We start from the raw sequence: 1,153,433 nt of genomic DNA on the forward strand, positions 1-1,153,433 counted from the left end.
TGAGAATGGGGAGAGAAAATTTTAAATTCTGTCCAGTAGTCACGACTAGCCATTTCTGAAAACTCTCAAAACTTCTGCCAGGTTCCTGGCCAGTCTGAACTCACCTTTGGTGTATTCACCTTCCATAAGTCAGTCTTCTGAGTCCAGATTGGCTCCTCGTTGACCCAAATTCAAGAGCTGAGAAATAGAGGGAGGGAAGATGAGTGATACTTTGCAGGAATGGTGCTGCCGAAGTGCGGAGTATCACTTACTGACGTCATAAATAATGAAGGACCAATAAATAACACATTAGAAAGAAACGACCCTCCTTAGTGCCTCTTCATGGTTTCCTAACAATTTATAGCCAGCGCACGAGACACACTTTGGATAAATGTTTATTGAATAGATGAAATCATACTCATAGGAGGTTTTGCACTTTGTTATTTTGTTATGGATTTTTAAAGATATTTTAAAGTAAAATTTGTTAACATAACCTTTTATTGTTAGAACACATTTAACCTCCCCTTTTCTTTTAAACACAATTTATCTGCAACCATGTGCGAATTGCAGTGTCAGAGGAAAATGTAACCGAGGAAAACAGTGCTTTCCCTCGGGGATTGTAGGACCTGTGAACTGAAGGGTAAAGGGTCCATACTTTAAAACCAGACTTTTGGAATATTAATCAAAAAGTATTTACGGTATTCTGGGCCATATGTTCTGCAGTAAACATGACATAGGTCCTGCCATTTAGGGACATATATAGAAATGTTACTTTATTCTTAGTATTTTGAGTAAATACTCATGCAGATCAATTTCCTTTGGGAAGTGTGTTGCATAAATGGCATTAAGTTTACATTCTCCCACGTAAACAATTGATCAGGCGGACAGAAATCTACATAGAAACGAGCAGTGTCCCCATTCCCAGGCTCAGTGGAATTGTGATCAGAACACTCAAATAGGGAACATGAGTACAATTTCAGGATGTTATTCCTTTCTTTAAGCATAACTAAGCTCTTCAGTATGAAAGACCAGGTTAAAAGAAGCTACTGTAAAATTGTATGCTTTATTTGTTTATTTATTTATTTATTTATTTATTTATTTATTTATTTTAAAATATATTTTATTGATTTTTCACAGAGAGGAAGAGAGAGGGATAGAGAGTTAGAAACGTCAATGAGAGAGAATCATCTATCAGCTGCCTCTTGCACACCCCCTACTAGGGATGTGCCCGTAACCAAGGTACATGCCCTTGACCGGAATCGAACCCGGGACCTTTCAGTCCGCAGGCCAACGCTCTATCCACTGAGCCAAACCAGTCCCAAATTGTATGCTTTAGAGAGATGTATAGACCTAAGGTTACAATGGGACCTACTGTGCCCCTAAATAATTGCAATATCTAAGTGGGATCTTCCGAGGCAAGGAAGAGACCAAGGAATATGATTTGAAGTGTCCTACACTCTTACTTAGTAACCAAATGCATGAGATGATGGCACCCCAGAGTACCCACTGTATGCCACACATACCACTGGGTGTTCACATGCATGCATTATCTTTCATCTTTAAAATGAGTCTTCTAAGGAATATTCTAAAAGAGAAGGGTAAGTACTTCATTCAAAGTCATATACCTGGTAGCTGGCAGGGTAGGCTCTGAACACAGATCAGACTGATTTCAAAACCCCCTACTTCTTTTGTTACACTAGGAAGCATTCTAGAACTTCCCCCAGCCAATGGGCAGAGAGAGGGGAGATGGTCGCGGAAACTGCCGAGCCCACTGACATCCATGCCTCTTCTCAGGGAGGCAGGCCCAGCTGCTGCTCCACAAGCGCCTTGCAGGATTTCTGGGACAAAAGAGGGGCTCTGCTGACCACATCAGAGGACAGCGAAGGATGTCTTATTGGACCCCAGACTCCTCTGAGTTCCCTTCTTTGCAAAGTTGCCAGATAATATATGACACCAGTTAAATTTGAACTTCAGATAAACAGTACTTTTTAGTATGTCTTCAACATCGCAAATATTGCATGGGAGAACTTATTTGCTAAATCTAGCAGCCCTATTTCAAAACATCTTAAAATAGAATTTGAGAGATACATGCATACAGTGGCTGTTGACTGGAATTATGAGAAACTCCTCTGTAAGCACATCCTGGGATCGCATCATCATTCATTTTATGAGTTACTAGTGCAGCGGACATAAGTTTGTGTCCAAACGCAGGTATGTAAGAAATATAAATTTATATTTCTTTAACTCAACAGAATTTCTGTTTCAAAACCCCATTTTTTCATAGCAAGCAAGCAGAACATAAACTCAATCATGTCTGAATTGTTTTTAAGGGTTCACATAGTGCTGTGGGGAACCATTTATTTGTTTGTTTTAATCCTCACCCCAGGATATTTTCCCATTGATTTTCAGAGAGGGTGGAAGGGAGAGGGACAGAGAGAAACCTCAATGTGAGAGAAACACAGCGATTGGTTGCCTCCTGCACGCACCTTGACCAGGACCCTGGCCAGGGAGGAGCCTGCAGCTGTGGTACATGCCCTTGATGGGAATCGAACCAGGGATCCTTTGATCCACAGGCTGACGCTCTATCCACTGAGCCAAACCGGCTAGGGCCACTTATTTCTTGATGTCCTCTGTCGATGCAAATTCATTCCTGGCCTTGGTACTTTCAATCCAGGTGTTTCTGTTCCTTCATTGTTCTCCTGAGGCACAGGCATGCTACAGATACTATGCATACCAGCTAAGGCTCCGAACCTTCTGCAGTCCTTTAAAGCTCTGCCTACTTAGGTTAACAGGATAGTCACCCCTGTCTAGCTTCTTACTGCCCTGCAGGGCTTCTGCCTTGGGGAGTGAAGCACGATACTCTTTGTCATTAAACTGTCTCAGGCTCTTCCCCCAGGGAAGGACACATATTGAATAGTTCCTCCAGGGGACACTAGGGCACCTGTGTCCTCTCGGCTTCCCCTCCCCCACTCTCTAAATGCTCTCTGCTAAGGCAGTCTTTCTCAATCTTTTTCTTTTTCATGTTTTTTAATACCCCCTCCCCATTTTTTTTCTAGGGATGGCCCACTCTCCTTAACCCTATCCACCAGCTCTCAAATTTTTTCCCCTGTGTATCTAATTCCCCTAAGAATCTTATATTTTTGGAAGACAATGGAAGGTTATTTCATTTTCACCCTGGCTCATCCTTTTCCCTGGGCAATGAATACAAAAGAGCTCTCACCTTGAAAGTGGGAGAGAGGATAAAGAGAGAACAGAGAGCCCTACTGGTTTGGCTCAGTGGATAGAGAGCATCAGCCCTCAGACTGAAGGGCCCGGGTTCAATTCCAGTCTAGGGAACATACCTCCGTTGCAGGCTGAAACCCCAGCCTGGGTCAGGGCCAGTGTGGGAGGCAACCAATTGATGTGAGATTTCACCCTCCCTTCCACTCCCTTTGAAAGTCAATGGAGAAAATATCCTCTGGTGAGGATTAACCATATATATATATATATATATATATATATATATATATATATATATATATATATATATATATATATAGTGAGAGAGAGAGAGAGAGAGAGAGAGAACAGAGGAAAGTATTCTAATCAACTAATTTTAAATATCCTCAGGCCTTTTTTTTTTTCCTTCAAAGCACCAACTGTAGTCACCAAATCTTCCCTACCCATCAGATGGGAAACATTTAAACCCTTTGCACTCCGAACCATTCTGGACATTGGCTACCAGCTACTCTCGACGCTACTTTGCGGCGGAAACGTGCATTTACAGACCCTCGTATTATTTAGTATAATTTTGGAACCAAGTAACGTATTATAATGATATTGGACTTATATGAATTGGGTGACATCGAGGAATGTATATTTGCAAAAAAAACAATATTTTATTGTTTATAATTTTGTACAGTATGATAAGTTTCTAATTGTTATTACTAACTGACAAGATGATATTTACCAAAATAGCTTTCACCAAACAATTTATTCACTAAGAAAAGAATCACTTTTCCGATTTTCTCACTCGTTAGATCTATGTGCACTGCTCGAAGCTTCAAACCAAAATGAGCTCAGCTTTGAAAATCTTTTCCTCCAGATGTAGACTTGTTTATTTGTACTTATATATCTCACTATACAGTGCGCGCTATGTTCGAAAACCGACCTTTCTTCTACAAACTCCCCTTATCGCTCTTTTCAAGTGGCGTCGCGAAGTGCTCGGACCGTCGTGAGCACGCATCTCACGTTCTCGTCCGACACAAAACCCTCTGACATTTCTTGTATATATCTTAGTAATTTTACGATATTTTGATTTAATTTCTTGTGCCATTTCAAGATAAAACTTCAGGGAAACATGCATGTCTCAAAAAGTTGCGTTGAAATAACTCAATTCCCCGTAATCACTAATAAACTGCAATGTCCCCTGAGAGGGGACATCCGAGTGATTTGCTAGAATTCCGATGTCCCCTGAGAGGGGACAGCGGAGTGCAAAGAGTAAAAGATGGATTGTCAGGCCTCACTCTAGACCCATACAATCTCTAGAGTTGAACCTAGAAATAAGTATTTTAACAAACTCCCAACATTTTTCTTACACTCAGTTGCACTGTCCTCTGACCTGCTTTTGGGAATGGCTCCCTTTCCTTCCCACATCTTCTGTCTTTTTCCCTTTTCTTTTTTACTCCTGGAGTGGCAACATCCAGGAAAGTTCCCTTGCACAGAACCAATATCTAGTGTGGAGACCTGTATCCATCTTAAAGGGAAGATAACCTGGAGGATGTTCATAGGTCTTATCTCCTCTTATTTATTTCCTTTCCCATTTTTCTCACCCTTTGGGGCCCCTGTCCAGTTTCTAGGAAGAAACTCTGAGTGTAACCTACCCAACAAGACCATTCCAACCCACATGTCCTTCTTATGTCTAATGCAAAACTACTTCCCAGAGGCCTAAATGCTACTCAGATCTTATGGAGGATCATCAGCATATTTAAGCATCCCAGTTTTTTTAGGCTTAGGGATATTTCTTCAGGAAAAGGCCTAAGCATTTAAGATATATTCACAAAGTAGATAAATTAAAAAGTAAAATTTTTTAAAAAATTCTTCCATTGATTTGTTGAAATAGTTGTTAAACACTCTCTTAATTTATTTGAAGAGAAGAGTTCACTTTTTTGGCGAGGGAATATGGCTAGGTAGGACATGCCAGGCTGGCAATTGTATTGGCCTATTTTATTCCAAAATGGGGTTAGGGGTGCTGAGCTAAATTGGAGCTCTTAAAGAAACATATCATAGTAAGTGGCAATGTATATGCTAACCGCAAATCATTCACAAGTAATGATTGGGAAGACTCACCCCTTGAGATGGTAGTTGGTATTTATAAAAGTCAGCTATGTTTATTGACTTGACTCAACAAAAAGTCCTGTTTGGTTATTATGACATCAGAATACTGCTCCATTTTAAATAACAGAGCAAAGGGCCTGAAAAATGAGGGAGGTGGGCAGGCTGATTGGCAGGTAGAGAAGTGAATATAACCTGTTTCCAGTAATTCCTTTAGTTTCAGAAAGTAAATTTATACTATCTTACTCCAGGTTTAAATTATTGAGGAATATATTTTATTTTCTTAAAATTAATTAAACAGCAGTAGCTCTTCAAAGCTGATTGATCAGGAAGTCTAACAGATGCTAACAGTCGGCAGAGCACTCTGCTAGATGCTGTAAGGCAGTGGTCAGCAAACGCATTAGTCAACAGAGCCAAATATCAACAGTACAACAATTGAAATTTCTTTTGGGAGCCAAATTTTTTAAACTTAAACTATATAGGTAGGTACATTGCTATTAACTTAATTAGGGTACTCCTAAGCTGGCCTTTGCTAAAAACTCAAGGGGCCAAAGAGCCGCATATAGCTCGAGAGCCACAGTTTGCTGACCACTGCTGTAAGGAAACTCGTTTTCCTGCAAAGGGTGTCCTTTTTCTTTCTTTTCTTTTTCTTTTTTTTCCCTGCAAGGTGGATGCAGAGATGGGATTAGGGACCAAAGAAATCACACTTCCCGGGTTGAGAGGAGCTATCAAGTTTTGCATGGCCAGCCCACAGCTAAAGGGCAAGCGCTGTAAGTGCCCCTTCTGTGGGGGCTTTATCATCTCCCCTGAAGATCCCTGCTTCCTCAGGGCTGGAGCATGGTTCTGGCTGTGGGCAGCCTTTATCGTTATCTCTCCATCTGAGTAGGCCTGAAGGAGCAGGGCTGCACAGGGAGCGGCGTGCCTTTGGCTGCTTGCGTGCTGCTCCGTGGTGACCTCTGGGACCTGCTCTAGGGACTCCGCCTGGACGAACCTGATCAGCAGGTCCCTCCAACACGTGTTCTCTTGGCTGAAAAGCTGCTTTTCCCTCAGTGCTTGTGTTGTTTTTGGTATTTTTACTTTAGATCCCAAACCTTGCCCTTTGTGGTGGTTTGTCCCATTTGGGAATCATTTTTTCCATTTTGTTATTAATTCATTTGCTCAATAAGCTTTTCATTGAGTCCCTAATGTGTCCCATTATAGGAAACCAAGGCCCTGACAGCTTAGGCTATATACTCAAAATCGCAGTTTTGTTTCTTAGTGATAGGATAGCTATTGCCTGACCCAAATTCCATGGGTCTGGGGTGTGTTTTTACTTTGTTTTCATTGAGTAGTTTTTAAAAATCTTATGATTTCTTCTTAATGTTCATAGCTTATTTCTCTCTCATTAGTGGCAGCAAAAGGTTGACAGCAACAGGACAGCAGAGGCAAAGAGAGGACAAAAGAGATTTTATAATAGGCCAGGTCCACTAACCTCACTAGTGGCACATCATTTCATTTTCACAACCACCCTCTGAAATATGTAGTATTGTTCCCATTTTCCAGATAAGGAAATTGAGACTTACAGACATTAAATAACTTGGCTAACTTCACTTGATGAGACATCAAGTAGTAGAGCCAGATTTTGAACCCAGTTTTTTAAAACTCTAATGCCATTAAATTATACTGCCTCGCATGACCCAAGCAGAATAAATTTGATGTCTAAATGGCCACTTAAATCCTAGCTGGTTTGGCTCAGTGGGTAGAGCATTAGCCTGTGGACTTAAGGGTTATGGGTTCAATTCCAGTCAAGGTCTTGACCCATGGCTCTGGTCAGGGCATAAGCAGGAGGCAACCAACTAAAGTGTTTTTCTCACATCAATGTTTCTCTGTCTCCCACCCTCTTCCACTTTCTCTAATAAAATAATAATAGTAAATAAGTAAATAAATGGCCACTTAACTCCAATTAGCTCTGCCCAAATATTTAATGAACTTTAAGAGCCTTTGTTTCGGCCCTTGGTCCTGAGTTTAAATGACCAGAAGACACTGATAATCCCATATAAAAAAGTTACTCATTCAAGTAATTTAGCATATCTACATATGTTATTACCTAGCTCCAAAGATAACCGAAGGCAGTTATTTGAACAAAGGTGTTACAATGTTTTGGAATGAGTGAGAAGGGAAGAGATACTAGAGTTCAGTGACCTCCTGGGATAGCCCTCCTGGGATTGTTTCAAAAGTTATGCGGTGAAAATTTAATTTTTTCCTGAGATCTTCCATTCATTGAGTCACAGATAATTCAAATTCCTCTTCTATAACAATGCTTCAAGTGATTTGCACTTGGCTTTCGAGTTTTCCTCGAGTTTGACATGAAAGTATGGTATAGAAAGCTGAGTCAAGGGCTTCCAGTTAAAAACAGCAGATTAATCAGACACATTTGTATCTTCTTCTTCCCCAAATCCAACAAGTGTGACAGTAACGAATTAATAGAAGTATTAAACCACAAGTAAAAGGAAAGGAAAAGAAGACAACAGTAGACAAAAGGGTTTATCACAGTTTGGCAAGAGGGAAAGCTAAAATTAAAGGGAAAATTAACTCCTTTTCTAAGGCAGAGGAAATTATAGCCCAAGGGCCAGGAGAGGGTATTCCTGACAAAATAGAAAGAGAACCTCTTAGGAGTTCCCAGCACCGTGGAAAGCTGGAGAGTGGCCATGGCTGAAATTAGGAGGTAGGTTCAGTCTAGGTGCACACATCCTAGTAATTGATCTCCACGGCTCCTCTCCCACCCTGGACAGCCAGGGAGCTCTCTCTACCTCCCAACCCCCCACCTTAATTAATCCAGGAAGAAGAGAACAATGCAATTGAAACAACGTAGGGGCAGAAAGTATCTCTTTGAGAAAAAGAAGCCCACCTTTATTGAGCACCTAAAACAATCCATCATCTTCTCACTCAAAGATGTTTTTTCTTCTGTATTCCTCACTATCAGCAGGAAGGGATTAATCATTAAATCCATCCTCTTACACTAGTATTCATCCCCTGCATCTAACAGTCATTTAAAAACATGTCTCCTTCCACTCTTCCTTCAACTGAACCAGTTCTTATCCTATCGTCTTAGTTATTCTAAGAGGCTTAAAACTGGCCTTGCGTTTTGGAGTCCAATCCCCCACTCCTCACCAGGCCAAGACCTAATTATACTTCAGGTCTTAGCTTGAACATAAATGCCTTACAGAAAGCCTTGATAATCTCCTAGACTAGATTGAGTTCCTCCTCTTGTTCATGATCATAATACACTATACCTCTCCTTTGTACCACTTGTAAGTGGTATAAATGTGTGTATGTTGTATATACAGGGTGCCCTAAAAAATGTATACACACTTTAACAGCCAATAGCTCAAATTTGAAAATGAAATGTATTTTAATAAACACTGCCTTTATAATTATTCAAAATGTGTGTATACATTTTTTGGGACACCATACACACACAAAGTAGGTTTATAGTCATAAGTATGCAAAACCAAGTTACAATATTAAAGCTATTGTAATAATCACAACCTATATGTGTACTCATGACTGCACTCATGGATGGGTAAACCTACTTTTGCTCACCCATGTATTATATATATATATATATAAAAATATATATAAATATATATAAATATATATATATATATATATATATATATATGCACTAGTGGCCCGGTGTATGAATTCATGCACATTGAAAGGAAATTAATTAGAATAAATAGTTTAATATCATTACTCACCCTTTCTCTATAATAGAAGTGTCAACCAAATTCACGATCGACAATGACAGATGGAAACACACGGGTGTGATTGTTACCAACAAAAGCTTTATGTGTATCATGTATGTGTGAGTCAGCTTAGCCTTTTATAGATATAGAATAAGCTTGCTTAATTACACCTGCTTTATGATTTAGCTAAACTTTTTCCATCCTAGTGAAGCACCCCAACTTCTCTTTCAGGTAGTTGTGAGCAACACAGCAGTAATATCAACATGAAGCAGATTATTATTGTAAATCAAGCAGGGGGAACAAATGGTAAAATATTTAACTGCATTGCTGACTATATTCTGCACAGTAAGAAAACCTGAAGTCATTTTCAAGGTCCACCATTTTTTACTTTTCAGTCGGGTCAAGTTTCTAAGCTTTCTAAATCTCTGTTTTCCAGATAATGAAAAGCAAATAGGATTCCACTGTCTCCTATCTATTTACTCTAGGACTTCTGTAAGGTTCAAATGAGATGAGGCAGGGGAAAATGCTTCACAGACATTTGGCTACAGTGTAAAGTATTTCCACCTGGTTATGAAGTGGTATTCTGGGGCTGAAGAAACTATAAGAAGGCTATTGTTAGGAAGAAGAAGCGGGCATTGCTATGGGATGTCATTACCTGGACGATCACTTAGCATATTAGCCTTTTATATATATGAAATTTGTGCACGGGTGTGTGTATGTATTTGTGTCCCTCAGCCCAGCCTGCACCCTCTCTAATCTGGGATCCCTTTCACAACCCAGAACTGCTGCTTCCCAACTGTTTGCCTGCCTGCCTGCCTGATTGCCCCTAACCACTTCTGCCTGCAAGCCTGATCCCCCCTAACCACTCCCCTGCCAGCCTAATTGATGCCTAACTGCTCCCCTGCTGGCCCGATTGCCCCTAACTGCCCTACCCTGCCAGCCTGGTCACCCCCAACTGCCCTCCCATGCAGCCTGGTCACCCCCAACTGCCTTCCCCTGCTGGCCTGGGTTCCCCAAAATGTTCTCCCTTGCAGGCCTGATCACCCCCAACTGCCCTCCCCTGTTGGCCATCTTGTATCACATGGGATAGCCATCTTTGACCACATGGGGGTGGCCATCTTGTGTGTTGGAGTGATGGTCAATTTTCAATTACTCTTTTATTAGATAGGATGGCCTGTTGCTAGGGAGAAGCTGGACATTGTTACAGACATCATTACCCAGTGTCCACAGCCACTGTTTCTGGACTGGGCTGGGCTGTGGGCTGCATTTTGCACCATGGGAGTATCAGCTGCAATTTGGTGGATTGTCACTCTGGTGTGGTGGCAGGGCCTGTGTCCCACTTGGGGGAAGCCGAGTGTTGCTTTGTCAGCACCTGGTCAGCATTGCTGTTTCTCTGTAAATGGCCAGTGTGTGTCACAAAAGCTCCTGTGTTGAGCATCTGCCCCCTGGTATCAATGTGTGTCATAGCCACCAGTTGGACAGGCGGAGAGACAGTTAGCATATTAGCCTTTTATATAGATTGACTAGAGGCCTGGTGCATTAAAATTCATGCACTGGAGCTGGGGGGCCCCTCAGCCTGGCCTGCCCTCTCTCACAGTCTGAGAGCCCTCAGAGGCAGGAGGTGACCTGGTGATCAGGGAAGGCGACGCCCCCATCACACCTTTGCTGCTGCCACTTCTGGCAGCACGAGCCTCGCCTGGCCCTGGTTACCTGAGCTTGGATGGCCCTGGGCAGCTGGGCAGCCGCCATCTGAGGCTTGCCTGTGCTTCGGGCCGGCCCTGGGCGGCTGGGAGGCTGAGGGGACTAGTGGACTCCAGAGGTAGGGGAAGGCCTGTCCATGCCATGTGCCTGCCACCCCAGCAGGGCTGAGGTGACTGGGTGCTGCCATCTTTGAGGGTGTGGCAATCAATTAGCATATTCCCTCTTTATTAGATAGGATGTGTGTTCCTTCTCTTACCAAACTGTCTACTATGTGACAGCAGGGCCAATGTTATATTTTTTCAACATTAATCCCATTGCTTACTGCACTGTCCAGTACTTAGTAGGCTTTCATAAGTTAGTTTTTAAATTAAATATATATAAAATGGAACAGATTATTATGACCACCCCATCAGTACTTCATTAGGCTACCTTTTGCCTTCAATACTGTGGCGATTTTTCCTGGCATTGACTCCATGAGATGTTGAAAGGTGATGCGAGGAATCTGACACCATGCCTGATAAATAGCACTGTCCAGTTCTGTGAGATTTGATGGTTTGGAACCAGCTGCCTAATGGCTCTTTTAACTTCGTCCCATAAATGCTAATTGGATTGAGATCTGGTGATTGTGGGGGCCACCTAAGCAAGGTAAAGTCTCCCTCATGTTCTTGAAACCACTCCTGCACAATATGAGCACCATGGCATTGGTGCATTGTCATGTTGGAAGAAGCCATCTCCATTGGGATACGCCATCAACATGATAGGATGAACTTGATCAGCAATGATACTTAGGTATGTTGTGCTATTCAGATGTTGTTCCACATGAATTAAAGGGCCCAAATCATGCCAGGAAAACATGCCCCAAACCATAACACTGCGCCCACCAGCTTGAAGGGTTGTATTCATGCACGTGGGGTGCATGTTTTCATGCTGTTTCTGTGAAATTCTCACTCTGTCATCTGCATGATGCAACTGGAAACGTGATTCATCGGACCACATGACTTTTTTCTAATGCTCGACTGTCCAATCCTTGTGTTCCTGTGTGAATTGGAGATGTTTTATTTTGATAACTGTAGATAGCAAAGGTGTTTGAACAGGCCTTTGGCTTCCATATCCCATATGATGCAGTGTACATTGCCTACAAATGTCATGTGGTCATAATAATCTGGCCATTCAGTGTATATGTCAAATGGAATATGTGTGTGCGTAATATATATATATAATATATATATAAACTTAATTTCCATTTATGTTCCAGGATCATATCCAAGATTCCTCATTATGCTACATTTAGCTGTCATGTCTTCATAGGCTCCTCTTGGCTATGACGGTATCTGAAGCTTTACTTGTTTTTGATGTCTGACCATTTTGAGGAGTATGGTAAGGCAAATTATAGGGCGCCCTTTACTGGAATTTGTCTAAAGTTTTTAATATGATTAGACTGGGGCTTTGGGTTTATGGGAGGGAAACTAGAGGTGAAGTGCCATTTTCATCACATCATGTGAAGGGTACGTGCTCTCAACATGACATCGCTCTTGATGTTGACCTTGGTTACCTGGATGTCAGGTTTCTCCTCTACAAAGTTCCTATTTTCTCCTCCTTTCCATACTCTTTAGAAGGAAGTCACCACAGAGCTCACGCATAATGAGTGGAGAATCATGACACCCTATTCTTACCACATTTTAACTAGAATAAACATATTATTTCAAATTAATTTTTTTTTTTTAAAGAGTGACCTAACTTACCTCTTTATAGGATCTGTATCAGGGGTGTCCCAACCTTTGGTTACCATATTTTCTGGCGTATAAGACGATTCCCTAATTTTACAGTTAAAATATAGGTTTAGGCCTATATTTGCTGTATAAGACTACCCCCCCCCCCCCCCCCACTTCTGAGGCAACACCAGTTCTTTTTTTAATAGACTGCCTCTCTGACTGTGGCCAATCTGAGCAGGCTTTTTACTAGAACACAGTGTAGCTTCGGGTAGAGAACATGTATAATTTGCATGCATAAAAAGCCTGCTTGGATTGGCTGAGTTAGAGAGGCGGTCTATTAAAAAAAGAACTGGTGTTGCCTCGGAAGTGGGGGGTAGTCTTATACAGCGAATATAGTCCTAAACCTATGTTTTAACTGTAAAATTAGGGGGTCGTCTTATACGCCGGAAAATATGGCAGGAACTGCCTTTCATCTCCTTGAAGGCTAGAGATCACCAAATAATGGACATATAGAGAGCAAAGGAAGAATGCATTCTCTCCTGGAAATCCAAAAAAAATAAGAATCAATTATAACTAGTGGCAACCATTGTGTAGTTCTTCGAACAAGAGTTTGAGATGGACAGAATCTGATTAAGACAGTCTTACTGGATTTGAAGACTGCCTTAATCAGCTCTATCATTTTCTGTTTTTTTGTAATCCTAACAAATCCTTAACCTCTCTTAGGACTCAGTTTGCCCAACTACACAATAGGTGTAATGTCAGCACCTACCCAACTAGGTTGTTGAAATTATTTCAGGAAACAAAGAAAATAAAGCCTTTACACTTAATAAATAACAAAGCAATGGAGATATTAGCTGTAACTCACTGAGTATCTTTCCTGCTTACAAATCATGCAACCTCTGGTTCTCCTCTTTGCATCACTGGCATGCCTTCTTAGGTACTGTCTTGAGCACAGCTTAGCTTCAGACCTCATCAAAGCAATAAGTAAACTCAGCCATGTTTTGCTGAATGAGAACAGTTCCCTTAATTCTATCTGTTCATAGCAAAGCTTGAAATTTTGTAATAAGCCAAAATGTGGAGAGCATGGCTCTATAATATAAAGATGGCTCCTGAGACAGGAAGGAAAGAGGAAGGGAGGAATTAGGGAAGGGGATGAAAGAAGAAACACAGATTCAGAGGTTCAGGCTGTCATGAGGATGCTTCCAGTCCATAGAAAAGACCATTCTCCATGTCCTGGTCTAGGGTGACAAGTAAGACATTCACTTAAAAGCGAAGGCAGCTTGAGAGAGAATTTGAGGGTGCCTAGGCTGGTGCTCTGCTTCTCCCAGTTGGTACCCTATCAGCCTTGCTTTGGTAGAATGGAGGGAGAGAGATGGGCTCCAGAAAGCATTCAGCTGGTCCTTCTTGGGGCATGGAAGAGTTCCTGGAAAACCTCATGTATGGTGCAGAAGAGAGCTAAGCATTAAGAGTATTGCCCAGATTTGCCATGCATGAGCATGTTATAGGAGTGCCATGGCACCGCTGCCCAGAGCTGAGAGCCAGAGGCAGGCAGAGCTGGGCTTCACAATTACCAGTGGGAGGCTGCCAGGGGGAACTTGGTCAGCAGTGGGAGTTTGCTAAGCTTCCTGGAAGCCGCTGTCCTGCCGAAAGCTTCCCCAGTGGACAGACCATTACTGACAGCAGTGGTGGGTGAAGCTGAGTCAAAAGTTTGTGTTAAAAAATTAAACAAGAAAAGCTGCTCCTCAACGAGGGATCAGCAGGAGGCAGCAGAGGACACAAGATTATAGGCATGGACCTTGGCTAAAGGACAACTAATGGTGTTTTTCAGACCCATCCTGGGAGGCCAGAGGGACAAAGGACAGACCAAGGTGGGGACGAGATGAGGAGAGAGGGGGGGAGGGGGGAGGGAGAGAGAGAGATATGCTGAGTTTGGATGGCTATTTACCTGAGTTGAATTTTATTTTATTTTATTTAAAAATATATTTTATTAAGTTTTCATAGAGAGGAAGAGAGAGAGGGATAGAAAGCCAGAAACATTGATGAGAGAGAAACATCTATCAGCTGCCTCTTGCACACCCCCCACCGGGGATGTGCCCGCAACCAAGGTACATGCCCTTAACAGGAATCCAACCCGGGACCCCTCAGTGCGCAGGCTGACGCTCTATCCACTGAGCCAAACCGGTTCCGGCAAGAGTTGAATTTTAAGCAGGAAGAAACTATCTAGAAACTATCCTTTTGTACGTACTTGCAACCTTTCTTGTTAGCCTATTTTTGTCAGTAGCCTGTTTTCCTTTTTAAACTATTCTTTTAAAAATCCTTTTATTTTAGTTCTCTTTTTCCAGTTATTCTGTTTTGGATTTAAAGTTTCATTTTACAAACTTTAAGAGTCTTGGGCCTTTTTTGCTTATTTCCAAACAATTGGATCTATATAACATTTTAATAACAAAACAATCTTACCTTTGTCAATCTCTTTAGCAAAAAAACAAAACAAAACAAAAACAAAACAAAAAAAAACTTCATTCACAAATTCTTATTGGCAGTTTATGCCTAAAGCCAATCACTACTATTGCTTGCAAAGTGTGTTTGAATTTCTAAGATTCAATTCCTTTTTTTGAGCAAAGCCATCCAATATATTTATGTGCTTTTGCCTCTAATGAAACAAATCTGAAAAGAATCAAATGTGAAAATATAGCTGTTATAGGCACCTCTCACCAACACCAGAGGAGTGTCACAGACAGGACAGCCCCCCGAGCTAGTGGGAGAGGGCTGTCCCCAGCCTCCATCCTTGTCTTTTCATAGAAATGACTGTGCTGTGAAAAGCCAATTTAGGAAAGCAATTAAGCATGAACCTTTGTTGGAAAAGCAAAGCAAGCAAACCTATCCATCTGGCTTATGAAGCACAGATGGGCTCTCGGCTAATCTGAAGAGCAAGTTGGGTGCGGGTCTGAGGTGTTATATGTACATACACACACACACACACACACACACACACACACACACACACACACAATCTATAGGTTTCAAAATTCCTCTGCTGAACATTTTGGTACATATTAATTCTAAAGGTTCCCCCTAATTTTTTCCTTTGTTGTGGCCTTCCCGGAAATCATGATAAGCACCTGGTAATTGTGTCTTGGCAGACCCTGAGACCGCTGACTTCTCTGTTTAGGGAATGAAACTGCCCGTTTTTTCCTTTCCCCCCTTTCCCTTCCCTTTCTGCATTCTCTCATTAGGGAGTGTTGTTTGTTTGCTTGTATGTTTATTTGTTTGAATTATGAGCTCTGTGTCCTTTGCTGGGGAAGATAATGGCTGGTTAGTTACAAGCTGGCTGCAAAGTCCCCACACTGTTTGGCCTTGTTTTAACTTCCCTGTCTCAGTTCCTATTCCTCTGGCCCTGGAACCCAATAATGCAACTATAACAAGAAGCAAAATTAGGTTTCTCATCATTTGCCTCTACTAGGAATATTAGTGCTATTTCATTATCAGCCCAAACTCACACATTCAATCATCCTAGTTCACCTTTTAATTAGTATCTTCTCCTCCTTCCAGGGAAGTGTGGCTTTTCCTTTTCACCCTAGTGTATAAGTAAGAGTTGGATTTCTGTATTCACTCAAAGGTTCCAGTTGGCTTGCTTTGGCCCATGGTCTTGACTGTATAAGTGTTAACTACCGTGTTTCCCCGAAAATAAGACATCCTCCGAAAATAATACCTAGCGCATGGATAAGACATCCCCTGAAAATAAGACCTAGCTCAACTTTGGGAGAAAAAGTTAACATAAGACACTGTCTTATTTTTGGGGAAACAGGGTAGTTATGATGGTTTTAAATGTCTACATACTCTTAGCCTTTCCTCTTCTCAAAAGGAAGAGCTAATTCCCTTTCCTTGCGGGAAGGAGGGAGCTGGACCAGTAACTCATTTCTAAAGAACTGAATGTGGTGGAGGGAACCAAATGTGACTTGAGACCAGGTCATAAAAGTCATTGTATTGTGGCGTCTGCCTGCTCTCTCTGGACCCCTCACTCAGGGAAAGCAGCAGCATGCCGTGAGCACACTCAGTGGTGTGGGGAGGAGTCCACGGCCAGGAAGCAACAGTGTCAGGAGGTGGAAGCTGGTTTCCCCAGTTCTAGGCACTGCAGCTCCAGCTGACCTCTTTTCTTTCTTTCTTTTTTTTTTTTAATGTTTTTTATTGATTTTAGAGAGAGGGAGAGGAAGAAACATCATTGGCCACCTCCTGCATGCCCCCTACTGTGGATCGAGCCCAGAGCCTGGGCATGTGCCCTGGCCTGGAATCAAACCCAGGACCTCTGAGTGCACTGAACAATGTTCAACCAACTGAGCCACACCGGCCAGGGTTCCAGCTGACCTCTTGACTGTGACCTTATGAGCAATTAGAAGTGCTACTCCTGAATTCTGGACCCACAGAAATTGCAAGATTGTGTTTTTAGCTGTTTCAAGCTACTGAGTTTAAGGGTAATTTATTTTGCAGCAATAGATTAGTAATTAGCTTTCCCACTACAGATAAAAGGACTAGAAAATAATTTTGGTAAACTGGCATTTCATATCATTAAGACATCCTTGGGTGCACGTGATACTGAGGTAAGATCTTATATCCTTCTTTCTGGGAATCATTGTTCTAGGCACTTGCTGCGGCTAAGTATCTTACCACTGGGGTTTGCAAGTAGCTTGGCTTACATGTGGTTGACCACACACTAGGTAAAGATTATGCTGATTCAAGATGGGTGAGTCACATGTAGGTTTTGGCTCATATGTACTTTCCCAAAAATTTTAGTAAAAGAAAAATACATCTGCTCTGCTTGCAATTCCCCCAAACTCATGCTAGACTATGAAACAATAATAAAGAAACCTAAGAACTTTTTTTTTTTTTTTTTAGAGAAAAGTACTAAATCTCAATTTTATAAAGTTTTTTTAAAAAAATAAATCTTTCTTATTCAGATTATTACAAATGTGTTCCTCTTCCCACCCCCCCTCAATTGCTCCCCTCCACCAGGTTCCCACCCCACCCTCTGTCCTTTCCCCATCCCCCATTGTCCTCATCCATAGGTGCACAGTTTTTGTTCAGTCTCTTCCCGCACCCCCACTCCCCTTTTCCCCGATAATCGTCAGTCCACTCCCCTTCCATACCTCTGATTCTATTATATTCACCAGTTAATGTTGTTCATCAGATTTTTTAATTCCCTTGGTTTTTAGATTCACTTGTTGAGAGTTACGTATTTGTTGTTCATAATTTTTATCTTTATCTTCTTCCTCTTCCAAAATAGCCCCCTTCAGCAATTCATATAATTCTGGTTTGGCGGTGATAAACTCTTTTAGCTTTTTTTTTAATTTGTGAAGCTCTTTATCTGGCCTTCAATTCTGAGTGTTAGCTTTGCTGGGTAGAGTATTTTTGGCAGTAGGTTCTTGCTATTCATCACCTTGAATATTTCTTGCCATTCCTGTCTGGCCTGCATGGTTTCTGTTGAGAAATCAGCTGACAATCGTATGGGTGCTCCTTTATAGCTAACTACCTGCTTTGCTCTTGCTGCTTTTAATATTCTCTGTCTTTTGCTCTTGAAATTTTAATTATGATGTGTCTTGGTGTGCTCCTCCTTGGATTCCTTTTGTTTGGGGTTCTGCGGGCTTCCTGGACTTGTAAGTCTATTTCTTTCCCCAGGTGGGGGAAGTTTTCTGTCACCATTTCTTCCAATATTCTTTTCGTATCTTGCTCTCTCTCTTCTTCTGGAATCCCCATAATTCTGATGTTGGTTCACTTGAAATTGTCCCAGAGGTTTCTTACACTATCTTCAACTTTCTGGATTCTCTTTATCTTCTCGCTTCTGCAGAGGAGTATCCTCTGGCTCTGTGTGTTCTAAATCTTTGTCTTGATTCTTGTGATCTTCCAGTCTGTTCTTAGGACTCTGTGTAATATTTTTTATTTCAGACAATGTTTTCTTTATTTCTAGTTGATCCCTTTTCATATCCTCATAGGTCTCGTTTATTTTATCAGCTTTTTAGGATATTGTTGAATAACCGTATAACTGTAGTTTTGAACTCAATGTCCAATCTTTTCTTTTCCTCCATCTCCTTCCTTTTGTCTGCATTTTAGTTGTTTTTCCCTGATTTGATGGAATAGCTTTGTGTCCTAGGTGTTCTGGTAGAGCCCAGTAGCACAGCCTTCCCAGTTACCTGCAGTGGACAGACTTGGTGTAGCCCTTGTTGTTAAGCCTTGCTTATTGTTGGTATCACTGGGAAGTGTTGATCTCCAAGCCAATTGGCTGTGAGAGATCAGCGGTGTCTCAGCTAGGAGGGCTTCTGTACACCGCTTGGATAGGGCGGGGTCTCGTGGTGGCACAGACAATCTTTGGTTCCCTGTCAGTCTCGCCTTAGAAAAGTCCTGTTCGTGGAGAGTTTCGGAAGATTGGTTGCAGGCATGCGCACCTCTTTGGTAAAGGCACAGACAAACTTTGGCTTCTGGCCAGACCCTCCTTAGAGAAAGCCAGCCGCTGGGAGAGCTTCTGTGTTCAGCCACAGATGGGGCGGAGTCTCGGGTTGGTGCAAACTTTGTTTTCCCTTTGGCTCCTCCCCAAGTCCCGCAGTAATGGCCTCTGGCTTCACACACCTCTGAGAGATCTCTGCCCGCTGCCTGACAGTCTGGCCTCTCCCTGACTGGGGCCGTCTATCAAACCGATAGGCTGATTATGTTTTCTTCTCAAACAAGAAAGCCAGCCGCGTGTTAGCTGTCCGCCCTCTCCGCGCGCCGGGAGTAAGCCGGCAGCAATCTTGGTCCGGCCCTTCCTCTCCCAGCGCCAGGAGTAAGCCAGCGCTTTTTCGCGCACACAGTTCTCCGTACCTTCACAGTTCCTGAGGTTCAGCGTGCCTTCTCTCTCCTTCCCAGATGGTAGAGCCTCCTCTCAGCTAGCTATCTGGTGCTTCAGGGCAATGCCTCCCCTGTTTTCCAGTTCTAAATTCAAATTTGTTTTGTAGGCTGCATTCGGGTGTCTACCCTATGCCGCCATCTTGGTTTCTCCTAAGAACATCTTTAAGTGATTGGGTTCAGGCAGGTATTTAGATGAAGGTCCAAAATAACTGTTGAAACTTGTTACAAACACCAATGTTTTCCAGTTTTAAAGCCCAAAGTTACAAGTGCTTTAGATATGTATTGAGAAAGGGTCAAGTTGGTTTGTGCTAAAAAAACCAAACTAGGCATTTTTTCTCCCTTCAAGTTAATCTTTTCTTCTTTCCGGAGTCTCCAATTTCAAAACGTACCTTTTTCTTACAAGACGCTCATTGTTCTATGAATGAGCGTGTCACTGTCTCCATGAATAGGGTCCCATAAGGATTTTAGAGTTCCTTTTTCAGGACACTCTGGTGCTGGGAAAACCTGCAGTAGGCTCCAAGGCGGTGGATGCTGCCCACTGGGCTCAGGTTACAGTGGCCGAGGCACCCGGAGCACTGGCCGGAGCTGCAATCTTCTAAGAACTCCGTGCAGTAACAGAGGCGCCCAGTGAGCCTATAGAAGGGAAAATAACTTGTTTTCCTAAGAATGCACAGAGGTGTGTGTGTGTGTCCTGGGACACCTGAAAAATAATGACTGCCTTTTATTTCAACTTAACTCGTGGCACTCAAATCTGCAATTATCTCTCCCACATCTTAAGGGGTTAGAAACAAATGACAAGCAGGTTAATTTAGACTGTAGGATTTTGTCTTCATTACTGTCAGCATCAGTTCATGACAAGTTAAAGAGCAGAGCCTGGCCCTAACAGGTTTGGCTCAGTGGATAGAGCGTCCGCCTGTGCACTAAAGGGCCCCAGGTTCAATTCTGGTCAAGGGCATGAACCTTGGTTGCAGGCACATCCCCAGTAGAGCTAGAGACAGTTGGATTGATGATTCAGGAGACAGTTGATTGATGATTCTCTCTCATCGATGTTTCTAGCTCTCTATCCCTCTCATTTCCTCTGTAAAAAAGAAAAAAGAAAAAGAAAAAAAAAAAAAAAAAAAAGAAGAGCCCATGCCCCAGGATTTTCCTGGAGTTCTCTTTGGTCCTGGTCTCCCACTGCCTGGGTGTTGTAGCAACCCCCAGATGTCTGGTGGGACACTGCTGGACACTGCCTTTCACCTAAGTTAGGAAAAAGTCTGAACACTATGACTGACTGACTTTTTGTTGTCATTTTTAAATTTAGGAGGTAGGCTTCACACTTCAGAGACTTGTGACTATAACAAGTTCGAAGCTGAATACAAAAAGCTCTCTACGTGATTGCATTTGGGAACATCCTTTTCTGTTTTTAGCTCTTGGTCCAAAAAAGGAGATAGCAAGAACTGATTCAAGTACATCTTCTTTTGAGACTTTTTAATTATATGAACAGAAAGCTTTCCTTTTAAAAATAAAGCTTCGCCAAAGCCGATTTGGCTCAGTGGATAGAGCGTCGGTCTGTGGACTGAGGGGTCCCAGGTTCGATTCCGGTCAGGGGCATGTACATTGGTTGCGGGCACATCCCCAGTAGGGGATGTGCAGGAGGCAGCTAATCAATGTTTCTGGCTCTCTATCCTTCTCCCTTCCTCTCTGTAAAAAAATCAATAAAATATATTTAAAAAAAAATAAAGCTTCATCATGTAATTAGTTGTTTTTTCCAATATAGCTCTAACGCTTGAATATTGTAATAATAATAAAAAAGTATTGGCTAGCGCAGGATAATTTAATAGAAGATAGCCTCTTGCCCTTACCTAACCCTAAAGGTATTTTTATGAAGCTAGTTTTCATTTTAGGGGGTTCCCTAGAAACACAAGGCTTTATTTTTATTACAATAAAATGTGTCCAAATAACTATAAATAAATGGGATGACAATGGAAATAATGTACTTTGGAAATTAACTGTTAAACACATGCTTATACTTAATTATCCAATAAACTATCTTAAAACCAGTTCACTCTCCCATATCATAATGACAAATGACAATGCCATTGACCTCACACTAATAAAGGGAATGGTAATGTGTCCAGAACTGTATTTGTATTTGTCATAGTTTACTTAAACATTATATAGCTGCTGTTTACCCCACCTCTATTTTGTAAAATCCAAAGAAGTTTTAGGCTTTTCCCCTCTACTTTTTCTTGGCAGTCTATATAAGACACTTCTGTCCAAAAGTTAGATTTAATTCTTGATATTTCAGAAAGGCTATTTGTAAACAACTGAGATTTTTCTGAAAAGATCCTATAATAGCATTTTTTAGGTAAGTCTTTCATATTAAGCTACTTTAACTACTATTTCATGGATGGCAGGCACTGCCACGTGCTCTAAAAATTTGTTTAAGCACCATGACCATGAATAACACATCCTGTCCTTTCCGCTGCAGATGCCCCACCAATGCTGGTCAGTCTGGGACTTTGACACTCACCACAGTCCTGCCTGGCCCTCCATGATACATCACCAGACAGAACACGGATCGGAGGAACTGACGGAAGCGCGAGAAGAATCCCTCTCCCAGTCACTAACCTTTTCCATTTGTCAAACACACAGTACAACAGTACTTATGGCATCTACTGCTGTGAGGATTAAAGGAGATAATAAATATCGTATATATGTTGGGAACAGTGCCTGGGACACAGTAAACCCTCAATAGATATTGGCTGTGACTATTATTATTTGAGATGCAGGGACAGGAGACACACAAATGTGAACCATCAGATTTGAAACTAATGGCAGAGTATTAAAGACAAACGACTGCTATTTTAAAACCTGAATTAGACCGTCTGTATTCTAAAACACACACACACACACAATCTGTACCAATTAAATACGATCAAGTTGAAAGGGGATATAAATTACAGCTTTTCTTTTCCAAAACAGACAATAGTAAAATACTACAGTCAGCTCACTATACACAAAAATCATGAACAGCAGCTTTTCATTAAAGTCTCCAATATCTTACTGATGCTAAGAACTTAAGGAATGAAGGTGCAGAGGGCTGTGCACCATCCCTCGCTCTCACACACACAGACTCTGTCCTCCAGGCCAGCTGCACAGGCATCTTCAGCACAGGCACACAGGGCACCTTTGTAAGACCTTCTGCACACACGAGCCTCTCCATGTCTCCATGAACAGGAGGGTTTTCCACGTGGAGACAGGGACAGCAGGGCCATCGGTATTCAGTCATCTCCTGCAAACACGGTGAAGCGAGTACCTGTGCACTTTACAGCTCATTCCAACTCTTCAGCATTTTCCAGAATTAAGTACAATAGCAACAGTAAAAACCATACCACAATGAACCCTACCAATCAAACAAAACCACGGAGAGACAAAAATCCACACCCCGCCCCCACCCCAATCCAACTCTTGGTATGCCCTTGTGTTTCTACAGTAATACTGCTTTCCGCACTCTGCCTGTCTTGCTGGGCTGGGCCAAGGTATGAGAAACGCTGGAGGCAGAGCCCCAGTCACTGCCAACGGCTATAATACAACGTCAAGTCAGCAGGTGGCAGGCCAGGTGGAAGACCGAAGAACGCGGCGGTGGGAGTCTTCAGTGTGCTTATGAAACAGGACAGGACGGCGGCGCGTGGCCTGGTAGCCAAGGGGAATATGGCACCAAACTTGCAGTCGAACATATATGTACACAGAAAACAAGAGTGGACAGCAAAATCAGTCGGTCGTATAGAAGTTCTTTGGTTATAAAGAACGGCATTCTGTAACCTTTTCTGCAGAGGGATCTGCAACCTCATTCTCAGGCAATGAAAGGTCTCTCACCTGCTCGTGTATACGAGGTCGCCCAAGGTGCTTTGTAACAAAGTCCAGTACCTTATGATTTCTACAAACCATTTTATCTGCATTCTAGTGTGCAGTTCTGTCTGTCCCAGAACAGACATACAATAGATACATTTCATATACATAATATATATTATTTATAAAAAAAAAAACACCCCACATTAAGAATATTGACTCCAGATTCTACAGTGAGAACTGATTAAAATTGTACAAGAATAAGTCTGTTTGACTCCGTGGAGGTTTCTACACAGTGCGGTGTGTAGTAAGTGCAAACAAAAATACTGCCACTTAGTTAATCCGGGATTTTCGGTGTTCTGGCCTTTTGGAAGAAGCAGAAGCTGTCGGTTCACCCAGGTGGCAAAGCACTGCTGCTGCCCCTCGCTCGGGAGGGGACAGGTGGTGGCCCAGGTGGTGCATGGCTTCCCCTGCTGGTGTGAGGTCGCTGGGTGCAGCATATGTTAAAGATGAGGCTGGTGCTTTGAGGGAGACTCCGGACGAAGATGCTGGGGCCTGCGGAGGAAGTGCTTGCTGTCTTTCACCGCGTAGTGGAGGTCGTGCTCCCCTGGAATTCAGAGGCTAGTGAGTTCAAGCTCCAGTTCCCACCTGCCCTCCCCACCCACAGGGACCACCCTCAGCCAGACACACCCACCCACACAAGGGGCTCTTCCTAAAGGGGCCCTCAGGATTTGGTTTATGATGAAATCCAGTTCTAAAATTTACAGTATACCAGGGAGAAACCTGGCCCCAAGGTGAAGCTTCCAGGAAAGGTAATGGAAAGCAAGACCCAAAGTTAAAAGTAAAAAATTGTTGTTTCTGGGCCCACACACTAAGTCATATTCAGGTAAGAACAAAAGTCAAACTTTAGTACTTAAAAAGTTCTCAAACTGTTACAATGTCAAAGCAACTTACAAAAATAGTAGAGCAATGAAAGGAAAAAAAAAATCACCATAATCCTATATCACCCTCATACAACAAATATTTTCCTGAATTCCACCTTTAAACCAAGTATCTGGCAGGGACACAGTTCAGGAGACTTTCAAAAGCAAAACACGAGGCATGCTTCCCGTTTGCTGGGCAGTGTCCCTCTTCCCTCTCCTATGGGCGGTGTCTCCCAGCGCAGCCCTCAGACCCCTGCTGTTAGTTCTTCAGTGGAGGGGTTTGTGAAAACTTATCCTCTAGGACCCATCCCAACGAAAGGAATATCTTAGGTGTGGGGGGCAGTGGCTCCTGGGAATCTGAGTGTTTAAGAGGCGCCCTCTCCCAGCACCCCCGCGGGAGTGTAGGTTCAGAAGCACTGCTCCTGGGCTTCTTGTCCAAGCCCTTCTTGGAAGAGGGGCTGGAACGCTGAGGTAGGCCAGCAATGCAGATTCTGCTTGAAGGTCAATGTAGAGGATGTTGAAGACTTTTGATGCAACAAGTGTTTGGTTTGTAACTGCAGTTATGAGTAACTTTATTATTCTTCTTAAGTTGGGGAGAGAGGTTCCAAACTTCAGTTGCTCAAGCAATTCACCTGTACTTCCCCAAAGCACCTTTTACCCTATGGGCAGCACCTAAGTGATTGCATTTCAGCAATTCTACGATGCATGTTATTTTCCCCAACATTTAACATCTCTGAAACTGGATTGGGTTTTACAACTTCTGATATGATGCAGTTTAATTGGAAGCATTTCTTCTTAATGCTATATAAAATAATGGTGTATCTAATAAGCCAAGAAATCACTAATTTGATGAAATATGGCAGACATTACCAGAATTAAACATCTAAGAAAATGAATGAGGCTGACTGACCCTTATCCATATGAATGCTTCCTTCAAAAAACCCCACATGCCAGCTGAAAAAGCCACTGCTCCTATATATTTCCTAGTTCTACTCTGAAATTATGCAAGCAAACTTCTCCCCACACACAGACGCTGAGCAACACGTGAACTTGCTCTCCAGGGGGGCCCTTCTTCCCTGTCAGAAATGTCAAAGAGAATCTCTCTGACTAAGCCACCCAGGTGAAGGGCCTCTGGGGGTTGGTGCACAATCAGGTGTGTCACTTACAGCATAGGACCCAAAGGAATGCCTCCAGAATTTATTACCTGGTCATTCTCTGCCAAGGAATGCGGCTGGCCAGGGTCCCGGGGCTCATCTGAGACACTCTCATTGTCCATTTTATTTGGAAGGTTCTTCCTACTTGCAATCTCTCCAGCAGCAGAATCTGTCAGGGCATCGAAATCATTCCCATCTGACGCTCCCATGAACTCTGTGAAAGAGTGGTCCTCGAGGACGTTTGTGGTGTGCTCCACGGTCACCTCCCCGGGACAGAACTCCCGGGTGGCGTGGCCATTCTTGCTGGAGCAGGCATCTTGTTCTGAACATGAGCCAGTCCTACAGGGCATTTTGGAGTTTTTCTCAGGGATACTTTGGGACGATGGGCTCCCTTTGGCTAAGGCACTGTTTTCCTTGAGTGGCACCATAATGACCTTATCCTTTACCAAGCCTTTTTCTAGCTCTGTCAACTCTTTGTTTGAGGGCGGTCTGAGATCATGCCCAAGCGATGGTCCAGAATGCTCACTGGAGTCTGTGTCTTTCGTCGGAAGGGCTAGCTGATCTGAGCTGTCACTAGAGGGGACCACCAGGTCGGACAGGGTGGCATTGGAGGCACTGTGGGAAAAGTAGCCACTGGTAATACTGCTGGTGGTAGGGCTACGGGATACTTCTTTCTCCAAGACCCTGGAGTTCGTCAAATCCACTTTAGAAGAAAAACACTCTCTGTTTTCCAAGCTGGCATTGTAAACACTGAAGTCAGCAAACTCCACTGGTACATAAGGCTGTGAGCCTGCCAGCTTCCTGTTAAGAGCTTCCAGGTCACTGTCCTCCTCCTCAGAGTCCTACAGAAGTGAAGCAGAAGTCAGCCATTAGCTCCTTAGAGCAGCCGTACTGTTCAGATAGGTTTTTAATACTTTACTACTACAGGCATTCATGCTTAGTGTTGTTTTTCTTTTCTTTTGAGTTTGGCTAAATCTTGCCACCAGTTATGGACACAGGCACCTTGTGCTCAGAAATTTGTGAACACAAACCCATTAACTCCTAATGTGAAGATTTATTTCTTTTATGCTCACGCCATGCTAATTAAAAACTTTTGTTTCCCTGGTTTAAGATAAAGGTTGGACCAAAGTGCAGCGGACTTGAATTAGTTACTTGTGATTGGTCTTCAGCTGGACGTTGTCCCTTCTCTAATAAGAGGAGAGAGGAAGAGGAACAGCAAGGGAGGAGCTGCTGCTCTACTCGTTCTTACAATCCTCACCTTGGGAAGAGACAGTGCACACAAACGGCAAGGGGATTTGTGAAAGATTTCTGAGCTATTTTATGGCAGAGAGGGCAGTAAAATAAGGCGCCAGAAGGAAAGGGCTAAGAACACAATCTCAACACGCATGCTCAGCACTATACTGAATCCTGGAAGGTTGTGAAGCACTAGTATTACCTTCCCAGGGGCTTGGGAAAGCATGGAGAGAGGATTTGGCTAGAAGGTGAGGAAGATAAGATTTAAACAGAAATCCCCTTTGTCAAATAGCTTTAGAATTCTGTATACAAAGATTGGTAAATATGCAAAAGTGGGTGTTATCAACTCCCCAGTCTCTCTCCCCAATGAATGATTCTTTTATATTTTGTGGAAAACAATATGAGTATATTACATTCAAATAAAAACAAATGTCATTACTATCAAATCCTTTCTAATTAACCTTCCAAACATTTGGTGACATTGCAAATATTTCTTTCCTCTTTTAAAATATGACTTTCATTCAACATTCATCTAGCACCCTCTATGTGCCAGCCATTGTCCCAAGAACTGGGAATGCCAATGTTGAGCAACAATCTTGGACACTGCCAGATGAATGGAAATCTCCTGGAACCAAAAATCAACCATACTGTTCAGAGCGACACTTGGAGGGGATGAGAGGAGTAGAAAGGGGCAGAGAGAGAGGGTGGGGAGGAGGGGGAGGAGAACCACACCCCACTGATAGAGCAGATGGTAGTTCACAAATCAACATAAATTTCATCCACTGAATTTTACTGTAATATTTTCTTTTCCATCTCATTAGATGCTAAATTCCTCAAACTAGCTTAATATTCTTCAGCACTTTTTAGTTTTAAAAATAACTTGGATATAAATTATTTAAAAGCATCAGTGGTCTTAATTCCTTGGCTATTAATTAAAGGTGGATATCAAATATCAGTGATAAAGTTCCAGAAATCTGCAAAACATTTTTTGGCAACACTGATCTCTTGCCATCTTATCTTTAGCTGAATTCTAAATTAAGTGGCACTGCTAACCAATGTGTGGAGTAGAGTGTTCTTTCTCCAGGGTTGGGGGATTGTTTGTAAAGGAACAAAGATTGGGAATAAATGTCTGGGTCAGTAGCCTTTGGCAGTATTTTCTAGATTCTTCACTTGACTTGGTTAGATTCAAAACTGAATTGCAAGTGTTTGCATCTCCCAAATTTTCTTTTAACTTAAGCAAAGAAACATAACTCCCCCAAGCACAGGTATCCTTACTAAAGAGATAGTTGTTGTTTTGAGATAAATCAAATTTGGGGCCCTTTTTATGCCTGAAGTTATTTCTTCTGGAGACTGAGGAAAAGGCCTGTCATCCTATAACATGTAAAACAAATGAAATATTCAATAACAAATCAAACATGTAGAAACAGGTGTACATTTGCCAAACTCACAAAGATAAAAAATTAGTCGTAAAGGATTATAATGACCTTTAGTAAAACTGCAGAGTGTACAAAAACCCCAAGATGTTAAGTTCAAATAGAGATAAGTACATAGTTTTGCACTGGGGGTGGGGCTAGGGTGGGGAGAAGGGCTAAAGCAGCAGAGACAACTAATTCCAGAAAAAAGAAAACAGAGTATGGAGAAAATATTTCTTAACACATAAAAGGAGACTGAAAGTTTATCAAGTTATTGTCTTCAAAAAGAAAAGAGAGGACTTAATTGTCTTAAACTGTATGTTAAGAGAATTTGGTTACGTAGACTTTTTATTCCAGAAATATTCTTTACTAGTGTCATTGCAGCTTAAAGACCAAATTAAGCACCACCTTCCTACTATGTCTTAAAGGCAAAAAGAATGAAAACTAGTCTTAAAAGTGGATCATGGAATCAAGTTCTCAAGCTTCTCCATAGCTACAGTCTTCATGATTTGATTTTTGCAATTTATTTTATGCAACTGAAATGTATATATAGAAAAAATATCTTGATTCTAAGGACTCAAAACCCACATAAAGCAGTGACTCTACAAGGAGTTTCACTTGTTAAACTCATTTTCATTCCCACTATACTTGGCTCTGTATTGTTCATCAGGGAGTTGGTCTCGATCTTCAGAAAGATTGTACCAGCCAAGGATTCCCAGTATTTCTGTCCATGGTGCTAAGGGATGGGCAGACCTTTTAGAAAGTGCAGCAGAGGAGTGACTGAAATTGCACTATCTCTGAGGTCTTGGGGCCAGCCCAATTCTGCTGAGGGACAGAGCCTTTGTTCCAACATCTCATTAACTATGAGGTCTTGGGCAAGTCACTCAACAAGTCTTTAGGAAAAATGGGAGAAATAAGCCACATGCAGTGTATACAAGACCTAAGAGAGGGAGAAATGACTTCCTTGTTGCTCTTCTCTCTGTTTCATGACTTAGACACCAAATGCATATGGTTGCCTTTATCTTATTCACAAAGTACTTGTCTTATATGATAACAAAATATTGCTTTAAAGGACCAAGTATAGCTATATTGACTATATTTTTGTGTGTGAAATTATAGGTTACTTGGGTAAATAGATGGGCTACAAAATAAAAGGAATAATGTCTCAATATTGCTTCTCAAAAATGATTTCAAACTCCCTTGATGAGACTGAACCATTGATTCAGTCTCTCATTTCTCAAGAGTGGAAAAAGAAAGTGGATTAGGAGCAAAGGAAGAAAGCAGTATATATTCACTTATAAGGGGAGAATAAACTCTTCCTAAGAAGAAACTAGAATCTCAGATCAAGCAAGTAATATCTGTAAAGTCCACCAAAACACCCTGGAAAAGCTGTTATCTGAAATAAAATAAATAGTTCAATAGCTTCAGAGGAGAGCAGAGGCCCATCTCTCAAGTAAGATGGTACCATCGAGTCCTGCTCAGTGGAGCAGAGGCTTGCTGCTGTTGGAGACTTCCCAGGTCAAGAGAATCTGGTTCCAGTCTATTGCTGCTAGCCAGAAGTCCTGAGGTAAGTTTTATTTTAAAACATTGAAGTACAGAAAATAACTATCAGGCACACTCTGAATACAGTGGAACTATCTGCTAGGCAGCCCAGAAGGGTCATTCAGTTGCCTTTTAATTAAGGTGACCAGAAGTCCCGCTTTTGGCTGGACAGTTCCCGCATCCCGCGGTGTTTTAAAAAAATCCCAATTTTTGAAAAGATTCAAATCAGGACTTTTTTAAAACGCTGTGGGACGTGGGACAAATTGTTAAAAATTGGGACTGTCCCGCCAAAAGCGGGACATCTGGTCACCTTACTTTTAATGTGTTCTACCCAATCTACCCAACCTGTTGTTAAAATTGAGTTTCAATGTAGTGCCTGTGCACCATGGGGTTAAGGGTCATGTCAACAAACAGATCCAATCAGCCATAGAGCCAATAAATTTGAGGGTAACAAAGCCACCTGGCCTTTCTAGCCTGAGCTGCAGCCCTTATTAATTAAGCAGAGGATGGGCAACCAAGTGACCAAGCAGCTCATTGAGATTCAGAGGAGCAGCTGCAGTTGTGCACTCTCCTCTGCCGCAGGAATTGGATGGGGATTTGGGGCTTGAGCGACAGGGAGAACACAGCAGCAAAGGCAGCAGAGGAGGACAGAGAGGAGAGGGGGAAATGGTGCCTCTTCTCCTTCCCTCAGTGCACAGGAGGAATGAGAAGGTCATTTCCTAAGATCCCCTAGCACTCCAAGCATGCAGCAGAGCGGCCAACTGCATAGCCCGACTAGTTAGTTTCACACGGTGAGCATTAGCAGCATATTCCAGGACTGTTCACGGGCCCCACATAATGAGCCTCTGGAATGGCTCTCCCGTGGTGCAGCTGGGAAGGGAAACTGCCCACACTCTGCCCACAGAGCAGCCCGCACACAAATGTCACCCTCAAGCAGCCCCTCTTGCTCAAGCTGCTTTACTTTTTTCAAAGTCTAGGAAAAGCTGCTAGAGAGTGAAAGCCTAGACACACAATTAAAGAATTCTTTCCAGGTCTGTCAATCCAGTTTTTTAAATAGAAGTTTCACTTATAATCCAAAGTACCTGGCATACAGTGTTTTAAAAACAATTTCTCAAATTTGTAAGTTGAAAACCAAGTGCTGGGGAGTGAGGTTTTACAGGTAGAGTTCCAACTTACCTGTGGTAAAATATAGATAAGCCATTGGGAAGTGAGACTGACACCAAGGGATGTGGAATATGTTTAGAGAGCAAATTTAAAAGGCTACCCGGGATGTAGAGATGACGATGATGAGTGGGGATGATGGACTGGAGTGTGGCTACAAACTACGGAACAATTTGGCAATAGCATCGAGCAACATGAAGAAAGCTTGCAAACACACCCACAGCTAGATGCATGATTACTTACTCCAAGTAAGTGCAATTCCTCTAGGTAGATTAACTTCAGAATCTGGCCAATATGTACAGGCACATCAGAAAGATTCAATATTAGTTAAAGTGACCTCTTTGTTACACTTTTTATAAAGTCTAGAATCATGAAAAGTGCCTTTTTCTAAGCAAATTTACACTAAGTCAAAAAACAAATTCAATTAAGTAGAATAAACAGGAAAAAAAGCACAGGACACAGCCATGTTCATGCAAAATTCCATCACTGATGGTCACATTTAAAAAACAACAGCAACAAAACAAATACCCAATACATGTCTTAATTTTTTTTCAAGTATTTGGATGATTGTGAAAGGGCCTTAAACCCACCACCAGGCAATATGACAAAAACGGTTCCAGAACTTACAATCTTCTTCTCACGTTTGCTATTGTGTTCTACTGGCATGCTGCTGCCATTGCTTCCTGAGGGGACAGTGCAGCCAGGGTTATGTGCCTGAGATGGAGACATGCTCTGCAAAGGTTAAGACACACAGATGCATCACACACAGAAGATGATGACAGCCAAAATACATATTAAGTATGTGCAAGTTAGAAAAGCGATGCAAACACCGTTATTACATATGAGTAGTGCAGCAAACAATTTCAGAGGCTCGAGTTAAACTACTCATGAAATCTGACAAGACTACACAGATTCTACGACAAAAAGCATAATTGGTTTTATCAAATCAAAATAAGGTCTTTAATATTTTCAAAAACACCCCGGGAACATCTCTTTCTCATTGAAAGATAAAAAAGACTTTGAAAATCCATAGACACAAAGAAAACAACAGCAATTACAACAAATTAAAAAATGGCCCTGTGTGCTTGAAAAAGAGATATTCCAGATTAGGATCCACGAAGTGATCATACAGGTATGTCTACATGCAGCATCCAACTTGTTAATGCAAACTATTACTCCCCCTTAGGCAACGTGATTGATTCTTTTCTATCTTACATGGTACAGACAAGGTAAGCATTTACCTCCTGGCTTAGAAGAGGTCTTGCTTCAAGAGCTATCCTTTTCTTATGCTCCTCTTTCACAGGCATTAGGGGCTTGAAAAACTTTGGTGGCTGAGGAGAGAATGCTTTAAAAGGGCTGACGGTTAAGGCATGAGGATTCTCTGATGTACCACCTGGGGAAGACAAAGTCATGGGTTTATAGGCACAGAGCACTTTAACCAACACACAGGAAGCAGGGCATAACCTAGTCACAGGAGTATGTGGTATAACAAAAAATTCATATGCTAACATATGGCTAAGCATTAAAACAGAGGTAGAAAAGAATGGAGATATAACTACAAAATCAAAAAGAGTCACCAAAGAAATGAGAAACCAAGTTTTCTACATTCTTTTCAAGATCCAGCTTAAGCGCCACTTCCCAGACCAATTTTGACCCATGCTTATTTTGTTTCTCTGAATTCTCAGAGTTCTTATTATCTGCACATGCAATTTAGCACTTTATCACTTAGTATCTAATTTTCTATGTATCTCATTTCCAAAGTCAGATTTTAAGATCTATAAATGATATCTTCTTGTATCTTTCATTGCATACAGCAAATAGAGGCTCAATAAATAATGAGTGAATACTGTATAAATTTTCTTGCAAGCCCCCTTTGCCTCAAGCCTTGTCCATATGACTAAGAAAGGACAATTTTCTTTCTGGCTTTTACTCATTTCTTTCATTGTTCGGTCTCTTTTCCTCCTACATTTTCTCCCCAGCTCACTGGTACAATGGCACTTAAATAAAATACAAGGTGTAAGATAACAGAACTGATTTGCATATCCACAGAATGCTGTTCCCATCAGGGCATTGAAAGATGATAATACTTAGGTAATAATGTTGTCACTGGTTAAATTACTTTCTGGTATCATTTTAAAAATTGCTTTAGGAATTCGAGACGTGTTCTAAAAAATCCTTTAATTTGAGTCCAAAAAATGACAGAAGTGGATATTCTTGCGGGGAAGAATGAAGTCTAATTATAATGTAATAAGATTTGTGTATGTCTCAAAACTGACTTCCAACCCAGGAAATGAGGTATGAAAAATGATTTAAAAATCCTGAAGTGTTACACAAAAGGCCTATTATTATTTGAGTGATACACTGCATACAAAGCAAAAAAAAATTAAAATAAGTGAACGTAAGTTCCATTCAAGAAAATAGTTTCGGATTATTTAGCAAGCTAGAATTTCAGCTTCCTATCTTATTATTTGCCATCTATAAAATAATCTTACTCCCCACTTTTCCTAAGGAATTATAAAGAAACTAGTGGCCTGTGCATGAATGTGTGCACATTGAAAGGAAATTAATTAAAAAAAATTTTTAATATCGCTATTCGCCCTTTCTCTATAATAGAAGTGTCAACCAAATTCACGATCGACAATGATAGATCAAAACACACGAATGTGATTGGCGCCAGTGAGAGCTATGTATGTATTGCTCATGTGCAAGTCATCTTAGCCTTTTATATAGAGAGAATAAACTTGCTTAATTAGACCTGATTTAGCTAATCTTTTTCTGATTTAGCTAATCTTTTTCCAGTTCAGTGAAGCACCCCAACTTCTCTTTCAGGTAATTGTCAACAACACAGAAGTAAATATCAACATAAAGCAGATTGTTATTATAGATCACAAAGAGTAAAATATTTAACTACATCAGTGTTTGACAATATTCTGTGCAGTGACAAAACCTGAAGTCATTTTCAAGGACCACCATCTCTTCTTTTCAGTTGGGTCAAGTTTCTAAGCTTTCTAACTCTCCATTTTCCAGCTAATGAAAAGAAAATAGGATTTCACTGTCTCCTATCTACCTACTCTAGGACTTCTGTGAGGATCAAATGAAATGAGGCACATAAAAACGCTTCACAGACATTTGGTTATAGTGTAATATGTCTCGACCTGACTCTGAAGCAAGTTGTGTTTCTGGGCTGAAGCAACTCCAAGGAGGCTCGTCGCTAGGGAGAAGAAGCAGGTTGCTGCTACGTGACGTCATTGGATGGACACTCAGCATATTAGCCTCTTACATATACAGATAACATAGAAAAAAATCTCACCACTACCTTCTTTACTCCTTCGAGGTGAATCCCTGGGTAAAGTCCCATAACACGCTACATCTTGGTAACTGGAGCTGTAGTCAGACATGTCTAACTGGTTCTCTGGCCAACCCTACAAAGTAAAATGTAGGTTAAGCTGTAATGAAGTTCCTCTGAAGTGAAAAATGAAGCCTGAATTGAGTGTTTGTTTTTCCCCCCTATTTTTTAATGGGATACTAGAATGTACTTTTTTCTATTTTTACTATAAAATATTTTCAACACATATTAAAGTCCTAAATATGACCTGTACTGTCATACAAGTACAAGGTATACTTAGAGTGAATAAATGTTAATATTTGATTGCATTTGTTCAAAATTTAATAAAATCATTACAAATAGAGTGACTTACAGGTGCCATTCATCTTCCTCCCTCCTCCATAGCAGTCACTTTTATGAGTTTGGTATGTATCTAAGGAGGCTGAATCATTTAAAGACCAAACTGAACACTTTTTAGAGAGAAATGGTTCTATTAATAATTTTTCCTGGGTAGCAGGCACTAGCTGGGACAGCCCCAGGCAAACTAGGTGATGTGGTTACTCTATGTAAACCTGAGATTTAAGAGAACCAAACTGGTGTAAAATACTGGTATCCTAAGGGAGAAAATTCTTCTTGTATATCATACAAGCTTATTTAATTTATTTCATCTTTCTCAGGAGTTGGTTGCCTCTAAGAACTAAATTTTAAACTTCTTGAGGACATAATTTGTGTTTACACTCTGAATCATCCATAGTTCCTAGCTTAGTAATTTACATACAATATATAATTAAGAAATGTTTGCTAAATAAGATGATGTTGCAAATGTCCTTGATTTTAAATCTCTAATTTTACTCACTTGAAATAATTGCGAGTTTGTTATGGTGGATGTAACACCTTAAATTGGTTAGAGTTAGTCTCATACACACAGATATTCAATTATGTGTGGTATTATCCCAGTATGGAAAGCAGTGTTATATACTAAATAGCAATGTAACAGAGTGCACAGCAGCCGTTTCATATCAAGTATTTGAACTTGAAAATGGACATATGGAGACAATGATCTGCATAAGATTAAGATGGGAAGTCCAGAAATTTTAAAAACACTAAGATATCCTACCTTTCCCAATTTAGAGATTGCTAATAACCTAGCCATGCCCACAGGTACTCACCTTATCATCTTCATCAAAGCCAGAAAGGTCTGGTCGACTGGAAGAGACCTGTAAAAGATGGTTTTACCAATGTGGCTTATATATTTTATAGAAATTTTATATATACGTGTATAAAGAAACATGATTTTACATGTACAAGTGAATCCTGTATGGACCACCTTCTCTCTTCTTTCTTCCTTCCCTCCCTAGGAGCAATGACTACCCTAAAGTTGGGGTTTATTATTCCCATACAGGTTTTATGTAATATTATACATATGCCTATAAATAATATACAGCATTATTTTGCACATTTTTATAATTCATTAAATAGTATCTTACTATATATGGTCTTCCTCAATAGTCCAATACTTTATTGTGTTGTATTCTAGACGGATATCCAGGCTGCTTCTAATTGTTTTTATTACAAACTATGATGAAATAAAACTTATTGCTGCTGCCTCTAAGCACCACTCTCTCTACACACTACCAGAACTAACGTGTATTATTTCAGCATCCTTTAGTCCTAAACGCACCCTACATATCTGAGAATCTCTGAGCATATATTGAGGCATGGAATATCTGCTTGTTGATAACGTACAGGCACTGTTAGCTCTGCTCTTCCATAGGGATTTTAGGACCAGCTTATCAAATCCTAAAATAAATTATGTTGGAAATTATAGATCAGTTTAAGAAGAAGTGCCAATATTTTGATACTGTGTATTCATATCAATGAACATAGCCTCCCCATGAGTTGAGGCCTTCTTTATGGTGTTAACTGGATTCAGATTTCCTATTTCTTCTTGATTCTGTTGTGTTTTTTCTATAGGAAATTTCTAATTTGTTTAAACTTTTACATTTGCTAACATATTATTCAGGGTTTGCTCTTATGATGTCTAAATCTCTGTTCTCTCTGTAGTGATAAGCCCCTTTTTATTTCTAATATTACTATTTTCTCTCATAGTTTCTTTTCTGCTCCAATCAATACAAATACAAGTCAATCCATTTGACCAGTCTTTTTAAAAAACTACCATTTTTCATATATATATATATATATATATATATATATATATATCTGTTTGATATTTATTTCCTTCTTTATTGAATTTATAATTCTGTTCTAATACTACCTTCTTTTAAAAATATTTTAAATTTTTTCTTATCATAAATGTTTCTCTATTTGTCTCTTAAAAATAATTACTCCTCCTCCTTTAGAAACTATAAGTAAAAAATAAAAACCATAAGTATAATAGCATTATTATATTTTAAAAAGTTAAGTGATTCCTGAATAGTATCAGATATCCAGTTAGTGTTCAAATGTCTCATAAACATTTCAGTTAACCCTAAATCTGGATCAAAATAGTTCACATACATTGCAATTGGATATGTCTTATCTCTTTAATTTATGAGTTTTCCCTTCTGTCTAGGTCATTCTTCCTGTTAAGTTCCCCATAGTTGGGATTTTGCTAATCAAATTCCCATGGTGTCATTTAACATTTTCCTCTAGCCTTTGTAAATATTAATAATTAGATCTAGAGCTTTGATCAGCTTTAGGTTCTGTGTGTGTGTGTGTGTGTGTGTGTGTATAGGGGGGAGAGTGGGAAAGGTAGAATACTCCATAGGTGGTTTTTCTTTCCTTTGTAAGATAGATGTTCCCCTCATTACTTTTTACTCTTCTTTTTAATGTAAGAGCTACAAATGTGCTAATAGTAGCTCTCATGCTTTCATGTTCTCTATTGTCTAGTCTGTAAGATTCCACTGAAGGCCCCTCTGTCACCCAGCTGTGCTTCCAGGCGTGCTTCCCTAGGACAGAGGAGCAGGCGTGGCAGTTGGGACGCCCACATTAGTGCCGAATGTTCGACTCGCACCTACACCCCGACCCCCGGCCCCCTCCTGGGGACACGCCTCCCCCGGCCCTGCAGGGTGTGCTCACATTGTGCACATTCGGGGTGCTGAGGCTCCTCCGCAGGTGCCGCGCTTTGGTGGAAAGTGCTTCTTTGACTGTGACTGCCTGCAAATTTGGAAACGATATTAATTTATCTCGTTTGATGACAACAATGACATATGTTTATTGTGGATGACTTAGAAATACAGAACTAAAGATCATGTCAATCCCATACACACTCCCCCATACTTACAAAAATGGAAACTTTTTGTACCCACTATTTTTTTTGCTTAATCTATCAAAAATATTTTTTCATAAATAAAACCAGGAAAACTGCTCAATTAAAGAAATTTATATGTTGTCAAATTTCTTAAAGATGAGCAGAGGAAATGTAGAAGAAATACCTCTAACTATATATTTTGTCAAAATAACTGTTTTTTTTTCTAATGAGACCACTACTCAAGTGCTCCTCCTTGGATAGGTATAGAGAGAAGGTGTTTGGTAAATAAATTCATCTCTGTCCATTTGCAGTGAAGACTGGTGACTCAACCTCTGGCCCAGTTACTTGCCTGCCGGAGCCGCTCAAGGCTCAAAATGTTCTCCACCTGCAGCACGCCACGCGTGTACTTCTCAATGTACGTTTCTCCGTCTGACGTGCCTTCGTTTTCACTCCTTGCTGCCATGAGGGCCAGTGTCTCCCGGTCCTCAATCTCCTCTGTTGCCTAAAGTGACAAGAAGACAATTATAATACTTCTAGATGAGCATTATATATATATATATATATATATATATATTTTTTTTTATTAAGACTGGTGAGAAAATGATTTAAAAGTTTTGAGAATGAACATTTTCCATTACTTACATTGCGATCTTTTAAAAAAGTGATATGTATTTTTACCTTTGGTATATTGGATACTATTTCATAGGTTACACCGCAAGAATAAAATATATTTTTCAATGACATTCTCCTCTTCAAACTCTGGGTGAAACTCTGGTAGAAAAGGAAAACTGAATTAAGTGATCTGAAAATATAAGTTACTTAGTTTTGTAATAATTGTAAAGGCATTACCAAACACTGTTTTTGATACACCCACAATACTCAAAATAGAACAACAACAACAGAAAAGGAACAGAAAAAGAAAACCAGAAAATTAATCTGTGTCCACCCATGAGGCACAATGATGTCCCGCTATTATTTAGGCAGAGTATGGAATTTGCAGGATTTTTATTGTGGTTGCTTCTCTCTCTCCCATTTGCTGCATTTCTTCTGATCATGCGAGGGTTGAACAGTCTATCCTGGCATCATCAGAAGAAAACTTGGCAGGATCAGCTTTGTGGATAGTGCCTCTGAGATGAGACCTGGGTAGGCATTCGGACAGGGATTTATTTGGGGCCTGCATTTTGTCCTGCTTTTGTCACTAATCCTCTTGGACCCGGCACTTAACCCTTAAAACAGTAAAATCTCATAGCTCCATTGCCTGCTAGGATTGAGGGTCTCAAATCGACAAAGATGGAAAGTCCTTGTGGATGACATTAATTTTGCTATCCTCAGACCCCACTATTTTGGATAAATAAGAATCAGATTGTAACTTGGCCAGTATGGTAACAATCTGCACATCCACTGTGTTAACATCACAAACACTACTCTGTGATAGAAGGGAAAACTTTGAACCAGGGCCTGTACTACCTGTTTGTTGTAAATATTGGCTGCAATCCGTTTTCGTAACACTATCTCCATAGCAGCCGGGTGGCTGAGCTGGACTGTGGTCTTCACTATCAGGTAAATCCTTTCATTCTGGGGAGTGACCCTATTCAAGTGAACAGAATCATGCACCGAGGAGTCCCACGAGGCTATGGCTGAAACCTAGAAAAGGGTGAAGGATGGAGAGATGGAAACAGGACATAAGTCAGGTGTATCACCCACTAGAGAAAGAAAACAAATGCAATTCAACTGAATAATATTGTCCTTAACAACAAGTTTCATTTAAAAAAAAAATTATATATATATAAAATTGATTTTTTACAGAGAGGAAGAGAGAGGGATAGAGAGTTAGAAAGACTGATGAGAGAGAATCATCGATCAGCTGCCTCTTGCACACCCCCTACTGGGGATGTGCCCGCAACCAAGGTACATGTCCTTAACCGGAATCGAACCTGGGACCTTTCAGTCCACAGGCTGCCGCTCTATCCACTGAGCGAAACTGGTTTCAGCAAGTTTCATTTTTTTTTTTTTTTTTAAAGCTCCCAGTCCTCCCCACCAAAGCAGACCATAGTAGTTTAATGGAAAGACAGGCCCACAGGCACATGAAGCCCTTAACGAGAACTTTAGGGATCAATTACCTCTTCATCACTGTGCTTTATGATGGGCAGGTAGAAAAACTGGCTGCCATGCTCCTTGGGCAGGATGGAGTTCACACCCGAGGCATGGGGGCCCACAAGCTGTTCATTGGCACTGAGGTCATCCGCTAACCGAGACCAGGGCCCAGAAACAAAAGTGGGGGAAAGTCAGTTTTTAATTAAGACCAAATAGATGAAGTTTACATGTAACATATTCAATTTTTCTTTCATTCCTTATCCTGCAGTTGATATAGACTCCAATACTCCCCCACAATCACTATTCTTTACAGGATTAACTGTGGGCCTTTGTGAGACTCCTACCAAATGAACTGAGTATATTCTATATGTAGTCCAAGGAGCAAATATTTTTATTACATATACACAACTTAAAATTTTGATGGTTTCTGATACCAATTCCTCCTGTAACCTAGTGTTAGGTTTGTTGTTCTACTCATATAACTTACACTAAATTAGATTTTGAGAAGTTCAATTATAAATTTAGACTCAAAGTCCTGAGCACTTAAGAGAAATCTGATAGCCTTCCAATGTTGTACCAAAGCGGAATTCAACCTTCACAAATCTCTGTAAGTAGCCATCCAGTTTCTGCTTGTACATCTCCAATAATGGGGAACTCACCATTTCATGAGGTACAGTCTACTTCTAGGTTTTTAAAAATTCTTCATATGAAGAGCCAAAGCCAATCTCCTCATATGTGCCTTCTCTCCATCACTAGACTTCCCTCCAGGAGAGAGGTTTTGAGGTTGTGTGCTGAGGATCCCAACGGCTGTGCAGAAGGGCCTGCCAGAGCCTGTCCCTCCCCAAACGCAGCAACTCTGCTTTTGTCTGGGGTTCCATTTAAGACTTCATTGTGAAAATGGGTTTTACTACTAAAACATATTAAAAACCACTGTTCTAGAGTCACTCAGGTTTGATCTCATTGCCACAGTGAGGGACAATCCTAACGTTGGGGGACTGTCATGTTTGGGTACCAACACCATTGTGGTGGAAGCAAAGGACACCAGTCAGAAACACAGATGCCTACTCCCTTGCAAAGCCTAGAGATTCAGAGTCCCTGAGGGTAATTTCCATGTCTGTTAGCATTTCAAAGCAATAGCTGCAGTAGTGTTCCTATATGAAGTTCCCAATTTCTCTTTAAAGATGAAATATCTACACCTCTCTTCTAGTGCTCTTACTTGTCATGGCCATATACATTTAGTTGGACTAACAGTATCACCTAGATATGGCATATGAGTAATTAGAAAAGTGATTCAATAAGGATCAAAATCATGTAGGTCTGAAGAGATTACAAACCTTAATTAAATGTGATAACCCCTAGACAGTTAGAGGTCTACTTACCGTTCAAATCAAGGAAGAGAACTGGTATGTGGATTTCCATTCCAGGTGGAGGGATCCTAAATTTAATAACAAAATTTAATCACAACCAAATATGTGTCTTACATCGTGATAGGTAATCAGACATCACAGAGGCACGGATGCAGAGGAGAACCATGCTCTTGGAGATACAGGCTCATTAATGACATATGTTCACGTTCTTGACATTCCTATTAATACAAACCATGGGAATTATGTGACTTACATAAAGAATTACCAGTTGTGTATATGAATTACATGGAATTAACCAAGACAAAGATTATTTGAAGCCTTTCTAAAAATAATTTAGTGATGGGGTAAAAGGGACGGGGATGTTGTTACAGTGGGAATAGGGGAGAGGATCAAAGACCTGAGGAAGTATACAAAAGAGACAATATTCAAAAGCTCAAAGAAGCTCAAAGAGAATGGAAGATGGAGGAAAGGAGGCAGAGTTGTGTGCAGGAAAGACCAAAGCCGTGTTTCATCAAAAACTTGTCCATCTGCATCGGAGTCAGCTTTGGGGGTGGGGAGGAGTGGGGTGTGTACTCTTAAAATGAAAGTCCTGGGCGCATCTTTTTTCTTCCAAATTAGAATAATTAGGAAGGGGACCAGGAATCTACATTTTACAAATAAGGTAAAAGTCTAAAGAGGGCCTCAAAGAGCAGAATACAATGGGACTGAGCTGGCTATTTATCACAAGTGGCTGCCACATGCTGCATGTGACCTATAGGATTCCAGCACAGAGGAAAATCTGCAGGGAGAAACATCAGGTTAAAAATTCTGTGCTGCCGCCGAAACCGGTTTGGCTCAATGGATAGACCGTCGGCTTGGGGACTGAAGGGTCCCAGGTTCGATTCCAGTTAAAGGCATGTACCTTGGTTGCGGGAATATCCCCAGTAGGGGGTGTGCAAGAGGCAGCTGATCGATGACTCTCTCTCATCGATGTTTCTAACTCTCTATCTCTCTCCCTTCCTCTCTGTACAAAATTAATAAAAAATTAAAAAAAAAAAAAATTCTGTGCTGCCAAAACTGGTTTGGCTCAGTGGATAGAGTGCAACCTGTGAACTGAAAGGTCCCGGGTTCGATTCCGGTCAAGGACATGTACATTGGTTGTGGGCACATCCCCAGTAGGGGGTGTGCAAGAGGCAGTTGATCAATGATTCTCTCTCATCGATGTTTCTAACTCTTTATCCCTCTCTCTTCCTCTCTGGAAAAAAATCAATAAAAATATATTTAAAAAAAAAATTCTGGGCCTGCAAACTCAGATTTTCTAGTTGTATAACCCCATGTAAGCAATTACACGTCCATTCATCGTTACAGACACAAGTAACATCACTCATGTTTCTGTGCCTATCCAAAAGAGATGATCTGGGCATGTGTTCAAAAGAAATTTGATTTCTCCTAAACGCCTAGGATATATTCTTAAGAATAAGAATGAGGGGGGAAAAAATAACCCAGGGAGGATCCAGGATGGCTGCACAGGTAAACACCTAATTGCAACCGCACACAATTTCAATGGAATACAACTAAAATATAAAATGGACATTGCCCAGAGCTACAGGTAGTCGACTGACTGAAAAATCTACAAGAAGGAAAGAGAAAACCAGAAGGAAAATCAGAGGAGCTGAAAAAGCCTAAGGTACGAAGACATGCTGCGCGTGCGAAGAGGATGGAGCCGGAGAGGAGGGGAAGGCTGGGTGCCTGCCTGGCGTTCCCTAGCAGGAAGGAAATAGAAGCCCCGGACTGGGCTGAGCCCCAGAACCGGCAGCGCTGAGCCCCAGTTCTAGGCCAGACCCTGGGGACGCAGGCTCAAACAGAGGGAGACAGGGCTGTGAGGTGGAATCCCAGGGGAGCGGCGAAAAGCAGTGCCCCCGGAGTCGCGCACATTGCGCGCAGAGGACAGACTGTTGACTCTGATGCTGGATTGCCCTAGCGGGAAGAAAACAAAACCTCCGGCAGTGCTGGGCCCCAGTTCCAACTGCTCTGAACCCCAGTTCTAGGCCAGACCCTGGGGACCCAGGCTCAAACAGAAGGAGATAGGGCTGTGAGGCAGAATCCCAGGGGAGCGGCGAAAGGCAGAGCAAAGGAAGGAATGTTGACTCTGATGCTAGACTGCCCTAGTGGGAAGGAGAAAAAAGCTCCAGACTGGGAAGAACGCGATGAGGAGCAGGAGCCGCTGCTGGACACCAGCCAGCCAGGTGCCGGCAAGGAGCTGGGCGACGGGGCCCCCAGCGGGACGTGCCGCTGGGCCCTCGACAGCTGATAGCGGGCCACGGAGCCGAGGCCGGGGGCTGCTTCCTGGGTGGTGCCGACCCCGGCAACAGGCTGAAGCCGTGCAGGAGGCCGAGGAAAACAAAGGGGTGCCACAGGCCAGCCTGCTGAGCTTCCAGTACGAGGAGGAAGAAACCGAAGAAGTTTTCAATGTGAAGAAATCAAGTTATAGCAAAAAGATAGTAAAATTACTTTAAAAAGAATATAAAGAAGATCTTGAAAAATCAAAGACTAAGACAGAACTCAACTCAGCAGCCAACATTACAACATAAATGCGTTAAAAAAAAAGAACAGAACGTTGGAGCGGCGGCGGCCAGGCTAAGAGTGGCCAGGCCCAAGGCAGTGGCAGCCAGGCCCAGGAGCAGCAGCAGCCAGGCCCGGAGCAGCCAGACCTGGGGCAGTGGCAGCCAGGCCTGGGGTGGAGGCGGCCAAGCCCAGGGTGGCCAGGCCCGGAGCAGCCAGGCCCGAAGTGGCCGGGCCCAGAGCAGCAGCAGCCAGGCCGGGAGCGGCCAGGCCGGGAACAGCAGCAACCAGGCCTGGAGTTGCCGGGCCCGGAGCAGCCGGGTTGGGAGCAGCCATACCCAGAGCAGCAGCAGCCAGGCCGGGAGCGGCCGGGCCCGGAGCTGCCAGGCCTGGAGCAGCCAGGTTGGGAGCAGCCAGGCTCAGAGCAGCAGCAGCGAAGCCCGGAGCAGCCGGGCCCAGAGCAGCCGGGTAGGGAGCAGCCAGTCCCAGAGCAGCAGAAACCAAGCTCGGAGCAGCCAGGCCCAGAGCGGCCGGGCCCAGAGCAGCCGGGTTGGGAGCAACCAGGCCCGGAGCAGCATCAGCCAGGCCTGGAGCGGCCGGGCCCAGAGCAGTTGGACCCAGAGCAGCCGGACCCAGAGCAGCCAGGCCCGGAGCAGCAGCAGCCAGGCCTGGAGCGGCCGGGCCCAGAGCAGTTGGACCCAGAGCAGCCGGACCCAGAGCAGCCAGGCCCGGAGCAGCAGCAGCCAGGCCCGGAGCGGCAGTGGCCAGACCTGAAGCAGCTAGTTGTGAAACGGACCAGAGCAACAGAGGCCAGGCCCGGAACAGCTCGCTCCTCGCCTGCCCATGCCCCAGGGCTGCCTCTCAGACATGGCTGGAAACTTTTGGGGGAACTTGAGGGTCTGCTGAATCAAGTGATGAAGGCTTAGATCTGGATGTGTTGAGTTATTATAGCGCTGGGGTGTAGATCTGTGAGTGCCTTGGGTGGGGTTGGTTGATCTATTCAGAAATGTCTTTTGTGTGAAGTGTATCCTTGGGCATGTGGAGGTATTATTGATTTGAGAAAATGCTAAGTAATTGATTTACTACCTGAAAAATTTAAAGTTCTGAAAGTTTAAGGTCTCTTGCCAAAAAGAGGTTTTAAAGCTAACACCTTAACTTTAATGGAGAAAGGGGAGGACAAGCCCTTCCCACCCAGAACAGGTAATCCAATTCCAACCAGCACCTATCTTTAAGCAATGTGTTCATTTACATTTGAATGGCTACACCTTTTGATAGCCTAAGGGCAAGTTTACATGTAAACAAGTTTGCTTCTCAATTCCCAGGGCATAAAAAACAAGGTTTAAAATTATTAGATTTTAAAATTTATTCTTAGAAGTGTAAAAGTTTATTAATTTAAAAAACAACAATAACAACAACAACAACAAAAAAAGGAGATTGAAAAACCTGATGAACAATATTAGCTGTTGATTGTAGTAGAGTCAGAGATACGGGAAGGGAGTGGACTGACAGTTCTCGGGGAAAGGGGGAGTGGTGAATGCGGGAAGAAACTGGGCATAAACTGTGCACCTATGGATGAGGACAATGGGGGGTTGGGGGGGGAAGGGTGGGGTGGGAACCTGGTGGAGGGGGGAAGAAATGAGGAACCTTTGTAATAATATGAACAATAAAGATTGATTAAAAAAAAAAAAAAGAATAAGAATGAGACTAAGCAGCAGCAGTAGTAGCAGTTACCCTTTAATGAATGGGCCCTATAAACAAGGTATTTTGTATATGTTATCTCTAATCTTCACAACAGTATCATAAAGGTAGCCCCATTAATGATTAAGAATGAAGCCTCAGAGAAGGTAAGTGACAACACTTAAGAGCTATAGCAGCCAGATCTGATAGACTGCATAATTTCAGCTTTACCTTTAATATCACAGTTAACAGGATATCACCCTGTTTCTTATGAGCATGAGGAATGACATATCAATCGATTGATTGTAGTTTAGATATATCTTCTGCCCTCTTTGACTACACCTGGAAACATCCTTCTTTTTGAGCCAAAATAAGAGAATTTCTAGAGATCAGGAAACCACATCCAAGTTGCTCATGCAGAGGAACTGAGGAGTGTGGTATTAGATTTCCCGCCAGGTAATAAATGCTCTCAGTCTTCCGCTTGTCTGCGGACGGGAGGAAAATGGGAAGGCGGCACTGGGGACAGGTGCCTGGGCAGCTCATGCTATTTAACATTTCCTGTGATAATCCAGGAAAGTCACTTGCGTGACTCTTGCGACAGGCCCTCTGAACCATCCTGTCAGACCCACACAGAAGGAAGGGTGGACTTACCAGTCGGCAGGTGCTCCGGGTATCCCACTGCCTGGAGCTGGCACCAGCACGGCATTCCTTTCCTCAGTCAGCCCCACCCACTGCTCCACAAGCCGGGCTTCCCGCTCCACTTCGTCCTCGGTTTTCTCTGTGGGGCAGAATGAGGGAATGAGCACCAAAAACGGGAAAAGTACAATTTCTACATTTAAAATAGATGAGTACTTGAACATCTGCTACACTACAAAGGATTTGAGGCTTGGAAGTTCAAGCCTGAGCATCCAGTTGGGCTTGGAGAGGCTAGGACACTAGCTAATGAGCCACAAACCAGAAGAGTAGAAGGAACATTGAAACAGGGATTAAAAGACTTGGGTTATTTTACTGGTTCTGTAAAATGTGGGGAAGTGATCCAATAGATGAATTTAGTTTCCTACTCTGTCTTAAAGGTATAATGAAGTCGTATCTACTTCATGCACTTGTTGGAATGATCAAATGAAATGATGGATGTGACATTGCTTTATAAAAACTATACACCATTTTATATAGAGAATTAAAGAATACCATATGCCGCACCCCACAAAACTAACTTTATTTTCCTTCATGCTCATTATGAAGAGATTTTATTTGACATATTTTGAAATCCTCTTACCTATGATACAACTCTGGAGCTACCTGGACAAAGTGAGTTTCACAGGTGGAGCACATGCCCAAAGGACGCTAAGAAAGTTGAGCCGAGATGTTGTGTTGGGGAGAATTTTGGCTAACTTCTTCATGAAGTGGATTAACACCTGTGATGTGTCCTTTGGTGCAGAGTCATCCGGAATGAGTAAATCATAAAGTGAGGATGCGAGACTATGGGTTTCAAGAGCCTATTTCTACTCTGGAATCTAGGAGGCGGTGGCCAGCATAAGGGGATTGCATCCTTGGAGCTCGGGCAGTGGCTGGAGCTACAGCCAGCTTTGGCTGAGTGTATGGCTACCTCCCAGCAGCAGCTGGGGCTGACCTGCCAATGGCTGTGCTTTTAGAAGTGACCCTTTAGCTGCTCTCAGTTCCAAGTTCTGAGCCCGACACAGCTCATTACTGAGATATGGTATTGATCATATTTGCATTCATCAAAACATAATTTCAGCTTAACATTTAACATCACAGTTAACTCAGAGTTTTATAAAAATGTATTAATTTCAAACTCAGAGCCTTCTTAAGCTAAGCCTGTACAATATGATATACAAATATCTATAATTGTTATAAAGTTAAAAACTAAGATACCATTATCCAACAAAAAGGAGAAAGCAACCCACTGCAAGTATCTAGAAGTGAAAAAGCTACTCCCGGGAAAGTTTAACCTCACATACCTTTTTTATTGCTGATTTTTTTAATCTGTTCATCTAAGTATTCTCGCCGCTTAATGAGTGCATCAGACCACCTCTCTCTTACACAGTTTAAGTCTTCTTCCTGGCATGAGGGAAGGAAAGCATTTTTCTGTAAAGTGCATAAACAACTAGTATTTCTTTTTTTAAAGATGTTTCATTGATTAGAAACTTTTCATTAGGAAAGGCCATTGAACATTGCAAGTTCAGTGTGATTAATATGCAAGAAAGCAAAGAGATCTCACGAACATTGCATGCTGATCGAGAATCCCGTTACTCAGAAATCAGAGCCCATATATTTCCAAAAGGATAATTGTACCTAAAAGCAAGAGAGACTCAAACTACACCAGCTGTTGGATGATTCCTACATGGTGTGTGTGCTTAAGCTGTAGCTATTCATCTGAAAGATTTGCAGTTCTCAGCTGAAGGACACCATGAACAGAGCCCAAACCATGTAACAGCAAATGGAATGGAAAATGACAGCTATTTTCATTGTTCACAGTTTAATGGCCTGATGACCTGTATTTTCTGAAACGCAAAGGATAGATCAGCAGAGAACCTTCCAAATTTGCCCCTACCATGAGGTAGCAAAAATCTCCCATGCAAAAACCCAACATGCAGCCAACCATGCTCTCCGAACTCCCAGAAGCAAGCCAACGGACTTCACGTGGATACGTGGCAGGAAGCGCAGACAGCTGCAGGAGTGACTTAATGGTGTTGCTGAGATCCAAGGGGATGTTTCTCTTATAGTTTGTTTTTGCTTGCTTGTTTCTTTTCTTAGTAAAATTATGATGAGGTAAAGAACCCATAATTCTATTCAAAATGTGCTAATTTGCTTGATTCTAATCTAACCCTTAAGACATTACATTCAGAGCAGACACCTGCAGACTTCTGAGGCTCTACCTACAATGCACACCCATGTTAAGCACAGGAAGGCACCAGGAAAACATGCTTTTGAAGTTTATGTGGGGAATTAGTAGAGAGACTGAACCAAATCCCAAATAGTCCATCCTAGTTCGCTGCCTTGACCACTGCTATTATTGCTCATTCTGTGATAGCAGATCCGTCAGCAGTGACTGGGTAAAACCTCACACTTGCACATATTAAAAAGTTGAGATTTAAATTTTCCAGGTTATAGGTAACTAACCTTGGCCTTAATGAAAGAAGAAAACTGGCTAAACAAAACAAAACTGTGTGCATAAAATGTCTTCAATTTTCTTACCCAACAAAAATCTCTTAAGTAAAATGGCATATTCGAACAATACTACTCTCTTGGATGTAAGGAGCTAAGTGTAGGTTCTTGTAGGAAAGACAAGAATCTTCTTACAGAACATGGATATATAACTGCACATATTTTAACATCACCAATTTAATACAGCAATCATGGTCTTGCTTAGAAAGGCTTTATAAGCTAGTCATTTGAGATGGCATAGCAAAATAGCAGAATTTGGTTATAAATTTTAAGCTGGCAGAGAAATCTATGTAGAGGCAGTATTGTATCCCTGATTACATTCAAAGCAAATCAAAAGCAAGTGAAAAACTGCATTTTCTTGCTCTACGCTCCTCCTTCCTCCGCCCTGCTCTCTGCTTTGCGGTGCTGGCAATTAGCAGCAGCTGTGCCCCATGCCATAGGATTGACGGCAGCAATACCTGATAACTATCCATATCATCACCATCCTCATCATCTCTCTGGCAGGAAAAAAAATAAACACAAAGGACATGCGTTTTGTTTCTCAAACAGCACACTTAAATAATTATTTAAGCTTAACACACACATTACAATGGACAGCACACACATCAGCATCATAAAACATTTAATTGAAACACAAAAAGGTTTAGTAGATTTAATTAACTTGTCTATAATTAAATTAAGAAATTTAAGTTTAAAAAAATAAAAAAAGAAGTCTCACTGGTGTGGCTTAGTGGTTGAATATTGACCCATGAACCAAGAAGTCACAGGTTCGATTCCCAGTAAGGGCATATGCCTGGGGATGTGGGCTCCATCCCAGCAAGGGGGGGGGGGGGGGGGGGGAGTGGCGCAAGCAGGATGTTTCTCTCATCGATTTTCTATCTCCCTATCTCTATTCCTTCCTCTCTCTCTCAAAATATTTTTAAAAAAAAAAAAAACATTAAAAAATAACAAAGAAAGGAATAATTTAAAAACAAGAACTCTCTTAGATGGGACTACCTGTTTTACTGCATTGTTAAGCAAATAGTTGCTGTGTATTTGTGGGTGAGCTACTTGAGATTTAGAGTAAGTTTAGAAACACAGAATGACAGAGAAAGGACTTTAGAGATTACGTTGCTTGACCTTTGAGTTTTAGCCATGAGGCAACTAAGGCCCAGAGGATGAAGTGATTTAATCCAAAAGTCACACACTTAATGGTAGGGGCAGGCCTGTAGCCTCCCACCTCACCACACCACTCTCACTGATGAAATCATCCAGTGAAAGCTCACTGGGGAACCTAAATCTATCTACTTTCAGAGCTCTGCACTAGACCACTGCAATAAGAGCAAAGGTCACTATTTTAAATATACGGATCTATCATTAGTCACTATTGTGTATATCACCATACATACCAAACAGCTGAGAAAAATCAGAACTGTGTTAATCCCATAGGAACTGCTTACAATAACATAAAATAACATTTTTGGCAAAAACATTTGGCAAATAAAATCACAGTGTTGAAAATAAAAGTTTTAGTTGAGACAATTTTCCTTAAAAATAAGAATAATGAAATTCCCATTTGTAGAGAATATTCATCCATATGAAGGCTAGGTCTTGTAACAACTTTCTTTCATTTTTTCTATGGTTACTGGAAGGTTAGTATTCAAGTGGTGGTCTAGTCATAAAAAAGACAAACTGTTTTTTTTTTTTTTTTCAAGTTTAAAACATAATGATATTATCCTCACACCTAAGTATATTTCAAAATATACTGCTACTTAAAAGTGCTTTAAAAATACAGTTAAGATTATTCTCTGTCTAGACTTAAAAACACCCTTTGTTTTAATTTGGCAACCACCATTATCTTTTGTGTGAGTAATTCATTAAATGGAAACAAAATACTGAAATAAGTTTTTATGAATTAATCCCCCATATTAATGAATCATTTATTATTATTTTTTAGATATAGGAGATACTTCTATTAACTGAAAACTAGCCTGAGCTTCTACGATGGATAACTGTTGTGATGCCAACATATTCTGGATTGGCCTGAGCTACTGAATCAGAAAATTTCTAAAGTACTACATCAACAACAAAAAGTTACCGGATATGTCCTTGACTGGGCATGGGAGTAAAAATAACTCCTTAAAATAGCCACAGTTTAAATTTGCATGACTGGTACTATGCTCTTTAAAGAACAACATTTAGCACTGGGGAAAGGCTGATATTTGAGAGCTCAAATATTGACAAAAATCTATTTTAACTCAAGAGGTATAGCTGTTGAACAAAGTGCAAATAAGCAATCCTTATAACATTCCTAGAATGGGGCATTTAGTCAGTTGATACTCCATATTCTGTAGGTCACAGTTTAGGACACACAGATTCAAAGTTTTATTTAAGGTCAGAAACATATTAAGCCACAAAAATTCTACTGCAGAAAGGGAGCTCCGAGAACGTAAGTCTACCTCATCATTTTGAAGAGAAAAAGGAACTTTTTAAAATTACCCAGGCAAGGTAACTATGCAGGAAGGCCAAACTAGACTTAAGCACACAGGTCTCCTCACTCTAATGGTTTCTACGAGGCCCCGCGGCCACCCCAAAGTTGACAGCCAAGTGAGGGACTGAATTAGGATGAGAATACAGACAGTCCAATTCCCTCCTCCATCCACAAGGAAAAGTCTTGTGGAAAAGACTGTCCCCAGGGTTTCACTCCCACTCTCCCCCTGGCCTTGGGGGCTCCGGCCTGAGATAAGGACAGCAGTGTCCAACAAAGCCATTCCTCCCTGAAGGCTGGAGAGTCCAAGAATGTTCTTTTTAGCTTCCAGGAAAGTCTTTGCCTGAATGCCATGAAACCAAAAGAAAGAGAGATAAGAGGTGAATCATTCTTGGAATGGACTGGGCTTACGCCCAGACTCCATTGGAGGTGTCCCCTTCCTCTCCTGACAGGGACAGTGCTCCCTCTCATGTGGCAGTGAGGGAGTCCCCATGTTATGGTCTGATTTCTCCCGTCCCTAATTCATACCTGAGATTAAACTAGGGACTTGAGGAAGCAGATGTATGCCTTCAGGACACTGGGGACAATTTCCTAATCTTAAAGTTTATTTTCAAGGAGTACTCCAGTTATATGAAGATCAATTCCTAGAGGTTTTTATCTTTTAATTTTAAAAAATGAATACACTATATTTAATAAGTGGAAAATTAATGGACAAAAATGATCAAGACAAATTTTAATTTTTTTAAAAATAATAAAGCTTTTAAAGAACTCATTATTTATGCCAGTATATGGGGGCAATTTTATTTTAATAAAAGTGGATCAGGCCAGGCAGCAATGCCAAATATCCAACTTAATTTGGATAAAAAATAAAACAAAAGTTGCCTAACGTAAATGAATATACTATTCATATTATTCATACATATTAAAATATTTATTTTAATACTGTAGCATTAAAATGTATATTTATAATTTGGATCAAAAATAAAATAAAAGTTGCCTAACGTAAATGAATATACTATTCATATTATTCATACATATTAAAATATATATTTTAATACTGTAGCATTAAAATATATATTTATAAATAAAATAATTATTAATCAACACTGAGCCAATGTTGTATTTTAAATCTAGAAAAAGGGCAAGGGGTAGAAATATGAGGGCAGGGCCAAATAGATGGTTAAGGCAAGGAATTCTGTTGTATTCCCAAATAGGTGTCTCCATCACAGGTCACGGATTTCCTTAATTCTGCATTAATCAATCTTCGTTAAGTACTGTTTCAAACCTGTTGGTCTTACCTGGTAACTGTCCAGCCCTCTTTGGAGCTTGGTGGACCGGGCAGTCACACAGCCAATAGATACTGACAGGATGGCTTCAACCATAAGTGGCAGTGTCCCTGAATGCTGTACAGGTTTGACTGTGACTTGCACTCTCCGGGAATGACCCTGTGGAGGTGAGGGTGCCATGAGGGAGTGATGTGGAAACGGGTGCCAGGAATGGGAATGGGGAGTGAAAGGGGAAGAGGAAAAAGAAGGGAAACAAATTAGGGAACAAAGAGTCAAATAATGCAAAAATTCCAGAGACTGTGTGTTAGAGGGGGACAACGAAGCCATGAGACAAAAACAAACCGAGTACCTGTCTGAGCTGAAAGATGCCCCCAGTGTTGACGTCTTTCGCCTGGTGAAGCTCCACTGCGGCGTACTCCCCTAGCTCGTTCAGTTCCAATATGGAGATCCACATTTCTATTCTGCGAGTCACTTCATTCCACCTGCAGAACGAATTCCAACACACAGCACTCTCACTGCCCAGGGGCACTATTAGGAATGAGCCACCGTTCACTGACAACTTGCTATGTGTTAGGCACTGTGCTATGGATGTTGCGTAGACTATTTTTCTATTAACTCTCAAAAACTTTCGGTGCACGTCCTTTATATTTTATTGAGGTATAACTTACATTTAGTGACATGTCCAGATCTTAAGCCCAGGGTTTGATGAGTTTTGACAAATGCATACATCTGTGTAAGCTATCCCACTGTTAACTTCAGAAAGTTGCTCTTGCCCTTTCCCATTCACCCACAACTACCCCTCCATGCAGAAGCCATGTAAGCTCATAGATTAGTTTTGCCTTTTCTAGAACTTCATGCAAATGAAATCATATAGTAGTATATACTCTTTTAGGTCTGGCTTATTTGGTTCTGCATGTTTTTGAGATTCAGTTAAGTGAATAGCAATAGTCTTTTTAAAATTTCTGAGTACTATTGTATTATATGAATACTACTACAATTTGTTTATCTATTTTCACATAGAAGGACACTTGGATTATTTGCAGTTTAGGACATTATCGAGTTGCCATAAACCTTTGTGTGTACAAATCAGCTTGTTTTCATATTTTTGGGTAAATACAGAGGAGTGGCATTGCTGGGTTACACTACAGGCAAATGATTAACTTTACAAGAAGATAGTTTCCTATTTTCTTCTATAAGCTTTACAGTTTTATAGTTATGGTGATGTAGTTTTGTGTATGGTGTGAAGTAAAAATCGAAGTTGTTTTTTTTCCATATTGGTATACAGTTTTTCAGTCTTGTTTGTTGAAAGGATTTTCCTTTCCCCATTGAATTTCTTTTTTGCCCAGTAGTTCCTTTGACCATTCTCATTTCACAAATGAGGAAACAGGCTCAGAGAATCCATTTTCTAACTACTGTCCAAGTGCTACTAGTACTCTTGGCCCTGTGTCTGAAGCTCACAGGAAAGTACGAACCTGTCATGCAGCGTTCTTGTCTTAGCATGAAGAGAATCCACCTCCCAGATGGAGCTACCATTCCCAGCACACCGGTGGCCCCACACTTCAATGGCCAGTGCTCCATCTGAAATGAACTCCAGGAATTCCTCAGTTACGTTCACCACATAGTCCTGGGGTAAGGGGAGGAAAGACAGAGCGACAAAAATTACACATGAAGAAATTCGTGACATTTTTCTTTCTACCTTTTAACTATATATAGTTCACTTTGGAGTATATTAGCTAGATCCCAACCTTAAAAACCATCTCTACTGTTTTCTAGAACACCATCAAGAAAAAAAAAGAACATAAAATCTGAAAGTGATATTATGAGGTAATTTAACCCCACCCCTTTCTTTTATAAATGAAGATAATGAAGAATGCTACTTGTTCCATGTCATACTGCTTGTGAGTTAGAGAGCTGACTGACTCTACGTTCCCTCAGTCCTGGCTCATCATTTATAGCTCCCCAGCTGCTCTGACGTTCAGCTGGCATGGACCAGTAAGCACATCAAAAGAGGAACACTTGATTGCTCTTTGCTTTGGTGTAGAAGACTAATAACAGAATGTAATTTTACATGATCATTGTCATGATTCTCAGCTCTTGCTCCTAGACTCTCCCACCCCAATTCCCCGTTTAAAGCACAAATAGATGACTGTGAGGAAACGAATCCTAACTGACTGAACAAAGTAGTAGGGAACAAAGTCAATTTTCTTTCCACTTGCGACTCCAGAGGGTGAAGACAACTCTGTGACTAACTTCTGGCGAGAGCTATCCAACCTCACACTATTTAACTTCTTATTTATTTCCTTTAGAGAGAGATCAAGCATTTTAGAAGAAAAATAAACTTAATGACCAATTAGTACAATCTACATTCTTTAAAGATGAAATAAACCCCAAGGGCACATAATGATTCCAGGGGCCCTGAGACCAGTATTTATTACACCAGCTGTTTACTAGAATGCACTTGAAATTCAGATTTTATTATCCAGCTAAATAGCAGCTTTGTAGATCCAAAGAAACACGGGGAATACAGAAACAAAAATTATTAATGAAAAAATTTGAGAAATAGATTGGTGAGAACAGGTAATAAATGTTAGTTATTTTTCAGGAAAAAAAAAAAGACTTGATAGTCTTTACATATGTGAAATTTTATAAATGGTGATATGGGATTTGTTTTTTAATTGTAGAACTAGAAGGAATAGGCACAATTTACAAAAAAATAAATAAAAGGTATTGAGTAACTATTAAGGATTGTCCATGGAAAAACAAAATTACGTAGGAAATAATCTTTCTGTCAAAAATGACTTGTTGGCATTCCAATGTGAAAACCAGAAGGGCAGCTAATGTCCCAAAGTAGGTCTATGCAATATTCCCCCAAAACCTGCTTTTCCCATTTTATATTTTCTTTCAAAACTCATATGGTAGCCCTAGCTGGTTTTGCTCAGTGGATAGAGTGTCGGCCTTGTGGACTGAAGGGACTCGGGATCTAGTTTGGTCAAGGGCATGTGCCTTGGTTGTACGTAGGCTCAATCCCCAGTAGGGGGCGGTGCAGGAAGCAGCTGATCAATGTTTCTCTCTCATGAATGTTTCTAACTCTCTCTCTCTCCCCCTTCCTCACTAGAAGATCAATGAAAACATATATAATAATAAAAGTGTAATATGCTAATTAGACTGGACAGCTGAACAAGCTTCCAGATGTCCTTCCGGATGAAACTGAGGTTGCGAGGGCTGAGGCAAGCCGCTGCAGCTGTGAGGGTCGAGCCCCTTGCATGAATTTCATGCATTGGGCTTCTAGTATTAAAATAAAATAAAAGACATACTGATGAAAAACAAAAACAAAAAAACTCATCATGTGATACATTAGAATGCTATGCTTAGAATTCTAAACTATATTCAAAAGAATGAAAACATCTACAGCAACTTACATGTTAAGATATCCAGTTATATCAAAGTAATAAGATATAATTTTGCAATATGTATAATGTAATCACATTTTTGTCAAAAAGTGTTTTAAGAAGTTGTGTGCATGACATTAAGAGTGTGTATCTATGCTTATTCATATATTTGAGCATGTGTTTACCACACATATAAATGTGGAATACAGAAAATAGTTTATCAAAATATGTATCAAACTGTCATTGGTCATCACACCTCTGGGGAGTATATGATATCGAGTACAGGTTTTTCAGATTTTATTTCAAGTACTTTTAAATTTTTTGAAATTATATTGAAGAACACTTTAAGGTTATAAAGCCCAATAAACATATTATGTCTATAAAACCTTCTTATGGTAGAAATTTCTAAAGTACAAGTAGACTTTTAAACTACACTCAGATTTGTTGCTTCCCACATAACTCATTCCATACCTTACAGTGAGAGAAGGTCACACTGTACTGGGCATCCTTGGACTGTGGGGACGGTACCTCCGGGTCCACTACTGGGGCAGCCACTGTGGACTCACACTGGTCCCAGAATGTGTATTGACAGAAGACAAAGTTCGAGAGGTTTAAGGGCAGCCCAGTTGCTTCTTTAATTTTCACCTGAGGAGACAGATTTTTAAAAATGCAACTATAACTTCTATAAAGAAAACATTAAACTATGCATTCTTTTCTTATTTCGACTTCCCCAAATTTAAGATTAAGCGATGAAATAATCAGTCATCCACCTGACATCTGAAAATATTTGGCACTGCTTCATTAGGGTTCTATCTAATGAAATCTGTACCGTAGTTCTATAACTAGCATATTAACTTGGTAACAAACACATACAATGCTCTAAAATTTTCCTAGTAATTGAGTTTCTGATATAGACATAACCTTTCTAGAAAAGTATGATTCAACAAACAATACACTCCTTGCATGTCAAATACACAGCCCTTTGAAATTCCACACACAGGTCATCAGAGAGCGTGCTATACTTCTGAAAAAAGGAGACTGTTCATCATTGTATTTACTGCCAGAAAGTTTAACTTCTACTATGCTCTGTGAAAAACTCATAAAATTTTCTACAAAGTTGTTTTGAATTAAGAGTCATTTTCCCGAGCCTCCCAGCACTGTCCTCTCACCCGGCAGGTCAGTTTTTTGACTCGGTGAATGACTTCCCCACTGCTGTCTACGACTTCAAGACTCCCACTCTCGCTGGAGTTCTCTGAGGAGTCGTCTTCCACCACGCGCTCCGGGACAGTCCCTGTGACGCGCATCACTTCCACGTGGAGACGCCCTGCAACCTGGGTCAAGGGACCAGCGGGTGCCGGGTTAAAAGGCATCGTGCACAACACAGACGGAGACAGGAAGCGTTCTATAAGATCCCTAAGGAGCAGCTGCACAGCTATCACTCGGACATCTCCAGCAAGGAGAGCTCAGCACTCCCGGAGCCAGTCCTTCCCACGCTTGCCCCTCCAATCATCCTGCCTGACTCTGAGCCAAACTTACCTGCCTGGAACTTGCCTTCTGGAGTCATCTTCATTCTTATCCTTCTTGTACAGGATAGCCCACACATAGCTTAAAGACTACTATCATATTCTACCTGGAGTCACCTATTTTCCATGTGTGTATATATTCGTTCACTTATTCATGCTATCCAATACCTGGCCTCTTGGGTATACCAAAAAAAAAAGACGCAGACTCTGCTGTCACGGCACTCAGTCAAGTGGGGAAAGACAGAGAAGTAAAAGCCCAGTAACAACAGTGTAGACTAGCTGCTACAACAGAGATGATGTACTGGTTGTTATGGAATAAATTTATCACCTCATCAACTATTTGCCAAGAACTGACACGGTGCCAGGAACTGCGCTAAGGGTTGTGTTGACAATAGTGAAGCAAAAAGACGTGATCACTAGGCTCAGGGAGTTCCTATTCTCCTGGGAGTAGAGAATGGGCTGTCATTCCCACTGGAGCTGAGGAGTGAGACCTACTCCAGGAGAAACAGCACACACATAGCCAAGGAGTTAGAAGAAAATAGTTCCTTTAAAATGGCTTTTCCAAAAAAGGGCTTAAAATGTCCTCACTATCCTAGTGGTTCTCAAAATAGGTGGTAGTTTAATAGTATCTCTCTTAAAGTTGTTGCAGAGAAATAAAAATTGTTGAAATTTGCATCCTCAGAGTTGTAATTGGTCAAGTTATCTTTTATACAACAGTGTGAGGTTGTAATCACTGCAGCTGTGAAGGTGACATGTGTTTTGGCAGAGCCACTGTCATCTTGAACAGTGAGCTTGTTTTTAAATGTAGCTCAGACCCAACTTCCACAGCAATGTGCACTGGTGCCAGGGACCTGGGAGATAGTGGCTGATGGTATTTGACAAGGCAGACAAATAGGAGGAAGTAGTAAGGGGAAGGGAGCAAATAAGAGAAATCGGAAGATAATAATTCTTAAGCTTTTTTCAATGCCTTTTGAGGATCTAATACATTTTTAATATAATTTCAGGGGATTCATGGAACTCTAAAGCCTTACATGGACCCTAGCTTAAGAACCCTGACTTAGCCTCTGGATCCCTTTGCCACAGGAGTTGTGCCCATTTTTAACACGAGAAAAAGCAACTCCAGCCCACTGGTCTTCCAAAGCAGAATGTTCACGGGGGATTGGGGGACAGGTAGGGTACGACATGAAGAAGGTAGGCTGTGTACTTGCACACCACAACTGGGAATCTAGGGTTGATTTTCTAGGTTTGCTTTAGGCAGAATGGCATCCTATTCTAACTAAGCCTGCTCTAAATAATCACAAAAAATAACCTTGCATGTTATTGAAGGACAAACTAGGAAATAAGGATACGGTTAAATTTAAAATTAAAACATGAGTTGATGGAATGGAAAATATAAAAAAAGTCTTAACTTGAACATTTTCTGAAATATCTTAGGCCTACATAAGACCATATTTCTAAATAACTGAACTGTGAGAGTTAAAAGGGGGTAACAATCCTGGCTGGTCTTTCTCTGTGGTTAGAGTGTCAGACCAAAGACCAAAGGGTCCAGGTTCGATTCCTGGTCAAAGGCCCAGATCAGGGTGTGTTCAGGAGTGAACCGATCGATCTCTTTCTCTCTCTCTCTGCTCTCCTTCCCTTTCTCACTCTCTCTAAAAATCAATGGGAAAAATAATCTTCGGGTGAGAATTAACCAAAAAATACTAAATAATAAAAGGGGGTAACAATGGGATAATGAAGCTTGTTTCCTTTGAATATTTTTGGTTTCAAATCTTGTAAAGACCACTTAGAGGCCAGGCGGGAACTAGAGTGTATCACAGAGGTAAGAGATTAAGAGAAATGAATGCAGGATACAGAGCAGAATCTGGTTTTCAAAGATTTCTAATTTGATTAAAAAAAAAAACACCTTCGAAACAAAAATATAAAATGTGTTATAATATTCTTAAAACCATGACTTAAGGTTGACAGTTTCTATTGATATTAGTAGAGAAAAAAGAATGAGGATTGTGACTCTTTTGCCCAGTTTCTGAATCAACCTCAAGAACTTAAACAGAAAACAAAACAAAAACTTGAACCACCATCACTTTCTCCGGCGCTGGCTTATCTTTACCTCCCCCTGCTGGCTGATGATAGGGACTGCATACTGAAGTTTCACATCACAATAGAGACACTCCAAAAACACATTAGCCACACCGATGAGGTTGTGATTCTCTTGGGCTTCATAGAAGGGGTCACCTCGTTTCCCATAAAGTCTCTTTGCCTGAATGATAGGAGAGGGAGGTAGTCAGCAGACATCAAAATGAAATAAAATGATTTAAAACTAGCATTAACAGTTTAAAAAGCATTTATTCAAACAAATTTAAAAAGTAAAATTAGAATCACATCACAAATAAAACAAAATTAGCACATTGTTAGTTGGGGAACTAAGGGCTATCTGTGTAGAGGATCCTTCTTCAGTTATTGCCTCATCTTCCCTAGCACACCCCACTTGCAGCCTGCTTCATTTCACTCCCCGTGCTTTGCCTCATTTCCTTCACCGAATCTTCTTTTTGACTAATAATGCCCCAAAAGTGAAATTATGTCTCTAAAATTATTCAGAGTAATCTACCCAGCCATGATCACAGCTCGGGGAGCATGAACATATGTTAATGAATATAAAATCCGCACAGACTCCATCCAGCTGACTTCTCACAACACTGACGCAGCAGCACAGATTCTGTTCCACTTTATTTCACTTAAAATGTAGTAAATATGCAGCCAAGTAAGAATACACGGTGTTCTCTTCATTTGGTTCTATCTGTGTAGGGATCACATGTTATGTTACTGACTCAACTTAGCATTCTTTTCAAGGTCACTTTTACTTTCCTTTTTTAACCTTAGTGTCCAGAGCACCAGTACAATGATTGTCAGGTGTGAGCACATGAGTGTGTGTGTCTGTGTCCTGACAATTAAATCATTTACACTTTCTGCTTCTAACATGTCCAAGTCTCCTTTACATTTTATCCTTTTTACCTCGGGAACTTTTTCCTTCCATTCTTGATAAAGGTCTCTCATATCAATTAATCTATTCTCCAGCTTCTCAATGGTCCAAACTTGCGTGCCTTTTCCTTTCCTCCTCACTTGAATAGCTGGCTCACTCACTATTGCTCCTCTCTGCAGAATGAAGAAAAGCAAAAGCAAAACAAACTTGTTATAACTTTTTGGATTGTTAAAGCAATACACATTATTGTAAAGTAGCAAGTTTAAGAAATATAATATATAAAAAATAATGAAATTCTACCACCTACAGAATATTTTGGTTTATTTTCCATCTTTTATGTATATCAAGGCACATACTTCATTTTTGTCAAAAGCAGAACCAAACAAAATATGAACTTCCTATTCCAGTTATCTCTCTACAGTTTTCATATTATGGTCATCTTCCTGTGTTCACTATTCTTCATAAACATGAATTTATAGGTAGCACAGCTACCCATTATCTGGATGGACTACTTATTTGACTATTTTTATGTGCAATATTATGGCTGTCTCAAATGTTTGCTATTTTTGCTGTAAAGGACACTGTGATAAGCATCCTTATACAAAAAGCATAATTACATTCTAAGTTTAATTCTATGACTACGGACTGAGAACACATTTCTCAAAAGAGAAGAACTTGGTCAAATGACCACAACCCAGCAAGACTGGTGAGACACTCCCTCCCCCATTTCTGTCTTGACCATGAGTGGATGAAGAACTATTCTTTTTCAAAGTTTCTCCTTAAAAAGAAAAATTTTCAAGTTGAACTGATGGGAAACATCCAAATGGTTGCAGAGTGCTCTGTGAATGTAAAGACAGCATACCAGTCTTCCTTTCTTATTCTGAAACTTAAAATGTAGTAAAAATGCAGCCAAGTAAGAATACACTGTGTTCTATGCAACAAAACATACACCTAACCCTCATTTCAGAAGGGGGCATTTGTACAAGAGAGAAAAGCAGGTGGGATTACTTTTACATATTTCTAGTTTTATTTTTATTTTTTTAATAAAATTTTAAAAATATTTTATTAATTTTGTAAGAGAGGGAGAGAGATAGAGAGTTAGAAACATCGATGAGAGAGAGTCATCGATCAGCTGCCTCTTGCACACCCCCTACTGGGGATATGCCCGCAACCAAGGTACATGCCCTTGACCAGAATCGAACCCGGGACCTTTCAGTCCCCAAGCCGATGCTCTATCCATTGAGCCAAACCGGTTTCAGCTACATATTTCTAGTTTTAAAGAAAGCATTTAAATTAGCAAACCCTTCAGGCCACCCAAATTCTCATATTCTGATCATAATATATCTAAGGGCATTTATACAAGGGAAGGTCCGTAGCAGAAGTTTCAAGAAGCATGAAAACTCTGGCTCACTTGAGGATTTCCTTGGGGAGGTCATCTTGGAGGTCAGGTTTACAGTCCATCATACAGGATTCACTAATGCACACTTTGCTCTCATTCTCACCTTTCTATTAGCACTGAGGTTTGTAGCAGGAATCTGCAGAGTCACCTGGTAGTCAGTGAGTTTGCTCATTTCCTCGGCTAAGAAGTTTGCCTCCCTCACCAAGGTGTTAGCCTTAACCAGCTGCTCGCGCAGTTTGGCCAGGCTCTGCCGGAAGAGTTCATCCCTGTGTTGTAGCAAAAAAGGAAATGAGAAAATGGAAAAGCAAAGGAAACAGCAATTTGTTTCTAAGTGAGTCCCCTTTCTCCTCTCAGGGGTCATCTTCCCTGGATATGGCTCAAGTTAATCATCTCTTTGGTAGAGAGAGATGCAGCGTGACTGCAAGAGTCAGAGTAGGACATCTGAAGTAGACTGCTCTGGCTTTTATCTCATTGGCCCAACTTACTAGCTAACCGACTGGCAAGTCATTTAACCTCCCCGCCTCAGTTTCCTCTTGTGTGAGATGGGGGGTGAAAATGGTAAAATAAAGCAGCAGACGTGCAGATTAGATAAACAATAGGTAAAGCATTTAGTGACTGGCACATGATAAATGATCAGTAAATGCCCGATGCTGCTTTATTCCTATTAATTATTATTATAACACAGGAGTTTATTAATGGGTCTATAGACTAACCTGGCTTTTTCAAAATTTGGGCTTTTTCATTTACTAGATGGGTGATTGAGATAGACTGAATCATTGATTGGCTGCCTCCTGCACGACCCCTACTGGAGATCGAGCTCGCAACTAGGGCATATGCCCATGACTGGAATTAAACCTGGGACCCTTGAGTCCACAGGCCTATCCACTGAGTCAAACTGGCTAGGGCTACCTCAGTTCTGATATAAATGCTTTAAAGTCATTGCTTCTCAGCTTTTTGGCTAAGATAAATGTTTTAAAGTCATAATAAAAATTTTACATTTAAGACAGGGGTCCTCAAACTTTTTAAAGTGGGGGCCAGATCACGGTCCCTCAGAGAGCTGGAGGGCCGGACTATATGAACTACTAATCCCTACTGTAACACCTTGGCTGCGCTCACTGCCCAAAAAACCTGGCGGGCAGGATCAGACTCCCCTGGGGGCTGCATGTGGCCCGCAGGCCGTAGTTTGAAGACCCCTGATTTAAGAGATTTCTTAACACTAAATTATATTTGAATAGAATCTAAAGTCAGAGAAATAAAAAATAAGGAGAAAGGCTTTTTTTGCTAAGAATTATTCAAATGGAGTGAAAATTTCTACCTCCATTTTGATACCTAACTTTCTAAGCCTTCAAACTTGGGATCATTTTTACTGAAGGTAAGGGGGTGGTGGTATGTCTTTAACAACTAACTACAAACATACCTAGGATGGACAATATCCTTGGAAAGGAAAGCCAATTGCTAACAATCCAGATGTGGGACTAAGATTTCCCTCTGTGCTAGGTCTGTCCCCCTTTACATGTCTCACAACCCTCCCCGAAAGCTCCACGGCCCTGAGCCTTGACTCTGGAGGACCGGGTTCCAGTCTTACCTCTCCTCTGCCCACTGGGTCACCTTCTGCTGAGCGGTCTGGCTGTAGGCCAGGCGGCCAGGGCCGCTGCTCTGGGGCTGCCTCTCCGGGGAGAGCTGCTGGCGGAGCTGCTCCAGCTCCCGCTCGTACATGAGCCGCTGCTCCTCCAGCGCACTCCGCTTCTCCTCCAGGTACTGCTTCTCCAGGACCTGCACCACATTTTGAACTGGGTCTGGTGAGTCAAGGGACAAGGCAAGGTGTCTTCAGTGGTGGCTAAGACAGGTGCCCGCCTGTGCGGCTTCAGCAAGAACCTTCCTCTTCCTCCCCCAGAATCCGACCTTCCCATGTGCTCCCTTAAGGGAGGCCTGAGTGGCCCTGTCAGACAGAACACTCTGAGTTTCCTTTTCACTAACATTTTAGATAAATTTCCTATACGTAAACATGTTACTTGCTTCAATTTGATGAGCTTATCCTAATGTTAAGTCATTAACCTACTATAAGCACAAGAGGAGAAGGGGATGGTGTCCTATACACTGGGGAAAAACGTCACGAAATGGAGGACAAGAGCATAGACAGCCACACAGATCCGATTGTTATGGTAGTGAATTTTTATGCTCACTTAGCATTCAGTTTTGGTACATGACAAAGGGTCTGTATTTCTGATTTTAACCAGAAATCACGCTACGCCTGAATTTCTCTAATGTGAGAGGAACAAAACTTATAGATCATAGCAAAATATTGATTGAGTACAGGGTCGGGCAATTTCTCAGGTGCTAATAACTAAGAGGGCAATTCACTTATAAAAATAAATGGTTATTTCTTGTAAATTTTTTCCTGCTGCAGATCTAGAGCTCAGCAACGTGAATGTGGGTGAACAGCATAGAGATGCTGACAGGCCACGCTCAGAAGGGCCATTCTATGACTAGAGGTGGCTGCGATGTAGGTAAGATTTGGTCCTGACGCGTACACTGGCTGAGAGAGGACATTCACTTGATAACGACTAATGAACTCAAAGCCAAGGAGAAAGACTAAGGCACTGACCACATATACAAAAAAGAATGTTACCGGCCTCTCTAAGTAAGTAGGTTGTAGGGAAATGGTATGTTAAACCCTCTGGAAAACCACCATCACATAAATATTTCACTGAAGTACAGGGGACCTAGATTAAATGTGCCCATATTCTCAGACTAGCTGGGGCTTAACTTCCTCCTTGTACATGAACACACTTGCCTGCTACTAAGTGCTATTTGTGTTGTATTTCTATTTATTGACTCTCAGTTTAACTTCCAAAATAAGAGTGGGAAATTAAGATTTTGTATAACATCTGATAATAGCTACTGACAGACTTTTCCAGATGGTCCTTAACAATTTGGGAAATAAATGTGGAAATTGTACTAATATTCTACATGAGCAGTAAGAGGAAAAAAAAAAAAGAGCATATTAGATAAAAAAAATAAGATTAAATCATACAAAACAAAAAGTAGAAAGCAATTAAAATATCACAATATGCACAGTGTATTAAGTTGTTTTAATACAAGTAACAACCGCAATACAGTAATAATTTATTAGCTGCTGGCTATATCTCAAGTAGAGGAATACACCCTATGCGTGCATCATCTCATGAAAGCGTTGCAGAAAACCTAAGAGTGGATATCATTTCACTTTAAAGATGAGGACACTGGGGCTCAGGAAGGTTAAGAAGCTGACCTAAGATCGCATCTGACCTCAGACCAGCGCTAACGGGCTGGGGTAGACATAAACTTAATAATCAATTAGTGTAGTATTCTCACCTCCAATGTTTTGCTCAGAATTAGTACTCTCTTAAAGAATACAGGATGGGGCAAAAGTAGGCTTATAATTATTCATACAAAAAATAATACAACAATTAATAACTATTAATACAATAATAAATTCTGTGTTTCACGTACTCATAATTATAAACCTTCTTTTGCCCCATTCTGTATTTTAAAAAAAATTTAGCCGAAACCGGTTTAGCTCAATGGATAGAGCGTCGGCTTGGGGACTGAAGGGACCCGGGTTCGATTCCGGTCAAGGGCATGTACCTTGGTTGCGGGCATATCCCCAGTAGGGGGTGTGCAAGAGGCAACTGATCGATGACTCTCTCTCATCAATGTTTCTAACTCTCTATCTCTCTCCCTTCCTCTCTATACAAAATCAATAAAATATATTAAAAAAAATTTATATCTTTGCTAATATAAAATTCTCAAATTCAGCATTTTTCAAAGCAGAATGGTTTTCTTTATAGAGTCCTGACATAGGGTTCCTAAAATAGTTTCTTGAAAAACTGATGGAAAATCAACCACCCCTCTCACTCATCCCCAGGGGGAGGGAAAAAAAAGATCCTACAGAAAGGCAGACTATGAGTGGACAAGACATTTCCGATAGAATAAAAATATGTGTATCCCAAAGCATAGAACTTCTGACATAACCTAAAACTTCTGAAAAAAATGTGAATAATATGATGAATTTTTAAAAGGGATTCTATAAGGGCTAGAGAAGGAAAGTTCTCTTAGAATTAAAAAATATATTTTTCAAATAGTATATTTTTAGTGCTCTGTTTAGATTTTAGGTTTAAAAAGTACAAAATTAGGTCCTCATTGTCCATTTATATTTATGCACAGCCTTACTTTCAAGAGTTCAACTTAGTGTTTACGAATCTTTTCTAGAGAGACAAAACTGGAAAACACACCATTCTATAAAATTATATGCTAGGGTTTTTGCTAAAACACTGAATAAGATACTTAATCTTTATTTCTGCTTGTTGGCCCGTGGTGTGTAGAAATGCACATGATCCTAAATGACTGAAGCAGAGGGATTTCGCCCCAAGGTTTCACACCACACAGAGGCATGTGATGGATGCTGCTTAAACTGCTTTAGCAGCTGCCATGACCAACACCCCCAACACTCACTAGGCTCTGTCAGTGGCAACAAATCAATGTGCAGATACGGAGGGTGGAGCCACCAAGCATCCCTTCCCTGCACCTGCCCCACCACAGCTGGTCAGGTGAGCCCTGACGGGGGCTCTGGGTCTGGCCATGCCACACAGCCCTGGTAGAGGTACAAGGGGCTGAGGGTGTTCTTTTTAAACTTCTGATCCTAACACATGTCTGGAAACACCGTTCTCTTACATATATTTGACAATATTTCCTTTTCAAATTAATTAACCAGTTTCAAGCCTTTATCAGTACCCATATTTTAAAAAAAAAAAAAAAAGATCACCCTAATCAGCAAGTCCATCTGACTCTATAATATAGCCTAGGACAGAAAAACCAAAGAGTATTTGGTTTATTCTCAAATGACCAATCAACTACCAAGAGAGTGTCCACAGTTTTAATTCCCCCTTATCACTTTCCTCCTTTTGAATGAGCTGTTTTAAAACTCAGTGAGCCTGGCACCTAAGGCCAAGAGACCAAGAGGTTGGTATTTTAGGAAAAGAAAAGGGACCACAGTGACTTTGGGCAGAGCACTTCTCTTCTTTATTAGTTCATTGTTTCCCTGGTATGTAACTATGAAATGAAATGAGCTCAAACTTACTTGTCTGTCCCAAGAATAGAAAAGAGGGTGGTGGTGAAGGTGAGAGTAGTTGGAGGGCTTTTAAGTGATAAAGAGAATTAAAATTCATTCACACCGGGAGGCCAATGGCACTAAATTGAAGGGAAGCAAATCCCTTTGGGAGAAAAACCTTTTAATCCCAGATGGAATAAGTGGGCTATTTGACCCTTCACTACCCCTTAATTGCGCTTTAGAGCTACCGTCCACTCTGTGAAATGAGATGGGTGTCTGATTCCTAATTGCGAACCCTTAGGAAGAAAGCATTATTGTCTACAGACACTAGATTTGCTTTTACTCTTAATTCAAATGAACCGAGTTTTGATCATTATTTTCCCTGGTGACTCGAAAATACATTATTTTCCCTGGTGACTCGAAAATACATTATTCTAGTCTGTTAATGCAGGTAAATGTATGTGTAGGAATAAGACATTTTGATTGCTGAGCTGTCAACAGTAATGAAGCCATCAGCCACAGGAGCAATACATAATACTAGTCACACGTGTGCTGTTGGATGCCGAGGGAAAAGAATAGCTACCAGATTGTAACTACGGGGAAAGTAGTGGAGCTGGGACATGGGAAGGCAGGAGTCTTAATTAAAAAGGGAATATCCCTTAATCAAGAATACAGAGTACCGCTGGCAGGCAGGAAAGGTCAGCTTCCCAATCACGTTAGCTTTTGCCAAAGCACAGAGCACAAGCATCACTCAGCAGCACCGCCAAAACCCCGTCACGCTCCCTCATGCTAATGCCAATCAGTTAAAACCTTTATCCCACTGTTTGTGGAGCAGCTTCGTCTGAAACCACAGGAGAGGGAAGAGAATCTTCAGATAGGACCACCAAGGGGACGACCACCAGGCAGACAGGCTTATCATCGGGAAGCCACCTGGCAGCAGAGGGGCATCGCATCAACACTGTCCAGCCGCCCGCGTTGCCGTACTCGCACCAGAGCACATCTGTGTGCCTCACAGGGAAGCCCATTTACCAATGGAACCGGGTAACCCATGGGGAGGGGAGGGGAAAACATTACTTTCAAACAGACAATCAACACTGGAGAGCAAAGCCAGATCCGGAATACAAATGAGTAACTCATGTTAATGCCGTGAGCCAGGCCACTGATGACTAAATGGTTTGGCCGAGGATTGAAGGAATGAATGAATGCTGACTAAACTCTCACTGGTTATTCAGGGGTTCACTATGCATATGACAAGAACACAGCAATCAGATAAAATTAGAAACCAGTGATACGGGATGATACAGGATTCAATTGATATTCTGCCGAGTTAGAGGATCGCCACATCTAGAATTCTGCCACCTCCTTGAATTACAGAATGGGAGTTCCTGCACTGGAGTTTGGAGGATGGCCTCCTGTCACACCCGGTGTCCCTCCAGGCCTCTAAACATCATTCCTGGGAGGCTTGTTGCTCAGACAGGTTGTTAAACGACCTGTTAATGTGATCCCCATGCCTGAATGTCTGGAATTCTCCCACCTGGTGAACAAGTGGCAGAGTGGACTGAAGAGTGATTTGTAGCTGAGGTCCACCCTGTGCTGCAGTGTCCAAAGCTCCAAGAGCTAATTTAATCTCTAATGTAAATGTTTAAAAGGAGAAATTACCAAACTTTAGTAATGAAGTTAACTCTCCCCTTCCTTTTTTGCTGCTGCTAGACTGCGACATTTCTCAATCTGGCCTTTACTTCATTTTACCTCATTTTTATAATTAAAAAAGAGGGGTCTTTGAGGCTGAAAATTCAGAGAGATAACAGATAAAAATATTTTTGAAAAATTTTATTTATTGATTTTAGAGAGGAGAGAAACATTGATTTGTTGTTCCACTTATTTATAATATGTATTCACTGGCTGCTTTTTGTATGTGCCTTGACTGGGGATCGAACCCATAACCCTGGCATATTGGGATGACGCTCTATCCAACTGAGCTAGCTACCCAGCTAAAGCCAAAGATAAAAATGTTTATTCTTGCAACAGAATCTCCAATATGATATGCTAGAGCAACTATTCACTAGCCATATTCAAATTCTCCCCAGATAACCTTATTCAAAGAGTAGAGTGAGGAAATAAATATTGACTATGAAAACCAAAATACTCTTTAAGCAGCCTGTCAGATAAAGGTTACCCATCATAGGGCTCTGAGGGTTACTGGGGTCCCTTCTTCGTTCAAGCTGGGGATCATCAAGTATCCAAAGAACAGGTGAACGGGAAAATTAGGTTGGACAAAGTCCATAAGCCAACCTGCTCAGATGCTCCTGAAAGTAGCCTCAACTATATCCCTGCAAAATAGTCCAGGTTTTAGAAATGCAGTCTATAGCAAGAGAACTTTCCTGTTCTGCATCTAGTTCCCAGGTACTAAGTGTGGTGATTGGAAGACTAGGAGATGGGAAAAGAAAAGAGAAGATTTATAAAACAGCAAACAAGGAAAAATTTAGTGTGTATTTTACTGAACTCATAAAAGTGTATATGAGTACAGGAAAAAGGAGGTAAAGAACAGATAGGAAGAACTTCAATATAATTGTTGAAAAACTTCTGGAAGGAGAGAACCAGAAATAATGCTTTAAAGAGACTCTCTCCCTCCAAGATCTGAGACAGGCTGAGCATAGGTCAAGCAAAGAGCCCATAAAGGCTTTTGTTTTAGCCATCATTTAAAAATAACTCTCTTTGGAGGTATCATTCCAACTGAGTTTACAGTAAAGTGCTGTGGCTTTTATCTCTCCATCGGACTCTATTTGGCATTCCAGGATTAGTACTCTCCTGGTGATTTTCATGCTCTGAAGGACTCAGAAATGATAGGCCCACCAAGGGGAAATTTGATAAGGAATTCATCACAGTCACTCAGTATTCGAGGACCATGGAAATCTTACCACAACTGGCTTGGAAACAAGAGGCCTCAAATGCCGAAACCGGTTTAGCTCAGTGGATAGAGCGTCGGCCTGCGGACTGAAAGGTCCCGGGTTCGATTCCGGTCACGGGCACGTACCTTGGTTGCGGGTACATTCCCAGTAGGGGGTGTGCAAAAGGCAGCTGGTCGATGTTTCTCTCTCATCGACATTTCTAACTCTCTATCCCTCTCAATTCCTCTCTGTGTAAAATCAATAAAATATATATTTAAAAAAAAAAAAAAGAGGCCTCAAAAAGATCCCACCCTCTTCCTGGTTACACCTGAGGGAGCCAACCAGGCCCTGCAATACTCCCATTCGCCCCTCACATAGGACCTTTTTAAGGAATTAGCAATTTGCCGTGCCTCAGTGTTCAGGATGGCACAATAACTTTACACATATAGTACTTATCCCTCATTGAATGCTGTGAGACAAGGAACTGCCCAAGACAAAGAAATCTGAGGCCTTACCGTTACTATTCAGTGTTTTCATGATAACCTCCATCTGTGCAAATTCATAGTTATAGTCTGGTTCCGAAGAAGCTTCACTGGCTGCATCCAGGTCATGCTCCGGAGGCCCTGTTTCTTTTTCGAAGTCTTTCAACCAATCTCGCCGTTTCCTCTTAGGCAAATTAATTCTGTGGGGTTTTTCACCATTAGAGAAAATTAACTTGCTTTGCTCTCAGATAACAGAAAAAAAATGTATATGAAAATATTAGTGAACACAAAGATGTTACCTAAAAAAGTGGTTATTTCCCCACAGGATTCTATCACCGTGCCACAGCTGGGTGGTACTGCACACGAGGGTACCATTTACACAGGACCTGAAGGAACACCAGGGAAAATGTCAGCTGAATGGTAAAGAACACAAAACCCAGCCCCTGTAGCTAAAGAGATTACTGGGGAGACTTGCTGATAACAGGAAAGTCTAGGACCAACAAGTAGGCATCTTCAAAAAATTAAATGCAAGAAAAAAAGGGGGGGGGGTAATGTGAGGGGAAGCATTCATGGGCTAAAAGAGATCTAAGAAACACAATAAACAATGACAAATGGTTGACTCTTATTTGGATCCTGATTTCAAAAAATAACAGAGAAAGAACATTTATGGGGAAATCTGAATACTGACTGAATATATAATGTTAGTAAGAAATTACTGTTATTTACTTTAGGTATAATGGTATTAAAGTGATGTTTAAGAATATTCATATTTTATTTAAAAAAAATACATTTTTATTGATTTCAGAGAGGAAGGGAGAGGGAGAGAGATAGAAACATCAATGATGAGAGAGAATCATTGATCAGCTGCCTCCTGCACACTCCCTACTGGGGATTGAGCCCGAAATCCAGGCATGTGTCCTTAATTGGGATTGAACCTGAGACCTTTCAGTCCACAGGCAATGCTTTATCCACTGAGCAAAACCAGCTAAGGCAAGAATATTCATATTTTAGAGACACAAGCTGAGAAATTTATGAATGCAAAGATGTAACATCTTGATTTGCTTTAACATAACCCAGAGGGGAGGAAGGAAGAGACTGGAAGACATATAAATAAAGCAAAATTGTCTACGATGTGCTCATTTTGAAGCTGGATTACGGATATATGGGGTGCATTATACGATCTTTTCACTTTCATATCTTTAAAATTTTCCATAAGGAAAAAAAAATACCATGTTTAAATCCCAAATAGTAACAAAACATCTTGTGAAGCAAAACAAACAAATCCAATGTCCTACTGGATATCTCCTCGTCGTCATCTCAAGAACACTTCAAAATATCCCAAACTGAACTCATTACCATTCAGACTATCATCCTCCAAATGTATTTCTCCTCTTGTACTTTTTATTTTGGTTTAGCCGCTCCACTGTTTATGTTTATCTGGTTCCCAAGATAAAATCCTAAAATCGTGGTTGACTTTCCTTTTCCTTCACTGATTGAGTCCCTACTCTGTCCCCAAACAGATCAAGGAAACTTTCTGACTTTCAAATAATTCTCAATACATTTTGTTCTTCACCTCTACTGCCACTTTCTGTGTACCCATAGCAACATTATAATAAATACCTTAACTGACCACCCCACACTTCCAGTCCTACAAACACCCCACACTGCTTCAGTGATCAGATTTGCAGGTTATAAAGATCACTTTGGAAAAAGCACTTATCTTCCTGTATTATAATTGCTTCCTATGAAATATTGCTTCTATACATTCTCTTCCACTAGGCTTTGAATTCCTATAGTTGGGCATTCCCAGAACAGAGCTTGGAGCATGCTGAATGAGTGAACTGTTACCCTGAGGTTCCAGGAAGGGAAGGGAACTGTTACCCTGGGCAGGATGGGAGGAAAAAGAAGAGTAGAATAAAAAAAACATGTAATTGGAAATAAAACTGGGTAAAATAATTTGCTGATTAAAATCATTTTTTAGATACAGTGGTTGAAGAGAATATGACTAAGCCATCATGTTGCACACTATACATATATATAATTTTACTTGTTAACTAGGGGCCTGATGCATGAAGTTTGTGCAAGAGTATGTCTTCCTTTCCCTGGGTGCTGGCACCGGCTTCCCGCCAGCACCCAGGACCTGGGTTTTCCTCAGGCACCCAGGACCCAGGCTTCCCTCACAGCCCCAGCTTTGTCAGGGAGGACATCTGGTTAATTAGCATACTATGCTTTTATTATTATAGGTTATCTATACATTAAACCCTAATATGCAAATAGACCAAACAATAGAACAACCAGTCACTATGACATGCACTGACCACTAGGGGCGCACATGGAACATAGTGGCCATCGGCAGCAGGTGGCAGAGTGCGGAACATGGTGGGCATTGGCTGCATCGGGATGGTGGAATAGGTGAGCAGGGGCGCCAGACCAAGGTGGGGCGCCAGTCGCTGTCATCGGAGTGAGCCTCTAGTGGTTTAGTGAAAATTCTTTGCTCCCGTGTGCAACAGTCCCACCAGATGCTCACACTTGCTGCTGGTGCTGGCCCCACTTGTACCCACTGCCAGCACTAGCCCCGCTTGCACTCACAGCCAGCGCTGGAGCTGCTGCTTGCACCTGCTACTGGTGCTTGGTGACGGTCCCAGTCGCTCAGCACCATTAGCAGATGTGAGCGGTGGCTGTCGGCCTTGATTGCCCCTGAGGGCTTCTCCACCGCTCCCTGCTCGTGAGAGGCGATTGGGGCAGCAGCCACCGCTTGCACCCTCTGATGTCACCAGCCCCAATTGCTTTGTGCCATCAGTGGGTGCGAGCAGGGCTGGAGCCATCAGCACATGGGAACAGTGGTGGCGGGGCTGCCAGCAGACAGGGAACAGGGAGGGCAGGGGTGTCGAGGATGGGCCGAGACCTGCCCCTGTGCCCACCACAGCCTGTGGCCCACAGTTCCTTTCAAGGTGCATGAATTTGTCCACTGGGCCCCTAGTATTTCAATAAAGCCAAAAAAGAGGGTATTAAAAAAAAAAAAAAAAATCCAGCCCCGGCAGGGTGGGTCAATTGTTTGGGGTGTTGTCCAAAAGGCTGCAGGTTCAGTTCCTGATCAGTGGTCACATCTAAGTTACAGGTTCGATCCCCAGTCATCAGGCACATACAGGAGGCAACCAATTGATATTTCTCTCTTGCATTAATGTTTTTCTCTCTTTCTCTCTAAAAATCAATAAAAACATATCTTCAGGTGAAGATTAAAAATACACTCAGAGCTTCTAATAGAGGAGGATACAGTATAAGGCTAAAGACTATTTGAACTTGGAATAAGTAAAATTAAGGAATATCATCTTACCATTAAATATTTTAATAATCACCCTATATAATAAAGAGCTAATATGTTTATTAGACTGAACAGCAGAACAACCATCCAAATGACCTTCCAGACGACCATCCGATGACCTTCCGGACGAGGCCAGGGCTGTGAGGGCCAGCCAAGGCTGTGAGGGCCAATCAAGGCTGTGAGGGCCAGCTGGAGTTGTGAGGGTGGAGCCCTTATCACTATAAGATCTATAAATGTTCATGCATCAGGAATGCTATTATTGGTCTCAGTTTTTTTTTTTTATCACTTAGACGTTTATATGGCCAATATTAAGAGAATAATTTGAAATGAGTAAAACATTTCCCTCATAAATATGAATGTCCTGAATTACAATATGTATGTTAATGATTATCTTTTTTTTTTAATATAATTTTATAGATTTTTTCAGAGAGGAGGAGAGAGGGATAGAGAGCTAGAAAAGTCGATGAGAGAGAAACATTGACCAGCTGCCTCTTGCACACCCCCTACTGGGCATGTGCCCACAACCAATGTACATGCCCTTGACCGGAATCGAACCTGGGACCTTTCAGTCCGCAGACCGACGCTCTACCACTGAGACAAACCGGTTTCGGCAATGATTATCTTTTAATAGGAATAAAAATGTAAATATATTGTCTTGTCAATTCTCAAAATTTTACATATTATAAATAATTTTTTCAAAATATTGGAGCTGTTTAAATAATTTTTACACAATGGTTAAACTGAGTAACAACTAATTTTATTCAATATTTATTATGTGTCATGCACTGAGCCACGGGATTTACATGTTTGTCTCCCATTAGCTTCACTAACCAAAGGAGGAAACTGAAGTTTAGATAAACAATGTGTGTTCTCCAAAATCCACCCAGCTAGTCAAGGCAGAATCAGCCAGCCCCGAAGCTGGGGCTGGACTTGATGCTATCCCAGCTCTATAACAGGAAAGCGATACCCGAGGACCCACTGTAGCCTTAACTTTGACATAAGTGAGGTACAAAGATAGAAAGGGGCAGCCTTCTCCTTCTGAAAACAAGGCACACAAGCTATGTTCGGTACCACTCACTTTGCTTACCGGGCATTTTCTTTCGGAGTAAGAGTGATGTCGCCATCAGGTGCGATGTCAATCTCGCAGTGCTCAGGCTGGATTCCGATGCCAAAGAGCTGGATGTCCTGGGAGGTGTCTGCCCCCACCCTCGTGTGGTCCTAGGACAGAGTATTACAAAATAAAAACCGCTCCCTTTCAGGAGCACTCCTCGTGCAGGTCTCCCTCTTCCTTGCCCCGGTGCATTCCCTTTGCCTTCCCCTCTCCTAAGCTCCAGGGGCCCTTCTTTTGCTTCTGTAACTTATTTCTTGAGCCTATGCAGCCCAACTAGCTCATTTCCACTACCTATGTAACTTTCTATATAAACTTTCTCTTATAATTTGAATTAAAAAAGTAAAAACCCACACTGACAAGTAACTTAACAAAAACTTATCAGAGTCAACTTCAATAACCCAACAGCAACTACATGACAATATTAAATGAATCAGACAGGAGATGCAATATGTCTAGAGCATTGTAAGTAAAAGCTTACCTTAACATGCTATATTTTAAAAAAAATGTTAAAACAGGATTAGGGGGAATGTTCAACAATGATTAGATACTGCTTTAAAATACTAATATAAGGAATTCATACTTGACAGAATAACATGTTCTAATTTTAACTCCACAACTTAGTATGTATGTGGTCACAAGCAAGCCATTTCACTGAGCCTGTTTCCTTTTTTGCAAATCTAGATAATGATATCAATTTGATATATTTAACAGGATTCTTTTAAGGATCACCTGAGTTAACAGTGGAAATGCTTTGAAGACAATTATATAAATTCAAGAACCACTAAAAGTAATTTCATGAAAAGTTATACTTCAAAATGTATAACTTTTAACATGTTAAAAATAGATGAGTATCTACTACTAATATTTAATAGAGTAATGAAACCTGTAAGTTATACAATGTTCAAGTTAGTGTGGTGTGTAGGACCTCAAACCTCACATATACATGAACTGTGATTCCTAGTTATTTGGACCACTGCTCATCCCCTTTGCTTTTTCTTTTGCTCTAAAAATCATTTAACTATTATGATAATAATACCTTCCATTCTACTGAGGGAGTATAAGACCTAATCTCTTAAAATTAAGATTTCAGAAATAATTCCTTTACCCTTAACTATTTCTTGAATGAACAGATCCTAAGTGTTACTGGACTACCAACAAGTCAGGTATTATTTGTGCTGTATTATGTCTGTGGAAAAGCAGAATTTAAAGGAGGATAGAAGACTGACCTCCTTGCTTCAAATCTAGCTTATTCCCCATTGCATTCTGTATATTCACCAGCAAGATCAGAATCCTTAGCAAGGTGCCTAATCTTCACAAGGGGTAATTTCTCTTTATTTAGAGATTTATGCGTATGGTCTGTATATACAAGCTGCCTTCAAGTCTTTGACAATTAATTATTTAAATATGTATATACATGTATTTATGTACCACCATAACTCAGAAATTGTTTGTATATAATGAAAAATGGCTTCATGGTCAGCTGAGTGCCCCATGTCTTACTTTTCCCTTAACAAAATATGCCAGCATTTTTAAAAATACGATTTGAGAACATGTGGGGTCTCTGAGAAACATTCAAGGGGCTCATGAGGTCAAAACTATTAAAAAAAAAAATACTAAGATGCTATTTGCCTTTGTGCTCTCATTTTATCACAAGTACACAAGTGTTTTCCAGAGGCTGAGATGTCATGGCTTTCAAGATTAATGGACTGTATATTTGTACATGTTTGTATTTTTAAATGGTCTCTTTATTAGCTAATATAGTAAGTATAGATATAATTCTGACACATAAAAGTTCTTTGGAGTCCTTGATACATTTTTAAAGAGTGTAAATGGGTTGTGAAAGTTTGAGAATGGATACAGTAAGCTATCCAACATGGTCAGTGGCATACCCTGAGGCCAAAGTGCCAAATTCAAAAGGCCCCATCTCTTCTCCACACTAAATGGGTGATTATGGGACTAAACATTATTTTCTGAAGATGTATGTCTAGGAGAGATAGACATGAAAGAATCTTAACTGTCTAATCTACCACAAGAGTTTGTTTTAGCTTAGTATGTTCATCTTGAGATCGCCTTAGAATTACTCAGAAGGATAACTGTGACTCTCCAGAACTTCTCAGGATCTCTGATTGAACCTAAATATTGTCAGCATCCATGTCGCCACAGCCAGAGATCACCTACCTTGACACCCCCCAGTTGCCCACTACTGCTCCTCTGATGGTCATGCTTACAGAAAACCAGTCCCACCTGCATGGCCTCAGGAAAATACACAATAGCTGGTTTTCATTCTCAATAGTGACCTGACCATACTACGAATCCTCTTACTTTTAAGGAGGGCTACGCTGGATACGAAAATCGAAATCATGGGGACAGATCCGCAGATTAAGTTTCAAATTGTACACGAATGAATCAGGATTGCAGCTATGTACTTATATACCTTCTTACCTTTAAATAGTAAACCAGAAGTTCATTGAGAGCAGGGTCTGCATTCAGGTTAACCAGGTAGCACTTGTCATCTCCCACCTTAATACCAGATGTCTCCAGGGAAATCCCCATACTTTCAAGTTGTCGTTGTCTCTCCTGTGCACAAAACACACAAAAACAGGGAACTCTATTTGTTATCCCCAGATGTATCCATAGAAAGTGTAAGTCACTGTTTCTGGGGACAATGCCAATGAAATGACACATTCCACTCAGCTCAACCAAGTTTACTTACAGTCTAAGATGTGTGACATCTTGTGCCAGTGTCCTAGGGGCACCAAGGGTGAGCCAGACACCATCTTGCCCTTATAGGCCTTATCAGCTAGTAGAGGGGGAAGACTACATAACTGGAATCAGAAGAGGAGAGAGAGCCCTGTGTCACTAGAGAGGAAGAAGGTGCTGTGGGCTTTGCAGGAGGGAGGTCATGATGGGTGAAGAGGCCAGAAAGGCTCCAGGAAGAGAAAAAAACTTAAGGTGGTTCTTGAAGCATAAGAAGAATTTCAACAGGAAGAAATAAAGGAGTAGGAGGAAGATAAGGGCAGGATATTCCGGAAGGGCACAGAAAAGCATAGTAAAGACTTTAGGATTACCGGAGGATTTCAGTTGCCAAGAACCCCTAGCAAATATGGGAAAGTAGTAAGAAATGGGTCTGGAAGGGCAGATTGGGTCCCTATTGCAGAGGGCTTTGAATTCATTCATTCATTCACTCACTCACTCATTCAAAACATTCATGCACTAGGTACTGATCTAGGGCTAAGAATACTACAGCAAACAAAACAAAGACCCCTCTTTTATGAAAATTTATATACTAGTGAAAGGAGATGGGCCATTAAAAAACAGATGAGAGAATATATATAATTTCCAATGGAGTTAAGTGCTATGGAAAAATATAAAGAAATGTAAGAGGAATAGGAAGTGTGACAGAGACAAGTAAGCATGGCCTTACCACTCAGATATCACAAGGCAGGAAAAAAATATATGTAAGAAGCATATAAGCAAACAGCTGGTTAGGTCCCAGTTACTGCTTTTAAGCTACTTGATTGGGAAAGACAGATGTAGAATTAGTCCTTGCTTTGTATTTCATCTCAGGTCAAGTTTAGATAGCATCAAGCCCAAAGTATCATATACATTGAACAAACTATGATGCTCTCTCTGTTACCAACTCTCTATCAGGTAACCATGTGCTATGCCAAGTGATCTAAAATCAGAACAGATTTTTGTTTAAATGTGAAAAGCAGGAAATATTAAAGATATTTCTGCCCTAGCTGGTTTAGCTCAGTGTATAGAGCCTGTAGACTGAAGAGGACCCGGGTTTAATTCCAGTCAAAGGCACATACCCGATTGCGGGCTTGATCCCCAGTAGGGGATGTGCAGGAGGCAGCAGATCAATGATTCTCTTTTATCATTGATGTTTCTATCTCTTCCCCCCTTTCCTTTTCTCTCTGAAATCAATAAAAATATATTTTAAAAAATTTCCTGTGTCATCACTGTTCAAATTCAGTGCTATCCAACACTTCTAGCAAATGCATGGACCAAACTATACTTGGTCAAAGACACAAAGCCAGTGTCTAACTGGTCTCTGCAGCCTGTAGTTCAGTAGAAGGAGGTCCTCAAAAGACTTTCTGAGGATCGCAAGTGACTCACAGTACAGAAGAGAAAGCACATGGAAACAAATCACAATGTTTCAGGCCTACACGATCAAGCTACCTGTGCAATTTCTTCTGTTTTCCTCAGCTTCTCTTCCCAAGTCACTGTTAGTTCTTTTATCAGCTTTTCAGACTCTTCAAGCTTCTCTTTCAGTTCAGGGGCCTTCATAGCCTTTAAAATGAAACCAGAGCGATCTGATTTTCTAATATTTTTTTCACCATTATAACAAGACAATCACTTATTGTCCTTCTTAAGCAGTTATCAACAGTCTGTTAGAAGCAATTAAGTCACACACTGTCAAGGTGGAGTTTAGACCTTGATTAATCAAATGAAATGTAAGAGGCAAATGACTGCTATTATTTAAAGGAGAAAAAGAAATACTAGTGCCCTGAATTAAATTGATACAAATCATTACAGAGTAATTTTACCCATTATACTTAAATTTCACATTTAAAGACTTAAAAGATACTAAAGTTCATCTTCAAAACAGAAAGTAAGAAAAGAGGTTACTTAAGCAGATTTCTTTTTTAATAAGACTGAGATCAAGGCACATCACCAATAAAGGCATTCCTATTACATTGACCTATCAGGAAAGGTGAAGATTCTTCTAATTTATTTTAAAATTTGAATTGGGCCCTTTAAATTACTTTTCTTATTGAGGGCATAAACTTGTGTATCTATTAAGCACTTGGAAGCCAGACATCTGGTTAAAGAAGCAGTCATTTCCCTCTGAGTTTGTCCAATAAGAATAACTAAGTGATCTAAATACAGATATATGCAGCTTGTAAATCTTGGGAAGCCTTTACTTGAAACAATACACTCTGACATCCAATGATAACATCAGTGTAATTCTATGAACCCTATGAACAAGAAAGATGGTAGAGGTTGGACCAGAAGTTGAAGGGGCGATGATCTCCCTGGTGGCTAGCCCAGTATGCCTGAGTCTCAGTATAAACAGAGCCTGAGAGGGACATTTGGTGCTGGAGACACACGTGAACATTCTAGGCGAATCTGCTGTGGCTCCTCTCTCCTTTGGCTAGGCACTGTGCTGCGCACCAGGCCTCGAGGCCATGGTCACAGTGAAATGGCAGATTCAGAGACTAGAGGAAACAAGTAGAGCATCCATCTTAAACCAATTCCAGACGCATCACACTTTCCTCCCAGGATCAGGAAGGACGTTTTTCAAAGGTTATCAGCATTTTGTTTTTTCAGGTGTTTGCTACCCTTAATGGCATCAATAGAAAAACATTACGCTTGAGGCCCTGACTGATGATTATAACGATGATAATAAAAACAACATGTGTTGGGCACTTATGTGCAAGGCATTGTGCTAAGTGCCTTCCACTATCAGTGTTTTACTAGGGGTTAGGAATGAAAAAACTTAATAAAACATAGATTTTTTTTTTTTTTTTTTATTATAGAAGCTCACAATCAGAGAGACGAGAAAGACATGTAAACAAAAAATTATAATACAACTGCCAATTAATTAATGGAATACTCAGATCTCTGGCTTCATTCCTTTTTGTTTGTGTTATCCCCTTTTGATTACTTTTGTGATTAAATACACCAATAGATAAAAAGTATTTAAACAGTGCCTGGTACACAAGTACACAAATACTCTGCCCTGATAGTCTCCTAACCACCAGAAGAGGGTGGTGTGATGGAATGATGTGAACTCAGAAGCCTTAGATACACACCCAAATCCAGCAAGTGGAAACGTGACTTCACCTAAGAACTTGGCTTCACCTCAGGCACACTACCTATTTCAAAGGGGACAGTGCCTCACCCAGTAACATGCCTAAAGCAACAGCTATTTGGAAGAGGATGCGATTATTAGTCTGGGTAAAGTCGAGGAAAATGGCAACAATGCATCATTTTGTTTCCTCTCAGGAGCTAATATAAAATTTTAAAATACGTATTTCTGAATTGTTCTTAATATTTAATTATCATGCTATCTTCCATGACTTAAGGTGGAGATGACACACAACTAACTTATATGAAAACTGCAGAGCCCTTTGGGAATACTGTCTACAATATTAATAAAACATCACAATTGGTTCTTAGGATTTCACGCTGGAAGAGATCTGTGCTCTCAAGGACCACTCATTTCCTGCAGCAAACAACTAGGTAGTAGCAACAACTCTCTCTTAATTATCTGCTTCCTCCTAGGACAGAAGGCTTGTATTACTCATGTTGTCCTCACAATGCTTAGCATGCAGCAGATGCCAATCAACACTGAAATGTTGATCCACACGAAGATGACCCAGAACTGCAAGCATGTCCTTACCACTCAGATATCATAAGGCAGAAACTCTGAAAACAGGAGCACCAGGCTTATTTTTTATTTTTAAATTATAGTTGACTTACAATATTATACTAGTTTCAGGTGTACAATATAGTGAGTAGAGATTTATATACCTTACACAGTGTTCACTGCAATAAGCCTAGTACTCACCTATCATCATAGTTACTACAATATTATTGACAATATTCCTTATAATGTACATTACCTCAGCCTGCGAGAGCTGCTCTCTCAGTTTCTCGACTTCCTCCCGCAGTTCCCGGATGACTTTTGCATTGGGATCCTCATTCACAACGGCATGGTTAACAATCCTTTTGGCTCGATCTGCATATCGCAATGTAGAGAGGGTCTCTTCATAGTTGTCTGCTGCTGGGCTAATGGTGGCTATCATAGAGGTCTGGCTGTTGCCTCCCAAATTGTCCTGCAAAATTTCAAATAGCATCTTAGGAAATAGCACTTCATGCACAACATGTATGATGAAAGCAGTAAACATGCATGCGTGACACTATGGAAATGGGTTTGTATTTCACAAATAATTTTATGACAAGATGAAACATGGTCTCTCTATATTCACAACAATGAAAAATGTCCATCAAACATTATCCTATATAATAAAGAGGTAATAGGCAAATTGTCTATCATTCCAACACACAAGATGGCAACTCCCATGTGGTCAAAGATGGCCATCCCCATGTGGACACAAGATGGCCAGCAGGGGAGGGCAGTTGTGGGTGATCAGGCCAGCAGGGGAGGGCAGTTGGGAGAGATCAGGGCTGCAGGGGAGGGCAGTAGGGGTGACTGGGCTGGTAGAGGGGAGCAGTTGGGAGGACCTGGCCTGCAGGAGAGGGTAGTTGAGTGGGGACCAGACCTGCAGGGGAAAGTTGGGGGGGACCAGGCCTGCAGGGAAGGGCAGTTAGGGGTGACCAGGCCTGCAGGGGAAAGCAGTTGGGGGGGGAGGGGGACAGACTTGCAGGGGAGGGCAGTTAGGGGCAATTGGGCTGGCAGGGGAATGGATAGGGGGTGATCAGGCTGGCAGGCAGGCGGTTGGGAGCCAGCAGTTCTGGATTGTGAGAGGGCAGTCGGATATCCCTCAAGGGGTCCCATATTGGAGATGGTGCAGGCTGAGCTGAGGGACACCTCCTACCCCCACCAATTTTGTGTACCACGCCTCTAGTAATGAGATAAAAGGCAATGGAAATTAGTTTTCATTCTATGTTCCTAGGAATTGGGATAGCAATACATTACTGTCAGATGTTCATTGTATATTTAGCTTTGCACACACATTTCAGCTGTCACCTCTGACACAGCTAATTTTTAATTGATAAAATAACTTTGGATGCTAAATTACCTTAAGAAGCCAAGTGAGGACTGAATCTCGATAAGGCACAAATTTGTTTTTACCCTTGCCAGCTGCCTGGTCAGCCAGTGATGAGATAACTAACCCCAATGTTGTCAGTGATCTGCCAAGACAATAATTTAAAAATTAGTTTTATAGAATGTTTATTTTGTTTTCACCAATCCTTATAGGTAATAAGTATAAAATATGCAGAATAAAGCCCTAAAGTTGATATAATCACGTCTATGTTAATTTGTCAAGAAGCTGAGACAAAGAAAAACAAAAAATAACTCCGTTAATTTAAAATAATGAATTTAGAATTCCTATAAGAATCTCTTCTGGTGAATCATAAGACCGCTTTGCACTCCGCTGTCCCCTCTCAGGGGACATAGGAATTCTAGCATATCACTTGGATGTCCCCTCTCAGGGGGCATTGCAGTTTATTAGTGATTATGGGGAATTGAGTTATTTCAACGCACGTTTCCGCCGCAAAGTAGCGTCGAGTAGCTGGTAGCCAATGTCCAGAATGGTTCGGAGTGCAAAGGGGACCTCTAAAACATTCGTTTCAGAACCTAGAAATGTACATTTAAAAGATCACAGTGGAAAACTTTTAATTTACTCCAACTATTATGACATAAGTCTAAACCAGTGTTTCCCAAACTTCTCTCATGATGAGAATCACCTGGTGGAGTTGTTAAAACACAGATTCCTGAATCCCAACTAAGAAGTGCTAAACTAGAATTTTTGGGAACATATAGGTAAAATTGCCTACCTAACTTAGTGCTCTGTATATAAAATCTGTCTTAGAGCACTAAGTTAGGTATACAATTTTACCTATATGTTCCCAAAAATTCTAGTTTAGCACTTCTTAGTTGGGATTCAGGAATCTGTGTTTTAACAACTCCACCAGGTGATTCTCATCATGAGAGAAGTTTGGGAAACACTGGTCTAAACCATCTACTCTTCGGGTCTAATTTGGGCCATACTGGCCTCTGAGTTTGTTTCCCAGAATAACCATGTGAGTTGCAAAGTTCCCTTCCACTACCTGTTATAAGGTATATAACTGTTCATCTGCTTACAGCTGGTAAGTTTACTTCAAGTAGTTAATAGATTACAAAATCAAAGATCTACCCATCACAGGACAGCATATGGCTATCTTCCAACTCTGCTACTCAAAGCAGCATTGGCATCACCTGAGTGCTGGCTAGAAACAACTCTGAAGACTCCCAGGCCTACTGAATCAGGACCAGTTAAAGGTGACTCCAGGTGACACATATGCACATTAAATTTTAAGAAGGCCTCGTTGAAGGCTACCCAAAATGATAAATACGTTTAATTGTCTTGGCCTATCTCAAAATGTGATCCTGGGAACAGCAGCAGTAGCATTCGTGGGGACCTGGTTAGAAGTGCATTTTCAGGTCCCTCCCCAGACCAACCAAATCAGAAACTTATAGTGGGGACCCAGCACTCTGCACGTCAGCAAGCCCTCCCGATGATTCTGATGGAGGCTAGAGTTTGAGGACCACTGGTTTAGGTTACTGAGCTCTCCCTTGTGGTTAATACAGGATCTCTGCACCTGGAGAAAAGAGCACCCAGAAACAAAAGACCTGTGGTACTGAGGGATAAGGGACATCCTCTGGTGCCACAGTTACCTTCTAATTGCTCTTGTAAAAGGAATTCAACTGGATCCCAAATTTAGCAGCCAGAAAAGAGCAGCCTCAGGTATCCCAGGATTGCAAGGAAGATTACATGATATAGCAAAGAGAAAGCACTTTCAAAATAGTTTAAACAATCAGATGTTACTACTTATTATAAACACAAGGCAGGGTACAAATCAGCCATTGATCAGAGGTTAGCAAGTGAAAGATTAGATCACTTTCTTTCGAATGCCAACAGGCTTGAAATTGATTTGAAAGGGGGGGAAAAGCCTATTCCCCACAAAACATAAATAATTCCCCAAAGGGGACTTACTGAAAAGTCATTGAAATGCAAAGCAAATGCAAGAGGCAGAAAATGAACAAGAATTTTAATAACTAATAGCCATTACCACAAGTGACATAAATATATACATTATAATTGACAGATGTAAAAGTTAAACAAGTCTGACCCAAGAGAAATGAAACATGTCCACACAAAAACTTGTACACGAATTTTCATAACAGCATATTCATAATAACTAACATGTGGAAACAACTCAAATGTCCATCGAAGGATGAAGGGATGAGTAAAATGTGGTATGTCCATACAACAGAGTATTACTGGCTATAAAAGAGGAATGGTACAAGCTACATGAATGAACTTTAGGAAATTATGTTAAGTGAAAAAAGCCAAACACAAAAGGCCACTATCCTGGGTTGAATAGTACCCCTCCCTCAAATTCATGCCCACTAGAACCTCAGAATGTGACCTTATTCGGAAATAGGGTCCTTGCAGATGAAAGTAGTTAAGGTAAGATCATACTGGCTAAGGGAGGGTTCTAAACCAAGGATGGTGTCCTTATGAGAAGGCCATGTAAAGAGAGACATGAAGAATAGCATGGGAAGACGGAGACAGATTGCAGTGATGCACCTACAAGCCAAGGAATGCCAGTGACCACTAGAAGCTGGGAGAGAGGCATAAAACACATTTTCCTTCTGAGCCCTCAGGAGGAACAAACTCTGTCGATCCTTGATTTTGGATATCTGGCCTCCAGAACATAAGAAAGTAAAGTTTGCAACCTAATTTGTGGTAATGTGTTATATATGTAAAAACCTAGGAAAATAATACAGCCACATATTACTCAATTCCACTAACATGAAATATCCAGAACAGGCAAATCTATACAGACTTAGGACTAGGGATGGGGCTAATGGGGAATGATTTGGGCATGAGGTTTCTTTTGGAGTGATTAAAATGTTTTAAAATTAGATTATGGTAATCACTGTACAACTCTGAACATAATAAACTATTAAATTATACATTTTAAATAGGCAAATTGTTTTATGTGCATTATTTTTCAATATAGCTTAAAATTTATTTTAATTAAAGAAAGATCCATTAAGTTCAATAATCTTCCTAAAGCTAACAACTTTAAGAAAGAAAATTGCATGTGATATGTAAGAAATAGAGGAAAGTAAGAATTTAATATAAGGCAAAAATAATTTCTGCTTTAATATAGAATACAGAATATAGGGCATTTTCCACATTTTATAACTATTGAAATAAATTTTTTAGTTGAAAACAATTCTCTGAGCTATCCCAGATTTTTAATACACCAAATGAAGCAGAGGTTGTTTTAATTCTTACAAAATATAAAGAGCTCAGTGACTGAAAGGTCATCATTAGCAACTTTATGGTTCACAATGGCCCTTTATATGAAAACATGTTTTGAGGTTGTCATGGATTTTTCATCATTGAACTAAATTTTATGTTGTCTTGTGGCAAATACTTATAGTTCCTAATCTGACAGTGTAGAGAGGAAAAAGGGAAAGTTTCTGTCACTCCTAAACATAAAACATAAAATCAAATGAGTGATCTGAGAAAAACTCCACTGTACCATGTGCTCTCTGGGAGCTCAGTGCAGCATGTGCGCTCAGGAGCAGGGGTGGAGCTGGATGGGAATTACACAACTCCAGTTACTGCCTGAACTTTGCTCTATAACTTATCTAGTTGGAGAAGTTTCTCTTTAGTTGAAGCCACACCTCTCTACCTAATAGTGTGCACACATTCAAAACAAGAACATAACCTAAACCTATTAGGGTCTCCTTGGAACAAACTGAAAAGAATTATAGGATAGGTGGGACTTCAGGATGAGTGAGAGAGAGCAGATTGTGTCAAGGGGTCCACACCACTACTACTACAAGGCCCCACCCACAAGCAATGATCAAGGGGCTCCTGGAATCCTAAAAAGTGTTAAAAGCTTAATATGTGAAAAGGAGACATATGTACTACTATTTGTAATACTTTAAACAATTTAAAAAAATCTAGAAAAAATAAAAGCTTAATATGTGAAAGGTGAGCAATAGGCTTACATATTTGGTTTTTGTTTTTTTTTTAAATATGTTTTATTGATTTTGTACAGAGAGGAAGGGAGAGAGATAGTTAGAAACATCGATGAGAGAGTCATCGATCAGCTGCCTCTTGCACACCCGCTACCGGGGATGTGCCCGCAACCAATGTACATGCCCTTGACCGGAATCGAACCTGGGACCCTTCAGTTCCCAAGCTGATGAGCCAAACCGGTTTCGGCAACAGGCTTACATATTTAATGAGAACTTTATTCCAGGGAGCTTCAAAATATAACAGAATCACTATTTATGGATTCTGCTACTACTGTCTGCTCATGCTGGAGGCCAATGGGCAGCTTTTGTGCCTCACGGGGGTCCAGACAGGGTGGGGTTGTTTCCCAATTTTCAGGGCTGAAAAAATTATTCCAGAATTCTAATTCTACCAAAACACTGCTCCTTTCCTTTCAGAAGCTCCTAATCTTTAAATCTCTTAGCACAATTCTTGGGTTGGGATGAGAATAGCATGGAGAGGGACTGACTGGAGGTGAAGGAAGAGTTAGGCAAGGTGATAACATATATATATATAAATATAATATAATATGTATAATTATATATAATAACAATATAAAAATATTTCTTCCAATTAATTTCCTTTGAATGTGCACAAATTCATGCACTGGGCCACTAGTTTATAAGTAGATAGCCATGCTTTAAGATTGAAATTCTTAAAAATCTACCTATTTATATCAATGGACAATTTGGGATAAAAAAAGACAGTAAAACTTGGATGGATAAAAAACAATACAAAAGCTGCTGTAGTAAATACAATCAATAAGAAAAAAAAGTCACAATTCAATTTTCACCCCCTCTTCTACACATTCCTCCAACTACATAGCTTTCTAACTACCAGATTCCTGCCCTTAGGAGTATATATTATGTGATGCAAATTACCTGTACTCTTTAGGATGGATTTCACATATAGTATTTAACTTATTTTTCCAAAGATCTTTTTCTAAGATCATAACTACAGTGTTTATTAAACTTCATTAGTTAGCTGTATACAGGCATATCTTGGAGATACTGCACGTTTAGTTCAGTTTATTTGAAATAAAGTGAATCGTAATATTTTTGCTGCTGGAGGGTCTAGCCTTGACTTTGTAAAAAACCCAACATCTATGAAATGTAATAAAGCAAAGTGTAATAAAACAAAGTACATTCATTTCTCCATCTCTTTCTACTTAGATTCTGATCATCCTGAGGCCATGGTTATTCTATTGCCATAGAAATCCTTCATCAATTACTGTGCCTGACTTACAGAAAGCACTCAGTATTTGTGGAGTAAAACCGAGTCTGTAATACATTGAAGAACAGAACAGGGATCTCTTTCTAAAAAGAACTAATACAATCATCATTGGTATGCTCTGTGGTTGCTGGCCCAATATCTCCCCCTGCCCTTCTTCTTATTAACAGAACCCTCATTTTATTGGGAAGTATGTATTAGGCTAAAAACTCCACTTTCCAAAGTGCTGTGAAACTGGAAGAAGCCATTCAACAGTTCTGGCCAATGAGATGTAGGGAGACCTTACTGGGAGGGGCTTTGAAGGAAGCTATGTATTCTGGATAGAAAAGATACAAGATTCAGCTGTCAGAGCTGGTGGTCCTTTATTCTCCTCCTTTCCCCTTCTTGTTTGCAACAGTGAATGGTAGAGCCATCTTGAGGTTATGAGGACAACATGAACACACACTAAGATTAGCAGAGCTGTATGCCTGACAACATTTCTAAGGTTCTGCTCCAGCTTCTGAATTTCTGTTAAGTGAGAAAAAGAAATACACTCTTTGGTTCTCACTATAGCTCATTTTTGTTGTTTACAGCAGAATGAAGCTCTTGGTTTTTAAAGAATTCCTTGAAAGATGATAAAGTTGGTGAATCTGAGTTTAGTACTTTTCCCCATTCTATAAGAGTGTGTAAGTCCCCATTCTTAAAAGTAAAGCAGAAATGGCAAAATACAGGGAAAGAAAGACAGTATCATTACCTGTCAAGAAAGAAAAGCCTTATACCTATACCCTAGACCTCATTTCTATTCACCACCCTTTTCTGGTGGCTAATGCAAATCATTAAACTCAAATAATGCTCACCTAATGAGTATCACTCCCAATCTCATTTCCATCACAATTGCTGGGGTGTAATAATAAGGTATATACTAACATTTCCAAAACCAGGTTATTTTGAAAATATGTTCTGGAAATTTTAGTATATGTTAAACCTAGAATTCTGTCATCAGATAAGTTCAGGAAATAAGTTAGAGTTATATAGTATTCATTACTCAGGCCTTCTCAGAGCTTTACCACTGTGAATATCCAAAGGAAAGGTTTCTCAAGATTATTTGTCCAGACCTCCTTTTCTTCCCAAAGCCATTGGAGGAACTAGTATTTCACAAAAATGCTTTGAGTATCAGAGGTAAAAATGGCACATGCTCCCAAATATGTGGGTACTGTACCCCAAGGGGCAGATTTTTGCTCTGTCCTTTATGGGTCTCTCATCTTAAACATAAAAATGTTTATTCAGACTTTCCCTGCAATATACAAATGTAAATATACAAGGATCTCTGACTGCTCTGGAACAATGAACAGAAGCAAGACATTTTTATTCTCCTTAGGTACAAGCTCAGGCAATACCCATTTAAGTGGGGTTCCCAAAAGGAAATGAATAAGAATCCTGGAAAGTCCACAAGCAGGAGAAAAGGAGGACTAAGTCACATGAAACATTAAGCTTATAAGTTACTATATTATTACAAATTATGTAACAGAACCCTAGGAGTGTCACATACTAATATCTCTAGCACAACTTCACTAGAACCCATTTTTAGAGATGTTCAGTATACACTTTATTATTAACCACAGTAATTGAAATGGAAGTGAGACTGGGAACAATCCTCATTAGATGAACATTATTTGCAGTTAAGGACTAGCGATTGCTGAGATTAGAATGGAACTAATTTCAATGACATTCCTTGGGGCATTAGAGAGTGTCCATGATTTAAATGAGTTCTCAAGGGAGCTGAACCAGCCAGATGCCAGTAGAAAGGAAAGGTTTCCTCATAGACAAGCGGAGCTGCAGACTGATTTTTCAGATGCAGTCCCCTGTGAAGATGGTCTGCAGATGACCTATACCTATCAAACCCTCAACAGGCTGTGGTGGTGAAGTCACACAAGCCTCAGCTCTAAAAATGAAAATCATGCTCTTTAAACCTCTTAAGAGCTTAAGAAGAGATGAAGCTCCTAAATCCACAGCCCATGAAGCATACCACTAACATCTGTGTGAAGCCCCTGACAGGCCTGCTTAAGAGGATTATTAATGTCCCATCAATAGAAGCCCAAATAGGAGGCTAAGAGAAAGCTTAGAAAACATCAGAGATTACTTTAATTTTAGCTCACAACTGGGTACTGATTTTAAGGCTTAAAAAGCCATTTGTGGAACGATCAGGCAGCAGTTTCAATTTATTAGATTATTTTACTTTATTAGTACCCAGTTATAAAGAGCTTGCTATGTGCTGGGCACTGTCATAAGTACTTTGCAATGGGACACTAATTTAATCCTTTTAATAGCTCCACTCTTAGGGTTGTGTCCTCATCCACATTTTACCGATGAGGACACTGAGGCACATAAAGGTCATAGGGCTAGTTTCTATAACCAAGAAACTACAGTAGCTCCTCTAAAAAGCCCCCTGACCTTCTAGCTGTACTGTCACCCGTGTTCCCACTGCACCCTGTACAACTGTCTATGGCACTTAATGTCCTAATGTTGCCCTTCCAAGGGCTCCAACTGGACCTTGAAGTCCCTGAGGCCAGGGATCCATCTTATTCATTCATCCCTGTATCCTTATGCTCAGTGTTCAAAGCATATTTTCGAAATGGATAAAAAAAAAAGTGCAGCTCCATATCTCTTATCTATAACCCTTGGGGCTCCATGTGTCTTAAAATTCAGAATATTTTGGATTTTAGAAAGTTCACACACGATGTGACCACTGGCGGGATCTGGGACAGCAATCCCTAGTAAAATATGTGAACAATTCTATAGTTAAGCTTATGGATAGTAAAATTAACTAAATAAAGATTATACTAATAAATATTGATAAAGACTAGAGATAGCTGCATGAGAGTTTAGGTGAGAGTTTACCAACAAATGTGCTATGAAGACAAGAAGCACTTTGGGAGTTTTGGAGTTTTGGAATCACAGGTAAGGGATTGTGAGTTGCAATTTCTATGAAGGCCTCTAACACAGTTGTGCAGATTACAGCACTGTCTTATTGTGAGAAAAAAAAATGCTCCATTCATTCAGTTACTACGTACTGATGACCATGCTGAGAACTTGGAGGACCCGTGGTGGAGACCTGCATCCATAATGGGCTCTTGGCACCTGAGTGCCAACTCAGGGAGATGAGAGAGATGTGCAGACTAAAGAACGTAGCCCTGGACTAAGTCTCAGGAGAAAGGGTTCAGAGGGAGTTCCACTCCCTTCCAGCCAGTTATTTTGGGGAGAGCACATGATCAACTTGGCAGACATCCACAGGCTAGGAAAGGTGTCATGAAAAATAGTTCCATGCTTATATGCTGGGTTATATGGCATTTCTCAACGTTATCCAGTCAAAAAACCCTCTTTCCTTTCACTTTTTTAAATGAAGTGTCTTACTGTTGTCCCAAACTATGTGCTCCTCAAGGGCAGTAACCATGCTGTAACAAATAAACATAAATGTAGAAGCTTAAACAACACATTTATCTTATACTTCTGGTGGCCAGAAGTCCAGAATGTGACTCATTAGGCTAAAATCAAGGTGTCAGCAGGGCTGCACTCCTTCTGGAGGCTCTAGGGGAGAATCTGTTTCTTTGCCTTTTCCAGTTTCCATAGGCTGCCCACACTCCTTGGTTCATGGCCCCTCCCCCCACCTCCAAGCAAGCAATGGCCACTGAAGTCTTTCTCATGCTGCATCAGTCTGACTCTGACTCTGGTTCTCCTATCTGCCTCTTTCACTTGTAAGGAGCTTGTGATGACATCAGACCCACCTGGCTAATCTTCCCATCTCAAAATATTAATAACGTAACCACATCTGCAAAATCCCTTTGCCTTGTAAGGTAACTTGTGCAAATTTTTGGAATTAGGACCTGACATATTTGGGGGGGGGGCGGGCAGTGAGGCAATATTCTATTTACAACGATATCTAAATTCCTTTTGCATCCTCAGCATCTACTGTAGTGCCAGACACATAGCAGAGGCTTAAAATGTCTCATTTATATTCATTTATATTACTTAAATGTCTCCAACCATCAGTTCCCTCATTTTTAAACAGAGATTTAAAAAAATACCTAGTATGAACCTTACACAAAACAATGCAAGTGAGAGTGGTCTGAAAACGATAAAGAAACCTAAATGTGATGATTATATCCCATAGACTAGCAGCAGGGGATACACACAACCATTTGTGAAATTGCTAGTCTATTCTATATAATAAAAGGCTAATATGCAAATAGACTGAACAGCGGAGCAATCACACACCCACTACAAGGGGGTAGATGCTCAATGCAGGAGCTTCCTGCTGGTGATCAGTGGAAGCCAGGCTCACAATTGGTGAGTGCAGTGGTGGTGGCTGGAGCCTCTCATGCCTCCACAGCAGCACTAAGGATGTCTGACTGATGGCATGGGCCCGCTCCCCTCACTACTAGACTTCTAGAGGATGCAGGCCGGGCTGAGGGACACCCCCTCCCCCCCACCCCAAGGGCACAGATTTCGTGCATTGGACCTCTAATATATAGTATATAAAAGGCTAATATGCCAAATGTCGCCTTGAGAGGTTGACCATGAGATTGGGAGTTTGATCACTTGTTATGATGTGCACTGACCACCAGGGAGTGGCGTGGAACATGGCGGGCGACCAGCGGCAGCAGCAGCAGGGTACTGAGGGAGGAAGGGAAGGAGGAGGTGGGGAGGTTGGGAACCTGATCGCTGGCCAGGCCTAAGGACCTTACCCATGCATGAATTTTGTGCATTGGGCCTCTTGTATATAAGGAAAGACAGCAGGATGCTAACAGAATTCCATTCAACTGAATAAGTCATTATGAAAAAGAGCCAGTTGCTAGAGGATCACAACCATGTTATCATCGTGTGGCCTTGAGGTAGTCTAGTTTGACATATTACATAACTCAGTGTCCAAATCGAAGGGGGCAATGGTAATATTTACTCTGGGACAAAATACCAATCAGAACTTTTTTCAGGCAAACAGAACACATGGTCACCCCAAGTACAGCACAGTGGTGGTGAGCCTGGGCTCTGTGGCCAGATTGCCTGTACCCAAGTCCAAGGTCCACACTTAGAGCTTTGTGACTCTGGACACATTATGTAACTGCTCTCTGCCTTTGTTCCCTCATCTGCAAATGGAGTAACAGACCCCTTTCGCAATGCTGATGTGAGGATCAGATGACTTGCGACACAGAACATTCAGGATAATGCCTGCCACGTTGCAAGAGGTCAATAAGAGTTAGTGATCGTTACACGTCAAGGCCATACTCTAAATTCCCACAATTCACAGCACAGAATCTTCAGTGTTTCCCCACAATTCCAGCCAGCAAGCAAAGGGCTGACATAGCTCAGCACCAGCAGACAGGTCTCTAGGACGGCTGACAGTCTCTTCCTTGGTACCTGTTCCCTCACACTCCCATTTCCGCGTTCCCATCCTGGTTCCTGAGCTCATTTTGGAATGCAGAGCTGTAGTGCCAGCCTGGCTCCTAACATGCCTTGTCACGAAACATAGCAAAATCCTTTGCTATTAGAACGGGAGATTAACTCCTAAAGCAGCAGTCTTTGCAGTGAGTACGCCTATGTCCATTGGAAAGAGGGGGTGGTATTCTACTTCTAATTTTAAACTGGTGCATACTAAAATTCTAATCTGCTAACAACATTTTAAAATGCCAGCTGCAGACATGTTCATGAATAGGTTAACTCTTGTCACCTTCTGTCCCAAACAAACCCCAAGTTACATGTTGCAAGACAAAAATATTATAAGTAAAAAACTAAGCTGCTTTCTGCTGAACTTGGCATAAAGGTAATGATTACACTGTTTATATGAATTATAAAAACAATAGCCACAACAATTAATTTTACTCCGTGCATACTATGTGCCAGGCACTGTTCTAAGCACATTGTGGGCGTTTAATCCCAAACAATGCCATGAAGCAGGTACGGTTATTATCCCCATATTACAGATGGGAGAAATGAAGCACAGAGAGGTGAAATCAGTTGCCTATGGTACTGATAGATGTAATAAGTGGTGGAGGCAGGTTAACCTCAGGCAGTCTGGCCTGAGTACAAAAAACAACACTTCTAGGCAAACTCCACTGCCTCTCCTGCTGGAAAGCAGGGAGACTTCCTCAGCACAGCAGGACCTGGGACACTGCTCTCCTGGAAGATAAGTCCTCACCGTCTGTGCCAGTGCTGCGTGCTCCGTGAGGATGCCTTTACCTCCTTTGTCTCTCTGGCAAACTCCTACACATCTGCCCCCCTCTGCTTCCAGCCCTCACTGCCCCACTGGGCACACTGTAGGTCCTCGAGGCACATGGTGAGATTTCTGTTTGGCAGTTATTCAATAACTGGTAAGTGTTGTTGTATTTTGAAGTACTGATGTTTACACAGTATTAGCCTTATGAAGAAATTCAAAAGCAGATTTTCTTTTCAGCGTAAGCTCCCTGAGTTAATTTACTACATGGTTTTATTTATGGGATTGTGATTTGCACTTATCTAAGACTACATTATGAACAATGATACACTAAATACCTGTAGACTGTTTGAGCAGGGCTGCACCTCGTAGCCTGAATAGCTTCATGCATCTCAATCGAGGAAGCTGTTGTTTTTCCTTGACGTAGTTTACTAAAGCGGGATAGACCCCAAACCACCTGTGACCAGAGCCGTCTGACCCCCAGCCACACAGGCCACTGGAGGGGATGCTCCAGGGCAGCGCAGCCGCCTTACTTGTTAATGTTGCTGCCTTCTTTCAGTCGCTCTCCGGCGGCTCCCGTTTTGGACACTCTTTCGCTTCCAGCCAGGTCCACCAGGCTGACCTTACTGACTTTCTCTCCAGAGTTCTAGGTGTAGGGAACAAGAGAGAAACAATGCATGTGAACACAGAAACTTAATGATTTCTACGTATATGTCAGCACTGTAACTGAGGGCAACTGAGCAGCCATCCACTACAGCGAGGCAAACGTCTCAAGATTTAAAACCGTCAGGGTTATCTGGACTAGCAACTTATAGGCAAAATTTAAGTTGGTGCAGTACTGAAGCATTCTGTATGGCAGCTGGGAAGCAATCCAGAATGCATCCAGGAAGCTGGAGATTTTATGTGCCTATGAGGAAATACTAGGGCACGAGGATTCTTGTGCATTCAGGCAAACTCCACTCCCTCTCCTTTTGGGAAAGTGTTTCTTTTGAGAAAGTGCTCTTTAGGCTAACTGTGTGGTTTCCTCTTTAATATCCCTTAATGACAGGGAAGTAGACTCGGTTGCTTTTAGGTGAATTTCAGTATGGAAGAATACATATTAAAAGCTGTCTGGTGACATCATGATGCTCTTCAGGGAGTTCACACAAGAAATTCAATTACAATAAAAAAAAAGTTATATATAGGCTGTCCTCAAAAATGTATACACACATTTGAATACATATAAAGCTTGTTTATTAAAATGCATTTTATTTTCAAAATTGAGCTATCAGTTGTTTAAGTGTGTATACATTTTTTGGGGGACACCCTGTATTAAGAAAGACCTAAGAAATTAAATTATTTAAGCAAGGTTGGCAGAAGAGCCAGCACAAAATTTTCAGCTGCTAAACCTAACCACAAGACCCATCACCCAAGCAGGTATTTTAAGACCTTTTACTGCCAGCAAAGGGCCTGCCTAGTTCCTCACCCCAGACTGCAAGTCATAAAGCGTCTGTGTGACTATGATGTTGAACACAGCGTGTGAGCGGCTACTTTCTTCATTCATATTGGTAGCAGCTACCGTCCGAGACTTATTTCCCTCAGACATCAGTGACTCAATATCCTAAAGGCAAAGCATAAGGAAAACATTATTAGCAAAAACATACGACCACGGTCCTGCCCACCAGGTGTCTGCATTAATTATGGTCATCTGACGTGTTCGCCGCCACCCTTCCATAAAAACCTCCCCCTCCTTCACCGAGCACAGTCCAGCTTCCTCCTCCCTTGGATCTTTCTATTATATGAAACGTTCCCCCTTCTTTCTGACTCACAATTGTCTTCTTTCTCTGTTAATTACCAATTTTTTCCTTTGCAAGTTACTAGGGAACAAAAGAGCTAATATTTATTGAGCACTCCAGATGTGCAATAATGGTGATTATCTGACTTTATTCGAACTCTCTGGGCTTAACAACTCTAGCTATGTATGCTCACTTATTTGCCTTTGTCCTCCATCACTGTGGCTCTCCAGGGAATTTTCCTCATTCACCTTTGTAGACCTGTCTTACAACACTTGGAAACTATGGATGTTTATGCAATGTTTGATGAATGAACCTTATAAAGAAGGTATTCACAAGGACACTGAAGTTCACAGAGTGATCACTCCAACAAGTCTAGTAACCATCTGAAAAATGCTTTCACTTAAATGGCTAGAGAGTTACCTCACGGATAAATTTTAGTCCTGCCGAGCAATGACAGGATAGGCACAACACAGAGATAGCAAAACTAAGTGTAGGGATGTATACACTCATTCACTCATTGGGTTTCTTCAGCAACAGGTAGCAGTTTGGTAATGAGATTTCCAAAGCAATGACAATAAAACAAAGGTACAACATCAAGTCAGGATGTAAGAAGGCATAAAAATCAAGAAGTAGGAAAATGGAGAGAGGACTGATTCCGAAAAACAGAAGAAACAGAGGAGTGAAAAGTAATGGGAACTAAGGCAGGTGACCCTGTCAAAGAGTTAAATACCAAATACTCTTAATATTTGTCCTGATGGACATCACTGGCAACATTAAGTAGAACAGTGTCAATACAGTGGTATTAGCAAAAATATTAAGAAGCTCAAAACGCTGGGCCTCTGAGCCATACTGTGATGCTTTCACCACAAAGCAGGCTGAGGAGTAAGTTGAAAGGCCCTTTTTTCTGTTTGGGGTGTGTTAATACTGGGTTTTGGAGACCATGAATGATATCAATATGCCCTAAGACATTCACCTAAAAATCAACATCATGTACATACTTCCATTTACTATCAGTTATTTAATAACATTTTAAAACAAAAATACTTACCTCAAAACTAGTGACAGCCAGTTGGGATAAACCATCTACATACGGACCCAAAACTTTATGCTCTCGAACTTTAAGAGACTGTCTACTCCTTCAGGAGAAAGAAAAAAAAAAAAAAGAAAGGAATGAATGGACAAAACTTGGAGGCTTTTCTTTCTTTTTAAGTATTCATAAACCAAGATGGCAGTTTCAAAATAATTTTTTAATAATAAAAAAATGCCCTAAAAGCTACTTTATTTAGACCAGCAAGATAGCATTCTTTTTCAGAAATGTCTTTTATACTCTGACTTCTATTTAAAGTAACTTACTATTTTAAAATTTCTATCTCCTCTTCCAAACTAAACAGCTAGCACACAGAATATTAGGTTAGGCCAACTTGCTTTAGTAGATGAACTTCACAGGAGGAAAAATAAGACAAAGCAAAGAACATTCCAGAATTGAATTTAACAACTCAAGGCTATTTTAGAAATAAGCACATTCTCAGTAAATATCTTAATATTTGTACCACACAGTAAACAATATTGAAGTGTTTTGTTTTATTTTTAATTTATTCTTCCAAGTCTGTATTGATTTATAATGCTTTGATGCTGACAATTTCATATAGAAAGTGATATTACAGTACAGCAGTTGTTTGCAGTTACTGATATCGATCCTGTCTTTATCATAGAATTGCCTCTGTTGGTGAAGATTTTAGGGCTCTTTTAAATTTTAAATGGCAAACCTGGTTTGGGACCCACTTGAACAGTATATCAACAGGTAATTGAGATGAAAGCAAAGCGATACAGATTATGACTAGACTGTATATGTCAGCTTTTTCATGGCATCAGGTATTAATCACCTTTCAAATCAAGAGTCAGCGCTTGGCATCACTCCAGTATGGGGAAAAGGACTTAAGAACCACTGATGCTTCCCGAGATCCACTAAGAACATTTCAGTTTTCCCACTTTAATCTTACAACCCTACAAAACAGGTGTTACTGACTTAAATGATGGCAAATTCAATGTGACAATGAGCAATTCTTCTATACTCTAAACAGGGATAGACCAATTGCACACATTTACAAGGGTGACTCTGATGCACACAGACCCAGAACTCAGCTCACTCTGCTTGCACAACCAGAGAATCTTTAATGCTACTCATGAGCAAGAAAAAGTCAAGTTAGCACAATATCAAGTGCCTATGATGGCGCCTGATATCTGGAATTCTTGAACACTGCTGTTGGGAATGGGAATGGGAACTGGGACAATCACTTTGGAAAACAGTCCAATAGTACAAAAAAAAAAAAAGTTAAAGATTCAGAATCTTTGACCTACAATTCCACCTCTAGATGTATTCCTTAAAAACTCATGCATTAGTACACCAGGAGAACTGAATAAGAATGCTCAGAGCAGCACTGCAATGGTTAAAAGTGACAACTACACAAATGACAGGAGATGGGATAAATAATTATGGTATAATCATACAACAGGATACTAAAGAGTAGTAAAAAAGTAATGCCTCATTACTTAATAATCAGAATGAATGGATCATTGAGTAAGTCACCAAAGAACACATATAACTATGATGTCACTTATACAAAGTTAAAAACTATGCAAAAGTATGCATTAACTTTAAAGAAGAGAAAGATAAGAAGGGGTAGAGAATAGAATGGGATCCAAGAGAACATATAGGAGGATTCAAAAATATTGGTCATGTTCTATTTATTAAAGACCATGGTGAGTAGGACAGACTTTGGTTTTATTATTTTATATATCTTACATGTGTTATAAACGTTCTTCCATTTGCATTAAATAGTTCATAAACATTTCCTATGACTGGGTTATTCCTTATTACCCATAATTTTGATCTTATACCTTTGATTATACCCTTATTAATACAGCTGCTAAAAGCACCTAAAACATTTTTTAATAACAAGAGAAAGTGTTCATTATGTTACATAGAAAATTCAGAATATTGAACTATATTTAGAGAATGACTTCAACACACACACACACACACACACACACACAATAAATTTGAAATACCGAATCAAAATGCACCAAAGTATTAACAGTGGTTATTTTTGAGTGGTGGGATTATAGGTCATTTCTATTTCTTCTTACATTTTGCCTATTTTCTAAATTTTATATATAAATATATGTTCCTTAAATCAGTTAAAAAATTTTTAATTAAAGTCAATGGCCCTCTCCTTCTATGAATCAAACTCATCTTGTTTTTATCACCTAGTTTTTAAAAAATACAGATGCATTGGTTTTCCCCTATGTCTACTGAATCCTAGCCTATGTGGGTGGGCCTTGGGCTGGTGTGTCCTTAAAAGCCCACCCCATGATCCCAATGCATAGCCTGGGAAGAAAATGACTTGCCTGGGCTGGGTGATTTCAATCCTTCAACTACTTTATCTCCAATTTAGAGGTGCTGCTTTCCAACATAAATGGGAGGACCAATGCGTCTTTTTTTTTTTTTTTTTTTTTAAATCCTCACCTGAGGACATTTTCATTGACTTTTAGAGAGAGAAGGGAGGAAAGTGGGAAGATAGAGAAAGAGAGAGAGAGAGAGAGAGAGAGAGAGAGAGAGAGAGAGAGAGAGAGAGAGAGAGAGAGAACGAGAACGAAAAAGCTTAATTTCACCCACTAACTTACCCTTTGGGGTCTAAAAGATCTCGAACTTTCTCATTATAAATTTCCATATAGGATACTTCCACTTTAAAGGTCTGTGACTCATTTTGCTCCAGAGAGATCCTTTTAAATAAAGCACAGCAGAGCCTTGGGATGAGGCCCAGCTGTTCAGCATTGCCCATCATAGAGAAGGATTTTCCTGAGCCTGGAGAAGAGCAAGCAGAAAGAAAAGGAGGATAAACAAGGAAGCAAAATGTAATGATTCCACCATGTAAGTCTTCTACATATATCAGCCAAGATCACACAGTGGAAGAGGCAAGTCGGGCTAGACCCCTAAGCCCGACTCTCAAGCAATAAGGCTACTATTCTTTCTTTTTCTAAAAATGTTCTTTATTGTTGAAAGTATTACAGATGTCCCTCTTCTCTTCCCCCCATTGACCCCTGCACCCTGCTCCCCAGACCAAGGCTACTCTTCTTTCTATTACACTCATGGCCTCTAGTTTCACTCTCATTGTGAGATCCAGAGGGCACCTCATTTACAGGTGGAAAACACAAATATAGCCACTGTAAATATCAACTACACAGTATCAAATAACATTAACAGTATTTACCCCAAACTATTTTGTTTGTGAAAGTGCTCTGAAATACAGTCTCTAATCTGAATCTCCTAGTTGTCCTGCAATGTAACCAGAAGCAGTATTGTTATGATTGATTGATTGATTCTAACTTTATAGTTGAGATCATAGTGGCTCAGAGAATTCATGGCTGAGACACTAGTATGTTTTTGCTTTACTTGTTTCAACCAACTGTGCCATGAGCGTAGGTGTAGTAATCCATCATCCCAGTGACAGTACTCGGTATAGGATGATACCAAGAGTTTTTAAAAATAGTTTTTACTATAACATTTGTACTGAGAAAATGGTAATTATTTTTCTAGTTCAAACACAGGTTAAAGCTATAATTTAGGAAAATAACATTTAATAGTTTGAAACTAGGTTTGCTCATTAACACTAAAATTACTCAATTACTGAAACTGTTGAATCGTCAAAAAGAGGGTTCCTTTTGATTACCTAATTCCTAATTCAGTTAAACCACAAAGGCAGAAGCATTTTTTTCGGTTGCTTCCCAAGGTGTTTCTATTTCTATGTTTTAAGAAATACACATGTAATATCATTGACTGAAAGTACAAGCAAGGACTTACCTGTCTGTCCATATGCAAAAATACAAGCGTTATACCCCTGAAAGGCTTTTTCAAGAATTCCTTCCCCAAGGCACTTGAAAACCACCTCTTGACCTACAAAAGAAAAAAAAAAGATGTTTCTTGACATATTTGTATTAATAACTTAGTCACAGTTACCAGCATTCTCTAACTTCAAAAAGATGTTAAAAGTGAATTACTGTGTGCCTTCTATGCGTAGGACCAAGTATTACTAGCTCAATGCATGAAATTTTATTTATTTATTTATTTATTTATTTAAATATATTTTTATTGAATTTTCACAGAGGAAGAGAGAGGGATAGAGAGTAAGAAACATCGATGAGAGAGAATCATCGATCAGCTGCCTCTTGCACACCCCCTACTGGGGATGTGCCCGCAACCAAGGTACATGCCCTTGCCTGGAATCAAACCCGGGACCTTTCAGTCCGCAGGCCGACGCTCTATCCACTGAGCCAAACAGGTCCTGGCTATTTATTTTTCTTAACTATAGCTCAGTACCTGGATGGATTTATAATTCTACGTACTGCTTCCTTCTAAGGCATTTCTCTAGGCCCGTGGTTGGCAAATTGCAGCTCATGAGCCGCATGCAGCTCCTTGGCCCCCTGAGTATGGCTCTTCCACAAAATACCATGGCCTGGGTGAGTCTATTTCGAAGACGTGGTGTTAGAAGAAGTTTAAGTTTAAAAAATTTGGCTCTCAAAAGAAATTTCAAACGTTATACTGTTGATATTTGGCTCTGTTGACTAATGAGTTTGCCAACCACTGCTCTAGGCATTAAAATTTCCTTCCCATTATTAGTGGGCAATATGGAAGCATCATTTAGACTTGGTTTCATTTCTTCTCATGAGTTAGCATTAAAATGTCATGAATTCTCCTATGTCCACATCTGGATTCCGAACTAGAGTCTCAAGATGAGGAACCACGCCATACATGTTTTGGTCTATGCATGTACCTCTGCACCTAGCATGGGGTTAAGTACCTGCCAGGTGCTTCGAAGCTGTTTATTGCTGGTGGAGGTGATGAGCTGAGCAGAAACACCTCTCACCTCTGTTCTCATGGGGGTTCAGGGACAAGCTCTCTTTGGTGAGGCTGTCTACAGCTTACTGCAGCTCTTGGGGGAGTTTTGTCATTTAGTATAAATATTACAATAGCATCTGTAGCATCCAGCTGAAGAGTAACAGTCTGAAAATATTTTTAAACACTTAAGGTTTCTTTTGCTACTCTTTGGAATTGGTGACATTCATTCCACCATGATTAAGAGGATGAAAATGATGCTCTCCTTCTGCCGCGCTCTTACAGTCCTCAGAACATCCACTATTACAGCCTTTGCAGAAACTACTGGTTTAAGTACCACTTGCCTCCAATGGCATGGCACCCCTGATTGATGTTAGAGACTATAATCTGTTTGTCTTTGTAATCCTGGTGCCTAGTACAAAATGTAAAATTAATGTTTATTAAAAGAATGAGCCTATTTAACCTTTTTATCCTATATAATTCCTTTTACATTTGAAAATAATGCAACAAAATAAAAGCTTTTGGGCCCTAGTAGGTTTGGCTCAGCGAATAGAGTTTTGGACTGCGGACCGAAGGGTCTTAGGTTTAATTCCGGCCAAGGGCACATAGCTTGGTCGCAGGCTCCTCCCTGGCCAGGCCCTGGTAGGGGCACATGCAGGAGGCAACCAATCTATGTGTCTCTCTCACACTGATCTTTCCCTCTCTCTTCCACTCTCCCTAAAAATCAATGGAAAAATATCCTCAGATGAGGATTAACAAATAAAACAAAAATAATCAATCAATCATCAATCAATCAATAAATGGATGGCTTTTGGGTATATGTTCTTCTTTTATGCAAAGTTGGATCTGATTTTAGCAGTCCCTGTTATACTATGACATATGTTGGTTGCAGAAGCAAACTCTTAAAAATGTGTAAACGTGAAACAAAATATATTATTTTCAACCCTTAGACTGACAAAAACTAAAATTTTGACAAAATGAGCTATAGCTGGGTTGAGGAAATAGGTATTTTCATAAGCTGTTGTAAGAATCAACAAATGCAGCCATTGTGAAGGAAAACCTAACAGCACCTATGAAAGGAATCTTCCCTCATTGTCTGACTCACTGTGAGACATCTAGCCTAGAGACACAGGGACTCTTGTAAAGGATGCTCATGGCAGCATTATTTATTCTACTATAAGTTGGAATCAAGTGAAATGCCCTTTTGTAAGGGAGTGAATAAAGTGTGACTATTTTATATGATGTAATATTACAAGTCATGTAAAAACAAGCAGATAAACAATGCTAGAATTAAAAACCATCGTTGAATAAAATAAGTCATGGTTAAGACTGTAGTAAAAGCTTATATCAAATAGTGTGTGTGTGTGTGTGTGTGTGTGTGTGTGTGTGTGAGAGAGAGAGAGAAATCTATGGATACTAAAGTAAAAAAAAATGAATTGGAAGAAAATTTACCAAATTTGTGTGTGTGTGTTTGTTTGTTTGTTTTTTAAATATATTTTATTGATTTTTTACAGAGAGGAGGAGAGAGGGATAGAGAGCTAGAAACGTCGATGAGAGAAAATCATCGATCAGCTGCCTCTTGCACATCCCCTACCTGGGATGTGCCCGCAACCAATGTACATGCCCTTGACCGGAATCGAACCTGGGACCTTTCAGTCCGCAGACCGACGCTCTACCACTGAGCCAAACCGGTTTTGGCAAATTTACCAAATTTGTATACTAAATTTATATAATCTTACTTCACTATTTCTGACTTCTAACAACCTAGCACAGAGGCTGGTACCTAAGAGGTATTCAAAATATGCTGGTGGAATATGTGGACTTTTTTTCTTTTTATGTACAATTATAAGAGGCTTTGCTAAACACACCATTCGTTGAGAAGACTACCTAAAGAATAAGGTATTGTCAAAATTACTATCTACTAAACACTCTTTCAAAACTGCTTTTATGTTAAAGCCTGTGCTTATGAAGAAAATATTTGACCCACCCTGTTGCTGACTTTTTATACACATCAATATTTTCCCCCGTACATTTTCTCAAAGGACCTTCCTTATTCCATAGGCATTACCAAGGTCCATGCCAAGAGGCTGGCCTTACATCTAGAGCTGAGCGCTGCGGTGTAGAAGACTGGGGATTAAACACAGGCTTGTGAGAACTGAACGTGGTCCTCACAGGTGCCACCTGAAGGAAGGCATTCTAAAAGAACCACTCTCTTGGCACACGAGATGACTGGAGCAATCCCTTCTGATCATCCACAGTGATTAACCAGTTCCCAGGAAGAGTGGGGTGAGGGTAGAGACAAGATGCTTTAGATTTGGATAGCCAAACATCCTGACAATGCTCATGACTTCAATTCTTATTTTTATGTATTTATTTATTTCTAAGACAGTAAGTTATTTTTTTAAAAATTTAAAATGTTTATTGTTTGAAGTATTATGTATGTCTCCTTTCCACCCAATGACCACTCCCTGGCAATAAGGTAAAGCCCTTACTACAGTGCCTGGCCATTGTAAGTCAGATTATATTTTAGTTAATATATATTATTAATATCACCTCTTAAATCTTTCATCTACTATAATTAATTCCAAGATAGAAAGGAGGTGATTATCTCATTTTCCTTAAAAAGTTGCCCCATCTTTGCAACAATTTTTTGAGGTAATCTAATTTCAAAGATAAAAGATGCCTATTTTTGGAAAAAATTTAAAAGAATCATTTATTATCACTTATTGTTATTTCTCCAGATGCCTTAGAGGTTCCAATTTTAAAATTCCACTGAGAAAAAAAGGAGTGTGTACGTGAACAAGTGTGTATAGTGTGTGTGTACACGCACGTGTGTGCGTTGGGTGTATTATGTGAGTGTTATGTGTGTGTTAAGGATATATGTGTGTTTTGGGTCAGGATGAGGAGAGGAATAAGGAACAGTACCATTACTTGCCAACCCATATTGTTCAGTGCAGGAAAAATATTTGTTATTCTTTCATAATATTAGCATATCTCAGAAAGGTATAGGGGGGAAAACAACCTAAGACCATATCAATAAAACTGTGAATAGAAACATATCCTTATGAAGTTTCCCTTCATTTTCTCTTCCGGTGACCTTTCAGCTGTATGAATCCCTGGCTGGGGTTATACTTCATCAAGTGTTTTGGTTTGGGGACTTTCAGGGCACTGCCAGTACAATAAGAGACAACTAGGCACCAAGCCTGAACAGGCACCATAGAGTCTTTATACAGCCTCTGGTGGTCCGTAACAGGCCAGCTCGCCACGAAATACAAACCCGTGGCTACACTTCACTCGGTGATAGAGAGAAAATATTAAATCTCAAAGTAGACCCTTATAGGGTCTGGGTTGTTCAAAAGACTGAAGGTTTTTTGCTTTGTTCATTTCTATTTTTTAAACACAGCAGTCCCCTTTTTCATCATAGGAAAAAAACACTTGCCGACAGCTTTAAGAAGCCAAGTTCAGATAAGAAAGGAGTATTTATACTGGATGGTGGGAATCAAGAAATCCACAAAAGATGCACTATCCACACCCTAAATGTTTCCCGACTACACTTAAACAGAAAGAAGTGCTGTTTGTCTAGGGAACTCAGACCAGCCCATAAGGGAAAGTTCAGAAGCCCTGTGGGAAGGAGGATCGAGGAATACGCTTCTATCCTGGAGAAGCCAAGTAAAGCCTTGGGGCTTTTCAGCTGGACGGATGCCAGAGCGGAGGTGGCCACTCTGCAGAAGTCAGCTCCAGAGGCCTGTGCAGGGAGTCACAGAACAAACCTGACCTCGCTTGTTAGTAACCATGACCAAGATGCCAATTTTCACTGTGGGGCTTATGATTAGACCTCCTATAACCGTGTGGACAAGTCTTAAAACACAGGCATGCCCACAGCAACCCATAACACAACGTCAGAACAGCAGAGAGGCTCCTGTGTTGAATTGCTGCAAGCAAAGTTACTGGCTGACCCACCCAGCCCTGAGTCACATGTGATACAGGATCTTTGAAAAGGTAGCCCCGAGTCTCCACATGATGCATAACCTGCCCTACTGGGAATAGTAGCAATAGATTACTGGCATGTGCTTCAGGAGCTCTGTAAGCAAGGCAATTCCCTCTCCATAGCAGGGCCCTGACAGTAAAGCACAGAAGAAATTAGGGATGGGAGGGAAAATGCACCTATCATTCATATGTCTCTCACCTCTGGCTACCGAAGAGGCACAAGGTGAAACATCACGGTGGGCTATGTTCTAAGATCTGGCAGGAAAAAAATGGGAGGTCATACCCTGTTTTACTTGCAATTTGTGTTAAGCAAGGCAGCCTCATGAAGATTTGGCTGAATAAAACACTAGGTGTGGCAATATAATGCTGGACATAACACATACACAAAATAGTTCTCCTTTTCCTAGAGCAGCTGCACAAAGAGCACTCAAGATTTTAATAGGATCAATCATTTTATCAGTTTAACACATTGTCTGTCTCTCATCGGAGTTAGTGTAGAAAAAAAAAAAAAGATTAAGCTCGATATTTGTGATTTGGAATTCTTAGGCCTTCTCATTTGTGAGGGTGTTTTTCCACTTCTAAACAGGGGTGACAGCCGTAGCAATTTTGATGAGTCTGAACTTGGCAGGTGGCTCAGCTCCAAGACAGAGCACCTGGATAGTGCAAGAGCAGACATGTCCTTCTCACATACCCGGGGGGATAGGAATGCACCAAACCTGAACCAGGTTTCAGTAAACCCCTCTCTCAAACAGTGCAACTCTCGGAATCTGTCACATGCAGTGGCTTTAAACCTGGGTTAAATTAAATGACTCACGACTATGGAGTTCAGATAAAGGAACCAAGGCTTAACTTGGTGACATGGAGTTTAAGTTTTAATCAACTACAGTAGTTTGCCATTAAGGCACCTGCTGGTAAAAGGATCTTGAGAAACTGGACCTATGAGGGTAAAAGTTCCATGGTGGCATCCAAGAGCGATCAGCATTGCAGTCCCTGGGAGTCTGACTTGCGGCACACGGTGTGGGTCACTCACCCAGACGGGTGTTTCCACCCCAGTGACAGCGCTGGGATGGTCAGGAGTTGGCACTGAAGCTTGGCGCCTTTTCTGTTGCCCGATGAAGTGGCTGACTCATAAGGGGTGGGGGTGGAGGAGGCTTGGTACCCGGATGAAAGAAAGAAATAAACAAACCACCTTATCTGTGAGGATTGTGTAATAGAAAAGTTGTGGAGTTATCCAGGAGGATATTTTCACATAAAACAGCTGTGGAAACAGCCAATGTTCTTCATTTCTACCTGGTCAACAGTGTTTCACACTGTCTGCCTCTGATATAGAAGCAGCTTGACTCGACTCGACATCTCCTCTGCACTGTGGGGTGCCCAGTATCTGCTGCACTTGAGGGGAGGCTCAGACAAAGCCCAGACCAAACACAGGCCTTTAAGAAGCTTAGAGCACTTCTGACAGGAGGGAGAATGCCTTCAGTATTGTTCCTGGCTAGGTTCCAAGACAGAGCACTCCTATCTGATTTGCTAAACACAGCCTCTCACAGCCTCTCCTGAGATCAGGGAGAAGAGAGGGGGGCCTGGGATTGCGGTAGAATCCATAGTCTTTATGCATCCCTGTCATTAACCAAAATCTACAAAATCTTGTCACTGCGTTGAGCTCGCTCACAGGTAGCAGGGGCTCTGAACCTCAGTTTCCTCATCTATAAAATAAGGACAATAAAGTTTACACTCAATGGGGTGTTGCAAATTGACCTGCTGCAGGTATAGAGATATGCACTGTGCTGGGAACCTGCTGCTCAGAACGATGTTATACCTAAGTTACATGATGTCTCTGGGGCCAATAAACATCACTCTAAGGCACATGTATCAAACACAAGGCCCGCGGGCCAAATCCAGCCCGCCAGGCCTTGCAATGTGGCCTGCACTGCGCTGTCATCACTGCACTCCGCTGTCAGTTTATGACATTGTCAGTTTATGACTATTCAGTAAACCATTCGGCCCGCAATTTAGGCTGGATTTTAGATTTTGGCCCCTTCTCTGATTGAGTTCGACACCCCTACTCTAAGGAATATATAACAAAGAAAGGAAGTGTGGAAGAAGATGGGTATGTGGATGAAAAAGGGGTTACATACTAAATCTGACAAGCTCAGGGGAAGCCTATATGAGGGGCCCTTAAAAAAATAACTACATAGGATAGTCTGAACATAAAAACTTCTCACTAAAAGTGAGTCATGGTGGTTAATCACAACTTTGGCCTGTGGCTTCCTTAACCTGTTAACTGAGCGGGACGTATAAATACGTCAAACGTAAATAATATCGGGTACGGGTAGGACATATGAATACGTCCTTGAAATATATGTTGCACCCTGAAACGGGCGGGATGTATATTTCCGAACAACAACGGTATTAGTCATCCATACATGTCTCCACATGAATTTAAGACACGGAGGGAATCAGTATAATTTCGCTATTGAGAGGGTGGACGTGTTCTGGGTGAGCAGTGACGGTTACGTACTTACACTTACCTACCTATTTTCGTATTATATATTATTTACTTATATTTTTTATATCTCCAACCTTTATAAAGGTTGGAGATATAAAATTGATCCAATCATAAAATTGATCCAATCATCAATTAATTTGTCAGAAAAGTTCTAAAGTTTTTATGTATGTGAATGAGAAATATGTGTAGATGAATCTCTTTTATTATGGAAAGGGAATTTATCTTGGAAACAATATATATCTACAAAAAGAGCTAGATTTGGAATGAAGTTGTTTATTTTGAGTGAAAGCCAATCTGGATATGTACAAAATATAATTCTATACACAGGCAAGGACACAAATTATGGTTCGAACTACCCACAAGAAAAACAATCAACAAGAATTGTTTTGGAGTTAACATATGACTTACTGAATAAAGGGTATAGGATTTACTTAGATAATTTCTATACGTCAATTCATTTGGCTGAACTCTTGTGTCAAAACAATACAGACATTGTTGGAACAATGAGGATAAACAGAGTCGGAATCCCCAGTGAAATAAAAACAAAAAAATTACAGAAAAATGAATATATGTAAGAATCAAAGACAAACTTATGGCTTTAAAATGGAAGGATAAAAAAGACGTATTGATGCTCAGTTCTATTCATAATGACGAAAAGACAATGATTGAAAAGAGAGGAAGAAGGCAAGAAAAACCGAATGTTGTCCTGGATTATAATAAGAATATGGGCGGCATAGATTTGGGAGATGGAGTTATGGTGGCCTACACGGCTGCCCGTAATAGGGTAAAAAAATTTTATAAAAATTTTTTCTACGATTGATTGATATGTGCTGCTTCAATGCATATATTATATACAAAAAAGATAAAGGTCATTTGGATCGATTACACTTTTTGATAGAGTGTGTAGAGAAATTGGTAGATAACAACATAGTGAAAACCCACCCAAAGACATCAACAAGCAGCTCTACATCTAAACCATCACGCTTAGTTGAAAGGCATTTTCCAGAACAAATGAAAAGCGATATAGGAAAAACTAAATTCAGGAAATGCCGAGTTTGCTACAAAAAAGATATTAGGAAAGAATCTATATACTGGTGTCCGGATTGTAAGGTAGCACTATGTATCAACAATTGTTTTAAAATATATCACACGGAAGTTGAGTTTTGAATTTTTACATCTATATTTCAATTTTTTAAACTCAATATTTCTATTTTATTTGCGTGCTTTTGTTTATTGTTCTGTAATTGTTAAGTTTTTTATATTTTTTATTGTGTATAGAAATAAAAAAATATATTTTTTGTAATCTTTATAATTGTTTATAAAATTATCATTTTTTAATTCGATGTTTCCATTTTTTGTAGGTATTTTCTTATTTGTTTGTAATTTTGTATTTTCCTTTGTGCTTTATAAATAAACAAAAAAATATATATTTCATTTATTTTAATTAAGTATAAATAAAAAAATAATATAAAATTAGGTCCACTGGGCGTGACGTACTGACACATCCTAGTGAAAGAGTATGCACCCGTTGTATGTTGCATAATTAAAAAGGGAACTCCCAGGTTAACAGGTTAACAAAAAGGTCAGTCTTTACCTAAGTAGCCTGTCGTCGTCTTTTTTTTTTTTTTAAACAAAGTGATCATTTCTTCTTTTTTAAAAAAAAAAAATATTTTCATTGATTTTAGATAAGAAGGGAGAGGAAGAAAAGAAAGAGAGAGAGGAACATCAATGATGAGAGAGAATCATTGATCAGTTACCTCCTGCACAGCCCACAATGGGGATCAAGCCTCAACCCATGAATGTGCCCTTAACCAGAATCGAACCTGGGACCCTTCAGTCCACAGGCTGACACTCTATCCACTGAGCCAACCTGGTTAGGGCTCTACAGTCCTTTTGCGTCCAAGATAATATACCTTTGAAATGTCAGAGTAATCCCCTTTTTCTGGACCCCTCAGAGTACAACCTGGCATCAGAGCTGGAGACCACAGAGCCCCTCATGGCTACTTGTTCCCCACACACCATCTGTGTGCTGTAGATGACCATCACGAACTACCCTGTACCCACCAATGCAAAAGAAGTCTGTGTCTCAGGCTTACTTTCCACCAATCCCAGAGATCTCCCACTTTGCTTTCTCTCAGCTCCCTACCCTATTACCAATGGATTTCATGTAACCTCCCCTATGTCTCCTCCTTTGATTCCAATGTATAAAATAAGCTGCAAAACTGCCATTGCCAGAAACATTTTCAAACTGTTATAGATTTTGCTTCTTGACAATTGTAGTCAGTTTGGCTCAAATAAACTCACAAAAATTCTCTAAATATCTGGATGTTTCTTAGGTGGACAAGTGGGCTTAAAAATAGAGACACATATACACATGCTTAAAAAAAACCTACAATATTAATTTAGCTCATGTATTTCAGAGAACTTTACTTGACTGGCCTTCACTTATTCATTTCTCTGAATTAACCAGCATTCTTTCCTCCACCTGCAGAAAACACTGGAGCATGCCCACTGCATGTGAAATTGCCCAGCTGCGAGACTGCCCTCTGGACTCCACCAGCTGAGCTACCTTCTTACAGAAGGCCAGTTGTGTTAGCTCCTAAACTGGTTTATGTCAGTAGTACTTCTCTGTAATTACATAATTTAATTAACAAATGCAAAAAGTTGCTAATTCTAAGAAAACTAAGTTGAATGCTTCGGAACAACTTGGGAAAGATGAGTCACTGAAAAGAACTGCCGAATTAGGTGTGACAACTTGTAGAAGATGGCATAAGAGAAAAATCGAGAAGGATTTTGCAATTAGACTGTTTCATAAATGTATTTTAAAGTGGCATGCACCATTTATAATGAATCTACTTTAACAAACTTTTTAAATGGTCAACCACCATAGCTTCTCATAACTACGATTTTGCTAAACCTAACAACCAATGATTTCTGAGTATTTACTCTATACATAACACTTGCTGAGCCCTTCATATATACTTTAACAGTAAAAACATTAATACAGTATGCTAAAACAACTATTTTGGAGCTCAGCTAAAAACATTAGTTCTATTTTAGCTGCTGTCAGCTTTTAGAATGCAGATTATGATACATGGTTAAACATTTTTAGAATGTAAATTTTGATGCACAGTTAAACAATGTGGCACAGAAACAATTTCTACCTCTGAGCACATAAAATCTGCCACAATGGGAACAGAATCAAACACGGCTGCTCTCCCCACAGCAATGGCCCAGGCTGGGAGGCGCTCAGCTGTCCCCTCACAGGACAAAGCAGGAGTACCACCTTTCTCCTGAACTGTAGGGCATTCACTATGCCTGAAAACACATAGCTTCAGCGAGTTTGAGCAACATGCCATATGGAAGTAATTGTTATATAATTTCTAAGTCAATAGTTTAGACTCTCTCAGGCCAGGAAATATTCATGCTCGCATTGATCCTCAGATATACCACACCAGACTGAGTTTTATTTTTGGCATGAAGGTTTATACATGTATATGTTTATGAAAAATATTCCCCTATAAGAAAGAAACTGACAAAAGGTTAATGGAAATCATTGCTATTGAACAACATGACAAATTTTAGGCACTGCGAAGACATGTTCTTTTATTGGTGAAAAGCCTTAATTCCCATCAGTAGTGATTCAAACATTTACAAAGACCTATTATCTGTTATGATGCCCTCAAGTTTAACAATATTTATTCTGATACAATTTTTAAAAAACTTGTTTTTATTGATTTCACAAAGAGAAGAAGGAGGGGGAGAGAGAGAGAAAGGAGAGAGAGAGAGAGAGAGAGAGAGAGAGAGAGAGAGAGAGAGAGAGAGAGAGAGAGAGAAACATTGATGTAAGAGGGAAACATTGATTGGCTCTTCCTGCCTGCCCCCTTCCAGAGACTGAGCCTACAACCTGGGCATGTGCCCTGGCTGGGAATTGAACTAGTGACCTTTTGGTGAATGGAACAATGCTCAACCTACTGAGCCACACCAGCTGGGACTACAATATAATGCTTTTGTAATCCTGAATGTGTATTTATGTGCATGTAGGGTTGCAAGGGGAAGCTGTGAGTTTATGAGAAACGCATTGCTTTGGGTGCCTAATTCTGCAGGTTATTTCTTTTCTTTCTTAGCCCCGGCACAAGGGTTTTTGCTTTTAAAGACTCAGAATTATGTGCTAGGCAAGCATTATTATCACTAGATAACCAAAAGGTAAAACAAGAAGAAATAATAGTTAAAATGTAAAATGTCTCAAAGCATGATTCAGTGTAATTCAAATGGTTTAACAAACAAGCCTTTGATTTGCCTCTGAAAAGTCCACTTCAACAGCTGTTTGGCCAACATAAAATGTCTAGTTCATGTTTTATCAGAGAGCTGCAGGAAATCTGAAATCTGTCTAGGCAGGGATTTTTCAACCAGTGTGCTGCAAGAATTTGTAAAACATGTAATACCTGAATATTTCATCAGTGGCACCTCTATTCCCTTAGATTGTCAAATAAAAAGATGACAACAGTCAATACAATAGTCATCTGGTGTAAATGAATCAAAATTATACCCTTTTTTTTGTGTGTGTCAGATTGACAAAAAAAATATTTTTAGAAGTTTATGTGCCATGAGATGAAAAAGGTTGAAAATCACTGGTCTAGGCCTAGGTCTCCTCCTTTCACAGAGGAGGAAGCAGATCCCCAAAGTTTGTAGCTCATGGCAAAACCAGGTCTTGTAAACACTAGTACAATGTATTTTCTTTCCAAAGATGCTACTACTCTTACTCCAGCTACATTGTGACAATAATAAAGATGACAAATACTATGTGAGTTTCCCTAAGTGCCAAGTACTGGCTTAAAAACTTCACATGAACAGGTGCTTTAGTCCTAAAGCACATGTGTCAAACACAAGGCCCGCGGGCCAAATCCAGCCCGCCAGGCCTTGCAATGTGGCCCGCACCACGCTGTCATCACTGCACTCCGCTGTCAGTTTATGACATTGTCAGTTTATGACTGTTCAGTAAACCATTCGGCCCGCGATTTAGGCTGGATTTTAGATTTTGGCCCCTTCTCTGATTGAGTTCGACACCCCTATGTCAGAACTATTATTATCTTTATTTAACATAGGAAGAAACAGAAGCAAACTGAGATTAGTAACTCACCTGACCTTACACTGATAGAAGGTGGTGAAGCCATAATTTGAACCCATGCAGTCTGAGCCCACAGCCTTCAATCACTCCATCCCACTGCAATGCCATTACACATATTGTAGAACTAAGAGTTTCTAAATCAGAAAGCCTGAAAGTTCTTGCTATAGCGCTTAATGAACAGCATAACATAAACCTAATTAAGAACTGAACATTTTACACACCACATGAAATTTAGAGTCCCTGTTTCTTTTTGTTCCTTCAATCCATGCACTTACATTTCTCTCTCGCCCTCTGCTCTTTCTGCCCACCCTCCCTCCCCCAAGTTTTGAGAGCTGCCTTACAAGCTCTGATTCAGTATCAATGATGCCATTATTCATGGAGCCTGGCAAGTAGGTTGGTTTTAAAACACACATGCTTCCCCTTCTCCATTTCCTCTATTTCCCATCAGAGAGTAAATGCTTATCTCTTAATGTTTCCATTCACAATTAAGAAGGAATTGCTATTTTTTAAATGAAGATAAAGGCAAATTACCCATCAACTAAAATACTAGTAACATATTTACTAAGCAGAATACAAAGAATGCAAACAAACCTGAGAGGATAGCAAGCAAGAATTTACTTTCTGCTAAGGCAGTCACAGTATCTGAAGAATAAGAAGTTTTCACCCACAGTTTTGTAAGTAGACATTGCTCTATCAGCCTAGAGAATCCTATTTCAAGGCTAAAAATGGAACATAGTATTTGATGTGATTATACAAACTAAAATTTAGTAAATTTTAGGTTATCAATATATTTAAAAACCAGTTTTACTTTTAAAAATATTTCTAATCATATAATTTATAATGAAGAGGTACAGAAATCTTAAGTTTCTTACGATCTGTACTTAATAAAGTTATTTTTAATTTAAAAAATAGTTTGTCCTGCCCTAGCCAGTTTATCTCAGTGGATAGAGCATCAGCCTGCAGACTGAAAGGTTCCAGATTTGATTCCATATTCGACTCCAGTCAAAGGCACATGCCGGGGTTGTGGGCTCGGTGTGCAGGAGGCAGCTGATCAATGATTCTCTCTCATCGTTGATATTTCTATCTTTCTTTCCCTCTCCCTTCCTCTCTGAAATCAATAAAAATATATTAAAAAATAGTTTGTCCTATATTCAAGGACATGATTGAAGGCTAGAATCGCCTCTCTGGGCAATAATGGAGGATGTGATTCTAGGAGATATGGAAAAGAACAACCTTCCTTAGGCATTATTTTAATCACATCTCTCCAAAAGTCCCCCCCCCCCTTTTTTTTTTTTTACTATATCAGTCTAAATTTCTTAGTCTAGCTTTTAAAATTTCCTATTATTTGGCTTCACTCAATATGTACAAATGGATCTCCACTGCTTCCCCCAAGATGCACCTTCTACTCAGATGAGTCTATACACCATGTTCTCTCCCACTTCTGTACCTTCACTTATGGATAAGACAAATGATGTACTATTTATGGACACCCTCCTTGAATCAGCATGTTAAGTTACCTTTTTAACCCTTGTAATAGCATATGAGATAGGAACTACCATTTCCATGTTTCCCATTTTACAAAAAAGAAACTGTATCTCAGAGAGTTTAAATTGTCTAAGAGAACCAAAGCAGGAATCCTGAGTCTTAAACCCAGGTGTGGCTCTGAGTCCATGTGCCGTCCTTGGTATCATGCTGCTTCCGCCCACCTGGATGCCCTCTATTCTACCCTGTGGCTAAACCTATGCTAAGCGTCTGTGTTCCGTTCCAGTCCCACCTCCTCTAGGATGCCTTCCCTAGCAATTGTACTCTTACCAGATTTTGCTCCTCCTTTTAATTTTACACTTAAAACTTGTAAAATTTAGAGTTTAAATATTATATCAAAAATGTTTACTGTTGTTTGTTATGCATTCTTTTGCTTCCCAACTTAGTTTTTAATTTCTCAAAGGCTTCCTAGGTTGCACACACAGTAGGGGATTCATGAATACTTGAGGAACTATTCTGGCTTCCTGGGTTATATTAGAGGAACAAACAATAACACTTGGCTGGAGTACAGAAAGAGTGGGAGGGAGTCAGGGAGCAGAGGAAGGGTAGACTGGAACTATCTAATAAAGGACCTTAAATGCCATCTAAGAAATACAGTTTAAATCTACAAGTGATGAGCAGTCCTTGAAAGTATTTGAGAACTGAATGAGAAGAATTCTAATTTGGAAAGATGTATCTAGCTGTATCCTGAATCACATCAATGCAACAGGATGAGACTGGGCTTTGTATAGTCATAGCATTTGTCCTCATTTGTTTCGGTTACAGTAGGAAATGTTTTACTTTTGTTGGTTATTTATATCCAAAAGCACACACCCAGCACAAAAATACACACAGTGCTAACAGTCAAGGCAGACTGCTCCAGACTCTGTAGAATGTATTTCTTTATATTTCATTATTTTATTTTTAAATTTAATTTACTGGGGTGACATTGGTTAATAACACTATATAGGTTTTAGGGACACAGACTACATGGAATTACAATATTATCTAAAGTCCCAAAGGACCAATAAAAAGACACATTAATTATAACCAACATTAAGGACTATTCATTCACATTAATAAAATACACAGCTGACGTTGCAAAACTGGTGCTTGAAAAGAAAGACCAATTTACCCAATGTAAATAGCAGAAGGAATTTCCCTAGTTCAAGATTGTTAACTTTTGAAAAATATACACATATCAAATAATTTCTCAACAAGTTTGCTTTAGATGGCTGTCAATAAAATTCCTTCAAGCAAGCAACTTCCTTTTACTCTCTAAAGCCTACATACTCTCAATCCTTTCCTCTCTTTTTCTTTTTTATAAGTAAATGGAAAAGTCAGTCAGCTGATCCTATATAATAAAGAGGTAATATGCAAATGGTTATTTATACCGGGAAGCTTAACAACCAAACAGCAGGAGGGCTACGAGAGGAGAGCTACAGGAGGGCGGGGCAGTGGGTGGAGAGCTACAGGAGGGCGGAGAGATATGAGTGGCAATGGGCCCAGTGGCCCGAGGCAAGTGGCAGGGAGCTACTCGTGCATGGATTTGTGCACTGGGCTACTACCCTGTTTCCCCGAAAATAAGACAGTGTCTTATATTAATGTTTGCTCCCAAAGATGCGCTAGGTCTTATTTTCAGGGGATGTCTTATTTTTCCATGAAGTAGTATATGGTATACATTTATTGTTAAATGAAAATAAAGGAAATTTATTACCTGTATATGGTCCGGTAGTACGGTAGTTGTCAACACAAACTAGACAAACTGTGAATCCTACAGTATTAAGAATTTACTCATTTATTCAATGACAATCATGTCATCATCTTCTGGAACATCATCATAACAATCCAATTCCTGAATTTCCTGGTGAATTTCTTGTGACTCCATTTCTTTCAGAATCAGTGGACCAAATCTCTCATGTTTAGCCTGGGGGGGGGAGAGGCTTATTTTTTGGGAGGATGCCTTATATTTCACTCAGAAGGAAACCTGTAAGTAGGTCTTATTTTCGGGGAAACACGGTAGTAATCTTATAAATAGAAATGGAGAAAATACTCATTATGACCATACTAGAGGCCTGGTGCATGAAATTCTTGCACTTGGGTAGGGGGTGAGTGTCCCTCAGCCCAGCCTGCGCCCTCTCACAGTCCAGGAACCCTCGCTCCTTACCACCCGCCTGCTCGCTGTTCCATACTGCTTGGCTCACTGCTCCTTAGTGTTGCTGTGGAGGCAGGAAAGGCTCCCACCACTGCAGCTGCGCTCACCAGCTGTGAGCTTGGCTTCTGACTGAGCGGGGCTCCCCCTGTGGGATCGCACTGACCACCAGGGGGCAGCTCCTGCATTGAGCGTCTGCCCCCTGGTGGTCAGTGAGCATCATAGTGACCGGTTGTTCTGGTTGTTCCGCTGTAATGGCCGCTTAGGCTTTTATTATATAGATGTCTAGGAAAGGCGGACCCAATTGGAAGGGAAGGAATTAGACTCTTCACTAAATCAAATGTTTCACTCTTAAGCTGAAGCAATTGTGATGAACTTCTAGGAAAGGCTAAGAGTCACCTATGATCACAAATAATAAAATTAGCAGTCATTTATGTCTGACAGAAAAGGGATAAAATGCCTCAAGATAAACCACTAGGCAAAACGTGGAGCTAGGAGGCAATGTTTCCCTGAGGAAGGTGTGTTTTGCTAATACCACCACCAGCTGCTTCGGAACACTCAGAAAGTCCTGGAAACCAATGGCACCTGTGCTTTGCTTAACAGGAGCTGTGCATTGGCTGGAAGTTAACAACGGGGAAAGGCATGGCACATTAAACCTCTTCTTATGGGCCAATCACAACAGCTACCATTTATGACTTGAGATGGTTCCCCCATTATCTCTAACCCTTGGAGCACCCCTGAAAATACTAATATTCCCTTTACAGGCTGAAAACAACAACACCTGTCCATGACTTCAGCGAGTAGTGGTTGAGTCAAATCTTGAACTCAAATCTATTGACTGACTTCCAAGCCCATGCACTAGATTGGAAAGAATGACTGCAAATTTTATGGGGAAAACAGAACTCCAGAATAATTAAAGAAAACAGGTGTAATGGAAAAAAGAGGCCCAACCTTTAGCTGCAGAAAGACAGCCAACTTACCAGCATACTTTGCGGTGTTAGATTCATCCATGGACCAAAAGCAATAATCAAAGGCAAATACCTGAGTAAAAGAACAAAATGTTAAACTTAAAAATTAATTAACTTCTATGAATAAATCAGACTACAAAAAAAAACACACCAAAAACACAAAAAAAACAAAAACAAAAAAAACAACAACTCACTGATGAAGATGAGAATGCCTGCTACTGTCACCACAGGTTTGATGCTTTGTTAACCCTGAAGATTCTTTTATTAGACTAAACTGATGGTTATCTTCTTGTATTAGACTAAGTTATATATGAAAATTGCTATTTATCCATAATTCAAACAAGTATACATCTTAACCAACATTTAAAAAAATGATACATTCAGTGAGAAAAAAACAATGACTTCTCTCCAAGTCAACAGTCCCACAGTTCCAGCACCTGCTGTAACCCTCCGGCTGGATCTCCCAGAGCGTTTCAAGAAACACTAAAATGATCAACTTTCACTTAAAGCAATTACTCTAACTTTCCATGACGCTACTATTTCCAGCATAGCCAAGGCTCAAAACTCTCCACACTGCCATCTTGGACACCATTCCTTCTTGTTTCAGCATGCAATCTTGGACCCAGTGCTAAGAAATCAGTAATTCACTCTTGCATGCATTCATTTTCTTATAGTTACAGAGTGCCTACAGTGTTATCAGGACGACTGATGCTGCTTCCCTAAGTCCCTCACCTAATCACTGTTTTCTATGCATATAACCATCACCCATTTTCCGGCCATCGTTATTAAATGCTTAGGGCAACATTCCCTAAAATGTGGCTCAAAGAACAGAAGTTTCTTGAGAAAGTCCATAAAAAAAGATTAAATCATGTTAGAAATTGTGTACATTTTGCCCTAATTTGAGATTCTCAATACTAAAGGCTCTGAAAAGCCCTAGAGCAAATACATCCATTTAATTGTTTAACTTTTTATTTCTCCAATTAATTTTAGTGAGGAGACCCTTTCTTATGTAATACATGTTAACCTGCCTTGAAACTAGTATTTCTCGATATACCTACCTTAGCTAACTCTGGCCTAGATACCTCAGCAGCCACTTTCTCCTGGGCTCCCTTTTATAGCCTTTTCACCATGTAGTCCAAATAGCAAATTACAAAACTTCCACGGACAGGGACCCTTTAGTGCTTATCATTTCCAAGGGATCTCAAGCTCTGAGCAAACAGAACTCAGGCTCTTTGACCTGGCGTATAAGACCGGTCACAATGAGGCCTTTCCAGCCCAAATCCCCCAACTTCTTCATGCTTCATGTCTGAATCCCCTAATATTCAGACAAATGTTCTTTGCTTGTCGAATACCAGCCTAAGGCTGAACTGAATTATGTCTAAGATTTCATTCTCCTTACTTTAAATGACCAATATAGGCTATTTCCCAATTTTTGTGTATTTATTGCTATAAACCTTGGAGCTACAATCCTATCCCAGTTGGTATTCTCTTCATTTCCACCCTTCAAAATGCTTCATACTCCTTACAGCCCAATTCAATATATTTTTCTTCCAGGAAGCTTTCCTTGGTTAGTTCAAAGGAATTAGCTGTCTCCTCTAAACTCTCAGAACACTGTTTAATCCTTTTTGTGACACCTACCCCAATTATCCTATTTTTCACTTATCGTGTATATTATCTCTGCATATGTTTCAAAGCCACTGGTAGACTAAGTCCCTTGAAAGCAGGAACCAGACCTGATTCCTATTTGTATACTTCAGTATTCAAAGTAATTATTTATAATTATTTATTGAATGATTAATGACAGTGAGACCTGACATGAAATCAGGTACTTTCTCCATCCGTCAAAAGATTAAGTTATGCTCTGAATAGTTTCAGCAATATATATATATATATATATATATATATATATATATATATATATATATATCTGAAACTATTTATTTCAGTGCTTTTAAAACGGATTCTAGTAGGCACACAATTTACTTGAGATCATCAATCTCAAGTCCAAATTCAGTTTAGTTACTTATAAAAACATTCACTCTGCCTTACAATAAACAAGGCTAGAATGAACAGCTATGAAACAATACTCAGCCAACAGAGTGTGGAATATTTATTGCATTCAGAGGCTGCTGCAATGACTCCGGAGACCACACAGGCGTAATCCAGTTAATCATCCTGTCTCTGGCAGGACTTGAGCTTCAACACTTTTCCTGAGAGATGAAGATCTGTCTTATTTTTAAACATTTCCAGAAAAGGCGATTCCACAACCACCTTTGAATGGCATCTTATACCACTTACCGTTCATTCCCAGGGTATTTTCCTTTCCTTTCATCCAAGTCAATTCTCCTTACTTTAAATGACCAATAGAGGCTATTTTCCAATTTTTGTGTATTTTATTGTTTTTTTCTAGAGTCTCAATGAATTCCTCTTAGTAGTTGCTATATAAATGAAGTAACAATTTATCTCCTATTCATTTTCACACCTACCTAGAACTTATTATTTTAGTTTGCTATTCTGCTAGAGATTTACATTCACAGTGACGCCCCTTGAAATAAAATGAAATCCACTCCAAATCTTCAGGGTCTACCTCTCAATTAATAATCATTCCAAAATTCTGTTCCAACCTCCATTCCGAACAAACAATTAATAGTTTAAGGCCGTTTTTGCTCAAAGATAAAATTTTTTATTTTAAGTGTTTGTCCCCTAATATTCAGACAAATGTTAAAACTGCAGAGGAGAAAAGGGACTGACAGAAATGATAGATTCAACTGTTCTTTGCTTGTCGAATACCAGCCTATCCCTGAACTGAATTATGTCTAAGATTTCAAAGCCTTTGATCACAGGTGTTTTAGAATGCTCATCCCTCAAACCAGTCATGGTTATCATTTTACTAAACACTTAGCAGTAAGAAAGCTGAAGCCCAGAAATTGGAGGGCTTTCCCTAAAGCAAGTGAATAGAAAAATTGTTATAACTGTTTTAATGCATGCCGTAAGTGATCATCCCCTCTATGGACTCGGACAGCACGCTGCAGCTCCCGCGGCACTAGGCCATGTGTTGTTCAGTGTGGTCTCACCTCCACTCTAAAGGTGAAGCCATCAGGGGACTTCAGCTCATGCACTTCATAGTGCCTGGGTCACTTCATAGTACCTTATACAGAGAAACTGCTGTATGTAGTATCTCTTAAAACAAAACAAAACACATAATACCAGGAAAAGGATTTGGAATGCAGATGAGAATACAGAATGGATGTGAGAACTGTTCTGAATAAAAACAGGTTCAAACTGCAAGATATATTTTTAGGTGTTTCATTACTTTCAGATGCATGTTCTGGGGAAACGTGGTTCCATCAATGGTTAAACACAGATTTGGTCACAAGATGAGCACTGTGGTCCTCTCCCATACCATCATTCCATGTTTCATGTAGATGAACAAGTATGGCCACATCATGTATATAGTTGGCACAGAAATTAAAATAATTATTTGTTTGACTGTTGTTAGTTATGACTGTTACTAAAAGAGTTTCAAAGATATTTCAAATAATCTACTTATCATTTTGTCCAGTCATTTTCCTTGCTATCTTGTTAGCATTACAAACTATCCACAAAATATTATCTTTCTTCTCATGGGCAAAATTTACTTAGAATTTAATCACAAAAGGTCTATAACAAAAGGAAACATGATTTTCTTAGGTTTTACAGAAGTTTTGGTTTTCCAATACAAAATCCATTGATATTTCAAATGAGATAACAAAACTATTTTCTTTAGATTCCTTGGAAACCAACCACCTTAAAAAAATTACTTCTTTCAAAGTCAGCATATTAGAGAAATATGCTAAATAAGATTTCTAACTCATTTCATAGGAATTCCTAAATGCTTATTTCATCTATTCATTATGGAGTCACTGGTATCTTAATGAGTGTGGGAGATGGGGGACTTCTTAATGCATAGGACTGAGTAAAAAAATAAATGGATTTTGGAGACTGAGTGTAAATCTCATGCTTCATCAATGCCAATCAACACTGTGAGAAATTTATTTGTAAAGACACCCATACCTTCCAAGTGCCTTCAACTAGAAAAAGAGCCAAAAGTACAGATGTTCTCTAGTTGTTTTTAAAATCTGAAAGCCATTGTCTTCATTGTTTTCAATAAAATGTGACTCCACCTCCTCAGAATCCCACTCCTTCCCTCTTCATTTGCAACTTGTAAAATTCATAACAGCATCTAATTCCCTGCAGCTTGCAGTCCACATCTGCTCCACCTTCATCACTCCCTTAAAAATGTTAGCTCTGCATTTTTGTGAACCACTGAACAGCTAGCGAAGTTACTACCAGTTGTTTTTAATAAGTCTGTTGAGTGATGTGTATTCTGAGGCAAAGGAGTTCCAGGACTTGGGAGCAGGATCCAGCATAGCCAAACCCCACCCTTAACCAAAAGTCCAATCTCTGTTGACATTTCAGCTAAATTCCATTTGCAACTTTGAAAAAAAGGAAGAAAGAATCTTCTACATTCCTTGAAGAACCAGAGTTATCAACATGTTCTCAGAAATGTTTGGCTCAGTGATTAGAACGTTGGCCTGTGGACCATCGGCTTGTGTTTCCTTGTGATTCCTGGTCAGGGGCATGTACTTCAGTTGCAGGAGGCAATTGATGTGTCTCTCCTCCCCCTTCCCTTTTATTCTCTCTAGAAATCAGTGGAAAAAGAATCCTCGGTGAGGATTTAAAAAAAAAAAAAAGTGATTTGCTAGTCATTTTCCTGATCCATAAAACCAAATGTAAAGGTACTTTCCTTGGCATTACCTCTGTATGTTTCCTTTCATTCTTTCTACTTGTATGCTTTCTCTACTACATTCTCCAATTTTAAAACGTGTAATCCAGAAAGCAATTAAAAAATGCCTATTTGTCACTTTTCTGTTTTAGGTATCTTAGGAAACTCAAATATGTATTAGGCATTTTTTTTTTTTTTTTTTGTCCTCTAGTTGTTTACAATCTAGTTGAAAAGACAAAACATAAACAATTATTTTTAAAAACAAAAAAGTACACTCTCTTCAAAATAAATTTAATATTGCTCATAATCCTTCTCCAGGCAGAAAAAGATAATTTTATCTATTTTCTAGATACTTTAATTTTATGCAAAGAAATATTTCTAAACATAAACATTAGATTTTTTGCAAAGTGAGTCAAAGCCTACTCCCTTCCAATTTGTCCTTATTAAAATCTTTCAATGTCATCTCAAATGTCACTCCTTATGAACCTTTCTTAAGGACACTGCTTATTACTCTGAATTTCATACTTGTCTACTAGATTGTGTGTGTGTGTGTGTGTGTGTGTGTGTGTGAGAGAGAGAGAGAGGGGGGGGGGGAGAAGAGAGAGAGAGAGAGAAAGGGAGAAAGGTTCTCTCTCTCTTTCTCTCTCTCTTTTTTTTTTTTTTTAAAAAAAAATATATTTTATTGATTTTTTACAGAGAGGAAGGGAGAGAGATAGAGAGCTAGAAACGTCAATGCGAGAGAAACATCGACCAGTTGCCTCTTGCACACCCCCTACCGGGGATGCGCCCATAACCAATGTACATGCTCTTGACTGGAATTGAACCTGGGACCTTTCAGTCCACAGACCAACGCTCTACCACTGAGCCAAACCGGTTTCGGCAGGTTCTCTTTGTTTTGCTATACTAATTCTTAGAGGACAAGACCATGGTTTTCCTAATGTTTTTACTGTCCATAATTCCACTAAAATACTCTGAGAAGGTATTTTTTTAAAAGCAACTTCTTGGTGAACTACCTTTTAATGAACTAATCTTGTAAAACTGTGTTTTCACATAGGATGGCTGCTTAGAATGTACACAGTGAGTATGAATTCTCTGCAACGCTGAAATCTATCTATAATAATCTATAATAATGAAAGTATAATATGCAAATTGACCGAACGATGGAACAGCAGAATGACCACCCAGATGACCACGCTATGACATGCACTGGCGCCAGGCCAGCCAAGGCAAGTGTGATGCGATTGGTCGGGAGGCTCCCCCATCGCCCCATGATCGTTCCACAGAGGGAGGCCCAGCCCACCCTCTGCACAGCAATCAATTGTGGAGCCCTGGCCGGGTGGGCTGGGCTTCTCCCTCTGCGGGGCCATCGATTGTGGAGCCCCATGATTGACTGCCCCAGAGGGAGGCCCAGGCCATTGGCCAGTGACTCTGTGGCGGATGTGTGGGGCTGGCCAGTGATCATACCCCATGCCTGTTGCTTGCAGAGGGAAGTGACTGGTGGTGGGGAAAAGGGGGCAGTGCCGCAAGGATGGCAAGCAGTGGCAGCAGCAGGAAGGAGGCCAACTGCTGGGAGCCAGGGGAAGGAAAGCCCCGATAGGCCCTGATCACTGGCCAGGCCTAGGGACCCTACCAAAGGGGCCCCAGATTGCGAGAAGGCACAGCTGGGCTGAGGGGACCCGCCCCCCCTCCATCCCATTCATAAATTTTATGCACCAGGCCTCTAGTAGAGTGGATAATACAGCAGTACTTTGTCAACATCTCCCTTTTCACATCATCTGGTGCTGCACGTCAGATGTTTATTGAATTCTCAATCTTAGTTTCTAAGAAGAGAGAAGAAAGCTCCCATATTTATCTATATATATGTCAAGAGTCAGCCATCTCTTCAGCTCTGAAAACTTCCACCAATCACCAAGAAATCCTCTGGGTGTATTAAGCACAGTGGGAAGTCCAAGAGGGAAAAGAAGAAAAGAAAATGTAGATTGTATTAGGGAATCCCTCCTTTTTGAAACCTCCTCCCTCTCCTCACTTTCTGCCCAGTGAGCTACAAATCCTTCTTTAAGAACTGCCTAAATGTCACCTTCTCCAGTGTTTCCTCCTCTCCACATTTATGCCCCTATTCTGTGCAGTTTTTGTTGATAGCTCCATCTTTCTAATAACTCTACCTAAATAACTGTACATTTTACATTAAAATAGGACTGTAGGAATTTAAACAAAATGTATACCAATAAATGCTTGGTGCATAATAGTAACTCAGTGTAAAACAGCTACTGTTATCAGTATTAACAGTATCTACTCATGGGCTCCTCTCCCCAGTTAACAGTACAGCTACCACCTATGGGATATTTACTATGTACTAGGCACATCCTAAGTACTTTATAGTCTCATCAAGCTGGGAGGTTTTCTGAGCCAGGGACTGTGCTAATTCATTTCTTTATCACTACAGGTATAGACATAGTCCATAGGTGCTCAGCATTTGCTGAATCAAATAGCGAAAAGAGAAAAGCCAAAGAAGGTCCACATTGCCCTGAGTAGAGTTGCTACAGTTTGTTGTGTTCTGTGTCAAAGGCATCAATGCAAAACACACTACCTCCTAGCTCCCAAATCCAGAATCAAAGGGTTTGGGGGGAAAAAGCACACTCTATAAGAACTCGCTTTGTCTGCATGAAGGATTGTGTATCTCCTTTCATTCTATACTGTCATCCTTCTCCCTTTTCACAATCAATCCACTGTTCACATCTGCACACCCCGCTGCTATTAACAGTTTGTTCTGGCTACTATCTACTTTGAAAACTGAGCCCAAGATATCTCTCCACAAATCCATTTCTCCAATTTTATAAAAATTGGTTTGCCGAAGTCCTGTTTTGTGGTTACTTTTCAACTTTGTCAACTTGAGAATATAATTTATTTAAAAGACACATGCCAAATTTGTTCACATGTCACCATACTGGGTTATGAGAATGAGTCAGACAGAAAAAAATTAAAGTACTATATTTCAAGTCAGGTTAAAATTTTCCTTTAATGCCAAGCTTCAAATATTTTCTCTTTTTCTGCTATTATCAGAGATGTGAAGAGTCATTAAAAAAAAAAAAAGAGTTAAACTTCATTCACCTTGGAGAAGCTCGACTGAAACGGAAGGGAAAGCCCAACACGGAAGGCCTTCTGACGGGAACGACCTTCACCACTGCTATTTGCAAAAGCAGCTCTGCCAGCAGCACGAACTGTGCCTGTGCCTGTGCATCTCTGCTGCTGGCTCCAAGGAAGGGCTGCCAGAATGATCCCCCTCGCTACCGGTGAGTTCCACGGACGGACACCACCTTCCCAACTCAAAAGCTGTCAAGACTGCTGTCTTTTTACAATGCAATTAATCGTTTCCTCTACATATGCCTATATGTGTACACAAGCAATATCTTTTTTTAAAAAAAATATATTTTACTGATTTTTCAAAGAGAGGAAGGGAGAGAGACAGAGAGCCAGAAACATCGATGAGAGAGAAACATTGACCAGCTGCCTCCTGCACACCCCCTACTGGGGATGTGCCCACAACACAGGCACATGCCCTTGACAGGAATCGAACCCGGGACCCTTCAGTCTGCAGACCGACGCTCCACCACTGAGCCAAACCAGTTTCGGCCACAAGCAATATCTTGAATTGTAGTTGACACTGCCTGACTGGGAAGATGTCAAAGCATTTTAAATATATTTTTATTGATTTTTTTTTTACAGAGAGGAAGAGAGAGGGATAGAGAGTTAGAAACATCGATGAGAGAGAGACATCGATCAGCTGCCTCCTGCACACCCCCCACTGGGGAAGTGCCTGCAACCAGGGTACATGCCCTTGACCGGAATTGAACCCAGGACCCTTCAGTCCATAGGCTGACACTCTATCCACTGAGCCAAACTGGTTCCGGCAATGTCAAAGCATTTTAAAGACTTAAAGCAAGCCAACAGCCTCTGCTGCACATCTACCAGCCAGCAATAGGCATCATTCCTGATCTCAGGGAATTCAGTCTGTTTAGGAAACGACTGTTTGGAGAGAAGTAGTACTCTCAACTGCAATCTAAATTTCTAAAGGCTCATGGAGAATGTCTCTTCAGACAACTGATTCATCTTTGCATTCATTTAAAAGGCATTTACTGAGTAGCTATTATGAGCCAGTTAAGAGTTCCCCAGTTATAAGGATCTCACCCTCTATTAGAGGGAAGTAATAAAAAAGGAGAGTACAATATATAGAAGTCAGTATAGGGCAAGAAGGAATAATTACACTGCAGGGCAAGGTGAGGGTGGGGTGAAAGGGGCCCAGGAAAGGTTTCTAGAAGAGGCAAAGCGTGGGCTGAATTCTGAAAGATAACGGTTGAGAAAACAAGTGGGAAAGGCATTCTAGGTGAAGGAGAAGCCAACAAGCAACTGAGATGAGGAGGAGCTGAGCAGTGTGCAAAGAACAATGAGCGGGGAAGAAAGAAGGAAAACACAGGGAGTAGGCAGAGGCTAGACCACGTGAGACTTTATGTGCCTTAAGAAGCCTGGGATGGCTTGTTGGCAAATAACAAGGTCATATTCTTACTTTGGAATGACCATTGTGGCAACAATGTGGAAGATGGACTGAACAGGTATAAGACAAGAGGGAAAAAAACAATTAGCAAATAATCATGATGTGAAGGTAAAAGTTTCCAATACCCAACTTCAGTGGGGCTAGAGAAGAGATGTAGTGAACAGTCACTCTTTTTTTTTTTTTTTTTTTTTTTTTTGTCTAGAATCCCAGACCCCATTTATTCTAGAAAAAGCACTTTTTCTTTGGAGAACTGTACTAACCTCCACTCCAGCCATTTGGTTCCCATGGCTTGCTGCCACGTTTTAATATGGCAAATCATATAAAAGCCTATGTTCAGGGAAGAAGGCAGGGAAGATGCACATGGGGACTCAAGTTGGACCACTCACAGTTCCATAATCTCTTGACCAGTTAACTGGTCCCAAGCATCTGATGGAATTTGTGGCGTAGGGACCAAGAAGTAAGTCAAACCAGTCTTTCTTTAACAACTGATGCTAGAATCTGGGTAAAACCATTCAGTTTAAATTTTTTTTAAATAGTTACAAGTTCTACCAAACCCCAGACTAATATTATGACAGAATAAAGAGCTTCTACTTAGCACTAACTCAACTCCAACTCATAATACTTGATCATTCAGTTTTACAATCTGTTCCACAGTTACTGAGGGGAGAGGGTTGGGATGTCACAAATCCACAATCGGTGGCATTTCTGGTTCTTTTAGGCTCTGATTGCTTCTTCTCAAAAAAAAAACAAAAAAACTAGCCACCTAGATAACTTCTCCAACAGCACATTCAAAAGGTAAGGTGGGTGTTTACAAACACAGGTTTACTCTTCAACAAAAAGAGCCCAAAAGAGCCTGAGCTGGGAGGCTCAGCTGGTTAGTCATCCTGATATGCCAAGATTGCGGTGCGATCCCCTGCCAGGATACATACAAGAATCAACCAATGAATGCATAAATAAGTGGAACAAGAAACCAATGTTTCTCTCTCACACTCTCCTTTCTTCTCTAAAACCAATAAAGAAATTTTTTTTTAAAAAAAGTCCCAAAGAGAAGATGTAAATGTCTAAGTGTATACCATATAATCCTTTTGTCTCTAAATGTTTGTTGTTGCTCATTAAAAAGGAAAAAAAATAAAACCAGGCTGAATTTGAGTCACCTTGACATCACCTACCAATGTCTGGATCTGTTTTAGAGCCTCCAAATCAATACCTCACCAGTAAGGGGTCTTCAAACTACGGCCCGCGGGCCACATGCGGCCCGCAGAGTCTGATCCTGCCCGCCAGGTTTTTTGGGCAGTGAGCGCAGTCGAGGTGTTACAGTAGGAATTAGTAGTTCATATAGTCCGGCCCTCCAGCTCTCTGAGGGACCGTGATCTGGCCCCCACTTTAAAAAGTTTGAGGACCCCTGCGCTCACCTCATCTCCCCCTGCTGGACCAGGCCTGGTCGTCCAGCACAGACAGGAGGCTGGGTTGACCCCAAGGCCACAGGCTACCAGGGTAGAAAACCAGAGGGAGTTTGGAGGTTGCAAACATTTATTGTGCCGTCAGATCAAACTGGAAAGGTTGACAGAGTTCACTCTGCTGGGGATGACCCAAGCCTGAGGTGGGATGGGAGAGGGATTAAGCGGGATTCACGACACTGCCTGTTCTAACAGGCTTCCACTGCTCTGGATTTGGAGACGGATCAATGCCAAGAGGCAGGGGAGATGGATCTCCTTTTTATCAGGTCCCCTGTCAGTGACACCTTTAGGCACCTACAGGCACACAGCTGCAGTGGGAACACCTGGCTCTGAACAAAGCCAGCAAGAAGGAGAGAGGGGAGGGGCAGACCCTGTAGAAATTTCAAGTATAACAGCAGCACTACGTTTCAAAGGCTTTTTTGTTTGTTTCGTGGGCATTTTTTACAAATGTGGTTTACAATGATAAAGTATACTGGATTGTATTACTGTTCCAATTTAGTTACTGCCCTCCCTATAAGCAGATTACACGTCTGTGTGACTGTAGTACCTCTGGTGGGAGGAATATATTCCTGACCTCACTGACATCAGCTCTGACCATGTGACTTGCTTTGGTCAATTCAACGAGGACAGAGATGTATGCCAGCTTTAAAAGGCCAGTGCATGATTTTCCTTCTCTCCCATCCCCCAATAACAGCAAGTCCCAGATAGGGACAATTCCTTCAGATGGGAGCCCAGATTGAAGTGACACAATAAGAGCCACAGATGATCTCTGCTGACATGGAACAACAGAGAAATAAACCTGAGTTGTCTCAAGCCACTGAACTTTTGAGGTTATTGCTGCTGCATCACCTAGCACAAGGTGGCTGACACACAAAGTGGTTATTACAAAGTAAACGCAGATTGCTATCTACCCTATGTTCTCCACTCACAATTTACCCTACATCCTGCAGCCAGATTAATTTCTTTCATGTACAGTTCTGACCATGTAACTGTTCTATACAAAAATCCAAAATGATCCTTCATAGCCTACCAGATTAATGTCAGATTCCCAACCCTCTGTAAGCTACAGTGGTGCCTCACACAACGAACTTAATTCGTTCCAGGAGCAAGCTTGTTATGCGAAAAGTTTGTTATGTGAAAATCGTTTTCCCATAACAATACATGTTAAAAAAAATAATTCGTTCTGTAGCATAAAATATGCTAAGATGACATAAAAAAAATATGCTAAGATGACATATTTTTATTTAGATACATCTAAAAACATAATTTTTTTTAAAAAAACACACATTTTTTTAATTTTAAGACAGACTAAGTAGAGTCTACCGAATCTTGCACATCTTCATCCATTTTCTGCTTTTTGGCCGATGGTTTCATGAAAAACCTGTCCAAAGTTCGCTGTGCGAGGCGTTCGTTATGCGAGGCACCACTTTTCCTAGTTTTTAAAAACACAAATTCCTTTCAGGTACTCTACACTGTAACCAGAGTTTGCAATTCTAAAGACATCTGTAAGATTTTAAGAAATATATTCTTTTGTTCTTTATTCCTGGTTCCTGACACAGAGCTCCTAAATCCCTTGGGATTTCCTGGGTGACAGAAACCTCTCTTGTTTTAATAGGGGCTGGATGCCAGAAAGAACACATCTTGATTAGCTAGAACTTTCAGCCCCACTCCTCACTCTCCGGGAAATGGAGAGGGGTTAGAGACTGTGTTAATAACCAATCGTGCCTACATGAGGAACCTCCATAAAAACTCCTAAATGACAGGTTCATCTACTGAGTTGGTGAACAAGTCCATATATTTGGAGAGTGACACACCCCAACTCCAGGGAGACAGAAACTCCTGTGCTCAGGACCCTTCCAGACCTTACCCTACGTACTTACCTATTCATCTGTGCTCTTTATAATAAACCAGTAAACCTAAGTGACTGTCCCGCTGAGTTTTGTAAGCCACTGTAGAAAATTACTGAGCCCGACGAGGAGAGGATCTTCGGAAACCCTGATTTGGAGCAAAGTCATGGCACTGTGGGTAACTGGGGGACTGCTACTTATAATTAGTGTCTAAAGTGAGGACAATCTGGAGGGACTGAGCCTTTAACTTGTGGGTCTGCGCTAACTCTGGGTAGTTAGTGCTAGAACTGAATTGCCTTGTAGGACCATCCAGCTGGTGTCCAAAGAGAACTGGAGAATTGCTTGGTGTGAAAAAAAACCACCCAATTGGCCTCAAAAGTGTTGTGAGTAAAGAAAGAGTTTTCTTTTAACATCAATTAGTTTGTTTCTGTTCCTCACAATATACACGGATCTCCATGCCCCGTTTCTTCCATTTAAAACCTACACATAACTGCAAGCCCTCCTCAAGCCCCACGTTTGGCTATAAAGCTTTCTTCCTCTGAAGTCAGAAAGTACTGAAACAAGGAGCGATGATGTTTGCCATAATTTATTTTCCCTTACTTACAATGTTATATATGCTTAATCTTATTGACCTCATCATGAGTTTTAGAGAGCAGTAACTGCTTGAGCGCCCAAATTCCTCAAATGATACGTTTCACAAATGTTCTCAATATTTGTCTAATTAATGATACTTGCATTCCTAGAAGAAATGTATAGCAGGAAAGCTATGGTGCCATCTTGCTCATACAGTTGCAACACTCATGGACCCAGCTAGGAAGGCAGAAATGCCACAGATGACAGTAGAGCAATTGCATTTAACTGGGTAAGGAAACAAGCAAAAGCCTTATGGTGGATGCTGAAAAATGTTTCAAACTCAGCTATATGTTTAGTCGGAAACAGTGCTGTCCAATAGAAATATAATATAATACCAAGTATGTGACTTAAAATATTATTTATAAACACATTTAAAAGTAAAGAGATTAAAAATAATTTTTAAAATGTATTTTATTTAACCCAATATAGCTAAAATACTTATCAATGTGGTCTGGAGTGTACTTTATACTTAAAACACATCTCACTTCAGACCAACCACGTATCATGCTCAAAAGCCACATGGGCTGATAGCTGCTGACCTGAACAGTGCAGGTCTACAACTCATCACTTTTGAGGCAAACACTTTGTTTTCAGAAATTCACAAAACAAGGAGATAAAAGCCACAGGAAAAAATGGCAGTCACAGGTTGTAAAAGAAATCTGAATGAAACTGCACTGAAGAAGGCATAAGCTATAATAAGATTTTTCCCTTCCATTTTTCTAAGTCATTTTTAAAAGCCAGGTTTTTGATATATCAATATGCCTCTTTAAAGGACACTGCCTTAAAAAACAGACATGCAGACCAAGGGAACAAAATTGAGAACCCAGAAGTAAATCTATGGGCAAATAATTTTCAACAAAGGAGCCAAAAACATACAACGGAGAAAAGAAAGCCTCTTCAATAATGGTGCTGAGAAAACTGGAAAGCCATATGCAAAAGAATGAAACTGGACAGCTATTTGTCACCATACACAAAAATGAACTCAAAATAGATCAAAGGCCTAGTTATAAGACCTGAAACAATAAAATACATAGAAGAAAACATAGGTACCAAACTTATGGATTTTGGTCTTAGAGAAAATTTTACAAATTTGTCCTTGAAAACGAAGTAAATTAATGGAACTACATAAAACTAAAAGCTTCTGCCCAGCAAAAGAAACCATTAACAAAACAAAAAGGCAACCAGCCGAATGGGAGACAATATTTGCAAACAACTCCAATAAGAGCTCACTATCCAAAATATATATATAAAAAAAAAAACTCAAACAATTCAACAACAACCCCCCCCCAAACAATCTAATTTTAAAGTGAGCATAAGACTTGAACTGACACTTCTCTCAGGAAGACATACAAATAGCCAATAGACATAAAAAGAAGCTCAACTTCAGTAGCTATTAGGGAAATGGGTGTCAAAATGACAATGAGATAACACCTCACATCTATCACAATGGTTATTAACAAGAGAAGTAATAACAAATGTTGAAGAGGTTGTGGAGAAAAAGGAACCCTCATACACTGCTGGTGGGAATGTAAATTAGTTCAGCCACTGTGGAAAATAATATGAAGTTTCCTCAAAAAAAGCAAGAATAAAGTTACCATATGACCCAGCAATCCCTCTTCTAGGTATCTACCTGAAAAGTTTGAAAACAATTATTCATAAAGACACATGCACCCTTATATTCACTGCAGCATTATTTGTGGTGGTCAATACATGGAAACAACTCCTTTGATAGATAATTGGATAAAGAAAACATGGTACATATATATACAATGGGATACTATTCAACCATAAGAAAAGATTATGACATCTGTGACAGGGATGGAATCTTGAGAATATGACGCCAAGGGAAATTAATCAGATGAAAAAAGTCAAGAACCATATTTCACTCATATGTGGAATATAAATCTAAAAGGAACAAATGAACAAATGAGACAAACAAAAACTCAGACATAGACACCAGTGTGGTGGTTAACAAATGGGAAATGGGTAGAGGAGGTAGAAAAGGAAAAAGAGAGTCAAAATCTATGATGATGGCCGAGACCGGTTTGGCTCAGTGGGTAGAGCGTCGGCCTATGGATTGAAAGGTCCCGGGTTTGATTCTGGTCAAGGGCATGTACCTTAGTTGCGGGTACATCCCCAGTAGGGGGTGTGCAAGAGGCAGCTGATCGATGATTCTCTCTCATCGATGTTTCTAACTATCTCTCTCCCTTCCTCTCTGTAAAAAATCAATAAAATATATATTTTTAAAAAAATCTGTGGTGATGGAGGGAGACTTGACTTTGGGTGGTGAACACACAATGCAATATACAGATGATGTATTATAGACTTATTAACTTGAAACCTATATAATTTTATTAACCAAAGTCACTCCAATAAAGTTAAAAAAATTAAAAAAAAAAAGGCACTACCTTTGAAAAGCAACCACTTTATTTTGCTGTAATGTCATTTTCTTCTGTTCATGACTTTGAGGGATTAAACACCTTGATATCTGGTAGTGCCTCACCTCATTTGCAAATAAAACTTAAAAAAAAAACACACACACATTTAAAATGAATTTATAACCAAATTAAAATGTTCAAGTAAATCATACATTAACTTATAAGATATTAACATAATGACCATGAGAAAAAAAGTGAGCAACTGAGCAAAAAGAGGATATAATCCTAAACAGAAGGATTTTGCAGATATTTACATTTTCTCAAACTCTTCCTTCTTACTCTTCCCCCCCATCTTTGCCCCACAAAAGCCACCAAGTAGAAAAACAACTTCACGACCATGTGGTATAACAGAAAGTGTTTAGACTGTACCAGACGGCACTCAAAAACCTAGGGTTGGAGCTCTCCTCTAGATGGTCTTGGCCAATTAATTCCGTAAACATCAAGCTCCTTGGTCTTAAACATCAGGGCTTGAATGGTCTGAGTGGAGAAATTTCCAGCTCTATAGTGTTCACTTGGCACACAGAAGGGGCTCAATAAATACTAAGGGAGGGAAGAAGAAAGCAGAAAGAAGAGGAAGAATTCATTTGTTTTTCCTTATATATGTTGAATGTGGCTCCTCAGGAAGGTAAGACAGTGTGCCAGATAAGACAAAAGCATGAAAATCGAAGGAGGGTCCTAGAATGCTCTGGACATTCTAGCAGCCATCGGGGAGACCAGGAACTGGGTTTCCGAAGGTAAAGCTACTATGACCGAGGACATTTCCCTGTTCTCTCCCACAGATCGCACATAGGGGCATAATTAGACAGTGATTCTCCACACATGTCCTTTTCCTCTGTACTACCTCCTGCCAAAATCCAAAGTTTATGAGAAGGTAGCTCAACTAACAAGCAATTTCCCCTTTCACTTCTACCTCTAAGACAAAAACCTTGGACTCAAAATTACAGTCACACTAATTAAAAAAAAACAAAAAAAACCCCTGAAAATTATGATACAAAGACTTAGAAAAAACAAAACAAAACAAAACAAAAGAGGCGGCATTAAGCAGGTGTCTCCATGTTTCTCTAGAAGCTTACTTTTCTTTTTAAGGGAAACAGGACACACTCTATAACCCTGCATACTATGCCACTGTGGAAGAAGTAGAAGGCATGCACTTGGCTTATGTTGAAATAAATTTTTCTCCACTGAGGAGTGCATATTTACAAAAAGAAACACCAAAAAGAAAAATCCAAATACATGAGAATGTATAAACAAAGATTTACATAACCTTTCTATGGCAGAGACTGAAAACCTTGTTAGGCATCTATATAAAATGCTCTGCCATCATTTCCAGTTCATCCCACTCCAAAACTGAACCCACCAGCTTCTCCCTGCACCAAACCAGCTCTTTATTCTTTAATTCCTGCTGAATTTTCAATCACTCAGTTTCAAACTTCAGAGTTGTCTCTGACTCTTTGTGCCTTATTATCTTCTCCCATATGCTGTCAGCATCCAAGTCCTAGATACTTTATTTCTGCAACGTTTTGATAATACTTCCCATGGCACCATTCCAGTGCAGACCCTTATTACCGCCTTTCTGGCACATTTTATTGAATCCCACTTCCAGCCTCCCCACTGACCAAATCAAATTCATTCTGTGCTCTGCTTTCAAATTAACTTTCTGAAAGGGAGCCTCAATGGCACCATTGCTTTGTGCAAAATATGCATTTGAGGCCCAACCAGAGTAGTTCAGTGGTTGAGTGTTGACCTATGCACCAGGACGTCATGGTTTGATTCCTGGTTGGTGTCTGGGCACATGCCCAGGTTGTGGGCTTGATCCTCAGTGGGGCAGGAGGCAGCTGATCAATGATTCTTTCTCATCACTGATGTTTCTATTTCTCTTTCTTCTTTCCTTTCTGAAATAAAAATGTACTTAAAAAAAAAAGGCATTTGAGAGATTGATGATAGGTATCAAGCTCCAAGGACTTCCACAGCTAGATTTGGCTTCAGCCCCTCTCTAGATGTGTCACACAGGACTCTCCTTCATGCACCTTTAGTCCAACTCTCCGCCTTGTCATTCTCTGAACACAGTCAACACTCTTTTTTCCATCTCTTGGCACATCTGTCTACAATCAAATGACCAAATATGTGTGAGGCTTTATACTTATATAATTATACCCCTAATTATTTAATGTTATTGAAAGTACTATAAATGGGTTTTTGTTAAATTTTCTTTTCTAATTGTTCACTGCTAATATATAGAAGTACAAGGTGGCCTTCACTAGTTTAGCTCATGGATAGAGCATTGGCCTGCAGACTGAAGTGTCTCAGGTTTGATTCCAGTCAAGAACATACCTCGGTTGCAGGCTCAATCCCTGGCCCAGGTCGAGGCGTGAGCAGGAGGCAATCAATCACTGTGTCTCTCTCTCTGTCTCTCCCACCCTCCCTCTCCCTCACTAAAAATCAGTGGGAAAATATCTTCATGTGAGGATTAATAATAACAAACAAACAAAAAAAATACAATTTGTATTTTTGACCTTTCTGCCATCTTGCCATCTCTAAGTTCTAGAAGCTTGTTTGGAGATTCTTAAGGTTTTCCAAGTATATGACCTTAGTGTATATAAATATATATATATTTTTTTGGTCCTCCTTTCCAATCTGAATTTCTTTTTTTTTTTTTTTTCCTTTTTCTTTATGGCACTGGTTAGGAACTCCAGTCAATAATGAATAAAAGTGGCTAGAGCATTAACCTTGCCGTATTCCCCATTTGAGGTGAAAAGTGTTCAGTCTTTTAAAATTAAGTATGATGACAGCTGTAGATTTTTAACGGATGCCATTTATCACGTTGAGGAAGTTTCTACTACTAGTTTGCTGCAAGTTTGTATCATAAATGTGTAATTTTTTTTAATGCTTTTTAATCTGAATATATACTGAGATGAGCACATGGTTTTCTTTCTTTATTCTGTTAATATGATGACATTATTTTTTTTCATAACTAAAAAAAAACCTGTTAGACCTCTCTACATAACAGGAGGGTATGGATAGTGACAACTCAACCAAATATTAAAAAAAAAATCCCCTCCTTCCTCTTAATCAACACTGCCATATCAAACATTTCTTAGTAAAATGCATAAAAGACTTATACATAATATTGCAGGTAGGTGCTTATTATTTACCATCATCACATAATCCTCCAACAGTTGCTCAAATACAGACTACATGAAAAAGATACTCCTCAGGAAGACACAAATTAATGACAAGAAAGTTGGTGGTGATATTTGAAGGTCCAGTGGGCACTTCCCCTTTGGAGTTAGGCCAGAGAAGAGCATCAGCATCATGGACCAGCCGGGCATTTGGGTCTTCTTTATTTTTTAAAATATTTTAAAACATCTTTATTGTTGAAAGTATTACATATGTCTCTTTTTCCTCCCATTGACCCCTTCTAGCCATTCCCACCTACCACCCCAGGCCTTCACCACTCTATTGCTTGTGTCCGTGGGTTATGCATATATGCATACAAATTCTTTGGTTAATCTCTTTGGGCATTTTTTTTTTTTTTTTAAAGAAGAAAAGTTGGAGAAGAGGAGGAGGAGGAAAAAGATCATAATGATGGAATCAGGACAGAGAGTGTCCTGTGGCTCAGTCTCCAGCAAAGTGGCTCTGTCCATCAGTGGAGATGACCAATAATATAGCTGGACTTGAACCTTCTTTCTGCTAAACTGGCAAATGCCCTTCTGCTCTAGTAGATCTTTATTTCTTTATTTCCTTTCTTCATTCATTCAATAGTCATTGTGTAGCTGCCATGGGTTATAGGCATTGCCCCAGATAAACCACTAACTTTTTAGTTTTGCTATTTCCGGAGTGTCATATAAGTTGGAATCATATAGCTTCTTCAGACTCGCTTCTTTTCACTTAGCAATCTGCATTTAAGTTTCCTTCATGTCCTTCATGGCTTGATAACTTATACAATATTCCACTGTAGAGTGTACCACAGTTTGTGGTACTGAAGGACATCTTGATTGCTTCCAGTTAGGGGCAATTATGAAGTTGCTTATCTACTCTCAAGTGCAGGTTTTTGCGTGGACAGAGTTTTCGACTCATTTGGTAAATACTGAGAAGCATGATTGCTCATTCATATGGTAAGAACAGGTTTAGCATTGTAAGAAACTTTGCAGTTATGTTCCAAAGAGGCCATGCCACCTTTCATTATCACCAGCAACAAATGAGAATTCCTGTACTTCACATCCTCACCAGCTCTGGTACTGTCAGGTTTTTGGATTTTATACATTCTAATAGTGCGTAGTGACATCTCCTTGTTGGTGTAATGTGCACTTCCCTAATGACAAATAAAGTTGAAGATTTTCATGTGTTAATTTGCCATCTGCAAATCTTTGGTGAGTTTGCTATTCAGGTCTTTTGCCCATTTTTTAATTGGACAGTTCATTATCTTACTGTTGAGTTTTAAGAGTTCTTTGTATGTTTTGGGATAGCACTCCTTTATCAGATGTGTTTTTCAAATATATTCTCCCGGTCTGTGGTTTTCATCTCTTCACAATGCCTTTGTAGAGCAAAAGTTTTTAGTTTTAACAAAATTCCACTAATCAGTTTTAATTTTATGGTTCATGCTTTTGTTGTTGTATCTAAAAGTCATCACCAACCCTCAGATCTCCTAGATTTCTTCTAAATCTAGAAGCTTATAATTTACATCTTTGTATTTAGGTCTATGATCCACTCTGAGTAGTTCTCAAAGTGAGATTTAGGATTACATTTGCTTCTGCCAAGTGCCTAAGGGGACCTGCATTCTAGGATCACTTTGATCCAATGTCAATGTTTGAGATTTCCTAGATTACACAAAGATCTTGCAACCACACAGCAATGAATGTGAGGACTGGTTTACTTCTGTTTCACCTTTATACCCTACTTTGTCAGTCCAAAGTATAAGTAGGTTACCAAGGACAACAACTCTGGCAGACCCTGACACTTTTGTCCCCGTAAGTCCTCTAGGCCCTGCAAAGCTATCAAAAACACTGCTCTGCTGATTAGTTGCTTTTATTTGAAAGGCATGTAGTCAAACACCAGGTAAACCTCTCTAAGTTTCTATCTTCTCTCGAATTACTAATTTGGTATTTCTCCAGTGCCTTCAAGCAAAGGTTTTTAATATTTTGTCAAGTCTCAGTTGTCCTCAATTATACAGGAGTCAGAACAGGATGTTGTACCCTATGAACCTCCTGTATTATTATTATTATTATTATTATTATTACCTCCTGTAGTTCATTACACTGTGTATATATATGTTCTCGTCCTCACCTCTATTAGAATGCTACAATCAGGGCTGATTCAAACCCAGAATAATTATTTGTTCAATTGAATCAACAGTCTTTTCTGTTACTTGTGCTAATTATTCATTTCAAAATCTCATTGTTTTATTATTTTTAATTTAAAATCTTTATTGTTTAAAGTATTACATATGTCTCCTTTTCTTCCCATTGACCTCTCCCTGGCCACTCCCACCCCCCAGCACATGCCCTCATCCCCCTACTGTCTGTGTCCATTGATTTTGCTTATATGCAAGCATACAAGTCCTTTGGTTGATCTCTTATTCCCCTCCCCACCTTCCCTCTGAGGTTCAATGCTTCTATGTCTCTGGATCTATTTTTATTCATCAGTTTATGTTGTTCATTATAATTCCACAAATGAGTGAGATCATGTGATATTTATCTTCTCCAACTGGCTTATTTTGCTTAGCATAATGCTCTCCAGGTCTAGCCATGCTGTTGTGAATAGTAAGAATTCTTTTCTTTTTTCACAAAAACCTCATTGTTTTAAATCAATAAAAAAAAATTTCTTATATAATCATCATTAAAAGTATCTTTCCTTCTCCCATTTGCTTTCAATATTTACAGCTTCTGTAAGAAAAGGTCTTATCTATTTTAATGTCTTTTTAAACAATTTAACTCTGTGTCATGTATTTGATTTCAAGATGGTCTTTATACTTTACAGATGTTTTATGGCATAACACACACACACACACACACATATAAACATGATTTAACATTCATTTTATTTTGAAAATTTCATGATACTTCTCAGAAACTATCAGTAGGATAGATTCCTAATGAAACCACTAAGCTATATACACTGGATAGAAAGGCACCAGAACATTTCTGTGTATAAAGAATGACTGATGTTTTAAAAATGTGCTCATGTGCCTCTTTTCATTTCAGTGTTTCTCCTTCATTAAGTAGCCTCATATGGAATTGCTTACAATTTCATTACCCTTTTCTGTGGGGAAAGAATTAAATATATGACAAGGTTGTCAGTCTGTTCAGAAACCTCTAGGAACCAACAGCAAGGGAAGGAAAAGCTACTTAAGGGAACTGAGCAGCAGAGATATTTCCTTGGTTGTGAATTTTAGGGATTATAGCCACATCAATAATTGCTCCCCGCCCCACCCCCCAAATTTGGCCAGGATGCCAGTGCTTACACTTCCATGAGAGCATGCATTTCCTCTTTCTTAACAGGCCTGATGCTATTTGTTCAATGTGTGCCTTCCTTGCTGGAGCTGAAACACTTAGTGCCAAGGACAATTCCTATATTGCCGTAAGTAAACATAAAGGGTAAATTTATCATTTTAGTGGGTTTCTTTACTCCGAAGCTAAATTATATTGTCCCTCATAACCCTATAGTCAAGCATGCCTAATCTATTCTGGATTCCTGACCCTCACCCAACCCATCTTAGATTCTGACATATAATGTGTGTGGGTGTAGCCTATCTTGATCGCATCTCAGAAACGAAAGCTAGAACCAGCATCATTGGTCAGGGGCTGGTCGAGTTTCTCCTTCCTTTTGGCACTAAGTATCCCTCTGATACCCAATAAAATGCTCACTGGTAACAAAATCAGCCTTCAATTATTCAGGAGTTGGTCATTCAGATCCCCTGCTTCTCATATTCTTTTTCCCCACTTATTCTCTAACTTTTGGGCTTCTCACTGGTAAATATGACGTCAAAGGCTGGCCAGAGCAAGGGGGGTGACTCCTACCAGTGGACTTTGAAAATAGCTAGAAATTCCAGTGGAACACAGAGCTGGTAGATGGGTGAAACTCTATGTAAAAGGTTGGAGAACTTTTCTGATGATAGCAGCTATTCTGAGGAGGACACAGAAAAGACAACTGGTCCAGTCAATAATGACAGTTAACACTACAATCCTATGATGTTACTATTTCGACTTCACATTTTCTAGGTGGTGATACTAGATAGCCCAAGCTCCTCCATTTACTAAGTCTGGGAATTAGGCCATACTAGTCCTCTCTCTGAGCAGCAGGATACTTTCTTGGTTGTCATCATTATAAAAATAGAAACAGTAACCTGACAGGACCACAGCATTAATACCAAGAATAAAATGTATGAAACTGCTTTGTAATGTAGAGGAACAGTCTAGTTTTATATCATTACCAACATTAATTGCTTGTTCACAACTTAAGTTTTACATTAGAAAGATGATTTTTCTTCTCAAGGGGACAGGTGTCCCACATGGGTTATTGTAATGGATAAAATCCTGGGTTTTTTACACACTTAGTCAGTATGCATGCCACGTTCCATATCAGTGCTTACCTTGGGAGGTTTCCTTAATGACGAAAACAAAACATTTCAACAGCAGAAGCAGAGAGGGTTGTCAACACAGCAGCCACATCAGAAGGTAGCAATGAAAGAGAAAAAAACGTAAGAGAAACTCAGAATCCTGATAACATGATATGAATGATATTGCAACTTCAAAAAGATCAGAGGCCAAATTCATTTCACTGCTTAAAGTGATAAATTCTTACATTTGCTCAAAAATATAGTACAGGCATAATGAATTTCTTTCCTGGTTTAAATAGAACAGATCCAGTGGTTCAGAGATATTTCTAATGATTCTAGAAGATGCTAACAGAAGAGCATTAAGATAAAGATACTACAATCATACTGCAGGGGGTCAAATACTTTTAAATTAATCTCATATTTAAATTTATCTTTGTTATATTTATATTTATATTTCCTTTGATAAATTGTAAAACCATGGTTCTAGATAACAATTTTCACATATTCCAACTCTGAACAGAAGTTTAAAAGCAAGTTACATGCTTCCCCCTCACACATGCACTTTTTAAATATTCAGTTTTGCATGTTAATAACTCAAATATGACTGAAATTGCATCTGGGGAAAACTCTGAAAAGGAAGTCATTCTGAAAGTAACAAACCATTAGTCTGCCTTGCTTTGTAAATATTTTCCTTGTGTACAAAATTAAGGTGTTGCACTAACCTACACTAATCAAAGGATAATATGCTAATTAGACCAGGAGACCTTCCGGACAAAGCCATGGTGGCGGGCCGAGGCAGAGGCGGTTAGGGGTGATCAGGCAGGCAGGGGAGGGAAATTGGGGGTGAGCTAGTTAGGGATGAGAAGGCCAGCAGGATGGGGAGTTGGGGTGAGCAGGCTGGCAGGGTGGGTAGTTGGGGGTGAGCTGGCCGGCAGGATGGGAAGTTGGGGGCAGTAGGCCGGCATGGGGGGGCATTTGGGGACGAGCTTGCCAGCAGGATGGGCAGTTGGGGGTGATCAGGCCAACAGTTGTGGGCAAGCAGGCCAGCAGGGGTGGTCGGTTAGGGATGATCAGGCTTGAAGGGATGGCAGTTGTGGTCAAGCAGGCCAGCATGGGGGGCAGCTAGTGTGATCAGGCCTGAAGGGGGGGGCAGTTGAGGGTTATCAGGCCAGCAGGCAGAGTGGTTAGGGGCAATCAGGCAGGTGAGCAGTTAGTAGCCAGGGGTCCTGGTCTTAGGGACACCCCCCCACGCACAAATTTCATGCACCAGGCCACTAGTCCTATATAATAAAAGCCTAATATGCTAAGTGTCCAATCATCTGGTTAGCCTTCAACCAATCAAAGCGTAATATGCTAATGATAAACTAAGACTACTCAATTGCTAGCTATGATGTACAGGCCACCGGAAGGGCAGACAGTCAACCTGTTGACCATTTGCTATGACATGCACTGACCACCAGGGGGAAGATGCTCCAACCAGTAGGTTAGCTTGCTGTTGGGGTCCTGATCAAGAATGAGCGAGGCAGGCCAGACACACACTGGAGCCCTCCTGCAGTCCCTCCCGAGCTGGCCAATCTCCCGTGTCCCTCCCCATCTCCGATTGTGTACCAGTGGGATCCCTCAGCCAGGCCTGTGCCCTCTCACAATCTGGGACCCCGTGGGGGATATCAGAGAGCCAGTTTCGGCCCCATGCCAAGGGACCCCACTGGTGCATGAAGTCATGCACCAGGCCTCAAGTAATTTTATAGTTTGTGATACTATGACAATTCTTGGCTTTTCTGACATGGTTATTCTTAAGAAACCTCCAATATCATAAATTAATTAAATGTAAAATTAATGTTTAATAGGTTTGGAGGAGTGTTTTCCATGACTTTCATCTTTGACAGGGAACAGAAGCATGAGGTACAGGCTAATAGCAAGGTGCCTTCCTCCATCACTGAGTCCAATGGAGCTCTGAGGGCCCCAATAAAACCCAGAGCTCAGCAGCAAGGAAAGGCTGTCCATGCATTCCAGAGTCACGTAGACAACTCAAAACTTTTAAATCTAGGGAAGGAAAACGATGGCATTCATATGGTGATAAAACTGAAAATTCATCTCCTTGAATTCTAGGAATTAGCTGAAAGAAAATGAGACCTAGGTCATTACCTTGGGCAGTTAGGCACAATGAGAATGTGGTTTTTATATTCAGGTTTTAGAGGGAAACTATCTAGAGAAATGGGTTTCTCTGGCTGCTTCCAAGCAAATCTCAACATTCTGTGTCTACCCTTTAAAACAAGATAAACATTTACAGTTGTTATAATAAAAAAATGCACAAGTGTTTTTAATTCTAAGAAAGCCGTGGATCTTTGCTTTGTGGATAAAGCTTGAGGTTCCTGCCAGGAAAATTTCCTTAAGTGGAACACTGCTCTGGAAGGCATCTGCTCTGAGCAGGTAGTACAATATTTAACTAAGCCTTCTCTGATTTTGCTTCTTATTTCTTAAAAGCCATTTAAATCACTGCTTTATTTAACAAAGGGAAGAAAGGTCACTTGATTTATAATAAGATATGGACCAAGTTTGTAAAATATACCTTCACATTTTGGCTACGATGAACCAAGTAACCTAACAGGGCGGAGCACGCCAACAGGAACCCCAAGACTTTCTCGGGAGTTCTCCCATGCTTCCTTTAAGCCATGATTGGATGGTAATCAACACCAGCATCAAAGCACAAGTGCTGGTTTGTAGCTAGTAGCTGTCCAACAATAAAGCTATACTTTCTTCAATGATGTTCCAATGTGACTTTCTTTATTCTTTTTAGGAAACAAATCTTACTTCAGCATTTTAAGTACTTGGAAAATGTGTCCCTTTCATTTAGAGAGACAGCACATTATATGGGCATGCCAATATAATTCTGCTACCATCTTCTTTGTGTGCTTCTGTTTGTTAAGAATAAATGACACTGGGCAGCAGGGAAGAAGGGGAAGCCACTAACTTCATCTGCTGCTACTCAATTACTAGTCATTTAGTTTAGTACAAGGATCCTTACTATAGAAGGCAAAGGAAGTCAGGACCTCACAGCAGTACTTCATTAATTGCTAAACCCTTCTTGATGTCTGAGTTAGGTCATAAGCAACTAAGTCATCCTAATTCAAACTACAATTTAGTGCTCCCAAGAGGTTATATATCAATTATTTGGTAGCTGTGAAGAAAAATGTTCCCATTATGAGTAAACCTGATACTATAATCCTATATAATAAAAGGCTAATATGCAAATAGACCAAATGGCGGAACAGCCAAACAAGAGGTCGCTATGACATGCACTGACCACTGGGGGGAGGGGGGGCACAAAGAACATGGCAGACATTGGCAGCAGGCAGCAGAGCGTGGAACAAGGTGGGTGTCTGACACAGTGGGATGGTTGAGCAGGTGAGCAGGGGGCGCTAAACGCTGTCATCGGGGCAAGCCTCTGGTGGCTACTAAAAATTCTTTGCTCCGGCATGCCACGGTCCTGCCCGCCATGGTCCTGCCCAGTGCTTGCACCCACTGTCAGCACCTGGAGCCAGTCCCGATTGCTCGGTGCCATCAGCAGGTGCAAGCGGCGGCTGCCAGCCCTGATTGCTCCTAAGGGCTTATCCACCTACCCCTGATCCTTAGGGGCAATCAGGGCAGCAGCCGCTGCTCACGCCCACTGACGGTGCCTGCTGGCCCCAACTACACCTGCTGATGGCACCAGCCCCAATTGCTCTTCGCCATCAGCAGGTGCAAGTGAGGTGGGCTCTGTTGGGAGCAGCAGTGGTGGGAGCGGGGCTGCTAGCAGACAGGGGTCTGGGGGTGACGGTGGGAGAGGCTGGGTGGGGGCATGGAGGATGGGCCGAGTCCTGCCCCTGTGCCCATCGCAGCCTGGTAGCCCACAGTTCCTTTCAAGGTGTATGAATTCATCATGCACTGGGCCCCTAGTCAAATATAGCATGCTACCCTTTGAAACAAACTAATGTGATATTACAATATAAATATAAAAATTATATATATGAAAAAGGATGAATAATATAAACATCTATCAGAAACAATCAATATTAAGTGAGTATATTTTTTATTATGACCTTGTTGATTACATCAATAAAATCTTATCAACAAAGAGTTCCATCGAACTCTCAGACAGACCCAGCCTATTGTTGAGATACCTATATTACAGAAAGAGGTACTATCCCTGGTGAAGCAAACATCCTGTGAACTACAAAGAACATCCCTTCAAATAGACTGAAAAACCCTGCAGACATGGGTGTGGCTGCTGACTCATTAGAACAAAGCATTCCATTGATTCTTGGCTAAAGGCCTGTGCACTCCTGACCACTCTTCACCTGCCCACCTTCTCATTCATCCTCAAAAAAGTCCCTTTAAAATTATGTATACCTCTCAGACCTCTCAGGAGATGTGTGTGTGTGTGTGTGTGTGTGTGTGTGTGTGTGTGTGTGTTTGTATGTGTGTGTCCCAAAGAAATAAACTGAACATTATTTGACATTTTAGATGCCAGCAAGGTAATAATGTCTCTAGCTCTTAGGATTTGAAAGAAAAAATAGGAGGTACAGTTCTACACCAAGAGTACCTCTATTTTACAAAACATCAAAGTCTCTTCCCTTCTCTCCCAGGACTGGGAAGTCAATGGATCTCTTCAAGTCACCCACACCATGTGCATTCACCACCAACGCATGCAATTATAATGCTTTTATCTCATTTTTGTCTCCCAGCTCTGCCTGATCCAATGTTCCTACTCTCCAAGACTCAGCTCAAGGCCCGGTTTTCTCAGTTCCTCATCCAACTGTTTGAGGCCACCTTGGCCTTCGCCCCTCTGATATTTCAGTATTCCTGAGGTCAATAAAACAGCTTAGCACTTACTGGCACATGTAAAGTCAGTAACTGTTATCTGTACATCAATAATTTTCTCTGTACAGTATTTGAATCTCGTGTATCCTTAGGATTTAAATCCCTTGAAAGCAGAGCCATCCCACATGCTAATTTTATTATCTCTGTTCCCAATTCTACATACTCATGTAGGACTGAAAACACTAAAATAATTTTTACATTACAGAGTTAAAATAATCCAGATGTGAGAATTTACTACTTCAATCACCAACTCAGTCCCATGACCCCATAATATTAGGGCAAGATTGCTTGCATTTAATAGTAGTGAAAACTTGGAGATTGTTAGAAAATGTAGACTATTTTCAATGACTTACTTAAAAATAATTATTTCTCAAGACCAGCATTTCACAAAGAGAAGTTCAATGGGATGTTAACAAGGGTCAAACCCTCAAAGGTTTCTGAGTTCCACTAAGTTCAGAGATGTATGCGGAGTATCATGCGACTAGAGAAAATAACCTCCCCATCCACACACACACACGTACTCTAGTAAATAAGACTGTAAAGATAAATTGGGTCTATATTGGGCCAGGTCTTGAAATGGGAGTTGGTACTTAATTAGTAGGTAGTATGGACCTGGAAAGTTTAACAGGCGAGTGAAATAAAGGAAGCAGTGTAACAGTGTGTCACAACAACCCTATATAGCTGGAGTTCTTCCCCATTTCTCACACTGGAAGATTTCTGGGTTAAGGAGTCTTTTGTCCATGTTTACAGCCTCTCGACTACAGTTAGGCAATTGGAATTTAGATGGCCAAAGGCCCTGATGTGCACAAGCCCTAATAACCAGTCAGTGTTTCAAGGGACATGAATGATCGTTGGAAAATGCCATAACCTGTATCTGAAAGATATATATAGCTAACTGACATTTGACTCCTGAAGATTAGACTATGGGCATGACCTTTAGCCCTTGATGATCGTTTCCAGCTTGGAGAACTATATCCTGGGTCACCTAAATTGTCCAAGAACTCTGCCAACCAGCAAGTATTTTCTGAGTACTGATTCCCACCCTGCACATTATAGGTGCTTTGAGGGATATGAATGGAGCATAGTCTCTGACCTCAAGAAGCTCAGGACCTTGTGAGAGACATAGGTGCACAGATGAGTAGCTATTAAACAGACAGTGATAAGTGTCACAGCAGATTAGCAACAAAGAGTTGTATTCTGTCAACAAATATTTAACACCCGGTGTGATACTTTGTCGAGCTACAAATATAAATTAAACATGTTGCCGATCAGACAACAATATACTGAACTTGTACACACATATTACAATAGAATATTATGTACACAGCAGTAGCCTCCAAAGAGGGCAAGGTCAAGTGGAAACAAAGCAAAGTATTTTCTCTCTGAGGAGAAAACCCCTGAGCAGAATCTAGAGGTCTAAATAGTCAGGAGGCTGAAAAGGCAAAGAAATGGCATCTCAGGAGGAGTAACTGTCTGTGCAAAAGCATTGTCAACACAGCCCACTGAGGACCAGAAGACTGCTCTGCTGTGGAGTTCACAGAAACACAGACAGTGGGGCATGGGATGATACAGGGTTAGGATTGTGTAAGATAGGTGGGTATAAAAGTTCAGCATCAACCAGCATTAATTAACTGTAGTATGAAGATGAGTTTCTATACTTGTATACCAACATAGCCATACATTTAAGACATAAAACAAGCACTTCTATGAATTATAAGTAAAAGGGGTTATATATGCATTTTGAAGAGCCTCTGAAACTTATCACAAGAAGAATGTTGATACCCAAAACATCAAATGCTTATAGGAAGCTACAGCAAAATTTTCTGAACATGTGAAGAGACCAAATCATTCAATCAGAACAGACTTCTAACATTAATATGTCTGGTTTGCTTTGGAAGAGTATGTCTTCTAGACTCCTTTGGTTTAAGTTACATCCTTAATGTCATTTTAAAATTGTTTTTATTCTAATCCCCTATTTCTTATAAGACTTTCATCTTGCATCTATGAATTTTGCAAACTAGGTGCTTTTCAAGAACACAGTCCCTGTAGCTGGCTAGGGTCTGCTCTGGATCAATGGGAAGAACCAACAGGGCCTGAGTTGGGAAGAGAAAGAAGCAAAATCAGGAGGAGGAGGACAGACTGGGAGAAAACAGCAAGGCAAGAAATATATGGTCAGGATAAAATTAGAAAGCAAAGATGCTAATTAGAGTTGATGAGATGTAATATTTCAGATGTAGAACGTTTCAGGGTGGTAAACTCTAACCTGGTCAAGCAGAATCTCTGTAAAATGGAATGAATGATCATTAATACTAACACTTATGCAGTTCTAACTATGTTCCAGGTATGTTCCTGTTAGCTCTACCTGGTTTAATGCATTTAACATATTTGATAACCCTATAAGACTCTATTATCGTTTTTCAAATAAGAAAAACAACACAACTGAAATACAAGGTACAGAGATTGTATGCTTTGCTTAAAGTTACAGTTAACTGGCAGCAGCAGCATGATGTAAGCCCAGGCATTCTCTGACTACAGCACCCACCCCCCTCCTTGCCCTACTCTTAATAGCTACAGTGCATTGCCTCTCTTGAGTCTAAAAGAATTTAGTGAAAACTCTTTTAGCCTAGGCTAGGATACTGGGTAACAATCCATAAGGATGCTCAATGATGTGTATCATCCATGTCTGCATGGGTCATCCATGCAGTTAATGTCATCAACCAGCCCTGTCTGTGTCAAGGTCTTCATGAGTGATTAGAGAATCTCAAAGGAGGAATCCATGAAATAAAGGGATGTTGTGGCAGTGTGGAGCCTGAGGAAGGTTGCACATTCCCACATCCCGTAGAGAGGAAGAAAACGGATCACCACTGGAGAGGGCTATGAATAAAGCCGCAAAAATGTGCATACAGATGTATTAGGAACAAAACTTAGGCAAGGAAAAGCTAAAATAAAGTTGTAGAGTAGAAGGTATGTTCACGGAGCAGTAGGCAACTAGAGGTAATTGAGAACTATAAGGCAGAAATAATATACAGCAACCACAGTGCAGATAGCACGGAGTGCCACGCCCACTTTGACTTTTTCTAGAAGTGCTTGCACAATGAGAATAACATGGTGAGATCTGTTCTAGGGAGCTGTGACGGAGGCCACGCCACCTGCAGAGTGAGCAGTGAGGGATGTCCTAATGACCCTCTACCTAGTGCCCACCACAGCCTCCATGGTGTGTGAGCTGGCACCACTGCAAAGACAAGAGAAAAACAGGATAAAAAGGAGAGAACAAAGAAACAACCTGAAGGCAGAATCTGTAAGACTTGCTGACTGATGAGCCACCCCCTGGGCCTCCCCACTCCATCTGCTAGGATGGAAACACAGCTGTAAGGGGTGGAATGACTTTATATGGTACTTCCATCACAGACCTTGAAATGAGATGAATGAAGGGGAAAAAAGGCTTCACATACCTCAATATTTAATATGTTGTTGAGTTTAAAATTTTAATTCCAAATACATTTACAATAAACAACTAATGGTTCCAAAACTCATTTAAAGAAAACCAAACTGCATCTTTATAAACATTACCATTCCACTTAACCTGCTCTTATTTTCAATAAAAGTCAAAAGGAAAACTGAACCCATTTTGTACTTGTGGAAAGACTTGTGGTTTGGTTTTCTGGTGTATTTGGACGACATCCTCCTGGCATCACAAAATTTGGCTGGAATTCTATAGTAAGTAATATAGGAGAGTGGTGAAGAGTTCAGATTTTGGAAACTAGCTCTGCCACCGTCTATGTTGATCTTGGGCAATTTTGCTGAACTGAACTTCAGTTTCTCTGGCTATAAATTCAGGCTGGGAGAGCACTCCTTCAGGACTGCTGAAGGGTTACATGTGATGGCAAGGCTAACACTACACACCATTAGCACTCAGTTATTGCCCAATAAATGTCAGATGCTATCGTTGTTACAACAAAGAGCCCTCCAGGATAATACATGCAAATGTCAACACAGCCCCACCAAATTTCATCCAGGAAAAAGTTACTTGGAGTTGAAGAATGAGAGGCCTTTTTTGGCAATAAGAGAAAATTTATTTTCACAAAAAAGAAAGGAAACATGATGTTTAAAATATGCTCTTTAACACGGACAGAGGATGTTGACAACTGTGGGAGCACACTATCGGATACATGGATGGTCATTATACTCTTAAAAGAAAGTTACTATGTGCGAAATGTTTTCAATGTTCAGAAACTGGCTTTACAGAAAAAAAGAATAAAAGTGAATGCACAATGTTCTGAGTCTCGAGTGTCCTTGCTGGAAAGAGAGGAATGACTCGGAGGGTCAACAGCAGAGAGGACTCCCTGGCAGTGCTCAGCCAGGAGAGGAGACCCCAGCCCTGAAAGGTGCCATTCTTCTTACCTCAGTAATGGCCTACCTTAAAGGGATGCATAATATTAAAATCTTGAGGGGAAAATGCTCACTGTGTTGTCAATGACATAGTGTTTTTGGGCTATGAGAGTATTTCATGTGAGAAAAAGTTTTTTAAGAAAATAGGTACTGACCCTGGCTGGGGGCACATGCAGGAGGCAGCTGATCAATGTTTCCCTCAACCTCTCTCTCTCTCTCTCTTTCTCTCTCTCTCTCTTTCTCTCTCTGTTTCTCCCTCCCTCTTTCTCTTTCCCCTCTCCTTCTCCCTCTCCCTCTCTCTAAAATCAATAAAAGCATGTCTTCAGGCAAGGATTAAAACACACACACATGTACAATAAAGTAGGAGGGAAAGAATAAAGAAAATAAAAACCTTGGAAATATTTAGGTGAACATTTATAAAGTTGGGCACCTTTTATTTTATTTTTAAAATAATTTTTTAAAATATATTTTATTGATTTTTTTACAGAGAGGAAGGGAGAAGGATAGAAAGCTAGAAACATCGATGAGAGAGAAACATCGACCAGCTGCCTCCTACACCCCCCACCCCCCACACCAGGGATGTGCCCGCAACCAATGTACATGCCCTTGACTGGAATAAAACCTGGGACCCTTCAGTCTACAGACCGACGCTCTCTCCACTGAGCCAACCGGTTTCGACAAAGTTGGGCACCTTTTAATAACCAAACTATGATATTAATGTTTCTGGCAAAGGCTGAGAGCAGGTGCATAACTATAAACTTCAGCATACTTTAGAGGACTGGTCACATGTGACATCTGGTCCCATGTACTGCTACATGTATTCGATAGAACTTCTATGATATCTGAAAAAGTGGCCATAGGAATGATTTAAATTATAAAAATAAACTACATTAAAAATGGCCTAATATTTAAAATTGTGTCATTTATTCTGTCTATAAAGTAGTGGTTACTCACCATACCCCTCTCTGAAGAACCTAGAAGCACTGTTTAAGGACCTGAAATGCCAGCAATAGAAGGTGAGGAGTCACCATCAGAATACAACCCGAGGGAGTAAACAGTTTTGGTTGCTTTTCCTGAAGGGACACCTGGAATTATCAACTGAGTACCAAAGAGCAGAATCACTGTGTCCACGTAAGATGTGCCCAACAGACCAGATGGACATGTATAGTTTGACAGTTTCACTATTGAATTACTAGAATGAATTGTGAGACAAGGTGATTAAAAAAAAAAAAAAAAAAAAAAAAAAAAGCCATTCTGTTAGTCTTTTCCAAAACATTTTTTGCAATAAAAATATACCAACTTTATAATAGAAGCAATAAACTTCCGAAATAAAGCAAATAAAAACATCAAAGTCTTACAATCCCTACTGGAGGTTTCCGAAATATAATGCAACACAACTTCATTTTTTAAAACTCATCATTTTCTTTCTGCACAGTGTGTACAATCTGTGTGCTACCCAGCAAGGCAAGTTTGGTGATATGGGTCATACCGTCTCCACAGACGAGGCAGGAAGCACACAGTGGTGACCCTCCACGTGGAACTGACTACGGCCCTCATGCTACACATCAAGTGGCTTGCAAATAACTAAATGAACTCCTGTTAAAGGACCTAATCAACCAATCTGTGTTACCAAACTCTCTTAACATCAGGTCCATCTCCACTATGATACTAGTAATTGCAAATACACTTGTAATAAAAATTTTATTGCCTAAAATATCTTAAATAAAAATACTTGATGTCATCAAGGTTAAGCCTAAAATCTAAATACCCCAAGCTTGGAGGAGGGGAGAGGAGCTTGAGGTTGAACAATCACTGCTAGTCAGTGGTTTAATCAATCATGCCCACACAGTGAAGCTTTCATAAAAGTCCTAACAGAGGGGTTCAGAGCTTCCAGGTTGCTGAACAGGTGGAGGTGCTGGGAGGACAGGGCACCAAAAAGACATGGGAGATCGGAGCCCCTTTCCCTGCCTTGCCATATGGATCTCTTCCATCTGGCTGCTCCTGAGCTGCATGTTTTTTTGTTTGTTTGTTTTTTGTTTTTTTTGTTTTTTTAATAATAAGCTGATAATCTCCTGGGCAAGTTGTTTTCCTAAATTCTGAGAGCCATGGTAGCGAATTACTGAACCTGAGGAGGGGCTCATGGTAACTTTCCACTTATTCCCAGTAGGTCAGAAGACCAGGTGACAACCTGGAGTTGTGACTGGCATCTGAAGTGAGGGTGGGGACAGTCCTGTGGAACTAAACCCTTAGCCTGTGGGATCTGATGCTGACTCCAGGTAAAGTGTCAGAACGGAACTGAACTGTAGGACATCACATGGGTTCTGCAGAGGATTGGAGAACTGGTCTGTGGGAAAATCCCAGGTCTGATGGCCAGAGTGCTGCGAGTAGAGAAACACAGAGTCCTTTTCCCTTTATGGTGGTTACTATTTGGACAAAATCTGGAAGTACCTCCAGGCCCCCTGCTCCTCACAGTGCAGCCTGAGGGTTGCTGGCAGTCCATACACTGTCTGTCCTCACCGGCCTTGGAGGAGATAAGACTCACTTTTTTGTTGTTGTTTATCTAACTTCTTCCTTTTTTCCCCCTTTTTAAAAAAATAATTCTTTATTTTTCAAAGTATTACATGTATCCCCCTTCTTCCCCCATTGACGCCTTCCAGCCCGCCCCTGCCCTAGGCCTTCACCACCCTATTTATTGTCTGTGTCCATGGGTTATGCATATATGCAATAAGGGCTGTTGTTAATCTCTTCCCACCCACCCACCCTTCCCCTCTTTCCCTCTGAGATTCTCCACTGTTCCATGATAAGATTCTCTCAGCCTTGGCCTTCCTTCAGAGATAAAATGTCACCAGACCATTCTCCTCCAACATTTATAAAAGTGTTCATCACTAATGGATTGAAATTAAAAAGGAAAAAGAAATGTCCTTCTGAAAGTTTTAATATTGCTTCTCAGAAGCCAATATTTCTATTTAATCAACTGGTTAATAAAATGCAAAATTTGAGGTGAATACATGAGTATATCCTTAGTAACTGTAAATCCAACATAATGACATTATATTATCTATCTATCTATCTATCTATCTATCTATCTATCTATCTATCTATCTAATCTATCTATCTCCAAAAGTAAAATGGGTACACAAAGCAAATGGAAAGCCTTACAAGTTCTATGGCATTATTTTATGCAATCATCCATCTTTAACAGCTCTCTGCCCTTTTCTAAAATATTGTCAAGGAAAGTACCACCTAAAAGTTCCTCCTAACAAAACACAGCACCTGCAGCCATGAGCCTCAGCTCCAGGAAGCCGGCGGCCAGGATCTTCCCTCTGGAGGGTTCTCAGGCCACTCCAGGAGCCCCCGCTCCAAATCACATGGCTGCAATTCCCAGTCCGGTGAGCCTGGCAAGAACTGCCCTAGGTTAACCGAAACAAACTGAGCAGAGAAAGCAGGGCTCTTGTGCAATTTTCTTCCTGTCTCTCCAAAAGTGAAGCTTTCGAAAAAATATAGCACAAAGCGCCAATTTTTGATTTAAAATCAAAAGAATTAAGCACCTCTGGGAACCACTCTCAGGCTAATTCTCAGTCTGGCTGCTACTACTAGACCAATTAATATGTGGTTTGGAAGAACCGTGCTTTTAATTATCTTGTTTTATTCTTATTTCCAAGATTAAGTTTCCATTTAAGTGAATTTGAATCTTGATACCATATTTTTATGACAGCATGTTTAGGATTGCATAAACAACATTTAAATGTTCCACATTAGGGAGTCAGGAGCAAACATCATGCTAAAGGCAACAGCGTAACAAAAGCAGGGGTATTGGCTGAATAATCCCAGTAGAAATGGACAAGGGCCTTTGTTGAGAGCTAGTCCAGCATGGTGGTTAGAAGCAGAGATGCAAAAAGCCATTCTGCTGGAGTCCAACTCTTGCCTCCACCACTTTCCAGTAATACGACCTTAGATGTGGTGTTTAAGCTCTCAGTATCTTGGATTCCTTACCTATCAAACAGACCTGTTGTGAAGGTTAAACAAATTAATACACGTAAAGCCTTTAAAGGTATCAGGGTAACACAGATGATTGAAAAATCTCCCACTTCCAGACATTTTTTTTTAATATATATTTTATTGATTTTATATAGAGAGGAAGGGAGAGAGAGAGAGAGAGCTAGAAACATCGATGAGAGAAAGTCATCGATCAGCTGCCTCTTGCACACCCCCTACTGGGGATATGCCCGCAGCCAAGGTACCCTTGGAATCGAACCCGGGTACCTTCAGTCCCCAAGCCAACGCTCTATCCACTGAGCCAAACCGGTTTCGGCTCCAGACATTTTTTTTTTAACTCAGAATCTCTTTCTTTCCATTTGCCATAGAAACAAGTGCCATTGCTGACCCTGGATGCTCACAAATTTTAAGAGCCTGCCAGGCCCGCCACCTTGAGTGCTGCAGGATCAAGACACCTGACTCAGCCATCCGTGTGCTATAAGATCATGGTGTAGAACCATTTAATTTCAAAGTCACACTGGCAGGAACCACAAAGGCAGGTCCATTCAATCCCACTTCTGATGTGAAAGAGATTTTAGGAAGTTAGCTAACAACACAAGATAATATTTCTCATCCCCATCCCTCAGATAGTCATGGGAGCTGCATAGGAGTCCTTGTCGAGAACATGTCTGAAGAGAGCCACTCCAGCTGTAAGCATTCATGGCTTTACTATCCTCTGTATTAGGAAGCATGACCTGGACAGCAAACCAGAACAGTCTATTCTAGAACCCAAATATATCTAAAAGTGTTGGCAGAATCCATGGGTCAATTTTAAATTCACAGCACTGAAAAGGAATGAGCTTTCAAGCCACAGAGGAAACTTCAATGCATGTTACTAACTAAAAGAGCTGATCCGAAAAGGCTACATACTGTATGATTTCAACTGTTTGATACTCTGGAAAAGGCAAATTATGGGAATGTTAAAAAATCAGTGATTTCTGGGGGCTACTGGGGATGGAGGTCAGGGTCTGAACAGACTGAATAGACAGAGCACAGAGGATTTTTAGGGCAATGAAAATATTCTGTATGATATAACAATGGATAGATGTCATTATACATGTCCAAACTCATACAATGTCCAACAACAAGAGTGACCCCTACCCAAGTAAACTATGGACTTTAAGGGATGAAACTGTGTCACTGCAGGTTCAACTGTAACAAAAGCACCCCTCTAGTGCAGGATGTTAATAATGGTGAAAACCATGCATGAAGGCAAGGGTATATGGGAAATCTCTTCCTTCCACTCAATTTTGCTGTGAATCTAAAATGGCTCTTAAAAAAACATTTTGATTATTATTTTGTTTTTACCTAAGCAAAAACAAATAAAACCCCTTTCTCACCATACCCCATGTGTAATTTCCCTATAAGGTCTGTCACCATCCCAGAGCAGAACTGACTATAGAGGCAGGTCTGAGAGGGATCCCTGAAGGTTTAGGATGGCTAAAACAAGGCTGCATTCATGCTGTAAACGCCTTGAGGACAGCTGCCACATCGGACCATTTTTATTACCCCCAAACCACTTCGCAACATTTTCTTTGCATGTAATATTTACCTGGTTAAAAAAAATAAACAAATCTTCCCCACTATGCAAGCTCATAACATGGGCCCAATAAACACCACTGTCATGGAATTCTTGAGACTTAGGTATTCTTCTCAAAGTTGCATAGGACACTCATTATTGTGGAAGATACAGGAAAGTCCAGGTAAACTGAAAGGTAAAAAATGTCTTGACTTTAAAGGAGAGTCTAAGGTATGAGCAAGGGACAAGTTTAGCAGGTGTTTGTCCTGATACACAGTCCCCAACTTATGATGGTTCGACTTAAGATTTTTTTTTAAACTTTGTGATGATGACAAAGTGATACACATTCAGTGGCAATCATTCCTTGAGTTCTCAATTGTGATTTTCCTGGGCTAGTGGCATGTGGTACAACACTCTCTGGTGATGCCGACAGAGCAGTGAGCACAGCTCCTGGTCAGCCACATGGTCACGAGGGTCAACAACAAACACTCTACACTGTACTGTGCTTTGTGGATATTGTGTTTTATGTTTTCACATCTACAACATGCCCATCTGTGCCTCTTGGTTCTGGTGACAAGACAACAAAGGCAATGACTCTTGAGATGAAACTCAAGTAACCAATCAACTGTATGTCAATGCCAGTGTTCTAATCATGTTTAAGGCAGGTAAGGCTAAACTATAATGTTTGGTAGATTAATTGTACTAAATGTACTTTTGACATAATGATATTTTTAACATATGATGGGTTTATTGAAACATACCCCCATCATAAATTGAGGAGAATCTGTGTAACTGAGAATTATCAATAAACGAGCAATAGTAGCACTTAGTTTTCGCCTTCAAAAGGCATCAAGAAAAAGGGAAAAATCAGTTCACTAAACTAAGGTCAGAATCTCAGTTGGAATAAGTTATTATAAAGCCACCATTAATAATCTAATACTAGAATGGGTCAGATGAATCTCAGTTAGAAAACAAAATGGTTCACACCAGACACTTTACCCATCACCTCATGGAGCTACTACTGGGCCTGGTGATGTGTTCTCTGAGGTCTCTAGGGACGATTCCAGAACACTATACTCACGTACTTTACTCTATGGGAAGGAGGGAACCAATGTTATTGAGCATATTCTGTCTATTACACATGGTTATTAACACCTTATATTATTCACTCAGTTGTCACCACGTGAGGTGGAATTTACTAGCCCCATTTCTCAGATGAACAAACAGTCCATAAGTCTAAGTAAAAGGCAAAGCTAGGATTAAGACAGAGTTCATGGCCTTTCTAGTATATTCTTTTAAACGTGCCCCCTCCCCCGCCCCAACTTAACCTTGCAACCAGAATGACCTACTAAAAATAAATTTCCTATCATTCTCCTGGTTTAGCATCCTGCCGGGAATTCCTATTACCCTTGTAATAAATACTAAATTACTACTTTCGGTCATCTACTAGATATGGCCTATGATTACATGTCCCACACTCCATCTCTTCCTTTCTACCCATCGTGAGTTCATAAAACTCATTCCTGCACATAAAACTCATTCAGAGCAACCACACATGCTGTTTGTTCTATGCCAGGAATGTCCCCTCTCACCTGCAGTTCTTTCTCACACCTGCCATGAATGTCTCCTCTCCTTGGAGGCCTTCCCTGTCCGTTCTATCCTGAATTCCTGTTTTTACTAACAATTTTCCTGTGACACCTCTCACACTCTGTCAGTGTTGTGGCTTACTGTCTGTTGTGTCCACTGTGAGGTAAGCTACATCAGGGCTATGCCAGGTCTGCTCTGCTCGCTACCATCTACCCCATTCCTGGCATGTGTAAACATTTGGCCTGGTCACAGATGCCCATCTCTTCCCCACTCTGAGTGTCTCCCAGGCAGAGCTGGGTCACACTCATCCAGGTTCTTTCCCGCTGCACAGTGCTTGATATGCAGGGGAGGGTGAATGTTTACTGAAGAAACAAACACATGCACAAAAACAATCCCAGAACTACCACTGAAAGAATGTGATGTCCCAGACGGCCATTTATGACATCATACAGGAAGGGTAGCCTTTTCTTATGTAAATGTCTGGATTCATTTACTTTATTACTGCAGAAAAGTTATTGTCTTGGTTCAGTTAACCACTGATTTGAAAATCCTTTTAATAGCCGAAACCGGTTTGGCTCAGTGGATAGAGTGTCGGCTTGTGGACTGAAAGGTCCAGGTTCGATTCCGGTCAAGGGCATGTACCTTGGTTGTGGGCACATCCACAGTAGGGGGTGTGCAGGAGGCAGTTGATTGATGTTTCTCTCTCATCGATGTTTCTGACTATCTGTCCCTCTCTCTTCCTCTCTGTGAAAAATCAATAAATATATTTAAAAAAGAAAAAAGAAAATCCTTTTAATAAAAATGTGTTTACTGGCTTGTTCATGGGATTGCTCAAAAGCTCCTAACATCCTGGGTATGGAGTAGGGAAGCTAATTCCCAGTTCTGGGCCTCAGTGGGCATGTGTGTCAGGTGATCTAGCTGGACTGTGTGCTCTCTGGGGCCAGCCTACCTAAAGGTGACAGCATCACTCAGAGAAGAAAGCATTCACACCCAGGGTGTCTGCATAGGAGGCCTCCACCCACCCCCCCACCTCCCAATCCCATCTCCCTGATTATCCACTCATCTCATAGTACTCTGCTCTGTTTTCCTCTCTGTACTTCCCACCATTTTAAACCACTTTACTTATGTACTTATCTTTGTTTTTCTTCTCCCTTTGCCCCCCTCCACCCAGCCTTGCCCCACCCCAGGCTTTCACCACACTATTATCTGTGTTCATGGGTTATGCATATATGCATATTAGTTCTTTGGTTACTGCCTCCCCCCACCCCCTTACCCCCCTCACCATCCTTCTGAGATCTGTCAATTGCTCCATACAACCATGTCTTTGGACTATTTACTTTATCTGCAGATCTCCCTTGGATCTAATAGCTGTAAAAGCCATGGAAATAGGGGCTTGGTCTATCTTGTTCTCAGTTGTGTTCCTGGTGCCTAGAAACTCAGGCATAAAACAAATTCATAAATATCTGTTAAATGAATATAAGAGGTCCTTGGCTCACATCACCAGGTTACTAGTAACATCTGAGGCAATGGTTATGTTCCCCACACTAACCCTATTTTTCTGGGTTTGTCTGAAGACTGATAAAATATATATGCGGTGTTGTGTCTTTTCCAACAATTACCAATACATGGACAATCTTGTGCACATCAAGTACACTTAATGCTCCTGAGATAGGGCTATAAGAGAATTTCAAAAGTGAAACTGATGTTCAAACCAAGGTGGATTCATACTCAATTTTAGAAAGCAAACTAGTAGATTTTAAACTTCCAAAGGGCTCACGTAGCTTTTACATGGTATCTCAGTCCTCCTGCATCCAGAAGGAAATCTGTGGGCACCAGAAATAGATGTTCAGCAGCCCCAGGGGAAACAGCCATGTCTCCACTCCCTTCCCTCCCTCGGTGGCTACTGTATTCACTCCAATCCGACCTGCTCTGCTGTGTGGTGTTGCAGCACACAGTAGACAGGAGGGCCACATGTAAGACTTGGAAGGGAGGCAAGAGCAGGGTGGGGTCTCCGGACAGTCCAACACTGTGGCTGGAGACAGGAAGCTGAGAACAACTCAAGCTTCTTTCACCACACAGAAAATAATGAATCATGATCATGTCCAGCAGCTTCTAGCCTCTCAGAGCTTAAGACATAGGGGAAATGAGGGCAAGGTGGTTAAGGACTGGTGTCTGAAGGAATAGTTCCATTTATCTGGAAAATAAAGCAGCAGGTACAGCTGAAAAGTTTTGTTAGACTAGGAATTATTTTAGATAAAGATTACAGACAATTTTCAATTGTTTGGTATTGAGCTTCTCTGGTTTTTGGTTTAGTATTTTGGTTGTAAAGGTGTAGTAATTAAATGTAGTTTTCATTTCAGTCTCGGTTTCTTTCACATGTTAAGGCCAAGAGAACAGAACCAACAGAAGAAAACATACTCTCAACAAGGCACAAAACAGGATCTACATTTCCAAATCAGCAGGCTTAAAAAAAAAAAAAAAAAAAAAAAAAAAAAGGCTCTGGCCAGGTAGCCCAGTTGGTTAGAGCATCATCCCCAAAACACCAAGGTTATTGGTTCGGTCCCAGTAGGGGCACATACAAGAATCAACCAATGAATGCATAAATAAGGGAAACAACAAACTAATCTCTCTCTCTCCCCCCCCCCCTCCCTCCCCCCTTCTTCCTTCCTTCCCTCCTTCCTTCCTTCCCTCTCAAATCAACCAATAAATTAATATTACTAGTAAAAGAAAGATAAATAAATAAGATCTATCAGTCCCTGGGATCTTCATCTCCACTTCTCCCCACTTATTAAAAAGAAAGGGAAGGAGGAAGGGCAGGAGGGAGGGAGAGAGGAATAGACACTGAAAGAACAATCCTTTTCATTAGTGTTTTTACTGATTTTTTTTACAGAGAGGAAGGGAGAGGGATAGTTATAAACATCGATGAGAGAGAAACATCGATCAGCTGCCTTCTGTACACCCCCTACTGAGAATGTGCCCACAACAAGGTACATGCCCTTGACTGGAATCGAACCTGGGACCTTTCAGTCCGCAGGCTGACATTCTATCCACTGAGCCAAACCAGTTTCAGCTACATTAGTGTGTGGGTTTGTTTTTTTGTTTGTTTGTTTTTTTAAAAATATATTTTATTGATTTTTTACAGAGAGAAAGGGAGAGAGATAGAGAGTTAGAAACATCGATGAGAGAGAATCATGGATCAGCTGCCTCTTGCACACTCCCTACTGGGGATATGCCTGCAACCAATGTACATGCCCTTGACCGGAATCGAACCAGGGACCTTTCAGTCCACAGGCTGACACTCTATCCACTGAGCCAAACCGGTTTCGGCTTCATTAGTGTTTTTAAGCACAAAATCTTTCTCTGCCTGGAGGGAGACATTCACAAAGAGATAATTTTGGTCTGAGCCCTCTTGTTACTCTCCTACCTTTGTGTAATATAATTCTAGGGGCAATGAATATCTTTTAAAAGCAGACATCTTATTCTTCTCATCAATTTACAAAACTACTTCTTCACCTTACACACACACACACACACACACACACACACACACATTCTTTGGCCTAAATATTCTAATTTAAAGGTTCACATCCTCCCTAAAGATAAAGAGACATATCTTAAGGTACTAAAAAATTCCACTGCAATCCTAAGATCTAGATTTGAATGAACCAAGGTAAACAATGAAAAATATGTTAATGATGCCTTTCCCAGAGTACTCAGAGGAAGATTCCCTCTGCCAGATATACTACAATCAAACATGCTTTTGGAATTTAAATGTTCACAAAGCATGACAGCATAGCAAAGGCTCTGAAAAGCCCTGCAGAGAAAGAAAGAAAAAGGATCTACCTTTTACTGCAGAATCATTTTCCCCTATATGGCAATCATTAACATCAGGTTAAGGAAAGATAAACAAACCTCAAGTATCAATAAACAGTTAATATAGAAAAACACACTCACATTCTCCATGTTATGAAAGAGGAAAAACATATTCAGAGACCTCCTTCCAAAAGTGTCACAGGACAATAATGACAACAGTAACCCCTTAGAACAATCTTACCAGAAAACTTCCCTAATTTATCTATATCTATATCTATATCTATATCTATATCTATATCTATATCTATATCTATATCTATATCTATATCTATATCTATATAAAAGCCTAAGTGACCGGACAACATGATGACCTGCAGGTAGCTATGATGTGCACTGACCACCAAGGGGCAGATGCTCAATGCAGGAACTGCCCACTGGTGGTCAGTGCACTCCCACATTGGGAGCACCTGCTCATCTTACAGACAGGAGCCAGACACCAGGCTGATGGCTGGCGAGTGCAGAGCCTCTTCCGCAGACACTCCACCTGCATGCCCTAGCTGCACAGCGGGGCCAGGATGAGTGGGAGCAGCACAGCACCCAGCCCAGGCTCGGGCTCCTCCCTGGCCACCTGCCACTTCGTGCACTATTTCGTGCTGGATGGAATCCACTGGACCCCAACGAGCTGGTGGGTAAGGCTGGGCTGTGGTGGCACGGAAGTCCACTGATCCCCACAGGCCAGGCCGAGGGACCCCACCAGTGCTCAAATCCGTGCACCAAGCCTCTAGTTTGAAAATAAATGTAACCAGCTGAGGTTTTATTAAAGCTTTGCTCATTTCTCAGGGGTATTTTAAAACTAAACACGGGGTGTTCACCTTAACCAACGCCCTTGACAATGCAACAGTACAATAACTGATGAGAAACTGGGTGGGGAAGGAAGAGGAAGGAAGAATGCCCTTGGAAAGCACAGGCAGGAAGAAAAACTCTTTGCATCTTCCTGTGATCTAGAGACTAGTCTGGTTCTAGTTAAAGCATTTGGGTTTCTAGCTGGTGATCACAGGGAAAACTCATTCATGGGATCCTGCAGAAAACAGGGCTTTGGTTCCAGACTAAAAGAATGGAGAATAACAATCCTGGAGAAGTCAAAGCAAGTTCATCTTTGTCTCCAGAAAGAAGGACATCCAGCATTCCCACTAATGAAAGCAAACCACCTGGAAAGTCCCAGCCCAGACTCAGGGTATTTGGCCAGAAGGAAATAAATTCTTGAAGCTTTCAATAGCAAGTTAACTTGCTGAATTTGGGGTCCATATTGTCTTCCAAATACCACCGGAGAAGCAAACTTGAATAATGGAAAAGCAAACCGTGGCAATCCATACAATGCAATACTTTACTGCAGTGCAAGTACATGAACTACTATTATACACGTCAACATGGATGACTCTCAAAACAATGTCAAAAAAAGCAAGTCTCCGAATGATGGATTCAGTATGGCTCCATTTATATAAAGTTCTCCCCAAACGGTAAGATTAAATAATATATTGTCTGGAGATATATAGCTTAATATACAAATTATTTTTTTTTAAGCTGAGAAATAATGAACATAAAAAATCAGAAAAGTGAGGATACTGCAGGGCCGACCTCCTTTCACCCTCTTCTATGGTACAGGTAATCTGTTTCCCCAGCTGGATGGAGGTTATGCAGGCTTTCATTTTTATTATTAGTCTTTAAACACACATGTATGTTCTGTACATTTTTGCCTACATCACAATTTTTAAAAATAACCAGTGATTCTCCTCAAGTCTTCAATTAAACACATGTGAAAAACAGAGTGGATGAGTCAGGAGACTTCATCAACCACAGTGAGGTTGAGAATGCCCCTGGAATTCAGTAAGTCTTTGCAATTAAAACAGGAAATCCTATTACATCTTCCCTGTTCCAGGGGCCTGGAGGCTGCGGACAAGTCCCTGGGGGATTTTTTTAGTGGTTGACAGTGTAGATTTTTTCATGTTTGCGGGAAAACAATTGATGGTGATCAGGGGCAACCCTCTTCACAATTATTGCATTAAAGAACACAAATTTCCAAATGGATCACTTAGGCAAATGATAAGGGACAGCAAAAAGGCAGCAGAGAAAATCCTCCACAAGCTGCACCCGAAGGCTCACATAAATGCTCTTTAACCCTTTCCCAACTTCCTCCACTTCTCCAGTGGCCTTTCCCCAACTGTCTCAGCTAGGAACATGCTAGCAACCCTCACTGCTGTTCTCAGATGGCAGTGAGGGCGAAACCCTCAAAAACCTTTCCCTAAAATATATCCAGCTTAGGAGCCCCAGGAGGATAATAACCAATATTTTCACAGTAAGCTCTCAAGTGAGCCATCTCTCAGTCGCACAGTGTCTTCTGCACATGCATCAATATCTAATACATGAAGGTGTTCAAAATCCTTAAATTTAAAATATTATTCCAGAATTTTAAAATTATTTCTATTGAAAACTTTTTAAAAAACTCAGGATCACTGAATAAATGTTTGTTAAAACTGAAATATAACTTTGTGAGCTGAGATTATATTTCTAACTAGGGGCCCAGTGCACAAAATTTGTGCACTGGGTGGGAGGTGGGGAGTCCCTCAGCCTAGCCTGCCCCTTCTCACATACTGGGAGTCCTCAGGGGATGTCCTACTGATGTCCTCCCTTTGTAGGAGGTGACCAGGCTGACCAGGGGAAGGCACCAGCCCCAACATCCCGCTACTGCAGCCACTGCCAGTCACTGCAACCACCAAGGCATTTTCATCAACATGGATTCCAGTCCCTTCACCATGAAAAAATGACAACTTTCTTGAGGCATTTTCAGGATGTCTTTTATAGTATATGACATTTCTTTTTTTCTTTTTATGCTCACCCAAGGATATATTTCCACTGATTTTTAGGGAATGTGAAAGAGAGAGAGAGGGAGAGACAGAGAAATCTATGTGAAAGAAAACTTTAATTGGTTGCCTCCTGCATGAACCCTGACCTGGGCCCTGGCCAGGTAGGAGCCTGCAACCAAGGTACATGCCCTTGATCAGAATTGAATCTGGACTCTGCAGTCAGCAGGCTGAGGCATTATCCACTGAGTCAAACCAGCTAGGGCAGGATATGACATTTCTTAGCCCTCCAGCAGCAGACCTTCGTTTTTTTCTCCAGGAGTGTGGTGGAAAAACTCTATATCACCTTTTTGGATTCTTATTAGCCAAGTTACTAAGAATATTACCAGTGGCATACAGGGAGTTGAGCCAATGAACAGTCAGAAAAGGTGTTTCCTCTAGTTCACACGGATCACCCGCTCTGCCCCTGCCCAGCCTACAGCCTCAGGGCCTGGGCAGAGGCCCAGAGGCTCTCTAGCTACCTCAATTGATGGTTCTGCCCTTGTCCAGGCCTAAAGCCTATAGCCAAGGCTTTAGGCGTGGGCAGGGGCCTGCCAGCTCCCTCCTATCACTGGCTCCCTCTCTCTCCAATCGCTGGATCCGTCTCTGCCCAGGCCTGGGCAGGGGCCCCCTCGGCTCTGATGGCAGGCTTGGTCCTGCTCAGGAGTCCCCTGGCTCAGGCCCTTCCCAGGCTGCTCAGGGCCCACGTGGAGCCTATCTTGGAGTGACCTGGGTGCCACACTGAGGCCGCTGGGCACCTACATATGCAAATTAACCGCCTTCTTTGTTGGATTGATTTGCATACTTACTCTGATTGGCTGTGGGTGTAGTGGAGATATGGTCAATTGACATGTTTGTCTATTATTAGGTAAGATTACATAATATTTGAGACACCATTTATTAATATGCTTAGAAAAGTCATATATACAGGTTCCAGCAGTGCTTGTACTTGATTTGGAATGACTTCCTGCAGCTATTTATTTACAATACTGGTTAGAGCTGCTTACAACAGACATTTTTCAGATTTTCTGCACAACTTTCAGTCTTGGACTATAGTTATGCTATGATCCATATGATGCTCTCAAGCTGTTAATTTAAAGTTCTGCATATGTGCTTTGTTCTCTTGTCTGATTTAAAAGTTTAAGTTTCTCCTTGGATTAATCAATAAAAGTACAATACTTTTACAAATAAACTGCAGATTTTTTAGTCACTCAAGTAATAGGACTTGGCAAGTAAAATGAAAAGTCTATAAGTAATAAAAAAAAACTTTTTCCTTAGGACAGCCCTTCTTATATGAAGCTTGCATTTATATTGGAGTAAACATTGTTCCTTTGACAAAAAAAAAAAAAAAAAAAAAATGTACTGCCCTTACAAAGATAACAGAACAAGGGCAAAGAATTCTAGGAAGGACAGACCATGATCTGAGAAGAAGTAGATCACAAAGGCAAGGCAGAAAAAAAGGAAAATAAAAGGCTTTGTTCAACAGCAAAGTCTCCCATACGTAGGGAGAACTATACTTAACATAATTATTCTATTCCATGCACAGTTTTTTCTCTTATTGCTGGTTACAGATAGGTATGAAATGAACACTTAGTTGGTTCAGCAGTGACAGCAACCAATTCCTACAAATCCTGGGTTAAAGGAATTCCCCTATACTTATGATGCACAATATCCAAGAAGACAGGAAATGGATATATTATTTTTAAAAAATATATTTTATTGATTTTTTACAGAGAGAAAGAGAGAAGGATAGAGAGCTAGAAACATCGATGGGAGAGAAACATCAATCAGCTGCCTCCTGTACACCTCCCACAGGGGATGTGCCCGCAACCAAGGTACATGCCTTTGACTGGAATAGAACCCAGAACCCTTCAATCCGCATACCAACGCTCTATCCACTGAGCCAAACCAGTTAGGGCAAATATATTCTTTAAGAAAAGTTTCCTTTATACATGAACTTCAAGTTAGAATAAAAATTAAATGCACTCCTTCCTTAAAACATGCTTTTCAAAAGGGGAAAAAAATATATCAACAAATGCTTCAAATCTACCCATCAGATATGTGGGAGAAGAATATTCAAGGTGGAGGGACTGACAAGTGCAAAAAATACCTAGGCAAGCAAAGCTTGGGGACGAAGATGTTAAGAAGCAGACATACTACCATGTTTCCCCGAAAATAAGACATCCTCCGAAAATAAGTCCTAGCGCATGGAAAGATAAGACATCTCCTGAAATAAGACCTAGCGCAACTTAAGGAGAAAAAATTAATATAAGACACTGTCTTATTTTCGGGGAAACAGGGTAGTATTCAGGACAGGGAGCCAATGACTTGATGTAAGGTATGTGGGTAAGAGAGGAATCAGTGAGAAAACTAATGTTTTACCCTTAGCAAGGGGAAGACTGGGGCTGCCTTTTATTAAAATGGGAAGTCTAAAGGAAGAGCTAATTTAGTGGGGGAAATCAGAAGTTTGGTTTTGAACATACGTACTAACTTTGAGATGCCAATTAGACATTTAAATGGCAGAGCAAGTAGGCAGTCTAGATACACAGAGGTCAAGATAATGTCTAAAGCTATGTACCTGGATAAGATTGTATTCTGTTTTGTGTAGAACAGACCTGTCTACTAGCCAACATGAAGTAACATGGTTTCTTCTTTAACATGGTTTCTCCATCACGTTAAAGAGATGGTCCAGTGGGAGTTTCACAAGAGGCAGCAAAAGATTTCCTACCCACTTGACTTAGGAGGTAACATAAACAACGCATCCCTCCAGGCAGGGGCAGATAATCAATAATGTGTGTATGTGTGTACACTGCTTTTAAACAAAGCTCATCACTCAACACAATTAAGACACATGTTTTGATTAACTGCAGACATTCACTGATAATAAGAAAACTGCTGGAATAATGACAAGCAGAGTTATCTCTTAGAAGGGTTAAGAAACACTTAGTAAAGAGATACTTAGATGACAATTTGCTCTAGAAATTACTTACCAATGAAGAGGATCCTTGGCTAGGACAGAGGCAAATCAAAAAGAAAATCTATTTAGTAGTACAAGTAGCAACATTTACTAAAGATGTCAGTTATTTCCTACCCTTTCCCAACCCAACTCTTAAGAGAAGTGACCACAGCACCAGAAAAGGCATATGACATCCTTATGCTAACTACCCATCTTATAATGAACGAGAGACTCAATGCATAAAATTCATGCAAGGGGCCCAGCCCTTGCAGCCCCTCACAGCCTGGCTTTGTCTGGAAGGTCATCTAGATGGTCATTCTGCTGTTCGGTCTAATTAGCATATTAGATCTTTATTATATAGGATACTAGGGGCCCAGTGCACAAAATTTGTGCACTTGGGAGGGGGTCCTTCAGACCAGCCTGCCCCTCTCACAGACTGGGAACCCTCAGGGGATGTCCTACTGATGGCTTAGGCCTGTGTCCCATGGGGAGCGGGCCTAAGCCACAGTCTGGCCTCCCTCTGCAGGAGGTGACCAGGGTGATCAAGGGAAGGTACCAGCCCCATTAACCCGCTGCTGCAGCCACTGCTAGTCAACACAACCACCATGGTGTTTTCATCAACTTGGATTCCAGTCCCTTCACCATGAAAAAATGACAACTTTCTTTAGGCATTTTTAAGATGTGTCTTTCATAGGATATCTCTCTTTCTTTTCTTTTTTTATCCTCACCTGAGGATGTTTCCATTGATTTTTAGAAGGTGTAGAAGAGAGAGAGAGGGAAAGACAGAGAGAAACATCAGTGTGAGAGGGACACTTTGATTGGTTGCCTTCTGCATGAGCCCTGACCTGGGTCCCGGCCAGGGAGGAGCCTGCAACCTAGGTACCTGTCCTTGATCAGAATTGAACCTGGACCCTCTGGTTGGCAGACCGAGACTCTATCCACTGAGCCAAACCAGCTAGGGCAGGATATGACATTTCTTAGCCCCTCCTGTAGCAGACCTTAATTTTTTTCTCCAGGAGTGTGGTGGAAAAACCCTAGATCACCTTCTTGGATTCTTATTACCCAAGCTACCATGAACACTGCAAGTGGAAGTGTACAGGGAGCTTAGCCAATGAGCAGTCAGAAAAGGTGTTTACGCTCGAACTGGTTGGGGACAGGGTAGAAATAACTGACATCTTTAGTAAATGTTGAGTAAATAGATTTTCTTTTTGATTTGCCTCTGTCCTAGCCAAGGATCCTCTTCAATAGTAAGTAATTTCTAGAGCAAACTGTCATCTAAGTAGATAGAGCATTGGCCTGCAGACTAAAGGGTCCCAGGTTTGATTCCTGTTAAGGGCATGTACCTTGTTTGGGGCACATCCTCAATGGGGAGTGTACAGGAGGCAGCTGATCAATGTTTCTCTCTCATCGATATTTCTGACAGTCTATCCCTTTTCTCTGTAAAAATTATATATATATATATATATATATATATATATATATATATATATATATTCTTTTTTTTTTAAAAAAAAGAAAAGGTGTGTCCTCTGCAGCTCATGTGCAGAGGATCCCCTGTGTTGTGTCGACTGGGCTAGGGGTGTGTCCCCAACCACCGGGGGCACGCCCCCAAGCCTGGCGGCCCTGCGTTCTCTGTATCTGCCGGTATGGGAGGAGTGGACCTGGGCTGCTTGGTGTGGCCGCTTGTGCTTGGTGCCCCTGGCTGCTTTTCCCTGGAGCCAGCCCGCTTGGGGCCCCGGCCACTTGTCCCAGGTCCCATCCTACTTGACACCCCCAGATGCTAATCCTGGGACCCAGGCTGTTGACGCTGGCTCCCGTAGGCCACTTCTGACCAGGGGTGTTCTGGGACACGTGGGCCTCCAGGCTCGGAGTGGCCTGGGTCCCAAGAATGTTCTCATGTATGCAAATTAACCCACCATCTTTGTTGGGTTAATTTGCATACTCACTCCTGATTGGCTGGTAGGCATCATGGAGGTATGGTCAATTTGCACCTTTTTTATTAGTGTAGATGTTGGAATCAGACATGTAATTGAAATGTCATTATATACAGTTCCCAATAATTCAGAAAAGAAATACATGGTTCATCTTTTGTTAAACTACGGGGCTGGCAAAAAATTCACTTCTTGTAAAGTTCAATGAGTTCCTAAATTTATCAACTGATGTATAGAAGCCCCCCACTTATCCACAGGGGATTGTTCCCAGATCCCAAGTGGATGCCTGAAGCCACAAATAGCACCAAACCCTATATATACTATATTTTTTTCCTATAAATAAAGTTTAACTTATAAATTAGGCACAGTAAGAGATGAACAACAACTAATAAGAACAATTTTAACAACAATGTAATAAAAAGTTATATGAATTTGGCCTCTCTATCTCTATATCTGGAATTTTCCTTTTAATATTTGTAGTCTGTGGTTGTCGGTAGTTAACTGAACCCTTAGAAAGCAAAACCATGAATGGGAGGGAGGGGGTACCACTATGTTTCTCAGAGCATGTTTAGCTGTGTCTTGGCTGAAATGCATCCCCAATTACACATTGACTAAGCAGAGGACTAATAAGAAACAGACCTAAATTGTCTTTGGTGTAAAATTATGTATAATTTTGGTGTATAATCATTTGAGAATGCTCAAGTGCAATAGGATATACTCAGATAAAGAACACCTCATTGTTAGATCTGAAAGTGGTATCTTAAAATATACTCAGAATCCAGCAATTCTATTTTTAGGTATATACCCAAAAGAACTGAAACCAGGGTTTCACATCTGTACATCTGTATATATAACAGTATTACTGAGAACAGCCAAAACATGGAAGCAACCTAAGTATCTATCGACAAAAAGAAAATAAACAAAATGAGGTGTTTACACACAATAGAATATTATTCTGTCTTAACAGAAAGAATTCCGACACATGTGCTATAACATGGATGAATCATGAAGATATTAATGATAAGTGAAATAAATTAAGTACAAAAAGACAAATATTGTATGATTTCACTTACATGAAATGCTCAGAACGCTCAAATTCATACCAACATAAAGCAGAGTAGAGGTTACTGGGGCCTACGAAAGGCCCCTATTTAACAAGAATAAAGTTATTGCTTAATGGGCAAAGAACAGGTTGGGATGATGAAAAAATTCTGAAAATGGTTATGGTTGCACAACATTATGAATAAAATTAGTGCCACTAGATTATACACTTAAAAACAGCTAAAATGGTAAATTTTATGCTATGTATATTTTATCACAATAAACAGTGTAATAAGAGTACAGATAAGTCCCTACTTTCATAATCACTGGTACTGAGACAGATAAGAGGAACAAGATGGTGAGGACACAGGGAGGTTGGCCCAGGCAAGCTCTTGGCATAAACAAGCAGTGTGAGCCCCAGAGTCCCAACCCAAACACCCCAGAGGCAGATGCTGGCAAGAAAGGGCAACAGTTTGACTCCCATAGTCATCAGCCAGAGATGTGTGAAAGAGACTTTCAAGAGAAAGGCAGTTTAGAATCGTCTTATCAGGTATAACATGCAGAGTGCTGGCTGTGAGAAAATGCACTCAAGGAAAGCTGTAGATCTCTGGTAGAAGTTCAGGTTTTTATTTCCCAGAAACATAGGAAATAAACAAAAATCAGTCAGCTAATAAGCAGGGCCAGCTCCTCGCATCTCCCTCAGACTTTGAACAGGACGGGTTGGTGAACCAAAATAAACAATACTCACGGATGTATATGCTTCTCTATAGCTCAGGTATGCTGTGTGAACATATTCTTGGAGTTTCTTATCCTCCAAAATGGAATGAAGTACTCCAAAAAGTACTCCAGTCTCTCATGAAGTTCAAAGAAATCTTTCCAGAGCAGTCAGAATAAGGAACAGGAAAGAATCAGGACACTTGCATGAGGACTGGGGACAGGGACAGCAGGTTCAGGCAGCTACAAACCTGGGGGTTCGGTGAAACAACCCACCCAGAACCTGGCACTACCAGCTTGCTTGCTACCTCCAAGGCTACCAGCAAAGGACCATTTTTGGGAATGGAAGCCACAATTAGTTCTACTTCACTGACCAAGGTGGTACATAGGGAGCAAGAGAAAAGGAAATTCAGAGTTCATTTTATTCTGCTATATACATTATGTTACGTGTAGACTACAAAACAGTGTAAAGACTTACTATAAACACCTCTTTGCTGCTCTAAAACATCTTAATATTAGAATAGTACAAAGTGAGAAGTTGTATTTCTCTGGTCTAAGTGAGGCCACATATGTTGAAAGGTACAGATTATGCCACCCAAGATTATTTTGAGAAACAGCAGATGTAGGAGATACTTGAAAGAGAAGTTATCCTTCTTTAAGGGACATTTGCATTTATTAAAGAAATACTCATTTGTAAGAGTATCCTCCTCACTGATATCAAGAAGAAAAGGATGGCCCTCAATCAATCACAAGAAACTCTTAGTGCAGAGGGCACGGACTCAAATCTGCCTAAGAAACCTTACTCTTGTTTATACCTTGCTGTTCCCAGTAACCTCCTATAATTGTCCCCCATTCCGCCCTCATATCACTACCCCCCTCCCCCCCCCCCCCCCACAACACACCTTCCTTTTATCTTTAGCTGAAGATGCTATTAAGGTGGTGGCTTAGGCCACCACAGAGAGTTACTCAGTTTTCACTGGGCATTCCCTATGTATCCATAATATATACATGTTAATAATTTATTTGTTTTATCCTTGTTAAACAGGGGTCCCAGGCAAGAACTCAAAAGAATAGAGGGAAAATCATTTTCCTCCCCTATAGTGTTAGATGTCATAACCATCCAAAAAGTTATAATGTTTAAAAAAACATTAGCAAAAACACTTAATCAAGGTCACAGCAAGTCTTAAACTTCAGGATAATTAGAACTGGTGAACTTAGACAAGTATATAATGAAAACACTAAAGATTTAAAAAAAAAATTTTAATATACTTTATTGATTTTTCACAGAGAGGAAGGGAGAGGGATAGAGAGCTAGAAACATCAATGAGAGAGAAACATCGACCAGCTGCCTCCTATACACCCACTATAGGGGATGTGCCCTCAACCAAGGTACATGCCCTTGACTGGAATCGAACCTGGGATCTTTCAGTCTGCAGGCCGATACTCTATCCACTGAGCCAAACCGGTTTCCGCATTGAAGAAGATTTTAATGTAAGATCACAGACACCATAAATAACATGAAAGCTAAACACGAGATCACAAACAATTTGATATGTAAGCATTCCAGTACAAGCTCATGTCACAAACAATAACTCAAAAGAAAAGAATTTCTACAACAAACAAACAAGCCCTTCAATAAAAGGTATAAGACCCTTATAATTAATTTTTAAATTAACTGCCTTGTAAGGATTAAAGTACCTTTTAGGTTAAAAACTGTATTCTAGCCAACTGGTCTTATCTTTTGCTCCTTCTCCAGCAGGAATGAAACACTACATGTGTGAACCTTAGCCAACCTTCATGACAGCACTAAGCCTCAAACCACAGACCACAGTCAATAGCACACAAGCAGATTGTTACATGAAGCTCACTAACCCTTCAGTCAAAGAAAAGGAATGAAAAATGGGGCAATACTTAAAAAGATGATATTATTAGTGAACTGTATTATCCTTTTGCTCTTTGCAGGACAAAATGAATTCATTGGTGCCCAACATTTGGCCAGGTACTATGGGAGCTAAAAAGCAGAGCAAATTTACCTCATTTCCTGGAAAAAATTATAGCTGATTTTGTAATTTTCATCAATATTAAGGTGACCAGATGTCCTGCTTTTGGAGGGACAGTCCTGCTTTTTAACAATTTGTCCCGTTGCAAACATCGGGACTTTTTAAAAACGCCACGGGACACGGGACAAATTGTTAAAAAGCGGGACATCTGGTCACCTTAATCAATATATATCAAGCCATTACAAAGTGTTTACTTCGAAGTAGAGCAATTGTCAGTTTAGCTGGAACTGTGAAGCAGCCTAAGAGGAACTATGAGGGAGAGCTCACAAAGGCCTAACTCCTTAGCTTCCTAACAGAGGCGGTGAACAATAAAGTGACAAATTCCTCAGGTGAGATCATTATTTTATATAACAGACTCATGGATTTCCATAGAGACTGTAACTACTTTAACTTCCTGGAGACACTAATTGGAAAGGCACTTTCGGCCTTATCAGGAAAAACACAGTTCAGAAGCTATCTTGCTTTTCCTAAAGTTGTCTGACTTCAGAGTTCATACAAAGGCTAGTAAGTGTTACTGGCAAACTGGCTGGGTGAGATGGAAGGTAGACAAGAACCTGGATCTACCGAACTCTGCCCTCACCTTCTCTAAAAGCCTGGAGACCAGAAATCATGTAAATTTCCACAACAGACCACAGGGCAGGGGAAAACAGAGGCAGGGGTGATTTCACTTTTCACACAACACCCTAACCAGCTTTTTCAACTGTTGGCTTGAGATCACTATGACAATCCCATTTACACTCTAGGGTTTAACCCAGGGGGCTACATAACTTGCTTATTATTTGATAGAATTAGACCTAAAAACTATTGGGTCGGCAAGTAAGTAATTGCGGATTTTTAAAAGAAAATCAAAGACAATTTTTTCATGGAACTAAATAACTTTATTCTGTAATGTATTGCCCATTTTGATCAATGACCTTTTGCCATCTTTCAGGCAGCATCATAATCCCACGTTCAAAAAACTTCTGGTTTTTATTAGCAAAAAACTGCATCAGGTACGATTTGACATCATCATCATTATTGAAATTTTTACCATTAAAGGAGTTTTGTAAAGATCGAAACAAAAAGTAATCAGATGGTGCAAGGTCAGGACTATATGGTGGATGTGGCAAAACATCCCAACCAAGCTCCATTAATTTTTGCCGAGTGACCAAAGATGTGTGTGGCCTTGCATTGTCATGATGGAATACAACACCTTTTCAATTTGTCAATTCGGGCCGCTTTTCTTCAACTGCATTGTTTAATTTCGTTAGTTGTTCAATGTAGACATCAGAATTGATCGTTCGGTTGGGTGGTAAGAGTTCAAAGTAGACAATTCCTTTGTAATCCCACCAAACTGATAACAAAACCTTCTTTTGATGAATATCAGCTTTTGATGTTGTTTGAGTTGGTTCACCTGGCCTGCTCCACGATCTTTTCCGCTTGATATTGTTGTAAACAACCCATTTTTCATCGCCAGTTATCAGTCGTTTTAAAAATGGATCATTTTCATTACGTTTCTTTAGCAAATCGCAGCTGCTAATGCGTTGCATTAACTGTGATTCTTTCAGTTCGTGAGGAACCCATGTATCGAGTTTTTGAACATAGCCAAGTTGTTTTAAGTGATTTTCAATGCATGTATGTGATACATGAAGCTTCTCTGCAATCTCACGTGTTGTACTGTGACAGTCCGAATTGATTATTGCTTTGATTAGGGCGTCATCAACTTCAACTGGACGACCAGAGCGTCTTTCATCTTTGAGTGAAAAATCACCAGAACGAAATTTGGCAAACCAATTTTGACACTGCCGTTCTTTTAAGGCTTCGTCACCATAAACAGCACATAACTTTTTATGAGCTTGCGATGCGTTTTTCCCTTTGCGGAAATAAAAAAGCAAAATATGATGAAAATGTTCCTTTTGATTTTCCATTTTTCAACGAACGCCAAACGAAAACTACAAAACAGATCAAAAAACTTTTTTTACTGATTAACAGCTGAATAGCCAACTATCAAATAACAAAATGTGTTTTACATTTTACTACGTCTGCAAACCTAAAAATTCAACTGAAGCCATATATGTGTGAAACCCGCAATTACTTAGCTGCCGACCCAATAGTTAACTGGATTCAAAGTCCTGTGTGTTCTCAACTAACCAACACATGAATTTACTTTCAATTAAGAGAGGGCCTTCCTAAAGCACCAATGAAACTCACGTGATACCCCGGCTACTCTTTCACGGGAAAACATGGCATTCTTGGGGCTTTGTTATCCATGTTTGATGTCATGCACATATTATTCTTTAAACTGTCTGGGGCAACTATGGAGAGCTTTTACATGACAAAGTAGTAGTTCAGTGCCAAGTTTCTGTTTTGTTTTTGATTGGTGGTTAGTTGATTCCTTTATTCCCAGGTCTAGAGAGCTAGGTGATCATTTTGGTCTTGATTTATTCTGTTACCTTAGACAAGTTCTTCACTCTTTTTTCAGATTGTGAGGAGAACTTCCTCTTCCAAAGGGATATCAAGTATAAGTTGTATTCATGAAATATGATCCGTTGGAGCTTTAAGAGAGGTAATGTGGCATAAAAAAAAAAATCTGATTATTCTTCCTGAGCAATTGACAACCTACTGAACACTTGCCAAGGACTGAAATAAGAACTCCACATGATAAACACGCTCTTCTCACATCTTGAGAAGACAAAATAAAAACAGGGACACAAAACACAGAATTCTTGAAACTTTGGTTTTAAAAAGGCAGCAGTGTAAGACTGTACAATGGAGGACAGCAGCCATTATATGTGCTCCTGAAAATAGGAGTACTAGAACCTCAAAAAATGTTAAATGCTATTTCTTCTGATGATAACAGTAATGGTTACTGAAAAATAATGTAGAAAAGTGTAAAGAAAAAAATAGAACCCCTGTAGCTCTACTACCCAGAAATGAAATAACTACTGTTAACATCATGGCAAATTATCCTTGTAGACTTTTCCTCTGCTTCTCTTTGAGAACCACAATGATGCTCAAAAGGTGGTCCCCGGATTAATGCCATCAGTATCTTGAAACTTGTTAGAAAAGCAACCCAGACTTACTGAATAAGAAACTCTTTGAGTGAAACCCAGCAATATGCATTTTAACAAGTCTTCCAGATGATTCCAGATGATGTGTGCCAAAGTCTGAGAATCACTGACATATGCTAAAAATGCATACACATACATACCTCCCCCTAGAAAAAAATGGAGTCATACTATACCATATTTTCTGGCATACAAGATGACTTTTGAAACGAAAAAAAGTCAACCGAAAATCGGGGGCAAAAGACCAAAATTGCACAAAAATTACCTGCAGATCTTGACGGCAAAGTAAGTCTTTTCTTTGAAGTGGGGGGTAGTCTTATACAGCAAATATAGGCCTAAACCTATGTTTTAACTGTAAAATTAGGGGGTCGTCTTATACACCGGAAAATATGGTACATATTGTTTAAAATTTTAAATCTATACTTGGCACAAAGCTTATATTTTGGAAATTACCAAATACTGCAAAATTCTTTATTACATGCATGAATGTATTCCGCATGGATGAAAATATCACAAAATGGTTCATGTAACAAATGCAATTAAACATTAGAGTCAGCCAGACTAAACTGATGGCTGAATAAACAAGTCATTTAGCAATGTGAGGACGTAAGGAAATCCATTTAAATCTTAGTAGTTATGTAAGGTGCTTAGATCTTTTTTTTAAAAAATAGGAAACATCTGTATTAGCTTCTCTATCTTGCCCGTGAATCTATTTTGGGTTACTTAGAAACTTGCTTTTGCTTTCCAACATTCCAGCATCAGCAAATGGTTCCCTGACCCACCAATCTGCACACACTGGAAGAGTCACCCAGACAACTCCGGCTTGCATCACCTCCACCCCACCACAGCAGACCACTGCTGCACAAATGCCAGAAAAGCAATGCAACCTCTGGGAGCTTGCATACAAGCCCAGGTCTTTGAATCAGATAAGTTTGTGGAATGGAAAAAGAAGAAAACTGGAGTAAGTGTCTACATCCCCTGGACACTTTGCTTAACTTGCTGAATTATTTTTTGAGGTCTCAATACATAGCTTAAAATTTTTTTATTTTTTTATTTTTATTTTTTGTCAGCTCCTGGAAAACCCCAAAGGAAAAAGTCAAACTTTTCATTTGCTCCAGGTTACCAAAAAATCTTAACTGGGGGGGAATCAGTTCGTGGTAAGATAAGAATATCTCAAGTATATCATTGTTACTTTATTGCACAGATAACTGTGACCTTGGGCACCTTGTTGAACTTTTCTGGGCCTCAGTCTCTTATTCTATAGGAGTGACATGATTGGAGAATATAACTTAAGAGTTGTCAAGTGATGGCAACAAAGAAAGCCCAAGAAAGTGCAAGTCTGATAAGATTTCACAGCATCTGTAAAGGACTTATTGGACAGCAAGCTCTCCTCTCAACAACAAAGAAGAGCACATTCCAATTGCATTCTTCCTTTGGAAACTTCACAAATGGAACTAGATATGGTATAGCGGGCATAGGATGAAAGGAATCGTGGAGAAGCAGTTAACATGCAGGCTGGAGCCAGAATGCCCAGGCTCAAATGCCAATCTCACTATTTACCAGATGGATTTCTTGGGCAAATAGCTTAGTGCCACTGAACCTCAGTTTCCTCACTTAGAAAATAAGATTAAATAGGGTTTTGTGAAGATTAAAATGATTACTATGTAAAGTACATAAATTCATATCTACATGTTTTAACTATTATCAACTAGAGGCCTGGTACATGAATTTGTGCACGAGTGGGGTCCCTGCAGGATCAGGCTGAAACCAGCTCTCCGCAGGCCAGGCCAAAGGACCCCACCAGTGCATGACTGGGGCTGGGGAAAGACATGGGAGGTTGGCCAGCCGGGGAGGGACTATGGGAGGCTCTAGGGCATGTCCAGCAGTCTCTCTTAGTCCCAATCGGCCTGACCCCAGGAGCAAGTTAACCTATATGTCCGAGTGTCTGCCCCCTGATGGTCATTATATGTCATAGTGACTAGTCAACTGGTCAACTATCTGCCCCCTGTGGGCAGTGCATGTCATCGTGAGCAGTTGAGCAGCTTTATTATATCATTAGCATATTATGCTTTGATTGGTTGAACAGATGACTGGACAATTGGACACTTAGCATATTAGGCTTTTATTATATAGGATATTATTAGTGATATTAGATGATGTACTCAAGAAGTATAGTCTAGAAACATCATTAATGTAACATCAAATATGTACCTTGATGGCCTAGGGCCACCAAAAGGGCAGACAATGGATTGAGTCAGTTATGCTAGTCTGAATCCTAGCAGAGACTATCTACCACGATTTTACTATAACAGTATCTTCCAAGGGACATTCAACCCACAATTAGGGATCAAAGGCAAAGCAGCTCAGGGGAAAGCTTCCACTCTATGGGTTATAATAGGATCTGGGTTCAAATCCTAGCATCTCTACTCTGAGGTACGCGGCTTCCAACAAATTACTGAAGCTGAGATTTATGGCCCTCATCTCATAAATGATATACTTTCATTTACCCTACAAGGTTGTTATAAATTTGGCACAGAACAGCCATGGAGCGAGTGATCAATAAATGTTAGTAATAATGGTTAAGTCTTAAAAGGAGGTAATACCTCAAATAAAAACTCCATTTAAGCTACAATGAATTTTAAGGAGAACAAATAATTAGTCAGATCATCTGACCTTTTTCTTGAAAACAAAACTGTGCACTGAAATATATTTTGTTTTCGGGCTACAAAAATAGTTTTGTTTATTCTATCTTAAAGTTGTTTTTTTGTTTTGTTTTGGTTAAATTGCAGGCTTTGTTTCTTTAGAAAATAACTATTTTACCTGTACTACAAATAATAGCAATTTACTAATATCAGAAACTACATGTTGGGACCAAAATTAATTAAGCCATCACTTCTCATAACAACTAGGAAATTAACACAGAATATACCTTTGCTCATGAATGTTTTTCCCATCCATAATTTGGTTGCTCTTCTTACCATGAGGTGATGTGACATGGTTAATTAAGAGTTTCATTCTTGGCCACTGGTTTGGCTCAGTGGATAGAGCATCACCCTGTAGACCAAAGGCTCCTGAGTTTAATTCTGGTCAAGGGCACGTACTTAGGCTGCAGGCTTCTCCCTGGCCCAGGCCCTGGTCCTGGCATGTGCAGGAGGCAACCAATGTATGTGTTTCTCTCTCATCATATTTCTATCTTTCCCTTTCTCTTCCATTCTCTCTAAAAATCAACGGAAAAATATCCTCAGGTAAGGATTAAAAACAAAACAAAGAAACACACAAAGAGTTTCATTCTTGGAAAGCCATTTCATTTGATTCTACAAAAAATTTTATGGCTGTTTTTCCTGCAGTAGACTGAATTCATAGACAACTCAGGAAAAACTGAGAACTGACCACAGGGAGACCGGCTTTAAAGAATAATAGAAAACTGAAAGAAAAACTGGAACTCTAATATTTAGAGCCTTGCTCTGAAAAACAAAACATGTTTATAGTATTATACATTTTATGTGAAAAAGATGAGTTCTGTTTTGACTCAGAGCAGATACTCCCTAGAATTAGTCACAGAAAAAAAAGGAATATAAATTTTATGCTTTTCTTCCTAAGAGTAATTCAGCTTTTCCAACCTTATTTTTTTACTTAGACATTTTATTAATATGTTCTTTTAAGTTGATGACATGGCTAATAAATGGTATCCTTCCTCTAGATGGTGGGAAATGGGTGTTTAAAAAAAAAACAAACTAAAACAGAAAATACCTTCTGTTTTTTTGTGAATTACTTAACTATTCTCCTACAAAACAGATTTAAAGAAAACAATGATCAATGAGCTCAATAACTTCAAGAATGGTAAAACCTCACCAATGGTCTGCCTAAAGTTCTGCTTCAAATTCCAAGAACATCTTTAATGTTGTTTATATTCTCATGTATCACATATGAGAATACAACTGGTCAAAAGGTTGCAGATCTGATTCCCAGTCAGGATATATACCTAGGTTTCAGGTTTGATCCCTGGTCAGGGCATGTATGGGAGGCAACCAATGGATGTTTCTCTCTCACTGATGTTTCCCCTCCCCTACTTTCGCTTCCCCTCCCCGTTCCTCTTTCTATAAAATCAATAAACATATTCTGGGGTGAAGATGGAAGGAAGGGACGAAGGGAGGGAGAAAGGAAGGGAGGGAGGAAGGGAGGGGCTGACTGAACTGTGATATAACCAAATTAGTATATGAAAGTTTCCAATTTGGTCAATCTCCAGAAAGCAGCATAAACTAATCTATAAACATTATCGAGAGGCAGGCAAACAAGCCTCCATTACCAACTCTAAGAGTGGTATATTTACACTGGTCCAAGGAAGAGTAACTTAAAGGTAATATACAAAAAAAAATAATAATAAAATAAAATAAATGTAATAAACACAAGGCTGATGTCCTATCAGTAGCAACTCTTGATTCTACCCTTTTCCAGTTCATAATACATTTACAAAATAAACAAACAAAAGAAACCAACTTGGACAGCTTCACACTGTCTTGTTATACTATTAAAAAGCAACAACAAGAACAAGCTCTTCAAATAGAAAACACTTTTGTTAGAATTTATTTTCAGTGTACCATTTCCTCTCCCACCCCCACTCTAGTTCTCATCAAGTAATCCAATCACAAAAGCAAAGTAAGTAACCAATGTTCATTTTTTAAAAATCAATACAATTTAAATAAACAAAATAAAATGTTTGGATCAAGTAAAATACACACTTGGCCTAAGTCTCCAGGATTCTTGGAATAAAGAAAACAATGAAATAAATGGAAGCTAAGAAGGAAAATTAAGAAAAATCAAACCAGCAATTAGGATGCTGAGGTTTACTGATTTCCTACATAGGGGAAAAATATTGTGTACATGTCCAAAGGGAACAATTTTGGCAAACTGTGAGTCTAGCTATTGGTGAAATAGAAACTCCTCAACACAGAAGCAACAGTTTGAGTTTCCTTGATCCATTTTCACCTTAAACACAAAGCATGAAAAATGCCTTTTTTCCATTGGGAAACTTCAGCCCACTCAACCTGCCTTCCTAGCTCTGGACTAAATGCCTGGCACAGTGGCTTTAAAACCACATTTATATCAGTCAACTCCTGGAGTGCCTTTCATATCTCCCTTTAGTCTGACTTTTATCTTATGACAATGCAATGTAACGATGGAAACACAGGACCCAGAGTTATATTTTTTCCTGCTGCTTCTTATAATTCAATTCCATGGAGATTGTGTTATTTAGGGTCAATTTTATTTTTTAAAGGTTGGAAGAAATAAGCATTTAAGTGGGGGAAAAATTTTTAAAAATCATTTCTTAAAATCCAGGGCAGATTTTCTTTGTAATTATAACGCAATCCTACTCGGTCACTGCTGCTAATGGCCACAGGGTGCTGGCCTTCTTCCAATCCCTAAGTGACCCTGGTGTGGTCAGAGTAGAGGCCTAGGCTTGCAGCCCTCACTCACTTGCAAGTGGTCATGGGAAAATCAAAGCCAGCTACTTACCAGAGATAAGGGAGGCTGAACACAGGCCCATTCCTAATTTAGGAACTTTGAACTCTCCCTGCACTGCAGGCTTCTGCAGCTAGAAAGTCAAATAAAATATCCTGGCAAGTAGGATTTTAATATCATAAACACAGACTCCCCAATAATGTCATCATAAAAGGCAACATCTAAAAATAATTCTCTCGTGCTGAGTATCATAAATGTGGCCACTGTCCAATGTAGGATGTGACCTAATTTTTTTTTTTTCCAAAAAGCAATACACAAATACAGAGTATCCCAAAAACTTGTTCACACTTTGAATAATTACTGAGGCAGTGTTTATTAAAATACATCTCATTTCCAAAATGTAATCAAATCTACAGACATATAAATGTATCTGTCTCATGGGGATTAGAATCCCTCACCTTACAATCAGGTAGATCCTGTATTGGCTTACTAGTTGCAACACCTGAAGCAAGTTCCTTTCCACCTTGAACTTCAGGTTTCTTATCACTCTAAAGGCAACAGCAACTTGACTTGTTGGCTCCAAATAAATATTCAATAAATGAAGGTTTATTTTTGGCTACTTTTGTTATTCCTATTGTTTACCTAAGGTAGATGGTGGGGCATTAAAAAGATAAAATGTTAAAGGCTGTTCTCTGTCTTGGAGGGGGGAACACAATCATTTTTTAAGTTCTTGTCTGTGCTTTTTGCTAGCTGTCAATTTTTCTACAATGAACATTTTAATGCCTTAGTAATCTTTTCTATTAAATTAGTCACTCTCCTGAATTAATGTCACTATCAGATTCTAAACAAACATCTATTCTCTTCAAAAAAAAAAAAAAAAAAGGTTCCTGCTTAACCTCCTCCTGTCCTCCTGCTAAGGATGTCAGTTTGAGGCCCAAGGCAGTAACAAGCTGACAAACCCAGAGTCCCCAGGGGCTCAGTGAGGGAAATTCAGTGCCACTGACCCCTGGCTCAGCTCCAGCTCTGCTAGGGGAAGGAGTGTAGGGAGACCTGGGCACACATCCTTCAGGCAGCTGGGTCCTCACTGCAACCCCCAGAAAAGCAATGCATCTGCATTCTTCTGGCCTCACCAAGTGATCAAGCTCTGGAATGGAGCATGTGCAGAGTATTTTTTTTCCCTTTGAGACAGTATGGATGGACCCAGAGACTATTATGCTAAGCAAAGTAAGCCAGTTAGAGAAGACAAATATCATATGATCTCACTTATAAGTGGAATCTAATGAATAAGATAAACTAACCAACAAAATAGGCCAGAGGTGAAACCATAAAAGTCCTAAAGGAAAACATAGGCACACAAATCTCAGACATCTCTCGTAGCAACATGTTTACAGATACATCTTCTACAACAATGGCAACTAAGGAGAAAAACAAATGGAACTATTAGTACATCAAAATAAGAAGCTTCTGCACTGCAAAAGAAACCATCAACAAAATAACAAGAGAGCCCACTGCATGGGAGAACATATTTGTCAATGATACATCCGATAAGGGGTTAATCTCCAAAATATACAGGGAAAGCATACCACTTAATAAAAGGAAGATAAACAATGCTATCTAAAAATCGGGTAAAGGACCTAAAAAGACACTTTTTGAAAGAAGACATAAGGAAGGCCAAGAGACATATGAAAAAATGCTCAAAGTCAGTAATCATCTGAGAGATGCAAAACAAAATGACAATGAGATATCTTCTCAGACCTGTCAAAACTGCTATCATCAACAAATCAACCAATCACAAGTGTGGGCAAGGATGTGGAGAAAAGGGAACCCTAATACATTGCTGGTGGGAATGCAGACTGGTGCAGCCACTGTGGAAAACAGTATGGAGTTTCCTCAAAAAATTAAAAATGAAACTCCCATTTGACCCAGTCATCCCATTCCTAAGAATATATCCTAAGAAACCTGAAACACTCAACGGAAAGAATATATGCATCCCTATATTCAAAGCAGTTCAATTTACAATAGCTAAGACTTGGAAACAGCCTAAGTGCCCATCAGCAGATGAGTGGATAAAAAAAACTACAGTACATTTACACAGTGGAATACTACATGGCAATAAAAAAGAAAGAACCCTTACCATTTGCATCAGCATCGATGGACCTGGAGAGTATCATGCTGAGCGAAATAAGCCAGTCAGAGAGAGATAAGTATCACATGATATCACTCCTATGTGGAATCTAATGAACCAAATAAACTGATGATCAAAAATAGACCCAGAGTCATAGAAGCATGAACAGGCTGTTTAAACTCAGAGGGAAGGCAGGAGAGGGTGGGTGAGAAGAGATCAACCAATGAAATTATATGCATAACCAGTGGACACAGACAATGATGTAGTGAGGGCTTAGGGATGGAAGGAACAGGCTGGAAGACATTAATGGGGAAAAAGGAGGACCTATGTAATACTTTCAACAATAAAGATGAAAACAAAAAAAAAACACCAAAAAACAAAAAAACAGGCCAGAGATATGGAACAGAATAAATTACCTCAGTGGGGGTCGGGGGGATGGGAGGGGGAGGGCGACAGGAAGAGATTAACCAAAGAACATATATGCATGGACACAGACCATAGCATGGGGAAGACCACTGGAGAGGGGCTGGAGGGAGATGGGTGGAGGGAGGCAAAAGGGAGGAAATAAGAGACGGTCAACAACAACAACACAGCACCCAAGTGACTTAGACACGTAGGGTAGCTGGCATTGAGAATTACTACCCTAGCAGGTCCATGAACCAACCTCTAAGCACTTATCTCCCAAATGGAAGGAATTTCAAGTCTCTCAAAATTCAAGGCTCTCCCCCAAATCTGTATGGGGGGTGGTGCGAGAGGGAAGAGAGGCAGAAGACTATTCTGGGTAGTTTGTTTGTTTTTTATAAGACTATCTTATAAACAAAAACTTTTTATCTTCTTAGATTTATACAGGTGTATAACCAAACCCTGATTAATTTCAAAATTGAAAAGCTGATTTGTACTACACTGATTAGTATAAATGAGGCTTTTTAAAGAGATAAATTACTCATTTCCAACCTAATTCTTGAGTTAAGAAAAAATCTGTTGCTTGTTTGGTTTTAGAGTTTGTAAAACCACAATATCTCCTCCTCTTTAACCTCACCTTCTTTTATCTTATAGTGACTGCATAGAGGTTTTTTAATTAAAGCAGAAATTTCTCCAGTGAGAGTAACACAGAAGATCCCAAATGACCAACTCAAACATGTACAAATGACTAACAGTGACTTCATATCGCTTAAATCAATGTTAAATTGACACCATTAGAACAGCTAGACAGCCCTCAGAGGCAGAGGGCTGAGCCACCTCTTAATTGCCTGTCTAGAAAAAAATCGCTGTTTCCCCTTTATTCTCACATTCACACACACAACACCTGACACTGGACCTGTGGGCTTTCTCCACCTGGCAATTCTGCCTCTAACTGCCTGGAGCTGCCATCACACCCACAGGGTAAGGGCTCAGTCTCACAAGACTGCCCCCAACAGCTGCAAGTCGAGGTAATCACCTGGGCTTGTGAACAATCAGCTATAGGGCAAAAGTTCCCAAATCTCCTCCTCGGGTCCAATCATTTGCTGGGACAACTAATAGAACTGGAGAAGCATTTACATTTACCAGCGTATTATGTAACAGAGAATATGATAAAGGAGATAGATGAACAGCCAGAGAAAGAGGCACAAAGGGCGAGGTCCAGAAGGGTCCCTGTGCAGGATCTTCTGTCCCCATGAAGTTGGGGTGCGCCACCCTTCCGGTACATGGATGAGTTTGTTCACCGACCCAGAAGTTCTCGGAGCCCTCTGCTTTTGGGTTTTTAACAGAGACTTTATCACAGGCAGAGTGGATTGTTAACTCCATATCCATCCCTCTTTCTTTTTAGTAGAATGGGGAGTGGGGCTGAAGGTTACAAGTTTCTAATCACAACCTGGTCTTTCTGGTGACCAGCCCTCTTCCCGGAGCTACTAAGAGTCTCCTCATTAGAACAAAAGATGCCCCTCTCACTCAGTGAGTGCCAAGGTATTTCGAAGCTCTACAGCAGGAACTGGGGTCCAGGGACAAGATCTTTGTGTGTGTGTGTGTGTGTGTGTGTGTGTGTGTGTGTGTATGTTTCTTATTATTTCACATTTCCCTAACCTTTCAGTCTCTCTCTCTCTCTCTCTCTCTCTCTCTCTCTCTCTCTCTCTCTCTCTCTCTCTCTTTCTCCCCAAGGCCCACCCTCACCTCCCCAGGAGCCTCATATCTTTGAGAGGCTTAAATATATGCACCATTCCATGCTTCACAGTTCCAGGCAATGTAGCAAGAAGAAAAAGGAGGTAGAGGGAGTTGCAGGTACTATGTGCCAGGCTTAGGGTCAGGTATTTTATACATACAGGGTTGGGCAAAAGTACATTTACAGTTGTTCATAAGGAAAATAATACAATAATACAAAATTAAATTCTGTTTAGAGTACTCACAACTGTAAACCTAATTTTGCCTCATCCTATAGGCAATTCTCTAATCATAGGATTCCTCTAATGTGGCTACTATTACCCTAGTTCACAGACGAGGCTTAGGGAAGTTAACAAACATCCTGAGTCAACAATGCAACAATTGCAATTGTCTACACTCATAAGCAAAATCAATGAGTAATACTAACACATCAAATCCCACAAGCATTATGGGATTTCTATGAAGCCAATGTATGTGTCACATTTAAACGTGTTTGCATTCCCTCAGGAAAAAGATGCCTAATGACAACTGGAAAGTTTGTTAGGGAAAAAGGAAAAGGAAGTCTGGATTGGCCACCAACAATCCAAACTGTAGAACAGCAACTGGAAGTGTCTGGTAATTTAAAGAGTTGTTATTGCTGGCTGGTCCTAAATCCAAGGGAAAACACACTTTTGATATGGATTACAATCCGAGGCAGCAATGACTTAGTAGTGACCTCTAACTGTTTTATTCCTTCATCTCCTGTTTCTTCTTGGAATTGCTCAGGGTAGCTTGCAGGAGCTTATTCTATAGTCCTGAAGACACAGTTATATCTTTTTAAAAAATATATATTTCATTGATTTTTTACAGAGAGGAAGAGAGAGGGATAGAGAGTTAAAAACATCAATGAGAGAGAAACATTGATCAGCTGCCTCCTGCACACTCCCTACTGGGGATGTGCCCCCAACTAAGGTACATGCCCTTGACTGGAATAGAACCTGGGACCCTTCAGTCTGCAGGCCAACGCTCTAGGGGTGTCGAACTCAATCAGAGAAGGGGCCAAAATCTAAAATCCAGCCTAAATCGCGGGCCGAATGGTTTACTGAACAGTCATAAACTGACAATGTCATAAACTGACAGCGGAGTGCAGTGATGACAGCGTGGTGCGGGCCACATTGCAAGGCCTGGCGGGCTGGATTTGGCCCGTGGGCCTTGTGTTTGACACATGTGCTCTATCCACTGAGCCAAACCGGTTAGGGCGACATAGTTATATCTTATTGTGTTATCTGAAAAACAAGTCTCTTCATATAGGTATGGGAAGCAAAGATGCCTTTTAATTAGAGAATTGGGGTGATTTATTCAGGCTTTTGGAGTAAGTGAAATTATAAAATTCTAGAAATGAATAGCAGCACCTCAAGCACTGCTTTCACTTGACTATTAGTTGTGCAATATAATAGTGTACAAGAATCTATACTGCCGAAACCGGTTTGGCTCAGTGAATAGAGAGTCGGTCTGCGGACTGGAAGGTCTCAGGTTCGATTCTGGTCAAGGGCATATACATTGGTTGCGGACACATCCCCAGTAGAGGGTGTGCAAGAGGCACCTGGTTGATGTTTCTCTCTCATTGATGTTTGTAGCTCTCTATCCCCTCCCTTCCTCTCTGTAAAAAATCAATAAAATATATTTAAAATAAAAAAGAATCTATACTGCTTTTAAACAGGTTATATTCCAATTAGGAAGCATAGTGCCTAACATACATTAGGTGCTCAACAAAAAAATACCTGGTGGATGAGTGAAGAAAGAAAGGAAAGGCAATGAAACAAGCATACAAAACTAAATAACAAAATGTGGTCAATGTAATAATAAAGGTATGAAGTATTCTTGAAGTTTGGAAAGTGAAGACACTGCTCCCAGCAGAAATCATGAAGGTCTTCATGAAAACAGACTATATATATGGTCCTGAAAGATTAGGCAATTTGTCAGCCTACCCTTTTCACCTAAAGAAGCATAGGACATATTATTTCAGTAGTCTTGAAACATATGACTTGATCTAAAACAAATATTGTACCAAAAAAAAAAAAAAAAAAAAAAAAAAAAAAAAAACGCCTAATTTTTAAATATCCTTTCCCTCTGGAAATTTGGCAACTAAATCCCCACTGAAATGTCAGAAACTAATATCGCAGTTTTCTGAGCTGTAATGGATTCAATATGGTACTTTAAAAAAATCTTTCTTCTATCTTTCTGCCACATGTAGATTGTTCTTGAATCATTCATTATCTTGGAATGGAAAATCTTTAGAATTTAACACTTTTGGAGGCAACATCTTTATCCAGAAAAAAAGAAAAAGAAAAAAAGTAGTATTTTTATATGTGAGAAATAGTTATTTTTTTATTTATGCATTCTGTAAGACCAGTTCATTTTAGACAACCAATCTCATGAAATTTTATAGTCTTGCATGTCAAAAAAACAAAACAAAAAACCATGATGATAAGGACAAGAGCTATTTAACTCTAATACATATGCAATTGCAATGCAAGCAAGTTGGCACAGTTCCTTCTTCTTTAAGACCTCCCTTATTTGTTCCAAAATAATAAAAATTCAAAGAGAAACAAAATCAAATCTTGGAAAAACTCTAAGGTGCTCTAGAATGCTTTTCCTTCCTCTCCCCTGTGCCCCTCCCCACGCATCTGCTACGTATTACCAACACTAAAACAACAGAAGACATCTATAAACAACATTTCCTGCAAGGAAGACACAGGCATGCTGGTGGGTATCTTAGGAACAGATGTTTTAGTACATCTGAAATCCAATATTCAAGCAGTGATGATATACTTCACTGTAACATAACAAAGAAATATGTTGTACTTGATTTGTTTTTCTATATAATAGCTCCTCAAGGCCATTCTAGCTCAAGCTCATTATTCAACTGTCTTGCTGTCACTGAGCACAATCTTCTTCAGAATCTGAGAGTCTAACCATTTGAAATGGAAATGAGGTCTCACAAAGGCTGTACTGGAAAGCTGCACACTCTCACAGGATCAGAGAATACTAGCAAGTGTCAGTCTGATCTCATGTCACATGTATGAAACTTGCCCAAGTCAGCGCGACTAGTCAAAGGCAGACAGGACCAGGGCCCAGGTTTTGGGGTGGCCACTTGTAACAAACACACATACCCAATGACTCTTGCAACTGGAGCTTTCCTGGTGAAAATACGATGATTTCTATTCAACAAAGAAGTGACCGAAACAGACCTTGAGTTTCTCCATGGTAGATAAGCAAGAAAAAAATGATGGTTCGTGGACACATTTTCCCCACTAAGTTTTCAAATACTTTGCTACAGTTTTGTGTTTGTTTCAAAAAGGGTTTTAAAAGTTTTGGTGAATTATCTGGTAGGTTGGTATGACAGCTGTATTCATGATGAGAATTGCTCTTTAAAAGTAATTACAACATCTGTAGTAGGCATTTTCCTAGACTGACTAACTGCTGTCTGGTTTGGTTGTGGTGGTAATAATTAGCAAGGACAATAACAACAAGAACATGACTGAACTTAATGTGCCCAGCAATGTTCACAGAACTCTACAGACATTAACTCCTTTAATCTTTCAGCACTAAGGTCTTATCCTCATCTATACATGAGGAAACTTACTGGAAGAGAAGTTAGTAATGAGCCACGAGTCCTCTGGTATTCTGCTTAGCCCAACTGGATATACCACTGGAATGGGAAACTTTTTCCTTCCCATCACTGTTCCTCTTCTTTCAAAATGCACCAGCAGAGTTCACGGAGAACTCCCATTTCTCCTTACCAGACACAGTGAATGGATTTCAGTAGCAGATCTCACAGGAGATGCATCTGTAATAGGCAGGCAGGACTTAGAGTAATGCCTGCATAATTATGTTATGTAAAACAGAATGATTTACACTCCAAGTCCTACAAGTTTCTTTTCCCCATAACAAGAATCCCTGTAGTTAGCAGTTTTTTATGACAAACTTTTTAATTGGTTAGGATTAACATATATGACTCTAAATCCTCAAAGAAGTTTTAATTGGTCTTTGAAGAATGGAAGTATTTGCTACCCAAGTACTACATTACTCTCCTAAAACCTATTAAGAAGCTTTGCTCTCACCTGGATTTCAAGTAGCTTGGTTCTATGAACTCTGCTCTAATTATATTAAAGAAAGATAAATCAAGGACATTCTATCTTCTTGACTTTTCTGGGGAAAATCTAATTACAGGCAGCTTAGTTGTTAGGGACTTAATTGTGTCACACCCCCATCCCCATTCCTATGTGGAAGTCCTGACCCCCAGTACTTCATAACATGACTAGATTTGGAGATTGGGGATTGGGGTGTCGTTAAAGGAGTGATTAGTTAAAATAATCAGGGTGGAACCTAATCCAATATGACTGTGTCCTTCTAAGAAAGATTAGGACATAGACACACATAGAGGAATGACCACGTGAAGTCACAGAAAGAAAATGGTCATCTACAAGCCAAGGAGAGAGTCCTCAGAAGAAACTAATCCTATCCACATCTTATTTTCAGAATTACAACCTCCATGACTGTAAGAAAATGAAGTTCTTTTATGTAAGCCACCTGGTGTATAGTACTTTATCACAGCAGCCCTAGCAAACAAATACAGTTGCTTTTTGCTTTCTCAATTCAAAATGAAATACAGCAGAAGCTCACTATACATATGATTCAGAAAAAGATGGGTCGTACATACTATTCATTTCAAACACTGAGGAAGCTCATGGTGAGAATTAGGCAGCCTTGCCATAGATACCACATCATTTGTCTGTTTATACTCAACAATGCAAGGTATTCTATATCAACATACATATTTCTGTTCACTGACATTTAAATTATGTCACCAGCAAAACAAACTGCAGCCCACTAGGTTTAAATTTTGGTGCTGCCATTTAATTGGCTGTTCAATCTCCAAGTTGGAGCCCCACCCTATCTTTAAAACAGGTACCTATCTCATAAAGTTGTGGTAAAGATTAAATGGGATAATATATTTTGGAGAAGACATTGGCTAAGTAGCTCTTCCAGTACGTATTGGATGTCTATGAGCCATGGTTATTGGATTTATTAAAACAGTAAAGTTCAGCCAGTGTGGTTCAGTGGTTGAGCATCAACCCATGAACCAGGAGATCACAGCTCGATTCCCAGTCAGGACACATGCCTGGATAGCAGGACCAATCTCTAGTAGGAGACATGCAGGAAGCAGCCGATCAATGATTCACTCTCATCATTGATGTTTCTCTCTCTCCCTTTCCCTTCCTCTCTCTGAAATAAATAAAAATATATTTTAAAAACAAGTCATAGCTCTCCTCTCTATCTTCTGGCTCTGGCAGCTGGATGTAAGTTGAAAAACTAGAATAAAGCAGGCAATTATAAAAAATGATACTTGTACTTTTAAACATTTTTATGTTAAATTTACGTATATGATATAAAGGTTCATTCATTGACCAAATATTTAGATGTGAGGCAAAGGCTAGTTCTTTGAGAATGGTGTGCTGAATGGGGTTCTGGTTGTCTTTTATAAGTAAACTATATCATGATGCATTATCATTTTTCAGTCTCTGTCATTTTAAAGAGGACCAAAAACTAAAAGATCTTTAAAAAATAATGTGAATGCAGGAGCCACCTATATTTTTGTAATATCCATCTTCCTGTACTAAATTCACTGCAATATTTTTTAGTACAGTGCTTCTCAAATGTTAGCATGCTTCTGAATCACCTGGAGGGTTTGGTAAAACACATTTCTGGGCCTTATCCATGGAGTTGCTGATCCAGCAGCCCTGGGGTAGGGCCTAAGAATCTGAATTTTAACACGTTCCCAGAAGCTGCTGCTGCTGATGATGTAGGAAGCACACTTTAAGAACTCACCCTCACTGATCCTATCTTTCAGATAAAGTGCATCTTTTTGCATTCGTATTAAATTTACATAATATTTAATTAAATTCCATCACTTAAGGACAAATACTACTGATGCCTTGTAGGGTTCAACTCTACTGGGAGGGGTGGAAGTACTTGGGGATCCAACTGGGATGTCCATTGTGTAGACCCTGAGAAAGAAGATACTAAGAAGGTCTCCCAGTGGCTAACTGATCTCAAATATAAGAAACAGGGCCTACCAGCCATTTCTACACAGGGACCTCTCACGCAAGCTGCATTTCAGGGAGAAGCCTGCATTAAACTAGCTAACTCTACACTAAACTGTCTGCCTGTACTTCTGCCTTCTGAGCCAGCACTTATAAAGGAATTCTTAGAATCCGATTTCAACCAATAGGACTGAAGCTTCCCCCATCCAATCAGAGCTAGTCATATCCCCATCAGCTTTTTCACCAACCAATCAAAGTAGTTCCATTCGGACCAATCAGGACAGTGCCTTTTGGACCAAACTGTAAGGATGGGCCAATCAGGGATCAGGGGAGGGGACTTCTGTCTATGGGAGGACACTTTCCCTTTCCACCAAAGATCAAAGACTGTTTCCCAGGCTGAAGATGATTCACCAGAGTGGAGAAGACTAAGACCAGCTCAAGGGCAGAGCTGTCTGACTGGAGAGAAGCCAGGCCTCAGGGTTACCTCACCCAGAGCCTCCTAACAGCCATGTGGTGTTGTATCACAATTGAGCTGTTTGATAAATAGTTTCCTTCTTCACTACACCCCAAATCAGAGATTTCTGTTGGTGTTGAATTGACCCCAAGGACTCCCAGTTGTCAATGGACATTTGGCCCACCATGGAGATTAGCTGACTTGTTGCAGAAATAGAGAGCACCAGTTAAAGTAGGGGTGTCGAACTCAATCAGAGAAGGGGCCAAAATCTAAAATCCAGCCTAAATTGCGGGCCGAATGGTTTACTGAACAGTCATAAACTGACAATGTCATAAACTGACAGCGAGTGCAGTGATGACAGCGCGGTGCGGGCCACATTGCAAGGCCTGGCGGGCTGGATTTGGCCCGCGGGCCTTGTGTTTGACACATGTGAGTTAAAGCAATAAACTGGGTAAATGGAGATGAGTTGAGAAAATTCTAGGGATTTAGGCTGATGCTCATCACTTTCCTGCATTCACTCTCAACACATAAGAGAAAAGAATAATGAGCTAGAAATATGTGCTTTTCTAATCACACATTTTATACTTTTCTCACTACTCTGCATCGCAGGCTATAGTCATATTAGTATACTTACATGGTAGTTTAAGATGATCAATCCAGCTTTAATTTTAAGTATGAGAATACCTTGTTGAGAGTTGACAGGGAAGCCTTACTCCTTTATCACTGTCATCTTCTGAGGAATCAGATGGCAATTCATGATTCAAAACTTTTGTGACTTTAACTTTCTTTTTAAACCTCACACGGTTTTCCAGGAAGAATTTCAATTGATCCATATTAACTTTCTTTTTAAACCTCACGCAGTTTTCCAGGAAGAATTTCAATTGATCCATATACTAGTATTCTGAAGTCCTTCAAATGTAGACCCAGGACAGTGGAACTTATTTGTGCCTTTCTGGCATCAATATGCCCCAAATCTATTTTCTTTCAATTCAACAGCACACATACATGCTAGAACACAAATTACATCCTCCCCCATGTCTTTTGGATATCCAGTTACACTGATAAATCAAGGAGAGAGTAATCAATTGTGACAGCTTGTCAACCCCAGTTGCACACACATAAACCGGAGGTCAAGGACAAAGAAGCCATGGCCACCTGTGGTCTCCTCCCAAACCACACACGCACTTGAAAACAGCAGAACCCCAAGGCTGTAAAAATTACAATAGAAATTCCAGTTCAATTTCACTCCCAAAATCTCAAGAAAACCTAAACTTATTCAGAAATTATATATCCCATAATTTTTGCATCTGACTTGTTTTATGCTTGTCCTCTTCTCAATTAAAAGAAATGAAAGACATAAGGATCAGGGAAAAAAGGGCACTATATTAGCAAATAATATGATCATTTAATAGAGTCCAAAATAATCTGCAAAGAGGTACTAGAATTAATGAGACTTTAGCAACATTACTGCCTATAAAAATCAGCGTATTCCATAGTCAATAATACTATTCTGAGCTACAAAAAAAAGCTCAGAAATGCAATCTAAAATGACCACTTGTGCTATAATCACTTGAGCTATATAGCAATGAGAATGACAAACTATAACTAAGTGATCAAAAAAATAACACCAACCAAAAGAAGCCAGCTAGAGAAGAGCAAATACCATGGTTCACATACACAAAGAACAAAAACAAACTGACCCATGCTTTTGAAAGTCCAGACAGTGGCAGCCCTTGGGGGCATGGCAGTAATAGGGAAGGAACAGGAGGGGGAACTGCTAATGTTCTGGGTGCTGGTGTTTAGTTTTAAAATTCAGCAAGCTATACAGAAAAAAATGCATGTTTGTCAATAAAAACATTTAAAAAACATATCATGTGAAATAGCAAAATAAAAATGTTAAGTACTAGGCCTAGGTACAAATCTGACAAAAGACACATTTTTAAGGAGATATACCATATTCTCAGCTTAGAAAATTCAATACTGTAAAGATATCAGTTCTTTCCACATTGAGGTATACATCTGGTACAATCACAAAATAATTTCTGAATGAAAATCTATAAGAAGGACCAAGCTACCCCTGAAGCAGAACAAACTGCCCCTGAAGTTACCAGTAAAGCAGAGGATGTAGTTATGCCTCAGGGACAGACAAACAGAACACTGAAATAGAATCCAGCGCTGAGAAGATGATCCTCAGTTATCTGGAAACTTTATATGACAGAACTAGTATCACAGATAAGTAGTGAAAGGCTGGACTATTCAATAAACAGTGCTGGGGCAATAGGTTATCCATATGGAGGGAGAAATGAATCCCTATCTCATACTATATTTCAAAAAATCAATTTCAAGGATTTAAATGTGAAGTACAAAACTTTAAAATTTGTAGAAGAAAATACAAGAGTATTTTTGTGACCTTATGGTAGTAAATGACTTTTTAAAGTATGCACATAAGACATTACCTTAGATAAAGGTAATAGGTAGATTTGAGTATTTTTTAAATTAGAACTAATAAAGAAATTAAAACTAACTACAAGTTGAGAAAAGGTATTTGTATATGACTAAAGAGTAATATGCAAAGTATGTGAATAACACCTATAAATCTTCTCTCTCCTCCCCTTCCCCTTCTCCTTCTTCAAGAATACCCTTAACATTTCATGTAATACTGGTTTGGTGATGATGAACTCCTTTAGCTTTTTCTTGTTTGTGAAGCTCTTTATCTGACCTTTTATTCTAAATTATAGCTTTGCTGGATAGAGTAATTTTGGTTGTAGGTCTTGGCTTTTCATCACTTTGAATATTTCTTGGCACACCCTTTTGGTCTGCAAAGTTTCTGATGAAAAATCAGCTGACAGATTTATGGGCACTCCCTTGTAGGTAACTAACTGCTTTTCTCTTGCTGATTTAAGGTTCTCCTTGTCTTTAACCTTTGGCATTTTCGTTAAGATGAGTTTTGGTGTGGGCTTCTTTGGGTTCATCTTGTTTGGGACTCTGTGCTTCTTGGATTCGTATGTCAATTTCTTTCACCAGGTAAGGGAAGTTTTCTGTCATTATTTTTTCAAATACGTTTTTTAATTTTTGCTCTTTCTCCTCTTTCCGGTACCCCAATGATGATTGTCAGTACACTTGATCAGAGGCTCCTTTTACATTTACCTTCAGATTTTGGGTTCTCTTTCCTTTTTTGCTCTTCTGATTGGGTGTTTTTTTCTTCCTTATATTCCAAATTCTTAATTACATTCTCAGTGTCCTCTACTCTACTGTTGATCCCCTGTAAATTAATCTTTAATTCAGTTAGTGTACGCTTCATTTCTGACTGGTACTTTATATATATATATATGTTTTTTATTTTTTATCGATTTTCCACAGAGAGGAAGGGAGAGGGATAGAAAGCTAGAAATGTCGATGAGAGAGAAACATCGACCAGCTGCCTCCTGCACACCCCCTACTGGGGATGTGCCCTCAACCAATGTACATGCCCTTTACCGGAATAGAACCTGGGAACTTTCAGTCTGCAGCCGGAGCTCTATCCCCTGAGCCAAACTGGTTTCAGCTTGAATGGTACTTTTTTATGTTGTTGATGTTCTTACTAAGTTCCTTGAAATTCTCCCTAACTTCCTTGAAGTTCTGATTAAGTCACTTGCGCATCCTTATAATCATTATTTAAACTCTGTGTCTGGTAGTTTACTGGTTTCCATTTTATTTAGTTCGTTTTCTGGTGATTTCTTCTGTTCTTTCATTTGTAATATGTTTCTTTGTCTCCGAATTAGGTAGATCTGCTGTCTCCCAGACTTCAAAAAGTTATCTTATATAGCATGAATTACAAAGTAATCTGCAGATGACTTCTACTTGTGTTGGGCTTGGAGGTGCTCAGGAGAGGCCAAACGGTGAGCCAGTGGGCTGCCGCTAATGCCCGACCTGAAGCCATTTATTGAAAGGGATGAGGTATACTGATTGTTTGAGAGATTTTAGGAAAATCAAAAGCATGAGGCAAGAGAGGCAAGTTGTATGGAAAAACCACTGGAAATGACTTGGATGAGCCTGCAAGCAGGGAGGTTGGAGTCTCAGGGAATCACCAGGGTCGGGGCCAAAAGTGTGAGCCAGGTTGATGGAAATTTAGATATGGCACAGCCTGTCAGCTCTGTGGCAGAAAGGGTCCAACAAAGAAACACTGGCCTCTGCCAGCATGACTATCTGGGAAAAACTGTCCCTCCAGTTCTTGGTCTTATTCCAGAAAAGTTACTTCCTCCCCAAATGTCCCAGGTTCCTTTCAAGCTGCTGCCCTGGCACTGGAGCTCAGAGGGAGTGAGTCTGAGTAAGTCTTTGTGTGGCCCTTTAAGAGGAACTGCCTGGGACTCCAGCAGCCTCTGTGTCACTTAGCCACAATCTCCACTGGTTTTTACAGCCAGAAGTTATAGGGACTTCTCAGCACTGGGCCTGGTGTAGAGCAGGGACCCCATGCTCCTCAGGGAAACCTCCACAGCAAAGATCCCTCTCCATTTTAAACTGCCACACTTGATATGGTATCAGCTGGTTCCACAATTCTGCCATTAATCTCTGCACCTCCTTCTAGTCTTGATGTGCTTCTTCTTTAATTCCCTAGTTGTAGGACTCCTTTCAGCTAGATTTCAGGTGGTTTTGAATTATGGTTGTTCTGTACTTTAGTTACAAATTTTTATGTGGTTGTGGGAGGCAGCATTTAACTACACCACCATCTTAAACAGAAGCTCCTAAAAGTATTTTGGCAGCAAAGGTTTAAAATGTGAAAGTTTCCTATTCTTGCAACTTGACATTTTTTCAAAGTTAAAAAAAAGAATTTTAAACTGTTGTCCAAGGATAGACTAAATACTCAGCCCAGGAAACATTTTATATTGAGAACACACTTTAATGCCTCTATCCTATTGCAACTATTTGTTTATGGTAATGAATCATGTAACTGAGCATGTGTGCTAGAATGACCTCACTGAAGTACTGAGCAGGCTGGACTTCATCACTAAAGTGTCATGATTTGCATTGAGTAATGAAGTCTTTTGTATGACACCAAAAGTGGTGACACTTTGGGAGTGGCCACTGCAGATTGACAAATTTCTGTTTAAAAATTTCTTTGGGGAAAAAATACAAAGAGCCAAATGTCTCTCAACTTCCAAAAAAAAAAAAAAAAGACAAAATCAACACACTGTCTCAACACTATAGATTTTTAAAAGAAAAATATGTTATGCTGCATGAACGTTCAAGGAGATGTTTTTGTTCCAAAACTTGACACATATTCTATCACAAGTCATCTTTTACAATAAAACAGGGCTGTGCAATAGTGGTCAAAATAAAGCAAAATCCACACTCTAATAGATGTATATTTTCCAGATAAAAGTAAGTATCTTTTTTCTTTACATTATATTCAATATGAACACACATGACAAATGTACAATATACAACATGACCTCAGGAAAAATAAGACCAGATGAGATGGAGCGTATGCCACTCAAAGGAGATGCTAAAAACTCAGCCACTACTATACATCATAGCTCATTAGAAACTTACATTAGCTTTCTCTGGGTCAAAAAAGCTCTTTGCATAAAAATATTTATTATGCCCTGGTTTGCCATAAGTATAAATCTTTTAGGGAAAAGTCACCAGAGTGTACCATAGCTCATTGATAAGTTAATTACTAGTGAGGCAAAGCATGTGACCACTGGCTTTGGGGAAGGCCTTGCTTACCATTTATTATAATAACCACAAAGGCCTTCCTGCCGTGAATTAAAGCCACCCACATCATTTTAATTCTGGCTACTGAGCGATTAGAGAATTAACAGGCAGCTGCTGATATATTTCACCACTTTAGTATAAACAACTGTGACAGTCTGGAGATCTTGGCTATATAAGGGGCCTCTAAATGTATTTTGTTGTTAGCGCAGGATCCCTAAGGAGGGGAAAAGTAGCTAGGATAGAAAAAGAAAAACATGCTTCTTAACACAACCGTAAAATATACCTGACACAGTGTTCTTAATTTTCTAGAGTTGTGAAACCCTTTGAAATTCTGAATAAAGATATGAACTCTCACCCTGCACATGCACCCACAAATCCATCATTTACATTTAATTTCAGGGGTTCACTGACCCCAGTTTAAAATACCTTGTACTGTATAGGTAATCATAACATTGCGTAACACAAGGCTTAAAAAAGTAAAAAGTACAACTCAAGCTATTATACTGAAAGAATGACAAGTTAAGAGGTAAAGCCAAAACTAAACACAGTTTAGAGATGACAAAGATATTACTTGTGAACTTTAAAAGAATAATTATAATGGTTTTTATATTAATAAAATTCACTAATTAACTAACATGATACACAACACACAGTCACAAACTTATTTTAGCTAGTTAGCTCCCTTCTTTTAAACAAAAGACTTGTACTAAGACAATTATTAATTATAACTAATTTACTGGGCACTCACAATGCAAGAATCTGCTGAGGACAAAAACTATGGACCTGAATGGTTTTCCTAGGATATAGTCTCTGATCATATTGCTCTGATTGTTTAAGTTAATCCTTGTTCTTTTGTAAATCCTGTTCAAATGTAAACTACACCTAGCAGAGTATCAGAGTATGGGATATCTAATATTTTCTGTTGATTTTTATAAATACAAAATTAGAAATCTCTACTTCCTAATGAATAGAGAGAAGAGCTGAAAGCAATCTGATTCAATTCTAACAAACCAGAAAGGATTTAAACAAATATGAGTGCAAACTTTATTTCTCATCAGAAAAATAGAAGATTAAAAATATAACTACTCAAATACATCTGATGTTATAAAATGGCTTATTGATGGATTACAAAATAAAGCACTGTAATTATGGATTTCATTTGTCAAATTTACCTTCTTAAACTCTTTAGGACCAACAGATAATAGACCATAGGTACACAAACACATGTCTTATACACTATTTTCTGGATGAATGCCCAATGGAATTTTAACAAAAGCATTATTTATTCAACAGCTGAGCATCTTACACAATTACAAAAGCAATAATGACCTCTCAATCTTAGGAATTAACTTTATTTGCCTAGTAATCCTCAAAAACACTTTTAATCATACTAAACAAATCCTAATGAAACATTTAAAAAAAAAAATACTCGAAGATTAAAATATCCCTTTTAAACACCCACTTAAAAAAGCCCAAGGAACTTAAAGTTTTTTCTTAACTTTATTTTTATTTTTCTAATCCTCACTCAAGGATATGTTTTTCTGATGTTAGAGAGGGGCGGGAAGGGAGAAGAAGAGAGAGACGGGAAAGTCAAATGGTTGCTTCTCATACACTCCCAACAAGGGATTGAATCTGCAACCTGGGTATGTGCCTTGACCAAGAATCAAACCTGCAACTTTCAGTGTCCAGGATGACACTCCAACCAACTGAACCATACTGGCCAGGGAAATGTTTTTCTTAATTTTAAATTTCATTTAAAAAGTCTTAGAAGACTACCATACCGTTGGCTGTGATGTTGAAGGCCTTGAGAAAAGATACCTACTAAGGGCCCCCAGTGGCTAATTGGACTCAAGTTTAAAAAAGAAAGCCTAGCAGCCATTTCTACAGGGACCTCTCATGCACACTGCACTTCAGGAAGAAGCTTGCACTAAACTATCTGCCTCTGCAACAAACTACCTGCCTGTTTCTGCCCTCTGAGCCAGCCCTTATAAAGGAGTTCCTTAAATCTTTATTCAACCAATAGGACAGAAACTTTCCCCAGCCAATCAGAGCTCTGCAGCTATATCCTCCCCCTCTCCAGCCCCCCCAATTTCTTTACTGACCAGAGTGGCTCCATTCTGATCAACCAGGACAGCACCATTTGAACCAATCAAATTGGAAAATATGGAGCCCTTATTTGCATGAGAATGAAGACCTTTTGTGTATGGTCTAACAGCTAAACTGTCATATGCTTACCATCACAGTGGCTTCACACACTTTTCCAAAAAGCTTTAAAAAAAAAACACTCTTGGGGTCTTGGACCAGCCTTCCTCTAGGAAACATTCAGAGAAAACATTTTCAATACAGAAATGTCTCTGAAAGCTGTCACCAAACCCTACTACTGAAGTAGTCTTTGGTCTGATAATCTGACACAGAAATAGAAAATTCTTCTTATAACAGGCATCGCCTCTACAAACCATTGGGCTTTCATCTATATAATTATAATTATACCTGTGCACGATGAGGAATTTAACCAAAGAATAATCACCAACCATTCTAATCAACAGAATTTGTCTTCAGTGACATTAATTTCTTCTATAATACTATCTCCAGATGGTCAACCTAAATTCCTCAAAAGATACTGAAGCAGATTGCAAAAACTATTCTCTGAAAAATGTTATCTCTGACCCTTCATTCTTCTTAACAGAAATGTTTGGGGTTTTTTGCAATTTCTCTTTGAGAATAACTGTATTTGCATAGAAAGTTCTGTATCACACACATTTAATTCTGTATTTGGTGAAAACTAGATACAACGAACTTCTTAATATCTGAAATTAAGTAAAAATGTCTATAAATATCCCAATACATAGTTTGTTGCTTATAACATTGGCTCTCAAGCTATAAATGGTAAAAGACTATTCTCTATAAGTGTAGTGCAGCTGTTATTTGAATTTTGAGAGACAAAGTCTACAACAATTGGGTATTCCAACAGCAATTTACTTTTCCCTATCACTATCTTTATATTTCAAACTGAAAAACTCTTGTTCAATTCCTTCATCTTTACCTTGAATATATACTGTGATCTTTTCAATTAATTCCTGTTATATGACTTTCTATTACATTTTAATTCCATTTACTCCATCTAATCCACTGTCATGGTTTTATTCATACAGATACTAAATTAATTTTCATCCACTATTTTCTTGAATGTATAAAAACCCAGGTATACAATTATTTGAGTGATGCTAACATTTATTCCTAAATAAAAAAATGCTACTATATTGGTAAGCTATATACAAGTCACTATTTAAGGAGATAGTGGACATTCATTCAATGTTTATTGTGAGGGTTCGTGCACACTGCCATGATGTCTGAAGCTTTGTGGGAACTCCCAGAGACATTCTCATTTATGTTTATAGAGTCTGCATGAAAAACATCCATACCTATAAAAAGCCATGTACTGTATGTATATTTGCACTTACTAATTGAGCTACATCATGCCTGGGAGTTACAATGTATAAAGAAGTTTATAAAATATTCAGTTGCCTCTAAAAATAAAATTCTTGGCATACCAGATGTTTCTCTGTATGAACACATCCGAATTAAGAGTTGGACAACAGGAGAGGAAAGAATGTGTTATTCTTAGGAAAATAAACTGGCTAGAAACAACAGTCACTGTAAACAACCCTAAAACAAGAGGATTTCAATATCTGGTCTATCTGTAGCTTTGTCCCCAATAAGATTTATCCTGCCTGAAGTAGGGAGGACTCCTCTTCAGGAAAGAGTGAGCATTTTTCAGTTATATTTATTAACCCTCCACATTAACCTCCAAATCAACAGGAAAATCAGGGACATCTAATGGTAGGTTTCCTTATGCAATTGAATGCTCACAGTTCCCATCAATCAGCAGGCTCTTCCCAATAGGATGCAATTCAAGTCTAGGGAAAGGTGCACAATGCATTCTGAACGGCATTTGTGATTCTCCAACCAAAAGAGAAACTTTTTAGGGGTTAAAAGTTGCCAACAGGGTAGAATCATAAGGACACAGGTGAATGGGAAATTAAAAATAACAAAAATCCTCATTTTGGGGAGCCATGAAAAATTATTTTGGATTTGGTTTGACTGCGAACACTAATGGATCAGCCTCTGGGCACCAATGTTTGTTGACTGAATCTAACAAATGAATAACAACTGAAAATAACAGAGCTAAGCTTCAAAACCAAGTCATCTTTGTCAAGCAAAGCTCTCCCCCAAATAACTTTTTTCCTTCTATATCCTAAATATGCATTTATGGATGTGATCATGCTGGCCAACAAAACAGTGACTACTTTAGAGTCATAATCTTCAACACTATTATGTGAGTAGATAGTCATATCAATTACAGTTCACCCCTCTTCCTCTCCATAGGAGCTATATGAGAATATCATCTCCTGCAGAGACGTGAGATCTCTAAGTTGAGCCAAAGGAGACACAGTTTTAAATGTTTGAAAGATACTTTTCATGACATTCCTTAGGAGAGGAACGTTATTCTCAGGAGAATAAGGGTAAGTACAGAACTCTGATGGAACTGTAGCATCCATCATATGATAGTGCCTGAGAAACAGCAAAGCCAGAATTGAATGGAGCTGGAAAGAAACCTGTACTCCCTTCACCACAAAGGAGCAAATTAAGAGTACTACATACCATCACTTCCTTCACTGCACTTGTCATTTCCCACCTGCTCACTAGACACCTATGAAACTCCAAAATAGAATAAACTCAGCCCTTTCAAGAAGCTTACATACAATTGCTTTTAAAAAATTATTTAAAAAGCTCAACCAAGCCCCAGCAAGCAAAGCCAGAGACCTGAAACCACCACCTAATGAGCCCAGCAAGCACCAAGCATATTTTAAGCTTTTTATATTATCCTTGAATTAGGCCAGAACATGAAAGGCAAGCTGCACTTACAATATTTTACCAACTGATGACCATAAATTACATAGACAAAACAGACCAATCAACTATATTTAAAGTTCTGGGATCTAATGCCCAATATGATGATGACAACTAAAAATATTATCCAGTGACCTCACTTCTAGGAATATATCCCAAGAAACTAAAACACCAATCAGAAAGGATATATGCACCCCTATGTTCATAGCAGCACAATTTACAATAGCTAAGATTTGGAAACAGCCTAAGTGCTCATCAGCAGATGAATGGATTAAAAACTGTGGCACATCTACACAATGGAATACTATGCTGCTATAAAAAGGAAGGAACTCCTACCATTTGCAACAGCATGGATGAACCTAGAGAGCATTATACTAAGTGAAATAAGTCAGTGAAAGATAAATATCACATGACCTCACTCACTTGTGGATTATAATGAACCACATAAACCGATGAACAAAAACAGACTAGAGACAGAGAAGCATCGATTAGATACTCAAACCTCAGAGGGAATTTAGGGGAGGGTGGGGGTAAAGGGGAGAGATCAACCAAAGGATTTGTATGATGCATATAAGCATAAGCGATGGTCGCAGATAACAGGGGGTGAGGGTGAGGGCAGGACTGGAGGATGTGGTGGGGGACAATGGGGGGATAAGGACACAATACCTTAATCAATAAAAAATAACAAAGAAAAAATATTATATTATTCGTGCACTGGGGAGGGGGTCCCCTCAGCCTGGTCTGTGCCCTCCCATAGTCCAGGACCTCTTGGCGGTCATCCCCCGAGGGATCCTTAGTGCTGCCCGGAGGCAGGAGAGGCTCCCGCCACCACTGCTATGCTCTCCAGCTGTGAGCCAGCTTCTGGCTGAGTGGTGCTCCCCCTGTGGGAGAGCACTGACCACCAGGGGACAGCTCCTGTGTTCTGCCTTTTGGGAGATTTGCATATTACGGTTTTATTATATAGGATACCTGAAAGTTGCTAAGAGAGGTCTTAAATATTCTCACCACAAAGAGAAAATAATAATCATGTGACCTGATGGAGTGTTAGCTAACACTATGATGATGATCATTTTGTAATATATGAAGTGTACCAAATCAACACATAAACCTTAAACTTACATATGTTATATTACATCTCAACAATACGGGGGGGGGGGGGGGGGGGGGGAGATGGGGTGTGTGTGTGTGTGACTGTATTTACCAAAAAGATATTGTTGAGGATCTTATTCACTAAATAATACTGTAAAGAGGAGATGTTTCATCCAGGGCTTAGTAACAAGAATAGCTATGTTCTTTTTGAGTACAAATAACTGATAGTGTTATTTGCTTTGTATAATATGATCATATAACTGATAGTGTTTTCCTCTTTGCATGGGCTTCTAGGATCCTCCAGCCTCAAATAAGGTCCACCTCCAGCAGTACACGGATCTCACCGTGCACACTGGGTCTTACCCTGGCTTCAAACAACCTCTCTTATTCCCCCTTCACCCTGGCTATCCTCCCCTAAGCCCTTTGCTCCAGTCTATTCTCTGGAGCACTCAGTGTTTGGTTCGTGATACTGTCTTTCATCCACATTTTAGTATTTTGGAATTAGGATACATCTTACAATCAAGGTTTAATGGCTCAATTAGCAACAGTTTCTTTCTTTTGTGGCACCTAAATACGTCATGATGTATTTTATAATCAATACTATTTTAAATTCAGTGAAAATATGGTAACAAATGAAAGAACACACTTGAAACAGCCATAACAGTTGAGTCAAGCTTTTCTTGCAAAGCCTGAGACACAGGATAGAAGCAAGCAATAAAGCACATAGGAGGCCATTAAAAAAAAAGAGCCCAGGAAAGATATGTGAAAGCACCTGGCAACAGAGGCAAAAAAAAAACAACAACAGGGGACACAGGCCACAGGGAAGAGAAGCTGCAGGAGACAGAAAGCTAGGCTGGAGTCGAGGAGGCAGGCACAGGCCCACCTAGTGGAATAGCTGACGCTGGTGTGGGCACAGCAAGTGTTTGCCTGAGTCTGGAGGTCAGTGACAGGCACACTAAAGCAGCTGGGCCACAGAGCCAGGCACGGCTGTTTTGTCTAGTCTGTCCTGACAAATTCCCAGTGGTCCTCTCTCTCACTCCTTAGGGCCTCCAGATGTTGAAGGTATAACACGGCCAATCAACACTTTTCTTTTTATTTTTTGTTAATCTTCACCCAAGGATTTTTTTTTCATTGTTTTGTTGTTGTTGTTTTTTAGAGCGTGGAAGAGAGAGGGAAAGATACAGAGAGAGAAACATCAATTGGTTGCCTCCCGCACACGCCCTGCCCTGGATCGAGCCTGCAATTAATTTATGTGCCCTTGACCAGAATCAAAGGTGCAACCCTTCAGTCCACGGGCTGACACTCTAACCCACATGTGTCAAACACAAGGCCCGCGGGCCAAATCCAGCCCGCCAGGCCTTGCAATGTGGCCCGCACCACGCTGTCATCACTGCACTCCGCTGTCAGTTTATGACATTGTCAGTTTATGACTGTTCAGTAAACCATTCGGCCCGCGATTTAGGCTGGATTTTAGATTTTGGCCCCTTCTCTGATTGAGTTTGACACCCCTACTCTAACCACTGAGCAACCGGCTACGGCCAATCAATACTTTTCCATTCAATTGGAATTGTCCTCATGCTTGACTCATATTTTATTTCTCCAATTAGTTCTGGCTTATTAATGGCAATGCAGTGAGTAGAATCAAGCTCACATTACCAACCAGCCCCAAAGTGTCTAACATACGGTATATACATGAGTCGGTTGGATAGAATGAAGGTCTATCTTCTCCTACTACACAGTTACGTTAAATTCACAAGGACAATCCTTAATACCATAGAGTACAATTACATAATCACTGCATCTAAACATCAAAGGGTTTTGCTTCCCTTTCAACATTGTTACCAACAGAAATGTGGTAGAGAGGGAATAAGAGTGTCAAGTGAGTAATATTAGGGAAGGTTTTACAGCATGAAAAATGTGTATTACCAATGACTACAAAAGGCCCCAAGAGAGCAATTTGGGTGACGGAAATGTTATATATTGTAATGGTGGTGGTTCCATAGGTGTATACCATCATAAAAACTCAAGAAGATATATACCTAAAATGGATGTATTTCATTGTAGGTAAATTATACCTCCATTAAATTGATTTTAAAGAATATTATCCAGGAACCAATTATTCCACTGACTACCTTGCTTTTCTTTTAGCTGTTCATATTTTTTTTAAATATATTTTATTGATTTTTTACAGAGAGGAAGAGAGAGGAATAGAGAGTTAGAAACATCGATGAGATAGAATCATCAATCAGCTGCCTCTTGCACATCCCCTGTGCCCGCAACCAAGGTACATGCCCTTGACCAGAATAGAATCCGGGACCTTTCAGTCCGCAGACCGATGCTCTATCCACTGAGCCAAACCGGTTTCGGCTAGCTGTTCATATTGTAGCCACCTCACTAATTCTCACAAACACACTTGAAGAATGGCAGATACAATATAAATGATATTCAAATAAGTCATTTTTTCTCTACTTTTTGAAGCTAGGATCATTCATTGGCTTAAAAGGATGTTTTAATAAATCTTATCATTGGTTCTCAAAAATTGACATTCAAGAAACTGAACCTTATACCCTATTGCCCTCAAATGTAAAAAAAGAGCAAAGCAAAGAAAAAGTACTGAACCCAATCAATGGATAAAGCACAAATATATCAAATTCATAAAAACAGCAAAAAATTTCAGTATTATACTAAGAAGGAAAACATAAGTGGAATCTGTCAAATTATATAAGGGTGCTGCTTTCTTGAAGAGAAACCCAAAAGTTTAAGGGATTTTTGTTGATAACACGTAAAATTGGACAAAATACTAGCCTGTCAAATATTTTATCATCACTGTGGAACTTCAAAGTTGGCTTGATTTTATCCCAGATAAAGCCATAAAAGCCATACAAACCATCCAAAATTTGACCATCTGAGTATAGTATTCAAATATGAAAACTCATAGGAAAGAAGAGGGAGAGAGATATAGGAACATCAATGATGAGAGAGAATCAATGACTAGCTGCCTCCTGCGACTCCCTCTTATTGGGGCTTGAGCCTGCCACCCAGAAATCAAACCATGACTTCCTGGTTCATAGGTCGATGCTCAACCACTGAGTCACACCAGCCATGCAAGAATAAGGATTTTGTTTTATTTTATTCAAATCTCCAAAAGACCGTTTTTATTGGCCAATACTTCAACAATTGGGAGAAACTCAGAGTTTAAACATAGAAACTGGTTCTCTGATCCTTACAAACTTTCACATAACTTTTACTGAGTCAAAAGTTCCATTCTCTTTTTAGAAGCAGGAAAGGAAAAAAATGTATTACAAGTGACTCAAAACAAAGTAATGTAACTGTGCTTCATTAGTGAGATGTTTTCCGAACACAGCCACTAAAGACATAGGTGATGTTAAATCTTATGACTTATCCAGTAGCTTTATTATCAGGGTTGATATTGACCTCATTGTTTTACTTTATCTTTGTGGTCATAGATAATGCATGCATTTTGGTCATAATTTTAGATTAAGGAATAACCCCATCAAATTAAAAAGAAGTACAATTTTTGAGATTAAAAATTTTCAAATAAGAAAGGGTATGGTTAAAATGAAAGTTATCAATATCAACTCATGAAAATTGTGCATATATCTTTATAATTCCATCTCTGAAGAGGCCTAACATAGAAACTTTAGTCCTCATAAGAAATGGCCTGGCATACTCATTAGAATCTGTCTCTAATATTTCCCACACACATAAAAAAAAAAAAAAACCAAAGTTATGTACTGAAAAGTAAATATTCATTATTCTGGAGCACTTCTGCCAGAAGTAAATACACTTTTCAAAGAACAAAATTAAGATGCTCACTGGTCAAGATGTGACAATTTGAGCATTTACAAACAAGGAGGGTGTAAATAACAAGTGTCTATGAGGTCTAATCCAAAGAGGACACAATGCTTGATTGTTTCAGCATAAATCGGGCATAGATTCCCTTGACTGTACCCTCCCATCAGATAATCTGAGACATTATCAGTATTGTTCTAGTCATCACTGTGCATCATACTACGTCAGCACTATCCCTCTGTCTATGGTTCTTACTACTGCATTAATTTATACATATAAAAGCCGAAGCAACCAAACGACTGAACGACCAGTCGACCATTCGCTATGATGCACACTGACCACCAGGGGGCAGACGCTCAAGGTAGGAACTGCTCCCAGCTGGTCAGTGTGCTCCCATAGCGGGAATGCCACTCAGCTGACTGACAGGCACCAACTCAGGGCTCACAGCTGGCTGGCGAGTGCAGCTGCAGTGGCACAAGCTTCTCCTGCCTCCAAGGCAGCACTACTGAGCAACTGTAGCTGCGGCAGGCGCAGCAGGGGAGCTGTGCAGCGCCCAGCCCTGGCTTGGGCTCTTCCCAGGCCCGCCTGCTGCTTCGTACACTATTACATCTCTCGGGGGATGTGGGACTACCGGTTTCAGCCTGATCCCTGGCCCCCGAAAGGTCCCGGATTTCGAGAGGACACAGGCCAGGCTAAGGGCAAATCCACGCACTAGGCCTCTAGTATTAATAATATACTAATAAAAATAGCTAACACTTATTTACCATGTGCAAGAAATTAGGTACAGTGAAATTAAGCAGCTTGCTTGAGACCACCCAATTAGTAAGAGCAGGTGCCAACATTCACACCCAAGGAGCCTCCTCACGCCGCTTCAGCAATGAGGAAGAAAAATTCTAAACATGCTAGCGGGATCTATCTTGGCTAGTGAACATTCTATTCCCTTTTTGTACCGAGCACTTTCTCAGGGGAAAGGCAGACTAAGAAGAGGAAAACTTTGATGAAGGGAGAGATTAAAGATAAAAATCAACCAAACAAACAAAATCAATGAGACAGAATTCTGAGTTGGACCAATGCTTTACTGAACTTAGTATTCTAAATTTTTAGATAATGTTACATTCTAGGGGATTTATGCAACTGCTGTGTTTTCATAACCTTAAGAAATAAGTTCTTCACTTCAACAGTATAAAATATGCAGAGAAAAAAGGGAAAGGCATCAACATGTTATGAGATTATGAGCAAATTTTATTTGATTTCTAACGTCCTACATTTTCTAAGTTATTTAACAGTGAATGGGCACTGATTTTATAATTAGGAAAAATTGTATGTTAAAAAGTTACTGGAGATTTCAAAAAGAGAAGAAAGGATATATGCCTCTCAGTTCACTTGCATAACGAGAATTTGAGGCAGCAAAAGTTAGCTGCAAGTTCCTACAAAGTCAGTCACACAGACCCTTGGATTTAAATAATAGAACAGTTTTATTTGTTGTTTTATCATTTTTAAAGTGTTGTGAAGAAAGAAAGACAGTAGGAGCCCTCTTATACTCAACTGCTCACGGGTTGGAAAACTAAACTTGTCCAAGGCAGAGAACATTAGCCAAAGCCTCTCGGGAAGGGCTGTAGGTTCCAGCAGTCAAGATGCTGGGTTATCTCCAGGGCCATGAAAAACCCACCAGACAGACTGCCCTTAGCAACCACTTCCTATAAGCTGCTGCCCCTCTCTCACCCCCTGCGGGTAAGACCTGCAGTGGGAGTTTTCTCCTGCTCTTGGCCACTGAGTCTTCTGCCTTCCTGCTCTGACTTCTGAACCATCAAGGCTCAGCCATGGTACTATAACTCCTCAGAGTGTGGTAACTGTTATCAAAAATAGCTTGTTAATAAGGTGCTTATTAAATAAAATTTGTAATGGCTTATTTAATAAAGTCTGTATAATCTTAATAAAGACTAAAGTCTGCAATGACTTACTTAAAAATATAAATTAAAACAAGACTCAAAGCTATCCCCATAGAATGCCATTGTCATGTGACTTCATTCCAATGTGCATTCTTGGACAGCATGCTATGAATTTCCTACCACCCTTAGAATTTCCTACCACCCTGGGGGATTGACATACTCAAGAGCATCGTTTGACCTCCATGTTTCAGTTAAAAAAAAAAAAAGTAACACTGACTACAAGGGCAAGCAGAAGATGGAGGGTCAACCTAACTGCCATTTAGGAACCAGAGGATGAGAAGGGCTCTTACCCACCAGCAGAAAGAAGAGTAAGCAGGCCAGCCGCCCCTGCCACTCAGGGAGCTGTCCCAGGTTAACAGGCACCACACTAATATCTTTCTTCCCTTTCTCCCAGCTCTGTACCTCCACTCCCCTCTGTCCGAGACAAACGGAGGAAAAACTTCCCATAATCTCACTCACATCGAAACCAACCACATTAGGCTGGTGCAGGTACACCCAAGGCTGGGAACACCCCACTTCTGGGGCAGACAACAGCTCTGGCTCTATAGGAAGTGAAACATGCCTCAGGTCATGGCGTTGCCTACAACAGGATTCTCTTCCACTCAGACTTGCTGCTGATGCTGCTATGCAGGTTATGCAGCAAACACCAAAAATGTAAACTCTGTCAAAGTCTGGCAAGCCAACAGCTGAATGGACCTCTACTTACTCTAAGTGGTGCCATCAGAGATGACCTCTGCACGCAGCCCCAGGCAGTGGTAGTCAAAGTTGTAAGAGGCCAGACCTATATTTCTACTGTCTTACCCCAAAAACCCACAGCACAGTGCACAGCCTGTCATTATGTAATAATCTAAAGCAGAAATTAAAGGTCTCGTAAGGCCCAGTCCAGAAGCGGTAGAACCACAAGTGGTGTGAAGGATGCAGCCTCAGGATCAAATAGTAACACTCCCCGCTCAGAGTCCCCGAACCAGGGCATAAAATGCATATCCACACCTTTCACTGTATCCAATCACAAACATGTGAGGACGTCTGCTATGTACAGGCATGTGCCAGCTGCTGGGGGAAAGAAGTAGGGAGGAAACAAGATAAATAAGACCCGGTGCTCTGCTCTCGAGTTTATAGTCTAAAAAAGGTGCTGAGCCATTTGTACAAATCCTTCAGGGATATGGAGTCGGTTATTATCTTCCATTCAGATACTTGGAAATGTTTACTCATTACTCTATGACTAAACTCAAAGAGCTATAATGAACCGCCAGTGACTAAATGCCGAGGCACTTTATGAGTATCATTCTGCTTGCAGATAAGCTACATGAAAGTGTTCATACACGCACACACTAACAAAACATTCACAGTCAGCTGTGCCTCTAACCTGTAAAACACTCTAGAAACTAGGGAAGGACCAGAAGCCTGGAACATGCCTTCACAGACCCACGGCTCAGAGCACAGCTGCCCAGCTGTGCCTGCCCTACCACGGGGGTCAGCTGGAAGGTGTACTCGGACAAAGGGTCCTGTAGGTGCTCTATCTCCTCTTCACTTTCCACGGAGCTCTTCAAGTGCCAGAGGAAGCAAACAAGAATGGACAGTTTATTAAATAAAATATCAAAAAACTCCTTCCCAAAAGCATAGTCCAATAGTGAGGCTGCAGCCTGGCCAAAATGAGAACCAAGTGTCTTTAAGTTCTAAAGCTGACGTACTCTAAAGTTCGCTCACTGAGCTGGTGCAAAGCAGCACAGAGCCCTGCTAGCATCTCTCTGCCTCCCGGTCAGAGCGGGTGAGAGAGGTCAGGCAGTTCTCACTTGAGGTCGGCCCTCCAGGAAACAGTGCCCAGAGCAGGAGGCACCAGACACTGGCCAGGGCTTCGGCCCCACTAACAATAGTCATACAGGGACACGGACAGTGATGACTCTCGCACCACGTGGCTGTGTGCACTGACGTTATACCCTGCTGGGCTATGAGAAGTCTTTATTCAAGGTCCACATTATGCAAGCGAGAATCCACAAGCAAATCAAGAGCTCTCATGAGAAACAGCTTTTCAGAAAACTGGAAGTAGGAAGCATCATTATTATGTGTCTCCCCCCCCCTCCCCCCAAAATTTTAGGCCCCAAAAGGCACATCAGCTCCTAAACTACAGCTTCTCTCAGCCCCACCTCTCTGGCCAAAGGGGCAGCCTGGGAGATCCTAGCGACACAGCGCACCTCTGGGACAGCAGGGAGGCAAGGGCCTCGGGCACAGGACTGTGCGGCTCTGGCCTGCAGGCACCGTGCACTGCAAACACTGCAAGAAACAAAATTTCTCTAAAACTGCCTTATTCTACTCAAGGGCTTGGTGAAATAGAGGAGGAGATGCTTTTGAAAAAGGTAGCTTTGGTTTAAGTTTCCACATGTGCAAATTCGAAGAGTAGTTTTCAGTCCTCCCCCAAATACCACATCTCTCCTACTTGTCCAACTCTAAAGCAGACGGAGAGCCAATCTGCAGGCTGGCGAACAAACAATACACAGATGATGTGTTGTAGAATGGTACACCTGATTCCTGTAAAATTGTATTAACCAAGGTCACCCCTATAAATTCAATAAAAAAAAAGTAAAAACAAGGTTATTAATTTTGATTAGCCACCTACCATTACAATTCTATGTCTAGTAAAAGTTCTGTTAGCTCTTTTATAGTACAAAGTAGGTAAAATATAGAACTAGCAGGGAGGAAAAACTCCGAGGTGCTTACATTCTCACAGCAGCCCGTCTCAGGCACACACCGTGAACAAGCCAGCCTTCTGAGCACTTCTGTTGTCTCTATTCAGGGCAGCAGGCTTTGGCCACAGGAATGGAGGAAGGGCACCAGAATAAGGAGAAAGGATTCACGGCTTGTCGATGGCTGAAACCTATTTCTGCTCAGCACTCTAACCAGAGCCTACCACTGAATCCCTAGAAATAATCCTATCTAATAAAGAGGGAATATGCTAATTGACCATCACTCCATCACAAAGATGGCCGCACCCACAGCTAAAGCCATCTTTGTTCAGCCATAAGGAGCCTTAACAAGCAATCAGCAGGGACCTGAGGCTATGCCCTCCCCGACCCCCCATAGGCTTGATGGGCGGGGGGCGGGGGGGGGCGGGGGGGGTAGATGGGGACCTCAGGCCATGACCCCAACCCCAGTGCCAAGCCAGGGGACATGAGGCCATGTCCCCTACCCGGCGGGACTTGATGGCCGACCTTAAGGTTTGCTTCCCGTCCTGGTGGTGGGCTAGGGGACCTCAGGCTGCTGCCCCCACCCCCCGACACCAGGTAGGGCTTGACAGGGGACTTCAGGATGCTACCCCCACCCCAGCACCAGGCCAGGGGACCTTAGGCTGTGCCCCCTGCCCAGCGGGGCTTGACGGGGGACCCGAGGCTGCACCCCCCCACCTGGTGGGGCTTGACAAAGGTGGGACTGGCTGGATCTGGATCTAGCCCAATGGGGGTGGGTGGGTGGCCGGGTCTGGGTCTCACATGATTTTGAGATGCATGTGGATGGGTGGGGACTTGACTCTGGGTCCCATGCCCCAGACTCTGACAGGAGAAACGTTTTCATTTTACTAATTTTCTTTCATCTCTAACACTTCTATTATAGAAAAAGGGCAAATAGCAATATTAAATTATTTCCTCTAATTAATCTCCCTTTAATGTGCATGAATTTCATGTACTAGGCCACTAGTTCACTAAAAAAAGGCTCAGTGAGAAGTTTCCTGTTACACTCGCCCTCGGGGCTAGCCAGGATCCAGACGTTTAAGTCAAAGACTGCATTAAATTTTTTTTTTTTTTTTTAATCAAAAACCTGGTCATTGAAGCTGGCAAATTGCTGTGAGCACATAACTTATCTGAAATCTAGTTACTTTCAAGTCGCCATTCGATCCTCTCAGAATCCTGAAATAAAAAATGTTCCTCTGCACTCAGTGCCAGACCTGGAATAACACTTTCTGACAGGATCTGGTACATGCGGAGTAATAGCTGTCTAATCACGAAGGCTGGCTGGCTAATCAAGTAAAAGGCTTTATCTTTCTAATTTAAAACTAGTACATACCTCAGACATTTAAAAATATTCACCTGATTCCCCCCTCTTACCCCCGTCCAATCCTATCTTGCCCTACCACTGACTCAAGGCTGCTTGGGGGAAGGGGGACGGGGCAATCAGGATGCTGGTGTTCAGGGGCCAGGCCTGTTCCCTTCCCATGATCCTCCCCACTTCTCCGCCACTGATCCTGTTCTGTGCTTCCAGGGCTGGAACAAGGGGCAAAGCAGCAAACTCTGAGAACACAGCTGAGAGCGGGGAGAGGCAACAGGGGAAACACAGGCCTACACTTTCCCCACGTCAAGGCCGCAGGCTGTGAATGTTGGCAGAGATGTTTTATGTGCAGAGAAAAAAAGAAAAGCACAGCACACACTTCATGTTCATTCGTGTACACCTACAAAGTATTTAGCATATCAAAATGTTTTGTCTTCCTCTTTAATTTAGTGTATTTTTGCATAAAAACACACACAAAAATGGATAAATTGGTCAAAATTTCTGAGAGGGCATGCATCAATTTCATTTATAAAAATACCATAAATATGCATGCAAGTTTGCTTGCTATATCTCTTGAAAAAAAAACTTTAAGAAAATAAATAGTAGCCCTAGCTGGTTGTGTATAGTGTCAGCCAGCAGACTTAAGAGTCCTTGGTTCAATTCTGGTCAAGGGCATATGCCAGGGTTGTGGCCTGATCCCCAGTAGGGGGTGTGCAGGAGGCAGCCAATCAATGATTCTCATCATTAACATTTCTATCTCTCTCTCTGCCTTCCTCTATGATCAATAAAAAGGAAAAATATATATACATACATACATACATGGGAGTGGTTAGGGAGTTATCAGGCTGGCAGGCAGAAGTGGTTAGGGCAATCAAAAAGGCAGGCAGGCGAGCAGTTGGGAACCAGAGTCCTGGATTGTGAGAGGGCAGTTGGACATCCCTTGAGAGGTCCCAGATTGGAAAAGGTGCAGGCTGGGCTGAGGGTCAACCCCCCTTGCCCCTGTGCACACCTCTGCTGCACCCTATTACCAGCCCCCTACTTTGCACATACACTTTGTCAAGAATTAATTACTTCTCCCAGGCATTCCATATACAATTTCTTGACAAAAATTCTTCACCTAAAGGAATGACTGCCAAATGACCAGAAACTGGTGAACATTTGTTATAGAATTTCCTACAAGACCAAAATGATCATTCTGTCCAGCTCAGCAAAACTGAGCTCCTGTGTTCTGTCAGCTGATTTGATATCGAAAAGGTAGTCTTTAAATCAAAAGTAATCAGAAAATTCTTAACACTTAAAAGTTAGAATTTTGGGACTTCCTTCTTTAATTGTTCTTTTTTAAAGATATATTTTATTGATTTTTTTACAGAGAGGAAAAGAGAGGGATAGGAAGTCAGAAACATCAGTGAGAGAGAAACATCAATCAGCTGTCTCCCGCACACCCCCCACTGGGGATGTGCTTGCAACCAAGGCACATGCCCTTGACCAGAATCGAACCCGGGACCCTTCAGTCCGCAGGTCGACGCTCTATCCACTGAGCCAAACTGGTTTTGGCTTTAAGTGCTCTTTTTAGGCATTAAGGGAAATGAGCTTAAGAGTTCTATGGTAATAAAAAGAACGAAATTATCCATGATTAGTGTATGCTATGTACACCCTAACCCATGAGGTCTGAACTTTTATTATTCCCACTTTACAGATAAGGAAGCCAAAACATAAGGGTTAAGGGACTTGTCCAATGTTTCACAGCTAATAAGCTGCACAGTTTGTTTTAAACAAGAGCAGTTTGCCTCCAAAGTCCACTCAGTGGCTCTTGGCTACTACACCACTCTGTCACAATACCTGTAGTGTTTTACAAAGCTAGCTATTCTCACCCGACTGATGGCCACAGAAACACTGTAAAAGGCAAATAAAAGATTTCCTTACTTTGAGAGTAAAAGCTCTGGCTAAGCTACAAGGTAATTCACAATCATTATGAAAATGTTAAGCTTAGTTAGGCTGTTAAATAGATTGTGGTGAGGTTAACTCAATATATCACACTACAAAAGCAAAGATGTAACTGTCATTTAACAAAGTCAATTATACACCAAATAAGAAGAACACTATTTGATTTTTAAAAGAAAAAAAATCCTTTAACCACTTGGGCCTTAATGACCAAAAGAGTCTAAGAAGCTCAAAAACACTAATAGTTGATGTCCAATTAGGCATCATAGTCCCCGGGGACATCCAACAGTATGTCAGAATCCAGGGGTCACCTGTAATGTATTTCAGCAAATTAGTTTCCAGCAAAGGATAAAATTAATGTGGTGAATTTTTTACAAAACTAAATGTATTCAATGTTTAAATTCTAAATAAGCCTTTCCTTCTGTGGTTGAGAGTCCTTTATTAAATGCAATACCAAAATATAATAGTGTTTAGTTGTAGTGTGCTTCTCAGCATATTTAAAAGAAGTTAAAAACTCTGTTTATCCAATTTTTTTTGTTCTACTGGCTTTTAAAGTTTTGGAACTCTAGGAACCAATCAATGGGCAAGAAGAGTAAGTCACCCTTGGAAAAAAACTAGTTAATAACCTGCCTAAAGAACTTTTTTTTTTAAGTCCCTTAAAAAAACAGTAGATCAACAATTTTGGAAAATATTTCCACTGAATAATTCATCATAAAAATGCAGAGTAAGCTGTCATCCTCAAGAGAGCAATATAGTTCTATCAAAGCCAGCAACACTTCAAGGCTAGCGGTTCTCAAAAAACTTACAGTGGCATTACTATGCTAATGTTACCTATTTGTACTGTAACTCTAGATCAAAAAAGCAGATGTTTAAAACTGGATAAGGCTGCTCAAATTTAACACCATTATCTTGATAAACTTTCCCTACCATACTCCTCCCTACTTTTAAAACATTACCCAAGAGAAACAAGTAATTTTAAGGATCTTTCTCAATGTAATAATGTAACCATTCCCGTTACAATTTGCATGGCGAAGGCTAAGCTTTAATTAACTATATAAATAGAAGTAGTTAAGGATAGAAAACACAAAACAACACCAACCGTAAACAAAACACCCTAACAGTTTGTTACCCAACTTTAAAAAGGGCAGTTACAATTGCCAGTTCAGTTGAAAGCCTTGACCAGCCTCTGCTTAGCTGGGATAACAGATATGTTCACACACTAAGCATCAATTCTGAGGGCTTGTTTCATTAAATCCCAGAATGGAAGTATATTTAAAGGCTTGTTAATCTGATCAACAAACTACATGTGAGTTTGGCCTTCATACTACATGTATAAGGCCTTCCCAAAATTGGGGGTAAGTCTACCCCATGCTCCCGACAGAACGCCTGTGCAGTTCGCCACTGTTTGCCCGTTCTGGTTTTCTTCTGAGGCTCCCAGATGGAGATATACGGATATTTGTGGTCATTCAGGGTGGGTGTAACAATCTGGGGAGTGTCTCCTCAAGACAACACAAAGAGCCAACAGTAAAGGGAAGAGCTTCCTTTGACTCAAAGGCTTCCTTCCTGTTCCCTGTCTTAAAAAAAACAAGGCTCCAAACTTCTTCCCTTAAAGGAACTGCAACGAGAGGCTGTCCTCACGCCTCTTCTGGCAGCACCAAAGCTCATCACATCTACCGAACAGACTCTGAAGGACATCACATAATCCACAACTCCACTCTGCTTTCAAAAGAAAGGGTAAAAGGCACAAACCAGAGGGACATACATGGACACAAGGACACACACACACTCACACTCACACCAGAGTTGTCTCACCACAGAAATCAGAAATACTGGGGATTGACCATAGTTTGGTAGTTGTAACAGAATGCTCAGAAACAAAATAAGCTGACTAAGGAAGCTTTAAGCCAACAGCTCTGGAAATGTCATTTCTCCACCCCCATGCATACATACTTATTGTATAAAATAGCTGTATGCCTGCAAGAACAGCTTAAAAATCACTGGGTCCTGAAAGAACACATGATGAAAACTAATTGAAAAGTTCACAGTGCCCTGCAGCCACATGTGAAAGCTGCTGCCCTAGTGAAGGAAGGAGGCAGGTAGAATGTCTAAGGACCCAGGCTCCCAGCTAGCTGATAACGACCTCGGGTATCTGGAGCTGGTGGCTGTCTTATTTCACTTGACACCTTCAATTCTCTCATCAGCTACTGCAGGCAAACTGAGCCTGCCGAGAACAGTGACCCTGTCCTCCCCAGCTTTCCCAACATGCTGACAAGAAGTAAATTACAAGCAACCCATTTTCAGCCACTATAAATGTTACCTACTTACTCTATTTGACTCTACAGTTAAGTACAGTTGGGGTAAATCTGAACTTTAGAGCCTAAAAAAACAGGTGATCTACTGTAGCTCTCCGTTTTACAGATGAAGAAACTCCGATGGAAAAGGATTATGGCTAGCTCAAGGATCTAGACCAAGATAGAGGCAGGAACAGGAGGCACACATTCTTCCTACTCACTTCATCATGCCATCATGTCTACGCAGAGGGGGTATAGGAGCTGAGGTTGGTGTCACCACACAGTTTAAGGGCCAACACCGGGAACTGTGGTCCACAGGACATCAGCATCAGGTGAAGGGATAGGCATGTCCCCTGCATCTGGACAGTTTAGGTAATTCCTTTCCCCTCTGCGGACACTCACGTACAAACAAATAAGGAGAGGCTTTATGATTAAATGCACCTGGCTAGCAGTAAGAGGCTTTCTCTAAAAATGGGAGAGAATTTATTTAGCTTTCAGAGGCGTTACTTTCACAATACACACCCTTAACACAGGAAGACCCTGTTAAAGTTCCACAGGGTAAAGTTCAATAAGGTAAATATTTAGGCTGATTTTATGAGGCCCTCAAACATTAATTTTGAGAAAGTTCATGGTTCTGAAGATTTGCATACATGATCACAATCAAATGGTAAAATAAACCAAAGGACAACTTGTGAAAGTGGGCATTAAAAACTGGCCTATTACACTAGACCAGTGGTTTTCAACCTTGGCTGCACATGAGAATCAAGTGCCAACCACACGAGGCAGCCACCTTGGCCAGTCAACCTGGTAAGCCTTGAGATGACTACACACCCAGATTCCTAGTCTTCACAGATGAGGCCCCAGACATTACAGAGAAGAGATATGTCATATCTACTTTGCTCTGTCCAAATTTCTGACCCACAGAATCCATGACATAAGAAAGTGGTTGTCTTAAACCACTACGTTTTGGGGTGATCTGTGTAGCAACAATAGTAACTGAAAGACAGGGGAAGTACTTAAAAATCCCAACGTCCAAGTTGCTCTGTAGCCCAATTAAGCTAGAATCTCTAGAGGCAAGGGGGACCCAGGCAACTATTTTTAAAGCACCCCAGATAATTCTAATATGCAACCATGGTTGAGAAACATCTCTAGGCCTATGCTGTCCAATGCAGTAGCCATCTGTCATATGTAGCTATTTAAATTAAGGAAAATTAAATTTAAAATACAGTTCTTTGATTACATTAGCCACATTTCAAGTGCTTAATACTCGCATATGGTTAGTGGCTACCATATTGAACAGCAGATATACAGAACATTTCTATCACTCAGACAATGCTATTGGACAGTTCTAGTCTAGACCAGTAGCACTCAAAGCTTAGTCCAGAGCTAACAGCATCACCTAGGAATTTGTTAGAAGTGCAAATTCTCAAGCCACACACCAGTCCTGCTGGGTAGAACCTTTTTGGGTGGGACTCTCCAGATGATTCTATGCACTCTCAACTGAGAAAACCACTGCTCTTGTTACTGCCCATATAAAATATTTTTTCCCGCCAAAACCGGTTTGGCTCAGCGGTAGAGCGTCGGTCTACGGACTGAAAGGTCCCAGGTTCGATTCCAGTCAAGGGCATGTACATTGGTTGCAGGCACATCTCCAGTAGGGGGTGTGCAAGAGGCAGCTGGTCGATGTTTCTCTCTCATTGATGTTTCTAGCTCTCTCTCTCTCTCCCTTCCTCTCTGTAAAAAATCAATAAAATATATTTTTAAAAAAATATTTTTCCCATGACCTTTCTCATACTTATATCTGAAAATTATCAACTTTTAACTCCATTATAATGAAAGAGAATAGTTTATCTTGCAATAAAATTTCAAAGATATGTTTTTATATTAGCAAGCTTGTTTGAGAAGAAATGCCTTTCAATTAGCAAAGAAGTATGAAAAAGTTTCATAAGGATGCTCTCAGTTATTTATAATCTTTATGATAAACAACCTTAAGATCCAAAAATATAGAAATGGTTAAAAATTATAAAATTCAACAGACTATATTCAATTATTAAAATCACAGAGGTGGACAAAGTAGGTTTACAGATATAAGTACACAAAAAGGAGTTTATTCTTAAATTATTTATTATTGTATTATTTTCCATGTTAACAACTGTAAACCTACATTTGCCCACTCCCATAAAATTTTAGAAACTATGTTGCATGACAAAAATAAATGGGAGAAAGGCAAAACTAAATTATAACTGCAAATATTTGCATGATATGAACAAAGACAATATGAAGGTAGAGGAAAAATAAGAATAACTGATTTGTTAAGTTTGGCAGATCAATGACAGCTCTGCCCCTACATTAATTTCTGCCATGCTTCTTATAGTTACCTGTGCAAAAACAAAGTATCTAAGGAAGCAGTTTAAAAAAAAAAAAAAAAAACACCAGACACACACACACAATAATTATGTTTCAATGTGAAAAGTTCATGCCAAGAACATTGGGTAAAACAGTCCTACTACTTTATCAGTGATTCACTGAACTGTTCACCTCATAGCAACACGAAATAAAGCCTAGATTCAAGTAAATGATGAAGCTTGGACTAGGTGTCCTTCTAATACTGAAAGTCTACCAGGATTTCCCCTATCTTCTTCTTTAAACTTAAATCCTACAATCAAATATAATAATTATGCATTTAAAAAAAAAGTTTAGAGATGTAAAAACTTGACTCCCTGTGTTTATTTAGTTTCCTTCTAGGTTGAATGGTAAAATGCCAAATAAATCCAACAATTATGTGTTTCTCACATTTTCTTCTTACATTTGCAAGTCTAAATTCCCAGAAATATTTTGTTGAGTGATCTTATTGGGAAAGAAGATCCCACCTAAATAAACTCTTGACTGTTTTAATATGTTTTCACATAAATTTTAGCATTACTTCCTCTATTGACAGTTCTGTTGCTAGTAAACTTAATTTCTTACATTGTCAAGATACAAAATCATCTTTCTGAGTACTTCTGTATGTCTTGGTGTCTCTGCTACTCTGTTTCCGTCCTAGGTAATGTTCTCCAAACTCATTAGAATATTAAATGCATTAACACCTTCTCGGCTCTAGCTCCTGGTAAGATTTAAGAAAAGATAACTGTGATTGGATAACTCTGAGAAACATTGAGGTCTTCAAAAAGCCTACAATTTGGGAGAAACTTATCCTGTAAATCTTAAAACTCTGAGTGCATGGCATGTGCAATTCTTTTGAAAACTGAAAACAATCCAAGTTATACATTTATCTCTAAATAGATTTTGATAGATGAAGGCAAATTAAATGGTAAGAAAATAAACTGGTCAGTTTGATAGCATTTTGAAAAATTTCCCCAGCCCAAGATATATACACAGTTTCAATTAAGAATTTCTGGACTAAAATATCTGCAATAGTGATACAAAAATAGGATTTTCTTCAAAATCTCCCAACTTTCTGTACTGACTAGAAATAATTATCTTCATGAATTGAGAGCTGTCTGGGGCAGTTACCACCTTCAATTCTAGCATTTTCATTTGCTCTGAAGAGAATCATTATTTTATTTCTATTGCTGAAAGTTAAATAAAAAGGGAATTTGATAGACTCTTCTAATAGAAATAAAATTTTAATAGCAAAGATCATATACTAAATATTTTCTGTATGCTGGGCATTCTTGAATCTAGGCGCTGAGAACACAATAATAAATCATAAATAGTCTTTCCCCGGAGACACCCAGAATCAATTGAATATAGCAACACCTGAGATAGACCCTTAACATTAAAGATAGAGACCAACACAAACAAAACAATGCATCATGGGCAGAGAGAGGGGTGAACTACACAGGGGAGTCTATCATTAATGTCCTCAGAAAGAGGGGAAAAATACCACAACCAAGGAACAAGAATAGGATGCTACTTTTTTAAATTAGGGAACAAAAAGAGAGCTCTTGAAAATTAAAAAGATGATCACAGAAAAGAAAAATTAGGGTTGAAAGATAATGGAGGAAATTTCCCAGAAGGTAGAACAAAAAACAAGAGATGAAAAGTAGAAAGGAAAAATAAAAAGTAATTAGATGACCAGTTCAGGAAACTAACTCCATATCAAAATAAGTGTTGTAGGGAAGCGGTGGGGGGATAAAGTGGGGGGAACAGAATGAATAAACAGGAGAATTTAAGATGATGATGATGATGATGACTATTATTATTATTATTTTAGAACAGAAGGACATGAGTTACTAGGACAAAAAGGCCCAACTATGGCAATTTTACATACAAAAAGATGAGTGGGGGTTGGGAGGAGGAGGAATTCAGAGAGGGAAAACCTAGGTTACACACTAAGGTTTAGAAATTCAAATAGCTTTGGATTTTTCAACAGAAACACCAGAAGGTAAAAGACATTAGAGCAAACAACATCTTTAATTTGATACCCATCCAAACTATCAATGAGGTGGGTGGGTAGAACAAAGATATTTTCATGGTTTTAAAAACACTTTACCTCTCCAGCACCCTTTATCAGGAAAATAGTAAAGGATGTACTCTATAAAACTGAGGCAGTAAACCAAGAAAGAAAAGGGAAACAGAAAAACAAGATGTGCTCAGAGAACCAGATAAGGGGAATCCTCAGAAGGATGTGACGGAAGCCTCAGGAAGGTGGCTAAACCAGGCAGAGAAGGCCATCAGTTCATAAAGGAGCATGTAAGAAGGGTCAAGGAGAAGTGTTTCTAAGAAGATGAAATCAAGAGAGTACTTGATAGGTTTGAATGTCCTGAAATGAGGCAAGGGGCAGATAAAGTAAATGCTGAATTAAGAATAAGTACAAAGAAAAAGTGGCAAATTAAAGGAAATAGAAATAGTTGTTAACTCCAGGGAAAACAAAAAGTTCTGTATAGAAAAGATAGGAAAAGAGACTATATAAGAGTACATGGTTCAACTATAAACAGTGTTCTATTTGGTCATATAAATAATGTAAACACTAAATACCGATGCAACCAAAATTACTATATTGGGAAAATAAGAAATAGAAAAAAATTGGGGTGGGCTGGGGATAGAACATAGAAAAAGAACAAAGAGAGAAATCAAACACTAGCACTACCAGCATGTTACTCAGAAATATAGAGGGAAATTCCAAAAGAATGAGCTAAAATTGCTATATGTGGCTGCCCCTGGGAAAAGAAATGAAAAGAATTTTTTTTTTTATCATAGCATTTATAAATTATAGACCTACTTTATACTTTCAACTATGTATACTGATTTCAATACACAAAGGAAAAAGCCCTGACTGCTGTGTCTCAATTGGTTGGAGTGTCATCCCATACACCAAAGGTTATGGGTTCAATTCCCAGTTAGGGCACATACCCAAGTTGCAGGCTCAATTCCCAGTAGGGGAGCATACAGTAGCAGCCGATCCATGTTTCTCTCACATCTATCTTTCTTTCTTTTTCTCTCTCTCTCCCTCTCTCTCTCAATTTTTAAAAGAACATATCCTTAGATGGTGATTAAAAAATTAATAAAAAAATAAATACACACACACACACACACACCACACACACACACACACACACACACATATATATATATATATATATATATGGTAGGCAAAAAGTAGATTTATAGTTGATTATATGGAAAATAATACAATAATTAATGAATAATACAAGAATAAACTGTTTCACAATCAAACTGTAAACCTACCTTTGCCCAAACCTGCATATATATATATATATATATATATATATACACACACACACACATATACACATAATATTTATTAAAATACATAAAAACAATATATGTGTGTATCTGAAAATATGCATGAAAAACAAATGACTGCGGTTATCTTTATTTTTGAGAGGTGAGGGGATGGGAAGAGTAGGAGTGACAGCAGGGAGAAAGGAAGACTTTTCACCATATGTCTCTGTATACTTTGATTTTTTAACTATAACCCATTTTGGCAAATTAGGAGTTCTCATTCTATTCCCCCTTCCTGAATTGAACTGCACATGGCCAGCATAAGTGCCAGCTGTCTTTGCAGGGTGCGAGACCCTGGGTCGCTTCCACAGCCCCTCCTCAGTGCTCCACCACACTGGGAACCTAAGCAGCACAGGTGTTTGCCGAGCTCCTGCTTTGAGCCAGATGCTGCTTAGAGGCACCGTCTCAAAGGTAAATAGGACAAGATAGTTGCCCTCAGGGAGCTCACAGGCTCAATGAGGAGACTGAAGAGGAAATAAGTAATTTGCAAAAATACGGTGCATGCAATGAGCAAAAGTACAGTCTACATAATCTACCACATTGTTTTTTAATGGTTTTTCCTGCCTTTTCCCACATCTCTCAAAGGTGAGACTCTCTGCCAGGCCCACAGTTACTGGGCCTATAGTTACCTTTGGATCTCCTGTGCCAAGTATGGTGCCATATGATCTGAACTTCATAAATGTCTCCTGCATAGCAATACAACTATATTTTAAGAAATAAATTCACATATCTTAATGTTTCAGAACAGCAATGGTATACACACCAACTATTAATCTGGACCTCTGCAGTGTATTATAACCTTAGAATATCGGGACCAAAACAAACATCTTTAACCTCAGAAGCCCTGCGATCTTTTAGTCCTCACCATGTGGTCTTGGCTTTGATTCCATAAAGTGCGAAAATTGTGAAAGCTAAGCCTGTTGGTTTCTGTTCCTGGAAATCAATGCCCTCTCACTTGTTTTACTGGTGAGATTCAAAACTTTCACCCAGTAACTTAACACTTCTACGTATGACTAATACATTCGTGATTTCTTACGATTTTCAAGAAAATGGCACTTCTCAATTTGATACAGGTTTGCCAATATTACTTTAAATACCTCTTAATACTTCAAATATTGGACTTCTCAGTAAGGAAGATAATATTTTTGCCTTTTCCTGAGCTCTATCCCAAAACAAATGATAGAAATAACTTGTAAACATAACATGAAGCACTATCGCAATTAATCAACCCAGAGCCCAAGGGAGGAACTGTTTCTATTTTTAAATGCACTGTTGCTTTAAGGGAAAACCTGGTGGAGAAACATGAAACCAAGCTGCATAATGAAAATCAAAATGCATTTGGTGTCTCCATCCTTGCAACACAGTAATCCTAACCTACAAGCAACACTGTTGTATTGGCCCCTCTCAGTTGGTCCATAAATTAAATGACTGGTACCCAGGCGGAACCCCACAGAAAGGGCCCATCTACCACTCAAAGCAGCAGATCTGTCAGAAGAACAGAACAAGAGAACACCCATATTTCAATGCTATTCTTATAGCTTCAGAGAAGGGGCTATTCCAATAAGCAAGCAGATGGATAAATCCCAAAAGCATCCCACAAATTTTTACTTAAAAGATTCTGATTAATAACGGCAGTGGCCATGAAAGCCCTCAAAATGACCAACTGATTATTTAGCATTTCTAATCAACTGTCTACAGTTGTAATTTCTACCCAAATCCCACAAATAAATATTTCTTACCACAAATGATAAAACTTCATCTCATGAAGCAGTACCTAACAGTAGCATTCCTTGTGGTTAAGTGACAAGGAACAGGTGCAAGGAACCAGCAAGGAGAAAGACGGCAGCTACATGACAGCAGTTAGAATATGCTACCTGTTTCCCAGACTGCTTTACAGAACCTCACACCCAACAGAATTTTTTCTGAAACCATAGAAAAATATCCAGTTTGGGAGTGGGGTGGTGGTGATATTTTCATGTACTCAATGAGTTTACTTACTGACCATGAAATATACAACTACACTGCTAAACATGTATCTAAATTACTATATTTAAAATGTATCTAAAAATATTACCCAAGGATACATCCACCACTTAAAAGTATTTAACACAACATTTTAAATACAACTTAGCTATTTACTATGACCACAGCAATCTACTCTAGGTAGCAAAATGTTTGCAAACTTACTTGCTTTGGTACAAAAAGAGCAAAACAAAACAAAACAAACAAAACACCAAATCTTACATCCTGATAATTTCTTCCCCCAAATTTAGCAAAACTGTGCCTGAACACCACATGATTATAGAATGGAGGCAGTTGCTTCTTTTAGCAATAAAGTAACAAGTCCTACTTTCAGAGTCTCCATTGAAAACCTTTGAAGAGCAAAAATCACTAAGTTGTAGCGAGTCAGTCAACAGGTGATTAGGAACACAAACTCATAATGACGTCCCTAGACCTAGAGGAATTAATTTTGCCAAATCTCCCGGGTTTTTTTCATTCCTATATTTTGTAAGCTTATACACTGCTATATTGAATAAATTCCAACCTTTTTCTTCTCAGGGGGCTTACCAGAAAAAATGCCAAATATTTAAATTATTTTAGGGCATTTTCCCATACTGCTGGGTGGAACAGAGCAGAATTAATAAGGATCCAACAGTTACAACTTTTCAAATGCAAATATGTTGCCCTCTGGTAAACGCAGCCCCCTTTTAGACATTCCCCCCAGTGTCTACACAACCAGGACAAGACTTTTGTTTCCTTGAAAATCAAAAACTTCGCATATTCCATTCAGGCATTATCTCAACCCAACATCAGCACCAAAAAGATTTTACATGGTCCAGGCCTCAGCCTGGATCATACAGGACTGTTTTTGTTTTATTGTGGGGGTCTTCTCTCCTGTTACACACAAAGTACTGTCACATGAAGGAGACAGTGCAGCGGTGCAAAGAAAGTGGGGCACTGGGTCCCGCGAAAAACCAGGTCTTAGGGTGGTGGTCACCTGCCCACTCTGGCCTCAGTTTTCTTATCTGCAAAATGTGGCTGTTAGACTAATCATCTTTAGGATCCCACCCATGCTGGCCCCTCTCAGTCTGGGTGCCTCTAGTCTGGGTGCCTCTAGGCTTGGGCCTGCCGGGGCACAGCTGACTGGTGCGAGCTCTAGGCAGGGTGCCGGCCCGAAGCCGCTCCAGAAAGGGGGGGCAGGGAGGAGAGGAACTTGGACTTGCAACAGCTTCAGAAAGGAGCGTGCGACAAACTTGAAGCCAATTCCCCTAACAATAGGAAAGAGACTCCCATTTTCCTGGCTCCAACTTGGGGACTGACTGCGAGGTCAGGTCCTCGTCCCGCCCTCAGTGCGCCCGCGTTACCTTTCTCCCTGTTTGGTGTTGGAAGGAGGAGGGTGCAGGACCGTCTGGTTCCCTTCCATCTCCACCACGCACTTGGTGCTCAGTTCCAGTTCTGAAAGCAAAGGCAACACCCGCGTTGCAAAGTCGAGCATCCCGCCGGCGGCGCGGGCTCTCCCGGGAGGCGGCCGAGCCGGACCCCGGCGCCCGGGGCTGCACGGCCGGTGCGGGCGCCGCCTCCGCCTCCGCCCGGTCCCCGGCTCTCCGGCTCCCCGGCTCCCCGGCCTCCTCCTCGGCCGCGCGCTCGCCGCCCGGCCCCGCCGCCCCGCAATCTCCCAAAGTTGCCCCCGCCCTCCCCGGCCAGCCCCCCGACAGAAACGCGCGGAAAAGCTCCTCACCTCGCCGGTTCATGGGCCGGACCCGGACGGCAACTTTTACCTTCGTATCCGACATGTTGGCGGCGCCCGCGCGGCCCGAGGCGGCCCCTCACGCGCCGCGCCGCCGCCGCCGCCGCCGCCGCCGCGCGCCCCCCGAGCGCGGCCGCCGCTCCGCCGTGAGCTCCGCCAGGCAGCGCCGAGGCGCGCGGGCCATCCCGGGGGAGCGCGGCGCGGGGCACGGCCGCGGCCGGGGAGGGGCGGGCGGCGCGGGGCGGGGCGCGCGGGCGGGCGGGCGGGCGGGCGGGGAGGAGGCCGCGCCGGCCCAGGCGCCTCTCTAGCCGCGCGGGCCCAGCCGAGCGCGCAGCACCGCGGCCCCTCGCGGCCGCCGGGGGCCCGGCCGCACCGCCATCTTCGCCGCCCCGCCCGTGCGCCCGCCGGCCCCCGGGCTCAGGGAAGCCCGGCTCGGCGTCCTCCGCAGCCGGCGGGCCGGGTGATCACGGGGCCGAGGCCGCGGGAGTCCGGGGAGGGACGCCAGCTGCCCCACCCGGGCGGGGCTCCCGGACCGAGGCTGCACCGGCGCCCCACGGGGACCGCCGCTGTCACCGCAGACCCGGGGCCGGGGCGCGCCGGGCGGGCAGGCCTCCCCGGGACCCGACTGCGCCCGAACCCAACGCCGCGCGCCGGCCCCGCCGCTCCCCGCCCGCCCGCGCCTGCAGCGCCTGCAGCGGTGTTTTCAGATGGTTGTGGGGAACCGAGGCTAGAAATTAATCTGTGCATCGACCACCTGGAGCGTGTGTGCGTGCGTGTGTGTGCGCGTGTGTGTGCGTGTAGTGCTTTCGCTTCCTTTTCCTTCCCTTCTCTTCCCTTCCCTTTCTCGGCGGTGGGAGGCATGTCAGTGGGCCGGGAGGGTCATTAACTCTTACATAAGAATTTAATGGCCGTGGATTCTGTTGCCCTGCCAAGTGCAGACGTCGCTGCCAGGGCGGAACTGGGTGAATCTGATTTATTCTGTTTGGTTAAACAAGGGCTCGTAGGCGCCATGCGCCAGGCAGGCGCTTTGAAGCGTACAGAAGTGTAAAATCCAGAGTTCCGTTCGGGGGGAAAACCTTTCGGTTTTGTGGATATGTAGAAATTGAATTATGCACAAGTTCACCAAAAGTTATATTGGGGGCTCACTGTGTACGGCGTGCTGCGGAGGACACGCTCAAACATGAAGGAAGTGATGCCTTCTGTGCTGCGGTAGGGAATAGCCCAAAGTCAGATAGGAAGCCAGGCTGCAGGTGGTATGAGAGAGGTTCGGTTCTGTCTGGAGCAGGTGCCCATTACGGGCTTGACTTGAAATGAAGCTCAACGGATGCTACTTCTCGACCCCTGTCATGTGCCAGGACCAGCTAATTCAGTCCACCTCTGAACGGGTCTGTGGCATCTACTTCCTCCACCCATTCAGCTAGTCAACAAATGTGTACCCAGCACCTCTGATGTGACCAACACCGTTCTAGGTTCTTGGGATATATTGCTGAACAAAGGAGGCAGAATTAACAGCTTCCTGGGGCTAACATCCTAATCCTGTGCCTGTGTCCTCACCTGTGGGCTAATGTGACATACTAACTGAATTTCTAATTTTATCTCTTCTACTCTTGTCTATATCTAGCTTCCAGATTGATTTTTCACGAGTAAAAATTTATCGTTTAATTATACATGCTACTCCATTGTTCAGAAAGCCTTCCTGGTCATCTGAGGTATCCTATTCATATTAGCTCTTCGGCTCCTGAAATACTGCATTTCATCCCAAACTTTTTCACAAGCAGGATTCCTTCCCTGTAGTAAGCCATTGATCTGTAGTTTCCACCAGTGTAAAATGTAGAGGGTTGAATTGTGTCTCCAAGAGATACCTTCAAGTCTTAGACCCCAGCACCTGTGAATGGGACCTTATTTGGAAATAGGGTCTTTGCAGGTGTAACCCAGTTAAAATGAGATGGGCCTTAAATCCAATGACTGGTATCTTTATAAGAGAAAGGAGAGCCGAAGCCGGTTTGGCTCAGTGGTGGAGCGTCGGTCTGCAGACTGAAGGGTCCCGGGTTCGATTCCGGTCAAGGGCATGTACATTGGTTGCATGCACATCTCCAGTAGGGGGTGTGCAGGAGGCAGCTGGTCGATGTTTCTCTCTCATTGATGTTTCTAGCTCTCTATCTCTCTCCCTTCTTATCTGTAAAAAATCAATAAAATATATTTTTTTAAAAATTAAAAAAAAAAGAGAGAAAGGAGAGAGAGATTGGAACCCACGCACCCAGGGAAGGCCACGTGAAGATGGAGACAGAAATTAGAGTGATACAGCTGCCAGTATTTTCCAGGAAGAGGCAGGGGAGAATTCTTCCCTAGAGCCTTCAGGGGGAGCAGAGCCCTTGATCTTGGACTTCTAGCCTCCAAAACCGTGAAAAAATAAATGTCTGTTATATTAAGCCAAACAGTTTGTGGTAATTTGTTATAGCAGCCTTAAGAAACTAAGGTAGGACCCTAGCCAATTTGGCCCAGTGGACAGAGCATCAGCCTGTGGACTGAAGGGTTCCTGGTTCGATTCTGGTCAAGGGCACAGGTCTGGGTTGCAGGCTCAGTCCCCAGTAGGGGGCCTGCAGGAGGCAACTGATCTGATTCTTTCTCATCATTAATGTTTCTATTTCTCCCTTCCTCTCTAAAATCAATAAAAATATATTTTTTAAAAAAAAAAAAACTAAGGCAGGAATTGATGTCTTTGCCTGTCCCTGACCCATCTTTGTTCACCTCCTCCGCTCATTCTCTGCCATATCATGAAAGCCTTGTGTGCCTAAGAAATTTCAACTCTGTTCTAAAGTCAGTGGAAACTGAATGAAGGCTTTGGTTTTAGAGACAAGGTTTGGCGCATTCTGAGGAATCTATACTAATAAAAAGGGTAATATGCTAATTAGACTGGACATTTTCCAGACATCCTTCTGGACAAAGCCACATTGGCAGGGGCCAAGGCAGAGGTGGTTAGTGGCAACCAGGCTGGCAAGGGAGAGCAGTTGGGGGCAACCAGGCAGGCAGGGGAGAGCAGTTGGGGGCAACCAGGCAGGCAGGTAGGTGAGTGGTTAGGAGCCAGTGGTCCTGGATTGCGAGAGGGATGTCTGACTGCCGGTTTAGGCCCATCCCACAGGTATATCTATACTGATAAAAGGGTAATATGCTAATTCGACCAGATATCTTTCGGACAACCTTCCGGATGTTCTTTCAGACAAAGCCATGGTGTCAAGGCAGAGGCAGTTAGGAGCAATCAGGCCAGCAGGGGAGAGCAGTTAGGGGGATCAGGACAGCAAACAGGTGAGCGATTAGGAGCCAGTAGTCTCATATTGGAGAGGATGCAGGCTGGGCTGAGGGAGGCCACACACACACACACACACACACACACCCGCACAAATTTCATGCACTGGACCTCTAGTGATTTCATAAAAGCCTATGCCGAGGAATGTTGCAGTTATCTAGTTGAGAGATGATGATGGCATGAACAAAGCCATTGACAGTGCAAATGGGACACAATGAAGAGATGCAGGACTTAACTGGAGATAAGAGAGGAATGACTTAACAACCAATGAGATTGAACACTGAGTGAGCCAAAAGGGTTGCAGACTGAGAAAGGGTCTGGAAGGATGATGGCCCATAATACACTATGAATGGGTGAGGAAAGAGTAGGTCTTCAGGGGAGAGGGGCATGGTTGATTTGGTGTTGCTGGCTAAATAAACAGTTTCCGTTGGCTCTTTGCTTAGTGATCCCTCCTTCTGCTTTTCACATTACCCAACCCTCTCCAACTTGAAAAGCCCAGATTAGGCCTTACCTGTTCTAAGAAGGATTTACTAAATGCTTCAAAAACGGTTTTTGCCTTAACTCATTTAGAATTATATCTTCTAGAGCTGGAAAGTGCCTTTGGGGTCTTCTGGGCCCTCTGGAACCTTATCTAAGATGGCCATCCTCTACTTGAATATGTCTGGTGGCACAGGGCTCACTGTTGCACGACTGTTTTAAAGCTCTACAGTTAGAGAAGACCTCCATGAAGAATCATGTTTGCCTCCCTGGCATATCCCCAACTGCAGATCTCGGTGCTGTCTTCTAGAGCTTCAAACGTCATGTCGCACTCCACTTAGACATCATAGCCTCAGACACCTGAAGGTGCTCTCATGTCCTCCTGAAGAGCGCTGTTCCTCAGATATGCTTGTCTGGTTACTGTTGTTGTATAACACATCCGCCCAAAACTCAGTGGCTTAAAACCATTTGAGAAGGGCTCACGGGCAGTTCCAGCTCTGGTTCCATCATGAGGTTGCAGCCAGATGGTAGCTGGGGCAGGCATTTCTCTTTCTCTAGGTCAGTGGTCAGCAAACTGCGGCTCTCGAACCACATGTGGCTCGTGGCAGTTTGCTGCTCTGTTGACTAATGAGTTTGCCAACCACTGCTCTAGGTTCGAGGTTTCTCTATGTGGTCTTTCTGACTTGGGCTTCCTCACCGCATGGTGGCTAGGTTCCAAGAGGGAGCATTTCAAGAGTACAGAGCAAGCCACATCATCTTTTATAGGCCTGGAGCGTCACTTCTGCCATAGCCACCCAAACCTTCCCAAGCCCAAGGGGATGACTATGTTCTCCTTATCTCACTGGGGGAAATGTCAAAGTTAATATTTTAGGAAGATTATGTGGGGTGGGAAATACTTGTGTTAGTCCTTTTTGGAACATGCAGTCTGTCACATAATGCATTCTCTCAACTGTCCTATTCATCCTCCTCTGAAAGTGTATTGTGTACAGTAAGGCTTAAGAATTCAATAGGCAGTGTTGAATCTTGTCTCACTTATTCATAGCCTGGAACAAGTAGTTGAACTTGCCAAATCTTCAATCAGTCCACAAGTAAATGTGGAATGTGAACTCTTACTGCACAGGATGTAGTACGCCTTTATGAGTAATGCCTTTTATGCAATGTTCCACTTTTTCTGAAACCTGTGTCCTCCCTCCTCTTCCCCACGTGCCCGGCCCCACACACACACACACCTCAGTCTATGGCTCCTCATCTTCAGCTGCCATATTTGTACTAATAACCCCAGCTGCCTGGTATAATTCATAGGACACCAAGGCTATTCCTGCCACATACTGAGTCTTCCAGGTTCTCCCTTCTGGAAATCTGGATTCAGAGGGTTGTGACCCAAGAGTATGGCCCTTGGAGTCAGACTATTTGGTTTGAATCCTGAGCCTTCCCTTTATGAGCTAGAAAATCTATATTAACTCTTCTTGGCCTCAATTTCCATATTTGCAAAATAGGATAATGGTGGCTGGTTATAGTAAAGGTACCTACTTTATAGGGTTGTCCTGAGAATAAAAAGATTTAATACCTGTGAAATTCTCATCACGGCATTGCGGATGGGGGCTGGCATCTCCAAGAGCTCAACCTGAGGGCTGCAGAGTGGCTGTATTTTTCATAGTCATAGGGAGGGCCAGAACACTGCTCTGAAGCAGAGAAATCATGAAGCAGTTGCGCTTGGCACTTAGGGAAGAGGAACTGTTTGGGTTTCTGAAAACCTCCCAGGTTCTGCTTCTAGGTCTGGCAAGGCTGAGCTGCATTCCTGATCCTGGGTTCAAAGGGCTGTAAGGAGCCTGGCTGACGTGGCTCAGTGGTTGGGGCATTAATCAATTATGTATATATCTGTAGGTTGTGGGAGCACCAACCTCTGACATCTAGCAAGGGGAAATCCAAGTTTATCCAAGAAGGAGTCATGGACTGTACACCATGGATTTTAAGTGGATGGAATCTGGAACTTTCTAAATTTACTCATACTTGTATTTTTTCCTCATTTAGTGAAGTAAGCATTGAAAAAAAGGCTAATGAAAGGATACAAATGCTTTTCTTGAGACACAGCAAGGAAGGTTCTGGGAGCTGGACAGACAGTGTTCCTCTCCAGAGTCAGAGGAGAGAGAAGCTCAGGGTACAGCAAGGCAGCTTGTTGAGGACATGGGCCTGCTGTGTAGAAGCCAAGCTCACCTGAGAGCTGGCCTCGCCTGAGAAGAACCCCAAACTGAGCTACGGAACGGGGCTCCCTGACAACACAGCCTGGCCCAGATGTTTTCAACCATCTCTACAGTCTCCAAAGACCAGCTTAACCAGCTACACTAGTTACTATGCATACCCCAGTCTATGCACTTTACAAATATGCTTTTTATTAGGATGAGCTGATTAATAGGGCTCTACTTTGGAAACTGGGTTCTGTTTCTCTACTTTAGAATGCCCTGGGTTCTGAAAAACTGGCAGACACCTGATAACAAACATCCCAGGGCCTCTGGAATCAGCCAGTTTCTGTGAGATGAAGTTCCAAAGCTATTTCAGTGGGAAGGGGGCTGCCAGGCTGGTGTCAAAACTGCTTAATGGCTTGAGTGTACCAAGAATCAATGAATAATGACATAGCAGGCAAATACTTAAATTAGAAGCTTTCTATAAATCTACTTTAACAACTGTATCTGTCAGCCTAGGCTAAGTTAGTGTGGTGACAAACCGCTGAATTTCATAGGCTTATAAAAACAAGGCTTTATGCCTCGTTTAACTTGTCTATCACACCTGATTGTCCATCACAGTCCTGTTCCTATCATTTTCACTCCGAGTCTTCCAGGCTGATTAAACAGATTTGTGATGGACAGAAAGAAGAAGGTGACAGACCACACAATGGCTCTTCAAGCTTTGGCTCAGAAATGGCACATACTGCTTTTCCATTTTCATTGGACAAAGCAAGTCACATGGTCAAACCTAGCTCAATGGGGCAGGAAAGAGTAATTCTCCCCCAAGGAGCATGCAATGTTGTCAAATATATATTTTCATGTCTACCCATGGTTCCTGGCTCATAACTGCTACAACTCTTACTCGTATACCTGATAATTATCTGAGTGATTAGAGCTTAAGAGCATCTTTTGTAACAATATTTTTTTTTTTTTACTTCATTCCTGAAATAACTCAAGAGTATTAATGGTGAAATGAGGTGAATTGTAAGAAAGCTCCTAGATAACCAGAGAATGAGAGCTAGTTGCCAAGGAAACCAACCATGTGATTAGAGGATTGGGACTTTCAGCCCACCACCCTCCACAGTTACCTCAAGGGAGGGGAAAGGGGCTGGAGGTTGATTCAATTACTAATAGCTAATGATTTCATCAATCATACCTACACAGTAAAACCTCCATTATTTTTTTTCTTAAAGAATTGGACTTACAGAGCTCCCAGGTTAGTGAACATGTGGAGGTGCTGGGAAAGGCGTGTGCCTGGAGAGGGCATGGGAGCCCCACACCCCTGCCACATGCCTTGCCCTCTGCATATTCTTTTGTAAGTCAACTAGAAATCCAACAAGTGTACTGTTTTTCCTGAGTTCTGTGAGCTGCTCCAGCAAATAATCAAACAGAGGAGGGGGTCATGGGAACACGAGGTGACAACCTGGACGTCTGAAGTGGGGCAGGGGACTGAATCCTTCACCTGTGGGATCTGATGCTGACTCCAATTGTAGAACATCCAGGTGGAGAGTGTCAGAATTGAGTTAAATTGTAAGATACTCACTTAGTGTCCCCCCAAAATTGGAGAACTACTTAGTGAGGGTAAAACCCCTACCCACATTTGGAGTCCTGAGTAGACAGAAACACAGTGAAATTTTTTCCTTTACAGAAGGGCTTCAGACTATTCCTTTTACCACAATAATATTTATATGTCTCAACAGTTAACAGTAGCAAACACTTATTAAACATTGACTATTTACCAAGCCCGGTTCTAGTGTTTAACCCTCACAATAACCCTATGATACATACTTTATTATTATCCTTCATTATACTAATTAGAAAAAAATGAAGAGAAAATTCTGGTTACTTATTCAAGGTCACATACCTGGGCTGAGGTGACCTTGGGATTTGAATGCACATACAACTTGGAACATGCATGTGATTGTTTTTCTTAGGGGGATCATGGATTTGCCCTGACATATTTTTCTGGCACAAAAGATAAGCAATATAAATAAAAATTCTGTTTATATTATGCTCTATAGCAGGGGTCCTCAAACTTTTTAAAGTGGGGGCCAGATCACGGTCCCTCAGAGAGCTGGAGGGCCGGACTATATGAACTACTAATTCCTACTGTAACACCTCGGCTGCGCTCACTGCCCAAAAAACCTGGCGGGCCGGATCAGACTCCTCTGCGGGCTGCATGTGGCCCGCGGGCCGTAGTTTGAAGACCCCTGCTCTATAGTTTAATGCAATAGGTAACATCCACAAAAGAGTCACAAAATACTGTGGGAGATAGAAGAGAAAATAATTTTTTTCATGGCAGTGATCTAGGTCCTAGATTCTAGGATGCAGGGGGATGTTTGCTGAGAATATTAGGCTCAAAGTGGCATAATGGGAAAAGCAGACTTTGGTGTCAGCCTGGCCATGGTTTGTGTTCTGCCTCTGTTATTTTGTTGCTGGGTTTATCTTGGACATTGAAGCCTCAGGTCCCTTGTATGCAGAGTGGGTACAATAATATCTATTCCACAGGGTTGTTGTGAGGATTGCATAGACAATGGATGTAGAATACCTGGCTTGGAAACGGTCAACAACTGGTGGTTGTTATTGTTGTTATTGAAAAGGGACAGAATTTTGATATGAGTGTGTGTGGAAGCGCAGTCTATGTGGGGGGACCAATGGGAACAGGAGCACGGAGGCAGAAAAACGATGAAATGCTGTGCTCAGGAAGCTTCTGCAATGTGCACTAGAAGGGTTGGTCCCAGGAGAGATCAGACACTGAAAATGATCTGGGAATGGATTGTCCACGCTAGATTTGAGGAGCACTTGAAGTGGAGGATGAGCAAGGACAATAATGAGGAAGAGAAGGGTGAGGAGGCAATCCTGGATGGAAGTCTTTGTCCACACTGCAGATCGGTAGAGCCCTCTTGCCCTGCTCTCTTTTGAGCAGGACAAGTCGCTGATCAGAATAGGGTCCAACATCTCCCTCAATGCACAGACCTGCAACCTACCTTCAGAAGCACTGGGACCCAGCCAGGTGGCCCCAAACCTGGCTGAGCATTCTTTTCAGCCTGCTGAAGCAGGGATTCCTCTGTCTTCTCTCAGACAGATTCAGCAGGTCTGAGCTGAGCTGATTCTGGAATAGCCCATGCCTGGACTGGCATTTAGGAATAGCTTGGTTGTTGTACAGTCTTAGTCCTTGAATAAAAGCTCATGGAATGATTTGGAATTAGTCAAAACGGACCCCCCAAAAAGTGGTGAGAAGAAACCCAAAAGAGAGCAGGCCTTTCCTGAGGATCATACCTGTCTGTGAAGACTGCAGGCTGGGAGTTGTGTGGGTAAGTGTAAGGGAAACCAGAGCACTTTCGTTTTAATTGTACAAAGTTCAATGATAGAAAGTGGAAAAGCGGACCCCTGTCCATCTATCAATAAATCCATTCATTTATTAAATGTTTGTTGAGCAGCTGGCACATGAGGCACTGTGGAAACTGCTGGGGATTTAGAGAGAGGTGTCTCTTCCCTCAAGGGGTTCCTAGGCAAGGAGGGAGCAGCTACATGAACTGGGCCACATTCTCATGTGTGTGAGCCAATCTGGGGGGAAGCCACAATGGAGGCTTCACGCTAGAGAGGATTTTTGATCAGAATCCTAATGACTTCGGGGTAGCTTGCCAACCAGGGAAAGAAAATATCTTAATCTGGAATGATTGAGTTGCAAGAAGCAGAGACAGACTCAAAGTGGCTAAAACAAAGTGAAGTATGCAGAAAGAGCACATCTCTTTGGGGAGGCCAATACCATAAGTCTCATGAGGGGCAGAGTCTGGAAAGTTGAGAATATGAATTACTGCCTTGTTTCCTTTTAGCCCTGTGGTCTTTCGTTTCTCTCTGGATGTTCAATTTCTTCTTCTTCTTCTTCTTCTTCTTCTTCTTCTTCTTCTTCTTCTTCTTCTTCTTCTTTTCTTTCTCTCTCTCTCTCTCTCGATGAACTTGGTACATGATAAAAAAATGGCCACATTCAACACCTTTGCATATGGCCTTCTTGTTCCACTTCCCAACAACAGCTAACCACACAGAACAGTGAGAAATATCTTGTCTTCAGATCCAGTTAAAGTCAGAATGTGTGTGTGTGTGTGTGTGTGTGTTTTAATATACTTTATTGATTTTTTACATAGAGGAAAGGAGAGGGATAGAGAGTTAGAAACATCGATGAGAGAGAATCATCGATCAGCTGCCTCTTGCACACCTCCTACTGGGGATGTGCCCACAACTCAGGTACATGCCCTTGACCGGAATCGAACCCAGGACCTTTCAGTACTCAGGCTGACGCTCTATCCACTGAGTCAAACTGGATTCGGCTGTGTGTGTGTTTTGAAGGTGGTTGTGGGGAGCCAAAACTGTTAACAGGCTAAATAAAAGACAGAAGGGATGAGTGTGCAGCCAGAAGAGTGGAGGAGGAAGAGGAGGACTGGAGTCATGAAGTGAGGAGTTAGGGAGTCAAGGGTACCGAGGAGGGAAGGAGGTTGTAGGTGGAACTTGGGGTTTGGGGGTCCTGTGTGTGGTGGGGTTGGTATTTAACCTCCCCATTCCCACCTATTCTGCTGCTGCAATTCCACCAGAAAGAGTACTTTCTTTCATTTGGAGGAAAAATATATTATATCTCCACATCACCTTTAAGCACATAATTATTGGGTCTGATTCCTGTCTCTATGATCCTGCCTGCCATTGCCCTTCTAACTGTGAACCATATCTAACCATCCATAGGAAGCAGCCTAAGTAGGAAGGAGGGGCTTCTGGGACAGGTGTGCAGGGGCTGTTCTATGCCTTCTACTAGTATGTTGTTTGCTGAAGAAAGGGGTAGGGGAGGGGCTCTGTGGGAGTGTGGAGGAAGCATAGTCCATGACACATAAAGAAATGGTCTGGAAAACACGTTTTCCAGATGTTTGGTAGATGGAGAATGGTAGATGGAAATCCTCTTAAATTACCTTGTCACCTATGGGTCATAAACAAAATGTCCCAGTGCATTAACTCAGTGAGATAAGAGAGGATGATGGGCTCAAGGAAACACCTGGGGCTGGAAAGTCTGTCTTTGGTGCAGTGCTCATCTTTACCCAGGCCACTTTGGGTACCCCACTGCCCTGACCCCCTTCCTTCTGTGGGGATTCTTATCCATGTGGCCTGCATGTGCTATGACATCCGGCTACAATTCCAATATCAGAGAGTGTAGGAGGACTTATAGAATCACCAGCCCTTGTCCATCCTTTTCTCCCTCCTACCCTACTCCTCCTGGGCCACAATTCTTAACCTTACATACCTATTAGCTGTGTGACCTCGGGCAAATGATATACCTTCTCTGCCTCAGATTTCTCACCTACAAAATGTCACTAGTAATAGAACTACTTCATAAGATGATTATCAAAATTAAATGAAGGGCTTCGTGTAAAATGACTGGCATTATGCCTTCACATAGTAAACATTCAGTAGATGATAGCTGTCATAATCACAGGGCATCACAGCCTGCTGGTTTGATTGTCCCCTTCCTGAACAGTGAGCTCCCTGAAGACTATGTCTGTACAGTGATGGGCGCATTGAAGGAACTCAGTAAAATGTAGTTGGTATTGATGGTTATTATTACTATTGTTGAAGAGGTTAGGACACTTGCCTTGCTCATTGAATCTTGCCCGCGCATGGCATAGGTCCTAAAACCGTCTTCTCAGTAGGATTGTCATTAAAAGAATGAATTAAATAGTTGGGTCTCTGTTATTTTCAAAACAGTCAGCATGGAAGTAAATGCATTGATTTTTGTGATGTTTCTAAATGTTTTCCTATCAGAGCCTGTGACATTCTTATGAGCATTCCCAGAAATGGCAGGTCTTCATTCATCACTTAGTCCTGGGGTTTTCAGGCTGGAAGTTAAGTTAGAGATCAATTAATCCAATCACTTGGCCTTTCACAGAGCAATTGGAGCCTGAGATATTAGGTGGAGTGAATGAGGCCACACGGCTGGTCGGTAACAAAGCCAGGGACATGGGTTTTATAGTTAAGTCCGGAGGCAAAATGGGTGAATCAGCTAAAAAATACCGGTTTGTTCAAAAGTGAGGTAGGAGTGAAAATAAACTAGATCTGCTTATCTCATGGGAGTTCCCAGTGTGCTGGGATGTCATTACTGGCATGAGCTGGCTTTGAAGGGCAGTGTCCAAACCAGCTCCACGCCCTCCCTAACAGCTGTCAGGGTGTTCACTCCTGACCGGGTCACAGGGTTTTCATTATAAAATCTCATCGAGTGAGGCTGCAGGCCCTGAGAGCCTGAGCATCTCACCTGCCCTCCACTCACGTGGCTTCGGGGCCTCTGCCTGGCGCTCTGCCGGCCCCTTCTAATGTGATGCTTCAGAAAATGATTTCAATGATTCTTTTCTCATTTCTCCCAAGATTGGTACATAACTGGCCCGCTCGAGATGCGCAGGAGAGGCTAGTTCAGTACACAAAACGGGTGCCTTGAGTCATTAGGGTTCAGTCCTCTTGCAGAACCTGGGAAGGAGGCCAGGTGGTTGTTCCCGAGTCAGCCTCACTGCACCAAACACACAGGCCTACTCTGTCCCTGGCCACACCCCTCACCCCAGCATCATTGGAATGTTCTTGTCTGAATAAGCCCTGATATATTTGTCACAAAACAAGAGAGTTTTCTTGTAGTCAGGTTAATATCAAGACAGACATCTAGAGTAGTAAAAATTCCATGTGAAAGCCACAGGCTAATAGGCTGGGAGTCAGGTAAAGGCAGCTGTTATAAATTAAGTAACATTTCTCTCTTGTGGAAGTGAAAAGGTCCTTTGCTTCACTAGAGCAGTGTTTCCCAACCTTCTCTCATGATGAGAATCACCTGGTGGAGTTGTTAAAACACAGATTCCTGAATCCCAACTAAGAAGTGCTAAACTAGGGTTTTTGAGAACATATAGGTAAAATTGCATACCTAACTTAGTGCTCTGTATATAAAATCTGTCTTAGAGCACTAGTTAAGTATGCAATTTTACCTATATGTTCCCAAAAACCCTAGTTTAGCACTTCTTAGTTGGGATTCAGGAATCTGTGTTTTAACAACTCCACCAGGTGATTCTCATCATGAGAGAAGGTTGGGAAACACTGCTCTAGAGGACTCGGGATAGCGCCTTGGAATTGTCTCCTCACCTCCTAAGCCCTAGGCCCCAGGGTCTCCTTAAACACCGCTGCAGATCTCCACCTGAGGATGGAGGATCGGGTCGTCCTTGTCTCCCAGAGTTGAGTAAGATGGAAGGAAAACAATGACCTGCAAAATCTTTCTCCGGGGAGAGTGCGTTCCTGGGAGCCCGGAGCTCAGGTTCCCACAGGAGGGGTTTGCTGAGGAATGGTTTCAGGGAGCCCTGCAGGTAAAGCTGTAACTCCAGGAAGCATTTGCTAAGGACTTTGCCAGACAAGTGGAAGAAATATGGCTCTAAAAAGGACTGTTCCCTTTTGAACAAGAAAATCCCACATTTTTGTGGAGGGAGTAATGCACTGTAGTGGCAGCAGACAGATGTGTTTCCAGAAATAGATTGTAAGGCAACACTTGTGAGGCTGTTGAGAACCTCGCTGGCTCTGTGAATGCTTTCTCCAGGATCGCGGGACTAAGCTCAAGCACCCATTGACCTTAAATAGGCTCGAGCTACATACACACTTATTGCCTCCATAGTCTATGAAATCATTATTGTAAAAGGTCAAATATCTTCCTATATTTGGAGAGAGGGGTGACAATAAATTTTCCTGTAAGAGCTTTTAATACAAAACTGAACCAAATGCAGCGTTGGATCCTGATTTAAACAAACTGACTATAAGCAGATACTTGGGGCCAATCAGAAAAATTTAAATATGGATTGAGTGTTAGATGATACTTAAGAAATTACTGTTACTTTTGTGAAGAAATAGTACTTTGTTTATGTAATTAAATGTCATTTTTAAAAAGATTCATACTGAAGCAGTTAAAGGCAAATATGGAATTTATTTTAAAGAGTTTATCAAATATATATAACAGATGATGCTACAAGGGCTAACGGCCAGCTAGTAATATAGGTAATTATTACATTGGGGTTTGTTATAATATTCTCTTGATTGATTTATGTTGTGTTTTTTAAAAAGCCTCACCCGAAGATATGTTTTTATTGATCTTTTAGAGAGAGAGGAAGAGCCAGAGAGAGAAAGAAACATTGATCTGTTGCCTCCCATACATGAACCCACAACCCTTTTGGTGTAAGGGATGATACTCCAACCAACTGAATCTCCTGGCCCGGGTGATTTATAATGTTTAAAATATTTTCTAACAAAGTATGCTAACAATAAAAATAAATACAAATTTTAAAAGAAAGACTCAGATACTACAAACAGGTCACTTCCCTTCTCTCTGCTCTCTGCCTGCCTCTGCCATGTGCCATGCGAAGGAAACCCAGATGCCCTGCAGTGTGCTCTGTCTGCCAGGCCTGGGGGGCTTCGTTGACACCAACACACTAAGGAAGCCCCCAAGCCCTGTTGTCCTGGCTCTGCGGGGCCTGGGGGTGTTCCCGCCTCCACCTTGCTAAGGAAGCCCCCAAGCCCTGCTGTCTGGGCTCTGTCTGCAGTGTCTGGGGGCAGATCCAGCCTCACTGCTTGCGTGCCCCTTCCCCCAAACCCCAGCGGGGCTGACAGGCCCAGACACTGCAGCAACAGGGCTGAGGGGACTGGGTGCCACCACCTTGTGGCTACGGGGGTGTTGTTTTTGTCACAGAGTGATGATTAATTTGCATATTACTCTATTATTAGATAGGATGATTGTCTAACCACTATGTTGCACACATGAGACTAGGACAAAATAATATTGAAAGTAAACTGTAATTGAAAAATATCAGACTTTTTTAGTATATCTTTGATAATCTATAATAAAAATTGTTATCCATATAAATGACTGTAATGTTAATATGTTTGGTGTTGGTTGATTTTATTAAAATATGAGTTAAAAGATATACAGGTCCTTTACATTACATAGAAAAACAAACCCAAATTGCATAAACCCCACCAATCAGGAGCAAGGTTGTTTATTTGTGCCTAACTGGGTAACAAGAGGATCTCGCGGAACTGTGTATAATCACGTGGGTTCCCACATGGTTTAGTTGTCTCTGAGGATGCCGCTAGTGGACGATGCTTCCTCATGACCGACTTCACATTGTCAGCAGGACTTTACCAGCAGTGGGATTTCACCTTAAGTCACGGCCTTTTTTCTGGCCACTGCTGGGTGCGGGCACATCTAGACTAGTTTCTGAAAGCCTGCCAGGGCCGTCCTGGAGCACTCTGATTTGAAGGTGGAGCTGGAGCACCTCCTAGGGCAGAACTTATTCTAAGGAGAGAAGAAACTAGACATAAAGCCTTCGTCATTGAGAGATGGCGAGGATTCTGAACAGAATAGAGTGGGTTGTACTCTAGTTCTGCATAGTAGGGCATCCCCAAGATGAAACAGATGTCCTTTTACATTAGGACAGGGGCCTGTGAAATCATGTGGCGTGCTCCTGCCAAGACAACCCAGGCAGGACTCAAAATTCAATAAATCTGGGAGCTTTTTTCATAGCAACATAAATTTATACTAAGTGAATCATAAATATCCAAATGGCCCTTGGCAGAAAAAAGGTTCCCCATCCCTGCATAATTAGGATAACTTGAGGAGAGTTTGGGGACCTTTTATAGTTCAGTAAATTAGGTTAGACCCAGCAGAGATCTTGACATAGGGAAGCATGAGGGAAAGGAAGGGTTACTGTCTTTGCATGGAGGCAATTATGAAGAGAAGGCCACTATGACAGAAGCAGTGACTTCTTAAAAAAAAAAAAATTTTTTTTTTTTATTGATTTCACAGAGGAAGGGAGAGGGAGAGAGAGATAGAAACATCAGTTATGATTGAGAGAATCATTGATTGGCTGCCTCACACACGTCCCCCACCTGGGATTGAGCCCACAACCCGGGTAAGTGCCCTGATGGGGAACCTGGGACCCTTCCATCTGCAGGCCAACGGAGGAGCAGTGACTTTTAGTGAGGGATGCAAACAACCCAAGGTGACACCACAGGGAAGGAGACAGCAATAAATACTCCTTCCCTCCAGGACCTCCAGCTCCCCAGGGTTGACCAGTTGATATCAGAAGGAGAGAGCCGCCTGAGAGAGCAGGAGGGGAAGCAGGCAGAGTGGGTGTGGGGCACACGGGGAGATCTACCCACACTTTCTCCTCTGTCTAATATCCACAGAGCACCAGAGTAGTGTTCTTAACATTTTTTTAGTGTCATTCCTGTGTTCAACCCCACCCTAGCATTCTGTCACGCCTGGAATAAACCTAAACTCCTCACCTGAGCCCATGGGGCCATCTCTGCCTGGATGCTGCTTGCTCTCTGGTCTCGCCTCTGGGCACACTTTTTGGGCACCCTCAGCCCACCACACTGACTTTCCTGCTGTTTCAGGACACACCATACTTTCTTGACTCAGCCTTGGTCTGGAAGATTCTTTGAATTATTCCTGTCACAGCTCTAAGGCCACCTTGGAAAGGCCTTCTCTATCACCCCATCTAATATGGTGACCTTTCTCCAGGCACCTTCTGTCCTCTCACCCTGGGTTCAGTGTTCCTCTACTCCTGGGTCCCTGAGCCCCTCCTGGCCTTGGGTGCTGTGCTTTAGCCCCCCTCTAGCCATGGCCTTCCCATAGGGCAAAACGTCACAAGGCCAAGGGGATGTGTCCACTAAGAGCTCACAGCTTTGAATTAGGATTCAATCTGAGAAGCAGAATCACCACACACACACACACACACACACACACACACACACACACGCATGCGCACACACACACACACATATTATATATATATGGGGTGGTATTTGTCCCAGGGATTGGACCTCATACAGTTCTAAGAGTGATTAAGTCACTGTTATGATGTCTGATGTTGAAGCTTAAAATGCACAGATGCACAGGGCAGACAATGGGGAAGGGAAGAGGGACATGAAGTGGGGAGATGGAGAGTAGGCTGGAACCACAGTGTGGGCTGGGGTCCCATGGGGATGGACAGAAACCTGAGTCAGTTCTCCTTAACTCCGAGCTTAGGGGTGTGGGTGTTCCTTGTCACAGAGCTAAACATGCACGCACACACCTGGCCCCAGAGCCAGAGATGCTGAAGGAGGATCCAGGGGGAGGCGGAGCAGGTGCTGCTGCCTCGTGGGCCACAGGTGAGCCAGCAGATTAGCAACCACACCTGTGACTTACCGAATGGCTGCTGCTTCCTCCCTTTCTCCACCAAAAAACAAACTTCCCCCAAAAATCATGGGAAAGGGAATTCTGGGGAATAGGATTCAGCCCAGCCAACCTGATACATTAAAACTCCACCACCCCTGTTCTTGCCCACCCTCCAGGCACTTCCTACCCTGAAATTCCCAAAGGGCCTCAGCACTACTTCCACGATCTGCTCGGATCTACTTCCTGGTTCCATCTTTCTTTGGGCCACTCCTGCCACCCTGAGGCGTGACCAAAGGATGGCTGTCTTCAGAGGTGTAAATGGGGTTGGGACATGCAGGCCGGCCAAGAGTGTGTGGGGGAGGCCACTCACAATGCAGGACAGAGCAAGAGGTGGCAGAAGAAAAGGGAAGGCCATGGCCAACCCTCTCCCACTATTACATTCCTGGGTGAAATCTCAAAGAAGCCTAAATTTGAATATTACAGTCCATTATGAAGGCATCTTTGTCAAGGTTGATGGATAAAACATGTTTTATTTAAGTTTTTGAAATATTTGTGCTTTGTGAAGGGAGGGTGTCAGTGGCTGGGAAGGTGACCCAAGGTAATGGGCACTTAATAAATGCTCCCTAGGGACACACTTTTCACTTATTTAGGGTAACAATAGCATGCACCAAGTCAGAAAGAATTCCTTTAATTTTGTATTATATTCTTTGAATTTGCATGATTCAAAACTCAAAAGGAAACAATGATAATCAATGAAAAGTGTCCCTCCCATTCCTGTCTGCAATGGCTTAGTTCCTCTCCTCAGGACAGCAATGTTTCTTATGTTCTCTGTCAGAGATAATCTCTGCATATATAAACAAATTTGTACATCTGTCTCCACCCCTTTTAAAGTTTGAACCTACGTTTTAGCATATCATTTGTACTGTTCACCACCTTGCCTTTGCCATTTAATAACGTGTCTTAAAGATTGTTTCTAATAGTACATGAAGAGCTTCCTCCTTCTTTGTTCATAACTTCATAATATTTTATGATTCAACTAGTTCCTTATTGAATGGACATTTAGGTTGTTACCAATCTTTCGCTGTTACAAATAACATCATATGTCTGTTGGAAACGTATATGTAGAAATGGAATTGCTGGTTCAAATGGCTTCTACATTTAAAATTTTGGGAGGTGCCTACCAACTGCCTTCCATAGAGGTTAAAACAAGCTCCACTCCCATCAGCAATGTAGGAGGATGTCTGTTTCCTCTACTTTTGTTAACAAAACACATGTGACGGCCTTGAAAATGCACCATTGTGTTCTGTATCTGTCACTGTGAATGCACTGAGGCCAGGCTTCCCAAAGGCTGCTCCCAGCCAGTGGCCGATTGCAGCCAGGACACTATGGAAGGCACAAACCTGCAAGATGTGAGATTGTCTTCAGGTGACTTCAGCTCAGCTCTCCATCAGTCTGGCCAAACTCTTAGAACGGTGCTGTAGCCTGAGCCTCCCTCATCCAACCCTCCTTCCTTCCTTCGCTCTTTCTCAGGGGTTAGGTCAGCATCATGGTCCTAAGGTGTTCATTTCCTCCATCTTCCCTCCCCTGTTTCCTTCACAGGAATTTCCCCCAAATCATCTGTTACATATTTCATCCCATCTAGATGCCTGCTACTCAGGAGAACCTGAAGATTTCTTATTAAGAGTGAAGTTGGGCCGAAACCGGTTTGGCTCAGTGGTAGAGCGTAGGTCTGCGGACTGAAAGGTCCCAGGTTCGATTCTGGTCAAGGGCATGTACCTTGGTTGTGGGCACGTCCCCGGTAGTGGGTGTGCAAGAGGCAGCTGGTTGATGTTCTTCTCTCATCGACGTTTCTAGCTCTCTATCTCTTTCCCTTCCTCCACTCTGAAAATATCAATAAAATATATATTTAAAAAAAAGAATGTCCAAACCTGAAGGATATTAAAAAAAAAAAAAAAGAGTGAAATTGGACATGTTTATATATTTAAGAACCATTTACACTTGTTTTTTGTTGTTGCTGTTTTTTTTGTTTGTTTGTTTGTTTGTTTTCATGAGATATCTCTTCTCCTTTGCCCATTTTTCTATTGGGTTAATGATCTTTTTTACTAACTTATAGGGTCTCTATATTTGAGGGAAATCAGACCATTTTTATATGAATTGCACAAATATTTTTATAGTTTATGTCTTCTGCTTTTGTCTTTTCCCCCAAGGAAAACTGTTTATTTTTTGTCAAATTTCTTTTTCTGTTCTTTCCTGACATCTGGGTTTTGTTTCACATTTTGAAAGTTCTTTACTACTTAGAGAAGATTAAAAAATTCTTCCATCAGTACTTTTATTTTTAACATTTAAATCTTTGATCCTTCCTGAATTGATTCTGGTATAACATATGAGGTAAGAATCCAAAATTTATTTTTTTACCAGATGGCTACCAGTTGTTCCAATCCTATTTCTCAAATAACCTTTTTCCTACAAATTGGAAATGCTAACTTTATCATGAAGTAATTTTCCATTTGTGCTTGGGACTCTTTCTCTATGTTTCATTTGATTCTACTGATCTTTCTTGGAGCGATAATTTGGCCTATATTTTATTAACCTAGTGTTATAAAAAAATAAGCAAGCATATATCCAAGATTCTGACATACATTTATTCAAACTTTAGCCAGAGCAATATATTCAACAGGTGAAGTTTTCTTTGGGTAAATATTCTGAAACTCTACATCTGCCAAAATCCAATCTTCTTTACCTGTTCAGGCTAAAGTCCAACTATAAGAATAGTCAATATTAGTTAATAAATCTTGACTTTTCTATAGGAAAATAGCTGGCTAGTATCAGTTTTTGTTTGTTTGTTTGTTTGTTTGTTTGTTTTGGTGTGTGTGTGTGTGGGGTCAAGTTAGTGGACTTTGCTCATAGTTGGGATAAGAAATTGATCCTACAATATCTCTGCTCACCACTTTACTTTCTCCTAAAACATGGTTCTGATTATTGTTTTGTTTTGTTTCATCGGTTGCCTGTGTACACTTACTTTATAGTCTTACCACAAACCACCCTTTTCTCAATATTAATATTAGTGGCATTTTGATTTGTAGATAGCTGTGAGATGACGCTTTACAGAACTCCAACCAGGGAATGTGTAACTAACCAAGAACCTCAGCTGCTTCGCTCTGAAATCCATTGATGTGTGTGTGCTGAAGTAGTGCCTCAAGCACTGCTCCCAGTGGTGACTAAGGGATGCTAAGGCAGGCTGCTCTGGAGCAGGGAACAACTCCCCCAGATGACTTTGGCTCCTAGACTACCCAATGGCCTTGCTGAGCCTTTTTTTGATGGCATGGCAGTCAAGAATACTCCTAACCACCATCTTTTCTTCTCTCCTTTTCGTGAGATCAGATGCAGGGTCATCTAATGGTTCTCTGAGCCTTCCCCAGTTTTCTCCTCATCTTCTCTCACATAGATATTTTATCCAGCTAAAATCCCGGCACATTTAATCTGTTTGACATCTGATACTTAGAAGACCTGCATTAACAAAAGCAGCCTGTTCTTATAGCCATTAAATGCATTTATTGGTGCTTTTTCTATACAGGATGTTGGATCCTGGCTCTTGGCCACCTGCTCTGTGCATTAGGAATTACTCTTTTTCTCCGCTGAGCACAGCATCCTGCCTCTTAAACACAGATAATCAGTCAGAGATCACTAAATCTGTGTGTCAGTAAGGACTTTCAGACTTTAGCACTCACATAGCAAAAATGAATGGAATAATTATCTTCAGAAAAATTAGTGCCTGGCTAATAATATGAAGAGATCATTTCAACCTGGGCTTCACAAGGGGTATACCCAAAGCATAGAGCTGCTTCCAAGGCATAGAGATCACATTTCCTCTGCAGGTGAAGCAGTACTAGTACACCATCATGATCCACGCAATGAGGAAAGGACACACTTTATTTTAGTTAAATATCACCCCTATTGCCTTTTCTAAAATTCAGTGTTTCCAATACTTAATTGCAAATGTTCTTCCTCTTACCATCTTCAGGGATTATGGTATTCTGGAGAAACCAAGTGTTATTGGAAGGTTAAAAATCTAAATTATTAATCCTTTCTCAGAATCCCAGGATAACTAAAATCATTTTCAAGCACAAAACGTTTCACGAGAGAGCTGTTGGCTTGCCGCCTGACCAGATCTTTTCAGGTTGTGGCGTGCAGGATGGAATGTCTCAGAGATGACTTCTGTAGGTGAGTCTTCCCTCTGAGTGTCTTTGGGCAAGATGGGTCACATCCATTTCATTGCTGATGGGGTGTTTGTTCAAAAGAGAAATGTTTAAATGGTTTACTTAACAGCTTTGATTAACAGCATTTGCATTCTAATATGTCAGTTATAGGCATTTATCCTCTCCTTATTAAAAATCCCTGCCTCTTTCACTATGCAGAGGACAATGCATATGAGTAACACATGGGTGGAGTTAATCTGAGAAAGAATTTATGAAGGAGGAAATTATATAATCTCTAAATTTTTAGGGAGAGTCTAAATTTTTACCAGGTGATCTCATTATTTTTTTTAAAATATATTTTTATTGATTTCAGAGAGGAAGGGAGAAGGACCGAGAGATAGGAACATCAATGATGAGAGAGAATCATTGATCGGCTGCCTCTTCCATGCCTCACACTGGGGATTGAGCACGTAACCTGGGCATGTGCCCTGACCAGGAATAGAACCGTGACCTCCTGGTTCATAGGTTGATACTCAACCACTGAGCCACACCAACCAGGCAAACATGTCCTACTTTTTTCACTTGTTTTAATGTTATATCATAACCAACATATTTGTTTTTTAATGGCTACATAATATTCCATCATTCATATGTAATTTACTTCATCACTCCTAACTATTAGACACCTAGGTATTTGGGGGTGTTTGATTTTTAAATAGCTTGTTAATTCCATTATAAACATTATGTAACTTTTTAAAAAATGCATTTCTTTTGTGATTAGCTCCAAGGAATAGTATTAGTAAATAAAAAAATATAAATAATGACTTTTGATAGGTAATCAAATAGTACTCCAAAAAATACAATACAGGCTAGTAGTATAAATAAAACATATTTTAAAAATTAATTCATTATGTGTTGCTATAAAAATAAAGAAGAATATAATAAAGTGCTCACAAGCAGTTCAACTTAGCAAGACTTAAGAAGAGGCAACACACAGGACAGGCAAAAGGCTTAGAGAGGGCTGTTCTGTCTTAAGTAAGGAGGCTCTGAAGGTGAGAATGTCATGTGTGAGGTATAACCAGTCTTGCTGACAGATATTTTTTCTTTTTTGAGAAAGATTGAGTTTAAAGTGGGATTTAAAGGGGGTTATGGTATTAGTAGCCAAGAACATTCAAGGCAGAGGAGCATACAAAGTTAAAATCCCAGATCCATGTTTTAACTTTGTGGCCTTGGGCAAATTCCATACCCTTCCTCAGCCTCATGGAGGGAGAGCTTTTGTGAGGAATAGAGGGGGTACAGGTGAAGAGGAAACATGATAACTATCACCATTGTCAAGAACAATCTCACCTTGTTAGATTGTAGATAATGGCACAATCTTAAAATTGTCACAACTTTGGTAAAAAAGAAAAAGAAAGATCATAAAGTATAAAAAGGGCCATGGAAGATGAGAAGGTGAAGAGGGAGAAGAGAAAAAAAGAGATGGGGAAAGAAATGGGGACAAGGGGGTGGAGAAGGAGAAGGTGGAAGAAGTGGAAGGGAAAGAAAAGAAGGAGGAAGAGGATGTAGAAGAGGAGACAGAAGAGAAGGGAGAAGGAAAAACGATAATACAGATCGTGTGGAAGATAAGGCAACTAATTGGGCTCTAAAGTTTGTTCCTTGTGATAATCCTGCACTAATAGCACTGCAGATAGTAATCTAAAAGTTATGGCATTTGAGTTCAGTTCAGTGCAATATCTATATGTGGTGTGGAGAGAATAAGTTTGGGCCAGTGTGACCGCTGTGACTGGAATTTTTGGTAAGTGACAGGTCTGCTTGCCTGGTGGCCCTGATGGTTTAGGGCAGGATCTAATACAGTGACTGGAAGTATGAGGGTAGGGCTCACTGTCCAGATGGTAGTAGCTGAATAAATTTGGAAAGATTTCAGGAATCAAACAAAGAAATTGGAATTCAAGCAGACTTCAGTCTCAAGAGGAAACTAGAGGATTAATTAGGAGATAGGGAAAAGTACCTGTGTTTCCATACTGGGTAACAAAAGCAAGGATATGGGAGAGGTTGCAGGTCCCAAGCAAGAAGACATCCAGGTATCTCCTTATATAAGACACTGGTCAAACACGAAACTAATTTCAAACAGCTGCTAGAAGAGCGTCATCTGCTAGAGGGGCTAGTTCATTTATTCATTCCTTCAACAACTTTTGATTGAAGTCCAGATTCCATGCTTAGTCCTGAGAACATGAAGGTGAGGAAGTCATTGTTTTACATGTAATGTGATCTCTGGTGTGGGAGATGGAGATTAAAATACAGAATGATCAGTGCAAGGAACCAAGAGATGTTACAATGAGCTTTACAATGGAAATGAAGCTTGAACTGAGTCCTTTAAAAATGAATAGAGAGAAATTGGCACCCTCATACCCTGTTAGTGGGAATAGTTTGGCAGCTCTTTAAAAGATTAAACAGAATTCTACTCCTAGAGAGCTGAAAACATATGTCCACACAAGTCCTGTATACAGATGAACATAGCAGTGATATTTATAATAATCAAAAGGTGGAAACAACCCAAATGCCTATAAATTAATGAATGCCTGACGAAGTGTGGTATATCCAAACAATGAACTATTATTCAGCCATAAAAAGGAATGAAGTACAACAAGGATGACTCTTAAAATTATGCTGAGTGAGAGAAACCAGTCTCAAAGTGTCACATATTGTATGATTCGATTTATGTGAAATATCCAGACCAGAGACAGAAAATAGTTAGTGGTTGCCAGAGGCTCAAGGGAAAGGAAAAGGCTGAGGAACTGCTTATATATGTATATGTGGGGTTTCTTTTGGAGATGATGGAAATGTTTTGGAACTACATCGAGGTAATGGTTGTACAACATTGTGAATATTAAATGTCATCTAACCACACACTTTTAAGTGGTTAACTTTATGTTATGTGAATTCTATTCAATACAAATGAAAATAGATTCTCCCAGTGGACAACAGGAAGGAAGACATTCTACAGAGCTCACACCCTGTGCCAAGGCCAGAGGTTGTTTGAAAACATGAAATACTTTAGTGTGACAGGGAGCAGTAGGAGATGAGACCAGAAATAGGGGTGAAGGCCCAAAACTAAAGTGGTAAGGTGCTTAATTTTATAGAAATAGGTACTTACTAAATTGAGGCTCAGAAATGGGCAAGGCTGAAACTGTAAGTGAAGACACTGTGTCCAAGGTTGTTATTGTTCACAGAACATTATGAAATGGGAGGGGCAGGGCTTAGAAAAACATGCAGCCAGTTCTTTCCCATGATGGAGTCAGGAAACACTGGTACTGTATGGTATGGAGTGGGGGTGGGGGAGGGGGAGTTGTGGTCAGGTCATTCATTCACTGCTGTGTCTCCAGCATCTAGAACAATGCCTGGCAGGTAATAAACAATATATATATACTGGTATATAAAAGCCTAAGCAACCTGATAGTCAGTATGCTATGACGCATACTGACTACCAGGGGGCAAACGCTTAATACAGGAGCTGTCCCCTGGTGGTCAGTGTGCTCCCACTGACCACCATGGCCAGCCAACCTCCCACGGTCCCTTCCCCCAGTCGGCTGGCCCCAGTTGGCCCTGTTCAGGACTGGGTGAGATGGCCTGATCAGCCCCAATTGCCAGCTAGGCCAAGGGCCCCCAGCTGTGCATGAATTCTAATTGTTAAATAAATAGAATCAGTTTGGGGAAAGCTGCATACCATAGGTTGTCCCAAAAATGTATGCACACACTTGGAGTAATTATAAAGGCATTGTCTATTAAAATACATTTCATTTTCAAAATTGAGCTTTCAGCTTTAAAAGTGTGTATACATTTTTGGGGGACACCCTGAATTTCTCTCTTGGAGAGCATCTCAGCACATTAGCAAAATAAAGTCCCTGAGAAACCGATTGTAAAGAAATCACTTTTAACTTTCCATCCAGCATTTCCTAGCTAACGTGCCCACACACTTCTTTTTTCATGATGCTTGTGCACATCCTATGGATATATAATGCTCGCCAGAAAAGTCAGGAAATGATAACCTGGTTCAACCTTTCATCTACAGGTGAGTCACAGAACTCCAGGTAGAAATTTTAAACCAGACCCAGTTGCAGTGAAAATCAGAAGTATCTAAATTGCAAGGAACAAGAAAACAGAGCCTAGCTTATAATAAATGTTTTGAGGGGCAAACTGTCCCCTGGTTTGGATGGAAGCAGGGATGCCTGGGAAGCCTCTTTTCTTCTCCTCCCAGCGTAATCTGAGCTGTGCCCGGCCGAGGGAAGCTGTTTCCACCTGGATACCCTCTGGTGGTTGGTTGTTCATATGTCCCTGGATAGAACAGCAGAATGCTCAGCCTTGCTGACCACAAATCAGACCTTTACTGACAGAACACCACTCTTCTTTTTAAAATATGTATTTATTGATTTCAGAGAAGAAGGGAGAGGGAGAGAGAGTTAGAAACATCAAAGATGAGAGAGAATCATTGATCGGCTGCCCCCTACTGGAAATGGAGCTGGAAACCCTGGGCATGTGCCCTGACCGGAATCAAACCTTGACCTCCTGGTTCATAGGTCAATGCTCAGCTCCTGAGCCATGCTCGCCAGGCTACCCCAGCTCTTCTTACCTGTAAAAGTGAGGTAAGACAAAGCCTACTTCCCCATCACAGGATTTACTATGAAACATTTGAAGCACAAGCCTCAGGTCTTTCAATGAAATGGGCCTCTTTTACAATTTTTTTTGGTCATTTCCTTATGTATTCTAAATAAATATGTGGCATAGTACATTTATATTCTCTTTTTAAAAGAGCCCTCTAGCCGAAACTGGTTTGGCTCAGTGGTAGAGCGTCAGTCTGCGAACTGAAAGGTCCCAGGTTCGATTCTAGTGAAGCTCATGTACATAGGTTGTGGGCACATCCCCAGTAGAGGGTGTGCAAGAGGCAGCTGGTCGATGTTTCTCTCTCATCAACGTTTCTAGCTCTCTATCCCTCTCTCCTCCTCACTGAAAAAAAGAAAAAAGAAAAAAAATCAATAAAAATATATTAAAAATAAAATAAAATAAAAGACCCCTTCGATTGTTTACACTTGCAACCCGTGCAACGTGGATCCCACACTCAAGTGGCCAGACTGGTCACTCTGTGAGGGCAAGGATCCCTGCACCAGCATTCGCAGCCTTCCCGACAGTTAGTAGGAACTCAGTAAAATTTGTGGCAGATTGACTGTTTAGAGATCATGTACATTAAACACTTGGCAACTAGTCCTCATTACATTGAGTTTTGTGAATAAGCAGTCAGACAGGCAGAACAGAAAGTGTACCCAAAGGTGATTATATGCAGAACTAGGCACAAGTCATTGATTTTGAACGGGCCCAGAATGCCTATGAAACATATGCCACACCATGGGAACAAATTGCAGGTTTAGGAATATAAACTTGTCCTTGTGCTCCAAAATGAATTTGTCCTTTCCATCGCTTACTGTCATATGAATATCCATGCTGGTTTGGAAGGCAGCTGCAGCAGTCTGCCCTCATCCAAGAGAATGGGACAAAGGGAACTTTGATGCAACGTTAATCATATTCTGAGCTTCACACAGTGCAGGTGAAGTCATTAGAACAGCAAATACTCTGTCTGATGTTTCTTAAGAGACGGGTGATTTTCTCTCAGTGATGACTGACATTCTTTATAGTAATGATGAGAAGCATGAGGGCTTCCTGGGAAGCCAACCAGAAGGCAGCTGGGCCCTGGCCAGTGTGGCTGGAGCATCATCCCATTCAGCAAAAGGTTGCAGGGTGGATTCCCTCTCTGGCATATACCTAGGTTGTGGGTTTGATCCCTGGTCAGAGCACCTATAGAAATCAACAGATCAATGTTTCTCCCCCATATTGATGTCTCCCCCCCCCCCACTTTCCTCTTTCTCTCTCTAAAATTCATAAACATATCCACAGGTGAGGGATAGCAGCCTGTGTATTTGGATGTGTGTAATATGTGTATATGAAGTGTGCGTGTGTGTGTGTGTGTGTCTGTGTGTGTGTGTCTGTGTGTGTGTGTGTATACTCTTTTTTGTAATTGCATCTGTAACTAGAAAACCAATGGAATTCTCTGAGAATAGCAATTACCTGCAGCAGCGAGTGACTGAGCTCTTCATATAACCAGCACCAAGGCCCCAGCAGGCATGAGAGGGTCTGCCCTTCCTTCCTCCCCCACACCTCCTCCCACCTTTTCTCAGACCCATCCTGGAAGGTGCTCACCTTTCTTATCATCATCATGAAGGATGGCTGAGGATGCCTGCAAGTAACCACTGATTTGTTGTCTGACTCTTACACACTGCTCTAGTCTAGTCAAAGGAAACGAAAGTGGAGGGACAGCCCAGCTTGTAGGCATTGGGGACAAGTTGTCAGTGCCATCAGCTGCTGGACCGAAACACTGGGCTATTTATCACACAGAGCCCCATCTGTTCCAGGCACAGGAAAGCTATTTGCTAAGAGAGTAAAGGAAGAATTGATAGCAATATTCCCTTGCTTTTACATTAGGGGGTTTGAAAAATAGCCTTTCAAAAGAAAGACACCTTTGTATTCCAACCGTGTTATGGATTAAACAGCATCACTGGGCTGAGGTTCATTACTTGCGTTAGTCAATCCTAAGACGCAGCAGGACTTCAAACCTTCTCTCTGAGAATCTGCTCTGTGAATGAATTCCGGGCAATTTTTTGTTGTAAAAAAAAGGGGGGATTTGGTTATGATGAGCAACATTCAAAGGGCAAATGGAAGAGAAATAAAAATGGCTTTAAATAAGAAAAGAGCCCATTTGCAGAAAACTTACATATGGTCATCTGAATTCTCAACAAGGAACATATTTAAAGATGGTTATCCCTCAACTAAATTCTCCCTTTATTCTCAGAAAATTCATGATAAGGTGCTTTTTAGTGTGAACCTTATCATCATTATCATCGTCCTCTCATCATTATTATGTTAGACTATTGTAGTCTCTTTAAATCTGGAAATTGATATCTTGCAGTTCTGAAACATTTATTTATTATGTCATTGATAATTTTATTCTCTCTATTTTCTCTATTCTCTCTTTTTCTAAAACTTGTTAGCTGGGTGTTAGGCCTCCTGGAATGTTTCTTTAATTTCCTTATTTATTTATTTATTTATTTACTCCCATTGTCCATCTTGTTCTACATCTTGGGACATTTCTACCAACATAACTATTCAGCATTTGTATAGAATTTTTAATTTGGTTAGTGTGATTATCTTTTATTTCCAAAAGCTCTTTCTTAAATTTTGTTTTCTTATAATCCTTCTCTTATCCCACTTCTCTTATGTTTCAGCATCCTGTTCTTGTTTTTTCTTACTGCTCTTAAGGATATTAATCCTAGTTTTCAAACTTTTCTTCTATTATTTGCATTGTTTTTGTTTCTTCTGGGTTATTTTGTTTGTCTGTTTATTTGTTTGTTTTAGACTCCTTTGCAGCCAAATCATTAGCCATCACCGATGGATGGATGTAGATCCCTCCCCATGAAAATTCTCCATCCAGACAAATTGACGAACTAGAGATCCTGCTCGACACCTGAGCACCAGGGGGCTTTCCCTTCCTCACTCTCCTCCGTGGCCACTCCTGAGTGGGGCTGTAATGCTGCTGTCATCCATCTGGTGCCAGCATGTTAGTGCAAATCAATCTATAAACCATTCATTAAGTTATCTTCCTCAATCCACTACTTATTAGGAGGTCTGGTGAGGCCATAGATATGAAGTAAGGAAAGGGAACAACATAGTAAGAGTGGCTGGTGTGGAACTCACTGCTTTATGACCTTCTCCAGAGCAGTCTTAGCTGTAACCATTTTCATTTGATGGTAGTTGAAGCAGTAAAAAGCTGAATGGCAGTGTGTGTGTGTGTGTGTGTGTGTGTGTGTGTGTGTGTGTGTTGCTTTTCAAATGGTGGGCATTTTCATTGGAACATGGAGAAATGCTGGATCACAGCATTGGAAATGCCAGTTTCCAGAAGTCTTTTTTTTTCTGGGAAGCCTGATAGCCTTATGGAGGTTCCATTGTATGTGATAAGTTCCTTTTCTCTTGCTGTTTTCAAAATTAGTCTTTGACTTTTAATATTCTGATCATTACATGTCTCAAGAGTAATTCTTTGGGTGGATCTTGCTTGAGGTCCTTTGAGTTTCCTGTGCCCAAATGTCTATATCTCCCCCAAGATTTGGAAGTTTTCAGCTATCATTTCTTTAAATAACTTTCTGCCTTTTTCTGTCTCTTCTGTTTCCGGGACTTGCATGATGTGAATGTTCAGTTGATTGATGGTATCCTATAATTCATGTAGGCTTTCTTTCCTCTTTTTATTCATTGTTCATTTTGTTCACCTAATTGGCTAATTTCAAATTATCTCTCTTCTGGTTCACTGAGTCTTCTTCATCTTCATTTTATAAATGAATGAGCTAGCACCCAGTATATTATACTAAGATAGGCAGTTTTTCATGGAAGTGTGACTAGACCACATCACCATTTCATTTCTTTTGGGTCTTAAAGAAGAGTTGGAGGATCCTGGTGTGAATGGTCGAGGCCAAGAATGTTATTTATTTATTTATTTATTCATTCATTCATTCATTCATTCATTTGCGAGAGAGGAAGAGAGAGAAACATTGATTTGTTGTTCCACTTATTTATGCATTCATTGGCTGTTTCTTGTATGTGTCCAGACTGAGGATCAAACCCATAACCTTGGAGTATTGGGATGATACTCTAACCAATTGAGCTGCCTGTCCAGGGCCAGGCTAAAGATGTTTTATAACTTCTGTGTAAGGGAGTAGAAATTTGGCATGACAAAGAGTAAAGTGGGTGAGAGTGACTGGTTTGCATTAGTTTCCCCTAAATGACTGACTGGCGAGGAGCTACCTCCACTGAGCGACACTTTGGATAATTGGGGGAAAACACTATATATCAGCTTCATTCAAAGCTTTAGATTCAAGTAGCTCTCTTCTTTTCTTGATGAACTTTCCTTAGACATGTGTCTCCTTGTCTCTTCTTGTCACTAGAACACCAAGATCTAGAGAACTGATATTAAATAAGAGCTTGGAGCAGGGAAGTTAAGCAGGTTTTAACTTGTTTAACATTCCATTTAATATTTATAGTTATTTATTCGCTGTTTTGAGAAGGACCATAAAGATTTATCCAGACTCATTAAAAAAAATAAAAAGCAATGTGATCATTAGTAATGTATTTGGACATGATGAGTATTTTAGGTGGGTTCCATAGAAACAAAATCTGAGACTCAGAGACTTGCTTGCAGGAGGTTTATTAAGGAGCTTATTCAAGAACAACATTTGTAAAGAAATAGGGGAAGCAATATGAAACATTGCAGTTGCTACAAAGTCAGACAATCATATGGTGGATTTCTAGAGCTAGGTTGTCCCAAATCAGACAAAGTGCCAGGCCTTAGCATTAATCTCTTCCCCCTACTTACACCAACATTGACCCTGGAGGGCTGAAACTTTGGGCAAGGTAGCTCCCTTTGGCCAAAGCCATTCTCAGAAAAGATGCAATTATGAGCCACCAGTGGCCAACACTTGTGACAGCTGAGGGAAAATATGCATATGTCTTGAAAGAGGAATCTGGGTAACCTACCACAGTATCCACTGTGGCCACCAAAGTGGGAGTGGACAGGCACGTGAGAGATATTTGTCATTCTGGAATAGGGAAGAAGGCAAAAAAGTTTTCCTGCTACTTAAAGTGTGAGCCATAGGCTAGAAGAGCAAGATAAGACCATGCAACAAACAAGGACCACTTAAGCTCACTAGAGGACAATACTAAGTTTTAGAACCCAATGCTGTTGTTGTCATAGTATTCCTGTGCTTGGTCTTGTCTGTTGTGCATAAGCCTCCCTTGGAAAACTCACATGGGGTGGCAGCTGCTTCATTAACAACTGGAGAGAATTTAGAAATTCAGGCCCTGAACTCTGGTCATCTTTCTCAATATCTTTCCACATTAGAGACATGAATAATACCTATTTAATGCCAACTCATCATAACTAATGATATGATTCTCCTTTGCTTACTCCACCCTGCCTCTCCTTCATTCCTCCTGCTCTGGAGGTATCCGTGTTGGAAGGTGCCGAGGCCCCAGCTAGGCTTTCATCAGAGTCTGTGTTGACTGCAGGAGAAGCCCAGAAGCTGCTGTGAATCTAAATCCTGAAGAGGGAGGGTCATTTGAAGCCTAGAAGTTCTCTATTTCCCCCCTCCCCACCACCAATTCCTTAAATCTTCTCCAAATCTTTAACTTGAGGAAACCCAAAGTATAGCTTGTCTGTGGAGCCAGAGTTAGGATCAGAATGTTCTACAGAGTTACATCACCCAGGTGAAGGTATACTGTGTTACTGCCAAAATTTCAACCTCCCCCCACCTAAATAATGGAAAAACTCACTAGCAGCCTGCCATTTACATTTTTCACTTTATTCTCTCCCTGATTAAAAAATTATATATCTAAATATGAAGACTAATATTCTAAAGCTTCTAGGAGGAACCGCAGATAAATATTTTTATGACTTTTGGGTAGGCAAAGATTTATTTGACAAGACACAAAAGGTCCAGAAGACAAAATTGAATATTAGACTTTATCAAAATTGAAAACCTCTGCTCATCAAAAGACATCATTAAGAATGTAAAAAGAACCAAAACCAGTTTGGCTCAATGGATAGAGCGTCAGCCTTCAGACTGAAGGGTCCCAGGTTCAATTCCGGTCAAGGGCATGTACCTTAGTTGTGGGCACATCCCCAGTGCGGGAAGGGGGGTGTGTGTGCAGGAGGCAACTGATTAATGTTTCTCTTTCATTGATGTTTCTAACTCCTTATTCCTCTCCCTTCCTCTCTGTAAAAAATCAATAAAATATATTTTTTAAAAGAATGTAAAAAGATGTAGACTTGGAGAAAATATAGTATACATATTTTACAAAGGTCTTATATCTAGAATGAATATATATATATATTCCTACACACCAATACTAAAATGATAAACAATTCTATTGAAAAACAGCAACAGACTTACAATTCACAAAAGAAGATAACTGAAAGTCTATACAACATATGAAAGAGCCCTCAAAATCATTATTCATCAAGGGAAATTCAAATTAAAATCACAATGAAATACAATGAAGACCTAAATGAATAAAATTAGAAAGACTGACTATAATATGTGATGACAAGAATGTGGAGGAGCTGGGACTCTCATACAATATTAATGGGAATATAAATGGTGCCACCACTACAGAAAGCTATTTGGCACTTTTTAACAAAGTTAAACATATGTCTTCCTTACAACTCAGCAATTCCACCTCTTGTGTATATCAATAAATGAGTGAATATGTGCACATAAAAATTTGTATGTGATGGTCATTGCAATCTTATTCATGATAGCTCCAAAGTGAAAATAGGCAAAATGTACACCAGAAGGAGAATAGCTAAATAAATTGTGGTACATTAAAGTTACACTGTCATATTTGCGTTTTAGAATTCGCTGACAAAGTTCCAGATCTATGAGGATGGTTTGGGTGTGGAAATGCAGAAGCTATTAAGGGGAGTAGACAAATAAGGGGACTCTTGATAAACAGGCAGGATGCATGGAATTGGGGTATAGGAAATGTTTTGAGAGGTATTTAGAACAACTGGGTTTAGGGATGAATGGGAGAAACTTTGTCTAAGAACAGCTTCCTACTGAATTTACAATCCTAGCTATGCCACTGACTAATTAGATGAATCTCAGGAAGTCTCAATCTATCAGGTCTTTAATTTCTAACCTTAAAGGGGTCTCAGATAGTCACCTTCCCCTCTTATATTAAAGGCAGGCAGATATCACTAATAAAACCAGTCCTTTCCCCTGTTGAGCCGGGACAAGGCTCCAGGCAAGTACCACCAAAGAGAGAATGTTGAATCTACATGCTTGCCTTGGCCATGATGATCTCCAAGTTTATTCCCAACTCTAATAGCATTATTATGAATTACATCATCACATTCTTCAAGTGGAAAGTGAAATTAGAAAAACTACTGCTTAATAAAGATCTGTAAGTAGTACTATACTTGAAATATATACTTGAAATAATGTGAGCTTATTTGCATGTTTGGGAGTTTTTATTTTATTTTACTTTATTTTATTTTTAAATATATTTTATTGATTTTGTACAGAGAGGAAGGGAGAGAGATAGAGAGTTAGAAACATCAATGAGAGAGAGTCATCGATCAGCTGCCTCTTGCACACCCCCTACTGGGGATATGCCCAAAACCAAGGTACATGCCCTTGACTGGAATCGAACCTGGTACCCTTCAGTCCCCAAGCCGACGCTCTATCCATTGAGCCAAACCGGTCTCGGCTGGGAGTTTTTATTTTAATAACAGAAATTTCTCACAGAGTATAAATAACAATCAACAAAATTGATTTTTGGCTCTCATAATTGAAGAAGATGCTCAGTTCTCATAGAATAAAACATGAGTAAATTTTCATGACTTTCGATCGCATAAGGTGATGGTTTCTTAAATATGATTAAAAAAAATGATAAACTGGACTTCATCAAATTAAAGAGTTGTGCTTCAAAGGACACCATTAAAGAAGTGAAAAGATAATCCATAGAATGAAAGAGAATATCTGAAAAGGGACATGTATTGAGAGTATATAAAAACTCTTCCAACTCAACAATAATAAAAAGAAAGACAAATAACCCAATTTTAAAAATGGGTGAAGTATTTGAGTAGAATTTCTTCAAAGAAATATACAAATGGCTAATAAGCTCATGAAAAGATGTTCAACATTAATTTTTAGGGAAATGCAAATCAAAACCACAATCAGGTATTTCATTCGTGCCTAATATTTAAAAAGTAGATAATAACAAGTGTTGCTGAGGATGTGGATAAATTAGAACCCTCATTCATCACTGGTGGAATTGAGAAATAGTGGAGTCACTTTGGAAAATAATTTCGCAGTTCTTTAAAAGGTAAAACATAGAGTTATCAGATAGCCTAGTAATTTTATTCCTAGGTATATACGCAAAAGAACTGAAATGATATGTCCACACAAAAATGTACCTGAATACTCATAGCAGCACTATTCATAATAGCCACAAAGTAGAAACAAACCAACTGTTGGTGTGTTTTTAAAAAAATATATTTTATTGATTTTTACAGAAAGGAAGGGAGAAGTATAGAGAGTGAGAAACATCAATGAGAGAGAATCATCAATCAGCTGCCTCCTGCACATGCCCTACTGGGGATATGCCCGTAACTAAGGTACATGCCCTTGACTGAAATCGAACCTGGGCCCCTAGAGTCCTCAAGCCGACGCTCTATCTATTGAGCCAAACTGGTCAGGGCTGTTGGTTTGTTCTTTATCCTCATCCAAGGGATATGTTTATTGATTTTAGAGAAAGTGGAATGGGGGAGGGGAGAGAGAGAGAGAGAGAGAGAGAGAGAGAGAGAGAGAGAGAGAGAGAGAGAGAGAGAGGACTCTAGAACAGTTTATGGAGGAGGCTGTTTGAGATGCTGATGAATGATGCTGTGACACAACTTGATCTGGTGGCACAGCTCCCAGCTGCCATCGTGAAGGCAATACAACTGCCAGACTGGATATGAAGGGAGGTGCTATTGGCGATATGGCAGCACTAGGAAAAGCAGAAAGTTCCCCAGAGAAGTGACAGGTTCTTTGGAGTGCAGCTGAAGCAGCAGAGGTGGTTCTGCCTGAGGACAGCATCATCAAAGCAGCACCAAGGAAACATGTCCCTAGTCACCACCCTTGTAAAGCACTCTGGACCAGTTCACAGCAAGGTTGTTTGAAAGACTTCGACTTCTTAAAGAATCGAAGTTTATCCGTGGCTCTTATATCCTTAAGTTTGGACATTTAGCTGACCGTTTATTTTTTACATGGGTCTAACTTATTTGCTGTTCATTTTTTTTTCATAAAATTCAGTTGTTTTCAAAGCTGATTTCTCATACTGTGTATCAAAATAAAAATTTGAACAATAAAAATATGTTATATAAAAAACACGCTGAGAAGCCATGAGAAAGGCTGAAGCAGGAGGAAAGAGGCACAATTTGCTTTTAAAAGCCACTGTGTACAGTGTAGATTTGGTGTGGGAGGGAGAAGTACGAGTAAGTTCAAGACACCAGTCAGTAGGTTTGAGCAATAGTCAAAGTAAGAAACCATGTGGCCTAAGACTGGGAATAGCTGAACCAACAGAGACAGGTGGAGAACTTTTAGATATATTTTGAAGGTTGAGCCTACTAGATTTGTTTTTGGATTAAATATGGAGAGTGACAGAGGAGGAGATAATAGAAATGATTCATAAGTTTCTAGCTTTGGCAACTGAATGGATAGTGTTATTTACCCCTGGCAAAGATTCATTTATGTCTCACCAAAGCCCTATGAATTAATCATACTCTAAACATTTGAAATTGAGGATCAAAATTTATTGAATTAATTTTCCCAAAACAAACAACTAGTAAGAGATAGCATCAGAGTTGTTCCTCTGTTCCAACAAAAGCCCATACACTTCCACTGAGCAATCTGCTTCACGTGTTCTCTTAACTAGTGATAGTACTGTACCTGCAGATGTCTGTGACAACAGGAATTTGCATTTAAGGAGATAACATTTGACCCTGGCTGGAAAGCTCAGTTGGTTAGAGCATCAGTCCAATACTCCAAGGTTGCAGGCTCAATCCCCGGTCAGGGCACTAACAAAAATCAACTAATAAATACATACATAAGTGGAACACAAATCAATGTTCCCTTCTCTCTTTCCAATCGATACATTAAAAAGAAAGAATATAGCATTTGCAGAATATAAAACCAACATTTTAAAAAAGTGAATTAATGTGCAACATTGGCTTTTAAGGAAAAAAAGATGAATTTGCATACATTTGTTGCCTGATAGTTTACTAAGTTGAACTTTTCACATGTAAGACAATAAGTTGTTTTAGCATTCATGTGAGAAAAGAAAAGAAGTGAATTACCATTTGTTGATTTATGACATTTCTGATCACTGAGTGTTTGAATTTAGAGAACAACTCCACAGTTCAGTAGGTTAGGTTTATGGCTTTTGCTTCTTTGACAGTTGAAAGTATTGTTCTCTCTCAATGCTGTTTTTTAGTGCTTTCCTTGACTTGGCACGATTAGCTTCTATTATTAACTTTCACATGCAATTTTGGACAAACATTTTATTCTTAGGCTGACCAAGAAGAAAGAGATCTCAGAGGCCATAACTCTGCTCCCCACGTATTAGCCAAAGAGAACGGACATTCTCAAGGGACAATGGGGTCAAGGATGCAGAGAACTGAGAAGACATGAAGAAAGTGGGAAAAGAGCTTCACAGAGAAGCAACCCAAGTAAGCATTTGCCACACAAGGATATGGGAGAGGCTAAAAGACCTGTGTCCAGTGCCATCTGTCTGGCGCCGTGCTGCTGAAGCCCAGAATTGTGACCTCAAACTTAAATCACTTTAAAGCAAAGTTTCACAAACTTTTTAAACTTCTGTTCTCTTAGCTAAAACTCCAGATTCTCACAGTCTGAATTCTCTACCAGCTGAGGTTCAGAAATAGAGTTCTGGGGTTATTTTCAACCAGCCAAGAGTAATTGACCTTCACTGTTGGCAGTATTATTTAAAAAATTTTCTGTATAAATGTGTATTATAATATTGAATATGGCCTTTTCAAACAACAATCCACATCTGCTTCTCGAGTCCCAATAAAGAGAGCATTTCTCTTCTTTTTTTTCTTCCCCTCTCTTCTTGAAGTTTGAAAATCAGGAATTAAGGAATTATCAGTAGTTTCATAGTTGCTACAATGGAGGTCAGAACATTAAACTCCAATGGTCACTTTCACATTTAGTGTAGAGACATATATCAGAGAATACCTAAAAGAGGGATCCCTGGCTGGCTAGCAAACTTGGTTATACCATTGTCACAACACACCAAGATTGTGAGTTCCATCCCAGGTCAGGGCACATATAAGAATCAAACAATGAATGTATAAATAAGTGGAACGAATTGATCTCTCCCTCCTTCCCTCCCTCCCTCCCTCCCTCCCTCCCTCCCTCCCTCCTTCCCTTCTTCCCTCTTTCCCTCCTTTCCTCTCTCCCTTTCTCCCTCCCTCCCTCTCTATTATAAATAAATAAATAAGGGGGATAATAGGTGACAACAAGTTTTTATTGGAAACAAAGAAAAAGGTGGTGAAGGACATCAGGAACTTTAAAAAAAAAAAGAAAAAAAAGAAAGAATACTGGAAACTAACCTCAAAAAATGCAGACTACGATCTTCAATCATCCAATTTCCAGGAAATTTGCTGACCTTCAACTATAGAACCAGGATAATGTAGAACCAGGATGGTAAAGACCAGGATGATACATATCAGACCATCATTTTACCAGTTTTGAGATCCTTATTAAAATGGACTGTTCTGGGCTGCATATACAGAACTTTTCAATCCCCTCTCCTTAATTTCCTTGTTTTGCTTTCCCTCTCCCTCCTTATAAGAACCTCTGTGTGCACAGAAATGTTGAGATGGGCTTTTCCCAAGAGTCCTCCATCTTCCTGAGATGTCAGCACTGGAATAAACCTCTTTCCTTTTTCGCCAGCACCTGTCTCACAAGTTTGGCTTTTGTGGTGGTGACAGGCAACCAAACCTTGATTCCAGTTACAATTTTATTCTCCCTCTGCTATAGATATATCCTGGGAGCACAGTAAAAGGTTTCTGGCTCAGTCCATTTGGGTTGCTATAGCAAAATATAGATTGGGTAGCTTATAAACAGCTTGGCTGGGAAGTCCAAGATCAAGATGTCATCTTCTTATGAGGGCCCTCTTCTTGTGCCACACTGTATCATCTCCCGGTGTCCTCACTTGGTGGAGGGGCATGGAATCTCTCTGGATTCTCTTTTATAAGACACTAATTCCACTAGTGAGGGCTCTTCTGCTGGCTGGAACACCTCCCAAAGACCCCACCTATTCATACCGTCACCTTTGGTGGTTAAGATATCAACATGTGAATTTTAGGGAAACATAAACAATCAGATCACTGCATAGTTTTCCTTTCAGGAGGAGAATTAAAGAAGTATGTCCCATCTGTCTCTTGACTTGAGTATCTGGAAGGTTCTCTTTCCAGAGGTGATTGAAAGTGCTAAAAACCAAAGAGGACAATGTGTAGAAGACAAACCGGACCTGCTTCGTCATTTTACCCCTGCCAGTCCCGCTGTAGGAACAGTCATGTATGATTAGCACAAGAACAAGCAGCCTGAATCAGTGTGGCACAGGACAGACATGGCCCAATCTGGGGGGTTGAAATGGTGTCTGTCAGAGGCCCATGTGGCTCTCTTATCCTTTCTCTCCATCAGCTTCTGTCATCTCTTTTAGAAAAGCAAAAGGTTGCAAAGGTTGGAGGGACTGATGTTAGAAGTGGACTCAGGTAAGGTTGGAAAGGAAGTTTGCACTTCCTTTGCACCATTTTACATGCTGAATATGCATTTATTTGTTGGAGCTTCTTATCAGTTCATATTTTCTGTTCCTTGAATGCACCCAATACTTTCTGCCTCAAGCTATGAAGTTTTCTGCTTTGAACTCTGCCATGTTCAAGCTCTGTAAAATATAATTTTGCATAGCCAAAATATTAATTTTTTTTTACTATGAAGAATATTAAAAGATAAATTAGAGTCAATAGTATAACAGTATAATACACATAGTAGTGGGCTAAATGGTGCCCCCCAGAGGTTATGTCTATGTTGTAGCCCTGGGAATCTATGAATGTGACCTTATTTGGAAAGAGAGTTTTTGCAAATACAATCAAGTTAATCTTGAGATGAGATCATCCTAAATTATCTAATCCTATATAATAAAGATGTAATATGCAAATGGTTGTTACATAATGACCAGCCACGTAAGGACTGGATCATGCGTAAGCAGGAAGGCGGGGCAGTGGGTGGAGAGCTACTGGAGGGCGGCAGTGAGCTACTGGCGCATGGATTCATGTGCAGAGCTCCTAGTGTTCTTATAATAGAGACAAGAAGAGAAACACAAGCACAGGAAAGAGACTATGTGACCATGCAGGCAGCCACAAGCGAAGGAACACGTGGAGCCATTAGTAGCTGGGAGAGGTGAGGAAAGATTCTCCCGTAGAGCTTCCAGAGAGAGTGCAGCTCTGCTGATACCTTGATTTTAGATTTCTGGTCTCCAGAACTGTGAGAGAGTAAGTTCTGGTTGTTTTAAGACCCCAATTTGGAATAATGTGTTATTGGCAGCCAAGGAAACTAATATATCTCATATACCCATCATGCAGATTCAAAAATCACAATTTTGTTACATTTGTTTTTTGGACAAAGAAAGAGGTTCTATGGAAAGTAACCTCACAGAGTGATCTGATCAAAAACCCCTATCTGGGCAGAGCATGGTGGGTACTTACACCCCAGATATTTAGCTTCCTTCCTCCCTCCCTCCCTCCCTCCCTCCCTCCCTCCCTCCCTCCCTCCCTCCCTTCCTCCCTCTCTCCCTTTCTTTTTCTTTCTTTCTTTCTTTCTTTCTTTCTTTCTTTCTTTCTTTCTTTCTTTCTTTCTTTCTTTCTTTTCTTTCTTTCTTTCTTTCTTTTTCTCTTTCTTCCTTCCTTCCTTCCTTCCTTCCTTCCTTCCTTCCTTCCTTCCTTCCTTCCTTCCTTCCTTCCTCTCTCTCTCTCTCTCTCTCTCTCTCTCTCTCTCTCTCTCTCTCTCTCTCTTTTTCTCTCTTCCTTTTCTTTTTGGCGTCATATAGAGCAGAGTTCGAGTGCCTGGTATTTCACTTTTTAGTAAAAGGCTTATCTTTGTCTTTAGCAAGTCCTGTCCATTATTTCTGTGCATCTAGGTTAACATATTTTTGGTATAAGCTATAACTACCTTCAAAAAAGCACGTAATCTTGTTAATTATCCTGTAATCTAATCCCCTCCTTGCTTTTTTACCCCCTCCATATAATCTTCTTTATACTCCCTCCTTAATCTCAAATGCATAAAAGAAGTTGCAAAACTGTTATTCTCCAGAGCATTTGAGATTTTGCTCCCCAGCATATGTATTTAGTTTGATTCAAATAAACTCTGATAGATAGTCTCTATGAGTTTGCACATTTCTAAAGTCAAAAGTTTCATTTCTTCCTTCCTTTCTTCCTCCCCCATCACTTTCTTCCACTCTGCCTCTCTCCTTTTTTTCTTTAAACTGAAACGTTTTAAAGCATATTCCAAATATCATGCCATTTAATCCTTAGATAATTTAGTGTACATCCCAAAAGTTATGAATATTTTTAAATTTAATCACACTGCTACCATAATAATTAATTATTATATGTGTAAACCCGCAATTACTTAGTTGCCGACCCAATATTATAAAATAGTATCAATATAAACAATTAATTATATTATAATCCAAAATGTCTTATAGTATCTCTGTAATCTTGTTAGATTTCTCACTCCTCTCTGAATTACCCTTTGTTTTCTTTTATCTTTCTAGAAGAGAAATGCCTGGGATTAAACATGCCATTGCAGGTTTGGCTCCTAGGTATATGGGTGGCGAGTATCTCAATTCTCTTTCCCACTCCATGAAGAAAAAATTATTGGAATTCTTTACCTGGTTAAAAATAAAGATTTATTTTTTTCTTTATTATATGAGCTTTTGTCTAGGATTGATATTCAGAACTTCAAAGTCATGTTGGAGATGGATGAGGATAAAGTCATGATACAGAAAAGTGAGTTGGATTCAAGCTGTTTTCCTCAAATGTAGAAGAGTTTTGCTTTGAAAAATGAAATAGAATTTTAAAAGGTGAAACCAAGAAGTTACTCTGCATTAGCTTTAAATAATTTCCTCTTACAAGGTTTCCCTTTCTCCAAGAAATTTTTCCACCAGTTATAATAATATATATATGCTCTGAACAATTGAATTTGGCAGTAGTTTCAAAGAGAAGAATGGTAGCTGTAGACTGGATTCAGGTGTTTGCTGTTATAGAGGCATATAACCCCTTTTGGTACTTTAGCTGTGTTCTAAAATTACTTTTGAAGGAGATTAATATTTATTATTTTCATTGTCCTTAATAAAAGGGGTTAAGGGAAAACCATTCTTATGAATAAGGAGGACTGGCAACCTTTTAGGGCATGTGGTATGAGTGGTACAGATAGGATTTTTTGCCTGAAAAATATACTTTCCACATCCTAGGTTACTATATTAGAAGCATCTTCATTCTAAATTTGTCAAAATTTAAATATTTTTTTGCATGTTAGTGATGGGAACAAGAAGGTCAAGGTTACTGTGACTGACCAATGGCTGAGATCTACACTTGCAAAAATTGGGTACTGAATATTTAGGGTTTTCACTATTTAAATAGACAAGAAAAGAGAGGGTAGTGCCACCAAGAGGGGAGAAAGGCTACTTGAATAACAGAAAAGTGTGACGGTACCCAAAATAATACCCTCCAGCCTCCTCTTTCATTGTTTCTTCTTTAGACCTAGTGTCCCTAGGCTCATGGCTGCCATAGTTACCAGGGTAATTGCTGAGTGCTAACCTTTTCTGTCTAAAACAGAGAAAACTCATCATCTAAGTGAGTTTAGTCAGATCTTGAGATCTAGCCAAGTGACTCCTTCTTTACTCATATATGTTCCATGAATGGCTCTCTTTCAACAAGGCAATTACACCTCCCTCCTGCAGACTTTGAAACACTTGATTTATGCAACTTGTTTGTTCATGTTTAAATGAAACCTTTGGCAGAATAGAGAAGCTTGTGCAACTCTCTCTTCCTGATATTTTCTTCTATCATAACTCAGTCAAGGGGAAAGAGGAATGTATCTGAAATGCATAGTTGTAGCATAAAAAGCTAGGAACTAATGAGACAAGACAGAAAGAAGTTAAGGAAAAGTCCCAACAAGTGGAATGAAGAAGTAGGAGCCAACATCCTCTCGAATCAGAGTCTGAACTGCTGGGCACAATCAAAGGAAAACAGTTTAATGGCAGGAAAACCCCTGTGGTTGTTGTAGTGGTCAATGACAAGACTGGCTAGGACCAGATCAATCCAAGATGAAGGAAAAATTGACCAGAGACTGTCCCCAAAGCACAATATACCACCATTATAATAAAAAACTTACACCACAAGTGGAAGGGGGATCAAGAGGGATGAATGCCATGACACTTCCAGAAAGGACCATGTTAGGAACAAGGCCCCCTCCCAACCAGAAGGCGGAGTCAGAATTTGGCACCACAAAGCTTGAAAAGATCCCCCGTCCTCCCCACACCCAATACATAAAATCCCAAGAACTGACCACCTATACAAGCTCTCTCTTGAGTTGGCTCGTATCCACTGGGAAGCGTACTTTCTGCTTCTTTCATAGTAGGGCTCGTGTCCTGGCTTCTTTCTTTTTCTTTACTTGAATAAAAACCAGCTTTATTCTCACTCTGATCCATCCATGAAAACTTTCCTGGGTGAGTCAAGAACCTGGAGGTCCCCTTGTCGCCTGACACATGAAAGGTCCAGGACTGTGTCAAAGCAGGGCCAATTCTCAGCACAGGAGCTGTCTGATAACACTAAGAATGATGTACGTGTTTCCCCGAAAATAAGACATCTTCCGAAAATAAGACCTAGCTCGTGGAAACATAAGACATCCCCTGAAAATAAGACCTAGTGCAACTTTGGGAGAAAAAATTAATATAAGACACTGTCTTATTTTTGGAGAAACAGGGTAGTTTAAATTTCAACACTTGTCTAATTTTCTTGGTAACTTAATCTCTTAGTGTTACCAGAAAAAAAACACAAGAACATTGGAAGAAATGAAAGTCTCTGGCACCTTAATCTATGAAAAACATAAAACATAACCCAGTTCCTAGTCAAATCAACATAAACTCTCACAATAAGGTTTATTTACTATAATTCTTATTATCTAAAATACCATGTCCTCCTTTCAGCAAAAAAAAGAAAAAAAAATGACAAGCATGCTAAGAAAATAAAACACAAGCAGTCTGAAGAGACACTAATAATCATAAGTGAACTCAGATATGATACAGATTTTTGAATTATCAGATAGGAAATTTGAAACAACTATGATTGATATGTTAATGGATTTAATAATATAAGTTGACAATATGGAAGAACAGAGAAATGGAAACCTTAAAGAATAAAAAAAATAAATGCTAGAAATCAAAAGTATGAACAGACTAAAGCCTTTTATGGGTTTATCAATAGATTGGACACAGCTGAGCTGAGAAAAGAATCAGTGAACTTGATGATATGTCCCTAAAAATTTCCCAAACTAATATATAAAGAGAACAAAAGATGAACAAAAATCAGAATAGAATATACAGGAATTGTGAGAAAATACAAAAGGCATAACATATGTATAATTGGAATAACAGAAGGAGAAGAAAGAAATAAAAATGGCAGAATAAATATTTAAGTTAATTATGGTTGAGAATTTTTCAAAATTAATGACTGACACAAAACTGCAAGTCCAGGAAGCTTAGAGAATATAAAAAGTGAAAAATATAAAAAAAATCTACACCTAAGAATATCATATTTAAATTGCAGAAAACCAAATACAGAGAGAAAATCTTAAAAAGAAGCTGGGGTGGGGAAAATCTGATTTAAAAAGGAGCAAATATAGAAATTATATGTGACTTTTCATCAGAAACCATGCAAGCAAGAAAAGAATGGAATGAAATATTTAAAATGTTGAAAAAAAAACCTTACCAACCTACAATTCCATATCTAGTGGAAGGGAAAGAGAAACCAAGTGAAGGGAAGGAGAAATCAAGATTGCGGCATAAAGTAAACACCTATATTGCTGCCTACCACAACAATTTTAAAACTACAACTGGAAAACAGAGCAGACATCGTCCAGAACCACCAGAAAGCTGGCTGAGTGGAAATTCTACAACTAGAAAGAAAGAGAAAAGGACACTGAGACTCAGGAGCTGTGGAGATGCAGAGACCCATGAGTGTGGAAAGGGTGGGCAGCTGAATACGTGGCTGACTTACTCGCGGTGCTTGGAGAGGGCGGGCAGCAAATGTGTGGCTAGATTTCTCTTCCAGGAGGAAAACTAAACCTCCCAACTGCACTGAAATCCAGCTCTGGTCAGGGAGAAACTGGACTGTCTAGCAGTGGGTGAAACTCCAGAACAGCCTTCTCTCAAAGGTGCACCCAGTCATTGCTTTGGGACACTGAGAACAAGGCCCTCTTGGGGAAATGGGGAGTGGGTGGGGGAGTTGACAGGAAACCAAGGCTTGTCTGCTCCACCCTAAGACTCCGCCCCATCCAAGATGAGCACAGAAGCCCTCAAGTGGAGACACTGCTGATCCTCACAGCCAATTGGCCTGGAGGTCAACTCCCCACAGTGATATCAAAACAATCAAGGTTTAACTACAACAAAACTGCACATAGGGCCCACAAAGTGGTGCACCAAGAGTGTCCACCACAGGTAATAGGAGGTTGAGCTACTGGGCCCTGCTAGGACACCTAACACACAAAGTAAACTCCATCAACTCAGGGAAGCAGCTAAAATGCAGAGACAAAGAGGCAGGCCACAATTGAAGGAAATGGAGGAAAGCAAAAGACTGGATATAGAGTTCAAAACCACAGTTATGCTGAAACCGGTTTGGCTCAGTGGATAGAGTGTTGGCCTGCGGACTGAAAGGTCCCGGGTTTGATTCCGGTCAAGGGCATGTACCTTGGTTGTGGGCGCATCTCCAGTAGGATGTGTACAAGAGGCAGCTGATCGATGATTCTCTCTCATTGATGTTTCTAACCCTCTCTCTTCCTCTCTGTAAAAAATCAATAAAATATATTTTAAAACAAGCAAACAAACAAACAACAACAACAACAACAACAAAACCCCCACAGTTATAAGGTTTTTCAAGAATTCCCTAGAAAAGGCCAATAAATTAAACAGGATATGAAAAAGGATAAACTAGAGGATATGAAAAAGGTTAAACTAGAAATTACAATAAAATACACTGACTGAAATAAAAAATATTATACAGAGACCTAAAAGCAGACTAGAGGATCGCAAGAATCAAGTCAAAGATTTGGAATACCAAGAAGCAAAAAACACTCCTTTGGAAAAGCAAAAAGAAAAAAGAACCCAAGAAGTTGAAGATAGTGTAAGAAGCCTCTGGGACAACTTCAAGCGTACCAACATCAGAATTATGGGAGTGCCAGCAGAGGAGAGACAGGAAGATACTGAAAACCTATTTGAAGAAATAGTGACAGAAAACTTATCCCACCAGTGAAAGAAATAGACTTACAAGTTCAGGAAGCACACAGAACCCCAAACAAAAGGTATCCAAAGAGGACCACACCAAGACACATCATAATTAAAATTCCAAGAGCAAAAGACAAAGAGAGAATATTAAAAGCAGCAAGGTAAAAAATGATTAGTTACCTACAAGGGAGCACCCATATGATAGTCAGCTGATTTCTCAGCAGAAACTATGCAGGTCAGATGGGAATGGCAAGGGTGGGGTAGGAACTGGGTGAAGGGGTGCTAAAGGGGGAAAGAAGAGGAACAATTGTAATAATCTGAACAATAAAGATTTATTAAATTTTTTAAAAAGTGAAGGGAAAAAAAACTTAAACAAAAATGAGGGAATTCATCACCAGTAGATGTGCCTATAAGAGATTTATAGTTCTTCAGAGAGGAGAAAAAATCATTTAGGTTGAATCTCAAATCTATATAAAGAAAGAAAGTATGTTGGAGATGATTAAATGAAGGAAAACAAGGTAGTATTTTTTATTCTTAATTTATCTAGCAGATAACTGTTAGTTCAAAGTAATAACTATACCAACATATTAGATGATTATAGCATATGAATAAATGAAATCCTATATAATAAAAGCCTAATATGCTTAGTGTCCGGTTGACTGGTTCAGCCAATCAAAGTGTAATATGCTAATGATATTCTAAGCCACACAACCACTTACTATGACATGCATTTGATCACCAGGGCAATTGACACTCTGACCTGTAGGTTAGCTTGCTAATGGTGTCTGGCCAATCAGGACTGAATGAGATAGGCTGGACACACCCTGGAGCCCTCCCGCAGTTCCTCCCTGGGTGGCCAACCCTGGCCCCTATCATCCACCAGTGGGGTCCTTTGACATGACCTGCACTATCTCACAATCCGGGACCCCTTTAGGGATGTCAGACAACTGGTTTTGGCCTGATCCCGCAGGCTGAAGGATTCCATTGGTGCACAAATTCATGCACCAGGCCTCTAGTCAATGATATAAATGTTATAAGGGATTGGAGAAAGGAATCAGGAACACTATAAAAAGCTACTTGCACTACCCCTGAAGCTGGATAACATTATTTAAAAGTGGACTTAGGCTAGTGGCAAATATGTGTTGCAAACTAGGTCCTCCACTGAAAATACTTAAAAAAAAAAAAAAAAGGAAATATAATTGATATTCTAAGAGAGAAGAGAAAATGAAGTTACTTGATATGCTCAATTAAAATCAGAGAAAGCAAAAAATAAAGATAAGATTAAAAAAAGAAACAAAGAGCCCTGGCTGGTTTGGCTCATAAGTCAGCCTGCAGACTTAAGGGTCCCAGGTTCAGTTCTGGTCAGGGGCACATGCCTGAGTTGTGGGCCAATATTCACCAATAGAAAGCTGGAATAAAATATTAATTCCAGACTTCAGAATAAGGAAAGGTATCATGGATAAAGAGAGGCATTACATAATAATAAGGGGGTCATTTCTTTAAGAACAAATAATCTGTAATATATATGTACCTGACAACAGAATCAAAATATATGAGGTAAAAACTGACAGAACTGAAAAGAGAAATAGATGAAATCCACTATGATAGTTGGAGGTTTCAACACCCCTCCATCAGTAAAAAATAGGCCCAGCTAGCAGAAAATCAGTTAGGATGTTGCTGAACAGAACAGCATCATTAATCAACTGGACCTAAATGACATTTGCAAAATATAGATTAGCCTTACTATAGACAAAATTTGAAATATGAAAATATATACTTAGGAAACCAATAAGGTCTGACAAATCAACATACAAAAGAATTCTTTAGTTAACAAGTACCAGTATATCTATTTTTACTCTACTTAATAATTTTTACAGATTTCCCTTAAACATTTAAATTATGAATTCATTTAGAAGTTTGTAGTTTACCTTCTCAGAAATAGGATTGTGAAATAAGTCATCTAACCCCTATAAATGTTTGGAAAGGCAAACTCTGGAAGTACCAGTGGATGTCACTGGTGATATAACCAGCATACAACCCTCTAAGGAACTCTTGTCAAGGGACTTGTCTTGTAATTTGTGGAGGGTTTCCTTCCTAAATCTGAAGGAGAGAGAGACAGACAAGTGCTGCTTCTTCAAACCCAAACCCCCACTTTTTAGTGGCAATTAGGAAAGAGAGTGCATAGGACACATCTTCTCCAGGGTTTCTCGGCTTGCCAGGCTGCTCTTGTCTGCTTCTCGTTAACCTCTGACATTCACTCATTGTTTTAATAACAAGTACTGAGCACCTGCTGAGGGCCAGGCACTGCCCCAGAAGACCACAGACATTAGGATCAATTGGTGGGTTATCAACATCACTATGTTATGTACATCAAAACAATGATGACAGATTAGAAAAGTGGAAATTCTTAGCACAAGTTGTTTGTCCAATTTTGCATCAATTCTCAACTGGAGGAGCCTCAGGCAGATGGAATGACAGTCATAGCAAGCCAAAGCCGCTCTTCATCCCTTTCCTCCTCTCTTCTTGTCTGTGGCTGTAGAGAAGCAGAAGTCCCAGTTACCTAGTTGGAGCTTTTTTATTTATTTGTTTATTTGTTTGTTTGTTTGTTTTCTGGGACACTCATGAAAAAAATTCATTGAACTTGTAATTAAAGTGTTTTTTTATGACACTTTCATTAAGTTCTCCCATCGAACCCTTGACAAGTTTCCTGTAAGACTCCAGGAAACTTGCAATTGCATTCATTCATTTGGTACTAAGTGCAAGATGCTGGTGCTGGGGATTATATAAAATACAAAAATGAATAAACCTAGAAAAGGAAAAAATAAAGAAAGAAAAGAAACTTCACTGCCCATATATTATTTTTTAATTTATCAGTCATTGCCCTCTAGTAGTTTGCAATCTATCATATTTCTTCCAAACAGTTCCTGCATGTGAGAGGGCAGGGCGGGGCGAGGATGGGCTCCTGACTCCACTGTGGGGCAGGGCAGAGTTATCCTCCATTAACTGGACCCTAGCCCAATCAGGGTCAGCCAAAGCAGTGACATCACCACCGGAATAAAACTCCAGGGCTTGGCAAAATTCGCTCTCTTCTGCCATGTTGCCGGCGTGAGTGGGACAGAGCCCAGGCTAGCATGGAAAAGGCTCTTTCGTTTATTGCATTGGACTCGGCTCCCTGGTGGTCCTTGAGGATCACGAAGTCTGGGCGTAACACATGGTTTTTACCTGTGTGCTTTTATAAATTTGGTTGCTTTCACTGATATATTTTCTTCCTCACTTTTCAGATCTTTTAGAAGCACCATACATGCATTTGTATTTAATTCTATAATAATCAAAAAACAAAACGAAACAAAACCCTTCTTCGCACAGATTTTAGAATCAGAAGATGTAGGTTTGAGTCCCATCTGTGCCTGTGTAGCATTAGAGCAGTCTTTCTGAGTCTCAGTTACTTTGCCTATAAAATAGGACTAAATATTTCTTCCTTATCTATTGCACAGTTTGTGTGTGTAGCAAATAATCAAATGTGTGTGCAATCACTTTCTACACTATAAAATAATATACAGAAGTATGTTATTATTAAAAGTTTGTAACAGAATCAACCTCAGAGTTTGCTTATGTGTGTAATACAAATGCCATAGAAATAATAACTAAGGGCAGAATTTGGCCCAGGACACTTAACTACAGAAATTTTTTTTTAAGGGCAGAAGGAAAAAAAATCAAAGACTTTTTATTCAAAGCAAAAAACTTTCAAACAAGAGACAAAACTTGGCAAGGATGCAGTTAGTAAATGGATCTCCTTGAGAGAAATTCAGAGGACGAAGGCAAGCTTCAGAGAGCAGAAACTGAAAGAGAAAAGTCTTTAATGTTATCATCTTCCTCCTCCACCCTAGCTTAGAATTCCTTATCTAATCAACTGGAGACACCTCTTAACAGTCAAACAATAAAAATGGGGTGCTGATTAAGTAAGGAACCCAAAAACTTTCCTGTCAGGCTGCCATCACTGTTTCCAGAGGACACCAGAGTCCACTTTCACTTTTAGAGGAAGTGTTTCATGGTTAAATCTGGATAAAATATAATGCTAAAAATTACATTATGTTTACAGAACCTCAGGAAAAAAAGCAAAGTTTATGTTCAGTTCCCCTGAGATAAGTTGGCAAATAAAGGGGAATGCTGTGGAGTTGGGGGGCCACTCCTAATTTTTCCAGCTTGGACTCCTACATGTTACTGCTAGTTCTAGAAAAGTAGAAATAAGAGAGTTTATGGGAAGTCCGCTTGGTGTAAGAGACTGAGATGCTTAAAATGAGAAGGGGTGGAGGAAATTGGGGAGTATTACTTCAATTAAAAACAAAAACAAAATCTCACACCCATTAGGAATGGCTACACACAAAAGCAGAGAAGAATAAGAGTTCATAGGATAGGGAGAAACTAGAGCCCTTGTGTATTGTTGGGAAGATTGTGAAATGGTTCAGCTGCTATTGAAATAATATGGTGATTCCCCAACTCATTAAAAATAGAATTACCACATGATCCAGCAGTGCCACTTCTGGGCATATATCCAAAAGAAGTGAAAACGGGATCTAAAAGAGACATCTGCACACCCATGATCATAGCAGTATTATTCAGAATGGCCAAGATATGAAAGCAACACAAGTGTCCATCAGTAGTTGAATGGTTGAACAAAATGTGTGAGCCCGGCCAGCGTGACTCAGTGGTTGAGCATTGACATATGAACCAAGAAATCATCATTCAGTTCCAGGTCAGGGCACATGCCTGGATTGCAGGCTCAATCCCCAGTGAGGAACATGCAAACGGCAGCCGATCAGTGATTTCATCAATGATGTTTCTCTCCCTCCCTCTCCCTTTCTCTCTGAAATCAATAAAAATATGTATTTTTAAAAAATGTGTGAGATAAATATATTCAGTGGAATATTATTTGACCCGACAAAGGGAGGACATTTTGTCACATGCTATAAACCTTGGATAAACCGTGAGGACATTATGCTAAGTGAAATAAGCCAGTCACAGAAAGACAATACTGTATGAATCCACTTTTATGAAGTACATAGTGTAGTGAAAATCATAGACAGAAGTAGAATGGTGATTGAAAGGAACCGAGGGAGGACGGAATGGGGAGTTACTGTTTAATAGGTAGTTTTAGTTTCGCAAGATAAAAAGTTCTGAAGACTTATTGCACACAATGTGAATAAACTTAACACTACTGAACATAAAAATGGTTAAGGAGGTAAATTTTTTTTACCACAATTAAAAATAAAAAAGTTATTTTTAAAATTGGAAAAAATAAACAAAGAAACTTCACTGCCCATATATAATTTTTTAATTTTTATTGATTCCGGAGAGGAAGGGAGAGATTGAAACATCAACGTTAAAAGAGAATCATTGATTGGCTGCCTCCTGCATGCTCCACACTGGGGACCGAGCCCGAAACCCTGGAATGTGCCCTTGACCGGAATCAAACCTGGGACCCCTTAGTCTGCAGGCTGACACTCTATCCACTGAGCCAAACCAGCTAGGGCTTCCCTGCCCATGTTAACTTTACAGCTCATGACCAAGTTCTAATCTTATTGATTCTGATGGTTTCCTATGCCTATAAGGCCAAAGCCTTTTAGGACAGCGTTCAAAAGAACAAAGACCTTCTTAGAGATGGCCTCCATAGCATATCCCCTCAACCTTCCTTCCTATCACTTCTCACAAGTCCCATGTCCCTGCCAAGGTTTACATTCTCATCTTTATACATCTTCTCAGATTATGTCCCTTCTCTCATTTTTGTCAGCCAAAGTCTCATCCACCCATTGTGTCCTGCTGAGCCTTCCCTCACCACCTAGGAGGCAATGAGCTCCCCCTGGCTGGTGTGTAGTTTGTAACTCATCACATCCTGCCCTGTGTCCTACGAGTTTGTGCATCTCAGCAGTCAGCTCTCTACCGCAGGGCCTTAGTTCTGTGGTTGGTATCTTAGTCATTTGGCATCTTCACAGCACTTATAGCCAACAGATGTTTAATGTAAGTCCAATCATGTCACTCTTCTACTGTAAATACTCCCCTGGCTATAGTGACTTATACAAGATCTTGAGACTCCTAAACAGAGTTTCCCAGTCTGCATCTCCACTTCCCTGTCCTCATCTCCTCCCACTTCCCCTCACTCACTCTGCTCCAGCCTCCTGGTGTCCTTGCTGTTCCCTGGACTCACTGGCTATGTTCTCAGTTTAGGGCCTTTACAGGCGTGAATTTTTCTACCTGGACTGTTTCTCCCTCAGATCCCTACCTGGATTACTCCTAGTTTTTGCTCAAAAGTTACTTTCTGGGGCCCTGGCTGGGTAGCTCAGTTGGTTAGTGGGTTTGATCCCCAGTCAGGGCACATACAAGACTCAAGCAACGAATGCATCAATAAGAGGAACAACAAAGTTACATCTCCTTCTTTCTCTCAAATCAATAACAATAAAGAACAAATTTTTAAAAGTTATTTCCTGGAAACATCTTTTCCTAACCATCTGTCCTACTTAGAATTACAACCCAGTCTTATCTTCACCCCAGAGCATGCTACCCCCTTCCCCATTCTTATTTTTCTCCATCAAACTTACAACCAGGTGACATATATTTTACTTGTTTGTTTGGTCTTTGTCTCTTCACTGGAATGTAGGCCCCATTAGAGCTGGTATTATTTTATTTTCTTACTCACCTCCTTTTAAAAAAATCCTCAGCCCCTGTACAGTGCCAGCAGATAGTAAACTTTGGATTAACAGTTGTCCAATTAGTTAAATGATTGAATGACAAAAAGCACTTACACTTTAAGATTATCGAATACTTTCTAATTGTTTGTAATCCAAATCGTTCTTCTGTGAGCACTCATCCTGGGCTTGAGCGGGGGGGAAATGCAATACAAGACCTTCTTTGTCTTCAATGCACAGGATTTAACCTGTACTGCATAGCAATTGATTGATCTTTTTCTGTTGACACACCCTTTAGTCATTTCTTGTCAGGAATTAAAGCAAAGGTCATGTTGGATAAGCACTCAATTAAGTCTTTAGATGACGGTGATGTGTAAACACATTCAGTCCATACATGTAATTACTTCTCACATTACCTTGCAGGTGGACTTAACACTGTAGTAACATGATTCCCATTATCTTGCTACCTGTATTCCATTATGAGTCCCAATTTTTTAGTAAGCTCTGCTTCCAATATTTTATTGTGAAAGTTTTCAAACATAGGAAAATGAAAAGATTTTACAATTAATTTTTGTATACCTGTCCCCTAGATTCTGCTATTAACATTTTAGCGTATTTGCTTTAACACCTAATTAAGTTTTTGTTTTGTTTTGTTTTGTTTTTGCAGGGTTGAGGGGCTGGGAACAGTGTTCTTTATTGATGGTACATTATAAGATAAGGCTACCTAGACCCATCTCCTTCTTCAAGGGTCTGGGATGGAAACTGAGTGAGGACAGGAGATTCTCGGTGTGTTGGGGGATGGAGTTGAGGCAGAGATTTCCCAGCAGCTTCTCTCTTCCTCTCATGCTCTTGTTGGGGCTGGTGGTCCAGGAAGCTCTTACTCCTTACCACCCTGTTGCTCTAGCCAAATTCATATAATAAGAGGAAATGAGCTTGACAAAGTGGAGGGGGAGAGAAGTGCCAACCCCAGCTTTGAAGATGGAAGAGTGGGTGTCATTGTTAAAGTTGCAGGAGACAACTTGGCTTTCAGTGTAGCCTGGGATGCCTTTATGAGGCTCTCTGATGCCTGCTTCACCACTTTCTTGGTGTTACCATATTTGGCAGTTTTCTCCAGATGGCAGGTCAGATCCATGACCCACACACTGGGAGCAGAGATATGGAAGCCATGCCAGGGAGTTTCCAGTTAGCAGAGGGATGACTTTGGCAGCACCAGTAGACACCAGATCATGTACTGGGAAGCCCTTTGGCCATCACACCACAGCTTCTCAGAGGGGTCCATCACAATCTTCTGGGTGGCAGTGATGGCATAGACTGGTGTCATTAGTCCCTCCATGATGCCAAAGTCATTATTGATGACACTGGCTAGTCTTATTTATCCATCCCTACTTTTTTTCTTTTCTTTCTTCTCAAAGTGTGGTTTTGATTTCAACTTAATTTTTGCCAGGGAAACCCTAGCCTGTTTAACTCAATAGATAGAGCATCAGCTCATGGACTAAAATTTTTCAGGTTCAATTCTGGTCAAGGGCACATACCTCAGTTATAGGCTCCATTTATCACGTTGGTTGGGGTGCCTACAAGAAGCAACCTATCAATGTGTCTCTCTCACATCAATATTTCTCTCTGTCTCTCCCCTCCCTTTCACTATCTCTAAAATATACTATATAATAAAGACCTAATATGCAAATGGTCACCACACCCTCACTTCATCACACCCTAACAGCTCAGACACTTAACACTGGAGAGAAAGGAATGGGGACCAGCCAGGCACAAATGAGCTTACGAGAGAGGAATGAGGACCAATCAGGATGCAGCCCCAGAGAGGGACAAGCCCCCCACCCATGGTCCTGGGCACCAGTGGCTGCACCTATACCTGCAGCCCAGGAGAGGGACAAGCTGCACGCCCCATGGTCCCTGCTGTCCCAGGCACCAACAGCTGCACCTGTGGCCCAGAAGAGGAACAAGCCACCTGCCTCATGGTCCCAGGCACCTGTGGCTGTGGCCCAGGCAAAGCTGCCCACCCACGGTCACCTGCAGCTGCAACCGACCTAGGCAAAGCCAGCCTGGGTCCTGGGTGCCTGCAGCTGGCCAGAGGGAAGGAAGCCCAGGTCCAAGGTGCCTGTGACTGGCCAGAGGAGAAAATCCTGGGTCCTGGTTGCAGGGTGAGGCAGAGGCAGTTAGAGGCGATCAGGCAGGCAAGCAGAGGTGGTGAGGGGCAATCAGGCAGGCAGAAGTGGTTAGGGGAGCTCAGGCAGGCAGGCAAGCAGTTAGGAGCCAGTGGTCCCAGATTACGAGAGGCAGTCAAACATTCCCCGAGGGGTCCCAGATTGGAGAGGGTGCAGGCCAGGCTGAGGGACCCCCCCACCTCTGTGCACAAATTTTGTACACTGGGCCTCTGGTAAATACACACATACACACACCACAGTATATCTCCTCAGGTGAGGATTAACAAAACAAAACAAAAATTTTGCCAGGGGACACAAACATTCAGTCAAAATCAACTATTATTTAGTTCAAAATGTTTCTTTTTTTGTTTCTATTTTATATTTTGTGGACTCTTCTTGACCCATGGGTTTATTTGGAATGACATTGCTTAATCTTCAAGCATTTGGAGATATCCTAGTTATCATTTTGTTAATAAGTTATAGCTTAATTCTATTAGAATGAGAGGAATGTGTATAATTTTAATCCTTTAAATTGTAAAGACTTAATTTTTGGCCCAACGTGTAATCCATTTCGCTCAATATTCCATTTGCAATATACTAGTTTGTGTATATTACAGATGTTGGGAGTAAAGTTATTTTTATATCAATTAGCTTTAGTTTTCCAATGTCATTAAATTATGTTGTTTACATCTCATCTGATTTATTTATCTTCCTGTTCTATCGGTTTCTGAGAGAGTTATGTTAAAATTTCCTGTTACATTTGTAGATCTGTTCATTTCTCTTTTTCATTTTCTCAGCTTTTCCTTTATGTATTTTGAGCCCATGACTGCAAAGTAAATACAAACTTTTGATGATTATATCTTCTTATTGATTTGGTTATTTTATCAGTTTATGAAATGTCCCTCTTTAAAATAGTTTCCACTTTAAAATCTGCTTTATGTGATTTGTAGAGCTATTCTAGATTTATTTTGGTCAATATATGCATAGTATAAATTTTTCCATAATTTTTTTCAATTCCTGTGTCCTTATAATTAAGTACATTGTTTTTTTGAGTAGCATATAACTGTTTCTTTTTAATTCAGACTGATATGTTTGTATTTTAATTAGAATATATAATCCATTTAACATAATTACTGATATATATGAGTACAGGTGTGGGGTTCATAGAGCTTCTTGGATCTATTGCTTGATGCCTTTGAATCAGCATAAATTCTCAGCCATTATTTCTGTAAATATTGCTTCTGCTTAATCTCTACTCTTCTTCTGGACCTCTGAATATATATATTAGGTTTGCACCTGTTTCCTATGTCTCTTATGCTCTTTTCTTTTCCATCCTTGGTTTTCCTTGTACTTTAGTTTGAATATTTTTATACTTATCTCTCTTCTAGTTTATGACTGTTCTCTTTCTCATGCCTATTCAGTTTTTTGTTTTTTTGTTTTTTTTTAGTTTATAATTCCCATTTGATTTTTCTATAGATTCCATTGTTTTGGTGAAATTCTCCCTCTTTTAATTAATTTCTTGAACATGTTAGTCATACTTAAGCTGAAGTCCTTCTCTTGTAACTTTAATATCTAGTCATATGAATGTCTTTTGTTGTTGTTGTTGTCTTCTAGTTTTTTCTCTTGAGTTTGAGTCATTTGTCCTTGTCTTCTCGAACAATTACTAAATATTGATTAAAGTCCAGACACTGTGGGTGAAAAATTATAGAGGATCTGGATGTCATTATCTTCCTACAGAGAAGATATAATTTTATTTTTAGAATCAGAGTAAGAGCCAAGCGCCTCTGTCCAATAAGAAACTGAGGTGATGAAAGCTGAATTCCAAGCTTTGGGAAAGCCACTCTATTTCTGATTTTCCTTAACTTGAGGGCAGTCGATGGTTTTGACTCCCAGGGGACATTTGGCAATATCTGGGACATTATTGATTGTCATGGTTGGGGATGGGTGCTACTGACCTGTAGTAGGTAACAGCCAGATATGCTGCACACATTCTACAAGCACAAACAGGCCCCATCCCAACACACACAAATTACCCAGCCCAACAAGACAATAGTGCCAAAGTTAAGAAACCCTGCCCTAGATCATAGTCCTTTAAGGTTCTCAACTGAAAATGAGCAATTAACAAGGTTCCTCCTCTTTGGCAGGCCTTGGACTCCAGCTTTTCTCTCCCAGTACTGTAAGACTGCCAATCCTTTGTTTACCTTTATAGTCTCTCAGTAGCTGCTTTCTGCTTGGTGTTTCAGCCTCTCGTCCTGCTCATACAGTTTAGAAATCAGCCAGTGCTTTAGGTGAAAAAGCAGTCTTGAATAATGGTATTACCTATCCAGGATCTTGGCCTTTTAGAGCCTGGCTGCTTTGGTTGATTTCTGATGCCTTGAAAAAAAAAAAAAAAAGCTGTTGTGCCCTGCCCAGTGTGGCTCAGTTGGTTGAGAATCATCCCATGTATTGAAAATTCACAGGTTCAATTCTGATCAGGGCACATGGCCAGGTTGACGCTTTAAGTGTTCAATTCAACGCTTATGAAAACATCCCTACAATCCAATTTTAGAACATTTTATCTGGGAAAAACAAAACAAAACAAAAACAACCTATCTGTAACTGCTTGTTTCCACCTCCAGTGCTAGGAAACCACTAATATACTTTCTGTCCATGTAGATTTGCCTATCTGGACACTTCATGTAAATGGAGTCTGTCTTTTTTGTGTCTGTTTTTCCCTTAGCATGATATTTTCAAGATTAATCCATGTTGTTACATATGTAAGTACCTCATTTCTTTTTATGGTTAGGCAATAAAAAACTGAAAAATAACTGCACAGAGTGCATTTTGAATAATACTTTAAAGAAAGAAGCAATGTGTGGGAAAATAATAGAGGTTGGGATAGTCCTATTACTGATTATAGAAATCTTAGAGCACAAAATCTCTTTAATGGCACTATGATTAAGAAGAACAATATTTATTTCCTTAATTTTCTTGCTGTTTCAGGGAATATCTTTACCTCTTACTTCAGCACTCTCACAAAGAGCATGCCAACTAGTTAAACTAATTAGGGGGGGAAAAGCTCATGAGGCCAATTAACTCTGTTAATATCACTTTTTCAAAGTGATAGGCTATCTTAATTTGGACAGCTATAACAAAATACCATAGGCTAGTTGAATATATATATTTTGGCCCTGGCCAGGTATCTCAGTTGGTAAGAGCATGGTCCCAATACACCAAGGTTGTGGGTCCCATCCCAATCAGGGCACATGTAAGAATCAAACAATTGCCCTGGTTGGTTTGGCTCAGTGGACTGCGGTCTGTGGACTGAAGTGTCCCAGGTTTGATTCCAGTAAAGGATACATGCCTAGGTTGTGGGGCATGCAAGAGGAAATTGATCAATGATTCTCTCTCATCATTGATGTTTCTCTCTCTCTTTCCTCTCCCTTCCTCTCTGAAAGCAATAAAAATATATATTTAAAATTATATATATAAAAGCCTAAGTGACTGAATGACTGGTCAACTGGCCACTATGATGAGCCCTGACCATCAGGGGGCAGACACTCAACGCAGGAGCTGCCCCCTGGTAGTCAATGCACTCCCACAACAGGAGCTCTATTCAAGCACAGGATGCGGGGTTCAGGGATGGTAAGCAAAGTTCATGCCTCTGAGGCAGCACTACTGAGCAGCAGGGTGGCAGGCACAGCGGGGCCGGGAGGAGCGGAAGCAGCAAGGTGCCCAGCCTGGGCTTGGGCTCCTCCCTGGCTGCCTGCTGCTTCGTGTACTACTACATCCCTCGGTGGACTGCCGGCTTCAGGACAAAACCAGCAGTCCATCATCCCCCAAGAGGTACCGAATTGTGAGAGGGTGCAGGCCAGGCTGAGGGACCCCCACCAATGCACGAATCTGTGCACTGGCCTCTAGTAATAATAATAAAGAATCAAACAATTAATGCACAAATAAGTGGAACAAGAAATCTCTCTCTCTCTCTTTCTCTCTCTCTCTCTCTCTCTCAAGTCAATCAATAAAAAATTATTTTAAAAATATTATTTCTCATAGCTCTGGAAGTTAGAAAGTCCATGATCAAGGTACAAGCTAATTCAGTGTCTGATGAGAACTCCCTTTCTGGGTTTGCAAACAAACTCCCTTCCTGACTTCTTGCTATTTCCTCACATGACATAGTGAGATAACTCTATCTCTTTTTTTTTCTTTTTTTTTATATATATTTTATTGATTTCAGAGAGGAAGGGGGAGGAAGAGAGACATAGAAACATTAATGATGAGAGAGAATCACTGATTGGCTGCCTCCTGCACACCCCTGGTGTAGCAATGTGGAGGTGCACCATTCAGGTCTCCCTTTAAGAGAACATGTTGTGCCCAGCCAGCATGGCTCAGGTATTGAGCATCGATCTATGAACCAGGAGGTCATGGTTTGATTCCCGGTCAGGGCACATGCGTGGGAGGTCATGGTTTGATTCCCGGTCAGGGCACATGCGTGGGTTACAGGCTTGATGCCCAGTGTCGGGCATGCAGGAGGCAGCCAGTCAATGATTCTCATCAGTGATGTTTCTATCTCTTTCTTCCTTGCTGAAATCAATAAAGAGGGAACATGTTGTGGGAAGTGTGGGTGGCTGACAGTGCCCGCTGCAGCATGCTCCCTGTGCTGCTGCAGCCAGTGACAGCGTGGCAGGTGCTGAAGCCAGGCTTGCAGGACTTCACTAGCAAGCAGCGTTTGCTCAGAGACGCCCCACACACTGCTGCAGCCTGAGCCTCTTCCTACCCAATTCTCCTTCCTTTCCGGTTTTACTCCACAGATGTCAAACCTGCCTTGTAGTCTGAGGCTCTCTGCCTTCTTCTGTTTCCTCTTCCTCCTTCCTTCATTGGCATGTCCCCTCAAGAGATCTCTTGCTTATTGTCTTAGGCTGCCCTGACAAATACCACTGACTGAGTGGCTTAAACAACATGAATTTATTCCCTCACAGTTCTGGAGGCTAGAAATCCAAGATCAGAGAATTGGCAGGATTGGTTTCTCCTAAAGTTTCTCTCCTTGGCCATCTGGGCATCTTATCTCTGGGTCCGGACATGCTCTTCCCTCTGGACCTGTCTGTGCCCTGATCTCCTCTTTCTATAGGGACACCAGTGATATTTTATTAGGGCCCACCCTAATGACCCTGTTTTAACCTCTCCCCGAGTATAGTCACATCCTGTGGTACAAGGGGTTAGAATTTCAACATATGAGTTGGAGACATGGCATAATTCAGCTCCTAACACTCATGCAATTCTGTCTTGTCATCTTGCTGCTTCAATGCCAGGTTAAACTAATAGAAGATGTAACCATGCAAGGTTACAAAGGACCAGTGATTCTCCAGCGCCAGCCTGACTCCTAAAGAATAATAAACATACAAAAGCATGGAAAACATGTTTCAAATATGAAATAAACCTCCAGTTTCTTGGGTAACCACTACTAGTGATCCCCCAGAAACCTATAAGAAGGATATTGTGACATGGACAACAGTAGCGACAAGAAACAGAGAAGCTCCTTCCTGTCAGTGGCCTCTGTCAGGAGAGCACACGGCCCTCAGGCCAGTAGGACTTCACGTGTGGCTGACAGGAGGAAAGCAGCAAACGTGTCCCTCTGAGTGTCACACCACATGCCATCACCAGCTCGAGGACACCGTCTCCAGCCAAGATGGCAGAATGCAAAGTCTAAAAGGCTCGAGTTGGCAAGGATGCGAGTGAAAAATAAACTCTAGCAGAGATTTGGAGATGACATCATTTGTTGGCCGACATCTGAAAATTATTAGCAGTGTTTTAGGGCATATTTTGTTTTAACAAGTAGGGAAAGTGCTTTAATTGGTGCCCTTTTTTTTTTTTTTTTTACACTTTTCATCATTCATGTTGATGGAAAATGCCAACATCAATGTTCATAATTTCTAGGGGTTTGGCAGCATGCCAGATCAGCAACTGCTTCAAAAGAGGGAAATTTCTTTTCTCACTCAGCAAACATGTTTTATTGCTTACAAGATTACACTCCATTAATGCTACCTGGCAAATTTTAGTATAATCCTTATAGTTTAAGGCTATTCCCCTCATAACTGTTTTTATATCATGCCACTTTTTTAAGGGTTAGTCAACACTTACTGAGTGCTCATGTATGTCAAATCCCATAAGAGACAGGACAAGTTTGCTCGAGTAATAATTAAAAACAAAAAAACAAAAAACAGGTATAGTCTTTGTACACAGTATGTTATTACCATTATTTTTTAATCAGAAATTCTTAACTGCACCAGGATGACCTGGGTGCTTTCATTTTATATTATATCGTGGTGAATATGTATAACATAAAAATTTGCCATATTAATCATTTTTAAGCATACAGTTCTATGGCTTTTAAGCATTTAATTACTTTCACAATGTTGTGCAGCCATCCCCACCATCTAGTCCAAAGTTCTTTCAACTCCCCAACAGAAATTCTGTGACCATTAAACTCTCATTGTCCCCTCCTCCAGTGCCTGGCAACCACCATTCTACTCTCTGCCTCTATGAATTTGCCTAGACTAGATATTTCATATAAGTGGAATCATTAAATTTTCTTCTGTGTCTAGCTTACTTCACTTAACATAATGTTTTCAGGGTTTATCCATGTTGTGTCATGTATCAAAACTTCATTTCTTTCTATGGATGAACTAGAGGCCCGATGCATGAGATTCATGCAAGAGCAGGCCTTCCTCTCCCCCCACCCCGCCCTGCCCGGCTGCCAGCACCCGCTTCCCTCTGGCACCCACGACCCGGGCTTCCCTCGCAGCCCCAGCTTCGTCCAGAAGGACGGCCAGAAGGATGTCTGGTCTAATTAGCATATTCCACTTTTGTTATTATAGCTAATACTCCATTGCATGTATATAACACATTTTGTTTAGCTATTCTCTGTTGATGTACATTTGGGTTGTTTATTTCTTTTGGCTATTGTGAATGAAACGGCAATGAACATTGGTATATAAGTACCTGTTTGCGTTTCTGCTTTCATTTCTTTTGGGTATATACCTAGAAGTGAAATTGCTGAGTTCTATGGTAATTCTGTGTCTATCTTTTTGAAAAACCACCAAACTGTTTTCCACAGAGGCTGCACCGTTTTTCTTTCTCACCAGCGATGCATGAGAATCCCAATGCCTTTGTTTTTTTTTTAGCAATGCTTTGTAGTTTTCAAAGCACAAGTCTTATACTTTCTTGGTTCAATTTATTCCTAAGCACTGTATTCTTTCTTATGCTATTGTAAATGGAATTTTAAAAATGTAGCCCTTTTAAGTGTACAATTTGATAACTTTTAGTAAATGTATACTGTTGTGCAACCCTCATCACAATTCAGTTTTAGAAATGTTGTATCATCCCAAAAGTTCCCTTGTGTCTATTTGCATTCAATCTCTGCTCTCACCTCCCTGCCCCAGGCAACTTCTGATCCGTCCTTTGTCCCTATAGTTTTTCCTTTCTAGACTTGTCATATAAGTAGGTGCTTACATTTATATAATATGCATTTATAAACAACACACCATCTCCTTCTCTCTATTTTCCCTCTTTCATCCAGGACATAAAAACATACATCTTAATTTGTCTAAACCCTGGCCACCCAATGACCTCACCTCTCATAGTAGCATCCACTAGTTACCAAGTGAGAAAATCTTGGTAAGATGTTGAGAGCCAGACTAACCAGAGCAGTCTCTAAGTGGGCTAGTCCTTGAGAAAACACCAACTGGTGTGCTTATTCCTCCAGGTATCTAAGGCTTTTGTAAGTATGTGCTGGGTTTCTGTTAGACAAATCAATTGCAGAGAGAAACCCAGTAGAATTGATACGGGTTCTTTTACTTAATGGAAAAACCTAAAATTAGAGAAGTTGTTCAGCCACAGTTTAGAATCCATTAGAAACTGCTGGATATGGTTAGCTCATTAGAATAAAGGTATGCTGTGAGTGAGCTTCAACTGTGTGAAATGTGAGCTTGCATTATTGTGAGCTGAATGGAATAGGTAGGGGCTGGGTGGAGGCTGGGAGACAATCACCGATGGCCAGTGTTGAATCCAAATACACTCCCACCGTCCAAGCCTAAACCTTCTGGAGGATGGCGCAGGCACTGTAATAACTGCACATTTCCTGCACTCTGCTTTCCCCGGGTAGCTTTTGTCAACCTTCGCTTTGAATTCCCAAGATACCTTATGTGTTTTTGCTCAACAAGTCTCCTAAGGAGGGCCAATCCTTGACTAACAATGACAAGGTACTTTCATTAGCTCAGATAAAAAGCTCAGTTACTTTAACCTACTTCTCCCCTTCAGCTACAAAAGCAACGCAAGGCTCAGATGTTACTGGGAGTCGCTGAGCTATTTGCTCTTCCAAAGAATAGGAAGACCAGGTTTCTTCGAATACACAAAGTCTCTTATCCTGAGTTTTATAAATTGTTCAAAGGACAAAGGATAAGAGATAGGGTAGTAATTTTAGTTGGCAGGAGGGGCAGAGTGCATAAAAGTCCTATTGGGTCGGCAACTAAGTAATTGCTGGTTTCTCACATATATGGCTTCAGTTGAATTTTTAGGTTTGCAGACGTAGTACAAATGTAAAACACATTTTGTTATTTGATAGTTGGCTATTCAGCTGTTAATCAGTAAAAAAAGTTTTTTGATCTGTTTTGTAGTTTTCGTTTGGCGTTCGTTAAAAAATGGAAAATCAAAAGGAACATTTTCGTCATATTTTGCTTTTTTATTTCCTCAAAGGGAAAAACGCATCACAAGCTCATAAAAAGTTATGTGCTATTTATGGTGACGAAGCCTTAAAAGAACGGCAGTGTCAAAATTGGTTTGCCAAATTTTGTTCTGGTGATTTTTCACTCAAAGATGAAAAACGCTCTGGTCGTCCAGTTGAAGTTGATGACGCCCTAATCAACGCAATAATCAATTCGGACTGTCACAGTACAACACGTGAGATTGCAGAGAAGCTTCATGTATCACATACATGCATTGAAAATCACTTAAAACAACTTGGCTATGTTTTAAAACTCGATACATGGGTTCCTCACGAAATTAAAGAATCACAGTTAACGCAACGCATTAGCAGCTGCGATTTGCTAAAGAAACGTAATGAAAATGATCCATTTTTAAAACGACTGATAACTGGCGATGAAAAATGGGTTGTTTACAACAATATCAAGCGGAAAAGATCGTGGAGCAGGCCAGGTGAACCAACTCAAACAACATCAAAAGCTGATATTCATCAAAAGAAGGTTTTGTTATCAGTTTGGTGGGATTACAAAGGAATTGTCTACTTTGAACTCTTACCACCCAACCGAACGATCAATTCTGATGTCTACATTGAACAACTAACGAAATTAAACAATGCAGTTGAAGAAAAGCGGCCCGAATTGACAAATCGAAAAGGTGTTGTATTCCATCATGACAATGCAAGGCCACACACATCTTTGGTCACTCGGCAAAAATTAATGGAGCTTGGTTGGGATGTTTTGCCACATCCACCATATAGTCCTGACCTTGCACCATCTGATTACTTTTTGTTTCGATCTTTACAAAACTCCTTGAATGGTAAAAATTTCAATAATGATGATGATGTCAAATCGTACCTGATTCAGTTTTTTGCTAATAAAAACCAGAAGTTTTTTGAACGTGGGATTATGATGCTGCCTGAAAGATGGCAAAAGGTCATTGATCAAAATGGGCAATACATTACAGAATAAAGTTATTTAGTTCCATGAAAAAATTGTCTTTGATTTTCTTAAAAAAATCCGCAATTACTTAGCTGCCGACCCAATATTTGTTTAAATTAGCAGGGGAAATATTGAATCAGAGTTCATTTGAATTATTGCTATATCCCTGACAGCTCTAAAAGACAGCAAATATTTATTGAGGACCTACTATGTGCCAGGCATTGTTCTAGAAAGATACCGGAAATACAGTAGCAAACAAAACAAACAAAATCTCTGCTCCTCCTTCATTCTAGTGAGAGAACACGCACAATAAACAAAATGAGTGGCATGGGGCTAAGTGCTATGGAGAAAACGGAAATGAGAGGGGCACAGGGAATTCTAGGCGAGGAAGGATGATCAGTGACTTCTATTTGAAATAGAGTGGTCACAGAGGGCTTCACTTATAAGGTAGAAAGTGAGTGAGGATTGAGATGTGAGGGAGCAAAAGATGCCAGCATCTGGGGAAATAAGCAGACCAGGTAGCAGCAAGGGCAAAGATCTGGGTCTGGGAGTGAGCCTGGTATGAGAACCTAGAAGAGCCAGGGAGGCTGGAGGGGAGAGCGAGAGAGAGAGATCTATAAGAGGAGATGCGGTAGAGGGCAGTCAGGAGGGAGAGCGTCACATGGGGCTTTGCAGCCACTGCGTTGACTTTGCTTTTTCCCAGAGAGAGATGGGAGCCACAGTGACTTTCCAGCACAGAAGAGACTAGATCTGATTTAGCTGGTTTTCTCAGTGGTTAGACTCAGTGGTTAGAGTGTTGCCTATTTTCTGGCTACCTACTCTGTTGATTGGACAGGATAAAATAGTGCCATGCTATAGGTACATAATATGCATTCCATGAATGTTTATGTTTTGGGGTATGTCAAACACATGCGTATTATCCCTGAATTAAAATTTAGAACATTTTGTTGGGGGGGAGGGGGAGGCAGTGGTATATGTACACAGATAATAATTTAATAAAAAAAGTTAAATACAAAAAAACAAAGCCAAAGTAAAAAATAATAATAATAAAATAAAATAAAATAAAATTTAGAACATTTCTCCGCATAACTATAATGCCCCCAAAGGCACATTTAAAAAAAAAAATTATTTCAGAGAGGAAGGGAGAAGGAAAGAGAAATAGAAACATCAATGATGAGGTTGAATCATTCATCAACTGCCTCCTGTACACCCGCTACTGGGGATTGAGCCAGCAACCCAGGCATTTGCCCTGACCAGGAATCGAACCTATGACCACCTGATTCATAAGTTGATGCTCAACCACTGAGCTATACCAGTGGGGTCAAAAGGCACCTTTTTAAATATATGGACACATTGAGACCCTGAGGATATTTTTTCTATTGATTTTTTTTTTTTTTTTTTTTTTTTTTTTTTTAGAGAGAGAGAGAATGGAAGGGAGGGGGAAAGACAGAGAAAGAGAAACATCGATGTGAGAGAAACATGTCAATTGATTACTTCCCAGACCAGAACCTGGAACTGAGCCTGCAACTGAGGGTACCTGCCCTTGACTGGAATCAAACTTGGGACCCATCAGTCTGAAGGCCGACACTTTAACCACTGAGCAAACCAGCTAAGGCCCAAATTTTTATTATTGGGTCTCTACAATATGCCAGGTGCTGTTTTCTTTAAGCACTAGAGACACAATGGTGTGTGACTAAGCTAGAAAATGTCCATGCCTCAATGGGGCTTTCATTTGAGAGATGGGAGGGCAGAAAATAAACAACTTGTAAACAGATGCATACATATATAAGTAATGTCAGTACTAAGGAGATAAGGTAGGTAAGGGAACATTCAGTGGCAGAAGGAGGGGCTGTTTTCAATGGCATGCTCAGTGATGTACTTTAGGTCAACAATATTTGTTGAGTTCTCGCTATGGCAATGCGTTGTGCTTAGTCCCTGCCCTCAAGGGATTTTGAGTCTGTGGTAGGTAGAATTCTGTGGTGGCCTCTAAAATTCCTGCCTCCTGGTGTAGACACCCTGTGTAACCCCCAAGACTTGTAAATATGATGTGATAATCACTGCTATGATGAAGTTATGTTATGTGGCACAGCTGACTTTAAGGAAGGGAGATTATCAGGGTGAGCCTGATAACCTATCATCCCAAACTCATTTCTTATTGTCCCAGCCTCTCCACTCCAGACTCTCATTGAATGTGCATTGGGCCTCTAGTATATTAATAAGATTGGAAGATTCTGAGGTAATAATATTAATATCTGAGGTAATAATAGTATCTTCCAGCCTCATTGATTTACCACTATGCAACATGGTAGGAAGCCTCTAAATGACACCCCCTCCCCATTCTCTATGATCTCTGCCTTATGGTTCACACCCTTGTATAATTTCTTGTGTGTAGGCTAGACTTAACTCACTTCTAAAGAATAAAATATAGCAGAGATGGTGGAATGTCACTGGGATTAGGTTGGTTATAAAAAGACTCTGGTTTGCATTTTAGCCACACTCTCTCTAAGTTTCTCCTGGATTGCTCACCCTGAGGGGAGCCAATTGTCTTGTTAAGAGACAGCTCCATGGAAAGGCCCATCTGGTAAGAGATTTAAGTCTGCGAGGAAACACATGACTAAGCCTGGAGCAGTCATTCTCACCTCACACCCCAGTTGAGCTTTCGGATGAGGATCTCTATAACAGAGCCACCCAGCAAAGCTGCTCCTACATTTCTGGTCCACAGAAACCGAGTGGTAATAAATATTTGTTATTTCAAACTGCTAAGTTTTGGGACAATACATTATATAGCAATAGAAAATGAATACAAAAGCCTTACTTCTGTTCCATTTATCTAAATGAGGATTACAATAAGAAATATTTTAATAGCAACAATGATTTTATTAATATCAAGTAGTGTAGTACAGTAACATGAAATAGTAGAAATAGGACATTTTAAATTAGTAAATATTAAATCTCCAGAAGTTATAGCCTTAGGATATTCCATCAAAGGTAGGGGTGAACCCTGGCCAGTGTGGCCCTGTGGTTGGAGAGTCTTCCCTTGCACTGAAAGGTCTCAGGTTTGATTCCCACTCAGGGCACCTACTTAGGTTGCAGGTTCAATCTCTGGTCCAGGTGCGTGCACGAGGCAGCCAATCGATGTTTCTCTATCACATTGATGTTTCCATCCCTCTCTCCTCCTCTCCCTTCCTATCTCTCTAAAATCAACAAAAACATGTTCTCAGGTGAGAATTTTAAAAGGGGGGGGGTGCTTTTTTCTATATATATAGCATCTGACATATTAATGCATTATGCCTGTTTCTAACTGCAATGATACTGTAAACTTTCAAACTATAGGTTAAAACATGCAGAGGGAGAAAATTGTAAATAACAGGATGTTAAAATAAGACTCTAGCTGGCTTAGTTTCAGCTGAGCTTCCCAAAGCCAAGGGCCATACAAAAGTGCCACGTCACCCAGAGGACTGAAGGAGGATCCTGGTCCTCTTGTGCAGGACATGCTAAGAGAATCAGAAACAAGTTTGCCAGCATTAGCTGATCACCCACACTTACTGTTTTAAGACTGAATTTGAACAATCTATACGAGAAGAAGGAATATTTTTGGGTGGTGGTGGTGATTTTCAGTGTGCTATATACTCCAATCCAACAAGCAGGAGAAGAATGGACTTTAAGTCAAGGAAAGGAAGTTTGAAGAGAACCACCTGCAGAGCTTGGGCTGGACTTTGGGTCCCAGAGTCTCGTGGCAGGGGACATCTGGAGGAGAGAGAACGTGGCTGGAGCTCCTGTCTTGCAGTGGAGTGAAGACGGGGTGCGTTGAGGGGCAGCTGCATTTCCACTGGGTTATTCTGGGAATTGGATTGGAAGGCAGCTCCCTGGAGAGACAATGTGACCCAGACAGAGCGTATAGACACCAGAGGCCGGGGGTTCATGAGGAACCAAGCAGAGGCACATTATCTACCTCGAGGAGTAGGGGGGCAGATCTTTGAGGAGTCTGCAAAAGCTCACGGTGAGAGAAAGCACCTGCCACCCAGAGGGACCAGCGGCAGGACCACAGCAGTCCAGCCGGGTGAGGGCATGTCCTCATCCTTAATCTCTGCTAACACCCAACACTGCACAGGTTACAAACAAGAGGTCGTAACTGGGGAAGCAAAGGGAACAGGGAAAGAGATAAGGAACAAATTATACCCTCCGTCCTGTCTCTGGGCAGGGGCCACATCCAAACTAGAGAAGCAAAGTCTTCATTGAATAAAATCTAAAGACTTGACTTTATACTGCACTAGATAAGAATTGTATAGTTATTACACTGACCTTATTTTTCAATGCCAAAACAAGGGGCTTTTCATTTATTTTCTAAGGATGACTGGGAACGCTGTGGAGCATGGCCATGATTCCGTCCTCGGGCAAGGAAAAACTGAGACCAGGGAGTGATGTGAACAGGCAGAGGAAGAAAGAATAAAGTTATTTTATGTTTATTCTTCACCAAGTCCAGCTCACCCAACAAAATAACTAAAAGTGTTTCTGGAAAAAGGAAGGGAGGGCCCTGTTGCCAGGAACCTGCGTCTGGCTACAAAGGATGTACGGATCACTGAAGATAAGAGTTTCCTAGGGAAGCTTTTCAGTTGGGCGTCGTCACATGCACCTAGAGGTCAATGGTTGAATTCCTGGTCAGGGTACATGCCCAGGTTGCAGGCTCAGTCCCCGGTAGGGAGCGTGCAGAAGGCAGCCCGATGTTTCTCTCTCCTTCTCCCTTTCTATCAAATCAATAAAAAACATTATTTTTTTTAAAAGAAGAAACTTTACTTTCCCAAATATCATGTTTCTGCAACATGTATTGCTAGAAATTTTAGCTTTAAGTCATAATCTAAGATTTAATGTTTGATCACTGATTAAATATTTTCATGTCCTGGACCTTATTCTTACTCCAGAGTGTAGCCAGTATGGTATGGCTCTGATTAGCACCTAATCCTCATTTTTGCCCCCTCCAGCCCTGTTGTCCAAGATCTAGCCACTTTAGTCTGTTTCAATTCTTTGCAAGCACTTCCTCTTCCTCTTCCTTGTCCTCCCTTTTTCTCTCTCAGTTCTGGCTCACTCCTTAGGGCAGTGGTGGGCAAATTCATTAGTCAACAGAGCCAAATATCAACAGTACAACCATTGAAATTTCTTTTGAGAGCCAAGTTTTTTTAAATTTAAACTTCTAACGCCACTTCTTCAAAATAGACTTGCCCAGGCCGTGGTATTTTGTGGAAGAGCCACACTCAAGGGGTCAAAGAGCCGCACGTAGCTCCTGAGCCGCAGTTTGCTGACCACAGCCTTAGGGCATTGCAGCATTTCCCTGTTTAGGATACCTCCTACCTATTCTTCAGGTCTTACCTTGCCCCACCCTAACCAAATTAGGTGGCCTGCCTTTGTGGTGGCAAGTACTCTGAGGTTACTCTTTGTCTCAGGTCTCTTATCCCTCTTAATTAGGATTGCCTGCTTTCTTTTCTTTTCTTTTTTAATCCTCACCAGAGGATATGTTCATTGATTTTGAAGAGAGGGGAGAGAGAAAGAGGGAGAGAGAAATATAGATTGGTTGTTTCTCTTATTCACCCCAACTGGAAATTGAACCCACAAACTTTTGGTGTACGGCACAACGTTCCAATTAACTGAGACACACTAGGCCAGGACACCTGCTTTCTTGTATGTATCTTTTTCTAAACTATAAGCTCCCTGAAGGCAGGAATTATGTCTTATTCATTGCTGCATTGTGTCTGGTACATAGTAGATATACAGTAAATAAATAAATATGTGTGCGTGCCATTTTATTGGATAGGTATAAGCAGAAAGCAACTTTATTCTTTTTTTTATTCCACTCCATTTAAAGTTAACTGTTGAACCATCCCTAAGTGAAATTTCCAGCAAATGATAAACCTTTTTCTGTCATTTGTTTGAATAATAAGAAGTCCACAGGTCACTGGCCTAAAAGCCAATCCAGTTGAAGAACCATACAACTCCTGTCTAATACAATATAATATCAAAACTCCAAAATTATCTAATGTTAAAATTTCTCCCGTTTTCCATTGAGGTCTCCTTGGCCTAGAGTGGAAATATAAAGGCATGGTTGGCTCACTTGCTTTCTCCCTTACTAAAGAGATCTTATTACTGAATGTGTCTCCATTCCATCTACCCTTCCCCCCTCCTTCTGCCTCTCTCCCCCAAGACCAGGCCCAGAACTAGGAGGAGATTAGTGGAAGAGGCCATATATTTTTTTTTTTGGCTGCTTAAGTTGCACCTGGCATTGGCATCTAAGGTTGCATTGTGAGCACTTTTTCAGGTTCCTGTGAGATTTCCCTACTAACATATGTTATTTATCTATTACTGCATAACAAATTACTCCAAAACTTAGTAGTTTAAAACTATAAACATTATCTCACACAGTTGCTGCTTAACTGACTCAGGATCTCTTAATGAGATTGTAGTCACTTGTTGGTAGGGACTGTAGTCATCTGAAGGCTAGACTGGGGCTGGAGGATCAACTTCTAAGATGGTTCCCTCATATGTCTGGCAAGTCAGTTCCAGTTTTTGTCACAACTTAGTTCCTCACTACTTGGACCTTTCTATATGGTTGTTTCCCCATTGAGTGATCCAAGAGAAAGAATAAGGAGGACGCCATAGTGCCTTTTATTTGTTTATTTATTTATTTATTTATTTATTTATTTATATTTTTAAATATATTTTATTGATTTTTTGCAGAGAGGAAAAGGAGGGATAGTTAAAAACATCGACCAGCTCCCTCCTGCACACTACCTACTGGGGATGTGCCCACAACCAAGGTACATGCCCTTGACCAGAATAGAACCTAGGACCGAGCCAAACCAGTTAGGGCCATACTGCCTTTTATAACCTGGTCTTAGAAGTCATACACTATCACTTAATTTGGTCATTGTCTTTGTCAGATCAAGCTGTCATAACCAAATACCATAAACTAACTGGCTTAAACAACACAAATTTATTTCTCACAGTTTCAGGTGCTGGAAAGTACAAAACCAGGGTGCTAGCATGGTCATTTTATAGTGAAAGCTCTCTTCCTGGGTTACAAATGGCTGCCTTCTCCTTCCTGGCAGAGAAAGTGTCCTCTCACGGCAGAGACAGAATAAGCTCTCAGGTATATTTTCTTATATGAGCATGAATCCCATCATGAGGGTCCCATCTCCATGACTTCATCTGAACCCAATTAACTCCCACAGGCCCCATCTCCAAATACCATCACATTATGAGTTAGAACTTCAGCATATAAATTTGGGGGAGATACAATCAGTCCATAAGTCACACAAATCAACCCCAGGATGATATGGGAGGTGACTGCATGGGAGTATAAACACCAGGAGATAGAGATCATTGGGGGCTATCTTGGAGACTGGCTACCACACAGGCAAGTCCTCTTCTTCTGCTGGCCCCCATGGTTTCCAGCTCTGTCTCCAGGCTACCCAATCTCTACTGGAGGCTCTCTGCCCTTCCAAGTGATCTCCTGGTGAGATTCATTACTGCAAGCTGCCCCCCTTCTACATAAAGGTCTCCATATAGTTCCTGGGAATATGCATCTTTGCCCTGTAGTGGTAAGAAGTGTAACTCACTCCCAGTGCAGTGCCCTCCTCCTGGTTCTGTCCACATCAGCCAGACTCTTGCCTTTAGCTTTCTCAGCTGTGTCTCATAAATCAACCTCTCTGATCTCTAACTCCAAAGAAAGTTGTCAAGTTCTTAGAGTATTCCTCTTGAACTCCCATTCTCCCTTAGTTCAAGGTAAGTCCTCCAGTGTGGAGAGGATAGTGGAAATTTGCTGTACACCGAAAATTTCTCCAAAATATCCCACTTTCCTCCGTGATTTCTGTATAACCTCAGTATGACTAATACCCTGGATCTAATACCAGTTTTTTCATCTTTCCACATGCCCTGAATGGTGCTTTTAGTAGATGCTTTTGGTGTCCTGTCTCTGGGCCCTCATGGTTGCCCACCATGGTTTCCTTCTGTCAGTGCCTTTGACTCTGCCTGGAGGAACATGGCCAGCCTTGGAAACAGGGAAAGTCAGAGTGCCTGTGAGTTAACACTCTCTGGAGTGGCCCTCAAGGAATGGCATGTTGGACTTAGAGATTATATTTATTACCCATTTTCCGTAGATGGGACAACTCTGAAGCATATTCTACACTGTCTCCCAGAAGTCCCCACTGGGATTGACCTGTAACTGAGGACAGTGGTAACCTGCCTATTAATGCACCCTAATTGGCTTCCTATCCTTTTTCAGATCCATTTTCCCTCACCTGAAATTACTTCTCAAATACTAAACTATAATATAATATAATCATAGGGTCTTCAACAGGAAGAACCCATCTTGATGGGTGTGTAACCTGTAAGAGCCTTATTTCTGGCTTAATTTTCTGCTGTTGCCATCTTGAAATTATTAATAATTTTTATTTTTGACTGGATCCTGCAAATTATGTAGTTAATCCTTAACCCAACTTAAGACGGTGGTCTGGCACTTCCATTTAGAGTTAGGGGATTTGATATCTATTGTATTATTTCTAGCCTTTGGGATTATAGTTCATTATTCTATTACAAATACATGACTGAGAATTCAGAGAATAACTGGGCTTTACTCTTTTGTAAGGAACTACATTAGATTTTGTTCTATGTGATTTTCATTGGTTATACATAGGTAGCTTGGATTGTGATTATTTTTTAAAGTTCAAAAGGAAGTTTATTATATTTGTAATGTGCTATCATTAGTACTCCACCAGTCCTGTGTTCATTATCTCAATTCCGCAGACCTTTTTTTTCTTCAATTCCAAACTTTTATTTCCATGACTTCTTATCACCTTTCTCAGACTTTTCAATTAATCCCTAAATCTGGGAATAGTCAGTTGGCTCATATTTTTGTTTCTCATAATATTGGTATTAATAGAGGCCTAAATCCACAAAAATCTGACCTCATGAGGAAGTGATTAAAAGAAATATGAAAGAATGTTTCTGTGGATCTGGGCCTGCTCTGAAAGACAAATTATGTAGCTTAAAGTTCAGACTTAGATAAAAAAGAGGGAATCCTTCTCGTTAGCTATTGGTTGGCCACATTGTGGCATTTCATACCTCCGTGGAGCTGTTTTGAATTAAAGGGAATCTCCTCTGTCAGAGAGCCAATACACCTATTCAAAAAAATCTTTCTACCTTCCAGAGGTTACTTCAACATATAGTTTTGCTCTTCTTTTCTCTCACCCCATAATAATCAAATAAGATAGTTTCAGCCTTTTCAACTAAAGTGCCCTCCCAACAGAATGGCAATATATCAAGAAATTATTGAATGCATGTGGAAAGTGGGACTTTAGCTCTCTAAACTTTAAACGAAAAAGACAAGATTTCTGCATGCAAGGGGAAGTGGACCAGATGACCCTTCGCTCCCTTTTAATTCTAAAATCCCAGTTTTTATTCTAGGTAATGAATCAATTGTTGTGATAAACGAATCCTATTTTATTCACACTTGACTTTATTGTGTAATGATAATTTAATGGCAAAATATGGGTAAGTATAAGAATAATAACTAACATTCTTTGAGTATTTAACATATGCCAGTTATCCGCCACCAGCATTTTCTCCTTAAAGGGAATGCTAATGCTCTCATGCTACATTTGAGGGGAGTGAAGCTCAGAAAGTTTAAGTAACTTACCACTGAGTGATGTCTAAATACAACTGTCCATGTTTGTATGCACTGGGTTGTATCACTTGCTTTTGGAAGGAGAAATAATTTTAAGTAAATTATTTTAAAGCCTTGTTACAATAATCTACCTATAGTTTGATTTCTTCAGAGTCCAGTCTAGTTTCCACTGCGTCTTATGTTTAGAGTTAATATTCCAGTCAGGAAAAGGACAAATAGCAACAGCCAAAAGACCTTTGGGAAAATAATGTCTTTGGGGAAAACCTGCTGAAAGACAATATGCTGCTTTAGCCATAGGAAATGGTTGGTGGGGGTCTCTGTGGTAGATGCAGCTTTATTCTTCTGGTCCGAATACTATTGTATGTTATTTCTTCCCTCCTTGCCTCTGCTCAGGCTCTCTCTTCTGCCAGCCCACTTTATCTGGTCACTTCTACTCACCCCTCTAAGCCTCTTGAAGGACATAATTTCCAGGAAGCTTACCCTTCCCTTTCCCCTCTGCTCAGTCCTGAAATGAACCACTATGATTAATCACTGCTCCGCAGTGCTCCCCAATCTCATGGTGCAATATCTATGACTAGCGATCTGCTTCCCGCTCTGGATTGTAAGCTCCTTGGTGTGACACCTTATTTTTCTTTACCCTTTACACATAGTTGCAGCTTCTTACTACACATTTGTGAAATAACTATGTGACCGGCTCGCTACCTGATAGAACACAGGATCTCCCAAGAACCTTGAGGACTAGAGCTTGTCGCAGAGGTGGAGTATGCAAAGGAGGCATTGACTGCACAAAGAGCTCCAAGAGTGGAACTCTTCCGTGGGGGTGAAAACAGCAGCTGCTCCACACCCAACTGTGATCTGAACGGGAACATTTGCTATCAAACCACAACACACCCTTGGACTTGGCAAGGTCTTCCTTATTTGAGGGTGTGTAGCTCCCTTTTGTCAGACGTCACAGCCTATAAAGAGGAGTTATTTGTTTCTATTTTAAATGAGGAAGAAGTAAGAACCCTGGGGGTCTCTTAGCCTCTTATTGAATGAAAGGCCTTCATTGAAGATATAATGGAATCTTGGAATAATAGACCTAAATGAATACAGGGCCTAAAAGTAGATATGAGACCGCCCCTCAACTTCATCAGTTCATTATCCTTCTCACTTTACTGACAACTGCCAAAGTGGACAGACTCCAGGCTTTGACATAGCAAAGGATTTTCCATTCAAACTGGATTCAAGTTCCAGTTCTTGGAGTCCTTTTTAAAAAAAATTATTTTTATTGATTTCAGAGAGGAAGGGAGAGGGAGAGAGAGAGAAATATCAATGATGAGAGAGAATCATTGATTGGCTGCCTCCTGCATGCCCCACAACTGAGGATGGAGCCCACAACCTGGGCATGTGCCCCAACCAGGAATCGAACCGTGACCTCCTGGTAAATTGGTCGATGCCCAATCAATGAGCCATGCTGGCCAGGCGGGGAGCATTTTTTCAATCCATTGAGATTTTGCTTCCCAGCAATTGTCATCCATTTGGCTCAGATAAACTAAAATATTCCCTACAGGTTTGGACATTTTTCCATGTTGACACAAGGTACTTAAAAGAGGTTATCAATAAATATTTCCTCCTTTGCCTCCATGCATGTTTAGCTCAAGTTCATTCACGTGGCAGCTTATCTCCAGCAATCTTTCTCTGAATACTGCTTCTCCATCTGCAATGGTTTAAGAATAACCCAAGATCCTTGTTAAAGGGCAGCCTCCTGGCCCCACCCCCAGAGGTTCTAGTGTTCTGGGTCTGGGTTACTGCCCAGGAAGTTCCATTTTTAACACTTGTCCCAGGTAATTCGGAGTCACTTCCGGAAACATGATTTGAAAACTCCAAAGTCTTTCATTATCTTAGACTAAGACTACTTTCCTTTAATTAGTAACAGGACAAAGAAAAACACCTTTAAAACATTTAATTGCATACCCTGACCTGGGAGTTGCTTAGAAAAACAAACAGTAAACTGAGGAGGTGATGAAGGTGATGGTGGAGAATGGGGAAAGCTGCTGTTTTTCATCGGACTACAGAGCATACTCATTAGGAAGTGGTGAAGGGAAAAAAATAGCAGACGGTGCATATCAGAAGTGGTGATGCAGGAGGGCAAACTGATGGAGCTGGAGAGATTCCAGCTTATACCATGTCAGCACTTTGAAGTATCTTTATTATCTTACTTTAAGGGCTCTAAATCCCCCCCACACACACATTAGTCCCATTCAAACTGAGGCATCAGTACTGAAATGTACCCTAAACCAAATAAATATAAGAGACTTTGCTATTATCAATGGTTTTGGATTGCCCAGTCCCTGCAACTTCCTTATAAGGGAAAAGTGAGAGGTGAGTAGCCATCTGCTCAACCTGCCTCTTGCAAAATCCCCACTGAGGCCTGAAGTAGATAAAGCCTCAGACTGCCTCGCCTTCCCAGCCATTCAGTGGGGCATTTGCCAAAGAACACCTGGCAGGGGCTCCCTGAAAAGGCTGATAGCAAACGAGGTGTGAACTATTCCTGGAATTTCTCTGAGAATTCTTATTTTCCACCCTTCCCTCCCTTTTTGAACATCATTGGAATTTGGAATTCATTGCTCTTTGAAGAAATGCAATACCTTGCTTTCAGGGTTCTGCTACCCTACACAGTATCCTTACTTTTTGTTCTGCCACCACCTAGTCACTAGTATAGAAGGCAAGTGGCTTTCTCAGCTCTGCATCTATTTTTTTTAAAAATATATATTTTATTGATTTTTTTACAGAGAGGAAGGGAGAGAGATAGAGAATCAGAAACGTTGATAAGAGAGAAACATCGACCAGCTGCCTCCTGCACACCCCCCACCAGGGATGTGCCCACAGCCAATGTATATACCCCTGACCGGAATCGAACCTGGGACCCTTCAGTCAGCAGAGCGATGCTCTACCACTGAGTCAAACCGGTTTCGGCTCAGCTCTGCATCTATTAAACAAAACTTCCTTTTCGGCCCTAGCCAGTTGGGGTCGGTGGATAGAGTGTTGGCCTGCAGACTGAAGGGTCCCAGGTTTGATTCTGGTCAAGGGCACATGCCCGGGTTGCAGGCTCAATTCCCAGAGGGAGGTGTGCAGAAGGCAGCCAATCAATGATTCTCTCTGATCGTTGATGTTTCTCTCTCTCTCTCCCTCTTCCTTCCTCTCTGATATCAATGAATCAACAAAAATATATTAAAAACATACAAACTTCTTTTTTGTTGTACATGCTCAGTGAACAAAAAAGAAGCCATTTCTTGCCATATATAATATATACACAGTATCAAATTTACTATCTTAACCAATTTTAAGAGTACAATTCAGAAGTATTAAGTTATCCATTGATACGTAATCAATTTCCAGAACTTCTTCCATCTTGCAAAACTGAAACTCAGTATCCATTAAATAACAACTCCTCATTACCCACTCCCCCCAGACCCTGACAAGCAACCTCCATTCTACTGTCTCTATGGGTTTGACTGCTCTAAGTATTTGATGATGGCCAAGTAGAATTGTACAGCATTTGTCTTTTTGTGACTGGCTTATTTTACTTAGCATAATGTCCTCGAGGTTCATCCATGCTATAGCATGTGTTAGAATTTTCATTCTTGTTAAGGTTGAATCATATTCCATTGTATGTATGGATCCACATTGTGTTTATTCATCCACCTGTCATTAGACATTTGACTTGCTTCCACAACTTGGTTATCTATGATAATAAAAGCATAATATGCTAATTAGACAGGACGAAGCTGGAGCTGCGAGGGCCGAGCCCCTTGCACGAATTTCATGCACTGGGTCTCTAGCTGTAAATAATGCTGCTATGCACATTGGTGGACAAATATCTCTTCAAGACCCTGCTTTCAATTCTTTAGGGTGTCTCCCTGGAAGTGGGATTGCTGGATCATACAGTAATTCTACTAATTTTTTGAGGAGCCTCCATACTGTTTTCCGCAGTGGCTATATCATTTTACATTCCTACCAGTAGCACAAAAGTGTTCCAATTTCTCCCCATTCCAACAACATTTCTGTTATTTTCTGATTTTTTTTAAAAAAAATAGTAGCTATCCTAATGGGTGTGAAGAGATTTTGACTTGCATTTTCTAATTATTAGTGATGCTGAGCATCTTTCATGTGCTTGTTGACCATTTGTATATCATCTCTGGAGAAACTCAACATTTTCCAGTTGTCTGTAGGTTGTCTATCCAATAGCCATTTTCTCTCATCCTCCTGGCTGACCTCTGATATCATTTCTCCCTGCTGTGGTTCAGGGATAAGTCTTGATTAATATAAGTGAGTGGTTCTTAATCCTGGCTGCATATTAGAGTCACTGAGGGTGGCTTTAAAAAGGACACATCCCGGCAGGATTGGAGGGGGGGGGGTGTGAGTGGTAATGGGGGGATAAGCACACATTTATAATACCTTAATTAATAAAAAGGAAAAAAGTACACATCCCAGTCCCATCCTCCCCAAACCAATTAAAAATCAGAATGTCTGCAGGTGGTCCTTGGCATTGTTATTTTTTAGAAGTCTCCTATATAGTCAAATACGCTGCCAGGAATATGAACCACAGCTCAGAATCAATCATCTGGTCCCATTCCTCTTGCCAGTGATAGGGGTATGTATGTCTTGGTTCTAGTCAATGTGATATGATGGCTTCTAGGAAAGAGTTTCATTTTCCTAAAATGAGACATGGGACAGAGTGGAAGGTGGGAAAAATTATGTCTTAAATTTATTTTCCACTGTGTATGGCTCTTAAAACAAGGACAGTCCTCTTGTTACTATGAGAGGCACTAGCCTGAGGATGTCAGCACAGGAAGCTCTAACAGAACAAGGGTCACTGATGATGTCCTTGAGCTGACTTGAGCCACCTTGGAGCCAATACTTCTGGAATTCTGATATTGAATGTCCTTCTGCTTGGTCCGGGTGGTTCAGTGGTTGAAGCTTGACCTATGAACCAGGAGGTCAAGGTTCGATTCCCAATTGGGGCTCAATCCCCAGTAGAGGTCGTGCAGGAGGCAGTCGAACAATGATTCTCTGTTATCATTGATGTTTCTATCTATCTCTCTCCCTTCCTGTAGGGAGCAGTTACAGGGTTAAGCCTGGGACTGACCTGCTGGCAAAGTCGCAAACAAGTCCCAGCTTGGAAGGCATAGCCCTCTAAGCATAATTGAGCTTGATCTTGTGACTGCTCCCTAGATCTTTCCTGGGTAGCTAATGGGCTGTGGGAGGGGCAGCAGGTGCTGTCAAAACAAATGAAACTTACAAGAACATTGTAAATTACTTTGTTGCCCCTGACTATAATAAAGCATCAGCTTTGCAGTCTGGATCTGTTCTGTGGCCTCAGCCAGGCACAGAAGATCTACCTAGACCCAGCTTATTTTCTTGTCTGTCTTTTTCTTTAACCTTCACCAGCCCTCCCTCAGGCTCGCCAAACCCTTGGCTGTGCTGGCGAGGCACACCTTTCTCTCTGAAATCGATTTTTAAAAATGATTAGCTACTAGCTAACAGCGTGGTGTGAAAAGAATCAGCCATACGAAGTTTGGTTCCATATAAAATAGTGAAAGGGCATGTATGACTCTAGGAAAGCCATTACAGTGAAAAATACTAAAAACATACCTTACCAACAACTTTTCTTGTAGATAGTGTCAGAACTATCATGAACATTGATGAGTATAAAGTGTGTCCAGATCTCCTCCTGCCCATAATGCACAACTGGCCTTTGAACTTGTTTGTTCGGCATTGAACTTCTCTGTGGTGAAGCAAAGGCCTGACTAGTATTCCTGAAACCCCTCAGATGAGAGATGCACATAACATGCATCTCGGTTCCAGAATGAATGTGAAAAACGTCATGGAAAAACTATGAGAAGGAGAAAAGTGAGGGGTGTTCGTTTAACCGGATCTGCATTAGTGCTGCTGCAAGCACGGTTTTGCCTGTGGAAGAAGCACAGGGATTCTCCCAACTCTGCCATTAGGTCTGTGAAAACAAGGGGGTTTTGAGTGTGAAACTATAAAGGAAGATAAATCCTACCCATGTGTGATTACTGCTAGAAACTTGAGGACACAGCAAAGCAAATGTAAAAAACACGGAAGAACATTGTAGAAAGATAAAAGACACCACCACACTCACTGAGGTGCTGCAAATCTCACTTGGGAAGGCTGATTTTCCCAAAATACAAATGCCACCGTGGACAGACCGCCAGCATGTTAGGAGAGAAGAGGCCACAGGCTGAGCTGGGAACGGACTTGCTTGTGGTCCTGGAAGTCAGACGAGAGGCTTCTGGAACCGGAGTAGGTTGCAGAAGTGTTCTCCTGGGCCTGTGCCTGGAAGAACAAGGAGAATCAACCAGAGGGGCCGTGGCTCTCAAAGCACCGCTGGGCGGGTTCTGGAAGGCATCTCTCTGTATGTGCTGCTCTTCCCCAAAGCCCACGCTGGGGTGTGGGAATGTTGAGAAACAATGAAGTCAAAGTTGATCCTGCCCTCTGAGGAGCCCAAGCTGGCCAGCCTTCCTTAAATCTACCAGAGACATTGCCCCACCTTCTCCTTACCTCCAAAATAAAGGCCATGCAGAAAGAGACTGAGAAAGAATGTCACAACCAGAAAAGCAACCAAATATAGAAACTTAGAGAAATAGAAGGATGGGAGGGAGTATGAGAATTGAAGGTAAGAATTTAAAAATGAAGACCCAGCTCTAGATGGTTTGTTCAGTGGTTAGAACGTTGGCCTGTGGGCTGAAGGGTAAAAGGAGGCAACCAAATCAATGTATCCCTCTCACATTGATGTTTCTCTCTCTTTCTCTCCCCCTCCCTTTCACTCTCTCTGAAAATAAATAGGGGTGGAAATATCCTGGGGTAAAGATTAACAATAAATAAATAAATAAATAAATAAGAAGACCCAAAAGAAGGAAACCCAAGAAAATGGCATAATTAAATCATTTGAGAAAAATGGCTCTTGAAAAAAAAAAAATGTAAAAAGTAAGACATCCCCCACTGTGGAGAACAGTATGGAGCTTCCTCAAAAAACTGAAAATAGAACTCCCCTTTGGCCCAGAAATCCCACTCTTAGGAATATATCCCAAGAAGCTAGAAACACCAATCAGAAAGGATATATGCACCCCTATGTTCATAGCAGCTCAATTTACAATAGCTAGGATTTGGAAACAGCCTAGATGCCCATCAGCAGATGATTGAATCCAAAAATTATGGTACATCTACACAATGGAATATTATGCTGCCATAAAAAAGAAGAAATTCTCATCATTTGCAGCAATCTGGATGGAATTGGAGAACATCATGCTGAGTGAAATAAGCCAGTCAATGAAAGAGAAACACCACATGACCTCACTTATTTATGGATGATAAAGAACATTATAAACTGAAGAACCAAATGATAGATATAGAGGCAGTAAAGCAACAAGCAGACTGTCAAATTACAGCGGGAAGGTTAGGGAGACCTGGGGGAGATAAGAGATCAACAAAAGGACTTATATACATGCATATAAGTATAACCAATGGACACAAAACTCTGGGGAGGGAGGACGTATATGGGGGGGGCAATGGTATATGTACAAAGATAATAATTTAATAAAAAAAATTTTTTTTAAAATATATTTTATTGATTTTTTACAGAGAGGAAAGGAGACAGATAGAGAGCTAGAAACGTCGATGAGAGAGAAACATCGACCAGTTGCCTCTTGCACACCCCCTACCGGGGATGTACCCGCAACCAAGGTACATGCCCTTGCCGGAATCGAACCTGGTACCTTTCAGTCCGCAGACCGACGCTCTACCACTGAGCCAAACCGGTTTCGGCTAATAAAAAAAAATTTTTTTTTAAAGTAAGACATCCCATCAGCATATCCCAGATAACTAGATCTGGAGTGAAATAAGTTTTGAAAACATTGTATCCCATATCTAGCAATTATAAGCAAAATAACTTATTAATGGCTCTGAGAAATACTGCAATAAAGAAATCCATTTAATTAATAGATATGTTTAAATGTAGACCCTCTTTTTCCAGATTACCCCATTCTAGTAACATCCCACAGGGCCAGATTTCTACACATTTGCTATATGCTGCTATAGGGTGTTAAGTAAATATAGCAGCCATGAGAAATTGTTTACTTACAGGAAGAAGCATGATACAATGGGGAAACCAAACTAGGTTAGGAGTCAGGAGAGCTGACATCAGCTGCTGACTCTCTTCAATTCTGCATATCTATGTAGAAAAAAACGCTATGTGTAGCTTATATTGCTGAAAATCCAAAAATCATAGAGAATTCAAATGGCAGCACGAGTTTAGAATTCTGGTTTTTCTCCTAAGAAGATTAATCACTTGTCCCAGTTACTTAGCGTCTCCAGGCTTCAGTGTGCTCAGTTAGGAAATAAAGGAGTTAGACATCAAGGTCTCTATGATCCTGCCAAACTTTAAAACCGTATATAGCAAAGTAGCTCTAATAATCCAAAACCATCCTTTCAATTGGTACCAGGCAACTCTCAAACCATTTGTTAAAAAAAAGTCTAGCAGCCCTGGGCAGTGTGGCTCAGTCAGTTGAGTGTCATCCCATGCACTGAAAGGTCGCTGATCGCTGGTCAGGGCACATGCCTAGGTTGTGGGTTTGACTCTGTGTCTGGGTGCATGTGGGAGGCAAATGATCGATGTGATGTTTCTTCCTTCTTCTCTCTCTAAAAATCAATAAAAACATATCTTAAAAAAAAAATCAAACAACCTATTAGCAGTTTGACATCCTCAAAAGTCAATGGAACCAAATGATTTTCTTCTACTGCAGACCTCTGAGCACAGACTGAAAATTGGCATTATGATGCCTTGACATACGGTGTAAAGCAAAATTCTTATAATATGTTATGTTTTTTTTTTTAGAAGTTTATGTCTTGCCGAAGCCGGTTTGGCTCAGTGGTAGAGCGTCAGTCTGCGAACTGAAAGGTCCTGGGTTCAATTCTGGTCAAGGCGATGTACATTGGTTCTGGGCACATCCCTGGTGGGGAGTGTGCAAGAGGCGGCTGGTCGATGTTTCTCTCTCATCGACATTTCTAGCTCTCTATCTCTCTCCCTTCCTCTAGGTAAAAAATCAATAAAATATATTGATATATATAAATATATAAATATATAAATATATAAATATATAAATATATAAATATATAAATATATAAATATATAAATATATAAATATATAAATATATAAATATATATATATATATATATATATATAGAGAGAGAGAGAGAGAGAGAGAGAGAGAGAGTGTGAGAGAGAGAGAGAGAAGTTTATGTCTTAGACTCTCTTAAGGTTCCTTTAGGTAAAAGTCACAGATACCCAACTCAAACTTATTTAAGAATAAAAGCGATAACTAGGACATCCAGGGTTGCATCCTGCTTTGGGAACAATTTGGGGGACCCACACAATTAAAGTCTTATTTAGTGTCTCAACTCTGCTTTCTTTTCTATGGCTCCATGGTCAGGCAGGCTGTCTCCACCTGGGAACAAATATGGCTTCCTGTACATCTCAGCTCCTGGTCCTCACCTTCTTGCTTATAGAGATACTAGAGGCCTGGTGCATAAAATTTGTGCACTCGTTGGGAAAAGGGGGGGAAGTCCCTCAGCCTGGCCTGCACCCTCTCACAGTCCAGGAGCCCTCGGAGGATGTCCGACTGATGACAGGCCCACTCAGTCAGTCGGACATGCTCAGTGCTGCCCTGGGGGTGGGAGAGGCTCTCACCACCACTGAACTTACTGGCCATGAGCCTGGCTTCTAGCTGAGAAGGGCTCCCTTTGCAGGAGCACACTGACCACCAGGGGGCAGCTCCTGCATTGAGCATCTACCCCCAAGTGGTCAGTGCACGTCATAGTGACCGGTGGTACCACTGTTTGGTCAATTTGCATATTAGCCTTCATATATATATATATGATTGCCTTGTCTCCAAAAAACCCAGTGATTGCTAAGAATTATTGAGCACTTACCTGGTACGGATCCAATGCCCATGTGTACATTTATTTAGGCCACCCAACAACTCTAGAAAACAGGTATTACTAAACTTTCATTCTACAGACAAGGAAACTAAGGCTCAGAGAGATTAGTTTGCCTACTTTCTGAATGTGTGACCTTGGGCAAATGACTTAAGCTCTCTGGGTCTCAGCTTCCTCATCTGTAAAAATGCCAATAACAGCTATTTTCCAAGCTGCAGTGAGAATTGGATATGTAAGAACTGAAGGGTGGCACTCCACAGAGAGCACTGCAGTCAATGAGAAGCCGATAATTCTTGGTTCCACTTCCACTCACTAGTCTGTCATCCCTTTGTTGGTTCACAAACTGGCCTCTGTAGCCAGAGGGCCAGGAGGGAGGGAAGAAAGAGGCACTCCAGATTGGTAGGTGGCAGGTTTAACAAGCAAGGCAACTTACACATGAGGCTTGCCTTGGGCAGCCAGTCACAGGAGATGTCATTATCCCAACATGCCCACTACAATCTCAGTTTATATGGAGCCTTCACTGGGGTCAGTCACGTGTTAGTCCAGATGGTATCACAACACGGTGCTCTTTCAAGGCTGCATTCTTGAAAACGGCTTCCCTGGTGGGAACCGTGGGCAGAATGCACATTCCAAGGACAGGGGAGGGATGAGGAACCTCGGGTTGTGCAGGTCCCACTCACAGGTCAACCTGCCGTCGCGTCCTCCTGATGACCTCCTCCAACACCCCTGCCCTTTCCCCTGTACTGGTGCAAAGAATTCAACTTCATGTATTCCCTGGTCTCTGAGAGCGAAAAATAAGATAGGAAGTGTCAGAGCCAGCTATGGGAAACAGCGGTCAGCCCCACCTTCTCAGGGGAAGGGCCGTGCACAGTGGAGGCGCCTCCCCACTCACCCCCGCCCCCCTCCCCTGGCTCATTGTCTCTTCTCCTGGGGCCATGGGACCTCCCCATAGGGCCTGTGACCTGAGGTAACCCCAGCATTTCGCAGTCCTGACCTGGAGCCTCCCTGAGGGCTGCAGGGTAAGCGCCTCCTCAGCGCTCCGCTCCTCCCTTGGAGGGGGCAGGAGACCAGCCCAGCAGGCCCCTGGGTCCCCAGTGCACCCTGAGCGCTCCAGGCCGTGGCACCTCTCCTGGCCGCTCTGCACGTCACTGACAGCTCCGCCCGCAGAGGCGGCGGGAGGAGAAGCTGTCGGTGAGCACCCCGGTTTGCTGTGCGGCTGGTGGGAGAGTTCGTGGCGGCAGATGAGTGTGTTCCCCATTCTAGTCTGCAGGCTACCCCCACCCTGAACGTGGATCCACAGGGGGCGGGAGAAAAGCCAGCTTATCTAAGAGGAATGAGTTCAAAAGCTGCCGCTCAGCTCTGATGGAGTCACACTCATTCTGGACACTTGAAGGGGCTGACGTGGGTGTGGCCTTGGTCTTTGCTTGCCTTGTCATTGTTCGTTAGTGACAGCTGGACAGAAAGGCGCTGGAAAAGGTCCGGACGCAAATTGGATCCATATAGCTACCTTCTACCCGTTATATGGGTCGTAAAGACCTGTCTCCGACAGGGAAAGTAGAATGGACTGACTTGTGCCCGTGCTATTTTGGGGAGCAGGAGGAACAAAAACAAACAAACTATCGCTTCCATCTTCCTTGTCTAGATCGAGAGAGAGAGAGAGAGAGAGAGAGAGAGAGAGAGAGAGAGAGAGAGAGAGAAAGAGAGAGGAGGAAGGAAGGAAAGGAGGGAGGGAGGGAGGGGAAAGGGAGGGAGGGAAGGAGGAAGGAAAAAGAAAGAAAGAAAGAAAGAAAGAAAGAAAGAAAGAAAGAAAGAAAGAAAGAAAGAAAGAAAGAAAGAAAGAAAGAAAGAAAGAAAGAAAGAAAGGGAGAAAGGAAAGAGAAAGAAAGGGAAGGAAGGAAGGAAGGAAGGAAATAAGGAAGGGAGGGAGGGAGGAAGGGAGGGAGGGAGGGAGGAAGGAAGGAAGGAAGGAAGGAAGGAAGGAAGGAAGGAAGGAAGGAAGGAAGGAAGGAAAAAGAAAGAAAGAAAAAGAAAGGGAGAAAGGAAAGAGAAAGGAAAGGAAGGAAGGGAGGGAGGAAGGGAGGGAGGGAGGGAGGAAGGGAGAGAAGAAGGAAGGGAGGGAGGAAGGGAGGGAGGAAGGAAGGAAGGGTCACAACTACAGATAAAGCAAAAGGAGCCCAACACAGCAGACCGGAGGCAAAGCTGGGACCTATATGTATCCATGTTGGGACAACGGAGCTGCGGGTAAGAACAAGGTCAGGGCTGCCACTGCAGCTTAGCTAAGAGTGAGGAACAGGGTCTATGTCTGGGGTGGCAGACCCCGGGCACCAGACAGGAAAACCTTTAACAGGAAGCCTCTTCCACTGCACCTGCTGGGGCAGGAGCCGGCTTCAGAGAGCCCACTCTCCCCGAGGGAGATGCTAATGAGGGGACTGAGCTGGAAGAGAGGGTATGGAACCCAAGAGAAGGTCATATCCTGGCAGGTAGCCTTTCATTAACGGTGATTACATGAAGAGATGCTGCTAAATATTATTTATAAATTATTTGGCAAGTTTCACAACAGAGACAAAATCTTATAGACACAATCTTAATTTAACACACACCCTGGCAAAACAAAAACAAAACAAAAAAACTTTACTCAGTTATAAAATAACCCGTCAAATCAACACATCATTGAAGGTGGTTTCCATTGAAACTGGAGAAACTCTTCTGGATTTCCTGACCAAGTGATGGGTGCCAGGAGCCAAAGCTATCCTAAGGCTTATATTTATCCTACATTGTTCTTTGAAATTAGCTAATGTTTCCAACCTCTTTAAACAATACATTCTAATAGTTAAACAGAGCTACCAGGTGAAATCTTGCAATCTCTTTATCTTGAATATTGTGCCTCTCCCTGATCCCTCGGTTAGTGTGCAGGAACTATGCCACCTGAGTTGTGTAAGGGGAGGACCATCGGTGCCCAAGTGTCTAGTGGGGTCTTTTTTCTTTTCTTTTTAAATTGATTTTTTAGAGATTAAAAGAGAGAGAAGAAGGGAGGAAGGGAAGGAGCGAAGGAGGGAGGGAGGAAAAGAGAGAGATAGGAAAGGAGGGAAGAAGGGAGGGAGGGAGGGAGGGAGGGAGAGAGATTTGTTGCTTCACTTATTGATGCATTCATTGGCTGATTCTTGTATGTGCCCTGACCGGGGATCAAACCCACAACTTTGTCATATCAGGATGACACTCTAGCCAGGGCTGTGGGGAATATTTTATTGTAACAGCATAAGCTTTATTCAAAAAGGACACATTTGACCTGGGCAGATATTAACAAATTCACTACTGGGATGTTTAGCTAAATGTGAAAATAACAGTAACAAATGCCCTTTGATGTCCTGGAACACAGCTGTCATCTTTGTCTTCTTTTTATGGCCCCAAAACCCTGACCAGATACAGGGTACTGTTTACTTTTAGCTTGTTTGGGATGAAGCAACCAGGGTTTATGACATGCATCAGTCTGGAATTCTAGGGTGACATCATCTCTTCCAATATGCCTCCTCTGTTGTGGCCGTTTGGGGTTACCTCTCCTTCATCTCTTCATAGTGCCTGGAGCCACCTGTGCAGAGAGAGCACTTCCATTCTGCACTGTGTTCTCTGATCGTCTTGCCCAGCTCCACACCAGACCATCAGTGCCTCAGAGCATCTTTAGAGCTCCACTGTTAGCAAACTGCTGCACACAGAGTGGTCACATAGGACATATTAGTGGATAGAAGCTTGCCAAGAAAAAAATCAAAGAAATGTAGAAGTTATTTTTTAAATTGATAAACTTCCTTTTCCTTTTCCAGTATGGTAAAGTGAGTTCCAACTGGCCAATCATTCTACTGAAAAACAAAACAAAACAAAAAACACACACAAAACTATAACGTCTGGACACACACACACACACACACACACACACACACACACACGGAAGGAGAGAGAGAGAGAGGGAGAGGGAGAGGGAGAGGGAGAGGGAGAGGGAGAGGGAGAGGGAGAGGGAGAGGGAGAGGGAGGGAGAGAGAGAGAGAGAGAGAGAGAGAGAGAGAGAGAGAGAGAGAGAGAAACCTCCTGGGCCACAAAATTTCACTGTGAATTCTATAAAACATTTAAGAAGAAATAACATCCGTGTTACACAGATTATTTCAGAAAATACTGGAAGAAGGAGCATTTTCCAACTCGCAGCACAACCCAACTGCCAAAACCTGGCAAAGACGTTACCAAAAAAAACAGTAATCTGATAAATTTCCTACAGGATCAAAATACATTTTGATGATCTTACATGCTTCACTCGGACAGAGAATGCTCCTAGCAAGTTCATAGAAAGTATTTCTTACTGATTTATCAGAAGAAGAAAAATTTAAGATTTATTAATAATATTCACCTGGGGGGGTGGGGGGAAACTTGAAATTAATTCCAACATATAATGGACTTGGCTCCTGTGCCATCAGTTTCACCGTCAGTCCCAGATATTCCAATCGGTGGTTAGAAATGGAAATAGACTGGGAAGAAAGGCCGTTTTGCTGAAGTCTATTTTGGAACACCTTGCTCATCAGGGAGCACACTGGGCAGAGGGCAGAAAGGGCTGACGTGCAGAAATTGGAGCAGAAGGTTCCTCTGGTTTTACCCACGTCACCATGCAACTGGCCACACGGAGCCCCGCAGCTCACACCCCCGCTGCTGACCTGCGAGTCCACATGTTCCCAGGAGCTCCTCTCCCTTTGGAAAGCAGCGGGGCAGGCTGCCTCTGTGATGGGGGAGGGGCACACCCTGAAAACATACATTAAACTGAACTCTCCTGGCTATAGTGCTAGCTTGGGAATGACTGGAAAGACTAGGAGCTAAATCAGACTCCGCTTGGATTTCACTTTATAAAATGCAGGTACAATATTTTATTTCTATAAATTATGGTACTTTCACTTTGACATTGAGACCTCTGTTTCACCTCACTTTGGCATGTCCTCACTTTGTTATTCTTCCCCTTTCAAGCTAATTATACTGCTTCATCTTGGGTTCTGTCCACAGCTTGTCACGTGGCCCAGCCCAACTGCAGGGACCTGTGTGGGCAGATGGAATATTTGGTGAATACCGCTCTCTCTGCCATGGAGCTTTTGCTTCTCAGGTTGTGGGATCTCCAAAATTGAACTTTGGCTGGACGTTCCCACAGAACATTACCTAAACTTTACTTTGCAGAAGACCTCTCAATTTACGTGATCTGTTTACAGTTTTTACAAAATTTGGATTGATAAAGTGAGTTTCAGGAATGCTAATTCCACAATGATGAGATAGTTCAATTCAAAGTTATCAGCCATTTTCTCTCATTGAAAGTGATTAAATATCTTTATGCTTATTTCTCTTTTTAAAATATGTTTTTATTGATTTCAGAGAGGGAGAGGGGAGAGAGAGAGAAACATCAATGATGAAAGAGAATCATTGATTGGCTGCCTCCTGTAGGCCCTCTAGTGGGGATCGAGCCCGCAACCTGGGCATGTGCTCTGACCAGGAGTCAAACCGTGACCTGCTGGTTCATAGGTCAACGCTCAATCACTGAGCCACACTGGCTGGGCTCTTTATACGTATTTCTGTTTTCCAGCTCTACTATGAATGAATGTTACTTCTGCAATTTGGGGGGTTGAGGGGAAAGACAGCAAAACAGCCAAGGAAAGGTCTCATGGCAGGGCAGAGGAATGGGAGAGAACATGGAGAGAACTTGGTTTTGGAACGCATGGCCTTTCCTAGGCAGGCGGCTGCCACTGGCCACTTGGCTCTTGAAGTCTCTCCTTGCCTTGCTTGTGTAGCCCTCACAACACAGGACGTCAGATCACAGAGCTACAGAGCATGGTGCACCAGGCAGCTGAAGAGTTACCTTCTCTGATTTCTGAAAATAATGAGAACTTTCCTAAAAAAAAAAAAAAAAAAAAAAAGCATTCAGTTTAAGGGAAATATCAGAATTTGGCTCCCATTGCTCAGAGCCCTCCCAAGACCTAGTCACAGCACCTGCTCTTGCCATGGAAACGGGCCTCTCTCCATAGCACCTCAAAGAAGGCACCGAGTGTGGAGCGAATGATGCTCAGAAACTGACAGGCTCCGTCTACATTATAAGCGGAAGCTCTGAAACCAGGGCAGGGTGGCGATGTTCCTTCCCACAGAACATCACCTAGCGCTGGGACAAACTGGTGTGAAGGGAGGATGTGGTGAGGATGCCCCATGAAGAGAGGGCTGGCAGTTGTTTGTTCTCTAGAGCAGTGGACCCAAACCTGGCTGCACATATTGTCAGCTCCTGGGGAGCTGCAGATTTTTTACAAATACGTGCTCTCCCGAGCCCCAAACACAGCTGGATGTGGTCGTGTGATCTCGGGCGTCACTTGTTTCTGTCAGTCTCAGCTTCTTCGCCTATAGAGTCACCCTAATAGAACCTGCCCGCCTATCTCAGAGACAGTGTGAGGGCCAAATAAACAGCTTTGTGAAACAATTTTCATGTAGTGTGCAAAGGTTAGTTATGTTTAAGTTACACTCTTTTGTAAGAAGCTCCTTTTTATAACAGACAGGAGTCCATTTGATGATCATGAAGCAGAAGGAAGCAGGGAGAGAGCTCATGGCTTTGGACTCAGTAAGGCTTACTTATGACTAAAGAGACAGGCCTGCTGGTTATGGTCTAAGCAGACAATTTGGAAATACTATGGTGTTCTCTTGGGCCAGCGTGCATACAAACCTGGATGTTATTTGAGAAAGAAACAGTAAGACATCCCAGTAGATGCAGTGAAACAATAAAATGAAAGTTGACTTAGGAAAGTTGGGGCAAAAGATCTATTTGTAAAGAAAATAAGAAGCTCACCAGTAAAAGATCTAGTGCCAGCACATACATATGCATGTGTGTGTGTGTGTGTATCCCCAGCCTTTGACCTTCAAAGATTCTTTTTCACTCCAGGGGTCAGTGTGGAATATAGAAAAGTCCAGTTTCTAGTCCTGGTTCCACCCTGAACTACCTGTGTGACCTAAACTCATCCTTTTACAACTCTGCAGGTTTCGGTTGTCATTTGAGTGAATGGTAATTAAAAATTTCAAAGTTTCCTTCCAGTACCAAAATCTATGGCTTGAAGCCCAGTTTCATATTATCATTCTTTGTGGTCTGACAAAAGACCTGACTCATGTAAACTCGGGCCATGCTCATACCTCACCATGTGCTTGGAGAACTGGAAATGCGGTGACTGAGGGCATGAAGTTCTTCACGCGGTCTCACCCCAGGCTACCACAAAGTCACCATCATGGCTCTGTGCTCTCTCCGAGTCACTCAGCAAACCCACCACAAATTGTCTTCATTCTCGACCAGCTTCCCCACACTACCCAGCTGCCTACAGCACTTCCCTTTTAGTGAAAGGAATACATAGTCTAGGAAAAGTCCTTGGAAAAAAACATAGAGTAACTCACCAAATATCTCTGAATGCCTACAGTGTGTCAGGCTGTGTTCTAGGCATGAGGATAGAGCTGTGAACAGCACAAGCATCTGAGGTTCTTCTTCAGACCTTTTAAACAGGCTGCAGCCTATCCGATCTTCCTTTAAACTTCGGCACCTCAAAGTGAGCAAAGGTTCCACCCAAGCATTCTAAATGGAACCTGGTCTTCCAGATCGTAATGAAAGGATTCTTCTAACTTATACACTTGTCTTTATCAAGATGGGAGGGTTGGATATATTTTATTTAACAGTTTGGTGGATTGACTTACAACTCAGATATTTAGACCTTTGGTAGGCTGGCCTCTGCGTGGCCTCTGGTCTGAGGCCCCACCAGGATGAGGGGTGCGTGCGTTGACGGGAGTGTGAGGAATCTCTCAGAATTCGTTCCTCGCTCATGGCATCAAAACCCACAGGTTTACGTTTAAATCTTCCAAACAGATCAACAACATAGCATAGCTTTTGTTAGACACTTTCTGTTGGAAAAAAAAAAAAAAAAATCTGACAGTTTAGCTTCTCTGGGTGCATTTTCTCCTCCCATTCTGACCTGGATTCTTCATAGTGGTTATCTTTTCTCTGCCTCATAGCTTCTTCTCATTTGTGACTTTGGCTCGCTCACAGCTGCTCTGTGCCCCTCTCACTGAGCATGCTTTCAGCATTCCCCCCAGGCTGCCCTCACCTGACTTGCTCCATATATCTCCATTCAAAATTTCAGGGATAGGAATCTATAGTCACACACCGCAGAGTGACGTTTTGGTCAAGAATGGACTGCACATATGTCAGTGGTCCCCTCTCTATAATAAAGAGCCAGGGTGTAAGGACAGATCAGGACCAAAGGCTGACCGTGGGCTGTCAGCGATGGCAACCTAGCGCTGATTACTGGGGCTGCAGGCCCAGTGACTCAGCAGTGACTGCTGAGGGGGCTTTGAATCAGAGAACTGAGGAGAGAAGCAGGGGCTGATCTGTAGCACCTGAGGCAGCTTTTGACTAACACTTGCCTCTCTCTTTCCCTCAGAGCCTGGCCAGCAGCCCTGCATCCAATTCTCTCCAGGCCTCCACCAGGGCTCATCAGCCCCGTCTTTTTTTTATCAGGCCCTGTTGATAGGCCCAGAGATGCTGACTGGCATAGAAACTGACCAATCAGAGCTAAATCTGGGTCAACTATGAGGAGCCAACAGCTGCCTAGGAGGTGGAGTTTTTGACACTGACTGGCATAGAAACTGAACAATTAGAATAAAATTGGCCAGCAGAGGCAGGCAGTTGTGGGTGAGATCAGGCCGGCAAGGGAGGGCAGTTAGGGGTGATCAGGCAGGCAGAGGCAGTTAGGGATGATCAGGCAGGCAGGCAGGCGAGCAGTTAGGAGCCAGTGGTCCCAGTTTGCAGTCAGACATCCCCCAAGGGGTCCCTGATTGGAGAGGGTGCAGGCTGGGCTGAGGGAACCACTGCCCCAGTGCACAAATTTAGTGCACCGGGACACTAGTAAGATTATAATGAAACTAGAGAATTCCTATCGCTTAGCGATGTCATAAACTGTCATAACATCACAGCACAACACTTTATTCACATGTCTGTAGTGATGCTGGTGTAAACAAACCTATTGTGTTGCCAGTCATGTAAAAGTATAGCACATACAGTTGCAGTAGTAGGCGGCACCATCTAGGTGTGTGTAAGTCACTCTATGATGTATGCACAAAGACAGAATTGCCTACCAGTGCATTGCTTAGAATGGATACCCATCAGCAAGCGGCCCATGCCTGTGTTTCCATCTCTTTGCTGCTTTCTGGGAAATTACCCCAGGCCAATTCGTAGGGCAGTCTTGGTCTAATTCATACCTTTGATGGGACATTGATGAGTGGGCTGTTATTTAGTTAGATGAGCACTCCTATCCAATCAGCTATTGCTAGAGGGAATCATGTAACAGAAAACATGGTGTCTAAGGGCAGGCTAGTCAGCAGGCCTGTGGGAGGGGCACAGTTTTTCTCAGAAGTAGCTGTGGGCTCAGCAGACTCCATGACTGTTTAGTGTGATAGTGATGGTGAGCGCTGGAAGCCTCCCTGTCATATTTTCTGCAAACTCTTCAAGAAAGCAGTCATCTCCTTACTAATCAAGATATACCACAGTGTCACCATAAGTAAAGCACTAACCCCCAATATACACCTCTTCTTTCTGTGGCAGGCATCAGGATGATTAAGTCAGCCATCATGAGTGGTTCTTCATTTTTCTGAGATGCATGGGATGTTATGCTTGTTCCTCAAAAGGTATATTACTCACTTCGGGTGGGTTGCACCCCACTTAATGAGGAGTCAGGGAAGATCTAGATCTTGCCAAATGGTAATTATTGTCTGAGACTTGCCAGAGGAGAGATTTATGAATCTGAACCAAAGTCCTTGGAAAATGTGGAGAGAAAAAAATTGAGAAAACCAAGTTCAGGTGGCTGATCTAGTGGCCCTGCACAACATGAACTAGGGTAAAAAGAGGAGACCAGCCAAGGATCAGGAATTGGGTAAAACTGCAACAGATGGAAGGTGAAGTGATGACTGCTGAGAGAGACTGCTTTTGCTTTTATGGACTCAACAGATGGTACATAGTGGGTAGCATTGACCTAAAGGCACGTGATTGAGGGACACGTTCAAAAAGAGACTTTCTTCTTCTCCATTTATTCTTGGTCACATCCTTTTATCTCCTGTCCCTGGAGGGTCATTCCAACTCTCCTCTTCACCTTTCTTTAAAAATACATTTTTATTGATTTCAGAGAGGGAGGGGGGGATGGAGGGAGAGAGAGAGAGAGAGAGAGAGAGAGAGAGAGAGAGAGAGAGAGAGAGAGGAACATTGATAATGAGAATCATTGATCAGGTGCCTCCTGCACACCCCCTACTGGAGATGGAAGCGAAAACCCAGACATATGCCCTGACAGAGGAACTGAATTGTGAGCTCCTGGTTCATAGGTTCACGCTCAATCATTGACCCACACCAGCTGGGATCTCCTCTATCATCTTGAAACCTTTAACTTTCCACTGTAATGATCTCTTCCTGCCTCTCAGGAGATAAAAAACGGCCCAGCTTTGCATCTTTCCCAGGGAAACCCTGCCTCCTCCCTCCCTCCCCCTCCCCCTCCCCCCCCCCCCACACACACCTGTTATGCCATTCCTGGGAAGAGCTGCTATCTGTTTATGTTGCATATCCTGCCTCACCCACTCCCAGGGAGAGGTACCAGTTAATAAGTTTGCTTGTTACTACCTCTCTGGTTTTCTCTTACATCGTCTCAGGGATTCTCACCTCATTCTTCTGGTGAGGTAAGCCACAGGAAACAAGCAATACCTTGATCACATATCTCCACATGTGCGACATGTTCCCCATCTTTTCTCCAAGTACTGTCTGAAAAAGACATATGCACAGCACCACAGCCAAGGATGATTCCACTGATAATTCCAAACAGGAGAAAATTCCTGAACTGACTCAACTCTAAAGCCATTAAAATGTCATTATTCCTAAAAAACATTTTTTGTTGTTATTAATCCTCACTCAAGGATGTTTTTTCCAATGATTTTCAGAGAGAGTGGAAGGGAGGGGGAGAGAAAGAGAGAGAGAGAAACATCGATGGGAGAGAGATACATCAGTTGGCTGCCTTCTTGCACACACCCCAACTGGGGGGAGGAATTGAGCCTGCAACCGAGGCACGTTCCCTTGCCCAGAATCAAACCCATGACCCTTCAGTCCAACATTCTAACCACTGAACAAAACCAGCGAGGGCATAAGGAAAACTTTTTAAAGATCAAGGCACAGTGACCCTACTTGCAAATGAACAAGTTTGAACATATATTTCCACCGGAGACTTTTCTTGTTACACAACACAGAACACTTATGAAGTCACTGACCTAAGGATGGCTTCCATGGGTGGGGTGAGTGTAGGGGAAGGGTTGTCCCCAGAATCCCTATTTGGAATGCACTGACAAAAGTGATCCAGGGTGTCTGAGACCTTATGATTAGTGCTAGTTGATAAAACACAGAAGCAAAATGGGCTTTTGTGGACTGGCATATGAAACAGGCTCTTTTAGTTCCAAAGAACAAACTTAAAATCTTGAAACATATTTTACTCATAATTTTGGGACTCTCTCTAGTGTGTACATTGTCTACTAAATCCTTAGTATAACAGAATCCTGTAGTTGATAAAGCATCAGCTATTATCTGAAGCAAACATTCACCTTTCAAAACCAGTTATTTTCTCCCTGAGAAAAATGTTGTGCTGCTTGTGAGGTGCCAGTTACTCAGTCTATTCCAGCAGCACTAAACTGAGATGTTTACACCAGCTAAAAACACACCACTGAGGAAAAACTGGCTACTTCACCTGAAATTCCCATTCATTGAATCAATCACAGCATTAAGCAAGTGTTATCTTGGTCAAGGCTATATTTTGACTCAAGAAAGATTTCAGTGTTTACCAGTGACTTAAAATGCTGACTTAGGATCAAGAGAAGAATTTCTTGCCCTAACTGGTTAGGCTCAGTCGGCCTGCAGACTGAAAGGTCCCAGGTTCGATTCTGATCAAGGGCATGTACCTTGGTTGCAGGCATATCCCCAGTAGGAGGTGTGCAAGAGGCAGCTGATGGATGCTTCTCTCTCATCGATGTTTCTAACTCTATCCATTTCCCTTCCTCTCTGTAAAAAATTCAATAAAATAAAAGGGAAGTATTTCTTGAGTATACAGTGTTTGCAACACCTGGGGCAAATTTAAATTGCACAAATACCCCATCACAGAAGTGCTTCAGGTTACTACTGATTATAAAAAGGCCACCAAAATAAATTTTTACCACGAATTAATTGTGGTGATTTATCTCTGTATTAACATAAACATGTAACAGGAGTATCATCCAGCCCTCTAACACTTGTATAAATGTAGTGTGTGCTACAGTAATTCAGAACAGACGTCAAAGCAGGCCTTTTCTCAACCAAGTATAGGCAACCTTTTCTGATGCCTACAGGGTGGGGGAGATACCGATGGCAGAAGACACGTTTACCTTCTGAATAAGCAGTTCAGTTGTTTTTCCTAGTCAAGTAACTCGGAACCACAATAACTCCATCAGACGAGTTGCAAGTTGAGCTGATACCCACCACAAAATGCTCTTTCTGAATTCTCTGTAAAGTCTCCTCTGTGCATCCAACTACAATAAATGACTACTTGTAAATAGCGTACACATAGCAATAATATACATTCACATATTTTCCCCCACATAAGTTATTTTATTTAAGACAATGTGTTTGGGAGTCCGAATTGAGATCCAATGGTGATTGTCACTTTGAGTAAGTCACTTCAGCTCTCTGGGTCTTAGTTTTCTCATATCTAAACTGGGATTGATAATATAAATTACCTTACTGGGTATCTGTTAAGGATTAAATGAGCTAATGTTTTTTTTAAAAAAAAATTCTTAGCATATGAAGCACATATTCAATAAATAGATTTCATTAATCTTCTTAAATAATTGCCTCACCCTTTGTAAGTCTGCCAGGCAGTTATAATGATCCCTATTGGATGGGTGCGATTAAATAATTTATCCAGGGCTAAACAATTCATCAGTGGCAGCTCCAGGGCTTCTGGTCCCAAGCCCCAGAATCCTCAGCACGCGCCCATCACTCCCAGTCAGCCTTGTAGACTTTTACAGAATGGGTGGCACTGTCCAGCACAAGAAGAGAATTCTCCTTGGTGAAGGCCAGTGCCACAGGGTGGGAAAGACCGTGGGTGATGACGGGCTTCAGTGCGGGAAACTCCTCAGGTTTTCCTAAGCACAGGACGGCGTGGCTGGAAGTATCGGCGACCACCACATTCCCCTGGTGGTCGAAGGTCACCGCGGAGGCCGTTATTTCCGAGGGGAAGAAGAGGCTCAGCCCGAAGGTGTCCACCTGCCCGATGAGCTGCATGGCGGCGCTGAACACCTTGACAGTGGTGCCGCAGGTCCCGGCCCCCGGCGCCAGGGGGCGCTCGAGGACCGCGATGGCCCCGGTGAGCCGGGACACCGCCACCCCTCGGGGGCCGCACAGTTGCGTGTGCAGCCTCTCGGTGCGCCGGAGGACCCCTTCTGCAAAGTCCATTTCCAGGAGGTGCAGGGACCCTGCCTCCGCGTCCGTGACCACCACCCCGTTCTGAGGGGTGGTCTCCACACCCCAAGGCAAGGAGAACGGGCCTCCGAAGACGAGCCTGAGCTGGCCCAAAAAATCGAACACCTTGACGGAGCGGTCGCCCGCATCGGTGACAACCACGTGGCAGTCGCTGGTGACCGTGACGTCCAGCGGGTACTTGATGTCCCAGGCAGCGCCTCCCTTCTCTCCAAACTGGTGAGCGCATCCGCCCCCGGAGTCGAAGATCTTGACGCGCCGCTTGCCGTCGTGCACCACCACGACGCGCCCGGTCTTGGGGCACAGCGCCAGCCCCGTGGGGTTCACCAGGGTCCCCCAGCCGCCGAAGGCCAGGCGGCAGGTGAGCGCCCCGGGGCCGCCGGGGGCCGCGCGGCGGGCGGCCTGCGCGGGGCCGGGCGCGGGGCCCAGGAGCTCCAGCAGGTGCAGCAGCGGCAGGCAGTCGCTGGTGTCGCAGCCGCGGCAGGCCCGCCGGCAGAAGGGGCACTCGAGCGCCAGCGTGCGCGGCTGCGCCAGGGCGGCCACGCAGGCCAGGCACACCACGTGGCCGCAGGGCAGGTTGCGCGGGCGCCGCTGCTGGCGGGGGCCGAACCGCTCGAAGCACACCTGGCACTCCAGCAGGCCGCTGTCGGCCTCGCGCAGGAGCTCCCGCAGCGCCGGCCCGCCCCCCGGGGCCTCGGCGCCCATCGCGCCGCCCGCGGGGCTCCCTCCCGCCGCGCCGCGCCCGACCTCCCCGCCGCCCGCCCGGGTTCACGGTCACGGGGCGGAGGCGCTGGTTCTGACGTCGATCCCGGCGCCGCCAGGCCGAGACCTGCTGCCCCCTGGTGGGCGCGGGCGGCACTGCTGCTTGAAAGCCTGCATTCCAGCGCATGGTCAGGTAGGTTTTATCTTTTTTTTTTTTTTTTTTTTTTTTAATATATTTTATTGATTTTTTACAGAGAGGAAGAGAGAGGGATAAAGAGAAACATCGATGAGAGAGAATCATCGATCAGCTGCCTTCCGCATACCCCCTACTGGGGATGTGCCCACAACCAAGGTACATGCCCTTGACCGGAATCGAACCTGGGACCTTTCAGTCCGCAGGACAACGCTCTATCCACTGAGCCAAACCGGTTTCGGCTCAGGTAGGTTAATCTTAACAAAATCGTTAACAAAATGGGTTAGCTCCACATTTCACATTAAGGAATGCACCTATTGAGAACAAGAAGGTTCCTCCTTATCACCTAGGCTGTAAGTGACAAAGCCAGAGCTAGAACAACCTCGTCTTTCAACCCTGCAGTTTCCAATTCGTGGTGCTGGGGGATAGGGGCTAGGGCTGGCGGGAAAATAGGGTCTCGTGGTTCACGATGCTTCTGATTGAACTGGAAAACACAGACACACGAGGAAAGTTGAACTTCGAGGGAGGTGAGGCAGGCGTGTGTCTTGATCACACTTGTAGTTAAACTAGATACTTAATGAATATGTGTAAAATAGATGCATGTGCGAGCAAAGGCATGGGATAGGGCAATACAAGAAACCCAGTAGGTGAATGAGTGTCAGATGGGGGAACAATGGCTGGAAATGTCCAGAAGAATTAATGGAAGCAAATGGAAGCTGTTCATCATAATTGCTGTAGAACTTATGCCATGCCTGCTTTCTATTAGGTGATTTACATAGATTATCTTATTTAAATCTCATGACAGTCCTGTAAGAACAGGTTATTTTCTTTCTTTCCTTTTTTTTTAATGTATTTTTATTAATTTCAGAAAGGAAAGAAGATGGAGAGAGAGAGAGAGACAGAAGCATCAATGATGACAGGGAATCATTGATTGGCTGCCCCCTGCATGCTCCCCACTGTGAATCAAGCAGACAACTTGGACATGTGCCTTCGACCGGAATCAAACCTGGGACCCTTTAGTCCGCAGGTCGATGCTCTACTCACTGAGCCAAACCAGCTAGGCAGAAAATGTTATTTTCATCATCCCTTTTTCTACAAAAGAATTCATACAGGTTAAGCATCGTGTTCAGGGTCACATGGCTAGGAAGTAGTTGTACTGGGATTTGAGGCCAGGCAGTTTAATGGCAGAGCCCACACTCTTAACTATCCTAGTGTTGTATTTTTTAATGTTTTTTTAAATTGATTTCAGAGAAAAGAAGGCAGAGGGAGCGAGAAAATCATCAGTGATGAGAATCATGGATCAGCTGCCTCTTGCACAACCCATTCTGGATATCGAGCCCAAACCCCCGGGAATGTGCCCTGTCTGGGGGTCGGACCGTTATCTCCTAATTCATGGGTCAACGCTCAACCACTGAGCCACACCGACCAGGCATATTCCAGTGTTTTTCCAACTTGGTTGTATTTGGTAAATAGCTGGGTGTCATAACTAGGTTTACTTGGTTTGGGTGTGGTCTGGGCAGCTGGAAGTTTTAAAGCTCCCGGATGATTATAATGTGCAGCCAAGTTTGACAACCACTAACAACTGCACTACAACAATCCCTTCAAATGGTACCAGGTTAAATTCTTCCATCCTCAGTCAAGATGGAAAGCACAGAGATGCTTAAAAACCTTCAAACACGAGATGGCATGCAGGCTCGAGACCCAGTCGTGGGTTTGCAGGAGGCAGCAGATTAATGATTCTCTCACAATCATTGATGTTTCTATCTCTACCTCTCCCTTCCTCTCTGAAGTCAATTAACCTGTTAACCGGGGAGTTCCCTTTTTAATTACGCAACCTACAACGGGCGCATACTCTTTCACTAGGCCGTGTCAGTACGTCACGCCCAGTGGACGTAATTTTTTATTATTATTTTTTAAATTTATACTTAATTAAAATAAATGAAATACATATTTTTTGTTTATTTATATATAAAGCAGAAAGGAAAATACAAAATTACCAACAAATAGAAAAGAATACCAACAAAAAAATGGAAACATCGAATTAAAAAATTATAAATTTTATAAACAATTATAAAGATTACAAAAAATATATATTTCTTATTTCTATACACAATAAAAAATATAAAAACAAAAGCACACAAATAAAATAGAAATATTGAGTTTAAAAAATTGAAATATAGATGTAAAAATTCAAAACTCAACTTCCGTGTGATATATTTTAAAACAATTGTTGATACATAGTGCTACCTTACAATCCGGACACCAGTATGTAGATTCTTTCCTAACACCTTTTTTGTAGCAAACTCGGCATTTCCTGGATTTAGTTTTTCCTATATCGCTTTTATTTGTTCTGGAAAATGCCTTTCAACTAAGCGTGATGGTTTAGATGTAGAGCTGCTTGTTGATGTCTTTGGGTGAGTTTTCACTATGTTATTATCTACCAATTTCTCTACACACTCTATCAAAAAGTGTAATCAATCCAAATGACCTCTATCTTTTTTGTATATAATATATGCATTGAAGCAGCACATATCAATTAATCGTAGAAAAATTTTTTAATAAAATTTTTTTACCTATTACGGGCAGCCATGTAGGCCACCATAACTCCATCTCCCAAATCTACGCCGCCCATATTCTTATTATAATCCAGGACAACATTCGGTTTTCCTTGCCTTCTTCCTCTCTTTTCAATCATTGTCTTTTTGTCATTATGAATAGAACTGAGCATCAATACGTCTTTTTTATCCTTCCATTTTAAAACCATAAGTTTGTCTTTGATTCTTACTATATGTTCATTTTTCTGTAATTTTTTTTTTATTTTACTGGGGATTCCGACTCTGTTTATCCTCATTGTTCCAACAATGTCTGTATTGTTTTGACACAAGAGTTCAGCCAAATGAATTGACGTATAGAAATTATCTAAGTAAATCCTATATCCTTTATTCAGTAAGTCATGTGTTAACTCCAAAACAATTCTTGTTGATTGTTTTTCTTGTGGGTAGTTCAAACCATAATTTGTGTCCTTGCCTGTGTATAAAATTATATTTTGTACGTATCCAGATTGGCTTTCACTCAAAATAAACAACTTCATTCCAAATCTAGCTCTTTTTGTAGATATATATTGTTTCCAAGATAAATTCCCTTTCCATAATAAAAGATTCATCTACGCATATTTCTCGTTCACATACATAAAAACTTTTAAACTTTTCTGACAAATTATTGATGATTGGATCAATTTTATATGTTTTTCTATTATATAAAGGTTGGAGATATAAAAAATATAAGTAAATAATATATAATATGAAAATAGGTAGGTAAGTGTAAGTACCTACACTGCTCACCCAGAACACGTCCACCACTCTCAATAGCGAAATTATACTGATTCCCTCCGTGTCTTAAATTCATGTCGAGACATGCATGGATGACTAATACCTTTGTTGTTTGGAAATATATGCGCCGTTTCAGGGCGCAACATATATTTCAAGGACGTATTCATATGTCCTACCCGTACCCTATATTGTTTACGTTTGACGTATTTATACGTCCCGCTCGGTTAACAGGTTAAAATATATGAAAAAATAAAATAAAATGTCTCCAAAGACCCACAACTCATTGGTGACTGTGGCTGAGCTTACCCTTCAATGACCTTGGCTAGCCTGACAGAAGAGAGGAGCTGGAGGGCTCAGCTCCCTTGCTCAACTCCAGGATAATCCCAAGGTTTCTTTTTGATGCTTTGCTGCCCCTGCGGGGCAATCAGAAGTACTGCACCAACAGACAAGGTAAACCAGAAAAAGCTACAATAAACCTGACATTTTTATTTTTATTTTTTTAAAAAATATATTTTATTGATTTTATACAGAGAGGAAGGGAGAGAGATAGAGAGTTAGAAACATCGATGAGAGAGTCATCGATCAGCTGCCTCTTGCACACCCCCTACTGGGGATATGCCCGCAACCAAGGTACATGCCCTTGACCGGAATCGAACCTGGGACCCTTCAGTCCCCAAGCCGACGCTTTATCCATTGAGCCAAACCGGTCTCGGCAAACCTGACATTTTTAAAAGAATGATCATGGTAATCCCTCTACCTCTTGGTAGACAGCACAGTAATTCTGCAAGACATTTTGGCACATAAACAGACAATCTACCTTCATGAATTATAGTCCAGACTCAAATGGTAACTTTAAAGCATGGAAATATTTGGGGTCATTTGGGAGTTAAGGTTTTCTCAATTACACAAAGCTTTCAGAACTAACAACACATAGGTTTAAGTCTTTCATATTTAGGATCCATACATCCTTGCCAACCATTTTCTTCAGTGATTGCTGCCTCTTCACAGAATTACATACAGATTCTATTCCAGTATTCCTGCCAATCCAACTCAGTCACTCCTGCCCTTTGCATTTTGTCTTCTGTTTTTGTAATCCTCAAGATATTTTTCATTGATTTTTAGAGAAAGTTCAAGTGAGGAGAGATGCACAGCGAGAAACATTGATGTGAGAGAGAAACATCGATTGGTTGCCTCCCGCATGCATCTCAACCAAGGCCAGGGATTGAACCTACAACCAAGGCATGTACCATTGATGGAATCGACCCCGGGACCTTCAGTCCACAGGCCAATGCTCTATCCACTGAGCCAAACCAGCCAGGGCCTCATTTTGTCTTTTTTGTACTTTACCAAGTATACGGAGTCCATTTTCCCTTTTAAGAGCAATCTTCAAATTGCTCTTTACCTTTACCTCTTCTTTCTCCTGCTCCTGACTCTGGAGAGATCAACTAAGTTCCAGGAGAGCAGGAACCAGGTCTGGTTTTGCTCAGCACCATATCGTGCCTGATACACAAGTAGTTGCCAAGAACATCAATTAAATGGATGAACGAATGAATACTTAGAAGGATACTGCTTATAGGTAGTAAACCCAGATATTCTATCTTTTCTTCGATGATTCTCTAGGATTTATAAGAAGCACTGTTAGGAAAGTAGTATTTAGCCAGGAACAGTGCTAAACATTTTGCCTATCTCTAGAGTCAATGATAATGGCTTTCTCAAATACCTTATATTGTAACACCCGCAGCACCTGAATACACACACTGGTTAATAAAATAAATGCCCTGAGTCTAACGCTAACATTTTGAGTTTTTGATGGTGAATCTTTCTGTGCCAGAGTCTCCATGGATTTCTCCATTTCCCTCCAACACACCTCATTTAGAGAGTCCTGGAATAGCCTGCCCATCTCTTCCCGCTCCACCTACAGTGAGCCCTGAGGGGTATGAGGACAAAGGGCTTAAAGAATAGAACATGTGGCCAGTGGCTGGGCCTATGTGCAAAGTACCACCCGCAGGGGAGGGAGGATGGAGACCTAGTGCAGGTGGTTACAGCGGAGAAGCGGGAGCGCGGGGGACTGGTTAAGTTAACCAGTTAACCAGACCTTTATAATAAGTTAACCAGTTAACCAGATCTTTATAATAAGTTAACCAGACCTTTATGTCTTAAAGGTCTGCAACCTTGGGCCCGTTTCTGAAGGAAAAAAAAACCTGGGAGCCGCAAAACCATTGCGACACTTAAAACAAATATAACACTTGCATATATTGTTTCTTACCTTAATGCTATATACCGGATCGTGCAGTTAGCTGTCAATCTGAAGAAAAAAAGGACTTTTTCACTTAACAATGTAAAATATATTTTTGCAAATTAATAGCTAATTAAAATATTTAATTTACCTGGTTAATGGGATTTTTGCTCCTGAACCTCAGTGCACAGTGTCAGCACATCAGGGCTGTAAGACGTTACCTTCATTTTCACACAGGCTTGCAAGTTGTCATCTGTGAGGCGTGATCGATGTTTGTTTTTAATATAGTTCATGTTGGAGAAGACCTGCTCACATACATATGTGGAGCCGAAGATCGACAGGACTCCAAATGCATACTTTTTCTATGTTTATATAAGTGTTGGGGATGGCATTCTATGTTTCGAATACAAGTTTGTCCTGTTTGGGAAGGTTTTCAATATCACTCCAATTAAGATTCTGAGCCAGAATGGCCTTCTGACGGGCAACATCCTCAAGAGTAGCGGTCAAGCATTTATCTTTGTCGGCTATATCGGCCAGTTCCATCTCAAGATCAGGTTGACTTACACCTGCAAATGCAATCATATTCAATAGGGATGGATCGATCGCCAGGGGAGTGACAGGGAAGGATAATGTGGTTTTTTTCCTCTCTGAACTCACAGAATCATTTCCCAAACGAACTTTGCATTGCGGTGATTGCAGACTTCAAATATTCCAAATTTATCATATCATGACCTTGTTTGAACTCTCTCAAAGAGGGAAAGTGAGACAGTGTACCTCTCTGTAAATCTTTGACAAACACTGTCAACTTGCGCTCGAATGCCAAAACCTCCTCCAGCATGTGCAGGGCTGTGCCTCCTTTGCCCTGAAGGGTTGTAGTTAGTGTGTTTAGATGTGCTGTCAAGTCTACCATAAAATGTAATTTTTCCAGCCACTCTGGTTGTTCCAGCTCAGCAAAGGTGAGCTCTTTGCTGGCCAGGAAAGTTTTTACTTCTTCCAAACATGCGACAAAGCGTTTTAGCACCTCGCCTCTGGACAGCCACCGGACCTTGTTGTGGAGCAGGAGGTCAGTGACACAGTGACCTTTCAGACTGCACCTGACAATGACAGGAGAAAAAAATGAGGCGCAAGGCACATGGAATGGCATGATCTCAATCAGGGAAGAGAGGCGCAACTTCTTGAAAGACAAGGAGCAAAGACAGTAGGCACTTCAGCATGAGCTTGTGAGCCCACAGAGCAAAAACCCTGCTGTCTTTGTTACTCTGAATCCTTCCTGAGTTATTCAGTTTTGAGGGTCAGGCCAGCTTCAGCCCACCTCCTCCGTAGGTGCGTCTCTGTAGCTTGTGTGGCTCCTTGGACTCTGACCGGGGCTCTGATGACATCCTAGCTTTGCCCTTCCCATGGGGCAGTGGTTGGCAAACTCATGAGTCAACAGAGCCAAATATCAACAGTACAACCATTGAAATTTCTTTTGAGAGCCAAAGTTTTTAAACTTAAACTCCTTCTAACACCACTTCTTCTAAATAGACTTGCCCAGGCCGTGGTATTTTGTGGAAGAGCCACACTCAAGGGGCTAAAGAGCTGCATGTGGCTCGAGAGCCACAGTTTGCTGACCACGGCCCTGGGGCATCTTACCTTCCTGTGCCCCTCTGACCATCTATCTAATTTTGTAACTCACATCCATGTGCTGGGCTCCTCAGGGGTGAGGGTTTGATGGAGCGGGGACCAGTGGTTCAGGCCTGTATGCTTTGAGCACCCACAGAAAAATGAGCTGGAATAGATAGTTGAAATGGGAACCTAGAGACTTTAATGTTTCTCAAATTCGAAAAATTTGAGTGTTGCTTAAGACACCATCCTTGTTCTTTTTATCTTCTCTTCCCACCTGTTCTAAGTAATGTTGTCCTCATTATTTAATTATTATTTTTTTTTGTTCAATCCGCATCTGATGATATTTTTTTCCATTGCTTTTTTAGAGAGAGTGGAAGAGTGGGGGAGGGGAGGGAGAAAGAGAGAAACATTGATGTGAGACAGACACATAGATTAGTTGCCTCCCAACTGGGGCTCAGGATTGAACTTGCAACCTAGGTACATGCCCAGGAATCAAACCCGTGACCTTTTAGTTAGGGCCAACACTCTAACCACTTACCCACACCGGCCAGGGCTGTCCTCACTTATTGATGGCTTAAGTGTCTACTTACAGGCTGACAGCTGCCTGTGTGTCTTCCTCACCACATTATATAGTAGTGATCACTGTTCAGTCTCTGTCACTAGAGTCCTCAGAATGGGACAGTCTTCAATCGTCAGCGAATCCTCATCCAGCACTCTCAGGAGTACTACTTACCTGTGCTGAATTACTCTAAGCAGGAGAAAGATGAAATGATTGTGGCACTGCCATCTGACAGAACATTATACATCTATTAAAAAAATATTGTTGCCTTAGCCTGTGTGGCTCAGCTGTTTGAACGTTGACCCATGCACTGAGAGGTCACCAGTTTGATTCCTGGTCAGGGCACATGCCCGGGTTGCAGGCTCAGTCCCCAGTGGGAGGTATTCAGGAGGCAGCCAATCAATGTTTCTTTCTCATTGATGTTTTCTTCTCTCCCTCTCCCTTTCTAAAAGTCAATAAAAGCACATTAAAATATATTATTAAAATATGTTATTTCTGTCCTGGCCTGCAGGGTTCAGTGGTTAGAGCATCAGCCTGCAGCCAGAGTGTCTCTGGTTCGATTTCCAGTCAAGGGCACATACCAGGTTGCAAGTTCAATCCAGCTCCTGGTCAATCATGTAGGAGGCATCCAATCAATGTTTCTCTGTCACATTGATATTTCGCTCTCTTTCTCTCCCTTTCTCCCTTCCACTCTCTAAAAATCACTGAAAAAATATCCTTGTGTAAGGATTAAAATATACACTGAGTGACCAGATTATTACGACCACCTGACATTTGTAGGCAAATTAGCTGTACAGTGCATCGTATGGGATATGGAAGCCGAAGGCCTGTTCGAACACCTTTGCTCTCCGCAGTTACCAAGATAACACGTCTCCAATTCACACAGGAACACAAGGTTTGGACAGTCAAGCATTGGAAAAATGTTATGTGGACTGATGAATCACATTTCCAATTGCATCATGCAGATGCAGAGAGAATTTCACAGAAACAACATGAAAGCATACACCCCCCATGCATGAGTACAGCCCTTCAGGCTGGTGGGGGCAGTGTTATGGTTTGAGGCATGTTTTCCTGGCATGATTTTGGGCCCTTTAATTCGTGTGGAACAATGTCTGAATAGCACAACCTAAGTATCGTTGCTTATCAAGTTCATCCTATCATGTTGATGGCGTATCCCAATGGAGATGGCTTCTTCCAACATGACAATGCACCACGCCACTGTGCTCATATTGTGCAGAAGTAACATCGACCAGCTGCCTCCTGCACACTTCCTACCAGTGATGTGCCCGCAACCAATGTACATGCCCTTGACCAGAATCGAACCTGGGACCTTTCAGTCCTCAGACTGACGCTCTATCCACTGAGCCAAACCTGTTTCGGCCGTATTAATTTATTATTATTTAAATATAAACATTCCCCAACTGGTGATACTCAGTGGGTAGAGGGCTGGCCTACCCCCTGAAGGGTTGCAGGTTCCATCCCCAGCCCTGCTCAGGGTAGTGTGTGTGTGTGAGACAACTAATCAATATGTTTCTTGCACATCAATGATTCTCCCTCTCTATCTCCCCTTCCTTCCTTCCACTATCTAAAAATCAATGGGGAAAAAAAATATCCTCAGGTGAAGATTAACAGAAAAAAAAGAAAAAAAGAAAAAAAAAATCTTTAAAGAGTGTAAGAGTGTGTGCCATATATATTGTATATTACCCCAATGAGGACACATAATATGTAAAAGATCAACTATATAAAGATAAAACCACATCTATGTCACACCCTGTTATTAAAATAAAACAATGACAGGTATGTGCTACAGTGTGAATGGGAAAAATTATAAAAAATGTGACTAATTTCTCTATGGGTGAGGTTTGTATTTGTCACTTCATTCTGCCCAGGGATCCCCTTTCACCTGATATTATCTCTCACAAGGTGTACCTTTCAGGTTACCTTCTGTGGTCTCCATGCCATTAACTCTTTAGAGAATCAAATCTCCAGCTCCTCAGAGGTAAGTGTTAAAGCTTTGGTTGTATCTCTTGATTTTCTTTCCCCATTCACCCACATGGACTTTTGCACTCTTGTTTCATTCTGTACGCCATTGACAGCATTAAGAGTGTACACATGCTAGTGTCTTAATGCTTAGGCAGGGCAAGGTCTTTCATCACTGTGTCAGGGTCCACAGGCTCAGGGAATCTGCTATTTAAACTACAAAGTCATGCCGAAACCGGTTTGGCTCAATGGATAGAGCGAAGGCCTGCGGACTGCGGGCACATCCCCGGTAGGGGGTGTGCAAGAGGCAGCTGGTCGATGTTTCTCTCTCATCGATGTTTCTAGCTCTCTATCCCTCTCCCTTCCTCTCTGTAAAAAATCAATAAGAAATATATTAAAAAAATTTTTTAAACTACAAAGTCATTTCTAAAAAAATTCTGAGCATAATACAATTGCTCTAAAATAATTTATATGTAGTATATTGTCTGTCTTGAGACTTTAAAAAGGTCAGTATTCCCCCACTGAGAACACATTATATGTAAAAGATCAACTACATCAGAACATATCTTTTGTATTTTTAAAGGATCTTTGGGTACAAGTTATAGGCACTAACTGTAGCCTGCAAGGAGAATAGATCTCTATCACTGGACACACACTGTTCTCTCCCACAGAGCTGCTGGGCTTCACGAAGAATGAAAAATGGAAACTGAAAATGCCCAGGACTCTCTCCAGTCCTCGTCTCTGCTCCTATCTGCAGACAGCATTCTCTTTTTCTCCGATCTTGGAGGACAAAGTGGCTACCTCACTGCCGTGGGGTCACCTGCTAGTTTTACCCCCTCTAAGTGGCTGACTTGATTTTCTCAACCCAGTTCTAAAAATCTCTGAAGAGCCGAAACCGGTTTGGCTCAGTGGATAGAGAGTCGACCTGCGGACTGAAAGGACCTAGGTTTGATTCCGATCAAGGGCATGCACCTTGGTTGCGGGCATATCCCTAGTAGGGAGTGTGCAAGAGGCAGCTGATTGATGATTCTCTATCATCAATGTTTCTAACTCTATCCCTCTCTCTTCCTCTCTGTAAGAAATCAATAAAATATATTTTAAAATATATATATATATTTTATTGATTTTTTACAGAGAGGAAGAAATCAATAAAATATATTTTTTTAAAAATCTCTGAAGAGAATCTGATTGGCTCAACTCAGGTCTGCAGTCCCTTCTCCGTCCATTCAAATGGTGCCAAAGGCAGAGCCAGGTAGTCATGGCTTCTGGAAGCCCACATTATGAACTGGGGACAGGTTTCAGAGAAACAAGAACCATATGAGCTAGGAGACACTCCAAATTAATAGACTTATATGTGTATTAGAATAAGACGAGTGCCAGAGAGCATCTAGGGCAGCAGTTCCTAAATGGGGGCAGAAGAGGCAGGGAAGTCAACAACTCTGAACCCTAAGAAAGTTTTCACAGTATTCTCCTTATGACATATTTCTAAGGAAGTACCTATAACTTTTATCAGTATTCAAGGGATCTATAAACTTCCCCCTTTAACCCAGCCAACACACACATACACAGTTAACTAGTTCTATATAATAAAAGCTTAGTGACTGAATGGTAGATTGACCAGAACTACCAGTCGACCAGTCACTATGGTGTGCACTGACCACCAGGGGAAGACGCTCAGTGCAGGAGCTGCCCCCCCCACCCCGGTAGTCAGTGCGCTCCCACAGTGGGAGTGCCGCTTGGCTGATGAAGATGGAGCGGTTGCTCCTGCTGTGAACCCCAAGCCACCTCCTCTGGATGCCCGCAGGCCATGCGGTGCTGCCACCGTTGGGCTCACAAAGCTGACCTCGGAGGCTGGTTCGTGGCCATTGTGGGACTGAGGCCTACTCCGCTGCCTCTCAGTGCTATTGTCCCTGGGCCCAGCCTCAACCGAGTCCCCTGGAGAGGCGAGTGCTCTGGCTCCACAGAAGATGCTGGTCCAGAAGCAGTCGCAGAGGGCGGGTCCACAGCTGCTCGGCTGACCAGCAGTGCTCACACAGCGGGCGGATCCTCACAGGCCACGCCCCCCACCAGTGCACGAATCACATGCAGCGGGCCTCTAGTCTATAATAACAAAAGGGTGATATGCAAATTGACCAAACAGCCAAACAGCTGAATGATTGTCCAGATGACCTTCCAGATGAAGCTGGGGCTGTGAGGGCTGAGGCAGCCAGGATTGCGCAGGCCTATTTTGTGAATCGGGCCTCTAGTCCTATCTAATAAAAGGGTAATATACCATCACTTCGTCACAAAGATGGCGGCACCCAGTCCTCGCGGCCTCCCCAGAGTCCCCAGTCCCAGGGGGGCGGCCGCTGAGTGTGGGCAACGTAAGCAGCCTGGCCTGGCAGAATGCTTGCTTCATTGCCATGCCTGGCTCCGTCTGGCCCCCTGGAGCCAGAGCAGACACGGACAGGGACAGGGGGTGGCCTGCAGCCTCCACGGCTGAGCGCAGGCCTGGAAAGGAGACGGCGGGCCCGCCTCCCGTGGAATCAGCACGGGTCCCTCCTGATTCCCACGAAAGCAGCATGGTTCCCACAGGCTCCCACATTCTTAATAATAAGCCATCCTAGTAACGTGAACCAAACAATCTAAATCAATTAGCTCTAGGTAGTGCAATTTGAGAGGGATGTCTGATTTAACAAAATATGATCGTTAATGAAACACTGAGAAATACTGAATCTAAACGTTTATGAGTAGTTCTGAATCCAGTCCCAAGTACACTGCACTTCATAAGACTGTAATTTAAAAAAGATTAAATTAAAATAAACAAAAAATTGCCAAATTCAGAAAAAAACTTTTGAAAAAATTTATTTTTAAAATAAATGTGGGTGCAAGTTATAGACACTACCTCTAGCCAACAAAGAGAACAGAGGAACAATATTTTGTTGCATATAGATCGGTTTATTTAATTAATTTAAAACATTTTCTTGATTCTGTTACATATAAAATTACATAAAGAGAAAAATGTGAAAAGCAGTGGTGGTAGGATGAAAATAATATGAAGCTATATAGGAAAAGCTATTATTTTATATAATTTCTGAGACCACTTTCTTTTACCTTAAACCCTATCAAAGTGTTACATTTCCCCAATGGTTCTAAATTTCATAAAGAATAACAATTTTTCTATTTCTATTATATTTAAGTTATATGCATTGCATTCTCTTTTATTTTTAAATTTAGAGGTAAAACATGGTGATTGTAAAAAATCAATTTGTAAGTAAAACACATAGATATAATCTTTTACCCACACAACCCCCCAATCATATTCTCCTTTCCAAAGGCAGCTACTTTAACATTTTAGTATGTGATTGTTGTTTTTTTCTAAAAAGTTACACACATTACTATGATGTAATTTGTGAACAATTTTTTCAAAGGCCATACATTGTATTTTCATGCCTTAGCATGATTTTGAATTTCTCTAAAACTTGATGTTATTTGCTTTTATTTATTTATGTCTTATTTACTTTTCTGTAAGAAGATATAACTTTTCAACAAGGTAGTCAACTCCCCAACTTTTATGTTTTTCTTCAAATGCATCTACTTTCTCAAGACACTGACAATTGCATACTGAACCTGAAACAAGAAGAAAGGGTAACAAGTTAAAACTTCATGAAGAATGCAATCGGGGGTTCTTCTGAAAACACATCAAATGATTTGAAAAACAGTACTGAAGATTTTTCTTTTTTTTTCTAATGAAAATGGGGAATTACTAAGACAAATTCTGAACTGTGAATGATCCCTTATAACACTTAAGAGCCAAACTAAACAAACCATCTCTCTGGGAGAATTCAAATGTCTTCAACATAAGCATACTACTTAGCTAAAAAGGCATATTACAAAAATAAAAGGCATATTACAGAGATCTCTCCTTTTCTAGGACAAAACAGTCTTCAATAAAATGTTTTCTGACCTTTAAATTTTATACTTCTAGGGAGCAGCTATAGGGTTAAGCCTTGGACTGACCTGTTGGCAAAGCCAGAAACAAGTCCCAGCTTGGAGGGCACAGCCCTCCTAGCATGATTAAACCTGACCTTATGACCCCTCTCCCCCCCAAGTTCTTCCTGGGTAGCTAATGGGCTGTGGGAGATGCAGCAAGTGCTGCCCAAACAAGTGAAACTCACAAGGACATGGTAACTATGGTGACCACTACCTTGTTTACCTCTGGCTATAAAATAAAGGCTCAGCTTGCCTCCTGGACATCGCAATGTGGCCTCATCCAGGCACAGGAGATCCACCTAGACCCAGCTTATTCTCTGTCTTTTCTACATCCTTCACCCCCTCCCTCAGGCTCACCAAACCCTTGGCTGAGCTGGCCCAGCACACTAGATAATAATAGTTTGATCATAGCTCAGAAAAGCTAACTGTTGGCTTTATTTAAAAAGTTACAGCATACATTCATTACTTACCAAACAGTCCTTTAATTTCATCGTCTGATACATAAAATGGTGGGCCTAGGTAAAAGAAAAACATGGTTAGATCTCATTCTAAAGAGAGAGAGATTCTCAGGACCCACTTCTCAGCTTATTTCCAATGACCCAGGTACCCTTACTCTACATACAACTTGATTAGCCAAATAGGTGAGCATGTGACAGGTTCTGCTGCTGCTTTTCTACCATCTCATACCAAAGCCTGGCTTACTGAGGTGGGTGTCCATCTCCAGCAGAGATGAGGTGGCTGAGCCAGCCATGGGACTTGGGAACACTGAAATCATACGGGAGTTCATTAACAAATTCCCTGGAGTTTTCTTCACTGTCTGGGATATTGATTGTCTCCTGCTTCTGCAAGCCCTACATTCTATACATCCTCCAAATTGCTGAGGGCCATTAGCTTTAAAGGAAACTTAGCTTCGGCCCCTCTCTAGAGCTCTCTTCTGAGCACTGCTTGCTTTGTGTTCTTCCCAAAGCCCCCTCCCTAAGCCTGCTGTTCAGGAGTGAAATTGAAATCAGATTAGCAGAGCTGATATCTGTCTCCATTAATTTCTATTTTCATCCAATTGTCCCAGATTTAATTAAGAACAACAGGTCTCATCTTTTAATGAGTTTTTAAGATGATTTAAAGAGAAAAAAACACTAACATATATAAATGTTTCTAAAACACAGTACTTTTTTAAAAAGCAAATTAAACATCAAACAGAATTTTTAGAAATGAAAAGTGTAGTTGGTTTTCAAATCTTCCTGAAGACAAAATTCAGTGATGACAAAAGTTAAGCTTTAATGTTCAAACACATTAAAATGGGTCCAGAAAAAATAGCACTTTTACAAATTCAAAACAAAGATTGTTATAAAAAATTCAATCAATAAATTATAAAATTTCATAAATTAAATAGCAATAGTTTTAGAGCTTTTCTTGCACATCTCCTACCTCCCCATGTCCATTTTTGACACCATTCTCCTAGAGGGTGCTTGTGTGCGTGCACCCATAGGCACCTGCCCAGATCGTCCCCACCACCACGGATGCCATAGCTGTGCTCGCTCTATAGCAAAGCAACCAAAGCTCTCTTCCTCCTACTCATCAGACTTCTCTTTTACATTAGGTTCATCCACTCCTCCCCCTCGTTTATCGTTTGAGCAGTGAATGAACAAAATGGGAATGGAATATGAGAAAAATATGTACCCAGTGGGAAGAGAGAAAAAGTTTATAGTTTCCATTAGCCAAAACTAGACGCATCTTCAAGTATGTGTGTTATAAGCACTATACTTCCTGTGGGATAAATTAGGAGAAAATGAATGCTATTCATGTCATAGAATTAAATCAGGAAATGAGGCAATTAGGAAAACAAAAAGACTTTACCTCCATATTTTGTTGGATCATAAGAAAAAACACTCAAGAGGTAGTGAAACCCTCTTCTCATTAGGGACAGCATTATATCTGCATAGCTGAAACAAACAAAAGCACACAGAAAAAGTGCGCGTTAGAATTCTCTACAAAGGCAAGGCCTGGCAGGGAGGGAAGGCAGCCCCTACTTTCATCTACATCACTGAGCTTATTTCTCCTAACAACCCTGCGAAGCCGATTCTCATTCTAAAAGTCAGAAATGGGTTACACAAATTATGTCATCTGCCTAAACTGGGAAATAATAAAGATGGGTGTGAAGATGAGGCTGCTTCCAGACCCCTCAGACCAGAAGACTTCACAACGAGACGAGCAGAGACCACTTCCACCCCGATGCACCCAGAGGCCTGGCCACTTCGAACACATTCATCCCAAAGGGCCAGCGGGTGCTCTGGGGCAGACACACCTCTTCCCAGGCTGGTCCCAAAATCACCTGGGCGCTTGCTCAGAGAAAAGATGCTTGGGCTCCATCCCCACAGACTGATTCTGTAGGTTTACTGTGGGACATGGCTTGCTGTAGGGCAAGCATGCCAAACTCGAGGCCCGTAGGGTGCATGCCTCGGTTATTTGGCCCGTTTAAGCCTTTGAGTTTGACATGCTTACTGTAGGGTAACAAGTGTCCTGGATGACTGGGACCTCTCCAAGGGCACATGTAGGAGGTACAGAACACAACCTCCCCCCTCTGTTTATCTGGGGAGAGACAAAACTAACAGGCAAAGATTCAAGGCAGTATGAAATCTGGTTCTGCAAGTTTGGTATAAACCGTGAGTTTCTGAAGCAGTTCCTTTGTGGTAGGTGGCAAGGGAGCATGTTACACCACTTCCCAGCCATGTCTGTTTGGTTCAGCGAGAGAACCTCACCTGGATAGGGCACATCAGGAGCCCCGACCAGGAGCCAGGATGGGGCCCAGGATAGAACGATGAGTGGAACCAGTCAAGTGATTCCACCAGAGAAGGAAATTAAGAGACCCAACAAGGAGTTGCTGGTTAGCTGTGGTCATTGCACTGAGAGCTGGAGCTGCTGTGCTGTGTGGTAAAGAGGCTGAGGGTGGTGAGCAAGTCTGATAGGTGGGAGCAGAAATGGAGCAAGCAGAGAAAGCTGGGTGGTCAGGGTGGGAGGACAGACGACATCCACACAGGGAGGTAGAGAGGCAGGAGAGACAGACAGACAGAGATGGACAGCCTATCCAGCTCCGAGGGAGGAGCTTTGGCTCTTGGCACACCAGAGGCATGGTCCGCCCGTACAATGAGCTTTGTGACTTCCAGTTTGCTCCCCACTGTGCTGTGGAGTTTACCCAGGCAAACCAAAGCCCCTGGAGGGACTAACCACAAAACAGATGAACATCTGTAGGGAATGGAAACACCTACAAAGTTAGACATTTAGCATAACTAAGTTTAGTACACAAACATGGTGTTTTGTGGGTACAGAGAGGTTTCAGGTGAAATTTTGAGTGGATAAAGGACACAGATGTCACACGGAAAATGCCAAGCAGACCCTGGAAATGTGATGTGCATGTTTGGGAGAGAGAACAGAGCTGGAAATATAAAAATGGTAATGGCAAATGCCATGTACAATTTGTCCAATTATTTCCCCAATATCTGGCATAGGATATATTTAGAGCATAGTAGGAACTGAATATGTATTTGTTGAATAACTGAAAGTAACAGAAGAATTGCAAGTATAAGAGAGAAAAGCATCCCTAGCCAGTTTGGCTCAGTGGATTGAGTGTCAGCTTACAGACTGAAGGGTCCTGGGTTCGATTCCAGTCAAAGTTGTGGGCTCAATCCCCAGTGGGGGGGCATGCAAGAGGCAGCCGATCAATGATTCTCTCTCATCATTGATTGTTCTATCTCTCTTTCCCTTCCTCTCTGAAATCAATAAAAACATATTTTTTTTTAAAAAGAGAAATGCAAAAGAAAGCTACAATTTCAAATACAAAATGCTACTTTAAACCAGTAAAAGTCTAGCTAATTATCTAGAATCCAGAAAAAGCATAGCATACTAAATTAAGAAGGCAAAAAATAAATTAAAAAAATAAAGTAAGGAAGAAAAAAATGAAAAGCCAACATAATTAAAGAAACCAAATTACTAACCGTTTACGATCACCTGGATTAATAGCAACGAATGCTCCTCTATCCCAAATCCTGTCAAATTTGCCAATATTTGTTCTATAAGAAAAAAAAAAAGAAAAACCAATTACAACATTTTATGTAAGAAACATCAGATCTTTAACACATTGAACAGTGTTTCCCACGGTGCATGCTGGTACTTCCCACCCAGGTCTGTCACACATACACGGTGTGACAGACCTGGGTGGGAAGGTGACACCTGTCTTGCTTTCCCTTCCTTTTACTTATTTATCTACTTATTTATCTAGGGTCATGATAATGTTTTCCATAGTTTGGAAGCTCTCCAAGGACAAAAATAGTGGGAGGTAGGACGTGTTTAATGACTGCCGGCCTCACTGATTTTTTTGTGAGACATGTAGCCTACGATAAAAATAACTGCAGAACAAACTCAAATCAATGCTTTGTGAGTGCTACTACACGTGGATGGGGGAGAGGAAAGACCTGCCCTCATACGCAGCACTGCCAGCAAGTACTGAGGTTTTTAAAAGTGCAGAGGTAGTATTCAGTCCTACCTGGGAAGATCAAAAAGGTTGCAACAGTACAATGAGATGTTTCCCGAAGAACTCTGTAATGAAAAAGTCAAGAAAAAAAATTGCTACTTATTAGGAGATATCTGAGTACTAAATGAAAGAAAAGAGGGGAAAAACAAAGGTGGTGGAGAAAAAATGCACAATTAAATATAAAGGATGCAATTTTACTATAAATAATGTTCTTATTGAAAATAAATTTTTACTGGAAAACATTTTTTAATGACGTACTTTTTAAAAAACCTGGTTCTTTTGGATCAACTCAAGGAGAAAATAAAGAGAGATTAACCTCATTAACTTGTTAAAATTTAGCAATATCTTAGCAGAGTCCAGTTCAATCAATGACCAGGTAAGCTGACAGAGAAAGGTAAAATATATTCAAAGTTACTCATGAAAAGTGCAGTTGGGGTGACGTCCCTTTGTTCTTTCATTCATTTGTCTATGAGCATTGTTTTCTGAGTGCTTTGCGGCTAGGACCACCCTGGTTCTATTGGGTCGGCAGCTAAGTAATTGCGGGTTTCACACATATATGGCTTCAGTTGAATTTTTAGGTTTGCAGACGTAGTACAAATGTAAAACACATTTTGTTATTTGATAGTTGGCTATTCAGCTGTTAATCAGTAAAAAAAAGTTTTTTGATCTGTTTTGTAGTTTTCGTTTGGCATTCGTTGAAAAATGGAAAATCAAAAGGCACATTTTCGTCATATTTTGCTTTTTTATTTCCGCAAAGGGAAAAACGCATCGCAAGCTCATAAAAAGTTATGTGCTGTTTATGGTGACGAAGCCTTAAAAGAACGGCAGTGTCAAAATTGGTTTGCCAAATTTCGTTCTGGTAATTTTTCACTCAAAGATGAAAAACGCTCTGGTCGTCCAGTTGAAGTTGATGACGCCCTAATCAAAGCAATAATCAATTCGGACTGTCACAGTACAACACGTGAGATTGCAGAGAAACTTCATGTATCACATACATGCATTGAAAATCACTTAAAACAACTTGGCTATGTTCAAAAACTCGATACATGGGTTCCTCACGAACTGAAAGAATCACAGTTAACGCAATGCATTAGCAGCTGCGATTTGCTAAAGAAACGTAATGAAAATGATCCATTTTTAAAACGACTGATAACTGGCGATGAAAAATGGGTTGTTTACAACAATATCAAGCGGAAAAGATCGTGGAGCAGGCCAGGTGAACCAACTCAAACAACATCAAAAGCTGATATTCATCAAAAGAAGGTTTTGTTATCAGTTTGGTGGGATTACAAAGGAATTGTCTACTTTGAACTCTTACCACCCAACCGAACGATCAATTCTGATGTCTACATTGAACAACTAACGAAATTAAACAATGCAGTTGAAGAAAAGCGGCCCGAATTGACAAATCGAAAAGGTGTTGTATTCCATCATGACAATGCAAGGCCACACACATCTTTGGTCACTCGGCAAAAATTAATGGAGCTTGGTTGGGATGTTTTGCCACATCCACCATATAGTCCTGACCTTGCACCATCTGATTACTTTTTGTTTCGATCTTTACAAAACTCCTTGAATGGTAAAAATTTCAATAATGATGATGATGTCAAATCGTACCTGATTCAGTTTTTTGCTAATAAAAACCAGAAGTTTTTTGAACGTGGGATTATGATGCTGCCTGAAAGATGGCAAAAGGTCATTGATCAAAATGGGCAATACATTACAGAATAAAGTTATTTAGTTCCATGAAAAAATTGTCTTTGATTTTCTTTAAAAAATACGCAATTACTTAGTTGCCGACCCAATAGATAGGGGTGTGAATTTGACAGGGTCTCTGACCACAATGGGGACAGCCTGGTGGAGCAGAGAGGCGTGAGCACAGAGAAACATGACACTGCTGAACGGCCTGTCCTGTTCTGGTTGTGTGCCTGAGAACTATAGGAACAGAGGACAGAGCAGGGAACTGACTGGGGAAAGGCTGAACAAGAGGCGGCTTTAAAAGGGTGTTGGTGTATCTGCTAACATTACAGGAGCTGGGCTGGGGTGCAGTCAAGGGGGAGTATCATGACACGGATTCCATCATGTCCAGAGGATGGAAGTCAAGAGGTGGGGTGCAGGCAGGGGTGAAGGGCAAGTTAGCAAAGTGCATCAGGATGTGAAACTCTTAGATTATATTCTGAAGTGGGTGCCAACAGAGGTTTATAAACACAAGAGGGTGGGTCTTTGACCAGTTCAGAGGTACTCTGGGGGGCTGGGCCTGGAGGCAGGGAGAACAACCAGTGCATATCTCCCCTCCCTCCCTCCCTTCCTGTTAATCCTCACCTGAGAATATTTTTCCATTGATTTTTAGAAGAGTGGAAGAGAGGGAAAGCAGAGCTGGGGAGGAGCCTGCAACCAAGACACGTGCCCTTGACTAGAATCAAACCGGATCCTTTGGTCCCCAGGCTGACGCTCTATCCACTGAACCAAAGGCTAGCCAGAGCATCTTAACTGGACTCACTGGGGAACCTTCAATAGTACTGATGCCAGCCCCACCCAGAGGTTTTGACTTGTTTGGTCTGAGGTCAGACCGACTGGGAACTTTGAAAGCTCCAAGGTGACTTCAAATATGAGGGCTGAGAACCATTGATCCAAGAGGCATCTGGACGCAGGACTAACCTCTTTGGACTGAGCAATCTCCTGAGATTCTTAGATGACTGCGAATAGGGTGGGAGGAAGCTGTAAAATAAAGTACTAGCAAGCCTCCTAATGTCCTGAGCAATTAATTTCAGTATTTAAAAACGAGAGTGCTTTGTGAGAGACTGAAAGTACCAACAATGGCCAGACCACATAAGACAAGAGAACTTGGACCCATAAGCTCCCAGCAACCAGTCTGGGAAGCCAAACTACAGCCTGTGTGGCCAATGACTGCCAGCTTCCTTAAATTTTACCCTTCCTACTCAAGACCAACAGAGGAAGTCAAATATCGGGTCTAGTAATAATTAATGTCATTTTTCAACATTCGTTTAAAATCTTGCTTGGCGTTGACTTGTATTGACATAACCTTCAAACACGTGGTATCTACAGAACGTGTGAAGTGCAATTAACAAGTTTTGCTTGAAAAAGTTTGTGTTTGGTTTGGTTTTTGTTGCAAAACTAGGGCTAAGAAGATGGCGGATGAAGAGCATATTCGGCACTGCATGCTTTACGAGTTCCAATTAGGAAGAAAAGCAAGTGAGGCTGCAAAAAACATCTGTAATGCTCTTGGTCAAGATGCAGTTAGCGCCAGGAAATGCCAGCGTTGGTTTGAGAAATTTCGCGAGGGAAATTTTTCGTTAGATGACAAGAGTGGTCGAGGCCGTGTGTCCAATTTTGATCAAGAAGCTCTTCAAGCTCTTTTGGCGCAAAATCCTCAAATTACCCAACAAGAGCTGGCGACAACTTTAAATTGTTCACAAAAAACAATTTCCAATCAATTGCGTGCACTTGGCAAAGTCCAAAAGTTTGGAAAATGGGTTCCTCATGAGTTGACAGACAACAACCGTAATCAAAGAGTCACAATTTGCAGTTCGCTCCTCTCTCGTCAAAACCGTTTGCCGTTTTTAGAGCAAATTGTTACCGGAGATGAAGAATGGGTGCTGTATGTTAATTTGAAAAGGCGGCCTCAATGGTTGGACAAAAATGAGGCTCCGCAGCCCACGCCAAAACCTGACTTGCATGCGAAAAAAGTGATGTTGTGTGTTTGGTGGAATTTTAAAGGAATTCTTCATTATGAACTTTTACCATCTAACCAAACCATTACAAGTGCAGTGTATAGTGCCCAATTGGAAAGGTTAGCCCAAGCTTTAAGAGAAAAAGAACCCGCACTGATTAATCGGAAGGGCGTAATTCTTCACCACGATAACGCACGACCGCATACTGCAAGAATCACTGTTGAAAAACTGTGCCAGTGGAATGGGAAGTTCTCCCTCAACCTGCATATTCTCCTGATATTGCCCCTTCCGATTACCATTTGTTTCGTTCTTTGCAAAACTTTCTTCTTGGGAAAAAATTTAATAATGAAGAATGCCTCAAAAATGCATTGACCGAATTTTTTGCATCAAAATCACAAGAATTTTACAACAGAGGGATTAAAATGCTTCCTGAGCGTTGGGCACAAGTAGTAGAAAACAACGGCAACTATATTGTTGATTAAATTTTGTTGTATTGTTTAAATAAATTCCATTTAAAAAAGTATTAGAAAACGACATTAATTATTACTAGACCTAATATATAACCTAAACCCCTCACATAGTATGGCCCCCTCCAGTCAGTCCCACTTTGGCTTCCCCAACTCCAACAGCCTCCGATCAGGGCACACCTGACGCCTTTGTTTTTCACTATTCGCTTCCCCACTCCCGTGCGTGTCTTCTGAGGCTCTTCCACATGCAAGTGGCTCGCCCCTCTGCCTGTTCACATGAGGGCCTTTACTAGTGTTATTCCCACACTCTTACCCCAGTGCCTCTGGACCATTCTGGTCATGGGATGACAACTTCCAAATCTATTATTTCCAACCTAAGTGCTGTCCTGCCTTTCAGAGACTTAAAACCATTTGCCAGTTACACCTGTGCCATTCTACAGGTCTCTTAAACTCAGTATCTCCAAACAAAATTCATTTTCTCTTGCTCTTCAACTCGCTTTATCCCCTGCCATTCAACCTGTCATCTATTCTGGAAATACAAACTCATCATCCTCTTGATCTCTCCGTTACTCACTAAATACCCCCAGTTTGACATCCTCATTATTTCTTTAATCCACCTGTGCTCTCTAAGCACCCCTGTCACCCTCCTAGCTCAAGTTTTCAAGATCTCTTTCCCAGACCACTTGCTCACAGCCTCCCGCCTGATCTGTGAGGAGGCTCCTTCCCTTCAAATTCACTGCCCTTGAGGCCACAAGGGTCTGTTGACTCAGAGAAAAATCTGACCTTGTCATGTTCCTACGTAAAACCTTGATGCACATGTCCCGCCAGTGTGGCTCAGTGGTTGATCATCGACCCACGCACCAAGAGGTCACTGGTTTGATTCCTGGACAGGATACATGCCTGAGTTGTGGGCTTGATCCCCAGTGTGGGGTTGTGCAAGAGGCAGCCAATCGATGATGTTTCTCTCTTATCAATCTTTTTATCTCTCTATCCCTCTCCCTTTCCCTTTCTCTAAAAAAACAAGCAAGACAAAATGAGGGGGGGGGGGGGACCAAAAGTCCTAAACCTGGTATTTAAATAATAATAATAATAATAATAAATAAATAAATAAATAAATAAAACCTTGCCGCACAGTCTGAAGGTACCAGCTTCGCAGGGCATCTGAGACCATGGATGTGACGCCCTGCCTGTCCCAACCCTATCAGTCACCAAGCTTCATTCAGGAAGCTCCCCCAGGCTGGGTTAGGTAATTTCCTCTCTGTTCCCTTAATACCTGTGCCATTCATTACACTTAACTCCATTTATGACAGCTTTCTCTGCATTTCTCTTTTCTCTTCTAAGCTAAAGGATTCTTTAGGGCAGGGACTGTATTATCTTCTCAATGTCTCATGCAGGATGTGGTGCAAGACAGGTTTCAGAAATGACAATTTATAAATTAAAAAAAAAAAAAATCATATAGGCCCTGGCTGGTGTGGCTCAATTGGTTGAGCATCATCCTGTGCACTGAAAGATCACCAGTTTGACTTGAGGTCAGGGCATATACTCAGCTTTGTGGGTTTGACCTCCAGTTGGGGTGAACACTAGAGGCAACGAATTGATGTTTCTCCCTCTCTACCTTTCCCTTACTCTGTCTTTAAAATCAAATAAAATAAATTGTGCCATGCCAGCACAGCCAAGTGTTCAGCGAGCCTGAGGAGGGGTAGCGAAGGATTGAAGAAAAGACAAAGAGAATAAGGTGGGTCTGGGTGGATCTCCGGTGCATGGCTAAGGCCACAGAAAAAGATCCAGAGGGCAAGCTGAGCCTTTATTTTATAGCCAGAGGTAAACAAGGTAGTGGTCACCATAGTTACCATGTCCTTGTGAGTTTCACTTGTTGTGGCAGCACTTGCTGCATCTCCCACAGCCCATTAGCTACCCAGGAAGAACCTGGGGGTGGGGGGGAGCATAAGGTCAGGCTTAATCATGCTAAGAGGGCTGTACCCTCTAAGCTGGGACTTGTTTCTGGCTTTGCCATCAGGTCAGTCCAAGGCTTAACCCTATATCTGCTCCCTACAATCAAAAATGAGAGAGAATCATAGATTGGCTGCCTCTTGCATGCCCACACCAGGGATGGAGTCTGTAACCCAGGCATGTGCCCTGACCAGGAATCAAACCATGACCTCCTGTTCCATAGGTTGATACTCAACTACTAAACCATGCTGGCTAGCTATCCATCAATCTTTTAAAGCCCTGGATCCTTAACTTATAAGTGAATCTTATATACAGTGAATCTTGCATAGTATCCTCATTCATATTGAAAAACATTTTTGTGGGAGTATGGAAATAATTATTTACAAAAAACAAAACAAACCTTGAATACTTTGGCTCCAGGAATTTCCTTGATTGGTTCTTCTGAATAAGAAAGATTCTGCTCCGTAAAAAATTCCCGTATCCCAAGCTCACTGATTTCCACACCGACTACACTGTGTCCCCGATCTGCAAACCTGCATAAAACCATATATTTACACTTAAGTTATTTTAAATACAGTACTAAATAAAAGGATATGCCCAATAAGCGTAAATTTTCCTTAACTTTAAGGGATTTAGATGAATTCAGGTTCATAGAATTTCATAGAACATATAGATCCACAGCAAGTGAATCTATATATTTTCAAACCATATGTTATATGAAACTCTGAAAAATTTGTTTATATGACTTTAGGAAAATAATTTTTAATTTTGGAAAATTATTCCTTAAAGTGTTGATTTATTACAAATGGATTTTATTAGAAGAGTTTCTGATTTAAAAGCATCCTTTGGATTAAAAATATTTTCCAATGTCTCTCAATCAGCTCTGTCCATTACAACCTTCAGTGATGATGGACGTGTCTATACCTACGCTGTCCATCAGCCACTAACCACACTTGAGTCTTGGCCAGTGTGATTTAGTTTAAATTTAAATAGCCACCTGCGGCTAGTAGCTACGGTACTGGAGCATATGGCTTTAGAACACTAGCACCATTTCTATAAAAATCTTACAATTTTCATTTACTTACATTCTTATAATTTTCATTTACAATACATTCTATCCAGAAATTTATTTAGTTATCGTATGCAAATAACTAGTATTTTCCTAGTAAGCTTTATAATTACAGAATTCATAGACTTGGAATTCTGGACTCCAGAGAAAACACTACTAGTGGCACAAAATACATAGGCAAAGTATTGATTTTATGTCAAATTAAACACACACGCAATCAGTTCTGCTATAATGCAACATATGCCTACCTAATAATCACTGCACCTCGCAAAATCATGCAATAAAAATCACAAGGCTCATGGAGAAGATAAGGATTGATGAGCAACATTAAACACTTTGTCATAAAGTAATATTATTCAGCTACAAAAAAAAAGAAGTGTTCCCATTTGTGACAACCAGGGTGGACCTTGAGGGCATTATGCTAATTGAAATAAGTCAGAAGAGAAAGACAATTACCATATGATTTCATTTAAAAATAAAATAAAAAAAACAAACAAATTAATTAACAGATAAAGAGAACAGATTGATGGTTGCCAGAGGCTGAGGGGCAACAAGGGTGAAGGGTTCAAAAAGTACAAACTTCCTGCTCTAAAATAAATGACTCCTGGGGGTGTAACGTACAGCATGAGGATATAGATAATGTTTGTTTATTGGAGTTCCAGTGAGTTTTCACTGAGATAAATTAACAAAAATCAATGTTTTATCAACCATCTTTTATGAACTTTATAATCAGCTGAGGGTAGTCTTCTCATCATCCATCTGTTTACCACTGCAGATAAGCCTCTACTGCTGGGGGGGGGAGGGGGTTCCTTTTTCTTTTCCACGTGTTCTTTGATTCATTCTGCCTTATCTATGGATTCAATGTCAATCTCAGTCTCCTTTCTGGTCAGTGTCTTCACTTTAATTAGCATCTTCTTCCAATATTGGGTCTGCACACAGATAAACTGCTGCTTCCACTGCTGTGGTGGCTGCTGCTACTCCCCGGCACTCTAGATTGCTCTCATCACTTATGACATGGCAATAAGACAATCTCTGAATAAAGTTAATATTTTTCATGCAGGTAGTTTTCAAAGTAATTCTCTTTTCTGGTTCAGTCAACTGAACCAGCTTGGTTAGGATCAAGTCTAATAATAGTTTAAATGCCCTCAATTTCATGGGCACAGTTAAGCCACAGCAGCCATTTTACAAATGCTCTCAGCTTCAAGTACTTTGCACCAAGACAAGAAAGTGAGTTAATGTTTATCTGCTCTTACCATTTCATCTCAACTGCTTTCCCACAAAGAGGGAAAAATACCCTCAGTCCATTCTCGCCTTTGAGGAAAGTATCCAAATGCTTCTTTAACAGCCTGGGGAGGAAGACAAAAAGATTTAAATTAGCCAGTGCAGGGGAAAGGACTACAACTGCAGGACGCTAAGGACTTTTCATGCATTATCTCACTATCCCCAACAACTTTACAAAGCAGATAGCATTAATTATTATAATCCCCGGTGGACATAAAAAGAAACGGGAAGGTTAAGTAACTTGCTCAGTAACATAGCTAACTTAAATCTGGGGCTGTCCTGATGAGTAATTGAAAATAAAATACAAATTTCTTTGGTTGATGTTTTCAAACTTATTACTCTCTCCAAGGCATATGTGTGTTTACCCGTGTGTGTGAGATGCAGGGGAGCCTCTGGGCGCACTGAGCTTTTCAAGCTGTCTAAAAGCGTACTCAGGTCTCAGAAGGAGCTCTGAAGAGTTTTAGCTATTCTTGTAGTTAATTCCTCTGTAGAGAGGTGGCTCTTCTAAGGCCATCCACATGACAGAGATAACCCATTCAATGATTCTGGGAGGGTGCCCCAACTACCCTCGGTGTGCAAATGCAATCAATAATAATGTTGCTGGGAAGGGCAGGCGGCTGCCTGGAACACGGAAAGTCTGACATGACCACTTGACTCAGCATTGGCCTGAGATTTATTGTCGCTGCTTCGAAGCCTACTACTGCTACTAACACGTGGCTCAACATTCTGGTTCACTTGCTAATTGCTTTAAACTTTTCTTCCCCTGTACATATAATACTTTAACATTTGAACACATGTTATTGGATAGCAAAGTAATAACACCACTTTTCAGTATAAAAAGATACAGGCATTCATGTCACTTAAGCATCTGCTGCATGTATAAACACGCATGTCCGATACACAGATGCTACAAGGGCTTAACAAAAGTCCTATTTCATAAACCTAAGATGCCTTCAATTGTAAGTCACACCATTATTTATACTCCAGGGGAAGAGAAAGCATTGCCAATCACCTATGACATGACATAGATGGGTTCTGTTTTCAGAGATGCTAACATGTGCATCTTAAAAATCAGTCAAATAATGTGTGCCTATGCTGTTATTTCTATTGCCAAAGTCAGTCTCTGATAGAGCATTTCTCTGTTATATACCAAACATTTCTTACTGGTGTCCTTGTTCTTGATGAAATGCAATTTTGCGCTCCACCCACTTTTCTTGCCATTCTTCCAGGGTTAGTTTTCGGTTTTTCTGTACCTCAGTATCAGGGTACTCTTTAACATCAAGTGAAGTTCTTGCATCATCCATAGTTTCGTAGGTACTGTTGCCTTACAAGCAGATGTCTCTAATGCCTAAGTGGAAAATATTTGCAATGTTGACATTTAAGGGCACTGTAATTCTCTTGAAGAACGAAATAAAAACTATTCTCCTCAGAAGTATGGTTCTTAAAAAATATTTCAACATCTCAGGAAAAGCCATACAAAAATTACTTACTTTCAGAAGCAACCTCATCTTACACATTAGGAAAGATCTTTAAATGAATTGAATTACATTTTAAAATTAGAATAAAAGGGTTTAAGTTAGGAAAAGGAGAAAAAAACAGACATTTCATACTTTATAACTTTTGTAAACTTAAGGTAATTTTTTTCCTAGCATCTCACTCTTTAAAATTTTTAAAGAATTAATCTTTGTTGTTCAAAGTATTACAGATGTCCCCCTTTCCCCCCCTTCATTGACCTCCTCCACCCTGCCCACAAACCTCTAGGCTTTCCCCACACTATAGTCTATGTCCAGGAGTTATGCATATATGAATATAAGTTCTTTGATTAATCTCCCCCACCTCCCTCTGAGATTTATCAGTCTGTTTCATGCTTCTATGTCTCTGGATCTATTTTGTTAATCAGTTTATTCTGTTCATTAGATTCTATATATGAGTCAGATCATGTGGTACTTGTCTTTCTCTGACTGGCTTATTTTCCTTACTACAATACTCTCCAGGTCCCTCTATGCTGTCTCAAAGAGTAAGAGATCCTTCTTTATAAGATCTGCATAGTATTCCATGATGTAAATATACCATGTATTTTTAAATGTTTACTTTTTTTAATCAATGCTACAATGCATGCAATTTAAAGATTCAACAGTTATGTAAATAACAGCTCCCATTCCCAACCATCTTTAACTTTTATAGCTAAGTCTTGAAATTTAACTCTATACTCAAAATAACAAGTGTATTTTGTATCTTCCTGCTTTTCATTTCTAGGCAGCTTCTACAGAAGAAAAGCAGTTAGCCCTCTTTCAACTTCCCAACACACACACACACACACACACACACACACACACACACACCCTTCTCATTTTCCCTGTCCTTTCAAGAGACATAGCAGATTTTTGATTAAATATATGGAGTACACATTGTTCTGACTCAGTAAATACTTTCCACAGCTTAGTATTCTGTGATTACTTTTAATTTGCTGTACAATATTTTTTATTCTGTAGTTAATAACTGTCTTACTTTTTAATTTATAAAATTTCTACATAGTAGTTTGGATTAATTTCTATATAGTGGTTTGAATTAGTATGTTATTATTGGTGGTTCTAATTTAATTATTTTTTTCTTGAGAATAGCAAACAAATGACTTTTGCAAGGCTCTCAGAGTTTTTTGAGAGGTTAGGGGGAAGTACCTGATATTGGGTATAGAAAAGCAATGAAGTATTTTTTATCTCCATGTTCAGCTGAAATTTTGGGCTTGAGATGTCACTAAGCAGTTTTCTACTTAAAACAAAAGGAAAGCATAATTTTATCATAGAGGCAGAGCAGGATTTTATGATCCTATCCCTCTCATACAAACTTGAAATGTAACTGACCACCAGGAATATAACCTAATCAATTCTGAGAAGATTAACAGTTTCTTAACTTGTTCACCTCCTTTTCTGGAGAATTAAAAGTTTCGTACTAAAACAAGATAAAACCGCAAGTTATAAACATCAGGAAAGGCAAGTTTCACTAATATTTCTACCCATACATGGAAACAGATGTGCCAGTTTGGTCGCTGATTTTTTTGCGGGTGGGCCCCCATCTTTAAACAAAAACATGTTACTGCTTCTTAAAAATTTTTGCTAAATTTCCTAAAGTACACAAATTTTAGGAGTATGGCTCAGCGAACTTTTACATAGGATTTTTACACCTGTGTTAACACCAAGCAGCTATACAACATTTAAAGCACCCAGTTTCCTTACCCCACCCCCCACCTACACTACCCCAGTGCATCCCTCACTATTCTGGAAAGTACTTCTCTTAACAATCACCGATTCACAAGAATGCTTTGGTTTAACTTTCCATAACTGACTCACAGCAAGCCCCTTTACTTCCCTGCCTGGTTATGCTCGGATTTCACTCTGCTCCCTGCACCCCATTTCGGGATGCGCAGGGCTGGCGGGGCTGTGCATCCTTCCCAGGCCGCCGCTTCCGGCCTCCCATCCCAGCCTCGCACCCAGCGAACCATTCATCCCACCGCTGCCCGCGCCTCCCCTGGACCTCAGGCACCTACCGCGCGAGCCGCCCGCTGCCTCACGGTCTAGCTGCGAACCGCCAGGGGCGGCCAGGTCAAGGCCTTCGCGCCCCGCCTCCCCGGCGCCCCGCCTCGAACCCGCCTCCGGCCCCGCCCCCGCCCCACCCCCCGGCCCACCCCGCACCGGCGCCCAGCCCGCGCGCCAGCCCTGGAGCCACGCCTCCCCGCGCCCCGCCCCCTCGGTCCCCGTCCTGGCCCCGCCCCCTCCCTGGACGTCCCGCCCCGGCGCCAGCCCCCGGCCCACCCCGCACCGGCGTCCAGCCCGCGCGCCCGCCCAGGAGCCCCGCCCCCCCGCGCCCCGCCCCCTCGGTCCCCGCCATGGCCACGCCCCCTCCCTGGACGTCCCGCCCCGGCGCCAGCCTCCGGCGCAGCCTCTCACCGGCGTCCAGGCCCCGCCCTCGCCCTCCCCGGCGCTCCGACTGGCGCGGTGGCGGAAATGGGCAAGGAGGGGCGCACCTCACCGCGAAGGCGAAGGCGGGGCCCCGACTCCTCTCTGCTCCCGCCGACTCCTCCCACCCCGGGTCACGCCGTCACAGGGGCGGAAGCGCCAGCGGCGGCGGCAGCCGAGCGGGGGCCGCGGCTCGCGGCGCGGATCCTGCAGCCTGGTGCGCGGGGCGCGCGGCCCGGGAGGGGCGCGGGCGGCCCGGGGCGGAGCGCTCCGCCTCTCACGCCCTTGGAGGTGAGGCGCACGCGGCTTCGGGGCGCCCGGAGGGGCTGCGGCGGATTTGGGGTGTCCGCTCTGCACAAAGCAGCTTGGCCGGGGTGCAGACCCTTCTCCGCCCCCTGCGCCGCGCCCCCTCGCCCAGGTGGGAGGCGGATGGATGCCCTCGGGGCTGATCCCTCCCTCTCGGGATTGGAAGCGGGGTGCGGGGTGGGGTTCACGGCTGGAGGGAGAGAAATTCCCGGGCCGGGGTGTTGCGGCGGCGACGGGGTTCCCCGATTCGTCGCGCGGAGGGTCTCTCCTAACCCTGCACAATAATTCCTTCCTCTCCAGCGCCGCAGTTTCCCCGCGACCGCCCGCACCGTCTCCGCGCGCAGGTGAGCCCCGAGCTGGTTGCTTCTCGGACTGCGGAGAACAGACCCAGAAAGCTGCTCGGAGAGCGAGGCGGCCGCGGCGGGCACCAGGGGACGCTGGGGATCCCTCCCGGGGACTGTTAGCGCCCTGACACCGGGGCGTGTGTGCTGCGGTGGGGAAAACCCACCGTGTCCCCCCCCCCCCCCCCCCCCCCGAGGAGGAACTCCCTGGCTGGTTCTCGGCCGGGAGGGTGGCGGGGAGGAGCCCGCACCGCCCTGCAGGTGTCCTGGCGAAGCTCCAGCGTGGCCACCCCGCGTGGAGGCTCGATGGGCATTGCCAGGTGCTGGGGTAACTCCTCCCGGGCCGGGAACCCGGAGCAGGCAGCCCCATTGCGGTGGATGTTAGTCAACAACCTGGCAGCTGGCAAGTGAAACAGGAAGGAAGGGGAAGGCCCAGCTGTAGAAAGTTGGGGTTCAGTGACATGGAACCTAGCCAGAGGCCCAAGCCTTCCCTTGGTTGAGCGCACTGAAGTCCGTAGACCAGCCCATCACTCCACATTCACACACAACTCAAGACTTTTGTGTTTTGTTTAGCTTTTTATTATTATTATTATTTAAATCTATTTTAGTGGGAGAAAGGCATCGGGAGGGAAGGTTTCTTAAGGAGGCACATAAGAAAATGACCATCAATAATTAATAGTTTTTCAGACAGGGAAAGTAAAGCATTCAGGACTTGGAACAGGATCCATATTTTGGAAAATTGTGTTAGTGTGGGTGCAGTAAGGTACTAGTCCTGCTTTATTTTAAGTGGCCAAAAGGGAAATTCCTGTTTCTGTTGTCTGAAGATGTTTTTAGTGTTTGTTTTATTTTTAGAAATGCTGATGCCCCTACAAATTTTTATTCTAACATGGAGTCATTTTGATACTTATTTTTATGAATGTGTGTGCTTTTTAAAAAGTTTTTGAATAATTCAGAAAAAAACCACCAATTTTTAAATATTACATTAAAAGAAAACCAAGGTTCTGAATTTAAAATTAGGGAGATGTATGCTTATAAAATTATATAGAATATGAACCATAATGGGTAAATTTAAAGTTAGACGTGTTTATTAATTTGAAGAAGCATGTGAGAAAGCACTTCCAATATACTAGTTTGTTTTAATGACACTTTTGATCAATATTTCTAGATTTTATCTACTTTTAAATCCTCATTCAAGGATATCTTTTTATTGATTTGAGAGAGAACGACATCAATCAGTTGCCTCCTGATTTCGCCCAGACCTGGGATTGAAACCAAAACTTAGTTTTGTACCCTGTACCCTGTACCCTGGGAATCAAACCCACAATCTTTTGGTGTGTGGATTGATGCTCCAACCAACTGAAATGCTTGGTGAGGTTTCCAAGATTATAGTCCTTCCAACTTTACTTGAAATTTCCCTACATTTTAAGCCCCAAGAACCCAACAATAGTGAAAATACAGAAATTACAGCAAGTGTCAATAAAGGATGATGGCACATGAACTTAATCGTATAATGGTGAAAATGTACCACCCTAAAAATCTTCAATCATATTTTCCCCAGAGAACACAGACTTAATAATGGCTTTTACAGCTAATGTATTCGTTTCCTCTTAACCATTTCTTGATTTCCATCATTTTTTATTGAAATTAAAATACATATTTTCCAGTATACAGTTGGACTTAAATGTTTGATGAAATTTCTGTGCTTTTTTTTTTTTTTTAGAATGTTAGCTTTCCTAGGGTTAAGTGTTGCATGAACCTAGGATGATTATGTTCGTAAACCCCACATTAAATAAAATATTTACTTATTTTTAAAATATATTTTTATTGATTTCAGAGAGAGGAAGGGAGAGAATGAGAGGGATAAAAACAATAATTATCAGAATCCTTCATCTGCTCCCTACCAGGGATTGAGCCCCCAACCCAGGCATGTGCCCTGCTCAGGAACAGAACCGTCACCTCCTGGTTCATAGTCCAATACCCAACCACTGAGACATTCCAGCCAGGCTAAATTCAAATATTTTTGTGGCAATACTTATGTAGTAGTATACTATACAATTACAAACACTATATTTACATATGCCTTTTTTGTAGTTCACTTTTTGAATGTGGGACATATGTTTTATTCAAATTGATTTGTTACATTGGACAGCATTTTAAAATTATAAATGTGGTCCAGAAAGCCTTCTTTGGGCTTAGGTAGTAGTATTTTTAACATCATTAGTGTTTTATCCATCTGTATCCAGAGTGCCATAGAACTAAATGACAACTTATTTAATGCTCAAAGAACTATAATGCATTTCAGAATATATGTAGAATTTACGTGTTCACAACTGACATGATGGTTTTGAGAAAGTGAAGAGTGAGTTAAAAGTGAGTTAAAGTTAAAATCATCCATAACATTGGTGTCAAGATTTCTCAGAGTCGATGTAGATAAAAAACTAAAAGTTTTCACACATGATGTTAATAATCTATTAAAAATACTCTAGGACCATTAGCAGAACTCACAGGTAGGGAACAGTAGGATTGCAAGCCCCTCAAAGCTTTTCTTCAAGATGAGGATCATATACAAGCATACCTCGTTTTATTACACTTCAGAAGTGTTGCACTTTTTTTCCCACTGATATCAAGACCCCCACCAGAAAAAGATCACGACTCACTTTATAGTGTTACTCACTTCATTATGGTGGTCTAGAACCAAACCCACAATATCTCCCAAGATATGCCTATGTGTGGAATTTGTATCTAATGATAATACTTTTCCACTTTCAAATTTCTTATCTATAGGTGTGTTCGATGTATTTTACATGCTATTTTGTGTGAGTGTATATGTGTGTAGTAAATACAGTGGATCAGAGAAGGAGATGTGTGATAATTGTAGAATTCACATATCATTCAGTATTTACTTCTGTTAAGCATTTTTTATTCCTTATCTAACAATTGAAAATATACTAATTTGATAACTTGATCTTTCATGGTTACCATGCAATATTTTTCTTCTAGACTTTTGTTTTTTAATGTTTGTTTAGCCATGCTGTTCTTAGACTAGTTTGAGAACTTAAAAAAAAAGATTTTCTAGTGGAAGATACAGTAACTGCCCTAGCTAGGTAGCTTAGTTGATTGGAGCATAATCCTGATAGGCCAAGGTTGTGGGTTCAATCCCTGGTCAGGACACATACAAGAGGCAACCAGTTAATGCATAAATAAGTGGAATAACAAATCCATCATTCTCTCCCTCTCCCTCCTCTCTCTATTTAAATCAATTAATAAATTTTAAAAAATTAAAAGATACAGTTAACTAACCCATATTCCTATATTTGGTGTGCCTGAGGTTTATTTGTTGGAGTTTTACTGAGTAGGAATGAATGTGTTTTGTTTGTTTGTATGTTCTTTGTTTTTTTTAGTATAATAGATCAAAATTCAGGAACTGCTAAGAAGACATAGTAAGATGGAGAGAGACAGACAAAAACGAGGTGTTTTTATTCCTTGAATTTTACAAACAGTGTGATTTGTCTGTTGGTCACAAGTTTAGATTGTGTAATGTTTTTCTATATTTTGTATTTTTAAATGTATATTACCAGTAGTGGATAATATTTATTTATACTTTTAATATGCCAGTCCTGCTTAAGTAGCTCTCACTGATGCTATAATAGACTCTTGCCATGGCCATTTTATGTATGAGAACACTGAGTTCTTTGAGATGTTAAGTAACTTGAAAGCAATGGCTTCACATTCAGGCAGTCTAACTGCAGAGAATATATTAGTACCTAATACTGTATAACTGTTCTAGAATGTTGGAGGTATTATCAAATGCTAATGTTTAATGGTTTAAATTTTTTTTCCTTCAGATTATCTGATACAATGGCAACTGCACGTGGGAGAACAAAGAAAAAAGCATCTTTTGATCATTCTCCAGATAGCCTTCCTTTGAGGAGTTCCGGTAGGCAGGTATTACTCATTTGTTCATTCTGTGCACCTGTTTTGAGCACACAGAATTATTTTGATTGGCACCAAAGAATTATAAATGAAAAGATTATAAACTTGTAGTCTAGTTGAAAAATTCACCCCATAACAGTCACAGTAAAGGATGATGAAGAGACAGACTGTAGAAAAAAAGCATCCTGGCAGGGGGAACTGCAAAGATACCGACATAGGATTTGAATGGACATGGAGGTGTTCAGAGAACTGCAGCTGTGTAGTTGCCTCCAGGATGTGAGCTGTAGTCAGATCATGCTTGGTGGGAATTTGACATCAGTTTGTAGCTGTTTGGGTGCTGTTGATGGTTTACTTAATGCCATCTTTTTCTGTAGGGCTTTATTTTCCCCCACTAAAGAAAAAACTGGAATGATGTAATTATTGTCCTAGGTTTTATTTATTTATTTATTTATTATTATTATTTTTTTAATATGCAATTCTGAGAGGGTATAACTGTTCTAAGAAAGTAACTTTTATTTTGATTGATACAGCTTTTTCCAAAAAAGGCTTGCATCCATTTCAGTTCTCTACTTAGAGACCCATTGTTAACACGCTGGTTCTGTATTTCAGGCAAGTTAGTGAATTATTTGCACAGAACCATCTCAAGGAAATTCCTATATTGTTAGCCCCTAACCTTCTGCCAGGGTGTTGTTAATCTACAAGTTTAGAACTCCCAACATGGAGGTCACATTCACCCTTGGCCACTCTGGTGAAATCTTAACCCCAGCTGGTTCTTTCTTAGGCAAAGAAAAAAGCATCAGAGATGATGGATGAGGATGAGGACGGTGGGTCGGAGAAGAAGTACAGGAAATGTGAAAAGGCAGGCTGTACTGCAACGTGTCCCGTGTGCTTTGCGAGTACTTCTGAAAGGTTTGTTTAGATAACATGTCTTCGCCTCGTATTCCTGCCTGTGAGAGCGTTCTTTGTGGGAACATCATCCTCAAAGATAGTTTTACTAAAGATAGATACAAATACTGTAAGTCATCTAATAATAGAGACATTGCCCGAACATTCTGTACATACCGCACCCTCCTATATGATCCTCCTGTAGACATAGCCATATCAGCTCTGCACAGTGGCCAATCAGTGTCCTCCGATCCCACCGACCGTAGCTGAGCTACTTTTGTGAGTTGAGAGTGGAATAGGGTCAGGGATGGGGACACAGCAGAGAGAACTGTGAGCTTCCTGTAGACCAGCAGGTGTTGCAATTTTTGCTCACATTCTCTAGGCTTCCATCCTCCCTCACATAATGTACCTCTTTTTCCAGCAGACATAAACAGGTCTCATGGAGGCTCTGGGGCTAATGGCACTTCCCATTTTTATTGGGATGACACAAGCTTGCCTTTTACTCCCAGAGAAGAATCTTCAAGGCTTAAGATTCAGTAAAACTTGGAACACAAATCCCATTTTTTTAATCACAAAGCATGGTGGTGGTAGTCTTCACTGTGGCATTAGATTTCATTCTTTTACTACATTATTGGCTGTTGGACAGGTCCTCTTTGCCAGATTGCCTGCTCAAGGGTTCTATTCCAGCTGGCCAGATTCATTCAGTACTCAGTATTGGGACAGATGTTCTTACTAGAGACCACACCTCTCTCCTTCACCCACGTGCAGCTTGCAGCAAGCACAGTGATATCCCCTGTTTTGTGTCATAAAACTCTATCCCTGCTCCAGAGAGTCTTGATAAAGCTCTTAAGTCTCAGGCCCTTGGTGTACAACCAGCTAGGTTAGGTCCTCTGGTCTAAATCCTTGTGTCCTCACCATGTGTTATCACCTGTCAATCATCCATTCCACTTCCCCTGTTATTACCTACTGGTTGTGAGGATTGTAAAGAGAGAATGCAACATGGGCTCATAGGAAATGCTTGATACATGTTTGTTTTTTAAAGTGAAGGAGATAGGGTTGGTTGGGAGGGAAGGGAGAAATCTATTTTGGTGAAACAGAGGGAAAACTTTATTATTGTTATTTTTGCTAAAAGAAAGGAGGCAAATGAAAAAAAAAAGGGAGAAATATTATTTATTACCAAAGCTGCATGTTTTTTCTATTTTCAGATGTGCCAAGAATGGCTACACCTCCCGATGGTATCACCTCTCCTGTGGGGAGCATTTCTGTAATGAATGCTTTGACCATTACTACAGAAGGTCTGTGCTCTCATCCTCGGAGGTTTCTGTAGTGGAGGGGGTCAGATGGTTAAGGCTGAGCCCACAGGCTTTCTGAATTATTCCACTGTTGCATCCATGCTTCCATTGACTACAACTTGCCAACTTTTATGCTGTAGTTGGCATGTGTGCATGCTTACATGTGTGCACATTCAAGGTTTAAAACTATCTGCTTTAATGAGACAGTTATTCTCTTTAGTCTGCAAGATCGGAAAGCTCTAGGAGCTGTTTTTCTATTCTGTGACAGTGCCTAGGGGGACGAATGGCAAGATTTGGGGAAGGTACTGACAAGTAGGGGGAGCTTGGACAGACAGATAGCAGCTGTCCCTTCCTAATAGTTTTAGATTTTAAAACCGATAGGAATGCACCTTACCTGACAGGCTCTTTTATGGGGACCATACTAACTTCCCCCTCTTCATAATATGACTAAGTCCTTTACATAAGATTTTCTAATCTGCCTTCTGTTTTGAAAACCCTATTGACTTAGCTTGATATATTTATTTTTATTATTTTTCAGCCATAAGGATGGATATGATAAATATACTACATGGAAAAAAATATGGACTAGCAATGGAAAAACCGAACCCAGTCCCAAAGCTTTCATGGCAGATCAGCAACTCCCCTACTGGGTAAAAAGCACTTGTGCACCTAAATGCAAGAAGAATGGATAAAAACACTGATTTGGGGGGAATTTTTCTTTTACTACGTTTATTGTTTTATGTCTGTTGAAGCAAATCACATTTTTTATTTTTGTAGGAAACTTCAACATATATAGTATGAAAAAGAAACTAAGGACTTATCACCAGCTGGTGGTAATCATTGTTAAGCTTACATATCTCTCACCTTTTCTTCTGTTAATTGTCTAAGGGAATCTTTAAAGACAATTTCATGCTTTATATTTAAATTCCAATAAGGTATAACATTTTACTTTTAATATAATTTTGTTAACTTTTAGCTTGTTTATTAATTTAACTTTATATTATTTTTCTATTTAACCATTCTTTGAAAATAGATTGTAGTGTTGCATATATTAGATAAATATCCTATCCATATAGTAATAAAAACCTAAGCAACCATTATGGCAGAATGACAGGAATGACCAGTCACTGTGATGCGCACTGACCACCAGGGTCAGATGCTCAGTGCAGGAGCTGCCCCCCAGTGGTCAGTGTGCTCCCACAGCAGATGTGCTGCTCAACCAGAAGCCCGGCTCATGGCTGGCGAGCACAGTGGCAGTAGCAGGAGCCTTTCCCACCTACAAGGAGCAGTGAGCTGAGCGGTAAGGAGTGAGGAGTCCCGAACTTTAAGAGGATGTCCGACTGCTGGCTTAGGCCTGATCCCCACAGGGAGTGGGGCTAAGCTGGCAGGCAGATATCTTCCAAGGGCTCCCAGACTGCAAAGGGTACAAGCCGAACTGAGGGACCCCCTTTGAGTGCATGAATTTCGTGTACCGGGCCTTTAGTCATTTAACAAATGATTTGCCAAATTTTTAATATCATAGGTAAATTCGAGCTTCTCTTGCACACTTAAAAATTAATTTTAAAAAAATGAAATTTACACAATATAAAATTAACTATTGTAAGGTATACCATTCAGTAGCGTTTACTACACTGACAGTGTTCTGCTCCCACCACCTTTATCTAATTTCAAAGTATTGTCATCATTCACAAAGCAAACGATGGCAGTCACCTCTCACTTTTCTATCCCCTAGTACCTTGCAGACATTAAGTTGATTTCTGTCTTTATGAATTTACCTATATGATGATTCATTTAAAGGAATCATGTAGTATGTGGCTTAACATATCTGGCTTCAACTAACCATAATGTTTTTGAGGTTCATCCATGTCTTAGTATCTGTCAGTTCCTTGTTCTTTTTATGAGTGAATAATATTCCATTATATAAATTTGCCAAATTTAATTTACGCAGTCATCTGTTCATGAACAGTTGGGTTGCTTTTATGTTTTAGTTATCCAAAAGTGCTGCTATGAATATTTATGTACAAATATTTTAACATCTGTTTTCAATTATTTTCAATACATATCTAGGAATAAAATTGTTGGGTCACATTCTGTGTTTACCTTTTTCGGGGTCTACCAAACTGTTTTCCTTAGCAACTGCTGCAGCATCTTTCATTCCCATCAGCAATGGATAAGGATTTAAATTTTTCCACATCCTCAACAATTTATGTCTCCCCATCTTTTTTGGTTCTAGCTATTCTATTGGGTATAAAGTAGTATCTGTTGATTTTGATTTGCATTTTCCTAATGACTAAAGTGTTTTTTCATGCCCTTGTTGGCCATTTCTGTATCTTCTTTGGAGAGATATCTGTTCAAATCTTTGCTCATTTTTAAATTGGGTTGTTTGTCTTTTGTTGAGTTGTAAGAGTTTTTTATTCTGGATACTAAACCCTTATCAGCTATTAGGTTTGCAAATATTTGCTCCTATAGGTTATCTTTTCACTTTCTTGATAGTGTCCTTTGATGCACATAAGTTTTTAATTTTGAAGTTTAGTTTATCTATTTTTTCTTTTGTTGCATATGCTTTTGGTATTATATCTACTAGTAAGAATCCATTGCCAAATCTGAGGTCATGAAGATTGACTCCCCTAATTTTCCCTCTAAGAGTTCTATCATTTTAGCCCTTACAATATGGTGTTTGATTCATTATGAGTTAATTTTTGGATATGTGTGAAATAAGAATCCAATTTCATTCTTTTGCATATGGATATCTGCATGATTTAAAAAAAAATAAACTTTTTATTTTGGAATAATTTTAAAATTACAAAAGAGTTGCAAGAATAATACTGAGAATTCCCATATATTCTCTACTAGTTTCTATCATCTATCACACCATGGTTGTTTGTCAAACTAAGAAATTAACATTAATACAGTACCAATAACTGTATTATGGACTTTTTATGGGGTTCATCAGTTTTTTCAGTAGTGTCTTTTACTGTTCCAGGATCCTTTTCAAGATACCACATTGCATTTAGTGGATAGTTTCTGACTCACTGTAACTAAATTTAACACTGATTATTTCCTTAAGTTAAAGCTGGAAGACCTTTCTGACAATAGTATTTGTCACATTCTGTTGTACTTTTTTGGTGCTTGAGCTAGTATTGAATCAGAAATTATGGGGTAAAAGTGTGTTATTTGGGTGATGGTCATGCAAGGGAGAGGAAAAGTACTTAGAAGTGCTAGAAGGTTGATCAAATCATGTGGCGAAGATGGCAGAGTAAGTGGTGGAGGAGAGAAATGCAGGCTCAAGATTAGCCAACTGATTGACCTTGGCATATTACTTTCCATTTAGGTTCAGTGCACAAAACCCGAGTGTGGAAAATGGAGGCAACTTACCAAGGAAATCCAGCTTACTCCACAGATAGCAAAGACCTACCGCTGTGGTTTGAAACCAAACACTGCTGCTAAGGTACGATCTCTGTTGGTTTTCCTTTTGAGTTCTTTGCTAGGTTAATTTAGTTGTTCGTAAATAGTAATGGTATGTATTTCTTGTGTACTGTATTGCTCATTGTATCAGTATTGTATTGGTCCACTTAACATATAACAGAACACCAACTACAATGGCTTACCCAATGGAGGGTTTTATTTTCTCTCATTATGAGCAGTTTGAAAACAGGCTCTCCAGGGTTGGTGTAGTTGCCCAAAGAAGTCTTGTCGTTTCTAGTTCTGCCACAAGATGGTTGCTGCACCATCAGCCATTCTTTCCAAATTCTAAGCAGTAAAGATGCGACTCTCCCTCTTTTATTGGGAGCTTTCCTGAGAGTTCCAACAATAGATTTCTGTTTATGTCTCATTGGATGGAATAAGATCATGCAGCTACTCTCACCAGCAGTAGAGACAAAGGAAGGAAATCCTATATAATAAAAGGCTAATGTGCAAATTGTCCCCTGAAGAGTTCTACCAACCTGGAGTTTCACTGCTTGCTATGATGTGCGCTGACCACCAGGGGGAAGCTTGGAATGAAGGAAGGCTCCAGCCTGCAGTTGAGGAAGGAAGGCCCCAGCCAGCAGCCAGGAGAAGGAAGGCCCTGGCCAGCAGCTGGAAGGACTTACCCATTCACAAATTTCATACACCAGGCCTCTAGTCCTATATAATGAAAACCTAATAATCAAATTGACTGAACGGCAGAACGACCTGTGGAATGACCAGTTGCTATGACGTGCACTGACCACCAGGGGCAGATGCTCAATGTAGGAGCTGTCCTCTGGTGGTCAGTGCATTCCCATGTGGGGAGCACCGCTCAGCCAGAAGCTGGGGTCATGGCTGGTGAATGCAGTGGCAATGGCAGGAGCTTTTCCCGCCTCCACTGCAAGGTGGGCAGTAAGGAGCGAGGGGTCGCAGACTGCAAGAGCCCCTGGACTGCAAGAGTGTGCAGGCCGGGCTGAGGTATCCTCCCTCCCCCACAGTGCATGAATTTCATGCAATGGGCCTCTGGTATTTTATAATTGAGCAAGTTGTAATATTAAACAAAACCAGGATCCTTGTACTAAGGAAAAAGGGATGACTAAATATGTTTGGACAATTAGGGATCTGCCGTTGGTAGTATAATATGCTTTTTTTTACATTTTAAAAACTTAGTAGTTTTTAAAGTGTGTGATTGCTTTAATGGGTTAAAGCCATGGTTGGCAAACTGCGGCTCGCGAGCCACATGCGGCTCTTTGTCCCCTTGAGTGTGCCTCTTCCACAAAATACCATGGCTTGGGGGAGTCTATTTTGAAGAATTGGCGTTAGAAGAAGTTTAAGTTTAAAAAAATTGGCTCTCAAAAGAAATTTCACTCATTGTACTGTTGATGTTTGGCTCTGTTGACTAATGAGTTTGCTGACCACTGGATTAAAACATTAATTTATACAAATGTCCCTGATTCCTTCAAAACATTAAAAAATGTTAGAAGTCATAATCTTGGGATTGAAAAACTTTTTTTTTTAAATTGAGATATAATTCACAATTTTAAAGTATACAATTCCATGGTTTTACTTTTTTTTTTTTTTTTTAATCATCTTTTTCTCTTTCTTTCTCTTGCCTTACTGGACTGGTCAGGACCACCAGTACCGTGAATAGAAGTTGGAGAGTAGACATCCTTGTTTTACTCCTGACCTAGGAGGAATGTGTTCAGTATTTTATCATTATGTATAATGCTGGCTTGGCTGTAGCTTTTCACAAATGCCTTTTATCAGATCAGAGACGTTCCTTTTTGTTCTTAGCCTGCTGATAATTTGGTATTATGATGTTGGACTTTGTCAAACACTTTCTCTACATCTATTATGATGACCATGTGGTTTTTCTCCTTTCATCTGTGAATGTGGTGAATTTACACCAATTCTGGAATGTTGATACTACCTCACATTCCTGGGGAAAAAAAAATCTCATTTGTTCTTAATGTAGTATCCTTTTTAATGAATTGTTGAATTCAGTTTGTTAATATTTTGTTAAGGATATTTGCATCTGTGTTCATGATGACAATTTTCTTTTCTTGTAATGTTGTTCTTGTCTGTGATCTGCTGGCTCCATAAAATGAATTCAGAAGCATATCCCTCTTCTCTGCTTTGTTAAAGAGTTTGGGTAATGTTGATATTATTTCTTCTTTAGCATTTGGTATAATTCACTAGTGAAGTAATTTGGGTCAGTTTTCTTTGTGAGAAGTTTTAAAATTATAAACTCAGTTTCTTTAACAGATATAGAACAATGTAGGTGGTTTTATTCTACCCGTTTTAGAATGTGTATGTGTTTTTCCAAGAAATATGCCTATTTCATCTGCATTGTCAAATTTGTTAACTTAAGGTTGTTTGCACTGTTCCCTTATTCTCCATTTAATGTCAGCAAGCTCTGTGGTGATATCCTTGTTTTTATTTTGGATGTTGGTAATTTGGGAGTGAAGGATGGTAAGCACAGATCTAAGCCTGGGACCAGGGTCCCAGAATGAACAAATCTTGTTCTGAAACCTTTCAGTTTAGCCTTTTAATTGATTTTTGAGCGCAGTCTTCAGAGTGGAAGGCCTCTCTGAGGGACAGAAGAGAAAACAATGGGAAGGGCTGACACTGAGGCGGTGGGTAATTCATTTTCCAGGCTGAGTGCACTGCTGGGAATTGGGGTTCGAGTAATGAAGGTACATGAGCTTGTGTGGCAAAGGGGAAGCTGATTGAAATAATGTCATGGCTGCACTGAATTTAACCAGGCCCTGTGTCCAAGATTACTTCTCAAGCCAAAAGTAGACTCAGTGGCATTTCATTATGATGTTTAAAAGAAGAGTTCAACCAAGAGCAGTAAAAGATAGCAGACTATTTTAATAGATATTACTAGTCTTTGGGCCATTTTTATTCAACCTATTTCTGAAGTTTCTAAATAGTTATTCTAACAATTAAAAATATTTTTGGATGATTTGCTTACTCATATATGTTATTAAATACTGGATATAATTTTACATAAAAAGTTTATATTAAAATCATTTGTATTGTGCTTTGACTAGCTTTAGTTTAATTATCATTTGGAATTATACATAATCCCTCCTTTCTTTTACCTGCTGACAACAGAATGGAAATCTTTAACTTCATCTCTACAAATTGTTCAGATGGCCCATGCCCCTTTTTTTGTTTATTTGACTTTTTGGGGGGATGGTAATTGTCCTTTTCCATTTATTTTTTATTTTAATTTTAATTTAAGTAGTTTTTGAAAAGTCTAAAGTCTTCTTTAGAATGAGGTTATTTTTGACCAATTACATATGTTCATTACTGAAAAAAGTCAAACAATATAGAAAAGGACAAAGATGATAACAAAAGAAAACACATGCAATATCATCATGCAATAACCATACTAAATGAGATTTACTTAACAGTATTCGTGTATTTCAAGCAAAAGACCTGGCTGAGAAATAAATTCCCATGTCAAGAAATAGTACTTACTATGCATGCTCATTTTATGTAAAATGATTGCGTACAGCAAAATTTAAAACCAGACAAAGAAGCCAAAGTGAAATAAGAAGTTGTTGAACATAGGATAATTATTTCTCCATCTCCAGAAATAGTAGTTTCTAAAAGCTTCCTAAAAGGTTATGGATATATATGATGAGAAGGGTAGGAGGTTAGAATCACTTTGCTTTAGTTGCTTGTTTCAATTTTAGATATTAATTGACACCCTGCCATGAAAGTGGGAAAAGCAAATTATGTCACACTTTAGCCCACCTCCCCTTTTCCTTGCTCCAAATTTCTGTTAGTGTTTCGTGTTTTAGTTTAGTGTACTCTGTCAGAATAAACATATCATTTATTTTCCATAACCATCATCCCTCCATTGCTTACTCTTGCTTCTATATTTACGGGGTTTAAAATACTCCCCACAGTTTTTCTCACCACAGTTCCTTCTGTCCCAAGTTCTTCATTTTGATTTCATCATGTAGTTGAATGTATTTTAACATCAATAACTTTTTTTTCCCCAGGAGGACTGAGAGGCCTCAGATTCCTTAAGCTTTTGAAAACTTAATTGCCTTTTCTCTCCTTCCAAACCCTCTTAAAGTTGAAGGCTTCACGGTCTTCTTAAATTCCAGCTCCTAAGTAGAGTATCATGTTTTGCACTCCCCTCACCCCCTTCCATCCCCAAATTGTCATTTGAGAGCTAATGCTCCAGTCTGTTACTGTCTGTAGCCTGAAGTTTTGCAATATTTATTTAAATGGTGTTTATTGATTGAGAGTCCCTTTGGTTTTCAGCTCGGAAAAGTCTGGAAAGGTTTATTTGCAAACCAACATTAAAAAGAATGGTAGCAAACTCTCACACTGTTTCGGAGCATGCTCTTTTCGTTTAATGTGTCTGATAGATGTTGCCATCTCAGGACCTGAAGACCTCTTTCTCTCCTGTATAATACTATTCTGAGCGGATGTTTCATGATGAATGGTTAACATGGTTGAGAGCATTTAAGTCACTTAAATGTTTGTTGTTAGCAGTGCTTGATGAATAACTTTATATCTTTGCCATTTTTCAGTATATTTGTAGGGTAATTTCCTAGTTATAACATTTCTGTGTCAAAGAGGACATACCATTGTTTTAATATGAAATAATTCTTAGAACCCAAAAGAGGATTTGTAATTTGTGCCTAAGAAGCAAAGAATTAAAGCAGACACTCACGTGTCCAACAGCTTTAGAAGCTGAGCGTTGTTACCAAAGCCTCTGTCACTTCCTGCGTGCCCGTCCCGTCCTTCACTGCCAGGACACAGTGTTCCGAACTTTGTATTTGTTATTCCTCAGCTTTTTGTTACATATTTACAAAACCCCGACTACTTTCCGGACTGGCTGTAAATTGTATCACATTGTTTGTATTCTGCAGCTCGCTGTTTTCACTCCATGCAGAGGTTTTTCACGTGCATCCATGTTGATGCCAGAGCTCTGAGCTCCTCGCTTCCCCTGCTGTATAGTATTGCGGTGTGTGACTGTGCCACGATATGTCTGTTTTCCTGTTCACGGGCTTGACTGTGCTCCTGTGAGCATTCATGCATGCCTCTCTGGGGCACAGGCAAAGTTTCTCCAGAGTGTATTCCAAGGGCCAGATCTGCGGGGCTAGATGGAATGCCAATCCTCAGTCTGTGTAGGTAACTTTTTACTTGAAATACACAAACAGAAGATGCATGTAGCTCTGAATGTTCACAAAGTCCCCATTTAGCCAGCTTCTAGTAGAGAAATGGAACATTTACCAGCCCCTCAGAGTCGGTCAGCACCCCCTTTTACTCACAGCCTCCACCCCTCGCTCCCCCACTTGCTATTCTGACTTAAAACACTACAGATGTTTTGCCTGCTTTTGAACTTCATGTTAATGGGATCACACAGTGTTTTCTCTGGGGTCTGGCTGCTTTCTCGAACCGTTGTGTTTGTCAGGTGCATCCGTGCTATAGGATGTGGTTATAGTTTGTTCGTTCTCATCATCAGAAAGTGGCCATTGTTTGACTATGACACCGTTTATCCGTTCTACTCTTGATGGGCTTCTGGATTGTGTTTAGCTTTTTTCTGTTACAAACAATCCTCCTTTGGACATTTTCTACTTCTGTTGGTGCATATGTATGAGGGCCTTTCTGGAAAATATAACAAAGGTTAGGTTGCTGGACATACAGTATGTACATCTTCAGTTATACAAGATAATGCCAAATTATGGTTCATTTAAAAGTTTCATATTTTGTCTTGTTGCTCTCCAGAGTCATTCTTTCTTTAAAAAAATATATATTTTTAATGATTTCAGAGAGAGGAATGGAGAGGGACATAGAAACATCAACGATGAAAGAGAATTGGCTGCCTTTTGCACGCCCCCCACTGGGGATCGAGTCCACAACCCGGGCATGTGAACTGATGGGGATTCGAACCTTGACCTCCTGGTTCATAGGTCAACACTCAACCACTGGGCTACCCTGGCGGGGCAAGAGTCATTATTTCTTTTGCTTTCCACCTGGATGTTCCTGTGAGAGTAGCTGCCCTCCCCACACCTCCATGCATTCAGTGGTTCATCACACTTTTTCCTTAGCCATTCTAAAAGGTGAAAAGGTTTATCTTCTTGAAGGTAAATGGATACTGAAGACTATATTTTATAAGTAAAGCTAATTAACATTTGTTTTTTTTTTTCCTTTCAGCCCGAGAATCCAGACCATTGTTCCCTCCCAGAGGATCTAGTGAGTATTTCTACATGTTCTAGGTTGAACTTCATTGCATCTCCAATGATAAGTACTATATGTAATTGACAGTAACAGTTTTAATCTAACATGATAATGATATGATGAAAATGCTAGCAATAGTGGTATTATAGATGATCCTCCCTAACTTAAAAAAGTTATATTGCTTTGCATTAAAAGGAAATAAAGAGGAAGAAACTGCTACCTTGCTTTACGATAAAGATCAGGCTTGTTATACTTTTTCTTCATGGGTGACTTTACAACTCTGAATCCTTCCAAGAAAAGAACAGGGGTCTAAAGTCTGATGCTCTTGGCCCAGATTCAGCTGTGAGAATGATCTTGTATATTCAGATCTTGATGTAACTGCTTTGTCCTGGCACTGCGTGGAGCTTCCAGCTCTCGAAGCCTCACACATTTCATTCTTTAAAAAAAAAAAATAAAAGATAAATATATATATATGTGTGTGTGTGTGTGTGTGTGTGTGTGTGTGTGTGTATGTGTGTGTGTGTGTGTGTATATATATATATATATATATATATATATATATATATATATATATTTTTTTTTTTTTTTTTAATTGATTTTAGAGAGGAAGGGAGAGAGATATAAACATCAATGATGAGAGAGAATCATTGATTGGCTGACTCCTGCATGCCTTCTACCGGGACTCGAGCCTGCAACCCTGGGCATGTGCTCTTGACTAGAATCAAACCTGGGACCCTTTGGTCCTCAGGCCGAAGCTCTGTGCACTGAGCCAAACCAGCTAGGGCCACACTTCATTTCCTATGGAGCTTTGCTGGCACAATCCATGGGCTGCATACTCAGAGCCAACGGCTCTTTCATAGAATGCCTTTTTAAGACTCTGCGTTTTTAAAAATTCTGAGATTCTGGTGTGTTTTTTTTTTTTGCATTTCAGTAGTTCAGGATTGTTAACTTGCAGTTTTTCTAGATTTCTGAATCTTAAGGACTATGGTTGATTTTCAGGCAATGGAAGAATTGACATCTAGAAAATCTACTTTAAAACCATTCTGTTATATAAAGGGGTGTGTGAAACACACACATACACACATTTTTTAAATAATTAGTTGTTCCCTAAAACATTGCTAAGGTAAACCAGTGGCCCAGATAATATGGGATTAGGATAGACAGGATGAGATTATAGAAAGGAAGGAAAAGTAAACACAGTACCTTATGAATCTGACCCCTAACATTAGACCATTGAGCATGCAGAAGAATTTGAGCTTCGGGCAGATGCCATATTCTTGGAATACATGAACTTTTGAAAGTTTGAAAGACGCCCTTGATGTTCATCTGCCAGTCATTTGTTTTTGAGCTTCATTAATGAGGGGTCAGGAGCAGGCTTCTAGCCATATCGCCTATCTACCCTTTTTCTGTTTCTATGGATTCTAGGGTCACTTTAAAGCAATTTATCAATTTTTTGAGTGCCTATATTAGTTTCCTAGGGCTGCCATAACAAATTACCACAAACTGGGTGGCTCAAAGCAACAGGAGTTTATTGTCTCATAACTCCAAAGTCTGTATGTCTGCAATCAAGGTATTAACAGGGCTGTGCTCCCCCTGAAGGCTCTAAGGGGAGGGAATCCTTCCTGCTTCTTCCGGCTTCTAGTGTTGCCAGCAATTGTTAGCATTTCTTGGATTATAGACGCATCACTCCAATCTCTGCCTCCGTCATCACATGACCCTCTCCCTGTGTGTCTTCTGGCTCTCTGTCTCTTCTCTTCTTCTAAGGATGCTAGTCAAAGTGAATCTAAGGCTCCAGTATGACAAGGTCTGCAAGACTTTGTTTCCAAAAATGGTTACATTCTGAGGTTCTGGGGAATACTATTTAACTTAGGATAGTGGGCATTTTATTACATTAATAGACTTGACTTTATCAAGTACAAGTTCTTCATTGGTATGTGTATTCAAGATGACAGTGGAATTTTTTTAATGGTATATGGACAAAATTAGAGCCTGGTGTCCAGGAATGGCGAATGTGTTGAGCAAACACACTTTGAATAACAAGATCAAATGCTAGTTTATTGGGCACTGTTTTCGTTTCTCATTGTTCCAACGCAGAGGTTTGGAGCACCCTCACATGGGCTTCTATGGGGAGCAAAACTGGGGGGAGTTAATAGGATGGCAGGCGCTCTCTGCTGGGTCCTGACTCAATATACCAACATAGCTGCAAGACCCAGGAAGTATAAGAGAATGGAAGAGCTTGGGGTGAATGTTTTATAAGTCACCTACATTCTGCCCTCTCTGTGGTGTATTTGGAGTGTCTGAATCCTCAGTTTTCTCTGTCCTTGGCGCTCTGCTCAGAAGGGGGCCCATAGAGGCAGCCCTGGTGTGTTGAGGAAGGGACTGAAGCTTCCCTTCTTTTGGGTACAGCTCTGCGCTCAGGAACCAAGCCCAAAACAGGCCTTGAGAACAAAAATTGTACACAGAAATGCCTTTGGGGAAAGGCACGCACAGTGAATGTGTGAAGAAGCTGGGGTGATTTATAAGGAGTGTTGGGGCTTATAGTCAACTGAAAATGGATCGTCCCAGATTCGGACTCTGTGATCTGAAGGGCAAACAAAATGCATCTTCAATCTGGATTAACTCTGTGGACCCTGCGTTCACAAACCCCTGCTTGATGGCAGCTGGCATTTGCTGGGAGCCTAGAAAACTAACATCAGAGGGGCTCTGAGCACATGGTTCTCCTGTACCAGATTCTTAGAATTCTTGGGGCATGTATTCAGGCTCACTTTTAGAAAAGGCTGTCTACCATAGGATGTGTGGAGTTTGCTTTCCAAGCCAACCAGATTTTCTTGTTATTGCAAGGGTTCGTCATCATGGAGATGCTTTGATCCAATGATTCCATATGTTAAACCGACTCTGGAATGTGATCACACATTTAAAGACCAAAAATAGCTTTTACTTGTTCAGTCCTACATTTAGCATCTATTTCAATGGTTGTAGTGTACTTTTCCCCTCTGAAAATATTTTTGTAGCCTCTGGCAAAAAGTGGTAATGCTTGGCTACTTCTTAGGTGAATTATTATTTTTTTCTGCCCAGTTTTTCTATTTAAATTATCTTTAGGTTCTAGTAAGAAGGGGCGGGGGTGGGGGGAGTTGAAGATAAAGTGGTTACTGAATAGAAAGTTGTCATGTCACACTTAAACTGGCGTGTTGTCCGTGGGTGCAGCTTCAAGACTGATCTGGAGATGGTGGGTTTGGCGAGGAGGGGAGGGAGAGACGAGGAGAGGAGGGAGAGACGGGGAGGCTGTTGCTGTGTATCTGAAACAACTCTGCCTTGGAAACATGGCTCTGCAGGTATCGCCGGCCACTCTTGTTTCTGAACCTGAGTGCGCTGAGCTCTGGTGTAGGATTGCTGAGTGGGAGAAGGCAGACTAGAGGGGTTACGGGTGAATACTGTGGAGACAGTCATCTGTCCTTGGCTGAATCTGCATGTCCATTTCCTGTCTGCCATTGTCCCTCTTCGTCTTGCTCTGCCCATTCCAGAGAGTGTCGGAAGTTTCCAACCATTGGTGGTACTCCATGCTCATTCTACCTCCTTTGCTGAAAGACAGCGTGGCAGCACCCCTGCTCTCTGCCTACTACCCTGACTGCGTTGGCATGAGCCCCTCCTGCACCAGCACACACCGCGCAGCCAGCGAAGCCAGCCCCGGGAAGCTGGAGCACTCCAAGGCGGTCCCCTCTGTGCTGGGTGAGAGCTGGTCCTGGCACTCTCTGCTTTCCCCCTCCCCCCTCCTTCCTCCCCCCAGTCCCTGGAAATGCGTGGGTGAGCGGAATGGAAAAGACTTAGTGTGCTATAAAGTACCTCATTATATCATAGATTTGGTTATGCTGTGGACGTCCTATCATTTGTGTATATTGTGCAGTTAATTTTTCCCTCAGTTGATTGGAAAGCCTATAACACTTGTTCCGGAATTGTTGTCTACAGAGTTTAATGAGTATGTATTTGAAAGCTGGATAAGTTGATGATAATGCAAACTCTAACATGCCAGAAGAAATATTTTGACTATCTTAGCATCCTTCTTTTTATTCTGAGTCTTTCTACTTCTAATGATGTCACTGAGGATTTCAGCAGAATGATTCACTCTGGAAAAAAATCTTTAGGTCAGGACAGGGATGCTTGTTGGTCATGACTTTAAAATTCCACATTGGAATTCTTTGTGTACAAGCAAGAATTCTAGATTTTCTGCTCGGAACACTTCTTTAATGTTTTAATTACCAACTTCATTTTTGATGATGTGACTAGATTATGACATTGTGGCTCTGTCTTAAGGTTTTTAACTTATAACACTGGGTCCTCTAAAAATGTAGCTGTGGTCGAAATGAAAGCAGAAGAGAAACAATCCCAGTGTTAGTTTAAGGAACTAAACTAACAGGCACTCAAATTAGTGGGTTTGGATATTTATGAAGGATAATTTGGCAGTGTGAACAAAAATTTTTATCCTACGAATGTATCCAACTAAATTATCAAAGTAAATTATAATGGAAGTCCAAAGGTTTTGGTGCAAAGAAATTTGTGTGGAATTGCTTATAATAGTTAAATTGGATGAAGTTTCAATGCTCAGCATTAGTGGAATGGTTAAATGATAAGAAAATATTATGTCCATTAAAGTCCTAGTTAATGACATGGAAAACTATTCTTGATGTCATACATTAAGAAAAAAAAAAAAAAAACAAGTTAGAAAATATTATAAAGTAGCATTTTTCCTGGCTTTGTAAAAACAAATTTCTATAATATTAAAATTTTCCATTCAGAGAAATAGCACTGGTAGTCTGTAAACCCCCCTCAAGAATTATCAGGAGTTAGTGATTGCTATTTCCCCTATGAACCTGTTCAACTTATAATCAGAAAAATTCCAATAAAAGTTTAAAATATTTTTCCATGGGGAGTTGGAGTTCAGTAGGTACAGAGTGAGTTTTGCAAGTTGTAAAGTTTTGGAATCTATTGTATAACAATATGAATATACTTAACACTACTGAACTGTATACCTAAACATGGTTAAGATGGTAAATTTTATAGTATGTGGGTGTTTTTTTTTTTTTTACCACAATCACAGCTTTTAAAGATTTGTCCATACCATCGAAATTAAATTTGTGAAGAAGGGGAAAACATGTGTTTAATTTCCACATATGTTGTCTAACTGGAGGGAGGAAGCAGAAACACAGCAGGAGAGACTGTGGAGCTGGACTTGGCTGTCCTTGTTGGCTTGATATTGCGCTTTAACTCACCCGCATGTGGAGGTGACAGCGTGGAGCATTTGCCTGTTTGTGCTTCTGTCAGTCCCAGGCATGAACCGGTACTTCCAGCCTTTCTACCAGCCCAACGAGTGCGGCAAAGCCCTGTGCGTGAGGCCGGATGTGATGGAGCTGGACGAGCTCTACGAGTTCCCCGAGTACTCCCGAGACCCCACCATGTACCTGGCCCTGCGGAACCTCATCCTGGCCCTGTGGTACACCAACTGCAAAGTAAGTGCAGGGCATGGGAGCGCTCGGCAGGCGACAGGGACTTCCCGTGGAAGAGAGGAGCCACGCCGCCCATGGACAGAGCCTTTCCACCAGGGTTTCTCCGCCTCAGCAGCGTGGGAAGTTTTGGGGGGAGAGCCTTTGTGTGAGGGGTTGTCCTGTGCATTATAGTGTGTTTAGTTGCATCCTTGGCCTCTTTGCCTCCTAGATGCCAGAGCACTCCCAATTGTGACAACCTGCCAATGGGGGCAAAGTCTTTCCTCCCTGAGAACTGCCACTTTAGATTGTGTGTTATTGGAATCTTAACTCTCTAGTGAGTGAGTGTGAGGTGCAAAGTTTGGTTCAAACAGTTCTGATGGTTATGCCAGGAGAAAAGGTGAAAGAAACACGAAAGACTGGATTAAACCGTTGAGGGCAGGATTCATATTCACCTTGTTATCCTCAAACAACCTTTGCTCTCTGTTGGGACTGAATAAATGTTAGGGGCTTTATACATACAGTACCAGCCTTGAAAGGGGTGGAGATAAATTTTTGGTGTGTGTGGTATGTGTGGTGGAAATACAAGTTTAAAAAAAAAAATCAAGCCTTTCTGACCTCAGTGTTTTTCTGACTTATTAATTTCTTCTGCAACTATCAAGTGGCTTCTCAGTGCCGATCATTTTGGAAAGCCACCAAGAAAGATATGCCAGCTCCACCCTAGTATTTCACTGGATTAGACTCCAGTATGAGGTGACCTGATTTAGTAATGGGTGTTAACGCCACTTATACAAATTATACCCTGGTGAGTAGACTGGGCAAGGTAGAATTAATTATTCATTTCATCCCCAACAGGTTTGATACAGATGCTCAATAAATATTTGCTGAACTGAATAAAATTGTGCTCAGAATTTCCTGTGAATAATTACAAAGATACACTTTTTAGAAACAGCATCAGATTAATTTTTCTTCATATTAAAAAATTTTGAATTTTAACTTATACTGGGGATGAGTCATACAGAAAAAAACCCTGAACTTGTCAGCCTGGATCCATTAAAAATTTTAAAATGTATTTTTATTGATTTCAGAGAGGGAGAGAGGGATAGAAACATCAACGATGAGAGAGAATCATTGATTGGCTGCCTCCTGCATGCCCCACACTGGGGATGGAGCCCACAACCCAGGCATGTGCCCTGATAGAAAATTGAACTGAGACCTCCTGGTTCATAGGTCAGTGCTCAATTACCAAGCCATGCTGGCCGGACCCATTTTCATTTTAATGAGAAGAGTATTTACAGTGGCCTTTGTTACATGGTTTATATATTGTATATATTTAATACTCCAGTGGTAAAACACAAATGTTTGCAATGGAAGAATCAAAGACTTTGAAAGGATTGTTTTTAAATTTCATAAATACAAACAGTTTGTCTTCTGAAGCAATGAAGGTCAATGTTGTGTTATTTTTGACTCCTTCAAGTGTGTAGTCATCTTCCTGTATTTCAGGTTCTGGTGGAGCTGGGGCCTGGGGACAAGTACGGGAGAGGCCAAGGGTAGGGACCCCCACGCCCACCTCCAGTGCCCATTCTAGCTTCACACCCGGCCCAGGCCGCATTACTCTGGGATCTTTGAAGTGGACCAAGGCCTTGCTGGGCCAAGCAGAGAAAGGCAGTGATATCTTTTTTTTTTTTTTTTTTTTCTCAAGTTCCTCCATCAGCCCCCCCTCATCCATGATAAGAATCCAACTTTTCCTGCTGCCAGTGCACAGAGCAGCCTGGGTTTCAACAGTGGCCTTTGTTGCGTTGTTTATTGAGTCAGGAATATATTTGTTATGTAGTCTGCCCCCACACTCTCTGTAGCAGTCACTCTTAGCAAAGGGAAACTTATGTGATAAGATACAATTTGTGGTATCTGCCTTTTGTCCCTTCACCAGGCAAGCCTCCCTTTGATCTATCTTATTTCTTCATGATAAATAATGAACTTCAATGACTTTGAGAGTTTCTTTTTTTTTTTTTTAATCCTCACCCAAGGAGTGAAGATACTTTTTAGAGAGAATGGAAAGGAGGGTTGGGGGAAAGGGAGAAATATTGATTTGACCCAGACACATCGATTGGTTGCCTCCCACACACTCCCCAACCAGGGGCAGGGATCGGACCAGCAACCCAGTAATGTGCCCTTGATCAGGAATCGAACCCACTACCCTCTGGTGCCCAGACCAATGCTCTACGCACTGAGCCACGCCAGCCAGGACCCTGATAGTTTCTTTTTATTGTGATAAAATACACACAACATAATATTTACTATTTAAACAATTCTAAAATGTATATTTCAGTGGCAGTAAGTACATATGCAATGTTGTTTAGCCATGCCCACTATCTAGTTCCAGAAATTTTTCATTATCCATAGAGGCACCCCACAGTCCATTCCTCCCTTCGCCTAGCATTCATCCACTTTCTGTCTCTATGGATTTGTCTATACGTGACTTTTTGTATAAATGGAATCTTACAACATGAGGCCTTCTGCAATGAGCTTCTTTACCTAGCATAATGTTTTAAATGTATTGTAGTATGGATCAGTACTTCAGTGTTTTTTATGGCTAAGTAATATTCCCTTTGTGGGTAGACCACATTTCTCTGTTCAGCTCTTGATGAACATTTTTGTGGCTCTTTGAACAGTGCTACTTTGAACATCTGTTTTCCATTCCTGTGGGTATATACCTGGGAGTGGAATTGCTGGGTCATGTGGTAATTCTATGTTTACCTTTTTCAGGAACCAAGAGTTGCTTTTTGTTTGTTTGCCTTAACAGTTTGGTTTTATTTTCAAACACAGGAAGCTCTTACTCCTCATAAATGTATTCCTCACATCATTGTCCGGGGTCTCGTGCGCATTCGGTGTGTTCAGGAAGTGGAGAGGATCCTTTACTTTATGACGAGAAAAGGTCTCATCAACACAGGAGTTCTCAGCATCGGCACTGACCAGCGTCTTCTTCCTAAAGATTACCACAGTGTAGGTGACCAGCTCTAGCAATAACTCCCCTCGGTCAGGATAAAGGCCAGCACATTGTTGATGATACTAGCAAAAGTCACACTATCGCCATAAAAATTGTAAAATAAGACTTGCTGGAGTATGTGTTTCCCGGGAGAGGATTCTGTTTCCCTAGACTATAGAAAAGAGGAAGGGATTGCTTAAGAAAAGTACTACAGTATTCTTTAGGAAAATAACTTTCTGCTAAGGGCATCAAAAAAATGTAGATGAGCCAACATTGCTTGGTAGTTAGCACCTTCCAGAACAACTAAAACAGTACACTGTTTTCATTGCTCTAATTAGATTTTTAAAAATTTATCTTTATTGTTGAAAGTATGACAGATGTCCCTTTTTGCCCCTAGAGATGCCCCTTCCCCCCAACCCCCGCAGGCCTTCACCACACTATTGTCTGTGTCCATGGGTAATGCATATATGCATATAAATTCTTTGGTTAATCTATCCCTACCCCCTTCCCTCAGAGATTTGTTTCTTCCATGCTTCTATGACTCTGGATCTATTTTGTTCATCAGTATATTTTTTCCATCAGATTCCACATATGAATTAGATCATGTGATACTTCTTTCTCTGACTCTTATTTCACTTAGCATAACATTGTTCCTTTTTTTTTTTTTTTTTTTTTTTAAAGAAATCAGTCATCGTTATCGGGGCTGGTCCAGCAGGATTAGCAGCTGCTAGGCAACTGCATAACTTTGGAATTAAGGTGAGATTTTTGGCTCATGGAGGTGGAAACAGATGGTTAACTGCTCCTCTGGTCCAGATTTTCTAAGACTTAGAAACCACTTCCTGATTTTAGCAAAGAATGCTGAGTACATGATATCTTTATGTCTTTACACTCGATCCAAGAAAAGATACAAAATTTGAAGTTAGTTTAATTAGAGAAAAGTAGAGGAAGATAGAAATTCCCACAGCTTTAAGAAGTTTTAGACTATTGAGCAACCCAGAAGAGATTTTAAGTTGGGGTTATTGGGAAAAATCCTTTATTCCTGCAATAGTTTGAGACAACAGATAACAGTTTGGAAATTCACTGTTTCTTTTATAAAAGTTTCTGAAATACCCAGTTACATTTTTTTAATGCAAATTAAAGGGACCCTGTGAATCTTATATCCTGAGAAACAAAAATCTTTGCTTTTGGAAGCAAGATTGAATTACTTAATCCATTGTTGAGACAGAATTACATGACTTTTGAAGTACTGTACATATTTGGGGTTGCCTGTTTCCCCAAGGTGGGATATTATTTTTTCCCCCTCTGGTATATTGCTTTATTCCAGTTGTTCAAAATTAGCCAAAATAGAAACTAATACAAAAACCATTTGTGCAGTTCAATGTCTAATTTGTATTAGGGTCACTCAAATTAACCTTAGGTTTCTGTGACTTCCGAAATCTGACACATATCTCCCTTTTAAAAACTTATTTTGCAAAGTCTTTGGTTTTCACTTAAACCATATGTGAAAATTAATTTGGTAAAATTGAGTTAGTCTTTTTGCTCTTCTCCATCTTGCTAGAAGAAATGACGACTTCTTTTTTCACAAAATCTTCTCTGATGGAGGTTTCAGGGACAAGAAAAGCTTTTTGTAGCTGTGCCTGAGAGAGGTTTTCTTCTTGTTTGAATGGAGGACCTAAGTCTTGAATTACATTGTGTTGCTGACAAAGTAGAAGTACCTGAGTTGGATTTATAGGATGCTTGTTTGCATTTGCAAGTATTTTCTTAGAGCTATTACAATACGAGGCTTTTTAATTGATTATTTCAGTGTTAGATGTTGGGGCCAAGGTTTCTTGTTTGCTTTTATTTGGGAAACCTACAGATTATGTTACAGGGGAGTTATTACAATCCAGAGTCTTTAATGTTCAAAATCTCCTCTTGAACCTAGTTTCTAATAGTGCTTTTTAATTTATGAAATATTATTTAGTAAAAGCTTTACAGTTGCATTTCATGTGCTAGTTCATCAGATCTTATCATTATGGGATTTGAGGGAATAATTTGAAAATTTCACAAACAGACTGACCACTCACCCACTCGTCATTAGAATCTGTGTTACAGCCACTTGGGCTTCTGTTTACACTGCTTTCTCTTCAAAGTCATTTCTCTAATAATGTAATAAAAAAAAATTAACCAAATATGGGACTTACTTATCAATGTATTATTCTACATTGATAGTAGTGCATTTGATAAGACTATTCTATCTTACTTAGCTTCCCCAATTGTCTGTCTCTTTAGGTGACTGTGCTGGAAGCCAAAGACAGAATTGGAGGCCGAGTGTGGGATGATAAATCTTTTAAAGGCGTCACAGTGGGAAGAGGAGCCCAGATCGTCAATGGCTGTATTAACAACCCAGTAGCACTCATGTGTGAACAAGTGGGTTTCTTTAAGATTTGTATTGTAGATAAAGAAAAGAAGAAGTTCTCAGTTTGCTTCTGTGTAGTAGTAATGTGTTTTTTAAGTAATAGGTAACAACTCCAGAATGACTTCTAAAGTCAGGTATAGCGCTGCCTCCATGAGAAGGTGCTACCAGAGGACTTAGAATATTTTTTTCTTTCTCTAAGATCTTTAATTATATTTGTGTGTTATTTGCCGGCCACTGGATTACCTTGTGGTTTTAGGATTGCCAGATTAAGCAAATAATAATGCAGGATTCCCTATTAAATTCAGATAAATAACAAATATTTTTTTAGTATAAGTTTGTCTCAGCTGTTACACAGGGTATTTTGCATGCAATATTTGGGACATACTTATACATACAAATATAAATATATATATATATATATATATATATATATATATATATATATATATATATATATATATAAAATTTGGTGTTTATCTGAGAGCTTTCATTGGACATCCTACCTTTTACTGAGCATGCCTGCATAGTTTCTTTGAAGACCTGGTAGGTCCAAGGTTTTTCCTAAAATATTTATTGATGGTAAAATCAATTCTACCCCCTGTGAGTGATTGTGTGTTTGTGTGCTCATTTATATGAGAGTCCACAGAGGAGGTAGGATGCCAGAGCGAAGAGAGGCGGGCGGTGCACAGCTGCAGCAGCAGCAGCACTGATAAACCTTGGCTGACAGGCCGGACAGTGCCTGGCACAGAAGCTGCTGCTGTCCCCCTCGCATTCTCATAAAATGAGGCCTCGTAGACGTCATGCTATTTTTCCCCACTGCCTGCCTTTGCTGCCATTTTCGGTTAAGCATATTTAGCATTATCTTTGGGAGGTACTAGGCCGTTTTCTCCACGAGAGCTCTGTCTATAATTTCAGCTTAGAATATGTACATATTTTTTCCAGGGAAAAATTTTCACCTTCTTATTCTTATTATTTTGAAGCTTGGCATCAGCATGCATAAGTTTGGAGAAAGATGTGACTTAATTCAGGAAGGTGGAAGAATTACTGACCCCACTATTGACAAGCGCATGGATTTTCATTTTAATGCTCTCTTGGATGTTGTCTCTGAGTGGAGGAAGGATAAGACTCAGCTCCAAGATGTCCCTTTAGGAGGTATGGGGAGAATGGTGTTCTGATTGTTCCTCTGAGTCTCATTCTAACCCAGCTTGGTCAGCAGTAGTACCATTCAGCCATGAGGTTCATGGTGCAATAAGAATAGTCTTTCAAAGCATTCATTTTGGACAGATGAGTTCCCCCAACTGGTCTGCAGAGGGAGCAGAACTTGCTCAGGGACTGTTAGCTGCCTGTGTGTGCACCCACACAAATCTTACTTGACACAAAAGCTGGTGTTTAAAAAAAATGATGTGAACGTTTAATTTTCATTTTCCCAGAGGTACTTCCTTTTAAGCAAAGTGTCGTAAGCCCTATGTGAATAAAGAGTCACATAATGTCCTTTCTAGGTAAGCGTTTCTGTACGCCAGGATTTCCTTTCCTTTTGGGGCGCAGTAGGTTCAGTATATTGTTTAAGAATGCAAGAATGTGTGTTATAATTTAATAATTTCCAAATGCTTTAAAAAAATAAGTCTTTATTGATCTCAGAGAGAGGAAGGGGAAGGGGAGAGACATAGAAACATCAGTGATGAGAATTGTTGGTCAGCTGCCTCTCGCCATCTCCTGCTGGGGATCAAGTGTGCAACCCGGGCATGTGCTGTGACGGATTCGAACTGTGACCTCCTCGTTCATGGGTCGACACAGCCACTGAGCCATACCAATTGGACTACTTCAAACTCTTTAGCTTTGGCCCTACATAGACAGCATTCATCACAATTCTTTAGAAAACTTGACTGTGTATCATGACTCATTTCCATGAAGGTACTAGCTGAGATTTTACTCTATTGCTTCTTAAGTTGATATTTACTTAACCTACAGTTTTATGACCTAGTGAATTCACGTGTCGTTTTTGGAAGCAATTCGGAGTTTCTTAAAGTTTGAACATTTGAACTGTTTTTAGGATTTATTTTTCTGCTTTTTTAAAAATATTTTTATTTATTGTTGAAAGCATTTAGACTGTTAATTTGCTTCAACTATATGTTTCTTTGTGAGGATTTTTAGTTCCTCATTCTGGTATTGGTCTCTGTTTGGGGTAACTTCTCAGAAGCAGGGCAGGCTGTCTCCTGTTGTTTAGCCGCCCTCCCCTGAGACTGACCCGCACCTTGATCGCCTAGGTGAGTGCTGATAGACCATAACAGAATGTTTTCAGAAACTTACTGGGATCAACAGGGGCTGTTTCATTTTATGCCGTAGTGTCCAGACCAAGTGGCGAGTGGTTGAATTTTCTGGGATTGAGGATAGTTATGAGGCTAACTTTCAGGGAGTTCTCAGGATTTGGTATTGGTTTTCACATGTGAGGTGGTCGCTGGACGGCATTTTCTTTAGACTTCTTTCAGTGTCAGCAAGTAAAAATGTAATAATGTAGCTTTGTGTTGGCCTTACTTAAAATAAGGGAGGGTTAGCAATACTTACTGTGTAAGTAGTTGTTTTATAATATATTTTTTGAAAAGCTTGAATAATGCACACATCTCTATATAAGGTTAATTATATCCTGCTAGTAGCATCTCAGCTTAGATCTTTATTAGCACTTAGCTGAAAAAAAATCTTACCTTTATAAAAGAGTAATATGTAAATTGACCACACACCCACAAGCCACGCCCACCAGCCATGCCCACTCCACTACACCTACAAGCCATGCCCACTAGCCATGCCCACCAGCCAATCAGAACGAGTATGCAAATTAACCCCAACCAAGATAGCTGTGGCCACAGAGAGCAGGAGGGAGGCTTGGGTTTCCCAGGCAATGGAAGAAGCCAAGCTTTCCACCCGCCCTAGCCGGCCTAAACCTCTACCCAGGCTATAAAGTTTCAATTATTGAAGGTAAACAAATCCAAACAGAAATGGCGGCAGCCACCGAGTAAGCAAAAGGCTTGGCTCTGCTCCAGGCCACAAAGTTTCAATTGTAGAAGGTAAATACATTCCAGATACCAGGGCCTCCACTTGGGTTGCCTGGGCATGTGGCTGGCCTGCAAACCACCACAGGCCCCTCACCAAGGCCGCCTCGTGCTCCAAGGGAACCCCCACCCATCAGGGCAAACCAGCTGGCCCCCACCCATGCATCAGGCATCTATCCTATCTAATAAAAGAGTAATATGCAGATTGACCATCACTCCAATACACAAGATGTTTGCCCCCACGTGGTCAAAGATTCTGCCCCCATGTGGACACAGATGACCACCACAAGATGGCCAGCAGGGGAGGGCAATTGGGAGGGACCAGGCCTGCAAGGGAGGGCAGTTGGGGGTGATCAACCCTGCAGGGGAAGGCAGTTAGGGGTGACCAGGCTGGCAGAGGAGGGAAGTTGGGGGCAAACAGGCTGGCAGGGGAGCACCTAGACATCAATCAGGCTGGCAGGGGAGTGGTTAGGGGTGATCAGGCTGGCAGGCAGAAGCAGTTAGGGGCAATAAGAATGGCAGTTAGGCAAGCAGTTGGGAGTCAGCAGTTCTGGATTTGTGAGAGGGATGTCTGACTGCCCATTTAAGCCTGATCCCCACCGGGAAGATGGGCCTAAAGGGGCAGTTGGACATCCCTCGAGGGGTCCCAGATTGGAGAGGGTGCAGACTGGGCTGAGGGACACCTCTCCCCCCCCTCCTCCCCCCCGCATGAATTTTGTGCACCGGGCCTCTAGTGTATGTATGTATGTATGTATGTATGTGTGTGTGTGTGTGTGTATATATATATATATATATATATATATATATATATATATAAATATTAGGAAGTTAGTTAATTTCACAAAGCATGTTACTAAAGCTTTTAGATAGTATTTACATAAAAGTTGCGTTTAGACTTTTCTCAACCTATTTATACTTAATTTTGTATATTGTTCCAACAATCTTGGTTCTTGGCCTCTACAGCACCTAAGGAAAATAGGAACAACAGGAGGCAGAAATGGGATTGCTACAGATGGTTCTGAAAGTGATTTTTTAAAAAAAGCACCTGGTGGTCTATGGCCAACAGCCTGGCACAAATCCAGAGGTGCCGTGGCATCCCCATGTCACAATCTAGTGGGAGAACGGAAATTTTGAATGAGAATCTTGAGTTGTCTAGAAAACAAAAAAGTCGACTGGCACTCAGTTCTGTCGCTAGTCAAGCAAGTTCGCAGTGCTCCATAGAAGCTGTGTGTCTGCAGTGTGTGCCTTGCATGGTCATCTCCCCAGGAAGGGGATGGAGAAGTGACTGGGCCTAAGATTCTTACAATTTGTCAGTCGTGAGTCTCTCCCACCCCCCCAGAGAGGAGTCCAAGACGGAATGGCTTCACAGTGCTGTGTGTGTGTAGTTGTAAGTTCCAGTTGAGTGAGATAGTTAAGTGCCTGGGGTTAGATAAGACGCGATTTCTGAGGCGTGCAGAGTCCCTGCCGCTGGCCTGGGAGCGGACGGGGTAGGGAGCTATGGTGAGGGTTACAGTCCAGGCCCTGCAGGGCCAGGAAGAGATTCTGTAGCAGAGCCTGTGAGTGGGCAGGTGGTGGTGCTGAGTTTGGGAAGGCTAAAAACGTGCTGGCACAGTTTGGCTGTGGGTTTTGGGTTTATTACTCAGGCAGCAAGGACCAGTAATTCAAGGTGCTGAGGCAGAGGGCTGATGTGATGGCAGTTCATGGTGAAGTGTTGTTACTGCGGAGAGAACATCGCCAATGGCCAGTGCATCACAGATCCTCCAGCTGAGGCGAGACGTTGTAAAAACTCGATTTGAAGGTGATGGCAATGTGACCAGAAGGCTTGGGCATCCTCTCTGAGTGTCCTGCCATGCTTTTCTGTATCTTGGGCAAAAGAAGAAACCACTTCTCAGCTGAGCAGAAATGAGACGTGGTTGGAGATACAGAACCTACATAGCTTTGTTCCCTGTTAAGATGCACTTTTCCTTCCCGAGAGAAGCCAACCTCATCCAGACGTCCTTTCCCTGCGTTGGCTCAGGAAAGGGATTCCGAAGTTTTGGGTTTTGTGGGTTGAAGGAGGTTGAGAGCAAAAGGTAAGGCGTTCGAGAACGCTGCTGAAGCTGTTTTCTCCGCTTTGGCCCACCCCCGTTTCAGAGAAGATCGAGGAGATCTACAAAGCTTTCATCAAGGAGTCCGGCATCCACTTCAGTGAGCTGGAGGAGCAGGTGCTGCAGTTCCACCTCAGCAACCTGGAGTACGCCTGTGGCAGCAACCTCCACCAGGTGGGCTGGCCCCGCGCGCCTCGGGGTGCTTGTTTTGTGCATACTTTATGTCATCTCAGTATCCAGCCTGGGCTGCTTTGGATAAACAGGAAACAATGGTTTTGCTGCAACAGTCAAGATAAATTTTCTTTTAAAAAGTTCGAAAACCATGATTTCAGAACATATTAATGACCTCACAGTGGTTTTGGGGGGGAAAAAATTTCCCCCCCCCAATAATGCCTGTGAAGAAGCTCAGTGTGTAACCCTAACACAGGGGGGCTGCTGGGCTGAAGTGGGGAGGGCCTGTGTGTTCGCCCCTCCTCCCGTGTTCAGCGAGGCCTCTGGGGCGTTCTGTGGAACCTTGTCTGAAAACACTGCTCCCAAAAGACCCAGAAAGAGTGTCCTTGCAGTGATGGTCTGTTTATTTTGCTAAAATAAATTTAAACTTGCCTAATTTATTTAACTAACCGTGATTTTGACACTTAAATATTCTATATTTTGAATAGTGACTCCACGGATGGCCCCTGACCGAATTGTCCTCTTTGGGACCTCTTCATGTTCATTTGATTCTTCGTGGTGATTGGAATAGCACTGTTTTCCAAAATCATGCTGCATTTCAACCTCTGTAGAGTTTCCATGTTGAAGACCTATAGTTGGTATATTTTTATATGGAGTTGATCAAATGCAGTTTAGTCTCATAGAATTCCCCTTTTCTGGGGTTGTTGATTTTATTTTTAATGAGGAGTGGTACCCACACCCAAATCATGTCTATCTTTTGTAGCTTTCCTGTGCACTGGTGAGCAGTTTCCTTCCCCAGCAGGGGATTCACCTGGGTTGGCCTTTGTGTCCCCTCCCTCCATCGTGTTTTTGCCCTATTCACGACAGCCCTGCCCTCCTATCTCAAGTGGCTTTTCTCATCTTGGAGTTCTTTCTTGTCCCTTCCGTGCAGCCTCAAGAGGAGGTGGGAACCCCTCTTCTGTTCCCAGCCTCTCCTATTGTTTCCCAGGTGTCTGCTCGCTCCTGGGACCACAACGAGTTCTTTGCCCAGTTTGCTGGTGACCATACTCTCCTAACTCCTGGCTATTCCGTCATCATTGAAAAACTGGCTGAAGGACTAGATATTCGGCTCAAATCTCCGGTGAGTACGACAGCTCTGGCTTGGCCTTAGTCTTGGAGGATGTGAAGTTTGGGGCACGTGGTTGACACAGGAGACAGGGACTTGCAGTGACTGTCAGTCGGTGCCTCCACGTATTTCTGGGATACGCTCCTAGTGCCGTCCATGTCAGTTGTGTAGTTGCTACTGTTTGGGAACAATAGTAGCGCAGATGCATTTTCATTAATAATAAAGTGTCCAAGTTGCTCACTACATTCCTGACCCAAAGCAGTTATTTTCACTTTAAAGCTTTCCTTTTAAATCTTTGCCCCTGTGCATGTGTATTACACATTCTCATAAAGGCAAATATTACACTACATTAAAGGTTTGACACATTTTGACATAGTGTTTATGAATTTTAATGGCTGAGCGGTAGTTCCCTGAAATAGGCTGTCACTGTTGTTTCCATCTCTGAATGCCAGGAATGATTTCCCATTGCCTCGGAGACAAACGCACATACTACAAGAACTGGGAAGGGTCCTGGGTCATGTGGTTCCATGATGCTTTTCTGTTTTGCTTGAGCAGGTACAGAAGGTTGATTATTCTGGAGATGAAGTACAAGTTACCACGACAGATGGGACAGCATACACAGCACAGAAGGTAAGTGCTAGCATCTTTCTAGGTGTTTCAGGGGCTTGGCAGTAAGTGAAAGATGTCTTTTCTACCAAGAAGTTGGCCTTTGGCAACCTGCCTGGAGCCTTGTTTGATTTCTGAAGAGTTTTATATGTCCACTTAATTGTGTGGTGAATATGCAAATCTGATTTAACTAATCTAACACTGTACAGATTCATGCAGATAGAATTCTGATTAGTGTTTCTTAAACTGGGTTCTGTGGTACAATAGTACTGGTAATTGCACAAGAAAAATAAGTTCTTTGGCCACGTAAGTTTGGAAAGTATTGTCTGCTACAGTTCAGTTTTAGGGCTAAAAAGCATATTAAAGATTCTGAAAGGTCCTGCATTCAAAAAAACCTATTTTACTTTAATTCAGTGTTTTCCATGTTGGTAGGGCTTTTTATTGTTCTTTGTTTTATCATGGAACCATTTTTTCAAAATCAAGAAGGATCTGTGTTTTCATTTCGAAACTGCAGTTGTACTTTTATACCGTGTTTCCCCGAAAATAAGACATCCTCCAAAAATAAGACGTAGCACATGGAAAGATAAGACATCCCCTGAAAATAAGACCTAGCGCAACTTTGGGAGAAAAAATTAATGTAAGACACTGTTTCGGGGAAATGGTATTATTTGAATTCTTTGTAAACCACTTATGTAGGTGGACAGTGTAAAGTGCTGTAATGTAATATGTGAAATCACAGAGATTTCTGTAGTGTTGGAGAACAAAGTGCTTACTTGGAGTGGAGGGGGACTAATAAACTCATAAGTGTACTTAAACTTAGTTATGTCTGAAATGATTACCAAAAAGTACAATTGATAGACTATCACCTAGCTATGTTTTATACCTTTCAATTATCTAAAAGTATTTTACAGTCCTTGATAGTCACATACAAATAAAGGACTGCATGTCAAATGGAAGGACGAGGTCTGAGTCCAGGGGATGGGCTCCTGCCTTTACCCAGCTGGGTAGTTAGCAGTGGTGCTACAGACTTGGGACTGAGAGTGGTTTTCAGTCCTGGCTGCACATTGGAATCACCTGAAAGGAGCCTGAAAAGAAAGGCTGCAATGGCCGGCTGGCGGTTCAGTGGTTGAGCATCGACCTATGAATCAGGAGGTCAGGGTTTGATCCCCAGTAGGGGGCAGCCTATCAGTGATTCTCTCTCATTATTGATGTTTATATCTCCCCCTTCCTCTCTGAAATCAATAAAAATATGTTTGTGGTTTTTTGTTGTTTTAAAGAAAAGCTGCAAAACCTGACCCTGCAGGGACTTTCACTGAAATGGTCTGATTGTGTTTGTAATGCTCCCTAAGTGATTATAACATGCAGCCAGAGTGGAGCACCCTGGGCCACAGTGTTCGTATCTGTGAGCCCAGAGAGAATCGGGCTAATCTATCAAGTTCTACCTAATGGTAATTAAAAAAATAAAATAAAATAAAAATCTTCTTTAAATTTGCAAGTCAGCCAATACTTCATCCTTTGGTATTTCGTAACTTGGCCTTTTGGCATCTAGGATCACATGCTAGTTAGACTAGCCCTGCTGGGCTCCTCTGCTGACCCTGATCAGGCATGCTAGCTCGGCTTTCTTTGTGTTCTGGCTCTCCAGGGATATGAGGCATAGTTTCAGTCTGCCTTTCAAAGCCTGCCCTGAAGGTTGAAAGCAAATATTTATGGTTGTCAGCACACATCACATGGTTTGAATGGGAAGTTTTCCCAGTTTATAAGTGAAAGATTTCCCACCCAACAGGATGCACAGATAAAACATTTGATAAACTGTAATTCAATCTAGGCTGCTTCTACTGATAATCTAGCTTTATTCATTACCAGGGTCTGTTCATATCTTGTGCCTATTAACACACATTTCTGTGCTTTGAAAGCTTTTTTGTTAAGAAAGCCTCTAGACCTTATATTCTTGTAGTTTTATTTATATATCCAAAATCCCAGGGAGAACTCTGAATTTCCTGTGATCATGGAGTTTGGATTTCAAGCCAAATACACTAAATCTTTGATGAAGGCCATGGTAGATATAGTGCTTGGCATTCAGCTTCATTCCACTCCCATCTCCTGTTATCTTGCACTGTAGATGATGGAAAGTCAGCGAGTGGCATGCACATACACACACACACACACACACACACACACACACACACACAGAGTTTCCCAGATTCCTTTGCAGCCGAGGCTCTCAATAAGAAATGGTTTGGTCATACAAATGCACCTGTATGATTTGGAAGGTATAGTCTGGCTTTTACTTCACTTCCATAAGTCATTAGAGACCCTGCAATAAATTGCTTTCTCTTTTTAAAAAATGTCATGTGGTTTTACATGATTATAATAATCTTTAGTGTTTGTGAGTGCTTTATCATTTATGAAGCATATGGATGTATATTGTAAGGGTTTTTGTTTGAAGCGTGACCCCAGTCTGTTGAGGTTAGGAGGGCAGGTATTAGCTTGGCCACACATTAGAAATGTCAGGAATGATACCCTAGTCGAGTTCTCCTCACTCCACATTAGGCACATTTCTTCTTACAGCACTGCTTTTCAGGGTTGGGATCTGCTGACTGTTCTGAGCCTGGGGTTATTGTAAATCATCAAGTCCTTTCCGCAAGTTCCTCCACTGGGTGCCATGTCTGCTCAGCCACGCACCCTGTGCGGTGACAACCCTCGAGTGTACATGGCAGCCCTTGGTCTTATGAGTGTAACAGCCTGGGATGTTGACTAGCTGATGCCTGGCAGTAGAGAGGAATGTTCTGATTTTCCTTGGAGAGTTGTAGGGGCATGAGGTCCAGTTGCTGCTTGCGTTTTAACTGTTAATTATTCCCCACAGGCGTTAGTCACTGTCCCACTGGCCTTACTTCAGAAAGGCGCCCTTCAGTTTAATCCTCCGCTGTCCGACAAGAAGATGAAGGCCATCAACAGCTTAGGCGCAGGCATCATTGAAAAGGTGGTTACTTAAGTGTAATCCTAAACCAGAACCACAGAGATTAATGCCGATGACAGGAGTTCCTTAGATTCTGGTATTGAGAAGTAGTGGGTAATTTTTGTGTCCCAGTAAAATTTGAAGCTTTCCTTTTCATTTGAGTAATTGTTCCTCCAGAATACAAAAGGACATTATGAAAAGACTAGAGTCTTGGTGCATGAAATTCATGCACGGGGGTTGTGTCCCTCAGTCGAGCCTGCACCCTCTCCAATCTGGGACATCCCTCTTACAATCCAGAACTGCTGGCTCCCAACTGCACGCCTGCCTGCCTGCCTGCCTGATTGCCCCTAACTGCTTCTGCCTGCCAGCCTGATCACCCCCTAACCACTCCCCTGCCAACCTGATTGACACCTAACTGCCCCGCTACTGGCCCGATTGCCCCTAACTGCCCTCCCTGCCAACCTAGTCGCCCCTAACTGCTCTCCCCTGGTGGCCTGGTTACCCCCAACTGCCTTCTCCTGCAGGCCTGGTCAACTCCAACTTCCCTCCCCTGCAGGCCAGGGTCTCCCCACCCCCAACTAACCTTCCCTGCAGGCCTGGTCCCTCCTAACAGCCCTTCCCTGCTGGCCTGATCCCACCCACCACTACCCTCCCCTGCCAGCCATCTTGTGGTGGCCATCTTGTGTCCACATGGGGGCTGCCATCTTTGACCATATTGGGGCAGCCATCTTGTTTATTGGAGTGATGGTCAATTTGCATGTTACTCTTTTATTAGATAGGATAAGGAGAGCTAGCTGAGGTTTGTGAATTTTAACCTCAGGAGGATGAATCTTGTTATTCATAATTCGAACTTGGTATATAAGTAAGTACTTTTTTTCTGCTTTCCCACATTTGCCCTCCATTAATTAGCCCCAAAGAGGAGGATTTTTTTCCTCTCTGCCTTTAAAATCTCTTTCAGTGGAATCGGTCAGTGCTGCAGCAGGTATTGCAGACCTATACCTATGAGGAGTCAGAATGTATTTTATGGACATAAGCCTCAAGGCCATGTCTCGGGGTGCTTTGCATTTTAGTTTAGCCTAGAGGCTGTCAGTGAGGGACATAAAAGGCCAGATGCTCATGGAAAGAAGAAAGGAGGTGGGAGAATGTAAGGGAGTAGTGAGGGTTTTTTGAATGTAGTGTTAGCTACGAGCCATAGGTTACTTCTTAGAGATTGCTGTATTTTTGATTCAAGAAACTCTTAGCCATCTTCCTCCTGCTCACTTTTCAGATTGCCTTGCAATTTCCTTATCGATTTTGGGACAGTAAAGTTCAAGGAGCGGACTTTTTCGGGCATGTTCCTCCTAGTGCCAGCAAGCGAGGGCTTTTTGCTGTGTTCTATGACATGGATCCCCAGGTAAAGTTATTGGTGAAGTATGGTTTGAATTCCCTTATCACAGTTTAAAATCTGCTGTGGTAATTATTTACATATCAAGCTCGGAAACTAATGACATTATGGACACTCTGGATATTTGTTTATATTCTGGGAGGATCCTTGGACTGGGACGTTTTCCTGTAGGAGAGGAGCCCCAATATCCGCCATATTTTCTCAAAGTACTAATGTTCCTGCCTGGGAAATGAGTTAGTCACTTGTGGAAACTGTTACTTCAGGCTGATGGGGGAACTCCTCAGGGAGAGGCCACAGCAGCACAGCAATGAGTGGTGCTTGGAGAGCACTCTCCACTGGTCCCCCAGTGGTGCTGTGAAGGGTGAGATGTGATTGGCCCGGGTGAAGGCAGGTCTCCATGCCAGTAGATATGATTGGTGGGCATCAAAAAGGGGAGGGCATACTCACCACTTGAAATGTATGGCAGTGCTGACGTCAGGCAAAAGAATCCCAGTTGTTTCTTTTCTGTCTCCATTGCAAGAAACATCTTAAAAGGTTTCTCATCAGAGCCCAGGGCAAATTTTCTTTACCATTTGAGAGAGTTATTTCCATTTTTTATCCATAGCCTTTCCTACACAACCTTGTAACACTTCTAAAACAAGTTCGTATCAGGGAAAAGCCAAGAGAACCCTGAATTTGATACTTACACTGCTGCTTGAGTCTCTTCAGCAGGGAACAATAACAAAGTGCATAGGTGAATAACGAGTTCTTGTGAGGAAAACAGATTGTCCCCTTTATAGGGGCCAGTAGGAAATAATGAAATTTTATTGGTGAGAGTGACGCCATTTCTTTTGAACTGAACATTTTACCAAAGCAGAAGGTGTAAACTGCTTTTCCCTTTCGTGCGTCCAGAAGAAGCACAGCGTGCTGATGTCGGTGATTGCTGGGGAGGCGGTGGCCTCCCTGCGGAGCCTGGACGACAAGCAGGTGCTGCAGCAGTGCATGGCCACGCTCCGGGAGCTGTTCAAGGAGCAGGTCAGAGACCCCTGCCCTCCTGTGCGGTGGAGCCAGAGCAAGCCGTCGCTGCCAGGCGAAAGGAATCAAGGCCGTGGGCCCCGTTATTCTCTCTTCCGATATTCAACTGTCCACCCAAGTTCTCCTGCATTAGTGTGTTAGGGCTGCCATAACGGAATACCATGGCCTGGGTGGATTGAACATGGAGGTTTGTTTTCTGACCATTCTGGAAGCTAGAAGTCCAGGACCAGGGTGTCGCCAGGTTTGGTTGCCTTGAGGCTTCTCTCTGTGGCTGACAGGTGCTGCTTTCTTGCTGTGACCTCTCATGGCTGCCTCTCTGTGTTCTCTTAAGAACAGTAATCATGTTGGACTAAGGCCCACCCCAACGACCCCATTTTAATGTCTCATTACATCATTAAAGGCTCTTTCTCAAATTTAGTCACGTTATCAATTAGTGGGGATTAGGACTTCAATATTAGCAGACACAAATGTAGCTCATAACAGTACATAATCCCTCTTACACTATTATCTTCCTTCCCTTTCCCTCACATCATGCACACCCCCTTTCTTTCCTAAGGATGTAAAAGGCTCAGGATTTCCCGTAGAGTCTGCATTTACCCAAACCCCAGTAGTCTTTGGCAACAACTTCCGTTTTAAAGGGACATTGTCCAAAATTTTCTCGTACCCCACATGTGTAGCTAGTCTCTTTTTCGTCTTCTCTCAAAGGAGATGGGATACTTTTTTATTTGCCAACTTACTAAATCTCACAGTCTCAGGAGATTTATAAATGGTGTGGCTTGCATCTTTTTCATTTAAAGGAACAGAAGTCAAAAGAAGTGAAATGACTCAGAAGTTACATAAATTAGGGAGAGGCACGAGGGGTGTTAACTTATGCATGATGTGATTGTATTTCACTGTAGTCTCTAGCTATGTGTCTTTGTCCAAAATTTGTTTTCAAATTAGTTATTCAGAACTAAGGATATAGTTTCCATATAAATCTTTTTGATGGTGGTGGTTTTCAGAAGTCAGCCTATAAAATGATTTAAAACTTAGTGTGAAACAGATCCTAGGATAGCCTTCTGTGGAGGAGCCTGTTGAGAATTTCACCTTAAGGCCCTAGAACTCCAGTCTTCCCTTTCCGACTCTGGGCCAGAGACCCCTTTCTTTTTTAAAAAATATATTTTATTGATTTTTTTTACAGAGAGGAAGGAAGAGGGATAGAGAGCCAGAAACATCGATGAGAGAGAAACACCGATCAGCTGCCTCCTGCACACCCCCTATTGGGGATGTGCCCGCAACCCTTGACCGGAATCGAACCTGGGACCTTTCAGTCCGCAGGCCGACACTCTATCCATTGAGCCAAACCGGTTTCGGCCCTTTCTTTCTCTGTAGTACAGGCCAGGCGGTGGGAAGGGAATGCCCAAACGCTTAGCCAGTGGTGATGGCCCAGGTAGGTGGGGGAGAATGTGTGTTTGGCAGAAGGATAAAGTGAAAAGTGAGGAGATGCAAGTGGGGGTAGGTTGCAGAGCTGGGGCAAGAGGTAGAAAATAGTGCACAGATACGGGGAGCATCATACTGGGCTCAGAGGAACATACTGAGAATGGCTGTTTCAGCATGGCTACAAGGAGCTCAACTTCTAATGGGAAGGAAGACTGAATGTTTATTGTGTTGCCTCATGTCCATCTCCCTTCTTGATCCCATTTTATGATTGCTTCACATCAACACAGGAAGTCCCAGATCCCACAAAGTATTTTGTCACTCGGTGGAGCACAGACCCCTGGATCCAAATGGCATACAGTTTTGTGAAGACAGGTGGGAGCGGCGAAGCCTACGACATCATTGCTGAAGAAATACAAGGAACCCTCTTCTTTGCTGGCGAGGTGTGTATCATGATCCTGAGCCCAATTACTTTTATTTTGACTACTTTATTTTAATTAAAGTGATATATGTCCAGAGTTTAAAACCTGTGTCAAATACTGTCAAGACTTATGATGACAAACAACGGATGTCCTCTTAAAATCCTAGAGCAGTTTTTAACTCTTTCTGTTATATCTTCTGGAATTTACTTTATGTTTTAAAATATTTATATTGTCTTCTGATTTAACAAATTAGACATTATCTACTGACTTTCTATCAGGTTAAAGATTTAGCCCATTTACTCACTTTACAACATTGTTATTTCACAATGAAGTTGCTGTCAGTGTTTATGTGATATGACTAGGTAAATGTTGCTTACTGCCAAGCCAGGGTATTCATTGATTCCATTCTTACGCAGTCATAATAAGCCCCTCTCCCCCCCCCCCTTTTTTTTTTCCCACTAGCTTATTTCTTTTTTTTTTTAACTTTAAATATTTTTTAATTTTTCAGTTATGGTTGACATACAATATACACTGAGTAGCCAGATTATTATGATCTCTGAATGCATAATAATCTGGCCACTCAGTGTATATACTATCTAATAAAAGAGTAATATGCATATTGACTGTCACTCCAACACACAAGGTGGCTGCCCCCATGTGGACACAAGATGGCCACCACAAGATGGCCAGCAGGGGAAGGCAGTTGGGAGGGACCATGTCTGCAAGGGAGGGCAGTTGGGGGCAAGCAAGCCTGCAGGGGAGGGCAGTTAGGGGCAATCAGGCTGGCAGGGGAGCAGTTAGACATCAGTCAGGCTGGCAAGGGAGTGGTTAGGGGATGATCAGGCTGGCAGGCAGAAGCAATTAGGGACAATCAGGAAGGCAGGCAGGCGAGCATTTGGGAGCCAGCAGTCCTGGATTGTGAGAGGGATGTCCCAGATTGGAGAGGGTGCAGGCTGGACTGAGGATGAGCCCCCCCTCCCCCCCCCCCCCCGCACGAATTTAGTGCACCGGGCCTCTAGTGTGTGTGTGTGTGTGTGTGTGTGTGTGTGTGTTAGAGGCCTGGTGCATGAATTCATGCATGAGTGGGGAATATGGGTGGTTGGCTAGCCTGCCTACTGGTCGAACTCCTGGTCGAGGGGACAATTTGCATATTAGCCTTTTATTATATAGGATATACACCGAGTGGCCAGATTATTATGTGTTCAGAGATCATAATAATCTGGCCACTGAGTGTATATTAGTTTTAGGTATGCATCCCAGTGATTAGATATCACATAACTTACTAAAAGATCCTGATAAATTTCAAACACATTTGATATTATACACAGTTATTAGTATTATTGACTATATTCCCTATGCTGTAGTTTACATTGCCATGACTATTCTGTAACTACCAATTTGTAATTCTTAATCCCTTCACCTTTTTCAGCCATTCCCAACCCCCTCCCATCTGGCAACCATCAAAATGTTCTCTGTACCATGAGTCTGTTTCTGTTCTGCTTGTTTCTATGTTTCAGATTCAATTGTTGATAGATATATATTTATTGCTTTTTTCATATTTTTAATCTTTCTTCTTCTTCCTTTGAAAGAAGACCCTTGAACATTTCATGTAATATGGTTTGGTCGTGATAAATTCCTTTAGCTTTTTCTTGTCTGGAAAGCTCTTTAAATGTCCTTTGATTCTAAATGATAGCTTTGCTGGGTAGAATCATCTTAGTTGTAGATCCTTCTTTTCATCACTTTGCATATTTCTTGCCACTCCCTTCTGGCCTGCAAAGTTTCTGTTGACAAATCAGCTGACAGTCTTATGGGTGCTCCCTTGTAGGTAACTGTTTTTATCCTGTTGTTTTTAAGATTCTTTTTGTCTTTAACCTTTTGCATGTTATTGTGTGTGTTGTTGTTTTTTTTTTTTATTTATTTATCTTTATTATCTGAAAGTATTACAGATGTGGTTGGGTGGTGCTTCAACATGGCCTAAAGCTGTCCACCAGTTGCAGTGGCTCTGAGGCCTCCCTGGAGGTGCAAGCCTAGGTTAGCCACCTCTTATATTCTGCCTGGGGCCCCCAGCATAAGATACTAAGTGATTGGAAAATTGCTGCTACTTGTGCTGGCTTGGAGGTGTCCAGGTGAAATCAAGTTGCTAACCAAGGCCTGCTGCTGCTAGTGTGCTGGGCCTGGGGCCACTTAGCAAGAAATACTGGGCACACCAAGGCCAGATGCTGCTTGTTTGCGAAACTTTAGGAAAGTCTGAAGTATATGAGTCAAGACAGCAGTTTGTATAGAAAAGCCACTGGGAAATGCTTGAGTGGGCCTGCAATTGGGTGGGGTAGGGTCTCAGGGAATCACCAGGACAGGGCCAACAGTGTGAGCCAAGTTGATGGAGACTCGTATATGGCAGCTGTCTGCTAGCTCTCAGCGGTGGGCTCAGAAAAGGAACAATTGCTTCTGCCAGCACTTCCGTTGGGAAGAAAATGCCCCTCCAGTTCTCGCTCTAATGCCAAGCAATTCCGTTCCTCCCTTTATGTCTGCTGCTTTTCGAGCTGTTGCCCTGGTGCTGGAGCTCAGAGGAAATGAGTCTGAATAAATCTATGCATGAGCCCTTTAAGAGGAACTGCCTCTGTGTCACAGCCACAATCCCCACTGGTTTTTACTGCCAATTATTATGGGGACTTCTCTTCCTGGCACTGGAATCCCTGGCTGGGGAGCCTAGTGTAGGGCTCGGACCCCTCTCTTCTTTTTATATATCTATTTTTAACATTGTGATAAGCCACACATAACAAAATTTACTGTCTTAACTATTTAAGTGTACGGTTAAATGACATTAAATACATTCACACTGTTGTACAACGCTTACCACTATCCATATCCAGAACTTTTTCATCCTACAAAACTGAAACTCTGTCCCCAATAAATAACTCTCCTCTCCTCAGCCCCTGGCAGCTACCACTTTCTGTCTTTATGGATTTGTTCAAGGAACATCATTATATAAGTGGAATCATACAGTGCTTTTCCTTTTGTGACTGGCTTATTTCACTGAGTATAATGTCCTTAAGTTTCATCTGTGTTGTATTGTGTCAGAATGCGCTTCCTTTTTAAGACTAAATAATACTCTATTATATGTATATTAGAAGCCCGTGCACAAAATTCGTGCACGGGAAAGGGGGGGAAGGTTGTCCCTCAGCCCAGCCTGCACCCTCTCCAATTTGGGACTCCTTGAGGGATGTCTGACTGCCCATTTAGGCCCGATCCCAGTCGGACATCCCTCTCATAATCCAGGACTGCTGGCTCCCAACTGCTTGCCTGCCTGCCTTCCTGATTGCCCCTAACCACTTCTGCCTGCCAGCCTGATCACCCCCTAACCGCTCCCATGCCAGCCTGATTGATGTCTAACTACTCCCCTGCCAGCCCATTTACCCCCAACTTCCCTCCTCTGCCTGCCTGGTCACCCCTAACTGCCCTCCCCTGCAGGGTTTATCGCCTTCAACTGCCCTCCCTTGCAGGCCTGATGCCTCCCAACTGCCCTCCCTATTTGTCTGATCAACCACAACTGCCCTGCCTTGCAGGCCTGGTGCCTCCCAACTGCCCTCCCCTGCTGGCCATCTTGTGTCCACATGGGGGCAGTCATCTTTGACCACATGGGGGCAGCCATATTTTGTGTTGGAGTGATGGTCAATCTGCATATTACTCTTTTATTAGATAGGATAGAGGCCTGGTGCAGGGGTGGGGGCTAGCTGGTTCGCCCTGAAGGGTGTCTTGGATCAGGGTGGGGGTTCCCTTGGGGCATGGGCCAGCCTGAGCAAGAGGCCTGTGGTGGCCCTGGTATCAGGGATATATTTACCTTCTACAATTGAAACTTTGTAGCCTAGAGCGAAGCCAAGCCTCCTGCTTGCTCAGTGGCGGCAGCCGTTTCTGTTTGGATTTGTTTACCTTCTATAATTTAAACTTTGTAGCCTTGAGTGGAGGCTTAGGCCGGCTAGGGCAGGTGCAAAGTTTGGCTTCCTCCGTTGCCAGGGAAACGCCTCCCTCCTGCTCTCTGTGGCTGTAGCCATTTTGGCTGTTTATTTGCATACTCGCTCTGATTGGCTGGCGGGCGTGGCTTGTGGAGCAGTGATAGTTAATTTGCATATTGTTCTTTTATTAGATAGGATATCACATTTTATTTCCCCATTAATCTGTCCTGGACACCTGAGTTTCTTCTACCTTTTTAAAAAATTCTCTTATGAACAATGCTGTTGTGAACATGGGTGTACAGATATCTCTTCAAGAACCTTTCAGTTCTAAAAAAAACCAACCTTTCAGTTTTTTTGGCTATTTACCCAGAAGAGACATTCATTGCTGGATCATATACTAATCCTGTTTTTAAGGTTTAGATCCACTATAGTTTCCACAGCAACTGTTTTCTACTTGCAACAACAGGGCACAGGAGTTCAAGTTTCTGCACATCCTCAATACCACAGTGTTTTTTATAACTATCCTAATGTGAGCGATCTTCTTTCTTGTTTTACTTCTTGGAGTCTGAAGCCTTAGTTATGAAGACTTCACTTAATCACCCTTTTGTTTGGCACTTACCTCTGCCCTCTCCATCAGACACACGCTTTTGTGGGAGTATAGCAAATGCAGTGGGAAACCTGGGGAGGGACCAGAATGCTCTTCATAGCCTTTAATTCTGTTTTCACCTATGCCAAACCTCTCTGCTTGCATGGTTCCTGGTGCTCAGTGGCTGAGACTTTTTAAGGATTCTTTGGGGTGAATTGGCTTGCTTTTGTTATTACTTCATCCTCTCCTACCCCTAAAAACTTAGCAGTGACTTCTCAGCACTTTTATCTGCTTTCATTCTTAGTATGTTATAGTTTGGAATTATCACAGTCTCTAGCTTTAGCTACAATAGAGTGGGTGTTTTCACTTTTTCTAATAATTTTTTAAAAACATATTTTGATTTTTTACAGAGAGGAAGGGAGAGGGATAGAAAGTTAGAAACATCGATGAAAGAGAAACATTGATCAGCTGCCTCCTGCACAACCCTCCTGGGGATGTGCCCGCCACCAAGGTACATGCTCTTGACTGGAATCGAACCTGGGACCTTTCAGTCCACAGGCTGACGCTCTATCCACTGAGCTAAACTGGTTTCGGCTCTAATAATTTTTAAATGATCACAAAAGACCATCATTTAGAAACCAGTGATCTTTGATTAGTCCTTGGCCTGTGAAGAGCCAGCTTTGTAGGAACAGGGAGGCTGCATACCTGGCAACTGTCAGCTGCTTCCAGGTGATGGCCGTATTATGCTTATGTGCCCTAGACAATGAGCAGGATGTAGAACCTTTTTGCTTTCCTTTGATAGTTATTTTCTTATAAAAGCCATTTTTTTGTGGTTTCTACCAGTCACTCTCTCCTCCTATAGTAATTGTATTCCTGCTGACCTGATCCTTCCATTGATTGGAGTTTTTGTCACTTCTAGGTTCCATGTCACATCCCTTTCACCCCAGCCGTCAATTTAGGTGGCATGGAACCTAACCATGTAGCTCACGTGGAATGTTGTTTCTTACCCATTTTCCAAGACTTGCTCACTCCATTTCACTCTATGGGAAAGTAGCCATATCCCAGGCCTACTTTCCAGTTCTAGGTTTGCATATTGTTCCCACTACAAACTCCTTGACAGTGAGGTTATCCCATTGACAGCCCCTCAACCTTTTGACTTTTCCCTTCATGTTTTACTGGTTTGTTCTTCGATTACCTCAACTCCATCTTTTTGTTCCACCCATCTAGCAAAACATCAACTGTGGATTAAATGTGATTCAATTTCTGTGCTTGTTTTTATTGCTGACTTAAGAGCTAGATTACTTACTTGTATATTGAGAAGCACTATATCTTATTCACTGTACTTAATTCCAGTATTTGGCATATGTAAGTACCTTATTGAATGCCAAACAATACTTCACATTATAGAATGAATGCGTTTGGTAAAGCATGTAAGATCACCAGAAAAGGTCAAGTGCTATATGAGTGAGTACCGTTAGCATCAGCACACAGGAGTGGCACTAGTCTTTATTTTAGGAGGATCAGAAGGCATAAGTTTGTATCATCTTTGACTATCACCTGAATTCCTTATACGTGACTTCAAATTATGCAATTATTTTTTACAGGCAACAAACAGACATTTCCCACAAACGGTTACAGGGGCCTATTTGAGCGGCGTTCGAGAAGCAAGCAAGATTGCAGCATTTTAAATGGATTCTGTCTAAACCCAGATTTCTTCTGTACAAGTGGGAAAGTTTGAAACATGTTAACCTCACTTTCATAAAATCAAACAAAACCCTCTGTGGATAACAAAACTGAACTGTTCCTAAGGTGGCTTGATAATGTAAACCCATGTCACCACTCTGAAAGCATTAGCCCCAAGAACCAATTTATAAGCACTTAAATTTTATTGCATTTTCCACAGGTCTAGTGCTAAATCTTCTGAATTTCAGAAAAAGGTAGGATATAGGCTTAAATTAAGAACTTGAAAATGACTCTTTCATGGTTGGAGAGTCCCTTAAATTTGACCTCTAGCTGATCAGTTCTCAGACACTGAGAAATCATTTAAAAAAATCAGATAGAGCCATGTATTTTTCTTCTATGACAACTTATCACTACCTTTGCCAATGAGCCTTAAGATTTTTGTATAGCTCCAATATTGAGCTTTTACTTAAAACTTAGATAGAAATCTTTCCTTTTTGGATACAGCACAAACTTTTCAGTCAAAAGTTAATGAAGCTTCTAGACTATATTATACTTCCCATTGGATTTTCAAAAGAAATTTAAATTCAGGTATCTTTTGTGATAAAACATTTTAGATTTGTGCACTCATTGGCAAAAAGAGCAAAATTTTCAATTCTTCAGCAGTACCAGGTTTATACCATTGAAAATGGGGTAGGGACATTGTGGTCTTCATACTAGACATAAACTACAGGGCTATTTCTCTTTGAGCCAAGTTTGGGCAGATGACACACTTTAAATAGCCTTAATTTTGGCAACTACTAGCAAAATATCTTGTCAGAATAATAAAACCTCTTCACACTGTCTTTTTTACAAAATTATGTTTTCAGTATTCCATAGGCAGGTCCACTGGAAAACTGCAGGAAAATGTGATATCCTGATAAATATTACATAATTTATAAGCCATATCATAAGAGCCTGAGAACATGGCAAATACTTCCTTTCTTCTTTTGTCACTCATGACCAAAAAAATGTCATTAAAAATAAGACATTGCTTTCAGGGTCTTCAGGATGCTTAACTTGCCAAGAAATTTGTTTACAGGTAAAACATGGATAACAAGTTCTTTTGTTTTAAAGGCTCTGAACAGGTTTTTCAATTGTATCCGTCTGCTTTAAAAAAGGACTCAAAAACAAAGGGATGCAAAATAATTTTAAAGCCACTTCTCAAAATAGTAGGTATTTTTTAAATTTAGAGTCAGCTTATAAATACAAAGTATCATGTGCAAAGAATGTGTGGTGTTTTCGGTGAACTCAGACACACTTCCACTCCCATCAAAGTATGATACAAATGAAAGAAAAATAAAGGATATTAGCTTCTGTGTTAACACAGGGAAATGTTGGTATTTATCTGATGACTCGGTACTATTTAGGGAGTGTTCCGCTTTAAGGTGTTAAACATTTAAAGAATAGCATGTGTTAAGTGATAAATGCAAAATATTTTACGTTTGAAATGGTTCACAGTAAATTATTACTTTCGTCTCTGGGCACTTAAACTTGTGCTTCAAAGGAAAACCTACTTAATAAAGTATGGTAAATGTATATAAAAAAATCCTCATTGTCTCAAGTATCTACATCTGACATTTTGTTTTTTAAGGTACTTTCCTTTAAATTCTTGAGTTACTTTGAATATGTTTTTCTTTGTTCGGGAGATTTTGTAATTAAGTAACTGTGAATATACCGTGTTTTAACTGCAGATTGTGAACAGCTTGTTGTGTAAAATTACTTAATAAAAACTAGACTTGTTTTTCAAATACACTGTGCACTGTAGTAATGAAAACACACTTATTAAGTAGTTACATTTTCACCACGAACTTTACACTCATCAACTCAATCCTTTCACCTCCAAACCCTCTTTTAGACCTTTTAGGTCATAAGCATTACTCTATAGCCCCTTTCAATTACAACTGTTAACCTTGATCAACTTTTGTAAATCACTGCTGGTTTTCCCAGGCTTTCTTTGTAGTGTACTTAATCGCTGCACAACACTCTTAAATTACATAGGCTATAATTACATAGGTGATAAATGCAAAATATTTTTCATTTAAAAAGGCTCACAGTAAATTATTACTTTAGTCTCTGGGTGCTTAAACTTGTGCTACAAACAAAGGAAAAACCTACTTAATATTAAATATGGTAAATGTGTATATTTTTTAAAATCCTCATTACTTGTCTCTAGGACTAAATCCACTTAAAAACCCATGTTCTGAAATTCTCATACAGAGGGTAAATGCTATAAAAACTTCTAAGATATCAAATGTGAGAGACAAAAGCATGTTCATTACTTTTATTGACAAAGTTTATAGGAACGAATTATATTTAAAACCAAAGGCCAACACGTAAGTTTTAGTTTATTTCATTCATTTATTAAGTGTATCTTTTTCTAACGTCTTAACAATTTTATCAAGAAACAAATCAAACTGTGAAAATACCTGTTAACAACCAACAGATGTTTACAAATTTCTGTTCTATGATGCAAAGATATTTTTATTTTAAATACTCAACTGGTATATCAAAAGGCCTAATTCTCTCATAAGCAGCTTGTTTTAAAATTCAGAAATTATTAAACTGATTAAGACAGTCAATTTAAAAGACAAATTAGTTTCATTCAGGGGTGGCCTGTATGTTGAATCACTTAGAATCCTGATTTAGCCAAAATTTAAAACCCAATAGCTCTAATTCCACAGACACATTAAATTTCTTTAATGTTAAAAATAAGTCTTACCGCCGAAACCGGTTTGGCTCAGTGGATAGAGCGTCGGTCTGCGGACTAAGGTCCCAGGTTCAGTTCCGGTCAAGGGCATGTACATTGGTTGCAGGCACATCCCCAGTAGGGGGTGTGCAAGAGGCAACTGGTCAATGTTTCTCTCTCATTGACGTTTCTAGCTCTCTATCCCTCTCCCTTCCTCTCTGTGAAAAATCCAATAAAAAATATTTAAAAAAAAAAAAAAAGTCTTACCATTTTTGAGAAATATTTTGTCAGAGACACTGCCTACACAATTATCTTCTAGCATTGTACCTTGGAATTTTTGTCATAATTATAAAGATCCAGGTTTCCTGTAAATACCAGCATTGTATATGGGCAAAAGCAGTTAATAAAAAAATCAGTCATTTATTATAAGCCAATGTTCTTGTACTTAATCCCAATTTTCCCTAAATTTTTGAAATTCTGATTTATTGATTTTGGCCTATCATTAATAGAAAATGTGTCTATAGACAATGGTTGCAGAATTGAAACTAAAACTAAAAGTCAATGACACTTTGAAAGCAAAGTAGAGAACTATCTGTTTGTGTCCTTCAGTGTTTTCTTTACTGAATTCTGACTTCCACTGCTCTATAATACCATCTGGCTGAACACTGACATTTCAGTTTATGACTGTAAAGATACCTATCTATATGGGTTTAAAAATTGATCTCACAAGAAATAAAAAAACTATATACAACCAATTTGTTTTGGAAAATACAAAAATAACATCTGTCCCTTTTGTCATGCTGACAAATCAACATATCTACACATGCAGGAGAAAAGTTCCAATTTACTCATCTGGACAGCTAACATTTGTACATTCTTAATATGATGAACACACTGCCATTGAGTTTTTACACTGACAGGTGTTGTATTCAAAATATGTCATATTCTAAATACTGCATTGGTTTTTGCATGTATAAATGCCAATTATAATAGTTTCTGTCCTACTCAATTAAAAATGTCTTAAACAAGCTAATATTAACTGCACTAATAACTATAACAGCTCAAGAATCTATGACCTTATATAAAGAAATTCAAAATGTACAAAATGGAACTATAAAAGCAAGAAACAATTACTGCCATGCAAAAATTTAAACTAAAAACTGCATAGAAATGCAATTTAAAAAATGGCAAATGCAAATTTACGTTAACACCCAAGATAAAAAAAAGTCAGTAAATTCTACCAACACAATGCTTGCAAGCATTTAGAAAAGGAAATATTCTCTTTGCTGGTATAATGGTATAAACAAAATCTTCAAATCCATGGAACAAGTCATCTGTCTCTGTCCTCTTTCTCAAGAAATTAGCTGTAATGAAAAGAGAAACATTATTTTCCCATACCAAACATACACTATTAGGTATAAATAAGGCATAAAACTTTATTTCATTTTTAAACTTTATTTTACTATTGTGATCTTGGAAAATCAGCTGGGATCCACAGAAACTATAGCTATTGATGATTTTCTCCTGCCTTTGACTGGTGGACAGAAACATGTGCTCAAATAGTGTGTGAGTGCTCTGAGATGCCCAGTAGACCGAGCCTGCATTTTCCTCATCCAAGGTCAGGTGTTGCCACTAATGTGCAGGTTTTATTTTTTAAGCTCTAAAATGAGAATAAAAAGAATTATCTTCCCCCATCTATTTTGAGGAAATTTGAGGATCAAATGTGTTAGTATGATAGTTTGAAAAGGATGCAATTCTGATATAGATTTTTTTTGTCTCTTATGTCTAAAATGATCAAAGTTAGAAACAGTGGATATATTTACCTCTTTAACAGTTGTTTTTATGAAACTTTTTCTTTCAGTTAAATCATAAGCAGGGTAATTTTCATATACCTATAGTGAAAATAAAAAACTATGTTAAAAATCCAATAATGCTCTATCTTTGGATAAAAAAGAAATGTATATATAAATAGCTGCATGTATGTTCTAATAGTACTCTAGTTCACAAGAGAATTCCATTGCAAATGAGTTTTAATAATACTCTATATAGAGCAGAAAATAAAGTGTCATGCAAGGATTTTGTTTTAAACTGGGAAAATCAGTTGAATTAACAATAAACATGAGTGAGGAAAACATCTACTTAGATCTTAACTAAGTGAACTGAATTCTTTATATTGGCAGGCCAGATGTTCTTTATTCTCATTTTCTTCTGTTATATCATCCAATTACTTATAATTCAACTTGTACTCTAGTGTACTTTATCCTTTACTCATTGTGCAATCCCTTCCTCATAGCTGAATCACTCAGACCCACCTGGTCTCAAGAGTCCTCTATTCCTAAAATCTTACTCTAAATTCCCCTCTTTTATCAACCTGATACCTGCTGCTTAACTTCACAATGACTTCTAATCCTGACTCCAAATGCACCCTGCCAGCTTCACTCCTGTGGTATAGTTCAAGGTCAGCACACTTTTCTTTAAAGGACCAGATTAATAAATCTTTTCAGCTTTTCCAACAATGCATTTTCTGTCTCATCAACTATGTCATTGTGGCGTGAAAGCTGCCCTAGGCAATAATACTTAAATGAAAGGGCATGGCTGGGTTACAATACAAAAACAGCAAGATAGAATTGGCCTGCTTGCTATCGTTTGCCAATTCCTGAAAATAATATAGTCAATCATTTTCACTCTGTTTGTCTTTTGTTCATTCTCTACAAACCTCCAAATCTGAACTGATCTACCAACTTTTCTATGGTTAGGACCAGAGGAAAGAGTGCTGTGGGAACAGGTAACCACTTTGAAAAGACTGATACTGTTGTAAGTCCATGGTATTCCATGTCAGAGCCTCCCCAGCAATCCCAAATATTTCTAAGCAGGTCCTTTCATTCTTCCTGTCAATGGCAATTTCATCCACTTACACAAGTGCCCCACATTCCTGTTCTCAACCAAGAAGCTATTATTACAATTTTTTCTACTTTCTGACATATCTCTTTCCCTCCAGTTTATTTGTGTCTAGGTTCAAGTCCCATCTTCTGCCCTTCTGCAGACAGCCATCCCTCCTCTCCTGGCCTTCAGCTGCTTCATTCACAGCAGCCTAACACATGCTTGTACTTTCTCTCCCTGACTTTAATATTTTACTAACTTGCATCCACTTCCCTTATCTATTTCCCTCCTTAGCAAGATGCTTCAAACAGAAGCTTTAATTCATTCACTTTCCTCATTACTCATTTACCACCCATTTAAATTGCTCTTAGGTAAACAATTATCTCCTAATTGTCCAGTCCAAAAAACCCTCAAGTCCTTCTCACCTGACCTCTCCATATTAATAATCCCTGTTTAAAATTACATGAATGTACTAAAAAAACAAACATTCAAAGAGACAGAACTAGTTTCCCTCTACTCTGCCTTCATCCCCCCTCTTCTCAGAGGAAACCAGTTACCAGTTTGCTGTGTATTTTTCCAGATCTTCCTTGAAAAATGAGTTTATACACAAATGTATCAATAGAAATATAGTATTTCTGCATTTAGATAAATGGAATATTCCATGTTTTAAAATTTTGACAATACCTGAAAAATTTTTCCATGCTCTTTTCAACTGCTACAAAGTATTCCAAAAATATGGATGTGGTTACCAACTTAATAATTTCCCTATGGAAGGCCATTTACGTGGTTTCTGACTTTTCAGTATTGGACATGCTGAACATTATCGTAATCATTTTGTGCAGATGTGACTATGTCTTTAGAATAGAGACCTAGAAATGGAATTGCTAGGTTAAAGGGTATTTGCAATTTAAATTTTAAGATACTACCTAATTGATCTCCAAAGCTTTTACATCTTAAAGCATGAGAAAATGTTTCCGTATATCTTGCCAACCATGAAAACTTTTATTCTTCATAAATATTTTGTCAAGCTAATAAAAATATTCCCTTTTAATTTCTATCGTCCTCATCAGTTTAGGGAAGGCTATGCACGTTTTCATTTGTTTAAAGGCCATGCTTACTTTTTTCTGTGAAGTAGCTGCTTTTCCATAGCCACTGCCCCATGTAATCCGACTCCTTTTAACTGGCACTACGCCTCGCCCTTGAAAATGTTTCCTTGTGGCTTTCATAGCACCACCCTCTGGCCTTCCCTCTACCACTAACTCAATAGTTTCTTATATTCTGTAGAAATTACCTCTCCAGGACTCTGTCCTTTGCTTTTCTCACCCTTTGTCTTCTTCTGTGGGCAGCTGATCTATATTTCTGGTTTTAACTTGCAGCAATATCCTAGTCTAGGTTTCTCTCCTAATTTGAGAGCTACAATGTTAAGAATTTCTCTCACCCTGATGTTCCAAGCACCCCCATCTCAATATGTTTGGAACAAAACTCATCTTTTCTCAAAAAGTATACCTTTTATTCTATTCATTATTGTGATTAATGCACCAAATTCTTTTTACCACTTTTAACCAGGCTCTCTTGATATCTGACTTGGATTATGCCAACCCTGTAACTTTGACTATGACATGAACTGGGTTTCTTGTTATTTTCACCAATCTGTCCTTGATGTGTCTGGGATGACTATTAAAAATAAAAACCTGATTGAGTTACGACTTACCCAAATAGCTCTCAATAACCTACCCAATCTCCCAATTCTCCATTAGTTTCAGAAAGAAAACCAAACTCTGTAACATGGCATACTTAAAAACTAAAAAACTAGTATTCTCTAACCTGTGACTTACTTCCAGGTCTAGTCTTCAGCCAAATTAAACTAATCACTATTCTTCAGTCATTATTTGTCACATTTTGTGAATGTGTCAATGTTCCTCAATTGTATGGCACAGCTAAACCTCCAAGATCTCTTCCTAGATGCTTTTCCAGGTTTCCACAACCCCCTTCCTCTCAATCCCAAATTGGATAATGCTGTAGCACCTTTTTCACTCTTCGAACACAGTCCTCAAATATCTATAATAATAAATGCGTAATATGTTAATTAGACCGGATAGCCAAACGCCTTCCGGATGAAGCTGGGGCCACAAGGGCTGAGGGCCGATCCCCTTGCATGAATTTCGTGCATCGGGCCTCTAGTTGTACTCTAATTACCAAAACAAATATCTTTCAATTTCACTGGACTTGAAAGTGAAGTTATATCTCCCTAAAGCGAAGTAATCTCTTCTCCAGTTCTACCTCTCACATCTATCCCAGGGCCTGATATGTAGTAAAGACTCAGTGAGTACTGAACGAATAAATTAAAAAAAGATGTCTTCAGAAGGTATAGAATATTTCACAACTGATACATTTCCAATTTCAATTTCACTTTACTGTAAGAAACCAAATTCTAAAATTTCCCAATATTGAGATTTTTGCTTTGTAAAACTAACAATCTAAAGATGCATCAATAAAATGTTTCTAGATCAGGAAAAGATAGTTTCCTATGCAGTTTGGAATGTAGCACTTTATTCACTGTATACATTCTACTGTTATTTATGAAACAACTCCAAAGAGCAGAGGCTTTGACTTACTATATTTAATGTGGTTACTCCAGACATGTAAACAGAGTGCCTGGCATGTAGTTCAATAGTATGTGTTCAATGAATGAATGAATGCATATTAGAATCTGGCTTCAAACTGAACAATGGGTGAAAGAAATTTTCAAATAAAAGCAAACTTATCCAAGCACCTGTCCAATTACCTTTTTGCAAATCTGTTTCATTGTAACTTCCTCCAAGTTAGCACTGGCCAATAATTTCTTTACTGTTTCCTTTAACTCTTCATCCGTAGGAGGTTTCTTCAGTTTTTTAATTAAAGGTTCATCATCTGAACTATCCTCAGATTCACTTTCTAAAAGTAAGACATTACATGTGAATAAAATTTTTTCTTACATAGTAAATTACCATTCAACATATATAGGGGAAAATTCTATAAGCAGTCATTAGATTCTCAAAGGGATCTAGATTTAAGGAATTATAAATCACCACTCTACAAATAACCTATAAAACATACAAATGTCAATTTTGAAAAATTATAAACGATAAAAAACTGGTATACAACTTTTTTTCCCAATGTTCTTCCTAGTTTATTTATTTTTTTAATATATATATTTTTATTGATTTTTTTACAGAGAGGAAGGGAAAGGGATAGAGTTAGAAACATCAACCAGCTGCCTCCTACACACCTCCCACTGGGGATGTTCCCGCAACCAAGGTACATGCCCTTGACCGGAATCGAACCTGGGACCCACCCTTTAGTCCGCAGGCCAACGCTCTATCCACTGAGTCAAACCAGTTTCGGCTTAACTATTTTCTAAACACTTACAAAGTATGTTACAGTATGTATACCTTTAAAGTTGCTAAAAATGTATAATTTCTAACATACCTTTTTTGGAACTGTTTTGATTCTTCTTGGTGGTGCTGCTATCTGCCTTTTTCACATTAGCATTCTTTACAGATTTTTTACTTTTAGAAGTGGCTTTCTGTTTAGGTTTTTCTTTTTTAGATGTCTTTTTCGGTGGCTGTTGTAAAAGAAAGCAAAGTACATATACTGATGAGATTAAATGTTATCTCTACTTCTTCTTACCCATCAACAATAAGGAGAAAATGAATGTATTCAGTATCACCAATAATAGAGTATTGCTAATTATTAATGTTTAAGATGACTAATATGCCCAATAAATTTAATTTTATGCCAACATAGGACTAATCATGTGAAGTCAAGAATCAAACGCTAAAAATAATAGATGCCTCTCAACAAGGTGGGAAGAGAAGGATCGTACCTCAACATAATAAAAGCCTTATATGACAAACCTACAGCCAACATCATACTCAATGGGCAAAAACTAAAACCATTTCCCCTAAGAACAGGAAGAAGATAGGGATGCCCACTCTCACCACTCTTGTTTGACAGAGTACTGGAAGTATTAGCCATTGTAATTAGACAAAAAGAAATAAAAGGCATCCAAATTGGAAAAGAAGAAGTAAAGCTGTCCTTATTTGCAGGTGATATATTGTACATAAAAAACCTAAAAGACTCCATAAAAACACTAACAGACTTAATAAATGAAAACACCAAGAAATCTATGGCATTTCTATACACCAATAATGAACTTACAGAAAGAGAGACTAAAAAAGCAATCCCATTTACCATCGCACCAAATAAATTAAGATACCTAAGAATAAACTTAACTAAGGAGGTAAAACACCTATACGAAAAAAACCACAAGACACTAAAAAAAGCGATAGAGGAAGATATAAACAGATGAAGAACATACCATGTTCATGGATTGGTAGAATCAACATCATTGAAATGTCCATACTACCCAAAGCAATCTATAGATTCAATGCACTCCCCATTAAAATACCAACAAATGGAACTCGCACTTGACCCAGTAATCCCACCTTTAGGAATATATCCTAAGAAACTAGAAACACTAATCAGAAAGGACATATACACCCCTATGTTCATAGCAGCAAAATTTACAATAGCTAAGACTTGGAAACAACCTGGGTGCCCATCAGCAGATGACTGGATCAGAAAACTATGGTACATCTACACAATGGAATACTATGCTGCCATAAAAAGAAGGAATTCTTACCATTTGTAGCAACCTGGATGGAACTGGAGAACATCATGCTAAGTGAAATAAGCCAGTCAATGAAAAAAAAAAAAAATACCACATGACCTTACTCATTTGTGAATAATAAAGAACATTATAAACTGATGTACAAAAAGTTAGATACAGAGGCAGTAAAGCATCAAACAGACTGTCAAATTACAGCAGGAAGGTTAGGGAGAGGTGGGGGAGATAAGAGATCAAGCGAAGGACTTGTATGCATGCATATAAGCATAACCAATGGACGCAAGACACTGGGGGGTGAGGGCATGTATGGGAGTGGAGTGGGGGAGGGGACAGTGGTAAGATATGTACACATCTAATACCTTAATAAAAAATGGAGGAAAAAATAAAATAAAAACAGATGCCCACATTTATTCCACACTATTAGAAAAGTTTATGTGCATTAATTACCTCACATGATCTTGACTCAAATACAGATACTATTACTATGCCATTATTTACTGTCAGTCTCTCCCAACTCGTATGTAAATTCCATAAAGACAGAATTTTTTTGACCATTGTGTTCGTCTATGTATCCCCTCACTCCTAAAATAGTGCATGATGCACAGTAGTTGCTAAATAACTAGTTATGAATATACTAGAAGCCTGATGCACAAAATTTGTGCAAGGGGCTCAGCCCCCACAGCTGTGGCCACTGCCTCTGCCTTGGCCCCTGCAACCCCGGCTTTGTCCAGAAGGTCATCCAGAAGGAACACAGAGTCTAATTAGCATATTACGCTTTTATTATAATATTAGAGGCCCAGAGCATGAAATTCATGCATGAAATTTGTGCATGGGGCGGAGGGAGGAGGGGAAATATCCTTCAGTCTAGCTTGCACCCTCTCCAATCTGGGACCCCTCAAGGGATACCTGACTGCCCAGTGGGATTGGACCTAAATGGGCAGTCAGAAATTCCTCTAACAATCCAGGACTGCTGGCTCCCAACCGCTTGCCTGCCTGCTTGACTGATTTGCCCCCAACTGCTTCTGCCTGCCAGCCTGATCACCCCCTAACCACTCCCCTGCTGGCCCGATTACATCTAACTGCCCTCCCCTGCAGGCCTGGTTCCCCCCAACTGCCCTCCCCTGTAGGCCTTGTCCCTCCCAACTGTCCTCCTCTGGAGGCCTGGTCCCCCCACTACCCTCCCCTGCAGGCCTGATTGCCCCTAATTACCCTTCCTTGTAGGCATGGTCATCCCCAACTGCCCTCCCCTACAGGCCTGTTCCCTCCCAATTGCCCTCCCCTGCAGGCCTGGTCCCTCACAACTGCCCTCCCCTGCTGGCTATCTTGTGATGGCCATATTGTGTCCACATGGGGGCAGCCATCTTGTGTGTTGGAGTGACAGTCAATTTGCATATTACCCTTTTATTAGATAGGAGGATATGAGGAAACTAAAGCTCAGTGAAGTTATATTTTTGTCCATAGCCACGTAACTAATAAAGTAAGATTCAAATAAGTCTGACTTCAGAAGCTGTTTTCTTAAATACTAACTCATAGTTGCTAAGACAAAAGCAAAGAATATATATGTGGATAAATTAAAATGACAATATTGATTTATAGTTACTTTGTCTCAACCAGGGTCTATGAAATTAGAAAATATGAATTAATACTTCCAAAGGTAAAAGTATTCTATATAAGCAAACGTCCCAAGATAACTTAAAATCTGATGTTTATATACCAAAAATATTGCAAATCACATGTTTCTGCAAATGTTTTATACTCAATTTCTGATCATCATCATAATTCAATCTGTTCCTTTAAGGACAGAGACATTGAGTTGAATTTATTCTTGAGAAAAATTCAAGTGTACAGACCATCCTGTTCCAAAAATTAAGTGGGCCCAGATTTCTAAGTGCAATTCACTGGATTTTAGTGTTTACCTTTTCTCTTGCTCCACTGCCATCACTGTACATATTTACTTAAGCAAGCCTAATATCACCTTGAATTAACTCAGTAATACTGTCAGCTGGGAACCACTAAAAAATGCACTTAGGAGGGGCTGACATACTTCTAAAAGTAAAGTATATGAGTTTTTCTATGGATTTTTGTTATTTAAAGTCATTTTTACTTATTTCCTAATTTTCAGAGGTTTTTAGGTAGTAGGGGCTGCTAGAACGTCATTAATGATTCACCACAGATTTCTGTAATTAAATTAAGTTTTAAGTTTATTAATCATCCACATAATTCATAAGAACCACAATAGGGGCTGAAAAGGAATACTGAAAATTCCTAAGTTCTTTTGATGCACTTAATACAATACATAGAATAAAATCATCACTATTAAATACCCCTCTTCAGTCAGAGGGTAATAAAATCTGGACCTGTAACACATTCAAATATTTTACAAGAAACTAAGTTATTATAGAAAGGGTTGGAGAGGGTGAGCAAGGGGTAACAATGTTATAAACATTATTATTTTATCCTCATTCAAATTAGATAATTTAAGGCTGTCATTAAAATTTTTAAAGGCACACAATATGGCACTATTTTAAAACCTGCAAGTTGGGAGTAATAATAGTTTAAATTTAGCAGTGATAAAGGATAATCAAACCATCTTCATAAAATTACTGTAATACAAACAAAACTATGCTTCATTCTATATTTAATATCATCATCTAGAAGAAATAGTGTTCTCTAGTTTTTTAATAGACAATTAGTCTATTACCTATTAACAAAAAGATTGCAAAAATACTATAGAGGCACAAAATAATAGGTAAGAGTGTGGGATCTGGAGGCAAGCTTCCTAGTTTCAAATCCTAGCCCCAGCACAGCTCAGGGCCTTGGTTTCCTCATTTATAAAACAAGGGAAATAACAGCAATTATGGTTTCATGGACAGTAAATGCATTAATACATGAAAGTACTTTAATGGTGTCCTGCATACAAAAAAACACTTATAAAGTGTTAGTATTATTACTATTGTGCTTCCTTTTGTAAAATTTTTTCATTATGCAAATGTAATTTCCTACAAAAACGTGAAGTGCATGCTTTCTTTAAAGGCAAGGCAGATATATATAATAGATACATAGAATAAAATGCTATTAGATAGACTCAATGACACTTTTATTAACTAGCCAGGATACATCAAATTTATTTCATTATGTTCTGATAAGATTGGACCCAACATGCAAATTGTTATTTATAATGAATTTCACTTGTCTTCAAAAACCAGTTATAAATTATTCTGTGATAAAGATATGAATTCAGTAAAGTATCACTTTTTAGACTGATAAAGGTTGGCAAGGGAAAGAACAAAAGCTAGAGAGTAAAATAACTAAACTGTGTAGATATGCATATCTAAAGGTTTTATTTCAAGCTGAGAAGCAATCAAATAACTCATTAACTCATATCTTGTGCTCTGGTCTTACAGGTATGAAAAAAACCACACCAGCCGCTCTGAAGATAAGTTATTAGGTATAGGAGGTATAGATAATTTTTGGCAGGTAAGGCAAATACAGGTAATCTGAAATTTTGTAGGTAATGGAAAGAGGCCTGGGACATCTGAGAAGGAAAGTTAAATCATGCCCAGTTAACATTTGCATGAACTTCCAAATCACTACTACTTTCATTTCTCCTCTACTTAGAAAAATTTCACTCATCGTTCTAAGTCCAACTTAACGATCAATCACTTCCTCTAAATCTTTCATAATACCACCCATTTGATTAATCCATAGTCCCACAGTACTTGGCTTATAATTCATTTATACCTTCTTTATGGAAGGATTGTAAAGCAGTGAATAAGAACACAGGTTTTAGAGCCAAACTTCCTGGTTGAAGTTCTGACTCCACCACTGACTAATTCTGCATTCTCAGGCAAATAACCCTTCTCTGTGCCTGTTTCCTCATCTGTAAAATAAAGGCTAAATGTAACACTCTTTTTCACATTTTTGTTTCTCTGATATTGGGGTACATTTTATAATTTACATTACAATTAGGCATTGTAGATTTGATGACCTATGGCCACGGTGTACAAATTTTGTGAGAATAAAATACATAAATACACATAAGGCAGCAGAGAAAATAAGCATTTAATATATATATATATATATATATATATATATATATATATATATATATATATATATTTTATTAAACTGTAATTATTTACATAGTTTCATCACCTCAAGTTTAAGGATAGATCTAACTCCTTCATAACAGACACCCAACTATCTATTTAGTCCTATATGTTCCTAGCAACTATAAGTGTTTGGTATAAAGTAGCCATTTAAATATTTCTTGTCATGTTCACTTCTGTATCATTTATAAGATCAGGTTTATTCTGAACCCAGAGTATATTTTATGTGGTTAAAAATATAATTAAAAGGTGCCATGCTTTTGTTGCTCAGTGGTTAGAGTGCCATGCCTCAGAGGGTTTGGGTTCGATTCCCGGTCAAGAGCACGTATACAGTATATGTAAGCTAATGCCTTAGAGTTATTAAAAACCAAGACCTTTAATTATGTCCAGTGTGCCTCCTACCATATTAGTTGCATATAGAAATGACTAACCTACTTATATATTTCTTTAAGCCAGAGTTGAAACTATTAAGTTATAGGAATAAGCCAGTGATACCATAACCTATTTATCATACTGTTAAATTCTTTTCCCATTTCACACAAAATTACTGATGACAAAGAATAAAAATTGTTGACAAATAATACAGAATGGCAACAAAAAACCATCAAACTCTGTATCAGGGCTGTCTTTGAGTTTACCCCCAAACCCTGTATGGGCCCCTAGATCCTTTCTTCTAAAAAAAATTTTTAAGCTAAAATAGTATAATACAATTTTGTATGAGTAGTATTCTCCAAACACCTTTCTTTTGCTATGCCAACCTCTCCTGCTTATCCTTCAAGGTGCATATCAAACTGTTAACCACCTGTGAAGTTTCCCTATTTGGATCTTTGCTCCCATGCCCCTAGAAAGAGGTAAATACTCCCTGTCTTCTGAGCTTCCACATTACCTGGTCCACAGCTCTTTTTAGCTGTTATATTCTACTGTACTTTTCTCTTCAGTCCATGGCCTCAGCCCTCCTACCAAATAAATTGAACTACGTAAGGACAGAGACCCTGTCTTTTTTCTTGGTCTCCAGAGTATTGCTTAAGACTGGCACTTAGTAGTTACTATGTAATTATTTTGAAAATCGAGGTGGGAAAACATCTGTGGAGACTAGATAACCTTTAAAGATATATTCCAACCCCAAGGTTATGTTTTATTAATTTACTCTGCTTGCTAAGATAAACATGTTTTTCTATTAAAAGCAATTAGCAAACTTGATTTTTAATATATATATTTTATTGATTTTCTACAGAGAGGAAGAGAGAGGGATAGAGAGCTAGAAACATCAATGAGAGAGAATCATCGATCAGCTACCTCCTGCACACCCCCCACTGGGGATGTGCCCGCAACCAAGGCACATGCCCTTGACCGGAATCGAACCCAGGACCCTTCAGTCTGTAGGCCGACGCTCTACCACTGAGCCAAACCGGTTTCGGTGCAAACTTGATTTTTAATAGCATTGCCTTCTGGCACAACTTACCTATATTGAGTGTACATTTAAGAGGCAACAAAAATAGACTACTAAATCAAATCATCATGGATGGGGCCTTGGCACCTATAGATTTTAAAAAGCCCCACAGCTGACTCTCCTGGCTATAAACCATGAGATATAAATTTATGGTCTAGATCTGTCACCACACTTTTTCTATAAATTACCAAATAGTAACTATTTTAAACTTTCTTTGCTATATATGGTCATTATTGCACATTCTTCAATTTTTTTTTTTACAAATATTTTAAAATGGAAAAACCATGTTCTCAGCCTGCAGGCTGTACAAAGATAGACCACAAGACGAATAGGGTGTACAGACCACTGTTTAGCAACCAAATGAAGCAATCAATTGGATAATTTCTCGTTATAAAGTTTATGTCAATAGCTTTTAAGTTCTTATAAGCAAAAGTAGGTTTATACTCATATTAATTTTCCAAAACCATTGCTTAAAGTCAAATTTGCATCCAAAGCACTAGTTCTACATAGACAATTCTGAAGACAAAAGTACATGAATTAGCAGGTCTGGAAAGAGTAATACATAGAAGGCATTTTAAAAAACCATTATATATTTATTGTATCTTCAAAGAACAAAAAAGAGGATATACACTCCTCTCTCATGGAGTTAAGGCTAAATGAGATGCAAGACATGAGAGTACATGTCTCAATAGTTTCTCCTCCTTGAATATACCAACAAATGCTTATTGAACAAGTGGTACTTCTCCATGGGTAGACTGCCAGTTCCTGGAAAGCAGAGGCAATGTCCCTCTTTTTCCCACATAGCAAAGAGCTCAGGTAGAAGACAATTACTGTGAATGGATGAGGATGAATCTATCCCCAAAGGTTTTATTACTCACACAATGCCCAACCTCATGAGTTCTTAGTCTGCCTTCAACCTACATTACTCTAGCTTCACCTCATTGCTTTACTTCTGGACATAGCATCTAACCATAGCGAGTGTTTGTCAAAGGTACCCTGTACTTTCCTGCTCCCATCTTTGTTCACATGTCGAGCTTTCTATTCCCAAGAAATAGATACTTCTTCCATTCTGGTACTTCTTCCATTTCAACTGGTACTTCTTCCATTTCTCCCCAAAGGTTCCCCTCATCAACAGATAGATTCTTTTCTCAAATTATATCACTCAAACTATATTTTGGTTAGAAAGTATCTTCTGTAATGCCAATAGCACTTAGCAAATTACCCAAACTTGGGTCTTTTAACAAAATGTATGGGAAAGAATTAGGTTAAGTTTAAAACAAAAAGAAGGAAAGGTTAGTTTCCAAATTGTCATGGATTAATTTTTAAGATCCTGGCTTGCTATTTTTGAATATGCTGAGTGATTCAATCAGGACCATCCATTATTGTAGGTATTTTTGAAGTGCTCAAGGAAAACAGATAAGAATTGACAGCTGCCATTAATTTTAGATAGTACAATGTACTATACATTTTTAAAAGATTAATAATATAATTTTTTTTAAATTGAAGGCGTTTTCCATGTCTCTGATAACCTTGAAGGTATAAAATCAGAGGAACGACAAGAGCACTTTTTGAAGGAAGGCAAAACAAAAAAAATCTTGGGAGAGAAGGCTTACCTATCTTTTATAGGCAGCAGGGCTCTTTGAAGAAGGGTCTCCAAAAAGACGCCTGTCACAGAGCCAGAATCCTGTCCTCACAGCAGAAAGGTTGTACTGGGTGAACAGATGAACAAAATTAAAATTAGCTTAAAATACACTATTCTTACAACAACTTGGCTGAGAAAGCTCAATAGGGCCAAGAGTAAAGAATGTGCAAGTCTCGTTAAATTTCACAAAAGATTATAAAAACAAGTTTAAGTCTAAATAGATTTTATTACGGTGCTTATTCAATTTTGCCTTCCAACAAAAGGCTTAATAGTTTATAAGGTTTTGTAATCCCTCTGATCAAATTATGAGATGCAGAAATTCTCTGTTTTATATTTTTAATCCTCACCTGAGAACAAGCTTAGGGAGAGGAAGGGAGAAAGAGAGAAATTGGGTTGCCTTCCATGAATGAACCAACTAGGGATTGAACCTGCAACCCAGGTATGTGCCCCGAATGGGCATCAAACCAACAACATTTGGGGCACAGGACAATGCTCAACCACCTAAGCCACTGGCCGGGCAATTCTTGCATTTTTTTAAGAACATAATTAAGGACTAACAAAACTTTCACATTCACCTTCTTACCAACTTCCCAGTATTTGGTCTAAATATATGTTCACCAGAAATTATAATGCAAAATTTCTCTTATTTGGCAAACATTGTAGAAGACCTCACTCAACATCCCTTTTTATTTGCCTTTCTCCTATAGAAGGAGGAAAATAACATGTGGATCTCATAGCTTTCCTTTCAGCTAGAGGTGGCCACATATAAAAGTTCTGGACAATTTGATATACATGGAGATCTCTAGTAAAAGGAATTCCTTCAGGGGTAGAGGGGAGCCAAAATCACTAGAAGAAAGTTCTTTGTTCTTTCCTATCTAGAACAGAGAAACAGTGCCTAAAGGTAAAACCACCATTTTATAATCCTACTCGAGGCCTGGTGCACGAAAATTCATGCACTTGAGGGGGAGAGGGAGGGTTCCTTAGCCCAGCCTGCACCCTCTCACAATCCAGGACCCCTTGGGTAGAGTTCCTAGGTCTGGCCTGAGATCAGTGCCTATTGGGGCTTTCCTTCCCCAGGCTGCAGGCAGCTGGCCCCACCCCAATCGCTGCCACTGCTTGCCATCTGTGCAGCACTGCACCCTACCTCCCCTCCCCACCACCAGTGGCCTCCCTCTGCAGGTGACAGACTGGAGTGCAATGCCTTGGCTGGCCTGGGCCACCCTCTTTCTTTGTTGGGGGGCAGGGCCAGCCCTGCAAGGGGCTGGCTGCCTACCTGATCGCTCCTAACCGCTGGCCTGCCTACCTGATAACCCCTAACCACTCTGCCTGCCTGATTGCCCCTAACTGTTTGCTTGGGGGTGAGGCCAGCCCTGCAAGGGGCTATGGTGGTCTAGTCTCTGGTTGTTCCGGTTGTGATGCCTCTGGCCTTTTATTATATAGGGAGGTTAAATGCCACATATAAAGATGATGGCTCAAGAAGAAAAATGGTACCCCAATTCTTGATACCTTTATCTTGAAGATGGTATACTGGCCAAGAACTGCTTATTTGTGGACTTCCTGCCATGAAAGAAAAATAAACTTCTGTTTTGGACATATTAGTGAGGTTTTTTAAGTATAGCTAAAGACATTCCTCACTTATATTAGAATATTCAGATACACTATCAATACTCACAAAGTAAAAATCCAGTTTTATACTATTTCTAGGGATAAGAGTGTTAGAAAAACACTAGGGAAAAAGAAACTACAGAATAGATAAAATGAAGAAAAAATATATGCTTTAAGGGTCTAAAAAATTTCTAAGACTCATTTTCTCCAACCTGGGAAGCACTGCTTCTCCCTTTTCTCTGTACTCTCCAGTGATTTCTCTGTGCCTAACACTTAATATCTGTGAAAGCCTGCCTGAATATGATTTAATCTCACTGGTTCATTTTAGCAGAATTTCCCTAAAGATGCTAATCTGATATGGGAACCAGTTCATTTTCAGAGTAAGTTTACAGAAAAACAAAACCAAAAAAACCCATCATTTCATCTACCAGTTTCTTCCTGGTTCCAAATTGCTCTTCTGCAAATGGTCCAGAGCTGAGATGATAAAGAAGTTTAAAACAGCTTTTATAAAACAGCTAGAGGCTCAGTGCATGAATTCGTGTACAATGAAAGGAAATTAGAAGAAATATTTTAATATTGCTTTTTATCCTTTCTCTGTGTCAACCAAATTCACAATCGACAGATTAAAACACACCATACAATTGACACCAGCGAGAGCTTTATATGTATTGCTTATGTGCAAGTCAACTTAGCTTTTATATATATAATTAAACTTGCTTAATTAGACTTGCTTTCTGAGTTACTAGTAGCTAAACTTTTTCCAGCCCAGTGAAGCATCCTAACTTCTTTTTTAGGTAATTGTAAGCAACACAGCAAATATCAACATGAAGTAGATTATTATTGTAGATCTCATAGGGAGAAGAAAAGGTAAAATATTTAATTGTAGCAGTGTTTGACTATATTCTGCGCAGTGAGAAAATCTGAAGTCATTTTCAAGGCCCACCATTTCTTACTCCATTTCATTTGGGTCAAGTTTCTAAGCTTTCTAAATCTCCATTTTCTGTCTAATGAAAAAAAAAAAAAAAAAAAAAACCACACAAGATTATACCGAGTCTCCTATCTACCTTCTCCAGGAATTCTGTAAGGATCAAATGAGATAAGGCATGGGAAATGCTTCACAGACAGTTGGTTAAAGTAGATAACCAAATATTTGTTAAATGAGGAATAACACTATTACTGCAAAATTGGCATTATTGCATGTTCACATATAAACAAATGTTTTCCTTCCAGACTTTTCTAAAATCAATCATAAAAAACCTTAATGCTCAGATTACTCATCTTGCTTTACACCAAAAATAAATATTAAGACTAGTATCCTGGTGTATGGATTCGTGCACATTGGAAATTAATTAGAATATTTTAATATTGCTATTCGCACCTTTCTCTATAATAGAAGTGTCAACCAAATTCACCATCGACAATGACAGATCGAAACACACACATGCGACTGGAGACAACAGCTTTATATGTATAGCGCATGTATGAGTCAACTTAGCCATATATATATGCTAGCTTTGTAATATTCTTTGAATTATGCTTTTCAAACTTAGCTTTATTGAAGTCTTTATAAAATTTAACATTAAAACAAGCATCGATTTTAAATACTTAAAGGCAAATTTATACAAGACACTCACACATAAGACCAGAGTTCACAACATCCTTACTCCCTCTAGAATCAACTGGAAGTAATTTTGCCCCCCCAGGAGACACTTGGCAATGTCTGGAGACATTTTTGGTTTTCACAACTGGACATTGGGGAAGTATGCTACTGGCACCTAGTGGGCAAAGTTCTATAATACATAAGACAGTCTTCTACAATGAAGAATCATTTTGGCCCAAAATATCAAGCCTCATCAAGTCTTAACTAAAACCAAGTACATTACCCAACTTATAGAGCAAGTTCTGACCAGTGAAGAGTCTATGAAAAGACTATTAACAATAATAGAAAATCTATTTCCCATCTATTTGATTGAAGATACTCAAAAAGGAATGTGCAAAGTTAACCCTATAAATGGTTCAGCATCTCTTCCCTTCCTAAAGTTTCACTTTGAAAACTAATAATATTCAACATTTACTAAGATTTATAAGTAAAGGAAAGTGGCAGGCATTTCTAAGTGATACAAATTATGCCCAACAATCAAACTTCAAATCCTGTTATTCTCATTAAATAATCCTCAACAAGCTGAGAAAAAAAAATGGTGGTCCTTAAACCCGTTTTTTTGTATAAAACAGAATAAAATGATTCAAGATCTTCATAATATATTAATATACTTTAAAGAAAATTCTCAAAAAAATCTGCTCTTTGTGTTTCTGTTCAGGATACATACCCCTCCCCAGTGCCTTCCCTTCCCATTTGACCTACTCTAGTCAAGGCCCAGGCTAAAATTCAATTCCAACCTCACTCTTTTCCAACTTTTACACTCTGGCATGTCAGCAAAACTAAAAGTATATTAAGGGAAAGAAAGGGTTTAAACTGAACTACATGTCTTCAGAACTGGTAGTTCCTAAAATCTGTTTTCTGGCTATTCCTATTATATAGCAGAAATATTTAACTCTCCCCAGAAAAAGAAATGAAAAAACAAAAAGCTAAAATTTTACCTCCTCTTCACTTTCTTTATCTTCATCCTCTGAAGACTCTTCTTTGTTTTTCTTTTCATCTTCATCACTGCTAGATTCATCTGACAGAATTTCAGGACATTTGGTTCGCTTTGCTTTCCTTGCCATTCCAGAACTGTTCCTTTCCTTTTTGTTGCCTTTGCTAGAAGTTTTTTTAGATTTTGGCAATGGCTGCATAAAATAAAATAAACGCCAGTGAGGTATTTCCAAGTCAATCAACTATTTCTGAGACCTACTTCTCAACTCAATTCTTGTTTGTCTCAAGGTATATTTTCAAGATTAGCAGCTTTAGAGAATAATTCATGTTCAACAATGTGTCAAATTAATTTTTTTTTGTCTGAACTACCAATACCTTTCATTTGTATTATAAACACCTACGCAAGAGACTCTGCACAAATGTTTAAATATGTATTCTATGGTCTGACATGGGACTAGAAGCCCAAATATACACCACGTTAAGCTCAGTTATTTACACTTTATCAAGATAATACTTTGAATATTATAATTTATTACTTCCTTCCTATAAACATCAACTGCTGTCAAAGAAGGTTCCTATTTTAGGGGACCCTCAAATGAAAGGACTGGGAAGAATCATCCATTAATACATCCTGAATTTATGAACTATGTAGTTTATGTTCATATTACTTCTGGGCTCTATTTTCCATAATGTCAGTATTATATTCTCAAATGATTGTAAATATGTAATAAATACTGAATGTGTTGATAAATTAAGAACCACATAATCAATGCATTGCTCTTACTTTGACATTCAATTAAAGCACACACATTTAAAAAGAAAAGATCATGTGAAGAAAATTATTATATTAACCAACAAATTTAACTTTTAAGTGCTTTCTTAGGGGAGAATTTGCTAACTTCTAAAATTGAAAACCATAAATAATCCTGCAAATGGATGTGAAAAGATAAACTTATCTTTTAAAAAGTACTTATTTCTGAAAATTATAGGTATCTTTTGTTTTTGCTTGTTATTTTCTGCAATAAACAGACACATAAAGAAAAATGCCATAATATAACCTCAAGATACAGCCTATCTAACAAAAGAGTAATATGCAAATTTTCCGTATCTCTGCTATAAACACAACCCACACCCACCAGCCAATCAGGAATGGGTATGCAAATTAACCCAACCAAGATGGTCGCTGCCAGAGAGCAAGCAGGAGGCTTGGGTTTCCCCAGCAATGGAGGAAGCCAAGCTCCCTGCATACAATGGCCAGCTCTGGACTCCACTCAAGGCTACAAAGTTTCAATTATAGAAGATAAATAAATCCCAACAAAAATGGTAGCAGCCACAGACCGGAGAGAATAGGAGGCTTAGGTTTCCCCAGTGATGGAGAAAGCCAAGCTTTCTGTCCGCCCTGGCCTCTGCTCAATGCTACAAAGTTTCAATTATAGAAGATAAATAAATCCCAGATACCAATGCCTCCTCTTGGGTTGCGGGGGGGGGGGGGGGGGGGGGGGGGGGGGGGGGGGGGTGGCGCGCTGGCTGGCCTACAAACCACAAGAGGCCCCTCACCCAGGCTGCTCTACACCCCAAGGAAACTCCAAGGAAGTGCTTCTCAAAAGTGTGGTTCATGGATCCTGGGGTTTCCTGAGAACTTTTCAGAAGCTTGCAGGTCAAAACTATTTTTCTAATACCAAGACATTTATTAGCTCTTTCGCTGATTATGGAAAAGCAAAGGTAAAACAATTGTCACCTTAGTACTTACTAATTAAGCAGAGGCAGCAAACCTTGCTAATCATATTCCTTACAATCACGCACTAGCAGGAGGGAAAAGGTGTTTCATTTAAGGTGTCTCTGATGAAGCAGTAGATACTAATTGTATTTACTCTAAACTTTTGAGTACATGTTTTTAAAACATCTGTGTAACAAAATGGGAGGTACAACAGAGTAACTTTGGCTACAAATTGAAATTCACTGGTTTTCTCAAGAAACAAGCTTACACTATTGAACTATGACCTAAGGTAGCTACTTTTTTCATGGACCTCTATTTTTAAAAGAATAATTAAAAAAGAGAGGCTGTAAATAATTGATTTGTTACTAAAATTATACAAATTGGTCCTCACTTTGCCAGAAGGCTTTGGATTCATTAAGAAGTTCAAGATCCTCTTCACCAGTTCACTATTTACACCTGATCTCTCCAAATCAAGAACCTCACAGATGCTTTTTAACATGGCATTTCTAAATCTGAAAAAGAAAATAAAAGAAACCAAGGTGATTATGTAGGAAAGTTTATAAACGTCTCCACAATATAAACGCAATAGCTAACCAAACTGCTAGGCTACAAACATTTAACTAACATTTCTCTGAATCTTAGAAGTACTCCTAATAATTTTTGATTAGAGTATTAAAAATTGAAAACAACATTACCAATTAAATTCTAAATATAGTAAAAACAATACCTAAGTTAATTCATTAGGAAATAATGTAAAAAGTTTCAATACTATAATATTCATGGACTTGATCATTCTTCTCGGCTGCTGATTGTGACTAAATATTACATTTCCCTCTTAACATTCCTACTATATAATGTTTTAAGGAAGGAAAAGATAATAAATAATTCCTTTTTTTAATGCGAGAATTGTTATTTTATTAACAAATAAAACATGTACACAATCTATCTATTCCTTTTCTTCGCTGTGCAGCTTAGCATTGAAACTGGTGGCTCTGATGGCCAACTGAGCTTCTCCTTCCGCAATACAATGGCTTTGCCATTCTTTGAGGAGATGCTGTGAGCAATTTCAGCACAGTAAGGTTTGCTGCACATAAGCAGCACTTCAAGCTCCTTGACATTGTGGACCAAAGACTTCCGAAAGCCACTGGGCAGCATGTATGTGCTCCGTTATTGGGCATTAAGATCTGGCCCTTGAATCTTTTTATTGTCAGTGTCTCTGGGTTTCCATCAGTTCTGCTTAATTTTGATATATTGGTCTGACTGGTGCCTGATGAACTTCTTTTTGATAATCTTTGGTTTTATGAGAGGTTTGAGTGCAGCCAAGGATGACAAGTAGGAGATGGTTGCCACCTCCATAGGCAATATGGAGGAAGAGGATTAGAGTTCTTAAGCTACAGGGAATTTAATAAATAAAAACTCTCATATATTATCTTGTTTGCATTATGGTGAAGGACATTGTTTCTATCAAAGTTATCTTCAAGACAATTAAATAGTACCTATAAGTGGAGGAACAGAATGGCTGACAGAACAGGAGTGAGAGAATAGTGTTCACTATATTCCCTTTAGACTTTTTGAAATTTTGACTGTGAATGATTTGCCTGTGTATATTGTTCTTCCAAGAAATAAAATCATCTTTGCAATTTCAATAATCTTGATACCCATTATTTATGGAAAACTAATTAAGATCCTAAGTTAATGGTTATGAAGACAAATCAGATCCAAGCATTTAAAGCAAAGAATTAGCAGTCTACGTATGTGTGGCCACATTAAATATTTAAAAATAAAATTTAAAGCACATAGATCAGCCCAGCCAGTGTGAGTCAGTGGTTGAGCATTGATCTATGAATCAGGAGGTTTGATTGCTGGTCAGGGCATAATACAAGCCTGGGTACCCAGTGTGAGGTGTGCAGGAGGCAGCTGAGATCAATGATTCTCTCTAATCCTTGATGTTCCTCTTATCTCTTCCCCACTCCCTTCCTCTCTGAAATCAATAAAAAATATATTTTAAAAAACCACATTGATCAAAACATGATATTTATAAAAAATAACTTACTTTTTCAACATTTCTTCCTTCTTTTTATATTGGGTACTTCCTTTTTCAAATGGAAAGCCACTGAATTGACCCACATTCTTCTTCAATGAGGAAACCTGAAAATGTTTCTATTATTAATACTACTTATTACCCAGTAATGTACACAAGAAAAAGTTCAAGCCTGCATCTTTATTTTCACATCTGTCTCTAAGCTACAATACTGGTTTATGCAAAATTTCTTATTCACAATTGAAAACTATACTTATTACTAAAATATTATATACATAATTATTGAAGTTTCTTTGTATTATTGACAATATTTTAGATGTCCTCTATTTCCCCCCCCTTTATTACCCTCCATCCAGAACCCAACCCACTCCATGCCTTTACCACACAACTGTCTGTCTCCATGAGCCATGCATACAATGTATAAGTTCTTTGGTTAAGCCATTCTCTTTCCTCCCCTATCTCCCTTCCCTCTGACATCTATCAGTCTGTTCCATGCATTCATGTCTCTGGACTTATTTTGTTCATCAGTTTACTTTGTTCATTAGATTCTGCATAAGTGAGATCATGTGATATTTGTCTTTTACTGGCTTTTTTCACTTAGTATAATAATCTCCAGGTCCATTATAAAAGGCTTATAAAGATAATTTTTTGAAAACGAGAATGTGAATAAATTATCTAACCCTACAACTCAAAGAGTTAGAGAGCAACAAGAAAAGCCCAGTGTAAGCAGAAGGAAGAAAATAATAAAGATCAGAGTGGAAATAAATGACATAGAGAAAAACAAAAACAAAAACAAAAAACATACAAAAGATCCCAAGAGCTGGTTCTTTGAAAGAATAAACAAGATTGATGAACCTCCAGCCAGGCTCACCAAGAAGCATAAAAATGAAATTAGATCGCTGATTTACACCATACACAAAAACAAACTCAAAATGGATAAAGGTCTTAGATGTAAGATGGGAAACCATAAAAATCCTACAAAACTCCATAGGCAGCAAAACAGCAAACATGTTGTAGCAATATCTTTACAGACACAGCTCCTAGGCAATGGAGACTAAGGAGAAAATAAACAAATGGAACTACATCAAAATAAAAAGCTTCTGCACAGCAAAAGAAACTGTCAACAAAACAACAAGAAAGCCCACTGCATGGGAGAACATTGCCAATGATAACATACATAATAAAAGGTTAATATGCAAATGACCGAATGGTGGAATGACCGGTCACTATGATGTGTGCTGACCACCAGGGGGCAGACACTCAATGCAGGAGCTTTCCCTGGTGGTCAGTGTGTTCCCACCGGGGGAGCATTGCTCAGCCAGAAGCCAGGCTTATGGCTGGTGAGCACAGTGGCAGTGGTGGGAGCCTCTCCTGCCTCCATGGCAATGCAAAGAATGTCTGACTGGTGGCTTAGGCCTACTAAGCCACCAGTCAGACATCCCCCCAGGACTCACGGATAGCGAGAGGGCGCAGGCCAGGCTGAGGGACACCCTCAAGTGCACAAATTTCATGCACGGGGCCTTTAGTTTCAAATAAGGATTTAACCCCCAAAATTTACAGAGAACTCACACAACTTAACAAAAGGAAGATAAAAAATCCAATCAAAAAATGGGCAAAGGATCTAAATAGACACTTTTTGAAAGAGGACATGTAGAAGGTCCAGAGACATATGAAAACATGCTCAAAGTCACTAATCATCCGAGATGTAAATCAAAATGAGATACCATCTCACACCTGTCAGAATGGCTATCATCAACAAATCAACAAACAACAAGTGCTGGCGAGGATGTGGAGAAAAAGGAACCCTACTGCACTGCTGGTGGGAATGCAGACTGAAACAGCCACTGTGGAAAACAGTATGGAATTTCCTCAAAAAGTTAAAAATGAAACTCCCATTTGACCCAGTAATCCCACTTCTAGGACTATATCCCAGGAAACCAGAAACACCAATCAGAAAGGATACACGCACTCCTATGTTCATAGCTAAGATTTGGAAACAGCCTAAATGCCTAATAGCAGATGACTAGATTAAAAAACTGTGATACATCTACACAATGTAATACTATGCCACTATAAAAAAGAAGCAACTTTTACCATTTGCAACAGCATGGATGGAACTGGAGAACATTATGCTAAGTGAAATAAACCAGTCAGAGAAAGATAAATATCACATGATCTCACTCATATGTGGGATATAATGATCAACATAATTTGCTGAACAAGCATAGATCCAGAAATAAATGGCAGGAGAGAAGAAGGTTAGAGAGCAACCAAAGAACTTGTATGCATGCATATTAGCATAACCAATGGACACAGACCCTGGGGCAGTGGGGGCTTGCCTGGGGTGGGAATGGCTGGGGGGAGGGTTGAGTCAATTGGGGAAAAGGAAGACATTATGTAAAACTTTAAACGATGTGTGTGTGTGTGTGTGTGTGTGTGTGTGTGTATATAAATTTTGATTTTGGACAAATTAAAAAAAATAAAAGGAAAAGAAATCCACACAAAAAATAAAATAAAAAAGGGAAACGGTGGATAAGGGAGGATTACTATATATGTTTCCTGCCTATGAGTCACTTAGTACCCTGTTTCCCCGAAAATAAGACAGTGTCTTATATTAATTTTTGCTCCCAAAGAAGCGCTAGGTCTTATTTTCAGGGGATGTCTTATTTTTCCATGAAGAAGAATACGGTACACATTTATTGTTAAATGAAAATAAAGGAAATTTATTAACTGTATACGGTACGGTAGTACGGTAGTTGTCAACATAAACCAGACAAACTGTGAATCCTACAGTATCAAGAATTTACTCATTTATTCAATGACAATCATGTTATCATCTGGAACATCATCATAACAATCCAATTCCTGAATTTCCTGGTGAATTTCTTGTGACTCCATTTCTTTCAGAATCAGTGGACCAAATCTCTCATGTTTAGCCTAGGGGGCCTTATTTTCGGGGGGATGCCTTATATTTCACTCAGAAGGAAACCTGCAAGTAGGTCTTATTTTCGGAGGATGTCTTATTTTCAGGGAAACACAGTAGTTGGCTCAGATAGACAGTGGTGTTATCTCGGTGCTTGCATTCAAATAATCCTTATTTTATTTATTAACTAGATGCCCTGTGCATGACCTAGGAGGCGGTGGGGGTTGGGGGGGTGTCCCCTAAGCCTTGCCTGTGCTCTCTCACAGTCTAGGACCCTTTGGCGGATGTTTAGTCCCTCTCTCATCACTGCCACTGTGCTCGCCAGTCATGAGCCCGGCTCGCTGAGTGGTGCTTCCCCTGTGGGAGTGCACTGACCCCTGGTGGTCAGTGCACGTCTTAGCAACCGGTCATTCCGCCATTCAGTTGATTTGCCTATTAGCCTTTTAATATATAGGATTATATAGGATGGCCCCCAAAGCACTAGAATAGGGGTGTCGAACTCAATCAGAGAAGGGGCCAAAATCTAAAATCCAGCCTAAATCGCCGGCCGAATGGTTTACTGAACAGTCATAAACTGACAATGTCATAAACGGCTGGATTTGGCCCGCGGGCCTTGTGTTTGACACATGTGCACTAGAAGAGTGATGTTGGCAATTCAGACATACTAAAGAGAAGCCATAAAGTGCTTCCTTTACGTGAAAAGGTGAATAATGTATTATAGGTATAAGATATTTTTGAGAGACCACATTCACATAGCTTTTATTATAGTATCCTATCTTATATAATAAAAGGCTAATAACCAAATTGTTCCCTTGGGAGTTTGACAGACTCCTATGACATGCGCTGACACTAAGGAAAGCCCAAGCCGGCAGCAGGGGGAAGGATTTGATCGGCCCTGATCACCGGCCAGGCCTAGGGACCCTACCCGGGCATGAATTTCGTGCACCGGGCCTCTTGTATTGTTATAATTGTTCTACTTCATTACTGCTTAGGGTTAAACTCTTACTGTGTCTACTTTAGAAATTAAACTTTATCACAGGTATATATGCATAGGTCCAATACTATCCTTGGTTTCAGGAATTACTAGGGGTCTTGGAGCAGCTGTTGCCAACTGGTGGTCTGTGAACCACTGGTGGACCATGAAGTCCGAAAGGTTGGCAACCACTGTCTTCGAATGCATCCCATGCAGATAAGAGGTGACTACAGTAAAGTAACTCAGTAAATGAAACACTGATTTTAAGAAATCTATTGGAAAAGAAGTACCAACTAATTTATCAGTTATTTGCGCAAAAAGACATATAATTATACTGTTTATTCTGGATGACTAAAAAAAAAAAAAAAAAAATCCAAAAAAATAATTTCGTATACAATTAAAAAACCCACTAAAATCATCACAATCTGACATTTCAGAAAGGCATAAAAACAAGTTCAGTAGAAAGAGTCCTGGATATTGCAATCCTAATTGCTAATATCCAGCTATGTATCCTGTGATAAATAATTTAGAAAATATGTGTCTCAGTTTGTTCACTTTTATGGTATGGAAATTAAACTAGCTGTTGGCTAAAAGTCCTTCTAGGACTAAAATTTGCTTCTATTGTAAAGTATTTTAAATACATAAATATGCTACTAGGTTAAAGGTATAAAAAGGTCTTACTGTGCCTGGTCTGTTGTAAAGTAGTTTATGTAGATTTCTAAGTTCATCTGTTTTCTTCTTACTCAGAAAATAATGTATCCTTTCAATTTCACACAGTTTCTGCCCCTTTCCTAGAAAAAAAAACACCCATAATAATTAAAGTTAAATACCATTATGTGTTAATGCACTTGCAAACTTAATGAAAAATATTTTATAACATAATTTACATAACTTTTGCTTTAATATGGCAAACTAAATAAAATAATACCAATGCTATAATACTACTTAGTAAACACTAAAAACTAAGCATTGGTAATCATAATTTTTGTATTTAGGCATTTTCATCATAAAATGAAAGAACACAGAATAAACTTACCTTGTGCAATTGTAAATGGCTCTCTTTGTAAAGAAGAGACTTGCATTGTCAACCTCTCTACTTTTTTCTTTTCCCTCTTGCCTTCCACGATGAGACTCTTTTCTAGAAATTAATACCTCTTGATTAACAAGTTGAAATATATTAACTATTGTATAAATATATAGGAAATAATCACAGAAACTTAATACCATACTCTTCTCCTTAATAGGATTTTTGAGAATATAACATTAACAGATGAAAATACTTGATCAGTTAACAGCAACACCAAATTTTTGAGTAATATTATACTAACTTGACAATCTCACAGGGGATCCAATATTTTAAAAAATCAGAAAGCAAACAAATTTATATTCAACTATAATTATTGCTATCCAAGTCCAGTCACTGTAAAAAATTGCCAAGGTCCTCACTTAGCTTATTCCTTAATTAGACATAATTCTATTATTGTATAAATATATAGTAAATAACTTAAATTCAACTTATATCACAGAAAACAGCTTAGACAAGATTATATTGTAAAAACTTAAAAGATATACAGAAAAGCAACAATTTAGTTGATTGACAGAAAAGAAAACAAAGGACCTTATGACAAAGCAGCCTGGAGTTACTATGGATAGGGTAAAATTCTACAAGTTTACATTTAATGCAAACAAGTGGGAGGGCATTACTTTGTACTTTAATAAATGATGTTCATAATTGCGATCATAAATCATCCCCAAAATGTTAAATTCTGTCTAGTCCAATAGAGAACATATACTTTAAAATGTAAAACACTAAGCTGGCTTTTCTAAATCCATTTATCTGACTGAGATCAAGTCAGATAAATAAGAGGACCCCATACTATAATGTTGGCAATCCTTCCAGTCATTGATCTGAATGTTTATTTTGTGTAAAGCTGTATTAGCTACAAGGGAAGGTTGAGGAGATGATTATGACAGTGACTATCTTTTAGAAGATCATGCTTGGGGGAGAGAGGACGAGGAAGAAGAGAATGAGACACAAATATCATACTCAAAAGTAGTTGATGACAGAACACTTTAAAAAAAATATATATTTTATTGTTTTTGTTTTTTTTTACAGAGAGGAAAGGAGAGGGATAGAGAATTAGAAACATCGATCAGCCACCTCCTGCACACACCCACGATGCGGATGTGCCCACAACCAAGGTGCATGCCCTTGACGGGAATCGAACCTGGGACCCTTCAGTACACAGGCCGACGCTCTATCCACTGAGCCAAACCAGTCAGGGCCAGGACACTTTTAATAAAGACACAAACAATTCTGAGAGTTGAGGAAAGAATATCTTTGGATTAGGAATCCAATGAGGATCAAAACATTGGAACTGGCTTTGAAGGACAGTTAAGATTTGGAGATGTAAGGATTTGCACATAGAAGCATGGAATAGACTGTCAAATCTCAGAGGGAAGGTGTGGGTGGGAGGGAAGAGATTAACAAGAATTTGTATGCATAACCCATGGACACAGGCAATAGTGTGGTAAAAGCCTGGGGCAAGGGGGCTAAAAGGGTCAATGGGAGAAAAAGGGGGCATATGTAATACTTTCAACAATAAAGATTTTAACAAATCAAAAGGATTTGCACAGAAAGCATTAGGGAAAGAGGATTCCAGCAGGTAAATTCTGGCGATGGTATACAGAAAGGAAAGCACCCAAAAAGCAACTCCTGTCACCCTACTTTCTTTCTTTGAGTGATTTAAACCATTAGGCTTGAGTTAAATACCATGTATAAGCTAATAATTTTCCTGGTCTATCTCAAGTCCAGAGTTTTTTCCCCAGCTTCAACTAACTGGGCTGCCACTGGACAGCTCTACTTCCTGTCCTATAGACACCTCACTAAATATATCAAAAATAGAAGTCATAATCATCTCCAAACTCACTCACCTTCATGAATTCTATTTTCCAGAAAATGGTAACATTATCCATACAGATGCCAAAGATAGAAATCTAGGAATCATCTTTTACTAGGCATTCCCCTCAAGTCCTGCCAAGAAAACTATTGCTAAAAGTCAATTAATCCCTTATTTGGTACAGACTTCATTGCCTTTTCTTATGCCTCAGTAGGATACTTAAATTTTCAGGGCTAAGTAGGATAAAAACGTCTGAAATTCTTGTTGTTCCATTGAGACCTAAATTGAGGAATAATAAATCTGAACTACTTGGGAATATATATTTTTAAATTTCATGTTGAAATTCATGATCTCTGTGGCATCTAAATCCTGTCTTTATTTTATTTTTTAAGTATATTTTATTGATTTTTATTATTTATTTATTTATTTATTTATTTTTACAGAGAGGGAGAGACAAAGTTAGAAACATTGATGAGAGAGAAACATCCATCAGCTGCCTTCTGCACACCTCCCACTGGGGATGTGCCCACAACCAAGGTACAAGCCCTTAAATGGAATCAAACCCAGGACACCTCAGTCCACAGGCCGACGCTCCATCACTGAGTGAAACTGGCTAAGGCCCAAACCCTGTTTTTAAAAACGACTAAAAACAAGCCCTAGCTGGATGGCTCAGAGAATAGCATGCAGACTGAAGGGTACGGGGTTTGATTCTGGCCAAGGGTACAAGCCCAGGTTGGGTGGCTGGATCCCCAGCTAGGGGCGTGCAGGAGGCAGCCTATCAATGATTCTCTCTCATCACTGATGTTTCAAATAACTCTCTCCCCCTTTTCCTTCCTCTCTGAAATCAATAAAAAAACCAAAACAAAAAACAAACAAAAAACAACTAAAAAATAAAAGACTAAAAATAAAAACAAAAAAAGCTGGAGGAGAAAGTGCTGAGAAAATCTTGAACCAGTAGATATTACAGCCCATTTTGTTATGGGACTATGCATAGTTAACAAAATAACATTTTTTTCCTAAATGTGGACATGCTCCCTTCTTAGAGCACTTACCACTTTAAACAAACAAAAGGCAGACCATTCTGTGTTCCCTCAACCCAGACTGTACTTATAAAACGCTGGATGTGGACTGACTAGTTTTGGCTTAAAAGAAATGAAGAGTTAAACCTGCTTTTTTAAACACTTCATGTGTACGTCTCCCCCAGCGTGGCTGCGTTGTAGCCACATATGGAGCCCAGAGTAGGCTGATAGCATCTCAGAATGTGAAGATCTCTCACTGGGATGTTCGGGTGGCTGAAGGTTTCCTGGGCGCTGCCTCCTCTCCTCTGGAGGAGCTGATGCAGCCGGCGCCTCCCCTCAGCCCCCCAGGTTCTCCTGTTTCACGCCTCCCGTCAAACGGTGAATGTTCTCCCTCAACCCTGAAACCCAGGCGGCGCTGAGCTCCCATTTCACTTTCTTTCGCAGCTCTGAGCTCAGTGCTTTCACTCGCAACCACTTTCTCAAGGAGCAACAGCTGCCCCGTCACCAGTTTCTCCGAGAAAGGAACGCCCCGAGGCCTTAGAAACTCAGCAAACAGATTAAACGGGTCCAGGACTAACCTTCAGCTCGGCGTGTCGCTTCACTCCAGACTTTACAATAGCCTCAAAAGGCAACAGATTTAAAAATAAAACAATACCTTATTGACATAAAAGAGGCTACGAGTTTTAAAAAACAGGTCTGAAACTTCCAAACTTCCAGCCCAAGGGCAGAAACCTTACAAAAGCATTCTGATGCTGAGGCGTCAACTGCACCCCACAAGGCACACTCACAACACCTACAGTGTGTTTGATAAAAACCGGGATCCACCAAGTTAATCCTCTGCGGTTGCTCAACACAAAGCCAGAGACGAGATTTCGCTTTCTTGCCGGACACGCCAATGTAGTGCCTCTGAGCGCCAAAGAGCCAGAAATCTTATTATTTCCTGTAAAACCCATCCCTCGGGGACAGGGCTGCCCACCTTTCTCCTCTTCCTCGTCCTCGTCCTCCTCGTCGTCGTCTTCCTCCTCCTCCTCCTCCTCCTCCTCGCTTACCTCCTTCGGGCCGGGGATTTCGGGCTCCTTCTCGGCCGCGGGCTGCTCGGGGGTTCCCTCTCCCTCCGCCGCCGCAGGGCCCGGGGACGACATGCTGGCGGCCTGCGGGCGGGAGGACGCGGGCGCCTCGGTCTCCGCGCCTCGGGCGGGAGGGACGGGCGGCCCCGACCCCCCGCCCCTCAGGGCCCAGGACCCGGGGCCGCGGGACACCCTCCTCCCCGCCCCCGGCCCTCAAAGCTGCCCCTCCGGGACCCGGACAGCGGCGCTCCCTCCCCCGGGCCGGCCCTCCCACTCCGCCCGCGGGCCGGGAGACCCTGAGGCGGGAACCGCGGGGCGAGCCGCCCCTCCCACCCCCTCCCCTCCGGCCGCGCCGCGTCCCCTCCCCCCGCCCCAGGCCGCTGTCCGAGGCCGCGGCGGACGGGCGAGGCCCGCGGAACCCTCCGGCCCCCCGCCCCGGGGCAGCCCTCACCAGGGGTCGCGGCCGCCGCGGGCCGGGCGCGCGTGGGCACGGGGGCGCTCTGGGAGGCGACGGCGGCGGGCGCGGAGGAGAGGGCGCGCGGACGCTGTCTGGCCTGGCGCTCGCGCCGCGCTCCCCGCTCCCCAGAATCAACAAGATTTTCAAAATGGCGGTTCGGGCAAGAAAGCGGGAATGCGGCGGCCAATCAGGGCGCGGGCCGGGGCTGGCGCGCGCGCGCGGGGGGCGGGGCCGGCGGCGCCTCCGCGGGAAAGCGGCGGCGGGCGGAGCGGGGCCGCGAGCGGTCGTGGGGCCGCGCCCGGAGGCGCGCGCTCCGCTCTCGCGCGGGGCTGCGCTGGGCGGGCGCTAGGGGGCTTGCGTGGGTTCCCGGGCCTGTGGGGGGCGGGAGGGAGGGGGTGCCGGGCGCGGGGGAAGGGGCGTGGCCACGGGCCGGGCCGGCGGGCCGCGGGTGGGAGAGAAGTTTGCAAACCTTGGCGTCGCTGTCTGCAGTATTTCGGGTGAAATGAGCGCTCCCGGTTAGGACCCAGAGCTCTTGTTGGCCACCACTGAGGACCCCGCCGCCACGTCGCCGGGGACAAGTAGATTTCCAGACCTGTACCTGGAAGGGGGAATGGTGTGTTGGTTATAATAGAGGAAACGAGCATTGTCCAGGCCAGACCCTTCCCTCATGAGTTCTAGCCCAGTGGTCGGCAAACTCATTAGTCAACAGTACATCGACTGAAATTTCTTTTGAGAGCCACATTTTTTAAACTTAAACTTCTAAAGCCATTCTTCAAAATAGACTCATCCAGGCCGTGGTATTTTGTGGAAGAGCCACACTCAAGGGGCCAAAGAGCCGCCTGTGGCTCTCGCGGTTTGTCGACCATGGTCCTAGGCCATCTCCACAGATCTTTATATCTCAACACTTCAAAAACTGAATGCACTATTGCTCTTCCTCAAATATTCTCCCGTTCTGTATGGGATTCTCTTCATTTTCCCCCAACAACTAAGCCACTAACTAAAGGATCCTTGGACTTAATGGAAATAGGATACATCCAAAAACAAAAATAAATGTGCCTGGATGGACTTCGGATTGCAGCGCAAAATTAGACATTTCTTTTGAATCTCTTTTCCTTTTAGGGCCCTACCAAAAACATAAGCAAATCTTGTCATTCCAACCTCAAACTTTATACCATTTCCCATTCCACTGACGCCATTTGAATCCCGTCCCTTCTTTTCTTTTGCATGGATTTCCACACAGCCTGCCACTCACTGGTCAGGTGGCTTCCATATTGTCACCCCATCACCTACTAGTCACAAAGCAATCAACATATTGTTTTAATCAGATTGGGTACTCTTCTTGCTTAAAGCTCTCTCATGGCTTCCCTCATACTTGGAGTAAAATTCAAGTACAGTGGTTTATAAGGTCCTGAGTTATGCAGTTGCTGACAGCCTTGATCTCAACTCTCCAACACAGTTGGCTGTTTCAGCCACACAGCCTGCCTTCATGTTTCTCCATAAAGACAAGCTCATTCCTACCTTGACCTTTCCACTTACTTTTTTCTGCTAGGACTGCTTTTCCCTCAGAAATTTCAAATGATTTGTTGCACCTTCACATCATTTAGCTCTATGCTCAAATGTTTCTCCTTCCTCAATACCATCACTTGCCCCTAACCATCCTCCCCTGCAGGCCTGGTGGTAGTGAGGAAGGAGATGCATTTGCACATAGAGCTAAATGATGGGGATCATATGTTTTGTTTAAATATGTAAGGTCTGAGATTCCCTCCCGTTAGCATCTAAATGGAGACTCAGAATAGCAGCTGGATGCAAGAGTCTGGCATTCAGAGGAAGAATCTCTAGCTCAAGATATAAATTTAGCAGTTGTCAACATGTACATGGTCTCTAAACCCTGGGGCCAGATGCGTTCACTAACTGAATATTGGTATAGATGAGGAAAGGTTCAAGGTTGTACCTTGGAGCTCTTCAATGTTTAGAGGGTCAGGAGAGGAAGAGGAACCAGCAAAGGAGATAAGAAGGAGCAACTGTAGCCAGTGAAGTAGGAGGAAAATCAAGTGAATGTTGTGTTTCAGAAGCCAAGGGAACAATTGTCTAAGAGGGAGAGGGTGGTTAACTGGGTCAGACGCTGCTTTTAAAGGTCAGTTGAGAAGAGAACTGAGAATTGGCCATCTGATATAACAATGATGAATTATATATAACTGACAACAGCTATTTCTGTGGAGTGGTGAGTATGACGGTGCCAGGAGTGGGGATATAGAGAGACAGATAGGCTAGGAATGGATTCTGATGATCTTTTCAGAAATGTTGGTGTTCAGGGGAGCAGAGAAATGGGGAAGTTAGCTCAAAGGGAGTCTGTTGTTTAAGAATGAAGATACAATTGTATATTGATGAGATGATGGGGATGAATCAGTGAGAGGGAAACATTGATGAAAGATGGAGGGGCAATAGCTGGAACTGAGCGACCTACAGTAGATATGTCAAGTTGGGTTCTCTAAGGAGATGCTGAAGCAGAATTTGAGGAGCTAGAAATTTATTAGGGATCAGCACCTGTGAAACAAAGGGGGAAGGAAGCAGGATTGTACAGAGGAAGAAATCCAACTGTGAATCAGATCTGACAAAGCTTCAGCCAGCCCCGTGGGAGCTCTGGAGTGAGTATTCTTCTTCTGAGTGTTCTGCCTGGCTGGGCTTTTATAGGCCAACCTTGCTTACTGCATGCAAGCTGTCCCAGTAAGGGCATGACCTCATACGCAGTGACTCCACAGCCATAGCAGACCCTGAAGGAGCTGACAGATGGAGGCTCCTGACTACAGACTCTGCAACTGGGCCTTGGAAGGGGGATCTGGTGGCACATTTCCATGTTTCCAGATGAGAGGTGACAGAATCTAGTGCACAAGTGGAGGAATTGTCCTTAGAAGGAACATGGGCAGTTTTAAACACGGAGTATATGTGTACCCTCACTATGTGGGTTTTGGCAGATGTGGTGGAAGTTTTAGAAGTCCATTAAGTTTTTCAGTGAAGTCAGTAGCAAAATCATTGTCAATGAGTGAGTGTGGGAGAGGACTGTTGCAAGTTTCAGGAGAAAGGACACATGAGTTTGGTAGGAGAATGGGGATGGATGGATCAGGGGATGTAATATGGTTGCCTGGAAGCTGTTAGGCGCATCCAGTGGGAATAGTGACCATGAAGTCCAAGTGAGACCAGTTAGGATTATTATTTTTCTCCAGACATATTCAGCTCCCCAGGAGGAGATGTGAAGATGGCAAAGGTTTGGGTTTAATCAGGTTAGGATTTTGCCAGGCAAGTATGAAGACGAGAGAAGCGTAAGTGAGGTGATATATGGGCAGGACAATGAACATGATGGTGTATAGAATCTGAGTTGAGTACGGAGGAAAGTAAAGACACTTAATGAAATTGGGCAAGATCTTGATGTCTTTGTTGCATTTATCACTACCTGAAATGTCATTGCCTGTCATCTGGGTAAAACAGTAGGTTCCTTAAAGCTTCAGGGACTCTGTCTTATTCATCATGTATTCTCAGCACCTGCAGCAGTGCCAAACAATAATAAGTGGTCAGTAAGTATTTGCCAAATGAATGCAAACCAATCTTATTAAACGCTTATTATGAATATTCAGAACGATTTTTTTTAATGAAATGGTATATAAGGATAGGGTGGGTTATTTCAGCAAAAGTTTATTTAACAGCAGTTCAACAATTTTGTTTAACAGCAAAAGTTTATTTCTTATTCGGTAAAGCTTTCTGTTGGTACTAGCAACTCCCCAGGGCTTCTATTCATGTGGTTTATTTATTTCTTTAGGCTACTTTGATCTTATAGATCCACTATCTCAACACAAGTCCTTGGTGTTCATGATGGGGGAGTGGGAGAAAGACTGCAAGAGAACTCATTTCTTCCCTTCTATGAGTCTGCTCATTGGCCAGTGACCATATCAGTCCTATGACCTCATTTAATTGCAAAGAATCTAGGCACTAGAGGGCACATATGGAGCAGTTGGTGAGCATAGCTGTCTCCGCACAGAAGAGGCTAATAATTGCCATTAGATAAGATACAGTTGAGGTGAAGAGGGAATGTGCCTAAAAGTATGTTAGTTTTATTTTGGAAATACAGGGTGAAGCAAAAGTAGGTTTATAATTGTTCCTATAGAAAATAATATGACAATTAATCCTATCTAATAAAAGAGTAATATGCAAATTAATCGCCACTCTGACACAAAGATGGCAGCACCCATAGCCACAAGATGGCAGCACTGGAATCCTCTCAGCCCCGCTGGAATCCTCCAGTCCTGGGGGGTGGCCTCTGAGAGCAGGGCCTGCTTGGTCATTGCCGCAGTGACCTGGAAGCGACCAAGAAGGCTCTGCAGATAGCAGAGAACCACGGGGAGTGGGCCTAAGCAGTCAGTAGGACATCTCCTGAGGACTCTCGGATTGGAGAGGGTGCAGGTTGGACTGAGAGACCCCCTGAATCCTCTATGCACAAATTTTGTGCACTGGGCCTCTAGTAAATAATAATGCAAGGATAGACTTTTGCATACTCAAAACTATAAACCTACTTTTGCCCCACCCTGTTCTTAAACCTTGATTCTTAATGTTTTTTCATTTTGCTTTGAGAAGTTTTTATATATACTGCACACATATATCTATTTTTATCACACACATATCTAGCTCTTACATACATATATCTATCCTTCCCAGACTATAAGCTTCATGGACAGAGACCATGTTCATGCTATATATTCTCTCCCAGTACTTGGCACAGTGCCTGACACATAGCAATACCTTAAAAATATTTCTTTAATTGAAATGCATCCCCTTTTGGTGCTTAGACAGTGGCATGAGTGTTGTCTGGCTGCTATTTAAAGACCTTCCAACAATATCAATTCTGTAAATGAACATGGCTTGAATAGCTGAGGACCAGATTCTTATTTAAACCTGTTCATAAATATAAATATAGGGACACATTTGCTTCTTCTAAAAACTAGATATCATATTCTATTTTGGTCAAAGAAATTAGCCAAAGTACACACTTTAGTATTATGAGATTCGTTTTAAAATATGTGAATGCAGCAATATCCAGTTGGTTGTTAATGACAATGGCCAGGGAAGACTATTCAGAGTGAGCAGTAGGAAAAATGAGGGAAATGGTGATTAGACTTGCAAAAGTCAGAGACATGATAAGAAATTTAAAATAAAAAGAGGAGAAGAGAAATAGAAATAAAAAATAGAAAATAAAATTGAAGAAAATAGAGCTCAACTAGAGAGAGAGAGAGAGAGAGAGAGAGAGAGAGAGCGAGCGAGCGCAGCAAATAATCTTAAAACAACAACAAAAGAATAATGAAGCGCATGATCTAGAGTTAAAATGTTTGGCTGTTCTACTCTAGCTCTGCTCTCCTAAGGCCAGCCAGCCCTTCCCCCTTGCTTTCATCTATATATTTTTTAAATAGTTTACTGACATGAGAGCATAACACTGATTGTCTACCTCCTAAAGGCCCCCTAATGGGGATTGAGCCACAACCCTAGCATGGACTTGTACTCTTTTTTTTTTTTTTTTTAATATATATATATATATATATATATATATATATATATATATATATATATATATATATATATATTATTGATTTTGTACAGAGGAAGGGAGAGAGATAGAGAGTTAGAAACATCAATGAGAGTGATTGATCAGCTGCCTCTTGCACACCCCCTACTGGGGATCTGCCTGCAACCAAGGTACATGCCCTTGACCAGAATCGAACCTGGGACCCTTCAGTCCCCAAGCCGACGCTCTACATTGAGCCAAACCGGTCCCGGCTGGAATCGTACTCTTGACCAGGAATTGAACTGGCAATTTCTGATGCACAGGATGACGCCTAACCAACTAAGGCACACTGGCCAGGGCACTTCTCTCTTGCCTTCACCTTTGCTCATTTATCTCAGAGTCAGGTGGGAGGATCCAGCAGGGAGCCCTAGTACCTCAGAGCACCCTTGCCCAGGCCTCAGGATTTCCATGGGATCTTCTGATTATAGCCCACAATAGTTACAGCCAAGTAATTCAGCTCCCGATAGCAGCCATAGATGTCTAGCGCTTAGTGAATCTAGAGAGCATGGCCTCCTAGAAGTAGCATGAACAGATGGGTCCAGACTGAGGAAGGCCATAAAACAATTAGATGGGAGGAGTGAAAGCTATAATAAAATTCTCAAAAGGAGAGGGAAACTGGAGTAGGGGCAAGCTCTTACATAATAGGAAATTTGGGAATCATCAAAGTGATTCCTGTACGTCAAAGTTTCCATTAATTCATTCCACTATTCAGTTACAATTCAACATTATTTTAATCCTTGAACTATACTAGAGTTACTGTGAAAATAAAACATTTCATTAAAAAACCCAAACACACCATTTTCTATATCTAATTTCTATTTACTTCTATTATTTCTACCACTGACTCTCCTCCCTCCACACTTCAGGAAAAGTTTCTCTCTCTAGGGATTTGTTATGGGATTGAATTTATATTTCACAAAGGCAGGAGGATCTATACTTTGCTGTTCACTGATCTTGTGCTCCTTTCTAGAATTCTCCCTGATTCATTCTCATCCCTACCCCTTAAAATCCTCTAGCCATAATGAGCTTTAAAGAATTCTTTATTTTTAATTAAAATATATATATATATATATATATTATTGATTTTCTACAGAGAGGAAGGGAGAGGGACAGAGTTAGAAACATCGATAAGAGAGAAATATTGATCAGCTGCCTAATGCACACCCCCCACTGGGACTTTGCCAGCAACCAAGGCACATGCCTTTGACCAGAATCAAACCTGGGCCCTTTCAGTCCACAGGCTGACGCTTTATCCACTGAGCCAAACTCTATCCATTGAGCCAAACCGGTTTCGGCACTCTCCTCCCAATCATTGTCCCGTCCAAATTACACCCACTCTTCAGGTCTTAGTGTAAAAGTCACTTCCTCTGGGCTTCATGTATACTTCCTTCTGTGTGTGCTGACCTCCATCAAAGTGTCTAGTTTTAGCAGCCTATTTACTTGTCTATCCCTCTACTCAGCTTGGTGAGGTTGGAGATGTTGCCTTTCTTATTAACTCTTGTATCTTTAGCACCCAGCAGTGTCTTTAACTAGCAAGCATTCAATAAATAATGAATGAATGAGAAGGCCAAAGTCTTTGAGCTAACCTTTCCCTCCTCCTCTTCCTATGTTATCTAAGCTTGTTCTTTGCAATAACTTGTTTGGTAAGTTTATCTTCCAATATCCACTTTCTGCCTAATAGAAAAAACTGACAATTCTAGTAAGTATTCATTTCCACCCCCCAGCCCTCAGATTAGAAGTTACCTGATCAATCTTTACTAGGTATCTGCATGATCAGGGCTCTATAATAAACTGGTTGCTTCTCGTGTTAATTCCTAACATTCTTTAAATTATAGCATCACTGATTAGTAATAATACTACACTGCCTCTAACCTCCATAAATATATAGTATATGGATAGTGAATGCAATGCAATGCAATTTAACTAGTCACCTTCCACATCCCCAGTAGGGGTTATGTCACTCCAGCTCCTGCATTTTAGTGATACAGCAATATTTTCACGGACCCCCTTGCATAGTTATCTTTTATATTACTTAGTGTGCTCTGCCCATTGCCAGTTCTCTGGCCATTGGAACTGTCTTTGAGTGCATCCACCTGTTCCTTTCCAGAACTTTGGCTTCGGAACTGCGTCTCTCCTTAGTAAGAGCAGAGGCTCAGAGCATGCTCAGTAAACAAAGCCAGGTGTAATTTACTGCCCTGGCCCTGCCTTGGAACCCTGACAGGTGGCAGGTGTCCACAAAGCTGTCTGGCAAAGGAAACATGCCCTGTTTCGCACAGCTGAACGTGTTTTCCCCTAGGGCCTAGGCCACTCGAATGTCCTGGCAACCTAAGTTTAAATAGTGGGAACGTCTTCATTTAAAAAACAATAAAACAGAAGAAATTACTTTGAAAAAAACTAAAATGACTAGCAGGAGATTCTCAGAGCACAATCTACATTGATATCAAGAGTTAAGTGATGTTGTGGTGAGGACCCAGGAGGACGGAGGCGGGGATGAATGGACGTGGTGCCTATCTTTCCCCTCATTGGGCAGATCAAGATTTTTAAAAGGGGTTTTGAGGTGGCTCAGCCCCAGAATTTCAAGGACCTAGTCGCTGCCTTCTCGCTCAGAGCGCGTTTCTGGGGGAGGCGGTGCGTGCACGCGCGCGGGGGGGGGGGTGGGGGGGGAAGGGGGGTGGGGTGGGGGGAAAGGCTGGAGAGGGGCCACTGATCTCCGGAATAAACAGCAGGGGGAGAAGGGGAGCGCGGCGGAGGTCCGCTGGAGGGGAGAGGACTCTGGCGGCTGGTGCAGGGCAGGAGGAGAGGGTTGAGACACGCCCGGGGGCAGGTTGCAGGAGATCCCAGCGCCTCGGAGACCCGGGGCAGCTGCGGGGCGGAGCTGACAGCGGACTCCGAGCGGCGCACCCCTCGCCAGCCCTGCGCTCCCACGTCCTCTGCTCCCCACTCCGACCTCGCGCGCAAGGTAAGGAGGGGCGCGGGGCGCAGCCCTCCTCCGAGCACGGCCCGGCCGGCGTACCAGGTGCGGTTCGGCGTCTCCAGACTGTCACCTTCTCTCTCCCACCCCCCTCACCTCCCGCCCTTCCCGGGCCTCCTCGGCATCCTGGGGCTCTGGGAGGGCTGCCCGCAAGGAAGCGGGACCCTCCGCCATCCCGGCTTCTACTCCGCGGCACGTTGGATCCTGGTCTCCTTCCTTCTCTCACTTTCCTTGCCCCCGGGCAGCTCCCGGAACCCCGCACCTCGGGCTCTGGGGGAGGAGGCGGGTGTTCCACCCTCACCAGGTGTGGGGCGCAAACACCGGCACACCCCCCCCCTCCCCGCCCTCCGCACAGTGTGCAATGCTGTCCCAGCTGCAATATCACAGCTCCTTTCCTTCTGTTACCATCCTAACTTGGGGGGGGGGGGGGGAGCGGTATTCACTCTTGGCCAAGGTCGGTATAGCCTCTGTTGTATCTGCACCAAATGGTAGGTTGAAGGTTTTGGGGGTTTGATTTTCCTGAAAATCAAACGTGATAAATTTCCAAGGTTTTCTGGGTGACTACGAAGCTAGAACTTTATCACAGCCTAGAGCAATAGCTCCTAGTCCAGCGCTGCTGAGATCCTGATTCGGAAATCGGTGTGTGTGTGTGTGTGTGTGTGTGTGTGTGTGTGTTTGCGGGCTTCTGTCTATTAACCACTTTAGGTGATAGCAATGCGCTCCTCCGTTATAACCACTTGAAAGTATCTGTAGGGTCCGCGTAGGAGTGGGGGCACCCAACTGTTTGTAAGCCTCACCTGGAAGTAGAAGTGTGAATAGAGAATTAAAAACAGAGTGGAAGCTGGTTCCCCTCAAGTTGATGAATTTGGTGGGGTACCATTGGTTCAGAGATGACAGTTTTGGGAAGGGAGGGTTAAAGTTCATTTGAAACTTTATATAAAGGATGGAGAGAAATACCACTTCTAAGAGCCCCCATTAAAGAGTTAGCTTTTTAAACATCAGTTAAAAAAATGTAAGAATTCCTTTGCAAGTACTCTGGCTATTAGAAAGGAATGAGACCTATGCTGGTGGGAAACAAAAAGTCTTCATTTGCTTGCATTGACTGACTTTCTCTGTCAGTGGCTACTGGCATTTTTATATGTTGGTTACTTTAAGGCTAGGGAGCCAAGTGGCCTATTATCTCTAGGAAACAGGAAGAATGGTCATGTTTTCATAATTTGGATCCTGTTTACATTCCTAATTATTTTCTAAGATATATTTTATTGATTCAGAGAAGGAGAGAGAGAATCACTGATCCGCTGCCTCCTGCACGCCCCACACTGGGGGCTGAGCCCACAACTCAGGCCTGTGCCCTGACGGGGAATCAAACCTGGTACCCTTCAGTCTGGAGCTCTATCCACTGAGCCAAACTAGCTAGGGCTCCATTCCTAAATATTTAAACCAAGCTCTTCTACCCTGAATTGGTTGAGTGTCTGTGAGTTATATTGTATTTGAATTTACACAGGTAACTAAATGTTTCTCCAAATTGTATTTTGTCATAGTACATCTGCTGCTTTTCATATATATGTCTATGTATATGTACCGGAACTATTCTAAGCACCTAACAAACTCTCAGAATGTAACTACCTGGGAAAAGAAAGATTTTGGTCTTTTGGAAAATTGAGGTGAAGCACTAACTTTTAAAAATACCATAAAGGAGGTATAAAATGAAATCATACAACTTTTAATGAAACAAAATGCTTGTTATGGAATAGGGATGGTATTTGGTACCTGCTTTCAAGGATTTTAAGGACAAGTAGGAGACTTTCTGTAAAGCATTTTGAACTTGAAGAAGAGTCACTGTCTAGGTATTGAGCCAATGTGATTGTTTCCCTGGCAAACTTTTTCTTCTTTCTAAAATTAACTTTCCCCTAGGAAAAATAGTGCAGATGCACATGATTCAGCTAACCAGGTCCAGAAAATACTGTTTGAATTTTAAAAGTGACCTTAACTCATCTGTATAAATCTATTGTTTGCAGCCTGTGTCAAACAATAGGCAGAAATATTCATTGCTTGCTGACCTTTTCAAAGCACTGGCTTAATGAGGGGAGTTATGGACAGAATACAAATTATATTATGAATGTTGTGGCTCGGGAAAAACTATTATACTTTTTTTCCTAACGTTTTTGTGTATATGTGTGTACACTGGGTCTGGGACTTACATAATTATGTATATATATATGTAACACATGTTTTTAATAGGAACAAAAGCCCACACTATTTTTCTTTATGGCAGAACACTGTAAGCATTAGGTTTTGATTACTTTTTCATGGAAATTTTAATATGACAGAACTAAAAACTTCAAGGAAGCAATTCCATAAAGATCTATTTGGAACTGAAGGCCCTGTTAATAAGGCGTGTTTGAAGCCCTTACTCCGTGTGCTTAGGATATGTGGAGCAGTCCTTTGTGAGCGGGTATGGGTGGTAGATCCAATTCTGGCAGCTTCGACAGTGGATGATTAGACCCTACCACTCTTCTCCAGACCTTTAATTTGGTCTGTAACTTGATGCTTCGCTGACCCCACACTCTCGCTGCCACGCTAGCTCACAGAGGAATTGCAGGCACTCTGGACTGAACATTTTTCCCCTCCCATCAATTAGAACATGTTTGCATTGGTTGCAGAATGCAGTTACATTTTTAGCTCAGTATTCTAAGAAATACATTTAGCTGTGAAGAGAGTAGTCTCAGTGCAACCTAGATCACAAACTGCCTTATTAAATTGCTTTGTTAATTTCCAATGATTCAACTACATGGAAATAATAGTCATAGAGTATTAAAATTAGAAGGCACTTTAGAAGTCAACTAGATTTAATTAATTATTTCTTTCTACAGATGAATATTGAAACACTTCATATCATACTCCATACTTTGAGAATACCCATTACATTTTTATATTCTTTCCAATTCTTGTACTAATGTGGATTTTGCTAATTTTAAATGAACTTACATACGAATTCAATAAGGTAGGAATGGCAGCAAAGTACATTGCTAATCTCAGCTAGATTTCCAGTGAAACTCAAAGTGTGATGCTAAAAGCAATATAGATTATTTACAAAGATAGTGAACTATTCTAAACTAGCATCCTGGGTTTTTCATTACAATAGGTGGGAGGACTACTACTGGCTGACAGAAGAAAAGGAGTACACTAAGAAAGATGAGTATAAACAGAGCAGAGTAAGATGATGAAGTGTGTGAAAAGCATAACTTACCAAATCAGCAAACCCTTCAGGAATGGTTGGCCTTTAGACTCCTCCCCAGAGATTTTCATCTGGAATAATGCAAATCATCATTGTAGTTTCTAGTCCTCAATACCCTATTGAGCTAAGGCTTGATTTAGGAAGTTCCACTGAGGAGACAGAGGGAAACTAGGTAAGACAGGGAGGGGGACCATGGGAGGAGGAGGAAATAGAAGCAGGCCACCCAACCAGGCAGACTTACTGAGACAACTCAACTGGGCAGGAAGAGAAAGGAGTACATCCAAGATGCGATTTTTAAAAGGATGGATGTTACTAAGAAACAGCTTGCAAATAACCAATCATTAGGCAGTGAAACATATAAACCAATCCTAAGGATGTTACTAAGGCAAACATTTTTGAAAGGACCAATCAGAAGCTAGCAAGGCTAAATTAAAAAAGTGCGAGCTTTTTTTCTCTCGCTCTTTCTCTTTTCCGAGTACACTAGATTCTTAGATTGATGGCAAGGGATATACTCCCCTGCATCCACGTGGCTTACGGCAATGTGGGACTGTACACATGGACTAATAGATTTTAATTCTGGACTGTAACATGGAAAAGAAGCTTTGGACCCTGGCCTGCTCCTGGAATTCTAGTTGTACCTTTTCCAGGATTGTCTTTTCTTGATAAACTTTGGTTCTGTTAATTGTTTTTGTCTGAGACTTCATTCTTCGATTTTGTGAGACAACGAACTCTGACTCAAACCCCACATTTTGGTTTCACCACTTGATGTTTGTCTTTTAAGATCTTCGTTCTTAAAGTATCTCTTTTCTCAAATTTTAGTGTTGAGACCTTTTACCAGCTGTAAAAGAATTTGTCTTGTCATGTAGGCACAAGATTGCATCTAATCTTAAGAAACCATATAGAATCTAGGGAAGTATTCTTGCTAGTGCTTCAACTTTTATTTATTGAGGTATTTTACATAAGTTAAAAAAACACGCACAACTCTTTACAGCCCTAACAGGTAGCAATTATTATTCCCTTTACATGGATCTGTGCTTCAGAGAAGTTAAGCATCTTGACCAAGGATACATGTCACTTTCATTACCTCACACTGCTTCCTTAACTAGTGCAAGCTATTGATTCAATCTATAGATGATAGATGCTATTTTGGGGTATCTGACAAGTTTCCTAATTCTGAAAAGACTATAAAGTTTTTATATGGATTTATATTTCAGGTTAGGTGTATTCAGAGTATGGAGCTCAACATATTGACATTGATTTAGTGGTTAAATACCATCACTACATTTAAAATATGTGGAATTAATCCTTAATTCCCCTGTTAACCGCGTGGGACCTATAAATACGTCAAACGTAAACAATATCGGGAACGGGTAGGACATATGAATACGTCCTTGAAATATATGTTGCGCCCTGAGAGGGACGGTATATATTTTTGTAATTTTATAATTGTAAAATTTATAATTTTTTAATTCGATGTTTCCATTTTTTTGTTGGTATTCTTTTCTATTTGTTTGTAATTTTGTATTTTCCTTTGTGCTTTATATATAAATAAACGAAAAAATATATATTTCATTTATTTTAATTAAGTATAAATAAAAAAATAATAATATGAAATTACGTCCTCTGGGTGTGACATACTGACAAGTGCTAGTGAAAGAGTACGTGCCAGTTACAGGTTGTGTAATTAAAAAGGGAACTCCCCGGTTAACAGGTTAATAATCAGGATGTCTTTTAAAATATAAATATTTTCTTTATAATTCCATGAAATTTTGGTGATTCACAAGACATCCATAATATGACTAATTTGGCACACTCTCAATTGCTCTCAACAAGTGATTTTCCAATGCATGGTACCAATTCCTTCAAGGCTTTTTAAAAATCCTCTTTAACAGTGTCATCCTGTCAGTGGAAGTGTAAGTTAAAATGGGTATTACTTTATTAAATTTACTTTCTTTTATGTCTCCTTTATATTATAGTTAGGATGTTATATTTGCTTGGTTTAGAAAGTATGTACTATTATGTAATTAGGCTATATTTTCTAAGAATTTCACTTCTAGATAGTAAAGGGGTAACTTATAAAACATTCATTATAAAATGAACTTTAGTATGATAGGGTAGAGAGTCATTGTCCTATGAAGAATATTACTTACCGAATCTGACACAAATATAACTATTTAGCAGTAGATGTTTTACCTTTAGTTTCTTATATTTTAATCAGCTTCTTCTGGCTTATGATTGATATTAAGCCTTACATCAAAAGGTAAAGAGTTGTCTCCTTGAAACTTCTACCCCAAGCGAGAGTCTTTGCACCTGTAAAAGGCTCCCTTCCTCTTTTATCACCATTCTCCCTTGCAGTTTCTTTCATGTCCCCAAAGGCAGAGGTTATTCTCTGAATTAGTTGGTTCATAGAAAATCTTTCTCAATTCTTTGAAAGACTCCACTGCTAGGTCTAGTACACACAACAATTGTCCCTTAGCCACACCCTTGGCAAAGCCCAGTGTTTTAGTCTACAGTTTGGGAATGTATCTGTGAGCAACTTGGGCAATGTTTGCTCCATTCCTCACCTCAGCCCTGGAGAGAATAAAAGTGCCTCAAGAAATTCTGACTTATAAATGAACAAACTAAATAGAAACAGACTCAACAACATAGAGAACAGACTATGGTTGCCAGAAGGGAGAAGTTTGGGGAACTGGGGGAGTGGGGAAAGGTGAAGGGATTGAGAAATTATAAAATAGTTATGGGTTTAAAGTACAATATAGGAAATACAGTCACTAATCTATGTATATAAAAGCTAAAGCAACCGTTATGACCCGATGACCAGCTGGTAGCTATGACACACACTGACCAACAGGGGGAAGACACTAAATGCAGGAGCTGTCCCCTAGTGGTCAGTGCACTCCCACAGCTAATCTCCTACGGTTGGCCAACCTCTCACAGTCCTTCCCTCCCTGGCTGACTGGCCCCGATCAGCCCCAATTGCTAGCCAGGCTGAGGGACCCCACCCGTGCATGAATTCGTACACTGGGCCTCTAGTATTGTAATAACTATGTATGATGCCAGGTGGCTACTGGAAATATTGGGAATGTTTTGTAAAGTATATGATTGTCTAACCACTATGCAATACACCTCAAAGTAATATAAAATAATATTAAATGTAAATTGTAATTGAGAAAAATGTTTAAAAGAAAAGGAATTTCAAGTAAGTTATCATGACTTACTACTTCTTACTCATAAAATTAATTAGTCCAGTCTTTTTTCTTTTTAAAATAATACTCTCCACTAGTATACTTCAATACTTTATAATTATTTAAATGTTTTCTGAGAAACAATATCAGCAGTAAGAGATAAGAATGTTTGGATTTTCATATACATTTGCATATAAGTATATTTATGTTTATAAGTAGGTTTATGAAAGATTAAAGAGTTTGTGTGACAATTGACTAATTTTACATTTTGGTTTTGGAAAATACGGAGGAGTATAAAGGAAAATATCAGAATCACTTCTGTTCCTACCACCCAATCACATCTGACATTTTGGCATAACTTTTCCAGTTTTTTAACTATGCATGTAGGCATTTATGTGTATGAATGCTGTTGTTACAAAATTAAGGTTTTTTTTCTATGCATTATTTTTCTTAAAAAAATGTTAACAATGTTATAAGAATAGCCCATACTGTTCAACATTTTTCTTAGCTATCTGGGCTATATTTTATTCACTTTTTCCCCAATATATTGAAAGGTGTAAATTATATTTAAAAAATCCAACAATTGCTGCATTTAAGGTTTTTGTTTGTGTTTGTGTATCTATCTATCTATCTATCTATCTATCATCTAGTTATGCTTGTCTTCCCTAATCAGTGCAAGGAAGTAATGGTATTTATGACCTTTCTTTCTGTAAAGATGAGAAATTTGACACTTTTACCATCTCTCTCCAGCTCTTTTGTTTCCTAGTTTTTTGTTGATATAATCTAGGATTATTAAAATCAAAGTTATTATTAATAAATACTGAAATAGTTTATTTTCTATTTAAAGAACTACTTTTCACATTTCAGGGTCATGCCCATATTGATCAAGTTTATTTAGACTTAACTCTGTTTAAGTTGTTCTACTGTTTATTCCAGCTTAATAATAGTACAGTTCCTTCATTCTTAAATTCATATCACAACACATTTAAGTATGTATTTAAGTAATTTTTTAGGAGGCAATATAGACTTGAGAATGTTTTTAAGAAATTGTTTTCAGGAAGCTTTATATAGATGAGAATACTTTTCTGTTTTTCTTGATTTATATAAAATGCTTAGCTCAGAGTTGTTACTTTGATACTCTAGAATCTATTGCTTGACTGAATTCTAGCATTAGGGTTGCAGAAAAGAAGTTGTTTTTGTAGGTAACCTTTTTTTATTTTTTATTTTTTTGGCCTGAATGCTTTAAAATTGTTTTGTTTCTCTAACATTAATGTTTTTTAACCAGACTATATCATGCCAATAATACGTTTTATTAATTTTTCGTGACACTCTTTGAGAATAGTTTTGGTTTGAAGACTTAAATCTTTCTTTTATCTCAACATTCAATTATTTTTTCTGATTATTCTTTATTGATATTTTCTTTTTGCAGTTATGCGTACATTTATGTATTAATCTCCTATATAATCTTTTAATTTATAAATGTAGCATTTTCTCTGTTTCTCTGAATATTAGCAGAATTTCTTAAGCTTATCATATACTTTGATTAGATTTTCAGTCATTTCCAATCTGTTACTCACTGTCTCCACTGCAACTTTTTTATGTAGCAATGACATTTTTAGTATCCAAGTTGTCCTTCCTAATCTCAGATCCTTCCTGATTTATGACTGCCTCCTTTGGCTTCATAGTAATGATTTTTTTTTTTTTTTGCTTTTTGTTGAATCCACTAAATAGAAAATCCATAAAAATCGCTACTGTACAGCAATGTTATTTACATACAAATAATTTCTATCTATGGTAATTTATTAGAAGAGTCTCCTTTTGAAATACAGTCTCTTCATTTATATAGTATTTTTTTCTACCTTGGAGAAGTAATCCCTATTAATCCAAAATCAGGAGTTAAGATGTGTCCTGTACACAATGTGGACCTGGCTGAATCCATGGTCAGTGAAAGGATACGGAAAATGTTGAAATGTGCTGTGGTTTACTTTTACAAAGTGTTCTTCATTATACAAGGCCAAAAATACATTAAAATAGACACCTTTATCTCAGTTTTTACATTCCCTTATTTTATCCTTAACACTATTGCTTTTGAATCAAAGGGCCATGGCTTCAGTTTGGGAAGGTTGTGGGTTAAATGCATTCCTTAGTGCTATTAATGGAAACCTTGCAAATTACTTTAATTTAGTTTTCTTATTCTTGTTTCCTTTACCGGGAAAAGGTAATATTTATCTAATAGAGTGATATACCTTTTATAAGACAATTATACAGGAATTGTTAGAACACAGTCGGTGGTAGAAGGCAGAGATGAGATGGCCCCTGGGAGGAGTAGAGCAAGGCCTTCAACAATGAAACTCTGGACACAGAGGAAAAGCCCACAAAAGGAGGCTGGTAAGGAGTGGCTGGAATGAAGGACAAAGATCAGGAGAGAGTAACAGGAGAATCACAGGGAATTTAGAAATTTAAGATGAAAGGAACTATCATTAGTGTCACGGGGACAACGAAGTTACCATTGGGTTTGGAAGTTACCGTTGGGTTTGGTGATTAGATTAGTGTGACCTCAACCACAGGCATTTTCAGAAGAAACTGCAGCCAGAAGACTGCAGTGGAATGATTAATGAGAGTGAAGGAGACAGGAAAGTATAAACAGCCAATAAAAAAGTTTAGCCCTTAGGAGAAAAGGTAAAGATAGGAGAGACATAAGTCAGTAGTAGGCAGTTACTCAAGATTGCAGAATTAGATTTGGACTTGAAGAAAGAAAAGTAAAATAAAAATATTTAGAGACTGAAAATTTGTCAAGTTAAAAATGTCCCCCCCCGCCAAATAAAAACATTAAAAATACTATCATCTTGCCCTGGTTAGTGGTTAGAGTGTTATCCAGGGCACCGGAGAATCTCAGATTCAGTTCCTGGTCAAAGGCACGTATCTGGGTTGCAGGTTTGATGCCAAGCCCTAGATGGAACTATCAATGTATTCTCTCTCTCTCTCTCTCTCTCTCTCTCTCTCTCTCTCTCTCTCTCTCTCTCTCTCTCTCTCTCTCTCTCTCCCCTCTCTCTTCCTGCCCCTCTTCCCTTCTACTCTCTCTAAAAAACAAACAAACAAACAAAAAACAATGGGGAAAGAAACAAACCTTGGGTGAGGATTAATAACAACAAAATACTACCATCTATTTGTAACTTGTTTCAGAAAAAAAGAAAATAAAACACTAACATTAAAAGCTGAATAAATTTAGCTTTGTGAGCTAGTCAGTATCTCACATAGTGAAGCTTTTCTTTTCCTGACAAAGATTTGTCTTTTTTCCTGAGTTTAAGTTTCCATCTCTCCTTCTCCTTTAAGGGTCTGGCTTCACCAGAAGTCTTTTCTCTCAAATTATTTTCAATCTATTCTTCTCTATAGTTTCTTATATTAACATATAGGTATGTTCCACTCTCCTATTTTAAAACCCTAGGTAAGAAAACACACACACACACACACACACACACACACACACACACACACACACACAGGTAAGAGTTAATGAGGACCTACAGGAAAACAGTGGTAGAGGAGGTGGGATGAGGGGGTGGGTAGGAAGAAGGACATCTTATAATGTCCTAGCATTAATAGGACTTGGTGACTGACTGGATCTGGCAGGTGAGAGACAGTGAGGAATCTAAGATACCCCCAGGGTGCTGTCATAGAGGAGGAGCAGGGCTGGGAGAAGAAATACTCAAGGACTCTGTTCAGTGGGCAGGAGGCTTCCTAGTTTGGGAACTCAGACTGTATTCTTGCTCCTGACAAGGCCCTCCCCTCACCCCAACACCCCATCTCCTCAGCCATTGCTATTTCATCCCCATGGTTGGTGTTTAAACCTCAGTTCTGCAATTACTTAACCCTGGGGAGTTCAAACCCTGCTTGCAGGAGTTTGTGAACCAACCAAACCTGTGTTTTCTACTGGAAAAAATTAAAAATGAACCAATTGATAGAAATATGAGTACACATGTAACAGGATGTTAAAATGGAACCTTCTGAGTTTTCAGTTTTAAGCTGTGGCTGGAGACAGTAGAGGTCACATTCCAAAGTCTGGTGTAATTCTACAATGCAGACTGGAAAAGAAATAAGGAGAACCAGTTTAGCTCATCTGCCACCTCCAGCTGGTAAAACAGGCTGGAGATGCCCGGCTGGTGTGGCTCACTGGATTGAGCATTGTCCCATGGGCCAAGAGGTCCTGGTTCGACTCCTGGGCATGGCACATGCCAGGGTTGTGGGCTTGATCTCAAGTAGGGGGTGTGCAGGAGGCAGCTGATGTGTCTCTCTGATCGATGTTGCTATCTCTTCCTCTCCCTTCCTCTCTATCTAAACATAAATTAATTAAAAAAACTAAGAAAATAGAGACTATGAAAATAACCATTAATTAGAGTTGGTAGTGGATTTGAGTATCCCCTCCTGGCCACCAGGAGAGAGAGGTATGAGGCACTTGCTTCCTCATCTTAAGCCTGGAGGAAGGGGTTTTATGCAGACCATTTGAAGTGCTTAATGTGTCTGCCCTCCAGACTCTGAGGCACAGTGAATCAGAGATTGATGTTTGAGAAATCTAAAGGACAGAGACTGGCTGGCTAGGTCCTCTATGGCGGATCGAAAGAGATATAGTTGCATTGCTCCAGACTTTGATAGCACAGAGGACCAAAGATAGACAACAGTGTATAGTGAGCTAGCCTGGGGTCAGCTCAGGTTATGTGCAAAGGGCTACCTGGACCCTAGCAGAGTAAACTGAGGGAAGAGCTGTAAGTAACCTTCTGCAAATATCTTCCCATCTGTAGGTGGACGATCTCCTGATGGGGGTGGAGTGGAGGCTCTCTGCTTCTCCATACCCTATTCCCCTCATCACCATCCCACCCTTGGCTCGAGAGAAAAAGTAAGATTTAAATGCCCAGCAAGTTCATAGATCACCAGCATTAGGTCATTATATCTGTCTTAGTCATGGAAAAACATTGCTGCTGCCCCTTCTTCCCCCTCTCTCATCCGCACTTTGTATCAGAAAGTAGGATAACGCACATTAGCAATTTGGCTAAAGAGAGAAGAATCTATCCCTGTCCACCTACCCCAGTGCAGGTGGCCCGTGCTCAGCAGGCCATAGCTGCAGGAGGGAAAAGTTTAACTTTACATGCTGCTGAAAGAGTTTGAGGGCGTATTAGGTCGACCACATTGATGACAGAATTGGGATTGAGTTTTGGACTTAGACTGTCTTGGAGTGTTTTCATTATTTAAGAGTGACTAGAAACCCTGACAACTATTCTGAGTTTCATCCAAGGACAAGGGAAGAACCATCCCCACACTATAAACTTAAAGAGGCAATGGAGGAAATAGATAAAATAACTTTCTGATTATGACCCAGGAGTCCTGCTTGTTCATTATAGGGGTCACACATGCAAAATCACCTACAGTTTTTCAGTGCTATGCAATTGACAAGAGTTTAGAAGGGAAGGGCAGAGATGGTTATTACAGGAATTAAACATTCTTTTCACAGAAATGTCACAACTATTTTCATATCTTAAAATGATGCTAGCAGAATCTTAATTAATCAATTAAACTATACACTAGGTAATTTAACAACGAGGTTTGCAATCTGTTCCACAGCTGGGGAAATGAGCTGCGATATTGCCTTTATGTCATAAGCACATAAGACATTTTCCACCTTCTGTTTCCAGAAAACCACAGAAACAAAAACAGCTAAGATTAATTGTTTACCATTTGTAGTCTGTCATTGATCAATTTTTAAAAAGTTTGTGATCCTATAAAACAATAAAGATGATGCCCACAAGCCCATAGACTCTAGAATAAACACAATGCTAATGGATTTCTCGTATCAGCTTTGGGGACTTTTAAAAGAGCTTTAAATTATTAGCTTTCATGTTATCTTCCAGAATTTGCAATGTTACTCAATCAAAGTCTTTTAATAGTGAAAGAGTGATGAGGAAACGGTCTAAATAACATTCCTACTAATGTGTTCCTAAAGGTTGAAAAGACAATTTGAAAAATACATTGAGCCACACATGAAGTATTTATGTTGACGGAGAACAAGTGCAGTTTATTCCACAGAAGTGGGATTTTGGATCCAGAGGTAGGATATTAGATTGACCTGAAACATGGAAGAAAGGTGATGACTTGGCATGGGGTCTCCAGTCAGTCCTCTACGGCTCTAGAGCAAGCATGTCAAACTTGCAGCCAAGTTTTACATGCTCGTGAGGAAACCTTGCTGTGCCCCTAGGATCCCAAGGGCAATTATGTGTTGCCCTGTTAAAAATACTATGTGGACTTCCTGTAGAGTAGTAATGAGCCAAAGTAATCGAAGTGGTGTGACCTGGGGTATATTATATCTTCTTTTTATTATTATTTTGAGAGAGAGAGAAAAGGGAGAGAGAGAAACATTAATTTGTTCCACTTATTTATGCATTCATTAGTTCACTTTTGTATGTGCTCTAACGGGGGATTGAACCCACAACTTTGGCATACCGGGATGATGCTCTAACCAACTCAGCTATCTGGCCAGGTTGGTCATGTTATATCTTCTAAAAATGCTATTTCCTGATGGTAGACAAAATTTTAAGTTGTCCTCAAGATTCTCCCCCTTGGTTTACAGCTGTGCAAATTCCCCTCCTTTGAGTGTGTCTAGAGTCTGTGAAGATGATGGAATAAGGTACTCCCATGATGACATTACATTATATAAGACTGGAGAGCCTGGCCATGGTGGCTCAGTGGCTGAGTGTTGACCCATGAACCATGAAGTCATGGTTCAATTCCCCTCAGGGAATATGCCTGGGTTGTGGGCTCAATCCCCAGTAGGGGGCATGCAGGAGGCAGCCGACCAATGATTCTCTCTCATCATTGATGTTTTTATCTGTCTCTCCTTCTTTCTTCCTCTCTCTAAAATCAATAAAAACATTAAAAAAAATATAAAAGACTGGAGAGATTCACCTGCTGATGTCGAAGAAGCAAGCTGCCACGTTGGCAAAAGGCCACATGAGTAGGTCCCAGAGCAGTTGCTAAATTTGTGGTAAGCTATTTCATGACTGCTGAAAACTAATACATTCCCCATTTTCTATAGTCTGTACTCTCAGAGTTATTACAAGTATATGCTGGACATTCTCATTCTACCCTTATGACTCTTTTTTTTTTTTTTTAAATAGTGTTCAAGGGGGTTGACTGAGACTTGTAATGCTTCCTAAAGCCTCTACTCATAGCTGGAAGTCAATGGCCAATCCCGACATCAATGATGTGGAGAACTAGTGTGTTCACCAGGGGAAAATGAGAAGAAAATTCTTTTTTTATTTTCAATGAATAACGTTTTTTTATTTTTATTTTTATTGATTAAGGTATTACATATGTGTACACATCTTCCCATTGTTTCCCCACCCGACTCCCATACATGCCCTCACCCCCCAATGTCTTGCATCCATTGGTTATGCTTATATGCATGCATAGAAGTTCTTCAGGTCCCCAACCTTCCCGCTGTAATTTGACAGTCTGTTTGACGCTTTACTGCCTCTGTATCTATCTTTTTGTTCATCAGTTTATAATGTTCTTTATTATCCATAAATGAGTGAGATCATGTGGTATTTTTCTTTCATTGATTGGCTTATTTCACTTAGCATAATGCTCGCCAGTTCTATCCAGGCTACTGCAAATGGTAAGAATTCAACCCTCGTGTACTGCTGGTGGAAATGCAGACTAGTGCAGCCACTGCGGAGAACAGTATGGAGTTTCCTCAAAAAACTGAAAACGGAACTCCCATTTGACCTAGTAATCCCACTTCTAGGAATATATCCTAAGAAACTAGAAACACCAATCAGAAAGTATATATGCACCCCTATGTTCATAGCAGCACAATTTAGAATAGCTAGGATTTGGAAACAGCTTAGGTGCCTGTCAGCAGATGACTGGATCAGAAAACTATGGTACATCTACACAGTGGAGAAGAAAATTCTTAAACAACAAATAAAATTTTTATTAAATTGGTATGTTTTTTCATTAGCAATATTTTTAATTCTGTTTTTTTAAAAAACATTACAATGACAGAAAACTTGACATAGGACATCTTTGAGGAGCCTGCAACCAGGCTAATTGGAAATAAACATACATCTCCTAGCACTGCCACACAAAAGTACATACAAGTTGTATAAGAATGGTTTAGAAAACAAATTGGAAAAGAAGGGTGAACACACCCATATGTGTATATGTGTACAGTTTTTTCTTAAAATCATATAACATGGTTGTCCTTCATTTTACTCAGCCCAAAAAAATTCTTGATCTAAAACTATTCATACCTAACACTATATATAAGCAATATCATAAAGCAAAGTGTTTCTTTTTGAATTCTCCTTGTTCTTTTATAGTGTCTTGGTCTTGATGGATATGTTGTATTCCATCTTTTATCTTGTCAAACACCTTAAAAATATTAAAATTCTTAAGAGTGCTCTATTATCTGTACTTCAGGTGCAGTGAATTCTTCTTTTTGATTCATCCACTAATTTTACCTTTTTCATGGTGGTTTGCTTGCTCATGTGTCTTATCATCTTTCACTGGGAGTTCAGCATTTGAATTCTATGTATCCATTTCATTTGTTGAGGTTTGTATGTTTCCTCAGTTTGGGAGCTGGTTTCCAATCCTGTGTAGTTAGGGTGCATTTGAACTTCTTCCCGTGCCTTGAACAGACTTCGTAATTTCTCGTGAGTGTCTCTTTTTGTATCTCTAGCCCAGGGCCAGTGGCATGCTTTTGTATTGCATTTCTTCAGAGTTTATGTAAGGTGCTTATTTCCACATGGCGGATCAACTTCACTCCAAAATGAATATCCTATTCTTATATTACACCACGTCTTCAATTCCTAATCACCATTGTGGGTTTAGAGTTTCTTTTTTGTTTCTGGGAGGTTTTCCTTTCTTGCTTTCACTCCATTATTTTAAAATAATTTGTTATATTTTATGTAGAGCTTATTTGCTAGCAGAGAAGGGTATAGGATAGGGTGGCAAGGCATGGGAATGGAGGGCTCCCAAGTCAGCTCAACATGCCTTTTTGACTAGAAATCCTTAAATGCATTTTGTAACTTTTCCAGCCCCAAATTTTATTTTATTTTTTATGGGAATGACAGTGTGTGTATAGATTAATTTGGAGAAAATTTATGTATTTATGATATTGAATATTTCTATGAATATGACATATATCTCAACAATTAATTGAGACTTCTCTTTAATGTCCTACTGAAATTGTGCAATTAAAAATTAGAGCTGAAACCAGTTTGGCTCAGTGGATAGAGCGTCGACCTGTGGACTGAAAGGTCCCAAGTTCGATTCCGGTTAGGGGCATGTACCTTGGTTGCAGTAGGGGGTGTGCAGGAGGCAGCTGATTGATGTTTCTCTCTCATCGATGTTTCTGACTCTTTATCCCTCTCCCTTCCTTTCTGTAAAAAATCAATAAAGTATATTTAGAAAAAAATAGGTACTCCAATCAGTTGGTTGGAGCATCATCCCATACAACAAAGATGTAGCATATTCTATTCCAAAGTTGCTCAAAATGCACATAAGTAAAACATTTTGAAGTATAAATAAAAATAAAATCACTAATAGAGCAGTAAGTTAAATTAAATGTATGGTTTTATTACTTGATGCATACTGGATTCAAGATTTGTAAAATCATTGGTTGAAAGAAGTTATTGTGGAACCTAGGTCTGATGCTAGACAGGGGATCTGAGCTTTAGGCAGCAGACATTAAGTGAGCTGAGTGCGTTTCATTGCTAGGATATGGTAAAAGTCAACTCAGACACAACAGAAATGTTAAGTGCCTGAGGAGGCCTTGTAGAGGCGTCAGTGGAAACTCTGGAACCACACCCTTTTGGCAACATAATAACTGTCTACTCTGGTTTCATGCACTCTCAGTTTTAAAGGATTTTGCAAAATTATTGTGAAAATTCATTATTTATTTTAATTAAAAAAATAAATGTGTGCCATGACATGTCAGGTGATACAAGAATCTAAGGAGACATCCCCAAATCAACCAAGCCTAAATGGGCAAATCTTCAAATATGTTAGGTATTTCTGGGCCACAATATTCTCTGTTATCTTTAGTAATTCTGGTATGCTTTGCCCCTATATTAAAATTTGCTTATTTTAGAAAATTTCACCTTTGCTATTTATTTTTCTTATTGTTTTTCAGTTGTTGGAAAAACATTTAAAGTATAAACTCTTAAATATACATATTTAATTATGATTCCACAGAACACATCAGAGAATACATTAGGGAGGCATAGGAAACTTAAAAAGCCTCAGTATGTGTTTTACTAAAGTGAAATGCATATATGACAAACAAATAGGATATCCATTATGGAGGTTGGAACTTGTGTATGATATTATGGTTCTAAATCAACATATTCATTAGGTAAATATACCTTCACATTTGGTTGTTTTTGTCTTTACCATCTCCCTTACAATATGGGAATGAAGAAAGAAAATGAGAGTAAAAGGAAGTCAAACTTGTCACATTTAAGAAGCCTGGTGAAAGGCTAAGAATTGCTACATAATCAGCCCCTTATATTTGCATATTTATATCAGTGGTCACCAACTAGTGGTCCGTGGACCACTGTTGGTCTATGAGGTCCGAAAGGTTGGTGACAGTTGGTTTAAGGAAACCTTTGGAGCACTGGTCACCAACCGGTGGTCCACTGACCATTGGTGGTCTGTGAAGTCCGAAAGGTTGGTGATCACTGATCTATATATATAAAAGCCAAGTGATAGGAATGACAGAACGACCAGAATGACCAGTTGCTATGATGTGCACTGTGGCGGTCAACTGGCCCGATTGGGGCTCCAGTCGCGCCCCCCCCCCCCAACCCCCCCCCCCCCCCCCCCCGCCCAACCTCCTACAATCCTTCCCCCTGGCCAACTCTACCCTGATCAGCCTCTATGGGGCGAGCTGGCTGGACCCCACCCATGCACAAATTTGTGCACTGGGCCTCTAGTATTAAATATACATTAAATAAATTTGATGTACGTTCTCATTTGGATCTCACAACAACCTGTGAAGCAGATGGTGAATGGTGAAGATTTTAGTAAAAGTACTTTACGTAAGGAAAGCCCACAAGATAAAGTGACTTGCCCAGGGCCTTATACAGTAAATCTTCACTTAACATTCTCCATAGATCCTGCAACTTAAAGAAACCAGTTTTACTCTAAATCGGCGATTTTCAACTGGTGTGCTGCAGGAATTTTTAAAACATGCAGTACCTGACTATTTTGTAGGGGACACTTACCTCTCTTTCCCTTAGCTTGTCAAATTAAAAAAATGACAACAACCAACAGTAGCTGTCTGGTGGGAATGAATTAAAATTATTCCTATTTTTTTTGTTAGATCAGCAAATATATATATATATATTTGGTGTGCTACAGATTTTAGTGATTAGTTTATATGTGCCATGAGATGAAAAAGGTTGAAAATCGCTGCCATGGGTGATTGGTATAAACAAGAGTTAAGTTCCTATGCAATTCATCAATGTTATAATGAAACAACTTCGAATGGCATTATTCCAGGACCTGCCATATTTGGAAAGGTGGAGGACTTGTCCTGAGATAGAAATGCCTATAGTGAGGTGTGTGGTTTAGGAAATAGTAATAAATAAACAGGTTTGTAGATGGAGTATACTATTTTATCTATCTGTGACATACCTTTGCATCACTGGTGTGAATACTTAAGATTTCATAGTTCTCTTTTTAAATCAAAGTGTTTTATTGGTTTTATAATGAGAAAAGCCTTTTAAAACATAGGAAAAGACTTATCTTTAGAGAAATGAGGAGGCAGAAGCAGGAGGAAGTGTGGTGGGTTTGATAGTAACTTTACCCAGACCTTTTTTTTTTTTTTTTTTGTCAACCTCTGCATGAGGTGCTGTGAGCAGGTGACAGAGGGACCTTTCTTCTCATTTTATGCTTGGCAAAACTGAGGCTCAAAAGATTTAAGTTTAGTAACTACTTGCGAGCTTAGTTACCCAGATACTAATGAAGAAGAAATTATTTGCACTTGGACCAATGCATATTCATCTCCCTTCTCTACACAAGATTATGTGTGAAATGCAAACCTAATATTAAAGCTGAATCAGCAGCTGTACCACAAGATGGAAACCACGTGCAGTTCTTCTTTCACCACGATGCCACCATGTAACCAATACATCATTATTGCTTGTAGAGCTCTTTTCTCATTGGCTCCATTTATTAATGTAGTGCTGAGAACCAGACGGGCCTTCAGAGAGTAGAATATACAAACGAAGGTATATAACAGAAACCTTTTTGTGGAACATTTTCAAAATATACATACTGCCTTCTGATTTAGTAGGTTTGGGGTGTGGAAGGGTATGTGTGTTTGGGAAAGTTTCCTATGTAATCTGGTGTGGTTTAGAATAATTTCTAGTGCAACTCCTTAAATTGTGTAGATGAAAGCGTTTTTCTTGAAAGGCACAAAAATGCTTCCAATTTAAGATTGCCTTGGTTAGCTTGGGTAGTTAGAAAATTTAAACCTTAATGATTCTGTTTCTCTAGTTCTTTCTGAGCTTGTATTTCACCACCAACTTGCAATTTAGTTTTTGATTTAATGACTTGGAGCTGTAGGTAAATCTTTATTTTCAATACAAATCTCTCTCTCTCTCTCTCTCTCTCTCTCTCTCTCTCTCTCTCTCTCTCTCTCTCTCTCTCTCTCTGTTTATAATGTAGATGAATGAACAATGTTCTGCACTGTGTTTTGGGTCCAGAAATTGCGAGGAGCGCTTTAATGATAATAATTCAAGTTAGTTGCAAACAGCTGCAGCAGGGAGAGAGCAGACAGAGCTGTTTGGTTCAATGCTGAAGCCACACTGGATTTTGTACAGTGTCTGTGAGGCCAAGATTTAGCTCAAAGCTGGAAAATAACTTTTTAAGACTCACTGTTTATTTTACATTCATATATTTCTGAAGTGATTTATGACTTGGCATCATCTCCAACTCTGGTCATGTTTAATGACTTTGAACATGATTTCACAATTCTTGAGGTTTATACCTATATAAAAGTTTACTTTTTTTAGATGGGTAAATGAGGAGACAGCAGGAAAGCAGGAGTGTCTTTTCCTTACATTGGACAGTTGGAAAAGAAACCCAAGGCGGAATCTATCATTTGTGGAAGAGAAAAGAACATAGTTAATTTTAACCTTAGTTAAGACCATTCACCATAGTTGACAAATAGCTAACCAGGAGTCTTCATTCATTAGCTCCCTCGCCTCCCAAATTCAGTTTCCTTAATAGCACAGATCAAGATATTTAGTATCATATAAGACAAATAAAGTGTTTTGGATTCAAGTGATTTGCTTTATGATCTACCTTTTATTAAAACAAGTTTGCTTTTCAAAGGGAGGCATATTTCTAGTTTCACATTTTCCTTTCTCAAAGAGGAGCTTATTTTGTTCTTATTCCATAGTATGCAAAAATATTTTTATTACGATTATTCTTAATGATCAGGAGTAATATGAGTGTCCATTCTCTTCAACTAGTTGTACAAAATGACCTTAGTACAGGTAAAATGTCATGGGCTGATCTTCGTAAGAGAAAGTGTAATGTTACATTATTTCTTTGTAGAATTCTCAACCCTATAATATACTAGTAAGCAGAAGAAATAAATGATTGTACACCTAAGCTATAAAATAGAGGTCCAGAATGAACAGAAGACTTTTTCTTTGATTAGAGAAACTACTCCTGGATATTGCTATAAAATTTTTTCAAACAAGCCCTATCTATGCATGCTATATGACATAATTCCTTGGAAAAGTAAAATTTTCTACTTATATGACTTTTTGGAAAAAATAAAACAAACCAAAATAACAAAGAAAGCACACACACACACACACACACACACACACACCCCAATGTCTTTTTGAGAGTAAGATTTCCATATTTGAATGTTGCATTTTTAAGAGTTTATATCCATATTTTATCATTGCTAATGCAACCAATGAGAAGACCTCAGAAACTCAGTAAATTAGTACTATAGGTTTTATAAGATTCAATGGACCTTAGAACTACCGTATTTTCCGGCGTATAAGACGACCCCCTAATTTTACAGTTAAAACAGGTTTAGGCCTATATTCGCTGTATAAGACTACCTCCCACTTCTGAGGCAACACCAGTTCTTTTTTTAATTAAATTTTTAATGAATGACATTTTTTGAACATACCGTAATATACCGTACATTGATACGATAAATGGAATGCCATGAACTTGACCGAGAAACAAGAAATCCAAAAGAGAACATTAACAATGATGGCATCATCTGGAAAGAAAATTACATGAAGAACTTGCAGAAAACGCTTGTTTGTGACTGACTGGGATGATATGAGGTTTTTCTAGGCAGAGGAACATTGTGAGCTTAAAATCCTTCAAAATCCTCATCATGTTTTTCTTCTGACATCATAAGTTCATCAATGACCTCTTGTGGTACATTTGTAAGATAGTCATCATATGGATCAAATTCCGAATCAGATGGTGTGGCTTCAGCTTCGGCTTCCCCTTCATCTTGCCACAAGAAGTCATCCTCCATACCGTCCAAAGAATTTGATATGCCACACTTCTTGAAAGACCTGATTACTGTTTCTTCAGTAATATCATTCCAGGCTTTTATGACAAAGTTACACAAAACATCCAATTGTGGCGCATGCATTTTCTTCCTTTTGTGAATAACTTTTCGCCACTAACCATCCACTCATTCCACTGTTCTCTAATGCGATCTTTAAATGGCTTGTTTAGACACACATCCAGTGGCTGTACCAATGATGTCAATCCTCCAGAAATAACTGTCGCATCTGTGTTCTTGCCAGCCTGTTCTTTGTGCTGGTTGTTAAATGAGCCCTGAACATATCCCACACCAGTAGGCTACGTTCTTGACGAAGTCCACCTGGTCGCCTACTCGATACATTATCAAGCCATAGCTTTACTCCTTCTTCATCCATCCATCCTTTTTCATTCACATGTACAAAAACTCCAGCAGGGAACTTGATTTTCGGCATTGTTTTTCTTTTAAAAATAATCATTGGTCTTAGTTTGGTACCATCAGCTATACATGCTAGTACCACTGTAAAACTGGACTTCTCATGTCCTGTTGTTTTAATTAACACTGTTTTTGCACCTTTTGGATTAACAGTTTTATTTCCAACCATATCGAAATTCATAGGAGTTTCATCCATATTTTCGATCTGACTTAATGAATAGCCATGTTTCTTGCGCTGTTGTTTTACATATTGATGGAAAAGACTTACTTTGCCGTCAAGATCTGCAGGTAATTTTTGTGCAATTTTGGTCTTTTGCCTCAGTACCAGATTGGGCCTTTCCAAGAACCTAGTACTCCAGGATACAGTGGCCTTAAATCCTTTGCTGTTATCTGGGTTAGATTTGGCCACTGAAGTGCAAACATACGTATTTTGTTTCGTGTCGCTACATAACCATTTTGACGATGCTCAAGAACCATGTCTGCTACATGCTTTTCGAGTTCTGGCCAATAAGGGGTGCCTCTTCTTAATGCATACTTACTCCTTGGCATACTCTTTAATGCATCTTCATTTGCTTTCCAGTCTCGGACCATCTTTTCTGTTACTCCATATTGTCTTGCCGCAGCACAGTTATTGTGTTCCTTGGCAAAGTTTACAGCTTTCAGTTTGAAACTGGCTTCAAATTTCCTTCTTCTTGCTGGAGCCATGATGGGTTCTTTTCTACCAGCCATTTGTTGTACACCCACTAATCTTTTAGGCCGGGGTTATACAGTACTGTAGCTTCAGCTACACACAGAATGTTCTATTATAGTACCTTTTAACTCACTGTATGTGTCCTGATACAGCAGCTTTGGCTACACAGAACGTTCCTGTGCTGCAACTGTAGGTACCACGGTGAGCCAATCACAACAAGCAAAGGTTCAAAGGTTATAATAGACCGCCTCTCTGACTCTGGCCAATCTGAGCAGGCTTTTTACTAGAACACTGTGTAGCTTCGGGTACAGAACATGTATAATTTGCATGCATAAAAAGCCTGCTTGGATTGGCTGAGTTAGAGAGGCGGTCTGAGCAGCCTTGCAGTGATTGGTGCGGGTTCGAGTTGGAAAATTCGTTTAGCGGCATATGGAGACTTTTTTCGGGATACATTCGGCGTTTAAGACGACCCCCGGATATTTTTTTTTTCCGGTTGACTTTTTTACGTTTCAAAAGTCGTCTTATACGCCGGAAAATACGGTAGTCATCCTTTCTCATCTGTGTTTTTTTTTTAATTAATATATATTTTTTTATTGATTTGAGAGAGGGAGAGAGAGAGAGAGAAGCATCAATGATGAGAGAGAATCATTGGCTGACTCCTACAAGCCTCCCACAAGGAACTGAGCATGTGCCCTGACGGGGAATTGAACCTTAACCTCCTGGTTCATAGGTTGATGCTCAGCCTCACCTGTTATTGATAAATGAGAAATCTTGCCAGGGTATTTGGTTATCTAGTAGTTGAACAAAGGCTAATGGTGAAGGTTCTTAATTCTTTTTGCTTCTTTCTGCTTATGATAAAAAAAATTAGGTACTTAATCAAAGAAGGTCAATATCCAGTTTTTCGTGTTTCAGAAATATAGGATATGCAATAATGCTATTCTTCATATATTTCTGGCTTTCCTGACCTTCTGTGGTTAGATGCAACCATGTGAACAGTTTGATCAGTGATTTTTGAGCATAATTTTGTGGCACTTCTGAAGGGGAGTGTTTAATCCTAGGTATGATATGAGACCCTGTGGGGCTCTGTCTATGGTAGCTACTCTAGTGGCCTATGTTCCTGGACTATAGTGACATGCAGTGCCCCCTGCTGAACATGAATGAGAAGCCCTTTTAGTCTTAAGCCACTGAGATTTGGGGCTTATCTGTAACCTCCGGTTACAAACCAGATGACCAGGTGTTTTAAAGAAGAAAATGTTTCTAATTTAGACTGTAGGATTAAAGGAAAATGAAGAATTTAGGTAACACATTTGACAATTTAGGGCAAAAAGAGTGCTAAGTGCTTTTTTTTTCTTTTTTTTTCCCCCTCCTTATTGAGAGTTTGAGAATATTTGGGGAGAGGGGGTTTGTTTCCGTGTCATTATCTTGACCAACTACACATGGAATGACTGCTGCAACCAATCTCAGCATTTTTTGAACTATTGTCATTTTAAATCACAAGCAAGACTCCGTAAATTAAACCCAAGAAATCAGGGTTGTAGTTTGCATATTCCATGGTATGACCTTCATGCTGTCTGGGTCTCAGGACACTCATCTATAAATAGGTGTTAAAACAAATCATCTTGAATATCTTCCTAGCCCTGTTGATCTGTAATTCCAGGAAATCCGAGTCACATGCTGCTAGCTATTTTGGGGGTGGGGATCTTAAACATAATTTTAAAATATAAGAACCCGGTCAAAGTATGTGTTAGTATAACAGTTGAAGGAATAAATGATACTTAAGTAATCTAAAACTTGAACTATCTCAGAACATGATATTCTGTACTTTTAGAGTCTGATTTCTTTGGAATGTTCTACTCATAGCTTAAAAAAAAAATAAGTTTTCAGCCCTGGAACATTGGCCCACTCACTGAAGGGTCATGGGTTCATTTCCTGGTCAAGGGCCCGTTCCTGGGTTGCACATTTCAAACCTGCCCTATTGGGGTACATCTATTGGGGTACACGTGGGAGGCAACCAATTAATGTGTCTCTCACATTGATGTTTCTCTCTCTCTGTCTTTCTCTCTCTTCCCCCCTCCCTCCCTTGCTCCCTTCCACTCTCTCTAAAAATCAACGGACAAAATATTCTTGGGTGGGTGAGGATTAACAAAAATAATAATAACTATAAAAACCCCAGGTTTTCTGACATTTAAAAGTATTTTTTTTTTTGTATTTAAGAACTTTTTTTTTTTTTTTAACTTTGCTATTTCAAAAAAGTTTCCTATGGATGTAGTGGAACTGTGTTGTTTTATTTAACTTTTTTTTTTTAAGTCAAACTGAAATTTTATTTATTTATTTTCAAAATATATTTTATTGATTTTTTTACAGAGAGGAAAAGAGAGGGACAGAGAGCTAGAAACATCGATGAGAGAGAAACATCGACCAGGTGCCTCCTGCATACCCCCTACCGGGGATGTACCGCAACCAAGGTACATGCCCTTGACCGGAATCGAACCTGGGACCCTTCAGTCCGCATACCGACGCTCTATCCACTGAGCCAAACCGGTTTTGGCTCCAATTTCTTAAAGAGATGTGGATGCCAACATCTTTGACACTTTATCAGACACTGGCCAACTTGGTCTAAACTTGCCACACTGTTCCTGAGCTCTAAGGCCTTGGGAAGTATTGGCAGGCTCAGCATCACCCTGTCCTTTTGGCGGAAGTGAAGTGGTGGCTGCACTTAAAGGTTCAGCTATAAAACCCTCAGAATGTTTTGTTTGCAGTGAATTTGGGTGGAAGGCTCAAGGACAAAGCCTTTAGGATCAGTTGCCATGTGCCTGTTTAATGGCAGATGCATTGTCACAGGTTTCTTGCTCTGGCTTTTGATTTCTGCTTTCTCAGAGCCAAAGGTAAGCTGGCCACAGAGCCATAGCCCCTACTTAGTAGGTGCCCATTGAAAGTATATTAATTTCGTTGCTACCTAATGGGTTGGTAAAGGGACTATGTAATTTATGAAAGCCAGTTCAGTTGTTTGCTTTTATACAGTGTTCTGAATTGTTTATTTTTACTTATTATTTTTTGTAACATATAGTTGTATGTTAGCATGTATTATTTTTTTCTAAACCTCACCTGAGGATGTTGTTGTTTTTTGACTTGAGGGAGGGAGGGAGGGAGGGAGGGAGGGAGAGAGAGAGAGAGAGAGAGAGAGAGAGAGAGAGAGAGAGAAACATTGATGTGAGAAACATCAACCAGTTTACTCCCATATGCTTCCTGACTGGGAATCAAACTCACAAGCTAGGTATGTGCCCTGGCCAGAATTGAACCCCCAACCTGGTGGTGTACAGGATGATCCTCCAACCAACTGAGCCACCTGGCCAGGCCATGTATTCTTTTACTTTGGCATATATTAATGATGGAGAAAGTTACCCATAATGATTGTCATTCTTCTTGGCTGTAAAATATACATGTAAGAATCAAAAACTACCTAAAAATACAAGCTTATGGCACTGAATTCCCAGCACCTTATGTTAATTCAGTGGCAAATAAAATGCTTTTAATGTAAAACCTGATTTTTAAGAAAGAAATCACATGATATTTTAGTACTGTTACTTAATTAGTATTTCTATAACATTATTTTTATTTCTGCTTTCATCTGAAGCTTAAATATAAAGACACTTTCAGTGTAATGACCCAAAGAAATGAAAACAACACAAATACAACCATTACTCAGTTCCAAGAATTCATAGAGCTCAAACTCCTGTGTACAAAAGCGCCATTCAGTGCTTTAAAAAGTTGGAAAAGGATGATCTTAGCAATACAGTTTTGTTATCTTCAACTGGTCATTTACCTAATCTTAAACGTTGGCCACTCACAGTGGAGCACAGTGTTAGAAAAGGTGCAGGCGCCTCCAGGTGTCAGTGAATGCTGAGGAATGCGTGAGCCCCCGGGCTGAGGTAGCGCACTGTGAGCTTCCTGTTTATTTGAGAACCACAGTCTTGGGGTCTCTGGGTAGGTATGAGAGGTATGCAGGGTGAGGTATTTTATTGACTCCTCTGTGCCACCAGGCCCACAGCACTCCACTGAGCTAAGCCAGATTCCACATGTCACAACTTGGGTGGCTTAATTGGTGAGGAGTGTGAACCCGATGGAATGCAGCAGCACAGAGGATGTCCCGAAATGTGTGCAGATTCGGTGATATGAGAGAGATGTGCACTTATAATACATGACTATTTTCAGTAGAACACTTGCTATTTTAGACATTCTTTCTTAGCCTAATGTCACCCTAATAAATTCAATTAAAAAAGTAAAAAATAAAATAAAATTAAAATTAAAAAGGGACAGAGCAAGTAGTGGGAGTCTGTCTTGCATGGCCAGTGGGTGCAGTTGGCTTTACAAGCACTCCTAAACTGGGGGTGCGTGCGCGCGCGCGCACACACACACACACACACACACACACAGAACCAAGGTGTACACATTGAGCCTGAAGCAGGAAAAGTTATTTCCACACAGGCTGGACCTTGAGGGCTCTTTATCACTTGGTCTCAGGTAGTGTTTTGACCCCATTCTTAACACATTGCGGACCAGTAGTTTCATTGCTAGCATTACCCAGTGGCCAGATAAGTTTCTATTGAACGAGTACAAAAAGCATTTTACATAAATGTTAAAGGCACACTTTAAAATTAAGTACCCATTGTATTTTGAAGTTATTTATTACATGTTCTTATAAACTAATATCTTTGTAAAGTATGATACTTTGTAAAACACTGTGTAATATGAAGCGAGAATTCTCATGATCCGTCTGCATTAATAGGGAGCAGAGGTTGAAAAGCCATACAAAGGAGACTGCTTTTCCTACACATGCCATGAAGAATTTTCTGACTTCTGGATTATGTGGGTTGCTCCCATCGTTGATTCTGCTTCTAGGTCTTTGTGCTAAAATACAGTTGTATCTTTGACAAAGACAAAACAAAAGGAAAAACAAGTAGTGTTGTTTGCTTGATTTTTTTTTTAAAATCATAGCCGTTTCTCCAAGTCCAATGGATAATAATTAGAAAGTCCCAACTCTGTGCTTTCACTTAAAAGACCCATAAGATTCTTCTTAGCTCAGCAACTGTTCACAAAGGGAATGAGCTATATTCTTACTTACTTCACCTTTGAGTTAAGTGCAGATTTTTTTTTTTTCCACTCACACTTGAGAGGTTTCACAGCACACTTAAGTAACTGTCCCTAAATACCATAAGGAGATGGGCTTGGCATTTGGAAAAAACAAGTTTGTCCCCTTCAAAGTAAAAGCAAATTAAAGAGCAAGGAAACACTAATTCTTATGTAAATGTTCTGCTAGCCTGTCTCTGTTGGGCTCTGAGGGCAAGAGTGAGCCAGTTCTTGTGAGTATGGGTGCCCAGCTTGCATCAGCTGCTGTCTCTGAGTGTCATTTATGTGGGGCCCCTCACCCCTATCCACTTTCAGAACAAGAATAGAACTAATTGCAATGCGTTCCAAAATATACTTACTCAGAAGCAGCAATCTTTTTCATATCCTGCAAAGCAACCAAGGACACATTTTTTGTTTTGTCACTTAGAATTTTTTAACATTGAATTTGAAACTCTGAAGCTCAAATGTGCTGAAAAAATACAGTACAAATAATCCAATTTGTATATAGTTCTGTGTATATGTTTAATATTGTTTCAAACTCATTTGTTTATGACTCAAATTGTTTTAATCCATTTATTTAGGGCAAAGACAAAATTTGCTTTGATACAAGTATGAAGTAAGTCACTCCAGGATGTCATCATTCTACTTCTGCTCTTTGATAAGCAGTCAGCAGCTTATTAATAGAGAACCCATGGAGAGTAACTAAAGCAAGGGAACATTTAAACTACAGATATTGAGAGTTTGTGAGGACTATTGGAGAGTTTTGGTTTGGGTGAGGTGACTTAACCTAAAAGCTCTCTGGATACCTCTTGACAAGACACTCTTCAGACAGTGGTGACAAACCACACATGGCCCTGTGAAAGGGGTCAGACCTCCTACCAACATTAGAGTCTTCATTCCCTAGCAACATGCTCTAGCAACTAGGGACTTTTACTTCTGCCCTGACAGTTGGAAATCAGCTCTTGGTTAATCATCGATTGTCCTGTGTTTAAAAAGGTATTAAATTTGGACTTTATTTCTCTCATCGCCTCTTGCCTGAAAAAATAGTGTGATTAATATGTCATTTATTTGGAGTATGTTATTTCTGTATTTGTCTTAGTAAAGATATTAAGTAAAGTTATCTTGTATGCTATTGGCTTGTGAAATTATTGTAATTTCCACCATGAACCTCTGCTAAATAAATTGATGGCAAAGACACTAAGTATAACTTTTGCCTCCCCTGCTCCCCAAAGAAAAACAAACCCAAAACAAGTACAAATATTTTAATAATGAACTCCATGAAACCACATTTATTCTATATTGGCATTGTGCTGGGTTAACTTTTATTTAAAAATAAAACCAGTGCCGAAGCCGGTTTGGCTCAGTGGATAGAGCTTTGACCTGCGAACTGACAGGTCCCAGGTTCGATTCCGGTCGAGGGCATGTACCTTGGTTGCGGGCACATCCCCAGTAGGGGGTGTGCAAGAGGCAGCTGATCAATGATTCTCTCTCATCGATGTTTCTAACTCTCTATCCCTCTCTCTTTTTCTCTGTAAAAATCAATAAAAATATATTTTAAAAAATAAAAATAACACCAGTTTTAGAAAGCATCTTTAGACAATGGTATTTGCCAGATGGCACGAGGTCTGCATCCACATCCAGCCCTAGGTCAAATCATAAACTTAGCAAAGTTTGCATTCTTTTTCTTCATTTTTTTGCTCTTTAAAATTTCTCTCCTGCCCAGAAGCCCTCACCCTCATTCCAATAAATTCCCAGTATTGGATAAAATCCCTCCTAAACTATAGTAAACAATTCAATCTTCAGAAAGAAAGTAAAACTAATATATAGGTATCATACAAAGGTATTATTAACCAATAATAATGGGCAGAAATAGGAAATCTGTGACTTTAATGCCCCTGGACTAACTTCATCTAGCTTATAGGACATTTAAAAATTTATTTTTATTCATATCATAGAGGAAGGGAGAGGGAGAGAGATAGAAACATCAATAATGAGAGAGAGTCATTGATTGCCTGCCTCCTGCAGGCTCCACATTGGGATATATCCTGGCCGGGATTTGAACCAAGACCTCCTGGTTCAGAGGTTGATGCTAAACCACTTAGTCACGCTGGCTGGGCTATGGGGACATTTTTGTAGTTTATGCTACTGTACTTGGAGTCTGAAAAGATCTGTCCAAGCCTGGCTTAGCCACTTTCTCAGCCCTCTGCTTTCTCAGCTTCATTATACCCATTACCTGCAATCAGTGATTCTATGAGATGGTGTATAGAAGCGGTTTGTAAAATATGAAGCACTTTGTAAGTGTATTTTTTTAAAAATATATTTTATTGATTTTGTACAGAGAAGAAGGAAGAGAGAGAGAGAGAGAGCTAGAAACATCGATGAGAGAGAGTCATCGATCAGCTGCCTCTTGCACACCCCCTACTGGGGATATGCCTGCAACCAAGGTACATGCCCTTGACCGGAATCGAACCCGGGACCCTTCAGTCCCCAAGCCGACGCTCTATCCATTGAGCCAAACCGGTCTCGGCTGTAAGTGTACTTTTAAAAGAATTGCTTTAAAATTATGCAAGAAACTCCTAAATGGAAAGTCAGGAATTCTAACTTTTGAGACCTTCTATTCATTTCAGGCCTGCTTCCTTGACATAAAAACCTGCAGGTCTCTAAAATCCTTTTCAACTGCAGGCATTTTACAATTCAATGAGATAAAATAATTTGCAAAGAAAACACAGTGACACCTAGGATCAGGAACACAAAAAGTGGCATGAGTTTGAAGTAGGAGGTAAGTAGAAGAATAAAAGAGAGGTGGTTATGGGTCTCAGGCTTAATCCCCAGAGCAAGCATGTCAAACTCAAAGGCTAACACGGGCCAAATAAACAAGGTTTAAGTTTATGTGGGCTGCAAAAAAAAAAAAAAAGCTTCAATTTTCATAGAAATGTAGGTTTATTTTGATAGAGACATGCTGAATACAAAGGGATGAAATAAATGAGTAATTGTTAAGAAATAATAGAACATTTTAATAAAAAATTAATATTTTTTCTTGAACATTAACCTACTAGACACTGAATAACTGCACAAATTAATAAGAGTTACGCAAATAGACCCATTTTTCTTGTTTTCCAAAAGCGAAATATTTCCTGTTGTGCACACCAAACAAATGAGTCCAAGTCTAATGACATGGCAGTCGGCTGCTAAAATATTCACTGCTAGTATTAGTGGAGAGAAATGTGCCTGAGTGTAAGGCATGTAAGGGACATGAATGCAACACGATTATAGTAATCAGTCATTAGCGAACGTTGTAGTTTGTTATTAATAATTATGTACAACAGGATATTGTAAAAATTAAGTTACAAAAATTTTATTAAAATGTTTCTTACATGCCGTTATATTGACTGGGCTGCAAAAATATTGGTTGTAAGCCACATGTGGCCTGTGGGCCATGAGTTTGACATGCTTGCCCTCCAAGGCTGCAGATGGAAGCAGTAGAGCAAGAGCAGTGAGGTCTATGTGGAAGGATTGCTAGAGAGTGGGGGGCATTGATTTGGATGGGTTTATGGTTTTGGGGGAGAAGGTTGCAGGGATGACTGGGAGCTGAATGAACGATTAAAAATGGCTAATGACTTGTGTGGGGCAATGTGCCAGGTAGGTAGGACCTAAGGATTTTGGGGGTCTGTAAATGCAGGGGTGAAAGTGGCAAGAGTACTACTATAACTACAACAACAGCCAGCTCCTCTTCCCCACTCAGTCCCCTGGGCAGTAAGTGCAATCAACTTGAAATGTAAATCATGTGACCTCTTCCCTGCTTAAAGTCCTTTAATGGCTTCCATTATATTGAGATTAAAATACAGCTTCCTTATTTTGGGCTTTGGAATTGGCATATGCTTATCTCTCTAACCAGCTTCTCCTTCCCCCCTCTTTCTGCCCTCCTCTCCCCATCTCTATCCCACTGAGCCTCTTTCTGAATTCTAGCTGTTGGGGCCAGCTAAAAGTCACCAAGGTTTTCCTGCATCAGGGCCGTAGCACATACTGTTTTCCCACCATTTTCGTAGGGTTAGCTTTGATTCTTTGGGAGCTTAGCTTAAGTATTTCTTTAGACGGGCTTTCTCTGGCCACTTTATGCATAGTACTCTCTGCCCCTTGTCTGAGCCCTTTATTTGTTTCCATAACAATAACAACCACAATCTATAATTATTGTGCTCTAACATGGTGTCTTACTAAAGACTTCTTTGTCAAATGATTGAATGAAGGAATGAGTTTATATTCTCTTTTCACCATTCACTCTTTTCTTCTTTAAAAGCAAATCTTTATTGTTGAAAGTATTACATATGTTCCCATTGTCCTCTCCCACCTCCCCTAAAGCCTTCACCACCCACTGTCTGTGTTCTTGGGTTATGCATATACGCATATGAGTTCATTGGTTGATCTCTTCCTGCTCTGCACCCTCCCCTATCTTCCCTCTGAGATTTGACAGTCTGTTCGATGTTTATATGTCTCTGGGTTTATTTTTGTTCATCAGTTTATGTTGGTCATTAGATTCCACATATGAATGAGATCAAGTGATACTTATCTTTCTCTGACTGGCTTATTTCTATTAGCATAATGCTCTCTAGGTTCATCCATGCTGTTTCAAATGGTAAGAGTTCTTTCTTTTTCACAGCTGCATAGTATTCCATTGTATACATGTAACGTAGTTTTTTTAATTTACTCATCTGCTGATGGGCACTTATGCTGTTTCCAATTCTTGTAAATTGTACTGCTATGAACATAGGTTTGCATATGTCCTTTCTGATGGATTTTTCTGAGTTCTTGGGATATATTCCTAGAAGTGGGATCACTGGGTCAAATGGCAGTTCCATTTTTAACTTTCTGAGGAAACTACAAACTGTTTTCCACAGAAGCTACACCAGTCCACATTCTCAGAAGTGCACTGAAGTTCCCATTTCTCCACATCCTCACCAACAATTGTCGTTTGTTGATTTGTTAATGAAAGCCATTCCTCCAGATGTGAGGTGGTACCTCATTGTCATTGATTTGCATTTCTTGGATGATCAGTGTCTTTGAGCACTGTTTCATATGCCTTTTGGCCTTCTGTATGTCCATTTTGGAGAAGTGTCTATTGAAGTCCTTTGCCCATTTTTAACTGGGTTGTTTATCTTCTTTTTGTTAAGTTGTATGAGTTCCCTGTAGACTTGGAGTTTAACTCCTTATTGGATGTGTCATTGGCAAGTATGTTCTCCCGTGGAGTGGTCACTCTTTGTTATTTTGTTGATGGTTTTTTTTTCTTGTGGAGAAGCTCTTTATTTTGATGTAGTCCTGCTTATTTATTTTCTCCTTAATTTCCCTTGTCTTAGGAGATGTATCCATAAACATGTTGCTATGAGAGATGTCTGAGATTTTGCTGCCAATGGTTTATTCTAGGATTTTTATGGTTTCACTACTTACATTTAAGTCTTTTATCCATTTTGAGTTTATTTTTGGATGTGGTGTAAGTTTGTGGTCTAGTTTCAGTTTTGTTTTTTGTTTTTTGCATGTATCTGTCCAATTTTCCCAACACCATTTATTGAAGAGACTGTCTTGACTCCATTGTATGCTCTTGCCTCCTTTGTCAAATATTAAATGAGCATAATGACTTGGGTCCATTTCTGGGTTCTCTGTTCTGTTCCATTGGTCTACATACCTGTTCTTGTGCCAGTACCAGGCTGTTTTGAGTACAATGAATTTGGCAACATAGCAGGATATAAAATTAATACCCAGAACTCTGTGGCATTTTTATACACCAATAATGAGCTCTCAGAAAGAGAAACCAAACAAACAACCCACTTACCATTGCAACAAAAAATTTAGATACTTAGGAATAAACTTAACCACGAAGGTAAAAGACTTGTATTTGGAAAACTACAAGACATTGAAAAAAGAAATAGAGGAAGTATTCAAGTGGAAGAATATACCATGCTCATAAATTGACAGAATAAACATCATTAAAATGTCCATACTACCCAAGGCAATCTACAAATTCAATGCAATCCCTATTAAAATACCAACCATATATTTCACAGAGCTAGGACAAATTCTCCAAAAATTTATATGGAATCCTAAAAGACCCTGAATACCTGCAGCAATCTTGAGAAAGAAAAACAAAGTTGGAAGAATCACAATACCAGATTTCAAGTTGTACTACAAAGCCACTGTACTCTTTTTTCTTTGTATAATTTTTCTTTGTATACTTATTTTGTATTTCCCTCATTTTTTCAAAGTCAAATAGCTTATCCAGTTTACTTTGATTATAAAGGTAGTACATCACCATGGTTGTGGGTTCAGTTCCTGGTCAAGACACATACAAAAATCAGCCAATTGCTGGGCCAGTATTTGAGCATTGACCCCTGCACAAAGTAGTTGCTGGTACAATTTTTGGTCAGGGAGCATGCCTGGGTTGCAGGCTTGATTCCCCAATATGGGGCAGTCAATTGATGTTTCTATTTCTGTCTCCATCTGTCAGAAGGCAGCCAATTGATGTTTCTATTTCTCTCTCCATCTCCCTTCCTCTCTCTAAAAATAATAAAAAATATATTAAGAAAAGTATCAACCAATAAATGCATAAGTGGAACAACAAATTAATGTTTCCTTCTTTTTCTCTGTCTCTCTGAGAAATAAATTAAAATCTATAAATTAAAAAAAATTAAATAAAAGAAGTACATACCCATGTCATAAAATTAAGTAACAAGTATGTAGGAAGGAATTGAGAAGTCATTGAAATTCTATCACTCAGAGAAAACCATTTTGTCGTATATACTTAACATTTTGTTGTATATACTTAAAATCTTGTCCTTAGTTTTATTTATTTATTTTTAATATACTTTATTGATTTTTTACAGAGAGGAGGGGAGAAGGATAGAAAGTTAGAAACATCGATGGGAGAGAAACATCGATCAGCTGCCTTCTGCACACCTCCTACTGGGGATGTGCCTGCAACCAAGGTATATGCCCTTGACTGGAATCAAACCTGGAACCTTTCAGTCTGCAGGCCGACATTCCATCCACTGAGCCAAATCAGTTAGGGCCTTAATTTTATTTTTTATCCTATTTGCTTAAAAAATATTATTGTCTATATTTCCTATGCTGTATTTTACACCCCCCTGGCTATTCTGTAATTACCAATTTGTGCTTCTTAATCCCCTCACCATTTTTACCCAGCCCCCCAAACTTCCTCCTATTTGGCAACTGTGAAAATGTTTTCTATGAGTTTATTTCTGTTCTACTTGTTCATTTACTTTATTTTTTAGATTCCACATATAAGTAAAATAATCTGACTTATTTCACTCAGCACAATAGGTCCATCCATGTTGCTGCAGATGGCAGGATTTAATTATTTTTTTATGGCTGAAGTCATATTCCATTGTGTATATGCATCACTTCTTTATCCACAAAATCTTGTTCTTAATTTTAAAAAGCAATTGAGGCAAATATTTTTCTCTCCAAATTTAACAAAACCAAGTTATTTTTCTCTTAAAAGGCCTTTAATTAGTTGTGCCTGTGCATCCTCCCAAAGACCATTTCTCCTGTTGACATTGGTGCTATTCTTTTCCACCTAGGAATTAGGCTGATCCTGCCTTTTTCAGGCATATCTGGCATTTATCTTTGGTAAAAAAAAAGTAACTGTTATTCTTGTCTTTTGCTGCCAGCATTGCAGACTGGGCATTTAAATGCCTTTGATTGTGTATTTGTAGAAGCTAACAGCTGCATGTGTTATTTCCAATACTCTTTAATATCCACCCAGGAAGTGACCATGGAATGCTTGTCATTTTTCTGGAGGGGGAATAGATGTAAAATTGGCGAGTTATATACAGAGGTGAAAACTAGGTGAAACATTCTTCAACAGATCATAGGCTTGCCATCTGCCCTCTGGAAAAAACTATATTCTTTTCAGCAGCTCTCAGAATGCTCATCTGTCTGAGCTTGGGGAAGCCGCAGATGCCAGTGCTTTGGAGACTCAAGTAAATTCAGTATGTTTTCAAAACAAACAATAGGAATCATCCAGCTGGTGGAGATAGTAGACCATCTCTGGAAGGAACTGGATCAATGCAATAGAACTCAAAACAAGTTTTCACCAGTCACATTTGCCCAAGAAATTAATTTCACAAATATTTTCTCCTGCCAATCAATTTTAGGAGAAAAGGAATCACCACTTCCAACTTCCACCAAACCCTGCGGACAAGAGACCAGAGAGGCTGACAGGGTAAAATGCTTACCACCTCTGCCAGCCATGGTCAGAGGCCCATGATCTCTCAGCTGCAGCAGTCCAGGGGGCTAGCCCTATCCCAGCCAGTGAATTCTCCTGGTTGGCTCCCCAAACTGTTAAATATTAATACTTTTAATTAATTACAATTTTAATTAATAAAATATTCTTAATTATTTAGGTTAGAACTTAAACCTTCTTAAGTTCTAACTGAGCTAATAATCACATTAACAGAGTCAGATTAACAGGAGAAAATAAAGTTTTAATATATGCAGATGGGGAATTCACATAGGCATGAAAATTCCAAAGACAGTGAGGCAACAGTGGGTATACGTACAAGACATTTATTTTGTTCTAAAAAATTCAATTTATTCATCTGTTTACAACACAGTACACAAGAGGCGAAGTGTTTCACATCATATATTTCACTTCCAACTCTTGGAATATTTATTTCTTTGGATAAAAGCCAGGGAATGCTTAGGCACCTGAAATAAGATTGGGGCAGGCAATGCTTTCATCCTCACAGGATGGACACGGGAGGAGCTGGGGCCGCCGCAGGCCTCAGTCACCCCCCGCCACACGGGTAGAGCAGTGCCTTCTGGCTGCTGCCTCTGTGTCTTGCTAGATGTAATAATACAGAGACTTGCTGAACTTTCCCTTGAATTCAGACCTGATATTCAACATGTCCACTTCACTGTAGGAGATCATGATTCTGATCAGGAGCTTATTACATGTCCTCTCGCCCTTCATGAAGTCATACGGTGGGTCAGCAAAATACAAAGGCTTGTTCCGGATACACGGGACAGCATTTTCCAGGTTTCCCTTGACTTCCTTCTTGATGCTCTCCAACATGTCATAAAGATTGCAGCTCCTGTACTTGTCAAATACTTTCTGGAGGTGACATCTTCTGCTCAGTCATGATGCTGATCCACTTGGGAACATTAGTTCTTTTCCTCTTCACCCCAGCATCATAGAGATCCTGGACGTCTTGATCAAACAGTTCATAATTGATGATGTAGCCATCTCCTGCTCTTCTACCCTTTGTGAGGATAACAATCAGCTGGCAGGAGTCACCAGATGTGTTGGAAATAATGTCCTTCTTCAGACCAGCCTTGCATACTCTATTCATTTCCCATAGTTCCTGGTTGGTCCTTGAGCAGATGATCTCAGTGAGAGAGTCCGCATCAGTCCTCAGCCCCTCCATGGAGACCTTCAGCTCGGAAGCATCATACTGAGCATGTATTTTCAAGAGGCCCAGAATCACGGTCTCCAGGTGGCTGGACGAGTCTGACTTTAGTGCTGATGTAAGTTCCTTTTTGGTCCTCTGGTAGGTAAAGGCAATATTCTGTCTCTGTTCATTGCTGTAGTTGGACAAAATGTTGGCAATAGTGACATCATCCACACCTTTGGTCTTGACGGTCATTTCAATGTTCAAAGCATCCCACTGGACTTCAAAGTTGGGGTAGACTTTGGCTAACCCATATAAACTTACAGGTGTGGAGTGATCACCCTCTAAGCTGAGCTTTCACAGGATTTCTTGTTGTCCCTCCCCCCATTTTTTTTTAAATTAAGGAATTGTATGTGTATATATTTTACCATTGCGCCCCCCTACTCCCATACATCCCCCCACCCCCAGTGTTTTGTATCCATTGTTAAGGATTTCTTGAATAGTAAACATTTTGAAAGAAGCTGGGCTAAGTAGGGAGACCTGTGAGCATCCCCAGATGCTGAGCACCTATAAGACATTTTTGAAAAAAGGAGGAAAGGGGGGTGGGATATTAGACTTCAGAAGTGAGATGTGCAACAGTGCTATTCTCCAATCTATATTTAAATTACCAATCAACAAATAGAAAGCTAAATGAAAAGCTATAATTTTTCTCTTAAGAAATTGAATCAATTAGGGGTCAATGGGCAAGTTCTTCCCTTCTTTGAAGCATTGAAATGTACAAATGAATTGTTTCTACTTGTTTATATTCAACTCCAGCTCATTCAATAAACCATTTGTTGACACTGTGTTGGGATCTGTGCTGGAAATCCTTGTTATATTTTAGTAGGGCCAATTTCATAAATTCCCCCCCCCTCCCAAATAGTCTGTAACCCAAAGCCTAATAAAAGTTTACATTAACTCTTTATTTCTGATGTTTTCATATAATGATATTATTTGATGTTCTAGGAATTTTCTGTTTGGGAGAGGATATTTATGATATATGAAAACACGCTCAAAGTCACTAATCACCCTAGAGATATAAATCAAAACAACAATGAGATACCATCTCTCACTTGTCAGAATGGCTATCATCAACAAATCAACAAATGACAAGTGCTGGTGAGGATGCACAGAAAAAGGAACCCTTGTGCACTACTGGTGTGAACGCAGACTGGTGCAGCCACTGTGAAAAACAGTATGGAGTTTCCTCAAAAATTTGAAAATGGAACTCCCATTTGACCTAGTGATCCCACTTCTAAGAATATATCCCAAGAACTCAGAGACACCAATCAGAAAGGACATATGCACCCCTATGTTCATAGCAGCAAAATTTACAATAGCTAAGATTTGGAAACAACTTAAGTTCCCATCAGCAGATGAGTGGATTAAAAAACAGTGGCACATTTTCACAATGGAATACTACGCTGCTGTAAAAAAGGAGGAACTCTTAACATTTGTGACAGCATGGATGAACCTGGAGAGCATTATACCAAGTGAAATAAGCCAGTCTGAGAAAGATAAATATCACATGATCTTACTCATTAGTGGAATATAATGAACAACATAAACTGATGAACAAAAATAGAGACAGAGGAAAAAAAGTTTAGACTATATTAGAACTAATCCTGTTACTTGCAGATTTTTAATATTTTCTACAACTTTTGTGATATTATACTATGTTAGTACTGTTTTGGTAATATTATATTTAAAATCTGTTTTTCTTGAAATATTAATGTTATTGCATGTAATATTATTATATTTAAAATCATTTTTGTTGAAAAAAATTTTTTCTTCATTAGTAAATTAACCTTAGCTTACTATAACTTTTTCACTTTAAGTTTTTAGTTTTTTTTTTTTTTTTTTTTTTAAAATGTCAACTCTTTTGTAATAACACTTAGCTTAAAATACAAACACATTGTACAGTGGTACAGAAATGTTTTCTTTATATCCTTATTCTACAAGCTTTTATCTATTTTTTAAAATTACATTTTAAAAACTCTTTTTGTTAAAAACTAAGACACAAACACACGTATTAGCCCAGGCCCACTCAGGGTCAGGATCATCGGAATCACTGTCTTCCATCTCCACGTCTTGTCCCAGTGGGGGTTCTTCAGTGCAGTGATACGCACGGAGCTGTCATTTATGATAACAGTGCCTTCTTCTGGAGCCCCTCCTGAAGGACCTGCCTGAGGCTCTTCTTGAGGAGGTGTCACTCTTTTCGGAAATACTATCCCCATGGTGGTTTGCTTCTTATTTTGTCATATATTTATTTGTAAGCAGGTAGCACTGTGATGTTAATTACGATAGTTACAATGTCACTAAGTAAGAGGACATTTTCAGCTCCACTATAGTTTTATGGGACCACCAATGTATCTTTGGTCTGCTCTTGACCCAAAAGTTGTTATGTGGCACATTACTGTATTATTTAATTCTCATTCACGTAAGAGGTCTCTGTTATGGATCATCCTTGTGTATAGGATACCACTGAATAAAATTTTTTTTTGCGGAACTAGAGATTACACATGCAAAGGTGACCCGTGCCTTGAAAGACATACATTAATGTGATTCTCCCAGGTCCCTTTTCAGGCGCTTAATTGCTCAGGTTTGCAGCTGTAGTCTGGCCCTAAAATGTGCCAGCTATTCTAAGAATATACTGCATTGGCCAAGGGGGCAATGGGGTCAGAAGTCATGATGCAACCAAATTCATGGTCATTAACTAGAAACACAACATCTCTGTGGTGGACCAGAAGTGTGTCCTATAATGTAGAGAGAGAGGTAGCAAAACATGATGACTGAATGCACATCCTTACTCTGCCACTTATTATCAGGTAAAATGAAGGTAATAATTCCTACCCTTTAGGGTATGTGTCAAGATTAAATTGATAAAGCAATTTGAGCACAGTTCCTGATAAAGAGTAAACTCTTGGTGAATGGTAGCTATTCGTCCAAACCAGTACACTTTCAGAAAGGAAATAAAAGTACTAAAATGATACATATTATATAATGTATATATTATATAATTTAAAAATTTATATTCTAAAATTTTAGTTTTATTATATGGGAAGTCTATAGAATATTTGTAGTTAAACCTTTTAGAAATAAAATTCTTTTAAAAAAATAATAAATCTTTATTGTTCAGATTATTACAGGTGTTTCTCTTTTTTCCCTCCCCATAGCTTCCCTACATGTGATTCCCCACCCCACCCCATGCCCTTACCCCTGCCACTGTCATCATCCATAGGTGTAAATTTTTTTTTCTAATCTCTTCCCACACCCATCAAACCACCTTCCCCCTGAGAATTGTCAGTTCACTCCCTTTCTATGACCCTGATTCTATTATATTCACCAGTCCATTCTGTTCTTCAGATTTTTTATTCACTTGATTTTTAGATTCACTTGTTGGTAGGTATGTATTTGATGTCTTTTTGTTGTTCATAGTTTTAACCTTTATCTTTTTCTTCTTCTTTGTCTTCTTAAAGAATACCCTTCAGCATTTCATGTAATCCTGGTTTGGTGGTGATGAACTCCTTTAGCTTTTTCTGGTCTGTGAAGCTCTTTATCTGGCCTTCAATTCTGAATGATAGCTTTGCTGGGTAGAGTAATCTTGGTTATAGTTTCTTGCTGTTCATCACTTTGAATATTTCTTGCCACTCCCTTCTGGCCTGCATAGTTTCTGTTGAGAAATCAGCTGACAGTTGTATGGGTACTCCTTTGCAGGTAACTAACTTTTTTTCTCTTGCTGCTTTCAAGATTCTTTTTTTGTCTTTTGCCCTTGTCATTTTAATTATGATGTGTCTTGGTGTGGTCCTCTTTGGATTCCTATTGTTTGAAGTTCTGTGTGCTTCCTGGACTTGTAAGTCTATTTCTTTCACCAGGTAGGGAAAGTTTTTTGTCATTATTTCTTTCAATAGGCCTTCAATATCCTGCTCTCTCTCTTCTTTCTGGCACCCCAAAAATCCAGGTGTTGGTACACTTAAAGCTGTCCCAGAGGCTCCTTACACTATCCTCACACTTTAGGATTCTTCTTTCTTTCTGCCTCTCTGGTTGGGTGTTTTTTGTTTCCTCATATTCCAGATCTTTGGTTTGACTCTTGGGATACGTTGATCTACAGTTGAGTTTCTGTATATTTTTTATTTCAGGCAATGTATACTTAATTTCTGACTGGTCCTTTTCCATTTTTTTTTGGCATTCTCATTAAGGTCCTTGAAGGTCTCACTAACTTCTTGGAGGTCTCATCAAGTTTCTTAGTGATTTTTAGAAGGTTCTTGAGTAATCTTATAAATGTGATTCTGAACTCTGTTGTCCAGTAGTTTACTTTCCTCCATCTCTCCCATTTGTGACATGCTTCTGTGTCTCTGCATTTTGGCTGCTTACCTGTGTTGATTGAGTGGCTTTGTGTGGTAGGTGACCTATAGGGGCCAGTAGCTCAGCTTCCCCAATCACCCAAGGTGGTCGCTCTTGGTACACCTTTTTGTGGGCTGAGTGCAAAATTTTGGTGAAGTTAGGCATTGATTGCTGTTGGTGCACTGGAAGGAATTGACCTCCAGGGCAATTGGCTGTGAGGTCCTGCTGTGTCTATAATGGAAGAGCTGCTGCGCTGTATACACGCTTATGGTGCAGGCCTTATTTCAATAGGACTTTGGTGCTCACTGAGTCTGCCTCCCAAATGTGCCACTTATGGATGTGAGGAGTTGAAATATGGTATCTCACACTGACCACTTGGTACATTGGCTACTGGATCTCCAATGGGGTGCAGGTCAGCTATTGTCTGAGGCCACCCTGCAGGAGCTACAGTGAGAACCACGGTCCTCTCCTCCCTGTTTGGAGCTTAGAGGCTTTGGAACTGTTTGCACTGGGTTGCAAGTTTGCTAGGTTAAACTGCAATAGAGAAGGCCATTCATATGCAAAAGCCGCTGCTTGAGCTTGGGTGTGTTTGTAGATTTTGCAGGGCACAGTCTCAGGGCATCAGTAGGTAAGGGTGTGGCAAACAGCAGTGGCTGGCAATGAGCCATTTCTGCCTCTCCAACCATGTCCCTGTGTCTCACATCCTAGCACAGCAAACAATTATTCTTGTGCGCAGCTCTGCAAGCAAGCCACCCTCACTTTCTGACATGATGGCAGACAGTCCCAGAAACTTCTCCCAGAAACTGGATTTCAGAGAGACCAGAAGCTTGTCTCTCTTTGGGTTGAAGAAAGCAACACCTGCCACCACCCGGCATTCGCCGCCAGCCCATATAGCGTGCGCGTGTGCCCCTGTGCCTCAGTTTTTCAGCTCTTGTGTCCTGAATGCTCTTTCTCTTTCTGTCTAGTAGAGCTTCCACTCAGCCAGCTTTCCTGTGGTTCTTGGTGATAGACGTTTTGTCTTTTAGTTGTAGAAATGAAATTCTTAAAAAAAAAAAAAAGTACATTAGAGCAAAATTTAAAAAAAGAAAATGTTTATATTGGCCTGGCTGTTGTGGCCCAGTTGGTTGAGCATTGGTTGTGCACCAAAAGGTGGCCAGTTTGATTCCTGGTCAGGGCACATGCCTGGGTTGTGGGCTTGATCCGTAGTATGTGTGCAGGAGGCAGCCAATCAATGATTCTTTCTCATCATTGACGTTTTTACCTTTCCATCTCCTTTCCTCTCTGAAATCAATAAAAACATATTTTTAAAAATCAATAACAAATATTTTATTTTTATTTATTTATTTAAAATATATTTTTATTGATTTCAGAAAGGAAGGGAGAGGGAGAGATAGGGACATCAATGATGAGAGAGAATAATTTCTAAAAAACCTTTTGTTGAAAGTATTACATAGGTCCTCATTTCCCTCCATTAACCTCTTCCAGCCCACTTCTGTATCCGCCACACTCCTAGGTCCTCACAACCCAAGAGAGAATCATTGATCAGCTGCCTCCTGCACACTCCACCTGGGGATCAAGCCTGCATGTGTGCTGGCTGGAAATCAAACTCCATCCTTTCGGTTATAGGTCTACACTCAATCTCTGAGCCACCCCAGCTGAGCAATAACAAATACTTAAAAAAAATAAAATAAAATAAAGGAAGGCTTTTAAAAAAAACATACACCACCTTTATATTGTATTATTTGACAATATAAATATATTAAAAATAAATAGAATGATTATTTTTGTTAAATATTTACATACTTAATCAGCTTGTTAGTTATATCTGGCTCTACTACATCACTGGCATTTTTCTGAAGAAATGCTTTTTTCTTCTTCTAATATTGGCATATTATTTTTAATTTTCATAATGTCTAAATAAAATTGAAATTGACATCTTCAATTAACTTGTCTCTGTAAACCATATTTTTACCTGGGAAACATAATCTCTCTACAAGTACTGAGTGAATTCTGTGAAATGGAGAATATTCTCAATTAAAATATTTTTGTATTAAAATGTATAAGAAGCTTAAATATAATCCTTGATACCTTCTTTTTTGGCCTCCAGAGTACATTTCCTTGACAAACATTTCTAGAAGACAAATTTCATCAAATAAATTCTCTCCAGATGTGATTCTTTTGATGTTTCCCCAACTGGAATGCTACGAAATCAAAGGCACTCCTAATTTTGTTCCATTCCATTGAGCATTATAAAAGTTTCTCTTCACAAGTGGATATATTAGTATTCCAAAGAGCATTATTAAACCTCGGACATGACTTGATGTCTGTCATTTAATTTATTTACTCTGCTAGAGTTGGGATGCTTCATTGTCTTCCTTTTTGCAAGCTTTGTTTTTCAATAGTTGTAATTCTCCAAAGCCTCAAAAGCTGATTTCTGGTGCTCCTTAAGTTTTTAAATTAAAATTTCTAACTGCTATTGGGGGAAAAAAGAATAACATAATTTTTGTAAGTTGTATGACTTTCCTTAAAGTTGTATGGAAAGTTTATCTAATTTTTCACATGCTTTAGACATTTAAAAGGAAGATTTGTTTGGATTTTTTTAAAGACACTGAAATGGTTGCTTAGCAACTGCTTCCTGCATTGCATGATGTTATGATTTTCACCTGATGGAAAAAAACATCAATAAATCCTTTGCTGCCTGGACCGGTTTGGCTCAATGGACAGAGCGTCGGCTTGGGGACTGAAAGGTCCCAGGTTACATTCCGGTCAAGGGCATGTATGTACCTTGGTTGCGGGCACATCCCCAGTAGAGGGTGTGCAAGAAGCAGCTGATCTCTCTCATCGGTGTTTCTGACTCTCTATCTCTCTCCCTTCCTCTCTGTACAAAATCAATAAAAATATATTTAAAAAAAAATCCTTTGCTAATCAACATTTTTTCCTCCCTAACTGCTGTTGAATAAATGCACCCCAAATCTAGAGGATTCATTTATGAAAAAGTTTGATACCACTGATAGGGCATATTGATTTACTAAGTACTCCCAATTAATGATGGACAGCTAAGACAGCAGTCTAGTGTGGCCACACTGAGGTGGTTTTTGTCTGTTTTTAGTTTAACATCAGTTTCATTACAAAAATTTTGTATTTAATACTTGGCATATTCAAAATTTGTAAGTTTTAACAAATACAGCTTCTATTTCAATTGGTATATAATGCAACTTCTTTAAGTGAAATTATGACTTACATTTACACTTTAACCAATTCCAATTACATTTCTGCTTCATATTTTAATTTTAAAATTAGATATCTTAACATATTCTGCCAAGGTTATACAGCATTATCACAGTGTTTATAATTAATATTTTAAACCAGATTTATGGGAAGATTCACAATAATATCAGGTGTTTCAGCTTAAACAGACTGCATTTCTGTTTTCTTTTCCAAACACATTATAGCTTTTGCTTCACTTTTTGTACATGAACACTAAGACCTGAAATAAAAAAAATTGGCAAAGTTGTTTTCTTCCCTGGCTACTTGAAGATCATCCTTCATCATGAACAACACAGTAACTACCCAGACCAGGAAGCTCATGACCAACAGACTACATCAGTGGAAACAAATGGTCATTGGTGTCCTTCACCCTGAGAAGGCAATAGTACCTAAGATAGAAATTTGGGAAAAACTAGGCAATACATGTAAGACCACGCCAGATGTCAGCTTTGTGTTTGGATTCAGAACCCGTTTTGATGATGGCAAGGCCACTGGCTTTGGCATGATTTATGACCCCTTAGGTTACTAAAAGAAAAACGAACCCAAACACAGACAGGCAGACATGGCCCGTAGGAGAAGAAGATAACTTCAAGGAAACAGCAAAAGAAATGCAGAACAGAGCGAAGTCAGGAGGACTGCACAGGCCAGTGTGGGCGCTGGTAAAAGTGAGCTGGAGATAGGACAAGAGAGGAGTAAAAATTTTTCAGTGACTTTATGTGGTGATTGTATGTTCCCCCCCCCCCCCCCCCGTGAAAGGATTAATAGACTAAGAACTTTTGTGTGAAAAAAAAATAGCAAAGTCAATTTAGAAGAGCAATCACTGGCTGTAAATGTTAGGTAAGCACCGCTACAGCTGCATGTGATAAATCATAAACTTCAAGTCCAGGGTTCTCAAAATAGCAATTCATTTGGTTGTCCATTATCATGCTTCTTCGGCAGATCTGTGTGTTGGGGTTTTCACTCGGTAATTGATATCGCTTTGTCCCTTATGGCTCTGAGGGTTGGCAAATGCTGACGTTTTGTGCAACTTCACATACATCAACTTACTTGGGAATTGGAAATTCAGCACTTAATGTTTTTACTAAATGTGAACTTCCATTTTTGAGCTTATTGCAAAATAAAAGCATCACGTTATTATTATTCACCAAATAATAATATAGTTTGTTGTTGTAGATATGCAGTATACAAGAAATGACCAGATTATTATGTTGAGTGTTTAGATTGGTCTCTAGATGCTTCTAAGGCAGCACTCATGGCCTCTTTCCCCCGAAAACATCTTGAGTATTCTAACCCACCTTTCCCACTCACCCCACCAGCTGTGCCTTTGCAGTTCCACACATCCTGTATGCCTGAGCATGGGCATGGCGTGCCTCACTGGTAAACTCAAGGGCACAGGGCATCAGGGTATTCTCTCAGAGGCTAGAGGGGTTCGCTGTCCCTGGCAGCTCCTGCTTGAGTGCATTTTGTTTTGTAAGCAAATACCCTGCTAGCTTGAAAAGGAAGCAGTAGTTCCATTGTGTTTGGAAAGGATTGGGGAAAATAAACCAGGACTGCCCAGGACAAAAAGGACCCTCTACCCACAGTTAGAAAGGATGACACTTTATCTGAAACGAAGTATTTACATAGGAACACTAGAGGGCGTTTTAGACTGTAAGAATTCTGCTTTAATTTTCACAAGGTAATATTTAGTACCAAATTTATGTTACTAAATTTCAATAGTGAATAGTTTATAAACCTTTAAAATGATAGTAAAGTAGTAAATATTAAATTCATATCAGGTGATTTTTATATTCTAAGAATATGAACAAATTTAATGCAAATGTTTTGCTTGTTTCCAGACTACCCCATGCTAAAGGTTATGATAATCCTATTTATTTAATTGAATTTATTGGGATGACATTTACATACATGTAGTGCTCACTGTTCTTATAGTAAGTTTGACAAGTAAGAGTGGATTTTTAAGGTAAGTGCTCTAGTCTTTAGGGAAACAGTATAAACAGTGGAAGAAAATGTTTGACCTGACATGTGAGCTAGCGCCTGTGGTTCTATCCCCACCTTTATGACTTTGGGCAAATCTTATAATCTCTCTGAATATGTTTGTTAATAAAGTGTTGGGATTGAACTAAATGACTGCCAAGTTTTCTTTAAGTCTGAAATTTTCCAATCCTGAGCTTTATATTTAACTTAGTTTTAAAAAAAATATATTTTATTGATTTTTAACAGAGAGGAAGGGAGAGGGATAGAATGCTAGAAATGTCAATGAAAGAGAGAAACATCGACCAGCTGCCTCCTGCACACCCCCTACTGGGGATGTGCTCCCAGCCAATGTACATGCCCTTGACTGGAATCGAACCTGGGACCTTTCAGTCCGTAGACCGACTGAGCCAAACCGGTTTCGGCTAACTTAGATTAGTTTTTAATTTGTATTTGCATATAGGTGTCATGTCAAGAGATTATCTTCAACTCCGATTATGAGGCCAGAGAAACTGTGATGACTGGATCAGAAGAAAGAGAACAGGTAGATGGTTCCCATCAAATTCCTCACAGTGGCTCGCTGTGCATTAGAAACAGGTAGCTTTTGTTAGTTACTAGAAAATACCCACACACTGCTGCTCAACCTCACACTTCCCTTGAAGCAAAAATGGTGGTCAAATGTTTATATTTCATTGACTTTCTGGCTAGGATTCAGACTAGATAGAAAGTGAGACGAGATAAAAATTGTGTGAGATTTAAAATGAAGTCTAATTAGTCTATTTCTGATGTTATGAAAACAAATGAGAAAAACATTTGCCAGATAGATGTCAGCCCCATCTGCCCTCGTATAATTGAAGCCAGCGTGTTCAGTGATCTGGCGTTTGATTTAATATTGCTGTTACACAGTTTTTAAACTCCTGAAGAATGCTCTGACATTGTTAACTGAGTTTCCTTATAAAACAAACACATAGTTGAATGATGTATGATTTGCATAGAAAAATGAAATGTTAGCAACATGCATCTCTGTTGGAAGGAAAATAGTTTGTTTGGTGGAATTGTATGATTCCTGTCTTATATACACACATAAAAAGTGATTCTTAGTGTGTTTCTAAATTTGTAAGTTATTTTTAGTCATCTTTTGCATGTCTTTGTGTAGCTATGGGTCTGTGTGCACCTGTGTGCATGTATTTGCATGTCTGTGTCTGCAGGTGTATCTCTGTGTGTTCATACTTCATGTCCATTCATTACAGATAGTAACTCTTGGATGATAACTTGTTTTACATTTTCACACTTAGTATTGAAAAATCAAAATTAAGAAGATCCCAAAGGGAATGTCCATATCTTGATAATTTCTTCATGACTCATAATGTCTAAATTGAGTCTTGGGAGCAGCAGCCAGCAGTAGGGGAGGAAAGGACACAGAGGCTACAGCAAAAAGCAGGGTGCAAGGCAGGAGGCCTGATGGGTCTCACTCCAGGGGACTTGGGCAGGGGGTGCAAGGAGACCACAGTGGAAGCCTAAGGAGGTCGGTGTCAGGCAGAGTCAACCCATCTATTATCAACTCTGTAGTGAGCGCCTCATTATTCGGGTGCTACAGTTGCTGAAATGAGTGTGGAAGTCTCTTTTAATGCTTCATAAAGTCTTTGATGAATAGGCTGGCTTGAATTCAAGATAGTGAATTCTGTTTTTGTTGTTCCTTAGTGAATCTTCAGAATACAATGATGTCCTCAGTCATTTAGCTACAAATTAAGTTTATTCTTCTTCTTTAAAAGCATGTCAGAAACAGCCTGGCCAAGTGGCTCAATTGGTTGAGTGTCATCCTGTATGCCAAAAAGGTTGTGGGTACGACTTCCAGTCAAGGGCATATATTTAGGTTGTGGGATGCCCATACAGGAGGCAACTGATAGATCGATAGGTGTTTCTTTCTCATATCATTGTCTTTCCTTCCCTCCCTCTCTTCCTTCTTCTTCCCCTCCCTCTTTCCCCCTCTTCCTCTCTCAAATCAATGAAAATATCCTCATGTGGCCAAGACTGGTTTGGCTCAATGGATAGAGCGTCGGTTTGGGGACTGAAGGGACCCGGGTTCGATTCCGGTCAAGGGCATGTACCTTGGTTGCGGGCATATCCCCAGTAGGGGGTGTGCAAGAGGCAGCTGATCGATGACTCTCTCTCATTGATGTTTCTAACTCTCTATCTCTCTCCCTTCCTCTCTGTACAAAATCAATAATATATATATTTATTTATATATATATAAAGAAAATATCCTCAGGTGAAGATTTAAAAAAAAAAGTATGTAAAAAAAAACACTGGTGGAAGAGAGAGATCAAATGTATATTAATATTTCTATTATTGTTTTCAGTGACATCATTTTCAAGATTATCAATCAAGACTCTCTTAGTTGCAAGTGACTGAAACTAGCCTCTGGGTGGGGGTGGGGGGGGGAAAGGAATTTGTAGGTTCACATAATTGGGAAGTCTAGGGGATGGAGACAGGAATAGCTAGACCAGAGTTTCCAATGTTGCCCCTCATCTCTCTTCCCCTCTGCTTACAGGTTTGGATCCTACAGTTTTAAAAGAGAGTATTTTTCTTGAGAATTCTAATGAGGTGGAGAACTGTGGTTGGATTAGCATGTGCCAGATGGCTGGCTGGCATTTTGGCCTCTGTAGTACAAGTGGTGAAAAAATTGTAGAAAGAATTATAAAGGGAAAAGTAAAGTCATTCTCTTGCACCCCATTCCTCAACTTGTGGGTTTAAGAGTGTCAGACATTTGGAACAAACAATGTCGCATATCAGCAATGAGCAACAGAGATTGAGGGTATTAGACTGACTCCAATAACCAGAGGAACAGCACTGTGAGTGCTCAATACATGTTAGGTATTTTCCCTAAACCTTTTATGTGCAACACATTTAAAGGACATCAGAATCCTATGAGATAGGGATGAATATTATCTCCACTTTATGGATGAGGAAACTGAGGCATTGGGAGTTGAGAAGACTGCCCAGGGTCACACACACTAGTGCACAGAAGTTTGTTTTCAGTCATATGCTCTTAACCATTATGCTGTACAACACAGCTGCATGGCATAATAATTAGTGATTCAGATCTAATGAATGAATAACTACTGTGTTACAGAAATACTAAGCACATGGTAAAGAAGGGGAGAGGGAAAACTTCATATTTTTTCCTAGTGGCTGGCTCAATAATTTGATGCATCTATCCAGCCCCTAAGGGTCCGGTGGAGTCTACTGAAAGCAGGAATGGATTGACCCGGGTCACATCGAGGTTTACCTGAAAATAATGAATATGGATTCAAGGCCACGCACTAACCAGTCCTTGGGAGTTTGGTGCAGGGATAGCATAGAAGAGCCAGGGGAACAAGAATGGAGTCCACTTCCTGAGAGAATAGATAAAATGCAAACCAGGAACCGCAAATCAGGAACAGTCGAGCCTCTCTGTCTGCTCGCTCTAGGAGCCAGACCTCCTTGGGTGGAACCCTAACCAGAGAAGACAGACAGACACTGAAGTGCCAGGACTAAAGCTGGTGTCAGTGAGGGATGGGTGAGGTGGGAGGTGGGGGAGCTGTGTGTGAGCTTGTCTCCCTTTGCTAATTTTTCTCATTTGTGTTGTTTTAACTTTTGAAATTGTGGTTAAATATACATAGTGTGTCATTCAGTGTGCCGCTCAGTGGCACTAGTACTCTCACAATGTCGTGTAGCCCTCACCACCACCCACAGGCACACCTTGTTTTATTGCCTTTCTCTTTATTGCGCATCACAGATGCTGCAGTCTTTGCAAATTGAAGGCAAGAGCTTCCACCAGCAAAAAGAATTATGACTTGCTTTGTTGTGGTGGTATGGAATTAAAACTGCAATATCTCTGAGGTATGCCTGCTTTCTAGAACTTTTTCCTCATTTCAAATAGAAACTCCCCATTCCGCTTCCCCCAGCCCCTGGTAACCTCTTTTAGTTTCTGTTTCAGTGAATTTGCCTGTACTAGGCACTGCTATAAGTGGAGTCAAACAGTATCTGTCCTATTGTAGCTGACTTCTTTCATTTAGCATAATGTGCTCGTCTGGGTCGCTCATCAGGGTTCATGGAGGTCGTAGCATGTGTTAGAATTCCATTTCTTTGTTAAAGTACAAGACTGGAGAGGCGATGGCATGAGGTGGTCTGGGCTTGCCCTCCGTGCATGGTGGTGGGAGGAAGCAGGACAGGGATATAGCCCTCTTGCCCTCGAAGAAGCTCCGAGTTGCTACCGGCTGCTGCCTTATAATTTTCCAAGTGTTGTGATTGATGGGACAACAGAAAAACCAACTTCTCACCCCGAACCTATCCCCAGATTCCTTCTCCATATTACCTAAAACACAGAGCCTGGGAGATTGACTTGATTTGACAGTGAGGGTGAGGGCAGGGTTGAGGTGGGAAGGCCTGTCAATTATTCACATTTTAATGTGACTCCATGTCATCAGATCATTCTCCAGCACTCCCAGGTGAACTAAGCAAGTGGGAATTCTGGGGTTGGAGTGCCAAGTAGCATAAGGCCGAGGCTTTGGAGCATATGCATGGCAGCTTTTTTGGATATCATCTGAGCTCCCGGCTCCTGGGGAGAAGAGGGGGAGAGAGAGGAATCTGGAATCCAGAGGAGCAGAGGAGCTGGTCTTGCTCTTGCCAGCCTTAGCAGGGACCCGGTGGGACACCTCCATGCCTACCCAGAAGCCGTCATTTCCAACATCTAAGGGCCCCAGCCCACGTGGAGTCTTGAAAAAGGGAATGGGAAGGGCTGTTTTTTGCAGCCTTTTTCCCTCCTTCCTTTCCCGACTTTCTGGTGATGGAGCCACGAAGAAGTTTCCAGCGCTGACGCTGGGTCAGGCAGTAGGAGACAGAAGTCCTTTGTGGAGGCGGTTTATGCTCTTTTCAGCTGTACTCACATGTTCACTTCCCACGCTCAGATCGCGTGGCCATGACTGCAAAGGCTTCCACGTGGGCTTCTGCACGTTGACACTCAGTGTTGTTCTTTCTTAGCTGAGCGCTGGCTTGCTCAGTGGAAGGGTAGCCAACAGTGACTGAACGAAGTACGTGCAGAGTCCGGAGACAGGAAGGAGGTTTCTAGGTCTGTGTTGTTGACCTAATTCTGTATTATGTCTTCAGTGTTGCTGACCTAATTCTGCATTATGTTTTCATTGAATGAGTAGATTATTTTTATATCATTTCCTGGTAAGTGAATTACCTTCAGTACTTTCAATTTTTCCATGTCTCATTTTCTAGCTCCTTACCACATTTTATTTGCACTTGAAAATTCCTTGCTTAGGCTCTTTCTCATTTTTTAAGCCACTGGGAACAATGCCGCCTGCTTAGTATTGGAACGGCAGACTGCTGCTATTATAAACACCCTGATTTATGTGAAGATCAAGTTAAAATTTATTGTCAAGTCTTTAAAGGGGCTATGTCCTTCATATTGTATTTTAATATTAAATGAATTAATTTTTAAAAATATATATTTAATTAATTTCGGAGAGGGAGAGAGAGATAAAAACATCAATGATGAGAGAGAATCATTGATTGGTTGCCTCCTACATGCCCCACATTGGGGATCGAGCCCACAACCCAGACTTGTGCTTGACCGGGAATCAAACCAGGACCTCCTGGTTCATAGGTGGACTCAACCAGTGAGCCTCGCTGGCTGGACTTAACCTACCAATTTAATCTTGTTGCTTTAATCACCCTCCTTAAGTGCTACACATGCACCACTGGATCTGGCTTTCTCTCACTATCTCTGAAATCTGGTTCCTTGTTAAACAAGTTAGACATTTGTTCCCTAAAGTGGTATTCACCGTGTACCGCAGTGCTGGCATTGCTTTTTGTGTTTCAGTTTCAATGAACGCATTTAAACAAATCACTTAAAAAATATGTGTTCTCATTGCGTTTTGATACTGATATTATCTTGATGTTAGGGGTGAACATTGGAGAGACATTTATAAGTTAATGTTCAAACGCATGGCAGTGTGGCTTTCTTGTTTCTAGCACTTGCTCAGTTATGCCAAATATCTGCTGGTATGACATAGTAGAAAGTCTCTTTTTTCCTGTGGAAATCTGATGTTTGTATCCTTTCCCCAGTAGTCAGTACATTTTGAGATTCTCTTCAATCCTAAAGGTTAAATGGGAATAGTGATCCGATTAAACATGGCTTTTTAAAGATGTTTAATAATAAGCTGTCATTGCTTAACAATTATTTTAATACTATTCAGGACATTTCAATAGGAATGATTCTTAAGGCAGTATTAATCTCTTCCTGTCACATGTATTGCAAGCGTTATTGATTTAGTAGTCGTGTGCTGCATAATGATGCTTCAGTCAACGGTGGGCTACATCTCCTCCAGCGGTTCCGTAAGATTGTAGCATAGCTGAAGAATTCCCATTGCCTACTGATGTCAGAGCCATGGTAGTATGGTGTGCGTTGCATTCCTCACATGTTTGTGGTGATGCTGTTGTAAACAAACCCATAAGCTGCCAGTTGTATAAAAGTATAGCACATACAATTAGGCACAATACATACTACTTGATCATGATAATAACTGCTACTGGTTTATGTTTTTACTATACTATATTTTTTATCACTCTTTGACAGTGTACTCTTTTTATTTATAAAAAAAGTTTGCTGTAAAACAGTAGGTTGTGTTACGTCAGCAGCAGCTGCCACATACATCTTTCCTGAGTCTCTTGAATGCATTATTTTCTCTTGTGCTCAATTTAACCTCATGTTGTTTTGTACCATAACATGCTGTACAGTCTTGTAGCTTAGGTCCTAGGCCAATAGGCTGCACCATACAGCTTATGGTGTGTGGTGGGCTATACCATCTACATTTGTGTAAATGCACTCTTTGATATTCACACAACGAAAACACTTAATGCATTTCTCAGGTTACATCCCTGTCGTTAAATGGCACCTGACTGTTTATGAATGTGAAACCTATGTTAAATGTAAATACATTTATTTATTAACCCTTTAAGGAATATTTCCTCCTAATCCATAAAAAGAATATATTTATTTGATAAGAAGTGACAAAATTTATATTTTATAAGAAATATTTTAAAGTTATTTAATGTCAGGAGGTTTTTGCACATTAAATATGCAATATAATATTTATGTTTCCTCTTTCTGTTTCTGAAAAGAAAAATGACTTCAGTGGAGAAGGCAGGAAAGGTTTTTGGTCTCTCCTGGAGTCTGATTGTTCCTTTACTGTGGCTGTATTATCTGCATAGATTGCTGTAATTATATAGTTCATCTTTTCAGCAGCCTCAACTAATTCAGTTTAAAATCGGATTAAAACAAAACAAAACTTTCTTTTTCTTGTGTGTCCAAGCCCATAATTTAGACTGTTCTGAACTTTTAAAAGAATGCTTAGCTAGTTCTTTCTCCAACCACAATTTGATTTAATTTCCTTAAAAAGCAAGAAAATTGTGCCACATGCAAAGGTCCTAGAGTTAGTTGTTTAGGAGCTGATTCAGATGATGGGGGAATTAAGTGGACCACCATGTACTATTTTCTTTTGTAAGTACAGTGAACCCTTGAACAACATGGGGGTTAGGAGCTCTGACCTCCCACACAGTCAAAAATTCACTTCAAACTTTTGACTCCCCCAAAACTTAAATGCTAATAGCCTACAGTTAAGCCTTACCGTAACATAAACAGTCGATTAACACATATTTTGCATTAAGTACTCTATTTTTACAACAAATAAGCTAAAGAAAAGAAAATGCATAAGAAAGAGAAAGCATTTATTGAAAAAACCCCATGTATAAGTGGACCTGCACAGTTCAAACCCGTGTTGTTCAAGGGCCAGATGTCGTGAAGACAATTAGGGCTGGGAAACCAGGGGTGAGTCTTAACTAACTCAGAGGAACAGTTTCAAGAGTGGGATTCTCCTTTGTGACCTTAGCATTTCAGTGGGTCTTTGTGTTTGGATGGACTCTTTCCCTTCCCCTGTCCCCTTTCGTTAAAGAAAAAATACAAGTACTAAAAAGGTGGTAATGTTTGCATGCCCTCTGGGCTTTGGAAAGACATTTTCTTTGGGTTTAGCTCACTGGGTCCATCTAGTTCTGCTGTGTTTTTCATACTGTATGCAATGGGAAAATTTCAAGTGGAATGAAGCACACAGAGGTATTAAATTATCTCAAGTTCTTGAGTTATTTCAGCTGCAGTTTCTATTCCTTCTGCTACTTAGAAAATAAGGGGTGGGTGGGGGCGGGGCTTTGGAAGTAGGGATTCCCCAGGCTAAAAAAGCTCCACGTCCTGCAAACTCAACTCTCTTCCACTTCCCCAGACAAGTTCAACACCTGATGTGTGATTTGGTTAGTGCTGAAAGGAGGGGCTTCAGCTGAAGCAATTGTGAAAGGGAAACTGCTAGTTCCACAGGAGAGCAAAAGGAGAACAGGACCAAGTCAACCAGGAGATTCCTAAAGAACAGAGAAACAAGGGGTTGGTTTAGCTATGTATATGATGTGTAAAAGAGGAACTTGGGAGTGGTGATAAAGACAAGAACCATTGGTATTGGATAAACCTAGTTCAAAATCTGGCTCAGCCATTGAGTAGGTGACCTTGATCTAACTGAGGGGTTTTCATCTGTAAAGATAATAATATACATGCTGTTTAGGGGATATTGTGGGACTAACATACCTATTGTGATACCCAGCACAAGGTAAGTCCTCTGTAAATGAGTTGTTTTTTTCCATAAATGTATTGTCTCACAAATATTTTGTCATGAGTGTACCAAGAGAAGTAGATATTACAAATTTCTTTGTGTCTGCCTCGTTGGAATAAGAATGATGGGACTTGTCTTCAGTATTAAAGGTACTCATGTACAAGGTAAATTGACATGGCATTCATAAGTACTGATGCAACTGTAGGCAATTTTCCTGCCTCTTGCCTGGTGAACTCTTGTTTGTCCTTTAAACCTACCTCTTTATCACCTTCCCTGATCCTCCAGATCGCTCTTTCTTCTTTGTACCAGGGCTTCAACCAGTATTCTGTTGTCACCTTCAGCTCAGGGATCCTGCAGTCTCACCTTTTGGACTGAGAGCCTTTTGAAACAGGAATTGTTTTATTCATCCTTACTTCCCTCCTCCTAGTCCCCAATCCCCCTCTGTCTACTACAGGTATAGAGGTAACTATGACTTGGATTTGAAATAGATTGGATTTAATTAAATCAAATACCTGAATAGAATACAGGGCCATGCAGAATATTTGGGGCTCACAAGACTGCTAGCTAAGTCTGTGAGGTGTCTCCTTGTATAGCCTTTTATTTTTTTTATTTTCTATTTTTTTTTTATTCCAGGGCCCCAATCTTGGCTTAGCACCAGGTTGCTCATCTCATTTGTGGCTGCTCAGGACTGCAGTTGTTAATACAGATGAACCATGTGGTGTGCGTCAGCTGCCAACAGATGTCAGGTTTCCTGAGGTTTTACAAGGGGATTGGCTGTTCTTTGCAATAAGAACAGCCACGTGGTTCAGCCTACTGGAATGAAGGCAAGATTGCCAAGGTGACAGTAGGGAATACAGACTTAGATACAAGTTTAGGAATTGTGCTCAGGTGTCATGGTTTTCCTGGTGAGACTGTTTGAGTTTTTAACCTGTCAATCGGGGTATCTCTCTATTTGTAGCCTCTCTTGAGGCACAGGTTTACTTTTGTGTCCTTCAGTTCTCCTGTTTTAAGAAAATGAGAATAACTTATTCCATTTATGGTGGCAGTAAAAAATAACACTGACAGTTGCATCTTGAAATATGAAAAATATCTATGTTTGAGCCTTTCTTATATACAAAATTTTTATGTAATGCCCATAGATTGCAATTGAAGTATAGATTATTTTCTAGTACTTTGGTATTCTTGAGAGGATGGGATAGTTTAAATATTTGTTTCTACAATGGGAGAACTTCTGTGCTGGAGACACCCTTATGGGGCAGGACTTGCTTCAGTGGGGCTTTGGTGCTCACTGAGTCTGCCCCCTGAGTGTGTCCCTTATGGATGTGACAAGTTGTAATCTGGATGGTCCCACTCTGACCACTGGATACACTGGCTCTTGGATCTCCAAGGAGGTGCAAAGTCAGCCACTGCCTGAAGCCATCCAGCAGTAACTACAGAGAAATATGCAGATTCCTCCTCTTTGTTTTGGGTTTGGAGGTGCCCATATGAGGCCCAGCTGTGAAGCAGTGCAAGCTGCTGTGGAGGCTTGGGCCTTCTTTTGGAAGCTTTGGGGCTTTCTGACCCAGCTGCAGTTTTAGATTGCAAATGGCCAGTCCATTCACATGCAAAAGCCTCTGCACACAGCTTGAGTGGGGTTGTAAATTGAGTGGGGCAGAGTAAACAGCAATGGCTGCCTGTCAGCCCTGCCCTGAAGAAGCCCCTGGGTCTCTGTGTCCCATGGCACCGAACTCTACTTTTTGTTGGGTGACAGTAATTGTTAATCATATATGCTTGTCCATCAGCCAAAGCGTATGTCACTTTCCCAGATAAAACAAAGACATATATCCTGAAGACATTTAAAGAGAGCAAGCAATGGTGTGAATAAGCAGGCTAGTTGGGGAAGGTCACATGGTATTTCTGGAGAAGGAATTCTGACTTCTGCATTAGAATAATTATAAATCCTGGCTCCAAACTATATTAGCTAGGTGAACTTGGGCAAATGACTGACCTCTATGAGACTTTGTTTTCTCATCTCAAAAACGGGGATAATTCCAATTGGCAGGGCTATTAATTTGGATTAGATGGAATAACAGATGGTAGTAATGCTTAGCACATAGTGGGCTCCATTAATTGGCAGGTGTAATGTAATACTTTGACCATTTTCGGCTTCTCTGAAGCCTCATTCTTACGTGTGAGTTTCTGCCTGGATAGCTGATACAAAGCACAGGTTTTCCTTAGAGTTAGTAGGAAAACTCTTTCGATTGAAAATGGTACTCAGATATTTGGAAATTATTAGTCAGGATTATAGTTTTATTGTTTGCTTTGTGTAGTTGTTTTATTAATCTTAAATCATCTCCCTTTGAATTTATTGGTGTCTCTTCCAGTAGATGTGATGCTGATCTCTGAGTAATTGGAAGGTTAAAGAGATGATGCATTTAGTTGTAGGCCAGAGCATCTCTCTGAAAGAGGGCCAAAGTTTGCCTCGTGAATACGGGGGTGATTTTATGTAGGGTTATAATAATGGTAAGAAAATATTTTGGATGAGTCTCTGCTATTGACATATACATGTCTGCTGATTAACCCAAGACAGGCAGGTAATTATAGCTTGAACATATGTTAAAATGATAAGTCTCAGGATTTTCAACTTGAGAGGGAGAAAAAGGCTATTACTTTCCCTTATCTGAAAAACCCCAATTGAAATATCGAGGCGCTTTAATAGCCTTTGATAAAAAAGAACCCCAAGACTGAACTATTTATTAATCCAATGTGTTTAATTTCTTTGGGCTAAGGAAAAAAATTATTTTTTCCTTAAAAAAGTAATTTCCACATTAAACGAAACACTTAGACTCTGGTGTCTATTTTTGGTGAATGAATACGAGAGCTGGGAAAACCCCTTAATTTGCCTTTACGTCTGTTTCTTTCTTATGAAATGAGGGATTTGGACCAGGCCTCAGATTTGCTCTGTCCTGTGTGCTCAGATTTGTAATGAAAATCCTAATGATTGAGTGACTGTTGAACACCTGTCAGTCACTCCTGTCAATTATTCCATACCCTTTAAGTGAAGGTTCACTGGCCTCTAGAAGACTGTTGCTTAAACTTTGATAAATGGGAAGAAAAGGCAGCAGGAGAGTTTTGATTTTGCACTCATTCTTTTTACCCCCATCCTCCCTTACCAACCAGCAAGCCACTACTGCTTCTTGGAAGTTAAACAAATGCTTGTTTTCAGTTGAATTTTTCTGGGTGGCTTCTCACAGTTGTGCTTTGCTCTGATAGAATGTGCTGTTAAAAACTTTCCTTTCTCTCTGAAAATTCTTAGACTGTGTCTAATGGCAGCCAAGCCACACTGTTTTCTGTAGGTTTGTTACTAATTTGACTCACAAAGCTTAAAAATGTAAAGCTCAAGTAAACTGGCATTCATTAAAAATATATATATGTTTTTTTATTGATTTCAGAGAGGAAGAGTGAGGGAGAGATAGAAACATCAACAATCAGAGAGAATCATTGATTGGCTGTCTCCTGCACAACCCACACTAAGGATTGAGCTCACTACCCAGGCATATGCCTTGACTGGGAATTGAACCATGACCTCCTGGTTCATAGGTCAATGCTCAACCACTGAGCCACACTAATCAGGCCTGGCATTCTTTTCTTTTTCTTTTCTTTTTTTTTTTAAAAAAATATATTTTATTGACTTTTTACAGAGAGGAAGGGAGAAAGATAGAGAGCTAGAAACATTGATGAGAAAGAAACATCACACCTCCTGCACACTCCCCACCAGGGATGTGCCCACAACCAATGCACATGCTTTTGATAGGAATCAAACCTGTGACCTTTCAGTCTGCAGACTGACGCTCTATCCACTGAGCCAAACCAGTTTTGGCTGGCATTCATTTTTTAAGTGACCTTTTAAGTTTATACTTTCTACCAAATTTGACTTCTCTTCTAATCTTTAAATTTCACTGTATTTTTACTAGATATTTTAGTGGTAACTGAGAGAAACATTTATGTTACTCCTTCCAAGAGCTTACTATTAGTTATCATGTAATTACATTTTACCAGTTTACCAAGTGCATCATTCATTCTTAACCAATGTAAGTCTCACAACATGTTTATAAAGTTCAGCATGTTATAATTATCAACTGTTTGTCGGGTAGGAAACTGAGGTGTAGGAAGGTTAAATAACTCGCTGGGGCCCTAGCTGGTTTGGCTCAGTGGATGGAGCATCAGCCTGCGGACTGAAGGGTCCTGGGTTTGATTCTGGTCAGGGGCACATGCCCTGGTTATGGCTTGATCCCCAGTAGGGGGCATGCAGGAGGCAGTCAATCAATGATTCTCTCGTCATTGATGTTTCTCTCTCTCTCTTCTCTTCCTTCATCTCTGAAATCAATTATATATATTAAAACTCACTGGGTATGATGATAGGGAAACCCACAGTCTGAATTCAACTTCCATTGTCTTTCTACTTCACCTCAAATGAGCAAGCCTGCTGTAACACACCCCTTCTTGCAATTGAAAACATTTTCAGAAGAGGAACATCAAAGAATGAGTTTGTATAGGTTGACTTTTACTTACTGTGACACTTTAATAAATGGATTTCCTCCCTTCCTGAAAATACTATGTAGGTCACTCCACATTCTTTCCTAAAGCAGGCCCTATGAAATAAATAGGATACATATTGAATTAAAAATTTCAAAATGTCAATTTAGGATTTCATAGGCCACAGTCAATTCCCTTGTTCCACAATTAAATGAGGGCCTATTCTACTCGGGGCAGGGAACACAGCAGTGAATGGAAGAGACAAACGCTCTGGAGCTTGTGGAGCTAGCACTCGAAGGGACTGGGGTAAGCAGACAGATCCTACAAGTAAACAAGTAACAACCTAGTGTGCTACCAGATGGGAATATGTGCTATGGAGAAAGAAAAAGGACTGCGGGGTTTTAGAGTGTCCTTGAAAAGATGACATGTAAGCGTAGACCCAAAGGAGGGAGGTGAAGGGGGAGCCTTTGGATGAATTGGGGAGGAAGGCTCCTGGCAGGAGAAACAGCAAGTTCAAAGGCCTGGGTTGGGCACACTCCTGGCACAGTCAATGAAACCTTTATAAGTGTGGAAAAGAACTAATGTGACAATTATATTAGAAATGTCAGCATATATTAAACAGACATCTGGATGGGTAGGCTTTTTGTGTCATAATAATCTATGCTAATAATAGAGGGATATGCAAATCATCCACAACTAAATAGCAGGCTGTGTGAGGCGACCAGACTGGCAAGGGGATTAGTGAGGGATGATAAAATGACTGAACAGCAGGGTGTGTGGGGCAACCAGGCTAGCAGGGGGGGAAGTTGGGGGTGACCAGGCTGGCATGGGGGGCAGTTAGGGGCAATCAGGCAGGCAGGCAGGTGAGCAGTTAGGAGCCAGTGGTCCCGGATTATGAGAAGGATGTCCGACTGACAGTTTAGGCCTGATCCTTGGATTGGAGGGGTCCCAGATTGGAGAGGGTGTTTGAACCCCCCCAAGCATGAATTTTGTGCACTGGGCCTCTAGTATTTCATAACGCTTTTAGTGCTAAATAGTGAAAATGATAACCCCCCTAACTCTTTACATAAAAATTAGCATTGTTGTTGATTTTGTCAACTCTTGTAGCAATTCTGTTTTCAAGAAACTTTTCTTTAGTATATTATTTTTCTGTATAGGGAATATATTAATAAAATATAAAATTCAAGGCATACATAAGGATGTATTAAGTTAAAAGAGTCCCTTTGTACCATAGAAAACTAGTTATCCTAGAAGGCAAGGATATTATCACTTTTTTTTTCTGTGCCTAGAGAAAATATAAGCCCATAGATGGAAATATAGCACAGAGGTTGGGAGCACTAGCTTTGGAGTCAGACCGCCTGCATTTCAGTCTTAGTTTTGGTACTTGCGACCTGTATGACCTTTAGGCAAGTAGTCAAATGTCTAAATGCCTTCATTTCTTCACCTGAAAAAATGTATAGTGTGTGTGTCCATGACAATTTGGATTATATCTGATTTTGGATTAGATGAAATCATATACATAAAGCCCCTAGCCTCGCACTTGGTAACATGGTGGGGATACAATAAACATTAGCGCTCTTGATCCTTGCTGTATTCTTTTTCTGGTAACAGGTAATGTGTAGGCAAGTTCTTCAACTTACGTTTGGTAAGCACCACAATAGTGTGATTGGTCCCACTGTTAGGCTTGTTCTGAGGACTAAATGAGATTATATATATATATATATTAGCGCAGTTTCTTGTGAATAAGTTCTCTATTAATGTTAGCTATTATCACCATATTAGATCTCATAGGAAGCTTTTAAGGTAATCCCATTATACAGATGAGGAAAATGAGTCTTGGAAAGGTCAAAACATTCTCTAGGAAACCACAGTTAGTATGTGAAGGTAAAGAATTCTAATACCATATTCTGGGGATTACTAGATGAGTGTCATTAAAATAGCTCTCCTATTTTTTTAAGAAAATATATTTTTAAATTGATTTCAGAGAGGAAGGGTGATGTAGAAACATCAATGATGAGAGAGAATCATTGATCAGCTGCCTCCTGCACATCCCACATTAGGGATCGAACCGGCAACCCAGGAATGTGTGCTGACTTGGAATTTGAACTGTGACCTCCTGGTTCATAGGTCAATGCTTAACCACTGAGTCACACCAGCTGGGCCTATATGTCTTTCTTTCAATGTAAGTGCCAGATGAATGTAAATGTAGAAATATCTGTAGGTGTTGCTTGAGAACCTGATCAAGTTCAATTCTTTTATTTTTGTATGGTTTTATCCAAGGATATTTAATAAAGGCACATAATTTTGTTTTCTTTGTTCATTAGGCAACTCCAATTCTTCTAACCAATGTTTATGAAGCATTTGTTATGTTCCAGGCAGTATATTAAGCTCAGTAGGTGAAAAACTAGACAAAGTCCCTACACATAGCTGAAGATTACAGTTAAGTGAGAGACGTAGACAAGATCTGCAAAGTACCGAGTGCTATTTGCTCTTACAGAGATTTGTCGAATTTGGGGAAAGGTTGATTTCCTTAATACAATAGATGTTTTCAAAAACATTTTTAGAGGTTTGTTGCTCATGGGCATACATCAAATCATTCTTAGAAACAATAGGCTTGTTTTTGATTTGGTATGCCTGGAAAGGTGCTGCGCATTTGGTGGTATTGTTTGCTTTCAAGGTTCAGAGGACTGCAAGCAGGTATTGCATTGTTTGCCACCAGAGAAGTCATTATCAGTGTAGCACATCAAGCAGATTATGACTTTATAATGTACAAAGAGAAAACAATAGCTATGGGTTTAAATGGAGTGTATTAAAGGTGGGAAATGTGAGTACAGTCTGCCTTGGAGCGATGTTAAATTATAAATGCTGTCAGCTATTATATCTTGGATGGAAGAAGTGAAAAACCTCGACCTATTCATTCTGGTTGGCCTGATTTATGTGGTCTACTCAGCCCTAGAGGCACATGGGGAACAAAACACATAGCTGAAGATTTTAAAAATAATAAACTCTTCAATCAGCTATAATCAGACTTTTTTTTTAATGCTTGTTTTGTCAAATTTGGTGATAACTCATAGCAGGAGCACAATAAAGGAAGTATAGAATGATTTTAAGTATTTATTAGTCTTATTATTTGCTAGAGGCCCGGTTAAAAAAAAAGTGCTTTGAAGGGGAGTGGTGGTCCCTTCAGCCCAGCCTGCACCCTCTCTAATCCAGGATCCCATGGAGTCAGACATCCTTCTCACAATCCAGCAGTCAGACATCCTAAACCAGCAGTCAGACATCCCTCTCACAATCCTGAACTGATGGCTCCTAATTGCTCACCTGCCTGCCTGCCTGGTCACCCCTAACTGTCCACCCCCCCCCCACTGGCCTGATCACCCCTCACTGCCTCTGTGTGCTGGCCTGATCACCCCTAACTGCCCCCTGCTGCTGGCCAGGTCGCCCCCAACTGCTCCCCAACTGGCCTAGTTGTCTTTCAGTGCCCCCCTGCCATCTTGGTTATCCCTAACTGCTCCCCCCAATGGCCTGGTCATCTCTTTTGCTCCCCATGCCAGCCTGGTTACCCCAACTGCCCCCTGCCATCCTGGTCATCCCTAATTGCTCCCCCCACTGGCCTGGTCATCTCTTCTGCTTCCCATGCCGGCCTGGTTGCCCCCAACTGCTTTCCTCTTCCAGCCTGGTTGCCCCCAACTGCCCCCCTCTCCTTGCTGGCCTGGTTGCCCCATGCAGCCTGCTTGTTTAGTCATTTGGTTGTCCCTCACTAACCCCCCCCTGCTGTCCTGGTTGTAGGTAGCCATTTTGTGAGGGCATGAGGATTAATTTACATATTACCTCTTTATTCTATAGGATTGCCTTCAGGGAAAATCATTGCATGTGTTTCCTTTTGTGCATCGATCCTTCTTTTAGACTTTATTACACTCTGCCTCCTTATCTACTCTCCTCACTCCTGTGGTCTTGCTACTCTCAGTACCTAATTCACCTGTTCTTGATCTTGTATGGGAACACATCTCTCATAGAAATCCTCTCTTTTCCACCTTGCTTCAGTTAAGAGTGGGATTCACTTGCATAATTTTGCCTGCCTTTCAGTTCCAGTTAATGCCTTTGGACATAAAGCAGCTCGTAGTCCACATGGAAAGACCGAATAGCTCATATTCTAGGCTCAGCACTGTTAATCCTGAACGATTATGCTGCTGGGGCAAGTTCTCTGCCAGCAAGTCTAGACCTCCCCTTTCAGCCTCTCTGTCTGTATATCTTAGTCTCTGGTTTCTCTTAGACCCTTTCCTTAGCTGGTCAGCATAGAGTTCCAATATTAGTAAGGCTTATTATGCCCTGTGACCTGGCAAATAGCAGTAGACCTCTGGTACTCGGGAGGCAAGGCATATTTCCCGGTGGCTCTTCTTAGACGGATGCTCTAAACAAGTTAGAGATGGAGAAAAGGTGGTGTTCAGCAGCCAGTCACCATTTCTTCTCCCCAAAACATAGGCAGTCTCTCTTGGCCATTTGCCAAATGCTTAAGGTTCTTGGAATGCAAGGCATTGGATTTGCAACCCACTTCTCCCTTCTTACCACTAGTCAGGGAAAAGCCAAGGGCAGGACAAAAGGAGTGGCTTTGTTTTTCTGCAGAAGTGGGAGATGTTGGCTTGCCTTTAAAGGTAGTGTCACATCATGTCACTCCTCCGAGGGGGTGGACCTCTGCCATTTGTCCTGACGTGTTAAGATTTGCCCTGAGAAGCACTGTGTCTGAATGAAACTCCTGTCCCTTCCTGAGACCTCGGGGAGCCCCGGCCTTTCTCTGAGTTAAGATCTTCATGGCTCCCCCTCCTTCAAAAATCCTTCCACAGCCAGCCTCAGTCACTCTCCACCCCGCCTCCTTTCTCCCCAACATGCATCCCCATAACTGGCTCTTCAGCATCCAGCCTGCCAAATCCAAGGAAGGTTTCTTTGGCTACTTTATTTTACTTTATTTTTTTCCCCACAATGCTCTACCACTGTTAACTCTTCATCACTGAGTAAAGCAGTATAGTGTGTCCACGACAATTTGGATTATATCTGATTTTGGATTAGATGAAATCATATACATAAAGCCCCTAGCCTCGCACTTGGTAACATGATGGGGATACAATAAACATTAGCTCTCTTGATCCTTGCTGTATTCTTTTTCCGGTAACAGGTAATGTGTAGGCAAGTTCTTCAACTTACGTTTGGTAAGCACCACAATAGTGTGATTGGTCCCACTGTTAGGGTCCAAATTCATCATCTAAGTGACTATCATTCGTAGGCAATTTGCTTAACCTCTGTGCCTCTGCTTCTTTATCGATGGAGTTAGCACTAAGAGTCTTTATTCATAACATGGCTGTGAACATTAGATTAGGTATTACATTAGGTACGGACCTGGTAAGGACCCTGTGCCTGGAACATAATGCATGGGTTGGAGGCTCCACAACTGGAGTGAAAAGGTCATTGGAGGAGCCTTGCTGGGGATGGGAGTTTCTGACTCAGTGAGACAGACACATTTCTCAGATGCCATTGTAAGGATCACCAGGGGCACTTGTTAGACACACAATCTCTAAAACCTTGCTCTAGGCAGAGCTGCTGAACAGAATCAGGGAGGACCTTGGAGATGGCTAACAGCCCAGACAAATAGTACCACCTGGAAACACTAAAAACGCCGTCACTCAGGAAACCTGAAGAAACACGGCGGCCCTGGCCGCATGCACTGGATGTTCTGACTTGATTGTTTTAAGATCTTGGTGTACGGGCATGAGGACTCTTTATTTTTTAATGCTTCTCACGGAAATGTAATGTGAGCTGAGGTTGAAATCCATTAAAATAGAATCAGAATTAAGTCAGTATTTCTCAGAATCAGTTGGGGTCTGTGTTTAAAAATGCAAAGTAATAAGTCCCAGCCGCAGCCTGATGAATCCCACTATCTGGTAGTAGGGGGTGGAGTGTGGGTTAGGGGAGTGAGACCCTGGAATGTGCATTCCAGATAGACTCTTCCGGGTGATTCTTCTGCATGCTCGACTTTTAAAACAAATATTTAAAAAAAAAAATTGATTTCAGAGAGGAAGGAAGAGGGAAAGAGAAACATCAATGATGAGAATCATTGATCAGCTGCCTCCTCCACGCCCTCTACTGGGGATTGAGCCCACAACCTCGGCATGTGCCCTTGACCAGAATTGAACCTGGGACCCTTCAATCTACAGGCTGACACTCTACCCACTGAATCAAACCTGCTAGGGCTGCATGCTAGACTTTGAGAACTACCCATTGAACCATGTGGGCATGTGTGAAAGTAGCTGAGTGAATGAAACAAAATCACAATTTCCTTTCCTACCAACTCAATCTGTTAGAAACATGCTTATTCGTGTGCTATTTGTAAATTCATCACTCGTTCTCATTTGATGGGTATAGGGTTTTTAGACCATGGTCTAATTTTTAATATGGTTTGATTTGACCAGAAGAATTTTCTGGGAGTTATTTTGGTTTTTTTGCACAGCCACGTGAAACAGGACTGATCAGATGATGAAACCAGGGAAATGTGCTGTGGAACTACATTGACTGGTTGAGCAGGTTTTGTAGTTCAGGATAGGGTGCCTGTGTTCTCAGGGCTGTTAAACCAAAGGTTTGAAAAAGGTGGAACTGCCTAGGAGGAAAAAGTAGAGGTTACAGGAGTATTTATGTAGCCATTCTTTTTTTTTTTTAAATTTCTTTATTGATTAAGGTATCACATATTTGTCCTCAACCCCTCATTCCAATATCCCTCTTCCCCCCCCCCCCCCCCCAACATGCCCCTACCCACCTATTATCCTTGACCACTGGTTAGGCTCATATGTATGCACATAAGTCCTTTGGTTGATCTCTCCCTTTATCCCCACCCTCCCTTTGAGGTCCAACAGTCTGACCCATGGCTCCTTATCTCTGGGTCTGTTCTTGTTCATCAGTCTATATTGTTCACCATTTCCCCTAGATTAGGGGTGTCGAACTCAATCAGAGAAGGGGCCAAAATCTAAAATCCAGCCTAAATCGCGGGCCGAATGGTTTACTGAACAGTCATAAACTGACAATGTCATAAACTGACAGCGGAGTGCAGTGATGGCAGCGCGGTGTGGGCCACATTGCAAGGCCTGGCGGGCTGGATTTGGCCCGCGGGCCGTGTGTTTGACACATGTGCCCTAGATGATAGCCATTCTGAAGACAGACTGCACGCTGCTCTTTTCCAATGGCCCCTTTGCATAAGGGCTTCGCCCTGTCTGCTTTTGCTCACCACTGAATCCCCACACCTAACTCGTGTTTGGCACTCAGTTGGGGCTCCATAAACAGTTTAGGAATGAGAGTCCTCTTTACTGCAGCAACAATGTAAATGCCGTGTTCTCCCTTTTCTATTAAGACTAAGGGACAATAACAATTTTTTTTTTTTAAGAGCACTAATCTAGAACATTTATATGCACTAGGTCAGTGCAGAGCTTTATCAGGGCTTCATGGAGGGAATGACTCCCTGGTCAGTGAAACCAGCTCATAAATTAATTGAAGGCAGTTTTTTGGGGGGTGTGATTTTAAAGAATTTGTTACTCCCACTGGAGGTGGAGGAGATTAAGGGTGGAAGCATCATAAGAAGAGTCTCTGCCCTGGCTGGATAGCTCAATTGATTAGAGTGTTGTCCCAATTCGCCAATGTTGTGGGTTCGATCCCTGGTCAGGGTACATGCAAGAATCAGCCAATGAATGCATAGATAAGTGAAACAACAAATTGATGCTTCTCTTTTCCTCTCTCCTTCCCTTTCTTTCTCTCTCTAAAATGGATAAGTAAAAAAAAAAAATTAAAAAGAAGGGTCTTTGGAGCTGCATTTTGGCAGCATCCATGGGAAGCCCATCTAGGGTAACGGGTTCACCCTATCAAGTAGTGCTAGCAGCGGGAGATGGGTGCATTAGGCAATCAGCACTGGATGGCATTAAACAGGCAGTCAACCTCTCCTGTGACCTGGTTCACATTCAGCTCACCAATAAACTTTATAGTTTGGTTTCCATGCACCTTGTCCAGACCTTTGCTATATAAAGTCTGGTCCATGGGCCGGCAGGGTTAGCATCACCTGAGAGCTTGTTAGAAATTCGGATGCTCAGGCCTCGCCCCACCGAGCCTAGTGTGATGGGTTTGCCTGACAATGTGGCCTTTTGTTTTTCTATATTGTGTACTCGCTGATGCTTAGGTAATATGAGTCAGCATCCATGAGTTTGGCTAACTTCAAGATACTGATAAAGAAGTTGCTGAGCCTGTAAGGCTGAGAGCTGACCCTGAGCAGAGGTGAATTCACCAAGAGAATGTCACTGAATGGGCGGCCCGTTGGCCTTCTTCGGGTGACCTCCCCTTTGTTGTGTACTGTCTTTTAAGTTCAGCACTGGTGCCCGAGGCAAGTTGCCTCTGATAACTGTATGTGGCTCATTTCCATTCTGGCTTGTGCATTACCAAGAACTCTCCTCCTCTCCAGCTGTGTGAGCATGCTTCATCCAGCTGCTTGGCAGCCAGCTAGGACCTCAGCAGCTGTTGAGGGTCTTTGCAGTGGTGAAGAGAGGAGCCTTACTTGTTGAAATTATGTAGGTTACATTTGTACAGATGTGTAATATATATGATAGAAATTATATAGAATGTTATAATCACTTTTAAATTAATTAAAGCCCATACTTTGTTCAGAGTTTCTTAGTTTCTATCCAGTGTCCTTTTTCTTTCCTAGGATCCTGTCTACCATGCCATATTATGTTTAGTTGTCATCTCTCCTTGGGGTCCTCTTGCATTGGTTTCTCAGACTTTTCATGTTTTTGAGGACCTGGCAGCTTTGAGGAATACAGGTCAGGCATTTGAGACTGTCCTTCAATTGGGGTTTGTCTGAAGTTTTTCTCATGATTAGGCTGGGATTATAGTTTTTTTTTTGGGATAACCACAGAAGTAAAACATCGTGTCAAGAGTGCAGACTATAAGCATGACTTGACTCTGTTGTAGTTGGCCTTGATCACCTGGCTGAAAAGTATTGGTAAGTATTGGTCAGGTTTTTCCACTTTCCCTTTAGAAGGAAGTCACTGTATTGTCCACACTGAAGAACACCTGGGATTCTTCTATCTGGTCAATTCCCCATCACTTATTTATATCGGTTTGGGCTTACGAATGCCTATTTTATGTTTCCATTATAACACGATGCTACTTTCTTTTGTCACTCAAATTACAGATTTTTTTTTGGTATCCATTAGAAATATACGACTTTGGCTATTAACTTGGGTCTAGGTCTGCCAGCATGCAAAGGTGGTAACTGCTTAACTGGTAAGCTTTCAGTGGAGCTTCCCATCAATTCTAACTGGTGCCATTTGAAATATTTAGTTACTCCTTGCATTAGTTTGCTAGAGCTGCTATGACAAAGTATCAAGAATTGGGTGGCTTCAACAAGGTAATTTATTTTCTCACAGTCCTAGAGGCTGGAAGTCAGAGATCAAGGTGTCATCAGGGTTGAATTCTTTTGAGGCCTCTCTCCCTGACTTGTTGAGGGTTGTCTTCTTCCTGTGTCCTCAGATGGTCTCCCTTCTGGACTTGTGTTCTAATCTCTTCTTCTTATAAGGACACTAGTATTGTTGGATTAGGACCTACCCTAAGGATCCCATTTTAACTGAATCGCCTCTTTAAAGACCCTGTCTTTAAACACATCCACATTCTGAAGTACTGGGGTTAGGGCTTCTACTTACGAATTTTGGGAAGACACTGTTGAGCCTATCTAACACTCATTCAGGGAGTCTTATACTTTGTCACCAGGCATTACCTAGAAGGGGCAAAAAATGGTTATGTACTTTATCTTAACTAACTCTGTGATCATTGCCATGAGACAATTTATTACCTCCTCTAGGATGGTTTGAGATACCTTCAGTTGGAGGTGGAGCAGCATGAGATAATTGGGTGCCTAAATGAGTATGGGAGGAGTGAGAGAAGTTTCAGGGCAAAATTCATAAAGGAGATAGTGGAACACTAAAATAGGGAGTTTGTAGTAATTTACTTTCTGTGCAAGATAGTTATGTCCATTATTGGAAAGCATCTTGCTCTGGCTGCTTGATCACATACAAAAAATTTATAAAAATAGCCTGAGGGTCAAATATGTAAGCAAGTTGGCTGATTTATATTGCAATGGAGACTTCCTCTTTGTATACCTATTACTCAGTGTGATGTAGGAGAATCTCTGTCTCTATTCTTAGCTTAGGGTTCTGTTAACAAAAGACCTGGCTTTATGCATACCTTGCCCAGAAGGGGTATGGACATTGTGTACTGAAAGAATATCCCTTGATTCTAAGCCTACGGTAGTCTTTGAAGCTGAACTCATTGTGACTTTAAAGACAACAGATCTAGCTAGTGAATGGGGTTTGGTGTCTTCAGTTTATTCAACCATGGCAGAAGATAATGGTGACAAGTTTTAGAACTCCATGCTTCCTGTCATACTTGTCTTATAAGGCCAGTAACAATTTGGGACATTGTACAACGATGAGGTCGACTCAAAGGAAGAGAGCAAGATGGAACAGAGAGAGTCAGAGCTTTGTTGCTGACTTCTTCATCTGTGGCAGGGATTCCTAGTTGCCTTCCCAAATTCCATTTTCAACTTTTCCTTTAGCCAGAACTTTAGCCCAGTTAAAACTACACTTCCCATCTACATTACATCCAGGTATGCCTGCATGATCAAGTTTCAGCCAATGACACATAAGTAGAAGTATTTGAGAAATTCCAGTGTGATCGTTGGCTCCGGGTTACTATGCATGAGGGGATTTCCTGGGACACAGGTATTTTAGTGCTGAAACAAGGAAAGTCCCAAGCAAATAGAGACAAGGCAGTTACTATATAGTTGGTCTAACCAGGGCAGAAGCTTTTATATTCTCAGGAACTTGTGTGAGAATGTGTATTGGAGCTCACTGATACACTGAAATGCTCTAAATAAGACTCAATCTGAGCAGCGCCCATAGTAAGTAAAACTAGTATTTTCAAATAGTCCAGGTTTGTAATCTCTCTTCTAATGAAGACGCCAAAATGAAAGTACATATAGATGCATGTGCCCCACTGCAGTCTCACCCGGTAGGGCGAATTCTCCTCTTGGACTTATGGTCTATTTCTTCCCATCTTTTCAATGGTTTGTACTACAATTTATCCTGTCATTCTCCATTATCTTCTCTGCCTTTTACATTTCCTCATAAGCCTGCATTAAAAAATGTATTGGATTAATTCCATATCTCTCTCTAGATACCACTCTATCTTCTCATTTTTATAGTCAAATTTCTTGACCACACTGTCTACCTGCCATCTCCATTTCCTTACCCCCAGCTTACTTTCAGCCCATTACAAACTGCCATTTATTTCTTTCACTTTCTGAAGCTTCTCCTGTTCAAGTCGTCATTGACCTCTAATATCAATTCAACGGACCTGTTAGTTCTTTACCTTATTTGAACTTTTACCAGCATTTGATTCTGTAGTGTTCTTTTCGCTTCTCACAGCTTTCTCTTACTTTGGTTTTCATGTGCTACATTCACTTGGTTTTCCTCCTAACTCTTTAGACATTTCTTTTCTTTTCTTTTCTTTTCTTTTCTTTTCTTTTCTTTTCTTTTCTTTTCTTTTCTTTTCTTTTCTTTTCTTTTCTTCTCTTCTCTTCTCTTCTCTTCTCTTCTCTTCTCTTCTCTTCTCTTCTCTTTTCTCTCTCTCTCTCTCTCTCTCTCTCTCTCTCTCTCTCTCTCTCTCTCTCTCTCTCTCTCTCTCTCTTTAATTCTTTGCTATCTCTTTTGTTGTATCGCTTTCTCCTATTCATTAGTGCTCCTGAGGGGATAGATTCTAAGCTCTCTTCATCTTAAACTTGAATTACTTAGGGTATATCATTCCCACTCATGATGTCAATAATCACGAACAAGCAGACGACTCCTAAGTAAATTTTTTCTCAGATCTGTTGTTAAAGAGTCTACTAGACATTTTCACTTGTATGTCCGACTTTGAATCAGTCTGCTGAAATCTGAACTTAATGTTTATCTACCCCATTGCTCTTACCAGAAACATGGAAGTAAACACTGAGTTCTTGACCTCTCACATCTACAACGTCTTCCTAATGCCCTAGTCTTGTCCATTCCGGCTTTTAAGTAATGTGTGAAGCTGTTTCTTCCTCCTCCCCACCCATTGCTACCACCAGCACCATTTCTCATTTGTAAATAGTGAGACAGTCTTACCTAGAAGCACCTGATTATATTTGCTTCTGGTCAACCTATTTCAGCGCTAGAGCCAGGGTGATATTTAAACAAAGACCTGGTGATGTCAAGTTACTTAAAAAGGCTTCCCATGGTCTTTTAGTTCAACTCTTAAGTTTATGGATTCCTTCTTATCATCTCATCAAATTCCTTCACTCTGATCTCAAAGCACTATCCCTCAACCTTTCTATAATCCACCCCTACTGAATTCTGTAAATCCTTCAAATGCACTATGCCTTTCTGCCCTTTGCCCTTTAAACACCCAGTTTTCTCTCAATCTAACCTACTGTTAAATGCTTTGAAACTCCTTTTTTCCTATTTATTTTCTGACTCCTATTCACCCAGGTCTTAGCTTAAATGTCACTTACAAAGGTCTTTCCCCACCCTGTGGACTAGTAGTTACCAGTCCTTGATTCCACAGTGGAATCACATAGGGACACTTTAAAACATCTGTGATCCAATTTAATAGCACTGGGATGGAGTGTGAATGAGAATCAGCTGGAGCTCTTGCTAAAACCACAGGGTAACATTGATGCTGCTGGTGTAGGGACCACACTTGGAAATCATTGCTCTAGATTAGACTACGTTTGGGCTCCAGCCAAGTGTTTCCATAGCACCTGTGCATCTCTTAGCACCACCTTACTATTATCACTTTTAAAAAATTGTCTTTCCTGCTAGAAAGAAAAGACAATCATTGTGAGGTCAGGCACCTGGCTTTCTTGTTTACCTTTGTACCCCTAGAGTCTAGCACTTTGCCTGGCACATAATAAGGATTTATTTAATACTAGAGGCCCAGTGCATGAATTCGTGCACCAGTGGGGTCCCTTGGCCTGGCCTTGGGGGATCTGGCCAAAACTGGCTCTCCAACATCCCCTGAAGGGTCCCGGATTGTGATGGAAGGTACAAGCCAGGGCGAGGGACCCCACTAGTGCATGAGTGGGGCTAGGGAGAGACTCGGGAGGTTGGCCAGTGGGAGAGGGACTGTGGGAGGGGTCTAGGGCATGTCCAGCCCATTTCACTCAGTCCTGATGGGCCAGACTTTAACAGCAAGCTAACCTACTGTTAAATGTTGAACATTTAACAGCAATGCTCAACCACACTAGCTAGGCTGACGCTGACCCTTTTTTTTTTTTTTTTTTTTTTTTTTTTTTTTTTTTTTTATGTGAGGGAGAGTGCTCATATGTTTGAGTGTATGGTAGAAAATATTTTAGAAATGTCTTATAGTAGAAAAGAACAAAAGAAGACCAGAAATTGTGCATTGTATAGAAGTCAGTGCCAACAAATTTAATTCTTTAGAATTGACCAAGCAGAGACTTCCTTCAGTTCCGTTAAGGCTGTTATAGAAATTATTTTGGGGTGTGTGTCCTGAAATGGATTAAAATCATTTTATTGACTGTACACTACCTTGAATTTCCCAAGAAAAAGATAAGCATAAGTCATACTTTGTATTTACAAAATATTACATGTTTATTTATTTATAATTTGTTGAATATTTGCTGTATGGAACATAATCTTAGGGGAAAAATGACACATATTCTGTCCTCATCCATATTTTAGTATGGGAGATATGCAAGTTCCCCTCCCAGACAAGTGCATACCTACTGCATTGCATTTCAGTGAGGCTATTAGTCTGGGGTAGGAACCTTGATGCAGGTTATCTCTTGTCTGTGGATCACACCTAGGGGTACATTATACATAGACTTATTTAAGGAACTGCCAAGTAAAGAAGTTTATTGGACTGTTCAGTCTTTGGGGATTCATGGATGAGATTCAGCTGCACCATGCACACTGGAAAATGTGCAATTTTTAAAAAAAATTTATGTTATATGTAATTCTTCTGAAGTGATAGCTCATACTTTTATCAGGAGCATGAGCTCCAAGTATCTGTGATCTCCACAAGGATTAGAACCATGGCTGTAATGTGTAAACAGATGGAGAAAGATGAGTTGATAAAGAATTGGTCCTCTGGGTAGAGTGGCAACTGGGATTGCCCTAGGACTTTCCCTGCAAATACGGAAGTAATCTGCAGCAGATGCTGTGTTAGAAGGTATTTTAAAATCAAGTCATATTTTGCATATACCAGAGTATCTCATTAAAGAAACTTGGGTTGATTATAAAGTATAGAATTTAAGAAAAATATTTCCATGTTCATAAGTTCTTGTTTTAGGTAGAACCCTTCTACTGAGATATCCACGGTGATCCCACTAGGGCAGTGGTTGGCAAACTGCGGCTTGCGAGCCACATGTGGCTCTTTGGACCCTTGATGTGGCTCTTCCACAAAATACCATGTGCGGGCGCTCACATACAGTGTGATTGAAACTTCTGGCCCATGCACAGAAGTCAGTTTTCGGCCTGGGTGAGTCTATTTTGAAGAAGTGGCATTAGAACACTCTTACTGCACTAGGCCTCCATGACTATTGCTCCAAAGAATTCTACTAGGACTTAACATTTAATTTGTGCTTGCTATATGCCAGAAGCACTCTCCATATTTTTCTGATTTTCATAATAATTATACATGGAAATTATTGTCTGCATTTTGTAAGTGAAGGGACCAAGGCCCAGAGAAATAAGGAAACTTACTCTAGATGAGATGAGGGCGAAAAGAGAGCTGAGATTTGAACACAACATTGGCAGAGTCAAAAGTCTATGCTCTGTTTGTATAGCATGATGTTGATTTACTTTATGGTGATGTGGTTTAATCAAGATACTTCTGATTTCAAATAACTGAAGTCAATTTAAACTGGCTGTAACAAAAACTTGTTATGAAAACAAGAAGTGTCTGAAGGAGCTCAAATATAGCAAGTGGCTTCTGGAAGGAACTGCAACTGAGAACTGTTAAACTATCATTCTCTATCTCTGACTCTAATCTCGTCTTTTCTCTTGCACACTGGCTCTGCTATCCCCTCTCTGCCTTTTTTCTGCTGCTCCTATAGATGATGGAATATGGCTGCTGCACAGCTTCAACCAAGTGCAGAGATTAGCTGTCCCTAAATCCCAATTCCAAATTCCTGGTAGAAAGTCTGAGTGGTTCTGTTTCAGGTAAACATCCATTCTGGGTCCCGTCAGCTTCCGCCTAGGAGGCGGAATTACAGTCTAACCATGGCTGCCATGGGATTTGGAGGCAGTGTCCTTTGCTGGTAGGATGTCGGACTCTTCTTTTCTTGCTCATCTGGTTTGACTACATTTTTGGTATTCTAATTGTGACATGGAGATGTCTAAGGATTTCTTTCTAGGTTTGACCTATGATTATAGCTCTTTGAACTGAAAACAAGACTAGAACAGGCTTGTCTAGTATGTTGCCTTGTGGCTGATTTCCGTACACTGTCATTGTCCCTCCATTCTTACTCCTTAAAGCTCAATTGTCTTTACACACACACACACACACACACACACACACGGATATGCTTTACAATATCTGCTCAGAAGAAACCACCTGCCTTTTGCCTCCTGCCAGTTCAACTTTTGCCTTGGGCTACTGTAGCAGCAGCTCTGCTGACTCCCTTTTGCAAATATAAAGTGAATAAAACCTGCCCCCACCTGTTGTCCTTTCTATCTCTTTATTATAATGCTGAGAGTTCTTTCCCCAGTAGTCACTGCTTAACCAGAAGTGGACCCAGTCACTCTCCGTGGGCATAACGGGAAGAATGCATGTACCTCTGGTCTCTTAGGAACTAATGCTGGTCATCAACATCCTTTTCAATGGAAGCAGCTTCTGAGAAAGAAAGTCAAAGCTTAGCACCCAATTACAGATATGTGTATTTTTTGTATTCTTCTGCAGCTGTAAGGAGAAAGGTCATGTTGCTACTTTCTTTTGTAAGTGGCCCAAACTTAAGAACATTAAGTGTTCCAAAAGTTTGCTTGCAGTTGTTTAGAATTTGGAACTAATTTTTCTATGGAAACAATATTATACTGGCTAGTTTAGGTTTCTAGCCAAACTGCAAATGGCCATTTGTTTTGCAACATAGTAGAAATGGTAGTTATAATCTTTGACATTTTCTTGCCCTTAAAATTGGGGTTTGTTCTCTTATGTGCTACAGCCCTAATTCATTAGCTTCCTGAAAACGTCTCTAAGTTTGATACTCTATGGAAGCTCCATTTTCTCTCACTCCAAAGGAGATAGGAAGAATGGTGTGCAGGTAAGTGATGGGTGTGGGTGCCAGGTAATGAAAGATGCATGGGTACAAGATGCCACAAAAGGAAGGGCAGGCTAGAATAGAGTAGTGAGCTTGATGCCCTTAGTGAATCCCATAGGAAAGATAGGGAAGTATGGAAAGGAAGAGTTGGGAGGGAAGAATGACTGGCTGCAACATTTGATAAATGGGTATTGTCATTGGTTAGTCAATGGCTGCCTGCATTTTAAATATTTATTAACTGTTGTTTTCTTGCATGCAGTTCTTTGAGTTGTTCTTTCTCCTAGATTAGCTTGCAGTAAAAGAATAAGGAATTTTACAGCATTACCCATTAGTTTCGCTGAATCTCTGAACTTAACCTTCCTGGTGTGAGGTGCCATCTCTGCAGCCGTCCAGACAGGTAACAGGAAGGTGTGTCCTGGCCTCCAAACATGTGGCTGTCATGTAATCGCAGCCCCTGTGTACGTGGCTTTAGTGGATGATTTCATCTCCTTTGCTGACCTGGATGAGACAACTTTACATTCTCAGCAAACAGATGGACAACAAGGTTGAAATAAGATCTTGTACTAAAATAGTCTTTGAGTCACTCTTTTTGACAGTTGACTCTTCCAGGAAACTTGCCCCTTCTTATCGAAGGCCATTGCTGAGAACTAATGAACTCACACTTGTTGGGTTTTCTTCCCAATGTATATTTTATATTTTTTTTTGGTCAAGATTTGGCTATGCTAAGGTAGGAATGGTGTCTAATATGTTTTGGTCTAACACTTGGCCTTTTGCCCTAAGTAGAGGTTTAAAAATAGAATTAAAAGTTTTGCACCAACCTTCTATTTTTGTCCTTCCAAAAAAGGTCTGATATGAGAACAAGGAGAGCTTGATTTCACCTATAACTTTATTTCAGGAGGCATGGGTGCTCTAGCAGAAAGTCACCGGGGGTGGTTAGTAGGTTCTAGTCCAAGCTGTGCGGTAACCGCTTTTGTGGCCTCGGGAGAGAGAGTTCATTTTTCAGGGCTCAGTTTTTTCATCTATGAAAAACAGAATGATAAAATTCTGACTGGAAGATTGTTCTGAGTATTCAATGAGATGATGTTTGTGGAAGCACCCAGATAAGGTAGCATTGCTATAGTAACATAGATTTTGATTAGTTTTTCAGAGGTTAAACAAACCTTCCTCTATGGAAACATAATTTATGATGAACAAGGAATAATTCACTTACAGATTTTCTCATTGCAAACCTGGAGTATTGTGCTCAATACCTTTTACTCAGTTCTTGCAGAATAGTGGTAATAATGCTCATGCCTTTGTCATGTCGTCCTCCACTTGATTTTTGGAAAGCGGTATAAAATGAAGCATAGTGTCGTCTCGGTCATGATGAGGCTCAGAATGTCTCCACCTTGCTCATTTTGGATGTTTATTGTGGAGTAGGTGTGCTTTCTTGTAAGAGGCATAAACTGATATGCCATCAAAGGAACATCTTGAGCAACCTGAACTTTTGAACCAAAACAATCAGCCTGAGCTGGGCAGCCGGCTGCCCCACGTTGCAGCATTCTTTTGAGGATTATGGTATCTGCAGTTTCTCATATGCAGTTCTTATACCCTCAGGTAGGCACTGCAACGTCTATGTTGTCCACGGTCCTGAGGGAAGATATTTAAAAACTGCAGGCTGAAATGATTGGATTTTGTTTTCGTTTTTTTCAGAATGTGTAAGTAACAACACGCAATAACATTGGTCACTCCGAACAGTTTTTTCTCTGTTGGTCAAAGGGGATACAGTTGGATTGGCGATTTTCCATACATCCACTGAGTAGGAGAGCCAGCCAGCATTAGCCTGCGTGTATGTATTATATTAGGCCTTAGGAAAGGAAGACCTAATCCCAAAAAATGACCCAGAGGTCTCGCACCAAAGCTGCTGTCATTTGTCTTGATTTGTTCTCACACTTACCTGGGAAGGTGAATGAGTCTCTCCTCATTTCTCACATCTCACATGACTGAACTATTTATCATTTTTCACTAATGCTCATCAGAGCAGTTACAAAACCCCCTTTCTATCTTTAAATAAAATCTGAAAGTACTCATATATCTCTAATGAAAGCACTGAATATTACTGACAATTAGGAATAAGGTTAGGGTTGAATTTCTGTGATTATCTTTTGCTTTTATTATTATTATTTTTCTTTTTTAGAATTTAAGTAACAAATTTATTTTAGTTTGGAAAAGTTTGTAAATGAGTAGTTTTAAAGTTCATCTTTTAAATAGAATGCCTTGATTAAAACATATATGTTTTCTGCCACCAACAAAGTCTACCTGCTGTCCATTTCTTTACCTTTGCTCATGCAGTTCCTTTCCCCAGCCTCTTCCCCATTGGCTTCTCACACTTCTGGCCATTAAACTGTCCCCTCCCTCCCAGGCTCGGCTCACAAAACTGCAGTCCTGGATCAGGGCCAGCACTGCTCTGATTTACATGTCTTTCTTTTCCTGTTCCACTTGAACTCTTGTGCTTTATTTATCTTTGTATTCCCAGCATTGAATAAAGAACCTGGTAGGAAATATGAGCTTAATAAAAACTTGCTGAATGAAGTATTGAGTGCTATAATAGGGTAAGCGCATTTTATAAGGGAGGAAGAACAGAGGAGGTTATCTCACCTTAATGTGACAGAGGAAGAAAGTAGAGGGGGGTTGTCCCAGAAAGATATACTTTGAGTTACATTCTGGGGACTGAGCAACTCCTGGTTAGGTGAAAAGGGTGAGGAAGAATGGCCTGGGCAAATGGAGAACCAGGGGAGTTTGTGAATGAGAAACTTGGGTGCCTGAGGTAGTTTAGTGTGTCTGGAATTTAGATGCAAAGTATCAAGGGAAGAAGATGAATTTAAAAAGGTTGACAAGTTATATGCTATTTTGAATTTTGTGCCAATTTAAAAAATCACTCATGCTATTAGCCAGAATAACCTCTGTAATGCCCTCATCTATTGTATGATGCCAAGTGGGATTAGGTCTCACAAGATCAGGACATTTGATTGGGTGAGTTATTATTTAGAAACATGGGTTTTTTAAAAATTGCATAGAATGACCTTAAAGTTTTATATTGATAAATAAATACCTTATAATACCCATGGAAAATATGAAAAATAAGAATACTGTAAAGTCACTATAGTCAACACAGTAGTGACCTAGGAATTGACAGATATTATAGATCATTGGAACAGAGTAGAATCATAAATATATCAGTCAGAATAGATAATTAAAATGCAGAAAACTGAATATTTGATACATACTACAGTTCAATTCAGTGAAAAAATATTGGGTTACTTAATAAAGTGTTCTGTTATAGATAATCCCCTATCTGGTTAAAATATAACTGGACTTATTATATACCACTTAAATACAGTTCCTTACAAGATTAAATATAAAAATACTATAACAATTAACATGTCACAAGAATATCTAAGAAAGCACACCTGTACAATCTGAAGCTTGGGAATTCTTCTTAAGACTGGAAACCCGAGAAGCTACACATGAAAAAGAAAGGCTATGATAACATATATAACAAAAAATCATTTTATGGGAATCTATACTAATCAAAGGGTATTATGCTAATTAGACCAGACATCTTATGGACATCCTTCCGGACAAAGCTATGGTGGTAGGGGCTCAGGCAGAGGCAGTTAGGGGCAATCAGATTGGCAGGGGAGAGAAGTTAGGGGTGATCAGGCTGGCAGGGGAGGGAAGTTGGGGGCGATCAATCTGGCAGGGGAGAGCAGTTAGGGGCATTCAGGCCAGCAGGGGAGCAGTTAGGGGGCAATCAGGCTGGCAGGCAGAGGTATTTTGGGTGATCAGGCAGGCAAGCAAGCGGTTAGGAGCCAGCGGTCCCATGTTGTGATAGGGATATCCAACTGCTGGACATCCCCTGAGGGGTCCCAGATTGGAGAGGGTGCAGGCCAGGCTGAGGGACACCCCCCTCCACACACAAATTTCATGCACTGGGCCTCTAGTCTATATATATAAAAGCCTAAGTGACTGAATGACCAAACGACCCATCGACTGGTTGCTATGATGCACACTGACCACCAGGGGACAGATGCTCAATGCAGGACCTCCTTGGTGGTCAGTGCACTCCCACAGTGGTCGTGCCACTCAGTTGACTAACCTGTTCCTGTGGCCCACAAGCCTGTTGGCAGCCACTCACTCACTCAGTATTCCTGCAGGTCCAATCTCCAGAGAATGGGCCAGACACTAATGGACCCGCGCAGCTGGCACAATTCCAACAATGCTGCCAGCCTCCTGGAAATCAGCCTCCTGCACCATGGTCACTTCCCCTGCCTAGACGCTCCACAGGAAGAAATGATATAAAAGTGGCTGCCAGGTGTCTCCTGACAATTAGCGTGAATGTCAAAGGGATGGACCCCGCTCCCAGGCTGGCAAGGGTGTCCCACCACCTGCCTGGAGGACTGATTGTGTTCGGCCCCCCTCACCTCCTCAGGACAGGCGCCAGACACAGGGCTCATAGCTGGTGAGCGCTGCAGTGGTGGTGTGAGCCTCTCCCAATCAGGACTGACTGGGCGTGGGCCTGTGGCGAACGCAGCAGGGGCTGGGATGAGCAGGAGCAGCAGGCAGGAGAGGCAGGTGGCATTGGGATGCTGGTTTCGGCCCAATCCCCGCAGGCCATGCCGAGGGACCCCACCCATGCACAGATTCGTGCACCAGGCCTATAGTAGTAACGTAAATGAATCAGCAGACATCAGCTATGTGTGGGATCGTCTTTGTAAAGTATATTTCAGGCAAGTGTTCATATTTATAAATAGCTCTTATAAAAAAGAAAAATATAAACTATACTAAAGCATAATGGACAAAGAATATGAAAAGACAATTTGCAGAGCTAAGATAAATGGTGTGTGTGTGTGTGTGTGTGTGTGGTGTGTGTGTGTGCATGTGTGTGTGTGCGTGTGTGTGTGTGGGTGTGTGCGTGTGTGGTGTGTGTGTGTGTGCGTGTGTGTGTGTGTGTGTGTGTGTGTGTGCATACATCAGCATGACTAAATGAACACAGAGAAAAATATGTAGAAGACACTACAGGCTTGTTAACTTTGGTTCATGGGTGAGTGAAGGGCTGATGTGAGCGGAAAGTGAAAAAGAAATATAATGACACTCCTCTCACAGACTAGAGAGGGAGACAGGCATGTAGATAGAGTGCTCCGTGGGTGCCCAATTGGAGGAATAAAGAGAGAGCTGAAATAGAGGAAGGAGGAAAGGCCTACATGTCTGAAAAGATGTGACTCCGGGCAGTAACTTATTCTTCAGTACTGGCCTTACGAGATCATTAATTACATGCAACTAGTGACACAGCGGCTTCCAGAAGATAAATATAGCTATGTGGCTTGGCCATAGTGTGTGTATAAAAATTATTGTGAGGCCCTTGGAAAAACATATTTTGCCAAGACATATCACGTGACTGCAATTACCGCTTATTTAAACGGGTCTTCATATCTTTAATCAAGTATGATTCTTCTCCAGGGCCAAGAGGAATGAGAGGGATCCATGTAAGGATCACTCACTGCTAAGAAAGATCTCTCTGAGAGTCCCTTTTGTTGGCCATTCCCCGTTGTTGAACAGTCTGTGCTTTCTGCTAAAAGGTTAATATCTAGCTAAGCCTCTGCCCTGCTCCTGGTGAGGGCTGTGTGTGGACTGTGCTGTGGGGAGTTATGCTGAACCAACCCTCTTAGGACATTCAGAGGAGGATGTGGAGGACTATACATGAAAAGTGTTACATGGGGAAGGGAAATAGACTTTCCCAGTGTAGGCTCCCCCTCTCCCCCCCTGCCCGTGGAATACAGAATAGGATCTCTCCCTCTCAAGGTCCCTCTTTTTCTCCAACCATGCCCTTAATTTTTTCCCCTTTGCTATGTTGCAAACGATAGGGTTTGTTATTTCTATCTGGCTCCTGATTTCACTGGGGACTTTATAATTCACTATTTTGCAGGAAGAGTAAAAAGGAGAAAGCAGGAAAAGAAGGGAATCAGACACCTGTGTTATAGAGGAACAGGTTTTCAAGGTGGCGTTAAAGTTCTACTGGGAAATTAACATCTATACTTTTCCCACCTATGAGTGATTTGGTCCCTGTGTAGTGGAATCTTAATTTGAAGAGTGAACTTCCTCATGATGTAAGCCAAAAAGTTTGACTTCTACTTCAGGCGAAGCCTCTGTGTCAAATAGGGTATGGAGGCACAGTACTGAGCTCTCTGTGCCCTGCACACCAGTCAGGACACTGTCTGGGATGACAACTATTGGAACATTGTTGGAGGTGATTTTTCATTGATTGTGTGCTATACAGGATTTGGAAGAGATGGTAATAATATCAGTAGGAGGATTAATGCAAACTTTGCAAACATAAGGGTTCCCAAGACTATTTCATCTGACTTTCTAGTGGAGAATCTTACTTCAGGGCTGATGCAGTGGCTTTTTCTGGAGTTAGGTGATGAACAAGAGTGCTGAGGTCCATGTTCCTCATTGGGCTCATAACCCCAGCTGGCTAGTGGTGCTGTAGGTGGGATGTTAAAAGTCTCAAACAACTGAATCCTTTGGAATCTTGCTCTCTCATTCAGCTCTTCCTCCAGGGTCATGATGGGCTCTCATGTGGCAGAATGGCAATGGCAGTTTGAGATTGTCAGTTATGCGCTGCTTAATGATGGGCATCCGAGAAAAGCGTCTTTAGGTGATTTCATTGTTGTGCCAACATCACAGAGTTCACTTAAACCTAGATGGTATAGCCTACTGCACGCCTGTGTCCGAGGCTACAACCCTGTACAGCATGTCACTGTGAAAAACAGCATGAGATTAAATCAAGCACAGGAGAAAACGTTGCAATCAAGAGATGGGGTAAACTCCAGAGGTATGAGGCTGCTGCCTTTATAACATGACATAATTTTACAGCAGCCTTTTTTTTTTTTTTTTTTTTTATAAGCAGAAAGAGTGCACTCTAAGACAACAATATAAAGTATAGTCCTCGGTCAGCCTGTGGACTGAAGGGTCCCAGATATGATTCCAGCCAAGGGCACATGCCGGGTTGTGGGCTTGATCCCCAGTAGGGGGCATGCAGGAGGCAGCCAATCAATGATTTTCTCTCATCATTGATGCTTCTATCTCTCTCTCCTTCTCCCTTCCTCTCTGAAATCAATAAAAATATAAAAATAAAATAAAAAGTATAGTAAATATATAAAGCAATAATGTAGTCATTTGTTATCATTATTAAAGTATGTACATTAAAATATGTTATCATTATTAAAATATCATTGTATGTGTTATGCTTTTATACAACTGGCAGTGCAGTAGGTGTGCTTTCACCAGCATCACCACAAACATGAGAACTATGTTGTGCTATGAACTTACAAGTAAATAGGAATTTTTCAGCTCCATTATTTTTTTTGAAGCATATACACTGTAGAGTTTCTTGATTTTAATTTTCCTTTAAACTTATTTGTCACCAGTTAAAATAAAGGTCATTTAAAATAAGTATTACATGCATTTCAGTTTTTTTCTAATGTAGCATTTAACAGATGTGTTTTTTAAAAATTAAATTTATTGGGGGGACACTGGTTAATACAATTCTATAGGTTCTAATTTTCCCATTCTATAATACATCATCTGTATATTGCATTGTGTCTTTACCACCCAAAGTCAATTCTCCTTCCCTTACCATATATTTGACCCCTTTCACCTTTTACAACCTCTCCCAACCCCCTTTCCCTTGGTAACACTCATACTGTTGTCTGTGTTTATTTATTTGCTTGTTTTTTTGTCTTTTTGGTTCATTTATTGTTTTCAGTTCAGCCCCATTATAATCTGTGAGAGCACAGTCACCTATGTGGTCTGTTGCTGACAAAAACATCTGGTGTGACCTCTGACTTGTATCCTGGTCAGGTTTTTCCTGTGGAGGTCCAGCTGGTTTTGACTTGCTCTGTGAAACGTGGGGATGCTCTTGTATGTATGAAATAGAACCAAATGACACATCCCAGCTTTTCGAAAACTTTTGTTATCAAGTCTGAGGTAAAAGGGTGATAATTTTTGAGTCATATTTTGACTTTCCATGTAGTTTGCCTTCCATGCTGGCCTGAGCGTATCTCTGGCATAGTTGCCTATCACATTATTGTATAATGTTTTTAGTCTCGATTTGTGTTATGTCTTTCTCTTAGTTCTATACTCAGTACCCTCCATAAAGGTTGAATTGAATGTATAAGATGCAACATAAAAAAGCAAATTAAATTGCAGCTGTTTGGAAATGAGAAATCACCACACTGTAGTGACAGAGCACCATGACCTTTGCCTTAAATTTTTTTCCAGTAAAGAGAGAATTGCACGTATTGCAGAGCAGATTTCCCAATACTTGTGTTCTGTCATATGATTTCTTGAAACTGAACAAATCATTAAAATCATAAAAAATCATATTTTTTTAATGTTTTAACATGGGATAAAACTGAGGTGTCACATCTAAGTTACACAGCTTACATACAAAGGTAGATTAGAAGGTTAGTTTTAATAGCACAAGAATGAACCTTGAATTTTCTTTGTTAAAGAGAAAACTTTTCCAAAGAAGAAATTTCACTTCTTGATTCTCTTCTTATGTAGGATTAGAGTGCATTTTATAGTATATATCTATTACCTGTTGTCTATTGTGGCATATATTATTATATAAGTATTTTATACATAGATACCTAGCAATCTAGTAAATATATTTCTGTATTGTTTTGCCTCAGATGCAGGAAAAAATTTAGGTATGCTTTGGGTTTATTTTGGTTTTGCTCTATATAAATTTAGGAACATTACAAGTTAATATAATTCCTACAGTTTGGATTACTTACCATTCATGTCAAAATTTTGTCTGCCTTTTCTTTAGGAAGCTCTGTAATTCTCTATTACAATGGAAATTATTCTCTATTACAATGGTCAATGTGACTGTAATCTCTGGTGAAAATTTGTAATATTATATCTCTTATTGCTTAGAAATATAAAAAAACACTTTTTTTATGGACTGCACTAGTTGGAATCTACTTCTCAGTCTAGGATAGCAAATGTTACATTTATGTTTCCAGTCTTAAAGAAGCAGTTCCTTTTTTGATTTATTTGAGGGCTCCTCTTTATTTACCCTTTAAACACTGGTGCTCCTTTGGTTCTCTTTTATGATCCATTTTTTCCCTTCCTTCCTTCCTTCCTTCCTTCCTTCCTTCCTTCCTTCCTTCCTTCCTTCCTTCCTTCCTTCCTTATGTGATTAACATTGACTGAGTTCATGTTGTGTAGCAGGACAGGGCCATGCTGTACAGCTGAGCAGGCTGTGTACTGTCCAATTCCAGACTCAGTGCCATCGGGACTGTGCTAGCTAATGTACAACCTCTCATTTAACCTCACAATAACCTGTGAGATGAATATCATCATTCCCATTTTACAGGAATTTGGGGCTATGTTAAAACTTGTTTACACTTATATGATAATGAATAGAGTTTATATGGGTTCAGAGTCTGTTCTCTCAACAGCATGCCACCTTTTGATACCAGCTCTTGGTCATCTCATCTATGGCCACAACCAAAATGATGGTAATTTTTAAAAGATTCTCTACCCCACCCCTCATCTCTCTCTGCTGCCAACCTACTAGACAGACCTCCCACTATGTCCCTCAGGCATCTCAGGATCTGGACAATTAAAATGGGATTGTCATCATTTTCCTGACTGCTCTGCCTTTATTCCCAATCTCACTTAGTGGCACCAGCAGCCTAGGCTCTCCTCTCTTCCTTATCTCCCACTTCCAGTTAGATCTGTTGGGTCCTATGAATTCTGTTTCTGAAATCGTTCTCCATCTGATCCCTTCTTTTTCATGCCAGTTGTCACTTTGTTAGTTGAGGCCCTCATTCTTTTATTCTTTTATTCTGAACGCACCCATTCTGTCTTAATTATAAAAAGCCTCGCCCGAAGTCTCACATCTCTAGGCCTTTGCATTGGCTGTTCCCTCTGCCTGCTTCACCTTTCTCCACCTTCCCCAGTCAGCTTACTTGAGGACTCAGCTTTAAGTTGCTTTCTCAGGAATATCTTCCTTTATTCTTTTCATCAATCCCTTTCCTTAAGTTAAATTATTTCTCTATGAATTCCTGGGCACGTCATGTCTAAGTCTATCATATCAGTCATCAGAATACCCTGAGAACTGATTTTTTCATCTGACTCCTTTCCAGGACTAAGAGCTCTCTGTGGATAGGACTATATCCAACTTACCTTTGTTTTCCCAGCTTCTAGCAGCTTTTCTGGGAGGAGATAAAAAATGCTTGAGGGAATGAATGATGCACACAGTGGACTCGTTAGGTGGATAGGAAAACAATACTGTAGTGTTCTACATGCTTATATAAAAAACTCTTTTATGGATTGCAGTGGTTGAAATCTACTTCTCAGTCTGGGATAGCACATGTTACATTTATATTTAGACAGTCCAACTAAAAGTTGAGTGCAATTTTTATTCACTTGCATGCTTGATAATAATGTTGATGCTATTTTAATTATACAGTATATTTTTTTCTCTCTCTCTCCCCCACTTCCTGGCTATTGACAACAGGCAGCCTGATTGTTGCTTAACCTATGTTTTCATTCATATTGGCAGCAGCTTCTTCCCTTATCCTGTTGATAAGGGATTATAACTCAATTGCATGGTAATTTCAAAAGTGGACTCTGTGTTGAACTTTGGTTTAAGGTGCCAAACTTTTTGCACCAACACTAATGTATAAACCTATGCCTAAGAAGGTGCTTTATTACCTCTCCTGATCCCTTCAACGATGTTCACTACATCAAAAAAATGTGCTGAGGTTGGTTATCTCAGAACCTGCTCCTGCCAAATTTGAAGTTAGACATATGTGGGGGTGGTTTTCATTTAGCATGTACCTTTTTCATCTAAGACAGACTTAGTCTCATTCCAGCCCTGCTCCCTATCTCTGTGGTCAGCAAACTGTGGCTCACGAGACACCTGCGACTCTTTGACCCCTTGAATGTGGCTCTTCCACAAAATATCACGGCCTGGGCGAGTCTATTTTGAAGAAGTTTCAGTTTAAAAAATTTGGCTCTCAAAAGAGATTTCAATCGTTGTACCTTCTGTTGATATTTGGCTCTGTGGACCAATGAGTTTGCCGGCCACTGCCCTATCTGGTTCAGGCCAACAACTTAAATCTCCCTGGACATCAGTTTCCTCATTATTAAAATTGAGCATTTGGACTAAACTAGCCAGGGGAACTTTTCAAACTCAAATGTCCTCTGGCTCTATTACTTTGTGTCCCCATTGTGAATTCTCTTACTGTCTTATTTCCCTCCTCCCCCACTATGGAGGGGTCCTCCCGCCTGTCCTCCACCGCACCCACAGATACTGCTGTGTTCTTTAGCACCTGGCTTTGACCTGGAGGTTTTCTTCAACCTGGTGGAAGTTGAGAAGCAACTTGCTTTGCGCTCTTCCTTCACAGGCGCGCTCGGATCCCTTCCATGAGGGTTCGAGAGTCCCTTCTTTGCAGGAAGCGCATTCCTGAGTGCAGTTGCAAAAGGAGGTTGCAGAGTGAGTACCGAATGATTTTTGTATCAGACTAAAGATTTTTTCTAAACTGCCACAGATGTGGGACCTATGGAGGTTGTGGGGAGCAAGGGTATAATCTGTTGTAAACATTCGACAAATTAAGCGTCTAAGGTTTCAGAGTAAGAAAGGCGCGTCATAGTTCCCCAGCTTCCAGATCACTTGGTTACATTTCCTTTGGTTGATAGTACAACCTGTTAGGTTACTAAGTGTTTTCACATAATTTGTTGACAAAGCGTTTCAAGCAAAATCATTGTTTTATAAAAGTGTGCCAGTATTTTGTGAGGTAAACTAAGACGGTCTTGATTTCATTTGCCTGCGTTTTCATTTTACCACTCGACACAAAAGGACAAAATCCAGGTTCAAGGAGTTCATCACCACTCGCCAGTATTACATGAAATGTTAGATGGTCTTCTTTAAGGAAAAGAAGATAAAAAGATTAAAAAAAACAACAACATATGAACAATGGCAATAAATACATATCTATCAGCAATTGAATCTAAAAAACAAGCAAAGCAAACAACACAGGAACAGTCTCAGATGCAAAGAATATTTTGAAGGTTGTCAGATGAAAGGTGGTTTTGCGGGGGTGTTGGGGGGGGGAGGGTGAAAAAGGTGAAGGGCTTAGCGGAGTACAAATGGATTGTTCCAGAACAGTCTTGGGGATGTAAAGTACAGCATTGGGAATATAGTCAACACTATTTTAATAAGTAGGTACAAGGCATATTTGATGAGATGTGCATGGAAAGTATTTCTAAAACAGTTTTCTGGCAAGGTGGGAAGGCTAGGTCTGGGCTGTTGGTAGTAGGAGAAAAACATTTAAAAAGAGCTGGGAAGCAGGGAGACAAATGTGCCCGTGGAGGACCCAGTGCAGAGAAGCAGCAAGCTCTCAAGGCCAAAGGTGGCCTGTCTGGGCGGGAGGAAGGACGCTAGGGGCTGCTGCGGGGCGCCCCGCTCCGCTCTCCGTCCCAGACGGCGGGAGGGCGGTCCTGTCTCGGGGAGCCGGAGGCGGGAGACGGGATTGTTGCGTGGCTCCGGGGCGGTGGGGACAGGGTTAAGACCATCACCTGCAGTTGAAGTGCGGCTCTGCTGGGAAGTAGGAAGTGCTGCGCCTGAGCTTCCTGTATAAATAAACGCCCGGCTCCTGGCGCTGCTGCCGCTGCTGCCTCTGCTGCTGCTGCTGCTGCTGCTGCTGCTGGCGAGCTGCGCCCCACGCTCTGCAAGGCTGGGGCACCGCTGCAGCTCCCCAGGCAGGAGGCGCTTGGTGATAGGTCCTCCCTCCTCCTCCTCCTCCTCCTCCTCCTCCTCCTCCTCCTCCTCCTCCTCCTCCTCCTCCTCCTCCTCCTCCTCCTCCCCCTCCTCCCCCTCCTCCCCCTCCTCCTCCTCCTCCTCCTCCGGCCCCGTAGGTCCGGGAGCCGAGTCCTGTTACAGCCCTGCAGAGCGCAGAGCTGTCAGCTGCAGAGCCCCGAGGAGGACGAGGCAGAGAACGAAGCAGCTCCCCCTCCGGGTGTGCGGGTGTGCGAGCTAGAGGCTGCGGACAAGCGCAGCGGCGGAGGACCCCGGCTCTTCGGCCAGGTAGGTGCAGCAGGCTTTTCGAAAGCTGCAGGCGTTGCAGGACCTGGGGTGGTGGACGAAGAAAAGGAAAAGGGGCAAGACACTGGGATACCACGGGGTTTTAGCTTTAGGTCCCGGGTCTTGTGCTTCAGCCCTACGGTACTGAATTCATTCTGAAAGCCTTTAGACACCTGTTAACTTTTAAAAATGGATGTCTTTGTAAAGGTGAAGAGAAGCCAGTTTAATTTGCACTGAAAACAGCCCACCGAATGTATTGGAAAATTCAAGGTTAGATCAAACCCTCCCCATGTCTTAAAAGGGAGACCAAAAGTTGGCATGCATAAGCTCAGCTGTTTACCTTCTGTTACTTGGAAATGCACAGCAGTATGTTGACACACATAGATGTTAATAAGCTGTTATATTATCGATGGGTTCTTGGCCATACATCATGCTGATTGTTTTGTCAGGTAATTGCTGATAAAAACAAAGCGAAACTCCGATCTTACACTGCTGTGCTCCAATTTAAGTTAAAATGAAACCAGCTCCTGCTGTTTCAGCAGAGGAAAGGTATTTTAGCTTAGCTTTTCCAGGGTCCCTTTTGCTTTTGTTGTGAGTTTCAGTGATCCCGCTGTAAGCCTACTCCTGATGCATATACTTCTCACATTCAGATTTCTCAGAAATGAATTCTTTCGGGGAAAATGTTCTTTGTCTTCCTGCATCCACTAGAGTCACTCACTTTCTTCTTTCTGCCGCACATGGATCTTATCAAAACATGAGCTGGGGCTCCTAACAGGACTCTCCCGGTTCTTCTCACTTGGCACGTCTGGGATGTGTATTTGAATTTAGCCAGGTATGAATTAAAGAAAAAGGTATCTAACATCTCTGAAGCAGCAGATTGGGGGTGTCTAAGCAGAAGCGAAGTAAATGAACTTGGAAGTGACTCAGTTTTTAGGGTGTGGGTAAGAGGATGAGGAAACCAGCCAGTCTTCCCTGAGTTGCTGGCTAATTAGAGTATCAGGCTGCTGCAGCTTTCACTGCGCTGAGCCTCTTGATCCCTGGTGCTTTCCACCTCAGATTCCTCCGCTGGTTCTTCCTTCTTCTCCCTCTGTCCTCCCTTCCAAACCCTGTCTTCACGAGGAGAAGGGGGCGGGAGGGAGAAAAAGAAGGATAGCTATAGCAGATCCACAAAGCCATTTGGAGAGAATTGTATTAGGAAATCCAAGGCCACATTTTCTCCCAACTCCTCCTTCCTCTTGCACACCTGGGATGGTATTTTATTCTTTGTAGTGGCATAACCTGCGAACAATAGGAAAGGGGAAGAAAAAAAAAGAAACCTGTTTTAAAAATTAGCCTCTGACTAATCGAATGGCAAACTTGTATAGAGAATATATATATATATATATATATATATATATATATATATATATATATATATATATATATAAAAGGATTGAGTTGCTGAATTGGGTTGCTTGGCTTTTTATTTTAAAACAAACAAATAAAAAAAAACTCAACCAGAAAGTCCCCCAAAGCAATCACCCTAGATAACTTGCTCCTACACTACTACTGTGCTGGAAGTGAGGCTTAAATGTGGTCAAACACTGTCTAAACCCAGAGTTTTACAAATATTTACAGTCATCTATGCCAAATATCTTTGTGCTGAGCCCCAAGAACATTCTCAGCACTCAAAAGCCTCATTCTCATGAATGGCTTCAGTTCATTGGCAATTTGAAGGCATCCAGGCTTCCAAACTAGGTCAGTTTAAGATATGTCTTAAAAAAAAATAAATTAGTGTTTGGGTCTCCCAGATTATGACCAAGTTTTCTCAGCCAAACTCTACAGCGGAGAGAGAAGTTATGCTCCATCTGGAAAGAAAAAAAAAAAAAAAAGCTTATTTTGTCTTTATTGTAAGACTTCCTGGAAGCTAGCTTCCCCTCTAATAATATGAATACATTTAAATCTGAGAAAGTATATTTACATTTTTCTTCCTGAAAAGTAGTTTCAATATTTTAGATGTTGAGAAACATTTCCGAGGCACCAAGAATCATTTCTAGGTAGCGTTTCTACTAATTCTGGCTTGTGTGTTGCCCCTGGCCTTGACTAATGACATTACTTTCTTGTTAAGTGAGGTGTGCAGTGTTTGAAATCTCCAGTTTGAAGTAGAGGTCAGGAATCATGCTGAACCCAGATGTTGATGGAGAGACAAAGTCCAAATGGTTTTGGGGCTAAACTTTGTGCAATTGATTATTTTGGAGATGGGAAAGAGGCCAAGCTGCCCGGCAAGTCACGCTTTCCACTTTGGGCTGTGCTGAGTAGTAGGTATCTGCAGCCACTGCTCCTGAGTGCTCAGACTTTTTCTCAGGGATGCCTGCCTGAATACACAGAAGTTCCTGAGCTACCATAAATTATCAATATTTTCAGTGTTTGAATTGCTGGAAGTGAATAAAGATGAGAATCAGGCCTTTAATATTTTCTTTCTCCCATGTACATTCAGAACACTTACCTACTGTAGTGTTGAACGCCTATTGTTTGCCAGGTGTATGCTAGGTGCTGAGGATATAAAGATGTGTAAGCTGTGGCCTCTGGCCTGAAGGAATTCATATAAGTTTGGAAGTGACTTTGAACTACAGTGGTAGTTCTCAATTCATGTTGTTTTACATGATATTTTGATGTTTGTCATCTCAACCATGGTTTCTCTGATATCACAGCATTCAGTAATTTGAAGAGTCATAACAACATCTATTTATTTTTATTTTCATCTGTTTTATTTTTTAGATATATATGGGGGGGGGGTCTTATACTAATTTTTATTTTTATTAACTTTGGCATTTGTTACTTACTTGGTCAATTATTACTTCTAAATCCAATGAGTCATACTGTAGTAGTTATTTAAAAATAGAAAACAATGCATTAAAGAGAGTAAAAGTAGCCAGTGCTTTTACAACAGGGAATGAGAAACTTCTCATTTACGATCAGATCCCTTCCTTGAAATGAAAGCACAACAACCTAAGTGAGAAGCACTTCTCTTATTCATGGCTAAAACTACCTGATCACATGACTTGTAGTATCTATTAAAGAACATTCTTATAAAGCCATGTCTCATTGCTTTCTAATTCCTCTGTAATCATGAGTTTGAGTCATAGACCTTTAGTCAACTGGATTTTTGTCTTTATTGGAAAGATAGAACAAGACATCTCATTTCTCTCTTTGCTGGACTTGTGGCTGAAGCAATAAATCCACAAATTGTCCTCTGTATGATTGCATAAAACTAACTGTTGACAACCCCCTCAACAAGCTTATTCTTTATAAGTGGGGAGCGGGTTCAATCATCTCTATGCCCCCAGCACCTACCATCTATGGAATTCCATTCTTTGTGGGTTGACTTTATTTCCAGTATTATTGGTTCCTTCAGAAACATATTTTGGCAAAGACATACATAAATACACACCCTGCACTTTACTTAGTGTGGGATGGAGGAGATTCCTTTTCCAAACTGGTTTAAAATTTCTTTCTAATTAAAATTTCTATATGCAGCGTTCACAGGAGAGGTTAATATTTACATATGCTTTTATTCACTTGGAGAAAAAACACACACACTTGATTTGGAGATTTGTGCTGTAATTTGCTGGTAATGTCATGACCCAAGACGTCAACCCTTCTCTTGCTCTATGGGCCTGAAATAATGTTTCTCCTTGATCTGTTAATTACATCACTGTCTGACCTGCCTTTAAGCGGCATTCCTTCCTGCTCCTGAGCTTTGTTGTTATGCCAGGCAGGGGGAAGAAAACTATTCAGCAGGGCTGTATGAATAATTGTGGGCAGCCAGGGAGCCATGGACTGAAAAAAAGGTGGGCAGGGCGCATGGTGGTGTCAAGGAGGGAGCTGCCGCGATGGATGTAAAATTGCAATGCCAAAAATATCATTGACTTGTGATTCTCAAATTCATTCCTACCTCCTTTGATATGTTTTTATTGTTAGGAAACCTCAGAACGGATTTCCTCCTCTTGGGCCTTACTCTGTAGTGATAATGAAAACATGAAAGAAGGCAAGAAAAAAGAAATGTGCTTTTCAGAAAAAGGATCAGCATTTTGCCATTGTTAAAACTTGACATCTCAGACTCTCTGTATGTTGTAGGGTTTAGAGCTAGCTTATCACAGTGCCATGCTCTTTGTTGCCCATGATCTAATATCTCTTTCCACATATTTCACCTGTATATTTTGTAGGGGAAAAAATTGGATCTTATTATTCTATTAAAAAATTGTAACGGTATATGATGATAGATGGGTTAACTAACTCTATTATGGTAGTCATTTCACAAAATATACATATTAAATCATTATATTGCACATCTTCAAATTACACAATGTTATGTATCAACTAGAGACCCAGTGCATCAAGTTCTTGCTCAGGTAGAGTCCCTAGGCCCCCAATTGGGGCCTTCTGGCTGCTAGCCGAGGCCTTCCTTCCCCTGCTGCGGGCCACGGACTTCCTTTATCCCGTGCTGATCCCTGGTGGTCAGTGCACATCATAGTGAGTGATTGAACTCACAGTCTCCTGGTCTAACTCCCGAGGGGACACTTTGCATATTAGCCTTTTATATATATAGATTATATCTCAATAAAGCTGGGAAAAAATTAGATATTAAAATGGTTGTAACAGACTTTATTCAAACCCTGATTTCAAATATTATAGCAAAGTGACTGTCTAAAACAGTTGTCGCCAAGCTTTCAGACCTCCATGGACCATCCATTGGCAAACACTGGTCTAGAAAACAGGTATTGCTAATATTTAAGATGCCTATCCTAATGGAGTGTCTGTCCTTTCCACCCACAAAATAGAGATATATTATCATATCAGTTCCATTTTAGAAAATAATGCTCTTCAAGTTACAAAGTGAAATCTTATTGCCATCCTGAAAATTGATGAGACAAAGATGTTAAAACTAAGGAATTAAAGACTGAAGTATTTTTTATTTTTTCTTTCCTCTATACAAAGTTTTAAAACAGTGGGGAAGAGAACAGAATTTCCCTTCTATTACATGAGACATGGTGATAAACAGTGTTTCTCAACAGTACTGCTCCCTCACAAAGCCTGAGTAGGTGAATATTTACTTCTTTCACATCTAAGAATTAAGCATTTCTTGGGTTTGTTTCTAGAAAATAATTTCTGGTCTATTTTTTGTTAAATAATGATGAAGTGTCTTATGTGTGATGCCATGTATCTACTCATTGGTCTTGAACATTATTCTTTTAAAAATAATTAAATAGATATAAAATATACTTGAATAATTGCATTTCTCTAGTTACTAGTGAAGCTATGTCTCCTTTTGTTCTTGCCCTCTCAGGGCACATATTAGAACTGTTTTTCTGATATTATTGGATGTACACTGGCTTATCTAGTCCTTGAATAACCAGAGAGTGGGTCAAAGATGTAAGCCAGGGGTAGAACCATAAGACTTGCCATGACGCAGGTCATCATAAGTCCATGTCTCATTCAATACCAATACTGCTTATAGCCCTGGCTACTCTACCAGCCTGCTGGTCTCCCCTCTGTTCCAGATTATATTCAGGGTAGCATATCAGCAAATGGCTGATGAATGTCAACATTTTACTAGTGAGTTTTTGAGTCACCAATAGCTTCTGAGAAAAACATAATTCAGCGGCTAAATACATCACTGTATTGGGCAGAAGCACCAAGGTCAATGCAATGCTAATTTTCAGATTGTGTTGAGTGGAAGCTGGTTGCCTGGCATGTCATTTTTAGTTGGTATTGGGGGAGCTTTCCTAATAAGGTCTTTAGATTGCTCTGTTAGAATACTGGCTTCCTGAGAATCTCATGATAGAAGGCAACTCTTTAACTATACATTTCCATCACCTGAAAACACTTCCCTTTGTTAGGCATGCATTCATATATTTTATCCCCCCTACCTCACAGGATTGACTCAGTCTTGCATGAGCATGTACACATTTTGAGAGTTCTTATGTATTTCCCCTTTTGTTTTGTCCCTTGTCCTTGAATAACTCTTAGGCTTTCATAGCATAACTGGAACTAAGATTTGAGCACAGATCTACTGGATTTTTACATACATTAGTATTCTGTTACATCAGTAATATCTAGTTGATTCATTTTGGTAGCCTTCTATTTCTCTTAGTATCTTTAATCATGCTTTGTCAAGTTATCTAAGTTTTCAAGTTTTGCAGAGGGTGTAAAAATTCCTAAATAACTAGCCCTGGCTGGTGTGACTCAGTTGGTTGGGTGTGGTCCCATGCACATGCAAGGATTGTGGGCTTGATCCCCTGTAGGGGGTAAGCAGGTGGTAGCTGAGCAATGTTTCTCCCTCTCCCTTCCTCTCTCTCTAAAATCAATAAAAACATATTTTAAAATTTTCTAAATAACTAGATAAGTATCCTAGTAAAACATTATCCTTTGCAATTATTTTTTGTGTGTAACGGAATAATTACTATGATTTTAGGTGGTTATACAGGCATAAATATATTAGTTAAAAATGCTTTAAATGTTGGCTCTCCCATCCTTTGCATTTTGGAGCAGATTGCTTTTCCAGGCAAATTTCTTATATATCCTATGCTTCCAAACACTGCTTCTGAAGTATTCTTTTCTTTGGCAATTCCAATGAAAATATATGAGGGAAAAAGTGGATTTCCTGTTCTTTCCACAAGATAGTACTTGCTGCTCATATAATGAACACTTTAGAGCAAAAGACACTCATAGTGTAGATAGAAGTGCTGTCTCCCCTTGCCTGGTAATTTAGTGCAAAATCAGATGCTTTAGGGTGGTTTTCCTTCCGTGCACACCCCAGCCATCATCCTATTCTGTGACTAGTTGCAGTTAAGCAAGTGATAATTTTACCACCCCTCACCACCCCACCCCCATCTTATAATTTATTTTAGAAAGTTTAAACCTGAAGGTAGCTGCATCTTTCTTCCCCCCTCCAATCCCCTCCAATCTCCTCCCTTCCCCGCTGAAATTCTTTTTCATTGGGTTAGTCATACCCAGTAAGAGGTTCAATCACATCCTCTATAATAATCCTATATAATAAAAGGGTAATATGCAAATAGACAGAACAACTGAACAACCAAAGCATAATATGCTAATGATATGCTAAGACTGCTCAACCATTTGCTATGAAGTGCACTGACCACCAGGGGGCAGGCAGTTAATTGGTCAACTGGTTGCTATGAAGTGCACTGACCACTAGGGGGCAGATAGTTGATTAGTCGATATGATGTGCACTATCAGGGGGCAGATTCTCCAACTGGTAGGTTAGCTTGCTGCTGGGGTCTGGCCGATTAAGACTGAGTGAGATGGGCTGGACATGCCCTGGAGCCATCTCACGGTCCTTCCCTGGAGCCCTCTCACGGTCCCTGGCTGGCCAACCTCCCGCATCCCTCCAAGACCAGCTGACCCTGATCGGCCCCTATCAGAACTGGGTAAGATGGGGCCAGACATGCCTTGGAGCCCTCCTATGGTCCCTCCCCAACATGATCATGCACCAGTGGGGTCCCTCAGCCTGGCCTTCACCCTCTTGCAATCTGGGACCTCTTGAGGGATGTTGGAGAGCTGGTTTTGGCCTGATCCCGCAGACCACTCCCTTTGGGAGAGTGTCAGAGGCAGGGCTTATGGATGGCAATCGCTGCTGCGGACTGGTTGAGTGTGAGCCCACAGCCATTCTCAAACATCTCACTTGTGGGATAATTCATTGGAGAAATCAGGATTCTCCTGAGTATTGCTTGAAGAACTTGCTTTCTAATAAATCAATGGTGAAAGGGTTTCTTATTTGATACTCTTTTTATGAAATACCCACCCTGTGTCATTCATTTTTTACAAATTTACTATTGGTTTTACCCAAAGTGGAAACCAAAAGTCTGTTTTTCAAATTGCATGGTGAAGTCTTCAGCTTCTGCAATGGTGCCTGGGGGCTGCTGAGGGAAAGGTCAAAGGGACCTGGCCTGGTCTCCCAGCATGCTTCTACCTTATCTCTTTTATACAGTGGTGGTTTACTGACGATTTTGTTTTCATAAAACCCCATCGCTTTAAAGACATTTGAAAGCCACCATTTTAGGGAATTTGTGTTACGGTACACAGTAAAATAATTCTTTTTGAAGAATTATTTTGGATTCTTCTCATCTTAAAAAGTTGAAGTGCATGATTTTTTCTTTTCTCTCAATGAGTCACAAGTACTGCCCAGACTAATGCTTTGAGTCCTTTCCCTTCCCTTCCCTTCCCTTCCCTTCCCTTCCCTTCCCTTCCCTTCCCTTCCCTTCCCTTCCCTTCCCTTCCCTTCCCCTCCCTTCCCTAACCTTCCCTAACCTTCCCTTCCCTTCCCTTCCCTTCCCTAACCTTCCCTAACCTTCCCTTCCCTTCCCTAACCTTCCCTTCCCTTCCCTTCCCTTCCCTTCCCTTCCCTTCCCTTCCCTCCCCTCCCCTTCCCTTCCCTTCCCTTCCCTTCCCTTCCCTTCCCTTCCCTTCCCTTCCCTTCCCTTCCCTTCCCTTCCCTTCCCTTCCTTTTCTTATTTTTAAACAAAACAGGTCTCTATAAAAAGATTTTATGTCAAAATATTTTTAGTATACAAATATTTTTAAAATTTATATATATTCTAAACCATTTTATTGAGGTCTGATTGACAGACAAAAAACTATACATATTAATGTATGCAACTTGATGAGTTTGGAGATAAGTATACATCTGTGGAACATCATGATGCCTGTAGTTAAGAAAAATTTGTGAAAGGAATAGATCTGATGTTCTGTGTTCTCATCTCCACCACACACACACATACAATAATGATAAATAAAGAGGGCAGGAGGCAACTACTTTTGGAGATAATGGATATATTTATATTTTTATAACTTTAATTTTATGCTATAGGCATGTAACTCACAAACTAAGGAGTAACAACTTAAGTATATAGTTAGAGATATGTTTCAGATGACCTAGATGAACACAATTCTGCCTTCCAAAGAAAACTATTTCTAAGCTATACGTTCTAAAAAGTATTCAATTATGTCTTTATTTTTTGAGAACATTAAAAATTTAGCCTGTTTAATGTCTCCTTCTAAAAATATAATGTAGGCTGAGACTGAGAGATAATTGGTTTTCTTGAAGAATACCTTGATCTCTGGTTAGACTGAAACAACAGGACTTATCTCTTCACAGCAGCTTTCCTCAGATGGGCGAAGAAATGTAATTGACATATAGTGCGAGATGGTTCTGGCCCGTGTCATTTCCCATCTTCCCCTCAGGAAGCATTCACAGGCTACATTTCTGGTTGTTTGACTTAGGATTTGTCCTTTTTTGGAGGGAAGATAATTCAGAATATTTTGTGTGAACAGGGTTAGGGAAACAGATGAAAAAACAGCAGTTGAGGGAGACTCATGAGCCTCTGTGTTCTGAGGGGAGTCTTGGAGAAACAAATAGTGATAGTTTTCTAAGCATAGACCGGGAAGAGGTAACATCATTCATTTTAACCCCTAAATGACCTTAAAGAGATTTTTTTTTTTAAACTTCAAAATCCTGAATTTGATATACAGGTTGATTTGAATTTTGTTTGCTCTTAAATGATAAGGCATTCATAGTTAATCTAATAAGAACACTGTGTCCTGAACCTTATTGGGTCTTTTCCAATCATTGATTAGCATCCTGTTTATTTTTAATCAAGACATCTATTGCCACTTAGGGAATAGGGGGAAAACCTTGAGTACTAGAGGTAGTAATTGTTAACTATTTCTGGTATGACATTAAGAAAGTCAGTACAGTTAGATATCATAGATTATGACTTTCCAACTGATCCCATTTGTTTTCCCTTCCATTGTTTTAATATTTTATACCTATACTAGAGGCTCGGCACACAATTAAATTACGTGCATGTAGGGTCCCCTAAGCCTAGCCTGCCATCAGGGCCGTGTCTGCACTACTGGCACCCCACAAAGCTCTGCCAATGCTGCTGGCATCCCAGGGGAGAGGGCAGGCCCCAGACCCTGCTGCCACCACCACCGAGGGCCTTGTGAGCTCATTTGTACATGGCTGGTCCCCATTCCTCTTTTCCCCATGTTGAGTGTCTGAGCCATCGGCTGCTCCAAACCCTTTGGTGCTTTTCCTTAGTAACAGCTTTTACCTTCTGCCTCAATTCCTCTCCCAGCTCGTGCCCTTCCCCTGCGTGCTGCCTCCCTCCGCTGCCTGCCATGTGCACTCCTGCCCTCCCCCCCCCCCCGCCCCCCAGCACCTCTGCTTGCCACCTGGGGACCTGCACTACGCTCAGGCCCCTGCCCACCTGGCTGTGGGGCCCTGCCCATCGGCTGTCTGCCTTGCTGCGATTAGAGCCTGTGGGCCAAGGACTGAGTGGTGCTCCATGCACCTCCTAGTGATTTGGTTGTTACGGTGTTATGACCACTAAGTTTTTATTATATAGATATTGAGACATAAGGAACTGTGGGGCTATGTAGTAAATGCTGAATATGTAATTTCATATGTAATATATTTTGCCAAAAAAGTCATATGTAATATGTTTTGCCAAAAAATTCTGCTTCTCATAGGGGAGAGTGTATTTACAATTATTTCAATGGCAGAATCTGTATATCCTATATAACAAAGAGGTAATATGCAAATTGACTGTCATGCCCTTGCACAAATGGCTGCCCACACATGGTCACAAGGTGGCTGCCACAAGGTGGTGGTCAGGAGTGGGCAGTTGTGGGCAATCAGGCCAGCAGGGGAAGGCAGTTAGGGGTGACCAGGTTGGCAGGGGATGGAAGTTGGGGGCAATCAGGTTGGCAAGGGAGCAGTTAGGTGTTGATCAGGCTGGCAGGGGAGTGGTTAGGGTATGATCAGACTGGCAGGCAGAAGCAGTTAGGGGCAATCAGGCAGGCAGGCAGGCAGGCAGGCAGGCAGGCAAGCTGTTGGGAGCCAGCAGTCCAGGATTATGAGAGGGATGTCTGACTGCTGGCCTGTGGGATCAGGCCTAAACAAGCAGTTGGACATCCCCTGAGAGGTCCCAGATTGAAGTGGGTGGAGGCTGGGCTGAGGGACATCGCGCCCTCCCCCCCCCCTCCCCAGTGCATGAATTTCGTGCACCGGGCCTCTAGTATATATAAAAGCCTAATATTTCAACTGTCCGACCAGTAGCTATGACTCTCACTGACCACCAGGGGGCAGACACTCAACCACTCAACGCAGGAGCTGCCAAATGACAGCAACTTTGCAGAGTGCCCTCTCACACTTCGGGACCCCTCGGGGAATATCGGACTCCCTGTTTTGGCCCAATCCCCACAGGCCAGGCTGAGAGACCCGCACCTACCGGAGGGACCCTGCTTATTCTGCAGATGCCCTTTGAGCCCCGGCGCTGCCCCAGGTGTAGCCAGCTGGGGTGGGACGTGGGAGGTTGGCTCTAGGGCATATCCAGCTTGTCTCACCCAGTCCCACCCCACTGGCCATCTTCTAATTAATTTCCTTTCAATGTGAATGAATCTGTGCACTGACTGGGCCTCTAGTTAATTATAATTCATTGTACTCTTTTAAAATAGTAAGAACTTTAGGGTTTTGCTTTTATATAAGCAGAACATGAAATTTCTTGATATGATATAAACATGAATGTGCAGGAAGATTATTTTTCACAGTTATTTTACCTCTTTAAAAGATATTCTGAATAAAACAATCTAGTGGACGGACTTTAGTTATCTTTTATTTTTCAGTGTAGAAGTATTATTTCCTATACTTATGCTATGTGTGGAGACAAATTTTATTTTTGTATAATTTCAATGAACTTCTGATAGTTGTAGTCATGAACTTCATCTCTCTCTCTTTCCCTCTCTTCCTTTCTTACTCCCTCCCTCCCCACCTCCTACTCCCCCTGCTTTCTACTTCTCTCTCTCCCTGCTCCATTCTACCACATACTACTCACTTCTGAGGCAGCTCTGGTGTAATGTAATGGACTAGGCCCTGGGCTCGGATTCAGAGATGTAAGTTTGAGTTTTGCTCTGCAGTATTCAAGCTCTGAGGACTTTGACAGATTACTTAACTTCTTAGGACCTTTATTCATTTATAAAATGAAGGAAATAATCATCATGGTTGCAAAAGGATAAATGAAATATTGTACATGAAGAAACACAACTAATACACCTTATTGAATTTTTTTTATTGGAATAAAATATACATAATATAAGAGTTACCATTTCAACCATTTTAAGTATACCATGTTAGCATTAAGTATATTTACAGTGTTGTGCAACCATCACATTCTTCATCTCCAGGACAGACAGAAACTAAACACTCAGAAACTCTGTATTCACTTAATAATTACTCTCTACTTCTTCCTCTCCCCAGTTGTTGGTAACCACTGTTCTACTTTCAATTTCTATGAATTTGACTGTTTTAGGTACTTCCTATAATGGAGTCATATATTATTTGCTCTTTTGTCTCTGGCTAATTTCATTTAGCATAATGTCTTCAAAGTTCATTAATGTGTCAGAATTTCAGTGCTTTTCAAGACTGAATAATATTTCATTTTATGTTTATACTAGAGGCCCAGTGCACGAATTTGTGCACCAGTGGGGTCCCTTAGCTTGGCCGGTGGGAATGGGCAGAAACTGGCTCTCTGACATCCTCTGAGGGATCCTGGATTGTGAGAGGGCACAGGCCAGGCTGAGGTACCCCACTGGTGCACGATCAGGGCCGGAGAAGGACGCGAGAGGTTGGTCAGCTAGGGAGGGACTGTGGGAGGGCTTCAGGGCATGTTCGGCCTGTCTCGCTCAGTCCCGATCAGCCAGACCCCAGCAGCAAGCTAATCTACCAGTCAAAGCATCTGCCCCCTGGTGGTCAGTCAATGTCATAATGACTGGTCAACAGGTTGGTGCCCTCTGATGGTCAGTGCACATCATAGAGAGTGGTTGAACAGCCTTAGTATATCATTAGCATATTATGCTTTGATTGGTTGAATGGATGACCAGATGACCAGACACTTAGCATATTAGGCTTTTATTATATAGGTTCATATTTGGTTTTTCCATTTATTCCTTGGTGGACATTTGGATTATTTTCATCTTTTAGCTAATGTGAAAAATGCTGCTGTGAACATTTGTGTGCAAGTATCTGTTTGAATCCCCTTTTTCAGTTCTTTAAGGTTTACACCTAGGAGCAGAATTGCTAGATCATATGGTGATTCTTTAACTTTTTGGATGACATTCTACTTTTAAGTATTTTGGGAATCTATTGAATTGATTGTAGTGATGTGACTCCTAAATGGAGTGTTTGCTCAGAGTGGTCATTTAATGCCCATAGTTTATGTGATGTGAGTCAGGACTGTGAGATCACCTTCAATTTCAGGACTTCAGGAGCAACTTAACCAGGGCGGCAAGCTTTCTAGCCCATGGTTCTCAGAAATGTATTCACTGTATGCTTAGAGATCACTGAGGGTGAAGATTTGCTCTGTTGATGTCCAAATGTATTGGTTAAACAATAGCTGTATCAATGAATATATTTTCTGCTTTGCACCTTTCTGCAGGGATTTGAGGAGACGGAAGAGGCTGACGACAGGCTGATGGGCTCAGTTGGTAGGCTGCATTATCTCACCATGACTGCCGAAAACCCGACGCCTGGAGACCTGGCTCTGGCTCCTCTTGTCACTTGCAAACTCTGCCTGTGTGAACAGTCTTTGGACAAGATGACCACACTCCAGGAATGCCAGTGCATCTTTTGCACAGCTGTAAGTTTTCCTTGATGCTTTCATCATGAGGATATACAAAGGGAAGAACTGTAAAGTTACAGGATACATTTCTGTGGCTTACAGAGAAGCCAGGATGGCTATAATATGATCCTATTTTGGAGAGCATTCCACATTTGGATCTGCTTCCAAATAGTACCTTGAATGGTAAATTCTGTATTTACTGGTTTTTAGGAAGTATGTAATATGAGTGTGAAATTTAATTATTTGTTGAGTAGGCAGAATTATTCTGTTCTTCAAATTCTGGCTAAGAAACAAAAGAGAGGCATTTTTAACATGCCTCAGCTAACTATCATCTGGAAGAAGCTCATGGGCTATTTTGAGTGATGGAGAAATCAGGTAGTAATTTACTGACTTTTCTTTCATATACTTGCTTGAGCATCTCCTACAAAGCACATGGTATGCACTGTTTTACTTTGTCATATCTACTCTTTTTTTTTTTCTTTTCTATTTTCATAATTTGCCAAAGGCTGTTTATCATAATAGAGAAATGCTATAAAAGTCCAGGTGTGGGCTTGTCCCTTTCAGTCTGACCCTCGGTATCAATGCCCATGACCTTTATTGTACGTTTCCCTGAAGGTTGGTTAATAAAGGTATAAAGCTAGGAAACAGACTGATGTGTTCAAAGTGACTATTAGAAGTATGAGCCCAGGTAAGTTTACTCAAATTTTCATTTATTTAAATATTTTTTTGAGTTTCTGCTGTGTGCCAGGCACTCTGCTGAATGTTGGGAATGCAAAAAATGAATAAGTTACTTTCCACAGGGAAGATGGACACATTGAAGCAGGGGTCTTCAAACTACGGCCCGCGGGCCACATGCAGCCCCCAGGGGAGTCTGATCCTGTCCGCCAGGTTTTTTGGGCAGTGAGCACAGCCAAGGTGTTACAGTAGGAATTAGTAGTTCATATAGTCCGGCCCTCCAGCTCTCTGAGGGACCGTGATCTGGCCCCCACTTTAAAAAGTTTGAAGACCCCTGCATTGAAGGAACTCTGCTAGAGTCTGGTGAGATCAGGGATGGTTGAACATAACACACCACCTCACCCCCTCGGGGCAGGGTGTATGGAGGGGCTTCCAGTTAGCAGTGATCTTTAAGCTGGGGCTTTAACATGAGATTTCAAACCTGATAAACCTGATGCCCATGGACCACGTCTGGCCTCAATACTCTTTTTTTTTTTTTTTTTTTTTTTTTAATTGGGAAATTTAAGACAACAAATTTTATAAATTTTTCATGAAAAAGTAGTAAGATATAGCTACTCTGTGCCTGTGTTCATAGGTCCAGAAATAGATGATCTTCCCTTCATTTATGTACACGTCTCTCTCCAGTATGTATTTGAATTAACTGTACTTTCAAACTAAGGATGGGTTGGTGAAGAGTCAGATGAGAAGTGTGCTGGCATCTCAGCATGGCACAGGCGAGGGTCTGATGCCTTACGTTAGTATTTACCTTTATCTTTGCTTTGGTAGGCCTTGTATGGTCAGGCTGTTAATATTTATTATACAGTCAGTACTATAATCACCCAGCAAATGAGGGTTTAATGCCCTGACTTGTGAAGGGAATTGAATTGATTAGTTACAGTGATCAGTGGTTTAATTAAGGGGAAAAAAAGAAAGGAATCATTGAGGAAGTAGAATCATTTTAAAAGAGGCATGTTTATTATTAATGTTTACTCAGCATTTTTTTTTTAACAAACAAGTTATGGTAAAATAAAACTTATTCCACATTTCTTCATTAATGTAATCAACTAGGCACATTTTCAAGCTAGTTCGTATTAATTTTCTTAAAACATTTTTATTTTCATTTTAAAAAAAATATATTTTTATTGATTTTTTTACAGAGAGGAAGGAGAGGGATAGAGAGTTAGAAACATTGATGAGAGAGAAACATCGATCATCTGCCTCCTGCACACCCCCTACTAGGGATATGCCCACAACCAAGGTACATGCCCTTGCCCGGAATCGAACCCAGGATCTTTAAGTCCGCAGGCGGGTGCTCCATCCACTGAGTCAAACCGGTTAGGGAAAAATATTTTTTAAATTGAGGATTACAGTAAGGAGAAGAAGCCTCAGTATGACCTTCAGTAAAAAAGGAAATGTGTTGAAATTCTTTTCTTACGTTTTGAACTCCAGAATCCAAAGATGGCTAAGAATGGTATTGTTTGCTCATTCATTCAACAGAAATTTAGTGAGCAGCATCCTGGATGCCAGGAACTCTCCTAGGCACCAAGATTTATCAGTTAAAGAAACAAAACCTGGCATTGATCCTTGCTCTTATCAAAGCAAGATGTACAATAGACAATAAACATAATGAATAGGTAAGTTACAGTATTGGGTGATAAGGACTTATAAAAAAATTTGAACAAGAGGTGAGGAGTGAGGGGGCGTTACAGTTCAGCAGAAGGCCTGACTAAGTGATGTTTGTGCTGGATCTCTCTGATCTTGTCAGTGAGCATTGCTTTATAGGAAGTGAGGAAATGACCTTGTCATGTCAGGGCAGATTTAGTTTCCTTTGGTCTTGCTTTGTGTCTGAATGCTGTGCCTCAGAATGATTATTTCTCTGACTTTTTCACATATGTTTCTGACCCTTGCTAATCCTTGAAACAAATGAGTCAGAAGCAACATTTGGTTCAAGGCAGGATGGAAAATTTTGACCAAGTACTACTGATGTTTAAGAGCAGGATATGGAATTCAGTTTTTGCTGTGAGATGTAATAGTATGGAATTCAAGATTGTATATCAACGTTGGGTAAAGCATAAACAAGCAAAGATTGCTACGTCATGTTCACCAGAAGCTGACACTGACATATTGTCTCAGTAGGTCTTAGTCCCCAGGTAAGAACAGCACAACCACTTCTCCTTTCTCCTTCAGCAGTTCAGAGGTGGGAGTTAGTGCAATTAGATTATGTCATCTAGGTTCATACTTCCTTATTGCTGGGGAGTGCTCAAAAGCAGAAAGTCAGTGGCTTGGTATTTTTGGTATCCCTCCAACTTTGGAACTTCTTGTACCTATAAACATTAACCTTGCCTGGCTTCCTGATCCTCCATTTCCTATGATCTGCCGAAACAATAAGCTGCATGTGTTTGACTACATTAGAACCTGTAAATTTGCAATTGATGCCAAACCCACTTGAAATACTAATTCCAACTTTTTATTGTTGGAGCTTTTCTTTTTCTTCCTTCCTTCCTTTCTTTCTTCCTTCCTTCCTTCCTTCCTTCCTTCCTTCCTTCCTTCCTTCCTTCCTTCCTTCCTTCCTTCCTTTCTTTCTTTCTTTCTTTCTTTCTTTCTTTCTTAATATTTTAAAATGTGTCTAATGCAGATATTAATTTGCACTCAAATTAAAGCTATCAAGTGTGTTTTGTATTTTCAGGGCTGAAAAGAAATTGGTGACTATTTTATTATGTCATATACCACTAATTCCCAACTTTAAACGTGGTTGGATGACATCTCCCAAATACTGGCAGAGAAAGACCATGTATTTAAAAAGGGTTTGCTCAGAGAGCCCCTCTGTCCCCCTCATCAGGGAAATGTCTGAATGTAATAGTGTCCCAATAATTCCATAAGGGATGTATGCATAGCTGACCTAGGGTGCCTCAGCCAGAAATCTTACACGTACGACCCAAGTACTTAATTAATAATTCCACCGAGCATAAATTACACAGGAGACAAACATGCAATGCACGAATCACACACGGTTTATTCACCAGAGTCCTGGTGGGTTCCAGACCTTGGCAGGCCACCTGGGGATCCGCACTGACACACACACACACACAGTCCATGGAGGATGTTGCAGCTGCAGCTCGGCTTGAGTTGAGGCCTCTCACGATGGCTCACGGTCCGAGGCTCAGGGTTCAGGGCTCGAGGCTCAGGCAGAGCTTTTGGCTGGTGCAGGCAGGGGAAGTGGAGAGTGACCCTCTGTGGGGGAGCAGAAGGACGTCTCTGATCTTCTGTGGAGTATCCTCTTTTTATGTGTCTTCAGTGCTCAGATGTGTCTTCAGTGTGTCTTATCAGCTGCTATCTTGTCTTACATGTGGGGTACAGATCACTTCATTTTCTACACACAGGCCACTCAAGGGTGCTTATCAGTTTGTTTACATTACATTCCACACTTTCAGATATCACACTTCAATTCCACACTTCAATACTTATTCAATATTGTATTTATCCTTATTACTATTACGATAACAAATGGTCCTCCTGCTAGATATGGTATTCTACTTACATATTTTCCTAGATTTAATCAAGCTCCTTATATATTCTATGCTAGTCCTGTTTTCCCTAAGATGTATCCCTGGACATTTGCTGTGAGGCTAAATTCTTCCTGTTTCCAAGATCAGTGTGCTCCGGGAGTGCAGAATGGACAGATGTGGAGGGTCTGACCTGACCACTGGACGCCAGCCAGCTCATTCCCTTTCTTTAGGAAGATCCGACCTTTAAACAGGCATCCCTAACCCGAGTGTTCCATGGCCCTCCAGCTCTGTGACACTGAGGGCTTCTAGGAGAAAGTGTTTCATATTCAAATCAATCTGGGAGGGACCTACTGTATATTTGCATTTTAGAGACTCTGAAATCTTGAGGATAGGAGGAAAGCAAGGGGACCCTGTTTAACTCCTTTCAGAGCATTTCCATTAGATCGTACCACCTTTTTTTAGTGGAATACCTATTAACTTCCCTACCACTGGAGCTCTGAAGAATGCTGCTTTAAATTATTCTTGATTTAAATGACATCTAGAGAAAGGAATGTGACAAACATGTAAATAATCCATCAATATATCGAGTTTCTTTTTAAAGGAAACTTAACCATGTTCTATTTACGAAGATAGTTTTTGTTAAACTGTTTGCTTAGCGTTAATATGCAAAAGAAAGTGTAGCATAAAACGCGGGAAGCTGAATTTACAGGACAAAAACGGGCGTAGCTCTCACTAGCATGTCTGACATTACCGGGCATAGGTGTATTTATGGAGCCAAAGAAATTGGTATTTGGGAGTTATGGAGAGAGGTGTTGCAAAATCATTTGTTTTTATGATTGAAGGTTTTTGTAATTTCTGAGGTATGTTAGTGTACTAACTAAGGATATGCAAAACATCTTCCTCCCTCCCTCCCTCCCTCCCTCCCTCCCTCCCTCCCTCCCTCCCTCCCTCCCTCCTTCCCTCCCTCCCTCCCTTCCTTTCTCCTTCTCTCCTACACCACACATAAACTCTCTCTTTCTCACCCCTGTGGTTTTAAATAACCCAAATATGAAAATTCAAAAAATTCCTCTTCTGGCATCTGCAACACACTTTTTCAGGTAACATCACACAATTATAATTCAAGTGAAAGAAGAAAAAATCACAAAAGTCAATTATCAAAGGAGGGCAAATTTGTGGGTTTGCTCCCTTGTGAGCAATGTTTGCCCCGTTGATTTATTTTGGAAGCTATTTTTGTCAGCCATGAATTAAAGAATAATGAAAACACAGTTGTTGCTTGTTTTTATAACCTAGATAATTTCACCTGAAAAGAGTTGGTATGTTGGGCATGGCCTATTTACCTTTCAGATTAGAGTCAGGATGTGCTGAGCAAAAAGAAAATAAAGTCCAGCCATATTCTCGCCTTTTTTCCATTACGTTTTGTTGGCTCGAAGTAGTTAGAACTCCTTTTACTATTCATTTCTCTGAGCCAAATGGATTTTCCAATGGCTAAAAAAGTGAGAGGAAATATAAAAGTTTTCAGACTAAGGCCTTCTTTTCCTTTGGGCCTGTTGGGTGACCTTTAAGCAAATCTCACATACGGCCTGGGAGACATTTCAGTTTGGGAAGATTAGCAGTATGTGCATGTTTGTGTGCACATGTGCGCGTGCACATGTGTGTGCATGTTCTTGTATATATTTGCATGTCCATGTGCATACCATGTGCATGTATGTATTTGTGTGTCCATATGCACTGACAAGGTTGGTAACTTTCAAGTGAAACAGAGAATCTATAATGGTTCATTTCTGGATTCTGATCTGTTTTAGGAGAAAGGAATGCCACTTTTCTGTTTTGCCCTCCATCTTCTCTCCCAGTATAGCCTGGTGAGTAGGAGTGCAGATACAGAGCTAGGTAGACCCAGGCTCAAGTTCAGGCATGGTCATTTAATGGTGTGTGACTTTAGGTAAAATCTCTGGCTTTTCTGAATCTTAGTTTTATCACCTGTAGGATAGAGGGAGAGAGGCAATGATAATACTTATCTCAAAGTGTTGTAGGAGGCATCAAATAAGAATTCCAATAAAGCAACTAGCGCAGTGCCAAGCCCCTAGTAAATAGCTTTGTTATTATTTTCTTTCCTATGGTCTATCAGGATACTGGACTGTGCTGTTTTTCAATTTTTTTTTTTTTAATATATTGTTATTGATTTCAGTGAGGAAGGGAGAAAGGGAGAGAGAGAAACATCAATGATGAGAGAGAATCATTGATCAGCTGCTTCCTGCACACCCCTTACTGAGGATGGAACCAGTAGCACGGACATGTGCCCTGAGTGGGAATTGAGCCATGACATTCCGGTTCATAGGTCTATGCTCAACCACTGAGACACACCAGCTGGGCTCAAAATGTTTTAGAGAAAGAAAATCCTACAAAAACTTGTCTGGCTTCCTCAATAGACTTTTATAAAAAACGAAGTTGTATAGGTGATTTCAACCTTACTACTATTCTGAAATACCCACAGGCTAGCAATTAAGATAGAGAGAAATTTCTCTGTTGGATTTGTCCAAAGAGAGACTAATGGTTGTGTATTTTAATTGAAGATCTTGAAGCAAGATTTACAGGAAAACAATATAACTTTGAAAATGAATGGATGAGCACATTTCTGATGGATGTAAAAGATTTGGATGAAAAAGTGTCTCAAGCTACCATTTATTTAGGAGCTGTTTACCCCCAATAAAAAAATAATAATATAATTACTTGTTGGCTTGATATGTTTATTCTAATATCATTGTGTGTATGTTTTTTATTTTATTTTATTTTATTGATAACTCCCTGTCACTGCAGGAAACAATGAAGCATTTTACTCCCGCAATGTCACAGAACAAGTATTTGTCTCCTCTTCTGGTCATGTGACCTGCCAATCTTGCCTGAAGCTTTAAAGTATTCCAGCTGTCTTCATTCCCATGTCTTCTAGTACTATTAAGTGGACAGAAGTAAATTCTGCCAGTTCAAAGCCCTCTCTTATTCTGTTGGTTTCTGGTACTAAAATATACTGGCTTGCAAGGTTACCCGTGTGCTCTTCTTGGGTGTTTAACCTTGAGTCAGTGAACTTCTTTCTCTTTGTTTATGTGTAAATGACTTCATTATAACCACTCATCATACTTGTGTTTTTTTAAATTAAATTTATTCACTTGAGGTGGTAAGCACACAATACAATACAATATACAGATGATGTATTATTGAATTGTACCCCTGGAACCTAAATACTTTTATTAACCAATGACATACTTGTTAAACGTTTTAATATAGTGCTATTATAGTTTTTGTTTATTAGTTGAGTCACTGGTTTAAAATACAAATTTAGACACTATATTTTTTTATTGATGATTGAGCTGCTGCAGGTCAGATAGCATTTGAAAAATAGGAGCATGTTATAACAGCACAAGAAGTGAATTAGAGATGACTCAAGGAGGAGCTGGCTTCCTGGACCTATGATCTCACCCATGCCTACTGCTCAACACATATTCAAGGAAAGTGGTAAAATGTGGTAAGAGAGGAAAGAGCAGCAAAAGAAAACCAGGCTCTCAAGGCCAGTGACTTTGTCATTGCATCACAGCCCTAGATTTGGAACGGGCCTAACTCTTCTAGTCTCCCCACCCTCCCAATGAAAGAAGGCATTTTTCTGGATGCCAGTATGGTTTGGCATTTAGGAGAATGGGCCTCAAATCTGGTTGCCTGGCTTCATTTAGTCAACAAGAATTTATCAGGCAGTGTATAGTTCTAAATGCTTAGGATATAGTGGTGAACAATTGGATCAAGGCCTGGTTTTTAGATAGTCCAAATTTTGGTGCAAGGCACAGATATTAACAAGTAAATCTAGAAGTCAGAGAATGTGTGCTCTAAAGAAAACAAAACGAGGGAGGGGCATAAGGAGTGCTATAGGAGAGGGGTTTTCTACTTTAGGTGGTCAGGGATGTCTCACTGATAAGGTATTATTTAAGCAAAGACCTGAAAGACATGGAGAGTAAGCTGTATAGATATCTGGGAGCAGAGAGTTTTAGGTAGCGGGGAGCAGTGGGTGGTCCTAAGCTGAGAGTGTGCTCAGTGTTCAGATACAGCAAAGAGGCCAGTGTGAATGTGTGTGTGTGTATGTGTGTGTGTGTGTGTGTGTGTGTGTGTGTGTGTGTGTCCAGGGGGTGGTGGTGGGAGTAGGAGCTGAACTCAGGGAGGTAGTGGTGTTAGAGTGTAGGACCTTGTGGGCTGTGGTGAGGATTCGGGCTTTAGTTTGATGTGAAAACTAGAAGCCGTTGGAGAGTTTTAACCTACAGAGTGACACGACCTCACATTGCTTTAAGTGGATCACTGTATTAGTATGGATTCTGCAGAGAGACAGATTCAATAGGATATGTATTTCCAACAGAGATATACATAGAGGAGTTGGGTCACAGTTATGGAGGTGAGGCCAAACTCTGGAGAACTCATGGTGTAGTTCCAGTCTGAATCTTAAGGCCTGAAGATGAGAACTATGGGTGTAAGTTCCAGTCTGAAGGTAGGAGAAGACCGGTGTCCCATCTCATGCATTGAGTCAGGCAGAGAGAGTGAATTCTCTTCTCCCTTCCTCTGCCTTTTTGTTCTATTCATATCCTCAACTGATTGGGTGAGGCCCACTTACATGGGGAGAGGTGGGATAATCTGCTTTACTCAGCCTGATTCAAGTGCTAATCTCCTCTGGAAACACCCTCACAAACATAACTAGATATAATGCGAAACCAAATATCTGGTTGCCCTGTGCCTTGGTCAAGGTGACATCTAAAATTAAACCATCACAACACCCTGTCTGCGGCATAACCAATGAACTAAGGGGGAAAGTGTGACAGCAAGGAGACTGGTTAGAAGGTAAATATAGTAATTCAGGCCAGAGATGATAGTGGATTGGACCAGAACGTGGTAGCTGTTAATGTCTTCGGGTAGTCTAAATTTTCATTTTCTTCTATGTAATATAAGGATAATAAATCATTCTATAAGGTTATAGAGAAGATTGCAGTAGATAATCTATATAAAGCACTTAGTGCCTAGAATACAGCTAGCATGTGTTACTCTTACTAGTTGTACAATAATCTAGATTTTGCTTGAAAACTTCCAGGATTGGGACATATCATAACTGGCTATTCAATTATTAGAAACTCTAATTCTAAGCTATCTTTTCTTCTACATCCATTTGAAACATTTCTTTATAAGTTCTACCCACTAGTACTACTTCTGGTATCTAGAACAAAATTGGTTGAAATCTAATTTTTTTCTACCCATTAGCTCTGTATTGTTTGAACTGAGATTATCTTATTGTTAGAGGGCAAGGAGAAGGTTACTATTAAAACTTCTCCCACTCTGCTCCATCCAGTGTGGGAATATTAATAAACAGAACTTTATTCTTCTCCCCTTCTTCCCTCCTGTTGATACAATTCTTTTGCAACGAGATTCATTTGCAAGACATTCTTGACTTTGATTATAGGTTGAACAAGTACTTCAGGCTTTTCTATATTCTCTTAGAAAAGCATTCAGTATCAGGCTAAGGGGTATGATTTTATAATAAGGAACAAGACTTTATTTTTTTCAAAGAAGGTTATAAAAAGATGGTATGTTGGTAAACTGTATTTGTGTATTGTGAAGACTTTTTTTTGGAAGCATACTTTACTTTTAATTCTTCAAAACATGAATCAGAATGCCATAGGCTGGCCAAGGTATGTTAGTGTACCTTGCAAGCCATAGCAAGGAAAGTGAGCATACAATGAGAGAACTTCCCCTTACATCCACTGAATCATCAAGTTTAGCTACTTACTCTTTCGAAGTTGCACTTTTATTCCAATTTCCTTTAAGTCTATTCTCATCTTAGTCAACTTTGCTCTTTCATTTGGTACCACTGTGTACCAGCCCTTGTGCTAATTGTGTGTATAACATATAGTCAGACTGGCCCTCATGTGGGAAGCAGACCCTCTGATGGAGGAGGCAGTGGGTGCTGTGGGAGCATATGAGAACCCACCTAAATTCGACTTGAGGAAGTCAGGGAAAATCTCCCTGAGAGGCTGAGACCAAAAGATAAATAGAGAATGCTGGATGGTGGCGTTGGTGGGCTATGTATGGGAAGAGGGCAACGGGGAGGAAGGGTAGCCACATGTGAGGCCCATAACCAAGGCCCACTGAGGACATCCCTGGAACATATTGGTGGAAGCAATGGGTGTGCTTGGGCATGAGGCTGGAGAGGCAGGCAGAGACTAGATGGAGGATCTTGTATGCCATGTTAAAAAGCATTACGGAGCCACTGCGAGGCTTTATTTGGGAGTGGGGTAGGAGCATGGCTTTGGCCTAGGGTGGAGAATGGTATGAAAATGGGAAAAACTGGAGTAGGATGAAGAAAGGGGGCTGATGAGAGCTCTAAGAATAGTGCCCTCATCAACATATACTACATTTGTTATGGTAGACTGCAATTTTGAGATCTGGAATATTTAAATTATTTTCATGTCTCCGATTTCTCATTCCTTTCCATTTAGATACTAATGTCAGATTTCTTAAAATATTTTTGTCAGAATGCCACTACTATTATTAAAGATTCATGTGTTCCTGTATGAATCATATTTCTTAGTGCTGACATTCAAGTTCTTCTATGAATTGTCTGTCACACAATGTCTAACCAGGTCATCTTTTGTTGCTTCTTATATGAGGCATCTCAGATCTCCATTTCTTCTTCCTAGAAAGCTCCTGTTTTCTTTCCTTTTTACTCCACCTACTCAATTTTTCTAACAATGTCTCATTGCCTGGTCAAGGGAAGCCACCATTCATTATTCATCAAGAACTTATTTTGACAGGCAGAATACTAATTGGGAGGGGGTTATTGGTGAACAAGTCAAACACCGTTCTTACCCTGGTGGCATTGGCTATCCTAGTGTAAAGGTATCTCTTCTCTGAAAGTGTTAACATTTAAAATCTAATTAAATAGATTTTATACAAATATCTGTATTGCCTTATATTCTACTTGTTTTGACATCAAGTCATTTTATTTTCTCACGTAGACTAGAAGTCCACTGAGGGAAAAGCCCAGGAAAACAGTTAGGCACCACTAATCATTGCTGTCATAAATAATAGCAACAAGCATTTATTCACCTTATTTAGTGGGAGGTGTTATTTTAAGTGTTTTAACTCATTTCATCCATATAATGACCCAAATCAGTCTTTAAAGGATATCCTTATTTTTAAAAAAATATATATATTTTATTGATTTTGTACAGAGAGGAAGGGAGAGAGATAGAGAGTTAGAAACATCGATAGAGAGAGTCATCAACCAGCTGCCTCTTGCACACCCTCTACTGGGGATATGCCTGCAACCAAGGTACATGCCCTTGACCAGAATCGAACCCGGGACCTTTCAGACCCCAAGCCGACGCTCTATCCATTGAGCCAAACCGGTTTCGGCGGATATCCTTATTTTAAAGATAATTTAGTGGAAATAGGTAGTTACTGTTTTACTAATGTCACAATTTCTGGGCTTGTGTGTTCATGTTTTGAGGCCCACTCAGCCATCCCAAGCAAATCATTTGCCTATTTGCCAGTTTCCAGAAGTACTTGGGACAGTCAGGGACAGCCGTGCCACAACCAGAAGCTATTCTAATTAACGTCAGCTACTTCTATAAAGTTTGTAGTAATTTAAGGGTGTGATGCAGAGGGTTTTAGTTCCTCTGTTAATCTCGGTACAAAAAAAAAATGAAGACAATAGGCAAATGAAGGTTCCCAGCAGAAGCATCGGGAAGAAAGACTACATGGCTCAATCCTCTCTTCCCTTTAACTACCAACCTAGACCGATAGATTAGCTCACTGCGAAGTATTTTGTGACCAATATCATGTTCACTGGTGGGAGTAGAGAATTCAATTAGAAATATAGGAAAACCCCTTGTTTTCCTTTCTCCTATCCCTTTTTTTTCTTGCTGTCTTCCTTTTAAAGGCTATTATTACCATATATAATGGTAATACATGCCAGTTTTAAAACAAAATAAAACAAATAAAAAATCTCCAAAGTATTGATGATATAAACACTTCATCTGTACCCCCTTCCAGACTCTTCCTCCATGTATAAATAAACATACAAAGATCTGGATGGATATGTATTCATACACAACGCTTAATAGAGAAATGCGATCTTTATGTATAGAGACCATTTTTTAACTTGGGTTTTACAAACTTAACTTAGTGTATTGTGGACATGTTTCTATGTAAGTGTATACAGAACTACTTGCCCTACCTTCCCTTTTCAGTGTTGTCTAGTATTCTCTGCTGCGGCTGTATCAACATTTATGTAACTAGACCCCTCCTAATAAAATGGACTTCAAGGTTGTTTCCAGTTTTTGCTATTATAGATGAAAATGTTTATTTATACTTATGTAAATGTGAAAGTATATCTCTTCAGGATAAATTTCTAGAAGTGGAATTGTTTAATCAAAAGATAGGTGCATTTTAAATCAATATGTGTTGTCAGTTTGCCTTCCCACACTGCTGTGGCAGTTTAGCATTCTCACCGACAGTGTAGGAAAGTCCCCTTCTTTGACACTCTGGGAAATTGCAAATTTTTCACCTTCTCTAATCTGATATGTGAATAGAACGTATCTCATTGCTTAGTCCAGACTTCCTCTTTTAAGGAGGAAGCAAATTGTAGCAAAATAAACTCATCTCATGAACCTATATCTAGCTCAGTATGTACTCTGTGCAGTGCCAGCATAGTTTCAGCTGGTTTTACAGCTTGGTGTTCACAGTACTGTCAAGTTAGAAAAATGGGCCCCCTCTAGGAAAGTATATCACACATAGGAGAGTGAATGAATGAAAAAATAATGCTCATAATGGTGGTCCTAAGGCTGTGTGCCATGTGTTGTCATAAAGTTTATGTTCAATGACAAACAGGGAAAGGAACTTAAAAAAATTTAGGTAAGTGGCAGCCAAAATGGTTGTGAACTAACTAGAAAATTCAATTAACTCCAAAACCCCGTTTTTTAAAATATTAAGTTAATCAAGGATTGGTTATGTTGTGGAACTCAGATAAGCACAGCACCTCTAGGAATCAGGCTGGACAGAATCAGTGCCTCATTTCTGTGAAAATAAATAGATCTGTGTTAACTAAAAGTCTCAATGGTTGGACACTTCTGTAACGTGATTGTGAGTTACTGTTAGACACATGAATGCAGGGTTTCTATTGAATTTCTTTGATCCTTAGTTTGTTCATCTACTGTAAAAAAAAATTGAAGGATAAGTAAGGCATTTGAGTACCTACTATGTAATGTGTATTATGAAAAAGTACTACTTTTTTTTTCTTTTGCTCTTACCCTCCAGTTTACAGACAAAAAAAGCCAATGCAGAATTAAGTTACTTGCCAAGATTTATACTCTTAATTCCTGGATTATAGGTTGTTTGGATGAAGTAAGAACAACCCCCATAAAAATACATATGTACTGCATGAAAAATAGTGTGTATTCCCTATATTTCATTTGTTAACATGAACAACGGATGAACCTCATATTAGGTTCTTATAATTCTATCTGTAGTTTCTAAAGCTTGAAAATATCCTATATACTAGTAATACAAATTGACAACTGTTCATTTAAAAAATATATTTATTTTTATTTATTTTGAGAGAGAGAGAGAAAGAGAGAGAGAGAGATTATTGATGTGAGAGAGAAACATCAATTGAGCCTGTAACCTGGGCATGGGCCCTGATCAGGAATTGAACCAGTGACCTTTCACTGCTTTGAATGCTGCTCAACCAACTGAGCCAAACTGGCCAGGGTTGACAACTGTTTTTTTTTAATTGCATAAACAATTAGTCAATGCAAAGAAGATGTAAGGAACAGCTGATTAAAAAATCTCAGGGTTTTTCCAGAGACCAGAGAGTATGTTACCTGAATACTGGTAATTATAGTGCCAAGAAGGGACTGAGCAGTGTGCTTTGAACTTTCAACTGTGTGACTCCTGGCAGGTTACTTATAAAACCAAGGGCTGAGAGATTAAGAGGTCAGCTGTCCATACCGGGAAACTCCCAGTGTACTTACATATATTCAGATGTTGAAACTGAAGTCAAGGTTCAAGCCAAGACCTTCTGGTCTAAAGACTGGTATTCTCCCACCCCCGACATGCATCATGGGTGTGGAAGTTACTGGTGTTCACAAGAGGGCCTCACTCTGAAAGTTGTTCTCAAGGAGTCTTGTGTGCTGAGGGTAATTACTGAAAGGCTGACTCTAAAGCACATAGATTGTTACTGCCACTGGGGAAGAGTGTTTTATAGCTGTAGTAACCGCTTTTCCTAGGCAGAGTGTTAAACACAGACTGCTTTATTTTGGAATGGTGTCTAGTCTTTGAAGAACTTTATGGTTTATGGTGTTGATAGCCTTCAGAAGGAAAAAAAAAAAGGTAGCATTTTTCAAGTTGAAAGATTCCAGTATTTTGTCATGCTTTTGTTCTGATAACATGGAAATCATTCTGAAGTAGTGAGAAAACAAGCAAAGGTTGTGTCTCAATGAGACCTTGGTTTAAAACTCAACTCCTATGTTTGCTAGTTGTGGGGATTTAGGATAAATTACTGTACTGCTTAATATGAAATGAGGATAATACCTGCCTCAGAATTGCTATGAGGATTAAATGAGACAATTTTAAGACACACACGATAGCTATCATTGGAGCTTGACAAATATTCTCTCCCTGTCATCTCCTCCTTTCCCTTGCCTCTAATATAATGGCTCTCAAAGTGTGATCCTCAAACCAGCTCTCCCTAGACCTGAGTCAGAAACTGTTTCAGTTAACCTTTCAGGAGATGCACTGGTTTAAGGTATTTGCAGAGAACTGTATTGGTGACGCACATGCCAATTATTCACTACCATGTGCTTTGAAATACATATGCCCCTTCTGTCTCTTCAGTGACCAATGGCACACGTCTATAGCAGTTGGTCATATGGCTTTGACTTAAGATCTTTGCCTTGATAGTCTAATTTTTGAGAGTATGGTGCTAACTCTAAACATTTGGAAAGTGTAAGTTCAAGGTCAGTAGTTAGGTTAGATTTGAACAAGGAAACTAAGAGCAGTCTGGAAACTTGCTTTCTTAGAAAATTTCAAAAACATTTACATTTTTTCAGTATAAAGTATTGTGGGGAAATTATGAGGTGAGAAATTGTGTTCCATCTAAATTATAATTAGGAAGATATCTGACTTTGCTATGGGATAATCAAATAAAATAATTTCAAATTAATTTGGAATAGAATAAGATTGCTCATATTCAGTGTACTCATTGTTCATTATTATTTAATCCCTTCTACTTTTTCAGAGTTCACATTTCTTTTAAAAATATTTTTTTTACTGATTTCAGAGAGGAAAGGAGAGGGAGAGAGAGATAGAAACATCAATGATGAGAGAGAATCATTGATCAGCTGACTCCTACGTTCCTCTGGGTATTGAGCCCACAATCCAGGCATATGCCTTAACTGGGAATCAAACTATGACCTCTTGGTTCATAGACTGATGCTCAATCACTGGCCACACTGGCTGGGCTCACATTTCTTAAATGTAATTAGCTCTCTTATATAAATATAGCCAAGGAGGAAGTTTCTTTAAGGATTACATCTATTCTAAATTGATTTTAACCACCATCCATGAAGACAATATCCTCCTGAGGAAACAAACAGTATCACTATTGACAGTTGTTATTGATGTGAGCTATTTTTCATGCTGGCTTTATAGGTTATATTCTCTAGGAAACAAACAATTAATGATGAGTTAGCTTTATACTCTTATTTATACAGTGTAATATTCTTTACAGTTTCAAAAATTTAGATAATTATCTATCAATATTATTACCATTAATTTTAATTAATAAGATTTTATCTCAATATAGTTTATTTAAACTCTAGTTTATATAGTAATACAGATATTGGGGTTTTATATAAAATAGAATACAGATAATTCCTGCTTTAAGAAACATTAAAATCTGAGATTTGGTGAATGGTGTAATTTTTTCTTTTTAGCTTTAAAAAATTGTACAACCGTTTGTTATGACATTTTTTTCAAAATATAACAAAGGTGAAAATTTTAACAATGACTATATTTTTACTTCCTCTTAGATTCTAACATTAATTTTTACTCCCCTTATCACACATCTGCCCATCCATTTATCCTTTTATTCCTTAAATGGTATAGTTTTAACACTCTATGATTTCTCTAGTAAAATGTTAAGTACTGCATTCTCCAGTGTGTTTTCTCAGATTGGTCGAATGGTCATATTTTATGCAGATAATTTGTATAATCCTACATCATGGCTGAAGGAGTTTCTTGGCCCTTTATTAATTTAGTGTTTGTGGTTTGTTCCTTTCTTATTGCTGAAACCTTATGTGTGTTCTAAGAATCAAAAAAGCTGCCTGAAAGTTCAAATAAGGACTTCTTAGGTACACAGGAGGAGGAGGAGGAAGAAAGTGACAGATGAGCTCAGTAGGATTTGCCGACATTTAATCTGGTGTGTGCTTACTGTCGCTGCCTATCCTGGGCCTGTTGGATGGGGCCTGGGGGCTAACTGAAGGCTGGCAGTTCTGAGGTCTAATGTTTCTTTGGAGGAAATGGGAGGATGTAAACTTGGCAAGCCTTCTTGTTTTATTTTTTTTCTTCTGGAACCATCAGTTGTTTTTCTGGATAATATACTGTGTCATAAGATAGCATCTGGCACAGATGGATCTCTTTGGAATTGTATAAGAATTAAGAATTGCAGAGTCCATGAAAGGCAGCAGAGGTGGGACAAAAGGGAAAGCCTCTGAAAGGTCAGTTGAGGAGTGATTGAATTCAATAACTCTTGTGTTGGAAGCAGATCTTTCCAATGCTAATGCCTGCTCCCTGCTATGATTGAAGTGTCCTTCCAGTTTAGCTGACTTAATTGGCTTCATTGTGAGGGCTGGACAAGGCTGCAGCATTTCCAGAGGGTTTCTCTTCACAACTATTTCTGTCACTGAATTTCTTAATTTAGATGTTTCATGATCACTTGAGATAAAGATAGAAGTGTTTGGTAACTCTTGCTTGGTGGGAACGGGAGTACTTTTGAGTGAGACCCAGATTTAATTTCCCATATTGACTGACTAATCTCAAATTTACAAGGTGGATCTACTACCCTAATCCAGAAAAAAGTAACAGCCCTATTTTGTTCTTATGGACATCATACCTCTTAATATTATAAAATGACATAAGGGCAGTTATGATTGACATATTTCCCATGATTAGACTTGAGTGAACTAATGGTATTGAACTAATGATTCTCAGACTTGATTGCACTTTGAAATCATTTTGAGAGTTTAAAAATACTGATGCTAGTTTAACGAGGTTTCAGAATACAAAATCAATATACAAAAATCAATTAAATTCCTGTATACTAGCAAAGAGTAACATGGTAATACCATTAAGACAATTCCATTTATAGTAATATAAAAAAGAATAAAATATTTATGAATAAATTTAACAAAAGAAGTGAGAAGCTTACACTGTGAGAACTGTAACACATTGTTGAAAAGAAATTCAAGAGGACTAACTAGAAAGATACCCCATATTTATGGATTTTAAGATTTAATATTGTCTAAATGGCAATATTTCCCAAATGGATGTACAGATTTAACACAATTTCTATAAAAATTTCAGCTATCATTTTTGTAGGAATTGACAAACTGATCCTAAAAGTCATATAGAAATTGGAGGGACCTAGAAAAGCCAAAGCAATCTTGAAAAAGAACAAAGTTGGAGAACTTGCTTTCTGATTTCAAACTTACCATAGCACTATAATAATAAAACCTCTGTGATGCTATCATAAGGATAGACAGGTAGATCAGTAAAGTAGAATTGAGAGTCCAAAAATAAATTCCCATGTTTATTGTCACTTAATTTTTGTCAAGGATGCTAAGACAATTCAAAGGAGAAAAATATTTTTTCAATAAATGGTTCTGGGACAAATGGATATCCATTTGCAAAAGAATAAAGCTGGACTGATTACTCATACCATGGAACATTAACTCAAAATGGATTATAGACCTACTTGTGATAGCTAAAACTATAAAATTCTTAGAAGAAAATATAAGAAATAGAAAAAAAAAACCTTCATGTCCTTGGCTTACTCAAAGCATGAACAAAAATAACAAAAATAAATTGGATATCATCAAAATTAAAAACCTTTATACTTCAGTGGACACCATTAAGAAAGTGAAAAGATAATCCACAAAATGAGAGAATATTTGTGCATTATTATCTCATAAGGGACATATCTAGAATATATAAAGAGCTCTTATAAGTCCGAGCTTTTACAATAATAAAAACATAACCCAATTAAAAATGGGCATAGGATCTGAATATACATTTCTCCAAAGAAGATATATATATATATATATATATATATATATATATATATATATATTACCCATAAATAAACGAAAAGATGCTCAAGATCCTTAATCATCAGGAAAATGCAAAGCAAAACCCTAGAAAGATACCAATAGGATTGGCTAAAATAAAAAAGACAGACAATAATATGTTCTGGTGAAGATTTGAATAAATTGAAACCTTCATACACTGCTGGTGGGAATGTAAAATGCTGCAGCTGTTTCGGAAAATAGACTAGCAGTTTTTCAAAAGAAATAGTTATATACCACATCAACTCCAAGTATAAGTATATACCTAAGAGAAATGGAAAACATATCTACATGAAATATAATAACAAAGATGGAAATAACTCAAATGTTCATTAACTGATGAATGGATAAATAAAATAAAGTATAAATAAATATATTATTCAACAATAAACAGAAATACTTATACATGCTGTGATATGAATAAACCTTGAAAACATTATACTTAATGAAAGAAGCCAGTCACAAAGGACCACACAGTGTATAATTCGATTATATGAAATGTCCAGAATAGGCAAATTCATAGAGACACTAAGTAGACTGGTGGTTGCCTAGACCTTGGGGAGGAGGGAAGATTTGAAGGGGAAATAGGGAGTAACTATTATTGAGCATGGGGGTTCTTTGGGGATTATGAAATGTTCTAAAATTGATGTGTGTGATAGTAGCATAGCTCAGTAAATATACTAAAAATAATTGACTTGTCTACTTTAAATGGGTGAATTATATGGTATGTGAATTATAGCTCAATAAAACTGTTATACACACACACACACACACACACACACACACACACGCACGCACATATATAAAATACTGATGCCTGGCCTTTTCATTCTCACCCCAGGATATTTTTTTTTTCCATTGGAGGGGGAGGAAGAGGAGGAAGGGAGAGAAAGAGAGAGAAACATTGATGTGAGAGAATATATCAATTGGTTGCCTCCTGCACGCACCCCGAGTGGGGCTGAGGAATGAATCTGCAACTGAGGTACATGCCCTTGACCCGGACTTGAACCCGAGACTCCTTTGGTGTGCAGGCCTATGCTCCAAAGACTGAGCTACAGAGGCCAGGGCAGAAATTCTGAATTAATTGATCTGTGGTGTCGCCTAGGCATTGGGCTTTGGGAAAACTCCCCAGTGTACAGAGTCTTTGTTCTCGACTTTGCTACTGAAAAGTATGGTCAGTGTTCCAGCAGCATGAACAAGAACTGGGAGCTTACGAGGAAGTTAAGATCTCCGCCCGCCCCCCCCCCCCCCCCAATCTACTGAATTAGAATCTGCATTTTTAACAGGATCCTAAAGTGAGTTGAATGGACTTTAAATTTTAAAAATTGTAGGTAAGGTAGTGGAACAGTAAGGCAAATGAAGTTATCTTTGAAATTCACTACTCTCTCGTTGAAATACCCCTCTTCCTTTTGCTCAGGGCCTCCCCTTAAGGCTTCTCTTTTGGGTTTCTGTACTCTTTTCCAATGCATGTGTCTGTGGAGGGGAGCTTTCCCTCATACCACCAAGCAATTCTCAGACACCAGCAGTGTTAACATGAAATGGCAAGCTCTCGGAATCTCCTTGTGGGTTCTTGTCCTATGAGGTTTGAAGAATAAAATTCCTTGGACTATAAGATTTTTAGGCAGAAGTATAAAAATGTATTGTAAGCATATACAAACGCTCCCAAATCTGTAAAAACATGCTCTCTCTCCCCCTAATGGGAAAACAACAACAACAACAATAGCACGTGTCCTATCTCTTGAGTATCTTGGTCCATCTCACTTTCTAATTGGACCCTTGCTTAATTTATGTCCCCCATGCTCTCCTAATTGGCTACTTTGCTGCTGGGTATCAGTTTCAAAGTTCAAAGCTCAGCTGGTACTTCCTCTTTTTCCTCCCCTTATCTTGTAACATTCCTCCATCCTGAGTGAATGGAAGATAAGCCATCTGGCTTGGATCCTCCCATCACCTACTCATTCCTCTCTCAGGGGTCCCACACCTCCATCCTCTTTGCTTTCTAATTGCCTGTCCTGTCTCTAAAATTCCTTTCAGTAGTATGTCCAAGAATTCAACTCAATTTTGACATCATCTGTCTGGAGATAGCATTATACTCCACAGGTTAAGGGTTCAGTCCTTCAAGACTCTGCTCCCTCCCGGCTTCCAAAACCAGTCACAAGCCCAGGTTGTTGCATGAGCTTCTGATCCATGGACTATAAATTAGAGGCTCCGATGACCCCCTCCTTGGTTTCAATTAATTTGCTAGAGCAGTTCACAAAACTCAGAGGAACATTTCACAATCTAGATTATTGGTTTATTATAAAAGTATATATGCCGAAACCGGTTTGGCTTAATGGATAGAGCGTCGGCTTGGGGACTGAAAGGTCCCGGGTTCGATTCCTGTCAAGGGCATGTACCTTGATTGCGGGCATATCCCCAGTAGGGGGTGTGCAAGAGGCAGCTGATCGATGACTTTCTCTCATCGATGTTTCTAACTCTCTATCTCTCTCCTTTCCTCTCTGTACAAAATCAATAAAATATATTAAAAAAATAAAAGTATATAACTTAGGAATATCCAAATGGAAGAGATACATAGAGCAAGGTATGAAGAAGGGTAAGGAGCTTCTAGTCCCTCTCCAGATGAGCCACTCTCCTGAAATTTCCATGTATTCACCAACTAGGAAGCTCCCTGAGCCCCATCCCTTTGGGTTTATATGGAGGTTTTATTACATAGACACGAATGATTAGATCAGTGTCTAATGGTGATCAGATCAACCTCCAGCCCTTCTCCTCTCCCAGGCATTCCAAGGATGAGACTGAAAATTCTAGCCCTCTAATGACAAAGTTGGTTCCCCTGGCAACCAGCCTTTATTTTGGTGACCTGGGGCATGTCAAAAGTAACTTCATTAACATAACAAAAGACACTCTATATCTTTCACCACTTAGGAAATTCCAAGGGTTTTAGAAGCTTATGCTAAAAATGGGGACTGAGACCAAATATGTATTTCCAATTATAACTCACAATATCACAGTTGCCCTTCCCAGTTGTGCCCCATAGTTTCCAGTGTTTCTTCTCATAAAAACATCTGTCTGGCATTTATTTATTTATTTTTAAACACTGCCCTCTGCCAGAGGAACTGGCCTATCTAACCTGTATTAAAATCCTCGTGCTATAATTACATGTGAATGGAGACAGGAGCATTCCAGTGACAAGGTCTTAATTAAAGAAATCTAAAGGTTGAAATTTCTGGTAATGTTGACAGGTGGAATGACTGAACAGTGAAATTTTGGGGAGCACGTAATTATATGCACCTAGGTTTTTAATCCTTAATTATAATAAGTACTACAAAGGAGAAATACAGAATGCTTACAATTATGGAAGGGTTTTAAGCAGGGGAGAGTAGGGATCAGACTTAGATTTTTAAAAATTTCTTTTTGCCTGCAGTGGGCAGAATTAATTAGAAATAGGTAAAAACACATAGAGGAAGACCAGTGATGAGCCAAGGCAGAAGCCCAGGTAAGCCTAGAGTCATGGCGAAGAGATGGAGATGAACAGTCTTGATCACTAGGAAAGGGATTGATAGGACTTGGGGATTTATTAATTCATTCAGTAATGTTGCCCCTAGAAATGGGATTCGTCCAGAGTCACGAGAGAAGCATTTCCAGGGGCCCACACATGGAGGATAAGATGTAGTGGTAAGATTTATATTTAATTCCCCCAGGTTCCCTGTGCCTCGTCACAGCCAGGTGGCTCAGCTCTGACCCACTGTGGAAGAAGCCCAGCCTTGCCTTCACCAAGCCCAGAAGAAGAACCAGTTGTTAGGTCTGATTGAATAGTTGAAATGATACCCCTCTCCTGGGAACTGGCCACTTCAAAACAGATGCTCTCTTTCACTTAGACGACATTCCATTTGCTAAGGCCGTTATCTCTCCCCTTTGGACTTTCCCAGAATATACAGACCTGCCCAGAGAATTCTCTGCCCAGAAAAAGCCGGCCCGGAGTCCTGTAAAATCTCAGACTCCCTGTGCCTGGGTGTTGGTGCCAAAGCTTAGTCCAGTTCAGTCTCTGTTCCCATCTGGCTAGCTTAGTCTCTGATCCTGGCTGCACTCCGCCTGGTGCTGTGCTTCTGTGCCGAGGCTCATGCTAGGGCCTGTGCTTGGAGCCAGCGTGGCTGCAGCTAACAAACAGGCAAACCCATGCTACCCAGCAAGAGGCCTTTGTTAGGCTTTGATTATATTACTCGGAGCTTTTAAACTGACCAGTCTCATTCCCAGTCCTTCCCAGGTTTGTACTGGGCCCACCCCCAGTACAATTTGGTCTTTTTCCCAGGCTAAATACCCTCCCCTTTATTGTTTTGCCTGTCCCTCTATAATTGTGGATATTGGTGGGTTGTCCCTTGGGGAGCCAGCTTAGGGGATTAAGTCTCCTAGGCAGTCCCCTCAGGAACTGTATAGCTTCTTAGTGAGTCAGGCTTAATGTCTGATTTACCTCCCTAGTTTATTAGGCTTAATATTTGATTTCACTTTCTCCCTTTATTAATACTAACTAGATACCTATCCTATATAATAAAACCCTGGTGCAACAACCAGCAAAACAACTAGTCACTATGATGCCCACTGACCAACAGGGGGCAGATGCTCAACTCAGGAGCTGCCCTCTGGTGGTCAGTGTGTTCACACAGGGGGAGTGCTGCTCAGCCAGAAACCAGGCTCATGGCTGGCGAGTGCAGTGTGGTGGCAGGAGCCTCTCCTGCCTCCGCTGCAGGCAGATGGTAAGGAGCGAGGGGTCCTGGATTGCAAGAACCCTGGACTGCAAGAGGGATGTCCGACTGCTGGCTTAGGCCTAATCCCTGGGGGAATCAGGCCTAAACTGGCAGGTGGATATTCTCCGAGGGGTCTCAGACTGTGAGAGGGCACAGGCCAGGCTGAAGGACACCCCCCCCCCAAAAAAAAAAAAGTGCACGAATTTTGTGCACCAGGCCTTTAGTCGATATAATAAAAGCCTAAGCAACCATTATAGCAGTATGACCAGAATGACCGGTTGCTATGATGTGCACTGACCACCAGGGGGCAGACACTCAATGCAGGAACTGGCCCCTACTGATCAGTATGATCCCACAGGGGAAGCACTGCTCAGCCAGAAGCCGGACTCATGGCTGGTGAGTGCAGCTGCTATGGTGGGACCCTCTCCTGACTCTGGCAGCGGGCACAGTGGGCCAGGATGAGCGTGAGTGGCACAGTGCCTAGCCCTGATTTGAGCTCCTCTAAGGCCGCCTGCTGCTTAACACACTGCTACATCTCCCAAGGGGTCCTGGACTGTGAGAGTGTGCAGGCCAGGCTGAGGGGACCCTTCTCTGCCTCCCTGTGCATGAATTTCATGCACTGGGCCTCTAGTACTAACAATCATACATTTTGTAGAACTTTCTACATGGTTTTCTGGGATCCTGGACTGTGAGAGGGCACAGGCAAGGTCCCTGCGCTTATAGCTGAACCTTATTGGGGCAACAGGAAATATATAAGTAATATTAGATAGTGGTAAGTGCTATGAAGAAAAATACAACCAGGTAAGGAGGCCTGATAAGGGAGGGAAGGCTGGCCTCGTTAGCCAGGGAAGGCCTATCTAAGGAGGTCATTGAATAGAGCCCTGAATAAAGTGGAATTGAGTCATCTAGGGAATGAACATTCCAGGGAAGGGAAATGGCACAAGAAAGGCCTTGCGACAGGAGCAAGCAAGTTTGACATATTGAAGAAATAGTAAGAAGGCTCATATTCCCAGAGTAAGAGAGAATGTGGTAGAAATGAACTCACAGCAGTAGCTGATAGAAAATTTAGGACCTTATGAGCTATGATAAGGAGTCTGAGAAGCAATCTAAATGAGATGCACATTTGCCCTACCTGGTTTGGCTCAGTGGATAGAGCATCAGCCTGTGGACTGAAGGGCCCCAGTTTCGATTCTGGCCAAGGGCACATGCCCAGGTTGTGGCCTCAATCCCCTATAAGGGGCATGCAGGAGGCAGCCAATCAATGATTCCCTCTCATCATTGATGTTTCTCTCTCTCCCTCTCTTTTTCTCTGAAATCAATAAAAATACATTACAAAAAAAAAGCTTTTAAAAAATAAATGAGATGCACATTTATTGGAGGTTTTGAGCAGAAGAATAAGATATAATTTACACATATATTTAATATGTTTTTATTGATTTCAGAGAGAGGAAGGGAGAGGGAGAAAGAGATAGAAACGTCGATGAGAGAGTAACATTAATTTGCAGTTTCCTGCACGCCCTCCCCTCCCCCGAGGATTGAGCTTGCAACCCAGGCATGTGCCTTGTTGGGGAGTCAAACCATGACCTCCTCATCCACAGGATGATGCTCAGCCAACTGAGCCACACTGACTGTACGTGCTTTATATTTTTAAAAGATGTATATAAAGAGCACCCTGGCTGTTGTGTGGAATAGAAGCCAGGAGACCAGTGAGGAAGCTATTGTAGGGGTCCTTGAAATAGGTGGTGATGATTTGAATTGCAGTGGGAGTGGTGAGGAATAGTTAGATTGGGGCATATTTTGGTTGTGGAGCTTTGGTTGAGGAAAAGAAGAATTAAAGATGTTAATTCAGTTAAGTATTTTTTTTTTTTTTTTTTTGTGTGTGTGTGTGTGTGTATGTTTGTGTTTGTGTTTGTGTGTGTTTTCTTTTGCTAAGCAACTAGGTAATTGGTTCAATTTGTGCTTCCCATTGGCCAAGTCTCCCTGGAATTGGGGAAGTATAGTGTCTGGATTACAGAGCAGAGCAGGGAAGTGGTTATGTTTAGTTAATGAGGTGACCAAAAAATGCAGAGGGAGAAGAGAGTTTAGATACCATCCTGCCATTTTGGCATTGAAAAAGTGAGTAGAGTAAAATGAAAAAGGTTGAGAAGGAATGGCAGAGAGGAAGCATAGAATGAAAATCAGAGAAGTGTGGGATTCTGAAGGGGAGGGAAGAGACAATTTCAAGAAAGTGGAGCCAAAACCAGTTTGGCTCAGTGGTAGAGCATCGGTCTGCGGACTGAAAGGTCCCAGGTTCGATTCCGGTCAAGGGCATGTAAGTTGGTTGTGGGCATATCCCCGGTAGGGGGTGTGCAAGAGGCAGCTGATCGATGTTTCTCTCTCATCGACGTTTCTTGCTCTCTATCTCTCTACCTTCCTCTCTGTAAAAAATCAATAAAAATACATTTAAAAAAAAAAAGAAAAAAAAGAAAGACAGAAAATGGAGTAAGTATGTCTTATGGCTGAGTGGTCAGGAAGGAAGAACATATGTATTGGATTCAGTGGCATGGAGGTCACTGGCAGCTTTGGACAGCCACATCAGTTAAGTTGTGATAGCATTGTTGAATGAGTGAGGGAAGTGAGGGTAGACAACTGTTTTAAATATTTGACTGTGAAGAGGAGAGGAATGAAAAGTCAGTATCTATTCAGGAAAAGGAATAAGGGAGGGCTGTTTTGTTATTTTTCTTAGATTAGAATAGTTTTGGACATGTTTAACTGCTGAAGAAGGACCGATAGAGATGGGGAATTTCAATACATAGGAAAGAAAATGGATAATCAATAGGGTAAATATTCTGGAAGCCAGGAGGGAATGAGAACTAGATAATAGTGGAGTTGGCTCTCAAAGGCAGAGTTGGCTTCTGTTGTCAAGAGGAAAGGGAGGAAGGATGTAGGTGGATTGGGTTTATATGTCTCAGAGATTGGAGCTGAAGATTTCCACAAAGCTGGTAGGTGGTAGAGTCAGCTTTCCAACTCCCACAGACGTCTGAGTGTCTGCCGTGTGCCAGATTCTGTGATAGATGTTTCTAGAGAATATAAAGAGGAATAAGATATGATCCAGACCCCGAATCCTTGGGCTATTGGGGAGACAGCCTAGTTCACAGTACCCTGCAGGGCAGGGTGATAAGCGCTGCACTGTTGACATGTATGACATCATTCAATTGTTAACATCTGGTGTTACTACCTAAGTTGGGGACAGAAATATTGGGAAGTAGGGAGGAAGAGCCAGTACTTCTGGAGAAGAGGGAGAGGGGTGTGTGTGTGTGTACAGTTTATAAAATTCTCATTGGATAGTCTGATATTCTTATAAGTCCCTAAGGGAAAATATCATATAACAAGCTGTATTGCCACTGAGAATCATAGTGTTCTCCTCCTTTCGATGGATTTACAGGGGCCTTCCTTTTGAAGGGAAAAATAATTGACACTCCAGTACTGAGCTACTATAAGTGACTTTTATTATGGTCTTACTTAAATTTATACAAACATAATACAAGCACATTTATATTTTAAGTGAGAACATCAGAATAAATATATAAGCTGCATATTAACTAAAATTATAGACCAACAAAATTTAAGTTAACATTAATGTGATAGATGATGTTTACTAGTAGTTTCCACTAAATCACTTTTTACAGTTAAGCTCTGTGTTTGGTGTGTTCCAAAGAACAAGAGGTAATTCAATGATCTGGCCACTCTTCTATGTTAGAATCACTAAGAATCTTGATGTGTACAGCTTTCACTGGGTCCAGATACTTCCATAGCTTTTTCATCTGCCCGTGACAATGAGAGCATTCTTATCTGACAAAGCAGTGAGGACTTGAAGAAGTATGAGCATTGAAATGGAATAGAAATGGCGTTTTTCTTGGGATGGCTCAAAGCATGCTTTTATTAATATTGTTAAACAAACATAAAATGAATAAAGACCTTGTGATGGAGAGCTCATGGGCTCCCAAGAATACACCTTCACACGCAGTTTGAAAGTACCGTGCTAGCTGGGTGACAGAGTGCTGTGAGAGCCGATGGGCTGGGCGTTCCTCCAGAATGAGGAACGAGACAGGAAGGTTTTCTCAATACGAGATGCTTAAGGTTGAAGATTGTAAAATTATGGTCTCTTTTTAACTGTACTTATGGCTTGTTGTTTGATTTGGGGCTTCTCTTTAATCATCCGGTGCCAGGTTTTCCTGTCAGTCCTCTGATGTCCGGTGTGGTTGGCAAAGGAGTAGGAAGGTGATGCCGTCACTAGTAATATATTTGTGAAGAGCCCAGGTTTCTGCAAGTGGTTTTATAATAACATTTTTTTAGGACAATACTATACCAGGAAACAAGTTGTCTAGCTATAGATTATTGATTTCTTTGAAAATTTTCAAACTTTTATACATTTCAAACCAGGTTGCTTTGCTAAAAGGCTTTTGAATTGTGAGAGATACACCATCTTGAGCTTATTAATAATTTAACTCAACAGCATCCAACAAAGCCTTTATTTTTGGATCATGTGTAGAGATAATAGTCTTAACTGGAATAAACAGAATATTGGCCTAAATATAAGATGTTATTTAGAACACTCTTGAGACATTATGATGTAACTGTGTACTGAAACAGAGAAATGTTAGTATGCGTTTTGTTAAATATTTATTTTAGTGTGTAGCATTGTTCCAGGAATGATAAAAAGTGAACTTTTATAGCCAAGGTACTTTCCCCCTCATCATCTTCCTTCCCATCTATGGCTGAGAGAGGCATGAGGAACCCAAGGTCAGTAGTGCATCAATTCAGCTTCAGTACAGGTTGTCTGCCAGTCCTTTTTGGACCTCAGACCTCAGCATCTGCATCTAGAAGGATCCAAGATCAATTTAAACTTTCAGCCAATAGTATACATTACCTCCTTCCTTCCACCAATACATATTCTCCTTTCACCTCCCCACCCCACCATCATGAAACTAACTTCTGGAGGTTGCATCATTTGGGGACTTCTATTTATTTCTGCACTAGATGCCTGGTGCACAAAATTTGTGCCCTGCAAGGGGAGAGGGTGTCCCTCAGCCCAGCCTGCATCCTCTCCAATATGGGACCCTCAAAATTATAGACCAACAAAATTTAAATTAAAAAGAGGCCCTCCCCTATCAGCCATCTTGTGACAATGTGGGGGTGGCCATCTTGTGACAACATGGGGGTGGTCCTCTTGTGATGTGAGGGTATGAGGGTCAATTTGCACATCACCTCTTTATTATATAGGATGCTTACCTGTAATTCAGAAACATCTGTTCTATTCTCCAATTATACTTAACTAGAGACCCAGTGCGTGAAATTTGTGCGCTGGTAGGGTTCCTAGCGGCTGCTGGCTGGGGCCTCCCTTCCTTCCCCTAGCTGGCCCACTCTCTGATCGAACTCTTGGAAGAACTCTGGTCAAGGGGACAATTTGCATACTACCCTTTTATTATGTAGGATGTTTGCATACCTCTTTTTACTTTTCATGGTGTTTTCATGTATTTACCTTCATGAAGGACTCTCTATTTCTGTAAGAGTAGTCCTGGCAAGTGGTATTGTTCCATTTTATAATTGAAAATGTTATAGTTAGAGATGTTAATGACTTGCTCAAGATGTTGAAGAAAAATTTAGAGTTTGTACTTCAATCTTAATTGTTAGAATCCAGTTCTCTACACTATTAATTGTAATGCTTTTTTTTTTTTCTTAGAGAAAATTTTAAAGAAAGGTATAAAATCTAGTGCCAGAGAATGAGCAACTTTAGAGTAAATGTATATGTATCTATGTATATTACTTCGGTGGATCTCTTTGTCTAAATGTTGTAACCCTTTTTCCCTTGTCCAGCTAATAGATGAGTACACCTATGAAGAAAGCTCTTTGGGCTCTAACTGGTGTGGCTCAGTTGATGGAGCATTGTCTTATGTACTGGAAAGTTGCTGGTTTGATTCCCAGTCAGGACACATACCTAGGTTGTAGGTTCAATCTTCCTTCGGGGTGCGTTTGGAAGGCAGTTAATTGAGATTTCTCTCTCACATCGATGTTTTTCTCTGTCTCCCTCTCCCTTTTTCTCTCTCTCAAATCAACAACAACAACAACAACAACAACAACAAATATATATATATATATATATATATATATATATATATATATAATTTTTTTTTTTTTAAGAATGCTTTTTGGTATTCTTAAAATTTTTGGCTAGGAGAAACCTCTTTTTGGGAAGGTCCCACTGTATATAATTCATAGGCTCTTAGGGCTGGAAGAGATAATACAAGTCATCTGGCTCACCAGGTGTTTGATGTTAAATTCTTGGTTAGATCTCCTTTGAATCCTTGAGTGTTGTGAAATGATTTTGAGGAATAATCTTTATTATACATGCCACCTCATGGTCTAAATAATGTTATGTTCTATCAAACTAATTAAGTGAAATGTTGACAATCTAAAAGACGAATTTTTTTCTTTCTTTCTTTGGTTATCAGGATATTTGAGATGTTCTATTTGAAACACTTCTTGTAGAATTTGTTAGCTGTTATGAAAATTACATATTTAGACATTTGTTTAATGCTATTGTTTATTGGAATATAATTTTTTTTCAATGTGACTAAATGATGATTGTTCTTCTTTTTCTCTTTCTGTGTTCCTCTGTGTTTATTTACACGCTAGATGCCAGTTTCTTCTGGAATTGTTTGGTTTGTGTAACATGCACAGGGGTTCATGGGTATGTTTTCAGTTTTTGTGTTCTTTAGCCTTAGGTTTTGAGGAAGAGAGGGAGAGTTTAAGATTAAATTTTTAGTGCAAGCTAATAGAAGATCATCATGAACCTAAGGTACTTGAAAATTTAATAAGAAGCAATAACTAGAGTTGGTTGTTTTCCCTCTTTGCCTTAGAATAGAAATGCAGGCCCCTAGTGATGGAGTGTCAAGTGCCTGCACTAGAGCATTACTTAGCAACCAGCACTTAACAAATCTCTTTCTCGAACCACTGTTTCTTAGCATTTAACAACAGGGTAAATGGAATTCATATAATTACACCGTCATTGATTGTATACAGCTCTAACCTCTCTACTAAAATCATGGGTCATGTAATATTGTGGCCAGGAGAGTACTTGTGGGAACCTTAAAAATTCATTGGTTTTATATATTGTGGTTACAGTGCACCTAAGAACATTATACTAGTAAATAGAACATTCATTGTAAACTCTTGGGAAAGCTTAGATTCAACTTCACAAATTTGTAATATAAGTGGAGATGAATTTGAAAATATTTTTGTGATTCTCCAGCTTTCCTTGTATGAAGTTAGCATAATTTTCTCATGTGTTCTTAGATATTTAGGTTATTTTCCAGTGAGTTTAAAAAAAATATATTTTATTGATTTTTTACAGAGAGGAAGGGAGAGAGAGAGCTAGAAACGTCGATGAGAGAGAAACATCGACCAGCTGCCTCTTGCACACCCCCTACCAGGGATGTGTCCGCAACCAATGTACATGCCCTTGACTGGAATCAAACCTGGGACCTTTCAGTCCACAGACCGACGCTGTACCACTGAACCAAACCAGCTTCGGCTCCAGTGAGGTGTTTTATTTTATTTTATTTTTTTTCTGTGATGAGAGAAGGAAATTATTAATTACTAAAAGAGATGCAAATCTGGTTTAAATGGTTTCCCCTAGTCATTGATTCATTAGTACATTGTAACAGTAATTTCAGTCAGATAAATACATGATTATTTTTCTGAAATGTAATCATGATGTGAGTTTCAATTTCAGATTGAGAAAATGAATAAAGATGGTCAATGAAAGGATTAGGTTTCATAATTATGTCATCAGTATTCTAACCATAAAAGTTATTTAGTAGTTAAGCTTTTATAAAAGGTTGGTGCAACAACAATATTTTTAATGTAACAGGTTGATGATACATAAATATGTAATTTTGAAAGATTCAAGTTCAGTTTTAAATAACTAGAGGCCCAGTGTATGGATTTGTGCACCAGTAGGGTCCCTCAACCTGGCCTGCGGGGATCAGTGCACCTCCACACTTCCACAGCATGGCCTTCCCCGCCAGCTCGTGAACTCCACCCTACTGTCTGCATCGATCCCACACAGCACGAAGTAGTGCATGAAGTGTCATGCAGCTGGCTGGGGAGGAGCCTGAGTCCAGGCTGGGTGCTGCTCTGATTCTGCTCATCCAGGCCCTGCTGTGCCTGCTGCTGCTCTGGTGCACAAGGGGAGAATCTGCAGGAGAGGCTTGCACCACTGCAGCTGTGCTCACCAGCCATGAGCCCAGTGTCTGTTGGCTGAGTGGCGCTCCCACTGTGGGAGTGCACTGACCACCAGGAGCAGCAGCTCCTGCATCAAGTATCTGCCCGCTGGTGGCCAGTGCACGTCATAGCTACCAGCAGGTCAACTGGTCGACCGGTCGTCTGGTCGTCTGGTTGCTTGGTCATTTGGACACTTAGGCTTTTATAAATATAGATGATCACTTTGTAAGAGTCTTAATTCATTGAATAGCTTATGTATTTTGTGTGTGTCTTTTCCCATCATGCTTATATTAAAGAGCTGACCAATTATGAGCAAATTACTAGAAACTGAGAAGCCAACTTACAGATTTACTAAGAGCATTATCTTCTGAAACTATGGCCTTCAATTTCCTGTGGGCATGTAGGGTGGGTTGAGAGGGAGCAGGGAGGAGTTATTGAGATTTCCACAATGCTATATCAGTCCCTCTTCTACTTTCTTAGTCTGACTCACATCTCCATCCACTGCCCAAGATCCAGGTGTAACAGGCAATGAGTAGATCAAGTTGTCCTTGATATTCTTTTTCTTCCCTTCTCTTCTCTCCCTCCCCTCCCCTCTCCTCTCCTCTGGGTTTCTGTTTTCCTATTAAATTCTTCCTTAACCAGGTTATACTCAAACCTCCTCACCATAGTATTCACCATGGCCCATAGTTGGCTCCCATATTATCTTTTACATGATCTTTTCCAGGTGTATTTGCTGTTAAGGGTGTTCTGAATAAATCATTGTCTTAATTTCATTTTGTTTCTGTTTGGCTAGCTCAGCACAAGGGTCACAGTTCTATTTCTGGGAAAACTTTGAGGGAGAGGACCACTAGGTAAAAATTAAACTGGGAAGTCAAATAAGTTAAAAAAGGAAGAAAGAAATAAAGGAAGAAAGAAATGAAAAAAGGAAGGAAGGAAGGAAGAAAAAGAAAGAAAGAAAGAAAGAAAGAAAGAAAGAAAGAAAGAAAGAAAGAAAGAAAGAAAGAAAATTCTTTTGCCTATCTATGGTGGGTAAAATGCAAACCTACAGGAATTTGCTGCCTTGAATAAACTCAATTTTCTTAGGATGAAGTCATAGCAGATTGCCTGTCTCTGCATTCTTTCCAAAGTGATGGCTGTTAGCATTCACACTGTGATAACTTATGTTTTCTGAGTACAAGAGCCCCAGGACTGCCAAGTAAGGAAGAAGAGAGGCAGTGGTGGTTTTGTAACCTTTGTGCTACTGTAATGTGGCAGGTAATTGTCCGTCTTTTTTTTCTTCTTAACTTCCAGTGCCTGAAACAGTACATGCAGCTGGCAATCCGAGACGGATGTGGGTCTCCCATCACTTGCCCTGACATGGTGTGCCTAAACCACGGGATCCTGCAGGAAGCTGAGGTATGGATGAGTGCCATGATCTTCCCCTCTTTCCTCTTGACTTTATTTCCTAGGATCTTGACTCTATGTACTTCCCTAACAGAGAGTCTAGAAACAAATGACAGGGTGAACTTTTTAAAGAAGTACTTTATTGCTACACACCTTTGGATTCTTTGTATAAACCGTTACAGCTGCTGTTTACCTCAATTCTATTTGTAAATGCTCTCTGAGAGTATAAGAAGCTCTATAACAGGTAGGCAAAGGTGTAGAAGTCAAATTTACCAAATGTGAGGTTCGGAGGCTGAATAGTGAGTGGTCTTGTGATCTTTCATTCTTTGAAGATAAACAGGCAGCAGGTTAGCCACAGTTACAGACAATAAACTAGAAGGTAGCCTGAGTTGAACCATTTTTAAAGAACAGAGAAAGGCTTTTCATTTAATCTTTATCAGGTATCAGACTTTCTTCCTTTTTTCTGTGAGTTCCCCACCATTTTCTTAAGACTGTAATAGATCCCTTTCCTTTGTTTCTTCAGTCCCTGATAAATAACTTGCCCTTAAATCTGCCTTTAATCTCCAGAGCCTGTTCACTGTGAGAAGATAATCAACTCTTATCCATTTGTAGGGAGTTGGTAAGCGTCTCAAAGAGATCCCAAGAAACCGATGAAATAAGTTATTCATTCAGCAAACGCGGCACACCTGCTATTCATTAGGGACTCTTCTGGTGCTTTCATAGCCAGTATACTATCTAATCTTTTCAACAAACTGATAAAACTTAGGCCCAGAGGGTTTAAGTAATTTGCCCAAATGTGCATACATATCTAAAAAAGTAGAAGAGCTAGAAATCTAATGCAGTTCTGATCACCACAATTATAGGGCTCTAAGAGTAGAGCTAGGTAGATAATAGAATCCTATCTAATAAAGAAGGAATATGCTAATTGAACATCACTCCCTCACAAAGATGGCGGCATTCAGTCCCCTCAGCCCTGCTGGGGCTGCAGGCATTCAGCACTGCCAGGCCTGCTTCCAGGCGGGTCTTGCCACTCCTCGTGACAGCCTCCAGAGTTCCCTAGTCCCCTCAGAACTACAGCCACCCAGAGCTAGTGCAAGGTGCAGGCAAGTCTTGGATGGCAGCTTCCCAGCCACCCAAGGCTTAGGTAACCAGGGCCAGCAGAGGATTACACTGCCAGCAGTGGCAGCAGCAGAAGTGTGATGGGGGCATTGCCTTCCCCTGATTGTCAGGTTGCTTCCTGCCCTTGAGGACTCCCAGACTGTGAGAGGGGGCAGGCCAGGCTGAGGGATCCCCCTTCCAGTGCATGGATTTTTATGCATCAGGCCTCTAGTATATGATAAAGGACTTGCTCATTGGAAGCTGAATATTGCATGCATGTGTGTAGCTATATATGTATATATGAGTGGATGTGTGAGTGTGTATATATACACGTTTTATTTACAAATACATATACTTTTACATATAATTTTTTGCTTTGTAAGAATAGCAGTCAGAAAGATGCTGTAGACCACTTCTAATCAGTTTACCTCTGGAGGTCCTGTTCAATGTGAGAATCTTTTCAACAAACTGATAAAACTGATTCCATGTTCAGCTTATGAAATATCAGCAAAGTGGTACAAGCAAGCTTGAAGTATTTTTTTTTTTAGGGAAGAATAAAAAGAATACATAATGGTTTAGAAGTGATTTAAGAAAATCATGAAATAATCATTTTTTAAAATAAAAATGTAATATTGAATATGTAAACCTCTAGTGAGAAATATTGCTTACTTTTGTGTGAATAAAGGGCAGAACAAAGTTAAAGTGGAGAAAGATTAATTACCTAGAGTACACTAGTACACAACCTGCAAATAGTTTTTAAAATGAGATCCAGGTATTCCCGATCTTCCTCTATGCCTAATCCTTCCAAGAAAGATACTTCCTTTCTGACTTCTCTGATGTTTGACCAGTAGTGGACATCTGTTTATTAAGCATGCACAGTGTGCCTGGTGAATGAGATAGGCCCAGAGAGGTGAATGAGAGAGGCCCAGAGCCGTTTGTGCTCATGGTAGCCTCTGACCCAGCAGGGAGATGTTTAACTGATTATAAAAGTAAAAGCATGACATGGAGCAGGCAGCAAGAGCCATGTTTTGTATGAAATTTTACTTAATTCATGTATGCAAAATCTATTAAATATAAATGAAATGAATGGTTTGGTGAAGCTTCAAAAATAAGCCTTTGAAATGAATCACAGTCTTATATTCTATATCTGTGCTGTCTGATCCAGTAGCCACTGGCTTCATGTGGCTATTTACAATGAAATTAATTAAAATTAGGTAACATAAAAAAAAAAAGTATTCTTTTGGTCGTACTAATCACATTCCAAGAGCTCAGTAGCCACATGTGGCTCATGACTACCAGATTGGACAAGATAGAACAGAACATTTTCATCGTAGCAGAAAGTTCAATTGCATAGTGTTGTTCTAGATTTTTATATGACTAGTAACCATTAGCCATCAACACTTTGGATATCAAATGTCAGGGCTAATGCGAGTAAAGGCCGTCATTTATCTCACAGTTCTCTAGAACAAAGCTTAGTCATTTTTCTGATTTTTTTGTGTAGACATTTCATCCACATTTCCCTAAGGTTATCTTCTACTTTTTAATCCTTATCCTTTCCCCACTGGACCCATTCTCATTCACACTTTCCTAGTTCTGATTCCATTTACCCAGTTTTACTCTAAAAACAATTTTGCTTTTGGCTGTGTTAAAACAAAACAAACCCATCCATAGTGGTTCTTAAAAATTACAAAAGGATATTTGAAAAAAAAACACAAACAAAATAAAAAAGTTGCAAATGAAAGTATGGTATTTATTAAAGTCTCCAAAATCTGTTTCCCATTTGATTAGTAAAATGGACCTGAGGGTGTGAATTGACCTTTCTGTATTTATTGGTCTTGCTAAGAGCATGGCTGAAGATGGGCATAATCATGTTCTTAATTAACTTGCCACAATTGTATTTTCAGAGTTAAAAAAAAAAAAAAAAAAAAAAAAAGAGTGATGTGGTGGTGGTGGTGATTGTCTTTGATTTTGAATTGAGAAATGAATAGAAAATTATGTTGGAGATATTGGTAGCTTCATTAGTTTATATGGGACTACTTTCAAAGCAAATGCCACATGCACACATGAACTTGGAATGTACCATCTTCCTTTCTGACTTCATTTAGATCCTTTCCTCATATATAGTTATTATTGTAATACTAGAGGACTGGTGCACAAATTCATGCACCAGTGGGGATCCCTTGGCCTGGCCTGTGGGATTGGGCCAAAACCGGCTCTCTGACATTCCTTAAGGGGTCCTGGATTGTGCGAGGGTGCAGGCCAGGCCAAGGGACTCCACTGGTGCATGATCGGGGCTGGGGATGGATGCAGAAGATTGGCCATCTGGGGAGGGACTGTGGGAGGGTTCCAGGATGTGTCCGGCCATCTAGCTCAGTCCCAATCTGCTGGACCTCAGCAGTAAGCTAACCTGCCAGTTGGAGCGTCTGCCTCCTGATGGTCAGTGCATAGCATAGTGACTGGTTGACCAGTCAACTCTCTGCCCCCTGGTGGTCAGTGCACATCATAGCAAGTGGTTGAGCAGCCTTAGCATATCATTAGCATATTGCTTTGATTGGTTGAACAGATGACTGGACACTTAGCATATTAGGCTTTTATTATATAGGATAGAGATCTTAACACGTTAAGCACCCAGTCAGCCACTGGTGACTGACACTATACTTCCCATCTAGAAGACAAAATAGGCTGGGCGCTTAACGTGTTAATATAAATATTATTGAATACATCACAAGGGGGCAAATCCACATTATGCTTGACTGGATTGTACCTCCATGACTACATGTTCTGCCTTTAAAAATGTTGAATTATACAGGTAATACGTAAATATACTTTGCTTGTTAAAAATAATTCTGGCTAAGGCTTAAGTTCCCTTTTTCCTGCTGCTATTTTTATTACAAGACATGGTTCTTCATTATTTATTGTCTTAGAAAATGCTTGTGAGTATAACATTTCTTCATCTTCAAAGGACACAGGGATTTAAGCTTCCCTGCATGGATCTAGTTCACACCATTGGCTGTGCTCAGTCTGTCTGCCTCCTGCAGGCTTGCGGTCCTGCCTGCCTTCTTAATGCTTTCAAATTGGCTCAGCTGGGGCTCTGCCTCATTCATCAGAAACAGCTTCATCAGCAAAGCGTTTAATGCCCAGTTGCAGAACTCCTTGCTTATGCAGGAAATGGCAGAAGAGGCAGCTTCCTCTTCAATGTCATGGAAGCTGCGGGGAGGTCCTGCCGCTGGAGGACTCGTGCCCCTGGAGCTGCTCCACGGGGCCCAGGGCAAAGCAAAGCCTGCCGTCCTCTTGTCATCTGCTACGTTCAGCTGCAGCTCCACGGGGCATTTCTGATATACTTGACCCCGGGATCTTGTCCAACGTGGAATTACGAAAGGCAGGACACAGATTGTCCTGACAGCATCACTGCATTCAGGCAAGGCCTTTGCTCGAAGTCAGTAGCCTTGTGAAAGAGGCGATGACTACTTTAAGCAGTTCCCTTACAGTCTTAGGAAAGGAACGTATCATCACCTGCTGGGAGAGCCTGGGCCACTGGTCGGACCATGTAAATTTGAGTAGTGAGCACATAACTCATTTGAGTAGTACCTGCCATGGCATGGCCTGAAGGATAGAACTCCTCACCATCAGCCAGCAGTGGATGGCCGGGAACAGCTTCTGACCCACCAATCCTCCTTTCAAGCTCAGGACCCTGAATGACCAGCCTGTCTTTTGCTGCTGGTGGCACAGCAGGCACCAGAGGAAGGAAAGCTGCTCTCGCCAAAAATGGGGGCTCCAGAATTCTGTAGGAAGGGACTTAGGGTGGGTCACTTTGAAAGACTAGGATAGGGGATGGTTGGGGTGGGGGTACAACACTAGGGAATTTATTATTTTTTTATTGTTTATTTTTTAAATATATTTTATTGATTTTTTACAGAGAGGAAGGGAGAGAGATAGAGAACCAGAAACATCGATGAGAGAAACATCGACCAGCTGCCTCCTGCACACCCCCCACCAGGGATGTGCCCGCAACCAATGTACATGCCCCAGATCGGATTCGAACCTGGGACCCTTCAGTCCGCAGACCGATGCTCTATCCACTGAGCCAAACCGGCCTCGGCAACACTAGGGAATTTAAAGCTACATTTGTAAGTTGAACACAGTTTTAACTCATGTTGCATGCTCATTGAGGGTGGCTGCTGGAATTAGAGATCCAAATGGTCCCCCCAAGTCACCCATGGGCACTGCCTGCACTTGCCATCTCTTATTATCACGGTGTAGAACTGGGGCAGAAGAAAGAGGAGGATGGCATAACCAGGCAAGTGGCATAACCCTGTTACTGAGGTTCAGGACCTGAAGGGGATGGGGTTAAGTCTGTCTGTAATAATGACCTTTGGCTGCAGTACACGTTGGCTGGAGAAGAGGAAAACTTTGAAGTGGAGAAGGTTAGAGGAATCAGCAATGCCAGAATCAATAGATAGCTTTGGGATCTTGGTTGAAATTTGTTCTAGGACATTAACAATTTTTTTGTTTAAAAACTGCATGTAAGTGGAGAATAGTATTTCTAAGCTTCTTCTTTAACCAAGGGCAAGTGTAAGAAGACTCAGCATCAATGGGTCGAATGTGTCCCATGGATGTGCACATAGGAATGTCCCTTTTAGACAGAGGAGCTGAGGGAAAAGGCGGGCAGTGATATGGGAAGTGGGACTGAAGCCTCTGCAGACGGGGTGAAAAAAGAGCAGCAAACCACCCTCTGCAAGAAATTGTGAAAAGAATTCCTGGCCCTGGAATCCCAGGACTTCCCCATCCTTCACTTTCCCACTCGGCCCTGCCATCTGGCTCTTAGTGATGCCTCTTGTTTCTTCATCCAGGATTTGAAACATAGCACTGATACACAGGTAAAGAGATGAGCTTGGTTTACTCAGGTGAATGGGTAAATGGGCCGTTTTTCTTTTTCTGTTAGAAAATAGTCATTTTCTGGGTTGAGATAGGAAACATTCTTAGTTTCTGTATTGTTGTGATAAGACACTTATCCTTTAGACTAGTACTGTTTCTCTTGCCAGTATTTTTGCAAGTTATACCACCTCAACATTTGTAATGATCTATAAGAGGTCAATTCCATCTCCTGATATAATGATCCATTGTATTTCATGCTCAGCCTGGTTTGTTTTTTTTTTTAAATTTTTAAAAGCAACTGTAGCAGAGGTATGATTTAAAGGGCCAAACCTAAGTAAACTCTGCACATTTATTTATTTATTTATTTATTTTTTTATTACCTTCCCCTGGCTTTCCCTAGCTTCTGTGCTTTAACCATTTCATTAAAAGAAAATATATGTTGTATTTACCAATATTTCTTCCTTAGATCAGAATTCTAATGAACAAACAGAGATGGATATAGAAATAATCATTAAGCAAGTAAGCACAGTAATAATTATCACGTTAAGCACCCAGTCAGTCAGTCACCAGTGACTGACACTATACTTTCCGTCCAGAAGACAAAACAGGCTGTGTTCTTAATGTGTTATAGTAGGTAAGACTTTTTGATAGATACAAAATTAGTGGGCAGAGGTATGATGAGAAACATGATATTTGCAGCATCTTAAAATACCTCTATACATAAAAGCCTAAGTGACTGGCCAACTGACTGACAGGCCAGTAGTTATGATGTGCACAAACTGACCCACAATGTCTTTTTTTTTTTTTCCCCCCAGTCCAGATCCAATTCAGGATATCACCTTGCATTTGGCTCGCTTGTCTCCTTAGCCTTCTCTAATCTGGGGCAGTTCCTCAGTCTGTATGTCTGTATTTGTCTTTCATGACCTTGACATGTTTAAAGAGTCCAGGCCAGTTAATGCTCAATGCAGGAGCTGCTGAGCTGCAGTCATGTGGCAGCGGTGGTCCCTAGGTGGCACACCCGGAACCATAGAGGAGGGACCCCTCAGGGGATGTCGGGGAGTCGGTTTCAGCCCAGTCCCCACAGGCCAGGGCGAGGGCCTCTGGTCTCCCTATAAGGTTACAAAGAGTGGAGCAATCTGGCAGATACTACCTTGACCAAGTCAGAAAGTTAATATCACCAGTAATGAGACAGGTTGTCCTCATTTACCTCCTGGTGACCTAATATTACTTCTGTGATGTTCTTGCCAAAAATGCACAGTCTTGACTTAATCATGAGAAAACATCAGACAAAGCCAAATTGGAGAGCAGTGTACAAAATAACTGGCCTGGACTCTTTAAACATGTCAAGGTCACGCAAGACAAATACAGACATACAGATTGAGGAACTGCCCCAGATTAGAGAAGGCTGAGGAGACAAAGAAACCAAATAGAAGGTTTTAAAGTCCTGAATTAGATCTGGACTGAAAAAAAAGAAAAGAAAAAAAAGAGATTGTGGGTCAGTTTGTGAAATTTGAATAAGGCCTGCAGATTGTTTAATTATTTTGTATCAATGAAAATTTTATTATTTTAATAACCATGGCTATGTAAGGTGTTAATATTAGGAGAAGTTGAGGGAATGGCCTTTAGGAATTCTATATAGCTGTCACAACTTTTTGTGAGCCTAAAATTATTTCAAAATAAAAAGTTAAAAAGGAATGTTCTGGTATGATTTTTGAGTGATTTAGAATTTCTTGGTTGGCAGGAAAAGAATAATTCTATACCATAAGATAGCTTTTATAATTTCTCATTTGCTAGGATTTTTACTTTTACAATTAATTTTACAGGCTTTGTGATTCCTTTAAAAATTTTAGCCAGTTTGTCTCAGTGGATAGAGCTTTGGCCTGTGAACTGAAGGTTTGATTCCAGTCAAGGGCACGTGCCTGTTTGTGGGCTTGATCCCCAGTAGGGGTCATGCAGGAGGCAGCTGATCAATGATTCTCTCTCTTATCATTGACGTTTCTGTCTCTCTCTCCCTCTCCCTTTCTCTCTGAAATCAATTAAAAAAAAAAATATATATATATATATATATATTTTAAAAAGGAGTAACCGGTTGCCCAATGGAGTCTTCAATAGCCATACTAAAACATTTATTTCAGTTTTATAATTGTGACAGACCTTGAGTAATAGTAACTTCATTCCAAATGGCAAGGGAATGGGAATTCAATACTTTGGATCTTCATCTTTTTTTTTTTTTTTTTTTTTTTTTTTTTTAATCTAATCCAGCTTTCTCTCATCTAAAGCCAAAAGTGTGATAGAAATATTTCAGAAAATTAGCTCTTATCTGTGAAATACAATAAATGATAAGATCAAAGAGTAGATCTTCCTTAAAACTTATTCTCTTCCCCCCTTCCCCCCACACACTCAGTAATTTAAGTCCTTTGAAGACAGCTTCTATGTGGGCTTGTTCATTTGCATCTCCAGGCTTCCAGCCAGTGTTTTACCCATAACAGAGTGTCAACAAGTCCCGGGAGAAGATGCAAGTCTAAGTGGCTGGGGTGGGGAGAGAATGGTGTGTGTTAGGGCTTATCTTTATTCCAGAAGTATCAAACATAGTGAAAAGTGATAGACATGACTTTTTGTGATCACAGATGTCAATAGAAAAATTGATTTACCTTATTAAGGCTTAATTCCATACAAACCTTGAACCTAAAAAATAATAAATAGGAGATTCAAAGTAGAGGGAAAAACAAAAAATATTAGAGACCTCTGATTTTCCTGCTGGCAGTCATATGTCCTCTGGTGAAATTTGCCTTTCTAACCTAACATTCAACATCCATCTCTACTATTGTTGACTTTTTACTGCATTGATTTTGGTCATTGTTCCCATTAGCATTCCTTCTATATTTAAAATATTTATCTCTTCCTATTTGCTTTGTCTTTTATAAACTGTATTTGACTTGGCTGTCATATAAATTGCTTGTCATTGAAAAAATAGGCATTTTTAAGGGTTGATTTTGAGGTGTTTGAAGGAAGTCTTCATCAGTCCAGAAACAGTTTTAGGTGTAGGAAGAGTGTAGAACTGTTCAATAGAATAAAAAAACCTCAAATCACTCTTTTTTTGGGGGGTGGAAGAAGGGGTTTAAAAATAGATTTATAGACTATCACTAAGGTTTCTTGGGCCCAGATGAGATCATCTCCCAAGTTACCTTGGCTCAAAACTTAAAGTAGTATTAGATTATTTGTCCTCCACCTAAAATGAATCATTGACTAAATCAGTAACTAAATTCTGATTCCTTAAAGCCTCCCACGCTTTCACTTGCTTGCAACTTCTGTCTCCAAATGCATTTTATTTGAGGTGCCTTTGTCTTTTAGGAAAGATGTCCAGGTAGTATTAAACAGTTGAAACAAAACAGGCTTTCAGTAGAATAAACATGTAACCATACTTTAACAAAACATATGGTAAATTACTCATAACATAAAATTAACCATACTTTTTTAGTGATTGCTAAGGAGGTTTTACTTAAGGTGCCAAATGAAAAGGCAACATTCTCTCCCCACCCCCCCCCAATGGAGCAAAAGGTTATAATGAAAATAAATTTATGTTTTACTTTGCTTTACTTAACATGGAGAAGACAGAACTTACCTGTTTTGTGGCTCTTCATATATTTAACTAAGGTAGATTCATTTACAAAACAAACAAATGTGTTATTTATTTTTGTGAGAAGGAGAATTCAACTTTGAATGCCTTTTACAATATATTTGTTAAGTACAATTTTAGCTGCCTCATTTTTTTCCTCTGGTTTTCTCAAAGCACATGTCTTTCCATTAGTTGCAACACCTTTCACCGACATATGTTTTATACCAAAAATATGCAGTGCTTTAGAATCAGAATTGCCAAGGTGTGTCCTATATCAAATTCTTGGATTTTTTTCAGTTATAAATATTTTAAGCCATATCAAAATATTTACACGTTGGTATTGTTATTTTTCTAGAATGCCAGATTAAGAGCAGTTAGCTTTGCCTGAATCTGACTTTGAAATGCAACTTAAAAGTGACTAACCTGCAATGCCTTTTGGTTAGCTATGAATCCTTATTTATGAACCTGTGGTCCACATTGCTGTCGGAAGGGGTAATGGGAGCCTAGCCACAAGAAACATCTTCGGCTTTTCTTTTCTACCAGGGCATGGTGAAAGTGCGTGATAATCAAGTTCTTTTGAGGTGATTTTTGTCAGGAGAAGTGATTTGTACGTTTCTTAGAAGGCACTATTCCTTAGGCAGCAAATGAAGTTTGCCTTCCCGAGGCACTATCTACCTGACTTTAGTATGTAAGGATTCTAAAGCTAGAACTATAATCTTTTAAAAATTTCTTAAACGAATCTAGAGAGAAAAAGAGCATCTTTCACATATGCACACAAATAATTTGGGAAGTCTAAAGATTTTGTTGTTTGGTCTTAGTAGCTGCTGACTGCAGAATGGAAGGTGATCAGTCAGTTCTGTAACTGGTGCCTTGAGCGACTCCTAGCCATGGCAGATGGTTGGGGATGACTCAGGGATTGCTGCTTGTGTTACTGCACCAAAGACATTTGCAAACAACTTGTATAGAGATGATACAGTAAGCCAAACAAGGAGAAATCATAAGGCTGGCAATTTGGGCCTCTGGGGTGACTGAAATCTCATCTTTGTAATGTGTCTGGTTTCAGATTGCCTGTTTGGTACCTGTGGATCAATTCCAGCTTTATCAGCGGTTGAAATTTGAACGAGGTATGTATGCATCTTCTTTTCATCCCGATGGTAAATGTGGTTTGACACCTGTCATCTTTCCGCTAACCTGCATGGAAGGCTAAGGCAGCTGCGGGCTGTCAACAAAGCCACGAGGGTGCTTGGAAAGGGGAAAACTGTAATTGCAATGTACAATTTCAACTCTCTCAGCCACAGCCAGAGAAAATTCAGACTAGTAGGAAAGAGAACTTTCCTTATATTGGTTTTTAAAGATATGTTTTTATTGATTTTAGAGAGAGAGGAAAGGAGAGGGGGTAATATGCATTTCACAGCCACATCCATCTTTACAGCAGTAATAACCTTCCCATACGTGAGGCACACATGGAAAATCATTGGCCAAGGCTCACTTTTCTCCAGAAAGTGCATGGATAGATGTCAATGGACTTTGCTTAGTGACTGGGACTTTTGGATGCTCTTGTAGTGTTCATCCCTATGTGTGATTGGCTTATTCCTTCATTAGATATGATAATGTAGTCAGTCTGGTTACAATCAAGTTGGGCAGGCTTTGTAGCCAGACTGTCTTTTGTAGGTACTCTTGCACATCTCTGCTTTGAGGCATTGTAAGAAAATCACATAGTTTTACTCATACATGGAATTTATTTTTTCTCACAAGTTTTAAACAGATGCCTCACTAGAGATCCCCATGAATTGACAATTGACTTTATTATTCCTATTTTATAGATACAGAAACTTACAATTGAAGAAGTTGAAATTTGCTTGGGATCACATAGATGGTGTCTAAGCTTCCTCAACTATAAAACATTTAAAAAATTCTATAGTTTTATATTGAGGTAAAATATGTCTAACATAAAATTTACTATTTTACCCATTTGGGCATTTATAAAAAGTCATTTTAGCTAACCCTAAAATGTAAACAAGAAGGAATAATTATGTTAGAAAATAGACATTTTAAGTAAATTTAAGTTAAATCAGTGCTACACAATGAAGTTTATTTGATTGGGATACTCTTTCTCAGTTGTACATGTGTCATTGTTACATAATATACTTCATATTCACCTCAAATGCAAGATTTATTGGCTAGGCAATTTTGAGGTCTTGATTATAAAAATTACTAGAGGCCCGGTGCATGAAATTCGTGTAAGGGGATGGGGGAGTTTGTCCCTCAGCCCAGCCTGCACCCTCTCCAATCCGGGACCCCTTAGGGGATGTCTGAATGCCAGTTTAGGCCTGGAGGTCAGGCCTAAACTGGCAGTTGGACATCCCTCTCACAATCTGGGACTGCTGGCTCCTAACCACTCTCCTGCTTGCCTGCCTGATTGCTCCTAACCACTTCTGCCTGCCAGCCTGATTGCCCCCAACAGCCCTCCCCTGCCAGCCTGATTGCCCCCAACTGCCCTCCTCTGCCAGCCATTTTGTGGCGGTCATCTTGTGATGACTTGGGGGCAGCCATCTTGTGATGACATGGGGGTGGCCATCTTATGACAACGTGGGGGCAACTATCTTGTGATGAAATGAGGGCATTGCATGAGGGCACGAGGGCCACCTGTATTGCATACCAAGTTCTTTTCTCAGTTTTTAGTTTGTCATCTGTGTTTCTTTTTAAAAAAAAAAATTTTTTTTTTATTAATTTCAGAGAGGTGGGGATAGGGAGAGAGAGAGATACAGAGATAGAAACATCGGTGATGAAAGAAAATCATTGATTGGCTGCCTCCTGTATGCCCCTTACTGGGGAGCAAGCCCACAACCCAGTCATGTGCCTGAACCCAGAATAAAAACTGACCTCCTGTTCATAGGTCAATGCTCAACCACTGAGCTACACTGCCAGGCATCATCCTGTATTTTAACTGTCCTCTACTTCACACTTGACTAAGTCTTTGTGGGGAAGAAAATCTGTTGAATGAGTTCAAATCACCTCTGTTTACACAAAGCAGAGAAACACCATTTAGAATTGTTCCATTATTCTATGAATCCACTTTGCATCTATCCGTGACTTTCCATTGGCTATTGCTGTGTTTGTGGCTTTCCCTTTCTGTATCAGTCTTCCAATATTAGGGACTGGATTTGGCATGTGCTAGTGATTACTGATTTCCCCCCCCCCTTTTTTTTTTTTTTTTTACTGCTTTACTTTCTACTGCTACTCAAATCACATGTCTGATGATTAATGCTAGAAGTTTGTTTTACTCTTGTTTCCAGATTCTACTTTTTCAAAAGAATTTTTTTCTTCTTCAAAAATTGGGTTAAGATTATCCATTAATATCCTTAAGGACTATTTCTATTTTTGTAACATTGTTTTACTTACTATAACTGCAAGTTCCTTTAGTTCCCTGATAGGTTAAGGTGTCTATTCTTGGCTAGTTGTATTTTCATATAGTTGTTAGAAACAAATATTTTAAGTGCCAGATTGTTCTTCTTTATAAAAAAGTGAAGTAAAATGAGAATTTGTTTTCCTGTTATCTGCTCATCCTATCATATTCACTCATATAGTCAATACCTACATTTTTATGTAGTGAGCATCTATTCTGCACTAAGTACTAAGTGCAGTTCCAGAGGCTGCGTTCATCTTTCCTTGAAAGCCCTCTTGTTCTCAGCATTTTTTCACAAGCCTCCTTTCATTTTTAAGTCACAACATTTATGACATGGCTCTTCAGGTTTAATCTCATTCTTTTATTTGTCCTTGGTGAAATGCTCCCACCCCATCTTTTGTGCCTGAGCAGTAAGGTTTTGTCTTACCAGAGGTCCCTGTGTGGTTATTTGATGTCTTCTAGGGCTTAAAAAAAAAAAAGAAAAGAAAAGACTGTGACACTTAATGACCTAATCATTAGTTCAGTGTTTTGTTTTTTTAACACCTCCCATCTCTCATTAGTCATCTTCATTTTTATAGTTTCTGATTACAAGCCTGTTCTTATTGTGTGTGTGTGGGAGGGTGTGTGTGTGTGTGTGTGTGTGTGTGTGTGTTTTCTTTTTGAGTCTGCCTTTCTGGTGGTTTGTGGTAAGTAAAGGATTAAGTCTAGGGTTTCCTCCCTAACCTATTTTGTGCTTCCTGGTGATAACACTTTCTTAGCTTCATGCTTCCTCTACTTTACCATGCAGTTCATCCCTGATGATCAGTTGTAAATCTAAAATAGCACCCTCTCGATGTTTCAGTTTTCTTTGGAAAATTTAAATTATCTTCAGGGAAGACATTTATCTGCATGTAGGATGAAATTTCTAAAGTCTCGAAGGAGAGGCACATTGTTAAGTGCCACTTCCTGTGCACACTTCTGTCTCCTCATCTATAAAATGGGGGTAAAATGGAATGATTACTATAGGGCTGTTGTAGAGAATAAGTAAATATTGTGTGTGGGTCACAGTGTGCATTCAGTAAATTATCACAGCTTATTGTTATTGTTGTTATTAATTACTACCACCACTAAAACTTCCCTTTCCCCCAGTTTTCTGAACTAAAATAAGAAAGCATCTTCCAGAATCATACCTTAGACTGAGTGTATAATGTAATTAACAAGTTTACTTCTGTTTTTTTTTCAACTTATTCCCAAGTTTTTCCAGCATGTTTCCATTCTCATCATCCGAGGTTCTAGAGTGTTGTATAGAAATTTGATAATCAGTGCTAATTCCTTCATACCACCTTATATATATTCATTTTCTCCCTGCAGTATACACTTACTATACGCATGAATCCCCTTTCTCTGACCACCTCCAAGGAGATCATGACTTGAGAGGAAGCATTCAGAGTTGCTGCTTGGAAGAGAAAATGTTCCCATGGTGATAGTGAAAATGAAAATCTATTTAGTAGCATGATTATAGTTAATGATATTTTAGGAGTTAAAAAAGGCGTGACCCCATCATATATTCATTAACCCCATTATACAAACTCCTAACTTCTGTGGGTACTAGGTAACTTAAAAAGTTGTTTCCAGGTTTGAAATTCTGTGGTTGTCTTCAACTATCTTGAGAGCAACCCCTGTGCTGATGGCCACCTCTGCTTGAGTGTATTTCCTAGAGCAGATGTTAATGCTGATAAGTTTAATTCAATTGCATTTTAACTATCTTCAGAAAACCTTTTTCTATGAGATATCAGAAAGCAAATTAACTTTGGCATAATTAAAAATGCAGTGGGTCATAAAAATTAAAACAGTTTTATTTATTTCAGCTGGTAATCAAATTAGCTTGGGGGCATGGTGTTCCCCACAATAATAAGAACTCATGTGATGTCTGTATGGGCACAGCCTCACAAATGTAGAGGATGGCACAGAAAGCACTCATGTGAGCTGAGCTGAGAGAATATACTACAGAGTAAGAAACAAACTACATATGTGGTATAGTTCGGGTGGGTAAACCAAAGGGCCCTGAGTTCAATTTTTGAAAAGTGAAAATGGTTATTGATGTCAGATATGGTGTTTAGGTCTCACGGCAGTTTTATTTTCTTAGAATGTTTCTGCTTCCCAATAATTGTCAGAATACAGAAGTAGAAAGCAGTTTAAATAGCATTTCCTGCCTTGCAAAAATTGCATGAACAAGCAGAGTCTTAAGATCAAATAGTCATGGAGCCTTACTTCAGTAATTCATTCATTTTCATAAGTGCACTCCAGTGCAAGTCTGTGAATTTGTCCATCTCTGATGGTAAATATGTTACAACTAATCACTTTGAAATTGTGTTCATATTAAAGTGTTTGTGGCACTACTAGTTAGGGGCTGATTTACACAGACTCCTGGTTTCTCTATTTCTAGATTTCTGAACATTTCTCCTTCTCAAAGCAACATAAAGTGTTCATCACTGCCAGTGCAGAAGAAATTAATTGAATATTCATTAGTTTTTTGTTGTTTTTTTTGCCAGCTCTGGAAAAGAAATTTGAAGGGGGAAGAAACTAGACCTTCAATATTTTGGATAGGGTGCATTTTGTTTCTCTGCATAATTACTGTTTCCTAGGCCAAAAGCCAGGAAGTAGAATTGAATTTATCCTAATAGTAATAGTGTTTTATAGAATCCCGTGTATCACCTTAGGTTATATGACTACTCTAGTCTCATAATAGATCTCTCTGTTGCCACTTTGTACCATTAGCACCTGTTCTTCCTACAGTAGCCAGAGTAATCTTCTACAAATGGCAATCTTATCAGGCCCTTCCATCAATGGCTCCTCATCTTGTTAGTCCTTATTATCATAATCTGTGATCAGGCCTTGACTACTATTCCCAAGTAATCACATGTGACTCTCCCTCTGCTCACTTAGCTCCTTGTCAAGTTGGAATGCTTTATTACATATGTAAATCTCTCTATCTTTTTTTTTGGTATTATTTGGGTAAAAATTGGAAAGCTTTCAGATCAAAACCATGTGTAGGTTGGCTGCTTATTCATGGTTCTGTCATCAGACTTGAAAAGACCTATGATTTAAAATGGATGGTGAGTGGATATTTGATCTGGGAGTCCTTAGTTCTAAGTTATATACCACCCTACATTGCTTTGGGCTTAGTATTTATGAAACAGTTATTAAGAGTTTGGATGAAAATAATAAATGGTATGGAAATACAAGGTAAGACCTTGGAACGTTTGTGTGTCATTATCCCTTTGATTTTCTAACCAGCCTGTCCCAAAATTTTAGGGATCTTAGACGGGCCATCTTTCTTGGAGTCTGAGGATCTATGAATCATAGGTTTCCCATTTCTGATTATATTTGGCCCATCAAGCTCCAATCCCTGTCCCCCAGAATTAAATAAGAAAATATGTTTAAGGATGCTCTTTTTTATGAAAACCATAGATCCAATTATTGCCTTTTCTAGGCAAGCATTAATGGTGACAGTGTTAACTGGACTTTTTCCCTCTGATACTGAATTTGTAAAATTATTACCTTTAAAACCAAGCTCATACTTAATGGTTTCATTTTCTTTTTGTATCTCCCTTTGGGTTTCTTTGCCTCATGGGTGGAAATTTTCAAGAATCACAGTCCTTAAGAGACATAAAACTAGAATCTCATAAGTTCAAAATTTGTAAAATACAGGGTGGGGCAAAAGTAGATTTATAATTGTTCACATGGAAAATCATATAATAGCAAATAACACAAGAATAAACTCTGTGATCCTCATACTCACAACTATAAATCTACTTTTGTCCCACCTTGAACACTGGTTCAGAAAAAAAAGGGGGGCTATTCTACCCTTCAAATGACATCATTTTTTTTTTTTAAAATATATTTTATTGATTTTTTTTACAGAGAGGAAGAGAGAGTTAGAAACATTGATGAGAGAGAATCATCGATCAGCTGCCTCTTGCACACCCCCTCCTGGGGATGTGCCCGCAACCTACATACATGCCCTTGACCGGAATCGAACTTGGAAACCCTCAGTCCACAGGCCGACACTCTATCCACTGAGCCAAACTGGTTTCGGCCAAATAACATCATTTTTCATGTGATATGTTCCCTGAAGGTCATCCTAACTAATAATAGATAATATGCAAATTAACCATCACTCCACTATACTCACAAGTCACACCCACCAGCCAATCAAAGTGAGCATGCAAATTACCCAACCAAAATGGCTACAGCCACAGAGAGCAGGAGGGAGGTGTTTCCGCCGCAATGGAGGAAGCCAAGCTTTCTGTCTGCCCTTCCTGGCCTAAGTCTCCACTCAAGGCTACAAAGTTTCAATTATAAAAGGTAAATAAATTTCAACAGAAATGGCTGCAGTCACAGAGCAAGCAGAAGGCTTGGCTTCACTCCGGGCTACAAAGTTTCAATTGTAGAAGGTAAATAAATTCCAGATACCAGGGCCTCCGCTTGGGTCGCCAGGAGGCGTAGCTGGCCTGCAAACCACCTCAGGCCCCTCACTCAGGCTGCCCCAAGCCCCAAGGGAACCCCCACCCTGATCTGAGACACCCTTCAGGGCAAACCAGCTGGCCCCCACCCATGCACCAGGTCTCTATCCTATCTAATAAAAGAGTAATATGCAGATTGACCATCACTCCAACACACAAGATCAAGATAGCTGCTCCCCTGTGGATATGAGATGACCACCACAAGATGGCCAGCAGGGGAGGGCAGTTGGGGGGAACCAGGCCTGTGATCGGGGCCTACAGGCTGGGGACAACTCCTGCATTGAGTGTCTTCCCCCCGGTGGTCAGTGCGCATCATAGCGACCGGTCGTTCTATTCATTCTGTTGTAATGGTCACTTCGGCTTATATAGAGATATATAGGTGTATAGATATAGATATAGATATAGATATAGATAAGGGCAGTGGTGACCTATTCCATTAGCACATACTCTGGGAACTGTGGCAAGGCTGACTGACCTTTTAGGTTTGGATCCATTGTGAAGAAATCACTGCCCTTGGTTGTACTAAACTTCCATAAATGTGAGCTTGTAAAAGAGAATAAGTGAAGGGGAGAAAGCCTTGAGTTTGAATGCAAGGCAGATAGACCATCACATTCCCTTTCTTTATGCTTCAGAAGTTCACCTGGACCCCTACCGAACGTGGTGCCCCGTCGCAGACTGTCAGACTGTGTGCCCCGTTGTGTCAGGTGACCCAGGACAGCCTGTGCTGGTGGAGTGCCCTTCCTGCCACCTGAAGTTCTGCTCATGTTGCAAGGATGCTTGGCACGCCGAGGTCTCCTGTAGAGACAGTCAGCCTATCGTCTTGCCAACAGAGCACGGGTAAGAAAAAAAAAAAAAAAAGTGGTATTTGGGATTATTCACTAGTTTTCTCAGAAACACAAAATATGTTGCTTGGAGAAGGAGTTATCTTGTGATGGAAATTAGATAATCACTATTTGCCTGCAACACTTGCTGAGAAGTGTCTTAAGACTGGTAAGTTGTTAACAAAGACTAATCCACAAAAGCATTTCTAGAGGGATTTTAATTATTTACCCCAGAGCGTCTTTCAGATACTGCTGAAATGAGAGTTTGTATGAGTTTTGATTTCCCTGTAATTAGAGAGTCATATGGTCCACTGGTTCTCAGTTGGAAGTCTTAGCTTGTCCACAGCCATTTGCTTGATATCAGACCCGCCAGCTATGGACATACCTCATGCTTCCTGATTGCAAAGTGTGCAGAAATTTTCTCCCCTAACTAAATTGCCAGCTCCTGAGGTGTGCCAATCATATCAGGGAGAATACAGCGGCAGAAACAGCCTTCAGTATGGCCCAGTGCTAAATTCATAGGTGCTAGAGGAAAAGAGCTTATCTCTCAGTCCTTGATGCTTTGAAAAGGTGGTGCCAAGGTTGAGATTCTGCTATGATGAGAAGCAATTAAATCTGTACCTTTCAGTGGGGAGGGTTTCATGGCAGCCGCAGGGCCTGGAGTGAGAGGCCTTTGTGTTTGATCCCTTGCTTAGCTTGAGGCTATGGCTGTTCTGCACCAGCAAGAACAGAAATGCCAGTGTTGCAGTCCGGTTGGCTTAGCCCTCAGTGCCCTGAGAATGTGTAGAGCCATTCTTCAGGAACAGCAGTGCTACCTGGCTGTGATACTGTGCTTGAATCTCAGACCAAACAAACCCGAGGGAAAACAGATCCAGTACACAGGGCAGGCATGTGCCCTTTTAGCCAGTGCCTCCTCCATTGTCGCTGCCACCACAGTAAGGTCCCGGGTGTCACAGGACGATGTAAAGATCCCAGAGGGAGAAGGACTGAGTTCTGACATTGTCATTTGGCATCCGTGTGACCTCATGCAAGCCACTCACACCCTATGGGATGTTTCTCTATTTGAAAAACAAAATGGGGGAGATAATTAAAATAGTAACTGTCCCACTGCTCTATGAGGTTATTCTGAGTACCAAATTCTGTCATAGTTTTTATAACCCTGTGAAGTGGGTGTCTCTGGGCTGGGTGTGGGTTTTGATGAACAGTAGCTGAAGTGCTGCCCAGTGCTGTGGCTCATCTAGCCTTCCCTGCCACACCCTCTTCCCCTTTTGCTCCCCTCTTTTCTGTGTCCCTCTGAGCCGTGACCTGTGTTGGCCTATCTATCTGTTTGGAGCAGGTCTTTTCAATGACTACTTTAAAATATTGATTATCGACTCTCCATAGTCTCTTTCATTTGTTTATTTAAACAGCTTATTAGATGGATTATCTATGCCCCATCAGATCCTGAGCTAGTTTTTCTGCTGTGTAGCAGATTTCTTGCACTTTTTATTCAGTGTGTGCTCAGAGAATGAAATACTAATTGAGCAAAAACAATGAATTAAATCAGTTGTGGGAAAATACGATGATATAATCCACTCAAAGCCAAACGATACTAGTAAATGAATTAAGGTATTTTTGTTTTGTTTTGTTTTGAGTTATCGGAACAACTAATAATTTCTGTCACACCTATTTTTACCCCCACCCTTTTCCCTTGAGGGTGTGAATTAAGCACATATTGCAAAGAGTTCACGACCTAAACATCAGGAGCCTTAGGAGATCCAATTGCTGGCCATAAAATTGAGTTAGAAGGGCATTATTTATCCATCATATTTAGCTTATTCTCACCATAGGTCTGGTTAGTGTACACCCTTGTGGTACTGACTTTAAAAAATCAGGCAGCGTTCTCCATTCCCACCCAATGATTTCTCATCCGCTGTGTTTCTAGGGCCCTCTTTGGGACAGATGCAGACGCCCCCATTAAGCAGTGCCCGTTTTGCCGGGTTTATATCGAACGCAACGAAGGCTGTGCTCAGATGATGTGCAAGAACTGCAAGCACACGTTTTGCTGGTACTGTCTGCAGAACCTGGATGTAAGTTCCACGTGGAAGACTCTCTTTCTCCATCTTTCTCCATCCTGTACCTGTGCAACAGCAGTGTCCCACAGCCTTTCCTTTCAAAACATGGAGCCTGCTTTTGTCCTGCCCCCAAATTTATTTTTCTTAATGAGACTTCCCGAGCCTGCTAGTTTAGATATCCACTACACCTCTTTTCGATTACCTTAGGTATGTCACCTTTGCTTTAAAAGGCAAGCTTTTGTTTTAGGGACATTTTCTGCTTTGGGGGCATTGTTTCATTCTATCTTGTAAAGGACTGTTAGTGTATTAGTTTTATGTTGCTATTTTTAAAAAAAAATGAGCACAACATTTTGGCTGAAAATGACACAAATTTCTTACCTTTAGCTCCGAACATTAGAAGTCGAATGTGGGTTTCACTGGATTAAGATCAAGGTGTCCTTGGGGTGCATTCCTTCTGTAATCTGTAGGGGAGAATCCATTTCTTGGCCTTGTCCAGCTCCTCGAGGCTGCCTGCATTCCTTGGCTCGTGGCCTCTTTCTCAGTCTTCACAGGCTGTAACATCACATTCCTCGACCCTTATTTTATAGGCATAGCTTTCGGAGCCATTCCCTCTGACCATTGCTGGGAGAGCTTCTCTACCGTTAAGGACCAGTGAGATTAGATTGGGTCCCTCTGGACAACACAGGATAATCTCCCCCATGTCAAGGTGTTAATTTAAACACACTTGAAAGATCCCTTTTGCCATGTAAGGTAACATTTTCACAAGTTCTGGGGAAATGCCATAGGCTTCTTTAGGGGGCACTTGGCTGCCTACTGCCATTAGGTTGTTTTCCTCTTTTTGAATTTAAAGAAAAAAAAGCCACTCAAATCAATGGTGTCTCTCAAGTAACTGTCTCATTCAATTGGCATGGCAGAGGCATTGCTACTGTTTTGTCATGATTCCCTTCTAGACAAAGAGGTTTGGTCTCATTGTTCTTTTTCCTAACCATTCATGAAGCATGTCTTCTCAAATTCAGGTGGAGTTTCATTCAGTCCTGTGCTAAGGCTAATGGTAACTAACCCCAGAGTTAAAAGATGGTGTAAAGAATTGTTGAGAATTCATTCTGCTGTTTTCAATTACAGTGTTTTAAAGTTAAAGGCAGCCTAAGCTGTTTACAGGTATTCCCAATTTGGGCAAGTTGGACCTAACCCTAACCCTAACCCTAACATATGTCCATATCAGTGTAAGCCCTCAGTCATGGGTAGGTGGCCATTCTTTTATCAGTTGGCCGTATTAATTGTTCAGTTTGCTTCAATTCAACAAGCAAGTCTTTTAGTGCTTTAGTATCATACGCAGTTGCAGTGTGTGTGCAATTGATAAGGAATGCATGCTGGCCCCCATGTGCCTGGTTTTTAACTGAAAATTTGGTAAGTTGTTTAGGATGACATCTATGAATAGGAATCTTAATTAGTTTTATGTCAGTTTTTCAAGAAGAGGTATAAATTGGGGAGGAGAAAATTGACCTTTTAGTCTCTAGAAGTTTAGCAGTTCAGGTTGAGAGAAATATTTTCATTCTTTTCTTTTTTTTTTTTTTTTAATTCTATTATACTCCTTGAATTACCATTAAGTTTGATAGTGGAGACCTCTCATAAATCCAGAGGAGTCCTGTTCTAGAAGAGGATTCGATGCTTTACAAATGAAAGAAGTCTTTTTTATTTTATTTTCTTCCATGTTTCACCAGAATATTAATTGGGTTCAGATCCACAAGCAGGCTGGGCCCATGAGGTTCTCTTCAGGAAGCCAGAATATCAGGGAGTAAATGTGTGCGCCAGATCTCTCCATCCTCCGGCCGAAATGTGTTTGTGGCATGGAGTTGCAAGAACACACTGTTCCATCACTTGACTGTTCCAGGACTCAGAGACTAAACGGCCCAGATGCCAGGTGGCTGGATACGCAGCATGGTTTTCTGGTCATTGTTCTCTGTGACCTCATTTTCTCGCTTTTAGCCTGCAGCATTGCCTTTTTGGTAATGATGTTTTTTTTTGTAGACAAGTGTTCCATGTCAGATGTGGTGTTGATCCTTGTTTATAGGAAAGTGGTAGAGTATGGGTTTAGGAGAAGGGTGATTGTCCAAAATCCAGTCCCTATACAGACACCAAACAGTGATTTTGAGTTTTTCTCAGGCATTAAGAGTGTTCCTGCCTTGATCCTCATCCCTGCTGTTTCAGAGGATAAAGTATTCCTGTCATTGCATGAAGCTCCGTGTTCTTTCTTTTTGGGGGCAGTTTAAATGTGTATTAAACCAAGCTTTTCAATGATACCCACATGTAAACAAATATACGTGAAAGTAAAAAAATTTCTTATATTAGAATTAATGGAAAAACATTGGCATCTCACCACTCCTTGGGCCGATGCCATGGGCCTTGTTATAGTTAAAGAGTTCAAAGGAAAACCAGAAGGAGTTTAGCTCAACTCCACCTGCTAGGATGAATTTAAAGATAAATAATTTCTCCACATTATAGTAGATTGGGTTATAGCAGAGCAACAGTGTAGTTTTTACATTCACAGATTGGCTGAAATTGTGCAAATTAATTTCCTCTTCTGGTATCTCCCTCCCTTTTACAATTAGTAAGATATGATAGACCACAGTGGCTACAAAAATAGATAACTCATAGAGTAATTAATAGCTACCGTTAGCAGAGCACAAACTTACAGAATTTTCCTTTTCCCATAATGAGCAAGATATAATAAGCATGTTCAAGATGTACAGCCAGCAGACTTCAGAGTGGTGAGAGAGCATTTGTAAAGAAAAAAGCGCTAAGTACAAAAGCCAGTGCAGGAAGTGAATACAGATGAGAAACATACAAAAGACAGAATCCGAATTCTTCACCTCTGATTGTCCTACAGTTTTCCCTTTATTAACCATTTTTTAAAGTTTGTACATAGGTAACAAAGTATTATTACCTATGTACAAACTTTAAAAATGGTTAATCACGAGACAAGCAAAAATTGAATAACTTAATAGTAGTATTAAAATCATTGAAACCTGTACCGTTTTGTGTGCTTTCACATATACTTCTGTGGATGGGGCTTTATAATGCCCCAAAAAATATGTTGATAGAGTTTTTAAAACTCCCACAAAAATCTATTTTACAATCATTTCAGATATAGGAGGGAAAAAGTCCCAAACTGGAAAATGAAAAAGGTAAAAAATCTCACACAGTGACTGAAAATCCGTGTCATTCTTATGTGCCCTTAACACTTTATCAGGTGCTCTGTAAGGTAACTGTAATGCTATTCCGAAAAAAATCTCATTTAAGAAGACACAGTAATTTTTATTCTAATTCTAGAATCAAAAGTACTTATTTCATATAATGTGTGTTTCAGCGAGTTTGGCATCTACTTGGTTGTACTTGCCGGTGTCACCTTAAAAGTTCATCAAAGCTTCATGGCAGATGTGAACTATAAAAGCTGAGTACTAGCACTGCCACCTTCTATTTGCTCACAGGGAGGGAAGGGTATCCTTAGCTGTCCCTAAGGTCACTCCAGCCTAGACCAATATCTCCTGGAAACTTTCGCAAGAGAACTTGCCCCCCAAAATATCTATAATTTAATGTGTTTGAGACTTGCTAGGTTAAATAAACAGGCTCCACAGACACACTAACAATACACTCTACCCCCTCTTGATGCAGCTTTCCCCAAAACTTAACTTGACCTTACCAGGGAACACCCAGAACCACCACTGGATCTCAGGACACTACTTTCCTAAGGAACACAGGTTGAGAAATGCCATTCTAACCTAAATTTTATAAAGTAATGGTTCTAAAATGACAGTGAACATCGGAAACAAATGGAAGGTATGTTAAAGCGTAGATACTATGCCCCACTTCAGAAGTCTGCGGTGAGCCCTGAGAGCCTCTATTTCTAAGACAGTGGAGCTGATGGAGTGATGACCGCACTTTGAGTGGTGTCCACCTAGACAACATCCCACCCAAACCTCAGCTGCAGGAAGCTCTCCTGTGGCCTCAGGAAAGGTTGCGTATGGCATTTGCAACCATCAATTAGCTCGTCAGATCAGCCCACTGACATCTTAGATTCTAAGGTCTGGGGCACCTTGGTGGGGTAGAGGAGCACTTTACTTGACTCTTGCCTCTGCCCCTTCCCATCGGGTGACTAGGCACAATGACTGCATCTTAAAAGAGGAATAATAACGCTGGCCAGTGTGATTCAGTGGTTGGAATATCCGCCTGCCCGCCAGGGGATCACCATTTCATTTCCCGGTCAACAGCACATACCTGGGTTACAGGTTCAATCCCTGGCTCTTATTGGGGCACATGTGGGAAGCAATCAATTGATATGTCTCTCTCACATCCATATTTCTCTCTTCCTCCCTTTCACTCTCTAAAAATCAATGAAAGATAAATATCACATGATTTCACTCATATGTGGCATATATATAATGATCAACATAATTTGATGAACAAGAATAGATCCAGAGACAAATGGTAGGGAGAGGGGGTAAGAGAGCAACCAAAGGACTTGTATGCATGAATATTAGCATAACCAATGGACACAGACACTGGGGTGGTGGGGGCTTGCCTGGGGTAGGAATGGCTGGAGGGGGAGGGGGTCAATTGGGGGAAAAGGAGACATATGTAAAACATGTCAGTAAAAAAAATAAAAAATAGACAATAAAAAAAAGAAATGGAAAAAAAAAATCAATGAAAAAAGTGTCCTTGGGTGAGGATTAACAAAAAATAAAAACAGAGGAATAATAGTGGTTCCCGCTCAAGGGATCTGTGAAGCTTAAAGGAAGCTACCTAACAAAAAGCATCAGACAAGTGTTATTAATCAGAAGAATGTGTCAGTCACAGTAGTTAAATCCCAGATGAGTTTTCTGTCTCTTTTGTCACTACTGAGCCTTTATAAATGCACATTCTGGCAGCTTATGAAGAGAAAAGAGGCAAAACAAAAAACAAAACAAAAAAAAGTAAAGGAAAAACAAAGAAAAGAAGACACAGTGAGAGGAAGATGTATAGTGGATTACTTAATTAAATATATCTAATTGCTTAAAAAAGATAAATTCTCAAAGCTCTTAATTATGCTGGCTTTGAGATAGTATTTAAAAGTTACAGTCTATTGATCTTTGAACATACTCACTCTTCTAATATGTTGTTACTGGTTAAATTTTAACATCAAGAGAATGTGAAAAAAAAGTCTTTTACTCAAATATGTATGAATTAGATCTAAAAAAATTTAGTTGAGATAGTCCCAGTCCACAGTGGGAGGATGAGGTATTCTTAATCTGCTTTGGGTACCTTGGCAACTTGTCCCCTTCAGTTATCTTCTCTCTCCTCCAACTTCAGCATCCACTCTCCACTCCCTAGTGTCTAAATTATCCAAGCACTCAACTGTGTCCCATTTAAAAGTGGGTATGCAACATTCTTCTCAAGTTTACATCTTTACAGCCATTCTTTTTCTCTTGTCCGTTCAGCAGCCAACAAAGCACACTCACCTCAAGCTGTTGACACTTACTTACCTCCAGTCATTGCCGAGCTCAGATTGCCACTTCATCACACCCAGACTGTGTTCTTCCAAGGCTTCGAGTGGCTGCTTTTGGGTAAAATCCAAGGAAAACTTCAGTCCTCATTTTACCTAGATTCTCTGCTGCCTTTGACATCTTGACCACCTCCGTTTCAGTGATTCTACCTTTTCAGGTTTCCCTTCTACATTTCTGGCCTCTTCTCAGTTTCTTTTCCAGGCTCTTTCTTGATCCATTCTTATATGGTTGTGTTCAACAGCCTGCTTGCCTCTCAGTCTGCACTCTCTCTGGGTAATCTCATTTACTTCTGTGGTTTTTCCTACCCCATGTACACTGATTCCCGTCTTCACCCCCAAATTCACATCTATGTAACCAACTGCCTTTTATCATTGCTGTGTGGATGTCTTAAGTATCTCTCAAGTTCAACATGTCCAAACTGTACTCATCACCTCCCAACAAAATCCATCTCTATGGTGTTTCTCTCAACAAAGCCTAGTGACTTTCCCCCCATCTGCGATCTCTATTTCCCCACTAGTTAGTTACCTATCTTAATATCTCATGATTGTATTTTCCTCTTCTCCATCTCAACCACTGGCATTTTATCACCTTGTTTACTACAACCATCTGTGAGCTGCCTCACTCATGGTCCTCTCATTTCCTATCACACCTCTGATAGAGCTACCTTTTGATGATAATTGGTCAGGCCATTAATCTCTATTAGACTCAGTCAAGAGTCTCATTGATTATCCTCTGTTTTCACTGATATATAAAACTACTAAAATAGAGTCTAAAAATCATGGGCTTGGAATTCCTAGAAGCCATTATTAATAGTACCAGAAAGAGCCTTTGCTTCCACTAAGGTGATCTGATGTGGTTAATATCCATTTCTCAATTCAAAATTGCATGCTTACTGAAACCTTTCTCTTTGTTTTTCAGAACGACATTTTCCTCAGACATTACGACAAAGGGCCATGTAGGAATAAGCTTGGCCATTCAAGAGCCTCAGTGATCTGGAACCGAACACAGGTACCCTGACCTTAAAAGAAGCATGTGATACACCAGTCTCACAGTGGCTTAGAAAACCTGCCTGTTCGTCCTTCCCACTTTACTGCTGCTTACCCACTCTAGCCCAGGAGTGTCTGGGGAATTCTGGAGCAGGGTTAGGTCTGGAATTAATTCATGAGCACAATACTCTTAAAGATAAGTGGAGGTGCAGGGCACCGGATCAGCCAAGTAAATAACAGTGACTTGTGGAATGAGGGAAGATGCTCTCTCCTCCTGAAAAAGATGGTGGGATGACTTTCCCACAGCCCTTCATGGGACATCTGCTATGAAAGGCAGTGCTCTAAACCTGACAAGCCCTTGCAGGGGCTTAGATCCCTCTGTACATGCCATTGTGTGATTATGTGACAGGTTCAAAAGGAGCCCTGGTTTATTTTTAATAGTGTTTCATATTTAATAAAGGCTATGCTTCTTTTGAAGGAGCCAGTGTTAACAGACCAGTAATCATTATTAACATCCCGAGGAGGCTGTTGAGGAAACTCAGGTAGAGAGAGAGCCAACACCAACATTTCATGGTTATACTAAGCTCGTGCCAGGCCAGAGCCTGACTTAGCATTTGGTTTGTTCTTCTCACCTTTGATTTAGTGTCTGGTATCTTCCTGAATTATTCAGTTCAGACCACTGCTGGGGACTGCCTGAAATGTTTTGTAATTGTGACTGTTTTATGTGTCTGAGTTGGCGTCTTAGTCAGTTCAGGCTGCTATAACAAATTACTTTAGACTGGGTGGCTTAAACGACGGAAATTTATTTCTCATGGGTCTGGAGAATGGAAGTTTAAGGTCAGGGTGCCAGCAGGGTTCGGGTTGGGTTCTGGTGAGGACTCTCTTGTTGGTTTACAGATGGCCATTTTCTCATTGTGTTCTCACATGGCACAGGGTGAAGAGAGAGGAAGCCAGCTGTCTGGTGTCCCTTCTTCTGAGGGCACTAATCCCTTCATGAGGACTCCACCCTCATGTCCTAATTTCCTCCCAATGAACCCAATTTCCAGACATCATTATGTTGGGGATTAGAGTTCCAATGGGAATTCTGAACCCATAGCTGATGGTATAGTATACATATAGGAAGATTCACCTGCTAAAATATTTTTCTTTTTTTCTAAATTTCCAGGTGGTTGGAATTCTTGTGGGGTTAGGCCTCATTGCCTTGGTGACTTCACCCTTGCTACTCCTGGCTTCCCCCTGTATAATCTGTTGTGTCTGCAAGTGCTGCCGGGGCAAGAAGAAAAAGCATGACCCATCCACAACCTAAGGATCTCCGTTTGTGTCCGCGTGCCACATAGCACAGTGATAAAGCCCCACATGGTGAACTCGCCTCCTTTTTCTTGCCAAATTTTGGAAGTGCCTCTGTGTCCAGACTTTGAACTTGCCTCCTGCCCACCTGTGGCGTCAGAAAAGGCCAAGCTCTGGTGTGTGTGTTCCTGTGTAAAGAGAATCGGGTTCTGCAGTCCAGGTTGCATCTGTGGAGCATGTCAGAAGCTTCGGGTTCTTGGGAAGGAACTAACACAGCATCATTTTATTACCTGAAGGATCCCATGGGACTGTTCAACTTTCAGCCAAATTCAAGGAGCCTGAGTGAACAATTCAATATAATAAAGGTGTTGTCATGGTTGGCAACATACATGATAATTGAGAAGCTAGCGTCTGTTCTGTGTTGACTTGACTACCAAGGGATACATGGGGGAAAACCCGTGGATGAGACTATTTCAGGGGAAATTCTAGTAAGACTGATAAAGTAGGCTGCTTATCTCGGGAGGTGATAAGGTGGCTCTGCCTCTGCCAGCTACTGGGCGTGCTTTCCCAGCATTCCCACAGCCACTTGGCAGAAACACAATAGGTTTCTCCCTGTGTGATCTGAGCTTCAAGCAGGAGAAACAGCTGTGCAGAGGAAGTTGTCCCTTCCCAGTAAAAGGGTTTCAGCCTATAAAACAATATGGTCTAATTTAGTCTCTCTTTCTTGGCAAGTATAACTTTTTTGAGGTGATAAACTCTTCTCATAGAGCCAGTGGCTGCTGTCTACAAGCTTGTTTTACATGAAGTATTTGGAAGGAGTGGCCGAGGTTCAAAACCTGCATCATAGATAGTAGGGCCCTTTCTTGAGCTATGTGTTCATACACCCCCAAATTTAGAATTAGACCTAAAAGTACACACCAAATATGAGTATTAAAGTCCATATGTATCTAGAACCCATATAACTTGCTTCCCACCTAGAATTTCTGACCACTGGGCATGCCTGGATAGGTACATAAAATGATGGTGTGTATTATTACACACAATAATACAACACACAAATCTTTATGTAAAAGCCATTCTGTATTTTCTTCTGTGACTAATATTGTTTAATATAAAGCAACCTAAAGGTTTTTTGCATATTATATATGTAAATTTTTGGTTGCAAATTCTTAACTTACTCAAGTATAGACTCATAACTCTTAAAAACAATACTTAAAATGACATCATGCAATCTCAGTTTGTAAAAATACTGGTTGATAATCATGTAATTTACCCTCATTTTTTTGAGAGAGAAAGAGAGAAAAACATCATCAGTTACCTCCAGTACTCACCCTGACCAGGGATCGAACCCACAACCTAGATATGTACCCTGATTGAGGATCAAACCTATGACCTTTCGGTGTACGGGATGATGTTCAAACCAATTGAGCCACACTGGCAGGTTATTTCTGTATTTTCAAACATAGCTCAGAACAGCTGTCTTCTCACATAGGTTTAGTATCTATTAAGGCAATCTGAATACTTTTCTGTATGTACAAGGCACTGATAAAACAACCCAAATATGTAAGAAATAAAATGACTTGTTTTTCCCATTATACCATAGTCAGATTTTGAAAAAACGGGTTTTGAAAGGACAATAACTTTTTCTCCAGTGACAGGATGACATAATTTCCATCAGCAATGTAGCCTGGTGCCTCATGAGAACTGTATTAGTGACAGTGGAGAGCTCTCTTTGAAGCCATGTCAGGAACTATCAGGACCTATGATATGTTCTGAGTAACTGGGTAACTACATTATTAAATTGCTGCTATCCTGGACCTATTATTGCCTATGTAATGGAATGTATCCCAAGTGGGGATGTGCATATTTAAGGAACTTGAATTCATACATACTATGTATATATGTATGTATATATACATATGGTACTTTTGGTCATGTATATTTTTATTTACAGTTTGTATAGAACATCAGTGAGAATGCTGGGAAAACTTTTGAATGGCAGCCAACCAAAAACATTTTTAATCATTAGAAATTTCTCAATATTAAGTATATTTTCCTTTAAAACTCAAAACACTTCAGAAAAAAAAAATCAATGGTCTCTTCTATCAACGTATTTCATATTAGTATAAATGTATATATATATTTGAATAATTTGCTTTGCTTTACACTGCCTCATTATAGTAAAAGGTATTTGTAACTGCTCAGGGGAATCACAGGGACTCAACTGAAATTGAATTTTTGTGTCAAGAATGTCAGTAGTGGCAGGGTACTACTCAGTAAACTCTTCAGGCTTGGTTCCACAAAGAATCTTAAAATGGGCAGATTTCAAGTAACCCAAAAGACTTATTAAAGGTGGAGCTCCTGAATATGGAGTGAAAGTGGAGGAAAATATCTATGTTATCTCCTTGGAGAAACTGGAAGGAATGGTCTTCTCACAGAGATACTATGATAGCAGACTTCGCTCTTTTGTGTGTGTAGGTGAGAGGGGAATAAGGAATAGGGTTGTTTGTCAAATAGACTTGAAATAACTGGACTTAAGTTTTTAAATGTTGAAAAGTCCCTGGGAAACAGTGACTTCTTCCCTGAATAGCTAAGAGAATTGGCCTGTGTGACATTGTCAGGATCAATAGGAACAGATTGGTAGGTGAAATATAAGTATGTCTGGTGCATCAGGGTTTAAATGTAAGCCAATCAAGAGATTCCTATCTAAAAAAAAGAGTAATATGCAAATTGACCATCACTTCAACACACAAGATGGCCACCATGTGATCACCATGTGATCAAAGATGACTGCCCCCATGTGGACACAAGATGGACCGCAGGGAAAGGCAGTTGTGGGTGATCAGGCCAGCAGGGGAGGGCAGTTGTGGGTGATCAGGCCAGCAGGGAGGGCAGTTAGGGGTGACCAGGCCAGCAGAGGAGGGCAGTCAGACATCCTTTGAGGAATCCCAGATTGGAGAGAGTTCAGGCTGGGCTGAGGGACAGCCCCTTACTCCCCTCTCTATGCAAAAGTTTTGTGCACCGGGCCTCTAGTTTGTTTATAAAAGAGAGAGCTGACAACTTTGATAACCTAGATTGATGTTGTCATTTTGGATAATTGCCAGTAAAAGGGTTCAACTTTGTCTCCTCCCTTTGTCAGCTTTATCCTTCCCTAGTGGTTCTCATTCTGTATTAGAAAGAAATCTGGGTTTGCATGATCATGCTTGGATGTTGTAGCAAAATATTTTTGTGTTTGGAGTTGTAGAGTCCATTTGAAATAGAAATTTAAAAAATCCTTCACCAAAATTGGATGCAAGAACTTACCCATTCAGAAATAACTATTGATTGTGATGGCGTAACATCTAGCCATTGCCCCTTCTAGGTAGGGAGATGAGGAGGAAATTATTTTTCCTAGATAGGGAGATGAGAAGGAAATTCATATGGAAGGACATTTTAGAATCTTAGGCATCCTACTGGTTTATGTTTGTTCTGGACTCCAAGTCTCTCTTTTGAAGGAGGTCTTTGAAAAAGGAATAATTTTGAATTTTCTTGTAATCTGCATCATAATGAATTTTCTTGTAGCCTGTATCACAAAAATTTTACCTATCCAAGTCTGAAAAATCTAAGTGCTTATTTAAATGTATTGTAAATCACTGCTTCTTGGAACCCAAAATTGACTCTTATAAATTATTCAGAATCTAAACATGTTTGTATTATTTTAACCTTTCCTTTCCTACACAGTGCTTCTAAAAGACTTTCTGTTCATGAATGGATGCCTTTATGTGTATAGAATCATGTATATATGTGTAGCTTCAGAGACAATTTCAGAACGCCTTAGATAAATGATATTTTAAAACAGTATCACAATTGATATCTATAGGCTATTGCATCTCATGTTGATTCATAACCCAGAAAGTTTTGTTATGTATTTAAGAAATTGCTGTCATATTATATTTTCCCAATAACTTGAGAGGAAAATAGCTGTTTTAGTCTCTCTAGCCCCAATAAATGTGGAGCAGGAAATCAAGTGTGTTAACTCTTGTTGTGCTGCATGTTTTTAGACATGTTTAATTTTATCATCTAAAATGCCAGCCACATCACTATTAAATCCTAGGCTCTGCAATGCCACTTACGGAAGTGACTCTTGCAGCCTGTTTCTTAGGAGAAATGGGAGCAAATGTAACACCTTCACTTGCTGCAGACTTGTTGTTCTAGTATGTGTGATATTCCACACTGCCAGTGCACAAGCATTAATCATTATCCAGAGAAATAAGCAATAATTGAGGTCTTTGATCATTCTAGTAAAAAGTGCTGCCAGGCATCAAAGTCATTAGTTCTGTAAAACAAGGGTGGAACTACATGCTCTCTACAGTCAATTCTAATCTCCCACCAGTTTATTAGAGGAATGTGTTTCCTTGTTATGATTTTTTTTAAAAAGGATTTACATTAGAGTGTTAATTTAAGGTTATTTCCCTTTGATTAGTATTCAAGGCAGGATCCCCAAAAGTTGAGTGCCAGGAGTTGGTGAACAAGTAGAACTTGTGTTCTTATAAAACTGACAGCTCACATTTGTATACTGGCCTCAATGCCTTTTTTGTTGAATATTCTATGCTTGTAATATACCTGAATACAAAGGTTTATAATCGACTTATAAATTTAAATTCTATTTTCTAATCCATTAGTTTTGAGGAAATCAGTAATACCACTTGAAAACATTTTGGGTTATCATTTCTTAATTTGCTTAGTCACCTCCTAGAATGTCAACATTATTTCATTTTTAAAGTGTGCTTATTGTTTTCTAAACTTGAATTTTGCATTCCCAAAGAATTATTGACTGAATCACTTTATACAGCAGTGATTTTAATCAACATCTAACCAGCAGACTCATTGCAATGCAAATTATGAATTTGAAAAATTATAATTAGGATTTTCTGTCATTCTGTTATTTCTACTTATTAGATAATAGATTTAAGAGTTGTTTTTTTTTAGACCCTAAAGCTAGTTTACAAATTTACATTATGAAAAAAATTGTCTTTAAATAATTTAATAGCAATGAACAATCCTCTGAGATAAATGGAGCAGGCCCATTTCACAGAGAAAGCAATGGTTTTGTGTTCATGTCTTGCCAAGGGTCACACTATGATGAGTGGCAGCCAGAAAAAGAATGCCAGACTCCTTGACAGGACTGTAATGCTCTTTCATTCATCAGTAATTCTGAGCTGGTCTTCACTCGCTTATCTATGAATCCCAAGAGAATGTACTTCCCTCTCAATTATTTGCATCAGTGGAGATACATGTAAGAGAATAATTTATTATTTCGAATAGTCACTTTATGTTTTGATGTATCCGACAAAATGCCTAGGGCAGATGACCACCCCCTGAGATCAAGCCCAGTCACTCCCTGGGGTTCAGCTGGAGAAGGGCAGGAGAGGGAAGGTGATTCATTAACTGACTACGTGGTGTGTATCTGACTTGCCAATATTGAAATTAGAATTCTACTTCAATTGCCAAAATGTTTGCCTCTTCCACACAAATGCAAAGTACATTCTCACAGGTTCCTTTAATGTTCACAATGCAGCAATTGTTAATGCAGATCCAAAGTCTCCTATTAATGTTACCAGCTTGTACTCTAAAGTGTATTTCTGACCTATCATCACATCAACCAACTGACAGTTTCAGTAGCAAGAAATGAAGCTCTAATGAAATTCTGATTCGCAAAAGGAGGTTGTACTTTGAGTTCCATTTTCTGCTTTTATGTTTTTCAGTTTATCATTACAAGTTTATCAGTTTTCCTGTTTTGTGTATTAAAACTAGAATTTAGGCTTTATGAGAAGGAAATTAATTCTAGTAGCCATTTTATTTTGTAGTTCCTTAGTGACCTGGCATGATTCAAGGATATATGTCCCTTTTGGAGGAGTGGATGGGTAATTAACTTTCATGCTATTGAACACATTCATATAAAATGAACATGAAGGTTTTCTTGAGATGAGTTGTGAGACTTCTGATGATTGATCAAGCTGGACTTATTTTTTGTATCTAAGTCAGTTTGTTTAACTGGAAGCAAACAAGTCCAGAATCCACACACCACCCTGCTTCATGTGTCCTGAATTCTAGCCGGGCCCTGGGACTTTGGCACCACAAGGGCACGTGAACAGAGTGTTGGGAGACGGTTGGCAAATCTGGTGTCCTGGGTACAGAACAAGTAGGCAGCGTCTCCTGTTCTCTCTGCCCTCTGTTAATCCAGGTGGGGTCGGGTAGGCGTGACAGACACCCAGCTTGCAATAAGATGATTTCAGTTTCAGGCCTGTCTTTGCTCTTGACTGTTGTGTGATCCAGGGCCAACCATTTATCCATATAGAATCATTTCATCCATCTTAGCTCTGGCTTAGGCGTAGTGGATGAGATCATAAATGTCAAAGTACTTGTAAGTGTTGTTTGTTAGGAGGTGGGAGGAGAGGGAGCCATTGCAGTACTGTAGGGCAGTGGTCGGCAAACTCATTAGTCAACAGAACCAAATATCAAATTTCTTTTGAGAGCCGAAAACCGACTTCTGCGCATAGGCCACAAAGTTTCAATCGCACTGTATGTGCGCGCCTGCACGTGGTATTTTGTGGAAGAGCCGCACTCAAGGGGCCAAAGAGCCGCATGTGGCTCTCGAGCCACAGTTTGCCGACCACTGCTGTAAGGTATTGTGCTGTGCATGCAATGGCTGTGAGTGTGGGTGCTGAGTTTTCAGCCCGACACCAATCCCAAAGGAGATGAGGAGGCTAATAGATTTCAAACTAGTAAAAGTGCGTTGAGGCAGGAATGACCTCAATAAGTAAGTTATCTTTCTAAATTTATGTTGCTTTTTTCATGTAGAAGTATTTCACAAATACACATTTAGCTAATTTTCTGCTCAATTAAAATGGAGGAGAAATGGAGAGAATAGTGCAGAATTCATATCAACACAGTATTTGGAGGGAGGCAGAGGTTTACATAAAACTTGCATTTACAAGATGCCATTTACTTTCACATTTCATTCTGCTCTTCATATTACTCTAGAGAGTAGACGTTAATGTGCCCTTTCCCCATTTTACGATGGGAGATAACATTCAGGGGAGGTGACATGGCATCGGGTCATGCAGTGGGTTGGCGGCAAAGCTAAAATTTGAACCTATGTGATGCATCAGCCAGCCAGGACCTCTGAGCATTGTTTTAAAAATTTTTGAAGTGGCTTAAAACAAAACATTTACATTAGCTTCAGCTTCTACAGATCAGAAGTTTGGCATAATTTGGCTGGGCTCTCTGCTCAGGGTCTCCCTGGGCTAAAGATCCAGGGGTTGGCCAGGTATATTCTCATTTGGGCTCAGGTTCTCATCCAAGCTCACTGGTTGTGGGCAGAATTTAATTCCTTCTTCCACTCTCTCTGTGGCCCCCTTCATCTGTAAGCTATGTCAAGTACTTCTCATACTTAAGATATCTTTGACTTCCTCTTCTGCCACATTTCTCTGACCTCTATTATTTTAAATTCAAAGTGGCTAATAAGAACATTTTTATGTTTGTCATTTCAACAGGAAATTAAACTTTTTGCTGTTCTGTTTCCTTGCCCCATGAAACTAACAGTTTGCAGACATGTTAGTATCATGTAGAAGAAATCACAAACTCAGGGAAGAAGGAAGAGCAATATTGAGCTTCCTACAAGGGAACCTTTGATATAAAGTTGCAGTTGAACCTGGCATGGCCAAGGTGTTAGCAGCAACCCTGCTTCTGGCTGGCATTCATGGGAGATCTGCTTGGTCTTCATAGGAAACAGATTTTCCCAAATGGACTTAGAAGAAAGCCTGATTTCATTTTTTAAAATTTAAAAATGTTCTAATGTTTTTTAAAATTTATTTTTCAATTATAGTTGACATACAACACTAATTTCACATGTACAAGTGATTGGATGATTATATACTTTATAAAGTGCTGATCTTTTTTTTTTTTTTAAAACAAACTTTCAGAAGATTAAGAATCAGATTGAATCTCATGGTGATTTCAGGAAGGACAACTCCTTTCAATAGCTTTTTTAAAGTACAAGGTGGCCCAGCCAGCATGGCTCAGTGGTTGAGCGTGGATCTATGAACCAGGAAGTCACAGTTCAATTCCCAGTCAGGGCACATGCCCAGTTGTGGGCTCCATCCACAGTGTGGGGCGTGCAGGGGGCAGCCAATCAATCGTTTTCTCTTATCATTGATCTTTCTATTTCTTTCTTCCTCTCTGAAATCAATACAAAAATACATTTAAAAATAACTAAATAAAAATAAAGTACAGGGTGGTGTTTCCACTTATGTCAGACCTATAAAGCAATGGGTTTGAGTGAACCAGTTGCTGCCTGTTATAAGGGACCTGCACCAAAAGTCAAGGTCATCACCTTCTCCCCATTCCTGCCCCAGTGCAGGAATACAGACCGGTCTCTCACCTATGCGTTAGAGGTTTGGGACTAGAATGGCCATTCCTCTGACTAGAAATGGAAGACCAGAGGTAGTGTGAGAACTCTCTGAGTCCCTCGTGGCTTTGGACAATTTATCTCTGTCTCAGTTTTCTCATCCAGAAAATTTGAAGTGATTTTTTTTCAGGGACCAATGCAAATCTAACTTTTTGTGTAAGATGGCAAAGATAACCAGCACCCACAATGTGACCCAGTCCATAAGAATAGTTAGCACAAGGGAAATTATTATTAGGTGAGAAATTTGTAATTGCCAGAAGGAGCTTCCATTTGCTAAATTATGGATAACTCCAGAAACATGTGAAATATATTACCGGTTTACTTAAATCAATTCCAAGAACAATAGTTGAACTTCATGTTTTATTTATAGTTCTTGATGGTTGAAAAAAATTTACAACAAAAGTTGCTTGGAGAATTTCCAGGGACATGTCCTCTAGTAGTTATATTAAAAACATCAGAACCTCAGCATCCTATTTGAAGCACACAATGAACTATTCTGAATGTGTCAGTCTAAGGAGTCTTTATAACATTCAGTTACTTGTTCTTGATTAATTTTTCTGGTACACATTACATGTTCTGTGAGTTGAAACAAAGTTAACGTAATAATTAAGATAATACACATATGTGTTAATAGATGGTATAAGGAATATATATATATATATATATATATATATATATAAATAATATATATATATATATATATGTATTCATAGACACACTCAAGTTGACCAATAAAGCAATTGATTTGATTAACCAGTTGCTGCCTGTTGTTGAGGATTGCATGTATAACTGTGTGTGTGAATAGTTGAGTGTATGGATAGGCACATCTACTTAGGTAGAAAGAAAGTATCAGACTTAATAAATTTTATTTTCAAAAGTAGAACACAAAATTATTGGATTTCAAAACAGCAAAATAAAAACTAAAGGTTAAATATTAAAAAATTTTTGACTTTCGAACTAAAATGTGTTTACTTTTCCATGTATTACTTGAAACCTACAATAAATTGTACTTACAGACAATTGCTTCCACTTGTGACAAAATGTTTCCATTTAGGGCTGTTAACATTTGAGAGAAGAAGCATTTAATTTTGAGTGGCTGCTGAAACCGGTTTGGCTCAGTGGATAGAGTGTTGGCCTGTGGACTGAAAGGTACCGGCTTTGATTCTGGTCAAAGGCATGTACCTTGGTTGTGGGTGCATTCCCAGAAGGGGGTGTGCAGGAGGCAGCTGATCGGTCTCTCTCTCATCGATGTTTCTAACTCTCTATCCCTCTCTCCTTTCTCTCTGTAAAAAGTCAATAAAATAAATTTAAAAAATTTTGAGTGGCCATACTAAAATTCACTTTTAGTATTCCTTATCTAATGTCACAAATATATCATAACCAAGGAAGTAAAACAAAGACTTGGAAAAAAAATTCAGTCTTAATTTCTATTATCCATTAAACATTTTAAAAAATATTTACTGTTGAAAGTATTACATATGTCCCCCTTGCCCCATTGACCTCTACTACACCTCTTCCAGCCCCCGATCTCAGACCTTCACCACCCTATTATCTATTTCCATGGGTTGTGCATATATGCATATGAATTCTTTGATCACTTCCCACCTCTATCCTCCCTTGCCTTCCCTCTGAGATTTGACAGTCTATTCCGTGCTTTTATGTCTCTGGATATAAAAGTCTATTCCGTGCTTTTATGTCTCTGGATATAAAAATTTTTTGTTCATCAGTTTATATTGTTTATTAGATTCCACATATGAGAGAGATTATGTAATAGTTATCTTTTTCTGACTGATTTATTTTATTTAGTATAATGCTCTCCAGGTTCATCCAACAGCTGTTGCAAATGTTGAGTTCTTTCTTTTTTACAGCTGCATAGTATTCCATTGTATAGATGTACCACAGTTTTTAATCCACTCATCTAAAGACCTGTACTCAGAAAACTACAGGATGTTGAAAAAAGAGACAGGGAAGATATACACAAGTGGAAGAATATACCATGTTCATGGATTGACAGAATCAACATCATTAAAAGGTCCATACTACTCAAAGCAATCTATAGATTCAAATCTATCAATTAAAAAAATAAAATCGTACAATTTTATTTGTCAATTATACCTCAATAAAGCTGAAATATAAAAACTTTCAGAAGATAAATAAGTAAATAAATAAGTAAATAAAAAAAACTATGTTGATTGCATCATAATATGGAAATGATGAAAAAAAACAGAAGTGATTGTATTCCTTTCATATTACTCATTCACAGTCTATAGGGCATTTCATTTTAAAGATAACATTGTAAATTACATAAATAAATTTAGCTTCTTAATATTCATTTTATTTCCTCTAGTACCTATAGTGGATCCCTGGGGTGCACCTAAGCCTGTTTAAAAAGCATGGGCTTATAGTTGCACATACTGAGGAAGGCAAGTCTATTAGGTTTTCAGTCTCATTACGAAGTACATATTCAGTGCCCTCTTTGTATAAACAAATGTGTGGCAATGAATTGCCTAAAGTGAGTGGCTTAGTTGGGTTTAGAAAAAAGAACACACCGGGTTATAGCAAGATGACTAGCCATATAAGGTTCCTGCCTGGTCCATGCCAGGATGTGGGATGTGGAGGAAGGTAGACATGGCTAGAACTTTTTGGTCAGGGGTTTACAGAGATGGTAACTGAATCAGGGCTTTGAAAGATAATTAGGACTGGGATTACAAAGAAGACAAAGGCATTACTGAGATGGGGCATGATGAGAGCAAGGTAGCTTGGAGATTGAGGAATAGCCAAATTGAGCTGAAACCAAGTCCTTCAGGGCACAGGAGATCCAAGAAAGGTTGAGGAAAGAGACCCTTGACTGCCAGGCTCAGGAGCTGGGAGGGAGCCATTTAAGCTTCTGAGTCTGAGGGGTGATATGTGCAAAGACACATGTTAGGAGGTTAGTCTGACGGCAGTGTGTTGGTTGAACAGTAAGGGAGAAAGCTTGAAGTAGTATGACCAGTTAGGGGACTAGTGAATTATTTAATGAAGGCCTGGTCCAGAGTACTGTCTGCAGAGAAAGGTGGGGTGAGAGGTGGGTCAGGGGATAGTGAGGAGTGCAAAAGCAAATGAGAAAGAATACATACATACACACATACATACATGTATATAGTTTGATAACATTTTGGTGGTTATAGAATAAATGCTTTCTAAAAGTATTCCATTATACAATCATTTTCTTACTTAAACATATTGAGATCAGTGTCTACCCAAAGCCAGCTTAGAAAGGATTTTGTTACTACGAGGCTTACTTATAGGACTTACCCTTAGAACATTTTTGGAACAAAGCAGAGAATAAACACAATTACTCATAGGGCATGATGAAAGAAGCAGATTGAATGCAGAAAAATTGTATGGGAGATGTATTTCTACTTGGTTTTATAACTTTAGTTAATTCTTACGAAAATAGAGGGCCCCGGAATTCATTAGTGTTTAAGAAGTGGCATTTGACCCAATAACCTTCTTTTTTGGGATGAGAGAGTCAGGAGCACTGAAGTACACAACCAACTTAACAAAGACCGGAAAAGGAGCTGAATTCTGAAAGTGCCTTGAGGAAGTTAATTGACCATGTTGTTTTCATTTGCTTGGAAAGGAATTCCCTTTGATAGCAAAACGAGGTGTGTCTTTCCCCTTCCTTAGCTGCCACTCTGTCTTTTAATATTAATAAGATAAACTGATGTAATCCTACGTTATATACTTCCATTTTGTATATGAAGAACGAAAGCTTGTAGTGATACCACTTAACTCAGTGACTCTATTTAATAACTGATGATTAGCCCATTCTGCCCTTTGCCCATGGAAACCATTTGCTCTTTGTAAGTCTGACACAATACTTGTTGGAGGCCTGCTTAATACAGCTGAATACAGAGAGCAGAGACGAGAGAGGAGAAATACAGAATTCTGGGCAATTTGGCCTCCTGTTAATCAGTACCCATTATTTTAGGAGACAAAAAGGAATAGCTGCATGTAATGATCAGAAACCAATAAGACCCTCCTTGTAACAAATAGTGGAAGGAGAGCTCAGCACACATTATAGCACTTGCATGCTGGTCACTTGATCCTTGGGGAGGAAAAGTGAAACTTGAAGAAGCGCTTGGAGATTTTCCTAAGTTCTTCTATAAATATTGGTATATGCAAATATTTCTCTATTGATTTTGTTAATATTTTGTTGTATTGAGAGGGTGAAGAATTGAGTATAAAGAAGTCTTTTAAAATTAAAAACAATCTCTGATTCTCAGAATGATGCTTTTACCTGGTTTTCCCTCAGTTTTTCTTAATAGCCATATAGTTGTCAGTTTTTTTAGTCTTTTCAAAGAGTGAGCTCTTGGATTTAATAATCTCATTTTGCTTTCTTTCTAATTCATTCATTTAAAAAAATATTAACTTTTTCTTCTGCTTTTCTTAGTATTTTAAAATTTTTCCTTTTTAGTTCTTGGGTTGAATGCTTCACTGATTTTTATTCTTTTTTGTTTAGTTATAAAAGCATTTAAAACTATGACTTTTCCTTTTAGTATAACTGATAGAATAAAAATAATTTTAATATATAATGTAGTCATTGTTAGTTTTTCTACAAAACAATCACCATATTGATTTTTACTTTCACTCAATGGATGTGGTTAGATAGGTGTATTTTCTTTTTCCTTAAAAATCTGACAAATTTCTAGGCGGGTTTATTTTTGCATTGGTGTCACACGTAGCCCATACAATCTCTATTTTTGATAATGTACTGAGAAATTATTTTGGGGGAAAATAATTGAAGATAGTCCATCAACAAGTATTTTCTTTGAAGGGTACAAATTTTATTTATTTATTTATTTATCTATCTATCTATCTATCTATCTATTTATTTATTTTTCAGCTTTATTAAGATATAATAAAGACAAATAAAATAATAGACAAATAAAATTATATAATTTAATTTCATTTTTTAAAAATATATTCTTATTGATTTTAGAGAGGAAGGGAGAGGAAGAGAAGATAGAAATGTCAATGAGAGAAAATTATACTGGGGATTGAGCCCACAACCCGGGCATGTGCCCTGATCAGGAGTTGAATTGTGACCTCCTGGTTCATTGATCGACACTTAACCACTGACCACACTGTCTGAGTAAATTGTACAGTTTAAAAGTGTATATTATGCATAGTTTTATTTCTTGGCTCTCTATTCTGTTCCATTGATCTATGTGTCTGTTTTTCTGCCAGTGTACTGTTTTCATTACTAAAGCTGTATATAGTTTGATCAGGAAGTGTAATGCCTCTAGCCTTGTTTTTCTTTCTCAAGATTGCTTTGGCTATTTGGAGACTTATGGTTCCATACAAATTTTAATTTTTTTCTTTATATTCCTTTAAAATGCTATTGGCATTTTAAAAGGGATTGCATGATTCTGTAGGTTGCTTTGAGTAGTGGACATTTTAATAATATTAATTCTTATAATCATGGACATTTATTTGTCTTCTTCAATTTATTTTATTAAAGTCTTATGGATTTTTGTATACAGATCTTTCACCTCCTTGGTTAAATTAGTTCCTAGGTATTTTATTCTTTTGATGATATTATGATTGGGGTTGTTTATTTCTTTTTTGAGATAGTTAATCATTAGTGTATAAAAGTACAACTGATTTCTGCATGTTGATTTTGTATCTTGCAACTTTATGGAATATGTTGACTATTTGTAACAGCTTTTGATGGAGTTGGCCGCGTTTTAAAAAATAAATAATAAGTCACTTGCAAATAGAGATAGTTTTACTTTTTTCTTTCTAACTTGGATACCTTTTGTTTCATTTTTTTTTTTTTTGCCCAATTGCTCTGGCTAGGACTTCCAATATTGTGTTGTCTTATTCCTGATCTTAAAGAAAAATCTTTTAGCTTTTAATCATTGAATATAATGCTAAACATGGATATGTCATATATGGTCTTAATTATATTAAGGCATGTTTTCTCCTTACCCACTTTGTTGTGTTATGAATTTATGTTGGATTTTGTCAAATGATTTTTCTGAGATAGTCATATGATTTTTGTCCTTCATTTTGTTAATGTGGTGTATCATTTTGATTGATTTATGGATGTTGAACTACCTTTGTACCCTTGGAATAAATCTCATGATCATGGTGTGTGATCCTTTTAATGTATTGTTGTATTCAGTTTGCTAATATGTTTTTAAAGACTTTTACATTTATGTCCATCAATCATATTGGCTGTAATTTTATTTTCTTATAGTGTCCTCTTTTCTGGTTTTGGTACCTCGGTAATTCTAGACATATAATATGAGTTGGCAAGTTTTCCTCCTCTTTAATTTTTTTTTTTTTTGGAAGAGTTTGAGTAGGATTGTATTAATTCTTCTTTAAAAGTTTGGTAGCATTCACCAGTGAAGCCAACTGATCCTGGACTTCCTCTAATTGGGAGGTTTTGATTACTGATTCAGATTTTTGTACTTCTTCATTATTCAGTCTTAGTAGTTGTATGTTTCTAGAAATGTGTCCATTTTTTTCTAGGTTGTCCAATTTTTTGGTGTGTAATTATTTATAGTTGTTTCTCACAATCCCTTATATTTGTGTGATATCAGTTGTAATGTTTTGGCTTTCATTTCTAATTCTATTTATTAATACTCGCTCTCTTTGTTTCTTGGTAAGTGTAGCTAAAAATTTGTCTATTTTTCTTATCTTTTTTTAAAAAATAGTTCAATTTCACTAATATTGTATTTTCTCTTGTCTTTTTAGTCTCTATTTCATTTATTTCTGCTCTAATTTTTGTAATGTCCTTACTTCTATTAACATCAGTGATGGAGAATCTGCAGCTGGCAACTTGATTAAAGAGATTTTCTCTAACAAATATAGGGGCTAACCTATTGATGTCTTAGAAGAGGAAACATGGCAGCTTTAGAGAAGGAACAGCGTGGCATTGGTGCTGAAAGAATTGTAATTAAGGAGCAATTAAACAAAGACCAATGCTAATAATGAAAGCACATTCAAGAAACAGTAACCCAACCGAGGATGGCAGGAGAGGGTTCAGAACCATAGAACTGAGCCCAAACTTTCTCTTAGGCATTCTCTCCAATGCTTATGGAATTCTCTGGTAATAGGTGTGGATCCAGTAGCAGGAGGGATATTGAAAGATCTTTCAGCAGTGATACATAATCTGAAGGATTAATACTTGCCACATACTTTTATTTTTCCCGTAGTGTGATGATAAAAATTACAATGGATAGTATTTGAATGCTCACTATGTACGAGGTGCTTTGGCATTACTATTTAAAACAGTATTTGCCACCACTTACATGGTGTAAATATAGTAATGTTTTATGAAAGAAGGGAGTCTTACAAAGTTCAGATAATTTGCTATGGTAAATACATGTTGGGTTCTGAACCTAGATGTAAGCTCTGTGAAGGTAGATGTCATAACTGTTTTGTTCATTTGGTAACTCTGCTGCCTTGAAATGGTGTTTTTCACATAATAAGTGTGCATTAAATATTTGTTGAGTGAATGAATAAGTCCCATATCTGAATACTTTCCATTATCTCCTTATCATTTCATATTAAGATTAATTAGGAATTTGTACCATGGACCTTCTAGTTCTCTACAGCAGAAATTCCAAGGGGTTCAGAGATTTAGAAGATATGAGATGACTATGGTAATCTTTGTCTGGTGAGCTGGAGGTCCCTGTAGGATGGGCAATTCGCTATGACTGGTATAAATATAAATATAAATAATATGAATATAAATAAAGAGATATAAATAAAGATGAATCCATAGAAGTAAACCATCACTTAGTAAATGATTTGTACTTCCATTTAATAGATTTAATTCAAGACTCTTTAACCTAGGAAGTATAGAGCCCAACGGGTTCCCTGGGAGGAGGTCCTCAGGAAGTTTGTCAACATTGAAATTGTCTGCAAAATTGTGTTGTGCATGTATTTTTTTGGAAAGACGTTTCTATCATTTTCAGGGGTTTGTGACACTAAAAAGATGAACAGTGTTCAATGGAACATGGATCATTTAAATTCTGGTGGTTAGTGTTGGACTTAGAAAAGAGCATCTTTTTGTTGGTTTTTATTAAAAGAAAAAAGCTTGTTTTCTCTTGCAAGTAATGGATGTAAGAGTGGTTTTAGGTATAGTTGACATTTCTGAGCCTAGGGCTCGGGCACATCTTTTACTGAAAAGCCTAAGTCACTCATTACATCAAAGCCCAGAAGAGAATATGAATTCATTTTCATCATGTTTGGAGGAAGGATTAAAATAAATTGGTCTTTCCTTCTGACCACCCAAGATGCTAGCTAGCCTGAAAGCCTTTCTTATTCCTCCATATTTAGGGTCCAAACTAGGTAAATCAGGGTCTTATAGAGGCTTCCTCCAAATAAGCTAGTGAGTACTTACCTGTTTCCAAACAAAACCCACAGACCTGCCTGTTTAATTTTGGGAATCAAAGCCCAGGGCTGCCAGCAAGTTTGCCTTCACTTTGATCTAGAATGTGTATGACACTATATTTTTTGGCTGCTCTGAAGCAGACTGCCAATTAGATCCAAATGTGTCAGACAGCCCCAGAGAGGGTACTAGTGGCCAAGTTTCCATTAGTGGTTACTACTGATTGATGCCTGCAGCATTCTGTTCATTTACAAATAGAAACCTATTCTCATCTTTAATCTTGGGGTTGGGAGTTGAGGTAATGGGGAGAGGAGGATGTCCCTGGACACAATTAAATCTCTTTGTATCTCTCAACTTTTAACTTTTGTTTTTCTTTTAACACAGGAAAGACTTAAAATTGTAGGAGGTGATGATTCTCTTGTTCAGACTAGGGTGTGCTTGTCATCTTCTCAGGTATAGAGGATGAAGGGAGGAGGAAAGAATGCCGCATATAATGAACAACATAAACTGATGAACAAAAACAGACCCAGAGACAGAGAAACATTAACCAGACCGTCAAACCTCAGAAGGAAGGGAGGGGAGGTAAGGCTGGGGGTTAGTAAGGGAGAGAGATCAACCAAAGGACTTGTATGCATGCATATAAGCCTAACCAATGGACACAGACAATAGGAGGGTGAGGGCATGAGTGGGGGAGGAAGGGGGGTAATGGGGGATAAGGACACATATGTAATAACTTAATCAATAAAGAAAATTTAAAAAGAAACATAAAAATGCACCTAAAAAAAGAAAAAAGAAAAACAGCTCTGTGCCTGCGATGATATTAGATGCTTTCACGTGGTACCTCACTCAGCTGTCCAATTAGAAAATAAGAGTTGGCATTCTGCATCCAGTTCAGAGATTATGAATGCATTCTCTATTGTGTACATAAGTGGCAAAACAAACTCACACACGTAGCTGTTGGATTTAACAGTCTGTGCTATTCTACTCCACTGTACAATAGTGACTATGGTGCTGATTCCTCTAATACCTGACAGAGCCGGGGAAAGCCTCTAGTGCACAATGGAAATGGGGCTGGTAGGTTAGAAGCTTACCTGTGAGTCACCATAAACCAATGTACAATAGAAAAAAATAAGACCAGGGACCTAATTTCAGCTTTACATTCATATTTAGAAATGGGCTTATGTTTATTTTTCGCTTCTAGTTTTATGCTAGAGTTTCTTGAAAGCAGATTATTGTTTGAGAAGTAAGCTGCACCTGGGGAAAGAACAGAGGAGATAAAAAAATAAACCTTTCTTCTTTGTTAAGGAGTCATATTGTCTGCACTTGGGTTTTCATTAACAGCTGCGGATTCTGACCATCTCCCAAGGAGGACACTAAGGGTGGTTCTCCAGGCCTGTATGTCATATTTGGTACCAGTTAATTCTGGGAACTCAAAATGTATTCAATTCAGTGTATGTTTAAAAGTATTTTTTCTTCCCCACGTTTATTTTCAGGGAGTGTAATTTGATATCTGGGACTGTATTGCACAAAAGTTGGTGAAGTATACTTCACTGCAACTCTTCAGGGAAGGAGGTTTATTGCAACCAGAATTTTTAGATGTGGTGAGTAGCCTGGAGCAGAGGTTGGCAAACTTTTTCTGTAAAATGCCAGATAGTAAATATTTTGGGCTTTGCAGGCCATATGGTCTCTGTGGCAGCTACTCAGCTCTTCTGTGAAAGCAGCCCCAGACAGTATGCAAAAAAACCGTGTGCAGCTGTGTTCCAATAAAACTTTATTTATAAACATAGAGAGGGGGCCAGATTCTGGTCAGTGAGCTATACTTTGCCAAACCCTAGCCTAGAAAATGTCTCAGGTTTTTCTATGTATATGATAGTCACTTTCAAGCACATAGTAAGTGCTCAATAGTTTTTTAAAGCTGAACACATCATGAAGGAACAGCAGAACTCTTTTGTTATGGTGTGAATACACGTGTTATAATTCATATGTTGGAAAATGAGTGCCCAATGTGATGGTATTAGGAAGCATGGCCTTTGAGAGCTCTGCCCTCATGACTGGAATTATGAAAGTGACCTTATGAAAGTGACCCTGGAGAGCTAACTTCCCCCTTCCACCATCTGAGGACTCAGCGAGAAGTTGGAGCTCAGCAACCTGGAAGAGAGCTTTCACCAGAACCCAACCATGCTGGAACCCTGATCTCATATCTCTAGTGAGAAATGAATTTCTTCACTTATAAGCCACCAGTCTGTGGTATCTATTAACAATAAAAGTGTAATATGCTAATTAGACTGGACAGCCGAATGACCTTCTGGATGACCTTTCAGACGAAGCTGGGGCTGCGAGGGCCAAGGCAAGCCGCTGCAGCTGGGAGGGCTGAGCCCCTTGCACAAATTTCATGCATCGTGCTTCTAGTTTTGTTATAACAGTCAGAACAGATTTAGACATCCTTTCAGAAGTTATTACTATCAATGATTTATAAATTAAATTAAGAAAGAAGTTGCTCTGGCTGGTTTTGCTCAGTGGATAGAGCATCAGCCCTCAGGCTGAAGAGTCCTAGATTCAATTCTGGACAAGGTTATATACCTCAGTTGCAGACATGATCCCCAGCCTGGTTAGTGGCTGTGCAGGAGGCAACCTATCGATGTGTCTCTCTCATATGGATGTTTCTCTCTCTCAATCTCTCTCCCTCCCTTCCACTCTCTCTAAAAATTAATGGAAAAAATATCCTCAGGTAAGGCTTAACAACAATAAAATAAAAATAGTTGGTAGAAATAGACTCAATGCATAGATAGAAAAATATGCAGGCAAATTTTCATTTAGAATTTAAGTTTCTTCAATTCTATTCAATATTGAATTCACTGAACCCTTTGGTTTCTAAAATTATTTTATCATTTATTCTAAATGATAAAACTGCTTCTTTCAGAGAGAATACTAATAATTTCAGCTGCATCAGATAAGTTTCTCTGTACTAAGAGTTGGAAAAATCCAATTCAAATAGGTTTAAAAGATACAGGGCACTTCTTGGCTGATGAAATTGAAAAGTCTAGATGCAGAGTGGCTTTCAGACAGGCTTGACTCAGTCACTCAAAGTTACTAACGACCCAGTTCCTCTCTGCCTCTTTGTTCTCACTGTCACTTGGTCATCTTCACTACCAGATTCTACCCTGTGGGGCACCCCTGAAGGTTCTCTTGCTTGGGGATTGTGTGGTGGGGAAAATAAACTTCTCCTCAAACTTCTGCTGAAGTTGGCCGAGTAAAGAAACAGAACAGAGATAAGGATGGACTAACATGTATGCTGGTTTGGGCATGGGAAGCAGAGAGCAATTAGGCAAGTCAGTTGAATGGTCGGGGGTCTTGAAAACTAGGAGTCAGATGCATTCTAGGGAAAGGAACACCTTTGGAGGCATGCTGGAGTCAGGTGGTTTGGTGAGTCCACAGGCATTTAAGATCCCTGGAGTCTAGGGAAAGGTAGGATATAAGGGTGGATAGACAGGGAGGAAAGGACCAAATCCAAAGCCACCTTGAGGAGTCAGTTTTTAACTCTGAGATGGATAGGGCATTGCAGAAGAATTTTGAGCAAGAGAGTGATAAGATCAGACCTGAATGTTACAAAAATTACCCAGACAGCTTTGTGGAAAGGGGTTCAGGGAGAAGCAGGAAGAAAAGCAACGAGGCTAACACAAGTGCCTGGATTGATGAAATTGATCCCCAATGGACATGGTACGGTAATGGCAGGATGAAGGAGCTGAGAGAGCGAGAGAGCCATTTAGGTGGAATCAAGCCACTGTGGGTGATGGGTTATGGGATCATGGGGAAAATGAAGCGCCCAGAAGGCTATTTCAGCAGTTGAAATAGAGGGCCACAGTCTAGGATGGATGAATAAGATATCTCCGTGACTCTGTTTTTGAGAACAGGCATATGGGAGTGTGAAGTGCGCTGTGTATTTTCCATGTAGATTGAATGAGGAGAATCTGAATAGTTGCTATATATTTTCCGTAGAAATTGAATGAGGAGAAACTGCCCACACAGTTTCTAGTTGCTCCTATCAGGGTGAGGTCTCTGCAAGGGTCTGTAACCAGTGTATAGCCCTGGTTCCCATTGCTGCCGAGAAACACAGAGCACTGGATGGAACTCGGGAGCAGCCACACAGCCCGTGGCTACACAGCCTGTTCAAATAACCACGGTGAGATTGCTGCCAGGGAGACTGGTCTTTATGTCTCATCTCCTCTGGCTGCTCTTGCTAATGGAACATGTTCTCATGGTTAAAGCCACCATCAGCCCTCAGCCCTGAAGGGACACATGCTTCTCTTTTGCTTTTGTAAAGAGCCTGGCAGAAGGATTCACTGTCTGCAAATGCCCAAGGCATCTTCATGGCAAGAGACAGGAATGGGGCATCCCAGAGTGCTGTGTCCATCTGTGACCAGCCAGGCACCACGGAGAGCATTCTCCAAACCTGCTAGGGGAAAAAGGAGAATGGATAGGAGCCTCATCATTGTGACGGCCTTGGGAACACAGTCAGGAACATGGTTCCCGCCATTGCCAAAGGGCTCCCAGCAGTGCTTCCTGGGGAGCATCGTGTGTTGCACTGGTGACTGCCACAGCCACTGATCCAGCCCTCGAGGGACCAGAGGGAGGGTGGGCCTATCAAGACAGCAGTGTGGGCGTCACAATGGTGCAGAGCGCCCTCTCCTTCTTCACGGTCTCAGCTCAGCCTGCCCACAAAGACCAGAGAGGCAGGAGTTACCGTGGGAGACAATTGAACACACAATTCAATAAGGATGCATTCTTCAGTTAGAAAAATGGGTTGAGATGACGGTAAAAAGGGTTTTAAATTGAAATGCCGTGTCATTCTCATTGGAGATCCAGGAAGCCTTTACAAGCTCCGCGTTAGTGAGCTGCTTTTCAGGTAAAACCGGTCCCTGAGCCACAACTGAATGAGCTGTGCAGCTCCAGGCGAGCAGGCAGCGCTGCACGTAGACGGATGCACAGCCCTGGCGGTCCAGGACAAAGCTGTCCAGGCTTCTCTCCAGCTGCCTTTCTTCTCTGGCCCTTCTGTTTCTTTCCTGTTCTATTCAAATACTCTCTCTTGATACTATGGCAAAGAAAGAAGTCCCTGGGACTTCCAACTTATTAAGGAGCACTCTGATCAAGCCGGTTCAACCACCTGTGTTGAATGCTCGTGATGGGCGGGCGGCGTGCAGCAGGTGAAGGTCCGGGAAGGGCCGCCGTGTCCATGCTGTCAGCTGCTCACCGTCTGTGGGGAAAGGTGGGCATCTTTTCAAGTAATTGTTCCATGTGTCAGGAAAGGTAAAAACAAAACAGCAGGTGATGTCAAAACCAGCAGAAGTGTTCTGGCCAGAAACATGGGGAAAGTTTCAGGAAAGAACTGACATGGAGAGAAAGAGAAAGAGAAAGACAGCGAGAACAGAGAGGGGTTATTGTTTCTGATGAGGAACTAGAATGGTATGAGAGGAAATGTCCTTGTACAAACTCTGCCAGTGTAGGTGACACTATGATTAACTTGCTTCCCTCAGGGTATTGGAATTTGGGACAGCTGCTGTTTCATAGTTAGAAAAGTTTACAGGTGAAACACAGGGTTCTGACATTTCAGAATTTAACAGATAAGCCAGAAAAGGTGAGGTTTTCCTGGTCTGTTTTTTTTCTGAGTTAATGTTTACTGAGACTCCTTCCTGAATGCCCTGGAAACCCCTGATCACAGGAATGTGGAGTCAGGTGAAGGAGATACAGAGGCGGCTTTTATTGCTTAAACTTCGAAGCCGGTATTTCTGAGACCCTGAATGTCCTAAAACCATCCACTTAGCAAAACATTTTTCTTATGCCTCTACTCTGTTCCAGCCAAGAGAAATAGCAGTCCTTGTATTTCAGATATTCTTTGAGATGTGTGTTTATGAAAACTTGAGTAGGTACACTGGCCTCATTTTGATTCAGCCCCTGGGAGCTGCCTCTGTGGACTGTGAGGGAACATTTTCAGGGCCCACAAAGCCCTGCCTGAGGAAAGTGGGAAAATGCAGCAGTGACCCCACAAACCCGGCAGAAGGGCTGTTGGGGGTTGGAAGAGGTGGGGAATGTTCAGGATGCACAATTATTGACTATCTCTATCCACAGGGCACTGCTAGGTACTTTGTAAACAATAGCTTATTTAGTTCTCAGGAGTCCTGGATGTAGTAGGCAGTTATCCTAAGGGGTGATGAAGAAACCAAGACTCGGACAGGTTAAGTAACTTGCCCCCGGCCCATCTACTCCACAGTGATGCAGCCGTGATTCACAGCTGGGACCCAGGGCTGTGCCACCCTTCCTGGCGGCTGCTCTATCGGAAAACAACGCTGCTCTTTCATTGTGCGAATACCAGGAAAGGGGAAAGTGCAAATACTGCTTCTCCACCAGCACCCTTGGCAGGGCCAAACGCTCCAACTTTCCGTCCACCGCTGTAGCAAGAAATATATACATATGACAGGAAGACCCAGTACAGTTTTATACATAAAACTTCAAAGTTTCCTGAAGAAATTCTCACATTTACTAAGTGTGAAGTCCTCTGCTGTTCTGCTGAAGTAATCTGTACTATTCATTCAATTAAATAAAAAATTGTGGTCTTGATCCTCCCATGTGGGTGGCCTGCACAGTGAAAGCACTCATTGTGTGTAACGAAAACAAAAAGAAGAGAAATACAAATACCATATGATTTCACTCATTTGTGGAATTTAATGAACAAACTGAACTACCAAACCAAACAGAGACAGATGCATAGATAGAACAGGCAGACAGTTCTGGTGGAGGGATTGAGATGAGGTGTGTGCAGGGATTGAGCAAAAAGAATAAAAAAGAGAGAACTCATGGGCACGGACAACTGTGTGGTGATTGCAGGAAGGGTGGTGAAAGAGAGGATAAATGGTTATAAAAAAAATTAAATTAAATCAAATTTAAAAACAAAAAAGGATGAAAAGATTTGTTGGCCCTTTGGACAGAAATTTGCCAACCTCTTTTCTTTTTTGCACATTACACTCCTCACTGAGGACGTGATGTTACCCTTTTATGACTTATTTTCCCCACAAGGCTGTCTGGCTCTATTGTTCATGGAACAGGTGAAACTATTCACCTATCTTCAGGAGCCTTTCACTCTAACTTGTGTGTAGTCTCATCCCCAGGAGCCAGCCCTCACTAATGGGAGTTTTAAATGGGAGAAACCTGATCATGCCTGCTTTTAAAAATTATTTCTTTGTCTGGGTCATGTATAGAGATTCTTCCTTTTGACTCCACCTGTCAAAGGAAATATAACTTTTAAAACAGCACTTTTTTACATTAACCTTTGAAATTTTGCTAGCTTTGTGGCCTCAAACACGTAATGTCTGAGAGGACTGGAGAGAGGTAGGTGGTCTTTGATGAGGTGGGTGCTTCCCAACTGAGGAGGATGCTGGCTAGATCTATGAGAAGAAACCTGCAGGCATTGGTTTCAAATAAATCCTCACCCGAGGCCACTTTTCATTGTTTCAGACAGAGAGAAAGGAAGAGAGAAGAGACAGAAGAGAAGAAAAAAGAGAGAGCCGAAACTGGTTTGGCTCAGTGGATAGAGTGTTGGCCTGTGGACTGAGGGGTCCCGGTTTAGATTCTGGTCAAGGGCATATACCTTGGTTGCCGGCTCATCCCCAGTGGGGGGCTGTTCAAGAGGCAGATGATCGATGCGTCTCTCTCATCGATGTTTCTAACTCTCTATCCCTCCCTCTTCCTCTCTATAAAAAAATTAATAAAATATATATTTTAAAAAGAAAGAGAGAGAAAGAGAGAGAGAGAGAGAAACATCAATCACTTGCCTTCTACAAGTGCCACAACTGGGGATCTAAACCACAATCTGGGTATGCATCCTGACTAGGAATAAAAACTGACGCGTCAGTGCAAGGAGGGATGATACTCTGGCCACTGAGAAACTTCAGCCAGGGCAGAATCATCTTCCTGAAGGTGTACTATAAAGTGCTAGACACATACAAGCAATTATAGTTATTAGGTGTGATGCTGAGTAAGAGCACAGCTCTTTATCCTGTTCATAAAACATGGACAGCCTTTCCCTGACACAGGTGGGATTTGTAACAAATGGTTGCTCATCTGATCACAAAAATGGTTGCTTTTTATTTGACCAAGAAATCAAATACATATTGATTCCCTATTATATAATAAATATTGTGCCAGGCTATGTGGAGGCTGAAAATAAATGAGATGAGGTCTTTGCACTCTAGGTGCTTAAAATTGATCTTCAAGGAGAAGCAAAATAAAATTAAAAAAAGAACAAGAATGCGAAAAGTACTTGATGGCCCATAACTCATTGTTACACGGTGTGCTGCAGATCATGAGAGAAATGCCAAAATAGTCAGATTAGTCAGAGGAGTCAGACCTGCTCTGTGGTCTATGAAGGAGCCTTTATGTTGGAAGTTTGAGAGGAACAAGGAGGTTGCAGAGGTGTGTTTATCTGAAAACTCTACCCAGTAACCTGAAACCCTTGGGATTATTTATTGATTTTCTTTGTGATATTGATTAAACTCAGGCTCCAAGACTTCCCATGCACTACATCACTCATCTAAGCCTTGGTAAGGAACTTAATTGAAGGACTGTGAATTCTGAGCCTGGGTGTATTAGTCAGCTTGGGCTGCCATAACAAATTACTGTGAGCTGGGTGGCTCAAACAAGAGAAATGTATGTTTCCCACAGTTTTGGAGGGTGGAAAGTTGAAAATCAAGGTGCTAGCAAGGTAGGTTTCCTTCTGAGGTTTCTTCTCTTGGCTTGTAGGCTACTGTCATGTCACATGCCCTCTTCTTTGAGAGAGCTCTTATCTCTCTTCATCTTCTTATAAAGACACTACTTCCATCATAGGAGCCTACCCTCGTCACTTCACCTGAACGTAATTATCTCTCAAATACCCCACCTCCAAATAACACACATTGATGGTTAGGGCTTCAACATATAAACTTTTGGGGGACACACACATTTAGTCCATAATACTTGGTATGCTGAAGTTCTGTGGTGGGGTGGGGGGGGGAGAGAAAAGCATAAGAGAGCTTTCATTTCCTCTGCCACTTCTGAGCTTTGCAACGGGGAGGATACATTCTAAATACTGTCATTTGGTGTGTTCGCTTCTTTCAAGGCCATACTGATTTGAACATTTCTGCCATATTTGAAATGGCAGCTCTGACTGTTAAGTTGGAAAGAGGCCATAGTGCCATGCACCCAATTATGTGCTGAGTGTTAAGGCCTCTTGAATGCATGCGCTCGAGAAACATGCACTTTGTTAGGCAAATCATAAAACTTACCTATTGGCTTTCATAATTAATGTAACATATGGGTAGTTGACAGGAAGCTGATCAGTTGCTTCCCAACTGACTGCCTATTCCTGACTTAATGATAGCCAACATTTATTGTCATCTTTTCCCTCCTTTGGCTCTTTCACGAGTATTCTCAATGATAGCTTCTGTTAGAGCCTTCTTCTCAGCTTCTTCTTGGCTCAGAAAGACGTCAATAAAATAGCTGGGTGTTGTTTATCTCCTTGTTTTCCCGACTCTGTACTAACAAGAGCCGTGCCTGCTACACTCAATTTAAGATAAGCAGGGCTGGTCTGTAGTTAAGTGTTTATAGAGAAAGTTCCAAGGAAAACAGATTGTGGGTTGTTGGATGGGGTGAGTGCCCTCTGAGCCAGTATCAGCAGAGGCTCCCTGTTGTGCTGGGCAAGGCAACATTTGGGCTGTAAAGATCCCACAACCTCAAAAATGAGCCATGGCCACTGGGCTCCAGAGGCTTTCCTTCCAAGTAAAGCACGCTCCAGGTAGCTTTTTTTTTTTTTTTTCATCATGAATCTTTCTTAGCAACATTCAGTTTCTTAAAATGCGTTGTCCGGGTTGCCCATTAAAGCATGTCTATTTCTGGATGACCCAAGTCACATCCTAAGTCACATCCCTCAGGATATCACAGAATGTATCCACATGATTATACGGAGTCATAGAAACTTGTGGATGGAGTAACTTCAGGGATTGCAGTCCCAACTTCTTGATTTTAGGAAAGAAAAGCAATGCCCACTGACTGGGTGTGTCTTCTATGTAGACCTCCTGACTCCACTCCAGTCACTGACCTGTCCCCTGTGCCCCAGCTTGGAAAGTCTTTTCGTTTTGTGTGTGGTTTCAGATAGACTACCTTTGAGGATTACTTGGTTTTAGCAAACTGCTGGGACTTTAATAAGCTCATGGTTTAATAGGCAAAGTAGGCATGGATTTCACCTCTTTAGCAGAGTAAGTAACAGATCAAGTAGCAGATCTAAAGGTGATAAAGTTTAGAAAATATGCTGGGGTAAAATCTCTTAAGTCATGTTTTGTTCAGGGCTCTGAATTTTGTTATGAATTAATTCTTGGGTAGATTGGAACATTGCCTTTGTCTAGGCAGTTTTCACAGGCAATTGTAGGAAGAGATGCTCGGTCTACAGGCATTGTGAATGTATTGGGTGGGGTTGGGAGGATGGGCACAGTATTAGAGAGAAAGGGAGAAGTGGGCAGTGTAGCCAGAGAGGAAATGGCATTTTGTCAGGAAACCTATTTCTTCTCCATCATGGTCTTGTTATTGAAATATAGTCAATTTCACATCATAAGATTTCTTCATCTAATAAGGAAAATAAAGATTAATGAAGGTTATATAATCTATGACAGGTTGTGTATCTACAAAGGTCCTGCAATAGGAAGCCAGGAGACCAAGGAGCCTCAGCTGTGCTACTAAGAAGCAATCCCCCAAATAAGTAATACCAACTTCTTGGGTCTGCATTTCTTATCAGTGTCATGAAGAGGTGAATCTGATGATTTATTGAATTCTCTTATAGCTCTCAAATTTTAGGTCATCCCACATGGCAAGTGACCCTATTCCTAAAATCATTCTTATTTGGTGGTATACTCTGCCAAATAGTACAAAAAATGCTAATACATACAATTGAAAATTGCTGGTTTTATTAATGAACACACAAAGTCATAAGTAGGAGTCTGCTTTCCTTCTTCTACCAAAAACTAATTAGAAAGGTTTTGTAATTTGGGGATGAAGGGGATGTTTGGAAAGCATGTTGCCCAAAGAATTCTTTTATTCTCTATTTTGCAAGCTTGTCTAATTGGCAGTCTGTGCTAAGTCAAAGAAAACCAGTATCTTCAAAGCCTACCCTAGATCCTTAGAATAATATTTTATTTAGAAAAATCCTGAATGGGCCATTTTGGTAAAAGAAAAAAAAAATGGTTATGCCTCCTGGAATGATCTGGAGTCTAAAGTGTTAAATTGCTTTGTGTATTAAAATTGAGGGAATGTGAGCTTTCTTGGGTTGTAGGTGGGAAGGACCCCTGGCACACTGAGAGAAGGATAGATGGTAGAAAAAGTCTAGTTGGAAACAGCAACATAGGAAATTATTGACAACTAAGATAAAAAAACAAGCAAACACAAAAAACAGCCAGTAGGAATCTCCTGTGGAAGACTGAGAAACTTCAAGAATAGTGGTGCATAATACCCAATGGTATGTTTTTCTTTGTGAGCTGTAGTCCTCTTATATATTAAATTAAACCTAAGCTTTAGCAAAATTTGTTGCCTGAAGTAATGGTGATATAATTGTTTTGGGTGGCCAAAGGAGAGGAGTTGGGATGAAGAAATGGATGAGCATCTGTAAGAAGCAAGATGGTAAGGAGGGCTGAGAAACCAGCAACAGCAGGAATTTGGAGTGAGAGCATGCCTTCTGGACTCCTCAAAAGTATTGGGAGGTAGTTGGATTCTCACCATACATTGGATGGTGGCTCAAATCATGTTATTGAATAATAGAGGCTTGGTGCATGAATTTGTGCACCAGTTGGGTCCCTCTGCCTGGACTGCAGGATCAGGCCAAAACTGGCTCTCTATCTCCTGAGAGGTTCTGAATTGCAAAAGTGTTCAGGCCAGGCTGAGGGACCCTACTGGTGCACAATCGGGACAGGAAGTTGGCCAGCCAGAGAGGGACAGCAGGAGGGTTTTAGGGCATGTCCAGCCCATATAGCTCAGTCCAGATCTGCTGGACCTCAGCAGCAAGCTAACCTACTGATCAGATTGTCTGCCTCCTTGTGGTCAGTGCACATCATAGCAACTGGTTGACCAGTCGACTCTCTTCCCCTTGGTGGTCAGTGCACGTCATAGTGAGCGATGTAGCCTTAACTTATTATTAGCATATTACGCTTTGATTGGTTGAAAGCTGACTAGACGACTGGACACCTAGCATATTAAGCTTTTATTATATAGAATTAGTGAAAAGGGTGACTCCTGAATAGGTGGTAAACTTGGGGCCATTTGTATTAAAGATATGGTGTATATGCATGCAAAAAAATGTACAAAGTGATCTAGCATCAGGTGGTACATTGGATGACATTGTATACTTCCATGCCATCTGAGTCCATGGTTGCATATTAAAGTCCTACATGGAGTTTACAAAACTATACTTGGCCCTGTCAACCCAAGACAGTCTGTTTCAATTGATCAGGGGTGAAACCCAGGCATTGATATTTTAAAAAAGATACTCAGTTGATTCCTAATATGCAGCTAGGATTGAGAATAATAGACAAATAGCTATTTTAAGATAAGCAGCTTCCAAATAATTTTTTCCCATTTCTACTTTAATTTTAGCTAAAGAGATAAAAGACAACCTGGAGGGGGGAAAGCATGGTTAGAAAAAATTATTCTTAATTTGTAAAACATTGAAAGTTTATAACCCAAACTAAACACTTTGTACAATTATTTTACAACTAGAGGTCCAATGCACTAAATTTGTGCAAGGGGCTTGGCCCCCATTGCCTTGGTGGCAGCCTCTGCCTTGGCCCCCACCATCCTGGCTTTATCCAGAAGGTTGTCTGGAAGGATGTCTGTCTAATTAGCATATTATGCTTTTATTATTATAGATTATTAAGAAATATCTGTTAGGTAGGGTGATACAGATATGTCATTAAACATGGAGTCTAATTTTGATTCAAACCAGCACAATGTATTGGAAATTTAATTTTCTCATCTGTCAACTAGGACTAATAATAGTATCTGTCCAATCTACCTCATAAGTTAGGAATGAAACAATATAGTAATAATTGGAATTTCTGATAAAGATAGAAAGTTTTATAGAAGTGTAGAATATTATTTTTTCCTTTGTAGTCCCATTTAGTCACATGCATGAAGGACTGTGTATTTTTATATGTATGTGTATATATGTATGTATACACACAGAACATATACAGTGAACCCTTGAACAGTTTTGGGATTTAGAGGTGCTGATCCTACAATGTTGAAAATCCACATATAACTTTTGACTTAACTACAGTTGGTTCTTCGCATCCATGGATTCAACCAATCTGGGATGGAGAACAGCATTTCTAACCCACAGTTGGGAATCTGCAGTTGGGAATGCAAAAAGACTGTTTTTGATCCCATCTTGGTTGAATGCCACATGTGAGGATACCACATTTGTGGATAGGAAGATGAGACTGTATTTATTGAGAAAACACTGCCATATGCCTGGACTTGGGCAGTCCAAACCCCTCTTGTTCAAGGGTTAGTTGTATAAATATACATACACACATATACACAAATATGCTTATGTATATCCGGTACCCATTGGGCCTTTGGAAGCAAGGGTGTAGAGGGCCGTGCTAGGCCCTGCAGAGAAACCGCTCAGCCATAGTTATTGATAAGTCCCAGGGTGACAGCAACCGTAGCCTCACCTTTGCGCTGACGAGGCTTCCTGAGATGTTTTTAAGTTGATTGACTGCACTTCAGGCCTTCTCTGTTTCTGCCCTTGGATGCCTTCTGTGGTATGAGATTCATCACTGAGGGTAGTATGGGCAGTGGTGTGCCTGGGGAGCCATGGCCATTTCCCCCACTGTCAGGTAACAGTGAAGAGTTATTAAAAAGGCTACTGTGCACCTTCAGAAGATGGGAGGCCCTTCTCAGTAGTAGCTCTCTTGATTCTTCTTAATCCCTGTCTTTCCCTGTGCTGAAACACTCAGGATTGGATGGTATCTGGACGCTTCACTCCTGATTTTAGGGCAGGGAATCTCTTCCCAGGCCTCGGGCTCTCCAGGCATGGAAGAACGCCAGCTCACACAAAGGCTTTACTATGTGTGTTAGGAGGGGCCCCCAGCTCAGCTGTTAGCCAAAGAGGAAGCTTCCGTGGGAACCGTAATGGGAAAAAAGGGTGTTGGTGGGTGTACGGTGAAGTCACAGTAGAAGGTTTCAGTAAAAATGCAAAAAGTTTGTGGCAGTTCCCCTATTTTACAATAGCTTAGACAGCACTTTCCACAGAGGATCAAGAAATCTGGAATCATGAAAGTGGTTTTATTACCCCGATTGCTTTGTAAAGCTCTTCTTTTCTCCCTTAGCTCACAGTTTTTCAAGGTATCCAAGCTACAAGGTTGACTTTGGACATGGGAATGGTGCTCTGGGTTCCGTGCAGCTCATGATAGAATTTGTGTTAAGTATTTAAGGGGCTCAGAGAATTGTAACAGTGGCCAGGTGCCGAGATAATGCTTCTATCTCTGCTCTCCTTCCCCATCCCCAATAATAGCGATGATAACCAGCGCTGGCTGCCGATATGATTTGCTTTTGGTCCCGTGGAAAGTCTGTGGGCCTGGCGGTGTAGGTGTGGAGCATTAAGGTGTTTCCATGGAACATCATTCTATTCCCCAGGCTCCTCTTTCACAGCTTCCAGAACACTCCTTGGGCTGCCTGGAGTCAGCGCTCTACATTTAGGGAAGAATCCTGAGGCATTAGCTCTGGGACCTCATCAGTTTACTGCATCTCATTTTCTTCCTTTTACCTGTTAGAAACTCTTGTCTATTATAAAATAGTACAAAGAGTTAAAGTATTACTGCAAAGTTCTGGTGCTTATATGGTGGTTAGTTTGATTTCTGTTGTGTATGTGTGTATAGGAATGGAAAGAAAACCTTAAATTGCATTTAGAGTCAGTTAGAAAGATCCTCTAAATTTAAAAGTGTAGTTGCTGAGGTGCATAGAGCAAAGGAAGGAGAATGGTAGGTACATTTCAAGTGTGGCCATTTGCATAAAAAAAGAGGGAAGAAGTGGAGGGGGGGGCAGGGGGGAAAGGGAGGCAGAAGGAGAAAAATGTATCTGGTCTTTCTATTAAAAGCTACAAGAGTTGACTTTTCTGGTAACTTAATGCCTCTTCCCCCCACAGTGCCTCACATAGAACTATTAGAGATCTGTTTCTTTGGATGAACCACTGTCCTTTTGTTACTGTTTTCATTTAACATATAGATGTTTCTGGAACAGGAAACATGTTAAGCCCTCTATTCCTTTTTCTGTCCATTCCCCTACCATTCAGGGGCAGTCTGGATAAAAGTGATGGCACAGGATTAATAGCGAGGAAAAGTTAAAATCAGGACATGGGACAAGAGGGGGACTTGAGCAATTCTTTTCATTTCACCGTTTTCCTTAGCCTTCATTTCACTTGGAGTTTGCTGAGAGGACCAGGAACGTGTGTGTGTGTGTGTGTGTGTGTGTGTGTGTGTGTGTGTGTAGCAGGGGTGGGGAGGGTGGGAGGGTGGGCTTCTGCCTGTGACTGGAATTAAGGCAGGGTGATAATTTAACCAGAGAGCAGGGAGAGCAAATCCCTGGTGCCCAGAACTGAATAGCACTTCTGTTCCTTCACTGTACGCCATTGAGTGTGTTGGCCCAGCTCAGTGGAAACACGGCATTCCGGGGCAGAGCTCTCCTGCCTTCCCAGAGAAACAGCTTCCCCTCCTCAGTCTGTGTTGCCTGAGGACAAGCTCTGATTTCAGGGGAAAACGTGTGCTAATTAATGAAAAACCCACCACCATTTACAAAAGGCTTTCCGGTCCATTATGACATTTGGTTCTCAGGGAAGCCAGGTGAAATTCTGACTCTAGTACAGGAGGAAATGAGAACTTGGAGTTGCTTGGAAAATCAAGGAGTTGCCACCCAGCCACCTTGCTGGTCCTCGGCATTCAATCAGACAGTTAACAATGGTAATGGTAGGTGCTTCTTTTGTTAGAATATCAGTTCATTTTTATCGCTTTTGTTCTTCTTTGAGGAAAATGATAGCTATGAGGCAAAGAGGAGGCTCTGTATATGAAGTGCTGACTCCTTGATGAGGAAGGAGAGGTAAGCTGCGGATGCCAGTACAGTTACTCTGATGCGGCAGTTGGCTGGTGCCATCTAGTGTCTCATTGAAGTGATGGTGGGTGAGTGGCTCTTGGTTAGCTTTTAACGGGATCAGAGTTGAGCTTTTCTCAAACTGGGGTCTGTGGGTCACTGTATTTATTTCTAGAGGTTTGTGAGAATTGTGCTCTTTAAAACTTGTCTTCTCCCAAAGACACTTGCATTTTTAAGCAGGGCTACACAGAAAGAACAACAATTAACTCCAAAAAAGGAATCCTGCTAATAGACTCCAAGTCCCTTGGAGATGGTACACAATTGGCCATCTTCAAGCCACTAGCCTAGCAAACACCTGCTGCCCAGAAGGCACAGATAAATATGCATTCAATCCAGCACCAATGGTGCACTTTCAGCACAGTGGCATCTGGACGAGGAAGCTGTACCCTCTGCTGGCCAGCAGCCTTCTCAGCTAGTGAGCTCTGAAATTCTTCTCTTGTTTCTATGGAGGCAGATGTCTTGAGCATAGTGGAGCATACACCTTTAAGAGACAAGTAGCAATTTGGTTATTTTCTAGAAACAAGGCTGACTTTTGCTTTAAAAGAATAATTAGTACATATGCAAAGATAAGATTATCTAAGGCATAAAACAGAGAGAATGTTAAAAATCCATTAATAAGCCCCATTCTTAATATCTAGAATTAGGATCAGAGTCAGAACTCTTGGTGCGAAATGGGGCAGGCATGCATCCTAATTTTAAAATAGTTTTACAATGGGATAAAGTGTCCTGAGACACAACTCTCACTTCTAAGGATAAGCTACAGAGGAGATTGTTGGAAACAGCTTGCTCTTTAGACATTTTAATTCTTGCTCTTGGTAACCTTATGTGGAAGAGATCACTAAACATCTGTAAACTTAGTGTTTGCCTGGCTAATCATTGTTTAGCTGGCTACTTGGATTGTAGCAGTGTCTGTTAATGCTAAATCTAACATCCACATGGGAAGGCAAATGTTTTGAGACTTTCTGTTAGAAAATAGGAGTCAGTCTAATGAGGCTGAGTCTATAGGCCTAAAATAAGAGTGATGATACTTCATTTCTACATTAGCTTTTAGTGACAGCTGTGTGCATGAAAATGTGTGTGAGTCAAAGTATGTTTTTACAAGTAAGTGCTTAAAGGAAACTATGGTTGATACTTTCAAAAAGCAAAGAATAATTTTGTAAAGTAAATAATCACATGTTTCTACTTGATAATCTATGAGTTGACCAAGAAGGGCCTCTATTATTAAATATGTGTTATAGGTTTAAGAAATTCAATTAGTTTTTAAAAAATATATTTTATTGATTTTTTATAGAGAGGAAGAAAGATGGATAGAGAATTAGAAACACTGATGAGAAAGAAACATCGATCAGCTGCCTCCTGCACACCCCCTACTGGGGATGTGCCTGCAACCAAGGTACAATCCTTTGACTAGAATCGAACCTGTGACCCCTCAGTCCATAGGCCAAGGCTCTATCCTGTTGGCATGTAGATCTTTGTTAAGACAGAAATTCATATCCTTTATTTACAAAAATATAAATCACGAATAGATTTCAGGTAAATCCTCTGAAATCTATTAAACCCATGATCTAATTAAATAACAAAATGTATCATTAAAATAACTAAAAAGAATGCTGCCAAAATATTCAAAATTATAAAGGTGATAAAAAATTCAACAGAAATATATTTTTAGCTGTCACTGAGGTGTTTGAGCAGATGCAATGTTAGATAAATCTGAAGAAGAGAAAGCTTGAAGGTCTCCAAGAATTTGAGATGTTGGTGGCACTAATTCATAATAGTATATCTAAGTCAATCAAAATGTGAAGCTTCCACCAAAACCAGTTTGGCTCAGTGGATAGAGTGTCAGCCTGCGGACTGAAAGGTCCAGGTTCGATTCCAGTCAATGGCATGTACATTGGTTGCAGGCACATCCCCGGTAGGGGGTATGCAGGAGACAGCTGGTTGATGTTTCTCTCTCATCGATGTTTCTAGCTCTCTATCCCTCTCCCTTCCTCCTTATAAAAAATCAATAAAATTTATATTTTTCAAAATGTTAAGTTTCCTTCTGTTTGAAGACTAGCTTTTACTAAGCAAATTTGGAAATTTTTTCCCTCTAAGAATTAAAACAAACAGAGGGAGGAAGAAGAGGAGTGATTTTTCTGGACTTAGTGGGTAAGATGTAGAAGATAAAGATGGAGGAATAGAGTTGGTACCTTGAAGTTAGCAAATGACCTGTAAGAAGAGAAATTGAAAAACTATAGAGTTTGCACAACTACTCCAGTTTCCAAAGGAAGGGAATCCGTGTCCATTGGTTTTCACAGTGGTGGACAATTATGTATGAGAATAGTGCACTTCACATGTTTAATGACATTTGAAAAGCATTTGCAAAGATTCTTTTTTGTTTGTTTCACATAGCAACATGATACAGTGCTTGGGAAAGGAATTTCAATTCAAGGATTTACTTTAAAATCAAAATTGCACCTCTCTCCTCACTCCCTAGAGAACTGCTATTTTAATTTCTATACCAGTGAAGGCCCAGCTTGGGTTTCTCAGGGTGACATTACATAAAACCCCACAGAACCAAGCTTTTTGCACCAAGTATCCAGCTGGCATTCTGTCTCTATATGTGTCAAACAGGCAGGCATTTGTGAGTCATCAAATCCACACTGGGGTCATTTGGAAGATAATCTTTATAAAGTTGAAAAATGAGTTTGAGTGGTTATTGATTTCTTCACTTCAGTGTGGAATGAAGAAGCTCTGTTAAGTAATGCAGTGGGTCCTTAAGGTATCATCCAGGACCAGCAGTATCCAAGTGTCACCCGACAGGGATTGCTGGAGCAGGTCTGCCTCAGGCCAGCCTGTAGTTCTTGACCTCCTGCAGGAAGAATTTCACAAGAGGAGTCCAGGTGATTTTGAGAATATGCTTATTGGAACCAGGGCAGTAAAAATAAGGAAGGACTTAGGGTAAAAGAAGCAACAGAAGTGAACTTAGGCTGTGCTGTGCTTTGGCTGTCTAGCAATGTTATAGGAAAGAAGTGAGCCAGGGTGGGGCTGCTGTTAGCTCACTGGGAAGTCAGAGAAAAAGGGGCCTTGGAGACAAGTTCAGAGATCAGCTGCTGCTGCCTGCTGCTCCCCTGGTTGCTGGTCTCATAGGAACCCTTAGAGTTTAGGAGAAGGAAAGTAAAAATTCATGTCCAAGGGAAGGCATGGGTGTGCCTCAGAGGGAGCCCCACTGGCCTAATCACCTTCAACTGCCCCCTAGCCATCCTGTTTGCCCCCAACTTTCTCCCCTGCTGGCCTGTTCACCCCTAACTGCCTCTGCCTTGGCCCCGCCACCATGGTTTGTTCAGAAGGATGTGATACCTTAAATGAAGGATAGTCATGCACAGGGTATATGCTTCATCTCTCTTCTGAGGGCAAGAACTCTAGGGAAGGTCTCATGGGAGAGCCTTAACAAAATATTCATTAGTTTTCCAGTGGTGTCTTTTAATATGTTGATTCAGCAAAATGAGCCTAGGTACTGAGAAGTTTGGGATTTTCTCTGGTCAGCTTCACTGCTTTACTTGGGTCAGTAAGGCTTTAATTAGACAAGGTGATGGTTTAGCCTCTTTTTAATTCTAAGTCTATATATTTAGGTAACAATATGAATGGAGGCTATTTATTTATTTATTTATTTTTTAACTACAGAAAAGCTCATTCTTTGTTTTGATCTGCATTGGGTAATTTTCCTTAGGGACACATACAGGCAGTTTTACAAAACAGCATAGTGCAAAGGTTGATAGGAACTTTGGAACTGTATTAGTTGGGTTCAGTTTTTGGCACTACAACACACTAAGATTTTGCATGATTTTTTTACTCCCCCTCCTCTCTATCCCCCCCCCCCCCCCCTTGGTTCCTTCATCTGTAAAATGGGGATAATAAACTGGGGCTAGGTCTACTATGCTCAATTTTTCTTATACTTCATAGATGCCTGGGCAATCACATGGCCTGGTCATGTAATACCTGCCATGTTTCTGCCCATCTATTATTGTAATGTCTCTGGGCAGTAAAGCAATATGGCCCAATGGAGTTATTAATCAGTGCACTTAGAACTGGATGGTAGACTCAGCTAATGTAGCTAACCAATGTTAGACTCACAGGTACACAGAGCAAGTACTTAAAATTTCATAGTCACAGGCCTCCTGGCACCCTGGCAGGATCTCTCCGTGGACAGGCAGAATACCATCATCACCAGCCTGAGCCCACCTCCTATCAGAAACTGAGGAGAGTTGAAAAGTCTCCTCCCCTAGCATCTTCTGAACTTCATGTTGTCTATTAACATTTGCTGAAAATGTTTTCTTTGAGCTTTTTAGCAAGGCAAGGTCTTTACAATTTATGTGTCAGGATTTCCAATTCTACCAGGCCTCCAGTCATTTATAGGACCACCTCAGTTCTTGGTAGTTCTTGTCTCTCTCACCCTCCTGAAAGGAAGATACATAGCTAATTGGTGCATGCCGATCTATTGAGCCATGTAGAATTATTATGTCTCTCTTTCAGCTTTCCTTACAAATTTGTAAGGGCAAAGAAGATTAGCTCTGTCTTTCTCTATGAGCAAAGCAGACTGAAGAGAACCTACTCTTTAGCAGATTCTCCATCAGACCCAGCTTCAGTACCTGTACCTGCCATCATTTACCAAGGTGACCTTGACTGCAGGTCTGGCTGTTTTCATGTCAAGGAGAAGATGTAAGAAGGAAGTACATTGGCCTTAGTGCTCTGCTTTTTTTTTTTTTTTTTTTTTTTAATGTTTTGAAAGGAGATTAAATATTAGCTATTAATGAGGCTTGCCATTTGGGTTAGTGAACTTTGTTAGCTAGGTTAAATTAGTGAGGAGTGAGAGTGAGGGAGGAGGGCATATTGATGCCCTAATTTCTAGCACTTTGAGGTGGACAATTTCTTTTTCCATTTTTAGAAGTGGTGAGGCAAACTAAGGTTGGTGGAGTGATTTGTTGAGAGGTGAGACTAACTTTCAACATGGGTGTTTCTTTGAAAAAGAAAATTTTTTTTAAATCTTCAAAATTTGTGTTGGCTATTTAGTTACCTTGAGGCCAGTGGTATTGCTGCCACTAAGCTCACAGGAATAGGCAGATATAAATGAGAGAAGGAACCCCTGGATCCACGGGCTGTGACTGGATCCTACCTTCCTTTAACAGTTCAGGATCTGCAACTCTGTGTGTTGGGAGCAGGCTGCCCTCATTTCTTTTCTTTATAGTGTCTCTCTTTTTCTTAAGGGGTTTGTGGGATCGCATGGAACCAGAACTTTCTTCAAAGGTGAATTGATTCAGAGTGATTAAGTTTGTGCTGTGTCTGCAGGCAGTACCTGGGTAGTGAAAGTATAAAGTAAAGCAGCAGTGTCTCCAAAGAGTGATATTATTTCAAGAGGTTAATGAGGATTTTTCATGCATTCCAGAGCTGGGGAGCAGCAGGGCACTGCAGCTTGCTTTTAGAGCCTGCCTGCCGCTGCTGTGAAGGTCAGACTGTCCTTGCCATCCCTCAGTGCCCATCAAAATAGTGCACACATAACCAAGACTGCAGTTGTTTGACAAATCCCTGCTGCACCCTGGGTTTCTTTGGTAAAGAGGCTGCTTTGATTTTCTCTGGTGCAGCAGAATTACCTCCATTCCCTGGAAATCATGCCATATTAGGAGAAGGCAAGGATATGTGGTAAATAATATCAAAGCAGAATTGAGATAATATCAAAATGGAATTGAGAGCATTATTAAAGAAAATTAATTATTAATTATTCCCTTTCCTCTAGATTAGCATGGTTTCTTCTAAAATCTTTCTATAGTCCCATGTCAATATTTAGAAACAAACTTTTTCTTGATATTTAACTATTAAGCATTTGAAACTTATAAGTTTTACTAGAGGCTCAGTGCACCAAATTTGTGCATGGGGAGGGGTGTCCCTCAGCCTAGCCTGCACCCTCTCCAATCTGGGACCCCTTGAGGTGGTTGGACATCCCTCTCACAATCCAGGACTGCTGGCTCCCAACTGCTCGCCTGCTTCTGCCTGCCAGCCTAATCACTCCTAATCACTCCCCTGCCAGCCTGATTGATGCCTAACTGCTCTCTGGCTAGCCTGATCGCCCCTAACTGCTCTCCCTTGAAGGCCTGCCCCCCCCCCCCCCAACTGTCCTCCCCAGCAGACCTGGTCTCCCTCAACTGCCCTCCCCTTCTGGCTCAGTCACCCCTAACTGCCCTCCCTGTTGGCCTGATTGCCCACAACTGCCCACCCCTGCAGGCCTTGTGTCCCCCAACTACCCTCCCCTGCAGTCCTGATCCCTCCAAACTGCCCTCCCCTGCTGACCTGGTCTCCCCCAAATGCCCTGCTCTGCTGTCTCAGTCACCCCTAACTTACCCTCCCTGCTTGCCTGATCTCCCACAACTGCCCTCCCCTGAAAGCCTGGGTCCCCCCCACTGCCCTCCCTTGCTGGCTTAGTCTCCCCAAGCTGCCCTCCTCTGCCAGCCTGGTCACCCCTAACTGCCCACAACTGCCTTCCCCTGCAGGCCATCTTGTGGTGGCCATCTTGTGTCCACATGGGGGCAGCCATCTTGTGTCTTGGAGTGATAGTCAATTTGCATATTACTCTTTTATTAGATAGGATAGTATTTGTAAGATCTTTTTAGTCTTTTAATTTTACATTTATTTTTAAAATGATATCTTTATTATAAGAAGAGTATAGGGTCATTCTGGAAAACTTGGAACATAACAAAAATATAAAAAAGAAAATAAAAGCATCCAGAATTCTAACATTTATAGGTACCTGAGAAAGAGTGACAATTAATACCTAAATAACATACCAAGTTTGTGTAAGAAGGTGAATTGTTCTGGCCCAGTTTAGGTCTCCATTTATTAATCAGGTCATTCCCCTCTCAGGACAAAAGGACTTCTAATTCTAGGTGTGCAAATTGAGAAATCATTACCTGTAGTCTCACTTGAAGGCAGGAACATTATTTTACTCACTTTCTCCCCATAGATAGAGAGTTAGAAACATTGATGAGAGAGAGTCATCGATCAGCTGCCTCTTGCACACCCCTACTGGGGATGTGCCCGCAACCAAGGTACATGCCCTTGACCAGAATCGTACCTGGGACCCTTCAGCCTGCAGGTTGACGCTCTATCCACTGAGCCAAACCCATTTCGGCACAATACATTTTGCATTTTTAGTACAAGCACAATACATTATTATATATTTTTCATATTGTTATATTTTTTGTTTATATATAGCACTTAGTATGTTTAATCTCTGTTTTAGGAATTTACAAATATTAACATATTTAATAAATAACATAAAAAAATGGAAGTCCTTCATACTACCATTCTCTAAAGATAATCATGCTTAATCATTTGAGATATTTTTCTATATCTTCTTCTTTTTTTTTAACATGTATTAATGTTTCATGTTGTTGCTAATTAGTATCCTTATTTGTATTACAGCAGAATTACACTTTAAAATATATATATTTTTATTGATTTCAGAGAGGAAGAGAGAGAGGAAGAGAGAGATAGAAACCTGAGAATCACTGATCGGCTGCCTCCTGCTTGCGTCCTACTGGGGATGGAGCTCGAAACCCAAGCATGTGCCCTTTACTGGAATGGAGCCTGAGACCCTTCAGTCCACAGGCTGATGCTCTATCCACTGAGCCAAGCCAGCTACGGAAGAATAACGCTTTTCAAAGTTCTCACCCAAGGACATTTTTATTGATTTTAAAGAGATGAAAGGAGAGGGAGAGATAGAGAGACAAGCATCAATCAGTTGTCTCTCATCCATGCCCCAACAGGGATCAAACTCACAACCTAGGTATGTGCTCTGATCAGGAATACAACCTGTAAACTTTTGTTGTTTGGAATGATGCCCCAACCAACTGAGCCACCCAACCAGGGCTGGAATAATACTCTTGCAATTTATCTTTTCACTTAGCCATATACAGAATGGTGCAAAAGTTGATTTACAATTGATATATAAGAAAAAACATATACAGGTTATTAATATTACAATAGCTTTATTAACTCTGTGTTTTGCATACTCACAACTATAAACCTACTTTTTCCCACCCTGTATATGTCTTGGATATATTTTTATATGAGCACATCTAATTGTATATTATTGTGCCCAAGAGTTGCGTAGTTTTCCACTGTGTGAATAAGTTATGGTTTATTTAACCACATTTGTACTGAAGGAAATTTGTGCTCTTTACTTCGTTTCACTTATAAACTTTGCATAGTATGAGAGTGCTTTTGAAGGCTGAATTCCTAGGGGTAGATATGCTGATTTAATATGTTTTCAAATTGTTCTCCAATATACGTCTCTTCTGGAAATGTATTAGTGTACTTATATTCTTATACCCTTATCAATTGGTCATTGTACATTTAAAAAATAACCAAATTAATAGGCAAATTATAATAACATAATATGCATGTTACTAAGGCAGCGATTTTAATCTGTGTGTCACAAGAGGTGCACCAATGTTCTTCTTAAATTTCTAAAACAGATAATATCTGACTATTTATTCTGAAGCACTGCTCTCCTGTCAAATAAAAAATGTCAACACCCTACACAACAATAGCCATCTGGTATGAATGAACCAAAACTATAACTATTTTTTTAGACCAGCAAAAAAGTTAATATATTTTTTGTTTTGCCATAGAATTTTAGTAATTAGTTTATGTATGCCATGAGATGAAAAAAGTTGAACATCGCTGTATTAAGGGATTACTGATGAAGAAAGAAAATACAGAAGAGAGAGAGAATTAAGAGGTACAAAAAAAATAAGTACAAATGATATATAATGGAGTAAAATGTCCACATTGAATCCTGGGTACTGGAAGTCTGGAGGATCAGAGACTTAAGTTGCAATATTTAGAGTACTGTACTTGATGTCCAGTTGCTCTTTGCAACTACATGCATGTAAGTCTGTTTTTTGGTTTTTTTTATACTAACTTTACTGTATATCCTCTACCCAAGAGACAGTCCGCTGTTTAGCACAATGCTGGCACGAAGCATATGCTCGATGACTATATATTTTCCATTTTATTTTCTGGAGGTGCCCCTGGTAAAGGAAGAGAATGAATGACAGGCCTCCTACAATCCCTCTGCTTTCCACTATCACACGGTTTCAAAACTTAAAAATTAGTCACAGCAATCTATGAGGTTATTAAGACACAAGTTGTGCAAGTTGTTACATTTCTTTATTTACTATTAGCGGAAAAGCTGTGCTGGTATGTATTAGTGATGTATTCATATGTAGCAGGTCGTTGTGATGCATGCCAATCACTGCTATAACAGACACATGAACATTTTCCTTGATCTGTAACCAATCAGATCCCAAATCCCAATCTCTTATTTTTGCCTACTATTCCATGCCCTTGGTAAAAATACCATTTAGAGCTACTAAGTGGAATACCCTATGTTTTATTGTATATTGTGCATATTACAAGTGCAGGCTCAACTTTTCTGCCTTCCTGAGACAAGCTCCTGCCATGAACTGTCAGGGCTCCGGTTTCTCCCCTTGGGCTGACTCTAGGCCAGAGAGCCTTGATGGCTCACCTCATTTGAAAATGTTACATTTGGAAGATGTACTTCCTGGTTAGCTATAGACTGCTGGCTCAGAACCTATTCAGAAAGATGAAGGTCATTATTAATTCCTGCCTTTCATTTCTAGACTGTTGATATCCTCGTTCTAATAAATCAATGAATGGTCCCATGTGGACGGTAGCTGCTGTCTGTTCTACCTTATGGGGGAGCTTAGCTAATAAACCCTTATTAATTAGTCACTAATTGGCAACTGTTTTCACTAAGCGGTGGCAGCATTAATTGATGCGGAATAATGAGCCCCGCCCTAATTACAAAGAAACACTGCTCTTTACCCTCTGCAGATGATCCCTGGTAGATGAAAGCCACAGAGGGAAGGCTGGACTAGGTACAGGGTGGCAGAATCTAATTTGTTTTTAAGCTGCTTTTAAGGAGTTGTTTAATTAATGTGTGATCAGCACACTTAAAGGCTTGAACAGGTGCAAACAGATGTTTATAACCAGCTGTGTAATTGATCGCAGTGGAACAAGCCAGGGCTGAGGATACAGACCTCTCTAATCACCTCCTTGCTCTCCTACCTGTGCTTTTAAAATGGCCTGTTCTTAGTGCAGAATTCTCTTAATCTATCTGGAAGGCCATGTTGTGTTGAGATGAGTGTAAACTCTAGGTCTTTGAGCAAAAATTTATGTGGGTTTACCTCTGCTCACCATCTTTTATCTAATAATAGGGTAATATGCAAATTGGTTGAAATGCCATCACAGTAACGACCAATCTGCAGGCTACGTGTGGAACAGGCATGGGTGGGCGGGGACTTACAGCGTTGGGGACACCATGGTGGCTGCACTTTTCCAAGGCCTGCCCAGGGCTCAGGCAAGCTGCCGATGGCCACTGCTGCTGTGAGGGCCCACGGCTCAGGCAATGAAGGCCGGGTGAGGCTCAGGCAAGCCACAGTGGCTGTGAAGGCCGAGCTCAGGCAGCCTAGCAGCTGGCAGTGCAGCAGCAGAGGCATGATGGGGGCATTGCCTTCCCCTGATCAGCCTCTGGCAGAGGAAGGCAAGACTGTGGCTTAAGCCTGCTCCCTCTGGGGGAGCGGGCCTAAGCCATCAGTAGGACATCCCTTGAGGGCTCCCAAACTGAGTGGTTGGGTTGAGGGACCCCCCTCCAGAGCACGAATTTTGTGCACTGGGCCTCTAGTACACTATAAACATTGCTGCCTTTTATTGTGAAAATTAAAGAAGCTGTCTTTTAAAAATGTGTTGGGTGTCAGGTTGGGCTGGAAATGCTCGTCTTCTTTACCAAAGGTTTTCTCAGAGACTTTAATATGTTGACATGGATGATATACATTGTAAATCTCCAAGAAGGAAACAGAGTATGCAGAATTTTTACAATATCATTGCATCTGTATGAATATCTCCAGGAAGACACTCACTGTCTCACAGAGCAGCCAATGACATTTTAAGATAGTCCTGATTCTATAATACAAAGTGAGGAACTCCTTAGTGACTTTCATTTTTTCATTCTTGTTCTGCTGACCAGAGTCATATCAACTAGGTCCAATATCTCTTCAAAAAGAAGATCCTATCCTGGCCTGGATGGTGTGGCTCAATGGTTGAGCATAGACCTATGAACCAGCTTCTCACAGTTCTATTCCTGGTCAGGGCACATGCCCAGGTTGTGGGCTCCATACCTGGTGGGGGAAGGGGCATGCAGAAGGCAGCTGGTCAATGATTCGCTCCAATCATTGATGTTTCTATCTCTCTTTCTTTCTCTTCCTCTCTGAAAACAATACAAAATATTTTAAAAAGATCCTTTAAGTATTTAAAGACAATTATCTCTCCCGATTCAGTAGTTTCTTCTTATCCATTTCAACCTTTCCTCACATGGTTTGCTCCCCAAGATCCTTAATCTTACCCAGTCATTCTTCTTTGGAATCACAGCAGTTTGTTGACATTCCTTTAAAAACAGTGGTTCTAAACACTTAGAGAATCTTAAGGAAATTAGAGGTTCTTTCCTGGAAAACACAATCCAAAATAAAATGTTACACACAATTTTGTGAGATTCATAGATTCTTTGAAGCAAATCTGTGTCAATTGATTCTTGCTGACGAACTTCTGTCTAAATTATGCCAGCCAAAACTGAGTACAATATTGACTACAGATCAGCAGGAGTGGGACAAGATTGTCTAGTAACCAGTGACTTTATGCGGAGTCCTAACCTCACTGCTGTGTGGAGGCGGAGCGGAAGTCGGAGTGAGTGGTGAGCGTGGGGCGGCAGAGAGGAGGAGACTTTCCCAGATGCGTATAGAAGAACAGGAGGATTAGAGAGGATGGGACTCGGCGAAGGTGCTGAGTGCTGGTCTGTCTCTGGTGACATTACCTAATACTCACGGCCATCCTCATGATGACTGAAGGTTCTCAGTCAGTGGCAGATCCTGCTCCAGCCCAGATCCAAGCCCCAGCAAGCCCAGTGACAGTCCCCAGGCAGGCCCCAGGGGGTAAATGTCTGATAAAGGGTAGGGGGGATGAAGGTGTTCAGTGGCACAGGTGTGGGAGGAGGGGGATCACTTAAAATGACACACTAAAATGGTAATCCTCCCTCTGATTCTCCTGTGCCATTTTGATTTCCCCCTCTGATCCCCCCTGTGTCATTTTAAGTGATTCCCCTCCCCCCACCTTGATACCCCAATTCCTTTTTTTCTAACCCCTAGAAATGAGCGCAAAAAGAAAAAGCTACTCCGTGGAGTACAAGAAAGGAATTGTGGAAGACTCTTGGGGCCAAAATCTTACTGCTTTCTGCAAAGAGAAGATGTTGAGTATCCAATTGGTCCGAAAATGGTGAGCAGAGTATGGTAATCTCATTGAACAAGTGGACAAGGGAAATGCTAAAAAGCACAAGTGTGGATCAGGTCAGCAACCATTATTTTCTGAGCTGGAAGACCTGATCTGTGAATGGGTTGTTGACAGGAGAGCAGAGGCTTTGGTTGTGAATAGAGCTCAGATTCAAGAATTTGCCCTTGCAATGGCACCACAGTTTGACATAGCCCCTGAAGACTTCAAAGCATCACAACACTGGCTGGATAATTTCCTTCAGCGAACTGTCTTTAAGAAGATCTAGCAGTACACCATTGTTTAGGTTGGAAGATACTCAAGTTATTAAGCAAGCACTTGCATTCAAGTCCTTTATTGATGATGCTGACTTCTCTAAATACAATCTTTCCAACGTGATTGCTATGGATGAAACTGTAGTGTTTATGGGCCAATCATCTCAAACAACAATTGAACAGCGGGGTGCCTCCTTAGTGTACATTCCCTCCAGTGCTTACAAAAGTGCACGTGTTTCCTGTATTTTGGCAATTCGTCTGGATGGCACTAAAATCCCACCTTTAATCATTTCTAAGGGCAAGAAGGAAAAGATTGAACATGTTTTGGGCATTTTTATTCTTGAAACTGAAAAAGCCTGGGCCACACAAGCAGTTATAAGGAAGTGGGTCGATTTAATGCTGCCGCTCATTATGCCAGGGAGCCAAAGAGGTCTGCTAGTCTGGGATGCAGCCAGCACTCACTGCACTAAAGACATGAAGACATTTCTTCATGAAAGAAAAATAGATCAGATAATGATTCCTGCAGGAATGATGGCCTATCTCCAGACTCTTGATATTGCAATAAACAAACCATTCAAAGACAATTTGCACATGGAAATTAATGACTACATTGAAAATAGAATGGAAAGAAATCAGCGTGGAAACGTTGTGGAACCTAAACTGCAAGAAGTTGTGACTTGGGTGAAGAATTCATGGGAGAAAATCACTGACAGTTGCATTGCAAATGCATTGTGAGCAGGCTACCTTGACAAGAAGTACTCATTTAAAGACAGTGCTATTGCTAAACAAGAGAGATTTGGTCCACTAATTCTGAAAGAAATGGAGTCACAAGAAATTCACCAGGAAATTCAGGAATTGAATTGTTATGATGATGTTCCAGAAGATGATGACATGATTGTCATTGAATAAATGAGTAAATTCTTGATACTGTAGGATGAAACTGCAGTGTTTATGGGCCAATCATCTCAAACAACAATTGAACAGTTGTCAATACAAACCACAGTTTGTCTGGTTTGTGTTGACAACTATTGTACTACTGTATCGTAAACAGGTAATAAATTTCTTTTATTTTCATTTAACAATAAATGCGTACCGTATTCTTCTTCATGGAAAAATAAGACATCCCCTGAAAATAAGACCTAGTGCATCTTTGGGAGCAAAAATTAATATAAGACACTGTCTTATTTAAGGGGAAACAGGGTACTACTGTTATAGCATACATCTCCTATTCTGTTATTTATTTTGCAAAGGAAAATTTTAATCTGAAAGCAGAACTTAGCTGTTTTTTCTTTTAATTAATTTAAGTTTAGTCAATTGTTTTCTTCTGTCATTTATTTTGTATCTTAACTCTATCAGCTAATGTACTTGTTATCCTTCTGAGATTTATCATTTGCAAATTGGAAAATAATGTAATTTTTTGTTTGTCCAAATCATTGACAACATTGTTGAATAAGATAAGACTGTCTTATGGTTTTTAAGAGAGTTGCCAAGTTTATTGTCTTTCCATTAATCAGCAAGTTCAATTGGTATATCCAGTTCATATTATTATACTACTAGCCCAGTGCACGAAATTTGTGCATGGGGGGGGGGGGGGCGGCAGTCACTCAGCCCAGCCTGCACCCCCTCCAAAAGAACATCCCTATCACAATCTGATACCACTGGCTCTAAACTACTCACCTGCCTGCCTTCCTGCCTAATCACCCCTAACTGCCTCTGCAAACCTGATCTCACCCCTAACTGCCCTCCTCTGCTGGCCTTATCTTACCCCTCCATGTCAATCTGGTCCACCACAGTGGTTGTCCTTGTGATCTTGCACTGTCTGGGCCAGGAGGCTGCACCCAGGATCAGCCAGCAGCGAGGGCTAGAGCAAGGGTGGCTGGCTGAGAGGGGGCTGCTGCCACCGCAGCCGCCTTGTCTCCAGGCCAGTGCTACCTCTATCGGTGAGGTCCTCCCAGGCCCTCAGCACACAGGGAGCCAGGCTGCCTACCATCTCCAGAGCCAGGTGTGCTCAGAGGGTGGGATCTTTACAGAGGCATTGCTAGGAAACAGGTCAAGGAGGGCACCTCAGGGCTGGTGGGACTGAGGGAAGTGTGGCAGAGGGACTACCTCTGTCAGTGGGGTCCTCCCAGGCCCTCAGAACACAGGGAGCTGGGTTCCGCCTCCTCCAACCCCGCCCCAGTCCCCGCTGCCACAAGTCCCCACCCACCAAAGCCTGCTCTGTGCGCAGCCTGGACATTAGGTTGAGCCTCTGGTCATTGCGGATATGACAGATCCAGGGTTTTCATATATTAGAATTATCACATTCTATTCAATTCCTCCAAAATTGTAATTTCTCTTTATGTAAAATCTGAATTTTTAAAAATTTGATTTTGAATACATTTTATTTTCTAACACAGTAGATTGAAATATAGGTTTAAATCCAGTTTTTTTTTAGTCTCTACCACAGCACCTAGCTTCAATGTATTATATATTGGTTAATTTGTTCAATTTTTGTTAATTTTGTGCACTGGGCTACTAGTATAATAATATGAACTGGATATACCAATTGAACTTGCTGAAGAAAATAAAAGATATCTCTCCTACCTCACCACAGTACAAGTGCCATAAGATGGAAACTTTACATTTGTTGTTTACATATCCTGGGGGTCAGAATAAGAGCATGGAATATACTAGATGCTCAATAAATATTGTATTTTATGGAATCTAGGAAGCCATCATTTGTAAGCTATACCATTATCTTATATACCACTAAGAACAAATTGCACTGCCCATTAATTTGATACCTGATTAGTTATTAATGAAAAGATGCACGTGTCAGAGTTGTTAAAATGTACAATAATATGCACCTTAAATTCAATGAATAAGGAATGGATGGGAGAATTGATGATCATATGATAATTATTTCCAAGATTTAGCTAACATTTCATCTTAAATCAAATCAAAATAAAATCACCAACAATTATTAATTGCTATATGCAGTATTCTGGTCAGGTACTTCCTTTAAGCCATCCCTGACTACCCCGCCTTTCAGTACTCCCCCACTGCATCTCCCAAACTGTAGAAACTCAGAGCCTGACAACACAATTTAGGACTTAATAATATACTGCCTTTTATTGATCACCGTTGTTTCTGGTGAAATAGCAGTCTTGTCTTCACAGCTAAATTATAAGCCCCTCGAGCATAGGACCAGTTAAAAAAATTATAAATTCTTCACAGTGCTTCCCCTTTCTACTACCAGAAAGGAGAATGTGGCAATTGAAGAGCTTGCAGGATTGAATATTAAGTATTGAGAAAATCTAAGAATGTTTTGTAGACAGATGGATAAGAGACCAATAGAGATGAACAGATTGAAGGAATGTGTGAGAAAGTGCAAAGTAATGAGAAGAAAATTTATGACACATGGTTTCAGAAGATGCTAGCAGAGATTGACTCAGAAACATGGGAGCAAGAGGCAGGCTTCTTAAGGAGTCAGGAGAAGTTGCAGATGAAGAGTGAATGGGCAGGAATAAGAAAGACACTGTCATGTATTTCCCTCGGAAAACCTAAAGGCAATAAGGAAAGAAGGGCACTGAATGGGAAGAAATGGAGAAAACAAGCCTCTTCCTATGTCATTAGCTTCGCTCTCTTTTCCTTTTTGCCCACTATCTTCTTTTAAAAAATATATATGTTTTTGTTGATTTTTAGAAAGAGAGGAAAGGAGAGGGAGAGAGAGGAACATCAATGTGAGAAAGAAATTTCAAATGGTTGCCTCCCACACACACCCTGACCAGGGATCTAGTCTGAAACCCTGGGCATATACCCTGAATCCAACTAGTAACCTTTCAATGCATGGGACCATGCCCACCCAACTGGGCCACACTGGCCAGGGCTAGATTTACTTTTGATACTATTGGGAGAAAGAAATGGAAACACAGGAGCATATTGGAAAGAGGAGGAAATCTATAATTATAGATCACTGTGGTTTTTTTTTAAAAATCAATCTACTAGGATATTTACATAAAATTTTTCATTTTATCACAATTGTCCTCTTAAACATTTGAGACAATTGTCCAAAGATGTTATCTAACAAGCTGCCATGCAAATTCTGTTATGTCTGGCTCCAGAACCCTGCTGTCTTTTTACATCACTGTTGCTGTTTAATAGAGCATATTGCTTTCTTCTAAATATGAAATATTTGTTCTTTTATGTGTTCATGTATTTAATAACTAGATGTTTTAAAAGATGTATATTTCATTGTTTTTTTACAGGGAGGAAGGGAGAGGGATAGAAAGTTAGAAACATCGATGAGAGAGAAACATCAATCAGCTGCCTCCTGCACACTCCCCACTGGGTATGTGCCTGCAATCAAAGTACATACCCTTGACCACAATCGAACCTGAGACCCTTGAGTTTGCAGGCTGACACTCTATCCACTGAGCCAAACCGGTTAGGGCAATAACTAGATATGTTTATTTATCACTTAAAGAGATTTTGCCTAGATTCAGTAGGTTCTTAATATGTTTAATTATGTAATTTCTACATATTCATAGATACAGTTGGAAAGTATTGATAAGCAAAATGAAGAAAATAAAAGATATTGCCATGCTACATGCCATGACTTTAAAAATCACTAAGATAAAAATATATTCCCCTTCATTACAAAGTATTTTAAATAAGAATATAGGCTTAAGTGTCCATTCAGAGACAAGTATTATACTTGGACATAGACAAATAAATCAATGGCCTAGAATTTCATCCCTGTACCAGAGTTTTCGTTTTAGACCTTGTTGTGGGGACTGTGTTTTGTTTTGTTTTCTTTCCTAATGAGCAATTGGACTATAGGATCAGGTTTAATTATAACTAGAGTCCTTTCTGTGTGTACATCACTGCAGACCTAATTGCAGGCTGGCAGCCCTGCTGTGGCCTGAGTGGTCATTAGCTTGCTGATAACGGACTGTTCTTGTCAACAAGGCCTCATTAACCATTGTTTTGGGTTTTTTGTTTTTTTTTCCTCCTGCAAAACAGTTGTAAGGGTTTGAGCTTGTGATTGAGGCAAGCTGGGCTCATGGTGGTAGAAGAAACTTTACTTTGTACATGGCCAGACCCAAGGATTTTCGGCTCAGATTTTTGGCTGTCCAGGGAAGACCTGGCTCTGTGCTGGGGTGCCAGGAATGTGATGTGACCGGGAACCCTGACCTGTGAGTGAGCAGGCCAGCAGTCTAGTCTCCACTCTTTAGCTTACTTTTGGTTCATCATTTTGCTTTCTGGTCCTCAGTTTTCTCATCTGACAACAAGAAGGTTCTACTCAGAGAGGTAACTTTTTGCCAATTAAAATAAATTTGTATGGTGTTTGTGCAATTTGCTTTTTTCCTTCCTTCTTTCTTTCTTTCTTTTTTTTTTTTTGGTATCTGTGATTTTTATCTTCTTAGGTTACACACTAGAGGGCAGTGGTACATTAAAATTATAATCTATGAATGTAGTTGGTACTGCACTCAGCTGAAATTCAGACCTTTGGGTTAGTAAGGGGCTTTATATCCTTATACACTCAGACAAACTATAGGAAGCTGTTCTGTAGCACTCCAATTAATATCCATCTCACCCCTTTCAGGTATTTCCAGTGTTGGGAACCTTGGTACCTCCCAAGTCAGCTTTTTCTCTTGTTAGTTCTAGTTACTAAAAAGTTATTTCTTTAAAGAAAAATCTATTTACATAGAACTTTCACCCACTGATCCTAATCGCCACAGAGAGCTTTATTATTATTATTTTCTTAAGGACACTCCAAATATTTCATGTAATTGTATTACCGAATAGTTACAATTATAACATGTTAGTAATTAAATACTCTAAGTTTATAATTTACTATGTATTAGGCACTGTACTAGGTGTCTTACATTAATTTTTTTTTAAATCCTCACCATAAACGCTGAGGGAGAGTTCATCTTTATGTGTCTTTATTTACAGAGACTGGACTAAAATCAGTTAGCAATAAGCAGGGAAGGTGGGATTTGAATCTGGGTCTGTCTGATTAAAATCCACGCCATTAGCCACAACACAATGTTTCTTCTTATTGATGTGCAGACCAAGACCCAGAGAAAGTAAGCGACTTGCTCCGGATCACACAGCAAAACCGGAAGAGAGTGGGAACTGCATTCTAGATCTTTGGAGAATGAATTCAGTTTTTCTTTGCAGTACAGCATACTACATCCAAGACCACCGTCACTCACTTCCCAAATCCCCTTCTCTCTATATGAAGTGTTCTGTTTCCAGTCATTATTATTCTGATGTGTTCCTTGCTATCCTGCCATGTCCTCTGAGCATCCTCTTAATTTGCCTCATCCTTTCTAAATTATAAAACTCAGAATTCAAAACAATGCTCTGTCTAAACAGCACAGAAGGCATTTGGACTTAATTTTCCATTAACATTGTCTAAGGTTGCATTAATATTTTAGTATAATGTTGGCTTATTTCAAACATAAGGTCAACAATACCCCCCCCCCTTTTTTTTTTCTTTTCGTTTTTATAAAATGTAAGAACAAGAAAAAATGAGCCTGTCACATTTTTATTGCTAGAAAAAAATTCTCCTGATCTAAAGAGGTGTCTTTGTGAGTTGATTACAACCTATAGCAAATCCTGGTTTCTTCAGATACTCCAGAGATGTGAATGTGAAAATACTCTAGCTCTGGATGATGGTTGGATTCATGATATATGTGAATGTCCATGTGTGTTTCAGTTTTCCTATCAGAAATGCATTCTTGTTGCCTGTGGTGGACATTTTTTCCCTGCCCATTATCTTTTGCCATTGTACAACTTGACATCTCTGTGAAAAGGGCTGCCTGAGGCTCTGCTGCTCAAGAACCCTGCCTTTCTCTAGCCCAAGAGATGGGCATGTGAAGCAATGTTCTCTGTCCGTGGATGAGTGATCTAGATTCAAGTGGTATAGGGTGGAAAAGTTGGAGGGTGCTTCATTCTAATGACATTATTGCACCCTGGGCAGTTTGCCCATTAGATCCTGCTGTCCCAATCATATGAGCTTACTCTTCAATATTTCCTTTGATTTGTGAGGCACTTCATATATCATTCATATATATATATACTAGAGGCCCAGTGCATGAAATTCATGCACTTGGTGTGTGTGTGTGGGTGTCCCTCAGCCTGGCCTGTGCCCTCTCATAGTCAGGGAGCCCTCAGGAAATGTCCAACTGATGGCTTAGGCCCCCTCTCCCGGGGAGCAGGCCTAAGCTGTCAGTCAGACATCCTTAGCACTGCTACAGGGGTGGGAGAGGTTCCCGCCACCACTGCTGTGCTCACCAGCTGTGACTCCAGTTCAGCGCTTCTGGCTGAGTGGCACTCCCCCTGTGGGAGCACACTGACCACCAGGGTGCAGCTCCTGCATTGAGCATCTGCCCCCTGGTGGTCAATGCATGTCATAGCAACTGGTTCCACTGTTTGGTCAGTTTGCATATTAGCCTTTTATTATATAGGATATATATGTGAATAAATATTAGTTTTAAAGTCTAAATCAGTTTCTGACTATTGCAACCAAAATAGCCCTCAAGTCATACACTGCCCTTTGGAATATATTTACTTTTTTGAAATAGTTCTTTCAGAAAGTTCTACTGTAAGATACAAATCCACACTTGTAATCTACATGTTCATGTTGATCAATGTCACCCCAATAAATTTAATAAAAAAAGAAAGTTCTACTGTTAAATGGCATAACAGAAAAACTACTCTGACCAACAGAGTTTATTGATCTAATATCACATTTATTTTAGAAACTGTTTTCCAACACATATTTGGGATTATAGATATAAAATATATTTGCCACACTTAATGCAATAGATGGGTTCTTAAAAATATTAGCAAGCCCTAGCCAGTTTGGCTCAGTAGATAGAGTGATGGTCTGTGGACTGAAGGTTCCTGGGTTCAATTCTGGCCAAGGGCACATGCCTGGGTTGCAAGCTCAATCCCCAGTAAGGGTGTGCAGGAGGCAGCCGATCAATGATTCCCTCTCATCATTGATGTTTCTATCTCTCTCTCCCTCACCTTTCCTCTCTGAAATCAATAAAGATATAGTTTTAAAAAAGGTGCCATATTTAAAAAAATATAAGTGAGAAGTGAAATTTTATAAATTGACTTTGCTAAGGGCAATTGCTAGTCAGTAAAAATTGGCCTTGATATTCAATGTTGAACCTTTATTTTTATTCTTTCTTTAAAAAATTTTTGTATTGAATTTATTGGTATGAAAGCCCAGCAACCATTATAGTGGAACAACCAGAATGACTGGTCATTATGATGCACACTGATCACCAGGGGGGCAGACACTCAATGCAGGAGCTGCCCTCTGGTGGTCAGTGTGCTCCCAGAGCTGGAGCACTGTTCAGCCAGAAGCCGGGCTCACTGCTGGTGAGCTCAAGGGCAGTGGAGGGAGCTTCTCTTGCCTCCATGGCAACACTAAGGAGTGGCCAGCCAAGTGGTAAGGAATGAGCAGGTGGGGGGTAAAGAGTGAGCAGGTGGATGGTTAGGAGCAAGGGTTGTGAGAGGGCAAAGGCTGGGCTGAGAGCCTCCCTCCCCCGCACAAATTTCGTGCATCGGGCCTCTAGTTGGTTAATGAAATTACATATATGGGTTTTAGGTGTACAGCTCTTTCCTTCTGGTAATCACCATCCTGTTATCTGTGTCCTTGAGTTTTTAATTTCTTTGCTTAATCCCTTCACCTTTTTTCATCCAGCCCTCCAACCACCTTCCCTCTGACAGCTGTGCATCCATGATTTTGTTTCTATTATATTTTGTTGGTTATTTTATTTTATTCATTAGATTCCACATATAAGTGAAATCATATGGTGCTAATCTTTCTCTGACTGGCTTATTTCACTTAGCATATACTCTACAGGTCCATACATACTGTCGCAAAAGGTTAAGATTTCATTCTTTTTTATTGCTGAGTAGAATGGCATTGTGTGAATGTACTACAATTTTTTTAAAAAAAATTATTTTAGCCCAGTTGCCAACGCCAGGTTCAAGACCCAGTCCAGACAAAGAAATGCTCCCATAAAGCCTGAAAAATCAGGACGAAAAGCCGTGGAGCTGGGGCGCAAGAGGCACGCACCCACCCTCTCCGGAGGCAGGCAGACAGCGGCGCTCAGGGCGCTCAGCAGCTGCTTTTCTCATATGTGGAGAAACAGAGGAAGTCATTTCTACAGAGTACAAGAGTTAAACCTGGTCATGGGAGAAGCACCTTCCTGATCAAGGCATTTCTTCACCCAGGAGGAGGTAAGATGGCGGAAGAATAGATGGGCGGATTCTGAGCCCTCTCCCGAAGCAGAAAGAGAGAGCAACTGAGGGTCTTGTGCTGTGAGTGTTTATTGGCAAGCTGGGAGACAGCGAACACCAGAAGAAACTGCTGGGGGGCTGCTGACAGAGGTGCCCCTCACAGGGAAGCACCCACGTGGGCTGTGTCCCTGCCCGGAGCTACCTACCGGCTTGGACGGGGAAACCTCGCCATCTTGAGAGGAAGATAGGATCGTGTCAGAGGCCTGAATATCCACAGCCGCAGCGACCACCAAGCATCTGTGACCCCCAGAACGCGGATCCCAAGCGGCGCGAACACTTGCCCTCACAGGATTGCCCCACTGCTCAGCGAAAAGGATTACTGTTCTACAGTCTTTATCTATCCTTCTTTCTCCAACGCTTTATTCTATCTCAACCCTACCTTTATGCCCTCACCCTCTTTCCAATCTTTTCCTTTGATACCCTGTTTATCTTAACCCTTTCCTGCTCTAGATTTCCCCCATTCCATCTGTCTACCCCCTCCTAAAATTTCACCCTACTTGTATATATCTAATTTCCAACTACCTGCTCCAAACCCATTCACACCTCCCTCGCAGTTGTCCTAAAAACAAAAAAAAAAACACAAAAAAAACAAAACAGTCTTACTCTCTAACTCTGAAGTTGTATGTTGAATGTTAACTTTACTGAAGTTGTATGCTTTTCTTTTATAAGATTGATTTGCCTATGCTTTTTGTTTGATTGCATGTTTTTGTTAGCTGGGTTCTAGTCACCCTTATTGGTGGTTATTAATATCGCAAACACATTTCGATTCAGTGCCTTGTGTGTTGTACCTGGTTGTGTTGTATTTTGTGCCTTTAAATCAAAGCAGGAGAGAGAGAACTACACAACCAGACATCATAGATCATGGGGAGACCAAAAAACAGCCCGCATATGAAAGAAAAGCAGGCTTCACCAGAAAAGGAAGTAAACGATATAGAGGCAAGCAACCTACCAGAGCAAGAATTCAGAGTAACAATCTTAAGATGGCTAAAAAGAATGGAAGACAAATTTGACAATTTGAGTAAGACCCAAGAGGAAATGAAAAAAACCCAAGAGGAAATGAAGATGACTCAAGATGAAATGAAAAATGACATCGCTACTATGAAGAACTCAATAGATAGCATCAAGAGCAGACTAGAAGAAGCAGAGGATCGCATCAGTGAGCTAGAAGACAAGATGGAAAAAAATACCCAATTAGAGCAGCTTCTAGAAAAAAAAATTAAAAAGCAGGAGGAGAGCCTACGGGAGCTTTGGGACAATGCAAAACAAAACAATATTCGAATAATAGGGGTTCCGGAAGGAAAGAAAACCGAGGTAGACATGGAAAATGTATTTCAAGAAATAATGACAGAAAATTTTCCTGAGATAGAGAAGAAAAAACCCACACAAATCCAAGATGCTCGCAGAGTCCCAAGCAAAATGGATCCCAGAAGACCGACGCCAAGACATATTATAATTAAATTGGCAAACACCAATGACAAAGTTAGAATCTTAAAAGCAGCCAGAGAGAGACAGAAAGTTACATATAAAGGAACCCCCATCAGACTAACAACTGATTTCTCAACAGAAACTTATCAGGCCAGAAGGGAATGGGATGAAATATACAAAGTCATGCAAAGAAAGGGTCTGAATCCAAGAATACTGTACCCAGCAAGACTATCAATCAAAATTGAAGGGGAAATCAGGAGCTTCACAGACAAAAAAAGACTAAAGGAATTTATCTCCTCCAAACCAGCAATGCAAGAAATGCTCAAAGGTCTACTGTAAAAATAAATAAATAGGAAGCGAAGAAGGAACACAGGGGTATAGAATAAAAATGGCATCAAATGAGTACCTATCATTAATAACATTAAATGTAAATGGTTTAAATGCTCCAATCAAAAGACATAGGGTAACAGATTGGATAAGAAAACAAGACCCATACATCTGCTGTCTACAAGAAACCCACCTCAGAAAAAGAGATGCACACAGACTGAGGGTGAAGGGATGGAAAAAGGTTTTCCAGGCAAATGGAAATGAAAAGAAAGCTGGGGTAGCAATACTTATATCTGACAAATTAGATCTCAGAGTGAAGGACATAACAAGAGACAATGAAGGCCACTTCATAATACTAAAGGGAGCAATCAAACAAGAAGAAATAACCCTGGTAAATATATATGCACCCAATACGGGAGCACCCAAATACATAAAAAAACTGCTGGAGGACATTAAGGGAGAGATTAACAGCAATACAATCATAGTAGGAGATTTTAATACCCCACTGTCACCCTTCGACAAATCATCCAAACAAAAAATCAGCAAAGAAATATCAATCCTAAATGACTCACTAGACCAGATGGAATTAATTGACATCTTCAGAACATTCCACCCCAAAGCCACAGAATATACATTCTTCTCAAATGCACATGGGACATTCTCAAAGATAGACCACATTTTGGGACATAGGCAAAGTCTCTTCAAATTCAAGAAGATAGAAATCATATCAAGCATCTTCTCAGACCATAATGGCATAAAACTGGAAATTAACTACAATAAAAATAATCCAAAGAAATCAAACACATGGAGACTAAACAGCATGCTATTAAACAAGGACTGGGTTACCAGAGAAATCAAGGAAGAAATTAAAAACATCCTGGAAACAAATGACAATGAAAACACAACAATCCAAAATCTATGGGACACAGCAAAAGCAGTTTTGAGAGGGAAGTTCATATCCTTACAAGCCTATTGCAAAAAACTAGAAAAAAGTGTAACAAATGATCTAACTCTACAACTCAAAGAGTTAGAAAAAGAGCAACAAGAAAAGCCCAGTGTAAGTAGAAGGAAGGAAATAACAAAAATCAGAGCACAGATAAACGACATAGAGACCAAAGAAACAATACATAAGATCAACAAAACCAAGAGCTGGTTCTTTGAAAGGATAAACAAGATAGATGGACCTCTAGCCAGACTAACCAAGAAACAAAGAGAGAGGACCCAAATAAACAAAATCAGAAATGAAAGAGGTGAAATAACAACAGACCCCACCGAAATACAACGGATTGTTACAAAATACTATGAACAACTCTACTCCAACAAACTGAACAACCTGGAGGAAATGGACATATTCCTAGAAAAATATAATCTTCCAAAACTCAATCAGGAAGAATCTAAAAATCTCAATAAACCAGTGACTTGGGAAGAAATTGAAACAGTCATCAAAAAGCTTCCAGCAAACAAAAGCCCAGGGCCAGATGGCTTCACAGGAGAGTTTTACCAAACATTCAAGGAAGAACTAAAAACTATCCTCCTCAGACTATTCCAAAAAATCCAAGAGGAAGGAACACTTCCAAATTCCTTCTATGAAGCCAGCATCACCCTAATACCAAAACCAGATAAAGACAACTCAATGAAAGAGAATTACAGACCAATATCCCTCATGAACATAGATGCTAAAATCCTCAACAAAATTCTAGCAAATCGACTCCAGAAGAGCATCACAAAGATCATACACCACGACCAAGTAGGATTTATTCCAGGAATGCAAGGATGGTACAATATCCGCAAATCAATAAACGTGATACATCACATAAACAAATTGAAAGATAAAAATCATATAGTCATATCAATTGATGCAGAAAAAGCATTCGATAAAATCCAACACCCTTTTCTGATAAAAACTCTTAACAAGGTGGGAGTACAAGGATCATACCTCAACATAATAAAAGCTATATATGATAAACCCACAGCCAACATTATACTTAATGGGCAAAAACTAAAACCATTCCCTCTAAGAACAGGAACAAGACAGGGATGCCCACTCTCGCCACTCCTGTTTGACATAGTACTGGAAGTACTAGCCATTGCAATTAGACAAGAGGAGGAAATAAAAGGCATCCAAATTGGAAAAGAAGAAGTAAAGTTATCCTTATTTGCCGATGACATGATATTGTACATAAAAAACCCAAAAGACTCCATTAAAAAACTAATTGACTTAATAAATGAATTTGGTAATGTAGCAGGATACAAAATTAATGCCAAGAAATCCATGGCTTTTCTATACACCAACAGAGAAACTGCAGAAACAGAGACTAAAAAAGCAATTCCATTTACCATCGCACCAAAAAAATTAAGATATCTAGGAATAACTTTAACTAAGGAAGTAAAGGACCTATATGGGGAAAACTACACGACACTGAAAAAAGAGATAGAGGAAGATGTAAGGAGATGGAAGAACATACCATGTTCATGGATTGGTAGGATCAACATCATCAAAATGTCCATACTTCCTAAAGCAATCTATAGGTTCAATGCACTCCCCATTAAAATACCAACGACATATTTCACCGACCTAGAAAGAACTCTCCAAAAGTTCATTTGGAACAATAAAAGACCCCGAATAGCCACAGCAATCCTGAGAAAGAAGAGTAAAGTAGGAGGGATCTCAATACCAGACTTCAAACTATATTACAAAGCCACTGATCTCAAAACAGCCTGGTACTGGCACAAGAACAGACATATAGATCAATGGAATCGAATTGAGAACCCAGATATCAACCCAAATCACTATGCTCAACTAATATTTGACAAAGGAGGCACGAATATACAATGGAGTCAAGACAGTTTCTTCAATAAATGGTGTTGGGAAAATTGGACAGACACATGCAAAAGAATGAAACTAGATCACCAACTTACACCATTCACAAAAATAAACTCAAAATGGATACAGGACTTAAACATCAGACGGGAAACCATAAAAATACTAGAAGCATCCACAGGCAGCAAAATCTCAGACGTATGCCAAAAGAACTTCTTCACTGATACTACCCCTAGGGCAATGGAAGCTAAAGAGAAAATAAACAAATGGGACTACAGCAAAATAAAAAGCTTTTTTACAGCAAAAGAAACCATCAACAAAACAACAAGAAAGCCCACAGTGTGGGAGAACATATTTGCAAATGATACCACTGATAAAGGTTTAATCTCCAACATCTACAAACAGCTTATACAACTAAATAAAAGGAAGATAAATAATCCAATTAAAAAATGGGCAATGGACCTAAATAGAACATTTTCAAAAGAAGACAGAAGGAAGGCCAAAAGGCACATGAAAACATGCTCAAAGTCACTAATTGTCCGAGAGATGCAAATCAAAACAACAATGCGGTACCATCTCACACCTGTCAGAATGGCCAACATCAACAAATCAACAAACGACAAGTGTTGGCGAGGTTGCGGAGAAAAAGGAACCCTCGTGCACTGCTGGTGGGAATGTAGACTGGTGCAACCACTGTGGAGAACAGTGTGGAGTTTCCTCAAAAAACTGAAAATGGAACTCCCATTTGACCCAGTAATCCCACTTCTAGGAATATATCCCAAGAAACTAGAAACACCAATCAGAAAGGATATATGCACCCCTATGTTCATAGCAGCACAATCTACAATAGCCAGAATTTGGAAACAGCCTAAGTGTCCGTCAGCAGATGATTGGATCCAAAAACTTTGGTACATCTACACAATGGAATACTATGCGGCCATAAAAAATAAGGAATTCTCATCATTTGCAGCAAACTGGATGGAACTGGAGAACATCATGCTGAGTGAAATAAGCCAATCAATGAAAGAGAAACACCACATGACCTCACTCATTTGTGGATAACAAAGAGCATTATAAACTGATGAACCAAAAGATAGATATAGAGACAGTAAATCAACAAGTAGACTGTCAAATTACAGCGGGGAGGGGAGGAAGATCTGGGGGAGATAATAGATCAACCGAAGGACTTTTATACATGCATATAAGTATAACCAATGGACACAAAACTCTGGGGAGGGAGGGGATGTGTGGGAGGGAGGGTGGGGGGCAAAAAAAAAATCAATAAAATATATTAAAAAAAAAAAATTATTTTATTTTAAAGTATTTTCTTTTTAAAAAATATATACTTTATTGATTTTTTACAGAGAGAAAGGGAGAGGGATAGAGAGTTAGAAACATCGATTAGTGAGAAACATCAATCAGCTGCCTCCTACACACTTTCCACTGGGTATATGCCCACAACCAAGGTACATGCCCTTGACTGGAATCAAACCCAGGACCCTTGAGTCCCTAGGCTGATGCTCTATCCACTGAGCCAAAACAGTTAGGGCTATACCACAGCTTTTTTACCCACTCATTTAATGATGGGGCCTAAGGCTGCTTTCAAAACATGGCTATTGTAAATAATGCTGCAACCAGGTACACACCCTTGGCAAGGAATCAAACTCATGACCCTTAGGTGCATGGGCTGATGCTCTAAGAACACACTGGTGGGGGCTACCCCATGTCTTTTGAATAGAGCAGTTAAGCCATTTACATTTAAAGTGATTCTGTGGCCTCTTGAGAGGAACTCTAGTGTTGGCCAATGTCAGATGGTGCTGGTGATTGGCCATGGGCAACCTGTTTGGAGTTATAAAGTTACTCACAGTTTGTGGATGTTTCTGTTGGGCTTGGGTATGCTCAGGAAGGACCAAGCTGCACACCTAGATAAAAATTTAAAAAAAATAATGTTTTTATTGAATTTTTTTGAGAAAGACAAAGAGAGAGAGAAGGAGGGAGAGAGAGAGAGAGAGAGAGAGAGAGAGAGAGAGAGAGAGAGAGAGAGAGAGAGAGAGAGAAAGAGAGAGATCAATAGAGAGAAAGAAATATCAATGACAGGGAAACAGCCATTGGCTGCCTCCTGCATGCCCCCTACTACAGGTCAAGCCTACAACTTGGGCATGTGCCTTGATCAGGAATCGAACCAGTGAATTATTTCATGGATTGATGCTCAACCACTGAGATAAACTGCCAGGCCAGGCTGGCTTTTACCAGCACAAGGCCTGAGGGTACGTCAGCAAAAGTCTTAAGGAAACCTGAGATCTGTCCTCACCTGCTGATTCAGTCACTTAAAAAGCCTCTGGTGGTCCAGTGAGTCATCAGTTAGGGGCAAGTGGTGCTCATCAGATCAATACAGGTTTAAGCTTGGTGTTAATTCTGGGTATGAGGCCACTGTCCCAGGGTATACCAAGTCTAGCTGCCACCTGTTAGGTGCTTACACATCTTTGTGTTGTGTTGGGGTCTTGGGGAGGTATCAGAGTGAGGTCAACAGAGTTTTTCAAGCTCAAATAGATCAATATTGGGTGATGTGAAGGGTGAGCTCTGCATGGTTTGGGTGTTTGAGAAAGAAATGGCTCCCCTACTAGAGTCACACAATTTAGTCTGTCCCAAGTTCTGCCAGGCACATGATTTTAGTGGGGCCACTTGGAGTTGGGAGGATGGAACTACTAGTGGATATCCCCTGAGGTGGAGATTCAGTCAGTTTTGGGGTAGGCTCCCATCCCAGAGCCACACAACTTAGTCTGTATCAGATTCTGTCCAGACCTCAGTAAGCTAGATTCTCTAGAAGTTGGTAGCTTGTAGCTTGTAAGGGGAAAGCACTGGTCAGGTTCACAGGAAAGTGTGTGTGGGGAAATGGTCCTTGTCCCAAAGCCACAAACTCAGTCACTGACACTCCCTTGAGTCTACCCCAACTTCTCCATCCCAGCCGAGGCAGCTGACTCCTCAAGGAGCAAGCTTTGCAGGGTGATGGGAAGTCCAGTGGTTGGGGCTATTGCTTTCCCTTAGGTTTATGCTCCAAGGATGGGAGTGCTCCATCCAAAAAAGAGTGACTCACCACAGGAATCAGGGTGGCTATCCCTTCAGCTCTCTTCCCAGAGCCACACACCCAAGTTTTTCCTCACACAACTCTAGTCTTCTCTGCCATCCCAAGGAGAATGACTGTGATCAAGATTTTGTGCATTGATCTTTTAAGAGGTTGCTTGAGACACTAGCAGACTTCCTTCTCTTCCTGGCAGACAGAATTCCTGCTGATTTTCATAGCCAGATGTTATGTGGGTATTTCTTTCCAGCTCTGGTGCCCCAGGCTAAGGAGATGGCTTGGGGTTGAGACCTCAGACCCTTCTGGAATCTCAACAGCTGCCTGTGGGAGCAGGGCTGGCCGTTTTTTGTTTCTACCCTTCCTACCAGTCTCAATGTGGTTTATTCTGTAAATCCTTGATTATAAGACTGCTCTTCAGCTAGTCTCTAGTTGGCTATTCAGTTATATAGCTCTATATTTTAATATTTTTATCCATTAACTTGAGAGAGAAAAAGATTATTTGTTCCACTTATTTCTGCATTCATTGGTTGCTGATTGTATGTGCCCTGACTGGAAATCCAATTCATAACCTTAGTGTATCAGGACAACACTCTAACCATCTGAGCCAACTGAGCTACCCAGCCAGAGCCTGATTGCTTGATATATATATATATATATATATATATATATATATATATATATATATATATATTGATTTTTTACAGAGAGGAAGAGGGAGGGATAGAGAGTTAGAAACATCAATGAGAGAGAAACATTGATCAGCTGCCTCCCACACCACCCCCACTGGGGATGTGCCCACAGCCAAGTTACATGCCCTTGACCAGAATCGAACCTGGGACCTGTCAGTCCACAGGCTGATGCTCTATCCACTGAGCCAAAATGGCTATGTCTGATTGCTTTATATTTTAGCTGTAATTCCAGTTTGGTCCTGTGAGTAGGTGAGTGTAATATCCGTCTACTTTGCCACCATCTCAAATCTCTCTTGATGTTGAATCTTTTAGAATGTCAATAATTCATCTGTTTTATATATTTAAAATTTGATTATTTCTTTCTAAGAGAGAAACATTTATATTTTCAATTAAAATGCATTCATGTTTGAAACCTATTAATATACATTCTTAGTGAAGATATTATATTTTTATTTAAGCAGTGCTTTCTACACCCTAGACTTAAACTCAAAGAGCAACAGAACCTTTGAATTCTATTTTTCTTACTGTGTTGTCATTTACCCACCAGGCAGCTCTTTTATGTAGGAAGATTTCAAATTCATTCACATTTTTATTTCCTATTTTCTTTCTGAGTTTCACATTCACAACTTTTCGCAGGAAATATTTACTTCATTGCTCCAAGGGGACATTCATGTGATGTTCTCAAACCTAATTATTTGTCTCCAAGGGCAGTGTTGAGAACATTGTTTTCTACATTATATATCTCCTTTTTTTATGGTGTAGGGTAGAAATTTTTCACTAGTTTCAGTACAAAGAAGAAATGGGCTTTTCCTAAGTAAATGATTTGCTTTGCTCTCACTGATCCTGTGAATCTTTCAGGATCGTGATTACAAGGAAGCCTAAATGTAGATTCCTGTCCTTTTCCTGGCTCACTTATAATTTTCTTTTTCTATACTTACTTTTCTCTGGTCTCATTTTTTCTTTCTTATTTTTATTTTATCTTATGCTATTTTTCCTTACTGTGTAGTAAAATGTTTATAAGCTTCTGCAAATTATTATTTTTTTTTTACTAGATATGGGTATAAATAATTAAAAACTAAACACATGGACCCATTCCATTTTCCATCTGTATCTCCTTCTGCTTTTCTTGTCTCTTTATTAAAGACCACTTTAAACTGCCTGATTCTGAGGCTTTACACTTGGAGTTATTTTAAATTATCTCTATTCCTTAAATCTAGCTAGTCCTCAGAAGTTATTCAGTTGTGTTTCTACAACTCACTTGCACACTGGGGAAATAAAAGTAAACAGTGGTCATCTGTCTAGGAAATTAGGGACAGCATTTGAAGAGACATGATGACCTGCATCCTTCAGATCACTGATCATTTGGTGAAATCAGCTGTCTATTTCCCATCTGTTCTATCCTTTACTTTCTTACTGTGATTATTTTACTTGGATTAAGTCTTCATTTCCAGTTATCTGGGCAATTAAAATGAACTTGTCATTGATTTCCTTGTCTTTAGACCAATTGTTATAAGACTTGAGCTTGTATCAGAGTCTCATGAAGGATTTGTTAAAACATGAATTTTTGAGCCTCACCATCTAAGTCTAAGAATGTGCATTTCTGACAAGGCCCAGCTGCTGCTGCCCTGGGGACCACACCTTGAGAACTGTTGCTCTAGACTGCTCCCTTTCCCCATTTAAATGTTGTTCCCAGGATGTAACCCTTTCAGGGGCATTTCTTCTTTCAAAAACTTCATGGACCTTCACTGTTTACTAAATTTTTTTTACATCTCAAATGTCCTAGGTACTAATTAAGACCCTAAAAAATCTAAATGCCCATTGCCCATTTTTTAATTGGATCATTCATCTTCCTTTTATTTAGTTGTATAAGCTGTCTGAGAAGACAGAAGGAAGGCCAAAAGGCACACGAAAACATGCTCAAAGTCACTAATTGTCCGAGAGGTGCAAATCAAAACGACAATGCGGTACCATCTCACACCTGTCAGAATGGCCAACATCAACAAATCAACAAACGACAAGTGTTGGCGAGGTTGCGGAGAAAAAGGAACCCTTGTGCACTGCTAGTGGGAATGCAGACTGGTGCAACCACTGTGGAGAACAGTGTGGAGTTTCCTCAAAAAACTGAAAATGGAACTCCCATTTGACCCAGTAATCCCACTTCTAGGAATATATCCCAAGAAACTAGAAACACCAATCAGAAAGGATATATGCACCCCTATGTTCATAGCAGCACAATCTACAATAACCAGAATTTGGAAACAGCCTAGGTGCCCGTCAGCAAATGATTGGATCCAAAAACTTTGGTACATCTACACAATGGAATACTATGCTGCCATAAAAAAGAAGGAATTCTCATCATTTGCAGCAACCTGGATGGAATTGGAGAACATCATGCTGAGTGAAATAAGCCAATCAATGAAAGAGAAACACCACATGACCTCACTCATTTGTGGATGATAAAGAACATTATAAACTGATGAACCAAGAGACAGATATAGAGACAGTAAAGCAACAGGCAGACTGTCAAATTACAGTGGGGAGGGGAGGAAGATCTGGGGGAGATAATAGATCAACCGAAGGACTTGTGTACATGCATATAAGTACAACCAATGGGCATAAAACTCTGTATGGGAGGGAGGGAGGGGGGCAAAAAAAATCAATAAAATATATTAAAAAAAAATCTAAATGCATCTTGTCATTTTTATTTCTTGACTAGTAGCCCATCATGCGATATTGCGTGCAGTAGGCTGCTCTCCGCTAAATTTGGGAGGGACCTGCGCTGCTTATGCGGGAGGCGGGTCCGCCATCTCCTCTCCAGGCCTGCACTCAGCTGCAGAGGCTGCAGGCCAGTCCTTGTCCCCAGAGGCCCTCCCAGTCCTTGTTCCCAGAGGCCCTCCTCAGCTGGGGCATCGCCAAGGCAACAAAGCAAGTGTCCAACCCTGGCTGCCCTGCGCCCACTGCCCAGAGGCCCTCTGTCGCCATGGCAATGAAGCAAGCATTCCATCAGGCCACTCACTCTACCCTCTCGCTCTCAGTGGTAGCCCCCATAGGACTAGGGGACTCAGGCAAGGCTGAGGGGCCTGGATGGAGTGATGGAGTTATGGTTAATTTGCATATTACCCTTTTATTAGATAGGATATTTCTCAATAGTCACTTGATATTTTTCTATTCTTTCCCTCTATTCAGTTATTAATGATCAACTCATTCTCTAGGGCTCTACACAAATGACATTCACTTAAAGAAGCTTTGCCTGATATTACCAGTTGAAATTAATCCTCTTTGCCCTAGCTGGTTTGGCTCAGTGGATAGATCGTAGGCCTGCAGACTGAAGGGTCCAAGATTTGATTCCCGTCAAGGGCATATGCCTGGGTTCAGGCTTGGTCCCCAGTAGGAGGTATGCAGGAGGCAGCCAATCAGTGATTCTCTTTCATCATTGATTTCTCTTTCTCTTTCTCTCTCTCTCTCCTTTCCTCTCTGAAATCAATTCTATATAATAAAGTGGTAATATGCATATTGGCTGCCATACCCTTGCACAAGATGGCCACCCCATGTGGTCACAAGATGGCCACTACAAGATGACCAGCAGTGGAGGACAGTTGTGGATAACCAGGCCCACATGGGAGGGCAGCTGGGGGCAACTAGACCTGCAGGGGAGGGCAGTTGTGGGCAATTGGGCCAGAAAGGGAGTAGTTAGGCATCGATCAGGCTGGCAGGGGAGTGGTTAGGGGGTGATCAGGCTGGCAGGCAGGTGAGTGGTTGGGAGCCAGTTGTCCAGAATTGTGAGCGGGATGTCCAACTGCTGGTCTGTGGGATTGGGCCTAAAGCAGCAGTCGGACATCCCCTGAGGGGTCCCAGATTGGAGAGGGTGCAGACTGGGATGAGGAACAGCCCCCCCTCCCCCCAGTGCATGAATTTTGTGCACTGGGCCTCTAGTAAAAATATATTTAAAAAGAAATTAACTCTCTTTGTTCTCTTATAGTATCTATAGTGTTATGCCTTTAATTATTAGCATAGTCATCTTGTCTCATACTAAATTTAACAAGCTCCAAAATAAGGTGCACAAATCCTCAGATTTTATTGCACACTTTTCACCCACATCTTCTTTAGCATTCATTTTACTATTTACATGGATATTTTTGGGTTAGAGTGGGGAATAGGGTATGAATGCTATTATAAAAACACTTATAGAATTTCCCTGATATCTCTTTTTTTGTGGGGAGGTTTGGCAAAAATAACATTGCTCACTTTTATTAATACAAATGAAATATTCCACAAAACATATAACAAACAATTAAGAAATAAAGACCCTCAATGAACTCATCATGCCACAGAATTTCAAATAAACAGTCCAAGGTTTATTAATTAAGTATTATGGTCAGTTTATGGACCAGATTATATATATGACAATCTATCATTAAAGTACTCCCTCCATTGTAAATAATAAAATGTCCTATTTTGATGTAGATCAACAAATATGTTAAAATTGCATGGCCATGAAATACTTTTTCTGGTGTATTTATAGATGTTGCCTATATAAAAACATTTTCCGTCAAATACATTTAGAAAATTATATATTGAATTGTTCAATTTTATTGATCTTTAGGACTCCTCAGAGTCCATATTGTGCTAATGTATTTCAGGACTCTTTAAAAGGGAACATACAATATTCATCATTTTTTCAAAATTCTCCTTATGTTTTAACTATCTTACATTTTATTTTAATTTGCACAGCAGCTCCCAGTGATAACTTCCCTGTATCACTGCTTAGAAACCTAAGCACAAGACTCCCGTGTAAATGTTTGGAAAAAAGGCATTTGCCATTCTAATGACCTGACTTAAATGCGAAACTGGTACCACTAAACACTTACATATCTTTACCCAAATGATGAAAGTGATACTTAGGGTGCCAGCTTCAAGTTCACATTCAGCGGATTTCTTTTGTGGTTTCTCTGATTCCTCCAAGTCACCGGGCAGGCGAGAGTTTCATTGAGGATGAAGTAGGAAGGTTGCGAGACAAAAGACCCAGCTGGTTGCTTTATTAGGTTGCAATTAGCTCTTGCTGCCAGCGCAGGATTCTGCTCGACCTCATTGCCTGAGCCCCCAAAAGACGGTTTCTTTTACAGGTCTCTATGGAATACAGTGTGTTCAGATGTGTTGATAGCAACATAAAGCCAGCTTCTAAGATTACTGGTAATTATAAAGGTCACATCAAGGAGCTGGAAAACCAAGGATTTCTCTGTTATGCAGAGAAATGTTGTGAAGTTGAGTATGTTATTTCTGACATTTTTTTTTTTTTTAGGAATGGAGATGCGGGGGAGGTGGCCGTTTGGACTGGTATTAAGGGAGCAATACCTGTCCCTAGCCACCCTTTTCTAGATGATCACCTCTACACCTCATCTCATTCCATCTGTTCTCTGTCAGTGAGAGATGCTCTTGCTCACTTTGTGAACCTTTAAAAGGGTTCAAATCTCTTTGATGTTTTCACCTTCAAGCAGTCTCCTTGCCAACATTTTCTGTATCTCAATAAACTCTTCCTTTTCAATCTATCAGGACTCTTTTAGAAGTTTGCTTGCTTCTAGTTTGGATCTGAGAATTTTCTTTTAAAATCATTGTCTTGAAATAAATTAAATGCAGTGTAGTGAAAATTTTTTGAAGTATTTGTTGTCTGAGTACCCAAGGAATATTGACTCATAATTTGGCTGATTTATTATCCTATATCCCCTTATTATTTTTTTTTGTACTTTGCTTGACCCTGAGGTTTCTTTCTGAATCCTACAGTCAATGCCTAGGTGATTATTCTGACACATCTGTTCCCCTTAATCACTGGGCTAAGAAGCATTTACTTAGAGTGATTTCTTCTGACTTAGATATGACGTCCTCTTTTACTTATTTTCAAACTGATTTACTTACTGTTGGGGCATCCAGATAGACTTCATTTTATTATACTTCACTTTATTGTGCTTCAGAGATGTGTTTTTAATAAAATGAAAGCACGACCCTCTACCAGCAAAATGATTACGACAGTTTATTATGATACTCGCTTAATTGTGATGGTCTGGAATCCAACCCACGTATCTCTGAAGTTTGTCTCTACTGTCTTACGGATTGATTTTTGAAGCCTTAGGGGTTAAATGCTGAGAGTGGACATTTTGTGCCAGTTTGATGGAAGAAGACCAAACATTCTTGGTATAGGTTTTTATATCAATATCCCAATCGTAGTCTGGGCTTTAAAATTGCCCAAGCAGGGATTAAAACAACCTGTCAGGTGCTCATTTTTATGTCATGTTTTTGAATGATTCAAAATATCTTGGAATCTTGTGGACTTTTACCCCAACATTCTAAGAGTCATTTGGTTACCCACTCAGGTGCCAAAATTTGCAAGCTTCTTGCTCTGTTTCTAGCCATGATAAAAGAATGAATGGGCATCAACACAGGAGATTTTCTCTCTAGAACAGGAAATAAGGATGAACCTGTCAAAGTGTTCTTGTCTTCATGACATTCAGGTGGAAGGAGGAGATGCCAGTGCCAAGCACAGTAGCTCCCCGTTTTGCCTGGGAAGAGCTAGCATCTGTGGCTGTCCAGGGGGACAGCACTCTTACTCTGCATGACGGAAAGGAGGGTAGAGGAGGCTGTGAGGGAGACACACCCCTACAGGGACCCCAGAGGCTCCTTCCTATAAGATTTCTGTGTAACAGTAAGAAGTGGATGAACTCTACCTTTGTAGTTTCTCTAAGAAGAAAAAAAAAAGAAAAGAAAGAAAGAAAGAAAAAGAAAATGTGCTCCAGAGAAGCTACTTTCATTGGACCTGCAGCTGTGGCTTTTGGATCGTGACCACTTTTGCATCTTTCCAGGGAAACCCTGCACCTCACTGTTTCCTTCCAGATGTAGGAGAAGGTGATGGATACTGCCCAGGGTGTTTCCTGAGTAAGGTGCCTCCTCAAGGGAAGAAACACAGGACTACTGTTATGGAGAAGTTTCTGGGAACTCGAAGGGGCAGGTGAGGTCCTTTAAAGCTTAAATCAACCAAAGGGAGAGACACTTGCTCTCTGGAAACTTGGGTCATACACACTCGTCTTAGATATTTTGCTCTGCTGATGTCATGCGGTATGGAAACCTTCTTCTTGTGTCCCCACACAATCCTGAGGAAAATCAGTGTCCTGGGGGCGGGGGAAGAATGGGAGGAATGGCCCTGGCCAGGAGGCCGGAGGTGGCCCAGGAAGCTGTTTCCTCTGAATAGTTAAATGGCTGCCTCTCAACTTGCACAATGTCACATTGAATTTGAAACAGGGAACTTTTTATATTTTCCCCCTGATTGTGCTGGCACCTGGCAGATGCCTATTTACCACAGGCATCAATACACATAGTAATCAAAGGAAATCAGAGGCACAGATTAGCAACAGCTGCAAGTCATTAGTGACAGACACGGGAAAGCACAATTCTGCACCCAACTTTGAAATAACCAATATGAGTATTTCAGAGCACGAGGGTTACCGCAGGGCACTCACTAACATGAGAGCAGCCAAACAATAGCTGGGCTTGTCTCTCAAGAGAGCCCTTTTCTCAAAGGCAGCACCACACACTCCATATTAGAAACCAATCAATCACACGATATTGGTCCACTGAGTGTCAGCCCTTTCCTGAGTATATGTCCCCATCTCCTGATCAGAGGTTGTCTCAACTGAGAAATACCCTCTGGCCAGTGGGAAAACTTATCTCCTACTATAATTTTAGTGGTGGGAGTTTGCATATATGCATCAGAACTTTATATCACTGACCTAGTCAGAAAGGGGCATATAGAGGGGAAAATAAGACATTCCCCCCTTTCCTGATTTAATCTAATTTTTTCACATTTCTATTATAAAATCAGCTCTGATTGATAGCTATTCTCTTTGTGGTTACATATTTTCACTGGCAGCACTAACCTTAGCCTATTCCAGAAAATACTATTCAATTTTTAGCTTTTCCCTAATCAATTCATTCAGTGCCTCAGCGGAATACAAGTTGGTCATTTAAAAATTTCTAGCTGTTGCCTGATATGTCCCAAAACAAATTTAGCCAGCATGGGTTTCTATTTTCGACCATCTCTGGAATTGCAGATTTACTGTACAACTGGATAATGGCTTAGAGATAAACAGACACAGTGAGCTGCTGTCTGATTAGCAGGACTGGGCAAAATTTAGCATTATATATGTATACTGCAATAATTGGACCATTGGACCATGGATGTAGATTAAATTGGTCTCATCACCACATGTGGTCTCTTCTTCCTTTACTTGATATTAAAGTTGGATTATTTTTTCTCTTTCTACTTCCCGCTGATTTCCCTTTCCAAAAATATCTTCTGAAGTTTTTTTCCCTAAAAATTCTTATAATAATAAGTAACTTGGTTTGGAGATTAATATAAGAAAGGGAGAAAAATTCTGCCTTTTATCAAGTTCAGAGCTAACCATTAAGTTTTAGCTCTTTAATAACAAGAAATAGACTATTATTTTAGAGAAAAAAAAGCTTCCAGGAAACATGAATTCAGCACAAAGAACTAGAATAGGATTGTGAATGTGTGCTGTGTACTTGAGGCTTCAGATTTAGGTTGCCTGGGGCACATGGAATTCATATTCATAGGCATTCAGATGCATATTAAAGTTTTATGTGTTGCTTCTTAAATTTTTGTAAGAGATATATTATTTAATACTGGATTAAGTACCATATAGTAGGCTTAAGGAGATGTGATTTCTTGGGGTCATTTTATAAGGAAACAAATACATGATATTCATTCATAATTTTATTCACTAATTAATTCAGCACATACTTATTGATTACCTACTGTATCTCAGGGAATGTTTAGGCACGATGGTTTTAAGGCATCCAGTTGATGATGAGGATTTAGGCAGCTTACATTTGAGATGTATACATGGTCTATATCATCTTTTCTTTTTCCGTTCCCCCCTTTCTTTCTCTTCCCTTTCCTTCTTTCTTTCCTTCTCCTTTCCTTTTTTTTTTTTTCTTTGCTTCATCCTTCTTTTCCTTTCCTTCTCCTTTATTTGTGTTTTATGACTTAGACCTTAGAGGGATTAAATGTAGTTCATTCCATACAACTATTTTATTAAATAAAACATATTTTTGAGAATCTGTATTAGTTAGGGTAAAGAAACTGTAACAAATAAAGTCCCAGTTTGCAGTGGCTTAACACAATAGAAGTTTATTTCTTGCTCATGCAATGAGAGTATTCCTAGCTGTTGGGAGGCTTTCCTCCATGCAGTGACTCAGGAACTCAGGTTCCTTCTATCTTGTGACCCTGCTAGGTCTTGGAATCCTTGGCTTCTGGCTGATGGACTGAGAAAACCTAGATTGTCCTATGTAGATGAAAGGGGGCTTTCAAAATGTTTAGTCTTAGCTGAATAGATGCTTCAATGTGATAGTGCTATTCCAGGGAAGTGGGAGGACAGGTATAAATAGACAATTATGTGTCAGGCACAATGCTAATTTCTGGAGACAAAAGATGTCCTTCAGGATGGGTACCCAACTAACCAAGCATGATATCTAAGTACTAATTAAAGTTGTATGTGAGCACAGATGCAGGGACAAATAACTCACTCCAGGGTGGACTCAGAAGTGAGGTAGTTGAAGCAGAGCCATAAAGGGCTTCATCTCACAGAGAAGAGAAAACAGGGTGCCAGGCCTGCATAAAGCATAAAGCTGAAAATATGCTCACTATGTCCAGACAACAGTAAGTGGCTCCATCTGGCAGGTGTCCAGGAATGTGGGGTGGCTGGGGCTAGATCAGAGAGGGCTCTTGGGCTATGCCTCTTACACAAAGAACTAGAATAGGATTGTGAATGTGTGCTGTGTACTTGAGGCTTCAGATTTAGGTTGCCCGAGTCTACACCTTTTTGAAGCTCTTATCTCTTGAATATTTCATTACGTATGTGCAAGGAGACCAATTTTTAAAATTTGAGGATTCATATATAGGCCCATTAAAATGTATGACTTTCCCGATCTGACTTTAAGGTTGACATATCGTCACATGTTTAAGATCCTTCCCTTCCTCCCAATACTTGTAGTAGTGAAGTGCTCTATTATAATGCCAGGGAGAAGAGTTGCAGGAACCAAAAGTGGCTGAGGTTGTCTCAGCTGTTCTAAGTGGAGAGCACCTTAAACCATGCTGATTAAGCTTAGCCTAGGGCCGTGGTCCGCAAACTGTGGCTCTCGAGCCACATGCGGCTCTTTGTCCCCTTGAGTGTGGCTCTTCCACAAAATGCCACAGCCTGGGCGAGTCTATTTTGAAGAAGTGGCATTAGAAGATGTTTAAGTTTTAAAAATTTGGCTCTCAAAAGAAATTTCAATCGTCGTACTGTTGATATCTGGCTCTGTTGACCAATGAGTTTGCCGGTCTCTGTGCCAAAGAATAGGGTCACCAGAGGATGAATGTGAGAAGCCACTGCAAGACACACTCATGCTTTTCCCCAAAGTTTTCATCAGTAGAATCAAGGGACTAGAAGAGACTACACGATTTGGATGTATCTGGACTTATCCTTATCATAGGACATTGTTGATTTCATAGTGAATATTTGTTTTCTTTTACTTTATTTATTTATTTATTTATTTATTTATTTATTTATTTATATATTTATATAATTTATTGATTTTTTTACAGAGAGGAAAGGAGAGGGAAAGATAGTTAGAAACATTGATTAGAGAGAAACATTGATCAGCTGCCTCCTGCACACCCCCTATTGGGGATGTGCCCACACCCATGCCCTTGACCGGAATAGAACCTGGGACCTTTCAGCCCGCAGACCGACGCTCTATCCACTGAACCAAACCGGTTTTGGCAATGTTTTCTTTTACTTTAAATGATCTCAAGCTAGTTAGCAAATATGATCAATCCTTTCTATGCCCACTTACATATAAAGAGAAACTTTCAGTGACGTAAATTGATAAACTTCCTTTATTATTCTAATAGGTATTTAATGAATCTTTATTAAAAATCAAGACTGTCTAGGCCTTAGGTGGAAAGGAGAAGAAATAGAAATATGGATAAACTGAGGTCTTTGCCTACATCTTATAGAGAATACATGGCTGTATGTAAATAACTAATAACACAACAAATGCGGAAAGTTTTGTAAGGAAGAAGTGGATGAGAGAAAGAACTTGTTACTGGAGGAAATCAGGGAAAGCTTCATGGAATAGGGAAATGGGTCTGACTAGTATAGGTAGAAGGAGGTTAATCTAGACAGAAAAAGAGGCTGGAACAAGGACATGGAGATGAGTAAGTACAGGGGCATACCTGGGGGTCAAGGAGTCATCCAGCCCACTAGAGACAGGGTGGCATTCAAGGGAGATGGGGTTAAGGAGTAGGGAGAGGGAAGGTGTATCAGGAATGTTCACATTTAGAACCTTGAAAACATGGTTAGGGATCTTAGATCTAAAATGGGAAGGTCTACTTCCAAGCTTTTAGGCAGAGAATGTATTATTCAGACTTCACTGACAAAGATTCTGAATCTCAGAGAAGTTAGCAGCGATTGGGCCAAGGTTACATCGCTGGTTGCTGCATGAGAAAGAAGAGGCTCCTGGCTCTCTGCATGGTGCTAGGTCAGAGAGCAGGTCTGAGGACAAAGGCCAGGGTTCATGAACCCTCAGCCTTGCACACAGGACAGCACATTTCTCCCAGTGAGAGACAGCCAACTGTGAACACATTCACGGCTCTTTGAGAAAAAAGATGATCCTCTGAACCCAACCTTGCTCTTCCAACCAAAAGCATTGACTTCTGTTTTGTTGTTTGTTTGTTTTTCTCCCCCTGCAAATGTGAGTCTCATTATCCTCATTACATGTGTACTGTACTTAGGAAGCCAGAGAGAGTTCCATAGGTTAGAAGGACTGCTTATAAAATATAGAAACACATGAGGACTATCAGAAAATAGCTCTTGAGAAGATGAAGAGACACAATTTGCTATCACTTGAAATGGATAAGCGTTGTCCAATTGGCATTTTCTTTTACTGCAAAATACAGAATAGAGAATGCTAGAAGATTTCCTTTTTGGAACGTGGTAAAAATTATAGCAGATGAACATTAGGCAAAATCAAAGGGGGATTTTGCTCACATCTGAAAGTTTCTAAGAAATCTAGTTGAGTCTGGTTCCAGTATTTGCTGAAGTTTGTGGCTGTGTCAACAAAGATGGGTTAAAGTAAGCATATTTTAGATCCTAAACAGAGCAGTCTCATAGTCTGGAATAGAGAGGAGCTTTAAAATGTTTTAAAATGGGTTTCCTTTTCTTTCCTTCCAGCTGCTCCTAGTGCTAGGGGAAGATGAACTGGCATGTTCTTTGTTACATAGCAACATACCCACCCTCGGGAGTGAGGCACATTAGATTTTCAAAACCTGAAGTTCCTTCAATCAGTTGTTAGTGGAGTTGGGGAAAAAAGATTGGGAGACGCTACATAACCATCCAATATGGCACTCTAACACCTGGAACATTTTAGCCACATTCTTCAAAATAAAGCTGATGGTTCATTGGTAAAACTGGTTCAAACAAGTGCCCAGTGGGTATAATACCCTCACTGGCATTCGCCTTGGCACCTTTCGAGCTGTCCTGGCTGCCACTATTTCTCTCATACCCTAGGGGCTATAATTGTAATAGTGTGGAGATGGGCATCAATATCCAGGTGAACTTAGTTTGACCTTTGTACCTTCTTGATTTTACTTATTGCTTTCTACCCTGATCAGAATTATCTTTTTAAAAAATATATATTTGATTAGCCTTCTGAGCACCTAGGAACAAGTGACCCTTCAGAAACCCATTATTCCTTTGCTATATATCCATTGTTTCTCTGAGGCAAATTAAATTTTCTAAGACTAGTGGGAATTTTGATCTTTTTCTCTTTATATTATGCTATGTAGATTCTGTGCTTAATAACTATTTTAATGTAAAGTTTTTATAAATTCAGATCTAACACAAAATTTTCTTGAAATGTTTTAGGGTTTTTTTTTTTTCCCTTCTTCTTCAACCTTTGTGGCTTAAATTAGGAGTATTTTGTAAAAACATTATTTTTATTAGTAATCTATTTCTGATCCTATAAAAACAAAGTCTACATTTTGAAAGCAAAAGATTTTAAAATAGTCTACTACCAGGAACATTTGTTAAGATTAACCTAAAGTTAACAATAATGTATTGTTTAAAGCTTTAATGTTTTCCGTATGCTTTCCTATTACTGCCCTGAATTGGTAAATACTGAGCTATTGCTTCTAAGGCAAATACACAGTGAAGTCCCTGAGAGCTTCTGCTCACAACACTTTCAACTAATCAATACTTAGCCTAATCAATACTTGTATGTGTTTCTGTTTAAAGACACCTTATTTGGTATATATTGTTGAACTCATGGCCAATACCAGTATAACTCATGCCTGAACAAAATGTGTCAAACACATGTATTAAGTCACATCACAGCCTGTGCTCAGAAATACTAGACAGCACGTCAGCACTACATTCAGGGCCATTTTAAACAGTAAAATCACCAACAAAGCACGCAAAGTATGAAAATGCTGTATTAAACAGACCTGGTAAAGGACACTTGTTTATAGTATGAGACCTGAAACCAGAAGGCAGAGTTGTTGCCTTGTTCCACTTCCACTGGAAACACATATGTTGAGCAATTCAAATGACTTGTCACCTGTGCATGTGTGTGAATAACTGTGAAAGCACCAGGGGTACTGATATCAGGGTTACAAATAAATATCACCAAACAGGTGAGTGGGTAAGTAAAGAATCCTTGAATAATGAGGATTAACTGTATTAGTATGTCCATTGATGTATTTGGAAACTCAAGAAAGAAATTCCAAGTTCAGAAAGTCTTGTCTGCAGTTTTACAAGTAGAACTAAAACCTGGTCTTCTGACTTGGAGTCAGTGTCCATTCCAACATTCAGGCTACCTTCTCAGATAGTAGTTCCCCTCACCCTAGAATGAGGCTCATTGGCACACAGTTAGTTCCTATTTTTGAACAATATGTGGTATCTGTGCTAAAGTTATCAAGTTATCAATTTGAAATGACTCATGGAAAACTTTCTTGCAAATTATGTTTTATAGCTTGCAATGTTTCTTATTTATAAAAAAAACATAAATAATCATTGAAATATTGTCCTGCTATGTTTAATAAAAGAAAAATTAGGGCTTATTCTTCTGACATAAACATTACATTTGTGCAAGAAGGAGCATCACAAGCAGGGCATTGCTCTCAGAGAACAGCCAGCTAATGTTCATTACATGCAATGTACCGGCATCAGGAGGAGGCTAGAGGAAGAAGAATGACCCTTCAAAAATATCTTGAGGATATTCTGTGTTCGTTTGGTGCCTTCATCTTTTACAGATGCCAACTAATTCAGGATACTCGGCTTTAAGTAGAAAAATCAAAGTTGGTCAGAGAAGACTTTAATTTTAGCTCTTTAATACCAAGATAACAAAATACAGTTGTATATTCAACTGTTGGAGTCGAGAAGACAATAACTGTTGCTTATGCAATATTTCCAAAAGACATTTCCCAATTGTGTTCTGCAGGACATTAACACTCCATGAAATCTTAAAAGACACTCTATTTTAAAAAAAATCTTTAAGAGCAAGAGAGTTTTGAAAATATTGGGTTAAATGAGGGTAGCTAGGTTTCTTTACTAAAGTCTACTTACTTTACTGTAGCTTCTCAGAGTCATGATAAGCTTGCGTGCATGGTCAGAGCATTTAAACTGTGGAACACTCACTCAGTGACATTTCCTGTTCTTCAGATAATAGTTTGGAAAATGCTGTCATGCAATATTATGCACAAATTCCAGGGAAGGAGAGAGAAGAGAAAGTTAAACTTTCTTTTTTTTTAAAAAATAACTTTCAATGTTTATTTATTTATTTATTTTTTTAATAAGTTTTTATTTTTCATATTATTACAAATGTTCCTCCCCCTCCCCCCACCACCATTGCTCTCCTCCACCAGGTTCCCACCCCACCCTCTGCCCTTTCCCCTCTCCCCATTGTCCTCATCCATAGGTGCACAGTTTATGTTCAGTCTCTTCCCACGCCCCCCTCTCCCCTTTTCCCCAAGAATCGTCAGTTCACTCCCCTTCCATACCTCTGATTCTATTATATTCAACAGTTAATATTGTTCATCAGATTTTTTTAATTTCCTTGGTTTTTAGATTCACTTGTTGATAGTTACGTGTTTGTTGTTCATAATTTTTATCTTTGTTTACTTTCTCTTCTGAAAGAACCCCCTTCAGCAATTCATATAATTCTGGTTTGGTGGTGATGAACTCCTTTAGCTTTTTTTTTATTAGTGAAGCTCTTTATCTGGCCTTCGATTCTGAGTGATAGCTTTGCTGGGTAGCTTATTTTTGGCTGTAGGTTCTTGCTATTCATCACCTTGAATATTTCTTGCCATTCCCTTCTGGCCTGCATGGTTTCTGTTGAGAAGTCAGCTGACAATCGTATAGGTGCTCCTTTATAAGTTACTACCTTCTTTGCTCTTGCTTCTTTTAATATTCTCTCTTTATCTTTTGCTCTTGGAATTTTAATAATGATGTGTCTCGGTGTGGTCCTCTTTGGATTTCTTTTGTTTGGAGTTCTGTGCGCTTCCTGGACTTGTAAGTCAAATTCTTTCACCAGGTGGGGGAAGTTTTCTGTCACTATTTCTTTCAGTATGTTTTCGATATCTTGCTCTCTCTCATCTTCTGGAACCCCCATAATTCTGATGTTGGTTCGCTTGAAGTTGTCCCAGAGGTTTCTTACATTATCTTCAATTTTCTGGATTCTCTTGCCTTCTAGCTTCTGTGGAGGGGTGTCTTCTGGCTCTTTATGTTCCAAATCTTTGACTTGATTCTTGCGATCTTCCCTTCTGTTTTTAGGACTCTGTAGAATATTTTTTATTTCAGACAATGTATTCTTTATTTCTTGTTGATCCCTTATCATTTCTTGTTGACTCCTTATTAATTCTAGTTGATCTCTTTTCATATCCATCTTTTCTAGGAAATTCTTGAAAAACCTTATAAGCGTAGATTTGAACTCTATATCCAGACGCTTTTTGTCCTCCATTTCTTTCGTTTGTGATCTATTTTGTTGTCGCATTTCGCAGTTACAGATGGGACGGGGTTTCAGGGTGGAGCCTGCAGCTTTGGCTTCCGTCAGCCCCGCCCTATGCGGGTCCTTCAGTGCTCGCTGCCGGCGCCTCTGAGAGAAAGGTGCCCTCGATTTTCGCCTGCTGCCAAACAGTCTATGCTCTCCCCCAATGAGCCCGGTATTGGGGTTCAGTTCAGTTGGAAGTGGAGTTGGAGGTGGCGTTCACAGCAGTCTGGAGCCCCAGTCTCCTTCCCGTCAGGGCAATCCCGCGGCACAGCCGAGCGTCCCTTCTCTGGGGGCAGTGTGCGCGCCTCCGGGACCTCCTTTCTCCGCTACCCCGGGGTTCCGACTTACAGCCCAGCTCCCTATGGCTGAGCCTGAGTCCCCGGGGTCTGGCCCAGAACTGGGGTTCAGAGCAGTCAGGGGCCCAGCACAGTCAGAGTTTTATCTCCTTTCCGCTAGGGAACGCCCGCCAGGCACTCGGCCTCCCTCCTCTCCGGCTCCGTCCTCTTCGCGTGCGCCGCGTGTCTCCGTACCTTAGGCTTTTCCAGCTCCTCCGTGCTTCCTTCTGGTTTTCTCCTTGCTTCTTGTTGTAGGATTTCCAGTCAGTCGACTTTCCTGTAGTTCTGGGTAATGTCCATTTTATATTTTAGTTGTATTTTATTAAAATTGTTGTGTGCGGCTGCGGCTAGTTGCCTACCCGAGCAGCCATCTTGGATTCTCCAGAAAGTTAAACTTTCCATTCTGCTGTGGGAGATGGAAAAATCAAATGAGATTGATTGCATTCCCCACCTTACACCACTGTAGATTTCTAGCAGGTGAAACTGGATCTCTGGCAGTAATTCTCTTGGTGGAGAGATAGTATTTACCTTCCCAAAGCAAAGAGAACAGAGTTCCTTCAAGTCCATGCAATGAATTTCCTTCTTGAACCTGGGGCTCTGAAGGATGTCCTCCACGGGCTCTTAGAACTGTGGGGCTCAAAGCAGGTTGAATGGTGGGCTTCCTCACCTACAAAGGAAATGCCTACCCAGATCTGAATTTGGAAACAGGGCCATTGCAGGTGTAATTCAGGATCTCAGGATGAGATCATCTCCTCTTGGATTATCTGATTGGGTATTAAACCCAAAGATAAGGATTCTTATAAGAGAAAAGGCAGGAGATTTGAGACCAAGATACAAGACTGTTTTTCTGAACTTGGAAAATGAATACAGAGATTGGAATCATGTGGCCACTGACCTGGAACTTATGGAGCCATCGGAAGCTGGAAGAGGCAAGGGAGGATTCTCCCCTGAGAGCCTTCAGTGGAGTGAAGTCCTGCTGACACCTAAATTTTGGACCCTGGCAAACTAATACAAGGCTTTTGATGAGGGAAGATGAATACTGACAGAGAAGTGGGCAAGGATAGCAGATGAGGACTTGATAAGTTCAGATGTCAGGGACATCCTAGGCAGTGCTTTGGAAAGTGGAGGTAAATAAATCTTTCAGAGCTCTGACATGGCAAAGAATGATCACACTGATGTAAACGGCAAGCTCATGGCCGTGTGTTGTGGGAGAATAAAGAGAGGTGGGTGTGGATTGTTTGGAGAGCAAGGCCACCACAGGTAGTGGGAAGGGTATCTTACTGGCTGGCAAAGGGTTAGAACAGGGTACCTCTGGAAGAATAATAAAAGATGGCTTGGCAAGGAAATAACATACATTTCCCTTGCCTTCGAACAATCAATGGTGTTGGTGGTCTTGTGAATGGGTTTCAGGGTGAAGTCAATCCACAACTAGCAGGGTTCCTGACTACCTCTAGGTTCTAGGCCTTTCAGGACCGCAGGAGAGCATTCCCTGGACACTGTGGTGTGAGCTTCAGGGAGTCGTGCCATAATTAAAAGACTTTCCACATATTTAACCACTATGACTAGAACAAGAAAACATTACTAATAAATGAAAATTTGTTATGTTTCTATATACCAGGGCAATAGCATAATATACTATTCCCAGGTGAGTGATTCTGTTGTTTTGGAAAAAAGCCCTGATAAGGCTTTAGATTAAGAAGGACAAAACTTCCTGGGCATATTGAAGAGGAATCAAAATGAGACAAAGATAATGCTTTATTGGTCTGCATCATCAAGTGAAATAGATAGGGTCAGTGAATGGAGAGGGAAAAGGGAATGGGAGGAGAGTAAGGTAAGAGTGAGAGCTCCCAAGAGCATGGAGAAAGTTGCATGTGGCCTATGGAGGAATACGGCTCTTGACAAATTTCTTGTAGTCAAAAGTGGCTAATACATGTCTGCCCTTGCCTGACACGGAAAGGAAGTTGTTTCCTGCGCTGCACTATCCTCTGTTACTTTCAAGTGTCAGTAAAATTCCACCACACAGTCTTGTTAGAGCTACTTCAGGGAAAGCAGATAAGCACAGTATGGCTGTGGGGGAAGTGTTGTCAAGAGGATATCCATCCTAAAAGTCAGGGATAGTGGAGCATGGGGTGGCAGGTTGTGGAGTGGACTGATTCAGGGGAGCAGGGGCAGATCCTGATAGAGACTCTACACCTTTGGCCTGGGAGCTTTGTCTAGGTATTAAGGGAGGAATTATCCCATAAGAATAGAATATTATTCAGCCTGGAGGTGTCTGTGCACTTGAATAAAAATCAGATGCCCTCAGAATCGAGGTGAGTGGGTAGGGTTTGGGAGTGCTCAACTGAGCAGACTTATCAGCTTATTATAAAAATAACCAAATTTATTTTATGTTGTGAAAATCAATATAACTCTTTGGCAAAGCACCTGTCCTATATTCAGGTTGTTCCTAAAAGGCTGTGTATGTATAATTGCATATTTTGGGGGAGAGGGTGGATATTAAGGATGGGGAAAGTGGGGAAACCATGCCAACTAGAAAATGCCATAAAACCATTGACTGGTGATACATAAAGGTGATTCTCATTGAACAAGGAGCAGAGAGAAATGGACAAGCAGAATGGTAAAGCTGTTAGTGGCACCCACTATGGATGATTGCAGAAGGAGCAAGAAGTTATAATCTAGAATATCATACTCAGTACTGAAACACAAAGTCATTTTGAGAATGGAGAAGTGGTTGGTTTGAACCCACTCGATAAAAGCAATCGAAATGGGAATGAATGTTAAATGTATTTATTCTGACAGATAATCATGCTGTTTTTGTTATCTATGTAAAGGTTTAAATATTTAAGTGGTGCAGGTGAAATGTCACTCAGGACTGAGGTTCTTTCTAACCCAAGGCTGTTAGATTTGTGTGAGTATAAGTTACCAAGGCATCAAGTATTATTCCTTTAGAGAGTATAATGACACGCTGAACTAGGGCTATTTTGGGGGGGAAATTTTGTTTGTGTATTGGGATCTCTTTACTTTCCTATGATGTCTTCCCATGTGATTAGATGACTGGTTTCTGTGCCTTCTGAGGCTGAGAAAAGATTAGATCACTCATTCCCAACTGGTCATTTCTCTCTGTAGATGGGAAAATCAGTGCTAATTGATACTTTTTATATTTAATTACACTTAATTTCTTCTGTCTGGCTGCCCTGAAACCAAGAAGAGGAAAACAGTGTTCTACATGCAAATCTTCTAACATAAACATTTCTTAACCTCATTTGCCTCAGGATTGATCTGAATATAGAATTCTTACGCTAAAAGCTGTTAAAAGTGATTTCTTATCTGTTTCTTTGATCCTGCCTCTGAGTCCCTCATTCTGAAACCATTTCTGTGATTTCTGCGATGGGAATTGTCTCATTTTCTACTTCCTTACAGTCAGCACTTCTGTATTCATCATTACAATAATCAGGCCCCAGTCCTTTTGTAAACTAATGTCATAATCCTGATGTCCATCTCTCTGCTTTTGAAACACCAGGCACAGGGCTCTGGTCAATGGCTTTGATGGCATCGCCTCTTCCTCAAAACCTGATACTTCTTCCTTCAGAGTAACATTCCCCAGTCTCAGCTCACCAGCTCTGATCTTCCAGGTTCCTCTGTTCCTGTCAAGCTGTTGTTTTATTTGCTCTCTTACAATATCCTGCATTCCCCAGCTGGACAACATTCTCTTCCCTGCCTGCCTCTCTCTGATCCCACCCATTATTCAAGAGGCAGAGCCCATATTTTCTGCTCTGGAATGCCTTTCCTGAGCACTGCAGCCAAGTGAGATCGTCCCCTCCTTTAACATCCTATGATTTATTGTCAAGTGCATTGATCTGGCAATCTAAGGAGTCAACCTAGGGAATGGAAAGGCTAGGATGGGGGTTGAGGTCGGGGGGGGGGGGGTTAATGGATTCAGAAAAATGTGTTAATCTCCACTGGTTTCTGTTTTTTTTAAAATTCTGTTTCCTCTTCCTGGTTGTCATAGGATTAATAAAATGTAATATATGAAAAAGTCTATAAAGTAATATATAAAGTTCTATACAGGTATAAGTTATCATAACTGTTAGCTGTCTCTGCTAATGATTGACTCTATAAAAAGTGTCTGTTGTTATGTAACACTTCCTATATCCATATGTAATCAATACAACTAACTTCCCTAGCCAAGGTACAAATATATTAACTTCACATGTTATTTTTCAAATTCATTGCTTGGCCTACACCCACACCCCCACCTCACCAATTATTATTAGCAGGAAATCTGTTATCTCTCTCTAGGAGTTTTCAAATAGCCCTCTTCTCTATGTTTGAAAAGAAAGGTGTTTATTATTGAATATATTTCCTGTGATTACATAAAAATGCATAGGAAGTTGAATCATTATGTTGCACACCTGAAACGAATATAATATTATATGTCAACTATATTTTAATAAAAATAAACTAAAAAAAAACTCACAAAAGTTTTATTTAGTTAAAAAAAAAAAAAAAAAAAAGGCAAGCCTTGTTTCTAAAAGAGCGGCAGAGAGAGAGGACAGAAAATCCCGTGGGCACTTCTGCATTCAGGATTAATCCCTTTGCAGGCCCAGATGTCTATAAAGTGGTGGAAGCTGTGAGTCCCCCAGAATGGCAGCATGCCATTTGGCCAGGTTGTTTATGGCAGGCATACAGGTGACTTGCTCAGACCTCCCTCCAGAAAACACGCTGTGGGGAGCATAGCTGACTGATAGCCTAGCTGACTGATAGCCTCTCACCTTTAGATTGATGGAGATGGGGCTGGGGAGGGGGTATTAGAACCGGAACATTTCTGCCCAACACAGATGCTTCTAACAGGCAACTTTAGCTCAGGTGCTCCCTACCAGCCTGACTGAGACTTCCTCAGACCTTAATCCCACTTGCTTCCTTCTCCCTTCACAGTGTCAATCCTGTATCACGGTCTGAAGACTCTCCTCTCCTTCTCTTGTTCCTTCCCCCTTTATTCTTGAGGAGAATTTCTTGCCTATCTAATCCTCTCTGGATCTGTTTTTAGGGAGATCCAAAATGACGTGGTAGGATGTCCAGGCTCACCCTATACTTTCCAAACTCTTAGACTTGTTTTGACCCCACACCTCTTCTCTCCTGTAAGCTCCCTTTTGGGACTTCCCTTTCTTGCCAGCAAACCTTAGGTAAGGGACATTTTAGACCTTCATGACAAATGTCCTTATTCTGAATCTTAGGAAGTTTGGGTTGAGTTTTTCTCTTTTCAGAAGACTCAGAGTTTCTCTCTGCAAATTATCTCACTCCATCCATCTGTCTCTCAGCAAACAAGGGGAGACATCTCTGTCTGCTTATAGTACCTACGTCCTGTTACACCCTTTCCCCAGAGCAAGGAGGTACTATTACCCTTATAGTTTGAAATCCAAGACAGAAATAGTTTAAGTTATTTTCTTCCAAAAAAAAAATCTCCTTCAGGTGATTTGCTATTTCTACCCCTGACCTTCGTAGAGGCTGACATGGTTTTAGGTATTCGTTCAGTGAGCACCCTCTTCATAGGTTCTTGTGTTGTTTCATTGTATTGTAAGCTTCTTAAAGCTGCTTCTTGCATTTCAGATCGCTTACCTGCAGAATTGAGGGCTAGATGAAACTATTTTAAAGATCCCTTTTAGTTGTGTGATTTCCAAGGGAGATGTAATATTGGAGATGGGCTGGTAAAATAACTTCTGTCCTTTAAAATAAAGTGTCCATTCTCTTTGATAATCTACCTTATAATTATACATCACACTTTCCAGTTTTTCTCACGTGCATTATATTGCCATACCCACCTTGTTAGGTGTCAGAGTAAATATTACCCTGTTTCCCCGAAAATAAGACAGTGTCTTATATTAATTTTTGCTCCCAAAGACGAGCTAGGTCTTATTTTCAGGGGATGTCTTATTTTTCCATGAAGAAGAATACGGTACACATTTATTGTTAAATGAAAATAAAGGAAATTTATTACCTGTATACGGTACGGTAGTACGGTAATTGTCAACACAAACCAGACAAGCTGTGAATCCTACAGTATCAAGAATTTATTCATTTATTCAATGACAATCATGTCATCATCTTCTGGAACATCATCATAACAATCCAATTCCTGAATTTCCTGGTGAATTTTTTGTGATTCCATTTCTTTCAGAATCATTTGGCCTCAGGGTTTTTCATTTTTTAACTTATTTTCAGCATCTTAAAATGCAGATTTCACATTAAAATATGTATTTCTAGTTTCCCTTGAAAAACTGAAAATTCAATCATTTTCAGATTCCATTTCTTTCAGAACCAAATCTCTCATGTTTAGCAATAGCACTGTCTTTAAATGAGTACTTCTTGTCAAGGTAGCCTGCTCCAAGTGCATTTGCAATGCAATTGTCAGTGATTTTCTCCCATAATTTCTTTACCCAAGTCACAACTTCTTGCAGTTTAGGTTCCACAAAATTTCCACGCTGATTTCTTTCCATTCTATTTTCAATGTAGTCATTAATTTCCATGTGCAAATTGTCTTTGAATGGTTTGTTTATTGCAATATCAAGAGTCTGGAGATAGGCTGTCATTCCTGCAGGAATCATTATCTGATCTATTTTTCTTTCGTGAAGAAATGTCTTCAGCTGAAACCTGTTTGGCTCAATGGATAGAGCATCGGCTTGGGGACTGAAGAGTCCCGGGTTCGATTCCGGTCAAGGGCATGTACCTTGGTTGTGGGCATATCCCCAGTAGGGGGTGTGCAAGAGGCAGCTGATCGATGACTCTCTCCCATTGATGTTTCTAACTCTCTATCTCTCTCCCTTCCTCTCTGTACAAAGTCAATAAAATATATTAAAAAAAAAAGAAAGAAATGTCTTCATGTCTTTAGCGCCCAAAACACGTTCAATCTTTTTCTTCTTGCCCTTAGAAATGATTAAAGGTGGGATTTTAGTGCCATCCAGACGAATTGCCAAAATACAGGAAACATGTGCACTTTCGTAAGCAGTAGAGGGAATGTACACTAGGGAGGCACATTGCTGTTCAATTGTTGTTTGAGCTGATTGTCCCATAAACACTGCAGTTTCATCCATAGCAATCATGTTGGAAAGATTGTATTTAGTGAAGTCAGAGCCTAGAGGGGGGGCCTTATTTTCGGAGGATGTTTTATTTTCTGGGAAACACGGTAGCTACCCTGTACATGTCAGGGGCTTGAGACTTGTGGAAGTTCAATGACAAGTCTCCCAGTTCCTGGAAGAGTCGCTGGGTCTGGTGCCCCTTGTCCTACTGATCAAGATGCCACATGATCTCCCTCTCACTCCATGCCCAGCAGCTACTAACTCAGCATCCTTCTATGAAGCACCTTTTCGTTTCTCTTATTCTCAACCATCTGTACTTAGGGGCAGAGGGTTAGGTAAGGTATCACCAGATTCAAATGCCTACAAGGGCCAGGCAGGCTGTTAGTGGAGTAGGGTCAGAAGCCTGCATTCGGAAGGAGCGGACACATTTCCTCTCTGAAAGGGAAAGTCCTGGTTCAGCCTTAGCCCTTGGTTACCACTCAGAAGTGCTGGCCCAGCGCAACTGAATTTTCAGTTTTTCAAGGGAAACTAGAAATACATATTTTAATGTGAAATCTGCATTTTAAGATGCTGAAAATAAGTTAAAAAATGAAAAACCTCGAGGCCAAAACACACACAACATCTATAGTGGTGTTTGATCCTGTAAATCCCCAAGATAGGGACCTCTGACTTAGAGGTTTAACTGTGTTTAACTAATTCTGTCAAGATACTGCCTCAAAATCCTCTGAAAAGATTTGGTGCTGTTATGCCACTTTTATTAAAAGTTTGGTGTAAATATCACAAATAAAAATAGTAAGCAATTGTTGGTTGCCTGCTATATTCTAGAGAGGATACACATCATTACTAATTCCTTTAGCAAACTTATTTGCAAGAGCCATTATTATTTTCAGTTTATAGATGAGGGAGCTGAGGCCTGGAGCTGCCCTAATTTGCTAAGACTGCATCTTCAGTTAGCAATAGAACCAGGATCAAACTTACGCTTCCGGCCTCAGACTGTACGAATAATCTTTTGTTTGTTTGTTGTTGTTTTTTTGTTAATCCTCACCCGAGGATACTTTTTCCATTGATTTTTAGAGAAAGCGGAAGTGGGGCTGGAGGGAAAGACAGAGAGAAAGAGAGAGAAAGAGAGCATGAGAGAAACATTGGTACCTCCTGAACGAACCCGGACTTGGGGCTGTGGATAAAACCCACAGCAGAGGTACATGTTCTTGACTTGGAGTCAAACCCGTGCCCTTTGATCTGAGGGCTGACACTCCAACTGAGCCAAACTGGCCAGGGCTGTGAATCTTTTTACATCACATTGCCAACATCCTCAGAGCAGAGAGACATGATAAAATGAAAAATGTGGCACTTTTATTTTGAAACGGGTCAAAAATGGTTTCTCAATATGGAGAAGTTAAAAAGACAAGCATAATCCTCTTTTCTGAGTGGAAGAGGAGTACTTTTCTCTGTGAGCGTGGGGAGGAAGGGAAGAGAAAAGGAGATTGCTCACAGTAGGACGAGCTCCTCCGTTCTTTCAAATACTCTTGAATTAGGCTCCCCACCAGCTAGCGTTTGGCTTTTGTATTCAGACTGTCTGCCTGCTTTGACCATGATGTCCTGTGAGATGGCCACTGGCTTACCACTGCTATCTTTCAGTCCCATTTCCAGAAACCAGAGCTCGAGGGGAAAAAAAGATCTTTTGTTTAGGGTCTGAAGTCAAGTCCAAATATAACAAGATCCCCATAACTTCCTCCACCCCCTAGGGTTTAAAACCAAATTCCCTCTGCCCAGATGGCTGCCTCAGAAAGACAGAGCATTCCCCCACTGCTTCCTCTTTTTGTTGGCTGCCCTCTGATTACAGCTAATGACTCCCAGCTGTACTGCCTCTGAAGACGAGGGGAAGACGAATCTTTGAAAAATAATTTAATAACAAGACTCCTCCAGGGGTGGGTGGGGCTGATGCCAATCCTGCGTGGCCCTCCCTCATTCAGGAGTTAGCTGGGTGGTGTGCCTAAGGAAGAGGGGAGTGTTGCCATGTGCATTTTGAAGCCTTCTAAGTGTTCCCCTTAAGAATCTGATTGATTCTATTTACTAATCCTGGTTGGGGAAAAAAAATCATCTCTAACTACCAAAAAAGAAAAAGAAAGTTAGATAAGTGCAATATATATTTCTTCAGCTCTAATCCAGAGAATTTGAGGGAATATCTTTTAGGGTTATGACTTTATCCAAATCAGAGATACTTTAGGATGGATCTCTTTGGAGGGTTTTCCAACGTATTTATATCATATGAATAATTTAATGTCTATAATTCAAATTTTATTTATTATTATTATTATTTTTACTTTATATATACACAATCATTATCTTTATTTTAAAAAAATTAAATTGAATGTATTGGGGGTAACATTAGTTAATAAAGTTATATAGGTTCCAGTTATACAATTCTACAGTACATCATCTGCATATTGTATTGTGTGTTTACCATCACTAGTCAAGTCTCTTTCTATCACTATTCATCACTCTTCACCTTCTTCTATCTCTCCCAACCTCCTTCCCTCTAGCAATCACCATACTGTTGTCTGTCCCTTTGCTTAATCCCTTCACCTTTTTTACCCAGTCCCCCAAACTACCTCTCCTCTAAGAGATGTAAGTCTGTTTTCTGTAGCTGAATATGTTTCTGTTTTGTTTATTTGTTTATTTTGTTCATTAGATCCCACATATAAATGAAGTTATATGGTACTTGTCTTCCTCTGACTGGCTTATTTCACTTAGAAGTTAAGTCCCTTCCCAGGGATGCAACTATCTTTGGAGGATTTTTCCTTCATGGTTATATTGTATAAATTTAAAAACTTATTTTCTGGCATTTCTATTTTGGTTTTGAAATTTTTGATCTTTTGAAAGGTTATCTTCAAATACTCGTTTCGTTCAGGACCCTGTTTTATTCAAGAGTACAATTAACCATGCCTAGTGTATCCAGGGAGGCAGTGTCAAGGAAGAGGCCCGCTGCTTCTTTGTGGTTACTAGGAACCACTGAGACCTGTAGCGTGCTGAGTTTTCAGCTTGATTCTAGGGCTGGCTCCCTTGGAAATGAGTTCAAGAAGAGTAAACGATAACTTACCTTGATAACCTTATTTAAGATTCTGATGTCAATGAAATCTCTCTTTCTTTATGTATGAATTCCAGATAAAAAAGTCTCATGGTACTATGAATGAACACTATTTTTGTGAGTTTATTAAAGGAGCAGATTCAGTGCTTGGCATTTTACTGGAGTAGCTGGCTCCTCCCTCCCTCCCTCCCCCCCTCCCTCCCTCCCTTCCTCCTTCCCTCACTTCCTCCCTCCTTCCCTCCCTCTCTTTCTCCCTCCTTTCTGCTTTCTTCCTTCCTTCCTTCCTTCCTTCCTTCCTTCCTTCCTTCCTTCCTTCCTTCCTTCCTTCCTTTCTTTCTTTCTTTCTTTATTTCCTCCCTCCCTCCCTCCCTCCCTCCCTCCCTCCCTCCCTCCCTCCCTTCCTCCCTCCTTCCCTCCCTCTCTTTCTCCCTCCTTTCTCCTTTCTCTCTTCCTTCCTTCCTTCCTTCCTTCCTTCCTTCCTTCCTTCCTTCCTTCCTTCCTTCCTTCCTTCCTTCCTTTCTTTCTTTCTTTCTTTCTTTCTTTCTTTCTTTCTTTCTTTCTTTCTTTCTTTCTTTCTTTCTTTCTTTCTTTCTTTCTTTCTTTCTTTCTTTCTTCCTTCCTCCCTCTGAGCAATTAGGAGCCAGTGGTCCCAGATTGCAAGAGTAATGTCCAACTGCCAGGCTGAGGGAGCACTGCCCATGCATGAATTTCATGCACTGGGCCTCTAATCTATAATAATGAAAGCATAATGTGCTAATTAGAATGGGCATCCTTCTAGACAACCTTCTGGGTGAAGGGGAAGCCCAGGTCCCCGGTGCCTCCTGGCGCCCGGAGAAAGGAAGGCCTATGATTTTTGTGCATTGGGCCTCTAGTTTTTATAAAAAATATATGTCTTCATAGAAAAAAGAGTGAAAGAAGATATACCCAGATACAAACAGTGGCTATCTCTCAGCAGTATGACTATGTAAAATTTTATGTTGCATTATTTATACTTTGTTCATAAATTGATTTTTCAAACAGTAAAAAAATCTTAAGGTAAAAAGAAAATCTTTATAGAGATCTATAGAAAATTAATTAGCAAGATAAAGCCATTGGACTAGTAAGCTCATTTTATTTTATTTATCTATATTTATTTATTTATATTTATTTATTTATTTTAATTTTTATTTATTTATTTTAATAAGCTCCTGTTAGCTCTAATTTCTCTGATCTCTACACTTGGAAGAGCTGGTGAGTTAAAATCAAATTACATTTTCTCAGGGTTTGGTTATAACTATATATGTGGATCTATAAATAAATATATGTTTAAATATTAGCATATATTTTATTTTATTATAGAATATTTTACACATATAGAAAAGTATAGGCACTAATATAACAAAAATAATATATTTATGATTCAAGTCATTCATATAATAAAATTTTCCTTGTCTGCTTCAGAATTTCTCCCTCCCTTCCTTCCTTCTCCCTTCCAAGTTAAAATGTTACAGAAATAGTTGAAGTCCCTATAACTATCCTATTTCTCTCCTGCCATATGCTGAGATGGCCTGAATTTGGAGTCTTAGTTCCTATGAATATTTTGTAGTTATATGTGCAGCCAATGATAATTTATAGGGTTTCTTTGTCTTCCATCTTTATTAAATGATATTTAAACTACTTTAGAGAATTCAATTGTATAATAAGATCATAATTCACCCATTGTCTTATTGATGGATTATCAATTTGTTTCTATTTTTTTCTCGAATACTGCAAGAATTAACATTCTTATACATGTCTCTTTGTGAGAGTTTCTCCATACAATTTATATGTAGGTATGTCATCACTTAGTATCATAGTCCTTTATTATTGAGACTAGAGGCCTGGTGCATGAAATTTGTGCACAAGGTAGGGGGTCCCCTCAGCCCAGCCTGCATCCTCTCCAATCCAGGACCCCACAGGGGATGTCCAACTGCTAGTTTAGGGATTGGGCCTAAGCTGGCAGTCGGACATCCCTCTAACAATCCTGGACTGCTTGCTCCTAATTGCTCACCTGTCTGCCTGCCTGGTCACCCCTAACTGCCCCCCACTGCCGGCAAGATTGACCCCAACTGTCCCCTTCCTGCCAACCTGGTCACTCTTTACTGCTCCCCCTGCCAGCCTGGTCGCCCCTCACTGTCCCCCCCCACCCCCCCAACCAGCCTGGTTGCCCCCAATGACACCCCATACCCCACTGCTGGCCTGGTTGCCTCTAAATGCCCCCAACCAGCCTGGTTGCCTCTAAATCCCCCCTCCCCCCCACTGCTGGCCTAGTTACTCCTCACAGCCACCCCCCCCCCCCACACACACACACACCAGCCTGTTCACCCCACACAGCCTGCTGTTCAGTCATTTGGTTGTCCCTCACTACCCCCCCTGCTGGACTAATCGCTCAATGTGGCTTGCCTGTTTAGTTGTTTGGTTGTCCTTCACTAACCCCCCCTGCAGACCTGGTTGTAGGCAGCCATCTTGTGAGGGTGTGATGGTCAATTTGCATATTACCTCTTTATTATATAGGATATAATTTACATACCATAGTGTACATCTGGGTATTTATCCAAAGAAAATTAAAAGACTCATTTGAAAAGTTCTTTGTACACCTATGTTAGTTTCAGCATTATTTACAATAGCCAATTTATGAGAGCAACCTAAGTGTCCATTGATAGACAAATAGGTAAAAAGATCTGGCATATATATATATATAATGGAATATTACTCAGCCATAAAAATGAAATCTTGCCATTTGCAGCTACATGGTGTATTAAATGATACTCCAACCACTTGAGCTGGCCAGAACCTATTCTAGAGAATTTTTCATTTCAGTTACTATTCTTTTCAACTTCTGGTTCTTTCTGATAATTTTCTTTCATTGATATTTATAATCCATTATTCTTTTTCTTAATTGATTATGGTATCACATAATTGTCCTCATCCCCCCAATCCCATCCCAAACCCCTTCCTACTTATGCCCTCACTCCCCCCCCCCCCCCCAGACCCTGTTGTTCATGGCCATTGGCCAGGCCTATATGCATGCACACAAGTCCTTTGGTTGATCTCTTCCCCTTTACCCCCACCCCCTCTACTTTCCCTCTGAGGTTTGAAAGTCTGTTTGGTGCTTCTCTTTCTCTGAGTCTGTTTTTGTTAATCAATCTATGTTGTTCATCATTTCCTCTAGATGTGTGAGATCTTGTGATCTAAGAAATACCCTTGTAAGAACCTAAACTGAGAAAAGCCATAATGGCAAATGAATCAGTCTGTAGTGAGTTCCTTTCTGGACCAACAGTTCTTTTGAGTCCCAATTTCAATGTCAAATAGTTCCTTATGTATACATGTCAGCCATGCTATTTCAGATCTGGTTGGTGGCCAAACGGTGGTGATGCAGGTCTGACAGTCTCTGGTTTGGTCCTGGGCATCCTTCAGCAACACGCAGCTGCTGTCTGCTGGTATGGCGAGGTGTCGTCAGCATCTTCCATCTCTGAATTGTTTCACTTCTGTCTTCAAGGCTGGAGCACTTCTGTCTATTCCTCTCTGTTACAGGATTCCAGATGGTCTCGGAATTGTTTTCTGAAAATATACAAATAAAACAATATTTGATTATTTAAAATATAGCTTAAAAAAACTACATGAAATAATGCCTAAATAGTTAGTGGGAAGTATACGAATAATGGATTATTATATTTTCAGAAAACAATTCCGAAACCATCTGGAATCCTGTAACAGAGAGGAATAGACAGAAGTGCTCTATATTTTCAGAAAAGAATCCATTATATTTTCAGAAAATAATCCATTATTCTTATACTTCCCACTAACTATTTAGGCATTATTTCATTTAGTTTTTTAAGCTATATTTTAAATAATCAAATATTGTTTTATTTTTCTATATGACAGAGGAAAGATTGTGGTGGTGGAGTGTTGTGGATACTGGAGAAACTTTGAAATTGAAGTGGAGAATGAGAAAGTTTGGTGATAGGGATGATAATATTTTGGGGCAGATTTCTGGTATCAAGAGAAGTTATTAATATGGTTGGTTTTAGTCAACCTGGATGAATTTCTCTAATAATACTTAACAAGTTATGAGGCATCCACTGAAATGTGGGAATACTGGAATTTATCTAATGTTGGAATTTTGTTAGCAGTTGTAACTAAAAGAGAGGCAAGGAAGTTCCTGAAGATTAGAAAGAGGAATAAATATTGTATGATCTCACTTATATATGGAATTTAGAAAAGCAGAACTCAGAAACAGAGAGTAAAATGATGGTTATAGGGTCTGGGAGGGAGAGGTGGTGGGAAGGAAAATGGGGAGCTATTGTTAAAGGATATAAAATTAGAGTTATAAAACAAGTAATTTCTGAGATCTAATGTACTACAAGGTGACTATAGTGAATAATACTGTATTATATACTGAGAGTTATTAAGAGAGTAGATCTTAATTGTTCTCATCACACACACACACACACACACACACACACACACACACAGTAATTATGTGAGATGATGGAGGGGTTAACTAACCCTATTGTGCTAATTATTTTGCAATATACATGTTATCAAATCATCACATTACATGCCTCAAATTTACACAATATTATATATTAATTATATCTCAATAAAGATGGAAAAAAAGATTAGCAAGAGAGTTGAGATTATAAACCACAGACTCTTAGATGAAAAAGAAAGGAAAGATGCCTGGAAGGGGTGGAAAGGACAAAGTAAAGCAGTGAGTGCCTGCCCAGAAGGTTTTAATAGGACTGGCAAATATGTGTGTTGGGATACTCATTAATATAATCCCTGACCACAGACTACTATCATTCCAGCCTGAGTGTATTGGCTGGAATGATAGTAGTCTGTGGTCAGGGATTATATTAATGAGTAGTTTCAGAGATGGGACAGTTTGAGTTCTATCAGTTACAGAGGAGGGTAGCCAAAATGAAATTGAAGAGGAAGTTTCTAAAGTTGGATTAGCTCTGAAAATAACAAAGTCATTCAAAGGATGGCAGAATATGGGGTAAAGAGAAAAACTGCAAGATAGTTGCCAAATAATTAAACTGAGTGCAACCCATACAGTGAAACAAATATTGATATTTCAGTCTGGAGCCCTGGATAGTACTTCCTCAAACTACACTCAGTATTGTTCTTGCCTTGCTCTTTCTGTGTACACCACCTTCAATTATATTATAACTAGAGGCCCAGTGCATGAATTCGTGCACCTTGAAAGGAACTGTGGGCCATGAGGCTGCAGTGCACACAGGGGTGGATCTCGGCCCATCCTCCATGCCCCTGCCTGGCCCCTCCTGCCACAGCCCCTGGTCCCCTCTCTATTGGCAGCCCCACGCCTGGTGGGACTGTGGCACATAAGAGCAAATAATTTTCAGTAACCACCAGAGATTCACCCTGATGACAGTGACTGGTACCCCAACTTGGTCTGCTGCGCCCTCCCACCCCTCTCCCCCCCCCACTCACCTGCTTTACCATCCCACCATGGCCAACACCCACCATGTTCTGTGCTCTGACGCCTGCTGCTGACTGCCATGTTTCACGCATAGCCCTGGTGGTCAGTGAATGTCATAGTGAATGGTTGTTCAATTGTTCCACCATTTGGTGTATTTGCATATTAGGGTTTTATACATATAGATTATTTTCAGAATCTCTCCTTTGTCTGATTACTAGAAGCCCAGGTGCACAGGGGGTGTGTGTGGGGGGTGTCCCTCAGCCTGACCTGCAATAACGCCAGCATCCCTCACTCTGGCATCTAGCCAGAGGCTCCTCCCCTCCTTCTGTGCAGCCTCTGGGAAGATGCATGCCCTGGTCCATGATACCCTGCAGCTCGGTACTCGGGAGTGTGGGCTTTCAGGTCTGGCTTCCCTGCCCAGCGTGGTACGCATCAGCTGCCATGGGAGCCATGCCTCAGGAGTCGCCCCTTGGACCATACTACTTGCAAGTGTTGGGGGAGGGAGCGGCCGCGGCAGCAGTGATTTGATATCTGTAGGGTGCCTGCCAGACACACCCCTGCCATGGTGCCACACTGGCAGCATCTGCACTGCGGGCAGGGGGCTCCTAGTCAGTGACTGGGGCTGCTGGGCTGCGACTAAGGGCTTAAGGCAGAGGACCCCAGCACCCATAGGGCTCTGTCATCATCAGGGTCCTCCCCTCTCTCCATGCAGCTGAGGTGGGCCTCAGCCCCTCCCCTCCTTCTGGTGGACATGGATGCTATGTGAGCTCAGCAACCCATGCCCAGTCCTCTGGCCAGAGGTTCCTGTCCTCCCTCCGTGGCCAAGGAGCAGATGCTGGGCTTGGGTTGCCCAGGAGATGCCACCAGCATCTGCTATGGGCACCACCATTTTTGTTGTGGAGTGACAGTTAATTTGCATATTACTCTTTTATTAGATAGGATAAGCTCCTTTAGGTTCATTGTGTAACTCAGATTCCATTACCTATGTCAGATATGCAAAAATTTTTATATTGATTAAATGAATAGGAGAAAAAGTAAACAGAGAGTAGGCACCATTTTGGAGAGTAGAGAGATACACTTTCATTTTTCTGAGTGTAGATTTAGAAGATCACAGGACTCTTTCTCCTCCTTTCCCCAGCTCTGGTGTAACCAGTTAGATACATTTTTCAAATTAGAAAAATATCTAGAGACATTGGTGAAAATGAATAAAAGAAACAAACCTTGCCTGTTATTTACCTTTGATTACCTGCTTCATATTTGTTTTCTACCACCTTTCAGCAATGCAACTCAGAATTTCTAAATATTAAGTATAGAGTTGTCAAACAGAATATAGCATTATTCAGTTTTAAAAGCTTTATCATGGGTGGCCTTTTTCCCTTGAAAGCCAATAGGAGGCTTAGAGAGGACAAATTAAAGTCATCTGGAGCTTTCATAATACATCCATCTTCTAATGTTTTCCTTGTAATGATTGGGCTTTTTATGAATGAAAATTGTTTTCCATATGGTCTAACTTGTCTGCTCCTTAGCATTTTTGCTCACTTAACAAAAGTGATATTAATGTTATGTGATTAAAAAATCTTGAAAATGGAGAATGATTTGCTATAAACACATACACAGTAAGTCCTCAATATCTTTGTTAAGTTCTGTGACTTTAATTGAAACAATGTATAATGAAACTAATTCTACCATAGGCTAATTGATATAAAGACTTAAATTCATACAGCATCTCATCAATGTTATAACAAAACGATGTTGAATAAAACAATGTTATTTGAAGACCTGCTGTGTGTGTGTGTGTGTGTGTGTGTGTAATGAAATTCACATTAACCATTTGTTTTTGTTTTTCTTTGCTTTTTTTAAATTTCAAGAAAAAACAACTTTAAATATAATAATGTTATATGTAATAAATATTAATATGTCAAGAAAAATTATTTTAAATATAATAACATTACATGCAACGGCAGAACAACTGGTCGCTATAATGCATACTGACCACCTTAATATTTCAAGAAAAAAAGCTATTAAGTATAATAATATTATCAAAACTGTACTAACATAGTATGATATCACAAAAGTTGTAGGAAATATTAAAAGTCTTCAAATATCTGGGTTATTACTATTATATTTAATTTTTTTCCTCTGTTGCAAATGGTAAGAGTTTTTTCTTTTTTACAGCAGCGTAGTATTCCATTATGTAGATGTACCAGTTTTCTAATCTACTCATATACTGATGGGCACTTAGGCTGTTTCCAAATCTTAGCTATTGAAAATTGTGCTGCTATAAACATAGGGGTGCATATATTCTTTCTGATTGGTGTTTCTGATTTCCTGGGGTATATTCCTAGAAGTGGGATCACTGGGTCAAATAGAATTTCCATTTTTAACTTTTTGAGGAAACTCCATACAGTTTTCCACAGTGGTTGCACCAGTATGCATTACCACCAGCAGTGCAAGATGGTTCCTTTTTCTCTGAATCCTCGTTAGCAACTTGTCATTTGTTGACTTGTTGATGATAGCTATTCTGACAGGTATGAGATGGTACCTCATTGTTGTTTTAAATTGCATCTCTCAGATGATTAGTGACTTTGAGCATATTTTCAAATCTCTCTTGGACTTCTTTATGTCCTCTTTCGAAAAGTATCTACTTAGATCCTTTGCCCATTTTTTTGATTGGATTGTTTATTTTCCTTTTGTTAAGTTGTATGAGTTCCCTATAAATTTTGGAGATTAAAACCTTATCAGCGATAACATTGGCAAATATATTCTCCCATGCAGTGGGCTTTCTTATTTTGTTTATGGCTTCTTTTGCTGTGCAGAAGCATTTTACTAGTCCTATTTTTTAATTTTCTCTTTAGTTTCCATTGCCCTAGGAACTGTATCAGTTAAGATATTGCTACGACATATGTCTGATATTGTGCTGCCTATGGATTCTTCTAAGATATTTATGGTTTCCCATCTTACATTTAAATCCTTACCCATTTTTTAGTTTATTTTTGTGGGGGGTGTAAGTTGGTGGTCTAATTTCTTTTTTTTTCTTTTTCTTTTTCTCTTTCTTTCTTTCTTTCTTTCTTTCTTTTTTTTTTTCTTCATATATCTGACCAATTTTCCCAGCACCATTTATTAAAGGCTTGGGTCAATTTCTGGGTTCTTGGTTCAGTTCCATTGGTCTATATATCTGTTCTTGTGCCAATACCAGGCAGTTTGAGAACAGTGGCTTTGTAATATAGCTTGATATCTGGTATTGTGATCCCTCTATCTTTGTTTTTCTTTTTCAGAATTGATGCAGCACTTTGGGGTCTTTTTTTAAAATTTTTTTTTTTATTCCATATGAATTTTTGGAGAGTTTGTTCTAGGTCTGTGAAATATTCCATTGGTATCTTAGTGGGGATTGCATTTAATCTATAGATTGCTTTGGGTAGTATGAACTTTTAAATGATGTTGATTCTACCAATCCATGAACATGGTATATTCTTCCATGTGTTTATGTCTGACTCTGTCTCTTTTTCAATGTCTTATAGTTTTCTGAGTACAGGTCTTTTACTTCCATAGTTAAGTTTATTCCTAGGTATCTTAATTTTTTTGGTGCAGTAGTAAATAAGATTTTTTTTTAGTTTCTCTTTCTGTGAGTTCATTATCCTATATAATAAAAGTCTAATATGCTAAGTGTCTGGTTAACTGTTCAACCAATCAAAGCGTGATATACTAATGATATGTTAAAGCCACTCAACTGCTTGCTATGACTGTGCACTGACCACCAGAGGGCAGATAGTCAACCAGTCGCTATTACGTGCACTGACCACCAGGGGGCAGATGATCTGACTGGTAGGTTAGCTTGCTGCTGGGGTTCAGCCAATTGGGACTGAAATGGACTGGACACACACTGGAGCCCTCCTATAGTCCCTCCTTTGCTGGCCAATCTCCTAAATCCCTCCCTGGCCTCTGTTGTGCACCAGTGGGGTCCATTGGCCTGGTCTGCACTCTCTCGCAATCTGGGACCCCTTGGGGGATGTTGGAAAGCTGGTTTTGGCCCAATGGCAGAACAACTGGTCTCTATGATGTACACTGACCACGAGGGGGCAGATGCTCAATGTAGGAGCTGCCCCCTGGTGGTCAGTGTGCTCCCACAAGGGGAGCACTGCTAAGCCAGAAGCTGGGCTCACTGCTGGTGAGCACAGCAGCTAAGCCATCTGTCAGACATCCCCTAAGGGTTCCCAGACTGCAAGAAGGCATAGGCTGGTCTGAGGGACTCCCCATAAGTGCACAAATTTTGTGCATGAGGCCTCTAGTCTATATATTTCAAAGCTTAAGCAACCTTTATGACCTAATGACCAGAACTAGCAGAACGACTGGTTGACCAGTCTCTATGATGTTCACTGACCATCAAGGGGCAGACACTCAATGTAGGAGCTGTCCCCTGGTGGTCAGTGTGCTCCCATAGGGGGAGTGCTGCTCAACCAGAAGCTGAACTCATGGCTGTCCAATGCAACTGTGGTGGTGGGAGCCTCTCCCTACTCTACAGCAGTGCTACCAAGTGGCAGTGGCCGGTACAGTGGGCTGGGCTGAGTGCGAGCAGCATGGCTCCTGTCCTTGGCTCGGGCTCCTCCCTGACCTCCTGCTGCTTGGTGCCCTGCTACATCTCAGATTGTGAGAGGGTGCAGGCCAGGCTGAGAGACCCTCTTACCCCCATGCATGAATTCGTGCACTGAGCTTCTCATTGGTAAATAAAAAAGCCATAGATTTCCAGGTGCTAATTTTGTATCCTGCTACATTGCTGAATTCATTCATTCAGTCTAGTAGTTTTTTGATGGATCTTTCGGTGTTTCTATGTTCAATATATCATCTTCAAATAATGACAGTTTTACTTCTTCTTTTCCAGTTTGGATGCTTTTTATTTATTCTTCTTGTCTAATCACTATGGCTAGCACTTTCAGTACTATGTCTAACAGGAGTGGAGAAAGTGGGCATCCCTGTCTTGTTCCTGTTCTTAGGGAAAATGGTTTCAGTTTTTGCCCATTGAGTATAATGTTGGCTGTAGGTTTGTCATATATGGCCTTTATCATGTTGAGATATGCTTCCTCTATTCCAACTTTGCTGAAAGTTTTTATCAGAAATGGGAGTTGGATTTTGTTGAATGCTTTTTCTGCTTCTATTGATGTAATTATGTGATATTTGTCTTTCAATTTGTTTATTTGATGTATCATATTTATTGATTTCTGAATGTTATACCAGCCTTGCTTCCATGGAATAAATCCTATTTAATCATTGTGTATGATCTTTTTAATATATTTCTGGATGCAATTTGCTAATATTTTGTTGATTATTTTAGCATCCAAGTTCATCAGTGATATTGGCCTATAATTCTCTTTCTTTGTAGTGTATTTTTCTGGATTTGGAATTAAGATAATGCTGGCCTCATAAAAAGAGTTTAGAAATGTTTCTTCCTTTTGGATTTTCTGAAATAGTTTGAGGAGTAGTTCTTTGAATGTTTGGAAAAACCCCTGTGAAGCCATCCAGACATGGACTCCTGTTTTGTGGGAGTTTTTTGATGATTACTTATATTTCATCATTTATTATAGGCCTATTCAGGTTTTTTGATTCTTACTAATTCAATTTTGGAAGTTGTATTTTTCTAGGAATTTGTCTATTTCATCCACATTGTCCAGTTTATTGGCATATAGTTGTTCATAGTATTTTCGTACAATTTGTATTTCTGTGGTATCAGTGTTGCTTCTCCACTTTCATTTCTGATTTTATTTATTTGGGTTCTCTATGTTTCTTGATGAGTCTGGCTAATGGTTTATCAATTTTGTTTATCCTTTCAAAGAACCAACTCTTGGTTTCATGGATTTTTTAATTGTTTTATTACTCTCTTATTTATTTCTGCTCTAATCTTTATTATTTCCTTTCTAGTTCTCTTTCTAGTTATTTAAGTTATAGGGTTAAATAGTTTATTACTGATTTTTCTTTTAATAATATATTTTATTGATTTTTTACAGAGAGGAAGAGAGAGGGATAGAGAGTTAGAAACATCTATGAGAGAGAAACATTGATCAGCGTCTCCTGCATATACCCCCCACTGTGGATGTGCCCACAACCAAGGTACATGCCCTTTACCAGAATTGAACCTGGAACCATTCAGTCCACAGGCTAATGCTCTATCCACTGAGCCAAACTGGTCAGGACTTTTCTTGTTTTTTTGAGGTATGTCTGTAGTGCTATGAATTTCCCTCTTAGAATTGCTTCTGCTGTGTCCCAGAGATTTTGGGTTGCTTTGGGTTCATTTTCATTTGTTTCCAGGAAGTTTTTTTTATTTCTTTCTTGATCTCCTTGGTAACCAATTCATTGTTTAATAACAAGCTATTTAGCCTCCATGTGTTTGAATGTTTTTACTGTAGTTCTAATTTCATTCCACAAGATGCTTGATATGATTACAATCTTCTTGAACGTGTAAAGGGTTGTTTTGTGTCCTAACATGTGGTCTATCTTTGTGAATGATCCATGTGTTCTTGAGAAGAATGTATATTCTGCTGCACTGGGGTGAAATGTTCTATAAATGTCTATTAAATTAATCTAATTCAATGTATCCTTTATAGTCTCTGTTTCCTTGTTAAGTTTTTGTCTGGAAGATCTGTTGAGTGAAGTCAGAGTGTTAAAATCCCCTACTATGACTGTATTGTTCTCAACCTCTCTGTTAAAGTTCTCTAGAAGATTTTTAAAATATATTGAGGTGCACCTATATTGGGTGCATATATGTTTACCAGGGTTATATCCTCTTGTTGGATTGATCCTTTTATATTATGTAGTGACCTTTGTTATCTCTTGTGATGGCCTTCATTATTTATTTATTTATTTATTTATTTATTTATTTATTTAACATTTCTTTATTGATTAAGATATTACATTTGTGTCCTTATTCCCCCATTACACCCTCTTTCCCCATTCATGGCCTTCATTTTAAATTCTATTTTGTTGGATATGAGTATTGTTACTCCAGCTTTTTTGTTTTCTTTTCTATTTGCATGGAATTTTTTTTCATCCCTTCACTTTAATCCTGTGTGTGTCTTTTGTTTTGAAGTGGGTCTCTTGTAGATAGCATATAGTTGAGTTATGTTTTTTGTATCCATTCAGCTACCCTACACTTTTTGATTGGAGCATTTAATCCATTTACATTTAAGATTATTATTGAGAGATACTTACTTATAGCCATTGTAATTCTGTATGGCTAGGTTTCTCTCTCTCTTTCTTCTCAGAAATCTTTTACAGCAATCCCTTTAGCATTTCTTATAATGCTGGCGTGGTGGTGATGTACTCCTTTAGCCTTTTTTTTTTTTTTTTTTTTTTTTTTTTTTTGTCTGGGAAGCTCTTTAATTTGACCATCTATTTTGGAAGATAGCCTCTTTGGATATAGTAATATTGGTCTCAGATCCTTGATTTCCATTACGTTGAGTACTTCATGCCATTCCCTCTGGCCTGTAGAGTTTCTGATGAGAAATAAGTTGTTAGCCTTATGGGAACTCCTTCGCAGGGAGCAGTTTTTCTTTTCTCTTGCTGTCTTTAAGATTCTCTCTTTGTCTTTAATTTTTGGCATTTTAATTATGATGCCTCTGGGCATGGATCTGCTTGGGTTCTTCTTTTTTGGGGTTCTCTGTGCCTTTTGAACTTATATGACTTTTTCCTTTACCAGGTTAGGGAAGTTTTCTACCACTATTTCTTCAAATACCTTCTCTATTTCTTTCTCCCTTTCTGCCTCTTCTGGCACACCTGTTATTCTAATATGTTACATTCACATTGTCCCACAGCTCCCTTAAGCTGTCCTCCTGTTTTTAAATTGTTTTTTTCTTTTTGGTTCTCTGATTGAGTGATATTTTCAACTCTGTCTTCTAATTCATTGATTCCATCCTCAGTTCCCACAATCTGCTATGTATTCCTTCCAATGTGTTCTTTATGTCATTCTTTATCTGTTCTGTCATTTTTTATCTCAGACTATTCTTTTTTTCATAGTTAATATATCTTTATTTCATATTGTTGTGCATTTTTACCATCATTACTCTGAACTCTGTTTCAGATAAATTTCTTTTCTCTGTTTCATTTATCTCTTCTTCTAGAGAATTCTCTAGTTCTTTCATTTGGAGGTTGTTTCTTTGTCTCCTCATTTTGGTTTTCTGTTTGGGTTTGTGAGTATGTTTTAGGTAGATCCTCTACACTTTTCAATCTCTAGTGTAGGATAGTGTTAAAGGATGTTTCTGACTAATTGGATCAAGCAAAGACTCAAAGGCTCCAGAGATTGCCTCTGTCTACAGACTAATCAGATTATGACTTGAATTGCTCCCAGACTATCGTCCTTAGTTGTAGTGAGAGTTTTTTCAACAGTGAGGTAGTTGCTTCTGCCTGGAGGCTAATTTTTACTTTTAATATTTTAAGTGATCTCAGGGAAAGGCATTTTCCAGTACGTTGTGTCAACTGTCTTCATCCCAGGCAAGGCAAATATCTATGTGGGAAAGATATCCTCTGCTGCATGAGAGAATGACTCAGCCCAGGAAATTTGAGCTTTATCCCCTGAGTCCCCAGTCCTGGATTCTGCTCTCAAACCTCCATTCCACTTCACAATCCCTCTGCCAGAACACAAGGTGGTGGCTCCACAAAGAATTTTTGTGCATTGTCCCTTCAAGAGGGTGCTCGAACTTTCATCTGCCACTCCCTGGCAGATAGCACCCAGATGATTTTCACAGCTAGATGTTATAAGTGTACCCTCCTCAGATTTGGTACTCTCTGCTGGGGGCCAGCTGGGGGATTAGATCCCAAAGTTCTCAGTGGTCCCCACCCCACTCTCGCCCCCTCCCCAGCTGAGATATCTCTCCAAGACTTCAGTTGTCGTCTGTGGGTGCCCAGCCAACCCTTTGGTGCCTCTGTCCCTCCTAACAGTCTCTGTGCGATCCCCACCTTTGGTCCTTGAATATTATGGTTCTCTACTGTGAGATTTTCATTTATTATTCATGAAGCCTTTCCATCTTTCAGTTGTAATTCCAGCTTATTCCTGGGAGCATGTCCATGCAGCATCCACCTACCCTGCTGACCTTTTTAATATTCACATTACACCAATTATAAATGATACTTTTCTTTCTTAAACCTGGAAACTAGAGGCTACCATGAAGGATGGAGTAAATTAAATGAGGAACAGATAACACATTCAATTCTGTGGCCTAAAGATATAACCAAGACTTGATTTTATATTTTGGACTAATTGTATTTGTCTTTGGTATATTCCTATACTCCTTCTTGGGATAAAAGAGTAATTTGCCTTTGACAACTGTCATTGCATTAACCCTTGTGGTTGACTGTGTTTTTCTTTCTTTGATTGCTAAATTTCTTCCTCCTGGAGCTATGCAGGAGGATATTGGAGAGGATGACTTTCAATTCAGTTTAGTTAAGTTCATACAAATAGTTAGACACACCAATCAACATTTCTCATGTCTTTCTCTATTTATTGATACTTCTATCCTCCCTTCTCCCTGGTGTCCCGTAATCCTTGTAAATTTCTGGCTGCCCAAATCCAATGCTGTAATGCTTCTTGAAGGCTTCTCTTCATCAACATGCTTTGCATTTCATTATTTCCTTCCCTTTAATCCTTCCATTAAAATTTCCATTCCCCTGTGCTCAATGAAATAATAAATGTTAAGTGTCTGCTTTGGCTTATTCCAGTGTTTAGAACTAATGCTTACAGAATTTACCCTCTAGTTTTAGTCAAAATTTACCTACATAAACAATCACACATACACACAAAAAACCCAGAATGAAGGGTCAATTATATTATGTCAACCATAGGTATAATTTTCAGAGAAAGAAGAGGTCAGTATGGGCTGTAGTAGTTAGAGGAAGATTAATGAAAGACACATGCAGCAGTGTCTGGAGATAAAGAATTAATGTTTTATTTCCTTATTGAGTAATTTACTGGCATAGCTAGAAATTAATGGAATAAGATTTATGGCATTATAGGGAGGTTTCTGGTCAAGACTCCTCAAATCAGTTAGCTTCCTACCTGGTGTACTTTCTTCCTATTAGCTAAAAGCTCTTCCTATTCATGGTGACACTATTCAGAAACCATGATTAAACATATACAGAGCTTTGTTCCCAGTTGAATTTCAATGAGGATTGACTAAGACAAAGATGATTCCAATGATGTCGACCTGACCACCAGAGTTTTTGGATGCATTATGCCTGTAATTTGGGAAGAGACTATAGGCTAAGAATTTTCAAATGCTTGGAGCTTATCTAATTTTACTACCTTTTCAGTGACATGAAAAATCAAACCTTCTTTCTGCAAACCATTTTCTGAGAATTAGACTTCATACTTATGTTCCCTCTGGTAGACCAGTTAGCCTGATACTCACTCTCTCTTTTAAAGGTAAATTTGATTTTTGAGAGATTTAATCTCATTCCCTATCACAACATTATTTTTCATAACAGCAGGAAGAAATTTGATAAACTATTCTAGTTTCTTACATTTGTGAATTTAATTCCCACTTCGTCAAAATGGGCTTCTGTCAGGGGAGGAAACCAGATGCACCTAATTGTTCAAGTCTTAAATGTCTCTCCAGCTTGTTGAAGCAATCGCATTAAAAATCTTTATAAATATTGTTTCTGACTTTCCTGTTCCCTCTGTGTTCCTGCAGTAGTTACACTATTTACACTTGAGCTTTTGCCACATCTGGTTAGAACTCAATGTCTTCCCTTTCCACTCCTCCTGTTTTAAGTTACTACCTCCCTCAATGCTTCTCTTCCATGCATTGAACTTCCATTAAATTCTTTCTGTGATCAAAAAGAGGTGGGGTAGTGTAGCAAGAAGAGCATGGGGATTGGTCCCAGAGACACTTGGGTTTGAATCCCAGCTCTGGCTATTGCTAATACATTATCTTGGATATTTTAACTTTTCTGACACTCAGTGCCATCACACTTACCTTGAAGAATTGTTTGGATTCAATAAAATAGCCTATGCAACAGCAACTGCCACAGTGATTTGCACATAGTAAGTAAATCATTCTGCCCATTTTCCCACTTATATTTATGTATTTGCCCATAATCAAGAAATAGCAATTTCTGTGTAAAGAGGGCTTATTTAAAACTTAGATACACCAACCAACATTCCAGTTATAAAAAAGTGGGACTTTTCAACCTGGGACTCCATGAAAACAACAGAAAATATCTATTGAGCTCCAAGGAAGCATGGTAGAGGCTTTGTCTGCAATTTTCCACTTCTCCTTTTGAAAACTGTACAGAGCAAAAAGTTGAATGAAAAAAAAAATCCATAAATTCCATTTTCAGTAAAACCAGGAGACCCAGAAATTTCTTAAACTACAAAATATATATGTACATGCTACCAAAAGCAACAAAGGCTAATGGAAGCTGGCAAGAAGCTGCATGGTAAATGGTGATAGGCAAAGAGAAGAATGGTGAGGAGGGCATTAGCTATGGTGAATTATAGAAAACACAGTAAGTGTTTACTTCCAGTAGTGGGGAGACCTCTTCTGCAATGGTAACTGCAGTGAGCAAGAATGGACTCAGGGTGATCAACTTGTCCCAGTTTGCCTGGACCTTTCCTAGTTTTAGCACTGAATGTTCCCTGCCCTAGGAACCTCCTCCATCCTGGGCAAGCTTGGATGTTGTTTACCCTAGATGAGATGCATCAGGGAGTGGCACTGTGGGGAGATGAGAAGGGTTTGTGGGTCACATAGATGTCAGACTAGAGAAAGTACAGGGCAAAATGCACCAACAAAAAGTGGGGCTGCTCTCTTGGAAAGTAAGAGATGTGTCCCTGTTTATTTTTCAACACTCATCCCTAAAATTCCACATGAAGTAATTCTGGACTTTTAATTTAATTTTCAGGCTCTGAGAAAGTAATATACACACTTGAAATTCCTGGTGAAGCTTAGAATAAAAATGACAATGAACTTCATAATGTTAAATTGCATACATTTTTTACTTAATAGATAAGGTGTATTAGGTGTTTCAATGTCCCTCATCCAGAAAGTCCAGTTATTTTTTCAATAAAATAAAAAGCCATATATCGAAGAGTATATGGAACACTGTGGTCATAAGCCATACTCTAAATGAGCCCAATCAGGTAGAAATTCAACTGAGGTATGAATTTAAAGAGGCAACTTGGCCAGTCATTTTAGGATTGTTAAACAATCAAAGCACCATAGAACTGTAGGAATATATAAACTGAGGGTGAGAATAATTGTTAGCTTCTTTGGGAGCTTTAGATGAACTATGGTTCTGAGTTATTTGCTCATTGGTATGGCCAACGCAGCTTTCCCAAGTCTTCCTTATTCATTCCCTGCTGACCACAAGATAATTTTCCAAAGATGTTATCTCAATCCAACTGAAATTAAACCAATTTACAATTGACACTGTTTTTCCTACAAAATTTGAGAAGTATACATTTTACTTTATTATGAATTTACTGTGAAAATGTCATTATCCAAATATAGCACGCTGTTTACAATTTTGTGTCAGAGAGAAAACATCTGAGTATTCACCAATATAAAAAATAACTTATGATTATAAAATTGTTACTTACATAATTAAAAGGAAGGTTGAAATGATGAACAATAAACAAAACAGGAAAGAACTGAAGGAAGTTTGGATGCTTTATACATTGCATAATTTATCTCTTTAAGTGAGGGCAATTTCAGAATGATAATTCAAAATATCTGCATCAATATGGAATGATCTAAGGCTAAAGATAAGAGGATAGTCTAATTCATCATGTGAGAGCCATTCCACTTTGACAGAGTGTCCCAGATCTAATGTCCACAGCAAGCATGTCAAACTCATTGTCTGGGAGCTGCATATGGCCCACAACAGATACTTTTGTGGCCCAGCCAATATAATGGTATGTAAGAAACGTTTTAATAAAAATTTTATAACTTAATTTTTATAATATCCTGTTATACATAATTATTAATAATGAACTATGATGTTTGCTAATCACTGATTACTATAATTGTGTTGCATTAATTTCCCTATGCACTATATGTGCAGGTGCACCATTTCTATCCACTAATACTAGCAGTGAATATTTTAGCAGCTGGTTGCCACATCATTAGTCTTGGACTGACTTGTTTGGTGTGCACAACAGGAAATATTTTGCTTTTGAAGAATAAGAAAAATAGCTTTATTTGCATTATGCTTATTAATTTGTGCAGTTATTCAAAGTCTAGTAAGTTAATGTTCAAGAAAAAAATATTAATTTTTATTAAAATGTTCTATTATTTTATATTAACAATTATTCATTTATTTTTGCCCTTTGTAGTCAGCATGTCTCTATCGAAATGAACCTACATTTCTATAAAAATCAAAGCTTTTGTTTTTTTGCGGCCCACATAAACTTAAACTTTGTTTATTTGGCCCATGCTAGCCTTTCAGTTTGACATGCTTGTTTCACAGCATTAACCACTGGATGTTTGGATGAATAAGACTGTGACGTACTTAAAAGAGTACAAATGTTGAAACCAAGCAGAACTGGGCCCTCATCCTCTCTGAAGTACAAACTAACTTGGGACCAGAATATAACAATACTTTCTTTTTAGTATTATTAAATACTAGAGGCCCGGAGCATGAAATTCATGCTCTGCCTGCACCTTCTGGCAATCTGGGAGCCCAAGGGGGAATGGGCCTAAGCTAGCAGTCAGAGATCCTTAGCACTACCACAGAGGCAGGAGAGGCTCCCACCACTGCTGCTGCGCTTGCCAGCTGTTAGCCTGGCTTTTGGCTGTGTGGTGCTCCCCCTGTGTGATTGGGCCAATTGGCTCTCTGACATCCCCTGAGGAGTCCTGGGATAGGGCTCAGGCCAGGCCAAGGGACCCCAATGTACGATCAGGGCCGGGGAGAGGTTGGTCAGTCAGGGAGGGACAGTGAGAGGGCTCTAGGGTGTGTCCAGCCCATCTCACTCAGTCCTGATCAGCCGGACTCCAGCAGCAAGCTAACCTACCAGTCAGAGCACCTGCCCTCTGGTGGTTAGTGCACATCATAGTGCATATCATTAGAATATTATGATTTGGTTGGTTGAATGGCTGACCAGAGGACCGGACACTTAGCATATTAGACTTTTATTATATAGGACTAGAGGCCCAATGCACAAAATTTGTGCAAGAGTAGGCCTTGCTTCCCCCAGCTGCCAGCACTGACTTCCCTCTGACACCCAGGACCTGGGCTTTCCTCACAGCCCCAGCTTTGTCCAGAAGGATGTCCGTTCTGATTAGCATATTATAGTTTTATTATTATAGATTAGCAATAATATGAATAAAGTACTTAGCAAAGTGCTTGATACATAGCAAGTACATGGTGAGTGATAGCTACTCTTATTATTGCTGTTTCATGGCAGGAAATTTTATCAGGGTTAAAAATCTCAGAGTAACAAAACATCCACAGATCTCAAACAGCCATCTGTTTGAGCAACATTCATACTATGAAACTCTAGCTCACTGAAGTGATTTGGATTCCCTCTTAAAACTCACCATAATGAGATTTGGCCTGCACCAGAGAAAAGCCATTAATGACCTAATTGTCAAATCCAATGGCCTGTTTTCAGTCATGTTCTTATTTATTTCCTGTGTCAAATGTGATGCTATTGACTATTCTTGTCTTAATTCATTCATTTGGATCCCTCAGCCATGCTTTCTCTTGGTTCCTCTTTTGTTTCAGACCCCTTCCCTGGGATTACGAATTTGAAAGGGATTTCCTAAACTCATCTTCTGTGAAGACTTCCCTTAAATTTATCAGGCAGAGTCAACACAATTCAGCAACCTTTTACTCAGTACCAAGTATGCACTTGCCCCTCTTCAGGTATTGAGGTCACAAGTACAAGTGAGATTGAAGTGGTGAAACTTCCAGTGCTTACTGTATTGAATTCTTTTTTCCTTCCAGGAGGTTGTATCATTAAGTCCCTTGTAGGCAATGGTGCTATGTAACTGGGTCTAGCTATGAGATGTGAATGCAAATGATGTGAATACAAGTCATGGACTATAGCATTTAAGAGCCAGTACAGTACTCCTTTCTCTTTCCCCATGCTACCAGACCCAGGAATGATGTGTTGACTTAACAGCCTCACACAATGGAGATACTAGGTGTACCAGTTATTAATGCGGATTTTTTTTTCCCAATAGATGGACTAACACATATGTTGATATACACGCTATCTGATATGTATGCTATTTTGTTATATTGACAACAAACTTAAAAACTTCATATGTCAAATTTGCTGAAGGTGTTAACATCATATTTTTATGCTTAAAAATGTTGAGCTGAAACTCATTTGGCTCAGTGGACTGAAAAGTCCCAGGTTTGATTCTGGTCAAGGGCACGTACCTTGCTTGCGGACACAACTCCAGGAGGCGGTGCGCAGGAGGCAGCTGATTGATGTTTCTCTCTCATCGATGTTTCAAACTCTCTATCCCTCTCCCTTCCTCTCTGTAAAAAATCAATAAAATATATATTTTTAAAAATGTCGAATTTCATGCCAAAAAAATAGCATTTGCGGGAAGTTTTAATTCATTACTTTATTTTGAAGAAAGCGTTATCATGTACTTCGGGAAGCTTATGGTGAACATGCTCCATCTCAAGATACTTGTGAATGCTAGTTTAAATGCTTTAAAAGTGATGATTTTGATGTGAAAGACAAAGAACATCCAGATCAACTTAAAAAGTTTGAAGACCAACAATTACAAGTGTTATTGGATGAAGATGCTTGTCAAACTCGAACACAGTGTGCAGAAAGATTAAACGTTGCTCAGCAAACAATTTCAAGTCATTTGCAAGCAATGGGAAAGATTTTAAAGGAAGGAAAATGGGTGCCACATCAACTGAATGAAAGACAAATGGAAAACCGAAAGGTCATCAGTAAAATGTTGCTTTAATGGCATGAAAGTCTTTTTTACATCGAATTGTGACTGGCGATAAACAGTGGATTTATTCTGAGAATCCCAAATGCACAAAATCATGGATTTATCCAGGTTAACCATCAACATCAACTGCAAGGCCAAATCACTTCAGAAAGAAGACAATGCTCTGTATTTGGTGGGGTCAGGAAGGTGTGGTGTATTATAAACTTTTAAAACCAGGTGAAACAGTTAATACTGATAGCTACCGACAACAAATAATCAAGTTGAACCACGCTTTGATCATAAAATGATCAGAATGTGCCAGAAAACCAGCAAAGTAATTTTGCTTCATGATGACACACCATCACACACTTCAAAACCAATTAAAGATAGGTTAAAACATCTTGCCTGGGAAGTATTAACCCACCCACTGTATTCACCAGACCTTGCTCTTTCAGATGACCACTTGTTCTGATCAATGGCACATGCACTTTCTGAGCAGCACTCCAAATTGGGTCTCTGAATGGTTTTCCTCAAAACAAGAAAAGTTCTCTTAGTATGATATCCACAATTTACTTAAAGATGGGAGAAATGTGTAGCTAGCAATGGAAATTACTTTGAATAAAACACTTTTGATGTTTCTCTTGAAATTATTGTGTTTTCTTTGATTACAAAATCTGCATTGTTAACTGGTACACCTACTAGTCTGGGCTCATGATTGCCAGATGGAGGAAATTCTTGCCCGACCTCCATCAGACATTGTATGATTGACAAAAAAAACATGTACCAAGCTACTAAAATCTCAGAGTTTATTATTACATCCTATTCTATCCTATCCAACCCTATCCTAATCTAGTACAGTATGATATGCTCAGATGAAATGGGTAAATGGATACAAACAGTATCAGTAAAATGTGCAAAGTACGAGGATGGAGTAATCACAGGATACTTTTGGTTCATTGAGGCGAGGCAGTAAACTCCTTCCGAGTGGGGAGTCTTTAGGGGAGGTGTGAATGCCTGGTCTAATTGATCTCTTCCCCCTTTCATTCCACCTCTGGGCCCAACTTTAAGGAGATGTCAGAGGAGAGAGGGCCACTCCAAGCAGCAGTTTGCCTAGGTTACTGTGAACAGGAAACCAAAGACTACAGAGAAAGTGTTAGTGGGCTTGATGGTGATCTGTGATCAGTGATTCTTGAAGTTACTATTGTAACTTCCAAAACTAAGCATCCCTTTTTTCTCAGTCCAGGTTCCTGACACCTTGGGTTTTCTTTCAAGCCAAGATGCCTGAGAAGACCAGATGTATGTTGAGGATATGCATCTTCATGATTTTTTAATTAGCACAGCTCAGACCGAAGTCAGCCAGAGAAGCTACCTGTAGATGAAAGATTTCTTGAGTATACAATCTTAAATTAACTCTTTTATGTATGTCTTATTCTTTTTGTTTTTGTATTCTTTGTCTATGTCCCTAACACCTCACAGGTTTTTAGTTTTTTGTTTTTTTCTTCAGGTGTTCCTGTAAAGTAGAGCTAATTGGAAAACGTGCTGCCTCTAGTTCCATTGTGTTCTCTTACATTGGATATTTTTGTCGTTACAGGCATACCTCATTTTGTTGTGCTTTGCTTTATTGCACATCATAGATATTGAATATTTAAAGATTGAAGGTTTGTGGCAACCCTGCGTTGAACAAGTTTTTTGGTGCCATTTTTCCAACAGCAGTTGCTCACTTTGTGTCTCTGTGTCACATTTTGGTAATTCTCACAATATTTTAAGCAATATTATAATCTACTTTATGGTGATCTGTGATTCGTGATCCTTGAAGTTACTAGTGTAATTATTTTTGGGCACCTGGAACCACACCCACGTAAGACAGTGAACTTAATGGATGAGTGTTGCGTATGTTCTGACTGCTCCACATCTCTCTCCCTCAACTTGGGCCTTCCTATTCTCCGAAGTATGACAATATTGAAATTAGATCAATGAATAATCCCACAGTGGCCTCTGAGTGTTCAAGTGAAAGGAAGAGCCACACGTTTCTCCCTGTAAATCAAAAGCTAGAAATGATTAAATTTAGTGAGGAAGCCATGTTGAAAGTTGAGATACACTAAAGGCTAGGCTTCTTGCACCAAACAATTAGCCAAGTTGTAAGTGCAAAGGAAAAGTTCTTGAAAGGACATTAAAAGTGCTACTCCAGTGAAATAGCCTATTGCTGATACGGAGCAAGTTTTCGTGGTCTGGATAGGCATACATTCCCTTCATCCAAAATCTAATCCAGAGCAAGGTCCCAACTCTCTTTAATCCTATGAAGGTGGAGAGAGGTGAGGAAGCTGCAAAAGAGAAGTTTAAAGGTAGCAAAGATTGGATCATGAGGTTTAAGAGAAGTCAAGTGCAAGATGAAGCAGCAGGTGCTGATGGAGAAATGGCAACAAATCCATCCAGAAGAACTAGCTAAGATAATTAAGGTGGCCACACTAAACAACAGATCTTCAATGTAGACATTTAGTTGTGCTTACATCTTCTATTGGAAGAAGTTGCCATATAGGACTTGCATAGCTAAAGAGGAAAATCTACTCCTGGCTTCAAAGCTTCTAAGGACAGGTTGACTCTTGTTAGGGGCTAATACAGCTGGTGACTTTAAGTAGAAGCCAATACTCATTTACCATTCTGAAATCTTAGGGCCCTTAAGAATTATGCTATATCTACGTTGCCTATGTTCTATAAATGGAACACCAAAGTCTGGATGACAGTACATCTGTTTACAACATGCTTTACTGAATATTGAAAGCCCATTATTGAGCCCTACTGCTTGGCAAAAAAGATTCTTTTAAAAATATTACTGCTCACTGACAATGTACCTGGTACCCCATGAGCTCTAATGGAAGATAAACAAGAGATTAATATTGTTTTCATGCCTGCTAACACAACATCCATTCTGCAGCTCGTTGATCAGTTGCCTTTCCTACTCACTCTGACCAGATCCAACCTGCAAGCTGGGTCCGTGTGCTGTGGCCGGGAATCAACAGGTGATCCTTTGCTGCACAGGATGGTGCTCTAACCAGCTGAGCCACGCCAGCCATGGTATAGTTCCCATTTAGAACTGTGTCCTGTAACATCATCCTAAACCCCCGAGGTAGCCAAGAAGACAGGGAACCACGCCAAACGTAGTGGTAGAAGTCCCTTTAAGGAATGGGTGGGGTCTCCCATGCTAGACCAGTGTTGGAGCGTGGGATCCAGGTGTTTTCCCCTGTTCCTCTCTCAGTTTTGGAGGAGGTGCTCATAATATTATCCCAGTTTTAGTCTTCCTCCCAGCTCTGCCCCAAACTCTCTTTCCTTTGCAGGGTCTGCCCCTCTCTGTCAGGTGGGATTCTTCCTTCTTCCATTTCCTCTCCCTCCCACATCGGATCTCTTCGGGTTTGTCTGATTGGAGCAGGGGGTAAAAGGGATAGAGAGAGACCATTTCTGGCCCCCAAGCCTCCAGAAAGGCCTTCCCCATCCCCAACTCTTCTTACCTAAAAAGGAATATCAGTCCTGCTGTATGTGTATAAAAAAAGTATGAACTGCGCCTAAATGTTGGAGTCATTCCCTGGAGGAAAGGGGTCAAGATACCATCTGTCTTTTGGCAGCATCTCATTTCTCTTCTTTGGCTATTGCATCCTCTCCCCCATCCTTGGTTTTGTCCTATTCTACACTTCCCATTTCTATTTTGTGTTGAATTTTTTTTTTTTTCCTCATTGAAAAAAACGACATTGCCCAAGAGCCAAAAATAAATGAGAATTTTTAAAAAATTTGTGTTTCAATAAAATTTTATTTATAAAAGTGGCAGTGGGCTAAATTTGGTTTGCAAACCATAGTTTTCTGACTCTTGTATTATTAGAGGGCTGAGGCTTGGGCTCCAGCATGAGTGTTGGAGGTTTGGAATAGTCTTTGTGGGAAACAGCAGAGAGTATGGATCAATGACAAGGAAAAGCATACAGGTGGAGCTGAGAGTCCAGCTCACATTAGAAAGAATGTGCTGGTGGTGGCCCCATTTATATTGTTTTTCAAGCCTCTACTATTTTTCAAGTTACTTCCTCGGTGATCCGAGAGCGTTGCTTCCATTTCTGGCTCATCACAGGGGTCTCTCCCCCTTGATGGTGGACATTTTGAGGGCAAGGTCCTTGTTTAATTTTTGTACTAGCCTAATTTTTATCAGTTTCCAGCTAATGACCATATCATTTGGCCGTAGGCATTTACCCATAATCTCACTGTGGCACAGTGAGAGCCCTTTCCCAGACCTGAGCCCTAATTGCCAGGCCTGTGTCACTGCATGTGGAATCCACCCAGACCTGTCTCGTCCTCTGAGCACTGGTGACTAATGTGGTGACTGTGGCTGGTCAAAGAAGATGAAGTCATGTAGCAATTATAGCTCCACACACACGCATCCACTGTTTTATCTGTTTTTCCCCCCATCTTCCTGTCTTTGGAACAAAACAATTCTCTGACTTCACATGGCCAAATAGCTGTCCAACTGGCTGCAGACACAGAAGCAAATGAAGTCAGTGAAGGGATGAGTCACTGCACAACAGTGTCATTTAAGCTCCATCCCCTCCCCACCTCCTCCGGACTGCTTGGGAATTTATTGCTTGGGAAGGAGTCCTTTGCCACATCTCCAAGGACAGTGTGCAAGGAAGGGCCTTTTGGGGATGGAAGTAACTTACTTGGCAAATGGGTTGCTCACTCCTGCTCCACCTAGTTGAGTAATGAGGAGATGGTAGGATTTAAGGGTCATAGATAATTGGCTGAGTGGCTTAGTGGTGATTAAATGTTTTAGAAAAAGCACACACAACATGCACTTCAAGACCCAAATTCCTACAATTTAGTAATGAGTAATAGTATTTCCTGAGTCATAATAGCAAGTGAACCTACAACTGGGAAATCTCATAGGAACCAACAGTAATCTTATTTCCTGCTGCTATTGTCCATGTTAATTCATAGAACACCATGCAAATGAATGAACATCCTTGCAGGCACATGACATTGTGTGATAATTTAATTTGAGGCTGTTAGTTTTTATCATGATCACCGTTTTTCTTTTTCTTTTTAAAAAATATATTTTATTGACTTTTTACAGAGAGAGAGGAGTAGGGATAGAGAGTTAGAAACATCGATGAGAGAGAAACATCAATCAGCTGCCTCCTGCACTCCTCCTACTGGGGATGTGCTTGCAACCAAGGTACATGCCCTTGACTAGAATGGAATCTGGGACCTTTCAGTCAGCAGGCTGACCCTCTATCCACTGAGCCAAACTGGTTAGGACTACTGTTTTTCTTTAAAAAACGTATTTTTATTGATTTCAGAGAGGAAGAGAGAAGGAGAGAGATAGAAACATCAATGATGAGAGAAAATCATTGATCGGCTGCCTCCTGAACTCCCCCTAATGGGGATCAAGCCTACAACCCGGGCATGTTGCCCTTGACTGGAATCGAACCCAGGACGCCATAGTCCCCAGGCCGACGCTTTATCCACTGAGCAAAACCAGCTAGGGCATGACCACTGTTTTATTTGGATCAATGTTTCATGGATTTGAAATCTATGATTTATAACAATAATATCAATTATATTATTAATAAACACATTATGTTCTCACTATGATTTCTGCCTTTCTGATACGAATTTCTCCTTTCTTAAGGATAATGCTGTTCAGAATATGGGAAGCTGAGACTGGTTGAAATCCATTGACTGTGTTTTCCTGCTTTTATTGCCCTCGGCCATCCTTATGTAATCATCACCCTTCCGTCTCCTTCTTTCAAAGTCCTCTTTCCTCCTCTTTGTAGTAGGCCTCCCAGGGGACTGCTCTTGGATTCTCAGCCTGCGGAGAGAGAGACAAGACTGAAGCTGGAGAAGCAGCTGCTGGGCTACTCTGCTGCCAAGGCTTGGCACCAGGTTCCTGGGGAAGCAGTAGGCACCTGGTTCACACAGGACCAGCACAGCTGGTCCAGCTTTTGACTGGCAGAGCGTGGCTTCCTTCGTCACCAAAGTGGCTGTCCCTGTGATCTCGCTACAGCCTGCTGAAACCGAGAGGGACCCAGTGAAAGCAGTACACGGCAGTGGAGCAGGTGCAAGTCACATTTCACTAATGAACAATGGGCACTTTGCACACACGGAGGCTTTGATCTGAGCGCTAAAGAGTCCTTCTGTTGTACAGGATGTTGGCTGAGGCGGGCAGCAGTAAGGAACATTGGGAAAGATCCTGTCTCTCAGAAAGTTCAAGAGCAATTATCAAATACTTGAAGTTACCAAATAATACTTGCAGTCAAATACTCTAATTGTTAGAGACCTTTTTGGGAGAAAGTAATGTGTTTGTAGAAGTATTTTAGTTGATGCTATTTTTGGACCATCCCTCAAATGAATAAAGCATTTCTTTTACATTAAACTCCAATATGGCCCTAGCTGGTGCTCCGTGGTTAGAGCAAATTGTAGGATCCTGGGTTTGATTCTGGTCAAGGGCACATACCTCAGTTGCAGGCTTGATGCCTGGCACTGGTCAGGTGCACACAGGAGGCTGGCAATCAGTGTGTTTCTCTCACAGTGATGTTTCTCTATCTCTTTCTCTCCACCTCCCTTCCACTCTCTGTGAAAAATCAGTGGAAAATTATCTTCAGATGAGGATTGACAACAACAAAACAAAAACACTTAAATCTGTCTTCTACTAATCAGCTTCATGTCTGCCTTATGGGTTTATATAGAACAATTCTACTTGAGGAAGAGGGTGTCCATGTGAGAGTCTTCCATGTATTTGAAGACCACTCTCATGTCTTCCAGGAAATGTTAACAGGATATCTTTTAATAAGCTTTTTTTTTTAAATAAATGAATAAAATAATACATAAATAAATTTATAAATAAATAAAATGAGATAAATTGCTATCTCCGTGCACTAAATGGTGTGACCTCAAAGGCTCTATGAAAATGTCTTGTCTTTTCCCCTAAAAAATTAGCGGAATTGCAGGTTTGTATGATGGAAAAAACTGTAGAGATCATCTTTTCTAAGCCATCATTTCAAAGATTGGGAAATGGAGGTGAAGTTCCATAGTTGTTCAGAGCAGAGACTAGCACCCATGCCAGTCTGGGGCTTGTGCCTCTGTGCCACGTTACCCTGATGATGTCTGCAGTCATGTGCAGGAGGGACTGTGGTTCTGTGCCAGGCAAGGTGCAAATGATCTACCCCCCACCCCCTCTCTAAGTACACAGGGCATCCATCCATCATCTCGCCTTCCTTTCCCCACAACCTGTTCTCAGAGGATGACCTGATCTGAGACCTCATGTGAATTTCAGCCAATGTATTTCAATTCGTGTGTTTGAATCATGTACTCTCACTTTTCATGGAGGGGTTTGGAGTGTTTGTTGGGAAAGGGAATTGAGGCTTCATAAAGCAGATGAAGAAGGGGTTTTTAGGGGGAGGATAAAGAGGGAATATCCATTGAAGGAAGAGGTCTCCTTAGGGCAAAGACTGGGGGATTTCCACACCTGTAAGGATATATCTGGTACAGCCAATGCCAAACAGAGGCATATTCTCTCTATGTGAACGCTATGGGGATGGCTGATGAGTCAGGAGATAAACCTCATAGAAGGAAACCAGTGCAAGCAAACTATTGCTCAAAAGTTGGATATGCCAGGAGGCAGGTGGATTCATAGCAGTAAACATATAACCACATAGTTATGGTCAATAGACCTGTAGAACAGGGCAGCATGGCTATAAAGCAGATATTGCACCAGAGGTCATGCTCAAAGCAGAGGGAAATACTTACCTGAGCGTGTGCATTTGAGAGAGGGTATGCAGCATCAAAGCATGTGAAGAGAGGGGTAAGAACCCAGAATAGGAAGAAATATATAAAAATCCACATGGAAAGGTAAAGAGACATGGATTTAAAACCTAATGTGGAAAGGCTTTGAGTCCTTATGCTGGCAAGGATCCTGTGTGGCTGGGAAGGTGTTTATATGGCCATTCTTGGTTAGGTTCAGAACAAGTGGAGAATGCAGTGTTTCAGAGATACAAGCATCACTGTTTCCAAGTCCTGCTATTGCTGTTGGGTCAGAAACTTGTTTAGGATACCCAACTGTAGATTAACGGATTCTAGTGGTTATACTACTGTCAGGACAAGCTCAGGTCCCAAACAAAGTCAAACCAAGGGCATTCCGAGGAACAGGCTGAGGAAGGTAGGGACTGATATTATATAGGGGCTGGTTACATGTCATATTTTCTTTTCTTTTGCCTTCATTCACCTTCTCATGACAAAGCTCTCCCATGTACCATACTCCTATGTCCTCAGCTGTTTTTTTTTTTTTTTTTTTTTTTTAAGGAACTAAACCCGTAATTTTGCTGGATCATTGTGATTAACCAGATTATACTATCATTAGACAGAAATCATTTGGCATAGAGGTGGGAACTGGCAAGACAAGTGAATTTACCCAAAGGAATGGGGAAGCTGGGTTTCAGGTGTATGTGTATCTGAGAGAGAGGATTAATCAACATGAAAAAAACTTCCTCTCTATAAGAATTGAGGCTGGTGATATATCAAGGATCTTTCTATGTATGTCCCATCCCTTCAAATTCCTGAAATTCTCTTTACCAACCTCAGAAAATTATTGCTGTCCAATGGCCTGCCCTCTGTAGAGTATTCTGCATTGCTAAGGATTTTCCAGAGCACTCTACTCCACATCAACCTTATTTTTCTTAAGCAATTACATTTGAATCAGTGGATTATGTTTCCCCCACCATCCCACCACCTCCACAACCTCCCACCCCCATGTTTTTTTTTGTTTTTGTTTTTTTTTTAAATTCAGTTGACTTACTCCCATGACAGAAGGTGAAGGACTTATACGCATAACCCATGTGGTGATGGGGGGCTGGGTGGAGGGGGACAAAGGTGGGGGATGGGGACATTTATAACAATGAAAACAATAAAAATAAAGCAAAAAAAAGTTTCTGAGACTATAGCTTTCTCTTTGTCACGTTTAATACTTTGAACATGCACCCCTGAATCAACAGTGACAGTCAGCTTTGTTGCTCCTCCTTCTAAATATTTCTGGTGGATTTGGGCCCTTGAAATCTGAAATGTCCTTACTTTTCTACCTAGTGGTGTTTCAGATTCTAAGTTGATAAATACGGATTCTTTTCCTTGTGGTTTTCTCAGAGAGATTGGATGGAATATGAGTTGGTGTCAAGATCTGCCACAGATTTTACTGTGCTTTCTCTCAAAATGTTCATTTCAGATTTTTGTCTACTATCTACCATTTACTTTGTCCATGCCTTTTTCTTTAAATCTCTTTCATAATTCTTTTATTTATTTTTGCCTAGCTATGGTTAGAAAATTTTCACTGGGATTTCAACCTTTATCATTGTTTTGCAATGTATATATTTTTTTAATTTGGTATTTTTTACTTTTGTTGCAATCCCACATTGCATAAATGCCTCTTCCTGCCCTCAGGACATAGGTTTGTAAACCTTTTAGGTTTGCTTGTTTACTCATTTCTCCTTCATCTTCCTGGGAGAAGCGATGGGTTCGAATGGGTATGTAGGAGGTGGTCCCCCAAAACCTTCTTTGTCCACTTGGACTCACTGGCCAGTTTCTCTGTTGTCCTTCCTTCCGCGTGGCTCTCCTTGCCTCAGCTCTCCTTGCCAGAGAGGTTGGGGGCAATTAGAGAAGAACCTTGATGAGCTTATTTCACTTTTGTTGTGAAGTGGCAGTCGGCGAGGGGAGGCAGAGCAGAGCAAGATCGCTTTTGCCCCACACTGAGCTCCAGGCTCACTTTGTGAAATTGCTCTTCACTTCCCAAGCCTTGGGAGACTTGCTCAGAAAGGTGGCAAAAGGCCACGTGAAGTATTATTGTTTACGTCTCTCTTCTGTTAACCGAAATGTGGTCTATATTCGAGTCTCCAGTCAGCTTGAAGTATTTTCAAATGTAACGATCATCTCCCACCTTCCCAGCATCTAGCATAGCACAGTCTGAAACATAATTCCCTCTCAATATATGTTGCTGAACCAATAAATAAATATTTCCCCCCATGTTATATATGGTGGGAAATCAATAACTTATTAAAAAGTCACTAGTAACATATTTAAAAAGCCACTGGTTTCACATTTTTTTTGGTCCATTTGAACCCTATGCATTTTTTTCTCAATTACTTCTAATTTTTGATTTAGTCTTTTGTAAACAAATATGAAAAACTGGGATTGTTCTGTTTTTTTTTTTTTTTTTTTTTTTTTTTTCCCTCTGAGACAAGATTAGGGAATCGGACTATAAGGGTAGTTAACAAATTGAGTATATATATATTTTCTAACAAACTCGGCTAGAGTGAATATTAGCCAAGGATGGTGAAGGAGAAAGGTATCATCAGTTTATTTTATCTGTACAGAGAATCAGCATCCCTTGAAACTTCTCTTATGTGGTCTTCTACATTGATCAGCAGACAAAGCAGCTCCCTGCTAGATCTCATTTAACTTTATTTTGAGTAGACACAGAAAAAGTAGTGCTTTCTCGCCTATCTTGATGGTAGATAATTCAGACTAACCCAGTATTATCCTTGGCAATACCGGATTATTTAAATATAAAGTCATAATAAGATGAATACTTTAACTGGATACTCCCAAGAATTATTTGCTTGAAGCTAGAGGGGGTAAAATTCAATGATTTTGAGCAATTCTGTTAAAAAAGTAATATCCTTATGTATAAAGTGGTTGCATAGCAGTCCTTCTTATCCTTTAGTATATGTCTCTCCTTGCTTTCTCTCTAACCTTTCCTCAATAAAGTACTACTTTGAGCAAAATGTGAAACATGGACTCTTGGATCACTTGAAAGTTAACTTGCAAATTATATCAATAGAAATAGCTGAAGAATTTTGGGTTGTGAGAATAACAGGAAAAAATGAACAAGTACATTGAGTACTTGGCACATAGTAAGTGCTCAATAGTTGTGAGTTTTATAAATGAACTAGAGGCTGGTGCACGAAATTCCTGCACCTGAGGGGGGGTGGGTGTGTGTGTCCCTCAGCCCAGCCTGCACCCTTTCTAATCTGAGACCTCTCAAAGGATGTCCAACTGCCCGTTTAGGCCCAATCCTACTGATCCTACCTCTCATAATCCAGGACTGCTGGCTCCCAACTGCTTGCCTGCCTTCCTTCCTCATTGCTCCCAACTGCTTCTGCCTGCCAGCCTGATCACCCCCTAACCACTCCCCTGCCAGCCTGATTGATGCCTAACTGCACCCCTGCCAGCCTGTTTGCCCCTAACTGCCCTTCCCTAAAGGCCTGGTCACCCCTAACTGCCCTCCCCTGCAGGCCTGGTCCCCCACAACTGCTCTTCCTTGTAGGCCCAGTTGCCCCCAACTTCCCTCCTCTGCCGACCTGGTCACCCCTAACTGCCCTCCTTGCAGGCTTGATTGCCCCCAACTGTCCTCCCTTGCAGACCTGGTCCCTCCCTGTTGGCCATCTTATGGTGGCCATCTTGTGTCCACATGGGGGCAGCCATCTTGTGTGTTGGAGTGACAATCAATTTGCATATTACTCTTTTATTAGATAGGACTAGTGGCCCAGTGCACGAAATTTGTGCATGGGGTGGGTATCCATCAGCCCAGCCTGCACCCTTTCCAATCCGGGACCTCTCGAGGGATTTCAGGCGACTGGGCTGATTAAGGGAAGACACCAGCCCCATCACCCCGCTGCTGCAGCCACTGACAGCCACTGCAGTCACCAAGGTGTTTTCATCAACACAAACTCTAGTCCCTTCATTGTGAAAAAATGACAACTTTCTTTAGGCATTTTCAAGATGTATCTTTCATAGGATATGACACTTCTTTTTTTTGGCTGTGGTTGTAGCAAAGGAATGGTCAATTTGCATGTTTTTCTCTTATTAGTGTAGATAGAGGCCTGCTGCATGGGTGGGGGCCAGGTGGTTTGCCTTGAAGGGTGTCCCGAATCAGGGTAGGGGTTCCCTTGGGGTGTGGGGCGGCCTGGACAAGGGGGCTGTGGTGGTTTGCAGGCCGACCATTCCCCCCAGTGACCCAAGTGGAGGTCCTGGAATCTGGGGTTTATTTATCTTCTATCATTGAAAATTTGTAGCCTTGAGTGGAGTCCAGGGCTGGCCAGAGTGTTCAGGAAGGTAGGCTTCCTCCAGTGCTGGGGAAACCCAAGCCTTCTGCTTTCTTCGTTACCACAGCCATCTTGGTTGGGTTAATTTGCATACATGCTCCTGATTGGCTGGTGGGCATGGCTTGTGGGTGTAGCAGAGGTATGATCAATTTGCATATTACTCTTTTATTAGAGCACACAATCACACACAAAAACAAACCAAAGCGGCAGTGTAGAGGCACACATGCAGATGACATTGAGTGTCTCCATGGCACTAAGGAATAAAGGTAGCAAAAGGCCATGTGTAGGAAGTAATCTCAAACTGACTCAGTTTGTTCTTCTGAAATACAGAGAACTTTCCAGAACACAACATAGCTAACTGTAACATTGTTAGTTATGGCTGTAGCTGATCAAATGACACATCGGCTTCAAAATCTTGTCATTGTGTTTTGTATTAAAGGTATAAATTTCTTTTTTGATTTAAATGTTTTCTACCCTTGAGATTTAGAAAAAATATATATTTAATGTAAAGGAGCATTGGAGTGAAAGAATTAATTCAGGACCCCCTTAATTTCCCAATTGTCTCATTGTGCTCACATATTGCATCTAGGCCTTTTTTTCTTCCCAAAATTAAGTCATTTAAAAATCCAGAGAAACAAAAACTTCTATTTTTTTTTTTTTTTGGAAAGGAGTGAATCCCTCATTCTAATGTTGTGGTTCTTTGATTAGTGGAAGATGCTCTCATTATCCTGCAAACCACTGGGTGTGTTCACTCAAAATTAATCTACCACGTTAGTAAATAACAAGCATCGTCATTATAATTGCAGAGGACTTAGGTCTTGACCTGGTGCCCCAAGGACCAATAAAGTGTCTCTTGAGACTCATTTAGAGATAGTTCTGGAGTCAAAGGCTTCTCATTTAAAATGCCCACACCCAATTCTTTAGAGTTCATCTTGGAATCATTAGCTGAGTCTTCCTGCTGTGTCTCAAGAGACAGCGACAGGCTCTTAAGCAGCATTTGTCCTAATTGCCTTGTTTGTGTTAATGTCCCCAGAACTTTAACTGAGATGGAAAGGTTCCTTTTTCTCTGTTCTGCCCCTCACCCTGAATAATGTGAACTTCCACTACCTATCGGATCCTTTCTGAACCAGCTTTTCACTGCGAGTTTGCTCTTTGGAGTTTTAATCTGTGACTGCAGAACACTATAGGTGGATTGAAAAAGTTAGCCTGACTCTAAAATTCCTTTCCCATGATCACGTTTCACTACTTTCTTTGAAGCGTGACTATTTTCCTCCTCTATGCGCTGAGCATTCTCCTCTCTGCCTTCAATCCTGTGGTTAACTCTACATATGTCTTCTCCCAGCTCCACCTACTTAAATTTTAACCATTATTTAATGAGCAGCTAGTAGTTTACGCCTTCCAAGAAATCCTTCTGTGGCTGGAGGCACACCCTCCCTTCTCTGCATTCCCATCGCCGCCCAAGGACATGGATACACGCGGGCAGTGTATCTCCCTTCTGCGCCTCGGTGTTTATTTCCTGGAATTCCTAGGCTGTTCCTGTGTTAAGAGGTAGGACTTTGCTTCCTCAGTGGTTTCCAATCAAGAGCCCTCATAGTGAAGTTGTTCAAATTATTAACTGAAGACACTAATATACCTTGGAATAAAATGATCTGTTTACCAGACTAAATCCCCCCCTTTCCATTTTTCAATGGGATTTAGAAATTACATAGACACAGCCAGCTGTATAATGCAAAATAATTTCTCCCTCTTCCCAAGATGACACATAAACCATCAAAATCATAAGCATAAAGGAGCACACGAGTATTTGTAGGTGCATGCCTGTGCTTTAGGGGAAATGTAAGTGGAAGTTTTGGCAAACTGATTAAAAATAACAACAACCTGGTAGTGTACATGGCCTATTATTTTAGGCAAAACTTGTTGTGTCCTGGGAAAGGCGGTCTTGTCCTCTGAAACCTGAGACCCATATCACCCTCCTAAGTTTGGCTTCAATTCAAATTTCCCAGAGGAACAGCTGTGCCCCTAGGTGTTGACTCACCCGCACCGTTCGCTCTGGTTACATTTTCTGGCACCAGCACTTTTTTTGTGTGTGTATCCAAAGAATACAGTCACATCAGAGAAGAACTTGGTCTGACTTGTTTCCCCTCAGTGCCTGCTAATTTCCAAGTTCTTTTGTAGCTGAAAGAAGCAGCCCCACACCCTCAGAGTTAAATTTAATTGTTGTTTCATAAACTTTCAATGAAATTCTGCTTCCCTCTTTGGGAAATAAGGGATCTTTATGGTGCAAACCCTTGCAATTGATTAATGAAACTTTAGTAGTAAATTTCGATGTAAAGAAACAAATTCTATTCAGAAAAACAGCCCACTGACCATAGCAGTTATTTATAACAAGAAAATCCAGGGAAATACATCACAGACCTTTCCCTTAAGGAACTTCAGACATCCACAGCCACTGAAACATGAAAACACAGTGTTGTGTCAAAAGGAATATGGAACAGGTATTGTGAAGAAGATATAAAATGAGGCATTTAGCACTGTCACAAGAATATTGGCATAATTAATGAGATCGTGTGTTTAAAAGACTTGAAGATACCTTGACTAAAATGAATGTTTCTATTAATGGGGGCATGGATGGTAGTTTTATCATCAGTTTATTGTGTGGAATAAATGAATTAATAGAGATAATGCATTTGGAATACTGGCTGGCACAAGGGCAGTTATTTTCAATGATCATTTCTCATCTTTATGAGTTCTTTCAAAGCTCTTTTCAAATGGTTTCAAATATTGCCACCATTTCCCTGATAGAGAGAAGGACCTGGTAATAGACATTCCAATTACATAAAATATGTTACAATGAAGGATTAAGCTATAGAGCTATCACGATTAAGAAAATAAAAATCCTTAAGGCTTCATTATATGTTCACAAAAACTTAACTGAAGGAAAACTGCTTTAGTATCAAATACAAATTCTGCACAGAGGAGGTATCTGATGGGCTCTCATAAGTGAAGCAGGTCTTGGATGCGGCAGAGGACTGAACCTGACCAAAATGAACACCAGGAGCTGGATCTTTCAGAGGCCCAAAATCAGACCTACGGAGTGAAAACATAAACTGAGCATGTTATTTATTGCGCTGTCAACCAAATAAAATAAATTGATTGCTTAATTGCTCACCGTGTTGCTATGTTGGTGACAGGTCATGTAGGTACAGTCACTCACTTTCAATTCATTTTTAATTGCATGACCTAGACAAGGTATACTAGAGCTGAGAGTCTAACTGTGTGACCTTGAACTAGTTATTACTAACACTGGGCATAAGTTCTAACTTCTAAAACCAGGGTGTACCTCTGCAGTTTCCCTCCTGAACTGAATTGCCATGGCTCTGGAGAGTTATATTATGAATATTATAGAAAGAAAAAAAAAAAAAAAAGGTTGACCACACATTTGAAAGTTTCCTTTAAAAGGAATAGTTTAAAGTATGTGTGTAACAAAGTGCAGAGCATTGCTCAATGTTGATTTGTCAAAAGATTACAATTTAGTGCTTGAAATAAACGTTTCCCAAAATAACAGCATTTGGGAAACTTTGAGCTCTGTTTCAGTCCTTTCACAGGAACTAAGAGGTCTTTCATATTTTGAGGGCAGAATACTGAGTAATAGAAGAAACAAGAAGTCCTCAGTCCCCATCCCTCTGCCTGGGGACCCACTGCACTATTATTAGCATGGGATACAAAATAGATTTGGTAAACATTGGAAAAGTCTTGCCAAGCAGCATTTCAAAGACATATGGTCTTTTGTAAGTGCCATGATCATTATAAACAAGCAAGATGTTCTAATTAAGAAGAAGTCTTTGTAAGACAACTTGTTCTATAACTTAGCACCGAGGTTCTAAAACAGACAGGCAAAACTTTGGGGGTTGGGTAACCCTTATTCCTTTTTCCACCCAGACTCTTAAGATTGAAACAGAAAGCTGTCATCTCTACTTTGACCACTAGAGGGAGGGCAACTACGTGGAATTAACTCAGCTAAGGGAGTGGTTTCTCCAATCCACATAGTCACCAGGACCTCCTCACCCTGGTCTTCACAAGAAATCAATCTATCACAAATACTGATTTTCCCCCCCGGATTTTTGAAGGGGTATAAATGTAGGGGAATGTGTTTTACCAATGCATATTAGTCCCATCTTTTATGTTCAGTGGGGGTATAGTGTGGGTTATTTATTTATTTATCTTATTTTTACAAACCTCACTAAGCACAGAAATGAAGGAATAAATGGCATTTCCCCCCTAATCTTCCATGCCATGGGCAGTGTGTCTGGATTTTCCACTATAAGATTATCTTTGTTGAGTTAAAGAATTGAATCTTTATGATAATATCATGGGATAACTTTTAAAGTAGAAGAATTTTGATAACCTTTTCAACCCTAAAATTCTATAATTCCTCCCTCCTCAACTGCAGTAGTAACCTTTTGAGGGTAAATGACTAAGACTTAGATATAACATCTGCTTTCAAGACTGATTTCTTAGGAGATGCTCACTAAAAGTCAGTTGTTAAGACTGGCTCAGTTAGATCAGTGATTTTCAACCCACGTGCCGTGGCAGGTACACTGGTGTGTGCAAGAATTTTGAAAGCATGCACTACCTGACTCATCAGGGCACTGCCCTTCTCCCCTTAGATTGTGAAATAAGAAAATGACAACAGCCAACAAAACAATAGCCATCTGGTGTGAATGAATTAAAATTATACCTTTTTTTGGATCAGATCCACAAAAATATATATATTTCTTTAGTGTGCCAAAGAATTTTAGTAACTAATTTATGTGTACCATCAGATGAAAAAGGTTGAAAACTGGTTTAGATGTTTATTTACCATCTAGGAACACCGGAAAGAATAGAACATAGTTTTTCAAGGGATATAACTGTGTTTACTCAATATTTTCTTAATCTGTTGAAACTCAGGAAAATAGTGATAAAAAATGGAAATAGTACTCCTTTTCTCCTCACTATACCCACCTCCCCCAACATAAATTTGTACCTATCATAGGCACACATATCCCACACAACAAACACAAACACAAATTCAGATTCTAAGGCAAGTGTTTTTACCAAACAATATTGTGTTAGGCAACAAGCAATCATAGAAAAAAAAGTATTTCTTATCCTCATATAGCAATAATGAGGAGTACAATACATTTTTAAGGAAAGAACTATTTGTGACTCACTAGGGAGAGAGATATTTATAGATCTCTTATAATATCATGTAATTATAATCATAAAAAGGGAGACTTAGAAAGTTTAGAGATGATCGTGATATTAAAAATCCTCCTTCCTCTGCTTGTTCTTCTTTTATTTTTCTCCTTTAAACAAAGAAAGAATTAATGCTGAGGAATCACACAGGTGGTAATTGATGAGATGGGATGAGAACTCAGGTCTCCTGGTTCTGAGTCCATTCTGCTACCTCTCATAATAGAAATATCAGTGCAAGCTGTCCCTGGCTTTTAGAAACTGATTTTTTTTTTCCCTATCAGATTTTAAAGACAAACTATGTAAGGACTTTGAATCTGTAAAGGAAGCTCTGTTGGAAAATATTCCTAAATAAAAATGAACTAGGACTTAAAAAGTAAGCTTTCATAAACAGCACAATTCTGATAGGAAACAAAAATGCCTAAAAATAAATTGTGGAATAAGAAGACTTTGTTGTTATTAGTTTAGAGCCATTAATAATGAAGATATAGACATTAACTAAATACATGGTTTATATCCTGCTTTTGATTGAGTCACAGGAAGAACTATGAATGAGGACATAAGGATAGAGTTGAGACTGCTTTGTGTTTAATTTGATACTGCCTCTTTAATAAAGAGAATGCGATAATATTAAAATTTACCATAATTATCTTAATACAAATAATGAAGTTATTTGGGACTACAAATTCAATTAATTCTAATGCTGGTTTCAGTAAGCTCTTTATGAGTCTAAAGGAATTGTTAACAGCAAAGTTTGAAAAATTAAATCACAATAACAATTTCTTAAAAGATTTTTAAAGCTTTGAGCAGGTTTGCTTTTATGAAAATAATCATTTATTAACCTAACATAGTAGTAGGAGCAAGTTAGGAAGAGAGGGAGCAAAGGGTATAAAAGGTAGAGAGTGGACTTCCATGCTTCATTCGTATTTATTTGCCAAGTGAAAGTCAATGCCAATGTCAGGTTTTGTTTCTTCACCCTCCCTGCCCTCAAGCTGATTCCAAAAAGCTAAGTTCTGTTTAGAATCCCTTTTGTAAGACCAGGATATTTGGCAAGACTGAAAAAGGCTAGGACCTCTTTTGATTGCCTATGTGCAACTGTAGATACGGTGACTCAGTCAGTCTTGACACCTAGGTCCCAAGATTAGGCAAGTGTATTGAAGTGGCACACACGGTGTTGTGGTGCTGGTGGCAGCAGTGAGGTGTCATCCCATAATCCGGCACTAGAGAAAATAGTGAAAATCTTTATTTGAGAAGGCCCTCCAAAAAAAAGAAAAAGGAGTAGCAAAGTCTTTACTGGTTTATTAATTGATTAAATTAGGTGTAAATATTACAAGTATGATGGACAGAATAGTCTCACTTAGAAATCAATAGACTTCAAGCCTTGGATGGCTAAAGGCAAGTCTCATGCTCAGCCTGAGTCCTTTTTTGTTTTTTTGTTTTTATTGATTTCAGAGAGAGGAAGAGACAAGGAGAGAGAGAAACATTAATAACTAGTGGTCTGGTGCACAGATTCGTGCACATTGAAAGGAAATTAATTAGAAGGTAGCTGACGGGGCGGGACTGGGTGAGATGGGCTGTCTGGAACCAACCTCCCGCAATCCCTCCCTGGACAGCCACATCTGGGGCAGCAGCATGGCTCAAATAGCATCTGGGGGGTGAGCAGGGTTCCTCGGCCTGGCCTGAGGGGATTGGGCTGAAACCGGCTCTCTGACATCACCTGAGGGGTCCTGAAGTGTGGGAGTTGCTGTCACTGGGCAGCTCCTGCGTTGAGCGTCTGCCCTTGGTGGTGAGGTGCATCAGCCAGTCATTTCACCTTTTATACATATAGATGGGAGAGAATCATTGACTTGCTGCTTCCTGCATGTCCTCTACTGAGGATTGATACCTGCAACCCGGCATGTGCCTAATTGGGAATTGAGCCCTAACCTCCTGGTTCATGGGTTGACAATCGACCACTTAGTCACACTGACTGGGCTAGCCTGAGTCTTTATACCTAAAAAAAATTCTAGGTTTTTATACCTAAGTTGAATTATTTGTTTCTTCTATTTCATAAGAAGCTATAGGACCAACATTTTCCTAATGTTATATTATATGGTAAAAGGGTTGTGTGATACTTGCTATAACAAATGCCATCTGTAGCCCATATTGTCACATTTCTTCTTTGCACCATTGTGGGTGTATATGTCACATCATCCTAGGTTGTGATAGGTTCTCTCTTATATGGATCTGAGCTATTTCTTCAACCACCTGTGCCAAGGACAGGTCTCCTATATGCCTTCACCCTGGCTGATTGATCGGGTAGTGACATAGTAACTGGCTAAGTCTCTCTTTTCTGGAGTGTGAACTTCCCTGGCTTCACCACCAATATGCCAATTTGCCACATGCTAATTAGCCTTGGCTTAGAGCCAGGTGAAGCCTATGACATCTTCCTCCCTCATGACCTCTTGGCAGCTCTGCTGGCTTCCCTTGACTTGTCTGTTTTATTTGCGGATGCCTGTGGGCCGCTCACTCAGCATACTGGAAAGGGCTGGTCATTTCCTGCCCTAGTAAGAAAAGAGATGGCAGAGCCTGCAGGCATAGAGCTATTAGAATGACCATTTCTTAAATACAATCAAGCCCTTTCTTTATGGTCTTTTCCTGTTTCTCTGCTTCCCCAAGACTCCTTTGCACATCTATCCAGGATGAAAGTGGTGCCTTAGGCACTTCAAAGAGCATCTAAAGGAAAGGCTGGAGGCCTTGGAAAATCCTATTGCTCCACCCTGCACTCTGCCCAGGACTCATGGGTTCACAGACCTCACTGGTGTAGCTTTATTTCTCTTCCTTTAAGTCTGGCTTGCTTTCTAAAGTGAATCAAGGAGCTGGATGAGTTGGCTTGAGGGACTAGAGAGTAAAGCGTATATTTATATAGTTCTTATTTTGGGAAATAGGGAAGGGAATGAGGTTGAAAATAGTCATTATCCCTGGTAACATAGAAATATTACATTCTGGTAAGTTTGACTAACAATGAGATGGGAAAATGGAAATGCTGGTAGTAAAAAAATAGACTTGTTGGTTCTTGAGCAGTGCAGTTAGATCAGCATGGTCTGCCAGGGGTTGCTTCGGTCTTCCCTCAGCATAATCAGATCTTATCACTGCATTTCCTCTCTGGCCCTTGGAATAAGGAAACAGAGAGCAACAATTTCTCACGTTGCCAGGTGAGTCTCTGTTTTTTACCAGAAGACAGATATAGAAGCATTTTGGCCATCTTTTGCATATTGAAGATCCTAAAAAGGAAAAAAAGGGGTATTAATAATAAGAACTAAGAAGGGGAAGCGACTCTGGGATCTCTAGAGCACGTCCCCCTACAAGAAGGTGCCCCATGGACACTGTCATCAGCAAGGCCATCTTCTCCAGATCCTGAATATGACAGGTTCTGGAGTTGAAACAACCCCTGGATCATGATTGTTGGGAGAAATGTGGACACTGAAAATGTCCAGTGGGTCAGAGAACCTCTGATATTATGTGAGCAATAAAGTCAAGAGGTAGAGAATTTAAACAAAAGCTGCTCAGCTGATTTCTGAAACTCTCAGCAAAAGGGTTACTGAGAATGACCCAGCACTTTCCCTCCTGGTTGTGAGCTGAGGCTGCTCCCAGTGAGCTAAGCAAATACATAACCTTTGGGTTATTTGGGTCAGAAGAGAAGTGGTCCACTGACCGAGTGATTCCGGTGGCTGGGGACAGGATAGAAGCTGGGAGAGAGGAAGAATGCTGAGGAGGAAGGGATGCCAAGGAGACGTTCCTGGCGATGGAGCAGCTGGCATTCTGCTCACACTGAGATTGGCTGGCCCAGGAGGATCCTAATTATTGCACAACTGCTGCCTCCATAATCACTGTGACAGGAGCGCTATGGGCGGAAGATGTGAGATGGAGCTGGTTGATGCTGAAGAGGATATTGGAATCACTGTTTTTTGCCCCGGCTGCAAACAGGAGGTTGTTACCAGCTGCCTGCTAAGGTTGAACCAGCTGCCGCCAACCAAAGAGCCAGCCCCTCCTGCTTCATCTCCAGGGGAGCACCAGCCCCAGCCTGATCTTCTCTGTTTGGGCCCCCCAGCCAGAGTGAGTGGGCATGCTTTCAGGGAGGCCGTTAGGACAGTTCTTTCTCTAGGAAGCCAGAGGGGAAACTTAAAAATATGGTGAGGGGCACAGAGAGAGCTGATCTGGGAAATGAACCCAGATTGAGAAATAATGAAACAAGAGACTTCTATGGAATTATCTCCAAATCAAAGTAAAGGACTGAAATTTGTCATTTTGGGAGATTGGTTAGTTGCTCTAGTTTGTTTAAAGTAATCAATAAAAATATAGTGAATTTCCCCTTCCTCAGTCCTTATACTTCCTTCATGTGAGAGATTCTCCCCTTTTCTTGTCCTCGCCCTTTTGATAAATTCCCAGGTTTAGAAATGAACAGTCTCTCAGACGGTAACACTCATAGTACTCTTGTGGCCAAATTTCCAATGAAGTGTGAGAATCAGCTGGGAGCTTTAAGTAGGTTTGTAGGAAAATCCAGAAATAAACCAGGGGTGCTAGACTCAGGTGAAACCGGGGGCAGCTATGGAGAAGGATGAGTGCCCTGCTTTGATTTTTCCTGTTTTTTTTTTTTTTTTTTTTTTTTGCCTGAGTCTCAGGAAAGTACCAAGACTAGTCATTTATAGGACTTCTGATAAGATGCTGGTCATCTTTTGTAGGGTTTTCTGGCTTCTGATACCAAGGAAAGTTTTGGAAGCAGAAAGCATACAATAGATTTGTTGGCTGATTCTGTGCGCCTCAGCTGACAGGTGATTGGTTATAACACACTGTTTAGCTCTGAACAGCCCACTTGCCATGTGGATGCTTAGAGTGGGCTCACTGGGAGAGAAATCTGTGGAGTCCCAGGATTTTATTTCACTTTATTTATTTTATTCCTCTTTATTCAGCACAGCATTAGTTTTATTGGCCCTGACTATAATGCATCACACAATTATATCACTCCCAAATATGCTGTACCTTTGGTTCCCATATGTGAAGCCAGTTGCTTTCATACAGTCTTTTTAGGACTTGTCTTTGGATTTTGACTCCTTTTCAGTTGTTTCACATGATAGTAGGACACTCTACTAAGAGTAGTGAAGTTGGCAGGCTGGGATATTCACATACTAGTTTTTCGTTTGTTTTTTATTTATTTTTTGTATGAAAAAGCAGTGTAAGTTTTTGGGGTATAAACTTGTTCCCTAGGCTTTGTTTTTACCCCTCCAAATCCCTTTAGCTTGATTTATGAGTCTGAATGTGATTCTAATAACTATTCCCCTTGAAAAGCGTCTTTTCACACGTTGTCATGAAAGATTGCAATTTCATCATGAACTCTTAGTTGAACCTTTTACTGAGAGCATTCGAAGAGAAACATGACTTGAGTTTCCACAGTTCTGGGAGTATTGTAGGTCCCAGTCTTCGACATTGCCAGTAGTGGTAAGAAAGGTTTGGGATTTTGACAAGGAGATGAAATTGGGATTAGGTAAGGGTAGAATTACCATTTTTAGATATTGTCACCACCATAACATTTTCTAATATTCCAGTTTGAAAAGTCTATATATTATAAAAAAAATAATTATAATGGTGCTATGCTGAGATAAATACCATTTCTGATAAGGGCTTAATATCCGTAACATATAGAGAATTCCTAAAACTCAACAATGATCAACCAGACAACCCAATTCAATAATGGATGGAATACTTGAACAGACATTTCTCCAAGAAGTTATTCAAATGGTCAATAGCACATGAAAAAATACTTGACATCACTAATCACAGGGGAATGCAAAATCAAAACTATAGTGAGATGCTACCTCACATCCATTATGATGGCTACTAGCAATAACAACAAAAATAGCAAGTGCTAGAACAGAACAGAGAACCCAGAAATCAACCCAACTAATATGCTCAATTAATATCTGGCAAAGGAGGCAAGAGCATACAATGGAGTCAAGATAGTCTCTTCAATAAATGGTGTTGGGAAAATTGGTCAGATAAATGCAAAAAAAACCCCAAAAAACCCACAAAAAAACAAACAAACAAAAAATAGACCACCAACTTACATAATACACAAAAATAAACCCAAAATGAATAAAGGACTTAAACGTAAGAAAGGAAACCATAAAAATCTTAGAAGAATCCACAGGCAGAAAAATAGCAGACATATGCCAAAGCAATATCTTCAACGATACAACTTCTAGGGCAATGGAAACTAAAGAAGAAATAAACAAATGGGACTACATCAAAATAAAAAGCTTTTGCACAGCAAAAGAAATCATCAACATAACAATAAGAAAGCACACTACAAGGGAGCACATATTTGCCTATATTATATACGATAAGGGCCAAATCTCCAAAATTTATAGGGAACGCATACATCTTAAAAAAAAAAAAGAAAACAAACTACCCAATAAACAAATGGGCAAAGGACCTAAATAGACACTTTTTGAAAGAGGCCATACAGAAGGCCAAGAGATATATGAAAACATGCTCAAAGTCACTAATTAGCTGAGAGATGCAACTCAAAATAACAATGAGGGACCATATTTGTCAGAATGGCTACATCAACAAATCAACAAACAAGTGCTGGTGAGAATGTGGCAAAAAAGGAAACCTCTTGCACTGCTGACGGGAATACAGATTGATGCAGCCACCGTGGAAAACAGTATGGAGTTCCCTCAAAAAATTAAACATGGAACTCCCATTTGACTCAATAATCCCACTTCTAGGAATATATCCCAAGAAACCAGAAACACCAATAAGAAAGGACATATGTACCCCTATGTTCATAGAAGCAAAATTTACAAAAGCTAAGATTTGGAAACAGCCTAAGTGCCCATCAGCAGATGGGTGGATTCATAAACAGTGGTATATCTACACAATGGAATACTATGCTGCTGAAAAAAGAAAGAACTCTTACCTTTCACAACAGCATTATGCTAAGTGAAATAAGCCAGTCAGAGAAAGATAAATATTTCATGATCCCACTTATTTGTGGAATACAATGAACGTCATAAAGTGATGAACAAAAATAGATACAGAGATAAAGAAGCATAGAACAGATTGTCAAACTTCAGTGGGAAGGCAGGGGAGGGCTGGAGAAGGGCAGTTTAAGAGATCAACAAAAGGACTAGTATTCAAGCATAGAAACATAACCAATGAACACAGACACTAGGGGGTGGTGAGGGGCATGTGAAGGGGGTTATGGGTGATGGGGGAGAACAATGTGGGGAAAGACATATGTAATACTATATATAATACTTTAAACAATAAAAAAAATAGCAAGTGCTCCCTAGGATATGGTGAAGTTAAAAACTTTGAACAATATTGGTGGGATGTAAATGGGTATAGCTTCTGTGGAAAACAGGGCTACCATATGATCCAGCAGTTTCCAAAATGGAAAGTAGGGTCTCTAAAAGATATTTGTACACCCATGTTCATAGTAGCAGTATTCACAATAGCTAAAAGATGGAAGCAGTCCAGAATCCATCGACAGATGAGTTGATAAACAAAATATGGTGTATATATAGTGAAATGTTATTCAGCCTTAAAAATAAAATATACTACAACATGGATGAACCTTGAGGACATTATGCTAAATGAAATAAGCCAGTCACTAAAAGACAAATACTGTATGATCTCACTTACATAAGGTAAGTAGTTGAAATCATAGAGTCAGAAAGGAAAAAGGTTGTTGCCAGGGTTGGAGTAGGGAGAAAGAACTAGAAAGTAATTATTCAATGGGTATAGAGTTTCAGTTTTAAAAGATGGAGTTATGGAGATGGATGGTGGTGATGGTTGCACAACATTATGAATACATTTAATATCACTGAAATGTGCACTTACAAGTGGTAAGATGGTAAATGTTATGTTATGCATATTTTACCACATTAAAACAATTGGAAAAAACATGTGGCTGCTTACTGTGTTGTCCTCTCTACTCTAATGAACTTTATACACACATTTAATGCGCATACACACATTTTATCATAGCTTATCAAACAGTTCATTTAACATCATGTTAACTTAGCATTTATAAAATCCTAAGTGCTGGATGATACCTGGAGTGATGTAAATTAGTTTTTATATAAATGGATTAATATGCAGACATTACTAATTACCATTACAAATGGGAAAATGCTCAGTATATAATAATGAGTACCAAGATTAGAACACAAAACTATGTACTATGGTGATCTCATATCTATAAAATATGCAGAGAAAATAAACTTATAGGACATATAACAAAATGTACAAAGTGGTTATCAATATTTATTGGTAGTAAGTTTGCAGATAACTTTTGATTTCTGTAAAACACTTGACAACCAACATACTATTTTTATAATTAGGAAAAAAACTTCATTGTTTAAAGTATTACATATGTCCCCCTTCTTCTCCATTGACCCCTTCTAGTCTCCTCTAACCCCTAGAAAACATTTTCATATAATGAAAAATAGTCATTAAATTGATTTTATATTTAGGTAACACCTGATATATGTCTCTTTTACACCCAATCAAAGGGGTGACTGAATATTCCTGAATAAAGTTTGGGAATCGGGCTCCTGATCAGAAATATACCAATATTATGAAATAGTTTCTAAAGATAACTCTGATCTATTTTAACAATATTTTGACTCCCACTACCTCTTGGAGGTACATACTCTGCCATGAATTGGAGGCCCTGCCAACTGGGGCAATACAGCTTAATCGATGAGTTTTATAAGCCTGTCTTTAATTCATATTGGTAGCCTGTCTTACAGAGATGTAAATACCACAGCTGGTGAAGTACAACATGAATTAGCATTGGGAAATGTGTTGGGAGATAAAAGGAAGAGTCACTAGAATTGTCCTGGGCTATGACTGCGGTAAAGGCAGGTAAATAATGCTCTTTTCTTCTTCCTTTGAGGTGGTAGATAATATTAGCTGGATCACATGTGCAGATGAGGAAAACTTTTGCTTTTGCTTTTGCTTTAAAAGTTTCCCAAGAATAATTTATTTTATGGGAAGACTCCATTTTTTGGCTTGATATGTCAGTTGACCATTTTGGTTGGAAAGAGAGCTCTCATGCCCACATGGTCTAAAGGAGGGAAGACTTAGTTGAATGATGCTGAATGAGAATTGAAGAGAACATTTGGAATATAGGGGGAAGTGAAGTAGAGAGGAGAAGGAGCAGGAGATTGTGTGTGTGTGTGTGTGTGTGTGTGTGTGTGTGTATGTGTGTGTGTGAAGTCATGGAGAGAGAGAGTCTTAATGGAAGGCAAGAAAAATTCTTACTGGTGGTGGCTACAGAAATTCTTTTTACTGCTGATCTGGGCTATATGGTATATAACCATCTGACTTCCTAAACAGACATTACCTTAAATTTTTAGTAAAGAATTTACTATATGCCATTGTCATGTGTGAGTAGTCTTTCTGAAAAAATCAGGAAGAGTTACATTTCATGAATGGGTTGACATGCAGAGGAGAGAAGAAAATGACCACAAGAAGAGAATTGGAAGCAGAGATGTCAAGGTAAAACATGTCTCCCAAGAATCCCCAGAAATACTGAGAGGCATGCTGTGCTCCCCATTGTAGTCAGAATGAGATCTGAAATCAGAATCTCAAAGGCAGCATCACCCCAGTAAACGTCTGTGTTATAGTTGCACTTTAACAGAGGCAGATATGTAACAGCCCACACTTCAGATTAATTGATTTTTGGCTAACCAAGTGCCCAGCTCTGGAAAAAGCTCCATCCAAAGTTTGGATTTTTATCAGTTCACAGGTTTAGTCTTTCCCTACTTCTAAGTAATACACTTTGCAGCTGAGATTTGCAATTGTCAATTATCTGTTCTGCCAATATTTTAAAAATATAGGCAAGGGAAGAAAACCATAATGACATTTAATCAAGTTACAAGAATGGGGTTTATTTCCCCCTATTGGGTCATGTTTTCCAAAAAGTCTTCAGAGAGTTTAAGCTGATTAATATTTTTCATGTCAAAACCACATAATCACAATTCATCCCGTTAGTATGCTCATAGCCTTATAGCACAGGACAGAGCAATCAATTTATCACTAAAATTTCATTTGTTTATTACCCAAACAAATAAAAGAGCAGGATTGGAAGTTATGTCAATGCTGTTAGTAGTGATTTTTTGGGCTCTTAAGTTCCCTTAATAATTGAAGTGTTGGATTCAGGCTGGCTCTACTTGTGAGAGCCAAATCCCTGAGTATTATAATGTAGCTCATCCTGACTATCATCTATTAATCAAGACATTTAAGAGTGAGGCTGAGAGGTCTCATTTTGGACAGTTTAGTTTCTTATTCATAAGTTTAGAGGGCTTTCTTTTTTAGATGCCCTTTCCCCTTCCCACTCTGTTTTTATAGATGATGTCATTTTGCTGGGACCAACAAGGAAAAATGAGTACTCAAGGATTATCTGTGCCTAAAAGCACACATTTATAGAAGGGTAATTTCAGGTTGAAATATTATTAGACAAACCAAATTTGGCATAAGAAAAAGCAGTAGAAAGTAGAAGACTTAGCTTTTACTTGTATTTTATTTCTTGCAAGCTCTGGGATGTTAAGCAAGTCACTTAGCTTTTCAGCTTCTTATTATCCAGTCTGGATGGGGATAGTAATGTATTTTTTACCTGAAGACACAGGGTTGAAATAGATGATCATCTGCCTGCCCTAGCTATATAGTACTTTCCATCTATAGAATATTTTTCTTCATAGCAATTATCCCCTTCTGGTATTTTACAATATAGACTGAGTGGCCAGATTATTATGATCTCTAACACGTAATAATCTGGCCACATAGTGTATATCATATATAATAAAAGGCTAATGTGCAAATTGTCCCCTTGACCAAGAGTTTGACCAGCAGGCAGGCCGGCCAACTGTTCATTTCCCCTCCGACTGGCCAGGATGGCCAGACCCCACCCATGCACGAATTCATGCACCAGGCCTCTAATATGTATATATATTCTGAGTTGCCAGATTATTATGCATTCAGAGATCATAATAATTTGGCCACTCAGTGTATATTTATATTTTTGTTTTCTGTTAATCCAAATAGAATGTAAGCTCCATAAAAACAGGGTTCTATCTGTGTTATTGCCAGTACTAGGGCAGTGACTGGCACACAGTGTATGATCAATAAATATTTTGGAAGAGGTGAATGCTCACTGCATCATCTGGGATTATAAAACAGAATCTGATGCAGTGTGGGGGTTAAACTCCATTGTAAAGATGCCAGGGCTCAAATCTTACCACTTTCTGGCTGTATGACCTTGGTCATAAGTTAATAGCTGCTTATGGCTTCAATTTTCCCTTTGTCATGGGTAAAATGGACCTAATAACAGTACCTGACTGAGTTGTTATGAGAGTAAATAAAATAATTCATGTAACATAATCAGCAAGGGTCTCAATTCATTGTCATTGTTGCTATGAATTACAGATTCATAAAGTCTGGACTCAGCTTCTCCAAGCAAGAATGAAAAAGTTAGATGATGCCACAATGAAGACCCACTATGACAAGGTTTGTTGTTGTCTCATAACAAATTTGATCTTCTGATGGCCCCGGTTTTGAGCTGTAGTGATGTTCCAACTTTCGAGGAGGGAGGAATGCAGGCTGAATGAAGATTCCTTCACAAGAAGACCATTTGTGACTGTCTTGTTATCTAGTGCATGGTTAAGTGACAGACAGTGGTGATCCAGGCTGAGTTGTTCCTGAATTGCATTGGAACCCATGGATTCTGAGGAACCCAGATGGATCATTATTCAGATAGAAATGAAGATGGTGGTATTGCTGGAGCCACAGACTAACTGGGGAAGAGGACAAAGTCAGATGGCTCTGAGCCTTGTGGGACTTCGCAGGATGGAGTTGTGCCTCTGCTCAGATCCAAGCCTGTCCCCTGCTGCCTTAGATCCATGGAACCCTGATAGCAGGAGATAAGGGATGAGGAATAGGGAAGGAACCTAACATTTACTTAGCAACCTCTATTTATTAATAATTTTTAAAAGTATCTTGTTCATAATAACCTTTGGAATACTACGCATTTTGCTTATTTAATGGATAAGGATGTGATGGTGTGAAAGGTAAAATAACTCACTCAGGGTCCCAAACAAGAAAAGGATGGTTCAGAAGTTGAATGCAGACCCATCTGTCTCCAGAGACTGTGTTTCAGTACAGGAGTCTGAGCTGAAGCACTGAGCCAACTGCCTTCTCAGGCGACTACTACATGTTTCCATCCAGCTTAGCAACTAAACTGGACAGAGCCTAAAGGAGAAATACAGTCTGCTAGAGAAGCGGACTTTTGGGAATCAGAGAAAGCTTTCCTCCCCCATCGTGGCCCTTCACTCCTCAAGACTGTGCTGATTTAGGAGTTCCTCCTACACAGTCTCACAAACCACTTGCTCTGTCCCCGAAACATTGCTTTCTACTTATCTTCTTGTGCATCTGCCTTCTATTCTAGTATGTCATTTCCTTGAGTACAGGAAGAGTAACTTTAGTCATCATCTTGTCCTTAGTATCCAATACAGTGCCTGGTGTTCATGGCTGCTAAAGAGTGGAGTGAGGGGACTGGGTGAAAGTAATAGCTGGAGTAGGTCTTGAAAGTATCAGCAGCTTCTGCCTTATTTCCTTTTATGATGACTCTGCTTTAATACCCTTTGTTCCATGACTGTCTCTCTTCCTGCCCCATACCTTTATTTCCTGTTGACAGGAATATACTTGGCAACAAAGGTTTAAGAAACAAGGTCACTTCTTTCTTGACAGAGGGTGTGGGAATAGGAGATAGAGGTGGTTGACTCAGGGCTGTTCTGGATCACAGTCAGTCTGCTCTAGGAATGGCCAAGAGGTTGCACATAGATTACAGATGATTTGCCAGAATTGGGAGACATCATAGAAGTTGCTTGAGAAATGCAGGGTATGTACTAGTATGTAAGAGATCAATTGTCCATGGGAAGGAAACAGACTTAACATGGACGTTACTCCTTAATGACATTCTCTTCAGTTAAGCATCATATTTGAATTGACTGCCATCAGTTTTTATGTGTATAATATAAGCTCAAAGTTTTCCCAAAGCTTAGGGGTAGCATGGACTCCGGATCCAGTCTTCATTTAAACCTGGTTCCACCATCCCCTGGTTCTGCTCAATCTTGGTAAATTTGCATAAACTATGTACCTCAGTTTGTAAAATGGCAACGCTGGGAGGATTAAATGAATTAGTACATGCAATATACTTAGAACCATGCCTAACACTTAGGAACTATTATTGAGTGCTATTATTATGATGATTATTTTTGCAATGGGATGTTCAAAACTTTACAGCAGCATTGTAATGCAGATTCCAAAACTTTGAAGATTTGTCTGTTAAATTAGATCCTTGAAGCTTATAATACACATCCGTTTCCAGTACTAAAGAACTAAAAACAAAAAATGACTAATAAATAACGTGGTGTGTGGGACTCCACTAGATTTAAAATTCAAAGTCTACCACTAGAGCAGCATGGCCTTGGAAAAGCCCCGGCAGTCTCGGTTTTCTTTTAAAAATATATATATTTTTATTGATTTCAGAGAGGAAAGAAGAGGGAAAGACAGAAACATTAATGATGCGAGAGAATCATTGATCGGCTACTTCCTGCATGTCCCACACTGGGGATTGAGCCCAGAACATTTTATGCTACATTTGGACATAACATTCTGCAACTTGCTAAGTATTTTAAATATAAATATATATTTAAAAATATATATTTTTAAAAATATATATTTTTATTGACTTTAGAGAGAAAGGGAGGGGGAGAGATAGAAACATCGATGATGACAGAGAATCATCAATCAGCTGCCTCCTGCATATCCCACAGTGAGGATGGAGCCAAAACTCAGGCATGTGCCCTAACTGGGAGACAGACTGTGATCTCCTGGTTTATAGGTTGATATTCAACCACTGGGATACACTGGCCAGGCTCTGTAGATGTTTTAATCAGACATTTTTTTTTTTTAACTAGAAATTGATCATCTTGGTAAGCTGGCTTTGTTGTCCTTTATTTAAAGTTTGGAATTCAAGCCTATTTGTAGAAATATACTTCAGAAAAGTGGTGATGTGGGTGTCTTTAAAAGAATGTTATACATTTTTTTTTTACTTTAAAATAACATATTTATTACCTTCAAAAGGTACATTTTATGCTACATTTGGACATAACATTCTGCAACTTGCTAAGTATTCTATAATTTTTCTACATTTTGAGGGCTTTGGTTCCAAGTCCCCCTCTACCCCTCATGTCGCTGGGATTTTATTTTTACTCTGGAATTGGACAGCCCTGGAGCACTCACTTTCTTTGTGTATGTTTTATGTAACAGTTTTTGTTCATGTGAGATTGGTAGATGGCAACATCTGAGAAATTAAGCATTATAGAACCAGAGAGTCACTGTTCGAGAGCATCAGGGAGGAGAAATTTGAACATCCAGACTATTTTCACACTGAATCTTATTTTAATCACTTGAAATTTTCTTCCAGTGTCTAAATAGCAGGATTGCTACATACATGAAAAACAGACTGACTTTACTTACTTTTAAGAGGATAAAGAATCAATTTTAGCTCTCCACCCATCTGGAGAGACATGCTTTGTGAGGGATCGGGGTCTATAGTTTCACATTCATCAAGAACCATTACACGCCCTGGCCAGACTGGTTCAAAAGGTCACTGGTTGGATTCTCAGTAATGGCACACGCCCAGGTTAGAGGTTTAGCCACTGGTTAGAGAGTGAACCAGAGGCAACTGATTGATATTTCTCTCTCACATCAATGTTTCTCTCTCTCCCTCACCCACCCTCTCTTTCTTAAGTCAATAAAAACATATTTAAATTAAAATAAAAATAACCAGTAGAAAGCTCTTAACTCCTCCCTATGAGTGGAAAACCATTTTTGCTTTTTTTTTTTTTTTTTTTTTTTTTTTTTTTTTTTTCCAGTATCGTCATTGACTACAAAGAAAGTCCTCATGCTTGTATTATTTATACCATTTATGATTGCACATATTTGGGGGAGGGGGTGGCAATTGTGTAAAAACCAACTTTCCCAATGGGAAGTGCTTGTACTGCTGGAGCAGTTTTGGGTTTTCCTGAAAGTTAGATTTTTAAAATAATTATCACATGCCATTAAAAAAAGAAAGGTTTTGCCCTGGCCTTATGGTTTAGTTGGTTGGAGCTGCTGCCCCCTGCGTAACCCATGGACTCTGACAATAGGTTAGTGGAGACCTTTGGGTGGGGTGGGGCAGGCTAAAAAGGGTTAATGGGAGACAAAAGGGGACATATGTAATACTTTCAACAATAAAGATTTTTTTTTTTAAAGGTTGACAGTTTTGCTATTGGGTCAGGGTTTGTTTTAATTCCAGATCAGGGCTTGTATGGGAGGCAACCGATTGATTGATGTTTCTCTCACATTGATGTCTCTCTCTCTCTCCCTCTCACTTCCTTTCTCTCTAGAATCGATAACATAAGGATTAAAAAAAAAAAAAGGAAGTCTTTATGCTTTGTGGTCTATGAGACAGTAGGTATTAGTAGAGCAACAAATGGCAGCAGGAGAAATAAACTAGACCAGCTCTTAGGTGACAGGGATGATAGAGTTAGGAAAGTGAAGTGTGCCTCGGGTTTCCTAGTTCTACCAGTTTTGTAAACAATTCCTCACCCCTCATGAATTAGTATCTTTGTATGTCCCTGTCATTACATTTGTCAAAACCTTTCTTAAGAAAAGCAAAGGAGCCTAATCAACTCACTGGCTCTAAGGGCAAGTGACTGGCTAGTCTTCAGGTGCCTCCGGGCTAGCAGCCTGAAATCCGTCTTTGAGGAGCTGAGCAGCCAGCACCATCGTTACAGGGACCGCTGGCATTTTCTGAGCTTCGACTATGCATTAGGTGCTGTGCTAGGCACACTGTGCACTTCCTAATTTAGTCCCACAACACCCTGTTGCATTTGGTATCACTATCATTCCCATTGTACAGGCGGGACATTGGAGGCTTCCGCTAATTAGATATCAATTTGCCTGGTCCATGCAGCCAATACCTGCTGGAGCTGGGATTTAACGCTTGGTGCCACACTCTCAGCCAACTTACTATCAACAATATTCCAACATTTTTCTGAGGATGACATTTGAAGGTTGTTTGATGATAGTGAAATATCATAATTGATAAGAGATATGGAGATGGCTAACTGTTTCCTTTGTTCAGCCTGTAAGTGAGTTATAACGTATTTGCTTGGCCCTCTGCTTCCTCTTCCATTTGATTATGTTTATGTCCTGAACCCAATGGGTTCTCCTTGAAAGTGTGATAAGAAATCTGAGGAAGAAACATCCCTGGGGAAGAAAGGAACCACGGCAGGTAGACAGCAAGGGCGGAGGTGAAAACACAGAGAGGTAGCCCTAAAGTCTAACTGCTAGTGTTGCACTCGAGGGAAACTTTAATACCAACGCATCGAGAAGTCAACCCTCCTCGTCATATTGGGTGTATAATTTGTGTGGGGATTACAACCTGAATCTTCTTAGGTGCCTCTGGTTTCTGACACAGCAGCCGCCTTTGAATCACAGAGTGTTTTTCCCCTGCTGCTTAATCTCGGAAGCAGCCAGTTTACAGGCGGGAGGGGTTTTAACTTTATCTGTTCCAACCACACTCCCTCTTTAAGCCTCCGTATCAGGAAGCAGCTTGGACTCGATGGTGGGGGGTGGATTTGCTGAGGTGTGTGCACCTTTGTGTTTGTGTATCTGGACCTTCCTGAGGATGCAGATGGTGAACAAGGGTGGGAGGGTGAGGACCTATACTGTGTAACAAACTGAAGGCACCAAGGAGGCTGCATTTGTTGTGAGTTAAAAGGTTTACACAAAGATTTTCTTAGTAATGTCTAAGATTGTAATAGGGTAATTAATCTTTCTAAGTGTTAGTGCCAGAGTATGGGATCAGCTATTATCCCTGACTGCGGAGGAATCCTTTGTGTGTCGCTATGAGCAGGACCAACCGAAGAGAACACTCAGGTTGCCAAACAAAGATATGGCCGCAGCTGGCTTGTTGAGGTTTTCCATATGCATTTTCTGGTGCAGGTAAAAGAATCCCAGTTTCTGTGGGACTATCGTTGCCCTTTCACAGTCATTGAGTTGACGGGAAAGGCAGAGAAATAAATACCCATGCTTTGTGTTTTTTTATTCCTTAACAACCAGTTATTATCTTTAAGAGAATGACAGGCATATTCATTGGAGACCTTATTTTATGAAGGAAAATACAATTTATCAAAAAGAAAGACTTTGGGCCTGGCCAGTGTGGCTCAGCAACTGAGCATTGACTCAGGAACCAAGAGGCCACCAGTTTGATTCCCCTGTTAGGCACATGCCTTGATCATAGGCTCGATCCCTAGTAGGGGGCATGCAGGAGACACCGATTGATGATGTTTCTCTCTCTCTATCCTTCTCCCTTCCTCTTTCTCTAAAAATCACTAAAATCTCTCTATCTCTCTCTCTCTCTCTCTCTCTCTCTCTCTCTCTCTCTCTCTCTCTCTCTCTCTTTTTTTTTTTTTTTTTTTTTTTTTTTTTAAAAGAAGGACCTTCAGGAATAAAGGTAAAAAACCTTTATCTAATTCTAAAAGTTCTGCCCCTCTGTCTTCTCTTAATCTTACTTAGGTGAGAATAGCCAAACAATCCAGTAAGTAAGCATAAGTTGAAGGGACAACACAGCAATGAATGAGACTTAGCTATCGCCTTTGTGCAGGATTGGTTATTTCATATAACCTATCAAAATATTGATTACAAATAGATGCATTCCCCCACCCCCCGTGTAGTTTCTATATGTATTTAAAAGAAAAAATTCAGTACATACCGTACCCTGAAAACCTTGAAGGTATAATGATTGTGTTGCAATTAGCCAATGGTCTCTGTTCTGGTTTTGCTTCAAGTTCTCCTTGACGTTGAAGATTTTGACTCTGGCAATCTAAATGAAGCAGTTATTCAGAACTATATGTCTATTGGTTTGGCAAATGGTTGTAGTTACTCCTTACTTTCCCCAAAGTGTTCCAACTATTTTGTTTATATGAACTCTTTTAAAAAATATATTTCTTTATTGATTTCAGAGAGGAAGAGGGAAGGAGACAGAGATGAAAACCTCAATGATGAGAGAGAATCATTGATGGGCTATTTCCTGCACACCCCCCACTGGGGATGGAGCTGCAACCCAGGCATGTGCCCTTGGCCAGAATCGAAGCTGGGACCCTTCAGTCCCCAGGCCAATGCTCTATCCACTGAGCCAAGCTGGCTGTGGCTGTTTATAATTCTCAACTGCTGCTATCACTGCCAGGGTAGAAAAGATTTCTCCATTAAGCTGTAACTCTTTCCCTATCTGTGGGGCCACACCCTTTGTGCTGGCTCCACGGTTATGATTGGCTGCTTACCACAGGAAAGGCCACGAGGTTTGCTCTTCCTTGAATAATGTCTGTATTTTGACATTAAATTCTACTTGTTTGAGATCTGCCAGAGGATGCTGGCGGGTGATGGGGAGACATTCTGTAATTAACTTTTGATATAGAAGTGATATGAGGATGATAACTTAAACAAGATGTGATTAACATTTTCCTGTGTAGACTGAAACAACGTATTTAATGGAGAGTTTTAAGGAGTGAAGAACTGTTCTGGGTGTTCTGGTGACCTTCAAGTCATATCGGTGCTTTAATTAGATTTAAAGTAGTTATATAGTTACATCTCTATCAAAGTGTCAAACTGCTAGTACCTGAGCTTATAGGAAGAAGGCCAGTGAAGATGGGAGAAATTTTCATGAAAGTAAGAAGATGATCAGGATTCATGTGAACATCAATCAGCCTGCATGAGACAAGAAATGGTTCATAAAGCAGCTTGGATTGGGACATTTGCCAGTGTAGCCTCCATATATTAGGTGATGCTCTCAAATAACAATCTCAGACTGCTACTAATGTGGAGGGCATATTACCCAAGGATAGTCATGATATTACTCAATGAAAGTCAAATAAGGAGTCGTGCTTCCTAGCCAAAGGGTTTTAAAATGCTTTTCTCATTGTCATACCATGCACAATACAGATCACAGTGGAGGAGGGATGCGTTAGGATAGTACAGTGGTCAGCAAACTCGTTAGTCAACAGAGCCAAATATCAACAGTACAATGATTGAAATTTCTTTTGAGAGCCAAATTTTTAAAACTTAAACTTCTTCAGAAATAGACTTGCCCAGGCCGTGATATTTTGTGGAAGAGCCACACTCAAGGGGCCAAAGAGCAGCATGTGGCTCATGAGCAGCAGTTTTCCGACCACTGGGATAATAGATGAAAAAGTGAGTGAGAGAGCCGCAGCATCAAGCAGTCCTTCCTCTCAATAAGTGAAGGCAGCAGGCAGCTCTGTGCACGCTATACATATTTTACACAGCCTATTGATGGGAGAAAAATATCCTGGAGAAATGAAGTAATAAATGAGTATTTAGTCTTTGTGGATGGAAATCCTGAGCTCTGGGGACAACTTTTTGGGATAAGCATATGGAAACTATTGCAGAGCAAGATAGGGACATGCACACTTTGGAAGAATTCAGGTTGGAGAAGAGAATACAACTGGATATTGAGGTTAGGAGACATTGTATAATTCCTCTTGTGGGTTCACATTAGTATGAGTATATGGGTGTATTTCATGGCGTTGATTTTAACAAATCCCCTCATTTTATTAAAACTATTAGTGTTGTTGAGTCCCTGATGTGGGTGGGCTCTTTTTGACTATTCTAGGCAAGCAATTGGAGTTCACAGTAGGCCAAATGAGGGCCTATGAGCTCAAACAGAAAGCTGCCTGGACAAGTTTAAATCTTCTGGGTGGGTTTGCGGCATGCCAACAGCCACTATTATAGAGTAAGTTCTCATCTATTCTGCATTTGAAATCTGTCATTGTGGGAGGGTAAGATCCTTTTCATGGGCTTTATTGTTGTTGTTGCTGCTATTATATAGGTGAAAAATGATAGGACAAAGAGAGTGAGATTGGGAGAGGGTAGGCTTGAATTCCCTTAGGGAAGCAAGAGAGTAAGATTTCATTCTGCCACAATCATTTTTCTTTTTGCTAATTATAAGGTCAAGTGCCCATATGTTGGAATTAAAAAAAGATCAGTTCTTCAGTGGATTCATGGCAACTCCCAACACAAGTCATCAAGAATAGTGAAAAGTAAACAGAATCAACCCAACGATGGGTAAAATTACTACACTCTCACGTTTCAAAAATTTCCAGTCACAGAATCACTTTATAAATATCAATGTACTCATTGCCTCAGTTTATGATAGTCCTGGAAATTTCTCCATATCAAACAGAAGTAAGTAATAATGCCATTTTACATGGAGTTTTTTTCTTTCATCCTTTTAAAATTTAAATTTGTTTTTAAAGTTAATCCATGGCCATGATAAAAAAAATCAGCATTTACAGCCATAAAAAGTATATTATCTAAAAAAAAATCCCCAAATAAACAGAATATTCAAAAGAATATATAGTAAAAATTGACTTATAATGCCTTTTAAAATTTTTAACTTTTTGAGCATAGTGGTTTTGTGCAGCTTTCTTGCATTTTTTAAATAAATAGGAATTTCAAATATACGCATTTAATTTTTGTTGTGTTCTTTTTTTTTTTTTTTTTTTTTTTTTTTTTTTTTTTTTTTTTTTAGCTTAAGAGTATTAGTCAAATTGGTTTTCTTCTTAATAGCCTTAGAAACTTGTTCTAGTCTTGGAAAATGGCCCACTTGGTGAAGTTTTGGGAGCTTTATACATATAATTAAAACAACAAACTGATCTACTCTCTTTCTCAGGACTATCCATTATTGCTTCTATTCACAGCCTCCTTTGGATCCTCGTGGACACCGCATGTGTTACATATATATATATATTCATAGGTCAGTGGAGTGGCTGCTGGCCCCATTTCCAACTCCCAATTAGAAATACTAATGTATTACTAAATAGAAATCTCAATTCCCATGCTACAGCCCAGCTTCAGTGTTAAAATACATAGTTATTTGAAGAAGTCCTCAGCTTAGAATCTTTCCTTCCTCCTTTCTTCTTTCCCTCCTCTTTTTTTCTTTTCTCTCTTACCCCTCTCTCTTTTCCTTCCTCTCTTCCTCTTTTATTCTTCCCCTTTCTCCTTTCTCTTTTGCTTTTCTTCCTTTATTTCTTGCTTTTTTATATAATTTAAAAAAGATAAAGGTCTTATTCTTAGAACAAGAAGCATGATTTTAGTGCCAAGTAGGCAAATATCATTAAGCACACACAATAAGGTGCTGAGAAGGAATAATTTTATGAAGAAGGATAGCAAGTTTATTATGCTATCTGCATATGTAAATATTCATGGGCATATAACTATTTTTATTGCCAAATACTTACTCATATTTCAGGAAAGGGCCTTGGAGATCATTCAGTTCATCCTTGCTTTTTTTACGGAAGTTAGGCCACTTGCCTAGGGTCACCAATATGTATTTGTCAGAATGGTGTGCAAAACACAGTCTTTGGATTTCTAAACTCCGCCATTATGTCATGGGGTTATATATTTGCTTTGCAAGTCTTTTTCCCCAACTTATTTTTTAAAAATCTGTAGAAAAATTAAAATAAATACTATGGTAAATACTATGATCACCAATAAACCAATATAATCTTCTTTATCATTTGTTAACATATTTCTGTATTGGTTTCTCTCTATCTCTATGTATATATGCATATGGATATGTATATCATTTTTTTACACTTTATTTTTCCTGTTTGCTAAGACATTTGAAAGGAAGTTGGAAACATCACTATTAAATAGGATGTGTCTTCTAAGAACAAAGGCTTTCTTCTACATAAGCCGAAATGCAAATGTACCATTTACATTAAAAAGATAAATCTTTATGTACCATTTACATTAAAAAAAAAATCTTAAAAGCCATGAAAAACTGTGAGAAGAAAGTCATCTCACAGGAGAATCCTATATATTTGTTATAGAAAGAGTCATGCAGTCAACATACCGGTATTTTTTCTGTGTATAGGATGCTGTTTTTTCCAAAACTGTTTAAAAATTGAGGGGCATCTTATACACAAAAGCCACCCAAGGTGGGGGTCATGTGGGTGCATAGCTGCCCATACCTTGTCAAATAGGCTTCCTCCAATCATGAGCCTTATTGTTACTGACATCAGCTGATGCCATAATGGGAGGTAGAGGTGGGGAGTGTGCTGATGCAACAGGGAACAGGGCATTCTGAGCCCATAAAGATGTCAAAAAATAAAAATATACTGGCCGGGACCGGTTTGGCTCAGTAGAAAGAGCGTTGGCTTGGGGACTGAAGGGTCCCAAGTTTGACTCCGGTCAAGGGCATGTACCTTGGTTGTGGGCATATCCCCAATAGGGAGTGTGCAAGAGGCAGCAGATCAATGACTCTCTCATATCGATGTTTCTAACTATCTCTCTCCCTTCCTCTCTGTACAAAATCAATAAAATATATTTTATATATATATATATATATATATATATATATATATATATATATACACTAAATACCAGTAAGCAATTCAAACTGAATGCAATTCAAAATTCAAACTGAATGTAATCAGCTATGCAAAAGAACATGGAAATAGAGCTGCAGAGAGGCAATTTGGACCTCCAACCACTTGGTATATAATCAGATAGTGGAGAAAACAGGAAGAACAACTCCTTAAGATGCCAAAAAAAAGAAGAAGGCCTTAAGAGGAAAACCTGCAAAATGGGCAAACTTGGAGCAAAGGCTTAAGACTTGGATTATGGAGCAGTGTCAGAGTGGCTTCTGTGTGTCAACCAAGCTTATTCCATGTCAGGCAAGAATGTTTGCAAGTGAAATGAACATTGTTAATTTTACAGGAAAGGCGAAATGGTGCTTTGATTTCATGAGGAGAGAGCAGTTGGCCATGAGAACACAAACAAAGTTAGCTCAGAAAATGCCACCAATTTATGAGGATGATCTCACATATATAGATAGTGACTCAGAGGACAGCAGTGAACAATAGAAGTTGAAGAAATTGATCTGTCTGGAACTAATAGTGATGAAGAAGAGAGCAGTGATGTAACAGAGGCTGAATAAAGTGATATACTGTATAGTTCTGGCATGTAAATATTACATGCGGTAATTACTAAATAAAAATATGTTCTGTTTGATGTTTAAAATATTGATTTCTTAATTTTGGGTTGGAAAAGTGGGGGGCATCTTATACATGGGGATGACATATACATGGAAAAATATGGTAACTTAGAAGTCAATTTTGAATCACTCAAAGCAGTATGTCATGCATCATTGGCATTAAAAAAATGCCTTTATTTTTTTTTTTAAAATGGTATCTGGTCTTTAGTTTTCTCATCATGATGTAGATTTAATAATAAATATCTGATGTTGGATCACAGTATAATCTTAGTTTCCTTCTCCCTTCTAGATATATAATATTATAATCCATCATTTGTATATTGAATTATGTGTTCACCACCCCAAGTTAGGTCTCCTTTGATCACCATTTATCCACTCTTTACCCTCTTCTACTCCCCCCATCTCCCTTAGGCATTATGCTAAGTGAAATAAGCCAGTCAGAGAAAGACAACTACCATATGATTTCACTCATCAGAAAGTAAGAGAATAGATTAACAGTTTTCAGAGGAGAAGGCAGTTGTGGGACTGGGTGAAAAAGGTGAAGAGATTAAACAAACAAACAATCAAGCATTTATGTTATATTATTGGACCCCTAAGAAGGTACAACCTTTCTCATGTTTTATGATCCAGATATAGTTCCTGTTCCATAAATATCTATATGTCCTTTGCACACTTATGTTTTGGAGTTTTGATAGTTTAAGTATCGTATTTTACATATTTTTTAATACAACAAAAATAAAAGTCATTTTGCTGCTTTATCTTTTATGCTATTTTTTCCCCTGGTTATTTGCCTTTTACTTAACCCAGTTTTATCTTTTCCTTCTTTACCAAGGAGAAAAACATTTAAACTGTAAAGTGTGAAACTAACATGAGTAAAGTTAACTAAAGTTCAAGAAGGTGATAAGCACTTTGCACCTTCAAATGTGTGGAGCCACTTCCCCGATGTTATACCTTCAAAGGTAATGAAAAAAACTTGGAGATATAATCATGGGAACAATATTGCTCATCTTTGAAGAAGATGGACTTTTAAAAATGAGAAAAACTATAGAATGTAAGCTTACTATGCTATTATTTTAATGGTGCTCTTTCAAAATTCTACATGAATTGTTTATAACAATTTATAAGAAGTCTTCACAAAAGAAAACAATGGCCAGTTAGAACTAAAATGAGTCCATAAATAATAACTTATGTTAAAGTAAATGGTTTGCATGGGTTATTATATTGAAAGATGGAAAGAATTCTGTGAACATAGTCAATTTTATCTCTGCAGAGAATTTATTGGAAACTTTTATGCCATTATTGTAGGCAAAATAGAGAAGTATGGCTGGGTAATATTCTGTTAGATGGATTAACAACTGGTTAAAGAGCTCACATAATAGGATACTGATTGATAGGAACCTCAAGTTGTGTTCAACAAGGCTCCAATATACGCTATAGTTTAATAAACATTTTTCTAATTACTAAGATGAAGAGATCAAAGCCTTCTTATCAAATGTGTGTAGGTCCCAAACTGGGAACCTTAATGAATATGCTAAATGAAGGAATATAATTGATGGAAATCATGATAGTATGCATACATGTAGAGTAAAATAAGCTTAGTTTAAAGCAACGAATTAGCAAGTATAAGATGGGGAGTCTTATGCAAGTAAAATAATTGAGTGTCTTAGTTGTCTGGTCTGAGAACTCCAAACAAGGAAAGAGTATGTTATCATTTGAACTAGTATTTGTATAAGTCAGAGTTCTCTAGAGAAAACAGAACCAATAAGACACACACACACACACACACACACACACACACACACACACACACACTTGTGGGAAGGGGGATGACAAGTCTGAAATCAATCACTTGGAAATTCTGGTAGAAGTCAATCTTGTACTCTTTGGTCTGAAGGCAGTGTGGAGTCAGAATTCCTTTTTCTCATGGGGATTTCATCATGGAGGGCAATCTGGTTTACTTGAAGTCTATCCTTCACAGCAACATTTATATTGGTGTTTGACCAAAAAATTGAATACCATAGCTTAGTCAAATTGACATAGAGAATTAACCACCCAATATTATTCATGGAATATTGAACTGAAATGATAAAATTAGCACATCCAGGTTAGTAATGGTTGACATTTACTATTCTCTGTACTTCTCAGAGCTCATCCCATAATTTGGGTTTAGTTATGGGTAACAGTTTATGAAGCTCATTTCTATTGAAACAAGTCAGTGTTGAGTGATTAAGATGGTAAAAACAAAACAAAACAAAAACTAGGAAAACATCCCATTTAAAAAATATTTGGAGGAGATATAATGCTCCTTAGAAAAAATAAGAGCTAATTCTTTTGGTTGGAAATGACTCATACTCACTTATACCAAGAGTGAAATGAAATGTGACTCAAGCATAAAGTAAAAGGTGCAGGAATAGACCTGGTGTAAAGTTCAACTGATATCTTTATACCCAAACCATCTCATCATATCTCTTTCCTCTGCTTCTTGGTTCTGATTTATTTGGCTTCATTCTCAGGTGAAAACCACTCCATGAGGTAGCACCTGAAATTTTGAGCTTGCATCCTAAATCTAAAACGAACAACCAATACCAGAAAGAGAACTTGTCTTTATCAAGGATTCTGTAAAAACAACTAGAATTGTTTCTCATTGATTTAGTTTTGTCAAGTGCCCAGTTATAAACTAAACATTGAGGCAGGAAAATCTTATACATTTATTGGCAAGTCTGGGTCATAAACCCATTCCCGTGTGTGTACCCACCCTACATACAGCCACATGGATGAAGAGTGAGCAAGAATTCTGAAACACCAATCAAAAAGACTATATGCATGCCTATGTTCATAGCATCATTTACAATAGCCAAGATCTGGAAACAGCCCAAGTGCTCATCAGTAGAAGAGTTGATAAAAAAGGATGGGTATATTTATACAATGGAATACTATGTCAATGTAAAAATGAAGGCATTCTTACCCTTTGAGGCAGCATAGATGGACCTGGATATTATGCTTACTGAATTAAGCCAATCAGAAAAAAAACAAATACCACATGATCTCACTTAAATATGGAATACCATGAACAAAATAAACTGATGAACAAATTAGGTTCAGAGGTATGAATACATGCAAGAGACTGACAGATTTCAGAAGGGAGAGAAGTGGGGGGACTGGAAGAGATTAACCAAAGAACATATATGTATATATGCATAGCCTGTGGAATCACACAAGAATGTGGTGAAGGAGGTGAGGGCGGGGGGCTTGGGGCTGGATGGAGGGGGGGGGGCAAAGGTGGGAAATGGGAGACATCAGTAATAGTGTCAAAAGTAAAAAAAAAAAAAAGGTGAGCAAGGCGTGGATAAAGGAAAATTAGATGATATTATCAGAAGAAGGTGGGAGAATAATACCGGTTAGCAAAAACAAACAAACAAACAAAACAAAAACAAAAAAACACCCCCAAACAAACAAACAACAAAAAAACAAAACAAACAAAAAAACACCCTTCATGGTAAAGGACCTGTTAACTATTTTTCAAGCATTAATAGAGATGTAATGTAAGGAAAGGACTAGGATCTTTCTATGTCTCACCAAAGGGAAGAATTGGTGTCACTGGGCAAAAGTGAAGGGGAAAGAACATTTGTTTATACATAAGGGATAATATTTTCATAGAGTACCAGTGTGATGTATTTTGTAATGTAACCTGTACCCTTTCCCTAGAAGAATTAATGCATAAACTTGATGAGTATTATAGAGGCTATGTCTGTATTATGTTAAATAATTGCTTAGATATATTAGACAATCCCTTCCATTTCTATGACTTCATTATTCTGTTCTTTCTGTATGCATGTGTGCCAGTGCATGTATATAATCTTGTATTTATTATATCCCCAGGAGAGACATTTAATCCCATTGTCTGATAGGGGCATCATTTAATGTCATTTGTTTTTTGAATGGTAACTTCTGTGCCAGCTGAATTGATTCCACATTCCTAGTTCTTGTTAATATGGCATTTCCCAAGACAGAAATAGCTACCCATGTGGCAAAGAAGATATAATGCGTACTAGGGACAAGAGAATGGGAAGACGTATGGGTGGGGTTCACTTTATCCTTGTGTACAGGTCACTTCCAGGAATAGAGAGAATATTCAATTTCCACTCTGTATTTCACTTCCAATACCAAACACGCAGAGAATGTAGACTATAAGGAAGAAATAACACTAAAGGGAAGCCCTCAAAGATAATTCCATCATCTATAACACCAGGCGCTTTCTGGCATTATGACTAATAAAACTCAGCTGAAAACATGTTCTAAATATTTTTTTACATGCAAAAAATAGAAAAGTGTAATAAAATAATGGCTGTTATTTCAAACTATGACTATAAAATGCCCCTGGGACAGAAATGCCTAATTATGAAGTAAAACAACTTTTGTATCCCTCAGGCAAGGTTTTCAAACCATTGCTCTCTCCAAAGTAGTCATTATAATTAGTCCAATTCCCCAGAAGAAATGAAAAGTGTAGGGGAATTCATTTAGGGCTGTAGCTAGGGCTATGTCTTGGATTAGGACCAAATGGACTATTAAAATGTGAGTGTGAAATAAGTCGATCAGCATCGTGGATCAGAGGAATGATTCTAACAGGAATTACTTGGCATTATCTTTGAGTCTCGATATTGTTATACTTGCTTTTCAGAGATTAAGTTGAGAGTTATGAATATTAGGAGTTGGATGATCTTTCATGGAAATTTATCCCCAACACTACTTAATCAAGCCTTCTCTTTATGCCTCAGCTTTCCTAGTCCTCAAATAGGGTTAAAAATAACTGCCTATTTTGAAACACAAAGGCTTAAAAAACATACAAATGGGCAAGAAATGGAGGGAAACAAAGATTTCTTACTTTCCCCTTGAAATATTTTAAAGAACTATAAATATTCCAGAATTATAAAATCATTATTAGGATAAGTATTTTAAATCTTGCTACCTAAAATTTATTCCTACTGAACTATTCCTAAAGACACTTATTTAAAACTATTTTGTGCATGATTTGTTAGGAAATACTATATTGTTATTTCTATTTTACAGGAATGTGTAGCAGAAAAACATTTTATTTTATTTATTTATCCAGAGACCTAGTGCACAAAATTTGTGCATGAGGCAGGTGGGGTCTCCCTCAGCCTAGCCTGCACCCTCTCCAATCTGGGACCCCTCGAGGAATGTGTGACTGCCAGTCGGACATCCCTCTCACAATCCAGGATTGCTGGCACTCAACCACTCACCTGCCTGCCTTCCTGATTGCCTCAAACTGCTTCTGCCTGCAGCCTGATCACCCCTAATCACTCCCTTGCCAGCCTGATTGACACCTAACCACTGCCTTGCCAATTGCCCCAAACTACCTTCCCCTGTGGCCTGGTCATCCCCAACTGTCCTCCCTTGCTGGCCCAGTCACCCCTAATTTCCCACCCCTGCTGGCCTGATTGCTCACAACTGCCCTCTCCTGCTAGCCATCTTGTGGCAGCCATTTTGTGTCCACATGGGGGCAACCATCTTTGATAACATGGGGGCGGCCATCTTGTGTGTCAATTTGCATATTACTCTCTTATTTATAGGATTATTTAAATATATTTTTGTTAATTTCAGAGAGGAAGGGAGAGGGAGAGATAGATAGAAACATCAATAATGAGAGAGAATAATTGACCAGTTGCTTTTTGCATGCCCCCTACTGGGAATTGAGCCCATAGCCCTGACCAGAAATTGAATCGTGACCTCCTGGTTCATAGGTCAATGCTTGACCACTGAATCACATTGGCTGGGCCTGGGTAACATTTTAAAAGTGAGTTGGATACTTTCTAGCTTGGACAGACCACTGTTTTCTCAATTTAGGATGCTGTGCCTTCCATGTGGATTTTCTTGGTTGAATCGGCATTCATAGCTATGGTCTCATCCTCTTGTTTGTTCTCAGAGTGGGAGTTGAATACAATCTGTGTCAGTCCAGTCCTGGCAGGAAATTAGGTAATCTGAGCAGAGTTTAATAAGGGGACTATTCACAAAAGTGTGTTCAGACTGTAGAGAAACCACAAGTTATAATCCAGGATGATTGAAGAGAGGAAGAGTTTCCAGAGTCCTAAATGAAACTGTATGAAGAAAGATGCTTGACAGGGACTCTGCACTTCAGTCAAGGTGATAAGATGGGCACATAGAGGATTCAGAGATTCTAAAGGTGAAAGCTCAGAATAAGAGATTATTTTAAAGAATATGGCAAAAATGGATATCAGGGAATTTTCCTCCTGTTCTTTTGTTCTCCTCAGTAAATTCAATGAAAAATTTTAAAGTGATTAATACTAAAGTCCAAAAAACCTAACTTATTTGTTACATTTTTTTTTCTTTCTCTTTTTAAAACTAGGAAATTTGTTTCTTCTATTAGGAAGATTTTCTCTACTTTTTAATGATTAGTATTAGTGTAAAAACATTCAAACCTCTAAATAATTTTTGTGAGTTTATTTGAGCCAAACTGTCGACAATTCCTGGTAAGCAAAATCTCAAAGTATTGGGATAATGTTCCAGAGAATGTTTTTTTTTTATTTTTTTCCATCCATTTTTATACATTGCAATCAAAGGAGGGGACTGAAAACTATTGGTGATAGATTAGAGATGCAGGAGAAAGCAAAGTGGGGCTAAGAGAGTGGGTGTGGTGTGGGGAGGGGGAGAAGGCAGGGGGAACCTCTGGGATTGGATAAAAAGTAAAATGATAGACACATACTTAGGTGGGTGCAGGATAGCCAAAAGTCAACAATTAACATGATAACAATGAAGAAATATATGGTCTCTGGTCCTGGTGCTCAGGGCATTTGGTTGTGGCCTGGCGTGGCGGGGGGGGGGGGGGGGGGGGGGGAAGGGAGAAAAAGGGGTCTGGGAAAAAGGGAAATTACAAGTTACCCAGACATTTCAAGGATATGTTATCAAAGATGCAAAAAGACAGATAGGCTTCGTTAAGGTAAAGGTTAACCTTGTCAATGAAGATACTGGCCTAGGATGTAACTACTCACCATAACTCCTTTTAGTTAAAGTTTAATTTTAGAACATCTTTTGTGGTTACTTTAGGTCTCTGAATTTGCAAGACCACCTTGCAGCCTTCCCTGAGTTTGTCAGGTTAGCATGTGGCCCCTTTTGTCCACATTGGCTTTCTATAAAATTATCATATGTTATATATTTTAAGATAGTGTACATATATAATAATTATAAAATGATTGTTTAAATTACTTAGAAAGGCTAAGTAAAACTCTAATATATATACATTTATATATTAGAGGCCCGGTGCGGTGCATGAATTCCTGCATGGGTGGGGTCCGGCCAACCTGGCCAGGGAGAGGGGACATGGGCAGTTGGCCGGTCTGCCTACTGATGAAACTCCTGGTTGAGGGGACAATTTGCATATTAGCCTTTTATTATATAGGCTATATACTGAGTGGCCAGATTATTATGCGTTCAGAGATCATAATAATCTGGCCACTCAGTGTATTTTGAGAATAAATAAAATTGTACCTGTAAAAGTATTCTGAGTCATTATTGACCAAAGGAGCCATTATTTTCTAAGCATAGCCATAGTCAGGGTAAAGGAAAACCCCTCATTGAAGTGGTCATCTTTCAAAACCTGCAGTTTATTTTCTAATCAATAAAGTAAATGAGTACTGTTGAATTGCAGACAGGTTGCCTGCAACATTAGGAGCATTCCTTTATTTTGTGTGATGCACTGTTTGGAACAGGGAACAGTACAGACATGCATCTCTGGCTCTGAGATGCTTTCTAAGAAAATAAATAGAATTTGGGCTACTGGATCGGACATCTACTCTGGCTATGATGGTGATTGAAACTTTGTGGCTGCCTAAGAGTTGTGAGTTCTCAGAGGTTAGTCTCTGTACTGCTCTCCAGGTCACACTCCAATTTATTTGTTTCTTTTCTTATTTTGTCCTGACCAAGAGGTCACAAGAATCAGAAAAATCTAGTTGGAGGTTAGTTTTAGTCAAAAGGAAAACTGACACACTCTTAAGGAAATTTGAGGTAAACATTTCTATTCATTTTGTTTATTTCTAAGATCTGAGGATAAAAAAGGTTTGTTGATATCTCAAAGTATTCCTGGTCTTACAAAAGCTATCAGTATCATGAAAATCAAATTGTAGAAGAGAATTTAATTCATTTTACTAAGTGTCTTCTTTTGTTTAACTATCTAAAAAAAACCCCACAAAAAAACAAAAAAAACAAACCCCACAAAAAACAACAACAAAACACACACACACACACACACACACACACACACACACAAATAAGTAACTAGGTGTCAGGGGCCAGCTCCTCAGCCAAGGACTTGACCCCTCTGGGGGTAGGAAATTAAAAAAAAACAAGCAGGAAAATGGGACATGCTTTATTACAAAGTAGGCAGCAACAGGCTGGTCAGTGGCAACTTATATATAAGCTCAAACAAGCTCAAACAAAAGAGACTTTATGCAAAATAGTGACATCAATATTTTTGGCTACAGAAAGGCACAACTATTCAGTGTATAGCTTGCTGTGTCCTTGGCCTTTGCACCTGTGTATAGCAAACTAGCCTTGAACACTCTGTTTAGGATTCCCATGCTCAGATTGGCCTTGAACATCCAGCATACTCTAGATAAGGCCCCCCACACCAGGAAATTGCAAAGTTAAATTGGTATGGAATTTACATTCCTAATAAGACATGTGGATTATTTCAAAAGCTTTCTTTATGATGTGGTTGATGTAGAAATAATTGAATTAGAATTTTTTTTTCTGTTTGTTTTTGACTTATTTAAAATTTTTTATTGGCTTTGGGGAAGAGATGCAGAAATTGGGAGAAGTTTGTGGTTGGCTTTTATTGGATTACGTTAAAATTTTTAATTTCTGAAAGCAGATCTCTATCTTTGCAAAATTGATATTTTAAAACCTAAAAAACAAAAGTTAAGTGTAGAGTCATCCAATTTTTGAGACAATGAGGACCAAGAATCAGACAATGAGGGCAGGAGTAAGAATTAAAAAGTGAGAACAATGCAAGAGATATTGTGGAAGAGAATCGATTGTGTATTGTGATCGAGAGGCAAATTGAAGAAAATTCCAGTGCTTTGTGTTTGTGGGTAACTGAGAAAATCATACATATACATTAATAGATAAGGATGTTTGAGGGGCAAGTTGTCTTCAGATCATGGAAGTGAGGTGAGGAATCTTGACATTTGTATTTACAACTTTTGTAACATCCCATATTCCAAAGTGATGTTATAGTGTTTCATCTTGTGTTAATTCGTAATGGAGACAATGCCTTCCTTGAGTTGTGAAGATTAAATGAGCAACAACATATATAAAGTGATTAGGGATAATCATTATGATTATCCTCTTCATAATAAAAGTATTAAACAAGTGTTGAACAATTCCTATGTGCCAATGTTTTCCTATGGTTTTTACATAATTGATGAATTTAAGTCTATAAAGTAGAGCTTGAACTTGTTTGAGGCTACATTCAGTAACAGAGATCAGATTCAATTCAGGTAATCAGACTCCAGAATTCATCTCTTAATCACTCTCTTCTACAGACTCCTGGGCAGGATAGAAACTGATAATCCTACAAGACTAGAGTACAGTATACATTTTCAGTGATTGAGTCATCCAAGCCAACAGCTCTGCATCCATACTTGTACCTCAGTTAGTAAATATCATGAATTTAAGGATGCTCAAAGAATCCTGGGCAAGTCAATGAGTCCATGAGCATAAAGGACAATACTTTAACACTTTATATAAATTATAGAGACATATGGTCAGTTCTTTAAAATAGACATGACCAAATTAGTTTACAGTAATGTATTCCTAATTTCAGCTTCCTTAATATTAATTTACCAGAGGCCCAGTGCACAGATTTGGCCTCACCTGTGGGGATTCGGGGCAAAACTGGCTCTCTAACATCCCCTGAGGGGTCCTGGATTGCAAGAGGGCAATTCTTGGGTGACACACCCAAGGGGGTGGGAGAGTGGGTCAGTAGCCTAACCTCTGGTGTTGTTCAATGGTGAACTGTATTACCTCACTTTACTGTACTTGAATTTCATTCTCCTCTCTCATTGCACTGTAAGCTTAAGAGAAGGAATTTTCTTCTCTTAATAGAAGAATTAATAGAAGAGAGTGATTAAGAGATGAATTCTGGAGTCTGATTACCTGAATTGAATCTGATCTCTGTTACTGAATGTAGCCTCAAACAAGTTCAAGCTTTACTTTATAGACTTAAATTCATCAATTATGTAAAAACCATAGGAAAATATTGGCACATATGAATTGTTCAATACTTGCTTAATACTTTTATTATGAAGAGGATAATCATAATGATTATCCCTAATCACTTTATATATGTTGTTGCTCATTTAATCTTCACAACTCAAGGAAGGCATTGTCTCCATTACGAATTAACACAAAAGATCAAACACTATAACTCTCCCTCCTCTCTGGTTCTGGGTGCACCACCTGAGAACCCCAACTGCCACATCACCGCAGCTCAGCAGCTCATGTGTTGAGCATCTGTTCCCTGGTGGTCAATGCATGCCATAGCTACTGGTCGGATGGTTGAACGGTCAGCTAGTTGGTTGGTTGCTTAAGGCACATGTGTCAAACACAAGGCCCGCGGGCCAAATCCAGCCCGCCAGGCCTTGCAATGTGGCCCGCACTGCACTGTCATCACTGCACTCCGCTGTCAGTTTATGACATTGTCAGTTTATAACTGTTCAGTAAACCATTCGGCCCGCGATTTAGGCTGGATTTTAGATTTTGGCCCCTTCTCTGATTGAGTTCGACACCCCTAGCTTAAGGCATATATATATATATATATATATATATATATATATATATATATATATATATATATATATATATAAATTTGCCAAAGGTTTTTTGAGTAGCTATCAAGTGCTAAGGACTATGGGGCATTTAACCCAGAAGAAGAAAATTCCTTCTCTTAAGCTTACAGTGCAATGAGAGAGAAGAATAAAATGAAAGTACAGTAGAGTGAGGTAATACAGTTCACACTGAACAACACCAGAGGTTAGGCTGCTGACCCGCCCTCCCACCCCCAGCAACCAGTTGAAAATGTGCATATAACTTTTGACTCTGCAAAACTTAACTACAATCGGTCCTTCACAACTGCAGATCCAAACAACTGAGGATGGAAGGCAGAATTTTCAGACTGTGGTTGGAAATCTGAGGATGGGAATGTGACAATACCATTTTCCATCATCGGTTGCTTGAGTTCACAAGTGCGAAAGCTATGGATAAGAAGGTCCAACTGTGTTGGAAAAAACAATCCACATAAAAGCGGACACTGGCACTCCAAATCCTTGTTGTTCAGCTCATGTGCTCCTGGTGGAGAGAAGCACCAGGAGCACATGAGTGGTGCTGAGTTGGCCATAGGAGGGTCAAGTGTAAAACTTTTTGGAAGAAGTGATGCAAAACATGGAACTTGAAGGATGAATAATAGATCAGTGCAGGAGAAAACGAGAGAGGGAGGGAGAAGTGGGGGAAAACAGGCTGTGCTTGTGAAGATGCATATAGCTCCATGTGGCCGAGAGATACAATTTGCCAGGGTGAGCATCAGGTGGAGATAAAGCTGCAGAAGTGAGCAGCCATCGGCTGCAAAGACTTCCTAGGTTCCTGTGAGGAGCTTGATACTATCTTGAGGGCAGTGGACCCTACTGATGTGATTTCAGTAGAGAAGTGCAATCATCCGGGGACATGCTTGCAATTTATCTGTAGTATATACACATGCTGGCCTGGGACTCATCTTAAACATCTTAAAGGACCTTTGGAGAGTATATTTTTACTTATACCAAATTTAAATTGAGTGTCCATTGCATTTAGAGTTTTTAAACCATATGAAGGAAAAAGAAACTTGCAACTAAAATTTAGCATGCAGCATGCCTTTCTTGTTTAATGAGTACAGTTTTACTTTGGTGCAAACTTAAGGACACGTGTGTATGTACGGTGAGATGTTTCATTATGAAATTACCCGCTATTTGGCTATTTGACCTGGGAGACAGTTTAACTTGATTTCTATTCTTGACTGTGCTCTACGAACCTGGAACAAATCAGTAAACCATTTTAGACCTTGTTTTTATCGTTACATCAGAAAGTTGAGAAGATCATCGTTAAAGTTTTCATTGAGCTCTGAAATTCACCTACTGTGGTTTGGAACTTTGGAACATTACAGTGATGTGAAAAGAGTAAGTTTCATTATACACTTTGATGTTTTTCCCTTACCACTGTGTGATTTCAGTGGTAGTTTCTGTTGCAGAGAACGGGTGAAATGACAGGATAGTCAAGCAGAAGCTGAATTTTGAGGCCACCTTATCCACCCCCATGTGTTACAGATGAGGACACTGAGGCGAACTAATTATGAGACTTATCCAAATTCTTCAGTGGGTCAGCAGCACATTGAAGTCCAGAGCCCCAGATGCTTCTGAACCCAACCCAGTTCTTTTTTTTTTTTTTACTGTATTCTGGGGGTCTCTTTCCTCACTTCTGTAAGGGCTATATAGGGTGATATCTTAGGTAATAAATTGGGAAGAAAGTTGGATACCATGAAAAATTTCAGATGCTTTGAAGTAGAGTGATTATATCATTGCTAATTATCAGGGCTGCTGTTTATTTTTTTTCTTGCTTGAAGTTTCCTAAAAAATGAAAGATAGATATTATATTTTTGTAAAGTTATATAAATATGATGTATATCACAATATATTATCCTATATAATAAAAGCCTAATATGTGAAATATCTGATCATCCATTCAACCAATCAAAGTGTAATATGCTAATGATATTCTAAGGCTGCTCAACCGCTTGCATGACATGCACTGATCATCAGGGGGCAGACAGCTGAGTGGCCGACCAGTCACTATGACATGCACTGACCACTACGGGGCAGAGATTCTGACTGGTAGGTTAGCTTGTTGGGGTCCAGCTGATTGGGATTGAGCAAGATGGGCCAGACATGCCCGGGATCCCTCCACAGTTCTTCCCCAACTGGCCAACCTCCAGTGTCCTCCCTGGTGCCAATTGTGCAGCAGTGCAATCGCTAGGCCTGGCCTTTGGGATCAGGCCAAAACCGGCTCTCCAACATCCCACAAGGAGATTGCAAGAAGGTGCAGGCCAGGCTGAGGGACCCACTGGTGCACAAATTCGTGCAGTGGGCCTATGTGTATATATAATGATATATGTAATAACATGTCTATTTTGTTCTCTTATTCTTCATCAATGATTCCTTCTTTTGTACTAATGTTTTCCTCTCTGGTTTCTCTAAAAAAAAGATTATTTTTCCTCCTTCCCCCACCACCAGTTCTCTTACATCAGCAACTAAATGATCTTCCTCTTGGTTCAGGAAGCTGGCAGCCTCCAATCTGCAGCCTTTAGATAGCCAGCTAATTAAGGGGAAAGCAGGTGTGGATGGGTCTATTCAGCCTGTAAATAAGTGCCAAAAATTAAAGTTATTGGTCTGTGAGTGCTAGCAGGTGGAAGCACTGTTTTATACCTTTAATAGAGGAGGGGAGAGGAGAGGGGTTGGTTAGAAGGCCTTCAGGGTAAGGAAGGGAAAAAAATGACATTTTATAACTAAAAGCTCTTCAAAAGAGAAATGTGTCTATTTCTAAATCACTGTCTTGTTTGGGATTAATTCTAAGACATATAATTGCCTGCCCTGCGGGTGTAATGTTCCCTGAGCAGGACTCCATAAACTGTATGGCCTGGGCAGAAATAATTCATGGTCTCAAGCTGGTACTTACTGGTGTAACTCATGACTGACTGCAGACATAAGTGCCTGTGTTCTTTTGTGATTTCTCTTTTCCATTTTTTTACATATGCTCACATGCCCAGAGTTCCCTTACTGCAAAACCCCTCACTTAAATGCTGGTAAAGAAATATGATCCATTGTAGCACAACTTAATGCATTACTTAATGAAGCGATTTGGAAATAAAATTTATATGAGGAAATGAGTTACTGGGAGCATGCTTCTTCCTTTGTCATTTCTTTTTTCCTCCTGATTTACCCCCTTTCTTTGTGTTTAATAATTTATTTTAGTATTTCTTAACTGGTAGACATATTTCAGTAGGGTGCTATGGCAGAAGAAAACAAAAGCATCATATACTACACATTCAAAATCTATTAATACAAGGCTGAAATGCTAACCCGTACAATAGAATAATTATAGTGTATCTTCACTGAAATTGTACACATGGCTTTGTGATCACATTCATTAATTAAGATCTAAATGAAGCAAAATTATTCTGCATGGCTGCTGAGTTAATTTATGCGATATAAGTAAAGAAAAGTTAAATAAAGTGTGATGGAAAATTAGATTGCAGCCGGGCTATTAGGTCTGGGGGAAGAGGTTCACTTATCTTGCCAGGCTTCTTGGCTTCCCTCATCTGCAAATGTTATTCAAACTTATTGTAGAAAATTGTTCATTTGAAGACTATCTTGGAATGTCTTGATAGGAGTTCTTCACAGCCTTTTTTTTTTTTTTTTTTTGGTGGTGGTGGTGGTGGTGGTAAGGGGTGGGGAATAATAATGCACTGAAATGATAGATGCTTTTGCTTGGAACTATTCAAATATCTAGGTAAAAGTGCACAGCAGTTTTTCTATCGATATAAGCTGAATTTCTGGCAGAATGAGGAAAATGCCATGCTATAATGGGTGGTATTTTTAGGAGTTTGAATGTTTTACAAGTTAAGTACATATTGTATTGAATATATCATTTCAAGGAGACAAAGAAATAAGGTTTTTCTTTATTTTTAATGGAGGAGAAAAAAAGTCACCGTGATTTTCTAGTAATACAGCAATGTATGTACGTGTTTTAGAAAATGCTACCATGTTGCTTTCTTCCTTATTTCAGCCCAGTTAAGGTATTTGAAATGGATAACTGGTTTCAATTTTGTGATCAGTGGGTTGAAAATTTCTCTTACAAGACAGAAGAATGATTTCTATGTGTAGAAAAGGGACTGATTTTGAATTTAAATGCCATTTGAAAACATCCACAAAAATCTTTGTCCCTTATTTACTTAAACTATCATTTCTGTAAGAGAAAAGCAGATTCAACTCAATTAGAAAATGTTTCACTGGCCTAAATTCCAGAGATGCAAAGATAAATGACAGAGTCTATCTATACTCCCAACTGCTTGAATCTAATATACTGTAAGAAAAAAAAAAAAAAAAGACATGAACAAGTAGCTAACAAACTCCACCATAAGCCAGGAGATGGTTTGAAAACAATGGAGATTCAAAGAGAAGTAGTTCAAATTTAGGTGGCAGTGGGGTGAAGACAGCCTTTGTGAAGGAAATGAGTCAGTAGAGTGAGAGAAAAGCAAAATGCAATGACATTGCAGGGGAGATTTCTTCACTTAGGAAAATAAAGATAAATTGAAGGATAGAGAGAAGTAATCAGAAACACAGGGAACCCTCAGGATGATGTATTCAGTGAAGTATAAGGAAGAGAGAGTTTGAAGAAGGATAAAACCAACAGAGTCAAATGCAGCAGGGTGGCTGGGTAGGAGGAAGACAGAGGCAAGACTATTGGATTTGGTGTTCAGAAGGTCATTGGCTACTTCAGTGAAGCAAAGGAGACAGAAAGCAGACGTTAAGTGCCTAAAATCAGATAAACAAGGGGATCAGGGTGCTATTCTTTCAAGGTGAACAAAGAATGTTGGGATCAATCTACAAAAAGGAATCTTTTGCAAAAATTGTATGTAGGTCTTTGGCCCTTCCCTGATAGACTTTCTAGGCCATTTTCACCACATCTTCCTATTCCTCATCCCATCAGCGTTTCCCTATCATTTCCTAGGGTTATCTGGAATAGGGAGGTCATTTCTCAGTGGAAACCTCTACTTGCATACTGTCCATGAACATTTCCCTTCTAAGTAAGAACTTTATTTTCACATTGGCATGTTGCCTCCCTGTTATGTTTCTGTGAGATAAAAAGTGGCTGATTCTGGAACTTATGCATCCCTTGGCTGTAGAGAAGTAGGAAGGCATTTAACCACCACATAGAGATAATGAGCCAGTTAGCTAAGGAGCAGATTTCAAAGCTCTACCACTCTTCCTGAAATCTTTTAATACGTCCACTTCCATCCAATGGGGCTCCATGCCTCCATCTGCTTTGTATACCCATCAGATCTATTCTCTCACAAGAACCAGTTGTGAAGATTGTGTACATTTTGAGTGCTATCTTGATCTAGGATGGAAAGAGAAAGAAATATAAAGAAAATAATTTGATGAAATAGAATAATTGAACATTCAAAATTTTTAAAAACCAATTTCTTCTTTCCATTTTCATCAAGAATGGAGCAGATGCCTATTTCCCCTTTGTCCTTAATTTTATCCTGCATTTAATGATGTTTTTCTTTGATACTGCTTAGTGCAGGAAAAATATGGCATTGAGGATTCAATTAAATATATGGTTAAATCTTGTTCCCAAGATTCCAAAGATAGGTGGCAAGTCTTTCTGGTGCTATTTTTTTTTTTTAACTTTAACCCTTTAGAGTACTTCTCATCTTTATCCTATGCCTCTTGATTTATGGTTTAAGGCACTTGAAAATAAGGTCTTCTTTTGCAAATTAAGGAGTGTACGAAGTCTCAAACATTCTCTCAGGCATTATGAGATCACTTGGGAGAAAAGTGCTGCCTCAGCAGAAGTGTTGTAGCTGTCACTGATTTGTGGAGACATCAAAAGGAAATGAAAGGAGACCAAAGAGCGACAACAGCAGTAATTTCAATCCCAAGAACAAAGTTTTGCTCATTTATAGTTTCCACAATTTTAGAAAGTTAATGCCTGGGGTTTTTCCTTGGCTCCTTCTGTTGTGTACAATTATCTTGAGACTGGTTTTCTAGCAAATAGTATAGTCAAATATGAGATTAATTCATGAGAATTTATTTTTTCAGTGACTCATTAAAACTATATCCACATTTGTACTACACTACACAGTTTTGATTTTCTATGTGAACTATTCGGTATAGCATTTCTTGTTGTTATATTTGTTTTGGAATATTTATTTTGAATTCTTATGAAGCTGTGGTCTCTATTTCCTTTAAATTGTCAGTCTAATTTTAACTTTGTTACCCTAATATAACTGTTTTTTTCTACCTCTTTCCCCTTTATTAGTTGTAGTTCCCTATCCTCTTCTTAGGAGGGTAAATTTTACCTAAATTTAGGAGGGTAAATGTAATTAAAATTGATTGGCTTGTAAAACATGCACTGTGACTCAGCATTGTCTCCCAGGACCTCTCCACCACCCTATTCTTATACCATCTTCCTATGTTAACCTTCCACCTCTGACCCAACTTACTTTACTCTGGCTTTCAGTTCTGAAAGTACATGGTAAATAGTTTCTCTGTGTTGTGGTTAAATTGTGTCCCCTTCTTACCCGCTTCCAACAGATAAGTTCAAGTCCTAATCCCTAGTACCAGTGAATGTGATCTCATTTGAAAATTGGGTATTTGCTGATGTCAGCAAGTTAAAATACGACATAATGTATTAGGGTGGGTCCTAGTCCAATGACTGATGTCCCTACAAGAAAACGGAAATGTGGACACAGATAGATGCACAGGAAGAACACGGTGTGAAGACAGAGGCAGAGATTGGAGTGATGCACCTACAGGTCAAGGCATGCCAAGAATTGCCAGCCATCAGCAGAAGGTAGGACAAAGGCACAGAACATGTTCTGTCTTAGAGCTTCTAGAAGGAACCATTCTGGCCAACATATTGGTTTTGAGCCTCTAGAACTGTGAGAACATAAATTTCTGTTGTTTTAAGTGACCCAATTTGTGGTAATTTGTTACCACAGCCCTAGGAAACAAATATTTCTTTCTTTTACATATTTAAAAATTAATTTTAATAAAAATAAAATTGAAACTAGGTAATGGTGAAGCCTATTGATCAGGTTTCTATTATTGATAAAATAGCCAATATCAGTTGCAAATGACAGCAACTGATATTGGCTATTTTAACTATATAATAAAATAAAATTTGTTAGAATGATAGAAACAGCCAATGGAATCAATAAGAACGCAGGAGAATTAGGCTGGAAACCAAGGCATATTAGCAATAGCCATGGCCATGCATGCCACAGACCAGTTTTGGTAAATCATGGTCACTAGACATGCCCTGCTCTGTGGTTGGCTCCTTTTTCTTCTGTGAATTTCTTGTGTGACTTTTCTGCCTGACCCTGAGTTAATTCTTCAAGGATTTGCTCACAAATAGTATTCTATGCTGAGTCTCAATGATGGGCCTGTGCTTTGCCTACAAGGGAGCAGGGATAGACTACATCTCCCATGAAGCCAGGAGTGGGAAGCAGTGATATCTGATGACTCTGTTTGAACTTTCTTAGCATTTGTATATAAAATAAATTTTGTCCCAGGCACGTAGTAAATGACAAGGCAGATTTTATTTGAGCTACTGCAGTAGGGGAGACTTCAGGGTGGAACTGAGCTCAATTTCAAACACAAAAAAGACAGCTGGAGATTTGTAGCCAACCAGAAGAATGAGGGAGGGGGGCATGGATAGAAAATTACTAAGAGAAACTTATTAGATATGGGTACTGGCAATCATCATGCACTTTGCGGTTACTGGGTCTTGTCTCAGGCACACAGCATTGGAGGCTAGTGATGGGGGTTGAGCCAGAGTGTGCAAGTGGGTGAAAGCTGTGACTTGCTTCTAATCAATAGAATATGGCAAAGGCAATAGATGTCACTCATGTAATTATGTTATATTATAAAAGGATGCTTTGCTAGTAATCTTGCTCTAGGGACTCTCTCCATGTGGATGTGAAGATGAAGTCAGCCATATTGGGCGGTTCATATAACAAGAGGCTGGGGACAGCTTGCATTAGCTGAGGGCAACTTCCAATTGACAACCAGTAGAAAAAAATGGGTTCTGCCAACAGCCTGGGTGAACTTGGAAGTTGATTATTCTTTAGTTGAGGCTTCAGATGAGACAGCAGTTCTAGCTGACACCTGATTACAACTTTGGGAAGCCCAGAGAATAGCCTGCTAAATTGTACCTGGACTTGTGATCCAAGGAAACTGTGAGATAAAAAATATGTATTGTTTTAAGCTTCTAAGTTTGCAGTAATTTGTTACCCAGCAACAGATAACTAATACAAGGATGATGATATTCTAATTTATGCAATTTGCTATATAGCTGTTTATAATTAGAAAACTAGATTTGGATCCTAAATCTTTTTCAATAATTTCAATTTACTTTGTTCTTTAGTATAAGAAGCAAAGAAGGCAAAAAAAAAAAAAATAGTGCCTTGGCAACTATTATAACCACACCTATGGCACTATGCTCTTAAACTTGCTCTGAGCCTTTAAGTGTGTAAAAAAGTTGTGAGCTTTGAAAAATATGTTTTCTTCCCCATGTTTGTAACCTGATACACTAACATTTGGGATTGGGAGGGAAAAGAGACATTATTAAGTGTTCATTGATGACTATTCCATTGATTGCATTTGACAACTTCCTTTTAGTAAAACAAGTGCATTCAACCACTTTGAGCTTTATTTAATATTTTTGCCTCCAGATATCATCACTGATGCTTTTAGTTTGGTAACAGACAGATTGGCCAAAAATAGATGATTTGACCAAAGTCTGAGCTCTGGAAGCCTCATGAATTAGGTATTGCCCTTATACAGCCCCAAAGAGCATTCACAGGCAGGTACTTGCCTTTCTTGTCAATGAGTCCCAATGTTGTCCCAGGCTAAGCCCTAGAGAAAAGAAACTGGTGCCCAAGCACTGAAGTTTAATGAGCCGGTCATGCAATAACAAGGAGAATTAGCTCCTCAGAGGCTGAGATGGTTTCTACTTCATAGCACAAAGCCACTTAATAAGAACACATAAAACTTTGCTTCTGTATCTTTAAAAAATTGTGTAGCATTTATCAGAAAAGGAAATGTGGACTCAAACTCACACTGTGTTTCTTATTATCAAATAGCATATCTAGAATTATAACCATTTGTCAGTAACCATGATATATCTGATCAATAACTAATACTGGTGTATGATTATTCAAATGTTGTTAGCCTTAAAATATGAGCTTTTGCTCTTGGCACTGTCATAGGAAACCTTTGATCACTAGGTCTAAATCAGTGTTTCTTAGCCTTGGCTGCAAATTGGAATCTCCTGGGAGCTTTAAAAAATCCCCATGTTTAGGTCATACTACAGAATTACATGAGAATCTCTGAGACTGAGTTGAATTCATCAGCATTTTAAAAATTTATCCAGGAAATTTTCTTAAAAAAATGTTATCTTATTTTTTTTTAAAATTGATTTCAGAGAGAGGAAGGAAGAGGGAAAGAAGGATAGAAACATAAATGATGAGAGAGAATCATTGATTGGCAGCTGCCTCCTGCACACTTCCCAGCCTGTGATGCAGTCTGCAATCCACGCATGTGCCCTGACTGGGAATTGAACTGTGACCTCTCAGTACATGGGTCAATGCTCAACCACCAACCACTGAGCCACACCAGCTAGGCCCCAGGTGATTTTCAAAGTAAAGCTAGTGCTGAGAACTACAGGGATTTTAATTTATATTGAAAATAATAAAAGTGTAGTATTCAATTCAACCAAACGACTAAATAGCAGAACAACTGTCCAGACAACTTTCAGGATAACCATGCTATGACATGCACTAGCACTAGACCAGCTAAGTTGGGTGCAATGTGATTGGCTGGGGGCCCTGCCATCACCCCATGATCACCCCACAGAGGGAGTCCCAGGCCACTGGCCAGAGAGGTGATGAATAGGGGGTGGGGGAGATCAATTGTGGTGATCAATTGTGGAACCCCAGCCAGATGGCCCAGGCTACCTGACTGTGGTGGGTGGATAGGACCAGCCAGCAATCGCCCCACAGAGGGAGACCCAGGCCAGCCAAGTGATTGCACCCCGCAGAGGGAGGCAACTGGTGGCAGGGAAGGCGGGGAAGCATGGGACAGATGGCAAGCAGTCCGGACAGATGGGGAAGAAAAGCCCCGATAGGCCCTGATCACTGGCCAAGCCTAGGGACCTTACCCAAGGGGTCCTGGATTGCAAGAGGGCACAGTCTGGGCTGAGCTCCCCCTTCCCCCACCACCGTATGCATGAATTTCATGCACTGGGCCTCTAGTTTTATATAAACATTTTTTTGTCATCACAGATTTGATGAGTTGAACTAAACTGTAACTCAGGTAAAAAGCAGGAAATAAGCAAAAACCAACAAACCAACAAAATCAAAGAAGAAAACAATATCAATGATTATAAACTTTTCCCCCCTAAAGTTGCATTTACTCTTTCATTAGACACTTACTGTGCACTTATTTTTTTTTTGTACACTCTACTAAATAGTTGGTATTCAAAAACAATGACTCAGCCCTCACAATACAGAATTTTTAATCTGGTGTCTGCTATAAATAAATATTTACAACTTCAATAGTTGTAATAGCCTACAATAGTAGAAATAATGTTGAGTAATGTATTGAGTATTATATAAGCAAAGAGTAGAGGGATATCATTCAGATAATGCAGGATATATTATTGAGTATGTTGATACTTGATTTGAGTCTCAAATAAGAGGAGATTGACTTAGACGGAGAAGCAGGGAAAGAGTATTGTAGGCTGATGGAACCCATGTGTGAAGACAAGGGAAAGGAAAACCATAGTCCTTGTAGACTATGAAATGCCCCCCCCCTTCCCTACCACTTCCCGCCAACTCTACAAAGATGTCCATACCCTAATCTCAAGCCTGTGAATATACCATGTTTCTCTGAAAATAAGACATCATCCGAAATAAGACCTACTTACAGGTTTCCTTCTGAGTGAAATATAAGGCATCCCCCCAAAAAATAAGGCCCCCCAGGGTAAACATGAGAGATTTGGTTCATTGATTCTGAAAGAAAAGGAGTCATAGGAAATTCAGGAATTGGATTGTTATGATGATGTTCCAGAAGATGATGACATGATTGTCATTGAATAAATGAGTAAATTCTTGATACCGTAGGATTCACAGTTTGTCTGGTTTGTGTTGACAACTACCATACTACCATACTGTATACAGATAATAAATTTCCTTTATTTTCATTTAACAATAAATGTGTACCATATTCTTCTTCATGGAAAAATAAGACATCCCCTGAAAGTAAGACCTAGCGCATCTTTGGGAGCAAAAATTAATATAAGACACTGTCTTATTTTCAGGGAAAATGGGTATTATGTTACCTGGTAAGGGGAAATTAAAGTTGCAGACAGAATTAAGTTTACTAATCAGCTGACTTTAAAATAAAGAGATTATTACAGTTGTTCAGATGAGCCCAATGTAACCACCAGGAACATTTGAAGTGGAAGAGGGAGAAATAAAGGAGTATAGACAGAGAGAGATATGAAAATTCTATACTGACTCTCCCCTAGAGCTACCAAAGAAAATGCAGCCCTGTCAGTACCTGGATTTTAGACTTCTGACCCCCAGAATTGTGGAATAATAAATTTGTGTTTTTTCAATCTACTTGGTAATTTGTTATAGCAACAATAGGGAGCTGCTACAGTCCCTCACAATAGGGAGCTAATACAGTCCCTTGCAGGGATCTGCAAGTGCAGATACATTTGGGATAAAGTGTTAGTCAGCCATTGAATGACTTTTGGCAGGGAAGGAAATGAAGCAGGACCATATTGTAGAAAAGCCATAGTAGTAGCAGTATTAATAATGATTTTAAAAGAGTCAATTGAAGAAGGAGCAGGTTATAAATATAGAAGTTACTGAGGAGACTAATGCAACAATTCAAGTAAGAAATGGTAATAACTGCTTTTTATTGAAAAAGTGTTCATTTATAACCTTGCATTTTATACTCTAAATTCTAATTTTTAATTCCTAGACAAACTCTCAAAGGAATGTTAATATCCACATTTTATAGGTAAGGACAGAAGGGCTCAAAGAATTTCATAAAGTTGTTCAAGATTATGCAGCTAATTAGTGATGAACTAGGTTTGAAACCATGTCTGTTGGCCTCAAAGCTTACAGACTTTTCATTATAATACCACTAGAGGTCCGCTGGATGGATTCATGCACATTGAAATGAAATTAATTGGAAGAAATATTTTAGAGGTTGGCTCCAGGGCATGTCCAGCCCATCTCACCCAGTCCTGATCGGCCAGCCCCCAGTAGCAAGCTAACCTACCAGTCAGAGCATCTGCCCCCTAATTGTCAGTGCACATCATAGCAACTGGTCGAACAGTTGAATGAATGGTCAGTTGAACACTTAGCATATTAGGCTTTTATTATATAGGATGTCTGGGAAAAAAGGACAGATATAGCAGCTAACCTTTGGAAAGTGCAAGAAATCAGTCCTTTGGAAACCATCTTTAGTACTAAAGAAACTTTGGAAGATTTTAGAATAATTACTAAATAATAACTGAGAAAAGAAATCTCAGTCATGAAGGAAAAAAGGTTAAATATTAACTTCATTTGTTTTCTATAAAACATTCAAACCTTTCACAACTGAACCAATAGCTTTTAATCAGGATGTGAACATATTTGCTGCCATTGGGAATCCATACTGTTTAGTGCTGTGTGATGGGTGAGGGTTGAATTATATAAATCAGTGCACAGTGTGTATTATATAATTGGGTCAAGTACAACCCCAAGCCAAATCAAGAAAGATGGGTTGCTTTCTGGAAACGTGTAAGAACTTTCCCACTGGATGATAAAAGAATCATGGTCAGAGAAGTGCATAGTTCTACTCAAACACCTGCATAATTATAAATGATGACCAAATGTATAGTGGATTAACTGCAACTCATTTACTGTCATAAAAAATTCTAACATTCACATTGTTCAGCAAACTCAAAAAGGCTGAGGATCACTGGACTATGCTGGACTCATTTCTATGTCCTCAGTGCCTACTAGGAGCTGTGTTGAATATTTGTTGACTACATACATATTAAAATGAAATTTTTATAATTGTTAATGGTTTTGGTTATATACTGCTGCCATGATCTTATACTTGATCAATTATAGCTCTAATCCTTTTATTAATGATATCTAAGGAATACTCATATTCTTCAGTTGTACTATTAATTCATGATGAAGATTGCCTGAAGTAAAAGGGCCTTTAATTGGGCTAGAATATTTCCTTTTATTGTCAAAAGAAATTGTGACATTTGTTTTAATGGAAGTGGTGTGTGCTATTTCTATGATATTTAGGTCCACTGCAATTCGGCTTACATAGCCATAATGTTGAAAACATTATCTACAGGCTCATGCAGAGAATTCAAAAACAACCACCTGAAAGGAGACAAAGGAGTAGATAGACTTCACCTTTATGTTCTCGAATTGAACACACACTAATGTTAAGATGGACTGAAAGACACGAGATCCCTAGAAAACAGAAGGAGAGAGAAATCGATGAGCAGACTCAGAAGGTGCAGAGAGAACAAAACAGTGCACACGGAAAAGTAGGGAAGCTGTCAATAGGTCAGAGGTTTGGAGACGCTGAGTTAAAGAGATATAGCAGACTACTGAGATGGAGAAATTCTGCTCACTGATTACATGGATCAATAAGGGGGGGCACTAAAATACCTCCTCCTGTGTAGTGTCATAATCCATCTGTCCAAAACGAGGCTCTCTTCAATCCCCAGACTGTTCATCTTTTAGACGCAGTTTATAATCAAGCTTAGTTTCTGTTGAATCTTCAGTGTACTTGCTTTGGAGGGTTGGGTGTGCAAGAGTTTGTTAAACACTGAGATTAATAGAATAATGTTGTTACTGACATTGAGGGAAATTGGATAGACTTGTACCAGTTTCTGGAGGTCTCTTAGTTTAGGGGTCCTCAAATGCTAGCTCAGATGATGTGCAACACCGTGCAGGTTCTGTTATTATGCTGCTTTACAGGGAGGCGAACAACCTACAGAGCCACCAGCTGTTGGAGCTGGAATTCAAACCCAGAGTTTAACTTTAGGGTCTAAGCTCCTAACTATATTTTAAAAAATGCTCCTTAGCAAAAGCTGCCACTGTAATCATCATACTTTGCGTAGGTAGAAGAATGCCACTACTGATGTTTTAGGAGTTAATGCCTTAAAAAAAGTATCAATGTGAGGGGCTGTTGCATGGAGGTAGAGAGACTGTAAAGTGACTGTAAGTCCTAACATAAGGAAGCTTGAACTGAGAGACATGTGCCTGGGAATATTGCTTAACCTATCTGAGCCTCATTTGCCCCCTGATTTTGAATGGGTGTTAATTATATAGTTTATAATATTGTCATGAGAATTAAGTGAGATAATACATAAAAAGTACCTTGCTTAGTACCTGCAGAGAATAGTATCTCAATAAAAACTGTTCTCTTTTGATGATGATTAAGTTGAAAGGTAGCTGGCTAACTCCATATTTCAAAATTACCCTGCTATATGATTCTGGAGGAGTAAATGACTGGTAATTGTTCATCATATTTGTTTATGGAATGCTTATTTGTTTGAATAAAGGCCATGGAAGTTGGGAACTAAAGTCAAAACTAATAAACATGAAAAGAAAGAAAATTAAACAAAAATCATTTGAAAATTGTAAACCAACACTGATTTTGTGACAGTGGTAGAACATAAACAGCATAATTTAAATTGCATTTCAAATCATAACAGTAATTTGCAGTGTTTTAAAGAACAGATTTTCTTCCCAAAGACTTCAGCGTGCTTTGCTGAAACATCGTAAACACTCCAAGGACTGAGTTCAAATTATAGCTCTTTCTTTCCCCATCTCCTAGCTTTAGCCTCCGTATGTCTCTTTGCTTCATCAGACAAACAGTATTAGGCTCAACTAGATGCAGAGCATAAAGTGTGTAGCATAGTTCCAGATACTCAGTTTACATTTAATCACCACTAAAGCTTCCTTTTCCATTGGCTCAAAAATAATATAAAACTCACTAACAAAAAGACTTCTTTATTCTTTTCATTAAAAAAGAATGTCAAGGAGGCCTCAATGTGTGCATCTTTTGTTTGTCATATTGATCTTTAAAAAACCCTCAAACCCTGTTGGCATGGCTCAGTAGGTTGAGTATCATCCCATGCACCAAGAGGCCCCTGGTTAGATTCTGTCAGGGCACATGCTGGGGTTGCAGGCTGGATTCCCAGTGAGGGAGCATGTGGGAGGCAACCTGTCAATGTTTCTCTCTGGCGTCAATGTTTCTCTCTCCCTCCATCTTCCTTCCTCTCTCTAAAATTTAATAAAAACAAAACACCCATATTTAAAAAGTATGGCCCAATTGCTTTCTTTAAAACTAATGGTTTCAGCACTTTAGCTAGGAATTTTGGCTAAAATATAGGGTTTGTGACTTTTAAAAAAATCAACATATTGCACAGATGGGAAATGTGTCTCAGCTGGTAGCTCTGCTGAAATAGGTGACATGAAAAGGCATTGTTGTCTCGCCCAAAGCAAACTTGTAGGGCTATCTTTGTGACTCAGGAGCCCATAGCCAATGACAGGCTGCCAAGAAAGCTGAGGCTGTATGAGCTACCGTCATGTCATCTTCCTTCAACCCTGGAAGCTGGTCAGCCCAGCCCAAGCATATTGTTGGTGTTTTATTAAGAGTTGATTTGGGGAATGTTGTGTTTGCCATGCAGTGTCATGCCTTGAGGCCTTGGTTTCCAGCCTTTATTTATATGCTTAATTGTTGCTATGGAAATTCAATATTTAAAGAGGTAATTATTGCTGATCTTGTTGCATGTGTCCATTTCTGATGTCCAGCTGTTAGCTCTTTAGCTCCAGTCTAGCAGATTAATTACTGCTATTGATTACTTTGAGCTTCTCTCTTCACACCTGCAGTCTGTGTAATTAGCTGGTGGCCTCCTCTGAAAATTAGGAGCAGTTTCATCCTGGCACTTTGCCATTTCCCAGCCATGTGCACTGCACTGATGAACAAAAGCAAATCTATTTTAAATAGAGATATCTGGTTAATGAACTCTTTGTGTTTTTGAACTATCCATGGGTAATTCAAATTACCCTCAGTTAGCAAATATTGTACCTCATTTGATAACTACCTGCAAAGAAAAAAATTCCAAAACACTGGTTTTTATTCCCATTTTCATCTTGCAGAAATTTGCTTGTGTGTGTGTGTGTGTGTGTGTGTGTGTGTGTGTGTGTGTGTGTTTAAATCAAAACAACTTTCTAATTCTGCTGCCAATGGTATCGGGGTTCTTGAATAGGTCTCCTGATGGAGCCCAGTGGAAGCAGCTGAGTTTGCACTCTGCGTATTCTCCACATCCAGATATTAGTGTCCATGCTTTTGTTAGATCCACACTCCCAGTCTGAGAGACAAATCACCATTCTTAGGAGTCATTGATCTGCATTAGGCAAAAAATTTCCTATTAAAAAAAGGATTTAGGCAGTGATATGATAGAGCTATTGCAAGGGGCCTTCAAAATGTTCTTCCTAACTTTATTTCACTTAGTAAGATTTTTCCTCTCTGCTTATTGGAAACCAAATCTGGCACTGCCACATATTGAAATCTAGAGCTCTGCCTCCAATGTCCCATTATGGTGCGTTCTCATCTGTCAAGTGTTACGCCTAACACTCAGGAAATACAAGTTGGTAGTAGGATTGGGAGTGGACTTCCCAAGTAATGACACGCAGTGATTGCTAACATGGCCAGCTGTTCCTTTTCATGCCGATAGGGTCCCACTAATGTTCCCTTTAGCTGTTCCACTTGTGTTATTATACTAAGGGTTATTGCTTATTGTAGGAAAAATTAAGTGCTTTCCTCCTGCCCATGGCATGCATCTGTCAGCTTTCATTTGAAGCTCAAAATGGAAATGCATGTCCCAAAGCCCACCCCGCACATGGAAAGAAGAAGTTCAGAAAGTTATCACTTGTCAGAATGATAAAAGTATCATTCCACTTATGTCAAGCACAGATGTGTTTGGTTGCATCAGGGCAATGTGGGAATGCTTCATCAGCCCCAAAGCAGCCTCTCTGGAAGCAGAGAAATGCAACCTCCTGCTGTCTGGAGAATCAGGTGGGAGAAGAGCATGGAACGGGGAAGTGTAAAAAGAGTGGAGGCATTTACTCATCAACTCAACGAAGCTTTGGGGCACATAATGGGGAGGCTGAACACGGCCCTCAGACCAGAAGGTCCTCAGCTGGAATCTCATCATTTCCACTGTTTCCAGATTAAAATTTAAATTGTGTGCTGCCATTTGGAGGCCTTCTGGGCAGGGTCTCACAGAGTCACCAGTTATTAGGAATGGCTCCTATTATCACAACCCTAAAAGCCATTTGAACAGCAGCCTAATGTGATTGTGATTTCCAAGGGCCATTTGCTGTTATTGCAGCTCTGCTCAGATGTGAATGGGAGCAACTAACCAGAGTAGCCTTCTCACAGTACCGGAGAGGAGGGTTCCGAGCACCAGAGAAATGTTTCACTGGCCATAAATATAAATTCACCTCAAATAAGCAATCTTTTGCTTCCCCCATTTGGGCAAGGCCATCTATAATTCAGGAAAATAGTGAGACTTTTTCCATTACAAGAGTATAAAGTTTAGAAATTCACACTAATTACAATTTCAACTCAACTGGAAATATAAAAACACTGTTTTTTTTTTTGTTTTTTTTTTTTTTTAGAAGGGTGCCACAGTCAAATACAAAGTGATAGTTGTACATAATATTCCATACTTAGAGATTATATAATGCCTTTCAAATGACAGGGATTTACATAGATATACACATATACTCATATACATATGTATACATATACACGCTTTTATTTTTGGTATTGCAAAATTCAGCGTGCTTAACCTTGTGGCCATCTGAGGATGTGCAAGTACGTGAAGCAGGACATATCACAGATCTTTCTGGTGAGTGAGGTCCCTTCAGCATCCACAGAAGGGAATGGAAAAGTCTTTCTAGTTAAGTTTTTAATCTCAATTTGTAAAACCAGTTAAGTTTCTTAAGCCACGATGAAGGGTATATCTGTGTGTGTGTGTGTGTATCTGTATGTGTGTGTTCAAAGTTCCTGGGGATATTTAACACATATGACACTATGGTAGGGTATCCTGAAAAGGTAAGTACAGTGAGGGGTGAGAATTTATCTAGTGAATAATAACAGTAGCATATTTGACATGCTTGTTTTGTGTCAGGCCTTGGGCTATGTGCTTTGAACACATGCTTCCAGCAGACCTGTATTATGGAAGGTGCTGTTCTCTGCATTTACAGATGGGGACATGGAAGCTGAGAGGTTGCCCAGCTTGACTGTGGTCAAATCTAGGAAGTGACTTCATTTGTCTATAAAGCCAGACTTTGAATTACTTCTGGTTATTGTATACTGGCTGTACAGCCTTGGTGGCATTTTGCTCCCTTTGTGTGGATTCTTTAATATTTGGATTAACTAAATGAAATATCTACTCAACCACCTGGAGTCTTTGGGCCCAAGTAATATTACTTAAGCTTTAGTCTAATATTTAGCTTTTCTTAACTCTAACTTATTATAAGCAGTTGTGCCAGGGGTTCCAAGATCTTGTTATCTTGTCCGTGAAGAAAGAGCCCACATTAACAAAATGTGGGGATGGAGCCGAACCGGGCTTTTGTGCAACTATTATCTGACCCGGGTCAAGTGGAATGCTCAGTGACTTTCACAAATTCTCCCGGGGGAAGCCCTTGTGCTGGGAGAATCACAGATTATTATTGATCCCCTCACTGGAAATGCAGGGAAAGTCTCCCCTCCCACACCTTTGCTGTTGTTTCTTCTCTCTGTGTACAGTTGTCTTTCTTAGATGCCTTAAAAATGCGTTTTCCAAGGCACCAATTAAAATAATGCATTTCTACTTATATATAACACACATATGTAGAATATATTTTATTTTCCTTACATATATTTTATACATGTATGTATGCATTGCAGGTACACACACACACACACACACACACACACACACACACACACACACACTTTTGCTATTTTGTGCAGGGTTTCTAAGATATTTTCTGGAAGAACCTTTGAGAGAATGAAGGGTAGAACCTTCTCAGTGCCAGTATATATGAGTGTGGGGGGAGTTGTTTTATAATCTTTAGTACACATCAGATAACCTTCAAGAAATAATTTTGCAAAAACAGAGAAAGTCATATTTTCCCTTTCTGCCTAATAATGTCCCATCCCTAGCATCAACTCTCGCCCTAATGAGCTGAAACTACATTAGCTAAATCTTAGGCAGATAAATTGATTCAAACCTTGGTTTGATGATCCCACTTAAGACATTCAATTAATTCTGTTTTGCTACAAGCTAATTTATGACTTTGTATTTATTCAAAAAGTGTTGAAGATACAAAGCAGTGGGAGACAAAATAATGAATTATTCTACCTTCATGTGCTCATCATGTGCTCACTGCAATAAGGGAGGAAGAGAAAGAAGAAAAATGCCTTTGATGTTAGATATGTATTTCTTGTCATAGCAGACAGACTTTAAATGATAGAAACACATTTATATCCCTCCCAGAGATACTAATTAGTGCAGTCAATGCTGGTTTATTAATTGTTAAAGTTTTTTTTATTTACTCAGTAAATAGTTTTTATCTTTTCTTTTCCCCTTTCCTCCTTCCTGCCCTCCTTTTCTACTAAGATGACACTTGTTTAGTGTTGTCATAAAACTTGTTTTCTTTATGGTAGATAATAACTGACGGTTACAAAAATCTGTGATATAGTAACAGATATTTTGATCCACTTTTCTGTGATGAAGCTTAATAGTCGATATGCAGGATTTGAGAGAAAAGAGATAAATCTGAGAGTTTGAAGGTAATTTACAACCTTATGTCACACTCGGTGTGCTTTTAATGAGCTTCTCTAGATCTACAGGTAGTGCAAGTTTTCTCTGCTGATGTGCAGGGCAACTTGTCAAGACATCCTGCAGGGAAGTGTGTTCAAAGAGGGTCAGCCGGGGAATAGAATTGCATGAGGTGATGCTGGGGTACATAATTGACTTCCTGTGTCTCTGGAAATTGATAGAAGGCGAGGAGGAGAGGAAGCTGCCCTTCTCAATTCTCTCTCTCTCTCTCCCCCCTCCCTCTCTCTCTAGTAAAACTGTTTTTCATACACTTGTCCATGAAGAAAGAGCCCACATTAACAAAATGTGGGGATGGAGCCGAACCGGCCATTTCTCTTTCCTTTTTTGCATTCTTGTAGTCTAAAACCTCAATTGCCACCCATGTTGCTTTTGTTGTTGAATTAAAATATGAAATATTTCTTATGATAATGATCCCCAAATTTCCTGACTGCTCTGTTTTATAAGCCACATATTTTTTTCCGTGTTTTTCTAAAGGCAAACAACAGTCACATGCCTCTTCCCAGCATGGTAGCCGGTGGTATTGTGTGGAGGTTAATCTTGCCATGCTGCAAAACATGGGCATGTTTCCTAGGAATCTTTGCTGTGATCCCCCCCCCCCCCCATCCATCCTCCTCTCTTGTACTTTGGAGGACTGAACATACCCACCAATCTCAACACCACTTTCCCCCAATAATCAATAATGGGAACAAAATATGCATTTGTCAAAGTCTCAGATTTTCCAATATTTCTTCTTCTGTGATATGAAAAAATAGGTACTTAAAATGGGCATATGTCATTTGATTTAAAATAAAGTCTGTTTTCATGGTATGAAGGAAAGCAATTGTCCAGACTGTATTGCTTTTGTTGTATTTTTAGATAGTTCGAGGTACTTACTATTTAGGTAGTATTTCATAAAATAAAACATCTTCTTCTATTCTGAGAAGTCCAGAAAGTGAACTTGTAGAGTCAGTCATAAAGACAGTTGTCAATAAGGTGAGACTGGTACTTTGACAATGCTGGTGTACGTAGGGGCAAGGGAAGATAAATACCCAAACGAACTCAAGGAATTAATTTTTGTTGTTGTTGTTCAGAAGGCTTCTGAGGCTGTTCTGTGGGGTTGGGTCTATAGAAAGCCTGGCCAGTGTTCTTGCTGGGCAGGATTTACCTCACATGTTCTCATTGGGACGTTTGGAAAAAGAACTTCCCTCAGTTGTTTAAAGGAGGCCGGAATCTGGACACTCTTTGCCAGCTGTCAGTTCTGTCTGCAGTGAAAAGGATGTAGAGAGATAGGAGCCTCAGGGATTAGAACAGATTTGTCCTGTGACACATTGGAACTTGCCATGGAAACATCTCACACCAGATCTTGGTTTTAGAGTCTGAAGAAACAGAGTGTGAATGAGAGGTGTTTCCGATGAACTTTGGAAGTCAGCCATCTGTCTGAGGTGATAGCTTAACTCCCTGGATTACCTAGCTGTTTAAGTTTTGATTTTTAAAGACCATTTTATGAAGAAAATGTTTTCCACCGGGCTCCTGAATTGTGGGCATGTACCTCAATTGTTCTTTGGCTGGTGGAGATAGGCGGAGACGGATTGCCAGATGCAGTGTGCCCAGATACAATATGCTTGCAGACCTAGGGCATCTTGATCATTTCTCTTTGCAGTGACTCTTCCAAATTTCACCATTCCATAACCGCACTGAGCTGGGCACTAACATTTATATGTCTTCTTAGCGCCTGGCAAAATTAAAGAATACCTTTGCCACCAAGGAGCTCAGAAATTAAATACCTGTGACTAGACATGGTGACCTTGCATGGGCTTCTGCACTGGATAAGTCTTTATAGGTCTGACTAGCCTTATTCAGTACAGTTCTGCTTAACATGGGCCTGGTGCTGCTCTCCAAGGTATTAAAGCTGCTGTCTCCAGCAGCTTCCTCAGCTCCCTCTTCTCCTGCCCTTTCCCTGCCAGACAATGTTTGCCCGTTGAGCTGATGATCAAAACTGACTTTTTTTTTTTTTTTAACTTTCTAAACTCACCTTAGGCATTGCTTAATCCTCTTTATTACTTGCAATGTGAAACCATTGATTTTGCCAATTAAATCACTGACATAGAAATATTCCTATTTACTGGTAAATCCTGATGTTAATGTTATCTGTATAGGTAGTATTTTTTTTTTTTTGGCATGTCAATTTCTACAAATTTTTACTATTATATACGTATGCATCATTTAAAAAGAGGAAAGACTTTTAGTTAATGGTTGTTCTAGTGATTTCTACTAAGGAAGCAAAGAATGTGGTTATACAAATAATAGGCTGAAGAAAAGGTTCATTTTAAAGTAAAGTTTCTATTTCTTGAATCCTAACATTACATATTTGAAGACTGAGTCTCCAAAATAATCTGTCTTCACATTTAGTAATACATTAAACTAACTATTCTAAGAGATGTTCAGAGAATGGATATTTGGTTAAACAAACTTGGCTTTGGAAAGGGCCATGTAGCATGTGTAGTATAATGTATGTTTAATTCTAAATTGTTATTGAAGAAAAAAATCTTTTCTTGACTTAGAAAGCTTTCAGAATTTTGCAGTTATTTTTAGAAATGTTACTTACTACTAATCGACTTTTGTGAAATTTGTACTGAATGTATATGAAGTATAATAGAACTCAGATATTGTTTAAATAATTGGGTATTTGCAAACAATATGTTTTCTTTTGGACTAGGTTATAGTAAGAACAATCTTTCCTCCCCCCTTTCCTCTCTCACCTGCACAGATTTCAGCTGAGTGCATTGTCTTAGCCAGGCATGGTGCTGTGGAGATACAGAACAGAATAAGACATATAAGCCAATCACTGTATGCTTGGTCTCTCTTTTTTTGCATGATTCAACTATTATTATTTATTTTTTATGCATAGTCTCTTAAACCTGGATCTAAAATGTCATTTTTTATCCCCCTTCTCCAACATATAGTTATCAGAAAGCTGTTGATTCTACCTCTGAAATATTTAACTTAGATCTGTTATACCAAATCTGCCATATCTACCTGCTCTAATGCAAATTACCATCACCTTTCACCTAATCTATTACAATTGCCACCTAACAAGTCTCCCAGTATTACTGATTGTCTTCCTTAACAAATTCATCTTCTATTAATTAAAATGATCTTTAAAAATATAAATCAGATCATCCAATTCCCCCCATTTTTAACCCTCCAGTATCTTTCATTACTTTGTATTTTACTGTGAACTGTTAGTTTCTGCCACTGGCCTTACATTATTTGGCCCTTACCCACCCTTTTGCACACCATTCCTCAGGGACACTCATGCTGTTTCTGACCATCAGACAAATCAAGCCTGTGCCTGCCTCAGAGTCCTTGCCCATGATTTCCCTCCAATCTAGAATGCTCAGTCCTCCTCTCTTTATGCTGGGCTTTACCACTTCATTCCTGTCTTAGCTCAGATTCCCCCTTCCCAGAGATATCTTCCATCTCCTGGACTCTCCCCACTTAGTCTCCCTCTGTATCATATTGCATTGTCTTATTTTTCTCATTGTTTTATTTTTCTCTATTGTTAATCAGGATTATTTTATTAATTTATGTGTTTACACGTTTATTATTTGTTTCTTAAACTATAATGCAATCTCTATGAGAGTAGGCACTTTCTCCATTCTGGTCATTATTGCATCTTTAATGGTGAGAACAGTGTTTAACATATTCAAAGCACTCAAGAATTATTTTTTTGTGTGTGTTACTAAGATCTTGCCCAGGTAGACCTTTCACTTTCACAGTTACTTCCACATTTTGTAAATTTGATAAAGACTGGTGGCATTTATTTATGTAATTTTATAAAATTTAAGTCTAATAAAACAAGGATATATTTGTCTGTTCAGACTGCTATAAAAAACAAACAAACCACAGACTAGTTGACTTAAACAACAGATTTTTTTTTTCTTCACAATTCTGGAGGCTAGAAGTTCAACATCAAGATGCTGTCAGGATTTCATTGGCAGTGAGTTCTTAGGTATATATGACACCAAAAGCCCAGACAAAGGAAAAAAAATGAACAAGTTAAGATTATATCAAATGAAAAAGCTTCTGCACAGAAAAAAAAAAAAAAAACCAAAAACAAAACAACAAACCACCAACAAAATGAAAAGACAGCTAATGAAATGGGATAAAATATCTCCAAACTCTATTTATTTATCTATCTATCTATCTGATAATGAGGAGTATCCAAAATATATAAGGAACTTTCAATGGCAAAACACCCTCAAATAACTTTATTGAAAAAAAATGGGCATAGGAACTGAATAGACATTTTTCTAAAAACCAACAGATATTTCATATCTATATGGAAAGGTGTCCCTAATTACTAATTACCAGGAAAATGTAAGTCAGAACCACAATGAGATATCACCTCATACCTGTTAGAATTACTTTGACCAAATAAAGCCAAAAAATAACAAATGTTTGTAAAAATATGGAGAAAAAGGAATCTTTGTACAAGATTGGTAGGAACGTAATTTTTTGCAGATAACATAAAAATAGTATGGATATAACTATCATATGGTCCAGAAATTCCACTTCTGAGTATATATATAAAAAAACTCACAAAACACAAAAACCCCACTGAAATCAGAAATTCAAAGAGATATCTGCACTCATGTTCAATGCAGCATTATTCACCAATAATCAAGATATGTAAAGAACCTAACTGTACATTGATGGTGAGTAGATAAAAAAAGTTGTGGTAAGCCCTGACCAGTTCCCTAAGTGTTAGATCATTGGCCTGCAAACCTAAAGCTTGCAGGTTGATTCCTGGTTATGGTTGGTGCTCATGTGAGAGGCAACCAATCAATATATCTCTCTCATGTTGATGTTTCTTGCTCTCTCTCTCTCTCTCCCTCCTTTCCTCCCTTTCTCTCTCTAAAAATTATCTCTATCTATAATCATCTCTATCATCTCTATTTCTGTCTTCTATCATCTATCTATCTATCTATCTATCTATCTATCTATCATCTATCAATATTATTCAGGCATGAGAAAGGAGCAAATCTTGCTGTTTGTGACAACCTGGATGAACCTTGAGGACATTATACTAAGTGAAATATACAGAGGCAGAAAGACAAATAATATATGATACAACTTACATGATAAATAAAAAATAATCAAGTTTGCTGAAGTGGAGGATAGAATGACAGTTGCATAGGTCTGTGGGGTGGGGAGGCAGTTGGAGGGATATTTGTTAAAGGACACAAAGTTTCAGTTATGTGAGATAAATAAACCCTAGAGATCTATAGTACAGTATAATACCTATTGTTAACATTACTCAATTGCATACTTAAAAAGTTGCTAAGAAGGTAGATTTTTATATTAAATGTTCTTTTTTTAAAAAAAATATTTTTTATTGATTTTGTACAGAGAGGAAGGGAGAGAGATAGAGAGTTAGAAACATCGATGGGAGAGCGTCATCGATCAGCTGCCTTTTGCACACCCCCTACTGGGGATATGCCTGCAACCAAGGTACATGCCCTTGACCGGAATCGAACCGGGGACCCTTCAGTCCCCAAGCTAACGCTCTGTCCATTGAGCCAAACCAGTCTCAGCAAATGTTCTTAAAAGTAAAACATTTGCAGAAGCTTTGTGCTTTCAATGAGCATCAGGCTATGATTTCCCTAAATTTACCATGAGACTAGCTTAATTCCACAATGCCCAAGCAGAAGCCTTCACAAAAGGATGAAAAATAAATTGTGGAAAAATTATTTTTCTTTTCCTTTTTCTTCCTTCTCACCTATTCTCTTTCTCTACTTCTCATCCTTCCTTTTTTTTTTTTAAAGAGAAACTGTTGGGTGAGAGATGGTCTCCTTAATTCATTTTAGTGCCTAATTTCCGTAGCATGAATATTTAGGAGGTACTTAATGATTGTTTCTAGACAGTGACAGAAATGGAAATTATTTACCCCAGGAACCCTGCATGTATTCTTGTTAATTCATTTGCACACTGTTAAATAACTAACACATTGCTGAGACCAGAAGATTTGGAAACTCTCACTGCACTCCATTTTTATACCACATTTTTAGGATGAAAATTGTGTTGATTTACCTAAGTTACAAGGTTTCCTTTGTGTCATTCAAATAAAAATTAGCTAGGCAGAATCAGATAGGAATTAAGTTATTATTTTGCTTTGTGTCTTTTCAGGCATCTTGGGAGGAATGAATGGGCCTACCTGGATATAGTTTTCAGTGGCAGAATAATGTAATACAAAATTAAAATCATTAAGTAAATATGGTTATGATTATATTGTACGCAGGATAAAACTTAATAAATACTTAGAATAAGCTAAATTGGTATAAAGTTAGAGTTCGATTGGTATAAAGTTGCTTACATATTGGGAAGCAACTAAGCAACTAGAATAATTGATTGTGTGTTGGAATTTTTAAAAACCTTCACATAGATTTTGATAAGTTGGCTGCTCTAGTGTAAATATGACAGTGTGGGGCAAAAACAAAAACATGAGGACATGTTGATGGTCAGGTCTCATTTAAGAACCCATATAAACATTATATTTTAGAGGAGGAAATTGTCATACACATATTCAAATGGAATGTCTCCCAATTTGCATTTGAAAGTGGTTTGGCTAGGATGGGGTGGGACTGTTGTTCACTAGGTTTGAAATTTTTTTAGGAACTTGAAGAAAGTAAAATTGCCTGTTTCAGAAGATCTGATCCTTTTATCAATACAAATACATGAGCACTTTTTTTTTTTTTTTTTTTTTTAAATCGGGCAATCCTGTGTATTCCAGCTGCAGACTGCCAAGGCGCCATCTGGTATGTGTGTGTGAGTAGGAGGAGGTGAGACCCCAGCTGATACTGTAGTCTTCAGCTAGTCTAAGTTGTTTCTTATTTACCACTTCATAAACACCTGGGTTCAGAGACAGAATTAAAACAAAGTCCTAATTGATTCCACTCATCTTTAAGTCGCCCTTTTTCCTTTTTTAAAAACTTACATAAAGGTGTCTATTTTTAGGGAAATTGTTGGAATGGGGGGAAAAAAGCTGTGATAGCTGAGAAAAATCTAAATTCTAAAGTGGGAAAGATTTATTTCATTCAAACTTAGAGGTTTCCCCCCAATTATCGCTTTGGATCAAGAAGAAAAGGTTTGTATATATTTCTCCCCCATGTGCTACTTTGAGCAATGTTCATATGTTATGCGAAATGATTATGTTAAATATCTGTGAGAACTCGAGTCTTGGTGTGGCTATATAGTGAGTCTATAGGACCCAAAAGGGAATAACATTAGGAGGATAGGAAAAACGAGGGATTTTTAAAAAGTGAAGAGCTAGTTTGAGATGGGCAAGTAGGAAATTAAATGAGAAATTGGGTGGTTTGAGCAGATTGTGTATATATTTTCCTCACTGAGACCCCCAAGATCTCTTATACATTGCATGGGGGACAATAATCTCTGCTTTCTTATGAACTTATTAAGTATGCACTTTCATCATTGCTGCATGTTTTTTTTTTTTTTTTCAAGTTTGATTCAGAAACAAAGGGGTAATTTAATACTCAATATGGTGACTGAAAACTGGCCAGGAAAAACACATTATTAATCATGATAAATGCTATTAGGGCTAAACTACACATATTACTGCATACTAAGTTAGCATAGGGCCCAGAACATCATTTTTCCTCTTTTTACGGAAAAACTGAAACAGCATCTTTTAGAACTGACCACTGCCCAGACAGGTGTCCGTGGTGCGAAGTGTGGACAAGTGTGGTCCAGAGGCTGCCTGAGTCTGCTTGGTGGCCACCAGAGTGCTGGTTGTGCTTGATTCAATCAGCAATCAGAGATATAGTCATTTCTATTTTATGACTTTGAGAGCCTTGATTGTGAATTATATTTTCAGATTGCAATCTCTTTCTAAATAGGGTCCTTTGTAATCAGGGGCCTGAAGGGTCTTGCAGTCTGTGACAAAATTGTGTTTTCTCCATTTAATAACACATCAGCTATCATTGTATTTGTCAAGATTTTAGCCAACATGGCAGGCAAAATCCATGTGTGTGAGGAATAAATTTGGCCAGATTTTGTTTCTGTTAGAAACCCTCCCCCTGCCTTGCCCCAATGTACACACATGATTCCAAAGCGAAACTTACTGGGTTTTAAAGTCTGGAGCTGTTAATCCGTAAAGGTTGGGCTTTCTCCTCCTTCTCCTTCTCCTTCTCCTTCTCCTTCTCCTTCTCCTTCTCCTTCTCCTTCTCCTTCTCCTTCTCCTTCTCCTTCTCCTTCTCCTTCTCCTTCTCCTTCTCCTTCTCCTTCTCCTTCTCCTTCTCCTCCTTCTCCTTCTCCTTCTCCTTCTCCTTCTCCTTCTCCTTCTCCTTCTCCTTCTCCTTCTCCTTCTCCTTCTCCTTCTCCTTCTCCTTCTCCTTCTCCTTCTCCTTCTCCTCCTCCTCCTCCTCCTCCTCCTCCTCCTCCTCCTCCTCCTCCTCCTCCTCCTCCTCCTTCTTCTTCCTAACTGCATTGTGTAATATCTGATTGGACATCCAATAGGGTAAGACCTGGTCTCAGTCCTAAAGAATCTGCAGTCTTTGGGGAGTCAGACTCCATTTGGATTTCTAAAATAACCAATTTTATAAGATATTATGTGATAAAGTGACATGGGTATGCTATTTAAAAAGTAGTTTTGCAATAAAGACATATGCCTTGACGGCAGAGTTTAGAATGAACTTAAACTAAAGTGTAATTAAGTGTTATTACCAGGAGGTTTGAGAGCCATTCTAAGAACTGGTATATGGATCATTGTATTTATGAACCAGACAGCTATGAAAAATCATTAAAAGCAAATGCATGGGAAATGTACTGAAAGTTAAAGAGTTAGCAAAGATACTGTGAGAAGGGTGAATATTTGAGGCTGCTCCTTGAGAACCAATCAATGTTTAGACATTTCCATACCCATGACTTCACTGGTATTGTGGTCTCATTGTACGATTCATAAACAGATCAAACGTTGGATAAAAGCTGAGAATTTAACCCCTTGTTGCATTCATTGATTTTGATCCACCCTGTAAAAGAATTCTGCCCAACAGAAAACCAGTTAAGGCAGGTTTTGTCTGTTGCTGTGCCCCCAGAAAATATATAATCCCCATGCAAAAACAAAACAACAACAACAACAACAACAAAACCCCCACACAAATGCATCAAAGAGAGAAACACCAGCTTGCTGAAATCCTCATACCCTCATAATGGAGTATGGCCAAGGCAATTGTTGATCTCTTACAGCTTTTTGAAGAGTTAGCTTAGCAGTTAAGCTCTGAATAGGTCCACCCTTCTGTTACTTAGCCAGCAATCTGCTCCCTTCCAATGAATGAAATAAAAGCTGAGAGGCAGAATTTCATCTTTGTTTAAATTAGAAACCTGTCTCCTATGAGTAGGGTCACTTCTTTCTTTAAAATCTTCTACTACCAGGAAGAGAAAAAGAAAATTTTGGCTATATAGCACAACAATCATTCCATCACCTATGAACCTCACTTGGTGAAATTTTTTCTCTCTAATTGTGAATTGAACCTAAATGTGGATGCTATCTACAAACTCATTATTCTTAGTACTGCTACCTATAATTAACACTACCCAGTGGGATTTAAAAAAAATACTTATAAAAAAGGCAACAGAGTGACAATTACCATTATCCCCGAAGAAACTCCTCCTCCTCCATGTTTTCACCAAGAAAGTGGTGTTATTACTTCAACAGGCACAGTGTTGTGGTGACTTTTGTGATACAAATAAAGCAAGACTGAAATTCTAATTGTGAAATGTAAAAAGGAAAGCAATTGCTTTGTGTCAGTTAATTCCATCTTTGTGTGATGACAGCAGCTGCGATTCCCTGCCTTGTGTATTTTAACAGATGGCATTATTTCTTGTGGAGTGCTACAGTAGCAACCGAGGTGACACTGAAGGAAGACTCTGTGATGGTATGTTAAGTAAGATGTTACTGACAGCCCTGCCGAGCGGCGATGCAGAACTGCACGTCGTGGTTCTCTTCTCACCTCTGCAGCCCACACCAAATGGTTTCCATTTGTGGCATGTGGATCTGGGATGGAAAGATGAATGAAAAACTAGGTTCTTTTTACACCACTAGGAGGCCTGGAATGAAGGCTCAAATCTGGCAAAAAGGTGCATTTGTTAATCCAGTATCATACTGTTGTATTTTCCTATCAAGGGCCAGAAAATGGAGAGGTGCTGCTGATAGGCCTGAGTTCTAGACCAGAATTGGCCCAAGTCACTTCTCTTTGGATTGGCTTCCTTTGTGTAAAAGGCTGGAGTTGAACTAAAATCAATCAATCTCTAGGACTCTTTCTATTCTGTGGCTCTGCAAGCTCTGAGTTTTGTTTTAATGGCACAGAAGACAAAGTGGTAAATGCATGAAAGAATACATGGTAGTAGTCTGCTATGTATGCTACTGATACTGATGCAGTGAAGAGAAAATATCAATGGGTCACAAAGTCAGGAGATCTAGCCATGGTTCAGCCATGAAATATGTCCTCGAGTCAATCCTTGTCAGCCTCCTCACCTCTTTCACAAGGCTGTAGTCAAGGTCTAATGGGATTATGCTATTGAAAGATGATTAACTAATCCAACAAACATTGCACAACTGGCCCTGTGCTAGACACTGTTCCAAGTGCTGAGAATTCAATGGTAGGTCAACTGTGGTCTTTATTTTGGGATAAAATGTCTAATTGGGGAGGCAGAGAGGTAAATGGCTAATTATAATTCTATATAATAAAGAGGTAATATGCAAATTAACTTTCATGGCCTCATAGGATGGCTGCCTATGAACAGGTTGGCAGGTGGGTTAGTGAGGGATGACCAAATGACTGAACAGCAAGCTGTGTGGGGTGACCAGGCCAGTGGGGGGCCATGAGGGGTGACCAGGTCAGCAGTGGGGCAGTTGAGGTGCCCTTCCCTGCAGGCCAGGTCACCCCCAACTTCCCTCCTCTGCTGGCCTGGTCACTCCTAACTGCCCTCCCCTACAGGGTTGATCACCTCCAACTGTCCTCTCTTGCAGGCCTGGTCCCTCCCAACTACCCTCCCCTGCTAGCCATCTTGTGGTGGCCATTTTGTGTCCACATAGGGACAGGATCTTTGACCATATGGGGGCAGCCATATTGTGTGTTGGAGTGATGGTCAATCTGCATATTACTCGTTTATTAGATAGGATAGAGGCTTAGTGCATAGGTGGGGGCCAGCTGGTTTGCCCTGAAGGGTGTCCTGGATCAGGCTGGAGTTTCCTTGGAGTGTGGGGTGGCCTGGGTGAAGTACCTGTGGTGATTTGCAGGCTGGCCATGCCCCGCTCATGACCCAAGTGGAGGCCCTGGTATCTGGAATTTATTTATCTTCTACAATTGAAAATTTGTAGCCTGGAGTGGAGCCAAGCTTCCTGCTCACTCCGTGGAGGCAGCCATTTCTGTTGGAATTTATGTATCTTCTATAATTGAAACTTTGTAGCCTTGAGTGGAGGCCTGGGCCCGCCAGGGTGTGTGCAAATCTTGGCTTCCTCCATTGCCATCTTGGTTGGGGTTAATTTGCATACTCACTCTGATTGGTTGGTGGGCATGGCTGGTGGGCATGGCTGGTGGATGTAGAGGAATGTTGGTTAATTTGCATAGTACTATTTTATTAGATAGGATTCTTTTATATCCTGCCTAATTTCCACAACCAACAGGTTTAAAGGCCTGCTAAATGATTTTAAAGAGAACTACCATCTTTGACTGTCACACTCTCTATGTGAGGTTAAAAAATCCTCTCCAGACTTTCCTTTTCACGAATGCTTGTGTGAGGTCCTGAGAGTTCCATGGTGTGCTTTGAAGGAAGGTATGCATGGATCTACTTTGATTGGTTAATGGAGAAATGATAGTGGTTTTATATATAATATGAACGTTTGGATTTCTTTTTATAATCTTCTCTAAGAGAAGGGCTATCAGCTTGCTGTTCACTGGCTAATAAATCTGACTCATCCCTCTCCCTGCAGGCTGACCCTTCTCCATCTTATAATTTCAGCTTCTAATGTTGCATAAAAACTATTCCTAAAACTTAGTGACTTAAACAGCCACCATTTTATTTGCTCACAATTCTATGGGTCAATATTTTAAACAAGGGCCATCTGGCTGGTTCTTCTGCTTCATGTAGTGTTAGCTGAGAACATCCACTTGGTTGCATACAGCTGGTGAGTAGATTAAGATAAAAGTGCAAAAATTGTTCACTCTTATGTTTTGTGCTCCATTTCACCTCTATGTGCTTCTCTTTCTCTCCAAATAGCTTGCTTACATTTTCTCACAGCATTGTGGTCTCAGGGAAATCAGACTTTCTTACATGGATCCCAAGAGGAAATACTCTAAGAGGGAGCTGCCAATCTCTTACAGCTCAGATGTTTCACAGTATCCTTTCCTTCATGGACTATTGATTAAAACCAATTAAAGGACTAGCTCAGATTCAAGAAATAGACATCATCCCTTAAAGAGAGGTGCAGCAATAGAACTAGGTCTCATGTTTCTAGTAGAAATGTTTTTTTTAATAGTTTTGCTGAGGTTTAACCATCAATGCCATACCTATCTAAAGGATGTGACAAAGTGGAAATAATAATGAATATTAATGTAGTTTTTATGGCTTATTCACCACATTCCTATTTAATCCTATGACAGTCCTCAGAGGTAGACCTCATCTCAGTTTCATAGATGGGTAAACTCAAGGGCTACATAAAATAAGTTGTATTCAAATCCAGGTATTTTGCCATTATACTGTTCCTTCCGAAATAAGTCTGGAATCAGTCAAAGCAAGACTTAAAATAGCTTCCCATTAGTAATTTAACAGTAGTTGAATATGAAGTGACAGAGGAAGTAGGTAAATGTCTTTCACTAAAGCATACCCCCTATTCTGTGCTAATGTTGAAATCTGACTAGTTGCTTGAACGAGAACAGTGGCACGTGTAACACTGAATTCTTGAGCTAAACTAAGTAGATGAAAAACTACTTCCTAACTCTAGGTTGTCTGGAAATTTGTGTTCCAAATAATTGGATCAATATTTGCAGCAGAGGTTTATGATGGAATTAGTTCTTTACAAATAAGCTAGTCATAATCAACAAGATTATTCTCTGAATTTATGAAGTGATTATGAAATCATCACTTCTTAGTTGCTTTCCATGATAGAGAAAAAAATATGTAGTTTGGGTCATGCCCAATAATGTGGCATGTAAAATTCTACTTTTTATAAATATGATGTTCAATTTTAGATCAAAATGTATTCTATATCCAAAACCTTAGAGTGAACAATTTCTAAGTACGTTGCTTGTGGTGTGACCTACATAATGTGATGACAGCCCTTTGGAACAATGTCAAGACTGTTCCGTTCTCGTACCCTTTATGCCATCTCAATATGGCAGCTTGAATTACACACTCAGTTTTTCCTGTATTAATATATATCCAAACATTTCCTAACCCATTTTAAAACATGGATAAATGTAAGAACTTTCATCTTTCATTATACAACCTTATGAACCTGGAAAGAACATGAGATCAAAACTCAAAATGAAGGAGGTACACAGCAATAGGACTTGCGAGGAGAGGATAACTGGAGTCATCCTGTGTAAATGTGAGGATAGCAGTCTAGTGACAATTTTCAAATACCAGCCGCACAATTCAACCTTCCTGATCGACAACATAGAATGGATTGAGATTATCAAACTTTTTAAAGGCATAGGCTTAAAAGGAGCTGTGAAAATTTTTTACCTTTTTGATGACAACTATTACTCCATAGGTTGTTTCTAAACATTGACATTTTAAAGATAACTAGGATAGATTTTAATGACTGCATAGAATGTCTATATCTAAATTTCTTTATCTGATCTCTTATTTTTCAGACCTACAGCATATTTTCATATCTTTTGTTTTTCCTTGTGAAAAAAAATTTGTCTGGAATTTATAAATAAGTATTTGTATACATACACAATAATTTCCTTAGTGGAAATTTTTAAAATTAAAATATTCAAGTGAAATTTTTAGGCATCTGAAATGTATGGTCATGGAGAATATGTTTTTGAAGCATCTAGTGTCTGGGATAGTCATTACCTGCCCCACTGGTTAAATTTACCTTCAAGTGAAAATAATCCAAATTCACCTCAATATTTAAAGGGTATGGAATGGTCAGTAGCTAATATAATAGTCAGTGTGGAACTGACACTAGAGGTGAAAATGAAAAAATTAAGAATGCAATGACATATTTGATTTTAGGGAGACTGGGACTAAGCATCATATAGTACCTCCTGATGTATTCAAACCTTGGTCATAGATAAAACAAAGCTCTGATGACATTAAAGCACCAATAAATATTTAATTTTAATGTTCATCTCAGTGCTAAATACTGCACCTGGAGATAATATCTAATTGGATCTGGACCAAAAGGGTAAATTAATGAACACTGGGTATGATCACTAATTTATGAACATTTTACTTTATTTAAAATATTCTTTCAGACTACTCTTCCAAGTCTACATTGTAGTTCTTGATTTTGAATTTTCATTTGTTTGCTGTTTTCAACTCTAGCCTTAGAATATCTCATGGCTCTCTATTTCACCTACCCATGATAAAAGTTTGTTGTCTTGCTTCCTTCTTCCTCTTTCCTTTCCTTTGCATGCCATAGCAAATGCTTTGCTTTGCTTGGACACTAGTGGATACTTGAACCATGTTAATGACATATTAATATTATTCTCTATTTTGTATCTTTCTAAATATCAAAAAGGGTTTTGACCTAAAATGAAATTCAGTTACTAAAACCAAAACCACAAAAAAAAAATAAATAATTGCTTTATATTTGGTGTATTATAAAATGCTGCCTACTTCCTGTTTCTCTTGTCTCCTCTGAAGGGAAGAAGAGGACTGAGGAAACTGAATTTAAAGATTGTTCAAAGAAAACATATTTTAAAGTAAATTTATATCTGATCTTAAGTTAAAACAATTATCACATTACTATTAAACAATTTCTCTCATCTGAATGGATGAATTAGAGCTAAAAAAAATAGCTTTATTATTTTAAAACCAAAACAATCATTATTTTAAAAACTCTGTCATATATATATATATATATATATATATATATATATATATATATATATATATATATAAAACCAAATGACCCAGAGACCAAATGACCAGTATGACTGGAATGACAGAAATGACTGGAATGACCAGTTGCTATGACACGCCCTGACCACCAGGGGGCAGATGCACAACATAGGAGCTGCCCCCTGGTGGTCAGTGCACTCCCACAGCGGGAGCTCCACTCAGCTGATAGGCTAGTCCCAGTGGTTCACTGGCCCAGAGACAGCCACTCCCTTAGTATTCCTGTAGGTCCAATCTCTGGAGAATGGGCCAGGCACTGACAGACCAGTTCCACTGGCACAATCCTGACAGCGATGCTGGCCTCCTGGAAGTTGGCCTCAGGAACCATGGCTGCTTCCCCTCCCTACATGCTCCACAAGGAAGAAATGATATAAAAGCCACCTCCATATGTCTCCCACCAACAAGCACAAACATCAATGGGAAGAATCTGGATCCCAGGCTGGCAAGAGCATCTCACTGCCTACCCAGAGGGCTGATTGCATCCTGCCCCCTCCCCCTAGGACTCCACCCATGTATGAATTTGTGCACCGGGCCTCTAGTAAAAGTATAATCATCATCATAAAAATAATCACATGGAATTTCTCCACCAAAGTATGACTACTGTTAATATATTGGTGGAAACTCTTTTAGATCTCTCTCTATGAATGCATACGCACACATATACACACACAGTGTGCCTACACACCCATTTTATGTAATTGGGATCACAAAATATATACATTGCTCTTTCTATGTATACTTACCAAATACACATATATATTTATTCTGATTTTAAACATTCATTAATGACTAGAAAAATTCTATATTTTTTTTAGTGGCTGCAAGGTATTGCCTATTTATTTCATAATTTACTTAAATAATATTTAAGAAAAAAAGAACATTTATTCTTTTTCTTTTCTTTCTCCTTTTCTTTCCTCCTTCCATCCATCCCTAACCCAGTTCTTCCTTTTTTATTTTCTTCATTGCTAGGCACCTGCTGAAATGGTCTCTGGAAAGGGCGTATGAATTGAAATTTTCATCAATAAATCATAAGTACTTAATATTTTATTCTCCTTTTAATACAGATCTTGACACTTTTCATCTCTGCCAATCTACTAGTATAATATATAGTTGCTTTTATTTGCATATCTTTAATTATAAGAAAGAACACCATGTAATGATTGCTGACCATTTAAAATTTTAAGTAATTGACTGTTCTTGTCATATTACAATTTTTATCCTAAAGAAAACTTTGAGCTCTTTGCATAAGGATAATAATCTTTTGTCATATGCTTTAAAATTGTTACTTCCCACTTTGTATTTTTATTTTTAAAATGTTAAAATGCTTTATTTTTCTCGTATAATGAAGTATTTAGTTTTGTACCATCAGTTTATCAGTGTTTTTGTTTTATAGTTCTGAGTTTTTATGATATGCTAAAAGATTGTCCCCACTTTATGATTACTTAAAAAAAAACTTTTGAATTTCAGCTAGCAATTTTATGGCTTAATATTACTCTTAAAAAAAAAATTGAGGGCTGGCCTGGCTGGTATGGCTCAGTGGTTAAAGGTTGACCTATGAACTAGGAGGTCACAGTTTGATTCCTGGTCAGGGCACATGCCTGGGTTGTGGGTTTGGTCTCCAGTGTGGGACATACTGGAGGCAGCTGATCAATGATTCTCTCTCACCATTGATGTTTCTGTCTTTCTCTCCTTCTCCTTTCCTCTCTGAAATCAATAACAACATATTAAAAATTAAAAAAATGAGGTACTGTCCCAGCATTATTATTATTGTCTTAAAATAGTTTATTATCTTAAACAATTGACAATATTTTACTACCAAATAACCAGCTTCTTGCCCGAATGACTTTATTGAACAATAAATAGAAGTATTTTTGAACTCTATTTTGTCAAGTTTTCAAAGTTATTTAGTTGAAATTATGAATGGGCACTGGAACACAGTTCTATAATTCTTTAAATTGAGCACATGAATATTTAGAGAAAATTATGTTTTTATAATGCAATTCTATTTAAGAAAACATTTATTCTTTTACTTATTAACATTTTTCTTCTGTTATGTGTTTTAGTAGATTGTTGCAGGCTTACTAATAATTTTGCCAATTTATTAATATGGTATCTACTTATAACTTTACTTTTTGATAATAACTTAAGAAAGATATCGTTTTATATTATTATTTATCACTTTCTTTCTTCTTTGGGGACTTGCCAGTTTATGTCTCTTTGAATTAAAAAATAATTCATAAGAATTATTTGTACATTAAGGCTAGAAACCCATTGTCCTATGTTTTATAAAAACTATTATTTCTGAGGTTGATTTTATTTTACAAATATGTTTGTAGTGGTTTTATTTTTCTAATACAAGACAGTGTTTCATTTTGGGTAGTAAGTTTATCAGTTTTTTTGTATAATGTTTCTTGATTTTTATGACAAAAGCATATTAATTTATTCTGGTGGGTTTAGCTCTTTAAATTCCAGTCATTCTAGTGGGTGTATGGGGATATCTCATGTGACTTTAATTTTTTTTTTTTACATCCTTATCTGAGGATATTTTTTCCATTGATTTTTAGAGAGAGTTGGGGGTGAGGAACAGAAAGAGAGAGAGAGAGAAAGACAGAGAGAGAGAGAGAGAGAGAGAGAGAGAGAGAGAGAGAGAGAGAGAGAGAGAGAGAGAGAGACATTGATGTGATAAGGACACATCAATTGGTTGCCTCCTGCATATGCCCAGACCAGGAAGCTGGGGATCAATCTGTAATCCAGGTATGAGCTCTTGACCTGTGACCCTTTGGTGGGCGGGCCAACACTCTAACCATTGAGAACACTGGCTCATGTGGCTTTAATTTAATGTCTCCAATGAATTGTTTATTCCATTTTGCATCTGTGTATCTTCTTTGGTGAAGGGTATGTTCAAATATTTTGCCCAGTTGCTTGTCTTACAATTTGAGTTCTACAACATCAGAATATATTTTAGATCATCAATTTCTAAACTATTTCTTGTGGCAGGCACACTAGTTTTTAAAACATGCAATACCTGACTAGTCAGGGCATTCACCTTTTTCTCCTTAGAGTGTGAAATAAAAAAATGATAATACTCAGCACAACAACATCCATCTAGTGTAAATTAATCAAAATCATACCTATTTTTCCTTTCAGATTGGCAAAAAAATATATATTTTGGTGTGCAGAAGAGTTTTAGTAACTACTTTATGTGTGTCATGAGATGAAAAAGGTTGAAATCACTGTTCTAGGTACAAGTTCTTTGTTGGATGTATATTTTGCAAATACTTTCTCCTGGTTTGTGTCTTGTCTTTTTTTTTTTTTTCCATTACATTGATTTTTGAAGAACAAAATACTTTAAGCCCACTTTATAGTTTTGTTGTTTTTTTTTTAATGGATCATGACTTTTGGTGTTATACTTTAAAAAACAATCTTTGGAAAACACAAGGTCTCTAACATTATGTTTTATTTTGTAAGTTTTATAGTGTTCTTACATTTGTTCTAGTTCTTATGTGAATTAATTTTAGATATGTTATAAGTTAAAAATAAAGTTTTATTTCTTTATTTGCACGAAACTATCTAATTAATTGTTTTAGCACCAATTGTTGAAAAGATACTTTTTTTTTATGATTAAGTGGCCTTGGAACTTTGTTAAAAATCAATTTAACATATATGTGTGGGTCTGTTTCTGGACTCTATTCTCATCTGTTGACTTATGTGTCCATCTGTCTTGATTGCTGTAGCTTTATAATAAATCTACATATCAGGTTGTACAAATATTTTTTGTTCTTTTAAAAATTATTACAAGTCCTTTGCATTTCTGAATAGTAAATTTTAGAATTAGCATATCAGTTTCTAAAAAAAATGCCTGTTAGATTATTCCAATTCACATAATTTACAAGAATATTATAACCATATATTTATATTGTCTTCTTCTATGCTGATTTTGTCATACATTTTATTTCTATATGTATAATGAACTCACATTACATTTTACTATTTCTCCTTAAAAAATTATCTTTCAAGCTGATTTAGAAAAATAAGAAAAATATCTTTTACAACTACATATATATTTATTATTTCTAGTGTTCTCTATTCCTTTGCTTAGGTACAGATTTCCTTTTGGTATTATTTTCCTTTTGCCTGAAGAACTTTTGTCAGTTTGTATAGTGCTAATCTGCTAGCCATGCATTATTTTGTATTTTTATATGTATGAAAACATTATTTTGCCTTTGGTTTTGAAGGATATTTTATCTGGATATAGGATTTCTGGTTGACAGTTGTTTAATTTCAGTACCTTAAATGCTGCTCCATTGTGTTCCTGCTTGCATGGTTTCTAAGTCTTCATTCATTCTTATTTTTCCCATCTCTATAATAATGTACATCCCCCCCCCCTCCCCCGGATGCTTTTAAGATTTTTCTCTTTTTCACTGTTTTGAAGTAGTTTGTTTATAATGTGCATAGATATCATTTTCGTCATTTTCCCTGAGCTTGGGATTTGTTGAGATTCTGTAACCAAACCAAGAGAGAGTTCCTACCTGTGTGCAGGGAGTCAGAGAGAACTGACTTTGCAGTGAAGAAAGATAAGCTATTTCATTTGGAATGGAGCCACCTAGGAGAATGGCAAGATAGTTCTCAAAGTTCTAACTCCCCAGTGCCCAGTCTACAGGCAAGAGTTTTTATAAAGTGAAATCATGAGTAATGGGTTTAGGTTCGTGGGCTTTGTTGATTGGTCAGTGATTAGGTAAGCAGTTCATGTTCCTTTTCTGGTCAGCGATTTCACTGCTGGCATTACCTTATCTGGCTTCAGCAAGATAGTGGTGGGGTGGTCTTCTGATATACAACTTATGAACAGTATAACCTCTTAACAATGTACCAATATCATTATCTCAGTGTGCAAAAACAGAAGCTATTCATCATATGCTATTATTGTCTTGTGCTTAACTAGCTACATTGTTCTATTATTTCAAGTAAAGTGTACATTTAAACATTTTTACTAGAACATGCTTCACAGGCAGGCTTCGGAACATGACTACATAGTTTCTTAATCATTGAATATATAAGCTATCATGCTAGCCAAAGCAAATGAAGCATTTAGTTAAAGCCTATATTTATATCTCTACATTCTATGATCTAAAACCTAAACATGTTTACTATTGACTATCAGTTTCATTTCTTAAAACTGTGAGTTTGTAATTTTCATTGACTTTGGGGAATATTTTGAAAAATTTTTGTTTCTTTCCTCTTTCTTATATTTCAAAGACTCTACTTAAATGTATATTGGAAAAGTTGAGGTTATCTTGTAATTCCCTGATGTTTTCATAGTTTTTTTCATCTTTTTCTCTTTTTGTTTTATTTTAAAAGTAGTTCCTATTGTTATGTCTTCAAGTTCATTGATGGTTTTTTGTGCAGTTCCCAATTTGCTGTTGATCCTATCCAATATGTATTTTTTCATATCAGACATTGTATTTTTTTTATCTCTATAAATTTGTTTTATTTCATTTTTATATTTTTCATATTTCTCCTTAAGCACTAATGTTTTTCTCTACCTTATTTAGTATATGAGATATATTTATAATTGAAGTTTTATCTTTCCTATTAATTCTTTTATCTATGCCATTTCTGGGTCTCGGTCTATTGATTTTGGCTTTCTCATCATAATATGGTATATTTTTCTGCTCCTTTGCATGCTATAAGTGGGTACCACAGTTTACTGCACTTTTGCTCAAGTTAGCTCCAAATGGATAATTCTCTAGCAACTCATAGCTCAGGAAAGAGGTATTCTTAGTTTTATAAAGACTACAACTCAGAAACAACTAAATGGAAAAGACTCATAGGGCAAGATGGGAGCAGAGCTTCCATGCCTTCTTCTCATGGAATTGGGATGTGCACCCTCCAAGTGCATCAATGTCTTAAGCAGGAAGCTCCCTGAAGCCTCAGGATCCAAGAATTTTTATAGTGATTTCATTACTTAGGCATAATTGATTGCATCATTGACCAGGCGATTGAACTCACTTGCTAGTTACCCTCCCTCTCCCAGAGGTCAGGCAACCAAAAATTTCAATCCTTTAATCATACAGTTAGTTTTCCTGATGCCCAAACTTGTCTTAAAGCTATCTAGGCTACTCCCCATGAATTGCCTCATTAGCATAACATTATCAAGTAGGAAATTCCAAGAGTTTTTGAAAATCTGTGCCAGGAATTCAGGGCAAATACTACACACACACACCACCCCTCCCCCCCCCCCCACACACAGACACACACAAAAATTATATGATATATATCACTATAAAATACTGTATATACTGTATATTTATAGATTGGGGGTGTATGTTTCTCAACCCAGCCTGCACCCTCTCCAATCTGATGCAGGCTGGATGTAAGTGAGGCAATCATAGGGCAGGTTTGTTTTCCTTCTCTTCAGAATCATTGTGCTTCACTGCCTGTTTTTCAATGTCTGGAGACAGTTTAATATACAGTATACTGCCCGTTTTTTGAGTTGTTTAAGATGAGACAGTAAATGTGGTCCCTGTTACTCCATCATGGCTGGAAGCAGAAGTCAATGGGCCTTTCAATCATAATTCTTTCTGGGAAATTTATCTTATTACTGCTGATATAGTCCCTCTCCATTTTTATCTCCCTCTATTTCTATTACTCTGATGACCTCAATATTACCATTTCTTTCTCAGTCCTTCATAAGTCTTACTTCTTCTGTTATATTTTTGTCTTAGTTTCTTTTTTATTTTTGGTCTTGTGTAAATTCACAAATTTATTCCTCAGTTGTTCCACTTTGCTAATTATCTTAATTATTGTGTTTTTTTATTTTAACCATTACATATATATGCTAAGATTTATGTGCATTTACAATATTTCTTATATTTTCTTGTTCTTTATTTCATATTGTAATGTTTTCTCTTATTTAGTATAGTTAATTGGATAATTTAAAATTCTTGGTTATAATGACTTTGCTTCTAATGGAATTTGTTACTTAGTTCTTAGAAAATGCTTAAGATCCTCAAATGCTTGTTACTTTGACTTGTGAGCTCATTTTTCTCTTACGGTATTTGCTACTCAGTCAAATGAGGCAAATGGAAGAAGGCCATCCCCAACGAAAGAAGGGTGGATACAAATGAGCCCCAAAATGGAGAACCCTCAGCACCTAGAAACCAGGGCAATAACTCTTCACACTATAAAATAACTCTTCCACTTAGTGTTTTACCTTTTGCTCCCATCCCCCTTCTCCACCCCCCCCCCCCTTTCTGTTCCCTTAGAAGAAGCAGTGCTAGGAGGACAGTGGTTCTCAAACTTCAGGATTCATCAGAATCACAGGGAAGACTTTTTAAAGCATAGATTACTGAGCTTCACTCCCAGAATTTCTGATTTAGCAGGCCAGGGGATGGGCACAAATATTTGTTTTCTAACAAGTTGCTGATGCTGTTGATCCTGGGATAGCACTTTGACAACCAATGGTATAGGAGAATGAAGATATGAATGCCAGGGTTTCCTTGTTTGTTGTTTTTTATAAATCATCCAAGGATATTCGTTCCATTGCTTTTATTAGAGAGGGTGAAAGGGAGAGAGGAAGGGGAAGAAAAGAGAGAAACATCGATGTGAGAGAGACACATTGATTGGTTTCTCCCTCACATGCCCCCACTGGGCCTGGGATCTAAGCCACAACCTAGATACTTGCCCTAGACCAAGATTCAAACCCAAGACCATTCAGTGCACAGGCAGATGCTCCAACCACTGAGCTGCACTGGCCAGGGCAGGGTTCCTCTTTTATTCTATCCCCCATGGCCAGGCCTAGAAGCTTTCTACTTCACATCTAATCTACCTGTTCCTTTGCAACAACCAATGCAATCCCAACCAATGCAACAACATTTCAAAATTACATTCCTTCCTACCTAGAATTTCATTTCTCTCCTCCCCATTTTTCCCCTGCTCTTCCCTCCCCTCTCTTTACCTTCCCTCTCACACCCCTCCCCTCCCTATTATCTTCATTATTTTCCTCTCCTTACTCAGGGTTCATTTTAGGGCAGGAAAGCAAGCAGCCAAGATAGTTAAGCTTCTTGGGAGAATTAAGTCCACATATTAAACTTCTAACTGATCATCTTACTGAATTCTGAATTCCAAAAAATTTTTTCAGTGAAATCTGTTGCTTCTTTCAGGTATCCTATATAGTAAAATCCTAATATGTATGTGTCCAACCATTTGTTCAACCATTCAACCACTCACTATGATGTGCACTGACCACCAATGGGTAGATGCTCAACTGGTAGGTGAGCTTGCTGCTGGGGTCAGGCTGATTGGGACTGGGCGAGATGTGCTGGACACGCCCTGGAGTTCTCCCGCAGTCCCTCCTCAGCCCTGATTTTGCACTAGTGGGGTCCCTAGGCATGGCCTGCACCCTCTAGAATCTAGGACCCCTTGGGGGATGTCAGAGAGCCAGTTTTGGCCCAATCCAGGAAGGCCAGGCAGAGGGACCACACCAGTGCAGGAATTTGTGCATTGGGCCTCGAGTATAAATATATTATTTTAAAAACAATGTAATTTTGCCTTCCTTCTTTCCCATAATTATGTCTTTAAACAGTGTTTAATTGTATATGTATATAAGTGCTAAATAATGGAGTTAATAACAGAGATTACTATTTATTTTTTTTTCTTGACTTCCATGTGAATAGTTCTGGAGATTCACTATTAACCCAGAGGTTGGTCAATAACTATTAGTTGAATTGAACTTAACTTGTTTAGAAGAGGTTTTTTTAAAAAAAGACTTCACAGAGAAGTTATCTTTTGATATTATTGATAAATAAAGGAATATAAGGCAAGTTCTTTCCTCTGAGAAGAGTGAACTACTTAGAGAACTAGAAGATAGAGAGACCTGATTTAACTGTAACTTTCTTTTTTCATAATCAACACCTGTAATTTCAAATGGAATCTCTTTTGCCTTTATGAATTTGTTATGATTCATAGTTAGTTTCTGAATGGTTTCTAAACCCTTTACAAAATCAATTAAACATGGCTCTGCCATGAGTTAAGCTAAACATTACAGAAAACCATTTAATAGACATATAGTTTGAATCCCACAGAAATTTAGTGTTGAGATTCTTACCCTTTATTTATTAGAAATGATTTAGATTTAAAGGAAATGAATCACATGTTCTTGATAACCTATGTTTATTTTTTTTCTTATATGTCAGCCTTTCTTTCTACTTTATTTCTTTTATTCTTTTTCCTCTGGTCATGTTACGTAGGAGACGAAGAGGAAAAAACAAAGAATGAGTATTTGTCTCCTATATTGCACTACACATTGCTGGGAAGTTCACAGCAACACATAAGGGACATATTTTTGTTATCTTCACTTTCTCAGCTGTGCAAAGGTGTTAGGTTACTTACTCATGAACACATAATTTAGTTATAGTGAAACTAGAATTCCAATGCAGATGCATTGAAGTCCAAAGGCTATAGCCTTTCTTCTGTACATAGGAAGGATTTGCTTTCAGAATGAAATACATTTGATGTTCTATGTATTTATGACATACTAGAGGCCTGGTGCATGAATTTGTGCACTGCTGAGTTCCCTCAGTGTGGCCTGTGGCAATTGGGTAAAACAGGCAGACCAGTGCCATCCACCATTTCTGCTCATCCTGGCCTCACTGTGCCTGCCTTTGCTGCCTTGCTGAACTCTAGGGCTGGGGCAGTCAGCCGTGAGCCCTGCATTTGGCGTCCATCGGTTAGCTGAGCTGTGCTCCTGCTGTGGGAGTGCACTGACCACCAGGGTGAAGCTCCTGCATTGAATGTCACCCCCTTGGTGGTCAGTGTACATTATAGTGATCAGTTGACTGGTCATTCAGTTGACAGGCTGCTTAGGCTTTTTTACATATTAGAGGCCCAGTGTACAAAATTCATGCACTAGGGGGGTGGGTCTCTCAGCCTGGCCTGTGTCCTCTCACATTCCAGGAGCCCTGCAACCAATTTCCCTGCAGAGGGAGGCCCTTCCTACCCAACTGCAGTGTAGCCATCCAGGGACCTTGGACCTCCCTCTGTGAGGTGATCGATCGCGGGCTCTGTGATGAATCGCCCAAAGAGGTAAGCCCTGCCCATTCAGCCATGGCTCCACAATAGATTGCTACCACAGAGAGAGGCCCAGGCTACCCTGCACAGTGCCACCACAGGGTTGCCTGGACCTCCCTCTTTGGGGTGATCATGGAGCAGCCCCCCAATTGATTAATTGCCTTGCTGGCTGGTAGCCTGAGACTCCCTCTGCAGGGTGATCATAGGGCAATGGCAGGCTCCGATCAATCGCATCACACTCGCCATGGCTGGACTGGAGCCAGTGGGTGTCATAGTGTGGTGGTCTGGACCATCGTTCTGCTGTTCAGCCATTTGGTGGATTTGGATATTACACTTTTATTATTATAGATTCTTGACCTCATCTCTGTAGTCTAACAACTATTAGCAAGCTGAACATATAAGAATCCCTTGGGTAGTTTGATAAAAATGCTTACTGCAGGGTTTTACCACCAGAGGCTCTTGATTCAGTTAGTCACTTGTGGTGCCTCAGGATAGGCATTTCTAAGAAGTTGCTTGGGTGACTTTGATGCTCAGCTAGCTTTGGAAATGAGAAATGTGTACCCATGTTTCCCGGTGGTAGAAATTATGTTGCGTATCCAAACTCATCAGTGCCTCACAGCATTATTTCTGCCCCTGGAAATATGAATAAAAACATAAATATAAATGTAAATATACATGTAAATGTAAATATAAATGATTATTACAGTCAAGTTAATATTTTCTCCCCATATAATAACCATCATTTTTTTTTAATGAGAGCACCTGAAATTTACTTTCTTAGCATGTTTTCAGTATTTAATACAGTATTATTAATTCTAGTAATCATACTGCACAATAGATCTCATTCTACCTAACTACAACTTTGTACTCTTTGAACAACATTTCTCCTACTTTCCTGCCCATTCTACTCTCTGCTTCTGTGTATTTGACTTTTTTTTTAGATTTCACATATAAATGAGATCATGCAGTTTTTTTTTTTTGTCTTTCTATGTCTGTCTTATTTTACTTAGCACATTCTTCAGGTCCATCCATGTTGTTTTAAATGACAGGATCCCCTTATTTTAATATTATATTCCATTTGATTTATATGTCATATTTTCTTTATCCGTCCATTCACCCATCAATATACACTAGGTTGTTTGCATACTTTGGTTATTGTGAATAATGCTGCAATGAACATGGAAGTACAAATATCTGAATATTTTCTTTATATGTTTGCTTATTGACATTATAAATATTAAAAGGAGTCAAGGATATTTAAACAGTGAAGTAATATGTCTGACCTGAGCTTGTATTCTTCCCATCAACTTAACTTGGGGGAAACTAACATGAAAATATCTCCATACTTTTATATATTCTCAGATGTGTCTTAAGTTTTTAGATAACCTGGAGGTAATTGCAAATGGTTCTATAAAAAACATGAAGTTTGTAAATGCTAATTTAGGTTTAACTTAATCAACTCAGTTTACCCCCACTTGTGTATTCTATAAATAATTCATGTCACAATGAGTTAGACACTCAAAACAGAACACGGATTTTGCCTTTGTTGTGTTCTAATGGCACAGAGATGGACAAAGGAGATACATGCTACCATGAGATAACTAGAGGATGCTCTGAGAACAGTTAAGAAAAGAACACAAATAAAAAGACATTTCAGAGTATCTGAAAGACTATTATTATCTTGTATCACCATCAAAGAGAAGATAAAGAAGATATTGGAAAAAGTGAGTGTTTGTGACAGAGTTTGTGTGTAAATGTTTGAATGATGACCTGTGATTTAATTTCTCTCTGGTATGGTAGGAATCTTTAAATGACTTTTGTCTACTATTTTTTAGTTACTTGTAATCTAGTTTCATTATTATTATTCTTTGTGTAGAGATAAAGCAAATAGATAAGATTTGCACTACCCATTCCCACCCCTCACTTTCCCATAATCTTTCTTAAGAAGTTGGCAGGTTGGGACTAGAATTCTTATTCCCTGAGTCTCAGATTTGGGGCAATGAACAAAGACTTAGAATGAAGTGTTTGAATGTAAATATTCACTATTGTTTATTTTATGATATGTTTTATTTCACCCCTGATGACTATCTACACATCAAAGCAAGGTTTGATGGTTTATATTTTCAATATTTGAAGATAGTTATGCTAATGACCCAAGTATTGCAAATACCTTCCTTTTGTTTCCAAGTATTGCAAATCCTTTTGTAACACAAAACTCTCATTAATAACCATTGAAATGCTTTATTTCCTAACTTTTTTTGTTGAAAGTTTGAATTCTGTTATTGACTCAGTCTTTTTTAATGCCCTGAGGATTTTCCTTTATAATGAAAAAAAAAAAAAAAAAGACCACTTAACAAGAATGCGATTGTTTTCTATGAATAGAGTAAAATAATAAAGTCAATGTTCAGATTATCATTCTTGCCAATAACCTTTCAGGTATATTTTGTAGACTAAATGGAGGGTGGAGGATAAAGAAAGGCTGGAAGGCATAGCACAGAAATTCTGTGGTTCAGGATACTTCAAACCCAATTAGGGCAGGATTTTCAACAAAAAAAGATCTGGTAATAATCTCTACATAAAGATCATCCACCAAAATGATACCTAAAGCTTTTGTAATAGATGAGAGTAGAGTTGTAACTGACAAAAAATGAAAGCAAGTCTTTTCTCAGAAATGATCTTGTTATTTCTGATAGATTAAATAGAGAAGGTAGACCGAAGACTGGGATGGCAGGACACACAGGCTTTATTGGAGGGAAGGGTACCCCTGCTGGCTGCTTTCACAGAGAGGTGAGGAAGAGAGCGAGCGAGCCAGGGGCTTACAAGCACCTTTAAGGGGCTTAGGGTATTTGGCAGGTGCTGATTGGTGGTTCAGTGCTCAGGAATGTCTGGCAGCAGGTGGGGTTTATGTCCGTCCATCAACTGGAGAAAGGAAAGATCTATCAATTTCTGCTCTTTGGAAGCCTATTGGAGTACCCAGATAAATCTTCTTTGCTTCTTATTGATACCAATATCACTAAAAATTTAAAGAGAACTTCTGGGAAGTATGTTTTTGTTGCATTATGAAAGGTAAAACTCTCCTGACATTTCTAGCTAGATGCTTTTAAAATAAAACATTTGAATACATACAAAATGTTCAGTTTTGTGTTAGTGTTGATTTTAAGGATAAATGATATATTTCTCAGTCCTTGTTCAAAGAGGAAACAACTCTGAAATTTTTGCCCCTCCCTCCAATGAAAATTAATTAAAAATTATTTAACTTCCAATCATGCTTTGTTTTTGAAAATTGATCAAATCAACTTGTAGGCTGGTTTATATTTTCACATAGCTTTCTCTTCTACAGTCCAGCTTTTTAAAATACTGGGGCACTTTTCTATGATGCTGCAACTATGAAATGTTCTACGGGTAGGATTTATCGATTATGGCGAGTTGTACAGGAAACACTAGTTTATTTATTTATTTTTTATTTATTTGTTTTTTTAAAATATATTTTATTGATTTTTTAAAGAGAGGAAGAGAGAGAGATAGAGAGTTAGAAACATCGATGAGATAGAATCATTGATCAGCTGCCTCTTGCACACCCCCTACTGGGGATGTGCCCGCAACCAAGGTACATGCCCTTGATGGGAATCAAACCTGGGACCTTTCAGTCAGCAGGCTGATGCTCTATCCACCGAGCCAAACGGGTTTCAGCAGGAAACACTAGTTTATGACTCTTCCAGTCTTCCGGAGACTTCCTTTTGTCCATCCTCACTTAATGGCATAATACTTTCTCAGCATGGACACTGCAGAGAGAGGTGGCTATGCTTTCAACCTCCCCTCTTGATTCATACTCTAAAGAGGAAAAGAAATGCTATACAGATAACTTGAATCTCAGAGCTCTTTTTGATAGAGCAGAAGTTTACATTTGTCAGAGCAAAATGAAGAAGCACGGTGGAAGGGGAGCACTGGGTGCTTGGAGTTAAGCGCCACTGCCCCCAATCTAATGGGTAATAGAGTCATTAATTCTGCTGATTAACTTGGCCTTAGGGTTCATGGAAATGGCCTCCACCTCCTTTTTTTTTAAGCTCAAACTGTGGAACGAGGGAACATAAAAAAAAAAGCTAATTAGAGAGAAATCAGGAGAAAAGAAGCATAGAGAAAAGAAAGACAGTTTGAGCATTAATGAGACTTGTTTGGGGAGAGAATGTGACAGGCTCTTCAAAAGCATTATTGTCAAATGTGTCACCATTTCATAGATGGCGAGAGCTACCTTTGAGCTTCATGCTGATAGTTAATGATTTGAAACTATAAAAAGATTGAAAAGGTAAAAGGGAAAATGTCAGACTCAACTGAATTTTAATGAGCTTTTTTTTTTCTTCTCTTTTTTTCTTTTTCTTTTCTTAAGGAAAACAGCCTGGAAAGTAGAGAAAATTCACATTCTTTTTATCCTTCATTCTCTGGATTTCCATTTCTTTCTTCGTGATACAGTTGGCAAAGGAACAGTAGGAGAGAGATGTCAAAAGTAAAGATCTGGGACTTTCCACTTTTCTGAGAAGATGGGTGGTGGTGAGGGCAGCACAGGGGTTTGAATGGCAACAATAAGGAGAGATTGATGGAGGAGCCTGCAATAGTGCTTGTTTGTTTTGGGGGGACGTGCTGAGCAGAAGCCTTCTTCACACTGTGAGTCGTAACAAAGAAATCCAAAGTGATTACGCAGGTTCATTTGTCAGTATCACTGCTCCAGCTATTGCTGTGTGCAACAATGAGATGACAAGGCATTTATTGCTGATGGCTGGTTATTAGTCGCATTATAGGAAACATTAGAGCAGAGTAGGATACATAGACCAGGAGACAATAGCTTTCTGGGCTCCAAACTCAGCAGGGTAGCCTTGTCATTAAATCTAGTAGTGCCAATTTAATTTTTTTTAAGCAGAAAGAAACTTTGAAAATGAATTCTGTAACCCCATTTTTACCTTATTATAGTAACTGTCAGGATCTCATGCTCTGGGCTCTCAGTTATATGCTAGTAACTGCACATATAGAGAAGGCTCACATGTTTTCAAAAGAATTGACACTACTAGGAAAGTTGAAACCAAGTTTCCATTATTTTCTAGATGATTTTCTTGTGGTTTGTGAAACATTAAATTCTGATTATGTATAGTACCTAGGAACAAATTATTAATCAGATACTGAGGTCAAACTAACTGCCTTCCTAATGAATTTCTGCTACATTCCTTTCTGAAATAAGGTGCCTAGTTTGCTTATTTGAATGTGGTAGCCCAGCTTACTGCAATGCAGAGGCTGCATATGGAAGAGGCTTCAGTAGGCTTTTGTGTTCCTTCAGAGTTTATCATTCAACATTCACTGATGCAAATATCTCTGAACTCACCGTGTACATGTATCTGGGCTTGTAAAGTCCAGATATATATTTTTTGGACCACATAACTGGACTGTAAACAGAATACAGATGAAAATAACCATCTGAAGGTGATCTTAATGGTATGAAGGATTATTTAAAAATTGGATTCTTCTGAAAAATATACTTTCTATTTTAGAGTTTTAGAACACATTGAACATTAATTTTCAGACCAACCTGATGTGTTATAAATTACTAAGATAATTATATTCTTCGGTAAATGGAAGCATGGAAGTTTAAAATTGACCAAGGTTTTAGTCATTACCTGACAAGACCAAAAGATTAGAAATACTGTATATTTCAGAACATCTCTGATTTCTACTCACAGCATTAGCTACACAGTTTTATTAGTTTTCAATGACTTTCCTTCATGCCATTGTGGATAAATTTCCTGCATTGGCAAGTAAGGCAGAAGCCCTTTAGGCCTTTCCTTTGGTTTGGGCATGAAGGAAGTTCTACATGAAGCATGGAAGATATTTTTCTGAAGTTTATTGGAGAAAATAGGAGTTGGTTACAATAGAAAGAGATATTGTTTCTTGGGGTTTGTCATTCCCTTGAGGGCTCAGTTTAGGAATTTCCTTTTTTAAAGAAGGTTTTCCTAATCTGTAAGAGCTGTGGTAATTGTCTTTCCTTTGTACTTTTTTGTCACTGTACGGAGCACATATTATTGAAATTACTCATGGTACATGACTGTTCTTTTCTATTTGAGGATACAAAACTAAGAAAAGAAATAAGTACACGTATTTAAAATGGTTGATCTTGTCAGTAGAACTTTAAACAACATCTTAAAGAAATCCAAATTAATCTCAGTCTTTCTATCATATTTTTCCTGTTCTTTCTCTTTTAAAGCTCCCTCCCATTTTCCCAGTTTCCTTCTGGATTTATTAACAGAAAGTCTTAGAGACTCTGTGCATGCTCCCTGCAACCCTCTCTCCTGTCAGTCATTGACTTTTAAGTAACATCTAAGTTATCAAACAAAATGCATGTTTATAAGGACAACATTTAGTCCTTCAGTAGTATCTTGTCTTTCACATCCATGCTGTAGAATATTTTGAGAATGTTAACTGGGAAGAGAAAATACTTGATTTTGGAAGTGACTAAGATAGATTCCTATAAGGAAGGAAAAAATGAAGGTGCACATATTGTCTCTTTTATGAGTTATTTTCATGGGGTTTTAAATAAGTCCCTGTAGGATGACTTTGGTGGCATACATGAATGAGATGCTGGGTAGTTTTAATGTATATTTCCATTATATATTATATATATTACAGAAAACCTTTGAACCAGGTAGTTTTCATGTATATTTCACACACACACACACACACATATATATATATATATATATATATATATATATATATATATATATATATATATATATATATATTACAGAAAACCTTTGAACCAGGCAGGAAAGGGTCTTTAATTCCTATTGTGCAGCAAACTGAGGTACAGAGTGTGTCTTGTCCAAGAGCAGGCAGTCAGACAGCTGCTTGTGATGAGCGGTAGGGCTAATGTTTAACACCTGGTCTTCCTGCTCCACTACTCCTTCTGTTACTCCAATTTAGACACCAAGAGGAGCTCTTGAATTTGCCAAATATGTTCTAAATGTTATGGTATTATTATTATTGCTAAATTTTACATTACAAGCTCCTCAAAAATGAGTACTACATAAAGGAATTCAAACATCTCACCTTTTAATAGTTATTCCTAAAAGTAGACAAGTTCTCTTTTCTCAAGGTGTACAGATGTTAAATTGAAGAAATAAAAGTACATACATAATATAGACCACACTGATTTAAGAGGAGATCAATGTGGTTGGATATAAACCTATATAATTTTTATTCAGATAGTATAGGAAAAAATGGTAGTAGAAAAAAGTAGTTATACAGAATACCATCTTGATCATCTTAAGTAGAATAATGTCTTAAGGACACAGGGGCTAAACAAATTTCCCATGTATCTGTGAGAATGTGAGTATGAGCGTGTGTTTGTGGATATATAAGATTTGACAAATTTTTGCCAGTGGTGCTAAATAGGAGCATTATTGAGCAATCACAGCGAGGGTTCCAGGCTTCTACAGATGGAATCTGTGCAGGTGCAGCTTTCTGGTTGCTGGCCAGCATTATTTTGCAATACTGTTGGCAGCAACCACTTTTAAATAGAAACATGATTGCACTTTATTTTAATATTTCTTCTTTTTATTTCCCCCCCTACGGTAAATCAACCACGCTCTGAGCCTAGAGTCCGTGCCAAGGTTTTGTGTAACAGATGAAGCCCACTGGGCTGAGCCTCTTTTCAGTGCTTGGAGACACAGAGAGAGTCAGTTTACTGCAGTTGGTATAGCACACATAGCTGAGGGGAAAATGTTAACCACACAGAGCAACATTCTCTTAGGCCTTTGTGACATTTGGGGATGAACTGTTCTACTACTCTCAAGACTATGGAAGGTAGCAGGCATATGTCAGTTATGTGACCACATTAAGAACAGGTCCTTCTTCTGGTTTGCTCTCTTACCCTGTGGGTCCTGGAGGATTCTACAATAAACTAGAGGCAGGGGGTGTCCCTCAGCCTCGCCTGCACCCTCTGCAATCTGGGACCGCTTGAGGGATGTTCAACTGCCCGTTTAGACTGGAGATCCTCTTTTATTAGAACGGAGATTACTCTTTTATTAGATAGGATAGAGGCCTGGTGCATGGGTGGGGGCCAGTTGGTTTGCCCTGAAGGGTGTCCTGGATCAGGGTGGGGGTTCCCTTGGGGTGTGGGGTGGTCTGGGCGAGGGGCTTGTGGTGGTTTGCAGGTCAGCCACACCCCCTGGCAATCCAAGTGGAGGCCCTGGTATCTGGAATTTATTTACCTTCTACGACTGGAACTTTGTAGCCTGAAGCAGAGCCAAGCCTTCTGCTTGATCTGTGGCTGCTGCCATTTCTGTTTGAATTTGTTTACCTTCTATAATTGAAACTTTGTATCCTTGAGTGGAGGCCTAGGCTGGACAGGGTTTGTGGAAAGCTTGGCTTCCTCTGTTGCCTGGGAAACCCAAATCTTTCAACTGCTCTCTGTGGATGCAGCCATCTTGGTTGGGGTTAATTTGCATACTCACTCTGATTGTCTTGTGGGTTGTGGCTTGTGGGTGTAGTGGAGTGATGGTTAATTTGCATATTACTCTTTTATTAGAGAGGATGAATCACTGGGAATCAAACAGATGCCTCTTCAGAACAGTAATGCAAGTCGTTTACACTTAGGTAACACTTATTCTGCATCAGGCACTATGAGGAAGGTACTATTCTTAAAAATAAATAGATAAATAAATATATATTTAAATTGATTTTAGAGAGGAAGGGAGAAGAAGAGATAGAAACATCAATAATGAGAGAGAATCATTGATTGGCTGCCTCCTGCACCGCCCCCCCCCCCAAACTGGGGATTGAGTCCTCAACCTTGGCATGTGCCCTTAACCAAAATTGAACTTAGGACCCTTCACTCTGCAGGCCAATGCTCTATCCACTGAGCCAAATCAGCTAGGGTGGAAGGTGCTATTCTTATACGATGTTACAGATGGTGAAACTGAGACTCTAAGAATTTAAGTAACTTGTCCACTATCATAAGCAAGCAACCATAATGCTGGAATGATCGGAATGACTGGTGGCTATGACACCAACTGCAGTGAACCTGTCTGGGGGGTGGGGCCAGCAGCCAACCTCCTGCAGTCCCTCTCCCCAGCCAGCCCCATCCCTGATCACCCCCCACCCTACTATGGGGCAGGGCTGCTGGCCAACCTCCTGAAGCCCCTTCCCCAGCAAGTCCCACCCCAGATCAGTCCCCAAATCTGGATCAGGGGCAGGGCCAACCGTCCAACTGCTTATGGCTCCCCCTCCAGCCAGCCCCCACCCCCTATGGACCCCCACCACCCAGGTCAGCTACAGTGCTTCCCCCTAGCCAGTTCTGCCCCCGATCACCATCCCCCTCCCACACACACCAATGGGAGTGGGGCTGGATGGCCTACCTCCTAAGGTCCCTCGCCCAGCTTCTGACCCCCTATCGGCCCTCTCCACCACATTCGGGGTTGGGGTCCACCAGCCAATCACCCTTGGCCCTTCTCCCTAGCTGACCCAGCCCTGAATGGGCCCCAATGGAGCTGGGCCAGTCAGGCAACCTCCTGCCATCTTCTCCTCCTGACAGGCCCAGCCCTGATCTGCTCCAGTTAGGGCCACGCCAGCTGGATCCCACCTGTGCATGAATTCATGCTCTGGGCCTGTAGTATAGATAATAAGTTGGGGATCCAGGATTTAAAGACAGAGAATCTAACATCAGAGTTGAGTCTGTTCTTAACCACTTGGCTATACAACACTTCATTTGGAAAATGTGAGGCTATCTCATTTCATGTTAAGCCAAGACCAGCTTCCTCACTTCCTTCATGTACTTATTTGTGTGCATATTTGTTTCCCCAGCTGGACATTGAACTTCTTAAGGGTTAGGGATTGGCTTTAAATCTCTATATCTGTCCCTGCTATTTAGAACTTGACTTTTCCATAATAAGTATTTCACAAGGATTTAAAAAGTTAATGCACCAAAATGTTTGATAATGGTGCAGAAGGCCAAAATCATTAAGAAATTTGTTTTAAAGACTTAAAATGCAATACATTCAGGATAAAGAGAATTATCCACTGTTTCAATTGGTAACATATTTCCCAACAGGACGAGGGCTCATGTAATGTTTCTTGCCTGGTTTGAAACAGCTCTAATTGAATCCTCTATTCTGTTTAGCACAAATACAAACAAATGATTTTTATGTAAGAGGAAGCATCCTTAGTAGATTTCCTTGATGTTGGATGACACAATCCTTATTTTTGAGATAATTCCTGTCTTCAGCTAGTTCCCTGAGAGCTTGGCTTTGCCTAATAAATACATCTTCATTAGTTCTTTGGGTTGCTCATTACAAGCCAAAGGACCCATAATGGATACTATAGTTTTCAAAACAGCTAGTTCTTGCTCCTGACATAATTTTTTCTATCAGTCAAAGCTAGACAGTCCTATAAAGAGGTCATCAGTCTGCCTTTTGCTTGTAAGTTTTTGAGATGCCAGACCTCTATTAGAACCAGTTGCTTTCATTTTTGTTTAAAGTTTTATAATTGTAAAATACTCATCCAAAAATAAAAGTTAAAAATTTAAAGTTTTATTTAATACTGCAGAAGTCACAGCAATGAATTGAGAGGTAAGAGTTAGTGATTTTAGCCCCACATTCTCCAGTGATTAGCTACCTGACCCTAAGGTAATCAAAATGAACCAACTTTACTTAGTAATAACAGCAGAGTGAAACTAAGGAATTTTATTTTTTAAATCTAGTCTTTAGATTATGAAAATGCCCTCTTCCCTACACCCTCAACACCACCATTCCACCAAAGATCTGGGAATGAATAAAACTATAACTGAAAATGCAAACTTGAATTTCTTTTTTGTAAGTGAAGAATGAAAGTTGAACGGTTTGTTAAAATGTTCATGAAAAAGGATTGGTTTTAAATGTGCAAATTTACATTTCGGATTTTGCATTTTAATGCAACGTAAGTTGACTTGAGAATTAGAAGTTAGTAGGGGCTCCTTCTCTACTGGGGACTTTTTGAATGATCACAGGAATGCTTGCACGCTTATGATCACCAAGGATTCCTCTAACTCCGTGTTTCTTTGAAGCAGTATTAATATCACCAGCAAGCTATATACCTTTGTTACTGGAGGAGGTCTGGGACCCCAGAGGGTCTGCCCAGCAAAGTCTAGAAATAGGATTCTTCTGTGGTGTCACAGAAAAGGAGTTTCAGAAAGACATGCATAGGGGGATTTTAAGCCATACTGGCAAGTTTTATTAGCATCAAAAGAGAGTACACTCTGGGAGAGTCAAATAGTGGGAAGGTTATAGTAGCAGTTGCTTCGAGGTTCTTGCTAAGCCTTCATATATTTTCTTGGGTTTGAAAATAGCAGCAGGCTTTCTTTAAAACTAACCAATCTTTTTCCTGGCTCTTCCAGGCTGTGCTTGTGCCTTCCTCCTATTCCAGTGGTCGCCAAATCGCGGCTTGCGAGCCACATGCGGCTCTTTGGCCCCTTGAGTGTTCTAACGCCACTTCTTCAAAATAGACTCGCCCAGGCCGAAAACCAACTTCTGCACATGGGCCACGAAGTTTCAGTTGCACTGTACATGCATGCCTGCATGTGGTATTTTGTGAAAGAACCATACTCAAGGGTCCAAAGAGCTGCATGTGGCTTGTGAGCCGCGGTTTGCTGAACACTGTCTTATTCAATCATTTTCTGGATCTCCTGGGGTTTCCTGCCCTTATCCTATCGGATCCTTCCCTCAGATTTTCCAGGCAAGTCTTCTCCTTTGTGGTCCTCATTTTGGCTTCTATGAAGCATGCCTCATAGTTCTGCTTCCTTATTTGGTTTCTACTGCCCACACACTCAGTGGAAGGAATTTCCCTTCATGTTTTCTACCTCACCATGCTAATCCAGTGGAATGGTGCCAATTGCTCCCTGAGGTGACTGAAAAATGATGTTCCTGCCTACTTGTATGCTGGAGTGACTGTGACACTGTCCTTTCCTAGTTAATCTGGTTTAATCAGATGCCTGGCTCCCTTCTCTTTTGTTAATATCTAACTGCATAGTTCAGTGGTTGGCAAACTCATTAGTCAACAGAACCAAATATCAACAGTACAACGATTGAAATTTCTTCTGAGAGCCAATTTTTTTTTTTTAACTTAAACTTATTCTAACGCGACTTCTTCAAAATAGACTCGCCCAGGCTGTGGTATTTTGTGGAAGAGCCACACTCAAGGGGCCAAAGAGCCGTCGACCATGGGCCTCGTGTAATACCTTCAGATGTTTGTTCTACAAATCCTTGCCATTCAAAGGATGACTTTAGACCACAGATGATTTGCACACACATGGATGATGGAGATATATTACTCTAAATGACATATTATTGAAAGTTTCTCTATCTTAAAATCTGAGTGTTCTGTTTAAGGTGGTGCTACCTGCACCAAAATTTATTGGTATACTAGAAACTCAGATCCTGCTCTTAATTTCTCTACTAAAACAGGGTGTATGCATGGTAGGGGAGAAGGGGCATAGCATTACTTTAGACACATTAGGATGCTAGTTTTCAGGTTGTTCCAGGCCCACAGAAACTGTCAGGCTTTGATTCTTTAGGAGTTAATCTACTTGGGTTGCACATAAAGAGGCATATGCAAGAAGGTGGAATTGTGGAGGGAAGCTGTGGGCGTGAACTGCAACTACAGAGCTTGCAGCTAAGATTAGAGCTGAAGAACCATTTAAAATTTATGTGACAATTAAAGCCTTTATCACCCCTTCCCATGTCGTAAAGGTTTTGATTGTTTATCAACGAACCTTGTGGGACATTATTGCATTTCCTCTCTTGTGACCCATAGAATGCATTCTGATTTTTTCTTGTTTAACATCAGTTTGCCAGTATCTCTTGATGCTCCTGAGCCCTGAAATTGTCTGGTGTTTTTTCTCTCTTTTTTTTTTTTTTCTTTTTCACTTGTCATCTTTCTCTACTCCTAAAACCTGCATTCTGTTTTCTCTCACATTACATCATGGTAAATGATTCATAAGGGCTGAGAGTCTCTTTTTGCTGGAATATTTGAATTTTAGCAACAACAACAAATTTTGTCATTCTCTAAGTAATTGTCTCTACTGGGATCCTTCGGGCATCAATCCAGGTGAGTGGGAGAGATACTGGAAAAGAGGAGTGTAGCAGCAGCCTGCTCCAAATGTCCCTAAAACCCTTTGGTATTACCCTTTATACATAGTCTACAGGTAGATCTATCCACACTGAGGATGGAAAGCTTGATTCAAGAATGTTACACTGGAAAGTCTTAGAAGTATAAGGAATGCTATGTTTAGATTGAAGATGGACGTGAAGGGAAGAAAAATGGTGACAGAATATCAGACGGGTCCTGAACCTTGTCCAGGAGCAGAAAGAAAGAACAGCTAAGGGTCACAAGGGGAGTATTTATTGGCGAGTTAAGTTACAGCTATACTCCAGGAGAAGGTAAGGTATTGCTGGACGGGGTTCCCATGACTGGGCATCCCCAAATGCTGATAGGTCCCCTCCCAGAGCTATGGGCTCAGACGTGGAGATGATCTTGAAGGGGAAAGTGGATGTTATTGGAAGCCTGAAAATCTACAACTGAGGCAACTACCAAACAGCTGTGAGCCCCAGAACACTGGTCCCCAATTGGTGCAAACATCTGGATTCAGAGAAGCTCTATACTCTACCACAGAAAGGTCAGATTTTGCCTGGGATAAGGAGAGAGAGAACTATATAACTAGACATCTGGAGAAGAGAGACCATGGGGAGACAAAGAAACAGCCCACATATGAAAGAAAAGTAGGCATCACTAGAAAAGAAGTAAACCAAATAGAGGCAAGCAACCTGTCAGAGAAAGAATTCAGAGAAATGGTCATAAGGTGGCTGAAAAGAATGGAAGACAAATTCGATAATAGATTGAAGATGGTCAATGGACTTTTGTCCTTGGGCCACACTTGGACCAGCCGGTGAAACTTGGTGGGGAAGTTGGCCTCCCAGGAAGCTGTTGCATCAAGCTGAGGATCAGTTTAGAGGTCTATGGGAATGGACTCTGCTCTTCATCTGACCACTGCTGAGCTTGGACTGAGGTTGGGAGTTAGATGAGTGTTCATTATTTTTTATTAGTGACATAGAGATGGGTTGGTGTATGATTGTTTATGTTTTTTTCCTTGTCCCCAGCAGGAAAAGGGCTTCTGGGTCTGGTGAAACCCTTTTTTGTGTGGTAGTGCATGGACATGTGGGGCTCCCTGATAGGCTCCCTGGGGTCCATGCAGACAGGACGAGTCTGCCTCTGCACCTGTGGCCATGTTGCCTATAATAAGTTTGTAACATGAGTAGATTAATTGGAATCTCAATCTAATCTTATAGTGAAGCTGTGTTTGTGGCTTCTACCTGCCATCCTATGACCCATGGAAGTGCTGAAGTCTTCAGTCTTGGAAGAGAACTCTTTAGCTGTGTATGTGATATTTTTCCAGTATGCCCACATGGTTAAAAGATAATTGATGTTTATGGAACATTTATGTTATGTTAAGTAAATGATTCAATCAGATGACATCTGAGGCAAGTGCTTCCCTATTTTACAGTTAAAGAAACTGAGAGATTCAAAACCTTGTCTGGGCCAAAAACAGCTCAGTTGTTTCTCCTTAAAGTCCATGCCCTAAACCTCTGTGCCACTTGTAAATGAGCATGATTTTATGTTTTCATAAAATTTGTCTGGGTCCATATATTCATATAATTATTGAACATATTTTAAATAAACTGAAACAAAAAATCTATATTTCCTATTCAATATATATTTGAATTTCTACTTTTGTTTGTATATTATTTATTTATTTATTTATTTATTTATTTATTTATTTATTTATTTTTGTAATTCCCTGTGAATTGGGAGCTATGGGGTATGTGACATTTGACCCAAAGTTCTGTGACAAGCCATGATAGTTAATTTTATGTGTCAACTTGACTGGGCCACGGAGTGTGTGTGTCTGTGAGCATTTTCTGCATGTGGTTAACATTTGAACTGGCAGAATGAGTAAAGCCAATCAAACTCTCTAATGTGGGTTCCCCAATCCAGTCAACCGAAGATCTATTACCTGACTGCTTTGAGCTGGGACATCAGTCTTTTCCTGACTTCAAATTCAAACTGAAAACTGAAACTTGAGCTCTTTTTGGGTTTCAGGCCTAATGACTTTTGGACTGGAACTACATCACGGGCTTTCTTGAGTCACTATCTTGCCAACTACATATCTTGTGGCTTCTCAGCTTCCATAATAATATGGGCCAATTTCACATGATCAATTATATATATGGTCTCCTGTTGATTCTGTTTCTTTTAGAACCTTTGCCAGTACATCAGGTATTAACAAATCCAACACATCCCTTTCTCTTTTGTTTCAGTTTTATTGAGAAGCTGTTGACATATATCTCTGCATGTACAGCATGGTGGTTTGATTTATATATAGTGTGGAATGATTACCACAGTAGGCTTAGTTAATATCCATCATCTCATATAGATACAATAAAAAGAAAAACAAAATTTCTCCTTGTGATAAGAACTCTTAAGATCCTCTTTCTTTCTTTCTTTCTTTCTTTCTTTCTTTCTTTCTTTCTTTCTTTCTTTCTTTCTTTCTTTCTTTCTTTCTTCCTCACCCAAGGATATTTTTTCCTTTGAGTTTTAGAGAGAGTGGAGTAGAGAGGGAAAGACAGAGAGAGAAATATCAATGTGAAACACATGGATTGGTTGCTCCCTGCACCAGCCTTGACCAGGGAGGGACTAGGCCTGGAAGGAGCATGCAACTGAGGTACCTGTCCTTGACTGGAATTGAACCAGGGACCCTTTGGTCCACAGGCCAATGCTCTATCCACTGAGCCAAATCAGCTAGGGCAGGATCTACTTTCTTAATAACTCTCATGTATATCATATAACATTAACTGTAGTCATCATGTTATACATACATTTATAATATTTATCTATCTTATAACTGGAAATATGTTTTGACCTCCAATTTCCCCTCGCCTACTCCCTGCCGGTAGTAATCATAAATCTGATATCTTTTTCTGAGTTTTGTGTTTGTTTTTAATACATCTGTTTCCATGGGAAGTGTTGGTGCATTTAAGATAGGTTAGATGAATTTTAAAGGTTTTGTTTAATGAATCCTATAATTATGTCATTTAATAAGTCAGTCTGAAAAATAGTACAATATCAATAATAATTGGACACACTTCAATCAGTACATTGGACAAAAATTCTTCATAGGGATATTTTTGTTAGAGTTATGACAAGTCTGAAAATGGAAGACAGTATTCCCATTGTTTTCTGAGCTTCAAAAGGAAGGAAGATATTAAATGCCAACTGCCAGGCCCCAGAGGAATAGTCATTGTTGACTAACTGATTGCAGGGCCAAATCTTCTGTGAGTCATGAAAGATGATTTCATATGCCTCTGAGTGTGACTATGACAGAGTTTATCTATAGAGAATCAGAAAAGGAAGTGTGTTTTCTTATGGCCGGGAGGTTGATTTTTCTAATGAACATAGGCCCTTTTCTCTCGGAATTTTCAAACCCATTATAATTTTTCCTTTTTTTAATTGAGTGAAATTCACATAATAAAATATCAATCATTTGGTGCATTTACAATGTTGTATAGCCATGAACTATATCTAGTTCCAAGCATTTTCATTATCCCGAAAGAAAACCCTGTACTCCTAAAATAATTTCTCTTGAGTCCTTCATCTCTTCCAATTTCTACTAGAATCTCTATGATTTACCTCTTCTAATGTGATTTTTTACAAGGGAAAGTTTACATAATAGAATGCAAGTAATATAACTGAAGGAATAAATTCAGCTTATGTATAGTTTGATATTTGATAAATTCAGCTTATGTATGGTTTGATAATTGTAGAATTCTTGGATAAATGAGTATCTGTATATGTGAGTCCAGCATTCTTCACACTATAGCAAGATGTGAGCTTGTGAGAATTTCTTACCCCTGCCAAGACAGGCAGGCTGTAGTTGGAGCAATGTGGCATACCCTCTGAAGGTGAAAACACAGAAAGACGTGCCCTATGGCTCCCTCCTCAGCCACACTTTAGCTCCAGATGAGTTGGCACCTTGTACACACTTTCAGCATGGAATCTTGCTGCTTCCCAGCCACATGGCTTTAGATTAGTACAGAACTGAGCAAGCTGGTAAGTTCTGTGTGAGGACAGCTTTCCATTTCTGACAGACTCTCCCCATAGCCTTTTTTCTCCTTAGCTGTCAGCTACTATAGTTGAGTTTTTGGTCAACTATATCTGTGTTTCTTTTTCCTCAGTTTTAAATTCTATTCAAACATTCCCCATCCCCCCACCCCCCAAGGATATTTCCCCCCCACTGACTTTTAGAGAGAGTAGGAGGGAGAGAGAAGGGAGAGAGAGAAACATTGATGTGAGGGAAACACATTGATTGGTTGCCTCCCACATGTGCCCCAATGAGGGGTGGGGATGAGCCTGTAACTTAGGTATGTGTCTTTGACCGGGAATTGAACCCAGAACTTTTCAGTCCTCAGGCTGACATTCTAACCACTGAGCATAACTAACCAAGGCAAACAATTGGCAATTTGATGACAAGAAGCCAAAGGCCTCTGAATATATGTGGATGCTTGAATGTGACAAAGTTATCACTGTATTTTCCAAGCTGAAGTAGTTGGGAATAGCTGAGGGATGCCCTTTTATTAGCCTCATTTCACACCCTAATCTTAGGGACAATTTGTGGTGAGGGGCAGTTTTCATAGAACAAGGGGAAGAGGTGGTCAGGAAGTGGCAAGTGATCACTCTGGAAAATTGTTTCTTAAGAATCAGGGAGGAGAGCAAGCGTTCTTTACAGATCTGTGGGATGGCTATTTAAGGGGTGAACTTTGTAACTCTTGAGCCCCTCTATGTATATATGTACATAAAAATTCATCCATCTCATAATGAGGGGAAGGAGCTCCTGCCTTATAGGGCTGTGCATCCTGTATCTTAGGAGTGTGCTTTTCACATAAAAAATTTATGTCAGGGGATTCCTTACCAAACTACCAACTTCTCTCTTCCTTTCCCACACACAAAACTCTAAGATATTGGATTTGAAAAAAACTACAGATATTTATAGCCAATTATTTAACCTATTGAATCTCTCTCTCTCTCTCTCTCTCCTCTCTCTCTCTCTCTCTCTCTCTCTCTCTCTCTCTCTCTCTCTCTCTCTCTCTCTCTCTCTCTCTCCCCCTTTCTCCAGTTTCTACCTGGCTGTTTTATTTCTGTTTTCTGCACAGAGTAAGTCACATGATCCTTCCTCTTTGCCAGTCTTCCAAACATAGAAAGATGGAAACCATGTCCTCTAAGGTCTTCCACCAGTGCAATCTAGTCAGTGAGGATGAAAAAGGATTACTTTCCTCACTGCTATTCTGGTAGGGCCATTCAGGTTGGCATAATTTTATATTAGTAACATCAGATGTTGACTCAGTCCTATTGGAAAGTCAACTATAACTTTAAAAACCTTCTTTCATGTACATGTATTGGTAATTACATCCCTGGATTTTTCCATGGTTTTATAGTTCACAAAGCATTTCCATACATTCTATTTGATATCAACAGTAGTTTTGAGGCAAGAAGTGTGGGTGTTATTGTGTCTGTCTTACTGAAAAGGAAACTAAGAGTCAGAGAACTTAAGTGAGTGGGTCAGTATCACCAACACATTGGTACTAAAAGAACACAGGATTTCTGAGCCTGTAATTTATTTTAAATCATAACACCATCTTGAGGAAGTATTGTCCAATTTAGGTTTCCCTAATTTGTGCTTGTGCATTTGATTTTTCTGGAACCAAATTTTATTAGGTTTTAATGACCATGTAAGAGGGTAACATCAAGAAAACAGGTCAATAATTCCCAGACTCCACCTTAAAATTAACTTGCGGGAGAACAATATTTGTCCATCTATTGTCTACTTCTTTTTAAAATTACTAGTATTACCAGTCTTATTTCTTCAAGATTACAAGATTACAACAAAGACAGTGCACTATATCTATCTAAGAGTCCTTTCCCTTTCTTTTTTATTTTTCAATCTTGGCACCTGAACTTATTTAAATAACTGCTGTTCTCATTTTTAATTTTCCTACTTTTGTGTTTTTATTTCTTCCCATCCAGGTTTTACCTTTCATACCTGCATGTATCTTCTTCCCATACAGTGTGTAATTATAACACTTAAGCACATTAAAATATGACAATGCATGAGGTATGGTAGGATAAAAACCATACGTACATAGGAAAAAGACACAGCTTTGAGGATTTCAGGGTAATTATAATAGGATTGAACATTTCTGTTATTAAGTGAAACATGAGAGAAGTTGAAGTGTTTTAAGACTTATTTAAAAAAACAATTCATTTGATGTAATTTGGAAAAAAATTTGAACATGAAAAGTTATCTGAGACGACACATAACATGTTTAAAAGGTCTTTGTAGGAAAAAAAAATGTCTATTTGCTTATATTTGGAGGTTGAAGATAGATCTTGGAGAACAAAATTATATAGTTTTAGGCATTCAGACTTAAACTCCAGATTTTAAATTTGGGCAAAACTGAAGCCTTTGAAGTTTGTTTGTTTGGGCTCCAGAAATGTTCAGTTTCACAAAGTCTGTGCTTTTATTGTTATCTATCTTTAACTTTCGCATCCATTACAAAGAAAGGAGAGAAGAAATTTGTTATATTCTTATCCTGGCTGTCAAATAATTTAGGGACAAATGCAAATTCCCTGGAAAATGATGCTTTTGAGTTAAGGGAGGATATTTTGCAAATGTCCCTACCAAACCAAGAGGACGCTAAATGGTACATAGATAAATGTCTGCACTCCAATGGTCAGGATCTGTGGCTACGTAAAACACATTGACTAAGTTCCTATGTAGATTCTTGCATTCCTTGTAGAGTAGCCTGGGTAGTTTCTCGAATATTTTGTTTAATGTAGCTAATAAAAACCAAGTATATATCATGTGAAAATAGTTTTTTTTTTTTTTATCATACATACTTCATTACATATATGCTTAACCAGGTAGGTGTGGTTTGCTTGACCAACTTAAATGTTTCACTTATTTCCTAGAGTAATCAGAGCAAATGTGGAGACAAGGCTTCGATCTGCTTCTTTTCATAGTTATGGTGACTGCACTCCAACACTTCAATGGATTCAATTCTCTGAAGCATCTGTGAGGTGCCTCTCTACTCAGATTTGGCATTTCTATTAAGAGAAGAAGTAAAAAAGCAGTAAACTGAAAATAAATTGGTTATGATAGAGAATAATAATAAATAAGAAAAAGAGGACGCACTCTGTGTTCTTATAAGAAATTGTTTTTAAAATTTTGGAGTTAGCCCATCATACAAATCCTTGAAGATTTGGGGGCTGTCTTTGCTACCCTTGCCCCAGGTGAAGAGCCCAGACTCTTAGGAGACATGGGGAAATGGAGAATGGTGTTGAGGATGGCTCTGTAGCCAGCAAACAGACTTCATAAGAGAGTATAGAGTATGCTCTCTGATTTTTGCTTGAAGAATGTATATGATATGCATTTTTTCTTTCAGCATTGTTCCCCACCCCCAGAAAAGTCAAAATGTCACACTGATGTAAAGATACAAGAAAACAGAGTCTAAATAAAACCATTGTCCATTCATCTTAGCTTTAGGCATCTGACTAGCACACAAGTCTCTGCTTCTTCATAATTCTATTTATGACTCAAGTTTTCCCCAGTCCTCCTCTCTACCCTCACCTCCTGCTTCTGATTGCTATTGATTCCTTTCTTCACAGTATCCAAAAGAACTCTCTAATTTGGAGTGGAATCTGAGTAGGCATGCTTCAACTACTTCCCTATATGTATCCTTTACTCTGTCCCGTCCTTGCTCCAGATTTGAATTTACAGGGGTTCATAGGCTGTTCTACAAGTCCTCTCTGCTCCCTTATCCCTTTATTGCAGCAACTACTACCACACTGTTTCTTTCAAACGGCACTTGGAAGCCAGTTCGCTGGAGTGTGCAGTAAGTTGAATTGCCACTGCTTCCTGCTGTTCATGTGATAGATAGGACCATAAAATGGATGTGATGTGGTTATTAGGCTGTGATTCGGTTCATATGGAGCCATATTGATTGGTGTTGGTTCAGTGCTTGCTACACATTTTATCAATTGACCTTCTAGATTGTATCATATCTTTGCTTCTTTTTACCTCTAATTCTACTTTATATCCAGTTTTGTGGCTCTTAATTTTCCTTTGGTTGATTTCTCCAAGTATTTCTTTAGTTTTCTATTACCAGAAAGGCCTTAGTAATGAAACCATATTTTTCCTTCACCACTCACCACACTTGTTTACTTATTTATTTATTTAGCTGGGTTGCCCTTCATGATTCTGGAATATTACTTCTCTCCTTTGAGTTTCCAAGTTCTAAAATATTTCTGACTGCACACAGAAGAACTTTTCCAGAAGTTATCACTTCCTAAAACTGGCTGACAGAGCTCAGGAGAGGGTGAGTTGGTTGCATCAATGAGTAGCTGACAAAAACTAGGTACAGAATGAAAGAAAGAAGGGAGAAAGAGAAGGAATAAGGAAGGGATGGAGGGAGGAAAGAAGGGAGAAATATAGATATGGCCTGCAAGGTCTTCTACTTGCAATTTTTCTCCCCAATTATTCTTAAGTAATGCCATTTTTCCACTTGTCAAGTTTCCCCCCCCCCTTTTATTTTTATTGCCTAGTGAATGTTCTGGAAAGTTCCTGTTCTTCAAATGTTTATTTAAAAATATTAGACAACTGAACAAAATGAATGTGAAAAGTAGGAACTTGGCTTCAGAGGAGGGGAGAAAAGGACATGAAGAGACAGGGGGCAAAGGATAGAAAGTGGAAACAGAGCAAACATGGAAAAATGTCAAGAGAAGAGGAAAGGACAAAGCTATTGAGAGGTGGAGAAGAGAGACAGATATGCTTCCTGTGTAAGAGGCTTGATGGATTTATTTTATGAATGGATATTTATAGAAAGAAGGTAATGGGTGAGAGTGAAGGTGAAGAGGGGAGGGGCTGGCAAAGTAAATGTTGAAAAACTTAGATTAACATATTTTTATAGATCACAAACTCATCAGGGAGAGTAAATGTTTAATATACTGCTGAGTACGTTTTCAAGTACCCTATAATTAATATTAATTACAGACATTTTTAAAAGTCACAGGAAGGTCTGTGTACTTGAGTAATAGTGTTGTGACAATGAATTACTTTTGATTAGCGAGTTTCCAAGAGTTTGATTCTTATGTTTACTACTTTTATTTTCCATAGAAGCAGGAGTTAAATTAAATTTGTGAACATTTGATTCCTCAGATGCAAAGCAAACAGTGCTTGACCATTTTGTTTGAAAGGACCTAAGATTTCTTATGGCTGTTTTTGTTCGCCAAGAACCAGGTTGGTTGTGCAAAGTAATTGCCATCTGCAGTTTTTACTGGTCCAAATGGCATAAGTCCCATATCTGTTTCTATTAAATTAATCTTTGAGTCAAAATTGCTGAGTGGGTTAGGGGTGCATGCCATGCAGCTGAAGTGAATTCTCTTTCTATGAAAGCATTTCTTTTTAGAATGGAGAGCAGTCCAGGAGTGAGGAAATGTGTCCTGTGTCACTGTCATACCACCACACAGATACAAAGCTGATTTCATTTCAATGACGAGTCCAACTCCATGTGTGAAAACACATATACCTTTATATTTCTTCATAATGTCCTTGTGAAAAGGCTAATAGAGAGCCCTTATTTTGTTAATTGAGAGACTTTTAACCTCCTGTCTCATTGGGTGGCAATGGTATTTTCCAGTGTTTTTTGGGGAGTGGTGGTGATGGAGGGGAATCCTTGTGCTCTGTAAGCCAAGCACACTTTCTCAGTGCACTCATGTTTGGGGCAGTAGTGGTTTAAGGGCCGTCACATGGAACTTTGTCGACCTGGGCCCTTGACCAATCACCCATTTAGCACTGTCCTTTATTTCCTGGGTATGGAGGTGGATTCATTCTCTTCATCTTCTTCCAATTAACACCTCATCAAAAGAAGGGATGGCCCAACTTTCTTCCTATATTCTCCTGAATTTGCTTATAACTGCACTCAATTATTACACACTTTTGTCAACTTGAATAACTTTTTTTCATGCCTTTTGTATCACTCCCCTTGAGTATTGGCCATGTTGACCTTAATGGTTTTTTGCCCTTGAAACTGCAGGTAAACAATCTTTCTTAATGTGTGGGAACATGGATATTATATGGCTTTGTCTCCAGTTTATTGAGATGTAATTGACAGATAAGATTATTTAGTCAAAGTTGTACAACATAATGATACGATACTAGAGACCTGGTGCACGAAATTCATGCCAGGGTGGGGTGGGGTGGGGTGGGGGGGAAGAACGGGGTGGTGGCATTGTAGCCTTGAGTAGAAGTCTAAGCCCAGCCTGCACCCTCTCCAATCTGGGACCCCTGATTATGAGAGGGATGTCTGAGCAGTTGGACATCCCTCTCACAATCCAGGACTGCTGGCTCCCAACTGCTCTCCTACCTGCCTTCCTATTGCCCCTAACTGCTTCTGCCTGACAGCCTGGCCACTCCCTAACCCTCCCTTGCCAGCCTGATTGATGTCTAACTGCTCCCTTGCCAGCCTGTTTGCCCACCTGGTCACCTGTAACTGCCCTCCCCTGCAGGGTTGATCACCCCCAATGCCATCCTTTGCAGGCCTGGTGCCTCCCAACTGCCCTTACTTACAGGCCTGGTCTCTCCTAACTTCCCTCCCCTGCTGGCCATCTTGTGGTGGCCATCTTGTGTCCACATGGGGGCAGCCATCTTTGACCACATGGGGGCAGCAATCTTGTGTGTTGGAGTGATGGTTAATCTGCATATTACTTTTTTATTAGATAGGATAGAGGCCTGGTGCACTGGTGGGGGCTGGCTGGTTTGCCCTGAAGGGTGTCCTGGATCAGGGTTGGGGTGCCCTTGGGGTGCAGGTGTGTTGTGGGGTGTGGGGTGCAGGCCAGCCACGCCCCCTTGTGACCCAAGTGGAGGCCCTGGTATCTGGAATTTATTTACCTTCTACAATTGAAACTTTGTAGCCTGGAGCGGAGCCAAGCCTCCTGCTTGCTCCTTGGCTGGCAGCCATCTCTGTTTGGATTTGTTTATCTTCTATAATTGAAACCTTGTAGTCTTGAGTGAAAGCCTAAGCCAGCAAGAGCAGGCGGCCTGGGAAACCCAAGCCTCCCTCCTGCTCTCTGTGGCTGTAGCCATCTTGGTTGGGGTTAATTTGCATACCCGCTCTGATTGGCTGGTGGGCATGGCTGGTGAGTGTGGCAGAGTGATGTTTGATTTGCATATCACTCTTTTATTATGTAGGATATGTGTATATTGCAATGGTCATTTTGTTGAACTTGACAATTTATTATTAGGTTTGGTATGTGGAGAGCTGAGGCTTAGCAAACAAAACAAAACAAAATTAGTTTAGGGTCTTTAGACTGTGCCTCCTCATGAAAGAGGTGCCCTAGGAAGGACCTGATCATAGAATAGCTATGATCAGGTCCCATGGATTTACAAAATGCTCAAGGAGACACTTCAGATTTATAAGAGTGTTTTCACTAATATGGGGTGCGGGTAATGAGGTGTAGGCTACCTAATAGGGGTGGGAAGACATTTCATTAATGAGGTCCACCATGTTTTTTTTTCCTTAAATAACCACTCCATTTTCAACAACTAAAGTCAACCCCTATTAAATAACACATGTGGTGGCAGCTCAAGACTTATCTCCACTATCTTTATGCAAACCAAAAGGCCTCCTGAAGGTCTTGCCCCACTCCCTGTAATCACAAGAAAGTAAATGTTGCTGGCAACTGTGGAATTGGACTGCCACATGGATTCTTCTTGCCTTATAACCAAAGCCCTCAGGTTCATGTATGAGCAAAGGACTAAGAAATGTACAGATTAGGGTGTGCTGTGTTCGCAAATTGTTACTTTTTATTTCACTCACCTTTTCTCTTTGAGTGCTGCGATGATTAAAAGGGAATTTTTTTTCAGAGTTATATTGTGATAATGAGGGAATACTAGTGAAGGCCTAACTGTTGCTTGTTTTACAATTGGTTCCCAAAACTAATAGAATCCTTGGATAAAAATAATCAAATACAAATAAAAGATATTTATATTTTTCTTTATAGTATTAATATAACATTGCCATTATGCCTTTGCTTCTAAAATAGTGTTTATTTTAAAATAAGTGATAACATGATTACTAGTAAGTGCATTTTTATTGCTGAGATAAATAATTCTTTATGATGGGATGGGAGTATTGCTATGAGCTACTCTTGCTCCAAATATGATATCACAGCACACTAAAATTATGGGTTGGAATCCCTACTAAGGAAGTTAGAACAATTCTATGAAGAAAGGATACAGATAATGGACCTCTGAATCCTTTCCAGATCTATACTCTGAGGCTCAGGCCAGAACCTTCTTGTGTTCATATAAGTTGATTCAATAATAGGCTTCAGTACCTTTCCTTACAGTCCATGTATTTTGATATTGTGTCAGATATCCTGTTGGTAACTAAAAATGCTGTTTAAGAGCTAATTTTACTCCATGCTGTGCCTCAAATGTATTAATAAAGAGCATCTCATTTGTTGAAAAAAAAATGCAGTTTCCCAGGAGTTGTGGTAGAGTTTCTTAGAATTTTCTCTAAGAGAAATGTAACAAATGCTTCTTAAACTGTTTTTGTCTTTTAAACTTTAAAATAATTATCAATGTAACATAAAATATTGTGATGGTTAATTTTTTGTGTAATTTGTCCAGGCCATGTTGACCAGATATTTGGCTAAACATTACTGCATGAAGGTGTTTGTGGATGTGATTAACTTTTAAGTTGGTGGACCTTGAGTAAAGCAGAATACCCTTCATAATGAGGTTGGGTCTCATGTAATCAGTTGATGGCCTTACTAGAACTAAGACTGACTTCCCTCCCTGAGCAAGAAAGAGTTCTGCCAGCAGGTTGCCTTGGGTTTAGACTGCAACAACTTTTTTCTGGGTCTCCAGACTGCCAACCTATCCGGCATATTTTGGGCTACAACATCCATGATTGTGTGAGGCAGTTTTGTCAACTAAGTCTCTTTCTGTGTGTCACATACTTGTGCGTGTGCACACATACACACACAAACACATTCTGAGAGTCCTGACTAATACAAGTGTTGTTAGAGATGAAAATGAACTTGAAGTCCTCTAGTTCATTTTTTAAAAATATGTTTTTATTGCTTTTAAAATATTTCTCTATGTGAGAGAAATATTGATTGGCTGACCCTTCATGCTCACTACAGGGATAGAACCTGCAACCTAGCATGTGCCTGGTGAAGAATCCAACCAGCAACCTCTCGATGCATGGGGCAATGCTCAACCAACGGATCCTCACCAGCCAGGGCTCCATTGTTTTTTATGAAGAAAAGTAACATTCAGAGAAACAAATAGGGTTACCTAAATTATCCAGCTAAGTAATTACACTTCCCACACATCAGACTTATTGCATATATAAATAAAGAAGTACATTGTAACAGAGATAATATATGCCTATAAGTGACTGTCTAAACTTTTTAATATAAAGATTACAGTTTCCAGTGGATAGATTTGATAAGCGGGTAAACAGAGCTTATAGTGCAATTTTATTTGCTTGTGCACCATTAAGTTTAACTTAGCAATCAGTGGCAGCCCTTGAAGAAGAGTAAAATATTAAAAGTTAACCCACACAAAACTCTGACCTGGTTTAGAATTGCCTTCAATAAAGTTTGAAAACAATTACTCCAAGTATGTGTCTGAGGGAACTGACTTCATAACAATTTATTCAGGGTTCTTAAAGCACCTAAAAATGTATGCTTTAAAATCCAATTTCAATTATCTTTAATAAGATCAACTTGTCTGATATTGATGCAATATGAGAGGCAGAACAAAAAATATTCCCCTTTCCAAATAATTCTTTCCAAAACAATTATAGCGCATTTTCTTGAAACCACTTCAGAGTGTTGAGTCTTATTTGTCATTTTAACTTCCTTCTGTCTTAGGAAGGATACAGACATGATCTGTCTTGATTCCTAAATGATTCCTGTAAAGAACATCTGATGGTAATACTTCGCTAATAACTGTGACAAAAAGGGCATTTTTGTCCCGATCTCAAGAATATATTCCTGAGAGCACCTTAAGAATCTTTTTTCACATGGTTAATTTTTTCTTATCTTTTATTTTGAACTAAATTTAGATGTACTAAAATGTTACAAAAATAGCACAAAGAATTCCCTGAAACTATCACATTCTCCCAAATTTTATCATACCTATGTTATTTCTCTTTCTTTCTATCTCTATTCCTATCTATCTATCTATCTATCTATCTATCTATCTATTATCTATCTATCTATCTATCTATCTATCTATCTATCTATCTATCTATCTATCTATCATCTATCTATTCACCCTTCCACCATTCATCACCAACCTATCCATCCATCATTTATGCATATTTTTAATGAATTGATTGAGAATAAGTTACAGACATAAAGTTCTGCTTTTCTAAAGCCTTGTTTCCCACCCCAATCCTACTTTTCCCAAACAAATTAGAATCAACATAGATGTATTTTTCTGTATTTTCTATACTCTTTCACTTATATACATACAAAATGTATTTATTTCTTTTTTTTTAAAGGAAATTTACAGCACATTAAATTAAAATGCACCATGGCTTTTCTATTTAATTGTAGATTAGGAAGATCCTTTGAGAGAAACAGATTTGTGTAACTGTTTGTTTTTAAAGCTCTTTTTAATTAAAATAATATATGTATATAAAGGCAAATAAAAGGCTTATAATGAAGAACACTAGTATTTTCCTCTACCCATCTTACTTCTCTTAAAAAAACATTTTCACTTATTTTATCTATCTCATGGATTACTCCATTACACATTATAAATAATATTCCTTCACTACCATTTCTTGGTTTATCCTTTTTTGGAAGTATTTTATCAAATTCACTTTATGGTATATAAGGCTTTGTCTCTCTTGCACTGCTGTCTCACCTTTGTCTGTCACTACATTTCATCTTCATTTCCTCTACTATAATTATATTCTAAATTTTTTATTTAAAACATTTTCAGAGTATACACTTTATGATTATGAGATGCTGTTCATTGATGAATCATATAGTATCCTATGATGGAGGATTCTTCTAAAACATTTTTTTCCTGCAGTTAAATATTATATCAATATTTTTGTTCACATAGTTTATATAAACTAATTCTAATTCTTCTCATATATCCAACAGCTTCCCCCCCCTCATATTTCCAACATTTGTTCAATATAGTTATCAGGGAATCTGTTAGGGCCTCCTCTTCCTCATCTTCTACAAATTTCTCCTGATTCCTAGATGCAGTATCTCTTTTTATCTTTCTGAGGATAGTCATTTTAATTTGTTTGTAGTTTAACTTTTCACATGCTTTCTGAACTGTTTCTATTTTCTTAAAGCTTCTTTTGTGTATTTGTATTATTTAGCCTCCCTTCCTTGTTGGATATGTTGTTATCAGCGGGGTGCCCTCTGAGTCTGCATCTGTTGCTGGTGGTAGTGGAGTTCTTGGGATGCTGGGAAAATAATGTCCCGAGGCCCCCATGGAAGGATGAAGTATTGTGGAAAGTTTAATTGATAATGTAACATTAAGGGAGTTCTCTTCCACAGTCCATCTCCCTTCATCTTGCCATGAAAAATGTCCATCTGGTCTTCAGCAGGGCTAAGATCAAAGCCACTGCCCAGGACTGTGCTTCATAATAAAGCCCAGTTCAGTCCAGCATCTGGCTGGTTTAGCTTGAGCTCCTAGATACAGTCCATTCCATTTGGGGTCATGGCCATGGGCCATGCTGCTGCTAAGGCCACATGGCTGGCTAGTGCACGGGTGGGTTAGGGTCATGGAGCAAGTGAGAAACAGGAGTGCAAGAGCACAAGAGAGAGATAATTCTTTTTCTAGAGATTTTGTATTCCCAAATTTTCACGTCCTTGCATTGGCTCCACCCTTTTGCCAACTTATCTTTTGCCCACGTTAGGCTGACAGACAAGCGCCTTTCCTACAACACCCCAACTTCACTGTGCACACACCCATCTTCTCCTTTGTTCTATTCCTTCCTCTGGTGATCTGCAGGAGATGATCAGTGGTTCCCAGGGGAGTGTGAAGTTTCCTAGATGACCGTGCTGATGTTTGGCCTCCCCTTTGCTTTCTTCCTATTATTAATATTAGCTTGCTAACTACAGAGATAAAAGTTTTAGTCCACTTCTGGTGATCCTTGGCTGCCTGATTATTTTATTTTTAAAAAAATATTTTATTGATTTTTTTACAGAGAGGAAGGGAGATGGATAGAGAGCTAGAAACATTGATGAGAGAGAAACATCAATCAACTGCCTCCTGCACACCTCCTACTGGGGATGTGCCTACAACCAAGGTACATGTACCAGACCGGAATCGAACCCTAGACCCTTGAGTCTGCAGGCCGACACTCTATCCATTGAGCCAAACCAGGTAGGGCCTGCCTGTTTATTTAAGTAGCTATTTGGTAGATCTGTATCAGTATGTATAATTTATTATAGGATGATTGAGAGTCCATCGTATGTCTATATCTTTATGTCTTTATTCTTGGTCACTCAATCCTTTGCTAGTGGGATGGACCCAAATGCTTTTATTAGTTATCTGTTGGCACCTAAAAATATACCCCAAAATGTAGTGGCTTGAAACAACACCTTTGTTATTCTATATGTCAGGGATGTGGATATGGCTTAACTGTGTCCTCTGTTCAGGGTCTCTCATACGCTGCAGTCAAGGTGCTGGCTAGGGTTCAGTTATCTCAAGGCTCTACTGGGGAAGGATCTTCTTCCAAGTTTAATTACAAGGAAGTTGGCAAGATTCAGTTCCGGGTGGGCTGTTGGACTGAGCAGCTCAGTTCCTTGCTGTCCATTGGCTGCCCCCAGTTACTTGCCATATGAGTCTCTTCAACATGATTAATTGCTTCATTAAATTAAGCAGGAAAAGAAAACCAGGGACAAAGTGCCAGCAAGATGAGACTCACAGTCCTTTATAACCTAATCTGACCAACCCTTTCACATTTTTTATTTTATAGAAGTGAGTCCCTGGTCCAGCCCACATACAAGGTAAGACTATTACATAAGAGTATAAAGGCCAGAAGAGAGGGATTATTTGGAACTATTTTGGAAGGCTGCCAACCACAATGCCCAAGAGGTATTATCCAGTCTGCGGGCATTCAGGCAACAGGATGGAGGGAGAGGTTGTAAGGGTCATGTCACCTTCTTAGTAAACAGAGATTTAATCTCTATCGTTTTTCCATTTTAGTCTTGCATTCATTGAGCCTGATATCTTCAATATGGAACATTTCTGGTTCCATTTCATTAATAGAAGGACACTTATTGTCCTATAAGTATAGGAAATGGGTGACCTGGCTTGTGTGGCTCAGTTGGAGTGTCCTCCTGTGCACCAAGAGGTCATAGGTCCTATTCTTGTTCAGGGCACATATCTGGGTTGCAGAATTGATCCATGGTGAGGGTATGTAAGGGGAATGGGGATGCAACTAATAGATGTGTTTTTCTTGTTTTGATGTTCCTCCTCCTCTTAAAAAAATAGGCAATGGGTAGTTACCTTAAAGTTTGAGGCAGCAGAGTGTTTAATTGCTTATTATGCATATGAGTCAGGTTCCCTTTTCTCACCTCCAAGCTTAATCTTCCTGTTGTGTAATATGTTATTTTCTAATTCCTGAACCTTTTCAAGTTTCTTTTGGGATGAACCAATTTGCTTCTTAATAATATTACCCTTTTGGGACCCATGGTTTGTGCTTCCTTTGCTCTGATTTAAGACAACTATCACTCCTGTATCCTCTTTCCATCCTCTGAAATTGGTTGATATTTCTTCATATTTGTCCCATCCCTTCCTATTCTTTGTCTATGAGGATTTTAAACATTTTTACCCTATTTCTGTCAGTTTAGTGGGGTTTGGAAGAAGGTAGTCTTAAAGGCATGTGTCCATTCATCCAACTAACCACAGTTATGTTCCCAATTCAGGGTTAATTGAGAATTTCATTTTTTTAAATGTCATACAGTGGAACATATACCTCAAGGGACGTCTTAGGCAGTAATCAACAACCAAAGGTGATTTTACTATGCCATCTTGGTTGGTATATAAATGTTGGAAACACTGTCACAGAGGAAAAAATATTTATTTTTGTGACTCTCTCCTATTTTTATCCCACCATCATGATCTAATTCTTCCTTATTTGTAGGAATTCATGGACTTTACTAGTACATCACATCCCCTAATAGTCCCTTCATTTAACCTGCTCTCTGCTAAAGTTCACATTCTTTAACTTTTTGTTTCTCTTTTTCTCTATCTCACATCAAATGACTGAATTATTTAAATAGTTATTAGAAAGAGAAAACCTGTTGGCTCATTGGAGTAATTCTTTTCATAATGTCAATGTGAACAGTTAAGAACCTCAAACCCTAGACTTGTCATCTCCTAGTAATATTACCATTTGAAAATCCTTTAACCTCTTTGTAATCTTTACTTTTCTCATCTTTGAAAAATTGATAATATCTTTGTGGAAAAATGTAGGGAAACTTCTTTGCATATTATCTGGAAAATATGAAGCATGCAAACACCAGGAGCAGTCATCGCAGTTGCTGTTTTTATCATTATTAATCATGAGTGAGGCACCTTCCCAGGGATATTTTATGCTAAGAAATATGTTAATACCAATAAAAATGCTGGAGAGAAAGACTCCTACTTTGAGTAGTCTATGCTCCCTAACAGAATCAGATGCCAGAAAACTGGCTTTAGAGCCTCTGTTCAGCAGTATTTTGAAGTCATGTTGTTAGAGGCACTTATACTTTGCATTGTTATGTCCTCCTGACTTTGATTTTTGGCAATATTTCTTGTCCTGAGGTCTCCTTAGATTGATAATAATATAGCCATACTTTAAGATTGTTGATTCCATTCCCTTACTATAAACTCATGTATCTCATATCTGTGATACATGTTTAATAATGTATTTTTTTTTTTATAAAAAATGTATTTGGCTCATTTTTGGAATCCATTCTGACAATCTGTCTTTACTTGGACTGTTTAGTACATTTACATAATAATGCAGATATTGTTGAGTTTAAGTCTGTCAATTTGATATTTGTCCCATCTCTTCATATTTGTCCCATCTATTCTTTGGTACTTGGTTTCTTTTTTCTGCTTTCTTTCTAGTTTCTATGGTAAAAGCAATTGTCCATGATGACTTTCTATATATCATAACAAAATTCTTGGTTCTGTTTGTGAGCATTTTGATTCTTTAAACAAAATCCCCAGAATTTTCTTAGTGATATTATATTTGCCTTTTAACATCATTCAATAAAGCCCTTGTATAAAGCACTATCAGTTTTTAAGAAGAACAGTATTGCTGGTTTTACATCGACTAAATATTTCATAATTGTTGATTAATCCTGAAGTTCTTCTCAGAGTCCGTTTAAAACCAATTGCTTTATTCTGAGATCCCAAATTCAAATTATTTGCTAGAGTTTACACTGAAGCTACATTTTGTTATTTTCTTCATTCTTCCCTGCCTCCCTTCCCCTACTTCCTTCCTATATCCTTTTCTCCCCTTTCCTTCCTCTCTGCCTCCCGCTCTTATCTACCATTCTTCCACCCAAATAATAAGAAGGAAGTACTGTGGAGAAGCCATATATTTAGTGATCATCCATTGGAGTCTACCAAATTAAAAAAGAAACATCAATCATCTAAGCAAAATATTTTATAGTATTCTTGTAGACCAGATCTAAAAGCCCTTTGAAACTGAAAAGAATACCAATTATTAAATCCTATCAGAAATATTTATATCGTGTTCAAATACCTTGTTCTTGTAATCTATTTTAAACATAAGGGGAAACAAGTTTATAAGTTTTTTAAAAATATATTTTTATTTATTTCAGAGAAGAAGGAAGAGGGAGAGAGAGAAAGAAACATTAATGATGAAAGAGAACATTGATTGGCTTCTTCCTGCAGAGCCTCTCCTAGGGATCAAGCCTGAAGACGGGCATGAACTCTGACTGGGAATTGAATTGTTGCCTCCTAGTTCATAGGTGGATGCTCAAACACTGAGCCATGCTGGCCAGATTAATCTAATAAACTTCATGCTGGCCAGCATAATCTAATAAACTTGTTGATGATTGCAGTGAACGGCTTATACCAAGTATATATAGGTCAGGAAATAATATTGTATGGATGAAGGTTCTCATACCACATGTCCAATATTAGTAAAATATTGTGAATTACATTATTAGTAAAAAAAATAGAATCAATGTCAAAAATAATTATTAAATGAGAATATATTTTAATAAAAACAAGTAAATATCTTGAACAAAAATGAACAATTCTTGCTTATGGACATCATCATTGGCTGAGGACTACATATATGCTGAATTTCTTATTTTGCTTAGTAGGATGTTAATAGGTAGTTTCCTTCTTGCTCACTCTAGAATAGAGTTTAGATATAGATTTAACATATTAAATTAACTATTAGAAAATTAAGATAAGTTGGATGTCAAAGGGGAGGGGAGAAACAAATTAAGAGATGATATAACAAGATAGTTAACATTAAAGGGAAATTAACAAATAAACAATGATGTTTCCAATAGTACTAAATATCTGAGGAGTGGCAATAAACATATATTTGTTATGTAATGATGCTCAGATTCAATTTTTATAACCAAGCTCTATTTAAAAGAGATCCTTAAAACCAAGTAATCAGAACTGATTTAAAGAAAAAAATGAAAAAAGATGTATTAGGCAAACACAAGCAAACTAGAATTAGGCACAACTTTACATATATCTATTAAAATCAATATTAGATGTATTTAAAGGATGCAAGAATGACTTAATATTTTTAAACTATTAATATAATCAAGTTAATTGATCTAAAGGGGGAAACAAAAAGCTTATTGAGTATCTCAATTGGTCTAAAAATTACAGTTATATTTATTTATATATGACATTTAAAATATGTTTTTTTATTAATTTTTAGAGAGATAGAAAGAGAGAAGGATAGACAAATAGGAACATTGATAAGAGGGAATGTCATTAATAGGCTGCCTCCTGCACACCTCTACTGGAGATGGAGCCTGAAACCCGAGCATGTTCCCTGACTGGGAATCAAACTGGTGATCTCTTGGTTCATGGGTTAACATTCCACCACTGAGCCACACTGGCTGAACTATATATATTATTTTAAATAAAACAATTCATCTTTTTCCCCCTGTATTTTCTTCTCTGTCCATTAACTGACAAATTTTTTAAGTGCCATAATTTATTTTCATCTGATAATAGCAGAATTACTATTAAATCATGGGATATTTCTGTGATGAATAACTAGGCAGTCATGATAGAATCAAGACTTTATTCTGTTTTCTTAGATTCTATATTCGTCTATTTGGTACCCATTCATCATAAGACCAACTATATTTATATATATGAATATGGATGCTATATCCATAACAAATTATATATATATATATATATATATATATATATATATATATATATATATTCCACACATGAGGATATTTCCCATTTATTTTTAGAGAGAGTGGAAGAGAAATATCGATGTGAGAGAAATACATCAATTGGTTGCCTCTTGCATGATCCTCAACCAAGTCTGGGACTAGGGAGGAGTTGCAATGAAGTACATGCCCTTGGCCAGAATGAAACCTGGGACCCTTGGGCCCACAGGGTAATTCTCTAACCACTGGGAAAACTGGCTAGGGATAAATGCTATATATTTTTATTTTCTATATTCTTTATGCTTTGTTGATGGGGGCAAAACTTCCCATCCAAGGCAATCTATGAGCCAGCTCTTCTTCTTCTTCTTCTTTTTTTTTTAATGTTCTTACTTTTTTTTTTTTTTTTTTTTTTTTTTTTTTTTTTTTTTTTGAGAGAGAGAGAGAAAGTGAGAGAGAAACATTGATGTGAGAACAACATTAATTGGTTGCCTCCCATATGGGCCCCAACTTGGAATCAAACTCACAACCTAGGTGTGTGCCCTGACCTGAAATCGAACCTGCAGTCTTTTGGTGTACAGGACAATACTGCAAGCGACTGAGTTACCAGGCCCGAGCTATAAGCCAATTTTTAAAGATAACGAAGGACTCTGTCCAGAGCGCATTTTTCATATACAAACCAACAAACCCCAAGCTCAATGTTCGCCAACAACTTCCTTATCACACTCTCAAACATCAAACCAATATTTTTTGTACCCTAAATCAACATGGGGTTAGGTACCAGGAAACTAAAGACCACCTCTATGCCTCAAAGTCCACCAGAATCATTCAAACCATTTATTCTAAACTGTTTACTTTGTTCTTTCTTTTTTTCCCATAGAAACCCAAAAAAGGACTCTGGTCTTGGTTTTCCACACCTGCCTTATGCCTCATGACCAAATATGGGCTTCCCTGTGGCCCCACTTGGCACATGGAGACCTCAACTCTGCATCCTGTGACTATAAAGACTTCTTCCCAGACCTCATTCTTATTTCCTCACGTGGCCACACTAACTTTCCCCTACATACTTAACATGTACATTCTTAGAACAACTTTCAACAATATTTATGTCATAGGAAACTGATAAAAAGCAAGACTCCAGTTTCTAATACATATATATGTGTTGCATTTTTAGAAAAAATATTGGGCGAAATTACATAAAAATGTTAATGTTAATTGGGATTATTATTGGTAATATGATACTGAGTGAATTAAATATTTTCTATATTTTTCAAGGTTTCAAGTTTTATAATAAATTTAAATATTGCCATGTATATATCTATCTCTACCTATTATTTTACATTCACAAAACTGAATTAAAACTTATTCTCTAAGTTCCAAAATCTAATTCATATAATAGATTTTCAAAGCTGAGATTTTTAAAATGACTTATATGTCATGCATTCTCTTATCCGTTTACATCTGACTTCTGATTTATTTTTGTATTATGATTCTGACTTCTCAAATTAATAAAAGGGCAAAGAATGACACATTTATCCTGGCTGCCATGATACAGAAAAGATATCATTGTGAATAGAACTGATGTCTTATAGAGTCAGCAAGTTTCCAAAAGAAAAACTTAGTAACAGGAGAAAACATGAAAAGCTCTAATCTAAGAGATTATGACTCAGTCTTTGATCTCCCAGAAGAATGAACTTTTTGTAAACTATGAACTATGCATGTTCATGTTTGCAGAAAATATTTTCATATGCCTTCTGATTTAATTTTGAATCAAGCTAGTGATTTTCAGTGTGTGATGAGGCAACGTCTAATGGCAAATAGAGGTCTGGTGTAGAAAAGGGTTTTATCATTTTAATTTGAACCAACTGAAATAGGGACTTCGACTCTAAAACTTTGACTATCCTGCACCCAAAACAAGGATTTGATGCCATACTCATAACTGAACTAAAAAAATATTAAGTATGATTAGCTAACAAATTGTGCAAGACTAAGTAATCTTGGGCAGAATGTACAGAGATGTCCTTGTGGTCTTTCCATGTCTATAAATTGACTAGTGTAGAGCTGAGGTCAGAGTATTGCTTGAACCATTGAAAATGTGAATCTAATGCTAGAAAATGAGGAGTAAATGTATGCAAGAAATATCAATGCATGTCAATACTATCAGTCTGGATATGAGCTTGTATTTCAGTGAATTATAAAAGAAATTCATGCTTTTTAATACATTTTCTTTTCTATATAGGAATATAGGTGGTGTGTGTGTGTGTGTGTGTGTGTGTGTGTGTGTGTGTGTTTCAGTATGCAGGAGAACTAATGAATAGAGATGGAGAAAATGTTTGGTTATGATTCAAACTTTTACAAGAATTTCCTTCATTTTATTTGTTATTAAAAACAACTACAGAAAGATGTTCATCTAACTGAGGTATAGTGGAATGGTTTCTTCTAAACATTGAGTTACATATTTTCTTAAAAGTAAGATCTGTGATTACAAGTGTTCTGCCTTTACAAAAATTTGGAAATAATTTGGAATTGCAACTTTTATAGCACATTGTAGAGATTTAAAAATCTGTTATACAAATATAGATAATATAATCTATGCTAAAGAAAAGAAAAATGAACATATGTTGAAAATATTCATATAAGATGCATGATTTCCTACTAATTAACAAAACCCATGCCATCTAAATCACTCAAGTTGTCTATCAATCTATATATATTTTAAGTGCATCCTGCCAGAATGCTTATCACCTAAGAGGGAAAATATGTGTATTTAAGTTTTTATAAGTAAGTCATCTTTTTTCTTCTGAATATAGATTCTTTTTTCACTGTCCACTCCTTACAGTCTCTCTTATAAAACATTGAATATTGCCAAGAAACATGAGAAGCCTAAGACTTTACTCTACTCACATGGTAATATATTAGCTTGATATAATTTCATAGGTACTGGCAGAAGACATGAGATGCCAAGGTCAGAAATCAAGGGCAGTTTACTATTCACAGCAATAACGGTAGCCAGGCTGATTGGTCAATTTCTCTTTGTCCCATGTTCTTCAGAGATTTAGCTGATGAATGTCTCATATACAATTATCTGTGCTCCAGGAAAGGGATACCGACTTGGGGACCTGAATGTTTTATAATGGGCAGGAAGAATGCCTGCCTTTTGTTTTGGAAGGAGATATTATTTTTATTATATATGCTGGTAAGCAAACATACCTTTTCCTTAGGAGAGAGACACAATATTTATCTTCCAAGATTGTTTGCTCTACAAATATCTTTTTTAAAAATACTTCAAAAGGTAGTATTTACCTCTCTGCTTGCAACATTTGCAGAAATGCAACATATGGAGAATTGTCTTACAACAAATATGTGAAGATTTCCCTTAGACATGGATTTTCAAATAAAAAAAGAACAAAGAAATTTTCCTAGGAAAGCTGTATTAATTGTCACTAAGGATTGTCTGTGCCATGTTTCTCATCATAGATTAGTTGGCACTGAGGATTGTATTTTATATTCCATAGATGTCTCCTATACTTCACTTCCATGAATCACATGTTGAGACGCTCAACATGTAAGAACTGTGAAGAGATGTGGTAGGCAGAATTATAAGTGATTGCCAATGACCCTCACCTTTATATAATCCTCTCCTGTCGAGTGTGGGTGGGAACCTCTGAATACAAGATATCACTCCCGTGATTATGTTGTGTTATATTGCAAAAGGGAGATTACCTGGGGTGGGCATGAACTAATTAGGTGATCCCTTTAAAAGCTTATGGTTTTCACTGGCTGGTCATGGGAAGAAGTCAGAGAGCAGAGTTCTCACTGTCCTGGAAGGAAGCAAACATTCATGTTGGGACCTGCCTCTGGGGGCCATGTGGCAAGGAACTGTGAGCAGTTCTAGGAGTGGAGAGCAGCTCTGGACTGACAGCTGTCTCATAGCTGGAAGGAAATGAATTCTGCAATAACCATGTAAGACTGGAGGAAAACCTGAACTCTGACATGTGAGCCGATGCAGTTGGGAAATGTTTTAAACTGTTTGGTCTGATAATTTGTTATGCAGCACTAAAAAGCTAATATATGAAAGAAACGAGGTAAAGAATCCCTTGTTTACGGCATATAAATTCTAATTTATTTCTGCTTCACTGAATATTTTATTATATAACCTAAGGTAATCACTCTAATCAGCTGTTTTATTACAATTTTTTTTTTTTGTAAAATCTGCTCTTGACTTTTTCTAGTTGTAATTTCTTGACGATTCCAAAATAAAACCACCATTTATTGGTATCATACTGTTTCATAAGCACTTGTGTGTTTAATATATGGTTTCATTTAAACCTCACAACAGTCTTGAAAGGGTAATGTTCCTATATTTACCAAAAAACAATGCAATTTTGAGGGTTAAGTATCTTAACCAGAATAAAACAAATTAATGAGTTGTGGAGTTAGGACTCTAGCCTAATTATGAATGACTTCAAATCATATTTTTATATGCTGCATGCTATTACCTTTCAATACTAAAAAATATCATTATGGTGTGCATTACTCATAATTACTAATATCCTGTACTGCTCGACTTCAAAGTGCAAGTGGGAGTGTACTTCCTGCCCTTTTAAAGTTAGGCCAGATTGTGTAACTATTGTTGGAAAATGAAATATGAGTGAAAGTGACATATATCACTTCTGGGCCAAAGCCCTTAACTGCTGGGGCTTGATGCTACAATCCTCTTTCATGCCAGGAAAATTCTGGAAGCCATGAGTTAAGGTGGAGCCCACATTAGCCTTGATCCCTGTGTGGCTCTCATAAGCAGAGTTTATCATATTAGACATGTCATATGAGCAAGAAATAAACATTTATTGTTTTAAGCCACAGGAATTTTGGAGCTGTGTTGTTATAGCAGCATAGCCTAGTCTTTCCTAACTAATATAATCACTTGAACCAACAAAGCCTGCAATCCTTATGGATAAATTTAGATTGATTTTAGGTGCTCATTACCTACCTTATACACCATGCTTTAACTATAATGGTATATTTGCTGGTCTCTGAATGCTTATTGTTTTCCTAGACCTCAGGGCCTTTGAACCCATTCTTACCTCTGCTTGAAATAGTAAAGAATTCATTATAATGAGGGGGGGGAAGAGAGGGCGGGTTAATTAAGAATGGGTTCCAAATTCAGCCTAGTCTAGATTCATATGTGGAAACTTCAATTTCCTCTCTGTATTGCCTTGGGCAAATGACTTAACCCCCTTTTCCCCTAGCTCCTTATGTATAAAATAGGATAATATTAGTAATCTATCATGGGGCTCCTGTAAAAGAGATGGAAAAAGAGATGTGAAACATTTAGAAATCATAGTTGTTATTATCACTATTAATATTTAAAATTCTACTGAGGTGTCACCTCCTCCAGGAAGCCTTCCTTATTTTTCAAGGTTTGATCAGTTAGCCCTCCATTGTGCAACTGTGAAAAGATGGTCAAGACATTTATAAAACTATATTAAATATTGTCTCTTTTGTCTAATGTCAGCATCTTAAAAATATCTATTAGAAAGAAAACAATGTTCTATTCTTTTCATCCTACAATTAATACAAGTTTTCTGAATGAAAGTGATACCCAGTATTTAGTATATTAAAAATGCTCTTTATGAAGAAAAAAAGTTTAGGAAGTCTCTGATTAGCCAGAGTATAGTATGAGAAATATAGTGACTTATTTTGTGTGTGTGAAAACTTGGGAAAATGCAAGTGTGAGTGTGATGTGTGTGTTCTATTTGTATTGAAACAATGTAATTTTGTGTCTTTTTGTTTTTCCTGATTTATTTCAGAAATTGTACAATCTTGGGGGGGAGTCTTTTGTTAATATATTTTCAATTTATTAAAGGATATGGAAAATTCAAATAAATTATGCTTGAAAGCAAAAAAAGAGAATCTGTAGAGTCAATAGCTGTGAGTTTAAGCTAGTGATTACAAAGGAAATAATTATAAATCTCACATAAAATTAATCTTATAAATGTTAATCACATGCTTTAATCTAGTTATAGAAATTCTCTTTTAACTAACTTGATTAATAGAAGCTTCATTTTTAAGTTATATTAAATAGGATATAATTCTCAAAAATTGCAATCATTTTTGCTTTTCTGAAATTGTTGAAGTTTGTATTTTAAATAGTTTAAAATTGAGCTGATCATTCTGGCATTAGCAACCTGGATTATATTCGAGAGGTATTCTATTCATACACATCACACTTAATAAACGTCAACCGTTAGCATTTCTGTTTATGAACACTCCAAATTACTGCAAAGCAAAAATAAATACATTATTTTTATACTTTAAAATATTTTTGCTATTGTCCAATTTGCAATCACAAACTGATTTAGACATTTGGTAAGACTGACCCCTTTAGCTTAGTGAGAAAGAAAACACTTCACATTTTTGGTTTTAATGAGTTTGTAATTTCTCTAAAGAAAACATTGGAAAAATTTTTCTCCGGAGTCTGGTTCTAAAGTTGGTGACTTACCTCCTGGTGTAAACACATTTGCAGTTGACAATGCCTCCCTGACAAAGCTAACCTTTCTAACAATAATCTTCCAAGTTAAAACTTTTTAAATATGGAAAATGGATTTCACTCTGGATATTGAACCTTTACCATGCTAAAGTTTGGAGACTCTTTTCAGTCATGATATTTAGAATTGCTGCTTCACCATGTGGAGCCATCGCTCCTACTGCCTGATTCCTGAATGTAATACATCTTGCTCTCCAAGAGTGACAGATGCCTTTTTTTTTTTTTATCAGAAGCTGCTGCTGGCAGAGTGGGAAGTTCTTTTTCTCATGCTTGAGCAAAATGAAGGTTCTTAGAGAAGATAACTAGGTTTTCCTTGTTAATATGGAAACACATGCTGGTAGTGAGTAAATTGAGAGAGAGAAGGAGAAGGAGAAATAAACTAAGATTCATATCATTGTGTACTTTGTGCAGAGCAAGAGGTGACAGGACATGGTTTCCTAGAATTTGAACACTTAAGAAACAAAATGCATTTTAATTGCCAGCATGTTTAGGTTTGCAACTAATGAGAATGTCTCTAACCAGTCAGTGTGCTCAGTATTTCAAAGTAATGCAATGGCCAAGGATTAAAGCCAAATGTTGGCCACTTGCTCTATGTAACTGTCTGTCTTCTGGAACCTGACTGCCTTTTGAATTTCCTTTCAGTCCCATGAGCAGGAGCTCAGTCAAGAATGAGCCCAGGAGATGCCACTGTTTTCCAGGTGCACCTGTGAGAAGCAGGCACGTGTGGTCACATCCTCATCTTACCTGTGGGCAAGGAGGGCTGCTCCTCTGGTCTCTTTGGCTGCCCTTCCTGGGATAGAAGGAAGATATCTGTCCATAAAATAAGAATCTGACATTTGCTTTCTTCTGATATATCTATGCCTGTGATTTCTGCCCACAACTCAATGTGTATGCATTTCCTTTCTCCATCATTTGGCTATAGTTCAGTTACATGCCCCAAGATGTCTTGAAGGCTTTCAATGAACCTAATTAATTTTGACCCTTTTGAAAGTATCCCCCTGGCTATTTAAGTGGGCTTAGTTTTGTAGTAGATAGAGATTGTGAATCCAGCAAGGTGGAGGCCACTGTGCTTATTTAAGTGGTGAAACGAGGGTGATGATCAGTGCTCAGAAGACACTGGGCTCTACACGGGTATAGGCTGGTGAGAGAACCAGGGCTTTGGAACCCCTCTCCTGGGCTCTTAAAACCCTTGCACATGGGTGGGCAGTGGAAGTTTCATTTGTACCCCAGAGAGAGATATGCTGGCTACGGCAGTTGATGTTTTTTGGGAAACATAGGAGTGGAGTGATGAGGATGGTGCTATGAGCTTCCTCTTACATATTCCAGAGTTTGGTAATGGAATGTAGGGGGAAACATTGACAATTGTCAAAAAGACCTCAGCTTCTACTGTCGTCTTTATGTAATAACACAGATTTGTAAAAGCCAGTTTATCCTAAATTGTACAATAAGTAGTTTAACCTGTATTCATTTCCCATGAATAGCTAGAAATTCAGTAAGCAAATTCAATGTGTCAAAAAACAAAATAAAACAAAACACCACACACACACACACACACACACACACACACCAAAAACAAAAACAAAGAACCACAAACCACCCTCCCCCCCCCAAAAAAAAAGAAAAAAAAGAAAAGAAAACAAAAACAGCCCTTGCCAGTGTGGTTCAGTTGGTAAGAGGGTTTTCTTGTACATCAAAAGGTTGTAGGTTTGATCTCCAGTCAGGGTATGTGCAGGAGGCAACAGATCAATGTATCGCTCTTTCCCTCTCTCTCCCTTCCTCTCTCTCAAACTACCTTAAAAAGTAAAATAATAATAATAATAATAATAATAATAATAATAATAAAATCACACTCCTCTGCCCTGTTTGTGGTAATATGTAGAGGATCCAGCACTGTATGTCTGTGACTTATATATTATGTTGGTATTTATATGCAATTTAAAATAGTGCAAGAAAAAGCAATTTTTCATTTCTAAATGTTTTTCTCAGTTAAGTTCCACAACATGTTTTCCTAATTCTTGTGTCTAACAGTTGCTATTGAAACATAGTTTAAATGTACAAAGCAGACATATTGAAAAAATCCTTAATATGCTTTATATATTCAGCATTTATATATTTTTTGTTTTTCTATAAATAATTCTGGGATTGATCAAATGGTAAGGTAAAATATAATTTTTGTTCTTTGTTTTTCTCATAATACTAACTGTTACCTCCCTTTTTAAACCTCAATATTATTCTTGATTCCCTTTGTTCTCTTTCTCCAGTATCCTTCTTTTGACTTTATTCTTTTCTATATTCTTTCCCTTTCCCATTTTTCTTCCTTTCATTTTCTAATTTCCCTTTCTTTCTTGATTATCTTTACCCTTTGTTGTATCTAAAAACCATAAAGAAATAAATGATGTACACCAGAGGGCAGTCTGATCCTACACACACACACACACACACACACACACTCCTCTTTTCCTTCTGTTACAGCTAGCTTTCTGGAGGAATGTGATGCTTCAGAGAGTAGGTGGTTAAAGAACTTTACTGTACAAACTCCTTTCACTATTGCTTATGTGTGGGCATGGCATGTTGATATGATTTGTGAAGACTTGACCATCTTCCCTAAATTTGTGTGAGAAGTATATGGACCCTTACTCTCATAGCCTGAAGAAAACAATAACATTATCTGGTCTTGTCTCAGAAGCTACCAAAATATATGATGAAAATGAAACTTGGGCCATGAGATTTTGGATATGTAAGATATGAAAAGTCAGTAGACTCATTTTTGTGAGCACTGTAAATATGTGTGACACCTGAATTCAAGAATTTTACACTCTCATTTAAAAAATTAGTAATCCAGACTTAGTATAGTCAGGCTTTGACTAATAGGCTTTCTATGTAATTAGCATGAATTTCAGAATTGATTGGAAGCTCTTAGCAAATTTGATGTTATAAAGGGGAATTTAGAGTTCACTAGCTTCAGAATACTAGGGTATTTAATAGATAGCACTGGACATTCTAATTTAGGTCGAAATAAAGTAGATGGAGAAAGTATCTGTGAATTTCAAGCATGCTTTTCCTTGAATTTGGATGTAATGACCTCCTAGTGCTCTTTCCAAGAATTTCAATGGACAGACACTTTCTGCCGTGGGAATAATTTCTCTAAAGACTTGATCTCTCTGTGGTACAGAATGGGACCGTCCTTAATGCATAACTTACTCTAGGAGTAGCTGGGTTGGTAGCTATTTTGGAATGTGCAGTGCAGTTCTGAACTTCTGCCTGTGGGAACACTGACGAGATACAAGTGAAGAGGTATTTTCAATTTGGTCCCGATCCAGATTAAAAACAAATTGCTAAAGATACTGAGCTCAGAATTTTAAAAAGCTGCGAATCTGAATTCTTACCAGGAACCAAACATGTTGACTCAAGAAGAAAATCGGGATCCATGTTACAAAATCTTAAAGCTAGAAGGAACCAAGGTTTCTTTGTTTTTTCATCTTTTTATTTCTTTATGGCTGAAAGTATTACAGATGTCTCCTTTGTTTGTTTCTTTGTTTGTTTTTCCCATTTACCCCTCCACCAGAACCTGCCCTTCCCAGGCCTATACCACTCTATTGTTTGTGTCCATATATATATGCAAGTTCCCAGGTTAATTACTTTACTCCCCTCCCCCACTCCTGCACCTACCTTCTGAAATTCATCAGTCTGTTTCATGCTTCTATGTTTCTAGATCTATTTTGTGCATTGGATTCCACATATGAGTGAGATCACATGATACTTTCTCTGACTGGCTTATTTTATTTAGCATAATACTCTCCCGATGTATCCATGATGTTGTAAATCGTAAGAGTTCCTTCTTTTTTACAGCCACATAATATTCCATTGTGTAAATCTACTACTGCTTTTTTTTATATATATATTTTATTGATTTTTCACAGAGAGGAAGAGAGAGATAGAGTTAGAAACATCTATGAGAGAGAATCATCGATCAGCTGCCTCTTGCACACCCCCTACTGGGATGTGCCCGCAGCCAAGGTACATGCCCTTGCCCGGAATCGAACCCGGGACCTTTCAGTCCGCAGGCCGATGCTCTATCCACTGAGCCAAACCGGTCCGGGCTACTACTGCTTTTTTATCCACTCATCTGCTGATGGGCATTTAGGCTGTTTCCAAATTTTAGCCATAGTAAGTTGTGCTGCTAGAACATAGGAGTGCATATATTCTTTCTGGTGTTTCAGGTCTCTTAGGATATATTTCTAGAAGTAGGATCATTGAGTCAAATGGGAATTCCATATTTAATTTTTTGAGGAAACTCCATACTGTTTCCACAGTGACTGCACCAGTCTGTATTCCCATCAGGAACCAAGGTTTTTAAGTGGGTTTCCACATCACATTTTGCAGGCAAGTAACTGAAGTCTACATAAGTTAAAACAAGTTATAATATTCCCTAGTCATAGTGGTAATGTATAATATTTAGTTCAGAATACTTTTAGATAAACCAAACACTAGAATAGACAAATAATCTGTGACATCAACACACTTATGCACTTAATGACTTCAAATACTTATCAGGTCATTGTTCCTATGGCTCAGTGTATGGCTAGTTATCCTTTATCCTAGATAAATGGAGACAAATTTTCTTAGGTTCAGAGGATGGTATTAAGAAGTCATATCCTAAGCAAGAGAGTCCCTTTTTACATTACAAATGAACTGTTTATAAACATTCTTGCACTAATGAATTTTACTAAAACAAACAAATGTTTAGTTATTGTGAGTAAATAAAATAATGATGTTAATACATATAAAGTATTTCACGCTAACTTTTCAATAACTTACTAAGGTGATTATGTATAACATTTTTTAATTTAAAATTTTATTTTTGTTAATCCTCACCCAAGTATATTTTTCCATTGATTTTTAGAGAGAGTGGAAGGGAGGAGGAGAGACACAGAGAGAGGAAAACATTGATGCGAGAGAGACACATTGACTGGTTGCCTCCCACATGTACATTGGCCAGGGCCAGGGATTGAGTCTACAACCTAGGAACATGCCTTGACTGTAATCAAACTAAGGACTCTCAGTCCCCACGCTGACACTCTATCCACTGAGCCAAATCAGCTAGGGCAACATTTTGTTTTAAAAAGAAAGGACTAGCCCTGGCCAGTTTGACTCAGTTGATTTAACGTTGTCCTATGCACCGAAGGGTTACAGGTTTGATTCCCAGTCAGAACACATGCCCAAGTTTTGAGTTTCCTGTCAGGGTGCAAAATATTTCTTTTCCTTTCTACCTTTTCTTTTCCCCTCTCAAAAATCAATAAAAATCTATATATTTTTTTAAAAAGCAATGAATAATTATTTCTTTTAGGGATTCTGACCTTCTATTTGGATAGCTTTCTCTAGAAAGTGGTTCTCAAAGTATGGTCCCTTCACTTCATTAACAGTATCAGTATCATCTAGGAAATTGCTAGAAATGCAAATTCTAGCCCATCCCAGACCTACTGAGTCAAAACCTGAAGGAGGAGAGGTGTGAACCCAGCAACCTGCATTTTCACAGCACTCCAGGAGACGCTGATGTTCACTCTAGTTTGAAAAACACTAAGGACCACAGTGTTGGTTTATGAGAACAAAAGTCTGATGACTTCAATATTGAAATGCTTTTCTGCTATCATATCTGGGTAGAATGATTTTTCTTTTGCAAAGGTTTAAGCAATTTCTCTTTAAAAGAAAGGAGTATGAAATGTATGAAGAGTTTTTCCTTTTCAGATTCCTTCCTTTTATTCCTTTATTTGTGGATTTAAAGATTGCTTGTCTGTAGCTCTTTTTCTTTTTTTTCTTTGTAAGAGTACAGATAGACTCTTACATGGACACGTCAGTCTGTGTAGGCACTGTAATGTGTTTATTTTGACTCCTCGTTGCATCCACACAACTTCCCTGCCACAAACAGTCCATCTCTCCTTGTGGTTCTCTGATGGTCCTGCCACCCACAGTTCTGAGCATCTCACGACTGAATTGTTCCCAGAGCCCTGCAAAGCCTTTATCCAGAGTCCAGTGTCATCCAACTCCACGTCCAACGTTTCTTCCAATTAATGATGTGAAATGTAAAAGTGTAAAAGCCCTACTTGAGTTTCTTGAAGGTGGCAATAACGAAGCTCTGAAGAAGTCGTTGAGGGACTGGGCCTAATTGAAATGCAGCAGGTACAGTAGTGAAGGTGCCTGAGCCTCACTGGGCCACGTCTCCGGTAATCAGCAGTCCGCAGTCTCCCCACACTAATTGACAGGAGATGCAGTGCTCCTGAGTGCGCACATAGCACATGATAATGGAGTCTGCACATGCTGCTCTTCCTGCCTGACTTGTCTCATTATCGACCTTGAACCGTCAAAGGTCAGAGGATGGTGCTGCTTTCATCAACATGACAGGTGTCTGAGGTGCTTCTCTCTGTAGTCTAGTAATTTGGCAGTTGTCTTATCCTGTACATTAATTAGTGATCTGATGCTTGAGGTGTGATAGATAAAAAGAATGTCAGCTCTGGGTAGGGATGTAGTTCTAGGCATCTGTATTAGCCCCATCACTAATCCAGACTGGGAGGTGTGTGGTGTAGGGGTGCCTTTTTTCCCCCCAGAGAAAGAATGAGTCAATATGCAGTCATTACATCAAAAGAGCATTTTCCTAAAAAATTGCTATCTATCGTATTAACATTGTTTACCAAGGTATTAACATTCACAAGTCAATTTCTTTCTACCAAGTAGACATTGACATCTGACACTTTTCCATTGTAGCCATAATGATAATAAATGTTCTTTGATAAAACAAATCAATTAATAATCTCTCTTGAGCATCCCTTATGTGCCAAAAACTATTACAGGCACTGTATAGGGAGGCAAAAGAGACAGAATATGTTATGCTGTAGCATATATATGACATACACCAAGATATTCCAGTATAAATATATTACAAAAATAAAGAATGTCATCAAAGACATGTATGTGTAAGCATCTATTCAAGTAAAGGGAAGAGTGAAACTGGCATTGTCATTTGGCAAAGATCTGCTACCCACACAAATGCCTACCTTCTTATGGGTGAGCTACAGACCAGAGGAGGGAATTGGAAGGTGAATAAATGAGAAAACATATCTTAATTAGAGACAGAATTGTGCAATTCTGGGTTTTGGTCCAGTTTTTCAAAGAGAGAAAGGATACAGTTAGGGAGAAAGAAAAGAAGGATAATTCTTACCAGAGGCAAAAATCCTGTGACAGAGACAAAAGTATTGTGGCTGTTTCTAATTGTCACTGAGTGTTCTTTCTTCCCTATCCATTTGTAAAATTCCTACCTAATTTCAAACTGCATTGCAGAATTCACCCACGCTATTCGGGCATGTATGAACCACTCCAAGGAGTAAAGTTGATCACACCTTCTCTGTCACTTCTCTGTGTTGTTGAGTACTTCTAGTATCACTTGTGTTATAGTGGGCTGTAATTATTTATTCCCACATCTATCTTCAGTGTGTGATGCAGCTTGGTTTAATTTAATACATCACGGTAAGGTTGGAGACAGTGTATAAATTTTGGATCAGAGGAATCGGAGTAGAAATTAGATCTTTATATTTCCTGAATAGTTAATATGTATGGTTGAGGATATTTTATAGATGTTTTGGACATGTGTTTAGTTAAAATTGTCATGAAAATATGTTTCTTTAAAAATATAGATACATTGAACTTATATTAACATATCCAAGACCAGAATAGAATATTATTCCTCTAAGATTAAAGATTAAATTATATATAAATATATGTGTGTATATATATATATATATATATATATATATATATATATTGCTATATATATTTTTTATTTTATTGATTTTCCACAGAGAGGAATGGAGAGGAATAGAGAGCTAGAAACGTCGATGAGAGAGAAACATCGACCAGCTGCCTCCTGCACACCCCACGCCGGAGACGTGCCTGCAACCAATGTACATGCCCTTGGCCGGAATCAAACCTGGGATCTTTCAGTCTGCAGACTGATGCTCTATCCACTGAGCCAAACCAGTTTTGGCTAAATTTATTATATCTTAAAATAGCTATTATGATTACTGTAAATATAAAGACATTTCTATCAAAAAGTATAGAAATATGAGTATTATTCTTTTAACATAGGCATTGAACAGGAACAATACAATTGCTTCATTGATATTTGCATATGTAGAAATTTCTAAAATATCTCTTGAAATAATAGAGCTTACATAATATTCTTAAATTTTTTATTGTAGAAAAATATACAAGCTAGGGACTAAATGTTTGTACCCTCCCCCCAATTTATATGACAAAACCTAATCCCCAATGTGATGGTATTATGAGGTGGGGCCTTTGGGAAGTGATTAGATCTTGAGTCTGGAGCCCTCATGAATGGGTTTAGTGTCTTTATGAAAGACACTCCAGAGAATTCCTTTGCCCCTCCCACCAAGAAGATACAACATGGAGATAGTCATCAGTGAACCAGAAAAAGGGAACTGACCAGATCCCAATCTGCTGTTGCCTTGATTTTGGACTTCCCAACCTCCAGAACTATGAAAATTGGCATTGTTTGTAAGCCACCCGGTTCATATAGTATTCGCTAATAGCAGACAGAAATAAGGCAATATCCTATCTAATAAGAGAGTAATATGCAAATTGGCCATCACTCCAACACACGAAGTGGCTGTCCCCATGTGGTCAAAGATGGCTTCCCCCATGTGGACACAAGGTAGCCGTCACAAAATGGCTGGCAGGGGAGAGCAGTTGGGGGTGGGGAGGACCAGGTTGCCGGGGAGTGAAGTTGGGGAGGACCAGGCCAGTAGGGAAGGGCAGTTGTGGGGAACCAGGCCAGCAGGGGAGAGCAGTTAGGGGTGACCAGGCTGACAGGGAGGGCAGTTAGGGGTGACTGGGCCTTGGGGGCACAAAGCCTGCAGGGTAGAGCAGTTGGGGGAGATAAGGCTGGCTGGGAAGGGCAGTTGCTGGGGACCAGGCCTGCAGTGGAGGGAAGCTGGGGGGGGGGAGGCAGGCCTGCAGAGGAGGGAAGTTAGGGGGGGGGGCAGGGACCAGGCCTACAGGGGAGGGGAATTGAGGGGGACAAGTTTTTCAAGGGAGGGCAGTTGAAAGTGATCAACTATTTCAATTTCTTCACATCCTTGCCAGTACTTGTTATTTTCTGTTTTGTTTTTTTTTGTTTGTTGTGTGTGTAATTTAAATAGTAGCCATTATAATGGGTGTCAGACCTTGTATAATATTATTTTGATTATCTTCAGTGATTTTTCTTTTTTGAGGTTAGATTTGATGATTGCAATAAGTGATCATTGGTAGAGAATTTTCTGAATAATACTATGGCAAGATGTGACTATAAAGAAAGGAGAATCTTAAAAAATACAGATTTATATGCATTAAAAAAAACTTCACCTGAGAATATGGTTTTATTGATTTTTAGGGAGGAAGAGATAAAGAAACATCAATGTGAAAGAGAAACACCGATCAGTTGCCTATAGTACATGCCTCAACTTGGGAACCAACCCACTACCTAGGTATGTGCCATGACCAGGAATCAAACAGCAATTTTTTGGTGCATGAGATGACACTCCAATAAACTGAGCCACACGGCCAGGGCATAACTCATGTACTTTTTTTGCAAGAATAAAAAACTATTTCAAATCATGCTTCCTTCCTTGCTAACCTTTTGCCTCATTTCTACTTTCCTTCCTGATTCATTCATAATAAAAGCTATTAGATGGAGCTGAGCAATGCAGAATTCCTGGGGGGTTTGGGGAGTGGTACCTGGCATAGGTGTCAGAGCCTGAGTGTGGGGAGGAGTGCACCATGTGAGGGGTGTCACCAAGTGGAGGCCCAGTGCAGGACAATGTCATCTGAGCAGGGTGGGGAAAGCATGTGCACCACAGTGTCTGGGAGAGGAGTGTCTGAGTCCAAACAGGAAAGCAGGGTGTCTGTGTGATTTGGCAGTGCTAGCAGCAATGGAAGATTGGCCATATTTAAAATAGAATTATCTAATAAATAATAAGTTGAGGATAATGAGAGTCAGTTGTTCACTCTCGGAGACAGGAATTACAAATTTGAAAGTAGAGAAAACAAAAATGAACACCATAAGGTTATATTATAATACAATTGGTGCTATCAGAGTGAAATCTCAGTTTTTAATGTTTATAACTACCAGAGGCCCAGTGCACAAAAATTTGTACACTGGGGGCAGTGGAGGGGGTTCCTCAGCCTGGTTTGTGCCCTCTCACGGTCTGGGAGTCCTAGAGGATGGCCCTCTGTGGGAGGCGACCAGCTGGCCCATCAGGGGACAGTGCTGGCAAGAAGCTGGCCCCACCCCCTATCATCCCACCACTGCTGCCACCCATGGTCTCCCTCTGCAGGAGGCAACTGGGCGGGCTGATCAGGAAATGGCATCAGCTGGCGAGTAGCCGGCCCTTCCTTTCCACTCCCCATTACCCCCTCACCACAACTGGTTGCTGGTGCCAACCCCCATCACTGTCCCCTCCTTCTGCCTGCTGGCATATGCCTTGGCTATCCTGGTGCTATCTGCTCCCTGGCCCCGCCCCCCACAACTGGTTGTTCGGTTGATTTGTATATTATGCTTTTATTATATAGGATGATAGAAATAAACACAGGTGTGAATGTGTATTTGAGGCTTGGTACATTGATAGAACCCAGTACAGAGACAACCTAATAATTATGAATACACCAAATGCCCAGATCTTCAGTTATAAATTCCTTTCTCAAGTACCAGAACTCTCTGGAAAAATTATTGATTTCAGGGTTTGGACAGGGAAAGTATATAGATGGTCTTACAATATTTTGTTGTACATAAAGTAAAGTGTTTAAAGAATAGTAGAAACACATCAAACTAATGTAAGTCATCTTGAAAGGGCTCCAATGGCCAAGATCAGGACAATTGAGCAGCAAGAACAACAAAAATAGTGAAAAATTATGACCAATTGAATAAATATGTATGAGTACATGCTGATATAAATAAAGAAGGGAATAATCAATGGGGAGGAAAGAAGCTTTTCTTGCAATAGAATAGTAATTAATAATGGTACAAAAGAGATGGTATTAGAAAACCACCACTTGGCAACTCTAATCATGATAATTAATTCAATCAAAAAAATGTCAATGGATGCTAAAAATGAATGGGCGAAATTTGATGAGGAACTGGATAATTATAATTCAAAGTGTCTCTTTTTACTTATGGGGAAAAACATTGCAATGGAGAAACCTGACAAATAAAACCTGTATCAAGCAACCAAAGTTAACATCACCAGTAATGAAACAATACAAGATCATGTGCTGTATGTTGAGATGCAACCAGAAGAATCCAGCACCGCTCTGTGCTCTTCTTACCCTGAATATAATCACAAGGAAACTTGTGATAAACTTAAACTGAGGTTATTCCATAAATTAAATAGCCAATAATTTTTAAGTGTCACAAATTTAAAAGTCAAAGGAAGACTGAGGCACTATTTCAAAGTGAAGGTAACTTAAGAGACATGTCAATTACATGCACTTTGTTTAACTGGGAGATTTCCCCCCCCTACAAATGGCATTAAGACAATAGGTGACTTGACTGGAGTTTGTGGATTAGATGGTAATAACAATGTTAACTTCTATTGATGGTTGTATGGTGGTTAGGTAGAAGAATATCTTTATTTGTGTTCAGGAACAATGGAATGTTATGACATCAACTTACTCTTAAATACCCCAGGAAAACAAGTATTAGTACTATTCTTGCAAACATTATTTTAAATATTAAATAGAAAATATATAAAAGTGGGGAAAATGGTGGATATTCATTGGAAAATGAAGTCTTACAGTGACCAGCTTGAAGGCAATAACATTTAGAATGTTAACTGTTCAGATTTCCTTAAAAATCATTGTTTGTATTCAATGTCACTCTTCTCTCCTTTAAAATTTTTAAAAAAATATATTTTATTGATTTTTTACAGAGAGGCAGGGAGAGAGATAGAGAGCCAGAAACGTCGATGAGAGAGAAATATCGACCAGTCGCCTCCTGCACACCCCCCACAGGGGTTGTGCCCACAACCAACGTACATGCCCTTGACCGGAATCGAACCCGGGACCTTTCAGTCTGCAGACTGACGCTCTACCACTGAGCCAGACCGGTTTCAGCTCTCCTTTAAAATTTTTAAGATCTCAGTAATCATGGAGAAAAACAACAGATAAAATATGCCTAGAAAACACTAAATGAAAGTACAACAAAGATCCTCAGGATTAAGTCATGTTGATATCAGGTACCTCTGATATGATGCAATGAGAATGGCACTTCTCTGAGGTATTCTTCTCCCAAATTCACAACCAAAGTCTAATCACGGGGAAACACCAGAAAACATAAATTGAGGTCATTCTACAAAGTGCCTGACCAGTATGCTCTTTGAAAGTCAAGGTCATGAAATACAAAGAAAATGAGAAACTGTCAAAGATAGGGGAAAATTCAGGATGTGGTCACTAATTGTGACACGGTGTCTTGAACTTGATACTGGAACAAAAAAAGGGCATTAGGGGAAGAACTGATGGAATCCAAATACAATTTGTAGTTTAGTTAGTAGTGGTGTACTCATGTTAAACAAGTCTACCATGGCTATGTGAAATGTGAACATCAGAGAAGCTGGAATGTGTATATGGCAATCCTCTATACTCCCTTTGCAACAAGGGAGAATAGAGAATTCCACCTGTAAGTCTAAAATTATTTCAAAATAAAAAGTAAAAAAAAAATGTATATGCACAAACCAGAAACAAAGTTATAGAAAATATTTAATATTCTCTTAAGAATGCAAATGAAATATCAATGAAATATATTCTTATTATTTCGTTAGCCAAATATACATGTGGCCCTACTATTTTGACTCTCAATGATAAGAAAGTTGTACAAACCCAGCCTATAACCGGAAATAACAAATATAGCTTGTCTTATTTCTTCAAATCAAGAAGATATTTTATTTTATTGTTTTTTAAAATATGTTTTATTGATATTTTACAGAGAGGAGGAGAGAGGGATAGAGAGCTAGAAATGTCAATGAGAGAGAAACATCGATCAGCTGCCTCTTGCACACCCCCTACCAGGGATGTGCCCGCAACCAATGTATTATACATGCCCTTGACCGGAATTCTAACCTGGGACCTTTCAGTCCACAGACCGACACTCTACCACTGAGCCAAACCGGTTTTGGCGTCAAGAAGATATTTTAATAAATATTTCTATTATGCTTACCTCGGCTGGCCTGTTTTTTCTTTTTTTCTTTTTTTTTTTTTAGGGTTGAATATCTTTAATTTGTACAGAATTCTATCTTTCCCTTTTATTGTTTTCTCTCTCTCTTTCTTATTTTATTTTATTTTTAATTTATTTTATTTTATTCTTATGTGAGGATATGTTTATTGATTTTAGACAGAGAGGAAGGAGATGAGAGAGAGAGAAAGAGAAAGAGAGAGAGAAAGAGAGAAAGAGAGAGATTCTACTGAAGAGTTGCCCCATATATGTACCCCAATGGGAGATTAAACCTGCAACCTAGGTATATTTTTACAACCTTTTGATGGACAGGATGACACACCAACCAACTGAGCCACATGCCAGGGCTCTCTTTCTTCATTTGGATCCCACTGCACCCTGCTGCTGTCTTTGGCATTCAAATAAGCAGGTCCAATTTCTCTGGCTTTTCACATTGTTGAAACTCATAAAACAAATAAACTACCTAATATACCTCTTGCTAATTATTTTTTTGACTTTCATACCATAAGTTTGAAGCATATTCCCATTTTAGAAGATCTTCTCCCAGGAGTGAAAACAAAGACAAAGACAGCAGATGATGAGATAAACTTCCATGCTACTTTGAATCTGCATTTTCTTGTTGGGGCTTGGTTTAGTGTGGTGATCAATTCTATGTGTTAGTAGTGAGAGGAAACAGAATTGGGATTTTATTTTCTAATATAAAAGCAACAACAACAATGAAACAATACATACCACCTGAAATAAAGGAAAGCAAGCAAAATCAAAGAAACCAAATTAACAGAAGCAAACAAAATAACAACAATAACAAACATTGGAAAGCTGATGGCTAAGAAGGCTGGAAGGAAGTCAGGAATGCTGTGGAAATGCAAGGCTGGGCTGGGGTGTGCTCACTGTTACTGACTCCCATGCATTGCCAGAGGCAGGGTAAAATCACTCAGTGATTTTGGAAAGCAACTTGAAAATATGTACCAAAATCCATTACTGTGTTTGAACCTTTAATTAGACTACTCATTCTACATCTGTAAGAGTAGTCTAATTAAATACTAATTCAAATTATGGAAACATAAATCAATGCTGTATGATTTACAATTGTGGGGGGAAATGGAGCTAACTTAAAGGTTCTATAAAAGAGGATGACTAAGAAAACCCAATGGCATAGTACAAATGCTTGAAAGATGATAACTGTAAAATTTACAACTTTTACAAACAAGGAAACGTGCCTTTTCAAAATGCAATTACTCTTTCCAGTATAGTAACCACAAGCTTTATGTGACTTTTAAGCACGGGCAATGGCGTTCACCCAAACTGAGACATATTGCAAGAATTAAAATAGATACTGATTTTGAAGATTTGGTACCAAAAAGGTACCCCACTTTATTAGCAATTATAATAATTACTAATAATTATAAACATAATATATCAATTTTTAGATTGATTACATGTTAAAATGATAGAATTTTAGTATAGTGGTTTAAGTAAAATATATCAATACATTTAATTTTACACATTTCTTTGAAAATTTGAACTTACATATATGGCCTCACATTATATTGTTATGTTGTTAACCTCTGGTTGAGCCCCTTGAAGACAAGATTTTGTTCTTGGTTATGTAAGTCACATGTCCAGAAGATCATATGGCTCATTGTTTGTGCTCATTTAATTTTTGTTAGCCAACCTGATAAATGAGGAATTATAATATTTACTTAAAATATATGCAATTGCATGTACATTATGTTTACAATTGTAAAATGTTCATATGTAAAAATTATTAGACAATAAATAAATTCAGCAATGTAGCAGGATGCAAAATTAACTCCCAGAAAACTATGGTATTTACAGAAAGAGAGATTTTTAAAAAATCCCTTTTACCATTTCACCAAAAAAATTATTCACCTAGGAATAAACTTATCAAAGAAGGTAAAAGACCTGTACTCAAAAAACTACAGGACACTGAAAAAAGAGATAGAGTAAGACATAAACAGATGGGAGAACATACCATGTCCATGGATTTGTAGAATCAACATTATTAAAATGTCCATACTATCCAAAGCAATCTATAGATTCAATGCACTCTCCATTAAAATACTAATGGCATATTTCAAAGACCTAGAACAAACTCTCTAAAATTTCATCTAGAATAAAAAAGACTCCAAATAGCTGCAACAATCCTGAGAAGGAAGAACAAAGTAGAAGGGATTTCAATACCGGATATCAAACTTTATTACAAAATCACTCTTCTAAAAACTGCCTAGTACTGACACAAGAACAGACATATAGACCAATGGAATAGAATAGAGAACCCAGAAATTGACCCAAACCACTATACTCAATTAATATTTGACAAAGGAGGCAAGAGCATACAATGGAGTCGACTGTCTCTTCAATAAATGGTGTTGGGTAAATTGAACAGATAAATACAAAAAATTGAAACTAGACCACCAACTTACACCATACACAAAAATAAACTCAAAATAGATAAAGGACTTAAAATGTAAGATGGGTAACCATAAAAATCTTAGAGGAATCCATGGGCAGTGAAATCTCAGACATATACTAAAGCAATATCTTCACTGATACAGCTCCTAAGGCATTGGAAACTGAAGAGAAAATAAACAATGGGACTATGTCAAAATAAAAAGCTCTTGCACAGCAAAAGAAACCATCAACAAAACAATAAGAAGCCCACTGCATGGGAGAACATATTTGCCAATGTTATCTCTGATGAGGGTTTAATCTCCAACATTTACAGGGAACTCATACAACTTAACAAAGGAAATAAGCAACCCAATTAAAAAATGGGCAAAGGACCTAAATAGATAGGTCCTCTTTTTAAAAGAGCACATGCAGAAGGCCAAGAGACATATGGAAACATGCTCAAAGTCACTAATCACACGAGAGATGCAAAGCAAAATGACAATGACAAATTTCCCACCTGTCAGAATGGCTATAATCAACAAATCAACAAACAACAAGTGCTGAAGAGGATTCAGAGAAAAATGAACCCTTCTGCATTGCTGGTGGAAATGCAGACTGGTGCAGCTACTGTGGAAAACAGTATGGAGTTTCCTCAAAAAACTAAAAATGGAACTCCCATTTGACCCAGTGATCCCACTTCTAGGAATATATCCTAAGAAACTAGAAACATCAATCAGAAGGGATATATGCACCCATTTGTTCATAGCAGCACAATTTACAATAGCTAATATTGGAAGCAACCTAAGTGCCCATAAGAAGATGACTGGATTAGAAAACTGTGATACATCTACACAATGGAATACTACGATGCTATAAAAAGGAAGGAACTCCTACCTTTTGTAACAACATGGATAAACGTGGAGAGCATAATGCTAAATGGAATAAGTCATTTAGAGAAACATAAATATCACATGATGTCACTTATTTGTGGAATATAATAAAAACATAAACTGATGAACAAAAACAGATCCAGAGACAGAGAAGCATTGATCAGACCATCAAACCTCAGAGGGAAGGCAAGGGAGGGTAGTGGGAATGGGGAGAGATCAACCAAAGGACTTGTATGTATGCATATAAGCATATAACAGACATCAGGGGGCGAGGGCATGAGCTGAGGAGTGAGAGGGCAATGGGGGGATAAGGACACATATGTAATACCTTAAACAATAAAGAAAATAAAATTTAAAAAAAGACAGAAAGGTTATATACAAATCTGGAGAAGTTGGTTGCTTTGGAATGATATGATTATGAGCAACTTGTTTCATTTTTGAAAGTTTCTTAGAATAATGTTTTTCCTTTTTTAAAAAAAGAATGAAGGCTCATGTTTTTGTTTGCTTGTTGTGGGGAGAGAGACACACACACATGAACAAAACCGTTAGAGATACCTGACAGCTGCTGATTCCACTATTGGGAGGGAGGGTGTGCCTCTTGAGGGGTTTGAGGTAAGGTGTGATTCTTGAGACTTACAGTACTTTTTGGCTAACAGCAGCCTGTTCTTGGTTCTGGGTAGAAATCTCTTTGGCCCAGAGCAAGTAAGAATGATTTTATTATCTTCAGCTTCTGCAAGGAGCTGCTGTTATTTCTCAAGGTCAGGTTAGAGAAAGTCTTAAGGATGAGTAATAACAGTCCTCTGAGGGCATTCCATCCTGGCAGCGGTTTATAACCATGTAAAGATGATAATAAAATAATTCCAAATAAATAAACAGTGGGCATATAAGTGCCCTTAGAGATCAGTAAATCTGAACATGTGAACTGCCAGTGCAAGGAGCAGATAAAACTTTTTCTTCTAATGTCCTGATGCATTAGGAGGATGTCAGCATTATTTCAGGGTTTTAGAAAAAAAAGAAGAAAAAAAAAAGAAAAGAAAAAAAAAGAAGAAACTAGTGGCTCTCAATTAAAGGCTGACAAAGTTCCCAGCCATTAAAAAACTCTAAACTGTGACCAATTTCGTTGATGCAAGAGAGATAATTGTTGAATTCCTATTATGTGCTAGGTAACTTTTTGAGACTGAAGATAGAGCAGAAGACAATGTATACAAAATTCCATGCTTTGATAGTATTTATATTCCTGTGTGATAAATTAAGATGATAAACATATATAATTTAAATATAGTAAGTTGGATGACTTTAAGTACTAAGGAGAATAGTCAAGTGTAATATGAAGGCAAGAGACAGTTGTGGAATGAAAGGCTGACATTTTGGGGTAGGAGCGGGCAGAAAAGGCCTCAAAAAAGGTGATATTTGAGTAAAGAAAGACCTCAAGAAGGTGAAGGAATAAAACATGTGGAATTTGGATAGAAAAACATTTCAAGAAAGAGAATAGCAATTGCAAGGGCCCTGAAGCAGGAACTTGTCTTGTATATCTAAAGAACAACAAAAAGTCAGTAAAGATAATGCAGAGAGAAACCAAGGGAAAACAGAAGGTGAAGTCAGATCTATGTTGTGGGCTTAGGTTGTGAAGCCTCCTTGGTCATTGTGAGGATGTTGGCTTTTATTTTGAGTAAAATGGGAAGTCACTGTAGAATTTTGAGCCCAGAAATGAGATTTTAATTTACACTTTACCAGGATCTGATGATTGATTGCCAGCCCGAGGTGGTCATCTTGACAAATATACCATTAAGTGGTTATATTCTGCTGTGTCTTGAAGGCATATCTGATGTTGATGATATGAAAGAAGTAGAGGAATGGATGGTTATGCCAGAATTTTTAGCCCAAGCAACTAAGGATGGACTTTGCTAATTATTAAGATAGGAAAGATTATAGAAAGAGCAGTGTTATTGGAGGTCAGGTGCTTAGTTTTGGATGTCTTTTGAAATGGTTTTGAGATAAACCAAGTAATGGCAATATCAAGTAGGAAGTTACACATGCAAATCTGGAGTTCAAAGGAAAATTCTTTATACATTTGGAGATATAAACCTGAGGTTATACATTCATAAAGCCTTGAGACTGGGCGAGATCAAATAAATGATTGTGGACAGAAGGGAAAAAGTCCAAGGGGAGATTCCTTTGATATTACTGCCTTTAGGGACTGAAAGTAGGAAATCTTTTCAGCAAAGAAAACTGAGAGGGCTAGCCATTGAGAAAGGAGATGATCCCACGAGTGTGATCTTCTGCAGGCAAATAAGAAACTATCTTGAGGGGGCAAGAATGGTCAGCTGGGTCAAGAATTATTGACATGTCAAATATGATTGAGGACTAAATATTAATTCTGGGATTTGCAACATGTAGGTTATAGATAATACTATGATTCATAAGTTTGGTAAGAACAAAAACATAAAAAATCACATGAGATAAGTTGTATACAGTGAGTATAGACAAGTCCTTTGTGGGATTTTACTGTAAAAAGAAGAGAAATTCAATAAATAAAAGGGAGGTGGAAAGTACTGTTTTTTACTTAGGATATCCTACCTAATAAAAGAATAGTATACAAATTAACCATCACTCCACTACACCCACCAGCCACGCCCACAAGCCATACCCACCAGCCAATCAGAGCAAGTATGCAAATAAACCCAACTAAGATGGCTATGGCCACTGAGAGCAGGAGGGAGGGTTGGGTTTTCCAGGCAACAGAAAAAGCCAAGCTTTCTGCTTGCCTTTGCTGGCCTAAGCCTCCACTCAAGGCTTTTGTTGTGGGATAGAACGATAAAAAAACAAAACAAAACAAAACAAAACAAAACAAAACAAAAAAACCAACATACTACAGCCATGTCAGGAATTAATTGAGGTTGACTATAAATGGTGAGTATACTTAGCTAGAGAGAAGAAAAAGGTTTAGATGTGGATGATGAATAAGAGAATAGTGAAAGAACTCAACTTTCAGGAATGGGAGATACTTGCTCTAATTTCTTAAGGATGATCACAATCATGCTGCAAACTCTGAGAAAAGCAACCACAATTTAACTTCCTCAGCTCAGAAAAGCAACAGTGTCATTATGAAGCAGGTTTTATTGTGTCCAAGTTTCCATTATCTCTAAAATTGAAATTTCTCAGGGTTAATTTGGTTTTGGCACCAATCCCAGAGATACCAGAGGGACAAGCCTGTGAAACTACTATAGGCAAGGTCTGGGTGCCTAAAGAAGGTGCTAAGCCAGTTATGTTGAAACCCAACTTGATGATTTACTTAAAATCAAACATTTATGTAAGCAAGGTGTAAATTGTAAGCCATTGTTACAGTTAGAATGTAATTTACTCAATAGAGATGGTTTAAATTTTTAGAAGCTATCCATACAGCAAAGTTGGTGTGAGTGAAACAGAAACCAGAATAAAAAAGGGTCATAAGTGTTATTATGTGAGAAGCCAGTGTAGAAGGCATGCTAAGCTGGGTCTATAATTTTTAGTGTGTACTATACTGTGGTACACCATAGAATGTACCGTATTTCTATATAGAATAAAGGTTTTAAAACTGGCTTTCCAAATTCTTCAAGAAACCAAATGAAATTCAATTTAGTCATTCATAGGAAAAATAGGAGATTAGAGGGGTAAGCCATAGGAAATGCAGGCATGGGCCACTCAGTTTCCATCTGTTCCTCTGATGGAGCCTCCTTTGGTTATGTGCATATTTTCTCACATAATCCCCCCCCTCCCCCCCCCCCGCCCCGTCACTAGTAGAGTAAATCAAATTTATGTGAAGTTTATGCCAGTTTACCTTGGAATTTAGTAAATTACTGAACAAAGCTTTTTTTTTTTTCATTTGGCTGATGTTTTAAAAGAAAGTGATAAATCCATGTGCTCTTGCCTATTTGTTATCCTCTTTCCCCTTCCCCCAGTTGTTGTACCTGAAGCCACCAAAGAAAGAGGTGCAAACACAGGCAAGGATAGCAGAGGGTACCTTTCATCTCATGTTACTTATAGTTCCGTGATGTTTTCTGCCAGCAGAGAATTGGTTTAAAAAATATATTTTATTGATTTCAGAGTGGAAAGGAGAGGGAGAGAGATAGAAACATTAACGATGAGAGAGAATCATTGATTGGCTGCTTCCTGCACACCCCATACTGGGGATTGATCCCGCATTCTGAGCATATGCCCTGACAGAATCAAACCCATGACCTCCAAGTTCACAGGTCAATACTCAGCCACTGAGGCACACTGGAGAGATTTGAGTTTTAAAGGCTAATATCCAAACAACTATTACTTTTCTCCTAGTTACCCTTTCAATGTTCAAATATACAATACTACCAGAAGGATGAGGTCCTGTAGCTTGAAAAGGTCACATGCTCTCAATGAGAAAAGGATGACTTGCCTGCTTTCCATTCAATATATTATTCTTAGAAAATTAATCTTTAATAAAGCAGAGAACATAAATATTTAATCAATTATTATCTTGTCAAATCTGTGATAGCTTAGAGCAAGAGTTAATTAATCAATTAATCATGATTGACAAGAAACCTGGGTGCGTTTACACACTTTACATACAATCTGTAACTAATATTTGGAAAGCTTCTGCTGTCTTGGTTCTTTCCAGGCACTGGTGAATCTGACTCTGGGTCTCTTGGGGACTCTGGGGTGCCACTGCATTTTGACCAACGACAACGCCCCTGGAGTCTTCCTGCTGCTGGATTCCTTCACTTAAGCCATCCTCATTCCAGAAAGGATGTTTTCCCTGCTTACCACTTATCCAATGAAAGACAGTATTTATCTTTAACTTCCTAAGACCTCCCTAATTTTTCTTTCTTAATTCCAACTTTACCAGCTAAGACTGTACATCCTCAGATTATTTGTGATAGACATGCACATAGCTAAGCTCATTTTCTGCACTAAAAGGGATATCAGCTCAGGATTTTAAAAAATACTCCTCTTCCCTAAAGAACTAAAATGCCAGTTTTATTCTTTATTCTAGAACATCATAAAACAACATAAATAGGAAAAATCACCACTTAAAGGCAATCATTTAAGTTTAGTTTGTATACCTCCAGTCTTGCTGTTGCCTGCATATTTTATTTCGTGAAAATAGCTGCATATGTATTCTCTCTAAAATGGTATGTGTATGTGTTAGTATTATTTGTCTGTTTTACTTAATGCTATTCATCAAAAATGGCATAGCAAGATGGACATGAATGCAGGAATGTGGGTTCTGGAAGCAGAGTGTGTGGTTCAATCTTGATTCCCCTGTATCTGCAAACGTGGGGAAGTGATTCATCTGCTTTAATTCTTACTTTCCTTACCCCAAAGAAAATATAATAGTGATATGTACTTCATGGGACTATTGGGAGAATCAAATGACATAATGTATGTTAAGCATTCACATACTATATTTACCTGGCATGTAGCAAGTACTCAACAATTGTTAACTATTATATTTCCCCATCTTTATAAAATATTCAGGAATATAATTTTATATGGCTGCATAAAGTTTTATCCTTGGTATATGCTACAGTTTGGTTATATTTTCTCCTATGTTTAGACATTTAGGTTGCTTATAATTTTCTTACGTTTATAAATCTTGGGATTAGCATCTTTGTCTAAAAATATTTTTCTATAATTTAGCTTATTTTCCAAATTATCTGAAAAACAAAAAGTAGAATAACTGAGTCAAGCACAATGTCATTTTTCCTCCCAAAGTGGTTTTAGTGATTTATATTTCCTTCAGCCTGGTACACATATAACTGTTTCACCACACTCTTACCAACAAATAGAGTGTGTGTGGATTCACACAAATTCCAGATGAGTTCAGGTTTCTTAAAAAATATCTATACCACCACCACTGCTTATATCCTTAGCAATAAATAAATGAGAAACTATATTCATTTGTGAGTATAAATGAATGGGGCTGGAGCAGTTTGTATGCTCATACCAAGTGGAAGGATCTGTTCTTTTTATAAATGGTTTTATTGTTATGCTGCCAACTTCAGGAATGTTTTACTACCTTATTCTCTGCTTTATCATATTCCTTAGCTTGTTTATCATGTTTGTCATATACTCAGAGTAAGGTAACATATTTGATGAGTGTAGATCATCCATTTATCTAAATGTGATCTCCAAAGAAACCACATCTCCCAATACTTATACCCTTTTATAGCCTCTCCCTGGAGTGTGACAGAGTGGTTGGTGTTGCATTGCATACTTCTGAGGCTAGGTGATAAGAAGACTGGCAGCTTATACCTTGGACTCTTGGAAGGTATATATACTCTGGTCAGAAGCCAGCTATTACCCTGAAACTGCCATGCTGAGGAGCCCAAGCTAGCCATGTAGAGAGAGAATCACCCAGCTCCTATTTTTCCAAATTGTTATAACTGAGGCCCCAAAAAGGTGAATATATTGTAGAAGCCACATTGGACATTAAAGTCTAGTCATATCTTCACTTAAACCTATCTGCAGCCACTGTATAACCATGACCAAAGAAAAGAACATAAGTGATAGCAACCCAGGTGAGTATAGTTGCCAGGGCTGACTAGCAGACCCTGAACAATAGATGAATGATTACTTTGACACAATGTTTGCTGTGAAAGAGAGGGCTAAGGGAATGCCTGCCTAAAGGAACCAGACAGCCTTGATCACTTGACTCATTAGGCTTTTATTGTAGCAGTTTGAGAAAAAGTTTATCTTTTAGATACAACCAGTAGGGTAAGTAATCTTGTGAGAACACATGTGTTTACAGTGCCCCTTAAGCATGGACACACAACGATTAAACATAAGGATTCCAGTAAACACTTAGGGGTCTGCATGTAAACAGACTTGTTTGGAAAGGCCAATCAATAATTAGGTTTCAGCACTCCTCTAAGTCAGAATTCCAGTAAGTCAGGCCACCTTCAGCAAACTTTTCTTATCCTGAAATGTCCTCCTTACAAACTTTCCAACCAAGTTTCGTGTGTTCCCCAACACAGTCAACTGACAGAACCACAAACAATAATAATAAATTATTGTTTTAAATGAAAGATGGGAAACCTTTTTCCTACAGAGGGCTATTTGGATATTTATAACATCATTGAAGGGCCATACAAAATTATCAACTTAAAAATTAGTTTGGTATATTTGGTCCAACATTTAATTAACTCACCCCTTATACCTTGTCAGGACCAGGCCAAATGATTTTGTGGGCATTATATTGCCTGAGGGACATTCTCCACACTTTTGAACTATAAAGCTTTAGGATGGTTTGTTGTGTACTAACAGAAAATCAGTACAATGGATTAATACAGAGGAAATATAGAGAGCAAATGAAATACTCCTTTGAAAATTTGCAGCAAGTAAATTTTGGCTCTGATACCTTTTGTCAAAATGAAGTCATAGAAGATAACATTTCCAAATTAATTGATGATGACAGTGGAGAAGTGAAAGGCAATTAATAAATGAGCAGGACATAAGGTTTCAAATGGGGTTGATGGCAGAGAGAATTTAAAGACTGGTCAAGTAGTCATTAAGAATCAGTTGGTACAGTATGCATGTCAAGGGTTGAGGTGGCTCGGGGATTTGGGGAGTCTAAGAGATAAGAAGTTTTGGAAGAAAAAAATGAAGAGTTAAACAACTTTTTTTTTTACTGTCTGTCCTGTTATAGATTGATAGATTTTTTGTTTTTGTCTCATAGTTCCAGAAAGGCCAATATCTAAGAGGCAGTGTCCATATATTTCACATATACTGATTTTATATTAAGGTAATTTATTAACATGTCTATGTATTTCAACTTCCAATGGTGTTTTTTTAAAAAAAAATATCAGCTTGTGAGTTTTAGGGTGTGTACTTACTACACATTTTATTTTATTATTTAATTTGCTTTATTTGTAACTGACAGTTAAGATTGGTGCCCCAGCTTATTTGGCTCAGATAGAGCATAGGCCTGCAGACTGAAGGGTCCCAAGTTCGATTCTCGTCAAGAGCACAAGCCTGGGTTGTGTGCTCAATCCTCAGTAGGGAGCATGCAGGAAGCAGTTTATCAATGATTCTATCTCATCATTGAGGGTTCTGACTCTCCCTCTCCATTTCTCTCTGAAACCGATAAAAATACATTTTAAAAAAAGATTATATGTTTGGGCTATATAGGATGTGTCAGAATTTAATTGACTTAAAAATATACAAATGACAATGTAAAAAAAAAATTATTTTATTTAGTACTGTCTTAGCCACCTTTTATCATTTTTGGTGGCTCCCAAACTCTACTGAGTTTATGAAAGTCTCTGAGGACAGTCTTCATTGACAAATTTATGGAGAGGAAATTCTCTTGAAGTGCTCTTAATGAAACAATCAGCCAATGCTCTGGATGAGTGAGAGGGCAGATCCAATTCCCTTGACTTTCCTTTGAGGAGTGAGCTCCAAAAATAAAAATTAGTATTGAGAGACCTTTCCTCTTGACATTGGATATATTATCAGTTTCTTACCAACTTGCAATCATCTGTTGCCTCAGTGCAGACTGTTTATTTCTTTAAAGAGTTTTGTTAAGATTTTTACTACATGGGCTTAATTATGTAATTACACAACAGATCTGGCAAATGTTTCAGTGGACCCATTCTAATCTGTGAAGCACCTAAGATAGTTTTTAAAGAACATCTAATTACCTAATTACAATGCCTAATAGACCAGAATAATAGTTATCAGGAACATCTTTGGAGTCATATCAGAAAACTTATGGCCTCTAGGGCAAATAATATCAGTTATGAAAATAACCTCACAATTATGTTATTATGTAACAGCACATGATGGAAAATAAGATATTAATGCTAGATATAATAAATGGTATATGCATTTTTCTTTTTCCACCATAAACAGCATTCTTTAATTTTCCAAAACTTATGTAGAAGCAATTGAAAATATGTTTATCCTGAGAGACAGAAAAACCTACAAAATTTTAGATACAGAATGGCTATGACATTTGAAAGAAAAAGATTGCAAACATCAAATTAACTATAAAAGCATGCATATTAAATTAAAAAAACAAAAGTGCATTGAAGATTTCAGAAACAATTTAAATTATATTCATACTAGGGGCTCAGTGCAGGAATTCATGCACCTTGAAAGGAACTGTGGGCCATGAGGTTATGGTAAGCACGGAGTGAGTCTCAGCCCATCTTCCACTCTCTTTCTGCTGTGGTCCCTGGTCCCCTGTCTCCCAGCAGCCCCACTCCTGTCACCACCACTTCCATGTGCTGACAGTGCCGGCCCCACTTGTACCTGCTGACTGCGCGGAGTGATTGAGGCTTGTGCCATCATCAGTGGCTGTTGTCCCGATTGCCCCTCAGGAGTATGGGGAGGAGGAGAAGCCCTCAGGGGTGATTAGGACTGCCTGTCACTGCTTGTACCCACTGAAGGCGCCAAGCAATCAGGACCAGCACTGGGCACCAGCAGTGGGTGTGAGCTGGGCTGGTGCTGGCAGGAGGTGCAAGAGCCAGGCCAGACTGTGGCATGTCGGAGCAAAGAATTTTCAATAACCACCAAAGGCTCACCCCAATGACAGAGACCATTGCCCACCTTGGTCTGGCGCCCCCACTCACCTGCTCCATCATCCTGCCTGCTGCCGATGCTCACAATGTTCCACTCACACCCCCTGGTGGTCAGCACATGTCATAGCGACTGGTTGTTCAGTTGTTTGGTTGTTCAGGTTGTTCCGCCATTTGGTCTATTGCATATTAGGGTTTTATACATATAGATATTTGGATCTGGCATACTATACTTCCCGAGTAGTAATGAAAAAAATATCAGGAATAAAACTAAAACATGCTCAGCCCTTGAATATATGAGTACCTAAGCTGTATGCTGGGGATGAAGGTTCTGTTCAAATTTATGCTGGGGATGAAGGTTCTGTTCAAACATTTTAGTGTTGGTGACATCATATTTCAATATCTATTGAAGAAGGTATAAGCATCTCTAACATCTGACTGTTTTTTATAGAGCTCAAAAATCAGTCTTGGTTATTTTATAGACAAGAGGGTTTTTTTTTTTTTTGTTTTGGTTTTTTTTGGTAGTATATTTTTAAAGAAGGCCTTTTCATAAAAAAAAGTCCAGAATTTGTAAAAGTATTACATGGTTTAATAGTTCTTACCCATTAAAAACTTTCATACCACAGTTCATATCTGATGACAAAACAACAAAAACAAGATATGATTGGCAACGGGTCCTGATACATATTAAATATACTTTCCTTTTGTTTTCAATTAATCTTCTTTGGTTTTAATAAAAACATTTACATGTTGGTAAATTTCTAACTATATCTGCCACCAGCACAGGCTTATGTTCTCTGAGACCACGGGTATGTAGATAAATAGTTGGCATCTGTAAATAAACATTTCAAATGTTCCACAGAGCCAACAGTTTTGGGAAAGTTTGTTTAAGGCAATATTATTGTAAAATTATGCAACTTTGAGTCATGAAAAATATTTAAACAATGCATTTTTATTCACCTAGGGACAGTTATGAAAGTATGGTCAAAGTGTTCACATTCCCTTGTATTATCTTACTTTAAAAGTCAAGTTTTGCTTGATATGTATAAATTTGCTATCCTTAATGTCTTTTTCCCCCCTCTCTTCCAAAATTTGAGTGACATTCCAACAAGAGGATATAACCCTTGTAAAAATGTATACAAGCAAAATAGGAACATCTAAATATATAAAGTAAATCTTGATGAAAATAAAGGAAGAGATTAACAATAACACAGTCATAGTAGGGGTATTTAACAATCCATTGACATCAATGGATACATCTTCCAGACTGAAAATTAACAAAGTAAGAGGGGCTTTAAATGACACAATATATCAGATAAATTTTAATTGATACTTTCCTAGGATTTCACCCAAAAGCAGGAGAATATACATTCTTTTCAAGTTTACATGAAACACTTTCTAGAATAGACCACATGCTAGGACACACAAAAAAATCTCAATAAGTTTAAGAAGGCTGAAATCACATGAAGCATCTTCTCTGACAATAATTGTATAAAAACTAGAAATGAATCACAAGAAAAAAACGAAAAAGCACACAAAAACATGGGGGCTAAATGACATGTTACTAAACAATGAATGGGTTAACAATGAAGTCAAGGAAGTAATAAAAAGTGTTTTGATTATAAATGAAAATGAGAACACAGCAACCCAAAATCTATGGGACACTGAAAGCAGTTCTAAGAGGGAAATAAGTATCATACAGGCCTAGCTCAAGAAACAAGAAATATTTCAAATAAACAAGTTAACTTTACAATTAAAGCAACCAGAAAAAGAACAACAAATAAAGCCCAAAGGAGTAAAAGAAAGGAAATAATAAAGATCAGAGAAGAAATAAGCAAAATAGAATCTAAAAGATCAATGACATGACAAACCCTCAGCTGATACCCAACTCATCAAGAAAAAAAGAGAGAGGACCCAAATAAATATATTCAGAAACAAAAGAGGAAAAGTAATAAGTGATACCACAGACATACAAAGGGTTGAAAGAAAAATATTACAAACAACTATATGCCAACAAATTGGACAACCTTGAAACATACAATCTTCCAAGACTGAATCAGGAAGAATCAAAAATATGTGTAGACAGATTACAATAATCAAATTAAAGCAGTAAACGCTCCCAAGAAATAAAAGTCCTGAATGTGATGGCTTTACAGGTGAATGTTACCAAATATTCAGAGAAGAACTAAACTATTCAAAAAAATTAAAGAGGAAGGAAGACTCCCAAGCTCATTTTACAAGCCCAGCATTACCCTAATCCCAAAACCAGATAAAGACACTACAAAGAAAGGAAATTATAGGCCAATGTTTTTGATAAACATATATGCTGAAATCCTCAATAAAATATTGGCAAAACAGATCTAGCAATACATTAAAAAGACAATATACCATGTGTAAGTGGAATTTATTCCAGGTATGCTAGGATAGTTCAACATATGCAAATCAATCAATGTAATATACCAGATTAACAAAACAAAGTTTAACAATCATATAATATTGTCAATGTATGCAGAAAAAGCATTTGATAACATACAACATTTATTTATGATTAAAACACTCAATAAATGGGTAGAGAAAGAATGGATCTTGACATAATAGAGGCCATACATGACGAACCCTCAGCTGATATCAGACTCAATGGGTAAAAACTAAAAGAGTTTCCCTTAAGATTGAGCATAGAACAGGGATGTCTGTTTTTACCACTCTTGTTCAACATGGTACTAGAATTCCTTGCCACACATCAGACAAGAAGAAGAAATAAAAGGCATCCAAATTGAAAAGGAAGAATAGAGCTTTAATTATTTGCCAATGATATGATACTATATATAGAGAACCCTAAAAGACTCCACCAAAAAATTACTGGAACTGAAACATGAATTCAGTAAAGTAGCAGGATACAAAATAAATATCCAGAGATCAGTCGCATGTTTATACACCAATGAGAAAGTATCAGAACTCTGTATTTGGTGATTGGGAGGATAGACTCTGTTAAATTTTATGACTTATAGTCCTTTCCAGGCCTTATGCAACTCTCCCATATTAAAATTAGTTGTGGCCATAGGAATGAAAGAAATAAATGTGGTAAAAGTGACATGTGTCACTTTAGAACCGAAAGTGTAAGAGTAACATGTTTCTTTTCTTTTTTCCTTGAGACAGCTAATGTTCTAGATAAAAGTGGGCCATCAACCTGGAATAATGATGACATGAAGCAGAGACATACCTGGCCCACAAATGACATGTGACAGGAGCAAGAGATATAATTGTTGTCATTAACCATTGTGATTTTGGAATCGTTAACACAATTGATACAGGCACCTAGGTTAATTTCAGACTTCACCTTCTGGGGAAGTCAGAGAAAACAGAGGTAGATTGATAGCATGATACTCTAAAAGAGAATATTCATTTGTCTTGAAAAGCCCTTAGCAACTCAAACTATGCAATTATTTCTATTGTGAAAGGAAGATGACTGGTACCTAATGAAACTGAGGCAGACAGTTTCTAGTCCAAATTTGCTAGTGCAAATTTCAAAAAGATACAAATAAATAATATAAAGAAAGACATAGACCCAAGATACATTTAAGAGGATGATACAACCACCCAGTGAAGCTTCAGGGAAATTAAAACACCATATGAAATTTGAAAAATAGCTGAGGGCAACAAAAGATTTGGTTAACAAGAGGAAAAACAAAAAAAATGATAGTTTTTTTTTTCTTTGAAGTTGGTGGAATATTAGCAAATACATAGGAGAAAGCCAAAAGAACTTACTGAGGAGGAAGGAAGCCCTAAGTAAAGAGAGCATGAGCGTACAAATGCAAAAATTAATGCAAGTTCCCAGGGCCATCAGTGGTCATATTATTGTGATTGTTGAATGGCTGCTGATATTTTGATACTGATACTATATTTTGTGTGTGTGTGTGTGTGTGTTTTGCTGAACTATAGAGATGAGATAAATTTGTATATTGATTCCATGACATTGCTCAGCTCTTATTAATTTAAATTTGTTTAAAATGCTTTTTTTTGGTTGTTGTCAGAAAAGTGAAATTTTGCTACTTCTTTGCAATTCTTCTAATATATTTTTTAAAGATTTTGAACTTTCACCCCTCATTTTCATTTCCAAATTTTAACCTTCGAACACATTGTCTGCTGTGGTTTTTTTTTTTTTTTTTTTTTTTTTTTTTTTTTTTTTTTAGATACCCTTTATGAGATTCTAAATGTTTCTCCCTTTTTCAGTTTCTAAGACTTTCTTTTTAAACACAAATAGACCTCAGAATATTAGACTTGCTTTTCTTATATCTATTAAGATGTTAGAGGTTTTTGTTTTCTCATTTCAATTGGTAAAAATTGATAGATATTTAAATTTTAATGAATTCTTGTATTCTTGGTATAAATCCAACTGGGCCATGAGGCTGTAGTAGCTGTTTTAATACATTGTTAGTTTCATTGTATTTAGTTTTTTTTTAAAAAGCCAAATTAATCTGTATATTTTTACTCTTTTTTTGTTTTTTTTGGTATCAGGGTACAATCTACTTCATAAAATTAATTAAAGTTGATTTATTACAAAAATTATTCCTTGAACAGTTTATGTAAAAATTGGAATTTTATTTTCCTTGATTGATTAAAGCAACATTATAATTATTCAGATTTCAGTTTTTAAATTTTTTTTGTATAGTTGGGTTTTAACCCTTTTAAATCAATGCATTTAATGGTTATGACTTTATTTCTTTTCTTTAAAAAAACGTTATTAACTGGAGCAGTTTTAGGCTCACAGCAAAACTGAGCAGATGGCACAGAGATTTCCCATATACCACAGCCCCCATATATGTATAGCCTCTCTCACTATTAATATCCCCTACCAGAGTGGCTCATTTGTTACAATCAATGAACCTATATTTTCACATTATTGCCCCAAATCCATAGTTTACATTAGGGTCCACTCTTGGCATTGTACATTCTATTGGGTTTTAACATATATGTAATGACATGTATCTGCCAATAAAATATTGTGTAAAGTAATTATACTGCCTTAAGGTTTTTGGGGTCATAGTATATATTTTAGCCCCAAACTTGCATGGTTCAAATTATTAGAGGAGGCCATTTTATTGTACTTAGATTGCATGATGAGACAGAACAAATTTTTTTCTTTATTTCTTTGTGTGTTTTTTTCATCTCTTTTTGGAGACAAGGAGAATTTTTATCCAGCCAAACTTTTGAGTAAGGGTCTAGCCTTCTGATGCTAGTTTCAAGTTATCAATTTGTGTGAGCCCAAATTTCCCACAGTATTCCATTAAAATCTATCCATCATATACCAGTGAAGTCCAAGTCTCCGGACTACTGAGAATAACAAATAGCCTCAAAGACATCAAAGCTTTACAGCCTGCTCAGCACTCTGGTTTTTAGCATCTTGGTTCCTGAGAGTCAAGCTGTGCATTTATTAGGATGTTCGTTACGTTTATTCCCTCAGAAATTCTAGTTTCTTTAATTGTTTCTTTAATTGGGGAAATACCTAGTCTGACATAATCTTGGAAAGAGATATACTCTTGGGGACTTACAAACTTAAAAGATCAAAATAAATATTTAATAATGGAAATGCTTAATTTATAAAAATAATAAACAAAATGTATCCTATAGGTAATATATTACTTTTTGTCAGATCTATGGAATATTATACACATTAGTAGGAAATAAATAAGCAAAAAGAATGAGGATTTAGAATGGAAATATTTAATATAAGTTATAAGATAAATATTTTTAGACAAGGTCACTCATATAATAGAGCAACAGACATAAGCATTGCATCTACCATATTAGGTAACAAAGAGTGTTCAACAAATTTAAGTGGGTGAATGAGAGAATGTGTGATGGGATCGATATTAAGCATCTCAATTTAAAGGAGACATTTGAAAAGAAATCTTGTGCAGTTTTACCAGATGATCTGCAGCATAGCAGATAGCAGATGTTGGTGCTTTGTCCATATCCCCTCAGTACTCAGCATTCTGATAGCTCATTACTGCAAACACCTGCCACTTTCTGCCTGAGGACTTCTCTGTCCCCAGCAGTGTGCTTGTCCCATAACAGGTCAGGGAGTTAACACCCCCTGTGAATAGCACTCAATTAGTGAGAGAGGACTCCGTGGCTCCATGCCCCAGGTTCCTCATCCCTCCACAGAGCATCTTATGTGAGCTTCCTTCCTTCCTTGTCTCACTTACCACTCTCCTCCACCAGCTTTCTGAGGGAAATCTCCCCACTACTCCACCTTTCCTCAATTCCTAGTCTTAGGGTCTATTTCTTGGAAGAACCCAACCTAAGACATGGAGACATGAGCTAGATTCTAGGATAAGTGAATCATTTCATAAACCAGTTACTGCTAATTGGTAGTCAGGTTTAACAAACAGTTTATTTCTTTTAAAAAATATATATTGTTATTGAATTTAGAGAGGAAGAGAGAGGGAGAGAGAGATAGAAAACATAAATGAGAGAGAGTAATTGATCTGCCGCCTCCTGCACTCCCCCTACTGGGGATTGAGCCCACAACCTGGGCATGTGCCCTGACCAGAATCAAACCACGCCCTCCTGGTTCATAAGTTGACTTGCAAACACTGAGGCATAGTGCTGGGCTAATCAGTTTCTAATTATACCCTTTGTAGGTATTTTTGCTTGACCCTTCAATGCCTGAATAAATATATAGAACGTTTCTTAACGAAATTGAAGATGACACAGCATTGGTTTAGAGGAGATACAGTGAATAAATTAGTTGACACACAGAATTAGGAACCACGCTTATTTTATTTTTCAACTATACTAAGTGGCTCGATTAGAGAAAGCCAGGATTACAGAAGAATTTAAGAGTTGGCATTGGGGCCCTTTTTCTTGTCAAAGTGGGGCACAACATTGACAAAACACCGGTGATACTACGTGCGCTGCTTGGCCCAACCAACCTTCTTTTACTTGTTTGGCAACCTTGAGAGTCTTACCTCCTTCTCTCCCAGCCCAGGCCAGGGAACAATGCTGTGGCTGGCTACTTCTAGAGTGGTCAGAGCCTCCATCCCACACTGGCCCAGGCAGCGTCATCCTCTAGGGGCATGCCTGCCAGGAGCAGATTTGATCTGGAGAGATGCCCTCTGGCAAGGCATGAGCCTTGATCTGGGCAGCCATCTCTTGGCTCTTCACCTCGAGGGTGTGTAGCTCTTGGGTGAGGACAAAGAGCTGCATGTTGGCAACTGAACCGTGGCCTCTGTGAAGAGGAGGCTGAGAAAGACTAAGGAACAAGGGTGCACATGTCCTAGCTGCCTGCTGCTGCATCTCATGGCCCTCCACACAGTTTTGAATAGGTTGGAAAATGGATAAAATCTAACAAAATTTTACATTAATATCTTAAGACCCTGTCATTGAGTCTTTTTAAGTATGTGATTATCACTATTTGATAAAATTTTAGATGTATCTATAATAATAAAAGCATAATATGCAAATCAACCAAATGACTGAACAGCAGAATGAACATCCAGATGACCTTCCGGATGACCATGCTATGATACTCACTGGTGCCAGGCCCTCCAAGGTAGGTGCGATTCAATTGGTCAGGTATCTTCCACTATCACCCTAGGATCACCCCTCAGAGGGAGGCCCGGGCTATTAGCTAGCAACGCTGTAGCAGGTGTGCAGGGCCAGCTAGCAGTCACCCAGTAATTGCCCAGGCCAGCCAAGCATTTGCACCCCATGCTTGTTGCATAGGGAAGCGACTGGTGGTACAGGAGGAGGGAGCAGTGCTGCACAGATGGCAAGCAGTGGCAGCAATGGGGGTGGGGCCAGCTGCCAGTAACTTTGGGAAGGAAAGCCCCTATAGGCTCTGATTGCCAACCAGGCCTAGGGACCTTACCTGAGGGGTTCCCAATTGTAAGATGGCACAGGCCAAGCTGAGGGACCCTCCCTGAGCATGAATTTCGTGCACTGAGCCTCTAGTTGGTTAATAATAAACAGAAAGTTAGTTAATGTGTGTAGCTGCTGAAGAAGCAGATATGATTATGAGTTAGAGTAATGAAATAATACCTAGACCAAAGGATGTGAAAATTATGTTTAATTTCACAATACATAGACAATACTATTCTGAACATCCTGATTTTGACAGAATAGAAACAATTTCCTGAACCTTGGTTGGTGTTTCACAGCATCAGCTGACACAACAAAGGGTCTTGGGTTAGATTTCCCAGTCAAGGACATGTACCTAAGTTTCAGGCTGGATCCCCATTCCAGTTGGGACCTCGTGGGAGGCACCCAAACAGTGCACATCCATGTTTCTCTCTTTCACCCTCCTGCCATCTCTACACACTCTCTAAAAATTAATAGAAAAAAAAATATCCTTGGGTGAGGATTAACAAAAACAAAACAATTTCCTGAATGCTAGAGAAGAGTCTAAAAGCACTCGGGAATATTTTATGGGAAAAGATGACATGAATTTGATTTTTAAAATAAAAAATAGTAAGAACATGATGACCCTCTTCAGTGTTCGAAAAGCTGTGGAAGAGGAATTAGACATATCTGAATGGCCTTTGGAATCATTCATGTCTATATACAATATCTAGGGTCTAATCTAGTGCCTTGCATAGAGTAGGAGCTCAATAAATGTTTGGAGGATGAATGAAAAATTAATGACACTGCAAATGCATCTCATTTAAGTGCCATTGAGAGAGTATACACACTCTTTTATTAAAAAAATTATCTTCATTGCTGAAAGTATTACAGATATCCCCTTTGTTTTCCCATTGACCCCTTTTAGCTCGCACCTCCCCATCCCCCCCCCCCGCCTTCATCACATTGTTGTCTGTGTCCATGGGTTATGCATATCTATACTAATAAAAGGGTAATATGCTAATTAGATAGGGTCCACCAATGTCCAGTCCTCCTTCTAGGCAAAGCCATGGGGGCAGAGGCTGAGGCAGAGGTGGTTAGGGAAAATCAGGCCGGCAGAGGAGGGTGTTTAGGGGCTATCAGGTCAGTAGGGGATGCCTGTTTGGGGTGATCATGCGGGCAGGGGAGAGCAGTTAGGGGCGATCAGGCCTGCAGGCAGAGAGGTTAGGCGCAATCAGGCAGGCAGACAGTGAGCAGTTAGAAACTAGCAGTCCTGAATTGCTAGAAGGTGCAGGCCAGGCCCCCTGAGGGACCCCTTGCCCCTGTGCACAAATTTCATGCACCAGGCCTCTAGTATGCATATAAGCTCTTTGGTTAATTCTCTTACCACCCACCCACCCACCCTGCCTTCCCTTTAAGATATGGCACTCTCATACACTCTTTTTATTTTCCTGTGTCAATCCATATTTTTTGTACCTCACATGTGAAGCTGTTCTTTGGATAAGTGAAGTCTGGATGCAGGCCCTATGTTTTTCCCTGTTCAATATCTCCCTTACAGATGTAATTCTTGATATGCAAGATATAATGATTATAAAGTTAATGTCTCCTGGTAAGTATATCTTCCATGTTTCCTAATGTCTTTATATAAACTTTCCTTGAGTTGATTATTTACAACACTAACAAATGTTTGTGATGATGTGTGCTTCAGTCTTTTATCTTGGTCATTATATTTCCCCTCTACATCCTATTTGGGTTATACCATGTTTCAAAACATTTAAATCTTCTTAATATATCAATCAAATTTATGGCATATGGGATTAAACCCACTGGCTTGTGCTATTATCCCCCTCGAGATTTCACCTATTTTTCAATCATATTTTTAACAGCATACTTCAAGATGTGAATCAGATTAGATTAAAACTATATAATGCATCCCTTTGCGTATGCATTTGGGAGCTCTTCTCTTATCTAGTCCAGTGAGACAAATGGTGGTTTTAATTTACTTTTGGCAGAGAAGGCTGCCTTAAGTACATAGGCTCGCTCTTACTGTGGTGTTATGAGGAGGCCAGATCCTGCTGTGCATCCTTCAGGTCCTGGCTTGATGGCCTTCCTTCTCAAATGATCCTGCCCACTCCCCACGTTCAGTTTAGCAGCACCGCTGGTGTCCCCTTAGCACTCTCTCCTGCTGGGCAGGGTTAGCATCCCACTGTTTTGTAAAGTCTGTGTACTTGTCTACACATCCTACTAAATAGCAAAAGTTTCATGCTCACCACTTCATACTGCGCTTAGTACACGATAAACGATAAATGTATTTGTTCAGAACAATACATTTTTTAATCTTCAGAAATCAGTTTATTTTTTTATTAAATTTATTGGAGTTACATTGTTTCATGAAAGTTATATAGGTTTCAAGTGTACAATTTTGTAAATACATCATCTGTGTCAAATCTCCTTCCAGAATAATAACTTTTTCAAAGGTGCTTTTAGCTTTGGGAAGGAGTCATTATTTTGCTTCTTATATTTCTCATTTTGTTTCCTATCTTAGCATAGTTGAACCTAAATTTATATACAGCCAGTAGTACACCTCAATTATCATGCAAATTTTACACATGATTCTGAACTTCTTTTTGTTCTTCACACTATTATAGAATTAGAATTTTGGAAAACCTTTTTTCTAAAATAGGAAGATACCCTTGTTTTTTGTTTGTTTGTTTTGTTTTATTTATTTATTTATTTGTTTATTTTTTTTTTGATCAGACCTTGCAGTGAGCTCGCTCCGATGGACCTCAGTTTCCTCACATGTAAAAGAAGGGAAGATTGGCTAACACCTAAGGTGTGGTCAGGAGATAACATTCTTTAATTCTAGGATTGAGAAAAGTTTTCTATAGAAGCTTTGTATTTCCATGCCCCCCCCCACCCCCCCCCCCCAACCCCTGCAAAGGCACCCTGATCATTTTTCCTTTTCTTTGGGCCTGATTGTCTCTTCTTGTTTATAGCTGCCACTAATTTGCTCGTTTGCTTGCTGGAAAATAGCTAATTAAAACCCACTTCAGCTAACAAGCTGACTGGGACCATGCAAATGTCACTCTCTGCTGTCTGCTATTTCCGTTTATACTTTACATTATTAGTGTTGTTTTTCCTCCCTCTGTTATAATGAATGCAAGGATGGATTCGGCGCCCTCTTCACAGGTGTGCGCGGGTACCACCGCCACCAGCCCTGGAAAGCCCTGCTGTTAGTGCACTTCAACACTTGGAGTGTTATTACCCCTGACAGTTAATGGTTTCAGACTACATTGCTTGTTAGCGCTGGGTTTTTGAACAGCTTCATCCATCTTTTTGTTTTTACAGTGGCTGGCCACATTAAGTATATGTGTCTGAGCTATTAGGCCCGTCTGTTCATGGCATGCATTTCATTTGGTGTAGGGTTCTTTTTCCTTCTCTAAAATTAGTATGTATTGTCATCCACATACTTCAACACAACGACTTTTTGTTATAATTATGCTGTCATCATTGTGCTTCCACACATTTGCTAATTTATTGTAGCTAAATTAGACCTAATATTAGCAATTTTGCAGCTGTTCCTTTAGGATGTACATGGCCATATATTTTACGTTATTTAGTAATTATATTTCACAGAAGAAAAAAAGGGGGGACCATGTTTTCAAGAGGGAGAGAGAGGAAAGATTTTTTAAAAAAAGAGGGTAAGATAAAAACAAAATCACCCAAGAGTGGGAAAGAGATAAGAACATGAAAAACAAAAAAACAAAAAACAAAACAACAACAACACATCACATTACAAATTAAAATGGCTGAAACATTTTGAACTGCCACTCCTCCCTGGGTTTTTATAAGGAACTACATTACACTTAAAAACATGGTGTTCTAGTAGTGGGATTTGGGAGAGAGTAAATTGGTGGGGGAGGCAAAAAAAAAAATTGAGGGTTTTGGAGCTTATGAAACCAAAGTATATAGAGAGTTATGGATGTATAAACCTGGCTTTTCCCCTTTTACAGGATAATGGTCTTACTGGAATTTGCAAGGCCATCAGTAAACCTCATCCCAGCCTCATTGACAGTCTCAGTTGGGAATTAGGTCAAGTTGATTTAATAAATAACTGTTGAAAGTCAAAGAGACAGCAAACATCCAAAAATACCAATAGCAAATTAAACAAACAAACAACCAACCAACTAAAGAAACAAACCCATCAGGCCCTTTTTATGCTTGGTATTGTACCTTTCAGTTCATATTGCATGGAAGCACCGTTGTGGTATGTCCTTTGCATGAGTTTTTTTAGTACAGAGCTCAAGTAGAATTGAAATGACTGGAGGAGATGGCCTGTCATTCTCCTGATAATCCTTTATAACAGTGATTTTTCAACCTTTTTCAGTCCATGGCACACATAAACTATACTAAAATTCTGTGGCACATCCAAAATAAATTAAGAAATATATCAGTTTTTTGCTGACCTGACAAAAATTAGTTATAATTTGACTCATTCACACTGGATGGCTATTGTTGGATTAGCTATTGTCATTTTTTTTTTTCCATTTGACAATCTAAGGAAAAGGATGTCAGGGCCCCTGACTAAATGGTCAGATATTGCACATTTTAATAATTATTGCAGCACACCAATGTATCTAGCACACTGGTCGAAAATCGCTGCTTTATAGACTCCAGGCACTATTCCACAGGAATCTACTATATCAGTCTAACTTTGCCCACTGGGACAGCTGATGTTGAACCCTATCGTCTGTATCAAGAATCTAAAATGGATTAAAGTCTCCTCCCTTCCCCTACAATACAGTATACCTCGTCAGGTCATAGAAATAGGAGAAATGTTCCCACTTGACTTCCTTTTTTCTAATTCTAGGACTCCAGGGCCAGCTGCTCTTCCAGATATTAGTGCAAGAGAAATGATTGATAAAAACAGACGGCAGATTTTGAGATTTTCCAAAGCAGGCAGTAGACTTTGAGATTTTTGAGTTTTGAACAGTTTGGAAGGTACTTCCTGGGATAGAGCCTACACTCTTAATTAATCAGGTCAGTGGCAATGGAAAAACAAGAAGTCATCCATCTGAATTTCATTTAAACCCATTTCTGTTTATCTCCTTTATTATTTTTCTTCCTTGTCCCAGATTGTGGGGCATGTTATGTTGTGTGGTGGCCAAAGATACTTTCAATCACTTCCCTCAGAAGATATGTCTGTTACTTTGGTTTGATTTCTTACTACTCCAGCTTTGTCAATTTTATTCACAGAACATTGTCATTCTTGCCTTCATCTTTATTGGTAGTGGTTAATTATTGTATTTAAATTCTGTATAACTCTAGGTAGAATTACTCCACCAAATGTTTATTGAGCAGTTAATAAGTGCCTGGCATTTTTTTTAGAGGCAATTATGAGATATCAACAGGCTCTGTTGACTGAAAATCAGAGTTTGAAATGCTCAATATTTTATAGACTTCAGTCACAATCTTTAATTTTCTATCTTCACATCATTTCTATGAGCAACATACTCATCAGTAAATTTAATCAAACATGCACTGTTTCTCAATAGGACATGGAAGTGGAGAATAGATTAAAATATCCAACGCACCTCTTCCATGATAATTCAAGTTGTTATTGGCCCCACAGAAAGTGAAATAACTTTTTAAAAATTTGTTGCCACTTTTACCTCCAATTTTTCAACACTGGGCCAGATATTTTGATTTGTCTCTCCATGGTGTATAGCAGGTATGCTTGTTTTTTTTTTTTTTTTTTTTTTTTTTTTTAGAATTATGGCACTATAGAATGGAAACAAATTAATACATACATCAGTAGGGACTAACATATTTTATATTTAAAATAAAATAAAAACAGGCAAAATATGACCCTGCATTGTTAATAACCCAGAGAAAGCAGTCCTGATTGACAAATCATACAATGGATATATTTTAAACTAGGGTGAAGAGTAAGAAAGTCTATTGGAGTCCTGGTGTGCTGCTGTATTAGGGACTCTAAGAAGCCAGGCAGAGCATGGTTGCTGAGGGTAGGGGAGAAACATTGAAACTGTAGAAAAACATATTCTGAAAACTCTTAGTGCTCAGTGTTATAGGACTCATGTTTTCACCATAGGTCACCACTCTCTTTAGCAGAGTATTTGTGAGGCCCTAGCATTTATTTATTTATTTATTTATTTATTTATTTATTTATTTGTTTATTTATTTATTTAAATTTAAATTCTTTATTGTTGGAAGTATACATGTCTCCTCCCTGCCCATTGACCTCTCCTCACCCACTCCCACCCCCCAGCACATGCCCCTCAACTCCCTATTGTCTGTGTCCATTGGTTATGCTCATATGCATACATATAAGTCCTTTGATTGGTCTTTTACCCCCCACCCCTGCTCCCACCCTCCCCTGCCTTCCCTCTGAGGTTTGACAGTCTATTTGATGCTTCTATGTCTCTGTATCTATTATATGTTCATCAGGAGGCCTTAGCTTTTAAATTTCCACGTTTACTCTCTTGGGCCTATTACCTCAAAAATTGTTTGTATGTGTGTGTTACATGTCTAAAATTGTGCAAAAGTACAAGAAAAGTAGCTAAAATTAACTAAGAATTTCCTCACAGAGATCAATATGCAGACATTAAAATGCCAGCTTACACAACTCCCCCAAAATTAGGACTAGTCAAAGGCTAAAAGATAAAATACTCAGGAAAAATTGTGGTCTTCAGATTTCTATATGTCTTCCAAATATCTCAGATTACATGGTAAAATTACAGTGCTCTTATTCACCTTAAGATGTTACCATAAACTGTGTTTTTCAAATTTTCTACTGAAGTAATCTTAAACCATTTTTAATGGCAGAGAAAAGAGAGCAGAGAATTGAGGAGGGTAGTGGTGATTGTGGTCAGCAGTCAGCTGCTACAGTAGAGAAAAAATGTTTTTGAAGTCTAGTATTTTATCTGAACAGTTAATGTGAATTTTCCATTCTATTTAACCATGCATTCATGGTTGTTTTAATCTTGTGTTTTTACCCAAAATATTTGAATGCAGAAGCTTCATATTTGTTGTAATGATTAACAAATGAGCTATCTGAAAACACACACACACACACACACACACACACACACTCACACACCACACACACACACACACACATACACACACACACACACATACAACCAGCTGTGTAGGCATACTTGTATCCCATTTTGGGAAGAAGAACCTTTATTTATCATTGGTTTCTTAAGGAAGTCATGGGGAAAATTAAGAAAGAAGAAAGGTTAATGGGGAATTTTATTAAAGATCATTGTTGTGATTATCTTGAGAACAGAATATATGTGAGCTATTAACTTAGGCTTCAGAATATACTCCTGTAGAGATAGTTTGGATTGGTCTGCAAGATTTGATTACAAGAGTATTTTCTTTTATCACTTCAAGACTTTCTATTGCCTAGAAAAATAAGTCAGTTTGCTTCCCTCTTTTTCTATTTTTAAAATTAAACTTATTGGGGTGACCTTGTTAATAAGATCATATTGGTTTCAAGTGTACATTCCTATGATACCTGATCTGTACTATTATTGCACTAGTGTTATATATCTGAGAAAAGGACAAAAAATATAACATGAAGATAGGAAAATTGCTTGAATTTTGGCATCTTTGAGTAGGTAAGATGGCAATAATGGTTGGACTGGTGTTAGGAGCACAGAAACAGCTGGAAGGTGAAGGAGATGCATGGGACTGAACATCTGGTAGGTTGGTAGATGTGTGGGTGGAGGGAGACACTATACCTTCTTGCAATTGTTTCAATTTTCTTAGGAAAGTTTGGTCATCTGCTGAGAATAAAGATAAGAAATGTTGGGGGTGTGCACAAGAGAAGAAAGGAAAAGTCAGTTAGGAAAAAAAGGAACAATGGCCAAGGAAAATGTATGAATTCTGGCTGCAGTAAGGTCTTACTTGAGGTTCATGAGACCTGACATCATGGCTGTGTGGTTTGCTTTAACCATGTTAGACACATAATGAACAGTTGAATTTAATAAAAATGTGGTTTATGAAGTTAATACCTTAAAATGAGAAATGAATTAAGGAGTTGAGAGTGTTTGCAAAAAGCTACTTTGTAGTGGTTAACCATGGAATTTAATCTGGATGAGGAAGGAGAGGGGACACTGGTCATTAATTTAAATTGTCAGAATGTCGTGTAAAGATTATTGGTATTAGGTATGTTATGGAAAATACATTGAAAAAGTTAGGACCTTGGGGTAAAATAGAGGTATATGGGAGTAAGGATTTTAAAAGGACCTGCAATTATTGCTAAAGACAAGGTGAGGGTGCGATAATGCGTGATTGAGAATAGGAAGACAAGGAATGGAAAGGACAGACTACTGAAAGGATCATGACCAGGAGTGGAATTTAGAGTAAGAGTGAGCTGGCAGTATAGGAATGATGGGGAATGACCTGGGACTCAACAAGGAGAAGGGGTGGACGAGATAGTCCTGATAATGACTCAAAGAAGGAGTTTAGGAAACAATAGGTCCAGCAGTGGTTATAAGAAAAGACTAGGTCAAATGATTCAGTAAATATAGGAAACAATATGACATTGCTGAGAGGCTCATAAAAGATGAAATATCTCCATATCTTCATATGACTTGATATGAATAGGAACATAGAACAGAGCCTGTATTTCCTTCTGTGCAATGAGCTATGTATATTATCTACTAAGTCAAGCATGTTTATTTTTCTGTTCATACTGAGAGGATGAATTCTCAGTGTGTCTGCTACTCTGCTCTGCCACTTAATACAATAGTTGTGTAAACTTGAGCAATTAACTTAAACCCACTGTGCCTCAGTTTCTTCATTTGAGAAGTGGGATCAGTAATGGCATGTATACTTCAGAGGCTTGCCATAAGGAATAAAACGGGTAAACCATAAGATGAGAGTTTTGAAACTTTGAGTCTCACCTCAGACCTCCCAATCATGCCTATGGAACAAAGCCTCTGTGAAAACCTGAAAGACCAATTCAGAGAGCTTCTGGCTGAGTGAACCTGGGAAGGTGCTGGGAGAGGGGTGTGCCTGGAGAGGACATGGAGGCTCCACACCCATACCTTGCCCTACAAATGTCTTCCATCTGAATGCTCAATTGTATTCTTTATCATATCCTTGTGTAATAAGTTGATAAATATAAGTAAACTTCTTCTGAGTACTGTGAGCAAAATAATAGAACCCGAGGAGAGGGTCATGGGAACCTCTTACAGCTTTAGCCATTCAGTCAAAAGTACAGGTAACAACTTGGACTTGAGATTGGCATTCTGAGCTGGAAGGGGTCATTAGAACCTCCACCTTGTAGCTGGTCAGTCAGAGGCACAGTTAATAATCTGGGCTTTCCAGTGGTGTCTAAAGTTGAGGGAGGCAATCTTTTGGGAGTGAAATCTGAACCTGTAGAATCTGAAGCAATTTCCAAGAGACAGTGTCAGAATTGAATTAGATTGTAGGATAGCTGGTATCCAGAGGATTGTTTACTGTGGTCATTTAATCTTGTTAAAACTTTTGGTGTTGAATCTGATTTAACCTCTAGATTGAGCTGTCATTTTAAAGGAGAGAAACTTGTTTAAAGGATTCCATTGGAATGTGAAATCAAAATGGTGATATATGCTACCACTACAAGCAACTGAGTTTCTTCAACAACAAAAAATTGCAAGGGAAAAGAGGTTTAGTGGGAACTTCTATATGAAAAAGTCTTAAGAGGCATATTAACTTACAGTAATATATGGGTTTTACTTGAATTCTAATTCAAACATATTATTAAAAAACTGTAGGCTTGGGGTTAGTAAACACTAAATATTTGATGATACTAAGAAATATCTATTTTTATGTAATAATAAGTGGTTAAGTTAAAAAAAACTTAAGCTTTTAGCAATAAACATTGAAATATTTAAAGAGGAAATATTATATGTCTGTGGTTTACTTTAAAATAAGAAAATAGGGTGTGTTGGGTGGAAGTATATATGAAAAGGGATCCACCATGATTTCATAATTGCTTATACTGGATTATGTGTGCATGAAGTTCATTATAGCATTCTCTTTAGTTTTGTATTTCTTTTGAACTTTTAAATGCAATTTAAAAAATAGCAATCAGATTTTTCTTGAGAGAGATATGATGAATTTATGGCATGATAACTGTCTTATATCCCATGTGCCAATAATTCCCATATTCTTCTTCCCCAAATCCTGGCATATAGCAAACAATCCAAAGCTGGAGGTGGAGAGTCTACTTGCGCTGCACATTCAACAAAGTCACAAATTTGTTTTCAAAATATTTTGCAATAAGGAAAAGCAAGATGTGTTTTTCTAACACTTTACCCTCACAAACCACATTTAGTTTTTACGACATTTGGTTTGTTTCCACTGGATTCATCAAAATGTTTATGGGACTCATCAAAATGTTTGTGGGTAAAATGTATTTGCTAAGTAACGTTTCTTAGAAAAATTTTCTTAGAAATTTGCCAAAACCTTTCCTACTCTCCCTATGAATAAGAAGTGAAATAAAGAACTTGATATGAAGACATTGTCTTTGGATTTCTTAATAAGACTAGACAAACAAGAGAGTTATGAGTTCAGCCTACTTTATTCTCTTAGTTTCAAGATGAAAAAGCATTTTTCAAACATCAGAAAATCTGTGTTCTTTCTATCTAATTAAGATAAAATTCAACTGAATCATCTGCTGATTTATAGATCTGTGAATTTTAAAATGCATTTAGAAAAATTAAAGCGATGCTTTATGAGGGCTGAAATTCAAATAGTGCAAATGACCTTTTCATGAAAAGCAACAAACTCTTGTCTTACCCATTCTTTCCATTTTTCTTGCTTTTTTTGGGGAAAACACTGGTTTTAGTTATTCTCTCAGCCATATGGAAGGATAACTCTTAGGCATAATATTGTATTATTTATCCCCAAACATGCTGATACATTTTCATTAAATTGATATTATCTATTGATGATAATAATAGATGAAGACTTAAACTCCTCATATCACCCCAACTTGTTTCCTCCTTCCTTTCAAATTATGCAGTCTTTCTATACTGACTGTCACTACAATTTCAAAAGATACACTTGAGTTTCTATTTATTCTTCCATTAACCATAGGCAGTGCCTCTTAACGTGTATTCTGTGGACTATTATATCCTGCTTTCTTTCCACCTTACATCCCTTTATTACTTAAATATTTCTACAGTTCTAACTTTGCTCATATAGAATCAAGCTTTTTAACATTATTTTTTTGTAATGTTTCCTATTTCCTATTAGTTGATTATAAAACATCAACTCCCTCTGTATTGTGATTTCCACTATTTTTGTTGAGAACTAGAATTTTGATTCTATTATCTTTTCACCTTCATTTATCCCTCATGGCCACAATTCCTTACTTAGCTTGATTAGATTCAATTCCTTACTTATCTAGTTTAGATTCAATCATGATAGCAACTCCCCTTTATAATTTTCTCCTCTCTTCTCTTTGTCTTACTCATACAACAGAGCCTCATTCCCAGTTATATCTACATCTTCACCTGCTCTTGTCAGTACTTGCATGCTTATACATGTCTGAAGGTAAATGTACAACTGAAGTGAATGGTCTCACTCTGCTTTTATGACCACTAATGTACAACACTAGGGGCCCGATGCATGAAATTCATGTAAGACTAGGCCATCCTTCCCCGGGCTGCTTGCACCAGTTTCCCTCTGACACCTGGGACCCGGGCTTCCCTTCTATCAATTATATCTAGACTATTAATTAGCCTATCAACAGGGTTCTTCATTTTCCTTATAATTACTTTCTGTCTAGTATTTCCATTTTACTCTTACATTTCTTATCTGTTTATAAACTTTGCCCAGTTGCCTCCCCAAGACTTTAGTATATTAATCATAATTATTTAAAAATTCCTATAATAGTTAAAACTTTGTGATAATGAATAATCTATTGCCTGGAACTCAATATTAAAGGAAAACATTCCATTGTTGGTTTGGTTTACATATGAGTCTCTACTTCATAACACCAGTAAATTGAGCTGGAGCATTTGGCTTCTTCTTGTCCTGTAACTAAGAACTAAATAATACCATTGGTTAAAATATGTATCCAAGACAAAGAGAGGAGTGGAGTTCATCTTACAATTCTGGCAACACAGATGGAAGATGAAGATGAGTAGAAAACCACATTGCAGTGCAAGGCTTTATAACTACAGTGATCACTCTTTATATAAAATGTGGGCAAATGAATATCTTGGTATTCCTAGAAGAGGGAAATAACCTGTATTAGAAGGGAGAACCTGGAGAAGATGCCTCTTTGGATGCATACACCAAAATGCAATTAAATCATTTTTGTATATAATTTTACAATCCATACTACCCTGTTTCCCCGAAAATAAAACAGTGTCTTATATTAATTTTTGCTCCCAAAGATGTGCTAGGTCTTATTTTCAGGAGATGTCTTATTTTTCCATGAGAAAGAATACGGTACACATTTATTGTTGAATGAAAATAAAGGAAATTTATTACCTGTATACAGTACAGTAGTACGGTAGTTGTCAACACAAACCGGACAAACTGTGAATCCTACTGTATCAAGAATTTACTCATTTATTCAATGACAATCATGTCATCATCTTCTGGAACATCATCATAACAATCCAATTCCTGAATTTCCTGGTGAATTTCTTGTGACTCCATTTCTTTCAGAATCAGTGGACCAAATCTCTCATGTTTAACAATAGCATTCTGAGACAGAGCCTGTGGGGGGGGGCTTATTTTTGGGGGGATGCCTTATATTTCACTCAGAAGGAAACCTGTAAGTAGGTCTTATTTTCGAAGGATGTCTTATTTTTGGGGAAACACGGTATGTTAGCTTCTCAAATATCTGGATAAGTTTTACTCCATTGAGACTGAGATTAGTAGTTTTTACATTTTACTTAATAAAGGAGTTTTAGAGCTAGAGAGAGAGAGAGAAAGAGAGGATAAGTGGAAAACCACTTTTTAGAAAGCATTTGGATAAAACAACAATATAAATGTAAATAAAAATAATAAAAATATGGAAGTGGAAAGGTATCTGCATAGGTAAATTATAGCACTTAAACATTTTCATGCACTGTTCATTTCAAATAAAGAAATATATTCAGAATTTTCCCACATAATTTGAATGAGAATATCCATAAAAATAAATTTGGCCCTATTCTTGGCTCTTTCATACTTAGAGAACTTAAATATTTATATGCTTATAAGTATGATATCAATATGGACTTCCTGAAAAAACCCATACTTAGCACAGGTTAGTAAAAATCATGTACTATTACAAATGGACTGCATCTTAAGGAAAGAAAAGGGAGTGCTGAGACAGAGGAGGGTGGCCTGAGCTTAAGTGAAATCTTAAAAACAAATTACTGTAAAAGCAAAGGAGTCATATAAAAGAGAGATTGGCCACTTTTTAATCCAATTTTGAGTATTGTTTGTTTTATGCCACATATTATATATATATATATATATATATATATATATATATATATATATATATACTGATTTAATTTTATCTTAAAGTAATAACACACATATAAAACTAGCCATTAAGTATGAGACAGTAAAGTAATTTGAAAATTTTCCTACGGCATAATAAATGGAGAACACTAGGAATGCAATTTGCAGTCATTTATAATGCAGTGTTTTATGTTAATAATTCAAAATCACATGCTATTTGAAGACCTTTCTAATTAATGTATTTATAACATTATCTACTGTGACTGTTTTGGTTCCAGTTAGCTAAACGTTTCAACAGAATTTGCTTGTTGTTATTAAGTGCTTGCTTGATGGCACCAGCAGTATCGAATGCGGGAATAATGAAAGATGGTTGCACAGGTTATTTTTCACATTGTGAAAACCCCTTTCTGATCACATCTACAAACAACTTATCAATGACTGCCTCCTCCTCTTGTACCAAACCCACATGCTTAAGACATGTTGTTTAAAGGTTTCAAATGAAAAGGAGACAAATACCTGGATCAATAATTAATTGAAGAGGAAAGTTCCTACCTTGTTAAAGAGTCTTTTAAATATTAAATACATTTCATATCTCAAATCCATAGTCACTGACATTTCTTGAGAGTTGATAATCATGCCTGTTAGGGGCCATTTCTTTATATTGTCATTTTTATTTGGATGTTTTTGAACATCAGGAGAAAACTAAATATTCATAAGTTGGCTTGTTGAAGTTTTATGATAATTGGAATTCATCTAAGCAAAGTTTAATCCTCCTGAGGGTATTTTAGTAAAACTAAAGAACAAAACAATTTCAAAACCAAGAGTAGTTTAATTAGGAATTCAAAATTGACTACAGTGTTACTTTGTACACTGCTAATAAGGAAAATACTACTGGCCTTATTTCTTGTTCTATATCGAGATGAGTCAAATACTATTAATTTCCGAGTCTCAGAGATTCTGTGAGATTTTGTAAGATTCAAGAAGTGGTGAACGTACCTTCTTTTTCTCACCAAGAAGTGAGGCATTTTCTATCTCTCTTAGATCACTGAATCAGACAGAATAATCCATACCTTTGGTGAGTCACATTCAGATTTTACATTATTGCTACTCACTTGACAACAGTGGATGTAGTGTTTAATCAACACCAAACTTCATCCCTACCATCTATGGAAAGGAGATAGAGAAGAGACTATAAAATGGCCAGGTAGATTTGGAAACACTGTCCGCTAGTCCTTGTGGCATGTTTGTTTTTGAAATTATATCAAAGTTATTGCTTTGACACCTAAGGCCTATTTACTGATCATGGAACTGAAACACTTACTAATGTGACATTGGACATAACTATAATATACTGATGGTTGTGGAAATAGTCAAAGTATCTGATAACTTTTGAAAGTATGTTGTGGTTTTTGAAGAAAAAACAAATTATGTTATAAATACACAGCCAAGATTTTAAACCACAGAATGTTCTTTTAAAATTATGAATTTAGGAACTGCATTCTATTGTCAAAGGAAGGAAATCATAAAATGTAAAAATATAAGAGCAACATTGAAATAATTATAATTCTGCAAAAATAATGATAAAGCTCCTACATGGATAAATATGAAAGATAACAAGAACATTTTGTACCTTAAAATTAGATATTACCAAATTATTGTGCAATGTTTTAATTGGGAAAACATACAAATCTGAAAGTTTCTATATTTTACTTTTTGTTGTTGTTTTTTTTTTCCAATCTAAAAAATAAAACAACTTCAAAGAATTTAAGAGTTTTTGTGTCCCACTCATATTTTTAAATAATTTTACCTGGAGCTTGAATATAGAATGAAATATTAGAAACATCAAATTGGCTTAGTGACAGAACCTTGTGGGTCAGGTGCTCTGGGACCTCATGTATAACACTGGGTAGAACTCATTCCAGATTATGAGTCTCCTGAGTTTCCAATTTTGTACAGTTGAGTCTGTCTGTCTGTCTGTCTGCATATATCAAATTACTATTTCTTAAAACCCTTAAATTGAATGAAAGAACCCAAGCACTGCTCTGGCCGGCTTGGCTCAATGGATAGAGCATCAGCCTGCAGGCTGAAGGGTCCCGGGTTCGATTCTGGCCAAAGGCACATGCCTGGGTTGTGGGCTCGATCTCCAGTAGGGAGACATGCAGGAAGCAGCCAATCAATAATTCTCTCTCATCATTGATGTTTCTATCTCTCTCTCCTCCCTTCCTCTCTAAAATCAATAAATATATTTAAAAAAGAAAGAAAGGAAGAAAGGAAGGAAGGAAGGAAGGAAGGAAGGAAGGAAGGAAGGAAGGAAGGAAGGGAGGGAGGGAGGGAGGGAGGGAGGGAGGGAGGGAGGGAGGGAGGGAGGGAGGAAGGAAGGAAGGAAGGAAGGAAGGAAGGAAGGAAGGAAGGAAGGAAAGAAGAAAGAAAGGAAGAAAGAAAGAAAGGAAAAAAGAAAGAAAGAAAGAACCTAAGCACCAAATAGCATATGCTGTGTAGTTCCTTTTATATGGAGTTCATCAATATCAGGCAAAATTAACTTATGGTGACAGATGTTAGAACAGTAGTTATGTTGACAAAGGGATGAGTAGTGAAAGGGAAGTTTGTCCTAATTGGCTTATTCGAGTTCACAAATAACATATTGTATATTCTTTCAAAACTTGTAGAGTTAAATATCATTACAAACATGATATTTAACTCCTGTTCAATACTTGGAAGTTTATGTAGTGCTTCCATTTTTATTTGTCTCAAGATATTCTTCTATTCCTCTCTTGATTTCTTCTTTGACCCTCTGATTGTTCATTCATGTTTGACTTTCACTTATTTATGAATTTCCTAGTTTTCCTCCTGTTATTGATTTATAGTTTTATGCTACTATGGTCAGAAAAGGTGCTTGATATGGTTTCAGTCTTTTTAAACTTTAAGATTTGTTTTGTGGCCTAACATATAATCTATCATGGATAATGTTCCTTGTGTGCTTGAGAAGAATGTGTATTTAGCTGTTGTTGGAAGGAATGTTCTGTAAATATATGTCAAGTCCATTTTGAAGAACAGGTCATGTCCAATGTTTTATTATTGATTTTCTGTCTGGTTAACTTAACCATAGTTGAAAATGTGGTATTGAAGTTCCCTGCTACTATTTTATTGCTGTCTATTTCTCCTCCCTTTAGGATAATTCATATATGCTTCCCATAGTTAGGTGCCATAATGTTGGGTGCAAAATATTTATAATTGTTATATCTTATTGATATAGTGACTCCCTTTATCATGATATACTAACTACCTTCTTTATGTTTTGTTACAGTTTTTGGCTTAAATCTATTTCTTCTGATATAAATATAGTTAGCCCTACAATTTTGTTTCCCATTTATATGGAATATCTTTTTTCATCTTTCAGTTTATCTTTTAAAATATATTTTTCATTTCAGAGAGAAAGAGAGAAAGAGAGAAAGAGAGAGAGAGAAAGAGAGAGAGAGAGAGAGAGAGAGAGAGAGAGAGAGAGAGAGAGAGAGAGAGAGAGAGATAATCATCAATAATGAGAGAGAATAGTTGATTGATTGTTTCCTGCATGTCCTCTACTGGGGATCAAGCCTGCCATCCAGGCATGTGCCCTGATTAGAATTGAACCATTACCTCCTGGTTCATAGGTGTCAAGCCATGCTGGTCTGAGCAGTTTTACATGGTTTTTAAAAACCTGTATCACAGTTTTCTTTAAAGTTTTCTTGATTATATCATAGTAAAAGGGGCCTCACAGTTGACCACAAAGGGTTAGGTCATCCCCATTCTCTGATGTTTTCTACTGCCACTAACCTCCTTGCTCAATCTACCTCAGTTTCCTTGCTGTTCTTCAAACACACCAAGTTCATTTTTGCTTTGGGATATTTGCACTTTGGAGTTGCCTTTGCCTGAGATATTCTTCCCAGAGATATCTAAATAGGTGCTTGGCTCTCTTCATCACATCTTGCTTCAGGTCCCTCATCCACACTCTATAAACTAGAAAACACCTGCAAGCTTCTCCACCTTCCTGGCAGATACTCCTTTCCTCTCCAATCCTGCTTACCCCAAGAACTACAGCAAATCCTGTCAGCTTATTGCCTCTGCCACTCTAACCATTAGAAATTAGATCTCAACTAAGAAGCTTCCAGGTCAATGCCTCCCTGATCTTTGCTCCTCACCACTTGATTCATCTCTCAAAAAAAAAAGCTACATTATTCTCCCTGCATGTAATTCTCTCTCCCGCACAGAGTACCTTTGGATTTCCTCATCTCAACTTCAAAGTAGAATCTGGGCTACTCAATGCTGACAGACTTTTTCAAAGACATTTATTTTAGCATAGGATCTTTGCTTTATATTTTTCAAGCAAAAGGCCCATTGGGGAGGCTTTTCCAAATGAGTAGAAGTTGCTCAAATAAGTTATTCAAATATAAAGGAGATAAAATATTAAAATATATGCTGGTGTGACATTTTCTTTTATTTCATTTTCAAAAGAAGGTCCTTTGTTGTTATGTTTGGGGGGCTTTTTTATTCTTTCTTAAGTTAATTGGATACTGGGCAGGGGTGGATAACTGGAGAGAGCCATAGCGCCTCAGTTGATCTCTATGAGAAAGGTGAAGGAGAGACAATAGGAGGTAGAAAGCAAGTGACAGCCAGATGTCTGAGGAATGAGAAGTTTGGGGACTTATATAGATATGACAGCTGCAAGAAGGAGTGGACCTAATAAGGAAAAGGGAGAGATGCACATAAAGGATGTTAGGAATCTTTTAAAGTGTATATCATATAAAGTCTTACTTTGCTTCCTCTGAAGGAACCTTTAGTAAATATCTGTGACATATTAAAAATCCTCTTAGCCAAGACAAGCTGGACATGTAACAGGATGGGTTATTTTTTAAGAATATATGGTTATTGTGTGGATTAAAATCATCCTCTATAATATTGATAAAAGCCTAATATGCAAATTGACTGAATGGCAGAATGACTGGTCGCTATGACATGAACTGACCACTTGGGGGCAGATGCTAATGCAGGAGCTGCCCCTAGCCAGCAGGCCCCAAGCCAGCCAAGGTGGGTACCAGCAAGGGGCCCCCTGATTGCCCTGCCAGTTGCCCCACAGATCAGCCCTGATTGCTGGCCAGGCCTAGAAACACTACCTATGCACAAATTTCATGCACCAGGCTTCTAGTGTTTCATATAAGAGTTTTATTTTAAATGAAGTGAAAGCACATACTTTGAGATAGAGCCAAGGACTACTAAATGAGCTGAGTAAACTGATAAAATATCTGAGTTATCTTATTACATAAACTCTATTCATTATTAGTCAATTTAAAATTTTATTTTCTTTAAAGTGACATGAACCCTTTGAAGTACAGGCAAAGTCATTTAAGTAAGAAGTGATTGTATATTTTGAGATAATTTCTAATCTTTAACAGTTGTCTCACTCACATGTAACTCAACAGCAATCCTATATAATAAAAGCCTATTATGCAAATTGACTAAACAGCAAAATGACCTGTTGCTTTGATGTGTGCTGACTACCAGAGTGGGTAGACACTCAATGCAGGAGCTTCCCCTAGCCTGAAGACCCCAGGTGGTGGTGGGAGGTGGGGCCGGCTGGTGCCTCCCCCTGATCGCCCCCTAGTTGCTTCCCCCAGAGGGAGGTGACCAGCAGCAGCAGCATTGAGGGGCCAGGACCCATTATATTTTGTTTTGCCACCAGTATTCTCCATTGCAGAGATGGTAATAACAGAACTATTTTCTCTTATGCTTCAAACTTTAGGCATAATTGCCTGTTCTATATTTCACTTTTATTTCTCTGTATAAGTCTTTTCCAGTGTTTCCTGTAAATGGTTTTTGAAAAGGTTTGTCGTCATATACTAATTCTGGGAGAGATAGTACGGCATAATATTATAGATTGAGTGGGCTTACTCAGGCAGACCTAAATTTGAATTTATGGAATAATAACCCTGTGATCAGCCTGGGGCAGTTTGAGCTTTGTTATCCTCACCTTCCAAATAGATATTAATATAACCTAGATTACAGATAATCAAATAAAATAATATATATAAAAGACCTCATACAGTAGCTGGCACATAGTAGGCATTTAATCCATACCAACTATTACCATTAACCACCTTCCTCATTTTTTAATTCATCCAATGACAATGTTATCGGTTCTTTACATATCTTAGATACTAACACCTGCTTGAAAATTACATTGACAGTGTACCTACGTAGTAGTCATATGTGGTTGGGAGAATAAAAGATAGATTGAAGATATAAACCCAATTCCTATATCCAACTTACTCAAACACAAACACAAACATTTTGCTAACTTGTTTTCACAGTACTGGTGATCCTAGATTCATACCCTTATATGATTTATATTTTTCCCTTATATGATTTATATTTTTCTTTTGATTTTTTACTTTTTATGGTTTAGGCGAGTCTTTCTTTCAATTGTTGAAAAGATGGTTTATTTTAAAAGAAAGTACTTGGGTTATATCAAGGGTCTGCAGTACATCAAACATATCTCCAAGGCCAGTGCAGAGTGTTCTTCAGACACATTAAATAAAGCTTCAAACAGGCTGCATTACTGAGCTTACTCAGCTTGCTCTCCACAGTCAGTTTCAATTTCACTAAAAGGAAAGAATTGATAATTAATTATCTAGGCCATGTAATGAGTTTCCATTACTTGGAATTCAATAAAGCTCTTTCATTGTGACCAGGCTGATCAATAGCAGAGAAGGGCTAATAGAAACCAGAGATACAGCTGGGATAATAGAATGGCTATAGGAAATTAGGCTGGGTCCCCAGAGCACTGTTTCTTCTCTCTAGGGAATGGAAGCTGCTCAGTAGCTCCTTTTTCTTAGAACTCTCTGTGAGGCATTGCGAAATGAGTAGGCTATTGTGTTACTGCACAAGCTAATGGAAATTACCCTTACAAAATCCATATACACTTGGAGCTGGAATGACTTTGGAGATTATTTACTTATATTACTCATGGATCCCCATGCTTTCTAGATGGCCTTTTTTTGTACCAAGTAATATAATCTTTATTTTTAATCCCAATCACCCCTTAACTACTACTGCTGATTAGATAAAAGATATAAATGACAAAAATGGAGCCAGTCCTTGGAATAGCAAGAGGTTTATGCGATTGCCTATAGTAGAAAGATGTGAAGGAGTAAAGGGGTAGGGGAAGGGGCAATATATTTTCTTTGGAATTTTAATCTGCAACTGGGAGTAGGTGTACTTGTTTAAATTGGGGTGGGCATTAAAACTTATAGGCTGTACCGAGTGAGGACTTGTGAGGAAATGTTAGGACAAAGATGAAAAGAGATTTATAGGACGCCACTCTTCCAAGAGGAAAATCACACATTCCAGCATTCCATAGCTGGTGCCTGAGAGTTTGCTTGTTTTAGTGGCAATCTGCTGTGTTTTCCAATGTGAATTCTATTTTTCTTAAGATAACTTAACTTCCTGGTTTTTGCAATAAAAGAATCCTAAGTAGAACTCTGGTTCGATTTCCGCTTTCTCTAATCAAAGAGTAGGTAGCAGGTAGTAGGAGTGACCTGGGAGCATTACAAAAGGTTGACTGCAATTGTCTGGGATGAGAACCCGAGTGTGGCAGATTGCATTTTCCAAAGATGACTGCATAAATATGTCCTATCCTACATACTTTTCTTCAATGTGACCTTGCCAGCCCTATGTCAACAAGTGGAGTGTATTCCCTCTCTCCCTTGAAACTGGGCAGGCTGGCTGATTGTTTTGACTAAAAGAGCACAACACAAGTGACACTGTGCCCGTTCTGTGTGCAGCTCTTCCCTGACAGCTTCTGCTTCCACCCTCTTAGAAGCCAGCGTCCTGCAAGAACTGTGACTTCTTTGAGACAACAGTGCTTTCAGAAGCACAAGCAACATGTATTTCTGAGAGAGAGAGACAGAGAGACAGAGAGAGAGAGAGAGAGAGAGAGAGAGAGAGAGAGAGAGAGAGAGAGGAGAGAGAAGAGAGAGAGAGAGAGAGAGAGAGAGAGAGAGAGAGAGAGAGAGAGAGAGAGAGAGAGAGAGAGATGTCAGTCACATTAGTAATAAACCATCTTTTTTTTTTTAATTGAATTTATTGGGGTGACATTGGTTAATTAAATTATATAAGTTTCAGGTGCATAATTCTATAATACATCATCTGTATACTGTGTTGTGTTCACCACCCCAAGCAAGTCTCCCATCTCCAGTGATCATCCCTTTACTTTCAGCTACCCCTCTCCCCTCAACCTCCTTTCCCTTTGGTAATGACCATTCTGTCTTTTTTTTTCTTCTTTTTTTTTTCTTTTTCTTAATATCTTTACGGTTTTCACCCAGTCCTGCAACTCCTCTCCTCTCTGAGAGCTATTGGTTTGTTCTCTAGCTATAAGTCTGTATTGTATCTTATTTGTTAGTTTATTTTGTTTGTTTGATTTCGTATGGGTTATTTTACTTAGCATAGTACTCTTACTTTACACTGCATAATATTTTCCAGATTTGTTCACACTGTTGATCAGGTAAGATTTCCTTCTTTCTTTCTTTCTTTCTTTCTTTCTTTCTTTCTTTCTTTCTTTCTTTCTTTCTTTCTTTCTTTCTTTCTTTCTTTTTTTTAAATTATAGCTGAGAAGTATTCCATTGTGTAAATGTAACAGTTTTTTTAGTCACTCATCTACTGGTGGACACTTGGGCTGCTTTCAAATCTTGGATGTTGTAAACAACGCTGTAATGAACAAAGGGGTACATATATTTTTCCTAAATAGTGTTTCAAGTTTCTTCCCATATATTTCAAGAAGTAGAATTGATGAGTCATGAGGCAGTACCATTTTTAATTTTTTTTCTGCAGTGGCTATACCAATCTGCATTCCCACCAATAGTGCACGAGGATTTTCTTTTCTCCACATCATTGCCAACACTTGTTGTTTGATGATTTATTGATATGCCATTCTGACAGGTGTGAGGTGTTATATCTCCTTGTGGTTTTAATTTGCATTTCTCTGATGATTAGTAATGATGAGCATCTTTTCACATGTCAATTGGCCATCTGCATGTCTTCTTTAGAGAAGCCTCTATTCAGGTCCTTTGCCAATTTTTTTTATTGGACTGTGGTTTTGGTGTTAAGTTGTATACGTGTTTTATGAATTTTGGATATTAACCCCTTATCAGATATATCATTGGTGAATATATTTTCCTATTCAGTGAGTTATCTTGACATTTTGTCGATGGTTATTTTGCTACACAACATTTTTAGCTTGATGTAGTCACATTTGTTTATTTTTCCTTCTGTTTCCCTTGCCTGAGGTGATATATCATAAACATTATTTCTATGAGAAATGTCTGAAATTTTCCTGTCTATGTTTTCTTCTAGGATTTTTAGATTTTTAGTCTAACATTTAAGTATTTAATCTATTGTTAGTTTATTTTTGTGTGTTGTTTAAGATGATAGTTTAGTTTCATTTTTTTTTGCACATATCTGTCCAATTTCTCCAACACTATTTATTGAATATAATATCTTTAATTCATTGTATGTTTTTGCCTCCTTTGTTGAATAGTAATTAACCTTAAAGGTGTGGGTTTATTTCTGGGTTCTCTATTTTGTTCTATATATATGTTTTTATACCCATGCCACCCTATTTTGATTACTATGACTTTGTAGTTTTGTTTATTATCAGGTAGCATGATTTCTCCAACTTTGTTCTTCTTTCTCAAAATTGCTGTGGCTATTCATGTTCTTTTGTGATCCCTTATAAATTTGTTCTAGTTCTGTGAAATACACCATAGGTATCTTCATAAGAATTGTGTTGAATCTATAGATTGTTTTGGGTAGTATAAACATTTTAATAATGCGTATGCTTCCATTTATTTGTATCTTCTTCACTTCTTTCTTCAGTGTCTTATACTTTTCCAAATATAGGTTTTTTAAATCCTTGGATAAATTTATGCCTACGTAATATTTTTATTTGTATTTGATGCACTCATAAATGAAATTATTTTCCTAGTTTCTCTTTTTGAAAGTTTATTATTGGTGTATAAAAATGCAACTGATTTCTGAATACTTATTTTATATCCTGCTACTTTACTAAATTTATTTATCAGTTCTCATAGATTTTTGTTAGAGTCTTTAGGATTCTCTATGAAAAGTATCATGTCATCTGCAAATAATGACAATGTCATTTCTTCCCCCCCCCCCCCCAGTTTTATGGATGCCTTTTATTTGTTTTTCTTATCTAATTGCTGTGACTAGGTTTTCTAATACTATGTTGAATAAGAGTGCTGAAAGTGGATATTCCTGTCTTGTTCCTGATCTTAAGGGCAACACTTGTAGTTTTGCCCATTGATTATAAAGTTGGCTGTGTGTATGTCATATATGGCCTTTATTATGTTGAGGCATGTTACCTCTTTTTCCACTTTGCTGAGGGTTTTAATCATAAATGAGTTCTGGGTTTTATCAAATGCTTTTACTGCATCTATTGAAGTGATCATGTGTTTTTTATTCTTCATTTTGTGTATTTTGTGTTCACATTTATTGATTTACATTTATGGATATTGCAGCAACATTGCATCCCCAGAATAAATTCTACTTGATCATGGTGTATAATCTTTTTAATATATTTATATATCTGGTTTGCTATTTTATTGAAAACTAGAGGCCTGGTGTACAAAATTCATGCACTGGGCGGCGGGGGGTCGGGGGGGGGGGGGTTCTCTCAGCCCAGCCTGCCCCTCTCACAGTTTAGGAGCCCTTATGGGATGTCCTACTGATGGCCTCCCTCTAAGGGAGGTGACTGGGTTGATCAGGGGAAGGCGCTACCCTCATCATCCCGCTGCTGCTGCCACTGCTGGCCACCTCAGCCTCTAAGTTGTTTTCATCAACATGGACTCCAATCCCTTCACCACAAAAAATGTCAACTTTCTTTAGGAATTTTAAAGCTGTCTCTTCCATAGGATATGACATTTCTTTGTTTCTTTGTTTCTTTGTTTCTTTGTTTCTTTGTTTCTTTGTTTCTTTGTTTCTTTGTTTCTTTGTTTCTTTGTTTCTTTCTTTCCTTCCTTCCTTCCTTCCTTCCTTCCTCCTTTCTTCCTTTCTTCCTTTCTTTCTTCCTTCCTCCCTCCCTCCCTTCCTTCCTTCCTTCCTTCCTTCCTTCCTTCCTTCCTTCCTTCCTTCCTTCCTTCCTTCCTTCCTATCTTTTTTTTTCCTCACCTGAGGATATTTTTCCATTGATTTTTAGAGAGCGTGGAAGAGAGAGGGAAAGACAGAGAGAAACATCAATGCAAGAGGAACACTTCGATTGGTTGCCTCCTGTTTGAGCCCTGACCTGGGCCCTGGCCAACGGGGAGCCTGTAACCTAGGTACATGCCCTTGGTCAGAATTGATCCTAGACACTGCAGTCCATAGGCCAAGGCTCTATCCACTAAGCCAAACTGGCTATGGCAGGATATGACATTTATTAGCCCCTCTAGCAACGGACTTTCATTTTTTTTTTCCTCTGGCAGTGAGGTGGAAAAAACCTAGATCACCTTCTTGGATTCTTTTTATCCAAGTTTCCAAGAACACTGAGAGTGGCATACAGGGATCTTAGCCAATGAATGGTCAGAAAAGGTGTTTCTTCTTCAGCTCATGCGCAGAGGTGGGACTGCTGGCCTGCCACAGTGGCTGGGGCCAGCCCCCCTGTGTGTGTCTGCTCCAGGCCTGCTCCATCCAATGCTTGCCTCACCGTGCATGCAGTCCCTTCCCTCCCATTTTCACACATAGCCTCCCCCTGAGCTGGTCCTGACTACTATGGCGTCCTGGCTAATTTTCATATTACTTCTTTATATATGTAGATTTTAGCATCTATGTTCATCAGGTATATTGGCCTATGATTTTATTTCTGTTTAGTGTCTTTTTCTGGTTTTGAAATTAGGATAATGTTAGCCTCATGAAATGAGCTTGGGAGTCTTCCCTCCCTTGAAAGTTTTTAGAATAGTTTGAGAGGATAGGTATTTGCTATTTTTTGAATGTTTAGTAAATCTCCCCCATGAAGCCATCAGCCCAGAACTTTTGTTTGTTGGGAGCTGTTTATTTATTTTATTACTGTTTCAATTTCACTAGTAGTTATCTGTCTATTCAGAATTTCTCATTTTTCCTCATTCAGTTTTGGAAGATTGTATGTTTCTAGGAATTTGTCAATTTCATCCAAGTTGTCCAATTTATTGGCATATATTTTTCATAATATTTTCTTAAAACCCTTTGTATTTCTATGGTGTTAGTTGTTATTTCTCTTGTTTCATTTCTGATTGCATTTATTTGGGTCCTCTTTTTTTCTTGATGAGTCTGGTTAAAAGTCTGCAAGTCTTGTTTATCTCTTCAAAAAATCAGCTCTTGATTTCATTGATCTTTTGTATTATTTTTTCTACTCTATTTTGTTTATTTCTGTTCTGATATTTATTTCCTCCCCCTCTACTTACTTTGGGCCTTTTTTTCCAGGTTCCTTTAAATGTTAAGTTAGATTGTTTATTTGAGGTTTTTCTTGTTTCTTGAAGTGGGCCTGTAATGCTATGAATTTCCCTCTTGGAACTACTTTTGCTATGTTCCTTAGATTTTGGGATCTTATGTTCTCATTTCATTTGTTTCAAGATACCTTTTGATTTCTTCCTTGATCTCATTGTCAAACCATTCATTATTTAGTAACATGTTATTTAGCATCCAAGTTTTTGAGTGTTTTCCAGATTTTATCTTATGATTGATTTTTAATTTCATACAATTATGGTCAGAGAAGATGCTTGGTATGATATCAATCTTCTTAAATTTGAAACTTGTTTTGTGTTTTAACATGGTTTATCCTAGTAAATGTTCCATGTGCATTTTAAAGAATGTATATTCTGCTGATTTGGATAGAAATGCTCTGAAGATATCAATTAAATCCATTGATCTAGTGTGTCATTTAAGGCCACTGTTTTCTTATTGATTTTCTGTGTGGAAGATGTTTCCACTGATATCAATGGGGTATTAAAAATCTCCTACTTGACTGTATTACTGTCAGTCTATATCTGTATGTCCATAAATAAATGCTTTATTTATTTAGGGGCTCCTATGTTGGATTCATAAATATTTACAAGAATTACATTCTCTTTTTGGATTGCTCCTTTTATCATTATATAATGTTCTTCTTTGTTTCTTAAAGTCTGTAGACTTTGTTTTAAAGTCTATTTTGCCTAATATAAATATTGCTACCCCAGTTTATTTTTTTCCTTTCTATTTGCATGAAATATCTTTTCCATTCCTTTACTCTTCATCTGTGTGCAATTTTTGTTTCAAGGTAGGTCTTTTGTACATATATGGTTCTTGTTTTCTTATCCATTCAGTTGCCCTAAGGCTTTTAATCCATTTACATTTAAAATGTTTATTGATAGGCATTTATTTCTTGTGATTTATTTGTTCAATTCTGTATCTTTGCTTTTTAATTATTATTTATTATTATTGTTATTTATTTATTTTTTTAAAGTAGGCCCTTTAACATGTCTTGTAGTATTGTTTTGGTGGGTGGTTTGACACTTCCATTTGGTAACAGAATAGTCTTGATGGGAATCTGCCTTGAGAGACCCTCTTAGGCTAGGCCAGTGGTCGGCAAACTCATTAGTCAACAGAGCCAAATATCAACAGTACAACAATTGGAAATTCTTTTGAGAGCCAAAGTTTTTAAACTTAAACTTCTTCTAATGCCACTTCTTTAAAATAGACTTGCCCAGGCCGTGGTATTTTGTGGAAGAGCCACACTCAAGGGGCCAAAGAGCCGCATGTGGCTCATGAGCCGCAGTTTGCTGACCACTGGGCTAGGCAATTCTTTATAGGCCTGAGTACAATGAGTCTTCAGAGTTGAGAGGAAAACTATGCATGAGAAAAGAAGATTTTTTTTTCTTTCCGGTTTGAGAAAGAAGAGACAGAACTTTTAACTGCGAAACTGAGGGGGTTGGAGAAAAAGAATTCCCAGGACATATCCTGATGAATTAGAAGTAAATGGTTGTTTTCCTAGGGCTAATCAATAGCACTTGCTTAACTACCTTTGCCATGTTTGCTTCTCAACTAGAGAGAAAAAGATAAAGTGGAACAGTGAGAACTATTTGAATCGACAACTGAAAGCCAGAGGCTGAAGAACATTTAGACTTTTCTATTTTTCTAAAGCCTGTTGCTGGGGGGGAAGGGGGGGGGGAATCATGAATCTGAACACTAATTTTTTTGGACATGCAAAGATACAATTTAAGTCAAACACAATGCTTCATGACAAATTTCCTTCCTTCTGTCTAATGTCATCATCTTTCCTTCTCAAGAATAATCAGAAAAATCGTGTTCATCATTTCAGAATCTATCTGAAATTTCAAGGCATCATAGAGACTTAGTATTTAAAAGGGTTTAGAATTTAAGCCTTATACTCAATTCCCTTTTATAATGCCTGCCTGATAAAGGTCATTTAGGTTTGGCTTGAAGGCTCTCAATGATGTAGAAATCACCACCTCATCATAAGCAACCCAACTGAAAATGGTCTTCGGGCAGTTCTAAGTCTTAGAAATTATCTTCTTCACGGAGCTGAATGAGCTTCTGAATATTCCCACCAGCATCACTAGTTATGCTATTTGGAACTAAAAGTATGAAAACTATAGATACTCTATCATATCTCTAAACCAAACAATTATGTAGTAGATACTTTATATTATTCTTCACTTGGAATTAATCATTACAGTTTAGGGAGGTAGGTGTGTCTTTCCCATTTAATAGATAAGAAGTTAAAATTGAATTAAGGGCTTAGAGAAAATAACTGAGAGACTGAGATTTTAACTGTAGTCTATTATTTGACCCCCCAGTCTAAATGATTTCCACCAAGTAACATTGACTCTCTAAGAATGACCAAATGTTGATTTTTTTTAACTTTAAAGTATTAAATAATAGAAGATAATGCTATCCTCACAGTGTCTCTTCATCTTCCAGCAAGCAAATAGTCTTTGATTCTTCTAATTAAAAGCATATATTGAATATTTCTTTCTTGTTATAAAGTTCTTTGCCCAATACTCTAAACAACATTATTTTGAGTGATAATTAATAAATTAACTCTTAAAGTATTAACTTACACCTCAGTAGCCACAACAGAAAGTAATGCAGTAAAGATCTACACTAGTGGAAAGAAATACAGTGGATCTTGAGGATCAATAACCAGGTCCATTGTGTGCTTTGTCTTTGCATTTGTTTTGTTAGTTCATGCTTACTTTTTCTTTTCTCTATCTACAAATCAGGATCAGTCTTCGCTTTCTTTATGTACTTTCATGCTGGAAAAAGTAATATATATTTAGTTGTTAGCTTGACAAAAGGTAAGATCTTCATTTTTATTTGTTCTGCTGGTCAACTAGATTTAAGTACAGATAAGCATGCTGGAAAATTTCTATTTGTCAATTGGGTTTGGCTTGCATCAAGGCAGATGCTCCTACAGATATAGATATGGGACCGAAGAATCTCCACTCCTGATAAATAGAATTTGTGGAGGCAATATAGCCAATGAGGTCTCACTTTTTAACCATAGATTTTTGTCTTAAAAAATTAGCTTACTCATATTGATAGTTACAAAACAGGTTCTTGAATAATTAGTGCCATGTAACTAACTGGATACCTTGAAGACTTCTACAATGAGCAGACATTGGATTTTAAGTATTCTCTCTCTGGATTCCACATCTTGTGATGTATAATGGGGTATTCATACTAGATTAGGGACATTGCATGAGTCTGCACTAGGACCCTTAAAGAAATAAGAGGGTATATTGATAACATATCTGTATCTATATAATCATGTATTTGATCTTTTATGAGACCTTTGACTAGAAATTAGTTCTTCAATAAATAATGTTCTCCAAAATCCTTTAAGGACCTTTTTATACCTTGTTTCATGGACACAGTGGAGTATAAAATTAGTGTTTTTATTTTATTTTATTTATTTTATTTTTTAAATATATTTTATTGATTTTTTTACAGAGAGGAAGGGAGAGAGATAAAGAGCTAGAAACGTCGATGAGAGAGAAACATAGACCAGCTGCCTCTTGCACACCCCCTACTGGGGATGTGCCCACAACCAATGTACATGCCCTCGACCGGAATCGAACCTGGAACCTTTCAGTCCGCAGACCGACGCTCTACCACTGAGCCAAACCGGCTTCGGCTAAAATTAGTGTTTTTAATAAGAAGGCCTAATATTGGTGAACAGAGGACTGAGAACTAGGAGCCCTCTAAGTGCATGGCACATAAAATGGATCCAGGCTGCCTCTGAGTTCTCTCTGGGTCCCTCAGCTGGATGTGCAGGCTCTATTGAAGGGCCCCACAGACCTCATTGGAAGGCAATGGGGAAAAATCCTTTACTGGGCAGGTAGGAATGAAAGGGGAAAAAAGAGCAAAGCATGTGTTAAAAATCTCTGTTTAAATATATATTTAAGATTGTTTCAGCATATTTTGTTTTGGCCTTTTATAAGAGAACTAGAGGCCCAGTGCACAAAATTTGTGCACAGGGGTGGGGAGGGAGGTCCCTCAGCCAAGCCTGCAACCTCTCACAGCCCGGGACCTAGGGGATGTCTGCCTGCTGGCTTAGGAGTGGGCCTAAGCTGGCAGACGGACATCCCTGTTGCAGTTCAAGACCCCTCGCTCCTTACTGCCAGCTTGTTTGTTGCTCCTTAGCCATGGAGGCAGAATAGGCTCCCATTACAGCCTCTATGCTCCTCAGCTGTGAGATCGGCTTCTGGCAGAGTAATGCTCCCTCTTTGGGTGCACACTGACCACTAGGGGGCAGCTTCTGCATTGAACGTTTACCCCCTGATGGTCATGCACATTATAGCGACTGGACTTTCCACTGTATGTAATTGTCACTTAGGCTTTTATTATATAGTTATTGTAATGATTCTTGGACTGGTCAAGCTTCCTTTGAGATATTTTTTGTAAATGATTATTTTTCATTAGTTATTATTAATGTATTCATGCTGTCAATATCTCCAGAGTGCTAGAAGCTATCTTAAGTCTTGGGTTCTAGTGATGAACATGATTTACACAATTCTTACCTTCATGGTAATTTTATGAATAACCAACAGTATAGTCTTTAAATTTAGAAAGTAAGAAGTTATCAAATTTGAGATAAAAAGGTATTTTTTGTTTAAATAAATTTTTCCTTTAAAAAGCTGCCTCTATGCAATGCCATAATATCATATAATTTTCGGATTAAAAGGATCATTTATTTTTATAATACATATTTATGATATGCTATTATTAATAAGCAGTGTTACAGTCTCAGCTAATATTACAGTAGTCAAGGAGAAATACTTGACTACTGGTGTCTGCTCTCTTTCCTGGAGGAGGGGGCTATATACCTTTGTGTTGACTTTGTACTTGAATCTCTGAGCGTTGCTTGCCTCTTTGTAATGTCTGCATTCTGGAGAAAGCCTTACTGTAAGTTCCTGGTATTCACAACACTTTGTTGCATCTGCCATGTGCAGGTACGGTAGAGAAGTAGCTAATAGGAGAGGAAGAATGGAAGGAAGTTTTCAATTAATTTTTTTTTTCTCTCTCACTTTGTAAACAAATTACCAAAGCTCCAGAGAGCAAAGGGCACACAGACAGTGACAGAGGCAGGCTGCTCAGTTCCCAGATGAGTCACCTTTCAATCTCACCCTTCCTTGTGTGGGGAGCATTACAGTATTCTTTTGGAATGGAAAGTGTCTACCTTCATAAAAGGATGGTCTTTGTCTCTTTCATTCACATCATGCCTGAAATGTAGTATATTCTCAATATATGTTCATGAAGGAATTAATAAATGAATAAAATAAAGGCTATTTTTCACAATTAAGTACAGCTTACAGGATACAATGAAAAGTCAATTGATCTAGACTTGCCAGTAAGATACACAATCAAAAGGCATGTAGAGTTTAAATTTTTTATTGGCTTTACTGATCTTTACCATTAGTACTAGTATCTTATTAGTTACCTGAACCTCTTTCTGCTGCCTGCATCTCTAGGTTAGAGCATCCAGGATCACAGTGAAGTTCCATGCAATCAGAAGTCATTCATTCGTCCAGCAGGCAGTTGGCCATCTGCCAAGAGGTTTCAGGGGAATTTCCTACAAATAGATTCTTATTAAAAAACAATCACATGTGTTAGAGAGGAGAGTCCAAGGGATGGTTTAATTTATGTCTTGTACCCTGGCCCACAGCCTCTTTTCACAGCAGGACCAACACGGCAGTAAATAAATGAAATCCCAGAATGGAGTAGGTTGCCTATGAAAAGAAGACTGTTGTCTGGCTAGAGAGAACTGCTCTCAAATAGGGCAGAGAGTTGAGAAAGGAAAGATGACTCAGTTTCCTTGGGACACCTATGCTGGCACTTGAAGAATCTGTGTTTTAATTTTACTGGTCCTATTCCATGATCCCGAATTAAGTATTTCTTGGCATATGTGCTTAAGAGAAGGGTTCCAGCATGTCCCATTTACCGCAGAATATTCCAGGTTTATTTCAGCACAATTTACAGAAGCCAAAGAATATTTGGGGTTTCTAATGTAGGCAGTTAAAGGATGACCTATTATTTCTGTGCATAAGTTAGCTGAAAATAGACACCATAACATCTATTTCAGCAAGAAAATATATTTTCCCAATAATGAGGTACAATTATACTCAAAGGCGACTGGACTTGATTTTCACAAGTAATAACTTAGCATGCATTCAAGCATTCTTCAAGAGCCTGAAGCAATTTGGACTTGAGGCAAGACATCTGTCTAGATAAATGAGTGATGTAAGTTCTGATTCTCGGCAAATAATTAACTTGTTTGAAAACCTTAATACTTCTTTGATAGAATAAGCCTGGTTTAAGTGTCAGAAGACATAATCTCCCATGTCTTTTCTGCTAGGAACATTCTATATGACTTTATGTGTCCAAGTCTTAGTTTCCTTATTTACAAAATGTAAATAATAACCACAACAAAGCTACCTAATATGGGTTGAATTATAATCCTCAAAAATATATCGATACCTTAAACTGGTGATTATGACCATTTTTGGTAATAGGATTTTTGAAGATGTGATCAAGTTAAGAGGTCATTAAGGTGGACTCTACTTGAATTTGACTGCTTTCCTTATAAGAAGAGGAAAATTGGGACACAGACACAGGGAAAAGGCCATGTGACTATAAAGACTGAAGTAGGGTATCTGTGGACGAAGAACAGCAAAGATCAGAGCCCGCCACCAGAAGCTAGGAAGACACAGAGAAGGATCCTACCCACAGTCTCAGTGGGAGCATGGACTGGAGGACACTTTAATTTTGGACTTCTGGCTTCCATAACTATGAAAGTATAAATTGTTTTTTTAAAAAATATTTTTATTAATATCAGAGAAGAAGGGAGAGGGAAAGAGAGATAGAAACATCAATGATGAGAGAGAATCATTGATTGACTGCCTCCTGCACACCCATTTTAGCATTCCCTACTGGAGATCAAGCCCACAACTTGGGTATTTGCACTGACTGGGAATCAAACCATAACCTCCTAGTTCATAGGTCTCATAGGTCGATGCTCAACTACTGAGCAACACCAGCCATGCTAAATCCTGTTGTTTTAAGCCACCCAATTTTTAGTAATTTGTAATAGCAGTTTTAGGAAACAAATACATTACCTAAATCCCATGATACTATAAAGTAAAAAATTGATAATATATGTGAAAAATGTTCTGACATCCATTACATCATGATGAATTGCTATAGAAATATAAAGATTACTTTAACTTTTAAGTCTGAAGATATATTTAAATATACATTTCTAAAACAGTATTAAAGAGAAGCTAAATTTAAAACTGTTAGAAATGCTTTTGATTATTAAAAAATAGTTCATAACAAGATTTTAGTTTTAAAAATTATCTCCAGTACAACCCTTAAAATTCAACTGTTCATAAACATCCTTGAACAAAGATTTTCTGACTTTTTCATTTTTATGTGCTTAAGTAATTTATTTGCCTGGATACAGGAGTTTTTTCAAGGAAGCTCAAGATCTTATTCATTATACTTAGAGTGTTGGTTTTCCCACAGCCTACCTAATAACTAAAAATAAAAACATAAGCAAAACTTAACAAATGAGGTGTAGCCACAAAAATCCCTTGGTAGGTCAGGTGCTCCTTTCCTGAAACAATGGTAAAAGTGAAATATAACCATATTGTAATCATTTTCCAATGACCTCTGTTAATCTAAAAGAATGGTTAGTCCAAAATGGCACATCCATGATATCAAAAATTACATTGGGCTTTAGAGAGAATTGTGGTATATTTCCCCCTCTATGTGTATGAAAGCGAAGGTTATTGCTTTTATATCTATTATTATGGTTAGTAGTTTCTCTTTATTTTTCAGGATTTCCTTGAATTTGAATTGATCTGAGCAGGAGACAAGAAGGAGTTAAATGTATCAGACTGAAAACTCAGAAACTTTAGAGGTCACCTGGTTTAAATCCTCTCATTTTACAGATAAGGGAAGCAGAGCATAGCTGTTCAGTGACCTGTTGAAGGTTGTATAGGGATTTGGTGACAGAATAGAATTCCATTTGCCTGACTTTAAGTCTGATGCTTGCTTCTCTAAAACCATAATGTCTTACAGACTTGGTATTAGTTATTGGATCTCTCACTAGCCATGTGACCTTGGATAAATCTTTCAAATTCTCTTAGTATGCCTTTTCTAGTTTATAAAATGGGAATGAAAACCAGGCTGTTGAAAGTTGGAGTGCAGCCAAGAGAGAAATACCTGGGCCACAGATTAGTATCCAAGCTGAAAAAGGCTCAGCTTCAGCTTCCCACTGCCCAATTCCATGCCACATTCATTACTACGTGTTCTTCTGTCTCAAACATGGCTTTCTGACCATTTATTTTTAGACCCTCAAAAACTGGCACAGGACCTTTCTGTCTGTACTTGTGGTCCCTGAGGTTGTTTCTGTGTATAATTCTACTCCAGTTGCCTGGTTATTGGACTATATATCTTTGACTGCAGGAACTATATTATATTCACTATTATATCTTGGTACTTAAGACAGTTCTCCAGTCTGGCCAGTTCCATTGTTGAGCCTTGACCCATGAACCAAGAGGTCACTGGTTTGATTCCCAGGAAGGGCACATTCCCGGGTTGTAGGCATGATCTCCAATAGGGGACATGCAGGAGGTAGCCAATTGATCTTTCTCTCTCATTGATGTTTCTATTTTACTATCCCTCTCTCTTTCTAAATCAATAAAAACATATTTTAAAAAAGACAGTACTCTAATACTCAAAATAATTGGCCAACGAATAAATTATTTTGTGCACAACTATTTGGGGGAGATGCTTTAGAGGTACACATTTTCATGGAAGGAATCCCATCTTTTCCACAGCTGTTGCCAGTGTAAAGATTAGATTAGCTCTCATGCATTGTATGAACCATTTCCCCTCGTGATTTTTTTACCTTTATGATTAAATTTTGCTTATAATACTGATAAAGTGAATTTACTTGTATTGCCTGAACACAAATTGCCTAAGGGTGGAAGCAGGTTAGGAAGCCAGAGAAACTATAATTTACCAAAGAAAATTCAGTTTAGAATCACATCTTTACTGAGCATAAACCACACTGTACTCAATTGTTTGTAAATAAACTGAGAGTTTCTGATGTGTGAGAGGCAGTTGCAGAACAGTTGTCAAATTTCTTGGATCTGTGTCCGTGCTTCAGTGTTCCTATTCATAAGGCAGAGATGACCATATCTACTTTATAAAATTTGTGTGAAGAACCAATAAGAAAATGTTCATGAACGCACTTGGTAAATGGTGGAGTGGAACATGACTGTGAGATCCAGTACTAGACTAGAGAGCAATCCACTCCTCTGCTAATGGACATTTAGGCTGTATCCAAATCTTAGCTATTGTAAATTTTGCTGCTATGAACATAGGGATGCATATATCCTTCCTGATTGCAGAACCAGAACCAGGAACTGGGCATTTAATCTTTTTAGAAACTGGGAAGCTGTTGACAGTGTGCTAGGGTTTGCACAGAAACTGATGCTCAGTGATTGCAGGGCTGCTGCAATTGGAGCTCAGGATGAAGAGGGTCTGAAAGAGACTAGGAAGATCAGGGCAGGAATAAGCATTTACTACTGGAACATTGAAGGCTAACAGTGGAGATATAATTGAATAGCTGTGCTTTTTCTATAATTCTAGAGCTCAGCTCTAATGTGATTTCCAGAAGATAAAAGTATGAAATTCTCAAATTATTTATTTTCAATGAATCTTTCATATGGGTGGTTCCTGAGCTGTAAAACTGGGTACACCCGGGATACACATAGTTGAAGGAGATAATACCAACCTCACTTGCCTGAGAAGTTTAATTTGACTTAGCATTGTGTACAGAGTTCTTCCTAGGGTGCCATAAATGGAGCCAAGGCCCCTGTACTTTACAGAGGTAACAAATATTTTTAGCTAATGGTAACTCATATTCAGAGAGTGATACCATTTAATCAAATTTACAACCTTACCACTTCACACAGAAACAGAATCCCTTCTATCTTTCACACCACTCTTCCAAGGATACTCAGTCCTTTTTTTATTATTATTGTTTAAAGTATTACATGTTTGCTTTTTCCCCATTGACCCTCCCTGGCCATTCCCACCCTCCAGGACAAGCCCTCATTGCTCCAGTGTCTGTGTTCATTGGTTATACTAATATGCGTGCACACAAGTCCTATGTCCTGCTTTCCCTCTGAGGTTTGATGGTCTCTTCCGTGTTTCTTTGTCTCTGGATCTATTTTTGTTCATCAGTTTATGTTGTTCATTATATTCTACAAATGAGTGAGATCATATGACATTTATCTTTCTCTGCCTGGCTTATTTCACTTAGCAAAATGCTCTCCAGGTCTATCTATGCTGTTGCAAATGGTAAAAGTTTCTTCTTTTTTATAGCAGTCTAGTATTCCATTGTGTAGATGTACCATAGTTTTTTAATCCACTCCTCTGCTAATGGACACTTAGGCTGTATCCAAATCTTAGCTATTGTAAATTTTGCTGCTATAAACATAGGGATGCATATATCCTTCCTGATTGGTATTTCTGATTTCTTAGGATATATTTCTAGAAGTGGGATTACTAGGTCAAATGGGAGTCCCATTTAAAAAAAAAATCAACAAAACAACAAGAAAGCACACTGCATGGGAGAATATATTTGCCAATGTTATCTCTGATAAAGGTTTAATCTTCAAAATTTATAGGGAACTCATACAACTTAACGAAAGAAAGATAAACAACCCAATCAAAAAATGGGCAAAGGACCTAAATATATAATTTTCAAAAGAGGACATACATAAGGACAAGAGACATAAGAAAACATGTTCAAAGTAACTAATCATCTGAGAGATGCAAATCAAAACAACAATGAGGTACCATCTCACACCTGTCAGAATGGCTATCATCAACAAATCAACAAAGTGCTAGTGAGGATATGGAGAAAAAGGAACCCTCCTGCACTGCTGTTGGAAATGCAGACTGGTGCAGCCACTGTGGAGAACAGTATTGAGTATCCTGAGTCCTTTTGATCTAATCTCCCTTCTAGTGTTCTAAAGTTTAACCCACTGCCATCATCACCACAAACATACTTGGCATAAAACACTATGGGTACTTGGCTTATTTAGGCAGTGATATAGAGCTTCCTGTCAGTGGGGAGGCTACACAGTGTAGGACCAAATGCAACTCATCCTTTGGAAAGGATTTTCCTTTGTCTTCACATTCCTCAGATGCTAACGCATGCTAAGCAGGTAAAATCCCATCAGGATTGAGAAAGGAGATAAATTCTTGTTCGGCTATTACCCTTTTTTATGTAGGCTTCTATCTCCAATATCTCCCTTGTTGAAGAACTTACATTACCCATCTGTGTTTAATTTAAAGGAATATTTATGAACAATATGCTTTTCTGATCCTTGAAGCAAATGCATCATCAGTAAACCCACATTCTTGTTCAAGTAGCAAGAGCAGAGTTAGTATTACAGTGTGGCTGACATAATTTGTAAACCTTCAGCTGCTCAATGTCTTGGAAAGCTTATGTCCTTTGTACCTATTGAGAAATATTCACTTGATAGAAGTTTATAAGAGAGTGAGGTGGGAAGCAGAGAGAATAATTTGCCCATACGTAGAATTATGAGGGTGACTGTGGTTGTTTTGCTCCCTGCAGAATGATACCTTGGAGGAAGTTCAAAAAATCCTATCCCTCAGCAGTAATTGTAGTTCCCAGCCATGGGCACAGAGAATGGAAGATGCTGTGAGATGTGAGGAAATCAATCTACTGAGAAATCTTCCACTGAAACTTGCTTTTGGTTTATAAGGTCACTAGGAGGATTTTCTTTGTTTTTGCACTAATCTCTTATTCTTTAGAGAAAATGAAAGTTCAGGGAAGGTTTCCACTATATAAAAACTAATGTTTTAAAATTTTTATTCTTTTTACAGAAACTCACTGAATATTTTAGAACCAAAAGAGAACCCTTTGTTTCTCTTCCCCCATCCTGTTTTTTGTTTGTTTATTTAGAAAAATCACTCAGGTTTCATTATAAAGACTCTTTTAAATTTTCTCTCTCCATATATTTGACCAATCATTATATAGAGACATTTTCTTTCTAAATTACAGATGAAGCATTGTATATTTCAGAAAACTTTTTGAATGTTGCATGTGATTTAATGATTTCAGTTATGACTTAATATTTCAGTAATGTCATTATTCTCCAAATCTTCCATAAGTACAATTTAATTTGTCAGAATTTACTTACTAGCCATGTGCCTAAGCATAAGGGAAACACTTGGTCTGTTTAGCAAACCTTCTGTCAGAGCACAAATGCAAGGAGATTGTAGCTGTTGATTAGCGTTTCAGTGTGGGTAGGATATGCCATATGATCCAAGGTGGCTCCTGACAACTAAGTCAGCAAAGGATTTTGTTTTGCAGAATTCTGCTTAATAAGAAATAGTTTTGATAAATAATCTTGTTTTGGGTGTATTAAACTATTGATTTACCAATACTGCTCCTATCTTGACCCAAGGGAACACTGTTAATGCCACTTAGAATATTACAAACTCTCTGCCATATGCATGTTGTCTAGCCCATGCTTCAACCCTATCACCTTTCAGCAGATTGCTTTAGACAAGAGATCTCATGGGCAAGGAATCTGCAATGCATATAAGCTTGCTTGCTGATTTAATACAAGAGAGTCCTAGACATTGACCTTGTCTTGAGTTATCCTAACTTGGCAGGGCTATAACACTGCAAAGACCTGCAAATCCCTTTTTAACAAGGCTACCTGAACCAAATGGCCCCAGTCCAAATACATGAAAATTTAAAGATGTCCAAAAGATCAGTGGCTTACAGTATTAAAGAGTAGGGACACTGACACTGCACTTGACTCGGGTCTACTTATTTATCCAGTCAAAGATTCTGTCTCCAAGCATAATAGCTGCTCTGTTATCACTTTATAAATTGCTGCGCATATTATTTTAGTAATGAACTGGAATAACACATTCTGTTTGAAAATGTTAAAGATACCAAATGCCCCACTAAAATCCCCAGATGTTCAATTATTTGGAAGAAATTACTTCTCCTCTAAGCAGGTTATATTTTTAATTTTTCAGAAAACACACACACACACACACACAACAACAACAACAACAACAACAACAACAACAACAACAGCAGCAGCAGGCAGGATAGATATTATAATGTTCATGGAGCCCATGGTCCTTGAGGCCCCCACAGGTATTTCAGGCCAGCCAAGGTGGTTCTCAAGGCAAGAGGCAGGCCAAGAACGGGATGCAGGTGCTCACAATTCTGCTTACGAGTCCTTCTTTCATCAGAAAAAGAAAATCCTATAATTTTCCAGGGTGAGAGAGAAATTGGCAATACCCATAAACTTGGCACTAAGTAAATCTAATTTGGCAAGATTTATAGGGTACTTAGGGCAGAAATGATCTATGTGCACATTATGTGCCGTGTCTACAATGGCAGCCTAATGGCACTCTTTGCTACTCTAACAATTGTGTCTTGAGCACAGTGCTTTTGGAGTTTTACATAGAGAGTTTCCCCTTAGTAAGCACTTCGCTACATTATGATTTGTTGAAAGGATAAGTTGTCTAAACCATAGGGAAGGAAATATATATATATATATATATATATATATATATATATATATATATTTTGTATGTATGGTCTAAACTGCACACTCCTGGCAAGAAGCAAAAAATAAAATAAAGAAATTAATGGGTGCAAAAAAAGAACTAAAGAAAGGCAAGAGCAAGGTTATTAGATGAAGAAACCTTGTGGTAAGCTGCTATTGTGTTTACTCTGATGTCATTCTTTAGCTGAGCTCCAGTTTCCTCATTGTAACATGATCACATCTCAATAGCTGGTTTATTAGTGTATGTATAGCCTAATTTTTGTAAGTATGGTTAAACCAGAATGAACATATAGACAACTTTTAACTTTACAATTCTGTACTTACATTTTGTACATTTATTTAATCTATTAGAGTTCCCAGATTTAAGCATGCCCATATTATTATAAAGGCAGAATAAAGACAGATAATTGTGGGGTTTTAAAGAGTTGTTTTTTTTTTTTTTTGTTTTTTTTTTTTTTTTTTTTTTTTTTGTGTGTGTGTGTGTGTGTGTGTGTGTGTGAAAAAGGTGTTTGGTGATGTGTTGATGGTTGAGTGCAAATGAAGAAGAGAATGTGCTTTCAGTTTGTGCTTGCAAGTATTCCACCAAAATGAAATAAAGGTGTAGCTGGTTCACTCAATAATCTGGACTCTGTAGAATACAAACATAAAACAATGTAATTTTCCTTTCAAATTGTGTCTTCAGCTCCTTCAAGCACTCTTTATGGATTAGTTCTTTTTCTGCCCCTGGATGAACCCTTAGGCAGGTCTTAACTTTTAAAGGATAAACAAATGGTCCCTTGTTTGAAGATTAAAACTTCAGTCTGATCTAATAATCACACAACTCTAGTCCAGATCAGAATATTAATTAAGACTTCAACTGTACATCCAAGTAAATCTTCTTCCTTTGCCAAATTTGGGCCTGGCCCAGGCATGAGATCCTAGAATACAGGGAAAGGTCAGGGGTCATTTCTTCAATACTTCTTAGCTGTAGTTTTTAACCCCTCTGGCTTTGGAGGGGATAATGAGGGAATTATTAGGGAAGGGCAGTCTTCCATACCTAGTACCTCTCTGATATTTGGTTGGTGCCACCTAGACTTGGCAGATGTCCAAAAGAGAGTCTATTTTTGGGGCAATTTTATGGATGCTAAGGGATTCACTGCCTTTCTTGTAAGTAGGCATCATTAACCCTTCAGATCCTGTGCTTCTTGCAATTCAGCCCCCACAGAGACAGAAATTAGACACATTGATGAGCAAGGAGGTGGAGAAAAGTTTAGAACTAGGGTTAGGGTTAGGCAAGAGCAAGGAAACTGAATGTGCCCTGGAGTTCCTCATCAATTTCTTAGCTTAAAAGAAGTCTGTTCTAAGGGATGGAACATTTTTTTTTCCATTGTGGTAAGGATATTTAGCCTGAGATCAACACTCTTGATGAATTTTCAAATGCAAAATGCACTATTGTTAACTATGAGCATTAGGTTGTAGATCCTTAGAAGACATTCATTTTGAATAATCAAAACTTTTACATCAGATAAGCATTCAGTTTTAATTATTTCTCTGAGTGAGACTAAGATACTTAGCCTGAACAATTTTTTAATGCTCAAGCTAAGAGACAAGTTGTGTCTAGAAGTACTTGTAAAGTACTTGTCATATTTCACATTTTCCTTTGAGTCAAAAGGAAGAGTTGCATTTTGTATCCTATTTTAACTGTAAAACCACTAGACCACATAGATTAAGGCTCGAAAGGAGCATCTTAAAGTTTGAATACCCTCTTTCCCATATCCTTAATCACATATCACCATCAATGATGCTATTACTATTTCTGTAAAATAAATCATTTTTGTGCTTTCTCTTGGGCTAAGACCATTTCTCTGTGAATTGTCAATGGCCACTGAGGAATGACATAAAGGATCCCAGGATATATGAATTTGTAAGAAATATTCTGAAAAGAGATCAGGCCCATCAGAGGGCTGGTTTTACCGCTCCTTTCTCCTCCTGTCATGTGCTAGGATGACTTGGAAATGAGTAGCTGCAGTGAGACAGCACATTGTTTGAATGCCTTGGAAAAGGCACATTTCTAATAATAACACTGGGACTAATGACTTTCTCATTAATTAATGAAAGTGACAGTAGTTGAATATTATTCAAATAACATGAATACAAATAAAAACACACCCGGGCTTTCTTGTCACATTGCTGTGCTGAATGGTACAGACTGTTAAATAGTTGGGCGTCAGCCAACAGAATACCTGGAGTGCTTCATCACTAATAATACCTAATAGTTCGTTAATCAGTTTCTGAATAAATGTGAACTATTGCATTATAGCTTTAGGCATAGGAAGTGAAGTAAAAGCTAGATGTCTATATTTATGGAAAAAAAGCTTCTCCTATATTTTCCACATAACTATAAAGCTTTCATTGTTGAGTATTTTTTTGAAACTTTACTGCTAGGATCCCTAGAAGCTTTCATTATTGAGTATTTTTTTTTTTGTGAAACTTTAATGCTGGAATCCCTAGATATTTATCAAAGCCCCATGAATTGCTTCCAGACTAATCTCAGAGAGCAGGGTAAGACCCTAAATTACACAACTGTTTTAAATCTTTGAGGATATGATTTCTATAGATACCTGAGCTTTGCTTAGATATGGTGTGCTAGTATATCAATATGCGCAAATGGCTTGTGATTGCAAAAATTTTTGCAAAATTCTTTTAATAATTAGCTGAGTCTCAATAGAATTAAGTAGTAATTAAGTTAATGATTGCATTTTAATTGTACTTTGATCCTTTTCAGTATATATCTCTTCAACCAGGCACATTTTGACTCCACTTTGCAGATAAGTTTATAGATCCCTCCAACCTAAGGTGTTTTAGAGCAGCTATTCTTAACCTCAATACTACTGTTATTTGGGGCAGGGTCATTCTTGCTGTGGGTGGCTGTCCTATGCATTGCAGGGTGTTTTCAGTGTCCCTGGATTCTATCCACTAGATGTCAGTCAGTAACAACTCTTCTCAAGTTGTGACAACCAAAAATATCTCCAGACTTAGCCAAATGTCCCCTAGGGGCCCAAACCACTCTTATCCCCCTAAATTTAGGACCACTGCCTTAGAGAGAAGGTCCTCTCTCACATTCAAGATCCCTGCATAGAGCACCTGTGACTCACCTATAGTAGCAGGCCAGGAAATAAGCTAATGGGCCTGTGCTAGAATCAAACTTTCAACCATTAAATGTCAGTGATGCCAATTTTCAGAAAGATGTACTTTAATGGACTCATTGAGATGGGAGATATGGTTTCAACCTTTAAGTAGGCAATGACATTTCTGAAAGAGCAGGTGCATTTTGATAACATGCTTAGTAGTTTTGAATAACTACTAATCCCGATATTAGTACTAATATTTTAATGATTAAGATAGTACTATTAGTAAACTCAGTGAGATGCATGAGTATCAATCATTTTTTTATTATAAGAAATATAAAATACTACACACGATTTAATGATACTACTAAAAATTTTACTCAAGGGTGAAAAAAATTTAACAGCTACAAGAATACAGTTAGGGGATAGGAAGAGAATAACAGAGCACAGTGACAAAATAAATGAGTTCAGGAGAAAGTGGTCTAAAATGACCTTTTTCTCAGAGTCCTAAGTAAGAACCATGGCTCACAGTTTAGTCCTGGGAAGTTGAGAGTTGAGAATGTAGTTTCAAACCTCCCTCTTATTGACGAAAGAACATTTGATGCGTGTCTATGAGCATATTGCCTATGCTCTCCAATTTGTTAATCTTTCCCACAAGCTCAGAACATTCAGAATTGCTTTTTTTCTTCAAAATAACGGTAGGTGAAGAAACTAGCATGTCTGGAAATCCTATGACTAACACCAAAATGAATAAAACTGAAAATACACCCAAATGATAAAGTATTCTGATCACTTCCCTATCCTATCCTCAAAGGCAGTGAGAATCTTCCCAGGCTTTGCAGTGATCACCTAAGCACTCTGAGTTTTTTATTCATGATTAGGAAATACCACTAATATATTTAGCAACAAGGAATATGTTTAATTTTAAAAAAGCATTTTCCTTCTTTATCAATAAAGCTGCTTCTCTCTCTCTCTCTCTCTCTCTCTCTCTCTCTCTCTCTCTCTCTCTCTCTCATAATATATTTTATTGATTTTTACAGAGAGGAAGAGAGAGAGACAGAGAGCTAGAAATGTCGATGAGAGAGAAACATTGCCCAGCTGCCTCTTGCACACCCTACTGGGGAAGTGCCTGCAACCAATGTACATGCCCCTGACCTGAATCGAACCCGGGACCTTTCAGTCCGCAGACCAACGCTCTACCACTGAGCCAAACCGGTTTCGGCAGAAGCTGCTTCTCTTTAATAAAAGAAATTAAATTGTCCCAAAAGCATGTTTACAAAGGGATTCATTTATTTTTCTCTGAAGCATTTCTGACAATTTTTCCCCCCAATAATAGCTCATTAACTTGAAGGCATTCTTATCAGAGCTTTGTCTTAGTCCCTGCATAGATTCTTTCAGGGCTCTCTGCAAACTATCCACAGAATATATCAGACCCCCACAAAGTTATTAGGGCTGTAAGAATTGCTTATGCAATGCGAATAGAAATACTTCATGGGCTGAGATTATAAATCAGTGTTACGCAACTCGCCCTTTAAAAATTATTCAAGAGGCTGGTATTTTATTTTCACATGAAAATTTCATACACATACATTTCAATGTTATAGGACCAGGACCATGAAAATCTTGAAACTCAATTTCAAGCAAGGAGTGTGGTTTAATGGGAAAAGGCATTAAATTTATCATGGGTCAGGGGACACGAATACAAGTGCCATTTCCCATGCATTTGCTGAGTGTGGTGGGAAGGGTGCTGCCATGTTGTACAACTGGAGGCTTATTTTCCCATTTTGATTGTCACGAAAGACTTGCCCTATGAGGTACTTGAGTTAACAGTGCTCACTCTCCAAAACTTTGTGTCAGGCTAGTCCTTCCAGGTCTCCCTGTGGATCCTTGACATAGAATATAGTCTCAGCACCAACTATACTATTTTATTTTTTTAATTTTTAATTTTGAAAAATATTTTCCACTGATAGAAAAGTTGCAAACATAGTACAAAACACTCTCATATATCCCTCACCATGGATATACCAGATATTGACATTTACTTTGTCATCTTCTCTCTTTTCTTTCTCCCCTTATTCTCATGTGTGTATACACATGTAAATGCCAAGATATGCATTATTTTTCTAAACCATTTGATAGTAAGTTGCATACATGATATTCTTTACCACCAAATATCACCGTGTATACTAGCTAAGAAAGAAACATGTTCCATGACATAATCATATTGCAATTATGAAAAGCATAAGTTAATATTATAAATACTAATAACTAATATACATTTTTATTCAAATTTCAGTGTCTGAGTTAAGTCATTTATAGAAAAAATTGTGACCAGGATGCAAGTATGGGCTGCATACAGTTACTCCATCTTATCTACTTTACTCTGGAACAGTTCCTTGATTTTTTCTTGTCTTTCATAGCCTTGATATATTTTGAGAGTATAAACCAGTGATTTTGTATAATATCTCTCAATATGTGTTTGTCTAATGTTTCTTTATTATTAGATTTAGATTTAGAATTAGATTACCTATTTTTTGCAGGATTATCATGTCAGTGATACTGTGTTCTCAGTGCACTGTATCAGGAAACACAGAATGTCATTTCAAACCATTATTGTTGATGATCACTTTGATCACTTGGTTAATATGGTGTCTAGCAGGTTTCTCCACTTTAAAATTACTTTTTTTATCTCATTAATAAGTATACTTTGAAGCTATGTAAAATATTCTGCTCCTTATCAAACTTTCACCCACTGGTGAAACTTTCACCCATTAATGATTCTTGTCTGAAGCAATTATTAGTGCAAGAGTTGCCAAATGATGATTTTCTAACTCCAGAAGTCTATCAAAAGGAACTTAGATTGTTAAAGAATGACCAGTACCAGAGTTGGGGGTGGGAAAATGCAAAATAAGCTTGAACTGTCTTATGACATAAGAAAGCATGGTGGTTTTCTAAAAATAATAGGAACTTGACAAAATGACACCACCACAAGTCTGAAGGGACTCTACTAGCTAAATCTTGAACTATTAGAGCACCAAACATAGTGCAATGGGCTCTAACACATTGAATAAAATAGAAATAATAATATAAGAATTCATGAGTTCATACTGAATGAATGAAACAACTGCAAAAAGAAAGTTCCTTCTTTGAGTAGAATGACAATTTTCCTTTTAAAGAACCACTGTTTGATAGGAGGGTGTTATCATCAAAATTCTAGTCAGTAAGCCAGAACTTCATTACCTCCTCAAAACAAATGTCCACCCATGCTTGGTGGGAGAGATACAGAGCCTTAAGGGTCTCCTCCAGAGGTGAACATGAACCCAGCTGCCATCAGTACATGGGTGCATGACACAGCGAAATACTGCAGGATTATTTTAATGGTCAGACTAAGACTCTAGTTTTGTTCCCCCAGTGAGAACTACTGCTAAATATGTTTTAAAAAACCCCAGTGTGGCTCAAGGTACTTGAGCTTTGAGCCATGAATCAAGAGCTCCCCTGTGTGATTTCTGGTCATGGTACTTTCCCGGGCTGTGGGCTCCATCCCCAGTAGAGAGAGTGCAGGAGGCAGCCAATCAATGATTCTCTCTCATTGATGTTTCTCTCTCTCTCTCCCTTGCTCTCTCTCCAAAATCAATTTAAAAAATTAAAAACAACAACAAAAGCAATCCCAAGCTATAATTTAAAAAGACCTTATGGATGCCTCCTTCCCTGGGACTGGTTAAAATGTCACCACTAGTCAGAACTCAAGCCCTGACTTAGTGTTTGCTGCTAACAGGTCTATCTCAAACACTTTGGGAGTTGGGGTAGAAGGCACACCCATTACATGTCCATAAATACACCGAGTGGCCAGATTATTATGACCACCACATCAGTACTTCATTGGGCCACATTTTGCCTTCAGTACTGTGGTGATTCTTCTTGGCATTGACTCAACGATTGTTGAAAGGTGATGAGAGGAATCTGACACCATGCCTGATGAATAGCACTGTCCAGTTCTGTGAGATTTGATGGTTGTGGAACCAGCTCCTGATGGCTCTTTCAACTTTGTCCCACAAATGCTCAATTGGATTGAGATCTGGTGATTGTGGGGACCACCTAAACAAGGTAAAGTCTCCCTCATGCTCTTGAAACCGCTCGTGCACAATATGAGCATCGTGGCAAGGCCCATTTTCTTGTTGGAAAAAGCCATCTCCATTGGGATATGCCATCAACATGATAGGATGAACTTGGTCAGCAACGATACTTAGGTATGTTGTGCTATTCAGATGTTGTTCCACACGAATTAAAGGGGCCCAAATAATTCCAGAAAAAAAACACTACCCCTGCCAGCTTTAAGAGTTGTACTCATGCCGAAACTGGTTTGGCTCAGTGGTAGAGTGTTGGTCTGCGGACTGAAAGGTCCCAGGTTCTATTCCGATCAGGGGCATGTACATTTCTAGCTCTCTATCTCCCTCCCTTCCTCTCTGTAAAAATCAATAAAAAAAATATTTTTTTAAAAAGAGTTGTACTCATGCATGTGGAGTGCATACTTTCATGCTATTTTTATAAAATTCTCACTCTACCATCTGCATGATTCATCAGACCACATGACGATTTACCAATGCTCGACTGTCCAATCCTTGTGTTCCTGTGCAAATTGGCGATGTTTTATCTTAGTAACTGCAGACAGCAAAGGTGTTCAAACAGGCCTTTGGCTTCCATATCCCATACGACGCAGTGTATGGCTAATTTGCCTACAAATGTCAGGTGGTCATAATAATCTGGCCACCCAGTGCTATATATATATATATATATTTTTTTTTTTTTTTTTTTTTTTTTTTTTCTCCCCTTAAATGAAATATGCTCTGTCCTACCAGCCTGGAAAATGCCCCATCAGCAATATAAATAAAGCCAATGTATGGATTTAGCATGATTAAAAATTAGCAAAAAAGCAGAGATAGCTGAATTTCATTATTATTTCACATACTGGAGTATTCTCTTGATTGTACAGTGATGTTTCCTCACAAAGTATGCTCTGAGGAAAGGATTTTGGTGCAGTTAACTTATTTAGTGCAGTTAATTTATCCCCGGAGGCACAAGAGTGAGAACAGGAAAAGTGAGACAGGGAAGGGAGAAAAGCCAAAATGTGGATGTTAGTGAACAGTTTACCATTGTGGACATCAAGGCCTTGGTCCCCCTTGCAGCAATATCTTTAAAAATACACACCCAATTTTGCTTTTATATATATTCATGATAAAGTTGTTTTTCTTTAATATGTAGTTCAATTACAGGAAATTAATTTTTTAGGCCAAAAACATGTTTTCAAGTTGATTAGTTTATTTTCTCTGAAGCATTTCTGAAACAATTTCTTCTTTTTAATAATAGCTGGTTAATGTGCATATATTTTTATTACTAGTGCCTCTCATTAGTGCAGATCATATCTAAGAATTGTCAGGCAGTGAGACAGGGAAGCTGGGGGAGTTATTCATTGATTTTGATTATTGTCTCTGAGAGTATTGAATTTTCCATGCCTAGAGGCTGTGCTGTATACTGTCTCAGTAAGATCCCATGCCACAGGAAGAGATCTTTGGAAGAGAAGCTGGAAGTTGCAAGCCCTTAAATTTACAATTGTTTTCTTTAAAAAAATGATTTTGCTTGCTTTTTATAATCAATATTTTATATAATGTCTTATATTCAGAGTAATGTTAAATACATTTTGAAATCCCCCAAACTTGTATTTTTCATTAAAGATAAAATGTAAAGCAAATAAAATTAAAATTATTATTTTCTCCTGCTTTAAACTGGAGAGTACTATGCTAAGAGAAATAAGCCAGTCAGAGAAAGGCAAGTATCACAGGATCTCATGTATATGTGGAATCTAAGGAACCTAATAAACTGACGAACAAAAAAAATCCAGAGACATAAAAGTATGGAACAGTCAGTGGAATCTCAGAAGAAGACAGGGGAGGGTGGGGAGAGATTGACCTGGGAATTTATATGCTTACTAGTGGCCTGGTGCATGAAATTTGTGCATGGGGGGGTGGTGTCCCTGAACCTGGGCTATACCTTCTCCAATCTGGAACCCCTTGGGAGGTGTCCCACTGCCAGTTTAAGACTGATCCCCATGGGATCAGGCCTAAATCAGCAGTCAGACATCTCTCTCGTAATCCAGGACTGCTGGCTCTTAACCGTTCACTTGTCTGCCTGCCTGATTGCTCCTAATTACTCTGCCTTGGCCTCACCACCATGGCTTTGTCTGGAAGGATGTCTGGAAGGTCTCCTGGTCTAATTAGCATATTCCCCTTTTATTAGTATAGATATGCATAGCTCAGGGACAGAGACAATAGTGTATGAAGACCTGGAAAGGGTGGGGGTGGAGGGGGTCAATGGGAAAAAATGGGGGACATCTGTAATACTTTTGAAAATAAAGATACATTTAAAAAAAGTTTAAATGACAAGGCAATTTGCAAAATTATACTACATTAGCATCAGAACAATTCTTTTTTTATTTTTAAAATTCATTAAATCTTTTGACATTTTAAAATAAACTTTTTATTTTGGAATATTTTCAGACAAACAGAAAAGTTGCAAAGATAATTATAGAATCCCTTCACCCTTCACTCATTTTCTCCTATCACTTTACATTACCATGATATATTTATCACAGTGATAAAGCCAAATTGGTATATTATAATGAACTGAACTTCATAATTTATTTCAAATTTTTCTAATATGTCCACTACTGTCTTTTTCTATTTGAGGACCCAACATAGGATACCACACTGCATTTAATCTTTACATGTCCTGATCTCTCACAGTTTCACAGTCTTTCTCTGGTTTTCATAACCTTGTTATTTTCGAGGAGTACTGGTCATATGTTTTATAGTTTGTCCTTCAGTTGACGTTTTTCTGCTGTTTTTCTCAAGACTAGACAGTGGTTATAGGTCAGGGGGAAAATACAACAAAAAAAGATGATTTTCTCATAACATCATGTTAGGGGACACATGTTATCCACACAACAAGCTGGTATTTGCTGTTTTCTCCACTTTAACTTAACATATTGTCTTTGGAAGTGAACCACTAAGTTCAACCACATTCAGGAAGAGAGAGAACGTAAGCTTTATTTCACATATTATTTGTAATTATTTTATAAGAAAGATTTAGCCCATTAATTAGTTATTTAATCAATCATTTATTTATGTAGACATGAATTCATGTGTATTTATTTTATATTCTGGGTTATAATACATTGCTATATATTTTATTTATTCTTGTTCACATTCTTCCAGCTTTGGCATGTTCAGTTTGGCTTCTGTGTCCCTTGAGTTAACTCCTTCCTTTTTTATCTTTAACTTCTTTACTTCTGGCCCTTAAATATGGTCTAGGCTCAACTTGGGATATTTCTATTATATGCCTGGGATCAACCACTTATCCAAGAAGCTCTGGCTCCTCTCAGTGGACAATGGTACATAGAAACCAAGATTTAGGTATTAGGTGTGCTCACCACTACTGTGGTGTCACTACTTTTAGGTCCTTTAGTTATGAAATATATATATATATATATACTAACCCATCTATACACATATATCTCTAATTATGTCTGCATCTAATCACCTGTATATATAGCAAACTAAACATGGGTTAATGTCTCTAACCCTAATCCAGTACCATATACATTATTCGAGTTCCCTCCCTGCAACTTTCCTCTTCAACTGTGAGAAACCTGATTCTCACCATCCACCATCCATTTATTTATCTGTTAGACTCCAGTATAAATTTAAGGCAACTTCAGAATTGTTAACTCATTTCACCCTGAGAAACAAATTTACCAAATAGAATAAGTGTTTGTGTACAGTTGCTTATATCCATAATTAGCCTTATGTTATCTAGTCAAAACTACCATCCCCAATTAGGTTATTTATACATTTATAATACAGTTAGATTTATTTACACATTTACAATACAGTTAGATTTATTTATTTAATCCTGGGGTCCTTCTAACATCCCATTTGATTTTGTTTTGAATGTTCATGTATTAGTGTTCACTCTTTGTGACATATGTTTCTATGGGTTTTGGATAATACATAGAACCCACCACTCCAGCAGAGAGTACACTTCCACTACCATAAAAATTTCCCTGTACCTCCCTTTTTAGTCATCCTTTCCCAACCTCCTAACTCCTGATAACAATTAATTTCTTTTCATCCTTAAAGTTTTATCTTTTTCTAATGGAGTCATATAATAGAGTAGAGGCCTGGTGCATGAAATTCTTGCATGCAGGGGGGGGGGGTGTCCCTCAGCCCAGCCTGCACCCTCTCCACAGAACCCCTCAGGTGATGTCCAACTGCTGGTATAGACCCGATCCAACAGGACATTCCTCTCACAATCTGGGACTCCTGGCTCCCAACCACTCACCTGCCTGATTGCCCCTAACCACTTCTGCCTGCAGGTCTGGTCACTCCCAACTGCCCTCCTTTGCCAGCCAACTTGTGGTGGCTATCTTGTGACCACATGGGGGTGGCCATCTTATGAGGGTGTGATGGTCAATTTGCATATTACATCTTTATTATATAGGATAGCTTTTTGGGGGGCTCTGATTTTCTTAACAAAATGCGTTCAAAATATCTATATCATGGGAATCAATAGCTTGATATTTTTATCCTTAAATAGTATTATATTATATTAATGTAATAGTTTGTTTATCCATTCATTAGTTGGAGGATTTATTGATTGGGTAATTATGAATAAAATCACTATGACCATCACATGTAGATTTTTGTGTAATCACAAGCTTTCATTTCACTTGATTAAGATACCTAGGAGCAAAATTGCTGGATTGAATGCTAAGTCTATGTTTAACTTTATCTTAACCTGCTAAACTATCTTCCAAAATGGCTGTGCATTTTGCCTTCTCTCTATAGCAATGATAAGAATCCTTGTTGCTCTATATTTTCACCAAAATTTGATATTGTTAGGATTTTTTTTCTATTCTGATATGCATATATTGGTATCTAATTGTGATTATAACTTTCAATTTCCTAATTAAAAATTATAGTGAGAATTTCTCAAGTGCTTACTTAATAACATATTTGCCAATTTAAAAAATATATATATTTTATTGAGTTTTTACAGAGAGGAAGGGAGAGAGATAGAGAGCTAGAAATGTTGATGAGAGAGAAACATCAACCAGCTGCCTACTGCACACTCCCCACCGGGGATGTGCCCGCAACCAAGGTACATGCCCTTGACCGGAATCAAACCCGGGACCCTTCAGTCTGCAGATCTAAGCTCTACCACTGAGCCAAACCGGTTTCGGCATATTTGCCAATTTTTGTTGAAGTGTCTGTTCACATATTTTGCCTATTTTTGTTTTCTTATTATTGATTTTAATAATTATTTAGATATTCTGAATACAAATAATTCTGCTTTGAATGTAGGTGTACAAATATCTATTCAAATTCCTGCTTCCTATATACTCATAGGTATGTGAGTATACACTTATGCTTAACCATATGGTAATTCTATTTTTTAATTTTTTTGAGGAACATCCATATTGTTTTTTCATAGTGGCTACACCATTTTACTTTTTCATAAATAGGGTACAACCATTCCCATTTCTCTATATCCCCATCAACACTTGTTATTTTCTATTGGAAGTTTTAAATAGAGTGATGAAGAAAGTAAGGTAATGTGCCATATGAATATCTGGATAGGTAAATGATGAGAGGAGATAGAAAAGAAGGTGGAACACAAGCCAAGAATAGAGAAGAAAAAAGTGCTTATCAGCAGAGATAAAATTAGTATTAACAATTGTCTATTGATTTATCAGCTTGAAGATCATCAGTGACCTTCACAATATTCATTTAGTGAAACAGCATACACAAAAACTCCATTAGAGTTGATTGATCCATGAGTAGGTGTGTCCACATAGAGTGCTGTTAATATTTTAAAATGAAGTTCGGTTATAAAAGGAAAGAGAGTGATAGTGAGATTGCCAGCTGAAGATATTTTTTAAGATAGCAATGTCTTGAGCATGTATAAATTTTGTTGGGAGCCAATAGAGAGGGAAAAGTAGTGGCAGGAGATACCTTTTAGATGCAGTGCAATTCTTATCATATCATATCATTATCTTTTCATTCCTTTGTTTGGTATGAAGTGAAGATATCTCTGGGAGGATGGGAGAGCTTGAAATCCAGACAATGAGGTAGCCTTTGATGGAGGTGCAAGGAGGAGACATCGGGTGTGGTTGAAGGGACTCTGTATAGCAGGCATTTAATGTTTTTTAATGTGAATGTCTATATCATTGCTCAGGCTAACAGCAGTGATGATGGGACTGGGTATTTAAGATGAGGAGACAAAACATTTGTAGGTTCCTATGGGGGAACTGACTAGAAGAAAAAAAAAAGAAGAAGAAAGAAAGGATTTGTGGGCAGCATTGAGGGTACATTTGAGGATCAGAAACCATAAATAAATGTTCATGCTAGCTATTTAATACAGACTTATGTTTTATAAGAAAAGTATAATTTAATGAATAATTTACACACACTTATTCACACTCAAAGAAAGCCTAGGTTAGTTCATGTCAACACTGTTTATCTGATGACAGCTACCTAAATTGGAAAAACAATGCTTGAAAAGAAAGAACCTGATTCAGTAGGCTTTCTCGTTCAACCCCTTTCAGGAAAGTGAGGAGAATAGCACAAATGTGAACTTAAAAGACAGGAGTACTTTGATTCGTAATAAACCTTTAAAACTTAAATGAATATTTACCACTTTAGAAACTGCGCTTTGAAAATACTTTAGTTATCTTTGCTGCCATAGGAATTTCTTGGTGAAAGACTGAATAAGCAATTACAAACTTTACTGATGAGGAATGCACATGTCCCCTGCCCGGTATCTGTTGCAATTGCCCTTTATTCAATCACCCACAGCTGGAGTAATTGGATCTTTAGGTACAGGTTAATGGGATAATTAGGCAAACACGATCAAACGTGTATACTATGAGGAAATGGATGACTGCTGTCTCTCAGCCTCCTGTTGTACACTGTGCTTGTGCAACCTGTTCTTCATTTCTATGGGCAATAAAAGAGGAGATGGATTAGCTGCAAGTGATTTCATCTGTCTGAAAGGGGAAGTGTGGTTTGATTTAAATGATTTTTTAAGAGGCAGCTACTGAAATAACTAGCTAGAGATAAAATGGATGAGGTATGCCTGCTTCAGAAAACCAATGTAATTTGGCCCCTGTATTTCAGACAGTCCTTTGAATGCTCATCATGAGGCCACTTTTGTCATAGGCCTTATAGAGGAAACAGAAAATGACAAGATGCTATGGAAGAATATAATGGGAAGTTACACCCAGCAGTGATCTCCCAAAAAAGTAGAGCTCATGAAATAGAAAGATCTATGACAAGGTCTTTTGAAGAATAATATATTTTGATCTATCTTTTTCATGGTTATTTCTATGAGTTCTGACTGCCTAATCCTCTTTCCATTGCTTTTCCAGAAAAGTAGAGCTATTTAGGTGCACAACTCTATTATATTAGGGAACAGAAACCTAGACTCACTTATCTTAGTAGACATCTGCCTCTGAGCCCCACCCTTTTTCCTTCTTTTAACCCTGCTAAGAGCATTATTAAGGGATGGGAGTGACTAGCCTTCAAATGACCACTGTTGATGTGTTGCTATGTTAACTGGCATTTACCCTTTTACCTTTTTCTGTTACTATAGATTCGCTTATTAGATCAACTAGTTGAGTGCTGGTGTTTGAGACAGTCATATGGAATAGACTGAGGGGGTCTGATAACTGGTGGTTACGACAGGCTTTGTTAGAGAAGAGTCCTGAGATATAGATATCAAGCTTAGACTAATTGTGTACTGGAGCAAGCATTTGGGTGGTCAACTTGGTACTGAACACAACTTTCATATATTTGGCTCAGCCTTACTTTTGCAAGCATATGGTAAATTCAAATAAAAACATTTATTATTCAATTTTTAAAATTATTTTGGATCAGTTGTAGATTTACAGAATTATTGTGAAGATAATACAGTGGTTCCCAGACACACCCATGTATAGTTTCTCCTGTTAACATCTTATATGAGTATATTTTATTAGTTATAAGTAATGAACCAATATCAATATATTAATATTAACTGTACTCTAAAACTTATTTAGACTTTCTCAGGTTTTTCTTAATGTTCTCTTTCTGGTCCAGGATACCATTCATGTGCATTTAATGGACATGTCTCAGGCTCCAGTTAGTGTGAGTTTCCTAGACTTTTCTTGCTTTTAATTAACTTAGACAATTTTGAGGAGAATTGGTCCAGTACTTTCTAGGATATCTCTCAAATAGGAATTGTCTGTTTCTCTCATGATTAAACTGAAGTTATGACTTTGAGGGAGGAAATCCACAGAGGTGCAGTGAAATTCTTATCATATCATATCAAGGACATATATTATCAATATAACTTGTCACTATTGATATCACATTGATAACCTGTCTTGACATAGTGTTTTTCAAAATTTTCAGTATAAAATTAATCTTTTTCCCCCCTCTTCCCTTTCCATACAATGCTTGGGAAGAAAGTCACTGCATATAGCTCACACTTAAAGAGTGGGGAGTTATGCTCTATCCCCTTAAGTATGAAAGAGCTACAGAACTTATTTGGAATACTTTTACACAGGACTATTTTTCTATTCCATCCATTTATTTATTTATTCAATCACTTATTTATATTAATAGTAGAGGCCGGTGTACAAAAATTCATGCTCTGGAAAAGGGGAGTCCCTCAGTCCAGCCTGCTCCCTCTCACAGTCTGGGAACCCTCAGGGGATGTCCTACTGATGGCTTAGGTCTGCTCCCTGCAGCCTAAGCCACAGTCTGGCCTCCCACTCTGGGAAGTGACTGGGCGGATTAAGGGAAGGTGCTGCCCCCATCACTCCACTGCTGCTGCCACTGCCAGTTGCTGCAGCTGCCTGCCCTCAGCCCTTGCAGCTGCTGCAGCTTTGTTTGGAAGGACATCCAGATCAAATTAGCATATTTTGTTTTTATTATTATAGACTAGAGGCCCAATGCATAAAAATTTGTGCATTGGGGGTCCTTCAGCCCAGCCTACCCCCTCTCACAGTCCAGGAGCCCTCAGGGGATGTACTACTGATGGCTTAGGCCTGTTCCCTGCAGGGAAGCAGGCATAAGCTGCAGTCTGGCCTCCCTCCTTAGGAGGCAACTGGGCAATCAGGGGAAGGAGCCACCCCCATTTAATACTGATTTATTTTCTTTTGTCAAAAGTAAATTAAATAGGTATTTATGATTATTTCAATAAAATATTGGGCATCATGCTCATTTCAATAAAATATTGGGCATCATGCTCTTGTTAAGGAAAATAATTGCCTATTATGTCATCTATTCCCATGTAAAATTAAATTCAAGTTGTCTCTATTGACTCCTGCTCTATTCTAGAACAAAATTTTCTTGAGACTGACAACTGTCTATTTCACCAAAATCAGTCAAAAGTAGTAAACTATTCCTGCTTAACAGATTGTGCTTCTCAACAAAGCACATAAATGTGTTTAGCTTAATCAACTATTATTGGAAATGAGAATCATTTTCAAATCACTCCAAAGGAAAACAAACCAACAAACTTGTAAACATGCTCTTGGCACAGAAATTAAGCTTAATTGAACTAAATTTTACAAAGAGAGAGAGAGTAAAAGGGAGCTGGAGTGAGAAGCATGTTTGATGAAGTCTGGAAAATCTGCATGTCAGCAATAATAAACTTGTTATTTAATAAGGTTAATAATAGATAAAGTTCCCTAAAGATGAATTGTTATCACAGTTGACGATCGTTTTATTAAAATGTTAATGGCCTGAGGCGAAAGCAAACTGTTCTCTTAATCTGCCAGAAGAAATGCTTTTTCAGGAATTATCATACCCCACAGCACATGGGATTTGAGCAAGCCATAATAAGCATATTTGAAATTTGGACTAGACACAGCTCCTGAGATCTTAAGTTGACTAAACTGCTGATGCATTTCACTTACTCATTCATGGTCAGACTTCTTCCTCATAGTAGCCAAATATATGACACTGGATTTTGTACATGGAAATCTATTGTAGAAGTTTCTATAGATTAATTTTGTTTTCCTTTTCAAGGTTGAAGGAAATAACTGGTGAGTTGTTTTTTTCTTTTCTTCACCTCCATGGACATAATAAGCAAGCCAAGGGCATTTTCTAGTAAGTCTAATTGTCTGTGCTATACAATGCACCTTTTTCTTAGTGGCTGAAATAAAAGTAAGCAGCACTTTCAAGGATAATCAAGTTAATCAACCCAATAACAGCTATGTATACATGGTGATTTGTTTGGGCCCATAATCAGAACGCCAAAGACCTCTGTGAGATAATGCTGTATTTCTACCAAAGTACTATTAGTTCAGATCACAAAAGAAACAGAGTTCAAATTCAATTCTTTCTTATCAACATTTTTCACAGACTTTCCTCATATAGCTGCACATATATGTGGTGTATTTCAGTGAAAAAAAAATTGCAAATCTTAAATACACCATAAGATTGACTATTGAATTGTGTCTCTGAAAGCAAAGCAATAAGAAACATTCAGTATCTCTTAAATTATAAGTGATTTTAAAGGGGCCGGTGGTGGCCATGAGGTGGGCTTGACAGCTGTGAAAAACTGTCATGCTAAAGTGAAGTGTGGCATGGTTTCAGGACAGAAAGGACCTGAAATCTACCTAATCTAGAGGGGTCTATGCCAAAGGTCTGTACATGCTTGAGTTTAAACACAGAATTCTAGTAAAAAAGAAAGAAACAAAAGTTGTCATAAGCCCAAATATTAATAGAAAATAAAAAATATAAAATATTGCCAGACCCAGGAAAGAGCAAATAGTCTATAATCAGAATGAACAAAATGCACTATGCAGCTGATCCTGCTTTCTACTCTGTATGGGTCAGAGTAGGAAATTATGAAGCTGAAGGTGTTCATCTGTATTTTTAAAGACAATATATTTATTGTTAATTTTATTATAAAGCTAATACATTGTTTAAAGGTATTAGTAGTTTAGTTGTATGCTTTTTTCACAAAATAGTGTTTCATGGATATATATTCATGTTAATAAATACATCATTGCATATGGGATTAAAAAGAAAAATAAAATTGTGGTATTTTTCAGCTTCTCCTTTCAAAAGACAAAGCTGTCTTCCTCTCTATTTCAATCTCTCTCTCTCTTTCTTGGAATTACAAAATATTTGTATAATCACCTATTGTATATTTTGTTTATTTTATATTTTTCTTACTGTTTGGGACATTTTTTTGGGGGGGGTTAGAGTTACTAAACAATTATATGCAGTTTTAAATACAAAGTTGTTTGAAGAAAAACACCAGAGAGAAACCAAGATGGCAGCATAAGTAAACACCTGAACTTGTAACCTCCATACAACCACTTCAAAACTACACCTAAAAGACAAAATGGACATTATCCAGAACCACAGGAGGTTTGGCTAAGTGGAAATTTTACAACTAGAAGGGAAGAGAAAAGCACACTGAGACTCACAGGAGCTGTGGAAGTAAAGTGCAGAGGCATGGAGGCACATGCAACAGGGGCTGACAACTTAGTACTCAGCTGTCCTTTTAAAGCCTGAGGGAGACACAAGCTCCCACCTCTCTGAACTCCAGTTCCTGGCGAGTCTCTGGGAAACCAGACAAATTCGGGGAGAAACTGGACTGTCTGGCAGAAGGCGGAATGCAAGGGGCCTTTCACTCAGAGGTGCTTGCAATGATTACCGAGGGACACTGAGACCAAGGGCCTCTTAGGGCAAGGCTGATGGGAAGCCATTGCTCTTTGTTCCACCCTGATACTCTGCCCTATCCAAGCTGTGCGCAGAAGCTTTTGCGTATGAATGGCCTGGTCCTCTAAAATCTAAAATTACCTAACAAACTACAGCTGAGTCAGAAAGACCCAGAATATCCTAAAGAAGGCCCAAGGCCCCACAGCAGTTTGCATTGCTTCACAGTTTGCATGGGCCTCATCTGGGCATCTCCAAACCCCAAACAAAGAGGAGGAATCTGCAGATCTCTCCACAGCTCCTGGTGGGTGGCATCAGGCAGAGGCTAAATTTGCACCTTGTTGGAGATCCAAGAGCTAGTGTACCCAGGGTCAGAATAAGACCATCCAGATTACAACTCCTCAGATCCATAAGGGACACATTCAGGGGGGCAGATTCAATGAGCACCAAAGCCCCACTGAAGCAAGTCTTGCCTCATAAAGGTGTCTCTAGCACAGAAGTTCTCTCATCATAGACACAGCTGATCCTCACAGCCAATTATTCTGGAGATCAATTCCTCCCAGTGATACCAACAACAATCAAGGCTTAACTATAACAAAACAGTTCACACAGCCCAAAAAGCAGTGCACCAAGGGTGTCCACCCCAGATAACTGGAAGGCTGAGCCACTGGACCTATAGGACACCTAGCACACAAAGCCACACTATCAACTCAGGGAAGCAGCCAAAATCTGGAGACAAATAAACAGGTCACAAATGAAAGAAATGGGTTAAAGCAAATAACTGGATATAGAGTTCAAAATCAAGGTTATAAGGTTTTCCAACAATTTTCTAGAAAAAGCTGATAAATTTAGTAAGACCCTCAAGGATATGAAAAAGGACCAATTAGAAATTAAGCATACACTGACTGAAATAAAAATAATATACAAAGATCCAACAGCAGCCTAGAGGATCGCAAGAATCAAGTCAAAGATTTGAAATACAAAGAAGCAAAAAACACTCAACCAGAAAAGCAAAAAGAAAAAAGAATCCAAAAAGTTGAAGATAGTGTAAGGAGCCTCTGGGACAACTTTAAGCATACCAACATCTGAATTATGGGGGTGCCAGAAGAAGAGAGAGAGCAAGATACTGAAAACCTAATTGAAGAAATAATGACAGAAAATTTCTCCCATCTGGTGAAAGAAATAGACTTACAAGTCCAGGAAGCACACAGAACCCCTAACAAAAGGGATGCAAAGAGGACCACACCAAGACACATAATAATTGCTGAAACCGGTTTGGCTCAGTGGATAGAGCGTCGGTCTGCAGACTGAAAGGTCCCAGGTTCGATTCCGGTCAAGGGCATGTACCTTGGTTGCGGGCACATCCCCAGTAGGGGGTGTGCAAGAGGCAACTGGTCGATGTTTCTCTCTCATTGACATTTCTAGCTCTCTATCCCTCTCCCTTCCTCTCTGTGAAAAATCAATAAAATATATTTTAAAAAAAAGATACATAATAATTAAAATGCCAAGAGCAAAAGACAAAGAGAGAATATTAAAAGCAGCAAGAGAAAAGCATTTAGTTACCTACAAGGGAGCACCCATATGATTGTCAGCTGATTTCTCAACAGAAACTATGCAGGCTAAACAGGAGTGGCAAGAAATATTCAAAGTGATGAGTAGCAAGAAACTACAATCAAGATTACTCTACCCAGCAAAGCTATCATTCAGAATTAAAGGTCAGATAAAGATCTTCACAGATAAGAAAAAGTTAAAGGAGTTCATCACCACCAAACCAGTATTATATGAAGGGTATTCTTTAAGAAGAGGAAGAAGAAAAATATAAAGATAAAAATTATGAACAAGAAATACATATCTATCAACAAGTGAATCTAAAAATCAAGCGAATAAAATATCTGATGAACAGAATAATCTGGTGAATAAAATAGAATCAGGGGCATAGAAGGGGAATGAACTGACAATCCTTCGGCCGGGGAGGGGGGGGGGGGGAAGGAGTGTGGGGGTGTGGGAAGAGACTGGTCAAAAATCAGACACCTATGGATGAGGACAGGGTGGGGGGCGGTTCAAGGGCAGAGAGTGAGGTGGGAACCTGGTGGAGGGGAACTATGGGGGGATAAAAGAGGAACAGTAATAATCTGAACAATAAAGATTTTAAAAATATATTTTATTGACTTTTTTACAGAGGGATAGTTAGAAACATTGATTAGAGAGAAACATCAATCAGTTGACTCTTGCACACCTCCTACTGGGGATGTGCCCACAACCAAGGTACATGCCCATTAATGGAATCTAACCTGGGACCTTCAGTCAGCAGGCTGACACTCTATTTACTGAGCCAAACAAATTAGAGCTGAACAATAAATATTTAATTATAAAAATAAAATAAATAAATAAAAACACCAGAAATGCTCATACATGCATAAACCAATGTAAGTAATAAAAAGTTACTAATAAATTTAAATCCTCTTTATTAATAGAATCCTGTTTGAATACCAACTGCACTGTAATACCACAATTCACTTATCCATTCTTCTTCTTAAAAAATGATTGGCCTATATCCACTATTTGGCTATTACTTATAGTGCTGTTAGAATAGAAACTTTCTTTTGCATGTCTTTTGGTACACATACACACACCGACACACACACACTCACATACTCACACACAAACATACAGTTTTGATGGTTGTATACCAAAAAGTAATATTGCTGTTGATAGGGCATGAAAAAGTTCAGATTTAGTATATCTTCCAATTTTTCAAAGTGTTGAAACAATTTGTTTTCCCATCAGCACCCAATGAAAGTTCAGTTACTTAAAACTCCTTGAGAAAACTTGAAATTACCAATTCTCTTAAACCTAGTAATTCATAGTGGTTCATATATGTATTTTTTTTTTTGAGTCTTAACTTGTGTTTCTCTTATATATGATGAGATTGAGAACATATTCTTAGCTTTTTTACCATTTCAATATTCTGCCTGTGTAATCTAATAAAAGAGTAATATGCAAAGTGACTGTCACTCCAACACACAAGATGGCTGCCCCCATGTGGACACAAGATGGCTGCTATAAGATGGCCAGCAGGGGAAGAACCAGGCCTGCAAGGGAGGGCAGTTGGGAGCAATCAACGCTGCAGGGGAGGGCAGTTAGGGGTGACCAGGCCTGCACAGGAGGGAAGTTGGGAGCAACCGGGCCTTCAGGGAAAGGCAGTTGGGGGTGACCAAGCCTGCAGGGGAGGGCAGTTAGGGGTGACCAGGCCTACAGGGGAGGGAAGTTAGGGACAAACAGGCTGGCAGGGGAGCAGTTAGGCATCAATCAGGCTGGCAGGGGAGTGGTTAGAAGTGATCAGGTTGGCAGGTAGAAGTGGTTAGGGGCAATCAGGAAGGCAGGCAGGCAAACAGTTGGGAGCCAGCAGTCCTCAATTGTGAGAGGGATGTCTAGCTGCCCGTTTAGGCCCGATACTACCAGAATTGGACCTAAACAGTAAGACATCCCTTGAGGGTCCCAGATTGGAGAGGGTGCAGGCTGGGCTGAGGGACACACATCCCTGTGTCCGAATTTTGTGCACCGGGCCTCTAGTCCTATATAATAACATGCTAATAAGCAAATCAACCAAATGGTGGAATGCAGGAGTTTCCCCCTGATGTTCAGTGTGCTCCCATATGGGGAGTGCCACTCAGCCAGAAACCCTGAGCTGAGCTTATGGCTGGTGAGCACAGCAATGGTGATGGGAGCCTCTCCCAACTCCAAGGCAGTGCTAAAGATGTCTGGCTGACAGCTTAGGCCACTCCCTCCTGTGTAGAGCACCTGGGTAGGCACATGGGTATTTCTTTAATTATTGTCAGCTGTATCTAGTGGAAAAGAGAGAAATATTTACACTTTTCCAATCCCCTGGCATCTCTTGAGGGCTCCTGAACTGAGATAGAGTATAGCCAGGCTGAGGGAATACCTCCAAGTGCACAAATTTCATGAACCAGCCTCTAATTTGATAATAATACTCAGTTGCCTATCTTTAAATTTTTCTTTAAAGAATTTTTATATATTAAGAAATAAAAATTTTTGTTTCACACAGGGAATTTTCTAAATTTTCATATTAATACCAACTGTTTATCTGTAGGTTCTTATGTATTTTCTTTAAATTTATTTCCTTCCTTCTTATTCTTTCCTTCCTTCTTTCCTTACTTCCTGCCTCTCTCCCTTCTTTCTTTCTTCCTTTTTGCTTTTTAAGTTTTTTTTTCTAGCTATGACCTCTAATAAAATAAAATGTGAAATAGGTGCAAAGATTTAGACCTAAAGGGGGAATTTCTATATTTAACCATTTAACATGATGTTTGCTTGTGTCCTTTAGATATCCTTAATCAGGTTAAGTGAGTTTCCTTTCCCCCTTCATTTGTTAAGGGTTTATCTTGAGTAGATAATTACTTTTAATTAACTTTTTATAAAAATATAACATACATACATGAAAGTGCACAAATTCACAAGGATATAACTTAAATGTACTAATAAATTCACATTATCTCCAATAGTTGGTAATATAATTATTTTCAGATTTTTATTTTCCTATTTAATGATGAAGTAAAATGCAACTTTTCCATGCTTATTGCCATTTTATATCCTTTTTGGTAAAACAATAAAGTTTTTTTGCCTATTTTTCTATTTAGCTTTCCAACATTTTAAATTAATTTTTAGATTTTATTTGTATATTTTTATTTAAATCATTGGTCAGATACATGTGAGAGAGAATTTCTTTCTCTCTCCTGTGGCTTGCCTTTATGCTTTTTTTAATTTTTAATTTTTATTTTTTTTAATACCTTCAAGAAAGGATTGCATTTTGTTTTATAGTAATCTAATTTAAATTTCTTCTTATTTGTTGTTATTGATTTTTAGATTCTTTTTTTATTGTGTGTGTTTTTTTAATAACAGCATTATGAAGATTTTTTCCTAAGTTAATTTTTAAAAAAATATATATTTTATTGATTTTTTACAGAGAGGAAGGGAGAGAGATAGAGAGTTAGAAACATCAATGAGAGAGAGTCATCGATCAGCTGCCTCTTGCACACCCCCTACTGGGGATATGCCCGCAACCAAGGTACATGCCCTTGACCGGAATCGAACCCGGGACCTTTCAGTCCCCAAGCCAACGCTCTATCCATTGAGCCAAACCGGTTTCGGCCTAAGTTAATTTTTAAAAGCCCTATTTAATTTTTTAAATTAAAACATTTCTCACATTTAGATCTATAATCTGTCTGGAATTGATTTTTGTGTGTGTAGTGGGTGAAGTAATGGCCAACCACCCCACATCAACATTGATATGCAGTTGATTTAACACCATTTATTGAAAAGACAATCCCTTATCTACTCATTGCTCTATACTGCTACTTTTTTTCATAAACCAGGTGACTTTGTAGGTATAGGTCCAAGGCTGGAATCTTTGTTCTATTTCATTGGTCCATGTTCCTGTCCTTATGGTGACATTAAATTGTCTTAATTATAAATTTATAATAAAGCACCTTATTTTGTAGATTAAGTACCCCTACTTTGTCCTTCCTTTTCAATACTGCCTGAGTAGTTTAATTCTCTTATCAATTTCAGAATATAATTGCCAATTTAACCAAAAATCCTATTGAAATTTTGAATGGATTACCTTTAATCTATGATCAATGTGCATAGAAGTTATGACTTGAGTATATCAGAAAATAAACTAGGAATGTGCAAAAGCAAGAGGAAGTACAGACACTAAAATGGGCACCTGGAAGATCAAGCTATTAGAGTATTTACTATAGATTTAAAATTAATTAAGTTTATGTGTTCAATAAAATAAAGCACAAAGGTGAAGAATTTTAGCAGAATATTAGAATCTCTAGAAATGTTAAATTAAATAACAATTTAAAACTACAATAATTAAAAGTAAAAACTAAATATCCATAAAGAACCCCTGGTGAATGAAGGAAGCAGAAAGTCCAAATGGAAGCTTTGAATAAAAGGATAGGTAATTCCGAAAAGAATATGAAACATGTAGGACACATATGTACAAAACAAGAATAACTGGAATCCAAAAGAGACTAAAAAAAACAACACAATTTAAAAAACAAATGGCTAAAAATTTTCCAAGATTGACTAAAGACATCAAACTTAGATTTAAAAGTTTTGGTTTTGCATATATGCAGACAATTTGGTTAATGAAAATGTGTGTAGCCCTTGCCAAGTGGCTCACAGTAAAAAGTTGAAGTTTCAATTCCTGGTCAAGTTTTGGTTTTGATCCCTGGTCAGGGTGCATATGGGAAGCAACTGATTCATGTGTCTCCCTCTTTCCCTCTCTCTTTCAATTCAAGAAAAAACATATCCTTGGTGAGGATTAAAAACAAATATTTGTAAATAATTAATTTTTAAAAGATGGATACATTGCTTTGAATATAGGTTTAGCTTCTTATATTTTATCAATAAAAAAGTAGATAAATTAAAATTATCCAGGATTTTAGGCTAAATTTTGGCATATTTAGGGTGCATATGTATGTATGCCTTAGAGAGCAACATCTGTCTTTACCGGTTTCCTGAGTTATTCAAATGCAAATTAAATCAAATTAAATATAATGACAAAAAGTTTATACAGGTAATTTTAAATCTTAGATATCATATTGTGTCCACATATAAGTGCTTCCCCCCATATCTATGAACATTTTCATTATGCTCATCTTTCAAGAGTAGCTCATGTCTCAATGACCCCTTTTCTTCAGACTTACACAGAGACCTCCATTTTCTGATCTTTAAGAACATTTTAAGTTTGTACTATAAAATAATCAACTAAGATTATTTATTATTAAAATGTTCTTTATTTTCTGTGTGACGATCTAAAGCAGCGTTTTTCAACCGCTGTTCCGCGGCACACTAGTGTGCCGCGAGATGTTGCCTGGTGTGCCGTAGGTGCAGACAAGACAAGAATTTTATAATTTTTCACTATTTTGTTTACTTAATATTTCATAATAAAGTAATTATAAAATACTTTCTTTGTGTTTATTCGATTCCTATTCAAGAGAATTACTTTATATATAGTCAATATAGGCACAGAGTTAAATTTTTTAACATTTTCTAATGGTGGTGTGCCTCGTGATTTTTTTCATGAAACAAGTGTGCCTTTGCCCAAAAAAGGTTGAAAAACACTGATCTAAAGACTTAGATAGCACTTGGCTGGGGCTCTGGGGTGAGGCATGGCCTCACTGTTATTCTGAGGGATGGGGATGTGAGATGTGGATGAAAACTGAGGTTTGTGTGATAGGTGGTGTGAGCTAGATTCCTTATGGACCTGTCTGGGCTGTGGGGCCCCTGGTACCTTGACAACATGTGCTTCTCATCCCAAGAGTCCTTGCAACTGTCTGGAACTCCAAAGAACCTGATAGATTGAGCTTCCTTTGGGAAGAGTGTCCCAATTGCAATGTCTGGGACCTGACTCCACTATTTCTGAGTCACTCTGACCTGGAGGTATCCCAGCCCATCCCAGTCCATCCTCTCCCTGCCCCTCCATCAGGACCTGCACTCACTCCCCCACACACTGGTAGCTACCTACCACACCTTTCAAGCTCCAACTGCGCCCTGTTTAGAAAAGGAAAATAAAGTGCATGATTTTAAAATCTACAGTGGTTTAAGTATTCACTGTAGATTTTAAAATAAAATAATAGAGAAGCCAATAAACAAATGTATTATAAATAAATTAATGAGTTATTGGTGAGCAATTAATATTACTAATGTAACCTATAGCACTTTTATAAAAAAAAAATTGTTTAGCACACCATTTTCTTCTACTTATCTAAAAGATAGGATTTCTTGTATTAACTTAGTTCTCATTTATCAAGATTTAAATGGTCTACTATTACCCTGTTTGTGTGTCTCAGTGGTTGAGAGTTGACCTACGAACCAGGAGGTCATAGTTAGATTCCCTGTCAGGGCACATGCCCAGTTGCGGGCTTGATCCCCAGTGGGTGGCATGTAGGAGGTAGCCGGTCAATGATTCTCTCTCATCATTGATGTTTCTATCTCTCTCTCCTTTTCACTTCCTCTCTAAAATCAATAAAAAATATATATATTTTAAAATGGTCTACTATAGAAAACTAGAGTATCTATTAAGATGTCACAATAGTAATAGTAATTCTGGGTAAGGGGGAGATATTTGTAGATCATATGTGCAGGTCAATGACCTAAATTCTGTATTAGTCTATTTTGGCAGCCCAAACCTTTAGAGAGGTTGAGAGGAACGTTAATTGAAAATTTCTGGACTATAGATTCTGTGCTAATTACTTTTCTTCATGTATATTAACTATATTTAATATCTTATCAATCCTGTAACATATATTGCTATAGACTTCTACAAAAGAAATGTTTAAAGAAATTTGGAAATGTGTCTAAAGTCAAAAGTCATGAAGCTTGAATCTGAGACCTTGTCTGTGGGACAGATAATGTCCAGGCTCATTTCCTTATCCCAAAACTTGCTACATTTGCATGTATATCTAAACCCACCTAGAGATCTTGTTAAAAAATGCAGATTCTGAATTACTAGGAGTGGAATGCAAAACATTTCATTTCAAAACTCCCAGGGATACCAATGTTGCAGTTCCAAGGACCACATTAGCAGCAGCAAAGTAATTTTCAATGTATTTATTGTAGCAAATTTGAATACAATAATGCTAAATAGAATTTCTAATAGAAACCTAGAGAATAATTACACAAAATATATGTTAAATATGCTAAATATATACATTGTTATATTTTCAAATGAGTGTTTTCACAAAATTCTTGAATTATCCTTATGAATCTAAGTCTTAACTACTCTAAAAAAATCAGTGTTTGCTTAATAACTAAGTCATGGATACATATTTTTTTCCCTTGTTTTGGTGCATAAATATAGAATTACCTTTTATTCTTAATCATTGACTTACATAGGAATGATAATTTGCTAAAATAAAAGTAAAAAGGAATATCCACCCAAAGGACCAAGATTAGTAATTCCGAAATTATTGTAGTATGAACTATAGGGGAAAGGGATGTATTCCCTTAAAAGAAACATTTCACCTTGAACTTCTTACAATTTGCTGTTCCACATTGTCTAGAGATCACTTTGAGTTGAGAAAGTAGTATTTTTATATATAGTAACCTGAGAATCACCCTGACCCCTATTCCTTACAGCTAAATAAACTGCAAAGTATGCAGTCTTTGATGTTCTGCTGGCAGGAGCATTGAGATAAGAATTCCCTCTATGAACATTGTGTTATCCCTTTGCCATTATCTACTGATTAAACCTCAAAGGCCCTTTCAAACTGTCAGGGAAAGCACACACAAGGTGTTCTACGTGGATATGTGTGGCAGGGAAGGACAGGGAGTTCTTGAATTCTACATTCTGTGAATACCTGACTTTCATCCTTAAAACACGTTGTGTCTCTGCTTTTGGATGTAGCAGAGGATTGTGTTGCTAGGAAAGCTTCTGGTAATAAAGGAAACACCAGGTGCATGCTGTAACTAGAACTCAGGGGAAATTATTAGACTCTAGCATATGAGGCATTTGAGGGTCAAGTCCGGGGCTAAATAGATGAGAGCTTCGTGTCTATTAGCAAACAAACAACTTAAACGTATTGGGTCACAGGTGGCAGGAAGCCTATATTATCAGCAAAGGGAAAATACGTATCACACAGGGAAGGAACACTCAGAAGTGGAACATGTGATACTGTTTCATCAGTTTTATATGGGCGGGGTAGGGAGAAGGTTAGAGAGGGTTGAAAAAATATATATCATTTAGATGCACAGATGATGAACATGTTAACTCCAAATTTTGATGAGACTCACAAAAGTGCCTATGGATTTGAACATGAGTAATATATCATTTAGAAACCTGGGACATTTAATGTCATGAACTGGATTTATTGGGGTGACATCTATATATAAAAGCCTAAGCAATTGAATGACCGAATGACTGGTCAGCCAGTTGCTATGACAGGCACTGACCACCAGGGGGGCAGATTCTCAACACAAGAGCTGCCCCCTGGAGGTCAGTGTGCTCCCACAGCCAACCTTCCACAACTGGCAAACTTCTAGCAGTCCCTTTCCTCTCCTCCTTCTGCCCCCCCCCCCCTCCCAGCCAGTTGGCCCCCTGATCACCCCCGATGTGGGGGAAGCAGCCAGCCAACCTCCTGAGGTCCCTTCCCCCAGCCAGCTGGCTTTCCCAATCAGTCCTGATTGCTGACCAGGTGTAGGGACCCCACCCGTGCACAAAATTTGTCCACTGGGCTTCTAGTGTATATAATAAAAACCTAAGCAACCATTATGGCGTAAAAACCAGAATGACCGGTCACTATGATGTGCACTAACACCAGGGGGCAGATGTTCAATGCAGGAGCTGCCCCCTGGTGGTCAGTGCACTCCTACAGAGGGAGCACTGCTCAGCCAGAAGCCAGGCTTATGGCTGGTGAGCGCAGTGACCGTGGCAGGAGTCTCTCTTGCTTCTGTGGCAGGGCTAAGGATCAGCAAGCAGAGCAGTAAGGATCAGCAAGCAGGCAAGCTTAGGCCAGGCTGAGGGACCTTCTCCCGCTAGTGCACAAATTTCGTGCACTGGACCTTTAGTTGGTTAATAAAATTATACAGGTTTCAGGTGCACAATTCTATAGTATATCATCTGTATAGTATACTGTGTTTTCACTACCCAAAGTCAAGTGTCCTTTTATTACCATTAATCCACCTATATCCTCTTCTACCTCCTCCACCCCATACTTTTGTGTGTGTGTGTGAGTATTCTTTTGTTGTTGGTTGGTTTTTGGTTTTTATTACATAATCCCTTCACTGTTTTTACCAAGCCCCCAATCCCACCTCCTCTCTAACAGCCATCAGTCTGTTCTCTGTATCCAAGTCTGTTTATGTTGTTTGTTTGCTTATTTTGTTTATTCTTAATTTCTGGATTGAATAATAGTTTTGTGGGTGTCTTCCTGATGGACAATTTTCTGAGTTTTCACTTCCTGATTCTTGATTTTTGAGGTATCTTTGCTTGAAGATCCTGACTAATGAGGTATGATTTCTAGAAAGGGCTTCTGGGAAAGAAGGAGAAAAACTGTGTTATATTGGGGAGCAGCCTGACATTCTCTCACTAACAAGGCCCTGGTGGCATTTGTGGTGGTTGCTCCACCTGCCCTAAAGCAAATACCCAGGGGCTTTGAAATGAATAAGCATTATGTTTATTGTAGGGCTCTTCTTTTAGGTCTCATAAATAAATAACTCTGCTGGCATTGCTTGTGATGCTTCAGAGAATCTGATGGAGAGATGTCAGGGCAGGAAATTTCTACTCTTTTCCTCACTGAGAGATCAAGCCACATTTTTTCAGAGGGGAAAAAATCACTGGTTATGGAAATTTTTTATATCTAAGTGATTATATTAAACACAAGGCATTCTGATAATCTGATAAACATTTTTAGGTGTTATGTTCTGGCTTAAGGTTTTTCACTTAATTGCTACTGTGCTTGGTCTCTACTGACACAATCTTAGACTTAAGATTGGGAATACTTTAGATATGATCTATTTTAATATTGGCAAATAGGGTTCAGATTGCATACTAACTCTGCTCACCTGGTTGTAGCTTTCTAGATCCCTGGACTGAGAAACCATTGCAGTTATGCCCCTCAATCAATTGGGGGGGGGGGGGAAATCACTATCAGTTAGTAGTAGTTTTCCATTGAAGAAAACCAGATAAATGGTAATATACATCCTGGATCTTGATGAATCCTTTTGTTTTATAATTGAGTCAACCTCAGATTAAATAGTATAAATGACTTACTAGAAAGTAAAAAGATGAATTTCAGAAACCTTATTCCAATTTCTTTTTATTTGGTGTTCTTTTCATTTCACCATTCAACCAATACTTTTTATTCCTGATGACTATGTAAAAAAATTAGGTAATAAAAAAGTAACAATAAATTGTTTACTAATTATTATAAACTACTGGGAAGAGAACATGGAGTCAACTCAAAAGTGCTTATCTCCCTTTCATTCATCTACCTACTTTCTTGATGAAGATATACTATTACTATATTATTTGGGAAAAATTATATGTACCAAATATGATCGGGAGACAATAATTTGAATGTGGAATGAGATTATTTTTTGTAGCAATTTGAAGGAGGGAGTAAACTCTAGTTTTTGGGACCTGCTGATTAATGGTTCATTTCATGAATACATATAGGTATAAATGAGAAAGCAGACTAGTGTGGTGAAAAAAAAATTAAATCAAACAGATGCCAATTGAAAACTTTCTGTCATTTAGTTGGTTACAAAGCTTTAGGAAAGTCATTAAATTGGGGGGGGGAAATCACTATCAGTTAGTAGTTTTTCATTGAAGAAAACCAGATAAATGGTAATATACATCCTGGATCTTGATGAATCCTTTTGTTTTATAATTGAGTCAACCTCAGATTAAATAGTATAAATGACTTACTAGAAAGTCATTTCTCTGAGTCTTGGATTCCTCATATGGAAAACTTTGGGGTAAAATAATACATGCCTTTATAGTTATTGTAAATGTTGGAATAATTTATTTGAAGCTCATGACAGTGTGACCAATAAAAATTGGCTACTCAATAAATATTAACTTTTGCTATAAAAATTTTACATAAAATTAAATTAAAAATTCTAGTAACTTTGAAGAGCTACATTTTAAAAATCTTCCTGATGTTGGATCATAGTAACCATTCCTAAATGCATTTAAAACAATGCTTCCATTTTTACCTGGGAGTCTTGTTAAGAATGGGGATTTTGCCAAAACGGTTTGGTTCAGTGGATAGAGTGTCATCCTGGAGACTGAAGGGTCCCAGGTTCAATTCTGGTCAAAAGCATTTACCTTGGTTGTGGATACGTTCCCAGTGGGGGGTGTACAGGAGGCAACTAATCGATGTTTCTCTCTCATCAACGTTTCTAGCTCTCTATCTCTCTCCCTTCCTCTCTGTAAAAAATAAAAAAAATATATATTAAAAAAAAAAGAATGGAGATTTCTAGAAGTTGTCCCACCCTAAACCAACTAAATCAAAATGCCTGCTGGTGAAATGAATTACCTGTATTGCTTACAAATCTCTTTTGATTGGGAGCCTCAGTATTCTCTTCATCTCTGAAATTCTAAATTGATTGAGAAATAAGGAAAAGGATTTATCATATGACTTTGATTACCTTTAAGATTTAGGTTGGAAGAGATAGTTTAAGTGCATGAGTAAGCCCGCTTTCTAATGCTGAGCCCAAGGATTAGGAAAGCATCCTCTCAGCCAGAGGTAATGCTGGACCAGCAAGGCCTTGCCACAGGACTACAGACTGAGGGAATGGAGGAGGAGAAAATGTCAGCTCTCTGAGGCCATCTAGATCCCATGAGGAAGTGGCATAATCACTTGGGCTAATGTGCATGTTTCTCCTTTCAAAATCACTAGGAAGCCACTTCATTTTCTGCTGATAAGCAAAGCCAAGGGATGAAGGCCAGGAATGCCACTCTGATACATACCTTTCTACACATAGAGAAACTTCATTGTGAGAAAAAACATTCACCAGCACCCCTCACATATATTTTGAGCAATTCTTATTTACATACTTTTTAAGACTCACTGGTCTTGATCTACATTTCTGTTCAGTAACCATCAGTAAAGAATCATCAATTTAGTCATAAAATAGACTAAATGACATTGTATGCCCAAAATGTTGGCAGGGTCAAGTGTTCAAGTATAGGTGGAGCCAAAGCAATACTGCTGCTGTGATCCTAACCTGGGATTATGTATAGTAATCTCCTCTGTTGCTGGGAAACCTGTGACTGCTCTGACCTCCTCCCAGAATTCTGAGAGGTTGTAGGAAGTGAGGGCGTCACATTTTCCTTTTCTGCTACCATTTTTTTCAAACATCAAAATCTTAAAGAATAAGAAAGTAGGAATAGAAAAAAAATCAACAAGTATATAAAAGAATAGGATAAAAGGTATGAGAAGAAAGAATTATTAAGAACACTAATAACATGGAAAGATCCAGATAATCTTTGATCATTATAAGCCAAGGATGTACTATTATAGTTTCTCAGTTATGGAATTTTTTAATGCAGAATGTTTATAATAAAAGCCATATTATGACTACTATTATCACTATCACTAATGATATGAATTATAAAACAGCAAAAAGGGTTATTTGCTGTTAGAAAAATAAAACCTAGAAATGGCAGAATAGAATGTTTTAGTCACCTGGAAAAGACAAGAAAATGAGAGAGCTACATGTCTGTTATGTTTTTTAAAACTTTATTTCATTCTTTCTTTCTTTTTTATTAACAATTGTTAATGTAGGCTTTATTGCAGGTGTCTTCCTTTTTCTGTTATTTTTACCATTCTAATTCCTTCAATAGTAAACAAGTATGCATTTCTTAAAATAGAGTTTGGCCAAATATTTGATTGAAAAAAGATATTAACAGCATCTCTAATAAAGGAATAAATTAAAATATATAAGAAATAATTGTAAAATATGCAAAAGAGATAAAATCTTATGGATAAGTGGAATAATCCATAACAGAAAGCAGAATGGCTAGGAAATATATAAAGAGGTGGTCAGCCTAATTGATAAATAAATAAATTAAAATAAAGGCAAAACAATATAGAAAACCTGTTTCCAGAACCTGGAATGAATTTCTATTAACTCTGAGGCCAAAGAAGATGAAACATGCCTGTATTCTGACCTGGTCTTGTTAGGCTTCATGAAATAGACCACCCTCATTAATCTAGAAAGGTGTGTTGACCTGCCTTCCTCCCCATTCCCAGCTTCTAACTTAATGACCAGGATGAGTATAAAGCAGAAAACTGGGCTACTTTCTCTGCTCACAAAGGCATTGATTATAGAGATGACCAGAAAGTCATCTCAGAACTCACTTTCTATACCAGAAGCAATCAAGAAATGAACAAAAAATATTTAATTACTTGTAATAGTGGAAAACTGGAAGTTATTTAAAAGCTCAGTACTCAGTGAAGATATGGTAAGGTAATCATGTCATGGCTATATGGTAACATATAATATACCCATTAAAATAATGTGTTCAAAGAATACTAAGACCAAAATAAAATATTCATAATATTAAATGAAAAAAATTGAAAAAAAATTATAAAGTATAGCACTATTTCTATTAAAAATTTAAAAATATCTGTGTATATATGTAGTATTGGTAAATTGATAATATTTTGACAATGGACATTTTTGAATCTTAGGAATATACATGGTTTTCATTGTCTCCTTTTCTCTAATTCTCAAAATTTTTAGAATGAGTAGAATTTCTTTTATAAATTGTAAAAATGAAAAACAATAGTATTTAATATAACTGTGTCAGTACAGTTCTATGGACTTCATATGTATACATTCTTCATATGTATTCCTCACAATAGACCTGTAAAGTTATGAAGTCAGTAGTGTAATTGCATCTATTTATCTTATACTTGGAGGTTCCTGCCACAGAATTTGAGCAAATTACTCCATGGCATTTGGGCTCTGGAGTCTGAGTACAGCCACTATACATACTGTCTCCCCAGTTTCCTTATTTAGTACACACCTGGAGATAAGCCTTAATACAATTTCACGATGTAAGATGATGGTTTGTTTGTTTTCTTCTGCTCTGTTTATTTTCTTTCTTTTTTTTTTTGCTGCTCTTTTTATTTTCTTTATTGATTAAGGTATTACATGTGTGTTCTTATTCCCCCATTCCTCCTTCCCACTCATGCACTCACACCCCTAGTGTTTGTGTCCATTGGTTAGGCTTATATGCATGCATACTAGTCCTTTGGTTGATCTCTCCATCTTCTCCCCACCCTACCCTGCCTTCCCTCTGAGGTTTGATATCTGATTGATGCTTCTCTGTCTCTGGATCTGTTTTTGTTCATCAGTTTATGTTGTTCATTATATCCAACAAATGAGTGAGATCATGTGATATTTATCTTTCTCCAACTGACTTACTTCGCTTAGCATAATGCTCTCCAGGTCCATCCATGCTGTTGCGAATGGTAGGAGTTCCTTTCTTTTTACAGCAGCATAGTATTCCATTGTGTAGATGTACCACAGTTTTTTAATCCACTCAGTTGCTGATGGGCACTTAGGCTGTTTCTAAATCTTAGCTATTGTAAAGTGTGCTTCTATAAAAGCTTTGAAATCAGGGAGAAAAATAATGGAAGAAAGGGTAAGCAAGAGCCTGAAAAGTAGAAAACGCTTTTCAAAATAGTGTCCTTAGTTCTAGTCAAGTAACATGTATATACGTAGTTGTTTTAAGGGAGAAAGTAACCAGCTTTGTTTTATTTTGTTTTATATGTTTCTTCTGAGAAGTGAATATGGGAAATAAGAGACTTGTATTGCTCCATGGTTAACCCCAGAAGCATCAGCAAAGCTGCATGTTTTGTTAGACACTGATAATGACTTCTGAAGGGAGTTCTAATGGGGGTCCTACTTTGGAGAAGTCACAGAATACATAACTCTTCACCCTTGTTGGACTCTCAAGCATCGGGTCTTCATCTCCAGTGAGTTCGTGGTATCAAGATGGACCAGTAAGAACATGCCTCCCAGCCTTCTAGCCTACCTCCACACATACGAATCTCTGATAAGCTGCTTGTGTTTTTGGTTCATTTATTTTCAGTTTTGTGATGTGAGACCCCAGTGTGTGTGTGTGTGTGTGTGTGTGTGTGTGTGTGTGTGTGTGTGAGAGAGAGAGAAAGAGAGAGAGAGAGAGAGAGAGAGAGAGAGAGAGAGAGAGAGAGAGAGAGAGAGAGATTGTAGGATTTGGCCAACATAGTACTTACGGAAGCCAAGAAGCCCCGTATCTTCAGGCTGATGAACCAGGAAAGCCAGTGGTGTAATTCAGTCTCAGGATGAAGGCCTGAGAATTGTAGGGTTGAGATCTCCATCTGAATTCAAAAGCTTGGGAACAAGGAGTAATGCTCAATGGCAGAAAAGGTGAATTTCCTAAGCTCAGAGAAAGAGAAAGAGCAAAAATTTCCCTTCCTCTGCCTTTTGTTCTACGAGCATCCTCAACAGATGGAATAAAAACTTCTCTGTGCCTTGGTTCTCTTGTTTATGTAATACACTTTAATTACATCAGTTATGTCTTCTTTAGCTCTAACTTTTTGTCATTCTTGTATGATTAGACAAAGGAAATATGATTTTTTACACATTTGTGAGGGTGATCGTTGTTCCTTAATTTTCAGACTCAAAGCCTAATTTCTTCCTGAGACACCCTGACAGACACACCTACAAATAATGTTTTACCGGTTATCTGGGCATTTCTTAGGGCAGCCAAATTAACACAAAGTTAACCATTGCACCCAGAAAATATCAGGGTCCTAACAGCTTGCCTTTTATACCCAAGTAATGATTTATTGTCAGGGTTCAGATTCATTCATTGCTTCTTCAAGAATTATGTGTAACTCTGTCTGTTATAAGAGCTGTCCCATCATCTTTTTCCCTTACACCCAACCCATTTCTATTTGCTTCAAGCTCTGATGCTAGGTCTTCTATTGATTAAACTTTTAGACATTTATTTGGGGCTATAGACTCTTGTCAACACTAACCTGTCATTGTGCCCTTCTAAGTACTATTTCTCCAGTGTTGCAGCAAACTGGGAGATCTTATTTAGCATTTATTAAATAGTAAATAGCTAATTACTCAAAGTAGCTACTTACATATTAAATTTATTTTTCTTGGCATCTTTAATGTCTGATTAACATTTTCTTCCTACAGCTGGAATATACTTACCAGAATAAAACATTCCCTTGTTTAATCTCAAGTGGAATATATGGTAAGTGTGATCATTTTAATTTGTGTCATTTATTAGCAGGAAAGAGGTATTGTACAGGTGGGATGCTCCATCACATGCCAATTAGCAGGTGGCTTAGAGGGCAAGAGGGAGAACTCCTTTACCAGGGGGATTATAGATGTTGCAGAAGGTGAAGCTCAGCTATGGGAAAAAAAGAGGAAATGACATTGGGATGTCTGATTTTGGAGACTGGGGACACAACTTAAAGCAGTAATAATATCATTGTATAGATATCCTAAGAGAATACTCAAACTAGAAAGTTTGGCATCCTCTGTGTAAAAATAACACATTTTCTTTGTCTAATAATACAAGAACCACAGAAAGTTAGAGCTAAAGAAGACTTTACTGATATAATTAAAGTGTATTACATAAACAAGAGAACCGAGGAACAGAGAAGTTTTGCTTTAATGCAGTTTAAGTTAGTTCCATGGACAGATGTAAAATCCAAATTGGCTCTGTCTTATTCCATTGAATTTTTAAAAAGCCCATATGGTAGCATTTCTTGCCTCCAACATGATGTTCTCAGTTGGTCTCTTGATGAATTGCATTAGGTTGTTGCAGTAACCTGCATTTATATGGAGGAGAGGTTTAAAGTGTGCTTTAAAAATATTTTATGATGAGAGAGAGAGAGAGAGAGAGAGAGAGAGAGAGAGAGAGAGAGAGAGAGAACAGAATAAGGTCCCAAAGCAGTTCATGGTTATGGGAAAGTGAGGTTGGTTTTGCTAGGGAGTAGTACTGTAGTTCACTGTTAAACTATTGACTTGTTAATTTTTTAAAATATGTTTTTATTGATTTCAAAGAGTAAGGGAGAGGGAGAGAGAGATAGAAACATCAATGATGACAGAGAATCACTGATTGGATGCCTCCTGCATGCATGCCCCTACAGGGGATTGAGCCCACAACCTGGGCATGTGCCTTTGACCAGAATCAAACCTGGAATACTTCAGTCTGCAGGCCTATGCTCGATTCACTAAGCCAAACCGGCTAGGATGACCTATTGAGTTTCTTGCTTCTTTCATGTTTTGGTTCCTGGCAGCTAATAGTATTATAATGAAAGAATTTAATTAGAATTAACTCAGAGTTTAATATTATGGCCTACTCAAACCATAACTGTTTATTGTAATTCTTAGCTCAAGTTGAAAACTAAAATATTGCAAAGCATATGCTGATCTTAGTATATAATAAGTACACAATAACTATTTCTTGAATGAATTAATGAATGCAGAGCTTCCTTTTATAGTTATGCAAGTTGTGTCCTACACAAGAGGCCCAGCCAAGGGGCACAGATGGGAGTTGAAATCCAACTTGCCCTCTGGTTATCAAGCCAAGTGCCCTGGAATGTGGCTGCTTCCACCCTCAAAGAGGTGCAATTTCCTAGTTTGTCTACCCATTTTTCTTAATTTACACAAATGTACTATTTAGGCTACTTGTGGCCTCAACTTAATGTATGAAACCTATGATGAAAGGAGCAAGGACTGACGGTGAAGTTCAAAGTGCTGCCATTGCAGTGGCAACACCCAGTAACTGGTAAGGGATTAAGACAAATCTCTGGGAATTGTTGATGTTTCATTTCTGTGCATGTATTATTTCTCTTCTGTAAACTCATGATGTTCTTCATAGGTACTATCACATCATTAAAAAATCAATAACATTCTCTCTTATAGTACTCTTTAAAGTTTTGAAATGAATCTTTTACTTTTAAGGCATAGATGCAATATATCTCTGTCTTACCATATATTAGAAATTCAATTTGTTTAATCATATGAACAAACTGGATTTAAAGATGTGTGGAAGTAGAAACTATGTCAATTCTTTCAGCTTCCAGTGTTGAGTGCAGAATCAATTTTATTAACTGTTTGAAGATATGCATTAAACTGACTGAATCCAACATTGCTCCAGGAGGATTGTGGAGACTTCAAACTTCTTTCAGGAGTTGATTTTTCTTGTTTTGTTGCAGGTTTTCTAATGGGACTCAGCTACTTACAGGTGGATAGCATTAGCTGGATTCTCTGCTTTCACTCTCTACCCTTCTTCACCCTGCTCTGGGCAATGGGAGGCTGATTCATATGAATGGCACAAACAAGCTCTGGTGTCCTCTGGCTTCTGGTTGGGTTCAGTCAGCAGAGAATCAGAGGGAGGAGATAGAGGACTGGTTATTCATTTCTCTAGCTTCCTCTCTGAGGTGTTGCTTCCAGGTTGTCTGTGTCCCTCAACCTGAGGTCTTAGGGTCTCCAGGTGGCTTTCTGTTTATTACTTTTTTCTAAGTACCAATGACTACTCCCTCATTTCACTCCATTGGGCCCAGGAGTAATAATGGCTCAGGTGTTACCTCTAACAGGTGTTGAGCTATTCCTTCTAGTTTTTCTACATCCTACCCACATCGTTGTAAATAGTTCCCCTATTATGCCCTCCTCAAATTACCCTAGTTTGAGTGTTCCAGCTGTCTCATCTTGGACCTAACACCATGATAAAAAATAAGTAAAAGGTATGAAACAGCTGGAATCCCTGCCTTGCACATCTGTCCTAGTTTGTTTCTAGCATGTTTTCTGACTCCTCTCACTTTTGACCACATTGTCAGCTGCGGCATCCTGGTTTACAGATTTTTATTTTTTATTTTTTTTTTATATTACCCTCAACTCCAAGGTCTGGTGGGAAGATATCTTCTTCACCTGGCTTCAGACACGTTTGGACATTTTTCTTCCTTGTGTTCCTGAGGACATTCCCAGAACTCCCAGGGCCTGCTTCATTCATGGGATCAGCCCCTAAAGACAGCTTTCTGACAAGTGAAAAATACATTAAGAATGCGCAACTCTTGCCGAAACCGGTTTGGCTCAGTGGTAGAGCATCGGTCTGCGGACTGAAAGGTCCCAGGTTCGATTCCGGTCAAGGGCATGTACATTGGTTGTGGGCACATCCCCTGAAGCGGGTGTGCAAGAGGCAGCTGGTCGATGTTTCTCTCATTGATGTTTCTAGCTCTCTATCTCTCTCCCTTCCTCTCTGTAAAATATCAATAAAATATATATTAAAAAAAAAAGAATGCATAACTCATATGTGCCTTTTCCTATTTACAATAGGAAAATTGTTGTAAGTGAGACCACGTTCTTCCATTTATGAGAAAACCATTCCTTCCTATTATTGCATCAGCTGAAACTGCAATCTGCACCCTGCCACTTAGGGTTGGCGTCTTGGCATATTATACATATTTCATAAAGTTTCTGGCCCTAAATCTAACAGAGTAATGACTTAACAGATTAATTCTTTAAGTTTGGGACCTTGGGTTATATAAAATTAAATGAGTTCCCTGATGTTATCAGTTCCATAAATCCAAAGTTTTGTTGTATTTACACAAAATGAAAGTTCATTAAATTTTATTCTCTTTGTACTTTATCCTCAAAATTATATCATAAAATTTCTTCTCCTGGAGTTCTTAATGATTTTTTAAAAATATCTACTGATAGTGTTCTGAAATATAGAAATGCCGTCCCTACTGTAGATTTTTTTTTTTTTTCAAAAGGTCTGGCTTCTGCTCTTTGTAGATTTGTCTTGAAATCTGTGCATATAAAACAATAAATACTAAATGCTGAGATATGTTGGATAAAAATGCTTATGTGTCTCTGTCTGCATGCTAAGGGAGAAGACTGGTTCAGGAAATATTCATGAGAAAGTAAAAGGATGTTGATAAAATAGGACTTATATGCTTCTTAAATGTCAAGACAGAATAGGTAATAACATTGAGACTTTATCCTATGGGAATAGAGGGTAAGAATTGGTCACTCTGTGGTAGAGCCAAGTGATGATAATGAATGGAGGAGTAATTGAGGAAGACCTATCAATAAAGCATACCGGTGATTTTTAATTCAATACTAGTGATTGTTAGACATTTGAGATTGGATCTTGGCAGGCATGAAGCTAGAGCATTTTCTAGAGATATCATTAAAGAGTATTTAAGTCACACTGCCCTCGGAGAGGTTATATGGTTCAGAAAGTGTGCCTGAATACCTTTTTAGATTTCATTTCCCCATCAGATGCTAAGAGACCACAACAGTCTCCTGAACTATTTGATCCCCAAATGATCATCAGCTTTTTAAATGAGAATGCATATATATGAAAGGACTGATAGATAGATGTTTCCTACTTAGATCTCTGATTACATTTTGGATTCCTAAGATATTATAGAATTCAGCTGATTTTCTTTTGGAAGAACAGGCTTTGAAAAGCAAGAAGAGAAAAAGAGAGAGAGAGAGAGAGAGAGAGAGAGAGAGAGAGAGAGAGAGAGAGGGAGAGAGAGAGGTGGGTATCAGGAATTTAAGCAAAGATTTGCCTTACTTAATAGGAGATATATTTTCTATAAATATTCTTGGTAATGAATTGCTACTAACCTAAATGAAGCTACTTAAAATCAATGGTCATTTGATAGATTTGTACAGTATGGTGATTCCAATCTAAGCCCAGGTGTGATCTTATTTGTCTGTGTTCTCCATGTGTGAAAAGCACTCAGAACACTCAGAGCTTGTCAAAGGACAAGGAATCACCTGGTTTGGGAAAATGTTCAAATCTATAAATTGCAGAGCCTTGCTTCTTTAATGAAACAAAAATCTGTTTTCTTTGATTTGCAAATTTAGAAATTTGAGAAATGGATTTTCATGAGTGGCTTATTCATGACTTTGAAAAAGCTCCTCCAATGAGTTGATTGAGGTGAAAAGGTTGAAGATAAAACAGATACGAGGACCAAGCAGGGACACATTCACCTCCATGGGTCTCCTGAAATCATCACAGAGCAAAATCTCAGCTAGACCAAATCTAAATTTTTATTTGGCTCTGGGACACATGGTTCCTGAAAACAGTCTGTTGTGACATCTTAAGTTTTCCCAGTGTGTCAGGGTCTTGCCTTTGTAGAAAATGGAGTGGATACTAAAATACAAAGGAACTGGAGCTTGAGTCCTCAGATGGCTGGGGCATGCCTCCAGCTCCGAGGATGGCTCTGCAAACCATGCAGAGCAACATTTGGCAGTAGGCAGCTACAGCCTGCAACAGATGCTGCTCTGCATATGGCTGCCTTCTCAACTTTCAAAAAACAGGCTACTGAACCCACCTACCTATCCTTCATCAGCTGTTGTATATAGTATACATAAGCTGTTGAGAGGAAAACAGAATAGTCTGAAGGGGAAAGAAAATGATGCTTTGTTCTTTGGGATGTTATATAACTCTCACCTTCAAGATGTTAGAAACATAATGTTTCTCAAACACTCCTCACTTTGAAATATATACCCTGGCCATGATGAGGCACCTAAGGGTCCCCTTTTCTTTTTTGATTCATTCTCCTTTGTCATTACATAACGAGTGGATTCTGGAGCTTGGTTGTCTTAGACATCAGATGGGCTGAAAGCTAGTTCCTTTCTCAGCCTGTACTGAGGTGGTGAACTTGACTGTGTGCCCCGAAATCCCGGGGTTAAAAGGGGGAGCTGTCCTCATTGAGGACCATGACTCTGGGACTCCTTTTCTTTACCATCTGGCAGCTTTACCTGCTCTGGCCACCCTTTATACTTGTTTTTCCATGAGGAACTCTCATTCAAAATGTGTGAGGGAAGTTCGGAATTCCATATATACATTATTGAGGTGAATTGAACATAATATTTCATAGTATTCTCTCATAATTTTAGTTTGGGTTTAAAGTTTTAAATATGTTCTATTTTCAGAGGTTTAAGTTTTTTTTTAAAAAAATTATTTATTTACTTTGTAGAGCCTTCTCTCATTCCAGTTCCTTTTGGGAACGATCTGGTCAGTTTAGTGTATTTTCTCTTTCTGTCCCTACTCTAAGGCTGAGCAACCTTTAATCCCATTTTAGTTTCTGGAGACATAAAATAGTTTCTTATTTGGGTACTACACACTTTGGAAGTCTTTAAGATCACCCTCAATTCTGACACCAGTTGCAAGTTAAGGGATAATCAAGACTACCCTCAGGTTCAATAGTTTGCTAAATAGACTAACAGAACTCACTAAAAACTGTTATACTCATAGTTATGATTTATTATAGTTAAAGGACTTTGATTAAAATCAACAGAGGGAGAAGAGGCATAGGGCAGGTCCCAGAAGAGTGCAAGCCAGAAGTGTCCAGTTGTTCTCTCTCAGTGGAGTTGTGTGAACAGTGCTTACTTGTCTTAGCAATAATGTGTGATGATAATGCAGAGTATTGACAACCAGAGAAGCTCACCCCAACCTTGGTGTCCGGAGTTTTATTGGGCTCAGTATATAGACGTGGTTGACCACCAATGTGTCTGACCTTACCTTAGACTCTAACCACATTTTTAATACAGACTATCTGGCATGCTCCAGGTTTATAAACAGTATCTCTCTCTCTCTCTCTCTCTCTCTCTCTCTCTCTCTCTCTCTCTCTCACACACACACACACACACACACACACACACACACACACTCTCTCTCTCTCTCTCTCTCTCTGTTAATCTTCACCAAAGGTTATTTTTTTCCATTGAAGTTTAGAAAGAGTGGGAGGGAGGGAGGGGGTAGAGAGAGGGAGAAAGGAAGAGAGAAAAAGAAACATTGATTGGCTGCCTCCTGCACTCAACCTGACCTGGGCCAGGGATAGAACCTGTAACCCAGGCATGTGTCCTTGACCAGGAATCAAACCTTCCACCCTTCTGTGTTAGGGCTGATTCTCTAACCACTTAGAAAAACAGACCAGGGCTGTAAACAGACACTCTTATCAGGCAGGCCATTTCTAAAGCTTAGAGATTACCTCCTAGGAGCCAAAGGTAAAAGACAAACCTGTCTTTGGGCAAGATTAATCCTTCCCTGCATAGGTACTTTATGCCTCCAGTTGTCTAGTTATCTCTCTAACTCAGCTGTTATCTGCACTTATTTTGTTTCCTCTTTTTCACACTCATTTATTCTAGCTCTGCTATGAAGTGGTTTTGGTTTTTCCCAGATGTTAGAGTTTTGCGGTTTTTTTTTGTAACCAGTAGAAGCTATTTCAGTTTCAGATAAATGAGGATTTTGGATCTATCTCTTGACATCCTTGCTACTGCATGGGATGTTACAAAGGCATCTCAGACTGAATTCTGCCTCACATATAAACTTTTATTAGTGAGTGGGCAATAAATAAATATTTAAAAAATAGCAAAGGCATATTTTGAATTCAAGAAAGTATTGGCCCTCTGGAATTTTAAGGCATTCTATCAACCTTGGACAAAGGTATTATTCCAGGCAGATGTGGAGGTTTTTTATCTTTATAAATTATATAAGTAGTTATGTGAGCGAATCATTTTTTTAATTTAAACACAGAAGCCAGTGTCTTAGACCCAGGGTATCCTTCGTGAAGGTTGAAGGTTGTCCTCAGATTCTTACATTCAGAGGTCTGCAAGACCAAAACTATTTACATAATAATTAAGACATTATTTCCCTTTTACACAGTATTGACATTTGCAATGATATGTAAAAGCAATGGTGGCTACAACTTCTGGCATCTTAATATTAATCAAGGCTGTCTCACCAAACTGAGGAGTGGTCACTGCAGTCTTCAGAGTGGAAAAACAAAACAAAACACTTCCTCTTAAAAATATCTTTACTGAAGCAAGATAATTTAGTAATTTTATTAAATATTGACCCTTGAGTAAACATCTTTTTAATAGTTTGCATGACCAAAGGGGGAGTTCATATGAAATAATTTTGCCTTATATTGAAGTATGAAGTTTATCATGAATTTCATTCCTGAGCTGAACTATAGCCTTTTTGCGTGGGATACCATTTTTTTTTTAAGTCACTTATACAAACTATGATTGTTCAAATTTCTTTATTTGACATATATTTCCTTGAAAATGAGAAGGATAAAAGGCTAATTCCAATGTAACCCTGATGTTTGGGGTTTCTAAAAAACTGGTCTTGCAAGACCTGTTACCTAAATGCTGACATCTTACAGACGCCATAAATCATGACACAGCCCCCTGGATAGTGGTTATCATTACTGGTGCCAAGTCAGGACCTTAGGTATGGTCTTAAAAACCCCAAACATCTGGGGCTTTTTGCAAAACCCACAAAATTTCCAGAAGTATAATCCATATTTGGGGACAAAGACACCAAAAGGGGATAAAAGAGGGCCTTCCACCATATTGGTTTGCTTAGACTTTGAGAGGCAAACTCCTCTGGGTCAGCTGGCATAATAAAGCCGTGTAACTCCATTTCTCTAAGTGTTGCTCTGGTTCTCTATAACAAAAATGTTAACAAACTATTGTACAAGCTGCAGAGGAGAAAATTGGAAATTTCTGGTGAAATTTGAAAATTTTGAAAATTTTGAAAATTTGTGTCTACCCTCATGAGCTTGAAAACTTCTCAGTTCTTAAAAGATTTTTCTAAGGACTTCAATAGTGACATTAACAAATGTGGCTTTTTGATATTATATAGTGAAATGTGTGAAGATTTAGAAGATGTGAATGAGTCAGTTAAACAATATGTAAGTATTAATATTTGATGCCACAAAATAATGTGTGGTAAAACAACATTCAGTGTGCGATAGACTAATGGATTTTTTTGTGATTAAAATATATTTTTATTGATTTCAGAGAGAAAAGAAGAGGGAGAGAAAGATAGATTAATCATGAGAGAGAATCATTAATTGGCTGCCTCCTGCACATCCCACACTGAGGATCAAGCCCACAACCTAGGCATGTGCCCTGACTAGGTATCAAACTGTGACCTCTTGATTCATAGGTTAATGCTAAACCACTGAGCCAATCCAGCCATAACCAATAGGTTTTAATGTAATAGATGGTTTAAGATTTCACATGTAATTAAATTTCAAAAAATTTCCACTTAATGACTTTTGGTTTAGTTTAAAAAATAGTACTACTATCCACAATTATCTGAAAAGGAGCTATTAAATTATTTCTCCTTTTCTCAAGTATATGTCTGTGTAAGGTTAGATTTTTTTTATATATATTTCAGCAAAAGCTACTTCTCAACATATTGAATACAGACCCTATGTGAGAATCCAGCTGTTTCTATTAAGCCAGATAGTAAAGAGATTTATAAAAATAGAAAACATTGTCAATCTTCTGACAAAATATTTTTCTTTGGGAAATATATTTTTTTAATAAACTATATCACTTTTTTTTTTTAAAATAATGGATTTGTTGTCACTCATTTTGAATGAATAAATGAATATGTTTGAATTTTTTAGTTTTAATGTCTAATACAGTAAATAGTGACAAATATAACTCATATAAACAAAACTCTTTTTGGCCTGGATAATTTTTAGACATGTATAGGTATCCTGGGACCAAAGATGTTTCTGGAAGATATTAATTTGAGAGCCTATACTCTAAAGCTTTGTTGGTCATAGAGATAAATTGAGAAGTCAACCTGATGGTTAGTACTAGTTAGAAATCTCAGTCCCTTTTGCAAGGAGTTAGACATTCTTGCTAAATTTTGATGACTGGGCTGGAGTGTAATTCTGACCCAGAGTAGTCAGAAGGGGTATGATTATAGGGGCCTAACAGCCAAGTCCACAACAGTATTTCAGGACCTTGAGTCAGAGCTTGAATGAAAGGCAAGAAGTCAGGCCCAGTAGAGATCAGAACCTAATCAGTCATTGAAACACAAGTTGATGTGAGAGAAAAAGGTCTAGAGATTTCAGAGTAAAGCAAACTTAATAAAAATAAAGCTACCTGAAGTGCAGAAGGTCACTGGCTTCAACTAGTGTCAGATTAGATAGCTTGGTGAATGTATTGTACTATGATGCCATGATAATTTACTCTGCAAACTACATTTATATTTAGTAAAAAATATTCTTAATGTCATTATTCTAAATATCAATTTGTGTGTAGGTGGTCAACACCAGATGTTAGTAAAATCTTATGATCTGGATCTTTGTTTGTTAGAATCACATCCTAATTCTGAAATTCTGACATCCTGCTCTGAGTACTTTGTCAGGAATATTTTTTTGGATTAGCAATAATGTTTAAAATATCTTTTAACCATTGGGGATATGTAGACTATTCTACCCTCTGTTTAAACCCCCCCCCACACACACACACAAATACACATACATGCACACACATGTACACACATACTAGTACATAAACTTAAGCAGACGCACACACATACAAAAACACACACATGAACACCCAAATATTTAAGGAGAGGTGAGGTCTAGAAAGTTATATTGTCACGTGAAGAAACTCAAAGCAAATTCTTTGAGGGCAATAAACTAAAATTTTGTCTGGCCACAAAGAAAAAACAGAGGTTTATTAAGTGTAGAGACTTTTAAAAGAATGTCCTCCCTCCTTGCATAAGCTCTCTGTCCCGGTAATTGCTTAAGTGCTGCATTGTCTTTAGGGCCATCTTCTCTGTTGCTGTGTAAGGATTGAATATTAACTATATTCCTTCCCTGTATTGGTTACTTGTGTTTGTGATTGTCTTTGACCCTATTCTCAAGACTGGAGCCAAAATGGTTTCCTGGTTTTGCTCTAGTCTAGAGGTGACAAAGCACACTTGACTTTGAATTACTCACTGGAAAGCCTTGGTTTCTCTCAGAAGCTGACTGATCCTGCTCCCTTCTCATGCCTGCTTCCAGCTGCCACGTTTCATGAGCCTGCTGTGCTAAAACACGTGACAACTTTTCATTCCCAAAGTGAGGGAAGCTGCATCAAGGGGAGGTATACCTTGTGAAAATCAAGCTGAAGAAAAGAGAGAGAATCCAGCTCCTTATTAGTAGCTATGAATTCTCCATCTTGGACTTCTCCATCTCCATTCGTGAGTCTGGAGCAGAGTATTAGGCAGCATGTTATAAATGGTTGCAGTGGAATAAAATTTATAGGTAAAACTCTTGGCAGAAAAGTAGCTGTATTTCTCCAAAATTGGACTCCATTTGCTAAACCAACTTGAAATCCCAATAATGGTGAAACGGAATTTTTGGACTGGAACCGGATTCTTGTCCACCAGAGTCGAAGAATGAATCCATGGACAAAGAGTAGTATAGCAAAGGTGGAGATTTATTGAAGAACAAGTACAGACTCCCATGTCAGGAGAGGCAAAGAGTCTGACAAAATGGACTCCCACGTGGGGAGGGGGAAACAGTCCTACAGACTTCCTGTTTCCACAGTTTATAAAGGCTGCAGTTCCTGTGTCCTGATATCCCCTCTGCTGGGTCAATATTCCCTTTCGAATTGGTTACTATAGTAATTCCCAAGGCCCTCCTCCCTCATAGTCCTTCCATTCCTTCTAGGCTTCCTCCTTCTTTATTTTGTAAATATAGATCTTTTTTGGCTACTTCCAGTTCCCTTAACTCCATAGTCAGCAAACTGTGGCTCCCGAGCCACATGCGGCTCTTTGGCCCTTTGAGTGTGGCTCTTCCACAAAATACCACTGCCTGGGTGAGTCTATTTTGAAGAAGTGGCGTTAGAAAAAGTTTAAGTTTAAAAAATTTGGCTCTCAAAAGAAATTTCAATTGTTGTACTATTGATATTTGGCTCTGTTGACTAATGAGTTTGCCGACCACTGCCCTAGAGTAAAGAAAGCCTGGATATATGGGACCTGCAACTACTTCCCATTTTTCCTACTGAAAAGATTAAAACTTCCTTCTGTAGCTAGTTTTTACTATTTTCTTGTTGGCATTTGAAACCAAACCTGAGGACAGAGAGAGAGGTCAGGTGTTATTTCTTTAAGGTTTGTGAGTCAAACCTATCCTAGTTTCTGAGGATGCATTCTAGAGGGTTGTCTTTATGTAGAGTAGATAACATGCTTCTCATCTGAAAAAGAAAACAAAAAAGGTGCAAGGATGCCTTCCATCCTTGTATAGGTGACCCACCTTGTTGGTGTGTGGTCAAAGACAAGGTAGCTGTGGACATAACCACACTCACCACCTCTACTGACAACTTGAGCTCACGCAGAGGCCGCCATTTCTGATGCTCCTGGTGACTTCCTGATTGGGGGTGGCGTGTATAACTGGTGTTCTCAGGCCCCTTGTTTGTGATTAAAGGTGCCCGAGGTGGTTGTAATATTTTTGAAGTACCTAGTGGACTGTATTTCCGAGGGGTTTACTCTAGAATGAGGACTTATGAGAGTTCACACAGTACCTGGAACCCTGGTTTGGCCAATGTCCAGTGATCAGAATAAAGTATTAACAGCTCTAGTCCCCACCCCTTGTATGCCCCTCATCATTAAGGATTTATCCTCTGCCTGATTTTGGGGGAAAGGATGGAATCTCTTACTAGTCAAAGTTAGTAGTTAAACTTCCTGCTCACTGGCTTAACTTTTTATTTTTATTGAACTTTAATATCTGTTGTTTTAGTTTCAAACCTTAAAATGCCATCTTAGATATTTTACTTTCTTTTAGACAAGGCAACCAACTTGGTTGCGCCCCTGCCTGAGAGAGGGACATGCTAGTTGACTTTGCAGGGAACAGTTTAGGTAAAAGGCACACCTTCCTAGATTGTTGTTTTGTTGTTGTTGTTTGTTTTTTTAATTGTGCATATTGGAAGATATTTTTAAACTTTCTTTTAAATGCTTATTTTATTCCGGCATGCTAGGAAAGGAATGCCACCTTCTCTATATATTTTAGTTATTGTTTCTAATTAATAATTTTCTGAAGTTTTACAAATTCTTATTTACTTTAAAGATATGTCCTGCTTTGAATCCTGCAATAATCAGAGTCCCTTTCCATGGGTTTTTCTAAAGACTTAAATCCAATTGATAAAAACTTTATAATATTCTGGGACTACACCCTTCTAATAAACAATTTGTATATAAAAAATGGTATGTGGCACATGGCTTATTGCAGAGGGTGTATTTTTTTTATTCTGCATGAAAAATTTATTTCTTAAGGAACAACTTTAATCTTGACCCATTTTTCTACCAAAAGGAGTTGCCATATACTTTATTTTTTTTGTCATTGTCCCTGTTATTTTTTTTAATTTAATAAATCTTTATTGTTCAGATAATTACAGTTGTTCCTCTCCCCCCATACCTTTACCCTCTACCACTGTCCTCCTCCATAGGTGTACGCTTTTTGTTCAGTCTCTTCTGCACCTCCCACTTCCCTTTCCACCCAGGAATTCTCAGTCCACTCTCTTTCTATGCCCCTGATTATATTATATTCACCAAATTATTCTGTTCATCAGATTATTTTATTCCCTTGGTTTTTAGATTCACTTGTTGATAGTTACTTTTTGTTTATAATTTTTATCTTTTTTTTTTTTCTTCTTCCTCTTCTTAAAGAATACCTTTCAGCATTTCATATTATTTTGGTTTGGTAGTGATGAACTCCTTTAACTTTTTCTTATCTGTGAAACTCTTTTTCTGACCTTCAATTCTGAATGATGGCTTTGCTGGGTAGAGTAATCTTGGTTTTAGGTTCTTGCTATTCATCACTTTGAATATTTCTTTCCATTCCTGTCTGGCCTGCATAGTTTCTGTTAAGAAATCAGCTGACAATCATACGGGTGCTCCCTTGTAGGTAATTAACTGTTTTTCTCTTGCTGCTTTTAATATTCTTTGTCTTTTGCTCTTGGAATTTTAATTATGATGTGTCTTGGTGTGGTCCTCTTTGGATTCCTTTTGTTTGGGGTTCTGTGTGCTTCCTGGACTTATAAGTCTATTTCTTTCACCTGGTGGGTGAAGTTTTCTGTCACTATTTCTTCCAATAGGTTTTCAGTATTTTGCTCTCTCCCTTCTTCTGGGACCACAATAATTCTGATGTTGGTATGCTTGAAGTTGTTCCACAGGCTTCTTACACTATCTTCAACTTTTTGGATTCTTTTTTCTTTTCTGGGGGAGTGATTTTTGCTTCTTGGTATTCCAAATCTTTGACTTGATTTGTGTAATCCTCTAGTCTGCTTTTAAGTTTCTATATAATATTTTTTTTAATTTCAGTTAGTGTATGCTTAATTTATAGTTGGTCTTTTTGCATATCCTCGAAGGTCTCATTTAATTTATTGGCCTTTTCTAGAAAATTCTTGGAAAACTTCATAAACTTGGTTCGAACTCTATATCCAATCTTTTGCTTTCCTCCATTTTCTTCAATTGCAGCCTGCCTCTTTGTCTCCGCATTTTAGCTGCTTCCCTGAGTTGATGGAGTTGCTTTGTGTATTAGGTGTCTTAGCAGGGCCCAGTAGCTCAGCCTCCCCAGTTAACTGTGGTGGACACTCTTGGTGTACCTCTTTGTGGGCTGTGTGTGCAGTCTTGTTGTAGTTAAGCCTTGATTGTTGTTGATATCACCTCCAGACTAATTGGCTGTGAAGATCAGCAGTGTCTCCTCTGGGAGAGCTTCTGTGCTCAGCTTAAATGGGGTGGAGTCTCAGGGTGGAGCAGATAAGCCTTGATTCCCCATTAGCCCCACCCTAAGAGGGCCCTGTTCTTGGTGTCCCTACGCAATGGCTGCTTGCACCTCTGAAAGAAGGCTGCTCTCTAGTTTTGCCCACTACCAGACAGTCCAGATTCTCCCTGAGCAGAATGCTCCCCTTGCTCCCCTTGGCCATTGAGTTCTGTATCAGACAAGTTGCTTTTGCAACGGTCCAATAATACTTGATTGAATGAAAATCCCATATCAGTATTGAGTTAGAACACAGGCAGACATTACAAAAAAGTTCAAATACTGAGTGCATGGTTTATAGTCTTTATAGATTAGCTCATTCTAGCACAATGAATAAGGGCATGCTGGTTGCAGTTTGATATGTAACCTTATCAAACTTGTAACCTTAAATATTCAATTTTCCAATGAGCAGAGCTGGATTTCAGTGCAGTTGGAAGGTTTTATTTTCCTCCCGAATGAGAAAGCTAGCCACCTGTTAGCTGCCTGCCCTCTCCGCATACTGCGAAAAAGCCAGTCGTGTATTCAGCTGCCCACCCTTTCTGTGTTCATGGATCTCTGCACCTCCACAGCTCCTGAGGCTCAGTGTCCTTTTCTCTTTCCTTTTAGTTGTAGAATTTCCGCTCAGTCAGCTTTCTGGTGGTTCTGGACGATGTCTACTCTGTATTCCAGTTGTAGTTTTAAAATTGTTGTGGTAGGCAGCAGTATAGGTGTTTACCTTATGCTGCCTTCTTGGTTTCTCCAGATGGTGTATTAAGCATTGAAACCAATTTATAAGTCCCAATAAAAGAAATATAAAATATCCAGAGTGTCACTGGCAGATGCAGAGAATTATTACACTTGCCCTTTTTCGATGTCTGAAAGCCAAGTAATTTGAACTTGGCTTTGAATTTGTGTAAGTTATTTTCTGAAGTAGACTGAAACCTTTGTGACTTTCAAAGTATATGTATTTAGCTGAAACCGGTTTGGCTCAGTGGTAGAGCGTCGGTCTGCGGACTGAAAGGTCCCGGGTTCGATTCCGGTCAAGGGCATGTACGTTGGTTGTGGGCACATCCCCGGTGGGGGATGTGCAAGAGGCAGCTGGTCGATGATTCTCTCTCATTGACGTTTCTAGCTCTCTATCCCTCTCTCCTCCTCTCTGTAAAAAATCAATAGAATATATTTAAAAAAAAAACAAACAAAAACAAAACAAAACAAAACAAAACAAAGTATATGTATTTAAATAGAACATTGCTATTAATTTTTATTTGACTGAGTTTCCTTATGTAATTTCAAGTATATTACATTGATCTATAATTTATTTCAAAGATATTTATTTTTAGGGAGAGAGAATAAATCTTTGTATCACCTCAGGGCCCTCACGGTGTCATAAAGCTATCTCTCAAGTTAAATATTACATTTGGAAAAGCTGTCAAATATACCCAATTTAAAGATTATAAAAGCTTAAACTGGTTTTAACTTTAAAGATTGACTTGAACCACTGAATTAATCCTTTTCAATCTAGCTAATAAGTTGTTATATTTTAGTAATTCCACAGTATACTTTTAATTGTTTAAAAACACTTGGAAGACATGCCTACTGCTTGCTCATTCCCTTGCTGCCGTGCCCCCAAAGGTGCGGAAGTGGCTGCCCCTTAGCCACCTTGGTCAAGTTTGTGACATCACAGGCAGGGACCACCTGATCCCCATTAATACCTGTGCTGCCTACCAGATGTTTAATGGATGTGATGCTGGTCTGGACTTTGCAAATTTCCTCCACCCTGTTCTTTTTAAGCACCCACACAGGTTTGGCCAGTATCACCTCTTATTCTGCCACTTTTGGAACCAAAAGTTGCTTGTCTGAGTAAACTGTTCTTTTTTTTTTCTTTCTTTCTTTCTTTCTTTCTTTTTTTTTTTTTTTCTTCTTCTTCTTTCTCCCACTTCAGCCCAGGAGGGTAAGATAATGGTTTGTCAATCAGAGGTAGGCTACAACTTTAGCTAGTGGTCTTTTTTTAAACTTCCCTGGATTAACATATATGTAACCTTCACAAATGTTACACTTTCAAATTACCCTTAGAATCTTAAAATATTAACCCAGCAAAATAACCTTTGGTTCTGAGTGACACAAAGCCTACACAGAGGAGAGACAGAGGGCTTTCTATGTTCATAAAGACGGTGAAGAGCAAACTAAGCTGGCAAAGCAATCAGTAACCAAGGAACATTGAAGACAAAGAGACTCTCAAGATTCAAACCCTCCACATGTTCTGCCTGTCCACAAGCAGCTGGGCCCCCAGCAAAGTGATGTTTGAATCACTTTAAACAAAGTGATTCCAACATCAACAGAAAACATCAATAGAAACATTCTTATACACAGTATTTACAAGTGCACACAATCCACAGACATTACACAAAATACTCCATTAAAAAGCAATATCTCTTAATCCTGGTTTGGGGCACTGACTTTCCCTAGAAACTCAGTATTTTTCTAATGGACTATTTTGGCCATGTGGCTTGCCTGGTTGCCTCGTGTATATTCCCTTTGTGTCATTTTCACCATTTTCTAAAGAAAAACAGGCCTATTCTATAGCATCTATGAAGAGATGGGGCTCAGGCTAAGAGGCTACCCAAAATCAGGTGGGACATCTCCTCTTGAACTAGCCTTTCCCTCTACTACATGGTATAGAAAGAACCAGAAGTCTCCCTAATTTGTGAGAAATGGCTCACCTATCTAAATTTCAAATGACAGACTGGGAAATAAAACATGGAGAAAATGAGCCTTTTAAGAACACTCCAGAGAGTGTGCGACCATTTTATAGAATCACAATAAAGGCGAGAGGCAAGTTACCTAGTAATTAATGGGCTAACTTAACAGCTGTGTATGCTGCAACACTCAATTATCTGAAAGGCTAAAACTTCTATAGGGGTGGTGGAAGAAGCAGCTAAGGGCTGTGATTAAGTCCTGTTATGCCTCATGGGAAGATCTAGGGCCATGCTCATATGCTAGGAATGGAAAAGAGTTAGCTGGACCCTCTTCTGTCCTAACTCTTGCCTAGAGGTTTTTCCTTAGGAACCTTACTATAAAGGCCTGCACAAATAGAGACGAGGAGTTTAAATTTAATGGTATCTGGACCACGGAGGCAGTGGGTTCTACGGCTAGACCTGACTGAGATAGAAAGCAGAAGAAAAAGGCGGATGGAAGGAGCAAATGAGAGAGAGAGAGAGAGAGAGAGAGAGAGAGAGAGAGAGAGAGAGAGAGAGAGAGAGAGAGAGAGAGAACAAGAGAGAGATGCCCACTTTGAGGATGGCAGCCAAGTTTAAATGGTTGGCAGGGCATCCATAAGCCTTCAAAATCATACAAGAGACAGAAGAGGGACAGAGGGACAGACTCCATGGCTACTCACTGTTCGAAGTGAAGGGGGTTGACTGACTTACAGAGAAATTCCCGGCCAACGCACCATTTTGAAAAGGAATTTTTGGACTGGAACCTGGATTCTTTGTCCATCAGAATCGAAGAATGAATCCACGGACAGAGGGTAATATAGCAAAGGTGGAGATTTATTGAAGAACAAGTACAGATTCCTACATGGGGAGAGGAAAATATTCCCACACAATGGACTTTCTCATGGGGAGGGAGAAAGGGTCCCACCTACTTCCTGTTTCCACACTTTATAAAGGCTGCAGTCTCTGTGCTCTGATATCCCCTCTGATTAGTCAATATTCCCTTTCTATATTATTGCTATAATAACTCCTGAGGCTCTCCCCCTCATTGTCCTCCTATTCCCTCTGGGCTTTCTTCCTCCTTCTTCATTTTGTAAATATAGATAGTTTTTTGGCTACTTCCAGTTCCCTTGTCTTAAGAAAATGAATCTATTGCTGCTCCCTTGTTTTATGGAAATGTAACTGCACCTGGCTTCTTTGTGTTATGGAATGTATTTTCTTCTATGTTTTCCATGGACTCTAATTCTAAAAATTCCATAAGCTTTCCTATATTCCCCTAAAATTTCTGTTTCACATATTTTCTGTACTCCAGACCTACATCAGTTCTTACATTTAAGAATTCTAATTTCCTAATAGCCCTGGTGGTTCCTTGTAACCTTAAATATTCAATTTTCCATTGTAATGTGTCTTAATTGTCTACGATTTAGTAATTTATTTTTTAAATAATGGAAATAACATTTAAAAGCTGGTACTTAAGTCTGGAAGAAAAATTAATTTGTGATAAACTTGCTCACTTGTATTAAATCAGTTCCCACATGATCATTTATAAAAACAATTCACTTTAAATCATTGGTGGTGATATAACAAAAGAAGTTGTGGTTTAAATAACCATAGCAGAGATTGTAAGGAGATCTCAAATTTTTACAATTAAACATCTGCTTGACATTCTAAAAGCCTGCAAACTATAGGGTTTTATAACTGCACTCTGTCATCTCTTGTCAGATGCCTCAGTAAACTGCAGAAACAACGATCTCTTTAGATTTAATAAATCTGATCTCTTTTTTTAACAGTATTGAGGAAAGATGTAACGTGAATTGGGGAGAAAATAAAGCATATATTGAGACAACATCTTCAATCATAATAAATTAATTTATATGTGTGCATGAATCTATATGTTAGTTTTTATTATAATTAAGGCACAATTATTTCTTTCCTTGTCAGATGACAGAAAATTAGGAAATGTATTTGAAGTCATGAAGATTTAGATGTGTATCTAGGGACATATTTCTACTTCACAGCTATGAAGGAACTTGTTCCTTGCCATTAGAAAATTAACTACAAGGCAAGAGTCAGTTCAGAACTAGTGCTGTGATTGAAAGCAGCATTTGTATCACAACAAACAGCGTATAGAACATTACTTCATTTGATTTTCACCTTACCTTTGGGGGAAGAGTTTTGCTTTTACTAATGTACTAGAGAACCCAGCTGCTAAGTTGCTTTCACAAAGTAAATCAGCTGGGAATTAACACTGGAATTTGCATTTTATGATAATGATTTAGCAAATCAATAATAGATATATTAGATAATACAGATAATAGTGTTAAATAATAGTAGTAATAGATCTTTAGGTGCATTTATGTACATTATTTTAGTTAATGCTTTAAAAATGCTAAAATAATGTCACTTTTTAAATATAACTTAGTTGTTAATTCAGATTCATTTACTTTGACTTTTATTAGGAAACTTTCAAGTCTATAGGAAACTAAAGAGAACAGCATAATGAACACCCATGCATTCATCAGCTAAATTCAATAATTGTGTACATTTCACCATATTTGTTTTATACATTTTGCTAAAATATGTAAAATGTAAACTTTACCATATTTCATCTCCAAATACTTTAGAAGGAATTCTCTCTAAATAAAATTTCCTGTGTAACTACCTACTTAACCATTATATTATCACACTTATGTCCTTAATAATAACTAATATCACCCCACATTAAAATTTCCCCCATTAGTTTTAATTCCCCCCCCCCCACATATTTTTATTGAGTTCAGAGAAGAAGGGAGAGGGAGAGAGATAGATCAACATCAGTGATGAGAGATACTAGTAATTATTGATTGGCTGCCTTCTGCAAGGCCCACACTGGGGATCCAGCCTACAACCCAGGCATGAACCTTTGACTGGAATCGACCCCAGGATCCTTCAGTCTGCAGGTCAATGCTTTATCCACTTGAACCAAACCGGCTAGGGCCCCCATTAGCCTTTAAATGCTTTTCAATGTTAATGAGTTCAAAGTAGGGTCCAATTCAGATCCACATGTTGCATTTGGTCGTTGTCTCTTAACAACTTTTCATGGAAACTGATGCACCCCAGCTCCTCCCTTCCCCTACACCCCCTATTTCCCCTATGTCATGCACCTCTTGAGTAGATCCAGCTATTGATGCTGTGGAAAACTCCACCATCTAGAATTCTCAGATGGCTTCTTTACTTAACTTGTTCCACTTATGGGTGCTATTCCTGTTGACTGCTTAAGATATACAATTTCAATTTAGGCATTTTAAAAGAGACTGTTTCAGGTTGAGGCATTCGAGGCCAAGTCTAGTGGGCTTTTGTGACGCAGATATTAATTACTATGTGAAGGCAATCCTCATTTACTTCTAAAACACTGCATTTTTTTTGCAGTAGTTTTCATACTTCATAATTCATTTCAAGTCATTCTGGACTCTAATACACATATACTCATATTTTAGAGGTTATTTCTTTAAGACATTGCTTATAGAGTTCACAAAATATTGAGTGTAGGTGTTTAATTAATATATGAAAATGTATATGATGCTTAAAAGTGTATATTCAATATATCTTTGAAATTAAACTGAAGTTACTATTGTAACATTGTTAATTGAAGAAGAAATGGCCACTTTAGTCTACTACCTTTCAATTCATTTTCCCCTTCAGTGACCTGCTTTTCTTCCTAATCATATTCCCTGTGCAGCTGTGTATGTGTAGCCTACTTGACAACACTTTAAATAATCATAAGAGCAAATTCAAAGATTAAAAGTTTCCCTCTTCTTTATTTGTGTGTGTGTGTGTGTGTGTGTGTGTGTTTGTGTGTATTTCCAAGAGCTAATTTGAATCAACAGTGAGCCTTACAATTGATTACATTTTAGAATCAAGGGAATATGTGGATTTTATGTTTTACATAATAAAATATGTTTTACATAATTTAAGATGGATAAAAACACATATCTTTATTCTATATTCTGTATACTAACATTCTTTTCTACATAGAGGTCTTGATGTATTAATAATTCTTAAAGTAGTTTTGTTTCCACTGAGTTGAGCACTTTTAAAGCTCTTTGGTGGAGGGACACATGGCCTGGCTTCACTGAAATGTGAACAAGGCCTCCCCTCTGAGTACTATTATCATCCAGACAGTTTCTTACTGAGCATTTATGAAGGTTTATGACCAAGTGCTAAACAGGTGAAGGTTATGTTAATGAAGTCAACACTGTTTCCATTATATCTTTGACTTGGTAAACAGATTCCCACAGGGAATACCTTTGCCAAATGGGCTAAACAGAGGTAAACTTTTACCAGCTGAATACTTAAACTGCAACTGTACTTAATGATATGGAGTTGTATATAAATTTACATGGAACCATGCAATGAGAATTATGTCACTGCAACTGTTATATTAGTATTTATTTCTGTATTTGTACACATGATTATTTCTGTTACTATTTCTTTGTCTCAGTCATAAGAAAATACCACAGTGAATGGCTTAAACAACAGGAATTTATTTTCTCGCAATTCTGAAAGTTGGGTAGTACAAGATCAAGAGACCAGCCAATTCAATTTCTGGTGAGAGCTCTCTTCTGGGTTTGCACATGGCTGTCTTCTCATGAGTCCTCACATGGCAGGGAGAGGGAGCAAGCAAGCGCTCTAAGTGTGTCCTCTTATAAGGGGACCAATCCTATCATGCGGTCCCCACCCTCATGACCTCATCTAACCCTAACTACTTCCCAAAGATCCTGCCTCCATACACTCCCATATTGGAGATTATGCCTTCAACATATGAATTGGGGGTGGAGTGGAGGGGGGGGAGAGACACAAGCTTTCAGACCATAATAAGCTATATATAGGGAGTGAGTGAATGAGATGAGAGAATTAGATCTATATTGTTATATGGATGGATTTACCATTGAGCCTCTGGAGGTTTAGATTGTATGTGACTCCCCCCATGCTCCCCTTGGCCATTGAGTTCTGTATCAGACAAGTTGCTTTTGCAACGGTCCAATAATACTTGATAGAATGAAAATCCCATATCAGCATTGAGTTAGAGCACAGGCAGACATTACAAAAACGTTCAAATACTGAGTACATGGTATAGTCTTTATAGATTAGCTCATTCTAGCACAATGAATAAGGGCATGCTGGTTGCAGTTTTGTGGTCAATGTTTCAATGCTTTGTCAATTTGTGATTATAGGCTTAACCCAGAATTCGAACAGCCTTTCATAAGGAAGTCACCAGCTTGCAGTTAGGTGGGGTGGGTAACCAGACAGCTGCTCATGCATACCAATGAGGGTTTTGTCAATGCAAATTTGGAGAGCCCTTTTAAAAATGTAGCCCTAAGTGTCTACTTTGAGCTTCAGTGTGATATGTGACACGAGACCACTTAACCAGCAAGTTTACCTCTAATTTTAGCTTTACCTGAATTAAAGCTGGTGTGATATTGCATACTGCTACAGACATTAGCAACTTTCAAGTGAGAAAGAAAACCCTGAAATTAGATGCAGTACAAGGGAAGAATCACAAGGAAGTTGCTGATGATTCTGTGTTGTTTTCAAAATTTTAGGAAATCTCTGATGAATATTAGGATAAAAGAGATAATTTGCTTCTTCACAGAAACAAATTTTTAATGCCATTTATTTCCTACTTTGGCAGCTTAAGACAATCTGCCTACATACAAAGGAAGCAAAACAAAACAAAACAGGCTGTTTGGAGAATTGACTCTAACAAATCTCTCTTGAACAAGACAGGGTGCCCAGTGAAAAAAGGATGCTTTAGGGCTCCTGCTCAATCCTCAGATGTCTGACCACTGGGCTGCTGAAACGTTCCATCAACCAAGACAGCTGAACAAGCACTGTATCATTTTGTTCTGCATATGTGACCAGCCCAGGGTTGTGTGTGTGTGTGTGTGTGTGTGTGTGTGTGTGTGACAGGAGAGGAAAACATAAACTTCCTATATTCTCTCCTAGATTATTAAAGTGATCGCTCCATACATTAGCTTAGCATTGCTGCCTCCTGTGAGTAAGACTGGCATCCCCAAATTCAACTGCAGTCCCAACAGTGTTGACACTCAAGTGCCAATAAAGTGAATTGAGATTTCTTGTTTTCTTTGCTGCCTATACAGGATGATGGAAGATGGAAAAGGGACAATTATAATTAGTGCAAGAGTCACAAAGCAACAAAATAGAAAAAAAAGCATATAATTAGTGAATTTATTATTTTAATTAATTAAACAAATATTTATTTTGTGCTTAGAAGTATTAGAATATTTTAAGATGCAGAAATGTTAAGGTATTGTCTTTACCTTCAAGGGATTCTCAGAGAGTCAGATTGATATTCAGACAAATAAAAGTATTAACTGTAGGAGTGAGTCAGATTCCTTACTGGGGAGGTTAAAAGAGGCTTCAAAGAAGAGGAAAATGTTGGGGGTGGGTAATCACGCAAAATTACAAGGCAATATTTGGTAAATAAAAATAATAAGGAAACCAAACATCTACTTATTAAGATCTTAGATAAGAGAAAATTAACTTCTGTTTGAAATAGAAGGAAAACATAAAAGAGAGACAAGTAGAAGTGAGATTTGAGTTACATTTGTAGTGTAGTAAAAGGTGAAAGAGTTGTTTAACCTGAACTCTGCTAACTACTTTAGCTCCTTCTTTTAGGAGATTTGGGGTAACAGAAAGTTATAACTTTCTTGATGTGTCTGTAGATGGGAAAGATAAGGCTAACTCCGTCCACACAAGACTTGTGATTGACATTTGGTTTCCATATTACACAGTGGTTGTTTGTGTGTTTTTTGTTTTTAATTTTTAAAAAGAGAGGAAAAAGAAGAGAGAGAGGGAGAGAGAGAGAGAGAGAGAGAGAGAGAGAGAGAGAGAGAGAGAGAGAGAGAGAGAGAGAGAGAGAGAGAGGAGAAAGGAAAGAGATGTGAGAGTGGAACATCAATCAGCTGCTTTTTGTATGTCCCCTACCATGGGTCGAGCTTTAACCTAGACATGTACCCTGACCAGTACCCTTTCTGAGCAGAGGACAATGCTTAACCAAATAAGCCACCTTGGCTAGGGCTCCATTTACCTAGTGCTCTGTTATTGTGGGTTTGTGTGTGTGTGTGTGTGTTTTTTTTCTTAAACAGTAACATACTGTGTAGACATATGTATAGAACTATCTAATTCTACATTACTATATAGCTCCCTGTGAAACATATATTATGGTACTTGATAAGGAGAAATTGTAAGTTAATTTTCTTTAAACATAAATGAAAGGAGAAAATTGTACTTTATATTTTGAACTTAGTTCCTTTGTAAAATTTATTTGTCCATATACATATTATTTTATTTCTGTGCTCTCAATTCTATTCCATTGCTGTCTGTGTCTGATATTCTGCCACTACGATGCTGTTTTGATTATCGGAGCTCTGTAGTGTATTTGGAATCAGGTAGTGTGATACCTTCAGCTTCATTCATCTTTTCTTAGAATTGCTATGGCTATTCAGAGTTCTTTGAGGTTTCATATAAATCAAATACTATTTTGTTCTATTTAAAAAGTGACAATGGGATTTTGACGGGGATTGCATTAAGTCTGTATATTTCTTTGGGTAATATGGCCATATTAACTAACTTGATTCTTCCAATCCATGAATATGAAATGTCTTTCCATTTAATTGTGTCTTTTTCAATCTCTTTTAATAATATTTTGTAGTCTTCACATTATTTGTTAAGTTTATTTCTAGTTATTTTTTTCTTTTTTTGCAATTGCAAAATGAATGGTTTTCATTTCTTTTTCTGTAGTTTCATTGTTAATATATAGAAAGCATTAGTTATATTTTTATCAACTTTTCCTTCTAATTATCAAAATAAATTTCTCATGAACAATAGTAAAAGCTTTTTAGGAAGGTTATACAGGGAGGTAAGATTCTATCGTGTTCTAAAAGTGCTTGCATGGAGCCCTGGTTTCTTACCTGTGCCTTGAATTACATCCAAGACCTCAGATGAATCACTTTAATTTGGGAGCCTTTGTTGTCTTGCTTTTTTGATAGAATGCGTTAAACTAGTGATTTACATATTCTATATTCCATATCTTAAGTCTCTAGGTATTCTTTGAATAAACCAGAGTGATCATAATTTAAGAAATGAGATTTTCAAAAATCTATTATTAGGAACATTTCATCATTTGATTCCTACAAAGCCTAATTCAAGTTGATTACCAGGACACAGCTCTTCATCATACAATTGTGAGACTGATATAGAGTTTGGCACAGTTGCCTGGATTTTGCAGTTGAGTCATATTGACCACAGATGGGAGGAGATGATTTATGTAAGGTCATATTTGTCGTGTGGGTAATAAAACCTGTTCCAAGATAAAGCCATCTTTTTTTTGCAGTTATTGGCTGCCTTAGAGGAATTTTGTTTCCACTAGTATTTCTATTATCTGAATTTACTTTACTAGTAAAATGGAAAAAGAATTAATAGGTGATTATAACCTTTTGTTGATTTTGGAGCTTTGTTGTGTAATGCTAGGGAGGTATGGTTGTCAGGCTAACTGAGAACCTTTCATCTGAAGTCTTATGGGGAACCATTTTGTAGCATCTTTCCCATTCATTTTTGGCTTAAATTTATATATATACTAGAGGCTCAGTGCATGAAATTCATGCACTGGTAGGGTCCCTAGTGGCTGCCATCTGCCAGCAGGGCCTCCCTCCCTTCTCCTGGCTGGTCCCACCCCGCTCCCAGATGACTTCCTGATCTAGGGGACAGTTTATTATATATGACACACACACACACACACACACACACACACACACATATATATATATATATATATATATACACACACACATATATATTTTCAGCTATATCAACAACTGTTTTCACTCTAAAGCACTGATTACTTGCTACTTGCTACTATATGCAAGACATTGCATCAGACTCTAAGGAAAATACAAAGATGATCCTTTATATCTAGGAAGAAAGAAAGAAAATATAGTGAGGGAAACTCAGTTCATCATAAGCATTTATTAATTATTATTGAATAACAACTGTTATTTTGTTTTTGTAAAATAGATGCTAAAATTGTTATACCATTTATATGGTAAAAATTCATAGAGACCTAGAACTAAACCATGACAATATTTAGGTTTTTATTCATAAGTGATATTAAATTATGTGACAAGCAATGACTAGTTATTCTCAGAAATTGAATCTATTTCATGCCTGATGAATAGAATATGAAGTGACCAATGAAAAATACTTGCATGTTAGAACTTCTCTTTCATTTGACAGGAAAGAGCTAATTTAATTTTTCTAAGTTGAAATATATAGGACAAATTATAACAGACCAATTTACTTCTTAAGAAATTTTAATTATTTGGCTTGCATGTAAAATATTTTCACCCTACAGCATTTTAGTTATTCTAGTCCAATTTTAAGTCAGATTATTAGGGTACTGGCACTTTTGACATTGATATTTCAATTAAGGCTATGGTGTGAACAATGATGAGAGACCAGAGGTATACTTTTTTTACTTGTCAATATAGATTAATATTTGAACCTTATCCAAAGTTCAAAGACTATTGCTGGAGAGTAACACTCTTTGTCCCATTAGCATCAAGGGCATTATGTTTCCCAAGTAGCTTCGATGAAATGACAACTGTGGTTACAGGGCTTCTGATTCTTTTATTTCTTAAATTTAGTTAAACACAGTGAAACTAATTTCTAGTGCCTCATTCTTAGTGTCAGAGATATAAGAAACACATCTGAAAATATGAAAAATGTGATGGACCCGATCACCTAAAATGTTTGAGGTGATAGAACAAACTCTCCTTAGAGTGATTTATGCATCAAAGTTACAGTATTTAAAGATCTGGTAATCTTCACCAGGCAACTGCTTATAGTTAATGAGGTTCAGGGCCCATGCCATCTTCTGTGGCCTCACAGCTGTTTTTCTGCAGATACATTTTTTCTAGAGGATAAGAGAAATGAGATTTACATGCCATCCAGTCATTACTGTTTTTTGGTTTGTTTTTACATAACACTGCCCTATTAAACTAATAGAAATGCTCTGAAACATTTCCTTTCTCTTTTGATTATATAAAAGTAAAACGGGTATAGAACAATAATCAGTGAAACAAAGATCTTTCTACAATAAGGATTCAGAAAACTTGAAGATGAACGTTCTCTCCTTTAGAAAGGTGCTTCCAGTCTTCTAGCTCCCAGTGCAACGCTCTATATGGAGCCCATGATGGCAAAGGGGCAGCGGCTCCAGTTGGGCCCACGGGCCTTGAACCAGTGGGAGAAAGGAAAATTCTACAAACTTTCCATAAACCCACATTTTCCTTGGACAAACTCTGTTCTGGAGAAGATTACATTTTATTATTATTATTTTAAAATATATTTTATTGATTTTTTACAGAGAGAAAGAGAGAGGGATAGAGAGTTAGAAACATCAATGAGAGAGAATCTTTGATCAGCTGCCTCTTGCACACCCCATACTGGGAATGTGCCCAGAACCAAGGTACATGCCCTTGACCGGAATCGAACCCAGGACCCTTCAGTCTGCAGGTCAACGCTCTATCCACTGAGCCAAACCAGTTTCGGCAGAAGATTACGTTTTAAAGAGAGAATTTACAAATTTTTAAAAATTGTAAAATACTGTATTAAATGAAGTTGAAAGGTGAATCTATGTTAGGTCTCCTTAGAGTCATCAAAATGCCAATTCTCATTGTGAACATCCTAGTGGGGAATACAAAGAGCATGGTCTTCTAAATCGACCGGACCAGGAGTTCGCTTGCTGATAAACATCTCTTAAATATTGTAAAAGTGTAAAATATTGAGGAGAGAAGAGTTCTGACAATGCTGTCTTCACAACTGCCAGCTTTACTGCTTTAGGTGAGGAGGCAGGCGTGGGAAGAAGGATCCAGAAAGCTCTAAGGGTTTGTCACTGGACAAACTTTTCATCTGTGGAGCCTTCAATTGCCTCATTGACACCCTCTGCTGCCTCCCTGGAGTCTCCATTGACATGGAAAGTAGAAGCTTCTGTTTTCCTCTCCATGACTTTTCCTTTCCATGGTATTTTTTCAGAATACCAGCTTTCTGTGTGAGCTTACCTCAGTCCTCTGAAAGGAAAGCATGACGTCATGCATTCTGCTATCTCCAGGGTCACTTCCCTATGACAGTTTTTTGGCATTTTCTCTCCCATTTTCAACTTGGTCCCCAGAAATCTTCTCATCAGAGACACATTTAATGATTTTTTTAAAAAAAGGAAAATAAAAAAGAAAGCATTTAAAACACTTATCTGAATTCAGAAAATAAAAAGGCAATGTCTGGTTTGATTCAGTATTCTCCCCCTAACTAGGCCTGTTGTCTAGTAGAAAGTAACCTCTCTGACCTTAGCATCTTTATCTGAAAAGTAAGGATAGTAAGACTTCTCTCCTAGGGTAATTGGGAAGATGAGTACAGAATAAACCTGGAAAGCATGGCCGAGAAGGCCTGCAACACAGCAGGCGGGGTCTTTGCCTCTCATTATTCTTGTTGCCTCCATTTTTGACCTTGCAAATGACGGAGTGCAGTGAAGCCTCAGGTACTTACCTTGGAAGGATTCCATAGGTTTCAGTTAGGAGATCAATGTGGTTGGATCCTAGGAATAAAGCCAATTTAATTTCTAGCTGCATGCTCCAAGGTTTCTTTGTGGGCAAGGCCTTTTGCAGATGTGTAATGTCCTGGACAGAGCATAGTTCTCAGACAAAAGAGTTGTGGTATGAATCCATCATAATATGTGAGGGCAAATTGCAACCCTTAGATGTACTTGGAGTTGCTGGTGCACTGACTGTGGCCCCATAACTCAGATGTCTGTTCATCCATTCCGCTACCTGCTGCCAAACCTCTGCATATTAAAATGTTCTTGCCCTACAAAAACTGAAAGCAGCTGCTTGGACATAAAGGTTAAGATCAGACAACTCCAAGAGCAGTCAGAGGGCCCAGACTTCTTCCTCCCAAAAATGCATGAAGGAAGATTATTTATCACTTTCTTAAGTAGAACATCTCAACATTTCTGAGGTTTAATGGAAGGTGATACCCAGTATCTTCAAAATAATGCAGATAGATTGCCCAGCCAGCATGGCTCAATGGTTGAGAGTTGACTTATGAACCAGCAGGTCCCAGTTCAATTCCTGGTCAGGGCACAAGCCCAGGTTGCAGGCTCAGTCACCAGTGTGGGGAATGCAGGAGGCAGCTGATCAATGATTCTCTCTCATTATTGAGTTTCTATTTCTCTCTCCCTTTCCCTTCCTCTCTGACATCAATAATAAACAAACAAACAAATAAATAAAAATGCAGAAAAATTTTATATATATATGTATGGGTATATATATATATATATATATATATATATATATATATTCATTCATATTCCTTTCTCTATTCCTCTGTGTCTGTCTTTTTGTCTGGTTGCTGGGATCATTTCTCTATTTCTTTCTCTAACTCTTTTCCCTTCCTCATTTTTTCTTGCACATAAAGATGCCACTTTAAAGGGAACTTCTCTCAGACAACATAAGAAAAGGAATATCTTTTTTAACTGTAGTTGTTACTGACTAAGCATCACAAGACAAACTCTACTTTTCCTGTGCCCAGGAGAAAAACAGCTGATCTTTTGGAAAGAGCCAACTTTTTAAAAATAATGATTTTTTTTGTTGGTGGTACTCCTGAACAATATACAAAGAACTCTTACATACCTAATCTTATTTATCTTCACAGATATTATTATCATCACATTATAGATGAGAAAAACTTAGGGATCTGGAAAGAGCTAAATTAAGTAATTTATGTGAAGTACCTTAGCAAGAGCTAGAATGTGGTAGGTGGCCCTGGATTTTGTTTGTCTTTACTTAGGTATCATGTCAGTCTCAGTTAAAAATCTTCCTACCCAAAGAACAAACTCTTTCTACATCAAACCATAATCTCTAGTACTGAGATTATGTTGGGTGAGCCATACATTTTTGGATAGATGGGAGAGGAGGTTGCTTACCTGGGTATTTCTCCATTTCCCTGTGTCTGCTGTCAGAGATCATTTCTCTGTAGAAATAGAGGGCCCTAAGAAATGACAATTTGGTAGGATAGAGAAAATTTACTCTTCTGTTTTTCATGTGTTTGTAAATTTTAAATTCTAGGACACATCTGTAGAAAGGGATAGTTTTTTGTTCTATTTGCTTCCTCCCCCTTCTATTCATTTTTCTTAGGTGAACTGCCATGCAGAAAACACAATAAACTCCTCTGCCCGGCAGGGCCCTGAATTTGAGGCACACCTGGGATTCTGAGAGCCACACACAAATGCGTGACAAGCGGTGGCACAGAAGAGTGAGCGCCAAGTGGTCATTTTTGTTGGAATGCTTCACAGAACAGATGGGCTTTTATGAGTTTCCGAAGTTGTTATTATAAATCTCAGCTGTTGTTCTGAGGATTCTTTTCTTCTGTATACATTTTAATATCTCCATGTGTATTTGGTGCTTATGAAATGCAAGGACAGTACCCCTTAGAACCAGGCATCTCATGGCGGTGTAAACTTTCCTCATTGGGTTCTCCAGAAATCCTCGCTCTCCCTATTCAAGCAGCCAGCTGGGGCAACAGACTTGATAATAATCTGTGACCACACCTGAGGTATTGTTCAGGGAAGGTCATGCTGCAAAAATAAATTCACTGCTTGGTCTCCTAATACACCCAAGATTTATTTCTGGCTCACACATTCCAATGCAGGTGATAGGGGTAGAGGATGAGGGGAGGACAGGGACACCCTCCCCAACATGGTTACTCAGGTCCAGGCTGATAGAGGCATCATTATTGCCACAAGAGGTTTGCTGGAGCAAGAAAAAAAAAAAAAACCTGGAGAATTACAAAGGGCATTTCCATTACCATAGCTCAGAAATGACACCTATTATTTCTGACCCAAATTTCATTGGCCAAAACTGATCACATAGCCTTGATTCCCTGGAAAGGGATTGGGAAGTATAGTTTTCCATAAGCCAGAAAGGTAGAATAGAGAAAATTTGATGAACACAGAGCTTTTCACTAGCTTTACCAGATGTTTGCAGAAATGGGGATTTTTATCATGCGCAGCCTCCTCCTTCATCCAAGAAGAACAGAAATACATGTAATAAGAATAATCATATAATCAAAATAATTATCTTTGCCTTTAATTAAAATGCTAATTATTTTATATACATAACTAAAATTTCTACATGACAGTCACCTTTTACTAGTAATGGTCATTTTCTCAAATAAAACAATCTTGCATTCTCTATGTACACATTAATTCTGAAGCAGGATAGGCCCTAGAATTTCCTAGGTTGTCAGGACAAAACAACGTGACATGAATTACATATGTCTTTGATATTAGGGCTCTAGACCAGTGTTTCCCAACCTTCTCTCATGATGAGAATCACCTGGTGGAGTTGTTAAAACACAGATTCCTGAATCCCAACTAAGAAGTGCTAAACTAGAATTTTTGGGAACATATAGGTAAAATTGTATACTTAACTAGTGCTCTAAGACAGATTTTATATACAGAGCACTAAGTTAGGTATGCAATTTTACCTATATGTTCTCAAAAATTCTAGTTTAGCACTTCTTAGTTGGGATTCAGGAATCTGTGTTTTAACAACTCCACCAGGTGATTCTCATCATGAGAGAAGGTTGGGAAACACTGCTCTAGACATTTAAACACTTAACGTGATAGAATTTGAAACAGAATTTTGGGGACTTCTTTTGCTGCTTCAAACTGAGAGGAGTACTTCTTAAGTTTTTTTTTTAATGTATATATGTATCTACTTTAAATATGGGAAAAAAATCTAAACATTTGAAGGTGAAAGGAAATCACTTGCCTGGTGGCATTATAAATTAATACTTTTCTTTGGGAAAATAATCCTGCAAAATGTATCAGAAACTACAAGTGCTCTATTGCTATCAATGTGTCAAGAGTCATAAAAAAGGCTTATACTGTCACTAAACCACCTCTGGAAGTCTAGCTAAAATACAACAACACAGCAATCCCTTATTAACCAATCTCAGCTAAATTTTATGACAGGCTGTGTGGCTGGCTGCCTCCCAATAAAACTACTTTGAGAAGGTCACGATTTAGTTAAAATTAATGGGATAGGAATAAAGAAAACATGCATTATATAGATTGTTCTCAAAATTAAGTAAATATTCTATTAAGCATCTATTTACCTAAAACTAGTTTTTTTGACATAAAATCCTGGTTCTTTCATTTTTCTGCAAGATAACTGTTGACTTAATGAGCACCTTTGGCAGATTCATGAGCAGTTTTCTGTTCTACAGGTTGTATTTCTCTCAAGTTTCCAAATAAACACTCACTACCTGAAAATCTAATATTTTCTTCAGTTGCATTCTTATGTGTTTTATATCTTAAGTGTAGGCAAAATGCTTACATAACCAAGTGACCTTAAAAATATTCACACTCCATATTGGCACAAATTCCTAGATCTGGTCTTTCATCCATATATTGAGAGTATAGATGATATATATATAGACTTTTTGTCATGGTACGCCCATAATATATTACTTAAGGAGCAAAATAGATCTTCTCTTTTAGTCTGTTGGTTTTTGAGGGACTAGTTTGAACACTCTATTTATAGAAAAAATATCAGCTTTACATTTTTGTTTCTCCTTAAGCAATAGTTTGTAAAAGTTACTATTTCATAATTTGGATGCAGAGGGCAATTTGCCTAAAGTTTATCATAGATTTATTTCAGCACTATTTATTTTAAATAAAATTTAAGTACCACCTACATATAAAATCCATCAAAGACAAAATAATAAATAATCCACTATATGAAATATTATGCAATTTAATATAATTTTAGGAAGACTATGCATTGCTCTATTATAATGCAATTTCTTAAGAATAAAAACAATAGCCACTTTCTATTGCCACCTACTCTGTCAACAATGCTCTTTTCTCCTTTACTTCAACCCCAATGTCAAACATTTATCCTTTTAGAAATTCATTATTGAGCTGACAGAAAGGTTGAAGGTGGATGTAACTAGGTTTTGGGAAGCATCTCTTCAACCTTCCTGAGCTTTCCAGAGTCACTTGTGATGGGAGGTCTTTGTGGATTTCAAAAAGCTCAGGTATGTAATGAATGTGGTGTAGGAGAGTACAAGTTCTGCTTTTACCCTTCTCCTGGACCCAATTACAACTCTAATCCTGAGGCCACATTGCTAAGAGTACTTGCTGAACAGATATAACAGTGATTGACTCAACTAATTGAGGGAAGAACTAAGATTGGAAAGGAGGTGCATTAGTGCAAGATGGTGACAATACGAGAGTTAGGGGGCTAACCCAAACTTTTTGTTTCTTTTTGTGTTTTGATTTATATTAAACTAGAGGCCCAGTGCATGAATTTGTGCATGGGTAGGGTCCCTCTGCCTGGCTGGAGGGACCGAAGAAAGTTGGCGAGCCACAGGTGGTTGATTGTGGGAGCACACTGATCACCAGGGCACAGCTCCTGCATTGAGCATCTGCCCGCTGATGGTCTGTGTGTCATCATAGCGACCAGTTGACTGGTCATTCAGTTAACTGCTCATAAAGGTTGCTCAAATAAAGCTAGAATAAAGATTCTAGCTTTATTTGAGGTACGATTGTATATATTTAGTTGTGAAACATGATTTTAAGGTGTATAACATAATATACAGTATATATGTGAAATTAACACACTCAAATAATGAACACATTCATCACCTCCCTTAGTAACCATTTGTTTATGTATATGTTGAGAACACTTAAAATCTACTCTCTTAAACAAAGTTTAAATATATAACACATTGCTATTAACTATAATACCATGTTGTTCATTGGATCCTTAGAACATATTCATCTTATAACTGAAAATTTGTACACTTTGAAAAACTCCCTATTTTCCTACTCCTCAGCTCTTGGTAACTACTCTTTTATTTTCTGTAGTTTTAAGTTTGACTTTGTTAGATTCTACATATAAGTGAGATCATACAGTATTTATCTTTCTGTGTCTTAAACCAAGCTTTTTGAATAATCCTTGATTTTAACACACATACCAAAATTTAATTTTTCAACAAAAAATGGACTGTAAGCTAGCTAATTTCAAACATACATAAACAAAATGTATGAATAGCATTCCTTATGTAAATACTCATTTAGTTCCTCAAAATGTGACCATCTATAAGATTCCAGGAAGCTCCTATGTAAATTTTGCATATATGTGCTTGTTTCAGCAGACTCTCAGATTCATCTGTGATGAAAGCTTTCACTAATGACTAAGAACCAGGCTTTATAATGTTGTAACCTTTAAGCAAGGTTCACTTATTTTAATGAAAAGCAATGTAAATACCAATTTCCAGTTGATCCTATTTTTAATGAAGGTTTAAACCACCTGAGTCATATACCTTACCTCAAGACAGCTAAGGATTTCTAACTTGAGTTAAAATGGAGGTTCAGACTCGATATTTTATTTAAGTCCAGTCATAAGACGGTTTATTTGAACAACGAGGAGGACACTGAGCCTTAAAATATGTCACAGATTTACATAGTTTTAAATTGAAATGCCTAGAGAATTTAATTCAGACATGAATTTATATTCATGAAATATGTAAAAATATTGACAACATTTTTGAGAGCTTCCCCAGAAAGAAAATATCTTTGTCTCCCTCACATTCTCTTCTGACCCCAAAACATCAAGAATGTCTCCTTTAGCCCTGCTGGTGTGGCTCAGTAGACTGAGCATCATCCTATGCACCAAGAGGTCACTGGTTCAATTCCTGGTCAGTATACCTGCCTGGGTTGCAGGCTCCATCCTCAGTGTGGGGCATGCAGGAGGCAACCTGATGTTTCTCTCTCATAAATATTAATATTTCTCTCTCTCTTCTTCTCCCTTCCTCTCTCTAGAATCAATAAAAACATATTTTTTAAAAACAGAATGTTTCGTTTAAATTATTCACTTGAAATTTTGTTCCTTTCTATGAAGCAATTTCCTCATAATTTACATCTCATTGAAACCTCTGGTTTGTAAAGATGCAGGATGCTACAGAGTCTTAGTGCTCCTAGTAAACTGAAGAGAGAAAATATGTTGAATTAAATTTCTATTAGAAAACAGAAAAGAACAAACATTGCTGTCAGCTTAGAAGTCACAAAACCAATAGTTTAATTTGAAAGTGGAAAAAATGTGGGGAGAGCATGTATGAATCACAAGGTGTAAATTCTCAAGGAAGGTATCATATCTTATTTATTTTTAAAACTCAGTGTCTAGAAAAGTGCCAGACACTTAAAAAACACTCAATTCCTGTTGCTAGGACAAATAAAGAAATGTCCCTAAAATTCATATGCAGGGCATTGATGACCAGAGGATTGATTGATGACCAAGCTAGTTATAATCAGTGCAGATATGTTTACATTATTTTAGACTCTTATATTTTTACTAAAGGTCTGAAGCACAAAATTCATACAAGAGTAGTCCTTACTTCCCCCAGTTGTCAGCACTAGCTTCCCTCTGGCACCCAGGACCCGGGCTTCCCTCACAGCCCCAGCTTTGTCTGGAAGGTCATCTGGAAGCATGTCCAGAAGGTGATTTGGCTGTCTGGTCCAATTAGCATATTATGCTTTTATTATTGTAGCTTGTTCTTCCTAAAAAATAAAATATTGCCATCATATTATTCATGTGATTTTAAATGCCATAGAGATCCATGATTTGCAGATACATCTAAACAAACCATAAAGAGTAATTCTTAATGTTTTGGAAAGCATGTACATAATACAGTGGTAATTCCTTATTTCTTTCCAAGGAGCCAAATGAAAAGTGAAGACACAAAAATTAATCGTATGTGTATTTTTAGGTGTGCTTGTATGTAGGCACTCTCTTTCAAATACTCCTTTGAGTTTTCTACAGATATTAACTCATTTAATCCTCTCTATAACACTATCCTTCTCTCTGTTTTCTAGTTTTTAGCAGAAAACTTACATTTAGATTAAGGAATTTACACAAAATTATATAATTGTTTAGTGGTAGAGCTGATTTTAAAATAAGAAATCTGACCCATGCCTTTAGTCACTATGCTCTACTACATGTATGCTACTCTCTTTGTGTTAGGAAAAGAACACTTTCATGGGCTCTTGGTTAGACTGCAATATTCATACTGTATGGAATGATTGTGAATAGAAAAACTCAAAGGAAAACGAAAATGTAAAAATAAAGTTCACAGTGGTTCACGTTTCCTACAAACATCCCTGCTAGGATATATCTTCTAGAAATAAATAATGATCTGTCTCCTTTATCATTTTAAAATCCTTAAAAGTTCTATTTCAATGTGTTCTCTGAATGTTCTAGTATCTCTGTGCTTTAATTAGCAGCTGTTTTCAAGTGTGATAGGTGATTCATGCTAGTCTTAATATTGTATATAATTGGATCTCTAAGGCAAATTTATCTGTCAGAGTAAAATTGATCTACAAGTAGTTCCCTCTAGCTAATACCTAAATTAGTTTCACCTGGACTCTGCCCTCTGATTTCTTCTGAATTATACCCAAGGAAGGCAAGCTAACAGCTGGTGTAGGAAGCAGAAATTGTTCTGAAAGATTCTAAGGTGAGTCCAAGACAATTATGAAAGGAACAAGAAAACTAAACATATTTATAGGCCAGCTTTGGGAACAATCAAGCTTATAACCCATCATGTTTTAAAATAGTTAGAACCCACTATCCAGAATGGATAATTCAAAGCAATACTGATCAAAACTCTTAAATCAGTGAGCAATAGAAAACTATGCTGAGTAGAGGCTTTTGGGTTCCACTGTATAAATGTTTTAGTGTTACACATAGACTCTCTGTGTGTCTGTTTTCCATCTTTATTTAAAACAACCCCCTGGGAATACCTAAATCTATCTATGCTCCATGGGTAATGGTTTCTCATTACATGAATAATTAATTAGCCTTACTCAGAAGTAGAGAAAAAAATGGTTGACTTGGTGTGGTGAGGAAGTCTTACCATTCTCAAGTTATGTTCTCAGGAGTTTCCCACTTCCATAACTCAGTGCCTCACAATGCTGTGCAAAATTTGTTATCTATGTTATTTCTCTTCCATGCCCATTGCCTCAATAATGATCTTCTTTCTTTCTTTCTGTATTATAACACTTACCATATTGTACTAATTAGTTATATCTTGCCCCAATAGTTCTTGAATTCTATTAGATTCTCCTTTTTATATCTAATCTCAAGAACAAATGGCCTCCCAAAGAGACATATAACACCATTTTTTAATGGAAAAAATGCTGGGCAGGAAATTGGAAGACTCAGTTCTAATGCCAATAGGATATGGATATTTCATTGGGTCTCTCAGATCACCACTCTGTTAAATGTAATTAATTGGCTTCACTATCTATGTCCAAGTGTGTGCTAAAGAACAATAGTTCTGTGGAATTCTCTGCAAATAAAGCAATTATTCTCTCTCTCTCTCTCTCTCTCTCTCTCTCTCTCTCTCTCTCAAAAAAAAAAAATGATTATATATCTCTCTGAGATATCAGTGACATATAAGAAAGGTTCACGGAAATCCTGAAGTAAAATGTAATACAAAAAATGATTAGCTTTTTTTTTTTAACATTATTTCTCAACAATTTTAAACTATGAGAACTTCTTTTAAGAAATGTGTTAGTATCTTAAAACACTAGGTACCAAGGTAAAAAGTTAAGGTCAGTCCATCTGCAAAAATCCCTTCCAGTCACAAACCTTCCAGGATTATTATTACTGTGCAATATACATCAATATATGACTATTAAAATCAAAATATACCTGCTGAGGTAACATATTAACTTGATGCCAACTATCAGCCTTGCATTTATTTTTCCCATATGAAGGCAGTTATTCAATATATTATTATGTTAGAACATACCAGTATAGATATAAAGATGAAGTTAGTAGTATTTTACCTAAAGGATTTTATGGTATATAAGGAAGAGTCAGAAATATAAAAATAAGAAAAATAAAGTATTCTGTAGGAATCATATATGAAATATAATAGAGACCAAGTCTGGGGAGGGTGTGGGGGCAAAAGCTGTGACTAGCATGTTATAAGACTAGAGGACTGGTGCACAAATTTGTGCACAGTTGGGTCCCTCAGGCTGGCCAGGGACCCTAATCAGGGAGAGACTGTAGGAGATTGGCTGGCTGTGGGAACACACTGACCACCAGGGGACAGTTCCTGCATTGAGAATCTGCCCCCTGGTGGTCATTGCTCATCATAGCAACCAGTTGACAGGTCATTCGGCTGACTGCTTGTAATGGTTGCTTAGGCTTTTATATATATATAGAGAGAGAGAGTGTTGAGAGAGAGCCAGGATTTATCAAGGAAGGACATTTTAGGTAGCAAAACAGAATAATTAAAGACTCAGAATTCGGAGATATTCATGAAACCTGGTTTATCCAGAGGTCACTGACAACTTTTGCCAAAGCAGATTCAGTGCAGTTGAGGGAAAGGAGACTTGATTAGATTGGAACAACAGATGAGTGAGGAGAGAGGACTGTGCATGAAGAGAGTGCAAGGAAGGGGTCGATTGGCAACTGGAAAGGGAGACCTTTCTGCATGGGTGTATCAGAATGCAATCTTTCACAACAGTGAAATTGAGCAAGAAGCATAAAAAAATGGAGTGTTATGCATCAGAAAACTGCTGATGGGAGGAGAAAACATTGCCAGAAACAGATATGTGGGGGTAAGGTGCTCATATTCTTTTAAGCTATGCAATATATTTAAAAAAAAAAAAAAAGAGAGAGAGAGAGTTAACATGCTAAAAACACAGACACATTTCCACTAAAACTTGGCTGTGATTTTTTTTAAAAAAAAATCACCTATGTAACAAATTCTGATTTCTCACTTTAAATATCCATAAAGCTCACTTTATATGATTTAGCAAATGATGACATTTCATTTAGCTAGTTCATAAAAATATAGTATTACTTTTTATTTTTGTCTATGTTTATATATACCTTGAAGCTATCCAAAGAGTTTCATAGCAGGCTGCATAGTTTTGTTGTGCTCTGGATACATTTAAAGGTAGAGCAAAATATAACCAGCACAGAGATCTGGCTTGCTTTTAAGAACTATTTTCTAGGGAAATAAAATGTAATTCATAATATGCATTTCTGGAGAATTCATAGCAAAGAAACTTATATTATTGTAAATATCAAGTGATTCCCAGGCCTGTGCATTCTTTTTACAATTTATCTGCCTCAAGTTGATAATAATAATAATGTGTACACTTCTAGAGTATCTCAAATCAAAGTATCTCCAAGTGCTTTGTAAATGTGAACAAAATCTTAAAATACCCCTGTGAGGCAGGTGAATATTGCTACTACTAGTGTTTTATAAAGGAAGTATTAGATGAGGGATTTATCAAGTTCACAGAGTCATTTTTTTGTTGATGGTGGTGCCTGAAATTCCTGGATGAAAGCATGCATGTGTGCAAACAAACACACACAGCTGGTCCTGACTTCTCTAAGGCCACCAAATAGAAAGAGGCATGTATATGCAGAAATCATTGTGATGAAATAGAAGATATATATATAGACACAGCCCTGTTTAAGGGAGGCAATGATTTCCCCTACCTGGGGAAACCAGGAAAAGCTTCAGCGTGCATGCAACACTTGGTCACAATTATGAAGGATATTAAGGTACCGAAGTAAATGAGGCAGAGGTGCAAATGTTCAAATAAGTTTATTTTATAAAATATTTATTGTTGAAAGTATTACAGATGTCCCATTTTTCTCTCCATTGACTCTCAATTCCACCCCCATCCCACTCCCACCCCAGGCCTCACCACTATTGTCTGTGTCCCTGGGTTATCCATATATGCATATACGTTCTTTTGTTAATTTCTCCCTACCCCCACCTTCCTTCTGAGATTGATCAGTCTGTTCCATGCTTCTATGTTTATTTTGTTCATCAGTTTATTTTGTTCATTAGATTCAAAGAAAGGGATCCCAATTTTCACTCTCGTCTTTTGGTTAGAAGCAACAGAAACAAAATCTAAGTTCATTTAGGATGTATATCCAGAAATGTAGGCTCTATGGGAAGCCTGGAGAATAAGACATGGAAAATCATTCAAAGAACAAAGGAGATTACACAGACCAGAATACAGCAGAAAGTCACTTCTGCTGAAATCTTGTTGGAGCTGCAGTTATCTCCTAACTGCTAATGCTGGACTCTTGACAGCCCTCTATGATTCATCCTTTCCTTAGTACTTTGAGTCTCAGAACAGAGAACCCAGCTAGCAGACTTGTGGTAAAATGCTCACATATGTGCTATCAAGGGAACAGCTAATTCCAGAGTGGGAAATAAAGTCTTACTTCTCACCAAAATTCACATAATGAGGATGGGTCTTCAGTGATGGGTAGATTGAAAATGACAAATATTTACCCAAGGAATATAGAGATGGTGGTATAGTCAGCAGTCTCATCTTTGTTCAGAAATGTTAATTTCTATGTGCTCATAGGTAAGTTGCTTAACCTCTCCGATCCTATTTCCCATATTTATAAAACTAAGAGGCTTGTATTAGAGGGACTCTAATGTAAACTTACAATTCTGTAATTTAATTTCTTTCATTGCAATTACTATATTCATATATAAGTCTAGAAAATGGGCACAATTTTTGTGGAATTCACAGAGTTCACAATAATTTAGAATGTTGGTCAGAATGACTCAGTAGATTGGTTAATTTTGAAACTCATGCCCTACTAATACCTTTATGCTACCAAATGTTTTAAGATAAACTATCCTTCATAATTCAGTCTCTCTTTTTTGGTACCACAACAATCAGCAAGTATACCTTAAAGTATAAAAAAATAATATAAAGACAGAAGTTGTAATAATGGATAAAAAGTAAAATCCAACTCTTTATATACTACCCATAAAATCACACTAAATATAAATACACATATAAGTTCAAAGTATAATGATGGGGAAATATATCATGTAATCTCTAGGCATTAGAATGCTGGAAGTTTGAGTGGCTACTAATATGCCAGGTAAGGTAGACATCTGAAAGGAATATTACTAGAAATAAAGAGGGGTATTTTATAATAAAAAAGGGATCAACTCATCTGAAAAACATAATATTCCTAAATAATTATGCATCTTATAAATGCATTTAAAAGAACATGAAACAAATCAATAAAACTTAAAGGAGAAATAGACAAATTCATAATTAGAGCTAGAAATATCAATACTCCTTACTCACTTTGGACAGATCATAAAAAAGTTTATAGAAGACTCATACAACACTACCAACTAACATGACCTAGTTGACAAATATAGAACAGTGCAACCAAACAAGAATAATATACATTTTTGTTTAAGTGTAATTTAGATAGATATAGTGGTCCAGGACATTTTAAATAATCAAAATAATAAAAACATCTTTTATCACAAGTTAAATTAATAACTGAAAGATATATAAATTTCAAATATATTATATTAAATAATACCCTTTAAATAATCTATAGGTCAAAGAGAAACACAGGAGAAATATGATCCAAAGTTGGTTTCTTGAAAAGCTTATTAAAATTGATAAAACTCTAACTAGAGTGATCAAGAACAAAATACAGATGATACACTTTACTCATATTAGCAATTTAAAAGGAGAAAAACATGACTCTTCCTACAAACATTAGCATAATCATAATATTTTAAGCATATTTATGCCAAGTTTTCTGACAACTTTGAAGTAATAGACAATTTCTTGAAACACAAAAATTACCAAACTGACAAATGAAGAAAGAGTATCCATATGTCTATTAAAGTATTGTAATTGAAGCCATATTGTAAAACCTTCCCACAAAGAAAGTTCCAGGACCATCTGGCTTTATTACTGTAGGTAATTAGATACTAGGAAGAAAGCAGAGAATTGGACACTATTTGCTTCACTAGGAAGCTACAGCTTCACACACACTCCACACCCCTGGAGATCTTAGCATTGTTCCTCCAAGGGGAGTAATACCCTGCCATTACATCTCCATACTAGATTGTTGTGGGGAAAATGGGGGAGGTAAGCAGACACCCAATAGATGTCATAATGGTGGAAGGGGAGGTGCTTGACCATAGAGGCCTGTCATTCTAACCTAGGGAAGGGATCATTGGTCAGAGGTTGGACCCATCAGAAGCCTGGGAAAGCTTGGGGAATTGATTGGTTATTTTGAAAAAGCACCCACTGGCAGACTGAGTAGGCTCCAGAGGACTAAGCTTTAATATTGAACAGAAACTCTGGACACTGGCCTTTGTTTTGGCCTGGATGAAGACACAATTGGTTCTTTTCTATGGCGGGACACAGAGGTGGGACATTGGAAACCCAGGGGTTCATTTCCATCTGAATAAATCATCTTGCTACACCACAATCTCCTGTGTATGGACCCGTGAAATATGTTTCTTGCATTCTCATTGAAGAACCTGATTTCTACCCAAAACAGCTTCACTGGTGAATTCTATTAAGATTCTAAGAAAGATATAATGCCAATCCTAAACAAATTTGTTTGGATAACAGAGAAAGAAGGGATGATTCTGAAATCATTATTAACCTATCATTATGCTGAGACCAAGGTCAGTAAAAATATATTTCAAAGAAAAATGATGGGTTAATTATCTTTATCACTGTAGAAATCTTGCATTTTATATGAAAAACAGATAATACATTATCTCAGGAATGCAATCTTGATTTAACATTTTAAAATCAGTCATATCATTTACCATATTAACAGAATAAAGGCCAAAGCACATAAAAACCTTAATACATGCAGACATATTTGACAGATATGAACACACATTCAAAATACTCTTTAAAAAACTGGAAATGTAAAAGAACTCTCTCACCCTGATAAAGACATTAGGAAAACCTGTCATGGACAGTATACCTAATGGTAAAAATCAATATGAAGAAAATAAATAAAAGGCATATAGACTAGAAGAGAAGAATCAAAATTTTCTTTATTTCATTCACAGATGACATAATCATGTACTTAGAAAAATCCTACGCTATTTTTTAAAACTACTAGAACTTATAAATGAATTTAGCAAGGTTGCAAGACACATGATCAATATGCAAAAATAAATTGTAAGAGTTCCATTTCTGGTTGGGCTGAATAAAGTACAACTATTATATATGGACCCTCCCACAGATGACAATTATATACGTGGGAAAACATACAAAAAAATATCTATCTGAAGTTACTAGAAAGTGAACATGAGTAGGCAGATTGTGGAGAAAGGTCAAAACTTAAAACAAGAAAACACAGAGTGAGTTTCCCATTATTATGTTTTATGACTTTTAGTCTGAGGATAGATTGAAATCACCACTATGCAAACTGGCTCAAATGCCTAAAGAAAACTAGTTGTCTTTCTGGTCTAAAGAATAGCAGTCAGGGCAAACACAAATTTTGAAGTGAAGGTGATGGGATATTCTGAAAAGAAAACAGAGTCAGAGAAGGGAAGACCAATATCCATGTGTGAATTTTGTCCAAATATCTGACTAACTCTTGAAGCATGCATGCATACAGTAGACTCAAAGGAGCTAAGAATATAGAAATTAGTGGATTGTTAAGCTTCTGTTCAACAACTAATTTAATTGTCTGCTAAAACAAGTAAAATAGAATAAAAACTATAAAAATACAATATCTAAAATAAAAAAAAAGTTTATTTGATGGGCTTAATAGAAGAATGGAGATGCCAGAAGAAAGAGTCCATTAGAGTGAAGATAAATAAAAAAATTTCCATGTGAATAACACATAAAAAAGGATGGAAAATAAACATAAGTAGAGCCTCAATAACTTGTAGGACAACATTAAATCATTTAGCATACGCTTGTCATTTCAAAGGGCGGAGAGAAAAGAGGGCAGGGATAAAATTTGATCTTAAGGAAAATGCTTTTAGTTTTCACCCACTGATATAATGTTGGCTGTGGGTTTGTCACATATGGCCTTTATTATGTTTTTTATTGATTTGCAGATATTGTACCAACCTTGAATCCTCAGAATAAATCCCTCTTGATCATGGTTTATGATCTTCTTAATGTATTGATGGGTCTGTTCTGCTAATATTTTGTTGAGTATTTTAGCATGTATGTGCATCAGGGATATTGACCTATAATTTTCTTTCTTTGTAGTGTCTTTATCTGGTTGTGGAATTAGGATAATGTTGGCCTAATAAAATGAGGTAGGGAGTCCTCTCTTGAATTTGAGAGGATAGGTGTTAGCTCTTCTTTGAATGAATGTTTGGTACAATTCACCATCCCATCCAGGATTTTTGTTTTTGGGGAGTTGATTACTGCTTTAATTTTATTAGCTGTAATCTGTCTATTAAGATTCTTGATTCTTCCTGATTCAGTTTTGGAAGATTATATGTTTTTAGGAATTTGTCCATTTCATCCAGATTGTCCAATTTGTTGGCATATAGTTATTTGTAATATTTTATTACCATCTTTTATATTTCTGCAGGGTCAGTTGTTACTTCTCTTTCATTTCTGATTTTATTTATTTGAGTCCTCTTTTTTTCTTGATGAGTTTTGTTATAAGTCTATCAAAGTTATTTATCTTTTAATGCAACTATCAATAGCTTGTGGTTTCATTGATCTTTTGTATTTTTTTCAGACTCTATTTCATTTATTTCTGCTCTGATGTTTATTATTTCCCTTTGTCTATTCACTTGGACTTTGTTTATTGTTCATTTTTAGTACCTTTAAGTGTAAAGTTATATTGTTTATTAGAGATATTTCTTGTTTCTTGAAATAGGAGTGTATGATATTACTTTTCCTCTTAGACTGCTTTCATGTGTCTCATAGATTTGGGGTTGTAGTGCTATTATTTTCACTTGTTTCAAGGTATATTTTGATTTATTCTTTGATCTTATTGTTAATCTATTTATTTATTTATTTATTTATTTTAAAGATTTTTAAAAAATATATATTTTATTGATTTTACACAGAGAGGCATTGAGAGTGATAGGGAGTTAGGAACATCGATGAGAGAGAAACATCAACCAGCTGCCTCTTGCACACCCCCCAATGGGAATGTGCCCGCAACCAATGTACATGCCCTTGACCAGAATCGAACCCGGGACCTTTCAGTCCGTAGGCTGATGCTCTATCCACTGAGCCAAACCGGTTTCGGTAATCCATTTATTTTTAAGTGACTGACATGTTACTTAGCCTCTTTATCTCTGTGTGTTTTTCAGGTTTTTTTCTGGTTATTGATTTTCAGTTCCATGTCATTATGGTCAGAGAAGATGCTTTCAATTTTTTTTAAATGTTTGAGACTTGTTTTGTGTTCTAACATGTGGTTTATCTTAGAAAATGTTCCATGTACACTTGAAAAAGAATGTAAGAATGTATATTCTGCTGCTTTGCGATTAAATGATGTGAATATATCAATTAAATTTATCTCATTTAGTCTGTAATTTAAGACCACTGTGAACCCCAGAATTCTTTACCCACTAAAAATATTTTTTAGGAATAAAGGAAAAATAAAGGCATTTTCAGATACAAGAAAACCAAAAGCATTGATCATAGTCAGACATGTGTTCCAAGAAATGCTAAAAGAAGTTATCTACAGCAGAAGAAAAACAATACCAATGTGAAATTCAGATCTTTAAAAAAGAACAAAGAGCATTGGATATTGTAAATGTACAGGTAAATTTAAGATATAATTATTTTGTTTTATTATTTCTCAAAAAAATCCTATATAATAAAAGGCAAATATGAAAATTGTCCCCTCAGGAGTTAGACCTACCAGGAGTTTGACCATTCACTATGATGTGCACTGATCACGAGGGGGTGGCACGGAATGAAGGAAGACCCCAGACAACAGCTGGCAGCCAGAGGAAGGAAAGCTCTGGCTGGTAGTCAGAAGGCCCTGATCAACCCTGATCACAGGCCAGGCCTAGGGACCCTACCCATGCATGAATTTCGTGCACTAGTCATATATATAACTAAAGATAAATTTGTAACATTGTTATATGATAATTTTATTGTACTTTTTTTGTAATACATATGTCAATTACAGAACACTAAAGGCCCGGTGCACCAAATTTGTGCACTGAGGGGTTGTCTCTCAGCCCAGCCTGCCTCCTCTCCAATCTGGGACTCCTAGGGAGATGTCTGACTGCTGGGTCAATAGGACATCCCTCTCACAATCCAGGACTGTTGGTTCCCAACCGCTTGCCTGCCTGCCTGCCTGATTGCCCCAAACCACTTCTGCCTGCCAGCCTTATCACCCCCTAACCTGAGGTGACTAGATTTTAACATTGGTAAAGTGAGACACCATTGACAGGGGGGGAGAGAGGGTTCTTGAGTAAAAATTTGGTCTATATGGAGCAACAAAAATGCTCATAGAATGTGAAAATAGTATTGTAATGTATATTTTTTAAATTTTCAACAAAAGTACAATTTACAAATATAATAAATAAAAATTATGTATAGCATTATTTTATTCTTTGGTATATTTTTCATTTGAGTGAATTCTAACAAATGATCAACAATTTGAACTTTGATAAGCAGTTTCGATAATCAGTTCTCAACAATTATTTGTTATTAAAGTTTAACAATATAAAATTAACAAAAATAATATAAAACTCATATCCTGGCTAAATATCCAAATGGCTGCTGAAAACTGTATATTCCCTTCCCATTCTCCTGCCATTCCCTAGCTTGTTGTGCATTCTTTCAAAAAATCAGGACTTTTTTAAAATGCTGCGGGACATGGGACAAATTGTTAAAAATTGGGACTGTCCCATCAAAAGCAGGACATCTGGTTACCTTACCCTAACCATTCCCCTGCCAGCTCAATTGCTCCCAACTACCCTGCACTGCTGGCTAGTTGCCCCAACTGCCCTCCCCTGCTGGTTTGGTTGTCCCTAACTATCCTCCCTTGCTGGCCTGAATGCCTACACCTGCCCTTCCCTGCTGGCTATCTTGTGGCTGCCATCTTGTGACCACATGGAAGTGGCCATCTTGTAAGAGGGCATGAAGGTCAATTTTCATATTACCTCTTTATTATATAGGACTATTATATAGGATAGGATATAAAGTAAATGTACCCACATGGTTGTAAGTATCCTACATTTTATAAAAAGTGGTATAATATTAATTCCAAGTAGATTATGAAGGATATATATTAATCCTCAGAACAACCTCTAAAACAAGTTCCTAATGGAACTGCTAAAATTATTAAGGCAATACAAAAGAATGTAAAAAACGAAGATTAGAGGAACCAAAAAGAGAGAGAGAAATGAATAGAAAACAAATAAAAGGATAGACCTAAGTCCAACCAGATTGGTAGTTATATAAAGCGTTAATAGATAGCACATGCCAATTTAAAGGCAGAGATTTTCAGAATGGATGAAAAGTAAGACTCAAGTGTATACAAGAGCTACAACTTAATAAGTCATACATTGAAAATAAAAGCACCTCAAAAGTTATATCACACAAAGCCTAAGCAACACCTGACTTGGGGTGGTTAACACAGAGCGCAGTGTTTCATCTATAGCCCTTCCCTCTATACGCTTGCCCCTCACTATTTAGTATTAAATATCAGTTTGACACAAACCAAAAAACTATATTATTTCAGCAGTATGTATATTTAAAGAATAAAGGCAACTTTTAAAAACACCACAAGCTTCCAATTCTAACTATAGAAAATATATGAAAGCACGTTAAAGGATGCCACAAGGATATAAACAGCAACATTTAGAATGTTGGAAATTATACAGGATAAAAAAAAATGTTTCTTTAATGAATAAATAGCAAAAGGTAAACTAAGATTAGCGATAACTTATAAATTAAGAAACAGGCATTGATTCTAACCAACAACTATAGACAATACTAATGATTTTATGGTTATGGGAAGAAAATTTTTTTAATACTTTGCCATAAAGAACATGAGTAGCCCCAGCCAGTATAGCTCAGTTTGTTAGGTATTGTTCTTGGCAACAAAAGGTTGTTGGTTCATTTCCCAGAATGGGGTATGCATGAGACAACCAATTAGTTTCACTCTCACAATGATCTTTCTCTCTCTCTTCCTCTCCCTGCCTCTTTCTCTAAAACAAAAACAAAAACAAACAAACAAACAAACAAAAAACACAACAAAAATACTTTAAAACTTAAAAAACACACAAGAGTAAATCTTTAACTGGAAAACTTAATGACACAAGAGTTCTGTGTAACTTCCTTCCTTCTAAGGTGATTTTATTTTTTTATAACAGAAAGATAAAATGTTACAAAAATGAAGTGAAGTAAGCAAAACCTTAGTTCTAAAGCAAACCTTTCAACTCCAGATTCCTTCTGTTTTGAGGGGCCAAGGGCACATGTCTCTTTAAGAGTAGAGCATTTTTAAAAGCCAATATAACTAGAAAACCACCCTGAGTTTGGCAGTACTTCTCAGCTTTTGTGATTTTGCCTTATTAAAAGACAGACCCTTTATTGTATGAATCCAGTTCTACCCTCTGTCTTGTAGGGTTGACATAGGTCATTAGAAACGGTGAAGAAGATGCCTTGGACTTCTTTCCAGGTTTCCCGCATCATGCCATTTATATAAATAACAGGCTAAGATGGGGATGATGAGTCTCTCAAGGAAATAAATACAGCACACTCATTAGAAGGCTCATTAAGGATAAAGTGCAGGAAGGGGGCTCTGAGAACAGATTTTTACTCTGATATTTACTAGGACAAAGCACTCTTTTTAATGGGGCACCTGACAAGCTCTTTGCTGCAATTGTTATTAGGCATTTGTGCTTTAACTAACTTCTTGGGATCGGCTTTGCCCTTCTCTTTGCCTTGGAAAACAGTTGACAACTACACCCTGTGTCTCAGGCTTCTGTAGAGAATTTGTCCTCACTTTCCCTGTCTTGGCTTGGGAGTCTTGTGCTTTCAGTCTGAGACAGCATTTGAAAATCGACCTCCAATGGAGCACTGTGAATTTAAGGACATGACTATACGTTATTATCTGCCTTCTCTCCTGAATCCCTCTTTCCTGCCATCATTTCATGTACAATTCTCTTGCTCTCTTTTTCCCCCTCTTTCCCCTAGGACAGAGGTTGGCAAAGATTCTTTAAAGGGTCACACAGGGGCCAGGGATTGAACCTATAACCCAGATACACCCCCTTGACCAAGATTCAAACCTGAGACCCTGTATGTGCCAACTCTCTAATCACTGAGACATACTGGCCAGGGCACCTGAGAAGTTTTTCATACCTACTGTGTGCCAGGGTTATATGGAAGCATAAAAACCTAAGTTGCTCACAAAAATCTGTGAGTAGTTGGCCTGACAGGCAAACAACTGTATTATGATATAGTTAGTGCTGTGCTGGACATGTGAGCACAAGAGACCATATGTTAAGAGAGTGTCAGATTGCCTGAGACTTAAAGTAGTAAGAAAATTTCATCAGCAGAGGGCATTTGGAAATTAAACAATCCAAGAAATTGTACGAGAAGCCCAAGGAAATACGCTGTTCCTGCATATCTGAGTGCAGCACCAATGTGTGTGCAGGACTTCCAGGGAGGAGGCGGAGGGAGGGGAAGAAAGAATGGTTAGAAGAAAAGGAAACTGGGCAGCTATGAAAATCTTATACTACATGACAGTATTAAGATTTTATTTTGTAGGACATAGGAGCCACTGAACAATGTATAGCACAGGAATGCTATGGTCAGGCTTACCTGCTAACTCACCATGTGGGGAACCAAGTGGAATTTGCAATTCCATCAGCCCTGGAAGCCTTTGGCTTTATTTGAAAATATATAAAAAATAAGCAAAAGTTCACAGAACTAGGACCTATAAAACCAGGAGGGCATGTAAAACAGCCTGAATATTGTCTCTGTCCACTTTCCATCTGAGCTTCTGGGCCAACTGTGTGGGCAGTGACCTCACTGTGTTGTTTAGTTCCATAAGAAGAGCAGGAGAATCATCAGGGCTAATCATTCCAACATTGGTAGTGAGCAGCTTCTACTCAGTATGATTTGAGGAATCCCTTTGTTCTGAAATACCATCTTCTGCAGCATCTAAAATTACACAACTAGTGATTTTATGCCTTAGGCCCGTGGTCGGCAAACTGCGGGCTTGCCAGCCACATGTGGCTCTTTGGCCCCTTGAGTGTGGCTCTTCCACAAAATATCACAACCTGGGCGAGTCTATTTTGAAGTGGCATTAGAAGAATTTAAGTTAAAAAAAATTTGCTCTCAAAAGAAATTTCAATCATTGTACTGTTGATATTTGGCTCTGTTGCCTAATGAGTTTGCCGACCACTGACTTAGGTTGATCATTGCCCTCTCTAAGTAAAATATTTTAAAATGTAAATACTTCCAGGAAGAAGAATATACTCTGTCAGTCATAACCTAGTGTCAATGAAGATAAGCGTCTTATAAGAACCCAGGGGAACAAAGGCCCCTGAGAAGGCCAGTGGAATGAGGCTATTAAAACACTGTAAGGCAAAGAGCCCTGGCCAGGTGACTCAGTGGGTCGGAGTGTCCTCGCATAGGCTAAAAGATTGCAGGTTTGATTCCTAGTCAGGGCACACACCTAGGATTTCAGGTTCAAACCCCAGTCAGAATGCTTGTGGGAGGCAACCAATCAGTGTTTCTCTCCCACATTGATATTTCGTTCTCTCTCTTTCCCTTCTTGTCTCTCAAATCAATAATAATAATAAAAAATACCTTCAGGTGAGAATAAAAATAATAAGGAAAGTCTATAGACACAGGCATGGAGAGGGTAAAGGATAAAGGCTGACTTTGCCTACCTCTCAATATAACCTGGAGTGGCATGGAGTTTGATAAAGTGGACTAGGAAGAAGCATAAAATAGTAACTTATTAATAAATATGGGCAAGAGAAGTGTGTGTGTGTGTGTGTGTGTCTGTGTGTGTGTGCTTTTCAGAATAAATGGAATTTTTACTGCCTAACAATTCCAGAGCCAATTTGTAAAGCTGTCTGGGAGTGTTGTGTGTGAGAGGCAGACACAGTGAGAGGAGGAGACAATTAGAAAGTTAAAGATGCTTCAGACAAGGGATGGGCTGAAAGTGAAAATAGAATGATTGCCCCCCCTTACTTCTGGCAGCTCTTATTCTTCTCCTGACAAGCTCACTTCTTTGTCTTCTGAATGCAAAGCTAAAGTGCTTGGGTGAATAAACAACAGTGCTCTTTATCAAGGAGAGTCAGTGCCCAGTCTCCTTGGGTTTGGTGCATATTCCCATGCAATGCTCATTGATTTGAAGTTGATGAGAGATGCAAGGGCACTGTGCCCAGCTGATGACAAAGCAGCAACCCTGGGACCAGAGACTGAAACTCCTCAGGAGGTGTCTTCCTAATTCTGCCATTGTCATGGGAACCGAAGAATGACACTTGTGAAGCTAATTCCTGCCTGGATAAGGCCAAAAACAATCTTCAACCTCTTTTGATTACTCATTCATACATTAAATATTTCACCACCTGTATGGCAGACCTATTCTGTGTGAAGGCCCTGCTTAGGGGCCAAGGCGATTCAAAGGCACATGCATGAATGATTGTAATCCCAGATAGGCTGTGACAGAAGAGCTGTTTTGAGAATATAAATGAGAGAACTATAATGGCCTACATTCCTCAACTGTAGAAACAACCCAAGAGGCTGTAAAAATGTTTGGAAGACTTTATGCAACAACTCAATGTGCTCATCATGGTGATTTGGGAATCATCGAATAAGCCCTGATTGGAATGTGAGGTGATAAAGGAATTTGAAACCAAGTCCAGGTACATAATTTGCTTGGCCCAGTGTAAAATGAAAATGCAGGACTTCTTGTTCAAAAAGTAAGAAAAGATTCCCTCCTAGGTACTAAAATGTGAAACATGCTTCTTTCTTCCATGGTATGTCTCTTGACATGTCTTTTATTTATTTGTTTATTTGTTTTTAATAATGTCATGTTCCTTTGGCACAAGGTTAACTGCCGGGTGACTGCAGACACTCAGGACCTTACTCCATGAGAGCACATGACCCACAGGCTGCCAGGCTTCTTGGTCCCACCAGCCACTTGACCACCTAATGCACATGACAGCTGCCATGTTCTGCTCCAAAACTGTCACTGTGCTAAGGGCCCTGTTGGCTGCAGAGGAATAGCTATGGCTGGGCACGGGCCAGGAAGAAAAAGCTGAGCAGGCCTCTGGGTGCCAGAAAATGAGGGAAGGCATTGGTCACAATGGCAGAAACAGTAAGGAGGATACCACGTGGGAACCTCTCACACACAACGCTCCAGGTGGAAACAGGAAGCAGGAGAGTGGACAGGTAGCAGGAAATCTGTTCTCTGAAGACTGCATGAGGTGTTTCCCTCAGAGCTGAAGCTCCACGACCACTGTTCCATAGAAGTTCTTGTGCAAAACACAAATTCAAAGAGAACATTATTAAGCATTTAAAGATAACTACTGTAGAGAATTAAGTGTGTGTGTGTGTGTGTGTGTACCTTTTTAGTTTGGGCTCTGTCTCTCTGCCCTGATAGTCTCATCATGAAACTGAGCCTGGTTGAAATCTACTCAGTTATACTGCAGACAGCCTCAGAAGCGCATTGGTCTCCTGGCAGAGATGGATACATGTGCATACAATACATGTACAATAGCCCAAATGCTCTGTAAATACAGTAATAGGAGACACAGCTGCAGCTGGTTCTTTTAAGATGAGAATTATCTGAAATATGTAAAATTGCTATATAGCAAGACCCCAATGAGAAAAGGTAAATTTAATTAGACAAATATTTGTTCAATATCTACTATATACCATTCTCTGTTCCAGAAGTTTGGAATCTATTAGTGAGCAAAAGAAAGCTTTTTGACCACATGGAGGTTATGCACTAGTGGGAAGAGACAGGCAATAGATAATACAACATGATGCACAATTAACAAGCACAGAATAGAAGGGTGATAAGTACTATGTAACAAGAAGAAAAGTAAAGCACAATAAAGTGGAGTAAGTGCACTGCCCAGATTCTCTATTCTGGGCCAGTATATCTATCCCCCAGCTTCTTTGAGTATGGGCTGTAACCTTCTGAAGGACATTGTTTGCAGTCAGGGAGGCTGCCTTGCCCTGATATGTCCAGGAGGTTTCTCATCCCTTTACCGCACGGTGAATGTGGGGGGTTCTGGCTTGAAGCAATCAGGAGTTGATAGGGGTGTATTCATATGCCCAAGGTGGGACAACTCTGTGGTACCATTCATATTCTAGTCCTCCAAGGGATCATTGGAAAACTGAGGAAAGAATAAATAATCTGAACTCATCTAATTAGTGACAAAACAAATGGACTAGGCCATATAATGTGTTTGCCTGGTTGCATGGAGATTTACTAGAAGTTTATGATCATTAATTTACATTGGGACCAGTTAACGTGGTCAGGCCCAGGGATGTAGGCATTGACTAGGCAGAAAAGTAATTTTTCCAAATAGGTATAATAGAGTAACTAAGGACAAGGAGAGCAAATTCAAGGAAATAATACTATTTAGCTAGGGAATTTAAGTAGACTAAGGATATGAAGATATGAAGGGGATGGAAAAATTAAGTGATAAAAAGGTAGGAATGGCAAAAATATGAAGACATTAAAAAGGACAGTGGTTGACGAAACTGGTTTGGCTCCATGGATAGAGCCTCGGCCTGTGGACTGAAAGGCCCCAGGTTCCATTCCGGTCAAGGGCATGTACCTTGGTTTTGGGCACATCCCCAGTAGGGGGTGTGCAAGAGGCAGCTAATCGATGATTCTCTCTCTCATTGATGTTTCTAACTCTCTATCCCTCTCTCTCTTCCTCTCTGTAAAAAAAAATCAATAATATATATAATCAGTGGTTCTAGGGATTTGGAGTCAGAAAAGAAGGGGAGAACAGAAGCAGCACAAGGGATTTTTAGGACAGTGAAGCTATTCTGTACTAGAGGCCTGGTGCATAAAAATTATGCACTGAGGCGGGGGCGGGGGGGATTGACCCTCAGCCAAGCCTGTGCCCTCTGACAGCCTGAAACCCCTTGGAGGATGTCTGACTGGCACCTTGCATTCCAGGGCTCTTGCAGTCTGGGACCCTTCACTCCTTACCTGCTACCTGAGGCAGAGGTGGGAGAGGCTTCCACCACCACCACTGTGCTTGCCAGCTATTAGCCCAGGTAAGGCTGAGCAGTGCTCCCCCTGTGGGAGCACACGGACCACCAGGAGGCAGCTCCTGTGTTGAGCATTTTCCCCCTGGTGGTCAGTGTGCATCATAGTGACCAGTCATTCTATCATTCAGCCAATTTGCATATTAGGGTTTTATTATATAGGATGATATAGTGATAGATTTTGTTTAATAACTAGAGGCCAGGAGCATGAAAATTCCTGCACTGGAATGGGGGGGGGGGGGGTTCCTCAGCCCAGTCTGCCCCCTTGCACAGTCCGGGAACCATCAGGGGTAGGAAGTGACCTGGTGATCAGGGGAAGGTGGTACCCCATCATATCTCTGCTGCTGCCACTGGTTACCTGAGCCTTGGGCTGGCCCTGGGTGGCTGGGGGGCTGAGAATGGGTCTGGCCACACTGCGTGCCTGCCACCCCCTGTCCCAGTGGGGCTGAAAAGACTGGGGGATTCCAATGGGACTGAGGGGATTGGGCTCTGTCATCTTGTGACTATGGGCATTGCCATCTTTGTGATGGTGTGATAGTCAATTTGCATATACCCTCTTTATTAGATAGAATAATGCATCAGTATTATTTCAGCAATTATAACAAATGAACCACAAGAATCCATGATGTTAATAACAGGGGAAATGGGTGGGGAATGGGATTGGCTATGAGTGGGTATATAGAAACTCTCTGGAATTGTGCTTACTTTTTTCTGTAAACCTAAAACTTTTAAGTATTTAAAAAATAATTCCCCATAAGACTAGATTTTTAAATTTTTATTTATTCATTTATTTTAAATGTATCTTTCTTGTTGAAAGTATTAAAGATGTCCCCCTTTTTAGATTTTTAAAAATATATATTTTATTGATTTTTTACAGAGAGGAAGAGAGAGGGATAGATAATTAGAAACATCAATGAGAGAGAATTATCGAGATCAGCTGCCTCCTGCACAACCCCTACTGAGGATGCGCCTGCAACCAAGGTACATGCCCTTGACCGGAATCAAACCCGGGACCCTTCAGTCCGCAGGCCGACGCTCTATCCACTGAGCCAAACCGGTTTTGGCCTTTTTAGAATTTTTAAAACAATTTCTTCAACTCCTGCACAAGTAAGGCAGTGCTAGTTCTCAATTAGATGATCAATATTAGTTAAGTGCAGTGTGTTAAGTTCACAGTCGCTTCCTCTACACCAAAAACATGACTAGTGTCATAGTGTAGAAAATGGATAAGTAAATAAACATTTTAAAATTTATTTTGGGGTTAGGACAGAGACACACTTCTTGGTACCCAAGTTGGAAAAACAATATAATTTTAACATTCTGAGACAGAAATAGCAAGGGAGGCAATAAGCCTAGAAGAGGAGAAAATGTCCAAAGCTTGGCCTCCCTTGGCAATCCCTTTCCCACAACATCTTTTTTTCTGATCGTTAAGATAAAGACACGGATCATAATAATTTCCCGGAGGTCTGAGAAATAAAAAGCCTGCTGAGGTCACATGATTATCAAGCTCTACGGTCCCTTAAAGAAAGGCATGCACTGCAATTTTGTCAAATACTGTATGTGCCTCTTCCATTTCTGAGAATTGAAGGTGTTAATTTCACTTACATGGTGAGGCTGGTTTAACCATGGGTTCTAAGTGCTAACTTCTATGATGTTCTCCCTTGGGATAAGGAAAAAGAAAAGGCATGATTCCAATGGTAAATGAACGACTACTGTATATAAATAGACCATGCTAAATCCAGCCTTTTAGTGAACAAAGTATATTACAAAGCTTGTGGTATATTGAATAAATAGGCTTTAACTGGTTCAATAATTTTAGGTACAAATAACTTGTTCTTTCATAAAATTGTTAGAAAATATTTTCTCAACTCTTTAGCCATTGACTCAGCAATTCCTATATTCTACAAATTAAATGCAGGAGATGATAAATAAATTAATAATGACAGTAGATGCATATTAGGTTATCACTGCTGTCCACACAAGCAGGCACATTAGCCCAGACTCATAATTCAATTGATTGCTTTTTGCTGCAGTGAAGCTCTCTAATCTTGGAGACACAATGATCACACACAGAAAACCAGATAAGCTATTCAGGCCACATTTTAGAAATAAGAAATCAGGTTTTCACTGCTGATGCATGTGGGATATCTCTTTGAATGACCAGCAGATAGTTTCTGTATTAAATTACTTCAATTCTAAACCTTATATTCTAAAGGAATATAGCAGAGAACCCTCCCTCCACTTCCCCCAAAAAGGAAATTTTCCATTACTGGGGAGAATTTTATTTCTTGCTTGGTTTTATTAAATTAAAAACCTGTCAAGATGAAGGACACTAAAGATCACCAATTGAGTCCTGCTAAGAATTGGTCTGGTTTTAAAAGAACTTTAGGAAGGGAACTTGCCCAATTCCCCTTATGACAGGATATTTTCGGAGTTATGGGACAGTCTGACAATCCTTATGTACTAGTTTGTCTCATCTAACTTCCTCATGCCGCTGCTTAGTCCCGCTAGTCTTCTCTGGCAATTGGAGGTGGATAGTAGGTTTGTAGCAATCTGTAAGTGAGAATCATGACATAGATGAAAATGTGTTATTAATCTTCTTTTCACATTGCTTTTTCTGGTCCAATGACCTTTATCCATTATTGAGTTTGAAAAATTCAGTCATCTTTATGCTTGCCTTGCATTGGCTCTCAACATTTTCGATGTCTTTCTATACTTTGACTCTTGAAATAAGTCTTTAGTGGAATGGCAATAACCTAATTATGATGTACTGTATGTATTTTTAAACACCAGAACAACAGTGTTTAGAACAGATAAAATTCAAATGACTTCCAAAGCTCCTCTCTGCAGTAGTGATTTTTTCAATTATTGATTTTTCCCATTTTTTTGTCTTCTTCTTTTATGTATATTTATTTCATGAATTACTAGAAGAAACTCAGTACCACTGCCTTTAGACAATCAATATAGAATGCAAACAAATCCCACTTATCATATAAAATTGAATAGATTATCTTCTTATTTCAATATTAGGTCTCTGCAGAAATTATGAAAATGAGTCCCAGAACTTTATTTGCTGTGGTATCTTTACATTCTAGTTGGAAACAATCATGGGAATGCAGGCGCACCTTTTGCCCTTTTTGTGTTATTCATTCAAGTCAACAAAGAAGTATTAAGTGCCTCCTATGTTCCAGACAGAGATCAAGACTGACATTGTCTTTGCCATTTTCAGATAGCTCCCTAAGATGTGTACTGGAATATTATATTTTTATAATCTGTGTCAGATGCCAGATATAAAAGATTGCAATGTAAGAGAAGCCTGGTGACTCTTCCTGATAAAGGAAACTCTTTTTAAAAGGGACATGTATAACTAATTTTGTAAATTAGTCTTATGTTTTCAACTAGAGAGTAAGCATAGGGAGTTAGGATGCAGTATGGTGGGTGTTCTTGCCTTCCAGGCACAGAGTTGGTCTTTGTCACACACATTGTAACTTGTAGGGCCATAGATGCTAATGTTAAGTGCCTGTGAATCTAGTGGGAGCTATGGGTTCTCACTGCAGAAAAAAACAATACACTGGAAATTTTAGAACTTACACTCCCTGAAACTCACTTATGGACTCTGGGCTAATAATTGCTGACAGTTCAAGGTCTTTACAATTATGCTTACAATATGTCAGTGGAAGGTGGAGACTCTTTGATACTAGCCACATTCCAAAATGAGGCGCCAGAGACCAATATGGGATTTCTGTATTAAGGGGAGAGGTATACTCTTGCAGAGGTATAAAGAAAATCCACTTTATCTTCCTTCAGCCACCAAATGGTAAGATAAAAGAAGCAATGGACTAGCATGGGGGTGGGCATGTGCTGCACAGCTGGATACTCATATTTGCTTCCAAGTTTTGAGATAGAAGGAAAAAATGCCCTTTGAGGCTCATACATTTTCTCAACTGATCCGCTGCTAAGGTAGTACAGAGAAGAATTTAGAGCCAAATCTCAAGTCTTTCACTCATGGATCAAACATTCATTGATTAGCTGCAATGTGCCATGCTCCTGGGAAGACCAGTGTCTGGCCTCCGAGAGCTCCTTTACCCACCCTGACTCTCTGGCAGAGGTGGAAGAAAGCCACCTTGAGGTACCAGAATGCCTGATCTCGGACAACTCTGGCATGACCAGCATAAGGGCTCAATACACATTGGTTGGTTGGTTAGTTTATTACTTTCCCCGATGAGTTAGTTTTGCTGCAGATCAGAGAACAGCTGGGGTTAATAAAAGAAAAGTTTAGTTTTGAGAGGGGCACAAAGCTATATATATTAATTATAATAAAATATTAAAAATCTACTTAGGGTAACAGTTCCAGACGCGAAGTGCATACTAATCGAGATTCGTTTTGATGTAAAGCATTTTCAAAATCAGCTATCTATCCTCAGAGTGTCCAAAATAGCAGTCCAGAGACAGACAAGGAGCATTTCACATTCAGCAGTCTGCTCTCTTATTGGCCCAGGGACGGCAATAACCCAGGCAGCAGCTGGTAAGAATCTGGGTCTGTTCTGACTAGATCATGCTGCCTGAGAGTCTAATTTTGCTTCAAAAATGGTCTAATTTTGCTCACAGTGGAAAAAGTTGTATATTCCTTTAGTGTCAACAGAGCAGATTGCATCTCCAGTTTGTTTGATGGGGGAACTTGGTTCAGTTCCCAGATACAGCTCTCCTTCATGGATCATTGAATTACGCTAAGTGTTTTGAACAAAGTCAGTTTCAAAACATACTGCTCTCCTCCCAAACCTTGGAATTCCTTTTCATACCAAAGTTCCGAGAGCTTGTTTGTAAGAAAGAAATTATCCTGCAAATATAAGTCACTTCAGTTCTTGTCGTCGGCTTCTTCATCTCTGAGTAGGCCATCCCTAAGGACCTTACAGGATTTTACATTCTAAACTTTTTGTGGTGTGTTTTAGATGCTCTACTATTGTGCAATTTATAAAAAGCTATGTGTGTGATAGATCTAAAAACTGGTGGATAAAAAGATATTAGGCCTTTACTGTCAAAAAATATCCCAGATTTGGATTTTATGCTTTGGTTTTCAGTGAGGGAACCTCTGATATTTTCTTATATTCCCTCCCGTTTCTTCGGAAAGTAGCAATATGTAAAAGAGCCTGTTATTTCACAGTATTTTTTTCTTCCCCCTTGAGAGTATTTCTAACTGAAGGCTCATTACCTATTTCTATTTTGCTTATTCCAAACTTTCTGGCCCAGAGAAATGGGCATGAGGCAGAGCAAGAGAGAGAAAGGCCCCAGAAAGACTTGCAGCCTCTGGGGGCCAGGCACCTCTCTGAACAAGGAGCCCTTCTTCCTGGCATATGCCCGGAGCCCTGCTCCAGGTGGACCAGGCTCCACGTCAGATCTGACCTTCTTAAGAATGAACCTGAGAACTTCCCAGGTGATGGACCCTTCCCTCTAATATGGAGGAGCCCCGGAGCCCGAGGCTGCAGGAGGGTTTGAGGAGCAGTGATGAGACCTCTATTCCTGTTTATGGACTGGCGGAACTCACACACCCCTGGAGGTGATCTGCGATTACACATACACACATGCACATGCACACACACACACACACACACACACACACACACACACACACACACAAAGGGATCCTGGTGTGGGCTCCAGTGCTAAGGAGTCCAAATTGCGCTCAGACTTCAGTCTGGCTGGAATGTGCAGGTGTACTACCTGGATTCTCAGAGAGAATCAGCTCGAGGTCTCCCCTAGCTGGCGATTGATCGTTGATGAGGGTAGAAGGAGAGCAGTAGGAATGGGAAGAGATAATCTTAAACAGAATCCCAATGGTAGAATTTTCAGAAGAAGAGCATTTTTTCTTTCCCTTTCTGACATATTTTCTTACATCTAATCTGGTCCCCAGGTTTCTGGTCTTTTTGCTTTTCTCTCTACTTTTTAAGAGTTGAAGAAAATGTGGTGTTTTAGCTTTAAAAATGAAATTTTAAAAAAATGAGCTGCTTGCTTCAGTTAGTGTCATCTAAAATGGGTGGTTCTTTTTAGGTAACACCTGGAGGTAGGATTTTGCTCAGTCCTGTTTCGGGAATCCATTGAAATGTTTAGCTCCTCCTTGGAATTTCTGCTTGGACAGGGCACACACACACAGGGAACAAGGCTGCAGCCTCCATGCTGGAGGAAAGTTTTTGGCCTACCTCATCGTGTACATTTTGCTGTGCTGGCAGTTCCCTGATGACTTCTGTGGATTGAGTTAAGCCAGCTACAAACGTGGCTGAATCTATCCTTCACGCTGACATTTAATTTACCTGGGAGTACAGTAATCTGAGAAAGAATCGAATACTTGAAAATTTTGCTTCAGTGAGCAAAAGCTGAAGTGTTGCACCATATTGAAAAGTGATACTTTTCTTCAGAATTTAAAGTAAAACAGGGTGATAGGTTCACTGACTAAAAGCCAAAGGAAAGAGCAGAGCTCTTTGGCATAATCACAATTAAGAATTTTGGGGGGGGGAGGGGGGACTGAAAATTTGCATTGTGGTAAATATGTTATCAGCTATGGTTTGATAGAACAAGATCAATGGGACCTAGAAAAAAAAGGATGATAGTAAACCCTAAAAAGGAAAGGACATTTTAAAGTATGTTACAAAGACGGAAGCAGCTGGACTTAATAACTAACAATATGTGGGAGGTGAAAGTATGTTGAATCTTGTACAGAAGTTTGATTCAGAGAAAAGGCGGGTAGTGTTGCTGTCCAAATCCAAATAACCCCCTTTAATCAGCTCCACCTGTGCTAAAAAATTTATGGTCAAATGCTGTTCCCAATTGGGTGAAATTTATAACCATGCAATATGTTACGGGAGTAATGGTCAATATTGAACCAAAATCAATAATGCAGTTCTCTACTGAAAAAAGATGTCTCTACTTGGGTTTACATTTTATTCATGTTTCTGCTTAGTAACTAACATGATGCTTGACATCTAGTTGATGTTCCAAATTCTGAATAAATGGATAAAATGGCAAGCCTGTGGCCTGTTTAAGTTCTCTGATTTTCTTTTAAAAAATATCTAGCTAGGTTTATTTGTTTGCTTTCATAAGTTGAATGATTATTTTGGTTTATTGAAATATTAGAGGCCCGGTGCACAAAATTAGTGCATGGGGGGAGGGGGTGATGTCCCTCAGCCCAGCCTGCACCTTCTTTAATCTGGGACGCCTCAGAGGATGTCCAACTGCCTCTCACAATCCGGGACTGCTGGCCCCTAACCACTTGCCTGCCTGGTTGCCTGATTGCCCCTAACCACTCTCCCTGCCAGCCTGATAGCCACCTATCCTCTCACCTGACAGCCTGATTGATGCCTAACTGCTCCCTTGCCAGCATGATCATCCTCAACTGCCCTCCAATGCAGGGATGAGAAGACTGGAGGATTGAGGCTGCATGAGGCTAGATACTGCGGTGACTGGGGAATTCTAGCTGGATAAGGTGGGGCTGAGGGGACTGGGCACTGCCATCTTGTGGTTGTAAATGCTGCCATGTTGTGAGGGCATGGCAGTCAATTAGCATATTCCCTCTTTATTGGCTGTTGGTCAAGTAGCATATTCTTTCTTTATTAGATAAGATGGCACTGTATGTCATATTTTTACAATGCATTAAAATAATGCATTTAGAAATTAATATCTGCTGCAGATAAAACCTATAGGTAATTATCATGATGAAAACTGGAATGTTTGGGTGAAATGACCAGATATCCAGAATGCCGAAGCAGAAACCATAGCCTATACTGCCTCATCTTTCCTATCTTTGTATTTCATGACCACATCCCAGGTGATCTGAGCAGGCATTCCATTGCATGCCCCTCCCTCCTCCAATTAAAAATCTTTCATAGCTCCTGGATCTCTGGAGGTGGTTGGGAATGGCAACCAGGCAGTTTCATGATAACATGTACTCCACTCCCCAACTCTCCCAAAGGTAAGTAACTAGACATTTTACAACAGCCTGGGATTTTTCTGATATAGCCAACATCTATGCAAGATACAAATAGACCAGTTGTATAACTGCCCTCCAGATTGGAAATGTTAACTTCTTTGTGTGTGAGATATATTCTTTGGTAGCCATGCCTTCTTGTTTTTAACTAATTCAATTTCTGGCTAAAAATTAATTGATGTAAAATGTGAGATAAATGTAATGCAACAAAAAAAGACCTGAATGTGGCCTGGACACAAGGTTTCAAGGGGCTCTTAGTCCCAGTATAACAAAGCAATATAACAAAGAGGTTAAGGACAAAGACTTTGAAACTAGACAAAGTGGGGCTCATCCTCAACTCTATTACTTCATAGTTGTGTGATCTTAGACAAGTTAGTTAGCCTCTCTATATTTCAGTTTCTTCATGTATAAAGCAAGAATAATATTAACTTAATAGCATTGTTGTAAAAATTGAATGAGGTAATCTTATAAAGCATTTAGCAGATCTTTTGACAAATAGTCATCAATAACAATTATACATCATCATCAACACCACCACCACAATCACTGTTTCACAGTGACATAAAACAATGAGAATTTCCAACACTTTCCTGGTAGCTTGAGTTTGAGTTCACAAAGTGAAAGAGTTTCCTGGAGATGGAAAAATAAAGGGCCATTTCAGATAATAGGGTTATCTTGGTTCCTGTGGCTGCCATCACACACACTGAGTGGATATACTTGCTGGGCAGACCTTCTGTGGGTGGAGGGCCATAATAAGGGTACTTAATTAATGTCCATGCTGCTACTGTTATTTTCCTGGAATTTTGGTGTCTGCTATTCATAGAACAATACCAATGAACTCTTCCAATAGCAAAAAAGCATTATTTGTGCATTATCTATGAACTGAACCAAAGAAGTAACCACATGATCAGTTTCAAAAATGGCCAGCCCACTTTAATAAAAAAAAAGAAAAGAAAAGAAAAAGAAAAAGAAAAAAGAATTTATAAGCATAACTTAAACCATCAACTACTGTGTCCAGGTTAATTTTTAGCAACATAAATCTGTGGACAATGATACTAATTTCTTGGACACATGAGAGGACAAAAAGGAAAAAAATACACACAAAACTCAAAAAAGCCGTATAAATTTTTAAAAAAAGAAAGAAAAAAGAAAAAGAAAAAGAAAACTTCTAAAGGAGACTATTCTGAAAGTGCTTTACTCAATGTCTTTATGCAAACTGCACTAATTAATCTCATACAAACATGGATATTTTTGTAAAGCATAAGCCCAAGTGCCATTTTATGACCATGTAATTTACAAGTCTTCAAATTACATTAAAATCACCACACACAGTGTTTACAGTTTAATTACATGGTTATTTACCAGTCTCAATCAAGTGTTATTCATTCAGTACCTCTTTGCCTGATCTTACCTAAAAAAGAAAACACTTTTATGCTGGATTTGAGTGGTAAATATTTAAACATGCCAATACTTGAAGGCAACAAAGATGTGATTTGGAGTAAACAAACTCCATTCGCAGAGAGATTTCAGAGAACTTCCCAAAGGAAAGAGAATGGAAAGAGATCAACATTTTACTTAAATAGTATTTTTTTGTTGTGGTGGTTTCAGTTCTACTGAAATAAAGAAACTTATTACTATTCACTGCCCATTGTTATGTAAAGCCAACCAAGTCTATTATCTTTAATTTTTATTATAATGATATAGTTCTTTAGTTAAGAGATGTTTATTGAGCCACGGTATGTGTTCCAGACCCTGTGATAATAAGTGTAATAAAAAAATTAGACATAGGCTAATGAACTCACAGACATTTTAACATATAGAATACATTTATTTCTGGTATTCTTCATATTTGTCATTAAGCTATACTGCCCTGAAATTAGAAAATCCCCATACCATGGTCTGTCCTCTTCAGGCTATTGCATAACATTTCTTTTCCTTTAAAGGCAAGAGATGAAAATATTTTATTTTATTTTTCTAAATATATTTTTATTGTTCCAGAGAGGAAGGGAATGGGAGAGAGATAGAAACATCAATAATGAGAGAGAATCATTGATTGATCTGCTGCTTCCTGCATGCCCCACATTGGGGACTGAGCCTGCAAACCGGGCATGTGCCCTGACAGGAAATCAAACTGTAACCTCTTAGCTCATCGGTGGATGATCAGCCACTGAGGCATGTTGTCCGAGCGCATCACCTTTCTGAGCCTTAGTCTTTTCATCTGCAAAATATGGATATGGTAATATAAGAATAATGCTAGTTTTCCCTCCATGATAGTATGAAAATAAAGATCAAGGAACTGAAAACACTTTACAGATTACTTCTTCGGGATCTGCCTTTGCAATAGTTTACAAAACCCAGTGAAACAGAATCCTTATCTGCTTCCTTAGGTTGCCCAGTATTCATGAGGCCTCATATCCCAGTTATAATACTAGATAATAAACAGTTTGATGAATTAACTAGGGTGGCCCTTAAGATATAATTTGATATAACTCAAGTTTGAATATAAGTGGTCCTCACTATAAAGTCCTTTGTACTTCTGAAATATCCCTCCCTATTTATCGGGCACACTCCGAGACTTAATGAGTCAGAATATTTAGCAGTGGAACTGAAGTACCTGCCTTTTAATAAGTTTCTCTGATAATTTTAAGCACATTAAAATACAAGGCCCACTCTGTTATATTTAATAGAATTGCTTGCAAATATTTCAGTTCTCTTCTTTAGCATATATGGTATAATTAAGCTCCTTTGCCTAGTTGAAATATGTGTGCATGTATCACTTGTTTTGGCCAATGAAATATGAAAGAAAATGACATACAAGTTATGTGACATGAAATTGAAGTAGCTTATTTGGGATTGCTTTATATTTTATATTTCTCTCATCATTTAAAAAAATTATTTCCCTTCTCCCATGATTAAATAAAAGTCATGAATAGCTTTTCCAAACATGATTTAATGGTGATGGCAAAAAGCATTAACAAATTTCAGGTTGTAAATTAAACCACACCAATCATTATGACATCATTTTTGATGAAGAAAACATTTTAATAACAGGGTTATTAACAAGCCCTTTTTCTTCTCTTCAGATATAAAATATTGAAGACACAATGACATGAGCATGGAAAGATTTTATATGATGGTTCTATTTAGAACGTTCTAATTTATCTAAGTTAGGCTGAGTCTACAAATAGAAAGTGGAAATAATTGTACAGAAGGAAAAGACCTCATTTAATATATTGAGCACCTACCATATAAAACTCATTCTGCTAAATATATTTACATTTAGCAATAATCTTAGAGACATTATCTATTACATTTTAAATGTGAATACATAATTAAACTGGATGGATAATTTTTCCAAAATTTACCAAATTAGAAATTCAGATTCAGACTGACATCCGCCTGTTTCCCCAGATCTTTCTACTACATCACATCAGTCTTTCAACATGTTGATGATCAATCTACTTTTACAATTAATTACTCAATTTGCATGAGGCCTCAGTGTCTTCATGAATGTTAATAAAATACTGCTTAAAAAAAAACCACACTGAATCACAATTATCCTAACTGAAAATGCATGTGTATAATGTGTATGTATACAGCCACATACATTTTCAGTTATGATAATTGGAATGGCATAGGTAAAATGGTACTTAAGCTCTTCATTACCAATTTTGCAAACCAGTGCCACCTTCTGTCTGAAATATCAATAGATATAAGTGAAATGTAGCAAATTAAAGTAGGGTGATCAATCACTTTTGGAAATTGTTGGCCATAACATATACTTATTTAAAATATTTAAAATATTTTTAATCTAGAAAACACATTAAACATATGGCATGTAATGAACATACAATAGTTATTAAAATGAAATATGAAATATAAAATTCTTTTATATATTAAGGCTTTGGAGATGCTTTGGAAAGATACACATAAGAAATATAAGCTCCTTTTTGAGAAGTGACTTTTGAGAAGTGAGACAAGAATGTAGTTATAAATTCTACTCTATCTCTGCTCTGTTATGTTTGGTTCTAAATTAGAGAAACAAAGCATAAAGTGAGATACTAGGATTTAGAGTCTGGCAAAAAACTGGGAGAAAATAGGCATAATCCTTACAGTTTCTGTGGAATAAGTGAGCATTTTCTTTGGGCCTTGATTGTGGAAAATTATACATAGATTGAGAGTTATTTAGTTGATAGTCCTTTAAATGACATATGTACTATAAAATGTATATGCATCAAACACATATATGGCAGCCTCATTACAAAATGATGACTATTAGTAATAACCAATCAAAAATCAGTAATAATGAAAATTTCTTAATGGTGTAATTTGAGTAATTTTCAAAGTATTGATATATGGTATGCAATTGAATTTTTTGGTAAGTTGAACACCTTGTCATTAGGAGTAATTAGCATTTAATTTCAGTAAAGAAAAATTAGAATTACAGTTTTGGGAGCCAGAACACCATAGGTATGATCTTTTTCAACTCTTTGATTTTACAAGTGAGGAAACATATTCAGAAAATTAAATGATTTGTCTAATCTCACTTTGCTAATAGATGAAAAAGACAGGGCTTAGATAATCTTTCCTGAAGAGAACATTTAAAAGCCCACATTTGTCATTTAAAAAGTAAATAAAAGTAACAAATAAGTTATTGTTAAAAACAAAGTAAAAATATCACAGTTACATATAAATAATGTTTGAAGTCTATTAAATCTATGCTGCATGCTGCATACATGGGTATATCCCAAAATAACTAATTGGATGTAAAATGGTCATATTTACATATGTTGTGTTAATTACTCCCATGTTTATGTTGGGTATTACACAAAGGTTATTTCACCATTACAGCTGAAAAAACAGAAATTAATATAAGTTATGTGTTTATACTTAGTTTATTTTGGGAACACACATTTTTCTACCTGGCTTTCCTACCTTTTTTCCAACATGGTTTAAGAGGACAAAAACCAAATAACATAATCTGGTTAACAAAGAATACAATAAATACATTTAAAACAGCAACAACAATCACCACAAATCTGTTGTTTAAGCCAGCCCCCATCCCCAAAACAACAACAACAACACCACACACACACACACACACACACACACACACACACACACTGAATAAATAAATAAATAAATAAATAAATAAATAAAGGAAAAGAGAAAGTGAGAACATTGTTAGAGAAAACATGGAGGATGAAAAGAGGTTGGGGTGAAGCAATTCAAATAAAATACAATAGGTTTTGTCTTTATTATCAAGATTCAAATAAAATACAATAGGTTTTGTCTTTATTATCAAGATTTTCACAACATTAACTATAACTAATTTCAAGAATCACAGTACTGTGAAAAATATAGAATGTAACAATTAACTTACAAATTACCATAGTAAAACCTCTAGGAAGAATTACAATCAACTTGAGTCAATTAGGTTTCTCAAGGATGCCTGACTCTTGCTCTGGCTAACAGAAATCTTAATGAGATAATACTGTCTAAGCTAATATCAGCCTGATTTATTTAATGCAGATATATAATTATATAATGTGTATATAGAGAAGTAGGGGTACCTATGTGTGTTCTACACCCATCAGTGGCATTCAAATTGAGTCTCAAAATATTTTTAAAGCATATATATATATATATATATATATATATATATATATATCCTCATTCTGTAGATAAAAACACAGAATTTTGAAAATTATTCTCAGGATTAGAGATATGGGAGAGAACCTCAGAATACAGGCTTAGGTATGAGCAAGCTTATTGAAATTTTAATACAATTAAATATAGGAGAAAATCTGATGAATATTTGTTGAGTTCCAACCTTGTATCTGTCAATTTTAGAAAATTAGCCCCTTACTCCTCACAATCTTGAAGCAAACTATTATTATCTTCATTTTACAGATTAGAAGACTGAAGCTCAACAAGTTTCAATAATGACAAAATAGAATGGTGAGTGCTGTCATGTCTGGTTATAGAGTTTGTGCACTACACAACAACATTTGGTAGCAGGAAGGGGCAATTTGGGGTGGATAGACATTTTGTGTTCTACTTGCCAATGACACACCCGAATGAAGGGTTCTGTCGTCCCAGAGAAAGGCGGCCTTTCTCTGATTTTCCCAAAGGCCACCAGCCTTAGTGAATTATGGGGTTAAAGTGTGTATTTGTGTATGTCTGGACTAAAGATAAGGCTCTTCCCAGTATGTCTTGAAGCCTCTCCCACTAGAAAGATGCAATCAGAATAAGTTACGAATGTCTGGTGCCCATCTCATTATAAGAGGGCTAGAAGATCTAAGTCTTAAAAGTTAGGATAATGAAGTAAATAAAATATTGGAAGTTTCCTCATAATTTCTCTCTTTTAGACAAAAGATTATCGGACCTTGAGATTTGAGTATGGACCGTGCAAAAGAAAGAAAAACATTTTAAAATATACTTTTATTGATTTCAGAGAGGAAAGGAGAGATAGAAACACCAATGCTGAGGATCATTGATTGGCTGCCTTCTGCACACCCCCTAGAGGAGATTAAGCCTGAAACCTGGGCATAAGCCATGACCTCCTGGATCAAAGGTTGATAATCAACAACTGAGCCACCTGCCCAGACAGAAAAACATTTTTGATTGCTCTGTTTTATTTGTATGATTTTCTGAAATATTATAGTCATTATATAGTAAATTGCTCTTTGTGGTTTAACAAATCTGTGACAATAGAAACAGCACCCTGCCTGGCACATAGTAGGCACTTAATTTATATAGCAATAACCAAATTGTACCCAGTGAGTTCTGAGGATTTCATTAGCAAGGAGGATGGTAATGTAAATGGACATATATTACCACTTGATGTTAGGAATTTCAGTGACTAAAATCAAATGCAATTGAAAGGTACGGTTGCTGTACAAGGAAATGAAGCCTATGAGAAGGACAGGTGGCTTTACTTTTCCCAGCATTGGCACTTTGGCTTTTCCTGTCTACCACAGTGTTCAGTAAATTCCTTGGGGGTAAAGCCCATGGATAATCTATCTTCAGCCTTCACACATAATAAGTGCTCTGTTCATAGAATGTCCTTAGTGAATGCTATTGAAGAAATAATTATTTCTTTTTTTCTTCCTCTTCTTATACTCATGATCATAAATTTGCCCGCTAGACACTATGGCCTTTTATTCTATGTTATTTAAAAAAATAGACAGGAAATACAAAGAAAGGCCATTTAGGGTACAAAATATTAAAGACCAATAGAAAACAAATTGTGGTTATATAATCTAATGCATGACCCTAAAATAGCATGTTCTTAGAGAAGATAGGTATTACCAAGAGCTGAGGCTGCTAGAAGAGGTCAAATGAAATCTTCAAAGTAGAGATGATGGGAACAAATTGTGTAGGAGGGGAGAACATCATGAGTGTGTCCATGGAAGTTCAGAAGAATGACTGTTCAAAGAAGGACAGTGAGAAGCTATTGACAGAGTAGAAATTTTCACTAGGGGTGTTGAAGATGAGTGGAGTGGATTAAGGTTAGGGGTGAACTATAGGAGGATCTAATCTTGCTAAATTTAAGTATAGTTGGTGTACAATATTATATTGGTTTCATTGGTTTCAGGTGTATAATATAGTACTATTCGACATTCTTATGCTTTGCAATGTGATTACCCCATTAATTGTAATAATCATCTGTCACTGTGTAAACTTATTACAATATTGTTGACTATATTCCTCTTCTTTTCACCTATCCCTTTACCCCATCCATTCTGCTAATCATCCTTTCGATCTCTGTTTCTATGAGTCTCTTTTTGTTTTGTTTCTTTTTAGATTCCGCATATAAGTGAAACCTCTCAGTATCTTGTCTTTCTCTATTTGACTTACATGATACCCTCTAGAACCAACCATGTTGTCACAAAGGAAATATTTCATTCTTTTTTATATATATCACATCTTCTTTATCCATTCATCTACCCATGGACACCTAGGTTGCTTCTTTATGTGGGCTATTGTAAATAATACTGCAATGAACATAGAGGTGCACATACCTTTTCAAAGTATGCGATACCACAAAAGAACACTAGTATCCACAGCTTCCTTGAGAAAGAAGAACAGAGTTGAAAGTATCACACTCCCTAATCTCAAATTATACTACAAACCTATAATCATCAGAACACTATGGTTCCACACAAAAACAGACACATAGATCAATGTAACAAAATAGAGAGCCCATAGATAAACCCTCACTTACACAGTCAATTAATCTATGACAATCTATGACAAAGGATGTAAAAATATACACTGGAGTAATGACAGTCTTTTCAACAAGTGGATTTGGAAGAACTAAACAGATAAATGCAAAAAAATAAAAATAAAACTGGGCCACTCTCTTACATCATATACAAAAATAAACTGAAAAATGGGGAATTGACCTAAATGTAGGGCCTGAAATTATAAAACTCCTAGAAGAAAACATAGGAAGTAAACAATATGACATTATTCTGAGTAATATCCTTTTGGACATGTCCCCTCAATCAAACAGAAGAGAAATAAACAAATGGAACAATAACACAACAAACTAAAAAGCTTTTGCACAGTGAATGACACCTTTATAAAAATCAAAAGTCAGCCTACTGACTGGGAGGTTACTCACCAATGAAGTATTCAATACAGGTTAATATCCTAATATATATATATATGTGTGTGTGTGTTTGTGTGTTTGTGTGTGTGTGTGTGTATAAAACCTCATAACTTAATAACAAAAAATAATCTGATAAAAAATATTGTGCAGAGGACACAAAAAGACATTTCTTAAAGGAGACATACAGATGGCCAACAGATATATGAAAAGATACTGTACATTGCTAATCATCAGGAAAATTAATACAACTTCAGTGAAATTCCACTTCACTCCAGTCAGAATGGCTATTATAAAATAGTCAACCAATAACAAGTGTCGGCGAGGATATGGAGAAAAGGAAACCCTTGTGCTCTGTTTGTGGGACTGCAAGCTGGTGCAGTTTCTATGGGAAACAGTATGAGGATTCCTCATGTAACTAAAAATAGAGATTCCATTTCTGAGTATTTATCCAAACAAATCCAGACAATTTTATTTTTAATATTTAAAACAAGGCTCTAGAAAGACAACAACATGATTTACTTAATTTTGTTTTACTCCACCTACATTAAATATGTGTTTTTTAACAATAGCTTTTTAGAGAGAGTGCTTCATCCCAAAGCTAAATTGATAATCTTGGGAGGGCAAGGTATTCTTGAATGTTTGGGCATTTGGTTGCCTTTGAAATCACACCTTGGGAGGGAAAGCAAACCTGCAAGGATGTACAAACAGATGTGATTTTCTTAAATGGAATCATAGAATGTTGCCCTCCTACATCAGAGGTAGGATGTGTACGGATGTGGAGTGGCAGGTCGGTATTACCACCAGGGGTAGTAGCAGCAGCTAAAAAGTCACAGCTGTCTGTACAAAAGCTGTCTGTTCAAAACTTTCACTCCAGGCATACTAGTCTTCGCCTTCAGGGTCTTCAGTTAACCCAAGATTGAAATGTTTCTCACTTTTATAAAGTGATTTAAAGAGAATATGAATATGAACAAGCATGGTCCCTGATCAGCAGTCATTATCAACTAAAGTGGCTCAGTTGGCCTACTAGAAGAATATGCTGATGTAAAGCCAGATGTAGTAAAACTAATACTAGCTTGGAGGGTGGTCACCTCGCTGGTTTTAACCCTGCCTGTGCTCCAGGCCCAACATGTGGTTTCTGTGTAGTGTTGGCAAAGCGGATTAGAGCTGCCTGCGTAGCCATGTCCTGTGGTGCAACACATTTCCATGACAATGTTGATAACATATTTGAAATCCCAGTGTATTAGAGGAATTGCAGATGCAGAGCATTGCCACCAGGAGTCAGTTCTCCACATATCTTCCTTGGGGTCCCAGAAAGCATGTGGCAGCATGTACATGTCCTACAAATGAAATGACGGCTCACGTGGCATAAGCTGCCTCTGGATTTTGTATTTAGTTGGATGACTTTCCTTTCAGAAAGGGAGTGAAGCACAAGTTGTAAATTTTATTAGGCAAAATGATAACATACTTCTGGGCTGTGCATTTATCTCTCAGTGGATGTATAGAAATTATAAAGCTCTGCGATTGTTTAAGGCAATCTTAGGAGCTGAAAGTCTTCTCGAGAAAAGTCCGTTCGTTTGTTGTGTGGTCAGAGTGCTTTGTGGGAGGAGAACACTAGGTTCTTTTAGGACCACAACTCAAAGGAAACTCTGTATAAGCTTTGGACTTAAAAGCAAAGTCTGAATTCTTATCCAGGCTCTGCATTGTCTCTGATGCCCTGGCCAGTTGACTTTGTCTTAGTTGTTTCATTTTAAAATTGGTGCAGGATGGGGAGGTGGAAGGGAGGGGTTGTTGAAACACTGGGCTAGATGACCTAGTTTTAACACTTTCTGCTTTTGAGTCAGTTCCATTCTTGGATGGGCAAAGAAACAGATACTTATAAAACAAAACAAAACAACAACAACAAAAACCACACACTTTTTATTGTTTTGTTTTAATGTTGTTGTTTTTTTATTGAATCTATTGGGATGACATTGGTTAATAAATTTATGTAGGTTTCAGGTGTACAAGTCTATATATTGTACATCGTCTGTATATTGTATTGCATTTTCAGCACCCCAATTCAAGTCTCTTTCTTTCATCTTTTATTCCCCCATACCCTTTTCTACCTACCACCCTTCACCCCCTTTTCCCTCTGGTAATCACCATATTGTCCTCTGTACCTATGAGGTTTTTTTTGGTTGTTTAATCTCTTCACCTATTTCACCCAGCCCCACAATGCCTCTCTTCTCTGACAACTGCCAGTTTGTTTTCTGTTCTATTTTGATAGTTTATTTTGTTAGTTAGATTCTATTTATGACTGATAGATCTAGAGTGAATTATGCTAAGTGAAATAAGCCAGTCAGAAAAAAAAAAAGAGGTTTAACATAATTATAGTTGCTCCTAAAATGTGGTCCATTGTGTCCTGGCCAGTGTGGCTCAGTTGGTTGGAGTCCCATCCCCATACAGCAAAAGGTCACGGGTTCAATTCTAGATTAGAACACATACCCATGTTACAGGTTCCCAATCTGAGTATGTACAGCATTTACAGAAAGCAACTGATGAATCTCTCTCTCTCTCTCTCTCTCTCTCTCTCTCTCTCTCTCTCTCTTTCTCTCTCTCTCTTCAATAAAAAATATATCCTTAGGTCAGCATTAAAAAAAAAAAAACCCACAACGTGGTCTATTATAAACTTACATGCCACCTGCTGACTCTGACCTAACAATATTTCTCAATATGAATACCACTATTGTTTTTATTTATAATACAAAATAGTTTCCTACTGTGTAAGTATTAGTAAATTTCCTTGAATGTCATGGCCCAAATGCTCTGAATAGATCAGAGGTAGTCAGTGCTGTTATAAAGTCAATATCCTGTTATCCTCCTTAGCCTCTGCCATCTAATCCACCTTCAAAAGTTTTCAAAGTGATATCCGCCTGACTTTTCTTAAAGCAGGTCTTATGCAAAACCCCTTGGGTACTTTTCAGCCATTCATCTGTGCTACTCTTTCCTCAGCCACTTAACACGTTAAAGGAATCACTGTTATAGAATAGTTTGTGCAAGTTGCACTATTTCTTAAGGCTTGATTGTCTTTTTTTACAGCACATTCCAGTGTGTCTGACTACTGGCAACAGAGCACATAGCGGGTTGGGTTATGTTCTTCCTGGGGGAAAGACCCATGACTGCGTTCTTTGTCTAGGTGGTTCGGTTACTATTGTTCTTTTTAACCTACTATTTTATCAACTGATTTATCAATTAGCAAGTCTATAGGTTTTACTTTCCAAGAGAACTGATTTAATGTCCTGCCGGTCCTTTGTAAGAACATTCCCTTCCTCAACCTTATTAATGATGACTTAGATTTCATGATTGCTTAAGGTAGAAAGAAAAGGGAGATAGTATTCACTGCAAACACAACCCCAGACCAAGGAGCTTTGAAGGCTGAGTTTTGTTGTTTTGTTTTGTTTTGTTTTGTTATTTTATTCTTCATCTTTGCTTTCATGGAGTATATGTGAAACCAAACCAGCCAAGAATGATTTCAAAAGTGTGGCTGCACAGAGAGGCCAGTGTGAAGTGGAGCCTGCGAGCGATTGAACAGATGTAGCAGGTGTAAACATATTTTCTTATCTTGGTTCCCGGATTTTACATCCTCCTAGAAGACTCTCTGTACTGCAGAAAAGGGTTATCGGTACAGATGGTAAACTGCTAAAATGCCCAGAAGGTTCGAGCTCATCTGGTCTCTTAAAGAAGGGGAGGAGTGAGTGTTATCTGACTCACAGGTGTTTGGAAGGCTCCAAATTACCTTCAGGTTTTTCGGTTTTACTCTGCCTGCACAGATGTCTTGGGTTATGTGTTGGAAGTATCCACTCCTTATGGTGTCCAAGTGTTTAAAATTGGAAAGAGTGTCCCAAGAGCAACAGGGTGGAGTTGAGCTCTTGGCACAGGAGCCCCTGTAGCCCTTGCAGATTGAGGCTCTGGGCCTCTCTCATCTCTGGGCTGTTGTCACTGATTATTTGCTCTGGTCACTGGTTCCTCATTTGCCTGCTTTGCAGAGTTCTTATTATACAATCTTTTGGCACAGACATTTCATTTTTCCTGAACCTTAATGTCCCTTGTTCCTGTTTCTGTCTCTCCCAGTCTGTGGGCTGCAACAGGTGCAAACAGGCCCTGACCACACACTTCAGGTGTTCTGCTAGAGCAGTTCCGGTGCAGTGAGCACCAGAGCTAGCTCTCTGTGACAGCCCAAGACCGGCCCATCAGAAAGGAAGTTAGCTTCCCTTCCCGGAGCAGTAAACGTTAATCCTCTATGAAAAAGGCAAAGCAAGACAAAAATTAGACTAATGTTAATGCCTATGACGCCATTTAACCAGCAATCTTTGCCCTTCTGCTGTTTATTTCTTCCTACTCAAATAAAAAGTAACATTCCCTCAGAAGAGAATTTCCTCAACTGGATTCCATGGGATTTTAACCTGCTGTATTTTGGAAAATCCTGTGTTAACAACACAGTTGAGGAATCCTGTGTGATATAAAAGTAAACTTTGTTTTAATCTCTGAGATTTCTTTGGGGCATTTAAATATGCTAATTTGTAAGTCAAGATCTTTATAAATACATTATATGGGATTTCCCATTATTTATTTAACTAAGAGTTTGTGTGTGGGAGTGGTGTGTGTGGAATATGTTATGAGACAAGTACTCCTTGGAATACACTTTTGGAAATGTTTGCTTTGACAAAACAACAAAGCCCAAGAGACCCACATCTAGCAGTAGTCTGCCCTAGGGAAGCTAAACATACAATTAATGGTGTTTCTTTTTTTTCTTCTTTTTCTTTTTTTTCTGTTTTGAAATTATGGACAAACAGAACTGACTTTAGAGGGTTTTGCATATTGTTATTGCCATATTGGCTATCTCCCAATCTCTTTCTTCCCCACACTATTATAGCCATGCTCTTTGAAAAGGATTGTCCCCAGTCTTACCACCTGAATTGTGTTCTTCCACATCCAAACCCATAAGTTGAAGCCCTAACCTGATATGAGTGTATTTGGAGGTAAGGCCTTTAACGGGGTAATTAAGGTTAGATGAGATCATATGGGTGGGCCCTAATACAATTAACTAGTGTTCTTAGAAGAAGAAGAAATCTGGACACTCAAAAATACACAGGTGCATAGAGGAAAAGCCATGAGAGGACACAACAAGAAGGCAGCCAATCTGCAAGCCAGGGAAAGAAGCCCTAGGAGAAATTAAACCTCTTGACACTTTGATCTTCAACTTCTAGTCTCTAAAACTGTGGATAAGTAAGTGTCATTTGTTTAAGTTATCCTGTCTCTAAGATTTTGTGATGATAAGCTGAAGCAAACCAATACAGCACACATTGGACCTTGTACTACAGTATTAGGGGAACCCCATTGCTCACCACAATAATTTTTATAGATACCCCTGACCTAAGCTAGTCAATTTCATGATATTTCCCTGAGCACATATTCACACTCCCATCATCATAATGCTTGGAACTTTGTTTAATGATGTTGAAAAAATGCCCTTTTGTTCCTGATGTATATAACTGAGGAAACATGTGCCTTCAGTTGCTGTGGGCAACCATATTGTGAAGGAAGTGAGAGGATGACAGATAGAAGAGGCAGATAAGAAAAAACAGAAAAGAACTGTATTTGGAGCGCTGATCAATCCATGCCTCAAGGCTGAGTTTTTCAATTATGTGAACTAATAAGACTGCTAGATTGCTTAAGTCACATTGTATTGTTTGCTTTTATTAGCAACAAAAACCATCCCAACTGTACACAGGTTACACAAGGGCCATGTTGCCAAAGGCTCCAGGACAGCTCGTCATCTCTGAGTTCCTGAGCAATAAATTCAGTACACATTTCACTCTTCTACCTCATTGCTTCCAATATCAAGGTATGCACTCCAATTTGTGATGCTTTTAGATCTTTTAATTAGCTAAATATTTTAGTCTTCTCTAAGTGATTAAATGATGAGCTTCAACTTATGATACTTTCCACAGGTAAGGAGACTCTTAAAAACAGATGTGCCTGCAGGATCTTCGGGAATTTCTAATGCTAAAATATAAGGCCACCAGACAGTCTCATAGTGGACATAGTTTGGGGTAGGACTTATGTCTGTTAAGAGGACCCCGGTCATGAGGAAAATCTGTCTCTGGAAACATATAAAAGAGGAAGTGTGACCCACTTAGACCATAGGAATTGAGGTTTTAAAAGACATTTAACCAAATGAATTCCAAAGACCTTAAATACCTGCTGCTAAAAACATGCATCTCTGCAACTTAATTTCTGGTTTCCCATGGGTAAAAGCTGACAAACTAGTCCATCTACACTAGCCCTTCTTTCTTGTGTACTCTGAGTTACCTGGAAGCTTTTCTGAGCTTACAAACAAAACTCAGGCCACTGCTCTATTAGATTGAGTTTACTTCTCATAGGACAGTGTCACTCTAGCTGAACAAAATCTTATGTACTGGCAGACAGTCTCAGTGATAATTCAGTGACTTGATCAATTTCTTGGAATTGAACATATATTCGCTTCCTGAACCTAGGTTTTGTCAACCATAACTTAATGATCCTGACTTAGGCTTTGTTTCCAGGTAGCAATAAACATGTCAACTAACGATTATTCATTGAACACAGTTGTGAGAATGTGACATACAACCATTCTTGCATTATTATTTATTGATTATTGTATTATTTTCATATGAACAGTTATAAACCTATTTTTGCCTCCCCAGTATTTACTACATGTCAAGCATTGCTCTAGACACTGAGGTGCATAATACAGAACCCTATGTTCATAGAGTTTAGGATAATTTGTGTGTGTGTATGTGTGTGTGTGTGTGTGTGTGTGTGTACATGCACATACAAATAAAAAATAAATATGTAATGAAAGTATATAATGTGTAAGAAAAGGTTAAAGTCTGGAGTAATTTCATACTGTGACCAACAGGCTAAGCTGAAACCATGCTTCCTAGAATACATTTGCTTATATTTTTCCTGGTTATAGTTGACCAAAAGTGGAATTTACACAAGGTTGGGAAGCTGGAAGTGAGGCAGCAATTTTACTGTCTGAAGATCATCGTGCTTAGATGCCACAAGACAGGGCCACAGAGGATTCTGCTCTTCTCTTGCCTTATCAGATCCAACTCTTCTTGCTGATGTCTGCACTGCTAGCAACCTCAGGTTGGCCAACAAAGCAAAGGCAAGAGCCTTCTATGACTTCTCCACCAGCTCACCCATCCCACACCATTCCAGCTGGACGTATTCTTTTGAAAGCTCCTACTTGTCTATCTGAAGCACTAGTGCTTCAGAAAGGCCTGGCTAGGATATTTTCTGATCATGCAGGTCCCTTTGCATATTATTACTTGGCGAGTTTCTCACACAATTGTGTAAGGTCTTATTTTAATAATACACCATATGCCATATTACTCTTGGTGGTTCTTTCCCCTTGACTGAACCCTGACTGATAGGGGTGTTCTGGAAAAATAAAGCAAGGTAGGGGCAAAGGGAATGCTGCTGGGTATTGAGGTGCTATTTAAAATAATATAATCAGTGAAGTCTTCACCAAGAAGGAGACATAGGAGCACAGACCCGAGGCAATAAAGAATATAATTGTAAAATCTTTTCGAAAGCACAGGAGGACTAAACAAAGAATAATCAGAATAATAAAAGATTTGGCCCAGAAACACCCCAATTATATATCTTATAATGATGCATAAATATAGTAATCAAAGGACTACTATATGATTTTCTTTAGAGCCTTCTTTTGAAGCTGTATTTTCTTAAGCCTTATGGCATCTTGCTGAGGCAAAATCAAGGCCAGAATTGTTCGTTGGGATTTTAGAAAGAGCTCTGTAGGTATGAAGAAAATGCCCTCGTTAAATCACATAGCTCAGCTGACTACTGGAGCTCAGCCATCTATTTTCCCCAACACACTCCTCCAGCTTTGTCTTGTGTTCACAAGGGTAGCAATGAAAAATAAATATGAGAGTCTGAGGAAATCAGGGAGTCAGCAGCCCCTGAGAAGGAAAAAGTGACAAAGGAAAGTTTCTCCATTGGGATTCAGGGAGATGGGCTTCTTGGCTTCAGAGCTTTAAATAAAGCAGGATCTGCACTCAGCTGATGCGCTAGGGAGACAGGAAACTGCCTAACCAAACAGGGTTCAGAAAGAAGATGCTCTGCTCCCCTGTTTCCTGGTTGCAGCACCCAGGGGTTGGTCTCCTTGGCAACCTGCCACCTGCTTTCCCTCTGCGGAGGCTCCTCTGCCCATAGAGGGAGCCCATCCTCCAAGGAACACCAGTGTTTGAACCATCTCTTCTGGGGTTTGCAGTCTGGTCTCTGGCAGAGCACAGCTAAAGCATCTGCCAGGAAATGGATGTTTTGAGGCAGGTATACATTTAATAAAGTGGTGTCTTGGGCCTCCTGTGCCAGGGCACAGCTAACTGAAGATGGACAAGTGTGGATCTAAAGCTAACTAGAAGGTACTCTTTGGATTATGGGGAGTAGAGCTCTTACCTCTCTGATTTACAATCACAATAGTTTTGCAAAAGTTATATTTTGCCACAAAAATGCTTGTTTCCTTCTCAGTTTTGTTTTTTTTCTTAAGTGGTTATTTGTTAGTTGAAATGGATGTGTAATAATTTTAGACATTTTAACACTGTAGGACATATGACATTTTGCATACATATTTCCCTACCTCCTGAGCTCCCTTGTGGAAGCAACATGCACAAGCTGGAAAGTGGGCAGACAGGACCCAAGAGTTTCTATTTTGAGAGGTAAAAGCTGAACATGACCTTCTGTGCATATGGTAAAGGAAACTGTGTTCACCCCTTCACCCCTTAGCCCTAGATTTCCCTGGTTCTAATAAAACATGTTTTGACCCAGTAACATCAACTCAGAAGCAAGCCCACTTCACAGGCCTGTGGATGCAGCTTAAATTAAGTCAGGAGGGAAAGCCTGTGGGTTGGAACAGGAAAGCACCTAACCTGCCCATACGTGAACTCCTCCAGTGATTTGCCAGCAACTCACAATGGTCCCCATTGAGTACAAAGTTTGGAAAGGAAGGAACAAACCAACAAATGTACCTGGTACCCAGCCAAGTTCATGGAAAAATGCAGTGATGGGAAGAATCTTATTATTTTGGTCTTCTCCTACCTTTTTGTTTTAATTTTTACATTCATTTATCTCTCTTAAGTTCCAGAGAAGTTTCTGCTATAGGCCAACAGAGTGCCTTAGGTTTCATAGATATCACTCTTTCAACTGAATTAAGGTAAACAATCATGAAAACAAAAGCCAAGAGTTTAATAATTATCTTTTTAAACATTCAGTTTCACAAAAGCCACCAGGAAGGACTGGGTATAGTACGAACATCACATAAATGTTCCTTATCTGACAACGCTACTCAGATATGTTTATTTTCCCCAATATCTAGTGCCAGTTTGTTCTAGGAAAATATCCAACATTTCCTTTGGCTTCAGAAGTCTCACTGTGCATACCGATGTCCTAGTTTGCATCCTAATGGGGGGGAAGTATAACCTTCCCAGCTCTGATAAATACACATAATCTGATCTGTAATTAGATACATTTCAAATGACAGTGAGCAGGTACTCACTCTTTCAAACAATCTCCATTAAATGCTAGCTTCTTCCAGGTCTCCAGCAGTTCCCTGCATCTGGGCAGTGAAGCAGTTCATTTGCCTCCATTGTGTTACCATCAAGATCGCATGAGATTACCTCGTTACCAAACAACCAAGGACGAGGTACGTACAGTAAATACTGTAGAACTGCGGGTGGGAAGGATGTGAAGAGGACATTTCCCATTCTTTATTTAAAGAAATAAAATACAACAAAGATCTTATCTGAAGTGTAAAAGTCGACTTAAATTTGAGGTTTGTGAATCTTTTCCTATAACTGAAAAGCTTGAACTCCATTTGACATATTGGGAAATCTTTCCTTTCTTATTCATCTTATTGAGAACTAGCTTTAAGGGAGAAAAAAAGAATCACATCTTCCTGATATTTAATTAGGAAAGTACTGCTGTAGCTAGTCATATTTTATTTTTGAGTTAGTTTATGTCAAACGTGTACTTAGAGCAAAAATGCCTTGCCAGCATATACTTTAAAAATAAAATTGTTCTTATAGTTTGGAAATGTGACAGCATGAAAAAAAAAATTCTAAAGAAAGCAAAATAGCTTTACATTTCCCCTACCTTTCTCTCTTATTTTAATGTCAGCAATGTTTACAAGGCTTGAATACTAGAAGTTTTCTCCTCTCATAATTATTCATGAATTTCAATTAACCTGTCATGAGATGAACAATTATGTTATCTTGGTCTTTTGGCCCCCAACAGTTAGACTTCCTAAGCATTATCTGAGCCATGTCTTACCTAAATTTCTTCTGAATTATGTGTTTTTTTTTTTTAAGATTAAAAATAATACGGAGATATCTAAGCTTCATTTTAAACAAACTATTCATATAATCCGCAAAACTATTTATAGCAATACTTAAAGAATATAAGCATGCATACATACTTAGCTCCTCAACCTACCCCTTATTTCCCACAATAATTTTGCAGAAATCATCATTCTTTCTGTCCCTGATAAAAACTTCCTGGGCTTGCATATAGTTCCAATAGCTTCGGGCCTTTTTAAGTTAATGTCAGAAACCCTTATACACTATGTCTCTTCAGATTTTTAGCCCCTTATCAGGAAAGACATGCCTATCTCCTGCTCACCTTTAAAACATAAAACGACCTGCTTGCCCTTCCATATTTTTGGATCTTCCTCCTGCTGCCTGAAGCAAAGAGAGAAAAAAAAGATAGAAGGAATAAGTGAAAGAATGGAAAACAATAAAGTATGAGGGGAGGGGAAAGCCTCCAAACAAAAAGGGAAAAGAAAGAAATTATGCAGTAGTAAATGCTACTGGTGTGCATGAAAAACCCCTATGATGGCTTTTTTCCCAATCACTGAGGAGTAATTTTCCTTCTCAAGTGAGAGTCCTTCTTTGCCCTTTGAAACCAGAGTTGATGTTTACTAATTAATTTAAATAGAATGGTCCCTTAGCAACCATTTCAAACAGGATCTGTTACCTCTGCTCTCTGGATTTAAAGGTACACATCCTTTTCCAAGTCCAGCGTTGGTAGAGGCAAGCAGTATGCAGCAGCGTTCTAGACAGATATCAAGTGAGGCTTCCACAACCCCGATGCGTGAAAGGGTGTCTTAGAAATTGTGATGCTGCTATTTGACATTGAAATAGGTTTTTCGTATCATTTTGTAGTTATTGTTATATCAGATGGGATGATCTCTAGATCACCAAAGAATCACCATCTGCCAAAACGTCAAAGTGTACTTCTTTTGTCTCACACATACCTTATTATGAAGTATGTAAGTGCTATAAAGAAATCAGATTCTGACTGCTTTGTACTTTGCATCCTTGGAATTTCACCCCTTGGCATTCAGTAATCACTCAATAAACCTTTGTAGACTAAATAAATGAATATACGGATAAGTATTTTTCCCAAATTTTGATGAAGGGGATAAAGAATAAAAAATGAATAGTTATTAGTTTCTCAAGTTACTGTTTAAAAGGACTATTAATAAATAACTGTAAATGCTTTCTGGAGTTTTGTAAGTGATAATGGAAATTTGGATCTTGTTTTCACTGCAGTGTGTGTTGGAAACTGGTCAGTGCCCCCTTTTGACCAGATAATTAAGTTCACACTCCTAGCCACTTCTTTTATCAGGCTCTCAGGGTTAGGTACCACAATTAGAAACACGTCCCACCGAAATGATTCAACCCAGCCAATCTTAAACTCTGTTACTCTGCCTCTCCCATTCCTTTCCTTGGAAACCACAATAACAGTATGTGCCCACAGTTCTACTTTCTCCCTCTGCCTCATGACCCACTGGGTGCTTCCCTTGAGTGGCCCTGCATGGCTTGCGTGCACGTCTGGTTTTCCTCTCTTGATCTGTGCCTGGCCTCACCATCTCTTATCCCAGATAATATAGGTAAAATATTCCCATAGTGACCAGACCTCCAAGTAAGAATACCTGCATTTCTGTGAGTACGGTCATTCTCCTGCTTGTTGGAGCCACCTTTGCCATTCAAGTGGGAGTGGGACGTACTGGGGAACTAGCACCCCTGGGAATAGCCCTCAGCCAGTGGCTCACTGGAGTGAATGTATAAACACCCCAGCTCCCTTCTGGCCAGATCTAGAAGCTCGGAGGCACATGTTACATGCTGACTTCAGACTTTCCCCAGCAATATTAAACTTTAGATGCTCACGCTGATAGCTAGGTAACCATTTCTGATTTTTAACTGACTTCTCCCTGTCTTATTTTCCTATTCCCCTACCAATATTTTCCTTTGCCTCCCAAGTAAACTACTTGGATATTGCCTTAATTTTCTGTAGTTGCTATAACACATTACCACAGGAGAAATATATTCTCTCACAGCTCTGGAGGCCAGAAATCCAAAATAAAGGTGTCAACGAGGCCACACCACCCCTGAAGGTTTTAAGGAGCCTTGATTATCTCTTCAGTTTCTGGTGCTGCCAGGCAATGCTTGGCTGTGGAAGAATAATTCCATTTTCTGTTTCTGCCATCATCTTGTCTCTTCCTCTTCTGTGGTCAAATGTTTTACCTGCCTCTCCCAAGAATACTTGTTGGATTTGGGGCCCACATGATCCCTATCTGGTCTCATTTTAACATCCTTACTTAATTACATTTGCAAAGGCACACCACCACCCCCCCCAAAAAAAAAAAATAAGGTCACAAGTATAGGTTCTGGGTAGACGTGAGAGGCCTTCATTGAAGCTACTCTAGACATGAATCTTTGTGTTAGGGTCTGATTCTGGGGAAATCCAAATTTAGACTACTCTTCATGCAAAATGAATGGCGATTGTTTCAGAGTAGCTAGGATTTCACAATTTAGATGCTGGGGTCCAGACCCATCCTTTCTTTTGTCGATGCTCTCAGAAGGCTGCTGTCTGTGCATGGAAATATTTTCTGTTTCTCAAATTTGGCTTCTACCCAAATGAGTAATGAAACAAAATTTTATTATTATCTGTGAATTTTTACAGCCCTTGGAACGTTTCTGCAGTGATGGGAGAAGTGAACCTCATAATTCCCCAAAGAACTTGTTTTCTTTATTCCTCTTTTTTCTCCTCTGCTTTCAAATGCTGCTGTTTCTTCTGCTATGGATGATTGCCATTATCTTCATCAAAACAGCTCATGCTTTCACACTGAGCTAATCTGTCTAATTTTAACAAAACATATGCATTAAAGCTCACTTATATATGTTCATTATTTTCAGGTAGGGAGATAGTTCAGATATTTTAGGGTTTTGAACTATAGATATTCTTAAATAACTTAAATTCCTTAAATTTCTTCATTTCTTATATTAAAAGAAATAAGGCTTATAGCGTGCGCACACGCACACACACACACACAGAACAAAGAGCTGTCACTTGACACTCTGCATAGTGCTATGGATGGCCTAGGAAATTTCAAATTTCCTGTGCTCATTTCAATAACTATTAATTTATGAGAAAAAACAAACATGTGATTTCCCTGAAAAAAAAAACTAATTATTATACTGAAAATGACTACCTTTGCTCTACCAAAAACTGAAGTCTTTAATCTTAAGGGGTAACTTTCTGTAATCTACATGATAGAATCAAGGGGTTTGGACTAAATATCTTTTTTTAAATTATTGTTGAAAGTTTCACATATGTCTCCTTTTCCCCATTGACCTCTCTCCATCTGCTCCTCCCACCCTAGCACATGCTCCCACCAACCTATTGTCTGTGTTTATTGATCATGCTCATATGCATGACACAAGTCCTTTGGTTGATCTCCTACCTCCCCCCCCACCCTTCCCTACCTTTCCTCTGAGGTTTGACACTTCTATGTGTCTATATATTTTTGTTCATCAGTTTATGTTCTTCATTGTATTCCACAAATGAATGAGAACATGTGATATTTGTCTTTCTTCGGCTGGCTTATTTTGCTTAGCATAATGTTCTCCAGGTATATTCATGCTGTTGAAAATTGTAAAAGTTCTTTATTTTTTTACAGCAGCATAGTATTCCATTGTGTAGATGTACCACAGATTTTTAATCCATTCTTCTGCTGATGGGCACTTAGGTTGTTTAAACATATTAGAAGAACCCATGGGCAGCAAAAAAATCAGATATATGTCGTAGCAATATCTTTACTCATATATCTCCTAAGACAATGGAAACTAAGGAGAAAATAAACAGTGTGATTGTATCAAAATAAAAAGCCTCTGCATAGCAAAAGAAATCATCAACAAAACAAGAGAGCCATTGCATGGGAGAATATATTTGCCAATATTACATCCAGTAAGGGTTTAACCTCCACAATTTATAGAGAACTCATACAACTTAACAAAAGAAAGATAAACAATCCAATAAAAAAAATGAACAAAAGACCTAAATAGACACTTTTCAAAAGTGGACATACAGAAAGCCAAGAGACATATGAAAACATGCTCAAAGTCACTAATTATCTGAGATGCAAATCAAAATGACAATGAGGTACCATCTCACACCTGTCAGAATGACTATCAACAAATCAACCAACAAAAAGTGCTAGTGAGGATGTGGAGAAAAAAGAACCATTGTACACTGCTGGTGGGAATGCAGATTGGGGCAGCCACTGGAAAACAGTATGGAGTTTCCTCAAAAAATCAAAAATGGAACTTCCATTTGACCTAGTAATCCCACTTCTAGGGATATATCCCAAGAAATCAGAAACACCAATCAGAAAGGATATATGCACCCTTTTGTTCATAGCAGCACAATCTACAATTGGACTAAATACCATATATACATGGGGTCTTATATGATGCTTTCTAGATAGTGGATACTTTTCTCTTTGCTGATAATCCAAAGTAGTACTGCATGGAAATATACCTGAAGCAGCCAATGGCTTTCTTTTTACTTTTCTTCAAAAGCAATAAAGATTGAAGGGCTGATTTCCTCTGGAACTTACAGGCAGGATTTTCTTCATAGATACTTTGTTTACCCAAATGTTTTCTCTTTTATTTTTCTTTCTGATGTTCTACTACCCATGGGCAGTTCCCTGTCAAATCTCTAATCTAATAACCTTCACCCTCTCCCCAAGAACCCTTGCCCCCTGTGTTCCAAAAGAAGTCTAACTCATGGGTTTCTTGCAGTTCTTAGAGTCTAGTAGCCTTTAGCCTTAAGCTGAATGTATATCAATACCTCCCTCTGGTTGTTCATCTCAGGCCTTCAAAGGCCTAATGAGTGCAGATCAAGGTGATCTCATCAATTTCAGTCTAGTCTTTAGTCTCCCTCTGTGTGGGAGTCTTTTCTAATGAATAAAATAAAAACAGCCCATAAAGATCGTTTTTCTCAGGGACATAACAATCTAATAAAAGGGTCTATGCTCCCTCTCCTTGAACCTGAGTAGACAAAATCACGACAGCAGAAGTAATGTTGTGTCACATTCAGGCTCAGGCCTTAAGAAACTAGCAGTACCCACTTCCTCTGTCTTAGAACACTGACTCCAGGAGCCCTAACCGCCACGCTGGTCTGACTATTCTGAAACCGCCATGTTGGAGAGGTCACTGGGATGTTTCAGCTGATAGTTACAGTTGAGCCAAGTCTTCCAGCCAAACCTGCTAAGATACTGAACATGGAAGGATGTCACCTTCAACCCTCTCCCCTGACCACCTGGCAGCCGAATTGATGAATGCACCTCCATCAATGCCACATGGAGAAGAAGGGTTGCTGAGCCTGTCAGCATTTCTGAACCCCCAAACAGTGAAATCTAATAAAATGGGGATTGTTTAAAGCCACTAAATTTTGAGGGTAGTTTGTTACATAACAATATCTAGCCAGAACAATGGATTTACTGTTAGGAAAGTGGAATGTGTTTTTCTCCTTAGTGGTACTGTCACCATGAATTCAGAGAATCTGCTGTGAACTCCAGTAAACTGTAATGGATGAATAGGTTTCAGAATAAAACTATAATATTTTAGCAACTGGAATAATCTCATAAATTTTTGTTGATAATCTTATACAACCTGGGAATATTTTATGTTCCACCTTGATTTAAATTGTGGTTCTCAACAGTATTATTTTCCAGGAGATTATTATGAATATCTGATTTAGACCTCTGAAATTCACTTTTGAGGCTATAGACATAAGTTCACATCGATTTTATTTAAGTTTTAAGATATTTTTTAAGTAACTATCATTGTAACATATTCAATCTAATACTGTTTTCTGAGAATACTATGGTGCAGATGTGAATGATAAATTAAGTTTTGTGGAATACTAGATGCTATTTGTGATGCTTCTAATAATAATTCTTATGCTTGGAAAATAGATATTAAAGGATAAAAGAAGTATAGGAATTATTATGATATACTGTGTGTTTATGTTACTGACACTGAAAAGCAGTTAAGATAAATGTTTGAAACTTCTTATCTTATTCTCCCAGATTCTCTCAGGTGTCCTCTCTTCACACAACACATTTCCTCAGTGTAAGGAAGGGAATTATATCTATTTTAAGGGCTTTATTTAAGGTGGGGGAGGGGAGAGGTAAATGGGGGGGTGGAGACATATATACTAGTATTTGTAATACCTTAAAATAAAAAAGTTACAAAGTTGAAAAAAGGGCTTTATTCATAAAATATAAATGTGAGACATACATTTGAAAAAATACAAATTTACATTTCTAGTCTTGACATTTTTACTAAGTTTCAGACCCATATTTTCAATGGCATAAAATATAACATGTCCATTTAGATAACTCTGCAATACTCCAACTAAAAATATCCCCAAAAATACTTCATTGTATTCATTTGCAGAATCATTCAAGTCTATCAAGCTAGGAACTTTAGAGTGACTTTTATCATCTTTTTTCTTCATCTTATAGATAATTGAACATCAAGTCCTATGATTTTTGTCTGTGAAACGCTGCTTCTATTCTGTCTCATGTCTCTATTTCCATAGAATTTAGTCTTTCATTATCTATTTCCTACAAATGCATAGTTAATCTCTCTTTTCTTTTTAAGGCAAATCACTTTTATATTAGTTGTTGAAAATATTGTTAAGAGAAAAGAAAGTCCAGCAAGAAAATAGTTTTCTTTTACCATAATGTAAGAAAAAACTATGTCCTATCTGAGAAAATAGCGTACTTCATTCTGATTAAATTCCTCAGAAAATGTCTAAAGTAAAATTTGTATTAAATTATAGCATTAACACTAAAGTGTGAACAAATCATAGGTGTATAGTTCACTATGTAATCACACCGGAGTTACCACCACACATTAAAAAAAGAACGGTCTAGAACTCTCAAAGGCTCTTTCATCCTCCTTCCCCAAAGTAACCACTTCTATTTTTTTCTTAATTGAATTTATTGGGGTGATACAGCTCAACAAAATTATATAAGTTTCAGATGCACAATTCTATAACACATCACTTGTACACTGTATTGTGTGTTCACCACCCTAAGTCAAGACTTCATCCATCTTTATTTATCTATCCTATCTCCTCCTCCACCACCCCAACCCTTTCTTGAGCTGCAATCACCACCTTGTTGTTTATGACTATGAGATCTTTCCTTATTTTAATTCTTCATTGCTTAATCCTTGTACCCACCCCCACCCATTGCTCCCCACCCCAACAGCTCTCAGCTTGTTCTCTATCTAAAAGACTGTCTCTATTTTGCTTGTTAGTTCATTTTATTCATTAGACTCCACTTATGAGTGAAATAACATTGTACTTGTCTTTCTCTGTTTGACTTTTATCAGTTAGCATAATGCTTTCCAGGTCCATCCATGCTGTCACAAAGGATTAAATATTCTTTTTTTTTTTTTTCTTTTTTTTTTTTTTTTTTTTGTGGCCAAGTGAATGTAGCACATAATTTTTTCCCACTTATCTACTGATGGGCACTGGGGCTGCTTCTAAATCTTGATTATCATAAAGAACACTGCAATGAACACAAAGGTGTATATATTCTTTTGAAGAACATCTGTTAGTTTGGTCTGTTTTGAACTTTACATAAATGGGATAATGGTATGATTCTTTTGTATCCATCATCTTTTGCTCAACTACAAAGTTGTTTTTTATTCATATTGTTATGTGTAAAAGTAATTTGATTATCTTCATTATTGTGTAAAAACCCATTGTATGAATTACCAGAATTTATTTATCTTCTCTGCTATTGATTCACATTTGAATTTTTCATTTTGGGGTTATTCTATGATTGCTGTTATAAACATTTTTATTTGTCTATGTTAAACTATGGATGTGATTGTGTTAAGTATATTCTTAAGAGTGTAATTATTTGCTTGTAGTAACATTTGTCTTCATTAATATTACCAAGCACTTTTCCCAAATGGCTCTAAAAATTTTTCCATTAACTGTAAGAGTATCCCTTAGTCCAAATCTTGGTAGCCGTTAGTATTGTCAGTATGTTCAATATTAGCCATTTGGTGAGTATATAATTGTATTCATTATGGTTTTAATTTTCTCTCCTCAATTGGCCACGTTCTTATAATCTTATTCACAATTTAAACGTCTCCTTTTTGTGAAATGCCTGTTCAGATGTTTTGAACTATTTATAAAACTTGTTTTCTTTTTTCTGGCTTAGTTTTTTGTAGGAGGTTTTTTGGGTTTTTTTTGGTTTTTAAATGTATTTGATATTTGATTCCTTTGTTAGATGTGTGTGGCAAGTATTTCCTTCTCTGTTGCCTGCATTTTCAATCTTATAATAAGTTCTTTTGATAAACATATACTTATTATATTAATATGGTGCACTTTATTAAGATTTTTTTTTATTTTGGTTAGTGTTTTATAAAAATATTTCTACATAGAAAGTGTTATATTCTAGATTATTTATAATTTCAGTTTATCTTCAACAATCTGGAATTAATTTTTGTGCAAGGAGTAAGTTACAGATTAAACATTTAAGTTTTTCCATATAGATATCCAATGGGCCTGTACCATTTACTAAAAGAGCCATCTTGTCCTTATTGCAGTATACTGACATCTCTTTATAAGTCAAATGCTATTATATGCAAGGGTTAATGTATAGAATTTCTATTAAATTCTGTTAGTTTATTCAGCTCTCTGTTATTAGGATTCCCATGCTACCTGAATTATTACAACTTTACAATGAGTCTTGAGAGTAAGACCTCTAACTTTGATCTGTTTCTTCAAAATTATATTGACTGTTTACTTTTGAACTGTAGCATTAGTATATAAATATAAATTTTATTTTATTTTTTAAATATATTTTATTGATTTTTTTACAGAGAGGAAGGGAGAGGGAAAGAGACTTAGAAACATCTATAAGAGAGAAACATCAATCAGCTGCCTCCTGTACATCCCTTACTGGTGATGTGCCCACAACTAAGGTACATGCCCTTGACCAGAATTGACGTGGGACCCTTCAGGCCTCAGGCTGATGCTCTATCCACTGAGAAGTATGTACATTTTAGAGGAGCTTTACTACATTTCACAAAACTTCATGGATTTTTATTTTGATTGCTTTGAAATTATAGTTCAATTTAGGAAGGATAGTTATTTTTAAATTGAGTCTTCCAATCTATGAATATGATTCATACTTCATTTACATAGGTATTTTTCATTTTCTTTTAATAAGGTTTTATGCCATATCTGATCAAAGTCAAAATTCTTATTTTGTTATATAATCTATAATAATAAAAACGTAAAATGCTAATTGGACTGGATAGCCAAATAACCTTCCAGATATAATTCTGGATGTCTTTCCAGGTGAAGCTGCCATGGCGGGGGCTGAGGCATAGCAGTTAGAGATAATCAGGCAAGCATACAAGTGGTTTGGGGTGATCAAGCAGGCAGGCAGGTAAGTATTTAGGAGTCCTCAGTCCCAGATCGCCAGAGAGTGCAGGCCAGGCTGAGGAACCCCTCCTAGCACCCTGTGCATGAATTTTGTGCACCAAGCCTCTAGTCCTATATATTAAAAGCCTAATATGCAAATCAACTAAACAGCAGAACAACCAGCAGAATGACCAGTCACTATGACATGCACTGAGTACGAGGGAACAGATGCTCGATGCAGGAGTTGCCCCCAGTCTGCAGTCCCCAGGCCAGCCAAGGTGGGTGCCAATGGGGGGGCCTCCTGATTACCCTGCCAGTTGCCCCACAGAGGGAGGCAGCCAGTTGTGGTAGTGGGGAACAGGGCTGACCCCCAAGTGGTGCCAGGTCAGTCAACACAAGTGCCAATGAGGGCCCTCTAGTCATCCCACTGATCACCCTACAGATCAGCCCTGGTTGTTGTCCAGAACCAGGGAACCTACCCATGCATGAATTTCATGCACTGGGCCTCTAGTGCTTTTATAATATTGTGTCCAGTATCTTTTTCCCCCCACTTTATTTCCTGTCACTTCCCATCCCCACCATCCATGCATGGACTAACCATTTGTGTCCTATACAAGAGGCAGAGGGCCTGAACAGCATGGTTCAGTAGTTGAGCATCCACCTATGAACCAGGAGGTCACAGTTGCATTCCAGGAGAGGGCAAATGCCTGGGTTGAGGGCTCAAACTCCAGTGAGGGGCATACATGAGGCTTTCTTTCTCTCTCTCTCTCTCCCTCTCTCTCTCTCTCTCTCTCTCTCTCCATCTCTGAAATCAATAAAAATATATTTTAAAAAATTGACAGAAGCAGCAGTGAGTGAATCTCTCTCCCATCCAGGTCTCAGTGGCCATCTGGCTTGTGTGACATAATGAGGTACCTAAACTTCTGTCTTGCATTTTTTTCAAATGTATAGTGTTAAGACCTATTCCTTGTTCTCTTTCTACCTTGACAATATGAGCCATTTTATTGTGCCCCAGAGCTTTATAATGAGAAAAGCCCATGGTTGTTGGACATGTCCAATGAGTTAATGGTAGAGAAATTTATTCTGTGACACTAAAATGTTGAACTTCAGGAAAATGGTGAGAACTCAGATGATTTATAGGTAAACAAAGTCAGAACAATAACTTTTAGTAGAGTACAAACCAGAAGAATATTTCAACCTCACTTAATTTTGATGAGGATTTTTTTTTGTTAATTATAAATGTCTCTCCACACTTTTATTTCATTTCCTAAAGTTTATACACTCATAGATGGATGTCTGACAGCAAGGAGGGAGAAAGCTGCTGAATTTGGAACCACAGTGTTGTTTTAATTACTTGGAGAGTATAGTCCCTGGGACATATGTTGCGATAGTAAGGCCTGATCCACTTCCAGATGAAATTCTCGCACCAAAACCACAGAAGGACTGAGAATTTCATTTCACAACTAACAATGCCTCATTTCAAATCCAGCTGCCTAGAGATCCTGTTCCAAAACAGATTTACAAGAGGGCCAACAAAGACCATGTGATAAAATGTTTCTAGACAAAGACCATGTAAAGAAATGCAAAACAATCTCAGTACTAAAGACTATCCTAATTGTTATTTATTCAAATTACTCAATGATATGAGAGTGATGCCTCTTCCATTGTTAATTGAAGAAATATACTGAAATATAAACAATAATGATGGTTCTCCATTAGAGACAGGAAATATCAAAGGGCCCAGAAAAGATTCAGCTTCCCCAAATTTTTCTGACATTCTGGGCATAATGGAAGTTTAGAAAAAGGGTGATAACATGAGTAATGTGGAACCTGCACATCCTTATAATATTAAAAGAATTCCCTTAGGATTGACAGACACTAAGAGTGATAAACATGAAAGGTATAAGTTTACCTAAGCCAATTGGCATGGTTCAAAAAGTCCCCACAAGGTAACTGATAAGAGACTCAGAGGCTCCTAAAATCATGAGTTAGGCCAATTCCAGGACTAAACTTGCTCATGTGGGATGATATTAATATTTTCTCATGATATACTTTAGTCCTCAAAATATTGTGAAAGCAAATATGTCAGGGAAACTAGAAGCATTTCTCTGATCACTGACACAATATTCATCTTAGTAAAGGTGCGATAGAATCTGAAATAAATTTTGTTAATTCTACATGTGAAACAAAGATACAGAGTCTGATATGAGTCCCAGCTGCAGTGAGTTGGACTATAAAGTTGTGTAATGGATCATTTGATGCCTAATGTTCATAATAATAATTAACATCACTGACATGATGTGGGCAGTGGTTCTCAACTCTGGTGACATGTGCTGGGGAGCTCTAAAAAATGCCCACCCCCACCCGACAGTTTTATTTAATAGGTCTGGAGTGTGCCTTGGACATTATCATTTTTTAAGCTCCTTCAGGTGATTCAAATATAATATACTACTAAGGCTATGAACCACTAACCCATTGGTGTAGGTCATTATTTCTCAACTTCGGCTATTCATTAAAATGACCTGAGAAACCTTTTTTTAAATCCCAATTTATACTGGGCCCCATCCCAGACCAATTAAATTAGAAGGGGGGAACTTCTGGATATAGATCATTTTTAAAGGTTGTCTGGAGTCATTCTATTTTGCAACCAGGATTGAGAATTACTTATAGAGGGTTAGTTTTCTCACAAAGCAGGTTAAGTATAGTTTAGTAGTTTTCTTATTTTAAAAAATACAATAAAATATGACCTTAAAAACAGACTTTCTTGTGTTTTAGGAATCTAATATATAATATATGTCAAATATACATATATGAGTATATCTTTACTATGGATTGGAACATGGAGAATATAAAGGAAGAAGACATATTCTTACATTCAAGAAGTGATGAAGCAGTTTCATTGAACATAAATGTTTCTGTCAGAATTTTAATATCAAACAAATTGTCAGAAAAGGCACTAGTAGTTTTCTAATTTGTGAAAGTGGGAGAGATCATTCTCTGTGAGTTAAAAAATCTCCACTTTATGAGATACTGTCATTAAGCTGTTCAAACTGTAGTGTGGCTGAAAAATGCTGATATGCTGGATATTTTTCCTTCTTAAAGGAGCTGCTTATGAAACATCTAAAAATGAAACAAAAAGGAGAGTTAATTTATAATTTCTCTGTTGAAACATTTCATGCAAATCTTAGCAGATTGTTGATTCTATTTGAAAATATCAAAACTTGAAATCAGCAATTCTTAAGGGTATGGAACTATTATGTTCAAGAATTGTCTCTCTGTATTTGCAAATGCCAAGTAGGTTTTGAATAAATGAAAGAATGAATAAAAAACCTTTTTTATTTGTATGTACCAAAAACATCATTATGTGTTTTTATAATCTCTTTCTCATATGATATAATACCGATAACATTTCTGTGGTCCAGAAGTGCATTTGCATGTTTGAATAATGAGAAAACAGAAGTTCATAGAAACTAAGGAATTTTCTCAAAATCTCACAATTACAAGTTATCACAATAATAAGATTGGTTTGATCTCAGGTCATTTGTGCTTATAGAGCCAGTTTTCATTAGTACCTATAAAGAGTTTTCCTTCAATCAGAAATTAAGTCTGCATTGCCTTCTCTCTCTACATAAGCAACAACTGAAAATGGCTTCTATACCTTTGTTAATTTGGTTTTTAATACTCAATATAATGACTGTTAGCCAGAATGCAATGGTTTTTCAGTTTCTGTTAGATTTTTCTAAAAATTTATCACTTAAATTTTTTGCCTTAGTGGGTTCTGAATGGGAAATAAGAAATATTTCTGCACTTGTGATTTAATGCCTTATGGGAACTGTCATCTTTGGGAAAATCAAGTACCATTTAAAAAACTCTATAAAATGAAAAAAGGTCAACTTTTTGGGGGATAATTTACTAGTTCCTCATAAAAGCAGTACTCAGAAATAAACTAAGTTAATCATGACATCAACTAAGTGAATAGTATCACATTGAAGGCAGAAACCAAGTGGTTATTTTCTAAATCCTCAGTATATAGCAACATACCTTCCATGTAGCAGGCAGTTGGCAAAAGTTTGTGGCAATGACTGTGGTGTGGATTTGAGGGCTTATATTACCTGCCATACCTCTTTTGTTTCTCTTATTTTGTCTATATTTTAATCTCAGATTTCTGCATATGCACACAGATGCAACATTATGAAGGAGAAGAAAAAGTTCATGTCTAAGACAGTTGCGTTGGAGAGAAAACTTTATTGTTCTGAGGAGGCTTAAGTTCAATAGCTTTGAAAGAAATCCTTCTGACTCTAAGTAAATGATTAAGGTGGTAACCTGAGAATAGCTGTCCATTTCTGGAAAATGTCTTTTCTATTATCCCTTACCATCTCTACCATGTATGTTTCCTGCTGTTGCTGTAACAAATTACTACAAACAGTAGTATACACAACAAAAATCTATTACTCTGCAATCTGTAGGTCAGAAATACAACATTGATCTTACTGGCTTAAAATTAAGGTATTGGAAGGGCTGTGTTCTTTTCTAGAGGCTCTAGGGCAAAATCTATTTCCTTGCGGATGATCACATACTAAAACGATTAGCCAAAATGGAAGGAAAACATGGTGCATGTCATATGGGTGGTGGTAAAAAATGCTATAAAAATATTTCAGCAAGGGTCAAATAGATTTCCTTTAAAAGTACTTACTAAATCATGTATTATGATGTATTTGAAAAATTTGGCCAAAGTAGCAATAAAGGAGGCAAAGATAGGCAGAGGCAGAGGCTAGAGAAGACAAACATAGATGGCTGATTGAGATTTGCTAGTGTTTTCATTGCCCATATGCTAGAGTTAATCATCATGATTAGTGAAGCTCAGGAGAGAAAATTTCAAATCACTGTAGTTTTTCTGAGCCTAGTTTCCCAAAACAAGATAATTTTGGGTAGTAAAGATTTTATGGCAGATGGATCATAAAAATGTTTCCAAATGTCCACTGCTTTCTTTATCTAAACCCTTTGTATTAGGACCTGCATCTTTTCCCATCAATAGGTGAGGTCTATTTCTCCAACCCTTGAATATGGAATTACCTTATCACTGATGATGGCTGAAAGTATGTACCAATCAAAGGAGACTTCAATGAGTTTTTGTTTTTATTTTTAAAATTACCACTACCTTGAGACCAAATATAAAACACATGGAATAGAACTGAATTTGTCCCATGTCCCAACTCAGGCCCACAATATGTGAGAGAACTTAACTAAGAGAAGACTACCAGATCTGCAGCTGAACAAGGGCCAGTAAGCGAGCTCCAGGAAGCCCACTCAAATTATAAGTAATTTCATTAAATATAAACAATCTAAACATTCTAACTAAAACACATGGCCTGTTAGACTGCATTAAAAGAAAGACAACTATAGCCTGTCTACAAGGTAAGCACTTTAATATAAATTTATAGATAATTTCAAAGTAAAAGGTTGAAAAATAATATATTTTTAAACACTATTCAAAAAATACTAGAATGGTTTTGTTAACACTGACCAAAGTACACATAAAAAAACACCAAATATTAGCAGGAATAAAAGGGAACATTTTATCAAGGAGTTAATTCATCAAGATGACATAACAATCTTAAATGCTTATGTACCTAATAATGAAGATTCAAAAATAGCTGAAAAAATCATATCAAATTGAAATTAGCAATAGATAAACTCTTCATTATAGCTGATACTTCACACACTATTCTCAGTAATTAATGAAAAAAAGCAGTCTTAAAACAGTGGAATGTGGAAAATTTGTAAAACACAATAATTAATGTCACCAAGTTAGCATTATTGATAGAAATGTAAAACGTTTCAACCACTTTGGAAAACAATTTTGAAATTTCTCATCAAATTAAACATATCCTTAATGTATAATCTTACAATGGGTGGTGGTAAAATCCCAATGGAAATTTATGTGGTAAACATATATACGCCCAAAGATAAATACATGCATGTTCTTAGAAGATTTATTCACTATTGCCCCAAACTGGAAACAAGTCTATCACTAGGCAAATGGATGAATGATTTGTGGTGAATTCATACAACAGAAAGCAGAAAAATACACAGGGGGAAAAAAGCAGGAGTTAATTGTGGTTTTTGCAAGTGGTTTAATTGCAAAAAATTGTAATTTTGCAAGTGGTTTAATTGCAAAAAATTCATGTTGTACAAAAGAAAACAGGTACAAAAGAGTGCATATAGTATGTTTCCATTCAGATAAAATTCAAGATAATTAAAATGACAGAATGCACATAAATTTCCATTGGGATTGGGATGGGGGAGAGGTAAGGAGCCCTGATGGAAAAAGCGTAAGGAGATTTTATGATTTTATGGAAATAAATATTCTATACCCTGACTGTGGAGGTGGTTACACATATGTATACAATTGAGTAATATATTTAAAGTAGTTGTGATTTTACTGCATGAAGATCATACTTCAATAAAATTTATTTTAACAAAGAATATCAGTGTCTTACCCCTTTCCTAATATCAGCCTCATTTAGATAAATGTAACATATACCCAGTGTGTTAATTAGGAAATAATACTCTCTAAGAAAAAACATTCAGTGAATTGAGTTTTGAATTTTTAAATTAAAATTAGCACTGCCTTCTTTTTTTCTGCAATGGAGTAGTTAACACAAATTAATTTTATCTAGAAGGGTAATCCATAGCTATTACAAATTCCTTCTCTTGATTATGAAGATGATACAAGGTACACAAATGAAATACCCAAATGCAAATTGACTGTCTATACTTCTGTTATTCCAATATGCCTGATGAATGAAGCATTATGGTCAGATAGCTTAGTTAAAGAAGACCTAAACACTAACCCAGTGCTTCACAATTCTTTTATTCCATATTGAGCATGAATAAAGTAGAGAAAAATGAGGGTGGTTAATCTACATGATGCTTTTAACTGGGTTAGGATATAGAACAGATGAATATTTCAGCAAAGGGGATATAATAAATCTACTTTCAGATATGTTGAGTTTGAGGTGCCTTTAAAATCTCCAGTTGGAGATATCCAGTTGGTAATACAAACTTCGAGCAGATGGTAATACAAACTTCGAGCTTTAATGAAAAGCATAGGTGCTCCAAGGGACACATACTGGGGTTCTTGTTCGAGTGTTAAAAGGGGTTCAGCAATATGGAGAAAAGCTGTGCATAGATTAAGTAAGAGTTCAAAATGAAATATAATTTTGAAAGGAATTTTGGGTCAGAGGAGCTTTAGCTGAAAGAGTGAAGTTCTCTTTGTCTCAGGGTCCCTTGCTTTTTTATTTTATTTTATTTTATTTAAATGTATTTTATTGATTTTTACAGAGAGGAATAGAGAGAGATAGAGAGTTAGAAACATCAATGAGAGAGAATCATGGATCAGCTGCCTCTTGCTCCCCCCCCCCCCCGCCCCCCGTTCTGGGATGTGCCCGCAAGCAAGGTACATGCCCTTGACCGGAATCAAACCCAGGACCTTTCAGTCTGCAGGCTGATGCTCTATCCACTGAGCCAAACCAGTTTCAGCAGGGTCCCTTGCTTTTTATTAACACAATTTGTCCTAAGGCAAGATGGAGATACACTTCAAAGGGTAGGGTTTGATACAGAAGCATTGTCAGAATGGGGAATAGCCTACAGCTGTCTAGGTGTTTGGCCAGTAGGAGGCATTAACATGTAGATTAAGATGCCCTGAGCTGTCTGGCCACAAATAATCATCCTTTTCAGGATTTGGGGAAATGTCCTTAGCCATTCCAACAGGTCATAAAATATATGTCTTAGCCCTGGTGGAGTCCCCAAGTTCCATCAAACTTTTGATGAAACTTGCAATTATGACATTCTGGAATTGGCTTCTGGCAGACACAGGTGTGGAATGAGAGCCTGGGAGAAGTAGAAAAGAAGAGAGGAGGAAGGAGATGAGAAGAGAGATATTTTTTTATAAAGGAGAGGAAAGAAATGGCTAATATTTACTGTGGAAATGTCTTTCAAGAAGTTGCATGGTTAAAGAGAAGTGAAAAAAAAGAAAGAGGGAGACAAAGAGAAACTTGAGAGATTGCTAGGGATGAAATATATCTCATTCTCCATACTACGTGGGTGTTCAAAAATTCAATCTTATGCTGAAACTACCTGGGGTTAGCCTCAGACGCCATACATTTAAAGGCTGTCTTAGAAGAATGCCCCCATCCACCTGCATTTCTATCCACCATGCCTACAAGTTCAAGGCTTTTCTTGACATCCATTCCTTGTTCAGATTTGATAGTTTATTAGAATACCTCACCGAAGTCAGGAAAACACTTTACTTATGTTTACTGATTATTACAAAAGACTCAACAACAGCCAAATAGAAGAGGAATGGAAAGATATGGAGAGGGTGGGGGGCATACTTTCTTGTTCTCTCTGGGAAGGCCACTCTCTCAGCACTTTACCTGTTCTTCAATCCAGAAGCTCTTCGAATATCATTATTTGAATTTTTATAACCCAGTCTCTAGCCCACCCATCTCCCTTCCCTGCAAGGTGGTATGGGCTGTGGCTGAGTTTCCCAACTATTTGTTCTTTCAGTTGATCTGTCCCAATCCTGAGGCTCTGGAAGGGCCTCACCCTGAATCAAGTCCATAGCAAAGATGCAGGTGAGATCACAGGGACTCATTATGAATGACAATCCTATCACTCAGAAATTCCAAATGTTTTAGGAGTTCTGTTCCAGAATCACTAGACAAAGACAAAATAACATGTATTTTTGTATCATAATTTCTATCAGCTGAGTTATAGAAAACCAGTAAAGAGAATGAAGTATCTGATAGAACAGGAAAATTATATTTGTATGGTCTCCATGGAGATAGAAATGTGATAAATAGCATAATCTAAGTGGCAATGTTGATTTTGGATGGGAAATATAAATATGGAAAACACAACAGTGAAAGAGATCTGGCTGAATTCAGATTATCTATCATCTAGCATTTATTTATTATCTCTCTATCATCTATCTATCATCTATCTATATTATTTACATGCACTTGAAATTTGATGACAAAGAAATTGAGGGCTTCAGGGACCAGGAAAACTGCCTAAACTCAATTCAGAGGCTTGCTGTGCAGCTTTTGGTATCCTACAAAGCTGAAATCCACAACTGGGTAAGGTCCCCCAATCTATAACATTACACAAATTTCCCAACATCAATGACCTAGAGCTATGAGCAGAGTAATTGACTACTGATTAATTGGGAATTTTATTTTGGATTCACTCTAGTGCCTGTGTAAGAGAAATTTTTCATTACATTTTGTGTTTGAAACTTATCAACAATTTATTTTATTTTATTTATTTTTTAAATATATTTTATTGATTTTGTACAGAGAGGAAGGGAGAGAGAGAGAGAGTCAGAAACATCGATGAGAGAGAGTCATCGATCAGCTGCCTCCTGCACACCCCCCACTGGGGATATGCCCGCAACCAAGGTACATGCCCTTGACCGGAATCGAACCCGGGTCCCTTCAGTCCCCAAGCTGACGCTCTATCCATTGAGCCAAACCGGTCTCGGCTCAACAATGTATTGATTAAACTTTTGAAAACTACAGAGCAAGGTTGTATATTCATAAGACTTGGTAACAACATTTGATAAAGATGGGAGCCTGTTAGGAGCTAGAGACAGACATAAGGCTATTGAATATTGAAGATCAGTTTTCAAGGTAGATGCAATGGCCAAAGAATGGGAAATTTAACAGGACTTTAAATATGTTTAAGGCCTGGAGAGCTAAGGAGCAGACACAGAACTAAGTTTATGTGAAAGGAAGAAATGTGTGGCTGACAATGGACTTTCAAAAGCTTGTAAAGGTTTTCTTCCTTATCTATCTTCAGGGCTACATCCTTTTATTTCTTTCTCACAGGGGACACTGGGGCAATGGAAGAGGCAGAGATGAGGTGGGGGGAGGGGAACAGTGGTTGCCATACTTTATTATTAGAGCTCAAAATAAACAACTGGGGCAGTGGAAGAGAGGAAATGGGTTAGCCCTGGAGTGGAAAGGACTGGGCAACATGAGAAGCTGGAGGTAAGGCCTCAGTCCTCAGAGTGATTCGATCTTAATGGTGATGAAAACAATTTGTGTCAGGCAAGTCTAAGTCAGAAATTGCCTAACATTGGATGTGTATCTATGTACCTCAAATCAACTATAGATTCTTTTTACTTATTACCATTGTAAATATTTTATGTAAAATATTGCAATTTTAGTGTCACAGTTTTCAATTGGTTAAATGGTACTGGGATTCTGGTCACCACTGAAGCAGAAAATTTTTTCACGGATGCATTTATGGTTGTTTTTAAATTTCTATATTTTCTGCCTGTCTTTTATTTATTTTTTAATATATTTTATTGATTTTTTACAGAGAAGAAGGGAGAGAGATAGAGAGCTAGAAATGTTGAGAGAGAAACATCGACCAGCTGCCTCCAGCACACCCCCTACTGGGGATGTGCCCGCAACCAAGGTACATGCCCTTGACCGGAATTGAACCCGGGACCTTTCAGTCTGCAGACCGACTCTCCACCACTGAGCCAAACCGGTTTCGGCTCTGCCTGTCTTTTAATAGTCACTGAAAAGGGGAAAAAATATGTGCATGTGTGTTTATGTGCACACACACACACACACACACACAGACACACACAGCTAAATGAAGCCAATTGTGCACAATGGGATCTGAATTCAGTTTGGTTGTCATTACATTATTTTGGGTATATGAGAGCATACCAGTATTTTCTTAAGGCATACACTCCCATTATTTGCTTCTGTGTCTGAAAGGAATTTAAGTTACTTAGTGAAATGTATCTCATTCCTGAAGCACTTTTCAGAGTTTTGAACTACTTATTTTATAAAACTCAGGTTGATTTTTTTTTTTACCTCTGAAATAGTAATATAGTTTTATGTCTTTCTATAACCATAATATAATGATGGCCTGAAACAAAGCTAAAATTTCCCATAAATGTTAAATGATTCAAAGCCATTTTATGAATTGAGATTCTTATTACAATTTTTAAATGTCAATATGAATGTGTAAATAAGCAGATCCCTTCAAGTATTCTCACTTATCCTGTTGCTATCGGGATTTTAATTCCTAGCAGATGATTAATATGGAGAAAGACATAGGTAAATTGAAAACATTGTCTTTTAATGCCCTATTCTAATGTCTCTTTACCTAGTAATTCGGTGAAATAATTAAACAAAATTCATCCACAGTAAATAGGCTTCTCTTCAAGCCTAATGTACTTTTCCATCTTAAGTGAGCATAAAATTATATCTTTAAAGATCTGGGAGTAGGAAAGGCTTGACGCCTGTTGAATAGTTCAGTGTGACATATGGTTTTAAATGCGACGATTTTATCTGCAACACAGTATCTGCAAATTTGAGCTAATGTTCCTGTGAAAACAAGGAAGGATTTGTCCAAAAGCTAAAAAAACAAGAAGAAAAAAATAATTTGGTTACCATATGTAGAATACTGAAAACTGTATATAAATAGAAAACAATATTGACAATTATGCATCCTCAATTATTTAGAAACATGTTTTTATATCTGACTATTCTATTCAAACATTAATGGTAACAGGGATCTTAAAAATTTCTTCAGGGTTCACGTAAAACAGGCACTGTGAACAATACAGTGACTCCAGAGGGCTGCCCTGTGTAAAGCTGGAAAGAAAGGGCTTCGTAAAATTCAGTAGGCTGTTGCCATGGTCTGGCCTGCATTGCCAGATGGGCCAGATTTTCAAGAGATGCCCCATAATTGGATTCCTGTAAAATCTTACATCATGTTGGCAATGAGATTTTTTTTCTCTATGATTTATATTGAAATAGTTCTGGAGATATGTGGGCTGCTGATTTGTTACCCCAATATCTGATGGGTGTTTTTGAATCAATGAAAGGATAGATTGTGGGAGAAGAGGAAAGAAGGAGAAAGAAGCAGAGTGGGAGAGGGAGAAAGGAAAATAAATTTTCCAAAATATACATAAAGATCACATTTTAATCTCACTAAAAAAGATCATCTAAAATACTAATCTCAATCATAATACAAAGGAAAATAGTTTATTAAGACAGATACAAGTGATTAGGCTTTAGAACTTTATTTCTTTCCAATGAAGTATGCATCTGGTAAAGACTGCAAGCTTTGGTAGACTGTGGCATTGATTTTTTATAAAATAAGGATTCAGATATTTTGTTTTCAATATAAATATTGATGTAGCATAATTTGTTGGAAAGACCATTCTTTCCACATGCTCAACAGTTGCATTTAATCAAGGATCTATCTATCTATCTATCTATCTATCTATCTATCTATCTATCATCTATCTATATCATCTTTCTATCTCTCTCTAGACTCCATATTATATTACATTGTTTATTTGACTATTGTGACAGAACCATTCTGTCTTAATTACTGTAATTTTATAATAGGTCAAATGGTACTTTCCACTTTGGTGGTTTTCCCCACCCCCAGAATGTCTTGGCTATACTTGGCCCTGCATATTAACGTATACATTTTAAATCATCTTGTTAATTTCCAATCCCTTTGGAAAATATTTTAACAAGCAGCTGGACATATGTACCCACTTTAAGTACATTTCCACTGTGCACATTAAGACATTCAAAACTATGCACCTAAAGACATATATACAAAAATGCTTATAGCAGCATACTTTGTAATAGGCAAAGTCTGGACACAATCCAAATGTTCAACCATAGTAGAATGAATAAATTAAATTTTTATATTTATCCAAGCGAATGCTATATACAGCAATGAAAATGCACTACTATTATAAGTAATGTCACGGATAAATCTGACAATATTGAATAAAATAAACCATTGAGTAAAATTGTGATTCAATTTATATAGATTTCAGAAACTAGTAAAATGAGTTGATGGTATTAGAAGAAAGTATATTGGTTATCTTTGGGGTGGAAGGAGTGGCATAAAGAAGGCTATTTGGGTGCTTGCAATCTTCTATTCCTAGGCCTAGATTCTGGTTACATGGGAAAATTTACTTTGTGAAAACATCTTATGCTGTATACATTTATGATTACTGTACCTTTTTATATGTGTTATACCTGAATAAAACATTATTTGAAAATACAAATGTAGTGTCTGAGGCATAATAGCTTTTTTGTTTACTCATTTTTGGTCCTGTTTTGTTGACTTGTTTTTCTTTTCCTTCAGAGCAAAATTTGGGAGCAGGGAGAGGTTTGTGGGTTCAGTAAAATGGCATTACAGTGTATGCATCAGACTCACCTGGAGAGCGCCACAGTGCAGGCTCCTAGGCCTTGAGATGGGGCTGCTGATCCAGAATTACCTCTGCAGGAGTCTGGAAATCTTCATTTTACATAAAAACTGCTAGGTGACTATACACAGTGAAGTTTAAGAAGCAGTACTGTACATTTAGATGTGGTTCAGCTGAGACCCCGTGGCACAGAAATCTTTAATTAAGAAATGATATCACTTCTTATCAAGTGAAGCAGTTAATAATATCAGGTATACTGTAAAACAGGTAGATGGTTTATTTTATAAATAAATTATTTTATAAATAAATGTGCACATCCCACACTCTTGTATTCTCTTCAGGAATCTCTTCTAGCTTTGACCCCCCTCCTCCACCCCCCCACCCCCCCCCCCCCCCCGCAAACACACACACACACACTCACAGACACACACACTCACACACATGCTTCAATTTCAGGCCTTGGTTTTTGTTGAAATACTCTTGACATTTGTGCTAGGATTCTTATAAAGTTTTTTTTTCTTCTTCTTCTTCTTTACACTATTAAGTATTTTATTTATTGATTTTGGCCTTTGTGCTTTCTCCAAATCTATTTTTTCCTCAACCTTATCACTCTTCAGGGTATTTCGTGTCCAAATGTTGACTAAATAATTTTATACACTGAAATGTATAAAATATTTCCTCTTGTGTCAAGAAAGTAAGAGGTGTTATTGCAGCTCAGTTCCAAAAACAGTAGACAGAACCTGGATGTTTAAATAGGGCCTGAAGCGAGGTTTGGCCAACCTTTCAGAGGCTGTACAACAAATATTCTTTATTTGCTTCTTCTTCAGGTGTTGGAGTCCGCTGCAGCCTCCTGAAGGTCATCCCTTCACCTTCCCTCCCTGCTATCAGTGCCAACCTCTATGAGTCCCCTATGAAAATAAAAATCACCCCAGGAGGGATAGTACTAAGCTATAAACACTTTTCAATTAACACTCAAGTAGAGAGTATTTGAAAGTCATTTGAGAATAGGAACAAGGGGCAGGTTGGTGTTTGGAAAATCTGGTTAGAATAAAATGAAAGAAAATAAAGTAAGTAAGGAAGGAAATTTTTTATAATTTGCTTAAAATTTGTGGGTGGTCATGGTACTTTAAATCATCTGGGCTACCTTAATCTGCCAAATTAGTGTTTAGAGGCACATTATAGGCACGTCTGGTTCATTGCTCTATGCTTTATTGTGCTTCACAGATACTGTGTTTTTTATAAATTGAATGGCTCTGGGAAGTCTAAGTCTGCCTTTCCAATAGTACGTGTTTACTTGGTGTCTCTGTGTCACATTTTGGCAATTCTCGCAATATTTCAAACTTTTTCACTCTTATTACACTCGTTATGATGGCTCCTGATCAGTGATCAGCAATAAAAATGAATGAAATCTATCCATTTGAAACAATGTGGATTAATATATAGGGTATTATGTTAAGGGAAATAAGTCAGACAGAAAGACAAATACTGTATGATTTTACTTCTATGTGGAATCTAAAAAAAGAAAAAAAAAGAAAAAAACATAAACAAACAAAACAGAATCAGACTTACAAGGGCAGAGAGCAAACTGATGGTTGCCAGAGGATAGGGATATGGTGGTATAAATGGAAAGGGTGAAGGGGAATAAGAGGTACAAATTTTCAGTTGTAAAATAAGCCATGGGGATGTGGTGTACAGCACAGGGAATACAGTCAATAATATTGTAATAACTTTACACCATGACAGATGGTTACTAGACTTATTGTGGTGATCACATAGAAGGTATATAAATGTTTAATCACTGTGTTGTACACTTGAAACTAATGCAATATTGTATGCCAACTCTACTTAAATAAAAAGAAATTTTGAAATATGTGTGTTCTGACTGCTGTACTCCCCCACCTCTCTTCCTCTATTCAGGCCTCCCAATTCCATGAAACACCACAATATTGAAATTAGGCCAATCTGTAACCCTACAATGGCTCTAAGAGTTCAAGTGATGAGTCACACATAATGCTATGATACACTTAATAGAATATGGAATAGTGCAATCGTAACTTTTATATGCACTAGAAAGCCAAAAAATTGTGGGACTTGCTTTATTGCCCTGTTCACTGTACTGTGGTGGCTTAGAACTGAACCTGAAAAATATTTAAGGTATGACTGTACTTTGAAATTTTGGATTTTAAAAGGAATTGTTGTGTCTCCTAAGGGGCAAAGAAAGCCCCAGATCATTCACTTTCTCATTTATAATAGTTACATAACTAGAGACCCAGTGCATGAATTCATGCACAGGGTGAGGGTGGGGTGGGGTGTTCCTCAGCCTGGCCTGTGCCCTCTTGCAATCCAGTACCCCTTGGGGCATGTCCAACTGACAGTTTAGGTCTGGCTTGTGGAGATTGAGTCTAAACCAGCAGTTTGACTTCCCCGGAGGGATGTAGCAGTGTGCAAAGTTGCAGGTGGCCAGGGAGGAGCCCGAGCTCGGTGCTGGGTAGCGCTGCAACAGAGTCAGGAGCGGCTCCCTCTGCCACAATTGCATTCACCAGCCGAGAGCCTGGTTTCTGGCTGAGAGGTGCTCCCCCCGTGAGAGTGCACTGACCACAAGGGGGCAACTCCTGTGTTGAGCATCTGTCCCTGATGGTCAGTGCATATCATAGCGACTGGTTGACCGGTCATTTCGGTTGTTCAGTTGTAAGGTCACTTAGGCATATATATATATATATATATATATATATATATATATATATATATATATATATTAGAGGCCCAGTGCACAAAATTCATATTCATGCACAGAGGGAGGGGACCCTCAGCCTGGCCTGCATGTCTCACAGTCTCACAATATGGGACCACTGGCTTCTAACTACTTACCTGCCTGCTAGCCTGATTGCCCCTAACCACTTGCCTGCCTGCCTGATCACCCCTAATCATTCTGCCTGCCTGATTGCCCCTGACTGCTCACCTGCCTACCTCATCTCCCCTAACCTCTATGCCTGCTTGATTTCTCCTAACCACTCTGCCTACCTGCCTGATCACCCCTAACTGCTTGTCTGCCTGCCTGATTGCCCCAATTCATTTGCCTGCTTATCTGATTGCCCCTAACCAATCAGATGCCCCTAACTCTGCCTCAGCTCCTGCTGCCGCAGCTTCATCCAGAAGGATGTCCAAAATGGTGTCCAGAAGGTTGTTCAGCTATCCAGTCTAATTAGCATATTACACTTTTATTATTATATATAGGTGATATTGTGCCTTTTTAGTGTATGACTTCAGTATACAAACAGAGAATAAAAAGGTTTTTTTGGCCGTAGCTGGTTTGGCTCAATGGATAGAGCATTGACCTGGGGACTGAGGGGTCCCAGGTTTAAAACCAGCCAAGGGCACATGCCTGGGTTGTGGGCTCAATCCCCAATAAGGGGTGTGCAGGAGGCAGCCAATCAATGATTCTCTCTGATCATTGATGTTTCTATCTCTCTCTCCCTCTCCCTTCTCTGAAATTAATAAAAATATAATTTAAAAAAGAAAATAAAATTAAAAACAAAAGGTCTGTATGATTTCCTGTTACCTTTTATTTGCCCCATGTTTATCGCCAACAGAGCTTAAAGGTAAGGGATGCTTAAGTCAACACCATTTGTGTGGGGGTTGCTATTCTAGAAGGCTGCCAGGAAGGAACACATTGAACAAATTACACTACATTTTGAGGCAGACCCTAACATAATAATAGCATCCACTCTGCAAAAAATTGAAAATAAGTTGATTGACTTAATTTCAATAAATTATTTGTATGGTGATATTGTACAACCCATCCAATCACTTTGATCTTGAATGATTTTTTTCTTTCAGTTTGAATACATTTTAATTTATTTGATACAAAACAACATTTATGATATATATTTTATATACATATAATAAAGTGTGATAAAATAATGAGTAACTGTGAACTCATTAACCAATAGAAGTGTTCAAATATGCTCACATAACTTCCCTCAGTTTATCTCTCCCCACCCCCCATAATCTCTTCTGTGTCTGTCAGAAAGATATTCAGTACCTTGAATTTTTATCATTGTTAAGCCTATTTTATAGTTTAATCATATTTTTATAGGTATGCCTAAATAATAGATTTTTCATTTGTTCTTGTTTTTGAGCATTGTATTAAACATATCACATTAAATATCTTTTTATGAGGGTTATTCTTTTTTATTTCACATTACATCACTAAAGTTCATTCATGTTGTTGTCTGTAGCTGTAGTTCAATCATGTATATTTCACTGGATAACTATGTCACAAATGACTTACTTATTCTCTTGTCAGAAGGGAAGTATTACTTTCAGTTTGTTGTTGTAGGAACATATTCTTCTGTACCTCCTAATGTACATATGTGCAAGAGTTTCTCTTGTATATATACCTAGGGTTTATATATATAGGGTTTCTTGGACTTGGAACTATTGACATTTGGGGGGAAATAATTTTTGTTGAATTTGGAGCTGTCCTATATATTCTTGTATAGCAGCATCTCTGGATTCTACCCAACAGATAATAGTAGTGTCCCCCACTTGTGACAACCAAAAATATTTGTAGACATTGCCAAATATTAGGGGTCAAAACCATAGAAATACAACTGTTGAGTAGAGATAAGGGGATGGTCAAATACTCACATTTATAATATACTAGAGGCCTGATGCCTGAAATTCGTCCAAGGGGGTGTATGTCCCTCAGCCTAGCCTGTACCCTCTCCAATCTGGGATCCCTCTCACAATTCAGGACTGCTGGTTCTCAACTGCTCACCTGCTTGCCTTCCTGACTGCCTCTAACAGCTTCTGCCTGCCAGCCTGATCACCCTCTAACAATTCCCCTACCTGCCTAATTGATGCCTAACTGCTCCCCTGCCAGCCTGTTTGCCTCTAACTGCCTTCTCCTACAAGCCTGGGTCCCACATAACTTCCTTTTCCTTGCAGGCTCAATCGCCCCCGATTTCCCTCCTCTGCTGGCCTGGTCACCCATAACTTCCCTCCCCTGCAGGAATGATCGCCTCCAACTGTCCTCTCTTAAAGACCTGGTCTTTCCCAACTGCCCTCCCCTGCTGACCATCTTGTCACAGCCATCTTGTTTTCACATGGGGGCAGCCATCTTTGACCACATGGGGCAGCCATCTTGTGTGTTGGAGTGATGGTCAATTTGCATATTACTCTTTCATTAGATAGGATAGAGGCCTGGCGCATAAGTGAGGGCCAGCTGGTTTGCCCTGAAGGGTGTCCCAGATAAGGGTGGGGGTTTTCTTGGAGTATGGGGCAATCTGGGCAAGGAGCCTGTGGTGGTTTGCAGGCCGGCCACGCCTCCTGGTGACCCAAGTGGAGGCCCTGGTATCTGGGATTTATTTTCTATAATTGAAACTTTGTAGCCTTGAGTGGAGGCCTAGGCTGGCCAGCGTGTGCGGAAATCTTGGCTTTGATTTTCATTGCAGGGGAAAACCCATGCCTCCTGCTTGCAATGTGGCCACAGCCATTTTGATTGGGTTAATTTGCATATTTGTTCCTGGTTGGCTGGTGGGCGTGGCTTGTGGGTGTGGCAGAGGTATGGTCGATTTGCATATTTGTCTTTTATTCAATAGGGTGTTAAATTGTTTGCCAAAGTAATTATAACATTTTAGTGTCCCTAGGTTTCTTATCAATTTATTTCCTCTCTAAGCTTGGTTTTGTCAGATCTTTTATTTTATTTTTTAATTCTTTATTGTTTAAAGTATTACATAATTCTCCTTTTCCCCCATGGACCCCTTTCAAGCTTCCCCCTCCCCTCAGCACATGCCCTCACACCACCACCCTATCTCTGTATATTGATTATGCTCATATGCATGAATACAAGTCCTTTTGTTGATCTCTTATCCCCTCACCATCTGCATTCCCTCAGAGATTGGACAGTCAATTTGATTCTTCTATAACTCTGGTTCTATTTTTGTTAATCAGTTTATATTTTTCATTATATTCCACAAATGAGTGAGATCATGTGATATTTAACTTTCTCTAACTGGCTTATTTAGCTTAGCATAATGCTCTCCAGTTTCATCTATGCTGTTTCAAGTGGTAAAAATTCCTTCTTTTTTACAGCAGCATAGTATTCCATTGTGTAGATGTACCACTGTTTTCTAATCCACTCATCTGCCTATGGGCACTTAGGCTGTTTCCAAATCTTAGATATTGTAAATTGTGCTGCTATGAGCAGAGGGGTTCACTTTCTGATTGGTGGTTCTAGGTTCTTGGGATATATTCTTAGAAGTGGGATTACTGGGTCAAATGGCAGTTCCATTTTTAAATTTTTGAGGAAACACTATACTGTTTTCCACAGTGGCTGCACCAGTCTGCATTCCCACCAGCAGTGCACAAGAGTTCCTTTTTCTCTGGATCCTTTCTAGCACTTGTCTTTTGTTGATTTGTTGATGCTAGCCATTCTGACAGGTGTGAGATGGTACCTCATTGTTGTTTTGATTTGCATCTCTCAGATGATTAGTGACTTTGAGCATGTTTTCATATGCCTCTTGGATTTCTGTATGTCCTCTTTGGATTAGTATCCATTTAAGTCCTTTCCCATTCTTTGATTGAACTGTTTATCTTCCTTTTGTTAAGTTGCATGAGTTCCCTGTAAATTTTGAAGGTTAAATCCTTATCAGAGATAACATTGGCAAATATGTTCTCCCATGCAGTGGATTTTCTTATTGTTTTGTTGTGCAGAAGGTTTTTCTTTTGATATAGTCTCATTTGTTTATTTTCTCCATAGTTTCCATTGTCCTAGGAGCCTTATCTGTCAAGACATTGCTACAACAAATGTCTGCTACTTTGCCGCCTATGGCTTCTTGTAAGATTTTTATGGTTTCCCATCTTAAGGTTAGGCCTGTATACATTTTGAGTTTATTTTTATGCATGGTGTAAATTGGTGATCTAGTTTCATATTTTTGCACGTAATGTCCAAATTTCCCAGCACCATTTATTGAAGAGACTGTCTTGACTCCATTGTATGCTCTTGCCTCCTTTGTGGAATATTAATTGAGCATAATGGCTTGGATCCACTCCTGGGTTCTCTGATCTGTTTCATTGGTCTATATGTCTGTTCTTGTGCCAGTGCCAGGCAGTTATGAAAACAGTGGCTTTATAGTATAGCTAGATATCTGGTATTGTGATCCTTCCAACTTTGTTCTTCTTTCTCAAGATTGCTGCAGCTATTCGGGGTCTTTTTATTTTGGAGAGTTTGTTCTAGATCTTTGAAATATGCTGTTGGTATTTTAATGGGGATTGAGTTCAATCTATAGATTGTTTTGGGTAGTATGGACATTTTAATGATGTTGATTCTACTAACCTATGAACATGGTATATTCTTTCATTTGTTTATGTCTTCCTCTATTCCTTTTTTCAGGGTCCTGTAATTTTCTGAGTACAGGTCCTTTATCTCCTTGATTAAATTTTTCCTAGGTACCTTAATTTTTTCTTGTTGCAGTGGTAAATGAAATTTATTTTGATTTTTTAATATATGTTATTGATTTTTTACAGAGGGGAAGGGAGAGGGATAGAGAATAGAAACATTGATGAGAGAGAAACATCAATTAGCTGCTTCCTGCACACCCCCTACTCGGGATGTGCCTACAACCAAGTCAGATGCCCTTAACGGAATCGAACCTGGGACACTTCAGTCCATAGGCCGATGCTCTGTCCACTGAGCCAAACCGGTAGGACTGATTTTTTTTTTTTTTTTTTTTTTTTTTTTTTTTTTAGTTTCTCTTTCTGTGAGTTCATTATTGTTGTATTAAAAAGCCATAGATTTCTTGACATTAATTTTGTATCCTGCTACATTGCTGAATTCATTTATTAATTTTACTAGTTTTTTGATGGATTCTTTAGGTATTTCTATGTACAATACCATGTCATCAGCAAATAATGACAATATTCCTTCTTCTTTTCCAATTTGGGTGCGTTTTATTTCTTCTTCTTGTCTGATCACCATGGCTAGCACTGCCAGAATTATGTAGAACAGGAGAAATAAAAGTAGGCATCCCTGTCTTGTATCTGTTCTCAGGGGAAATGGTTTTAGTTTTTGCCTATTGAGTATAATGTTGGCTGTAGGTTTGTCATATAAGGCTTTTATTATGTTGAGGGAAGATATTTTAATTGAAGACAGCTAAATACATGTTAAGTTATGTCTTATTATAGTTGTAATTTGTATTTCCTTAATTATTAACTAGAATAGAAGATTTTTTACCTGTACTAGTATATTAGTTACACTTGTTTCTTCCTCTGTTAAATACCAACGTTTTAGTTTTTGTCTAGTTTTCTATTAGGTTGCCTGTCTTATTGATTTGGAGAAATTATTTCTGGATACTAATTCATTGATTATTGAGTTGTAAATATCTCTCCTAGTTTCTATTTTTCTTTTATTCTCTTTATAGTGACTTTAGTGAACAGAATTTCTTAATTTTATTATAATTGAAAAAATTTTTTCATACATCAGAGCTAAAAAACATAATGCTTTTTCTCCCACCTTCTCAGTTCTTCTAGCTTAGATTTAAAAAGTGAGAATGGGTCACCAAAACCGGTTTGCCTCAGTGAATAGAGCGTTGGCCTGTGGACTGAAATGTCCTGGGTTCGATTCCGGTCAAGGGCATGTACCTTGGTTGTGGGCACATCTCCAGGAGGCAGCTGGTCGATGTTTCCCCCCTCATTGATGATTCTAGCTCTCTATCCGTCTCCCTTCCTCTCTGTAAAATATCAATAAAATATATTTATTTTTTTAAAGTAAGAATGGGGAAGTCATAGTTGAGGAATAACACAACATGCAAGGCAGGCAAATTTTTGCTAGGCAACTCAGGAACAATGGGACACAGTGGGTATATAGCTAATAGGTCCTTGCTTGAAGCCTTCTCTCCTCTTTACCATGCTTAATTCAAATTAGGATAACGTGAACATCCTAAAATTCCCTTCCTGAAACAGGCTTTTCCATCTACATCTCTTAGGCAAGAAGGAAATGGTCAAAGATTCTTTCTTAATCTTTTGTTTCATAATAAGAGCTTAAAATCAATATCCCAAAAGCAGTTTCATGGAGATAAAACTTTGGTTCTTCATCTGGTTATCCTTTTTTTGCCCAAAGATTACAAATAAAATTGCCTACTTTTCATCTGAGTTTAACACTTTAATATAATAACTTCTGCCTGACTTGCTCTCTCTTGGGTTGTTTACTCTAGGGGAAACCACCGCCATGTCTTGAGGACATTTAGCTGGCTTGTGAAGAAGATTGCATGGAGAGGAACTAAGGCCTCCAACTAACACCCAACACCAATATGCCATCCAGTTGAGTGAGTGCCTTTGGAAATAGATCTTTCAGCCCCAGTCAAGCCTTCATGACCACAACTTTATGGAAGACACTGAGACAAAACCCAAACCCCAGATACTTAAACTTATGACCTTCATAAACAAGGTGAGATAATAAATGTTTATTATCATTTTAAGCTGCTAAGTTTTAGGTAATTTGTTACACAGCTACAAATAGCAAATACAGCTTGCCTTTTAATTTACTAATGATCTTTAATGGTGAGCACATTACTTGACCTATTTGGTGAGAATACTATAGCATAAAAATTGAGAAAGCTTTCTTTCAGACTGGGTATGCTTTCTACCTTGGATTTGGCTGCCATTCATGGAAACTTCTGTCTATCTGAGTGACTTGGGTCAGATCCTAGACTCAACTTTTCTACTTTGATATTTGCTTATGACCCAATACCTAACAGCAATGACCTATACGAAAGTATTCCTTTTCCTCCTGATCCCTGATTCCTAATTTGAATTCTCTTCTGTAATTCCATGGCAGTTGGTGAAAATCTCCACCAACTCAAATAGAAACAATAGTGTTTTTGAAGACTGACTATGTAAGCAATAGAGGCAGGAGGCCTTCAGAGCACCTAGACAGCCATAGGGCTAAAAGCAAATTACCAAGGCCTTCTCATATGGAAGGTTGGAGCAGATAGCTTCTTTCTACTACATGGGTGTTCAATACTTCTGGAGTTGTTTTGTGGTTCCAAAAGATTAAGAGGAAAAAAATTAAAGCAATAAATAACCCATAGATAGAAATAAACTTGTTGAGTTTAGATATGCCATCAAACATGGGGTTTTATAAGCTATGTGTATTTCTTCAGCCTTCCCAAATGATATACGCTATCTTATTTAACTAGCTAAGTGCCAAAAATGCAGGGCTTCTAAGCAGTGTTAATATTCCCAAGGCAGAATGTTTGGAAACTACTACCCTGAAAACCTGATTTCTATTACCTCTGGTAATAACTCTCTTGATTTTCTCAGCCTCAGTTTCCAAATCTAAAAAGTGTGTCGATGGTTTGCCATGACTGTTAATATCTTTTCCAGCTCCCATATTTTAAAAATATCTATGTATAATACCTTTGGCAGCAGAAATTGGCAGTTGAGAAGGCCAAGAGATTGTTACCAAGCTCAATATTTCAGTCCATCTGCCTGCGTGCACTGGCCCAAAGAAATTCGCCAGCAGGAGTTTGCTGTGTAGAAAGGCTAGTAATTAGATAATTGGCCAGTTTGGATATAGAGAACTCATGCTCTAAAAACTTGATTCCCAGATGGCATTTAGGTTATATATTATATAAGACAAAATCAAAAGACACTGTGGGTTAAGGATTCAAGATCATGCTTAAGAGCTGATAGGTCGGAAGAGAGGTAAAAGAAACTACATCATTTCTCTGGGGCTTGAGGACACCTCTAAGGTCTGTTCAGGTGTACATCAGTCTGGTTTCATGGAAAAGTAGCTTAGGGCTCAGGATCTGAAATATAAATTAGGCCAGGATGTTATCTATAGCCTGCCAGAGGTCCATACCTTGTGACCAATAGTCAGATCAAGGCCAGTGTCTTCTGCCTTGGAGGTTGCCGATTATCTAGGAAAGAAGACAGGTTTATGAGAGGTAGAGCAAGAAAGATAAAAAGAGATGATTTCAGGAGCTAGGATTCAAAGCTAAATTTAATCAAAAGTCATAAGGACCCTGGGTTTCAAAATGACAAGATTACTCTCAAATTCCCAGTTGCCAAGTTCACTTTGAATTGCTCTCACCCCTTGAAGACCTTTTCACTACCACTAAAAATGCCTCAAACATGTTGGTACTTTAAAAATACTTAGTTGTTAACACAGTAACAGGTAAGAGTTTAAACCTGTTGGAGTCATGAATAAGATACCTTGAGATGAGACAGGGAGAAGAAAGGTGACATTAAGTGTACAGCTAGTCAAACTTTGCTGAATCACAATCTTGCTCAGGAGTCAACACTGGCTTCACAAAAACTTTTTTTTTTTTTTTACCATTTTAAAATTGGCTTTGTATGAATGCAGGTATTGTTCATGTGTGCAAGTATGTAAGTTTTTGTAAACAACAAGAATTAATTGAAAATATTAATTGAAAATATTAATTGTCAGAGACCTTCAATAGAATCATAATTCTGTAAGGGTTAGGGAAACTTTACTCTTACTCATTTAGTTCTTCTGGCTTATTGAAGACCTTTGAAAAACATTCAGCAGATTAACAGGAGAAAATCAGATTTTAATGTTTGAATGGGGAATTCTCATAAGCACGAAAATTCTGAAGATAGTAAGGCAAAATTGGATATTTATGTTATTTTTGGGTGAAAGAGAAAAGGGTGGAACAGAAGTAGGGTCTTAGTTTTCAAAAGTGAGCATGCCCCGTTTGAGGAACTGCAGAACACACGGGGCAGGTAAATTTTTGCTAGGTAATCTAGAAACAGTGAGACACAGTGGGTACCTAGTAAACATGCTTGGAGTGTTCCTATCTAATGTTAGGGTGAAAATGCTTAAAGTGATTATGCTATGGTTCCCTTCCTGAAACAGGTTTTTCTCTCTTCATCTCTTTAAGGAGAAAAGGGGGAAGTAAAACACTCTTTTTTAAGTCTGTTGGGCTTTAACAGATTTCAGTCCAGAATAGTCTGACTGCCAGAGCGGCACATTCCAGAGGCACTTGCTCTGGACCCTCACAATTTCCTCTCATTCTTTCTAAGTAAGGAGTGTTTTCTGCAAAGTGAGTATGATGAAGCAACTGGGACTTGGGTCTGCCAAGAGAGGCTTTGTCTTTACTTGCTTGGGTGAGTCATTCTTTAGTTGGCAGCCTCTGACCATCCTCCCCACTGGTGCCTGCACTGTGAGGCTCCCTGCATCTTGCAGGTCTGCTATAAGATCTGGTAGTAAGCTGCGAGAGAACCACAATGACTAGTTCAATTAAATGTGCCTTCATGTATCTGATGGCATTTTCTAATCCAACCCACAAATTTGATTAATTTTATTACTTTCCACATCAAAAACAGATAGCTGAAACAGAAAAATTGTAAGGAAGGTTTCACATTAAAGATTCTGGTGACAATAACCTGGTGATTTTTTAGTCAATTAGGATTCTCCCCCCCCCCCGCCCCGCCCCCCCCCCCTTGGGAGGAAATAGGAAGTAGGTGTGTAATTATTTAGTTGAGCTAAAAATATTTCTTCTGCATGAGTTCCAGAGAAAATGAAGATGCTTTTGTTATTAGCAGGGTAATGAAATGAGGGCTTGATGTTCCAGGCAGGGAGGGGAATTTAAGAGGGTGTGGAGTTGAGGGGGATTTTTTTCAATTGGGTTATCAAAGGAAGGGAAAATGAAGGACGGAGAAAGGGAATGCATGGCTTTAAAAAATAACTTACAGGACTTTGTGGCAGGGAGACAACAATTTACTTACTGAAGGAAACCAAGTTAAAATTGATAAGAAATAGAGAGTTAAGCCGAGACCAGTTTGGCTCAATGGATAGAGCGTCGGTTTGGGGACTGAAGGGACCCGGGTTCGGTTCCGGTCAGGGGCATGTGCCTTGGTTGCGGGCATATCCCCAGTGTGGGGTGTGCAGGAGGCAGCTGATCGATGACTCTCTCTCATCGATGTTTCTAGCTCTCTGTCTCTCTCCCTTCCTCTCTGTACAAAATCAATAAAATATATTAAAAAAAAGAAAAAAAAAAGAAAGAGAGAGTTAAAAAATTTCCATTATTATGGAAAATTTGATTTGTTTTTCATGTTAAATATTATGCCATGAAAATGGTCTTTGATTAAATGAAAGCTTTTCAAGTAGCAGAAGAAAAAAAATCTGATATACCATTAAATATGCATGCATCTCATTAGGTATTTTCTTGACTACCAAAAACTGGATTCTGATCCCTCTTTCTAGGGAAATCCTGGATTCACTAAGGGGTTCATGACGGGATTCAGGTGTTTGAAAATTTAAAGTAACATATTTGTTGAGAAAACTTAGCTACCTCCAACATAAAAAATAGACATTTGTCATCTGATGATGTATATATTTCCCCTAGGTCTTTTTAAAATATTAGTACACAAAATTATGAAATGTAATACAAAAACAAACCATCCTATCTCGTCTCTGGGGTTAACTGACTTGTTCAATTTCTATGTACCTATGGGTAAACTCTTTGGGTTCTCAGTACACTTATAAATGGATAAAGATTAGAGCAGATTAGGTCCTTTCTCAATCTATAGTTCTGTAGGGGCTAAAAAGTATTAATACCTTTTCTTCCACCTTCTAAATTCTTTGGACTGGGATAATAATCAAATCAACAGAGACTGATTAAGAGGAGAAAATCAAAGTTTTAATACATGCACATAGGGATTTGACATAAACATGAAAATTCCAAAGACAGTGAGGCAATATGTGATATATGACATTACATACCCAATGTTAAAATTGGCATTAGAAATAATGAAGGTATATATGAAAATGAGGCAACATTGGGATATATGACATTTTTGGACAAAGGAGAAATGAAGAAGGACAAAATATTAGATTTTTAGAAGTGAGAATGAGTGATTTACAGGTATTGAGGAAGAGCAGAATATACATGGCAGGAAAATTCTTGTTAGGCAACTCAGAAACAATGAGACATAGGGGTACCTAGATAAAAAGCTTGGAGTCTTTCTGACCAATACTGGGGTCAAGATTCTTTTAAAGAAATATATTTTTATTTATTTCAGAGAGGAAGGGAGAGAGAGAGAGAGAGAAATAGAAACATCAATGATGAGAGAATCATTGACTGGCTGCCTCCTACATACCCCACAAACTGGACATGTACCCTGACTAAGAATTGAACTATGACCTTCTGGTTCATAGGTTGATGCTCACTGAGCCACATAAGCTGAGCAGGGTGAAGATTCTTAATGTGATTAATCCAAGGTTCTCTTCCCAATGCAGGTTTCTCTATCTGAATCTCTTGGGCAGAAAAGGGAGAAGGATCAAAGGTGCTTTCTGAGTCTCTCATCTCTACAGGGTGGCAAAACTTTGGCCCCTTCATTTCTGTCTTACCTAACATATACAATTGAATTTAATACCTACATATTTTGTATGTTTAAATACACGAAATTGAAGTATACCTTAGAATAGTTATTTCTTTTTTTAAAAATTTCAGTATTTATTACCAAAAATTCCACATATAAGTGAACCTCACAGTTCAAAACTGTGGTCACCTATATTTCCAACATACAAATACAATAGGCACACACTATCTCAAGAGTATTGATAATTAGAAAAATGTAGCAAAATTGTTAGGAAGTAATGAGTTTTCAGTATTTATAATCTTTGTTCTTAAAATATTTAATGTAAAATTACAATTTTTTAATAATGGCATCCTTAAGTAACTGACTCACAAAATTCCTGAAGATTTAACAATTGGCTCTTACGAGCTGGTACAAACTGGTTATAGCATACCGTTGGTCTAAGATGAAGTGGAGAGGCCTAGGCTGGGACATAAACTATATAGGTAGAAGTCAAACCCAGGATATAAATGAAATTCTATGAAGGAAAATGTATTTAATAAAATAGTAAGACAAGATAATAAGGATGAAAGCCTGAAAGAAACCAACATTTAAAGGGCAGGCAGAAAAAATGAGTATGAGGAGAAGATAAGAACTAGAATTGGAAACTGCAGAGGGTGACAAGGGGCACCGAGGAAGAAGAGGAACCTAAGAAAGAGGAACAGCATGAAATACCAAGAGGTGATCACAAGGAATGAAAATTGCTCATTCATTTGTTCATTCAACATTTATTTTATTATTTTTTATGATCTTATCTATTTTATAGCCAGATTTATTTTTTTAGTTGAATTTATTGGAATGACATTGATTAATAAAATTGTATAGGTTTTAGGTGTACAATTCCATAATATGTATTCTGTATATTGTATTGTGTGTTCACCACCCCAAGTCAAATATCCTTTCATCACCATGTATCCCCCCTTTTACCTCTTCCACCTCTCCCACCCCCATTCCTTCTGGTAATCACCATATGGTTGTCTGTGTTACAAGAGTTATTTTTTAATTATTGTGTCATAGCATAATCAACAGTTTTTACTTTTCTTTTTTGAAGTACATAAAATAATAGTACATATTACAATTATTATCATCTTAGATTTGCTGAAACATGCTATATAGTTGAAGTATGAACCACAAACATACCAAAGTTAGATAATGCCATTATTCATTAGCCAAAAGGAACTTAGTTCATATTATTGGGCATCTTTGAGAGGCACATGGAAGTTTGATTCCAGAAAAAAAATTGTTGATAGGTGTTCCACAAAAAAAGTCTCCCTTTTTTTCCCTTTGGACATTTATTTTGGAATAACCCATTCTTTTTTATATGAAACTCTCTTGTTCCTTAGTTTTGTCTAGGAATCATTCACTTAATTCCTATATATGCTGGTATAGGAATGTAAAATAGGCAATGAAACAGATAGTTCATACCTATGACTAAATATATTTATTTAATAGTTAATTAATTTTAAAAGGAATTGTTGAATTATATATTGTTATCTTCTAGTGATAAGACAATAAACAGAAAACAATATTTACATTCACGGAACAGGTTATTAAACATTGTAATGCAGGAAAGACTGCACTGAGGTAAATAAAAGGGATTACACAAAAAATACTGATTCATTTGAAAGATGTTTCTGTAGATGGTGGTATTTTAGCTGAGACCTGAAAGGCAAGAAGGCTTAAACCAAGTGAATAACATGAAAGGAGAGAAGAGCATCATAAGGAAAGGAAGCAATATATTCAAAGACTCATGATTCAAACAAAACAAAACAAAAAAGTCTCACCCAAAATAAAAACAAAGGCATGGTATTTTCAGGGAACTAAATTTTGTTTAGAATGGCTGGAAACACATAATAATGTTGTTTTCTTTTCTTTTTTTTAAATATATTTTATTGATTTTTTACAGAGAGGAAGGGAGAGAGATAGAGAGCTAGAAACTTCAATGAGAGAGGAACATCGACCAGCTGCCTCTTGCACACCCCCTACCGGGGATGTGCCCGCAACCAACGTACATGCCCCTGACCGGAATTGAACCTGGGACCTTTCAGTCCGCAGGCTGACGCTCTACCACTGAGCCAAACCGGTTTCGGCTAATGTTGTGTTTTGTAAATCAAGACTTCAAGCTACAAGCATTTCATCTAATCTGAGTTAAACTTTGTGCTAGGTTTGATAGAATTGCACATAAATAAATTTTAAAATGGAGTTATGTACCTAATAATTGGATAATTACTGGATAATATAACTTGAAAGTACCTATCAAAGTCTTCTTGATTCTCTCACAGATTTTTAAACTCATTATATCCCTCCCACACCCACCCCCCACCTAAAAATTATTCTCTTTATATCACACATATATTGTTTCTTCTCTTTTCCAATTCTTGGTGAAAACCTTACCCTGTCAAACAAGTTCCAAATCTTGAAATCATAACAATATGCTTGAAAACATTCCCAAAATCTAAGACATCAACTTCTGTAGTTTTAAATTCTCAACATTTGTTAGGTACACTAATATCAAACAAAATTGATGTTAAAATGAAATTGTTCTTAGAGATAAGAAGATTATCCTATCTAATAAAAGAGTATTATGCAAATTAACCTTTACTCTGTTATAACCATAAGCCATGCCCACCAGCCAATCAGGAGTGACTATGCAAATTAACCCAAAAAAGAAGGCTATGGCCATGGAGCAAGCAGGAGGCTTGGGTTTCCCTGGCAATGGAGGAAGTCAAGCTTTCCACACACCCGGGCAGGCCCAGGCCTCCACTCAAGGCTACAAAGTTTTAATTATAGAAGATAAATAAATTCCAGATACCAGGGCTTCCCCCTGCAAACCACCACAGGTTCCTCACCCAGGCTGCCCCACACCTCAAGGGAATCCCCACCCTGATCCAGGACACCCTTCAGGGCAAACCAGCTGGCCCTCACCAGGCCTCTATTCTATCTAATAAAAGAGTAATATGCAAATTGACCATCATTCCAACACACAAGATGGCTGCCCCATGTGGTCAAAGATGACTGCCCCCATGTGGATACAAAATGACTAGATGGTCAGCAGGGGAGGGCAGTTGGGATGAACCAGGCCTGCAAGGGAGGGCAGTTGTGGGTGATCAGGCCAGCAGGGCAGGGCAGTTAGGAGGGACCAGGCCTTCAAGGAAGGGCTGTTAGGAGTGAGCAGGCCTGCAGGGGAGGGTAGTTAGGGGCAAATAGGCTGACAGGGGAGCAGTTAGGCATCAGTCAGGCTGGCAGGAGAGTGGTTAGTGGGTGAACAGGCTGGCAGGCAGAAGCGGTTAGGGCAATAAGAAGGCTGGCAGGTGAGCAGTTGGGAGCCAGCAGTCCTGGATTATGTGAGAGCGATGTCCTACTGCCCTATTGGGCCTAAACAGTCAGTCAGACATCCTTTGAGGTGTCCCAGATTGGAAAAGATGCAGGCTGGGCTGAGGGACACCCCTTCCCCTGTGCCAGAATTTCAAGCACCAGGCCTCTAGTAATCCTACATAATAAAAGGGTAATAGGCAAATAGACTGTACAGCAGAACAATGAACAGCCAAACAAAGCCTAATATGCTAATGATATGCTAAGGCTGCTCAGCAACTCACTATGACTTGCACTGACCACCAGGGGGCAGACAGTCAACTGAACAACCAGTTGCTATGATGTGCACTGACTACCAAGGGGCAGATGTTCTGATGAGTCAGTTAGCTTGCTGCTGGGGTCCGGCTGATCAGGACTGAATGAGATGGGCCAGACATGCCCTGGAGCCCTTCTGTAGACCCTCCTCAGCCTGATAGTGTACCAGTGGGGTCCCTCAGCCTGGCCTGAACCCTCTCACAATCCAGGAGCCCTTGGGGGATGTCAAGGAGCAGGTTTCAGCCTGATCCCACAGGCCCCTCCCCTTGGGAGAATGCTAGACCCAGGGCTCATGGCTGGCAAGTGCTGCTGCAGCAGTGTGAGCCTCTCCCGATTGATTATTACTGATTGGGTGCGAACAGAAAATTCCAAGGGTTTTAGGAGCTCTGTGCTAGGAATAGTAGACTACATGTTTTTTTCTTTCTTTTTTAAAAATTTATCTTCATAGGACAGGCTAAGAGAGACAGAGAAATGAGAGAGGAGAGAGAGAGAGAGAGAGAGAGAGAGAGAGAGAGAGAGAGAGAGAGAGAGAGAGAGAGAAATTAGAGTTGGTTGCCTTCCCTACCAGATATGTGCTCTGACCTGTAATTCAACCACCAACCTTTGGTGCACAGGGCAATAACCAACTGAGCCACTCCAGCCAGGCATGTATTTCTTTTTGTTATTGTTAAGTATAATTATACTATATAAAATAATTAACAAAATTTTACAAGTAAATTAGGAATTATGTAGTATGTGATTCGTTTATAACTGAATAGCTGTCTATTTATTACAACCAGAGATTATATTTGCCAAATTATGTATTTGTGTTCCAGAAAAGAGTGAGTTAAGGAAGAAAAGAAATAAATGGTCTCTTTATAACCATCAAATTGACTAGCTAACTCTTAATATATTTGAAGATAATTATTTTAATTCTCCAGAGATATATTATTGTAACCAGATTTATTCATGAAAATTATACTAGTAAAGCAAAATTTTGTTAATATAAATTATAATACCTTAATAATAAAAGTATGTCAGTATTCTAAATAATTGAAAATCATTCAGGTATGACTTGTTATTCAGAACACAGAGATAATATCTTTCTTTTACCCTAATCTCTGTCTTTTAATATGGTCAGTCATGTCTTCATTTTCTTGCTATGATTTTTTTTAGATGATTCTATAGTTTCCTAGTAATTTTAGATTATAAGAATATTTAAGTACATATACTCATTTTAAGGAAATAAAAAAAAAACAATTCTAGGAAAGTTTAAATGAAAATTCTAGTCTCACATCTAATTAGATTTTTTACATTTCTATAGATTATATCAGGCCCATGGCTCTAGCTTGCAATAGAGAATGGGTCATGATATAAACATTCAAATATTTATTTATTTACTTACTTACTGTTTCAAGCCTTTATTTAGTTTCTGTGTTTTTTTTTTAAATAAAATTCTCTTGACTAATAGTAAATAGCCAATGCATTCTCCTTTATAACAAGCTTCTAAATGTTTTCTCATATATAACTTTCTATTTTTTCTTTTAGTTCTTCAGCCAGTATCTCCAAACATTGTTCACTGATATTGTTCCAGATTATTGCTTCATGACATTGGTGATGTAATTCCAGCTGACCTAGAATGACATCCTTTCAGCCCTTATCCCCAGGGATCCATTCTGTTTGGATCTCCTCAACCTCAGTAGGCAATTTTTAAACTATGAGCAGATCAAGACAGCTCACTCTCACTTGATCTAATGGAAATGCATCCCTGTTTTCCTGTTGGGCTGTGGATAGTCTGCTCCCCAAGCCACTCTCTGTTCCTTGTCTTTTCATGGGAGGCATTTGTAGCCAGCTATTTATCTTCTGATCTCTCCAGTCTGACAGCAGGCTCCAGTATCTATTTTTATGTACACTGTCAAACTTCAGGGGACACACATAAATTCCTTCTAAATGTCATGTGCTCCCAAGGCCTCCACCATCAAACTTTGATGCACTGATTAAGGCTAAAAATTTCTGCATCTTGAAAGTGTCCAATTGGAGAGGATGATCTGGTTTCTCTTCTTTTGCAGACAAAGTCTCATCAAAAAGGCTCCCTGGAGCCTCTCTTACTTGGTTAAGTGGAAAAAGTTCTTCTTCCCTTTCTTCATGTGTATTCCTCCAGTAACAGCACTTGTTAATAGGCAGATAATTATCTCCTCCCACAACTTTTTTTTTTCTCTTCAGGAACCTCTGCCTTTTTGCTTATATAGAATGGTTGAGAAAAGTGAGAGGGAGAACAAATGCCTCAGTTTAACCTCTTAGCAAACCTTTGAGGGTATCTCTTTGGCTGCTCTTAATAACATAGAGGCACTTATTGGTAGTGTAATATACCGTGTGTTTAATAGCCATCATGGCAGACCATTGAATGGATTCAGACCATAATATTGAAACTGTATTCTGGAAAGGACTTGATGATACAGGATTTAATTCTTTATTTTCTGGATCATCAGGAAATCAGGGGTCTCCAGGGAAGAGGCTAGAATAGTGGAGTGGTAGAGCACAGGGAATGGCTGTTTACCAAGTGTCCTAAATTTATATATATTAGTAACAAGGTGATTATCCTCCCTCCTGTGACCTTGGTATTACTATGCTTGAGCTTAAGACCCAAGAAGTCATGTTACATTTGAGCTAAGATGGAGTCAATTTTCAAAAAATGTTTTGGTAAAATTAGTACTACAGAGTTAAGGAAGGAGCCTTGGGAAGAGGCACCAGTGAAGAAGCAGAAACATAAAAGGAGAGGAAAATAAAATAGTGTGATAACCAGTAAATATGAGTCATCTTAAAAGTAGGCCATTTACGGTAGAGAAGACAAGGAGACTGAAGGTGAAAGAAACATCTTGTGTTCATTAGTGATCTTCATAAGAAAAACCCTACGAAGATGGTGAAAGCTAGAGTAGAAAGATAAGAAAACAAAGGGATAGCCCTAGCTGGTTTGGCTCAGTGGATAGAGCATCAGCCTGCAAACTGGAGGGTCCTGAGTTTGATTCCAGTCAAGGGCACATCCCTAGATTGCAGGCTTGATTCCCAAATGGGGGCGTACAGGAGGCAACAGATCAATGATTCTCTCTCATCACTGATGTTTCTATCTCTATCTTCCTCTCCCTTCCTCTCTGAAATAAATAAATAAATATATATATTATATATATATATAATATATATAATATATATATATATTATATATAAAGCAAAGGAATAGAGATGAGGTAATGAAAGTAGCAGATGTGCTAACTCAAGTGTGAAGTTATAAATATGGAAAGAAGTTGGGTGGTAGTAAGAAGGACATACAGGACAGGAAAGCTTGTTGGGAAATTTTTGGTGGTGGTTGTTTTTAATAACTTAAACATGTTTGAAAGCAGAAGAATAAGAGCTGGCTGTGACTATGAAGGAAATGTGGAGCACAGTCTCTCTGCATCTGGGAAGACTCTATCAAGTGCTCACACAGATGGAGGGATTGGCTTTGGTGGAAAATAAGTTTCCCTCCCCTACAAGATTGGACAGTTGCATTTGAGTACTTATCAGGGTGTGAAAAAGTGAGTGTGAACAAAAGTGGTAGCTTAAGCCAGTAAACTTCCATCTTCTATGACAAATAGAAGGCAAAAAGATGACCAATAGTGACAGGGTTTAAAGAAAAACAGAGTAGGTCTGCAATATTCAGAAAAGGGTAGGGGAGAATTTGCAGAACTGAATCGCCAGGCTACAAGATAGGGCCTACTCTGACACCTGGCTATTGGTAGGGCTGGTGATCTGAGCAGACCTATATGTCCTGAGGCTGAGGAAAAGGCATGTAGAAAGAGAAGGAGCCTTTGATCCAGAGGAAGGAATGGACAGAGCCTGGGGACTAGGCTACAACGAGGAGGGGAGAGAAGAGCAAAGCTGAGTGTCTATGGGCTCAGGCATTAGAGAGAATCTAGAGAATCGACAGGATGAAGCATGAGGCTCTGAGTAAATGGTAGCACCATTTAAATAGGAGGCAGGAAGTCTAACTATAAAATAAGAGGAGATGTTGACATGCTATTCTTCTGAAGGGGAAATAGGTTTCAGGGACGTTGAGGCCTAGAAGGCCTGCTGAATGTCACTGGAAATCAGGAGGGCATAAGATTCTTCATCCGTTTGACTTTTGATCTGAAATAACTTTCAGTGGTGCGAGATGCTGAGGAGCAGCATCTGGTACGGACAAGACTGAGGCCACATGGTGTATGCAAATATGTGTGTGCACACTTGTTTTGAAAGCAAACATTTTGTTTTCAGCTAATAGTTTGCATTTTGTGCTTACTTATTTATTATTTTTAAGTACACACACACAACAGCTTGTCACTGCTGGCTTCACAGCGAAGGAAGACAGGCCCTGGAGTGTTTTCCAGTACCCACCTCTCTAAGCTGGTTCTCACACGAGAAAGAAACTCAGTAACAAAAGGTGCCTGTGAAAGGTTCTTTTAGACTAAAATTTGGTGGAGATTAAAAGAGGGCAAAAGTTCAAATGAGAAGGAGCCACTGCCAAGTAAGCAGGAATCTTAGCCAAGGGGAAGGAAAAGGAGACACTGGTTTAAAATGCAAGTAACCATGGCGAGCCCACAGTTCAGTGCTAGAATCTGGTTCAGAAGTAATATCACACAGAGCCGGGATTGTTTATTCAAAGCAGGCCATGAGAGAACAGTTGTCTCCAATGGGCACTCGCACAGCTTGGATTCAAAATTATAAGAGCATTTTTAAAAGTGGCCAACACTTCTCCCTGACCTGTTTGGTATTAAGCAAAAAGAAAAGAAAGCACAAAGTTTATTCTCAGTGTCTCTTGTGGGTTTCAGACAGCTTTACATATGGAAAAGCATTCTGGTGTCAGCTGTTGAACTGGTTTCCTGCTTTTCTGCTGTCAGTTGCCATTGGAAACTCTGCCTGGCTGTGTGGTAACATCGCCCGTTTCCCAAGGTTCAGACACCAACGCCCCTCTACAGGGAAGCAGGGCGTTTCTTTCTTTTCAAGTACATGTTGTGCTTTGCCCCTGTTTGTGAGTGCGAAGGGCTTGCAAACAGCTAAAGGATTGTGAGAATAAAACTGTGGTATTGAAATACGAAGCAAAGATAAGCCTGCTAAAATGTAACCAGAGGTACTGCAAGGACCAGAAACTCACCTCCACCTTCCTGCTGATCCTTCCAGTCTAGAGTGTCCATTTACCGTCGTTTCCACTGTACAGAGTAGAGCTAGAGGCACCTGTCCTTCCTGTGTAAATAATATACATGGCTGTCAACACAGCAAGAGCTTTTAGAATAAAGAGGGCCCTTGAGTCTCTGAAATTTATGCAAAAGCTACTGTGTCGTTTTGCATGTGCATTTTTCTGGGGGAATATGGCCAACACTTTCCTCAGATTATAAGCATGGTCTAGGACCCTAAATGCATTAAGAACCAATGAACTAAAATATCACTAAATAAAGTACATTGGCTATCCTCAGACATATGGAAAGAATGGAACCTAACGGTTTTGATTATGACAGTGAAGTAATATGGACAGTGCACTGGGAAAGCGTTCTCGCTGCCTAATGGATACAACATGGACAGGGAGAGCAAATTTTCAAGAGGCAATTGGCTCTCTGCTCAAAGCTGAGAGTACTGGTGTAACAGTCCTGTCAAGGCATGGGGATTTCCTTCCAGCTCTAAAAGAATGTGTCATGTCTGTATTCTCCTCTTTTTCAAATCCTGAGCCATCAGGGCATTGGAGAAATGCAAGGGGAATCTCTTTTATCTGGAAGGGAAGAGCTCAACATGATAGTTCCACAGACAAATTTAGAAGAAAAGAGAAGGGCAGCCTAATCATGAGTCTCATCAGGGGAACAGTCTAGCATCATGTTCCAGCACATAAAACATATTTGGAGTTAGATTGCTTGGGCTTGAGACCTGGTCCATTAAATAGTAGATATTATAACCAGGTGCTAGTTTCACATCAGTAGAGGAATAATAATGCAGTTGCTCCTCATCTGTCAAACATTTAGTCTGCATATTCCTGTAGTGAGGTAGGTGTTGTAGGCATACCAAGATGAATAAAACCTGTGTATAACTAAGTAAATAAATAAAGATGTGGTATGAGTAGTGACTTAATGGGAATTAATAAAGAAAATATTAAAGGAATGTAGAGATAGGATCAATTTCCTTTTAATTCTCTCAGCACTTTCCTGAGAACTTCCTTGTCTGAAACCCCAGTTGATATTTGTGATAAATTAGAAGGAGGAAAGTACTAGTTTCAATAATGCCCGTGGGGTAAAGACCAAGTTGGCCACTGTGATCTGTTAGGACTCCACTGTCTGCATTGTTTAGACAGTAACACTGTCATCAACATAGTTTAGTGGTTAACAGCCCAGTTTCTGGAGCCAAACTGCCTAGATGCAAGTCCCATTTTTCCCACTACCAGCTCTGTGACTTTGGCATGTTACTTAATCTCTCTAGTTTCTTTCATATAGAAAGTGAGGATAATAATAGCGCTTTCTATCATTGCTATAAGGATTCAATAAGCAAGTATTTCATAAACAGTATCTGGAATATAATATGCTCTATTTCTATATTTAGTAAATTACCAAATCATCATCTCTAAATGTCTCACACTAGATACATACTAATGGATAAATAAGATGATTAAGGGTCAATGGTTGAACGAGTGAGTAAAAAGTAAATGATCTTTGAAAATGCCAGTAGGAGAGAAAACATGAAGAAATTATTTGAAAAGAGCTAATTTGATAGTTAACATAGTTTCAATTGTTTCTTTCCTGTGTAGAAATTTTTAATGTTCTAACTCCATTAATATAAAGTCCACATCTTATGGTATGCTATATTAATAAAAAAAACACACACACAATAGGATTTGTGGTAGTAATATGTAACCCCCAGATCTCAGTGGCTTAGGAAACAACAGTGTATTTCTTTCTCTAGCAGAGTCTGATGAAAGAGTTCTCATCCATTTGGTCACTGAGAAATTCAGCTGTTTATCTTGTATGATGGCACCATCTCATGTTACCATGATGGTAGAAGAGAAGAACGGAGAAGGGAAATCAACTTTTAATTGTCATGGTTCAGAGGTAACATATATCATTTCTGCTCACAATCTATCTCTCAAAAGTAGTCCTATGTCCCCAGTGCAGCTGATGGGGGAAGGCTGGCAAATGCAGGGGAACACATGGAAACTCACACAGTGAGCAGCTATCTCTACCACAGATGGCATTCAAAATTCTCAAAATCTTATTGCAGCTATTCCCACCTTGTCTTTTAACTTAAATAAGGACTTGAGGTATCAGCACTGTGGAAATAGCTTGATGTATACAGCAGACTCTCATCACAAGAAGGTCTGAGAGTGGTCCTGAAGAGAGTCTCTCTGTTAGGATCTAGTCAGGGGGACAAAGAAAGATAGGATGGGACTCCTGCTCTCAAGGAGCTTACAACATATAATAGTTAAGAAAATGTGAAAAGAGAGTTAAGATGTTAGGGCAGTGTTGACTCAATTGCATCTGAATGCTAGAGATAAGGTAGTTTGGTTTTAAATAAAGAGCTTGAGATGTGAATCAAATACCCCTGAACTCCAAAGCCCACCACTTGCATTATCTTAAGGAAGCCACTTAACCTGTAATGGTCTTTATGTACATACATACTGTTAGTGTATACACACACACTTAATAACTCAATAAGTAGTAGCTATCATTGTTATTTTTATTTTTGCATAACAAAATATCCTTGATGTGAAATAGATTTTTTTAGGCATATGATAAAATAAGATATTATTTCAGTTTTAATTTTAAAACTGTTGAAATCAGGCCAACCTCCCCCCCCCAAAAAAAAAAAAAAAAAAAAAAAAAAACAAAGGTAAATGTGTCATTTATCTATTCTGAAATAATTTCTTTTAAATCTGATTAGGGTCTAAGCCTAAGCTTAGCTCTTTCCTACTGCATTTCAGGGGGAAATATGACCACAAAACCAACAAGATTGCAGTGGCAGATGGTAGAGGTACCTGCAAAGGTGAATGGCCCTAGAGGGTATGCCTCACCCAGCTGCTCACTGGTTTCCTACAGTACCTACAGGACCCCCTCAGAGCCACTCAGTTGAGATTAAAGGTGTGAATGGAAAATAAGAAAGTCTCCAATCCAATGCACTTTCTATTTCAGCAAAAGCTTCCCCACTTCCAACTGCCTTATCCTGGATTACAGGGGACTTCTTTTTCCCAAGTCCATCGCTGAAGCTTTCCAAATCACAGTTTACTGAATTATTTTAAATTTATAAAATGAGGATTATTATTTCCTTTGCCCTTTAGGTGACTTAGAATAACAGATACATCATCTCTTTTCCCAAGTCTTGTCCATTGCAGGTTAGCAGCCCTGGGACCTTATAGAGGGTATTGTCAGATGTTTTATATATATATATATATATATATATATATATATATATATATATATATATATATATATATCCTGATGTGTGATAAAAGGGTCTGAGTGAGTGGAGCTCTCACACTGTAGCACCACAGTACATTGATGCTATAACATCAGTGGATTCCTTTTTATTCTGCAAAGATTCTCTACTATTATGAATATTAATGTCTTCTCATCATCTCTCTCAGAGCACAAAGCAAATAAAAAGGAAGAATTCCATAATTTCAACTGCATAAAGCTGTCCCACGCTTTGTTCATCAGAGTATCCAATTCTGCTGAATAATTCTCCATAGGCACGAATGATAAAAGAGGGGGTTATTGCCCATCTGTTTGCCCTCTTGGCTCCTGTCCAGCCCTTATTGTCTCTTTCAAGCTGGATCCATCTGATTGCTTTAGTGACGCAGGAAGGCATCACCAAACATGAGCACATTCCCAGGCTCTGGGAGGCTCTCACCACACTGAGGCCGAGTGACACAAGGTCTTTGCCATAGAGCATCTCAGCAAACTGGGGCGGGAGTAAGATATTGAAGGTGGAGGCCATGACATCTGTGCCTGGGAAAGGGCCAACAAAGATCATTTTTTATCTTGTGCAGCACACATGCAATCTATTCATCATCAGGCTCCAAGATCTTGACTGAGCAGCCAAGAAACCAGAGAGAAGAGCTTTCATCCCTGCTGTCAGAGTTGCTGTTTATATTATTTGCCTTGTGTGTGCTCCCCCCCCCCCCCCCGCCCCCCGCCCATGATCCAATATAAAGCTTTTCCAGGTTTGGGCAAAACTTTGTCAGGGCCTTTGTTTCAAGAAGACATCTGAATGGGAATTGGGCAGGAGGAAGAAAGACTAAAGTATTATTGTTCCTGGCCTCTAGGTTGTAGAATACATAGCCAATTTATTTTTTTAGGGAAATGGACATGGTTTCCAAACTTTATAAACATAATCAGAAAATAACATGGAATTCATAAATCTCTCTAGCCTTCTAATCTTTTCAACTTGTGCAGAATTACAGTTTGTGAAATAGGGACAGTTTACATCAGAATCAAAACCTTTTCATTGGTGAAAATTGCCTTTTATTTACTCTGAGACTTTTTATGGGCCCTATTATAGAATGGCAGTTGTAGCAGTACTTAAATGCTCTCAACTCACACTCATAGATCTGATAGGATGTGATGGTAAGAGAACCACCACCATGTCAGAGGATCTGGGTCAATTCTAGGCTTTAATACTAACCAGGATATCTCCTTTATATCTCAGGGCTTCATTTTCCTCACCTGTGAAATTTGGACAAAGATTCTTTCTAAAGTCTTTTCTTGCTCTGAAAGTCTCTTTTTCGTGAGGGTATTTGCTTCAAGTGGCATTTGCACTATGTATTAACAATTTCTCTGTATTGATTTTGTGGCCACTCTATTAAATGGAAACATGCTTATCTTTGTCTTCAGGAGTGTAACGGAGGCTAAAATGGAGAAGGTAACATGACCTTCACCCCTTAAAGGCACATTATCCTGAGCAACTTCTGGGCTCTGCTTCTAATCGATTTTTGATTATGTATCTGCTTTGGAAGGACATGATAATAAGAAATTTAGAAAGAAGTCACCTATTATGTTTCCACACTCCCCCACTTTCATTTAAAAAGGCATTGCTATCATGCACTTGTTTTATAATTTACCGTTAATCTATGTGACACGACCATGATTGGGATTTCAGAACATTTTGAAAGGTGCATTGTCTCATGCTGCTTTTGTACAGTGAATTGCATTTTGCTGTTATCCACTTTCAAGGTTTCTGAAGCACACTCATAATGGGTTATCATGATCCCAGATAAAAGCAACCCCGCAGCAACACCAGGTTACACAACCAACCTTTCTTTACAGCGGTCTGATTTTATTTTTCAGACTTTGCCCTGTACTTGTTCAGGGTCAAAGAGAAAAATATAATAAACCATTAAGATCTAACCTCAGAATTCAGCTTCTCCAAAGTTCTGGATAGTGATTTTACTTTCACATTAATATTTTCAAGGACAAAATGGAAGGGAATGGTAGTAGACATCTATTAAATCCCTTTTGTTATTTATATATTCCAGATGCCATGTTAGGTGCACTTAGGTAACTTTTTCTCAACAAATTCTTCAACAATTTCTCAGCAATCTTTGATCTAGTTAGTGTTATGACTAAGCTTCAGATTTTGGATATTACTGAACATGGCACAACTAGGAAATATAGAAACTCAACTTAAATTCATGTCTGTTAGCTTACCAAACCCATATGGTGGGTTTGTGACTGCTTCTTCCTTTTTTACTTTTAAACTGTTTGCTCTGTGTACATGTTCAGTTTCTTACATTAATTCTTTCAATATGAATAGCATTTTTTTTCATTTTCTGCCATGTAATCTTCAGCAACTGTGTTTATTGGATTTTGATGTTTTCCTGCAACCATTTTTAGACCTGGCACAGGGTCTTTGCTAAGCCAACCATAAAGGAGTCTATGATTCATGAGTAAAAAAGTCCTTCCCTGATATAGAATCATCTATTCGCCTTGCCCTTTCATCAAATAAGGGAATGTAGTTCTTAGGGGTGAAGAGCACAGGCAAGTATATAAAAGAGCTGCTGGTGAGGAATAACTGCTGCAGCCTTGTGAACATTTGAATCAGTTTAGGATCTTAATTTTTAAGAATATTCATAAAGGAGGTGAGATTTCAGGATTTTTTCCCATCATGCATACAATTGTATAAAAACTGAAAATAGAGATTGTGAAAAACTCCAAGTGACCTAGACTTTATAAAACTTTCTTGCAACGCTAGGCAGAGAAAGGTAAACATCAAAGGCAGGCTATAACTGCACCCAAGTTGAAAACACTGAAGGCCACATACAAGTCATTTTACCACATTTGCACATCAGCATGAGCCTACATCCTCAGCAATCCCTACAAGAGTGCCCAATGGGAGAGAAATGTAGACTTGCCTAAGGAAACCTCCTTGGCTTATACCATCAAATACTGATATTTAATCTTCCTTTGACTTGTATTCAATTCACAGATACTTTAGTTGTAAGACAAACTAAAACTTAACAGTTTTTAATTCCTAACAAGATTTCACATTTCCAAGAGCAAGGGATTCTTTACAGGGTTTTCATCATATTATGTTCAAGTGCTGGTGCACTTCTTAAGATTTTGCAGTTTCTTGTCATTGCTTGTCACACTTCAGCCCAGTGGCCTTCTGTCAGCTGAAGTGATTTTAAAGATTCATTCTTGTGAATTTAATACATTTTCTTTTTCTTCTTGGCAGACTCCAGTTGTGCATTTGGGTAATGTAGAATGGAATTATTGGTATTCACAGTCAAGGAATTTCCCAAATGAAATGCTAATTTCTCGCTGTTTCTCTTGGAGTAGATAATAATAAATTGACAAAGAAAGAAAGAAAGAAAGAAAGAAAGAAAGAAAGAAAGAAAGAAAGGAAGGAAGGAAGGAAGGAAGGAAGGAAGGAAGGAAGGAAGGAAGAAAGAAAGAAAGGAAGGAAGAAAGAAAGGAAGAAAGAAAGGAAGAAAGAAAGGAAGAAAGAAAGAAAGAAAAAGAAGATATAAAAGATAAATGCCAGATCTGCTTAAATGCAGATTCCTGTTGCTACTTCAATACTGAATATTCTGTTGTTTCGTACTAAGAACAATAAATTCTAATCTTCAAAATATTTTACCCTAGCTGGTTCTGTTCAGTGGATAAAGTGCCAGCCTGTGGACTGAGGGTCCCAGGTTCGATTCCACTCAAGGGCACATGCCTGGGTTGTGGGCTCAATCCCCAATAGGAAGTGTGCAGGATGAGGCCAATCAATGACTCTCTCTCGTCATTGATGTTTCTATCTCTCTCTCCCTCTCCCTTTCTCTCTGAAATCAATAAAAATATCCTATATAATAAAAGCCTAATATTCAAATCAACCAAACGGTGGAACAACAGCCAGCAGGTGGTGGGGATGACAAATGGGAGGTGCCAGGCCAGCCAAGGCAGGTGCCAGGGGGAAGGAGACAGCAAAGGGGGGACGGGGGCCACAGCAACTGGAAGCAGTGGCAGGGCAATGGGGGGCATGGTCAGAGTTGCTCCCTGGTGGTCCGTGCTCTCCCACAGGAGGAGCACCACACAGCCACAAGCCTGGGTGACACAGATGGCTAGTGCAGCGGCGGTGATGGGAGCCTCTCCTGCCACTGACTGATGGCTTAGGAGCGGACCTAAGCCATCAGTCGGACATCCCCTGAGGGCTCTCTCAGACTGCGAGAGGGCACAGGCCAGGCTGAAGGACCCTCCCCAACCTCCAAGGGCCTCTAGTATTTAAAAATATATATTTTAAAGGTACTTTTATTGACAAAGTATCTCACAGCAAAAGTCCTACAGGAATTAAAAGACTACTTGAGGATGCAATAACTAACGTCTCATCCTTTGTTTCAACACATGCAATTCAGAAAGACAATTCACTTCAGTAGCTCTGAATCCTGACTGCACATTAGAACCCCCTTGAGGTGGGTTTGAAACCTACTATTTTCCTGGTGCTCTCTGCTTCGTTTGGCTTCGTTTTTCTGGAGTGGGATCCATGCTTTTTCTTTCTAAAAGTTTCCCAGGTGAGTCTAATGGAAAGCTAAGCTTGAGCACCACTGCAACTTCTGGCAATTCTCTTCAACAGAGTGCAATATAGATAATGGTAGCTGGAGGAAGGTGGGAAGGAGGGGTAAGGACAGAAAATGGTACTTGTGTTTGAGCTCACCAACAACTACTGGAAATTATTATTATTTTCTCTTTCTACTCTATGGCACTGATATAGTAAAGCAGAGAGATGCTGACCTTTGTATTGACTAAGGGATCAGATTTTTGATGGCTGAGCCATCCCTATTTCTCAGATTTAAAGCCTCAGAGGCATATTCACTAGAGTTGCTGCTTTCATGTTGCTTTATTTCTCATGTTAGTACATGAGATGGAAGTGAGGTCAATTTCAAGCCGTTCAGAACTGAGATTCAGAAGTAAAAAATAAAAAAATACATATTTTTATTTCTATCTCCTCTTTTCCCAACTTATGGCTTGCCATTGTCATTCTGCATTCCTCAACAAGGCCCATAATTGTTGAGTGACCACTCTTTTAGGTCCATTTTTAAAAAATCATCTATTGCCACCCCCTTTTCACCCTCCTCTTTCAATATTCTCATCCTGGTTAAGGAAATGGCTGTGTTTCTGATCCTGTCTTGGATCTGTAATGCTGCACTCCTGGTGGAGGATTCTTCCACAGCCCAGTCCTGCCTGCTCTTGTCCTTTCCTATTATTAGTTCACAGGACTATTTCTCCAGGGTTTTCTCCTATTTAAGGCCTCTGGCCCTGTTGATACATTTTTTCATATAATTCTAAAAAAATTACCTGGGAGAAAACTGGTATTCCTATCTATAAGTTTGGGACCCTGGAGAACAAGGGACTAAAAAACATGTTTGAAAGATCAAATTCTGATCCTGCCTCATGCAAAATATTCATAAAGTGGAAATGATAATGTCAGTTTAAAAGTTGTTCTGGAGATTACAATGAAATAATACATTCCAAGTAGCTGGCATACATTGTCACATTCCAGCTTTTGACATCTGTCTCCCCCTTATTCCCTAAGGGCAAGGGATGTGACCTGGATCACATTCAGACTGTTAGTAGTATTAAAGATCTCAGATTTGGCACATATGGGATATATTCCTATAATTCCCCAATAAAGAAGGATATAAGGCTTTTCTTACTTTCTTTAAATTGGTTAGGACTCTTTTATAATGTTTAACCTATATTCATATAATTTGTTATTGACAAAATATTGGAGTTCCTGAATTTGGAAAATAGAAACTTTCAGAGTAGACTGTAGTGCTGCACTTATGTTGATAAAATCTGGATTGCATTGGGGATATTAACATTTGTTTTATGAATGCTTTGCCCCTCCCACAGATTTTTTTTTTTTGTGTGTGTGAAAAGTTGTAAGTTCACAACACAACTGAGCATAAAGTACAGAGTGTTCCATTTACCCCTCTCCCTACACATGAATGCTTCCTCACTGGCTATATCTTGCATCACAGAGTTATACTTATTATAACTGAAGAATCTACACTGACATATTATTATCATCATCCAAAGGCCATACTTTACATCATCAGAATTCCACCCATCATCTTGAACATTCTATTGGTTTTGACAAACGCAAAGCAACATATATCTGCCATTATGTATAATACAAAGTAGCTTTACTGCTCCCCAAATCCTATGCGTTCCACATATTCATGCTTCCCTTCCAATAGTCCCTGGCAATGCCATAAAGTTTTACTGTCTCTGTATTTTGCCTTTTCCAGATCGTCCTATAGTTGGAATCATACAGTATGTATAGTCTTTTCAGATTAGCTTCTTACACTTAGAAAGATACATTTGTGATTCCTTCGTTTGTTTTCATGGTTTAATAGTCCATTTTTTTTTAGCTTTGTATAATATTCCATTTCTGGATATACTCGTAGTTTATCCATTCAAAAAGGACACTATAGTTTCTTCCATGCTTTGGCAGTTATGATAAAGGCTGCTATAAATTTCTGTATCCAGATTTTTGTTTAGACATAAGTTTTCAATTCCTTTGGGCAAATACCAACCAGCACAATTGCTGGATCATAAAAACTCCATCTTTTGTTATGTCAAAATTTACTGTTATTGCCATTTACAACATGACAGATTAAATCTACTTTAGAATCAAAATAGAACTTTCAATCAGGTAGACTTAACACTCAATTAGGATGCTACACCAAGCAGTTGATTATTTTGAACAATATGAATATCATAATTCTAAACATCTTTGGTGTATTGAATAGTATGTTTCATGCTTACAGTGAAGAAGTTTATTGTTCAATACCTTGTGTCATGATTTTTAAGTTTCACACCCCAACCCATGTCCTACCATGCTATGCCTGCTTATACCCCACTTTAAATATGAGTGATCTGAGTCCTAGCCATTTGGCTTAGTTGGTTAAATATCATTTTGGGCATCAAAATGTTTCCAGTCATGGCAAATGCTCAGGTTGCGGGTTTGGTCCCCAAGTTACACGAGGCAACCAATCAATGTTTCTTGCTCCCATTGATGTTTCTCTCTTACTCTCTCTCTCATTTAAAAGTCAATTTTTTAAAGAGAGAGAGAGAGAGAGAGAGAGAGAGAGAGAGAGAGAGAGAGAGAGAGAGAGAGATCTGAGCATATATAGTGAACTGGTAGCATAGGTTTGACAGAAAGATATTTAGAGGGGGAGATTCTCATTTTGGGGAAGAAGGATACTAGGTCAATTGCATTGGAGATAGTACATACATAAGAGAGAAAAGATTCTGAAAACAGCACAGTTGCTATCTCCCATATGTGTCCTATGACCTATATATTATACCCCAGGGTGCATATTTAAGGCAATGGAGAGCATAAACTATATATTAAAAGTTGAAATTATTTTTTACTAAAAATTATAAAACAATGATGTGTAGACAATTTTATTTCAGGAACTATAGACCATAGTATAACCAAAGGGGAAAGACCCCCTCTCCTCCATCTAGCCACAGATAATCCTGTTGATTTTGCAATCAAAGCAGTGAGTTGTGGAGCCTGTCAGAGCAGGCTCCATGGACCCCTTAGTTGTCAGTGTGGCAACCCAGTGGATATCTACTAGGAACAAAGGATGCAGTAGTTACAGGGAAGAGCAGCAGTAAAGCTTGGTAAAAGCAGATTTGTTTGAGAGCACATGTGTATTAGTATTAACACTTGGGAATTTCCAGCCATTAATAGTGAGACTGGAGAGGACAATAGTTTGGGTATATGGAAGAGCAATGTGGAAGGAGCATGGAGCCCTGGAGATCCACTCCATAAGGCTAGTCCCAGCCATCTCTCTTCATGACATTCGATGAGAAAGAAACAAAGTCATCTCTGTCTGGCCAGTGTACTTTTGGCAGTGAATCTTGTATTCTAGCAGCTTATTCCTTTTCTCAGTTAAGAAACCCCACAGAGTGCTCATGCTGCCTTCTGGCCTCCTTTGTGGATCTTCCCCTGCAAAGCCTATACCCCGGTTACCTTTTGAACACCCCTTAACTCCATTTCTCTGTAAAAACATACATGTCATTTGACAAATTTGCTCAGGTCCCTATTAGAGACTGAAAATTTTAAATAATTAATATTATTTACATTTTAACAAAGAAAGGTTATGTTAAGAAAAAGAATGACCAATGGAAGGAAGGTCAGGCATGGTGATGACCTATGGAGGTGACATATTTGTGCAGGAAGATCTATAGGCTTCCTTTATAAACATTTTGATTGCACCATGTCCACTACTTCACTCTTTTCCATGGCTGACTTTGGAAGAAGAAATCCACAGCTCTTTTCCATAGGTATAGCAATCACATATTTTCCTACAGTACAGCTAACCTGAATTGCTTCTGCTCTGAAAACTAAATATTTATTAACATGTGAATCTAATAATAATAATAATAATAATAATAATAATAATAAAGGAAGTAAAAGATATGTACATGGTCAATACTCAAGGGTGTTCAGTAAATACATTTATAAACCTTTAATTCAAATTCAAATTAGGGTAGAAACTGCATGCCTGATGGCTGCATCTTCTCTCTGTTTGAGCATATATTTTGTGAGCCAACACTCTATGATGTAAGATCCTTTTAACAGTGTTTATCACACACAAGTTGATTAATTAATATTATTGAATGAATGATGAACGACTACTATGTGAACAATATTGTTTAGTAGGTAATCTCTGCTTATTAAATTTCTTAGGCATTTCTAGTTCCTAAGTAACCTTGTGTATAAGACTGGTGTAAAAAAAACATGTGAAGGAGAGATCCAGAAAATAATAAGAAAGAAAAATTTCACTCTGTTTTCACCCTCAGGAATAAAATATTCCTTGTTCAGCAGTAGAGTTTATTCTGAAGGTGGGAAACACAGTTGGGTGTTGAGAATATGTATTTTCTCTACAAATTGGAAAACACAGACACAATTGCTGGAAATTTATACAGTAACTCAGGATGCATAAAAGATTTCCGAAGAAGCACAGGTGACTGTGACAAGCTTCAGGTGGGTGGTGTGTAATTTTACTCCTTGCAGTGGGGGTGCAAACAGGAAGAAGCTTCACCTTGTATGGCTATTGTAAGCTAAGTCAGTCATTTCTCCATTCAATGGAATGGTTCTATTCATTGAATTCGGCATGCTTGATGCCTTGTTTATGATTTATTTTTATTTGCTCAGCTCATTCCAGCTTGTATCAACTGGTATTCTCTCTAATTGATCAATATACAGTTCTGACCAATGAGTAGAACTCATTCCCTTCTTTTAAAGAAAAGCATGCCTGCAGTCTCACCCCTGGCAAAAAGGGTTCCCCTCCTCTTGCAAAAATGTTCTCATAGAACACAATAGTGTATTCTCAGCTTGAGTATTTGTAGAAGACATGTTTAACAATTGGCTGTAAGGTAGAGGGGAACCCTCATTTCTAGCATTTGTCAATTTCTGTGGTGTAAATACACCCACCATAACCTACTTCATGCTGCCAGTATGAGGCCACTGAACCCAGAGGTGGAAATATACACATTCAACTCTTAAGAGCCAGTACGAGCCAGCTCCAGACACCATTACAGGTGGTAGTCAACCACCTCTGAGGTCCTTCTTAAAACCCACTCTCATATGCCAAGATTTCTCTTGAGACTGTAGACCTAGGAAGTACACATCATTAACTTAACTTCCCAATATTCCAAGTTGATAAAATGATCTGGTCCTTAAAAACAGCTTCTTGGTCTTATTTCCACACTTTTGAAGGTCATCTGTATCCTCCTGTAACACAAAATCAGAAACTCAGAATCATCTTAAAATGCAATTTCGCCTACTTCTTGATCCTACTACCACAAATTCCCTTGCATTACACAAATATTTTCTATAAGTACTTAAATCACCATAATTTATTACCCCATTTATTTTTGCCAAAATTATTACTATTACTACTTACTAAAAAGAGTATTTATATTTCAAACTTTTTCCTCATTACAATACATTGAGCTAGGCTATTTGAGGGCTAGAATAAGTTTCAGAAGCCAAGTTCATCACCTTTATTTTACAGAAAGAGTAATGAGTTCAACAGGGGTTAGAATTCTCAATCTGACACATCTGGGTAGTGTGGGAAAGCTGGAATGAGAGCCTGTCTCATGACACCTACTGTGGTATTTTTTTTCACTATCTCAGGGTTCAACTTGCCAAATTAGTGATCATCCTTATTGACATATTCATATCATGCTCTTACTTATTAACTACTCAAAGCTTTCTACTATCCAGTAGGTAAATATGTCTGACATCAGTTACCTAAACTGCAGCCCCATGCTGTACTTTTAACATTTTTCTCCACTGCCCCTTATTCCCTCATTGTGTAAATTTATATGTTTATTATATAGGTTGTTCATTTCAACTACATTCTATGTTTCCCTCATCTACTTATCCATTTATCCCCTCTCCTTCAACATTTAATTACATGATCAATGCCATGTTCTCCATTAAACTTCTCAATAGTCTCTTAACTGGGTGTACTATCTCTCCTCTTTATTAGACCTTAACATTGTGTCTATGATTTGTTATTAAAAGTAACGATTCCTTGTAGAATGATCATAAGCATATTTGCTTCTCTTTCCATTTTCCTGTCTCTACATGTGTTTTATACTATCATGTCTAGTACTTTGTACAAAGTAAACACTCAGCCAATGTTTATAAATGTTTCATATACCTCATTATTTATTTATTTTTAGATATTTTATTGATTTTTTATAGAGAGGAAGAGAGAGGGATAGAGAGCGAGAAACATTGATGAGAGAGAAACATTGACCAGCTGCCTCCTGCACACCCCCTACTGGGGATGTGCTCGCAGCCAATGTACATGCCCTTGACCAGAATAGAACCTGGGACCCTTCAGTCCACAGACCCGACGCTCTATCTACTGAGCCAAGCCAGTTTCGGCTTATTATTTATTTTAATACGTTAGTAATTTTGCTTTAAAATCTTAAGATGCATATTTCATAAACACAATACCATATAATGTTGAGTCTGAGTGATGGTGGTACCATGAAGTTGTAGTACAGAATCTCCCTCCTCCAATACAAAAGGAAGAGCAAAACAACCCTGCAAAAATTTTCCAGCAGCAAAAAGAAATAGGGAATAATTGTAAACTTCAAAAAGTGATAACCAGAGAAATAACAGAAGATTGTGGTGTAATGGCCAGTTAGATAACCCTGTTCCTACATCAGAAAGCAACACTGAGGATATAGAGAGCTACAAAAATCCTGAGAATACTTTGTAATACCCTCTGATTTGACAAGGAGTGGGCTAAAGGCATTAGTAGATATGCCTGGGAAAATCAAGATCAAACATTGCATAAATGGTCTACAAACCACATCTGGACCTTGGCAAAAGCAGGAAAGGCCCTTGATTCCATTTCTGCAGCATAGAGTGCTAAATTGGGAGAATGAGACAAAGTTCAAAAGAGTTGAATGCATGCCAAGCTGGGTGAAATGGTATAACAAAGGCCATCTGGTGGGATCTCAGCAATAAGAGAGAACTTGGGACTTCAGCAAAGACTGCAGTCAGCCTAAGCTGTGCGTCCCCCTTCCCTACATCCTGCTCTCTGTGCATGTTAGTTCAGAAGGGAAGATAAATCACTCCACATAAGGTGGGAAGGATGTCAAAGCAAAATCACACAAACTATTTCAGAGAAAGATAAGATCTGGGCAAGGTGGAGAATGAAAATAAATGCTTTGATAACTATGAAATATATAACAGCTCTCCTACCAAACCAAACTATACAAGTGGCAAAAGACATTGATTTTAAAAGGTAATGCAAAGAGTCCAGTTTTAAAGAATATATGACCTAAGAAACAAAGACAAAAGAAAAATAAACCTAAGATAAAAATAATTACAGTACAAATAAAATAAACTAGAAGCATCAAGAAATAAGATTATCATGAAGATGAGACTATTTAGTTACTAAAGGCCCAGTGCATGAAATTCATGCATGGGTGGGGTCCCTAGTCCTGTCCAATGATCAGAGCCTATATGGGCTGTCTTGCCCAGTCCCAATTGGGGCCAGCAGATGGGGGGCAAAGGAGGACTGTGGGAAGTTGGCTGGCCACATCCCTGATGGGGGTGGGGGAACTTATTGGGAGGAGGGGTCCTATTGGGAGCAGGGCCAGCCAGGAGGAGGGGCCATAAAGGTTGGCTGGCCCCACTTCCTGCCGTGTGTATCATAGCAATCAGTTGTTGGGGTCTTTTGGGTTGTTCCAGTTGCTTAGAGTTTTATATATATATATATAGTGAATAAAGGTAGAGACAAGTTTAACATAATTAATACCTTTAGGATATTAATTAGAAAGGCAATAGGTATAGAAACTATAGTCTGTTTATATTAAAGGTGATTCATATTTCTCAAGTAAAGATTCCAACAAATCAGATAGAAAATAATCAGAGATATAATATAGGAAAATTACTTACAGTAAATGAATGACTGACTCTTCTAGTCAATAGGGCATGTCATATACCAAGAAAGTTGATACAGAGCTAGTAATATAAAAATACATTTAGTTATTGAGTATAGAATTTTTTAAGTTTCCAGGAACAAAAAGCAACATACATGCAGGTGGCAAAATCTGACTAACCTCATAATAAGCACAGGTTTAGAAACAATTTAACAAAATTTCCATTATCTCAAGTCAGTTTGCTCTTCAGGTATTAAAAACAATAGAAAAGCATTTCTATACATGAATTCACAGGTTCAGTGAAACTTAACAGCATGAAACTTTTAAAAAACTTATTTACCGATTAAATGCAACCTATGGAGAAATGAATTAAAATAAAGAATGCTGAGATTAAGAAAACATGATAATAGGGCAGGGAAATGAACACTTAATTTTTTAGTTATGATTCTAAGATAAAACAACTGGGTAATTATTACACAAGATATATTATAAATCATTCAAAATTAAATATTATAAAAGCAACAAAATCAGAGCCTTGGAGGTTATTATCTAATTTTTCACAGAAGTTAATTAATGATGTTGACTAAAATTAAAATATGCAAATCAAATAAATTCATGCTACCTATGATTTCTTGATGGCTTTAATATTTCTTATTAAACTTAGAGGAATCATTTAGTATCTATTAACTCATGTGAGGAAAAAATCTGAAGTTTTATAATTCTTATATTTACATCTGTTACTTTTTATGTCACTAACTTCATGTAATATTAACATTGCTAGCCAATATTTTAAAATAACATTTATTTAAGGTTTCTATTTTGAAATAATTTTTGTGTTTTCCTCTCTCATCTACATATTTTGTCTCCATTGAGCTATATTTTTATTTCAATATATGTAGAGATTGTTTAAATAATATATATGAAATATAATTCCAAACTTTACTAATATAATTATGTTCATTATTAATGATTCACTAACAGCAAATAACATATAGTGTGGGTGTATACCCTAAGCACAGATCTATTGTATAAAAACTTTTATGTATATTATATCATTGAATAATTAAAATAATCCTATTCAGTAGGTATTATAATCAGATTTATTATACAAATAAAAAAGCTGGAACTGAGTGACTTTAAAGAACTGTCTATGTCCATACAGATAGCTGATGTTAAAGATGTAATTCCATTTTTACCTGTTGAACTCCCAAGTTTATGTTCTTTACCAAGTTTACCTAATTTACCAAAAGCTATACAATATTGGCTATTTGAATATTACTAATGATCCTTGATTCTCATGTTATCTTCCCATGGTAATCTGTTCTTTCAGGTAATCAAAACATACCGTATTTTCCAGCGAATAAGACGACCCCCTAATTTTACAGTTAAAACATAGGTTTAGGCCTATATTCGCTGTATAAGACTACCCCCCACTTCTTAGGCAACACCAGTTCTTTTTTTAATAGACCACCTCTCTGACTCTGACCAATCTGAGCAGGCTTTTTACTAGAACACAGTGTAGCTTCGGGTACAGAACATGTATAATTTGCATGCATAAAAAGCCTGCTTGGATTGGCTGAGTTAGAGAGGCGGTCTATTAAAAAAAAAAAAAGAACTGGTGTTGCCTCAGAAGTGGGGGGTAGTCTTATACAGCGAATATAGGCCTAAACCTATGTTTTAACTGTAAAATTAGAGGGGTTGTCTTATACGCCAGAAAATATGGTATGTCCATAAGACTGAGTCATTTAGTCTCCAACCTCAATAAAATATCTGGTGAACTATCTTGATTTTGCAAGTGATTCATCTTGTAGAGGCTACTGTTGATCAAAGTGGTCTCCTTTTCCCTTCTTTCTTAATGTGCCAATGCCAAACAAGTGGGAGTCTAGAAGATATGACCACTTAAGAGCAAGAACATCAGAAATTCATATTTCCTTTCCTGTTCTTCATTTCCCCCTGATTGCTCTGCTTGTTTGGTGACTTTACTTAATATGTTTCATTATTAAAGATATTTTCTAATATTCAATACATTAAATAAATAGTAGACAGACTTTTATTTTAAGATGAAGGTTTTGAATTTTGATTTTTGGCAGAATAACAGGAAGTATGTGAAGCACAAAAATGCTGACATCAGACAATATGAGTTTCTGCAAACTGTTACAGATGTCATGAGAATCCATTTGATTAGATGATAAGAAAGGAAAACTTGCACTACTAAAAAAAATGGATTAAATTTTATATAAAAAAGTAGGCAGCTGATCAATGACTCTCTTTCATCAATGTTTCTAGCTCTCTATCTCTCTCCTTTCCTCTCTGTACAAAATCAATAAAATATATATTTAAAATAAAAAAATTAAAAAGTAGGGATTGCAGAAAGATATTTTTAAAATTTGTCTGGAACTTGACAACATGGAAATACTGAATATCTACATTAATAAAAGCCTAGGTGGCCCTCACACAAGAGTCGTCAGAAGATTGCTACCACAAGATGGCCACCATAAGATGGCTGTGCGCACAGCAGGGGAGGGGGGTGGCAGCCATTTTGCAAAGTGAGGCCTAGGGTTCCCTTGACTCCACACAGCATGGAGGAGGCTGGTCCTGGAGTCTCCACTGCCTCGCTCGGAGGAGGAGGGTCCAGGAGGAGGAGGCAGGTTGTGGCAGGGGAGGGCAGTTGTGGATCATCAGGCCAGCAAGGGAGCATTTAGGTGTCAACTAGGTGGGCAGGGGAGTGGTTAGGAGGCAATCAAGCTAGCAGGCAGAATTTGTTAGGGGCAGGCAGGGAGGCAGGCAGACAGGCAGGTGAGCAGTTAGGAGCCAGCAGTTCCAGATTGTGAGAGGGATGTCCAACTGTGGTATTGGGCCTAAATCGGCAGTCGGTCATCCCCCAAGGAGTCCCAGATTGAAGAGGGTGCAGGCCGGATTGAGGGACATGAGCCCCCCGGACCCCCCCACCCCCCGCCACCCCCGCATGAATTTCATGCACCGGACCTCTAATCCTATATAATAAAAGGCTAATATGCAAATCATTCAGTGGAACGACTGGTCACTATGATGCATACTGACCACCAGGGGCAGACGCTTAATGCAGGAGATGCCCTCTGGTGGTTAGTTCACTCCCACAGGGGGAGCACTCTCAGCCAGAAGCTAGGCTCATGGCTGGTGAGCTCAGCAGCAGTGGTGGAAGCCTCTCCCGCCTCTGCAGCTGTGCTAAGGATGTCTGACTGTGTACTTAGGCCCGCTCCCTATGGGCCTAAGCCATCTGTCAGACATCCCCCACGGGCTTCTGGACTTGGAGAGGGTACAGTTCAGCTAAAGGACCCTCCCCACCCCCAAGTGTAGGAATTTCATGCACTGGGCCTCTAGTAAAATTAATAATACTTTAGAATGGGAAAAAAATAGGCTTCTGTTAACATATAGCTTGAGAGAGAAACCCAGAAAGGCATGACATTCATCTATGTAGAACATTCATGTGAGAGTTAAAAATGGGCTATTTTACCTTTATGATTAATAAGAAAAATGTTTTCAAAATACTACTTTACCAGCATCCCCTTCCCCCCCGCCCCCCCCCCAAAAAAATAGTCACATAACAAAGAAGGAAATACAAGGCAAAGATAAAAGTTAGGCTACTATTGAGAAATTAAAGTTTTTTGAAGTAAAAATCATAAACCATCTATATAATAAAGTGGTAATATGCAAATTGAACATCACTTCAACACACAACATGGCCACCAGCATGTGGTCAAAGATGGCCACCCCCATGTGGACACAAGATTGCTGCTACAAGATGAACAGCGGGGGAGGGCAGTTGTGGGCGATCAAGCCTGCAGGGGTGGACAGTTAGGGGCGACCAGGCTGGCAGGGGAGAGCAGTTAAGGGTGACCAGGCCAGCAGGAAGAACAGTTAGGGGCAATTGGGCTGGCAAGGGAGTAGTTAGGCATTGATCAGGCTGGCAGGAGAGTGATTAAGGGGTGATCAGGCTGGCAGGCAGAAGCACTAAGGGGCAATCAGGCAGGCAGGGCAGGCAAGCAGTTGAGAGTCAACAGTCCTGGATTGTAAGAGGGATATCCGACAGGGACCAGGCCTAAATGGGCAGTCAGACAACTCTCAAGGGGTCCCAGATTGGAGAGGGTTCAAGCTGGGCCCTGGAACACCCTCCTCCCCCATGCAAGAATTTTATGCATCAGGCCTCTAGTGCTAAATAAAATAGAAAGAAATGAATTCACATAAATCAGAAAGGAAATGTTACTGTTAATGAAGAGAAACATATAAACCTTCTACCCCACTACCATTATCCCATATTTCAAATGAACCACAAGAGAGTGACAGGGAAATAAATGATAGCAACTCTCATAGCTGAAATAACTTTTGGAGGGATAAAGTCTTCTCTTTCTGCAGGTTACATTTTCTCATGATACACCTCTTGAAATTCAGCAGCTCTTTAGAAAGAAGATACTTGCAAACAATGACCCAGCCTTTTACTGAGTTACATCTTCTCTCTTTACAGTTCTAGGATATTATTAAACAAACCCATAGATTCAATTATCTTTAAAATATGTTTTTATTGTTGACAATACTAGAGATGTCTCCCATTTCCCTTCCTCTTTATCCCCCTCCACCCATCCCCTACAATCCCCCCTCCCAAGTCCTCACCAATCTATTGTTTGTGTCTATGGGCTATGTATATCCTATATAATAAAAGGCTAATGTGCAAATCGGCCACACAGCAGAATGACTGGTCACTATGATGCACACTGACCACCATGAAGCAGATGCTCAATGTAAGAGCTGCCCCTTGGTGGTCAGTGTGCTCTCAAAGGGATAGTGCCACTCAGCCAGAAACTGGGCTCATGGCTGGCCTCTCTCGCCTCCACAGCAGTGCTAAGCATGTCTGACTGATGGCTTAGGCCCGCTCCCCACGGGGAGCATGTCTAAACCATCAGCCTGACATTCCCCAAGGGCTCCCAGACAGCTAGAAGGTGCAAGTCTGGCTGAGGGATGCCCCCCATGTGCACAAATTTCATGCACTGGGCCTCAGGTTCTTTGGTTTCTCTCTCCTCTTTCCTCCACCCCACATTGAGGTATGCAAGTCTATTCCATTCCTCCATGCTTCAGATCTTATTTTGTTGGTCAATTCAATTTGTTCATTAGATTTGACAAATCAGTGAGATCATGTGATATTTGTCTTTCTCAGGTTGGTTTATTTCATTTAGTATAGTAGTTTCCAGGTCAATTCTTATCACCTTTTTTTATCCACAAGTGAAGCACCCCCAGCTTCCGGAAGCTCACACCTAACATCCATGAGCACCCATATTCAGAAGTATATCTCAGTGAGTGGGTGGCTGATTTATGGTAAGATGTGATAATATATTCATCTCTTATACCATTTATCTGATGATTTTCAAAGATATATTTATATACAATTAACATCAGTAGAGGCAGCAACAGCCACATCCTGTATACTCCCCCATCCCAACTCATTTTTGTGACATGTTTCTGCTATTTGAGTTATGATCCCATTCATAAGTTAGTCTCAAATAGGAGATTATGGGTTTCTTATTTCTTGTTTTTTCCAATGGGCTAAAGCCAGCAGGGAATCTTCATTAAAATTCCCCATAAGGCCCATTTGTTTGCCATTTCCCTTCCCCCAGCTCCCATATCTCGCCCACCCTGCTGTGAACTCCACAGAGCAGGGGAATGACCCCTGGAAATCTCACTGCCACATCGAGGTGCACAATCCAGGGAAACATTTCAAGCTGCTCCAGTCTGTCAAATAAAGATGACAAATATTTACTGTCTCTGGACACCCCTCCAGGTACTTTTATATTCATGATTTTATTTTATTCTGTATTTTAGGAAACATTCCTCATGAACAGGTGCAAATACTGCTGACATTTAGAACATTCCTCAAAGACAAGGACGGAGAGAGAATCTAGGCTTGCATGATGCTAGTTCTTACCAGAGACTAATATCAGGATATTTTTTGAGGCAGTGGTTATTTGTTGTTCGTTATCACATTCTCCCTCTCCATCCCAATGAGACATAACTATGCCAGAGTCATACTTCATATTCATCTATAGGAACATCTGGCCCATGTCTAACATTTAATTTCCACACCATTAGAGTCAAACAATACATGTACATCAGTAGATAATGTAATGCATTATCACGCAAGGCAGAGAGTAGCAATTTATTAGCCTAATTTAAAATAGCCTTCAGCAAAAAATAGTGCTTCTTAATTCAGAGTTCTCAATGGAATGACATGTTTTCCAGTGAAATTCAAAAGTGTATACTGAGAGATGCTTTGGAAAAACTTTCCTGCATACATTATCTTCTGCATTATTCAAGGATGAAAGATCAATTCTGGTTTTTATGTTCTAAACCAATTTCATCTATAATAACAAGGAAAGAGATAACAGCCCTAGGAAATGAGGAAAAAAGGAATTCCTTGGAACACTTGTAGACCCCACATCTTTTTTAGAATGCACAACTTCAATGTGTAGGTTACTCAGAATTTCTTTGCACATATTTAAAAATCACAGCAAGTTGCTTACATTAAATATAGCAGGAATTTTGCTTCTATTTCTTCTTTTTTTTTTAAATCTTAAAAAAAAAAATCCTCACCAGAGGATATTTTTCCCCCTTGATCTTTAGAAAGTGAGGAAGGGAGGGGAAAGGGAGAGAAAAAAACATTGATGTGAGAGAGACACATCCACTGGTTGCCTCCCATAATTGCCCTCACTGGGGCTGGGGATTGAACCTGCAACTGAAGTACTTGCCCTTGAATAGTAATTAAGCTGACAAACCTTCAGTTTTGGGTGGGTGGAGGGCTGATGCTCTAACCAGTGAGCTCTTTCTTCTCCTCTTTCTTCTCTTTAAGACTTTTTTTTTTTGTATTTTAGATTTATAGACAAAGGGTATGTATTCTTAGTTTGTCTTTGTGGGAGAATAGTATAATTTTTATAATGGTTTAAATGATGGAATCTTAGAAAGTAGCTTAAACTATACAATCTGCACAAATTATTAAAACGGACATATTTAAATATATTCTCATTTCTTACTAAAGATAAATCAAACCAGTGTCTAGTTTCTTACTTGAGTGTATACATCTTTAAAAATTTATCAAACCTTATAAAGTAAGTGGACTTGGAGTTTATTAGTCTACATGTATTCGTCTTCAATAAAAATGCAAAAAGAAAAAATACAAGCAGCATTTATGATACTACGATATTATAAATACTTCAGACCCAAGTGACACATTTGGCACATATTCATAAGTATCCTTCTAAAGAGACTATTCCAAGAGTAGAGGTCAAATTGATCTTATATTCTGTAATTTTCTCAAAATTATGCCTGCCATATGGACAGTGTACTTTCAAAGTCCTTGCATGTCAGAAAATGTCTTTATTTCAATGTCCCATTATTTTTTTATTTTTTTATTTTTGGCTCTGAAACATTTTCCTTCAGAACATGAGGGATTGTACCATTGTTTTCAATGGCTATCATGTTGTTAAAAAGTCTAAAGTCAATCTGATTTGTATAACTTAAAATTTCCTTGGAAAGTTTTAAGGAGTTTCCCTGTACACTTAGAGTTCTGAAATTTTATCATAATGTTATGGCTATTGGATCAGATTTATATTGCTGCTGAACAAATTGCCATTTATTTATTTATTAAATTTCTTTATTGATTAAGGTATTACATGTGTGTCCTCATCCCTTCATTAATCCCTAAACCCACCCCCCTCCCATGTCCTCACCCCCCTGGTGTTCATGTCCATTGGTTAGGCTTATATTCATGCATACAAGTCCTTTGGTTGACCTCCTTTCGCCCACCCTCCCCTAGCTTCCCTCTGAGGTCTGTCAGTCTGATTGATGCTTCTCTGCCTCTGGATCTTCCCTGTTCGTCAATTAATGTTGTTCATTATATTCCACAAATGAGTGAGGTCATGTGGTATTTGTCTTTCTCAGACTGGCTTATTTCAATTGCCATCTATTTAGCAGCTTACTTAACAACAGTTAATTATACCATAGTTTCTATAGGTCACATGTCTGGGAGAGACTTGGAGAAGTCCTCTGCTCTGGGGCTCACAAAGCTAAAACCATGGAGTTTACTGGGCTGCATTTTTTTTAAATTAATTTTTTAAAATATATTTTATTGATTTTACACAGAGAGGAATTGAGAGGGACAGAGAGTTAGAAACATCGATGAGAGAGAAACACCGACCAGCTGCCTCTTGCACACACCCCACTGGGGATGTGCCCGCAACCAAGGTACATGCCCTTGACCGGAATCGAACCCGGGACCTCTCAGTCCTCAGGCCGACGCTCTATCCAATGAGCCAAACCGGTCCCGGCAATGGGCTGCATTTTTATAGGGAGACTGGACTAGGCAAGGTTTGCTTCCATGGTCCCTCAGGTCACTGGCAGGGTTCATTTTCTTAAAGATACAAAATTCATGTAAGCTTGCTTCTTTAAAGGTTGCAGCAGAAAGAGAGAGTTTCTTCTTCCATCCTCTGAGCTCAAGGAAGTTCTAAGCCCTCTTTTAAAAGGCTCATTTAATTAGATTAACTCAAAAGGATACTGTTTAGGGACTTTAATTATACTAACTCAGTCCCTTCATTTTTACCATATAAAGAGACCTGGCATGAGAATCACATTCATCAAGTCTTAGGTCCTTTCCCATTCTCAATGGCAGACATATAGGACACATCTGTAAAGGACTGGATGTTGGGAGCCCATTTTAAACTTCTAAGTACCACAGATTTTTAAAAATTATTATTTTTATATTCATATCCATACCCTCAAAATTCTGCATAATTTTAGTTCAAAATATTTGTTGAATACACAATTAATATAGCTACTTTGTAGCCCCTTTTAAATAATTCTTTTAAATTATTAGAAGAAATAATAAATATTTCTTCTACTCAGAGTAATTTTTCTATTACATCTTTCACAATATGTTTTTCTTTCTTTCTGAACACTTTATTTAATGTATTTATAATCAATATTATCCATGTATAAATATTTTCTCCCATGTTTTTTTTTTTTTTTATCTCTTTGTCATTTAGCTTTATATTTAGACATAAGCGCATGGAGGGATAAATGCCTATGCATTTTTCAGACCACCATCTTTAATAAGTTGTGTCCAGGTTATCCAGTTATCCTATTCAATATTTTATTTTGACAAACATATGCATCATTTCCAAGAACTGTATTTAGTTTTTTTAGCTGTTCAATTCTGAATAAGAGGGCTTCTCAAATCTCTCTAAGAATAATGAAATCATAAACTTTAAGGTCTCTTTCCATGAATTACCTACATGCTTCTTTCTCAAATCAATTACTCTTTTTTTGTTGATTTTATCAGCTCTGTTGCTGCAGATTTTACTCAAATGTCTGGTGACCTTTGGTTATCCATTCATATTTGTTGGTAAACTTCTAAGATGTAGTGGAGTCCATACCTTTTAATTTAGCTCTAATGTGCCATGCTCTTTTCCTTTCTCCTACCTTGACTCATTCTGTTCCTGTACCTGCATCTGTAAAGCCTCACAATTGTCATAGCAAAGCTGTGTTCACTTGCAAGGCAAGTGTCTAAATATCTAATTTGACTCTAGGGCTCGACTTACTAAACTACTCATCGTACTGGGAAAATTCTCTTTCTTTTTCATCCAAGATCATGGGTATATGTTACAGTTGGGCTTAAACCTGTGAATCTGCAATGATGACTAAAGTGCGGTTGAGTCAACTTCAGTGCTCCTTTCCTAGTCAAGGAGGCTAGAGTAACAATCTGAGATAAAATCTGAGATCCTAAACTTTGATAGATGGGACATTGTTGTTATGGTAACTGCCTTAGTCCATTTAGGCTCTGTAACAAAATGCCACAGATGGAGTGGCTTGTAAACAACAGAAATTTATTTCTCATAGTTCTGGAGGCTGAAGTCCAACATGAGAGAGCCATCACAGTCAGATGAGGGCTCTCCTCTGGATCACAGACTTCTCATTATATGCTCACATAGTGGAAGGGGCCAGAGAGCTCTGTGGGGTCTCTTTTATGAGAGTACTAATTCCATTCATGAGGGCTCCAACTTCCTAATTTAAGCTCCTCCTAAAGATTCCATCCGCTATTATCTCATTGGGCATTAGGATTTCGCATTGGAATTTTAGGGGGGCACAAATATTCAGACCATAGCAGCAACATTCTGTATATATTTTTATGTATTGGTCTCCTTACTTGAAAAGAAAAGATATACAGTGGTTTATACAGATACAAAAAAAAATGGTAAGAATGCATAATAAAGTAACTGGCACTTATTGAATTCTTATTACTCATTATGTTACATATAATTTCCTCAAAATAGTCCTATTAGTTAGATACTAATATTGAACTCATTTTATAAATGAGAACAAGGAACGTTAAATAGGTGAAAGAATTCACCTGAAGTTAACAAGTAAATGGATGAGTAATGGATGCAGGACAGAAACCCAGGTTTGTATGCCCCCCCAAAAAATGATAAATAATAAAATAAAATAAGAGTATTGGCATTATTTTGTATGAGGAGGAAAATATACACTATGAATTACTATGTACTTGATTCGGGCAGGACACAAATTTGAATTTAAAATTTTTATCAGATGTTGAAAAGAAAGAAATGTGATCAATCACTATTCTTAATATTATTCTTAAGACAAAGTCAATTGCTCAGCTATTTTTGCCAGTATTATCAGTATGAACATTTTACTTAGAGTCTTTGTGAAGAAGACCCTGCATAATTATATGTATATAAAAGTGATTAAGGAGAAAAAGATGGTGACTGGCAAGAAGGTAGGGAGAGAGAGATAGTGAAAGAGTGAGGGAGTGATAGAGGAGTGTGTGGATGTGGGGTGTGTGTGTGTGTGTGTGTGTGTGTGAGAGAGAGAGAGAGAGAGAAAGAGAGAGCGAGAGAGAGCTAGAGTGAGCTAGGGACAGTTAGATCCTGCAGGTCTTCCAAGAGGCTGCTAAATAGGGTAGTCTTAGATGGCGAAATTCCGTTGTCACCCCGGACACTCCAGGAGTGGCCAGCACGGGCACACAGACCACACCATCTTTAAAAACAGAACTGCTTGAGACTAGGATCCTACCTTCACCACTACCCAATCTAGTCTCTGACACAAACTGGGACCCTACAGCCACTAGGGACAAAGACCTGTGACCACAGCTACAGACTCACTAGGAATTCAGACATCCTGGCCGCAGATTTCTGTGAGTCACAGAGCCTATCCCCCTCTCTGCAGGCTCACTGCAGTGCCATAGGAAATGTTAGACCTGCAACGCACAAGCAGGCCTCCTGCCCACACAAGTTAGCAAAATAATGTTTGTCTAAAAGTTTCCTGCCTCAGGGGGCTGGTGGGGGAAGCATCTTCATCTTGTTAAAGAACTACTATATACATTTGAGCAGTGCTATCCTTTCTCTCTTTTTATGTGCTTTTTAAAACTTTTGCTGGTTTTCAAGACATCTACCAAAGTAATGGCTTCAGATGCAGAATAATGAAATTATAGACTTCTCTTCTGGCAAGAATCAGATCAGGTTACAGTTTGGGTGATCTGTTAAAGCCACCCACAAAAGGATGCAGGGGTGAATTAATACAACTTCTTGCTACATGGTCTGGGATTTACCCTACTTACAAACTAATATATAAGGCTGCTACTGTTTCATGGATGCTGCTGAAAGACACAAGACTCCCTAGACTTGATACTTACAGCAAAGCAAGCAGCATAACACTAATATGTTTGCATCCTTTCCTCCTGGACCCGCAGGTCCCACAGCAGTGATGCAGACAGCCCAGATTGATGTTACACCTGTAATGGCTTTGCCTTATAGCCAAGATCACTGAGACTGGGAACCTACTGTTTTATAGCAAACAATAAGCAAGCCTACATTTTGTCTCAGCAGGGAACATTGTCACATCCCTCAAGGTGGCTCACTATAAGCATAACACTGAAGAATGGCCAGGTAAAGAGTAGTTAGAGCCTTGAATTCATTGCATATTCAGCAAGACAATAGAAAGCAACAGAAATCCAAGGAAGAGTGTCTCCCTAAATCTCTCATCTGAAGTTCTCCATTCCCTTCATTCAATTGATGTGCTTCTTCTAAAGATACTGGAGGTCCATTTCATTTTTATACTTAATTCCTTATTCCAATTCTTTTATTTCCTCTGTGTTTGTTTTTTTCTGAGTTAGTTAGAGAGGAACCTGAAAAGAGGAAGCTGTCATAATTACCCATTTTAACTAAATACAAGTAATTATTCACCTTGAAAAAGATGCTAGCAAAGTTGAGAAAGAAATAATTAATTATATTTAAGTTGCATCAAAATTTAGAAGCACTGAGAGATTAGATAAAATCCTATTTCCTGACTAACTGTAGGTAATATTGTAAAGATCTCTAAGTGTGTGGGAAATTGGACAAGGTAACTTATACACTCTCAACTTTATGTTTCTTTGATATTGTGAAGGATGAACACCAAGTAAAAACTTACAGAGTTATCTCTAAGTGTCCTTATCCATCCAGTCTTTTGGAAAATAACAATGTTACTCAGTAGTTAGTATTTGTTGACAGTAGGTTAATATTATTGGAGTGATTTTTTATTATATTCCAATGCCCTCTCTTCCACAAGAACAAGTTGTAAGAGCCCTATCTTCCCACAGAGCACTAGTAATTCTTATATATTCAATTTTAGTTTTAAAGACATTTACTGACAAATTAAACATAAGTAAATAGTAAAATAACTAGAAAGAATTATTGTTTTTAGAAAGTAGAGGGGTGAGGAGGAAGTTACAATAAATGTTATTTGACCTCATGCAACAACAGTGCACTGAGACATAGATATTTTGTAAATTGTGTGTTTGAATTAGAAAGAAAAATAGGACTCTTGGATCCCAAAATTTCTGTTAAACTAAAATATGTGAGCTTATTGTCTAAGTTGTATTTTAATACAACACTCTTTGTGGCTCTGGTGTTTCTAGAATGATTTCCTCATACTGTACCAGGTATAGACAAATTTTGGTGAAATCAAATGATCTAATACTGGGGTCTTATTATTCAATTTTGAGTTTATAGATATAGCCGTATATATAAGTTTTCTTTTGCTTCTGAAAATTTGTATTATTTTCTTGATTTTATAACTACATTGAACTCTTGTTTAGATATTATCTGAAGTCAACAACCCAAGGATTTCAGTTCCAAGGCACATCTTATATAATAAAAGAGAAATATGCAAATTGACCATACCTCCACTACACTCACAAGCCATGCCCACCATCCAATCAAAATGAGTATGCAAATAAATCCAACCAAGATGGCTACAGCCAAAGAGAGCAGAAGGGAGGCTTGGGTTTCCCAGGCAATGGAGAAAGCCAAGCTTTCTGCCTGCCCTTGCCAGCCTAAGCCTCCACTCAAGGCTACAAAGTTTTAATTATAGAAGGTAAACAAATCCAAACAGAAATGGCAGCAGCCATGGAACAAGCAGAAGGCAGGCTTGGCTCTGCTCCATGCTACAAAGTTTCAATTATAGAAGGTAAATAAATTCAAAATACCAGGCTCTTCACTTGGGTCACCAGGGGATGTGGCCAGCCTGCAAACCACCACAGGCCCCTCGCTAAGGCCACCCCACACTCCAAGGGAATCCCCACCCTGATCTGGGACACCCTTCAGGGCAAACCAGCTGGCCTCCACCAGTGCACCAGGCCTCTATCCTATCTAATAAAAGAGTAATATGCAGATTGACTATCACTCCAGGACACAAGATCAAGATAGCTTCCCCTTTGTGGTCAAAGATCCTGCTCCCATGTGGACACAAGATGGCCACCACAAGATGATATGCAAGGGAGGGCAGTTGGGAGGGAACAGGCCTACAAGGGAGGGCTGTTGGGGGTGATCAACCCTGCAGGGGAGGGCAGTTAGGGGTGACCAGGCCTGGAGAGAAGGGAGGTTGGGGGCAAACAGGATGGCAGGGGAGCAGTTAGAGATTAATCAGACTGGCATGGGAGTGGTTAGGAGGTGATCAGGCTGGCAGGAAGAAGCAGTTAGGGGCAATCAGAAAGGCAGGCAGGCAAGCAGTTGGGAGCCAGCAGTCCTGGATTGTAAGAGGGATGTCCAACTGCCTAAACAGGCAGTCAGACATCCCTCGAGGAGTCCCAGATTGGAAAGGGTAAGGGCTGAGCTGAGGGACACCACAATCCCCTCTTCCACCCATGCATGAATTTCATGCACTGAGCCTCTAGTCAGACTATAAAACAGGTATAATTAAACACCTGAATCTCTTAGATTAAAAAATTAGCTGAGACTGGTTTGGCTCACTGGATAGAGCATCGGCCCATGGACTGAAGGGTCCTGGGTTCGATTCCGGTCAAGGGCATGTACCTTGGTTGTGGGCACATCCCCAGTGGGGATTGTGCAGGAGGCAGCTGATCGATGATTCTCTCTCATCGATGTTTCTAACTCTCTATCCTTCTCTCTTCCTCTCTGTAAAAAAATCAATAAAATATATTAAAAAAGAAATGTAAAGAGAAGGTGCTTAAGATAAAGCTGCCTTGAAGCTCCAGAAAGTTATGGATTAATTAGTTTAATAAGACTACTTACAATTTAAAGTGTGTGTGTGTGTGTGTGTGAGAGAGAGAGAGAGAGAGAGAGAGAGAGAGAGAGAGAGAGGGGTTACCAAAGCAATGTCACATCTAATGATGCTTATGCTACTTCTGAGATCTCAAGCACGTTCTTCCAGGGACACATTGACCAACACAGCTTGTTATGGGAAGTTTTATGCCTAATGTTAGTAGGCTTGCAGGGAAAAAAATGTATTTTAATATATGAAGAACATATATATGCTCATGCCAACATACATACATATACAGTATTAATTTGCAATACTCATTTATTATAAAGAAATTTTAACTGATTTTCTTTCTTCAATATTTTTAAAGATCACATTGTTTCACTAAACTTAAGGAAAATTAAAAATAATATGAGTGCTATTGATATATGAACATGGAGGTGTTTTTAATTCTTCCCTGAGAATCACTAAATTTATGTAATTTTTTATTGAAATAACATTTTAACCTTGTGGTCATTAATTCAGAAATTCAGATATTATCTTTCTGAGTAAATAATTCCTGGCCAGAAAAAAACATGTAAAATATCTGTTTGTTTGCTTTAAAATAAAAAATAAATAAATAAAAAACCTCTTATTTAAATCAAAACACACTTAAGAAATAAATATTTGAGCTAAATAGTAGAGAATAGAGACCACTATTGACCTTACAAAATAATTAAATAAATATTTTAAAAAATATGAATATAAAACAAACACATTATTTTATTGTAAATGAAAATATCTTTACTATGTCTTCTTTCAGATGAATTTAGGAAACTGGATGGGTCTCAACCCTAAATTTTTTGTTTGTTTTATTTTTGCAACGTAAAGTTTTGTTAGACAACCGGCAAAAATGTATCAATAAATATCTTATTTTGTAAAGATTTCAGATAGTCTATAATAAAGATTTTTAAGAGTGCTTATTCTTATGTATATTACAAACATTTGGAATATATACTAACCCAATGTCAAAATTAAAATGTATATAAAATAAGGATGAAATTATATACTATATACTTTTTTGTTCTACATAAATGACTATATTTACTTATTTGCCATTTAAATTTTGCCTACTTGTGAAAAAATAATATGAATGCTGTATGGATCTTAGGATGCTCCTAATGTAACTTGATTTCCAACCCCAATATTTAATAATTGTTCAGAATTCAATATAGACTGTCATCAATGGAAAAATTATATTTTACCTCAAAGCTTGCTGTTACTTAGATCACAAGCCACATTTTCATACAGAAACAATGTAATGCATTCAGTTTTGGCTCCATAGAAGGCTCATTATGCCTGGTTTCAGTGTTTCCCAAAGTGTGGTACGCGTACCCCCAGGGGTACGGGAAGAGTTTGGTGGGGGTACGTGTTGCACCGGAGTTTGGTGGGGATATGCACTGCACCGTGCTTAGCTTCGCCTAATTCTACGTTCTCATGAGTACGAGGGGTACTCAGCTTTACGAAATTATAGAAGGGGTACACATATGTCAAAAGTTTGGGAAACACTGATAGGACATAGCACAACTGCTTTAGACTTGCAATAAAATGTAACTGGCTCTACTATGTATGAAATCAGACATAAAGCTGGATAATCATTTTATTACAAATGCTAATACTTGAGAAATTAGAATTTATTTCAGCAAAATAATAGATTAATAAGAACTTTTTGGAGCTTTGGCAGAATTTTGAAAGTCCTTTTAAAAATGCATTTATTCAATAATTATTTAGGGAGCAACTAGTCCAAACTCATTGGTCAACAGAGCCAAATATCAACAGTACAACTATTAAAATTTCTTTTAAGAGCCAAATTTTTTAAACTTAAACTTCTTCTAAAGCCATTTCTTCAAAATAGACTCATCCAGGCCATGGTATTTTGTGGAAGAGCCACACTCAAGGGGCCAAAGAGCAGCATGTGGTTCACGAGCCACAGTTCGCTGACCATGGTCCTAGTCTAAGCCAGGTGCTATTCTAGGGATTTTAGAAGTAAATGGGATTGATAAGGTTACTAACACTATATTACAATGGCAGAAATAAACAATATACACATAAACAACAATAAAAAACAAAAAAAAAATAATTTTGCACTGCCATATATGATAAAAATCTGTGAGTTATATGATCTGATAGAGAATAACTGGTCACTTAAGGCAGGGGTCACTTACCACAGATACAGCAGAGATTGTTGAACAAATGATCATTTGACTGATGCTTGAAAGATGAAATGGAAGCCATATATATATATATATATATATATATGCCTAATAAGCAAAGTGTCTCCTCAGAAGTTCGATCACTCACTATGGCATGCAGTAACCACCAGGGGGTGGTGTGGAATGAAGGAAGGCCCTGGCTGGCAGCTGACAGCTGGAGAAGGGAGGCCCTGGCTGGCAGCAGGCAGCTGCTAAGGACTCTACCCATGCACAAATTTTGTGCACTGGGCCTCTAGTAAGAATTATAAAGACAAGGAGTAATAATGTAAATGACCAGGACTAAAAGGGGGCCAGTGTGGCTGGTGCTGGGGGAGGGGGAGAACAAGGTTCTACAGACTGTGGTGAGTATTTTATTTTGAGAGCAAAATATAAAATCACTGAAGGTAAGATAAAAAGCTCCTGAGCGGTACAGTAAAGCCATCAGACTATAAGGCCAATTCTTACTACATACCATTAATGGTCAGGCCCCTTATTCATGAAAAAAGGCAGTGCTTGGATTATTTATTTATTTATTTATTTATTATTTTTAGCTATATTCCTTATTTGCTGCTCCCACTCACAATCTTGGCATTTTAAAAATGTTCATGTTGGAGCCATGTAGGGAATGGACTGGGTGATATTAGGAAGCTCTTACTGTAATTCAGGAATGATAGTATGGTATCCTAGGTGCAGAGGTGGAATTTGAGATGGAGTTCAGTGGGGATGGAAAGAGATAAAAGAGTTCAATATATATTTCTTAGGTTATTAGGAAGGGTAGAAACTAAAGATGACTCCCAGATTTATTATTTTAGCAACTAGGTGCATGCTATTGTCATTTATAATAGTTGAGGATTCAGGAAGAGGGCTAATTAAAGGAGATGGGGTAGAGTGGAAAAAACTTTGGGGAATATTAATTCTGAGGTGGCTAATTAGACTTTCTACTGCAGATGTCAGATAGTCACATAAATAAATTAGTCTGCATCTTAGTATAGAATTGGTATGTTTTGTGTTAACCAGAATTGATATCTTAATAAATGTGTAAGCAATATAATATTGGCCCAAAGTGGGATAATTATGAGGGTAAAGGTACTACTAATAATTATTCAAGGACAACTGGTAAAACTAGGACTGTATGGTTAACCATTGATGGAAAGGGAAAAATTGTTGGACATATTTGAAAGGAAGTACTTCTGGTGAGGAATACAAAATCCAAAATAGGAAGTGAAACGAAGAATCACAACAGAAAGTTTAAAAGTGGTGGAAACTTTGGATTTTATCAGGAGCAGAAGGTATATGGGAAAGAGTAGATAATTGTAGAGTAGGACTAGTGGCTTTCTTCTTAAAATTATTCAACATTCATGGCTATCCCTTTCTTTGAGATATATATAAATTTAATACCTATATATATAAAATTTAAATAAGTGTCCTCTCATGAGTTTTACCGACCGGGAGTTCGATCGCTCACTATGACATGTACTGACCACCAGGCGTTGGCACGGAATAAAGGAAGGCCCCAGTTGATGGCTAGCTGGTGGGGAAGGGAGGTCCCAGCCAGCAGTCACTAGAGATCCTACCCATGCAAGAATTTTATGCACTGGGCTTCTGCTATATATATAATTAGTATCAACCCTATGTTTATCTCCACGATGCAGATCATTTTTTTATTTATTAACAGAATGCAGAACATAAGAGAACTGAGGTAAAGTGGTGGAAAGAGATAGATAAGAAAAATAAAAGATAAAGTACAAACATTTTTAAGGCATTTGTAAGTATTTAGAAGAAGTTTGTGTCTGGGGAAATAAAACTTCTAGAGAACAACATATAAATATGGGATAAAATAATATATATTATAACAAGATAGCTATTTGAAGACAGTGAAGGCAACAAATTTCATGGGCTAAGATCTCAGGGGGAAAAAAAAGGAAAAGTTATTGAATTGAGTCCTATACTCAACGAAGTATTTCCCACTTGGTTCATTTATAAATTTGTGTAAAGAGGTTCAGAAGCTAAATAGAAAGCATAGTCCTTATTACAGACATACTAGCCTAGTTTTTTTTTAAAAAAATAGCCACCTTTTATTTAAGAAAACAAAGTTTCCAGAGGAAGGAACCAAGAAAATTTACTGTGTCAAATTTTTTCTCAAAAATTTTATTTTCCAGTTCCCAACCTTCCTATGCCGAGGGAAAGAAGTAAAGAAATTGATCAAGAAGCAGTTGATAAAGCTAAATAACAGATTGAAGGTTTTACCTGGCTCATAGTTCTAGAGACATAAAACTTGGGATTAAAGCCTCTTTATGAAAGAGAGACCATGGTAATACCTTGAACTTTCTGTTGAGACCATAGGAGGGCTACACTGTAGGAGGAAGAGAAAATTAGAAATAATAGGACATCACAAAGCTAAAAACATAGCCTTGAATAATACCGATGTTTAATTGTATTAAAATGGTTTTATAATATCTATTTAAGGCCAGAAGGTGATTAACTTCTCTCCAGAGGAAGATAACTTCAACCTGAACATCCATCATTTTTTTTCAAATACAATGTCTGGGAGATATTCTGAAACTATGAGTCTTTCCTGGAAATGACAGAAATCCATGAGAAAATGTACACAATAAAACAGATCCATAGATGATACAAATATTGTAGTCATCCAAACCAGACTTTCAAATAACAATGATTAATATATTAAATTGACAGAGTTATTTGAAACATGCTAAATATCATAAGAAAATTTGAATATATAACAAATAATAAAATAGGAATTCCCAAATTTCTATTGTAAAAAATTATAATAACCAAACACTGTTAATGTGGGTTTAACAGGAGAGAGAGGATGATAGAGAGAGGATTAGTAAATTAGAAGATCAAACAGTAGGAAATATTCTGATTTCTGTCGTGGAAAAAAAAAAAAGAGAACACAATAAATGGCATGAGATATCTGGGAGCTGGTAAATAGGATTCACATAATGTTTATTTGGAATCCCATAGGGAAGTGAGAAACATGGAAATGTATTATTAGAAAAGACTAGAGGCCCAGTGTATGAAATCCATGCACGTGAGGGTGGGGTGGGGGTCCCTCAGCTTGAATTGTGAGAGGGTGCATGCCAGGTCAAGGGACACCACAGGTGCACTGTGTGGGCCAGGGAGGGACATGGGGTGTTGGGCAGCCAAGGACTGCGGAAGGGCTCCATGGCATATCTGACCCATCTTACTCAATCCTGCTGGACTCCAGCAGCAAGCAAACCTATCAGTCAGAGTGTCTGCCCCCAGCTGGTCAGTGTATGTCATAGAGAGAAGTTGAGTGGCCTTAGGATATCATGAGCATATTATGCTTTCATTTGTTGAACAGACAACTGGATGACTGGACACTTAGCATATTAGGCTTTTATTTTATAAGACTAGATGCCTGATGTACAAAATTCATGCATGGGGGTGGGGGAAGGGGAGTTCCTCAGCCCAGTTTGAATCCTCTCCAATCTGGGACCCCTTGAGGGATGTCCAGGCAGTCAGACATTTAGACTAAATGGGCAGTCTGACATTTCTCTCACAATCCAGGACTGCTGGCTCCTAACTACTCGCCTGCCTGCCTTCCTGATTGCCCCTAACCTCTTCTGCCTGCCAGCCTGATCACCCCCTAACAGCTCCTATGCCAGCCTGATTGATGCCTAACTGCTCCCCTGCCAGCCTGTTTGCCCCCAACATCCCTCCTCTCCTGGCCTGGTCACCACTAAGTGCCCTCCCCTGCAGGGTTGATCATCTCCAACTGCCCTCCCTTACAGGCCTGGTCCCTCTCAACTGCCCTCCCTTACAGGCCTGGTCCCTCTCAACTTCCCTCCACTGCTGGCTATCTTGTGGTGGCCATCTTGTGTCCACATGGGGCAGGATCTTTGACCACATGGAGGCAGTCATATTGTGTGTTGGAGTGATGGTCAATCTGCATATTATTCTTTTATTAGATAGGATAGAGGCCTGGTGCAAGGGTGGGGGTCAGTTGATTTGCCCTGAAGGGTGTCCTGGATCAGGGTGGGGGTTCCCTTGGGGTATGGGGCAGCCTGACCAAGGTACCTGAAGTGGATTGCAGGCTGGCCACACCCTCTGGCTACCCAAGTGGAGGCCCTGGTACCTGGGTTTATTTATCTTCTACAATTGAAACTTTGTAGCCTGGAGTGGAGCCAAGCCTTCTGCTCGCACCATGGTAGCAGCCATTTCTGTTGGGGTTTATGTATCTTCTATAATTGAAACTTTGTAGCCTTAAGCAGAGGCCTGGGCCAGCCAGGGTGTGCGGAAAGCTTTGCTTCTTCCATTGCCAGGGGCAACCCTAGTCTCCCACTCTTTCTAGCTCTGTGGCTGCCGCCATTTCTGTTTGGAATCGTTTACCTTCTATAATTGAAACTTTATAGCCTTGAGTAGAGGCTTAGGCCGGCTAGGGCAGGTGGAAAGCTTGGCTTCTTCCATTGCCTGGGAAACCCAAGCCTTCCTCCTGTTCTCTGTGGCTGTAGCTATCTTGGTTGGATTTATTTGCATACTCGCTCTGATTGGCTGATGGGTGTGGCTTGTGGGTGTAGCAGAGTGATGGTAATTTGCCTATTACTCTTTTATTAGGTAGGATATTTCAAACCTATAAAATACAATATATCAAGTCACCTAAACACGATACCCAAAGAGGATATATACTAGGAAAACCAGATATAGGAACATTAAAGTCAAACTACTAAAAACCAAAGGCAAAAATAAATTCTGAAAACAATCAGAAAAAAAAAAGACTTTTCAACAGAAATGAGAGAAGTCAGAAAACAGTTATTTTAGTTTGCTAGGGCTACTTTAACAAAATACCACAATTGGGCTTAAAGAAACAGAAACTTACTATCTCAGTTCTGAAGGTTAGAAGTCTAAAATAAAGGGATACAGGGCCATGTTCCTTCTGAAACTTGCAGATTAATCTGTCCTTAATTCTTCCTAGCTTCTGCTTACTCCCTGGCAATCTTTGACATTCTGTGGATTATTTATGGATTGCTCCAATTTTATATCTCCATATAGCATTCCCTTTGTCTCTTCATGTCTTCGCTGTGTGTTTGCTTATTTGTGTCCAAATAGTCCCTCTTTATAAGAACTCTGATTATATTACATTAAAGTTCACTTTAACTTGAATAGCTCTATAAAATCCCGACTTCCCCAAAAAAGGTCATATTCTGAGATATATGCAGATAGGCAGATAGAACTTCAACATATCTTTTTGCGGCATACAATTCAACCCTTAAAAACAATAAAATGCAATCTTTGGAGAGCTGAGAACAAAAAGCTCATCTGAAATGTATAACCAGTGAAAATATGTAGAAAACTTAAGGCAAATAACAAAATTCAGAAAAACAAAAGCTGAAAGAATTCACTGATAACACACCTAAAGGAAAAAATCCATATGGGAATTCTTCAGTTAGTGGAAAAAGACCCCATGTGGAAAGCATATCATAAGTAAAGACAGAAGAGCAACAAAAGGGTGAATATGTGAATGCATGTAAATTAATAATGCTTGTATAAAACAATAATAAAAATAATATTTCATGTGTTTTAAAATTCACATAGAATTAAAAGACTTGAAAACAGTAGCAGCAAAATTGAAAAGACAGGTGTGAGAAAATAAACTGTTTTGAAATTCTTACCTCTGTAGAAAGCAGTTCAAGGGAAAAACAGTTAGTCATGTATATACCCTGTAATTTACAGAATAATCACTAAATGTGAAAATACCCAAGAGGTTTATATAGGATAAAAATGAAATAAAAATGCATAAATAATTTTAAAAAAACACAGAAAAATTTAAAAGAGGGAATAAAGTTGGAGCTAAGAGAAAATTAAGAGTAAAATAATAGATGTAAACTCAAATACATATATCAATGGTTACATTAAAAGCAAATAAAGAACATATTCAAATTAAAATAATAAAAAGGAATGGCTACATAAATGTAATGATTATATGTTATTTATAAAATACAATGAGACATAAAAATTAAAGTAAAAGAATGAAAAAATAGACCACACAAACACTAAATACTTGTGTAGGTTTGTTAATATTAGACAAAGTAGATCTTAAAGCAGGAAATACTATTAGAAACAAAGAAAAAACAATTAATCATTTGAATCAATTTAAAAGACATAAGATTCTAAATTTATCACATATAAAAATCTAACCTTAATACATATAGTGAAAAACATTTAAAGAAATAAAAGGAGGAATAGACAATTAGAGGAAGATTTTAGTATATCACTCTCAATAACTGATAAAATAGGCAGGCAAAATTAGTGGAGATATATCACAGTAATTAGTATGCGTGATTTAATGGAAACTGCTCAGTATCACCGTGGAATACACATTTTTTCAATTAGATATGTGTTGTTGATAAAAATATACCATATACTGTACCATTAAATAATTCTTAACAAATCTAGAGCATTAGAGTCATACATAATATGTTCTCTATACCAGGTGAAACCAAAGGAGAAAAAAAATGTGATAATATCTCTAAGTATTTAGAAACTAAGCAACATACTTCTAAATGTCACATGATTCAAAAAGGAAATCACAAAGATAATACAAAATGTTTTGAAAATTGAAATCAACAAGAGAAAAAGACTCATCACATACAAGAGATACTGAATAAAATTAAGAGCAGATTTTTCATCAGACATCATAAAGTCTGAAGATAGCAGATGAAAGGAAAAAAGAACCATCAACCAAAAATCTTATATCTGACAAAACAATCCTTGGAAAATGAAGAGGAAATTAAAACATCCACAGAGAAATAAAAATGGAGAAAGTTCTTTGCTAGCAGACCTGCCCTCTAAGAAATACTAAAAGAAGTACTCCAACCTGAAATTAAAGGAACTAGACAATAATTGGTAAGATTAAAACAAAAATACAGAGCAAGAGTAAAGGTATCAATGAATGTAAGTACACATGCAGGAAAGTGTAATGTATTTTATTTTTGTGACTCCTTTTTTTTTTTTTTCCCTTGAATCTGAGTTAAAGGACAATTTCCTAAATCAATAATTGTAAGTCTAAATTGATGGGCACACATTTATGTAATTTGTGAAAATAGCAGCATAAAAGAGAGAGGAAAATGGAACTTTATAGAGGCAGAGATTTTGCATTCTAGTAAAACTAAATTGGTATTACTCCAAACTATTTCATTGTAAATTAAGGTGTTAATGGTAATCCTTAGAGCACAACTAAGAAAATAAACATTATATGCTTACACAATGGAAATGAAACAATTAAAAAATGTTATGCTTCATGGGACACTATCAAAAATAGCAAAAGACAAAATTGAAATAAAATATTGGCAAATCATATATTTTATAAGGGTATGGATATCCTGCATATACAAAGAACTCTTATAACTAAAAAATAAAAAGACAAATAACACAATCTTTAATATGGGCAAAGGGTATGAAGTGACTTTTCTACAAATAATATATACAGATGGATAAAAACACATAAAAATATGCTCAATATCATTAGTTATAGAGAAATGCAAACCAAAACAAGATTCAACAACAGTTTACATGCACTGGGTGGTTATAATGCAAAATAAACAAACAAAATACAAATGTTGGTGAGGATGGGAAAATATTAGAGTTCTCATGCATTGCGTGTGGGAATGTAAAATGATGCAGTCACTTTGGAAAGTGATTAGTCACTTCCTCCAGAAGTTAATCATCGGGTCATCATATCACCCCAAAATTCTAGTCCTAAGTATGTACCCATAAGAATTGAAAACAGCTGTTTCTATGAAAACTTGTATGCCATGTTCACAGCAGAATTATTCATGATAGCCCAAAGTGAGAACAACTCAAATGTGCATCAACTGGTGGAAAAAATAAATAAAGTCATATAATGAAATATTACTTAGTCCTACAAGTAGTGGAGTACTGACACATGCTACATCTTGATGACCTTTAAAAAGATTACACTAGATCAGTGGTCAGCAAACTCATTAGTCAACAGAGCCAAATATCAACAGTACAATGATTGAAATTTCTTTTCTGAGCCGAAAACCGACATCTGCGCAATGGGCCGCGAGATTTCAATCACACTGTATGCGCACACCCGCACGTGGTATTTTGTGGAAGAGCCACACTGAAGTGGCCAAAGAGCCACATGTGGCTCATGTGCCATGGTTTAATGACCACTGCACTAGGTGAAATAAACCAGACACACAATATCAGATATTATATGATTCCTCTTATTTGAAATGTACAGTTGTGCCTATTGTTTTCAGGTGATAACTTTCTATCATGCTTGAAGTCATTCTCATTCTAATAACAAATCACAAGATCATCCTATCCTTGAGTAGAAAGTGGAGTAGTGTGTAAAATATATTTGATTCACCTTCAGTGTTTCCCAAACTTTTGATATATGTGAACCCCTTCTATAATTTCGTAATGCTGAGTACCCCTCATACTCTTGAGAATGTAGAATTAGGCGCAGCTAAGCACGGTGCAGTGCATATCCCCACCAAACTCCGGTAACGCCTACCCCCACCAAACTCTTCCAGTACCCCTGGGGGTACGCGTGCCACACTTTGGGAAACACTGACCTAAAGGAACAGAGTAGTGCTGCAGAGTTATTTACATCAGGCATTTCTTCAAGATGCATTTGATAGCAAGTAATTCCAAGCAGACTTGATGGGACCAAAGACTGAGCCAAAACAGCCAAAAAGAACAACATATGAAGAATAACAATAACTTATTGGATGAACTCTCTTAAACTGTAAATTATAATTGTACATTTGATGATCACGACCCAGAAAGAACCAGGAGGTGAAATTTTCCAAATAATGTCAGGCTCCCTTTGAAAAAAAAAAAAAATAAAAAAAAAAATAAAAGCATTTTATATTTTAAAAAAAGAGTCTTAAATGGTTCTGTATATGTTGACAACATATTTTTATGATTCATTTTGTCTGATCTTCTTCATTAGTTGTAATTAGACACTTTTAAATAAGAGGTTTTTTTCTATATGAATATACATTATTTACAAATGTATATACATTATTTGAGAGGACTTTGTACATATTCCTTTTTATTCAGGTTTTTTAGAAAATAAAGCACACCATTTCTTACCTTTCCTATTTCAATACCATTTCATATCAAGAAATGCACTACTAATTTTTTAAAAAATTATACATTAATAAAACAAATTAATTTGTATGTTCATTCATAAGTAAAACTTATGTGTTTGAAGTGTCTAATTTTATCTGAAATAACTAACAAAAATGAATTTTTTGTGTTGCATATTTAAAATTTGATAATAGGTTAAATCTAACCCTATTATTTGCACTATTGTATTTTAAAATATGAATTATTAAGTTGACTGCATTATTGTAACAAAAGGCAATATGAAATATCTTTTTTGGCCTCAAGTATTATGAATATTTTTTCAACCTACTTTGAACATAACTAAATATTTGTAGAACATTTTATTAATGGGAACAATATATAGATTATACTTACCCTAAAAAAAAAACAAAAAAACAAAAAACAAAAAAAAAACAACACTGCAATTTCACTTTTTCTTATGTGACCAAAATTAAAAAATATAATTCAGAAAATTTAGGATCTTTAAATATTTATGGAATCTTTGCTTTGCAATCTCTCCTTATTTTGAGCCCATATTGCAAAATGAATATTTCCTCAGTGTTTAAAATTATTTTTCCTTTTCCTGGTGACCACAGAAAAGGTTCTGGCCCAGGAAAGAACTGACTCTCATTACTGTGTGAAGGCTTGTTTGCCATCATTCTCCAGGAAGATTGCATCTGGAATTACTCCAATTATATCCATGAGGGACCCTGCCCCTCCTCAACCATCCCCCAGTTACATAGAAAGACCAACTTCTTCCTCTCAGGAGGCAAAAAATTAATGGAGAAATGCAGCTGATATAAAATTTCCTTAAGGTGATGAAAAAAAGAAAAAACAAATGCCATTTTGTTAACTCTTCCCAAGGTGAGCACTACAGGAAAAGTAAAGAACTGAGAGAGAGAACAAAAGACCAGAAGTGAATACCTTTGTATTACATTCATAAGGAATTGTTCAGCAAACTGCGTCTCTCAAGCCACGTGAGGTTCTGTGGCCCATTAAGTGTGGCTCTTCCACAAAACACCACGGCCTGGGTGAGTTTATTTTGAAGAAGAAGCATTAGAAGCAGTTTAAGTTAAAAAAAAAAAATTTGGTTCTCCAAAGAAATTTCAGTTGTTGTACTGTTGATATTTGGCTCTGTTGACTAATGAGTTTGCCGACCACTGGTCTAGAAGAAGCCTATACTGAAGGAGAAAAACAAAGTTGGAGAACTGACACTACCTGACTTCAAATGTTACTATAAAGTAGGGGTGTCGAACTCAATCAGAGAAGGGGCCAAAATCTAAAATCCAGCCTAAATCGCGGGCCGAATGGTTTACTGAACAGTCATAAACTGACAATGTCATAAACTGACAGCGGAATGCAGTGATGACAGCGCGGTGCGGGCCACATTGCAAGGCCTGGCGGGCTGGATTTGGCCCGCGGGCCTTGTGTTTACATATGTGCTATAAAGCTACAGTACTCAAGATAGTGTAGCGTTGGAGAAAGAATTAGACAGAGAGAACAGAGGCAACCGAAATACTCCCATATAAATTTAGTGAACTGATCTTTGACAAAGAAACAAAGACAGTTCAACGAAGAAATGACAGTCTTTTCAACAAATGCTGCTAGACCAACTGGCCATCCACAGGCAAATAATGAATCTAGACACATACACCCCTTACAAATATTAACTTAAAATGAATCATCGATCTGAATGTAAAATGCAAAATTATGAAACCTCTAAAGATAACATAGGAGAAAATCTAGATGTCCTTGAATTTGACAATGTCTTCTTAGAAGCATATGAAAAATGTTCCACATCATATGTCATTAGTGAAATGCAAATTTAAAAAAGGATTACCATGATGAAAATTCAAAACATTGATAACACCAAGTGCAAGAGAGGATGTAGAGCAACAGAACTCACAATCATTGCCGGTGAGAATGCAAAATGGTGCAGTCATCTTGGAAGACAGTTTCTTACAAAACTAAACATACTTTTACCATACAATCCAGAAATTGTGCTACTTGATATTTGCCCAGATAGTTAAAAAGTTATGTTTACACAAAAATCTGAACATGGATGTTTATAGCTGGTATGTTCACAATAGACAAAACCGGGAAGCAACCAAGACCTCCTTCAGAGGGAGAATGGATTTATAAACTATTGTACATCTAGACAGTGGAATGTTATTCAACACTAAAAAGAAATGAGCTATCAAGCCATGAAAATACATTAAGAAACTTAAAGATATATTTCTAACTGAAAGAAGCCATCTAATAAGGCTATCTACTGTCTGATTACAACTATATAATCTTCTGGAAAAGCAAAATTAAAGAGACAGTAAAACATTAGTGGTTACCTTGGCCAGTTTTCTCAGTGGTTAGAGCATTGGCCAGCAGACCAAAGGGTCACGGGTTCCATTCTCATTTAAGGACATGTATCTCAGTTGCAGGCTTGATCCCTGGCTCTGGTCTGGTGCTAAATGGGAAACAACCAATTCATGTGTCTCTCTTACATCAAAATTTCTCTCTCCCCCATCCCCACCACTCTCTCTTTCTCAAAAAAAAAGAAAAAAAAAAGTCAATGGAAAAAATATCCTCAAGTGAGGATAAAAATAACAACAACACAACAGTGGTTACCAAGCATTAAGGGCGGGGGGAGGAGGGGAGAGATAAGTAGATAAAGCATAGAGGACTTGTAAAAAATGTTATTATTGATTTTAGAAATAGAGATATGAAAGAAGGAGAGAGAGAGAAACATCAATGAGAGAGAAACACAGATCAACTGCCTCCTGCACAACTTCTTCTGGGTACCAACTCCACAACTTGGGCATGTACCCCAACCAAGAATCGAACCAGCAGCCTCTTGATGAATGGAATGATGTTCAATAAACTGAGCCACACTATCCAGTGCTCCAGGATTTTTAAGGCAATAAAAGTACTCTGTATGGTACTATAATGTTTGATACATGTATTTAGGCATTTATCTACAACAGAATGTACAATAGGACAAGTAAACCCTGATGTAAACCCTGGACTTTGAGTGATAATGGTGTGTCATGTTTGTTCATCAGTTTCAAGAAATGTACCACTGTGGTGTAGGATGTGAGAGGGAGGTGATTCTGGGGTGGTGGGGCAGGAAGCATGTGGGAACTCTCTGTGGACTTTGTACCCAGGTTTACTGTCAACCTCAGACTTCTAAAAAATAAAGTCTATATTTAAAAACTTCTGTTTTTTCTTCTACCTTTAGTTCTACCTAGCAATGAAAAGGGTGTTATTTCTGAAGCCTAGCTACTAAAGAAAGGAAACAACAGGTTATTGTTGTCTATCACCAGCTTTCAGATAGTCAGTCAATTCAAGTCAGCTTTGTCCTTTATTCAAAGTTAAGCTACACTGCTGTCTGAACTGCGTTTGGTAAAATTGTATCTGAAATTGCACTCTTTTCATAGTCCTGTCTACCAACTCTATTTGTATTTGCGGGTTTCATTTCACTTTTTCCTGAGTCTTTTTCCAGACAACTTCTGGTTTATTCTGATTTACAGCTTTTATTCCCTTTATAAAGTGGACCTAAGTTAGAAATCAATAGGAAGAAGCAAACAAAAACCATAGAGAGAATTATTTTTCATACATAAGTTTTTAAAACATGACATTATGTCATATTATAAATAAAAAGTTGTTTTCCACGGGGGTGTGGGTTAACAGTTCTGATATTACTATACATGTACACCAATTGAACAATAAAGAAACAGATTGCAGATGGCAGAAGCTAGGATTTTTGCTGTTGATGTGAAAGTTTATAGATGACCCATGTGATAACAGATAGAGTGGGAAATATAATTATGAACTCATGTTTAGCTTAATGTAAACATAGATGATTACATATAGAAATGTTTTTAGATATATGTTACCTGGTATGTAGGTATTAGTGTATATAATTATTTTATTGCTTAGTCAGCAAAGGTTCCTAAAAGCAACCAGTAACAATCAGCACAGCTAGCAACCAGACCTGAGTTATAATATTATCCTCCAATGAAATAAATGGTTCTTTCTATGAGTAGGGATGGAAATATGCAAGATGAAAAAATGTGTCATGGCTGACCAGTGTGCTTCAGTGGATTGAGTGTCATGCTATGCACCTAGAGGTCACGGTCCAATTCTCGGTCAGGGTGCATACCAAAGTTGCAGGTTCAATCCCCAGTAGGGGGTGTGCAGAAGGCAACCAATCGGTATTTTTTCTCTATCAATGTTTCTATCTCTCTTTCTCACCCTTTCTCTTCTTCTCTCTCTAAAATCAATAAAAACATTTTTAAGTGCTGGAAAAAAAAAAAGATGTGCCTAGAGCATCTTGTACTGCCAAGAAAGAAAGAAGTGTTAAAAGTAAAACAAACAATATCTTCTCAATGATGAGGGTATATTAAAGGAACATAAGAGCCAATTGTAAGAACTCAGTGTGACCACAGCTGGAATGCTTGAGCAACAAAATAAATAAACAGTATTGGATTATAAACAAAACTCTAAAGAAAGTATCCACGAGTTCATGGTGATATAAATAAATGATTCAATAAATAAATAAATAAATGGAAGAGAAGAGACAGATTTTTCATGCAGAATAATTTCAAATAAATTATTTAAATCAACCTAAATGAGAGGGAGTATAAGTGTGGGCTTGTGGGCTGTTTATAGTAACTTTCTTCCGTAGAGCACAGAATGGAAAGGGGGAGAAAAGAGTCACTTTACAATGGAGAAACGGCAAATTCTATGTAAGCCAGGTGATTAAGGTCAAGGTCAACAGTGATGAGTCATGTTATAGTAGGTGCACTTGGAATGATGCATAGGAAATGGCACTATACTTCTATGTTCTTCCTCTCCAAAGCTCCTGGCTAAGCAGGAGAAAAGCATCAGGGATGACACAATTGAGGGAGATCCTACAACATACCTGATCAGGACTCTCCAAAACAAAGGAAGGTCCAATAAAAAAAAACATGTATGAGAAACTGAGTAGCCTAAAGAGATAAGACAACCAAATGTAATATGACATCCTGGATGGAATCCTGGAACAGAAAAAGGATATTCAGCAAAAACTAAGGAAATGAGACTGGACTTTAGTTGATAATAATATATCAATCTTATTTTGTTATGTAACAAATATACCATTCTAGTGCTAGAGGTTAATAAGAGACAAAACTAGGTGTAGTATATATGGTATATGAAATATGGCATATAAGGAATGTATGTGTTAATATATCATTGTAATATGGTTACATAAAGATAAGCCTAATTGGGACTTGGAAGTGACTCTAACAATAGAGTGGTCTTAACTAAAATTACAGAATGTGCCCACAAGAAAATGGTTGAGAATGGCTACCTGGCAAATATGAAAACTTTTGTATTTGATATTACTTATAATTCTCAGGAGACCTGAACATAAACAAATGATATAGCAGTCCCAGAGGAAACCTTCATGCTCCCAATGGTGAAGAAACTTTGGGGGGAAATAGGCCTAAAGTCTATCTATGTAGGATGAGTGAAAATCCATTTGCCCACATGATTGGTTAGAACTTTGACAAACACTCATGATGACAGTGATATCTCAGAGAATAGGACAGGTTAGAGAAGAAGTTTGATTTCTGAAAAAAGTAGGGCAACATATAGCAAAACCAACCCACAATTAGGAGATCAGCAGATCAGGAAGACTTTGCAGCAAGAAGCATGCCTGAAAATATGTTATACACTGAGTAGCCAGATTATTATGGTCTCTGAATGCATAATAATCTGGCCACTCAGTGTGTGTGTGTGTATGTGTGTGTGTGTGTATTAGAGATTCAGTGCATGAATTCATGCATGGGTGGGGTCTGGCTAGCCTGGCCAAGGGGAGGGGAGATGAGTGGTTGGCTGGCCTGCCTGCTGGTCTAACTCCTGGTCAAAGGGACCATTTGCATATTAACCTTTTATTGTATAAGATATACACTGAGTGACCAGATTATTATGAGTTCAGAGATCATAATAATCTGGCCACTTAGTGTAATACCATCGACACTCTGAGAGAGAAGACTGATATCTGGGGATTTGTCAGAGGAGGGGAAGTTTGGAGTTGCAGAAGTTATCTGAAATTAAAATCTCAGAGTCATGGGTTAGAGATCTGAGTTTATTATCAGTTTCTATCTCTCACCAGTTGTGTGATTCTCCTAGATCTTAATTCCACCATCTGAAAAATGAGAATTACTCCTTACCTCATAAGTTTTTGTGAGTATTAAATAATACATGGTTTAAATGTTTAGAATAGTGCTTGACTCATATTTAATAAAGGACAGCTGCAATTATTAAAATTATCTTATTATTCAGATGATCTTATGAGATGCCTGTTGGGGCCAACAGTATATGAGGAAAACATCCAAAACAGTGTCTAGCACAAATTAGGAGCAAGGTGAGTATTTGTTTTTAGATGCCTCTTTCTAAAAAGATGTTGGCTTGCCATGTGGTATGGCAGATTGGGTTTTCAGTCAGTTAATTATCATTGATGTCTGCTACTGATTATCTACCTGGTATTTGCAGGTCCATAGAAAGTTCTTCATTTACTCTCAGTTCATTTTTTGTTTTTTACTCTGCATTAATATGTAAGTTCAGCACTAATCATCATAGTTAACCATTGATTGGAATTTTAACTTTTAAACTTACAATTGTAGCAGTCCAGTGCTGCACTTAATGCTAAAATTTGTTCTTTTTTCCTTAGAATCAGCTCTGCTAAAATAAATAAATAAATAAATAAATAAATAAATAAATAAATAAATACATTTAAAGAGCAATACACACATTATACCAGTCAAACATACAAGTTTTCTGGCGAATAGTTATTTAATTTTTTCATAAGGGAAAGAAGTCATACTAACTGGTAAAATGTTTTTGCCTTTTAATTCTACTTCTAGGTGTAATGTGTCTTGAGGAAATAATAGAATGAGAACATGATTATTCTTTGCAATGTTTTCATTCTCTGGGACAGAGGATCAAAGATACATTTTAAATCTATATAACTAAAGTTCAAACATTTGGGTCTGTTCACAACTTAATAGTTATGAGTCTTATCATGAGTTCTCTCAAAATAGAACTGAGGTTACATCTTACCTGAGGTTGTTGAGGTAGTCTACTAGAGAATGTGATGGTAAGGAATAAGTACACATGGTGGAGGGAATAAAATAAGAAAGAAGGAAAAGCCAATAATAGGAAACATTATCAAGCTGACTACCAGTGAGAGTAATTAAAATTTTATCCCACTACCATTGCTGTCTGCTGGTATGTTGAGGTGTTTTCAGCATCTTCCATCTCTGAATTGTGTCTCTTCTCTTCGTGGCTGGAGTGCTTCTGTCTATTCCTCTCTGTTACAGGATTCCAGATAGTCTCTGAGTTGTTTTCTGAAAATATACTAACATATTCTCGACCAAAAGTTAATAAAAGGATATTTTCTTTAAATTTGACTTGGGATTCTTTTTCATCCCTCCCTCCTCCCAAATAATTTTCCCCTGGCTTGTTTTGACACCATGTGTGTATTTTCATGTGTATCTTGCTGTTAGCATTTTCAATGAAGGTTAATTTTCTAAAGCCACACACCTAGAGGAAATAATGAACAACATAAACTGATGAGCAAAAACAGACCCAGAGAAAGAGAAGCAGCGATCAGACTTTCAAACCTCAGAGGGAAAGTGTGGGGGGTGGGGGTAAGGGGAAGATCAACCAAAGGACTTGTGTGCATGCATATGGGTCTAGCCAGTGGCCATGGACAACAGGGGGGGTGGGGGCATATGTAGGGAGGGGGCTGGGATGGGAATGGGGGGATAAGGACAATTATGTGAGACCATAATCAATAAAATAAATTATTAAAATAAAAAAAACACATAATAAAAGCCCTATATGACATACCTACAGCCAACATCATACTCAATGGGCAAAAACTAAACTCATTTTCTCTAAGAGCAGGAACAAGACAGTGATCTCTACTCTCACCACTCCTGTTCAACATAGTACTAGAAGTGCTGGCCATAGTGATCTGACAAGAAGAAGGAATAAAAGGCATCCAAATTAGAATAGAAGAAGTAAAACTGTCCTTATTCACAGATGCCATGATACTGTACATAGAAAACCCCACAGACTCCATAAAAAACTACTAGACCTTATAAATGAATTTGACAATGGATACAAAATTAACACCCAGAAATCTATGGCATTTTATACACCAATAATAAACTCACAGAATGTGAAACAAACAAAAAACAACAACAACAAAAACAATTCCAATTACTTATGCACCAAATAAACTAAGACAGTGGTCAGCCAACTGTGGCTCACAAGCCACATGTGGCTCTTTGGCACCTTGAGTTTTTAGCAAAGGCCAGCTTAGGAGTACCCTAATTAAGTTAATATCAATGTATCTACCTATATAGTTTAAGTTTTAAAAATTGGCTCTCAAAAGAAATTTCAATAGTTGTATTGTTTATATTTGGCTCTGTTGACTAATAAGCTTGCTGACCACTGAACTAAGATATCTGGGAATAAACTTAACTAAGAACATAAAAGACATGTACTCAGAAAACTAAAGGACATTGAAAAAAGAGATAGAGGAAGACATAAACAAATGGAAGAACATACCATGTTCATGGATTGGTAGAATCAACATCATTAAAATGTCCATACTACCAAAAGCAATCTACAGATCCAATGCAATCCCCATTAAAATACCAATGGCATATTTCAAAGATATAGAAAAAACTCTTAAAAAATTCATCTGGAATAAAAAAAGACCCTGAAAAACCACAGCAATCCTAAGAAAGAAGAATAAAGTTAGAGTGATCACAATACTAGGTATCAAGCTATATTACGAAGCCACAGTTATCAAAACTGATTGGTACTGGCACAAGAACAGACATATAGAGCAATGAAACAGAACAGAGAACCCAGAAGTTGACCCAAGCCATTTTGCTCAATTAATATTTGACAAAAGGAGGCAAGAGCATACAATGGAGTCAAGACAGTCTCTTCAATAAATGGTGATGGGAAAATTGGAAAAATAGTTGCAAAAAAATGAAACTAGATCACCAACTTACACCATACACAAAAACAAAAACAAAATGGATAAAGGACTTAAAGGTAATATGGGAAACCATAAAAATCCCACAAGACTCCATAGGCAGCAAAATATCAGATATATGCCATAGCAATATCTTTACAGACACATCTCCTAGGGCAATGGAGACTGAAGAAAAATGAACAAATAGGACTACATTAAAATAAAAAGCTTCTGCACAGAAAAAAAAATCAACAAAACAAGAAAGCCCACTGCATGGGAGAACATATTTTCCAATGATATTTCTGATAAAGGTTTAATCTTCAAAATTACAGAGAACTCATACAACTTAACAAAAGAAAGATAAGTGATCCAATTAAAAAAGGGCAAAGGATCTAAATGGACACTTTTTGAAAGAAAACACACAGTAGGCCCAGAGATATACAAAAACATGCTCAAAGTATCTAATCATAAGAGATATACAAATCAAAACAATGAGATGCCATCTCACACCTGTAGGAATGGCTAAAATCAACAAAGGACAAGTGCTTTAAGGATGGGGAGAAAAAGGTACAATTGTGCACTGCTGATGGGAATGCAGACTGGTGTAACCACTGCGGAAAACTATATTAAGTTTTTTCAAAAGTTAAAAATGGAACTCCCATTTGACCCAGTAATCCCACTTCTAGGATTATATCCCAAGAAACCAGAAACACCATTCAGAAAGGATGTCTGCACTCCTATGTTCATAGCAACACAATTTACAATAGCTAAGATTTGGAAACAGCCTAAGTGCCCATCAACATATGAGTGGATTAAAAAACTGTGGTACATCTACACAATGGAATACTATGCCACTATAAAAAAGAAGGAACTTTTACCATTTGCAACAACATGGGTGAAACTGGAGAGCATTATGCTAAGCGAAATAAGCCAGTTTGAGAAAGATAAATATCACATGATCTCACACATATGTGGGATATAATTATCAACATAATTTGATGAATAAGAATAGATCCAGAGACAAATGGTAGGGGAGGGGATGGAGCAACCAAAGGACTTGTATGCATGCATATTAGGATAACCAATGGACACAGACACTGGGGTGGTGAAGGTTCACCCAGAATGGGAATGGCTGGGTGTGGGGAGGTCAATTGAGGGAAAAAGAGACATATGTAAAACTTTAGACAATAAAAAAATTGAACAGTATATAATAAGTTATGCAGCTTGCATCAAAAGTTGAACAAAATTATATGATCCAACTGTCCTTTGTAATGTTTAATCTGGCTAGTACACAGAAATTAGGAGTTAAGAGGAAAGTTCAGGGAGGAGGCATGTTTGAAATAGAGGGAGCTGCAGAGAGAGCTGGTGAGGCCACTTTTGGATGCCTTGACACTCAGTGGCTGGAAACACCTTGGTAGGATGTTTTACATAGATAGAGTTTTAGAGAAAATGCCAGAGCTGTAAATATACTTTTGTAAGTCTTGTACCACATGGAAATTCTTATTTTATTCATGAAATTGGATGAGATTGTCAAATGACACAATGTATAGGGGGGGGGGGCAGTCAGGGACAATGTTGAAAGGGTGAGAGAGAAGATAGAAAAGAAGAAGCAGATAAAGAGAATGAGGAGGAAATCACCAGAAAGTCATTAGAACGAAGCTTCAGGAAAAAAAAGGAGTGGTCCACAGTGTCAGATGTGATGGGAGGTCCATGCCATTACAGCCCTGCCCAAAAGACACACTGCTATGTGTATATTACCTTGGGACGGGCAATGTGTGAAAAGAAAACAGCTAGCATTGATACTGCTTTATTTGATATTTCACTTAAAGTCCCGTGTCCTGGGATAACTAACATTTTAAGCCAAGTGCTATGAGCACATTTGCTTTAGAGCCAAGACTTTAAAAACCAAACCAAACCATTTGAAAATGGTCATTTAGGTGCAAAGATTTTGTAATTCTGCCTTAGCGTCTTCACATAAAACAACTCATTTTAATGGGAGCCTAAGCTAGAAAGCCAACAAATACTTTAAAAACAAAATATTCTTGATTAAAATAACACTTGTGACTGTACAAAATGAAACTAAAAGAAAGGTGCTAAAGACTAGGCAAAGGCAAACAGACGGTGTCTTTTTAAGCAGGTATTCATCTCAAGCAGATAAGAGAAAACTCCTGTCTAGGAGTAGTGGTCTCTCTTTTAAAAAATTTTCTACTACAATCTGGGATGAGTTGACGTTTATTAATATCCAAGTGGTTCCAGACTTGTCATTTCATCTCTCAGGCAGGTGCATATCCTGTGCTGGCTCCCTTCTTAAGTAGTGAGGTCATGTATCCCAGTGTGCCCGGCTGTCATGGTGTAATTATCAACAGCACCTCCTTTTGTTTTTAAACATGTCCCAGAGTGAATGTTAAATTACATGTCTAGCTATTCATAGGTCTCTCACTCTCATACAATTATCAGAAAATAATAGTGACATTTGAAGGCACTGACATTCTGATAAACTGGAATTTGAATCTAGATTCCAACATTTAGGGAATTTGTTTTGGCAAGATTTGTTCTTGGATAAATTTTAACTTCTTGGGCTTTGGTTTCCCCAAATGATAAAGAAGAATAACTAAAGAACTTCCTGAATAAGCTTCTTGTCATGAGGTGATGTCCAGAAAGGGTCAAGCACTTTATCGGAACATTGATAAATGATACCAGTAAGTATTATCATTATTACTGCTGTCATCTTCCATCTACAGACCAGGATTTATTTGAAGCTATAGATTTTTGTTTCATTTTGTTTTTATGGTTAATGACCTCTTCATGTTCCAAGTGGAATGCCTCTTTCTTGTTGTCAAAACTCCACCACAGGTGACATTTTCCCTGGTGTTAGGGACAGTAAGAAGTGCCATTAATAATTGTGCACCAGGTGGGTTCATCCCAACATCATTTTCACTATAGGCCCCATGGTAGTCAGCATAGCTCCTGGACACAATCTGAAGTGAGGACAGAAACTGAAGTAACAACTACAAAGGGTCATCAAAATCTATAACCAGTATTCTGAGGTCATGCCATATATATTTAAAAGGCAATTTTTACTTTCACATGTATTATTACATGGATAACAATATAAATTTTGAGAGGATGGTCTTTTTCTTACAGTTCTGAAATTATGTTTTATGACCTAAAATCCAAGTATTCTAATAGTTTGAAAACTGAACCAAATTGCTCTCGAGTTTTGCACTGCCTCGGAAGTCAGAAAACATGCGAAATAGTCTTTTGCCTTATATAGAGTCCACTATCAGTTTAGGCCACAAGTCTGTGTCTCAAAAAAACTGTCTGTCATACATAAAGCAATAATACTATAACTGCTCTTGCCTTTCTGAGCTTTTTTTTTTTTTTTCTGAAGAAGGTCTATTATTAGATTCTCTTTGGTTGCTGAAAGACTTAGATCATAAAAAACACACTTACTGAAAGCATCACCAGTTGCCAGCATCTCATCTGATTTTAAGAACTGCAGGATTGCGTGATGTCCTTATACCTGAGTGAGTTCAAGGTATTTTTTACACCTTCTCCCATATGCTTTCATGCTTTTAATTTGTCTTATATCTTGTCTGCATGGGTGATATTGATGTTTATGACATTCATAATTGCCTATAAGTAAAGGAGGAAGTAAACCTAAGGTTGTTTCCTTTCTTTGAGTATTAATCATATTCCTGTCTAGTTCAGCAGGGGGTTGAGGGGCAGGGGCCAATGCAGGAGTCCTCGGGGTTCTGGTCAGACCCTGCAAGTCCCCCAGCCCATGCAGATTCCTATTTCCTTCCCAAAGCACTCAGCTGTCCCCTCTCCATGCCTTAGGGGTCTTCTGGACAAGAAGCAGACCACAACACTAAACAAAAACCCCTTTTAGTTTTCAGATTGTAGATGTATTTGCCAAACAATATATTCTCCTCTGTTCAATAGACCATAGCAACTTCCTGCTCTGAAGCTGCATCTCATATTCTGATTGCCTGAGTGAGACTTGCCCACTTCACATATCATTTCCCCAAAATATTCATAACAGTGCAGGGAAATGAATATGAACCTATTGCAATGAAGATTCCATAAGACAAGGCAAGCATTTAGTCCAGTGTCTGGCTATTACAATTTATTAGCCTATCATTTAAGCGGAGTGTTTTAATTCTCACAACAATAAGTCATAGCCTATGGGAAGATTCCAGGTCATGGTGGACTGTTCTTCCACATCACATGAGGACAGACTTGGTCAGGAATATAGTAGACACATTCCTCAGGTTTCAATCTTCAGAAATATCATTGCTCTGAAGATAGAGAAAGAGAAGGGAAGAAATGGTGACAAGTTACTGAGCTGGAATTAAAGGGATGAAAAGAATGCATTTATGAACACACGAGCTTTCAAAAACCTCTCAGCCCATATATGGGACTTTATTTGGAACCAGTGCCATCTGTTTGCTGGATGTCTCTGACAGAAATGTGTCCATGAACTTGGACCTTTCTTTTTTTTCCCCCTCAGCTGTGCAGTGTAGCCAGATGTTCTTGTGTTTCAGAAGCAACCACATCCATCAAGCTCTTTGCGGGACAGGATCATTCATGCTTGTGTGACTTCATTTCTCCAACAGTGAGACTAGTGGGCTTGTTTATCCACTTTTTTCTTGATTTTTTTTCTCATGTTGCTTTAAATTAAATTAAAAGCCAGCACTGTCACTAATTAACCAAGGGTGGCATATTTGTAAACCTGGATTTGCCAGGTTGCCAGTTGAGTTGCCAGTTGAGAAAAATTCCTCTGCACTCTTTGCCAAAACCGTGTTTACCAGGCACCATCGGTGTCTTGGCAATGCTGCTTCGGTTTTGTCAGAACACAATGTAGCTGTGTAAAAGATGTCCTTCGGAGGTGTTAGCTCCCTTGCATTGTTCCCAGCTTAAATATGCTGTGAACTAATTAACATCAGCGTGAGAGTAAACACTCAAATATCGTTACCTTGCGAATCACAGCACACAAATTTCTGTGCATGGGTTTCTGTCTCCTAAAAAGAGAATGATGATGGCTGTTATCACAGGAAGAGAAAATATTGGGAAAGCATAGCATTGGCATCTGCTAACAGGCATTCTCCCATCCCAGTTTCTAACAAGCTTGCAAACTCCAACGGCTGGCCATACTATCAGAAATGGGTGTTAAAAATATTGCAGACTTTACCCAGTGAAGAGGTAACTGTGTTTTCAAGAAGCTTTAGTTATGGGGGTAGGGACTTAAATTCATGCCTGAAAGAAATGTTTACTTGCTCCCCCCCCCCCCCCTCCTATCTGCATATGAGCTCTACTGGCTGCAGGGCCACTTGAGTCCAGGCACTCCTGACTTAAGATTTCATTGCTTATGGATACCCTGAGGTTGACACCCTCTGAGCTGTGGAGTAAAAGGAGGGGCCTGCTCCTCTGAGCCTTGGTCTGAAGTGACTCTGACAGCAAGGTTGGAATCTGAGATTATAAGTGGTCAAAGAAAGAAAAGTTAAAGAGAACAAAGACCAGTCTTATGGAAATAATGCTGAGTTTCATACACTCAAATGGAACCAGGATTCATTCTTTTTTTTCCTGTAAAACTTGCTTTTAGTATAGGAACACAAAAAATACATATGTTAATATCCTATATAATAAAGAGCTAATATGCAAATGGTTGACATGCCTTCATGCCCTTACTCCCTGGTGCCAGGACGGGGGACCTGAGGCCACACCTCTGTGCTGGGACCAGGGGACCTGAGGCTGTGCTCCCCACCTGGTGGGTCTTGACAGGGACCTGAGGCTGCACCCACTGCCAGGCGGGGC

General features: G+C 39.4%; 7 protein-coding genes, 2 long non-coding RNA genes and 1 pseudogene across 30 annotated transcripts; 3 read left to right on the top strand and 7 right to left on the bottom strand.

The window, feature by feature from the left end:
- The first annotated feature begins 14,938 nt into the window (after positions 1-14,938).
- LOC311616853 lies at positions 14,939-23,339 on the top strand. 2 transcript variants are annotated; one of them, XR_014794002.1, is made up of 2 exons: positions 14,939-16,902; positions 21,780-23,339. It is a non-coding gene; the product is annotated as an uncharacterized lncRNA (long non-coding RNA). The 2 variants fall into 2 exon arrangements; XR_014794003.1 differs by lacking the exon at positions 14,939-16,902 and adding an exon at positions 17,509-19,982.
- Positions 23,340-23,484: 145 nt separating this feature from the next.
- KIF13A (kinesin family member 13A) lies at positions 23,485-226,834 on the bottom strand. Of its 10 annotated transcripts, none has more exons than XM_084872707.1 (40): positions 226,663-226,834; positions 226,289-226,379; positions 140,376-140,388; positions 117,111-117,171; positions 99,808-99,900; positions 98,631-98,811; positions 95,995-96,082; positions 94,637-94,771; positions 93,705-93,817; positions 81,714-81,825; positions 80,574-80,786; positions 78,124-78,234; positions 76,381-76,515; positions 73,915-74,045; positions 69,805-69,891; positions 69,539-69,705; positions 62,632-62,842; positions 61,150-61,312; positions 59,680-59,820; positions 58,778-58,927; positions 56,317-56,478; positions 55,619-55,792; positions 53,231-53,382; positions 52,108-52,240; positions 51,771-51,917; positions 48,464-48,502; positions 46,799-46,898; positions 45,471-45,597; positions 40,614-40,669; positions 39,261-39,385; positions 38,608-38,784; positions 37,819-37,911; positions 37,486-37,642; positions 36,969-37,042; positions 35,060-35,107; positions 33,882-33,987; positions 31,807-31,958; positions 30,809-30,850; positions 25,268-26,059; positions 23,485-23,747 (listed from the first exon to the last, which is right to left on the bottom strand). In XM_084872707.1, the coding sequence occupies exons 1-40, from the start codon at positions 226,715-226,717 to the stop codon at positions 23,721-23,723; spliced, it is 5,334 nt and encodes a 1,777-aa protein (XP_084728833.1). In that variant the 5' UTR covers positions 226,718-226,834; the 3' UTR covers positions 23,485-23,720. The 10 variants fall into 10 exon arrangements, with proteins under 10 accessions (XP_084728833.1, XP_084728829.1, XP_084728832.1 ...); XM_084872703.1 differs by lacking the exon at positions 30,809-30,850 and adding an exon at positions 31,193-31,297; XM_084872706.1 differs by having other exon boundaries at positions 33,876-33,987.
- A 94,260-nt stretch (positions 226,835-321,094) lies between these two features.
- NHLRC1 (NHL repeat containing E3 ubiquitin protein ligase 1) lies at positions 321,095-324,804 on the bottom strand. Its single transcript, XM_084871933.1, has one exon. The coding sequence runs from the start codon at positions 324,748-324,750 to the stop codon at positions 323,563-323,565; it is 1,188 nt and encodes a 395-aa protein (XP_084728059.1). The 5' UTR covers positions 324,751-324,804; the 3' UTR covers positions 321,095-323,562.
- A 12,553-nt stretch (positions 324,805-337,357) lies between these two features.
- Positions 337,358-355,252, bottom strand: TPMT (thiopurine S-methyltransferase). 2 transcript variants are annotated; one of them, XM_084872757.1, is made up of 9 exons: positions 355,150-355,252; positions 352,770-352,953; positions 351,578-351,670; positions 349,656-349,788; positions 343,159-343,211; positions 342,611-342,685; positions 340,476-340,561; positions 339,092-339,136; positions 337,358-338,258 (listed from the first exon to the last, which is right to left on the bottom strand). In XM_084872757.1, the coding sequence occupies exons 2-9, from the start codon at positions 352,907-352,909 to the stop codon at positions 338,146-338,148; spliced, it is 738 nt and encodes a 245-aa protein (XP_084728883.1). In that variant the 5' UTR covers positions 352,910-352,953; positions 355,150-355,252; the 3' UTR covers positions 337,358-338,145. The 2 variants fall into 2 exon arrangements, with proteins under 2 accessions (XP_084728883.1, XP_084728884.1); XM_084872758.1 differs by lacking the exon at positions 355,150-355,252 and adding an exon at positions 354,284-354,852.
- Positions 355,253-355,497: 245 nt separating this feature from the next.
- Positions 355,498-405,046, top strand: KDM1B (lysine demethylase 1B). 5 transcript variants are annotated; one of them, XM_084872774.1, is made up of 22 exons: positions 355,512-355,849; positions 356,165-356,208; positions 360,051-360,150; positions 360,920-361,047; positions 362,229-362,318; positions 362,854-362,965; positions 365,647-365,763; positions 371,952-371,990; positions 375,497-375,701; positions 377,292-377,476; positions 380,276-380,452; positions 381,117-381,191; positions 382,707-382,844; positions 383,814-383,985; positions 388,011-388,138; positions 389,124-389,255; positions 389,796-389,870; positions 392,710-392,826; positions 394,070-394,195; positions 395,078-395,200; positions 396,907-397,063; positions 403,179-405,046. In XM_084872774.1, exons 1-22 carry the CDS (start codon positions 355,607-355,609, stop codon positions 403,310-403,312), a joined length of 2,817 nt encoding a protein of 938 aa, XP_084728900.1. In that variant the 5' UTR covers positions 355,512-355,606; the 3' UTR covers positions 403,313-405,046. The 5 variants fall into 5 exon arrangements, with proteins under 5 accessions (XP_084728897.1, XP_084728898.1, XP_084728900.1 ...); XM_084872770.1 differs by having other exon boundaries at positions 396,907-397,059; XM_084872773.1 differs by lacking the exon at positions 355,512-355,849 and adding an exon at positions 355,855-355,976 and having other exon boundaries at positions 396,907-397,059.
- DEK (DEK proto-oncogene) lies at positions 403,585-438,203 on the bottom strand. Its single transcript, XM_084872782.1, has 11 exons — positions 438,022-438,203; positions 437,480-437,654; positions 433,621-433,722; positions 433,266-433,375; positions 428,701-428,795; positions 427,039-427,159; positions 424,936-425,124; positions 412,331-412,466; positions 411,648-411,796; positions 407,806-407,874; positions 403,585-407,346 (listed from the first exon to the last, which is right to left on the bottom strand). Exons 2-11 carry the CDS (start codon positions 437,643-437,645, stop codon positions 407,335-407,337), a joined length of 1,149 nt encoding a protein of 382 aa, XP_084728908.1. The 5' UTR covers positions 437,646-437,654; positions 438,022-438,203; the 3' UTR covers positions 403,585-407,334.
- LOC311616863 lies at positions 403,585-972,821 on the bottom strand. The gene is made up of 2 exons (XR_014794007.1): positions 972,686-972,821; positions 403,585-406,060 (listed from the first exon to the last, which is right to left on the bottom strand). It is a non-coding gene; the product is annotated as an uncharacterized lncRNA (long non-coding RNA).
- Positions 427,594-428,003, bottom strand: LOC311617435 (large ribosomal subunit protein eL32-like; annotated as a pseudogene). The gene has a single exon. The product of its transcript is annotated as a large ribosomal subunit protein eL32-like (transcript).
- RNF144B (ring finger protein 144B) lies at positions 446,203-614,197 on the top strand. Of its 6 annotated transcripts, XM_084872783.1 has the most exons (11): positions 446,390-446,591; positions 493,352-493,432; positions 533,943-534,031; positions 535,453-535,621; positions 549,115-549,315; positions 582,235-582,339; positions 592,980-593,040; positions 600,460-600,664; positions 602,573-602,717; positions 609,161-609,250; positions 610,394-614,197. In XM_084872783.1, exons 5-11 carry the CDS (start codon positions 549,151-549,153, stop codon positions 610,532-610,534), a joined length of 912 nt encoding a protein of 303 aa, XP_084728909.1. In that variant the 5' UTR covers positions 446,390-446,591; positions 493,352-493,432; positions 533,943-534,031; positions 535,453-535,621; positions 549,115-549,150; the 3' UTR covers positions 610,535-614,197. The 6 variants fall into 6 exon arrangements, with proteins under 6 accessions (XP_084728913.1, XP_084728911.1, XP_084728912.1 ...); XM_084872786.1 differs by lacking the exon at positions 533,943-534,031 and having other exon boundaries at positions 446,380-446,591; XM_084872784.1 differs by lacking the exon at positions 493,352-493,432.
- LOC311617436 (annexin A2-like) lies at positions 482,708-529,082 on the bottom strand (the record flags this gene model as incomplete). The annotated part of the gene is given in 3 exon segments (XM_084873804.1): positions 482,708-482,997; positions 482,999-483,618; positions 528,900-529,082. Coding segments are annotated over 3 exon segments (1,083 nt in total). The 3' UTR covers positions 482,708-482,717.
- Positions 972,822-1,153,433: the final 180,612 nt, after the last annotated feature.

The sequence above is a fragment of the Pipistrellus hanaki genome (genome assembly GCF_964339955.1).
Source record: "Pipistrellus hanaki genome assembly, chromosome: 2".
NCBI lineage: Eukaryota > Metazoa > Chordata > Mammalia > Chiroptera > Vespertilionidae > Pipistrellus > Pipistrellus hanaki.

Excerpts from the sequence above, each read along its gene's own strand:
- TPMT (XM_084872757.1), bottom strand. The coding sequence starts at position 352,909 with ATGGATGATGCAAGAACTTCACTTGATGTTAAAGAGTACCCTGATACT. Across the intron at positions 342,686-343,158 it reads AACCTTTTTGATCTTCCCAG|AACAAATATTGGCAAATTTG; the intron begins GTAGGACTGAAT and ends TTTTTCTTATAG. Across the intron at positions 340,562-342,610 it reads AATCCAGGTGATCGTAAACG|CTATGCAGATATAATGCTGT; the intron begins GTTAGTAATTTG and ends TGTTTGTTTCAG.
- KIF13A (XM_084872701.1), bottom strand. The coding sequence starts at position 226,717 with ATGTCGGATACGAAGGTAAAAGTTGCCGTCCGGGTCCGGCCCATGAAC. Across the intron at positions 74,046-76,380 it reads TTCTGGTTTACTATTTAAAG|GACCACACGAGGGTGGGGGC; the intron begins GTAAGAAGGTAT and ends ACTCTGTCCTAG. Across the intron at positions 59,821-61,149 it reads ACCTCAGTGCTAATAGAAAG|AGAGGAGCAATAGTGAGTGA; the intron begins GTGAGAATGAGA and ends TTCATTCTGCAG.
- KDM1B (XM_084872774.1), top strand. The coding sequence starts at position 355,607 with ATGGGCAAGGAGGGGCGCACCTCACCGCGAAGGCGAAGGCGGGGCCCC. Across the intron at positions 361,048-362,228 it reads TTTGCGAGTACTTCTGAAAG|ATGTGCCAAGAATGGCTACA; the intron begins GTTTGTTTAGAT and ends TTCTATTTTCAG. Across the intron at positions 389,256-389,795 it reads ATATTCGGCTCAAATCTCCG|GTACAGAAGGTTGATTATTC; the intron begins GTGAGTACGACA and ends TTGCTTGAGCAG.
- DEK (XM_084872782.1), bottom strand. The coding sequence starts at position 437,645 with ATGTCGTCCCCGGGCCCTGCGGCGGCGGAGGGAGAGGGAACCCCCGAG. Across the intron at positions 433,376-433,620 it reads GCCATTTACAATTGCACAAG|GAAAGGGGCAGAAACTGTGT; the intron begins GTAAGTTTATTC and ends TTTTTTTTCTAG. Across the intron at positions 425,125-427,038 it reads ATCCAAAGCCTTCTGGCAAA|CCATTGCCAAAATCTAAAAA; the intron begins GTGAGGACCAAT and ends TATTTTATGCAG.
- NHLRC1 (XM_084871933.1), bottom strand. The coding sequence starts at position 324,750 with ATGGGCGCCGAGGCCCCGGGGGGCGGGCCGGCGCTGCGGGAGCTCCTG.
- RNF144B (XM_084872787.1), top strand. The coding sequence starts at position 549,151 with ATGGGCTCAGTTGGTAGGCTGCATTATCTCACCATGACTGCCGAAAAC. Across the intron at positions 549,316-582,234 it reads AGTGCATCTTTTGCACAGCT|TGCCTGAAACAGTACATGCA; the intron begins GTAAGTTTTCCT and ends CTTAACTTCCAG. Across the intron at positions 602,718-609,160 it reads ACTGTCTGCAGAACCTGGAT|AACGACATTTTCCTCAGACA; the intron begins GTAAGTTCCACG and ends TTTGTTTTTCAG.